Source organism: Moschus berezovskii, chromosome 10, assembly GCF_049115385.1.
Source record: "Moschus berezovskii isolate FMDL1 chromosome 10, NW_MosBer_1.0, whole genome shotgun sequence".
Taxonomy (NCBI): Eukaryota; Metazoa; Chordata; class Mammalia; order Artiodactyla; family Moschidae; genus Moschus; species Moschus berezovskii.
The window spans coordinates 15013945-16167377 of NC_142469.1; the positions used below are offsets into that span (position 1 = coordinate 15013945).

General features: G+C 39.9%; 1 protein-coding gene across 45 annotated transcripts; it reads left to right on the forward strand.

Annotated features, from left to right (window-relative positions):
• The first annotated feature begins 266766 nt into the window (after nucleotides 1-266766).
• Nucleotides 266767-895230, forward strand: RIMS1 (regulating synaptic membrane exocytosis 1). Of its 45 annotated transcripts, none has more exons than XM_055432968.2 (34): nucleotides 266767-266930; nucleotides 372795-372875; nucleotides 534929-535142; nucleotides 537114-537125; nucleotides 628921-629261; nucleotides 636412-637259; nucleotides 696730-696797; nucleotides 697388-697498; nucleotides 699055-699154; nucleotides 705829-705952; nucleotides 709590-709636; nucleotides 712016-712128; nucleotides 713994-714124; nucleotides 714693-714864; nucleotides 714970-715123; nucleotides 716260-716331; nucleotides 719737-719893; nucleotides 727871-727996; nucleotides 729650-729712; nucleotides 733349-733426; nucleotides 734033-734125; nucleotides 734577-734666; nucleotides 742242-742325; nucleotides 751527-751598; nucleotides 761856-762038; nucleotides 763095-763207; nucleotides 780274-780386; nucleotides 786104-786270; nucleotides 816627-816862; nucleotides 882165-882303; nucleotides 886695-886807; nucleotides 890272-890373; nucleotides 890930-891069; nucleotides 892992-895230. In XM_055432968.2, exons 1-34 carry the CDS (start codon nucleotides 266767-266769, stop codon nucleotides 893208-893210), a joined length of 5040 nt encoding a protein of 1679 aa, XP_055288943.2. In that variant the 3' UTR covers nucleotides 893211-895230. The 45 variants fall into 45 exon arrangements, with proteins under 45 accessions (XP_055288943.2, XP_088696620.1, XP_088696621.1 ...); XM_088840494.1 differs by lacking the exon at nucleotides 734033-734125 and adding an exon at nucleotides 767096-767125; XM_088840495.1 differs by lacking the exons at nucleotides 733349-733426; nucleotides 734033-734125 and adding an exon at nucleotides 767096-767125.
• Nucleotides 895231-1153433: the final 258203 nt, after the last annotated feature.

Consider the following 1153433-nt stretch of genomic DNA (forward strand, 5'->3'; position numbering starts at 1 on the left):
AACAAGTATGAAAGGGGAAATTAACAATAACACAATAATAATGGGACACTTTAATACCCCACTCACAACTATGGACAGATCAACTAAACAGAAAATTAACAAGGAAACACAAACGTTAAATGATGCAATAGACCAATTAGACCTAATAGATCTCTATAGGACATTTCACCCCAAAACAATGAATTTCACCTTTTTCTCAAGCACACACAGAACCTTTTCCAGGATAGATCACATCCTGGGCCATAAATCTAACCTTGGTAAATTCAAAAAAATTGAAATCATTCCAAGCATCTTTTCTGACCACAATGCAGTAAGATTAGATCTCAATTACAGGAGAAAAAATATAAAAAATGCCAACATATGGAGGCTGAACAACACGCTGCTGAATAGTGAACACATCATAGAAGAAATCAAAAGAGAAATCAAAATATGCATAGAAATGAATGAAAATGAAAACAAAACAACCCAAAACCTTTGGGACGCTATAAAAGCAGTGCTAAGGGGGTAGTTCATAGCAATAAAGGCACACCTCAAGAAACAAGAAAAAATTCAACTAAATAACCTAACTGTACATTTAAAGAAACTAGAAAAGGAAGAAATGAAGAACCCCAGGGTTAGTAGAAGGACAGAAATCGTAAAAATGAGGGCAGAGATAAATGCAAAAGAAACAAAAGAGACCATAGCAAAAATCAACAAAGCCAAAAGCTGGTTCTTTGAGAAGGTAAATAAAATTGACAAACCACTAGCCAGACTTATCAAGAAACAAAGGGAGAAGAACCAAATCAATAAAATTAGAAATGAAAATGGAGAGATCACAACTGACAACACAGAAATACGAAGGATTATTAGAGAATACTATCAGCAATTATATGGCAATTAAAGTGAATAAATTGGAAGAAATGGACGAATTCCTAGAAAAGTACACCTTGCCAAAACTGAACCAGGAAGAAATAGAAAATCTGAACAGACCCATCACAAGCATGGAACTAGAGGAAGTAATCAGAAATCTTCCAGCAAACAAAAGCCCAGGTCCGGATGGCTTCAAAGCTGAATTCTACCAAAAATTTAGAGAAGAGCTAACACCTATTCTACTCAAACTCTTCCCAGAAAATTGCTGAGAAAGGGAAACTTCCAAACTCATTCTATGAGGCCACCATCACCCTTATCCCAAAACCTGGTAAAGATCCCACAAAAAAAGAAAACAACAGGCCAATATCACTGATGGACATAGAGGCAAAAATCCTGAACAAAATTCTAGCAATCAGAATCCAACAACATATTAAGAAGATCATACATCATGACCAAGTGGGCTTTATCCCAGGAATGGAAGGATTCTTCAATATCCGCAAATCAATCAATGTAATACACCACATTAACAAAGTGAAAAATAAAAATCATATGATTATCTCAGTAGATGCAGAGAAAGCCTTTGACAAAATACAACATCCATTTATGATAAAAACCCTCCAGAAAGTGGGAATAGAAGAGACATATCTCAACTTAATAAAAGCTATATATGACAAACCCACAGCAAACATTATCCTCAACGGTGAAAAACTGAAAACATTTCCCCTAAAGTCAGGAACAAGACAAGGGTGCCCACTTTCACCACTACTATTCAACATAGTTCTGGAAGTTTTGGCTACAGCAATCAGAGCAGAAAAAGACATAAAAGGAATCCAAATTGGAAAAGAAGAAGTAAAACTTTCACTGTTCGCTGATGACATGATCCTCTACACAGAAAACCCTAAAGACTCTACCAGAAAACTAGTAGAGCTAATCAATGAATACAGTAAAGTTGCAGGATATAAAATCAACACACAGAAATCCCTTGCATTCCTATACACTAATAATGAGAAAATAGAGTAATTAAGGAAACTATTCCATTCACTGTTGCAACGAAAAGAATTAAATACTTAGGAATATATCTACCTAAGGAAACAAAAGACTTGTACATAGAAAACTATAAAACACTAGTGAAAGTAATCAAAGAGGACACTAATAGATGGAGAAATATACCATGTTCATGGATTGGAAGAATAAATATTGTGAAAATGAGTATACTACCCAAAGTAATTTATACATTCAATGCAATCCCTATCAAGCTACCAGCAATATTTTTCACAGAACTAGAACAAATAATCTCACAATTTGTATGGAAATACAAAAAACCTCGAATAGCCAAAGCAATCTTGAGGAAGAAGAATGGAACTGGGGGAATTAACCTGCCGGACTTCAGGCTCTACTACAAAGCCACAGTCATCAAGACAGTATGGTACTGGCATAAAGACAGAAATATAGATCAATGGAACAAAATAGAAAGCCCAGAGATAAATCCACGCACCTATGGACACCTTATCTTTGACAAGGGAGGCAAGAATATAAAATGGAGAAAAGACAGTCTCTTTAACAAGTGGTGCTGGGAAAACTGGTCAGCCACTTGTAAAAGAATGAAACTAGAACACTTCCTAACACCATACACCAAAATAAACTCAAAATGGATTAGAGACCTAAGTGTAAGACCAGATTCTATAAAACTCCTAGAGGAGAACATAGGCAAAACACTCTCTCACATAAATCACAGCAGGATTTTCCAAGACCCATCTCCCAGAATATTGGAAATAAAAGCAAAAATAAACAAATGGGACTTAATTAAAATCAAAACCTTCTGCCCAGCAAAGGAAACTATAAGCAAGTTGAAAAGACAGCCTTCAAATGGGAGAAAATAATAGCAAATGAAGCAACTGATAAAGGATTAATCTCTAAAATATACAAGCAGCTCCTGCAGCTCAATTCTGAAAAATAAACGACCCAATCAAAAAATGGGCCAAAGAACTAAACAGACATTTCTCCAAAGAAGACATAAAGATGGCTAACAAACACATGAAAAAATACTCAACATCCCTCATAATCAGAGAAATGCAAATCAAAACCACAATGAGATACCATTTCACACCATTCAGAATGGCTGCTATCCAAAAGTCTACATGCAATAAATGCTGGAGAGGGTGTGGAGAGAACGGAACCCTCTTACACTGTTGCTGGGAAGGCAAACTAGTACAGCCACTATGGAGAACAGTGTGGAGATTCCTCAAAAAACTGGAAATAGAACTGCCATATGATCCAGCAATCGCACTCCTGGGCATACACACCGAGGAAACCAGAATTGAAAGAGACACATGTACTCCAATGTTCATTGCAGCATTGTTTATAATAGCCAGGACATGGAAGCAACCTAGATGTCCATCTGCAGATGAATGGATAAGAAAGCTTTGGTACATATACACAATGGAGTATTTTTCCGCCATTAAAAAGTGCATTTGAACCAGTTGTAATGAGGTGGATGAAACTAGAGCCTATTATACAGAGTGAAGTAAGCCATAAAGAAAAACATCAATACAGTATACTAACACATATATACAGGGAATTTAGAAAGATGGTAACCTTAACCTTGTATACGAGACTGCAAAAGAGATATAGATATATAGAACAGTCTTTGGGACTCTGTGGGAGAGGGTGAAGAAGGGATGATTTGGGAGCATGGCATTGTAGCATGTATATTATCATATGTGTAATGAATTACCAGTCCAGGTTCAATGCATGATACAGGTTGCTTGGGGCTGGTGCACGAGGATGACCTGGAGGGAGGATATGGGGAAGAGGGAGGTGGGAGGGGGGTTCAAGAAAGGGAACACATGTACACCCGGGGCGGATTCGTGTCAATGTATGGAAAACCAACCAATATATTAATGTAAGGTAATTTGCCTCCAATAAAATAAATTGAAAAAAAAAACTAATGAACAAAAATATCTTGTATTCCTTTACACTAACAATAGAAGAGCAGGAAGAGAAATCAAGGAAACAATCCCATTTACCATTGCAACTAAAAGAATAAAATACCTAGGAATGAACCTACCTAAGGAAGCACACTTACTTACTAAAATACCTACTCAGAAAACTATAAAACACTGATGAAAGAAACTAAAGATGACACAAACAGGTGGAGAAATAAAACTTGTTTCTGTATGGGATGTATCAATATAGTGAAAATGTATATGCTGACCAAGTCAATCTACAGTTTCAATGTAATTTACCAATTGCATTCTTCAGAGGATTAGAACAAAAAATTTTACAAATTGTGTGGAAACACAAAAGACTCCAAATAGCCAATGTAATCTTGAGAAAGAAAACTAGAATAGGAGGAATAAGGCACCTTCAGTTCAAACTATACTACAAAGCTTACAGTAGAAAGCCCAGAGAATAAACTCATACACCTATGGTCAACTAATCTATGAAAAACACAGCAAGCATATACAATGGAGAAAAGACAGCCTCTTCAATTAGTGGTGCTGAGAAATCTGGACAGCTACATGTAAAAACATGAAATTAGAACCCTACCTAACAACATACATAAAAATAAACTCAAAATGGATTAAAGACCTAACTGTAAGACGAGACACTATAAAACTCTTATAGGAAAACATAGGAAAACGATTCTTTGACATAAACCACAGCAAGATCTTTTTTGACCAACCTCTTAGAGTAATGAAAATCAAAACAAAAATAAATGTTTGCAATGTAATTAAACTTAAAGGCTTTTGCACAGCAAAGGAAACCATAAACATGATGAAAAGACAACCCTCAGGATGCAAGAAAATATTTGCAAACGAAGCAACAGACAAAGGATTAATCTGCAGAATATACTAACAGCTCATGGAGGTCAATATAAAAAAAAAATCCTATCAAAAAAATGGTGGAAGACCTGAACAGATATCTCTCCAAAGAGACATACAGATGGCCAGAAAAACATGAAAAGATGCTCAACACCACTAATTATTAGGGACATTCAAATGAAAACTACAATGAGGTATCACCACAAATAAGTCATACTGGCCATCATCAAAAATTCTACAAATATTAAATGCTGGAGAGGGTGTGCAGAAAAGAGGACCCTCTTACACTGTTGTGGGAATATAAATTGATATAGCCACAGCGGAGAACAGCATGAATGTCCCATAAAACACTAACAGAGAGCATGTACTCCAATGTTCACTGCAGTACTGTTTACAATACACAAGACATGGAAGCCACCTGGATGTCTACTTCAGATGAATGGATAGAGAAGATGTGGTGCATACATAAAAAGGACTATTACTCAGCCATAAAAAGTGAAACTAAGTTACTTGTATGGATGTGGATGAACCTAGAGCCTGTCATATAGTGTAAAGTAAGTCAGAAAGAGAAAAACAAATATCACATACTAATGTATATATATGCAATCTAGAAAAATATGACCAGTGAAACTACCTTCAGGGCAGGAATAAAGGTGGAGACATAGAGAACAGGCTTGTGGACACAATGGGTGCAGGACAGGGGGGCACAAATTGAGGGAATAGTATTGACTTACATATACCACCATGTGCAAAAAGGGATGGCTAGTGGGGAGCTGCTATTTAGCACAGGGAGCTCAGCTTGGTGCTCCGTGATGATCTAGAGAGGTAGGGTGGGGGACGGGCAGGAGGGAGGCTCGAGAGGTGGAGGATGCATGTGTATCTACGGCTGATGCACATGGCTGTGCAGCAGACACTTCCACAGCACAGTAAAGCAATTATAATCCAACAGAAAGGTGTCATGCTGAGGACATCCTAGTTTTCATGATGATCATCATATTGATAGATTATGCTATGACAACCAAAAAAGGCCTACTACATTGTTCATGATCTTTGTGTGTGTGTGTTTTCTGTCAGTAATTGGTGCTATGGTCCATAATGTGAAAATAAGGAGGGGAAAGGGCTGGAATGATTGGGCTGGGTCTATAGCTTGTTTTGTGCCATAACACACACGTGTGGAGGTTAGGAAAAAACTCTTGCAGCTCCGTCTTTACTGGTCTAGTCCACATACCTAGGCTTCGACTTTGTTTATTTTTTATAATGCTGAAATCGTCCCTGGACAGCAAGGTTGATTCCGCACACTTTGCTTAACTCTCACAGGGTCACTCTGTGTGGGGCAGCCTTTTAAGGACTGGTCTTCTGCTCACCACTTCCAATGGATGATCCCACCTGCTGAAAGAGTGACCATTGTAAGTGCGGGTGAACCTCGAAAGCTTGATGCTGAATGAAAGAAGCCAGGCACACGAGACCAAAGATTAGAACCTTGTTCATGAGAACATCTTTAAAAGGCCAATCTGGAGGGGCAGAAAGCAGATTCGTTCTTGTTTAGGTCTTTTGGACTGGGGGAAAGTGGAGTTATGTTTAAAGTATAAGGAATTTCTTTTGGAGATGATGAGATTGTTTTGAAATTGACTGTGGAAATGGTTCCACGTGTCTGTGAGTATGCTAAAAACCACTGGATTGTACAATTTAAGTGGGTGAATTGTGTCATAGATCAATTATATCTCAATGAAGCTGCAATACTTAAAAAAAAAGAACAAGCAAATATGAAAAAAGTACTAACCTCTGTAGCAACCAAGATTGAATTTGGAACACTTCTGCCTGGGACTCCTGGTAAACCCTTGTTCTCCCTTCTCCATGCCCCAACACACACACACACACACACACACATACACACACACAGACTGAGTTAGCTTATTTTCTTTGTTGTTCTTTATTCGGCATGGTCCACATTTCCTTGCTTTTCTCCTGGTCCACTATCCTGGGGATCATTGCACACCTAGCAATTGAGTCCTTTAAGGATTCCTTGGATTGAGATGTTGTCCACACAGTCCTCAGTGCTCCTCAGGAATTGTAGAACGTGTTTGCACAATGTGTAGTCAAGTTGAAGCTGCAATAATTGAGACTACATCACTTTAGGAAGAACAAGAGTTCAGTTGTACTTTGATAAGTAAGTAAATAAGTGTTAGCCAGTCAGTCGTGCCTGACTCTTTGCAATCTCATGGACCTCAGCCCACCAGGCTTCTCTGTCCAGGCAAGGATACTGGAGTGGGTTGCCTCCTTCTTCAGGGGATCTTCCAGCCCAGGGATTGAATGCAGGTCTCCTGCACTGCAGGCAGATTCTTTGCTGGCCAGCTGCAAGGGAAGCGATGTGGAGAAAGCTCTGTGCGCAGCAGCAAAAGCCACGGTGAAGGCAGGCCCATCACGGTTTTCCAGATGAGCAAGTTGCCTTTGCTCAAGTGAGGGATGGGTGAACTGCACACTACAGAAGAGGCAGGGCAAAGGTGCTGGGGAGCTTGCATCCCTCTGAGAAATGTGGGGAGGGGAGCGTCTTAAACAGTGGACAATCTGGAAGTGTTTGATATGTGAGTCAATTTTAAGTAGAATTTTTGTCTCTATAATTATGGTACTTCTTGATGGTTTCTAACTCTCTTCAGAATTTGCAGCATATGGTCACACAAAACTAATTTTCTTCCCTTGAAATGATCATTTCATGTTTTAAAACCATCATTAATTTGATTTTTATACAAGTCTAAAGGTTATCATGAGTCACATTCAGCATCGTCATTTTTATTACATAAGTTTCTAGTTAAGTATTAACCAGGCTTTTAAATGTCTTGTTAAATATTTTATTGCACACCCTCAGATTTCATGCTAGTTATTTTGTAGCCATGACTGAGCAACCTGAATGTTGCAAAATTTTTGGCATGAAGGTTGCATAATTTAGAGATAAACAGCTTCTTTGCAAATGCAAAAGATAGAGAACCAATAACAAAATTTCTAGGTAAAACTAATATAAAACTCTCGGAATCACATTGATCAGATTGTCAGATTGATTAGTTTGCAAATCACAGCCACACAAAGCAAGGTGTTCTTTAGTCATGGGCTTCCTGTTATATTTCTCCTGACACTATTTTAATAAGATTCTGAAAGGACGCAGAGAATCAGTTTTGATCACTGTCACTCTTATTTTCCATTCAGTCTGTTAAGGTAATTATTAACTTGGCTAAGCTAATTACCACCACTCTATTTACAAGCAGCCCCTAGAACACACTCAGATGGAAGTGATGTTTCAGTTGGCATTCACTCTGCCTTTCACTTCCTAAATATATCAAGTATGGCTCACATGTACACCTTATGTATTTAACTGTTGATAAGCTTCGTGAAGTCTAGAACTCTGTTCCACCCCAGCCCTTGCTTAGCAGAGCACCAGCTAAGAGCAGGCACTCCAGCATCTTTTCATAAATGAGTGAATGAATGAATAGCGTCATTATGTTTTCTTCATTATCCCCTTTGAAGTTCCTCTCTTTTATTTCAACCTTAGCTAAAGTTATTTCTTTAAACCTTGCACTGAGGTTCATTTAGACATTATTTGCCCTACCATATTTCAGTGTAAATTATCAAATATCTACTTGGGGAAAAACCTGTATTAAGAGGATAAAAGGTGGAGAGAAAAGACCTTCAAGGGGTATCTCTCTTTCTCCCTCCCTCCCTCCCAATCAATTTTCAAAAACCAAAAGATCAGAAATTGGAAACTGTCACAGACATATTTTAAACATATTTGGTACGAATTAAAATTGCGTTTAAAGAAATTTTTAAAGAAAGACAGCAATCTGGATTTGTCTGCTCACCAAAAGAATGTGTCTTTTATGCTACCTTATATTGACAACAGATGGGTTTCTTTAAGTTACAGTCACAGATTAAGCTTTTTATGGGGTCTTTCTCCAATCAAACTTATGATTTTGGTTGAAAATTTAAGCAAATACTTATTTTTAACTTATATAAAGATTGGTAAATTTAATTGCTTTAAATTTTTCAAACTCTCAGTTTCTACATAAAATGTCTGGCTCGTGACCTTGTGATATATCTAGAGGTTGTAATTATTTTAGTGCCTCATTTTCAAGTGGCACAAAAAAGTAATTTGGTGGCAGGCTTTGGAATTCTTCTTCTGTGCACTGACACATGCATTCCAAAGCAAAATATCTGATAAGCCCATAACTGGTAATGAATTTGGGATACACAGTTTAACTGCTATATTTATCTGTTGCCCGACAAAAGAAAACAATTTCTAGACCTCTCCAGACTTCACCAAGATTTAGTATGTAACAATGCCCCAAGGGTGTATTGGCAGGTGAGAAATCATGACTGCTGGGAAATGATTACTTTGAAATGTTGCAGGTTTCTTTCATAATTTACATTAGTGAAGGACAAGTGAGCATTGAAGACAGAGTGTAACTCAATGAAGAGATGGAGGGTTGGAAGGAAAGAAGACTTGCACCACAGCAATTCTGGGAAATATGAAATGTATCAGGTCAGACAGGATAAATCCAAGTATTTGAGGATTTGCGATCTGACATTAAAATGTTAAGAGAAAGGATACACCCTTTCTGAATGGTTAATCATAAAAAAATTTTTTTAATTAGCTAGATGTGGCTAAGTTTGAGGTCATTACATAGGGAAGGAAAATATAATCTTTCAGTCAGTCAGTCAGTCAGTCCAGTCGCTCAGTCGTGTCCGACTCTTTGCGACCCCATAAATCACAGTACGCCAGGCCTCCATGTCCATCACCAACTCCCGGAGTTCACTCAGACTCATGTCCATCGAGCTGGTGATGTCATCCAGCCCATCCCATTCTCTGTCGTCCCCGTCTCCTCCCGCCCCCAATCCCTCCTAGCATCAGAATCTTTTCCAGTGAGTCAGCTCGTCGCATGAGGTGGCCAAAGTATTGGAGTTTCAGCTTTCAGAGTCTTTTCCAGTGAGTCAGCTCGTCGCATGAGGTGGCCAAAGTATTGGAGTTTCAGCTTTAGCATGTAATCTTTCAGTTCAGTTCAGTTCAGTTGCTCAGTCATGTCCGACTCTCCGCGACCCCATGAATCACAGCACGCCAGGCCTCCCTGTCCATCACCAACTCCCGGAGTTCACTCAAACTCATGTCCACAGAGTCGGTGATGCCATCCAGCCATCTCATTCTCCGTTGTCCCCTTCTCCTCCCGCCCCCAACCTTTCCCAGCATCAGAGTCTTTTCCAGTGAGTCAACTCGTCACATGAGGTGGCCAAAGTATTGCAGTTTCAGCTTTAGCATCAGTCTTTCCAATGAACACCCAGGACTGATCTCCCTTAGAATGGACTGGTTGGATCTCCTTGCAGTACAAGGGACTCTCAAGAGTCTTCTCCAACACCACAATTCAAAAGCATCAATTCTTCGGCGATCAGCTTTCTTCACAGTCCAGCTCTCACATCCATACATGACCACGGGAAAAACCATAGCCTTGACTAGACGGACCTTTGTTGGCAAAGTAATGTCTCTGCTTTTTAATATACTATCTAAGTTGGTCATAACTTTCCTTCCAAGGAGTAAGCGTCTTTTAATTTCATGGCTGCAATCAGCATCCGCAGTGATTTTGGAGCCCAAAAAAATAAAGTCTGACACTGTTTCCACTGTTTTTCCATCTATTTCCCATGAAGTGATGGGACCAAATGCCATGATCTTTGTTTTCTGAATGTTGAGCTTCAAGCCAACATTTTCACTCTTTCATGTAATCTTTGGAGGGGGGTTAAAATCTGTGATGAAATATCATAATACTTGGAGAAGGTAGTAGCATTTTGGTGCTGCTAAGACAAAAGTAGAATATTGAACAAGAGAAAACATGTTCCAGAATTTAATTTTGATGAGTATGTTGTGTCTTTGTAAACTTGTTGGTTGTTGTGCTTTGGTATTTTTATGCAAAAGGACAATGACTAAATCAGAGAATCTAGAAGTCATTACAGCCAATGTAGGATTTTTACAATAGTTACTAAAATGGCCTCCCACTTTACGTCAAAGTAAAATTCGGTTTTTGCTGTGAGTGAACAATTCACATGATTTACTCTGCTCAACCACCAAGCTTTCCTGCCCTTGTGTCCTGCCTGTACCCCACCTTAATCCCCACACTGCAGAGGCTATATGGTCTCCCTCTGCTATTCCTAGGACATGCCAAGCACACTCCCACTCAAAGAGTTTGCACCTGCTGTGTCCTCCTGCTGAACCCAGGCTTTTTTCTTTCTTTCTTTTTTAAACCTGTGTGTTTCGCTTGGCCATCTCCTTTACGGACTTCATGTTTCTGTTCAAATGTCACTTTATCCATATGTCTTCCCTGGTATTGCTATATAAAATAGCACGCTCCTTATCAGTTTCTATACCTTCTATTCTGCTTTGTTTTTATGACATTTAATGCCCACAGCACTTATTTGCTTCCTTCTATCTCCCCACTAGGATGAGTGCATAAATTTGGATTCATCACTGTATTACCAGTATCTGGAACTGTGTTTGGCACATGGTATGTCTTCAAGAAAAGATTTATCAAGTGAATGAATGACAAATGAAAATATATATTGATTCTTCACAGCCTAAAGTCTTAGCTTCCCTGGTGGCTCCGCTGGTAAAGAATGCACCTGCAATGTGGGAGACCTGGGTTCGATCCCTGGGTTGGGAAGATCCCCTGGAGGAGGGAAAGGTCACCCATTCCAGTATTCTGTCCTGGAGGATTCCATGGACTACATACACAATCTAAAGTCTTAGAACTCCCTTAAAATAACATTTATGAATGAGGGAACTCTCCTGGTTAGTCAGAAGAACTAACAGAGGGCAGAAGTGGGAACATGTTTGTCTGCCAGACATCTGGATGTCTGACACTGTGAGGAAAAGGAGCAAAACAGACCAGCATGGGTACACAGTTAGAAACAAAGGATCGTGTCAGAGAGTGTTTTGCCTACATTCTCCTCTAGGAGTTTTATAGCAGCGGGATCCTCTAAGACCCACCTCCCAGAATATTGGAAATAAAAGCAAAAATAAACAAATGGGACCTAATTAAAATCAAAAGCTTCTGCACAGCAAAGGAAACTCTAAGCAAGGTGAAAAGACAGCCTTCAGAATGGGAGAAAATAATAGCAAATGAAGCAACTGATAAAGGATTAATCTCCAAAATATACAAGCAGCTCCTGCAGCTCAATTCCAGAAAAATAAATGACCCAATCAAAAAATGGGCCAAAGAACTAAACAGACATTTCTCCAAAGAAGACATAAAGATGGCTAACAAACACATGAAAAAATGCTCAATATCCCTCATAATCAGAGAAATGCAAATCAAAACCATAATGAGATACCATTTCACACCAGTCAGAATGGCTGCTATCCAAAAGTCTCAGTTCAGTTCAGTTCAGTTCAGTCGCTCAGTCGTGTCCGACTCTCCGCGACCCCATGAATTACAGCACGCCAGGCCTCCCTGTCCATCACCAACTCCCGGAGTACACTCAAACTCATGTCCACAGAGTCGGTGATGCCATCCAGCCATCTCATTCTCCGTCGTCCCCTTCTCCTCCCGCCCCCAACCTTTCCCATCATCAGAGTCTTTTCCAGTGAGTCAACTCGTCCCATGAGGTGGCCAAAGTATTGCAGTTTCAGCTTTAGCATCAGTCCCTCCAATGAACATCCAGGATTGAAAAGTCTACATGCAATAAATGCTGGAGAGGGTGTGGAGAGAACGGAACCCTCTTACACTGTTGGTGGGAATGCAAACTAGTACAGCCACTATGGAGAACAGTGTGGAGATTCCTCAAAAAACTGGAAATAGAACTGCCATATGATCCAGCAATCGCACTCCTGGACATACACACCGAGGAAACCAGAATTGAAAGAGACACATGTACTCCAATGTTCATTGCAGCATTGTTTATAATAGCCAGGACATGGTAGCAACCTAGATGTCCATCTGCAGATGAATGGATAAGAAAACTTTGGTACATATACACAGTGGAGTATTACTCAGCCATTAAAAAGAATGCATTTGAACCAGTTGTAATGAGGTGGATGAAACTAGAGCCTATTATACAGAGTGAAGTAAGCCAGAAAGAAAAACACCAATACAGTATACTAACGCATGTATATGAAATTTAGAAAGATGCAAATGATAACTCTGTATACGAGACAGCAAAAGAGACACAGATGTATAGAACAGTCTTTGGGACTCTGTGGGAGAGGGTGAGGGTGGGATGGTTTGGGAGAATGGCATTGAAACACGTATATTATCATATGTGAAACGAATCGCCAGTTCAGGGTCGATGCATGTTACAGGATTCTCAGCGCTGGTGTGCGAGGATGACCCAGAGGGAGGATAAGGGGAGGAGGGAGGTGGGAGGGGGGTTCGGGAGGGGGAACTCAGGTACACCCGGGGTGGATTCATGTCAATGTATGGCAAAACCAACAAATATAATATTGTAAAATAATTAGCCTCCAATAAAAAAAAAAAAAAGAAACAAAGGATCATTGAAGAGTTGGGAGCAGCAGTTACACAGACAATCCCAAAGAGCAAGCAATGCCTAAATTTTTAAAGTGATACACACAACGCAAATCTTCCCCTCTTAAGAAAGAGGGCTCCTGGAGGGAGAAGGAGCCCTCCTCTCTCTTTCTCTCTTTGAGTTGATACACATCCAGGTTGGGAATTTTCAATCAGAACATATGAAACAGTCAGGAAGACACAGTACCTGTTAATTTACTGCGAATTATCTGTCAAATAAAATACATATGCTCATTGATTTACAGCTAGGACCCAACTCTAGTGTTCTTACTAGCTTTTGATTTAGGAGGATTTTCATAGAATATGTTCTGCAGGTACTAATCATTGTGAGATAACCAGAGAAATAGATTCTCTGTTCAGGTAGTGTTAAGAAAACCTGGTCTAAGCAAAGTTGAGCAGGTCTCTATATGAAAGAACTTCTCAAGGACAATCAGGGATCTAGATTAAGGACAATCAGGGATCTAGATTAGTACCACTCAGCTGTAAGCAAAAATCTAACTGTGGCTCATCAGCCAGGTCTACAAGGATTGAAGTTGTGACTCACTGCGGTCAAGTTCAACAGTACCCTTAGAGAGGGAATAAAGACAATAGCAGGATGCTCTGTACTATGGCCAACCTGCCTCCTTAGATCCTTAGATGTATACCTCAGGAAGAATTTCAATGAACCCAGACTCTTGCACATTCCCATACATAGAAAAATCATGAAAATCCCTAACTTACTATATCTGTTCCTTTTGACTACCAGTAATCTTTTACTGAGATGTAGTTGGACTGCATGCACTCCCAGCCATAAATCATATATAAACTGGCTTTCCTCCTGTGTCTTCAGAGCAATTGCCCTAGAGCAACTGAGAACCTGTCTGCCAAACTCTAGTCTTCTGCAAGATCCCTGAATGAAACCTAAACTCATACCCCTTAAACCATGCTTTTACCTTTCAGTTGACACAGCCAAGTCGTTTAATGTTTGCCAACTTCATAAGTAAACAAGTTAGACTGTCCTCTTTCTGTAACCATCACATGTAATAGTTGAGTCAGCTCTGAGCAACCTGATCCCTTATCTCATTTGTTTTTTATATGTTTGTTTTGGGAAGAACTGAGTTAAAAGATTTTCTTTAATATATTTGGGAAAAACAGTACTGTACTATACTCTTTTTTTTTTTCTTTCCTTTTTTTTTTTTTCCATTTAAGAAAATGTTGTTTTTATTGATTCTGAGAAGTCAAAGTTCTGGGAGAAGATGAAAGCTGCTGGACTTTTGGATTAGCTCTGCCAGGTCTGCCAGGTCTGCCAGAGCTAGAGGTCTTCCTGCCAAGTTTCTCCTTCCCTCAATGTGACAGGAGGCAGTGTGTGTGTGGGGGGGCACTAGGGCAGGGGTCTTCTGGCATCATGTGCAGTGGCCGTTCTATGCTGACAGTCCTGCCATCCAGCTGTAGCCTTCCCTCACTCTGCTTGTGAGGAAGGCAGTGTTCTCTGTTTGCTGCACCTCAGACATTAATCCATTTCTCTGCAGTGCAGGGATGATAATCCACTCAATGCCATCATTTGGCAATTGTCTTTCTCCTCTTCCCTCTCCACTCCAGACTTAGGTCAGGTGAAGATCCTGGGTGAGTGTGTCTGCTCTGCAGATCCACCGTGTTCTCAAGGGCTCATCTCAGAACCTTTAGAGAAATTGCAAGTTTCTGGGACTTTCCTGGCTATCCAGTAGTTAAGAATTCACGTTGCAATGCAGGGGGTGTGGGTTCTATCCCTGGATGGGGAACTAAGATCGCACAAGCCCCAGGGCAACTGAGCCAGTGCATTGCAACTAAAAAGCCTATGAGTCCCAACAAGGGCCAAGCACAAGACATAAAAAGAAGAAGAAATAAAAATTCCTATTGATAAGTAAGTGATTCATCACTCTGTTCAATTTTTTTTTTTTTTAATAAACTCTACTTTTAAAACAGTTGGTGGGCTGCCATCTATGGCAGTCGGACACAACTGAAGAGACTTGGCAGCAGCAGCATATTTACAGAAAAATTGAAATAGCACAAGGAGTCTCACATACCCTATACAGAGTTTCCCATGTTATTAACATCTTACATTAGCATATTTGTACATCTGTTACAATTAATGAGTTAATCTTGATACACTGCTATTAAAGTCCATACTTGATTCATATTTCCATACTTTCTACCCAATGTCCTTTTATCTGTTGGAGGATCCTATTCAGGGCACCACACAACACGTCATCTTGTCTCCTTAAACTCTCCTTAGCTTTGACAGTTTCTCAATGTTCCCTTGTTTTTTTATCAACTTAACAGTTCTGGTCAGGTATTTTGTAGAATGTCTTTCAGTGAAATTAGCTGGTATTACTCTCATGATTGGAACTGTGTTTTAGGAGGAGGGTCACAGAGGTAAGGTGCCTTTATTATCACCTCATATTAAAGAATGTATAATCAACATGACTTTTCACCATTGCTGTTGACCTTGATCATCTGATTGAGGTAGTGTCTGTTAAGTGTCTCCAACAAAAAGCTACCTTTTTTGTCCCCTTTCCTTGACACATTATTTAGAAGGTGGTCCTTGTGTACAGCCCACATTCAGGGGCTGGGGAGTCCTGCTCTCCTTGAGGACCAACTGTATGTTCTGTTCTGTTCTAACATTAAGCTTTTGATACATGTATCTGTTTCTGTGCATCATTGTACAAAGGAGTCATATGTTCAGTTACTAAGGACAGTTAGTAATTCATAGGGCAACTGACAGAATATTGTGACTCAGGTAAAGGTGCAGACTGGGTGAAGAAAATTTGATTTTTCATTCATTGAACACTTTCTGAGCAGTGTGACCCTGGCCCTCAGACTTGATGCTCTGAGCATCACAGACTTGTTCTCAGGAAGGTTACAGTTGGTCATGACAAACAACTATTCTAAAAAAAACAAAACAAAACAAATTTTCAGTATGACATGTGGGCAAAATTTAAGATAAAACACTTTGCTGCCTGAGAACAAATTTCTACAGAATAATTTTCTCAGGACTTAGTGGGAATTTAGTGCAAGTAGGAGAAGGAAATAGCAACCCACTCCAGTGTTCTTGCCTGGAGAATCCCAGGGACAGGGGAGCCTAGTGGGCTTCCATCTATGGGGTCACACAGAGTCGGACATGACTGAAGTGACTTAGCAGCAGCAGCAGCAGCAGCAGCAGCAGCTACAGAAATGTGTGGCGACTGTCAAGTAGCCAGAATCTGACCCTGTTGGTGTCCTAGGAAAGAAGGTGATGATGTGTAACCCTCAGCTTTTGCTGAAGGGTCCCTCCAGGGCCTCAGGGAAACATGAACCCCTGTGGGGTAAGCAACAAAACAACCAGGCCAGTGAAACTAGTCCTCTCATCATATCCACGTGGATTCTTCGCAAACTGCCTAAGTTTATGGGCAAGGAGTTCCCAAAGAATATTCTAGGATACTCCAGAATACTCAGAAAGAATATTTCCAGGTCACAGGCTGTCAATAGACATACACACACAATGGCTAATCTTGGAATTCATCTTGGAATTCATTCATCTGGATATGGTGAAGTTTAAGGTTTCTTTTCACTGTTTTCTTTTTTTGATTAATTAGACCTAAAATAAGCATGCCAGGAGCCAAGACTCTTATAAGTTTTGTTCATTTCCTACCTCTTTCAGGTTTAGAGAACCCTGACTCTGTATGTGTCCAGCTTTGCCCGGGGTTGCTTCTGAGTAAATTTTGATTGCTATAAACGTGGTCCAGTGATCTTACACTTCTTTTAGAGGTTAGTTTGGGGTAAGTTCTGTCCCATGTCTACCGAGACTTGGGGAAGGTTTACTGAGAGTAAGGGACTTTGGGAAAGAATTTACATCACCCCTTGGATTAGACAAATAAGGAAGAGACTTTGTGTATATTCTTAGATGGATTAATTCCCTGGTCTGCTGTGGCCTGAGAGGTGTTAGCTTAGGAGAGACAGACCCGCTAAGGATGGCAGAAGGGAAAGACCAAAAGAACTTTGGTGCCATAATGACATTGAAAAATTTAGTTTACAAACCATGGATCAGTTTTTGAGATAACAAGTTTTCATCATTGTTTTTTAAGCTAATTGAGTCAGGGATATTTGTTATTTGTGAACAAAGCATTCTATAGAGTATGAGGGGGCTATATATAAGAAACCACATGTATGGAAGGATTTAGGGATTTTAAAGATATTTTCAAGATAATTTTGTCCAGAAGAGGTTGTTCAATGTGTGGCAACTTTAGAACTTGATCCCTGCTAAGAGACAACTCCATAGAATATGTCTATTGATGAAGGTAGTATCGACTTCTTAGTCTGACATCTCTCTTGCTGTCTTAGGTATATTTGGGGCATATTTAATGCATATTTAAGCATATTTAATGTCCTAAGTCATGTTCCCCTCATCCAGGAGTGCTTCAGTCCCTGGTTGGGTGAACTAAATTGTACCTCAGTATTCCTAATCTCTGGCTATCTGCTGACTAGAACAGACTCCTGGCCCAAGCTGGGAATTTGACACACTCTTCAGGGTATATGGATTTGGGTCTCTGACACACGGGTTATTTTTTATTAGCTTTGAAATTAAGAAGTGATGCAAACTAGGATCTGGCTCAGTCATGTTTAATATGGTGCATGTCAAAGGAGAGACATCAATTCTGCAGAAAAAGAAAAAATAAAAGGAGAGAAACAGGGATAAGAGACCATGCTAATCCAAAGAGACACAAGAGAGTAGTTTTGGTGTTCTTCTTTTTTAAATTTAACTTTTGGAGTTTTTGTTATCCTGTTTTGTTATCTATTTTCTCCAGAAGGTTGAACTTGAGTTCCATGAAATACATTTACATTTGATAATATTTCATCCCTTTTGTTGCAAGAAATTGAGGGAATTTACATTACTTTGAGCTTTCTAATGCTTGACTAAGGTTCTTGTGAACTAAAAGAGAATTGCTTAATAAGATTTTATTTTTTCATTGAAAGCATTTACCCTAATGTCAGGGGAAAAAAACTAGGGTGTCCACTCTTACCATGACTCTTCAACACAGTTTTGGAAGTTTTAGCCACAGAAATCAGAGAAGAAAAAGACATAAAAGGAATCCAGATTGGAAAAAAAGTAAAACTCTCACTGTTTGCAGATGACATGATCCTCTACATAGAAAACCCTAAAGACACCACCAGAAAATTACTAGAGCTAACCAAAGAATATAGTAAAGTTGCAGGATGTAAAATTAATACACAGAGATCCCATGCATTTCTATACACTAACAATGAGAAAACAGAAAAAGAAATTAAGGAAACAATCCCATTCACCATTGTGACAAAAAAAAAAAAAAAAAAAAAGAAAATATTTAGAAATAAATCTACCTAAAGAAACAAAAGACTGATATATAGAAAACTGTAAAACACTGCTGAAAGAAATCAAAGATGACACAAATAGATGGTGAAATATACCATGTTCATGGATTGGAAGAATCAATATAGTGAAAATGAGTATACTTCCCAAAGCAATCTACAGATTCAAGGCAATCCCTATCAAGCTACCAACAGTATTTTTCACAGGACTAGAAAAAATAATTTCACAATTTGTATGTAAATACAAAAACCTTGAATAGCCAAAGTAATCTTGAGAAAGAAGTATGGAACTAGAAAAAAGCAACCTTCCTGACTTCAGACTATATGACAAAGCTATAGTCATCAAGACAGTATGGTACTGGCACAAAGACAAAAATATTGATCAGCGTAAAAAAAATAGAAAGGCCAGAGATAAATCTATGCACCTATGGATATCTTACCTTTAACAAAAGAAGCAGAAAAGACAATCTTTTTAACAAGTGGTGCTGGGAAAACTGGTCAACCACCTGCAAAAGAATGAAACTAGAACACTTTCTAACACTATACACAAAAATAAATTCTAACTGTATTAACGATCTAAATGTAAGACCAGAAACTATAAAATTCTTAGAGGAAAACATAGGCAGGACACACATAAATCATAGCAATATCCTCTATGACCCATTTCCCAGACTAATGGAAATAAAAGCAAAAACAAGCAAATGGGACCTAATTAAACTAAAAAGTTTTTGCACAACCAAGGAAGCTATAATCATGGTGAAAAGACAGCCTTCATAATGGGAGAAAATAATAGCAAATGAAGCAACTGACTAAGAACTAATTTAAAAAATATACAAACAGCTCATGCAGCTCAATATCAGAAAAATAAATGACCCAATCAAAAAAAAAAAAAAATGGGCCAAGGAGCTAAATAGGCATTTCTCCAAAGAAGACATACAGATGGCTAACAAACACATGAAAAGATGTTCAACATCAGAGAAATGCTCACTATCAGAGAAATGCAAATCAAAACCACAATGAGGTACCATCTCATGCTAGTCAGAATGGATGCTATCAAAAGGTCTACAAACCATAAGTGCTGGAGAGGGTGTAGAGAAAAAGGAACCCTCTTACACTGTATATTGTCACCCTGCTTATTTAATTTATATGCAGAGTACATCATGCGAAATGCTAGGCTGGAAGAAGCACAAGCTGGAATCAAGGTTGTCAAGAGAAATATCAATAACTTCAGATATGCAGATGACACCACCCTTATGGCAGAAAGTGAAGAGGAACTAAAGAGCCTCTTGATGAAAGTGAGAGAGGAAAGTGAAAAAGTTGGCTTAAAGCTCAACATTCAGAAAACTAAGATCATGGCATTTGGTCACATCATTTCATGGCAAATAGATGGGGAAACAGTGGCTGACTTTATTTTATTGGGCTCAAAAATCACTGCAGATGGTGATTTCAGCCATGAAATTAAAAGACGCTTACTCCTTGGAAGGAAGTTATGACCAATCTACATAGTATATTAAAAAGCAGAGACATTACTTTGTCAACAAAGGTTCATTTAGTCAAGGCTACAATTTTTCCAATAGTCGTTTATGGATGTGAGAATTGGACTATAAAGAAAACTGAGTGCTGAAGAATTAATGCTTTTGAACTGTGGTGTTGGAGAAGATCTTGAGAGTCCCTTGGACTGCAAGGAGATCCAACCAGTCCATCCTAAAGGAGATCAGTCTTGTGTGTTCATTGGAAGGACTGATTCTGAAGCTGAAACTCCAATACTTTGGCCACCTGATGCAAATAGTTGACTCATTTGAAAAGATCCTGATGCTGGGAAAGATTGAGGGTAGGAGGAGAAGGGGACAACAGAGGATGAGATGGTTGGATAGCATCACCAACTTGATGGACATGAGTTTGGGTGGACTCTGGGAGTTGGTGATGGATAGAGAGGCCTGGTGTGTTGTGGTTCATGGAGTTGCAAAGAGTCAGACACTACTAAGTGACTGAACTGAATTGAACTTACACTATTAGTAAGAATGCAGACTAGTACAGCCACTATGGAAAACTGTGTGGGGATTCCTAAAAAACTGGAAATAGAACTGACATAGGACCCAGCAATCCCATTGCTGAGCATACACACCAAAGAAGCTAGAATTGAAAGAGTCACGTGTACCCTAATGTTCATCACAGCACTGTTTACAATAGCTAGGACATGAAAGCAACCTAGATGTCCATCAGTAGACGAATGGATAGGAAAGCTATGGTACACATACACAATGGAACATTACTCAGCTATTAAAAATAATGCATTTGAATAAGTTCTAATAAGGTGGGTGATACTGGTGCCTATTATACAGAATGAAGTCAGAAAAAAAAAACACCAATACAGTATACTAACGCATATATATGGAATTTAGAAAGATGATAACAATGACCCTGTATGCCAGACAGCAAAAGAGACACAGATATAAAGAAAAGACTTTTGGACTTTGTGGGAGAAGGCAAGGGTGGGATGATTTGAGAGAATAGCATTGAAACATGTATATTACCATATGTGAAGTGGATGACCAGTCCAAGTTCGATGCATGAAACAGGGCACTCAAAGCTGGTGCACTGGGATAACCCAGAGGGATGGGATGGGGAGGGAGGTGGGAGGGGGGTTTGGGATGGGAACACGTGTACACCGTGGCTGCTTCATGTCAATGTATGGCAAAAACCACCACAATATTGTAAAGTAATTAGCCTCCAATTTTAAAAAATTAATTAAAAAATAAAAAGATTTGATTTTTCCTCTTTTGGTAATGCCACAGCAGTTCATACTATTTTATGGCTCCAATTTCAATCTGTCTTGTATTAGAGTGACTTGGTTACTTGCATATTCTACTAGTGTGAGTTATGAGCAAGGATCAGCTTTATTCATTTTTTAATCTATTAAATCATGAAATATTATTCTTTGCCTATAAGAGGAACTTGAAATATTTAATGACAGGTAACTATAGCTTGAATAAAGAGAAAATAAAAAATTTCACCACCCAAATTGAATTTTTATTTCATCTTTTTAGAAATACCCTGAACCACTGAATAAACACATATTCAAATAAAATTCATTTAGCTTATTCCCAGTTATTTAACACAATTAAATCCTTTTTATCACTCAACAGCATCATCATCGTAGGAGCATTTTAAAATCATAACAAAGGCTATTGAAAGGTTTTTGCATATTTTTGGAGATTAAGTAGTTCTTTTAAAAAATAGACATTCCTCTTTTTAATTAATTTGAAGACAGTGAATTCCAAATGGGATTTCATTGTCAATGACCTTAAAACTTTTAAGAGGAGACATAGCTGTAGGGGTGACATTGTTCTAATGACCCTTCTTTTAAATAATGCAAGAATTATCCCTTTTGAATAGTGAGAGTCAAAGAAACCCTGTAAATGCTGTGACTTAGGTGGCTCAACTCTATGCCCCTGACCTCTCTTTTCTCAGAACATTTACTTCTGAAAATTTGTAATTGCAAAATCTTTCTCTGACCCTTTGAAATGTACATAAATCCTTCCCTGACTTATTTCCTGAATTACACTCCAGGAATGTCTTTCTCAAGGACCCAGGAGCCACCCCTTTGAAGTGTAATCACAAGGAAGATAGTGCTGTATTGTTGGCATATGATATCAGCTACCTTCCAGTGCCCTTGGGAGGGTAGGTGCTTTGCCCCAAGTTATAAAATTGCTTCCTGACTTAAAGATTTTAGAACATAAGGCAAAAACTCCAGCCCATGGTTTACCGCTGAGTTTAGATGGAGTTTTAATCTCTCTCTTATTGCAGTAGTCTTTTTTTTTTTTTTTTAGTTTATTTAATTGGAGGCTAATTACTTTACAATATTGTATTGGTTTTGCCATACATTGACATGAATCCGCCCCAGGTGTACATGAGTTCCCCATCTTGAACTCCCCTCCCACCTGCCTCCCCATCCCATCCCTCTGGTTCATCCCAGTGCACCAGCCACGAGCATCCTGTATCATGCATCGAACTTGGACTGGCTTAAATGGTCTTCTTTCCTGTTTAGTCGTGTGGTAAAATTTTTGCTATGACTGTTTCCATAAAATAAAAAAAATAAACTTCCACCAGCAGTATTTTAAAATGCTGCTAGGAAACTATCAGTATTACATGAATTTGATGTTAAGATATTTAATTGTTTTACACATTTTATTCAAGAGGTAATGATAAATTGCATTTAAATTAGGCTATACAGATAGGGTTTGCATGACCAACTGTCAGATAAACTATTTTCTTCTGTTTAGTTGCATAAGGAGTATCACCCTAACTCCTTGTTAGTTCTGAGGAGCCTGGAGATTCTGGAGTCAGTTGCTTCCAAGACACAGCTTGCACTTAGATTACTTTTGTAATAAGTGTTTTGTTATTGAAGGATGCCATGACATGCTTTCTGATTTTTACTGCTTCCAACCCTTATCTCCTAATGCTATAATTACTCTTGAAAACAGACATTTTCAGTTTGTATCAGTTATTTCCCCTTCCTTTTCAAGAGTATCTTTTCAGGTAAACATACTCATGTTAGGGAGCAAATACCAAGTGAATAAATAAGGTGCTTTAAGTGCCCCTGGCTTCCAGCCCTGATCATCTCCTCAGGCACCTACCTGGTTTCTGCAAGTGGTCCCCTTGTCCTGGAATTTTCCAGGACTGGCCTGAAGAACCTCTCTCAGATGAGGTGCAGGAAGAGAAAGGAGAAGGTTCCTAAAGGTGTTTCTGTAAAGTTGAAGGAAGAAAGTTACTATGTGTCACAGAAGAGCACAATGGCTTGATAGAAGGGATCTTTGATTTATCCCATAATTATTAAAAAAAAGAAGAAGTTTGAGAAGAAAAAAAAAATGTTTAAATGAAGTAGAACATAAAGGGAAATAAGACAGACACACATGTTCTTACCACTCAAGATTACCATCAGTGAATACTGGATCACATGTTTTGCACCTATCATTGCCCCAAGAAGAGAATTTAATTTAATTTATCATTAAGTGATAAGCATACCCCATCTCTTCTGGTGATGCTAGCTCCTCTACAGTCTGTTAAAAAAGAGGTCTTAGTCCTATAAATATAGGGCAGGAATAATGAGATTAAAACAATTTTTTAAAAAACGCTTAAATAACAAGTACTAATCCCTTTCAAGAATACTTAGAATTTGTTAAAGATTTATGCTAATTTTTAAAATAATTATGATTTGTTTAGAATCTCCAAATACCAGAAGTGAACTCTTTCTATGTGTCTTCAACTTTAACTAGTTTCTGCTTCTGCTAGTTCTGCTGCTGCTAATTATCTTCAATCATGTCCGACTCTTTGTGACCCTGTGATCTATAGCCCACCAGGCTCCTCTGTCCATGGGATTCTCCAGGCAAGAATACTGGAGTGGGTTTCCATGCCCTCCTCCAGGGGATCTTCCTGATCCAGGGATCGAACCCGAGTATCTTATGTCTCCTGCATGGACAGGCGGGTTCTTTGCCACTACTTCATAAGAAATTTTAGACATAATGAGATAATAATTACTTGAAAGATGACCTGTCTACTGTGGTCCACTCATGCAAGAGAGAAGCTGTCTAAGTGTGGACTGGATGTTAAGTTGTGCATATAGGGGTTGGGGGGTTGGGATCTGTGCAAGTCAAATAGAAGATACTCATTTGCAGAAGACAATGCCATTGGGCTAATGGAAGTTCAGAGGGAGTGGTAGGTATCCTGGATAGGAGTAGTGGGATAGAAGAATGACTTGGGGAGGGACAGGCATATGGAATGGCAAGTGAATTAAGCTGATTGATGTGGTGTGTGCATGTAAACCATCCCTATTTTTCCTCCAAATTTCAGTGGAACAGCTGAAGACAGTCTCTGGGCCTAATCTGTACTTAATGCTTTTGCTATTGATGAGGGAGGATTCTTTATGGTGAAAAAAGAAAGACTAATATTGGCACCACATAGGCTCCCATCAGGGTTACATCTAAAAGACTTTACACAGAACTCCTCCATGTGCAGATGGAAAAAGCAAATCAACTGGTAGTGTTTAATGAATGCTCACACTGTGTGGATCTTGCCCTAAAGTATGAACTGAATTTTATGTCTGATAAGAATTAACATATGCTATTGTCCATTTTACACACTGAATAAGATGGTTTGTTTCATTGCATTTACACAGCCTGGCTAGACTTAAATATGTAAGCCTGGTTTTATTATTCCTTTGCAGTGGAATTACTCACTTTCTTAGTTAGCATTTGTTGCTGGTGATGAGTTGGACACGACTGAGCAACTGAACTGAACTGAACTGGTGACAACCTGAGAGATGGCTTTCTCAAGTTGCTTATGATTAAGGAGCTGAGACAGATGTCTAAACAGATGATTTTGACACAACATAACTGCAAGGAGATCCAACCAGTCCATTCTAAAGATCAATCCTGGATGTTCATTGGAAGGACTCATGCTGAAGCTGAAACTGCAATACTTTGGCCACCTCATGCGACAAGTTGACTCACTGGAAAAGACTCTGATGCTGGGAAAGGTTGGGGGTGGGAGGAGAAGGGGACGACGGAGAATGAGATGGCTGGATGGCATCACCGACTCTGTGGACATGAGTTTGAGTGTACTCCAGGAGTTGGTGATGGACAGGGAGGCCTGGCGTGCTGTGATTCATGGGGTCACGGAGAGTCGGACATGACTGAGCGACTGAACTGAACTGAACTGAACCTTGCAATAATAGAGAAAATTTTAAAGTGTTATTAAACATGGAAAAGGAGTCAATATTATTGGATGAAAAATAGGTGAGGAAAGATGCTAAATAGAGTACCTGCATATTTAGTATCAACCATTGCAGAATTTTCCTGTGGACCATTATAAAGTCTCTCCAATTAGGGGTTGGAGACAAGAGCTGTTCTAAAAAAATAAGGCATCGTTTACTAGAATGTGACTTTTATTTTTGTTTTCTGGTCAGTTAACAAACATTGGCATTAATGTGCTAGTTCTAGAGCCTGGCACCCAAATTTTGGAATGCGGGAAAAACCAAAGCAATCTGCTCCAAAGTGAAGCCAAAAGATAGTTCTGCCAAGAGATGATGGCAGTGTTCTAAATAGAATCATTTTGTGATGGTAGTCCAGTTTCTTATTTTCCTTTCCTTTATAGTCTATCTTGCATACATTTGGATAATAAATACAAATGCAGTTTATTTAGCACAAAGTAGGCCACTTTAGAGAAGTATGTTTCCAGACAATTTCGTTGAGGCTATACTGACCCACATTTATCCAAGGAATCCCATCATTGTGTTACTCACTCTGAGTGCATTTAGGTAGCAGCAAGTAATAGGATTCACTGAGCACACACTTGAGTTTTATGTGAGATACATGTCCATTTAGGCAGCAATGATGCTCTCAGAGAGCTTCAGGACTATCAGTGGAATTCTGTAATGTAATCAAAGTCGTGTGTACAAACCCCCAAACCTAAAAACCACGCAGGATGCAGGGGCAATTGTTTGAATAGTAACTGACCCTTTTATTTAGAAATAAGATTTAGGAAAGATTGTAACGTAAGCAGATAGAGAATAGTTACTACTGGAAAATATGTGGAATCCTGAATGCAAGGTAAGGAACAAAGAAGGGATGTCCCCTCACTGGGACTTCCTCTCCAGGTGTGGTTGTTGTTTGTCGTGGTGTCGTTGTTGTTGATACGGTGGTGTCTGCTTTCTGAAAGTGGTGCCACCCACAAACTGGCACCTGCCTTCTGCCTCTGCAATGACTGAGGCACAAACCACGGTAGCTGCCAGCCTTCAACAGCCCTGAAAGGAGTCCAGGGTGGAGATCAGAAGTGAGGGCCTCTGTGCTCTGAGGAAAACTAGCAGAATAGGCCTTCAGATAGTCAGATATTTTTAGGAGAAAATTTTATGAGCCCAATTCTACATCTCCTCGTATCCAGAAAAACACTAACATCATTAAGGTTAACATCTGTTCCTCCTGACTAGCAGCAAGGCTCTGCCAAAATGTGTGTTGATTTTATGCATTCCCCCTTCGTTAATATCACATATATACTGACCTTCCCTCTGATTCTTTGGAGCATTTCTTCGGAGCTACGTGAGAGGCTATCTCCTGGGTGATAATCCTCATTTTACCCCAAATAAAACTTAACCCACTACTCTCACACTGTACTTTCTTTTTTTTTTTTGAATCGACAGTATATTGGTTCTTACTTTAGAGAATTTAAAGTTTATCTTCCTGAGTAGAATTAATTTAGACTCTGAGCAAGTATAATATCCTCAATACTGGTGTGACTGAAACCTTAGTAGGCTCTATAAATATTCAGGGGAGCTTAACTGAAAATGCAGATTTTCAAGCTTCTCCATCAAAATCCTGTGTTAGTACATGAGTATGGGGCCTGGGAAGTTGTATTCCTCTTAATATCCCTAGAGGATTTATCTTTATTTCTGTTAATATTTTTCAAACACATTTATATTCTTGTACTACATCTTTTGCAAGAAATAGATGAATGAATAAATAAAGTGTTAACTGCTCAGTCATGTTTGATTCTTTGTAATCTCATGAGCTATAGCCCACCAGGCTCTTCTGTCCATGGAATTCTCCAGGCAAAAATATTGGAGTGGGTAGCCAATCCCTTCTCCAGAGGACCTTCCTGACTCAAGGATCAAATCCAGGTCTCCTGAATTGCACGCAAATTCTATACCATCTGAGCCACCAGGAAAGCCCTTAATATTTTTTACTGCTTTATAACAATTCTTGCTATGCCCTTGTATGCATCAATTTTTTATTTATATCTTACTACATATCTCTCTTGATCTAGATAGATAAAAACTTTGATCTCTTATGTGTATTGTAAAAATGTTCCCTTGTGCGATTTTGTTTGTGTGTTGGGTGTGTGTGTAAAATGAGCAATGTGTACTATAATATACACTGACTCTCTGCACTGTGATCTTTGATGTATTCCACTGCTAAGAGACAGATAACTTGAATAATTGGTTTCAGTGGGATTATGGTTTTGAAATGTTAACCAAATTTTAAACAATATCACCTGGCAGTTGCCTTTGGTTTCTCTATCCCCAGTTCAAAGCAAGAGGTTTTTCTGGATTTACTGCTTTAGGGAAAAGATGTTTGGGCAAAAAAACAGCAGAGGAGATACTACTTCAGGCTTTTAAGCTAAACAGCTCAGGCCCTCTGAGTAATGGATGAAGAGGAGCAAACAATAGGCTTGAGAAAAATATGTCTTTCTGCCTCAAAGTCTTAGAGAAAAACAATGATCCTTTGATTCGAGGGAGGGAATCTAGGGCTATGAGAGAGCAAGAGATCACTTGTGAAGGGTGGGTTTCTTTCCCTTCTCCCAGGGGTGTATGTGCAGAAGCAGACTCCGAAAGGTGAGTGGGCTCTGGAAGGCAAGGGAACCTGGGGATCCCCATCCTGGCTGACCCCTCTGGAGATTTCTGGGGATATGCAAGTCCTGGGAAACAGTTAATAGGGTGGGTTCACAAACCCAGACACCAGGTAGTCTGGTAAAGTTTCTATTTGTCCAGCATGGTGTGGAAAGATGTGCCCTTTGTGCCTGAGAGTAGAGGAAAATAGCAGAAGTTGATACTGGTTCTGTAGGGCATTTGCAGAAGGAAATAAGAGGTGACTCTGCAGCTAACTGTGGGAACTAAGAGTTGTGGACCTCAGTCCTTTGCAGTTCCTTGATCCCATTTCTCGTTCATGTGTACTGGATGATCTGGGTTGATGCAGATCGGGGGGCAGGGGAAAGGGGAAGGGCAGAGGGAAGTGTCAAAATACGAGTCAAAGTGGTTTCCAAAAACAGACGAAGGAATCTTTGAGCATGCCCGTTCTGTGCACACCAGTGCTTGGCCTGGGGAGCTCTCACCTTGGAGCGGGTGCCCTGGGCTCTGTTTTGTCACTGGAAAGGGGAGTGTATGTATCTGCTGTCCATGGCTGCTCTGGACTGGGGTCATAGTCAGGCAGCTGTGGACAAGCACCCTGTGTCTGAGAAGCACTCTGGAACCTAGAGCACTTTACTTTGCTCCCAATCATCCCAGCCTTGAGATGGAGCAGAGTCAATGGCATTGGGAAAGTCCTGTACTCATCTCACTGAGCAGGGCAGGGGAGGACAGTGAGTATGGCAAGACAGCATCGTCCTGATGCTCCACTGGTCATTCCTGAGCAGGTGGTGAGTTCCAAAGGGAAGCTTCTGGGTTGGTTTCTTCCTCCACCTTCCTTTAACTTGCTGGTTTCCTTGCATATCTTTTTATTGGAGTCTAAGATTCTTGGAAGGAAAGTTATTATCAACTTACATAGTATATTAAAAAGCAGAGACATTACTTTGCTAACAAAGGTCCGTCTAGTCAAGGCTATGGTTTTTCCAGTGGTCATGTATGGATGTGAGAGTTGGACTGTGAAGAAAGCTGATCACCGAAGAATTGATGCTTTTGAATTGTGGTGTTGGAGAAGACTCTTGAGAGTCCCTTGGACTGCAAGGAGATCCAACCAGTCCATTCTAAAGGAGATCAATCCTGGGTGTTCATTGGAAGGACTGATGCTAGAGTTGGTGATGGACAGGGAGGCCTGGCGTACTGTGATTCATGGAGTCGCAGAGAGTCGGACATGACTGAGCGACTGAACTGAACTGAACTGAAGATTCTTCATGGTAGGTTTAATTTGGTTACCTTGGTTTTTTCACCACAGAGCTAACTTTCCAGCTTCTAAGTTTAGGCCACATTTCCTAACTTCAGATATAGTGCTGGCAAACGTTTCTTCAGAGGGCCAAACAGTAGATATCTTAAAGCTCTGCAGGCTATAAACTCTCTGTTGCAACTACTTGACTCTGCCACTTAAGCACAAAAGCAGCAATAGGCAACCAGTAAACGGTGGGCATGACTGTGTTCTTGTAAAACCTATAGAATGAGCAGTTGGCAAAGATGGCCACTCCCTTAAAGTCTACAAATAATAAATGTTGGCAAGGGTGTAGAGAAAAGGGAGCCTTCCTACACTGTTGGCGGAAATGTAAACTGGGATGCAGCCACTATGGAGAACAGTATTGTTGCTGTTGTTTAGTCACTAAGTCTTGTCTGACTCTTGTGATCCCATGAGGTGTAGGCCTCCAGGTGTTTCTGTCCTTGGGATTCCTCAGGCAAGAATACTGGAGTGAGTAGTCATTCCCTTCTCCAGGGATCTTCCCGACCCAGAGATTGAACCCAAGTCTCCTGCATTGGCCGGTGAGTTCTTTACCACTGTGCCACTAGAGAAGCCTGCAGAACAATATGGAGGTTCCTTAGAAAACTAAAAGTAGAGCTACCATATGACCCAGCAATCCTACTCACAGGCTTATATCCAGAAAAGATGAAAATCAATTTGAAAAGATGCATGCACCCCATTGTTCACAGTAGCACTATTCACAATAGCCAAATCATGGCAACAACCTAAATCTCCATCAACAGGGGAATGAACAAAGATGTGTTACATATGTATATAATGGGCTATTACTCAGTCATAGAAAATAATGAAGTAATGCCGTTTAGAGCAGCATGGATGGACCTAGATATTATTAAGCCAAGTGAAGCAAGTCAGAGAGAGAATGACAAATATCACACAATATCACTTGTAAGTGGAATTTAAAAACAGACACAAATTAACTTATTTACAAAACAAAAACAGATTCACAGACATAGAAAACAAAGGGGAAAGTGGGGAGGGGATCAATTAAGAGTTTGGGATTAGCAGATGCACACTTTTGTTGTTCAGTTGCTCAGTCCTGTCCGACTCTCTGTGACCCCATGGCCTGCAGCACACCAGGCTTCCCAGTCCTTCACTATCTCTCGGAGTTGCTGAAACTCATGTCCATTGAATTGGTGATGCCATCCAACCATCTCATCTTCTGACATACCCTTTTTCTCCTACCTTCAATCTTTCCCAGCATTGGGGTCTTTTCAAATGACTCAGAGTTCTTTGCATCAGTTGGCCAAAATATTAGAGCTTCAGCTACAGCATCAGTCCTTCCAATGAATATTCAGGGCTAATTTCCTTTAGGATGGACTGGTTGGATCTCCTTGCTGCCCAAAGGACTCTCAACAGTCTTCTCCAGCACCACATTTCAAAAACATCAATTATTTAGTGCTCAGCCTTTTTCATGGTCCAACTCTCCCATTCATACATGACTACTAGAAAAACCATCAGTTCAGTTCAGTCGCTCAGTCGTGTCCGACTCTCCGCGACCCCATGAATCACAGCACGCCAGGCCTCCCTGTCCATCACCAACCCCCGGAGTACACTCAAATTCATGTCCACAGAGTCGGTGATGCCATCCAGCCATCTCATTCTCCGTCGTCCCCTTCTACTCCCGTCCCCAACCTTTCCCAGCATCAGAGTCTTTTCCAGTGAGTCAACTCGTCGCATGAGGTGGCCAAAGTATTGCAGTTTCAGCTTTAGCATCAGTCCCTCCAATGAACATCCAGGGTTGATCTCCTTTAGAATGGACTGGTTGGATCTCCTTGCAGTATAAGGGACTCTCAAGAGTCTTCTCCAACACCACAGTTCAAAAGCATGGATTCTTCGGCGATCAGCCTTCTTCACAGTCCATCTCTCACATCCATACATGACCACGGGAAAAACCATTGCCTTGACTAGACGGACCTTGGTTGGCAAAGTAATGTCTCTGCTTTTTAATATACTATCAAGGTTGGTCATAACTTTCCTTCCAAGGAGCAAGCGTCTTTTAATTTCATGGCTGCAATCAGCATCTGCAGTGATTTTGGAGCCCAAGAAAATAAAGTCTGACACTGTTTCCACTGTTTTTCCATCTATCTCCCATGAAGTGATGGGACCAGATGCCATGATCTTTGTTTTCTGAATGTTGAGCTTCAAGCCAACCTTTTCACTCTCCTCTTTCACTTTCATCAAGAGGCTTCTGAGTTCCTCTTCACTTTCTGCCATAAGGGTAGTGTCATCTGCATATCTGAGGTTATTGATATTTCTCCCAGCAATCTTGATTCCAGCATGTGCTTCTTCCAGCCCAGCATTCCTCATGATGTACTCTGCATATAAGTTAAATAAGCAAGGTGACAATATACAACCTTGACGTACACCTTTTCCTCTTTGGAACCAGTCTGTTGTTCCATGTACAGTTCTAACAGTTGCTTCCTGACCTGCATACAGGTTTCTCAAGAGGCAGGTCAGGTGGTCTGGGATTCCCATCTCTTTCAGAATGTTCCACAGTTTATTGTGATCGACACAGTCAAAGGCTTTGGCATAGTCAATGAAGCAGAAATAGATGTTTTTCTGAAACTCTCTTGCTTTCTCCATGATCCAGCGGATGTTGGCAATTTGATCTCTGGTGCCTCTGCCTTTTCTAAAACCTGCTTGAACATCTGGGAGTTCACGGTTTACATACTGCTGAAGCCTGGCTTGGAGAATTTTGAGCATGACTTTAGTAGCGTGTGAGATGAGTGCAATTGTCCGGTAGTTTGAGCATTCTTTGGCATTGCCTTTCTTTGGGATTGGAATGAAGACTGACCTCTTCCAGTCCTGTGGCCACTGCTGAGTTTTCCAAATCTGCTGGCATATTGAGTGTAGCATTTTCACAGCATCATCTTTCAAGACTTGAAAGAGCTCAACTGGAATTCCATCACCTCCACTAGCTTTGTTAGTAGTGATGCTTTCTAAGGCCCACTTGACTTCACATTCCAAGATGTCTGGCTCTAGGTCAGTTGTCACGTTATCGTGACTATCTTGGTCGTGAAGATCTTTTTTGTACAGTTTTTCTGTGTATTCCTGCCACCTCTTCTTAATATCTTCTGCTTCTGTTAGGTCCATACCATTTCTGTCCTTTATCGAGCCCATCTTTGCAAGAAATGTTCCCTTGGAATCTCTAATTTTCTTGAAGAGGTCTCTTGTTTTTCCTATTCTGTTGTTTTCCTCTATTTCTTTGCATTGATCACTGAGGAAGGCTTTCTTATCTCTCCTTGCTATTCTTTGGAACTCTGCATTCAGATGCTTATATCTTTCCTTTTCTCCTTTGCTTTTTGCCTCTCTTCTTTTCACAGCTATTTGTAAGGCCTCCTCAGACAGCCATTTCGCTCTTTTGCATTTCTTTTCCATGGGGATGGTCTTGGTCCCTGTCTCCTGTACAATGTCACGAACCTCCGTCCAGAGTTCATCAGGCATTCTATCAATCAGATCTAGTCCCTTAAATCTATTTCTCACTTCCACTGTATAATCATAAGGGATTTGATTGAGGTCATATCTGAATGGTCTAGTGGTTTTCCCTACTTTCTTCAATTTAAGTCTGAACTTCGCAATAAGGAGTTCATGATCTGAGCCACAGTCAGCTCCTGGTCTTGTTTTCACTAACTGTATACAGCTTCTCCATCTTTGGTTGCAAAGAATATAATCAATCTGATTTCGGTGTTGACCATCTGGTGATGTCCATGCGTAGAGTCTTCTCTTGTGTTGTTGGAAGAGGGTGTTTGCTATGACCAGTGCATTCTTTTGACAAAACTCTATTAGCCTTTGCCCTGCTTCATTCAGTGCTCCAAGGCCAAATTTGCCAGTTACTCCAGGTGTTTCTTGACTTCCTACTTTTGCATTCCAGTCCCCTATAATGAAAAGGACATCTTTTTGGGGTGTTAGTTCTAAAAGGTCTTGTAGGTCTTCATAGAACCGATTAACTTCGGCTTCTTCAGCATTACTGGTTGGGGCATAGGCCTGGATTACTGTAATATTGAATGGTTTGCCTTGGAAACGAACAGAAATCATCCTGTCATTTTTAAGATTGCATCCAAGTACTGCATTTCGGACTCTTTTGTTGACCATGATGGCTACTCCATTTCTTCTAAGGGATTCCTGCCCACAGTAGTAGATATAATGGCGGCCGAGAGGAGCTACCCCACGTCCAACAGGCGGTGGCTGCGCGGGCGCAGGAGGGCCGAGAGGAGCTACTCCGCGTTCAAGGTCAGGAGGGGCGGCCTTGAGGAGATACCCCTCACCCAAGGTAAGGTACAGCGGCTGCACTTTGCTGGAGCGGCTGTGAAGAGATTTTCCACGACCAAGGTAAGAGAAACCCAAATAAGACGGTAGGTATTGCTAGGGGGCATCAGAGGGCAGACAAATGAAATCATAATCACGGGAAACTAGCCGATCTGATCACATGGACCACAGTCGAATGTGGTCCACTGGAGAAGGGAATGGCAAACCACTTCAGTATACTTGCCTTGAGAACCCCATGAACAGTAACAAAGGGCAAAATGATAGGATACTGAATGAGGAATTCCCCAGGTCAGTAGGTGCCCAGTATGCTACTGGAGCTCAGTGGAGAAATAACTATAGAAGGAATAAAGGGATGGAGCAAAAGCAAAACCAATACCCAGTTCTGGATGTGACCAGTGATAGAAGCAAGGTCCGGTGCTGTAAAGAGCAATATTGCATAGGAACCTGGAATGTTAGGTCCATGAATCAAGGCAAATTGGAAGTGGTCAAACAGGAGATGGCAAGAGTGAACGTCGACATTCTAGGAATCAGTGAATTAAAATGGACTGGAATGGGTGAATTTAACTCAGAAAAACCATAGCTTTGACTATATAGACATTTGTTGGCAAAGTAACATCTTTGCTTTTTAATACACTTCCTACGTTTCTCATAGCTTTTCTTCCAAGGAGCAAGCATCTTTTAATTTCATGGTGGCAGTCACCATCTGCAGACATTTGGGAGCCCCCCAAAATAAGGTCTGTCACTGTTTCCATTGTTTTCCCATCTATTTGCCATGAAGTGATGGGATTGGGTGCCTTGATCTTAGTTTTTTGAATACTGAGTTTTAAGCCAGCTTTTCCACTCTCCTCTTTCACCTTCATCAAGAGGTTCTTTAGTTCCTCTTTGCTTTGTGCCATAAGGGTGGTGTCATCTGCATATCTGAGTTTATTGATGTTTATCCTGGCAATCTTAATTCCAGCTTGTGCTTTATTCAGCCTGGCATTTCACATGATGTACTTTGCATCATAGTTAAATAAGGAGTTAAATAAAGAGGTGACAATATACAGCCTTGATGCACTCCTTTCCCAATTTGGAAGCAGTCTGTGTTCCAAACAGTTAGAACAAGCTTCAATATAAAGGCTACCCACAGTCACTGCAAAACTATTGACATTTCATAACTCATTACTGGACACTTCATTGCACTCCAGAGAGAAGAAATCCAGCTCTACCCACCAGAACACCGACACAAGCTTCCTTAACCAGGGAACCTTGGCAAGTCACCCGTCAAACCCCACCCACAGCAAGGAAACTGCACAATAAAGAGAACTCCACAAACTGCCAGAAGATAGAAAGGCCATCCCAAACACAGCAATATAAGCAAGATGAAGAGGCAGAGGAATAACCAGCAAGTACAGGAACAGGATAAATGTCCACCAATCCAAGCAAAAGAGGAAAAGATAGGGAAACTACCTGATAAAGAATTCCAAAAATAATAGTGAAAAAGATCCAAAACCTTGAAAATAAATAGGAGTTACAGATAAATAACCTGGAGACAGAGATTGAGAAGATGCAAGAAAGGTTTAACAAGGATCTAGAAGAAATAAAAAAGAGTCAATATACAATGAATAATGCAATAGATGAGATCAAAAACACTCTGGAGGGAACCAACAGTAGAATAATGGAGGCAGAAGATAGGATAAGCAAGTTAGAAGATAAAATGGTAGAAATAAATGAAACAGAGAGGAAAAAAGAAAAACAAATTAAAAGAAATGAGGACAATCGCAAAGACCTCTGGGACAATGTTAAACACCGCAATATTCGAATCATAGGAGTCCCAAAAGAAGAAGACAAAAAGAAAGACCATGAGAAAATACTTGAGGAGATAATAGTTGAAAATTTTCCTAAAATGGGGAAGGAAATAAAACACCCAAGTCCAAGAAACACAGAGAGTCCAAAACAGTATAAACCCAAGGAAAAATACCCCAAAACATATATTAATCAAATTAACAAAGATCAAACACAAAGAACAAATATTAAAAGCAGCAAGGGAAAAACAACAAATAACACACAAGGGGATCCCCATAAGGATAACAGCTGATCTTTCAATAGACAGTCTTCAGGGCAGGAGGGAATGGCAGGGCATACTTAAAGTGCTGAAAGAAAATAACCTACAGCCCAGATTACTGTACCCAGCAAGGATCTCATTCAAACATGAAGGAGAAATCAAAAGCTTTCTAGACAAGCAAAAGCTGAGAGAATTCAGCATCACCAAACCAGCTCTCCAACAAATGCTAAAGGACCTTCTCTAGACAGGAAACACAGAAAGAGTGTATAAACTCAAACCCAAAACAATAAAGTAAATGGCAATGGGATCATACTTATTAATAATTACCTTAAAGGTAAATGGGTTGAATGCCCCAACCAAAAGACAAAGGCTGGCTGAATGGATACAAAAACAAGAGCCCCATATATGTTGTCTACAAGAGACCCACCTCTAAACGAGGGACACACACAGACTGAAAGTGAAGGGCTGGAAAAACGTATTCCACGCAAATAGAGACCAAAAAAAAAAAAAAACAAAACAAAACAAAAAAACCAACAGAAGTAGCAATACTCATATCAGATAAAATAGACTATAAAACAAAGGCTGTGAAAAGAGACAAAGAAGGAAACTACCTAATGATCAAAGGATCAATCCAAGAAGAAGATATAGCAATAATATATACACCCAACATAAGATCACCGCAATATGTAAGACAAATGCTAACAAGTATGAAAGGGGAAATTAACATTAACACAATAATAGTGGGAGACTTTAATATCCCACTCACACCTATGAATAGATCAACTAAACAGAAAATTAACATTGGAACACAAATGTTAAATGATACAAGAGACCAGTTAGACCTAATTGATATCTATAGGATATTTCACCCCAAAACAATGAATTTCATATTTTATTCAAGTGCACACGGAAACTTCTCCAAGATAGATCACATCCTGGGCCATAAATCTAGCCTTGGTAAATTCAAAAAAGTTGAAATATTCCAAGCATCTTTTCTGACCACAATGCAGTAATATTAGATCTCAACTACAGGATAAAAAAAGATCTTCACGACCAAGATAGTCACGATAACGTGATCACTGACCTAGAGCCAGACATCTTAGAATGTGAAGTCAAGTGGGCCTTAGAAAGCATCACTACTAACAAAGCTAGTGGAAGTGATGGAATTCCAGTTGAGCTATTTCAAGTCTTGAAAGATGATGCTGTGAAAGTGCTGCACTCAATATGCCAGCAGATTTGGAAAACTCAGCAGTGGCCACAGGACTGGAAGGGTCAGTCTTCATTCTAATGCCAAAGAATGCTCAAACTACCGCACAATTGCACTCATCTCACACGCTAGCAAAGTCATGCTCAAAATTCTCCAAGCCAGGCTTCAGCAATATGTAAACCGTGAACTTCCAGATGTTCAAGCAGGTTTTAGAAAAGACAGAGGCACCAGAGATCAAATTGCCAACATCCACTGGATCATGGAGAAAGCAAGAGAGTTTCAGAAAAACATCTATTTCTGCTTCATTGACTATGCCAAAGCCTTTGACTGTGTCGATCACAATAAACTGTGGAACATTCTGAAAGAGATGGGAATCCCAGACCACCTGACCTGCCTCTTGAGAAACTTGTATGCAGGTCAGGAAGCAACAGTTAGAACCGGACATGGAACAACAGACTGGTTCCAAAGAGGAAAAGGTGTACGTCAAGGTTGTATATTGTCACCTTGCTTATTTAACTTATATGCAGAGTACATCATGAGGAACGCTGGGCTGGAAGAAGCACAAGCTGGAATCAAGATTGCCGGGAGAAATATCAATAACCTCAGATATGCAGATGACACTACCCTTATGGCAGAAAGTGAAGAGGAACTCAAAAGCCTCTTGATGAAAGTGAAAGAGGAGAGTGAAAAGGTTGGCTTGAAGCTCAACATTCAGAAAACAAAGATCATGGCATCTGGTCCCATCATTTCATGGGAAATAGATGGAAAAACAGTGGAAACAGTGTCAGACTTTATTTTTTGGGCTCCAAAATCACTGCAGATGCTGATTGCAGCCATGAAATTAAAAGACGCTTGCTCCTTGGAAGGAAAGTTATGACCAACCTTGATAATATATTAAAAAGCAGAGACATTACTTTGCCAACCAAGGTCCGTCTAGTCAAGGCAATGGTTTTTCCCGTGGTCATGTATGAATGTGAGAGTTGGACTGTGAAGAAAGCTGATCGCCGAAGAATCGATGCTTTTGAACTGTGGTGTTGGAGAAGACTCTTGAGAGTCCCTTATACTGCAAGGAGATCCAACCAGTCCATTCTAAAGGAGATCAACCCTGGATGTTCATTGGAGGGACTGATGCTAAAGCTGAAACTCCAATACTTTGGCCACCTCATGCGACGAGTTGACTCACTGGAAAAGACTCTGATGCTGGGAAAGGTTGGGGGCGGGAGGAGAAGGGGACGATGGAGAATGAGATGGCTGGATGGCATCACCGACTCTGTGGACATGAGTTTGAGTGTACTCCGGGAGTTGGTGATGGACAGGGAAGCCTGGCGTGCTGTGATTCATGGGGTCGCGGAGAGTCGGACACGACTGAGCAACTGAACTGAACTGAACTGAACAGGATAAAAACTACTAAAAATTCCAACATATGGAGGCTGAACAACACGCTGCTGAATAACAAACAAATCATACAAGAAATTAAAAAGGAAATCAAAATTACATAGAAAGTAATGAAAATGAAAACACAACAACCCAAAACCTGTGGGACACTGTAAAATCTATACTAAGGGGAAGGTTCATAGCAATACAGGCATACCTCAAGAAACAAGAATAAAGTCAACTAAATAATCTAACTCTATACCTAAACCACTAAAAAAGGAAGAAATGAAGAATCCCCGGGTTAGTAGAAGGAAAGAAATCTTAAAAATTAGGGCAGAAATAAATGCAAAAGAAACAAAAGAGACCATAGCAAAAATCAACAAAGCCAAAAGCTGGTTCTTTTGAGAGGGTAAATAAAACTGACAAACTACTAGCTAGACCCATCAAGAAACAAAGGGAGAAAAGCCAAATCAATAAAATTAGAAATGAAAATGGAGAGATCACAATAGACAACACAGAAATACAAAGGATCATAAGAGACTACTATCAGCAATTATATGAAGATAAAATGCACAACTTGGAAGAAATGGACAAATTCCTAGAAAAGTACAACTTTCCAAAACTGAACCAGGAAGAAATAGATAATCTTAATAGACCCATCACGAGCACAGAAATTGAAACTGTAATCAGAAATCTTCCAGCAAACAAAAGCCCAGGTCCAGACGGCTTCACAGCTGAATTCTACCAAAAATTTAGAGAAGGGCTAACACCAATTCTACTCAAACTCTTCCAGAAAATTGCAGAGGAAGGGAAACTTCCAAACTATAAGGCCACCATGACCCTAATACCAAAAACTGACAAAGATGCCACAAAAAGAGAGAACTACAGGCCAATATCACTGATGAACACAGATGCAAAAATCCTTAACAAAATTCTATCAATCAGAATCCAACAACACATTAAAAAGACCATACATCATTACCAAGTGGGCTATATCCCAGGGATGCAAGGATTCTTCAATATCCGCAAATCAAAGTAATACACCACATTAACAAACTGAAAAATAAAAACCATATGATTATCTCAATAGATGCAGAGAAAGCCTTTGACAAATTGCAACACCCATTTATGATAAAAAACCCTCCAGAAGGAGGGAATAGAAGGAACATTCCTCAACATAATAAAAGCTATATATGACAAACCCACAGCAAACATTATCCTCAATGGTGAAAAATTGAAAGCGTTTCCCCTAAAGTCAGGAACAAGACAAGGGTGCCCACTCTCACCACTACTATTCAACATAGTTCTGGAAGTTTTGGCTACAGCAATCAGAGCAGAAAAAGACATAAAAGGAATCCAAATTGGAAAAGAAGTAAAATTCTCACTGATTGCAGATGACATGATCCTCTACACAGAAAACCCTAAATACTCTACCAGAAAATTACTAGAGCTAATCAATGAATATAGTAAAGTTGCAGGATATAAAATCAACACACGGAAATTTCTTACATTCCTATACACTAATAATGAGAAAATAGAGAAATTATGGAAATAATTCCATTCACTGTTGCAATGACAAGAATAAAATACTTAGGAATATATCTACCTATAGAAACAAAAGACCTATATATAGAAAACTATAAAACACTGGTGAAAGAAATCAGAGAGGTCACTGATAGATGGAGAAATATACCCTGTTCATGGATTGGAAGAATAAATATTGTGAAAATGAGTATACTACCAAAAATAATTTATAGATTTAATGCAATCCCTATCAAGCTACCAATGGTATTTTTCACAGAGCTAGAACAAATAATTTCACAATTTGTATGGAAATACAAAAAACCTCGAATAGCCAAAACAATCTTGAGAAAGAAGAATGGAACTGGGGGGAATCAACCTGCCGGACTTCAGGCTCTACTACAAAGCCACAGTCGTCAAGACAGTATGGTACTGACATAAAGACAGAAATATAGATCAATGGAACAAAATGGAAAGCCCAGAGAAAAATCCACACATTTATGGACACCTTGGTCCTTCTAGTCAAGGCAATGGTTTTTCCCGTAGTCATGTATGGATGTGAGAGTTGGACTGTGAAGAAAGCTGATCGCCGAAGAAATGATGCTTTTGAACTGTGGTGTTGGAGAAGACTCTTGAGAGTCCCTTATACTGCAAGGAGATCCAACCAGTCCATTCTAAAGGAGATCAACCCTGGATGTTCATTGGAGGGACTGATGCTGAAGCTGAAACTGCAATACTTTGGCCACCTCATGCGACGAGTTGACTAAATGGAAAAGTCTCTGATGCTGGGAAAGTTTGGGGGCGGGAGGAGAAGGGGACGACGGAGAATGAGATGGCTGGATGGCATCACCGACTCTGTGGACATGAGTTTGAGTGTACTCCGGGAGTTGGTGATAGACAGGGAGGCCTGGCGTGTTGTGATTCATGGGGTCACAGAGAGTCGGACACGACTGAGTGACTGAACTGAACTGAACTGATGAACTGATGGACACCTTATCTTTGACAAAGGAGGCAAGAATATTCAATGGAGGAAAGATAATCTCTTTAATATGTGGTGCTGGGGAAACTGGTCAACCGCTTGGAAAAGAATGAAACTAGAACAACCCTTAACACCATACACAAAAATAAACTCAAAAATGATTTTTTTTTTTTTTTTTACCTCTTTTGGGGTCTTTTAATTGTACAACTCTTTTTTTTTTTAATTTATTTTTTTTTTATTTTACAATATTATATTGGTTGGTTTTGCCATACATTGACATGAATTCGCCCCAGGTGTACATGAGTTCCCCCTCCCGAACCCCCCTCTCACCTCCCTCCTCCCCTTATCCTCCCTCTGGGTCATTCCCGCACACCAGCCCCGAGTATCCTGTAACATACATTGACCCTGAACTGCTGATTCGTTTCACATATGACAACATACATGTTTCAATGTCATTCTCTCAAATCATCCCACCCTCACCCTCTCCCACAAAGTCCCAAAGACTGTTCAACACAACTGTGTCTCTTTTGCTGTCTCGTATACAGGGTTATATTTCCATCTTTCTAAATTCCATATATATGCGTTAGTATACTGTATTGGTGCGTTTCTTTCTGTCTTACTTCACTCTGTATAATAGGCTCCAGTTTCATCCACCTCATTAGAACTGATTCAAATGCATTCTTTTTAATGGCTGAGTAATACTCCATTGTGTATATGTACCAAAGCTTTCTTATCCATTCGTCTGCAGATGGACATCTAGGTTGCTTCCATGTCCTGGATATTATAAACAGTGCTGCGATGAACATTGGAGTACATGTGTCTCTTTCAATTCTGGATTCCTCGGTGTGTATGCCCAGGAGTGCGATTGCTGGATCATATGGCAGTTCTATTTCCAGGTTTTTGAGGAATTTCCACACCGTTCTCCATAGTGGCTGTATTAGTTTGCATTCCCACCAACAGTGTAAGAGGGTTCCCTTCTCTCCACACCCTCTCCAGCATTTATTGCATGTAGACTTTTGGATTGCAGCCATTCTGACTGGTGTGAAATGGTATCTCATTGTGGTTTTGATTTGCATTTCTCTGATCATGAGGGATGTTGAGCATTTTTTCATGTGTTTGTTAGCCATCTTTATGTCTTCTTTGGAGAAATGTCTGTTTAGATCTTTGGCCCATTTTTTGATTGGGTCATTTATTTTTCTGGAATTGAGCTGCAGGAGCTGCTTGTATATTTTGGAGATTAATCCTTTATCAGTTGCTTCATTTGCTATTATTTTCTCCCATTCTGAAGGCTGTCTTTTCACCTTGCTTATAGTTTCCTTTGCTGTGCAGAAGCTTTTGATTTTAATTAGGTCCCATTTGTTTATTTTTGCTTTTATTTCCAATATTCTGGGAGGTGGGTCTTGGAGGATCCTGCTGTGATTTATGTGAGAGAGTGTTTTGCCTATGTTCTCCTCTAGGAGTTTTATAGTTTCTGGTCTTACATTTAGCTCTCTAATCCATTTTGAGTTTATTTTGGTGTATGGTGTTAGGAAGTGTTCTAGTTTCATTCTTTTACAAGTGGCTGACCAGTTTTCCCAGCATCACTTGTTAAAGAGACTGTCTTTTCTCCATTGTACATTCTTGCCTCCTTTGTCAAAGATAAGGTGTCCATAGGTGTGTGGATTTATCTCTGGGCTTTCTATTTTGTTCCATTGATCTATATTTCTGTCTTTATGCCAGTACCATACTGTCTTGATGACTGTGGCTTTGTAGTAGAGCCTGAAGTCCGGCAGGTTAATTCCCCCAGGTCCATTCTTCTTCCTCAAGATTGTTTTGGCTATTCGAGGTTTTTTGTATTTCCATATAAATTGTGAGATTATTTGTTCTAGTTCTGTGAAAAATATCGTTGGTAGCTTCATAGGGATTGCATTGAATGTATAAATTACTTTGGATAGTATACTCATTTTTACAATATTTATTCTTCCAATCCACGAACACGGTATATTTCTCCATCTATTAGTGTCCTCTTTGATTACTTTCACTAGTGTTTTATAGTTTTCTATGTACAAGTCTTTTGTTTCCTTAGGTAGATATATTCCTAAGTATTTCATTCTTTTCGTTGCAACAGTGAATGGAATAGTTTCCTTAATTTCTCTTTCTATTTTCTCATTATTAGTGTATAGGAATGCAAGGGATTTCTGTGTGTTGATTTTATATCCTGCAACGTTACTGTAGTCATTGATTAGCTCTAGTAATTTTCTGGTAGAGTCTTTAGGGTTTTCTGTGTAGAGGATCATGTCATCAGCGAACAGTGAAAGCTTTACTTCTTCTTTTCCAATTTGTATTCCTTTTATGTCTTTTTCTGCTCTGACTGCTGTAGCCAAAACTTCCAGAACTATGTTCAAGAGTAGTGGTGAGAGTGGGCACCCTTGTCTTGTTCCTGATTTTAGGGGAAATGCTTTCAGTTTTTCACCATTGACGATAATGTTTGCTGTGGATTTGTCATATATAGTTTTTATTATGTTGAGCTATGTCCCTTCTATTCCCACTTTCTGGAGGGTTTTTATCATAAATGGATGTTGAATTTTGTCGAAGGCTTTCTCTGCATCTACTGAGATAATCATATGATTTTTATTTTTCAGTTTGTTAATGTGGTGTATTACGTTGATTGATTTGCGGATATTGAAGAATCCTTGCATTCCTGGGATAAAAAGGATTAAAGATCTAAATGTAAGACCAGAAACCATAAAACTCCTAGAGGAGAACAGAGGCAAAACACTCTCTGAGATAAATCACAGCAGGATCCTCCATGACCCTCCTCCCAGAATATTGGAAATAAAAGCAAAAACAAAAAAATGGAGCCTAAATAAAATTAAAAGCTTCTGCTCAGCAAAGGAAACTATAAGCAAGTTGAAAAGACAGCCTTCAAATGGGAGAAAATAATAGCAAATGAAGCAACTGACAAAGAATTAATCTCAAAAATATACAAGCAACTCCTGCAGCTCAATTCCAGAAAAAGAAACAACCCAATCAAAAAATGGGCCAAAGAACTGAACAGATATTTCTCCAAAGAAGACACACAGATGGCTAACAAACACATGAAAAGAGAAATGCAAATCAAAACCACAATGAGTTACCACTTTACGCCAGTCAGAATGGCTGCCATCCAAAAGTCTACAAGCAATAAATGCTGGAGCGAGTGTCAAGAAAAGGGAACCCTCTTCCACTGTTGGTGGAAATGCAAACTAGTACAGTCACTGTGGAGAACTGTGGGGAGATTCCTTAAAAATCTCGAAATAGAACTGCCATACAACCCAGCAATCTCACTCCTGAGCATACACACCAAGGAAACCAGAATTGAAAGAGACACAAGTACTCCAATGTTCATCGCAGCGCTGTTTATAATAGCCAGGACATAGAAGCAACCTAGATGTCCATCTGCAGACGAATGGATAAGAAAGCTCTGGTATATATACACAATGGGATATTACTCAGCAATTAAAAAGAATACATTTGAGTCAGTTCTAATGAGGTGGATGAAACTGGAGCCCATCATACAGAGTGAAATTAACCAAAAAGAAAAACTCCAATACAGTATACTAACTCATATATATGGAATTTACAAAGACAGTAATGATAACCCTGTATATGAGACAACTAATCCACGAATGTATAGGCATAAAATTATTTCTATTATTTATATTCTTAATGCTTCTATGAATAATTCCCATTTTGAATATTGCTTATTTGCAAGATTTTTCTTGTTGATTATTTTTACCTGATGTTTCCCTTTTTAGAGAAGCTTTGTAAGGCAGCTTTGACTCTGTTGAGCCTCTCAATTTTATCTTTTTTTTTTTTTTTTTGCATTAATACCTGGTATGTATTAGGTGCTTACTTTTCTTTATGATTATTCTGTTTATCTTGCTAACTTCTTAAACTGTCTGTACACTTGTAGACTCATTGCTTTTCCTTTTTATGTAAAGTTTACTACATTTAAGACCTCAGTGGATGTTTTCCATATCCAGTAGTTTTTAAGACTTTGTGTTTTTGTTATCTTTCTGTAATGATGTTGTTTTTAAATGCCATGTACTCAGTGAGTGATATAAACACATTGTAAATTTCAGTTTTCCAATAAAAAAATAAAACTAACACAACATTGTAAAACAACTATAGTTCAATTAAAAACAAAAACACACTAAGCAGCTGGCCAAGTTTTGCCAATGAGCCTAGTTTACCAACTCCTGCTTCAGGCGTTGCTTCACCCCTCGTTTTATCTATGAACTTTCTCACAGGAAATCAGGATTCAGATTATGCGGGGTGGTGTGTGGGATATTTAATCCTGGTCTTCTGTTTGCCTCTTCAAACTGTGTGTTAGAAGGAAGTTTTCATAACATTATGTGGACTGGACAGCTGGTGTTATTTAAGATGAACTAACCCAAACTTTGAGAAGTGGATTGTGAGCTATGGTCCCAGATGTAGGGTCAGATAACCACACTGGTAGGGCAAAGATCACAAAAAGTGCAATGGATTTTCTCTCAGCCAGCCTGGGCATAAAGGCCCATGGGCATGTCAGCACATGAGTGGTGCACTGGGGCCCCATCTCACTTCTGAGGCTTGAAGGGTCCTGTGATTAAGAGTGGAGGGTCCCTCACCACGTGTGACTCCACTGGGGCCTGGAAGGTGCTGAGGGATGTTTTTGGATACTTGTCTCAGCTACTCCTCACAGCAGTAATCTGTTGCCTTCTGGGCTGAGCTTCCTTTTTATTTTTTCCCAGCTCAAGAAGAGACTTGATCACGATCACAATTCTCACATCCCTCAGTTGGCCAGAGGGATAAAGGAGGCAGCGTCTCCTCCGTGGGGCCAGAGAGGGCTCCTCCGTGGTTAACAGCAGTCCGTGGAGGAGGGCCTGGGAGGAAACCTAAGGGCTGGCCTGGAGCATGTGCAGGGCAGGGACCTCAGAGACTCCCAGAACAGCTGCCAGGTATGTTGCAAGCAACGCAGACTTTTGACAAGTGCACCAGTAGGGACTGGAGTTAAGATAAAAAGAAACAAGCTCGTGTCCGGTTTAGCATCTGATGAGGCCACTGATATGAGGTACACCATATTTCTAAGCCTCACAAATGCACTTATCAATACACATATATTATATTTTAAAGTTTCCATGTCATGTACACTTTATGGTAAGTTTCACTGTTGAATTTCTTCCAAATAGGAAGATTCAAACTTGCTAGTGTTAAAAGTAAGTTTTATCATTATCTTTGGGAATAAAGTGTCATCTGTGATTTTCTAGCCATTTTTATGTTATTTATTTTTTGAATTGGCAAGTATCATTGTTTTCATCCCCCAGATGAAGAAGCTGAATCTCAGAAAGCTTAAGTGACTTTCTAGGGTCAAATAACTAAGAAGTTGTAGAAACGGGGATTCATTCTAAATTTTGGATTTCTCCAATTCTTGTTCCATTGTATCAAATACCCTTAAAAAAGAGGAAATACAGGTCTCTCAATATCTGTTTATGATTGTCTGAAAGCATCCTTTTTAAAAAATTAATTCCTAGAAAACACAACTAATGCTGAAAAATCTCAGGAGAAGTTTATTATTAGAGCTCAAAGCTTCATTCAAAGATGAAGGTCAACAGAGACGAAGCAGACACAGTTCCGATCTGTTTTAATGAATCAGGACTGACAGAATGAATTCTCTTTGGTCAAGAAGAAAAAAAAAGGACTGTTACTGTGGTTTCCTCTCAAAAGATTTTATTCAGTGTTTGATTAGACCAAGCAGAACATATTTCAAGGACAGAAATCATCTTTTTCTTTTTTCAGATGTATAAACACCTTCTGATTTGGAATCCATATTTATTTTCTATACAAAATTAAATTTATAGAAAGTATGGTTTGGGTTATATCAGAATGGTGATAGAGAAGACTAAAATGTCCTTCAGCAAAAGCTAGATGAAAACTTTATTCTAGGTGACACCTTCTGCTGAGTCCTTGCCTTCTTCAGCTGTCAAGTTCTGCTTCGTTTCTGTCCCTGCACACTTGTCTCTTCCTCTGTCTCATCCCCTGACGTCTGTCTGTGTCTCTTGCTTCCTACTTTGAATGTCTCCTTGTTTTCACATTTCCTCCCTTGGGAATACATCTCTGAAGGGTCACCTGTGGCACCTGCTAGGGGTGTTCTCCCAGTCTGCTGGCCCGAAGGTGTGATTTAATTCTTGTGGCAAGTGCCAATTTATAATTGATGAAACCATCCTTTCACTGCAAGGATAAAGGCTCAAGGGTATGTGGGTGCAACTTCTCAATAGATATGACTTGGAATTGCAGGACTTGAGGTCCTAACAAGGAAACAGTAGTTGTTACAGTAGCCCCAAGAGGGCAGAGCAAGGGCCTCTGGCTCTGGTCTGGTGCTAAAATAGTCAAGATCACAGAGATTCACGTGTGGACGTTTTGGAAAAACAGGAAACCCAACGGAAATTTGGAGCCAGGCTTAAAATAATGTTAAACAGTTACTTGACAACCTAAAGTTTGGGGTTTTGTCCATAAAAAGAAGCTGTTGAAAATCTAGATTTTTGGAAAGAGAATGATCTCTTTTCTTGAACATGACTATTACATGCTCTAGGCAATTATGTCACTTTCTTGACCTGGGAATGTTGGTAGCCCTTAGTAATGGGCTTAAAAGGGTAGGACATGGTACATACTTAAGACCAATCTATATTTTATGGGATAAGTTGTCTTCTATTTACTACTGAATATTGTCCTTAAGTACCAATGCAACAGAAGTTCTTTAAAAGACATTGTAGAGATTTGATCAATATTTTTATGATTTTATGCTTTCTTGATTTATAGACTGAAACTCTTACATTCTTTTTTTATACATTAATTTATTTTAATTGGAGGATAATTACTTTACAATATTGTGGTGGTTTTTGCATACATCAAAGTGTATCAGCCATGGGTGCATGTGTGTCCCCCATCCTGAAGCCCTCTGCCACCTCATCACTCTGGGTGGTCCCAGAGCACCAGATTTGAGTGCCCAGCTTCATGCATCAAACTTGCGCTGGTCATCTTTTTATATATGGTAATATACACGTTTCAGTGCTATTCTCTCAAATAATCTAACCCTTGCCAGCACCCACATAGTCTAAAAGTCTGTTCTTCATATCTGTGTCTCTTCTGCTGATAAGGAAAGGGTGTGGAAACACTACTGTTTCCTTGTTAGGACCTCAAGTCCTGCAATTCCGAGTCATATCTATTGAGAAGTTGCACCCACATACCCTTGAGCCTTTATCCTTGCAGTGAAAGGATGGTTTCATCAATTATAAATTGGCACTTGCCACAAGAATTAAATCACACCTTTGGGCCAGCAGACTGGGAGAACACCCCTAGCAGGTGCCACAGGTGAACCCTTCAGATGATAGGATCATCATTACTGTCTTTCTAAGTTCTATATACATGCTTTAATATACTGTATTGGTGTTTCTCTTTCTGCCTTACTTCACTCTGTATAATAGGCTCCAGTTTCAACCACTTCGTTAGAACCAACTCAAATGAGGTTGTTGTTTTTTTTTTATATCTGAGTAACTACTTCCTTATCCATTCATCTGCCGATGGCCATCGAGGTTACTTCCATGTCCTAGCTGTTGTGAATGGTACTGCAATGAACACTGGGGTACATGTCCCTTTCAGTTTTTTTTTTTTCCCTTGGTATGTATGGCCAGCTGTGGGATTCCTGGGTCATATGGCAGTTCTATTTCCAGTTTTTTAATGAATCTTTGCATTGTTCTCCATAGTGGCAGTACTAATTTGCATTCCCTCCAACAGTGTAAGAGGGTTCCCTTTTCTCCACACCCTTTCCAGCATTTATTGTTTGTAGACTTTTTGATGGCAACCATGCTGACTGGCATGAGATGGTACCTCGTTGTGGTTTTGATTTGCATTTCTCTGATAATGAGTGATGTTGAGTATCTTTTCACATTTTTATTAGTCATCTGTATGCTTTCTTTGGAGAAATGTCTCTCTAGTTCTTTGGTTCACTTTTTGATTGGGTTTTTTGTTTTTCTGATATTGAGCTACATGGGTTGCTTATTTAATTTCAAGATTAATCCTTTGTCAGTTGTTTCATTTGCTATTATTTTCTCCCATTCCGAAGGCTGCCTTTTCACCTTGCTTATAGTTTCCCTCATTGTGCAAAAGTTTTTAAGTTTAATTAGTTCCCATTTGTTTATTTTTGTTTCCATTACTCTGGGAGGTGGGTTATAGAGGATCTTGCTGCGGTTTATGTCAGAGAGTGTTCTACCTCTGCTTTACTCTAAAAATTTTATAGTTTTTGATCTTACATTTAGATCTTTAATCCATTTTGAGTTTATTTTTGTGAATGGTATGAGAAAGTGTTCTAGTTTCATTCTTTTACAGGTGATTGACCAGTTTTCCAGCACCACTTGTTAAAGAGGCTGTCTTTTCTCCATTGTACATTTTTGCTTCCTTTGTAAAAGATAAGGTGTCCACAGGTGCTTGGATTTATCTCTGGGCTTTCTATTTTGTTCCACTGATCTATATTTCTGTCTCTATGACAGTACCACACTGTCTTGATGATTGTAGCTTTGTCGTATAGTCTGAAGTCAGGAAGGTTGATTCCTCCAGTTTCATTCTTCTTTCACAAAATTGCTTTGGCTATTTGAGTTTTTTGTGTTTCCATACAAATTGTGAAATTATTTGTTCTAGTTCTGTGAAAAATACCTTTGGTTGCTTGATAGGGATTGTATTGAATCTATAGATTGCTTTGAGTAGTATATTGACTTTCACTATATTCATTCTTTCAATCCACAAACATGGTATATTTCTCCAACTATTTGTGTCATCTTTGATTTCTTTCATCAGCGATTTATAATTTTCTAAATATAGGTCTTTTGTTTCTTTAAGTAAATTTATTCCTAAATATTTTATTATTTTCTTTTTTTTTTAATCTTTTCATGAATGGGATTGTTTCCCTAATTCCAGAAATTTTCAGAATTTCTCTTTCTGTTTTTTTTTCATTGTTGATGTATAAAAATGCAAGGGATTTCTGTGTATTAATTTTTTATCATGCAAATTTTCTTTATTCATTGATTAACTCTAGTATTTTTCTGGTGGTATATTTAGGGTTTTCTATGTAAAGGACCATGTCATCTCCAAACAGAGAGAGTTTTACTTCTTTTCCAACCTGGATTCTTTTTTTTTTTTTTTTCTTTTTCTTCTCTGAATGCTGTGGCTAGGACTTCCAATACTATTCTGAGTAATAGTGGTGAAAGTGGGCACCCTTGTCTTGTTCCTGATTTTAGAAGAAATGCTTTCAATTTTTTGCCATTGAGGATAGTGTTTCCTGTGGGTTTGTCATATTAGGCTTTTATTATGTTGAGCTGTGTTCTTTCTATGCCTGCTTTCTGGAGAGTTTATCACAAATGGGTGTTGAATTTTGTCAAAGGCTTTCTCTGCATCTATTGAGATAATCATATGGTTTTTATTTTTCAATTTGTTAATATGGTGTTTCACATTGATTGATTTGTGAATTTTGAAGAATCTTTGCATTCCTTGGATAAAGCCCACTTGGTCATGATGTTTGATCCTTTTAATATGTTGGATTCTGTTTGCTAGAATTTTGTTGAGGGTTTTTGCATCTATGTTCATCAGTGATATTGGTATGCAATTTTCTTTTTTAAAGGCCTCTCTGTTTCATTTTGGTATCAAGGTAATGGTGGCTTCATTGAATGAGTTTGGGAATTTACCTTCCTCGGCAATTTTCTGGAAGAGTCTGAGTAGGACAGGTGTTCAGTTCAGCTCAGTTAAGTTGCTCAGTCCTGTTTGACTCTGCAACCCCGTGGACTGCAGCACACCAGGATAGGTGTTTAGTTCTTCTCTAAATTTTTGGTAGAATTCACCTGTGAAACCATCTGGTCCTGGTCTTTGTTTGTTGAAAGATTTTTTATTACAGTTTTGATTGTCATGCTTGTGATGGGTCTGTTAAGATTTCCTACTTCTTTATGGTTCAGTTTGGAGGGTTATACTTTCCTAACAATTTGCCCATTTCTTCCAGGTTGTACATTTCATTGGCATATAATTGTTCATGGTAGTCTCTTATGATCTTTCGTATTTCTGTGTTGCCTTTTGTACTGTCTCCATATTAATTTCTAATTTTATTGATTTGATTCTGCTCCCTTTTTTTCTTGATGAGTCTGACTAACAGTTTGTCTATTTTGTTTATCTTCTCAAAGAACCAGTTTTTAGTTTTGCTGATCTTTGCTATAGTCTCCTTCATTTATTTTTCATTTATTTCTGCTTTGTTTTTTTATGATTTCTTTCCTTCTACTAACTTTAGTGTTCTTCTGTTCTCCTTTTTCTAGTTGTTTTCAGAGTAAAGTTAGGTTGTTTATTTGATGTTTCTCTTGTTTCTTGAGGTAGGCTTTTATTGCTATGAACCTCTGTCAGCACTGCTCTTACTGAATCACATAGGTTTTGGGTTGTTGTGTTTTCATTTTTTTGTTTCTATGCATATTTTGATTTGTTTTTCTTTTTGATTTCTTCTGTGATCTGATGGTTGTACAGAAGTGTGTTGTTTAGCCTCCGTGTTTGTGTCTTTTTAAAATTTATTTATTTTTTTCTTGTAGTTGACATCTAATCTTATGGCACTGTGATCAGAAAAGATGTTTGAAATTACTTCTTTTTTTTAAAAGTTTACCAAGGCTAGGTTTATGGCCCAGGATGTGATCTATCCTGGAGAATGTTCTGTGCACACTTGAGAAAAAGTTGTAATCCATTGTTTTTGGGTGAAAAGCCCTGTAGATATCAATTAGGTCTAACTTTTCCATTGTATCATTTAAAGACTGTGTTTCCTTACTAATTTCTGTTTCGTTGGTCCATCCACAAGTGTGAGTGAGGTGTTAAAATCCCCCACTATTACTTTGTTACTATTAATTTCCCCTTTCATCCTTGTTAACATTTGCTTTACATATTGCAGTGCTCCTATGTTGGGTGCATATATAATTGTTATATCTTCTTCTTGTATTGATCCTTTGATCATTATGTAGTGTCTTTCTTTGTCTCTTATCATGTTCTGTATTTCAAAGTCTATTTTATCTGATATGAGTATTGCTACTCCTGCTTTTCTTTGGTCCCATTTGCATGAAATATATTCTTCCAGTCCCTCTCAGTCTGTTTATGTCCCTAGGTTTAAGGTGGGTCTCTTGTAGACAGCATATATACAGGTTTTATTTTTGTATCCATTCTGACAGTCTTTGTCTTTTGGTTCAACCCATTTACATTTAAGGCAATTATTGATAAGCATGAACCTGTTACCATTTACTTTGCTGTTTGGGGTTGGTTTTTATAAACCTTTTTCTGTGTTTCCTGTCTAGAAAAGATCCTTTAGTATTTGTTGAAGAGCTGGTTTGGTGGTCCTGAATTCTCTCAGCTTTTACTTGTCTGTAAAGCTTTTGATTTCTCCTTCATATCTGAATGAGAGCCTTGATGGGTACAGTAATCAAGGTTATAGTCTTTTATCTTTCATCACTTTAAGTACGTCCTGCAATTCCCTTCTGGCGTGAAGAGTTTCTATTGGAAGGTCAGTTGGTATCTTATGGGGATCCCCTTGTGTGTTATATGTTGCTTCTCCCTTGCTGCTTTTAATATTTTCTCTTTGTGCTTAATTTTTGTTAGTTTGATTAATATGTGTCTTGGGGTGTTTTGCCTTGGATTAAGCCTATTTGAGACTCTCTGTATTTCTTGAACTTGGGTGGTTATTTCCTTCTTCATTTTAGGAAAGTTTTTGGCTGTTATCTCCTCAAGTATTTTCTCATGCCCTTTCTTTTTCTCTTCTCCTTCTGGGAAACCTATGATTCAAATGCTGGAGTGTTGAACATCGTCCCAGAAGTCTCTGAGGTTGTCTTCATTTCTTTTAATTCTTTTTTCTTTCTCTCTCTCTGCTTCATTTATTTCCCCGATTCTATCTTCCACCTCATTTATCCTCTCTTCTGCCTCAGTTATTCCACTATTGGTTACCCTCAGAGTGCTTTTAATCCCAGTTATTGCATTGTTCATTATTGATTGACTCTTCTTTATTTCTTCTAGGTCCTTGTTAAACATTTCTTGAATCTTCTCAATCCTTGTTTCTAGTCAATTTATGTGTAACTCCATTTTGTTTTCAAGATTTTGGGTCATCTTTACTATCATTCTGAATTCTTTTTCTGGTAGATTCCCTTTATCCTCCTCTTTTGTTTGGTTTGGTGGGTTTTTATTATGTTCCCTCACCTGCTGAATATTTCTCTGCCTTTTCAATTTGTTTAGGTTTCTGTGTTTGGGGTGTCCTTTCTGCAGGCTGGAAGTTCGTGGTTCCTCTTAATTGTTGAATCTGCTCCCCGTGGGTGGAGTTGGACCAGTGACTTGTCAAGGTTTCCTGACTGGGGGAACTTGTGTCTATTTTCTAATGCGTAGAGCTGAATCTCTTCTCTCTGGAGTGCAATGAAGTGTCAGTAGTGAGATTTGGGGTGTCAATAGGTCTGTCATGGCTTTGGGCAGCCCATCTTTTAATGTTTAGTGTTGTGTTTCTGTTTTGCTGGAGAATTAGCATGGTGTGTCTTGCACTGGAAATTGTTGGCTCTTTGGGTGGAGCTCGGTTTCAGTGTAGGTATAGTTATGGAAACTTGGGTGAGTTCTTGTCTATTAATGTTCCCTGGAGTCAGGAGTTCTCTGAGGCTCTCAAGTTCTGGAGTTAACTCTCCAGCCTCTCTAACATTAGTCTCAAGACTTCTCCATCCATACAGCATAGAAGATAAAACCCCTAGGTTAATGGTGAAACAACTCTCCACAGTCAGGAACAGCCAAAGAGATTCATTGAATTATATAGAGAATAGAAGAGGGAGGAAGGAGATAGAGGTGACCTGGAGGAGAAAAGGGAGAGTCAGTAGGGGAGTCCCTAAGTGAAAATGGATAATGAAGATTAGAGTCTTAAAGGTACAAAATTGATAACAAATATCAAAAAACAAAGATTAAAAATGTAGAACAGTGGTTAGACTCTCAAAAATACAAAATAAAATCGAACATAAAAAATAAAAAAAATATATGGAATTTGTTTTTAAAAATATGGATTTTTTGAAAGGTATGATAGTGGGCTATAAAAATGGAAGTTAGAGTAATAAAGAACTAAAATTTTACAAAAACAAATTTAAGTGACAATAGTAAAAATATATCTAGGAATTTCTCTGGAGCTGCTGTGGGCAGTATGGGATCAGTTCAGTGTCAGATAGTCCCTTGTACTTGTTCTCAAGGTTTATAGTTGCCTCTCGAAGACACAGTATCAGCCATTAACTGAAGGGTTTTAATCTGTTGCATCTGTCACTTCCACAGCCATCCCCCCTTCTTTGTTTATTTGGGCTCCCTCTGTTTGCAAGTCTCTTTAGTGTCTAATTTCCACCATTTCATGAAGGAGCAAAGGTGGCCACTTATTTAGGCTCACTTGTTCAGTTGTGCTGTGGAGAAGGAGGGACACTGCAAACAAATACCGCTGGCAGGTGTGGGGAGTACTTTCAGCAGATGGGACACACTGGGTTTGCCACAGTCCAGGGTGCTGTGTACTTCCCAGGTCCACACTGCTCAGACTCCAGGGTGCTCTGCAAGGGCACTGTCCCATGTGGACCCTGCAGGTCATGCACTTCCCAGGTCTGAGCCACTCAGGTTCTCTGGAGCTCCGCAAGGGCACAGACCCAGATGGGCTGTGTGTTTTGCCCCCTTCTTCCGTCCAAGCTGCTCAGGTGACCAAGTTACCTGGTGAGCTCTCTGTCCCAGGTCAGCCATGTATCTTATGCACCTCCCTGGTACCGACCAGGAAGACGTGGTTAGTAATTGACAACCTGCTCAGGTTGGTGGAAGATATGATCTATGGGGTCGAGATTGCAGCAGCCCCTTGCCTTCCAGCTCTAGCTGTCGCACGCCTGCCTCTCTGCCTAAGGCAGCCGACTTGCTCTCCTTTGGTGTTCACTCAATCCTTTGTTCTGTGAGCACGCCAGGGGTCACCATGTGGCATTAGAATCATTAGCAGGAATACTCCCCCTTTTTTGTTTTTGTCTCACTGATGACCCCACAGTTTGGATTGTCACATTAGCTCCCTCAGATTGTCCTTGAGGCATTAAAGACCAGTGTTTACCCTGAGGATGGACAGAGCAGCCCATGCCTCTCTGCCCAGGCCCAAATTGCTGGTGGTGGAGGCAAGCATCTAAGCCACTTCTCCACTGTTACCTGCAGTTAGGCATGTATTCTCTGTTTGTTTGTTTTTTCCCAGTTATGCTGCCCTCTGAGATTCCAAAGCTCCACACAGACTTGCCTGTGAAAGGGTTTCCTATTGTGTGGAAATTTCTTCATGACTCCCTCACTAGGATGAGTCTCCATCCCTAAATCTTTGGACTCTGCTTTCATCTTTTATATTCTGTCCAACCTCCTTTTGAGGAGTTTGGGCTGCCTTTCTGGGTGCCTGGTGTCCTCTGCCAGTGTTCAGAAGTTGTTTTGTGGAAGTTGCTTAACATTCAAATGATCTTTTCATGAATTTGTGGAGGAGAAAGTGGTCTCCCTGTCCCATTCCGTCCCATTCCTCTGTCATCTTGGGACCGCTCTTAAATTCTTAATGTAAATGATCTGACCCTTTTTTACTTTAAAATGATTGAAAGATTTACCAATCTCATATAATGATATGCATTAGTTTTCTTTTATTTCTTCACTGTTTCCCTTGTCTCTGTAACATACATGTGTATTGTCAAATTTTATTTTAATGAAAACATTTAAATGATCTGCCTAGACAGATAAATTAGCTCCTTGAATACATTTTTCTTTCCTTAGTAGCACAATTTTAATAGTAAAAACATCAAAAGAGATGAAAATAAAGATCACATTCAGGATAAGAACTGACTTCAGTAGTAAGCCTAGAATTATTGGCCCTCTTAATCTAATTTTCAGTTGTTTATAAGCAAAGGACTCAGTTTGCTTCAGTCGCTCAGTCGTGTCCAACTCTTTGTGAACTCCATGGACTGTAGCACACTAGGCCTCTCTGTCCAATACCAACTCCTGGAGTTTACTCAAACTCATATCCATTGAGTCGATGATGCCATCCAACCATCTCATCCTCTGTCATCCCCTTCTCCTCCCACCTTCAATCTTTCCCAGAATCAGACTATTTTCAAATGAGTCAGTTCTTTGCATCAGGTGGCCAAAACATTGGAGTTTCAGCTTCAGCATCAGTCCTTTCAATGAATGTTCAGGACTGATTTTCTTTAGGATGGACTGGGAGAATCTCCATGTAGGGACTCTCAAGAGTGTTCTCCAACACCACAATTGAAAAGCATCAATTCTCGGCACTCAGCTCTCTTTGTAATCCAGCTCTCACATCTGTACATGACTATTGGAAAAACCATAGCTTTGACTAGAAGGACCTTTGTTGCCAAAGTAGTGTCTCTGCTTTTCAATATGCTGTCTAGGTTGTTCATAAGTTTTCTTCCAAGGAACAATCACCTTTTAATTTCAATGCTGCAGTCACCATCTGCAGTGATTTTTTTTTTTTCTGCAGTGATTTTGGAGCCCTGCCAAAATAAAGTCTGTCACTGTTTCCACTGTTTCCCTATCTATTTGCCATGAAGTGGTGGGAACAGATGCCATGATCTTAGTTTTCTGACTGTTGAGTTTTTAAGCCATTTTTTTCACTCTCCTCTTTCACTTTCATCAAGAAGCTCATTAGTTCTTCTTTGCTTTCTGCCATAAGGGTGGTGTCATCTGCATATCTGAGATTATTGATATTTCTCCCAGATATTAAGAAGATATTAAGAAAAGGTAGCAAGAATACACAGAAGAACTATACAAAAAATATTTTCATGACCCAGATAATCACAATGGTGTAATCACTCACCCAGAGCCAGACAGCCTGGAATGCGAAGTCAAGTGGGACTTAGAAAGCATCACTACAAACAAAGCTAGTGGATGTAATGGAATTCCAGTTGGGCTATTTCAAATCCTAAAAGATGATGCTATTAAAGTGCTGCACTAAATATTCTAGCAAATCTGGAAAACTCAGCAGTGACCAGGGGACTGGTAAAGGTCAGTTTTTTATTCCAATCCCAAAGAAAGGCAATGCCATAGAATGCTCAAGCTACCACACAATTGTGCTCATCTCAAATGCTAGCAAAGTAATGCTCAAAATTCTCCAAGCCAGGCTTCAACAGTACATGAACCGAGAACTTCCAGATGTTTAAGCTGGGTTTAGAAAAGCCAGAAGATCTAGAGATCAAATTGCCAACATCCAATAGATCATTAAAAAAGCAAGAGAGTTCCAGAAAAACATCTACATCTACTTTATTGACTATGGCAAAGGCTTTGACTGTGTGGATCACAACAAACTGGACAATTCTTCAAGAGATGGGAATACCAGACCACCTGACCTGCCTCCTAAGAAAACTGTATGCAGGTCAAGAAGCAAAAGTTAGAACTGGACATGGAACAACAGACTGGTTCCAAATCAGAAAAGAAATACATCAAGGCGGTATATTGTCACCCTGCTTATTTAACTTATATGCAGAGTACATCATGAGAAATTCTGGACTAGATGAAGCACAAGCAAAGGACTAATGAAAGTCAAATCACTGAGTCGTATCTGACTCTTTGCAACCCCATGGACTGTAGCCTACCAGGCTCCTCCATCCATAGGACTTTACAGGCAAGAGTACTGAAGTGGGTTGCCATTTCCTTCTCCATGGGATCTTTCCAACCCAGGGATCAAACCTGTGTGTCCCATATTGCAGGCAGATGCTTTACTGTCTGAGTCACCAAGGAAGCCAAGGACTAATGAGATAGGTATTATTTCTATGTAATTTCTGGCAAGAAAATAAAACAGTTCCAAATACTTTTGAAAAGAAGGTTTTCTTTCAGTTTAAACACTGTTGAAAAATGTTTGCTGTATTTTATTATTTGTGATATCTTTAATATTAAAATGTTTAATGTAACATTTATATTCTTTAGCTGAAAATAATAATAAATTTGTGTTTCTAAACATTTGTTGAGAGAAATCTAAGACTTGTAATTGCATGCAATGAAAACATCTATACTTGAATGTCTTTCAAATGTAACACTCTCATGAGAAAGGAGCTGCTAGGAGTATGTTTTTCATTGTTACACTTAATAGAACCATATGATCTTGTTTTAATTGAAATTTTATTAACAAAGTTCTCCCTGAGTGATGAGAGTTCTTAATTTAGCAGCATCCGACATCAATTTAAGAGCTTCCAATGACTTTCCATTTATCAGTCCCTCGCCTAGTTCTTTCAGTTAAACAACAAATATTGCTTTATAATTAAGGAAACAGTCCTGAATGTTTCAACAGGTAATGAGAAAATAAGAAATAATTCCACGTCCATTTAAGAGAAAATAAGAGTGATTATTCTTTAATATTTTTTCTTGAAATATTGCTGATTTACAGTACTCTATTCATTTCAGATATACTGCAAAGTCATTTGGTTATATATAATATATATGCATATATATATATATATATACACACACACATTTATAAACACATACACACACACAAATATATATATATGTGTGTCATATATATATATGTTTCTTTTTTTTACATTCTTTCCCTTATAGGTCATTACAAGATATCAAGTATAGTTTCCTGTGCTATGCAGTAGGTCCTTGTTGGTTATCTGTTTTATATACAGCACTAAGTATCTGTTAATCCCAAACACTTAGGAACTATGAAGGTGCTAGAGCAGTAAGAGGCTTATTGCCTGAGAGTTATGAGTATGGACTTGGTCCCTCTGTCTCTCATCAAAATTGTCACTTTAGGAACTGTCTCTCCAAGATTATGTTTCACTATCTATAAAATGGAGATAGTAATAATCGTATTCCTCCTCCAGGGACTATCATGAATGTTAAATGAGATCTTGAATGTGAAGATTTATCGTTGAGCTGAAGTTAGCACTAAATTCACTAGAGACTGGTTTCATTTTTATTATTATATAATTATTGAGTCTATCTCTTTCATTTTATTAGATGAGAAAGTCAAAATTCAACAAGTTAAAATGACAAGCCCAGGGTACTTTAGCTTTTCTTCTTCCTATTCTTCTTCATATGTTGTATAGAATCCAACCTGATTATCAAATTGAAACAAGAAATTCCATCTGGACTCTGGCGTCTATAACTTTCCCTACATTTCTCTTTCTCCACAAAATTAAGGAAAAGGTCACTAAATGCTTGAGGGGGACAAATCCAAATCACACCTCCCAAGACGCAGTTTGAGTAAATGCCTGCTGGCATGTGGAGACAGAAGCAATACACTGTGTGTGTCACTCTGCTGTGAAGCACCTCCCTGAAGGCTAAGAGAACACACCCGTGTTTATTTTATGAATGTTCTGCTCTGCAGACTCTGTGGGACAGGCAGAGACAGCCATGGTCCAGGACTCAGAGCACTTGTCTTTCATTCTGCTGCCTCTTCTAAAGTGCACGATGTTAATAAGAAAACCAGCTTTTCTGAGCCCCTTCCCGTATCTTCCGTCCTCATCCATGCATGGAGAATGATGATATTTACCTCTTGCTCTTATTATGAAGTTCAAGTTCACCTCTTTTCAGGGCATAAATCTGGATTTCAAGTGTTAAGTGCTACACAACTGAGTGGGATTAGTGAACAAGTTAAAAAACCCAGTAGTGAAAGGAAATTATGAAAGTATGTATTAAAACACATTTTAGTTAACAAGGTGAAAGAAAAACATAGATTTTAGAGCTAAGGAGCAAATATATCAATAGAATTTGGAAACTTCTTTTATTTATCCTGACCTACCTTGCCTTGTGGAATAATTTAGGCTAATTTTTCTTATAAGTTTATGCTGTTTTATTTGCATACATTGTCTTTTAAATAATGCTAAATTTTGATTTAAATACAACAGCACCATTTACAATAAAAATAATCTATTTTAAGGAAATGTGTTATATATAAGCACTCACTCATAATTAATCTATAAGCTTAATCTAAAATAAATTATTGAAGTATAGTTTCTTTAGATTTATAGTTTTGAAGACAACGAAAGAGTAAAAATATACCTCTCTTGTATGTGGAGAAGCACGGAAGGGAATGAGTAACACAGATCAGAAAAAATGAGCATAAAAAGGGAAAAATGATGTCCTCAATCTTTTTTAGTGATGTTGAACTTGGGTTTGCCATTGTTTATCAGCATGAACTGCGTTTCCTGTTGAGATCCAAAACTGTTGTGATTAGTTACTGCACATAGGATAGTTAAAAAATGAGTAGGATGAAATCGTCTTAAGAGAAAGTAGGCCAATATCAAAGGGCAGAGAGTGAGAAAAAGAAACATCATTATTACTTCCATGGGGAGGTAGCCAGCAGGTAATGTGATCACTAAACACAGGGTAATGGCAGAAGTAGAAGCGGATGGATTGAAGGAAAAAGAGGAAAAGGGGTTGAGTGACAGGAGGTGAGAGAAACACGCACCACGTATGAAGAGTATGTTCCATAAATAGAAACGTTTGCAGAGCCATTTCGGTTTATAACTGAAAAGAAGGTTCTCACTGGAAAGCAAATAAAAAACAAGGCCGTTATGGGGTAAGGGGGAAGGATCTAAAAGCCATTCCAAGAAAGGTTTTCCAATTCTCTTCCATTCAATACCTTTGGGTAATTTCTACTAGCATGTGTGAGAAATTATCAGTAGCCAGAAAACAAAAGCTTTATCTTCAACTACTTTCCCATCATCTTCTAAAGACATCGTTTAGTGACTCCGTTTGGGCATTACCATGTGCGTTTATATAAGGGTGTCCCTAAAACATTTGTATAAAGGCCACAGTATTAACAAGCATGTGCTAAAACAAGTACATCAAAATATTTTACATAAAACAGGGGTAAAATATGTAACAGTGTCAGGCCTAACAGAAATGAGTGCCTTCTGTTTTCAAGGTGTTAATTGGTATATTCAGAAAACTCACAGCATGTAATTTTAGGATGATTTCCAATTAGATTGTTAAAATATTTTGGGCTATAAGAAAATGGTCCCCACATAGCAAAGATGATTTAATTCAATATTTAATCACTGTGATTTCAATATGATATTTTCAAATAAATATTTATACCAGCAGTTAAATTTATAGAAGACCTTAATATATGAAACATGATGTTGGCAAAAATCAAAACAACAAAAGATAATGGAATTTGCAAGGTAAGTTCTGTACTTTGCTTTTTGCTTTGTTTTAAACAGAGGAAGGTTTATTGCAGGGCCAAGCAAGGATAATGGGTGATTTGTGTTAAAAAAAAAAAAAATCCAAACTCCTATACTTTGTTAAATACCATAGCAAAATATTAGTCTCATTACCTGCCTGAACGAAGGAAACTATTGAAAGCATTGATTTTTAATCAAGAGTGAAAACAGTCAAAAACTGTGAAGTTTATATGATTATAAAAATACAAAAGGGAAACAGCCATTCACTGATTCACTAGCTTAAAAACACGTGGACTGGAGCACTTCCCAGGCACTGGTCAATATTCTAGCCACAGCAGTGGACAAAGCAGACACTGTCACTAGTTTTGTGTTGCAAACACTCCGGTGGAGGACACAAACAACAAACACACATAAACTGGTGGCTACAGTGACTGTGGGGAGAACTTAAGCAGAATAAAAAATGACGGAAATGGGAAGACACATTTTAGACAAGCGGTTAGGGAACCCTGAAGGAAGAGAGGGACAAGACGTCTGGTCATCTGGGGAGGATCACACCAACCAGAGGGAGCAGAGCATGCATGGAACATTTGGGTCGTGTAGATAACAGAGAAAGGGGAAGGCAGTGTGGGGTGGAAGAGAGGGTGGTGGAGAGTTCTTGGTGGGCTGGACCAGGTAGGGGCTTAGGACTAAGAGGGAGATGCTAAGTTTGAAATGCCTGTTGGACATAGTTGACTCCAGATCTCAGGTAAAATGTTTGGACTAGAGAGGTGATTTTTGGAGTATTTGGCCCTGGAGATGGTGTTTAAAGTGGTAGAACTGGGTGTACCATTTAGAGAATGTGTATGGTTAAAGAAGGTAAGAGGTCTCAAAGATCTTCACGTGATCTAAAAAAGCTCTCCAACAGTTGCAAGTTGGGAAGTCAAGGAGGATCTAGTAGAGGAGGATGAGAAGGAATAGCCAAAATGTCAGAGGTAAGGAGTGTGGTTTAAGGTGTGAGTGATGACCTGTGTTGGATACTGAGTTATTGCGTCTGGCAGTGTGGAGGTAACCAAAGATATTGACAAGAGAAGACTGCAAAGAGCAGTGGTGACAAGTGATTTGCTAGAGACTAGTCATGGAAGGACAGAAGTGCAGAGAGAAGGTAAAGTCAACTCAGTTTCAAAGTTTTGCTGGAAACGAAGGAAAAAGAAGCAGAGAGTATTTTCAAAAGAGGATCTAGGTTTAAATATCAGTTCAAAACATTTTTCAAAATTTGGATAGCACAGACAGTGGGGGATGATCATAGAGGAAACACAGCAGTATGATTTTCAGTTATTCCAGCTGTTTCATTTGCATTTCTGAAAATAAATCTATGTTTTGAGGCACACAATTTTACTTAAAATTCATTGTGGAAAACTTGCCCAAAGCACAGTGCTCTTTTCTTCCTTGGACCAGATACCTCATAATCTTTGTATCTAAATATTAAAATAAACATGTACACTTCCCACTTGCTGAAGGTAGCTGAATTGCCTTCAAAATAACAACTCAGAACATTTCTAAATCATGAGAATTGTGTTATACACCGTTAGCTTCCTTCCCAGAAGTCATACCTCTTCTTCCTTTTTAACAGAATTCCCAGTTTTGTGTAGACTGGAGATCTGTTTAGCTGTTATGAAAGAAAACCTAATTCCTTTAGCCAGGGCATTTTATGTGTGTGGCTGTAGCAGCCACCTTGTGATCATGAGGAAAAGGAAATAAGCTGAGAATGGCAGATGAGAAAATTAAGAAGGTCCTTGGTTTTTTATAATATTTTGTGCTCCTGTGCCACATCAATGGGGCTTCCCTGGAAGCTCATCTGGTAAAGAATCCACCTACAATGCAAGAGACCTGGGTTCGATCCCTGGGTTTGGAGGATCCCCTGGAGGAGGGCATGGCAACTCACTCATTATTGGCTGGAGAATCCCCATAAACAGAAGAGCCTGACGAGCTACAGTCCATGAGGTCACAAAGAGAGATACGATTGAGCCACATAAAGTTGCTAAGCACAGCACACACAGCACCATATCAGTAACAATTTATGGCTATATTTATTATATGTAAGAATTAAATGGTTTTATTAATTAAACCTTGGTTACTCAGGTATGGTGTTACACTTGCAGCTGAAAACATTCCTGATATAATTTTGATTTTAATTGATGACTAGAAATCACAGGTGGAAGCATCTTAGATTTCTCACTGTGCGTGTGTATGCGTGTGTGTGCTCAGTTACGTCCATCTCTTTGTGACCCCATGGACCAATATGGGAGTAACCTTTGTCATCTTTTATTCCCATTTTGGTGCTTCCATTTAAAGAAAACCATAAATCTATTTTTAATAATAATAGTTAACACTTATTAGCACTTACTTTGATCCAAAGACTGTTCTAAGCACCTTACTTACAGTATTTTATTTAACCCTATAAGATATGTACTACTATGTTTTTAATTTTTACATATGAGAATCTGAGGCACAAGGAGATTAATAACCTCTTTGAGATTACACAAATGATGGTCAGCACCATTGAGATGAGAACTTCAACGTCTGCATCTCAGGGTCCAGACTCCCAGGGCTGAGTTAGGAGGAGTGTTCACTTGCTCCTGTCTTCCCCTTCTTCCCTGCTGTGCCCACTACCCCCTACTATCAGATGTCCCTTCCTAGTTTATTCCTTCCCTTTATTAACATGTCTTCATCATATCACTCTAATTGTGGGGTCAAGCACAGCGTTTATCTCCCAAGAGGAAGGAGACCCTCACGATATTTTCGGCTGCTCCACAACATGCTATTTGGTTCGCTTTCCATCCAGTTATTTTGTGTGATTATCAGGTCTAATTGCTCTTGCCTTTCTTTGGTGAAAGTCCCGTGTTTCCTGGAACTATACCAATTCTCTTTGCCCACCTGCACTGCTAACATAGATTGTGAGGAACACTTAGAATGTAGACACAACACACAAAAAATAGAATCTCTACAAACATTCACGGCAAGCAATATCCCATTTCATGTACGATTACTAAATAGGGTATTTCAGTGGACATCTAAATATTCTATAAATTATATGTTAATTTATATCCATAGATCTATACATACATAAATTATATATGCATATGTACAAATTGCATATCTATACATATTATACATACGCCGGCCCCAGTGGCGCAGATGCGAGAGACACCTGCCCGGCGCAACCAACCAGGCAAAGAGGCGTGGCCGAGAGGAGCTACCCCACGCCTGAGGCCAGGGCCAGCGGGCTGAGAGGAGCTACCCCACGTCCAACAGGCGGTGGCTGCGCGGGCGCAGGAGGGCGGAGAGGAGCTACTCCACGTTCAAGGTCAGGAGGGGCGGCCTTGAGGAGATACCCCTGGTCCAAGGTAAGGTACAGCGGCTGCACTTTGCTGGAGCGGCTGTGAAGAGTTTTTCCACGACCAAGGTAAGAGAAACCCAAATAAGACGGTAGGTATTGCGAGGGGGCATCAGAGGGCAGACACACTGAAATCATAATCACAGGAAACTAGTCATTCTGATCACATGGACCACAGCCTAATGTGGTCCACTGGAGAAGGGAATGGCAAACCACTTCAGTATACTTGCCTTGAGAACCCCATGAACAGTATCAAAGGGCAAAATGATAGGATACTGAATGAGGAATTCCCCAGGTCGGTAGGTGCCCAGTATGCTACTGGAGATCAGTGGAGAAGTAACTCTAGAAGGAATGAAGGGATGGACCAAAAGCAAAACCAATACCCAGTTGTGGATGTGACCGGTGATAGAAGCAAGGTCCGGTGCTATAAAGAGCAATATTGCATAGGAACCTGGAATGTTAGGTCCATGAATCAAGGCAAATTGGAAGTGGTCAAACAGGAGATGGCAAGAGTGAATATAGACATTCTAGGAATCAGTGGATTAAAATGGACTGGAATGGGTGAATTTAACTCAGATGACCATTATATCTACTACTGTGGGCAAGAATACCTTAGAAGAAATGGAGTAGCCATCATGGTCAACAAAAGAGTCTGAAATGCAGTACTTGGACGCAATCTTAAAAACGACAGAATGATTTCTGTTCGTTTCCAAGGCAAACCATTCAATATTACAGTAATCCAGGCCTATAATCAGTAATGCTGAAGAAGCCGAAGTTAATCGGTTCTATGAAGACCTACAAGACCTTTTAGAACTAACACCCAAAAAAGATGTCCTTTTCATTATAGGGGACTGGAATGCAAAAGTAGGAAGTCAAGAAACACCTGGAGTAACAGGCAAATCTGGCCTTGGAGCACGGAATGAAGCAGGGCAAAGGCTAATAGAGTTTTGTCAAGAGAATGCACTGGTCATAGCAAACACCCTCTTCCAACAACACAAGAAAAGACTCTACACATGGACATCACCAGATGGTCAACACCGAAATCAGATTGATTATATTCTTTGCAGCCAAAGATGGAGAAGCTCTATACAGTCAGAAAAAACAAGACCAGGAGCTGACTGTGGCTCAGATCATGAACTCCTTATTGCCAAATTCAGACTTAAATTGAAGAAAGTAGGGAAAACTACTAGACCATTCAGATAGGACCTCAAGCAAATCCCTTATGATTATACAGTGGAAGTGAGGAATAGATTTAAGGGACTAGATCTGATAGATAGAGTACCTGATGAACTCTGGACGGAGGTTCGTGACATTGTACAGGAGACAGGGACCAAGACCATCCCCATGGAAAAGAAATGCAAAAGAGCAAAATGGCTGTCTGAGGAGGCCTTACAAATAGCTGTGAAAAGAAGAGAAGCAAAAAGCAAAGGAGAAAAGGAAAGATATAAGCATCTGAATGCAGAGTTCCAAAGAACAGCAAGGAGAGATAAGAAAGCCTTCCTCAGTGATCAATGCAAAGAAATAGAGGAAATCAACAGAATGGGAAAAACAAGAGATCTCTTCAAGAAAATTAGAGATTCCAAGGGAACACTTCATGCAAAGATGGGCTCGATAAAGGACAGAAATGGTATGGACCTAACAAAAGCAGAAGATATTAAGAAGTGGTGGCAAGAATACACAGAAGAACTGTACAAAAAAGATCTTCACGACCAAGAGAGTCACGATAACGTGATCGCTGACCTAGAGCCAGACTTCTTGGAATGTGAAGTCAAGTGGGCCTTAGAAAGCACCACTAGAACAAAGCTAGTGGTGGTGATGGAATTCCAATTGAGCTATTTCAAACCTTGAAAGATGATGCTGTGAAAGTGCTGCACTCAATATGCCAGCAAATTTGGAAAACTCAGCAGTGGCCACAGGACTGGAAAAGGTCAGTCTTCATTCCAGTCCCAAAGAAATGCAATGCCAAAGAATGCTCAAACTACTGCACAATTGCACTCATCTCACACGCTAGTAAAGTCATGCTCAAAATTCTCCAAGCCAGGCTTCAACAATATGTGAACCGTGAACTCCCAGATGTTCAAGCAGGTTTTAGAAAAGGCAGAGGCACCAGAGATCAAATTGCCAACATCTGCTGGATCATGGAGAAAGCAAGAGAGTTTCAGAAAAACATCTATTTCTGCTTCATTGACTATGTTAAAGCCTTTGACTGTGTGGATCACAATAAACTTTGGAACATTCTGAAAGAGATGGGAATCCCAGACCACCTGATCTGCCTCTTGAGAAACCTGTATGCAGGTCAGGAAGCAACAGTCAGAACTGTACATGGAACAACAGACTGGTTCCAAATAGGAAAAGGAGTACGTCAAGGCTGTATATTGTCACCTTGCTTATTTAACTTATATGCAGAGTACATCATGAGGAACGCTGGGCTGGAAGAAGCACAAGCTGGAATCAAGATTGCTGGGAGAAATATCAATAACCTCAGATATGCAGATGACACTACCCTTATGGCAGAAAGTGAAGAGGAACTCAAAAGCCTCTTGATGAAAGTGAAAGAGGAGAGTGAAAAGGTTGGCTTGAAGCTCAACATTCAGAAAACAAAGATCATGGCATCTGGTCCCATCACTTCATGGGAAATAGATGGAAAAACCATGGAAACAGTGTCAGACTTTATTTTTTTTGGGCTCCAAAATCACTGCAGATGCTGATTGCAGCCATGAAATTAAAAGACGCTTACTCCTTGGGAGGAAAGTTATGACCAACTTTGATAGTATATTAAAAAGCAGAGCATTGCTTTGCCAACCAAGGTCCGTCTAGTCAAGGCTGTGGTTTTTCCCGTGGTCATGTATGGATGTGAGAGTTGGACTGTGAAGAAAGCTGATCGCTGAAGAATTGATGCTTTTGAACTGTGGTGTTGGAGAAGACTCTTGAGAGTCCCTTGGACTGGTTGCAAGGAGATCCAACCAGTCCATTCTAAAGGAGATCAATCCTGGGTGTTCATTGGAAGGACTGATGCTAAAGCTGAAACTCCAATACTCTGGTCACCTCATGCGACGAGTTGACTCACTGGAAAAGACTCTGTGCTGGGAAAGGTTGGGGGCGGGAGGAGAAGGGGACGACAGAGAATGAGATGGCTGGATGGCATCACCGACTCTGTGGACATGAGTTTGAGTGTACTCCGGGAGTTAGTGATGGACAGGGAGGCCTGGCGTGCTGTGATTCATGGGGTCGTGGAGAGTCGGACATGACTGAGCGACTGAACTGGACATATTGTCAGTCAAATTTTACAAAAATCCTATGACATTGTTGGGAGAATCCTGTGGATAGGGGAACCTGATGGGCTACAGTCCATAGGGTTGCAAAGAGTTGGACATGACTGTAGTGACTTAGTATGCATGGCATACTGTTTGCACTCACTTTATAATGCTCCCAGAGAGGTTAAGTTCTAGTAAGTGGCTTGTATCCTCAATACAAACTTGTATAGCTTCTAGTACCTCTTCTTTCTAATGGCTGTCCTCTGCTGTCAAGTATACTTGTTTTTATAATTTTTTAAAATATTTAACTCATGTTATAAGGAGGCAGGAATCAATTTTTTTATTTTCAATAAAAAAATTGAAAAATTTTCAATATTAAAAATATTTAAATTCAGTAAAATAATTAATATTTTAAAATTAATATATGAAAACTAAATAAAATGTATAGAACTAACATTCAGATATTATCAGATTACAAATCCAGTATTCTTTGGCTAGCTTGCTGATCTCTCTTTCAAAATATCTAAGAAGCATCTGGAACAGGGGTGTCAAATCACACAAAAGGGTACCACTCTCTTTATGTTCCTGGGCACACTTTGCTTAATAATCATCATGTTTTTGCCCAATATGTCTTGTTGAGGCCTCAGAATTATTCTCCACTCAGGTCTTTAGACATCACTACTGACCAATTTTTCTTGTCTAAGTTGAGATATATTTGCCACCCCAAATCTACAGGATAATTGCAAGAAAATTTTTGTCTCGTTTCATATATATTTGCTTCGTTTCCATAAGGTTTTCCAACACTGAGGAGGGGAAAAGGTGGATATTAGCAGTAGCTACACCATCATAGGAATTAACAAATTCTGAGTGCAAAATAAGTCTCTACTATTTATCTATCTGTCGGTCTACCTATGGATCTATTTACCTGCCTTTGCTTCAAGAAATGGTTTATCCTTTAAGGAATATTGCCTGCCAGTTTGTTCACATGCATGGTAGACCCTAGTGGCAGAAAGCAAAAAGGAACTAAAGATCCTCTTTATGAAGGTGAAGAGGAGAGTGAAAAAGCTAACTTAATACTCAACATTTAAAATCATGGCATCCAGTCCCATCACTTCATTGCAAATAGATGGGGGAAAAGTATAAACAGTGATAGATTTTCTTTTCTTGGGCTCCAAAATCACTGTAGACAATGACTGCAGCCAAAAATTTAAAAGATGCTTGCACTTTGGAAGAAAAGTTGTGACAATTCCAGACAGCATATTCAAAAGCAGAGACATCACTTTGGTGACAAAGGTCTCTATAGTCAAAGCTATAGTTTTTCCAGTGGTCATGTACGGATATGAGAGTTAGACTACAAAGAAAGCTGAGAGCCAAACGATTAATGCTTTCAAGAATTGTGGTGCTGGCGAAGACTCTTGAGCATCCCTTGGAGAGCAAGGAGATCAAACCAGTCCATCCTAAAGGAAATCAACCTTGATTACTCATTGGAAGGACGGAAGCTGAAGCTGAAGCTCCAGTATTTTGGCCACCTGATAAGGAGAGTTGACTCACTGGAAAAGACCCTGATGCTGAGAAAGACTGAGGGCAGGAGAAGAAGGGAGAAACAAAGGATGAGATGGTTGAATGTCATCACTGACTCAATGGGCATGAGTTTTAGCAAACTCCAGGAGAAAGTGAAGGTCAGGGCAGCCTGGTATGCTTTAGTTCATGGGGTCACAAAGAGTCAAACATAACTTAGCAACTGAAAAACAACAATGCTAGACTGGACCAGCCTCACGATCTCTACAATGCTTGTGGCTCCCTTCTGAAGAGACCTGCACTTTCCTTGAGGGCAAATCCTAAAACATAGTTGCCTAACTGGTACTGCTTAAGCTCAGCTTTGCTCACACTGATGGAATTGGACATGTGTATCAGTGTAAGGAAATAGTAGTAGGCTGGCTAAGGAACCTTGGGGCCAGATGACTCCCAAATATCTCAGGATGTTTCATTGAAAGATAGTAGAGAAAACAGGATGTTATCAGTAGAGGAAGGTGCTGGAAATACAGTACAGAAGTAGGTGGATGCCATGAGACAAAGGAGTTTGCAAGAGCATATTTTTCTGGTTGGTGTGTAAAAAATACACACTGGTCTGAGTGAAAAATAAAAACATCAAAGTATGCAGGTCAAGCTGTTCTAGAATGCTGAGAAATATTTTTTCCTGTTTTTATTCTATGATATGGTCTGTATAGGGGCTTCCCAGGTAGCATTAGTGGTAAAGAATCTGCCTGCCAATGTAGGAAACGTAAGAGATGTGGGTTCAATCCCTGAGTCAGGAAGATACCCTGGAGGAGGCCATTACAACCCACTCCAGTATTCTTGCCTGGAGAATCCCCACAGACCAGACAGAGGAGCGTAGAGGGCTACAGTCCATAGGTTCACAGAATCAGATATGACTGAAGTGACTTAGCACACATGCACATGCTGTGTATAAAATCAGGCTAATTCTTACAATGTCTTCACTTCAATTACTTTCAATAAGTTCCTGAATATTTTCCAATATATTAAATTCACATTTAAAAAATAACTTTCAGATTTGTCTATCTTTACTTTTCTAATAGTTAGTTGCTATTGGATTTGTATTCCCCAGAAAACACATCTTCTGTTTATAAATTCCAGAACTTTCTGTGCAGTTCCCAGGATGTCCTGCGGGTAACAATACCAAATATTTAAATTGGTCTGTAATGACAAAGGGTGTGGAATATTCAGGGAAATGGAATTTTAACTGAAGAGACGCAGTACCTCATATAGGAAGAAAAAAGGGCCATTGATTAAGGGATGAATGAGTATATAGTGAATTGAATAAGTGGGATTTGTAATTTTCTGTCTATAAGTAAATACACTGATAAGGAGACTCAATTAGGTGGCTGTTAATCAGAATTTTTGTTATTGATATGCCTGAGACACACTGATTTGGCTAAGACTGTAGACTTCTAATACATGCAGTATGGCCCCATGCCTAAATTCTTCCTGGGGTATGCTTGGTGTGATTCCACCACATTAGGAACCAATAGGAGCATGTTGGACAGCTCAACATGATTTGATGTCTTTTACAATCAGCTATATCATTATTAATTTGATTATATTATTAATATAATGAGATATTTAAATTTTTGAGTCAAATATATTTTTATTTGATACTAATCATGACAATGTTCTAGTATTTATTAATTTTTATTTTGTTTTTCTAATACCCTTCTCAAGTTTATTTGGTTGGTTGCTTGTTTTGTTTATAATTATGCTCTGGTCCATTACTTATGATTTTCTTTATTTTGGTTAACTTTTTATTCTTTACAATGCAACCTATTTTTATTGTAGAAAGTTGGAAAATGAAAAAGAGCATGAACATGAGAATAAGAATCTCTGAACTTCCAAAGACTTTATTTTTAACAGTATTTTATCCATTAACTTGAAAGGAATAAAGGATAAATTTAGGTGTTGTGGAGCATTTATTTTATTTTCACATTCAATTAAGAGAACTTAAAAGAGTAATCAGATATTTTAACTATAAGAAACAAATAAAAACTTATATCAATTGCCTATCTTGAATATTAATCAGTTACTTTTATAATTAAACAAGTGAGAAACAAGAATAATCTCAATTTGTGTAGACAGAAAGACAATAAATATAAGAGCAGAATCAGAAAATTCACATGTGATGGTGAAGATCAGTGTTGAAAGGACTATTTGCTTTTCCTACTCAATTATATTGTCTTTTTTTCCTTATTAATACAATACCCAGTATTCATGTGTGCAACATGAATAATAACTACAGATGTAGCTGGGTGAGATTGTGGGAAGAGGTTTTGTTCAATATAAGTTAGTGAACATGTTTGGGAGCAGCTTTTTGAAATCATCCTTAAAGCTACTAGATGTTCCTTGCCTGTTCCTTACTTATTTATCCTCCATTTTGGACCATGAGGATAAGATGAAATGATGTACTAAAAAGATCTTGACTCATTAAGATCTTGACTAGAGCTGTTCTGTTGACCAGCAGAATCCTCTTTGATGTGAGTGAAAAAAAATTCTATATTTATTAAGCCACTGTGATTTGGAATTTCCCTGTTACTGTCATCTAAAACTAACCCTATCTAATAAAATCAATTAATCCAAAACATGGTTCTTTGAAAACATAATAATATTTGAAAATGCTGGGAGGGATTGGGGGCAGGAGGAGAAGGGGACGACTGAGAATGAGTTGGCTGGATGGCATCACCGACTCGATGGACATGAGGTTGAGTGAACTCCCGGAGTTGGTGATGGACAGGGAGGCCTGGCGTGCTGTGATTCATGGGGTCGCAAAGAGTCAGACACGACTGAGCGACTGAACTGAACTGAGGTAGACTTACTTCTCTCCCCCGCCCCCCCGCCAAAAAAAAAGGAAAACCATGGAAAGAAAGAAAGAAAGAGAAAACCCAAACATGTAATATGAGGGAATAGAAAACAGGACATAATTTCTCTGGCATTAGACAGTAAGATGGAGAAGGAAATGGCAACCCACTCTACTGTTCTTGCCTGGAGAATTCCATGGACGGAGGAGCCTGACGGGTTACAGTCCATGGGGTCGCAGAGCTGGACACGACTGAGGGACTAAACCAACACCACCAGAAAGTAAGAGGGTAGTATGAAAAATGTTACACCAATAATCTTGAAAACATATATGAAATTCCAAGCATTATACAGTATAAATTTGACTTAAGAAAAAATACAAAATCTGAATAGTCTTATAACCATTAAGAAAAATTAATCAGTACTTTAAGAAATCTTGCCACAAGGAAACTACCTGAACTGGCTTTATCAGTAAGTTCTACAAAATATTTAAGATTTAGAATACACGTGAATTTTTAAAAGGTCATGCTAATGTATAAGCAGTCCTAAGATAGCTGTGTCACACACAGCATGTATGTATTTCTTGTTCACCTTATGTCATATTCTTTTTATCACTGCAACTTTTCTGTAGCTCTTCTCCAGATGGGCACTGGGATCACATATCCTGATTCATGTATTCTAGGACTCAAGTGGAAATAGCTACTCTTTTCCTGGATACATCTTTCTCACCAAAAGGGATGCAGGAGCAAGAACAAACCCTATGTATCCATGCAATTAGGCTTCTGTGATGGCTCAGATAATAAAGAACTTGACTGTAATGCAGGAGACCAGGGTTCGATATTTGGGCAGGAAGATCCCCTGGAGAAGGGAATGGCTACCCACTCCCATATTCTTGTCTGGAGAAGTCCATGAATAGAGGAGCCTAGAGGGCTATAGTCCTTGGGGGTCATGAAGAGTCGGACATGACTGAACGACTGACACTTTCTTTTTTATCCATCCGATTGCACTATGGTGTCTGTCTGAATGTGACATGTATCCCACCCACTCATATCCCATCAGCTGAACTATACCACATGACCAAGTCTACATCAATTGGATTAGAAAGTACACTGCTTCCAGAAATTATAGGATTTGGGAGGAGAAGTTTTGTGAATGAAAAGTGAAAGTGTTAGACACTCAGTCGTGTTGGACTCTTTGAGACCCCACAGAACCCGTAGCCCACCAGACTCCTCTGTCCATGGAATTTTCCAGGCAAGATTAACAGAGTGGGTAGCCATTCCTTTCTCCAGGGGATCTTCCCAAGCCAGCGATTGAGCCCACGTCTCCCCTCATTGCAGAAAGATTCTTAACCATTTGAGCCACCAGAGAAGCCCTATTTGTGAATTGAGATTTACCATAAATAACAAAATAATAAGCTAGTAGTCATAAAATAGTAAACTATATGTGGTAAATCCAAATTTTTACACAAAATCAGAGTATAAAGAATGAAAACCCTCCAACTCATATATGAAGATATTACAAAATTGGAAATGAAAAAAGAACAGTCTGAAAAAGTAAAGCAATTGCCAATATCCTTCGTGAATTCAGATAAAAAAATTTCAAACAAGAAAATAAATCAAATTAGACATGCTTAAAAATAAAATATTTACTGACAAAGCTACTTTATAACTATGAGTGGATGTTTTAAATTGCACTTGCATTGGAAAAGTAAAATAATTTAGTTCACCATATTAATTTATTTAAAAGAAAAATATCATAATAGATGTAAGGAATCATTGAATAAAATTCAGTATTTTAATAAACCATTACAGCAAGTGTAAAATGCACGGAAATTTCTAAATGATGTTTTATTTATTTCATTCTGAAACAAGCTCAGGCTTCCCAAAAACTTACAAAAATAATGTCAAGAATTTCTGTATACACTTTCTCAGCTTCATTTCAGTTCAGTTCAGTTCAGTCGCTCAGTCGTGTCCGACTCTCCGCGACCCCATGAATCACAGCATGCCAGGCCTCCCTGTCCATCACCAACTCCCGGAGTTCACTCAAACTCATGTCCACAGAGTCGGTGATGCCATCCAGCCATCTCATTCTCTGTCGTCCCCTTCTCCTCCAGCCCCCAAACTTTCCTAGCATCAGACTCTTTTCCAGTGAGTCAACTCGTCGCATGAGGTGGCTTACTCAGGGGTTAAGATATAATAACGATGTTTGTTTTGTTGTTTAGTCACTAAGTCATGTCCAACCCTTTTACGACCCCATGGATTCCTCTGTCCATTGTTCCTCCAGGTTCCTCTGTTCTTGGGATTTTCCTGGCAAGAATATCGGAGTTGGTTGCCAGTTCCTTCTCCAGGGGATCTTCCCAACCCAGGGATCAAACTCGCATCTCCTGCATTGCAGACAGATTATTTACCAAGAGCGCAGTTATTAAAACCCAGAAATTATTATGGGCAAAACACTATAATTAGTCTACAGGCCTTCGTCAAGTTTCGTTAGCTGTCCCACGAATTTACTGTTTCAGAACCAGAATTCAACCCAAAATTAGATGTTGATTTAACAGTTATAGTCGTTAGTCTCCTCTAATTGCAGGTGATCTTTCACTTTTGCCGGGGGAGGCTCACAATACTCTTGAAGAGTACTGGTCAGTTATTTTGTTATTTTTTAATTTACGTTTGTCTTATGCTCCTTAATGACTAAAGCTGAGTTATGTATTTTTAGCAGGAATAGCAGAGAAGGGATGTGGGATCCTGGAGCATCATCTCAGTAAATATGTGATATTTCTACCTTTCACTGATGGGGATGCTTTCTTTACAAACCTCTTAAGGTAGCATCTGCTTGGTCTTTCCTTTGCAAAGATACTATTTTCCCCCTTTGTAATTAAATAGTTATTTTGTGGGAGGGTTCTTTGTGACCAGATAAATATCTCATTTCTCATGGTATTTTTGCATATTAATTTTAATATCACTGATGATGTTTTACTGCAAGACTTTTTACTGTGTTGCTTGCTAAAATGGTGATGTATTTGCACAATTCTTTCTTTTCTTAATAATTAAATTTCTTCTGTGAGAAAGAACTCTCCTCTCTCTTATTTACTCAATTATTCATTTATATCATCATGAACTTGTGAATATTTGTCTTGCCCTGTGAGATTAACTCATTACTTTCACTATTTCTTCTATTGATCATATCACCCAAGGTTTGGCCACTGGGGGCCACTTCCAGTTTTATTTTATTTTGAATTATGTCCCTATCACTTTTTGAGCATTTTATTTTTTTCTACATTGAAAATAGTTTTCAGGCTTAGCTTGTTCTTGCTCTGTTACAGCTCTAGTATTGACTGTTTCTCCTAGGAACGCTGGTTCTTTCTGTTAGAGAAGGACTGTGACAATGGAGATCTGGATGCTGGATGTCCTCCTTGCCACTGGGGTGTTATTACTTTTTATTTTTTTTGGAGGGTACAGCTGTTTCACAATGTTGTGTTAATTTCTGCTATGCCACAGTGAATCAGTGATACATATACATCCCCACTTTTCTGAATTTTAGACTTCCATCAACAAATGGAGCTAAGAAAGAAAAATGTTGACATAGATTAATAAATATTCATATATTGCACATCTGTTATAGATGTATATTACAAGCAATAAATTCATAGTGACACCATCGATTCCAATCCCCATCTCAGAATCCATCTAGCTTCCCTCTTTCCTTACCTATAAACGGCCTTCTCTGACAATGAGTAACATGGCTCTCCCTATCCACTCTCATTTACTTATTACTCAGTCTCAGAACTGCTAACTCAAACCTTTGTGGAAAACAAATTTACAAGCTGGAGAACAGTATTTGTGGACAGCTCTTTTGCCTTCAGCTTTAGAATATGTTGTCAACATGCTTCCCCAAGTTACAAGTTACTTGGCTTTTGCTACATCTCTCTGAGTTCTGCCTGTGTCTCCATCTTGTCTTGTCCTCTGTATGTCTGCAGAAACCTCTGTCTGCCTCTCTTTCAGAAAGACTCTGTGGTTGCATTTAGGGCTAGCCTAAATAATCCAGGACCATCTCTCCATCTCAGAATTCTCCCATCTGCAAAGACCCTTTTCCCAAATAAGGTACCATTCGCAGGTCCTAGGGAAGAGTATACGGATGCATTTTTGGGAGTTGTCCCCAGCCTCTACCAGTAAATACTGTCACTATGGCCCAGTCGATCTTTTCTGTGACTTTTGTCACAGGTGGCATTAGTGGTAAAAGAACCCACCTGCCATAAGAAATATTGGTTCGATCCCTAGGTCAGAAAGATTCCCCTGGAGGAGGGCACGGCAACCCACTCCAGTATTCTTGCCTGGAGAATCCCATGGATATAGAAACCTGGAAAACGATGGTCCATATGGTTACAAAGAGTCAGACACGACCGAAGCAACTTAAAACAAGCACACACACATATAAACATGTGAAGTGAAGTGAAATGCAAATCGCTCAGTCGTGTCCGACTCTTTGCAGCCCCATGGACTGTATAGTCCCTGAAATTCTCCAGGCCAGAATACTGGAGTGGGTAGCCTTTCCCTTCTCCAGGGGATCTTCCCAATCCAGGGATCAAACACAGGTCTCCTGCATATCAGGCAGATTCTTTACCAGCTGAGCCACAAGGGGAGCCCAAGAATGCTGGAGTGGGTAGCCTATCCCTTCTCCAGGGGATTTTCCTAACCTGGAAATCGAACTGGGGTCTCCTGCATTGAGGGCAGATTCTTTACCAACTGAGCTATATATAAACATACATCATCTTATTTCCTTTTCTTTTTAAGGTGGAAGACAGCATAGATTAGATAATCTTTTGTACTTTACTTTTAAAATTTAACAAGATATCTTGGAAATTTATCTGTATCCATCCTAGAGAGCATCTCATTTTCTACAGCTTCATAGAACTCAACTACATGGATTGGCTATAGTTTATTCATCCACTCTCACATATGGAAGTTTAGATTGTTACCAATAATGTGTAATTTCAAACAGCATGTATGTATGTTTCTCTTGGTGAAACTTTAGTGTAGTTTCCTCAAAGTAGGATAGCTGGATCAAAAGATAAGTGCATAAATAGTAAAACTGGTATTTCCAAATTCCCCTCTGCCTTAGTCTGTTCAGGCTGCTACAATAAATTACCATGGACTGGGTGGCTTAAACAACAAGCTTTTCTCCCACGTCTGGAGGCCGGAAGCCTCAGTTCAGGGTTCCAACACCATCAGGTTCTGGTGGGAACACACTTCCAGGTTGCAGACAGCCACCTTTTCATATCCTCAGGTGGTAGACATGAGCGAGAGAGCTCTCTGGGGTCCGTTTCCTAAAGGTACTAATCCTTTAGTAGCGGCTCTGCCCTGATGACCTGATCACCTTCCAAGCCCCACCTCCTAACGCCATCACATTAGGGGTTAGCATTTCAGGTATGATTTTAGGGAAGATACAGTCCACCCATAGCACCTCCAGAAAGGGTTGGTGTTCTCAGCAGCCATATATGGCATTCCTGTTTCCTCACAGTCTCACTACAAATTACATTGTCACAGTTTATATTATTCATGAGTCTGATAGATTAAATAAGTGCTTGAATTTTCATTTCTCTAATCATGAGGAAGGTCAAACATATTTTCATGTTTAAGGAGCACACTGTAGAATCTTTTTAAAATTGTCTTTTTATGTGTAAGGAACTTCCATAACCAGATAAATCATACTTTTAAATAAATCTGTAGACATATCATATTAATAGAGAATTGTTTAAAATATTCCATTTTAGATTAGAAACAAAGAAAGAATAACTGCTATCATTACTTTCGTTCAGCATTGAATTGAATGTCCTCGCTGGTGAAATAAGCCATGAAAAGAAATGAAAAGTAAAGGGATTGTGAAGAAAGAAACAAAGTCACAGTTAGCATGATTATCTATGTAGAAAAATCAAAGGAATCAGTAATTAACGTATTAGAACTACTGAGGTAACAATATTCCTGGTTACAGAATTAAAGATAATTGCATTTCTAAACATCAAAAAATATACTTTTATAAAATACATAAAAACTTACAATAAAAAATGGAACCAAGCGCCAAATACCTAGAAAAACTTGAACCAAAATATTCAAGTCATTTACAGAGAAAATTATAAATTTTGTATTTTATTGAAAAATATTAAAGGAGATCTAATAAACGGAGATAGATGTTTATGAATTAAAAGACACACTGGTATGAAATGTAACAGGTTGAGCTACAGATCCAGAATAATTTCATTCAAAATCCCAACAGGTCACCGAAGTAAAAAATTTACAGGCTGACTCAAAAATCTACTTAGAAGAATGAAGAATTAAGAATAAGATTGGAGCACTTGGCCCATGAGTCACAAAAATATTAGCAGAAGAGGAAATTCTGAATGGTTAATAAGCACAGTAAAAGATGCTTAACCATTCACAATACCGTTTCACTTTTATGTAGTTAGCAAAAATGGTAAAGGTGGGAAAATATCGTCATAAATGGGAACCAAGTAGACACTGGTGGGAATGTAAATTTTAAAAAAGTACGTCCTAAAGCATTTAGTTGCATCCCCCAAAGCTTAAAATCAACATTTATTTTTACTGTAGAAATTGAATTTTTTGAGACATATGTCCTAGAGAAAGTGATATATAACATCCAGAGATAAACACAACAAAGTTCATAATAGCAACATTTGTAAGAATAAAATGTGGGTAAGAGCCCAGATTTCCATCCACCAGGGAATAAATAAACCATAGTGTGTCAGACAATAGCAGATCTATAAAGCAGTGAATATGGGTGACCTTCAGCTGCGTGTGTCAGTGAGGATAAATCTCGAGAACAATGCAGAGCGCAGACCAGGCTGCAGAGGAATATATGTGTGTTCTAGAAAGCTCATATATAGATAAAGCTAAACAACATATTACTGAGGAACGCATCGCTAGGGATACACAGTAAAACCGTCTTACAGACACTGTAGGACTGTGGCCGACGCAGATATTGCGGGAGATCAGGAAAGGTCACGCAAGAAGACTTAAAAGTACTGGAATGTTCTATTGCTTAAAAAGACCTATTCTTCATATTTTATGCATACTGCAAAATACTTTTGTGAATACATAAAAACTGCCAAAAAAGAGATATCAGTTTAAAGCATTGACATAACTCATGATTTCTGAGAAGATGGTTACTTGAGTGCTCTGCTCTGAGTTCTTAGAGCCGCTCTATCCCCTGCCCTACCTCACCAGTATTGTGTGCCCTTGTTCACCTCTTTCTGAAGAACTTGGTGGAGAATATTGGTCTCCACTCAGTTCAGTTCAGGTCAGTCGCTCAGTCGTGTCCGACTCTCCGCGACCCCATGAATCACAGCACGCCAGGCCTCCCTGTCCATCACCAACTCCCGGAGTACACTCAAACTCATGTCCACAGAGTCGGTGATGCCATCCAGCCATCTCATTCTCCGTCGTCCCCTTCTCCACCCACCCCCAACCCTTCCCAGCATCAGAGTCTTTTCCAGTGAGTCAACTCGTCGCATGAGGTGGCCAAAGTATTGCAGTTTCAGCTTTAGCATCAGTCCCTCCAATGAACATCCAGGATTGATCTCCTTTAGAATGGACTGGTTGGATCTCCTTGCAGTACAAGGGACTCTCAAGAGTCTTCTCCAGCACCACAGTTCAAAAGCATCAATTCTTCAGCGATCAGCTTTCTTCACAGTCCAACTCTCACATTCATACATGACCACGGGAAAAACCATTGCCTTGACTAGACGGACCTTGGTTGGCAAAGTAATGTCTCTGCTTTTTAATATACTATCAAGGTTGGTCATAACTTTCCTTCCAAGGAGTAAGCGTCTTTTAATTTCATGGCTGCAATCAGCATCTGCAGTGATTTTGGAGCCCCAAAAAATAAAGTCTGACACTGTTTCCACTGTTTTTCCATCTATTTCCCATGAAGTGATGGGACCAGATGCCATAATCTTTGTTTTCTGAATGTTGAGCTTCAAGCCAACCTTTTCACTCTCCTCTTTCACTTTCATCAAGAGGCTTTTGAGTTCCTCTTCACTTTCTGCCATAAGGGTAGTGTCATCTGCATATCTGAGGTTATTGATATTTCTCCCAGCAATCTTGATTCCAGCTTGTGCTTCTTCCAGCCCAGCGTTCCTCATGATGTACTCTGCATATAAGTTAAATAAGCAAGGTGACAATATACAACCTTGACGTACTCCTTTTCCTATTTGGAACCAGTCTGTTGTTCCATGTACAGTTCTGACTGTTGCTTCCTGACCTGCATACAGGTTTCTCAAGAGGCAGATCAGGTGGTCTGGTATTCCCATCTCTTTCAGAATTTTCCACAGTTTATTCTGATCCACACAATCAAAGGCTTTGGCATAGTCAATGAAGCAGAAATAGATGTTTTTCTGAAACTCTCTTGCTTTCTCCATGATCCAGCGGATGTTGGCAATTTGATCTCTGGTGCCTCTGCCTTTTCTAAAACCTGCTTGAACATCTGGAAGTTCACGGTTTACATACTGCTGAAGCCTGTCTTGGGGAATTTTGAGCATGACTTTACTAGTGTGTGAGATGAGTGCAATTGTGCGGTAGTTTGAGCATTCTTTGGCATTGCATTTCTTTGGGATTGGAATGAAGACTGACCTCTTCCAGTCCTGTGGCCAGCGCTGAGTTTTCCAAATCTGCTGGCATATTGAGTGCAGCACTTTCACAGCATCATCTTTCAAGACTTGAAATAGCTCAACTGGAATTCCATCACCTCCACTAGCTTTGTTAGTAGTGATGCTTTCTAAGGCCCACTTGACTTCACATTCCACAATTTCTGGCTCTAGGTGAGAGATCACGTTATCGTGACTATCTTGGTCATGAAGCTCTTTTTTGTACAGTTCTTCTGTGTATTCCTGCCACCTCTTCTTAATATCTTCTGCTTCTGTTAGGTCCATACCATTTCTGTCCTTTATCGAGCCCATCTTTGCATGAAATGTTCCCTTGGAATCTCTAATTGTCTTGAAGAGGTCTCTTATTTTTCCTATTCTGTTCTTTTCCTCTATTTCTTTGCATTGATCACCGAAGAAGGCTTTCTTATCTCTCCTTGCTATTCTTTTGAACTCTGCAGTCAGATGCTTATATCTTTCCCTTTCTCCTTTGCTTTTCGCTTCTCTTCTTTTCACAGCTATTTGTAAGGCCTCCTCAGACAGCCATTTCGCTCTTTTGCATTTCTTTTCCATGGGGATGGTCTTGGTCCCTGTCTCCTGTACAATGTCACGGACCTCCATCCAGAGTTCATCAGGCACTCTATCTATCAGATCTAGTCCCTTAAATCTATTTCTCACTTCCACTGTATAATCATAAGGGATTTGATTGAGGTCATATCTGAATGGACTAGTGGTTTTCCCTACTTTCTTCAATTTAAGTCTGAATTTCGCAATAAGGAGTTCATGATCTGAGCCACAGTCAGCTCCTGGTCTTGTTTTCACTAACTGTATACAGCTTCTCCATCTTTGGTTGCAAAGAATATAATCAATCTGATTTCAGTGTTGACCATCTGGTGATGTCCATGTGTAGAGTCTTCTCTTGTGTTGTTGGAAGAGGGTGTTTGCTATGACCAATGCGTTCTCTTGACAAAACTCTATTAGCCTTTGCCCTGCTTCATTCCGTGCTCCAAGGCCAGATTTGCCTGTTACTCCAGGTGTTTCTTGACTTCCTACTTTTGCATTCCAGTCCCATATAATGAAAAGGACATCTTTTTTGGGTGTTAGTTCTAAAAGGTATTGTAGGTCTTCATAGAACCGATTAACTTCGGCTTCTTCAGCACTACTGGTTATAGGCCTGGATTACTGTAATATTGAATGGTTTGCCTTGGAAACGAACAGAAATCATGCTCTCCACTATAAAATCAAAATACACAAATAAAGTAAAGAGTCTTTGAGTCCATATCTTGGGACAAAAATGTCCACAGGAGCAGGGATATCATTAGCAGGAAGCAGGAAGCTTTCTGAGGGAAGGGGGATGGGTGGGACAAGGCGTGAATGATGCTAGTTGCCTATGCTGATCATCTGAGTATCTAAAGGGAAAAAAATGAATGCAGTTAATTTGAACCAACTGAGTTTAGGAAAGAACGTGAGTCTACAATGATGTTCCAAAGAGTGAAATGATGTAAGTTGCTAGAAGAGATTGTATACATCCATGTGAGTTAATTTAATATGAGCTAAGATTTTTCCAGATGGAAGAAGGGATCAAGCCATCTAAGTTAAAGGAAATGGACTGCTCTAATGGGTTTAATTAGAGCAATGTTCTCACTGCGTCATTCAAGTCAAAGCATTGGTGAGGAGCTCTGTTTCCACCCTGGCTGAGATGTGAGGAATGTCCTACAGTGACAAGGATGGAGAGCTGCCGAGTTAACACTGTGGGATGATGGTCTGAGAAAAGTGGCTGGCTTGCAAGGGTGGTTCCCTGGTGTGGCAGGAGGGATATATTGACACTACTGGGTCAGAACCTTCAGGACTGAGCCACAGGTGTCTCCAGGTATGTGTTCCTCTCTTGAGAATCAGGTAGAGACGCAGAGCCAGAATACATAACTAATAAGAGCTTCCTGTATAGCTGAGGGAACAATACTCAATGCTCTGTGGTGACATAAATGGGAAGGAAATCCAAAAAAGGGGGTATTTGTATAGCTGATTCACTTTGCCATACAGCTGAAACTAATACATTACAAAGCAAATATGCTGCTGCTGCTGCTAAGTCACTTCAGTTATGTCCGACTCTGTGTGACCCCATAGACTGAAGCCCACCAGGCTCCCCCGTCCCTGGGATTCTCCAGGCAAGAACACTGGAGTGGGTTGCCATTTCCTTCTCCACTGTGTGAAAGTGAAAAGTGAAAATGAAGTCGCTCAGTCGTGTCTGACCCATAGCAACCCCACGGACTGCAGCCTACCAGGCTCCACCATCCATGGGATTTTCTAGGCAAGAGTACTGGAGTGGCTTGCCATTGCCTTCTCCGACAAAGCAAATATAATCCAATAAAAATTTATAAAAAAGAAATGAGAAGCTAACGTACAAAGCATCAACAAGCTGTTTGATTCACTTCCCACATCCCTCCCTCTCCCACCCCTGTAGGTTGTTACAGAGCCCCGGCTTGAGTTCCCTGTGTCATACAGCAGATTCCCATTGGCTATCTGTTTTACGTAAGTTTCCATGTCACTCTCTTCTTACGTCCCGCCCTGTCCTTCCTCCCCGCCTCCCATGTCCATAAGTCTGTTCTCTATGTCTGTGTCTCCACTGCCGCCCTGCAAATAATTTAATCAGTTCCATATTTCTAGATTCCAAATATATGCATTAGTATACAGTAATTGTTTTTTCTCTTTCTGACTTACTTCACTCTGTGTAACAGGCTTTAGGTTTATCCACCTCATTAGAACTGATTCAGTCTTTGAATGCTGATTAAACGTTTCCTCACTGCTTTTAGAGTAATACCCTCAGTGCTCATGTAGGCTCTTGGGGTCCCATAAATTGGTCCCCCGCCCCCGTCTTTAGTATAATCTTATGCCACTTGCCCTGTTGCATCCCAGACTGTGCTCAACGAGATGCCTTACTATTTCTCAAACACAACGTCTCTGCCTGCCTTGGTTTATTTATGCCTGTTGCTAACTTGCCTGGCCCAGATCAGTCTTTTGAGTGGTGGCTGAAATGTTGTCTCCTTACCTGGCTCCTCGACCACCACCTACTCATTGTCACATTACCCTATTTATTTTCTTCCTAGCACTAGTTGCAATCTAAAGTAATAGTGTTTACTTGTGTGTGCCCATTTTTGTTTTTTGCTTTTTGTTTTTGCCTACCTCCCACTACTAGGATGTAAGCTCCACTAAGACTGCATTGAGTCTGTTTGCTCCCTTCTATACCCCAGCACCATACACAAATAAATAGATGCGCCATGAATTTTTGAAGAACGAATGTGGAAGACATTGAGAGACATGAGGGTATCATTTCTTTGGGAAATCTGATCGATTCAGTAAAGCAATACAAATATCTACAGCAGATATTCTTTATTGAATATAGTTTTATGCCAAGTATGATTCCAGCCACTTTATATACACAATCTCTTTTAATCTTTACAGCAGCCTCATGAAGTAGGTATTAATGCAAATGATTCAGTTGAGGCACAGGGTGAGTGAGGTTAAGTTTAAAGAATTTGTCCCAAATATAACTGGCAGTTGGAAATGAAGAAATTTAATGTAAACTTAGGTCTGACCTTAGCCTTTGTTTTCCCAGCACCCCTGTGGTGGGTCTTCACACAGTAGCTGCTGAGATGCAAAGTATCCATCAGTGACTTGTCAACTGAGGCCTTCATTCTGTTGAAATTTCTATGATTGAGGTCACTTCTCTGGGTCCTCTATTTGTGTAATTAAGGTACAATAGAGACATTTGTTAAAGTATTAGATAAATGCATTCGTTTGCCTAATTTAGCATTGTTCCATTTCAGTTGATGCAGGATGTAGACCCAAAAGAGAGGAACTAGGAGAGTTGAGGTTTGGTTAGACAGATTCCTGGGAGGAGGCAACTGAGAAGCTTAATCAAATAGAAGAAGTCATGAATAACTAAATGTAAAAATTATATGCTCGTGTTGGAGAAGGCAATGGCACCCCACTTCAGTACTCTTGCCTGGAAAAACCCATGGACAGAGGAGCCTGGTGGGCTGCAGTCCATGGGGTTGCTAAGAGTCAGACACTACTGAGCTACTTCACTTTCACTTTTTACTTTCATGCATTGGAGAAGGAAATGGCAACCCACTCCAGTGTTCTTGCCTGAAGAATCCTAGGGACAAGGGAGCCTGGTAGGCTGCCGTCTATGGGGTCACACAGAGTTGGACACGACTGAAGCGACTTAGCAGCAGCAGCAGTACCCAAATACAGACTTGAGTTCCTGGTGGTTCAGATGGTAAAGAATCCACTGGCAGTACAGGAGACCAGGGTTCCATTCCTGGATTGGGAAATCCCCTGGAGAAGTGCATGGTAATCCACTCGAGTATTCTTGTCTGAAGAATCCCGTGTACAGAAGAGCCTGGTGGGCTATAGTCCATGGGGTCACAAATAGTCGGACAGGACTGAGCAACAGCCAGAGGAGGTATCATCTATATTTTGCTTAGACAAAGTTAGAAAAGCTAACTGTTTGCCCACAATTGACCTGAAATGAGGAGTGTGTCTAGAGCAGAGGACACTGAATTCTAAGTGAAGTGTTTGTTCCAATTTATCAGGTTCTGTACATGATGTGGTAGCCAGAATGTCTCATCCCAGCCCCACTAGGATATCTAAGTTCTAATTTCTGGAAACTGTGAATATATTATCCTACATGAGAAGTGGAACTTTTCAGATGTGATTAAAGTTAAGGACCTTGAGATGGGAAGATTATTTTGGATATCCTGGTGGGCCCAGTCACAGGAAACTTTAAAAGCAGAGGAACTTTCTTAGTTGTAGTCAGATGAAGATGTGAAGAAGGGTCAGGGAGATACAACAATACTAGTTTTGAAGATGGAGTGGGGAGGTGTCCATGGAGCAAAGACTGAACAGCCTGCAAAGCCAGAAAAGGCACTGAAATGAATTCACCTCTGGAGCCTCTGAACAGAGACTTTGATTCCAGCTCAGTGATATCTATGGCAGGCTTCAGGCCTGTAGAACCAAAAGATAATACATTTGTGTTGTTTTTAAACTACTTAAAATGTGGTGATTTGTTATAGCAGCAATGTAAAACTGACACATAGCCAAATTAGAATTTTAAACTGCCATTTAAATTTTACACAGAAAGGTTCAACAGAGAGCACATTTCAGAAATTCCTTTTCCATCTTGAGGATTCTTTCATAAGTTAAATCATTTTCACGTCATGACCACTGTTGGGTTCTCCATTGTTTCAGGGACTAAATACAGTTTGCTTAAATAACATTAACTCTGCTTTCTCAAATGGAACCTGATTATTTTTCCCCCCTCTGTCAGATGGTGACAGACAAACTTTCTTGAGGGAAGTTATAGCTCTGATACTGGTCAATAGGTTTTGCCAGTTATTTGCTTTGTCTTATTCATGATATGATTAGCTAGTATTGTCATTATTGTGAATTTGGGACAAAGAAAATTTAGGATTCTTGACTATACCAAAGCCTTTGACTGTGTGGATGACAATAAACTGTGGAACATTCTGAAAGAGATGGGAATACCAGACCACCTGATCTGCCTCTTGAGAAACCTGCATGCAGGTCAGGAAGCAACAGTCAGAACTGTACATGGAACAACAGACTGGTTCCAAATAGGAAAAGGAGTACATCAAGGCTGTATATTGTCACCCTGCTTATTTAACTTATATGCAGAGTACATCATGAGGAATGCTGGGCTGGAAGAAGCACAAGCTGGAATCAAGATTGCTAGGAGAAATATCAAGAACCTCAGATATGCAGATGACACCACCCTTATGGCAGAAAGTGAAGAGGAACTCAAAAGCCTCTTGATGAAAGAGAAAGAGGAGAGTGAAAAGTTTGGCTTGAAGCTCAACATTCAGAAAACAAAGATCATGGCATCTGGTCCCATCACTTCATGGGAAATAGATGGAAAAACAGTGGAGACAGTGTCAGACATTATTTTTGGGGGGCTCCAAAATCACTGCAAATGCTGATTGCAGCCATGAAATTAAAAGACACTTACTCCTTGGAAGGAAAGTTATGACCAACCTAGATAGTATATTAAAAAGCAGAGACATTACTTTGCCAACCAAGGTCCGTCTATGGTTTTTCCCATGGTCATGTATGGATGTGAGAGTTGGACTACGAAGAAGGCTGATCGCCGAAGAATTGATGCTTTTGAACTGTGGTGCTGAAGAAGAATCTTGAGAGTCCCTTGGACTGCAAGGAGATCCAACCAGTCCATTCTAGAAGAGATCAATCCTGGGTGTTAATTGGAGGGACTGATCCTAAAGCTGAAATTGCAATACTTTGGCCACCTCATGCAACGAGTTGACTCACTGGAAAAGACTCTGATGCTGGGAAATGTTGGGGGCGGGAGGAGAAGGGGATGACAGAGAATGAGATGGCTGGATGGCATCACCGACTCTATGGACATGAGTTTGGGTGAACCCCAGGAGTTGGTGATGGACAGGGAGGCCTGGTGTGCTGTGATTCATGGGGTCACAGAGAGTCAGACACAACTGAGCAACTGAACTGAACTGAAGCTATCAAAAGGTGAAACAAGCATTTTAAACACAATCTGTGTTTTTATGAGCCTGCTTGTGTTTAGTTAGCATCTTGTTTATTTTTGAGACTATGTGGCGGTTGCTTCCTCTCATTCATTATAGAAGTTTATGATTCATCTCATTCCCCTCCTTGCCCGGAAAGAAAAGAGAAAGCAGCTACACTGGGAATTAGAACTGTTATCAGTCTCAAAACATTTAATTAAGCAATGCATTTGGTTACTTCTAATCATGCTGCATTAATCTCCTTAGTTTTGCCCTTACATCAATCAGGCAAGGCTAGGCTATATTGTAATAATAAATAAATACCCAAAGGCTAAACACAGCAATGTTTGCTTCTCATCAGTGTCTGCAGCCTTTCTTCTCCGGCTTCCCATGTGTGGATATGTCCCAATGTGTGGATGATCCTCCATTCTGGGGCCTCCACATGTGCCCAGGCAGGAGGAGGAGACTGGCTACTTGAGTGCACCAGCTTTTAAGAGTCCTTTGTTTATTTGTCTTTCTCTTTCTGATTTACATTACTCAATATGATGATCTAAAGAATATTTTTAAAAGAAAATGTATATGTATATGTATATATGTAAAACAGAATTAATTTGCTGTACAGCAGTAATTGATACAATGTTATATGTCAATTATGCTTCAATTAAAACAGTTCTATCATTTTTGATGACTCAGATGGTAAAGAATCTGCTTGGAATGCCCTAGGTTGGGAAGATCCCCTGGAGAAAGAAAAGGCAACCCACTCCATTATTCTTGCCTGGACAGAGGAGCCTGGCTGGCTACAGTCCATGGGGTCACAAAGAGTCAGATATGACTGAGCGACTAACAACAATCAGTTTTGAAAGGTCAAAAAACAAGCCTTGGTTTAAAAGTGACACATCATGTGTTGTTATACAGCAGTCATATGGCCCCTAACTTCATGGAAACTAGAAATTAGGAGGATTACCTGGCTGCTCAATGAGAAATAAACATCTCTGCCCCAGAACCCCAAGTGCTACTCTCCAATTTTACAAAGAAGCACGTAAGAAGTGGAAAAGTTCCACTGGTAGTTTAAGGACAACAGATGTTTTCAGTTGTACTATCATCACTTTCAGGGGTCGTACAGCACCACTTTGCTGGCTGTATGAATAATTGAATATCAGTCATTTTTTAAAAGCTCAATCACAAGGAAGTAAAGCAAGAAAGTGCTAATAAATGCAAAAGCATAACAGAGGTTTCCTTAGTAAACAGCAAGCACATGCTTGTGTGGAAGGAGTAATGGATGAAAAGCTGGTTTCTTTTCCCAGCTCTTTTTGCATTCATAAAAAAGTGGAATGACTAAATTAACGAATGAACCCCTGATGTAACCAGGTTAAGTCTTTGCTTGCCTACCTCCTCATCTGTAAAACAAGGAGCTTGATTACATTTTCTGTGTCTAAACTTCTATTAGGTGCAGAATTTTAGTAACCCAAGCTTCAAAGTCTATATCAGTTTATTAAAGCAATCCTTCTCATCCTTGGAATGGAGGTCCCTGCAACCTTTTCAGAATATTTACTGATATTACAGTGATGAATATTTGTCATTATATGTTTGCCCAAACCCGTAGAATGTACAACACCAAGAATGAACCCTGTTGTAAACTATAGACATTGGAGGATAATGATATGCCAATGTAGGCTCATGGTTGGTAAAATAAAAAGTACCATCTGGTGAGTCATGTTGATAATGTGGCAGGCTCTGCAGGTGTGCGGGTATGGTTAAATGGGAAATCTCTGTACCTCCTTCTCAATTTTGTTGTAAATCTAAAACTGCTCCCCAAAACATAGTCTTAAAAAAATGGACACCAATCACATTGGATTAGGACCCAACCTAATGACCTCATTTTAACTTGATCATTTCTATAAAGATTCAGTCTCCAAATAAGGTCATATTCTGAGTTATTGGGGGTTAGACTCCAGCATTAGTTTTTGAAAGGGGTTTTGGAAAGAACACTATTCAACCTATAACAGCATGCAAAGGTGCAAAGACACGTAACTGTCAACTGGCAGGATTCTGTTCTCTGATTTTCTAACTTTCAGTCCAACGCATTTTCTGCCGAAGTGGTGTTTCTTAAAATATGGATCACATTTGTCAGAACTAAGAAAATGCAGATATATGTGTATGTACTAAAATGCCTTTCCTAGGTTCCACCTCAGACCTCCTGAATCAAAAGATGAGTATGAGATTCATACAGACAATATACCTTCACATCTAATAATAACTTGTGCTTTATTGCCAAAATGCTTTTTACAGCAATTTTGAAATGTACTCTTAAAGACATACAGAGAGGAGATTAGGTATAAATAGTTGTATTGAATAATTAATCCAGATTTCTCTCTAGAAGTATATATTATTTATAAAAACTATTTCAGGTATGTCTTTAATTTTTAGGATTTCCTTTAACAAACAAAAATTGACTTGAGATCTTCAGCAGTTAAACATGAAAACTCACGGTGGTGATAGTTGGGGTTCAAAATCTCTTACAGACTGAAATCTCTTAGTTCTGTGGGATGCTATCAATCAATACTGCATACAAGCAAAGCAATTGGCTCAGTGAAATTGTAGCACACATCTCAAACGGTACACATAGTATTGGAGCATCATTGATCTCAATCAGTATTACTTACCAAATTGCAATTGGGTCAGCTAAAACTATTAACAGAAAATAACTTAGAACCCTGTATATGCTATTTGGGTTACACTGATTTCTACACCCGTCACATTGATTTCTACACCTGTCATTGGAATCAATTTGGTACCATATATCTTTTGCAATCAAATCAGTTATTTGTTGACTGAGGTTTTCATATATAGTGTAGCGATCAAGAAGAAAGCATGAAAAATGTATTTCTGATGGAAACTTATTCTGGTGGTTGATACATAGGGGACTCAAATGTGACCAAAAAGATTAGTAATAATAACAACAGACCTTTCTCCTTTCTGGTGTGTGTTTTGCAAATCTCAGTATTCCTTGCAGGATCCAAACTACTTTCATCCTTGCTCCTTATCCCTAAATTTGGAACCAACTAATGTGATTGAAAATGGCTCAAACCATCTCTCTTGTTGGGTTTTTAGAGGAATAATTAATGAATATAAAGTGCTTGGGAAATTTAATGTGCTATTTAAGTACTAAAACAACAACAACAACAAGAATCCTTTGGTACTTAAAGAAAAGACCTAATCGTCTCATCATCACACTAGACTAAAATCCTGTTTTCCTTTATTGGATTACCTTTTTGCAAAGGCAGGATATGGTTGAGTATTGATGGAGTCTTCCAAAGGTTCCAGTTTTAGTGCACTTTTGACATGCATGTTTGAAAGGCAACCCTTCAGTAACTAGTAGACCCCATCAGAACTGTTTTTAAACATATCCAATAACAAACATTAATCCTATGAAAAACTACACAGCACCTTGGTCATTTTAGAAGCATTGATATGGTGGGAGATTTGCTTGATTTTACACTGCTATCTTTACACTGTTAGTGGACATAGACTATCAGGATAAGACTCAGTGTTTGTGTGTTTCACTAGTGTATCAGAGCAAGACACGTGCATTGCTGGTCTGCCACTCAATTATATTGAATCTTTCCAACCCCCAATTTCCTATACATAGTGTGAAGATTTATATCATGCTTTCAGAGATACTGAAAGTTTAATTGATGTTGCAAATTTCAGTTTACTTCATCTTATGAAACTTTCCAAAACTTCCAGAACTATGTTGAATAGTAGTGGTGAGAGTGGGCTCCCTTGTCTTGTTCCTTACTTTAGGGGAAATGCTTTCAGTTTTTCACCATTGAGGATAATGTTTGCTGTGGGTTTGTCATATATAGCTTTTATTATGTTGAGGTAAGTTCCTTCTATTCCCACCTTCTGGAGGGTTTTTATCATAAATGGATGTTGAATTTTGTTGAAGGCTTTCTCTGCATCTATTGAGATAATCATATGATTTTTATTTTTCAGTTTGTTAATATGGTGTATCAGCAATCAGAGAAGAAAAAGACATAAAATGAATCCAAATTGGAAAAGAAGTAAAACTTTCACTGTTCACTGAGGACATGATCCTCTACACAGAAAACCCTAAAGACTCTACCAGAAAACTACTAGAGCTAATCAATGAATATAGTAAAGTTGCAGGATATAAAATCAACACAAAGAAATCCTTTGCATTTCTATATACTAATAATGAGAAAATAGAAAGAGAAATTAAGGAAACTATTCCATTCACTGTTGCAATGAAAAGAATAAAATACTTAGGAATATATCTACCTAAAGAAACAAAAGACCTGTACATAGAGAACTATAAAACACTGGTGAAAGAAATCAGTGAAGACACTAATAGATGGAGAAATATACCGTGTTCATGGATTGGAAGAATAAATATTGTGAAAATGAGTATACTACCCAAAGTAATTTATACACTCAATGCAATCCCTATCAAGCTACCAACAATATTTTTCACAGAGCTAGAACAAATAATCTCACAATGTGTATGGAAATACAAAAAACCTCGAATAGCCAAAGCAATCTTGAGGAAGAAGAATGGAACTGGGGGAATCAACCTGCCGGGCTTCAGGCTCTACTACAAAGCCACAGTGATCCAGATAGTATGGTACTGGCATAAAGACAGAAATATAGACCAATGGAACAAAATAGAAAGCCCAGAGATAAATCCATGCACTTATGGACACCTTATCTTTGACAAAGGAGGCAAGATTATAAAATGGAGAAAAGACAGTCTCTTTAACAAGTGGTGCTGGGAAAACTGGTCAGCCACTTGTAAAAGAATGAAACTAGAACACTTCCTAACACCATACACCAAAATAAACTCAAAATGGATTAGAGACCTAAGTGTAAGACCAGATTCTATAAAACTCCTAGAGGAGAACATAGGCAAAACACTCTCCGACATAAATCACAGCAGGATCCTCCAAGACCCACCTCCCAGAATACTGGAATTAAAAGCAAAAATAAACAAATGGGACTTAATTAAAATCAAAAGCTTCTGCACGGCAAAGAAAATGATAAGCAAGGTGAAAAGACAGCCTTCAGAATGGGAGAAAATAATAGCAAATGAAGCAACTGACAATTAATCTCCAAAATATACAAGCAGCTCCTGCAGCTCAATTCCAGAAAAATAAATGACCCAATCAAAAAATGGGCCAAAGAACTAAACAGACATTTCTCCAAAGAAGACATAGAGATGGCTAACAAACACATGAAAAAATACTCAACATCCTTCATAATCAGAGAAATGCAAATCAAAACCACAATGAGATATCATTTCACACCAGTCAGAATGGCTGCTATCCAAAAGTCTACATGCAATAAATGCTGGAGAGGGTGTGGAGAGAAGGGAACCCTCTTACACTGTTGGTGGGAATGTAAACTAGTACAGCCACTATGGAGAACAGTGTGGAGATGCCTTTAAAAACTGGAAATAGAACTGCCATATGATCCAGCAATTGCACTCCTGGGCATACACACCAAGGAAACCAGAATTGAAAGAGACACATGTACTCCAATGTTCATTGCAGTATTGTTTATAATAGCCAGGACATGGAAGCAACCTAGATGTCCATCTGTAAACGAATGGATAAGAAAGCTTTGGTACATATACACAATGGAGTATTACTCAGCCATTAAAAAGAATGCATTTGAATCAGTTCTAATGAGGTGGATAAAACTAGAGCCTATTATACAGAGTGAAGTAAGTCAGAAAGAAAAACACCAATACAGTATACTAATGCATATATATGGAATTTAGAAAGATGGAAATGACAACACTGTAAACGAGACAGCAAAAGATACACAGATGTATAGAATAGTCTGTGGCACTCTGTGGGAGAGGGTGAGGGTGGGATGATCTGGGAGAATGGCACTGAAACATGTATATTATCATATGTGAAACGAATTACCAGTTCAGGGTCGATGCATGTTACAGGATGCTCGGGGCTGGTATGCGGGGATGACCCAGAGGGAGGATAAGGGGAGGAGGGAGGTGGGAGGAGGGTTCAGGTGGGAACTCATGTACACCCGGGGCAGATTCATGTCAATGTATGGCAAAACCAACAAATATAACATTGTAAAATAATTAGCCTCTAATAAAAAATAAATAGATTAAAAAAAAAAAAAAACTTTCCTCTGGGAAGCTATTTAAGATAGATTATTCAAGTTTCACCAATCTGTTATTTACTATACTTTTCAGAGGGAATATATTAAAAAAAATTATCTGTATTTGTTATAAAATATAATTAAGTAGATGTCCCTTACACAATCGCTAAAGCCTCGTTAAGGCTGTGTTAGCTTCTTAAGGGCCATGCATGGAAACCTATGAGTGTAAAGCCAGACACATAAATGTTGCTCAGCAGAGGTGTGGGTAAATGAATAAAGAAACTTAAAACAACAGATTCACCACTAACCCAGGCAAAGTAATGCATCTTCCTGTTTGCAAGAAACTTTTAATAAACCTTTACTATAACCAAATCAAAATCCCTCTATCCACAGAAGCTATGTCTGAAAAAGAAATGACCAGAATAGAAAAATATATCCGATTTATTACTGTTTTAATAATATACAGTTTTACCTCTCATAGAATGGCCTTAGAATTGACTTCAGAAAGCTGAGAGCACTTAAATCACAAAAATAGCTGAAAAAATAAGGAAATGACTATTGCTGGTAATCACATATCTGAATATAAATTCTTCGTGTCAACAGATCGATGCCTGTGGCTTGCAAAGCCAACAGAGAGAAAAGGTGATGAAAACCTCTGAAGAAACGACACCATAAATTTCAAAGCTCAACTTGGCAAGGGTACTCAAAGTGGAAAATAATACCCTGGAAACTTGCTTATTATTGCTGAGCAATTAAATTGATTTAACTTAAGGTGCCATTTATTGACAGGCACGCTGCTATTTTATGTATGACTAATGGCTTGAAGCTAAACATTCAGAAAACAAAGATCATGGCATCTGGTCCCAACACTTCATGGGAAATAGATGGAAAAACAGTGGAAATAGTGTCAGACTTTGTTTTGGGGGGCTCCAAAATCACTGTGGATGCTGATTACAGCCATGAAATTAAAAGACGCTTACTCCTTGGAAAGAAAGTTATGACCAACCTAGATAGTATATTAAAAAGCAGAGACATTACTTTGCCAACCAAGGTCCGTCTAGTCAAGGCTATGGTTTTTCCAGTGGTCATGGATGGATGTGAGAGTTGTACTGTGAAGAAAGCTATTCGCTGAAGAATTGATGCTTTTGAACTGTGGTGTTGGAGAATATTCTTGAGAGTCCCTTGGACTGCAAGGAGATCCAACCAGTTCATTCTAAAGGAGATCAATCCTGGGTGTTCATTGGAGGGACTGATGCTAAAGCTGAAACTGCAATACTTTGGCTACCTCATGCGAAGAGTTGACTCACTGGAAAAGACTCTGATGCTGGGAAAGACTGGGGACGGGAGGAGAAGGGGACGACAGAGAATGAAATGGCTGGATGGCATCACCGACTCGATGGACATGAGTTTGAGTGAACTCCAGGAATTGATGATGGACAGGGAGGCCTGGTGTGAAGTGATTCATGGGGTCACAAAGAGTCAGACACGACTGAGCGACAGAACTGAACTGAACTGAACGGCAAATAGATAAGGAAACGATGGAAACAGTGAGACACTTTATTTTGAAGGGCTCCAAAATCACTGCAGATGGTGACTGCAGCCATGAAATTAAAAGATGCTTGCTCCTTGGAAGAAAAGCTATAACCAACCTAGACAGCATATTAAAAAGCAGAGGCATTGTATATTTTGGAGATTAATCCTTTATCAGTTGCTTCATTTGCTATTATTTAGTCCCATTCTGAAGGCTGTCTTTCACCTTGCTTATTGTTTCCTTTGCTGTGCAGAAGCTTTTGATTTTAATTAGGTCCCATTTGTTTATTTTTGCTTTTAATTCCAGTATTCTGGGAGGTGGGTCTTGGAGGATCCTGCTGTGATTTATCTCAGAGAGTGTTTTGCCTACGTTCTCCTCTAGGAGTTTTATAGTTTCTGGTCTTACATTTAGCTCTCTAATCCATTTTGAGTTTATTTTGGTGTATGGTGATAGGAAGTGTTCTAGCTTAATTCTTTTACAAGTGGCTGACCAGTTTTCCCAGCACCACTTGTTAAAGAGACTGTCTTTTCTCCATTTTATAATCTTGCCTCCTTTGTCAAAGATAAGGTATCCATAGTTGCGTGGATTTATCTCTGGGTTTTCTATTTTGTTCCATTGATCTACATTTCTGTATTTATGCCAGTACCATATGTCTTGATGACTGTGGCTTTGTAGTAGAGCCTGAAGTCTGGCAGGTTAATTCCCTCAGTTCCATTTTTCTTCCTCAAGATTGCTTTGGCTATTCGAGGTTTTTTGTATTTCCATACAAATTGTGAGATTATTTGTTCTAGTTCTGTGAAAAATATTGTTGGTAGCATGATAGGGATTGCAAAGCAGCTCCTGCAGCTCAATTCCAGAAAAATAAATGACCCAATCAAAAAATGGGCCAAAGAACAAAACAGACATTTCTCCAAAGAAGACATAAAGATGGCTAACAAACACATGAAAAAATGCTCAATATCCCTCATAATCAGAGAAATGCAAATCAAAACCACAATGAGATACCATTTCATACCAGTCAGAATGGCTGCTATACAAAAGTCTCAGTTCAGTTCAGTTGCTCAGTCATGTCCGACTCTTTGCGACCCCATGAATCACAGCACGCCAGGCCTCCCTGTTCATCACCTACTCCCGGAGTTCACCCAAACTCATGTCCATAGAGTCGGTGATGCCATCCAGCCATCTCATTCTATGTCGTCCCCTTCTCCTCCTGCCCCCAACCTTTCCCAGCATCAGAGTCTTTTCCAGTGAATCAACTCGTCCCATGAGGTGGCCAAAGTATTGCAGTTTCAGCTTTAGCATCAGTCCCTCCAATGAACATCCAGGATTGATCTCAAGAATGGACTGGTTGGATCTCCTTGCAGTACAAGGGACTCTCAAGAGTCTTCTCCAGCACCACAGTTCAAAAGCATCAATTCTTCAGCGATCAGCCTTCTTCATAGTCCAACTCTCACATCCATACATGACCACGGGAAAAACCATAGCCTTGACTAGACGGACCTTGGTTGGCAAAGGAATGTCTCTGCTTTTTAATATACTATCTAGGTTGGTCATAACTTTCCTTCCAAGGAGTAAGCGTCTTTTAATTTCATGGCTGCAATCAGCATCTGCAGTGATTTTGGAGCCCCCCCAAAATAAAGTCTGACACTGTCTCCACTGTTTTTCCATCTATTTCCCATGAAGTGATGGGACCAGATGCCATGATCTCTGTTTTCGGAATGTTGAGCTTCAAGCCAAACTTTTCACTCTCCTCTTTCACTTTCATCAAGAGGCTTTTGAGTTCCTCTTCACTTTCTGCCATAAGGGTAGTGTCATCTGCATATCTGAGGTTATTGATATTTCTCCCAGCAATCTTGATTCCAGCTTGTGCTTCTTCCAGCCCAGCGTTCCTCATGATGTACTCTGCATATAAGTTAAATAAGCAGGGTGACAGTATACAGCCTTGACGTACTCCTTTTCCTATTTGGAACCAGTCTGTTGTTCCATGTACAGTTCTGACTGTTGCTTCCTGACCTGATACAGGTTTCTCAAGAAGCAGGTCAGGTGGTCTGGTATTCCCATCTCTTTCAGAATTTTCCACAGTTTATTGTGATCCACACAGTCAAAGGCTTTGGCATAGTCCATGAAGCAGAAATAGATGGTTTTCTGGAACTCTCTCACTTTCTCCATGATCCAGCAGATGTTGGCAATTTGATCTCTGGTGCCTCTGCCTTTTCTAAAACCTGCTTGAACATCTGGGAGTTCACGGTTCACATATTGCTGAAGCCTGGCTTGGAGAATTTGGAGCATGACTTTACTAGTATGTGAGATGAGTGCAATTGTGCGGTAGTTTGAGCATTCTTTAGCATTCCCTTTCTGTTCGTTTCCAAGACAAACCTTTCAGTATTACAGTAATCCAGGCCTATGCCCCAAACATTAATGCTGAAGAAGCCGAAGTTGAACGGTTCTATGAAGACCTACAAGACCTTTTAGAACTAACACCCAAAAAAGATGCCCTTTTCATTATAGGGGACTGGAATGCAAAAGTAGGAAGTCAAGAAACACCTGGAGTAACAGGCAAATTTGGCCTTGGAGCACGGAATGAAGCAGGGCAAAGGCTAATAGAGTTTTGTCAAGAGAATGCACTGCAAACACCCTCTTCCAACAACACAAGAGAAGACTCTACACATGGACATCACCAGATGGTCAACACCAAAAGCAGATTGATTATATTCTTTGCAACCAAAGATGGAGAAGCTGTATACAGTTAGCGAAAACAAGACCAGGAGCTGACTGTGGCTCAGATCATGAACTCCTTATTGCCAAATTCAGACTTAAATTGAAGAAAGTAGGGAAAACTAGTAGACCATTCAGATAGGACCTCAAGCAAATCCCTTATGATTATACAGTGGAAGTGAGAAATAGATTTAAGGGACTAGATCTGATAGATAGAGTGCCTGATGAACTCTGGACAGAGGTTCGTGACATTGTACAGGAGACAGGGACCAAGACCATCCCCATGGAAAAGAAATGCAAAAAAGCAAAGTGGCTGTCTGAGGAGGCCTTACAAATAGCCGTGAAAAGAATAGAAGTGAAAAGCAAAGGAGAAAAGGAAAGTTTTAAGCCTCTGAATGCAGAGTTCCAAAGAATAGCAAGGAGAGATAAAAAAGCCTTCCTCAGTGATCAATGCAAAGAAATAGAGGAAAACAACAGAATGGGAAAAACAAGAGATCTCTTCAAGAAAATTAGAGATTCCAGGGGAACATTTCATGCAAAGATGGGCTCGATAAAGGACAGAAATGGTATGGGCCTAACAGAAGCAGAAGATATTAAGAAGAGGTGGCAAGAATACATAGAAGAACTGTACAAAAAAATCTTCACGACCAAGATAGTCACGATAACGTGATCACTGACCTAGAGCCAGACATCTTGGAATGTGAAGTCAAGTGGGCCTTAGAAAGCATCACTATGAACAAAGCTAGTGGAGGTGATGGAATTCCAGTTGAGCTATTTCAAGTCTTGAAAGATGATGCTGTGAAAGTGCTGCACTCAATATGCCAGCAAATTTGGAAAACTCAGCGCTGGCCACAGGACTGGAAAAGATCAGTCTTCATTCCAATCCCAAAGAAAGGGAATGCTAAAGAATGCTCAAACTATCCAAAAGTCTACATGCAATAAATGCTGGAGAGGGTGTGAAGAGAATGGATCCCTCTTACACTGTTGGTGGGAATGCAAACTAGTACAGCCACTATGGAGAACAGTGTGGAGATTCCTCAAAAACCTAGAAATAGAACTGCCATATAATCCAGCAATCGCATTCCTGGGCATACACACCGAGGAAACCAGGATTGATAGAGACACATGTACCCCAATGTTCATTGCAGCACTATTTATAATAGCCAGGACATGGAAGCAACCTAGATGTCCATCTGCAGACAAATGGATAAGAAAGCTTTGGTACATATACACAATGGAGTATTACTCAGCCATTAAAAAGAATGCATTTGAACCAGTTCTAATGAGGTGGATGAAACTAGAGCCTATTATACAGAGTGAAGTAAGCCAGAAAGAAAAACACCAATACAATATACTAACGCATATAAATGGAATTTAGAAAGATGGAAATGATAACCCTGTATATGAGACAGGAAAAGAGACACAGATGTATAGAACAGTTTTTGGGACTCTGTGGGAGAGGGTGAGGGTGGGATGGTTTGGGAGAATGGCATTGAAACATGTATATTATCATATGTGAAATGAATCGCCAGTTCAGGGTTGATGCATGTTGCAGGATGCTCAGCGCTGGTATGCGGGGATGACACAGAGGGATGATAAGGGGAGGAGGGAGGAGGGAGGATGGTTCGGGAAAGGGAACTCATGTACACCCGGGACAGATTCATGTCAATGTATGACAAAACCAACCAGTATAATATTGTAAAATAATTAGCCTCCAATAAAAACAAAACAAAACAAACAAACAAACAAAAAAAAACAGAGACATTACCAACAAGGCCTGTCTAGTCAAAGCTGTTTTTTCCAGTAGTTATGTATGGAATTGAGAATTAAACTATAAAGAAAGCTGCATGCCAAATAATTGATGCTTTTGAACCCTGGTGTTGGAGAAGACTCTTGAGAGTCCCTTAGACTGCAAGGAGACCCAACCAGTCCATCCTAAAAGAAATCAGTCATGAATATTCATTGGAAGGACTGATGCTGAAGCTGAAGCTCCAATACTTTGGCCACCAGATGCTAAGAACCAACTCATTAGAACAGACTCTGATGCTGGGAAAGATTGAGGGCAGGAGAAGAAGGGGACGGCAGAGGATGAGATGGTTGGATGGAATCACAGACTCAATGGACACGAGTTTGAGTAAACTCCAGAAGTTGGTGATGGACAGGGAAGCCTGGCGTGATGCAATCCATGGGTTTGCAAAGAGTTGGACATGACTGAGCGACTGAACTGAAACTAAAAGAAAAAAATAAAAGGTTAATTCTTTTTGTAGGATGTTAGATGTTACTGGCTGTATCAATTTCAGAAATGAAAAGAATGTGCATTACAGAATGAATGTAATATAGTATGTAAAGTGTCAGTTGGGGATAACAAATAAAAAAAAAAGAATCTAATCTGTTAAGAAATTTGTTTGTTAATAGGGCTGCCATAACAAAGTGGCACAGGCTGGATGGCATAAGCAGAAATTTGTTTTCTCTCAGTTCTGGAGGCTGCAAGTCCAGGATCGAGGGGTTAGCAGGTTGACTTCTGAGGTTTCCCTTTGTCTCATAGAGGGTGATCGGCTCCCTGTGTGTTCTCCTTCTGTATTTGTCTGTGTCTTAATTTCCTCTTGTTACAGGGACACCTAGATTGGATTAGAGCCACTGAATGACCTCATTTTGACTTAATTACTTCTTTAAAGACTGTATCTCTATGTACTGTCACATTGTAAGATATAGGGTTAGGAACTAAACACTTGAATTTAGAGGGGGTCACAATTCAGCAAATAAAAAGTCTAAGTTGGTGTCCACGCCCCCTGCGCCTGCCTCAGTGAATGAGGTATGATTCTAATCTAGGTCTTTTTACTCCAAAGCCTGTGTTCATTTCCTTAAAGTATCAACATGATCACTAGCTATGGAATATTTATGACTCCTATGGTGGTTCAGTCACAGAGCAAGCTGAATTCATCCAGCTTAAAAAAATTTAATATATTAATATATACTGAATACTGCATACAAACCACATATGAATATTTGTAAGTGAATACTTAGAAGTGGGAGTTAGTGCTATATGGTACAATAGACTCCAATCAGATGCACCTATATTCAGACATTCATTCTTCAGGTCTAGACCTGTGCTACCTTCCTCCCAAGATTGTAGTGAACATTAAATTGGCTTATACCAACTAAAACTTGGCTTGAAGCAAAATATTATCAGCATTACACTTATTTAAAGAGAACAGCATTGTGACAATTCTGTCAAAAGTAGGAGAAACACAATTGCATTTTTAAAGTTAAGCCTTACAATCAACACATGATGGATAAAATCTTTTTGTAGTGGCAGGAATGGGGACAGTATGACTGTTAACACAACTCATGGAAGGATGCTTCTCACGTGGGATGAGACAGCCCATGGGGGCATAGGAGAGGAGTCACAGAGACTGATGTCCGGGGCACCCATCTGGGCACTTTCAGGAAATAGGGAATTAAAGCCAGTTTTTTTTTTTTTTTTTAAGATCCTATAGCCAAACTCCCAAATAGGGGATTAACTCTTAGGCCTGTTGTAGTATTTTTTCTTCTTCCTCTTCTTCTTTTTTTTTTTTTTAGCTTTTATTGGAGTATAGTTTCTCTACAATGTTGTATTAGTTTCTCCTGTTCAGCAAAGTGAACCAGCTATCAATTCAGTTCAGTTCAGTTCAGTCACTCAGTCATGTCCGACTCTTTGTGATCCCATGAATCACAGCACGCCTGTACTCATATCCTCTTTTCTTAGCCTTTCAGTTCAGTTCAGTCACTCAGTCGTGTCCGACTCTTTGCAACCCCATGAACCGCAGCATGCCAGGCCTCCATGTCCATCACCAACTCCCAGAGTCCACTCAAACCCATGTCTATTGAGTCAGTGATGCCATCCAACCATCTCATCCTCTGTCATCCCCTTCTCCTCCTGCCCTCAATCTTTCCCAGCATCAGGGTCTTTTCCAATGAGTCAGCTCTTCGCATCAAGTGGCCAGAGTACTGAAGTTTCAGCTTCAGCACCAGTCCTTCCAATGAATATTCAGGACTGATTTCCTTTAGGATGGACTGGTTGGGTCTCCTTGCCGTCCAAGGGACTGTCAAGTCTTCTCCAACACCACAGTTCAAAAGCATCAATTCTTTGACGCTCAGCTTTCTTTATAGTTCAACTCTCACATCCATACATGATCACTGGAGAAGCCATAGACTTGACTAGATGGACCATTGTTGACAAAGTAATGTCTCTCCTTTTCAGTATGCTGCCTGAAAACCAGTTTAACCTGAACAGAAGTGGTGTCAGTCACTGTGCTTGCAGAGGTCATGAGAGTCTATCATCCTAACTTGGGTCTTCAGTAACTACATTATTATTTCTTTATTTAAGTAAATAGCCTTTGATGACTTTAATGGGATTGAGCTATGAATCCCATATTCAATGTAAATCTGGTTTCTGTCTCTGAAAGTCTATGGACTCAATTCTACCACACTGTTAATTTAACTTATAAGATTTAATATTTAGGTTTGTCAGATTTAGTAAATAAATATATAGAAAGCCCAATTAAATGTGAACTTCAGCTAATCCATAATTAACATTTTTCTTAGAATAAGTCTGAGCCATGCAATATAAAATGTATTCATTGTTCATCTGAAATCCAAATTTAGCTGTTCATTGATCATTTTAACCGGCAAATCTAGAAAGACCTGTTTTAACACAGCTCCTAATTTTAATGCTTAAGTCTTATCACAGATTCTGGCACATAAAACCAAAATGGTAGCACATTTGAGCTTTTTATAAAAGATATTATGCAGGTTGAAAAGTAATCACATTAGTTAATATAGTTACTAAAGAGAAAATCCACACATTCATTTTTCTTTTTACTCTTAAAAATGAAAACCTCAAAAGGTAGCTATTAATTCTCTGATCAAGAAAGGTCATATTGCTTCCTTTTTGTTTAGGATGTGTCCAAATAAGAGGATATTTATGAAATGACCCCCAATTTTTGCTTCCCCTCTAAGCTTGAATGATTACAAAATGGCCTAAACTCATGTATTGAGTCGGACATGACTGAAGCGACTTAGCAGCAGCAGCAGCATATTTTGAGATTCCTTCCTGCTGTCTGGTATAGACTTGTGGCTGACATTAACCTTGGAGAGAACCAACGTGTAACAGTGTTGACTTTCAGTCCAGTCACACATCTGCTCACCTTCATTCTTCCCCTTTTCCTTTTTTTCTAATTGAAATATAGTTAGTTGAATTACAATGTTTTGTTAGTTTCAGGTGTACACCAAAGTGATTCAGGTTTTTTTTTTCAGATTCTTTTTCCTTATAAGTTATTATAAAATATCGAGTACAGTTCCCTGTGCTATACAGTAGGTCTTTGACGGTCATCTACTTTATATACAGTAGTGTGCATATGTTAATCCCCAGCTCCTAATTTATCCCTCCTGACCCTTCCCCCTTTGATAATTGTAAGCTTGTTTTCTGTATCTGTGTGTCTGTCTCTCCTCACTTCCTATCAGCTCAATGGGAGTAGATCCAGGCGACAATTGACAGGAACGTCTCTAAAACTTTGTAGACAAGAAGCAGTCAACATTCAGGGTGGCTGAATGTCCAAGAAGAAAGTGAAGCTTAGCACAGGGAAACAACTATTCTTAGGGCTCCACAAAGTCCTCAGAGATTTCTAAAAGAAAATTTTATTGAGTAATCTTAAAAAATCTTTTTCTTACCACATTTGTCTGCAAGACCAAAATTTTCAAAAAATTAAAAGCTGTTAACTACTGTTTTGAAACACTTGGTGGATTGGTTGATCCTGATGATTTGCGTAAACTAATCAATATATTCTTCATTTTCTTTGTCTTCTTCATTCCTGTGCTGTTCTTGAAAGAGAACCCCAAGATCACTCCCTGCTGGAAAGAACTCATTTAACACAGGCCACGTGGAATTGAAATCCGACCCCTCATGGAGAAACACTCTATGTGGTCCCTGACTTGTGTTTATACAACCACATGAAAATGACCAGTGAAACTACATGATTAAGTTCTCATCGGGGAATTACTTCTGTACTTTTTCCATGAGTCTAATTTTGATATATATTTTTTAATCAAGAGAAGACAATAGCATTATCAAAAATAAATGAGCAAAACACCTAAATGTCCATCAACAGAGGAATGGATAAAGAAGTTGTGCTACATATACAGTGGAATATTGCTCAGCCATAAAAAGGAATGAAAGTGAATCATTTGTTGACGTGTGGATGGATCTAGAGAGTGTTATATAGAATGAAGTAAGTCAAAAAGAGAAAAACAGATATTGTATATTAACACACACATTTGGAATCTAGAAAAATGGTATAAATGATCTTATTTGCAAAGCAGAAATAGAGACATAGTTGTAGAGAACAAATGTATGGCTACCAAGGGGGAAGGAGGAAGCAGGAGGAATTGGGAAATTAGGATTGACATATATATACTATTGATCCTATGCATAAAATAGATAACTAATCAGAACCTACCACATAGCACAGGGAAACCTACTCACGGCTCTGTGGTGACCTGAACGGGAAGGATGTCCAAAAGGGAGGGGACATATGCATACTTATAGGTGATTCATTTTGCTGTACAGAAAAACTAACACAGCCCTGTAAAGCAACTATGCTGCAATAAAAATGAATTTGAAAACCAAATGAGCAGAGCACATTAAATGACACATAAATGTGTTCTACTGCATCACTCTGCATTCTACATTCACAGATTTTAATAGAATAATAAAAATTTGAAATGAATATAATTGTAAGGCAAACTTTCATGTGTGGGACTTATACGTAAAAATTTTGGACTTTCTTTTGCAGCCTGTTTTAAAGAAGCATTTAAAATATGTTCTCCTCCTGTTACTTAATTTCAACAAATAAGATAAAATGGAGGTTTAAATTACTTGTCTTGTGGAGTGATTTGGTTGGCAAAGCTGAAGTGTGTGCATTCTGTAGGAAATAATTATCCTAACAACAACAAGCATTCAGTTGGCTTCTTTTCTAAAGACTCACAGGATGCCTTATAATTAAAACACAGCAAGCTGACCTACTTTTTTAGGGTGTTCAGGAAGAGGAATGAACAGATATTTCTTTAGTTTTAAGCGTCCAGACAGAAGAGTACTATGAATAGAATCTGGAAAGAAATTCTGGGTCTTCAAAAGCCTGGAGCTTAGGAGTGGGATAAAACAAATAGCCTGCTGACTCTGACCTTAATGATCGACCAGGGACATATGGTCGTCACAAAAGATCTAACAAATTTCCTGGGCCTCAGCCATTAAACAGCTCATCAGTGAGTGGCACACCATTTGAGTCAGCACTGGGTTTCAGTTCTGGAACGTGCAGCCCGAGGGCCCAGTCGCCTGAGCATGCAACCAGCAGAGCTGACTGAGGGCTACTTCCTCGTATGCACCAGGGCCTAGTAGCTTACCTTATCACCAGGGACCAAGATTGAGCTGCACTCTGGAGTAGGGTGGTAGAGGAGAGGTCTCCAAGACCACAGTGGGAATCCCAGTGGAGAAGAATTCTTGGGGTCAACAGTAGTGACACCCAGGTGACGCTGCTGGTACCAATAGCTCCAAAACCTCATCTAACTTTTCAGGCCAGTCCAACATTAGCCAAGTTCCTCAGCCACCCACTCTGGACTTAAAGGGGCATGTATCAGCTATGGTTGACCTTCTTTACAGTTAGAGTCTGATGACCAATTCGGACCTGAATACATCCCAGAAATTTGGGCTCAACTCTCTGGTGTCCTTCTCAGAGGCTCGAGGAGCCCCAAACCTGTCTTCATCTTCAGATACATGCTACCAACCAACCAGTACTATTTCAGTATGGAAAGTACAGTCAATGAAAGCAAGTGTCACATCTAAATTTGTCTTTTAATAACAAGTATTAAAATTATTCCAGCATCAGAGTAGATCAGTGGTTCTCAACCAAGGCCAATTTTGCCCTTGCCTCCACCCCAGGGGATATTTGGCAATGCCTGGAGACATTTTTGATCATCACAACTGGAGGGTGCTACTGGCATCTAGTAGGTAGACCCAAAAATGCTGCTAAACATCCCAAAATACACAAGACCCTCCACCCAACAAAGAAATATCCAGCTCAAAATGTCAATCATGCCATGGTTGAAAGACCTTGAGTTAGATGATGCTGCATTTAAATTATCGTGGTCTATTTGGGGAATGTACAGACAATTTGATAAGTTTAAGATAGTTAAATTACACCCTAAATTAAGATTTAGTCATATGTCTTGCAGGATTTGAGAGAAGCGTTCAATCAAGATGACATGAACAGGTCGGGAAGGGTTTATGGAGGAAGTATGGCTTCAGTTGGACTTAACGATTATACAAGCGGAGAGATGCCATTGGTGGAAGGAGAAAGGGCACATCAAAACTGGAGAGAAGTGTGTAAAAGTTGCAGCGTGACCATCTCACGTCTCCAGCTCCAGGTCAACCTACACAAGACTAGGTAACCTCAAGGACGTGCATGGAGCTGAGTGGCCCTTCCTCCATTTCTCCCCGCCCCACCACATCTAGGTAGTGGCCCTAAAGATGTGACTTGGAGGACAGGTGGATACCAGGTTAGGACTGTGAGATAATTTACCAGGTGCACAGCAGTTGCCTACATAGTGGCTGTTAAAGTTGCTGTGCCAGTGGTCATGCAGGCTTTGGTCTGTGGCCAGGACATGGAGAAGCTCACTGAGTAACATGCAATTCAAACTCCTCACGCTTTTATACTCTCTACAGTCAAGGAGAAGGGGCTCTGCCTCACTCAGGTGGGCTTTATTGACAACATCTGTCACATATTTCTTTGTCCTGTACAGTAAAAGTCATGTGACTCTCAACTACGCTAGCATTTCAATCGGCCTGAATATAGAAGACCTTCTCCCTTTTTCAGTACATGGGTACAGTAAGGTAGGGATCAGTTCAGGAAAGGTGACTCTGAAGTCAAAGACAGTAACGGATGAGGTTACACTTTTTCAGAAGAAACTCACTCTGTTGGTGGTTGTGGGGTGATCGTTTCTAAGTTGCCATTTGACAGAACGGTATATATTTTCAAATAGAGAGGTCTCACTTTAACTAATATAATGAAATTGTTACCTACAACGGTAGGGGGCTGCGTGACTAGCCTCGGGTATCTGATAAGTAGTCATGGCTGTTGCTCAGTCACTATGTCATGTCCAACTCTTTGTGACCCCATGGACTGCAGCATGCCAGGCTGCCCTCCCTGTCCTTCACTGTTTCCCACAGTTTGCTCAAATTCATGTCCATTGAGTCAGTGATGCTATCTAACCACCTCACTCTCTTTCACCTCCTTCTCCTTTGCCTTCAATAAGTATCAGAGGGGTTGGCTGGTAATTTGTTACCAGGAAGCAAGTCATCTGTATAGAATCCATGAAAAAGATAGCCAAGGAACAAGTATTTGGTCGTTCTCACCACTGTTGAAGAGCAGAATGTTCTGATACCAGAAATCCATTTACCCATTCTTGAATTAAATAGAAATATCCATCCTACATAAGATGAGTTATTTCTCAGGCACTTTGGGCTATGGTTCCTGCTTTGATCTGATGCCATTTTATTTAGTTATCCTCTGTCTTGAATTTGTTCCCTTCACCAGCCTGACCAATTAGGGGGAAATGCCCTGAATGATGAGTTCTCAAGTTAAGGACCTCTACCAAAATGTTCCACTTGTAAAACACTTGGAGTTTCACATAAGCTTGTTGTATCTAGATCCAAGCCTGCGAGGTCAAGAAAAGAGTGATTTTTATCAATAAACATATCTACAGAAAACAAAAATTAGAAAAGTCAATTGGTTTGTCAAAGCTCAATCAGTTGATATATACCACCCAACTCTTTCCACAATACTCACATCTAAGGAGAGTTAATAATACAGATATCCGAAGATGAGAGGATGACCAATATAGACAATATAGTGTGAATATTTCCGCCAACAATTGTCTCTACCTCCAGTCCATTCTAAAGGAGATCAACCCTGGATGTTCATTGGAGGGACTGATGCTAAAGCTGAAAATGCAATACTTTGGCCACCTCATGCGACGAGTTGACTCACTGGAAAAGACTGTGATGCTGGGAAAGGTTGTGGGCGGGAGGAGAAGGGGACGACGGAGAATGAGATGGCTGGATGGCATCACCGACTCTGTGGACATGAATTTGAGTGAACTCCGGGGGTTGGTGATGGACAGGGAGGCCTGGCGTGCTGTGATTCATGGGGTCGCGGAGAGTCGGACACGACTGAGCGACTGAAATGAACTGAACTGAACTGAACTGATGTTGCTCCCAGTTCTGCTGCCTCCTTCTCTCTGTGGTTTTGTGAATTTAGTTTCCATTCAGTAGCCTGTTGAATGACCCATGCTCCCCCTCACACCTGAAGGCATTGGGATGGCATAAGAGGTGAGGGAGGTACTGTGGCATCTCCAGAGGCAAGTGCAGAGGAGAGGTTTCTTCATGTGCACAGAGGTGAATGCTAGACTGGCCCCAGGAGGCAGATATTTTTAATTCCAAACTTACCATGTCCTTCTTGATTTTTAGACTATTGGACAAATTCCTGTATCTGCTGCCTCAATATTGTTTGCAAGTCTTGACTGAGAGTGCAAAAATGACTTGCTAAAAAAAAAAAAAAAAAAAAAGGCAGGTCCTTTAGAGATACTGAGCTAAAAGTAATTATAATAAATTAAATTTCCCTAATCATTTTTAGATGTTATCAATTATTTCCTAGTCTCACTACATTTAATCAAGCAGGTGTGTTAATAACATTTTCTGCCTTTTTTGTTTGCTTTGTAATAGTTTGCCAATCTAATTCCTTTGAAAACGGGGCATATATGAGACTCTTCTTGGGGTATAGCTTTTTTCCTATTTTTAATATCTCATATTCACTTATTGCTAAAAGACTATATTAAATTCTAAAAAAAAAAAGAAAACATTAAAGGCATATGAGAAGAATTGTGAACAAATTCAATCATACTTGACCATACCTAATGATCAAAGTGATTCAATAAAATATCAAAAGGGAATTTAACATTAACTTTTATATTTATTTTTTAAAATGTAGACTAGAAATTTGAGTAGCTGAATTATTAAGGTGCTGGAGAGTCTGTGGTGCATAGATAAAAGCCTCAGAAAAGGGAATCCCATTCAGTAACAGATGAATTATTCTTTCTCACTTTAAACTGTCAGTTATAAGGAAACACTGGCCTTAAATGATACATAAGACCAGATGAACTTACTATATATATACAGAATATTCTATCTCAAAGCAGCATAATATACATTCTTTTTAAGTGCATATAGAATATTCTCCAGGGTAGGTTACATGTAAGGCTATAAAATAAGTCTCACTAAATTTAAGAAGACTGAGATCATATCAAGCATTTCTTCTGACCATAATGCTATGAAATTAAAAGTCAAATATAAGAGTAAAATGGAAAAAAAAAACAGAAGCACATGGAATATAAACAATATGCTACTAGACAACCAATCAGTCACTGAAAACAATCAAAGAGGAAATTAAAAAATACCAAGAGACAAATGAAAATGGAACCATATAAGTCAAAGTCTATGGGACAGAGCAGAAGCAGTTGTAAGAGAGATAAGTTGGAAAACAAGAAAAATACAAATGAACAATCTAATCTTACATATAGAGAAACTAGAAAAAGAAGAACAAATAAGACCCAACATTAGCAGAAGGAAATAAATTATAAATATTGGAGCAGAGAATTAAAAAAAGAAAAAAGAAAGAAAGAAAGAAAAAAAGAAGACATCAAAGAAAATTAGAACTGGTTCTTTAAGATAAGCAAAATTGTTTAACCAGTTTCATCAAAAAAGAGAGAAGGCAGAAATCAGTAAAATCAGACATGAAAGAGAAGTTACAACTGACACCACAGAAATAGAAAGGAATAAAGTGATTTCTATGAACAATGATCATTCAATAAAATGGAAAATATAGAAGACATGGATAAATTCCTAGAAATGCACAATCGTAGGTGAACTTTACCAAAACTAACACTTTAAAGAAGAGTTAACACTATCTTTCTAAAATGGTTCTAAAAATATTTGAGAGGAAGATACACTACCAAACTCACTCAAAGAGGCCAGCTTCACTTTGACACCAAAACCAAAGATACTACAAAAAGATAATTATAGACCAATATCACAGATGACCGTAGATAAACCAAAAAACTCAACAGGACATTAACTAATTGAATTCAACAATGTATTAATAGGGTGATTCAATATCTGCTAATCAATCAATGTGATACATCCTATTAACAAATAATTAAAACTATATGAACATGTCAATAATATGTGGAAAAATCTTTTGAAAAAATTCAACATTCATCCTGGATAGACCTAGAGAATACTATGCTAAGTGTAATAAGTCAAGCAGAGAAACACAAATACTGGATGATTTAACGTACATGTGCAATCTAAAAAACTAACAAACATAAAACAGAATCATACTTGTAGATACAGAGAACAGGTAGTTACCAGGGAGGAGGTGATGAGCAAAATAAGAGAGAGGTTAAGAAGCACAATTTTTCAGTTATGAAATAAATAAGTCATGGATGTGACATACAGGGAATATAGTCAATAATTGTATGGTGGCAGATGATGCTAGACTTACGTGGTGATTATCTTCTAATGTATGAAAATATCAATTCACTATGTTGAACACTTGAAATGAATATAATATTGTAAGTCAACTGAACTTCAACAGAAATAAATAACCTGCTAGTTATCAACTTCCAAATTTACTTAATATCTAAAGGAAGAGCATATTTGTTTACATTGAAGTATCTGTAGATGCAAAAATCTGTCACCTGATTTCAGCTTGAATTGATTGATTCCCTTGAGTTTAGTCATTTTTACTGTTAAGAGGAGTAACCATGTGAAATACCAAAACTCTCATTACATTTTTTCATGATGTACCACATGCCTCTGGAGCTGTCCAGTTTCCACTGTTATGTTCCTTGTGTTCTGACAATTTCAATTCATTTTTATTCCTTATGAATCTCTGTACAAGAAGATTTGGGAATAAAAAGATTTGTATCAATAATACATGAACACACAAACCTGCTGCTCCCTATTGCTTTTATATCCCTAATGGAAGAAAGAAAAATGCTCTAAAATCCTGTGCTGTAAGGCCTCTGAAGAACTCCTCCCTGTATGAAGACAAAAACTCAAAATCTTCAAACAGAACATTAGAACTTTAAAACACCCCTGATTGGTGTTTATCATCTAAATTTAGCTGCTTTGCATGGACAGGTTTTTAATTTGGGAAGTGTGAGAACAAATGGAATCCTAAGCAAATTTCTTATTTGGGAATATTCTTTTAACCCTGAGACTGAAGTATTGCAAGAAATTTCCTTAGTTTTACAATTTTTTTCTAATAGGAAAGAATTGGGGAGCAATAAGCTTCTATTTATTGTTTCATAAATAGATGTGTGCTTTTAATATCACAAGTTCTCACTTGCTGGTTGGAAACATTCTTCTCACTATGAGTCTGTTTCCTGAGACCCTTTTTCTTCTGTTAAAAAGACCGTTTTTCTTCTCTTTGGGTGACATCAGAGGCACACAAGCAAAACCATATAGTCACAGTATAAAAATTTTAGGGAGATGGATGTGAACGTATTCAGTAACTTATATGAAAATTACTTGTTTGGAAGTTTTAGATGTAATAGGGGATGTTTTGTTAATGTCCTCAGTGAAGGGAAAACCTATGGAGACATTGTTCCTATTTGCTTTGACAGAACCTCAAAATCTGAGAAATGGTAGAAGTTCCTGGTAATCTGTTTTTCAATTCTAAGAAATTTCTTTCTCAGTCACAGTTGGAAGCATTCAAATGAGTTCAACCGAATTGAGTTGAAACCTCATAATAAAGATAGTGGAAGACACAGAAGTTCAGGCAGTGTTTATCTGCTCCCTGAGCACATCTCACAGGATGCCGACATCAGAGGACTTACATGTATCATCACTGCAATGCTGCCTCTCCACCAGACTGCAAGTTCTTGGAATTCCAAGGCAGGTCCTCGCACACCTCTTTAGCAGCCGTAGCACAGTGCCAGGAACATAGCGACCCTAGAGAATGTTTATGGAGAAAATGACTAATTTTATTTTGTGATAGGAAGAGAAATGGCATCTAATGTTAATACATTTCTGTGCAGTTTCTTCTATTGACCCTGTCTTGCTGGATCTGCTGGATTAAAATAACAGAGAAAAGGCTCCCAGCCTCCTTTCTCATTAATCCGAGATCTACCACGTTTTTATTTTTGTTGTTGTTTGCTTGTTTGTTTTAAATTTTTTATTATTATACCATTTTAACCATATTTAAATGCACAGCTCAGTGGCTCTAAGTGCATTCACATTGGGGTGCAACTCTCACCATCATTCATCTCTCAAGTTTTTCATCTTCCTAAACTGAAACTCTGTCCCCATTGAACACTAAATCCCCACTCCCCTCACCCTTCCCACCCCTGGCCCCTGGCATTTATCAATGCACTTTCTGACTCTATGAATTTGACTATTCTAGATACCTTGTCAGAGAAGGCAATGGCAAGCCACTCCAGTACTCTTGGCTAGAAAATCCCATGCACAGAGGAGCCTGGTAAGCTGCAGTCCATGGAGTCACTACTAGTTGGACACGACTGAGCGACTTCACTTTCATGCATTGGAGAAGGAAATGGCAACCCACTCCAGTGTTCTTGCCTAGAAAATCCCAGGGATGGCAGAGCCTGGTGGGCTGCCATCTATGGGGTTGCACAGAGTCGGACACGACTGAAGCGACTTAGCGGCAGCAGCAGATACCTTGTACAAGTGGAATAAAAGAGTATATGTCTGTACCTACTGTATGTTGGAATGCATTTCAGGGTTAGCTTAATACATGTCCTACAAACAAATTGTACTTTCCCCCCCCCCCTGTGCTATATAGTAAGCTCTCAGTAGTTATCACTTTTATAATAGTGCATATATATCAATTCCAATCTCCCAATTCATCCCACCACCACCACCACTCTCCCTTGGTATCCATCTACCACATTTACTAAAAGTAAAGAGTAAGGTCTCATTTACAACAATAGGTCTATTTTACTCTGCTGTCATAACTATGATTGTCACTCTTATTGGCCCAGAGTCATTTTGGGGGGCGAGGAGGAAATGGGGGTAGGGACACTAAAATAAGATGAACATAAAGAAAAAATGTAGGCAACATGCAGTTTTGGACAGTCAAAACAGGACAATAACTTTTCAAGCCATGCTAATTTTCTGGAAAAGGAGTTCCCAAGTTCCTACCATTCCCATTTAGAGTATTAAGAGTTAGGCTGGCTTTGGAGTCAGATGGAAGAAGGATTTCATGTGGCAAAGTCAAAGGAGACTCAGGCTCTTCCCAGTGTCTCGGTATTCTGGCACAAGGAGAAAAGATGTAAGGAGAAAGGTGACCTGTTGTACGTGTTAGAGTTTTGTTTTTTGTTTTTATTCTTCATGGGTTCATCTCACTAAAAGTTGATCAGTTAGGGGCTCAAGACAGGTGGTGGGGTTGGGAGAAGTTCTTGCCTGTGCTCTTAGTTTTGGACTCTGGAAAGAAACACTTCCTTTAGCTTCTCTTAAACAACATGGGGTTTGGCCATGCCAACTTGAAGGCTCAGTGAGTAATCGCAGGTATGAATCATTTTAATTTCTCCAAACTACCAGAATTACCATGGGGCAAGGATGCTGAGTTGAGCTTTGGAGGGTCAGCCATTAGGTCCTTTATGGCAACAGGAGCCGAAGGTAACTGAACAGGCCAGTATGCTGAGTGGAGGATATGCACAGATTCAAGGGTCTTCAGGTGGCAGAGTTGAAAGGGACCCAGTGGGCCAGACAGCTGCACCCAGCTCCGTCCAAGCCAAGGAGAGACTATACATCCCACCAGTTCTGAATTCCACCATCCACAAGCAAACACAGGTGACACACGGCTAAATAAGACACATGTTCTCCTGAGATGGCATGGCTAAACTTGCCAGCCAGTAGATGAGAACTCCTAAAAAAATCTAATCTTTATGGATGAACTGTTACCTTTTGTCTGAGCATCTAAATTGCAATCAAGTTCTGCAAGCCCAGTCATGAGGGCAGCATAGATTTGCCAGAATCTGAGTGCAGAACCGTCTTGTTTCAACTTGTCCATGACCAGGCAGTGTTAGTACAACTCAGTGTCTCTTCGTGTCCATGTGGAAATGTGCCCTGGGAATTCCTTAACCAGAAAATGCTCCTGATAGAAGAGTCTCTTCTTGCTTAAGCCTTCAGGATTCATCATGCCAGGTCGCAGTATAAACACATGTGAGAGTTAGGATCGGGAAGTAATGACTGCTTTCAATTCACTCTAGAATATTTACAATAATGACTTATACTCGATAACATAGGTCCCTAGTTACAAATGCTTGTTCTAGTGTTTCCTATGGAGTAGCAGAAGTAATAATTTACTGTATATCAAATTTAATATACAAATACAATGTTTTTTAATTCTTACAATCAGTCTGAGGATAGAAATTATGAGTCCATACTTATAGGATCCTGACTCTTCATGTGTGTGTGTAAATTGCCATATATTACAGCCAATAAGAGGAAAGGACATATATTTACAGGATGAGTGATTATTATGGGTAAAGAGTTTTTCATTAACTATTTGAAATAATCTTTGAGATAACTTTCTCAGTTAAATACTAATGTCTATTTACTGGGGCTTCCCTGGTAACTCAGTTGGTAAAGAATCCATGTGCAATGCAGGAGATCCTGGTTCAATTCCTCGGTCAGGAAGATCCCCTGAAGAAGGGTTAGGCTACCCACTCTAGTATTCTTGGGCTTCCTTGGTGGCTCAGATGGTAAAGAATCCACCTGCAATGTGGGAGACCTGGGTTCAATCCCTGGGTCAGGAAGACCCCCAGGAGGAGAAAATAGCAACCCACTCCAGTATCCTTGCCTGGAAAATCCCACGGACAGAGGAGCCTGGTGGGGAAAGATAAGTCATTTGGTCCAGATTGCCCACAAGACAAGAACTCAGTTCTAATTTCACTTAAATCCTGCTGTTCTTTCCCCATAATTATCTGTTTGAAGATCAATTTGAACCACTATAAAATTCATAATATATTTTAAAGCCTTTATGTGTAGCTTCACGTATTATTTGAAGGATGAAAGGGCAAATCAAAGCATAACAGACTGAAACACAGTCTAAATTATCTGAGCCCTTATTGCCCTATGTTTAATTCTCTCATCTTTCAGGAATTAAATGAGATAATATATTAAAAGTGAAAGGCAGCGGCCTGGTGCATAGTAGATTGTTAAACGATTTTATTGTTTCTACATTGTTAAACAATTTCATTTATTTCTTTACCCATAAGCTCAGAATAAATATATATATACATATATACACATATACATACTTATATACCTATTTCTCTTATATATTTCTTTATACATTATATAATTTCATTAGTACTATTAAACTATAAAAACTAAAGATAAACATTTGAGCAATTTTGCATTGGGTTTTTAATAGATGCAAAAGAATATAGAGCAAATTCTTACAAAGAATGCCTAACTGAATGAACACTTAAATGAGGAGACAAATCTAAATTCAATAAAGCCTAAAAGTCTTAATATTACTATAATTATAAAACCTTATTTTCATAATAAAAGCTTCATTTGAAGCCATATAATTTTTTTATTCTTGGTGTTCAAATGACATTGGGTATAGTCAGGGGAAAGAACTTAAATGTGTTTTGAAAATTAAAATGCTTTAGAATAATAGACCAAAATGTAAGTCTAAGTAAACTGTACTTAGGGAAAATATCCCTTGACAACTGCAAGGAGCAGAGACAGAGATGATTTGCACTGCTGAGCAGTGGAAGGTCCACATCACCCTCCTGCTCTCTGGGATGTCAGCCAGTCCATCTGGTCATCTAACAGGAGGCTGAGAGACAGTGGGTGATCTCACAGACCATATGCATGTAGATACCTAAGAACCACTGGAGCTCAGATAATGGCATGGCTAAAACCTAAATTTGGGTTTAACTTGCTTTTACTGAGCAGAATCCAAAGATATTGTTTTGTTTGTTTGATTTTTGCACATTTCTTGCTTTGTATTTTATTAACTTAGAAATGGGGTTGCAAAAATATACTGTTATTAGAGACATGGTTTGACTGACCTGTTTAACCAACATTATGCCTCTGGTTATTATAATAACCAATATTATTAAAACATGGGAGAGGAAAATGTTTCTATTCTCTTTATGCTGAGAGATATTAAGACAAATCACCAGGGGTTGGCATTGGTATTGCAGTTGTGAATGAATGACGGGGTAAGGTCTTTGAGCCAAGACTGTCCTTGATTAACGTGAATGTGAAACTGTGGAGACAGTGATATAACAAGCCTGCAGAGGGTGATTAAACCCAGGAGGGGTAGGAGAGTCCAAATAGGTGCAAATTAAGATCTGGGAAGATGATCATCAAAATCAGGTGATGATGGAGTCCTCCCAAAATGTTCATCTTAAGTTCCTATGTAAGCATCCTCTTCCGTAAGAGGCCACCTCATGTATATAGTTCACAGGGAAGAGACATGGAAGGTAGAACACAGCTGGGAGCATTCTGAAGGAATGATATTAATATTATTCTGAACTGGATTTCTGTTATTATTATTTGGCCATGCATCTCCAATTTCGGGCTTCCCTGTGGCTCAGATGGTAAAGAATCTGCCTGCAATGTGGAATACCTAGTTTCGATCCTAGGCTTGGGAAAATCCCCTGGAGAAGGAAAAGTCTACCCACTCCAGTATTCTGGCCTAGAGAATCCCATGGACAGAGGAGTCTGGTGGGCTCGCAAAGAACTGGACCCGACTGAACAACTTTTATTTCATTATCTCTAATTTCACGTTGCTCTCTAGACCTAGTGAATAAAAGTCCAAGATTATTAAGAAGCTCCTTCTTAATTCAAGATGAGTGCAACATACATTACAAGATGAAGGAAAATTCTTTCACACAAAGAGAAGCAAGGAAATGTGTCTGAGATGACTGATATAATTATTTTGCAGAAATTTTACACCTACAGAGAGCAAGTTGGCATGATTTCCCCTGCAGACTACTTCCCCAGCTCAGTATCTTTGTTAACAATTTGTACAGGATTAAGAAGCATTAACTCTGATCACCATCCTTAGTTTTCACTTATCAAAGACTTGATTTGATGTTTAAAAGCAAATTAAAAGTCCAATTAAGCTTTATATAAATGCCAACTTCTATTTAATGTGTTTTTGCAGATTATAAATCAGAAGAGGGTAAGGTAATCTCTTAGTTCATATGGTGTTGCTTTAAATTTCAATTTTTTCTGGTTTCTGATTTAAAAACTGGTAAATATGCCAGGGAAGTGCCATGTTTATGCAACAGTGTGTCGTCAGATTGTTTGGAAGCAATTTTTTAATTCAATTGAAATCATTTGGATAATATTAACTTTAATATTCAAAATTTCTCTTGGATTATTCTCAATATCACATTTAATGGAAGATTACAAAAAGGGAAAACTCATGCTTTGGTCTAAAGATAGTTCTGAACATCTTACACACTAAATTCTCTCCATTAATTTATCAGCATGCTATTTGGTTACACTAGGTAACAATTTATTCTATATCTGTGGACACTGATATACCGAGTGATACTGGGAAGTCAGGGCTTCCCTGATCGCTCAGTTAGTGAAGAATCTACCTGCAATGCAGGAGACCCCAGTTTGATTGCTGGGTCGGGAAGATCCATTGGAAAAGGAACAGGCTTCCCACTCCAGTATTCTTGGGCTTCCCTGGTGGCTCAGCTGGTTAAGAATCTGCATGCAATGCTGGAGACTTGGTTTCAATCCCTGGGTTGGGAAGATCCCCTGGAGGAGGGAAAGGCTACCCATTCCAGTATTCTGGCCTGGAGAATTCTATGGACTGTATAGTCCTTGGGGTGCAAAAGAGTCAGACACGACTGAGCGCCTTTCACTTTCACTGGGAAATAGTGGCTGATCTGTGCAGCCATGGTGTCACAAGGGCTAGAAATGTATTTCTGATACTGGTCCTAGACTGTGGATGTTGATTTCACATCATCAGAACAGAGCAGTAATTCCTATTTACTTTAGGTGAGCAACTGCAGTGAAGAGGACAGCGTATATTTCCATTCAACACCCATTCCATTCCGACTCTAGCCTACCAGGCTTCTCCGTCCATGGGATTCTCCAGGCAAGAATACTGGAGTGGGTTACTGTTTCCTTCTCCAGGGGATCTTCCCGACCCAGGGATCAAACCCGGGTCTCCCGCGTTGGAGGCAGACGCTTTAACCTCTGAGCCACCAGGGAAGCCATTCAATATAGAGATGATCAAAAAAAGAACAATGGGAAAATGGCACTATGAAATTACGGTCACCAAGTTAGATCTAAACACGAAATAAGAGTCCAGATGGCAAACTTCCTAAACTAAGAGTCCTGTGGCTTTTTCCCTGAAAACTTTGTGGTTGAGTCCCTGTAGGAATACATTTACTGCTCCATGCAACAAATATTTACTGTGTGTATCAATCAGAGCCCAGTCAACAGACAGAAATTACATCAGTGATGTGGACAGAGAGAATAAAGTCTAAAGAATCATTAAGAATATGGTTAAATTACAACATTTTATTGGAAAAGGTTAAAGCAAAATTCTGGGTACCATGGTAATAGCAACTACAGAAAGCAACCACCATCTCTAGGGCTGAAGGAACAAGGGAAAAGATTAGAATAACTGAAACTTAGCAATTTCAAGAAGTTCCACAAAGCTGAAACATACTTCCAAGGAGGAGTTGTTGTGGGCCTGATGGTGGCATCACTGACCTTAGAGAATGACCCTGTGAGTCTGAGACTCAAACCTTTGAAGAAGGACCACCAGGCGGCTGTGTTGGTTTCTTGATCAGAAACAATATTGTCTGGAATGACTTGATGGTAAGTAAGGTATCCTATTACTCTATAGGTTTTCATGCTGGCATATGTGTGATGGACAAGGAAGGCAGAACAAGATTCAAAACAGATATGTATTATGGTGAAGACCATGTCCCCGTCCGTAATGGGAGAGGTCCAATATAACCAACCTGCCATCAAGAGACTGTCTGGTACCCTGGGCTCCGGGCCGTGTTAGCGTCTCAGTGTTCATCCTACTGCTGATGGGTAGGGTATTCTGCCCTAGTGGGAGCTACGTCAGGCTTAGTGAGGGCCACTTTATACATAGGCCACTGGAAAAGGACTGCGTGTCTGGGGAAAGAGTCATGGACAGCACAAAGCATGTTATTTGTCTATCTTATCCTGGAAAGCTTTCTCTGTAGTAGTTGCCCTAATTCCTGACCATCCAGCCAACTCATGAATTACTGCCTATAAATCCATGCAGATGTGTACTTTGACCATTTATTTCCAGACAGATGGGAAACCAAATAGAGGCACTCAAAGATCTCTCCCCCCGTTCCCCGTCCCTGAAAGCATCCCTGTCAGTGATCTCCGTAAGTGGGGTTTTAATGATACAGATATCCATTCTTAATTGGTGCCACCATTTGGAAACCTGGCCTATTATTTTACCTCCTCTATTAAATGGTCATAATGAATTCACCCAAATGGATGTAAGTGTCAGTTGAGGGAGGGATTCAATGAAGCAGGTGTTGGTGCCAAAACGTCAGAGACTTGTGCTCATGCAACCTGCAAAGGACTTCTGGACCCGCTTAAGTTTGTGTGGGATGCCACAGCTGGCCTTCCTTTCAGAAGGACTATCTCAACATGCTCATTGAGGTGGTTCATGCCTACATTTGTTTGTGGTTTATCTCTAACACCTTGCATATGTCATACTAAGGCCTTTGTTGATATACTGTAGCTGTGAATGGGTGTCAGTGGGCTTGGTGGTTCAGATAACATTCTAGTCAGTTGACGTCACCTGATTAAGTGCTTCATTTCTACGAGGACCAAAAAGCAGGGTAGAAGCTGTTTCTCAAAAAGAATGGTTACCTGGAGAAGTGAGCCAAGATTTGATCACTTATTCCAGACATCTGATTCTGTTATAACTGTTTGTGAGAGGGTCCAAACTGCACTCTTATCAACCATGTGCTCTGAACGTCTCAGAATTTGCTGAGTCTTTAGGTCCAGGTGCATTCACTGCCCTTTAGACTTACTGCAAAGTTTCTTCTGCTGTGCTTTTCACTTCAGATTGGAAGACTTATGACTTGCTTGATAGACGATGTGTCAAGCTGGCATATTTGAACATGGACTATGCTGCCTCCCCAGTTCAAAAAAGTACATTAAGCATCATCCTTCCTTCCTGTGGTTAGTAGTGCAAGATGGTCCAGCTTGTCTTTTACTTTAGAATGGATATCTCAACATGCTTTAGACCATAGCATTGAGGTGGCTCCTGCCTAAATTTTTATGTGGTTTATCTCTAACACTTCAAATACATCATATGAAGGCATTTAAAATATTTATTACATCAGCTAATGGGATCCAAGTGGCATATTTTGATTATGGAGGGATCCAGTGAAATATTGGGTGAAATATCAAGATGGTCAAGGTCTCTTTTATGTTAAAGTATAGCATGTAAATGGATTCACTCCCAGCATCAGATTGTGAAGGGCAAAGTAAACTGCTTCTGGTCTTTCTTGAACGTATGTACAGAGGGATAAGCGTTTTTTTTTTCTACCTCATATTTGCATGATAGATGTCCGAGTCTGTGTTGATTTGCTCTGGAACATATGCTGCTGCTGCTGTTGCTAAGTCGCTTCAGTCGTGTCCGACTCTGTGCGACCCCATAGACGGAAGCCCACCAGGCTCCCCCGTCCCTGGGATTCTCCAGGCAAGAACACTGGAGTGGGTCGCCATTTCCTTCTCCAATGCATGAAAGTGAAAAGTGAAAGTGAAGTCGCTCAGTCGTGTCTGACTCTTAGCGACCCCATGGACTACAGCCTACCAGGCTCCTCTGTCCATGGAATTTTCCAGGCAAGAGTACTGGAGTAGGGTGCCATTGCCTTCTCCAGAACATATGCTACATCTGGGATATTGTTGCTGTTTAGTCACTAAGTCCTGTCTGACTCTTCCACGAGCCCATGGACTATAGCCCACCAGGATCCTTTGTCCCCAGGATTTCCCAGGAAAGAATACTGACTGAAGTGGATTGCTATTTCCTTCTCCAGGTGATCTTTCTGACCCAGGGATTGAACCTGTATCTCCTGCATTGTAGATGGATTTTTTACCACTGCAAACACAAGGGAAGTCTTACATCTGGGATACCAAATGCAACTGGAGTCAGCAATTGATAAATTTTATGATACTCCACAGTCACTCTCCAAAACCCGCCCACCTTCTGCATGAGCAAAATAAGGGAGTTAAATGAGAATGAGGTGGATATCACTATGTTTGCATTTTCAAGACTTTGATGATGAAATTAATTTTCATTTTTCCAAGAATATGAATATTTTTGGCTGAATATACTAGCAAAGAGGAGACATTTCTAGGAAGTTCCATTTTGGTGTTCATTTTTGTTGTTCAGTAACTCAGTCGTGTCTGATTCTTTGAGACCCCATGGACTGCAGCACACCAGGCTTGGCTGTCCTTCAATAATCAGGGTTGATTTCCTTTAGGACTGACTGGTTTGATCTCGAAGTCCAAGGGACTCTCAAGAGTATTCTTCAGTACCACAACTGGAAAGCATCAATTCTTTGGTGTTCAGCCTTCTTTATGGTCCAACTCTCACATATATAGATGACTACTGAAAAAACCATAGGTTGATTATACAGATTTCTGTCAGCAAAGTGATGTCTCTGCTTTTTAATATAGTGTCTAGGTTGGTCATAGCTTTTCCTCCAAGGAACATGTTTCTTTTAATTTCATGGCTGTAGTCACCATCTGCAGTGATTTTGGAGCCCAAGAAAATAAAGTCTCACACTGATTTCATTGTTTCCTACTCTATTTGCTATGAAGTGATGGGACCAGATACCATGATCTTCATTTTTTTCAATGTTGAGTTTTAAGCCAGGTTTTCCACTCTTCTCTTTCACCTTCATCAAGAGGATATTTAGTTCTTCTTCACTTTCTGCCATAAGGGTGGTGTCATCTGCATATATTGATATTTCTCCAGGCAATCTTGATTACAGCTTGAGCTTCATCCAGCCCAGCATTTCACATGATGTACTCTACCTATAAGTTAAATAAGCAGGTTGACAATATACAGCCTTGAAGCACTCCTTTCCCAATTTTGAACCAGTTCATTATTCCATGTCTGGTTCTAGCTGTTGCTTCTTGACCTGCACACAGCTTTCTCAGGAGGCAGGTAAAATGGTCTAGTACTCCCATCTCTTAAATAATTTTTCACAGTTTGTTGTGATACACGTAAAGCTTTTAGTGTAGTCAATGAAGCAGAAGAAGATTTTTTTATGGAATTCCCTTGTTTTTTCTATGATCCAATGGATGTTGGCAATTTGATGTGTTTCTACCATAGTGATCTTTATTCTTGTAAGAGATTCAGTAATGAACATGAGAAATTCACTTTTTGAATGCTGTGTTGACTGCCCAGATGCTTTTCAAGACAGAAGAACTCATTTCCTGAGCTGCTGGAAATGTCAGCTGCAGACAGTTCACAGCTCTGTCCTTTTCCAAAAATTTCCATCAGTGGTAAAAGCTTTATGTAAACTTGCATCTACTCCTTACCATCTTCCCACATTCAATGATGAGTAAACACAGGACACAAAGTGGAACAAAGGTCAGACTCCCTTGCCATGATTTGGGGCATTTGTGAATAGTCATTCCATCTTGGAGCTTCGTTGGAATCAACTTCGAGGTGCTGCAGCCACACAGCCCCCCAGATTCTCTTCCTGCTTAATTCTGCTTCCCTCATTCCCTCCAAGTATTATTCCACAGAGCACACACAAGAAGTTCCTCCTGAGTGAGGATCTCAAATCTCAGTGCCTAGGGACTTGAGAAATGTCAGCTGGAATCTTAGGAATCAGATTTTGTTGTTGGTAACTGGCAGTCTGACCAGCAAGGGAGACCTCACCACTTGTGATGAGGATGAGTATCCCCACACAGGCAGTTCAGAATTTCTCCAATGGAGAACTGGGAAAAGATACCAGTGCAGGGCACCACATGATACATGCACTCTCTCAAGTGTTTGAGAAGTAAAGGAGAAATAGCAATTATAAAGACTATAGAATTAAATATCTCTGGCCCATGGTCAATAAATGTATTGGAGAAAGACAATGAAAGGGTAAGTATGATTAACCATCAATTTAATCCAAAGTATAAAACCTGAAGGATCTTTTGGGCAGCCTATACAGAAATTTTCATCCACTGCAGTCTGAAAGCAGAAAAAAAGCTGAGAGGCATCAGGTCCAAAACTTAATCATAAGAATAATAACAATCAAAAAGATGTTGAGCCATCAGCTTCAAAAAATCTATTATATCAAAGTCAAGATCCTTATTGAAATGAGGTGGGTCTCTGTGGCTTGGAAAGGAACATTTGGCTAGAAGCACATGAAAAGATTGAATCCCTGAATTCATTGAGATCTTCATAAATCTTTGCTGAGGTGGTCACCCCTCCCCCATTTATTGAAGACAATCCAAAAATCCCTGCTTTGTGGGGCCTCCATGCTGTTTCAGGAACTCCCCTACTTCCCCTGCTAAATACCAGAGCCATTGCTAAGTCACAACGTATACATACCTATGTGGCAAAGTGCTAAGTCTGATAATAGAGGAAAGAGAAAATTAATATCCTTAAAAGACTGCAAGGCTCAGCCAACATATCCTGGAAGAAGCCATAGCATATGCAGGTGCCTGGATTCTGAATATCCTAGATTTGAAGAAGCGGCACAGAAGGCTGGATGAGGGAGATGTTACTGATATGGAGACAATTGCCCAAAACACAGGATTTACCACTCTAGGACAGACATTGGGAGTTGGTGCCAGCATATTTCTGGGATGGAAATCCTCAAAGACTGGAGAAAGCAAAGATCTATGCTAATAGAATTAGAAATACAAGAATTGCCACAGCAAGAATGGAAATCAAAAGACTGGTTGAAGTGGACATACTCCATTGCTAAACCCCTGCAAGCTGACTGTATAATACAGGAAGGCTCAGACGACTTGCTCACCTAAGTGATAGCATGCATTGCGGAGGGGCATGGGCATCACTGAGAACTCAAGGGAGCCTGCTGTCTATAGGCCAGGTCTGACTATAGGATGGAGAGAAGTGCTACCTTGAGTAGCAAAAGGAAGGCAGGGCCCTGAACACTAGAGTCCAGGTGGTGGTTCTTATCTTTCAGAAGCAAGGTGAACATAACCGCACAATCATCATAATAAACAGTGAGCACAGAGTGCCATCTGAGAAAGAGCCGGTTTACAGAAAGCTGTGCGGGCGTTTAATAAAATACAGGAATCTCAGAAGCAAATGTCAATCTAAAATTGGCACTTGCCATCTTCCTCTACAAGGATTAAAGCATGTACTGCTGCAGTTGCTGGTTTTCAAGACCTCTTGAAAGGAGTTCAGGATGGAGAACAGAAATGAGGCACTTGGTGCATGGGGAAAATCTGGCAGAGCAGGTCTTCAGATAGATATTTTCAGGCGATAATTTTACAAGCCCAGTTCTTGCATCCCCTCTTACTGAGAAAAGCACTAAAATTCTGACAACTGCTATTCATGACTAGCAGAAACCTTGCAAAAACAAGCAAACAAACAAACATGTTCTTGATTCTATGTCCTCCCCCTTCACCAAAATCATATGCATATTGACCTTCCTCCATGCCTCTTTGGAGCAGCTTCTCAGGGCAGTCTGAGATGCTGTCTCCTGGACCACAGTCCTCACATTGTCCCAAATAAAACTTAACTCACATGGTATGCTCTTTTTGTTTTTTAAGTTGGCATAAGATAGATGGGATCCTAACAAGGACATTGTTTAATCTGCATAAACCAAAGGAAGAAAGGATGCAGGGTTAAGGGGCTAAGTCAACTGCCTGATCAAACATTACAATCCCATGACCGGTTTCTGAATTTGACCCAGTTTTCAGATGTAGAAGCTGTATCTGAAGGAGATGCTGGGTTTATAAAAGGAAAAACCCTGAAGAATCATGGCTACTGCATATCATAATTATCCTTTCTTTCCTTTTCTCCCAAAGACCTAATCAGCCCTGTGCTCAAGTTACCACACTTTAATGAAAAGACACTGTTAACTATTTGGTGCACTATTAAATACTGGATTTGATTTAATACTTATCTTCAGAGACTTTTCTGAATTTTTTCATCCTGTTTCTCCTGTTAAAGTAGGAAGTACCTTGGCAACATATACTCAATGGCGTATTGGCTCAGTCTCCACTCACCATGGACTATATGTCTACTCCCTCATCCAATGATCATTCTCTTGGTCTCCCAATATAATTAGCAGGGGTATATTTTGTATTTGCCAGAAATAAACATTAGGTCCTTGACCTGTGAAGTAACAGCTACCATAGAAGCCAAACATAGAAACTTCTGATCACACCACCACCCGACCCTATCCCCAAATTAAGACAGAGCATCAAACACAGCATTGCATCATTAAGAAATGACAGGTATTCACCATCATATCTTCATTGGCAACATATAATTAAATGACTATCTTCATTTAATTCATCATTTGGCCCCTAGGTATATCCCATAGATCTTAGAGGGTAAAGGTCAACTGCCACAAACCTACCCAAATAAACAATAGACCCATTTATAGCTGCTGCTGTGCCAGTTAAAATGTCTTTGCTAGAACAGGTTAACACAGCTTCAGCTTTATTTACATATCTTTTATGTATTTACGCTTTTATTAGTTTTTGAATTTCATATTTATATTTTGTTGAAGTATATTTGATTTACAATCTTGTGTTAATTTCTACTGTAGAGCAAAGTTGACTCAGTTATACATGTGTGTGTACATTCTTTTGTATGTTCTTTTTCATTGTGGTTTATCACACGATATTGTATAGAGTTCTCTGTGCTATACAGTAGGACCTTGTTGCTTACCCATTCTGTATATAATAGCCTACCGTCTACAGCTTCAGTTTTAAATATGGCAGTTCAATTAGCACAGTGGTTCTCAGTTGGAGTGGGTGACATTTTTGTTGTCATGACTGGGGTGGAGCTATGGTAGGTAGAAAACAGAGATACTGTTAACATCATTTAATGTACAGGACAGACATCCACAACAAATATGGAATATCTGATCCAAAGTTTCTGTAGTGCCAATACTGGAAATCCAGACTTAATGAGTGCATTTTATCCCCATCTATTTATCAGGAGGGAAGCTCAGGAGCAGTCACATTGACAAGGAATGGGAAAGAATGGACACTTACACCCACAGTCCTGCCTTTGTTGGTTCTACCATCCTCTGTCAAAGGCACTTAAACCATCTGGATCTGGACATCCCACTGAATATAATGCGAGTTTCTGATATTGATCACTTCATGTCAATGAGGACAGATGAACCAGAACCAGCACGTATTCTGAAGGTTTTGGTAAAACTATGTGCTGCAGAGGGTTAGAGATAGTCTTCAGGGTCAGAAGTCCATAATATCAGTGGTTTGTGTCATGCAGAGAAATCCCCCTAAAAACTGAAGAACATATTGTAGAATTTCGCACTTTTCGTATCTAAGACAGTTAAATAATGTGCAGTAGGTTTCTTTGGGTTCTCAAATTCTGGAGGGAGCATATTTCTCCTTTAGAACTAGTGCTCAGATCGGTTTACTGAGTGACATGGAAGGCTTACGGGTTTTAGTGAGCCCAGAGGAGGAAAGAACTCCAGGAGATACTCGCTGTAGTCAAAGGATTGCTGTCACTTGGACCACAGGTCTCAGCAGACTCCAGGCTATTCACGCTAACTGTGATGGGAGAGATTCCATGTGGAGTTTATGGCAAGCTCCCAGCAGTAGGATCATTACATAGACCTCTAGAGTTGTAGAGCAGGGCCATGTCATCTCCAGCATAAAATGTCAAATCATTGAAAAATCTTCTCCTAGTATGCTGTTGCATCATGACAAAAATGGAGTGCCTGATACGGTACCAGTGACCCTGGGTCCATAGCAACACATTATGAGTTGGGTTCTGCAGGGTGGTGTGTGTCTAGAAGCAGTCATAAAGCAGGAGCATTTTATCTAGTATTGGGCATAAATAAGACAAGAGGGTACAGAATGTGAAGATCACATATTAATGTTAATTTCACATATTAACACATGTCACAGACACTTAATATCTAAAAAGAGAGAAAGACTCAGTCTGCTGTCATCACACAACCTCTGTCACCCTGGTATTAGCACAACAGGAGCATGAAGTAAGTGCCCTGGTACAAGCATAGAGGCTCCTCCACCCTGTGGACTCTGGCACTGAAGCTGACACTGCAGTTACTGATGCTAGACCAATAGCACTGACTATTTCTGGGCTCCTGAGTTGAGCCTCCTCCCTTAGGGACCCTGACTAGCCTGGTGGAAAGTTGATGACATTGAACCCCCTCTGCCCATCAACACACAGCAATTCATCTTGGCTAAAATTGGCAGGTATATCAGGTATCTGCCTACTTATCCAGCCTGCAAAGTGCAGATTGCACTGAGATAACAGTGTTTGGTCTAACAATGTGGGAAATCACTTAAAGTTGCATGAGACCACAGGACCCACCGTGTATTGAGGAGGTTGGCCACGGGCAAATGGCCATGGGGTCCTCTGGTTCCATAACAGGCACCAGGCAGAAGCTGCTGGCCTGATAGAGTGATGGCTTTTGAAAGTGTGGCCAAGATTCCAGTGTGGTGATGATAACCTGCAACGATGGGACTTCACCCTCCCAGAGGAGAACCCACTCTAAATCACACTGTGTCTCTCACGTGGAGAATATGTGGGTCTGAGACTCAAGTGGTGAGATGGGCTTCCACTTGCTGTTACTCTCAGTAACCAAGCTGGGGACTCTGTGCCTCCTAACCCTGCAACCTTGAGCACTGAAGACATAGGGATTCTGGAGCTCAGAGGAAGAAAAATTCTACCACAAGAACACAGTAAGACTCATTTTAAACCATAAGGTAGTACAGCCACCTGGTTTCTTCATCTTCATTGGGTCAGTAAGCTAGCAGTCAAGGCAAGAAGTCACTGTCAAGTTGGGAGTGGTAGACATTGATATTCAGGATGGATTAAGACTTCTGTTTCAGGATAAAGTGACTGAATGATGTGTTTGACACTGGAGTATTTCACTGGCAACAAAGTTGGTAATCCCCTAACCAGTTTTGGTGGCAAATGGAAAAATGAAACAACTAGAATCTTCTTAGGGCACACTGGATAAGGGCCCAGACCTCTCAAGAAGGAGGTTTGAAACACGCTACCATGTTGCTTATCAGCAGTATTGGCCAAAGTTGAACAGAACCTAGAAATAGGTAATATAAAGGTAAATGATGAACATCAGTTGTAACCCTAAGGTCACTTGTGGCAGAAAGGACTGTAGTATGTCCTACTAAACTTCTTTTTAAGTTTCTACTGAAAGAGACCCATTAGAATACTGGGAATCCTTGCTTTCAGGTAGAGGAAACACATAATTTGAAATAAGAATTTGAGTACCATGGTGGTTGACTAAAGTAGAGGCTGGAGTGTACTGTCTAGGTTCCCTTTGGATGTGGGAGCTCACTCCCCTTGCTTCTGGGACTGTCAGCTGCTGAGTCTTCACAGGTGTGTTCCTTTATGAGAACTGCCTTTGCCTTAACCCAAGGTTATGTCTTCTGGAAGCAGCCTTCATCCAATGACTGATCAATGCAAATAGGAAGTTCTTCTCCCCTTCCCTTGACTTGAGACATAGCTAAAGGTAAACCCAGCTGCGTGGTATCAACTACTCTGTACTTCAAGCTCTCCCTCTGCAAAATTTTGCTTTCTTTGATCACTCTAGATGTTCCAAAGGGCACATCCCAGTAAATCCTCTGCAAGCAAATCTCAGTTCATAGTCTGTTTCCTAGGGAAGCTGACCTGTGGAGGCCACTAATTTCTCAGAGCTCACATTTGGTTTCAGTACTAAGGGGACTTATGGATAATAAACATGTAAACAAACAACCAAATAAAATAATTTCAGAAGATGATAAAATATCATAAAAGGGTACTTAAACCTAACAGTTGATGGTGGAGATAGAATAGTCGATGGTCGAGGAGGAAGTGGTCTAACATGAAGAGCTGAATATTTGTACTGAAACCTCATAGGGCCTTCCCAGGTGGTGCTAGTGGTAAAGAACCCACCTGTCAATGCAGAAGACATGAGACGCAAGTTTGATCCCTATGTTTGGAAGATCCCCTGGAGGAGGGCATGGCAACCCACTCCAGTATTCTTGCCTAGATAATTCCATGAACAGAGGAGATTGGCAGGCTATAGTTCATAGGGTCACAAAGCGTCAGAGATGACTGAAGCCACTTAGCAAACACGCACACACTAAAATCTCATAGTGGCGTGGAAGTAGGAGAAAGGTAATCTTTGATCACCAACAATAGGCAGAGTTTGTCTGCAGATCAGAGAATGAGAGGACGTTATAGTAGTAGTAGGACCTTTGTGGATGGTGGTTGAGAGGTTTGGTTTTTACTCAACTTTCAGTTAAGCCAATAAAAGATTTTTAAGCAGAGGAGTGGTGTGATATGAATTTCCCCTTAAAAGGGTCATGTCTGTCATCTCGGTAAAAGGGACTTTTTCCTATCTAAACTGTTACTCTTATCTCTCTCCACCTTTTCCAACTTTTCATATCCCCCCTTTTCTGCATTATACTTCTTGCATTTATCACTAACATAAAGTATGTTACTTCTTTATCTGTGTATGATCTAGCTCCCTACTAGAATGTAAGCTCCTTTAGGGCAGTTTGTTTTTGTCATTTCTGTATCCTCAAGGCCAAAAAGAGTACTTACTGCCATCACATAGCACATTCAAGAGAAATACATATTAAATGGAAGAATAAAAGTAAAAGTTACTGTTATATAGATTATAGGCTGGTGTGAAGGAGGGGCAGAGAGGAAGCCTAGAGAAGCAGTCCAGATGAGAGAAGGTGGTAGCATGGACTAAAGCTTTAGTGGTGCAGAAAAAGAGAACATGGCTCATTTCAGTTATGTTTGAGAGTACAGTACTCGGTGATAAATTAGATGTTGGAATGATGTCTGAGAGAGGGAAATCAAGGATGATTTCAGCCAGAGCAACTAAATAGCTGTTGGCATCATTCACAGAGATGGGAGAGATCAGAGGAGGAGAATTTTTGTAGATAGTAGATATGGCTGGAGAAGCTATCTCTATAAAAATTCAGGGAGGTGGCAGCTTTGTTTCTGTGCTCAGAGTAGACTGGGAATTACAAGACTTTAGGAAATGAACTTGAGCGTGAAGACCTTCTTCAGAAGAATTTGTAAGTCCTCATTCTTTAATGGTCTTCTTGGTTATTAAAAATGTTGGAACACTGGGTAAGAGGGTAGGAGAAGCGAGGATCTTTCATTTCAGTGGTTTAATGGAAGGGTGTATATATAATGGAATGTCCGCTGGTTACTATTTCTGGGACCTCACTGGGTTTCTGAGCTGCGCTGATTGGTGGATACCTGTTAATAGTCCAATCTCTGTCTTCTGTGGCAGTGTAAGGGATTTACACAGAAGCATGTTGGTCCCTTAAGCAGGAAAAGCCCTGGACCACCTTCAGCTTTTGAATGCTATACTGCTTTGGACATGCAGGTGTAGCCTGAATCATAATCAAACTATCAAAATCACATTATCAACAATATTGAATGCATCTGATAGATCTAAATGCAATAGAAATGGCACCCATTGGCACAACCAGAAAGAGTGTCATAACTATTGAATTGCAAGATTCCCCTTTCCAAACTGGAGAAGAACTTTTTCTAATTTATGTCATGAAACGTAACAGTGTTCTCCAAGATGTTACAAAGTGATTGTTCAGACAGTCTCAGCAACAGCAAAACTCTCTCTTTCTCTTTTGTAGAGATTCTCAACTTTGCCTGAATATTAGTCACCTAGGGAGACTTTAAGAATCCTGATGCCTATGTCACATATTATCCAACTAAATCAGAATCTCTGGGTGTCAGACCCTGGCATCAGAATTCCTAAAAATCCCTAGGTGATTGTACTATGTATTTAACACTGATAACCACTGCTTTGAGATTCTTGAACCACACTAGTAAATAAAAAACCCTATGTATGCATACCTATGTCTGATTCATGTTGAGTTTTGACAGAAAACAAACCAAAAAAATCTGTAAAGCAATTATCCTTAAAAAAAAAAAATTTTTTTTAAATCCCTGAGAAGTAGGGCAGTAAAAATACTCATTTTTTTGTTTAATATATAGTTTGCAAAGTAAAATTCCTCACAGTTATGAATCATTTATATTATTTCAAGGAGCACTACTATAATATGGATATATTCTGAAAATAATTTGTAGAGAGTTTAGACATAACCTGCACTTTCTATGGGATAATTATGCAAATCTGAAGGATTAAAAGATGGCATCTCACCATTTTTCCAATTTGCATATCCTTTTTTATTAATGGGGTGAACATCTGTGCAGATGTTTATTTAAAAATTACAAAGCTTTCAGGGTTGCTGCTTATGGTTGTGAATAATACAGACAAAGGATGAGGGGAAGAAGCTCCACAAAAGCAGAAGAAGAAAGGCAGTGTCCTGGGCCTGTCGTTGGAATCAGAGCCCCGGGGCTTCACTGATATCAGCATGACGTCATGTGAAAATTACAAGGATGGTAACACTGAGAGCTTGTAGTCATGTTCACCGACGTAGCCTCAAACCTCAGCCCGATGCGTGACAGAGCTTCAAAAAGCATTTGTTGAATAAAGGATTAAGGTGTTGGCCTTTACCCTTCTAAGGCCTTTCTGCTTGACTGCTGGATGGTTCTCCTCCCTTGTGTCTTAATCTCCTACTCTTAAAAGAATGCCAGTCATGTTGGATTGTGTGCATGTGTGCTCAGTCGTGTGCAACTCTTTCTCAGGCCCCTATGTTCATGGAATTTTCCAGGCAAGAATACTGGAGTCAGTTGCATTTCCGTCTCCAGGGGATCTTCCTGACCCAGAGACTGAATCTCCTGCATTGGCAGGTGGGCTGCAGCCATGAAGCTGCAAAATATTTACTTATTTTTTGTATGGCTGTGTCAGGTCTTAGTTGAGTGCATGGGCTCGGTATTTCTGTGTTTGGTCCCTGGGTTGGAGATATTGGATTCAGTTCAGTTCAGTTCAGTCGCTCAGTCGTGTCCAACTCTCTGCGACCCCATGAATCAGCACGCCAGGCGTCCCTGTCCACCACCAACTCCCGGAGTTCACTCAAACTCATGTCCACAGAGTCGGTGATGCCATCCAGCCATCTCATTCTCTGTTGTCCCCTTCTCCTCATCCCCCAATCCCTCCCAGCATCAGAGTCTTTTCCAGTGAGTCAACTCATCGCATGAGGTGGCCAAAGTACTGGAGTTTCAGCTTTAGCATCAGTCCTTCCAATGAACACCCAGGATTGATCTCCTTTAGAATGGACTGGTTAAGACTTCATTTTTTAACTCAATTACATCCTCAAAGAACTATTTACAAATACTCACATTCTGAGGACTTGGGGGTAGGACTTCAACATATGAAATAGAGGGCTACACAATTCAGCCCATAACACTGTATCAGTCAGTTCAGTTGCTTAGTTGTGTCCGACTTTTTGCAACCTCATGGAATGCAGCATGCCACACTGCCCTGTCCATCACCAATGCCCGGAGCTTGCTCAAACTCATGCCCATCGAATTGGTGATGCTATTCAACCATCTCATCCTCTGTTCTCTTCTCCTCTTGCTTTCAAACTTTCCCAGCACAGGGTCTTTGCCAATGAGTCAGCTTTCTGCATAAGGTGGCTGAAGTACTGGAGCTTCAGCATCAGTCCTTCTAAAGATTATTCAGGACTGACTTCCTTTAGGATTTCATCTCCTTGCAGTCCAAGTTACTCTCAAACATCTTCTCCAACATCACAGTTCAAAAGCATCAATTCTTCAGTGCTCAGCTTTCTTTATGGTCCAACTCTCACATCCGTACATGACTACTGGAAAAACCATAGCTTTGACTAGATGGACCTTTGTCTGCAAAGTAATGTCTCTGCTTTTTAATATGCTGTCTAGGTTGGTCATAGCTTTTCTTCCAAGGAGCAAGCAACTTCAGCCGAAGTTACCATCTGCAGTGATTTGGGAGCCCAAGAAAATAAAGTCTGTCACTGTTCCCATTGCTTCTTGATCTATTTGCCATGAGGTGATGGGACCGGATGCCATGATCTTCTTTTTTGATGCTGAGTTTTAAGCCAGCTTTTTCACTCTCCTCTTTCATCAAGAAGCTCTCTAGTTCTTTGCTTTCTGCCATAAGGGTGGTGTCATTGCATATCAGGTTATTGATATATCTCCCTGCAGTCTTGATTCCAGCTTCATCCAGCCCAGAATTTTGCATGATGTATTCTGCATAGATGTTAAACAAGGAGGTGACCAATATACAACCTTGATGTACTCCTCTCCCAATTTGGAACCAGCCCTTAGTTCCATGTCCAGTTCTAACTGTAGCCTCTTGACTTGCATACAGATTTCTCGGGAGGCAGATAAGATGTTCTGGTATTCCCATCTGTTTCAGAATTGCCCACAGTTTGTTGTGATCCACACAGTCAAAAGCTTTAGTGTACTCAATGATGCAGAAATATATATTTTTTCTGGAATTTTTTTGCTTTTCCTATGATCAAGCATATGTTGGTAATTTGATCTCTGGTTCCTCTGCCTTTTCTAAATCCAGTTTGTACATCTGGAAGTTCTTGGTTTATGTACTGTTGAAGCTTAGCTTGGAGAATTTTGAGCATTACTTTACTAGTGTGTGAGATGAGTGCAATTTTGCGGTATTTTGAACATTCTTTGTAATTGCCTTTCTTTGGGATTAGAATGAAAACTGATCTTTTCCAGTCCTGTGGCCACTGCTGAGTTTTCCAAATTTACTGGCATATTGAGTGCAGCACGTTCACAGCATCATCTTTTAGGATTTGAAATAGCTCAACTGGACTTCCACCACCTCCACTAGCTTTGGTAGTAGTGATGCTTTACCTGACCTCGTACTCCAGGACATCTGGCTCCAGATGAATGATCACACCATCTTGGCTATCTGAGTTATTAAGATCTTTTTGTATATTTCTTCTGTGTATTCGTGCCACCTCTTCTTAATATCTTCTGCTTCTGTTAGGTCCATACTGTTTCTGTCCTCTATCGAGCCCATCTTTGCATGAAATGTTCCCTTGGTATCTCTAATTTTCTTGAAGAGATCTCTAGTCTTTCCCACTGTATTGTTTTCCTCTATTTCTTTGCATTGATCACTTAGGCAAGGTTTCTTATCTCTCCTTGCTATTCTTTGGAACTCTGCAATCAGATGCTTATATCTTTCCTTTGCCTTTAGCTTCTTTTCTTTTCTCAGCTATTTGTAAGCTCTCCTCAGATAACCATTTTACCTTTTTGAATTCCTTTTTCTTGGGGATGGTTTTGATCACTGCCTCCTGTACAATGTCATGAACCTCCATCCATAGTTCATCAGGCACTCTGAATATCAGATCTAGTCCCTTAAATCTATTTCTCACTGCCACTGTATAATTGTAAGGGATTTGATTTAGGTCATACTTGAATGGTTGAGTAGTTTTTCCCTACTTTCTTCAATATAAATCTGAATTTTGCAACAAGGAGTTCATGATCTGAGCCACAGTCAGCTCCTGATCTTGTTTTCGATGACTGTATAAAGCTTCTCCCTCTTCAGCTGTAAAGAATATAATCAGTCTGATTTTGGTGTTGACCATTTGATGATGCCCATGTATAGAGTCGTCTCTTGTGTTATTGCAAGAGGAGGTTTACTATGACCAGTGCATTCTCTTGGCAAAACTGTTAGTCTTTACCTTGCTTCATTTTGTACTCCAAGGCCAAACTTGTCTGATACTCCAGATATCTCTTGACTTCCTACTTTTGCATTCCAGTCCCCTATGATGAAATGATATCTTTGTGTGTGTGGCTGTGTTATTTCTAGAAGGTCTGGTAGGTGATCATGGACCTTTCAACTTCAACTTCTTCAGCATTACTGGTTGGGGTATAGACTTGGATTACTGTGATATTGAATGGTTTGCCTTGGAAATGAACAGAAATCATTCTGTCATTCTTGAGATTGCACCCAAATACTGCAATTTAGACTATTTCTTTGAGTATGAGGGTGACTCCATTTCTTCTAAGGGATTCTTATTCACAGTAGTAGGTATAATGGTCATCTGAATTAAATTTGCCCATTTTGGTCCATTTTATTTAACTCATTCTTAAAATAACAGTCTATGCTGCTGCTGCTAAGTCACTTCAGTCGTGTCCGACTCTGTGTGACCCCATAGACAGAAGCCCACCAGGCTCCCCCATCCCTGGGATTCTCCAGGCAAGAACACTGGAGTGGGTTGCCATTTCCTTCTCCAAAATAACAGTCTATAAGCAAATTTATTTCCAAGTGGTCTAGAGAGATTGTGGACTGTCTACAAATTACTCTGAGTCTTGCATTCATTCTCTAGCCTGAACTTTTGTGGATCTAGAAAAATGTTTTCTTCCTCCATATCATTCTTTCCTGGGATGCATGTATGTGTGTGGATGTGTATATGTGTGCATGTGCCAGAGAGAGAAACTTTTAGTAAAACAATTAGAAACAAATCAGGCTCTGAGGAGAATTCTAGCCGTGAAGTTCTGCACAGCGTCTTAATGAAGGTAAGAGACTCATCATCTTTCTCCTCTTATGGTACTTTCCTTGGGGGCCTACAACATTGCCTGAGTTCAGAACCTTTCAAAGGGTTTTGGGAGATGACTGGCCAAGGGTGATCTAGCCCCCAGACTGAGCACAGAGATATTTTCTCTTCCTACTGACTATATCACTAGAAGAGATAAAGTCACATTAAATTAGGTAAGAAGAATTTTAAACTACTGTGATATATTCCTTACAATGTAAAGACAAACTTTAATACTTCAATTATATCTAGAGCTGCAAGCTCTAGATTGCTTCAACAGTGTCCAGTTCCTTGCAGCCCCATGGACTGTAGCCCACCAGGTTCCTCTGTCCATGGAATTCTCCAGGCAACAATACTGGAGTAGGTTGCCAGGAACTCCTCCAGGGAATCCTCCCCACCCAGGGGTCCAACTTACATCTCTTATGTTTCTTGCATTGGCAGATGGGTTCTTTACCACTGCTGCCACTTGGGAAGCCCATACTGAGAGCTACCCCTTACTTATTGAAGAGTTCAGATAGAGTGTACTCACATATTAAGGTTTCTAATGCTTTCCATTACTGGCTTTTTTTTTTTTTTTTTTACCACGGTTTCTATTTTAAATGATGCAATTAAGATGAAATATAAGGGGAATGTGGGGAAATATTTGAAACCACTCTTTCCTGATTTATTTATTTTCTGTCCTTTTGGAAGACCTTTTGAATACTTATTTTATGGAAATATAGTCAATGTTTATTAATTGTATAGGAAAATTACAGGCACATAGGGGAATATAAAGATTTATAAGATATTAAGACTCTGTTTACAATCTTTTTTTTCTTTTCTTTTTTAAATTTATTTATTTTAATTGGAGGCCAATTACTTTACATTATTGTATTGGTTTTGCCATACATTGACATGAATCTGCCCTGGGTGTACATCCTATGATTTAAAAAAAAAATTATTTGAGTATAGTTGATTTCCAATGTTGTATGGTTCCCTGAGCTTTAGCATCAGTTCAGTTCAGTTCATTTCAGTCGCTCAGTCGTGTCCGACTCTCCACGACCCCATGAATCACAGCACACCAGGCCTCCCTGTCCATCACCAACTCCCGGAGTACACTCAAACCCATGTCCACAGAGTCGGTGATGCCATCCAGCCATCTCATTCTCTGTCGTCCCCTTCTCCTCCCGCCCCCAACCCTTCCCAGCATCAGAGTCTTTTCCAGTGAGTCAACCCGTCGCATGAGGTGGACCTTGTTTATCCATCCCATATAAAATAGTTTGCATCTGCCAGTCCCAACCTCCCAGTCCTTCCCTCCCGCTCTCCCCCACCACCTTGGTAATCACAAACCTGCTCTCTTTGTCTGTGGGTCTGTTTCTGTTCACAGATAAGTTCATTTGTGTCATATTTTAGATTCCACATATAAGTGGTAGAATATGATATTTGTCTTTCTCTGACTTACTTCGCTTATTATGATAATCTCTAGAGCCATCCATGTTGCTGCAAATGGCAGTACTTGACCCTTTTTATGGCTGAGTAGTTTTCCATTGAATGTATGTGCCAACCTTCTTTAACTATTCATTTGTTAATGGACATTTAGGTTGTTTCCATGTCTTGGCTATTGTAAATAATGCTCTATGAATATAGAAACCTCATGATTTTTAGTCTTTTTAAATTTTATCCTTTAAGATGTAAGACCTAGTTCTGTTTACTTAGAGAGTGATTGGTTTTAATATCTGTGATGCTCATTGTTCATGGCCCCAATCTTTTTGACATTTGAGAAGAAATATTTATATTATTATCTCTTTCTTCTATACAATAAAACTGTGCAATAGTAATCATAAAATGAGACAAACCATATTGATGACCAGAAAATAAATGTAGACTGTGACATCTTTCTTTTACTAAATTTTGTTGTATAATCATGCTGGCAAATTTGCTTAATTAAATATAAAATAACTGTAAAGTGAAAAAGGGAAAAAAAAACTGTTTAATGCAGTTCAATTACAATAACACATTATTTGAAATGGGTTTAAATTTGTACCTACATAATGGCTTGTCACAGAAATGAATAATAAAATTACAATTTCTGTTTCAAGACCTATCTTTTGCATGTTTGTCAATGATTTTGTGACAACTGACTTTTTTGCATGTTCATTTTCAACAGAAGGTCAATCAGTCTTAGCTTGCAGTTCAACAAAAAAACACTTTTAATTAATTTTTATTTAAAAATACTTCTTTCCTCAAAAGTGACAGATACTAAATTTACTATGAAAAGATTTTTATGTAAGGATGTATTGACAGCAATTTATAAAATCTCATTTCATGATGAATTCTAGAGTTTCAACATTTTTCTCCCAAGGATTGATTTCAGTAGTGGAAAATAATTTGAACACAATGAAAAACTCCAACTAGTCACATAGAATGGCAGGATTGAAGTAATTAAAGTTCTGCTTCTTAGTCTTTTACCAGCATTGTGTTATTAACTGCTTGAAAACTGAAACACATTGGTTAGATATACAATTGCACCCTGAGTGAACTCAAATTACTCTAAACTGTTGCAAAAGTACTCTTTAAATATAGACATGTAAGTCAGTCCCTTTGTGTTAGGAGATTAATTGTATAATTGGAATTTCCTCAAATTAGCTTTGATTATATATATATATATATAATGTTTCTAAAATTTTATTGAAGGAGAAATAATAATATGTGCTAACTTGCATATTATATTATTATTAAAATTCAACATTCAACTATACTTGCCACAGTGTAAAATTAGAGCGGCGAAAGGTTTGGTTTGATTCAGGAATGACATTATTTACAAACTGATGGCTACCTTTATTGAATCTCCAGGGCAGGCCTCTTCCATCTGCCCTGGTCTTGGTACCCCACTGTTAGAAGACAATTTCTTATGGGTGTCTCATACTTCTGATTGCTTTGTGAACTGAGATGCTGATTGCCTTTGTTCTAGATTATTTTCCTAGGAATGTCTGCACTGAGAACAGTCTTAAAAGAAAAAGATGGCATCTTCTTCCAAATCCAAGGTCAGAATCAAAGAGAGTTTCTTTCTCCAAGACAAAGAGCACACATGCGTATTCTCATTTATACAAGTTTGGAGTTCCCTAAAGACGCTTGCTCCTTGGAAGGAAAGCTATGACCAACCTTGATAGTATATTAAAAAGCAGAGACATTACTTTGCCAACCAAGGTCCGTCTAGTCAAGGCAATGGTTTTTCCTGTGGTCATGTATGGATGTGAGAGTTGGACTGTGAAGAAAGCTGATCGCCGAAGAATCGATGCTTTTGAACTGTGGTGTTGGAGAAGACTCTTGAGAGTCCCTTACACTGCAAGGAGATCCAACCAGTCCATTCTAAAGGAGATCAATCCTGGATGTTCATTGGAGGGACTGATGCTAAAGCTGAAACTGCAATACTTTGGCCACCTCATGCGACGAGTTGATTCACTGGAAAAGACTCTGATGCTGGGAAAGGTTGGGGGCGGGAGGAGAAGGGGACGACAGAGAATGAGATGGCTGGAAGGCATCACCGACTCTGTGGACATGAGTTTGAGTGTACTCCGGGAGTTGGTGATGGTCAGGGAGGCCTGGCGTGCTGTGGTTCATGGGGTCGCTAAGAGTCGGACACGACTGAGCGACTGAACTGAACTGAACTGAACCTTCAATTCTTTTCTGTAACATGAAATTGCCTAGTCTTCTTCACATCACATGATGGAACTGGGGCTCAGGAAACTGGCCTAAATACTGGTATTTTGGCCATTACTATTGCTATGAGTACTATTATCTCTGAGTCAGGTGTCTCCTGCCGTCTGCCAGCATCCATAAAATTGTGGCAAGCAGGGTGAAATCTCACTTAGCACAAACAACTCTGTTACAAATATCTTGTAGATAAATTAACCTGTTCAAAATACAAAGGAAAGCAGATGACATAAAAAAAGAAATATGGAGGACTTCTTTGCTTCTTAGAAGGGATTATACAGAGAATGCTCCAGTCTTTAGATGTTACTTTCATGATGTTTAGGTCATTTATGTGTTGTCATGGTGACAAGAGGCATGACAGACTAACACCAGAAACAGTCAAGGGCCATGCATAGAAACAATGAGTTGCAAGTGGTACAGGAGGCAATTAAGGTCTAACGCAAGTGGCTAATCAAGAAATGTCACATCCTGAGAGGCAGAGGTCAGAAATTAAGAACAAGTGGTAGTAAATGAAGATGAAGTAGTTGAAGGTTGGCTTAGAAAAGGCAGGGCTATAGCAATTTGTTGAACTCAGTCTTATCACCCCACATTGTCCCCCACACTTCAAACCTGCTTCGAGCAACATATGTTCCTCCACATCCTTAGATGCGGCCTCAGATCTGAAATCTGCAGGGAGAGTATTAGTATCATTTGCATCACATCTCATTTCTTTATAATCTTTTTTCAGTTTATATTATTTTTTTCCAAGTTTGAACATTTAAAGGGAAAAATCAATTAAATTTAGTTCACCACACTTTCACAACTCTGGATTCTATTATAGAAGGTGTTTATTTGTTTTCTTCTCTTTATTTTAATTTATTGTTTGCGATCTTTATAACAATCATTTAGAGACACTTTTCCCCGGTTACTAATCCCTTTAGAGCTGATGGGTGTATCATAAGTACTAACATCATCATTATTACATAATAATAATAATAAAACATGCTACATAGCAGCATGTTCTCAGGGAGTTGGAGTGGGAAACAGAAAACATCTATGTCTTCTCCCTGGAGGAGATGTTAAATGTAGCAGGATAGAGGCTATGTTAATGCCACAGACTCTAGAGAACATATTGTCTGTGTACTTTTTCATCATACAGATATTATCAGGTTGACAGTACACTGTATAAAAATTTTAAAAATTATAATTTAGACTGTAATTTTCAGTCTAAGATGACCATTAAAAATGTTGAAGTATTTCAACAGCTAGGAAACAAAGATGAAAATATATTCTTGTTCCCTGGTGTTTAGAGTTAACTTTCCACTCGAAAGAAATGAGACTGTGTTTAATTAAACGTCATTCCTTGTTTGCTGAGCACCTACTGTGTTCCAAACTGGGAGTCGGTGCTGGGATCAGACATCAGCTAAAGCACAGGACCCTTCTCTCATACAAAATTAAAGGAAAAACACTAAGTATTTACCAAGGGATATTAAATATATATATATATACACTTGAATAAGTGAATGATAATATTATATTTAGGAGCTAGAGAGATTGAATGTCTTAATGGTATTATTCCAAAATTAATTTACATATTCAATTCAAGAAGAAAATAGATGATAGGTAGGTAGGTAGAGAGATTCAGTTCAGAATAGTTCAGTTCAGTCACAGTGATCGACTCTTTGCAACCCCATGTACTGCAGCATGCCAGGTTTCCCTGTCCTTCACCATCTCCCGGAGCTTACTCAAACTCATGTCCATTGAGTTGGTGATGCATCCAACCATCTCATCCTCTGTCGTCCCCTTCTCCTCCCGCCTTCAATCTTTCCAAGCATCAGGGTCTTTTCCAATGAGTAAGTTCTTCGCATAAGATGGACAAAGTCTTGGAGATTCAGCTTCAGCATCAATCCTTCCAATATTCAGGACTAATTTCCTTCAGTATTGACTGGTTGGATCTCCTTGCAGTCCAAGGGTCTCTCAAGAGTCTTCTCCAACACCATAGTTCAAAAGCATCAATTCTTCGGCGATCAGCTTTCTTCACAGTTCAACTCTCACATCCATCCATGAGTACTGGAAAAAACATAACTTTGACTAGATGGACCTTTGTTGGCAAAATAATGTCTCTGCTTTTTAATACGCATTCTAGGTTGGTCATAATTTTTCTTCTGAGGAGCAAGGGTCTTTTAATTTCATGGCTGCAGTCACCATCTGCAGTGATTCTGGAGTCCCCCAAAATAAAGTCTGTCACTGTTTCCATCGTTTCCCTATCTATTTGCCATGAAGTGATGGGACCGGATGCCATGATCTTATGTTTCTCTATGTTGAATTTTAAGCCAAATTTTTCACTCTCTTCTTTTGCTTTCATCAAGTGGGTCTTTAGTTCTTCTTCACTTTCTGACATAAGTGTGGTGTCATCTGAATATCTGAGGTTATTGATATTTCTCCCGGCAATCTTGATTCCAGATTGTGCTTCATCTAGCCCGGCATTTTGCACGGTGTACTCTGTATAGAAGTTAAAATAAGCAGGGTGACAATATACAGCCTAACATACTCCTTTCCTGATTTGAAACCAGTGTGTTGTTTCAGGTCCAGTTCTACAGATAAATAGATATATAGATATCAGTATGTTTTTGGAAACTTAGAAGGTGAATTCAAGTTTGTCCTGACAAAAAGAACCAATACATTTTGGTAAAAAGTTTTGTGAATGTGAATGTCCTACCGGATATAAAAATAAAAAGCTGCATAAATAAAAAAACACATGTGGTTCTGAGAAAAGACTTAATACCTCAAAGAGAACAGACTTAATAGGCCAGAAATAGACAAGGGATATACAGGAATTAAGTGCATAATAAAGATGACATCACAAAAGACTGGAGGAAATTTATTCAATAAAAGACATTGGGGAAAATATATATGTACTTGAATGATCACGCCTCACAAATGCTTCTTCATTAGAATTAATTCTGGAGGTATTGAAAAGTTAAATGGAAGAAATTAAACTATTACAAAAATGAAGAAAACATTATGGATGTCTATTTTAGTGATCTCGAGGTGGGAAATTAAATTCTATATAAAAAAGCAAAGCAAGAACACCCAAAGGAAAAAAAAATATATATATATATTTCTTATAAGAAGCAAAGAATTCTATGCATAATTACAGTTAGAAGACAAAAAGAATGAGAAGTTGGAAAATATATGCAATAAATGCAGAAATTTTTCATGTACAGAGATTTTATGGAGAAAACTCACTAAATCTCCCCATTGGGGTGGGCAAAGGACACCATGGTGTGGTGACTGCCAGCTGTTCAATGAAATCCATCTTATCTTTGATACTGATAGAGCTGTAGTCTAGCCCATGACTAGACTCACTTCCAGCCTCTCTAATGGCTGCAGAGCTAAGATTTTGCATGTGGGCCAGAGCAGAAATGATGGATCCATTCGAGGAGCAGGACTTCTCTGAGACGGAGTGTTCCTGCCTCGACGCCTCTCATCCTGCCCCCTGAAGCCTGAGTTGCAGGACCCAGCACCTCAGGGTCAGCTTTATAAGGATGCAGAGCTACCAGAGCAAAGGAGCCTGGTCTCTTCATGACCATGTGGAGGACATCCACCTGCCAGTTTCACACCAGCTGAGGTGACAGATAAGCCTCTACATGTATTTTAGCTTTTACATTAATCATGTGGCTTGCTATAGCAATGTAGCTCACCTTTTGCTGCTGCTTCTAAGTCACTTCAGTCGTGTCCGACTCTGTGTGACCCCATAGACGGAAGCTCACTAGGCTCCCCCATCCCTGGGATTCTCCAGGCAAGAACACTGGAGTGGGTTTCCATTTCCTTCTCCAATGTGTGAAAGTGAAGTTGCTCAGTCGTGTCCGACCCTTAGCGACCCCACGGACTGCAGCCTACCAGGCTCCTCCATCCATGGGATTTTCTAGGCAAGAGTCCTGGAGTGGCTTGCCATTGCCTTCTCCGAGCTCACCTTTTACACAATGCTAAAAGGAAGAAACACATGTGGTTAATAGCCACACAAAATATATTCTTGATAATTAATATTAAGAACAGTTAAAACTCTGATATGTTACTTTCATCTATTGAATAATTATTTTGCAAATATATATATTAAAAAAAGGAAAATTGCTCATTTTTGACAAGGGTAGGCTGCAGTCTGTGGGGTCGCTAAGGGTTGGACATGACTGAGCGACTTCACTTTCACTTTTCACTTTCATGCATTGGAGAAGGAAATGGCGACCCACTCCAGTGTTCTTGCCTGGAGAATCCCAGGGACGTGGGAGCCTGGTGGGCTTCCGTCTATGGGGTCACACAGAGTCGGACGAGACTGAAGTGACTTAGCAGCAGCAGAGGAACTGCCGTTCTTAAATAGTTCCTGAGAATGTGTACTGGTCCAAAGTCTTCAAAAATCATTTTACAATCTATATTTATTGAATAATCTTAGAAAACATACATATTTTAACCTAATAATTTGGCTTTAATAAATTTATTCTAATAATTAGCATTTAATAAGATTTATGTGAAAAGATGTTCATTGCAATGTTCTTTCCAAAAACAAAACATTTGGAAGCAAATTAACACTCTCAAATAATAAAACAGATAATTAAAATTGGGTGTATTATTATGATGAATATATATTCATTAAAATTGTGCTTCAAAAATTTTTAAGTTTTGACACTTTAGTTACTTGTACAAAAAGGTAGCACACAAAATGTAATATACAGTAATAGAAAGTATGCATCTAATATTTTGAGGAAACAACTAGACTATACAAACCATAAATATAGATAATACATGTACAGAGATTTGAAATAATACATGCTGAATATTATATTTACTGCAAGTTACTTCCATCATCTACATTTACCTTTACACACTTTTTAGAACTCTCTGTTCAGTTCAGTTCAGTCGCTCAGTCGTGTCTGACTCTTTGCGACCCCATGAATCACAGCACACCAGACCTCCCTGTCCATCACCAACTCCCGGAGTTCACTCAAACTCATGTCCATCGAGTCAGTGATGACATCCAGCCATCTCATTCTCTGTCGTCCCCTTCTCCTCCCGCCCCCAATCCTTCCCAGCATCAGAGTCTTTTCCCGTGAGTCAAGTCATCATTTTTGATTGGAAAAGAAGCAATTTTGAAGGGAAAATGAGTTGCCAAAAACCTGAAACAGGTTTGTGAACTTCTATTTTTTGATATACCATTTACTGAGGCAAATAGCTTAAAATGTGTATTTAGAAGACTAGTCTATGTTTATTTATTTTTGTTCTCCGGTTATGAAACATTTTCTAATATTAGAGTTTTAGAACTGCGGCATTTTCTACAAAGTGGTACAAAGCTAGTACTTTGGATGTCAAATGTTTAAAAAAAATTATTAAAGTATAACATATATACAGAATCATGCACATAGAGTAGATGGTTCCATAATCTGAAAGCATAACCATATATCCAGCACTTAGATCAAGAAACAAAACATCACCAGAAACAAGACTTTTCATGTTCCCTTCTAGTCACTTATACCTAAGCTAACACAGACTAATTTTGTCACAGCATCTTTTATGTCAGACGTCTATCACTCAATTTTACCTGTTTTAGATTGTTCTTTCTTTTTGCTGTGCAGTTTCCATTGTGGAAGTGTACTCTGTTTTATGCATATGTTCTACTGTTGATAGGCATTTACAGAGATTGGAATTTGGGGCTTTTATGACGAACTAGAATATTCCAATACATATCCAGTGAATAAACATGTGCATTTTAGTTAAACAAATCTGTAGGAGTATAAAGTGAAGTCGTTCTGTTGTGTCTGATTCTTTGCAATCCCATGGAGCCTGCCAGGCTCCTCTGTCCATGGGATTTTCCAGGAAAGGATACTGGAGTGAGTTCCCATTTCCTTCTTCAGGGGATCTTCCCGACCCAGGGATTGAACCTGGGTCTCCCTCACTGCAGGCAGACTCTTTACTGTCTGAGCCAACAGGGAAGCTTGCCAAGTAATAGGCAAGCACATGGCCCTCCATAGTAGATATTGCCAAACATTTTAAAAAGTTGTTTAAAATGTATATCCCATTAGTGGTGCGTGAGTTTTCATTGCTTCACACTCTCACCAGCACTGGAAGTGTCAGTTTTCCTTTTCTTCTCTTCTTAGTCATTCTGGCAATAGGTAGGGACGTGGTCTTGACATCTTAACATTATTGGGTCTTCCAGTGAATGAATATGGTATATCTTTCCATTTATTTGGGTTTTCTTTAATTTTTCTCAATTGTTTTAATAGTGAATGATTTAGTTTATCTTTTTCTTTAGAGTTGTTCTTAGTTATTTGATTTGAAATGGAATGTTCTTCTTTTTTAAATTCCTGTACTCTATGTGTTTAATTCTGTACTCTATGTGGACTATGGCCACCATGGTCTCCCAAGACATCCATCTCCGTCTCTTTACCGAGGGTGTCCTCTGGGACTGTTCTGCATTCCTCTTCTCTCAACACAGCAAGTGGGGACAAGCTTAAGAGTCACTTCATTTGTCCCTCACTTACAGATTACAGTCCTTCATTTTCTAATATTAGTTTTTTTTTTTTTTCCCAAATATTTTCTGTTTTTTTTTTTTTTTCAGTAGAGAATACAATTCGGTTTTCTTATCTTCCATCTTGACTCAAAGCAGAAAACATAGACACCACAAGTGTTTGCTCTCTTATTGTTCTTTCAGACTATACATATAAATTTTCATACTCTTTTAGCTGCATGTCATGTTTTCAGTTCAGTTCAGTCGCTCAGTAGTGACCGAATCTTTGCGACCCCATGAATCACAGCACACCAGGCCTCCCTGTCCATCACCAACTCCCGGAGTTCACTCAAACTCATGTCCACAGAGTCAATGATGCCATCCAGCCATCTCATTCTCTGTCGTCCCCTTCTCCTCCCGCCCCCAATCCTTCCCAACATCAGACTCTTTTCCAGTGAGTCAACTCGTCGCATGAGGTGGCCAAAGTATTGGAGTTTTAGCTTTAGCATCAGTCCTTCCAATGAACACCCCGGATTGATCTCCTTTACAATGGACTGGTTGGAGCTCCTTGCAGTCCAAGGGACTATCAAGAGTCTTCTCCAGCACCATGGTTCAAAAGCATCAATTCTTCGGCGATCAGCTTTCTTCACAGTCCAACTCTCACAACCATACATGACCACTGGGAAAACCATAGCCTTGACTAGACAGACCTTTGTTGGCAAAGTAATGTCTCTGCTTTTTAATATAGTATCTAGGTTGGTCATAACTTTCTTTCCAAGGAGTAAGTGTCTTTTAATTTCACAGCTGCAATCAGCATCCGCAGTGATTTTGGAGCCCAAAAAGATAAAGTCTGACACTGTTTCCACTGTTTCTCCATCTATTTCCCAAGAAGTATTGGGACTAGATGCCATGATCTTTATTTTCTGAATATTGAGTCATGTTTTACATATACACAAATACACAATTCTAATGAGTTTTTTCAAAGTTATGGAGAGTCCTTATTTTAAAATGTTATCACAGTTTAAAAACAAGTAGGCAAATTTTACAATTTTTTCATCATTTACTTTCTTCTCAAGCATTGAAATAGGAAGCAACAGGAGAGTCATACAGAGACTTTGAAATAACCACTGAGGTTTGGCCACTGCTAAGTAGAAGCAGTAAGTGGTTGCTATTTCTCATTTTGATGACAATTGGGTTAAAGGAAGTCTGTAGCAGCAGGAATGTGACAAAGTTGTGGTTTAGAAATGTAAGAGCCAGAAATGCCCACATCAATTTAAAAATAAATAGCAGAATGTGGCTATTCTCTCAAAGTTTAAGAAAAAAAAAAAGAATTGAATTAAACAAAAATCAATGGCAGTTTGCAGATTCCAATAGCATTAAATCCTACTTAGGTTTTCGTACTCTTAGATACCTTCTCTAAATTATGTGTTTTTGAAAATTCACATTACTTTGTTATCTCCTAGGGAGTACTTGGAGAAGGCAATGGCAACCCACTCCAGTACTTTTGCCTGGAAAATCCCATGGATGGAGGAGCCTGGATGGCTGCAGTCCATGGAGTCACTAAGAGTCGGACACGACTGAGCGACTTCACTTTCACTTTTCACTTTCATGCATTGGAGTAGGAAATGGAAACCCACTCCAGTGTTCTTGCCTGGAGAATCCCAGGGACGGGAGAGCCTGGTGGGCTGCCGTCTGTGGGGTCACACAGAGTCAGACACGACTGAAGCGACTCAGCAGCAGCAGCAGCAACAGGGTGTACTTAGGTAACAGGAGACTCCAATTTTAATCTGATCTGTAGGCCATATAGTTTAGAAGCCACAGGTTTTAAGATTTTATATTTTCTAACCACCCCTCCCAGAGAAGGCAATGGCAAGCCACTCCAGTACTCTTGCCTAGAAAATCCCATGGATGGAGGAGCCTGGTTGGCTGCAGTCCATGGGGTCGCTACGAGTCAGACATGACTGAGCGACTTCACTTTCACTTTTCACTTTCACACATTGGAGAAGGAAATGGCAACCCACTCCGGTGTTCTTGCCTGGAGAATCCCAGGGAAGGGGGAGCCTGGTGGGCTTCTGTCTATGGGGTCACACAGAGTCGGACACGACTGAAGTGACTTAGCAGCAGCATCAGCAGCAGCAACCACCGCTCCATATGCCCTGTCCTCCTTAGTTATCATTACATGACAGTGAGACAGACTCCAGCTCATACAACTTGCAGCACAACAGGCCAATCTAAAAAAATCTGTTGGGCCAAACAAAGAAACTTTATTCAGCAAGCCAGCAGCCCAAGGACATGGTGAACTGGTGTCCAAACACCATCTTCCCTGATCTTCTTGAGTTAGAATTCAGGTTCCTTTTATAGTAAAAGACAAAACATCATGGCAAATAGATGGGGAAACAGTGGAAATAGTGACAGACTTTAATTTCTTGGGCTCCAAAATCACTGTAGATAGTGACTGCAGCCATGAAATAATGACACTTGCTCCTTGGAAGACAAGCTATGACCACCTAGACAGCATATTAAAAAGCAGAGACATTACTTTGCCAACAAAGGCCCATCTAGTCAAAGCCATGGTTTTTCCAGTAGTCATGTATACATGTGAGAGTTGGACCATAAAGAAAGCTGAGCACCGAAGAATTGATGCTTTTTTTTTTTTTTTTTACAATATTATATTGGTTGGTTTTGCCATACATTGATATGAATTTGCCCCAGGTTTACATAAGTTCCCCCTCCTGAACCCACCTCCCACTTCCCTCCTCCCTTTATCCTCCCTCTGGGTCATCCCCGCATGCCAGCCCCGAGCATCCTATAACATGCATTGACCCTGAACTAGTGATTCGTTTCACATATGACAACATACGTGTTTCAATGCCATTCTCCCAAATCATCCCACCCTCACCCTCTCCCATAGAGTCCCAAAGACTGTTCTATACATCTGTGTCTCTTTTGCTGTCTCGTATACAGGGTTATCATTTGCATCTTTCTAAATTCCATATATATGTGTTAGTATACTGTATTGGTGTTTTCTTTCTGGCTTACTTCACTCTGTATAATAGGCTCCAGTTTCATCCACCTCATTAGAACTGATTCAAATGTATTCTTTTTAATGGCTGAATAATACTCCATTGTGTATATGTACCAAAGCTTTCTTATCCATTCGTCTGCAGATGGACATCTAGGTTGCTTCCATGTCCTGGCTATTATAAACAGTGCTGCAATGAACATTGGAGTACATGTGTCTCTTTCAATTCTGGTTTCCTCGGTGTGTATGCCCAGGAGTGCGATTGCTGGATCATATGGCAGTTCTATTTCCAATTTTTTGAGGAATCTCCATACTGTTCTCCATAGTGGCTGTACTAGTTTGCATTCCCACCAACAGTGTAAGAGGGTTCCTTTCTCTCCACATCCTCTCCAGCATTTATTGCATGTAGACTTTTGGATAGCAGCCATTCTGACTGGTGTGAAATGATATCTCATTGTGGTTTTGATTTGCATCTCTCTGATTATGAGGGATGTTGAGCATTTTTTCATGTGTTTGTTAGCCATCTTTATGTCTTCTTTGGAGAAATGTCTGTTTAGTTCTTTGGCCCATTTTTTGATTGGGTCATTTATTTTTCTGGAATTGAGCTGCAGGAGCTGCTTGTATAATTTGGAGATTAATCCTTTATCAGTTGCTTCATTTGCTATTATTTTCTCCCATTCTGAAGGCTGTCTTTTCACCTTGCTTAGAGTTTCCTTTGCTGTGCAGAAGCTTTTGATTTTAATTAGGTCCCATTTGTTTATTTTTGCTTTTATTTCCAATATTCTGGGAGGTGGGTCTTGGAGGATCCTGCTGTGATTTATGTCGGAGAGTGTTTTGCCTACGTTCTCCTCTAGGAGTTTTATAGTTTCTGGTCTTACATTTATCTCTCTAATCCATTTTGAGTTTATTTTGGTGTATGGTGTTAGGAAGTGTTCTAGTTTCATTCTTTTACAGGTGGCTGACCAGTTTTCCCAGAACCACTTGTTAAAGAGACTGTCTTTTCTCCATTTTATATTCTTGCCTCCTTTGTCAAAGATAAGGTGTCCATAGATGCGTGGATTTATCTCTGGGCTTTCTATTTTGTTCCATTGATCTATATTTCTGTCTTTATGCCAGTACCATACTGTCTTGATGACTGTGGCTTTGTAGTAGAGCCTGAAGTCCGGCAGGTTAATTCCCCCAGTTCCATTTCTCTTCCTCAAGATTGCTTTGGCTATTCGAGGTTTTTTGTATTTCCATACAAATTGTGAGATTATTTGTTCTAGTTCTGTGAAAAATATCTTTAGTAGCTTGATAGGGATTGCATTGAATGTATAAATTACTTTGGGTAGTATACTCATTTTTACAATATTTATTCTTCCAATCCATGAACATGGTATATTTCTCCATCTATTAGTGTCCTCTTTGATTTCTTTCAGTAGTGTTTTATAGTTTTCTATGTACAAGTCTTTTGTTTCTTTAGGTAGATATATTCCTAAGTATTTAATTCTTTTCGTTGCAACAGTGAATGGAATAGTTTCCTTAATTTCTCTTTCTATTTTCTCATTATTAGTGTATAGGAATGCAAGGGATTTCTGTGTGTTGATTTTATATCCTGCAACGTTACTGTAATCATTGATTAGCTCTAGTAGTTTTCTGGTAGAGTCTCTAGGGCTTTCTGTGTAGAGGATCATGTCATCAGCGAACAGTGAAAGTTTTACTTCTTCTTTTCCAATTTGTATTCCTTTTATGTCTTTTTCTACTCTGATTGCTGTAGCCAAAACTTCCAGAACTATGTTGAATAGTAGTGGTGAGAGTGGGCACCCTTGTCTTGTTCCTGACTTTAGGAGAAATGCTTTCAGTTTTTCACCATTGAGGATAATGTTTGCTGTGGGTTTGTCATATATAGCTTTTATTATGTTGAGGTATGTCCGTTCTATTCCCACTTTCTGGAGGGTTTTTATCATAAATGGATGTTGAATTTTGTCGAAGGCTTTCTCTGCATCTATTGAGATAATCATATGATTTTTATTTTTCAGTTTGTTAATGTGGTGTATTACGTTGATTGATTTGCGGATATTGAAGAATCCTTGCATTCCTGGGATAAAGCCCACTTGGTCATGATGTATGATCTTCTTAATATGCTGTTGGATTCTGATTGCTAGAATTTTGTTAAGGATTTTTGCATCTATGTTCATCAGTGATATTGGCCTATAGTTTTCTTTTTTTGTGGGGTCTTTACCAGGTTTTGGGATTAGGGTGATGGTGGCCTCATAGAATGAGTTTGGAAGTTTCCCTTCCTCAGCAATTTTCTGGAAGAGTTTGAGTAGAATAGGTGTTATCTCTTCTCTAAATTTTTGGTAGAATTCAGCTGTGAAGCCGTCTGGACCTGGGCTTTTGTTTGCTGGGAGATTTTGGATTACAGTTTCAATTTCCGTGCTTGTGATGGGTCTGTTCAGATTTTCTATTTCTTCCTGGTTCAGTTTTGGAAAGTTGTATTTTTCTAGGAATTTGTCCATTTCTTCCAGGTTATTCATTTTATTGCCATATAATTCCTGATAGTATTCTCTAATAATCCTTTGTATTTCTGTGTTGTCAGTTGTGATCTCTCCATTTTCATTTCTAATTTTATTGATTTGGTTCTTCTCCCTTTGTTTCTTGATAAGTCTGGCTAGTGGTTTGTCAATTTTATTTACCTTCTCAAAGAACCAGCTTTTGGCTTTGTTGATTTTTGCTATAGTCTCTTTTGTTTCTTTTGCATTTATCTCTGCCCTAATTTTTACGATTTCTTTCCTTCTACTGACCCTGGGGTTCTTCATTTCTTCCTTTTCTAGTTGCTTTAGATGTAGAGTTAGGTTATTTAGTTGACTTTTTTCTTGTTTCTTGAGGTGTGCCTGTATTGCTATGAACTTCCCCCTTAGCACTGCTTTTACAGTGTCCCAGAGGTTTTGGGTTGTTGTGTTTTCATTTTCATTCATTTCTATGCATATTTTGATTTCTCTTTTGATTTCTTCTATGATTTGTTCGTTGTTCAGCAGCGTGTTGTTCAGCCTCCATATGTTGGCATGTTTAATAGTTTTTCTCCCATAATTGAGATCTAATTTTACTGCATTGTGGTCAGAAAAGATGCATGGAATGATTTCAACTTTTTTGAATTTACCAAGGCTAGATTTATGGCCCAGGATGTGATCTATCCTGGAAAAGGTTCCATGTGCACTTGAGAAAAAGGTGAAATTCATTGTTTTGGGGTGAAATGTCCTATAGATATCAATTAGGTCTAACTGGTCTATTGTATCATTTAAAGATTGTGTTTCCTTGTTAATTTTCTGTTTAGTTGATCTATCCATAGATGTAAGTGGGGTATTAAAATCTCCCACTATTATTGCATTATTGTTAATTTCCCATTTCATACTCGTTAGTAATTGTCTTACATATTGCGGTGCTCCTATGTTGGGTGCATAAATATTTATAATTGTTATATCTTCATCTTGGATTGATCCTTTGATCATTATGTAGTTTCCTTCTTTGTCTCTTTTCACAGCCTTTGTTTTAAAGTCTATTTTATCTGATATGAGTATTGCTACTCCTGCTTTCTTTTGGTCTCTATTTGCATGGAATATCATTTTCCAGCCCTTCACTTTCAGTCTGTATGTGTCCCTCGTTTTGAGGTGGGTCTAATGCAGACAACATATATGGGGGTCTTGTTTTTGTATCCATTCAGCCAGCCTTTGTCTTTTGGTTGGGGCATTCAACCCATTTACGTTTAAGGTAATTATTGATAAGTACGATCCCGTAGCCATTTTCTTTATTGCTTTGGGTTCGAGTTTATACACCCTTTCTGTGTTTCCTGTCTAGAGAAGATCCTTTAGCTTTTGTTGGAGAGCTGGTTTGGTAATGCTGAATTCTCTCAGCTTTTGCTTGTCTGTAAAGCTTTTGATTTCCCCTTCATATTTGAATGAGATCCTTGCTGGGTACAGTAGTCTGGGCTGTAGGTTATTTTCTTTCATCACTTTAAGTATGTCTTGCCATTCCCTCCTGGCCTGAAGAGTTTCTGTTGAAAGATCAGCTGTTATCCTTATGGGAATCCCCTTGTGTGTTATTTGCTGTTTTTCCCTTGCTGCTTTTAATATTTGTTCTTTGTGTTTGATCTTTGTTAATTTGATTAATATGTGTCTTGGAGTATTTCGCCTTGGGTTTATCCTGTTGGGGACTCTCTGGGTTTCTTGGACTTGGGTGATTATTTCTTTCCCTATTTTAGGGAAGTTTTCAACTATTATCTCCTCAAGTATTCTTTCATGGCCTTTCTTTTTGTCTTCTTCTTCTGGGATTCCTATGATTCGAATGTTGGAGCGTTTAACATTGTCCCAGAGGTCTCTAATATTGTCCTCATTTCTTTTAATTCGTTTTTCTTTTTTCCTCTCTGTTTCATTTATTTCTACAATTCTATCTTCTAGCTCGCTTATCCTGTCTTCTGCCTCTGTTATTCTACTGTTTGTCCCCTCCAGAGTGTTTCTGATCTCATCTATTGTATTATTCATTGTATATTGACTCTTTTTTATTTCCTCTAAGTCCTTATTAAACCTTTCTTCCATCTTCTCAATCCTTTTCTCCAGGTTATTTATCTGTAACTCCATTTTGCTTTCAAGATTTTGAATCATTTTCACCACCAAAATTCGAAATTCTTTTTCATGTAGATTCCCTATATCTTCCTCTTTTGCTTGTGTTGGTGGGCATTTATCTTGTTCCTTTACTTGCTGGGTATTTCTCTGCTTCTTCATCTTGCTTATAATGCTTTGCTTGGGGTGGCCTTTCCCTCTTCTGGCCGTTTGTGGAGTTCTCTTTATTATGTAGTTTCCTTGCTGTGTGTGGGCTTGGACAGGTGACTTGTCAAGGTTCCCTGGTTATAGAAGCCTGTGTCGGTGTTCTGGTGGGTGGAGCTGGATTTCTTCTCTCTGGAGTGCAATGAAGTGTCCAGTAATGAGTTATGAGATGTCAGTGGGTTTGGAGTGACTTTGGGCAGCCTATATATTGAAGCTCAGGGCTAGTTTCCTGTGTTACTGGAGAATTTGCGTGGTATGTCTTGCTCTGGAACTTGTTGACCCTTGGGTTTAGCGTAGGTATGGAGACGTTTGATGAGCTCCTATCGATTAATGTTCCCTGGAGTCAGGACTTCTCTGGTGTTCTCAGGATTCGGGCTTAAGCCTCTTGCCTCTGGTTTTTGGTCTTATTCTTGGAGTAGTCTCTAGACGTCTCTATCTGTCATTTCCAAGGTGGTTCCCTCTGTTTTAGCTTCTGTCTGCTGGTCTCTTCAGTGTCTAATTTCCGCCCTGATACTAGGGGGTGGGTGGACACTTTTTAAGGCTCAGTTGTTCAGTCCTGTTCTGGGAAGGGAGGAACGCTGCAGTCGATTATCTCTGGCGTCTGTGGGGAGTGCTCGCAGCGTCTCGGCCACACTGGGTTTGCCCCTGCTCACAGCACGTATGCTGTCCCAGTCTATACTGCACAGGCTCTAGGTTGCTCTGCCGGGAATGGTCTGAGGCCGGCACCGGGTTGTATGCACTTCCCAGGTCTGAGCGGCTCAAGTTCAGGTTCTCAGGTACTCCACAAAGGCGCAGACTTGGTTGGGCCTGCGTTTTGTGCCTTCCCCAGTTCGAGCAGCTCAGGGGACCAGGTGTTTGGCGAGCACGGTCTCTGCGACTTATCGCCTCCCCAGTCCCCGCCACTCAGTTTTCTGGGTGTACAACCGGCGCACCTTCTCAGGGGGATATCGACCGGCCTGAGCCCAAGAAGTCCTGATTAGCAACAAGCCTGTCTGCAGTTTGTATCAGATGCCTTTCTGGGGCCGCGGTTGCCCGCTCCGGCTCTGGCTGCGCTCCCTGCCTGTCTCGGCGGGGAATGGGGGATGGGCCGACCGCAGCTGGCTCACTCTGCTCAGTCCTTTATTCTGTGAGCGGGGCTGGCCGAGTCATAGGTTAGAGCTTTCCGTCTTTTCGTGGGGAAGCTATCCCACAGTCTGCTTTGCTCTCCCCAGTTCTCTCAAATTGTTCTCGCGGCATTCAAGCCCAGTCCTCTCTCTAAGCAGTTCAGCCGGCTCCTCCCTGCCCAGCCCCTGCTGCTAATGGCGTATGCAGGCGTCTGCGCTGCTTCTCCGCTGGGAGTTACCGTTTGGTGGGTTATCTGTGGGTTTTCAAAAAAAATCTTAAAAAAAAAAGAGGGTTATGTGGCCCTCTGAGCTTCCAAGGCTCGCCACAGATTCGCCAGTGAGAATGTTTCCTGGTGTTTGGAAACTTCTCTCTTTTTAAAGCCTCCCTTCCCGGGACGGAGCTCCGTCCTTACTTCTTTTGTCTCGCTTTTTATCTTTTATGTTTTTTCCTACCTCCTTTCGAAGACAATGGGCTGCTTTTCTGGGTTCCTGACGTCCTCTGCCAGCATTCAGAAGTTGTTTTGTGGACTTTACTCCATGTTCAAATGTTCTTTTGATGAATTTGTGGAGGAGAGAGTGGTCTCGCCGTCCTATTCCTCCGCCATCTTGTTCCTCCCCCCAAATTGATGCTTTTGGACTGTGGTGTTGGAGAATTCTTGAGAATCCCTTGAACAGCAAGGAGATTGAAGCAATCAATCCTAAAGGAAATCAGTCCTGAATATTCATTGGAAGGTCTTATGCTGAAGCTGAATCTCTAATATTTTGGCCACCTGATGTGAATAACTGACTAGTGGAGATCAAAAGTATATGGCTGCAAGAAGGGGTTACTTTCTGACCTATTCCTTGTATCCTGGGCTTCTGGTCATGGGTAGGCTTGGGAGCAGATCAGCAAACACACTGTGACTCTGACATGGGAACATATGCCCTGCTGCAGGATGCCCACAGGGAGCCAGCACTCAAAGGAAGACCTTCCATGCTGGCCAAGATGTTCCAGAATGATCCTGGGTCACAGATGGAGACCAGGTTTCTCATTTCCGTATCAGTTAGGAAATCCTGCACTTTTGGAAAGGGAGCAAGGGAGTAAGAAGCCCCAAAGGAGTTCTTGGGATAGAACCATGTTGGACAAGTGCTTGCAGTTTATGGTGTGTCCGGAAAGAGAGCTTGGGTCAGTACCTCCCCAGGGTGCTCTGTATCCCACAGAGTAGCCATTCATTCTGGTTGCTTGGTGTCTGGAAGAATTCACACAGATGTAACATTCAATTCTGACACATCTTCTACAGTCCTAGCTCCAGCAACTCCTTGCCAAATCCGTGACGATGTATTTCAGCATTGTCACCCCCTGCTGTTAAATGAAGTTTGAACTCAAATGCCATTTCTTTGATTAAACATCCTGTAACCCTTAAACGTTTTTGGGCTCTAAAATCACTGCAGATGCTGATTGCAGCCATGAAATTAAAAGACACTTACTCCTTGGAAGGAAAGTTATGACCAACCTTGACAGTATATTAAAAAGCAGAGACATTACTTTGCCAACCAAAGTCCGTCTAGTCAAGGCTATGGTTTTTCCCATGGTCATGTATGGATGTGAGAGTTGGACTGTGAAGAAAGCTGATCGCCGAAGAATTGATGCTTTTGAACTGTGGTGCTGGAGAAGACTCTTGAGAGTCCCTTGGACTGCAAGGAGATCCAACCAGTCCATTGTAAAGGAGATCAATCCTGGATGTTCATTGGAAGGACTGATGCTAAAGCTGAAACTCCAATACTTTGGCCACCTCATGCGACGAGTTGACTCACTGGAAAAGACTCTGATGCTGGGAGGGATTGGGGGATGAGGAGAAGGGGACGACAGAGAATGAGATGGCTGGATGGCATCACCGACTCTGTGGACATGAGTTTGAGTGAACTCCGGGAGTTGGTGATGGACAGGGAGGCCTGGTGTGCTGTGATTCACGGGGTCACGGAGAGTTGGACACGACTGAGCGACTGAACTGAACTGAACTGAACCCTTAAACTTAACTATATTTTCATCTGTCTGTTCATGACACGGTTTCCACTTCCTTTGTCATTTTTTGTTTAATTTTGAATTATAACTGGTTTGTTTTTACAACTGTTATCCTCATGAAACTTTAAATCAGTTAAAGTGAATGTCCTATGTCTACTCTTCAGTGTTAATGAAATGCATCTAGAAAAATTTCCTTCAGTAATCATGCTGCTAAATGCAACCTTGTGTGCCCTACCCCCAGTGAAACCAAATAAATGGAAGCATCAGAGTTTGGAGCAAAGAAAGGTGTATTGCAGGACATTCAAAGAGATCAGTGGCTCATAGCTAAACCCCCGAATTCCCCTAAGGATTTCAACCAAGCATTTTTAAAGGCTAGTTGAGGGAAGCGCATGGTTGCAAACTTCTTGGTGTAAGAATCCTTTGTTCTTGCAATTGTCCACATAGCTCAGATCAGAATGTTCCTGTAAATCTCCAACAAGACAAATGTTATTCTGTATTCTTCAACATCTTATCTCCATGTAAATGAAAAAGTGTTATACCCTTAAAGGTCAGAGCCTTAAGAATGGGCTTTTCTGTATCTTTCAGGCTATAGGCAACATTCTTAACTCCAAACAAGAGAAATAGAAAACTAAGGTTAAAGCAAAATCTGACTATTGAGTAGGATTTCTTCTCCCAATTACTGTTATGCAATAAATATGTTTAGAGAATAATTTGATTGAACGTCAAAATAATCTTCACGTTGACCATAGTGGTGTTACCTAATCACGAAACATCAAATTTCTGGGGGGAAAAAAGTCTAACCAGTTTCTTATGAGTATCTATTATATTTTATGTCCTATTCATAATGCAATGTGCCTTTCAATCAAGGAAGAAAATGTGCTAAACTGTGCCTAACTACTTCTAAGATTAGAAAGTTGATACCAACTTGAATTGGAGAAATCAGGAACAAAATGGTATCTTTTCTGAAGGATCACTGAAATTGAGTTAATGAGCGTAGGCACAGGCCAAAATGAAAATTTCTCAAATCACTTTACCATACTAAGGTGTAACCAGGAGTCAACATTTGATTATCAGCCTGGGTTTGGAGACTCAAGACAGAGAGATTTGGAACTTAAGGAACAAAAAAGAAAAATAAACAACATAAGCCTGAGATTTGGTGAAGTGTAGAGCAGAGGTAATTTGGTCCAGGATGAGACCGAAATAACAGGATGAGCTGGAGAATCTGATCATCAGGAAAGAACCTTTTAGGGGTTTTAAACTTGGTTGAATCTAACGTTGTTTCTGTTCATTTTTAGCTCTTTTTTATTTATTTCTTGCAGACTATAGTCTGTGTGCCCTGATCAGCTTTTATTAAGAATGCTCATTAAGTTGTGACTTGAGGACAAAATAAATAAACATAAATAGATAAATAAACACTTAACTAATTACTATAAGACCATCTTCAAATTAGGTGTGTAGTTTAGACAGAGACAGTAATTCTTTCCAGTGTCTCATTCTCTTTTTGAATGTTCTATTTATATTGCATCTCCAATAATACAGATGTGCCCTACTTTTCTTAGTGCAAACAAGGATTCATATTTTCAGGACGAAAAAATGAGAACAATTATTTCAATTATGAGATAAATACTTAACACGTTGACATTGCAAATATGTATTATTTGATTCCACTAAAATATGTTGTTGGTTTTTGGTTTTTGTATAAATTCTGGTTTACAGAGATTTTCCTGGAGAAGGGCCAGAAAATTTAATGTAACAGATTGGAAAGTACAAACTAAAACATTGTTTAAATCTCAGGTCAAATTTCACTTCCTGGGTGAAGCCTTACCAAGATTTCTAGTTAGAATCTCTCATGTCAACAGAGAGAAACTTGAATCAGTAAATAATTCAGAAAAGAATATTTTAAATATATATTTTTAAAGCAATTATGAACAACTCCAGAAACTAACACATGATGTAAGGTTGTATGCTGGGGTCTCATCTGCCAAGTAGTGAAATACTGAGTAGAAATGACAGTACTTTCGACTTCCCAGTTTAAAGTTTACATTTATGTCCAGCATTGTGTAAGGAAACAGAGATCATTCACTTCACTGTCTAAAATGGGCTTCCATAGTGGTGGTATTCCTTTTCTCTTTAAAAAAAATTCTTTTTAATTGGAATATAGTTGCTTTACAATGTTGTATTAGTTTCTGTTGTGTAGCAAAGTTAATAAAAATTATGTTCACATATATCAAATCTTTTCTGGATGTCCTTCCCATTTGGGTCACCATGGAGCATTGAGTAGTTTTCCCTGTGCTGTACAGAAAGTTCTATTGCTTATTTTATACAGACTACTGTATACACGTTAATCCCAATTTCCTAATTCATTCTACCCCCTTTTCCCTCTTAGTGTCTACACATTTGTTCTCTATGTCTGCGTCTCCAGTTTTTCCTTGCAAGCAGTCTCATTAGAAAAAATAATAATTATGGTTTAGTAAGAAATCACTGGACATGAATTTGAGTGAACTCCGAGAGTTGATGATGGACAGGGAGGCCTGGCGTGCTGTGATTCATGGAGTCGCAAAGAGTCGGACACGACTGAGCGACCGAACTGAACTGAACTGAACTGAAGAAATCATTCAGCTAAAACACTTTCAAACTGAACTTTTTCGTTTTTGAGCAAAGTGAATTTGAGGTAGGCACACCATCATTTTGAGATTTAGTTTCCTCATCTGTCAAAGAACATGATGAGCCTACTTTACAGCTGTTGTAAAAATTCATGGAGACTGAATACACAAAAAATGTCCTGCACGGTAGCTGCTACTGAGTAGAAGCCTGGAAAGCAAAGCCTTGTTTATTTGGTTTATACTTTTAGCCAGAAAGGCCTGGAGTAACAGGCAAGTTTGGCCTTGGTGTGCAAATTGAAGCAGGGCAAAGGCTAACAGAGTTTTGCCAAGAGAACGCACTGGCCATAGCAAAAACCCTCTTGCAACAACACGAGAGACAACTCTACACATGGACATCACCAGACACTCAATACCAAGATCAGATTAATTATATTCTGTGCAGCCAAAGATGAAGAAGCTCTATACAGTCATCAAAAACAAGACCTGGAGCTGACTGTGGCTCATATCACGAACTCCTTATTGCCGAATTCAGACTTAAATTGAAGAAAGTAGGGGAAACCACTAGATCATTCAGGTATATCCTAAATCAAATCCTTTACAATTATACAGTGGAAGTGACAAGTAGATTTGAGGGATTAGATCTGAGAGACAGAGTGCCTGAAGAATTGTGGATGGAGGTTCATGACATTTTTCAGGAGACAGTAATCAAAACCATCCCCAAGAAAAATAAATGCAAGAAGGTAAAATGAGAAGGTCTTAAAAACAGCTGAGAAAGGAAGAAAAGTGAAAGTCAAAGGAGAAAAGGAAAGATATACCCATTTGAATGCAGAGTTCCAAGGAATATCAAGGAGAGATAAGAAAACCTTCCTTAGTGATCAATGAAAAGAAATAGAGGAAAATAATAGAACAGGAAAGACTAGAGATCTCGTCAAGAAAATTAGAGACACCAGAATATTTCATGCAAAGATGGGCACAATAAAGGACAGAAATGGTATGGACCTAACAGAAGCAGAAGATATTAAGAAGAGGTGGCAAGAATACAAAGGAGAACCATACAAAAAAGATCTTGATGACACATATAAACCAGGATGGTTTGATCACTCACCTAGAGCCAGACATCCTGGAATGTGAAGTCAAGTGGGCCTTAGGAAGTATCACTATGAACAAAGCTAGTGGAGGTGAAGGAATTGCAGCTGAGATATTTCAAATCCTAAAAGATGATGCTGTTAAAGTACTGCATTCAATATGCCAGCAAATTTGGAAAACTCAGCAGTGGCCACAGGACTGGAAAAGATCAGTTTTCATTCCAATCCCAAAGAAAGGCAATGACAAAGAATGTTCAAACTACCACACAATTGCCCTCATCTCACACACTAGTAAAGTAATCCTGAACATTCTCCAAGCCAGTCTTCAACAGTACGTGAACTGTGAACTTCCATATGTTCAAGCTGGATTTAGAAAAGGCAGAGAAACCAGAGATCAAATTGCCAACATCCATTGGATCATCAAAAAAACAAGAGAGTTCCAGAAAATCATCTATTTCTGTTTTATTGACTATGCCAAAGCCTTTCACTGTGTGGATCATAACAAACTGCGGAACCTTCTTCAAGTGATGTGAATACCAGACCACCTTACTTGTCTTCTAAGAAACCTATATGCAGGTCAAGAAGCAATAGTTAGAACTGGACATGGAACAACAGACTGGTTCCAAATAGGAAAAGGAGTACATCAAGGCTGTATATTCTCACCCTGCTTATTTAACTTATATGCAGAGTATATCATGCAAAAGGCCAGGCTGGATGAAGCACAATCTAGAATCAAGATTGCTGGGAGAAATATCAATAATCTCAGATATGCAGATAACACCACCCTTATCTAAATAGTCCCTTGATGAAAATGAAAGAGCAGAGTGAAAAAACTCGCTTAAAACTCAACATTCAAATAAACAAAAGATCTTGGCATCCAGTCCCGTCACATCATGGCACATAGATAGGGAAGCAATGGAAACAGTGACAGACTTTGTTTTTTTGGGCTCCAAAATCACAGCAGATGGTGACTGCAGCCATGAAATTAAAAGATGCTTGCTGCTTGGAAGAAAAGCTATGACCAACCTGGATAGCATATTAAAAAACAGAGACATTACTTTGCCAACAAGGTTCTGTTTAGTCAAAGTTATGGTTTTTCCAGTAGTCATGTATGGATGTGAGAGTTGGACCTAAAGAACTGAAGAATTTATGCTTTTGAACTGTGATGTTGGAGAAGATTCTTGAGACTCCCTTGAACTGCAAGAGCAAACCAGTCAATCCTAAAAGAAATTGGTCCTGAATATTCATTGGAAGGACTGAGGCTGAAGCTGAAGCTCCAATACTTTGGCCACCTGTTGCGAAGAACTGACTCATTGGAAAAGACCCTGATTCTGGGAAAGATTAAAGGGAGGAGGAGAAGGGGATGACAGAGGGCGAGATAATGAGTTGGATGACATCACCAACTCTTTGGAGATGAATTTGAGTGGACTCCGGTATTGGTGATGGACAGGGAAGCCTGGCTTGCTGCAGTCCATGGGGTCGCAATGAGTCAGATACAATGAACTAGTGAACTGAGCTGAACTGAACACTTCTCACAGCATATAGATGAGATGACTGTTCTTTTATCTGTTACTTTTTTAAAGAAAAAGATAAGGAAAAAGAACAATATGTGAAAATGTAAACCAAAGAGATATTTCTATAGTATGGCATCACAGAATAGTTTAAAACTGGAAATTTTTCATAACAGCCATGTGTGTGGATCTTGGGGGTACTTTGGAAAATTCAGGCACTGCAATTCCTGCGTGAAGTGTGGCCTGTGGATGTCCATCGCAAAGCAGAAGCGAGTTTGTAAAAATGCTAACACTCAGGTTTATTGTTGACTTTGGTGTTGCTTTAAATTGAATTCAATTCCCCACAGGGGCATTTCTTCTCATTGTTGTATTTAACCTGTTATATTACACAATGTACAAGTCTCTGTGTGATAACCCCTGACTGCATCTGAGTAACCGTCCCCATTCTACCTCACAGCCAGTTGTCAAAGAGGGAAAGAGACTGGGCCAGGGGTGTGTAAGAAGATCTTTTGTTCCTTTTCTGTTTGTTCATCCCTGTTTTCCTCAAACCTTAATCATAATGATGAGATCACTGGGTAATATTTAACCTAGGTACTGATTTTTGCTTTGCTGAATGTACACAATACCTTGCCTAACCTGTTGATTCCTCTTCTGGATTAAGAGTAAAAATGAACAATTAGGCAGATAAAGAATGACTGACTCTCTGCTCCTAGCTTCTTTTTTAGCAAATTTGCAGGTGGATCCCGTGGGTGCACTGGAAAGATAGCATCCGAAGGAAGATCAGGAGAAGTCAACAGGTCTTCCCACAATGGAAAAATGGTGACAAATCTGACATCTTACCGTAATGATTAACTGAAATTGTTTCCCCCTTTTCCCTTTAAAAAAAGGCCTGCCTGAGCAGAATATTCAGAGTTGGTCTCTGGACACAAGTCTACCTTCTCTCCAGCTTTTTGGAGTAAAAGTCTCTCCTTTTTTACCAACACCTGCCCCTCAAGTATTGGCTTTTGAGCAGAGAACTGCTGGACCTGAGTTCAGTACAGAAATAGCTCTTCATGGACAGAAGGACTGAGAGATAGGATTCCAGCTCCATCTTTACCTGTTTAATCTCTGGATTTTCAGTTTCCTTACTTGTCAAATGTGGGGTTTGGTTAGCACCAGGTGAATTTACAAGGTCTCCTTTCATTGCAAGACTCTGAATTCAGGTCTTATGAAGCTGAATTAAATGTTCTTTTGCTATCATCACAGTTCCTTCCTTCTTCCCTAGGAAATAGAAAACTTCTGCTCTTAAGAATCAGTATTATCTGACTTCCAAAAAATGTCCATACACTTGTACTTTATAGGTTCTATTTTAACAAAACAAGCCTACTGTCAACCTGTGAACTCTCAGGATTATTGAAATGCAAAAGCAAAATGAAAGAGCAAATCATTTGATTATTTTTCTTAGATAGCAAGGAATAAAAGTAACTTTGTCTCTCCTAATATAAGCCATTCCTGGCAATTCATTATATCAGGGGAAAAAATGGGTCAGGTTTAAATATCCTGCTGTTTATAAAAAATATATGAAGTCATAAAGCAGTCTTTGTATGTGTCCTTTTTGAGAGAGGGGATGCTTTAAATGACCGGGCTGGCTTTTGTAGACCAAGTCTTTTTTTGCGCGGCATGACCGTTGGCGGGAGGCTGGGAGGGTTCACCTCCTGTCTCAGACACAGGGCAGGATGCAGCTGTGAGTCAGGCACCAAGAGCCGGTAGAATTGGCTTTAGAAAGGATGATAGAAATTCTGTGTTCTTCTGATTTTATTTTTAACCACTTCTCACCTCTAGTTCTGAAGGTGATTAGAGGGGTTCCCAGAGACAAAGACACGCACCGCACACTGTGCACCACGCTCATCTGTGGTCTTGGTTTTATGAGCCTCTTCGTCGAGTCCCATATCCATACATTAAAGAAGATTTGTCTCAATGCCACTTGTCGGATGATCAAATCACTTAACTTTTTATTGCATATTCTCTCCTGCACAACCACGGAACTCTTTTATTGTCATCTTATGCTAGAGAATGAGATTTCTTGAGTCTTCCGTGTGCTCTTTTATTTTTGAATGATTGCCATCATCTATTTGCAAGACTGGAAATCTATTTAAATAGCATAGAGCTATCATCCTGATAACTAACGAAAAATGTATTTAGTTCTGCTTTTTAACATAAATCTCTCTGATCTAGATTTCCACTCCTAAGAAGGTTATGGGGCCACTTACTTCAGGTTGGGGAAGGTTGAAGAATAAATTATGGCTGCCTATAAATTGAGTGAGTGAGGCAGCAAATGACGAGGCAGGGAGATGTGGAGTCACATAGACCTTGAAGAGGCCACTTGGGGATGATCTTGCTGCCAAATCATCAGTATTTATGACATCTTCTTTGAGGTTGTAAAATGTTGGCCCTGGGTATTATATGGCGGTAATATTACATGGGTCACCTATCCTGCTTCTGAATTTTTGCTGAAAATATTCCCTATGCCTAGATGTGTCTCTCCCTACTCCTTCAGTAAGTTTTATTTATGTGTAAACTTGATTTCAAACTCTAACCTTGGCTCTTCAAGAATCCTGCCTGAGTTGACATAAAAAGCCCATCATTTTACCATGTTAAGCACACCTCTTCGTTTTTAAACAATTATTTCTATTAAATTTAAAAAATATATTTTAAATGTCCACTGCAAGACAAATAGCACAGTAGCAGACAAGCACACAAATTTTGTAACCACATTTGCAGACATCGTCAGAATATAAAATTCTCTGCTTTGCTGGGGACTGGATAGGACCTTCTGACCCCAAACAACCTTCCCATAAATCAGGGCAGGAAATCCAGTCATTCTTGGTCCTCTCTCTTGTTCTAAATTAAACACTCTACCCTGGGTGAGGTGACAACAGAATTTGTCATCAGCATTTAGAGGTGATAGGTTTACTCAGCACTTCAAAAGGAAGGCTCTGGAGGAGGGGAAGGAGGACGGGCCGCAATTGTAGGGCAGTGGTGACCATCTGCATGGAGCTCACCACATCTCAAGGCACCCGAGCCAAGCCAGGAGATGGCTAGAGACCCTCTCTGCAAGGCTCCTCTTCAGACAACCAGCTCCCAAGAGAGAAGTGTGTTGCATACTCAGAAGTCTCCTTATGGAAGGAAAAGCAAAGAGCTGAAAAGAGTGAATTCCTGACTTTCAAGCGATGTTGCTGTGTCAACTACCTGGGACAGAATAACTGATCCCCCCTGAGCCCTGTCTCACCATGTGCCTTGCTGTCACTCCCTGTGAAGATGAGAAGGTCCTTGTGGAATCTCTCTGTCTCCAGGAAGGGTGCATATGAAGCAGAATTATGTGTATCCAACCCTCCTCTGCATTCTCACACATCTGGAACTAGGATATGCTTTTTGGTTGAGGTGGCCATAAGCCCCAGGCGCTGGCAGTCCGGCTCCCCCCCACCCGTGGTCAGACTGTTGGTATGGATTCCTGATGTGCAACAGAAAATCCCAACAGGCAGTTTTTTTTTTTCATGTTTAGTTAGAAAAGCAGAGATCTTCAAGTATTGCTCAGGGTAGGTCTTCAGAGACCATGTAGCTAGTGGACTTTTTGATTTAACGATTGTGATAAATTCAAATTCTGTATCAAATATCAGTGGGTCACCAAAAAGGAAACTCTAAGCATCCTTGAGGGCCCTGAAATCAACGTCTTCAGTGAGAAATAAGACATAACTGAATACAGTCAAAAGAAGGTGGCTTATCTGTGGACAGAAATCTTCCTTTCCTCCCTCTCCCCTCATGCTTTCTGTCACACAGAACTCCTGCAGCCTCCTCTATCCTCAGAACTGATCTCACCCAGTGTGATCTTATTAAAACAAGTGACCCTGAGAGATTTAACGCAGTCAATAAAGATATTTTTTATTGCAATATAGTTGATTTACAAGGTTATGTTAGTTTCAGGATACAGCAAAGTGATTCAGTTATACACCTGCATCTATTATTTTTCAGATTATTTTTTGTTTTAGAGGTTATTATAAAACATTGAGTAAAGTTCCCTATACTATATAGCATATCATGGTTTTTATTTCATACATAGTGGTGTGTATGTGTTCATCTCAAACTCCTAATTTGTCATAAGCCTGTGTTCTGTGTCTGTGGGTCTACTTCTGTAATAAGGTATCTGTGTTTCCTTTAGATTCCACATACAAGTGATATGATTTTTGTCTTTCTCTGTCTCACTTACTCCATTTAGTATGGTAAATAGCCTCTAGGTCATTCCATGTTGCTGCAATGGTCTCATTTCATTCTGTTTTATGGCTATGCATGTGCATGTGTTCAGTTGCTCAGTTGAGTCTGACTCTTTGTGACTCCATGGACTACAACCTGCCAGGCCCTTTTGTTCATGGTAGTATTCAGGCAATAATACTGGAATGGGTTGCCATTTCCTTCTCCAGGGGATCTTCCCAACCCAGGGATCAAACCTGAGTCTCCTATATTTCCTGCATTGGCATGCAGATTCTTTATCACTGACCACCAGGGAAATTTTTTATGGGTAAATAATACCTAAAAATTTTTAAAAGATTGAAAGTCATTTTAAAAAGAATGAAATGTGAGACTTAGAAAATTGGAAACTGAGACTTAGAACCATCAGGAATAATGATGAATTCCTTGTTAACAGCAGGATTTATATCCACAACTGTGATTCAGGCCCTCTGCCTGGAGGACTCTCAAATGTCCTGCTCTGGATGGAGCTTTTACTGAGCCCTGCAAGACAGCAAGCATCTCACAGGTAAGAGGGATGTGTAACAAAGGCCTCTCCGATTCAGAGAGGAAAAAGAGAATCAGGGATCTCCCAATACAAACTAGGGACACTGGAAATACTCAAAAAAATGAGAAATTGAGTTAAAAATTCTTCATTAAGGATGTGGTACATATTTTCAATAGGATATTTCTCAGCCATAAAAAAGAATGAAATCATGCCATACAGTTTTGTTTGAAACCAACACAGCACTGTAAATTAATCATACTTTAAATTAAAACATGATTTTAAATGAAAAAAAAAAAAAGATGTTTGCCAACCTAATGCCTACACATAACTGAAAATCTCTATGTCCTAAACGGCAAACTTGTGCTTTAACCTTGCCTTGTCTCCTGGTTTTGATGGTCCAAATCAACCACACTCAACTCCTGTAGCTCTTTGTCTGACATTTACCTGCATAGTTCTGCTTTTTTATTCCTTAGTGAAGTTTGGCTATGACCCATTTGTTTGACAAGACAGGAGGACACAAGTTTCTAACAACCTGTTGCCTGCATCACTGCCTTCACCATAAGGGTAAATCAATATTCTGTGTTTAAATCCCCATGTCTGTGCACATGCTGTCTGTACGCAGCCAAATATTACACCAGGATTTCTTTTCGTGTACACATTTTTGTTAATCCTGATGTTCATACTCCTTGTTGTCATTTGATTAGTTTCATAATGATCACTCATTCTTTCCATAGTTTCTAACAACTTTCCACTGCAGTTTGCTATAAAATTGAATGTTCCATTTAATTGTTTTTCTAGAGCGTTCCTCTCCTGGAGGTCAGAGTCATCTGCTTCAGTGTAGATGGGTGGCGGTCCAGGCCTGCTCACAGCTGTCACTCTGGGATGTCCCTACAGAAGCACCAGACTATCCTTCTGCCTGGGCTCTGTGTAGAATCTCTGGACACTTGGTTCCTAGGGCCTCTTTTCTTGGTTAGCTTCCTTGTTTTGAGAGCTCACACACCCTCCCTTTGGGTGGGTTCCTGAGAAAAAATGCATGGGAAGTAAGATCCTGATATCTTAGAAATCTAAGTATTGTTATTCTTCTTCCACATTCTTTAATTAAGATTCTGATTGTATGCAATAATACAGGGTGAAAATTACTTCACTCAGAATTATCAAAGCCTTTTGCTTCTCAATGTGGTTTCAAAAAACTGATGTCATTCTACTTTACATTCCTTTTTATGTAATCCATGCTTGTTCCACACTGGAGATTCTTGAGGATAAATTTCTTTACCCTTCCTGTTGTGAAATTCACGATGCATTGCCTCAGTGTTTTCCTTCCTTCCTCCCTTTGTCATTCCCTCTTTCCCTTGCTTTCTTTCTTCCATCATTCTTGGCTTTGGTAAACCAATTTAATCCATTGACTCACGGTTCAGTTTCAGGAAGTGTTTTGTATTACTATATCTTGATAATCTTATCTAATCCTCTACTGGCAATTTACAGGAGGTTTATTGTTGAGCAGGAATAAAGATGTGTTAATTTGCTGGTTCCTCTAGGATTGTCTTGATATTACCACGTGAGTTAAGCTGGTTAGTATTCAGACACTTATTCATCCTACAAAATGCAATACGTGCCTTATATCCTTTTACATGATACATCCTAAACTCAGAGAACCTGTCAAACTCCACTTGTGCTAAACCTCCCTTCCCTGCGTCTTGAACACTCTTTCAAGAAAGTGAGCTCAGAGAATTACAGGACCCTTCTCATCTGCCTCCCATCCCTCAAGGTCCATTGTTCTTTGTTGTTTGGTATCTGGTATCAACTTGAGAACTCTTTTTCAGATATTTTAGTTGGTGTTGAGGTCATTTCCAAGGGGTGAGGGGGGAAGGGCAATTCTCCAGTCCTTTTTACTCCATCTTGACTAGAAGTAAAAGATCTGACTCATTTATATTTGAAGCTTGCTTTTACATTATAGGAAGATTTAATCTTTGCTTCTACACACTTGCTCTCAGATATTTCATTTTAGCTTTCAGTGTATTTTTATACCAGATAATAGCAACTTCAATTTATGCTTTGTAAATCATTGATGTGAAGTTTTTCTCTTGTTACTTTCCCCTACTCTTGTATTTAGACTTCCCAGTCAGATAGCTTTCTGATTCATAGAAAAATGTTTGTGTTGATGATCATTTTGGCATTAAATTTCCTTAGAATTCTCTACAGTATCCAATTTTAAAAAATAATTTCAGATACACTCTTTTTCTCAATTTTATCACATCTTTCATTGCTTTCCACCTTAAAAAAATATAATATTATAATCAAAAATATGCTGAGTACTAGTAAAAAATAGCAGTGGCCATTGATTTTTATATGTGTTACAGTTACAATTTCATTTTTATAAGTTGTAACAAAGTGAATTTTCTCACAAATAAATTGCAATTTTAATGCAGGTGCATAGATTTTTAAAAATGTAACTTACATGAGTATTTATGTGCTCCAAAAAACAGCACACTATGCCTTATATTATCTATTTATGACAACAGTTATTTAAATGAAGTGTTTTGCTTTATTGGGGCAAATATGACTCAGGAAGGATCTTCCCTGAAACAATCTAAAATACCCTTCTTGGCAACAGTCAAGATCATATTATAAGGAAGCATGTGAAGAGTGAGTCTGATTTTTATCACATTTATAGCTTCATTGATGTCTTTTGGAGAGAAGGCCTGTAACACTTCTTACCTTTATTTTTACTTTTTCTGATGCAGACTATTATTTGGGGAAACTCTTACTTGGAACTCAAAATGAAAAACAGATGATAGCAAGTTATGCATTGCTGAGCTACTGACACCTTGAAAATACTCAGCCAGCAGATGTGTGACAATCCAGGAGGCATTGATCCCTTTTGTATTCTTTCATTAGTGTCTTTTGCTGTTATCAAATTTTAAGTAGGGTATTATGTATTTTCTCAGAAAGCCAGTGTTTCAAATTTGATCCCAGTCCAGAGTTAGTGTACACTTAGTTCTCAGAAACATCATTAAAAAGCTGACTCCTGTCTTTTCCACATTGTCTGATAGGATATGAGTGTTCTGGTCATCAGAGGAAGCTTTCAACAGTCATCTTTGTGGTTTCGACCTAGACATCTGTGTTCATTCACCCCACTATATATGAGCATCTATTAGGAACCTAATATTATAAAAAAATGTTAAAGGGACAGAGAAAACGTATGTCCTTTGGCTAGAATTTTGAGTTTATCATAAGCTCTGATGTCCTCCTTCTTTATAAAAGGAGAGGATGAAGTGGCATGTTAGTCTACAGTACAAGGGATCATTTGAACAGATTGGAAAAGGTGAGTTTTAATATTTATCACTGCTCAATGCATAACCAACTATCCTCATGAGTAGGCCAGCTAATGGTGACCATGCATAATTCGTGAGCCAGAGATAGCATCACTGCTTTGGGATAACGTGTTTTCTTCACTGCTGGTTATTCATAGGCGTTAAATCACTAGTGCCCTAATTCACACCCATCGTTTTGTTGAGTTGGATCCACTGCCAAACAAAACCTGGACTTGTATTTCAGCAGGAATCTTAAATAAAATTTGTAGGTGATAAAATACACCTATAAAATGATGAGCTCCAGAATCCCATTTTTGTATTCTTTTTCCTCTAAATATATCCTTCAATTGCGGTCTCTGTGTTTTTGTGTTGACCTAAGACAACAATAAAGAATTTCAGTACTGTTACTTGGGAGATATGCATGTTAGTGTTGGTCCCAGAACTCAGTACTGAGACCTTGGGTCTTGGCTTTCTTGTGTGTAAAATGGGGAGTTTGAGCAGCATGATTTGTAAAGTTCTTTAAAGCTCCAAAATTCTGGAATATTAACCTTTCTATCACTGAGGAAAGGACTTAAAAAGATCATGTGAATTTTTAGTGACTTTGTCACAAATTCCCAATAAAGTTGTATCTAAAAGAAAAATACAATAGTCCTCTTTACATATGATTTCACTTTCTGCAGATTCAGTTACCAGCAGTCAACTGTAGTTCAAAAATATTAAATGGAAAATTCCAGAAATACATAATTCATAAATTTTAAATCGTGTGCTTTGCTGAGTAGCATGAGGAAATCTTAGGTCATTCCTCTCAGGGATCCACCACAATTGACATAACCGTGGTTCCAGGACCCAGACTCTCCCAAAGTACAGGATGGCCCACACATCATCAGATGGTCAGTATTAGATTATTGCTACTTCAAAACACCTCCATCATTCACTTGCATTATTTCATCCTACTGGCATTTTATCCTCTTCCATCATCACAAGGAGAAGGGTGGGTAGAGTCCAGTAGGATATTTTGAGACAGAGACCATATTCACAAAACTTTTATTATATTAGATTCTATATCTGTTCTCCTTTATTCTTAGCTATTGTTGGCTTCTCCGGACGTTCAGATGGTAAAGAATCTGCCTGCAATGCAGGAAACCCAAATGTGATTCCCTGGGTCAGGGAGAATACCCTGGAAAAGGGAATGGCTACCCACTCCAGTATTCTTGCCTGGAGAATTGCAAGGACAGCGGAGCCTGGAGGGTTATAGTCCATGGGGTTGCAAAGAGTGGGACATGACTGAGAGGCTAACACTTTTCACTGTCATTGTTGCTAATCTCCTTCTGGGTCTAACATATTAAACTGTATCATAGGTATGTATGTCTAGGGAAATACACAGCATCAGTGGGATTTGGTGCTATCCATGGTTAAAGACAACCCCTTGGGGTCTTGGAACACATCCCCCATAGAGAAGCGGGGAAGACAACTGTATACTTGAAACGGTTGTGTCGAGTTCTGAGAACTAGAGTAATGAGAACTAGAGCTTCATTATTTCTGCTAGCATCATCACTCTGGGTGATCCCAATAAACACACTTTCCATTTCCATTCAGATACAAGTTTTACCCACTTACCTACTCCACAAGTATCTGCTCAATCATTAAATACAACTTGAGTGTCTACTGTGGAACAATTACTATTCTAGGTATTTTGCAAATATGTTTTAATTCATATAATTCTTTTACATGCTAATATGAGGTTTGGAAAATTATGGGGTCTCAAGTAAGTGCTGTAGAAAATGATGAAAGACTGAAAAGTATATTAGAAAACAGTTTTCCCACTTCACTGAGCTGCCTCATTCCCTACTTCCTCCCTTGTTGTGCCCTGGGAAATTCTTTGAATATTCTTCCCAAATATTTTGAGTGAAAGGGGAAGAATAATTTTGATGGATAGAGCAGGACTCTAAGAAGGCAAAATTAGTGTAATATATTCAGGCAGTACACTCTTTAATGAAGATGAAAGAGAAAGTAGCCATATGAGATGGAGGGGTAAAAAATACATATCTTCTGTGTAAGAATGCATCCGAGAAATGGTACTTCTTTTTTTTTTTTTTGATAAAGACACAGCCTGAATGTGTGTGTATGTGTGTGCATATACACAAGTTTTTTCTACATTATATGTGTGTGTGTGTGTGTGTGTGTGTGCTTAGTCACTCAGTCATGTCTGACTCTTTGCCACCCCATGGGCTGTAGCCCACCAAGCTCCTCTGTCCACTGAGTTCTCCAGGCAGATTACTGAAGTGCATTATCATTCCCTTCTCCAGGAGATCTTCCCAACCCAGGGATCAAACTTGGGTCTTCTGCATTGCAGGAGTTTTCTTTATCATCCAAGCTACCAGGGAAGACATACAGGTCTTCAATGATCAAAAGGTTTTTGTTTGTGATTTTTACCTGGAGACATTACAATTTCCGATTTATTTTTAGCATATTTTCAGTAAGTCTGAAGTTCGAGAGAATTGATCTATACAAATCTATCCCTTCTTCAGCAGATCTTCCCAACCCAGAAATCGAATCAGGGTCTTCTGCATTGCAGGCAGAACTTTTACTAACTGAGTTACCAGGGAAGCTCATAATGTAGGAAGACACATCAGAAACAAGGGTCTGGAAGTTACACGCACCTCTGTGAGCACAGGACTGTCTTTTGTCTCTAGCATTCATTTTTCCAGGTTTCTCCAGCTCTCAGGCTGCACATTTGTCATCTTAATTTAGTTGTTTACACGTTTATTTTGGGAAAGCAACATTTAGAAAAGTAGAATCTGCTTCAAGAAATAAGTGAGAATTCCATCACAAAGTAAGTACTGAAATCAAGTGGCATTTATTTTTCAAGCATCTTATATTGAATTCTGTATTTTTGGATATCACCTTTTAGAGAGCTTGCAATGAGCAGGATATAAAACATGAACTAACTGTCAACTGAAATTCACATGTTAAATTATGGTAAAAGTTTGAAAATTAGGATTGGGTGCAAGATTGTTTTTTCCTTTCAACGTTAAGAAGTTGAAGAACTAATTGTTGAGAAATGGAATAATGTTTAAGCCAAAGCACAAGCTCAATAGTCTAAAATACTGCTACTGAAAGCCTTCAGTGTAATTTTTGATTGTGTGATTTATTAGTGTGTGTGATTTATTCAACAAATGCATGTTAAAAACCTGATATGTATAAAACATAGCGCTAGAAATAGGACGTGAAAAGAAACAATTATAGAAAGGTGTAAGGCATGGTCCTTACCCAAGTTTACAACAGAAAACAGTAATTACCTCAGCTACTCCACTGTTACTGATAAAATATACGTGACATTTTTTAAAAACATCTTCTGGAAAACCCATGAGTCATTCACCCAAAAGCTCCTAATAGTGTAATATGAAGCAGGACTTATCTAGAGAAAAGTCCTTTAAATCCTTTATGAAGAGTTCACCACAAAACAGGATCCCCATCTTGGAAGGAATTCACTGTTCCTGCCCTTTATTCAAAAAACCCTGACAGATGAGAAAATAATAAGACACTCAGGAAATCTAGGAAGGTGGTCCATTCACAGACACCAGTATAACATACCTGGTGTTCCACATTTTCTAAACATTTATTAGTATGTTGCAAGTCACCCGTGAGGTGGCCAGCAACATCATCACCTTCAGGTTTATGGATCATCTGTGTCCACAATTCATGACGTGAAAGTTCTCCAGAAGCAAAAGAAGACATTTAGACTTTGAAAGAAGGGTGAGTTTTAGAGGCTATCCCTGATTCCTCCTCAACCCCCTTTGGGGATTAACTCTGTGGGTGGCCACCACCAAAGTTGGAAATTCTGGGCTAAGAATCCCACAAATTTAAAGACAACTCCAACTCAGTTTATTTCAAAGATTATCTCATTTCTTTCTGAATTACTCACCTCAAAGTAAATCCTGACACTAATTTACTGCTTCCCGAGATAAAAAGACTGCTTTAGAAGTCCTAAATCAGAACATCATAGGCTTGGATTGCAGTGATTCCCTGAATGTTTAGTGTTCCTAAATCTAACCTGGAAATACATCCTTCAAAGAGACTAACTGGATTAAAAGTATACTGAAGAGAACACTTAAAAATGAAAAGAGGCTGAATGTCAGATACGTGGAAATTTAGTTTTTGTCATTTGAAAAATACACATTTTGAAACAATGCCAATTATACAGCTATTGTTTTGGTGCACAAAGATGAGAGAGAATTTATAGAAAGTAAACAAGGCTATGCAGATGACACTACCCTTATGGCAGAAAGTGAAGAGGAACTCAAAAGCCTCTTGATGAAAGTGAAAGAGGAGAGTGAAAAGGTTGGCTTGAAGCTCAACATTCAGAAAACAAAGATCATGGCATCTGGTCCCATCACTTCATGGGAAATAGATGGAAAAACAGTGGAAACAGTGTCAGACTTTATTTTTTGGGGCTCCAAAATCACTGCAGATGCTGATTGCAGCCATGAAATTAAAAGACACTTACTCCTTGGAAGGAAAGTTATGATCAACCTTGATAATATATTAAAAAGCAGAGACATTACTTTGCCAACAAAGGTCCGTCTAGTCAAGGCTATGGTTTTTCCCGTGGTCATGTATGGATGTGAGAGTTGGACTGTGAAGAAAGCTGATCGCCGAAGAATTGATGCTTTTGAACTGTGGTGTTGGAGAAGACTCTTGAGAGTCCCTTGTACTGCAAGGAGATCCAACCAGTCCATTCTAAAGGAGATCAATCCTGGGTGTTCATTGGAAAGACTGATGCTAAAGCTGAAACTGCAATACTTTGGCCACCTCATGAAGTGAGTTGACTCACTGGAAAAGACTCTGATGCTGGGAAGGGTCGGGGGCGGGAGGAGAAGGGGACGACGGAGAATAAGATGGCTGGATGGCATCACCGACTCTGTGGACATGGGTTTGCGTGAACTTCGGGAGTTGGTGATGGACAGGGAGGCCTGGTGTGCTCTGATTCATGGGGTCGCGGAGAGTCGGACACGACTGAGCGACTGAACTGAACTGAACTGAAACAAGGCTAAGTGGGAAATGCAGAAAAGTTATCCACAGAGACACCATGTCCAACTTTCACAAATAATCTTGGGATGCTGAAGCTTTGTGGGAGAGTGGGCAACCACTTAGCAGGGAAGATACACTGTTGCTCACATTGTTCTGTGGAGAGTTACACAGAGTGTGTTCATGTTATTATTGCTTTCTTTTCAAAATGCTTTTCTGTTTTACAGCCCCATGTTCTCGTTGATTCAGACTAAACCACCTCCTTTTTTCTTGGTAAGTCAAAGTTATACATCTTTTAAAATACCATATTACATTACCCAAATGTAATAATTCATTTGGGCTTCCTTGGTGGCTCAGGTGATAAAGACTCTGCCTACAATACAAGAGACCCAGGTTCAATCCCTGGGTCAGGAAAACCCCCTGGAGAAAGGAATGACAACCCACTCCAGTGATCTTGCCTGGAGAATTCCATGGACAGAGGAGCCTGGCAGGTCATAGTCCTTTTAAGTTACAATTCTTTGTGCACAAAGTTTTAGGTTCAATTACATAAGTTGCTAATCTGTTATAAGAATATGGAGTTCATTGGAGACAGAGATCAGAGAGCTGAAGTGTTTTTCCACACAGCTTGAAAATGTCACATAGATAACATGGTATCTGAACCATATCACCTTGAGTGAGATGTAGTGTGGCTGAACCCAGATCAAGAAAGAAGGCAGAGAGACTGTCACCGTTATGGCACATTCTCTGGGAGAGCACAGCTTCTCAGCTTGCATGCCACTGGAACTGGTCACAGGCGCAGGGAGAGACATCTGTGGGGATGTGCTTTTATTGTGGTTTCTGTGGGAAGAACAGGGTGATACAGGGTAAGCAGGTTAGCATTGTTTCTGTGAGAAGAACAGGGTGATACAGGGTAAGCAGGTTAGTATTGGTGAGTTTGACCAACTTCAGCAGATTCTGGGATGTGGACACTGACCCTGGATGCCTGCTACGTGACCCTGCATGGGTTTTTTAGGGGTGTAGAGTGTCCAGAAGTGTGCAAGTCCTGAGGGGAGTGGGTGGAATGGTGGCTACGTGACTGCTCAAGAAGGAGAATGATCAGCCTCTCAGTTCAGTTCAGTTCAGTCGCTCAGTCATGTCCGACTGTTTGCGACCCCATGGGCTGCAGCACACCAGGCTTCCTTGTCCATCACCAACTCCCAGAGCTTGCTCAAACTGATGTCCATCAAGTCGGTGATGCCATCCAACCATCTCATCCTCTGTCATCCCCTTCTCCTCCTGCCTTCAATCTTTCCCAGCATCAGAGTCTTTTCTAGTGAGTCGGTTCTTTTCATCAGGTGGCCAAAGTATTGGAGTTTCAGCTTCAACATCAGTCTTTCCAGTGAATATTTAGGATGGACTGGTTGGATCTCCTTACAGCCCAAGGGACTCTCAAGAGTCTTCTCCCACACCACAGTTCAAAAGCATCAATTCTTCAGTGATCAGCTTTCCTTATAGTCCAATTCTCATATCCATACATGAGTACTGAAAAAACCATAGCTTTGACTAGACGAACCTTTTTTGGCAGAGTAATGTCTCTGCTTTTTAATATGCTTTCTAGGTTGGTCATAGCTTTTCTTCAAAGGAGCAAGTATCTTTTAATTTCATGGCTGAAGTCATCATCTGTAGTGATTTTGGAGCCCAAGAAAATAAAGTCTGTCAGTATTTCCATTGTTTATCCATCTGTTTGCCATGGAATGATCAACCTCTAGCCAGAGTCTTACCTCTGGGTCATGACAGCATCTTAGTAAATATGAGAGATGGTGCCTAGCTCTGGGTTATAATATGTTGAGTGATCTTACTGGAAAGTCTTCTCCCCCTTGACTAGGCCTCAGTTCAGTTCAGTCACTCAGCCACGTCTGACTCTTTTTGCCCCCATGGACTACAGCATGCTAGGCTTCCCTGTCCATCACCAACTCCCTGAGCTTAATCAAACTCATGTTCACCAAGTTGATAGCTGATAATATACACATGTGCTTGCAAATCTGTTAATTTTATTGTTGTTTCTAATCACCTGTGAGAGTAAAAACTCTAGAAAAGCGGGGACTTGGCCTCTTTAACTGCTATATTACTACAATATGAAGCTCAAATGACATTAAATAAACATTTTGTTGAATAAATGAATTAATTTCTGTATTACATATATTTTGTCTATTACTGCTAATATTATTAAGCAAATAGCTTATAATGTATATGTAAATAAATGTTTATCAGTCCAGTACAGTCATGCAGTCATGTCTCTTTGTGACCCCATGGACTGAAGCATGCCAGGCTGCCCTGTCTACCACCAGCTCCCGGATCCTGCTTAAATTCATGTCCATTGAGTCAGTGATGCCATGTTTATAAAATGTTTATAAATAAAATAACATCTTAAATGCAATTACAAAATAGTATAGTGTCCTCTGATAATCTTGGGACATGAGATATCTTCAACATATATATTTTTTTAATTTCAACTTTGTTTTGGCATATCTTTTCGATATATTTCATAAACTGAATATATATTAAAATACTTAATGAGATTACTTTGTGTCTTCATTGTAAAAGGGAATTCTCTCTCGATTAAGAATAGTCAAGTATAAATAAAAAATGGCTAAAACATAACCTGTTATTGAAAATTCATATATCCAGAAAAGACACAAACTAATTAAAAAGATACATCTGCCCCAATGTTCATTGCAGTACTATTTACAGTAGCAAAGACATGGAAGCAACCTACATATCACCAATACATGAATGGATAAAGAAGATGTGATATATATACAAATATATTATATATATACAAATGTATCTTTTATATATATATACTGAAAGATATATATTCAAAGATATATATATACACTCAGTCTCTTCAGTCATATATAAATACACATGTACAATAGAATATTACTACACAGTCATAAAAAAATGAAATAATGCCATTTGCAAAAATTTGGATGGACCTGGAGATTATCATACTAAGTGAAGTAAGCCAGATAGAGAAAGACAAATATATGATATGACTTACATGTGGAATAAAAATAGCCAAGACATGGAAGCAACCTAGATGTCCGTCTGCAGACGAATGGATAAGAAAGCTTTGGTACATATACACAATGGAGTATTACTCAGCAATTAAAAAGAACACATTTGAACCAGTTCTAATGAGGTGGATGAAACTGGAGCCTATTATACAGAGTGAAGTAAGCCGAAAAGAAAAATATCAACACAGTATACTAATGCATATACATGGAATTTAGAAAGATTGTAATGGTAACCCTGTATGCGAGACAGCAAGAGACACAGATGTATAGAACAGTCTTTTGGACTCTGTGGGAGAGGGCGAGGGTGGGATGATTTGGGAGAATGGCACTGAAACATGTATATTATCATATGTGATACAAATCACCAGTCCACGTTTAATGCATGATACAGGATGCTCAGGGCTGGTGTACTTGGATGAACCAGAGGGATGGGATGGGGAGGAAAGTGGGAGGGGAGTTCAAGATGGGGAACACATGTACACCGGGGGCGGATTCATGTCAATGTGTGGCAAAGCCAATACAATAATATAAAGTAATTACCCTCTAATTAAAATAAATAAATTAAAAAATAAAAATAAAATGCTAAAAAAATAAAAATAAACTGCAAGGGACTTAATGAAAAAGGTATAACAAAGGAGTCAAAGCTGAAAGTTAGTAATTAAGAAGAAAATCAGTCAAAAATATTTTTAATTGCATAAATCTACCACTTCAAAATTGGTATGCAAACTCCAATGACCCAACAATGTTAGGAAGGGAAAGGAAAAAAAAAAAAGTAATGCTGAAGTGAAATATTATTCAATAACTAAAAGGAAAAAAGCCAATAATACAAACAACTATATGGATGAGCCTCAAAAACATTATGCTAAATAAAATAATTCAGTGAGTTACATTTATATAAAATGTCTAGAAAAGGCAAATCTTTGAGTCAGAATTAATGGTCATTTGGAGCTAGGAAGGGAATTGGGAATTAATGCAAATGGGCATGAAAATCTTTCAGGGGTGAGAAAAATGATTTAAGACTGGAGTATAAGAGATGGTTGTACAATTATATAAATTTATTCTATATAAAACAAACAAAAAAAAATAAGATACAAATGAACTTAACAGAAACAGTCCCACAGACAGAAAACAAACTTAAGTTTACCCAAGGGAAAAGGGAGAGAGGTTTAAATCAAGAGCTTGGGATTAACACATACAAACTATTATATATGAAAAAAGGACCAATATAGCACAAGGAACTATATTCAATATCTTGTAATAACCTATAATGGAAAAGAATCTGAAAAAGAATCATTTCACTGTATACCAAAACTAACACAGCATAGTGGGATTGCCTGATGGCTCAGAGGTTGAAGAATCTGCCTGCAATGCAAGAGACACGGGAGATGAGAGCTATATCTCTGGCTTGGGAAGATCCCATGGAGGAGGCAATGACAATCCACTCCAATATTCTTGCCTGAAAAATTCCATGGACAGAGGAGCCTGGCGGGCTACAGTCCAAAGGGTTGCAAAGAGTCAGACATGACTAAGCGACTAAGCACAATACAACACTGTAAACCAACTATATTTCAATAAAAAACTTTTTAAGTGAAAACTTCAATTATTTATGGAAGCTTTAAAAAGTTAAACATCTAATAACATAGCTCCTAAATGAATAAAGCAAATATACAGGAAAGCAGGAAGAAACAATTAACTCCATAACCACAGCAGAGATTTTAACATAAATTTCTCAGGAAAAAAAAATAGGTCAAATAACTAAAAAATAAGTAAGGATTTGAAGACTAAATATCTTAATTTAAAAGTTTCCTCAAATGCAGAGAGAGAATAAAAGAATCTTGGACTGAAACAACTGCATAATATGTACTCTATGTCAGCACAGATAGACTGTTATGTAGAATATTTAGAGAATCCTTCTACTTTATAGGCTCCAAAGGAGATCAGAACACATGTCAGAGAATTTATGTTTTACAGGCCATGCTCTCTGACTAAAACACAACAATAGTGGTAATAAATTAGATAAACACATCTAGAAAAACTTTGTATGTATGAAATTAAGAAATATGTTTTTTAAAGCTCATAGATCAAGGAAGAAATCAATGACAACCAGAAAATATTGAAAGTGAAAATACAGCTAATAAATAGCTAAATGTGTGTCCAGATAGAATAGTATTTAGAGACATTTATATTGCATATATTAAAAGTAAATAAATGATGTAAATGAGTGAACTAAAGGAAATAATTCATGTAAAGGCACAAATTAATGCTATAGGAAATAAAAGAGAGAGACTCCATAAGGTAAAATTTTAAAAGGTGGAAATACTGCCTGAAAGTGTTGAGTATCAAAGAGAATGTGGTGCTCTCCTTAGAGCACTTATGTTCTGCATCTGCAAGTGTTACATGAATTTTGGAATATAATTTGGCATATCTGCTATAGTTGATGATGAACATACCCTACAACCTGCTGCTAAGTCACTTCAGTCGCGTCCCACTCTGTGTGACCCCATAGACGGAAGCCCACCAGGCTCCCCCGTCCCTGGGATTCTCCAGGCAAGAACACTGGAGTGGGCTGCCATTTCCTTCTCCAATGTGTGAAAGTGAAAAGTGAAAGTGAAGTCGCTCAGTCGTGTCCGACCCCTAGCGACCCCACGGACTGCAGCCTACCAGGCTCCTCCATCCGTGGGGTTTTCCATGCAAGAGTACTGGAGTGGCTTGCCATTGCCTTCTCCGGCCCTACAACCTGAGGCACCTATAAAATAGAAACTATTGAAACTGCACTTGGAAACAGACAAAAGCAGAAAAATTCATAGAAGTACTCTCTGTGATAAAAAGGTATTAATTTTTTAAAAAAGTATAAACAACATGAGTGACTTTGAAAGTAAAATGGACACACTGTAGTACAGTCATACAATTAAGTACTACAAGGTAATTAGAATTAATGTTTTTCAGTTATATACAATGGCATTGAGAAATCTCAGGAACAAAATATTGAGCTAAAAGAGCAATTCAGAGAATAATATTAATAAATAATACATAAACTTAAACAAATATGCAAGACTAAACAGTATATTATTTTGGATTAAATGCTAGCTGATGGATGAGGAACAACTAGCAGAAATCTTATACCATCAGAGGTCAGGATGTTAAGAAATAGGACTTAGAGAAAGCATCTGTCGCGAGTTAAGAGAGAAAAACAAAGCTAAAAATGCCTTCAGTTGTGGTGAACTTGGAGAACAAAATAGAATAGCAAAAAATTGAAGTTATGTTTCACATCACTATTTTCTCAGATATATCCTCACCTACATGCAGCTTAGGCTGATCAGTGCCCACTAATTGGGATTTGTTGCCTTCTTTTTCCTTTGTTCACTTGCATCTCCCTCCCTGAATTCCTTCCTTCCCTCCCCCTCATCCTAGTCAAGGGAGGGTTAAAGTGTCACTCGCAGGAAGTTGTCAGAGGTCATTCCCTGTCCTAAAGTGCTCTAGATTCAGTCCAGCACTTAATTATTTGTAGTGACTTAGCCAATCAAACATGACTGAAGCAACTTAGCACACACATGCACCAATCACCTAGGAATCAGACTTCAATTTTAAACATTCAGAATGAAACAAGGAATTTGGAAACAAATAAAACAGGACAGATGATTGTGGAGAAATCAGCTGTTTTAAAGCCCTCATTATGTGTGAGTCAGTGTGACTTGAGGTCCTGTAACAGAGTCCCCTGGACATCCTAAAGGAAATCAGTACTGAATATTCATTGGGAGGACTGATGCTGAAGCTGAAACTCCAATACTTTGGCCACCTGATGGGAAGAACTGACTCATTTGAAAAGACCCTGATGCTGGGAAAGATTAAAGGAGGGAAGAGAAGAGGATGACAGAGGATGAGATGGTTGGATGGCATCACCAACTCAACGGACATGAGTTTGAGTAAACTCCGGGAGTTGGTGATGGATGGAGAAGCCTGGCATGCTGCAGTCCATGGGGTTGCAGAGTCATATACGACTGAGCTATAGTTCAGCTATATTCTGAACTAAACAGAATCCTCAGTGTACCTATTAGCATTCTGGTCTCCCTGGAAGACACATACAGTCCATGAACTCTATTCCCCAAAATCCTGTTACAATGTCAACCAAAATTCTGTTCTGTTTTCACTGTTTGACAACCAAACTAGAAGAGATCCCTAAAAGCCAATGTTGAATTAACAGAAAAGTTTCCAAAGCCAAGAAGCAGCACGTGGGATGCGCGATGTCACTGATATCCCAAAGGGAAAGACTTGGGTGAAAGGCTGTGTTGACTACGTCTACGCTGGCCTCAAGTTGCTAACTGTGAGTGGAAGGAATTTCGCATCATGGGCACCTGCTTATTAGGCAAGTCAGTCAGGTTGGAAGAACGCGGAATCTTAAAGCAAAGAGAGAATCTATGTGACATTGTGGAATCAAAGCAGCAGAACCTCATGCCCCTAATCAGGGCAGCTCTGGGAGTTTGAGGTGAAATTCAAAAGTACTCAGATTCACAGTCGGGATCTTACATTTTGCTCTTAGACAATCTTTCTTGTCTAACTTGGGAGTACCAAACCTCCATAACTGAAAAATCCGAGAGGGTTATTTAGCAAGTTTTCAGTTTGAGGATGACTGCCATGGGAAATGTCTGATGAGTAGAGTGAGACCACTGAGTTGCAGCCCCCTGGACTGAGATTCTGCTACTTAAATGTTGCAGTAAGGGGTGGGGGTTGGGCTGCTTTCTGAGGGACAGGTGCTGGGAATGAGGAGGGAATGGGACACAGAACTAGCTGTTGACAGTGTCATGAAAACATGTAGAGAGGCCAGGGCAATCTGCAAGTCATTCTTTGCTGTCCACTAGCCTAAATCTTTAACTTTTAAGAGAATAGATACAGTAAGAATATTTGCCTATGAGAGTTGTCCCATTGCCCATCATACCACATCAATGGGATGTTTCACTAAGCATTTTGCTTCCAATTTGCTGGGACCTTTATTGTGTCTGCTGAAGGAACTGTTTCTCTGAATCAACAGAGATCAAGAATGCAAAAACAGGAGGCAAAATCTCTACATGTAGATTACTACTAGTAACAATACTTCCACTTTTTGTTCCTGGATGTGTTTATTCTGGCCATTGAGGAATAGGAGTTTATACTTGATACTGGATTAAGGAATATACCATATTCTGTGGCAAAACATAACAACTCTGCAGGGTGTGATGTCCCAGCTGGGAGTATAACTAACTCTTCTTTGGGCCATTCCATCATTCTGCTGGACTGAAGTTTCTGAGAAGTAGAATGAGTGAGATCACCAAATTCCAGGAGTACGGGTTCAATTGTAGTGAAATGAATCCCTTGGGTGGAACAATGTTATGGGAAGAAAAAGGAACAGTGCATTGGGCTTTTTGAAAGTTCATGAATAAAGGCACTAACAGAGGGATAATTAGGTGGGAAAGACAAATCCTCATCAGGAACATCAGCCAGTGGCTCTGAAGACATATCTCTGCCTTGTCTATGATCAAAGGCATCCAATGTCATCTAGTATTACAGTGCGAAGACCAGGGGACCTGTGGTCCCCCGAGGGTGTGATGACTTATTGCAGACTCAGCACCAGCTCCTGATGTATGTGGGTGGAGCCCTTAGCAGAGGTGGTAGTTATTTCACACCTGCCTCCATCACTGTCCCATAGGCATTCTGTGCATGGCTCACTTAACAAGCAGCAGTCAGCTGACATTCACAAGACAGTTCATTGGGGTGGGATGGGGAAGGAGATGGGAGGGAGGTCCAAAAGGGAGGGGACACATGTATACCTCTGGCTCATTCATGTTGAGGTCTCACAGAAAACAATGAAATTCTGTAAAGCAATTATCCTTCAATAAAAAATTAATTAATTAAAAAAGTATATATATAGTACATATGCTCATGCTATTTATTTTATGTCACCAGCTACTAATAATGAACATAGTTAAAAAAACAAAAACCTCATTATTAAATTCTTGTTGTTCAGTTGCTAACTCATGTCTGACATTCTGTGACTCCATGGACTGCAGCACTCCAGCTTCCCTGTCCTTCAGCATCTCCTGGAGTTTGCTCAAACTCGTGTCCATTGAGTCAGCGATGCCATCCAACCATCTCATCCTCTGTTTCTCCTTTTACCCGCTTCCCTCAATCTTTCCCAACATCAGGGTCTTTTCCAATGAGTTGGTTCTTTGCATCAGGTGGCCAAGGTACTGGAGATTCAGCTTCAGCATCAGTCCTTCCAACGAATATTCAGGGTTGATTTCCTTTAGGATGGACTGGATGATCTTCTTGCAGTCCGAAGGACTCTGAAGAATCTTCTCCAGCACCATGGTTCAAAAGCATCAATTCTTCGGTGATCAGCTTTCTTCACAGTCCAACTCTCATATCCATACATGACCACAGGAAAAACCATAGCCTTGACTAGATGGACCTTTGTTGGCAAAGTAATGTCTCTGCTTTTTAATATGCTGTCTAAGTTGGTCATAACTTTCCTTCCAAGGAGTAAGTGTCTTTGAATTTCATGGCTGCAATCAGCATCTGCAGTGATTTTGACGCCCCCCCCAAAAAAAAATAAAAAGTCAGCCACTGTTTCCACTGTTTCCCCATCTATTTCCCATAAAGTGATGGGACCAGATGCCATGATCTTAGTTTTCTGAATATTGAGCTTTAAGCCAACTTTTTCACTCTCCTCTTTCACTTTCAACAAGAGGCTTTTGAGTTCCTCTTCGCTTTCTGCCATGAGGGTGGTGTCATCTGCATATCTGAGGTTATTGATATTTCTCCCGGCAATCTTGATTCCAGCTTGTGCTTCTTCCAGCCCAGCATTCCTCATGATGTACTCTGCATGCAAGTTAAATAAGCAGGATGACAATATACAGCCTTGACGTACTCCTTTTCCTATTTGGAACCAGTCTGTTCCATGTCCAGTTCTAACTGCTGCTTCTTGACCTGCATACAGGTTTCTTAAGAGGCAAGTCAGGTGGTCTGGTATTCCCATCTCTTTCAGAATTTTCCACAGTTTCTTGTGATTCACACAGTCAAAGGCTTTGGCATAGTCAATACAGCAGAAATAGATGTTTTTCTGGAATTCTCTTGGTTTTTCGATGATCCAGTGGATGTTGGCAATTTGATCTCTGGTTCCTCTGCCTTTTCTAAAACCAGCTTGAACATCTGGAAGTTCACGGTACACATATTGCTGAAGCCTGGCTTGGACATTTTTGAGCATTATTTTACTAGCATGTGAGATGAGGTTTTTGCCATGTGAATCAGCCACGGGTGTACATATGTTCCCCATGCTGAACCCCCCTCACCTCCCTCCCCATCCCATCCCTCAGGGTCATCCCAGTGCACCAGCCCTGAGCACCCTGTCTCATGCATCGAACCTGGACTGGCGATCTGTTTCACATATGAAAATATACATGTTTCAATGCTATTCTCTCAAATTATCCCACCATCGCCTTCCACAGAGTCCAAAAGTCTGGTTTTTACATCTGTGTCTCTTTTGCTGTCTGGCATGTAGGATCATTGTTAGCATCTTTCTAAATTCCATATATAAAAAGCATCAGTTTTTTAGGACTCAGTCTTCTTTATGATCCAGCTCTCACATCCGTTCAGGGCTACTGGAAAAACTTTAGCTTTGACTATATGGACGTTTGTCGGCAAGTGATGTCTCAACTTTTTAATATACTGTCTAGGTTTGTCATAGTTATTCTTCCAGGGAGCAAGCATCTTTTGATTTCTTGTTTTCAGTCACTGTCCACATTTTGGAGCCCAAGAAAATGAAGTCTAACACTGTTTCCATTTTTCCCCATCTGTTTGCCATGAAGTGATAGGACTAGATGACATGATGCTAGTTTTTTAAATGTTGAGTTTTAAGCCAGCTTTTTCACTCTGCTCTTAACCAAATTTAGTAATAGTCACTAACATTTTATGTACCAAGCATCATAGTGAACCAGACATCATGGTGATCTCATACATAAAGCAACTTCTTCTAGAAATACATGAAAAAGTAAAAATCTACAAACTTATAGTGCTAGATATTAATGTACATTTTTCAAAACTTAAAAATCAGACAAAAATAAAACAAAATACAGGGATTTGGAGATTCAGTAAATAAGTTTAATTTTATTAATATATATGTGAGTATATAGGTGTATATTTAATACACACATATGTATGTGTGTATTCATGTATATATGTATGTGTGTGTACCTATGGGCTTTCCCAGTGGCTCAGCAGTAAAGAATTCACCTGTAATGCAGGAGCTGCATACTAATACTCAAAACATTTTTATTATACTCATGAAACAGGACCCCAAATTTATCACATATTAGACTGAATGATATGAAATAGTCATTTTTATAGATCAAATAATAAAATGTCAGTGCTTTCATATGGTTCAGTTTAATAATTGATAATTCTTTAAAACATAAACTTTATAAATAGCAATATATAAGACAAAAAACAAACAATAAAAAAACCGTCTTGCCCTGCAAAAAGAGTCAGCCTCTTGGAAGCTTATAATCAAAACTTTTAATACAAGATCCCCCAGAGGAGGAAATGGCAACCCACTCCAGTACTCTTGCCTGGAGAATCCCATGGACAGAGGAGCCTGGTGGGCTACAGTCCATGGGGTCAAGAGTCGGACGTGACTGAGCACAGCACAACACAACAATATAAGAAAGCTTTAAAGTAAATGTACTTTATTTTATTTTTTTTTTATTGGAGGCTAATTATTTTACAATATTATATTGGTTGGTTTTGCCATACATTGACATGAATCTGCCCTGGGTGTACATGAGTTCCCCCTCCCGAACCCCCCTCCCACCTCCTTCCTCCCCTTATCCTCCCTCTGGGTCATCCCCGCATACCAGCCCCTAGCATCCTGTAACATGCATCAACCCTGAACTGGCGATTCATTTCACATATAATAATATACACATTTCAATGCCATTCTTCCAAACCATCCCACCCTCACCCTCTCCCACAGAGTCCCAAAGACTGTTTCATACATCTATGTCTCTTTTGCTATCTCGTATACAGGGTTATTATTTGCATCTTTCTAAATTCCATATATATGTGTTAGTATACTGTATTGGTGTTTTTCTTTCTGGCTTACTTCACTCTGTATAATAGGCTCTAGTTTCATCCACCTCATTAGAACTGATTCAAATGCATTCTTTTTAATGGCTGAGTAATACTCCATTGTGTATATGTAACAAAGCTTTCTTATCCATTCGTCTGCAGATGGACATCTAGGTTGCTTCCATGTCCTGGCTATTATAAACAGTCCTGCAATGAACACTGGAGTACATGTGTCTCTTGTAAATGCACTAAGTGATCAAATTAATAAACTAGAAAAAGAAAGAAAAATAATCAAAATGAAATCTTAAATAAAGTAAAAAAGCAAAACAAAAAAGCAACAACAACAAAACAGAGTAGTCAAGAAAAATAAGAGTGAAAGTCATCGCATACGTGTAGAAATAAAATTCATTTTGATACAATAACTTAATTTTCCTAACCTTGCCAAAGTTATTTGCTAACTAGTATAACTTTTTGTTTGTTCCCAGAATTTCATATGTACCTCTTCCTTTCCCATCAACATGCCTTTTCTTCATTTTTCTGTCTTATTGTACTAGCTAAGATCTCACAAAATGCTAAATTTTAAATAGGAAAGTTTTCTATCTATTACCATTTCATATGTTGTGGGCTGTAGGTTTTTACTAGATTTCTTAATCAATTTTTTAAGCAAGTTTTATTATTAATTTGCTAAGAGATTTGATCATTAATTGATATTGATTTCTTGTCAAATGCCTTCTCTTGATCTGTTTTTTTTTTTTTTTCCTTTTGGCCTATTGATTTGATGAATTACCTTGGTCGATTTTAAACTATTGAAGCCACTTCATATTTTGGGGAAAAATACTATTTGGTCTTGATATAATGGATTGGTGAAAAAATGTGTTCATTTACTTATTTTTTCTGTAAGATGGCTCCCATTGTCTTTAACTCCATTTGAAACAATTTTGTTTTTCAAGAAGCAATTTTATTATTCAAGAAATGTGAAAACATAACTGAAACACAAAACAGAGTTGTGCAGTATATGGAGAAAGTGCTGAGGCTGATCAAACTTTGTGCTGGAGATTTCTCCCTGGATGGCGCTCCACGGTTCAGCAGACCAGTTGATGTTGATAGTGATCAAACAGAGACATTAACTGAGAACGATCAATGTTACACCATGTGAGAGGTAGCCAACATACTCAACATATCCAAATCAAACGTTGAAAATCACTTGCGCCAGCTTGCTTGTGTTAAGTGTTTTGATGTTTGGGTTCCACATAAGCTAAGTGGAAAAAAAAATACCATCTTGACCTTATTTTCACATGTGATTCTCTACTTAAAAGTAATGAAAGCATTTCATTTTCAACACAAATTGTGATAAGTGATGAAAAGTGGATACTGCACAATAATGTTGAACAGAAGAGATTGTGGGCCAAGCTAAATGAACCACCACCAACCACATTAAAAGATGGTCTTCATTCAAAGAATGTAATCTTGTGTTTACGGTGGGATTGGAAGGGAGTCCTCTATTTTGAGCTTCTTCCAAAAAACTTGTTGATTCCAACAAGTACTGCTCCCCATTAGGCCAACTGAAAGCAGCTCTCAATGAAAAGTTTCCAAAATAAGTCAACAGAACATATATAATCTTCCATCAGGATAATACAAGACCCCATGTTTCTTTGATGACCCGGCAAAAACTGCTTATAGCTTGGCTAGAAAGTTCTGATTCACCAGATATTGCACCTTCAGATTTCCCTTTATTTTGGTCTTTCCGTTCCGTTCCGTTCAGTCGCTCAGTCGTGTCCGACTCTATGCGACCCCGTGGACTGTAGCCTACCAGGCTTCTCCGTCCATGGGATCCTCCAGGCAAGAATACTGGAGTGGGTTACCGTTTCCTGAATTTTGGTCTTTACAAAATCCTTTTAATGGAAAAAGTTTCAACTCCCTGAAAGACTGTCAAAGGCACCTGGAACAGTTCTTTGTTCAAAAAGATTAAAAGTTTTGGGAAGATGAAATTATAAAGTTGCCTGAAAAATGGCAGAAGATAGTGGAACTCAATATTGCTGTTTTAATGTATTAGTGGATTCAACATGCTACTATTTTGTGAAGAATGTTCATGTCTGTGTTCATGAGAGACATGCTCTATAGCTTTTTATCTTGTTTTTGTACCAGGACAATACTGGCCTCAAAAAAATGTTCTGGACTTGATTTATCTCTTCTCCTTTCCTGAAAGAGTTTCTGTAGAATTGATATGATCTTTTCCTTATATGTTTGATAGAATTTCCTAGCAAAACTATCTGGGTCTGAGTTTCCTTAGAGGGAAGGTTGTTAATTAATTCTATTTTTTAAATAAATATAAGGCTTTCAGGTAGTCTATTTTTTCTTCTATGAGCTTTGTTAATATATGCATTTCAAGAATTAATTTTCTTTGTCAAATTCATCGGCATAAAGTTGCCTCATTACTTCCGGGTCCCATAAGCTTCAATTTTTCCATTGGTAAACTGCTGATGTTTTACACTTCAAGAGAGATTAGGGACTGTGGCCACCAGCAGATAGTTGTCAGTATGGCCTCCACCCCTAGACATCAACTGTCCCTGCACATATGACCCTGAAGCCTGTTCTGTCCACCCTCCAGCAATGGATTCTTGCTGCTGTTATCCAGGTCAGGGCTGTCTGCATGAGTGGGCAGTGGGGTTGTTGGCTCTGCACCACCAGCCTTAGGCAGACCTTGTACCTGAGCCTCATAGGTAGCAGATAACTGCTCTCTCCTCCTGAGTCCAGGGTTAGAGCGTGTTTGGTTTCCTGCTCTTGCATTTTCCCTTGGCAACCAAACTCTGCTTGTGTCCTTCGGGGTCTGTTGCTTGGAATCAGTGCGCAGTGGTTCAGGCAGCCTTACGGTGTCCACACGCGTCCACCCACCTACCCCTCATCACAGCCTACCTTCGCTCTCACACTTTCATCAGGAAGTTGGAGGTTTTCCCAACCTTCCCAGCTTCCAGCTTCTGCCAATGAATCGTCTAGAGCTGACCACCAGGTACCTCACATGTGCCTGGGATGTGGGTGCCCTTTTTCTGGAATAGCTGCTGCTCCCTCAACCACTGCCTGACCCTGAGTACCTGAACCCTTGTGCGATTTTTCAGGTCTTTCCCCCAACAGGTGGAGGCTTGTGCTGGAGAGAGGGCAACTGAGTGAGAATTCCCCTTTACCTGAGACTCTCAATGGTGCTAAAGGGTGATGCTAGCCCACATGCTCTTGTTATTGTTCAGTCACTAAGTTGTGTCTGACTCTTTTGCGACCCTTGGACTGTAACCCACCAGGTTCCTCTGTCCATGGGACCACCCAGGCAAGAATACTGCAGTGTGTTGCATTTCCTTCTCCAGGGATCTTCTAGACCCTGAAATCAAACCCATGTCTCCTGCATTGGCAGATGAGTTCTTTACCACTGAGCCACCAGGGGAGACTTTAAGCATTGTGAGTAATGTGGTTGTTTTCTTCTCATCAGCCCATAGGGATGCCCATTCTTCTCCTATGTTCTAATGATGGTAAAAGAGGTTGTCATCTCTCTCTAGAACCCTTTTAGAATTCAGTTCCCCTGATTTGTTTTGTGACGTCAGCTCAGAGAGGAAAAAAATGAGAAAACAAGAGAAATTAAAGGGTTTTTGAAAATAATAATTTTGAAATATATTCAGATATCTTTTCTTTTCTAGGATGGGAGCAATGTTTTTTTAAGGTTTTCTACATCCTCAGAGGAAGCAGAATTCTGGATGCTTCTATAAGTAGAAAATCTTGGAGACAGGATATCTTTAGCTGAATCATGAATAACTCATTAAAGATAGGCTGCTTCATCCTGTAAGCCCACTCCTACATACCTGAGGACATTTAAGGCCTTTGTTATTCTAGGGCGTCATGGGAAGAGCCTTGTTTCAGTGTGCACCTTCCTGGTAGGGTCCAGATTGACTAAGGCGAGGCTCCAGAAGTATTTTCTTGTTGAGAAAATGACTTGGTCAGATATTTAGAAGTCCACTACTTTATTTTACCTCCTCTGGGATAGTTTGAACCAAAGCACTTAAAACAGAGACCATCTGCTAGGAATCTTTTACCTTGAAAAAAAGGCCTAATTCAGTTTCTTTGGCACATTTCTTCAATTTAGTCATTTGTTTATGGAACAGATATTTCTTCAGCGCCCACTAGGTGCTAGGGTCTGTTCTGCTCCCTGAAGACTGTATAATGAATAATTGTATAAGATTGTACAATGTATAATGAATAAGGCAAAGACTTTGCCTTCACTGTGCTCACATTCTTATGGACAAAACAGACAATATGCAAAAACTTGGTTGGGTGTATGACATAAGTGCAGGTTTCAGTTGAGAAGAGGAAGCAGTATAAGTAAAGAGTAAAAATGTTTTCTATATAAGTAAGGCAGTCTGAGTTAAGTCCACATGGTGACAGATGGCTGAGCTTTTACTGTCCAAGGAGCTGTGTTTGGAGTCAGAGCACAGTGAGTGAAGAGCTACAAAGCTAGTGGAACCACCATGTCAATGAGCTTAGAAGTCTACGGGGGAGTCCTAGAGTGGTTTAGTCTATCGAAGTGATGTGCTTCTGAGAAAAAGAGGATGGATCAAGGCTTGATGCTGTAGGTATTAGTGAAAGTGAGTCATCCAAGTACAATATTGATATTTTCTAGGTCTGATAATACTTGAAAAGTGCTTGAAAATTATTATATTTACAATACCTAAAGTAGGAAAACCCCCAACACTTGGGATACTGTGGAAACCTAAATCCTGAAAAATCTTTTAAAAATTCAGTCGTGTCCGACTCTGTGTGACCCCATAGATGGAAGCCCACCAGGCTCCCCCGTCCCTGGGATTCTCCAGGCAAGAACACTGGAGTGGGTTGCCATTTCCTTCTCCAATGTGTGAAAGTGAAAAGTGAAAGTGAAGTCTGAGACAGCAAAAGAGACACAGATGTATAGATCAGTCTTTGGGACTCTGTGGGAAAGGGTGAGGGTGGGATGATTTGGGAGAATGGCATTGAAACACGTATGTTGTCATATGTGAAATGAATCACTAGTTCAGGGTCAATGCATGTTATAGTATGCTCGGGGCTGGCATGCGGGGATGACACAGAGGGAGGATAAAGGGAGGAGGGAGGTGGGAGGGGGGTTCAGGAGGGGGAACTTATGTAAACCTGGGGCGAATTCATGTCAATGTATGGCAAAACCAACCAATATAATATTGTAAAATAATTTGCCTCCAATAAAAAATAAATTAATTACAAAAAAAAAATTACTTTCAAGTGCATATATAAAATTGAACTAAGCTACTTTATTAAACAAGAATTATTTACAGTTAGAATATCACATTTTTTCTAATTGAGTGCTTATAGAATGCTTTCGAAACTGGTTCTAGATCACTGACATAGGTTCCCCAGGATATGCTGATATATAATATTAATTTATTAATTTAGCAGGTCCTGTCTCAAAAAGTGTGGATTTAAAACCCTACCTCTTGGTCTTAAAGTTCACAAAACTTTATAAGACTATGCTGATTGAGATTTGTCTAATTATGATATTAGTCTAATTATGAAGCTTTCTTATTACTATTTTGGTCACTTCCTTGGGCCACAGTCTGTTAAGAGCCAGGTCAGGATTTTCAGATGCTCCGAGGAGCCCCAAAACAGAACGTTTTAAGTGGAATACATGCCAACGTTTTGATCTTAAAATTTGCCAGGAGTGATGTTTTCATACTGAGGGATTCAGAAAGATAAGTACAGAGTCCCCATAAATAAGTCCCCATAAAGAGATTCATGTATGGTATGTTCAGCTTGTCAATGTCCAACATTTTTTGCAGGCAAAACTCCGAATGATTTATTTCTTGGTATACTTTGGCATACTGGTATACTTAATATTTTTTAATTTATTTTTTAATGGGAGGAAAATTGCTATACAATGTTGTTTTGGTGTCTGCCATACAAAAATGTGAAACAGCCATAGTATAATATATCCCCTCCCTGTTGAGCATCCGTCCCACCAACACCCGGGTATCCCACCCCTCAAGGTCATCACAGGGCACTGGGCTGAGCTCCTGTGTCATATCGCAACTTCCCACTAGCTAGCTATTTTAAACACAATAGTGCATATATGTCAATGTTACTCTCCCGGTTTGGCTCCTGCCATCCACAAATCTATTATCTATGTCTGCATCAAAGCTCAGTATTTTTTAATAAAAGTACATTGTAAATCTACTAAAATGATAAATTCTCTTTATGGCTATTGTTTTCTATTTGACACAGCATATAAAGGAAAAATATCTATTTTTAATTTTTATCTTTTAGAGTGTACAATACTATGATTCAGTACATGTAGACATTGTAAAATGATTGTCACAATCAAGCTAATCATAACATCCATTATCTCACAGAGTTATCACTTTTTTTCTGTATGGTGAGAATATTCATGAACTATTCTCTCAGCAAACATCAAGTATACAGCAAGGTGTTAGCAACTACAGTAAACACACTATACAGTTAGGTCTCCAGAAATTATTCCTCTTGCACAGCTGAAATTTTGTACCCTTTGACTGACCACTCCCCGTTTCCCCCACCCATGAGCCACTGGCAGGAACCACTCTGCTTTCTGTTTATATGATTTTGACATTTTTAGATTCCACATGTTAATGAGATCACAGAGTATTTGTTTTTGTTGGGGTTGGCTTATTTCATTTAGCTTAATACCGTCCAAATTTATCTATCTTGTCAAAAATGGCAAGATTCCTTTCTTTCTGTGGCTGAATAATATTCCTCTGTGTGTGTGTGTGTGTGTGTGTGTGTGTACATATTTCTTTATGTACATTCATCTGTTGATAGGCACTTAGGTTGTTTCCACAGCCTAAGTGGAATATATGGGTGAGGGACAGAGGTTTGAAATAATGATTTCATTTCCTTCAGGTATATACACAGAAGTGGAATTTCTGGGTTAAATGGTAATCCTATTTTTTTATTTATACAATTTTCCACAGTGGCTACATCAATTTGTATTCCCACTAACAGTGACAAGGGCTCCCATTTCTCCACATCGTCGCCAACACTTATTTAGTTCAATTCAGTCGCTCACTCGTGTCCTCTGCAGCCCAATGACTGCAGCACGCCAGGCCTCCCTGTTCAACACCAACTCCCAGAGCTTGCTCAAACTCTTGTCCAGTGAGTTGGTGATGCCACCCAAGCATCTCATCCTCTGCAGTCCCCTTCTCCTCCCACCTTCAATCTTTCCCAGCATCAGGGTCTTTTCCAATGAGTCAGTTCTTCACATGAGGTGGCCAAAGTATTGGAGTTTCAGCTTCAGCATCAGTCCTTCCAATGAACACACAGGACTGATCTCCTTTAGGATGGACTGGTTAGATATCCTTGCAGTCCAAGGGACTCTCAAGAGTCTGCTCCAACACCACAGTTCAAAAGCATCAATTCTTCTGCAATCAGCTTTTTTCACAGTCCAACTCTCACATCCACACATGACCACCTGAAAAACCATAGCCTTGACTAGATGGACCTTGGTTGGCAAAGTAATGTCTCTGCTTTTTAATATGCTATCTAGGTTGATCATAGCTTTTCTTCCAAGGAGCAAGCATCTTTTAATTTCATGGCTGTAGTCACCATCTGTAGTGATTTTGGAGCCCAAGAAAATAAATTCTGTCCCTGTTTCCCCACCTATTTGCCGTGAAATGATGGGACCAGATGCCATAATCTTTGTTTTCTGAATGTTGAGCTTCAAGCCAACTTTTTCACTTTCCTCTTTCACTTTCATCAAGAGGCTCTTTAGTTCTTCTTCACTTTCTGCCATAAGGGTGGTGTCATCTGCATATCTGAGGTTTTTTATATTTCTCCAGGGAATCTTGATTCTAGTTTGTGCTTCTACAGGCCAGCATTTTGCATGATGTACTCTGCATGTAAATTAAATAAGTAGGGTTACAATATACAGTCTTCACGTACTCCTGTCCCGATTTGGAACCAGTCTGTTGTTCCATGTCCAGTTCTAACTGTTGCTTGACTACCTTGTGAAAATTTTAAGAGTTCTGATCCTTTAAATTTTGGAAATGGAGGAGGCAATTTTCCAAGGATTGGAAAGGGAAGAGCAGTCTGACTAGAGACCAAAAAGAAACATTGAGAATTATAGCAGATTGCAAATAATCTTGGATTGTATCAGTTGATTTTATTAAAAAATAAATGTCTAGCTGATTTAAATGAGTTCAAGTGTCCACACTTTGATGACTTTCATTGTAAAATACTAAAAAATACTTGCAGATATGATTACATAATCAATGCTGGTGATAATAGGGAGTTATAGTTCAAGGAAGAGGTGGCAGAATTAAGAGATGAGTAAACTTTCAATTTCTTACATTGAGGAAGACAGTGAATTCCAAAATAATGTGAAATATAAATTTTCAATACAATTTTAGAACCGTTTATTGGGCAGATGGCTTGTGAATACTGGGAAAAAAGATTCACTAGAGCCATCATGAGTTTTCTAAGAGCAAGTCATGTTAACCAAATTAACTTTATTTCCTTTTAAAAATGCTGAAAAAAATGTGCATTTTGAGGCATCTGAAAAAGTTATCTTAGGAATACTTTGTTGACCTAGGGATATAAATTGTGAAGTTGGTTCCTGGTCTTGATTTAAGGGTTCAAGTAACTCTCTCTTGGGCTCTGTGTGTTTATTATTTTATCAACTTAATTGACAATAAACATGCCCTGTTTAGCATATCTAGATATAACAGAATTAGGAGGGTAGCTAACATGTTAAATGGCAAAATCAGAAATTAATAGAAAAAACACAATAGATAGAAATAATGAGTTAAAACGATATCTAACCAAAATAACATAAAATTCCACATTGAACTAATGAAAAATCAATCCTAGAGCAAAAACCTAAATTAATTTGGAGCTTGAAATCTATCTAGTCATTGCTTTTAGCATAAGTTCATACTGACAGGCAGGCTGAGAATATTACTTTTTTTTTTCTTTCCATTTTGCTTATGCGTCTAATAAGTCTGTCTGCATTAGGCAATTGCTCTTTAGAAGGGAACAATGATTGTGGCAGGGCACATTGTTGCTGGCGTGGCAGGAATCAGCCAGTCTGGTTTAGGCTGTGGCTGGAAGAGGAAGTGGTAAAGAATTTTCAAAATAGGACATTTATTCAAGTCCTGAGGTTTAATGTTTGAAGCAAGATTTGACAAAATTGGGCCCAAAGGTCAAATCCAGCACACCAGCCTTTTGTAAAACTGGTAAGCTAAGAATGGGTTTCACATGTTAAAAAGGTTGAAAAAAATCAAAAGAAGAACAGTATATCAGAACACTTAGAAATTATATAAAATTCAAGTATCCATAAATAAAGATTTATTGGAACACTATCATCAAGTTTTGCCATTAAATATTCTACTTTGGTCTTAATGACTCTAGAACATCCTTTTTTGTATGACACATTTGATGAATCCCTCACTTTTGCTTTAATATGTTTTATTTTTTTGATTATTTTTTATTGGAATATAATTACTTTACAATGTTGTGTTATTTTCTGGGGTGTAATGAACTGAATCAGCCAGTTTCACTGTCACATTTTATCTCGACAGACTTCCCATATTCATTAAAGTAACTGGGTACAGAGAAAAGTCTCCCTGAAGTCCTATGTATTAAAAATGTTAAATCTTAGTTGGATATAATTTTAATAATTTGTGATACCAGAATTTGTTTTAATCAAAAATTATTGCTTTATTTTGGATAATCTTGTAAGTGAAAACCCTCGTTCTTTGCATTTGTAATTTAAAATTTTATCTCAAAAATTAGGTTTTGTCCACATGATAACCATAAATATAACTAATAAAGAGGAAGGAACTCAAATATTATCTTTCAGTGAGTTTAATCAACTTGTCACTAAACTGTCTAAAGGATATATCTGAAAAACAAATATTTTCCGTCTTTGCTGTTGGGTCGCTAAGGGTCGGACACGACTGAGAGACTTCACTTTCACTTTTCACTTTCACACATTGGAGAAGGAAATGGCAACCCACTCCAGTGTTCTTGCCTGGAGAATCCCAGGGACGGGGGAGCCTGGTGGGCTTCTGTCTATGGGGTCACAGAGAGTCGGACACGACTGAAGTGACGCAGCAGCAGCAGCTATTTCAGCAACTAAAATGATAATCCTCAATTAGGAAATTTTACTTTCTCCTCAGGGTTACAAAAAAAAAAAAAGAATGGACTTAAAATTTTCCCTATCAAACACTAAATTTTCACGAATAAGATATTATTCTGAAATTCTTTGCTGAAAACTGTGTCCAGCTCTGACAATTTTTTTCCAGACAAACTATTCATACAGTAATATCAGTGAAGGCACCAATGGCAACTTTCAGACTCAAGAACTGCATGCGAATCAATAAAGGATGGAGACTCACCTGAAGGACGAGAAAAGGCAGAGATATCCATCCTTAGGGAAGGACACACAGCTAGGAAGAGAATTTCTTGATCGCATGCTAATTGTATGTTGAACTTTTTGAGGAACTCTCAAATTACTTTCTGTAGTAGTACCTATACCCTTTTACATTTCCATCGCAATGTACAAAGGTTCCAACTTCTTCACATCCTTGCCAACACACTTTTTCCTTTTTTTTTTTTTTTTGATTTGTTATGTTTTATTCTGGTAGGTGTGAAGTGGTTGGTGTCTTGTGATTCTGATTTGCATTTCACCAATGATTAATGATGCTGGGCATCTTTTCATGTGTTTATTAGCTGTTTTTTTACCTTCTTTGAAGAAATATCTATTGAAGTCTTTTCCCCAATGAAAAATGCATTTTATTATTAGAGCAGTTTTGGGTAAAGAGTGAAATTGAGAGGAAGGTACAGATTCCCCCTATGCCCATGACACCCACATACACATAGACTCTTCCCCTCTATCAAAATTTCACATTAGAGGGGTACCTTTTTTATAATCATTGAGCCAATATCCATCATTATCACCCAAAGTCCATGGTTTACATTAGGGTTCACACTTGGTGTTCTATATTCTCTGGGTTTTGATGATGCGCACTGATGTGCAGTATTGTACAGAAGAGTTTCACTACCCTAAAAGTCCTCTGTTCTCTGCTTATTCATCCCTTTTCCTTAACAACCACAGATGTTTCTCCGGTCCCCCGTGTTTGTCTTTCCCAGCATGTCATGTAGTTGGAATTGTACAGTATGTAGCTTTCTCAGACTGGTTTCCTTGTCTTTATCATATGCATTTAAGGCTTCTTCATGCTTTTCCTAGGTTGATAGCCCATAACCTTTTAGCACTGAGTGTTTGAATGCCTGGATGTATGCAATTATTTACCCGTTCACCTACTAAAGGACATCTTGGTTGCTGCAAAATTTTAGCAATTATGAATACAGTTCTGTTTTCCTGCTTGTTTTTGTGAGGAGGTACTCTTTTGAGTAAATACCAGGAAGCACGTCTGCTGGATCATGCAATGAGAATGTTTGGTCTTTCAAAGTGTCTGTGCCCTTTCACATTCCCACAAGTAGTGAATGAATTTTGTCATACAGATCTTACACGTGTTTGTTAGCGTTTCATTTTGGAGGATACTAATGTGAATGATTTTTTGAGTTTTAATTTCAAATTCCACTTACTCATTTATGGTATATAGGGAAACAATTGCTTTTTGTATAATAACTTATCTTGCAACCTTGCTATATAATTGCTGATTAGTTTCAGGAAAGTTTTTTATTTGATTGTTTGCCAGTTCTTTCTGATTTTCTATACAGACAATCATGTCACCTTCCAAGAAAGGCAGTTTTGTATCTTTCTTTTCTAATCTGCGTTATCTTTTATTTCTTTGTCTTATCACATTAGCTAAGACTAACTGAATAATGGTGAAAGGGAGTGGTAAGATGGGACTTCCTTGCTTTGTTCCTGGTCTTAGTGGAAAAGCATCTAGTTTCTTACCATTAAGAATGATGTTCATTGTAAGTTTTGCAAATCTTCCCCTTACATATCTGAAATTATTCATTTTAATTTTTAAAAATAAATCCACTAAGTTTTTTACACAGTCATCTTTACCCTAAAGTTATTTTTTACCTAAGCATAAGTATCACAACAGTCTTTGAGGTGTGGTTTGCTAGTAAAGAAACAGATTCCTATCAGCCCTGCCCCCACCTGCCTCTTCTCTCCTTATGTTCTGTGGAATCACACCAGGGTGTCTTTCGCAACAAGTTTATCCTAACCTTCTAGTTCCTTATACTGATACCTGTTTTTTTTTAGAGTATTCCACTTATTAAAACTTACAAGCTCACAGAATATTAAAATAATGATTCTTTTTTTTCACTTTTATTTTTTTATTGGAGGCTAATTACTTTACATTAATATATTGGTTGTTTTTGCCATACATTGACATGACTGGGGTGGATTCATGTCAAAATAATGATTCTTCATGAACATCCGATCCCATTCAAACAGCAAAACTTCACCTGTATTGGCAGTGGTATAGTGATTTGGAAAAAAAAAACAACAAACAAAAAGAAAACAAAAAAAGAGATTGTAGATGTCAGATCCATTGGCCTCATTTAGAATTTTAATCAGTGCCTCAAAATATCTGCTCATGTTTGTAGATGACAATCTCAGGATAGTGGGTTTTCTTTTTTTTTTTTTTTTTTTTGAGACTATGTATCTGTATTATATATACTGCAGTGTAAGAGAAATAGATGGCTAAGATGCAAAAGAAAGGAACTATAGCTGTCATATAAGACATAGTCTTAGTATCTCATTTCCATTTTTAAAGAATGACTATTTCAATGCCATGGGATGACCCATAGGGAGGATAAGGGGAGGAGGGAGGTGGGAGGGAGGTTCAAGAAGGGGAACACATGTGCACCCGGGGCGGATTCGCGTCAATGTATGGCAAAACCAACCAATATAATATTGTAAAGCAATTCAGTTCGTTCCGGTTCAGTCGCTCAGTCGTGTCCGACTCTTTGCGACCCCGTGGACCGTAGCCTACAAGGCTTCTCTGTCCACGGGATTCTCCAGGCAAGAATACTGGAGTGGGTTACCGTTTCCTTCTCCAGGGGATCTTCCCGACCCAGGGATCGAACCCGGGTCTCCCGCATTGGAGGCAGACGCTTTAACCTCTGAGCCACCAGGGCCTCCAATAAAAATAAATAAATAAATAAATAAATAATGACTGTATGCCTGCTCTTTTTAAGGTATGAAAGTCAAAGTGAATGTGAAAGTTGCTCAGTTGTGTCCAATTCTTTGCAACCCCATGGACTATACAGTCCATGGAATTCTCCAGGCCAGAATACTGGAGTGGGTAGCTGTCCCTTCTGCAGCAGAGCTTCCTGACCCAGATTGAACTGGGGTCTCCTGCATTGCAGGTGATTTCCTTACCAACTGAGCTAGGAGGGAAGCCTTTTATAAGTATAGCACGTAAGCAAAAATAGAGATCATAAATGAAATTAAAAATTCAGTGCATGAAAGAAATGTGAGAATTATTTTAATGTACTAAATTCCATGATAACATGATTCATGCCAAATAGTTTGACTTCAAGGTTATTCTGAGCTGGAGTCTTAGACCAGCTAACCTCTCAACTAGCACCTCGGCATGTGTTTAGACAACTGACTCTTGGTACTAAGGACATTACCTCCAAAGCCTTCTTCAAGGAGTCTTCTTTCCCATTCACCCCCCTTCTCCTACGCTGATAGCTTTAGTCTCAGATGGCTCTGTTTTACTTCCAGGGCTCTGGGTTTCTCACTCCGTAAGGAGCCCCCGAACTTCAGCACCAGATTTGCCAGAGTTGGACCTGTGCCACCTATTTAAGGAAGAAGCGCCTCTCATGCTTTGACATTTGGTTATTCTTGCTGTGATTATATGATATCATTAAATAAATCAAGATAAATCATGCTAATAAGAATGAATTTAAAAAAACTGCAATAATACAACTATTACTGAACTATTGTTTCAATTATTCCCTCCTCAAATACAAAAACTATGGCAGTTAACTCTAAAGCATAACAATTTCCAGTTTCTTTTGAAAAGGAACATATTCAAGCTTTCATTATATGCTAAGGACCATTTCTCTAAAAATTGGGAGGATGTTATGCTCTATATCTGTAATTATGCTACTTCCACAAAACATTTCTCCATAAATCTAAGAAGTAGTATTCCATCTGGAAACCTAGTCATTTCACATTTAGTGCATCTGCTAATTATTATGGTATAGGCCTTTCAGACACAATTTTAGGGATTCCAAAAAGCACTTTGCTAATGATTAAATATGAACATTTCTGTTCATTAAGGTATTACTGAATCATGGCATCTTTCTCTTTTAATTTTGCAATTGCTTGGAGTAATATATTACTTAAAATACAGATGAGTCTTAATTTAATCAAAACAATGTAAAACTAAAGATTTTTACAAGAATAATTGGAGTATGACTATTCATTTTACAGAGAAGAAATAAAAGCTTAACTTAAATCAGGGGTTGGTTAACTATCACCTGTAGACAAAGTCCAGCCCACCACCTGTTTTGTAAATAATGTTTTTTTTTTTTTAATTTATTTATTTTAATTGGAGGTTAATTACTTTACATTATTGTATTGGTTTTGCCATACATTGACATGAATCTGCCCTGGGTGTACATATGTTCCCCATCTTGAACCCCCCTCCCACCTCCCTCCCCATCCCACCCCTCTGGTTCATCCCAGTACACCAGCCCCGAGCATCCTGTATCATGCATCGAACTTGGACTGGCGATTCGTTTCACATATGATTTGTACCTCCAACCCCCCCAACTCTATTGCCACTCCCTCCTCTTCACTGGTAACCACTAGCTTGTTTCTGTATCTGTGAGTCTGCTTCTTGATATATTCAATAGTTTGTTGTATTTAAAAACAAATTATGGGAATATAGTTGATTTACAATGGAGTGCTAGTTTTAGGTGTACAATAAAGTGAATCTGTTATACATATACGTATGTCCACATTTTTAAGATTCCATATATAAGCAATATCATATGACATTTATCTTTCTGTGTCTGACTTACTTCACCTGATATGACAATCTCTACTTTCACCCATATGATGCAAATGGCATTATTTTTTTTTATATATCTAAGTAATATTCCTTTATGATTGATTGGAGATCAAACCAGTCAATTCTAAAGGAAATCAACCCTGAATACTTACTGGAAGCACTGTTGCTGAAGTTGAATCTCCAATATTTTGGCCATCTGATGTGAAGAGCTGATGCGTTGGAAAAGACCTTAATGATGGAAAAGATTGAAGGCAAAAGGAGAAGGGAGTGGCAGAGGATGAGAGGGTTAGACAGCATCATCAGTGCAATGGACATGAATTTGAGCAAGCTCCAGAAGATAGTGGAGGACAGGAGCTTGGCATGCTACAGTTCATGAAATCACGAAGAGTCAGACACGACTTAGGGACTGAAAAACAATAATATCCCATTGTGTGTATATATATATATATGTACTGCATATTCTTTATCCATTCATGTATTGATCATCCTCAATGGAGAAAAGATGAGAATAAATCCAACTGAAAAGGTAAAAGATCTGTTGTATTTTTATATCCACACATATCATATGGTATTTGTCACTCTCTGTCTGACTTACTTCACTTAGGATAATGCCCTCCAAGTCTATCCATGTTGCTTCAAGTGGAAATATTTTGTTCTTCTTTATGCCTTAGCAGTAAATAAAGTTGTATTGGAACATAGTCACGTCTACTCATTTGCATTTTGTCTGTGGCTGCTTTGCTGATACAAAAGCAGAATTAAGTAGTTGCAACAGAGACCACACGGCCTACAAAGCCTGAAGATTTTACTGTTCAGATCTGTACAGAAAAAGTTTGTCAGTCACTGGCTTAGGTTTTCAAATAGGAGTGTTTTCAACTGAAGGCATTTCTGATGAGTTAGAGAACTTCTTTGACAAAATTTAAGCTTGCTCATGATTTGGGGGGAGTGCATCTGTTATTTATGGGGAGACCCACCCATATTAACAATGATTTTAGAAGTTCTGTTGTTTCCTTTCACTGCAGGTCACTGGCTAGTGTTCTATTAAATGATGAGAAAATATGGGTCATCCTTCTATTCTCTATATAATTTAAAAATAGAATTGTTTGTCCTTAAACAGCAGCAGCATTTATTTATATTTCATATCAGTGGAATAGTGGTTGCAGTGCAAAGAATAAAGTGATCTTGCTTTTTAACACTTGTCTACGCCCCCTACATTTTTGTCTCTTATCTTTACAAAATACAGACACTACCCTGTGGTAAAACATCTCAAACTTGGGTCAGTGCAGTCCTCTAGATTTTCTGCTCCTGGACCCAGCCTGCTTCGTGCTGTTGGAGAAAACTCGGTTACAAAGCAAGGCGTCGGACTCTCATGGACATGTAATGTCCAAGATCACCAGCTTAGGTACCCATCCCCAGCTCTTCTGCCCCAACTGCAGGCCCCTAACCCTGACTGTAACACTGATTCCACCCCAACCCTCCTCAGTAGCCACTCTACCACAGCTCAGATGATGCTTCCTCACCTGTCAAATCTCAGTTTAGATGCTGCTAATTTGAGTAAACAGCCCCCAAGTCTCTGCCTGGGAGGATTTGCTCAATCTCCATGCACCATGCATCATAAACCCATTCTGGTTGTCTTAGAACAATTTATTATCATTATCATTCTCCTGGATGGTAAGCAACTCATAAGTGGAAACTTATTTCCTTTTTTTTTTTTCTGTATCTCTAGCTACTAGCATCTTGCCTGCATCAAATTTGCTGTTTAATAAATGCTTATTAAGGATGAAAATATTGGGGGTATTTTCCCTCTGATATAGTAAAGCTCTAAAGTGGGAAAAGCAATGGGAAGAAGTGATGATAAGACAAGGTAATAAGAGTTATTGCAGATGAAAAAGCTGTAGAAACATTGCAGGAACCACTGACTCTGCTCCAGGAAGTCTTGGAGAACTTAACAAAGACAGAGGGGAAGTAAAGCTGCATCTGAGGGGAGAATAGATTTTTTTCAGGCAAAGAAGAGGGGGACGGTTGTATGGGACAGAGGGAAGAGTGGTTCTGAAGTCATCATTATCATTCTGCCGTGCTCAGATATAATGATGAAAATTAGGTACCTCATGTGATAAATTATTCAAGTGTTATGCTTTTGTTTATAGAAAGCATCTGGTATTTCAGTATTTACAAGGGAAGTGAATTTAGCCTAAATTCATATTATTGGATGAGGAAAGTATTTTTAAAATCAGTGCGTAACTTGAAGACAGATTTTTTTGTGTGGATCATTATGCAATGATTATTACAGATGTCCTGTGAATTATTGATTTAGCAAGCAATTGAGCTTCAAAACTGAGAAAGCTGAATTTATATGCATTTAATTTTTATGAGTCATGCATTTAAGTATAGAAGCCAGTTACTTATATTTGGAAAAAAACCAAATATTGTCATTAATCAATGTTTAAATAACAAAGGAAAATGCTCCATCAATTACCCTGAAGTTCATGGTGATTTCAGATACTCAAGGTAAAAATTTTACTATGAAAAAAGATTGGGGAAAAGAAGCCAATGACATATAATCTGGATTTAAGGGTAAATACTGCTATTGTCCAAATGTTTTTGTCCCTTCTCCACCCCTGATTTCATAGGCTGAAATCCTAAGCCCCAAGGTGATGGTATTAGGAGGTGGAATCTTTGGGAGATGATTAGGTGAAGAGGGCTCTGCTCTGAGGAGTGGGATTAGTGCCCTAATAAAAGAGGCCTGAAAGGGCACCTGGCTCCATCCACCATGTGAGGACACACCAAGAAGTCGCCATGTATCTGCCCGACACTTGGTCTTGGATTTCCCAGCCTTCAGGATGGTGAGAAATAAATTTCTGTTCTTTACACGTCATTCTGTTTATGGTATTTTGTTATAGCAGCCCGAACCAACAGAGGCAAGTACTGTGTACAACTGCTGACATGTATACATCCATCAATATTTCGCAGTGCTTTGTAACGAACTGTAATTTGTGACAGGAACTGAATTCCTTACTGATTGTTGACATTGTTGACATCAATAAGATTTAATACTCGCCACTGACCAAAGGTGGCAAATTAATGGGCTGGAGAAGGGGCAAGAAACACACAGGGACAGTGAGGATTGCTGTGCTCTGAGGATTTACATGGATGGTTGCTTGCAGGGTCACAGGCTCCGGGGGAGCACAGCATGGGACCTACAGGGCCCTTTATATACGGGAGACTCCAGGCCCTACCACATCTGACATCTTTGTAGGAAAAGCAAAGAGATGAAGATGCATGAGGGGAGTAGTGTTGATGGGACCGAGGAGGGACCCCAGAAGAGGAGTTCCCAACCACAGGTGACCCCCTTCACTCCCACCGCAGAGGATATTTGGCAATGTCTGAACATATTTTCAACTGTCACAAGTGAAGGATGCTACTGGCATTTAGTGAGCAGAGGCCAGAGATGCTGTTAAACATCCTGCCATGCAAAGGACAGCCCCACAAATAGAATTATCCAGCCCCAAATGTCAATTGTGCTGAGATAAAGAAACCTCTGTGCTAGACCACTATTGATGGCAGATTTCCTTTGACTGTTAAGAAGTAAAAGAAATATGCAAAATAGTATAAAGAAGAAAATAAAATTCACTTGTGGTCCTGCCATACAGAGGTAACCACTCTCAAACTTTTAATGTTTTCCTAGCAATTTGTCTGAAAACATGTTGGAAAGGCACTGTGAATCAGATGGGAACCTGTAGCAATGGAGAGGGCACGCCATCAAGGTTAATTGGTAGAAATAGTATAAAGAGAAGTTAGTAAGTATAAAGCAGAAATGCACAGGTTAATAAGAACTTATGAGGAGAACAAGGAGAGGAAACCAAGATCACTTTGATGAGGTAGTGAAGGGTCTGTAGTAACTACAATATGCTCCCCTACTCCCTGTGGTCCTAGAAATGGAGCTAGGATCTTATAACAATGTTCAGTGAAAAGTAATAATAAAACAAACATTTGCAAGTGAAATAAATAGTAGAAGCAGACAACATCTTGACTCAGAGCCTGAGAACTTTGGGGGAAGATTTTGCATTGTGCATAGAGCTTCCCAGGTGGCACTAGTGGTAAAGAACCCACCTGCCAATGCAGGAGATATGGTGGGTTTGCTCTCTGGGTCAAGAAGATCCCCTGGAGGAGGAAATGCAAACCACTTCAGTATTCTTGCCTTGAGACCCCCATGAACAGTATGAAAAGGGCTACAGTCTATGGGCCATGAAGAGTCGGCAAGGCTGAGATAGAATGGCTAAACTAGACCGGCCTGTCCAAGAACCTCAGGTATGGCAGGCGCTAGTTTTTCCCAGTAGTTGTGTAAACCAGGGCCCAGTCATCCCAACAATGACAAATTCACTTATTTTGTCTGTTCTATTTACTGCCTTTGCTGCTTAGAAGACTTTTGTATTAGGAAAGTGGAAGATGCTTTTTATTGGTGGTCCGGGTCAATTCTCTTAGAATTAGTACAATTGTAACCATCACCACTGCTGACTCTTCCTTCTCTCTAGATCCCTGAGAGGAGTAACAGGAATAATTCAAGGGATGAACAATACACACTGTGTGTGGACACACATGTCTTATGACTGAATCATTTAAAAACTTGAGACGATAAAGCAGAGAGATTTCCATACCTGTTTTTTATTTTAATTTGTCAATATGCCATGAGGATTCTCTCATTTCACTTATGTTCTAAATAGATTTTATCACCTTCTGCTGACATAGCTCTACCTTTATTTATATACCTAATCCCTGTTGTTGAATATATAAGCTACTTATAACTCGTTTTTCTTATAGAAGAGTTCACACTGATCATCATTCTACAGTGAGGTTTTGTGATAAAATGTATTTAGAAATCAAGGTTGGATAGATAAGCAACATATTGGACTTTTCTGTTAGTAACAAGTTCATTGAAGTACAACTTATATATTATAAAAATCACCCATTTAAAATATACTTTTCAGTAATTTTTAGTGTATTCCTAGGGCTGGGCAACCATCACCACAATCTAATGCTAGAATTTTTTCATGACTCCAAGAGGAATTCTTGTGCCCGCTCCCATCCCTAGCCTTAGGCAAATGTTAATACACTTTCTCTCTGTATAAATTTAACCTTTTGTGAACATTGCATGTAAATACAATAGTACAATATGTTTTCTTTGGGGTCTGACTTCTTTTTATCTTTTGTTTCAGAACTTAGTTGTTTTCTGTCACACCTCAACATGAATCAGCCATAGGTATACACATAATCCCTCCCTTTTGAATCTCCCCCCACCTCCCTCCCCATCCCACCCTTCTAGGTTGATACAGAGCCCCTGTTTGAGGGGTCTGACTTCTTTCACTAAGTTTAATGCTTTCAAGGTACATCCAGGCATCTAGTGTGTTCTTACCTCATTCCACAGTGGACTCTTACCTGCCAAGAGTGTCTACAAATCTCCAGGCAATTAGACTAAGAAGCTTCTGATGAAGGCTGATGGGGGATCTTGGCTGAGTGGTCACATATTTCTGAGCTGCGTTCATATGTATGGTGAGTGACTTATATTTTAACACCTTGATGCAGTTTAGGGCCAAAGAATTCTGTTCTTCCCAGTTGAAATACATACAATTACTTCCTGCAATCCTTTTTTCTAGATGAGTATTTCTGGCATACTATGGGTTTTCTAGGTCTAAACATGACTAATCAATGGGCAAAACACGACTAATCAAAGGGCAAAACATATTTGTTTGACTTGCAAATTTAACCTAACTGAAGTCACTTTGCTGTTGATTAGCCATGGGTTTGATTTTCCAGGCTGATACACCAAGAGACACATGTTTTAAAGACATCATTTTTTAAAAACCATCAATCAAGTGTGTAAATGAAAACTTACCAGGGTACATTTGACCAAAACTTCATAACAAAGAGTAGAAAAACAGTAAAACGGCCCAGAATGTGTTCTAAAATGGCTGAGGGAGAGGATGATTTCAGAAAATACTATCAAATGCCAAATAAAATGCTGGTGTTTCCAGACTTCACTGGTGGCACAGTGGATAAGAATCTGCCTACCAATGCAGGAGACAATTTGATCCCTGGTCCGGGGAGATTCGACATGCAGAGGAGTGACTGAGCACCTGTGCCAAACCACTAAACCCACACTCTAGGGCATGCGAGCTGAAACTACCGAAGCCTGTGTGCCATAAACCCTGTGCTCCACAGTAAGAGAAGTCATCACAATGAGAAGCCTGTGCACTGCAACTACAGAGTAGCCCCCGTTTGCTGCAACCAGAGAAAGCACACGTGAAAGCAATGAAGACACAGTGCAGCCATAAATAAATACACAAATAAAATTTTTAAATGTTTCCCAAAACAAAGAATCTGAAAAAAGCAGGATGTGGTAGGTAGAATAATGCCTCCCTAAACTGTGGAAAATTCTGAAAGAGATGGGAATACCAGACCACCTGACCTGCCTCTTGACAAACCTGTATGCAGGTCCGGAAGCGACAGTTAATCAGTTTTAATGAGGTGGATGAAATTGGAGCCTATTATACAGAGTGAGGTAAGCCAGAAAGAAAAACATCAATACAGTATACTAACGCATATATATGGAATTTAGAAAGATGGTAACCTTAACCCTGTATGCTGCTGCTGCTAAGTCATTTCAGTCGTGTCCGACTCTGTGTGACTCCATAGATGGAAGCCCACCAGGCTCCCCCATCCCTGGGATTCTCCAGGTTGCTATTTCCTTCTCCAATGTGTGAAAGTGAAGTCGCTCAGTCGTGTCCAACCCTTAGCGACCCCATGGACTGCAGCCCACCAGGCTCCTCCATCCATGGGATTTTCCAAGCAAGAGTACTGGAGTGGCTTGCCATTGCCTTCTCCGTAACCCTGTATACGAGACAGCAAAAGAGACATAGGTATGTCTCTTTGGGACTCTGTGGGAGAGGGTGAAGGTGGGATGATTGGGGAGAACGGCATTGTAGCATGTATATTATCATATGTGAAATGAATCACCAGTTCAGGTTCAACGCATGATACAGGATGCTTGGGGCTGGTGTACGGGGATGACCTGGAGGGAGGATATGGGGAAGAGGGAGGTGGGAGGGGGATTCAAGAAAGGGAACACATGTACACCCAGGGCGGATTCGTGTCAATGTATGGCAAAACCAACCAATATATTAATGTAAGGTAATTTGCCTCCAATAAAATAAATTAAAAAAAAAAAAAAAAAGAATTGGACATGGAACAACGGACTGGTTCCAAATAGGAAAAGGAGTATGTCAAGGCTGTATATTGTTACCCTGCTTATTTAACTTCTATGCAGAGTACATCATGAGGAACGCTGGGCTGGAAGAAGCACAAGCTGGAATCAAGATTGCTGGGAGAAATATCAATAACCTCAGATATGCAGATGACACCACCCTCATGGCAGAAAGTGAAGAGGAACTAAAAAGCCTCTTGATGAAAGAGAAAGAGGAGAGTGAAAAGTTTGGCTTGAAGCTCAACATTCAGAAAACGAAGATCATGGCATCTGGTCCCATCACTTCATGGGAAATAAATGGGGAAACAGTGGAAACAGTGTCAGACTTTATTTTTTGGGGCTCCAAAATCACTGCAGATGCTGATTGCTGCCATGAAATTAAAAGATGTTTACTCCTTGGAAAGAAAGTTATCACCAACCTAGATAGCATATTGAAAAGCAGAGACATTACTTTGCCAACCAAGGTCCGTCTAGTCAAGGTTATGGTTTTTCCAGTGGTCATTTATGGATGTGAGAGTTGGACTGTGAAGAAAGCTGATCACTGAAGAATTGATGCTTTTGAACTGTGGTGTTGGAGAAGACTCTTGAGAGTCCCTTGGACTGCAAGGAGATCCAACCAGTCCATTCTAAAGGAGATCAGTCCTGGGAGTTCATTGGAAGGACTGATGCTATAGCTGAAGCTCCGATACTTTGGCCACCTCATGCGATGAGTTGACTCATTGGAAAAGACTCTGATGCTGGGAGGGATTGAGGGCAGGAGGAGAAGGGGACGACAGAGGATGAGATGGCTGGATGGCATCACCGACTTGATGGACCTGAGTTTGAGTGAACTCCGGGAGTTAGTGTTGGACAGGGAGGCCTGGCGTGCTGTGATTCATGGGGTCACAAACAGTCAGACTTGACTGAGCGACTGAACTGAACTGAACTGAAGATTTGTACACTCCCGATCCCCTACCTCTGAATATGTTACATTTCTTGGCGGGACTGATTTGGCAGCTATGATTATGTTAAGGATTATGAGATTATTCTGTATTATCTAGGTAAACCTGATGTAATTACAGGTATCCTTATAAGGGAAAGAAGGAGGTAAGACAGTGAGAGGAGATGTGAGGATGGAAGCAAATGTCAGACTCGGGAGAACCTTGGACCAAGGGATGCAGGAGCCTCCAAAGCTGGACAGACAGGCAAGGAGACAGATCCTACTCCCGAACCTATGGGAGGAACACACACCACTGACGCTTTGATTTTAGCCAAGGACAAGCTGTTTGGAGTTTCCATGCTTCCGAACTAAAAGAGAATGTGTCAGTCGTTTGAAGCCACCACGTTTTTGGTAGTTTGTTCCAACAGCAGTCTGAAACTAATATGCAGACGCTTACCAAGGGAGGGGAATCTGACCTGCTATCAGGAAAGGAAACACGAGGCCATGAGGGTGGCAGAGCAGCTCTGAGGCAGCCAGTCTCTGATTGATCCTGGAAACTCCCCCTAGTCCCCCGGCCCAGCACAGCTGAGCCTGGGCCAGGCCTGACTCGTCCTCTCTGAGCTCTGAACTTGACCGACGCTTACCCTTTGTCCTCTCTTCCCCAACACACAGGTTACCCTACAGCTGCTAACCCCAGTTTACTTTCAACTCAGGACTCCCCTAGAACACAGTTTAAGTGCCCCTCAGTCCTCTCGATGTGTTTTACATTTGCAGCCTCATATGTGATTGAAACTGGGATGAGCAGCCGGATCCAGTTTTGCATATGAATTTTCCTCCAGCCATCATGGTGGGCAAGAGACACAACATACTTAAATGTTAGTGCCTTCATGTGAAAAATGAGGAAATGTCACCACCTGTTTCCTGGAGTCACCAAGATCAAATGAAGCACAATTGTCTCCTTCTCAACAGCCGTCAACAACAAGAGCCTATGGTTATCTCCAGCATCTCATCGTGGAAAATCACTAGTGCCTGGCACACAGAAATGCTGTGTAAGTGTTTGTACATGCATACTAACAAATCAGAAACCAAGCAGATTGCTTCCTGTTCTGGCATTATTTGTGAATAATGCTGCAATGAACATGGAGTGCATGTATCTTTTGAATTATATTAACAGATTTCTCTTAATATGCCCAGGAGTGAGATTGCTGGATCATATGATAGTTCTATTAACATTTTTAGTTTTTTAGGAACTGCCATAATGTTTTCCATAGTGGCTGCATCAACTTACATTTCCACCAACAGGGTAGGAGGGCTCCCTTTCTCCACAGTGATACTGTATGTAGAATAGACAACTAATGAGAACCTACAGTATAGCTCAGCAAACTCTCCTCAGTGTTCTGTGGTGACCTAAATGGGAAGGAATTACAAAAAAGAGGAGGTATATGAAACATATAGCTGATTCACTTGGATGTACAGTAGAAACTATTCATAACAGCATTGTAAAGCAATTATACTCAATAATAATTTAAAGAAAGAAACCAGGCAGGGCCCAGAAACAGGTAACTCTGAAGACAACCTCTGTGACATCAAAGATATACTGATTATTAGATCTACTTTTGGCAGATTTTCTGTGACAGATTAAAAACTACACAAAGCACATTTCATCATGTTTATAGCTATACAACCTCTTACTTTACCTGCTTTAAGGAAAGTGTGACTATTTCAACTGGCACTTCTGGAATTTACTTAATGGAATTAATAATAATTTGATTTATTCTTTCTCTTCCTGTCTGTTGTCTTTGTGATTACAGGAAAGTTTAAAGGAATAATAAAAAAGACTTGCTCTGTAAACAAACCAAAAATTACATGTCTGTGTGTAGGTTTTTTTTTTTTTGTTCCAGTAAAATACCCCTGTGTTTTCCCATGTTACGCATATTTCATTTCTTGTTGCAACATGTAGTCAAAATATATTCTGTACTTTGATGCTATTTAACTCATTCACCACAGTGGTGTGTATCTTCAATATCATGTATGCAGTTGCAAGTAATTTTTGCACAAGACAGTGTCAGTGAACTTTCCAGAGTAGATGCGTCGGTCTAAGGATCTGGCTTGGTGGCAAGAGCCAGCGTCCGCTTCCTCTGAAAATTCCTAACGCACACGTTAGGTTGTCTACACAGATCCCTTTGTCTCCCCTTCAGATCCTGTTTAAGCAGTATCTTCTCATGAGGCTTTATCATCCAACAACCACATTATTTAACATTGCTCTGTCTATTCACTCTTTTTTCAATATTCACTCTCTGCTCTTCAAAGCATTTTTCTCAGAGACAGTCTCTGTCTTACTATATATTGCACTTATTTATTTTCTGTCTCATTTGTCTACATATATGCTCCACAAAGCATGACTTTCGAGTATTTTCTTTACTTCTGTGTCACCAGCCCCTACAACAGTGCCAGCTAAATTGCAGACATTTAACAAATATTTCTTTAATTGATGAATGAAAGATGCCATGTTTGCTTAGTGTTCCATTTCCAGCAGGTTGAAGTAAAATTGCAAAATCGTCAAAATCTTTTCACTGTTATTTAGTGCAGCTTGGCTTGCAGAAGAGTATAAGAGAGCTTGGTGGCTGGAGTTAAGACATACTCCTTGTCTGCCCAGAAATGCTAAAAATCACAAACTGTATCAGGGAATTGGGGGATGATCATATTTGCAGCTCCCCAACTCATGTGTAGGAGACTGGACTGCTATTCTATTCATAGACATCTTTCTGTACACCCTTTCTTTGATGGGTTTGCCCCTGGAAAAAAATCTGTCCCAGTGGTCTATGTGGCAAGTGGGGAAAAGTCCAGGTGAAACAGCAGTCAAGCATGCAGACCAGCCCTTCCTCAGGGACCCATCCACATTCATAATAAGGAGGGTCTGGCTCCCTTGGGAGGAGCCTTTCATTACCATTATAGGAAAGCAGACAAATGACAACTTACATCATTTTCTCCTACTCTAGTGGAGGGAGCTGTGGATCCAAGCCATTCATGAACAGAATATTTCCCAGGCTCTTCCACAACCTAAATGAGAACATGCCTAGTGAAGCCTGGTGCCCTGGTCTGATTGCAAGCTGTGACACGCCTACTCAGGAAGATTTTTCCCACCAGGAGTGTAGCCCCCTTCTACTTTTTACTCAGTTATTCTGGATTGTGAATTAACAAGATATCATCTCCCAAGGCTATGTTTATCTTTGTAAGAAACTGTCAACATATCTTCCAAAGTGGTTGTACCTTTTAAAATTCCTACCAACAGTGATGGATGACAATTTCTGTTGTTCTGTATCCTTGCCATTGTTTTTCAGGGTTTCTGTTTGTTTGTTTTTGATTTTAGCCTTTCTTATAGCTGTGTGATTGTTTATTGCTTATTTCATAGCTCATTGTTGTTTTATTATTCCCTAATTCAAATCATACTTGCCGTATGCTATTTTAACATCTGCATATCTTCCTTGGTGAGGTGTCTTTTCTAAGCATTTGCCCATTTTTCAGTTGGGTTGCTGCTTTCTCATTGGTTAAAGATTTCTATGTGTATTTTGGATTCAAGTATTTATCAAGAATGTGTTTTGCAAATATTTTCTCCCAGACTGTGGCTTTTAATTTTCTTAGTAATGTCTTCCATTTAGTGAGTGAAGTGAAAGTCGCTCAGTCATGTCCAACTCTTTGTGACTCCATGGACTCTATAGTCCACTGAATTTTCCAGGCCAGAATACTGGAGTGGGTAGCCTTTCCCTTCTCCAAGGGATCTTCCCAACCCAGGTCTCCCTCATTTATCAGGTATGTGTTTTGCAAATATTTTCTCCCAGCCTATGGCTTTTCATTTTCTTAGTAGTATCTTCCATTTAGAGTAAGTTTTTAATTTTGAAAGGTCTAAACATTTCCATTTTTTTAATTAAAAAAATGGAAAATTTTATTCCAGGCACCTGGAGGATTTTAACCTGGGAGACAGTCTCTTAGAAAGCTCTGAGAACTTGTAAAGAGCCAAGAGGTATATGTGATTTTGGTAAAGGGATATGTGCAATGAAGCACACCTCTTAATAGATGGTCACTGTTATTTGTGGGAAACAGACATCTAGATTAATGGTTTTCATGCTTTACAAAGTATGCAAAGATGCAATAAACTTGGTTCATAAATTTTTTCCTGAAAATATCTCATTATCTGAGGGCCAGTTCTATCAGTTTTTCCATAGCTCAGAATGCCACATCCTGGCCTTAACCCTGAATGCCTTTCAGGATGTAGTGATAATCAGCAATTATAGTGGCTAACAACTTGATTCTTGTAGAACTGGATGGTGGGCAACATTCTTTATTTAATATTTCCCTTCCTTTCAGTCTTAAATTTGATCAAGGATTGGGAGGCATTTTCTAATCAATTTGTCCCACATGCTAGGGTTCTATTGATAGGTCACACCACATGATATTACTGGACTATTAACAGATTCTATTAACAGTAACCAAAAAACTCTAGATCACCTGTTTTACTAGTCTGTTTTGGTCCAGAATCTGGTTTTCTTTTGTTGCTTCTTCCTATATCTAGAATTACACCATTATAATCATTGAATTGATGCTTTTGAACTGTGGTGCTGGAGAAGACTCTTGAGAGTCCCTTGTACTGCAAGGAGATCCAACCAGTCCATTCTAAAGGAGATCAATCCTGGGTGTTCATTGGAAGGACTGATGCTAAAGCTGAAACTGCAGTACTTTGGCCACCTCATGCAACGAGTTGACTCACTGGAAAAGACTCTGATGCTGGGAAAGTTTGGGGGCAGGAGGAGAAGGGGACGACAGAGAATGAGATGGCTAGATGGCATCACCGACTCTGTGGACATGAGTTTGAGTGGACTCCGGGAGTTGGTGATGGACAGGGAGGCCTGGCGTACTGTGATTCATGGGGTCGCGGAGAGTCGGACACAACTGAGTGACTGAAATGAACTGAACTGAATCATTGATCTTATATATCATTCTTTAACATCATACACAAAAATAAGTTCAAAATGGATTAAAGACCAGACATGATCCAAAAGATTACATATACCACAGTGTTCATTGCAGCACTGCTTATTATAGCCCAGTCATGAAAGCAACCTAAATGTAAATCGACAGAGCAACAAATAAAAAAAGATATGATGCATCTATAGAATGGAATATTATTCAGTCATTAGAAATGAAATAATTCCATTTGCAGCAGCGTGGGTGGACCCAGAGATGGGCACACTGAGTGAAGTTAGATGGAGAAGGAGAGACATCCTCTGGCGTCCCTTACATGCAGAACCTAAAAAGAAATTATACACGTGAACTTACTTGCAAAAAGGCACAGGAACCAGAGATCACATTGCCAACATACTTTGGATTGTAGAAAAAGCAAGAGAATTCCAGAAAAACATTGGATTCTGCTTCCTGACTTTGCTTAAAGCCTTTGACTCTTTGGAACACAACAACTGTGGAAAATTCTTCAAGAGATAGGAACACCAGACCACCTTACCCGCCTTCTGAGAAACTTGTATGCAGGTCAAGAAGCAAAAGTTACAACCAAATGTGGAACAATGGACTGGCTCAAAGTTGGGAAAGGAGTACCTCAAGTTTGTATATTTTCACCCTGTTTATTTAACTTACGTCCAACATGTCTCATGTGAAATGACAGGCTGGATGAAGCACATGCTGGGATTAAGATTGTTGGGAGAAATATCAATAAGCTCAGACACCACCCTTATGGTAGAAAGTGAAGAGGAACTAAAGAGCCTCTTGATGAAGGTAAAAGAGGAGAGTGAAAAATCTGCTTAAACACAACATTCCAAAAATGAAGATCACGGCATCCAGTCCCATCACTTCATGGCAAATAAATGGGGAAACAATGAAAGCAGTAACAGACTTATTTTCTTGGGCTCCAAAATCTCTGCAGATGGTGACTGCAGCCATGAAATTAAAAGACACAAAAAACAAATAAATAAAAAAATAAAAGACGCTTGCTCCTTGGGAGAAAAGCTATGACCAACCTAGACAGCATATTAAAAAGCAGAGACATTACTTTGCCAACAAAGGTCCATTTGGTCAAAGCTATTTTTCCAGCAGTCATGTATGGATGTGAAAGTTGGACCATAAAGAAAGTTGAGTGCCAAAGAATTGATGCTTTTGAACTGTAGTGTTGGGGAAGAGTCTTGAGAATCCCTTGAACTGCAAGATCAAACCAGTGAATCCTGAAGGAAATCAATCCTGAATATTCATTGGAGGGACTGATGCTGAAGCCAAAGCTCCAATACTTTGTCCACCTGATGCAAAGAGCTGACTCTTTGGAAAAGACCCTGATGCTGGGAAAGATTGGAGGCAGGAGGAGAAGGGGATGACAGAGGATGAGATGGTGGGATGGCATCACTGACTCAAAGGACATGAGTTTAAATAAGCTCTGGACGATAGTGAAGGACAAGGAAATCTGGTGTGCTGCAGTCCATGGGGTCACAAAGAAATGGACATGACTGAACAACTGAATAACAATGACAAACAGACTGGCCAACTTAGAGAACAAACTCATGGTTGCTAGGGGGAAAGGCGGGGAAGGAAGGATAGTTAGAGAGTTGGGGATTGACATGTACACACTGCTATGTTTAAAATGGAAAACCAAAAAGGCCCTCATGCATATCACAGGGAGCTCTACTCAATGTTATGTGCCTGCCTGGATGAGAATGGAGTTTGGGGGAGAAGTAATACATGTACATGTATGACTGAATTCCTTTGCTGTCCACCTGAAACTATCACAACTTCCTTAACTAGCATACTCCAATATGGGCTTTCCTGTTGGCTCAATTGTAAAGAATCAGTCTAGCAATGTAGGAGATGAGAGTTTGGTTTCTGAGTCTGGAAGATCACTTGGAGAGGGAAACAGCAACTCACTCCAGTATTCTTGCCTGGGAAATGCCATGGACAGAGGAATCTGGCGGGCTATAGTTGCAGAGTCAGACATGACTTAGCGAATAAACAACAACAACATACCCCAATATAAAATGTAAAAAGTTAAAAAAATACCCTCAAAAATATAAGATTGCTAACAAAAAGATAAAATATTCATTTTTAAATTATAGCAAGAATCTTTCCTTTTAAGCAACAGAAAAATTAGTTTTCTCAAATACACAATAAGCAAAAAAAAAAAAAAACCAGAGTCAATGAAAGCAAAAACCAAATGAAAAGCAGATTAGAGTACTTAGCATGCCATCAGAAGCCATATCCCAGACTCATCTCAATATAAGGAGAAATAGAACTCCAAAGAGAACTTATTATTAGACATTATTAGACTAATAAAAGATTTTCTAACAGAACCTAAAGATAATATTGTACTTCTGGCAACTCCTTTTTGGTGCTCAGCCAAATACAGTTACTAACAGTACTAAAAGTACTCTGGAAACTGGAAAATATGGTTTATGTCAGTTCACAAATCACGTCCACATGGGATGGAGGCATTTATAAAACTCTTAATTTGTTTTCAGGAAAATCTGTTCTTCATTATTGTTACTTTTACTGGACTATGAGGAAAGCCACTGTTAATGACTTGAGAATTTCTGTAAGATACATGAAATTATTCCTGGGAAACTTTTTTTTTTTTCCAATTTTATTTATTTTTTTCAAGTTGAACAGACTAAATTTCTTTAAACAAACTTACTTATACTCCAGAGTCCTTTAAAAACTTAATAGCATTTATACAATGAAGATATTTGATTTTCTTGTAACTAGCACTTCAAATGCAACAAGCATTTGAAGCAACAAGCATTTGACCCAACAAGTAAAACTTTCTACAGTTCATAACTTTTATAAATAGAATAAATTAAATGTACAGTGAATAAGTTCTCTGAAATATTTCAATATTTCTGCAGGTTTAGTAACATCGTAAAATACATTTCAACTAAAATTCACAAATCTAAAAACCTGTTAGGCATTTTTAGGCATTTTAAGATGGAAATGAAGACCAATGTTACATCGTAATATGCCAATTACAAATAGTACTTCAAATAGCAAATACTACAGTTTGTCCCAAACTTAAAAACTATTCATGAACTCAACACTGAACTATTGATGGCTATAAGAATTGTTTCCTAGCCTTTTTGAAAATTTCAACCCATTTACGTTTAAGGTAATTATTGATAAGTACGATCCCATAGCCATTTTCTTTATTGCTTTGGGTTCAAGTTTATACACTCTTTCTGTGTATCCTGTCTATAGAAGATCCTTTAGCATTTGTTGGAGAGCTGGTTTGGTGATGCTGAATTCCCTCAGCTTTTGCTTGTCTGTAAAGCTTTTGATTTCTCCTTCATATTTGAATGAGATCCTTGCTGGGTATAGTAATCTGGGCTGTAGGGTATTTTCGTTCATCACTTTAAGTATGTCTTGCCACTCCCTTCTGGCCTGAAGAGTTTCTGTTGAAAGATCAGCTGTTATCCTTATGGGAATCCCCTTATGTGTTATTTGCTGCTTTTCCCTTGCTGCTTTTAAGATTTGTTCTTTGTGTTTGATCTTTGTTAATTTGATTAATATGTGTCTTGGAGTATTTTGCCTTGGGTTTATCCTGTTGGGGACTCTCTGGGTTTCTTGGACTTGGGTGATTATTTCTTTCCCCATTTTAGGGAAGTTTTCAACTATTATCTCCTCAAGTATTCTCTCATCGTCTTTCTTTTTGTCTTCTTCTTCTGGGACTCCTATGATTCGAATGTTGGAGTGTTTAACATTGTCCCAGAGGTCTCTAATATTGTCCTCATTTCTTTTAATTCGTTTTTCTTTTTTCCTCTCTGTTTCATTTATTTCTACAATTCTATCTTCTAGTTCGCTTATCCTGTCTTCTGCCTCTGTTATTCTACTGTTTGTTCCCTCCAGAGTGTTTCTGATCTCATTTATTGCATTATTCATTGTATATTGACTCTTTTTTATTTCTTCTAAGTCCTTATTAAATCTTTCTTCCATCTTCTCAATCCTTTTCTCCAGGTTATTTATCTGTAACTCCATTTTGCTTTCAAGATTTTGAATCATTTTCACCATCAAAATTTGAAATTCTTTATCAGGTAAATTCCCTATATCTTCTTCTTTTGTTTGTGTTGGTGGGCAATTATCTTGTTCCTTTACTTGCTGGGTATTTCTCTGCCTCTTCATCTTGCTTATATTGCTTTGCTTGGGGTGGCCTTTCCCTCTTCTTGCAGTTTGTGGAGTTCTCTTTATTACGTAGTTTCTTCGCTGTGCGTGGGGTTGGACGGGTGACGTGTCCGGGTTCCCTGGTTAGGGAAGCATGTGTCGGTGTTCTGGTGGGTGGAGCTGGATTTCTTCTCTCTCCTTTAGAAGACAATGGGCTGCTTTTCTGGGAGCCTGATGTCCTCTGCCAGTATTCAGAAGTTGTTTTGTGGACTTTACTCCACGTTCAAATGTTCTTTTGATGAATTTGTGGGGGAGAAAGTGGTCTTGCCATCTTATCCCTCCGCCATCTTGTTCCTTCCTCCCCAGAACACTGGATTCTTATATTCCACTTGGTTGAGGAGTATCTCTTCCCAGCTGCTCCAGCAAGGCGCAGCCGCTGTACCTTACCTTGGACGAGGGGTATCTCCTCAAGGCCGCGCCTCCTGCTTTGAATGTAGATCAGCTCCTCTCAGCCCTCCGGTGCCCAAGCAGCCACCGCCTCCTGAACGTGGTACAGCTCCTCTCGGCCACCGCCCTAACCCTGGGCGTGGGGTAGCTCATCTCATTCACGATTTTGCACGTGGTCGGTTGCGCCGGAGCCCGGCGTCTCCCACGCCTGCGCCGCCGGAGCCGGGCGTCACCCGCGTCTGCGCCTGCGCCGCCGGAGCCAGGCGTCTCCCCTATTCCTGGGAAACCTTGAAGGTTAAGTTCATTTTGAAGTTGGAAGTGATTAAATAATTTATTGGGGGCAGAATGCCATTTTGCTGTCTTGGTTTTATAACTATTAGTATCTATACACACACATGGATGCATAGCACATGCACACACACACTTCTTAATATAGATATGATTTGAGATAGGAGATAAGTCCTGGGTGTTCATTGGAAGGACTGATGCTAAAGCTGAAACTCCAACACTTTGGCCACCTCATGTGAAGAGTTGACTCACTGGAAAAGACCCTGATGCTGGGAGGGATTGGGGGCAGGAGGAGAAGGGGATGACAGAGGATGAGATGGCTGGATGGCATCACCGACTCGATGGACAGGAGTCTGGGTATACTCTGGCAGTTGGTGATGGACAGGGAGGTCTGGTGTGCTCTGATGCATGGGGTCGCAAAGAGTCGGATACGACTGAGCAGCTGAACTGAATTGAATGGTTTAAGTAATAAAATCTTTGAACCCCTTACACTAAAAGGCAATAGAGTATAATAAACAAAAGCCTGAAACTTGTATTGAATTAAAATCCTTTAACTTTTAAGAGAAGAGCAATCCTCTTACCCTAACTAAATATTCAGCAAATCTCCACCCACTTTTACTTAGTTTTCCAGAATCAAATGACACACTACCTAACAGTCACTCCTTTTTAAAACTTGCACAAAGGTGAAATGTTGATCTTACATACCCATTTCAAACACACATGGGTGGAAACTGTTCAAATTGATCCTACTCTTTTAAAATAAGATATTTAATAATATTCATGTCTTGTTGCCTGGAATCTTTGAGAATGCTGTGTGTTTCTACCTGAAGTTTATTTAATATTGGAAATTAAGGAGAACAGAGCAAGGAAAAATGCTTTTATAATTTCACACCACTGGCAGGACCAAAAATTATTATTATGCATATTAATGAGAAATACAATATGAGTTAAATCTTCATACCTTATTGCAGATTGCTTTTTTCTTTTGCTGATAATGCTTTTGATGCTATCTAAAGACTCATCATCTAACTCAAGAAAATGAAGATTTTTTTCTTACATGTTATTCTAGAAGTTTTATAGTTTTGCATTGTATATGTAGGTCTCTTTCACACTTTGACCTAATATCTTTGAAAAGCATAAGATTAATAGCTAGTTCATCTTTCTGATATGGATGTCCAAGTGTTTTAGAACTATTTCTTATAGGACTATTCAAACATTCATTGAAATGACTTTGCTCATTCCAAGGCAAACCTACTCGATATCACAGTAATGCAAGTGTGCCGCAACCACTAATGCTGAAGAAGGTGAAGTTGAACAATTCTATGAAGACTTAAAAGACCTTCTAGAACTAACACCAAGAAAAGATGTCCTTTTCATCACAGGGGACTGGAATGCAAAAGTACAAAATCAAGAGATACTCAGAATAACAGGCAAGTTTGCTCTTGGAGTACAAAATGAGGTAGGGCAAAGGCTAACAGAGTTTTGCCAAGAGAATGCACTGGTCATAGCAAAAACCCTCTTGCAACAACACAAGAAACGACTCTACACATGAACGTCACCAGATGGTCAATACCGAAATCAGACTGATTATATGCTTTGCAACTAGAGATGGAGAAACTTCATACAGTCAGAAAAAAAAAAAAAAACAAGATCAAGAATTGACTGTGGCTCAGATCATGAACTCCTTACTGCAAAATTCAAACTTAAATTGAAGTAAGTAGGGAAAACCACTAAGCCACTCAGCTATGACCTAAGACAAATCCCTTACGATTATACAGTGAAAGTGACAGAGAGATTCAAGGGATCAGATCTGATAGACAAAGGGCCTGAAGAACTGTGGACAGAGGTTCATAATGTTGTACAGGAGGTGGTGATTGGAACCATTTCCAAGAAAAAGAAATCCAAACAGGCAAACTGGCTGTCTGAGGAGGCCTTGCAAATAGTTGAGAAAAGAAGAGAAGTGAAAGGCAAAGGAGAAAAGGAAAGATATACCCATCTGAATGAGTTCCAAAGAATATCAATGAGAGATAAGAAAGCCTTCCTAAGTGACCAATGCAAAGAAATAGAGGAAAATGGAGAACAATGGAGTGGGAGATGCTAGTAATATCTTCAGGAAAATTAGAGATACCAGTGGGATATTGCATGCAAATATGGACACAATTAAGAACAGAAGTGGTATGGACCCAGCAGAAGCAGAAGTTATTAAGAAGAGGTGGAAAGAATACAGAGGAGAACTATAAAAAAAAAAAATTTCAATGACCCAGATAACCATGTTGATGTGATCACTCACCTAGAGTTAGACATCTTGGAGTGTGAAGTCAAGTGGACCTCAAGAAGCATCACTACAAATATGGTACTGGAAGTGATGGAATTCCAGTTAAGCTATTTCAGACTCTAAAAGGGGATGCTGTTAAAATGCTGTACTCAATACGCCAGCAAAATTAGAAACCTCAGCAGTGGCCACAGGACTGGAAAAGGCCAGTTTTCATTCCAATCCCAAGGAAAGGCAGTGCCATAAAATGTTCAAAATACCGTACAGTTGCACTCGTTTTACATGCTGTAAAGCAATGCTCAAAATTCTCCAAGCTAGACTTCAATAGTACATGAACCAAGAATTGCCAGATGTTCAAGCATGATTTAAAAAGGGCAGAGGAACCAGAGATCAAATTGCAATCATGTGTTGGATCATAGAAAAATCAAGAGAATTCCAGAAAAGCATCTACTTCTGCTTCATTGTTAGTGTAAATCCTCTGACTGTGTGGATCACAGCAAACTGTGGACAATTCTGAAAGAGATGGCAATACCAGACCACCTTTCCTGCCTCCTGGGAAACCTGTATGCAGGTCAAGAAGCAACAGTTAGAGCTGGACATGGAACAATGAACTGGTTCAAAATTTGGAAAGGAGTATGTCAAGGCTATATATTGTCACCCTGCTTATTTAACTTATATGCAGATTGCATCAGGTGAAATGCTGGGCTGGATGAGGCACAAGCTGGAGTCAAGACTGCTGGTAGAAATATCAGTAACCTCAGACATGCAGATGACACTGTCTGCATAATGGCCAAAAGTAAAGAGGAACTAAAGAGCCTCTTAGAGTCAAAACTGGCTTAAAACTCAACAATAAACTAAGATCATGGCATCCAGTGCCATCAGTTCAGTTCAGTTCAGTTCAGTCGCTCAGTCGTTCATGAAAATAGGTGAGAAACAGTGGAAACAGTGATGAACATATTTTCTTGGGCTCCAAAATCACTGCAGATGGTGACTGCAGCCACAGAATTAAAAGATGCTTGCTCCTTGGAAGAATAGCAAGACAAACCTAGACAGCATATTAAAAAGCAGAGTCAATATTTTGCCAACAAAGCTCCATCTAGTCAAAGATATTGTTTTTCCAGTAGTCATGTATGGATGAGAGCTGGACCATAAAGATGGCTGAGTGTTAAACAATCGATGCTTTTGAATTGTGGAGAAGACTCTCAAGAGTCCCTTAACTTCCAGGGGATCAAACCAGTCAATTCTAAAGGAAATCAACCCTGAATATTCACTGGAAGGACTGATGCTGAAGCTGAAAACCCAATACTTTGGCCATCTGATGTGAAGAGCTGACTGATTAGAAAAGACCCTGTTGCTGGGAAAGATTGAAGGCCTAAGGAGAAGGGGACAACAGAGAACGAGATGGTTGGATGGCATCACCGACTTGATGGATATGAGTTTGAGCAAGGGATGGTGAAGGACAGGGAAGCCTGGCATGCTGCAGTTCAAGAGGTCACAAAGAGTCAAACATGACTGAGAAACTGAACATTTGTAAAGAATTAGCTACCTGTATTGTGAATCTTTTTGGGTTTCATTTTCTGCTCCTTCCCTGTTTCTATTCTTTTTGTAATACCATGCTATTTGGTTTACTGTAGCTTTGCAGTAATACTTAAAGTTGGGTTGTCTGAGTCTTGCAGGTTTTTCTTTTCAGTATTGTTTTGCCTCTTCTAGGTCTTTTACCTTTCCATGTAAACTTCAGAACAAGTTTGTAGATATCTACAAAAGAGTTCAGTAGATATCAAACCCTGGTTGTTGAAATCATTTGCAAATTTTTTCTCCCTTTCTGAAAGTTGTCTTTTTCACTTTGTCAATGGTATTCTTTACTGTGAAAATATTTTTAAGTTTCATTAGGTTCCATTTATAGCTTCCTTGGTGGCACAGACAGAAGAGTCTGCCTGCAATGTGAGAGACCTGGGTTTGATCCTTGGAAGATCTCCAGGAAAAGGAAATGGCAACCCACTCCAGTATTCTTGCCTGGAAAATTCCATGGATGAAAGAGCATGGAGGGCTACAGTCCATAATGTTGCAAAGAGTCAACTAACACACACACACAGGTTCCATTTGTTTATTTTTGCTCTGATTTCTTTTATTTTAGGAGACATATCTAAAAAAAATATATTGGTATGATTTATGTCTCAGCGTATTCCACCAATGTTCTGTTCTATGAATGTTATGGTTTCAGATCTTACCTCCTTTAATCTATTTTATTTTTGTGTATGATGCAAGGAAATGTTCTAACTTCATTCTTTTACATGTAGCTGTCCAGTTTTCTCAGCCTCATTCATTGAAGAGACTGTTTTTTTTCTCTATCGTACATTATTCTTACCTTTTCTGTGGATTAATTGATTGCAGGTGCATGTGTTTATTTCTGGGCTCTCTCTTCTGTTCTGATGATCTGTGGGTCTGTTTTTTGTCAGTACCGTGCTGTTTTGATTACTATCACTTTGTAGTATAGTCTGAAGTTTGGGAGGTTGATACCTTCAGGTCTGTTCTTTTTTATCAAAATTTTCGGATTATTTTTCTTGTTCTGTGAAAATTTTCATAGATATTGTGACAGGAAATGAATTAAATGTCCAGATTTCTCTGGGTAGTATGACCATTTAAGCAATAATTATTCCAATCCAAGAGCATAGGATGTCTTTCCATTTCTTACTGTCATCTTCAGTTTCCTTCATCAGTGTTTTATAGTTTTCAGATAGGTTTTGCATCTCCTTGGCTAAGTTTATTATTAATTATTTTGTTCTTTTTGATGGGATTTAAAAATATCATTTTTTGAGAGTTAATTAGGCAATCCACTCCAGTGTTCTTGCCTGGAGAATCTCAGGGATGGAGGAGCCTGGTGGGCTTCCATCTATGGGGTCTCACAGAGTCAGACACGACTGAAGCGACTTAGCAGCAGCAGCAGCAGAGCATTAACATATTTTTGTATATTAATCTTATATCTTGAAATTTTATGAGTTTAATTATTATTTCTAACAGCATTTTGGTAAATAACCAAAGGCTCTTTGGTGGTATCCAAAAGAGTTAGTACCCCAAAACATAAACAGACCATCTGAATCAATGTCAAAAAAGCAAACAACCTAGTCAAAAAAATGAGCAGAAGACCTATGTGGACATTTTTTTTTTCCAAAGAAGACATACATATGGCTAGCAGGCACATGAAAAGATACTCAGAATTGCTAATTATTAGAGAAATGAAAATCAAAACTATGAGATATCATCTTACATCTATCAGAATAGCCATAATCAAGAAGTTCATAAATAACAAATGTTGGTGAAAATGTGGAGAAAATGAAACCCTCCTCGTAGTAAGAATGTCAGTTGGTGCAGCCAATACAAAAAACAGTACTATGGAGGTGCCTCAAAATATTAAAATTGAACTATTAATACTATATAATCCAGCAACTGCATTCTTGGGTATATATCTGAAAAACATTTGAAAAGATGTAAGCCCCCCAATGTTCATAGCAGCTTTATTTATAATAGTCAAGATATGGAAGCAAGCTAAGTGTCCTTCAACAGATGAATAGATAAAGAGAATGTGGCATATATTATATATATAATATATATATATATATCTGTATACATGTATGTATAAAATGGAGCATTACTCAACCATTAAAAAAATAATGAAATTCTGTCATTTGTAACAATGTTGGTGGACTTAGAGAATATTATGCTTAGTAAAATATATTGGAGAAAGACAAATACTGTATGATACCACTTATATATGAAATCTAAAAAATAAAGCAAATGAAAATTACAAAACAGAAGCAGACAGAGATCCAGAAAACAAACTAGTAGTTACCAGTGAGGAGAAGAAAGGTGGAGAGGTTCACAGACACAGAGTACTCTTTGTGTACAGGCAAGCAACAGAGATACAGCACACTACAACCACTATACCGGAATACTTTAAAATTTTATTTGGGTGCCCAAGGTCTTAGCTGTAACATGCTGGATCGACTTCCCTGACCAGGGATAGAACCCAGACCCCTGCATTGGGAGCAAGGAGTCTTAGTCACTGGACCACCGAGGAAGTTCACTGTAATAAGTTTTAATGGAGTATAGACTGTAAAAAAAATGAAGCTGTACACCCAAAGCTAATAAAATATTGTAAATCAAGAATAATTCAATAAAAAAATCAAGCCTGCATCCAACAGCAACAGAACTCATGCTTCTCAAGCTCATATGTAACACTGAGCAATAAGAATCAAGGCATATTCTTAGGCATGAAACACATCATAATAAATTCTGACAAATAGAAATAATACGAAGAACATTCTCAGACAATGATGGAATTAAATGAGAAACAAACACTGCACAGAGAACTGGAAAACCCTCCATTATCTGGGCACTGAGTAACCACTTTTAAATATCACATGGAGCCAAAAAGAAGTTTCGAGAAAAAGAAATGTTTTGTACAAAATGAAAATGGAAATTTAGCTTATTAGAATTTGTGGAGAATGCAACAAAGCTGTGATTAGAGGAAAATTATACCATGACTTTTATATATATACAAAATAAATAAGAATCAATAAAGTAGTAAATAGTGGAGAAATTGTAGAGAAAATCAACTAACTCTAAAATATGATTTTAGAGAAGATCAATAAGGTTGATAAAGCCTCTGTGCAAGGTAATCAAAAGTTGGAGACAGAGAGTGAGAAGAAAAATAACCAATATCATAAATGAAGTAGTCATCACTATTGAAGCCATGAAGCTTAAAACATGGTGAATACTGGGAATAAATTTATGCTCACAAATCTGATGCCTTAAATGAAATGGATCAATTCAATGAAAATCACATACTGTTAAAACTCATACAAGAGGAGAGACATAATATAGACAGGCCTATGTCTATTAAATAAAATAAATCAATAATAAAAAAACTTTAGAAAAGAAAGAACCAAGCTTAAATGGTTTCACTGATATATTCTATCGAATATTTGAACAAAAATGTCATATCAATTCTTCACATTCTATTTCAGAAAATAGAAGCTAAGGAAATACTTCTTAATGCACTCAATGAAGCCTGCATTGCTCTAAAGCCAAAACTAGACAAAGGCATTACAAGAAAGGAAAACTGCAGACCAACATCTCTTACGTACATAGATGCAAAGATCCTCAAGACAGTACCAGCAAATTGATTCAATGTGTGAAAAGAATTATACCAAGTGGGATTTATTCTAGGTATGTGAGTTGAATCAATACTCAAAAATAAGATAGTAAATCTATCACATCAACAAAATAAAAGGATCAATGATATGACTGCAACAAATAATGCAAAAAACAGAATTTTAAAAGCCTTTTAACAACACCAAAGCTTAATCCATGAAAGAAATACTAAGTTGGACTTTTAAGAAAAATCTTATGATTAAAAACTCTGACAAAACTAGAAACAAAGGGGAACTTACACAACTTGATAAACAGCATCTACAAAAACCCTACAGTTAACAGCCTACTTCATGATGAAGAGCAGGACAATCCCCTTTCCCTTAAGATTGAGACCGAAGTCAGGATATCTCTATCCATCATTCCTATCCAACCTTGTACAGGCAGTCCTGGCTAGGGAAACAAGGCTATAACGTAAAATTAAAAGTGTGCAGATTGAGAAGGAAGAAGCAGCTGTTTTTATTCATGGATGACATGATTGTCTATGTGGAGAATTTTAAAGAACAGGCAAAGAGCTCCTGGAAGTAATAAGTTATAGTAGTGAGCCCATGGGATACAATTGATTTTCTATATTCAAGCAATCAGTTCAATTCAGTCTCTCAGTTGTGTCCGACTCTTTGCGACCCCATGAATTGCAGCATGCCAGGCCTCCTGTCCATCACCAACTCCCAGAGTTCACCCAAACTTATGTGCATCGAGTTGGTGATGCCATCCAGCCATCTCATTCTCTGTCATCCCCTTCTCCTCCTGCCCCCAATCCCTCCCAACATCAGGGTCTTTTCCAGTGAGTCAACTCTTCGCATGAGGTGGCCAAAGTATTGGAGTTTCAGCTTTAGCATCAGTGCTTCCAATGAACACCCAGGACTGATCTCCTTTAGAATGGACTGGTTGGATCTCCTTGGCAGTCCAAGGGACTCTCAGGAGTCTTCTCCAACACCACAGTTCAAAAGCATCAATTCTTCGGTGCTCAGCTTTCTTCACAGTCCAACTCTCACAACCATACATGACCACGGGAAAAACCATAGCCTTGACTAGACGGACCTTTGTTGGCAAAGTAATGTCTCTGCTTTTTAGTATGCTATCTAGTTGGTCATAACTTTCCTTCCAAGGAGTAAGTGTCTTTTAATTTCATGGCTGCAATCAGCATCTGCAGTGATTTTGGAGCCCAAAAATATAGTCTGACACTGTTTCCACTGTTTTTCTATCCATTTCCCATGAAATGATGGGACCAGAAGCCATGATCTTAGTTTTCTGGATGTTGAGCTAAGCAACTGAAATATGAAAACACAGCACTATTTACAATAGCACTACAAAAAAGAGAAATACTTTGATATAAATCTTATAAAATACATATAGAATCTAAAAACAGAACATCACAAAATACTGGCAGAAGAAGTCAAATAAAATATGAAGAAAAAGATATTCTATGTACATGGTGTGTGCGAAGTGTGTTCAGTTATGCCCAACTCTTTGCAATCCTATGGGCTGTAACCTGCTAGGCTCCCCTGTTCACATGGTTCTCTAGGCAAGAGTACTGGTGTGGGTCACCATGCCCTTCTCCAGGGGATCTTCCTGACACAGGGATCCATTCCATGTCTCTCAAGGTTCCTGCATTGGCAGATGGATTCTTTACCACTACCACCACCTGGGGAAGCCCTCCATGTTCATAGGTAGACACTGTTGTCAAGACGGCAATGCTTTCCAAATTGATCTATAAATTCAATTCAATTCCAGCCAATATCCTACCAAGCTGTTTTTTATTTAAAAGGGATTTTGCAGCTTAATTTTTTTATTTTTATGGAAATACAGTTGATTTATGATATTCTATTAGTTTCAGCTGTACAGCATAGTGATTCAGTATTTTTACAGATTATACTCATTAAAAGCTATTACAAAAGAATGGCTCTGCTTTTCTCTGCTGTACAATATATCCTTGTGGCTAATCTACTGTATACAGAGCCCCTCCCCGCTTCCCTCTCATATGGGTAATGTCTAGTTTGTTTCCTATATCTGTGAGCCTGTTTTTGTTTTGCTGTATACATTTCTATGTTTTATTTTTAGAGTTCATATATAAGTAATAACATACAGTATTTGTCTGACTTATTTCACTGAGCATAATAATCCCTAGGTCCACCTACATTGTTGCAAATGACAGAATTTCATTCTTGCTAATAGTTGAGTAGTATTCCATTATATATATATATATGTATATATATCATGGTTTCTTTATCCATCATCTGCTGGTAGACACTTAGGCTACTTCCATATCTTGGCTATTGTAAATAATACTATTATGAACATTGAGGCTCATGTATCTTTTTTAATTAGCACTTTTATTTTTGTCAGATATATGTCCCAAAAGGAATTGCTGGATGATACTGTAATTCTATTTTTTTGAGGAACCTTCATACTGTCTTCCACAGCAGCTGCACCAGGGTGCATTCATGCCAACAGCATACAGGGATTATGTTTTCTCCACATTCTTGTCAACATTTGTTATTGTAGACTTTTTGATGATGACCGTTCTAAAGGTGTGAGGTGACACCTCATTATTGTTTTGATTTTCATTTCTCTAATAATTAGCAATGTGAGCATCTTTTCTTGTGCCCATTGGCTATTTGTATGTCTTCTTTGGAAAAATGTCTATTTAGGTCTTCTTCCTATTGTTTGTTAGGGTTGTTTGCTTTTTGATATTGAGTTGGATGAGCCATTTATATATTTTGGATATCAACCTCTTAACAGTCATATCATTTACAAATATTTGCTCTCATTCTTTAGGTTGTTCTTGTTTTGTCTATGGTTTCCTTTGCTGTGTGTAAGCTTTTATTTTTTGATTTGGTCCTTGACTGGAGTACTATAAAGATGTATTCTATTAACATGTAAAAAGAGCTAATACCTCTCCCTCACAAACCATTCAAAAAAACTGAAGAAGTTGTGGTCTTTAAATGCTAGTTTTTAATCAAATTGATTGATAGCACTGTTCAGGTTAATTTTCTCCTTACTAATTTTATTTCCCCTAGATCTATCACTTCCGGAAAGAAGGAAGTTTAATTCTCCAACTATAATCCAAATGCCTCTTGAAGTTCTACCAGTTTTTTGTAGTGTATTTTGATGCTCTCATGTTATATTCATGCAGCCTAAGAATTGTTATGTCTTGAATAATTGACTACTTTATTGTTGCCCCTCTTTAAGACTGATAATTTCCATGCTCTGAAGTTCACTGCTCCAACTTTCTTTTTTTTTTTTTGTAGTTTTCTTTTTTTTTTTAATTTATTTCATTGGAGGCAAATTACCTTACATTAATATATTGGTTGGTTTTGCCATACATTGACATGAATCCGCCCCGGGTGTACATGTGCTCTCCCTCCTGAACCCCCCTCCCACCTCCCTCCTCCCCATTTCCTCCCTCCATGTCATTCCCGTGCACCAGCCCCAGGCATCCTGTATCATGCGTCGAACCTGGACTGGTCACTTATGATAATATACATGCTACAATGCCATTCTCCCCAATCATCCCACCTTCACCCTCTCCCATAGAGTCCCCAAAACTGTTCTATATGTCTATGTCTCTTTTGCAGTCTCGTATACAGGGTTCAGGTTTCCATCTTTCTAAATTCCATATATATGCATTAGTATACTGTATTGATGTTTTTCTTTCTGGCTTACTTCACTCTGTATAATTGGCTCCAGTTTCATCCACCTCATTAAAATTGATTCAAATGCATTCTTCTTGATGGCTGAAAAATACTCCATTGTGTATATGTACCAAAGTTTTCTTATCCATTCATCTGCAGATGGACATCTAGGTGGCTTCCATGTCCTGGCTATTATAAACAGTGCTGCAATGAACACTGGAGTACATGTGTCTCTTTCAATTCTGGTTTCCTCGGTGTGTAGCATTTATTGCATGTAGACTTTTGGATAGCAGCCATTCTGACTGGTGTGAAATGGTATCTCATTGTGGTTTTGATTTGCATTTCTCTGATTATGAGGGATGTTGAGCATTTTTTCATGTGTTTGTTAGCCATGTTTATGTCTTCTTTGGAGAAATGTCTGTTTAGTTCTTTGGCCCATTTTTTGATTGGGTCACTTAGTTTTCTGGAATTGAGCTGCAGGAGCTGCTTGTATATTTTGGAGATTAATCCTTTATCAGTTGCTTCATTTGCTATTATTTTCTCCCATTCTGAAGGCTATCTTTTCACCTTGCTTAGAGTTTCTTTTGCTGTGCAGAAGCTTTTGATTTTAATTAAGTCCCACTTGTTTATTTTTGCTTTTATTTCCAATATTCTGGGAGGTGGGTCTTGGAGGATCCTGCTGTGATTTAGGTTAGAGAGTATTTTGCCTACATTCTCCTCTAGGAGTTTTATAGTATCTGGTCTTACATTTAGCTCTCTAATCCATTTTGAGTTTATTTTGGTGAATGGTGTTAGGAAGTGTTCTAATTTCATTCTTTTACAAGTGGCTGACCAGTTTTCCCAGCACCACTTGTTAAAGAGACTGTCTTTTCTCCATTTTATATTCTTGCCTCCTTTGTCAAAGATAAGGTGTCCATAGGTGCGTGGGTTTATCTCTGGGCTTTCTATTTTGTTCCATTGATCTATATTTCTGTCTTTATGCCAGTACCATACTGTCTTGATGACTGTGGCTTTGTAGTAGAGCCTGAAGTCTGGCAGGTTAATTCCTCCAGTTCCATTTTTCTTCTTCAAGATTGCTTTGGCTATTCGAGGTTTTTTGTATTTCCATACAAATTGTGAGATTATTTGTTCTAGTTCTGTGAAAAATATCGTTGGTAGCTTGATAGGGATTGCATTGAATGTATAAATTACTTTGGGTAGTATACTCATTTTCACAATATTTATTCTTGCAATCCACGAACACGGTATATTTCTCCATCTATTAGTGTCCTCTTTGATTACTTTCACTAGTGTTTTATAGTTTTCTATGTACAAGTCTTTGGTTTCCTTAGGTAGAAATATTCCTAAGTATTTAATTCTACAACACAGAAATACAAAGGATTATTAGAGAATACTATCAGCAATTATATGGCAATAAAATGAATAACTTGGAAGAAATGGACAAATTCCTAGAAAAGTACACCTTGCCAAAACTGAACCAGGAAGAAATAGAAAATCTGAACAGACCCATCACAAGCACGGAAATAGAGGAAATAATCGGAAAGCTTCCAGCAAACAAAAGCCCAGGTCCAGATGGCTTCACAGCTGAATTCTACCAAAAATTTAGTGAAGAGCTAACACCTATTCTACTCAAACTCTTTCAGAAAATTGCTGAGGAAGGGAAACTTCCAAACTCATTCTATGAGGCCACTATCACCCTAATCCCAAAACCTGGTAAAGATCCCACAAAAAAAGAAAACTACAGGCCAATATCACTGATGAACATAGATGCAAAAATCCTTAACAAAATTCTAGCAATCAGAATCCAACAACATATTAAGAAGATCATACATCATGACCAAGTGGGCTTTATCCCAGGAATGCAAGGATTCTTCAATATCCACAAATCAATCAACGTAATACACCACATTAACAAACTGAAAAATAAAAATCATATGATTATCTCAATAGATGCAGAGAAAGCCTTTGACAAAATTCAACATCCATTTATGATAAAAACTCTCCAGAAAGTGGGAATAGAAGGGACCTATCTCAACATAATAAAAGCTATATATGACAAACCCACAGCAAACATTATCCTCAATGGTGAAAAACTGAAAGCATTTCCCCTCAAGTCAGGAACAAGACAAGGGTGCCCACTCTCACCACTACTATTCAACATAGTCCTGGAAGTTTTGGCAATCAGAGCAGAAAAAGACATAAAAGGAATACAAATTGGAAAAGAAGAAGTAAAACTTTCACTGTTCGCTGATGACATGATCCTCTACACAGAAAACCCTAAAGACTCTACCAGAAAACTACTAGAGCTAATCAATGAATACAGTAAAGTTGCAGGATATAAAATCAACACACAGAAATCCCTTGCATTCCTATACACTAATAATGAGAAAATAGAAAGAGAAATTAAGGAAACTATTCCATTCACTGTTCCAACTTTCTTTTGATTAGTGTTAGCATTGCGTATCATTTTCATTTCTTTTACTTTAACCTAGTGACTCTGAATTTAAAGTGAATTTCTTATAGACCATGTAGTTGGGTGTTTTTTTTTTTTTAAAGTCACTGACAGTCTTCTCTCCTTATTTGGTGTATTGACTTTCAGTTCAGTTCAGTCGCTCAATCGTGTCTGACTCTTTGCGACCCCAGGAATCACAGCATGCCAGGCCTCCCTGTCCATCACCAACTCCCGGAGTTCACTCAAACTCATGTCCATCGAGTCGGTGATGCCATCCAGCCATCTCATTCTCTGTCGTCCCCTTCTCCTCCCGCCCCCAATCCCTCACAGCATCAGGGTCTTTTCCAATGAGTCAACTCTTCGCATGAGGTGGCCAAAGCATAAGTCCTTCCAATGAACACCCAGGACTGATCTCTTTTAGAATGGACTGGTTCGATCTCCTTGCAGTCCGAGGGACTCTCAAGAGTCTTCTCCAGCATCACAGTTCAAAAGCATCAATTCTTCGGCGATCAGCTTTCTTCACAGTCCAACTCTCACATCCATACATGACCATGGGAAAAACCATAGTGTTGACTAGACGGACCTGTGTTGGCAAAGTAATGTCTCTGCTTTTTAATGTGCTATCTAGGTTGGTCATAACTTTCCTTCCAAGGAGTAAGCATCTTTTAATTTCATGGCTGCAATCACCATCTGCAGTAATTTTGGAGCCCAAGAAAATAAAAGTCTGACACTGTTTCCCCATCTGTTTCCCATGAAGTGAAGGGACTAGATGTCATGATCTTAATTTCCTGATGTTGAGCTTTATGCCACAATTTTCACTTTCTTCTTTAACTTTCATCAAGAGGCTTTCTTTTTTTAGTAGAACAGTTTGTGACATTCTTTTTTTTTTTTTTTACATATTTTTCTTTTCTTTTTAAAATTTGTTCTTTTTTTTTTTTTTTTTTAATTTACAATATTGTATTGGTTTTGCCATACATTGACATGAATCTGCCCCGGGTGTACATGTGTTCCCCATCTTGAACCCCGCTACCACCTCTTTCCCCAAAAAGAATACATTTGAATCAGTTCTAATGAGGTGGATGAAACTGGATGAAGTAAGCCAGAAAGAAAAATACCAATGCAGTATACTAACACATATATATGGAATTTAGAAAGATGGTAACAATAACCCTGTATACAAGACAGCAAAAGAAACACAGATGTATAGAACATCAAGAGGCTTTTTAGTTCCTCTTCACTTTTTGCCATTAGGGTGGTGTTATCTGCATATCTGAGGTTATTGATATTTCTCCCAGCAATCTTGATCCCAGCTGTGCTTCTTACAGCCCAGCGTTTCTCATGATGTACTCTGCATAGAAGTTAAATAAGCAGGGTGACAATATACAGCCTTACTCACATTTTGAAAGGTTTTGGTACAAAACCTTATTATTATATTATATTAGTATCTACCATCCATGTATCTGTTTTCCACTTGTGAGTATTCTTTGTTGCTTTTATTTTCCTCTTTTCTTGCCTTTTAGGACAATTTGTAACTTTTTGTTAAAAGCAGATTTGACTTATTGGTAATAGGAATCAAAATGAAAGACCTTGAGTATGAGATTTTGTGTTGACTAGACTGAAAGTTGGACTGTGTTTAGAGTTTTCTGTAGCTGTGCCTGCCAGAAGTTTCAAATTCCTCTAGGGTCCTTGTTTTAATTTCTGCTTTTGTCTCTTCACTTCCCTAGAAACTTCTCCTTAAATAATGTATTTTCTTGCAGCTCTAATCAGTAATCTACTCTTATTATACTAAAACACTTTTAATTTGGTGATAAATTGTGGAGTCGGGGAGTACTCTATAATCTGCATGCTAAGTCGCTTCAAGTTGTGTCCAACTCTTTGCCTCCACATGCACTGTAGCCTGGCAGGCTCCTCTGTCCATGGTATTCTCCAAGCAAGGATTCTGGAGTGAGTTGCCATTTCCTCTTCCAGGGAATTTTCCTGACCCAGGGATTGAACCTGCGTCTCTTACATCTCCAGCATTGACAGGTGGGTTCTTTACCAATAGCACCATTTAGGAAATCCCCTATAATCATTGATTAAATATTATTCTTTTACTGAGCTGGTTTCACTAGGCAGTGACACTCCCAGGTCTTTCTTACCTTCTCCCCTCCCCTTTAGGGAGACAGCAAGGATAAAAGATTCTAGGGTTGAATAAGGGCTTCCCTGGTGGCTCAGATGGCAAAGAATCCGCCTGTAATGTGGGAGACCTGGGTTCAATCCCTGGGTTGGGAAGATTCCCTGGAGGAGGGAGTGACAACCTACTCCAGTATTCTTGCCTGGAGAATCCCCATGGACAGAGGAGTCTGGAGGGCTACAGTTCCTGGGGTCACAAAGAGGCAGACGTGACTGAGCGACTCAGCACAGCAGGGTTGGATAAACTTTTTTTCTCCCTAGGTGGGATAAGGCTATGGTAAAAATATTGTTCCTGGAGAGTAGTTGTGGGGAGAGCAAATTAGCCAAGATGGAGTGTTCAGGCTCTCTCACCTCACGTTTGTAAATCCTGACTATGTAACAGCTGAGATCATCTGTAGCACTGTACACAAGCATCACGAGGCACTTGCTTGGTCACAAGTTACTTTGTGCTGTAGGGATATAGGGGCTCCACCTAGAAAGTGGCAGCATTAACTGCTGAGTCACAGCTGTATCCACTGTGTCAGCCACAAGAGGAGCGAACATAGGGAGTCTACTGCTATGGCTGCTGCATCAGCCAAGAGAGAGGCTATGTTATGGCTGCCATGCCAACCAGGTGAATAAACGTGTCTGCTGTTCCTACAGCTCCTCCCGTCTCCTTCCAGTCTTTTAGCTCATGCCTTGCCTACCTTGGTTTCAATGAACAGTGCAAACACAGTGAACAGCAATACAATTGACATCAAGAACGGGATCAGGGAGACAGTAGCTCTCTGTAATGGAAGACACTCAGGGTATGTTTCAAAATGACATTTCTCTCTCCCTCTTCTAGAGCCATAAGAGACTTTTCTTGGCTCCTCACTGTGAGAACCTTAAGAAGCTTTTCCTTAAGTTGAAGTAGGCGAATCGTGGAGCGGTTCCTTTAAACCTGCAGCTCCAAGGAGCGTTTCCTTCTTGCACCAGTCTGTACTCATCCTCTAGCAGTTTGTCAGGATTACCATTTAAGTGTTCCCACCAGTTACGGGTTCTGCGCCCAGAAGTTGTGGTCTCAGCTGTGAGTCTCTGCATTCTCCTGTCTCTCCAGATTTTGGTGTAGTGGTTTGCTTTGTGACCTCAGTTCTCTGATGGTTCTAAGAAAAGTTACCTTTCGATTTGTTACATATATATTTTTTCCTTTATGAGATTGGGAGTAGCAACTTGCAAATTCTTTATATGGCAAAGCTGAACACAGACGTCCTCGTGTAGTTCTTAATCTTTCATTTCCTACCACCATAAATTGTCTTCCCTGTGGCCACCATAGGGTCTCAGTTCTTACTGATCCAAACAAGCCAGGGACTTCTGATTACTATAGCAGAGGAAATGGTGGTGCTTAGCCAGATCATTGCATGGGAGCTCAGTTTCTCCTCGTGAACTTGGCATAGGGACAAGGAACTGGTTTCATTTTTGACGCATCAGGTTTAGCTGACCTTTGTCAAAAATAGTCACATTGATCAACATTTGATTCAATATATGATTCTACGCTGGTGAAGTACTATGTGAGGGATCAAAGAGGAAACAGGAAAAATCATCTCAACTCTTCTTGGCATTAAAAATGAGTTTATAGTTTCTAGAAAATATTTGGATCATAATAGGGGAGACTCATCTCCTAGTTTGAGAAAAACAAGTTTATTCTGTTATTACAAATATATGAAAGAAAAACTATATGAGTTCCTTTCTTGGAAATATTGATATGTAAGTAAATTCCACTATATTCTTCAGTTGCTGGGTCTGAAAACATTACCAAGAAAATAATATTTAGGCTTTTGTTGTCTAAGCAGAAAGTTTGAAAAATTCCCTCATTAAAAGTAAATATTCTACAAAATGTATATTCATGATCTCAGTATAATTCAACTTCAGGTGATGTATTTATTCAAAAAATTATTAAACATAGGTTTTGACATCTGAGTAGTTAATTCTTACTGTAGATAATAATAACATTATTATAATTAGAGTTAGCAATTAGAAAAATGTCCAAATTTGAGGCAGAAAGTGAGACTAAAGGGAAGAACCAGGATTGGGGGGAGGTTGAGAGAGAGATGCTTTGGGAAATTGTAGATGATAGAAATGGAGAATGCAATGGCGACCCATTCCAATACTCTTGCCTGGAGAATCCCAAGGACGGCAGAGCTTGGTGGGCTGCCGTCTATGGGGTCGCACAGAGTCAGACACGACTGAAGTGACTTAGCAGCATCAGCAGAAGATAGAAAAAACTTGGAGAAATCCAAACATGGAAGCTCTGTCTGAAATATACAGTTTTGTTGAGAAGGTAACCTGAACACAGGTGACTCTTGGAGGCTGGCAAGTGTCCCCAGCAGAGGTTAATACACAGGCTATGGCTTAGACCCAGGGTACAAGAAGAAACCAAAGGAGGTCCCTTGGGCTTAGCCAGACCAGTGGGACTGTTGACACAATACAAGGGGCCAGAGGAGAGGAGACTCCACAAGTAAACCCCTGTTTTCTCTCGACAGATCATTTTCTCTCCTTTTCCTGAATGTGACCAGGCAGCTTGAAGAGGCTAGTTAACTTCCTCAGCTGCCCAATTCACTGTGAAAACTCAAGAATTTGGTGCCAAGCCTTACAAGATTAAAAAAAAGAAAATATAAAACTAATTTAAGGGTCATGGTGAGGTTTGATGAATTTCAACATGAGTTATTGTGAATCACAGAGAGGCAAACTAATTGCAGACTCCAGAAGATGCCTGTTCAACAAAAGACAGCAGTGACTATGGCTGAAGTGTTTATAAATCATCCCAGAATAGTACATTCTGGGATAAACTTCTAAATCCATTTTTCTGATAGCAGCCTCAGTTTGCTTCATGAAACATGTGATACATTTTAACAATCCATCCTTGTGGTCCACCCACCTCTGCCCAAACCACGCAGACTCACCTCTGTACAATGCACCCTGACCACGTCATCCTCGCCTGAAACTCTCCCATGACTTCCCCTGCCCTTGTGAGAAGGGCCAGAATTCTTTATGTACCTACCATGCCCTCATGTGGTGTGGCCCTAACCATCTCCCTAGTCTTATCTCCTACTTACTCTTCATTAGAACAGCAGCACCCAGCAGAACTCTCTGTAAAGATGGTCATTTCAATACCTATATCTTTGGTGTTCAACACAGTAGTCACCTGTTACATTTGACCAATTAAATTTAATATTCAGTTCAGTTCAGTCTCTCAGTCGTGTCCGACTCCTTGCGATCCCATGAATCACAGCACGCCAGGCCTCCCTGTCCATCACCAATTCCCGGAGTTCACTCAAACTCATGTCCACAGAGTTGGTGATGCCATCCAGCCATCTCATTCTCTGTCATCCTCTTCTCCTCCCGCCCCCAATCCTTCCCAGCATCAGAGTCTTTTCCAGTGAGTCAACTCGTTGCATGAGGTGGCCAAAGTACTGAAGTTTCAGCTTTAGCATCAGTCTTTCCAATGAACACCCAGGATTGATCTCCTTTAGAATGGACTGGTTGGATCTCCTTGCAGTCCAATTAAGCACATGTAAAAGTCAGTTCCTCATTACACTAGACACATTTAAGGTGCTTGACAACCACGTGTCGCTAATGGCTACTGAGATGGACAGTCAGATACAGAACCTTTCCATCAAGGCATGAGGTCCTTTAGGGCAGTACTGATCAGCACAGACTAGCCTCACTTTCAGTTAGTTCAGTTCAGTCACTCAGTCGTGTCTGACTTTGTGATCCCATGGACTTCAGCATGCTAGGCTTTCCTGTCCATCACCAGCTCCCAGAGCTTGCTCAAACTCATGTCCATTGAGTCGGTGATGCCATCCAACCATCTCGTCTTATGTTGTGCCCTTCTCCTACTGCCTTCAGTCTCTCCCAGTGTCAGGGTCTTTTGCAAAGTGTCAGCTCTTTGCATCAAGTGACCAAAGTATTGAAGTTTCAGCTTCAGCATCAGTCCTTCCAATGAATATTCAGGATTGATTTCTTTCAGGATAGACTGGTTTGATCTCCTTAATGTCCAAGACACTCTCAAGAGTCTTCTCCAACACCAGAGTTCAAAAGCATCCATTTTTTGTCGCTCAGGTTTTTTATTGTCCAACTCACATCTGTCCATGCCGTGAGTACTGGAAAAGTCATAACTTTGGCTATATGGTCCTTTATTAGCAAAGTAATATCTCTGCTTCTTAATATGCTGTCTATGTTTGTCATAGATTTTCTTACAAGGAGCAAATATCTTTTAATTTCATGGCTGCAGTCACTACCTGCAGTGATTTTGGAGTCCAAGAAAATAAAATTTGTCACTGTTTCCATTGTTTCCTCATCTAATTGCCATGAAGTGATGAGACCACATACCATGATCTTTGTTTTTTTAATGTTGAGGTTTTTTTAAAAAATTTATTTTAATTGGAGGCTAATTACTTTAAATTATTGTATTGGTTTTGCCATACATTGACATGAATCTGCCCTGGGTGTACATGTGTTCCCCATGTTGAACCCCCCTCCCACTTCCCTTCCCATCCCATCCCTCTGGTTCATGAATGTTGAGTTTTAAGCCAGCTTTTTCACTCTCCTTTTTCACCTTCATCAAGAGGCTCTTTAGTTCCTCGCCACTTTCTGCCATAAGGGTGGTGTCATCTGCATATCCGAGATTATTGATATTCTCCCAGCAATCTTGATTCCAGCTTGTGCTTCATTTAGCCTGGCATTTCATACGATGTACTCTGCATAGAAGTTAAATAATCAGGGTGACAATACACAGCAAACTGTGGAAAAAGAGATGGAAACACCAGACCACCTTACCAGCCTCACTTTAGGACCTCTAAATATTTTCTCACTTAAAAGTCTTTCCAGATGTCCCTTCTGTCCCCCTCTCTCTCCTATCTGTCTCTGGTAATGTCTTACTTTTTCCCTTATTTCATTTGGAAGAAGTCTTAGAACACAACCTAGTTTATATTATTGTGTATTACCTCATTCATAGAAGTATTGATCATTGTATGAGTGATTTAATGATTTTTTTCTCCCTGGGTTGTAATCTTTATTACGAAAGACATTGTATTTGTGTTCCCATTTCTGGCAGCAAAAATGACATTAGTGGGTGCTCATTAAAATTTATTTAGAAAAGAAAAATTAATACATGAGTAAAGGAAAGATATGGGACTGAAACTTTATCCATTGAGAAAATGCTTAAGTATGGGAGTGAAGGAAAGAAACTAGTTTTGGTAGAAAGGGTGTTTGTGTGTGTGTATGTTTGTGTGTGTGCTCAGTCATGTGCAATTCTTTGTGACCCCATGGACTATTGCCCACCAGGCTTCTCTGCCTGTGGATTTCCCAGGCAAGAATACTGGAGTAGGTAGCCATTTCCTACTCCAGGGGATCTTCCCAACACAGGGATCAAACCCATGTCTTCTGTGTGTTTTATATTGTCAGGCAGATTATTTTCCACTGAGCCACAAGGAAAGCCCTTACTTTAACATTAGACTAATTGCCTTTGAGGCGATGGTGGGCTGGGGCCATTTGTCCACTGGAAATATGGACCTGAGTGTGGGAGTGGAAATGGGGCTGGAATTGTGAGAACTCAGAGTTGAAGCCTTGGCAGTCGGTAAGATCTTTAAAATAGTATAGGCAGAGATACAGGATAAAATTGTGCCACCCATGGATGAGAAGAGAGATGAGAGGGCTTCCTATGTGGGGGTGGTTAAGAGTCTGCCTTCCAGCGCAGGGGACACCTCTTCAGTCCCTTCTGAGCCCTCACTCTAGAGCCTGCAAGCCCCAACTATTGAAGCCTGTGACCTAGAGCTCATGCTCTGTACCAAGAGAAGACACTGCATTGAGAAGCCTGCACACAGCAACCAGAGAGGAGCCCCTGCTTGTGACAACTAGAGAAGAGCCTGAGCATGGCAATGAAGACCCAACACAATCAAAATACTTTTTAAAAGAGAGAGAAGAGAAATCATTGGTAAAACCTGTGAGACTGAAAGAGCTCCAAAGCCATCTAATGTCATGAAAGCTCAGGAAGATGGGTAATGGAAGCCAGGGATGTCATGCCATAAGACCCTCCACCTGGAAAAGCTCTTCATTCAATACTCAGCTACAGAAAGTCAGTTATTCATGGTTAGTCAACATGTAGGGAGAAAAGGTGGCAAAGTTGCCCGTAAGCTAGAGCCACATTTGAGCAAAAGATCCTGGAACGCAAGCTGGTTGGCTGTCATTCTGCCCATGAAGGGAGGAATAGGTGGGTCTCCTGGGGTTAGAGATCCAGAGACTGAAGGGGCTGGTAAGAATGAGCAGGCATAGACTCTGAGAGGGTGATCCACATGTGTTCCAGGTCAGGACCCCCAGCAAACAAACTATGGACTCTGATATTTATGTGCAGCAAGAGATTGTTATGAAGTGTTCTTGGCATTAATGGGAGAGAAAAAAGGAAAGAGGTCTTGGTGGTGGTGGTGGTTTAGCTGCCAATCATGTCCGACTCTTGCAACCCCAAGGACTATAGCCTGTCAAGCTTCTCTGTCCATGGGATTCTTCAGGCAAGTATACTGGAGTGGGTTGCCATTTCCTTCTCTAGGGGATCTTCCCGACCCAGGAATTGAACCTGGTCTCCTGCATTGCAGGCAGATGATTTACCGACTGAGCTATGAGGGAAGCCCAAGAGGTCTGGACAGAGTGCAAAGTTGAACAGTGATGGAAGGAATCACAGCACAGGTTTCACCCGATCTCCACAAGGAGCTCCAAAACTAACAAGGCCTTGCGGGAATGTCACTAGTGGAAACCAGGAGACAAGACTTTTGAATGCTTACTTTGGACAGTTATCAGGCGTGGGCTCTCACGAGGAGATAGTGTGACCTTGGGTGAGGCAGATTCCTTATGTCTAAGACAATTCCAAGAAAGAGATGCAGATGCGAGCCACCAGAAGCCAGTCCCCCCAGCATGTGGGAAAAATATCCGTCAGCACAAAAATGAGATCTAGGGGGACACCGTGGCACTCGCTCCTGTCAACTCCTCTGACACTTGAATCTACTTGTTTCAAAGAGTGTGTTTCTCCCATTTGGGAACAACTCTTCCAGAAACCTGGTTAGTCTATATTTGTGAGGAACTTTACAAAAGGAAGGTTAGTGAAAAGCTGGAACAGCGGATCCAAAGACCATAACTGACCCTCATCATCTCCTTCTGCTGCTCAGCTCACATCATTCTTTGTGAGCACCTGTGCTTGTGTAGCAGCTAATCTGGCCGGATGACCCAGGCCACTAACGCTTAAAATCCTGGTCTCTTGATCACCACACCTTTCTCAGGCTTTGGCTAACGACCTTGCCAATTTTCCATTAAAATGGATGTGAGAGAACCAAGAGACATTCCAGATATTCCACATCATCTGAGTGTCACATGTGTCATGGAGTTCCCTGACCACCATCATGTAGCTTCCTGCTTATGACCAGAGTCAATGCCTGCAGCATAGACTCCTTTTCTTTGCTGGTTTCTTGGCACAGAGGTGGAAGTGACTGAGAGGCATCCATAGCTTAAAGATTAATGGGAATATTTCTGTGTCCCTGAGGGGAAATATTCTGTCTCTGTGACTCTCTGGACTGGCAGAGCTTAGGTGTATGGGGTCGAGAAGCACAAACTCTCCATGAAGCCACTTGAAGTGATGGTAAGAGGGGGGGCATTTCAACCTCTTGCTGTTTGAACTCATATTCTGATTGCAGGAGATAACATACAATATTATGTTCATTGATTTTAGAGTGCATATTGCATTTTGGAATATTGCACTTCATTTTTTATGGTATTAATTTCATATTGGAACCTATTCTTTCAGGGCAGTAGTTTTGAGGTGGTTCAGTATGTAATAGGACCAGTAGATTCCAAGATCATATGCCCATTCCTTTTGTTTTAAAGTAGATCTCTTGGTCTTATTGGCTGTATGTGGGATTCTCTGTTAGTGGCTTAGAAACTCAATAAGCTCTAAGTTGGTGTACTTGCTGAACTTTGGTGAGCAAGAAAGGCAAATACATAACCAGAGTATGTGCTGATTCCATCCAGATGAGTTGCTGCCCATTCCAGGATGCAAAGAGTTCAGTGCAATCAACTTGCATCCCAGTGGCTAGTTGGTGTTCTCTAAAGGTGGTGCTATACTAGGGCTCAGCATTTACCTCTGCTTCTGGTAGATTGGCTATTGGCATCAGGAGGCCAGATCAGGGCTGTTGAGTTGGAAAAATGTACATTTGGATCCATGTATGGTTTTTCCAGTGGTCATGTATGGATGTGAAAGTTGGACTGTGAAGAAAGCTGATGCTTTCTGTGAAGAATTGATGCTTTTAAACTGTGGTGTTGGAGAAGACTCTTGAGAGGCCCTTGGACTGCAAGGAGATCCAACCAGTCCATTCTAAAGGAGATCAGTCCTGGGTGTTCATTGGAAGCACTGATGCTAAAGCTGAAACTCCAATACTTTGGCCACCTCATGCGAAGAGTTGACTCACTGGAAAAGACTCTGATGCTGGGAGGGATTGGGGGCAGGAGGAGAAGGGGACGACAGAGAATGAGATGGCTGGATGGCATCACCAACTCGATGGACATGAGTTTGAGTGAACTCCAGGAGTTGGTGATGGACAGGGAGGCCTGGCGTGCTGTGATTCATGGGGTCGCAAGGAGTCGGGCACGACTGAGCGACTGAACTGAACTGAATACATACTATCTCAATCTCATATTTACTCCATTCATGAGCCTGTTGTACCAGCCTTGGGATCACCAGTGACATGATCATCAATGACACAGGATGACAGGCATCAGCTGTCTCAGTCATTCTGCCTACTTAGCTGTTTAGTACTTTTACCTGATGGATTCTCTCTGTTAGGCATGAATATGAGACAAAAACATCTTTATACTTTGTGCCGCCTTCATAGTTCAATCTACAGGCCTCTTATCCAGATCTCCTTGTCTATAATAATTCTCCTTCCAGACACCGAACCAAAACACTAAGTCATTCATCTGCCCATGATACTCTCTATATTCTTGTGGTGGTTATTGTTGTTTAGTTACTAAGTAGTGTCCAACTCTAGGCGACCCCATGGACTGCAGTGCACCAGACTTCGCTGTCCTTCAGTATCTCCTGGAGTTTGCTCAGACTCATGTCTATTGAGCCAGTGATGCCATCCAACCATATCATCTCCTGTCACCCCTTTCCCAGCATCTGGGTCTTTTCCAATGAGCTGACTCTTCTCATCAGGTGGCCAAATTATTGAAGCTTCAGCTTTAGCATCTGAGCTCATTCTGCTGTTTTTAAGATTATATCCAAGTACTGTATTTCAGGCTCTTTTGTTGACTTTAAGGGTTACTCCATTTCTTCTAAGGCATTCTTGACCACAGAAGTAGATATAATGATCATCTGAATTAAATCTGCTCATTTCTGTCCATTTTAGTTCACTGATTAAGATGTTAATGTTCACTCTTGACATCTCCTGCTTGATCATGTCCAAATTTGCCTTGATTCATGGACCTAACATCCCAAGTTCCCATGCAGTATTGTTTACAGCACCAGATGTTACTTTCACCACCAGATGCATCCACAACTTAGCATTATTTCCACTTTGTCCCAGCCTCTTTATTCTTTCTAGAGCTATTTATCGCTCTTCCACAGTAGCATATTGGACACTTTCTGACCTGGAGGGCTTATCTTCTGGTGTCATATGCTATTGACTTTTCATACTGTTCATGGGATTCTCGAGGCACAAATACTGAAGTAGCTTGCCATTCCCTCCTCCAGTGAACTGCGCTGTGTCAGAACTCTCCACTATGACCCAACCATCTTGGACAGCCCTGCACAACGTGGCTTATAGTTTCTTTGAGTTACACAAGCCCCTTCATCACAAGACTGTGAATCATGGAGGAGCTATATATTCTTACCTTGAGCCAATCGTTTTCCACATTGAGTAGATGACTAATGTACTGTCCAAATCTCTGTTAAAAGGTTTTCCTTTAATGGTATATTTCAGGGTCATGCTTGAGACCTACAGGGATGCAAAGATGACCTACATTTGAGCCATGTTGAGCCTTTTCATCCTTAGTCAGCTGGACATAAGGGCCTCCTTGGGCAGCCACGGTCATGAGCTGAGAGATGGGATATAGAGCCACCTGCTCATATTTGTGCCCTCCAGACCAGCTATGCCTAATAACAGAGCATTTATACCTTACTTGTATTTCTTTTGGACCTTCTGACCTAATGATAAAATGGGACTGGTATAATCCAGCTCACTATAGGAGTTTGGGCTGCATGCTTGCTTGGTATCCCACGATTAATGCGTTCCATTACTACCAGGGCCCTGGGCCATGCCAAGTGTTTTTGCTTATTTTCAAATATTGTATAACTTGCTGCTTTAGATAGTATGGCCTTGGTCAAGCCCAAGAGATTCATATTGTGAGATATGGCATTGTTCCCTTGAAGGTACCCTATCTTTCATTAGATACTCTAATACTAGTGTCTGCTGCGTCTCATGGAACAAGTTGATGAAATATTGAGTCGTGACATGGACTTAATTCACAGACTTCCCTTGCTCTAAACCCCTCTAAAAACGGTTTGTGTCATTCAGTATTTGAGAGTATTGGGAGCAGTACTCCCAAGTGGGGAGCCAGATTGTCTCCAAGACCTAAAGAGGCTCATCAGTTGTGAGAGATGAAAGATGCAATAAATTTCCCTTTATGTGGATTGAGATGGTTCTTGCTGTCTCTCCACCATTAGACCTAAAACTTCACCAATGGGTCAAGCCCCTGAATCTTTGTAGAGTTTAGTTTATTCTCTTAGAAGAGTTTAATGTTTTACAATGGGATTTTATGTATTTGTGATTCCATGCTCATTGTTTGATTAACATGATGTTACCAATGTAGTGGAGAGATGTGATGTTCTATGGCTTGGCTCCACAGCCTGGGTGTCTTTGAATTCTATTGTGAGAGAGATTAATGGGGTCAACATAACCCTGTCATGCAGTGCAATGGATACTCTTGTCCATTGTGGGTTTGTTTTTTTCACACTTTTTATTGGAGTATAATGGATTTACAATGTTGTGTTAGTTTCAGATATACAGCAAAGGAATATATGTATATATCTGAATATCTGACTGATATGTATATATCGTAAAGTGATCTATATGTGTATTATTATATCTGATATACATATCAGAATATGTATAAGCATACATATACATATAAAACTATATTATTTTCATATTCTTTACCATTATAGGTTATTATAAGATATTGAACATAGTTCTCTGTGCTATACAGCAGGACCTTATTGTTTATCTATTTTATACACAGTAGTGTGTGTATGTTAACACCAAAGTCCTAATTTATCTTTCCCCCTTTTCACTTTTGGTAACCATAAGTTTGTTTTCTTTGTCTGTGTGTTTATTTATATTTTGCATATAAGTTAATTTGCATCATTCTTTTCAGATTCCACATATGAGGATATCATATGGTATTTGTCTTTCCATGTCCAACTCACTTCACTAAATATGATAATCTCTAGGTACATCCATGTTGTTGCAAATGGCATATTTACACTTTTTATGACTGACTAATATTCCTTTTTAGGAATTAGTGAACTAAAATGGACCAGGATGGGCGAATGTAATTCAGATGACCATTATATCTATGACTGTGGGCAAGAATTCCTTGGAAGAAATGGAGTAGCTCTCATATTCAACAAAAGAGTCCAAAATGCAGTTCTTGGGTGCAATCTCAAAAATGACAGAATGATCTCAGTTTGTTTCCAAGGCAATCCATCCAATATCACAGTAATCCAAGTTCACAACCTAACCACTAACAACAAAAAAGTGGAGGTTGAATGGTTCTATGAAGAACTACAAGACCTTCTGGAACTACCTGGAATGCAAAGGTAGGAAGTCAAGAGACACCTGGAGTAATATACAAGTTTCCTTGGAAATTAAACAGGGCAAAGGCTAACAGAGTTTTACCAAGAGAATGCCCTGGTCATAGCAAACACCCTCTCCTAACAACACAAGAGACGACTCTACATAGGGGCATCACCAGATTGTCAACACTGAAATCAGATTGATCACATTCTTTGCAGCCAAAGATGGAGAAGCTTCATACAGTCAACAAAAACAAAACTGTGAGCTGACTGTGGCTCAGATCATGAACACCTCATTGTAAAATTCAGACTTAAGTTGAAGAAAGTAGGGAAAACCACGAGACCATGCAGGCATGACCTAAATCAAATCCCTTACGATTATACAGTGGAAGTGAGAAATAGACTCAAAGGATTAGATCTGATAGACAGAGTGCCTGAAGAACTATGGACAGAGGTTCGTGACATTGCACAGGAGGCTGTGATCAAACCTGTTCCCAAGAAAAAGAAATGCAAAAAGGCAGAATGGCTGTCTGAGGAGATATTACAAATAGCTGAGAAAAGAAGAGAAGCAAAAGGCAAAGGAGAAAAGGAAAGATATACTCATATGAATGCAGAGTTCCAGATAATAGCAAGAAGACATAAGAAAGCCTTCCTAAGTGATCAACACAAAGAAATAGAGGAAAACAATAGAATGGGAAAGACTGGAGAGCTCTTCAAGAAAATTAGAGATACCAAGAAAATGTTTCATGCAAAGACTGGCAAAATAAAGGACAGAAACACTATGGACTTAACAGAAGCAGAACATATTAAGAAGAAGTGGCAAGAATATACAGAAGAACTATATAAAAATAGATCTTAATGACCCAAATAACCAGGAGGATGTGATCACTCATCTAGAGCCAGACATTTTGGAGTGTGAAGTCAAGTGGGCATTAGGAAGCATCACTACAAACAAAGCTCATGTAGATGATGGAATTCCAGCTGAGATACTTCAAATCCTAAAAGATGATGCTGTTAAAGTGCTTCACTCAATATACCAGCAAATTTAGAAACTCAACAGTGGCCACAGGACTAGAAAAGGTCAGTTTTCATTCCAATCACAAAGAAGGGCAATGCCAAAGAATGTTCAAACTACTGCACAATTGCACTCATCTCACATGCTAGCAAAGTAATCAAGCTAGACTCCAACAATAGGTGAACTGAGAACTTCAATTTAGATTTGGTTAAACTGGATTTAGTAAAGGCAGCAAGCCAGAGATTAAATTGCCAACATCTGTTGGATCATAGAAAAAGCAAGAGAATTCCAGAAAAACCTCTACTTCTGCTTCATTGACTACACAAAAATCTTTTGTTATCTGGATCACAGCAAGCTGTGGAACACTCTGAAAGAGATGGAAATACCAGACCACCTTATCTGCCTCTTGAGAAACCTGTATACAGGTCAAGAAGCAACATTTAGAACTGGACATGTAACAAGGGATTGGTTCAAAACTGGGAAAGAACTGCATCAAGGCTGTATATTGTCACCCTGCTTATTTAACTTATACAAGCTGGAATCAAAGTTGCCAAGAGAAATATCAATACTCTCAGATATGCAGATGACACCACCGTAATGGCAGAAAGCAAAGAGGAATTAAAGAGCCTCTTGAAGAAAGTGAAAAGGAGAGTGAAACAGCTGGTTAAAACTCAACATTCGAAAAATGAAGATCATGGATCTGGTCCCCTTGCTACATGACAAATAGATGGGGAAACAGTGGAAATAGTGATAGACTTTATTTTGTTGGGCTCCAAAATCACTGCAGATGGTGGCTGCAGTCATAAAATTACAAGACACTTGCTCCTTGGAAGAAAAGCTATGAGAAAACTAGACAGCGTATTCAAAAGCAGAGACGTTACTTAGCCGAAAATGGTCCATATAATCAAAGCTCTGGTTTTTCCAGTAGTCAAAATAGTCCAGTAGTTTTTCCAGTATGGTTGTGAGAGTTGGTCCATAAAGAAGGCTGAGCACTGAAGAACTGATGTTTTTGAACTGTGGTGTTGGAGAAGACTCTTAAGAATCCCATGGACTGAAGGAGACCGAACCACTCAATCCTAAAGGAAATTAGCCCTGAATATTCATTGTAAGGACTGATGCTGAAGATTTAGCACCAATACTTTGTCCACATGATACAAAGAGCTGACTCATTAGAAAATACCCTGATGCTGGGAAAGATTGAAGGCAGGAGGAGAAGGGGACGACAGAGGATGAGATGGTTGGATGGTATCACAGACTCAATGGACATGAATTTGAGCAAGCCCCCGGATATAGTAAAGGACAGAAAAGCTTGGCATGCTGCAGTCCACAGAGTCACAAAGAGTCGGACATGACTGAGCAAGTGAACAGCAACAAATATTACGTTAATATTGAATTTGTTGTTGCTGTTCATTCACTGAGTTGGGTCCATCTCTTTGCAACCCCGTTGATTACAGCACACCAGGCCTCTCTGTCCTTCAGTATTCCTGGAGTTTGCCCAAGTACATGTCCATTGAATCAGTGATGTTATCCAACCACTTCATCCTCTGTGGCCAATATCCGTAATGTGTATATATCTCCATTATATACATATATATATGTGTATATATATATATATATATATGTAGTGTTCCATTTATATATAATGTTGCATTACATATAGACTATTTCATTATCTATTTATATATATATGAATATATATACATAAGCACACACATATATTGGGCACGCATGCTCAGTTGTGTGCAACTCTTTGTGACCACACAGACTGTGGCCCACCAGGCTCCTCTGTCCATGGGATTTCCATAGGCAAGTATACTGGATGCATTGCCATTTCTTTCTCAAGGATATCATCCTGACTCAAGGATCTAACCCACATCTCTGGCATCTCCTGCATTGGTAGGCGATTCTTTACCACTCACACCACCTGGGAAGCCCTACACACACACACACACACACACACACACACACATATATACACACCACATCTTCTTTATCCATTCATCTCAGTGGACATTGAGGTTGCTTCTAAATGAACATTGGGAAGCATGTGTCTTTTCAAATTATATTTTTTATCTTTATTCTGGATATACACCCAGGAGTGGGATTTCAGGATCATATGGTAGTTCTATTTTTACTTTTTTAAGGAACCTCCATATTGTTCTCCTTAGTGACTGCACCAGTTTACATTCCCACCAACAGTATAGAAGGGTTCCCTTCTCTCCACACCCTCTCTAGCATTTATTATTTGTAGACTTTTTGGTGATGGCCATTCTGACCAGTGTGAGGTGGTACCTCTTTGTAGTTTTGGTTTGCATTTCTGTGATAATTAGTGATCTTGACCCTCTTGTCAGGTGCCTCTTGGCCACCTCTATGTCTTCTTTGGAGGCAAATTACATCTGGAATTCTTTCCCAGAAGAGTAATGAAAAAACATATATTCGTTAGATCAGACTCTACATACAATGAACTTGAAGTCATGTTAACTTGTTCTAGGAAACTTACTATATCTGAAAAAAAAGAGTTAAAATTGGGGCTAGTATCCGGTTTATTTTGGGGAAGACCATTGTCGTTTCTAGGATTCTGTGACTTAAGTGAGTACACGAAGGAGCCAATCAACCCCATATGCTTTAAGTTATTTTTTTTTTATGGTTTATCATAGGATAATGAGTACAGTTCCCCGTGCTGTGTATTAACACCTTGATTAGCAGCCCTATATGAAATAGTGTGTCTTTAATTTTTCATTGGTAGCGATAATCTCTTTCATTGCTCTTCGGTGTGTAGTGTTGTTTTTATTCACTCTCTTGGTCTAGTGGGAGATTATTGAAGAAGTTTCTACTTGATTTCTCTACTACAGTGCTCTTATCTCACAAACCAAGGAGCTAATTGGGGATTCTGCCAACTTCCAATTATGCCTATTTTAATTATATTCAGAAACCCAGGAAATGACTAAGGGGAACAGTAAGCCAGATCAAGTGGATGGAATATAAGCCAGACCTGTGTCAGGACATCTTTTTAAAATTAATATTTTATACAGCCCTGATTTTAAAAAGAGACAATTATGATCCTTACCCTGTTTATCAAATTCAGCTCAAACCCTACATTTAAAAGTTCTGGAAACTTACAGTTTTAGTGCACAGGTACCCGAGAAGGTGAGCATGGGTCATCTGGAGAGTCATTACCATTATAGACTTGTCATGATTTTGCAGTCTCCATGCCTGGGCATGGGTACATTTTTAGCCAATGGATTTTACCTCTTAAAACTCACCCAAGGAAGCTACCCTTTGTCCCCTGATTTATCGCTGTTTAGTCACTCAGTTATGTCTGACTCTTTGTGACCCCATGGACTGCAGCACGCCAGGGTTCCCTGTCTTTCACCATCTCCCGGAGTTTGCTCAAACTCAGGTTCATTGAGTCAATGATGCCATCCAACCATCTCATCCTCTGTCATCCCCTTCTCCTCCTGCTTTCAATCTTTACCAGCATCACAGTCTTTTCCAATGACTTGGCTCTTCGCACCAGGTGTCTAAAGTATTGCAATTTCAGCATCAGTCCTTCCAACGAATATTCGGGGTTGATTTCCTTTAGGATTGACTGGTTTGATCTCCTTGCTGTCCAAGGGACTCTCAAAAGTATACTCCAGCACCACAGTTTGAAAGCATCAATTTTTCAGTGCTCAGCCTTCTTTATGTTCCAACTCTCACATTGGTACACGACTACTAGAAAAACCATAGGTTTGACTATATGGACCTTTGTCAGCAAAGTGATGTCTCCATCCCCTGATTACTTATGATTTATTTCTAATCATTATATAGATGGAACAAATCCTTATTTTATGTATTTGAATAGATGGAGCAATTAGCCATCTCCGTAGCTGCTGCCTCTCCAACCATGTTGCTTCTTAGAATAACTGTATCTAATTTTCTTCTGATGGTTAAACACCACCTGACCTCTATAATTTTGGAATTGTCTGATACTCATTTCTGTCAGGAAGTCTAGTCACTTCTGGCCTGGAGAAGAAGCCACCACTGAGTTGTTTTTTTTTTTTATAGATGTCAGTTGCCCTTTCCACCAGCTTCTAGGTTACTGCTTTGATACACGGAGTGTCCTCCAGGGTCTTGTTCAGAAGATATTTGGCTGTTAGCTTTTATGACCCTGTATGATATACCCAAACTAGCAAGCTCCTTTCTCTGCGTTTTCTGATCCACTGTCTGCCCCAGCAGTTCTGGTATTTCTAACCCACTTACTATGGGCTTTCACTTTCGCCACATTTCAAACATCCATCCCAGTGATATGTCAGCAGTGCCTCCCCAAACTCTTACCAGAGTATTATGTCCTGTAAATGAGAAAGTATGTCTGTGTTCAAGTCAATAAGCCCTCTGGTTTGTGACTTTATTTCCAGGCCTGCTTGATCCAAGAGAGTCAGTGTTCAGTCCCCTACAGACATCCTCGGCTTCTCCTGGTACAGGTTGGCCAGTCCTGTGGCTCCTTCAGGGTGTGGCCCGTGTTCTTTCCAAGCAGGCTCAGCATGACCCAGCTGGGTTATTTAGTGACTCAAGCCTGTCATTATTGGTCTGGTGGCCAAGAAGGGAGGCAAAGTAAAATCTTAGGGGAGATACTACATCTCCCTTCAGTTAAGGGTTAGCCCTGGCACTTAACACAAGACAGAGCCACTTTGGCTGGCTGAGAGAGTTAAAGGTCCTCTGGGGATTCAGTCTTTCTGAGAACATAAGCCCAGATATTTTCATTTCATGTCTTAGACATCCAAACTCCCTCCATTCAGGCTCTGGTTTTGGTATAGCTGACTTATTGAAGTTGAGAATTCAACCACTTAAGGATTTCAACCACTTGGAGAATTCACCCTTTCGGGTCTGAATATCATCTTTGTCTGTTATATAGCTGTACGAGATGGGACTCTAGGTACATGCTGCCAAGGAAGCCCTTTGACTTTTACACTTGATCTTTAATTGATGATTAATTGCCCTCATTTAATGTCTCTATCCAGTGAACCAGTTGCACCCAGAAGCAGCCATCCAATTCTATAGTCTTTATAACTGTAACTTTTTCATGTCTATCAAGTGTCAGGGATGTTGCACTCATCAGAATAATCCTATGCATTGCTGTCCATCCCAGCTCACTCCCAGTGAAAGTTTGAACAGTTGTGTGGCTGCTGAATGAGGGCTATGTGTATTCTGCCTACCACCAATGGGCTTTTTATCACTGGTTGGCCAGCAGGTGAGTCAGCATCATAATCCCATTTTTAAGTCTGCTTCCCTGGACCACTCCTGATACCAACTGCCGTGCTTAGGTTCCCAGGGAAACAGACTCAAAAACTCTGTGATTAGCAGGCAGGAGGTTTATCATGCTGTACTTTTGAGAACACCTGTGAGGGAGCAAGGAAGGGTGAATTTGGTGGGGAGAAAAATTGAATATCCACACAGGTGCAAAAGTGCATACTACCAGTTACACAGGATCTTTAAAGATGCTCCCCTTTTTATAGCAAATACACAGGCTGGATCTTTGTAAACTGCAGCCTTGACCACTCGCTGAATGAGGGCTTCTTCAAGGAAAGGAATGTAAGGTGAGACAGCTCTCTTAGTCTAAATGTCTGCAAGCAACCAAACTCCCAGTCATAGGGGTAATGAGTGCCTTGGTTCTGTAGGAAGATCGCAGTAAAACTTGACAACATCCACTAGAGTAGGCATTCTATTTCTAAAAGGAGGGCATTACATCCAAGGTGTCTGAACTAGAGTCAGTTGAAAAGTAACTTGTGAAGTGTGGAAAATGGGTGGGAAATTAAATCTTGAAGGAAACGGGATGACATCGTTGTAAATGGATGTTAGGATTTCTCAGTGCTTAATAGAACAGTGACATTGCAAGTCAATGATTTCATAATCCTTGTATTCTCACCTTGACCTTGAAGCAGGATCACTGTCTTTAGACTGTAGCTCTTCCATATGCTTCAGTACTATGACAGAGAACGGTTGAAACACATAACCTAGACATCATGTGAATGAAATACGCTCCAACATAGAATATAACGATGCACTGTTTCCTGGGCAACTCCATAAAAGTTGTCTACCTATCAAGGAAACACGACAACTCCTGAATCAGTCCCTGTGCCCAAAATGATGCTGTTCCTTGTTGCAAAGAGAAAGTAAGTTTATCCCTTGGTGCAGGCAAAGAAGCTCCAAACAGGAAGCTGGAATCAATCCCTAAGCCGAAAGTTTCTAAGAGTGAAATAAAAGGTGCAGATGAGAGCACCATTTGAGATAAAGAATAAGATAAACATTTTCATCTGCCTTCTTAGTCTCTGTTTTGAAGTATTTATGGAGTCCAGAGAATCTCAGAGGTTGGTAGATAGATTCTCATAAACCATTGCCCAGCTTCCCTCAATGGTAATATATTATATAACTAGAAGGAAGTATCAAAACCAGGAAATTGACATTGGTTATTAACTAGACCTTAGTCCATTTTCAGCATTTTAAAAATATACATCCACATACTTGTGTGTATGTCTGTGTATAGTTCACAGCCAGCCTACTCTCATCCTTCTTCTGGCATCCACTAAACTATTCTCCATCTTTATAATTTTATTATTTCTTGAATGTTATAAATGAACCTTTTTGGAAGGTTCCATTTGGTTTAGGCAAAGAAGCTCCAAGTAGGAAGCTGGAATTAATCTCTAAGCCATAAGTTTATGAGTGAAATAACAGGTGTAGATGAGTATCATTTAAGGTAAAGGATAAGATAAATGCTTTCATCTGCCTTCTTAGTTTCTAGTATGAATTATTTAGAGAGTCACGAGGATCACATTCTTTGCCTACATGTGACCTTTTGGGAATTATCTCTTCAGTCACCAGCATTCCCTGGGATTGGTCCAAGTTGTTGCCTGTGCTAATAGTTAACTCCTTTTTGTTGTTTAGTCTTCCATTAGTACAGATGTACAAGTTTCTTTAACCATTCACCCAGATAAGGACTTTGGGGTTTTCCCCAATTTTTTGCTATTACTAATAAAACTCCCATAAACATTTGTATGTAGGTTTTTGTATGAATAAATGTTTTTATTTATCTGGGAATAACTCTCAAGATTGTGATTGCTGGGTTTTTTAAGAAAATTATTTGAGTATAGTTGATTTGCAAAGTTGTGTTAGTATCAGATGTACAAGCAAACTGACTCTGTTATGCACAAACATGCATCCACTCTTTTTAAATATTCTTTTCCTGGATAGGCTATTACAGAGTACTGAGCTCCCTGTGCTATACAGTAGGCCTTTGTTGTTGGTTTATTCTATACATAGTAGTTTTAGTTTGTATATGTTATCCTAATCTCCCAATATATCCCTCCTCCTCCTTATCACCTGGTAACCATGTTTGTTTTCTACATCAATGACTTAATTTTGTTTGTAAATAAGTTCATTTGCACCCCATTGTTAGATTCCACATATAAGTGATATCATATTATATTTGTCTTTCTCTGTCTGACATACTTCACTTAGTATTATAATCTCTAGGCCCATCTATGTTGCTGCAAATAGAATTATTTTTTTCTTTTTCATGGCTGAGTAATATTTCATTGTATGTAGGTGTCAGATCTTCTTTATCCATCTCTATTTATTTTTTAAGAGTAAATTAAAAAATATTCTGAAAAGATAAGTACACATGGAAAAGCACACAGGCCAGCTCAGAGAGAGAACTGCACCTTTGGGGAGTTTAAATCCTTTATAAAGGAGTAGCATTCTGGTTCTTTGTCTTCCCTCAGGCTAATCACGTTACATTGTCCCCCATGGTTAATCTGTCTCAGGACCCTAGCCAAGATAGATCTCAAAGTGAAGGCTTCTGGAAGGAGCAAGACTCATTATGGCCTGGAATTATCCCCTGGCTTCTGACTCCAAGGAGTCTTTCTGCAAATGTGTAGTGTCTCCCTTGTCAGACAGGGTGTTTTACTTTCTTTGTTTGTGCCATGATTATTCCCTTGAGGTAATGGACAAAGACTATTTACCTTTTTTTTTCCCCTTCAGTGATGCTATTTTATTTTTCATTTTATTTATTTAATTAATTTATTTTTAATTGAGGGACAATGCTTTATAGTATTTCATTCAGTTCAGTTCATTTCAGTCACTCAGTCGTGACCGACTCTTTGCGACCCCATGAATCACAGCACGCCAGGCCTCCCTGTCCAAAACCAACTCCCGGAGTTCACTCAAACTCACCTCCATCGAGTCGGTGATGCCATCCAACCATCTCATTCTCTGTCGTCCCCGTCTCCTCCCACCCCCAGTCCCTCCCAGCATCAGACTCTTTTCCAGTGAATCAACTCTTCGCATGAGGTGGCCAAAGTATTGGAGTTTCAGCTTTAGCATCAGTCTTTCTGGTTACTACCAAATATCAACACAATTAGGCCATAGGTTTACCCCTGTCCCTTACCACTTGAACATCCCTCCCAGCTCCCTCCCTATCCCAGCCCTCTGTTTGAGTTCCCTAAGTCATGCAGCAAATTCCCACTGGCTATCCATTTTACGTATGTCAATGTATGTTTCCATGTTACTTTCTCCATACCCCCCACTCTCTCCTCCCCCAGCCAGCTGTGTCCATAAGTCTGTTCTCTATGTCTGTGTCTCCTTTGCTGCCCTGCACAAAGGTTCATCAGTACCATCTTTCTTGATTCCATGTATATGTACATATATGTGTTAGCATACAAAAAACTGTTTTTCTCTTTCTGACGTCACTCTGTATAATAAGCTCTAGGTTCATCCACCTCACTCAGTCATGTCTGACACTTTGTGGCCCATAGACTACACAGTCCATGGAATTCTCCAGTCCTGAATACTGGAGTGGGTAGCCATTCCTTTCTCCAAGGAATTGTCCCAACCCAGGTATCAAACCAAAGTCACCTGCATTGCAGGCAGATTCTTTACCAGGTGAGATACCAGGGAAGTGCTGTATATATCTACTAGTATATATAACAGGTTTTCTCTTTCTGACTTACTTCACTCTGTATAATAGGCTATAGGTTCATCCTCCTGAAATGTGTTCCTTTTATGGCTGAGTAATATTTCATTCAGGCTTCAGCAATACGTGAACCATGAACTTCCAGATGTTCAAGCTGGTTTTAGAAAAGGTAGAGGAACCAAATATCAAATTGCTAACATCAGCTGGATCATCGAAAAAGCAAGAGAGTTCCAGAAAAACATCTATTTCTGCTTCATTGACTATGCCAAAGCCTTTGACTGTGTGGATCACAACAAACTGTGGAAAATTTTTCAAGAGATGGGAATACCAGACCACCTGACCTGCCTCTTGAGAAAACTATATGCAGGTCAGGAAGCAACAGTCAGAACTGTACATGGAACAACAGACTGGTTCCAAATAGAAAAAGGAGTACGTCAAGGCTGTATATTGTCACCCTGCTTATTTAACTTCCATGCAGAGTACATCATGAGGAACGCTGGGCTGGGAGAAGCCCAGCTGGAATCAAGATTTCCAGGAGAAATATCAATAACCTCAGATATGCAGATGATACCACCCTTATGGCAGAAAGTGAAGAGGAACTCAAAAGCCTCTTGATGAAAGTGAAAGAGGAGAGTGAAAAAGTTGGCTTGAAGGTCAACATTCAGAAAACTAAGATCATGGCATCTGGTCCCATCACTTCATGGGAAATAGATGGGGAAACAGTGGAAACAGTGTCAGACTTTATTTTGGGGGGCTCCAAAATCACTGCGGATGCTGATTGTAGCCATGAAATTAAAAGACACTTACTCCTTGGAAGGAAAGTTATGACCAACCTAGATAGCATACTAAAAAGCAGACATTCCTTTGCCAACAAAGGTCCATCTAGTCAAGGCTATGGTTTTTCCAGTGGTCATGTATGGATGTGAGAGTTGGACTGTGAAGAAACCTGAGCACTGAAGAATTGATGTTTTTGAAGTATGGTGTTGGAAAAGACTCTTGAGAATCCCTTAGACTGCAAGGAGATCCCACCAGTCCATCCTGAAGGAGATCAGTCCTGGGTGTTCATTGGAAGGACTGATGCTAAAGCTGAAACTCCAATACTTTGGCCACCTCATGTGAAGAGTTGACTCACTGGAAAAGACCCTGATGCTGGGAGGGATTGGGGGCAGGAGGAGAAGCGGACGACAGAGGATGAGATGGCTGGATGGCATCACCAACTTGATGGACATGAGTTTGAGTGAACTCCGGGAGTTGGTGATGGACAAGGAGGCCTGGCGTGCTGTGATTCATGGGGTCACAAAGAGTCAGACATGACTGAGTTACTGAATTGAACTGAACTGAATGATGCTGGTAAATTGATAGGTATGACTCAAGTAAGTTGTCTAGCTTAATGTTCCTGATTTTCTTGCCTACATTTTCCATTATAATTATACTCTTATCTCACAAAAAATGTTCTGCATTTATTAAATGCTGCCTGCTATATATTGTTCCCTGCCTCTTTTTATGTTATAATGTTCAGTTCAGTTCAGTTCATTTCAGTCGCTCAGTAGTGTCCAACTCTTTGTGACCCCATGAATCGCAGCACGCCAGGCCTCCCTGTCCATTACCAACTCCTGGAGTTCGCTCAAACTCATATGTTATAATGTAATGTGAGAGATGGCTAGACTGTTAAAAATACCGGTGGAATGCTTAATTTTACATAATTAGGAAATTAGATCTAGAAATATTAAGTAACTTGTTCAAGACTGCATGATCAGAGTTGGAACCAAAATCCCGATGAACAGTGTCTTGGTTCACTCTCTATTTTGAAATGATTATATCTTGACGTCTGGTCTCCCTAGCTGAATTGGAAGTGTGTGTATTTCATTTTACCTCCTTCCACATCAAGCACATTCCCCTGAGCACAGCAAGTGTTCAAAATACAGTTATTTGTTTATTAATAGACTGAGAGTTACAAACATCTCTCCTCCAGCTCCGTTTTTCACATTTGTTTCTAGTCCTATCTTTCAAATACCCAGCTCCTGATTGATTTTTACTAGAGTTAGATTCTGCATTGTATTAACGATGGATTGTGTGTATGCATGTGTGTGTGGTCAGTGAATGCTTTTAATTTACTACTTTCTCTAGCCCCCTGGCCTTCTGATGCCCTTAACCAGAGGATAATTAGATAACATATACTTGTCTTTAACTTCACAAAGCATTACAAGTTCCATCTAGCTTTTGGGACATACACAACTGAAAAAGTAGGGGAAGGGGCAGGATAACCAGGGGTGAATAGAGGTAGATACAAAATTCTGTTGGGAAAAATGTGAATGGAGGTCTGAGCTGCTAAGTTTTGAAGTAGAGAGAAGTAGAGAGAAGCAGACCCAAGGGCAAGTAGCATGTTTAGAAATGAATGGATACTCCCATAGGGACTTCCTCAGTGACTGAGATGGTAAAGAATCTGCCTGCAATGCATGAGACCTGAGTTCGATCACTGGGTTGGGAAGATCTCCTGAAGAAGAGAATGGCAACTCACTCCAATATTCTGGCCTGGAGAATTCCGTGGACAGAGGAACCTGGTGGGCTACAGTCCATGGGGTTGCAAAGAGTTGGACACGACTGAGCAACTGACACTTCCACTTCCATAGCGAATGAACTGGGAAGAATTTATTTGCTTGATAGGCTCTTTCTTAAGCCAAAATAAAATCATATCTAGCATTAGGTTTAAAATCCTTCCCCTACATTTTGTAATTTGATTCCACCCATTATTTTGATAAAGACTGATAAACACACCTCACTATCCATGCATGTGGAGAAAGGAAGAAAGAATCAGAATTACTTTCCAAATCCATTTTCCACTTAAGATGTTATCTTTATAGGTAGGTAAAACTTAACATTCCTTTTTAGACAATTCCATGCATCCTTCTTTTTAATAAAGAGATTGATTGCATGTGGAGGAGGAATTCACTCCCATAGCGGGGAGGATGGCACTAAAACTTTAGTGCCTCAACCCATCTGGTATAAACACTTAGAAGGCACTCTCAGAAGGACAGAGCTAATAAGTAGTTATAGCATGTAAGGAGACTCTTCATATCACACAAAATCACAACCAAAGAGTTCTCAAGATGTTACTCAAAGCAGAGAACAGAATGTAGAGAAATTATGCTTGAACACTGCCAATTAACATTCTAAGTGTGACTAAAATGGAAGATGATCAGTTTCAAAAGAATGTAAAAGAGGCCATGAACTCTGATACTCTGATTATTTTTTTAAATCAGGAGATAAGCATTGCAATAACTCAAAGAAAGAATAGTTAAGAATATTTTTATTCTTCCAAGAATTAATTGCTTAGAAGAAGTATGTCCAAGGCTGGTGTGACCCACGAGGAGAGAACAGAATCACGTTCCTTCTAGGTCCAAAGACAAAGACAGTCCCACACATTCAGTTCCTCGTGAAATAAATAATAGTGGAACCTTACCAAAATTCAGATTAAAATAAGATTTTGGTTGAATTCGAGCAAAATCTCATATCCACTTTCAGCCAAATATTCTAAGTGAGATCACTTGAGAGTCAAATGTTCGCTGAAGCCAAAAATACAACATATTTTGTAAACAATTATAACTATGTACAAATAGGGTGACCATATAGTTTGTCATCCAAACTAGAACACTGTTAAGTGAAAGAAGATGCTGTTTATACAGGAGGCACAAACTCAGACAGTCCTGGATAGACAAGGACACATGATCAACTTATGTAGAAACCATTTTCGTGTAATAGAATAGGTGCCCATGACAATATGTGAATAATATACAGGTTGAGGTGATGATAAATTAAATTAAAACTCACTGTTGTCATTCCCTGGTTAGGCAAGACTGCTTAGGTGTTGAAGATGTTTCTAATTTATTTCTAATTTTTCCAGAAGTTAAAAATTGTAACTTGCATAATTGTAACTGGAGTTATACGGAATCCTAACATCATGAAAGAGCCACTTGCCTACTCCTTGGAGTAGAAATTCCCCAGAGGAGCTCGTCTCCTGTGTTTTCTCCTCTCCTCTCGGTGAAGCCCCTCCCTGGCCCATCTTCTGTTTCTCTAGGGTTCTGTCCCTTCCTGACTTGAGCCTCGTGTCCATTGCCTTCCTCACCTTGGAACATTCTGAGCCAGGCATCTCTTAGAAAATGCCTTCTTCTTCTTTAAATCTCTGCCTACAGAAGCCATCCTTAGGACACCATGCTACCCACTACCCACAGTTTACTATCTAGTCTATACCACAAGTTACTTTCTAGAGCAATTATTGAAGTCCAACTGTTCTTGTCTGTTTATTTAGTTATGCCTCTGTCTGCTCCAATCACATTGTAAGCACCTGGAGCAGAGGTCGACAAACCTATTTCTGTGAGGCAGATAGTTAATATTTTAGGTTTTGCTGTGGTTTCCACTGTACCATCATAACAGGAAGGCAGCTATAGGTGTTACATAAATCAATGGGTGTGGCTGTGTGCCAATAAAACTTTATTCACAAAAAACAGGCTTTGGGCTGCATTTGACTCATGGGTCACACTTTGCTAATCTTTCTAGGGCCATTAACTTATATTCAGTCTTTACTCCCATAGCTTCAGAGTCCAGTTTTCAATATTACCAAAATCCTGGAAGGTGGATAGTGTTATTTACATTTTATAGATATGCAAAATAAGGCTCAGCAAGGCATACTTCACCCAAACACACATAAATGTTGTAACAACTTTCTAGGGCTTCTATAGCAATGCAGCACAAGTTGCAAAACTGCTTGAAACAATAGAGATTTAGTCTCTCACAGCTGTGGAGGCTGCAAATCCAAAAGCCAGGGGTCAGTAGGCCAAACCTCCTCCCAGGTCTGCAGAGGAGAATCCTTCCTGCGTCTACAAGCTTCCAGTGGCTCCCTGTGTTTCTGGGTCTGGGGTATGGCCTTCCTCCCTGTGTATCTGAGCCTCTCTCCTCTTATAAGGACAAAAGTCATTGGACTTAGAACCCATCTATTACAATATGATCTATTTCATCTAATGTCATCTGTAAAGATCCATTTCCAAATACAGTCATATTTTGAGGTTCTGAGTAGAACTGAACTTTGGGGAAAAGCAGTTTTAAACCCATTACATCTGTCAAATGGTATAGTAAGGATTTGAACCTGACCTCATTTCAGTGATTTTTCCACCTGGAAGTTATAGTCTTAGCTACTAAGTTAAACTAGCAGTTATCAGTGATGTTGAATTTTAGACATCTTTCAAGAAATGATGATTTGAGGACATCAGTGGAAAAGAGAGCTTAGAATTTTACCTGATAAGACCTTGGTCTCAGCCATCTCTTCTGACTTAAGTCCTGAACATAGGGTTAGTATTGACCTGACAGGCATTTGATATGTATCTTATGAATAAAGATTTAAGACCTTTTCCTGTAGATTTCATTGGCTGGGCAAGGGGCATCTCAGGAGAATTTCATAGTCTCTCTAGTCAACATCTCTGGGTGCCAAGCTCATAAGATGAAACTTTTCCCAGTACTTGTCCAAAGCATGCTTTGTCCCTTAGGGAAATGGGCAGCTTCATCAGTGTCCAAACAGAGTTGGGAAATGCCAGGCCAAACCAAGCAAAACAAATTTTGTTACTGCAGTAAATAACTTGATTTTTAGCACCTTTTATTTGTTAAGGTACCTTGTGAGTTTCTAAGAAGGAAGTAAAAGTTGCTCAGTTGTGTCCGACTTTGCGATCCCTTGCGCTATACAGTTCATGGAATTCTCCAGCCCAGAATACTGGAGTGGGTAGCCTTTCCCTTCTCCAGGGGATCTTCCCAACTCAGGGATCGAACCCAGGTCTTCCGCCTTGCAGGCAGATTCTTTACCAGCTGAGCTACCAGGGAAACCCTCTAAGGAGGAGTATTATGCATATTTTTTCTATGTGTATTGGACATTTTTTGTACAGTATCTTCAGGAACTAATCATCTGTGCCATACACTTTGGCACATCTACCTTGGGCATTTCTTTGTTTACTTAAGTGCATGTAAGTCTGATTTTCTGGAGGCAAATGTAAATGTAAAGAAATGTACATTCTCTTGGATTTGAACCCCTTGATAACGGACGGGATCCCTGAAAGAGGGGACACATGGATGGGTATACCACGGCACCCACTAGTTCACTGGTCAATTCATTCTCTCCTTTGCTCATTTATTCACTCGCTGATTTCACACTTACTTATGAAAGAATAGGCGAGGAGTTGCAAACATAAAGATGATTGAGACCAGACTTCTTGTCATTAGATCATTTAGATAATACACATCAATTACCATTTCCCAAAGTAGAAACCACTAGTAATGGACTAGTGGAACTGTGTGCCCTGCATCCTGAAAGTCACAGCGGAAGCCCTAATCCTGAGCACATTAGAATGTGGCTGTATTTGGAGATAGGACCTTTGAAGAGGTAACTGAGGTTAAATAAGGTCATAGGTTGAGGAGCCTAACCCAACAGGAATAATGTCCTTATAAGCAGAGGAGAGACAGCAGGAGTGGGCCTGCTCAGAGATCAGGCCATGTGAGGACACAGCGAGAAGGTGGCCAAGGAGAGAGGCCTCAGGAAAAATCAATCCTGCCAACACCTTGATTGTGGATTTCTAGCCTCCAGGACTGTGAGAAAATAAATTTCTGCTGTTTAAGCCACCCAGCCTGCAGTATTTTGTTACAGCAGCTCTCTCAGATGAAAACAAAACTGTTACTTGTTCATTAGGTCCCTACCTTCAAGAACTTCATTTAACTAGTTCTAATGTCTACTGAGGGTTTCTCATTCCTTCATTGACATCTTAGAAGAATTTCAACAACTTGATTGTCCACCATGTGAGGACATGGTCCTTGTTGTATCTTCACATGGACCGGCAGAGATGCAGGCATCAGACAGAGTGAATGTGTCACCTACATTTCTCCTCCCCTTTGAACATCAATCACAGAGAGATGGCCTAAAACATCCCTTGCAAAAAAAAAAAAAAGGACTAGAAAGTACTAGGCACACAGCTAGATGCTCCAAATATGCCTTCTAATTTAACACCCCTCTTCTATTTTGAGGTGAATATCTCTAGTCTTCTTTCTAGTGGAAGAAACAGAGATCCAAAGAGGATAATGGATTTGCCAAGATCATGAAATTACTGACAGAGTCAGAATTCAAACTCATATATTTTTCCCTCCTGAATATATCCTGGTCTGAGGGAAATAAGGCTAATTTTTTTAAACGAAGAAAAGATGCTGATTAGAGTGTTTTCGTCAATTGCTTAATTAGAGGAAAGGGGAAATCTGGCTAGGCAGTAGCAGTTACAAAAAAAGGACTGAAAATTTTAGAACTATGTGTTTATTTCAGTGACATCCTCATAACCAACATGGCTACCAAAAATCCAGGCCAAATGTTAAGTTGTGCAAATAAAAATAATGATTACAGAGCAAGCATCAGGCACTGTTCTTGGTTCTTTCTATGTGTTCTTGATACCGCTATTCAGGAAGGTTAGAGAAAAACCACCAGAATGTCCCAAGGCAGGTGACAAAAATGACCATATTTTGAAATCATGCTACTAGATTGTTGGTTGAATAAACTGGGAAGGTTCACTTTGGAGAAAATTGAAGATGATATGATGGGGATCTCAAGGAACTGAGAGATTTTCAGGTAGAAGGAAAATTTAGATATAGGGATAAAATTAAGAGGTAGTGAAAATTCCGTTACTGAGATTATTCAAACGGATGTGTCCAGATAGAAAAAACACCCCCCTTCATTCAATGGGAGATCAACTAATTAAACTCCTAAATTTTTTAAACTTGAATATTTTAGGGTTTTTAAGCACTTATAAATATCATCATCTGTATCTTCTTTATTTACAAAGTTAGACTTGGAGGGAAAATTAAAAAAAAAAACAAACAAACCAGATCCCTTCCAGAACTATAAGAAGAATTGGACAGGAGAGAAACATCAAATTTTTCCAACACCGTTGCTGAGAGAAATTGTTCAATTTGAACTCTTCTCTATATTAATTTTTAAAATAAATATATTGACAAAATTCAGTCTCAAGTATTGAAAACCAATAACATCAACAGTTTTGAAAGGATTGTCTATTTTTGCCTTTATCAGCAAGGGGAGCTCATCCTTAATGCTTATCATTGGGCCAAGCATTGAGCAGAAGCTTCTCACAGTAGGCTGTGGAGGAGTGGTTTTCTTATCTGGGATCGGTGTTTCTTGAGAAGTACCTACAGAGGCTAAGAAGTGAATGCATGATGATAGCGAGCATCATTAGAGGAATTAGAGTAGATAATCCATTTGCCAACAGCAGAGAAGTGCAGTTATGTGATAAGATGGACTATCCAGAGCCCAAAATGACAAATTAAAGATTCGCCGTGGTGTGGTGCCTCTGTAGGGGTATTTCAGATACACTGCACAGCAGGACCGCAGAGGGTGGGTCAAGGAAGACTGGAAGACCCAGAAAACCCAGGCTGTTGTGTGGGGTGGGGGGGACGATCAAAATTATCTTTAAAAACCACATCGTTGTGGCTATGAACACCTGACCAGTACATGAGGAAGAAACGGTGGAGGGAAGGAAATGCATGCCGAGGCTGTTCCGTCCTGTTCAGAACACCATGGGTGTTCTGATAATCCTAATGATCCACGAAGAACATGGGGAGCGGGGATGATGACGATTAAGGCAAACCGTGGAGACACAGGGCTGGAGAGGATGGCCGAGGCGCGGGAGCGGGAGAGGCAGGATGAGTCACGGGCCGAGGTACCTGGGCTGGAGCGCGGCGGCGCTCACGCCGGCCAGGGGCGGGGGTAGGGGGCGCGCGGGCCCGGGCCCGGGAGTGGGCGGGTGGGCGCCGTGGGCGGAGCGGCTCGGGGCCGAGCGGCTGGCGGCGGTGTCTGCGAGCTCAGCAGCACCGCCGGAGCCGAGCGGCGGAGACTCCGCCTAAGTGCCACCCAAACTCTCCCTGCGCCGCGGACGCACGGAGGCGGTGGAGCCGGAGCATCCTCGCCGAGCCCCGAGCATCCTCGGCCCCGTGCGCTCCCGCCCCCGCCCGGGAAGGCTGGGCTGCGGGAGGCGGCCGGGCGCCCGCGCCTCGCCAGGGCCACCAAAACAAAGGCGGCCGCCTCCGGGGCTGGGTGCGGGCAGAGCACCATGACAGCCCGGGCTCGCGCGCTGCCCGGTCCCGCCGCCGGGAGGGCGCCGCGGTGAGCCGAGCAGGGACGCGGCCGCCGCCGGGCGTGGATCCGAGGGTGCGCCCGCGCCGAACCCAGGCCATCGAGGAGGGGCGGGCCAGGCCGCGAAGATGTCCTCGGCCGTGGGGCCCCGGGGGCCCCGCCCGCCCACCGTGCCTCCCCCGATGCCCGAGCTGCCCGACCTGAGCCACCTGACCGAGGAGGAGAGGAACATCATCCTGGCGGTGATGGACCGGCAGAAGGAGGAAGAGGAGAAGGAAGAAGCCATGCTCAAGTAAGCCAGCCGGCCGGGCCCGCCGAGCCTCCCTCCCGCGGGCCGTTCCCCGCTGCCGCCCGGTCCTCCCGGCTGGGGGTGGGGGCGGGCCGGGCCGGGTGCTGGGTGCTGGGTGCGGGCGAAGGCTCCTGGGGCCCGGGGCCCGAGAGGCCGGGGCAAGGAGGCGGGTGGGGGGTGCGGGACAGGTGTCAGGCGAGGATGCGCTGAGCCCTGAGCCGAGGAACCCGGGGAGAGGATGGCTGGGGAGCAGGGTTCAGGAGAGGACTGGGTGCGCGGGGGCCACCCGGGGGTGGGATGTGCGGAAGCTCAGAAGAGCAGATGCTGCCCGAGTGGAAGGAAGGGGGCCCCGGAGCCGGAGCAGAGGAGGGGCAGGGGCTGAACAGGCAGGAAGGCGAGGTGGGGAAGAGCTGCCAGAATAGCTCTTCTTGCCTTGGAGTTGTTGAGCAGGTTGGGGTTACCCCAGCCAAGGGTGCCAGCATTGATGCAAGAAAGATGCTTATTTTGAGTGTTCATTTTGCTACTCATTCATCTCGCAGCCCGTGGTTGGGTCTTTTTTTTTTTTTTTTAGGCAGTTGCCATCTTTGGTAACCTGCCTCCCCAGCTTCTCTTTAACCTTTGATTCAGGGTCTGCTACACAGAAGACCTGTGTGAAGACATTTTCTTCCCCATGTATAATGCTATTGGCAATGCAAAGTTTTTAACAATGGGAGAAGCTGATGGGCACCCTGGCCTGAATAAAATACAGGTTCCTCCTTACTGGTTTCCAAGGGAGCACCAGGGCCTGCTCCTTCCTGGTGCAAGCCTTACAATAGAGGACTGAATCTTTGCACACATCTGCCCTTCTTTAAATGCCATCAACCAACCCTGCAAGGGACCTCTGTCCAGTGCCCCTTTTAGCTGGGTTTGGGGAGGGGACGGACTGGTGGCTGGTGATGTAGGCACAGGTTACCCTGTCCTGCCACCTGCCTTATTCTCAGGCCAACCCGCCCTGGGGTGCTGGCCTTTCTGCGCCTGCTTCCCATCACTGATGATGAGTGGAGTTGGACGGGACTTCCCCTAGAGGGGTCTCCCAGTATCAGGCAAAGTTTTCAACTTGGCAGTGAGGGGCGTCAGAGCCCCGATGGAGACGAGCTCCTTGGAGCCCCAAGTTAAGGCCAGAAGGTGTGTCCGGGGGCAGAAGATTTGTGTGAAGAGCCAAAAGGGAGCCTGTTGCATCTGGAGTTAGTGAAGAGAGAAGGAGGGATGGCAACAGGGTGATACCCACCCCGGCTCAGGGCAGCCGGGGCCTCTTCCCCGCCCGCCCTGGGGAAGGCCTCCTAAAGAGAAGATGCTGCCACAGGAGGGGGATTTTCTCCTTCTGCCTGGGTGCAGCAGAGGCTGGCAGGAGAGAGCTGGAGGGAGCTGTGTCCCTGACCTGCTGGGTCTCCACCAGCACAGCTGCAACCTGTATGGGGGAGGGGGGCGTTGAGGACAGCTGTTGGGGCCGATCACAGCACACAGGGAGAAACCCAGTCATCCCTGCCCTTTTATGGTAGACTCCGAGAGGAGCCATTAACTCGGAAGGCCAGAGTTGGCCTGGTTTTATGAAGAGCAGCAGGTTTCTAAATTCCCTGTCCCTTCTTATCCAAAAAAAAAAAAAACAACAAAGACTTTAAGCCTCCCAGCTTGAGGGAGGCAGAACCTTCTTAATCTGCTGCCTGTCCCTGGTGGACTGTCCCTGGCGCTGCAGGCTTCCCCTCTTCTGAGACTGGAAGTAATGGATGGTGTCTGCTGGTGCTGCTGTCTGTCTGTCTGGTTGTCAGTCCGTCTGTCCACCCTGGCCGCCGCCCCTGCCACCTGTCCCAGACATCTCTTCTGCCGGTCAGGACGCACCGTTTGGCTCCCATTTCTTTTGGTGTTCGCTGCACACAGCAGGTGGACAGAGGCCTCCAGCCGCCGGTGGAAAACATGGGAGACTGCCTGACAGGGTCCGACCGGGAAGGGAAGTGCAGGGCACGCGGGTGGGTGTCATGCCTCTTCATTGGCTGTTTCAGGGCTGGCAGAGAGTGAGGGATTCTAGTGGGGAGGGTGCATCCTGGTAGTGATCAGAGCCTACTGGCTTCTATGGACAGATAAAAATGAAAGATGCTGTCCAGCTGCTCACGTGGAAAGCATCGTTCCCGCTGCTGTGCCCGCGACTGCTCTCACGCACACAGCGCTCCTTTATTGCAGATTCACAAAACGTGACAGGGTGTGATGCTGTCACACCACAGCCTCTGTAACCCCAGGGCCTGAGCACTAACTCTGTCAATCAGCCTAATGTCTTGGCCTTCCTTGCCCTGGCAGATTGGGCATGCTTTGGAATCCCAGTTTGCCGCGATGTAAGTCTGCCCTGTTATCAGCTCATTAGTGGAACAGAGCCGTACTTTTTTTCTAGAGGGCACTTTATGTCTTAAAAACAGGGTCCTTAGGGGGTATTCAGATGACACACCTATGTGGGAACGTAATGACACACGGTCATGGGTGGTGGCCCTTTCTAAACTTTGCATAAAGATAGATTGGAAAAAAGCAAGAGTGTTTTTAAAAGGTTTTGAAATAGTTGTTAAATCAGAGACAAGTTTTTGTGATAATGTGTGGTCATCATAGCACATATCTAAGAAATTGCTCTCACAACAGGTCCTATAAAGCTAAACTCCTGCAAACAGAGCATTTAGACTGAAAATTCACTTTAGTCATTACTGTAGAGTCATCCCCTTGGGCTCCCTACCTACTGTGTGTACTTGCTGTTCACAATTTGTAAAATCAGATGTCAGCAGAGAGAAGAGAGAAAACTGATGGCTGAATATGCCAAAGAAATGTTATACAATATCAATTACAATATATTCATGTGGTTTCATCAGCCTTGATTTTATATTACTGTTTGAATTTTGTATTGATAATGTCTTTAAAATTTTATAAATAGAAAAGAATAATGAAGCTAATTTCACCTTAAGATTTCAGAAAAGAAATTCTTTGAAATTTGTAAGTAATTTGTCATACAAATAATTTGTTTTGTTGGCAAGGTGTACTAATTTTAGACACTGTTGCCATATAGTAATTACTAGATATAGTTTACTCCTGCAAATAATTTCTAATGGTTTGGTTTATTTCCCTGCAAATAGAAGGTTTTTCCTAACGGTAGGGTTTTGAGGTGTGTTGGTGTGGGTATGACTATGTGTTCTAGAAGTTTTTTGGGACCTAACTTCCTCAATGAATACTCCTTGAGGTAACTGTCACCAGACACCAAGAGCCAGTATATTACATGGGTTGGACTGTGTTATCCTGGGACCTAAGTCAAAGAAGATCTCATTAGATCTAAAATCTTATTCCCTTTTTATAAAAGCTTCATAGAGAAAAAAGCTACAGAGTAGCAAGACAGAAAAAAATATAGAAGCAGAAAATGAAAGAGATGGCTGGAGGCAGGGAATTGAGAATTGTGTCAGAATATTTAATAGAATTACTAACATTTATTGAGCATTTACCTCATATTGGCCATTATCCTACGTGGTTATTGAAGCAAATGCCAAAGAGTTGAACTGTGTTCAAGTTCAGTATGTGTGTATTTGGATTCTCCCAAAGAGCTTGTGTAGAAGTAAGTTGGGTCATGTCATGCACAGATCCTCATCCTGCCCTTGGAGGGTTCCTGTGGTACCTTGAACCGCCTTACAAAACATAGCCCAACCAGGTCCAGACCTTTTATGCTGAGTCCAAGTACAGTTCCCACATACCACCCTGCCCTTCTACCAAGAAGAAGAGACCTGCATTTCACCCACCTCTTCTTTAAGTTGCTGCCTGTCCTTTCAGTGTCAGAGGAAAAGTTTGGCAGAAGGTTAGGCTGATTCAGAGGATGAGCTGCTGATTATAGGAGGACCAGGAGCTTCACCCATGCTCTTATTAGGGTCTCCCAGTGGAGTGAGGGCAAGGGAATTATCTCCAATTTGAAGGTTGTAAAAACTATAATGAAAAGTCCATTAAAATTGGATCCAAGCATTTGGGGGTTCAAGTTTTAGTCCTGCCACTTACATTGTATAAATGTGGGCAAGAAAATTCAGTTAGGATTCTAAGAGGTTCTATCTTTTTTATAAATCCTTCAATTCATGGTGTGAATTGATTTATAAAGGATACTTAGTTTGAACTTCTCCACCTCTCTTAACAGGGAACCTCACACCCACTAACTCTTCCAACCTACGTCACGCCCACTTCCTTTGTAAGAGGAGAGACAAAGGAGTGGGTAGAACCCTTGTATCTTCAGCTATTTTTTTCCTGCTTTTTCTCCTCCAACCAATTATAATATCGTGACTCAAAATTCATCCAGCAGTCTCAATTGGCAACTGGGAAATGAAGGAATGGTAGCAGAGGGCTTCTGGAGTGGAGTGAGGGCAGAGTCCCCAAGAAGGCAGATATCATCTTTTCATGGACATTTGCATATATTTTTGTATATTACACCCCAGAATACTCTCTCATGTTGCTGAGGCAGGGGTGCACAAGGGGAAAAGTAAATATTAATTTGAGAATGCTGCTAAAGCACAAGAAGGTGCTTTAGCCCAAGGTGCTGTGCTAAGTAGAAAAGTCTGGGGGATAAAATGTACGCTTTCACCCAGAGTCTAGTTTCCTTCACGCCCCTAATTGGATAGGGTTAAGTTTAGGGAAGATTGTCCCTGAATTATTGTAGTTTTCTGGTTCAACAAAAACCTATCTTAGTAAATATACATACCTAGTACTAGGTCCCAAAATGCTCCTGGAGAAAATTCAGAAAAGAGAAGCCTAAAAAATGAAAGTGAGGCGTTATCAAAGAGAGAGAGGGTAAGAAACATAACACTGAGCTCACATTTTTGCCAACCTGTCTTGCCTCTCCTTTACCTCTGAGTATTCTCTCTTAACCAGAAGTGAGGGGCACCACTGTTAAAGTAAATAGATTCCTAAATCTGCAGTAGAATGTGGGAACCAGTGTGGACTGCAGGCTCCCCTGCTGACTTGAATAGAAACACAGCATCTTGGGAGTGTTACTTGCTCAACTGGGTAGATGAGAGAAAGGTTTGAGTTCAACCAGTGCAGAAAGAGTCAGCTTCCTGCAAAGATATCAAATAGCAATGTCTGCAATAATATTATTGCCCTCCAACATCTGTAATATGCTGATAAGATTACTGTACCATGGATTGGAAAGCCCATTGTATTGCATTTCATTTATCTTTATGGACTGTTTTATATTTTTAAGCAGCTTTCTACATGTTGTTCTTTGATAGGAGCTGGATATTTCAGAACTTGTCCTGGGAGTTGAATTAAGTTGGCCTGAGGCACATGACGATGAAAGTAACAGAACCCAGAACCCACATGCATGGACTCCAAATCTTTAGTGTTCTTAAAAGTCTTTTCAAAACTGCATGAAGCTGTGGGTATCAGGGTTAGTTTCCCTCTTCTCTCAGGGAAGAACATTTGGTCATTTGGCTGCATACATTACATATTTTACTCTGCCCCACACTCATCTCCTGAGAGGGCTATTCTCTGAGTATTCTATTGTTACCAGTTTCTGCTAGTGAAATTCCCAGAACTAACTTGGTTCCTTCCTTATGATATTTGATCCTGGATCCAGAAAATAAACCTAAAAGGAGCAAAAAAGGTGTCATGTGAACAGTGGCATTTCTCAACCTTTTCTGAGGACCCCAGTCACGCTCCAGGCTCTGGATCCAGCCTGCCTCATGTGCATCTGGGGTCTCTAATCTGGCTCATTTGCTCACAGGGTTCTCGAATCCCTTTGCACTTTTCCACCGTGAGGTTCTCTCTTCTCTCTACTATTGTTATAAATTTTCTGTGTTAGGTGGGTTATTTCTTACAAGATATCTTGTGGTAATAAATTCACCAATAAGACCATTTTGTCTGGTGTTAGGGTTGGGTCAGGCATCGGGCTGTTGGGTAGAATAAAGAGAAAATCTTTTGCTTAAGCCGGATGTTGACTAGTTCCTACCACTTAAAACTGCCATTGCCAGAAAGGAAGGTGAGCATGAGAGAGTGTGACAGAGCAGGGGACTACATTCAACTCTCATTGTCACATTCCATAGGTGTAAACATGGATAAGTTAACTCATCTGTGCCCTAATTTCTTCCTGTTTAAGGTCGAACTGCTGATGTCTGCCTTTCTAACCTATGAGGCTTTAACATGATGGTACAGACACTCTTAAACTTCCAATTGCTGTACCAAGAAAGGTGGCATTATTAACGTCACTCTGTAAAACTACAGAAGATTCCCAGGAGCACCTTTTCCTGTGATGGCTGCAGCTACTAGAGGTCCTGCTGAGATGGGTCCTTGTGGAAGAATCCATCCATCGTATTGTGCTAGCTGGGTGGTGTGACCAGGGCTGCAGCCTCCAGGGTGCAGATTTGGCAAAGAGATCGAAGGTAAAATGAGTCCAGGGTTTGACCTGAGGTTATTTTTACCTTCCTTCCAGTCTTCTTTCTTTCTCATTAAATAGCTCATAAATGCCTTTGCAGGAAAAGCAATGTGGGCAAAATGATAAAGTTTGAAATGACTAAAAGGCAACCCTAATTCAAAAATGAGAAGAGAAATTAGCTTAGGGTCATTCCATCATCTTTTGCTAGAAAAAAATTGGAGAAACAGAGTGATGATTTTAGTGTCACAAGATTTAATTAATTATTCACTATAAATTAGCAGAATATGGGGCCATATACTTGCCAAGCAGAAGTTCCTGTTTCATGTCAGTTAAGTGTTGGGTATAGAATAGATTTAAATATGGTATGTGTTGAAGAACTTTTTAAGATTCTGTGGTGGATGTCTTGGGTTTTCTGTATTTTCTTATGCTTTTACATCAGGTTTGTGTACCTTTATTCTGATCTAAGTAAGTGTTCTGTGGATGATGAGGGGAATATATTGCAGAGTTGACATTAACTTTTAAAAATTTGTTTTGGTGAAGTAAATGTTGTGTTAGTTCTTGTTGTAGAGCAAAGGGATATATTTATATATATATATATATCAGTAACAGCAAAGTTATTTATATATATATATATTATTTTTTATATTCTTTTCCATTATGGTTTATTACAAGATATTGTATAGTTCCCTGCACTGTAGAGTAGGACCTTGTTGTCCATCCATACTGTATATAATGCTATATATAGTAGTTTGCATATGCTAATCCCAAACTCGTAATCCATCCCTCTCCCACTGCCCCCCACCCCTGGCAACCACAAATTTGTTCTCTGTGTCTGTGAGTGTGTTTGCATTTTGTAGATATGTTCATTTGTGTTGGATTTCAGATTCCACATATGAGTGATACCATATGATATTTCTCTTTCTCTTCCTGATTTACTTCACTTAGTCTGATAAACTCTAAGCCCATCCATGTTGCTGCAAATGGCATTATTTCATTCTTCTTTATGGCTAAGTAATATTCCACTGTATATATATACCACAACTTCTTTATCTGTTCCTCTGTTGATGGACATTTAGGTTGCTTCTGTGTTCTGGGTATTGTGAATAATGCTGCAGTGAATATTCAGATGCATATATCTTTTCAAATTATGGTTTTCTCTGGGTATTTGTGGGGCTTCTCTTGTAGCTCAGTGGTAAAGAATCAGCTTGCAGTTCAGGAGAAGCATATTCAATCCCTGGGTGGGGAGATTCCCTGAAGAAGAAAATGATGACCCACTCCAGTATTCATGCCAGGAAAATCCCACAGACATAAAACCCTGGCAGGCTACAGTCCGTGGGTCACAAAGAGTTGGACACGATTGAACAACTGAGCACACACACACTAGATACGTGCCCAGGAGCGGGGTTGCTGGATCATATGGTAATTCTATGTTTAGTTTTTTGAGAAATCTCCGTACTGTTCTCTAGAGTGTCTGCACCAATTTACATTGCCACCAACAGTGTAGGAGGGTTCCATTTTCTTCACATCTTCTCCAGCATTTATCACTTTTAGACATTTTAATGATGCCCATTCTGACCAGTGCTAGGAGATAACCTCATTGTAGCCTTGATTTGCATTTCTCTGATAATTAGTGATACTGAGCGTCTTTCCATGTGCCTATTGGACAGTTACATATCTTCTTTGGAAAAATGTCTATTTAAGTCTGCAGAATTAGCTTTAGATATTCTGTAATCTGTTGCTAACTTGTGAAAACTTTTCATACACATTAACATTTATTTAACTATAAAATAAAATATTAAAAAGGAAAGTAGTTATATATGTTGGCTTGCCCAGGATAGTATCTGTTGATGCCAATTTCATCCTATAATTAGAGCTATTACCTCTTTCTCTCAATTTTGAATTTCAACCTGAATGATAACTTAAATTATCTCCGTCTTTATAGATTTTGCTTTCCCTGAACCAAATTATTCATTTAGAACTTCAGAAAGTCAAGTAATTAACTGTCATAAAATATAGAAGTTAGTAATTATCAATAAGTAACACAGCAAGGTATAGACGTAGAATCTTGAAAATCATTGTTTGGTGAATGGAAAAGCATTTGCTGAGAATCAAGTATTATCTTTTATGGATTCTCAGTGAAATGCTACCTTTAATGGCAAAGGTGAATTTAAAAGTTCAAAACACTTTTCAACTAAAAGTAATTAGGAATGCAACTATATGAAGGACTCTATGAAGATTTTTCTTTGGGACTTGCAAAGGAGCAGACTATGGTTTAGAGAAGATATTTAACTAGATTTTAGGAAGAAATATACTGATAATTCCTCTGTGTTATATATAGTAAAACAAGATAATTTTATAGAAAGTAATTTCATGAAGTTTGAAAGCAAATGCTTAATTAGATATTAAAGAACCATAATGAACCAAACATATATGTTTATCTAATATAAAGTATAACACTTTGCTGATGATTTCCATATTATTTAGTACCATATTTTCTGTATTTCCCATAATTATGCCAGATAATTATCCTCTATTTTTGTACAGCAGCATTCAGTTGTGTCCAACTCTGTGCGACCCCATGGACTATACAGTCCATGAAATTCTATGAAATTCTCCAGGCCAGAATACTGGAGAGGGTAGCCTTTCCCTTCTCTAGGGGATCTTCATAACCCGGGGATTGAACCCAGGTCTCCTTCATTGCAGGCAGATTCTTTACCAGCTAAGCCACAAGGGAAGCCCAATTATCCTCTGGGAGATGCCATTATATTCAGATAGAGAAGAGATGTGAATTGAAAACTAATTAAGGTATCTGTGCAGTACTCTTGCCTAGAAAATCCCATGGATGGAGGAGCCTGGTAGGCTGAAGTCCATGGGGTCGCTATAAGTCAGACATGACTGAGCGACTTCACTTTCACTTTTCACTTTCACACATCGGAGAAGGAAATGGCAACCCACTCCAGTGTTCTTGCCTGGAGAATCCCAGAGACGGGGGAGCCTGGTGGGCTTCCGTCTATGGGGTCACACAGAGTCGGACACGACTGAAGTGACTTAGCAGCAGCAGCAGCAGCTGTCTTGTAAGTGTCTTACCAGCTTAGCTTCTTTTCATAGACTTTGATTCATGATCTGCATATTTACAAATGAGGACTAGTGTAGTAGTGGTTATTTTCTGTCTGTATTTGCTAAATTTTATGTAGCCTATTAAATTAGTTCCAACTTATGTTCCTGTACCCAAAGCATTCTTGATCAATATTTGAGCAGTGTTCTTAATCTCAAGCATATCGAGTTATTTTAAAGTTGTAAGTGATGAGTGCACAAGTGTCATGTGACACATTTTTCTTGTTTAAACATAGCTCTTAACACACAAGGAGGAGCTCTTTGTTTTGTTTTCAATTTATGGGGTTTATATTATAGAAAAAATAGATGGTATATGAAATATCTAAGGAATTCATAAATCAATGTATCAGGTCTTTTTAAATATGGAGTGGTATCCCAGGTAGTTCAGACAGTAAAGAAGCTGCCTGCAATGCAGGAGATCTGGGTTTGACCACTGGGTTGGGAAAATCCCCTGGAGAAGGGCATGGAAACCCACTCATGTACTCTTGCCTGAATTCCATAGACAGAGGAGCCTGGTAGGATTCCTTTGGGGGTCTCACAAAGAGGGACATGACTAAGCGACTAACACTCACACTCATATGGATCCACATTCAGAAGTTCTGTCCAGGTCAGGAGGATTAGTTAGTGTCTTAGTAGAAAGAGATGAAAACAAAAGTAAAGTAACCCAATGGCTTTCTTTTTATTTTTCACCCAGCTTAGCAGATTTACCTGCCTTAGCTATCTCTGTCTTGTAATATATTGAAGCTTAAGCCTTCTTTCCTAACCCTTTTTCTTTCTTCAGAAAAACATGATATATTTTACATCCTGTTATCTGAAATATAGGACTATAGGTATCAGCTGGCTAATATACTTTAGATATTAAATTTTTGGTAAGAGGAAAATTTATACAGAGACTCTGTTTTGATATTCTTCATGATAATCATGACAATTATCACAAAATGTGATTTGGAGAAATAAAATAACATAAAATCTTCTTATAATTAGGCTGAATACTTCAATGTACAGATTCTCTGTTCCCTAGGCCAAAAATAGTGACCTAATATATAGCAGCCTGAAGTAAAATCTTGATACCTGTCTTAAAAAGATTGTACCATCTGAATATTGTTCCAGACATAAGTATTAGAAAGGGATTTCATGGTATGTGGAGCTTCCAAGGTCTGAGCTATAATATTCACTGTATGATAGATAATCAGTCAGGTGACTTTCCAGTCCTGCCTTCTAGAAAGACAGTAAAGTGGAAGATTCCTGGAGGCACAGGTGCAATTTTGAAAAGTAAAAGTCCAAATGGATAAGCAACAAGGTCCTACTATCGAGCACAGGGAACTACATTCAACTCCCTTTGATAAACCATAATGGGAAAGAGTAGGAAAAATAATGTGCATATATGCATAACTGAATCACATTTCTGTACAGTAGAAATTAACACAACATTGTAAATCAGCTATACTTCAATAGCTTTTTTTTTTCTTTTAACTAAAAAAGAAAAACATGGTCCTGGCCATTGGGGTTAGATACGGTAAGGTAGTGCACATCTTAGGAAACAAGACATATATATTTTGGAAAAGGCTAATTAGGTAGCAAGACGAATTGTGCAAAATGAGTGGTGGTTATAAGAGCAGGAGGACTTTGGGAAGCTCCCTCTTGCCCTTCCTTCTATAATTCCATTTCCTCCTGATTCGCCTTCTTCTGTGTGGTTTCTGGTCATGAACTCAGTCACACTTATGTGTTAATGATCTCAAGTCTGTATTACAAAACTGAAATTATCTACCAAATCCTGAATTCACATACCTTCAGTTCAGTTCAGTTCAGTCACTCAGTCGTGTCCGACTGTTTGTGACCCCACGAATCACAGCATGCCAGGCCATCACCAACTCCCGGAGTTCACTCAAACTCATGTCCATCGAGTCGGTGATGCCATCCAGCCATCTCATTCTCGGTCGTCCCCTTCTCCTCCCACCCCCAATCCCTCCCAGCATCAGAGTCTTTTCCAGTGAGTCAACTCTTCGCATGAGGTGGCCAAAGTATTGGAGTTTCAGCTTTAGCATCAGTGCTTCCAATGAACACCCAGGACTGATCTCCTTTAGAATGGACTGGTTGGATCTCCTTGCAGTCCAAGGGACTCTCAAGAGTCTTCTCCAACACCACAGTTCAAAAACACCAATTCTTCGGTGATCAGCTTTCTTCACAGTCCAACTCTCACATCCATACATGACCACAGGAAAAACCATAGCCTTGACTAGATGGACCTTTGTTGGCAAAGGAATGTCTCTGCGTTTTAGTATGCTGTCTAGGTTGGTCATAACTTTCCTTGCAAGGAGTAAGCGTCTTTTAATTTCATGGCTGCAATCACATCCGCAGTGATTTTGGAGCCCCCCAAAATAAAGTCTGACACTGTTTCCGCTGTTTCCCCATCTATTTCCCATGAAGTGAAGGGACCAGATGCCATGATCTTAGTTTTCTGAATGTTGAGCTTCAAGCCAACTTTTTCACTCTCCTCTTTCTCTTCCACTTGCTAAATTGTCTCCACCTGGATGCCCCATGGGTGCTTCAAACTGAGTGTTATCCTTCATCCATTTCTTGATTTTCTGTATCAGCCCTACAAACACTTGTGTGAGTCTTGTCTGTATGGGTGGATCACCATTGCAACCCCTTACTCACTGTGTTGTCAAATCCTTCAGATTCGATCGTCTGACTCTGTACACTGTCACCTCAGCATCAGCCCTGAGAGCAAGGTCTATGTCTGTCACATAAGCACAGAGCTTGCTATGGGATAGGTACCTAGATTTCTAAACTGTGTGCATGAATGAATGAGCACATCCGGAGGATGTGGGGCGGAGGAGTCATCTAAGGCTGCTGGATAGATTCATAGGGTATGAGTAGGTGGCTGGAGTGGGAAGTTTATTCTAACCAGGAGAATTCTATCAGCATATTCTGAAAGCAAAAAAAAAAAAAAAATGAACTGTGTGTTTTGACTATTGAGAGAACCATGTTGGCCAGAATTTATGAGAAGAACATACTGGTTAGATATTACAAGGTGAAACTGAAGTAAGATTTTCGGATGATATGTTGTACTCTTAATTTATCATTCATGGCTTTGTGAAGGACAGTATTCTGACAGTGTTTGAATGCCAGTGTCGGAGGATGTAAACAATACATTTTACAAAGTAATCCTCTAGACAGACAAGCTTAATGGAAACATTTCCTTTGAATTCAAACATTAGTAACTTCATGAGCATTTAAAGCATAATATGGATTCTCTGATTTGATACTTAGAATTAGATCGGATGCTTATGATTGTAAAGTATTGTACTTTTGTAAAGTATTATATTTTTAATTAAAACTGCTTTCTGGTTAAGTCATCTTCTAAACTTTTTTTAAAATTTGAAATATAGTTGATTTATAATGTGTTGATTTCAGATGTAGAGCAAAGTGATTCAGTTATACACACACACACACACACACATATGTATTCTTTTTCAGGTTCTTTTCCCTTATAGGTTATTATAAAATATTGACTACAGTCCCTTGTGCTATACAGTAGTCATTGTTGATGATCAATTATATATATATATATTAGTGTGTATATGGTAATCCCAATCTCCTGATTTATCTCTCCCCTTCTTTGCTCTTTGGTAACCATAATTTTGTTTTCTTTGTCTGTGGGTCTGTCTGTCTTTCTCTTTCTGGTTTACTTAGAATGATAATCTCTAGGTCCATCTGTGTTGCTGCACATGGCTTTATTTCATTCTTTTTATGACTGAGTAGTATTCCATTATATAGATGAACCGCATCTTCTTTACCCATCCTCTTCCAAACTTAAACTCCTTGAAGACAAGTGTCTTCTCTTACTCGTTTTCATACTTCCATTTCCTGACCTGTGCCCAGGAAACAGTGGGGCCTCAGTAAGTGCTGCTTGAGCTGAACTGCACAGTCTGCATGCTGAGGACACAAACACACTCATCTTTGACACAGCACAGTTACACTGAGTTGAAATGTGGATGGGAGCTTAGAGGCTGCCTTGTCCAGGTCTGGCAAATATTCAGAATGCACAGACAACTTCCTGAAGCTAGAACAGTATTGCTGATAAATGTCAGATGCCTCAAAACCCTTCTGCATGGAGTATTCCAGGCCATCAACTGATGAGAGTTGCAATCAAGAGAACACATTTTAGCCACTGAATATTTATTCCAGCTCCACTTTTAAGGCAAGAAATCTGAAGCCCAGAGTTTGTTTCAGCTTTAGTTAGTAATTGGCAAGAGAGTTAGGTATAAGACTTGGGGTTTTCTTTCTCCTGGTCCAGTGTTTCTTTTTCTACTGTCACACTCTCTCACCATGGTTTCATTTTAACTACCATCAAATTCAAATAATTATTTTTTTTCAAATTTAGTTTGATTTGTCTGCTCTATATGGCTTTATCCTGTTATAGAAAACTCCAAGGAAACTTATTTATTTTGATGATTTTGAATTTGGTTATATTTAATATTGCTCATAATAAGTAGGTCATTTACAGGGATCAAGAAATACTTTATTTAAAGATTTCATTTTCAATGGTATTTGTTGCAATTATATTTAAGTTGCATTAATAATTATTAACTGTGATCATTTTATTTTTAATTTTTAATACATCTTGAAAGAGACAATGTTTTCAGTATGCAGTAATTTATTTATGATTCCAAAGAGCTTTTCCTACCATGCATTTGAATTATATACAGATTAAAATCATGTTTTTTTTCAGTAGGAAAAACCAGTTGGTCTTTGTTCACTCTGAGAACTTTCCTTGGTTCTCTCCCATCTGGAGTTTTGGTTTCAGTTAGATTATTGGTCAGGCTTCCCAAGTGGTGCTAGTGGTGAAGAATCTGCCTGCCCATTCAGGACACTCAAGGGACACAAGTTCAATCCCTGGGTCGGGAAGATCCCCTGGAGAAGGAAATGACAACCTGCTCCAGTATTCTTGCCTGGAAAATTCCATGGGCAGGGAAGCCTGGTGGGCTACAACCCATGGGCTTGCAAAAAGTCAGACACGACTGAGCAACTGAACACACACACACACACACACACACACACACACACACACACACAATCGGTCAGTGACCCAAAGAAAGAATCAGTAGGTTAGGGAAGGGGGTGGTATCCTATATACAGATCTGTGAACACTCCCACTCATAAATCCATCTGTACTTATACACCTCACACCCACACACCTGAAAATGTATTCTTTCTATAAAGTCTTTTTTAAGGAGTTTAATTTTATCTCATTTAGAGAATAGGCGTGATCTAGACATTCCTCACTTGCCTGGAAAATCCCATGGACAGAGGAGCCCGGTAGGCTACAGTCCATGGGGTTGCAAAGAGTCAGGCACGACTGAGCGACTTCCCTTTCTCTTTTTACTCTCATGCATTGGAGAAGGAAATGGCAACCCACTCCAGTATTCTTGCCTGGAGAATCCCAGGGACAGAGGAGCCTAGTTGGCTGCTGTCTATGGGGTCGCACAGAGTCGGACACGACTGAAGCGACTTAGCAGCAGCAGCAGACATTCCTCACTTACTTTTTTTGCATTACATAGTTTCTTTTATTTATTTTTAAATTTTATTTTATTGTGGTAAAAGTCATATAATATAAAACATACTATTTTAACCATATTTCCTGTACAGTTCAGTGGCACTAAGAATATTAACATTGTGTACAACTCTCACCATCATCCATCTCTCAAAATGTTCACTTTCCTAAATTGAAACTCTGTCCCTATTAAACAGTTAGTCCCCATTCCCCCTCCCCACCCCCTGAACCCCAGCCCTTGGCACCTCCCAATGTTCTTTATGACTCTATGAATTTGACAATTCTAGGTATCTCATGTAAGTGGAAATCAAACAGTATTTGTCTGCACCTAGTGTATATTGGTGGAGAAGGCAATGGCAAGCTACTCCAGTACTCTTGCCTAGAAAATCCCATGGATGGAGGAGCCTGGTAGGCTGCAGTCCGTGGGGTTGCTAAGGGTCGGACACAACTGAGCGACTTCACTTTCACTTTTCACTTTCACACATTGGAGAAGGAAATGGCAACCCACTCCAGTGTTCTTGCCTGGAGAATCCCAGGGACGGGGGAGCCTGGTGGGCTTCTGTCTATGGGGTCACACAGAGTCGGACACGACTGAAGTGACTTAGCAGCAGCAGCAGCAGCAGTGTATATTGGAATGCACTTTAAGGTTATCTTAATATATGTCCTACAAACAGTTGTTCCTTCTTTTTTCCCCTTGTGCTATACAGTATTTTTGTAAGTACAACCTATCCTGTGAATTTTGCATCAATGAGCATTCTGGAAGAAACAGTCCTGTTTCCATATGTGCCCACCCTGGCCATAGTGATTGTACTAAAGATAAAAGATATGATACGAGTCCAGGTGATTCACTGACCAACCAAGAACTAGTAAGGTTCTCTTTCAAAATGAAAATAAGAAGCAATCAGGGAGTCAGGAGTGTGAGTGATACCCATTCATTTTTTTCTTGGAACAGATATGGAATGAGTATTTATGATATGCCAGGAATTGTACTGAAATTAATAGAATTATCCAGAGTCCATGCCTTTTGCAGCGGGAGATGTATTTCATTTAAGTCAGAATATCTCTGATAAATGCAACACAGGACAATACATGATCCTTTGATGATATAAGCCAGGAATTCTAATTGAAATCAGGCTGGTCAGGAGTGGAAGTGACAGTGAGACTGAACTAAGGTCTGAGGATGAGGAGGAGTTAGTTAGGCAAAGAGGGAGGTACCCAGCTGGTGAGGGTATCAGAGGGTCTTAGGTAGGAGAGGGAGGGGTGATTCTGAAAAAGTGGAAGGAAACCCATGTCATGGAAGAGCAGAAAGATGGCTTGAGGGGGTCTTGAGGATTAGAAGCCTGACAACATGAGGTCTTCCAGGTCATGTAATAGAGGTTTATCTTCATCTGAAGAGCCAAAAGACTTTGAGGAGAGATAAGACATAAGCCTATTAGTATTTAAGAAGATCTATCTGGCTCCAATGTCTAGAAATGATTGGATGGAGAACAGGTGTGTGTAAAGACTTGGGGAGGCTATTGCAGGACTCTGGGTGAGAGATGTTAGAAGCAAGGGCTTCGTGGAAATGCCAAAATGTTAGGACTGGAGAGAGATTTGGTACGCCAAAGCCACAATTTTTTTTTTTTTCCTTTTAATAGCTTGAAAATTGGTTAACTTCTGACTTATACCACCAGAAAAGGAGATGCTATATCTTGTCTTGGTCATTTTGCTCCTGCAGGCTGGAGGTGTGGGCCTTAGAAGAAAGAGGGTTGGAAATGTAAACTCCCAGCGAGTCATCTCTGCACAGGTGCCAGAGATGCTACAGATGAAGATGAGTGATTAGATCCAGAGCAGGTGAAAACCGAGGAATTAGCCTTAAAGAAACTTTACCTTTCAAAGCAGAAAAGCAGCAGTCACCTTGCAAAGGCATTGTGGAGAAGCAAAGGATAAACCTTTGGAGACATCTTGTTACGCCAAACAAAAGGGAAGAGAGAATTTCAAGGAGGACAAGGCACTGTCCCTAGGATGCCTAAAATGAAGGAGACAGGCAACATCCAGTGCTGAGGAAGGTCATGAGGAACCAGGATTCTCAATTACTGTCTGTGAAAGCATAGTATGGTGTACCACCTTAGAAAACTCTTTGGTAATTTTTAGAAGTTAAACACACTTTTATATTATGACCTAGCAATTATTTATACCATTCATAGAGGTTATAGAAAAGAAATGAAAACATTTCTTTGCAAAAATTCTTTTACAAGAATGTTTAGATCAGCCTTCTTTATTAAAGCTCTAAACTGGAAATAGCCTAGATGTACATCAGCAAGAGAATGAACTAAAAACCTGTGGTATATTCATCCAATTAAATACTATCTAGCAATGAACAGGAGTAAACCACTGGTACATGAACACACATATGAATCTCAGAAGCATCATGCAGAATAAAAAAAGCCAGACAAAAGTCATGCAGACCATAAAATTCCATTTACATGAAGCTCTAGAACACACACACCTAATTCATGTATTAGAAACTAGATGCATTCAGCTCTGATAGCACAGCTGAGGGGTTGACAGGAAGGGGATAGGAGGCAATTTTCTGGAGGGATAGAAATGTTCTGTATTTTCATAAGGGTGTGCGTTATATGTGTGTATGCACTTCTCAAGACCAATCAAACTGCACACTTAAGATCTATGCATTTCACTGTATGTAAATTATATCTGAATTAATAGAAAAGGAATTCAGCTGAGACAGACAATAGAGTGAGAACTGATAAATAGCTATTAGAGTCAGTAACAAGAAATACCACAGTTACTTCATAAAATACACACACATAGCTGATAAATGCATTAATTAGCATGGACAAATCTTTCCAGAAGTTTGGCAAGCGGGACATAAGTTATACCGGGGGGTTATGGGACACAGGTCCAATGTGGGCCTCCTTTAAATGGTGTTTGAATAGAATATATGTCCATTGGCAGATGAATAGAAAAGGAAGTTGTGGTACATATACACAATGGAATATTATTCAGCTATAAAAAAGGAAAGCATTTGAGTCAGTCCTAATGAGGTGGATGAACCTAGAGCCTACTATACAGAGTAAAGTTAAGTCAGAAAGAGAAAGACAAATATCATATATTAATGCATATATATGGCATCTAGAAAGATGGTACTGATGATCCTATGTGCAGGGCAGGAAAGGCGACACAGACGTAAAGGACAGACTTTTCAACACAGTGGGAGAAGGAGAGGATGGGATATGTAAAATAGATAGCAAGTGGGAGTTTGATGTATGAGGCCAGGAACCCACCAGTGCTCTGTGCCAACTTAGAGGGATGGGGTGGGGAGGGAGGGAGGTAGGAGGCAGGTTCAGGGGGAGGAGGCACATGTATGCCTATGGCCGATTCATGCTGATGTGTGTCACAGGCCATCACAATATTGTAAAGTAATTATTCCCCAATTTATAACAAGGTGACAAAAATAAAAATGTTGATGGAAAGAATATAGCAAACAAGATGGCTTGAATAAGGGAAGGTATAAGTTTGTGACTGGAAAGATGAGGGACCTTATGTCTGGTGGTTTCTGTTTTTCTGGGAAGTTGGATTCAAGTCATCTTCTGAGAATGATGGGAGTTGGAGATTTGAGGGTGAGGAAGAAATTCAGAAATATTTGAGGTGGAAAGCACAGATTGTAGATTTGCAGAAGTATCCAGAGGAAGCCACATCGGGTCATGTGCAAGAGGAGTCAGTGGTGGGGATAATTTCAGGTGAAAGTCGTGGTTGCTGAGAGAGGCCTTCTGGATCCCAAGTGAAGAGACTTTGGTCCTGACCTCTGGGTGGAGTCACAGCGAGGCTCTCTGAACTCTTGGCTGTTCATCTCGATCTTATTTGAGTAGGTTTCTATTTCTTAGAGCCTAAAGAAAGCCATGATTAGGACTTTCTAGTTCTGCTTCTTTCTGCGCTAGAGATAACAGCTATTCTCAAGTCTGCATCTTTAGTTTTCATGTTCCGAGAGGATATTTTCAATTCAGTAATGAGTACATATTGGGCTAGCCAAGAAGTTTGTTTGGATTTTTCTGTAACGTCTTACAGAAAACCCAAAGAACTGTTTGGTAAACTCAGAATATATATATATATATATATATATATATATACACACATACACATATATATGTTTATGTGTATGTGTGTGTGTATGGGCTTCCCTGGTGGCTCAGACGATCTGCCTGCAATTCAGGAGACGGGGTTCCATCCTTGGGTCAGGAAGATCTTCTGGAGAAGAAAACGGCTATACCCACTCCAGTATTCATGTCTGGAGAATTACATGGACCAATACCTGTGAAAAGAAGAGAACTGAAAGGCAAAGGAGAAAAGGAAAGATATACCCATTTGAATGCAGAGTTCCAAAGAATAGCATGGAGAGATAAGGAAGCCTTCCTCAGTGATCAAGGCAAAAATAAGAGGAAAATAATAGAATGGCAAAGACTAGAGATCTCTTCAAGAAAACTAGAGAGACCAAGGGAACATTTCATGCAAAGATGGGCACAATAAAGGACAGAAATGGTATGGGCCTAACCGAAGCAGAAGATATTAAGAAGAGGTGGCAAGAATACACAGAAAAACTGTACATAAAAGGTCTTCATGACCCGGAAAATCATGATGGTGTGATCATTCACCTAGAACCAAACATCCTGGAATGCAAAGTCAAGTGGGCCTTAGGAAGCATCACTACAAATAAAGCTAGTGGAGGTGATGGAATTCCAGTTGTGCTATTTCAAATCCTAAAAGATGATGCTGTGAAAGTGCTGCACTCAATATGCCAGCAAATTTGGAAAACTCAACAGTGGCCACAGCACTGGAAAAGGTGTTTTCATTCCAGTCCCTAAGAAAAGCAATGCCAAAGAATGTTCAAACTACCTCACAATTGTACTCATCTCACACGCTAGCAAATTAATGTTCAAAATTCTCCAAGCCAGGCTGCAACAGTACATGAACCATGAATTTCCAGATGTTCAAGCTGGATTTAGAAAGAGTAGAGGAACCAGAGATCAAATTGCCAACATCTGTTTGATCATTGAAAAAGCAAGAGAGTTCCAGAAAAAATAAATCTACTTCTGCTTCATTGACTACGCCAAAGCCTTTGTGTGAATCACAACAAACTGTGGAAAATTCTTAAAGTGATGGGAATATCAGACCATCTGACCTGCCTCCTGAGAAATCTGTATACAGGTCAACAAGCAACAGCTAGAACTGGACATGGAACAACAGACTTGTTTCAAATCGGGAAAGGAGTATGTCAAGGCTGTATATTGTCACCCTGCTTATTTAACTTATATGCAGAGTATAGCATGAGGAACGCTGGGCTGGAAGAAGCACAAGCTGGAATCAAGATTTCTGGGAGAAATATCAATAACCTCAGATATGCAGATGACACCACACTTATGGAAGAATGCAAAGAACTAAAGAGCCTCTTGATGAAAGTGACAGAAGAGAGTGGTTTAAATCTCAACATTCAGAAAACTAAGATCATGGCATCTGGTCCCATCACTTCATGGCAAATACATGGGGAAAAAATGAAAACAGTGAGAAATCTTATTTTGGAGGGCTCCAAAATCACTGCAGATGGTGACCTCAGTCATGAAATTAATAGACACTTGTTCCTTGGAAGAAAAGTTATGACCAACCTAACAGCATACTAGAAAGGAGAGACATTACTTTGAGAAAAAGGTCCACGTAGTTAAAGCTATGGTTTTTACAGTGGTCATGTATGGATGTGAGTGTTGGACTATAAAAAAGTTGAGCGCTGAAGAATTGATGCTTTTGAACTGTGGTGTTGGTGAAAACCCTTGAGAGTCCCTGGGACTGCAAGGAGATCCAACCAGTCCATCCTAAAGGAAATCAGTCCTGAATATTCATTGGAAGGACTGATGCTGAAGCTGAAACTCCAATACTTTGGCCAACTGATGTGAAGAACTGACTCCTTTGAAAAGACCCTGATGCTGGGAAAGATTGAAGGCAGGAGGAGAAGGGGACGACAGAGGATGAGATGGTTGGATGGCATCACTGACTCAATGGCCGTTATTGAGTAAGCTCTAGGAGTTGGTGATGGACAGGGAGGCCTGGTGTTCTGCAGTCTATGGGGTCGCAGAGTCGGACACAACTGAGCGACTGAACTGAACTAAGGAGCCTCATGGGCTACAGTTCAACCGAGTGACTAACACAACAATAATATGTGTGTGTGTGTGTGTGTGTGTGTGCACATATGCAAACCTTATTTGAAATCTCCATAAACGAACACTGTGCTATCAAAAGACATTGTCCTCCTCCTTTTCCACATACCTCTCTTAGTTTATGTTCTGTCCTCTCTCTCAGGATGCTCCTGTTTATTTGAGTTGAATGCATTTGGGGACACAGAATAGAGAGTGACATGATTTGCTTCACATCTTTACCGTGAGGGACAGCCTGGGACACACGATGTGATGGGAAAATCTCTGAACACCTTAGTTTGACTTGTTTCCCATCTTTGTGGTTAGAGAGTCATTTAGATTTGCTGTCGGTCAGACTCCCTAGGAACAGACTCTGAGATGGGGATTCTTGTGCAAGAGGTTTATTAGACAGTGCTTTTGGGATTGACATCTGGATAGGAAGAAAAGCAGCAGATTATAGAGAGAAGCTGGACTGCAGTGCAGGTCCAATAAGACCCCATCAGCTCCTTGGAGGCAGTAACCATAGTACAGTTTTCTTGCACTGAATGATCACCAGACTCATGCTGCACAGGCCATGGGACCTGGCCATTGGAGAGCTGGCTCTGGTTAGCAGAGGACAATTCAAAGAGAGGTTTTCCAGTTAAGAGCATCCCCTACATGTGCCCACAATAAATAGGACATCTGGGTAGCTTTGGGCAGCATCCACTTAATAGTTTTAGCTGAAAATCAAACTAAGAAATTTGGTGAATTAAATATTTTTAACTGCCTGAAAATTTAAGGAAGCCAAATGCTGTATATGAAGTCATTTAATGAGAAACCTATGATTTATGAAAAAAATGAATATTTAAATCAATTTTTGAGACTGTCCAAATTGTACACCTATTTGGGATTTGACAGTATCACCAGAATATTAAATTATAAGTCTGTCCGTAGATTGAAGGCAGGAGGAGAAGGGGATGATAGAGGATGAGATGGTTGGATGGCATCACCAACTCGATGGACATGAGTTTGAGCAAGCTTTGGGAGATGGCGAAGGACAGGGAGGCCTGGCGTGCTGCAGTCCGTGGGGTTGCAAAGAGTTAGACACAACTGAGTGACTGAGCAACAACAAAATAGAACGTTTGAAAATTCCTGTGAGGCAGTGAATAAGCTTTGTAGAGGGTGGTGACTTCACTTGGGAAAGATATCTCTGATTTCTTTCTGCATTTAATTGGAAAGATGAGCCTTCATAAAATCTTAATCTGTATAATATTTCTTCCCACCAGTTTTTCCATAAACAAGGCAATTGACCTGGTACCTCAAACAGTGTGGAAGATATGCAATGACAGGATTTTTATTCGGTGACAAAAAGACAACGATGACTCATAATTTAGGGGAATTCCCCTCCTTCTATTTAGACCTTTCTTCCCCAAACATCCTCACCTCATCCTCTGAAGCATGTGCCTCCAAAGGACTAAACTCTGTGGACCCCTTGTTATCTGTGAAAACAGACAATTGAATTTTAGAGATCTACTCAGGGTTCAGCCTGAATATCCTTATTAAATTAAAAATGTATATTTGCCAGAAAAAAAATGAGCCAAGCAACTTCCCTGGCTTAACATAGTAAAACTTCATTCTCACGAGTACAGCTCTGTGTGGGGTGAGTGGCCTCTTCTGCCAGGAGGTAGTGCCCTCTGGACCACGTGGCCACAGCCAGGGAGGGGATGGATAGGTGAGGTTGAATGAACCTGTGTCACTGCTATCCATGGGCCACTGGCTAGGGCCAGGCAGCTGTGAGAGAGGAGAGGAGCTGTGGGAGAGCATGTGGACATTGGGTGAGCAATTTAGAATGATTTAAAAGTCAGTGTTTTATTAATTAAGCTACTTGATGCAAAAAAAGAAATGTTACTTTCCTCAATATAGAATTAATAACCCATTGAAGATAGATGTCATTATTTAGACTTATGTAATTGGAGTCAAAAGGTGACTTCAGCATCCAAATCAGAGGTTTCCACACTGTGTCTGGAGGATTTCCTCCAGAGTTTGGGGAGTGATAGTGAGCAGACAAGAGAAAGTTGGTAAACAGTGTCTGAGCACATGGATGCTATAATGCCATAGTTCAGTTCAGTCACTCAGTCGTGTCCGACTCTTTGTGACCCCATGAATCACAGCACGCCAGGCCTCCCTGTCCATCACCAACTCCTGGAGTTCACTCAAACTCATGTCCATAGAGTTGGTGATGCCATTCAGCCATCTCATTCTCTGTCATCCCCTTCTCCTCCTGCCCCCAATTCCTCCCAGCATCAGAGTCTTTCCAGTGAGTCAGCTCTTTGTATGAGGTGGCCAAAATATTGGAGTTTCAGCTTCAGCATCAGTCCTTCCAATGAACACCCATAGCTCCTGCTTTGACCCCAGATCTCAACTTTAGCTGCTTTATAGTTTGCAATTTGGGTATCTTACTAAAAATAAGAACAGTTTTGCAGCTGAAGGAAATGTCTGAAAACCATTCATCCATTCTGATACTACTCCTTTCATAGCTGTGGAGGTTTATTCATCCATTTAACCAATATCTCTGTGCACTTGCTATGCAGCAGGTGCTGATGTAGGTTGTGAGAGCAGGATACCTGTCCTGCTCAAGAGAACATTCTGGCATGTCCCAGAGAGTACCAGTGCCCCCAGTATCCAAGTACGATCTAAGTCCATTTCCCTAACTCTCAGACCCGACTGAAATTACAGTACTTTGTGAACTGAGATTATTTTGAAGACTACCCAGAAATGACTAGCTCTGGAGTGTCTATACTCCCCATGGAAGATGGTATCTGTCTTGGAGAAAGAACACTAAACCCCTTGAAGTTTTGTTTTTTTTTTTTTTAAGTCCAAGATATGGGCATCGTTTGAACTTCCTCACTTCTAATATCTAATTGACCAAGGAATTTTCCTCTCAGAGTCCAGCATGCATCCATTGCTGCATGCATGCTAAATCGGTTCAGTTGTGTCCAACTCTTGTGACGCTATGGACGGTAGCCCACCAGGCTTCTCTGTCCATGGTATTCTCTAGGCAAGAATACTGGAGTGGGTTGCCATGCTCTCCACCAGGAGATCTTCCCAAACCAGAGATCGAACCTGCATCTCTTACTTCTCCTGCTTTGGCACAAGAGTTCTTTACCATTAGCACCACCTGGGAAGTCCCATGCATCTGTTTGGACCGAGTATTATCATTAACGACTAGCGTTTGTACCTGGAGCAGAATGTGCTTGCATGCACACTCCTTGTATGTTCTTACTCTGGTGCTATGAAGTAAGACAATTATTACTACTATCTGTACTTACATTAAATAGAGAAAAAAGTGATTTAAGTCAAGATTACAGAGAACGAGCAGTGAATGCTCCATGGACTTGGGAAATAAACTTCATCACTATGTGTTATTACAACCAGATACTGAAATAAAAGTCATAAGGTAGAGTCTCTCTGATTGTGCACACTTACCACTCCTTGTGGTAGGAATTATTGTGGGATGCAGAGGAGGGAGAGCTTAAATGTGTGAATCTCAGAATCAAAGAGGCCTGGGCGTGCATCTCAGACTCTAGGGCCCGCTGTGTGATCTCGATCAGCCATGTTTCCCTCCAAGGTCTTATCTGTGGTACAAGGCTGGTGGAGCAGTAACTAAAAGAGCAACAGTTACGTGATACACTTGGCACAACTCTTCATCCAAGGGCAGCATTAACAGCTTCAGGCTGTCATAATCGGTATTTATAACAGTGTGAATGTAAATAGTACTGTGCACCCAGTATTCACGTCTCTTTGAGTATAAAGACAGGTGCAACTACACTGTGTGAGCCCTGTTCCAGCTCAGAGGTACAGAACTTGCTGTGTTGATGCTACATAAAGGAATTTTGAATCACAATTGGAGCCTCTTTCTCAAGTGTGCTGAGCCTGAATACCCTATTCATTGATGTGGTTTTAGCACAATTCAGTTACCTGAGCTTTGGGAACACACAGAAGAAGGGGGTGCTTTTTTATCCAACTTGGGTAATATCCTTATTTTAGCAGCAATTTGAAATAGGTTTACCATGCATTATACCAACAGATTTAACTCTTCCCTTTTGTTGTTTTACTAAGGAAACATTTTGACTCACCTATTTGGTTTATAATCTCAGATGAATGCATAAGGATTTACATACATAATTCATATGGTTTGTATTCAGTGAGACAGACTGAAACGGAAATATCCTACTTCCAACCAGAAATAATCTTTGTACAAGACTGCCTTATTTCAAAAATTAACAGATTTCCACACTGAATCAATGATATTCCTGAGTAAGTACTCATAATAAATGCTGAATAAAATATAAAAATGTTCTTCAAAAACATTGTTTAAATGAAAGGCAATAATGAATTTATACTGGTGAATAGTTGGAATAATGCTGACATTTTTATACAAAATTGGAAGTAATGAGAATAAATTTCTAGTGTCTTAAAGAGAGAAATGCATCATAGATCTGTACCTTTGCTCAGACTAAGGTGTAATGAAAAAACTGAAAGATATAATAAAAACATCTAACCATCACTACCAACTTCTAGCTTATAGCAATATATATGAGTGTGTGTGTGTCTGTGCATGTGTACAAATCACCACATATATCAAATGCCTGCTTTAACATGAGAAAATCAAGTGCCCATAATAATGACCTGTGTTTTATTGGTGAAAGTCTGGCAAATTGAATACATATTCTACAACATTTAAAGCAAATTTTCCAAAAGATGAAGCTCCTTCTAGATGCTTGCTCCTTGGAAGAAAAGCTATGACAAACCTAGACAGCATATTAAAAAGCAGAGACATTACTTTGCCAGCAAATGTGCATATAGTCAAAGCTGTGTTTTTTCCAGTAGTCATGTATGGATGTGAGAGTTGGACCATAATGGAGGCTGAGCACCAAAGAATTGATGCTTTTGATTTACAGTGTTAGAGAAGATTCTTGACAGTCCCTTGGATTGCAAGGAGATCAAACCAGACAATCCTAAAGGAAATCAATCTTGAATGTTCATTGGAAGGACTGATGCTGAAGCTAAAGCTCCAATATTTTGGCCACCTGATGTGAAGAGCTGACTCATTATAAAAGACCCTGATGCTGGGAAAGATTGAAGGCAGGAGGAGAAGGATGAGATGTTTGGATGGCATTGCCAACTCATGAGTTTGAGCAAGCTCTGGGGGATAGTGAAAGACAGGGAAGCCTGGCATGCTGCAGTCCATGAGGTAGCAAATAGTTGGAAACAACTGAGCGACTGAACAAAAACAACAAATATAGTGATGACTTGGGCTTCCCAGGTGCCAAGTGGTAATGAATCTGTCTGCCAGTGAAGGAGACCCCAGAGAACCAGGTCCACTCCCTGGGTAGGGAAGATCCCTTGGAGGAAGAAATGGCAACCCCTTCCAGTATTCTTACCTGGGAAATCCCATAGACAGAGGAGTCTGTTCGGCTACAGTCCATGGGGTTGCAAAGAGTTGGACATGACTGAGTGACTGAGCACACACACAGTGATGAGTTAAAAGAATCAGTGCAAATCTGAGAATTAATCCTTAATTTTGTTTCCTTCAAATTTGAAATTAAGAGGCTAAGGTGTTTGCCTGTATCCCACCAGCATCATTAAGTCTTTTATGCTGTAGGTCTGTATGCTGCTGCTGCTGCTTCAGTCGTGTCCGACTCTGTGCGACCCCATAGACGGCAGCCCACCAGGCTCCGCCATCCCTGGGATTCTCCAGGCAAGAACACTGGAGTGGGTTGCCATTTCCTTCTCCAATGCGTGAAAGTGAAAGTGAAGTCGTGTCCGACTCTTCGCGACCCCATGGACTGTAGCCTACCAGGTTCCTCCATCCATGGGATTCTCCAGGCAAGAGTACTGGAGTGGGTTGCCATTGGCTTCTCCCTTAGGTCTGTATGAGCGGTGGTTACTCCTAAGGTAGATGATTATATGTCTGTTTACCCTTTGGATCCTTGGTTCTGGTGGGCAGGTTATCTGCCCCTCCCTGTCAACACCCTAAAAGATGGCATTCTTGGGCTTTCCGTTTCTGTTTTTCTTTCTTTAGGGAAGAAATAATGGATAATTTAGGCAGAAATTTAAGGATTTTATCTCCATCTTCCTTTCTTTGCTCTCTCTCCTCCTCATTACAGGAGATGGAAATCTGAGAGCCTCAGTGGGGAATTTTCCCAGAAGGGACAGATGAAATATCCATTCATCTATAATGCCAGTCATTTCCGGGGAGGAGTGATGTTTCTTGTTTGGCCCTTGGGCTCTGCTCTGCTGGGCAAACCCAACTGTTCGAGTGATCCTCCCAGGACTGAAGGAAGGGAGACTTTTCAGGAGAGAAGCTATACAGATAGGAGTGAGCTCCTTCTGGGAGAGTCAGCCTCCCAGGATGAAGTCAGCATCTTGGACTCAGCATCTTGGGCATGTGGGGTACTTAATTTACTTGTAGGCAGAACAGAAAGTGTGGATGAGGCAGAACAACAAATTTAGAAAGGAAGAGGATGCTGCGCTGTCTGCACAGTCATGGTAGAGTTTGGGCACCCCCCTATTATTTTCCCTTCAGTGTGATGTGACAGTATGTTTTGTTCAAGCCTAAATGAACCTTTTATCTGGTAATTAACTTTTTTGCAGTGTTTCTCCTACCACCATATATTTTTGTTTAGAAAATGAAGACCCAGAGCCACAGTCAGTGTTTATTTTGCAGAGAATGTATTTAAACCCATACAAGATGATTAGAGGGTAAAATGAGAAAGCTAAAGCTCATTTCATCTCCGCCTCCTTGATTGGCCCCTATATCAATATTTTCATCCCACTGTCTTTGGCCTTTCTTTCTTACTTATATTCATTGAATTTGTTTCTGAATTCATCTCTTTCTAACATTACGTGACCGATGCAACCATCAGTGAGTTTAGTGGCCTCCTTTTGAGGACTAGCATGTCAATGAATATGAACATGAGTACTCGACTCTGAGCTTGAAAAGTCTGTGTGGGAGCCCCTATCCTAGTCACAGGTTAGCTCAGGAGATCCTGGATTTTAGACCTGACTCTATCTGTAATCTAACCCTCTAAGGTCTCTGAGTTGTCAAGAATGTTCCATTCTTTTTAATTCATTAATTACTTAATTAAAATAATGTTCTGGCTCTGGCTTGCGGAGGTGTACTAAAATGAACAACAATTACATTGTAAGTTACTGCTGATCTTATTAAACTTTCAGGAAGCTCTGTTTTTATGTACATGTCAGAGTGAGTTTTTAATTTATCTGAAGAGGCTTGTAATTATTGTAATGCTGACCATAAAATGTATGCTCTTTGGATCAGAAAAAAAATTGTATGGATTCAGTCTTTGGTTTGATGTAATCTGAACTGGAAACTGTGCTTCCTGGCATCCCTGTATTGTAGTCATCCTGCCCTCTGCCCTCTCACAAAGCACAAGGGACACCTGGACGAGAAAGCAGCCCACTTCTTTTGCAACACTAATTATTTGCTCTGAGCAGGATGGTCAGAGACTTCAGTTCAAGTTTCTGTTTAGAGATCTAAGCTACAGCAGAAAAGAGTTTATTTACACTTAGGAAAGAACTTATTAGTGCTAGACAATCTTGAAGTCTATAGAAATCAGAGGGAAGCATTTCTCTGTACACACTTTCTCTGAGATCAGGAGAAAACAGAAGATTACTGCCCATTTGATAGACTCACAGCTAAGCTGACAATCAAAGCTTCAGAGGAAATCTGAACATTCCGTATTTTTAAAATATATAACTTTAGGAGGATGGAGAGCAAAATAAAATATAGGTTTCAGTGTGTTTGTCTGACAGTGGAAGCTTTGTCACACTGTGAAATATTGTGTATTTTTGGACTGGACAGTGTTTAGTCAGTGTGCTGTCTGTGAGATACCTGGACTGACCTCCAGACGGGTCTGAAACAGTTGCTGATGGCCAGTTGGTACACAATATCCAGTCCACGAATACACACTGGGCCACATTATGTTTACCGAATTCTTGATCATGTCCCATATTCTATATTGATAAATTGCAATTATCAGTGCTATGTAATTTTCATATGCACCTGGGTTTTTTAAAACAGATTTTTAATGCTAAGAAACTACTGATTTATGGCGGATGGCATGACCAATGCAATGGACATGAACTTTGGAAAACTCTAGGAGGTGGTGAGGGACAGGGAGGCCTGGCATGCTATGGTTCATGGGCTCATGAAGAGTTGGACATGAATGGGCTACTGAACAACAACTGATTTATATTTGTTAGGTTCATGATTTTCAAAATCCACTAAATGCTGCTACTGCCACTCTGAACTTTCACCCAAAGTTTTGACTTGAACTGATTCCTTCCTGGTGACTTTCTTGATCTCATCAAGGCACTCACCCTCTTTTCTCTGTTCCGTATCCTTTGTGATCCAGCATTGCTTTTAGACATACTTCATATACATTTTTGATGGTGTGTGGTACACACGATGTCATTGTCCTTTGCGCGTACACCCTGTGCTTTTGGTAGTGTGAAGATCCAAGGGACAAAGGAAGTTAGTTAGGGTTGTATCTAAGTAAATGTGGGTATTTCAGGGAAGATGTGTATAAGATACCCTCCAACAGCTCAGAAGTCTGTCCCAAGTCAAAGGTTAAATACAAGAACCTGGGAGGGCTCCCAGCTCCAAAGAATCAGAGGCGTCAGTGAGTCTGGCTCCACGAGAGAGACTGGGTTAGAAAAAACTGCAGAGTGGTGCTGACTGTGAAGTTAAATCTAATTTGTGCATTTGGTTCCCAAGGCAATACAGTAGATCAGGCAAAACTTGAATATTGTTGAAATTACTTTTGAAAACTCTGCCAGAAGGAGTCAAATTGAAGGTAAACACATCCTGTCTATCACATCCACATAGGCATTTACCTTCTGGCTCTAGAGGATGCAGCTCTGTTGAACAGTAGAAGATGTTGTTGGCTTGTGCTTTAAGGTCCATGTTGAATAAGATATATACATCAGTATACCATTGAATCCAGTGACTACCAGTGTCCTTTAGTTGGAGAGGGTTTCTCTCAATTGGTGAACCACGTAGGACCTGAGGCTGCCTTGAGTGGAAAATTCTCATGCTTACTCAGAGTAAATGCTTATGGAGAAAACTGGAATACTGAAGGGAGTCCTGTAGACTAAAAATTTTTCTCCATCTTGAACCCCCAGCAAAACCAATACAATATTGTAAAGTAATTAGCCTCCAATGAAAATAAATAAATTTAATTAAAAAATAAATAAAAATTTTTCTTGCCTACTTCTCTGTCCCATAAGTGTGGTTCCATTCTCATAAGCTAAGTGCTTGTATAGTGCAAATGCACATTGTTTGTGGTCAGTAGGCCAAAGCAGAGGAAAGAAGATTCCCAGGATCCTCATACTCTGTTTCTTGGTGGATGAAGCACTGGAAATAAAAATGTCCATTGGTAAAGATTCCTCTCTTGGATGTCCATTCAATGGATTACCTCTACAGAAACGGGATAGATTTGTTGTCACAAAATCACATTCACCTAAAATTTGCAAAACTTTGGAAACGTTTGCTTCCCTACCAATCATCAGTCTAATGATTAAGGATTAAAGGGCATTTCTTTGTCAAAAATCTGGCGGTGCTTGAAAAGTGTAAGGCATCACCTGGCCCTGGTGCATCAGTGTATAGGAGGGACATAGAAGTGTATGGAAGGGGTACATGTTGCAGCCCCTATAGGGCTTCCCTTTGAACTCAGCCTTCCTGTTTCTCCTACACTTGACCTCATCACATCCCCACTTAAGACCTGGGAGCGTGAAGTCCTCTCAGGGATGCGTCTGCTGAACGGATGAAGCACTCCTTCCACACCAGGGCCAACGCTCATGTTCAGTGTCAGTGTGGCCTTCTGTTCTCAAGTTCTTGCTGTTCCCCACTTCATGGAAGGTTTTTATTAAATTTTCAAGTTCATATCCTGAAACCAGTCATTCAAATCCACGGGAGAGTTTGGAGTTGTGTATAGAAGAAAAAAAATCTGAAGTTGAGGAATTAGGCTTAACAACCGGCATTCAGCTTCTCTGTTGTCTATGAACTTATATCAGAAGGGAATATAAGAATGTGCTTCAAAGATCCAGGGCCAGTTCTTTCATTGTTTTCAGGTAATATGTTTTCCATTTAATCAAAATATATTTTGCTATAAAATGTTTGTAAACAAAGTCTCTGACCCTTAAATTAATTCTTTATTTCTCAACATTCATTCTTTCCCTGGTTCCTTATTTCTTCCAACATTGTGTTTGCTATAAAGCAAACAAAAAGAAAACTCTGATCTCTAAAATATTGTAATCGAATTTAAATATCCTACCTTCTTATTGCTATTGTTTATCATAATTTCTATTACATTATAATACATATATTTTTATATAATGACTGTTAGTTTAATGACTTTCTTCCCTATGCTAACATTTATTTAAAATTTTGTAGCATTGTTCCCAAGGCTGGTTTGCATTATCTTCTCCAAACAATGACTTCTTGTAATGAAAGGGGGCCTCTTTAATGGTAAAAATGGTGCTCAGAGGTCTTGACAAATATTAGCCCTTAGAAATGTACACAAGCCTAACTATTCAATTTAATTGAACAAATATTTATTAAGTATTATGTGTCCGGTGCTGAATCATATTGCCCAACACAAAAAATCTATTATTAAAATAAGTAGAATTTTGATGGAAAGAAGCATTTGCTGCCTTCTTTGAAGCCAGTGGCATGGGAAAGAAGGATTGGATATTTCAGTATTATTTTGCAAACAAAAGATAAGTATTTTTATTACAAAACCCTTGGTAAAAACAAATGTGAAAAACAGACTTCATGCAAGCTTCTTGAATTTCATGCACTATCTTTTGTTCTGAAAACAATTGACTGCAATCAGATATAGTTTGAACTTTTTAAAGGAAGTGCACTCAAACGTATTTTTTTTTAGCCATAAGCCACCTTGATCCATTATTAAATCTGTGTGCTAATGCCTTAATATAGTCACAATGCTTTGAAATTCTAAGTTGTGTAGTTTGCATTAAAATACATACTTATTTAAAATATGGAAATATGTTATACCATTTAAATGATTGGGAATATAATTTTGTTTTGCAAAATATCTCTAAACAGATCCTTATGGGAAAACATTCCTGGGAGATAGTTCAGCTTGGCTCATCCAATAGGACAAATGGATGAGTCTTCATGAATGCTCCTTCTGGGGTGGGGGAGACTGGAAGGGCAGGATGGGTGGTTGACCACCAAATATTTTCTAGATTACAGTGTTGTTTAGGGGAATATTTTTATACATTTTATAATCTTCTTTAAATGAGTTTGAAAAATATATTCTATAACCCCCCCCCATTCTGTTTCTATTTATACTGGGATTTTTATAATGTATCTCCCTTAAATGGAGAACAGTTGCATCTAATCCTATTTAAAATGGTTGCTAAGGGACTATTCAGAGGAGCTTAGAAATGAATCCAGATCTCCCTTTAAGGAGTAAAGGAGAAAAAGTAAAGAAAAGAAAATGTATGGAAAGAATTCTGACATATGGGTTTGTGTCACACATTTCCTGGTGTTTGGATGTAGGATTCATTTCCCAATCTGTGAAGTCCAGGCCTCCCCTGAGCCCTGAATCTTCACCCATTTGCTGGTCCCCTGTACATCTGAGGACCCTCCAAGGGCACACAGGATCAAGCAGAGAGTGCAGGGTAAGAGTGATGCACCCTTCTAGGACAGCTCAGGCCTGATAGAAAATGATAACTAGGTTTCCATGCATATCTACTAGCCAGCTCCTCCAGAGAGGAGATAAGGGTCCTTGCTCAGGGGCGGGAGAGTCAGGCCAGCTGACCAAAGGTTCTCCAAGGTCCCTTTAAGGAAACATGGAAGTTCATGCTCTTCCTATGTTGGGATGAATGGGATGTGATGGATACACATTATGTACACACACACACACACACACACACACACACACACACACACACAGAGGGCTTCCCTGGGGACTCAGCAGCAAAAAATCCACCTATAATGCAGGAGACACAGGAGAGCCCTGTGTCAGGATGATCCCTGTGTTGGGAAGATCCCCTGGACTAGGAAATGAGAACCCACTCCAGTATTCATGCTAGAAAAATCCCCTAGACAGAGGTGCCTGGAGGGTTGCAGTCCATAGGGTTGCAAAGATTTGGACATGACTGAAGCGACTGAGTACACACGCAGATATACACACACATATATGTATATAAACACACATATACGTGTGCACACATGCATGTGTGTATGTGTGTATATACACCCACACATAATGCATATATATATATATGCTCACATTTACACACACACACATATATATGTGTATATATGTATCAGTTCAGTTGCTCAGTCGTGTCCGACTCTCCGTGACCTCATGAATCACAGCACGCCACGCCTCCCTGTCCATCACCAACTCCCGGAGTTCACTCAAACTCATGTCCACAGAGTCGGCGATGCCATTCAGCCTTCTCATTCTCTGTCGTCCCCTTCTCCTCCCGCCCCCAACCTTTCCCAGCATCAGAGTCTTTTCCAGTGAGTCAACTCGTCGTATATGTCTCTTCATTTGTGTGAATTATTTTTGTTTTTCTCTGTGACAGGAAAAATATGAACTCCAAGGCTTGCTATAACCCAGGTAGCATATATTTCTACTCTAAATGTTTTTGTTTTTTTTTTTTTGGCCTGTTTCAAAAAACAGGAGCTCATAAGAGGGAACTATGAATGCCAACTAGACATTTCTTCTAACAAGCATTAAGTAAGAGATCTAATAGCTTACAAAACAGTTAAGAGTAGATAGAGGGTTTTTAAAAAATCAAAACCTGTCCAGAGATTTTAGAGCAAAGAATATAGTGAAAATCTTAGGATGAATTAGTTCTCAAAAACTAAAGGTGGAACTCACTTGAGATTACATATGATGCTTTAATAATGAAGGTGTCAATTTATTTTTAGGTGTTTCTATTTAAAACAAGAGTGACATAGATATGTTCGTGTACTAATGCTGAATAATATTTATTGATTATAAATATAGATTGGTCACTCTATAAAATGGCTAAAGTCAGGTCAGAAATTGTTATGGTCTTCATCTCATTTTGCCAAACAGCTTTGAGATCTATCCAAGGCACCGTAATTTATTGTTTGCCCTTTATAAAGCAAACATAACTCTTTAGGGAGAAATGGCCTCTGATTGCTAGCCTGTCATGTCCAAACAAATCAAATCTTAGGAAACATAAAGCCTGCTACAAATTTAGGGCCTTTTTTGCTGGATTTAAGTTTTATGAGGATCTGGGTCATCCTAAGTTGCTGACCTCTGTGTTTCCAGCAGCACAACCTCTGTGTTTCCCGCAGGAGTGTCTAAAATACAGTGAAACTCAGTGGGTGCTCTTGTTCTAGTGAATTTAAGTATACAAGCATGTATACTTTGATTTGAGAAGCTTGGTTTTCATAATCATAATACCAATTGCAGAAATATTGCTAAGTTATGCACATAGACCCAAGGCTTCCTTTTCTTCTATGTGTGGATTATTTGGTGTTTTTCTGTTACTCTGAACCTCTGCCCACCTATATATTGACCACTTTTCTATTTACAAGACTTCCTACCAATGTTGTCTACAAGGTGTACTCCTTCCCCCTTTCAAGGTCTTATTCTTTGTATTTCCCCGATCCTGTCATATATGGTTTTCATCTTTGCCTCCACTTGATCTCCAACTAATGATCAAGCTGCTCCCAAAGCAATGAGTATAGTGACCTGTGAGGTCATCTGCCTTTCTTTAAACAATGGTTCTGAAAAGAGCAGCATCAGAAGATCCATTTGCTTTGTGTAGGTGGTCCTAGCTCTTTTCCAACTGTCTGCGTGGTTTCTTTTCAGACACCTCTGTGTCTCCCTTGCTGTCCTTGGCTCCTTCTTCCTCACGTCCTAGAACAGGGGTTCTTCATGGAAGATTACATAGCCCCGGCAGTTTGCTCAGTTGTCACAGGGTTGTTGCGAGAATTAGATTCGATAGTATTTATGAAGCACTTAAAACAATGCCAACCACAGAATAAATTTTGAATCATTTGATAAAGAAAATAAATGAAAATGGGTGTAGAGGAAAATCAGTGGTGAAGAAACTGGTATGTGGGGCATAGGAATCCTTCACTCCCAAGTTCTGTGAGTTAGTGGCTGGAGAAGAAGAAATGAACACCAGGAAGAGCGTTGCAACCTGATGGGTCAAAGTTATTCCTGTGAAAGCCAACTAAAGCCCCAGACATTCAGAAAGATCATTTTGTGGATTAGCATGTTTGAGGGAGAGCTTATAAACTGTTTCCAAGGTTACAGAGCATTTTCCAGCGACTCCTTAGCTAAATCCATTGTCCCACCGAGCAATGATGAAATTTTACTTTTCTATAATTCCCTTTAAAAATTCAGTGTCTGCTCCTCTTCCAGTGGTTAACAATTACTTGGTATTTATACTGCTAAGAATTTACCCTAACTTTGAGGGGGTCTAAGTCAATTTTTAAATTAACCTTATAAGATTATTCTTACTCTAGATTTCTGAGTATAATATTAATTTGCTAATCTGAAAGTCATCCATGTCTAGCACCATGAGGAGCAAGGCATACATTTTTTAATGTCTTGAGAATCCAAAGGGGATATTACTCAGCAAATTGTGTCTTAAAACACTTTATTCATAGGCAGACACTTATTCTTAGGCAAACCCTTTATGGTCTCACACTGAGGCTATATATTATAACTTGTTTAGTAGTAATTAAATGAATTAATTTAATGAGTTATTTATTTAAATATTCATTTAAATAGTTACTTATTGCCAGTTAGGAGGGGAAGGGGGTCCATCAGAGGCAGACACATGCATCTTTTTCTCCCAGTCGGTACTTATTTACAGAGTGCCTTCAGTCCAGGGACTATGATAACACAGTGGAAACCAGACAAACGCCCTGCCCTCCTGGAGGTTACACTCTGATGGAATACTGGTGTGATGGAATAGGGTGAAGTCTGACTATTTGTGACCCCGTGAACTGTAGCCCACCAGGCTCCTCCGTCCATGGGGTTTTCCAGGCGAGAATACTGGAGTGGGTTGCCATTTCCTTCTCCAAGTGTCATGGAATAGGGCCCGTTTATATCCCAATGGCTGATAAAAGTACTACTTACTGTGTGCCACACCAAGGGTTTTAACTTCTCTATACCTCGGTGTCTCTATATGTGAAGTGACAATCATGAAGGTACTTACGTTGTAGGGTTATTTTGATGATTAAATGAGTTAATATATATAAAGTGCTTAAAACAATGCCTGACACACAGTGAATGCTGTGTAAACATTAGCTTCTATTATTGAGAACTTATTTAACATGTATCATGTAAAATCATAGATGGGGTGAACTGGATGAAAGAGACCATTCAACAGTCTACTGCAGAAATTCAGATAAGATATGATCATAGTTTGAACTAGAGCAGAAGTGAGAGTCGGTTGGTTGATGAGCAGATTGAGTGCAAGTTATCTGACAGATGGAACTGACAAGTTTCTTATAGATTTTAATGTGTGTAAGTGAAAGAGAAGAGTCAACGATGTCTCCAGTTTTGTATGTAGGCATCTGAATGATGGAGGTTCCATTTACTGTAAGTAAGTAAGTGTTAGTCACTCAGTCGTGCCCGACTCTTTGTGACTCCATGGACTGCAGCCCACCAGGCTCCTCTGTCCATGAGATTTTACAGACAAGGATACTGGAGTGGTTTGCCATTTCCTTCTCCAGGGGATCTTTCCAACCCAGGGATCGAACCCAGATCTCCTGCACTGCAGGCAAATTCTTTACTGACTGAGCTACAAGGGATGGTGTCTATTTGGGGATGAGGTCTAATTGGACCAAGAGTCCAGTTTGAGGCATTATCACACTGAGATGCTGATTAGAGAAACAGCTAGAGATACTGGGTAAGTAGTTGAATATTCAAGTTTGAGATACAGAGAGATATTATAAATTTAAATTTGGGGATATAAATTTGGAGTGACCAGGTTATGGATATTTTGGAAAATCTGGGATAGACAGAGAAGAGAGGAGGAAATAAAGAGTGAGCTGCAAGACTGCTAATTTTTAGATGTAGAGAAGAGGGTGCAGGGAGAGTAGAGGAAACAGAATCAAAGTGGCCACTGAAATAGGGAGAAGACTAAGAAAGTGTGGAGTCATTGAAGCCAAGTGAAGAAACAGTTTCAGGAAGGGGAGAGTGACCCAGTCTTGCCATGTGTTCTTGAGGAACCAAGTAAAAATGAGCCCCAAGAGGGTCTTATCGGATTAGACAATGTGAAGGTCACTGGTTCTCTTGTCAAGAGCATGTGCGTTGGAGTGGTTAAGACTGAAATATAATGTGAGTAGATTCAACAGAGAATGAGAATCTACAGGGATGGATAACTCCTTTGAAGTTTTGCCATAAAAGGCCCGAGAGATTGGGTGCTATTTGCAGAAATTGTGGGGTTACCTTTCTCTTTTTTAGAGAGAGGTGTTATCAGAAGTGTATGTACTACTGAGAATGGGTCAAGCTAGGACTTAAAGGAGAAATCTTGATGGTGCAGAGGACTATGGGGTAATTATAGGACTGAAGTCCTTGAATGGGGAGGAGAGGGGGAGCAGGGGTGGGGGAACAGAGCATCGTAACTGTGTAGAGGGATATTCAGTGGTCACAGAGCCAGGATGTGGAAGACAGGAAAGTTATGGGAAAGTGTCAAAATTCTCCCTTGATCACTTCTCTTCTCAGAAATATAATGACCAGCTGAGAACAATGAGGAGTTACGGTTGTTCTAGGAGGAAAAGATGCAAAGCAGTAGTCCCAAGAGAGTGGGTGAATAAATCACCAGAGAAATATAGAGAGTTGAAAGCAGTCCTGAGGATTTATTTGAGGTTGGGGATTATAAATTTTTAATTTGAATTTAGTTGACATGTTGTGTGATTTTTTTCCCAGCTGTATTCAGCTGTTTGGATGTAAGCAGTGGGTGAGTGGAGAGTGGGATTGAACCAGAGTTTCACCAGATGAGTCTGAACACTGAATAAAAGGCAGATGCTCTGAGAGTGTGTGTCACAGTATGGTTATAGAGAATCATGGTCCATGAAATCTGCATGGGTCACAGGGTAGAGTCCAAGAGTGTAGGTACTTCTGGGCTAGAGGATTGTGAAGAGGGATTTCTAGAGTGAGTGAGCAGAAGAAGAGAAAGTGATCTTGAGTGAGAAGAATCTTTGAAATTGAGAATTGGTCCAGTCTGTGATTGTGGCAGTGGGCAGCTGAATCATGGTTCAGTTCATTTCAGTTCAGTCACTCAGTCGTGTCCGACTCTTTGCGACCCCATGAATCACAGCACGCCGGAGTGAGTCATGGTAGTGGACTGGAAAAAGAGGCTGAGCCACTGAGAGGCCAGTGGTCAGATGAATGATCTACATGTGCACTGAAATTAGCTCCTCTAACAAAGTATACTTTGGCCACCTGATGCAAATAATTGACTCATTAGTAAAGACTCTGATGCTGGAAAGATTGAAGGTAGGAGGAGAAGGGGACAACAGAAGATGAGATGTCTTGATGGCCTCATTGACTCGATGGACATGAGTTTGAACAAGCTCTGGGAGTTGGTGCTGCATGGGAAGCCTGGCGTAGAAATATATTTCTCTCAGTTCTGTAAGACAAAAACCTGACATCAGGGTGCCAGTATGGTCAGGTACAGCTGGGAGACCCATTCCAGGTTGCAGACAGCCACATATTCATTGCATCCTCATGTGGCAGAAAGAATGAGAGCCTTCCATGAGGTCCCTTTGATAAGGGCACTAATCCTATTCTTGGGGACCCCACCTAATAATTCTACAAGTTGCCACTCTATAATACCATAACATTGGGAGTTAGGATTTCAATGTAAAAACATTTTGAGGGAGTACAAACATTCAGTCTGTTACAACTGTAGATAGCAGTGGTGAAGAAAAAGATGATAAGTCACTGCAAATATTTTAGTTGACCAGGACTTTGCTTCCAAAGCTACATAGGAGATATAGGTTCATGACATGTACTTTGACTTTTAAGGGTCTTTTTCTAGGTATGAGAGACTTTATTACCTATAATATGCAGGTGCTTCAGGAGATCAAAAGATGCATCAGACAGTCATCTTAAAGAGTTTGAAGTCATTTCATAGGTGAGATGAGAACCCTGCATGAGTGATAGAGAAGCAGGGTAATTGATACAAGAGACCAGAGGAGTATAGCTAAAACACAGAGTGGAGTTAGCAGAAGCATCTCCTTTCAGATGGGGAAGAATCCATGGAGAGCTATTGGGAAGAAGTGCATTTTATATTGAATTTGGAGGCTGCACAGGGTTTGAGCATGGAGGTAGGATAGAGGAAGCTTCACACAAGGAATAATGGAAGCAAAGGCATGGAAATGAAGAATTACAGAGAAGCAGCAAGTGATGCATCTTGACTTCCAGGATGCTTGAAGAGAAAGAGAGTTGGAAAATCTGAATGGGAACAGATGAAAGGAATATAATGCCAACCAAATGCCTTTCCTTCCACAGTTAGCAAGGAGTGGAGCAGGATATAAAGGCACACAGATAATGCAGTCGGATTTGGGCTTCAGAAAGAGAAGTGACACAGCCCCAAGTCCAACGGAGAGAGGAGGAGGAGTCTAGGAAAGAGGCGAGTTAATAGCACAGGCAGAGAGTAATGTGTATTTATTTTATGACTTATGAAGCCCACCGTGGTTGGGATGATAGTAATAATAGCAATGGAAAAGGATTGGTGGGGTCAAATTAATAAAACAAGCAGAGATTCAGTCAACGCATATTGACAACTGATTGGATGCAGGTAGTATTGATAAGTATTGAGTATGAGGGTCAAGAAAATGGCAACACTAGTGATAAGTAGAGGACAGTGGAAGGAAAGGACCAAGGGCGGCAGAGAGATGATCAGTTTGGTTTTGGCATATCTGGCAGGTAATCTGAAGGATAACCCTGGGACCTGGGAGTCTTCAGTGCTGATGGGAGGAGTCGTGAGCCCAGGTTAGAATGCTGAGGAAAGGGTGGGTGTGAGAGAGAGATAAATAATATCAATGGAAGTCTTTGTGGCAAATTTTTATTATGGGGGAAGAATGAGGGAAAAGGGCTAGTTCAGTTCAGTTCACCACAGAGCAAGCCTAGGAGACTGTAATGTCCCTAAATCCAAGGAAAATTTTTTGAATGAAAGTGCTATTTAATTTCATCAAACAATCCATGAACATTGCAAATGAGAATCGAAAATATGTCGTTAGATTTTTAACTAAGAAATCACAATAGATGGACAACAGCAAAATAACATGAATAACAACCATCACAACAGCTTAGACTTTGTGAACAATTCAACAGCAGCATTTTATCATCAGCAGAGAAAACAAGCAGTCCAAACACCAGGAACGCGAGAATGTACTCAGGTTTATAGTTTACAGGGCCAGATAGTTTGAGATTCAAACAGTGCAACTCATTTAAGCAAACCCTGGATGAATCGGTAAATTATGGTATGGTTTAATTAGGTCCCATCTGTTTATTTTTGCTTTTATTTCCATTACTCTGGGAGGTGGGTCATAGAGGATCCTGCCATGATTTATGTCAGAGAGTGTTTTGCCTGTGTTTTCCTCTAGGAGTTTTATAGTTTCTGGTCTTACATTTAGATCTTTAATCCATTTTGAGTTTGCACAACGAAGGAAACTATAAGCAAGGTGAAAAGACAGCCTTCAAAATGGGAGAAAATAATAGCACACGAAGCAATTGATAAAGAATTAATCTCAAAAATATACAAGCAAATCCTTCAGCTCAATTCCAGAAAAATAAGCGACCCAATCAAAAAATGGGCCAAAGAACTAAGCAGACATTTCTCCAAAGAAGACATACAGATGGCTAACAAGCACATGAAAAGATGCTCAACATCACTCATTATCAGAGAAATGCAAATCAAAACCACAATGAGATACCATTTCACGCCAGTCAGAATGGCTGCTATCCTAATGTCTACATGCAATAAATGCTGGAGAGGGTGTGGAGAAAAGGGAACCCTCTTACACTGTTGGTGGGAATGCAAACTGGTACAGCCACTATGGAGAACAGTGTGGAGATTCCTTAAAAACCTGGAAATGGAACTGCCATATGACCCAACAATCCCACTGCTGGCCATACACACCGAGGAAACCAGAATTGAAAGAGACACGTGTACCCCAATGTTTGTAGCAGCACTGTTTACAATAGCCAGGACATGGAAGCAACCTAGATGTCCATCTGCAGACGAATGGATAAGAAAGCTTTGGTACATATACACAATGGAGTGTTACTCAGCTATTAAAAAGAATACATTTGAATCAGTTCTAATGAGGTGGATGAAACTGGAGCTTATTATACAGAGTGAAGTAAGTCAGAAAGAAAAACACCAATACAGTATATTAACACATTATATGGAATTTAGAAAGATGGTAACCTTAACCCTGTATGCGAGACAGCAAAAGAGACACAGATGTAAAGAACAGACTTTTGGACTCTGTGGGAGAAGACAAGGGTGGGATGATTTGAGAGAATAGCATTGAAACATGTATATTATCATATGTGAAATAGATCGCCAGTCTAGGTTCAATGCGTGATACAGGATGCTTAGGGCTGGTGCACCGGGATGACCCAGAGGGATGGGATGGGGAGGGAGGTGGGGGAGGGAGGGTCAGGATGGGAAACACATGTACACCCATGGCTGATTCAAAAACCACCACAATATTATAAAGTAATTAGCCTCCAATAAAAATAAAAATAAAAAAATCATGGTATGGTGCAATTGATGCTTATAATATCAAATCATGAGTCTTGAAGAAAAGATCAATTTACATTACAGATATTGGTTTAAAAATCACTGATGTTGAATGCAATATGAACCCTGAATTTCTTCTTGGAACAGTAGAAGAATACAAGTGAAAAACTAGTGAAATAAAAATTGAGTCTGTAGTTTAGTTAATTGTCATGCACCAATGCTAATTTCTTAGTATAATAGTCCATGTATGGTGGAGCATTAGGGAGGCTAGATGAAGGGTGATGAAAATCCTCTACTGCCTTTGTGACTTTTCTGTAAATCTAAAATTGTTCCAAATTTAAAGGTGTATTTTAAAATATGTGCCCCATATTTAGATGTGTAATATAAACAGATTTTTCAGCCCAAATAGTTAAATTAATACTTCTGGTGCTTACATAGGTAAATTTTAGTTAATGGAAATTCGATTTTTGAGAACTAACTCATTCCTCAGGTGATTTTACATGTATGAGGCATTGTTGTTCTGAGGCCGAACAGTAAAACTGAATAAGATATCCTTCAAGTCACCTCCTTTCTCCAGTTGACTTTTTGATCTGTAACCTGAAAAGACAGCACCAAATAAACCCATTTACACAATGAAATCAGATAGTTTTGTATTTGTATTTAGTATTTCTTCATAATAATAATTCATATCTATGTTTTTCCTCACTAAGAGTTTAAGACCAGAAAGAGACATGTGGCCACTGTTTACAAAGACATAAATATAGTTGACTCTTAAACAGCATGAGTTTAAACTGCCTGGGTCCATCTGTCTGTGGATTTTTTTCAATAGTAGATACTTAACTACTTCATCTGTGGTTGGTTGAACCTATGAATGGGACAGAACCACAGATGTGAGTGTTGACTATAAATTATATGCAGACTAATCTTTCAGTTGTTCAAGAGTCAACTTTAAATTGTTCTCACTAAGAAAAGGACTGACTTCTCCTTCTGGAACCCCTATAATGAGTCTTTTTGATGGACTAGAGAAAGGAAAGCACATCTTCCCATTTAGAAGTCCATGTTCCCATGGGAAGAATGTTTTACAGGATCCCTCCAGTGAAGCAGCAGAAGTGTGCTGTCTGGGAGACTGTGTAATCTGCCAGATCTGAGCAACCAAAGAGATCAAGTCCTTAGCCATTGGAGTGGGAACACTGACTCCAAGACCCTAGACTGCCAGAGAACTAACCCTAGGGAGTATCAAACTGAGAACTCACACAAAGGAAGCCACTTGAATACAAGATCTGGCATCACCCAACCACCAGTAGCACCCTGGGCAGAACACCTCATCTAAAAACAAACAAAACAAAATTACAAACCCAATCATCAGCAGACAGGATTACCACCACACTAAGCCTTGCCCATCAGAGGAAAAACAAACAAAAAAAACTCAGCACAAATATCACCCTATATGAAGCTTACACAAACCACTGGACCAACCTCAGGAGGGCAGAAATCAAAAGGAAGAAAGAATTAAATCTTGAAGCCTGGGTAAAGGAGACCTCAAACACAATAAGTTGAAAAAAAATAATGAAAAGGCAGAGAAATACTACACAAATGAAGGAACAAACTAGAAACACAGAAATCCAAATAAATTAAGAGGAATTAGACAACCTACTTGGAAAAAGAATTCAGAATAATTATAGTAAAGATGATAAATAAAAAAAAAAAACCTTGAAAACAAAATGGAGAAAATGCAAGAATCAATTAAAAAACACCTATAAGAATTAAATAATACAGAGGCAAACAACACAATTACTGAAATTAAAAATACTCTAGAAGGAATCAATAGCAGAATATCTGAAGCAGAAGAATGAATCAGTGAGCTGGAAGATAAAATGGTGGAAACAACTTCTGAAGAGCAGAATAAAGTGAAAAAAATGATAAGAACTGAAGATAGTCTCAGAGACCTCTGGGACAATATCAAATGTACCAACATTCAAATTATAGGTGTCCCAGAAGAAGAAGAGAAAAATAAAGGGTATGAGAAAAATTTTGAAGCGATTATAGTTGAAAATTTCCCTGACATGAAAGAGGAAATAGTCAATCAAGTCCAAGAGGCACAAGGAGTCCCATACAGTATGAATCCAAGGAGAAACAGGCCAAGACACATACTAATCAAACTGGCAAAGAGTAAACACAGAGAAAGAATATTAAAAGCAGCAAGGGAGAAGCAACAAGTAACACACAAAGAAAACCCCATACGCTTAACAGCTGATCTTTCAGCAGAAACTCTGCAGGCCAGAAGGGAATGGCAGGATATATTTAAAGTACTGAAAGGGAAAAATATACAACCAAGATGACTGTACCCAGCACGGATCTCATTCAAAATTGATGGAGAAATAAAAAGCTTTGCAGACAAGCAAAAGGTAAAAAAATTCAGTACCACCAAACCAGCTTTACAACACATGTTAAAGGGACTTATATAGTCAAGAAATACAAGAGAAGAAAAAATATCTACAAAATCAACCCCAAACAATTAAGAAAATGGCAATAGGAATATATATCAATAATTACTTTAAATGTAAGTGGATTAAATGCTCCAACCAAAATACACAGACTGGCTGAATGGATACAAAAGCAAGACCCATAAATATGCTGTCTATAGGAAACCTCAAGAACACATAGATTGAAAATGAGAGGATGGAAAACTATATTCCATGAAAATGAGAAGCAAAAGAAAACTGGAGTAGCAATCCACATATCAGACAAAATAGACCTTAAAATAAAGAGGATTACAAGAGAGAAGGAAGGACACTATATAATGATCAAGGGATCAATCCAAGAGGGAGACATAATGGTTGTAAATGTCTGGGCACCCAACATAGGAGCACCTCAGTAAATAAGACAAACAGTAACAGACGTAAAAGGAGAAATTGACAGTAACACAATAATGATGGGAAACTTCACCCCACTCACACCAATGGACAGATCATCAAAACAGAACATTAATAAGGAAACCCAAGTCTTAAATGATACATGAGATGAGATGGGTCTCATTGATATCTTCGGGACATTCCATCCAAATGCAGAAGAATACACCTTCTTCTCAAGTGCTCATGGAACATTCTCCAGGATAGACCACATCTTGGGTCACAAATAAACCTCAGTAAATTTAAGAAAACTGAAATCATACCAAGCATCTTCTCTGACCACAATGCTGTGAGACTCGATATCAATTACAAGAAAAAAAAAAAAACTGTAAGAAACACAAACACATGGAGATTAAACAGCACGTTTCTAAATAACCAACAGGTTACTAGGGACATCAAAAAATTTCTAGAAACAAATGACAGTGAAAGCATGACAACTCAAACCTATGGGATGCAGGAAAAGCAGTTCTAAGAGGGAAGTTTATAGCAATACAATCCTACCTCAAGAAACAAGAAAAACATTGAATAAAGAACCTAACTTTACACCTAAAACAACTGGAAAAAGAAGAACAAAAAGACCCCAAAATTAATAGAAGGAAAAAATCAAAAAGATCTGAGCAGAAATAAATGAAAAAGAAATGAAAGAAATAATAGTGAAGATTAATAAAACTAAAAGCTGGTTCCTTGAGAAGATAAACAAAATTGACAAGTCTTTAGCCAGACTCATCAAGAAAAAAAGGAGAAGAATCAAATCAACAAAATTACAAATGAAAAAGAAGAGGTTACAATAGACAATTATAAGAGACTATTATGAACAACTATATGACAATATAATGGATAACCTAGACGAAATGGACAGATACTTAGAAAAGATATATCTTCCAAGACTGAACCAGGAATAAATAGAAGTTACAAACAAGCCCATTACAAGCACCAAAATTGAAGCTGTGATGAAAATTCTCCCAAAAAACAAATGCCCAGGACCAGATGGCTTCACAGGAGAATTCTATCAGATGATTAGAGAAGAGCTGATGCCTATCCTTCTAAAACTCTTTCAAAAAATTGCAGAAGAAGGAGCACTTCCAAACTCATTCTCCGAGGCCACCATCACCCTGATACCAAAACCAGACAAAGCCACACAGGAAAGAAAACTACAGGCCAATGTTACTGATGAACATAGATGCAAAAACCCTCAACAAAATTCTAGCAAACAGAACTCAGCACACACATCAAAAAGCTCATACACCATGATGAAGTTGGGTTTATTCCAGGGATGCAAGGATTCTTCAATATATGCAAATCAGTCAGTGTGATACACTATGTTAACAAATTGAAATATAAAAACCATATGATCATCTCAATAGATTCAAGAAAAGCCTTTGACAAAATTCTGCACCCATTTATGATTAAAACTCTTCAAATAATGGGCATAGAAGGAACCTACCTCAACACAGTAAAGGCCATATATGATAAGCCTACAGCAAACATTATTGTCAATGGTGAAAAACTGAAAGCATTCCCCCTAAAATCAGGAACAAGACAAGGGTGTGCACTTTCCCCACAATTATTCAACATAGTTCTGGAAGTCCCAGCTATGGCAATCAGAGAAGTAAAATAAAAGGAATCCAGATTGTAAAAGGAGAAGTAATGCTATCTCTGCAGATGACATGATACTCTACATAGAAGACCATAAAGATAGTATCAGAAAATTACTGGGGCTAATTAGTGAATTTAGCAAAGTCTTGGGATACAAAATCAATACACAGAAATCACTTGCATTTCTATGCACTAACAATGAAAAATCAGAAAGAGAAATTGAGGAATCAATCCCATTCACCATATCAACAAAAATAATTAAATATCTAGGGATACACTTACCTAAGGAGACAAAATAACAGAAAGTTATAAGACATTAGTGAAAGAAATCAAGATCACACAACAGATGGAGAGTTATTCCACGTTCCTAGGTAGGAAGAATCAATATTGTGAAAATGACTATACAACCGAATGCAATCTACAGATTCAATGCAATCCCTATCAAATTACCAATGGCATTTTTCACAGAACTAGAACAAAAAATTTCACAATTCATATGGAAATACAAAAGACCCCAAATAGCCAAATCAATCTTGAGAAAGAAGAATGGAGCTAGAGGAATCAAGCTTCCTGACTTCAGATTATACTACAAAGCTACAGTCATCAAGACAGTATGGTACTGGCACAAAAGGAGAAATATAGACCAATGGATCAAGATAGAAAGCCAAGAAATAAACCTGCACACCTATGGATACCTTATTTTGACAAAGGAGGCAAGAATATACAATGGGGCAAGGAGAGCCTCTTCAAGAAATGGTGCTGGGAAAACTGGGCAGTTACATGTAAAATAATGAAAGTAGAACACTTCCTAACACCGTACACAAAGATAAACTCAAAATGGATTAAAGACCTAAATGTAAGACCAGAAACTATAAAACTCTTAGAGGGAAACATAGGCAGAACACTTGATGACATAAATCAAAGCAAGATCCTCTATGACCCACGTCCTAGAGTAATGGAAATAAAAACAAAAGTAAACAAGTGGGACCTGATTAAACTTAAAAGCTTTTGCACAGCAAAGGAAACTATAAGCAAGGTGAAAAAACAACTGTCAGAATGGGAGAAAATAATAACAAATGAAACCACTGACAAAGGATTAATTTCCAAAATATACAAGCAACTCATACAACTCAATACCAGGAAAACAAACAACCCAATTAAAAAGTGGGGAAAAGACTTAAACAGACATTTCTCCAAACAAGACATACAAATGGCTAACAAACACCCGAAAACATGCTCAAAATCCCTCATTATTAGAGAAATGAAAATCAAAACTACAATGAGATATCACCTCACACCAGTCAGAATGGCCATCATCCAAAAGTCTACAAGCAAAATAAATGCTGGAGAGGGTTGGAGAAAAGGGAATGCTTTTGCACTGTTGGTGGGAATGTAAATCTATGTGGCCATTATGGAAAATGGTATGGAGATCCTTACAAAACTAGAAATAAAACCACCATATGACCCAGCAATCCCACTTCAGGGCATATATCCTGCGGAACCCAAAATTGAAAAAGACACATGTATCCCATTGTTCATTGCAGCACTATTTACAATAGTTAGAACATGGAAGCAACCTTGGTGTCCATCAACAGAAGAATGGATAAAGAAGTAGTGGTACACATACACAATGGAATATTGAGAGAGTGAGTGAGTCATTCAGTCGTGTCCCACTCTTTGCGACCATATGGACTATACAGTCCATGGAATTCTAGAGGCCAGAATCATGGAGTGGGTAGCCTTTCCCTTCTCCAGGGTATCGTCCCAACCCAGGGATCAAACCCAGGACTCCCACACTGCAGGAGGATTCGTTACCAACTGAGCTATCAGGGAAGTCCTCCACAGTGGCTGTTCCCAATGTCCATTCCCAGCATCAGTGTAGGAGGGTTCCCTTTTCTTCTCCTCCTCTCCAACATTTATTGTTTTCAGAGTTTTTCAGGGGCCATTCTGACCCATGTGAAGTGGTGCCTTGTTGCAATCTTTTTGCATTTCTCTAATATGCAGCAACGTTGACAACTTTTCATGAGATTTTTTTTAAATGGTGTGAGTTAGATTTACCTCTTTTCATTGGCTCCTTGACAGTCTGCCTTGTTTTGAATTCTTTTTCGCTGACCAACCCTAGGATATTTCAGGTGCAGGTGTTTTTATACTATAGCCCCAAAGGCCTTGTAAGTAGTAAGTGCCCCTCAGCGCAGGTTTAAGTTGTTTTGGAAAGTGCCCAGAAGGTGGCAGTATTTCTTCATCCCCCTTTTTTCTTGTAATTTGTTCTTTCATATTGGAGTAGAGTTGGAATATTACTCAGTCATAAATAGAAACACATTTGAGTCAGATCTGATGAGGTGGGTGAACCTAGAACCTATTATACAGATTGAAGTGAGTCAGGAAGAGAAAGATAAATATTGTATTCTAACACATATGTATGGAATCTAGAAAAATGGTACTGAAGAATTTGTTTACAGGGCAACAGTGGAGAAACAGACACAGAGAATAGACTTATGGACGTGGGGAGAGGGGAGGAGAGGGTGATGTATGGAAAGAGTAACATGGAAACTTACATTACCATGTGTAAAATAGATCGCCAAAGGGAATTTGCTGTATGGCTCAGGAAACTCAAACAGGGGCTCTGTATCAACCTAGAGGGGTGGGATGGGGAGGGAGAGGGGAGGGAGCTTCAAAATGGAGGGGATATATGTATACCTATAGCTGATTCATGTCAAGGTTTGACAGAAAACGACAAAATCTGCAAAGAAATTATCCTTCAATTAAAAAAATTAGATAAACAAAATGACTTATTCACTTTTACTGGGATATATTTCAGCTTTGTGGGTAGTGATGTGTGTATGTAATCCACATTAACCCAAAGCAAAGCCATGCTCCATCTAGTCCTGGCTAAACGTCCATCCCTGCAACTGAGGCAGAGCATCTCCCTCTGGTCTTTGAAGCCAGTGAGGTTGTAACCAAACCTCTGGTCCTGAATATATTTCATTCTTCTGTCATTTGTTAGCAAAGGGAAGCTCATGCATCTAGCTTTATTTTTGAATACAGTATATTTCTAGATAATTCCCACAAACTTTACATCTCTTTTTGTGCTATGGCTTGTGCTGAGCATCAGTTCAGTTGCTCAGTCTTGTCCGATTCCTTGCAACCCCATGGACTGCAGCATGCCAGGCTTCTTGTCAATCACCAGCTCCCGGAGCTTGCTCAAACTCATGTCCATCAAGTCATTAATGCCATCCAACCATCTCATCCTATGTCATCCCCTTCTTCTCCTGCCTTCAATTTTTCCCAGAATCAAGGTCTTTTGCAATGAATCAGATCTTGGCATCAGGTGCCCGAAGTATTGGAGTTTCACCTTCAACATCAGTCCTTCCAATGAACACCCAGGACTGATCTCCTTTAGGATGGACTGGTTGGATCTTCTTGTAGTCCAGGGGACTCTCAAGAGTCTTCTCCAACACCACAGTTTTAAAGCCTCAATTCTTCGGCACTCAGCTTTCTTTATAGTCCAAGTCTCACATCCATACATGACTACTGGAAAAACTATAGCTTTTACAAGATGGGCCTTTGTTGACAAAGTAATGTCTCTGCTTTTCAATATGTTGTCTAGGTTGTTCATAGCTTTTTCTTTTTTTCCAAGAAGCAAGTGTCTTTTAATTTCATGGCTGCAGTCACCATCTGCAGTGATTTGGGAACCCAAGAAAATAAAGTCTGTCACTGTTTCCATTGTTTCCCCATCTTTTGCCATGAAAGGATGGGAGTGGATGCCATGATCTTCGTTTTTCGAATGTTGAGTTTTAAGCCAGCTTTTTCACTCTCCTCTTTCACTTTCATCAAGAAGCTCTTTAGTTCTTCTACACTTTCAGCCATAAGGGTGGTGTCATTTGAGTATCTGAGGATATTGGTATTTCCTGGCAATCTTGATTCCAGCATGTGCTTCATCCAGCCTGGCATATCACATGATGTGCTCTGCATATAAATTAAATAATCAGGGTGACAGTATACAGCCTTGACGTACTCCTTTCCCAATTTGGAACTAGTTTATTGTTCCATGTCTGGTTCTAACTATTGCTTCTTGACCTGCATGCAGATTTCTCAGGAGACAGGTAAGGTGATCTGGTATTCGCATCTCCTGAAGTATTTTCCCCATTTTGTTGTGATCTACAGTCAAAGTCTTTGGCATAATCAATAAAACAGAAGTAGATGTTTCTCTGGCATCCTCCTGCTTTTTCAGTGATCAACAGATATTGGCAATTTGATCTCTGGTTCCTCCACCTTTTCTAAATCCAGCTTGAATATCTGGAAGTTCATGGTTCATGTACTATTGAAGCCTGGCTTGGAGAATTTTGAGCATTACTTTGATAGCATGTGAGATACATGCAATTGTGCAATAGTTTGAATGATCTTTGGCATTGCCTTTCTTTGGGATTGGAATGAAAGCTGACCTTTTCCAGTGCTGTAGCCACTGCTGAGTTTTCCACATTTGCTGACATATTGAGTGCAGAACTTTCATAGCATTATCTTTTAGCATTTGAAATAGCTCCACTGGAATTCCATCATCTCCACTAACTTTGTTAGTGGTCCTAAGGTCCACTTTACTTCACATTCCAGGACATCTGGCTCTGGGAGAGTTATCACACCATCATGGTTGTCTGGGTCATGAAGATCTTTTTTGTATAGTTCTTCTGTGTATTCTTGCCATTTCTTCTTTATATCCTCTGCTCCTGTTAGGTCCATACTATTTCTGTTCTTTATTGTGCCCATTTTTGCATGAAATATTCCCTTGGTATCTCTAATTTTCTTGAAGAGCTCACTAGTCTTTCCCATTCTATTGTTTTCCTTTATTTATTGCATTGATCACTGATGAAGGCTTTCTTATCTTTCCTTGCTCTTCTTTGGAACTCTGCATTCAGATGGATATATCTTTCCTTTTCTCCTTTGCCTTTAACTTCTCTTCTTTTCTCAGCTATCTGTAAGGCCTCCTCAGACAACCCTTTTGCCTTTTTGCATTTCTTTTTCTTGGCGATGGTCTTGATCACTTCCTCCTATAGAATGTCATGAATCTCTGTCCATAGTTCTTCAGGCACTGTGTCTATCGGGTCTAATCCCTTGAATCTATTTCTCATTTCCACTGTATAATTGTAAGATTTTTTTTTTTTTAGTTCATACCTAAATTAAGTCTTAAATTTGCAATAAATAGTTCATGCTCTGAGCCACAGTCAGCTTCCAGTCTATTTTTGCTGACTGTATAGAGCTTCTCCATCTTTGGTTGTAAAGAATATAATCAGTCTGATTTCAGTGTTGACCATCTGGTGATGTCCATGTGTAGAGTCTTCTCTTTTGTTGTTGGAAGAAGGTATTTGCCCTGACCAGTGTGTTCTCTTGGCAAAATTCTGTTAGCCTTTGCCCTGCTTCATTTTGTACTCCACAAAGCCAAATTTGCCTGTTACTCCAGGTATCTCTTTGCATCCCTGTCCCCTATGATGAAAAGGACGTCTTTTTTGGTATTAGTTCTAGAATGTCTTGTAGGGCTTCATAGAACTACTATTCAACTTCAGCTTCTTCAGCATTACTGGTTGGGGCATAGAGTATATTACTGTGATATTGAATGGCTTGCCTTGGAAATGAACAGAGATCATTTTGTCATTTTTGAGATTGCACCCAAGATGTGTATTTTGGACTCTTGTTGACTGTGAAGTCTGCTCCATTTCTTCTAAGGGATTCTTGCCCACAGTAGTAAATATAATGGTCATCTGAATTAAATTCGCCTATTCTAGTCCATTTTAGTTCAGTGGTTCCTAAATGTCGATATTCACCCTTGCCATCTCCTGTTTGACCACTTTTTATTTACTTTGATTCATGAACCTAACATTCCAAGTTCCTATGCAGCATTGGACTTTACTTCCATCACCAGTCACATGCACAACTGGGCATTGTTTTCCCTTTGACTCCATCTCTTCATTCTTCTGGAGTTATTTCTCCACTCTTCCCCAGTAGCATATTGGGCAGCTACCTCCTGGGAGCACAGTGACACACAAATGTGGACTCTTCTAGGATCTGGGTCTCCTGCAGAGTCACATTCATTGACCTGCATTTTGGCCACAGAAAACATCTGCCTGCTACAATAACAAGTGTAGAAATCAAAACTGCTTGAACTCTGTGGGGGAAGGCAGGGTGGGATGATGTCAGAGAATAGAATTGAAACATGTATATTACCATAGGTGAAATAGATGACCAGTCCAAGTTTGATTCTTGAAACAGGCACTCAAAGCCAGTGCACTGGGACAACCCAGAGGGATGGGTACACATGTGCACCCATGTCAATATGTGGCAAAACCCACCATGATATTGTAAAGTAATAAGCCTCCAATTAAAATAAATAAAAACAACTGTCTATAAAACAAGAAATGAATTATGGAAAGCTTTTCCTATAAAGTTGTTGAATCTTTCAAAGTTTAAAATTAGCTTGCATATTGTACTCTTATCTATTGGGAACCACAAATATAAAAAATAGTCAATTTATGCAAATACTAGCAAAAAAACCTGCTTTGGTGTTTATTATGCAAATGCAGTTGAGGAAACTGGCCACCACATCATATAGTATTTCCTTTATGAGAATTCCTGGTAACTCTTGTCTGATTTCTTTACCAGTGTTTTTCCCTGGCAGTGGCTCTGTTATATTATGGATATTGTGAGTTTTTGTTTTGGTTGTTAAGAAAATCAGAACAAAATATGCTCTTTATGTTTAATCCCTGTGTTGAACTTGATAGCATATGAGTGTGTACTTACCCAATTTCAGCCTATTTTCTCATCTTATTTTTATTTCACTTTTTTTCTCTCTCTGTCACACACATGTACACATACACACACAGACAGACACACATACACACACAGACATACATTCTGTTATATGCATCTCACTCCTTCCTTAAATTCTTTTCTTTGGCGTGGTTAAAATATGCACATCAATATTTTTCATTTTAACCATTTATAAATGTACAATTCAGTGGCATTAAATACATTCATAAAGGTGAAGTAATCATCACCTATCTACATCCTGATTTTTTTCTTCATCTCTAACAGAAACTCTGTATCCTTTAAACCATAACTTCCCCCTCAACCCCTTCCTCCCATTCCCAGGTAACCTCTGTTCTACTAATATTTTTTGTCTCTATGAATTTGCCAATTTTAGGCACCTCATATAAGCTAGTCAAATCTTAAAATAAATCAACCCTGAGTATTCATTGGAAGGACTGATGCTGAAGTTGAAGCTCCGATACTTTGGCCACCTGATGCAAACAGGTGATTCATTGGAAAAGACCCTGATGCTGGGAAAGATCATGGGCAGTGGGAGAAGGGAGCCCTAGAGGATGAAATGGCTGGATGGCATCACTGACCAATGGACATAGTTTGAGCAATCTCTGGGAGATAGTGAAGGACAGTGAAACGTGGCGTGCTGCAGTCCATGGGGTCACAAAGAGTCGAAAACGACTTAATGACTGAAAAACAATAATGAAATATTTCATATAGAAGTGTTTGTGGCATAGAATTTTTTTTCATTTTTTTAAATCCATCAATGGAGGATTTAGCAATTAGACAAGTAGAATCCTACAATGTCTGTCTTTCAGTGTGTGACTGACTTCACCAGGCATGATGTACTCAGGCCCATTCACATTGTAGAATGCATCAAAATGTCATTCCTTTCTATAGATGAATAATATTCCCTCAAATCCAATTTGAAAGAAAGCGTGTTACTGAGTCCAAGCTCATCCTGCTTGCCCTCCTCTACGGGAAACAAGCCTTGCTGACCCAGTAACCAGTTTGGTAACATCATCTTCAAGGACATATTTTTCGTTGCTGTTGCTGAAACACTTTAATTTGTTGACATATGGTCTGTACTTAGACAAATACTATGCTCTCAGTTCAGTTCAGTCATTCAGTTGTGTCTGAATGTTTGTGAGCCTATGGACCACAGGACACCAGGCCTCTCTCCCTGTCCATCACCAACTCCCAGAGTTTACTCAAACTCATGTGCATCGAGTCGGTGATGCCATCCAACCGTCTCATCCTCTGTCGTCCCCTTTTCCTCCTGACCCCAATCTTTCCCAACATCACGGTCTTTTTCAGTTAGTTAGTTCTTCGCATGAGGTGGCCAAAGTATTGGACTTTCAGCTTCAGTATCAGTCCTTCAAATGAACACACAGGACTGATCTCCTTTAGGATGGACTGGTTGGGTCTCCTTGCAGTCCAGGGGACTCTCCAGAGTCTTCTCCACCACCACAGTTCAAAAGCATCAATTCTTCGGCACTCAGCTTTTTTTATAGTCCAACTCTCACATCCATACTTGACTAGAAAAACCTTAGCTTTGACTAGATGGACCTTTAGTTGGCAAAGTAATATCTCTTTTTAATATGCTGTCTAGGTTGGTCATAACTTTCCTTCTGTAATTAAAAACAAGCGTCTTTTAATTAAATTAAAAGCTGCAGTCACAATATGCAGTGATTTGGGAGCCCCCAAAATAAAGTCTGTCCCTGTTTCCATTGTTTCCCCATCTATTTGCCATGCAGTAATGGGACCAGATGCCATGAACTTAGTTTTCTGAATGTTGTGTTTTAAGCCAACTTTTTCACTCTCCTCTTTCACTTTCATCAAGAGGCTCTTTCAACATGGGAAAATACCACCTTTGTCATTGCACATACCAATGAACAAACACATTTGCACCAGGATGCCAAAGAGTTCTCATGAAGGAAGTTTATACAAGTCAATAAAATATAAAGGTTTGTTCTTGCCTGCATTCCCTTCCTTCTTCATTTGTTTTACACAGAAGCAAACATTGCTAGAAATATCATCAAGGGTGTTGACTTCACCAATAACCCACCATCTCTTATTTTCAGATGTGCAATGTTCTCCTGTTGAAGAATGCTCTAAAACAGTCTGAGGGTCTCAGAGGTGGGGACTATGCAGGGCAGTCTTGGCAGGTGAAACCTGGTGGGTTCTTCCTAAACAATCTTGAGTGTTTGCATCAATGCGTGATAACTGCTTATAGAAGAGTTCAGCATGTAATATGTTTTTATAATGCTAATGGGTAATTAGGATTAATTTTGGAAGACTGAAATCCACTTAAGAGTTTAATTGGAGTATAGTTGCTTTACAATATGGTGTTAGTTTCTGCTGTACAACACAGTGAATCAGTCATATATATGTGTGTGTGTGTGTATATATCCCCTCCCTCATGGCCTTCCTCCTTCCTGTCCCATCCCACCCATCTAAGTCATCACAGAGCATTGAGCTGAGCTCTCTGTGTTACACAGCAGCTTCCCACTGGTTACTGTTTTACCCATGGAGTGTATATATGTCAATTCTAATATCCCAATTCATCCCAGTCTCCCTCCCCTCCATGTCCACAAGTCCATTCTCTACGTCTGTATCTCTATTCCTGCCCTGTACATAGGTTCGTATGTACCATCTTTCTAGATTCCACATACATGAGTTAATATATAATATTTGTTTTTCTCTTTCTGACTTGCTTTGATCTGTACGACAGACTCTCGGCCCATCCACGTCTCTGCAAATCCACTTTGAGGTTTCTCTGTCATCATTCATTTTGGCACAATAACATCTTTCAATAACTGGCTTTGCCAATTTGGGTCACTGAATGGCCTTCTGCTTGAGTGAGTCTCCCACTTACCATGCCTCTCCGGCTGCAAAAGTGTGAGATCAGTTTGATGATGTCTGTCAGAGCTCCATTCACCATTTGTAAAATAGACATAATAGGACTTCATGAAGTTTGTATGAGAAAAGAAGTTCAGAAAGGGTCAGGCATCTGATAAATTAAATGTTATTTTTCTTCTCTCTTATTTGAATCAGGAGTTGTGGGGCAAGACAGATGGGACAAATGGTTGTCAAAAGACTGCAAGGCAGGTATTTAAGTTTAAATGTAATTGAGAAAATGATTTGATAAATAACCCATGTCCTGTTAAGTTGGAATATTTGTTTGACATGGATTTTGAAGCATGACTACTTAGATGAAACACTTAACAACATCATCGGCTGATATTACAAATTATAACATACCACAACAGAATTTGTGATTGATGCACAGGTATGAAATAGTCCAGCTATTTAGCATAGTAACTACTTCTCTATGTAATCTAATTTGAAGACATGGAGGAAAATTTAGACACCAAAATAAGATTAGGTCTTTGTAAAAACATTCAAAACTAAAAATCAGCATTACTCCAAGTGTTTATGTCTTTGGTCAGACCTGTTGTCTTTTTACCTGTCATTTTATAGATTTTTATCTCTGTGATTTTAAAGCTGGTATTAACTGGTGCTTCTTTATAGCAACCATCGATATTATTATATGTTTAATTAGATGGAGAATTGGTAAATTTTAATTGATTCAGCCAGTTTAGACATGAACTTTGGGTTGTTCAAATTGAGATGAACTTCTCCTTTAAGGAACTTTTCCATATATATTGATACAGATGTCTTCTAGCTCAGTCTCACATTAATAATGTAAATGAGAGAAATGTTATCAAGTATGAAGGATATAATGCACATTAAAAACACAATTGTGGAATCATATACATGGTGCTAATGCAGTCAGCATCGAACAGCTACCTGAAACATTTTCTCATGTTATCAGCAGAATCAAAAATAAAATATTCCCAGCATGTTAGGGGGACAGTTGATAGACCTCAACTAAGTTAATGAGGAAACTTTTATCGATTTCAATATACAGAAGTAGCCCAGATACTTTTACTTGTTAACATCAGCCTGATTACTTTGATCTTAGTTATGCCATGAACCTTAAGTACATAGATACATTTCATGACATGACTTTACAAAGCAGTTTAGTAATGTTAACTGCTTTCTACCTGGATACCCACAGATCGTAGGTTCTGCTCTGAGACATGGTAAGTAAGGAATTATTAAATTCATTTCACATGTTAGAAATCTAAGGGAAGCACATACACCCAGTGAGTGGCACATCAGCATATACACTAAAGCTTTCTCTATTTTTTTTATTTTTGGAGGGGAGGCTATTTTGCCACTCTAAGTTACTGCTGTTTCAAGATTAAGTTTAGGGAATTCTCTGGCTCTCCAATGGGTAAGACTCCACACTTTCACTACTGAGGGCATGTGTTCAATCCCTGGTCAGGAAACTAAGATCCTGCAAGCCGAAAAAGAAAAAGAAAGAAAACAAACCTTATCTGAACTGATTAGAGGTGGAGAAAAAGGCAGAATAAATGTGAGAATAAGTGAATGGCAGTGAATAATTTCTTTTCCTCATTCATTTTTGCTCTGAAGTAGAGCAATGGGGGAAAACTGTAAAATTGTTACAGTCAACCACATAACATAATAAACTCAATGTTGACTGTGTTTTAGTGTATCCTGTGATAAATAGAGAGTCACAGTGAGTTAGAAATGAAAGGATAGTTTTGGATGAATAAAGGTGAATGTTATTAACTGACTGATTAAATAAGATTCAGCTAAGTTCTTAAGGACTTGCAGTTGGTGTATATAACTGTGAATTTGGACGTGTGAATATCTGTCAAGTTTTTTCTTTGATTTCATAGTAGGGAAATATATTATTAAATGATGTTAACAGATAGTCTTTAATTGCTAGAGAAGGCTTCACTCTGTAATACTCTGGCCATATACCAGGTAATGGTTAACTTATTTGGGGGCTAATGGAGAAATATCTTGGGATTATTATCATAAATCTTCATATCATAAAAGTACCAATTTATAACATTTGAAGAATGATATATTAAATTTCCAGGTAAGTAGGATGCAGTTGTAAATTGTCATTTGGCCAATTTTCTTCTGAAATTACACACTTTTATATGAAATTCTACAGTTGTTTTATGGTTGAATATGAAGACTTTTCCTATTCTTTATAAGCTGGCAAGTTATTGTTCTCTGTATAAATTTTAGAAATCAAAAACTAGTGTTTTAAAATAAAAGAATACATGCTTATCCTTTAAAAAGCTGAGCAATATGTAATTATATGAATGAAAAGGCACAGCCATTTCATTTTCTTCCCTCAGCCCTAACCACATTCTGCAGTGTAGGGATTCCAGATGTCACTCTTTGTGTTTATTAATATAAACAAATGCATTGGTTTTCATATAGACATACTCATATACACATGCAATTACAAAAGATAACTTGTTTCATTCAGACTGTTCTGAAATATGTTTTTTTTTTTTTTTTACTTAACAGTGTATCCTAGACATCTTTTCCTTCAGAATGTATGTACATGCTAAATTGCTCAGTCATGTCTGACTTTTGCAACCCCATGGGCTGCAGCCTTCCAGGCCCTTCTGTCCATGGGGATTATCCAGGCAAGAATACTGGAGTGGGTTGCCATACTTTCCTCCAGGGGATCTTCCCAACCCAGGGATTGAACCCAGGTCTCCCTCATTGCAGGTAGATTCTTTTGTCTAAGTCACCACCAGGGAAGCCCAAGAATACTGGAGTGGGTAGCCTATCCTTTCTCCAGCAGATCCTTCTGACCCAAGAATTGAAATGGGGTCCCCTGCATTTCAGGTGGATTCTTTACCAGCTGAGCTATCAGAGAAGTCCTCAGAAAATATAGAATTACCTTAATATTTTTACTCTTTCCCCATTGTATCATGTAATAATGTTTATTTAACAATTCTTTGGTAGTAGTGTCTCCTTTTCATTGTTTGAAGTACTGTTCAGAGAATATCTTCCAACATGTATCCCTAAGTGATTAAATTTGGTTTTCTCCAACTTAATATTATATTAGTATGATTATTATATATAGTATAACATAATCATATTGTATATATATTAATTTATATTGTATATTATGTTACTTATATATCGAGTATGAATCACTGGATTGCAGAATGTTAGGAGAAAAAACCATATATAAACTAAAACTTAAACCCATATGTAACCTTTATATCTGTATAGTCTATGTTAACCAATAATATACACAATAAACTAACTAATATACATTTTTTTCTTCATCATGTCCTTACTTTTGTAGAAAGCACTGCATATAACAATGCTTCTCAATCTTGGTTGCACTTTAGAGTTTTAAAATCATGATTCCCACATTGCATTAATTAAATTGGAGTCTCTAGCATGGGAGACCCAGGCTTTGCAAAGCTCCCCAGATGATTCCAGTGTGAATCAGTGTTGAAAACCACTGACTATGTAACACAAGGAGCCAAACCTGGCATTCTGTGATGACCTAGGATGGAAAGGTGGGGAGTGAGACACAATACATACATATATATATATATATATATCCCCTCTAGATATACCTAGATATACATGGTTGATTAATGTGTTATATGGCAGAAACCAACAATCACATTGTAAAGCAATTATCTTACAATTAAAAAAATAACAATAAAGAAAGTAAAGAAAGAAGACTGACTAGACAGAGTATCTTCTTTAGAACGAGATACTGCTCAGAGAGAAATGGCGAGGATGCAAGGGAAAAATTTCAGTTAGTTGCTGCTGCTGCTGCTGCTAAGTCACTTCAGTCGTGTCCGACTCTGTGTGACCCCATAGACAGAAGCCCACCAGGATCCCCCATCCCTGGGATTCTCCAGGCAAGAACACTGGAGTGGGTTGCCATTTCCTTCTCCAATGAGTGAAAGTGAAGTCGCTCAGTCGTGTCCGACTCCCAGTGACCCCACGGACTGCAGCCTACCAGGTTCCTCCATCCATGGGATTATCCAGGCAAGAGTACTGGAGTGGCTTGCCATTGTCATCAAGAATTTTATGTACATATCCACAGAATGCTAATTTTTTGCATGAGACTGGAAGTGTCCTTTTTCTGGTTTAATTTGGTTAATGGAAGTGAAGGAACAAGTTGCAGTATCTTGCTGGGCTTGAAGAGGTAACAGGATGCGGTAACAGGCTCCCCACAGGATGGGACCTGTTACCAGCTATGCTGGTTCACGGCATCTTCCTCCGAGGCAGCTGTTCGGTTGGTATTACTTCTCTGTTTATTGTCATCACTTTCCACTCATGCTTCTCTTTCCTGATAGAGGGTACCTTCCTTGAGCAGGGACCCCATCCCAAGTTCATAGTAGAGCTAACACAAACAACTTTGAATCAGTATTGTGTCATGAATAAATGACTTTGGTCCTCCAAAGGAAGGTAACAGGTAACTAAATAGAGCTGATCACCATGTGAAAAGATTGGTTCTGTTTTCACTCTTTAAAATTCTTGTAAGCCAGATTGAGAAGAAAATACATTTTATTTGGAGAGATATCAGAATGCATTTCACTTCCAGTTGGATTGTCTTTAAGAAAAATAGAAGAAAGGTGATTTTGCATAATATACAACTGTAAGTGTAAGAAAGAGATGATAAAGAAGAGTATTAGGAAGAAAAAAGACATTTTATTTAATACAGTAATGAGGACATTCTTCAGAAAGGCAGAGAAATAGTACTAAAAAAAATTCTAAAATATTCTAAAAAAGTTGTATTTAAGCAAGAAATAATTGTAAGGAAACCTGGTTCTGTGAAAGTGCATTTTCATCAGAATGGGAAAGATTTCGTGTGGAATAAAGACGGTACCTAAAGGAACCAGGAAGGGTCAGATCAGCACTGGAATGAGGTTTGACAACTACATTAAAAGGAAATATTCTAGAAGTTCAGTTAGAATGACCAAAAATATGAACATTATCATGTTTAATGTCTAATATTAAAATGAATGAGACAGGCGTGACTCAGGAAAGAATGAGAATGATTCTGCTGTACTCCAGGAATCTAAGACCTTGGTGTGAAATATCTCAATCAATTGTTGGAGAAAGAACAGAATAGTTTAGCCATCCTTGCAAACTTGTAATATCTGAGGAAATGAAAAATAGTATTTTGATGGCCCAAGGCATGATGTAGGTGATGACAGACATTGTTAATTTAATATAGATTTGATTTCACTACTGTGTAAATTCAGAAATAGGAAAGGCCCAAGTATACGGGAATAAAGGCGTGAGTATATGAAGATATGTATTGTGAAAAGGAAAAATATTTTTATCATGTTTGTAATCATAATTATCTGTAATAAATAATTTTCCTGTATTTATTTCTTATATTTAATATCAACACTTTCAAAACAGTTTTTTTTTGGTAATTAATTTATTTTTTATTGGAGGCAAATTATTTTACAATATTATATTGGTTGGTTTTGCCATACATTGACATTGCCCCGGGTTTACATAAGTTCCCCCTCCTGAACCCCCCTCCCACCTCCCTCCTCCCTTTAAATTTGACATCCTTAGAAGCATAATGGTGAAATAATTTTATCATGATCTTTTGTTTCAAAACACAAAGCCAATCCACCTCTGTGCAACTTTTATTCTCCAATTTATCATTTTATTCTGAACATCTTCAGTTGTCTGTGTTGTATATTTTATCATTATCAGTGTTATATGCAGGCCTAATTAGGAATGTCTTTTCTCCCATACAAAGGGATCAAGCATTTTCAAGTGGCCACTTTAAAACAGAATTTTAGGACAATACTTGTTTGTTCAAAGTAATTGTTTTAATAAAATAACATAAACTAGATGCAGAGACATTACTTTGCCAACAAAGGTCCATCTAGTCAAAGCTGTGTTTTTTCCAGTAGTCATGTATGGATGTGAGAGTTGGACTGTGAAGAAAGCTGAGCACCGAAGAACTGATGCTTTTGAACTGTGGTGTTGGAGAAGACTCTTGAGAGTCCCTTGGACTGTAAGGATATCCAACCAGTCAATCTTAAAGGAAATCAGTCCTGAATATTAATCAGAAGGAGATGCTGAAGCTGAAGCTTCAAGACTTTGGCCACCTGATGCAAATAACTGACTCATTGGAAAAGACCCAGATGCTGGGAAAGATTGAAAGCGAGAGAAGAGGATGACAGAGGACTACATGGTTGGATGGCATCACCACTCAATGGACATGAGTTTGAGTAAGCTCTGGGAGTTGGTGATGGATAAGAAGGCCTGGCGTGCTGCAGTCCATGGAGTCACAAAGAGTCAGACATGACTGAGTGACTGAACCAAATTGAACTGAACTGAGATGGCCTGTTGAAATGTACGTGGTTCATTATTTCATAATATTTTCATTTCTAATACACTTTCTTACTCTGTTCCTGCTGAGGATCAAGGTGTAGCTTTTAGTAATAAATTGTGACATCTTGAAAAACTGTAGTCACTATTTTAAAATCTACTTCAAGACTACTTAAATATGATGTCTTCCATCTTGAGTTATTTTAGAGTATTTGGCAAATAAAGATAACAATTTTATGATTAACCACATGAGAAGGTTATTATAATAAAACCTGAAACTCAATGAAACTTGGTATCAAGTTCACGATGACAGTTTCCCAGATTTTAGAAGGTATAAACATTTTATAGAATCAGAATTATATTGCTGGTGGAAAGACTCTAGAGATTAGCCATCCACTACCCTCTATTACCGGAGAAGGCAATGGCAAGCCACTCCATTACTCTTGCTTAGAAAATCCCATGGACAGAGGAGCCTGGTAGGCTGCAGTCCATGGGGTCGCTACTAGTCAGACACGACTGAGCGACTTCACTTTCCCTTTTCCCTTTCATGCATTGGAGAAGGAAATGGCAACCCACCCCAGTGTTCTTGCCTGGAGAATCCCAGGGATGGTGGAGCCTCGTGGGCTGCCGTCTATGGGGTCGCACAGAGTCGGACATGACTGAAGCGACTTAGCAGCAGCAGCAGCAACCCTCTATTACAGATGAAAAACCAGAGCCCAACAGGTGGTTATTTAGATACTGATGAGCTGTGAGTACAATCCTAACTCTTGATTCCTAGTTTACTGCTCTTCTGATTTTTTAAGTGAATCAAGCCCAAGTATTTGTCCTCTGCAGTCCCCCGTTCCATTAGCATTCCTTTTCATCAGGAAAATGAAAATTGTTCTCTTCCTCTACTTTAAAGCTTCCCTGAAAATGTACAGATGGAAATAATGTTAGCACAGCTGGGACCAGAAGATACCTGATCTGAGTGTTTATATTATATTATGATAAAGGTCGGGTTGGAAAAGTCAGCCTGGATTAAAGACAAAAACCAGCATAAGCACTACTAAAAACGTAAAGCAAAGAGTGGCCACATGTTGACCCTTTGCTTTTTTTATAAAGCCACTAAAAATATAAATAAACCCTTGCATCATAGTGTCAGTATTGTTGACACTAATTTTTTGACTTTTGGAATATATTTTAATAATTATATTTTCATGTATTCACGTATAACTCTGGTTGAAAACACAAATCCAATGACCCAAAGGAACTTAATTCTGTCAGTTCAAAAATAGGACTTTCTGAATGATTTCATCAGAAGGTTATTATGCTTTCATTTAAAAGGGTCATATAAGACCTCAGGAAAAATACTTGCTTAATGTTGTGTATTTAAACACAGGGCATTTTTATTAAAACTCTTATTTACATATGTTTGTGAAATATAAAAGAAAGAGGAGAAATAAAATCTGACAGGAATATCTTGACAAATGGCCCAAAGAAATATAATCTTACTTTGCAGTGGGTAGGTTTTGCCATGTATAAAGGAATTTAAGGACACCCTTTCATAGACAAATTAGAAAATCTGTCATCTTCAGATAATGATGAATTATCATTAGCTGTGTTTAGTAGATGGCATTCTAGGATATATATCTTGACATACAACGTGCCTTGGAGTTTTTTCATCTTTTATAGATGAGCTTCCCAGGTGGCTCAGATGGTAAAGAATCTGCCTGCAATGAGGGAGACCTGGGTTCGATCCCTGAGTTGGGAAGACCCCCTGGAGAAGGAAATGCAACCCACTCCAGTGTTTTTGCCTGGAGAATCCCATGTCCAGAGGAGCTGGGCAGGCTATAGTCCATGCAGTTGCAAAGAGTCAGACCCCACTGAGTGACTTTCACTCACTCACTCATACATGGGAAGATCCTCAAATAAACTGTTATGGAGTATAGTAGAGGAACAATATAAGTTTGGGGGACACACTTGATTAAAGTTACATATTTGAATAAAATTATAAGGACCATGGAAGGGAACATTAATCAAAGAGTCTTTATTGGGTTCCTAATCCTTTAAATAATTTGTATGGTCCACATATGTATGTGGTAGGCATTAGGACATATAACAATGACCGAAGTGGACAATAATACATTTTAGCGAGGCGTACTTTTTACTGTCAAAGGTGTATCAGCAGTGCTTTGAATGCTTACAAAGAAGGGGGTGGTGGAGAGTAAGCTTGGGGATGCAGAAGGCAGATAGAGCAGAGAGCCCTGAAGGGCAGAATCGCTGAGGGGTAGAGGCAGGCTTAGAGGCAGGCTTAGTTCTGGGACTTTGTCCAACTGTGGAGGCCCCTCTGATGCAGATTCTGCATGGGCTTCTCTAATGGACCCTGACCATTGTTGCCCACTTGCTAAGTCAGGTCCAGCTCTTTGTGACCCCATGGCCTATGGCACACCAGGCTCCACTGTCCTCTATTGTCTCGCGGAGTTTACTCAAATTCACATCCTTTGGGTCATGACCCCGGTAGGTCTGTCTGTTTCCCACCTTGTAGTAACCATCTCATTCCATTGCCTCTCCCCTTGGCACGCCCCCCTACTCCCCACCATGTTTTCTTACCTTTTCTCACTCCTGACTCTGAGTCATTTTGAGCAGTGAATCTTCTCGCATCCGAGATCCAGCCCTGGTGCCTGGCACAGAGCAGGTGCTCTGTGGTTTCTGCTTAATCGATATGCTAGCAGTTATCTGACAAAACGTGCAGGAGTTGTAGAGAAACAGCATCTCTGTGCTTGACCATCTGCATTACATTAGAAACATAATGATTGAAAACATCTTTCCCTTTGAATTTTTTAAGACCGAATACCAGTGGCGGGGAGGAGAGATCCTATGGGAGAGAGGGTTGTAGCTGCCCCACTCTCTCCAAATAACGTCTGCCAGTTCTTCCTCAATCACAAGTAGATACAACTGGACTTAAAAAAAAAGATGTGAATTTACTTTCAATGCAGTCTCGTACGCCTAGGTTCCAATCATATTTCCACTCCAAAGCTATTATACTTCCAGCAAGTTGCTAGCTGTTGGAAATCACTGCAAATAATTATTTAATCATGTTATAAAAACACAATCTGTAGAACAAAACCCCAGTCGAGCCCCCTGCCCTAGATGCTAGAGGGAAACCCATGCCTTAGAGGGAAAATGGCAAGTGGAAATGTACTTGAATTCATGCCTGGAAACCCCCTCCCCGCACCTCCTCGAACTCCCCTGATGAGTACTGTTTTAGGTTCTCTCTGGACTCTGCAGAAATTCTGGCTTGTGGGAGTAAAAGCACGAGCATCCCTGTGTGCTAAATTCACATAGTGAAAATTAAATTCCAAGCCTTCCCTAGAAGAACTTTGTAACAACCTGACCCAGTGGTACCCCTGGTATTTGCTTCAGAAAATCATTTGAAACATAACTGTTGTCTTTGGTTTCAAGTTTATAATCAGAGCGGTTTGAAATCCATTGGCACTGAACATAAAAGCCAAAGATGAAATGGGAACATATGAACACTGAATATAGGTAGTGATGAATCACAGTGTGTCAGCTTTCAAGTATTACAATTATCCACCTAAAAATACCCTAAGCACCCTGTGCCCTTCCCTACTGTTTCCCCTGCTTGCTGCTTGAAAAACCTCGAGAGCTGCTACATGTTGGTTTTTAGGTGATAATGTTAGAACTCTTGGATATATATATATATAAAACTTACCAATTATCTTTTACTTGCTGTATATTTGTCTTGTGAGATAAATATAGTAACTCACTAATCACACTAATTGTGGGTGGGCACTGGTAGCATTATGGGATTTACAGATTAGTCACACTTAGAAGGAGAGGGAGTCAACATTAACTGGATTATATCAGTGCTGCAAACTAAAAAATAAAAAAAAAACTTAGTGCAGACTTTGATCTTGGTCTCTGAGCCCTAGGGTTAGCTGCCGAATGATGTCAGATTCCTATTGTTATCTATTAAAGAAGCCAAACAGGGTTTTGGTTTATAGCATCTCTGGATGTTTATTGGAGCTCAGAAAATCTCCACCATTTTTATGCTTCAGCACGATGACCTTGAGTTTGTGGAAAGACCCTCTTTCCCTCTAGGATTTATGTGTGTGTGCCTGCACTTGTGTGCTCAGTCCCTTCAGTTGTGTCCTGCTCTTTGCAATGCTATGGACTTTGTAGCCCACCAGGCTCCTCTTTTCACGGGATTTTCCTGGCAACAATACTAGAGTGAGTTGCCATGCCCTACTCCAGAGGATATTCCCAACGCAGGGATCAAACCCACATCTCCTGTACCTCCTGCATTGCCGGCAGATTCTTTACCACTGAGCCACTGTGTGTGTATTTTCTCCTTAAAAAAAAAAAAATGGGGGTGAGATGGAGCAAAAATTAAAGCTCTGCAAATAAAGTTCAACTATTGTCAACATTGAGACCAGTGGTAAGGCAAGTATATTGAATCAAAAGACAAAATAAAGTAATTGTAGCTGGAGTTGGGGGAGAACAGAAGAAAAGAAAGTAGTACACAGCAAGAGAGAGGCAGAAGATAGCCAGATGGGCTGGTTTCCTGGGAGGTTTCCCTACAGCTCTGGATGAGACAAGAGAATAGCTTCAAAAATTAACTCTTGCCTCTCACTTGTAGAAAAACACTTAATTTAATATTATACTGAAAGTCCTTGAATTCAAGCAGAGGTGAGGGATGGAAACTTTACTAAGTCAAATGGATTTCCTTTCCACCAGCTTCATGTCTTATTCTGTAAACTAGAAAAGTTGATTTATGTCCCAATTAAAAATGTGTCAGAACACAATCTTACCTGATTTTAAGTGCTTATTCAAAAACAAGCACTTAAACAATAAACCCTGATTTAAGGGTTATTTTTGTAATACCATATATTTTCACTGTCATTATTATAATAAGACAAAAATCAAGAAAATATACAAGCCCGTAATTAATTTCTAGAAAAAAATGTTTTTACAAACATAGGTTACTCTCAGTGACATACACTTTTGTCTAGACACACATGGATGTGGGTGAACTACAGGAGAAAGCCACCTGCATTTGCTGGGAAAGAAAAGGCTATCGGGAGTACACTGGTTGCCCTGTGGCCTGTTTGCTTTTTGCCTCTCTCCCAGTTCACTGCTATCAGCATCCTTTCTGAGTGCAGTCTGATATGCCCTTAAAAACATGAGCATATGCATGTTGTACCTGAGACCATGAGCTGAATTATCCTGAGAAGGAGAGGAGAGCTTCCTCTGTGGAACCTGCCTGAGATTATGCAGTTGGGATTAAGCGCATGGATAGCCGAATTTAGAGAATTGCCTGTTAGATGCAAGAAATTCTGGAATGAGGTCTTTGACTGCGTTTCCCAGGTGGTGCAGTGGTAAAGAACCCACCTTCCAATGCAGGAGACTCAGGTTCGGTCCCTGGGTCAGGAAGATCCCCTGGAGGAGGAAATGGCAACCCACTCCAGTATTCTTACCTGGGACATCTGCATGGACTGAGGAGCCTGGCGGGCTACAGTCCATGCAGTCGTAAAGAGTCCGACACGCCTGAGCATGCACGCCCAACAACGGTCTTTGACTTCGGGGAATAAAATGCCCCTCGGTGGCTATTCTTCTATCCCACGGTGTGTCCATGTCACAAGACTGACTCAGAATAGGGTGGGTCAGAGAGCCAGGCTTTGCTTCAGAGGAGCTTCTGAATGTTCAGTGGATTTAGAAGTAACTCCCTAAACTCTTTCAGTCACTTTGACTCTAAGCAGAACTTGGTCCCCAAGTGTTGGCTCCCAGTCCATATGGGGGGTTTTCCATGCACACCCGAACAGTGCTCCCACACCATCTTGGTGTCCTGCTATCAGCTCAACTCGGACTCCGTGGAGCTGGAGATGGGTCACATCCCACGGTCTAGGGCTCAGTCCCTAGGACTGCCCCACCCCTGCCTCAGAAGGCAGTCCCAAGTCTAGGTTTTCACTTAGGCACATGACCAACTGTATAGATGGAAGGTTCCAATGGTATCATGTTCTATAGCTGTAGATCACAGGTCCCAGTGATCCCCTCCTTGGGTTCAGTTAATTTTCTAGATCTGCTCACAGAACTCAGAGAAGGATTTGACAGGCACACCTCAGACATACGTCAGGCTGGATTCCAGTCCACCACAACGAAGCAGACACTGCCTTAAAGCAAGCCACGCGGCTTTTTTGGTTTCCCGGTACATACAAAAGCTTTGTTTACACTATACTGTGACCTGTTAAGTGTAAATTAGCATTATGTTTAAAACACACAGAGAGTTGTGTCTGACTCTCTGCGACCCCATGGACTGCGGCTCACCAGGCTTTTCGGTCCTTCACTATCTTCTAGAGTTTAAACTCATGTCCACTGAGTCCATGATGCCATCCAGCCATCTCATCCTGTCACCCTCTTCTCTTCTTGCCTTCAATCTTTCCCAGTACCAGGGTCTTTTCAATGAGTAGGCTTTTTACATCAGATGGCCGAAATACTGGAGCTTCAGCATCAGTTCTTCCAGTAAATATGCAGGTTTGATTTCCTTTAGGATTGACGGTTGATCTCCTTACTGTCCCAGGCACTCTCAAGAGTTTTTTCCAGCTCCATAACTCAAAAGCACAAATTCTTTGGCACTCAGCCGTTTTTATGGTCCAACTTTCACACCCATACATGACTACTGGAAAAACCACAGCTTTGACTATATGAACCACTGACAGCAAAGTGATGTCTCTGCTTTTTAATACACTATCTAGGTTTGTCACAGCAAGCATCTTCTAATTTCATGGCTGCAGTCGCTGTCCACAGTGAGTTTGGAGCCCAAGAAAATAAAATCTGTCACTGCTTCCACTTTTTCCCCTTCTATTTGCCCTGACATGACATAATCTTAATTTAAAAATACCGTATTGCTAAAAATCACTATCATCTGTGCCTCCATGGAGTCATCATCTTGCTGATGGAGCGTCTTGCCTCCATGCTGATGACTGCTGACTGATCATGGTGGTGTTTGTGGCAATTTCTTAAAATAAGGCAACAGTGGAGTGTGCTGCACTGATTGGGGCTGCCTCTCATGAGTGATTTCTCTGTAGCATGCAGTGCTGTTAGACAGCATTTTACTCTCAGCAGAGCTGCTTTCAGAATCGGAGTCAGTCCTCTCGAACCGTTGTGCTGTTTTATCAATAAAGTTTATGGAACGGTCTAAATCCTTTGCTGTCATCTCAGCAGTCAATCAAGTTTGCCATCCTATGTGAGCACTATTCATGGTGTCCCAAATAACTACAATAGGAGCTGCACTGATCACAGATCAGCCATGATAGCTATAATAATAATTAAACGTTTGAAATGGTGCGAGAATTACCAAAATGTGACTCAAAAACATGAAGTGAGCAAATGCTATTGAAAAAATGGCAAGACACAGGACACAGGGTTGCCACAAACCTTCAATCTGCAAAAAAATAAAAAGAAAGAAAGAAAATGCAATATCTGCAAAACAGTACAATGAAAGGCATAAAATAAAATGAGGTATGTCTGTGTTTGCTAGATCACTGGTTTGTCCTAAAAAGGTGTAACTCAGGAATAGCCAAATGGAAGGGATGTAGAGGGCAGAGGATGGGGAAAGGGCACAGAGGTTTCATGGCCCTGTCAATTTCATCACTGTCCCAGAATTTCCATGTGTTCAGAAGAGCCTGAGTAGAATTTTTTCAATCAAAAAATGTTTCTCAGTAGCTACTATTTTTGTGAATCTGTGGTGGGAGTGGTGGGATATTATAAACCTGAATTTACAGCCATCTTCCAAAATATTTGGTGATTTAGTGTAGAGCATCTATGTAGTCTGTCTACAGGTTATGGACCACAGATTCCCAAACTAAGGTAGATAGATCCTCATGCTGGTAATTTCACAGACTAGTTAGAATTTTTTGGAGGGTGTTGATTTGCAGGGTTTGGGGTGGTCCTCTTTTTAGCCCCTCCTTCCTTTCTCTATTTCTTGTGATACTGAAGTCAGCCCTTTGGTTTATTGCCTCCACACTATCTCTTGCCCGTGGATCAGGCCTTTCTGCTTCATGTTATAAATCTGTGCTGACTCTATTTTCTGTACACTGAACTGCTGCTTCTTTTCTGGCCTCTTCTGATTAAAACTTGGGTTGAGCTGTCCACTTGGCTGTCGGTGGGGAGGCGGGCGTCACGTTGTCTCTTGTACCTTGTGCTTTATGGCTTTGACCTAGTGCTGTCCTGATCTAAGGCCAGACCAGGCTTTCTGATCGGGATCAGTGGCCCCAGGTCCAAGGAGGAAACCTCCAGTAATTTCCGTCACTAGTAATTTCCAGTCACTGCTCTCCTAAGTGTGATGCCAATTCTACAGGACCACCCTTTCTACCACTGACACCCTGCCTATGAGCAGTGAATCCTTGTTAGTAATCTACCAGTGCTTGCTGGGCCAGTGCTTCAGATTCTGAGGAGGGCCAGCCTCACCACCACGGGGCCGGGTGGACGAGGTTTCCTGGTCCTTGTGGCATCCCTGCTGTGCCTGCGTCACAGCAGAGGGCAATGCCTGCTCTCCCTGTGTGTGAGGCCAGCCCTCCCTGTGTGTGAGGCCAGCCCAGGTAAGGCCACAGCCACTCAGAGCCGACTCACCATGCGAATGACGTTAGCTATGGGTTCATCATGTATGGCTTTTATTCTGTTGAGGCATGTTCCCTCTGTGACCAGTTTCTGGAGATTTTTTTTATCATAAATGGATGGTGAGCTTTGTCTAAAGATTTCTTTTTAATTTATCTAGATGATCACGATTTTTAGCAGAAATAGAGACACAGAAGTAGAGAACAAACCTATGAATACCAAGGAGGGAAAGTGGGGTGAGTTGGGAGATTAGGATTGACATAATATACTATAGATACTGTGTACAGATAACTAATGAGATCCTACTGTACAGCACAGGGAACTCTACTCAATGCTGTGTTCTAAGGTGACCTAAATGGGAAGGAAATCCAAAAGAGAGGGGATATATATATACACATAATGGATTCACTTTGCTGTACAGCAGAAACTAACACAATACTGTAAAGCAATTATACTCCAATTAAAATCAATTTTAAAAAGTTGAGTTACACAGGCAATTAATTCTGTGTTTATTGCTCTGTTGTTAACATGAGGATTAAAGGTAAACTCGTAAATCCTCCCTAGACTCCACAAGCAGGTAATAAATGACTTGTAAAATTGATCACCCTAAGTGTTATTACATATCATTTTTAATAGATGTCACTTTCCTTAGTTTATTTCCATTATACATATATTCTGGAATTTTTATTCAGATATCAAATGGTTAAACATGTATAGTAAAATATTTATTTTTCCACAACATATTTTATTTTATGTATTTTACAGCTTTAGTTTTTCCCTAAGTTTAATTGTAACTTTCATAAGCTAATAAACAGGTATATGTAACTTTCTTAGGACCCTGGAGGAATTTTTTAAATATATTATCTCTTGCTATACTACCAAAATTATCCTGGTATTTTATAAAATAAACAAAAACAAAAATGGCAAAAATTAAAATAACTCAGAGACAAAGAAACAATACTATGTATAAAAATTAGATGCTTATGTATTAAAATTTTTCTGAATCTCTGAATATTAATAATTGCTCAATCATGATTTATCTAAAAATACTTGTGCTAATTTAGAGCATTACTGTCAAGAAGAAAGGTTTACAAATATTAAATGTAAATTTATGTAAGTATTAAAACTAGCCATAGTTGGGGGCTTCCCTGGTGGCTCAGAGGTTAAAGCGTCTGGCAATGAGGGAGACCTGGGTTCGATCCCTGGGTCTGATCCCTGGGTCGGGAAGATCCCCTGGAGAAGGAAATGGCAATCCACTCCAGTATTCTTGCCTGGAGAATCCCATGGACGGAGGAACCTGGTGGGCTACAGTCCACGGGGTCGCAAAGAGTCGGACACGACTGAGCAACTTCACTTTCACTTTCTATAGATACTTAAAGACTGCTGTGTTAAAAATGGAAAGTGTACCAAAATGGAAATATATCAGTGAAAAAGATCAGTGTAAGTAAAAGTTGCTCAGTCATGTCCAACTCTTTGTGACCCCATGGTCTGTAGTCCTTGGAATTCTCCAGGCCAGAATACTGGAGTGGGCAGCCTTTCTCTTCTCAGGGGATCTTCCCAACCCAGGAATTGAACCCAGGTCTCCCACATTGCAGGAGGATTCTTTGCCAGCTGAGCCACCAGAGAAAGACAAGAATATTGGAGTGGGTATCCTATCCCTTCAACAGATCTTCCCAACCCAGGAATCGAACTGCGGTCTCCTGCATTGCAGGCGGATTCTTTACCACTTGAACTATCAGGAAGCCCATTAAGATCAGAGATAAGTTAAAATCTTGATTCAAAAATAAATATAACTACAGTATATTAATGCATGTATATGGAATTTAGAAAGATGTTAATGATGACCGTATTTGCGAGACAGCAAGAGAGACACAGATATAAATAACAGACTTCTGGACTGTGGGAGAAGGCGAGGGTGGGATGATATGAGAGAATGGCGTTGGAACATGTATATTACTACATAAGAAATAGATGACCAGTCCAAGTTCAATACATGAATCAGGGCACTCAAAGCCGGTGCACTGGGACAATCCTGAGGGATTGGATTGGGAGGGAGGTGGGAGGGGGTTCAGGATGGGGGACACATGTACACCTGTGGCTGATTCATGTCAGTGTATGGCAATATCCACCACAATACTGTAAATTAACTAGCCTTCAATTAAAATAAATTAATTAAAAAAATTAAAGAGTCAATATAACTAGTATTTGAAAGAGTCAAGATAAAGTCCAGGTTACTTATACACCCATTCTTGCATACAGTAGTTACTCCTAAGATAGTGCTGATGTCTTTATTAAACAAAACAAAAACATTTCCTACCACTGAGTTGTAAATAATGAATATTTATTTATAGCTTGAGATGTGTAGAGGTGAAATTTCACCCTTAGATTTTAACTATAAATTCTGAATTTGGTTATATTTTCTGGCTGTGCTTAGCTATTTGAAACCTGTGATATCTGTGGCCAAGCAGAAGGAGATTCCTTTAGGATCAATGTTGTTGATTTGCATTCATAAAGTAGGATCACTTAACACATTTCCCCCTGACTGTTTCCAGCCATTCCCCCCCAGCCCCCACACACAGACTCAGCACTCTAGGAGGAGTAAGAATTTGCAGTTTCTGTGAAAAAATTGTTTCACAAGGATTAGAAGTCAGCCACTGTTAAAAAGGACAACACTTGCTCTTTAATTTGTTGAATTTTACCTGTGCTCAAAGTTGGCACTGCTTTTCTACATCGGTAATTCTAATCCTGTATAGCATGCACTGATTCTGTGCGTACTCAAAGCCTGGTTGATAATGTGAATGCAGCATAGTGCAGACTGGTTATTTAAGAGCAGTTTGACTTTGTTCAGCATGTACCAAATTATAGAGGCAATAAGCAATTTTTCCTTCTCAAAAGCAGTAGGTAATTCTTATAAGTATCAAAATTGCAACTGCCATGGTTAGTTTTCTCCCAAATTGTTTGAGCATAGCAACTTTCTGGAGTACTTGAAAGCCCAAGTTGTGATCCATTCTTTGAGTTGATACTCTCAAATGTAAAATTGCCAATCCAAGTTTTTAAGTGGCTCAAACCTATTAAGTGGTAGGAGGTTGTAAACTGATGGACTCAAAATATTTTATATTACTCAACACATGGAAATAGACTACTCTGTTACTAGTTTTCATGTATATAAAGGAAAATTACTTTAAAGCATTTTTAATTAAAATGTTTTTCTTAATTGTCTTGGAACACATACTTATATAAAATGCAATGCATAAAATAAATGATGCCTCTCAGTCTTAGGCATTGTTTATACTACTTGTTAAAATAATATTATGATTAATATAAATTCAGAGAAGCATTTGGGCTTATTTTCATAGTCACAGTGTCTTATTACAAAAATGTACCACATTAGGCAACCATTTAATATTTAAAATAGGTTATATATACATGAGTTAGCTTTAGGAATTTTAAGTGAATACTGTACATATTTTTAAAAAGAAACAGATTGTTTGAAAATAGATGTGTCCCAAGGCTGGTGCTTCGGGAAGATGGGCACCCTGCTCACTGTGCTGCGAACCTGGCCTATGCTGGAAGTGAAAGAGGGTGGGGTCTAAATGCTGTGAAGGATGCAGTGGTGTTAGAATGTGGAGCTGGCCTGCAGTAGATGCCAGAGGGAAGAGGGGAAAGGGAGGACCCTTCGTGTGGGAAGAAGGGTCATGAGTCCATGAGAACGGCTTCACTTGAAGGAAGCAGTGAGAAATAAGGCTGGGAAGATTCTGAGTCACAGGCTAAAGGCATTGTAACAATAGCAATACAAACTATCCCTCACATTGTGTGTGGACTTTATGTGATCTACATAGAAATCATGCATAATGCCTGACCTGGAGATACTTAGGTCATGTATGTAAGTCTGAACTGGAATTCAGGTCCCTCAATAAAGCCCTCTTTCCACAATGCTCCTCTGGCATCTCATGATTTATCCAGATAACCTGTTCCCACCTGTAGGAATGGGTTCTACAGGAGATTTGATCACTTATGGAAAAGTCTAACACCTGTGTTCTCTTTATCTGAAAACAGTGTGTGTGAACTTTCCGGAGTTCTACCTAAATTGTCTCCTATAACAAATGGCATGAGAAAAATGGATAGTTTGGATAGAATTTAGTAAATGGACTGACTATAAAGATGTGGGCAGTGATTAGAACAGGCAGCAAGGGGTGGCGAAGGAACCCAGAGTCAGTGCCAGTTGGGAGGGGCTTCTCCCTCATTAACGCTGGAGGAACAAGGGTGAAGCCAGAGAGAGCTATGTGGTCATGCAGATGTCAGGTGTGGCCCTCACTAGAGAAACAGCCTCCCTAAGGGGATGCTGGAGAGATGGACACCTCACCCAAGGTCTCTTCTATTATGAAAACCTTCAGCTGCCTGTTGTGGATAAAGTCAGCCCGGCACCAGGAAGGAAGGAATCCCATTGTTGCAGCTTGAGTAGCTGAGCCCCCAGGCCCCAGAGCAGTGGAGACAGGGAGAGTGATTGCATCTCAAGAGATGGACAAAAAGTGTCTGGGCACAGTCATCCCCAGCCCACCACTCATCATAAAATCTATGATTTATGATTTTTTCCTTAGCACTTATTTCCTTGTTGCTATTTAGTTGCTGAGTCATGGTCAATTCTTTTGCAACCTCATACAATACTGGAATGGGTTGCCATTTCCTTCACCAGAGGATCTTTGCAACCCAGGGATCAAACCCAAATCTCCAGCATTTCAGGCAGATTGTTTAACACTGGGCCAACAAGGAAGCCTTCAGTTATTACTTATAATTATTTATGTATCGATTGCTTATTTTTTATCCTCTGTCTCCTCTCATAAGAGCAGGGACCTTATCCAACTTGTTCTCCCTTCTACGTCCAGTTCTTAAAGCAGTGCACTGCAAACCATGAGCATCAATAATTTCTTGACTGGATAAAGGAAAGATGTGTATTAAACATTCATATGTGTACACACTTTTATTGTTTGTATATTATATATAAATATGTTAATTATATATATATATATATATATATATGCATAGGATTCATGTTTGGCTAAATTCTCTTTCTTAGACAGGATTATGTTTTATAACTTAAACCAGAATAATATCTAACACATTGATGTCTATAAGGTAGCCTCTCATTAAAAACTTATGAAAGGGTTATAAGCGTATCTGTTTATAATGCTAAATGAATGTATTCAGTAAGTTACTTAAATGAAGTAAGTTAGTTCAGTTCAATTGCTCAGTCGTTTCTGACTCTTTGCGACCCCGTGGACTGCAGCACACCAGACATCCTTGTCCATCACCAACTCCCGGAGTTTACTCAAACTCATGTCCATTGAGTCGGTGATGCCCTCCAACCATCTTATCCACGGTTGTTCCCTTCTCTTCCTGCCTTAAATATTTCCCAGCATCAGAGTCTTTTCCAATCAGTCAGTTCTTCTAATCATGTGGCCAAATATTGGAGTTTCTGCTTCAGCGTCAGTCCTTCCAATGAACACTCAGGACTGATCTCCTTTAGGATGGAGTGGCTGGATCTCCTTGCAGTCCAAGGGACTCTCAAGAGTCTTCTCCAACACCACAGTTCTAAAACATCAATTCTTTGGTGTTCAGCTTTCTTTATAGCCCAACTCTCACATCCATACATGACTACTGGAAAAACCATAGCTTTGACTAGATGGACATTGTTGGCAAAGTAATGTCTCTGCTTTTTAATATGCTGTCTAGGTTGGGCATAGCTTTTCTTACAAGGAACAAGCATCTTTTAATTTCATGGCTGTGGTCACCATCAGCAATGACTTTGGAGCCCCCCCAAATAAATTCTGTCCCTGTTTCCATCATTTTCTCATCTATTTGCCATAAAATAATGGGACTGGGTGCCATGATCTTAGTTTTCTGAATGTTGAGTTTTAAGCCAACTTTTTCACTCTCCTCTGTCACTTTCATCAAGAGGCTCTTTAGTTCTTCTTTACTTTCTGCCATAAGGGTGGTGTCATCTGCATATCTGAGGTTATTGATATTTCTCCCGGCAATCTTGATTCCAGCTGGTGCTTCTTCCAGCCCAGCATTCCTCATGATGTACTCTGCATAGAAGTTAAATAAGCAGGATGACAATATACAGCCTTGACGTACTCCTTTTCCTATTTGGAACCATGTCCAGTTCTAACTGTTGCTTCCTGACCTGCATACAGGTTTCTCAAGAGGCATGTCAGCTGGTCTGGTATTCCCATTTCTTTCAGAATTTTCCACAGTTTATTGTGATCCACACAGTCAAAGGCTTTGGCATAGTCAATAAAGCAGAAATAAATGTTTTTCTGGAACTCTCTTGCTTTTTCCATGATCCAGCGGATGTTGTCAATTTGATCTCTGGTTCCTCTGCCTTTTCTAGAACCAGCTTGAACATCTGGAAGTTCATGGTTCACATATTGCTGAAGCCTGGCTTGGAGAATTTTGAGCATTACTTAACTAGCGTGTGAGATGAGTGCAATTGTGCTAAGTTTGAGCATTCTTTGGCATTGCCTTTCTTTGGGATTTGAATGAAAACTAACCTTTTCCAGGCCTGTGGCCACTGCTGAGTTTTCCAAATTTGCTGACGTATTGAGTGCAGCATTGCACAGCATCATCTTTTAGAATTTCAAGTAGCTCACTTCACATTACAGGATGTTGGGTTCTAGGTGAGTGATCACACCATCTTGATATCTGGGTCATGAAGTCACCTCTTCTTAGTATCTTCTGATTTTGTTAGGTCCATACCATTTCTATGCTTTATCGTGCCCATCTTTGCATGAAATGTTCCCTTGGTATCTCTAATTTTCTTGAAGAGATTTCTAGTCTTTCCCATTCTGTTGTTTTCCTCTATTTCTTTGCGTTGATCACTGAGGAAGTCTTTCTTATCTCTCCTTGCTATTCTTTGGAAATCTGCATTCAAATGGGTATATCTTTCCTTTTCTCCTTTGCCTTTCACTTCTCTTCTTTTCATAGGTATTTGTAAGGCCTCCTCAGACACCCCTTTTCCCTTTTTGCATTTCTTTTTCTTGGGGATGGTCTTGACCCCCAAGATCTTTTTCTTAGGGATTGTATTCAAGTAAAAATGCAGTTAATTGCATATCAGTTGAAATCAATATTATTAGCATATATTCATAATTTGTGATCTTTTTTATTCACCAACGGAGGATTAAAAATACCCATCTAGTTCATATATTAAACATTCATCATATAAGGTACATAGGTATTGCTAAGTCCTGATTCTATCAAATGAAGTCATCATTACTGTTCACCAGATATTTCTGGTTTGCCATCTTCCAGGCACTTGCTAGGATTATACTTCACACTCTTAATTTGGGTATGGTCATGACACTTCTTCTGGCCAATGAATATGAAGAGAAGTGACATTCTATTTTTCTGAGCACAGACACATCAGAGCCCATTTTTAGTTTGCCACTTCCCCTCCAAGTAGCCTGGAGCACTCCTGAGATGAGAGCAATGTGGAGAGGAACGCCCCCATGCTGGCTGAGATGATGCAAAATCCATGGGAAATCAGCCATCTTGATCTTCAACCACTAAGATCAGGGAGCTGTTTGTCATGCAAAATAACTTGATTAATGTGGGGTGATACAGCAAAGAAAATGAGAGTGAGTTTTAGCTCCCAATAACTTCATGATTTAATGAAGGGGATAGACTTAAAAGCAAATTACAGTGAAGCATCTCAGAAAGTTTTAGTAAGAGGTACCAGAGACATAGGAACACAGAAAATGAAACATCCACATGAGTTAGGGCAGGATTCAGGAGGTGACACAAGAATTTGGCCTCAAAGAAAATGTAAAGTGTTCTCAGACAGATGCCTTCGAGGATGAGGAGCACCATGAGTCATAACAGCAAGCCCTGACTTGGGACACATATTTATACCCCAACAGACACTTGGACCAAGTCTAGAGTGTTAGACACAGCATAGTGAAATGGGGGAAAGTGTGGCCTCTGGAGTAACATTACCTGGATTTGAATCCTACTTTGATACTTGTGGCCTCTTAACATACTACACAGCTTTCTAAGACTCACTTTCCCCCTGCGTAATTTAGAGACAATGAGGATGCTGTGAAGATGATTTTTGATGCATTTAACAAAGTACATGATGGAAGCAACCTGAATGTTCATCAAGAAAATGTGGCATATATACCACATCTTATATATATATATATATATATATACATATATATATATATATATATAATGGAATACTACTCAGCAATAAAAAAGAACAAAATTGTGCCATTTGCTGAAACGGATGGATCTAGGGGCTTCAGAGGTGGCATTAGTGGTAAGGAACCCACCTGTCAATACAGGAAACATAAGAGACACTAGTTAAATTCTTGGGTTGGGAAGATCCCCTGGAGGAATTCACTGTAACACATTCAAGTATTCTTGCCTGGAGAATCCCACAGATGGAGGAGCCTGGCGGGGTACAGTCCATAGTGTCACAAAGTGTTGGACATGACTGAAGTGACTTTTCATGCACACATGCACAGATGGACCTCGAGATGGTTGTACAGAGTGAAATAAGTCAGAAAGAGGAAGAAAATATCATATATTAATGCACATATGTGGAATCTAGAAAGTGGCACAGATGAACCTATTTGCAAAGCAGAAATAGAGAGCCAGACATAGAGAACAAACAAATGGTACCAAAGGGAAAAAGGGTGGGGATGGAATGAATTGGGAGATTGGGATTGACATATATATATATTTATGGCACACACACACACACACATATATATATACACTATTGGTAAAGAATCTGCCTGCCAGTGCAGGAGAAGTAGGTCCAATCTCTGGGTCAGGAAGATCCCCTGGAGAAGAAATGGCAACCCATTCCAATATTATTGTTTGGGAAATCCCATGGACAGAGAAGCCTAGCAGGCTACAGTCCATGAAGTTATAGAGTCAGACATGACTTAGCAACTAAACAACAACAAGAACAAGTGTATAAACTAGATAACTAATGAGAACCTCCTGTATAGCACAAAGAACTTGACTTAATGCTCTGTGGTGACATGAATGGGAAGGAAATCCAAGAAAGAGGGAATATATATATACATATAGTTGATTCGCTTTTCTGTACTGCTGCTGCTGCTGCTAAGTCACTTCAGTCGTGTCCGACTCTGTGTGACCCCATAGACGGAAGCCCACCAGGCTCCCCCGTCCCTGGGATTCTCCAGACAAGAACACTGGAGTGGGTTGCCATTTCCTTCTCCAATGTGTGAAAGTGGAAAGTGAAAGTGAAGTCGCTCAGTCGTGTCCGACCCTTAGCGACCCCACGGACTGCAGCCTACCAGGCTGCTCCATCCACGGGATTTTCTAGGCAATAGTACTGGAGTGGCTTGCCATACAGCAGAAACTAATACAGATCTGTAAATAAGTTATGTTCCAATAAAATTAATAAAAACATACAATAAAAAGTGATTAACACCTAATAAGCATGTAAAATATGCTTCATAATTATTGTTAGTAATAGTCTGTGGGCTCCAAGAGCTTCACAGCTGGAGAAAGGAGAAGGTAGGGGAGGAGGGCTGGCTGGTGCTGGCCTGAGGGCAGGTGGGAAGGGGCACTGCAGGCTGAAGTGACCTGGGAACTCCTCTGGGCAGTTAGAGCAGGGAAGCCCTGGGGATGTGTAAAGATGCTAGAATGCTGACCTTGTCAAATCATATCCATTTATGTTTTTGGTCTTTATGCATTAAAAGGGTCTAAGTTTACCCATCAAACCTATAAATGGAGTGAGGGCATAGCTAATTCAGGCCTGCAAAGCAGAGGTGAGGGCAATTACCAGTGTCCCTAGTATAGACATCACACGGTCCCTGGCGACAGACAAGTGCATTTCAAACTGGTCTGAAGATGTTTTTACAGTAGGAAAATTAGTCCCTGTAAGTGCTTATGGGTGTATTTTTATGGCTTTCAATGCAATATCTTAATGCAGGTTGAGGGTGTGTATGGAATAGGAATGGAAAAACGGCCATGACTTGCAAACATGATCTCAGTATAATTTAGTAGGATTTAAGCTACCTTGGGATGTCACTTCCTAGATCCTGGATCTGAACATAGGAAATTAATAAGAAAAGTGCTTTATATCATATAGCGTACTTTCTTCTTTCTCTGAAGGTCAGGAAGAAAACAGAATGCGAGGGAACAACTCTGTCTGTTTTCCACGTATCAATAAGTGTACTGTTGGAGGCAAGCCGCTCCTCTGGTGTTTGCGACACTCTACACTGGGCTTTGGAATCACACCACCTGAGATAACAGTCCAAATGTTGTCTTGTTTCATGGGTAAATTAGACACCTTAAGCTTCAGTATTCTCATTAAAATGAATGACAATACTAAATACTCTCTACTTATGGGTATACAGCAAGAAAGAAATGAGACAGGTGAACTCTTAACCTTCATAAACGTTAGACTAATGTAATTTGAATGGCTACGAATTGTCAAGTCATCCTGTGGTCTTGTGTACAATGGTTAAGTGTAATGTTTCCATTGACCGGTTAAGGGATTAGTAGTTGAAACTTTTCTGTACTGCTGACAGAAATATAAAACAGTGTAGCCACTTTGGGGAACAGTGTAGCAGTTTCCTCTAAAATGAATTGTGCACTTGCCATATAACCCACGGTTCCACTGCTACATGTATCCTTAGAGAAAATGATGAAATATGCCTTCACAAAAGATCTAGCCTCACTCTGTAGCAGTTTTATGCATATAGGCAAAAACTGGAGACAATAAAATAGCCATAAACTGCTAAGTGAATGGGCAAGCTGTGATGCATCCAAAAGATGAAATTCTGCTCAGCTCTACAAAGGACCCAAATAGTGATTCATGGGAAAACACAGTGGATCACAGATACATTACACTAACTGAAAGAATTCAGACAAAAAGGCTACAAATTGGATGATTCTAGAAAGGGAAAAATTATAGAGATGAAAAAGACATCACTGGTTGTAATGGGATAGAGATGGGGCAGAATTGAGAAGTGTGGAGGAGATGGAACTCAGGAGACAGGACAGAAATTTTGGGGTGATAGGAATATTCTGTATTTTGACTGTGGTGTTTGGTACAAGGCTTTATACATCTGTCAAAGAACTGATAACCATGAACTTTAAATGAATGAATTTTATTGCATGTAAGAACTCAAAAGCCTCTTGATGAAGGTGAAAGAGGAGAGTGAAAAGGTTGGCTTGAAGCTCAACATTCAGAAAACAAAGATCATGGCATCTGGTCCCATCACTTCTTGGGAAATAGATGGAAAAACAGTGGAAACAGTGTCAGACTTTATTTTTTGGGCTCTAAAATCACTGCAGACGCTGATTGCAGCCATGAAATTAAAAGACGCTTGCTTCTTGGAAGGAAAGTTATGACCAACCTTGATAGTACATTAAAAAGCAGAGACATTACTTTGCCAACCAAGGTCCGTCTAGTCAAGGCAATGGTTTTTCCCGTGGTCATGTATTGATGTGAGAGTTGGACTGTGAAGAAGGCTGATCGCCGAAGAATCGATGCTTTTGAACTGTGGTGTTGGAGAAGACTCTTGAGAGTCCCTTATACTGCAAGGAGATCCAACCAGTCCATTCTAAGGGAGATCAATCCTGGATGTTCATTGGAAGGACTGATGCTAAAGCTGAAACTGCAATACTTTGGCCACCTCATGCGACGAGTTGACTCACTGGAAAAGACTCTGATGCTGGGAAAGGTTAGGGGCGGGAGGAGAAGGGGACGACGGAGAATGAGATGGCTGGATGGCATCACCGACTCTGTGGACATGAGTTTGAGTGTACTCCGGGAGTTGGTGATGGACAGGGAGGCCTGGCGTGCTGTGATTCATGGGGTCGCGGAGAGTCGGACACGACTGAGCGACTGAACTGAACTGAACTGAACTGAAGCTATATCTCAATTTTTAAAACTTAAGGAAGCAGATATCATGGAAACCTCTGAGGAGGGAGAACATCACATGAATTTGCAACCCAGAAAATCATTCTAGAAAGGAGAAACCAACAACTTGGACAGTGTACATGTAGCCATCCTGACTTGTTCATTTGAGTCTCTAATTAGGACCTGGTGATAGTGAATTAAGTAAAAATGTGAATTCAAAAAACAGAAACATCTTAGAAAACCTGCAGTTACAAGTTTATTAGAATAATTTTAGAAGTCTCTTCCAAAACTTTTGTATGAGTGTTTGAGAACTATGAATTATCAAGAAACTTCAAGATTTATTTTGATAAATAACTTACTGTTTAATCTTCCACCCCAAAATACTTTTTTCCTACTATGAGAAAACTTCTACCTTTAAAGCTGGTTTTAAGTGCCATAGTCTGATGTGTTTTATCTAAAGTGATGAAATAACCCAAGCTTCCTCTTTAAAAAAACAAAAGAAGGAAGAATACTCAAAAGACTGCCTGAAGCATCCCTTTTGTGCATGTTTGGTTTTCATGTTTACATATTTTATTGGACTGCCTTTTCCAAGAAAGCCAGAAATCTAAGATAATATTTAAAGTGCAAAATTATACTATAAGTAGCTGTAATACTTGGCATTTCAATGTGTTCTTAAAATCAGCATGCAAGAATCAAATATACTATTGGTTAGTTGACTGTGGTTAGATTGAAGACAAGAGAAATCAAATAAGCTTACATGAAGATTAGAAGACTGATTTCATACTCTGTTCCCCAGCCTGATCTCTTTAGTGGGTTGATAGCATGGTAAATGCAGAATTTTTCTACAATTTTTTTTCTGACCTAGCTCCTATTTTAGCTTCAGCTTGGTTAGTTCCTTGTTTTAGGAGGTTTTATGTTGTTTCGTTGCTCTCAGAACCACCGTGCACTGACCACACAACCCTGTTAGTAAAGTCATTAGTCAATAGGATGATTTGTCTTTGACTGCATTCTCATACACAACATTTTTGAAACACCTCTGTTTCCAAGGTAATGTTTAAATCGGGGTGAAACAATGACTTTTTAAGATAATACTATACAATGTGATATTGCTTGAGTGTCTTCAATGCATTTTTAAATACAGTACTTCATTTCCTATCGCTAAGAATCCTCAGCATAATATAATCCTCAATAATATTATGCTCACCATGTCCTACAATAAGGAGACACCGGAGGTTACCAACCTAATGTTTTCTAGTCGGTAATTGGCCAGCACACCTAGAACTCAGTTCTTTTGATTCCCTTTTCTGCTTCTCTGCCATACTACCTATGTTAACCTTCTTGCTCCCTGATAAAATAAAAATCTGGACACCTGCATTTGGTTGTGCAGTTGTGTTTTTCCATCCAGGTCTCTTGGGATGAGAGTCAGTGGAGGTCCAGACTGATATGATTTTCATAACCTTTTGCATTTTTCAGTATTTTTAATAAAAATATTATTTTATACTTTTGCCATAAGGTGTTGCTCTTAGAAATTACAGCTAATGCTCAGAATTGATTAGAAAAGAAATATAATTTCTTTATCATAAGGCATACGGCATAAGACATATTTTCAATTCTATATAAATTATATACCGAGTCTTCCAAAATACCAATTTTAGGTCTTTTTTCCCCACCATAAATTATTGTACCAGGCTTAAATAATATTTTGTGTAAAATACTGGAAGCAAATTTACCTTTTAAATAATCTGCATATGTGACAGGTAATATTTTAAATATGGTTTTAAAACCATAGTGCCACATTTGTCCTTTTCCTGAACTCTATTTTAAAACCTCCTTTAAGTTCTTTAAGTATACTTAATATTTCATCTTGATGAAAAATATCCCTACACAAAACATATTTCTTAGCTTTAATTATGTTTATATTTATCATTCTGATTCTGACAATGTATAAAGGAAAACAGTATTTGCTTTGAAAAAGTGTATTAATTGACTTCCATGGTTGTTTATTGGTGTTACTGTTTTCTAAAACACATTAAATTGTTTTCTACTTCCATGAAAGATGACATATTTTCAAATTACTAGACTTTTGACCTCTTTCTTTGAGCTATTGGTTATTGTTATTGCTTATTTTATACTTTTTTATTAAGATGTAATTTACATACAAAGAAATGCACAGATCTGAAGTTTTTGGCTTGATGAATAATGACATCTGTGTACACTTGTGTCACCACGTGTCAATACAGGATATAAAACATCCCCATCACTCGATCCACACGCCCCACCCAGTGGCAACTTCTTTCTTATTCTTGACACATGGAGGACTTTTTACCTCTTCTTTATAAAAATTGAATCACACAGTAAGAAATCTTCTGTCTGGCTTCTTTGCTCAAGAAAACAATTTTGAGATTCATTCGCGCTGTTGCATATAACAGGAGTACATTTCTTTATATTAATATACCAAAATTCTTGTCAGTAAATTCTTCTGTTGAAGGGATTGTTTCCACTCTTAGGCTCTGAATATACTTTTACAAGTCATTTTGGAGACATATATTTCATTTCTCTTGAGTAGTAGAATAGGTTGCTTGTTTGTTGATTTATAATAATATGTATTCTGGATACAAGCCCTGTATATGTACATATAATTGGTATATAAGGAAGATTTATAAAGTGAATATTTTCTCTCAGTTTTTGATTTGCATATTTTTTACTTTAATATGATCTTTGGGGAAACAGTTTTTTTAACATTAATGAAGTCATATATTACAATTTTTATCATTGGTTAAAGATCATAATTTTTAATTATTTAGTGTCAGAACCTATAATACTTTTCCAAAGTAAAAATGTCACTTTGAGTCATTGTTTGTTGTTGTTGTTTGGTTGCTAGGTCATGTCTGACTCTTTTGTGACCCCATAGACTGTAGTCCACCAGGCTCCTTCGTCCATGGGCTTTCCCAGGCAAGAATACTGGACGGTGTTGCCATTTCCTTCTTCAGGGGATTTTCCTGACCCAGAGATCAAACTCACATCTCCTGCCTTGCAGGCAGATTCTTTATCACTGAGCACCATGAAGACAATCTTCCCAATGTCACATTTTGGGGTAAATGTACTGCTTACTTTTATACATAAGACAAAAAATAGAAAATTTTTCACTCAGATAATTGTGACTTTAGAGAAAATGTCTGACTGTACCTTGAAATTTCTCTGTGGGTAAAAATATATATTTACAGTAAATTTGCCTGAAAACAAATCTATAAAATATATGTATGAAAAGTGTAAATTTTAAGGATTTGTGGTATGTCTTCTCTCATATTAGGGTGACAAATATTCTTACCTATTGCAGTAATTACATTTTTATTTCCCATATATCTTACTTAGGAATTACAAAGAAGTACATTGGGATTTCCATGCTTTTTAAAATTATTTCTCTTAAAGTTTACATAAATATATTGATTGCTTTTGTTGACTATGAAGATTACTCCATTTCTTCTAAGGAATTCTTGCCCACAGTAGTAGATATAATGGCCATTTGAATTTAATTTGCCCTTTCCTGTCCATTTTACTTCACTGACTGCTAATATGTCAATGTTTACTCTTGCCATCTCCTCTTTGACCATTCCCAAGTTCCTTGCCCTCATAGTCAACAAAAGAGTCTGAAATGCAGTACTTGGGTGCAATCTCAAAACTGATGGAATGATCTCTATTCCTTTCCAAGGCAAGCCATTTAACATCACAGTAATCCAAGTCCATGCCCTAACCACTAATGCGGAAAAATTGTTGAACTGTTCTATGAGGACCTACAAGATCTTCTAGAAGTAACACCCCCCAAAAGATGTTCTTTACATTGTAGGGGACTGGAATGCAAAAGTAAGAAGTCAAGGGGTGCCTGGAGTAACAGCAAGTTTGGCTTTGGAATACAAAATGAAGCAGGGCAAAGGCTAACAGAGTTTTGCAAAGAGAACACACAGGTCACAGCAAATACCCTCTTCCAACAAAACGAGATGACTCTACACATGGGCATCACCAGATGGTCAATACTGAAATCACATTGATTATACTTCTTGCAGCCAAAGACAGAGAAACTCTATACAGTCAGCAAAAACAAGACCAGGAGCTAACTGTGGCTTAGATCATGAACTCCTTATTGCAAAATTCAGACTTACATTGAAGAAAGTAGGGAAAACCGCTAGGTCACTCAGCTATGACATAAGTCAAATCCCTTATGATTATACAGTGGAAACAACAAATAGATTCAAGGGATTAGATCTGATTGACAGAATCCTAGAGGAGCTATGGATGGAGGGTTCATAACATTGTACAGGAGACAGTGATCAAAACCATTCCCAGGAAAAGGAAATGCAAAAAGGGAAAAGGGTTGTCTGAGGAGGCCTAACAAATAGATGATAAAAGAAGAGAAGTAAAAGGCAAAGGTGAAAAGGAAAGATATACCCATTTGAAAATTTGAATGCAGAATTCCAAAGAATAGTAAGAAGTGATAAGAAAGACTTCCTAAGTGATCAATGCAAAGAAATAGAGGAAAACAATAGAATGGGAAAGATTAGCGATCTCTTCAAGAAAATTAGAGATACCAAGGGAACATTTCATGCAAACGTGCATACAATAAAGGACAGAAATGGTGAGGACCTAACAGAAGCAGAAGATATTAAGAAAAGGTGGCAAGAATACACAGAAGAACTATACAAAAAAAAGACCTTCATGACACAGATAAACACATTGATGTGATCACTCACCGAGAGCCAGACATCCTGGAGTGCAAAGTCAAGTTGGTCTTAGGAAGCATCACTACAAACAAAGCTAGTGAAGGTGATGAAATTCCAGCTGAGCTATTTGAAATTCTAAGATGATGCTGATGCTGTTAAAGTGCTTCACTCAATATGCCATCAGATTTGGAAAACTCAGCAGTGGCCACAGGACTGGAAAAGGTCAGTTTTCATTCTAATCCCAAAGAAAGACAGTGCCAAAGAATGTTCCAACTACTTCACAGTTGCACTCATTTCACATCCTAGCAAAGTAATGCTCATAATTCTCCATGCTAGGCTTCAGCAGTACATGAAAAGAGAACTTCCAGATGTTCAAGCTAGATTTAGAAAAGGCAAAGGAACCAGATATCAAATTGCCAACATCCATTAGCATAGTAAAAGCAATAGATTTATACAAATCTATAAATAGAGAAAGCAAGAGATTTTCAGAAAAACATCTACTTCTGCTTCATTGACTACTCTAAAGCCTTTGACTGTGGGGATCACAACTAACAGTGGAAAATTTTTAAAGAGATTAGAATACCAGATCACCTTACCTGCCTCCTGAGAAACCTATATGCAGTTCAAGAAGCAACAGAACCAGACATGGAACAACAGACTGGTTCCAAATTGGGAAAGGAGTACAAAAAGTCTATATATTGTCACTGTGCTTATTTAACTTACATGCAGAGTACATCATATGAAGTGCTGGATGAAGCACAAGCTGGAATCAAGATTGCTGGGAGAAATATCAATAACATCAGATATGCAGATGACACCACCCTTATGGCAGGAAATGAAGAGGAACTAAAGAGCCTCTTGATGAAGATGAAATAGTAAAGTGACAAAGTTGGTTTAAATCTCAACATGCAAAAAATGAAGATCATGGCATCCGGTCCCATCACTTCATGGCAAATAGATGGGAAAAAAATGGAAACAGTGTCAGACTTTTTTTCTTGGACTCCAAAATCCCTGAAGATGGTGACTGCAGTCATGAAATTAAAAGACTCTAGCTCCTTGGGAGAAAAGTTATGACAACCTCGACAGCATATAAAAAAATAGAGACATTATCTTGCCTCCAAAGATTCATATAGTCCAAAACTATGGGTTTTCCAGCAGTCATGTGTGGAAATGAGAGTTGGTCCATAAGGAAGGCTGATCACCAGAGAATTTGTGATTTTGAACTGTGGTGTTGGAGAAGACTCTTGAGAGTCCCTTGGACAGGAAGAAAATCAAACCAGTCAATCCTAAAGGAAAGCATTCCTAAATATTCATTAGAAGGACTGATTTTGAAGCTGAAGCTCCAACACTTTGGCCACCTGATGTGAAGAACTGGTTCATTGGAAAAGACCCTGATGCTAGGAAAGATTGAATGCAGGATGAGAATGGGATCATAGAGAATGAGATGATTGGATGGCATCACCAACTCGATGGACACAAGTCTGAGCAAGTTCCAGGAGATAGCGAAGGATGGAAACCTGGTGTGTTGCAGTCTATGGGGTTGCAAAGAGTCGGACACCACTGAGGGACTGGAAAACAATTGATTACTACCTGTGTAAAAAGCTATCCAACCGCCATACAAAATCTTTAAGCTTTGCACAAAGGATGGCTAGTTTAGACAAAATCTGTCCTTCTGATGATCTGGTATTGATGCTTAATCATAAAAGAAAATAATTTATTATATAAATTCTGATGTCATCTCGCAGTGAATATAATATATAATAATAGAGAAAAATATGTACTCTTAATCTGTATTGTCTTACTTGGGAGATGAATTTTCTGAAAGTTGGGTGATAGATTTATTCCGTGGAGCAAAATATAAGGCCTTTGCCTATGTTCAGGTAGGCACAGAAAAGCTGTTAGACTAAGAAGTGGCCACGTCAAGATATTCTCCCCTGAAGTTTAGTGCAGTTTTTGCTTTTCTGTGTCACCTGGAATAATTTCCCAGGCATTGAGTCTATCCTGTGGAGAATTCTTATTTTTCTCACGTTGCAGTTATCAAGTGTCACCTCATCACTTCGCAAACTGTATTTTATTCCTTGGAAAATGCTACATATTATGCTTCTGTGTTTAGAGAACAGTGAACACTAGCATTTTGAAGAGTCTGAAAATTTATGCAGTAAGAAAACCTACTCAGCCTGTCTAAATTAATGTTCTCCTCATTTATTTTATTTGATCATTGAATCATTTCCTTTCTGTGTTTAACAGTTCCTCGGGAGTGTTTCCCTGAGACAAAATATTCTTTCTGAAATGCCAGTTTTGTATCACATGTCAACCTTAGAAAGATGTCATTATCATCATTATTATTCTTTTATATATATTTTTATATTGTGTTTACACAGTCATATATTAGATGCCAGGTATGCTGTTAAAGACTTATGAGAGTTTTCTAATGTAGGAAAAATTTAAATTTTCCTGATGGGATAAAGTTTTAACCTTTATCTATTATTCTTTTTTGCTTTTCTCAAATATATTTCAACATAAAACAGTAAAATGTAAACATGAAACTTTTAAGTAAGAAAAAATGAGGTTATAAACATGCTTGCCATGCCGACAGAGTTGTTATGATAAGCTTTAAGCTTTTCTCTTAGCTTGCTTATTACCCTGACCAAAGGAAATCATGACAATTATTTGTAGTGAAGAAGTGACGCTTTTTGAGTGCTAAATTTGAAAAGAAATAATGTAGAATGAAGATAAAGGTTTATAGGAAGGACTCAGCAAAGGCAGAAACCAACTTTTTCTTGTATTGACGTGTCATAAGAACGGAAGCTGTAACGTTAAAATGTAGTTCAAGAAAAGTCTTTTTATGAGTGACTATTATAATGTGGCCCAAGTTATGGAGGGCTCTTGTGGCTTAGCTTCATATAAGGAAGGACTCCATCCAGTGCAGTCACTGAATTGCTCATTGATCAGCAATTGCCTAACTGGATGTATTGGAATCACCCAGAAAAGCTAATCCATCGCCAATCTCTGGACCCAAACTTCACCTCTTTAGGTCTGGGCTAAGACCCAAAGAATTTGTTTCTTTAAAAATCTCTTTGGATGCTTCTGATGTGTGACCAGGTTTTGGAAGCCATGCACTGATAATTTCCCCTGAATATCACTTCTGTCAGTTGGCCTTTTTCTAGGACCTGGATATTAGAGGGGCGTCATAAAATTTGAGTTTATATTCCTTCCTGTGGACCTAGAGTGAAAATGTTGCACAAAAAAATGGAGCCAGCTTTTAAGAGAATTGTTAACCAAAAGAATTGCAGCTGGAGTGGGCCAGTTCCCCGAGCTAATGCTTTAGGAGACATAATTGAGGGGCTGATGAGAAAGAAACAGAGATTTGTATAGCTGGTTCACATTGCCGTGTTGAAACTAACACAAGATTGTAAAGCACCTATTCTTCAATATTTTTTTAAAAGCATCTTAGTTCTTGAGGCTGATGACCAAAGGTCATCCTTAAAATTTTGAAAGGACTCATAAAACAAAGATGATATATTTTTCAAACTCTTTCTTCTTGATGAGTGATCACTTTTCTATTTCCATGATTTTTAAAATATTAAAGGACTTTGCTTTTGGAAAAAGAAAGAAAGTAGAAAATAGATTTAATTCAAGTACATGGAGAGATGTCTCTGTGGCCTTAGGTTTGCCTACAGCAGAAGCATAAGAGCCATAGAGGAAATTGGTGACTTGGATGGAAGATGTGTTGAATTTAAGTCTTAGATTCTAAGAACCTCTTATGTATGTATTTACTCATGATATATACATAAGAGGTGTATTCCAAGGAAACCCTAGGAATGACTAGCTGGAACTCTGGAAATGACAGGTTAAAAAGCAACCTGAACATTACTTATATGTTATAATGGAATTATAATTATTTTATGACCTTGGAGAACTGATGTGACAGTGTATATATACAGTAAAAATAAAATTGACTACAGTTTTATTCTTCAAAATGAATATACTTTATATTTAAACATTTGCGGGGGTAGGAAGAGGCACTATTCCATTATTAGCCTAGATTCCTACATTTAATCTCGTTGTTTCTGTACTTGAAGATAATGTTTTATATTAAAATAGGAGGGATTTAAGCAATTTCAAATAATTAAAATAGTATACTAATAGAACTCAGTTGTGGAATGTATACTGTTGCAGTTTACACATTAAGCTTTTATAAATGCTTTGTCACGTGGTTACTTAACTTGCCTACTATAGAGTTGTGAGGATCACATGAGTTCATGCATATAGGGGCTTGAAAGAGTCTGTGTGATCAATGCTCAGTAAATGTAAGTTGGTAATCTCCTACTGCTATTGATGAGCAAGCTGACTTGCTTTCAGGTTGTGGTATAGCATGGGGCATGGCTCTTGACACAGAGCAGCTGTCCTGTACATGCTTGTTCATTGCTCACAAAGATGTAATGGTCATCAGAGCTTCCCAGTCAGGTCCCTGGAACACACTTTTGCTTCATGTCCTATTTCTAAAACATGCATTTCCTGAATGTCTTCCCAGCTATTAACAAAATTTTTCATCCATACATAAGGACTAATTTGTTTCTTAGAAGATGCTGCTGCTGCTGCTGCTAAGTCACTTCAGTCGTGTCCGACTCTGTGTGACCCCATAGACGGCAGCCCACCAGGCTCCCCCGTCCCTGGGATTCTCCAGGCAAGAACACTGGAGTGGGTTGCCATAGAATATGCTAGGGAAGGATTAATGGAAGTCTTTAGCCTGGAAGACTTCCTAGAGTTCAGTGCATTTGAGTTGAATTTTGTAAGAACTAAAAATGAATGGGGCTTCCCTGGTGGCTCAGAGGTTAAAGCGTCTGCCTCCAATGCGGGAGACCCGGTTCGATCCCTGGGTCGGGAAGATCCCCTGGAGAAGGAAATGGTAACCCACTCCAGTATTCTTGCCTGGAGAATCCCATGGACAGAGAAGCCTGGTAGGCTACAGTCCACGGGGTCACATAGAGTCCGACACGACTGAGCGATGGAACAGAACGGAAAAATGAATGGGGAGGGAAAAGGAGGCAGATCACTTTAAGCAAGGAAGGTGGCATACAAACTGGCAATGCAGCGACAGAAGGATGTTCTGAAATATTGAGATGGATGCACCTAACTTGAGAAACAGACTCTGTTGGGAGTTAAGAGGAAGAGATTAGTGAATTAGGATGTGTGTAGGTGGGACCCTGGAACTAGACAGTGGTGTGTGTATTTGACATGATTGGGGATGGGAAGCCTTTTGTGGAGTCTGAGGGCAGGAGAAGATGGCACTTGAGGAAGATCAACTCAAGCAGTTCATTCCAGAAAGACATGACTTTGGAAGCAGTGGACTAATGCCTACTGGCCATTAGAGAAAGTAAGAGGTCACAGGGCACCAAGATTGTGGACATCAGTAACAGGAGGGTTTAACTGACTACCAGATAGACTTTGGGAGGTGTTTCAGTCTGAGAGGAGGGGTGACACTGAGTTTAGTACTTTAGTCTGATCTGGCTCAGTCATTAGGAAGGTTTTCAGGTAGACAGATTTCAGACCTGATATGTAGTGAAAATTGAGTTCTGGAAATGATCGTTCAGGAATCACCAGCCCATTGGACGCCTCGAGAATGACACTCATCAAGTCAAAAGTGCTCAGAGAGCGTTTACCCTTGCCAACGAGGAGTCAGCAGCCCTAGCCCCAGGATCACTCTTCCAAATCTCATACCTCCCTTATTTGTCTAAATATCTGTACATGTTTTCATCAGTTTGGTTGAAGGGGAGGAAAAAATGATTTACAAGTTTTTTTTTTTATATTCTCATTCTGAGTGTCAAAAATATTTGGACCAAGAAGCAATCATATTCAGGTATTAAAGTTTCTATTGATGTGTCCAAATGATTTGGATTCATCCTTTGCCATATTTTGGGTTTAAAAAAAAGCGCATCATATCCTCTTAAAAAAATAAAGAAATCTTCAATTACAGGAAATGAATAGTGTATATTTAGTATTGAGCACTTTCATATTTATATGAAAATTTATATATATAGTCCACGGGTGATGCATTTTCATATCAGACTGACTCCAGTTTCTCTCTAACTTTCCAGTCAGATGAATCTATGAGAAATTAGTTATAATTAATTGATAACAATACCTGAAATATTTCATTAATTCTTTTCCGAGTTCCAATTCCCCATTTTATCTATTTAAAATCCACTTAAATCCCACCAAGGAACTATTATGGACCTCTTAGAAGATATTTATTTAGCTATCTGGCTCCCCATGAGCAAGGAGAAGGAATACTTGTGGAGAAAAGGCACACATAGAACAATCCTAAAATCGTTATTTAAAGAGCTATGGCTTTGTGTTACAAATAAAAAGCAGAAAAATAGTTAGTTGTAAAGAAGCTCTGGCAATAATCCTTACAAATACCATTCATCCCTCCTTGCTACCGAATTGAATTTTTTATCCTGGACATTAAACTGTAGATAAGCATTATCAGACAGCTCTCTATTCTTCTAGGATCCTAAAATGTCACAAGAGGATGTGAGATGCTTAAAGCTTGAAATACTCAATTACAATCTTGTGTCTCATGCTAACACTTGAATGACAATGGAATAATTTATTTGATCAAAACAAAGCACTTCACAGATTGTGTGCAGTTTTTGAAATGAGTTATGCTTCTGAGAAGAAATGATAATACTGCACAAGTAAACATGTAACTTGGGTGACACCAAGGGCCACCTATGACCTGTGAGCAGATGACATGGTACTAAGTGGGATACCTAGCTCGGCTCCTGGCCCAAGGCAGACGCTCAGAAATGTGAGCTGATATCACTCACTGTCCTCTTCCTGTTATGTTATTGTAGCATTTTCGTATCTGAATAGGTTTACATTTCTTGAAGTTCATCTTGTTTTTCTGAATTGCAGTTTTGATTAATGAAGACAGTTTTACTTACTTGACTCTCTGTGTTACTGTTTCCTTGTAACTTGGTATTATTGCTGATCCAACAGTCTCTCTCATCTCAATCATTCAATCATGTGACCCTTTGTTTAGGTGGAGAGACCACCCTCAGCCAGGCTTGAGACAGAGCCACAGTTCAGAGGAAGGATCCCAGATTGGGCTGTAAGGCCCAGGAGTTGGCTGTGAAGGCACTGTGTATGCATGTGTACTCAGTTGGTCAGTCATGTCTCTTTACGACTCCAAGGACTGTGGCCCTCCAGGCTCCTCTGTCCATGAGATTATCCCAACAGGGATGCTGGAGCGGGTGGCCATTTCCTCCTGCAAGGAGATCTTCCTTACCCACAGATCAAACCAAGGTGAGGTCCTATTTATGAATGGAATTGACAACTATAAACAATTTTCCATTTAAGATAACCATGTGTTAGTGAGTGAGTATTCGCTCAGTCATGTCCGACTCTTTTTGACCCCGTGGACGGTTGGGGTCCTCTGCCCATGGGATTCTCCAGGCAAGAATACTGGAGTGGGTTGCCATTTCCTTCTCCAAACCATATGCTGGTTTCAAGATATTCTCATTCACTTTATTTTTTTTTTTTATTTGACAGATTTCTTTTTTTCTTTTTTCTTTTTTTAATTTTTTTATTATTTTTATTGGAGGCTAATTATTTTACAATATTATATTGGTTGGTTTTGACATACATTGACATGAATCTGCCCTGGGTATACATGAGTTCCCCTTCCTGAGCCCCCCTCCCACCACCCTCCTCCCCTTATCCTCCCTCTGGGTCATCCCCGCATACCAGCTCCGAGCATCCTGTAACACGCATCGACCCTGAACTGGCGATTCATTTCACATATGATAATATACATGTTTCAGTGCCATTCTCCCAAATTATCCCACCCTCACCCTCTCCCACAGAATCCCAAAGACTGTTCTATATACCTGTGTCTCTTTCGCTGTCTTGTATACAGGGTTGTCATTTCCATCTTTCTAAATTCCATATATATGCGTTAGTATACTGTATTGGTGTTTTTCTTTCTGGCTTACTTCACTCTATATAATAGGCTCTAGTTGAGATCAATATGCTTTCTTGTTGTTCAGTCACTCAGTTGTGTCCGACTCTTTGCCACCCCACAGACTGCAGCACACCAGCCTTCCTTGTCCTTCACCATCTCCTGGAGCTTACTCAAACTCATGTCCATTGAGTCAGTGATGCCATCCAACCCTCTCATTCTCTGTTTCCCTCTTCTCCTGCCTTCAATGCTTTCTTTAGTGGGACAAAATGGTTGGGACTTTTGTTTGTGCAAATCAGATCCTGTGTCACTGTGTTCCACAAGAATACACCATCCTGGGGGCCAGAGGAGCAAACCAGGATGACTTTCCTGATCCAGAAGATACTCCTCTCTTGCCAGAGAAAGTCAGATTTCACTGAGTTATTCTGATGTTCTCTCTAATTGCTGTGAACTGTCATTCACAGTTGAGGTGCTGGTGGTTGTTGTTGCTTTGTTTTTGCTTTTTCAACTCACTCTAAATCTGAAGGACTAAGGACCAATTTTTCTGACCAAGCTTTAAATTTCTTGATGAAAGTGAAGGAAGAGAGTGACAAAGCTGGCTTGAAGCTCAACATTCAGAAAACTAAGATCTTAGCATCCGGTCCCATCACTTCATGGCAGACAGATGGGGAAACAGTGGAAACAGTGGCTGACTTTATTTTTCTGGGTTCTAAAATCACTGCAGATGGTGATTTCAGCCATGAAGCTAAAAGATGCTTACTCCTTGGAAGGAAAGCTATGACCAACCTAGATAGTATATTAAAAAGCAGAGACATTACTTTGCCAACAAAGGTCCGTCTAGCCAAGGCTATGGTTTTTCCAATGGTCATGTATGGATGTAAGAGTTGGACTATAAAAAAAGCTGAGCATTGAAGAATTGATGCTTTTGAACTGTGATGCTGGAGAAGACTCTTAAGAGTCCCTTGGTCCGCAAGGAGATCCAACCAGTCCATTCTAAAGGAGATCAGTCCTGGGTGTTCATTGGAAGGACTGATGTTGAAGCTGAAACTCCAATACTTTGGCTACCTGATGTGAAGAACTGACTCATTGGAAAAGACCCTGGTTCTGGGAGGGATTGGGGGCAGGAGGAGAAGGGGACGACAGAGGATGAGATGATTGGACGGCATCACCGACTCGATGGATATGAGTTTGAGTGAACTCCGGGAGTTGGTGATGGACAGGTGAGGTTCATGGGGTCGCAAAGAGTCGGACACGAATGAGCAACTGAACTGAAGGACCAAATTTTCTGAGTAGGCTTTAAATATGTTGACCTAAATGGTCTGCATAGACTAGAATTTGGCTTCGCAAATGGCACTAGTGGTAAAGAACCTACCTGCCAATGCAGGAGGCATAGGGGAAGAGGATTAGATCCCTGGATGGGGAAGATCCCGTGAAGGAGGAAATGGCAACCCACTCCAGCGTTCTTGCCTGGAGAATCCCATGGATAGAGGAGCCTGGCCGGCCACAGGCCATAGGGTTGCAGAGTCTGACATGACTGTAGCAACTTAGCCTGCATGCAAGAGACGGGTTAGTGAGAAGCAGGGGGAGTCAGAAACACGGCAGAGTCTGCCCCTCCCCCCCACTTCTGCCTGCCCTCTCCCCATCCATTCGGTTGTTCAGCCACTCAGTTAAGTCTGATACTCTGCACCCCCACTGACTGCAGCACGCCGCGTTTCCTTGTCCTTCACCATCTCCCAGAGCTTGCTCAAACTCATGTCCATTGAGTTGATGATGCCACCAACCATCTCATCCTCTGTCGTGCCCTTCTCCATCCATTTAACGTCTCCCTTTCCCAGGGGGAGTTCATCACCTGGAACTGTACCTATAGTTATAAGAAAAAATTAAAATCTTCCTCATGACTCTTTTCTCAACCTACCTTACCTCACTCTCTATTTTCACATTGCTCTTTCCCTTCAACCTCCTGCCTTTCCACTGAAGTCTCCCCACCCCCCACTTTTAGTCTTGGAGGGTCCAGAAGGTGGCTCAAGCCTCCCTTGCCTCATTGGTGCCTCTGCTGTCTTGATTCTAGGATCGTTTCCTCTGGCTGGAAATACCTTACCTCTTACTAGATAAGATTTTTTTCCCCTCTATTGAATGCAAACAAGTCATTCTCTCTTGCAGGTTTAGTGGCAGGAATTTTCTCATAATCTCCCTTTTTTCTAAAGTTATATTCTATCTTGCAGGCAGCAGGTGGCTTCTGGTGAACGCACACAGATTAATAAGTAGAAAAATGTCATCAGGATGGTATGTGGGGAATGGTAGCAGATATAAATTCATAGGTCTATGTAACACTTCAAGAATGGCAAATGGAGACAGAAAATATTTGTGTTAATAGGAAATATTAGCTTGGGTAAAAGGTTAATTGGGCATATTGCTACCATGTTGGAAACAATATTAGGACCTTATAGAACCAAACCTGTTAGCATCCTGGAGACAAGAGAGGTGATAAACAGGCAGATTTGAATGGTCCAGAAGATCAAGGGCTTGATTTCCTATGTATTGTTTTCCTTCTTATCAGTCTGTGAGAAAATTGTTTTTCCCGACTTTAAAATCACCCATTAATCTCTGTAGCAAATCGATACCTTGTTATCACCTTTATTTTAGAATCCTATACTTTTTAGTCTGGTTTTGTGAATAAATTCTTGGCCTAGTTAAGGGAGATTTAACTGCCCTCACCACTTACTGTGGAAACTGGCTGGCTGGGTTCCCTTTTCTTACAATTAAGAGCCTAACTTACCTGTTCTCATCGTCTTTTTAAAATACAGGTCACGCTTTAGCTTCTGAGCATTGCCTGAGTGTGCATCAGAGGCAGACCGCGCCCTGAGGGTCTGTGATTAGTGCATCCGGCTTTTCAAAGCAGAGGCCTCTGCTTTTCCCGTCTGGTGCAGAATTGTCACTGTTCCATCTTCATCTTAGCGGTAGCAGTCATCACACTTATCAGTTCACTGCTAAGCAGACATAAATATGCAACTTTTAAAATTCATTTTGTAAAACAATATCTTCAACTTTGCCTCTTTCAGTATTAGGAAATGGAGACGAAAAGATCACTTTTGAAGACCTTCTTTGAAAAATATTTTTGAAGAAATTTTTATCTACCAAATTATATTTGTCTTGCAAGTAATTTTAATTTTTTTCACTTTCTTGAGTCTTTTTCTTATATAAGCTGTTTTTCTCTATATACAGGATGAGCTGCCTTGAGTTTTACATTCCCACTGGTCTCAAGGTCACTCTGCATTTCTAATTTAGCCAACCTGACACTTGCTGTCACCATTGTTATGCTGGTATATTTGGAGAATATGGTCTTGGAATACTAGAATAATGTTTCAAGAATACTCAGCTATGTGAGATATCTGAATAGTTTCAATAATATACCTATATCATGAAATCAATTATATTGAAACATATCTGAGGATACTGGACTCTGTAGCTTCATGAATGATTTGTATTAATTTTCATTCATCTTTTGAGTATTAATGTCAGAGGGCACCTTCAAATGATGGAAAAGACATTACCTTTGGTCCCAAACAAAACTTGATACACATCTTGGCTTCTTAAAATATTAACATTTGCCAGTTATCATTGGAAAATAAATTTAATCTCTTAGAGTTATTTCATCTGTCAAATAGAACAATCAGATCTCCTTGCAGAGCATTGTGAAGATTAAATAGTATATTAACTGAATATCCTTGGATATTTTCAAAATAGATGACAATAAACAGAAGTTTTTTGTTGTTTTCCTATACTGTTTAGAAAAATCAATTGAAAGGGGGATTAATTATCTCTCTTTACTATTAAGGAATTACCTCACGTACAATTATTTTAAGTTTTATTTGATAAAAGAGCAGGGTTCAGTTCAGTTCAGTCGCTCAGTCGTGTCCGACTCTCCGCGACCCCGTGAATCACAGCACGCCAGGCCTCCCTGTCCATCACCAACTCCCGGAGTTCACTCAAACTCATGTCCACAGAGTCAGTGATGCCATCCAGCCATCTCATTCTCTGTCGTCCCCTTCTCCTCCCGCCGCCAACCTTTCCCAGCATCAGAGTCTTTTCCAAGTTAAATAGTGTCTCATTGTTTTGAAGCAACGATGTGACGCTAAAAAGTCTTTTCCACAAAACTAATCATTTTTTTCTTGTTTAGAAAGAGAATGAGCCTTAGTCATGTCATATAAAAACAAATATAGTGGATTATTCAAATCATAAAATCTGTTGGTCATACATTTATTTGTATTTTGCAGATATTTTATACAAATATGCTGTAATCATGCAAATAAGTATTACCTAAATCTGTTTGTAAATAACTGTATTTTAGCATGTTAGTTACTCAAGCTGGAAATATACAGCGCTTTGTCTTATTCATTTAACAAATACGTAGTGAATGACTATGATGTTCTATGTGACTATGCCCTGTTCTAGGCTCTGGGCCTTTGCCAGTGAACCAAACAGAGATCCTTCCTCTTGAGCAGCTGGTATTTCAAGCTGGGTTGGAGAGGAGAGGCAGATTTACAATGGCACCCCGCTCCAGTGTTCTTGCCTGGAGAATCCCATGGACAGAGGAGTCTGGCAGGATGCAGTCCATGGGGTCGCAAGAGTTGGACACAACTTAGTGACTAAACCACCACCACCACCAGAGCAAGATGAGGTGAAGGCCTGAAAGTCTGGTGGGGGCAGACGGTAGCAGTAGGGAGGAAATTCGAGTAGGAACCACCAAAGGCTGAGCCAAGACTGGAAGGAGGGGAGGGGTTAGTCCTATACATGTCAGGGAGGGAGCGTTTGGTACGGCGATCCCACTGTGCCTGGGAACCAGCAGCAAGGTCACTGCAGCTGGGGTAGCGTGAGTGGGGTGTGCATGCTGGGGAGGAGACAATAGGAGAAGAACACTGGGGATTACATGGGGCCAGATTACACTCCAGGGACTCCTGCGTTTTTGTGGGTAAACTGTGGCACCATTGCAGAATTTGGAGCAGAGGAGTCATGATTGATTTATCTTTCCAAAACATCTCTGCCAGCAGCCAGTGAGAAGTCTAATTTAGGAATCCAATGAAAAGTAACATTGACCCCAGCAGTGTAGCCACAGGAGAAGGAGGAGAAATGGACAAATGCTGCACATATTTGAAAGAAAGGAGAATCACATCTGATGGACTGGACACAGGTGTGAGGGAAGCGAGGCATTGAACAGCTGGAGAAACGGTTTACAGCCAGCCAAGACGGTGCTGGCCCGGGGTTCAGGTGGCTAAGAAAAGGTGGACTCTGACTGAAAGTGCTGATTTTGAGAAGCCTACTGGAAACCCAAGCAAAAGTGTTGGGGAAGCAACTGGATGCCTGGAGTTAAGAGAGAATCAGGGTGGAGACAAGACTTTTGCACAAGTTTTGGTACTTTTGCCTAATGTCTTATGTAAGAAGGGTCTCAAGTGCTTAATAGAAGGTTCAGAAGAAAACAACTGGTTACAGAGTCTTCTTTTTGCCTATTTTCCCCTTACTTCAGTGTGTCTGATCGGTGATCAGCAAATTAGAATACTGTATGTTTGAAAAGTATTTCATTTTCTCAACGTGATGTCATTGTAACTGACAAGCTCCCGTGACAAATGCAGACTGTACAATCCTGCCTGGGGAGTAGGCGCAGACACACTTTCCCCTAGCCTTGTTTCACTGCAGTTGTCTCTCTCACCGAAGGAGAAACCCCAGTGAAGTCCAAAACCACAAAAATGGAGAGCAGAAAGGCATAGACGTCATCATCTGCGGTACAGCTCACTGCTCAGCCACTAGACTCATGACCTTGTCATCAAGCTCAGTTGAGATAAAATTTCATAAAACACTAAGGGTTTTTTGTTTTTGTTTTTTAGTTATTTTGCAGGGAAGGGGAGGCCGAAGTGGGGCTGGTGACTGCAGGCACCAAAATGGAAACTCAAAAGAGAGAAAGTGATTATGTAAATTGTGCCTTTTGAAGGCATTGAGAATGTTTCATTCACACACTCTAAGTCTCTGGAAGCACATTTAGTTCCTGTTTGGGGAGATGAAAGCCTTGCCACAGCCTCATCTGCGGGCTTGCGGCAGGGTGAGTTTCTCTTGTGTGTACGGTGCAGGGAAGAGTGGGCAGTTGGCAGTAGTTCAGCATTGATTGCAGTCATTCATAAAACCCAGCCGCGCGGAAGGCGGAGTCCGGGGGAGCTTCCCTGAGATGCTTGCAGGATGCCTCATTTGAATAACTCCTCAGTGATGCTTGAGTGATAAGGGGTGCTCACAAGCACCGCCAAGATGGTGAGGGGTCCACCTTCCTTCCCAAGTAACTGAAGACTGTGCAGGAATCAGAGGTCACACCTCTTGGACTCCTGGTCTCTCCATCCACAGCCTTTCTGGAAAGTCGGCTCTGTGGCTTATCTGTGGCCTCTTTGTGTCTGGATGATGGAGTAAATCATATGTAAGGAAGACCCTTGGGGCCTCCCAGGTGGTACTTGTAAAGAACCCTCCTACCAGTGCAGGACACATAGGGGATGCAGGTTTGATCCCTGAGTCAGAAAGATCCCTTGGAGGAGGGCAGGCAACCCACTCCAGTATTCTTATCTTCATGAACAGAGGAGCCTGGTGAGGGTCCCTGGAGCATCGCAAACAATCTCACACACTGATGGGCCTTAGTGCACAGCAAAAGAAGACCCTTGATCACTGCAATGTGCTGATATATCACTGTGGTGTTTAAGTATGTTACTGTGTTACAATTAACGCCTGGGAGAGGATTGGAAGTGGTCGGCTGAACAGTTTACACACATTACAACTGATGACACCACTTTGGTTTATCCCTCAAACTACAATAGGACAGACACAACAATCCAAGTATAACTTTAAAGAAATGCTAATTCATTCAGGCTGACAAAAATCTGAGGAGGGTGTTGTATTATTTTATGTATCTTTTTCTGAATGTAGGTGTTTTTTTTTTCTTCTTCTCTTTCTCTAGAAGCAATTTCAGCTAAAAGAAGTCAGATTAGAAAATGTAGGAATACATATTGGCATAGCTTAGTGCCCCTTCAAATTGGTTGAATACCTGCTGCTGCTGCTTAAGTCACTTCAGTCATGTCCGACTCTGTGTGACCCCATAGATGGCAGCCCACCAGGCTCCCCCGTCCCTGGGATTCTCCAGGCAAGAACACTGGAGTGGGTTGCCATTTCCTTCTCCAGCAACCTGAAATTGATCACTTTCTCCCTGACAACAGATTCAACAGATAGATGATTCACTCTAGACCTGAGATCAGGATATAAGTTAGTAGGAAAAATTAGTTTTCTTATTTTGTTTTAAATAAAATATATTAATTAAGTTAGTATATTTTAAATTAAATACATTTAAATTCTAGCAACATTGTTTTTGAGTACTGATGTGTTTATTCTCATTATCCAAAAAGAGCTTTAAATTTCAGAAATTCAAATGAGGTTTTTATGGATCAAAGAACTAAACAGACATTCTCCAAAGAAGACATACAGATGGCTAATAAACACATGAAAAGATGTTCAACATCACTATCAGAGAAATGCAAATCAAAACCACAATGAGGTACCATCTCACGCCAGTCAGAACGGCTGCTATCCAAAAGTCTACAAACCATAAATGCTGGAGAGGGTGTGAAGAAAAGGGAACCCTCTTACACTCTTGGTGGGAATGCAAACTAGTACAGCCACTGCGGAGAACAATGTGCAGATTTCTTAAAAAACTGGAAATAAACTACCTTATGACCCAGCAATCCCACTTCTGAGCATACACACCAAGGAAACCAGAATTGAAAGACACATGTGTACCCCAATGTTCATTGCAGCACTGTTTATAATAGCCAGGACATGGAAGCAATCTAGATGTCCATCAGCTGACGAATGGATAAGAAAGCTGTGGTACATATACAAAATGGAATATTACTCAGCCATTAAAAACAATACATTTGAGTCAGGTTCGATGCATGAGACAGGGTGCTCAGGGCTGGTGCACTGGGTTGACCCTGAGGGATGGGATGGGGAGGGAGATGGGAGGGGGTTCAGGACGGGGAACAGATGTACACCCATGGCTGATTCATGTCAATGTATGGCAAAAACCACTACAAGGTAATTAGCCTCCAATTAAAATAAATTTTAAATAAAGATTCTATAGCATAGACAGACAGATGAAATATGCCAGATACTATAGTTTTAAATCAAAACCACTGAATTCTTAAGAATGAGAATTTTCTTACACAGACATGGTCTTTCATGCTGGCTAATAAACCACTTTTATTGGAGAAGAGTTATTTAAAAATATACTGAAGGAAAACTCTAATTGAGTGGCAGATTTCTTTTCTTCCCCAAACTTTGCCTAAATACCTGAATTTTCAGGAGGAAAAATAAAAGAAGAAAGGAAATGAACTAAGACAGAAGCTTGCATATGGTTTCTCTTCATATAATGCTTCAAGATTTTCTCCAAAGTTGGTGATATTTCTGATATTTTCACAAACCAATGTGTGTAAAGATTCAACATGTCATGTGGGCTATTTTTAGTTGAGTGAGAATTGCTAAAGATTTCCCAGTGCAGTGAAATGTAACTTCCTGTGCACTGTACTTGAGTAAGTTATATTAACATTTCAGAGTTCAGTAATACCCTGGGGTATTACTTCTCCCTGGCAACTGCCTTCTTGAATGTTCTCTGAACCTTCCTGCCAGAGTGTCCTTCTCCTCCAGTGACTGGTGACCAGTCCATTAAGAGTTTAGCATTCACTCTAGTTAGTTACTGCATTTCTTTCCTTTGAGCCCAGAAGGGATGAGTTTGAAATGGCACTGTTTTCTTTTCTTGTCACATTATATATTGATTTCTAAGTCTTACTTGATCCTGTTTGGACTTAGCTGTGTCTGTGCGTGTGCGCATGCATTTCTGTGCAGTGTCCATGTTTGCCTGTATCATTTCTTTCAGAAGTGGAGAATTTTGCCATGCAGCTTTTAGCTCTGGGAAAACAGTTTATCTGCCACTACCTCGCCACTGAGCCACCTCTTGAATAGCATGATTGGCCTTACAGGTAGTCAAATCTCCAAGTGCAGTCAAAACTGCTGTCAAAGTTAAGAACCAGGTTCATGCTTGAGAATCCCAAGCCCTATGTGGCTTTTCCATTTAGCAGAGTCTAAGACTCAGGGTCTCAACTTTATAAATAGGGCTTCCCTATTCAAACCAAGGTTTGTTCAAGGCTTCTGAGCTGGAGGGATATCTGAGCCATCCAAGGACAGCCTCAAAGGACTGTTTTCTGGCTTATGCCGTGATACTCTCCAGTGCTCCATTAAGTCCTGCTGACATCAGGTTAAGGGCATCTCCCCCTGCTGCCCTTTGCAGCTGTGACCCATCCTCTGCAGTCATTTATTCTGTGATGGACAACTTAAGACTCAAAGACCTTTTTCTCCCTGTTTTCACACTGTGCAGGCATCTTGCATATTTATTTTGCATACTTATGGAGACACACTTTATATATGCACATTTCCCTCTGACTCTTCCTCCTTTCTTAGCTTGAATGGATTTAGAACATGGGGGATGTCCTGAAACATCTCAGATCTCTGTTTTTGTTTTTTTTGCATAAAGGGAAAGATCTATGTGGTGATGAAGGGCATGAAACAAAAGTCCATGCCTTTCAGTAAGATAGCCAAAGCCACAGAGAATCCTTGCCTGTTTTTAACATATCAGCACAACAGCTGCCCTGATGTTTATGCTTTCAGATGTCTTCATAGGGTGAAGCCAAAGTTTTCAGCAGCTTTGCTTCTATAGGGAAGCCTAATGAGGATCATTTTATTGGTACAAATCAGGAAATCCAATACTGAGGCCAGAACCAGCATGGAGTTCCTCTGGGTGTAATTGAGCTCTTAGAAGCATGAGCTGAAGGTTCCTAACTCGTAGGGCTTCTTAGGGCCTCCAGGTTAATATTTAGGGGCTTGCAGACAGTTCCCTTAAACTTGTTTTCAGTACCGTGTTTAATTTCCAGATGTTTCTCCCCATTTTATAATTAATAGTGCGTTGTGCTGTCTATCATGCGCCCCAGGTGTGTGGTCAGGGACATGGTGAAGCCTGCTGCCTGCAAAGCCCCAAGAAATGTTGAACATCAGCCCCACCAGCCTCCACCGTGAGTATGGCATTGGTTTTATTGACTGAAAATGTCGTCTCTAACACAGATCTCTGGTTCCAGATGTATTAATTCGCATTGCATGTGGGAGTGCAAACTCTGGCTGCTCTGGGGCGTCTGGGGGTAAAAGACTACTACTGAATTAGATAAAATGATCTGGAAACTGAGCTCTGTGTTTCAAGCGTCTTCATTATGTGGTGTTTCTAATGCCATATGAGAAGCATGAAGTTAATTATAGGAAAGAGACAAGTATTGGTGAATTCTGTGGTATCAGAGACTCTGTACCTTTTGGATTTAGAAAGTATGTGGATTCAAGCCTGAGACCCTTTTCGAGAAAGTAATGAAAAGGTGCAGAGCAGGGATACTTTCCTAATTGTGAAGAAGGGAAGTGCATGGCTCACTCATAACCACTCTCACACTGTGTCATGTAAAGGTCAGGGACAATCTGAAAGAGGGGTGGACCGTCAGTTTATTTTTATTATTGTAACCTCAAGTGTGGGTATTCATGAAGGATTAAATGGCTTACCAAAGGGAATTAGAGGAGAAACTAAATAAGTAAACTCTGTGTTGCAAATGTGGATTTCTGTAAGATGAAATGTAAAGAGCTTTAAAATTCTGCAGAGTAGCAAAATCTATTCAATCTTCTGAATAAAATTATGCTCCTGGTAAGAAAAATTAAACATTTCCTCAAAATGTCTCAGCAGTGGTAATACTGTTAGCATAACCAATACAGCCAAGTAGTTACTCCCAGGGAAATGCCTCCTTCCAAGTTATTTTTGCAAAAGCCATTGAAGAAATGTGTCTTAGGAGTGATTTTTCTGTAGGTGTCCTTAGCTATCTGACAATTTTTTGAAGTAAAACCAAAATAAAGTAATAAGATTGTCAAAAGGCTATGAAAAGAAAAGGAAATTTTTGTAATCCTTTTGCTGTGTCAAGTTTTTATTCCCATTGGCAAAACTGAAATTAAATAAAACATTTAAATGCTTATATTTTGCATACACATGGTCACAAATACAAAATTATTTATGGTTTAAGATATAAAATTTGGGTAAATAAATTTCAAGAGACTCCATAAATGGGTTATAGATTTTATCTATGTGTACTTGAATATCATCTTCCACACTTGATCAGTACTTTTCAAGGAACACAAATAATTTTCACCTAACTGTAGTAAAAATGGTTTATAAATGCATTGAAAAAAGTTTTAAGAACTGCTTTAATTATGTTGCCATTTTTTTCTATACATGTTCTAGCCATAAATCCATTTTCTTGATGGTGGAACTTTTTTTGAAAATTCATGGAAAACTTACAATCCCCACTTTCCATCATATGTTCCAGGCATTAGAAAACAAGCAACTTTGGGGAAAGTTCTTTGAGGAATTAACATGAATTTTAAGATGTGTTATGTTCCATATATTGAGGTTCCATTTTTATTTGTACTACTTATTCCAATGTCCACCTTAGATTGGAATTATCAGATAAGAAGCAGCAATTGACATCCTTGCCAAAGAGACATTAATTATTTTTTCTTATTTTGCTTCTGCTTTCCATGGACTCCTGGAAGTGGAAAGCTGTTGTAACTTACCGTGAACCTAGTGCAACCTTCCTGGCAACCTCTCCGAGTAAAGTGACTGAGAGTGGCTTTTGGGTTCTCCTTTCTGATAATCCTTTTCTTCACTCCACACTTAACTAATTACGACAGTGGACCTCTCTTTAGGTGACTTGAAGATTTTAAAGTTTACAGTCCATTCCTCATTTCTACTGATTCTGTCTAGAGAGTGGTGTTTGTAGATCGAGCTCTCCATTTCCATATAAGTCCCTTTCTAGGCTGCTATGAAAAGAATGACAGTAATTTGGGGGTGGAGGGGCACTAAGGATGGGCTTTAGCCTGTAGGCCAGTATTTTTAAATATGTGCATTACAACCTATCAGTGGGTCTGAAGATCAATAAAAGCTAGTTTTTTAGTGTGGAGGTTATGTTTAAATTTTGAATGGACTAAAAGAGAACAGAAAATGTAAGATGGCTTCCTGGGTTACTATTGTAGGATGAGCTTAGATTTCTGTACATGATAACTGGATCAAAATAAAATTTAATAAACACTACATTTAGTTTTGAGCATGCACTGATGGTTTTTATTTCATCAGATTTTCATTATGTGTATGTATGTGTGTGTGTATAAAATATGTATAACTTACTTTGGCAGAAGTAAGAATAATGGCATATGAATAGGATGTGGGCAAAACTGGAGATGAGCAGATCAATTAAGGGACTATTGCAACTTTCCAGAGAAGGATGAGGTCTTGACCTACAGAAGTAGCAGAGGGTGTGGGAAGGAAACATTTTTAGAGCTCAGTAAGAAGGCAGTGCTCAGTGCTTAGTTGTCAATTGAATATGGTTTGGAAGGAAAGAGTTTAGGGGGGCTGTTGTATCAGTAGTTTGGGTGATTGAGGACCAGCAACTGATGTGGGGAAATAAAGAAGCAAACCAGGCCAACCAGCAGGTGGGTGGTGAGGAGTTCAGATCGTGATAGGTTGATTTGGGGTACCTGTGCATTATTCAGGAGTATATGTTCAAGAACGAGTTGGGTATATGAACCCAAGGCACTCAGCTGGGGGAGTAGATGACATCACCAAAGGGCACAGAGTTAGAAACAGTAACAGGCTGCCTGGGTAAAAGCAGTGTTTAAGGAGTGGGTGAAAGAAGAGGCCCCCCTGACTCCCCTGAGAAATAATGGTCAAAGAGGCAGGAGAACCAAAAGCCAATGGCAGGTGTCACGGAGGGTGTCCCAGAGTAGCAAATGCTACAAAAATTAATAATAATAATAATTCAAGTGATTAAAAAGTTTTGGCCCCAGGGGTCATTGGTGGAATTTGCTATAGTGCTTTTAATGTCTAAGTGGGTGGAAGTACTTTATTTGTGTAGATGTAATAACCTCAGATATGCAGATGACACCACCCTTATGGCAGAAAGTGAAGAGGAACTAAAAAGCCTCTTGAGGAAAGTGAAAGAGAAGAGTGAAAAGGTTGGCTTGAAGCTCAACATTCAGAAAACAAAGATCATGGCATCTGGTCCCATCACTTCATGGGAAATAGACGGGAAAACAGTGTCAGACTTTATTTTTTTGGGCTCCAAAATCACTGCAGATGCTGATTGCAGCCATGAAATTAAAAGACGCTTACTCCTTGGAAGGAAAGTTATGACCAACCTAGACAGTATATTAAAAAGCAGAGACATTACTTTGCCAACCAAGGTCCATCTAGTCAAGGCTATGGTTTTTCCCGTGGTCATGTATGGATGTGAGAGTTGGACTCTGAAGAAAGCTGATTGCCAAAGAATTGATGCTTTTGAACTGTGGTGTTGGAGAAGACTCTTGAGAGTCCCTTGGACTGCAAGGAGATCCAACCAGTCCATTCTAAAGGAGATCAATCCTGGGTGTTTATTGGAAGGACTGATGCTAAAGCTGAAACTCCAATACTTTGGCCACCTCATGTGACGAGTTGACTCACTGAAAAGACTCTGATGCTGGGAAGGATTGGGGGTGGGAGGAGACGGGGACAACAGAGAATGAGATGTCTGGATGGCATCACCGACTCTGTGGACATGAGTTTGAGTGTACTCCGGGAGTTGGTGATGGACAGGGAGGCCTGGCGTGCTGTGATTCATGGGGTCGCAAAGAGTCGGACATGACTGAGCGACTGAACTGAACTGAACTGAAGGAAAAAAACGTCAGGAGGAGGAGATGGTGATTTTGCATGGTGAGCAAGAAAAGAGAGATTGTTACCATGTGAATCGGTGGTAGAGGCACTGTATTCAGGTCACTCAGTGCCTTCTGTTTTACAATTCTAGGTCAATGGCTGCACATGTCAATATAATGTGTATTTTGATAAAGATATATGTAAACAACCTGAAGATTCTTTTTTCAGTTATTATTAAAATGTCACTCGGTCATATTTTAACCATGCTGCCTAAGTTGTCATCACTTAATCAAAGTTCAGTTTAGTCATTCAGTTGTGTCCAACTCTTCATGACTCCATGGGCTGCAGCACGCCAGGCTTCTCTGTCCATCACCAACTCCTGGAGCTTACTGAAACTAATGTTCATCAAGTCGGTGATGCCATCCAACCATCTCATCCTCTGCCGTCCCTTTCTTTTCCTGCTTTCAATCTTTCCAAGCATTAGGGTCTTTTCCAATGAGTCAGTTTTTCCCATCAGGTGGCCAAACTATTGGAGTTTCAGCTTCAGCATCAGTCCTTCCAATCAATATTCAGGACTGATATCCTTTTGGATGGACTGGTTTGATCTCCTTGCAGTCCAAGGGACTCTCAAGAATCTTCTCCAACACCACAGTTGAAATGCATCAATTCTTCAGTGCTCAGCTTTCTTTATAGTCCAACTCTCACATCCATACATGACTACTAGAAAAACCATAGCTTTAATTAGATGGACCTTTATTGGCAAAGTAACGTCTCTGCTTCTTAATATGTTGTCTAGATTGGTCATAACTTTTCTTCCAAGGAGCAGGCGTCTTTAATTTCATGGCTGTAGTTACCATCTGCAGTGATTCTGGAGCCCCCAAAAATAATGTCTGACACTGTTTCCCTTGTTTCCCCATCTGTTTGCCATGAAGTGATGGGACCAGATGCCATGACCTTAGTTTTCTAAATGTTGATCAAAAACATTAGTGGAGTTGAACAAATTGAGTCTGATAGCTGCTATTATTCAGGTATGAGATGCACAGATAAAGCCCTCTCAAGTTGGGGGCAGCAGTTATATAATCCAATTAACTATTACTTCATGATAACTGCAAGACTAGAAGTATGTCTATAAAAGAGAAAATGACCTATTCTCTTTGGGATTGATGAGGTTCTTTCAGAACCTGAATTTAGAACAAAGTCTCCAGAAGAAGGAAGTGATTGACTAGTGCCCCAAAGCATCAGGTTGTGGGTGGTGATCTGAAACATGTACTCATTGCTGGAGCCTGAGAGTGTGCAAGTATGTGTATCTGTGTGTTGTGTGTTTGCACAAGTGAGAGTGCATGTGTGGGAGGGTGGGGTGAATGTGTTTGAGTGTGGTGCAGAGATTTAAAAAGGCTTCAGGAGGTGCAGCACCAGTGTCTTTAAGGAAGAGGATGTTGGTCTAACTTGGAAAGGATAGGCTACACAGTTGGTCTTGTCTTTGGTTTTAGTTTTAATACAGTATTTTGAAAGTTGACCTAACACTATGGGGGTTTTGAGGTTTTCAAAGTGATCACGGATTTTAGAAGACTGACAGTCCTTCAGTCTGCCAATCAGTTCCAGCTGTGGATGGAAGCAAGTCTAAGCAAGAGAGGCAGTGATAGGGCAGATTTGAGAATGTTTCCCGGGTGGTGTAATTAGAGCATAGTGATTCGTTAGCTCTGATAACAGAGTCAAGTGAAGAGGAAATAATTCACTTTATCTCAAGAGAGTAGGTGGATGTGATCATAGTGAGAAGAGTTAATTTAGGCACTAAAGCAAGTTTAGATTCAGCTTTAGATGTATGCGAAAATTGAAAGTCGCTCAGTTATGTCCAACTCTTTGTGACCCCATGGACTATAGAGTCCATGGAATTCTCCAGGCCAGAATTACTGGAGTGGGTAGACTTTCCCTTCTCCAGGGGATCTTCCCAACCCAGGTCTCCCAGATTGCAGGCAGATTCTTTACCAGCTGAGCCACACAGGAAGCCCAAGAATACTGGAGTGGGTAACCTATCCTTTCTCCAGCAAATCTTCCCAACCCAGCAATCAAACTTGGGTCTCCTGCATTGCAGGCAAATTCTTTACCAACTGAGCTATCAGGGAAGTCCCCTTAGATGTATGTATTAGTGGACAAAGACATCTCTGATTGAAATGTCCAGAAGGCAGTTGGCTATTCATACCCCAAACTCAGGAAAGATTTACATGAGTTATATTAATTTGTGGACAATTGTTTTATAATAAAACTATTAACACAAGTGAAATAACACATAGTATTTTGTAATAACCTGTAAGGGAAACGAATCTGAACATAGTGAGATACACACACACACACACACACACACACACACATACACACACACAGTAATGTGTTATTTTCAAGAGTATGGCAAGGTGATTCAGTAAATTTAATTTCAAAGGTGTTTTACAGAGTATGATTTCTATAAGATTAATTTTATATCTCTAAAAAGTGAATTTTAGGAGTAACTTCATTATTAAAATACTTGAGATTAAAAAAATAGCATAAGCATAAGGTGTCAGTTTGAAGGAAAAAGCAGGATGGAGAACAGGAAAGGAATTAAAGAGAAGAGTAATTAAGTAAATTATACAAAATCAGGCAAGAACAAACTTTCCTCAGTTTTCCTGGAATTTTCCACGTTTTAGTGCTGAAAGTCTTATGTGTTGGGAACCCCCTCAGCCCTGGGAAAACTGGAATGATTGGCAACAGTAGAACTGGTAAATTTGGAATATGAAAGTAGAAACTTAGAAAAAGAATATATAGCCAAGGAATAACGATGTTTAGACAAACAGTTTTTACTTTGCTGTGGACAGTGACATGATCAATAATAACTTGAATTCAGGGAGGTACATCCACCATTTCAGCTCAGTCTTTTCAGTTTTCCTTTGTTTTGTTGGTGGTTGCCTGCTTTCAGAAAATAAAATAAATAAACGCCATACTTGCAGTTCCCCTTTTCAAAGGGGAAAAGGTAGTGTTCTTGTTCAGTTGTTCAGTCGCTCAGTCCTGCCTGATTCTTTGTGACTCCATGGATTGCAGCACGCCAGGCTTCCCTGCTCTTCACCATCTTCCAGCGTTTGCTCAAACTCTTGTCCATTGAGTCAGTGATGCCATCCAACCATCTTGTCCTCTGTCTTCCCCTTCTCCTCTCACCTTCAATTGCTCCCAGCATCAGGGTCTTTCCCAGTGAGTCGGCTCTTCGCACTAGGTGGCCAGAGTACTGGAACTTCAGCATCAGTCCTTCCAATGAATATTCAGGGTTGATTTCCTTTGGAATTGACTGGTTTGATCTCCTTGATGTCCAAGGGACTCTCAAGAGTCTTCTCCAGCAACACAGTTTGAAAGCGTCCGTTCTTTGGTGCTCAACCTTTTTCATTGTCCAGCTCTCACATCCATATGTGACTACTACTGGAATAATCATAGCTTTGCTATATGGACTTTTGTTGGAAAAGAAATGTCTTTGCTTCTCAGTATGCTGTCTAGGTTTGTCCTTGCCTTTCTTCTAAGGAGCAAGTGTCTTTTAATTTCATGGCTGCAGTCACCATCTTCAGTGATTTGGGAGCCCAAGAAAATAAAGTCTGGCACTGTTTCCATTGTTCCCCTTTCTATTTGCCATGAAGTAATGAGACCACATGCAATGATCTTCATTTTTTTGATGTTGAGTTTTAAGCCAGATTTTTCACTCTCCTCTTTCATGTTCATCAAGCGACTCTTTAGTTTCTCTTCATTTTCTTTCATAAGAGTGATGTCATCTGCATATCTGAAACTACTGATATTTCTCCCCGCAGTCTTGATTCCAGCTTGTCCTTCACCCAGCTCAGCATTTTGCATGATGTACTTTGCATAAGTTAAATAAGCACAGTGACAGTATACAGACTTTCCCAATTCAGAACCAGTCCACTGTTCCATGTCCAGTTCTAACTGTTTGCTTGTTGACCTGCATACAAATTTCTCAGGAGGCAGGTAAGGTGGTCTGGTATTCCCATCTCTTTAAGAATTTTCCACAGCTTATTGTGGTCTTTACAGTCAAAGGCTTTAGAGTAGTCAATGAAGCAGAAGTAGATGTTTTTCTGGAATTCTCTAGCTTTTTCTATGATCCAATGGATATTGGCAATTTGGTTTCTGGTTCCTCTGCCTTTTGTAAACCCAACTTGTATATCTGGAAGTTCTCAGTTCACGTACTGTTGAAGCCCAGCTTGAAGGATTTTGAGCATTACTTTGCTAGCGTGTGAAATGAGTGCAAAAAGTTAGCAGTTTTTACAAAATTGTGCAACTGTCTCCACTATGCAATTTTGAAACAATGCTGGATTATTCCAAAAAAGAAACATAATATTCATTAGAATCATCCCTATTCCCCTCAAAACTGAGCTTCTTGAAGCCACTAATTTACTTTCCATCTCTATGGATTCACCTGTTCTGGATATTTAGTGTAAATCAAATTACATAACGTGTGATTATTAAGCTCTCATTTTTATAACTTGGTTTAACTTAGCATATTTCCAAGATTCATTCATATTATAGCATTTATCAGTACCTCATTTCTTTTATTGCCATATAGTATTGCATTTAACCACTTGTATGGTGGAACATATGCACCTCTCTTGTGTCTGTATTTGAATTGTTTCCAATTTTTTTTTGCTGTATAAAGTGGCCCTAAACATTTATGTACAGGTTTTTGCATGGACATATGTCCTTACTTCTCTTAAGTATAAACATAGGACTGAAATTTCTGGGTCATTTGGCAACTACATGTTTACATTTTTAAAGAATCGTCAAGCTGTTTTTGAAAGTAGCTGCAGCATTTTACATTTCTAGCAGCAGTATAAGAGGGTTCCAATTTCTCTACATCCTGTCAACACTTGTTATTATTGGCCTTTTTAGTTATAGTCATCTTTGCAAGTGTGATGTGTGTGGATGGTTATCTTATTGTGGTTTTGATTTGTGTGAAAGTCACTTAATCATGTCTGACTCTTTGCTACCCTATGGACTATACAGTCCATAGAATTCTCCAGGCCAGAATACTGGAATCAGTAGTCCTTCCCTTTTCCAGGGGATCTTCCAAACTCGGTGATTGAACCCAGGTCTCACACATTGCAGGCAGATTCTTTACTAGTTGAGCCACAAGGGAAGCCCAAGAATACTGGAGTAGGTTGCCTATCCCTTCTCTAGTGGATCTAGCCAGCCCAGGAGTCAAACTGGGGTCTTCAGCATTGCAGGTGGATTCTTCACCAACTGAGCTATCAGGGAAGCCCCTGATATTATATTTATATATATATATATCCATTTTATATAAAATGGATATATATATATAAAGGATGCTATATTCCTGTCAGGTAAATGATTTACAAATACTTCCCCTCATTTAGTGAGTTGTCTTTTTATTTTCTTGTAACTTGAGGCACAATTTTTAATTTTGATGAAGTTGAATAGTGCTATTTTTCCATTGATTGCTTGTAATTTTGGTGTTGTATTTAAGAATCTCTTGTCAAATTCAAGGTCATAAAGATATACACAGGTTTTCTTTTAAGAATTTTATACTTTTGTTTCTACATTTGTGTCTTTGATCCATTGGGGTTATTTTTTGCCTATGGTGTGAGATAAGGATCCAGTTTCCCATGTGGACATCTAGTTGTCAAAATATGGTGATCACAGACATACATGTCTTGCTCCTGATACTAGGAAGAAAACTTTCAGTCTCTACTACATATGGTGTTAATTGTGAGGTTTCAATTCATATTCTTTATCGGGTTTAGCAGGTTTCATTCCAAGTTTTGTGTGTTGAGTGTTCATATCTTGAAAGAATGGTGGATTGTCTCAAATGCTTTTCCTGCATCTATTGACATAATAATGTGTTTTTTGAACTTTATTCTATTAATACGGTGTAATGCCTTGATTTATTTTCATGTTTAAACACTCTTACATTCTTGTTGTAAATCCCACTTGTTTATATATTTTATGTGTTGCTTTATTTGATTTGTCAATATTTCTGATGATTTTTATGCATGTATATATAAGGGATATTGGTATACTGTAATGCCTTTGTATGATTTTATTATCAGGATAATACTGGCCTCATAGAATGAACAGGGAGGCCTGGCGTGCTGTGATTCATGGGGTCGCAGAGAGTCGGACACGACTGAGCGACTGAACTGAACTGAACTAGTATTCTATCCAGGAAAAGTTTGTGAACTATTACTATAATTTTTTCTTCAAATGTTTGGTACACTTCACCAGTGAAGCCATCATCTTTGTAGTAAGTTTTTTTCTTAATAAGTTCATTTTGTTTGAATATTTGTAACAGTTTTATAAGAATGTATATGTATGTTTAGGTACGTGTATCATGTGAAGTCCCTGAATCTTTAGAACTCACATTCCAAAGTCATTTCTATTTAACTCTTGAAACATTCTTGATTTGTGGTTATTGACAACTTGGTTTCCAATTCCCATAAAATAAACATAATTCTCTCTCTCTCTCTCTCTCTCTCTCTCTCTCTCTGTGAGACTAACTGAATCATATAAAAATTATCAGTGTAAACTCAGAGTCTGGGATCAATGTAGTTAAAGGCCAATCAGAAAGAAATTTAGTATCTAAAAGAGCTTGAAGGTATAAATTATTTTTCTTTTCTTTTTTTTTTTTTTTTTGAGGCTAATTATTTTACAATATTATATTGGTTGGTTTTGCCATACATTGACATGAATCCGCCCGGGGTGTACATGAGTTCCCCTTCCTGAACCCCTCTCCCATCTCCCTCCTCCCTTTATCCTCCCTCTGGGTCATCCCCGCATACCAGCCCCGAGCATCCTGTAACATTCATCGACCCTGAACTGGCGATTCGTTTCACATATGACAACATACATGTTTCAATGCCAGTCTCCCAAATCATCCCACCCTCACCCTCTCCCACAGAGTCCCGAAGACTGTTCTATACATCTGTGTCTCTTTTGCTGTCTCATATACAGGGTTATCATTTGCATCTTTCTAAATTCCATATATATGCGTTAGTATACTGTATTGGTGTTTTTCTTTCTGGCTTACTTCACTCTGTACAATAGGCTCTAGTTCCATCCACCTCATTAGAACTGATTCAAATGCATTCTTTTTAATGGCTGAGTAATACTCCATTGTGTATATGTACCAAAGCTTTCTTATCCATTCATCTGCAGATGGACATCTAGGTTGCTTCCATGTCCTGGCTATTATAAACAGTGCTGCAATGAACATTGGAGTATATGTGTCTCTTTCAATTCTGGTTTCCTCGGTGTGTGTGCCCAGGAGTGTGATTGCTGGATCATATGGCAGTTCTATTTCCAGTTTTTTGAGGAATCTCCACACTGTTCTCCATAGTGGCTGTACTAGTTTGCATTCCCACCAACAGTGTAAGAGGGTTCCCTTTTCTCCACACCCTCTCCAGCATTTATTGCATGTAGACTTTTGGATAGCAGCCATTCTGACTGGTGTGAAATGGTATCTCATTGTGGTTTTGATTTGCATTTCTCTGATTATGAGGGATGTTGAGCATTTTTTCATGTGTTTGTTAGCCATGTTTATGTCTTCTTTGGAGAAATGTCTGTTTAGTTCTTTGGCCCGTTTTTTGATTGGGTCATTTATTTTTCTGGAATTGAGATGCAGGAGCTGCTTGTATATTTTGCACAATTTGTATGGAAATACAAAAAACCTCGAATAGCCAAAGCAATCTTGAGGAAGAAGAATGGAACTGGGGGAATTAACCTGCCGGACTTCAGGCTCTACTACAAAGCCACAGTCATCAAGACAGTATGGTACTGGCATAAAGACAGAAATATAGATCAATGGAACAAAATAGAAAGCCCAGAGATAAATCCACGCACCTATGGACACCTTATCTTTGACAAAGGAGACAAGAATATAAAATGGAGAAAAGACAGTCTCTTTAACAAGTGGTGCTGGGAAAACTGGTCAGCCACTTGTGAAAGAATGAAACTAGAACACTTCCTAACACCATACACTAAAATAAACTCAAAATGGATTAGAGAGCTAAATGTAAGACCAGATTCTATAAAACTCCTAGAGTAGAACATAGGCAAAACACTCTCCGACATAAATCACAGCAGGATCCTCCAAGACCCACCTCCCAGAATATTGGAAATAAAAGCAAAAATAAACAAATGGGACCTACTTAAAATCAAAAGGTTCTGCACAGCAAAGGAAACTATAAGCAAGGTGAAAAGACAGCCTTCAGAATGGGAGAAAATAATAGCAAATGAAGCAACTGACAAAGGATTAATTTCCAAAATATACAAGAAGGTATAAGTTCTTAAATCTTGTTGAGATTCTTTGGTTTGAGTTTATCTGATTACCATTGGAAAAATTGAGAAACTGGTTTTGATATAGCATTTATTTTTACTTATTTTTCTTTTGTTTTGCTAGGTAGATGTTTGTGGGTCCTGTAATTAATTATCAATTTCATTCATCTAACAAAAAATGAATTTAGGTTCTGGATAAAAAATTCAAATTATTTAGTCTCAGGATTTTACTTGGCTGCTCTCTCTCTGTCCTCTTCACTTCCTCCTTCCCAGAAATGGTCTTCCTGTGCCATGGGAACTCACATCCTGAACTGGATCATTGGGAACATCTGCGTTGAGGCTTTTGACATGGGCATGTGTGCCACACACACTCTGTTCTTTTCCCTTCTCACAACTTCAGATGAATCAGCCTTGAATTGCCAGGGAGGCTGCATCCAAATTTTTCTTTTAATAGACATATTTTTCAGATATCAGGGGCATGGATTTTTTCAGCAACAACAATCTTCCATCAGATTTGATTATGACAGAGGGACTTCTGAGGACCAACATGTATGGAACTAGAATGAATTTAATAATCATGGAAATGTGGCATCTTAGAGTAAACTTAGTTTTAAAATAGTCTACCTTGAGGACCAAAAATATGATTGAAAAAGACCAATTAATATATTTACTTTTCCCATAATACTACAGGAAATCTACATATATGTTTATACTTGAAAATATGTTTTTTCACTAAAATCACATATATAACAGCAAAATTATGTATCATAATGGATAACAGATCAAAGAGAAGTGTCTTTGAGGTTGTAAACAGTTGGACAGCAACCTTTGTCATTGTGTGACTGTGTTCTAAGGTCTGCTCACCACATGTGACCTTTAGGTTGTGAGTACTGATGCCCAGAGCTTTGCGTCTTGCTGTAGTAACAGATGGCAGAAGGCCCATGGATAACACAAAAAACTGGGCAACCCACTGGCAGACGATCACCACCTCAGACATACATCTGTCATGAATCCAAGGATTCTTCTGCACAGCCTAGGAGAGATGCCTTGGGTGCTGAAATTGAGCCTGCTTTTCCCTGCTTTCCCTGATCTTGACCCTCAGCTCCTCCTGAGCCTCCTGGTGTTCTATGCTCCTGATGTTCTGCAGATAAATACCCAGTTTTTTCCCAAGTCTCCTGAGTTCTGATCTCAGCCTGGCTGTGGTCGAGTTCTTTGGTGAGAACCTTTCAAATCAGCTTTGGATGAGAAGGTAGCATTGAGCAAAGGAGGTTTGAACGTCTAAAGTTGGTTGGAAGAGTGTGCAGTAGGGAAGCAGTACACTGCTGGCTCTGCAGTGAATCTGGTTAGTCCTTCTTCCTTCCACAAATATTTATTTACTCTGTGCCATATGCACAGCCTGGCACCAGGCACTGGAGGTGATGCTGAACAAAACAGAGTCTTCATAGAACTTTGTGTGTGGAGGAGAAGATCTTAACAACAAAATAAAATACGTGGTTAAAAACTCTTCCTTTTAATCCAAGACCTAAACCAAGTGCAGGGATGGAGACCACACAGGGAAGCTGTCCAGGGAGCAGACTCAAGGAGGACCTGGGAAGAGATGACATTTAAGGAGAGACTTGAAAGATAAGAAGTCAGCATGGAGAAGAGTCAGTGGAACGGAAATCTAGGCACAGAGGATGCTACATGCTTTGGACCTTATAAGGAAATTTGTGTAGTGGGGTTGGAAAACTAAGAGAAAGACAAAGAAAAGTGAGGAGGAGGCAGGCGGTGGAGGAGATAAGCAAGGTTCTGCCCCAAAGGCTTTTCAGGTTTTGGGTTTTATGTAATACTGTGAACAATCCCTTGAGGCCTTTCAAAGAAGGGAGAATCATGATCCAGTGTGGTGTGGCCAGTGGGTACGAAGAAGATGAGGGACTTTGGGAGGCGGTTGGGGTGTTTTGGACTCTGCTGGTGGCCAGCGATGTGGAGGAAATAGAATTCAGTAAAGTTTAGTGGCATTTAAGGAAGTTTTTAAAGCAACAAAGGAGAAATTTCTGGTGAGAACTGGAGGGAGGGGACTTCAGTTCATGTTTGTAATCCCCAATATGCTTGATCAGTCCTCTGTTCATTAAATGCATAATGTGTGGGAATATTTTCTCATAAAGTCTTAAGCACCCTATTATATATCTCCAATTTATCTTCAATGGCTTATATAAGTGACAAATTTAGAAATCTCACTGTATCACTTTAGGTAAATTTGCATAGAACTTCAAGTATTGAAGGTTAAAAATAGTGAAAAGTAAAACTGACTATAATTTAAACATGATTAGACTTTACCATTTTAAATAAATTTGTTTTGCATGATTTTTTTCACTCTAATATTCTGTTGGGATAGATTTAATAATTCTGTAGGGGTTTGCATACACTAGAGGAAATGAATATTTTAAAATATATACTCCTTATAAAAATAATAATTGTTTTTTGAAAGGTGTCTTATTTTTCTGAGTAAAATTCAGCCGAGAAGAAAGAGAATGTGTTTACATTTGCCAAGAATCTTTTAGCTATATATTTTATTATGAATGAATGTCTTATTCAGAGGCAAGCAGCTATTTATGGACTTCTCTCAGCTACATGTTTACATCAAAATGTGATGAGTTTTATTATTTTCCTGGGTTCATTTTTTTTTTCTTATATTATAAAAGATGTTCAGTGTCATAGTCTATAGTTCTATTACCAAACATAGTAGGAATCGTACTGAGCAAGTAATAATAGAAAAAAGTTTCAAATATAAAACATGTTTTTGTCTTTTCGAATAAAGTCAGAACAGCCAGTAACTTGAAAATAGAGAGTACTGGGAACACTGACGTTTCCAATTCATGGTTATAATTAGGAAGTGACAGAATTTTTTTTTATTGTGTGGCTTTTATAGACTTCATTCTCTTTGTGTGATTTGCTAGTTTCTGCAAGTCATTTTGTGCCAGTTTACAAAGTCTTACAAAGCTCCTCTTTCTGATGTTGCTATTTTAATTTTGTGTTTATCTCTGTCTGAGTTCTCAGAGGAGAAGATGCCTCCTTCAACTTCCTAGTATTAAAAGAGTTTAATTAAAAAAAAAAAATAAAAGAGTTTAATTCTTCAGGAATAGAGCTGTAGTAGATTTATATGTAACAGTTACATTTGGCGGAACTTTCAGTTCAGTTCAGTTCGGTTCAGTTCAGTCACTCAGTCATGTCCGACTCTCCGCGACCCCATGAATCACAGCACGCCAGGCCTCCCTGTCCATCACCAACTCCCGGAGTTCACTCAAACTCATGTCCACAGAGTCGGGGATGCCATCCAGCCATCTCATTCTCGGTCGTCCCCTTCCTCTCCCGCCCCCAACCTTTCCCAGCATCAGAGTCTTTTCCAGTGAGTCAACTCGTCGCATGAGGTGGCCAAAGTATTGCAGTTTCAACTTTACTAGGCATTAATTGCTCTCACCAATTATCCCTTGTTGACTGAACTAGGTCCTCTTTTAATGATGCTCTGAGCAGTACCATAAGCTGAGGACCAGCCGCGAGCAGCCAGCTCAGTGGATTTTCCTACTTTCTACTTTATTTAACTAAGTGATATATGTCCATGAGAACAAAGAATTACGTTTAAAAGATGTCCATGTCCAGAGGAAACTAAGGTTGTACAAACCCCAGCAAGCCTTTGTTTGAGTTCACTTAATGTCAATTTTACCTTGAGCCTCATGTGGGCACCAGACAAGCTTGGAGGACATGTGAATTTGTTCTGCATATGGCGGATACCACACAGACCTGGGACGCGCCTCTCTGTGGTTACTCAGCAGGAGAGGGGCAGACCTAGGTCTAGAATTCATGTTTTCTGAGTTCATAGTAGAAGATGGATCCAAATTATGCAGATAATCCACATTATTAGAAAGGAGAAGAATTTTGCTAATCTTCAGTTCAGTTCAGTCTCTCAGTCATGTCTGACTCTTTGCGACCCCATGAACTGCAGCACGCCAGGCCTCCCTGTCCATCACCAACTCCCGGAGTTCACTCAGACTCATGTCCATCGAGTTGGTGATGCCATCCAGCTGTCTCATCCTCTCTCAACCCCCTCTCCTACTGCCCTCAATCTTTCCCAGTATCAGGGTCTTTTCCAATGAGTCAGCTCTTCGCATCAGGTGGCCAAAGTATTGGAGCAGCTTCAACATCAGTCCTTCCAATGAACACCCAGGGTTGATCTACTTTAGAATGGACTGGTTGGATCTCCTTGCAGTCCAAGGGACTCTCAAGAGTCTTCTCCAACACCACAGTTCAAAAGCATCAATTCTTTGGCGCTCAGTTTTCTTTATAATCCAACTCTCACATCCATACATGAACACTGGAAAAACCATAGCCTTGACTAGATGGACCTTTGTTGACAAAGTAATATCTTTGCTTTTTAATATGCTGTCTAGGTTGGTCATAACTTTCCTTCCAAGGAGTAAGCGTCTTTTAATTTCATGGCTGCAATCAGCATCTGCAGTGATTTTGGAGCCCAAAAAAATAAAGTCAGCCACTGTTTCCACTGTTTCCCCATCTATTTCTCATGAAGTGATGGGACCAGATGCCATGATCTTAGTTTTCTGAATGCTGAGCTTTAAGCCAACTTTTTCACTCTCCTCTTTCACAAATCAAGAGGCTCTTTAGTTCTTCTTCACTTTCTGCCATAATGGTGGTGTTATCTGCATAACTGAAGTTATTGATATTTCTCCTGGCAATCTTGATTCCAGCTTGTGCTTCCTTTAGCCCAGCATTTCTCATGCTGTTCTTCAGGGAAAAATAAATATATTCTAGCTTTAAGGCTTCAAGCTATGTATTTTTTCATCCTTGCTCTGATGTTCATTTGCTGGATGATGGTGGCCCAGTTATTTTAAGTTCCTAAATACTTAGTTTTCCCATCTGGAAAATAGGAAGGAAATAGTTTCTAGTTATCTCATCGGGAGCTTGTGAGGATGAAATGAGATAAAGTACAAGAGTTGTATATAAAGTACCACAAAAATATTATTCTATGAAAGTAGACATCAATAATCTTTACATTATTATTACTTCATCCATTTAACAAACATTTGTGAAGTCATTACAGTGTGCTATACTGACACATTTTGTATATATATATATATATATATGTATATTTGGTTTGGCTAATTCAGTCTAAACGTAGACTATCTTTTCTTACTTATTGCTGTTTCTTCTTGAGAGGAGTGGTGTAAAACGCTAACTCCCACCTCATGCTACCTCATCATGTGTATCAAATGTTCCTTCCTGTGCGTGGGTAGGGAGGCCAGGAAATGTGTATTTGCATCATTTGCCCAAGTTATCCTGATCTAGTCTCTTGATTTTAAAACCACTGGTATGTACCACTGAGATGCTCAATAAAAATGAACATTAGCTGAGATGAGTGATCATTCATAATTTTAAATTAATGTGAATATCACTAAAGTGCACTTCTCTAAAATTCACGTAGAGAGGAAATAAATGCTGGCAGCATTGTTATTAGAAAGTCACTGTGCCTTGGGGCTAGCCTGGTTTCTCTGTGAATCACTGTTATTTCCTCTACTCTTCTACGGAGTCTTTTGTCTGGGACAAGAATGCTCTGCCTGTGCCAAGAAAATAGATGGCCATTGTGCAAAAACAGGGATCTTATAGCCAAAGGTGAATTTATAGCCATGGTTACTTCTGCTGGTATTAGAAGGAAGGTATTAAAGAAAAGGAAGAGATTATTTCTAGTTCCTTGGCAATCTATGTAGTAAATGAATGTTTATTTAGTGAGAAATGATTTAGGTAGATAAATGAATGCGCTCATCTATTATGCTTGTAACAAATATTAAACCTTGTGCATGTGTTTAGCTCTTTAATGACTTCAGATAGCGTCACTAGTGATCTATAATTAAGGTCGTTGGTAGAAAAATTCAGAACGTGGCAGGCTGAAGCAGACCTCTAAGTCTTATTTAACTCTAGGTAATGTTAAATAAGATTTCCATCAGTTCAGATGACCCAAATATGTAGCATCTATTGTGACATTTATTCATTAAATTTTACTTATTCAACAAATACTAGAGACATTTAAAGCTATTAAGAAGATGTAACTTAGTTAAGCTGACAGACAGGTAAACAAATAATTACAATAAAATACAAGGATGAGGCTAGGAAAAGGTTTGCAGGTTCCTCTGAGAGCAGAGAGGAATCTAGCTCAAAATGGTAGGTGAGGAAAAATTATTAGAGCCAGTCAGATTTTATCATGAATACATTAATATTTAATTATAAGATGTCTAATATGTGTCTGGGATGATACCCCACATCCAATGGCAAAGGAGAAGCCCCAGCAAGATGGTAGGAGGGGCGAAATTGCATTTAAAATCAAACCCTGTACCCACCAGAGATTCTCAGAGGGCTCAAACATACCTGTGTGCACCAGGATCCAGAGACCCCACAGAGACTTAGATCTGTGCTCGGGTGTCTCCTGAGGAGGTATGGGCCAGCAGTGGCCTGCCACAGGGGCAGGAGCTCTGGGTGCAGCAGACCTGGGTATGGCATAAGCCCTCTTGGAGAAGGTTGCCATTAACCTACCATAGAGCTGCCAGAACTCACACAGGACTGGGGAAACAGACACTTGGAGGGCACAAGCAGAACCTTGTGCACCAGGACCCAGGAGAAAGGAGCAGGGACCCCACAGGAGACTGACCCATATTTGCCCGTGAGTGTCCAGGAGTTTCTGGTGGAAATGTGGATCTGTGGTGGCCTACTGCAGGGCTGGGGGCACTGAGTGTAGTAGTGCGTGCATGGGGCCTTTTGAAAGAGGTCACTATTATCTTCATTACCTCCACCATAGTTTGGCCTTAGGTCAAATAATAGGGAGGGAACACAGCTCAGCCCTTCAACAGAAAATTGGATAAAAGATTTACTGATCATTGTCCCGCCCATCAGAATAAGACTCAGTATCCCGCTCAGTCAGTCTCTCCCATCAGGAAGCTTCCATAAACCTCTTATCCTCCATCAGAAGGCAGACAAACTGAAAACTACAATTACAGAAAACTAACCAATATGATTACATGGACCACAGCCTTGTCTAACTCAATGAAACTAAGCCATGCTATGTGGGGCCACCCAAGATGGACGGATCATGATGGAGAGTTCTGACAAAACACGGTCCACCAGAGAAGGGAAAGGCAAGCCACTTCAATATTTTTGCCTTGAGAATCCCATGAACAGTAGGAAAAGGCAAAAAGATAGGACACTGAAAGATGAACTCCCCAGGTCAGTGGGTACCCAATATGCTACTGGAGATCAGTGGAGAAATAACTCCAGAGAGAATGAAGAGATGGAGCCAATGCAAAAACAACACCCAGCAGTGGTTGTGACTGGTGATGGAAGCAGGGTCCGATGCTGTAAAGAACAATACTGCATAGGAACCTGGAATGTTAGGTCCATGAATCAAGGCAAATTGGAAGTGGTCAAACAGGAGATGACAAGAGTGAATGCTGACATTCTAGGAGTCAGCGAACTAAAATGGACTGGAATGGGTGAATTTAACTCAGATGACCATTATATCTACTACTGTGGGCAGGAATCACTTATAAGAAATGGAGTAGCCATCATAGTCAACAAAACAGTCCAAAATGCAGTACTTGGATGAGACCTCAAGAAAGACAGAATGATCTCTGTTCATTTCTAAGGCAAACCATTCAATATCACAGTAATCCAAGTCTATGCCCCAACCAGTAATGCTGAAGAAGCTGAAGTTGAACAGTTCTATGAAGACCTACAAGGCCTTCTAGAACTAACACCTAGAAAAGATGTCCTTTTCAATATAGGGGACTGGAATGCAAAAGTAGGAAGTCAAGAAATGCCTAGGGTAATAGGCCAATTTGGCCTTGGAATACAGAATGAAGCAGGTCAAAGTCTAATAGAGGTCTGCCAAGAGAACGCACTGGTCATAGCAAATACCCTCTTCCAACAACACAAGAGACAACTCTACACATGGACATTACCAGATGGCCAATACCAAAATAGATTGACTATATTCGTTGCAGCCAAAGATGGAGAAGCTCTATACAGTCATCAAAAAACAAGACTGGGAGCTGCCTGTGGCTTAGATCATGAACTCCTTATTGCCAAATTCCGACTTAAATTGAAGAAAGTAGGGAAAACCACTAGACCATTCAGGTATGACCTAAATCAAATCCCTTATGATTATATGGTGGATGTGACAAATAGATTCAAGGGGTTAGATCCAATAGACACAGTGCCTGAAGAACTATGGACAGAGTTTTTGACATTGTACAAGAGGCAGTGATCAAGACCATCCCCAAGAAAAAGAAATATAAAAAGTCAACATGGTTGTCTGAGGAGGCCTTACAAATAGCAATGAAAAGAAGAGCAGTGAAAGACAAAGAAGAAAAGGAAAGATATACCCATTTGAATGCAGAGTTCCAAAGAATAGCAAGGAGAGATAAGAAAGACTTCCTCAGTGATCAATGCAAAGAAATAGAGGAAAACAACAGAATGGGAAAGACTAGAGATTTCTTCAAGAAAATTAGAAATACCATGGGAAATTCTCATGCAAAGATGAACATAATAAAGGACAGTAATGGTATGGACCTAACAAAAGCAGAAGATATTAAGAGAAGGTGACAAGAATACACAGAAACTATACAAAAAAGATCTTCATGACCCAGATAATCACGATGGTGTGATCACTCCAGAGAGCCTGGAATTTGAAGTCAAGTGGGCCTTAGGAAGCATCACTATGAACAAAGCTAGTGGAGGTGATGGAATTCCAGCTGAGCTATTTCAAATCCTAAAAGATGATGTTGTGAAAGTGTTGCACTCAATATGCCAGCAAATTTTGAAAACTCAGCAGTGGCCACAGGACTGGAAAAGGTCAGTTTTCATTCCAATCCCAAAGAAAAGCAATGCCAAAGAATGATCAAACTACTGCACAATTACACTCATCTCGCATGCAGGCAAAGTAATGCTCAAAATTCTCCAAGCCAGGCTTCAGCAGTATGTGAACTGTGATCTTCCAGATGTTCATGCTGGATTTAGAAAAGGCAGAGGAACCAGAGATCAAATTGCCGACATCTGTTGGATCATCAAAAAAGTAAGAGAGTTCCAGAAAAAACATCTACTTCTGCTTTATTGGCTATGCCAAAGCCTTTGACTGTGTGGATCACAACAAACTGTGGAAAATTTTTCAAGAAATGGGAATACCAGACTACCTTACCTGCCTCCTGAGAAATCTTTATGCAGCTCAAGAAGCAACAGTTAGAACTGGACGTGGAACAACAGGCTGGTTCCAAATTGGGAAAGGAGTATGTCAAGGTTGTATGTTGTCACCCTGCTTATTCAGCTTATATGCAGAGTACATCATGAGAAATGCTGGATGAAGTGCAAGCTGAAATCAAGATTTCGGGGAGAAATATAAATAACCTCAGATATGCAGATGATACTACTCTTATGGCAGAAAGCTAAGAAGAACTAAAGAGCCTCTTGATAAAATTGAAAGAGGAGAGTGAAAAAGCTGGCTTAAAACTCAACGTTCAGAAAACAAAGATCATAGCATCTGGTCTCATCACTTCCTGGCAAATAGATGGGGAAACAAAGGAAACAGTGACAGACTTTATTTTCTTGGGCTCCAAAATCACTGCAGGTGGTGACTGCAGCCATGAAATTAAAAGACACTTGCTCCTAGGAAAAAAGTTATGACCAACCTAGACAGCATATTAAAAAGCAGAGACATTAACTTTGCCAACAGTGGTCCATCTAGTCAAAGCTGTTGTTTTACCAGTAGTCATGTGTGGATGTGATTTGGCCTAAAAAGAAAGCTTAGCATTGTAGAAATGATGCTTTTGAACTGTCATGTTGGAGAAGACTCTTGAGAGCCCCTTGGACAACAAGGAGATCCATGCAATCCATCCTAAAGGAAAAATCAGTCCTGAATATTCACTGGAAGGACTGACCCTGAAGCTGAAACTCCAATACTTTGGCTACCTGATGTGAAGAACTGACTCATTCAAAAAGACCCTGATCCTGGGAAAGTTTGAAGGAAGGAGGAGAAGGGGACAACAGAGGATGAGATGGTTGGATGGCATCACTGACTTGGTGGACATGAGTTTCAGTGAACCCCAAGAGTTGGTGATGGACAGGGAGGCCTGGCATACTGCAGTCCATGTGGTTACAAATAGTCAGACATAACTGAACTACTGAACTGATCTAATATTTTCCTATAGTTATTTTTAAAGTGTTTATTAAACCCAGCCTAGGTTCTAAATATAGTATATATTAGAAAATGAAAGAAGTTAGCTTCCCAAGGTAATGTTAAGTAATAGGATTTGCCCTCAAGTAATTTATATTAACTGTTGAAGATGAAGTATGGATGCGTGGATGAATGGGTGGATGGATGGATTTATGGATGGATGGAAGGATGGGAGGATGGATGGGAGGATGAACAGTAGATGGATACGTTGGTGGCTATGTAGGTCTACACGATACCCTACAAAAATCAGGCGAATTCCTTAAAAGTTTCTATGGAGATTTTTTCACAGATGGGGGAAAAGTAAAATGGTGTGGAGTCAGGAAGTGCTATGGGGAAAAGAAGCACCTTAATTTTCCATCAAGAATGAGTATTAACTGGGGAGAAAGGAGAGTTTAGGGCATCCCAAACTAAGAAAACAACTTGGGTAACCGTTCAGAGTGAGAATGAGCTAGTCAGGCAGAGAGGGCCTTGAATTTAGACTCTGGTGTGAGGAGAATGTTTCACAGAGGATTTGGGGAACATCAGCCCATGGAGGGAGACTGACTCTAGTTTGTAAATGTCCTTATCCTTCAGGATCAGTAACCAGGCTTTACTCTGAAGGAAGATGTGAAAATAGCTGACTGTGGAGCTACCCAGTTGAAAGGTACATTTCAGAATGATGGATTTCTCAGAAATACTCATGATGGATGATAATAGGGCTTTCCTGGAAAGAAAGAGATCAATTAGGGGATGATTAAAATTGACCAGACATGGTTAATAATAGTAAGGACAATGTAGTGGTTAAGGAGAAATGGATGAGAGAGAGAGGCATCCGAAAAGCAGCTTTGGTGACAAGCGAATGAACCAGAGAAAGGGACAAAGAAAGAGGAAAGAGTATAAAAACGGCTAAGAATTTGAGCCTGGGAGTTCTGTAGGAAAGTTAATGAAAAAATAAGGAAACTGAAAAGATATGTAGCTCTTGGGAATTACATTCCCTAAGCTAGGCACTTTCCTAATGACTTAGGAAGATCCTTAGGAAAGAAGTCTCTGTGGCACAGGGGGGAGAAGTATTTTATGTGGTAGCTGTGTGGATCACAACAAACTGTGGAACATTCTGAAAGAGATGGGAATACCAGACCACCTGACCTGCCTCTTGAGAAACCTGTATGCAGGTCAGGAAGCAACAGTCAGAACTGTACATGGAACAACAGACTGGTTCCAAATAGGAAAAGGAGTGCTTCAAGGCTGTATATTGTCACCTTGCTTATTTAACTTATATGCAGAGTACATCATGAGGAACACTGGGCTGGAAGAAGCACCAGCTGGAATCAAGATTGCTGGGAGAAATATCAATAACCTCAGATATGCAGATGACACTACCCTTATGGCAGAAAGTGAAGAGGAACTCAAAAGCCTCTTGATGAAAGTGAAAGAGGAGAGTGAAAAGGTTGGCTTGAAGCTCAACATTCAGAAAACAAAGATCATGGCATCTGGTCCCATCACTTCGTGGGAAATAGATGGGGAAACAGTGGAAACAGTGTCATACTTTAATTTTTTGGGCTCCAAAATCACTGCAGATGCTGATTGCAGCCATGAAATTAAGACGCTTACTCCTTGGAAGGAAAGTTATGACCAACCTTGATAGTATATTAAAAAGCAGAGACATTACTTTGCCAACCAAGGTCCGTCTAGTCAAGGCTATGGTTTTTCCCGTGGTCATGTATGGATGTGAGAGTTGGACTGTGAAGAAAGCTGATCGCCGAAGAATCGATGCTTTTGAACTGTGGTGTTGGAGAAGACTCTTGAGAGTCCCTTGGACTGCAAGGAGATCCAACCAGTCCATTCTAAAGGAGATCAATCCTGGATGTTCATTGGAAGGACTTATGCTAAAGCTGAAACTCCAATACTTTGGTCACCTCATGCGACGAGTTGACTCACTGGAAAAGACTCTGATGCTGGGAAAGGTTGGGGGCGTGAGGAGTCGGGGACGACAGAGAATGAGATGGCTGGATGGCATCACCGACTCTGTGGACATGAGTTTGAGTGAACTCCGGGAGTTGGTGATGGACAGGGAGGCCTGGCGTGCTGTGATTCATGGGTCGCGGAGAGTCGGACACGACTGAGCGACTGAACTGAACTGAACTGAGCATCAAAGAAAAAGAATGCACACCTAATTTTCAGAATCTAAGGGATGCATCAGGTTGGGGCGGAAGACAGTCTAGTTTTAGCTCTTGGCTGGTTTTTTTATCCACAGTAATAACAATAACTGCAAAATATTAACAATTACAGTTGAGGTGGTTGGGGGATTAATTATATTTTTCTCTGTAGCTTTCTATATATTTTTTTTCATAATAAAGGTAAACCCTCTGAAAATCACATGTTCTTCTTTCTTAGGCACTTCATGTGTGTTCAACCTTCACAAAATTTTGTAAAGTAGCACAATTATCTTCATTTTATAAATGAGAAAACATGTTCAGAGATTGCTCCTGTGCCCACACCCACTGATAGTGAGGCAGGATTTGAAATGAGGCAGTCAGCCTTCAGAGCTTCCTCAGAGGCTTGGTCAGAAGCAGGCGCTGTTAGTAATTCATCTCAGAATGCACATGAGGACCTCACTTATGGCTCCCTTCCTGCTCAGTCCTGGGCTGTGCTCTGTGAGATTAGAAGACAAGAATGTCATCGTGTTTTTATTTTTTATCTTTCTTAATGAAGTATGGTTGATTTACAATATTGTGTTTCAGGTGTAGAGCTTTATAATTCAGTTCTTTTATATAATCTTCAGATTATATTCCATTGCAGGTTATTTTAAGGTATGGGGTATAATTCTGTATGCCGTACAGTGACTTGCTGTTGCTTTTCTATTTTGTATGTATGTTCCGTATGTATGGAAGATCCCCTGGAGAAGGAAACAGTAACTCACTCCAGTATTCTTGCTTGGAAAATCCCATGGATGGAGAAGCCTGGTTAGGCTACAGTCCACGGGGTCACAAAGAGTCGGACACGACTGAACGACGGAACATACATCTATTTTGTATATAGCAGTGTAAATTTGTTAATCCCCAACTCCTAATTTCTCGCTCTCCCTCTCAGCCCCCCTTCAGTATCTGTAAATATGTTTTCTAAGTCTGTGAGTTTGTTTCTGTGTGCATACAGATTCGTTTGCATTGCTTTTTGGATTACACACACAAGTGATATCATGCAGTAAGTCTTTCTCTTTCTGACTTATTTCACTAAGTGTAATATTATCCAGGTCCACCCTTGTTGCTGCAAATGGCATCACTTCATTCTTTTTATGACTGAGTTATCTTCCATGATATATATCACATATCCTTTATTACCTCGTCCGGCAATGGACATTTAGGTTGTTTTCACTGTAATAGTGGCTATTGTATTGTAAGTAGTGTTGCTATTGTAAATAGTGTTGCTATGAACCTTGGGATGCATGTATCTTTTGAAATATGGTTTTCTCTGGATATATGCCCAGGAGTGGGATTGCAGGACTATATGATAACTCTATTTTTAGTTTTTTTAAGGAATATCCTTACTGTTCTCCATAGTGCCTGCGCTAGTTTACATTCCCATCAACAGTGTAGGCAAGAGGCGATTGAAGGCAAAAGGAGAAGGGAGTGGCAGAGGATAAGATGGTTAGATCGCATCACTGACTCAACGGACATGAATTTGAACAAACTCTGGGAGACCGTGGGGGACAGAGAAGCCTGACATGGTGCAGTCTGTGTGGTCAGAATCAAACACGACTTAGCAACTGAATGTCAGCAGTGTAAGAGGGTGGGCTTTTCTGCACATTTATCAGTTGCAGACTTTTTGATGATGAACGTTCTGACTGGTGTGAGCTGAAGCCTCAGTGTGGCTTTGATTTGCATTTCTCTAATACTTAGTGATGCTTGAGCATCTTTTCATGTGCTGGTTGGCCATCTGTACATCTTCTTTGGAAAACCTTCTATTCAGTTCTTCTGCTCAGTTTCTTTTTTCTTTCTTTTTTAAATATTTTGCTAGTGTTCTTTTTTTTTTTTTATGGTTTTTCTTTTTTCTTTTTTTTTCAATTGGAGGCTAATTACTTTACATTATTGTATTGGTTTTGCCATACGTTCACATGAATCTGCCCCAGGTGTACATGTGTTCCCCATCATTTTTCTTTTTTTTTTTTGGTTGTCTTTTTGTGGTGTTTTTTTTTTTTTTTTTTTGGTATTGAGTTGCATGAGATTTCTGTATAGTTTTGACATTAATCCCTTGTCAGTCACATCATTTGGAAATATTTTATCCCATTCTGTGGGTTTTCTTTTCCATCAGTTCATACTTTTTCTTTACTGTGATGTCAGTGTTCTTGATTTGGAGAATTCACACTAGTTGGGAGTTTTGGGCAAAAAATACATGGTCAGTCAATAAGTCTCATTATCCATGGAGTTGACCACAAGTTGGATATAAAACTGGATTGATCTGGAAGAATGTAAAGAATTGCTCTCATGACTTTTTGCACCTAAGTTTTCTCAAATATGAAATAAGTAGATTCTTATTGTTTTGCTTGCAGAAAGGAGAGGTGGATATTTAAATTAAAGTTGCACTTCTGAGTATTTTAAAAGCATTCCAGTTATTTGTTGATAAATTGTGTGTTGCTTTATGATGTGTTTTCTTTGGTTGCCTTTGTTGATTTTAAAAAAACAAAACAAAACTATTAACTTTTCAAATGTTTTTATCTTCCCACCTGCAGTGTTAACTTCTTGAAGGTGGAGGTTGTATTTTATGAAAATCTTTGGTCTTCTATAATGCATAATACTGAGCTACACCATTGCAGCTTGGTATAAATACCTTTCTTTTGATTTGAATTATGATTTGGTTTGATTTGAATAACAAAGTCCAATTGCAAATGATTTCAAAATGGATCACTTTATCCTCTTATTGTGAATGGTAAACTGGTTTGATAAACATTAAAAATTAGAGAATATGGAGAATTGGGGAGGAGAATGAAAGCCTCTTTCATTCATCCCTTAAATTTTTCTAGCTCTACCTTTCCATGCAAAGCAGCAGAGCTGTTTCTCCATCTGTTATCCTTTGAAACATTAGTTGAAATACTTAGGCTGGTCCTCTGCAGAGTCATTTACTCTGAGACTTCAGGGGATAGTTTGGGGTCATATTTATGAGAAAAGTTCAGACTTGGAAAACGTATGACTTTGAGTTACATTTAATTTTTTCTGTGTATATCTCTGTGTGTAGATTAAATTTATCATTCTTTGCAACTATGTTTAGTGGGATCTCATGTACCACCATACTCTCTGCTGCAGTCAGCGTAGAGCCTTATACATAAGTGTACTTAAGTACCATGTTATTTGGTCCAAATAAAACAGAACTGAACACGTTATCTTCTTCCAGTTGTGTGCCCACCCCCCCCCCCCAAACAGCATCTTCTTCCACCTTCCCTCCTCTCTTCATGCTATTTTCATCCTCCGAGTCATCTGGACAGGAACCCCTGGTCACTTTCCATTCTTGCTTCCTTGGGTTTCTGGTGCCAGTCACTGAGTCCTGTCAGCTTCATTTCTGAATTGCCTTTTACACCTGCTCCAACTTTCCATCCTCACTGTCATCCTCCTCTATCTCTTCTTCTCTGTCACCTGGAGTTAGAAACCTAGGTGTCCTTTCTATATCCCATTCATTCTCCAGTCAAAACCATCCCATGCAGCTTTGGATAGAGCAGCTGTCCCCCTTGGAGGCCTTCAGCCTGAAAATAATCCCAGACCTTGCACTGCCCAGTAACTGCCTGTGTATGCTTTTAAGATGTTCTTTCCTAAATCCCACATTCAGCATATTCCTTTCTGATTCAAAGATGCATGTTGGTTTGCGGTTACACGTCAAGTTAAACCCCAAATCCAATGTCTGTATTTCCTGACTTGTCCTCGCCTTCATTTCTGTTGTTTCTGCATACTTTTAGCAATATACCAAAACTCATAAAACACTCTAATCTTCTTACTTACTGGCAAATTGCCATTACTGAATATTTTAACAATTGTGATCAGAATGTATTAGAAATAAGGGGACTATAATCTGATTTATGCAACGCGTTTATATCTGAGATTGAGGAGAAGGCAAAAGGCTTGAGAAACATCTCTCTACTCTGAAACTCTTAAGTAATTGTTAGGTGATATAGAGGGACACCTCGACAGGAAAATTAGAGGTAAAAGTTTCCAACATGCCCACCAGAAGGACTCCAAGCTACTGTTAAGAGGATGATCTTTAAGAAAATAGGATGGGGAAAAGAAGCTTTACTGCTGCAGCCACACTGTGAGAAATAAGGGAGTGTCTCCACAGAAGCAGCAAATGTACATTCTCTTGGAAGGATACAGGGATCCACAGTCATACAAACTTGGACTATCTTCTCACAATTTTTGGTTTAAAAACCATTGCCACATTAAAGCTCAGTTCATTTTCTTGCCTTGGAGGAAGTGTTATTCTTCCTTTTCTGTTTTGAGAAAACTGACGCTCAAACTGGCTAAATCATTACTAAATGATGGAGTAATAGTCAGACCTCTGACTCTAATCCTCCTTTTATCTCATTGCACAGGGATGGATGGGGCCTTCAGTAACTTGTCTTAAAAGTCAAGGTTGTGAACCTCCGGTATTCTGTCTGTCTGTCATCATCATCTTTCTGTATCTATCACCCATCATCACTCCATATCCAGGCTGATAGATGTTGTATAAAAGGCACGGCTGACCACAGACCCTTCCCAAATCCCCCTGCCCTGTTCAGCCATGTTCCCACCTTCTCCTCCTTCACACACACAGACACCTTATGCTCTAGCAGAAGAGACTTTCCTGCTGCTCACAACACAGAGAATGATTCATAACGGGAATTTTTCTTTTTAGGATAATATATGTATAGTTAAGGGCTTCCCTGTTGGCTCATGGAGAAGGAAATGGCAACCCACTCCAGTATTCTTGCCTGAAAAATTCCATGGATGGAGGAGCCTGGTGGGCTACAATCCATGGGGTCACAAAGAGTCAGACACAACTGTGCAACTTCACTTTCTTTCTGGTGGCTCATACAGTAAAGAATCTGCCTGCAATGCAGGAGACCAGGGTTCGATCCCTAGGGTGGGAAGATCCCCTGGAGAAGGGACTGGAAACCTACTCCAGTATTCCTTCCCAGAGAAATTCATGGACAGAGGAGCCTGCAGGATACAGTCTATGGGGTCACAAAGAGTCAGACACGACTGAGCGACCAACACTCACATGTACAGTTATCTTACTCTTTTCCTTATCTAACATGTATCCCTACATGTTTCTGTTGGATAAAGTCAGGAAATATTTCTGTGGGATTTGAAATGACATAGTGGGACTTGTGTCTTATGAAGGTAAGCTTTAGACTTTAGATGAGAAATGGTTTAGAAGTGGAGATGGTGGAATTAGGACAACTAGACTGGAGGTGAAGGCAAGAGGCAGAATGAGTGATGATGTGTGTACTGGGGCCTTGAGAGTGCCTGGAAATGGGAAACAGTTGGAAGAGAACATCCAGACAGGAACACTGGTTATAGATGCTAAATAAGGAAAAGCAGAAATGACTCTGAAATTTCTTTCTTTGGTGTTGGAGTGCTTGGGGATGCTCTTAGCTGGGAGGTAAATGTCTGACGTGCAGCAGATTGGAAGGAATGAGGATAACTGTGGAAGTCCGTGTGGGGCGTTAAGTTTGATGTTCTGTGGCCAAGTGTGCATTGAAAATATTTAGCCACCAGTACAGTATGGACACTGACAATGAAAATGAGACACAAACCAATGGAAATGGATAACAGCCATCAGCCAGCAGGCATTGACACTGTGTGATAGTGCTTTCAAGTCAGCAACAATATTCAACCCACAACTTTGGGTCTGGGACTCAGGAGAGAATTTAGGTCTGAAGATTTTAGAGTCCTTGACTCAGGTGATATAGATACTCTAGGAGTAAGTGAGATCATCTGCAGAATATTTGAAGCAGAGGGTGAATGGTGCATCCATAGAGTATATCAATATTTACAAGATGAGAAGGAGAAGTAAAAGTTCAGTTCAGTTGCTCAGTCGTGTCTGACTCTCCATGACCCCATGAATCACAGCACGCCAGGCGTCCCTGTACATCACCAACTCCCGGAGTTCACTCAGACTCATGTCCACAGAGTCAGTGATGCCATCCAGCCATCTCATTCTCTGTCGTCCCCTTCTCCTCCCACCCCCAACCTTTCCCAGCATCAGAGTCTTTTCGAGTGAGTCAACTCGTCGCGTGAGGTGGCCAAAGTATTGCAGTTTCAGCTTTAGCATCAGTCCTTCCAATGAACACCCAGGATCGATCTCCCTTAGAATGGACTGGTTGGATCTCCTTGCAGTCCAAGGGACTCTCAAGAGTCTTCTCCAACACCACAGTTCAAAAGCATCAATTCTTCGGCGATCAGCTGTGGGAAAGAAGAAAAATATGGAGTGGTTAGATTTTGTGTATTGTGGAGATGATGGATTTTCTTGCTTCCACTTCAACCACCACATTTTTTCTGATGAACCAGTGCTTTTGAACTGTGCTGTTGGAGAAGACTCTTGAGAGTCCCTTGAATAGCAAGGAGATCCAACCAGTCAATCCTGAAGGAGATCAGTCCTGAATATTCATTGGAAAGATTGATGCTGAAGCTGAAACTCCAATAGTTTGGCCACCTGATGCAAAGAACTGACTCATTTGAAAAGACCCTGATGCTGGGAAAGATTGAAGGTGGGAGGAGAAGGGGATGCCAGAGGATGAGATTGTTGGATGGCATCATCGACTCAATGCAATTCCCTGCATAAGCTCAGGGAATTGGTGATGGACAGGGAGGCCTGGCATGCTGCAGTCCATGGGGTCAGAGTCGAACAAGACTGAGCGACTGAACTGAACTGACTGAATTGTTCTGTTAGAAGTGAGGTTATATAGAGGCTTCTATAAACCAGTCACCACAGAGATTGGAGGCTTGAACTTTTGTGCAATGGGAAGACCACCCTTCCTTGGACTGATTGGTGGACTAGGTATATCATTGTCACTCCCGGAGCACCTGCTGGATTGAAAACAAAGATAATCAGATATGGATGGCAGAGGGCTTATCAGGGCTCAAAGGTGGCTTCCCGGTAGCCTTTCTGACTTCAGCCAGTGATGGAGAAGAAAGGACGGAATAGAAAGTGGCCTGTGTATGTCATTGACTGTGTCCTTAGCACACTTCTGCTGTTGTGATATTTCTCAAACTTGATAATAGGAGCAATTATGGGATGATGAGAAAGCATTTGCATTTGAACAGTGAGTTGTTCTAGTTCTGTTTCCCAAGGAGTTCCTGAGGAAACCAAGGCTACCACAGTCCATATGGTCTGGAAAGGAACACCACGCTCAGGCTCAAATGTGTGGGTCAGCAAACTGCTGTTTTGTTTTTTTTTTTCTTTAGGATTCTGAAAGGTTGCTTAATCATTTGTCTTGTTATTACAAATGTTATGATAATAATTATAAATGTCCTTTGCTTCCTAGGGCAGCAAATCTAAATTTTTCCAGTTGACATCAAGATCCAGGCTACCCTACCTGCAGTAACATCCCCTCCCATGTCTAGGTGCCCTCAGATTATACCACCAGCTTTACTTTCAAGGCTCTAAGTCCATGATTGTCACATGGGCACATCAAGTTGGCTCCCACTGCCGTATCTTTGTCTTACTTCATTCCTCAAAATTCCATCCAATTTCTACTTTGCCTATCCAAGGTGTTTTCAGTCCATGAGACCTAAATTCATATATCCAAGATTCTTATATCAGGAAAAACTTTCAAAGCAACTGTATACCCTGGTCTTGACCTGATAATCCTACTTATGGGAATAGGCCTGACAGAAATACAGTGCCAATACATAGAGATGCATCTGCAAGGATGTTTGTTTCGACAAATTGGATAAACTTGAATGTTCAGTGACAGGAAAACGGCGAGTAACTTACAGTGCTACCTGCAGAGTCCAGCTGTTGTTACAGCCACAATGGCATCTGTATGTACCTAAGCTGAATTGAGTCTAGTTATTGCACAAATTAGTAAGCAACTTGTAAAGCATAGGAACACGCCTAGCAAAAGAGATCTTGGCTCTGAACAGCTGAATGGTCTGCCAGTTTGTAAACAGCTCAGTGTCAGCCCTGTAGCTCAAGGTGTGCACGGGAAGTGGAGGACGTGTGTGCATGGTTACATCAGTAGGGTTAGACTTACTGACAGTGGCTCCTTAAGCAGGTGGGACTAGAGTGGGGCAGGGCTGTTCCATGTGAAAACTGTCTGGTGCGAATTGTCCTAATAAAGAAGTGTTACCTTCATCACTGAAATGACGGAAGTGTAAAATACTGCTTCTCTAATAGAAACACCAGCACATAACCCATAGCTCAATATTTGGTAAGTATCGTGGTCATTATGACTGTTTCAAGTTCAGGAAACTCTAGAAACAGAATCTATCCTCTCTGAATTTGGACTGTGGAAACACTTGTGTGCACAGTTTATTTATAATACATGAAATTGCATGGACAGGTCTTCATTCTCTGTGGCCTTACCTGCAAGGAAGTTTTGTTTTGTTTCAAAAACATAGTATTTTTAAGGTGGAGTCCCATGTTATACTTAGCTTACTTTATTGAGTAGTATCAGAAAATGTAATTGCAAGCAAAATGTTGACAGATAATTGCATTTGTTTCTTTTAATGAAAAGCCATTTATTTCTGAGCCACAAGCTCTTGATTATGCTTGGTGGTGACCATTGATTGATTCCTTTGTTGAGCGGGTGTATGTGAGCATCTGCTGTATACCACCAGTCACCTCTGTGAGATTCAGGAACACAACAGTGAACAGGACAGACCAGGCCCATCCTGGAGTGAAATTTGTTTTCTGGTAGGGGAGACACTCCAATATATTTATATAGATTTAGGTTTGCAAATATGTATAGATAAATAGGGGATTCCCTGGTGGCTCAGACGGTAGATAAATAGATCAAATAATTAAGAGATTGTGGTAGGCACTAGGAATTTAATGAGTCGGTGTGACGGTAGAGGATAATGGAAGAACATACTTATCACAAATGTCAGAGATGGACTCTGTAGACACCTGGACCCCACAAGTGAGAAGCTGGAATGAGGGTTCCCCGGCAGGAGGCACACAAACTCCCAGTGGGAATGACCATCTCTGTGACCCAGGATGGCTGGAGCAACCAGAGCAGGATTGGAGGAACAGACCTCAGCTGGGGCACAGTAGGGACTGGGCTTGTTCCAAGTTCAGTGGTAAGATTCCAAAATAATAGCATCTATGAATAATATCAGGTCATAGCCTTAGAAGCCCTCATGAAATATATTTTAAGCAGTTAAGATAATTATGGAGAGTTTTCATATTTAAGAAAGTATATCTCAGAATACTTTAAGACATACTTCTGGATCAAGTGCTACTTGTTCATAAATAATATTTAAAGAATTAAAATGAATACAGAAAAACCAGTGACTCTTTTCCAAGGTGAAAATGACCATCCTCATCTCAATTTTGTTCCTTTTGTCTAGAATTTACCTCTCTAAGCTACACTGAAAGGAATGTAGTAACTGCTTTATTTTTACAAATGACTTCCTTTAAATTGCAGGTTTTATTTTTGAAATTGCCTCAAGACTCTGTGAGTCACTTGTCTTTTTATATTAAAAAAAAGTCTTTCAAAATTTTGACAGCATTTTATGTCGTTTACTCAGACCATCTGAATGTGTTTTTTAAAATGTCTAACTTTGTACCATTTGCTTGACCATGTCCTTTTTTTCAGTAGCACATCCTAAAACCCAGACCTTTGCATTTTTTAGGTTATATAAATGCCTGTATCTTTAACAATTATCCCCCAAATTGAGCGTAGTTTATTCAGCATTTATTAACTCATCATACATAAGCAGGTGCTGCAAAAATGTACTTAAATGAAGGAATCATCAGTGAAATCAAACCTGTCCCTACCTTCAAGGATATTCAATTTAGTAACAGTTTCAGTCTAATACTCAAATACAAAGTAGAGCATATTATATGTTACCGATACAAAGGGGGCAAGAAAATATGGTAGGAATTTAGGGAAGGCACAGATGGAATGGCAGCTACAAATATATTGTAACAGGAATCAAACTGACATTACAGAAAGAGCCTGAGACTCTACAGTATACTAAGATAATGTTCAAAATGTTATTTTCCTCTGTAACAATTTAAAGTATTAAGTTTTCACTGTGCTTCATATCATGTACCTCTCTAGTCAAAGTGGTATTATAAACAATCAGTGACAATAAATCAGTGTTAATTATAAATTCTTGATCCTCTGCAATGTGCTTGAAAACATACACAAACCATTTGGGTTAAAATCTTTAACATGTGTTAGAATTTCTCATGTGTGCTCAGAATTTTTTTTAAAATTTTCCCCCTTTATGCATTGTACTGGTTGTTGACCACCAGATACCACACTGTCAATATCTTTTCTTATATTCTCATACACCTAGACAATTATATTTGTAAGATAAAAATTTATTCTTTATAGATTAAAGAAACAGAAAGAAGAAATTATTTCCAGCCACCCCAGCGTATGCAAAGGTGTGCTCATCTGTCCACTCTCCTTTACTCTTAAAAGTATATCAAGTAGGAAAATCAAAATTTAGAGCTGAAAGAGGTTTACAGGATCATCCGATCTACATCCATGCTTGAACAGAGACATTGAGGCACAGAGGTCAAATGACCACACTTCCCCGTGTTACTTGGGAAGAGAGTGGTAAAGCTAGTGATTCCAAGCCTGGGCTGCTTGCTTTCCACCAACATGGACACAGGTGCCAGTTTTCCAGGGAAGGTGCTATGACAGTCAAGGTTTATCCAAAGAATGTGCTGTACAGTTTTTTTTTAATTTAAAAATAATTACATTTTATTTTCAGTTGACTTCTAATTGGCATTTAAATGAGCAAGTGCATTTTAATCAGAGTCTTCTTATCTAAATATACAGAAGACAGTTAAGGAAGAAATTGGATTTAACAAAACCAGTTGAGGTGTTGATTGGTCATGAGGGAAGCTGCTTCTTCATGTTCAGGTGGTCACAATGCAGGCATGCTCTGTAAAGAGAGGGTGCTGTCTTAGATCTGAACATTTTTAAGAAAGAAGACTATTTTGCCTATGGCTCTCAGATATTACCTTGTCACAAGGTCTGTCAAGGCCTCTGTGTTCTGTGACTTTAAATTGTTGTTGTTGCTTCCAAAGCTATGAGGAAAGGAGAAGAAAGCTGCAGGTGGAACCCGCTGACACCTGTCTGTTTGTTTTAAAAGTCCATGGCAGCAAAACAGAAATGTAAACAAGAGTGATGCTATTTTGGTGTGATTGGTATCTGGACTAGCTGCCGAATACTTTGTAAATGGGAGGGCTGCCTGGGTAGAAGTCAGTCACAGTGCAGAAGGCCTCTTCTTCTCCTTCCTGTCTTTGGTGTAGACGGGGAAAACAATCACAAATTAGTCTAGCCAACCTGGTCCACTTAGAACTTCTAGAGTGAAAGCTTTGTATAAGCTGCAGGTTGGCTCCAGATAAACAGTTACTCTTCTCCAGATTTATCATTATTTTTAAATTATAAACTTTATACTGTTTGATTTGTGAGGGATTCTGTCTAAGCTTTCACACAGTGGTAGGCTGGAGATTATTTTCTTAGAATTTTCAAAGTTGGATTTCTTTTGAAAAGTATGGCTAACATATGTACATTATATATTATTTCAGTCACAAGCAGACTTCTTTTACATTGTCATGGGTTAAATGAACGCTGTTCAAGAACTTTTGAAACATTTTTATGTGATTTGGAAAGTGCTTTATTTCCTAAAAATGGTCCTCAGGTGACTACAATTGAAGGATGTTAAATCCTAAGTCAGTGAGAGTGGAGAATGATTAGTTACTTTGTTTGATCAAAACAGTTTATGGAAGATAGGAACTAGAATTCCCCAGCACCTTTTGTTTATTTTCACCTCCCTTGTCATTTTAAATGTAGAGGGTTTATGTGGGGGATTCAGTATTGTTCACTTCAGTTCAGTCGCTCAGTCGTGTCCGACTCTTTGCGACCCCATGAATCACAGCACGCTCAGTATTGTTACTTTAATCTTCAAAAAGATAAACCCAAACCACTTGGGGTTTGGTGAAAGATTTTGTTAGAGAAAATGTTTCCATCAAATACATGTAGTAGAAACCCTCTTTGCTCTTTTACCCTGCCATCTGTGAACACCTGGAGTAAATCAACAGTTCAAGTAATGTCTGGAAGCATAAGCGTGCTGAGAGTAAGTGGCTGCTTGCAAGAAGCATCAAAGACAAGATGCACCATGGGTGAAACATTCTAACAGACCCTGGGCAAATCAGTGGACAATGTCACAGGTATATGCATATATATATGGTCATTGTCTCAATATAGATGTGTATATATATATTGTCTCAATACAGGTGTATATATATATATGGTCATTGTCTCAATATAGGTGTGTATATATATATACTCTCAATACAGGTATACATATATGTATATATATGGTCATTTTCTCAATATAGGTGTGTATATATATATATTGTCTCAATACAGGTATATATATATTTGGTCATTGTCTCAATACAGATTTTTAATTGATCAGGAATGGGCTTGATGGATATCCTCTATCACCCCTGAGTTTCTCTCTGTTCCTGAGCTTTATCCCTAAGGTGTCTTTTGGACTCATATTTTGTACTCAGCTATCCCAATGGTGTCTTTCGGACTCAGCTAATGCTCCACCTAAACCAGTTATTCTTTGAAAGGGGAAAGTAAAATGAACAAGGAGGAGCACTGTCAGTATTGTCAGCAGAATGTATGGAGACTGCATTTTCCACATATGTAAACGATGTGTGCTGATTTTCTTCTGAAATTATCTAGCATGCTCTGTCTCCGAGTTGGGCTGCAATACTGCTCAGGGAAGAAGAGGTGCGTACACTGCCTTGTAAGACAATTTCATCGTTCTGTTTCTGCTTCTCAGTGCTGACTCTTAATACTGTTTTCAGCAAAGAAAATATTCTGAAATATAAGCTTTGTTAGGAAGAAATTGATTTTCGGAATTGTGTTAGATCCATTAGCATATCAAGAACTCTGCTAAGGTGATAGAGTTTTCTTACAGTGAAGGACCGATGCGCCTTCTGCCAGGCAGGCTGAGCCATGGTTCCCTCACTCCTCTCGGGTGAAAGGACCTGTGGTATAGGGGAAGCACCCTGAGCCATTCCTCAGGTGTTGTTTCTTATAAAGAGAGAGGAGATGAGGCAGAACTCTGCAAGACTGAGCTGCCTAAAAGGCTCTGTTGGAAATCAAAAGAAAATAATTTAGAAATGAGTGGTTCTAATTTGAATTTCAAGGTTTAAACTAGTTCCTTAGCCATTTTTGACCCAGACTACATTTTCTCTGTGCTTCTAGGGATGAAAATATTATAAGTTTTGACTTCATTTATATCAATGTGGACTTAGACAAACTGTTCTATTTCTGGTTTTCATTGTTTTAGTTTGTCATATGGTGTGTTTGTGTGAGTGTGTGTGTAAAAGTGTGTGAAGATTGTGTACTACATGATCCCTTGCGCACAAACACACCTCAGAGGTATTATGCGTTCAGTTCCAGACCATCACAGTAAAGTGAATATTGCAATAAAGTGAATATATAATAAAGCAAGTTACATGAACTTTTTGGTTCATATAGAAGTTACACTTACACTATACTTTAGTCTATTAAGTGTACAATCAGTTCGGTTCAGTCACTCAGTCATGTCTGACTCTTTGCAACCCCATGGACTGCAGCACTCCAGGCTTCCCTATCCATCACCAACTCCTGGAGCTTACTCAAACTCATGTCCATTGAGTCGTTGATGCCATCGAACCAGCTCATCCTCTGTTGTCCCCTTCTTCTCCTGCCTTCAATCTTTCCCAGCATCAAGGTCTTTTCAAATGAGTCAGCTCTTTGCATCAGGTGGCAAAGTATTGGAGCTTCAGCTTCAATATCAGTCCTTCCAATAAATATTCAGGACTGAATTCCTTTAAGATGAGCTGGTTGGATCTCGTTGCAGTCCAAGGGACTCTCAAGAGTCTTCTCCAACACCACAGTTCAAAAGCATCAATTCTTTAGCACTCAGCTTTCTTTATAGTCCAGCTCTCACATCCATACATCACTACTAGGAAAACCATAGCCTTGACTAGATGGACCTTTCTTGGCAAAGTAATGTCTCTTGCTTTTTATTACACTGTCTAGGTTGATCTTAGCTTTTCTTCCAAGGAGTAAGTGTCTTTTTATTTCATGGCTGCAGTCACCATCTGCAGTGATTTTGGAGCCCCCCAAAATGAAATCTGCCACTGTTTCTACTGTTTTTAAATCTATTTGCTATGAAGGAGATTCAACCAGTCCATTCTAAAGGAGATCAGTCCTGGGTGTTCATTGCAAGGACTGATGCTAAAGCTGAAACTCCAATACTTTGGCCACCTATGCGAAGAGTTGACTCACTGGAAAAGATTCTGATGCTGGGAGGAATTGTGGGCAGGAGGAGAAGGGGACGACAGAGAATGAGATGGCTGGATGGCATCCCCGACTCAATGGACATGAGTTTGAGTGAACTCCGGGAGTTGGTGATGGACAGGGAGGCTTCGCGTGCTATGATTCATGGGGTTGCAAAGAGTCGGACACGATTGAGCGGCTGAACTGAACTGAACAGAACTGAATGGGATTGGATGCCATGATCTTAGTTTTCTGAATGTTGCATTTTAATCCAACTTTTTCACTCTCCTCTTTCACTTTCATCAAGAGGCTCTTTAGTTCTTTCCTTTCTGCCATAAGGGTGCTGTCATCTGCATATCTGAGGTTATTTATAGTCCTCCTAGCAATCTTGATTCCAGCTTGTGCTTCATCCAGCCAAAGTGTAAAATACCTTGTGTCTAAAAAAAGGAACAGTGGCACGGTGGTAAAGAGTGTGCCTGCCATCATAGGAGACTTGAGAGACACTGTTTCAATCCCTGTGTCAAGAAGATCGCCTGGAGTGGGAAATAGCAACTTGCTCCGGTAGCCTTGCCTGGAAAATTCCATGGGCAGAGGAGCCTGGTGGGCTACAGTTGATGGGGTCAAAAAGAGTCAGGCATGACTGAACTACTGATCACTGAGCACATTGCTAAAACAGGCCAAAAAATTTTAATACTAGCATCAAACATCACTGATCACAGATCACCATAACAAATATAATAGCAATAAAAATGCTTGAAATATTGCGAAAATTACCAGAATGTGACACAGAGACACAAAGTGAACAAATGCTATTGCAAAAAATGGTAATGATAAGTGCTTGGCACAGGGTGACAAGAAATTTTCAATTTGTTAAAATAAAAAAATCAGTGTCTGCAAAGTATAATAAGGCAAAATGAGATCTGTATTACTTTTCTCACACTGATAGAACAAAATACCATAGATTGGGTGAATGAAATAGGATTTTACTTTCTAGCAGTTTGGGAACAGAGAGTCCAGGATTAGGGTTTTTCAGCATCCCTGGATTCAGGCAACGGCTCTTCTGCTGAGTAGTAGAGTCTGTGTTCCCGCCATGCCCTCACATGGCCTTCCCTTGCTTCTTATGAATGGAGAGTGAGAACAAGCTCTCTGATGTCTTTCCATGTAAGGACACTAATCCTATGGAATCAGAGCCCTAGTCTTACTATTTTACTTAACCTAAATCCTTGGAAGCCCTGCCTTCAAATACAGTCACACTCTGGCTTAGGGCTTTAACATATGTATTTTGGGGGATTATATTAAGTTCATAATACCTTCAAACCTAAAATTTTGTTTTCAGTCTATACTCTTAGGTTAAATTAACCCCATATTCACTTATTGAAAGTGTTAGTTGCTCAGTCATGTCCAACTCTTTGTGACCCCATAAACTGTAGCCCACCAGACTCCTCAGTCCATGGAATTCTCCAGGCAAGAGTACTGGAGTGGGTAGCCATTCCCTTCTCCAGAGGATCTTCCCAACCCAGGGATCAAACCTGGGTCTCCTGCATTGTATGCAGATTCTTTACTGTCTGAGCCACCAGGGAAGCCCTCGTTTAATGAGGTTGGCTCTAAATACCATCAGTCTAAATTCTAAAGTTTATGAAAAATATTAAAACCTTGCTTCCCAACTAATGCTCCATGCTTATGTTTTATATCTTTAGGTTTTATACAGTTTCATTATTACATTTTGCAAATTCATCATTAGCAGAAGTGCAATGGCTTAAGGAAATTATACTGGTTTGGGGGTTTGATAACAGCTCAAAGCATGCCCTGAGGACCCCAGGCTTTCTGCTATATTGTGCTTCACTCTCTGCTCTTTCAATAGTTGTGTTCTTTCTACTGCCGAGAATAAGGAAAGCAGAAAATGGCAGACTCATCTATGAGTTTGTGATACACCCCAGCCATGGTGCCACTGATCAGCTGGCTTGGACAAGGCCCCTGTGAAGATACTTTACAAGGACCCCATTTGGCACAAACCTCTGTGCAGACAGAGATCAAATAGTACTAACTGACCTCCATACTGGTGGAGGGAGGCTCTCTGGAAAAAAAAAAAAAAAATGAATGTCCCTACAAAGCTGCTTCCTAATCTGGCTAATAAAATTGCACTAGGTTTGATAATTATACATATTTCTTCTGCTGCTGCTGCTAAGTCACTTCAGTCGTGTCCGACTCTGTGTGACCCCATAGACGGAAGCCCACCAGGCTCCCCCATCCCTGGGATTCTCCAGGCAAGAACACTGGAGTGGGTTGCCATTTCTTTCTCCAATGTGTGAAAGTGAAAAGTGAAAGTGAAGTCGCTCAGTCGTGTCCGACCCTTAGTGACCCCATGGACTGCAGCCTACCAGGCTCCTCCATCCATGGGATTTTCCAGGCAACAGTACTGGCGTGGCTTGCCATTGCCTTCTCCGATACATATTTCTAATGAATAAGAAAATTAATGTGTCAACCTAATAATTGTTGGGCAATAACCAATCAGGGGTACCAACTGTTCTGTCACCACAAATAAAGTTTTCATGTGGAGTGAGAGATAAATTAGCTTCAATGTAGTTTATTGGAATTTTACATTGGTTTTAATAAATGACTTTTTCCTTAGAGAAATACCAACATTTTGTCTGAAATATTTCCCAGTGACTATTCAGCACGGAAAATAGAATACTTAAGTAAATTAATTACTTTTGGAGGGAGGCAGAGTTCACTTTCATATAATTTTACAGAAGAGATGAAATAAACTTTTTTATATTAATGAAGAGTTCCATTACCTGTCCCTAAAATGATTAAACCTTGACATGAGTTTTCAATATTAGCTTCATTTTAGAATTAAAGGAAATAGAAAAAAGAATAAAATACTTATAAGCCAGGTGACACTTACAGGTAACAAGGATTCTTTGCAGAAAGATTCAAAATTCTTGGTTATAAAAAGCAAGCCAGCTGAAATTCAAAGTGATTGCAAAAGCCATAAAATAAAATAGTCATTTAAAACATTTAATGAAGTGTGAGCAAAGCTCTTGTGCTTTAAATGCCTGCCCCTTTCATTAATTTCTTCTCTAAAACCTGAACAATTAGGCTGGAATGTTATAGTCACTGCAAAACTTAAATAGCACTTCTGGGAATAAGGTGTTTTGAAGGAAGTATTATTGCATAAGAACTGCAAACATGAAAATATCTCATCACAAGAAATCAAGCTGTGTTTTCTATGTGGGATGGGTGAGAAGAAGGAAACTCTATCGTAATTATGAGCAGCAGCACCCTCACAGTATGCAGGAGAGAAATAGTTAATACAGGCTACTGTTCTGGGAATTTCAGTGTCTCTTTCTAATACTATAGCAAAGCAGGTAGGGATCAAGATGAGTAAATCATTTAAACATTGCTTTAAAATATCTTCGTTTTGTAGTTAGTACTATACTACTCTACTCCAGAAAACAAGTAAAATCACTGGCTCTTCTCAGAAGCTTCTAATGATGAAATAATATTAAAATGTTTAGGGACTGAAAGAAGATGCCATTTGTTCATGTTCAGAATTATGGGTGGAAATAGCACATCCACAGTACAGAATGACTCCTGAGAAAACTGGGAGGCAGCTAGCTCTCAGTGTAAGGCCTCTTGGTGCCCTGGCCCCCTTTACAGCATGGTTTCAATACTTTGAATATTCTTCTGCTATGTCCTTAAAGGATGTTCACCTATTAATACAGTGTTTGGAGTTTTAATGTTTGTCTTTCTTAAACTCAGGGTGTTTGCTGTGATCTGGGCTCAGGGAGCCCACCCTGGGTGCGGCTCTCCCTGCAGCTATCTGCTCCGTTCACCAGTTTAGCAAGGCCTGTCTTGTGCTTGTCTTCACCCCCGTTCCTCCTCCCTGTGCTGTTTTCTTCTTTAGGGCACATGCCACAGCCCTCCCTTCACTAAGTGTTGTGTCCATTTGTGGCGTGGTTACGTCTGTCTCTGCCCTTAGGGTGGCAACTCCAGAAGAGCAGGGCACTTGGAGATCTTGGGTGCTGCCTCCCGCATAACCATCATCACATTGTACCCAGGGAAGAATCATCGCTCAAAGGAAGCTGAATAAAATAATCTGTGTTTCACACTTATTTGAGAGTCCACATTTACATGTCTAAGTGTATATTGATATATTTTAGAGTCTCTTTCCATTTGGGATCTATTTTTTGCTTTTACCATTTTTTAAAATTATTGTAACTTTAAAATATACTTTCCTACTTAAAAAAGCAAACAGTCCCTCACTCTTATACTGTTTCAAATATATTCTGACTCTTGTATATGGATTTTTCCAGGCTGAGCTTTAAAATAATCCTATCAGGTTCCAGTGAACCTACCATTAGATTAATACTAAATTTGTAAAGGAATTTGCCTCTTTTGATATTGGTTCTTTTCATTCCAGATCAAGGATGGAATACCACTCAATTCTCATTTATTTACTATATATCAAATTAGTACTATAGTTTTTTTTTAAATACATCCTCCACAATTCTAGTTATTTTGTGCTCTTTTTCTCCAATTAAAAAAATAAGATTCATTTTATAGTATTTTTTCCTGCCTGTAAAATTATTTTAATTTTTAATATATTATAACTGAGCACCTAATCAAAATCTAAGTTCTATAAATAACTTAATTTTAATTTGGTATTCTTTTAAAGTAGTCATAACAAACATCAGTAACTTTATTTCCTTTTCTCTAAATTTTAGATTTCTTATTTCCTTATTGAAATCCATTGTAAAGGACTCCACTACTATTGTTACAAAAGGGTTAACCCTGGCTATTAGTGCTGAGATGAACAGAGATATAGAGACTCAGATAGAAATATGGTTACAATATGTATATCCTTTGTTATACAAATTGTATATAAGTTCTGTGCTACCTTTGTTCAGTCTTCCTAGTAAGAATATTTTCTTCTCTAAAATAAATTGGCAAGAATCCCAACCTTCTTGGATAGTTTTAATCATGTGGAAACATTTTGCCAGCTTTAAACAATCTGAGTCTGGCATTTGAAACAAAAAAGTGGAGTTCTTTGGTAATTTAAAATCTATCCATTTTTATTAATATGTCTCAGAGTTACACCTCTTTTAAATTAATGCTTGTAAACCATTGATATTTACTAGCATGCCATCAAGCTGGTAGGGTTGTCAGAATTTTCTGCCAGCCTTACCTTTGTTGGCTTCCCTAATGGTTCAGACGGTAAAACGTCTGCCTGCAATGCAGGAGACCTGGGTTCGATCCCTGGGTTGGGAAGATCTTCCTGGAGAAGGAAACAGCAACCCACTCCAGTACTCTTGCATGGAAAATTTCATGGACGGGAGAGCCTGGTAGGCTACAGTCCATGGGGTTGCTAAGAGTCAGACACGACTGACCAACTTCGCTAGTTACCTTTGTTGTTTGTCAGCGGTGGGACTAAGATGATTTTGGAGGAGTGTTTCTGTCTTTTACAGTTTCTTGGGATTTCCAGTCTTCCTTTTTCATGATGGGTGCTGTGATTTAAAAAAAATAATAGTTTCCTCCACTACCTATGACTTGTTACTACTGTAAAGGGTAACTGAATGTCAACTTTCAGCATCTCATTATAGTTTGGACTGAAATACTCTATCTGGCAGACTCTTCTCAAATTTGAGATGGTCATTATTTTTAGCACTGATAAAGTTTTTAACCTAATTTGTCCTTTTTATTTATGTCAGTCACTTTCTGAGAACTGGGGCAGGAGGTGAAAGAGAAGAGGTGTGACCTCACACTTTTACCCTGTCTTCATCAAGGATGCCATTATATCATACGACTTCTTTTAAGTCAAGAACAAATATATCTTTATTTGTATTGTAAATAAAGCCATAAAAGAACCCCAAATTCTTCAGACAGAATTTGAAATAACAACCCAAGCTTTCTTCTATAAGTCATTTATTATTCATTGTTTAAGTTCAAGATGTAGAAAAACTTCATTACAAAACTGTATTGTATTAATAGCGCTTTGTAAATATAGATTAGAAAACATGCTTAGTAAGTTCATTGCTTATAAGATTTAATATAATAATTTCTACTACATTCTTTATTTTCAGTTTCTCATCTTCACAGGTCTTCTTTCCTTCATCCTATCAGTTCAGTTCAGTTCAGTCGCTCAGTCATGTCCGACTCTCCGCGACCCCATGAATCACAGCACGCCAGGCCTCCCTGTAATCACCAACTCCCAGAGTTCACCCAAACTCATGTCCATCGAGTCGGTGATGCATCCAGCCATCTCATTCTCTGTTTATTAGGAAGCATAAAATTACATTGCAGCTGACTGGGAATTGGTTTTCTATGTAAGTGCTTTTGTAGATGTGGGAAATATTTATTCACAATTTATTCTTTATCAGTTCAGTTCAGTCGCTCAGTCGTGTCCGACTCTCCGCGACCCCATGAATTACAGCACGCCAGGCCTCCCTGTCCATCACCAACTCCCGGAGTACACTCAAACTCATGTCCACAGAGTCGGTGATGCCATCCAGCCATCTCATTCTCCGTCGTCCCCTTCTCCTCCCGCCCCCAACCTTTCCCAGCATCAGAGTCTTTTCCAGTGAGTCAACTTGGCATGAGGTGGCCAAAGTATTGCAATTTCAGCTTTAGCATCAGTCCCTCCAATGAACATCCAGGATTGATCTCCTTTACAATGGACTGGTTGGATCTCCTTGCAGTATAAGGGACTCTCAAGAGTCTTCTCCAACACCACAGTTCAAAAGCATCGATTCTTCGGCGATCAGCTTTCTTCACAGTCCAACTCTCACATCCATACATGACCACGGGAAAAACCATTGCCTTGACTAGACGGACCTTTGTTGGCAAAATAATGTCTCTGCTTTTTAATATACTATCAAGGTTGGTCATAACTTTCCTTCCAAGGAGCAAGCGTCTTTTAATTTCATGGCTGCAATCAGCATCTGCAGTGATTTTGGAGCCCAAAAAAATAAAGTCTGACACTGTTTCCACTGTTTTTCCATCTATTTCCCATGAAGTGATGGGACCAGATGCCATGATCTTTGTTTTCTGAATGTTGAGCTTCAAGCCAACCTTTTCACTCTCCTCTTTCACTTTCATCAGGAGGCTTTTGAGTTCCTCTTCACTTTCTGCCATAAGGGTAGTGTCATCTGCATATCTGAGGTTATTGATATTTCTCCCAGCAATCTTGATTCCAGCTTGTGCTTCTTCCAGCCCAGTGTTCCTCATGATGTACTCTGCATCCTATAGTCACACTTAAAGTCGGCCCAACCAAATAATCCCTTCTGCAAGCAAATAAGCAAACAAATTTTCCCCTAATCTGCTGCACTTACATTGAGGTCCGTTTTCACCTTCTGCTTGACTTTCAAACCTCATCAAAGGAAGGGGCTTCTTCTCAGTTGTGGGAGTTTGGCTGTTGCATTTGCCAATACTTGGAACCTGACTGCTTTGGTCACAGATAATTTCAAACAACCAGATCTATTTGTTTTGCTTTCATTTTCAAACTGCTTGCTCACATTTGGGCTCTCCTCTGTGAAATTCTCCCCACTTTGCTTATACAGGTACTAATCTATCCAGACCCTATCCCTCCCCAGTAATTCATCCTTCAATGACTTCCTTCATCAATTCCCCTTTAACATTTCTTCAGTGATTTTGAACCACCACTGTGAGGCACACAGATTTAAACATACATGAGAGACAGATTATGTTGCATATTCTATCAACTGAACAATGCTATCTGTATATTCCCCAGTCGTCCCAAGTGTAAAACCCCCAAACAAAACACAAATATTGTCCTTATGGTCAGTGCATTTTCCAATGTGCATGGGAGTCATTAAATCCACTCCTTCCCTAAAGTCAAAAATCTCAGCCTGAAGAAGGAACCTCATCCTCCTTCAGTTCAGTTCAGTTCAGTCGCTCAGTCGTGTCCGACTCTTTGCGACCCCATGAATCACAGCACGCCAGGCCTCCCTGTCCATCACCAACTCCCGGAGTTCACTCAAACTCATGTCCATCAAGTTGGTGATGCCATCCAGCCATCTCATTCTCTGTCGTCCCTGTCTCCTCCCACCCCCAATCCCTCCTAGCATCAGATTCCTTTCCAGTGAGTCAACTCGTCGCATGAGGTGGCCAAAGTATTGGTTTCAGCTTTAGCATCAGTCCTTCCAATGAACACCCAAGATTGATCTCCTTTAGAATGAACGGTTGGATCTCCTTGCAGTCCAAGGGACTCTCAGAGTCTTCTCCAGCACCACAGTTCAAAAGCATCGATTCTTCGGCGATCAGCTTTCTTCACAGTCCAACTCTCACATCCATACATGACCACGGGAAAAACCATAGCCTTGACTAGACGGACCTTGGTTGGCAAAGTAATGTCTCTGCTTTTTAATATGCTATCTAGGTTGGTCATAACTTTCCTTCCAAGGAGTAAGCATCTTTTAATTTCCTGGCTGCAATCAGCATCTGCAGTGATTTTGGAACCCAAAAAAAAATAAAGTCTGACACTGTTTCCACTGTTTCCCCATCTATTTCCCATGAAGTGATGGGACCAGATGCCATGATCTTCGTTTTCTTCAGTTCAGTTCAGTCGCTCAGTCGTGTCTGACTCTCCACAACCCCATGAATCACAGCACGCCAGGCCTCCCTGTCCATCACCAACTCCCAGAGTTCACTCAAACTCATGTCCACAGAGTCGGTGATGCCATCCAAACATCTCATTCTCTGTCGTTCCCTTCTCCTCCCACCCCCAACCTTTCCCAGCATCAGAGTCTTTTCCAGTGAGTCAACTCGTCGCATGTTAGCTGATCATAAAACCCGTGATAGGCTGACCATGTGCTCCATTTCCAGGCCTTCCACCACCCAGCCTCTCTACACTCCCCTCTCAGCTCTTTTAGGCTAAACAGCATGCTTTCTTGCACATCTATACGTATCACTTCACTTTTCTCTTGTCCTAAAATACATTGTCAATTCTCTGTAAAAGTATTACCCAAACATCAGACCATAGTTCAAATATAATCTCAGTCTGTTAATAAGCACTTCTTGCTCTATGATCACAGTATTTGGTTCATGTGCTATTTTAGAACCAAGTATATTAATATTTACTGTAATTTATGCCTGTTATCCTCTCCCTGGGCTTCCCTGGTAACTCAGCTGGTAAAGAATCTGCCTGTAATGCAGGAGACAGCAGTTCAAATCCTGGGTCAGGAAGATCCCCTGGAGAAGGGACCTGGTTACCCACGCCAGTGTTCTGGCCTGGAGAATTCAATGGACTGTGCAGTCCATGGACAGGACTGAGTCGGACAGGACTGAGTGACTTTCACTTTCCCTTTCATCCTCTCCCTAACCCCACGCCCATACTCACTAGAATGTGTTCTTGAAGGCAGAAATAGTACCTTATGTTATTATACTGCATAAACAGCTAAGCTTTACTAAATTATAAGAGTTCAATAAAGGGAGAAAAAGACCAAGCATTCGTTCCCTTAGGTAGATATAGTCTAAAACTATGACTAACCTATTATCTTTCTGTTGTATATTTGGGTACAAACTCTAGACATTATGGTTGTCTACACACATATAAATAGTGTTCTAGGGCTCCATTATAATAAATATGTATTTCTTGAGGTCAGCTTTCATTCCAATCCCAAAGAAAGGCAATGCCAAACAATGCTCAAACTACCACACAATTGCAGTCACCTGACACACTGGCAAAGTAATGCTCAAAATTTTCCAAGCCAGGCTTCAAAGTATGTGAATCGTGAACTTCCAGATGTTCAAGCAGAATTTAGAAAAGGAAGAGGAACCAGAGATCAAATCGCCAACATCTGTTGGATCATTGAAAAAACGAGAGTATACTGGAAAAACATCTACTTCTGTTTTATTGACTATGCCAAAGCCTTTGACTGTGTGGATCACAATAAACTGTGAAAAATTCTTAGAGTTGGGAATACAAGAACACCTGATCTGCCTCCTGAGAAATCTGTATTCAGGTCAGGAAGCAACAGTTAGAACTGAACATGGAAAAAGAGACTGGTTCCAAATTGGGAAAGGAGTACGTCAAGGCTGTATATTGTCACCCTGCTTATTTAACTTCTATGCAGAGTATATCATGAGAAATGTTGGACTGAATGAAGCACAAGTTGGAATCAAGATTGCCGGGAGAAATATCAATAACCTCAGATATGTAGATGACACCACTCTTATGGCAGAAAGTGAAGAGGAACTAAAGAGCCTCTTGATGAAAGTGAGAGTGAAAAAGTTGACATAAAGCTCAACATTCAGAAAACTAAGATCATGGCATCCAGTCCCATCACTTCATGACAAATAGATGGGGAAACAGTGGCAGACTTTATTTTCTGTGGATCCAAAATCACTGCTGATAATGACTGCAGCCATGAAATTAAAAGACACTTGCTCCTAGGAAGAAAAGCTATGACCAACCTAGACAGCATATTGAAAAACAGAGACTTTACCTTACTGACAAAGGTCCATCTTGTCAAAGCTATGTTTTTCCAGCAGTCATGTATGGATGTGAGAGTTGGACTATAAAGACAGCTGAGTGCCAAAGAATTGTTGCTTTTGAACTGTGGTGTTGGAGGAGACTCTTGAGAGTCCTTGGACTGCAAGGAGATCCAACCAGCCCATACTAAAGGAAATAAATCCTGAATATTCATTGGAAGGACTGATGCTGAAGCTGAAACTCCAATACTTTGACCACCTGATATGAAGATCTAACTCTTTGGAATAGACCCAGATGCTGGGAAATATTGAAGGCAGGAGGAGAAAGGGACGACAGAGGATGAGATGGTTGGATGGCATTACTGACTTGACGGACATGAGTTTGAGTAAGCTCCGGGAGTTGGTGATGGACAGGGAGGCCTAGTGTGCTGCAGTCCATCGAGTCTCAAAGAGTCAGACACAACTGAGTGATTGAACTGAACTAAACTGATTTCTTGATAGTTCATGGCTGTCAGTTACAAGAGTCATGTTGCTTCTATTTGGGCAGTAAGAAGATCTTATTCTGTCCAAAACGTGGTGCAGAAAATTCTACAAAATAGAGGAATGAATGATGAGGACATGGAAGTTCTCAAAAGAGCTCAAAATGCTCATTTTCTTCATGTCCCTGTGATATAAACAAGCAGATGATTTTTAAAAATAAAAGCTAAAATTAAAGACACAACAGGGGGGATTTCATTAAAATTTGCCAATGTGCCAGCAAGAGAGCCCAAGAGTAAATAGAATGCTATTTTTTGCTCCTCATGGTCCATCTTGTTGCTACATATATTTTCACTTATAACTTGTAAACTTTCCCACAAAAGGCAGTAGGTTAAGAACACAAAGAAAAAGATCTTCATTCTCAGGTCTTTTTAAAAAGCTGCCCAAACTCCCTACTGAGAGAAGCTGCTGCTGCATCTCCAACTGGAGAAGAAATGATGTTAACGGCAAAAAGATGCTCTAAAATGTATAGACTATGAAGAGTGATATGCCACCTCTGGCATCATTAGAGTCAGGCCTGGCACTAATACCCTCAATACCTAGGAAGATAGCTTTTTAAAAAAAACAGGCAGAAAATGGCATCCTAAAGACAAAATGTATTAAAATACCTCAGTGGGACTGGTGAGAACTAATGACCAAAATTACCTGGGGTGGGAGTTCACGGAAGGAGCTAGCAGCCACAGAAGCACAGCTTTGCAGACAGGGAACCTGCTTGGAGGCCTGAGGAGGGGGCAGGGACAGAACCAGCTTTCACTGAGCAAAAGCAAAATGCTTGTGTATGCAGAAACAAGATCACCATGGATGCCCGTGGACTCCAGTGTGAACAGGTAACCTAGGGCAGATCAGTGGAATGCAACAAAAATAGGATTGAGCAGGATACCAGTGGTTAGCAGCTGAAGAAACTGAAGGTCAGGAACACAGGCGAAAATGGAAGTCACCTGGGGTGCTGTTTACCCTTTTATCCCTGAAAGAAGGTAGCTAAATCCATGTCCCATCAAGGCAAAGGACCCGTGGCATAACTGTCCTTGCTTTCACCGCAGAGACTGCAAGCCTCAGGACGCCGGCCTCTGTGCCTCCATCCTCAGGGTCACAGGTGCGCTTTCTAGCCCCTAATGAGGCATCTGCTTTTATGGTGTCTCCACAGCAGTCAGCCTGCAGGGTGGGCAGATCATACGCGACTTATCACGACTCAGTGACAAGGGCAGAGATGAGGGAGGACCCAAAAATAGTTGGAGCGGGGCTGATGGGGTGATGGTGTGGTGGGCTGGGTGTGGAGGGAACCATCCGTTGTCACCACTCGATGTGCACGGAGATCTTTTCATTGTCAGGCCTTGCAGCCCTGAGTGTCTGAGCCTCCTGAGGGTTTCTGCAGCACTCCACCCCCTTACCTGAATATCTCCAGTCTTATCTCATCTGGCAGCAGAGTGCAAGTGGTCACCGCTGACTCACAGCACTTTCTAGAAGCCTGCCTGCCTGCATTAGTGGATGCATACGTGGATAATGAATGAAGCTGTTTAGTCCCCTCCTGACGGTGCCCTTCTATTCCCCTTGACTCCTGCTTTTAAAATGATTAGTATGTAATAATCACTTACTGAAATGATGAGATATGCCATTTTGCTGGTGGGCATAAATGTATGTGTACTTGTCATCAGAATTCATCTGGATTCTCCACCTGAGCTATCATTGCTCTTCCCACATGGCTGCCTCTAAAAATGGGGTCAAATATCAATTAGATGTATCAGACGACCCTGGACAGCCTTGTACTTCAAAGAACTGTCCACTATAGTGGTTCTCTTTCTTCAATTAGATTTTAAATAATTTTTGAAGAACAAGGCCACAGCTCCTCCGTTTCCTACTCCCGTGGAAGTAACACTGAGCTCAGCAGTGGCTTTTGCTGATGAATCAGTTGCTTGGGGGCAATTTATTGCTTCCAGCTTTTCAAAAAAATCATTTATCTTTTGAGAAATTTAGCTTTCTTTTCCTTAAACTCAAGTAAGTAAGATGACTTACAACAAGCATCTGGCTCAGAAAAGGCCATGGGTGATGCCCCACTATGACTGGCCTCTGTTACAAGAACCTCTGGAATTCAAGACCTGCTGTGTTCATGAGCAAAGCTCTTTTGATCAACAATTATTTACTTATTATTCATCTAAAATCATTTATTGGCCGTCTACTCTGAGATTCATATTGGGAATACAAGAGTGAGTTGGATAGATGAATTTGGTCTCTGCTGACATGCAATATAGATTAATAGGAGACAAAAAATATGAAGTAAATGAGAAATTCCAAAAACTTAAGTTCTATAAAGTTAAAGAATGCAGAATGTAGTAAATGGGAAGGAGTGAGGGTGGTCAAATCACACTTATTTGAGAAGGAGACATTTAGGTTGATACTTAAAGGATGAATAACTAGCTGTTTAAAAAATAAAGAAGTGGAGCCTGTTGAAAAGAAAGAAATGTAACTGTAATTCCACGGGGTGGAAGAACCAGGACCTGAGAGGAAGTCTGTCTGTTTGATGTACAGACACACCTTGGAGACATTTCAGGCTCAGTTTTCATATCACCACAATAAAGTAAATGTTGCAATGAACCGTCAATAATTTTTTGGTTTACCAGTGCATAAATAAAGTTATCTTTACTGTAATTTTTTTAAGTGTGCAATAGCATTATGTCTAAAAATAGAGCCTACATACCTTAATTTAAAAATGTTATTGCAAAAAAAAAAATGCTAACCACCATCACCTTCAGCTAGTTTTAATCTTTTTGTAGGTAAAGGGTCTTCCTTTCAAATTTACTGACCAGTTTGGTGGTTGCTGAAAACTGGTATGTCTGTGGAAATTTTTAAAATAAGATTACAGTGAAGTTTCCCACATTAAGAGACTCTTTCTATAAGGAACAGTTTATATGTAGCATGCAATATTGTTTGATAGCAAACTGTTTTCTAAAATGTTTGCACCATTTTTTAATCACACAGGCAATGAAAGAGGTTTCTGCTTGTTACACATTTGACTTATTATTGACCATCTTTTTAATTTTAGGTATCCTAGTGGATATGACGGAGAAGGCAATGGCAAGCCACTCCAGTACTATTGCCTGGAAAATCCCATGGATGGAGGAGCCTGGTAGGCTGCAGTCTGTGGGGTCGCTAAGGGTCGGACACGACTGAGCGACTTCACTTTCACTTTTCACTTTCCACTTTCACACATTGGAGAAGGAAATGGCAACCCACTCCAGTGTTCTTGCCTGGAGAATCCCAGGGACGGGGGAGCCTGGTGGGCTTCCGTCTATGGGGTCACACAGAGTCGGACACGACTGAAGTGACTTAGCAGCAGCAGCAGTGGATATGAAGTGGTATGTAGTTGTGGTTTTGATGGGCAAATCTCTAATGAATAAAGTTGAGCTTCATGTACTTATTGGCCATTGTGTATCTTCTTTGGAAAACTGTAATCAAATCATCTGCGCATTTTTTTACTGGGTTATTTCTTGAGTCATTGTTGAACTGCATTTTCCACTGACAGAGTATAGATGTACAGTTGGCTTTTGTGTATTGATTTTGTATCCTGCACCTTTCCTGAGCTCACTTATTAGTTCTATATAGATTTTTTATGGCTTCTTCAGAATTGTCTGTATGGAAGATCATGTCATCTACAAATAGAAATAGTTTTTTGTATTCTTTTCATCCTTTCTGAGTGCTTTTGTTTATTTTTCTTGTCTAAGTCCCCAGACCAGATCCTCCAGTACAATTTTGAGCATATGTAACAAGAGCAGACGTGCTGGTATTGTCCACATCTTGAGTGAGGAGCTCAGTCTTCCTCATTTAAGTGAGGTATGAGCTGTGAGTGTTTCATAGATGGGATTTATCAGATTGAGAAAGTTTTGTTCTATTTCTAATTTAATGACGTCTTTTATGATGAAAGTTTTTAATTTTGTTAGTTACTATATTTGCACCTTTTTGGATGACCATATGTTTTTTTCGCCATTATTATATTGCTATAGTATTTTACAGCAATTGACTTTCAGATGTTAAATCAACCTTGCATTCCTCTGATATTATACATGGTTATAGTCTGTAATCTTTTCTATATGTCACATAGATTCAGTGCATTAGTAATTTTTCACTTTTGTATAAGTATTCATAAGGAATATTGGTCTGTGGTTTTCTTTTTGGGTCATATCTCCTTTTACTGTCAGGGTAGTATTGTCTTTCTACTCTATTTCATTTATTTCCATTCTTATTTTCATCATTTCCTTCCTTCTTTTTGCTTTCGGTTTTGTTTGCTTTTCTTTTTCTAGTTGAGAAACTAAATCCTAGGCTCCTGTTTTTCAAGGATACTTTGGTTCTGGGGCAGATGGTTTTGAAAGCTACTGAGAAGCTAAGAGGTGAGAAGTGGGAAGAGAACAAGAGAAAATGCCACAAAGCACACTTTTCTTACCCAGATTCAGCCATTTTTCTTGAATAAGTGGATTGTCGCAAGTTATGATAATTTCTGGTGTTCTGAAAAAAATGATTTTGACAAGTTTTGTCAGTGTCCTCATTTTATGGAGGACAGGATTTGGGGAGGGCCAAATTCTTCCATTCTAAAAGTGATTCTCTCCGCTGTGTTATTTTAACCACATTTGAAAGAAGAATGATCCACAAAATTTTGGAGAGGCATTAGCTGTTCCTTTATGTGAACACAAAGTAGTTGATGATATGATGTGGATAATAATGAAAATGTTTCTCAAATGCCTGTGATGGGGAAAATAAAGCATACTTGACTGTCACTTGGTGAGTATGTGCCAGTAACATGGGACCCTGACAGCTGCAATTGTTATAGAGTGCGAGTCCTGATTACTTTTGTTCTAGTGAGTAAGGCTAGTGTGCCCATGGGCTTAAGAAAAAAATATTTGCTTGTATTAACTGAGTTGAGTCCATGAAGTCTTAAAAAGCCACCTTTTGAAGAAAGGGCACATGTTACTACACCTTTAGGGTGTGTAAATAGTGTGGCCCATATTTTAGACCTGGACAGTGACACAGCGTGTTCACTGTGGCTGCAGTGAGAGGGAAGACTGCCATCTCCTATTAGTGTCTACCAGTCACTCTTAGCTCTTCTCAGTGTTAATATTCAAACATTGTAATTAGATTACTAACACCTAATTTCATTCTCATGCACTCACATGAAGCTGAGATATATTTCCAGCCAGAACAGTGGTGATGCTGAACATTTGGTTTTGGTGACTGAGTGTGCAGAGGTGCCGTTATGGTGGTCTGCGAACACTGGGCTTTGCATCTTGAGATGATGCATAGTGCCTCTTTGGATGCAGCTCTTTCCGTCTTTCCAGTCATATGTGGAAAAGTCAGCAGGGGCTTGACCTGATGCGTGGTTTAACCAGATAACTCTGGCTGCTGTGCTAAGCATGGCCATAGGGGTGAAGGGTCAGGAACAGGAGCTATCCCTGGGGGCTACTGCAGTTCCATTCCTGAGAAGCGATGGCCTTGGTAATCATAGTAGCAGTCTAGGTTTTAAAAATATGTTGGGTTCTGAGTATTTTTTCACAGTTAGAGCTGAAAGGATGGCTTATCAGATATAATATACAGCGTGAGAAACAGAAGAGAGTCAAGTGTGCCTGCAGTTGGTTGGTTTGTTTGTCTGGCCTGAGCAAATATAAAAATTGAGTTTTTGTTTAATGATATAGGGAGAACCTTTAAGGGGACAGATTTTGTACATTGTAGGGGGAGGCCGGAATATCAAGAGCTCACTGTTGGACCTGTAGAATCTGGGGTGCCTTTTAGACATCCTAGATGGAGATGAGGCAGTCTTTTACAGAGCAAGGGTCTAGGGAGACACGTGAGCTGAAGGTCTATTTTGAGAGGTATGAGTTTACAGATGTCATTTAATGGATGAGAACCCTGATTGAGAAGAGCAAGATCCCAAATGTGAGCCTTGGAGTACTCCGCCCTTTAGAGTCTAGTAAGAAGGAGGAAGCAGAGAGTATGGTGTCCTAGAGCCCAGGTGAAGAATGTGTCAAGGAAGAGAAACAAAGGATGTCTCGAGTGAGCAGATAAGAACTGAAAGCTGACCATTTGGTTTAGTAATATAAATACCATTGTTCAATTGGGAAGATTATCCTCCAAATAATGAGTCTATAATTGCAACAGAAACTCCACTCTGATTTCAGAACATTGTTAAATGATTTCCTGGGTGGTAGCAAGTATCACAGTCACAGTCTTTGGGTTTTCAGCCCTCTGCTGCCTCATCAGGTGACCCTCCTGAGGGGATGAGACGGTAACTAGAAGGGGCAGCGTAGGGCATGCCCTGTGTGGATGTACAGTGGTATTCTGGGGAGAGATGGACAAACTTTATGGCTCTTATTAAAATTTCTTGCCTAAAGTTCTGTTTGTTGGATAAATTCTTGTGTGAATCATGAGAATTCTTTGACCTCATAGCATGAAAATATTTTTGTAAAATTGGAATGGAATCAGATTTGTCTTTGTGCAGTGCAAATGGGCTTTCAGAAAAATGTTATTGACCTTTAATTTAGAATTTGATGTACCTGTTAAGCTATTATTATATGGAAAATTTCTTTACAGATTGCAGTCATCACAAATCTTGGTCAACAAATTGAGTCACTAATATTTGTTTTTTTACTTTACATTTGTTTAAAAAGTGGGGACCAGATGAAAAAGTCAGCAGGCAAAACAAGTGAAATTACTTTGTCATACATAAATACCTGTGCATATGATTGATTATTACAGTAAGCCATTTTAATTTTTTTATTAGAGGGAATCTATGATATAGGTAATACAAAACAGGGAATAATCAAGATGTTAATTTTGTTAATTTTGGATGTTGTGATGGCTATAGACCTAATATACTGGAAAATTATTTCCCCTTGGTAATCTGACTAAAGAAGCTACTTCAATCTCCCTTTCCTTTCTTATTCTCCTTGGTTTCTGTGTTCTTGTCTCTCTGGCAGAGTGTGGGTTATAGATCTTTGTAAGGAGATGAGAGTGGTGGAATTTTATCAGTTTAATCTTTGTAATCTCATTTGTTGCAGTTTTTCCCATGTAGACGTGAATTTGCATGTACTGCTCAAAACCCTGGTCCTGATGTGATGTCCCCCACTGTCATGTAAGGTTGTTGGAGTAGTTCAGTAAGTTCTCTCATGTACTCTCTGTGCTGAGCTGTACCAAGTTTACTGTACATTTGAGTTTGACACAAACTCTTAAAGAGCTTAGACTTTAGAGACCAAAAATTAGGGTTTGAATCCTGACTCCATCACTTCCATGTCAGGTCTCTCCATCTCTTAGAGTCTATGTTCTTACATGAAATGGACAATAATTATATTTATTTAAAACAACGTTTCAGAGTAAGTTCTGAATAGAACTATTACTCATTAATATAATATGCCAATCAGTTAATAATTACTACTTATATAGAGGTATTCTGTGATGCAAGTTGTGCCTTCAGCAGACCACTTCTCCTCATTTCTTTGGAGGCCCAGGAAATAGTAAAATAACTTCATGGCAAAGTCCTTCTCAAATAGTCTGCACAACAGCCAGAGCAAACTTTTAAAATCACAGAACTAAGTTTTCTTTGCTTTAAAGCTATCAGTGGTTTCTTTGGGGAAAAACCCTTCAGTAAGATATGACCAAGGACTGTGGTCCCCTTTAGGGGGCTAGTTCTGTGTACCCTCAAAGAGGACCCTGGTGAAGAAAGGTGCAGATAAAGTTATTGGAAGTAAGACCGCAGACTCCAGAAGGGGTTCTGACTCAGTTAATCCTCCCTACATAAGAAATGAGAGTCTCAGAGATGCTGACCTCTTAAATTCTCATCGTACATGAAAGGTCTCTCACTACAGTTTATTCACTGGCCTAATGTGAGGTCAAATTAAGACAACAACAAAACAACAAATAGCCCACCTAAATGCCCCAGCAGAGTTGCCAAAAATAGTAAATGCAAAAGGGGATGAAATTCTTTGTACAGTACCATGTAGTACCATATATTAAGACTATTGGTTTCAAATGTTCTATCTTATAATCTCATAAAGAGGATGGGCAAACAGACAGACATTTTCCTCTCCCTCCCAGCATGCTAATGGATGTCTTCCCCTGCCCCTTGGTTCCCTAAATCACTGGAATCTGTCCTCTTATTCACCACGCCTTGCTATATAGATCTTCCTGGCTTTCAGGGAAGCAGCTGTCAACACTGATTGTGGAGGTCTTAAAGAGGATAAATCCCCTTGGAGGTCCCTACTCTTCTTTCTGTTAGACAAAGTGAACCAACGCCCAAATTCTGAGCTCATCCTGCCAACTATCAAGCAGTGGGTCCTGAAGTACTCCACTTCTCTCTCAGTCTTCCTCTTCTCTTTGGGGGTACCAGAAGTGACAGAAGTGCTCTTCCTTCTCACCAGGGAACTAGGCCTATTTCTCTGCCCAAGAGCTCCCAGGAGAAATAACTCATCAAACCTGTGTCAGTCAGGTTCCTGGAGAAGCAGATGCTGAGAAGGATTCTATTAGGGGAAATGCACAGTGAGAGAAGACAGAGTCAGAAAGGACTGGCAGGCTCATTGAATGTAAATCTGACACCACGAGAAGGGTGGAAGGAGCGGGAAGGGGAGGTTGGGTAGAAACACCCTAGACTGTTGTGTAGTCTCAGGAAGGTTCCCCAAGGTGGTCAGAGAGCCTTTAAGCCAACATTGGTGATAAGGTGAGTGAGTACCTTTTCTCCTGGGAACAACATTGACCTTTGCATCCCTGCCTGGCTCAGTGGTGGCCTAGAAGCAGCTCATAGTGGTGTGGTCTCCACGCAGTAGCTATGGGTTTAGAAGATGGACCTGTGTCAATCTGCGTCTCCTAATCCAGTCATTCCCATGACAGACAGCATGGCACAGTGATTAGGAGAGGGACTGCGGATTCCTGCTTTGTACTGGTTTCAGTCTCAGCTCTGCCACTCGTCGGCTGTATATCACAGTGACTGACAGTTACCACCTCTCCATGTCCTCGTAGGAGACTAACTCTTTCTAGGCAGTGGTGGTGTCGTGATATTTAACTCTTAGAAGGCTGCCTAGCACACAGGGAGTGCTCAAAAGCGCATTAGTAAAAGGATGAACTAGTTCAAATGTACTTAACCTCAGACCCCATTATCCTCCTCCTATGATGACACTGTAACTCATGGTGAAATGAGATGAGATGCTTTTATGTAAAACTCCTGGGATGATGCTAGACATAGGATAAGCACTGAATAGATAGTATAGGTAACACTGATCATTATCAGCAACAGAAGCAGTGGTAACAGCATCCTCACATAGCTTCTTTTGTTATGCGACCATTCTTCTCTAAAAATCAAGCCTATTAGATTAACACCCATTCTTTCAGTGTGCCATTGCTGAGAACCCTCTCTGTGTTTGACTCTTCTGGGGACAGAAGCTGTTTTCTCTTCGTTCCAAGCTATTCCAGATCCATGTTCTAATTAAAGTTGTAGTGAATGTGACAGAGTAGATGATTTAGGCCTCTCTAATTTGGCTTTACTTGTAAAAACATGTCCATAGATACATAGAGGTTAATGATCTTGCCCTTTTTCTCATTTTAAACAGCTGGCTCATGTTGAATTGGAATTGTCTTTTAATTCTTCACCCAGGAAGGCTCTAAATGTGAGACAGTCTTTTAAGATAATATTAATAAATGTGTTTCCTTCTTCTGAAATTAAAGCTCTGAAATATGTGTATCTACAAAAAAGCCTTACTTAATAAAAATTTGTTGTTGTTATAGGGTCTCTTAGTGTTGAAACTGACAAGTTTTGATGAACCGGACTTGCCAGTAATGCACTCAATATAGTGTATAAGGAGGATTTTAAACATTTATTAAGTCTGTATTATTTTCCAGGTCCTTAGGGGATAAAAGGATGGCACAGTGTCTGTCTTAGAGGCACTTATCCAGAAAAATAGATACTCACAATAGCCTGGCGATAAGCTCTATGCTGAGCTTAAGCCAAGATGTCTGGTGCACAAATAAAGGACGTGGTGTCATTTGGGATTAGAATCTCCTGAGAGTAATATTAAAAGCAAAATACCCCAAACAACAAGAGGAAAGTTAATTTCTCTACAAGTCCAACAAAGGTACAGTGATCAAGGTAGGAGGTGAACAGGGCCTCAAATGTCAGGAGTTAGGCCTCTATCCTGTTACTACTCTGCGAGCAGCAGCCTTTCCCTGCGTCACTCGCGGTCCATGTTTCTTGCTGATATTCAGTTGTGTCTGCATTGAGCCATCAGGGAGGAAGGCGAAGAGATGCAGGACTCACCGGAACCTTTGACAAGTAAATCCTAAAAGTTTTGTACAGAACATCTGCATGCATCCCCTTGAAAGTGGAGGGTGTGCAAAGGGAGTTAGTAAATATAATCTTTATTCCAAGCCATCATGTACCCAGGCAAAATGACAAATTATTTTTTCATACAATGTAAGGTGGAAAGAATGGGTATTTGACAACAGCAATTCTGCCATAAAACCCAACCCAGATAGGAGTGGGAGTAGAGGAAGCTGTCAAGTGTTATTATTAAAATAGTAATATTATTAGTGTGTGGCATTTTAACTGATAAGCTATATTGAATTTCAAAAAGCATTTACAGAAAAACTCACAATCTAATTGAAAACCTAATGTAACCAATTTGCATCCATTGACAGCAAAATGTTTATGTTGCTTACAAGTGAAGGCAGAAGGGTGTGGAGTGGGCTGTAGGTGGAAGTTAGCTTTCTCCCACTAGAACGGAGTCTGTGCTTACCTTCTTCAAACTTGGTGGGCCATATCATGATTGTCTTCTTTAGATTATTACATGGAAACATTTTTATGAAAGTGGAAAAGTTTGGGAGGGAAGTTGGTAATCTGTCTTTCTAACATATTCTGATATTTTATGTACATTGACATTACAGTATATATTTGTTAAAATGTAGTGGTAGTGGCAGTTTAGTCTCCAAGTCACATCCAACTCCTGGGACCCCATGGACAGTAGCCTGCCAGCCTTCTCTGTCCATGGGATTTCCCAGGCAAGAATCGTGGAGTGTATTGCCATTTTCTTCTCCAATTGCAGTATAGAAGATGACTTAATACTCAGTGCTTTAGTGTATTACTGCTAACTTCAAGCAAAATACCTAATGAGTTCATGAAACACTAAAAATTTAGGTAATTAGTGTCCTAAATGCTTTGCATTATGTAAGCATCCTTGGTGGCTTTTTTAAGAGGGTTTTACTCGTCTTTGGTGAAGTTGATTGGGTTTTTTGGAGTGATAGGAAGAGTTTATTACCTCGCCCATTTAAAATACTGGAAGATAGGCTCATGCTATCAGAAAATTCACAATCTAGCACATCTTCAGGAACATATTAGGTACAGACAAGAGGAGTATCTCTAATTAATCCTTAGAGTAGGGGGCCAGAGTGGGAAGGCCCAAAAAGTGCAGGGCAGAGACACTTTTTGAAATAATCTGTTCTCAATGTAATAGGAACCATGGAGAGACAAACATACGCACACCCAGATACATGTAAGCATGTGTTAGCTTCTCTATCTGCTTACATCTAGCTTTTTATCCACTATCTCCCTCTGTGGCAACAGTTGGGAGTCACAGGTGGTTGTTAAACACATCTCTGAGTTTTGAATGATCTTGAATTAGTATTTTAGTTTTTGCAAAGAAAGTTACCAATAAAATTTTTAAAAAAGATTCAATCTTATTTAGAGTTTTCAGTGTTATTTCAGTTACCTAAATCATTTTAAAAGACTCTTTTACATCCTAAAAGAGCAAAACAATGTTATTAAATGTTTGTTGTTGATTGTAGATATGTAATATAGATCAGCATCATGTTTATATGTTATATATAAATAGCATGGTATGTTTCTATTATAGTCAGCTTTTGAAGTATTTTATAATTTTATATAATCATATGTAATTTCAATAATTCTTATTATAATCTTTTATGGTTGTGGGCAGAGGGTTGTTATTATTTTAATGTGGCTAGAATTAGTTCTTAACCTAGATTTAGAAAATGTTTAGGAAAATATCTGCTTTGATGAAATATCTTTTCCTAGTCATTCTTTTAAGAAAAGTAAAGAAATACTTCTACTGATTATTATATTATTTATAATATATTATTTGAAATATGCAGATATAGATAAAACTTTGCAATTTTTTAAATTTTATAAGGATTTTTCATTTCCTTGCTGTTTGTATCTTAGTGAGCCTAGAATTTCATTGATTTGTCTCAGACAGAATTGTTATGTAGTATACTTTGTAAGTATCTTGTTTGTGTAAAATTCTGAAACCAAATTTCATGTTAAATTGTTTTACACACATATATATATATATAAATAAATACTTATATGTTTAAACTTACCTCATGGATATATTTAAATAAATACACCTTAAATTGTATTTAAAAATCAAGTTTCAGACACATGTTATATCTCAGGCACTATTATGACAATTTTAGGTGAGCTAATTTGTTATAATTGGATCCCTTTGACTATAGTCTCCAATTATTGATGAGAAAACTGTCTTAATGAGGCTAAGCTTCTCATTCAGTGACACAACTTAGGGATGTCACTGAGTCATTTTCGTCACTAAGTCATTTTCCCCAAAATCAGGTTATAAAGCATAATTTTTATGTTTTAAGGAGCTTTAAAGGAAATTCCCTGGTGAGTTTGTGGAGGGGGTTTCCTTAACTTGATTTTCAGCTGTGTCTCTTGCTATGTCTCCCTGCACATTTCTGATTAAAATTTTGTTTTACTGAAGTCGAGTTAATTTACAATGTTGTGTTATTTTCAAGTGTACAGCAAAGTGATTCAGATGTATATTCTGTTCCATACTCTTTTCCATTATGTTATTATAAGATATTGAATATAGTCCCTGCACTATACAGTAAGACTTTATTGTTTATTTTATATATAGTGGTTTGTATCTGCTAATCCCAAACTCATGATTTATGCCTCCTACCCTCCTTTCCCCTTAGGTAACCATAAGTTTTCTATGTCTGTGGGTCTCTTTCTGCTGTATAAGTAAGTTGATTTGTGTCATTTTTTTTTCAATTCTACATATAAGTGATATCATGTGACATTTGTCTTTCTGTCTGACTTACTTCAGTGAGTGTGATAATCTCTAGGTCCATCCATCATTTCTGATTTTTATATTCTTTCCTGATGCCTTTGTTCCTTCTTCTGTTTCTTGTGAATTATTCACAACTTTTTTGACCTCTGCTCGAGCAGCTTTCTCTGGTAAGATGCGCTCCCAATTCTGAGTTCAGTGAACTTGGGTTTTATCACAGTTTGCACATATTGTTGAGTCTTGGTTCCCTCACGTGTGAAGCACGTGCTGATCTTGACCTCACAGGGTTATTGTGAAAGGAAGGGCATCAGTTCATACACATGAAATGTTGACTGTAAAATACTTGACATGTGAAATTCAAACGGCGTTTGTTATTTGTATTAACGTTTTAATTCCTATGACTTCAGCTGTCTTTGTCAATATATCCAATCAGATGTGAGTCCCTCAAACCTACTCCCTTTCGGATTTCCTGGTCACCTCTCCCTGATAGACGGTGCCTCTACCAGCTCCTTCCAGCTTCAAAGAGGTAACAACTTGGATCAAATAACAGGCTCTCAAAAACTGCTCTGCGCCGAGCAGTGTGCTGGGCACCATCCACTACATTATCCTATTTAGGTCTCACAGTCATTACCCATCTTTCTGAAGACAGAAACAATAAACTGAAATTCCAAGATAGCGAATCACCCAATGTCAGGTAAATATAGTGAGTAGCAGAGCCGAGATTTGAACCTAGGTTTCTCAAATTGCCCATTCACTTCACTGTGTATTTTTGCATTTGATTTACACTTTTATGCAGACTTGCTGCTTTAAATTTGGCTCCACCCAGAGACCCAGCGTGATGGAAGCAGGACAACTGTTTTTCTCACCCTGCTCACCCTCCATCATGTACAGAAATGACAAGACTTACCCGTATAGATGGCAGGGATGAAATTCAACAGTGGCTTAACCAGCTTTTATGTCCTGTGTCTCCTGCTTCTCTAAAGTGAAGCCGATATTTTCTGATTTATTTTTCCGTATCTTGAGATGATAGTCTAACTAAAATGTGATACAATAACCGGTGCCACATCAAAACTCTACCTATACTAGAATACCTACCAATAGATCACGTAGAAACATCTGTTCTGTTCTGTTCAGTCGCTCAGTCATGTCCGACTCTTCACGACCCCATGAACCACAGCACGCCAGGCCTCCCTGTCCATCACCAACTCCCGGAGTCCACCCGAACCCGTGTCCATTGAGTCGGTGATGCCATCCAGCCATCTCATCCTCTGTCGTCCCCTTCTCCTCCTGCCTTCATCTTTCCCAGCACCAGGGTCTACATAGTTGCTCTCATTTTCTAAAATAATATTTTGTCTGGTAGATCTCATGGTTGAGCAGATTAGTTAGGACATCTTTGTGTTAGTTGCATATTTCTTGACTCATATAAATTACCCCCAAATTTAGTGGCCTGAAATAGCTGTCTTTTTTTTTTTTTTAATGTGTAACCGGGGAGTGGCAGTGTCAGAGTGGTTCAGGCTTGGACTCTCCAGGCTGCAATGGATGTCACCAGCTATGCGACATGACTTAAGACCCACTTGTAAAGCAACTCTTCCATATTCTGCCGGAACTTGGAGATCCAATTGCAAAGGGACTGTTGAGGGCCCGAAATGCACAGGTGTAGACTTGGGGTGGTTATCTTGGAGGCCAGCTACCAAGTTTGTCAGGAGAAACAGCAGTATTTTCTCCTTCCCAGAACAGAGAGGCAGTGGATTGTGTGTGAAAGGGCAAAAGTATGATCAAGGAAAACCGCTTTTACAAAACTGTGATGGCCCTTCATTGCCAGTTGCACAGAGTGCAAACATTTGATCTTTGCATGAAACATTCACCAAAATTCTGTCCCTAATCTTCTTTACTCCCTTTATTTCCCACTATTATTTTTAACTGAGGAATAATGTACCCATTTTGGGCACAGTATAGGTATCAGGATGGAGAAGGAAATGGCAACCCACTCCAGTGTTCTTGCCTGGAGAATCCCATGGATGGGGGAGCCTGGTGGGCTGCCGTCTATGGGGTCGCACAGAGTCGGACACGACTGAAGTGACTTAGCAGCAGCATAGGTATCAGGAAGTGCTCAAAACTCAGGAATTATGTAAAATAGTATTGTTGTTGTTGTTGGTATTCAGTCATTAAGTCATGTCCCGTTCTTTGCGACCCCATGGACTTCAGAATGCCAGGCTTCCCTGTCCTTCACTATCTCCCGGAGTTTGCTCAAACTCATGTTCATTGAGTCGATGATGCCATCCAACCATCTCATCCTCTGTTACCTCCTTCTCCTCCTGCCTTCAATCTTTCCCAGCATCAGGGTCATTTCCAATAGGTCAAATCTTCACATCAAGCAGCCAAAGTATTGGAGCTCCAGCATCAGTCCTTCCAATGAATATTCAGGACTGATTTCCTTTAGGATGGACTGGTTTGATCTCCTTGCAGTCCAAGGGACTCTCAAGAGTCTTCTCCAACACCACAGTTCAAAAGCATCAATTTTTTGGCATTCAGCTTTCTTTATAGTCCAACTCTCACATCCATACATGACTACAGGAAAAACCATAGCTTTAACGATATGGACCTTTGTCAGCAAAGTGATGTCTTGGCTTTTTAATGCTGTCTAGATCTATCATAGCTTTCCTTCGAAGGAGCAAATGTCTTTTAATTTCATGGCTGCAGTCTCCATCCACTGTGATTTTGGAACCCAAGAAAATAAAATCTGTCACTGTTTCCACTTTTCCTCCATCTATTAGCCATGAAGTAATGGGACCAGATGCCATGATCTTCGTTTTTTGAATGTTGAGTTTTAAGCCAGCTTTTTCACTCTCCTCTTTCACCTTCATCAGAGGCTCTTTAGTTACTCTTCACTTTTTGCCATTAGAGTGGTATCATCTGCATATATGAGGCTGTTGATATTTCTCCCAGCGATCTTGATTCCAGCTTGTGCTTCATACAGCCCAGAATTTTACATGATGTACTCTGCATATACATTAAGGAAGCAGGGTGACAATATACAACCTTGATGTACTCTTTTTCCAATTTTGAACCAGTCTATTGTTCCATGTCTGGTTCAAACTTTTGCTTCTTGACCCACATATGGATTTATCAGGAAACAGGTAAGTTTATCTGGTATCCCATCTCTTTAAAAATTTTCCACAGTTTGCTGTGATTCACACAGTCAAAGGTACTAGCATGGTCAATGAAGCAGAAGTAGGTGTTTTTCTGAAATTCCCTTGCTTTTTCTATGATACGAGGAATGTTTTTAATTTGATATTTGTTTCTCTGATTCAGCTTATACACTTGGAAGTTTTCAGTTCATGTACTGCTGAAACCTAGCTTGAAGAATTTTAAGCATTACTTTACTAGCATGTGAAATGAGTGCAAAATGCAGAAGTTTGAACATTCTTTAGCATTGCCCTTCTTTGGAATCGGAATGAAAACTGATGTTTTAGAGTCCTGTGGCCACTGCTGAGTTTTCCAAATTTATTGACATATCGAATACATCACTTTAATAGCATCCTTTTCTAGAATTTTAATAGTGTACATAGTAATATATATACACTTCTTTTTTTGACACTGAAATGTGCCCAGATTTTCTACTGTTACATCCTTCCAGGGATAGATTAAAGGACGAACTCTGCATAAAATGTTATCTAAACTGCTGAAAGATCATTTCCACCCTCACTCTACACTACTCCTCAATAAACCTTACAGTGTTTGGTGGATTTCAATGTTTCTTTCTTTTTAAATTTATTTTCACTTATTATTGAAGTGTAGTTGATTTATAATGTTGTATTAGTTTCAGGTGTACAAGTGATTCATATATATATATATATGTATATATATACTTTTTCAAAACTTTTCTGCATTATAAATGATTACAGAATATTGAGTAGTGTTTCCTGTGCCATACAGTAGTTCCTTGTTGGCTTTCTCTTTTACATATAGTGGTGTATATATGTTATATAATGGTAGTTTTGGCATACTACCTCCTGTCAACATTTTGAGTTAATGTCTCGACTCTTCAAAAAAATCTCTAAAGACTTTGATAGCAGAAGTCATTTCTAAATTATTTTTGATTCTCCAAACTTATATTTTTCTAAAACAAGTAAAATATCTTCATTTTAGAAAACTTGGAATATATGGAAAATTAAGTGAGGAAATACTTCTCACTCTAAATTCAATGAATGAACTACATGAATGCATTTTTAATCATTCATGGAAACAAGGATGAGTGATTTGAAATATTTTCACATGTTCATTTGGCCAACTAATTTTGACAGTCAGAATTGTTTTCTTGTAAAAAGTGGCTCCCTAATTTTCTGTGCTTTCTAAGACCAAATTCAGATTCTTCTGGTTTATTGGCTACCACACAACATCTACTTTACATCAGAAGTGGATGAGCCCAGAACTGTGCCCAGGAGGCCTGCGGTTCATTAGCCTGGAAGACTTAAGTTGTCCAATAGGTCATGTGGTCCTGTGGCTGGAGTGAGGACTATCCACCTTTCTGAAGTGGCGGCCACATGGGTAAGCTACAGAAAATGATCAGTTTAACCAGATATCTACCACCCAAATTCTTAAGACTAATAGACCACATATAACAGGAATTACTTGAGGATGCCCTCAGAACATGGAACATAATATAAACCAAAGCTGTTTTATTTCCTGACAATAGGTTAAAGAAAATATCTTCTTTTGTTCATGCATTATGAAATTCTTAGAAATGGACTATCAAATCCTTAGAAATGAACTGAAAAGACTGATGAAAATGTATCCTTGCCAACCTCTTCATTAAAAAAAGCTATATGAAATTTCCTTGGTCAACAGCCTCTTTTGTTGATGGCTCCTTACTGTCCTTATGTTACCAATAGGATTGTATACTGTGCCCTAACTAATCCAATGACAACTACTTTAATTGTTGTGGACTTTTTCATACCAGTAGAGAAGATATAGGAAGCTCAAGGATTATGTGATTTGTTGCCTTGCACAATTTAGATTTTGAAGCACCTATTTCATGAATACTCATTGTAGTATCACTACAAGTGGTTTCGATTTTTATCTCTTGCTGTGCTCTTGAGGCAGTAAGTGGACCAGAGAGGCATGTTTGCATTTCCATGTGTATTTGTCTTTGCTCAGTGAGAACAATATGCAAAATTACTTATTTTTAAAATTCAGATTAAAGAAGAGATTAAGTAATCAAACAGATACATATCAGGTTGTATAGGCTATCAAACTACTACAAAATGAAGGAAAACATATTCTGGATTCTACCTGGATATGTTAAGTACAGTGATTATTTAATGTAGTGAAACTATCACCAAAAAATGACCTTATTTAGTTATGTAATATAAATATATTAAACAAACTCATCAGTTCAGTTTAGTCGCTAAGTCATGTCTGACTCTTTGCGATCCCATGAATCGCAGCACACCAGGCCTCCCTGTTCATCACCAACTCCTGGAGTTCACTCAGATTCATGTCCATCGAGTCGGTGATGCCATCCAGCCATCTCATTCTCTGTTGTCCCCTTCTCCTCCTGCCCCCAATCCCTCCCAGCATCAGAGTCTTTTCCAGTGAGTCAACTCGTCGCATGAGGTGGCCAAAGTATTGCAGTTTCAGCTTTAGCATCAGTCCTTCCAATGAACACCCAGGACTGATCTCCTTTAGAATGGACTGGTTGGATCTCCTTGCAGTCCAAGGGACTCTCAAGAGTCTTCTCAAGCACCACAGTTCAAAACATCAATTCTTCGGTGCTCAGCTTTCTTCACAGTCCAACTCTCACATCCACACATGACCACTGGAAAAACCATAGCCTTGACTAGACGGACCTTGGTTGGCAAAGTAATGTCTCTGCTTTGTAGTATGCTGTCTAGGTTGGTCATATCTTTCTTTCCAAGGAGTAAGCGTCTTTTAATTTCATGGCTGCAATCAGCATCTGCAGTGATTTTGGAGCCTCCCAAAATAAAGTATGACACTGTTTCCACTGTTTCCCCATCTATTTGTGATGAAGTGATGGGACCAGATGCCATGATCTTAGTTTTCTGGATGTTGAGCTTTAAGCCAACTTTTTCACTCTCCTCTTTCACTTTCATCAAGAGACTTTTTAGTTCCTCTTCATTTTCTGCCATAAGGGTGGTGTCATCTAGCCTAGTGCAATTCCTTAATCTCTTGGCCATTATGTTTCTATTGTAATATTTCTAAAAAGACATTTAATAAAAAGTAAACATTCAGATACATTTGTCAAACTATTAAATAATTGACCTAAAACATTTATGTTCATATATGTGCATGTGTGTGTGTGTGTGTGTGTGTGTGTGAAAGATTTCTTGGAAATGTTTTATTTTCATATTGTACCTACACAGAATGTTGAAAATATAATTTGTGATTTGTAACTTCATATACAGTTAGGGAATCTACATAGTCTTCCAGACAGGCCAACAATGGAAGCTGAAAAACATTTCACAGTCTTGTCCTCCTAAATCAATACCATTTTCAACATGATGGAAAATGCAATGCTTCCTTTCTTAGCTTCTTCATTATCATATTGGTGATGAATCAATACAACTTTTTGCCAACTCCCCTCCTAACAAGCCAAATGAAAGCATGAATATTTTTCAGTTATTTTAGTTGAGTTTGCATGTATTAAAATAGGATATCCCTCAAAATATTTCAGGGAATAAAAGGATCAGAATACATATTTTTTTTCACCAAACATATAGACTCTTTGGAGTTCCCTGGATTCTGAACGAAGAGTCTAAGTAAAAGTAGAGATTCAATAAATATCATAGATACCTTCTATGTATCTGCCCCTCTATGAGAATTAGCAGAAACCCACTGTGGACTGGCTTAAATTATGGTAAGAAATGCCCATGTCCTTATGAAGGAAACTGACAATGCAGTGTTTACATTACTAACATTATGTTTCTTGATCCCAAAAGATTTTTCCCTCCATTAGTGACTATAGAGACTTCGGCTGCAATTTCCACAGAATATACTTGTGCCTTTTCATTTTTACTTAAACAGCTATGTTGTTAGTATTACCATAGCGTATGTTTGAAACTAACCTATGAAAATGTAATGGAAGAAGTATAAGTTATGTATGTTCTATAAATATTTACAATTGCAATGACATTTTCCATAGATTTTTTGCTATAATTTGCAGATATTTTGACCACTTCTATAATTGAAAAATACTATAAATTTTAAAAGACAGTTATATTTGAGTTATTTCAATAAATGTGTGATTCAACTTTTAAATGAGATTTTTAGTATGGTTTAATATCTTCAGTGAAATAAAAGACTTTAACTCCAAAATACACATTATCTGTCTAAACACAACTACATTGTATAGCTAGAAAAGCAAAATTAAGGAGATGCTGCTTTCAGTTGCTTACTTCTGTTTTATTTTCATCAAAGTATAGATCACAATCAAAGTAAAGAAATTTAATTCAAACTCTCCTTGTCTAACTCTTATTGAGACAGAAAAAAAGCAAGGGAACAGTTTAAATATATTTCTGTGGATTTGTAGCTTTGGTTCCTTTCTTTATCTACTATTCTTTTCTACAAATCTCATGTGAAGGCTTTGAGATCTTGTTGGAATAAAAGCAAACAAGTAAAATAAATACAAGACATGGCACGATTATTTTAGCAGCTTTGTATCTTGTGGTCATGAAACTCTCCCTTGCAAAACTTTAGATTACCTCTGATCACTCTATGTAACCAAAGATTATACAGATGGCCATAAATAGAAATAAGGAAAAAACTGCAAGATGACAGCTTGAGGTTCCATTAAAAGACGTACTGAAATGAGAGGTCATCCCTTGCATTTTCTGTCTGGTGGAGACGTCCGCCACTTCCGCTATACATTTAGCAGTATATAAAGGATTAAATGATACTTCTGTCAGAGCCCACAGCCGTTTCTCTATTCCCCAACAAAGCGTTTTCATTTATAGCCTAGAATAACAGTCTATCTATATGCGGGTATAATTTTCCAGTGATTCCAAATAAGGAAATTGTTATTCTTGAAACTGGAATTAAAAATATAGAGAACTTTCTCCAATATGGAAAAGTAATTATAGAATTCAGAGTCTCTTGAACTGGTATAAACTAAATTCTGGGGGAAATAATTAAACAGGCACAAGCTTCCTATGGGCAAACAGTCAGGAAGCAATAAACACAAATCTTAACAGCCTGATGGTCCAGCCAGGCAGCGGTGAGACCTGCTTTGAAGGTCGAGATGATGCATCTGGGTAAAATTCGGAAATCCTTAAACTTTAACATCTACGTATTCCACTACTGTCATTACTTACTTGAACACTGCTCCAATGCTTGTTACTTGAACACTGACTAGGTACACTGCCGTATACTTTGTTATCAAAGAAGACAAAAAAGAAGAACATAAGAGAAAGACTTTGCCTTTGAAGTTATGATAATAGAGATGGAAAGAAGAACAAGCACATATACAATGATGAGAAGCAATGAGCCAGTGTTTGATGGTACAGTGTAAAGTATTGGTCTGAAGAGGAAACCATGAGGGATGTGTTTGAGGGAGTCTTCTGTAAAGGGTCCCATTTGGAGACCAAGGAGGCTTGTACTGGAGGAGAGGAGGTAGGGAGAAACCGAGGTGTGAGGAGCAGTTTAAGTGGTTATAGAGCGAAGTCAGGGGGAGCGAGATGGGGGAGGGAGGGAGGAAGGGATGGGGGCAAGGAGAGGGATGGGGTGTGCAGGAATGAGTTTTGGAGCATGTTGGAAATGTGGGTCTGCATTGGGGCATTTCTGTGTGGTATTAAAAGCACGACAGACCATCCTGAATTAAGCAGAAAGAACAGACCACATGGGAGACAAAGAGGAAAGCACAGAGCTGGCTGCCAACCAGAGCACATTATGGCTGCTTCAGGGTCTTCCTTTGTTGTTTCACGATGCACACCCAGAACCCCCAGGGGACCCCAGCTTGCAGAACTCTCTAAAGGCCATTCTCTTCCTGCAGGCGTGGGTTTGGAGTCTGCTTACCCTAGGGTACTGGGCTTTTTTCATTTTAGCTGGAAATGGTATCTAGGAAGAGCAGACGGGATACCCCTAGAACATTGTGGATTTGCATTTATTCATGAGGGCTTGTTTCAGAGGAGTTCTATTGGTATAACTCTTCTGTGAGTAGAAATGCTTTATTGCACTTCAGTCAGATTTCACCCCAACTCCTTAAGAAAAAAATTAGAATTTTTAAAAATAAAATGTGTAAAACAAATTCCTAATGTGAAGCGGCAGAGCAGAGGCGAGGTGAATATGAATAAAACATCTTTGATTATATCTCTCCTCTTCATGTGACCGCTTCCGTTTTTGTGCATTCATTCAGAAAGGTCTTAGGATGCTCCGGAGGGGCACAGCTCCTGATGTCAAGTCAAATCATTCTTGCCTTTTAGGGAAAGCAGACATGCAGATTCCCAGCTCCATCTGATAATTCAACACTAGCTCTGTGGGTGCATCAAGGGGGTAAACAGGTCCACGGAGTCCTAAAGAAGAGCCAGCTGAGTAGGCCTGTGAGGATTTGTGCCAATGGACAGACAAAAGGTGAAGAAAGATTTCCCGTGAGATGCAGAGTTTGGGTCCTGTGAGCTAAGTAGGCATTTCCCAGGAAGTGAACAAGGAAAAGAACACCCTTGTTGGTGGCAATGTGGAAGACAATGTGGCTGTTTCTCAAAAAGCTAAAAATAGAATTACCATATAGCCCAGCAATTCCACTCCTGGAAATAAACCTGAGAAAAACAAAAACTCTAACTTGAAACAGTACATGCACCCCAATGTTCCAGCAGCAATGTTCACAGCAGCGAAGACATGGAAGCAATGTGCCTATCAACAGTATGAAAAAACATATACTTACATATAATATGTAAGTATAAATATCATATATATGTATATCCCATATATATATATTTTTAGTCACATACCTTAGGTATCAGGGAAGGGAGCCAAGTCCATGGTAATTAGTATGGTGAATAATTGCATTGAATACATTTCAAGACATTTTTGATTGTGTCTCAGGGAATTTAATGCTGCACATTTTTATAAAAATTAAGTATTTATGTACTAATGTTTAGATTAATTTGACAAAATGATTAAAGTAATGAGATGGAAAAAACACAGGTGAATGGTGAAGAAAAGAAAGTATGTATACATAAATATATGTATCTATACCATGGAATGGTATTTTATGACTAATGAAATACTAGTCATAAAAATAATGAAATAATGTCATTTTCAGCAACATGAAGGCAACTAGAGACTATCATAGTAAGTGAAGTAAGTCAGGAAGACAAATATCACAGTATCGCTTATATGTGAAATCCAAAAAGTCCAAGACACTAGTGATGCAGCAGTGTAGCAAAACAGAAGCAGTCTGACAGATACAGAGACCAAACCAGTGGTTACCGGTGAGGAAAGGGAGATGGGGACGGGCAGTATGGAGCATGGGACTAAGAGGTGCAAACTGTTAGATGCCAAATAAGCGGCAAGGAAATACTGTACAGCCTGGAGAATGTAGCCAATATTTTAGAACTATAAGTGGACTATAACCTTTAAAATTGTGAATCACTATGTTGTACACCTGTAACATTTAATATTGTACAGCAACTATGCTTCAGTCAAAAATTTGTTTTAAAAAAAAACAGGAAAAGAACATTCCAGGCTGGCCTAACTCTCTTGCTTCTTGGTAACTGACTTGTCTTTTTTTCAGGCTGCTGCTTTTTTACCATATCCATCCTAGATTCACAGTTTTTTTGTCATAGGTGCCTGGCTACCCTCCAGTCACTTACCATCCAGAGGAAAGTTGTGTGTGATGTAATATGTCTGTGTTAATTTCCTAGTTATATGAGCTGGATTCCTAACCATCACTCAGGTCTAGGCCTACAAGCTTTAGTCCTTGTATCACATGTCTCCTTTCAATACCAAATTCTGTGGACTGTCTCTTCCCTCCAAAACAGCCAGATGCTTTTGGTTTTGCCTTTCATGGCCACTTCCTTTCTACTAGTATTGTCGTCATTAAAGAAAACTCTTCAGGGTATTAAAGAGCAACAACCCTGTAAGGGCTGATTTATAGAAGATTTTTAAAAAGATTCTACTGCCTGTAGCATGTTTGAATAGGGACCAGAAATGTAGGTTAGTTGTTTTGTATATATGTATGATGTTATAACTTGGTATTGGGTGAGTGAAAGTTGCTCAGTCGTGTCCGACTCTTTCCAACCCCATGGACTATAGAGTCCATGGAATTCTCCAGGCTAGGATACTGGAGTGGATAACCTTTCCCTTCTCCAGGGGATCTTCCCAACCCAGGGATCGAACCTAGGTCTCCCACATTGCAGGCGTATTCTTTACCAGCTGAACCAGGAGGTGGGGTATTGGGTAGGCACAGGAATTTGAGGAACAAGAGCTGGTATCTTAGGCTAGCTAGCATTTCTCACTCAGGTGCATGCTTAGTGGTTCATAAGTTCTAATTATTTTCTTTGGGTTTCATGTTTTCACCTCAACCAGGTGAGTCATTTACCACTAGATTTGCCAGGTAAAATACAGGTGCCCAGTTTAATTTAAATTTCTGATAAATGATGAATAATTTGTTAGTATGTCCCTAGATTTTAGTACATCCTTAAACATTGGAAGGACTGATGCTGAAGCTGAAACTGCAGTACTTTGGCCACCTCATGCGACGAGTTGACTCACTGGAAAAGACTCTGATGCTGGGAAAGGTTGGGGGCGGGAGGAGAAGGGGACGACAGAGAATGAGATGGCTGGATGGCATCACTGACTCGATGGACATGAGTCTGAGTGAACTTCGGGAGTTGGTGATGGACCGGGAGGCCTGGTGTGCTGTGATTCATGGGGTCGTGGAGAGTCAGACACGACTGAGTAACTGAACTAAACTGAAACATTTTAGGATAGCACATCCTTATGTGAAAATGCACATCCCTCAGTGTGGTAATGGTGGTTTAGTCACCAAGTCGTGTCTGACTCTTGCGACCCCATGGACTGTAGCCCGCCAGGTTCCTCTGTCCATGGGATTCTCCAAGCAAGGATACAGGATGTGATAAGAAGTTATTCATTGTTTATTTAAAATTTCAATTTAAATGAGTGGGTGTATTCCATATTTATTTGCTAAATCTGGCAACTGTGTTTTTTGGTCATAGAGATTAAATTTCTCTTTTTCAGAGATGATTCACATTTTCATTGTATAAAATGAGATTTTTGAATCAGTGTTTCTCAGACTGGGCAACTGTGGAAATATTTTTGTCGGTTCTCAAAGGTTACTCTTTCCTTGAACAATATCTGTTCCATATTTAGGTTTCTAAAATGCTCCTTTAAAACTAGGAAACTCTCCGTAAAATTATTTTTCATTGTCAGATAGAACACATGTCTAGAGTTTATAGAAATCTAGGAATTTGGAGCTCAAGGGATATGAATATCCTTAAATAATCTTTGTTAAAGTTAAGGAATAAGACCACAGCTTTTAATGTTAAGTAACTATTGATAAGTTAAAAAGTTAGCAGGTAAATAAGCTGAAACTGATCTCACATCTTCCAGCTCTTGGTCCTGTGCTAAGAGGAATGTGACTATGAGGGTACATTCTTTCTCTTCTACAAAGGTATCAACATGCATAGCTGTGAACTAATTAAGAAGAAGAAATTAATTGAATTCAATATCTTGTTTAAATGCACTGGCCTAGGTGTTATCGACCATCACTAACAAATTCCAGAATCACTAATTACTTACTGTATTCAACCAGTTCAGTTCAGTTCAGTTCAGTTCACTCAGTTGTGTCCGACTCTTGGTGACCCCATGAACCGTAGCACACCAGGCCTCTCTGTCCATCACCAACTCCTGGAGTTTACCCAAAGTCGTGTCCATCGAGTTGGTGATGCCATTCAACCATCCCATCCTCTGTCGTCCCCTTCTCCTCCCACCTTCAATCTTTCCCAGCGTCAGGAGTCTTTTCAAATGAATCATTTCTTCCCATAAGGTGACCGAAGTATTGGAGCTTCAGCTTTAGCATCAGTCCTTCCAATGAATATTCAGGACTGAATTCCTTTAGGATGGACTGGTTGGATCTCCTTGCAGCCCAAGAGACTCTCAAGAGTCTTCTCCAACACCACAGTTCAAAAGCATCATTTCTTCAGCACTCAGCTTTCTTCACAGTCCAACTCGCACATCCATACATGACCACTGGAAAAACCATAGCCTTTACTAGATAGACCTTTGTTGGCCAAGTAATGTCTCTGTTTTTTAATATGCTGTCTAGGTTGGTCATAGCTTTCCTTCCAAGGAGTAAATGTCTTTTAATTTCATGGCTGCAATCAGCATCCGCAGTGATTTTTGGAGCCCAAAAGAATAAAGTCAGTCACTGTTTCCTCTTTTTCCTCATGTATTTCCCATGAAGTGATGGGACCAGATGCCATGATCTTCGTTTTCTGAATGTTGAGCTTTAAGCCAACTTTTATAGTCTCCCCTTTCATCAAGAGGCTCTTTAGTTCTTCTTCTCTTTTTGCCGTAAGAGTGGTGTCATCTGCATATCTGAGATTATTTATATTTCTCCCGGCAGTTTTGATTTCAGCTTGTGTGTGCTTCACCCAGCCTGGCATTTCTCATGATTTACTCTGTATATAAGTTAAATAAGCAGGGTAACAATATACAGCCTTGACGTACTCCTTTTTCTATTTGGAACCAGTCTGCCATTCCATGTCCAGTTCTAGCTGTTGCTTCCTGACCTGCATAGAGATTTCTCAAGAGGCAGGTCAGGTGGTCTGGTATTCCCATCTCTTTCAGAATTTTATGTAGTTTATTGTGATCCACACAGTCAAAGGCTTTGGCATAGTCAGTAAAGCAGAAATAGATGCTTTTCTGGAACTTTCTTGCTCTTTCAATAATGCAGCGGATGTTGGCAGTTTGATCTCTGGTTCCTCTGCCTTTTCTATATCTAGCTTGTACATCTGGAAGTTCCCGGTTCACGTATTGTTGAAGTTCAACCAGTTAGCCATCATTGATTAAGATCCAACAGCCATGCTGCTTGCCTCACCATCGACTGGCTGTTTTACTTTCACCAAGTAACCTCTCTGTGCTTCATGTCTTCATAGATAGAAAGAGGTCATGGTGATGAGAGTGCCATCAAAAACTGAGGTAGGAATTACATGGGAATACGGTAACCCACTCCAGTACTCTTGACTGGAGAATCCCATGGATAGAGGAGCCTGGCAGGCTACAGTCCATAAGGTCCCATAGAGTCAGACACGACTGAAGCAACTTAGCATAGCACACCTACAGTGGAGCCTAGAGGGCTACAGTCCATAGGGTCACAAAAGAGTTGGACACGACTTAGTGACTAAACAAAAAAACAGATCTGTAGGCAACATCTAACAGTGTCTGATGCTGATCAAGAGCTAATAAGGGTGGCTTCTTGTTGACTTGTTATTGGCCTTGATATTGTTAGCTCCTCAGATGGCCACAGATAGTGAGATTAATGTTCCAACCCCAGTCTGAGTAGATGTGATTAATAATGGGATTAAAAACATCAATTTAGATATAGATTTTATGATTTTAGAAAATATTTGATGCTCAGCAATGTATAAATTGTTGTTTTTATTTAAAAAAAAGTAATTGTCCCCCATGCTGCAACTTCACCAATCAAAGGGTACAACCCAAATTCCTCTCCTATTGCTTTCGATGATACTGTATTGGAGATTTATCCTTGAATTTCTTTCATCTTTTCAGGATTAATTAGAAAAATGTGCCCCTCCCAATAGGAAATGCCCCTCCCAGTAGGAAAGCCTTTGACTGTGTGGATCACAACAAACTGTGGAAAACCATCTTAGCTGCATCCTGAGAAACCTATATCCAGGTCAAAAAGTAACAGTTAGAACTGGACTTGGAACAACAGACTGGTTCCAAATTGGGAAAGGAGTACATCAAGGTTGTATATTTTCACCCTGCTTGTTTAAGTTCTATGAAGAGTCCACCATATGAAATGCCAGGCTGAATGAAGCATAAGCTGGAATCAGGATAGCTAGGAGAAATATCAGTAACCTCAGATATGCATATGACACCACCATGATGGCAGACAATGAAGAGGAACTAAAGAGCCTCTTGATTAGGGTGAAAGAGGGTGAAAAAAGCTGACTTAAAACTCTACATTCAAAAAACTAAGATCATGGCATCCGGTCCCATCACTTCCTGGCCAGTAGATGGGGAAACAATGGAAACAATGACAGAATTTATTTTCTTGGGCTCCAAAAGCACTGCAGATTGTGACTGCAGACATGAAATTGAGACACTTGCTCCTTGGGAGAAAATCTATGACAAACCTAGACAGCATATTTAAAAGCAGAGACATTACTTTGCCGACAAAGGTCTGTATTAAGCTATGATTTTTCTAGTAGTTGTGTATGGATGCGAGATTTGGACCATAAAGACCACTGAGCACTGAAGAACTGATGCTTTTGAACTGTGGTGTTGGAGAACACTTTTGAGTGTCCCTTGGACTGCAAGAAGATCAAACCTAAAGGAGATCAATCCTGCATATTCATTGGAAAGATTAATGCTGAAGCTGAAGCGCCAACATTTTGGCCACCTGATGTGAAAGGCTGATTTATTAGAAAAGACCTTGATGCTGGGAAAGATTGAAGGCAGGAGGAAAAGGGGACAACAGAGGACTACATGGTTGGATGACATCACCGACTCAATGGTCATGAGTTTGAGCAAGCTCTGGGAGTTGGTGATGGACAGGGAGGCCTGGCGTGCTGCAGTCCATGGGGCTGCAAAGAGCCAGATATGACTGAGAGACTGAACTGACTGACTGAGTAAGAAATTAGTATTTGAATTTATAAAGTTATACAATCCTTTTAGAGATTAAAAAAAGACAGGAAGAAAGCATTGTAAGCATTCGGGTTCTTCAGTGATGTCCCAAGACGCTCAAATATTCCCTTGAGGGAAAGAGAAAAAGAGTATCTTCACGCTGTAATTCTGATCATTCCAATTAGAGGTTTATATCCAGAACATTTGGGGATACGTTTCCAAAATTAGTGGCTGCAGTGTGTTAAATTCCAGAAGAGTCACAAGGGAGACTGACTATATTTAGCTCAGTAACACTTTGGGATAGAAAAGACCAAGTCATACTTTGGGGTAGAAAGTTTTTTGTTTTCATTTTAAACAAAGCAAGACTCCACATCCTTGAAAATTAGCTAAACAAGTTATTGTTGTTTAGTTTTTCAATCATTCCTGACTCTTCTGTGACCCCAGGGACTGTAGCCCACCAGGCTCCTCTCTCTGTAGGATTTCCCAGGCAAGATTACTAGATTGGGTTGCCATTACCTTCTCCAGGGAATCTTCCCAACTGAGGGATCAAACCTGTGTCTCTTGCATTGGCAGGTGGGTTCTTTACCACTGAGCCACCAGGAAAGCCAAGCTAAACAAGTTCAGTTCAGTTCAGTCGCTCAGTCGTGACCGACTCTCCGTGACCCCATGAATCACAGCACGCCAGGCCTCCCTGTCCATCACCAACTCCCAGAGTTCATTCAAACTCATGTCCATCGAGTCGGTGATGCCATCCAGCCATCTCATTCTCTGTCGTCTCCTTCTCCTCCCGCCCCCAACCTTTCCCAGCATTAGAGTCTTTTCCAGTGAGTCAACTCGTCACATGAGGTGGCCAAAGTATTGGAGTTTCAGCTTTAGCATCAGTCCTTCCTATAATCCACCAAATGGCAAAAAATAGCTTGCATTTGTGTTCCTGAAGTACTCAAATTCACATTCTAACAATTTATGCAACACATTCTAAACAAATTTCTTCTGTGTTGGTCTCCTAGCATATCTGTGAGACCCATGGTCCCTGCCAAAGAGTCACAAGTAATTTCAGACGTGAAGCCCCAAGTTCATAACTCAGAAGGCCTATTGATTACTTGTTGTCAACGTAAGAGCTTGAATTTAGATTACAATTCTCTTCATTTTTCAAAAGTTGTTGATAAAGAGGAGTTGATTAGAGCAACAGAGAAAGGAACAGCTTCCTGATGTGCAGTGATGCCAAGTGTGTCTGCTGTGGGAAACCCTTCCCATTCCTATGCCCACAGATGTGTATGTGTGTGGTGGGTATGCATAACTGAGCTTGCCTGAACTGAGAACCATGTGTTTGGATAGATGCCTACAAAGACAAATAAGCATAGTTCCTGACATCAAAGCTCTGTCTGTAGCTCACATGAGAAGCCTCCAAACAATTAGGTCTCCCTCCAGTCTCAGTTCTGTGAGTCATTGAGATAAATCCAGTAAAACCATGGACAATGCCTAATGCCTGATAACTGGGCATCAGTGCAATTTATAATATCCGTATTAGCAGTGATCACGTTTAACACAGTGTGGGGCTGTACAATAGGTGAATAGTCCTTTAAACAGGAGGTAAAATCTAGATATATTCTACCAAAACCATCTGTCTTGTAGATACAAACAGGCTGAAATAATCTGAAGCTGTCACTCACATAAAAAGCTTTTCTTAGGCTAAAAATGGAAGTGGCCAGCATGGGAATTTCTAATGGGCTAGGGGAATGTTGTATCTTCCAAGTCTGCTTAAGATCAGCAAATGCATCTTAGCCTTGAACTTTCTCCTAGCAACTGATATCTCTGAGTAAGTATCTCATGGGGAACCTGAGACAACAGCTGGGATTCTTAGGAAATGGCTCATTAGGACAATGAAGTATTTCCCAGCTTTCTGGTCGACAACCCTTGGCCATCATCAGCCCCTTGGCAGTCTGAGTTTTGTGTATTTGCTTCCTTATTCTGAAGGCAATTTGGAGGTGAGGAAGTAGGTATGCAGGCAGTCTTCTAGGTTGGCATGTGGATGAGGTGACAGGAGAATTTTAGCAGCCCGTGGGTGGGTGTGCGGGGAGCAGGTGGCTTGGAGAAGGGAGTGACTGTCAGGATTTGGTGGCATTTGGGGGCGGGTATAGGCAGGCACAGAAAAAGAGTCAGGGATTCTAAAAACACTTTGGTATTCTCGTCACGAGAAATGTAATCCAGGGTTTCTGACATTCTAAAGCGCAGTGTTTTATTTCTCACTCTGAGCAGAGTTGGAGGAAAAGAGCCCCAAGAGTTAAAAATAATAGGAGCAAGTAACCTATTTACATAGTGTATTAGCAAAACCTGCGTGATGGTTTAAATTTTGAAGCAATGCTTTGGCAGGTCAACAGTGGGCTTTCTATGTTCTTATCTTCTCAGGAAGGAAACAGTTTTCACCCCAGCATTGCTGTTGTGGGGTGGTTTGTGAGACCTTGGCTGCCTCAGTTAAAATAAAGTTGTCTCAGTGTTAATTGGAGCCACATCACCAACCTTTAGCCCTTGGCCTAATGCGACATCTGTGTTCTGAACCGGTCCACGGGTGTTCATCTCTTAACAAATTCAGTCTCTCCCCCGTGATAGAAGATCTTCTGTTACTGATGGGACAACGTGGTTCTAGTCTCTTCTGGGGCATGGAGAGAATCTATTTTGATTCAGGTCTTGGTTGAACAAACTAAATATTAACTTCTCCACTCCCACTTTCCAAAAAGACACTCTGGAAATCTTCCGGAAAGAAGGTTAAAAAAGAGAGAAATGGAAAACCTCGATACATGGACAACAATGTCATGACAAAGACAGTTCTAAAAATGAATAGTCAGTCTCTTTTTCAGATAGACTTTCGATAAGCTGTGATCACATGTAAGCTCTGTCACATCAGAACCATAAAAAGGACATATTCAAACCTTTGGGCATCTGGTTTTTCAGAATTCATGATAATGTTTAAAGATAAGAATATCCTTAAAATGCTCCTGTCACTTTAAAGACATAACAGAACTTACATACTTTATAAGTTCAAGTTGAAATATTGTACATTTGTAAGCTTGCGTTGAAATAGAAAAAGTGAAAATCGCTCAGTCATGTCTAATGCTTTGTGACCCCATGGACTATACAGTCCGTGGAATTCTCCAGGTCAGAAATACCAAAGTGGGTAGCCTTTCCCTTCTCCAGGGGATCTTCCTAACCCAGGGATTGAGCCCAGGTCTTCCACATTGCAGGCAGATTCTTTACCAGCTGAGCCACAAGGGAAGCCCGAAATAGGAAAAGTGAGGATTTAAAATAGGTGTTTGGGGACTTCCTGGAAGTCCAGTAATTAAGATTTTTGCCTCCCAATGTAGGGGGTGCAGGTTTAATCCTTTGTCAGGGAGCTAAGACCCCACGTGACAAAAAACCAAAACATAAAACAGAAGCAATATTGTAACACATCCGATAAAGATGTGTTATTGGATGTGTTTTTTAAAGATGTGTTATTTTAAAAATAGAAAATAAAGTAAAATAGGTGTTGGCTTGCATGTTTCTGAGTCAGGGTTCTGGAAAGGGAGAGAGTAGAGGGTGGGTGTGGGCAGGTCAACAGTCATGATGCAGCCATGCTGGCAGGTGCCAGGTTGCATATTTCTCTCCTCAAAGGAACAGCATTCAGATTGCAAGTGCTTTGGAAAGAGGAGGGCACATCTCACTGCTCGGGGTTTTTTCAGGATCCTCCTGGGAGTGAGGTGTACGTAGGGCTCTGACATCATTTGTGTTGGGGTTTCTTCAAGTTCCCATAGTGCGGTGTTTCCCTGTTGCCTGGAGCTGGCTGGGCTGTAACAGAATTCTTATGCAATGACTGTTTAAAGCAGTAGCTGTCTCTTGGGTGTCTCCTAGTGTATTTACATTTTAAAAACTTGAAATAATGGTTTCTTTTAATTATCAGTGGAATTCTAAAAATAAATGGAAATAACATTTCACCGAGGCTTCAACAAACAAATCAACTTGATTTGACTTTTCCTAACAGTTTAAATGTGGTTTAACAAAGCTCTTCTGTTTGCCATAATTTCTGTCCCAGAGATCACTGTTCAGGACATGCTTTCCAACAGGAAGAAACACCAATACATTTTAGAAGTAACAGTGTGCTTTAGCCACATGAGTATTTTGAATAATGTCTATTGTGAAACATGACGCTCTTAACAGTGTATGTCATTTAGAAATCAATTTAATGATTCTTACCTGTTTTTCATCAATGAAGAGCAAAAACTAATATATAAGGCACACTTCTCTTAATCGTGCAAGTTCAGAGAGAAAAGGTGAATTTTTTCCCTTTTTACTTGATGTTCATTTTGACAGTATGAAAAAACTGCAGGTTGTTTGGTCAAATGTTAACATATTGATGTTTCCACACAATTCAAATGATCTCTGGTATTCAGCAGAGATGATGGCTCCATCTGTAACTCAGCTGCAGTGCTGAAATATGAAACACTGCTCTCCCACTCAGATAAAGACCCCCTTTACTAAGTGCCCCCATAGGGCTCCTTACTCCCAAGCACTGGGACCATCTGTGAAGCAGCCTCTCAAGGAGTTTAGGATGACTTATCTTTGAATCAGGCACTCTAAACAGTTCTGTGATTCCAACAGAGTTATTAGTTTACATTTTTAATATATGTTAAAAATCTTAACGGATTATGATTAACCTCAATAGCTCAAATGAGATTTTAACCCAATATGTATTTTTGTCAAATGATTTGTCTAATATAAGTACAATGGTTCAAAGCATTCACAACACTTTCAAAAACTGGTATAACTAGGACGACTTTCTTTGGGAGGCAGACCTGATGGACCCACTAATAAGGAAAGAAAAAGAAATAGTGTCTCATACAATTACCATCATATTTCCCCCTTAATGTTTTTGTCATTCATATTTGCATTACAAAAGAATATATTCCAGGATTGGTCACTTTATATTCACAGAGATTGCAAATGTGTGTTGCTCACGGCACACAGAGATTGCAAATGTGTGTTGCTCACGCTTTGAATGCAACATGGGGAGTGTTTCAAAGTAGTATTTTGGACTTTCTGCTGAAAGGCTCTGTGAAAGGGGATAGAAGGCACTTAATATCCATGCATTTTAGTTTTTCATCTGCAAAGTGAAGAAGGGAACTAGGTTATCTCTGCAGCTCTGTGAGCTGTGTTCCCTTCCCATGTTTCCCGTTGCACGTGGTTGTTCCACTGGAACAGGAGTGACGAGTGTCGCTGGCGTCTGGTTACTGTTTCCAACCATCTGTTATTTGGAGCAAAGTGAGAGCAGTAACAGGACTTAATGAATAATAGACTTCTGGGCAACATGACAATAGTACGGTGTTAGGATGTGCTTGTCTAGATTTTAAATCCTAACGTCCAGGCCAATGCCCATGTCATACAGATATAAGGTACTCAGCCCTGAGAGGTATGTCTGGAGGCAAGTTAGAACATTTCTTGAACTAAAATGTAGAGCTCTCAGCTAGTGTATTTGGGGAAAATAGATAACCTTTTAAAATAAGGTTTGTACTTTTTCATTTGTTATTATTATTAGATGAAGTGAAATGGGCTTCCCAGATGGCACTAATTGTAAAGAACCTGGCTGCCAATGCAGGAGACAAAAGAGACACGGGTTCAATCCCTGAGTCAGGAAGATCCTCTTGAGAAGGAAATGGCAATCCACTCCAATATTCTTGCCTGGAGAATCCCAGGGACAGAGAGGCCTGGTGGGCATCAGTCCATGGGATCGCAAAGAGTTGGACACCAGTGAAGTGTTCAATTCATATTCAATTCACATGTTGTGACTTAGCAGCAGATACGAAGTGAAATAATGAAAGTTAATTTTGTAGCCTTACATTATACCCAAATGTTGCCTTACATTATATTTTGTCTTTCTGTAGTTACAGTATTTCTGGGTATCATAACCCTTTCTAAATGGGCCTATTTTAAGACAATAGCATATACAATGACTTCCCAGGTGGCGCTAGTGGTAAAGACTCTGCCTGGTAGTGCAGGAGACATAAATGACCAGGGTTCAATCCCTGGGTTGGGAAGATCCCCTGGAGGAGAACATGGCAACCCACTCCAGTATTCTTGCCTGGAGAATCCCATGGACAGAGGAGCCTGGTGGACTACAGTCCAGGGGTCACAAAGAGTCAGACACGACTGAAGTGACTTGGCACACATGCACGCGACATATACAATATTCTTATTCGTTGCATTAAAATTTTACTACACTCTCATCCTAGTAATCCAGATCAGATACTGGGTAAAGTTAAACAGTCTTAACACAGTAGAAAGCTGTCAACCTTGACTGAACTCTGCTGCACATCCCCAGTAGTTTAAACAAGAAACCTTGCTAACAGGAGCTGCCCTCTAAGCCTCTGTCATGTGTGTTTTGCAAAAGTATCATTTCAGTAGTTGTGCCCTAAGGCTCTGATGAGCATCTGCTAATGTTATATATAAAGTGTTTTTTCAATCTAGATAAAAGAAAAAATTTAAAAATCACTCCTTATTTTACCACCCACATGTAAGTCAAGACTATACAATGTTTTATTTTTTTATGTCAATAAGTATTCTTTTGCCACATTATAGTTAATATTTAGAGAGTATGCTACCATACAGGTATGTTATAATCTTTTATCTACAAGCACTTAAGTTGTCTCCTCTTTACCCAAATTATTAGTTCAGTTCAGTTCAGTCGCTCAGTCGTGTTCGACTCTCCACGACCCCGGTGTATCTTCTGTACGCTGCATTTCTCCTCCCTTAATTGAGGTGAGCATGCTATGCTGAGAAATTGCACATAAGCAGCAACCTACTCTAGTGCATACCTCAAAGAATACTTCTAATGCTGTTGCCTTTCCCTGTCATGTTACTAAGGTTCTTCACATATAAAACATAGTAAACTACTTACAAACAGGTTCATGAGACTTCTCCAGGTGGTATTGGTGGTCAAGTGGATATAGTGGAAGGGCTAAAGAAGCAAAGCAGAAAAGTTGATATTGGTTTTCATATTCAATTCACATGTTGTCTGAAGCTTCTTCTTAGGTGATTCCTGGTTATTAAAACTGTACTATTCTTGAGTATTTTGAATATTGAAATAATATTGTTTTTTCAACTCATTAATCTCATAGATTACCCTTTAAACCAAGTATTTTGAGCCATCATTTATGTCTTACTCTAACACCACTTTGGGAAATCATGTCAACCCATTTTTATTTTACTATATACTGCATGTTAAGAACCATTATTATAATGTGAAAAGGAAAGGCATCTCTATTAGAGATATCTTTGAGATATACTAGATTGGGCTGTTATTTATATGTAATTTCTAAACACAACATGCGAACCTCTATTGAGAAATAAGAAAAAAATGCAGCGTACAGAGTGTTTTATGAATCACTGTTAATCATTTGAAAAATCTGTAGACAACTTGAGTGTTCTATCAGAAATCACCCGAAAGCAAGCTTTAGACAGGACTTGAATGTGAAAACTAATTTCAACTTTCCTTCTTAGCTTTTTTAGCTCTTACACTACTCCCACTTGGTACTAATTATATTTTTTGCCATGTTTCAGTTTTTCTTAGAGTCGTGCTATATAATGCCATAGTCATGGAACATACTCACACTCACAGTCACAGACTTGCAAGATTATTTGCATCACTGATATTATGAATGTAAAATAAGAAGTTCCTGAAAAGGCAAGTTCCGCTCTGCCAAAACTATTATAAAAAAAAAAAAGGAAAAGGGTAAAGAAATAGAACTGTTCATAGTTGTTATTTTTATCTTTCTACCTTAAAATCTAGGGGGAAAATCTTTAAAAATAATCAATTGCTATCCACTGATGTTTTTCATTCACCCAGGTTCCAGCAGAAAGTCCTTGAACATCAGTGAGTATGTAGAAATTTCAGCATTAAAATTGGGTGGGATCACACAATATAATTGTATGCCTAAATCATTTATTAATTATTATTCTTTTTTATTTTTAAGGATATAGTCTGTTGCAAACTTTTGGTTTAACTCTAGAATTCTGTCTATTCCTTTGAGATTATTCAGTTTTACAGTGAAACTGTCAAATACAATCTGATATTGTTTTAGAAAATTGTAAGGTACTTTTAACCAGATTTTCCACTTTTCTGTTGGTGTACAACATTTCATTCATTTATGTGATTATTTTTTCCAAATTGTAGCATTAAATAGAATTATAACTCAAGAATCTGTTTCAGAAGTTTAATGAATAAAATTCCAAAATTTTATTATAATTTATAAGTACACTTTTGAAGGAAAATGCAATTAAATTTTTTTTAAAAGTAAAAATATCCACTACATAATCAAAACTCAATAACCTTGGTGAATATATTTTGGCTTGTTATGCTCCAGATTTGTATATATATTTTGTTTTTAAGATTTTTTTCACATAACAATGTGTCATTTTAATACATTATTAATTAATCTGTTATCAAAAACATTTACTAAAATCTGCAGCTCTGACATAATAATATACAAAAATAATTATCTTTTTGGGCTCCAAAATCACTGCAGATGCTGATTGCAGCCAGGAAATTAAAAGACACTTACTCCTTGAGAGGAAAGTTATGACCAACCTAGATAGTATATTAAAAAGCAGAGACATTACTTTGCCAACCAAGGTCCATCTAGTCAAGGCTATGGTTTTTCCAGGGGTCATGTATGGATGTGAGGGTTGGACTGTGAAGAAAGCTGATCGCCAAAGAATTGATGCTTTTGAACTGTGGTGTTGGAGAAGACTCTTGAGAGTCCCTTGTACTGCAAGGAGATCCAACCAGTCCATTCTGAAGGAGATAAATCCTGGGTGTTCATTGGAAGGACTGATGCTAAAGTTGAAACTCCAATACTTTGGCCACCTCATGCGACGAGTTAACTCACTGGAAAAGACTCTGATGCTGGGAGTGATTGGGGGTTGGAGGAGACGGGGACGATAGAGAATGAGATGGCTGGATGGCATCACTGACTCGATGGACATAAGTTTGAGTGAACTCCGGGAGTTGGTGATGGACAGGGAGGCCTGGCATGCTGTGATTCATGGGGTCGCAAAGAGTTGGACACGACTGAGTGACTGAACTAACTAACTAACTATAGAGTAGGTCCTAGGAGAAGGCAATGGCACCCCACTCCAGTACTCTTGCCTGGAAAATCCCATGGATGGAGGAACCTGGTAGGCTTCAGTCCATGGGGTCGCACAGAGTCGGACATAACTGAAGCAACTTAGCAGCAGCAGCAGAGTAGGTCCTTGTTTTATAGAACATATGGTACTGGAGAAGACTCTTGAGAGTCCCTTGGACTGCAAGGAGATCCAACCAGTCCATTCTAAAGGAGATCAATCCTGGGTGTTCATTGGAAGGACTGATGCTAAAGTTGAAACTCCAATACTTTGGCCACCTCATGCGACGAGTTAACTCACTGGAAAAGACTCTGATGCTGGGAGTGATTGGGGGTTGGAGGAGACAGGGATGACAGAGAATGAGATGGCTGGATGGCATCACTGACTCGATGGACATAAGTTTGAGTGAACTCCGGGAGTTGGTGATGGACAGGGAAGCCTGGCGTGCTGTGATTCATGGGGTCGCAATGAGTCAGACACGACTAAGTGACTGAACTGAACTGAATTATTTTTTAAGATTAAGAATAGTCATATATAACTGAATCAATTTGTTGTACACCTGAAACTGACACAGCATTATTAATCAGGTATGCTTTTACTCTGTTCTGTCCGACTCTTCTTGATTCCACGGACTGCAGCATGCCAGTCTTCCCTGTCCTTCACTATCTCCTGGAGCTTGCTCAAACTTAATGTCCATTAGTCAGTGATGCCATCCAACCATCTTATCCTCTGTCACCCCCTTCTCCCCCAGCCCTCAATCTTTCCTACCATTAGGGTCTTTTCCAATGAGGTGGTTCTTCACATTAGGAGGCTAAAGTATGGGAGTGTCAGCTTCAGCGTCAGTCCTTCCAAAGAGTATTCAGGGTTGTTCTTCTTTAGGACTGACTGGTTTGATGGCCTTGCAGTCCAAGACACTCTCAAGAGTCTTCTCCAGCACCACAATTTGAAAGCACTAATTCTTTTGTGCTCAGGCTTCATTATGGTCCAAATTTCACATCCATACATGACTACTGGAAAACCCATAGCTTTCACTGTAAGGACCTTTGTTGTCAAAGTGATACGTCTGATTTTTAATACCCTGCCTAGGTGTGTCATAACTTTTCTCCCAAGAGGGAAGCATCTTTTAATTTCATGGCTGCAGTCACCATCTGCAGGGATTTTGGAGCCCGAGAAAATAACGTCTGTCACTGTTTCCATTTCTTTCCCATCCATTCGCCAAGAAGTGATGGGACCAGATGCCATGATCGTTTCTTTGAATCCTGAGCTTTAAGCCAGCTTTTTCACTCTCCTCTTTCACCTTCATCAAGAGGTGCTTCTTTCCTTTCTGTCATTAGGGTGGTGTCATCTGTATATCTGAGGTTGTTGATATTTCTCCTGGCAATCTTGATTCCAGCCTGTGAGGCATCCAGACACATTTTACATGATATACTCTTCATATAAGTTAAATAAGCCGGGTGACAATATACAGCCTTGACATACTCCTTTTCCAATTTTGAACCAGTCTGTTGTTACATATTCAGTTCTAACTGTTGCTTCTTGACCTTCATACAGGTTTCTCAGGATGCAGGTTAGGCAGTCTGGTATTCCCATCTCTTTAAGAATTTTCCTCAGTTAGTTGTGATCCACAAGTCAAAGGCTTTAGTATAATCAATGAAGCAGAAGTAGATGTTTTTCTGGAATTCCCTTGCTTTATCTATGGTACAATCAGTTCAGTTCAGTTCAGTCGCTCAGTCGTGTCCGACTCTTTGCAACCCCATGGACTGCAGCATGCCAGGCCTCCCTGTCCATCACCAACTTATGGTACAATGGATGTTAGCAATTTTATCTCTGCTTCCTCTGCCTTTTCTAAATCTAGCTTGTACATCTGGAAATTCTTGGTTCACATACTTTTGAAGCCTAGCTTGAAGGATTTTGAGCATTACCTTGCTAGTATGTGAAATGAGTGAAATTGTGACATTGCTTCAACATTCTCTGGCATTGCCCTTCTTTGGAATTGGAGTGAAAACTGACCTTTTCCAGTCCTGTGGTCACTGCTGAGTTTTCCAAATTTGCTGGCATATTGAGTGTAGCACTTTAACAGCATCATCTCTTGGGATCTGAAATAGTTCAGCTGCAATTCCATCGCCTTCACTAGCTTTGTTGTTAGTAATTCTTCCAAAGGCCCATTTGACTTCACATTCATGAATGTCTGACTCTAGGTGAGTGGCTACACCCTCATGGTTATCCATGTCATTAATTCCTTTTTTGTTCAATTCTTCTGTGTATTCTTGCCACCTCTTCTTAATATCTTCTGCTTCTACTAGGTCCATGTCATTTCTGTCCTTTATTGTGCCCATCTTTGCATGAGATGTTCCCTTGGTATCTCTAATTTTCTTGAAGAGATCTCTAGTCTTTCCCATTCCATTGTTTTCCTCTACTTCTTTGCATTGTCCACTTAAGAAATCTTTTCTATCTCTCCTTGCTCTTCTTTGGAACTCTGCATTCAGATGGGTATATCTTTCCTTTTCTCATTTGCCTTTCCCTTCTCTTCTTTTCTCAGCTGTTTGTAAGACCTCTTCAGATAGCCATTTTGCCTTTTTTCATTTCTTTTTATTGGAAGGGCTTTGGTCAGTGCCTCCTATACAATGTTACAAACTTCTGTCCATAGTTCTTCAGGCACTCTATCCAGTCTAATCCTTTGGATCTATTTGTCACTTCCACTGTACAATCATAAGGGATTTGGTTTAGGTCTTACCTGAATATCCTAGTGATTTTCCCTATGTTCTTCAACTGAAGTCTGAGTTTTATAATAAAGAGCTCATAATCTGAGCTGCAGTACCCAGTCTTCTTTTTGCCAACTGTGTAGAGCTTCTCCATATTCAGCTGCAAAGAATATAATCAGTCTGATTTCAGTGTTGACCATCTTGTGATGTCCATGAGTAGAGCCATCTTTTGTGGTCTTGGAGGAGGTTGGTTGATATGACCTGTAAATTCTCTTGGCGAAGCTCTGTTAGCCTTTGCCCTGCTTCATTTTGTACTCCAAGGCCAAGCTTGATTTTTGTTACTCCAGTTGTCTCTTGAGTTCCTACTTTTGCACCTGGGTCCCCTATGATGAAAAGGACATCTTTTTTTGGTGCTTTTTCTAGAAAGTCTTGTAGGTCTTCATAGATCAGTTCAGTTTCATCTTCTCTGGCATTAGTGGTTGGGGCACAGACTTGGATTACTGTGATGTTGAATGGTTTGCCTTGGAAATGAATCGAGATCATTCTGTTGTTTTTGACATTGCACCCAAGTACTACATTTCGGACTCTTTTGTCAACCATGATGGCTACTCCATTTCGTCTAAGGCATTCTTGCCTGCAGTAATAGAAATAATGGTCATATGAATTAAATTTACCCATTCCCATCTGTTTTACTTCACTGATTCCTATATCTATGGCTGATTCATCTTTCAGTTTGACAGAAAACAACAAAATTCTGTAAAGCAATTATCCTTCAATAAAAAATAAATTAATTTAAAAATTGTCAGTGTTCATTCTTTCCATCTCCTATTTTACCGCTTCCAATTTGTCCTGATTCATGACCTAACGTTCCAGGTTTCTATGCAATATCATTTTTTAAAGCACTGGACTTCTCTTTCACTGCCAGATACATCCACAACCAGGCATCATTTCCACTTTGGCTCAGCCTCTGAAGCTATTTCTCCTCTCTTTTCCCAGTAGTATGTTGGATACCTACTGACCTGAGAGGTTCATCTTTCAGCGTCATATCCTTTCTCCTTTCCATACTACTCATGCGGTTTGTAAGGCGAGAATGCTGATGGTTTGCCACTCCCTTCTCTAGTGGACCATATCCTGTCAGAACCCTCTACCATTGCCAGTCTGTCTTGGGTCACTCTACATGGCATGGCTCATAGTTTCGTTGAGTTACACAAGTCTGTTATCATTTTGGTTAATTTTCTGCAATTGTGGTTTCCATTCTGTCTGTTCTCTGATGGATGAGGATAAGAGGACTGTGGGAGCTTCCTGATGGGAGGGACTGGCTGTGGGGGAAACTGGGTCTCGTTCTGATGGGAAGGGAGGGGCCATGCTCAGTAAATTTTTAATCCAATTTTCTGTTGATGAGTAAGTCTGTGCTCCCTCAAAGTAGTTTGGCCTGAGGCAGCCTAGTCCTGGGGTATTGTATTCTTTACAGAAGGGCTATAGTGTGTGTTAGGCCTAGTGGTGACCTCCTCCAGGAGGACTTATACCAACATGCCTCACCTCCAAGGACTGCTGCTTCCTATGACCCTGACCCCACAGCAGGCCTCTGTGGGGCCACACCTCTGAGAGAGACTCCCAAACACTCACAGTCATGTCCGGCTCAGTCTCTGCCCCTTTCTATCAGCTATACCCCAATATAAAATGTAAGGTTTAAAAAATTACTAGTATAAAAATAATTACATTTTGTCTTTAAATTAGTCTGGGAAACTTTTCAAAGGTGCCAAGGTAGTTCAGTGATAAACAATTAATAGTGCTAAAACAGCTGGAAATAGAAATGCAAATGCAAAAAAAAACCATTTAGACCTTTAACTCACATCATATACAAAAATATGTCAAAACAGATCATAGACAAGTATAAATTATTAGAAGAAAACATAGGAGATTGTCTTCTTTCTAAGAAAATTACTACTACTCCTATGAAAGCAAAATAAAATATTTTGGTTCACAGATAATTGACAATTGGACCAATAGTGACTAATCAGTGACCATGTATGTCTTGAAATCTCAGAAAGGTGTTGAATTCCAGGGACCAGCCTGTGGTGTGAACCTTAATCTCAAGCTCTGAGTTTGCATAACCATCAGGTCTGTTTAGAAAGTGTTCCAGTTGGTGTCCTCATCCAATTTCGTGAGTCTTGAGTCAGAGAGTGGTGTGGGGGCGAAATGATGTACAAGTTTTATTGTTGGGGGATGCTGATATGGAGGAAACTTGACCATGTTTAGACACTAGAATCCATAGTTCTGGAAAATTTTTGAGGCTACAGAATAGGAGGACAGCTGGTGAACTAGCATTTCTGAGGATTCTCAAGGGTTCCAAGTCTATTCAGAGAGATCACTCCGGATTAGAAAGAAGTTATCATTACTGAGGTGAGAGGGATGGATGGGAACAGGAATAGGGAATATTTACCAACAGGTCAGAAGGACTCCAAGAGGAAGCCTACCCAATTGTGTTTATTTGTATTTTTATTTGCTACCTTTAAGCAAGATGATGTGCCATAAATTAGGATCTGGAGACAGGTGCCAAATGGTTTAGGATGGTTTAGAAAAGTCATTCTGAGAACTGAAATTTTAGATTCCATTCTTCCAAATAAGGAGTTCTCAGAGAATTAAACTTCTGTAGAATGTTTGCTTCAAATATTCACTTCAGGCCAATAGATCGTATAAAATAGACATTTTACACCATTTTAACAATTTCTACTGTGATAGTTAACTTCCCTCATCTTTTACTATAAGCTATTATATTCTGTTGTCCTCCTATGACTTGAGTCTTTGCATAAAATAGATACTTTTTAAAACAGGCTTAGACTTAGGAAATAAATTTTGAAGTCATCTGACTTGGGAAAGTAAATAGTATTTACATGAATTAGTCAAATACCTCTGTCCTTTACAGGAAGCTTAAAATATATAGTTACCCCCCAAAATCTGTTTTTATGGCATAAAATGATATGCTTTGTAATTGGAAGTGATCCGTGTAAAGAAACAGCAGATTTTTTTTAATAACAACTTCAAATTTCTCCTTTTAGCTGCTGTGAATTTTTTGTGTGACCCTGAAAACTGCAGAAATTGATTTTTTCTTGCACTCCTCACTGCAGGAGATTCTTTGAATAAGCTAATCAGACTTATTAGACTTTTACTTCTCAGAAGCAGCACTGTGACACTCGACTCAACAACTCCAAATTAAATCTAAATGCAAACCATGGAATTTTCAGTTTCACAATTTCTTTGGAGACCTGGTAAATACTACAGAGGAGGAATTCTGTGGTGAAGTCAATCTAGATGATGACCACATAAGATGTTGCTGGGCTAGCGTATTTTAATTCCCAGTGAACAATCTTAGGCAGTTTGCTAATCTGCCTGAATTAAATGCTTTGTAATCCCAGATTTAAAACATAGACTAATTATGAGAGACAAGAGGCTAATGGGACAAAAACAACAACAACAACAGAAAAAACAAAATGACTTTCAAAAAGTTTACCTGCCACTTCTGTAAGCTACAGAGGTGACTTCACAGCTTGTCTGAGGTAGGTAGCAATGCAGAACTGAAGGAGGTAAAAACTCAATCCAGACCCTCCTCCCATAAAATTCACATTCAGCCTCTAAAAGAAACATGGTATATTAATCGTATGGTTGTATTGGGTGGCTTTCAACATTATCTTCCTAACCAGGAAGTCTTAGTTATATCTGTGTTCTTTTATGTGGGTTATACTTTTAAAATCAGTTGCATACTGATTGGAACTATTATTCAAAACTTTCAGTTTATTGGGCAGTTACTTTTGAATTGTTTCCCATTTCCATCATCCCGTGTTGTCAGCTAATCTTAGTGGATTCAAACCAAATACTACTGCTAGCGAAACAAGTTATCCCTTCAACAACTGTGAGAGGTTTCCACTCTTCAAGGATTTGGGAATACAGACTGTATAAAACAAGCAAAGTTACCTCCCTTGTAGAGTTTATATTATACTGGGAAGAGACAGAAAATAAAATAAACAAGCAAATTTTATATTATGTTAGAAGATGATAAATGACAAAGAAAGGAGAGAGTAAGGGGATCAGGGGTCTCATGGGAGGGTGCATTTGCATATTCAGATGGCCTGGGTATTCTCCTTCATCACTTCACAGTGGACCTCCCACTGGGCCATTGTACCTGGGGCTGCCTCAGGGATAAAATGACATTCTAGCAAGGACTTAGCAAGGACAGCAGAGTGAGGTAAGCAGAGAAGTGGGGGAAGATTTGAAGCAGAGGTAGCAGCGGGTACGAAGCTCTCAGGCCAGGGTTTTCTGAGGGAATTCTCAGAGCAGTAAGGAGCCAACCTGGCTGGAGAGGAGGATGTGAGGAAGAAGGTGGAGGGTGAGGCCAGGACAGTGGCAGGTTTTGTGGCTGTCCCTCCAACAGTGGACACTAACAATGCAGGCTCCACAAGTGCTTGCTGACTCCTGCATAAACACACTGCGTGTAATTTGTAAAATTAATGTTTTGTTTCCCTTTATGGAAAGGACGGCATACTTTTCAGCAGTAAAGACAGAATGTTGAAAGTAAAAGCATATATTTTAGAAAACAAGAAGACAGACGATACCCTGTAAAAGTGTGAAATCACTCAGGAAATACAATCTGAATTTTTGCCATTTATATTTAGTACAGTGCAGTGGCTTTACCTTAACTGTAGACTCATTATCATCAGCATAAGTTCTTCTTATCCTTTCCCAATGCCTCAGAGCCAAATCTGATTCTTGAAACCAGACTAGATTTATGTTTCAGTGGAAGTTGACCAGTAAGTACAAGGTGTCTGTTGTCTATAAAGGAGGGTGAATCTGATGGGTGCCTTTTGATTGCAGTTCCCAAGAGCACCCAGCTGATCCACTGCATCACTTCTGCCTGAAAGAGAGCCACCAGGATGACTTCAGCTCTCATTTATGACTTCACAGTGGGCCTTCCATTGGGTCATGGTTGACAGTCACCAGGAATACGCCCCAGTCATTGCTTAGAGCCTGGCATGTCAGTTACCTCTTCCTCCCTCAGCTGCCAGTCATCTCAGCCTCTTCGAGTCTGAAAGGTCTACAGAGATCATGATGAAGCCACCTCAAATCTCAAAATAGAAGCTTCATTAATTTTCTGTTTCAGAACATTTTCTTTCCAATATTAGCTTTAAGGGTGAGTTTTGAAGCCCTCCGGCTTTAGGAGTAAAATGTTAAAAAGTAAACTGAGAGGGGAGAAAGGATATATATTATGGTGCTCATGGTACAAATTCTAGTAGAAACCAGGAGAGTGAGAAAGAGAAATGAGGTCTTTCAGAGATGAGTGGTATTAATCTAGCTTAAAATTGTTTCAAAAAATTAAGGTTGCCTTAATCCCCAAATCTTTTAATATTCCTTACAATAGGATATAATTCAGAGTTAGACTTACACTCTTAGCTTGAAGGGAAAAGTGTTATGTAAAATCTATATTTCCAAAATATCACTGTTACAATACTTAAATGAAACTACTTTGGCAGGGGTGGGGGTTGGGGTGTATTATATGAATCAAAGGGATTCTGAAGAATGAAAGGAATTATCACTCTTTATGTTGGTCTTGAATATAACTGAACTGTTCCCTCTGGTCTTGCCTTCTGATCCTTGTGAGGTAAGGGAAGATTGGCCATTAAACTTCTGTCTGCCACCCTTTGCTTAAAATAGCATATTTGTTGAGACACCTAAAATTTGTGATGGCCTATCTACAGTGGTGAAAATATATGCATAGCATTAGGTATGGTAATGATTTTAAGTAGGAATGGTAGACAAAGGAGCACAAAATAAACACTAAAAATATCTTCACTTGCCATATTTCAACAAGTTACTTTCGGTCAGGGTGTAAAAACCCAGGCCTATACCAGGGAGTGGTTCAGAGGCTTTTGCATCCACAGTGAGAGGATTTTGCAATGAAACATGGGGTTCATCCAGTGTAGCCTCAGTGTTTCTGCTCCGCCCTTCTCCAAGCCCTGTTGTCCTTTAAAGACGCAGGAAAGATTTTCCTTTCATCGGGGGCTGGCAACACAATGTGACCTCCGTGTTGCTTTCTCAAGTTACATGATGCATTTTGTTTGACTATGTCTGTAGGATATAGAAACAAAATAAAAAAGAAAATTAAAAGTTTGGGAAGGAACAAACTATATTTATAGCAGTGGGTAATAGTATCATAATGTAAGAACTGGGCCTGGCGGGTAAAGTGTTTCATTGATAGCCTGCTGGAAAAGAGGATTAAATACAAAAATGTTAATGGAAAAGGTTAGTATCCCATCAAAGGTTATTTTCTTACTTTTAAACTTTAATTATGAGAAACAGATTGAGAAGAGGGAATATATTCATGACTTCTGCCTGAGATTAAGCTCCTTGGTTCTCAGTGCAAGCAAAACTCTGGAAGGAGGAGTGACAGCAGTCTGTATAAACCCAGCATAAATGAATTATATTCGAGCCCTTGACCTGCTGTCGGCGTCCTACCCTGGCTGTGGGCCTGATCCAGGATGCTGGCAGGCAAGCAGGGGAGGATGATAGACCTGTAGGCAAAGATGGGGCAAAGGTGAACACAGGACCCAGGGGAACCGATGAAGAGATGCTGCTAGAGGGGCCCGAGGGCGTGGCCCATACTAGGGCTGCCCTATGGGTGAGCTCAGGGTAGACCAGAAGGACCCGGCACTGGAGAGCAAGATTGGGAACATCAAAGGTCAAGTGCAGGGGACTTGGGATGGGGTCAAGCCATTGAGGAAACATGAGCATTTGAACTCTGGCAGCCAAGAAAGGACACAAGAAGCTGAAAACTGCTGGCTTTCTCTGGGGGAATTTTGTTGTTGTTTTCCCTTGTGTGTTCACTGATCAGGTAGGAACCAGCCTCAAGAGTGTAGAACTTAGAATCTGGGAACTCATCACTTCTAACAATTTGGCAGTGAAAACAGATGATGGAGAATCTTTTATTGGAGAAGAATCTACACACTGAAGCATCTAACTGGACTTTATAGAGTCTGGTTCATCTGACTGTAGTTCCAAAGCCAAGTTCCATAGCTGAAGGACAGTGGGCATTCGGATAGCATTTAATGCAGATCTGGATGTTAGGAAGTGGGATGGTTAGCTGTTGTTGTGTAACTTAACCAGTAAGGAACCAACAATCCCCAGATGGTTTTGTCCCTGTAAACCCTGTAAACTGAGGGGCAGGAGCAGGTCACCAGACAGCATGAAACATGCTGTGGCCTCTCCCACAGCCCCCCAAAAGACTCCAGTGTAAGTTTTCTTTGTAAACATATAGCCGTTGTTTGTGGAGAGACAGCACAGATAGTATAGAGAAAAGAGTAAGTGTAACGTTTCTTCACACTTCCATTGTTGATCCTTGCTACCTGTTCTTAGCAGGTTATTTTTATTAATTTACTTTTGGAGTATAGTGTTAGTTTCTGCGGGTGGGTTATACTAATACTTGTATAAATTTCTTTTCCAAGAGAAAGCACTTATTTTTTATTATAGACATAGACTTAGATGTAATTACATATTTTATGTGTATAATAGATGTATATCAAGTGTGTGTGTGTGTGTGTGTGTGTGTGTGTGTTACTCATGTGACAATCACCTTCCTTATTGGACCCAAAGTACATTTTTTTCAGTGTAAAATTGAAGAATGCATGTTGAAGGCCTGGCCAAAGAAATCAAAGAGAAGCCCATGTCTCTACTTCCCCAAACTTGGAGAATCCAAATCAAGGAAAAGCTATTTCTAAGAGGCTGACATGCTCACTAGAGACCAGGTGTCTGCACCCTCCCTGTGACTCTGCCGAGGGCCAGTCCCTGAGTTGAGCTGAGTGACTTGACTGTTGGAAATGGTAACATCTGGCTTTTTTAAAATGCATATATATTTTGATTGAGAAGTCTCAACTTATGAGGAGTAGGCAACAAAAAAATCCTCATTTTTCAGTAAAAACCACCTCCTTGGGTCTCCACGAGGCTCTCCTTCTGCTGGGAATCAGTCTCTCTGAAAGCCATCTGCGTGCAGTTCTGTTGTGTCCAGTCACGCTCGTTTAATGAGAGTGTACTGGTGTCCAGAGTGGGAGTGTTCAGCCTCTTGAATATGTCAGTCTCCCCTTTGATGTGCAGTGGCCCCTTCCATGCCTTCCCTTCTGTCTCTCCTGGGGTTCGATCGCTTGGGGCAGAGCCCCACAACGGGCGGCCTGGGCTTTAGGGTTTGAGTGTGGTCTGTGCTCACACGCCCACGCCCCATGCCCTCCTCCTGGCTCTGGACCTTGGCACTGGACCTTTGCAGTGGGCAAGGGGAGAGGCAGTCCTCAGAGGTACTCAGGATGAGTCTGACTTCTACCTGAATCAGGCCGGCTCCTCTGATTCTAACTGCCCAGCCCTGGCTCCCAACTGCAGGTGGATATACAAGTGCCTGTACTCTTCTGGGCTTCTGCGTTGGGCAAGTTCTCAGGGGTGTGTACAGTGCTGTAGTGAAGGTATCAGAAAGGACTTGTTCATCCTATGTTTCTCCCCCACCTCTCTCTGCCAGGCATGGGCAGGCAGCTCCAGTGCCAATGGCATCTGATCCACCTTGGGGACCAGAGGAGATTGTCATCCCCAACTTCCTGGCTGGAGGCATCGGGCTCACTGGTCCTGTAGGAGTGGGCTGTGACTCACAGAGGAGGGTAGAGAGGAAGCCACCATCCTCTCAGCTCAGTGGCTCCTCCAGGAGACCCTCTTTCTCCCTCTGGCCCCCTTCACTGTCTCATTCTGACAGAAGCTGGTGGAGCTTCTTTGGCCTTTGAGGGAATGAACAACAGGGCCTGCTTTGAACTTGACTCCAGAGATGTTAGTTTCTTTTCTCAACAAGACACCATTTTTACAATAATCTTGTCTGTGTTTTAAGGAGTGGGAAGAGAAGGAAGAACTTCATGGCATTCTCATAATAATGTTGAATTGCTTACTGTGTGTTTGGGGCACTGTTGTGACTCATTGGAAGCTGAGGCCCAGAAAAGTTCCGTTACTTGTCCAAGATCAGAGTCAGAATTTAAATCTGAGCAGTCTCAACACAGAGGCCGTGGTCTAATCATTGTGTCTCAACAAGGCTTGTAGGATGTGGTGCCTGGCCATCATTCATGAATTTTTGGAGGCAAGACCCTGAGAAAAGTGGCTTTTGGTGCAGGGGACAAGGCTGGGAACCCTCCTTTTATTGTGAAAACTCCAAGTCATAGCACTGTGGAGTTAAGACAGTAGGAGCCATTGACCCCAGGATCCCAGCTAATTTAAATTTACTTTCTGTCTGAATAAGAAGTATTGAAGTATTGAAACAAATTATAATTATCAGCACACTCTCCTTTTATAGTAGAATTAACAATTTATTTTTCAAGTATTAGAAAATTTAGCAGCCATTTTTTTAAATTTAATGCACACTAAGCTGATCTACCATAGATTTATTAGACAACCAAAGAAATGTAAAAACATGATGCTGACAGCAGGTTAGTGGTTGTACAAACAAGCGGGGAATAAATGCATCATTTTATGCATTCATCATGATATATTAAACGTTGCTAAAATTTCAGTCTTTAGTAAATCTCCCAGAATTCTATAGCTATTATCTATAGGACAGTGATGCACATAGTTAAGTTTCTAGTGGTTAAAACTGCTGGGTTGCCCTCCAGCAGAGCTGTGCTTTCTCAAGTGAAATGGTGGTCTGTGCGGCTCAGAGTGAAGTGTGGTCCTTGTAGCCTTTGAGGGCCCCCAGCAGCTGCTACAGCAGCACATGTTGGAAACAACATGATTCCTTTTGCATGTCAGAGAACCCCATCTGGGTTGCTTAAGAGATATCGGAGTTTCTTCCAGAATCCAAGGAAGAAGGATAAAGAAGGACCAGATGAACAGTTAGAAATAGGGCGTGGGGTCCCCGAGGGAACCATGGACATTTTGCTTCTAGCCTTCATCTCTATAGACCTGCCTCCTTTCCTGGCCATTCAGTGATCTCTGCTCATACTTCCTTGGCATCTATTCAAATGACAAAAAATCCATCATTTAGATTTCAATGCGGTGTGACTATGGTAAACCATCAAGATCATCAACTTTGAGGCCCACCTGGTCTGGATTTGTATTTCAGTTTTGTCCCTTGATGTCTCTGCCAATTTGGGGGTCTCATTTAAGCTGTGTTTCCTCATATGTGAAAGCGATATGCAAGCCACTGGGTGGCAATGACAACCAAATAAATGTGATATGGAAAGTACCTGTGTTGTTTGAACAAGTGTTATTCTCTACCTTGTGGATTCCATGGCCACTTGACCAATAATGTCACAGAAATATAGCCGTTCATGACTGTTATTCACTCAGATGCTTGTAAATGCTCACTCTTTGGGTAAGAAGGGAAACCACAAGGCTGTACCCACAAACAGGTGGGGAAATGGCTTCTGCATGGAAGCCACTGTGGTTACCCCAGATCCGCTGGGCTGGACAGGTGACACGTGTGATGAGCCCACTTGTGAGGGTGTGCTGCAAGAGACAAGGTGAACTCAGGCCCTTCCGCAGAGATCACCTGCTGCTTCTAAAGAGCAAGCTCCAGGTTTAGTTATGACCCGGAACCAGGGCTTGCCTTCCTGAGTGGCCCCACCTGTTGGTCGCCACAGGGGCAGAGGCCCTCTGCTCCCCCGCCACACACACCATGGCTCACACACCTGTTTATCACTCTGCTGCATGGAGAAATCTTTGCTCCATCGTCTCCTTTGACCTGATAAGCTAGGTATACTATCTGTTGCCTTTCTTTCTATGTTTGTAAAATTTCAAAGGGGAAAAAAATAAAAAACCAGAATGGGTAGACTCTTCTTGGCTTTTACAGCTTAATATCTGTTAGCTTCACTCTTTATGTGTCCTGTGGTACTTTGTCACCATGGGAGCACAGATTTGGGTTGCTTGAACAGTGAGAGGACCTGAGTAGTGGTAAAGATAAAACAGTGAGGGATCTCAGTGAGGTAGATCTTGCCATCTACCCTGAGTCTTCTGAGCATCTCATTGAAAATTCAGGAATTTCGCTCACAGAGGCATATTAATCACTCTAGCCAAGGGAGGTACATTTCATTCTGTGAAGAACAGTCCTGGGAATCAAGCAAACTTTAATGGCTGCTGTTGGAAGTGAAAAGAACAGGAAGAGGTATAAAAATAATACTTCTGAACCAGGACATAAATTCAGGTTTCCAAAACTTTATGGTTGGACACCAGATCTCCTGGAGGTTAATATATGTGACATGAATAAGTTTATTATGTTCTCCAAAGGCAATGAAGCAATGTGACTCATAAAAGTGCTTCCGTGAGTATTGAAGTCAGTCCTCAAGTGTTATTTTCTGCATGATGTAATAGAGGGTACTTTGAGAAGTGAGAAATTCACAGAAATCTTGGAATGAAGTTTTTGTGATTGTTAAACAGCTGCTTTTCTTTCTTTTTAAAATAAGAATAATTGCCATTTAATGAGCATCTGTTCCAGACAGGCATACTCCTGGGTTCTCCTTACATATAATTATATTTTATTCTCACAAAATGTACATGAAGCAAATGCTAACTGTATTTTAAAGATGAAGAATTTGAGAGTCAGGGAGGTAAATTTTCTTATCCAATGTTATACAGTATGTCCTTCCATGTGTAGCCTAACTCATTTTCAAAGGAACTATAAAGGGAATCCTGTGCATTATTATGTAAAATTGAGAGAGTCACTGTGATGTTTTTCTGCTCCAAACCAGCAAGTCACTTTTTCCCTTTCATATTTTGACTTCAGAAAATGAATGACTCTTTTGCCTGTTAAGTTCTAACCATTTTCTCTCTGCGCAAAGATTATAATTACTTCTAGGATGAAAGGAAGATTTAGAATATTTATTTGAAATATTAATTTTTATCTTTATTTAGTATTTTCAAGTTTACAGAGAGAGTTGAAGTGGCTTGTCAGTTAAACATAACAGATAGTGATAAAACAAAGGTTAAACAAGATCCACTAAAATTTATAGATAGTAAAGTATACTTAAGAAAAGCTAATTTAGATATCTAGTTTCTAAAATTATTTAAATAAGAAAAGTACAATTTATAATCTACATTATCTTTCCTAATAACAAAACATGTAGAATAGTCTTTTGATAGTTTTCAGAACCTATGCTGAAGAACAAATTTTCATATACACAGATTCAGGGCTGGCCCTGTGAACTGATGGATTTCAGATGATGCTGAGGTGACATGGTTTAAATCACTGCTTTCTGTCCCTCTGGCTATAGAACAAATAGATAAACCAAACATAGGAAAACGTAAAGTACCCTGTGAACAAGGTTGTTGAAAATGTTGTTGAATTGGAGTAGAGTCTTTAGCAATGCTTGAATCCAGTAAAGTCAGACTCTGGTCGTTTGACATATGGTTGCTATGCAGAAAATACCTAAGCTATCAAAGGTGCTCTGTTTATACAATTTATGGTCCAAACTAGGGTACTTGAGAGGAAAAAGGAGAACTGATCATATTATACCAAGTGAAGAGCTTTCATCAGAGACCATGCCAGGCACATGGGGACTATGGTGGCCCTAGGTAACAGCTCTCTTACCTGAGGTCAGAGCACCCCTGGAGTAGACCCAGTGGCACTGAGGTGTGTTGTGCTAAGTCACTTCAGTCGTGTCTGCCTCTTTACAACCCCATGGACTGTAGTCCACCAGCCTCCTCTGTCCATGGGATTCTCCAGGCAAGAATATTGGAGTGGATTGCCATGCCCTTCTCCAGGGTATCTTCCCGACCCAGGGATCAAACCCACGTCTCTTGTGTATCCTGCATTGGCAGGTGGGTTATTTACCACTAGCACCACCTGGAACATATTTTAATCCTCATGTGTGCAGATGCCAACCTCTTAAGGATGGTTTCCATTGCATCGGTGCCTAAGAAATAGATCAAGATTCCTATACAAAGTGTTTTCAACAACCTCATAGACTTTTAAAGGATTTCTTTGAGTCTCCTGACGTCTGTATACCAAGTTGTTAGAGAAATACATCAGTTCTCTGTTATTTATTTTATATATTTTTTTAAGAAGTCAAACCCTGGGCTTGACCCTTATGCCCAAATGTCCCCTCCTTGTGGGGTGTTCTCACTCATCCCCACTAAAACCCTCAGACTGTCCTCAGAGAAGCTCTGTGAAGGTCAACTTCCCCCATGAGTCCTCATTTCAGAGTTGACCCTCATCTTTATCATATAAGCAACATTCTGTAAAAGGCTCAGAGATGGTAGATGAGTAATACATGCACAGTGACAAGTGTCTCGGTGACCTGATTTACACAGTGGGACTGACTCACCATTTTGGAAGGCCTTCTGGGCTTGGGGTGACTGCCAGGTGCTCAGCACACCTCCACCTGCCGAGCCCATCTTGTTCCAGCTGTGAGTTGGAAGAGGGTCGCTTTCAGGAGTATGTGCCCTCCAGACCCCCAGGAAGAGTGTCAGTCTCCCCCTCCAGGCTCTGGTTTCTCCCTAAACCTTCTTTCCTGGGTTAATAAGAACAGGACTGTGGACACTCTGAAACTCCTTTATCTTACTCTTTCCAGAAGCATCCCTAATTCTCTGTGCATCACTTACTTGTTAAGCACGATTTGAGCACAGGAGACAAAAAGAGAGGTGTTGGAAGATGACTTGGCTGCATATGATCCATGGAGGTCATGAAAATATTATTAAAATAGGTCCAACTGAACTCTTTTTTCTATACAGCACATGTTGAAAATATTTGCATTATTATCACTAGCTGTGAGAGGAAAGCAGCCTTCGAATTGGCTGTTTAAAGGATTAAAATAGACCTTTAATTATTTTAATGTTATTAGTAATAGTAAATGAATCTTCATTTTGGACAACATTGCTACTGTCCATATTTACTGCTCAACTTACTGTTTCTAATTTTAGCTTCATGATCATCATTTTTAAGGCATGTGTGCATGCTAAGTCGCTTCAGTCATGTCTGACTCTTTGCAGCCCTATGGACTGTAGCCCACCAGGCTCCTCTATCCAAGGGGTTCTCCAGGCAAGAATACTGGAGTGGTTTGCCATGCCCTCCTCCAGGAGATCTTCCTGTCCCAGAAACTGAGCCTGCATCTCTTTACATCTGCTCCACTGGGTAGTCGGGCTCTTTACCACTAATACCACCTGGGAAGCTCTATGATTATCACTGGGGACATATATATGACCTTTTCAGAGATTTGATCTAATTATGATATGATTCCATTAGATTACCATTCAAACTAATTTTCATTTTTAGTCTTAATCATTTTTGTTTGACTTAAGTGACAAATAAATACAATAGAATGGTTGGGAAACCACTGGCAATGTAGTAAACTTTAAAAAATTTCTATATTTATCAGAATAGGAATGAAAAAGTAAAAAAAAGAATATGAAGTCACTCAGTCGTGTCCAACTCTTGTGACCCCATGAACTGTAGCCTACTGGGCTCCTCCACCCATGGGATTTTCCAGGCAAGAATACTGCAATGGGTTACCATTTCCTTCTCCAGGAGATCATCCCCACCCAGGGATTGAACCCAGGTCTCCCGCATTGTAGGCAGACTCTTTACCATCTGAGCTGCCAGTGAAGTCCGCAGAATAGGAATATATATATGTGTGTTATTCAACAATAAATTCTAATGCTTTAACTTTCTAATAACCTTATTTGCAGAAACTTGGAAATCATTACAATTCAATGGGGGGAAAATACAAAAAAAATTTTATAATTCAAAATATATTTAAAATAATATTTTAAAAACAGCCAAAACTTTTAACCAAAAATTGTATGTAACTGTGACCTGCTTCTACCAGGTAGTTTTAAATTCCTTCTAAATCATGTCACCTTAAGGTTGTTGATTACTATGTGTTAAAAGCTAACTTATCAATTGATTAGGTGTAAGAAAAAATGATTACACATGTGATAATGCTGTCACTGTCCCATTTGAGGCCTTATCAATTCGTGCCAAGATCTCTCTAACATCCTTGTTACTTGTGGACCCATTGAAAGCTGTCAGCACAGGGATCGAATGCCACTTCCATCCATCAGTCAGTAGAAAGTTCCTTTTGAATTATGTGACATCCAGGAATTAGGTTCACACCAAACTCTGGCTTTCTAGTTGTTCTGAAGGAACCAGGTATCTGGCAGAACTGGACCCGCCGAGTTTCCTACGGGCTAGAACAATGTGGTCCCCTGAGACTGCTGGCACAAGGCCCTCCAGGCCTGATAGGCACCTGAGCTTGCAAGCCCTGATCTAGACACCCACATCCCACTGCAGCCTACTCTCTGCCTCCAGATTAGTCCTCTGGTGCCCACGGTAAGTATGCCGCACCCCACTAGGACCTCTCCTTGGCTCCATCTGTGGACTGCGGTATGATATTCTGATACCCGGCACTCAGTAGCATTGTTCTGGTCAAGTGGGGCTGGTTGATACCAGATCCCACCTTTTATTTTTATACACCTTCACTTCTCGGATGCTTTTCTTCTGCCTCACATTTCTTCTCATCTGTATTCATGTATGAATACCAGACCCATTGTTTTAGATCCAGTTAAAAGTTTGTCTCAGATTATTCTTCCCTGAGCAGCTGAGATTGGTTTACACTCATATCACAGATTTGTCCAACTTTCAAATTCCTGAACATTATGTTGAAATTACATTCAATCAAGTCTTATCTTGACTGTTAATTAGGGTCTAAATCTTGTTCAGTTTGAATTCCATGGATATTTGGCACAATTCCTTGTACTTATTTGAGACTCAGTAGTTATTTGTTGAATGAGAAAATTGTTTTCTTTGTTCCAGTATCCTCTGTGTAACTAACGTCCTGTGAGACCCAGATGTTGATATTTATGCTTGTGTTCTCATTAGGTAGATGACAGATATGTGTATTTAAAATACTGATGTTTGTGACATATGTGAATCATTTAAACTCTAGAGCTTTTGTGTAATCAAATATTTGACCTTCTGATTTTATCTTTTCTTTCCAGTTATTTCCATGATGTATTTTGGTTCTTTATAGCTCTCTCCTATGAAAATAATTCAGAAGTAATCATGATATACCAGTGGTATATCTTTCTTGAAAGTATAATAGTATCATGTCCAAACTATAAGAGAAACTGTTACTCCTAAACTGTGACATGGTGCTAAATTTTAGATTAGTGGGATTCAATGTGAAGTTTGAAGTTTGGCTAGTAATTTGTAGCTCATGGAAGTCCTTTGAAACAAAATACTATAATATTCCTTTCGGTTACACAGTTTATTAGTTATTGCTCCCTAGTCATTTCTCCCTGTTACTAACTCGGAAGGGTGTGCTTGCATTTACATATATGTTACATATGTAACACACAACACGTGCATTACATGTGTGTTACATACGAGTGTGGGTTCTTTTGCTTCTTTTGCTCCCACTGATAGACTCATTCCTTTGTTAGAACTCACTTAGCAGCCAGTTTTTCCAGCTCCCTGCCTTCCAATCTTCTCACTTGCTTTTCTTCTTCCCAAAGCTGGAACCGGGGCCTTGCCCGCTACTGCCCTCCTTGAGGAGAGTGCAGTTGCAGATGGCGGAGGGTATGGAGACCTGCCTTGGCCACCAGGATCCCCCAAGCCTGGCTCAGCATCTCAGAGCAAAGTGAAGAGATGCCCTGTCAGGCATGTACCTTCATAAACTTCAAGTAGAAGCATTTTCCTTTTAACATTTTAAATCTGTTACAAGTCATTCTGGAAAAGATTTGCAACACAATAACGTTTTTATTTTTCCCCAGAGGGAAATTTTCACTGCTTTCAAAGACAGAAACAATTGCATTTTCATAAATATAGCCATCACAGTGTGCATAAATATAATTATTCGGCATATTCCTATCAGCAGAGCTACAGGGGACACTTGTGCTTGACCTTGAATCAGAGTGAAAAAGCAAATAGTTTCTGGTGGCCCTATAAACCTCTCAGCAGACCACTGCAGTGGAGGAGTCGCTTAGGATGAATGGCATTGAAACTTATGCAACATCTAAGGCTCAAAAAATGCCCAGATATTTTTTATCAAGGACTTAGTTTTTCGTTTGTTTTTTCCTTCATTTTATTAAAGGGAAATAAGTAATGTGATGACAAAGTATGACAATCCTGTCCTGGTAAAGTGACTATGATCCAGCCTTTTCCAAATAGTAGCTCCAGTTATTTATTTCTCCATTTATCTGTTTACATGCACCAATCCACTTCTGTCCTGAGGTCCTAAGAGCTCTTTTATTTTATCGCTTCCTCCCTCCTTCCCCCTTTCTTTCTCTCCTACTTGCTTCTCATATGCTTTTTCTTTCTTTCTGTTCTTTATATCGATCTTATTTTGCCTCTGCCTCCACTCCTTGCCTGTGGCAACTGCCAATCTGATAATCTGATTTCTGTATCTATGGGTTTGTTCTTTAAGATTCCACAGGTAAGTGTGATCATACAGTATTTGTCTTTCTCTGAGTTATTACACTTAACATGATGCCCTCTAAACTCATCCATGTTGATATATATATATATATAAAAAACTTCACTTTGCTGACAAAGTTCCTTCAGTCAAAGCCATCATTTCAAAGTCATGTATGGATGTGAGAGTTGGATCATAAACAAGACTGAGTGTCGGGAGCCGGCGTGAGAGACCCTGCCCACGACAAGGTCTTGGCTTGAGGAGCTGGCACGCAAGGCCGTCCAGACCTCCGGGGATTTCTCGGGGCCGCCCCATCATCTGCTCCCAGGCCTCTGTCTTTTCTTCTTCTGATGCTTGGTAGTCCTCTGTGCTTTCTAAGAATTCTTCTGACTCCTGCTCAAATATCCCCCTTGAAGCCTTTGCATGGCAGCAGTACAGTCTCTGGGGGTGCATGGGTCCCTATAAACAGGCCAGGGATGAGGAAAATATCTTTACACAGAACATCCTACCCCTTCTGGCCCTGTTGGGGTTATAAATGTCAGTTTAGAATTTGGAATGCTCACGACTGCATAAAGCGCCCCTGGCATAAAACTAAGTCTGCCTACAACAGGCCTAAACACTCCACAAGCAAAAGTAAATACAGAGCCCTTCACGAGTTTAGAAGGGCCCCTTAGGGTGAGATCTGGAGGGAGCCCATGAGACCCTTGGGCCTCAGGGTCACACACCAGTGCTTGCTGCTATGTATCGCTGCCTTCTGTCTATGGTGTGCCTGGGAGTACACTAGAAGAAAACATAGAGATGAAGGTAGATAACAAAATAATTAAGCATATGGCATTATTGTGGAAAATCGTCTCTGCAGATGTTTGGGGGTAGAGCCCAAACCCAGATACCATGCTGCCCAGAGAGCCAGAAAGTCTGCCCAGGACTGAGGTTCCCAAGATAAGGCTTGTTTATAACTTTCACAGCTGACTAATTGCTACACAATAAAGTCATTTTTCATGCCTTGTGGCCTTGATGTTTTAAGAGCCCATCCAAATTGGCACAGTTTTATCAAGACATTCCCCTCTCTTTGAAATCGTTGGTTTTAGGGTTTTTAAGCACTGATGTAAAAGAAATAAAGTAGTCTTGATTCTGCACTCAACCAAGACTCCACTCGCTTTCTTTTCTTTGCCGACGCGGCTCATCCTGAGGGTATCCCTGGACTCTGCCAAGACTGGACCCCAGCAACTGAGCATCGAATTATTGATGCTTTCAAAGTGTGGTGCTGGAGACGACTTTTGAGAGTCCCTTGGAGTGCAAGATGATCAAGTCAGTCATCCTAAAGGAAATTAGCCCTGAATATTCATTGGAAGGACTGATGCTAAAGTTGAAGCTCTAATATTTCAGCCACGTGATGTGAAGAACTGATTCATTGGAAAAGACCCTGATGCTGGGGAAGATTAAAGGCAGGAGGAGAAGGGGATAACAGAGGACAAGATGGCATCACCGACTCAGTGGGCCTGAGTATGAGAAAACTCCTGTAAAGACTGAAGGAAAACTGGCATGCTGCAGTCCATGGGGTAGCAAAGAGTCAGACACCACTTAGTGACTGATTATATATCTATATCTATCTATCTATCTATATATATGAACTGTGGGGCTGGAGAAGACTCTTGAGAGTCCCTTGGACTGCAAGGAGATCCAACCAGTCCATTCTAAAGGAGATCAGTCCTGGGTGTTCATTGGAAGGACTGATGCTAAAGCTGAAGCTCCAATACTTTGGCCACCTGATGTGAAGAGCTGACTCACTGGAAAAGACTCTGATGCTGGGAGGGATTGGGGGCGGGAAGAGACGGGAACGACAGAGAATGAGATGGCTGGATGGCATCACTGACTCCATAGACATGAGTTTGAGTGAACTCCGGGAGTTGGTGATGGACAGGGAGGCCTGGCGTGCTGTGATTCATGGGGTCGCAAAGAGTCGGACATGACTGAGCAACTGAACTGAACTGATAAACACGTTTTTTAATAAAAAAGTGAAATTTTCCCTCTGGGGAATAATAAAAATGTTGTTGTGTTGCAAATCTTTTCTAGAATGATTTGTAACAGATTTAAAATGTTAAAAGGAAAATGCTTCTACTTCACTCCTCTGTAGACACTTAGGTTGTTTCATCCTTTTCAAACCTTAAACTTTGACACTATGGAGAGTATTTTGCTAGTAATCAGAAGAGTTAGAAGAATTAGAATGTTCAGTATTTTTTCTAAAGTATTTTACAATCTAATCAAGGAAGTTAAGCAGACCCTAAGATAAAAATTCAAGTACAAACACTTGGGTAGGGGCAGGGAGGAGTCAGTGGGGTGGGAGGCGTGGAGGAGGGAACAGAGGCGTGCTTCTTCCCCAGGGCTGCCTTCACAAAGCACTGATGACCAGGTGGCTTCGAGCAGCAGAAATGCGTTATCTGATGGCTCTGAGGGCAGCTGGCCGGCATGGCAGTGCCAGCAGGCCTGGGCTGCCTTTGGCGGTGCTGGGAGAGAACCCTAACCCGTCTTTCTCTGCCCCCTCATCGCCTCGCTGTCCTTGGGAGCGTTTCCCCTACCCTCTGTCTTCCGTCCCTATAGGTCCGTCTCCGTGGCCATATTCCCTCTTTGCATGTGTCCTTTTGGATGGGGGCCCAAGATAATAAGCTCACTCTGAACTGGGTTACTCCATAAAGGTCTTATTTCCAAATCAGGCCCTCTTCCTGAGAGACTGGGATCAGAACTCCACACGTCTTCTTGGGGGACACACCTCAATTCATAAGTAGTGGGAGAAGAAAGTCAAAGGCAACGTTAACTCTAGTAAAGAAGCAACAGCTGTGAGGACAGAGTCCCCAGGTCCCTCCCTGAATGGAAGGAGGGAGCAGGGGCCACGATTCCAAGGCCCCATGGGTCAGGCGGTGCTCACCGCTTCTCTCTTGGGCAGAGAAAGCCCACAGGCAGAGGCTGAGGCGCTCAGAGCTGGGGCTGTGGCTGCACTGAAGCAGTGTGTGGGTGGGGGGTGGTATGGCAGGGGCACCCTCAGTCTGTGTGACCATATGAAACTCCTGTCACCAGCCTGTCCCAAAGCCACAGGAAGCAGGTTAAAAACCCAGAGCAGGGTAACACATGCAGTGCTGTCCGCTGGTAAGAAACTGACCGGGAAACAGCAAAGCCCGGAGACTCCGTCACACCCATCACGGAGGTGGTCTCTGTGCAGCAGGCGGGAGGAGGGGCCTGGCACCACCGTGGGACCTGCTCCAGGCGGAGACTCACCTGTCCTGCAGCGGGAGTCCACACTGCATCCTGAGCTTCGGATCATTTAGCCACTGCCTGCTTCTCAAGGCTCCTCCAGCTGTTAGTTGGTATCTGCTTTAGCCGTAAAAGTTAAAATCTGTTTCAGTCTGCTCAGTCCCACAGATGGAGTGGCTTAAATAACAGAATGTATCCTCTCAGTTATGGAGGCTGGATCCCAGTAATGGATCTAAGAGCTGGCAGGCTTGGTTCCTTCCAAGGGCCAAGCAGAGACTGTACCCCAGCCCTTCTCCAGGACTCAGTCCTCTTCCCTCTCACTTGTCTGAGTCCACATCTGCTCTTTCTGCAGGGACAACAGTCACACTGGATCAGGGCTCCCCCTCATGGCTGTGTTTTAACTTAATTATCCTTACAAAGACTCAATCACCCCATAGGGTCACATTCTGAGGTACCACTACTTAGGACTCCAGGACATGAATTTCTGAAGGGACAGTTCAGCCCATAACACTCTGCCCCCACGAGTCATGTCCTTCTCACAAGCAGAAAGCACTTACCCTCGCCCAACAGACCTGAATTCTTAATCCCATCCAACATCAATTCTAAAGATAAAGTCTAATTTTTTGTTTGCTTTGGTTTTGTGTTTCCTATTCATTGACCTAGCAGATGTCCACCTGGCATTTACTTCCAAATGATCCCACTCTACTTCCTTCAGGGTTCCTTTTGCTTGCTTCTTCTCTCAAGGTCCGGTATTTCCCTGTGATGGCATATATCATAGTCAAGTTCAGGGTTAAACGCTCTCATCACTGTCTAAGACAGGATCCTGTAAGAGAGGAAAGGCTCCCAGAGAGATAGAAAAGAAGGAAGGGGAGAAGAAAAAAGGAAAAGGCTTACATGGAGGGAAGGTGGGCTCAGAGCCTACTTGATAGGAAGCTTTGAATGCAGCCTGAGACATAAGAGCTGGGCATGTCACCTTGTTCAACTGATTTAAGCTCACTGGGCTTTATCTGACCAGCAAAATGGCTAGACTTCAGTTTTATTATCTCCTTTAAGATGACGCTTGTGTGTGCGCTAAGTCACCGCAGTCATGTCCGACTCTTTGTGACCCTATGGACTGTAGCCCGCCAGGGTCCTCTGTCCATGGGAGTGTCCAGGCAAGATTATTAGACAGTGGGTTGCCATTTCTTCCTTCAGGGGATCTGCCCGACCCAGGGATCGAACCCAGGTCTCTTATGCCTCCTGCCTTGGCAGGCGGGTTCTTTATCACTAGCGCCATCTTGATGATGCTTTAAAAACTTTATTTTCAGCAGCTGTGAGTGGATTTAAGCTATTTGGCATGGGCTGGACTCTGAAAGACCACCTAGGAATCACTTGTATAAATACAGGTGTGAGGTTCTGTTTGGAAGAAAATTAAAATGATGGCCTTGAGTTGGGAATGGGGTTGGAGCGATCACCACCTGCATTATGGTGCAGTTTGTACAGGCTGTCTGCCTTTGGAGATGTGTGTTTGCTGTAACATGGGCTTGGTGTGTATCATCCTACACCAAAGCCACCTCTTTACAAGCATTATCAGTGCTACTGATGCTCAGTGTATGAGGGATGGTGTGAAGGTATTGATTTGAAGTCTGCTTAAATTGTCTGTATTGTTCAACTGAATTATGCTGCTATAATCAATTATTCAAGCCTGGTGTGCTACAGTCCATGTAGTTTCAAAGAGTCTGACATGACTTAGTGATAGAAAAACAATAATCAGTTATTCATCTGCTGTGATTAGAGATACAATTTAGTGAAAAGGTCAAGGAAAGTCTTTTGCGAATTAAAATGAAGGAGAGAGAGAACCCCTTGAGGCTGAACAGATCTTACCCCAAACCCAAGCCTGACTGTGATGCTGTGGCACCTAGAGGGTACCACACTCTTACCAAGGCTCATCTCTCCTCTATACCCAGGATTACTGAAAACTGGCCAAAGCTATTATGTTCTGTTGGATCATAATACTGGCTTGAGCTCAGGAGGCGTATATGAAGGCATAAGTACCTAATTTTAGTAATGGAAATGGCAAAAGATTTCTACAAAATAAACTCTTTTAATTGTTAAAGCTTGAAAGAGTGACTGCTGTTGGTAATTTTACTTTTTTGAAGAATTTTCCTTTTGTTAATGGTTTCTTCCTCTCCTGGAGAGAAAAGCAGATATGGGACACATGGAATTCAAGGGACCTGTAAAAATAATAGTAGTACCAATTAGAAGAACCACAGTAACGGCAAACCTTGGTTGATTCCTTCCTTGATGCCAGATACCTATAGTATCTCATTTGATCTTCAGAATAACGCTGCGATGAGGCTCAATTATCGTCTCCGTTAGACCGGTGAGAGTGCCTGTGAGACACAGAAAGGACTTGCCCTTGAGCACATGCTTGGTTAGTGGTTGAACCAAGATTCAAATCCAGGCTGCCTGGAAACCATGCTCTTAAACAAACATTCTATAGTTGGAGGAGTTCTGAAACAATCTCCAGAGAGACGCAACAGAAGTAGGGGCTGAGGAAAAGGAATGCTGGATCCCAGCAATGCAGCTGAATGTATATTGTGCTGGGAATTCGTCAGTGTTATGTACAGGAAGAAGTGAATTTTCTGTTTGATTCAACTCGTTCTCAAAGGTGCTTCTTTAAAGGCACATAAAGACGATGGAGGAATTCCAATCACACCGAGGGCTTGGGCAGCTCCTTTCTTGAGATATTTAATGCAGTGTAGAGACATGCAAGTGTAATAAATGACTCATCATTATCTTCTTACATATTGATAGATTTCAATGTTCCCCTTTTAAATCTACAGTGAGCCAAGAGAAAAATATTTGGCTTTTCTAGCTTTGTTCATTGCTTTCCAGGTACATACGTGGCGGATCAGGCCTATCCTGTATCTGTGACTAAATGAAATATGTCCTTACATTTCACTGACTGTACACCTGGAGCCTTCTTTTTGAGGTCATTCAGTATTATAATTAATGCTGAACTTGAACCTCAGCCAGTAACCAAGTTTGTATTGTATATCTATCTTGTCAGATTTTTTTTTCTATTAACTGTACTTAGATTTATCCCCTCAACCAACCCAGATGTGAGCCCAGCTACTTGTAAACTATTTAGATCCTTCTTCTCTTTTGTTTTAAATTGTAATCTTTCTCTGTGCTCAGAAGCAAACTGTGCTGTTTATCCAAGTGTGTTTTCTCTTCTATAAAAATGAGGTAATAACAGTTCTCATGTCTTAGAACCATGTGAGCATTAAACAAGACTGTATATTTGTATCTCTAGCCTAAACATTTTCCTGAGCAATATGTAATTACTTATGCAGCATCTTTGCTCAGCTATCTAGTAGACATGTTAAACTTAACATGACTCAGGCAGTAAAGTTTCTCCCTCAAATAAGCTCCTTCCCTGACTTTCTAGTCTCTGTAATTGACCCAATTCCTCAGGTCATAAATTTAGGACTCAGCCTTGAATTGTCTTTTTCAATCACTTCTTGAAGAGCTCTACCTTCAAAATCAGCCCGAATCTGGCCATTTTCAGTAACTTCCTTGTTCATTTCCTTTGGCTAATCACAAGTCGTCATCCTGCTCCCCAAAAGCAGCCAAAGAGTTTCTGTCCATCTTTTATATAGAGCATGTCTCCTCTCTGCTTAAAATATTCCGGTCAGTTTCGATCCCACCTGAAATAAAATCTATGCAATTTATCAGGGATGGTGGGGCCCCAGGGGTTGTGGACACACATCCATGTCCACCCACCTTGCTCCTACTGGCACTGCCCCACTGGTCTTCTTGCTGATTCTTAGGTACATCAAGCTCATTCCTGTCCTGGTGCCTCCAAACCTGCCATTCCCTCCATCTAGAATATTCTCCCACAGATATTTGCATCATTTGCTTCCTCACTTTATTTAATCTCTGTTCAAATTCATTTTTTCATGGAGAGGCTGGGTCAGGCATTTTTAGCATAATTTATCTAAACTATCCCTTCTACAATCCTGCTGCTGCTGCTGCTAAGTCGCTTCAGTCGTGTCCGACTCTGTGCGACCCCATAGACAGAAGCCCACCAGGCTCCCCCGTCCCTGGGATTCTCCAGGCAAGAACACTGGAGTGGGTTGCCATTTCCTTCTCCAATTCTGGTCACTCCCTAACCTCTTCCTCAACAATCACATCACTTATTATATATTTTTCTCCATTCTGCAGGTACTTTTCTCCATTTATGTGTTCTCCTCATTCAGGATGTAAGCCCCTTGAGTGCAGGAACTTGCCTTATTCAGTGCTGTATTTCTATTGTCCACAGCAGACCTGGCATATGGTAGTTTTTTTTATACAGATTTGTTAAAAAATAATTAATAGAAAGCATACACAGTCCGAAGCATACTGAGTCATCGTGAATGTTAGTTCTTATCTCTCTGTTTTTCTGCTGAGACACATTACAAAGTCAGAACCTGTTCCATTTGCCGTTGACGTGTATTATGCACTTTTAATTGAATTTCCTTATATTTTCCTCATGGAACCTGTTAGGTCAGTGTTTTTATTTCACAGATGGAGTGACTGAGGGTTATGTGCTTAACTGGCCCAGAATGACACAATCATTAGATGTTCAGAGTTGGTCCAAACTCGTATCCCTGTGTCCAGGGATCATGGTTTAAATGAAGGGCTACCACTCTGTTGATAACAAAGTTGACTTGGTTAATGTCACTGCTGGGCCAGTGCCTCCTCTTTGGTTACTGCAGACTGCTCATGCCTGGGAGAAGATAACCCATTCCAGAATACCAGGAACATTTTTGATCCATGGTACCAAATGAATAGTCAAAGCTATGGTCTTTCCAGTAGTCAGGTACAGATATGAGAGTTGGACCATAAAGAAGGTTGAGTGCCAAAGAATTGATGCTTTCACACTGGTGGTGCTAGAGAAGACCCTTAAGGGTCCCTTGGACTGCAAGGGGATCAAGTTAGTCAATCCTAAAGGAAATCAACATGAATATTCATCAGAAGGACTGATATGGAAGCTGAAACTGCAATACTTTGGCCACCTGATGCGAAGAACTGACTCATTGGAAAAGACCTTGATGCTGGGAAAGATTGGAGGCAGGAGGAGAAGGGGACGACAGAGGACGAGATGGTGGGATGGCATCACTGAGTCAATGGACATGAGTTTGTGCAAGCTCCGGGAGTTGGTGAAGGACAGGGAGGCCTGACGTGCTGCAGTCCATGAGGTCTCAAAGAGTCAGATATAACTTAGTGACTGAACAATAACAACAACCAAACTTTCTGGAATTAGACATGTTCTAACATCCAACGTTATTGTACGATGCTCCCAGATCACTACCAAGAAACCAGCATCAGCTCTTTTTCTTTTGACCATTGTGTGGAGGCTTTAAATTTTTTAAACTAATTCTCATTCTATACACCAAGGGTAGTTGTTACATGAGCCAATTAGGAACAGTTTTTCTTGTAAAAATCCACCATGCTTAGCATTAGATAAAACCTTTCCTGTCCTGTTAGGCACTAGTTGCAGGCCTGCTAACCTGTCCTCAAAGGCAGGAGACAGGTGTGGGAGAGAATGCAGATGGCAGAGAAGCTGGCAGAGGTGACAGTGGGAAGGAGTGGAAACTCTGAAGGGAGATGATGATGTGCTGCAGCCTCATCAACGAGGAACCAGCAGAGGCAAACCTGGGATGATCTTATGAAGTTCCAGGCGTTGAGGGCCGTGCTGAGGGGAACAGAGCAGAACCAAGCAGAGGGAGAACAGAGGCAAGAACGGAAGACAGAGTGTGGTCCAGGAGACAGGATGGAGCTGTTTCTGGGGTGATGCCGTGGTTTACACACCACGGAGGTTAAGGAGTTGTGGCGCTCAGGATGAAACTGGCCTGAGGCTGTGAAACCTGGGATTCGACTGTGCCAAGCTCAGGGAGAGACAGGAGGCCGCACCTAGCTCTCCCTGCTGCTGATCTGACCAGTGGGAAACTCAGGGCACCCGGAAATGCTGCGCTTAGGGCTGCTGTGGCGGGCGGGGGAAGGAGGGTGGGGGGGGGGCAAATCTGGGCCAGCAGGCACTTCCTGTGCCTAAAGGCAGTATAGACAGGGGAGGCAGTCCCCAACCCAGAGCTCGCTGGCCCAGTTCTCTTATGGAGGGCTCTGGCGATTTGTTGAGCTTGGAGGACAAACTAGAAAGTGCTTGTGGGAAAAAAAAAATCAGATTAGAATTGAGGGAACTATTTCTGTATGCTGTGCGTGTGTGTGCTCAGTTGTGTGCGATTCTTTGCAACCCCATGGACTGTAGCCCACCAGGCTCCTCTTCCATGGAGTTTCCCAGGCAAGAAAACTGGAGTGGGCTTTCTGCACATTAGTGTTGTGGCAAAGGTAAATGGAAACTAGACGTTTCGGGATTTTTGAAAGGAGGCAACTGTTTCTGTTTCTTTTGCATATGCAAAGCAGTCTTCATTGCCCAAGCCCCTGCCTCCTGACTGTTTGTACCCTGTGTTTGCTACTCTAAACCTTCATTCTTCCTGAGGCTCCAAAGAGAAGTAGGTTTCTCCTTATCCTCAGTGTCTTTGAGCAGAGGGCTAATGACGTGATTTCTGTTTTTCACCACCAAACTGAGGCAAAGGATTGAGTAGTTTATCTTAGACTAGGAGCGCAGCCATCCAAGTGGTCTTGCTTTTGTTTTTTGACCCCTGAAGGAAATGGCAACCCACTCCAGCGTTCTTGTCTGGAGAATCCCATGGATGGAGGAGCCTGGTGGGCTACAGTCCACGGGGTCGCAAAGAGTCGGACACGACTGAGCGACGTCACTTTTCACTTGGTTTAATTGGGTGTCATTTGTGTGTGTTGGGGCTTTGTGTGGGAGTGGGGGAGTATCCGAATGTGGAGCTGAGAGTGACTGCATGGATTGTCGCCCCTTTGGAAAATGTGTACCGCACCTTGATTCTATTTTCTAGTTTCAGTACAAGTTTTAATTTGACTTGTTCCTTCTGTTTATCATAACTTCCCATTTTCTCCCTTGGCATATTTATTTACACTTATTCAGTTAACATAGTTGAATACCCACTATGTGTCAAGCAAGGTTCTAGGTACTAAGGATATAATGGTGAATAACATAGTGTGGAAAGATTCATTAACACAGCCATTTTAAAAATATGTTGAAATCTACCACTTAACAGAAGTAAAATGGAAAAGCATATAAATAATTTTAAATACCGTTTTATTCTTTAGCAACTATTGATCTCTGATTATGAATGATACAATGGTATAAGTCATAAAGAGCCTTTAGTCAATGGGGGAAAGGCATTGTAGTAACTGATTTCTACACATGTACCTCTATAATGAAGTCTGTCAAAGGAGACTCTGGAGGGGACATGATAAATAATACTCTTCAAATATTCAGATGAATGTCTTGTGGGAAAAGAATTAGGTTTATTCTATGTGAGTCAAGGGTATAAAGTCAGTGATGGAGGAGCAGAGAGGAGGGTCAGTGTAAATAAATACTCATTTGAATTATTGTTCAAATATGGGATTTTATGCCTCAGAAGGTAATTCCTTTTCCTCCCTGGAAGGTATGGACAGAGAACTCTGAGTCGGGATGCTGTTGATGGGATCAGAAGATCAGAAGGAAATCTAGATTAAATGACATGTAACATCTCTCTTGAAACTGAGCGTCCCAGAGAGTAATTGCCATGAATGCAATTTGATATTCTTTGTGCACTGACTGTTTGCAAAGTTTATAACTGTGAATGAGACAAAGGGAATCCATGATGTGGATTCAAAGGGGGACAAAAGAAAGACCTTTGCAAATAAGAGATAAATGCATTAAACATCAGGATGAGTGATGTGTAGACTGAAATTCCATGGTCATTCAAAAAGCATGGGGTCAGTGAACATTTCAGGAAGGGGGTGAGCTCTGAATGAGCTTTGAAGATTGGTTTTAAGTTGGGTGGGTGGTAATAAGAACACAGAGGCTCTAGGTGATGAGAGTGGTGTGAGCAAATATCAGTCAAGGAGGGGTAGGGTAGGAGATGTGGATGGTGGGAGGAAAAAGAAGTTTTTGTGTAGCAATGATTCATTCAGCACTGAAGGGGCACCCATTACAGGAAACCACAATGCAATACAAGAGGCTACCAAGATGATTACAATAAAAATTCTTGTCCTCAGGAAACTTCTAGCCCAGAAAGAGGAAAATCAGTGCTGACGACTCTCTACAGGAGCTTCATTCCTAGGTGATTCAGTCACTAGATGAGTTACTGGAAATTTCTTGAACAAGCTTCCTCCAGCTTAACAAAACTCACCAACACACATTGAACAAATCCATATTGAACTCCAGCATTGTACTGGCTCTTGGAGATGGGTCGGTCCATGGACAAAGCAGAAAGAACCCTCGTGACCAGGGTGTAATCTAAACATAATTTTTGTTTTTCCCTGGTCCTTCAAGTAACATAAGACACTATTTATTGTTTTGCCAGCATTGAGAGGGCAAAATCAATATGAGAAACATCTTCTGGGGGCTTTCAGAAGAATATTTAGAGCTCCATCTGTAAAATACTCAGCTGCTGCTGCTGCTGCTAAGTCTCTTCAGTTGTGTCCAACTCTGTGCGACCCCATAGTCGGCAGCCCACCAGGCTCCCCCCGTCCCTGGGATTCTCCAGGCAAGAACACTGGAGTGAGTTGCCATTTCCTTCTCCAGTGTCCCTTAAAATCTCTGCTCCTTCCTTGAGCAGCATGTGTATTTTTGTCATCCATTCCATTGTGATTTGGGTTTTGTCTTTTAGCACCTGCAAGATTGAAACTGGAAATTTCATCCTTTGTGTCTCAGCTCTTGTCACTCCACACGTCTCTTGTTGGGTGGAATCAGTATTGGCTTTTCATACAAATAAAATGCAAATCATGTGCTTGTCAGAGCTAAACGCTTATCTCAATGAAATCAGAACGAATATTTGAAGGTTAAAACTGAGATGCATTGAAAGAAAAAGAGAAAAACACTGAATGCAGCTTGAATTTTCCACTGAGATGAATTCAGAAGACAAGCCAAAAATTCAGTAGAGATAAGAATACTTCTCATACCAAATGATGGATTTTGATGTCTAGAACCAAATGGCACACTTATTTCATTTTTTTTTTTCACATGGAACGTAACATTGAGCATCAGATTGCTTCTGTCTGTTGAAAAGGCCATATTAGATTTCACAAAAGGAGGTGAGTTAACTCTGGGGTCCAGGTCAAATGGGTTTCCAAAGGGAACAGCTTTCCTGGTTTCCCTGCACAACTAAAGGTCTACCCGCTGGTGGACTTGGAGGGTCTGCCTTTCCCTCTGTAAATTTTCCCTGGCTCCTGGCCTCCTCATCTGTTAACTCTTGAGTCTGTGAATGTCGCCCTCTAGGCAGTGTCTTTGAGGCATAAAATAAGCATCAGCATATTATATTTTATTGTGTATTTTTTAAAGTGTTCTCCTTTTACGTGTCTAAGAAGTTAAAATGATCATACATATTACTACATTTTAAATGTGTCCTTTTAATACCTAGATAACTTTTTCAACATAATTGGCTTCCTTGATCATTCTACCTATTTTATGATCTATGCTTGAAAGCATCAGTGTAAGGAGGGATCTGTAGATTGACAATGAAGTCCATAACCCGAAATGGTTCAGAACTCCAAATCCTGTACTTGGCTGTGAGAGAGCAGGTGCTTCCTCTGACCCACTCTCCCATGCCCTTAGGTTGCCTTGAAAGAGAGAGGCAAGACCTCAGCCAGGTTTGCTAAAACGATTCAGGGGGAGAGTCTCCTACAAAGCCACATTCGTTCACATAAGTGGATTGCATAATATAGCTGGTATGCTGTGCTAAGTCACCTCAGTCACGTCTGAGTCTCTGCGACCCTCTGGACTGTGACCCACCAGGTTTCTCTGTCCACGCGATTCTCCAGGCTAGGATACTGAAGTGGGCTGCCACGCCATCCTCCAAGGTACCTTCTTAACCCAGGGATCAAATCTGCATCCCTTACATCTCCTGCCTTGGCAGTGGGTTCTTTACCACTAGCGCCACCTGGGATTGCATTACATAGCGGGTAGTCAGCTTTATTTCATCATTTTGTTTGAATAAGAGGCAAAGCCAAAATGATTGTTAAAAATCATTGTCAGAGTGAAACGTGGTGTCTGCTGGCAGGCCAACATTTCCAAGATGAGTGAGTTGGGGAAATGATAGTATGTATATAGTTTCCACAGCTACTGGATGTCACTAGTCAGCACTTCTCAAGGGAATAAGCTGAGTTCTGGACCTAAATAACATAAGCAGCTACCGATCACTGATCCCGCAGACACCAGGTTTGATGCTTACTGGATCTGTATAGTTGGAATCAACCCCTCTCTGTGTTCTTGAAAAGGATGAGTCTGTATGTATAGGAGAGAGGATCCTTTCAAACAGTGAAGTCCACTGGTTCAGAAATAATTCTGAGAGGAAGCTCAGACTATCCTTTGGAACACGGGATGCTTTCTTATGCCATGTTCTGGGGAAGGTGAACTTCATTTTTCAGGTCTTTGTGGACTGTAATGGTTAAGGAAATTCATCCTGGCATCTCATGTTTAATGAGGTTAAAAGTTATTATTCTGCTTAACTAATAATAGAAGAATAAAATGAAAAAGCATGTTCACAGCCTCTAGATCTATAAACACTCTAGAAATTCTCTCCTCGGGTGTCTAAATAGCACAGGTCCAAACAAATTTTAAGACTATACCTGTGCAATAACACTGAATGCTTTTTTTAAATAATAAGGATTTTTTTTCAGGATTCTAACTTGAAGGCTATTTTTTACACTAGTCTTTTAAAATATCCACATGAATAAGAAAAAAATTAAAGCATTTTTTATGAGGAAAAAAAAAGTAATGATTAGAAAAGCTAAAGTTAATTTTGCTTCTGCTCAAAGTTGTAACTGCAGATAAATTTTTGCAATGAGTTTCTCGTGAATGTGTGACCTGTTTTTCCAGGTTTAATTATATGTGACCTACATTTCTTGTCATGTTAAATATTCTCCAGCAAACTAAGAATTTTCAAAGCATTTGTTCCTAGGACTTGATCTTTATATTAATGATGATGACTTGAAGAAGTTTTAAATTGTTTTAATAGTTGATGAAGCTGACTAAACATGCTAACATGAGCCAGACCTTGACTTTGCTCAGCATCCCCGCTGCAGGCCCCACAACAGCCCCATGGAGTGAACCAGGCTGTCGCCCCACAGGCTGCATAGCAAAGTACTGTAGACTGGGTTACATGACAAGAAGTCAGGCCTCCCAGTTCTGGAGGCTGGATGTCCGAGATAATGGTGCTAGTGGAACTGGTCCCCTAAGGGTCTCTCTCTGGGCTGCAGACAGCTGCCTTATCGTTGTGTCTTCATTTGGTGGAAGGTCCCCAGCCCTGGCCTCTTCTCCTTCTTGTGGGGATGCTAATCTCATCATAAAGCCCCAACCTCATGACTTCATCCTCACCTTACGAACTCCCAAAGGCCCCACTCCAAAACACTGTCTCACAGGAGGCAGGGCTTCACCTTCTGCATTGCAGGGGGAGGGCACAAACATCATGTCCCTAGCACTGAAGGTTGAGGAGGTTAAGGAATTTGCTTTTTGTTACAGAGCAAGTGGGCATCCCCGGTGACTCCGGGGTTAAGAATCCACCTGCAATGCAGGAGCCACAGCAGGTGAGGGCTTGATCCCTGGGTCAGGAAGTTCCCCTGGAGGAGGGCATGGGGACCCCCTTCAGTAGTCTTGCCTGTAGAATTCCATGGACAGAGGAACCTGGCGGGGTACAGTCCATGGAGTCCCTAAGAGTCAGACACGACTGAAGTGACTTAGCTCACAAGCATGCACACACAGGGCAAGCAAGTCCTTAAAGATGGAGCAAGCCCCTGGCACTTGCTAAGATACATGCTTACATTGGAGTGATGGCTTTAAAAGATGCTCAGTGTGACTTTACCACCCTTCTGAAAAGCACCCATCAAAAGACCATGCAGTTTGCTGCTCTGCTGAATGCCCTGCTGTGGGCATGTTCTCCACATGATAACCTAAGGAACCCTTGCAGTCCTCAGCTTCATCACATCAACTTGTCACTCAGCCCTTCAGTGGCTTTCACCCTTGTTCAGGAGCAAACAGAAAGCCCTCCATGACTCCAGAAGTGCTCTGGCCTCTTCTGATGGTGACCTTGTCTCCAGTCCCTGCCAGACTCCACCCTGCCTGCTGGAGCCCGCCACCCCTTCTCTGGGACCCTGACCACCCCATCTCTGGGACCATGCCCCGCCCCACCTGAGACTGTGTTCTTTATCCTCTCTTATTCATCAACAGAGCCCACACTGCCGCTTGACAAGATCCTTTTCTTACTGTGTTTTCACACCCACCTCCCTTAGTTAAATGCAGGTTTCCCCTGAACAGAGAGGCAGTTGTGTTTGTGTTGAGTTTGCCAATATCTCTAACAGCATCCAGCACATAGGAGATACTCATTATTTGCTGAATCTGCAGAGTAATGAAGGGTAACTCTAAGTGGCCCGAGTTTACCCCTTCTGTGGAGGTAAAGAAGCCGGGGTCAGAGGTGCCGAGGGCTGTATCTGAAATTCCCTTGAATGCAGAGGCAAAACCAGGCCTGAAACCCGTGTCTTCTTTCTCTACTGGTCCTTCCATCCCTGCTGCTGCCCTCCCTGCAGGAGCACAGAGTCAGGAGCAGACATCCTGCTGAGAAAGCGGGGAGTGTAGGCAGAGCTGAGGACCCACTGAGGGTCAGGTCAGCACCCGATACACACGTGGTCACGCCTCTACAGGCCCGAGGGGTAACAATGGCTATTCTCACTTTACAGGCAGACTCTGCCACTTGTTGACATCACTTACCAAGCCCTCGGCAGAGCTTCTGCTCAAACCTGGCTCTGCCGTGGCAGTCCTGCCCTTACCAGGAGGTGCGGCCCAGGGTCCTTGGATGAATCACCTTCCCAGCCTCATTCACTCAGGACTTTAAGGGAAGAGGATGGCTTGGCCTCAGCCAAGTTTTCTAGAATGTAGAAGACTCCTTCCTCAAACTCTTGTTCTTCTGTTTACTGTGAGGGTAATTCAAAACTCAGATAAATGCCAGAACCCTCTGGGTTCTGAACGCAATCTGTAAAATCTACGTGTAAATCATGTGTTGTTAGAGCCAAGAGTATTTACACACGAGGCCTGCAGTCTGATCCGTTCAGACAGCTGGGATGGTGTGGCTGAAGCAGGCTTTGCGGTGTCATTTTACGCAGATTCCAGGGAAAGGTGAGCGGCAGGCGCGCACAGAGGCGAGTGAGCGGTGCTCCCAGCCAAGCCATTTACATTATCCTTAGGCAGGAGACACACTGTACTCACCGGGCTTTAGATGTGAGTGATTAATTTGAAAAACGCCCTCCCTCTTTGCCTGTAGTCACACTGAGGAGGTTTTTTCTCTCTCTCTTTTCCCAGGTCCATTGCCTGGGTTCTCATGTATTGTCCATATTGCAGATTGCCCTGTTACTGAGAAAAATGTTCTTGTTATACTGACCAGAATGTGTGTTCTCTAAACTGGGCGCTGGTGGCAGTACCCCTGCCCAGAGCCCGCAGTGCAGAGGCCTGAGACCTTGACTCCCCTTCTGTGGTGGACCAGAGGCATTCACTGGTGTCTGATGAGGGGCTGGGAGGCATTTATTTAGCTCACTGCCTGTCTGCTGAGACCCTCCATTAGTTAGAAGCTTTCTCCTAGTCTTCGGAGAAGCAAAAGAAAAACAGAACAAAACAAAATTAAAATCCAAACCAACAAAAGAAACAAGCAAAACCCAAAACAAAACAGAAGCTGATATAAAGGATTATTAGAAGAAGCATGTCCTTCACATCTGAGCCAGTTTCCCATCCCCTGCTCTATCTTTGTTTCCAGCATCACACCGGTTTTGGGTGTTGTTGTTTGCTAAGTCATATACAAACATATCACACAAGAGGGAGTCATTAAAATGAAGCCCCTGAGGCTTGTGCTATCCTAGATCACAAGATAAGGGTGACCACACACACACACACACACAGAGCATGCCTGCGTGCTAAGTTACCTCAGTTGTGTCTGACTCTGAGACCCCATGGACTGTAGTCCATCAGTTCCTCTGTCCGTGGGATTTTCCAGACAAGAATACTGGAGTGGATTATCCTGCCCTCCTCCAAGGGATCGTCCCAATCTAAGGATCGAATCTGCATCTCTTATGTCTCCTACATTGGCAGGTAGGTTCTTTACCACTATCTCCACCTGGGAAGCCTGCACGCACACTGTACTGAGCATTTAACGTGTTTGGGGAAATAAGCTTTCTCAGAACATCACAGTTTAGGTTTTTTATAAATAATCCAAGGGAAGGTTGAATCTGTTCCAAAAACCAGAAAAAAAAAAAAACATATTTTTAAAATATTTTAAATTAGAGTTGTTTTCCTTTGTTTCCACACAGAATCTTCATTCTATTAATAACAATGATTTGGTATTACCTGGCCTTTCATTCCTGCCATGGACACAAAAGTTGGGACCATGGGACTTGACCCAGGAGCTGGAAAAGGGAAAGGGAGCTGAGGAAACAGGATTAACATGACATTTACAGATGTGAGATGTAGTCACATGGCCTGCACAGTATTCATAAAACATGCACAATGAATGACATTTCTGGTCATTTTAAAGTGAGTTAGGGTATCGGTTCAGGTCTGCCTTGACGCCTCAGCAATTGCTAGCTTTTACAGTGGGGTGTGTGCTGGGCCAAACTTCAGCACTGATGCCAACAGGGCAGCTAATCAGTTTGGGTGTTTTTAACCATGAGGCAATATATCATCAAACTTCTGCATCCCCTTCTGGTGATGCAGGGATTCCTTCAGAGACAACTTCCCTGGGTGTCCCTCGGCCTCAGATAACCGAATGCTCCTCACTTGTGATTTGTCAATAATTTTCACTGATGCTGAGGAACACTATACAGCGTGAGGTAAACTGAAACCTGATAACCAGTTCTGAGAGAAAAAGAAACTACATCATGGTCATGAAAATAAAAATCTACCTTTGTATCATTTTTTAAGATTTCACATATAAGCGATATCACATTATACATCACACAAAGACAAATACATATTTGTAAGTCAATATACTGACATATATATATATGTCAAATATATATTTGACTTACTTCATTAATATGATCATCTCTAGGGCCACCCAGGTTGCAGCATGTGTAGTGTGTTGATGGCTGGGTAGTATTCCATTGAATATATGCACTATATCTTTTTTATCCATTCATCTGTTGGTGAAAATTTAGGTTGTTTTCATATCTTAGCTATTGTGAATAGGGCTGCTATGAAGATAGGGATGCATATATCTTTGAGAATTATAGTTTTGTCAGGGTATATGCCCTGGAATGGGATCCCTGGATTATTTGGTAACTCTATTTTTAGAGTCACTTATGAAATGGAAATAGACCCTCAGACATAGAAAGCAAATGTATGGTTACCAAAGGGGAAGGGGGAGAAGGATAATTTAGGAGCTGGGATTAACATATACACACTCCTATATGTCAAATAGATAAACAGCAAGGATCCACTGTATAGACAGGGAGCTATACACAGAATCCTGTAATAAACTATAAGAGAAAATAATCTAGAATGAATATGTGTGTGTGTGAGTGTGTATGTATGTGAGTGTGTTTGTGTGAGTGTATGTGTGTAACTGAATCTCTTTGCTGGTCTCCTGAAACTGGGCTGTGCTGTACTTAGTTGCTCAGTGGTGTTCAACTCTTTGCGACCCCACAGACTGTGGCCCACCAGGCTCCTCTGTCCAGGGAATCCTCCAGGCAAGAACACTGGAATGGGTTGCCATTCCCTTCTCCAGGGGATCTTCCCAACCCAGGGATCAAATCCAGGTCTCCCGTATTGCAGGCCAATTCTTTACCATCTGAGCCACCAGGGAAGCCCTGATACTTGAAAGGAAAACATTGCAAATTAATTATGCTTCAATAAAATAAACAGAATTTAGAAATACCCTCTGCACAGGCCCTGGGAGTATTTGAAACAGGATGAAAGAGAGAAGCAGATTCTGAGCCCAGCACCACCTGCTCCCCAGAGCTGATGTCCAGACCTCCATGTCAGATCGTCATAGGCCTCAAGGACAGAGGGATCACCTGGATATTGTGAAAACCTAAGTCTAGTTGTATGGTGCCTCCAGGCACTTCCCATCCCCCAGAGTAAATGCCGGCTGCTAACAGTGACTTAAAACTCAACATTCAGAAAACTAAGACCATAATATCTGGTCCCGTCACTTCATGGGAAATAGATGTGGAAACAGTGACAAGTTTTATCTGGGGGGGAGGGCTCCAAAATCCCTGCAGATGGTGACTGCAGCCATGAAATTAAAAGATGCTTGCTCCTTGACGGAAAAGTTATGACCAACCTAGACAGCATATTAAAAAGCAGAGACATTACTTTGCCAACAAAGGTCCATCTAGTCAAGGCTTTGGTTTTTCCAGTAGAAACGTATCAATGTGAGAGTTGGCCTATAAAGAAAGCTGAGTGCCGAAGAATTGATGCTTTTGAGCTGTGGTGTTGGAGAAGACTCTTGAGTCCCTTGGATGGCAAGGAGATCAAACCAGTCCATCCAAAAGGAAATCAGTCCTGAATATTCATTGGAAGGACTGATGTTGAAGCTGAAACTCTAATACTTTGGTCACCTGATGCAAAGAGCTGATTGGAGATCCTGATGCTGGGAGAAGGGGACAATAGAGGATGAGGTGGTTGGACGGCATCATCGACTCAATGGACATGAGTTTGGGTGAATTTCGGGAGGTGGTGATAGACAGGGAGGCCTGGCGCGCTGCAGTCCATGGGGTCACAGAGAGTCAGAAGTCAGACACGACTGAGTGGCTGAACTGAACTGAACAGTGGCCCAGGAGATGGACAGAACCTGCCCCAGCCCGACACCGCTCTGCTGCCAGAGGCTATCCAGCCACACCCGCTCCCTGACTCTCCCTCCCCGCTCACCCTCTGCCTGCTGACCCTCCTTGACACCCTCATTTTGGGACCTGTCCACTTACCTCCTGCGGGTCCCCACTCAGTTTAAACCCGTCTCAGTCAAGCCTTCCCCAGATTTCCCGTCTCTCCTTTCAGAAGCAGGAAATCAACAGAAACCAACATTACTCAGCTTTCAGAGACCCCAGATGATGGCAAAATATGAGTTTCAATTTACAGAGCTACAGTATTTTCTGTTATATTCCTGGCTTTGTCCCCAAGAGGAGCTCAGAGTAATACAATTTAAAGAGAAGGAAAGGAGTGGATTCTCTGTGTGACGACAAGGTGACTTTCTGGGCCACTCCACTGTATAGATTCCAGGTAAATAAATTCTAAATATTTATCTAAACTCTATTTAGATAAACTCTAAATATTTACGGATCTCCAGTTCTATAGGACTCTGTGCAGGGGTTACTGAGCGGATCAGAGAGCAAGGGACCCAGGCTTTAAGTTTTCGATGCTCATCAGAGGAAATTAAATACTCCAAAAGGTATAAGATTAGGTGTTACCCATCAATGAAGTAGAGCAAAGCATTCTCTGCAGTATTGATCAGATAGTTGAGCTGAAATTAAATGATGCTTAAACTGATGGATGGGGTTTCCTTGGTTGCTCAGACTATAAAGAATCAGCCTGCAGTGCAAGCGACCCAGGTTTTATCCCTGCATTGGGAAAATCCACTGGAGAAGAGAAGGCAACCCACTCCAGTATTATTGCCTGAAAATACCATAGACAGAGGAGCCTTGTGGGCTATGGTTACCGGGTCGCAAAGAGTTGGACATGACTGAACAACTTTTGCTCACTCACACTCTGATGAATGGTTACAGGGACAAAGGTTGCAAGATTTTCTGTCCATATTCTGTTGAACTAAATGCAGTTCAAATTTAAAGTACCTTGATATTATGCAAAGTTTTTCACAGATAATGCAATATTATGAAGGGTAAAATAGACTGTTTCTAGCTTTGTGTTCACTGTGATTAATGAAAGCTGATTATTACACATTTTTAGCCTCTAAATATAACATAAGATGGTGAGTTTTAAAAATAGACTCAATTATTCCAAGGCAGTGGCTGGTGAGGGTAGAAGATGTCTGGAATTGATTAAATAGTGGTTGGGGTTCTGGGTCACATGGCAGAGATATAGAGTCAATATACATTTGGATAAATTAAAAATTCTTCTGATATTCTCTGGAATTTTAGCTTCTATATTTGCCAAACCATGTGAACAATCCACTTTATGATCTCCCTTTCACAGTATTAAAAGAACTTAAGTTATTTACAACACCTGTTATATTATTTAGACAATCATTAAATCTTAAATGCATATTAACAGTGTATTTTAATTAAATGATGAAAACAGATGTCACCATTAGCAAATATAATGGGGAGGAAATTACATCTTGTCACTTGTCTTGAAATGTACTCCAGAATGGCTTAGAAAATATGGTAGCTAATGATGGCTGACTAATTCATCTACATGGCACAAATAGAATCCAGGAAGTTTGTATTTCTCTGCTTTTAAGAAACGGCAAGAAGGAAGCCTTTTTGGAATAAATGTCTTAGTCCTCAGATATTCAACTTAGGCTCTAAGAGTAAGATATTTTCTGGTGCTACTTTTAGAAATCTAAACTCAACCTAGATACTTTATATTTTATTATTCTAAATCCTACTTACATATTGCAATCCATGAAAAATAGCATTAGATGTCACAGAACAAAAGCAGATGCTTTATCTGAATAGTGCTCGCTGTTTTCTCTGTATGTTATAAACAGAGCAGTTATTTCACGGAGTACTTACTAAGTCCACACCTACCTAAGCACCCTACTTGCATTAGCTGTTTAATCCCCACCACCCTAGAAGGGTTAGGCATCATCAGCCCCATTTTAAAAATCAAAACAGGAGGTCCTAGAGTGTTAAGTAACTTGCCAGGCCGCAGAACTGGTGTAAAAGGAAGAGCCCAGGACAGATCTGGACCCAGGAGTTTGGCCCCAGAAGCCCAGGCTCTGCTATTTTCTCAGGTTTTGGTGCATACCCATGTATGCCAGATTCACAACCAGGGAAATAGGCCTGTGTTCTCACTTCTTGGGGCAACAGTCCATATCCTTCTAGACTCAGAGGAGGGTTGACATGACTTCATTACCCACTCTCTAGGGATGAGACAGAACATATGACCAGACAAGGCAGGAGAGTGACTGGTGGCCAAACAGAGCCTGGTAGCTGGGTGGGTAAGCTCTGCCTTGACCAGCAGAAGGATTTGTTCATGGAGGCACTCCTTAGAAGTCTGCAGATTAGGGCATGTTGCCCATCTACCTCCTGTGGCTCTTTGGTTTCTGGGAAACAAAGGCCCTTACTTGGCTTTGTGGGCCATTGACTTTTGAAAGGAATTATTCTGATCAAATACGACAAATATAAGGTAAATATTTGTCCAAATTACATGGAAAGGTTCCCCTTATATTTTGTCATTCAAAAGACCACACAGCAAAACTTGGTTAACTCACTGATAAGAAGGATAAATTCAGTGTGTATAAATTGATCGGACATTAAAAACAAAAGGGAAAATGATTTTTTACATGTTAGGAGTTTTTTTATGGATCATTCATTCATCCACTATTTCAGAGCATTAGGGGCACTTGTGATTTGGACAATCTACCTTTCTCAGTTCCACCGCCCTTAATGATAATATTCTTTTTTTAAATATAAGATTTTAGAAACTCCCCTCTCTTTTTCTGTTTGTGTGAATTAGCAATGACCATTTTAAAAAGTGCTGACCAATTTTTCGGATGAAATGATGTGCATTTCCCCAGTGGCTGTATCTTCTGGACTTTTCATAAAACAAGTTACACTAGTAGGTTTGCCTTTCTCTCTGACTTTTGTCTTATAAGATGTCCTTTTTGTCCCTTATTCCTCGGTCTATTGATAGATGATCTTGAGTCACTCATACTGGTTCCTACATGCCAGGAAATCCTGCAGGAATAGCTGCTTCCCCAAAACTTTAGTGTGAGGGCCTTTCTTCCCTTGTGTATGATCTGCGTCTACAGGTAATAATATGAGCTTAGTAATAATATGAGTAGTAATAAGAGCTCAGTAATAATATGAACTCAGTGAAGGTTTACCGAGCTCACGCCACCTGCTATGCTGAGCTCAGCACTTTAACTGGAGGAACTCAGCTAACACTTCCCAAGGTCATGTCAGGTTGCCACTATTATCACCAGTTCATACATGAAAAACTAAGGAATAGAGAGTTTATGTAAGTTCTTTGTTGGGCTTCCCAGGTGGCGCTAGTGGTAAAGGATCCGTCTGCCAATACAGGAGAAGCAAGAGACTCAGCTTTGAACCCTGGGATGGGAAGATCCCCTGGAGTAGGAAATGGCAACCTACTCAAGTAATCGTGCCTGGAAAATTCCATGGACAGAGGAGCCTGGCAGGCAGAAGTCCATAGAGGTGCAAAAAGCTGGACACAACTGAGCACACACTCACAGTCATGGTCAGAAACTAAGAAACAGAACTAGATTTGACCCTGAGCAGGCTACCCTAGATTTGTCCTTCAACTGTTATGTTGAATCTGAAGAGCATCCAGTTGTGGACTGAAGTTGGTTTATCTTTCGCTTCTGTAAAACATAGCCAGTCTGGGGAAGATGGTCAAGATTCAGCAACGGCAAGGCTGATGGCGTTGTGCCTTCCAGGAGATGCAGGCATGAGTGGCTTGCTCAGCACTTTATCATTTGTGTGGACACAACCTTCTTCTAAATGGTTCCCACATGTAGTTTGGCCTTTCTGTCTCAGATGGATTAGCATCAAATGACATGATACAGACAGAGAAGTCCACATGGAATGGAATTTAATATTGATCAATTATATTTTTTTATCACACAGATGGCACCAACATTACCTATTAGATCATTTTCTTTAAAAAAACTAACTTTCTTCCTAGTTAACTTTATGGTACTTTATGGTTTCTCTTCCTCCTCTCACTTGACTTTCTTCTCTTGGGCTGTGATATGAATGAGTAACCTGTTCCTCAAACTATTAAAATGATCCCTTCTTGGGCCTATTTTCAGGTTTGGGCCTCTGGTACATCTCAAGTGTTAGAAGCAGTAATTATATCCGATCATTTGGAATCAATAGTTCTAGGATCTAAGACACAATTTCTACATACACAGGGCCTCAACGTGCAGGAGTCCAGGGAGAGTGTTTCTTGGGAGATGAAGTGGAACAAAAATTGTGAAGTGTGCAAGGGGGCCTCTGTGTCCTGAGATGCTCGCTTAATGCTCACTCAGGAGTGGCGTCCTGTGGTAAATTGAAAACAGAATTAAAAATAAATGCTTGACTGAAGTAACAGACTATGAAACACTCGCAGCTAATCATCAGCTCTGCTTTACTTCTCCTAAGTGTCATTTCTCTGTGCTTTCAGAGCCCCGTGGGATGCTGATTGGATGAGCTACATTTTTAAGAGTTCTCTGCCAAACCAAACCAAACAAACAACAAACAAAAATAAACGACAGAGATCTTAATACAAAATTTCTATCAGGGCATGTAGAAATAGTTCCTCCAAAAGAGAGCACCACTTTGTACACTGCTCTTTTATTCTTTTTCAGCTGCCTCTGAAAACACATAATTTTCTAATAAGTTACACCTCCTGCTGATTGGTTTGATTGAACATATTAAGTACTTTCAAAAAAAAACAGTTTCAATTACTAAGAATTCTATATGAAAGTAAAATCTTTAGCGCCATCTGCTGGACATTGACAATAAGTAAAAAGTATAGACATTAACTTTGCCAACCAAGGTCCGTCTAGTCAAGGCAATGGTTTTTCCCGTGGTCATGTATGGATGTGAGAGTTGGACTGTGAAGAAAGCTGATCGCCGAAGAATCGATGCTTTTGAACTGTGGTGTTGGAGAAGACTCTTGAGAGTCCCTTATACTGCAAGGAGATCCAACCAGTCCATTCTAAGGGCGATCGATCCTGGGTGTTCATTGGAAGGACTGATGCTAAAGCTGAAACTGCAATACTTTGGCCACCTCATGAGACGAGTTGACTCACTGGAAAAGACTCTGATGCTGGGAGGGATTGGGGGCGGGAGGAGAAGGGGACGACGGAGAATGAGGTTGCTGGATGGCATCGCCGACTCTGTGGACATGAGTTTGGGTGTAGTCCGGGAGTTGGTGATGGACAGGGAGGCCTGGCATGCTGTGATTCATGGGGTCGCGGAGAGTCGGATCTGCTGCTCTGATCTGCATAGGGTTTCCTTGTGGCTCATTTGGTAAAGAATCCGCCTGCAATGCTGTAGATGAGGGTTCGATCCCTGGGTAGGCAGATCCGCTGGAGAAGGGAAAGGCAATCCAACTCCAGTATTCTTGCCTGAGAATCCTGTGGACAGAGGAGCCTAGCAGGCTACAGTCCATGCGGTCGCAAAAAGTCAGACACGAGTGCGTGACTGAGCATGCATGCATGCATACTCATTTTCAAGACTAAATATGTTCCTAAACACAAACTGAAAAATAGTCTTTTCACCTGTAGTGATTTATTTTAAACTGAAAGTTGCTCAGTCGTGTCTGACTCTCTGTGATCCCATGAACTGCAGCACGCCCAGCCTCCCTGTCCATCACCAACTCCTGGAGGTTACTCAAACTCATGTCCATAGTCGGTGATGCCATCCAGCCATCTCATTCTCTGTCGTCCCCTTCTCCTCCCGCCTTCAATTTTTATCAGCACCAGCGTCTTTTCAAATGATTCAGTTCTTCACATCAGGTGGCCAAAGTATTGGAGTTTCAGCTTCAGCCTCAGTCACTCCAATGAACACCCAGGACTGATTTCCTTTAGGATGGACTGGTTTGATCTCCTTGCTGTCCAAGGGACTCTCAAGAGTCTTCTCCAACACCACAGTTCAAAAGCATCAATTCTTTGGAGCTCAGCTTTCTTTATAGTCCAATTCTCACATCCATACACGACTACTGGAAAAACCATAGCGTTGCCTAGACAGACCATAGGAGGCAAAGTAATGTCTCTTCTTTTTAATAAGCTGTCTAGTTTGGTCGTAGCTTTTCTTCCAAGGAACAAGTGTCTTTTAATTTCATGGCTGCAAACACCATCTGCAGTGATTTTGGAGCCCAAAAAAATAAAGTCTGATACTGTTTTCATTGTTTCCCCATCTATTTCCCATGAAGTGATGGGACCGGATGCCATGATCTTCGTTTTCTGAATGTTGAGCTTTAAGCCAAACTTTTCACTCTCCTCTTTCACTTTCATAAAGAGGCCTTTGAGTTCCTCTTCACTTTCTGCCATAAGGGTGGTATCATCTGCATATCTGAGGTTACTGATATTTCTCCCGGCAATCTTGATTCCAGCTTGTGCTTCTTCCAGCCCAGCATTTCTCATGATGTACTCTGCATATAAGTTAAATAAGCAGGGTGACAATATACAGCCTTGACGTACTCCTTTCCCTATTTGAACCTGTCTGTTGTTCCATGTCCAGTTCTAACCATTGCTTCTTGACCTGCATACAGATTTCTTAGGAGGCAGTTTAAGTGGTCTGGTATTCCCAACTCTTGAAGAATTTTCCATAGTTTGTTGTGATCCATACAGTCAAAGGCTTTGGCATAGTCAAGAAAGCAGAAGTAGATGTTTATCTCTCACTTTTTCGATGATGCAACAGATTTCGCAATTTGATCTCTGGTTCCTCTGCCTTTTCTAAATCCAGCTTGAATATCTGGAAGTTCACGGATCACATATTGTTGAAGTTGACTTGGAGAATTTTGAGCATGACTTTACTAGCGTGTAAGATGAGTGCAACTGTGCGGTAGTTGAGCATTCTTTGGCATTGGCTTTCTTTGGGATTGGAATGAAAACTGACCTTTTCCAGTCCTATGGCCACTGCTGAGTTTTCCAAATTTGCTGGTGTATTGAATGCGGGACTTTCACAGCAGCATCTTTTAGGATTTGAAATAACTCAACTGGAATTCCATCACCTCCACTAGCTTTGTTCATAGTGATGCTTCCTAAGGCCCACTTGACTTCGCATTCCAGGATGTCTGGCTCTAGATGAGTGATCACACCACTGTGATTATCTGAGTCATGAAGATCTTTTTTGTATCGTTCTTCTGTATATTCTTGCCACCTCTTCTTAATATCTTCTGCTTTTGTTAGGTCCATACCATTTCTGTCCTTTATTTTGCCCATCTTTGCATGAAATATTCCCTTGGTATCTCTAATTTTCTTGAAGAGATCTCTAGTCTTTCCCATTTTATTGTTTTCCTCTATTTCTTTGCATTGATCACTGAGGAAGGATTTCTTCTCTCTCCTTGCTATTCTTTGGAACTCTCCATTCAAATGGGTATAGCTTTCCTCTTTTCCTTTGCCTTTCACTTCTCTTCTTTTCATAGCTATTTGTAAGGCTCCCCAGATAAGCATTTTGCCTTTTTGCATTTCTGTTTCTTGGGAATGGTCTTGATCACTGCTTCCTATACAATGTCATGAACCTCCGTCCATCATTCTTCAGGCACTGTTTCATATATAATCCCGTGCATATATTTGTCACTTCTGCTGTATAGTCATAAGGGATTTGATTTAGGTCATACCTGAATGGTCTAGTGGTTTTCCCTACTTTCTTCAACTTAAGTCTGAATTTGGCAATAAGGAATCCATGATCTGAGCTATAGTCAGCTCCCTGTCGTGTTTTGGCTGACTGTATAGAGCTTCTCCATCTTTGACTACAAAGAATATAATCAATCTGATTTCAGTATTGACCATCTGGTGATGTCCATGTGTAGAGTTTTCTCTTGCATTGTTGGAAGAGGTTGTTTGCTATGACCAGTGTGTTCTCTTGGCAAAACTCTGTTAACCTCTGTTAATATTTTTAGATTTTATATTTTTAGAGAAATTCTAAAATTTGACAACAATAAAAGGTTGACAACAAAACCGAGGGGAACATGCAGAGATTTCCCAAGGACCCTCTGCCCCAACACATGCACTCCACCCCGACCAGGTGCTTTTGTTACAATTGATGACCTTCCAGTGACACATCAGTAGTATCCAGAGTCCATAGTTTACCTTAGGATTCACCCCTGATGTAGTACATCCTGTAGTTTGGACAAGTGTATGATGACACCTGTCTATCTTTATAAAATGCAAAGTAGTTTGGCTGCCCCAAAAGTTCTCTCTGCTCTGCCTGTTTATCCTTCCCTCCCCACAACCTCTACTAAGATTATTTTTAAAATCTATGAATCTTAATGTGTACATATCTGTCATTCATAAATCTGTTAAGCTTTAAACAATGGTGGACATCACATTAAATTAGGTAACACAATATTTACAATTTCAGCATAACTTCACACAGGCCATACCACAAATTTTGCATTTATAATCGAAATTTAATACTGTGATGAAGATTACTGTAACAAGTGATATGAAAGACATATGAAAAATGCCTTCATTTTCTTATTTAACCCTAATGTAGGATCTCTACTGTATTACAGTCCTCAGATAATCAGAATCAGCTGGGTTGACTATTGAAAAGGGAGGTTCCTGGGGTGTACCCCACGTCTACTGACCTGCTGACTCAGAAACACCTGAGGTTCACATGCATTTTAATAAGCCCCTTGGACACTTTCGCTGTTATGTTTGAGAACACCTGGGAACATCCCTCATAGATTGGTAATTTTCCATTCCTTCAGCCATATTCAGATGAGATTCTGAAGACAGGAAGGTGTGGCGGAAATATCAGACCTAATTATCACAAACCAGTTTCAGGACCTTGCCTAGATTTTCCCACTTTATAATGAGAAGCTTATCCCCAGAGAAATTCAAGGTCCCCCCTGTGTCTCTATTTTCATAAATATTTCCATCAAAAACAAGTTTTGGAATCTTTTCTTTATCTTTTCTGACTCTGAGAATGGGGTTCAAATGACTCCAAAGTTGTGAACCCCAGTCCTAGCAAAGAAACAAGGGTGTTGATTCAGATTTGTACAACTGTATTTCTTAAATGTCAAGAACTACTTAAGTAGAAAACACAGATGAAACGTAGAATAGTTCAAACATGTGTCAAAAGAAAGATAACATGTCATATAGAGAAAGAGCATATTGTATTCCTACATACCAGTGAAAAATTAACCTAAGTAAACACAGATTAACAAAACATTGAGAATTAAAGGTTTATAATACTTGGTAAGGGTTCAGGTTGCAAAAGACAGTTCAAGGCTGCAAGGAAAATACACTGCTGCAGAAGTGATCTCACGTGAATTATATGAATTTGCAATCAAAATCATTTCCTTCTGAAGAATATTATATATACATATATATACCTGCAAACAACTTGTTACACTCTATATGTTTTATATAATCTGAAAACATTGCAAAAATACATTTACATGTTTTAACTAAGACTAATTGTTCCTCTAAGTAAACAAAAGCTACTTAATTTAATCAAGAATAATAGCAAATCATAAACCTTTCTTAATGTTGTGACTAGAGCCTAGAAATTTACATTTTTAAAATAAATTGTTTTATTTTTATGATCAAATTGAATTACATTTTTCAGATTTTAGCATGATGTCTTCTTTTAATTGACATATCAGTATAGTTGATTTATAATATTATGTTTATTTATAGGTAGCTCAGTTGGTAAAGAAACTGCCTGCAATGTAGGAGACCGGGGTTTGATCCCTGGGTCGGGAAGATCCCCTGGAGAAGAAAATGGCAACCCACTCCAGTGTTCTCACCTGGAAAATCTCATGGACAGAGGAGCCTGGGGGGCTACAGTTCATGAGATCACAAGGGTCAGACACGACTTAGCAACTAAACCCATATTATAACTCAGAGAAACAGTGTAGTAATTCAATATTTTTATAGATTACACTCCATTTCAAGTTACTACAAAACAGTGGCTATAATTCTCTGTGCTGCACAATACATCCTTGCAGGACACTTTATACTTAGCGTTTGTACCTCTTCATCTCCTGTCCCTACCTTGCCCCTCCCCAGCTCTCTCTCCCCACTGGGAGCCACCAGTTCTTTCTCTATATCTGTGAGCCTGCTTCTGGTTTTTTAATATTCATTCATGGTTTTATGTTTCAGATTCCAAGTATCAGGGATATCATACAGTATTTGTCTTCCTCTGACATTTCACTAAGCATAATACTCTCTAGATCCATCTACTTTGTTGAAAATGACAGAATTTCATTCTTTTTCATACCTAATATTTCATTAGATAAATATGGATAGATTAAAAGTGATATATTACATATCACTAGTTTTTGCCCGTTCATCTGTTGATAGACATTTAGGTTGCCTCCATATTTTGGCTATTGTAAATTGTGCTGTTATGACCACTGGGGTACATGTACCTTTTCAAATCGGTGGTTTTGTATTTTTCCAATATGTATACTCAGGAGTGGGATTGCTAGATCGTGTGATAGTTCTATCTCTAGTTTTCTGAGAAACCTCCATACTTTTTTTCATCCTGGCTGCACCAACTTACATTTCCACCCACAGTGTACATTAGGCTTTGAAGATAAAAAGAAAAATAGTAATCTCTAATGTAGGGAGGATGATTTCCATGTACAGTAGAAAAGGCCCATTTTCTGATATTTATCAAAAAGCCTTAAATAAAGTAATAAAATAAGTGAAACCTATACCTTCTTATGTTGTTTTACATTGTTCTCTTTGTACCCCAAGGGAGGCAAGCAATGCCTGTTGTACGGTGGGAGCTCAGTAAATATTTGTTGCATTGCTGTTTGTAAGATTCTACTGTGTTTCATAACTAGGGAGAAAGCCTGATGCAAGGGCAGGTATAAGATGTCTGAGAAGGGTTTGTGAGAGACGCTGATGGTAAGTAGATAAGTGGGAAGGAGGGAGAATCACCTTGGATCTCGGGATGGGGAATGGACTCTCTTAGAAATGATAGTTCAGCTGCTCACTGATGTAACTGGTTCAGTTTTTTAAGGGAGGTCACTCAAAGAGTGTGAAGGGTGAAGCAAAGTGAGGGAACCTATTGGCCAGAGCCTCACTAAAAACTTGATGAAATAACCCAAGCTAAGAACAGTGAAAGTCCTCATTACAGGTGGAAGGTTTGGGCTGTGGTTCTCATGTCCACAGAAGCAAGGTTGGATGTGTGTTCATCTGATTGTATGTGGCTGGTATCTGAGTCTGAGTTTTACCTTGACTTGCCATTCTTGCAACTTGTTTGCTGGAGCAAATGGACTGGGCAGACCGAGCTGCATGCATGTGTACGAGAGTTTCTCGGGGGGCTGTGCTCTATGCTTAGTCGCTCGGTTGTGTCTGACTCTTTGTGGCTGGGAGGTTCAGTGTGGCTCTGGGGGTGGCTCCTGGACCAGAGCACCTCAGCTGAGGAGTTGGGGCTCCAGCACGAGCCCTTTGGGCAGTGGCTTTCTGATTCCACAGCTTCCTGGCTGAGGAACTTTGAGTTGCTGTTTTTGTGCTTTAGTTTTGGGGGTCATCCTTGAAGATCAGGCCAAGAACCGCTTCTTTCCCCTTTTCAACAGTTTTGTAGCACCAAATTCTATTACCTAAACTTTTTGCTTAAAAGACTGTGATGTTTGTTATTTTCCATATTTTCAAATCAACTCTCATACAGGGACCATTACTTCCAATCATCATTTAAAAGAAAAAAATCAGCCCCCACTGAAATGTAGTGGAAGTTTACTGTCCCTCTGTTACAGAGTAGAATCAAAAAGACAGTTTCATGAAAAAGTGGATAATTGTGATTTGGGGTCAATAAACCATTTTTAACTGCACCTGTGTTTTGACTTCATGGACAGTTGTGTATGATGATTGGAATTGTCATTTTCTAGAACACACATCTGCATGCTTGTTTACTGATACACAAAGAATCTAAAAGGTGATTTGATTTAAACTCCATTTCTGAGACATTTGGAAACATTCATAATTATTTTATTATTATCTTAGCATGCTTTCCTATTCCTTTGTGTAGTACTTCTATTAACTCCACCATGAGCTAGATTTATATTATTTCAGAGAACAGTCCAAGTTCTAAATCATCTAAGAAAATATTTTTGACTGGCTAAGCCAAATAAATCTCCCTGATTATTTCACCCAGAATTATTACTCTCTACTGAACGATTTATTTGCATTCTTTGTCACTTGGTATATGTTGCCATAAACTGCTAATTTATATTTACATATAACTTACTTCCTAAGTATAAGGAACATTCCTTGGAGTAAAGCACAAGGAATGCTCTTCAGAGTTGAGATTCGTGTGAGTTTGCTGTCAAAAATTTCTAAAGCAAGCCTTCAGCATATCAGGCTGGCAGATGTTTAATTTCAGTCACTACTGGGACTCCCTCCTGGACATCCCCCAGGTCTTCTGGAGGCACTTAGTCAATCCAGCATTCTCAGAACACTCCTGACTGTATCTGCTCTGCACAACTTGCTTGGGACCTTGCAGGTGCCCTGTGGTATGCGTTCTATGCCAGAGTTTGGAAGGAAGCAAAGACCATGCTTGCTATTCTCAGTACCCCTGCCTTCCTGTCTCATGTATGTTCCAAAATGGTTCTCCATCTCGGGAGCTACATGCAAACTGCGCTCACCCTTCTTCAGGACGTGTAACCTTGGTTTTTGAAACTTCAAAGCCCTGGTTCCCATCTCTTCTTACTCCAGGAAAATCTAGCCTAGATTTTGCAAAGCAAACCCAGGAAGAAAAGAGGGATTGTGGTCTTCTAGCTTCTGATGACTTTGGGGTTGGAGGATGGAACAAAAGAAGTAAATTAGGCACCGTGCTGACCACAAAAGTCCCTCTTCATCCCACCACCACCAGCACTCAGCATCTCCAGTTATTTACAGTAAGAGTTCAACATATATGCATTACCCGGTAAAGATGGTATGAATAACTTCCTGTTTAAATAATTTATTTTGCATCATAGGATGATACTTATAATTTAGATGTACAGAGAATAATATTTAGTTTTTTAGGCGTTCGTCATTATTTCTTTCAAATACGTGTCATTACTCATCCAAACAGTTTGCTTGTAAATGAAATATTGGAGTTTCTTGAATTGAGTGAAGAGATAATAAAATAATGCAGTGATTATGACATAGTGAAACAATGGAAAAATTACATCCAGGGAGAAAGCCAAGGTTTCTGTCAATGCTTTTCTTCTGATAGCATTGCATATTTTAGAATACTCTCTATTTCCTTCATAGAAAATTTAAATCAGAGATCTGTGACCATATATTTTGTCAATCTTGCTAATCAGTAAGAATAATGTGTTAATTTTAAAAGTGAAAAGTACAGATAAATTTCACAAAAGATTCTACATTTGCATTCCTGCCTTTACTGAAATACCATATAATCAAATATGAATTTCCATGTATTATTCTGTCAGAATACTGTCAGATATTTGATATGGATTAAAGCATTAAAACGTTAGATACAAAAAATAAATATAGTGTTTACAGTTTCACTCCCCGTATCCTGATTCTAGCAGCGTATGAGGACAGCATCTTGACCGTGAGCAGAGTGGGTGATGTGAGGAGAAGAGAAGGGCACTGGGGTTGGTTTGTGAGAGTTTTCTAGAGCATTTCAGAGGGTGATGGAACAAGGAGATTTCCAGGTAATCGAAATTGTGAAGGCTGCTTCTGCCCGTCCCCTCCTCAGTTCAGTTCAGTCGCTCAGTCATGTTCGACCCTTTGCGGCCTCTCCCCTCCTGCTTTCCTTTTATAATTTCTACTGGCAAAAACAGAGTCCTCTAGGAAATAACTTGGAGAGGATGATGGGGATTTGGGCTGGGCTTTTTCATTCAGGGTACAATAAGGGAGTCCTATCTGTAAGCAGAGGAAGAAGCCCAGGAAGAAAGAGACGTGAAGATGTGGCCTGAGTTCTGTGCTGAGAAACAGTGGGATCTTTCTTCTTTGGTTCTGTTCTCTGTTCAAACCAGTTGTATAAACAGGGCCTATTGCTGAAACCAAGAAGGAATTTTAAATGCACATGAGAAGAGTGTTCAGATACATACTTGCCATTAAGACGTGGCATCCAGGAGAGTGTGAGTCCTGGTAGAGGCTGGAGTGATGCCTGTGGGTGAGGCACGTGGGTACATCCTTCTGGGAGAAGAGCTCTGTTCCCTGCTGGCTCTTGTCCTTAGAAACTACTCTGTGGGCTGAAATTTTCCTCACTTTTTGGCTAGACTGGAAGGGAATGCCCCTCTATGCCATCCCATGGAGAAAGTATGAACCTGGGGACCTCACCCTCAGACCCCAATTAAGAAGTCTCTTCTTGCCGACCCTTTACTGTGGCCTCTGGGCCACTTGGGAACGCAGTGCTCATCTCCTAAGTGCTACTGTGACTTAGACTGTGGGGTCGCCCAAAGCCACAGCAGCACTCAGGAGACTGAGCTCCCAAGTTACAAAAATAGCGTTTTGAGTTTTACAGAAAGACACAGTCACATGAAGTCAGTTTGGGAAATAGATACCATAGAGGAGCTGAGAGCTGAGTGGAAGCATAATTGAGCAGGAGTATAGACTCTGTAGACACATTGCAGCTGAGCTTATCTTTTTATCTTATTCTGCTTTTCTGTAGTCAGCTTTGTTCGTGTACTTTCAATCAGTAATGATCGAAAGTGGACATTCACTCCCAGTGAACACTTTGCTGAGGCCAGAAATGCTTTCCTTTGCAAGTTGAATTGCATTTATTCTCATGTTTTGTGTAAGCTCAATATAAAATCTGAAGTGTGCCATTATTCATGTATTTACTTTTAATTTTTATACAATTTTATTTTTTATTTTTTATTTTTTTTTAGGTAATTAATTTATTTTTTATTGGAGGCAAATTATTTTACAATATTATATTGGTTGGTTTTGCCATACATTGATATGAATTTGCCCCAGGTTTACATAAGTTCCCCCTCCTGAACCCCCCTCCCACCTCCCTCCTCCCTTTATCCTCCCTCTGGGTCATCCCCGCATGCCAGCCCCGAGCATCCTATAACATGCATTGACCCTGAACTATTGATTCGTCTCACATATGACAACATACGTGTTTCAATGCCATTCTCCCAAATCATCCCACCCTCACCCTCTCCCATAGAGTCCCAAAGACTGTTCTATACATCTGTGTCTCTTTTGCTGTCTCGTATACAGGGTTATCATTTGCATCTTTCTAAATTCCATATATATGTGTTAGTATACTGTATTGGTGCTTTTCTTTCTGGCTTATTTCACTCTGTATAATAGGCTCCAGTTTCATCCACCTCATTAGAACGGATTCAAATGTATTCTTTTTAATGGCTGAATAATACTCCATTGTGTATATGTACCAAAGCTTTCTTATCCATTCGTCTGCAGATGGACATCTAGGTTGTTTCCATGTCCTGGCTATTATAAACAGTGCTGCAATGAACATTGGAGTACACGTGTCTCTGTCAATTCTGGTTTCCTCGGTGTGTATGCCCAGGAGTGCGATTGCTGAATCATATGGCAGTTCTATTTCCAATTTTTTGAGGAATCTCCACACTGTTCTCCATAGTGGCTGTACTAGTTTGCATTCCCACCAACAGTGTAAGAGGGTTCCTTTCTCTCCACATCCTCTCCAGCATTTATTGCATGTAGACTTTTGGATAGCAGCCATTCTGACAGGTGTGAAATGGTATCTCATTGTGGTTTTGATTTGCATCTCTCTGATGATGAGGGATGTTGAGCATTTTTTCATGTGTTTGTTAGCCATCTGTATGTCTTCTTTGGAGAAATGTCTGTTTAGTTCTTTGGCCCATTTTTTGATTGGGTCATTTATTTTTCTGGAATTGAGCTGCAGGAGCTGCTTGTATAATTTGGAGATTAATCCTTTATCAGTTGCTTCATTTGCTATTATTTTCTCCCATTCTGAAGGCTGTCTTTTCACCTTACTTATAGTTTCCTTTGCTGTGCAGAAGCTTTTGATTTTAATTAGGTCCCATTTGTTTATTTTTGCTTTTATTTCCAGTATTCCGGGAGGTGGGTCATGGAGGATCCTGCTGTGATTTATGTCAGAGAGTGTTTTGCCTACGTTCTCCTCTAGGAGTTTTATAGTTTCTGGTCTTACATTTAGCTCTCTAATCCATTTTGAGTTTATTTTGGTGTATGGTGTTAGGAAGTGTTCTAGTTTCATTCTTTTACAAGTGGCTGACCAGTTTTCCCAGCACCACTTGTTAAAGAGACTGTCTTTTCTCCATTTGATATTCTTGCCTCCTTTGTCAAAGATGAGGTGTCCATAGATGTGTGGATTTATCTCTGGGCTTTCTATTTTGTTCCATTGATCTATATTTCTGTCTTTATGCCAGTACCATACTGTCTTGATGACTGTGGCTTTGTAGTAGAGCCTGAAGTCTGGCAGGTTAATTCCCCCAGTTCCATTTTTCTTCCTCAAAATTGCTTTGGCTATTCGAGGTTTTTTGTATTTCCATACAAATTGTGAGATTATTTGTTCTAGTTCTGTGAAAAATATCTTTGGTAGCTTGATAGGGATTGCATTGAATGTATAAATTACTTTGGGTAGTATACTCATTTTTACAATATTTATTCTTCCAATCCATGAACATGGTATATTTCTCCATCTATTAGTGTCCTCCTTGATTGCTTTCAGTAGTGTTTTATAGTTTTCTATGTACAAGTCTTTTGTTTCCTTAGGTAGATATATTCCTAAGTATTTAATTCTTTTCATTGCAACAGTGAATGGAATAGTTTCCTTAATTTCTCTTTCTATTTTCTCATTATTAGTGTATAGGAATGCAAGGGATTTCTGTGTGTTGATTTTATATCCTGCAATGTTACTGTAATCATTGATTAGCTCTAGTAGTTTTCTGGTAGAGTCTCTAGGGTTTTCTGTGTAGAGGATCATGTCATCAGCGAACAGTGAAAGTTTTACTTCTTCTTTTCCAATTTGTATTCCTTTTATGTCTTTTTCTGCTCTGATTGCTGTAGCCAAAACTTCCAGAACTATGTTGAATAGTAGTGGGGAGAGTGGGCACCCTTGTCTTGTTCCTGACTTTAGGGGAAATGCTTTCAGGTTTTCACCATTGAGGATCATGTTTGCTGTGGGTTTGTCATATATAGCTTTTATTATGTTGAGGTATGTCCCTTCTATTCCCACTTTCTGGAGGGCTTTTATCATAAATGGATGTTGAATTTTGTCGAAGGCTTTCTCTGCATCTATTGAGATAATCATATGATTTTTATTTTTCAGTTTGTTAATGTGGTGTATTACGTTGACTGATTTGCGGATATTGAAGAATCCTTGCATTCCTGGGATAACGCCCACTTGGTCATGATGTATGATCTTCTTAATATGCTGTTGGATTCTGATTGCTAGAATTTTGTTAAGGATTTTTACATCTATGTTCATCAGTGATATTGGCCTGTAGTTTTCTTTTTTTGTGGGGTCTTTACCAGGTTTTGGGATTAGGGTGATGGTGGCCTCATAGAATGAGTTTGGAAGTTTCTCTTCCTCAGCAATTTTCTGGAAGAGTTTGAGTAGAATAGGTGTTAGCTCTTCTCTAAATTTTTGGTAGAATTCAGCTGTGAAGCCGTCTGGACCTGGGCTTTTGTTTGCTGGGAGATTTTGGATTACAGTTTCAATTTCCGTGCTTGTGATGGGTCTGTTCAGATTTTCTATTTCTTCCTGGTTCAGTTTTGGAAAGTTGTATTTTTCTAGGAATTTGTCCATTTCTTCCAGGTTATTCATTTTATTGCCATATAATTCCTGATAGTATTCTCTAATAATCCTTTGTATTTCTGTGTTGTCAGTTGTGATCTCTTCATTTTCATTTCTAATTTTATTGATTTGGTTCTTCTCCCTTTGTTTCTTGATAAGTCTGGCTAGTGGTTTGTCAATTTTATTTACCTTCTCAAAGAACCAGCTTTTGGCTTTGTTGATTTTTGCTATAGTTTCTTTTGTTTCTTTTGCATTTATCTCTGCCCTAATTTTTACGATTTCTTTCCTTCTACTGACCCTGGGGTTCTTCATTTCTTCCTTTTCTAGTTGCTTTAGATGTAGAGTTAGGTTATTTAGTTGACTTTTTTCTTGTTTCTTGAGGTGTGCCTGTATTGCTATGAACTTCCCCCTTAGCACTGCTTTTACAGTGTCCCAGAGGTTTTGGGTTGTTGTGTTTTAATTTTCATTCATTTCTATGCATATTTTGATTTCTCTTTTGATTTCTTCTATGATTTGTTCGTTGTTCAGCAGCGTGTTGTTCAGCCTCCATATGTTGGCATGTTTAATAGTTTTTCTCCCATAATTGAGATCTAATTTTACTGCATTGTGGTCAGAAAAGATGCATGGAATGATTTCAACTTTTTTGAATTTACCAAGGCTAGATTTATGGCCCAGGATGTGATCTATCCTGGAAAAGGTTCCATGTGCACTTGAGAAAAAGGTGAAATTCATTGTTTTGGGGTGAAATGTCCTATAGATATCAATTAGGTCTAACTGGTCTATTGTATCATTTAAAGATTGTGTTTCCTTGTTAATTTTCTGTTTAGTTGATCTATCCATAGATGTAAGTGGGGTATTAAAATCTCCCACTATTATTGCATTATTGTTAATTTCCCCTTTCATACTTGTTAGTAATTGCCTTACATATTGCGGTGCTCCTATGTTGGGTGCATAAGTATTTATAATTGTTATATCTTCATCTTGGATTGATCCTTTGATCATTATGTAGTTTCCTTCTTTGTCTCTTTTCACAGCCTTTGTTTTAAAGTCTATTTTATCTGATATGAGTATTGCTACTCCTGCTTACTTTTGCTCTCTATTTGCATGGAATATCTTTTTCCAGCCCTTCAATTTCAGTCTGTTTGTGTCCCTCGTTTTGAGGTGGGTCTCTTGCAGACAACATATATGGGGGTCTTGTTTTTGTATCCATTCAGCCAGCCTTTGTCTTTTGGTTGGGGCATTCAACCCATTTACGTTTAAGGTAATTATTGATAAGTACGATCCCATAGCCATTTTCTTTATTGCTTTGGGTTCGAGTTTATACACCCTTTCTGTGTTTCCTGTCTAGAAAAGATCCTTTAGCATTTGTTGGAGAGCTGGTTTGGTGATGCTGAATTCTCTCAGCTTTTGCTTGTCTGTAAAGCTTTTGATTTCTCCTTCATATTTGAATGAGATCCTTGCTGGGTACAGTAGTCTGGGCTGTAGGTTATTTTCTTTCATCACTTTAAGTATGTCTTGCCATTCCCTCCTGGCCTGAAGAGTTTCTGTTGAAAGATCAGCTGTTATCCTTATGGGAATCCCCTTGTGTGTTATTTGCTGTTTTTCCCTTGCTGCTTTTAATATTTGTTCTTTGTGTTTGATCTTTGTTAATTTGATTAATATGTGTCTAGGAGTATTTCGCCTTGGGTTTATCCTGTTGGGGACTCTCTGGGTTTCTTGGACTTGGGTGATTATTTCTTTCCCTATTTTAGGGAAGTTTTCAACTATTATCTCCTCAAGTATTCTTTCATGGTCTTTCTTTTTGTCTTCTTCTTCTGGGATTCCTATGATTCGAATGTTGGAACGTTTAACATTGTCCCAGAGGTCTCTAATATTGTTCTCATTTCTTTTAATTTGTTTTTCTTTTTTCCTCTCTGTTTCATTTATTTCTACAATTCTATCTTCTAGCTCGCTTATCCTGTCTTCTGCCTCTGTTATTCTACTGTTTGTTCCCTCCAGAGTGTTTCTGATCTCATCTATTGTATTATTCATTGTATATTGACTCTTTTTTATTTCCTCTAAGTCCTTATTAAACCTTTCTTCCATCTTCTCAATCCTTTTCTCCAGGTTATTTATCTGTAACTCCATTTTGCTTTCAAGATTTTGTATCATTTTCACCACCAAAATTCGAAATTCTTTATCAGGTAGATTCCCTATATCGTCCTCTTTTGTTTGTGTTGGTGGGCATTTATCTTGTTCCTTTACTTGCTGGGTATTTCTCTGCTTCTTCATCTTGCTTATAATGCTTTGCTTGGGGTGGCCTTTCCCTCTTCTGGCCGTTTGTGGAGTTCTCTTTATTATGTAGTTTCCTTGCTGTGTGCGGGGTTGGACAGGTGACTCGTCAAGGTTCCCTGGTTATGGAAGCCTGTGTCGGTGTTCTGGTGGGTGGAGCTGGATTTCTTCTCTCTGGAGTGCAATGAAGTGTCCAGTAATGAGTTATGAGATGTCAGTGGGTTTGGAGTGACTTTGGGCAGCCTGTATATTGAAGCTCAGGGCTAGTTTCCTGTGTTACTGGAGAATTTGCGTGGTATGTCTTGCTCTGGAACTTGTTGACCCTTGGGTTTAGCGTAGGTATGGAGACGTTTGATGAGCTCCTATCGATTAATGTTCCCTGGAGTCAGGACTTCTCTGGTGTTCTCAGGATTCGGGCTTAAGTCTCTTGCCTCTGGTTTTTGGTCTTATTCTTGGAGTAGTTTCTAGACGTCTCTATCTGTCATTTCCAAGGTGGTTCCCTCTGTTTTAGCTTCTGTCTGCTGGTCTCTTCAGTGTCTAATTTCCGCCCTGATACTAGGGGGTGGGTGGACACTTTTTAAGGCTCAGTTGTTCAGTCCTGTTCTGGGAAGGGAGGAACGCTGCAGTCGAATATCTCTGGCGTCTGTGGGGAGTGCTCGCAGCGTCTCGGCCACACTGGGTTTGCCCCCGCTCACAGCACGTATGCTGTCCCAGTCTATACTGCACAGGCTCTAGGTTGCTCTGCCGGGAACTGTCCGAGGCCGGCACCGGGTTGTATGCACTTCCCTGGTCTGAGCGGCTCAAGTTCAGGTTCTCAGGTACTCCACAAAGGCGCAGACTTGGTTGGGCCTGCGTTTTGTGCCTTCCCCGGTCCAAGCAGCTCAGGGGACCAGGTGTTTGGCGAGCGCGGTCTCTGAGACTTATCGCCTCCCCAGTCCCTGCCACTCAGTTTTCTGGGTGTACAACTGGCGTACCTTCTCAGGGGGATATCGACCGGCCCGAGCCCAAGAAGTCCTAATTAGCAACAAGCCTGTGTGCAGATTGTATCAGATGCCTTTCTGGGGCCGCGGTTGCCCGCTCCGGCTCTGGCTGCGCTCCCTGCCTGTCTCGGCGGGGGATGGGGGATGGGCCGACCGCAGCTGGCTCACTCTGCTCAGTCCTTTATTCTGTGAGCGGGGCTGGCCGAGTCATAGGTTAGAGCTTTCCGCCTTTTTGTGGGGAAGCTGTCCCACAGTCTGCTTTGCTCTCCCCAGTTCTCTCAAATTATTCTCGCGGCATTCAAGCCCAGTCCTCTCTCTAAGCAGTTCAGCCGGCTCCTCCCTGCCCAGCCCGCGCTGCTAATGGCGTATGCAGGCGTCTGCGCTGCTTCTCCGCTGGGAGTTACAGTTTGGCGGGTAATCTGTGGGTTTTAAAAAAATCTTAAAAAAAAAAAGAGGGTTATGTGGCCCTCTGAGCTTCCAAGGCTCGCCACAGATTCGCCAGTGAGAATGTTTCCTGGTGTTTGGAAACTTCTCTCTTTTTAAAGCCTCCCTTCCCGGGACGGAGCTCCGTCCTTACTTCTTTTGTCTTGCTTTTTATCTTTTATGTTTTTTCCTACCTCCTTTCGAAGACAATGGGCTGCTTTTCTGGGTGCCTGACGTCCTCTGCCAGCATTCAGAAGTTGTTTTGTGGACTTTACTCGCGTTCAAATGTTCTTTTGATGAATTTGTGGAGGAGAGAGTGGTCTCGCCTTCCTATTCCTCTGCCATCTTGTTCCTCCCCTTAATTTTTATACAATTTTAAAGTTTGCACTTCATTTACAGATATTACAATATAGGCTATATTCCCCACATGGTAAAATACACACTTGTAGTCCATCTTACACCCGATAGTTTGTGCCTCCCACTCCCCTGCCCCAAACCACCCCCCAAATGGTAATTAGGCAAGTGTTCTCTTTTTCTCTATATCTGTGAGTCTGATTCTTTTATGTCATATTCACTAGATTGATGTATTTCTTAGATTCTACATATAAGTGATAATCATACAATATTTGTCTTTTATCTGTCTGATTTTTTTTTTTTTTTTTGGTCCCACCACTTGGCTTGCAAGACCTTAGTTCCCTGACTAGGGATTGAACTGGGGCCCTGGCTATGAAAGCATCAAGTCTTAACCTCTGGACAGCCAAGAAATCTCCTGAGAGACATATTTCACTTAGTATAATATCCTCCAGGTCCATCCATGTTGCTGCAAATGGTGACTTTTCATTCTCTTTTATGATTGAGTACTATTCCATTATATATATATATATATATATATATACCACATCTTTAGTCCTCTGATGATGGATATGTAGGTTGCTTCTGTGTCTTGGCTATTGTAAATAGCACTGTTATGAACATCAGGGTGCATGTATCTTTTAAATTAGTATATTTGTTTCAGATATATGCCCAGAAGTGGTACTGGCAGACCATGGGTAGCTCTATTTTTATTTTTAGAAACTTCCATACGGTTTTCCACAGAGGCTGCACCAATTTACATTCCCACAAAAAGTATACAAAGGTTCCCTTTTCTCCACATCCTTGCCAGTTTTTTTATCAGTGTTCTTTTTGATAGTTGCCATTCTGACAGATATGAGGTGATATCTCGTTGTGGTTTTGATTTACATTTCCCTGATGGTTAGCCATGTTGAGCATCTTTTCATGTGCCTGTTAGTCACCTGAATGTCTGCTTTGGAAAAATGTCTATTCAGTTCTTCTGCCCATTCTTTAATTGAGTTGGTTGGTTGTTTGATGTTGAGTTCTGTGAGCTGTTTATGTATATTGGATATTAACCCTTTAACAGTTATATCATTTAGAAATATTTTCTCCCATTCAGTAGGTTGTCTTTTCATTTTATTCAAGGTTTCCTTTGTCGTGAAGAAGCTTTTAAGTTCCATTAGATCTCATTTGCTTTTTTTGCTTTTATTTCTTTTACTTTGGGAGATGGATCCAAAAAAAAAAAATACTGCTTTGATTTATATCAAAGAGTGTCTACCTAGGTTTTTGTCTGATTTTTATAGTATCTGGTCTTAAATCACTAAACCATTTTGAGTTTATTTTTTATATGGTGTTAGAGAATGTTTTATTTTAATTCTTTTGCTATAGCATGCAGATTTAGAAAGATATATTCAGGTAGAAAATAAAAGCAAAGTCCCTAACAAAAATTAGTTTCCTCATAAATAAAACAGGAATAATACTGTATACTTCATAAAAAGTCATTATGTCATTAAACATATGCATTTCTTCTTAAAATTATATTCCATACATGGTAAATTATTTTGTAGATTGTAATGCTCTTGAATACATTCACTTTTTCGATTCTTTAACAGCACTCATTTGTTAGCCAGTGATACCTAGTGAAAAATAAATTTTCCTTCTTTCTAACATAAAATATTTCACACCTATAGGAGTATTATGTTTACACATATGTAGAACATAAAGAAAAAGAATAAAACATACATCATACATTTGCTATGCTGCTTAAGAAATAACACATTTCCATTTACTTTTGGGGCCCAGATTTGTAAAGATTTTATATCTCCTTGAAAAAAAATATGTATTTCTTGGATATATTTACTGCACTCAACAAGTTAAAACAAGTTTAGCTTGCTGGAAACATGTATACATATACACATATAAACTTGTTCAAGCCTCCACTGTTTATTTTGATCTGTCAACTACATAGATAGAGGTGTGTCAAAATAGTCTACTGTGATGGCACAATTCTCTGTCCTATTAGTTATATCAGTTTTTGGTTTTATATGTTTTGTGCAGAGAAGTTTAGAATTACCACATACACATGAAATGAGCACTATCTTAAATAATGTCTTTTGTCTTACATATATTTTTCCATACTTTTATTTAAAACATTCTGTGCTTATATTTTATAGTTTGAGTATTTCTTATCTAGAACTCATTTAGCTGAATTTTTAAAATCTGATATTATGAACTTTTAATAATGCTGTAGTCTACAATTACTGTGACTCTTGATAGGCTGAATTGTCTCTACTATCACATGCTGTATTCTGGATGTTGTGTTTGTTTCAGTTCTTATCTTCCTTGTGTTGACTTTTTTCTCATTCCCTGTTTTACCCTCTCCTGGTCTGAATATTATACATTCTACTTCAATTACTTTTGGTGGCTACCTAACTAAAATTTTATTTTCAGTCATTGTCCTTCAGTCACTAAATCATGCTTGACTTTTTGAGACCCCATGGACTGCAGAACAACAGGCCTCCCTGTCCCTCACTATCTCCCAGAGTTTGCCCAATATCATTGAATCGGTGATGAATTGAATCAGTGATGCTATCAAACTATCTTATTCTTTGCCACCCTCTTCTCCTTTTGCCTTCTATCTTTGCCAGCATCAGGGTCTTTTCCAATGAGCTGGCTCTTCACATTGGGTGGCCAAAATTTTGGAGCTTCAGCTTCAGCATCAGTCCTTCCAATGAGTATTCAAGGTTTATTTCCTTTAGGATTAACTGGTTTGATCTCCTTGAAGTCCAAGGGACTCTCAGGAATCTTATCCAGCACCACAATTCGAAGCCATCAAGTCATCAGCACTCAACCTTCTGTATGGTCCAACTCTCACTTCCGTATATGACTACTGGAAAGACCATGCCTTTGACTATATGGACCTTTGTCAGCAAAGTGATGTCTTTGATTCTTAATAACCCATCTAGGCTATTTCCAGTTACATGTACAAAAGTTAAAACTGAAGTTCTTGGTCACAGAGCCTCTGTCTTTGTTTCTAGGGAAGCCATTGGTTTCAGAGCCGTACTGTCTCAGAATTACTGCTCCTATTTCATGTTTCTCATTTGAGGATCTCCAAAGTATCTGCTAAGCTCAAACATAAATTCAAACATAAAGTTATCCTTTTAAATATTTTATCCAGCATTTCTAGCATTTTCTGGTAATAAGTATTTGATAGATATTTAGTCTTCAGTATAAACTTCTTTATTAATTGTGTTTTGCTTTTTTTCTCAAAAGGATATATATATATATAAAAGTATATGTGACATTTCCATTCGTAAGATGTAATAGATGGGGAAACAATGGAAACAGTGTCAGACTTTATTTTGGGGGGCTCAAAAATCACTGCGGATGCTGATTGCAGCCATGAAATTAAAAGACGCTTACTCCTTGGAAGGAAAGTTATGACCAACCTAGATAGTATATTAAAAAGCAGAGACATTAGTTTGCCAACCAAGGTCCGTCTAGTCAAGGCTATGGTTTTTCCAGTGGTCATGTATGGATGTGAGAATAGGACTGTGAAGAAAGCTGATCGCCGAAGAATTGATGCTTTTGAACTCTGGTGCTGGAGAGGACTCTTGGGGGTCCCTTGGACTGCGGGGAGATCCAACCAGTCCATTCTGAAGGAGATCAATCCTGGGTGTTCATTGGAAGGACTGATGCTAAAGCTGAAACTCCAATACTTTGGCCACCTCATGCGACAAGTTGACTCACTGGAAAAGACTCTGATGCTGGGAGGGATTGGGGGCGGGAGGAGAAGGGGACGACAGAGAATGAGATGGCTGGATGGCATCACCGACTCTGTGGACATGAGTTTGAGTGAACTCCAAGAGTTGGTGATGGACAGGGAGGCCTGGCGTGCTGTGATTCATGGGGTCGCAAAGAGTCGGACATGACTGAGTGACTGAACTGAACTGATGTTTTTACTATCTAACTGAACTGTGCATTTCTAAACCATTTACCATTTGGTAGGAGACATGTATCATGTCCAGAAACACTAGTAATATATGGTAGAAACAGTATGAAGTAGTTTGAGGGACCGAAGGAAATGCTATGAAATTGCAGTAGAGGAGTTTTCATTTCAGTGGTCAGTGCTCTGCACAAATATATTTCACAAAGCTTCCTCGAAACAGATCCATTTTTTATTGGACCCAATAGGACAGATAAAAGGGCTTCATGTTTGAATTTTTTAAATTTACTTATATTTTAAATAATTTTTTATTTTTTTAAATTATGATAACACATATTTTCATAATTTACAGGAGACTTGGAAAATACAGAACAAAGTTGCATATAGTTCCACTATGAATTACAATTATTTTTAAGTAAAGTAAGATTTTTAGTTAGAGTTTCAATATCAAACTTTCAAAAATTAATAGAATGAATATACAAAAATGAAAAGCACCATGAACCAATTCAACATGTTTCAGTTCAATTAAGTTCAGTCACTCAGTCATGACCGGCTCTTTGCGACCCCATGAATCACAGCATGCCAGGCCTCCCTGTCCATCACCAACTCCCGGAGTTCACTCAAACTCATGTCCATCAAGTTGGTGATGCCATCCAGCCATCTCATTCTCTGTCGTCCCCTTCTCCTCCCACCCCCAACCCCTCCCAGCATCAGAGTCTTTTCCAGTGAGTCAACTCTTCGCATGAGGTGGCCAAAGTATTAGAGTTTCAGCTTTAGCATCAGTCCTTCCAGTGAAATGTATACAATTTTCATACAACAGCAAAATACAGATTCTACTCAAGTCTCCATAGACTATAAAAAAGGAGATACTAGAATATATATGGGGACTTAAAACAAGCTGCAAAAATTTCATAGTCTAAAGGTATTAAAATCATAGAGTCTTTTCTCTTATCACTGTGGAATTATTCTAGAAATCAATATATCAATATCAAAATATATTTGAAGAAAAGTGTGATGTGATATTTACCAACAGAGATCTTTGACTTATCCATCAGAAGCCTCAATAAAGTTAGAAAACTGAGAAAACACAGAGGGTGGTTGCAGAGAAGAAAGCATTTAAATGAGAAATTAATACCAAAGATACTTTAAAAACCCCTTGTATTTGAAAATTAAACATCCAGTATTAAATAATGGATGTACCTTAGAAGCCATAACAAAGAAAATTAGAAAATATATATAACAGAATAAAAATTTAAAAATAATTCATCAGAATTTGTTATATGCAGCTGAAGCTGCTCAATGCAGTTAAATAAAATGTGAAGTCTTGAATTAAGCATGAAAACAAATAATAGATACTAGCATAAAATTTTGTGAAATTTGAAAAAAATCTATATTTAATAATACTATATGACATGTCAATTTCCTGTTTTTTACAACATAGTATTTCTTTCTCGGAATTTGATTAGAAGTTTCAAGCCTCATTCAAATTATTTTTTGAATCACTGAAATGACAAGCTTTCTAGAGTTTTAGTAGTAATACTACATGGAATAAATGGAACTATATCAATGTTTTGAATGAGTGTAAATTAGAAATCTAGCATTCTGTTCATATTTAGTCAACATATAAAACTAAAATGTCATAAATCTTTTAGCTAAGCAATAGTTTATGTTTTCTAAAGTATATATATTATAAATATTAAACACAAACAAGTTTTCCTACTATACTTAATATACTTGTTCTTCTTGTGAAAGAACAACAACAAAAAGAATGGACAAATTGGTGAACATAAACTAAATAAAATGGGAGCACAGAATATGAAATAATAAAAGTTAAACTAAATTGAGGTAAAACATCATCATACAATGCAGTTGTTTTTAAAGATGACTGCTTATTAGAATCACATCTGGTTCATCCCAGTATGCCAGCCCCGAGCATCCTGTATCATGCATCGATGGGGAGGGAGGTGGGAGGGGGTGCAAGATGGGGAACACATGTACACCTGGGGCAGATTCAAGTCAATGTATGGCAAAACCAATACAATAATGTAAAGTAATTAGCTTTCAATTGGGCTTCCCTGGTGGCTCAGAGGTTAAAACCTCTACCTCCAATGCGGGAGACCTGGGTTCAATCCCTGGGTCGGGAAGATCCCCTGGAGAAGGAAATGGCAACCCACTCCAGTATTCTTGCCTGGAGAATCCCATTGACTGAGGAGCCTGGTAGACTACAGTCCACGGGGTCGCACAGAGTCAGACATGACTGAGCGACTTCACTTTCATTAGCTTTCAATTAAAATAAATAATTTTTTTTCAAAAAAGAATCACATCTGGAACTTTAGATAAAAACAAAACAAAATCTGGACATTTGTATTTTTCAAAAAATTCCTAGATATTTCTAATGTGTATCTGTGTTTTAAAAAGTGATTACATGTTTTTCTATTAAATGGTAGTTTAGTTATATTGAATTCTATTATTTTCTGTTGACCAGTCATGACACAATGCTAATAAAATGGGTAATAGTTACATAATCACAATAGTAAAAGATGTTTATCAGTTTTCACAGTCAATAGCTAGACCACCCCCCCAAATAAAGATATTTGCAATTGCAAGCCATAATGTAAACATGATTAACCTAACAATAAAAAATAATTGCGTACAATTTGCGTGGTTAAGTACAGTGATATGGTAAGTGGAAGTGTACACTTACACATGCTTTCATCTACCCAGCCAGTCTATGTATTAAGTTGGTGTATTTAATCCCCTTATACTTGAGCTTCCCTGGTGGCTCAGTCGGAAAGAGCCTGCCTGACCCAGGTTTGATCCCTGGGTTGGGAAGATCCCCTGGAGAAGGAAATGACAACCCATTCCAGTATTCTTGCCTGGAGAATTCTATGGACAGAGGAGCCTGGTTGGGCTACAGTCCATGGGATCAAAAAGAGTTGGATACGACTGAGTGACTAACACTTTCCCTTTCATTTTTCACACTTATGGTAATTACTGATATATATGATTCTACAACCTCAGATATGCAGATGACACCACCATTATGGCAGAAAGAGAAGAGGAACTAAAAAGCCTCTTGATGAAAGTGAAAGAGGAGAGTGAAAAGGTTGGCTTGAAGCTCAACATTTAGAAAACAAAGATCATGGCATCTGGTCCCATCACTTCATGGGAAATAGATGGGAAAACAGAGGAAATAGTGTCAGACTTTATTTTTTTGGGCTCCAAAATCACTGCAGATGCTGATTGCAGTCAGGAAATTAAAAGACGCTTACTCCTTGGAAGGAAAGTTATGACCAACCTAGATAGTATATTAAAAAGCAGAGACATTAGTTTGCCAACCAAGGTCCGTCTAGTCAAGGCTATGGTTTTTCCAGTGGTCATGTATGGATATGAGAATAGGACTGTGAAGAAAGCTGATCGCCGAAGAATTGATGCTTTTGAACTCTGGTGCTGGAGAGGACTCTTGGGGGTCCCTTGGACTGCGGGGAGATCCAACCAGTCCATTCTGAAGGAGATCAATCCTGGGTGTTCATTGGGAGGACTGATGCTGAAGCTGAAACTCTAATACTTTGGCCACCTCATGCGACTAGTTGACTCACTGGAAAAGACTCTGATGCTGGGAAGGATTGGGGGCAGGAGGAGAAGGGGACAACGGAGAATGAGATGGCTGGATGGCATCACCGACTCGATGCACATGAGTTTGAGTGAACTCCGGGAGTTGGTGATGGACAGGGAGGCCTGGCGTGCTGTGATTCATGGGGTCGCAAAGAGTCGGACACGACTGAGCGACTGAACTGAACCATTTTTAACTGTTTTGTGTTTATTAATTGTAGGTCTTTTCTTTCTCTTGTGTTTCCTGCCTAAAAAATTTTCCTTTAGCATTTGTTGTAAAGCTGGTTTGGTGATACTGAATTCTAACCTTTTGTTTGTCTGTAAAGTTTTTGATTCTCCATCAAATCTGAATGAGAGTCTTGCTAGGTAGAGTATTTTTTGTTGGAAGTTCTTCCTTTTCATCATTTTAAGCATATCATGCTATTCCCTTCTGGCTTGTAGAGTTCTTTTTGAGGAAATAACTGATAACCTTATGGAAATTCCCTTGTATGTTATTTGTCATTTTTCCCCTGTTGCTTTTAATATTTATCATTGTCTTTAATTTTTGTCAGTTTGATTAATGTGTCCTTGTGTGTTCCTCCTTGGGTTTATCCTGCCTGGGACTCTCTGTACTTCCTGGACTTTGCTGCCTATTTCCTTTCCCATGTTAGGGAAGTTTTCAGCTATTATCTCTTCAAATATTTTCTCAGGTCCTTTCTTTCTCTCTTCTCCTTCTAGGATCCCTATAATTTGAATGTTAGTAGATTTAATGTTGTCCCAGAGATCTCTTAGGCTGTCTTCTTTTTTTCTCTCTCTCATTCTTTCTTATATTCTGTTTTGCAGTACTGATTTTCCACCATTCTCTCTTCCAGGTCACTTATCTGTTCTTCTGCCCCAGGTATTCTGCTATTGATTCCTCCTAGTGTGTTTTTAATCTCTGTTTGTTCTTCAGTTCTTCTAGGTCTTTAGTAAACATTTCTTGCATCTTCTCCATTCATTTTCCGAGATCAGGATCATCTTCGTTATCATTATTCTGAATTATTTTTCCAGAAGATTGCCTATCTCCACTCCCTTTAGTTATTTATCTGGGGTTTTATCTTGTCCCTTCACCTGGGACATAATCTTCTGCCTTTTCCTTTTGATTAACTTTCTGTGATGTGGTTTTAATTCTGGAAGCTGCATGATTGTAGTTCTTCTTCCATCTTCTGTCTGTCCTCTGATGGATGAAGCTAGGAGGCTTGTGTAAGCTTCCTGATGGGATGGACTGGCAGTGGGAAAAACTGGGTCTTGGTCTGATGGGCAGGGATTAGTAAAACTTTAATCTGATTTTCTTCTGATGGGTGGGGCTGTGCCCCCTTCCTGTGAGTTATTTGGCCTGAGGCAACCCAGCCCTGGAATCTACAGGCTCTATGATGGGTCAGTGGTGGCTTCCAAGAGGGCTCCCACCAAGGGGCTCCTCCCAGCACTGCCGCTGCCAGTGTCCTGTTTCTGTGGCAAGTCCCTGTTGACCCACATCTCTGCAGGAGACCATCCAACACTGCCAAGGAGATCTGGTTCAGTCTCCTGTGGGGTCACTGCTCCTTTCCCTCGGGTCCTGTTCCATGCCATATTTTGTTTGTACCCTCCAAGAGTCAAGTCTCTGTTTCCCCCAGTCCCATGGAAGTGAAATCCCTCTGGCCTTCAAAGTCAGATTTCCAGGGTATCTGGAAGCCTGATACAGGGCTTAGAACCTTAACAACAGTGAGAGAACTGTGAATGTTACTGCTCTCCAGTTTATGGGTCACCCACCTGGCAGGTATGGGATTGGGTTTTATCGTGATTGTGCCCTTCCTAACATCTTGTTGCAGCTACTTCTTTGTCTTTGGATGTGGGGTATCACTTTTGGTGTGTTGCAGCATTCTCCTGCTGATGAGTGTTCAAAGCTAGTTGCAATTTTGGTGCTCTCTCAGAAGGAGATGAGCACACATCCTTTTAATCCAGCATCTTAACCAATTTTGGGTCTGTGTTTGAAATTTTAAAAGTCAGAAAATCTTTGATTTTCGAACTGTTATGCATTAGTATAAATCAGACACTAATTCAGAAGTTGAAAACCTGGTGCACTGGCTAAATCTGGGTTACCATTTTTTTAAAAATATCCTTAATTGAAACTCAGCCATGCTTACTATTTATACATTGTGTGTGCCACTCTCCTGCTACAATGGTAGAACTGAGTACTTTCAACAGAAATTTCCTGTTCACAAAATCTTAAAGTATTTACAAACTGCCTTCGACCATAAAATTTGCCAGCACCCAAACTAAATCATATTCTGTATCCTACATTCATAGAGAAGCTTTTTCCTAGCCTAGATTTCTCCTTTGCATTATATATATTTATGATTTGGTGGTTCTCACAATAAATATTTATGCATGCACTCTTTGTCTGATTAGCATTTTAGAATGGGTCAAATTGCTCTCCGATATAGTGATCAGATATTCTTATATTCATTAAGCCAAATATCATAATATCCTCTGTTCTGAAATTTGCTGGCTTCTAAACTAGGAAAGTTTCAGATTCTAAATTACTTTATGTGCTGGTGCAACTGTGTTTACTTTAATTATGGAAATTAAGTAGAAAAAATGTCAACTGGCAAAGCAGGAAAGGGATTTCAGAATTTTTAATCATTAAAGTTTTGATTAAAAGTTGTTGATGTTAAAAGGAAAATATAATAAAATCCTAGTATTTCAACCAATATAGTGCTGAGACTTAACTTATTTGATTCAGTTTTCAGGGAGTCCCAGACCCCCTACGGTTATTGTAGAAGTGGAGCATCACACAAGCTGCATTAATTTAATTAACAATAGCATGTGTTTTCTCTGATCATGGAGAACTCACAAACAGAAGGAAACAGATACACAGATGCGTCTGCTTAGACATTTCCCATGAGTTTCTCTTCTGGCGTAAGAGACAATGACTGTTAGGCCTGGGAAATGCTCTCAGCTGTCATTTACTAAACAAAGGCATCCTTCCTCTGAGGATTTACAGGGTGTCATCCTGCTCTGTTTCTGTTTGTAGCAGTCTGAGAGAGAGGAGTTTGGACTGATGGGAAGGCTCTGGAGCCTCAATCACATTAAGTGTGAACGTTCTTCGTCTTGGGGAAATGCTTTGCCTCAACAAATTTAATTGTCCCACTTTCAGTAGTTATCAATAAAGAGGAATAGGGATCCTCATACATAAAAGATGGGAGAGAACCAGTAAAACTGGGGCATGTAGAAATCTGAATATTTTCAAGGTATGGTTTAGAACTTGTAAGGTGAGGCAGCACATCTAAGCAAGCTCAATTATTTTATATATATATATATAAATATATATTATATATTAAACATATATATTATATACTAATGATTATATATTAAATATATAGATAGATAGATAAATGTTATACTCTGTGTACTGTGTGAAATGTTTGATGCCAAACAAAAGTCTCCAGGAATGGAAATGAAGACAGCTTGCTTAGCCATGTAGTTTAAAATAGTCACCTCCCAAGCATGCATTATACTTCATGAACTCAATTTACTGTGACAAACTTCTTATAAATAGCAATCAGTATTTGGAACTTCCCAGGTGGCTCACTAGTAAAGAATGCAGGAGACGCGGGTTTGATTCCTGGGTGGTGAAAATCCCCTAGAGAAGGAAAAGGCAACCCACTTCAGTATTATTGCCTGGGAAATCTCAAGGACAGAGGAGCTGGTGGGCCAAAGTCCATGGGTTACAAAAGAGTCAGACACAACTTAGCAACTAAACAAGAACAACAAAACAAATCACTATTAGACTTCAAACAGAGTAAGACAAAATATCAAAGCAAATTCTGTAGAGTTGGTCTAAGAACATTGTATAATTTTGCCTCAGTTGTATACATACATACTTCTTGTTGTAAAGTGTTGAGTCCCAGTAAAATACTTTGAAAACTGCCTGTCAAAGAAGCAGAGGCAATGAGTGGATACAGGAATTCCACTTTTGGGGAAAATAGTGATTATTTAGAGTCAACTTATATTATGGTTCAATGCTATTAATAGTAAGCAACACTTGAATAAATACAAGCTAATACTTTTCTTTTTTTTTTTCCCAGTGAGGGATTAGGGGTGGGAGGAGATGGGGACGACAGAGAATGAGATGGCTGGATGGCATCACCGACTCGATGGACATGAGTTTGAGTGAACTCAGGGAGTTGGTGATGGACAGGGAGGCCTGGCGTGCTGTGATTCGTGGGGTCGCAAAGAGTCGGACACGACTGAGCGACTGAACTGAACTGAACTGAATACATTTCTTACCTCTGATAGTATGGTTAGAGGGGAAATGAAAAGTAAAAGTCGCTCAGTTTAGTCCAATTCTTTGCAACCCCGTGGACTATAGAGTCCGTGGAATTCTCCAGGCCAGAATACTGGAGTGGGTAGCCTTTCCCTTTTCCAGGGGATCTTCCCAACCCAGGGAGTGAACCCAGGTCTCCCGCATTGCAGGAGGATTCTTTACCAGCTGAGCCACTGGGGAAGCCCGTTATTGAGGAAAGTGCCTTTATATGTTTTGCTTATTTCAAGTAACTAGATGTCTCCTCTGCTAGGAAAAAGTGTTTTTTCTTTTCCCCCAGCTCCTTCATCTACTTAGTTTGTGCCCATTTTCTCTTCTGTCTAGGAGATTGCATCAACAATTTGAAAGCTATAAAGAACAAGTGAGGAAAATAGGGGAAGAAGCGCGGCGCTACCAGGGAGAGCACAAGGATGACGCTCCGACCTGCGGGATTTGCCACAAGACCAAGTTCGCGGACGGCTGTGGCCACCTGTGCTCCTACTGCCGCACGAAGTTCTGCGCGCGCTGTGGGGGCCGCGTGTCTCTGAGGTCCAACAACGTGAGTACCATGGCCACAAGCATCCCGCATCCCTGCGCGCAGGTGGATGCTCCCCACCCGCGCCTGGCCGGCATGGGGACGAGTGATGCAAAAAATTCGTAAAAGGTGCTCTTTGTATGCATGCACCTCAACGAATGATTGCCACTCAAAACCAACAGGTTACTTGTGGGAGCACATTTGTTTTCTGAAGAAAGTCGGAGATTTATATTTAGTGTTAGATATTATGAAACTCTTGAAAGTTGTTGTGGCCAGTTCTTCTTGTACAAAGCAACAAAACCTGACAACTTACCTTTAGTTTCTGCAACATGTTTCAGATTGAATGAAGAAAAACTCAATAGAGTTTGTGTGGCATTAATTTAATCCAACATAATCATTTATGAAGGGATAATTAGCCTCTGTGAGAATCACTTCATTTACTATCATGTCTAAGAAATTTAGTACTAAGTTTATCTCATGAAAATTATTTGGATATTTAAAGAGTGTGTCAAAATACTGTTTGTTTGTTTTTTTATTTTAATTTCATGGAGTCTTGCACTTATGTATCCCTAATTTGGAAAAATCACAGTTAGAATTGAAGTGAAGTTACCACTCAATATTGTTTTTTAGTAGTATATTTGAGTTGTTATGTAGGGTATTATTTTAAAATCTCTCTCAGGGGAATTAAGACATTCAGTAAAATAGATGCATTATTATAGTTAAGATGAGCCTACTATTATCTTTGTAGCTTTAACTTCTCTGAAAAACAGCTTCTTTATATATGAAATTGTATGGTAATAATTACTATATTTGGTTGTTATGAGAATTAAAACAGTTCTAATCTATGCACATTTAATTTTTCTTTCGGTTCCATTCTTTTGACCACATAAGAAAATTTTTCCTCCTAAAACTTATGTGTTAATCTTCATATGCTACCTTACAGACTTTCTTGAGCAACCTTGGATGGAGATCTTGTTTGTCACATAAAAAGCGCACAGGGTCTATTTGATAAGTTTCCCTTCTTTAGTTCTTGAAAACACTATTTTGGAATAAAATCTCACAAATAAAAGCTGCGATGGTATTCAGAATATTTAACAACTCATGCAAAGTGAAAAGTGTTGGCTCTGAACAGTACAGTGCAGAGGGGTTAAGTGTTAATTCTGATTGAGTGTGCATAGAGTTGGATGCTTTTAAATTTATATTATAGGTTTGAAGCAAGCCAGTAACAGAGTCAAACTCATGTTTTAAACAGGAGATGTGATTAAAGGAGATTGAGCTAAGGGGTACTCATGCTTTCAAACAGAAACCCAGGCCTAATGAAGTTCATCTATCTTTACTATACCCATTCAATCTTGGGAAAAATTAAAATTAAAAAAAATAAAAGAAAGCACAACCTACAATTTTTAACCTTGGGAAAAAGACAAAAATTGTATAAAGTTGGTTTTTCTGTGACATTGTAAATATTGAAATGCATATTACAAATAAATCAACTTTGTGAGATAATTTTTTGCTAAATAGTATATTTCCTTTATCTTTTTATTTATTACAAACCCTGCCCTTTCTTACATTTTTCCATTTCATAACTATAAATATTTTAAGGACAATTTGATACAATTATTCATTCAAAGTTTATGCATTTTAATATAATCTTTTCAATAATAGGTAAGCCAAATATGGTAGCAAATTTTCTTTCTAAAAAATGTTTTAAATGTAGATTTAATAATCCAAGTTCTAAAAAAATTCTGAAATTGTAGTGTCCAACTTTTGTATCTACCATATAGCAAAATGAGAATATGTGCATTTGGAATGAAAGATTGAATAGTGACTATTTTTTGGTAAGAATAAACATTTATTTTTCAAAGTACCTGTATTTTTATACTTTAAAGTAACATATGATTGTTTTCTTAAAATCTACTTATTAATATGTGCCTTATTTTTATTTTTCTCTTCTTTTCTCTCTCCCTTCACTCCGCTTCCTTGGATGCTTTCCCAAAGGAGGACAAAGTGGTTAGAATCCATGATTTCTTTTCTATCACTTGTTATTATAATGTTGTGAATTTTATTAAGAGAATGTTTCACTTTCAAAAGAAATTAAATGATAGGAAGAGCTCATTCCCAATTCTCATGGAAAAATAAAATGAACATCTAGAAGAATTACAGAGTTTTATATTAATAGGCAAAGACCGGGTAATAGTCATGAAAATAGTGATATTTTAATATAATTAAATCATTATGAAACTCATTTGTTCTCTTAGCTCCCTGAGTTCTGAGGATGATCTGTTTGCCTTTAGGAACAGTAATGCCTAATGAGCTCTACCTTTCTCAACACTTTTTAGATGCATAGACAGATGATTTGAAACTTTCTGGTAGAAGAAATGGAATGCATTAATTTAGTAGAGAGGAAGGATCAAATTAAGATCAAGAGCTCAGAATAAAATGATATTTCTCTAGAACACAAGGAGTAGAGTTGTCATATTGAACCACAGTTTTGCTCTTTTCTTTTCCCTCATTCATTGAAATCGCTCCCTCAGGGGTTAAAAGGTCACCTTTAATTTTTATCAACCTTGGAAACCACAGAGGCTGTACTCAGTAAGATAGGAGATAAGTGAAATCTTTAATCAGCCTGTCCTTTGTATACATACTATACACTTCCATTTGGTGTAAATTACAGTTCCCCCCAAACTCATTAATTTCCCAGTATGAGACTGAGGCAATGAGCATTTCAGGTTCAATATATCAACTCAGCTGTCCCTGTTCGACTGTTTTAAATTTTTTTTTTCTGATTTTTATTTTATTATTATTTTTTTAAATTTTTATTGGAGGCTAATTATTTTACAATATTATATTGGTTGGTTTTGCCATACATTGACATGAATCCGCCCTGGGTGCACATGAGTTCCCCCTCCCGAACCCCGCTCCCACCTCCCTCCTCCCCTTATCCTCCCTCTGGGTCATCCCCGCATACCAGCCCCGAGCATCCTGTAACATGCATTGACCCTGAACTGGCAATTACATACTATAGTGCATAGGTAGTCAGTGTGACATTAAGTTGAACATTAATTTGTGTTTTTAAGTTTGTTGCTGGTATGTGTTATCAGTTTTTTTTTTTCCTATGAAAAAGAAATTAGGTTGAAAATTATGCAGTTTAATTATTTTCACTGTATTTGCTTGTAAATATGATGGTGGTGTGTGAGATCATTTTAGGGGTTGTTATTTTAATTCAATACATGTTTCCCACGCTATTTGAAAGTAGAGTGTTTCTATGAAAACTTTTGCAAGTCCAAATGGCATATGAAAGGAAGAACCGATTACCTCTGGACACATCTTGCTAACAGGTGCACAAAGTAAATCAGATAAAGCACAGATGCCCAGAGACACAGGTCAGAGTACGGTGGCCAGGGGCTGAGACCCCGTTGGGTCTGGGAAAGGAGCTTGGTGGCCCCACCCTCTCTGCCCTGGTTGAGCACTGCTTTGTAACAGCTCACTCTAAACAAGCACAGAATTCTGTTTTCACATCTCACCTTTTTTTTCCGTAAAAGTGAAAATCCTTTTTGCATTTCCTTCATTTAGTCAAAACAGGTACAAGCACAGGTCTTTCATGAAAGTAAAGTGGAAAGAAGTGAACTTTTGAGAAGTGGAGGACAACAATAGTGTATCCTATTAGAAAAAATGTAATTATAATATCACACTTTTGGTTTCATGAATATTATTACTTTGGACAAGTCTGAATTTGAAGTGTAGGTTATTTTTAAATCCTTTAAAAATAAAAGTTAAGTACATAAATAATGCTGATGTCATGCAGAACTGATGATAAAACTTTAGCCACTCTGGTAGAGCCCGCCAGATTGATTGTCCCATATGTGCTTGTTACGATTTCTGACTCTGTAACAAGAATTCAGGTGGATTTTGTGGTTCTCAGACTAATAACAAAATTAAAAGACCTATAAAATACAATAGCTTTCAATTATTTTCTTCACTTTGATTATAATGTATTTATCTTAAACCTACCATTTATGTTTAAGTAGTTGGTCATAATTTCATTAAAATCCTTCGTAGCCAATTAAGGTTGTTCGATGAATTGCTTTCTAGTCCAAGGAAACTGAAACCAGATTTTGTCTTTGTGTTAAATAGCTGAGTATTAAGCAAAGTAGTTGCTATTTCTTTCTCTATTCCTCTGGCATCTTTTATTTTTAATGGAGAAATTATAATTTGCAAATGTGTGTGTAGCGGGAGGAGGAGGCTATTGGTATGAGAGGAAAGCAAAGAGTCATAGGATGAATAAAACCTTTCTAAAATCAATCTCCATCTTATCAATGCAATGATAATGAAGTCTACATAGGTTGTTAAGTTGATGAATACTGTGACTAAAATACTACTATGTATGATATGAAGACCTAAGGTTAGCTAAGATATAAATATTTCTTCATTGAGTCCAGTGAAACATATTCATGATCCTATTTTTTTTACAACCTGGCAATATTTTATTTTAAAATTTTACTGTTAGTCTAAATCAGCTCTAGTAATTTAGGAGATTGTATACTTGCTTAAAAAGAAAATGGCTTGTCATATAAAGTCGGACACGACTGAGCGACTGAACTGAACTGAACTGAATTGACCCATAATAGTTTATAATAGATTATTTTATATTATTTATATTATTTTTATAATATTTATTTATATTATTTTAAAGCACACACTTTCAGAGATAAAATGGCAGTTTTTACTTCATCAGAAAGCCTCTCCAAAGTCTGAATACATAGGGGTACTGAGGATTTCCCCACAACCTGTTTAAAGTGTTTTTGTCTTTGTTTTATCCTCTGTTTGATGGCAGAGTATTGAATTTAGATAGCTCCTTTGGTAAATTAACAATTGGCTTTTACTGAATCTACTGAGTTGAGTTCTCTAAATTCAATTCCTTTAGATTTTCTGTAAATTTTCATCAGTATTTCCTTTTTGGTGAGGGCGATTGACTGTCAAATAAAGCAACTAAAAATGAACTACCTTGCTACCTTCTATTTAATCTTTATTTTCATAGAAAAGAAGTGTCATGTATTATAAGTTGAGTATTTTGTAATAAATGTAAGCAATATTCAGAAAACGGAACATGACCATTTTCTTAGCTATTTTATTTAAATGTGAAAACTAAACATATCTACCTTTTAAATGTCATGTATAAAAAAAATAAAACCTCTTTTTCTAACAAGATAATAATTAATGAGGGGCAGTGTTTACAAAGTCATGATTTTTTAAACTGGCTCCTCATACATTTTCATTGGTGTTTATTTATATAAGTATGCTAAATGATATGTTGATAAGTATGTTTTTGTAGAAAATAATTCATAAAATGTAAGGGTTGGAAGGAATGGGATAGCACCGACTGAGTTTGGAATTGGTCTCATCCTAAGGTGTTATCTGTGGAATAATTGACCCTTGACATCACAAAAAACTGCTCTCATAGACTCTGTTTTAAATGCCTAACTTGTTTTGTATTTTCTCTCACTAGGGTTAGATAAAGGAAAGCAATTCAGTAGAAGTATATCCATTTTTAAAAATTATTTGCATGATTGCATTATTTATTCTTATGAAAAGAACTCTCAGAATTATCCATATTTAGTCCATGGTATGATGAGTCATCTAGTCACGATTTTCCACATTCACTCTTGAAAAAAAATGACGTAAGAGTGTTCCTAGACTCACTTTCATGTTCCCTCTTTCTCTCTCTATTTATTCATTGTTTTGTAATAGATGCTTTGGTGATGAGTTTCTCTGTAAGAGTGTTCTCTTAGAGTTTCTGCCCAGAAAGATCGTAGGGGCCTAAGTAGAGAAGTTTATAAATATAGGTAAGCATATCAGTAAGGAAATGTCAGGGTACCCTGAGAGGAGGACATTCACTAATAAACGTAATTGATTAGATTTGTTAAGGTGCCACTTAGTGTACTGTGATTGTCCAGGTTGTTGATATTGTTGTTTAGTCGTTGAGTCTGACTCTTTGTGGCTTCATGGACTATAACCCGCCAGGCTCCTCTCTGTACATGGAGTTCCCAGGCAAGAACACAGGAATGGGTTGCCATTTCCTTCTCCAGGGGATCTTCCCAGCCCAGGAAACCTTCTGCATTGGCAGGTGGATTCTTTACCACTGAGCCACCAGGGAAGCCTGCTTGTCCCAGAGAAAGGGGTAAAACATCAAGTTGTAAAGACTTTTATTAGATAATTCAGAAAGTTTTTATTCCAAATCTGTTTTAAGAATTTGCTATACTGTTCTTCAGAACCATGAATCTTAATCTCTTGAATTTAGCCTTACTATCCTGGAAATGCTTGCTAATATTTAATAATCAGGAAGTTTATAGTCCTGGTTTTGCCCCCACTCTACAAACCATTTTTAAAATGTTTAAACAATCTCTTTCCAGAAATCACAATTGCACAACAAATGTTCAGTACAGATGCATCTTAGGGTGCAGAGAAAACCCTTCTAGTTTCAGGAAAGGGGCTGTGGAAGTCAAAACTCTCACAAAGGCAGACTAATCCATGGCAAACTCTCTGGTATTTTGTGAACCTACGTTGTCAGATCTGTTTCTCATTTACCTAGGAGTGGAATTACTGGATTGCATGATAGCCCTATGTTTAACAATTTGAGGAACTGATCGTTTTCCCAAGCAGCTGCATAGCAGTGTTTATGGCTTCCAATTCTCCACATTCTCATCAACACTTGTTACTTTTACTCTAGCCATCATGTTGCATGTGAAGTGATGTTATATCCCATTGCGCTTTTCACAAGGCTGTTTTTAGACAAAATTATCAAACTAACTAAATTTGATATCTCCAAGAATTCGCTTTGTATCTTACAAAATAAAAATGTTTCTAAGTTAGCAGTTTCTTGAGAATGAATTTTTTTAAGCTACCATATTCAAAGTATTAGGCATTTGGTTTCTTTCTTTAGTGACTCTTTATATCTCTTATGTTACAATTACACAATTACTTATTAATCTACATAAACCAATCAGAACAGGAGCTCTGCTGAGTTTAGGATAACTTGGAATCTAATATCTGTCTGCTTAGACCATCTATCCCTAGGATGCACACAAAGTTAGAGACTTTATTACCTTTATTTATTCACTTTATTAAAAAGACTATTTTTTAAACATGCAGTGAGAACTAGCAGCTTCTGTTTTTCCACTCAGCCATAGCCCCAAAATTAACACAGATATTTAAGCCCAGATTTTAAAAGATCATTCTTTTTTCAGTATGTGCAAGATACTTTTTTGAGTGATGTGAGTTTCCAGCAGTATGCAAACAGACCCACATAGAGATTAACTAACAACCAGACTGTTTGTCATCCGCCACTTTCCATACCTCCCTGTCAGTAGTGGACAGATTCCCTGTCATTGCTGCTGCTAGTGAGGAATAAATTTTAAGTTGCAAACAAAACCTATTTTATCTGATATTAGTATAGTTACTCCAGCTCTGTTATGTTTGCCATTTGCATGGTATATCCTTTTGTATTTGTTAAAATTTAATCATACATTTATCTTTGAATCTAAAGTGCGTCTCATATAAACGACATGTACTTAGGTTTTGGATTCTTTTTACTTCACTATAACAATCTCTGCCTTTTGACTAGATTTTAATGCATTCATATTTAACATTATTACTGATATGATCATATTTTTTCTCCTAGTTTACATTTTGCCTTTTATGTTTTTTGATTCCTCTGTTTCTCCTTTACTACTTTCTTTTGCATTGAATGAGCATATTCTAGGCCTGCTTTAAATATTTAAGTGACTTTTAACTATATTTGTGACGTATTTTCTTAGTGACTCTGGATTTTCCAGTTTGCAACTTTTTTTCTAGTTTTATTGAAATATAATTGACATGCAATGTATAAATCGAAGATATTCAATTTGATGGCTTGCTGCATATATCTACATATCCATCTTGACAGAATCTACTTCGACTTTATACTACCTTAATTCAAGTGAAAGATATGTTTTTCAAGATTTCTCTTTTTGATGTGGACCTTTTTTAAAGTATTTATTAAATTTGTTACAATATTGCTTCTGTTTTATGCTTTTTTTATTTTCTGGCCCCCAGGTGTGTGGAATCTAAGCTAACCCAGCAGGGATCAAACCCACACCTTCTGCATTGAAAGGCGAGGTCTTAACCACTGGACTGCCTAGGAGATCCCATAAATGTTAATTCTACATAGCTCTATTCACTTTTCTCCCTTTTTTGTGCTATTATTTTTATATATTTTTATGTCTATATATTTTACAAATCCAATAATACATTGTCGTAACTAACACTTTATATGTTTTGCCTTTTAATAAAGCCGACAGGAAATGAGAGCAAGTATATATTTGTAGGATCTGTTATGTAATGCTCTTATTTACTATTTTTGGTTTCTTCATTTCTTCCTGGGGATTCAAGACACCATCCGGTGTCATTTCCCAACTCCAATTCATAGTTGCTTCCATCCATCTCCTTTGTTCTGTTATTGCCAAATCTATTTGATTTCTTTACGTTATACGCTTAACAATGCTAGCATATTAATACTGTTTTATACTGTTTTTAAATAATTCAAGATAACAAAGAAGAAATATGAAATTACACTTTTATAAGTACCCCTATGACTATCTTTACCAGAGTCCTTTTTTATGTGAATTCATGTTTCTATCTACCCTAAAGACTTTCCTTTGCTGCTGCTGCTGCTAAGTCGCTACAATCGTGTCCGACTCTGTGCGACCCCATAGACGGAAGCCCACCAGGCTCCCCCGTCCCTGGGATTCTCCAGGCAAGAACACTGGAGTGGGTAACCATTTCCTTCTCCAATGCATGAAAGTGAAAAGTGAAAGTGAAGTTGCTCAGTTGTGTCCAACTCTTCACGACCCCATGGACTGCAGCCCACCAGGCTCCTTCGTCCATGGGATTTTCCAGGCAAGAGTACTGGAGTGGGGTGCCATCGCCTTCTCTGTAGTATTTCTTAAAAGTGAGTTTCCTAGCAATGAATTCTAGGAATTTTGTTTACCTAGCAATATATTTCACATAGTTTGCTGAATGTAGGATTCTTGGTTAACAGTTTATTTTTCCTTCTTTTAAAACTTCAAATATACCATCCCACTGCCTCTGACCTCCAATGACTCTGATGAGAAGTCAACTGTTAATCTTACTAAAAGCCTGTGTTTTGTGTGTGTGTGTATGTGTGTGTGTAAGATGAGTGTATTTTCTCTTGTTATTTTCAAGAATTTCTCTTTTCCTTTTGTTTTCAGTGTTTATTGTGATGTATATGTACCTGGATAATGGATCTCTTCGCATTGTTCCTAGCTGGGTTCATTGAGCTTCTTAGATGTACAGATTGATGTTTTGCATCAAATCTGGGAAGGTTCAGCTTCTAATGTTTTGTGTTTGGAAGGGATCTCTTTCTCTCTGTCCTCATTATGGCAGCTCCTATTACACATATATTCGTGTGGCTGATAGTCTTCCACATTTCTTCAAGGTTCTATTCATTTTTCTTCATTCTTTTTCCTTTGTTTTCACCAGGTCTCATAATCACTATTGATTTATCTTTATATTCATGAATTCTTTATTCTGCCAGTTTAAAACTTAATACTGAATCCCTCTAGTGATTTTTTCATTTTGAATCATTTTATTTCTTTAATAAGTTATGTATCTTTATCTTCTCTATTAGATGAGATGCTGCTTTCCTAACTTCTTTTGTTCTTTGAGCATGGTCACTTTAGCTCTTTGAATATATTTACAATGGTTTTTTTAAATGTCTTTTCAGGTATGTCAAACATCTGGGACTTCTCTGAAGAGGGTTAGTCATATTTCTGTTTCTTTGGATGCCTCATAATTTATAGTTGAATATTGGCCATTTTAGATAGTATATTGTAGCAGATCTGAATACTGATCCCTGTCCTAACTCCCAGGGCTTGTTTTTGCTTGCTTGCTTGCTTCTTTATTTGTTTCATGAGTTGGCTATATTATTTCAGTGAAGCCTATTTCCCCTGCAGTGTGCAGCCTCTGATGTTTATACTCACGGGCAAAACTTTACCATGTACGCATCAGTCTTGCCTTCCCATCAGACATGCTGGTGTTTTTAACCAGGCTGTCTTTAACCATCTTTCTCTTTTCTTGGTCTCCAAGTTAAGTCTTAACTATTCGGCTCAAATTGGAGCCAGTCTTTAAAACCTGTTCCATTTCCGGGCTCTTCTCTGTTTCCATAGTTCTTTCTGCTCAGCTTTTTGCTTGCCTTTTGTTTCCCTTGTTATCATAGAGCTGTCAATCTTCTCCTTACAGCTCAGCACCAAAATCTGCATTGCTTTTGACTGTGTTGTTCTGCTTGAATGTTCCCAACCTCTATTCCAGATAAAATCCATTCTCTTAGAGAAAAATACAGAGCTATTTCTTCCTGTGTTTGACTTGCCTCTTCTCCTAGTCAGAACTCCTAATCCTGCTCTGGAGCTAGGGTTAGGGACAGCAGCCTGCTTCTCTCGGGCAGACACTCCTGCTTCATGAGTGTGGCACTGGATGAGGTCACTAATTCCTGATAGGCTTGATGTACTTTTCCTCATGTGGAACCTCCACCCCATGAGGTAGCTGAGATAAGGGTGTTTGGGGTCCCACAGTCTTAGCCTGTGCAACAGAGGTAGAGTTTTAACCCTACAACTGGGAGATGGGTGAGGGAAGGGAGCCTTTGACCACTCAACAGCATTTGCCTGGAGGAGAGATTCTGCATCACAGAGCTGGAAGTGGGGATTAGGAGCGCTGGTGGCCTTAACTGCTAGGGCAGATGCTATAATGCTTGACCAGGGCTGGAGGTAGTGCACCCACTCAGGTGGAACTTCCATCTTCCTGAGCTTGGAGGGGAGAAGGAAGGAAGTGGGTTGTAGCTGAGATGCCACAGACCCTCCCTCACTGTTCTGATGGATTTTAAGTAGAGTTTCTTGAGTAAAACTTTCTCCATTTGTTATATGTCCTTTGGACGATTTCTAGGGATTTTAAATGGTTACTTTTGAAAAGTAATTTTCACCAGTCATGGAGAAGAAGTCTGAAAAGCTCCTCACTTTAAGATTCTAGAAATGCCTTTCAAAGCAACGCTTGATGGTTCTATGTTAAAACTCTATTGACTTATTAATTTATTTTTCATTTTATTGTTCATTAGTTTATACTTTCTCACATGAGGTTTTATATATAATTTTGTCCTTTTAGAATTAACTACTAATTGATTCAACAAATGCAATTTTGACGGGGATACATGCCAAGATGCATTCTTTTTGTTTAATTCATGTAAAATTATTTCTGTGAGCTTATTATTTCATAAATCCAGATTAAAACTGTGAGTGTGCTTATGTTGTTTTGATGCATAAAAGTATTTATGGGACACCACATTAAGGAAAATAAGATTCTCAAAAGCTTCCTCTTAGTGTACATGATAACAAGTATCATATAATTCTATAAATAGTCCTACTCAAACTTTTTAGTGCCACAATATCTGTGCTTATTTGTTTTAAAGCCACAAGTTTAATAAACTATGACTACTCCCCATATTCTACATGTTATTTTCTTTTTTTCATGTTAACATTTTTTTAAAACCAGTAAAAGCACCATACTTAACAGAAGTCTGTCCAAAATAAACATGCAATATAAACTTTCACATATTCTATTTATTAAAGCTACTTTGGAGAGATCTTTAAAAGTTTATAAAGTATGTTCTAAATTTATTAACATTGCATACACTTAAATATTTTTAATATGTTCTAAATCTTGTAGTCATAATTAAAGTTACACACCTAGATCTTAAGAAGCCATTGTTTTCATATATTTCTTTACCACATCATTTAACAAATGTATTTTTTGAGTAATTTATTTTGTTGCTATGTATATATACCTGCAATAGATATGTTTCTTACATCAACTTCAATAGCAAATATTTTGTTTCCAAAATTCCATTTGAACTGTTTCATAATGGAGGGAAAAAATGACAAATACATGTGTTGCCAAAAATTTAATTCTCATAAAAGTCAATTATTTTTATGGACTAGTAAAATATTGTTGTAACAAGGAATATGGTAAAAGTAGAAGGCTCATCTTCCGTGAGAATAATACTACACCACTGAGCTCTTCATTTGTGTCTGGGGAATTTGAAAATGTCTGTGCTTTTTAACAGAAGACCGAGCAGGCCAGCACCTGAGTAGAGTGTGCAGTTATGTACATGGACCAGATGTGATCATCTCAGCGAAATGGGGTACTTGGGGGCAGCAAGCCAATACTCAGGGTGGGGGCTTGAATAGAAGATCACAAAAGTTTCTTCTTTATTTGCATTTTTTAATGTTTTCCTTGTTCTGTTTGTTGTTGTTTACTTCTAGATGTGGTTAAAATTGCATTCCCTTCTCTAGGAGATCATTCCAACCCAGGAATCACACCCGAGTTTCCTACATTGCAGGTAAATTCTTTACCATCCGGGACACCATAGAAGCCCCCAAATTTTATTACTGATTACAATTACTTTCTAGTATAGTTTGGGCTTTCCAGGTGGCACAATGGCAAACAACTTGCCTACCAATGTGAGAGACGCAAGAGAATTGGGTTTAATCCTTGGGTAAGGAAGATACCTGGAGAAGGAAATGGCAGCTCTCCATAGTACTCTTCCTTGTCATGAAGAGGGGCTTGTGTAACTCAGGAAGCTATGAGTCATGCCATGTCAGGCCACCCAAGATGGATGGGTCATATTGAAGAGTTATGACAAACATGGTCCTTTGGAGGAGGAGATGGCTAACAACTCCGGTATTCTTGCAAAGAGAACACTATCCACCATATGAAAAGGCAAAAATGTATGACAACAGATGAGCCCTCAGATCAGAAAATGTCCAATATGATACTGGGGAAGAATGTGTGTGTTAGTCCTTCAGTCATGTCCAACTCTTTGCAACCTCATGGACTGTGTGTAGCCCACCAGGTTCCTCTGTCCATGGTATTTTCCAGGCAAGAATACTGGAGTGGGTTGCCAGAGCAGAGGGCACTTACTGATAGCTCAAGAAAGAATGAAGAGGCTGGGCCAAAGCAGAAACAATGCTCAGTTGTGTAAGTGTGTGGTGCTGAAAGTAAAGTACAATGCTGTAAAGAAAAACGTTCATAGGAACGTGAAATTTAGGCCCATGAAACAAGGTAAATTGGATGTAACAAAACAGAAGATGGCAAGATTGAACATCAACATCTTAGGAATCAGTGAACTAAAAGGGATAAGAATGGCAGAATTTAATTCAGATGACCATTATATCTACTATGTAGGCAAGAACCCCTTAGAAGAAATGGAGTACCCTCATCATTAACAAAAGAATCAGAAATGCAGTATTTGGGTGCAACCTCAAAAATGACAGAATGATCTCAGTTTGTTTCCAAGGAAAACCATTCAACATCACAGTAATCGAAGTCTATACCCCAACCACAAATGCTGAAGAAGCTGAAGTTGAACACTTCTATAAAGACCTGCAAGACCTTCTAGAACTAACACACACACACACACACACACACAAATGTCCTTTTCACCAGGGGGACTGGAATGCAAAAGTAGGAAGTAACGAGATACTTGGAGTAACAAGCAAGTTTGGATTTGGAGTACAAAATGAAACAGGGCAAAGGCTAACAGAGTCTTGCCAAGAGAATGCACTGGCCATAGCAAACATCCTCTTCCAACAACACAAGAGACAACTGTATACATGAACATCACCAGATGGACAAAAATGAAATCAGATTGATTATGTTCTTTGCAGTTGGAGATGGAAAAGCTCTATACAGCTTTTCAGCAAAAACAAGACCTGGAGCTTACTGTGACCCTAGATTATGAGCTCCTTATTGCCAAATTGAGGATCACATTGAAGAAAGTAGGGAAAACCACTAGGCCATTCAGGTATGAGCTAAATCAAATCCCTTATGATTATACAATAGAGGTGACAAATAGATTCAAGGGATTAGATCTTGTAGAAAAAGTGCTTGAAGAACTATGGACTTTACCCGATGAAAAGGACATTTGTGTGTGTGTGTGTGTGTGTGTGTGTGTGTGTGTTAATTCTAGAAGATCTTGCAGGTCTTCATAGAACTATTCAAATTCAGCTTATTCAGCATTAGTGGTTGGGGTATAGACTTGGATTACTGTGATGTTGAATGGTTTTCCCTGGAAACAAACTGAGATCATTCTGTACATAATATTGTACAGGAGACAGTGAACAAAATCATCCCCAAGAAAAAGAAAAGAAAGAATGCAAAGTGGTTGTCCAAGGAAGCTTTACAAATAGCAGAGGTGAATAGAAGTGAAAGGCAAGGGAGAAAGGGAAAGATATACCCAACTGAATGCGGAGTTCCAAAGAATAGCAAGGAGATATAAGGAGCCCTTCTTCAAACGAACAATGTAAAAACTAGAGGAAAACAACAGAATGGGGAAGACTAGAGATCTCTTTAAGGAAATTGGAAATATCAAAAGAATATTTCATGCAAGGATGGGCACAATAAAGGACAGAAACTGTAAGGACTTACAAACCAGAGGAGATTAAGAAACAGTGGCAAGATACACAGAAGAAGTGTACCAAAAAAAAGGTCTTAATGACCGGGCTAATCACGATAATGTGGTCATTCATCTAGAGCCAAATATCCTTGCATGTGCAGTCAAGTGGGCCTTAGGAAGCATTACGACAAACAAAGCTAGTGAAGGTGATAGGATTCCAGATAGGCTATTTAAAATCCTAAAAATGATGCTGTTAAAGTGCTGCTATTAATATGTCAGCAAATTTGAAAAACTCAGCAGTGGCCACCAGACTGGTATAGGTTTCTTTTCACTCCAATTCCAGAGAAGGACAATGCCAAAGAAGGTTCCAACTACTGCACAACTGCACTCATTTTACAGGCTAGCAAGGTAATGGTCAAAATCCTTCAAGCTAGGCTTCAACATTACATGAACAGAGAACTTTGAGAAGTACAAGCTGGGTTTATAAAAGGCCGAGGAGCCAGAGATCAAATAACCAACATTCATTGGATCATGGAAAAATCAAGGGAATTCCAGAAAAACTTCTGATTTCTTAAATAGATTAAAGCAATTGACTGTGTGGATCACAACTGTGGAAAATTCTTAAGGGGCAGCAATACCAGACTACCTTACCTGCCTCCTGAGAAACCTGTATGCAGGTCAAGAAGCAACAGTTAGACACAGACATAGAACAGACTGGTTCAAAATTGGGAAAGGAAAACAACAAGCCTGTATATTGTCACCCTGATTATTTAACTTATATGCAGACTACATCATGCAAAATGCTGGACTGGATGAAGTACAGCTGAAATAAAGATTGTCACGAGAAATGTCAATAACCTCAGATGTGCAGATGACACCACCCTAATGGCAGAAAGTGAAGAGGAATTAAAGAGCTTCTTGATAAAGGTGAAAGAGGAGAGAGAGAAAGCTGGCTTAAAGCCCAACATTCAGAAAACTGAGATCATGGCATCCAATCCCGTCACTTCATGGCAAATAAATGGGGAAACAATGGAAACCATGATAAACTATACTTTCTTGGGCTCCAAAATCACTGCAAATGGTGACAGTAGCCATAAAATTAAAAGACTAAGGCTTCTTGGAAGGAAAATTATGACAAACCTAGACTGCCTATTAAAAAGCAGAGACATTACTTTGCTGACAAAGGTCCGTCTAGTCAAAGCTATGGTTTTCCAGTAGTCATGTACGGATGTGTGAGTTGGGCAATATAAAAGGCTGAGCAGCAAAGAATTGATTCCTTTGAACCTGTGATGCTAGAGAAGACTCTTGAGAATCCCTTGGACAGCAAGGAGATCAAACCAGTCAATCCTAAAGGGAATAAACACTGAATATTCATTGGGAAACCTGTATGCAGGTCAGGAAGCAACAGTTAGAACTGGACATGGAACAACAGACTGGTTCCAAATAGGAAAAGGTGTACGTCAAGGTTGTATATTGTCACCTTGCTTATTTAACTTATATGCAGAGTACATCATGAGGAATGCTGGGCTGGAAGAAGCACAAGCTGGAATCAAGAATGCTGGGAGAAATATCAATAACCTCAGATATGCAGATGGCACTACCCTTATGGCAGAGAGTGAAGAGGAACTCAAAAGCCTCTTGATGAAAGTGAAAGAGAAGAGTGAAAAGGTTCACTTCATGAGAAATAGATGGAAAAACAGTGGAGACAGTGTCAGACTTTATTTTTTTGTGCTCCAAAATCACTGCAGATGCTGATTGCAGCCAGGAAATTAAAAGACGCTTGCTCCTTGGAAGGAAAGGTATGACCAACCTTGATAGTATATTAAAAAGCAGAGACATTACTTTGCCAACCAAGGTCCGTCTAGTTAAGGCAATGGTTTTTCCCGTGGTCATGTATGGATGTGAGAGTTGGACTGTGAAGAAAGCTGATCGCCGAAGAATCGATGCTTTTGAACTGTGCTGTTGGAGAAGACTCTTGAGAGTCCCTTATACTGCAAGGAGATCCAACCAATCCATTCTAAAGGAGATCAATCCTGGATGTTCATTGGAGGGACTGATGCTAAAGCTGAAGCTGCAATACTTTGGCCACCTCATGCGACGAGTTGACTCACTGGAAAAGACTCTGATGCTGGGAAAGGTTGGGGGCGGGAGGAGAAGGGGACGACGGAGAATGAGATGGCTGGATGGCATCACCGACTCTGTGGACATGAGTTTGAGTGTACTCCGGGAGTTGGTGATGGACAGGGAGGCCTGGCATGCTGTGATTCATGGGGTCGCGGAGAGTCGGACACGACTGAGCGACTGAACTGAACTGAACTGATTCATTGGAAGGATTGATGCTGAAGCTGAAGCTCCAATACTTGGCCACCTGATGTGAAGAACAGACTCATTGTTTTGAAAAGGCCCTATGCTGTGGAAGACTGAGGGCAGGAGGAGAAGGGAATGACAGAAGACTAGATGGTTGGATGGCATCACTGACTCAGTGGACATAAGTTTGAGCAAACTCCAGGAGACAATGAAGGGCAGGGAAGCCTGGTGTGCTGCAGTTCATGGGGATGCAAAGAATTGGGCATGACTGAGTGACTGAACAACAATAAGACTGTTTATCAGAGACATCAACAAATGGTTTTCTCAATAGTCATGAATGTATGTAAGAACTGGAGCATAAAGAAGCCTGAGTGCTGAAAAATTGGTGCTTTCAAATTATGTTGGAGAAGACTCTTGAGAGTCCCTTGGATTGCAAGGAGATCAAGCCAGTCAGTTCTAAAGGAATCAGCCATGAATATTCATTGAAAGGACTAATACTGAAGCTGAAACTCCACCTGATGTGAAGAGCTGACTCACTGGAAAAGACCCTAATGCAGGGGAAGACTGAGGGCAGGGGCAGAAGAGGGCGACAGAGGATGATATGGCTTGGTAGCATCACCAGCTCAATGGACATGAATTAGAGCAAACCCTGGGAGACAGTGGAAGACAGAGGAGTCTGTTGAGCTGTAGTCCATGGGTTCACACAGAGTCAGACAGAACTAAGCCACTGAACTACAGCACCAACACAATTACTTTATTTGCATGGTAAGACTATATCTTCTTATATCTATATATTCTTCTTATATTTATATGGTTTAGTTCTTAGCAGTTAAGATTATTCAGTTCATTTCAGTTCGGTCGCTCAGTCGTGTCCGACTCTCCGCGACCCCATGAATCACAGCACGCCAGGCCTCCCTGTCCATCACCAACTCCCGGAGTACAGAGATGCCTAAATTGTTATTAGATACATAAAATATTTATTTGGGGTTTTGTAGAGAAGATTCATCCATCGTGTTACTAATTAATAATACTATTAATTTCTCTGAATGTATCTTGCTCCTTTATATTTTGATATCTTTGCTTAGGTTCTTTCTGTACTAAAATAATCTTTCCATATAAAGCACTCCCCACAAGGGTCTCAGGCAGAGTTAGATTGTTCTGCACTTTTTATACATCTAAATTATAACATGCTCCACTTTGATTTATGTTTCTTGTAGGCAAGGAAATATTAAATACTCTTTTAATGCTCAGTGATGTGGACACTGCTGGACACACATTAGGTATCCGATTCATATTTGTTAGAAAAACATGAATTCAATGAGATAACAAATAATTTCTCTCCAACTCTGACATTTTCTATGTCTGAAATATTAGCATCAGTAGGTGCAGCAAATCCTTCCTAGAAACTAGCTAGTGTTTACCCGGCATGTCGTTCTCCAGCCCCAGATCACAGGCCTAATTCATGTGCAGTTTATATCAGAGAATCCACAGCAGCCTTAGCATTTGCTGGTGTCAGCCCAGCTCAGCCTGTAATTCATCATCCTTCTGGATAACAGTATCACCATTATCCCTGAACTATTTCAGGAAACACATCAACATTGTCACCCAACTCAGTCTTTTCTTTCTGTTTACCAGAATAATATGTTCTCCTTATTTTTATTTGAGTTCTCTATTCTCTTGAAAATTAAAGAATGAAAGACTATCTCCCTGCCTTTCTTGTAAATTAAGTACAAGGAGGAACTTCTCATTCTACCTGATGTCTGACTCACTTGATTTCTCAATTTTTGCTTTATTTTCAGTTTTTCATAAAAAGGTAAAGTTGGGGTATTAAGGTGAATTGCAAGACATAGTTTAAAGATAATCAGGGATTGTGTGAAATAAATCAAGAAGTTATATAATGAACACAACTGTATTTATACTTCAAAATTATTCTTTAAAATGGAAAACAATTTTGATGATGTCATAAAACTTGGTTTATAATCAATATCAAAGAAAAAGGTACAAAGACAGGATCAATGTCTCTGTCTAATTGATGTTCCCATTTGCTTGTGTGTGTTTCTGATCGTATTACATGCTGCACACACTAACTACTTCCTTGGTCATTGTTTCTCAGCTGTCTGACTTGCCCCTCTTTCTATCATATGTATATTAAATTTCCTGCACCCATCTCTTCATATTTTTTACATCATCTTCACTAGTTTTCATTGCTAATGGTTCTCAGAATCTCAAAGCTCTTTTTATATAATTATCCCTTCATGTGAATTTTGAATTACCCAAAAGCAAAATTTTTAAATCAGATTGTCTTGTTTCCATGGAACACATATTTTCTCAAAACTCCTTAATAATATGAATTATGCATTTTATTTTTAATGTCAGTTTTCCCCCAATTCATCCAATATATAATATGATTGTTATTTATGGAAACATTTGCTGTGATTCCTCACAAAATTTCCATTTTTCTCAAATGAAAATTTCACCTTTTGGTTCATCCTTAAAATTTGAATTTTATCCCTTTTCTAAATTTTAGCTTTAGGTGAAGAAAGTTTTCATTTTCTAATAGCCCTTTTTGTCAGTTTTGGGAAGGGTATGTGCACAAAGCTGTGGGCAGAAGCCTTGATGCAGGGAATTTGGGGCAGATTCCTGGGTTCCCCTCACTGCTAAATGCCTCTCAGACTCGAGCATTCAGGCCCCTTTCCTTTAGTAAATCCTCAGCATCATTCAGGATCCAGATTTCCTTCCCCCCAATACTTTGTGTGGATTACAATAAACTGTGGAAAATTCTTAAAGAGATGGGAACACCAGACCACCTGACCTGCCTCTTGAGAAATCTGCATGCAGGTTAGAAAGCAACAGTTAGAATTGGACATGAACAACAAACTGGTTCCAAATTGGGAAAGGAGTGCATCAAGGCTGTATATTCTCACCCTGCTTATTTAACTTCTATGCAGAGTACAGCATGCTAAATGCCAGGCTGGATGAAGCACAAGCTGGAATCAAGATTGCTGGGAGAAATATCAATAACCTCAGATATGCAGATGACACCCTACTTAGGGCAGAAAGCGAAGAAGAATTAAAAAGTCTCTTGATGAAAGTGAAAGAGGAGGGTGAAAAAGTTGGCTTAAAGCTCAACATTCAGAAAACTAAGATCATGGCATCTAGTCCCATCACTTCATGGCAAATAGATGAGGAAACAATGGAAACAGTAACAGACTTTATTCTTTGGGGCTCCAAAATCACTGCAGATGATGACTACAGCCATGGAATTAAAAGACACTTGCTCCTTGGAAGAAAAGTTATGACCAAACTAGATAGCATATTAAAAAGCAGAGACATTACTTTGCCAACAAAGGTCTGTCTAGTCAAAGCTATGGTTTTCCAGAAGCCATGTATGGATGTGAGTGTAGAACTATACAAAAAGCTGAGCACCAAAGAAGTGATGCTTTTGAACTGTGGTGTTGGAGAAGACTTTTGAGAGTCCTTGGGCTCCAAAATCACTGCAGATGCTGATTGCAGCCATGAAATTAAAAGACGCTTGCTCCTTGGAAGGAAAGTTATGACCAATCTTGATAGTATATTAAAAAGCAGAGATATTACTTTGCCAACCAAGGTCTGTCTAGTCAAGGCAATGGTTTTTCCCGTGGTCATGTATGGATGTGAGAGTTGGACTGTGAAGAAAGCTGATCACCGAAGAATCGATGCTTTTGAACTGTGCTGTTGGAGAAGACTCTTGAGAGTCCCTTATACTGCAAGGAGATCCAACCAGTCCATTCTAGAGGAGATCAATCCTGTATGTTCATTGGAGGGACTGATGCTAAAGCTGAAGCTGCAATACTTTGGCCACCTCATGCGACGAGTTGACTCACTGGAAAAGACTCTGATGCTGGGAAAGGTTGGGGGCGGGAGGAGAAGGGGACGACGGAGAATGAGATGGCTGGATGGCATCACCGACTCTGTGGACATGAGTTTGAGTGTACTCCGGGAGTTGGTGATGGACAGGGAGGCCTGGCGTGCTGTGATTCATGGGGTCGCAGAGAGTCGGACACGACTGAGCGACTGAACTGAACTGAACTGAACTGGACTGCAAGGAGATCCAACCAGTCCATCCTAAAAGAAATCAGTCCTGAATATTCACTGGAAGGACTGATGCTGAAGCTGAAACTCCAATACTTTGGTCACCTGATGTGAAGAACTGACTCGTTTGAAAAGATCCCGATGATGGGAAAGATTGAAGGTAGGAGGAGAAGGGGATGATGGAAGCTGAGACTTTTGGGTGGCATCACCGACTCAATGGACATTTGTTGGTTTTGGACAGGGAAGCCTGGCGTGCTGTAGTCCATGAGTTTGCAAAGAGTTGGACACAACTGAGAGACTGAACTGAACTGAACTGAATGTTTCTGTTCCTCATACTTGTCTCCTAGCCTTGGGGGCATGCCTGAGGTTCTCAATATTTGTGACAGGTCAGAATTCTAACAGTGATAGTGAACTGTTTGGGGGGAGGCACTCCAGGGGAGAGGCCTCAGTGTGGCAGTTAGGTACATCTACAGATGCTCAATAAGCATCTCTAACTTAACAGTGGAAACAGTGTTAGACATTATTTTTGGGGGCTCCAAAATCACTGCAGATGCTGATTGCAGCCATGAAATTAAAAGACGCTTACTCCTTGGAAGGAAAGTTATGACCAACCTAGATAATATATTAAAAAGCAGAGACATTACTTTGCCAGCAAAGGTCCATCTAGTCAAGGCTATGGTTTTTCCCGTGGTCATGTATGGATGTGAGAATTGGACTGTGAAGAAAGCTGAGCGCCGAAGAATTGATGCTTTTGAACTGTGGTGCTGGGAGAAGACTCTTGAGAGTCCCTTGGACTGCAAGGAGATCCAACCAGTCCATTCTAAAGGAGATCAATCCTGGGTGTTCATTGGAAGGACTGATGCTAAAGCTGAAATTCCAATACTTTGGCCACCTCATGCAACGAGTTGACTTACTGGAAAAGACTCTGATGCTGGGAGGGATTGGGGGCAGGAGGAGAAGGGGACAACAGAGAATGAGGTGGCTGGATGGCAGCACTGACTCGATGGACATGAGTTTGAGTGAACTCCAGTGGTTGGTGATGGACAGGGAGGCCTGGCGTGCTGTGATTCATGGGGTCGCAAAGAGTCGGACACAACTGAGCGACTGAACAGAACTGAACTGAACTTAACATAAGTAACACCCAACTCCCATTTTTATCTCCCAAGCTAGCTTACTCCACAGTCTTCCTGCAGGAAACTGCAGCTCCATTCCTGAAGAAGCGTAAACCAAAGACCTAGGAATCCTACTGATTTATCTTTGCTTTTGTTGTTGTTTGCTTTTCTCTCGTGTCTCACATCCAGCCCATCAGAAATCCTGTTGGCTTTGTCTTCAAAATATATCTGGAATGCAACCTCTTCTCACCATCTCCTCCATTTCCAGCCTGCTCTGAGACATCATCCAGGCTGAATTATTGCATTCGTTTGCTAACTCAACTCCTTTCTGCCACCAAAATGTCACTCCCCAAACCCAATCTTAGCTGTGATTTTAAGATGTAAAGCAGACCATGTGATGTCTCTTCACAAAGCCCCATAATGACTTTTCATCTCATGATGAAAGTAAAAGTGAAAGCAAAGCCCCCAGAGTGGTACTCAACCTCTCTGTGACCTGATCTATACCTACACACACAGGCACTCTTTCCAGTCATCTCACACTTGCCCACTGCCTTTGGGGAGGCCTTCTTCCTGTCCCTGTCATACACTAAGCAGATACTTGTGTGGTTGCAGGCCCAGCTGCAGCTTTTTCTGGAAACTCTTCTCATACCTCAGTCCTGAACTCTCTTCTGGTCTTTGCTCAAATATTTTTGTATCAAAGATGCCCTCTCTGATCACCGTGTATAAAATCTCAGCACCCTCCTCCACCACAATATACTTTTTTCATGTTTAATTTTTCTCCATACATATACATGTATATATATATATATATATATATATATATATATATATGGAAAGTGCTATGGAGATATATATATATATGTATAGGAAGTTTTATAGATATATATGTATGGAATATATATATATATTCCATCTGGGAGATAGTGAAGGACAGGGAAGCCTGGCATGCTGCAGTCCATGGTGTGAAAAGAGTTGAACAAGACTGAGCCACTGAACAGCGTATGTATGTGTGTGTGTGCGTGCATATTTATTCAATATGAGTTCTGTGAAGACTGAGCTTCGTTTTAATTGTATTTGGGTTTTCTAAAGAAACAGATCCTATAAATATACATGTGTGTGTATATATATATATATATATATAAAAGGAATTGGCTTATGCAGCTACAGAGGCTCAGAGGCCCCATGACCCACTGTCTATAGTAGGAAGGCCTAGGAGTGATTACTTCCTGGAAGGCAGTGGTTACTTCCAGTCCAGGCCAGAAGGCCTGAGAACCAGAGAGGCCAGTGGTCGAGTCCTGACTTCATTGCAGGAAGAGAAACTGAAGCCCCAGCTCAAGCTGTAGCATTTGGAGGAGTAGGTAATTGCCTTCTTGAAATGAAAATTCGTTGAGTAATTATGATAAGGTTGAACTTTTAGACAAATAGCATAAGATCTTATATAGAATGATAAACTTCCCCCCAATTTAGAAATTCTGAGTCTTTTTGCTGGCATTGGACCTGCATGATTTTAAAGTTAATTTTGTTGTAGCATAGTCAACACACACGATTTTTAAAATATTCCTTTTGGTGAATATTTTCAAAAATTTAGTGCTTTTAGTTTTTTGTTATATGACTCTGAATAATTTTTTTCTTGAATTCTTGTCACCTCCAAGTCTTACTGGGTTAATTGGCCCATTAGTGAATACCAGTAATGCTAGTTATAGATTATTGAAAACCAATAATCCTAGTTATTGCAATGAGAAAATACAAATCAATGATGTTATAATATAGAGAAATATTTAAGTAATTTTAAACTTGGTGATTAATGCTGTATAAATAAATATTTGATGTGAGACACTTCTTGATCATTTTACTCTTTGCCCTAAAGCTCATATACAGATATAAAATACTGTCATCTGTAGTATTTTTAAATAATGAGAATATTTCACGAAAATTACTATATCAACATCAAATGAACAATTGAACTAGTTGTTCTCTGATGTATCTTGAAATTCTTTTGAAAAGAAAATATTTGGCTGATGTAAAGTCGTTGTTGAACTGCACACTTTCTCATTGATGAAGTATTGTAAAGGAGAGAAAATGAGAGGATTCCAGTTTGACTTGGCACAATTTAGTGAATGCAAATGAACCAAAACTGTACTTTCGTAATTTGTCTTTTAACTTGCTTAACATTGTTTGAATGTTTTGCAAAGTAATTTCCAACTTGCATTATTTCATGGATTTATGTACACCCTGTACATAGTCATAGTAGTTCTTTTCAGATAGAGATGAAAAGTATGGCTGAATAAGTTGACCGATATTTTTCTACATCAAAATGTTGACAGAATGTGGTTGGAAATCCAAGTTACTTGCTTCAGAACTCTTGGGTTTTAAAATGAGGTGATGTGATTAATTTCTTCCAAGATAAATTCTCTGGTTATAAAGCGTCTTTGTGTTCATAATAGATTTTAAAGGGAGTACTAAATCTCACATTATATTTGTGGATATGTTTTAACTCCTTCACTTTGCTCTAACTAACTGCTGGATGACATGGGCCCTTTTTTTTCCCCTGAGAGATATTTGAATTGAAAAGATCAAAGGGGGCTCTGCACAAGCTTTTCAACTGACCAAGTCCAAATCCAAGTCAGCCTCAGTAGTGAATGGCATGTGCATGAAGAATGAGTACATACAGATTTTTCTGTTTTAGATTGTCAGTTCAGTATTTGGAGTGGCAAAGAATTAGCTTCCCAATGCAAGAGACACAGGAGATGTCAGTCCAGTGCGTGGGTCAGTGCCCTGGAGTAGGAAATGGCAACCCACTCCAGTGTTCTTGCCTGAAATATTCCATGGACAGAGGAGCCTACGGGCTACAGAGTCACAGATGGTGTCACAGAGTCGGACATGACTGAGAATGCATGCACAGAATCTGGTTTCCATTTCATTCAGTTCAGTTCAGTTCAGTTGCTCAGTCATGTCCGACTCTCCGCGACCCCATGAATCACAGCACGCCAGGCCTCCCTGTCCATCACCAACTCCTGGAGTTCACTCAAACTCATGTCCACAGAGTCGGTGATGCCATCCAGCCATCTCATTCTCCGTCGTCCCCTTCTCCTCCCGCCCCCAACCTTTCCCAGCATCAGAGTCTTTTCCAGTGAGTCAACTCGTCGCATGAGGTGGCCAAAGTATTGCAGTTTCAGCTTTAGCATCAGTCCTTCCAATGAACATCCAGGATTGATCTCCTTTAGAATGGACTGGTTGGATCTCCTTGCAGTATAAGAGACTCTCAAGAGTCTTCTCCAACACCACAGTTCAAAAGCATCGATTCTTCGGCGATCAGCTTTCTTCACAGTCCAACTCTCACATCCATACATGACCACGGGAAAAACCATTGCCTTGACTAGATGGACCTTGGTTGGCAAAGTAATGTCTCTGCTTTTTAATATGCTATCTAGTTTGGTCATAACTTTCCTTCCAAGGAGCAAGCGTCTTTTAATTTCCTGGCTGCAATCAGCATCTGCAGTGATTTGGAGCCCAAAAAAATAAAGTCTGACACTGTTTCCACTGTTTTTCCATCTAATCCTTCTTAATCTTACACTTGGTGGGCACTTTATTATTAGTTGGAATAAGTTCCTTTGCTTTAAATTATATCTTTTGTAGGCATATGAATCTGGTTGAAAGTCAAATACTTATTACAAGCATTGATTTTCTTGATATCCATACAATAATTAACATGTAAATTCTTCTAAGGGATTCTTGCCCACAGTAGTAGATATAATGGTCATCTGAGTTGAATTCACCCATTCCAGTCCATTTTAGTTCCCTGATTACTAAAATGTTGACGTTCACTCTTGCCATCTCCTGCTTGACCACTTCCAATTTGCCTTGATTTGTGGACCTAACATTCCAGGTTCCTATGCAATATTGCTCTTTACAGCATCAGACCTTGCTTCCATCACCAGTCATATCCACAACTGGGTGTTGTTTTTGCTTTGGCTCCATCCCTTCATTCTTTCTGGAGTTATTTCTCCATTGATCTCCATTAGCATATTGGGCACCTACTGACCTGGGGAGTTCATCTTTCAGTGTCTTGTTTTTTTTGCCTTTTCATACTGTTCATGGGGTTCTCAAAGCAAGTGGTTTGCCATTTCCTTCTCCAGAGGACCACATTCTGACAGACCTCTCCACCATGACCCGTCCATCTTGGGTGACCCTACATGGCATAGCTCATAGTTTCACTGAGTTAGACAAAACTAGGGTCCCTGTGATTAGATTCATTAGTTTTCTGTGACTGATTTTCAGTCTGATCTGCCCTCTGATGGAGAAGGATAAGAGGCTTAGGGAGCTTCCTGCAGGGAGAGACTGACTGAGGGGGAAACTGGGTCTTGTTCTGACTGGCAGGGCCATTCTCAGTAAATCTTTAATCCAATTTTCTGGTGATGGGTGGAGCTGTGTTCCCTCCCTGCTATTTACCTGGAGCCAAACCATGGCAGAGTAATGAAAATAATGCTTACCTCCTTCAAAAGATCCCATGCATGTACTGCTACACTTAGTGGCCCCAGACCTCTAGCAGGCCACCACTGACCCACGCCTCTGCTGGAGACTCCTGGACACTCACAGGCAAGACTGGGTCGGTCTCCTGTGGGGTCACTGCTCCTTTCTCCTGGGTCCTGGTGCACAAGGCTCTGTTTGTGCCCTCTAAGAGTCTATTTTCCAGTATTGTAAAGTTCTGGAGGCTCTGTGGTGGGGTTGATGGCGACCTCCAAAAGGGCTTGTACCATACCCAAGTCTGCTGCACCCAGAGCCCCCGTCCCTGTGGCAGTCCACTGCTGACCTGTACCTCCACAGGAGACACGCAAACATAGTTCTGTCTCAATCTCTGTGGGGTCCTGGGTCCTGGTGTGCACAAGTATGAAGCTGGTTTTAGAAAAGGCACAGGAACCAGAGATAAAATTGCCAACACACGCTGGATCATCAAAAAAGCAAGAGAGTTCCAGAAAAACATCTACTTCTGCTTTATTGCTATTCCAAAGCATTTGACTGTGTGGATCACAATAAACTGGAAAATTCTGAAAAAGATGGGAATACCAGACCACCTGACCTGGCTTGAAAAATCTGTGTGCAGGTTAGGAAGCAACAATTAGAACCAGACATGGAACAGCAAACTGGTTCCAAATAGGAAAAGGAGTACATCAAGGCTGTATATTGTCACCCTGCTTATTTAACTTATATGCAGACTACATCATGAGAAACGCTGGGGTGGAGGAAGCACAAGCTGGAATCAAGATTGCTGGGAGAAATATCAATAACCTCAGATATGCAGATGACACCATCCTTATGGCAGAAAGTGAAGAAGAACTAAAGAGACTCTTGATGAAAGTGAAAGAGGAGAGTGAAAAAGTTGGCTTAAAGCTCAACATTCAGAAAACTCAGATCATGGCATCTGGTCCCATCACTTCATGCCAAATAGATGCGGAAAAGTGGAAACAGTGGCAGACTATTTTGGGGGGCTCCAAAATCACTGTAGATGATGACTTCAGCCATGAAATTAAAAGACACTTACTCCTTGGAAGAAAAGCCATGACCAAACTAGACAGCATATTAAAAACCAGAGACATTACTTTGCCAAAAATGGTCTGTCTAGTCAAAGCTATCATTTTTCCAGGAGTCGTATACAGATGTGAGAGTTGGACTATAAAGAAAGCTGAGCAATGAAGAATTGATGCTTTTGAACTGTGGTGTTGAAGAAGACTCTTGAGATTCCCTTGGACTGCAAGGAGACCCAACCAGTCCATCCTAAAGGTAATCAGTCCTGAATATTCATTGGAAGGACTAATGTTGAAGCTGAAACTCCAATACTTTGACCACCTGATGCGAAGAACTGACTCATTTGAAAAGACCCTGATGCTGGGAAAGATTGAAGGTGGAAGGAGAAGGGAATGACAGAGGCTGAGATGGTTGGATGGCATCACCGACTCAATAGACACGAGTTTTTGTGAATTCCAGGAGTTGGTGATGGACAGGGAGGCCTGGCGTGCTGCAGTCCGGACATGACTGAACAACTGAACTGAACTGAATTGGAAAAGTATGGTATTATTAGAAACTGATTTCATCTGTTCTCTAAATTCACTCTGTTGTCATAAGGAGCTTATTTTTAGAAGTATGTGACCCAAATACATAATGCAAATAGTATTTTTGTCATCCTCCATAAGCCAATTAAAACATACATTATCAAGTTAGATTTATAAAGTGATTATATTTATTCCAGAGATTTAAGATTGGCTTTATTCAGCCTTGTCAGTATTCCTAAAAAAGTGTTTTCCCTACTTAGATTTTTGGTTGGTGAATTAGAGAATATTTAATCAAAAGAAAGAAAAAGAGTATTATGCTAACATAATATCCTTCCAAAATAAGTTGCTACATAATTTTTTGACTTTTAAAGATTTTTTGTAAGTGCTATTTCTTTTAATTTGATTTAGGAAAGTTAAAACTGTGTCACTAATTATATTACTTAAGTAGTAGGCTGTAAAATATCTAATTTCCTACTTTTATTCAATTGTGAGGCCACCATCATTTAATTTATGTTATGAAATGCAAGTAACTTCCTACAACTGCAGCAACAAGGTCATTCATAGTCTTAATTGCTTGTTCTAAGATGTTTTCTTCTGAACATGATTTTTCTGTTTGCATTCACAGAAAGAACTAAAGATAATATTATTTTTGCAATATTTAGTTTCAGTGATACTAATGTAAATGTCAGGTATAAACACAGTGTAGAAGCAGAAAGTATGGCTTACGGGAATAATTCTTTTATTAATTTATTTTATTGACATATAGTTGATTTACAATGTTATTTTAGTTTCTGTTCTACAGCAAAATGAATCAGTTCTACATATATACATTCTTTTCATGTTGTTTTCCGTTATGATTTGTCACAAGATATTGAATATAGTTCCCCGTGTCACACTTTAGGACCTTATTTTCTATCCATTCTATGTATAATAGAATCTGCTAATCACAGACCCCCAGTACACCCTGCCCTCATATCCCTTCCGCTTGGCAACATCAAGTCTGTTCTCTCCATCTTCGCATCTCTTTTTGTTCATAGGTAAGTTCATTTGTGCTGTATTTTATTTTTTTTAATTTATTTATTTTAATTGGAGGCTAATTACTTTTCATTATTGTATTGGTTTTGCCATACATTGACATGAATCTTCCCTGGGTGTACATGTGTTCCCCATCTTGAACCTCCCTCCCACCTCCCTCCCCATCCCATCCCTCTGGGTCATCCCTGTGCACCAGCCCCAAGCATCCTGTATCATGCATCGAACCTGGACTGGTGATTTGTTTCACATATGATAACATGTTTCAATGCCACTCTCCCAAATCATCCCACCCTCGCCCTCTCCCACAGAGTCCAAAAGATTGTCCTATACATCTGTGTCTCTTTTGCTGTCTCGTATACAGGGTTCGGAGAAGGCAATGGCACACCACTCCAGTACTCTTGCCTAGAAAATCCCATGGATGGAGGAGCCTGGTAGGCTGTAGTCCGTGGGGTCGCTATGGGTCGGACACGACTGAGCGACTTCACTTTCAGTTTTCACTTTCACACATTGGAGAAGGAAATGGCAACCCACTCCAGTGTTCTTCCCTGGAGAATCCCAGAGACGGGGGAGCCTGGTGGGCTTCCGTCTATGGGGTCACACAGAGTCGGACACGACTGAAGTGACTTAGCAGCAGCAGCAGCAGCAGCATACAGGGTTATCGTATTCTGCATGTAATTATATCATATATTATTTGATATAAATGACTTAGTTCACTTAGTATGATAACCTCTAGGTCCATCTCGTTCCAATCCCAAAGAAGTTTTCATTCCAATCCCAAAGAGGGGCAATGCTAAAGAATGTTCAAACTACTTCACAATTGTGTTCATCTCACATGCTAGCAAAGTAATGTTCAAAATTCTCCAGGCTAGGCTTCAACAGCACATGAACTGTGAACTTCCAGATATTCAAGCTGGATTTAGAAAAGGCAGATGAACCAGAGAACAAATTGCCAGCATCCATTGGATCATAGAAAGAAAATTCCAGAAAAACTTTCTACTTCTGCTTTATTGATTATGCCAAAGCCTTTGACTGTGTAATCACAACAAACTGGAAAATTCTTCAGGAGATGGGAATACCAGACCGCCTGACCTGCCTCCAGAGAAATTTGTATGCAGGTCAATAAGCAAAAGTTAGAACTGGACATGGAACAACAGACTGATTCCAAATTGGGAAAGGAGTACGTCAAGACTGTATATTGTCACCCTGCTTATTTAACTTATGTGCAGAGTACATCATGCGAAATGCTAGGCTAGATGAAGCACAAGTTGGAGTCAAGATTGCCAGGAGAAATATCAATAACCTCAGATACACAGATGACACCACCCTTATGGCAAAAAGTGAAGAGGAACTGAAGAATCTCTTTATGAAAGTGAAAGAGGAGTGAAAAAGCTGGCCTAAAACTCAACGTTCAAAAACTAAGATCATGGCATCCAGTCCAATCACTTCATGGTAAATAGATGAGAAAACAATGGAAACAGTGACTGTTTTCTTTTGCTCCAAAATCACTGTGGTTGGTGACTGCAGCCGTGAAATTAAAAGACGCTTGTTCTTTGGAAGAAAAAACTATGACCAACCAAGACAGCATATTTAAAAGCAGAGACATTGCCTTGTTGACAAAGGTCCATCTAGTCAAAGCTATGGTTTTTCCAGTAGTCAGGTATGGATGTGAGAGTTGGACTATAAGGAAAGCTGAGTACTGATGAATTGATATTTTTGAACTGTAGTGTTGGAGAAGACTCTTGAGAGTCCCTTGGACTGCAAAGAGATCCAACCAGTCCTTCCTAAAGGAAATCAGTTCTGAATATTCATTGGAAAGACTGATGCTGAAGCTGAAAGTCCTTTACTTTGGCCACCTGTTGTGAGGAACTGACTTATTTGAAAAGACCCTGATGATGGGAAAGATTGAAGGCAGGTGGCAAAGGGGACTACAGAGGATGAGATGGTTGAATGGCATCACCAACTCGATGCACATGAGTTTCAGCAAACTCTGAGAGTTGGTGATAGACAGGAAAGCCTGGCGTGCTGCAGTCCATGAGGTCACGAAGAGTTGGACACGACTGAGTGACAGAACTGACTGACTGAGGTCCATCTCTGTTGCTGCAAAGAAGTGATTCTTAATGAGAGAATGTAAATATTTAATTACTTTATTTTTTTTAAGGAGTGTATGAATCATTTTCTATTCCTACTTAATATTATTTCTTGTGGCTGCTGAGATGACCACCGAGGCAGTCTCGAGTTGAGTGAGGAACATGAGAATAAAGGCTGAAGAGTATGAATTTAGTCAGGAACCCAACCCATCTTCTAGAGGGGGGAGCCACATGAAATACCCCTGACCTCTGGTCTAGTATTGACAGAGGCAGTGGACTGTCCCCAGGGCTCATCTATTCACTGCTTAGCTTGGACATGGGGCTCTAACAGGTTACTAACAGGAGTCATCAAGGTGTGTCAGTGTGAATGTTGACAGTGGTGGTATCACATTAGAATCTGTAATTCTAAGTGTAGTCTGAGATTCCATAAAAAAGCAAATGAGTGAGAATTAGATCAAGAGGCCATTGTTAGAACCAAGCAAACTGGAAATAAATTGAAAATAGCCTTATTATGTTCTACTCAGATTAGGTAACACACATTGCATTCCCAAGGACTCATAACCACATGATTTACTGCTTCAAAGCCTCCATATAATCACATTTTATATATGTATATATTTAATTTTGAGAATTTTCCTACTATATTTGCATGCATGCTCTATTACTTCAGTCATATCTAACTCTGTGACCCACCAAACTCCTCTTGTCTGTGGGATCCTCCAGCCCACTGGAATGGGTTGCCATACCCTCCTCCAGGGGATCTTCTTGACCCATGAATTGAACCACTGTCTTCTATATCTCCTAAACTGCAGGTGGATTCTTTACTCACTCAGCCACCTGGAGTCAATAAACTTTCTTTTTTGTTTATGTATTTAATTGGAGGCTAATTACTTTACAATATTGTATTGGTTCTGCCATACAGTGACATGAATCTGTCCCAGGTGTACATGTGTTCCCCATCTTAAACTCCCCTCCCACTTCCCTCCAGGGCTAGATAGTAAATGTTTTAGGCTTTGTGAGCCTTCAGACCTGTCATATCCACTCAAATCTACATAAATGAGTCAATGTGGCTTGATGCAGTCTAACTTGACTGAAACATAATTTTCATGTGTCACAAAATATTATTTTGATTATTTTCTTGACTTTAAAAAGTAATTATTATTCTTACATGCTGAGCTGTTCAAGCAGCGGTGTCGGGCAGAATTTGGCCTATAGTTTCCAGCTGCTGGTCCTGCGTTAGGACCATCTTTTGATCAATACTATATATCAGCTGTTAGTGGAACAATAGGAGTAATTAGTCTCATTGCATTATTATTAATTTTATCCACTATTTCTCTTACTTCCAAAAGTATAATTGTGTGTGTGTGTGTGTGTATCAAAGAGGGAGAGAATATATTTTTAATTTCCTTATGAATATTAAAGTGGATTATAAATCAAAGATTAAACAAAATATCTGGTGTATAATAAATGTTAACAAATGAATATATATATGTTACATATTAATGTATAATAATGTAATAACATAATGCCATTAATGTGTAATATATAATTAATTTTAATAAAATGCATTATTGTTGCTGAGATCCAGTCACTAAAACCTGTCTCTTTGCAACCCTGTGGACTGCAGCACACCAGTCTTCTTTTTTCTCCATTATCATCTAGAGTTTCCTCAAATTCACAGCCAGAGTCAGTGATGTTGTCTAACAACTTCATTCTCTACCACCCACTTCTTCTTTTGCTCTCATTCTTTACTAGCATCAGGGTATTTTCCAATGAGTCTGCTTTTTGCATCAGGTGACCAAAGTATTGGCGTTTCAGCTTCAGCATCAGTCCTCCCAATGAATATTCAAGGTTGAGTTCCTTTAGGGTTGACTGACTTGATCTCCTTGTTTTCCAAGGGACTCTCAAGAGTCTTCTCCAGCACCACACTTCAAAAGCATCAATTCTTCAGGGCTCAACCTTTTTTATAGTCCAACTCTCACATCCATACATGCCTACTGGAAAAACCATAGCTTTGATTATACAGACCTTTGTTGGCAGAGAGATGTCTCTGCTTTTTAAAATGCTCTTTAGGTTTGTTATAGACAAATCTTTCTTCTTCCTTGCAAGGAGCAAGAATCTTTTGATTTTATGGCTACAGTCACTATCCACAGTGATTACAGAGCCCAAAAATATAAAATTTGTTCCACTTTTTTCCACTTCTATTTGCCATGAAGTGATGGGATCGGATGCCATGATCTTAGATTAAGGTGAGTTTCAAGCCACCTTTTTCACTCTACTCTTTCACCCTCATTAAGAGGCTCTTTAGTTCCTCTTCATGTTTGTCATTAGAGTGATATCATCTGCATATCTGAAGTTGTTGGTATTTTTTCTGGAAATCTTGATTCTTCATTTAGCCTGGCATTTTGCATATTAAATACAAGATAAATAAGCACAGTGACAATATACAGCCTTGTCGTACTCCTTTCCTATTTTTGAACCAATGAGCTTTTCCATGACCAGATCTGACTATTGCTTCTTGACCTGCATACAGGTTTATCAGAAGACAGGTAAGATGGTCTGGTATTCCCATCTCTTGAAGAATTTTCCACAGCTTGTTGTGATCCACACAGTTAAAGGCTTTAGCTAAGTCAGTAAAGCAGAAGTAGATATTTTCCTTGAATTCTCTTTATTTCTCTGTGATCCAATGAATGTTTGCAATTTGATTTCTGGCTCCTCTGCCTTTTCTAAATCCAATATGTGCATCTGGAAGTTCTTGGTTTGTGTTCTGCTGAAGTCCAGCTTGGAGGATCTTGAGCACAACCTTACAAGCATGTGAAATGAGTGCAAATGCACGGTAGTTTGAATGTTTTGAGGCATTGCTGTTCTTTGGGATTGTAATGAAAACTGATCCTCTCCAGTCCTGTGGCCACTGATGAGTTTTCCAAATTTTCTGACATATTAAATGCAGCACTTCAACAGCATTATCTTTTGGGATTTGAAACAGCTCAGCTAGAATTCTATCACCTCCACTAGCTTTGTTTGTAGTAATGCTTCCTAAGGCCCATTTGACTTCACACTCCAGGATGTCTGGCTCTAGGTAAGTGATCACACCATTGTGGTTATCCAGGTCATTAAGACTTTTTTTTGTACATTTCTTTTGTGTATTCTTGCTACTTCTTCTTAATCTCTTCTGCTTCTGTTAAGTCCTTACCATTTCTTTTCTTTACTGTGCCCATATTTGCATGAAATATTCTTTCAATATTTCCGATTTTATTAAAGAGATCTCTAGTCTTTCCCATTCTTCTGTTTTCCTCTGTTTCTTTGCATTGTTCATATAAGACCTTCTTTTCTCCCCTCGACGTTCTCTGGAACTCTTCATTCAGTTGGGTATATCTTTCCCTTTTTCCCTTGCCTTTCACTTTTTGTAAAGCCTCCTCAGACAGCCACTGTGTCTCCTTTCCTTTCTTTTTATTTGGGATGGTTTTGGTCACTGCCTCCTACACAATGTTATGAACCTCCATCCATAGTCCTTCATGCACTCCACTATATCTAATCCCTGGAGTCTATTTGCCACCCCCACTGTATAAACATAAGGGATTTGATGTGGGTCATACTTGAATGGCCTAATTACGTCAATGTAAGCTTTAATTTTGCAATAAGGGGTTGATAATCTGAGTCATGGACTTCCCTCGTGGCTCAGATGGTAAAGCATCTGCCTACAATGCTGGAGACCCAGGTTCAATCCCTGAGTCGGGAAGATCCCCTGGAGAAGGAAATGACAACCCACTCCAGTATTCTTGCCTGGAAAATCCCATGGATGGAGGAACCTGATAGGCTACAGTCCATGGGGTTTCAAAGAGTTGGACACAACTGAGTGACTTCACTTCACTTCTTCACTTCACTCTGAGTCACAGTCAACTCCAGGTCTTTTGTTTGTTTGTTTGCTGACTGTGTAGAGCTTCTCCTCTTCAGCTGCAGAAAAAAGCATAATCAATTTGATTTCATTGTTGATTACCGGGTTATGTGCATGTATAGTGTCATCTCTTGTGTTTTTAGAATTGATTATTTGCTATGACGACCATGTCCTCTTGACAAAACTCTGTTAACATTGCCCTGATTCATTCTGTACTTCAACACCAAACTTGACTGTTAATCCAGGTATCTCTTGACTTCCTGCTTTTGCATTCTAATTTCCTGTGATGAAAAAGACATCTATTTTTAATTCTATAAGGTGTTGTAAATCTTCATAAGCCAGTCAACTTCAGCTTGACTGGCATCAGTGGTTTGGGCATAGATTTGGATTATGGTGACATTGAATGGTTTACCTTGGGAATGAACCAAGGTCATTCTTTTAAAGATTGCACCCAAGTACTGCATTTCGGACTCTGTTATTGACTATGAGGGAGTATTCCATATCTTCTAAGGGATTTTTGCCCACATAGTAGCTATAATGGTCATCTGAATTAAAATCTGCCATTCTCGTCTATTTTAGTTCACTGATTCCTAAGATGTCGATGTTCAATCTTGCCGTCTCCTGCTTGACCGCGTCCAAGTTACCTTCATTCATGGACCTAACATTCCACATCCCTATGTGATACTGTTCTTTATGGCATCAGACTTTGCTTTCACCAACAGACACATCCACAATTTGGTGTTAATTTCACTTTGTCAGAGCCTCTTCACTCTTTTTGGAGCTATTTCTCTGCTCTTCCCCAGTAGCATATGGGACACCTTCCAACCAGGGGGGCTCATTTTTATTATCATACCTTTTGCCTTTTCATACTGTTCATGGGGTTATCCTGGTAAGAATACTGGAGTAGCTTGCCATTACCTCCTCCAGTGGGCCATGTTTTGTCAGAACTCTTCACTATGATGTATCTGTCCTGAGTAGCCTGCCATGGCATGGCATAGCTTCATTGAGTTATGCAAGCCCCATTGCCATGACAAGGCTGTGATCCATGAAGGAGAAATACATTATATAAACTACTAAAAGAACACATATGTATGTGTGTGTGTGTATTTTTTTGATTATTTTTATTAAATCATGGATTCCTGAATGTGCAGGCCAAGTGAAGGCCCTTTCTATGAATAATAGAAATTATCCTAAACAGTTTGATGCACACATTTTAAAACTAAACATATGACTAGTATTTTAAACATTTTATTGTGATAAGAATAAGATATCTATATTTTATCACAAAACAAAACAGAAAACTATTTCCTTGACAATATACTCATTATAATGCATATCCCTGGTTTCTCTCCTAAATTATTAAAGTTACATTAAAAATTGATAAATTGTAGTATATCACAGGTTAAAAAGGATGAAAAAGCATTCTTAGGTACATTTAGGAAAGATTATCTTTTTATACTTACAAGTATTCTAAAGCCATAAATGGTAAATTCGCTTCTTCCTTTTCTCTTTTAAGTGTAAGAGAGTTACTTTTCAATAGTGGAGAAATATAAAACCTGTACATACTTAGATTTCCTTATTTTTTTTCTATTGTTTCATTCTTATGTAGCGTTCTTACTAAAATCATTATTCTGATTATTTATTAGAAACATGATTCTGGATTGCTTTTCCAACTTGCAAAATTTTGAAGATGAAGATCCAAAATTCCTCTCAAAGCTTGTTTGATTTAATGTCTTATAACTGCCCTCCTAGCAGAGAGGAGGTACCCCTTTACCAGAAATTTTTTTCCAGATATTTTTATACTTAAAGATGGTATTATTGATGTTAATACCTTACGTGAAAAAAAGCAAAGACATCAGGTCACTTTTGATTTATGAACTTCAGTTTCACTTCTCTAGCTGTGATCTTCATTCTTCTGTGCTGTAGGCTAATACCACTAAATACTGTGAAGGTTTTTTCCCCCTTAATTAGTGTATATTGTTTTGCATGCCAATTTTCTGCTCAGCTGTGTTCTATTTCCTAAATTTTAGTGGTACTAACTGAACTGAACAATGTAGTAAGGACATGGAGTCTCTTGAATCATCTTCACTTCCCTTAATGTGAATGACTGTTGGATTTCATCCTGTGAGACCAACGGGAAATTTAGTCTCAGTTATCATTAGATCCACTCCTCCTAGCCACCCCAACTCCCAGATATGCACCTTATTTATATAATACCAAGGCATCTTATGGCTCCTCCAGTCCCCAAAGCCACATCAGCAACCACAGACACTATTTATTGGAGGCTTGGTGACATACCTGGGACCTGGCAATCCTATGAAGCAGAAGCTCTGTGCTTCCAGTCCAGCTTTATGGAAAATCAAATTAAAAACCAAATTGTTTCTAAACTCAGAAAACCTGTCGACAAGACAGTGGAGAAAGAAAAAGACTCTTACTATTGAATAAGCATTAAGCCAGGATGTGATGTGCTTCACAGGAAATCCACTAGGAGACTGTAAGACAGAAGACACCCTACCCTTTAATATAGCCGAGTGGATGCAGCTCACTGTACGTGTCCTCAAGATAAACAGAAACTAGCACTCAAGTAAGAGGGCCTGATAGCACTATTCATCACAGGTAGTTCATCCTAACTTCTAGTGTTTGGCCTGTGTTAGCTGATTGGCTTCGTACAAAGATAAAATGAACTCATCTCTCTAGGACAGGAGTTTTTTGGCAGTTTGTAGAGTCAGCTTCTACCGTCCTGGAGAAGGTGCTGACCTCTTTGGCGATGGCATTTCTAAAAGAAGGCTTCAGGCCTTGGGAAAGACCTCCTTGAGTCTTAAAGCTGAGGAGAGGATTTTTTTTTTGCTTTTAAAATTTTTACAGACATTTCAAATGGACAGAGAAGAAATTACATGTTTTGCAAAATAAAGTCTCTAAAAAAAAGTAAAAAGGGAAAGTCTCTTCCCTTACTTTCAACAGCAAGAACTATGCCTTTTTTATTTTTCTGAATGGGTTTTTGCCCTTAAATCCTCCCTGGATCTGCACACATCAGTTCAGTTCAGTTGCTCAGTCGTGTCCAGCTCTTTGCGACCCAATGGACTACAGCATGCCAGGCTTCCGTATCTCTCACCAACTCCCAGAGCTTGCTCAAACTCATGTCCATGGAGTCAATGATGCCATCCAACCATCTCACCCTCTGTCAACCCCTTCTCTTCCTGCCTTCAATCTTTCCCAGCATTAGGGTCTTTTCCAATAAGTCAGTTCTTTGCATCATGTGGCCAAAGTATTGGAGTTTCAGCTTCAACATCAGTCCTTCCATTGTATAGTCAGGACTGATTTCCTTTAGGATTGACTGGTTGGATCTTCTTGCAGTCCAAGAGACTCTCAAGAGTCTTCTCCAACACCACAGGTCAAAAGCATCAATTCTTCTGCACTCAGCATACTTTGGGGTCCAATTCTCACATCCATACATAACTACTAGGAAAACTATAGCTTTGACCAAATGGAGTTTTGTTGGCAAATTAATATCTCTGCTTTTTAATATGCTATCTAGGTTGGTCATAACTTTTCTTCAAAGAAGCAAGTGTCTTTTAATTTTATGGCTGAAGTCACCATCTGCAGCAATTTTGGAGTCCAAGAAAATAAACTGTCCCTGTTTCCATTGTTTCCCTATTTGCCATGAAGTGTTGGGACCGGATGCCATGATCTTTGGTTTTTGAGTGTTGAGTTTTAAGTCAACTTTTTCACTTTCCTCAAGAGTCTCTTCAGTTCTTCTTTGCTTTCTGCCATTAGGTTGGTGTCATCTGCGTATCTCAGGTTATTGATATTTCTCCCAGAAATCTTAATTCCAGCTTGTGCTTGATCCAGTCCAGCATTTTGCGTGATGTATTCTGCATATAAGTTAAATAAGCAGGGTGACGATATACAGCCTTGACGTACTCCTTTCCTGATTTGAACTACTCTGTTGTTCCATGTCTGGTTCTAACTGTTGCTTCCTGACCTATATACAGATCTCTGGGGAGGCAGATCAGGTAGTCTGGTATTCCCATCTCTTTCAGATTTTCCACAGTTTGTTGTGATACACATAGTCAAAGGACTTGGCATAGTCAATAAAGCAGAAATTGATGTTTTTCTGGAACTCTCTTGTTTTTTCTATGATCCAGCAGATATTGGCAATTTGTTCTCTGGTTCCTCTGCCTTTTCTAAATCCAGCTTGAATATCTGGAAGTTCACAGTTCGTGTACTTCACGGTTCATGTTGAAGCTTCACTTGGAGAATTTTGAGCATTAATTTGCTAGCATGTGATATGAGTGCACTTGAGTGGTAGTTTGAGCATTCTTTGCAATTGCCTTTCTTAGGGATTGTAATGAAAACACCTTTTCCAGTCCTGTGGCCACTGCTGAGTTTTCCAAATTTGCTGGCCTATTGAGTGCAACACTTTCACAGCATCATCTTTTAGGATTTGAAGTAGCTCAACTGGAATTCTGTCACCTCCACTAGCTTTGTTTGTAGTGATGTTTCATAAGGCCCACTTGACTTCATATTCCAGGATCTGACTCTTGGTGACTCATTACACCATCTTGGTTATTTGGGTCATTAACATCTTTTTTATATGTGACCCCATGGACTATATCACTCAAGGCTCCCCTGGTCACAGAATTCTCCAGGGAGGAATACTGGAGTGGGTTGCCATGCCCTTTTCCAGAGATCGTCCCAACCCAGGGATCGAACCCAGGTCTTCCGCATTGCAGGCAGACTCTTTACCATTTGAACTACTCAGGAATCCAGATCCACACTCAGCCACCTATTTAAAAGTTTGACCATACACCCAGGGAATCACCAGCCAGCCCTGCCTTAGTTTCTGCTATCCGCCCCACAGCTGCCAACCAACCTCCAATCTTCCGGAATCTTGCAGTATTCCTCTCAAAATATCTACAGTGTGCTCCTTTATGTTGGAAAAACTCCTCAAGACAAGGAAACAGAGGTTAGTTAAGCTGATTCGAATATGACTGTGGAACCCAGGGGCCTCCCCTGGTAGCTCAACTGGTAAAGCACCGGTCTGCAATGCAGGAGACACCAGTTCGATTCCTGGGTCAGGAAGATTCCATGGAGAAATGTTAAACTACCCACTCCAATGTTCTTGGGCATCCCTGGTGGCTCAGATGTTAAAGAATCTGCCTGCAATGTGGGAGACCAAGGTTTAATCCCTGGGTTGGGAAGATCCCTTGGAGGAAGGCATGTCAACCCACTCCAGTATTCTTGCTTAGAGAATCCTCACAGACAGAGGAACCTGGAGGGCTGCAGCCCATGGGGTCACAAAGAGTCGGACATGACTGAGGGAATAAACACCTGGAATCCAGAGGCAGAAAATGAAAATTAATATCTTAATAACTTTCCATCACACTGTTATTATTGTTTTTACTCCTTGTGTTTTGAAGTGTACTGGATCAACCAGATTACACTGATTACAAGATGTGTCTATGTGTGTGTACATGTGGAAATACTCCTCTCTTCTCTAGCATTAGCACCATATACATTATCAAGGTCTTAATTTCCTTTATGAGTATAATAATATCCTCTCCTTAGCAGTCCTACATTGCATGTGATAGTTCCAGATGATCTTATGACATTAAATCAACTCACTAGGCTGAGTCTTATCTCATAACTTTTGATCGCACTTCATTGCTGCCACTGAAAAAATTGGTTGTAAGAAATGGCTGTGTTTGGTGTGGCCTTACTAGTGGTCCCTAGGAGCTGAATCATCTTGGTCTGAGTAGCAGTCCTATGATCTGAAACAAAAAATCAAGTCTTCTCTGGATTAGTTTTCTACCTGTAATATGGAAATAATATTACCCATTACCTATTGCTCAGAGCTACTGAATTAAAGTAGTGAGAAACTTCAGATACTGGAAAACTATACAAGTATCAGTATTTTTTATTCATATTTTTACATAAGACTTGGGTTGAAAATAGAAGAGAGATGAGCATTTATGATTAGTGCTCATTCAATGCAGGTGGACCTCTAGTTGTTTTTCTCTTATGATTGATTAAACTGTATTTCTTTACTGGTTGCAAACAGCTAAAAAATGGACAGTCTATCTCTTAGCTGTGTTATACATAGTAAAGTGGTACCTGTGTCTGATCATTATGTTATAGTTGCCTATCCACACAGCCTCCGGAAGCATCATGAATCATAGTAAACCAAATGTGTCCTGGCCATTCACACTGTAACACTGGACTGTTTGTTACCTATGATTCCTGTTCAGATATTATAAGGTATGACTTTTCCATGATCCTCCTTCACAATTTTTCTCTTCTATCCACATTACTTCAGAAGAATGAGATCATTTTGAGTCTTCCCAAATAATTAGAAAGAATTAAAACTAGTCCAAGTTTTAGTTCCTAATTTTAGTTATTAGGAATTGCCCAGATTTTATTTCAGTTATTCTAAAAACTAAGTGCATTTTAATTTCCTTTTTGTCTTGTCACTGTTTTGAATTTAAAATTATTTTTTTTCTATCTCCTTGTCAGTTATTTGTGTCAGCCCAAACTCTCTAGCTATGTGATTATTTCAGTAACCTTATTATTTAATGTGCCTGAATGACGTTTCCTTTTATGTGGTATAAGTTATTCCAGCTATTTTTTTCTGAATTTATTTTGTACATCAGCCTTATTTTCCAGATAAAAGCATATTTTACTTTATTCATATATTCATTTCTTTGTTGTGAGGTTTGATTATTTTTAGGTCAATATTTTATCAATGCTGCTGTAGCAGTTAAGCATAAATTGTGTATTCCACATCCATTTTTAAAGTTAATTATCAAGGTAGAGCCTGATTATGGAAGTAGGTCATAATGATGGATAATCTTCTTAGAGACATGTGTTTGGGGGATACTGTGTGGTGCAATATACACCAAAATCTCCTACAGCATCATCAACATAATTCTATTCTTTATTTTAGTGTTTTTATTATTTTAGCGATCATTTATTATTCCACAGGTAGCACATTGCTTTTAAACATATTTTGGAACACATGCCTGATACCTCATATCTTGGAGGGGCAAAATTCTGTTCTATAAGCTATTTGGAAAGTTATAAAAAGGTCAAAGGATTGAAACTTTGATATTCCTTGAGGAAAATACACTAAGGCACTGGAAAAAAAAATTTGTTTAATCAGTAAAAGAAAGACAAGCAATTCTTTTTAAAACAAGGAAATTGGCAAGATATAATTTTTTAAATAACCTTGAGGGACTCCCCTAATTATGAAAAATTCCACATCATTATTTCAAAGAAATCTGAAAGTTTAGAAAACACAGCATTAAAAAGGAGATGTTCTAAGAAAGAAATAGGAATTGATCAGTTTGATTTCCCAGGCATTGATTAATCACTGACTGTGTTCTCAGTGCATCTTTTTGGCCCTGTTGCTTGCTTTTGGTGGAGAGACCTGCCCCTTACATCTGCTGGTCACACAAACCATGATTAGTGAGGAAGTGCTTCATCAATCTGCATTCTCAAACATCTCAGGGGTTAGAATCCTCCTGTACTGAGCAGAGTGGAAAGTGTCCTGATTCTCCCTGAAGACAGAAGAGGAACAGTATTCTCCAAATGTGACCAAGTTAGCGTTAGTGTCAGCAGTAATATTATAATGAGAATCGATTTGCAGAAAATATCACTTGAAAATATCACCAATCGTGGAAGCAGACATTTTGGTTTAATGTATGCTTAGCACACAATACTGTGGCAGTCAGGGCTCTGGTGTGCTTTGCAGAGAGTGTGAGAATGTGTGTGTGTGTGTGTGTGTGGTGGATTTTAATATATATTTTATTTGGTTATCTAGACAACCTCAGTTCTATCTTCATGGGACAGGTGAGGAAGCTGAGTCATAGCCCAAGGTCATGCTTAGCTGCTCCATGCTTGGCTTGGAGAAGGTTATTACTAAAATCTGTGCTCTTTAAAATCTAGATCTATGCAAATGCATCCCTTGAGGAGCAGTTGTTTTCTTTTTTATTTATTGAAGCATAATTTTTTCTGTCAGACCTCAACATGAATTAGTCATAGGTATACATCTATCCCCTCTCTTATGAACCTCCCTCCCATCTCCCTCCCCACCCTACTCCTCCAGGTTGATACAGAGTCCCTGTTTGAGGTTCCTGAGCCATACAGCAAATTCTCATTGCCTATCTATTTTACATATGCTACTGTAAGTTTCCATGTTACTCTCTCCCTACATCTCACCCTCTCCTCCCCTCTCCCCAGGTCCATAAGTCTATTCTCTATGTCTGTTTCTCTGTTGCTGCCTGTAAATAAATTCTTGAGTACCATTTTTCTAGATTCTGTTTATGTGCATTAGAATACAATATTTATCTTTCTCTTTCTGACTCACTTCACTCTGTATAATAGGTTCTAGGTTCATCCACCTCATCAGAACTGACTCAAATGTGTTCCATTTTATGGCTGAGTAATATTCCATTGTGTATATGGACAACAACTTCTTTATTCATTCACCTGTCGATGGATATCTAGGTTACTTCTGTGTTTTAACTGTTGTAAACAGCACTGCAACGAACAATGGGATACATGTGTCTTTTTCAGTTTTGCTTTCCTCAGGGTATATGCCTGGGAGTGGGACTGCTGGGTCATATAGTCGTTTTGTTTCTAGATTTTTAAAGAATCTCAGTACTGTCTTCCATAGTGGCTGTATCAATTTACATCCCCTCCAACAGTATAAGAGTGTTCCCTTTTCTCCACACCCTCTCCAGCATTTATTGTTTGTAGACCTTTTGATGATGGCCATTCTAACGGATATGAGGTGTAGTTTTGATTTACTTTCTCTAATAATGACCAATATTGAGCATCTTTTCATGTGTTTGTTAGCCATCTGTATGTCCTTCTTGGAGAAATGTCTGTTGAGGTTTTTTCCCACTCTTTCATTGGGTTGTTTGTTTTTCTGGCATTGAGTTGTATGAGCTGCTTGTGTAGATTGGAAATTAATCCTTTGTCAATTGTTTCATTTGCTATTATTTTCTCCAATTCTGAAGGCTGTCTTTTCCCCTTGCTTATAGTTTCCTTTGCAGTGCAAAAGCTTTTAAGTTTAATCAGGTCCCACTTGTTTACTTTTGTTTCTATTTCTGTTACTCTAGGAGGTGGGTCATAGAGGATCTTGCTTTCATTTATGTCATCAAGTTTTCTTTCTATGTATTCCCCTAAGAGTTTTATAGTTTCTGCTCTTACATTTAGGTCTTTAACCCATTCTGAGTTTATCTTTGTGTATGGTGTTAGGAAGTGTTCTAGTTTCATTATTTTACATGTAACTGTCCAGTTTTCCCAGCACCATTTCTTGAAGAGGCTATCCTTGCCCCATTGTATATTCTTGCCTCCTTTGTCAAAAATAAGGTACCCATAGGTGCATGGGTTTATTTCTGGGCTTTCTATCTTGTTCCATTAACCTATATTTCTGTTTTTGTGCCAGTACCATACTGTCTTGATAATTGTAGCTTTGTAGTATAATCTGAAGTCAGGAAGCTTGATTGCTCCAGCACCAGTCATCTTTCTCAGGACTGATTTGGTTATTCGGGGTCTTGTGTGTTTCCATATGAATTGTGATTTTTTTTTTTGTTCTAGATCTGTGAAAAATGTCATTGGTAATCTGGTAGGAATCACATTGAATCTGTAGATTGCATTTGGTAGTATAGTCATTTTTTTCAATGTTGATTCTTCCTATCCAGGTATATGCAATATCTCTCCATCTGTTTACGTCAGCTTTGATTTCTTTCATTAGTGTCTTATGATTTTCTGTGTACAGTTCTTTCGTATCCTGAGGTAAATGTATTCCTAGATTAATTAATTTTTTAAAAAATTGTTTGGCATTGAGTTTGTAGATATTTTTCTTCTCTTGTATTCTTGACTATATAAGTCCCTTTCACATTTGTTGTAAAAATGGGTTGGTGGGACTGAATTCTCTTAACTTTTGCTTGTATGGAAAGCTTTCTATTTCTCCATCAATTCTGAATGAGACTCTTGCCATGTATAGTAATCTTGGTTGTAGGTTTTGCCCTTTCAGTACTTTAAATATATCCTGCCATTGCCTTCTGGCCTGCAGAGTTTCTGCTGAAAGATCAACTGTTAAACATATGGGGTTTCCCTTGTATGTTACTACTTGCTTCTCCCTTATTGCTTTTAATACTCTTCTTTGTGTTTAGTTTTTGTTAGTTTGATTAGTATATGTCTTGGAGTGTTTCTCCTTGGCTTTATCCTGTATGGGACTCTTTGTGCCTCTGGATTTGATTTACTATTTCCTTTTAACTGTAGGGGAAATTTTCAACTATAATCTCTTCAAAATTTTTCTCATACTGCTTCTTTTACTCTTCTTCCTCAGCGAACCGTATAATTCAAATGTTGATGCATTTGATATGGTCCCAGGGGTCTCTGAGACTATCCTTGGTTCTTTTCATTCTTTTTACTTTATTCTAGTCTTCAGAAGTTATTTCCAACATATATCTTCCAGCTCACGGATTCATTCTTCTTCAGATATTCTGCTATTGATTCCTTCTAGAGTGTTTTTAATTTCAGTAACTGTGTGGTTCACTTCTGTATGTTTGTTATTTAATTCTTCTAGGTCTTTGTTAATTGCTTCTTGCATTTTTTAAAATTTTTTTCAAGGTTTTTGATCATCTTTACTATCATTCTGAATTCTTTTTCAGGTACTTTATCTATTTCCTCTTCATTTATTTGGACTTCTGTATTTCTAGTTTTTTCCTTCATTTGTGTAGTATTTCTCTGCCTTTTCATTATTATTATTTATTTAAGCTATTGTATTTGAGGTCTCCTTTCCCAGTCATCAGGGAAAGTTGAATTCTTTTGTCCTTTTGGTTTATGCCCTCCTAAGGTTGGTCCTCTGTGTATTCTTGCCACCTCTTCTTAATATCTTCTGCTTCTGTTAGGTCCATAAAGTTTCTGTCCTTTATCGAGCCCATCTTTGCGTGAAATGTTCCCTTGGTATCTCTAATTTTCTTGAAGAGATCTCTTGTCTTTCCCATTCCAATGTTTTCCTCTATTTTCTTACATTGATCGCTGAGGAAGGCTTTCTTATCTCTCCTTGCTATTCTTTGGAACTCTGCATTCAGATGCTTATATCTTTCCTTTTCTCCTTTGCTTTTTGCTTCTCTTCTTTTCACAGCTATTTGTAAGGCCTCCTTGGACAGCCATTTTGCTTTTTTGCATTTCTTTTCCATGGGGATGGTCTTGGTACCTGTCTCCTGTACAATGTCATGAACTTCCACCTGACCTGCCTCTTGAGAAACCTGTTTGCAGGTCAGGAAGCAACAGTTAGAACTGGACGGAACAACAGACTGGTTCCAAATAGGAAAAGGAGTACGTCAAGGTTGTATATTGTCACCCTGCTTATTTAACTTATATGCAGAGTACATCATGAGGAATGCTGGGCTGGAAGAAGCACAAGCTGGAATCAAGATTGCTGGGAGAAATATCAATAACCTCAGATATGCAGATGACACAACCCTTATGGCAGAAAGTGAAGAGGAACTAAAAAGCCTCTTGATGAAAGTGAAAGAGGAGAGTGAAAAGGTTGGCTTGAAGCTCAACATTCAGAAAACTAAGATCATGGCATCTGGTCCCATCACTTCATGGGAAATCGATGGGGAAACAGTGGAAACAGTGTCAGACTTTATTTTTTGGGCTCCAAAATCACTGTGGATGCTGATTGCAGCCATGAAATTAAAAGATGCTTACTCCTTGGAAGGAAAGTTATGACCAGCCTAGATAGTATATTAAAAAGCAGAGACATTACTTTGCCAACAAAGGCCCATCTAGTCAAGGCTATGTTTTTTCCCGTGGTCATGTATGGATGTGACAGTTGGACTGTGAAGAAAGCTGATCGCCGAAGAATTGATGCTTTTGAACTGTGGTGCTGGGAGAAGACTCTTGAGAGTCCCTTGGACTGCAAGGAGATCCAACCAGTCCATTCTAAAGGAGATCAGTCCTGGGTGTTCATTGGAAGGACTGATGCTAAAGCTGAAACTCCAATACTTTGGCCACCTCATGTGACGAGTTGACTCACTGGAAAAGACTCTGATGCTGGGAGGGATTGAGGGCGGGAGGAGAAGGGGACGACAGAGAATGAGATGGCTGGATGGCATCGCCGACTCGATGGACACAAGTTTGAGTGAACTCCAGGAGTTGGTGATGGACACGGAGGCCTGGCATGCTGCGATTCATGGGGTCGCCAAGAGTCGGACATGACTGAGTGACTGAACTGAACTGAACTGAAGGTTGGTCCAGTGGTTTGTGTGAACTTTGTATAGGGTGAGATTTGTGCTGAGTTTTTGCTTGCTTATTTGTTTGTTTTTCCTCTGGTGGGCAAGGCTGAGTGAGGTGGTAATCCTGTCTGCTGATCATTGGCTTTGTATTTTTGTTTTGTGCATTGTTAGATGAGGCATCTTGCACTGGGTGCTACTGGTGATTGGGTGATGCCGGGTCTTGTATTCAAGTGGTTTCCTCTGTGTGAGTTCTCATATTTGATACTCCCTAAGACTGAACTGAACTGAAGGTTAGTTCTCTGGTAGTCTAGGGTCTTGGAGTCAGCACTCCCCTCCAAAGGCTCAAGTCTTGATCTCTGCCCAAAGTCCAGCACAGAAGCCTCAGATCCAGATCCAGAAGGTGTAAGAGAAACTCACTTGTTTGTGCTTGTCCTAGAGGGGCAGACAGCAGATCTGACACACCCTGGGAGTCCTGCAGGGCACCCTCCTGCACAGAGACATGGAACAGTTTTACATATTGGCTCTTAGTTTATTCAGAAGTCTTAAAAGCTGGATTTGATTTTTAGTTTTCAAGTTTGGAAAACTGAATCAGAAGGGGAAAAAATGCCTACTCCAGTGTATCAGGTGCCTGCTGAGAATTACGTGGCACGTTCAGTGGAAAGTCAAAGATAGAAAGATAAGCACAAGAATCCAAATGGACAGCACAATCCAACTGGCCTGCCCATCACTGTTCAACTATGATTCTCAGTTGTTGTAGCAGGAGCAAACGCCTCTGTCCTTAAACAGTGATGGCTTGAGGGAGAGAAAAAAAGCATAGAATTTATGATAAAACAGAGTAGTTTCAAATCCTAGCTGCTCCACTTACTGTATGCATATGACACTAAGTTTTCTGAAACTATATTTTCTCATCTGTGCAATAGTCATAGCAACTGTCTCCTTAGATGCGGTAAAAAGACCAGGTGGGCAGATTCCCAAGGACAGTGCCTACTGCACAGTAGGGACCCAGGTTCCTGCTCTGCCGTCCTCGAGATTATGAAGGATGGGGAGGGTAGGAGAGGAACCAGCCAAATCAGGGCCCAGATGCTGGCCACACACCCACCAGCTGGGTGACAGGCAGGCTACTTGAACTCTCAGTGCCTCAGTTTACCCATCGGCAAAATGGAGTCACCTAATGTCTTTTTTCTGGGTTAGTGTAAGAACTATAAGTTAAAATAGTATTCTGCTTATGTTATATCTTCAGTAAATGATAATTGTAAAGATTATATGTGTCATTTCCAGTTTCTTTCTTTTAAAACAATATTGCAAGTATGCTATACACTTTGGAAATACATGTATCCTACATGGCAAACATTAAACTGAAACCAACAACAAAAGAGCAAATATGTTCAGAAGAATGAATCATTGGTAGTTGAGCACAATTTATTCATTAGAATTCTGGTTGTTTTTAGTTTCATTATAGAAAAACAAATACATAGTTAATATCTTGTTTTACTTGTGATGGATATGAATACACACAAATAGACATGTGCCTATATATAGGCAGACCTAATTTCACTGCAGTTTGCATTACTGCTGCTGCTGCTGCTGCTAAGTCACTTCAGTCGTGTCTGACTCTGTGTGACCCCATAGACGGAAGCCCACCAGGCTCCCCCGTCCCTGGGATTCTCCAGGCAAGAACACTGGAGTGGGTTGCCATTTCCTTCTCCAATGTGTGAAAGTGAAAAGTGAAAGTGAAGTCGCTCAGTCGTGTCCGACCCTTAGCGACCCCATGGACTGCAGCCTACCAGGCTCCTCCATCCATGGGATTTTCTAGGCAAGAGTACTGGAGTGGCTTGCCATTGTCTTCTCCGTTGCATTACTGCACTTCATAGATATTGAGGTGACACCGCACAGAGCAAGTTTATTGGTACCATTTTTCCAGTGGCATTTGCTCACTTCATATCTCTGTGTCAGTTTTTGGTAATTCTCATATGTCAAGCTTTTTCATTATTATTATATTTAATATATCATATTTGATGATCTGTGAACAGTGATCATTGATACTACCATTTTAATTATTTAGGGGTACCATGTATATTATCCATGTAAGCTGATTAACTTAATCAGTAAATGTTATGTTTTTTCTGACTGCTCCACAGACCAGCCATCTCTCTCTCTCTCTCCTCAGGCCTTCCTGTTCCTTGAGACATAATAATACTTAAGTTAGGCTGATTAATATTCCTACAGTGGCCTCTAAGTGTTGGAGTGAAAGTAAGAGTCAAACATCTCTGATTTTAAATCAAAAGCTAGAAATGACTGAATTTGGTGAGAAAGTCATGCAGAAAGCTGAGACAGGCCAAAACTAGGCCTCTTGTGCCAAACTGCTGCTGCTGCTGTTTGTCAAGTTGTAAATGTAAAGGAAAAGTCCTTGAAAGAAATTAAGTTCTACCCCAGTGAAGATGTGAATGATAGGGAAGGGAAACAGCCTGATTGCTGATATGAAGAGTTTTAGTGTCTGGATAGAAGATCAAACCCACTGTAACATTCATTCTGCAGCCTATTGATCAAGAAGTAAGATTAACCTTCAAGTCATTATTTAAGCAATATAGTAAGGCTACACTTCTATACGTAGATATTCCTCTGATGAATCTGCACAAAATCAATTGAAAACCTTCTGGAAAGGATTAACCATGGAAGATGTCATGAAGAACATTTGTGATTCATGGGACAAGATCAAAATATCAACATTAGATGGTGTTTGGAAGAAGTTGGTTCCAACCCTCATAGATGACTTGAAGTGCTCAAGGCTTCAATGGAGGAAATGCCTACAGAAGTGGTGGAAAGAGCAGGAGAACTAAAATTAGAAGTAGAGACTGAAGATATGACTTAACCCTTCAATCTCATGATAAAACTTGAATGGATGAGAAGATGCTTCTTAGGAATAAGCAATCAAAGTTGTTTCCTGGGGTGGAACCTATTCCTGGGGAAGATGCTATGAAGATCGTTGGATGACAACAAAGGATTTAGAATATGACATAAACCTAGTTGATAAAGCGGCACAAGGATTTGGGACGAATGACTCCAAATTTGTATAATATCTACAGTGGGTACAATACTATCAAAGAGCAGTGCAGGTTAAATTGTTCATGAAAGGAAGACATCTTTGTGGTAAACTTTACTATTGTCTTATTTTAAGAAATGCCACAATCACCCAGCCTTCAGCAACCATCACTCTGACCAGTCAGCAGCCATCAGTATGGAGGCAAGGCCCTCCAACAGCAAGATTATGACTCCATGAAGGCTTTACTAGTATTTTTATCAGTAAAGTACTTTTTAATTAAGGTATTGCATTATATTTAGGGCTTCCCTGGTGGCTTAGACAGTAAAGAATCTGCCTATAATGCAGGAGACCTGGGTTCAATCCCTATGTCAGGAAGATCCCCTGGAGAATGAAATGGCAACCCACTCCAGTATTTTGAGATGAAACTGCAATACCAATAATGACATCACACACTTGAAAGATTAGAGTGCAGTGTAAATATAACTTTTATATACACTAGGGAACCAAAATATTCATGTGACTTTCTTATTGTGATATTTGCTTTAATGCAGTGGTCTAGAACCAAATCCACAATATATCCAAGGGGTGTGTGTGTGTGTGTGTGTGTGTGTGCACGTGTGTGTGTGTAAGAGGCCTGTGTGCTCAGTCAAGTCCAACTCTTTTGCAACCCCATGGACTGCAGCCCACCAGGCTCCTCTGTCCATGGTGTTTCCCAGACAAGAATAGTGGAGTAGATTGCTATTTCCATCTCCAGAACATCTTCCTGACTCAGGTATTGAACCCGAGTCTCTTGCATTGCAGGTAGATTCTGAGCCACTAAGCCACAGGGCAACAGTATGTGTGTATGAATTAAATATATATATATATATGAATATATATATATGTATGATTTTTAATTTGATTTATATCATTAGCTTATATAAAAGGTTTTTTTGCTTGAAAATTTGACATCTTAATATGCTTTAATAGTGATAATATTTTCTAGGAAAATATAGAAAAACATAGTTATGAGTCTGAGCTTAAAAGTATAAAACAAATAAAAAGTCGGCTTCTCTACTCATGAAATTTGTGACTTAGTAACCATACTGAACCTCAATACCTCATTCCTAAAGTGGGATAATATTCCCTACTTTCTATGTTTTGGGGATGATTACTAGCATTTATAGAGTCTTCCCAGGTAACACTAGTGGTAAAGAATCTGCCTGCCAATGTAGGATATGCAAGAGAGATAATTTTAGTCCCTTGGTTGAGAAGATCCCCTGGAGTAGGAAATGGCAACCCACTTCAGTATTCTTGCCTGGAAAATTTTCTGGATGGGGGAGTCTACAGTCCATGAAGCTGCAGAGTTGGACATGACTGAGCAATTTAGCACTAGCATTTATAAAGTGCCTAACATGATTCATATTATAAATTATCAACAAATGGTAGTTTCATCTAGTTATGTGCAAGTAGTTGAGGAAATCATTCAGAATGTCAAGGACCTTTGAGTTCTCCTCAATCCCCACTCCTTCTTCTTTTCATATGCATGTAACAGAACAAGGCAGCAGCATTGTTGACTCTTAGGCTTCACACTAACTCTCTAACACGGGAGGACTTGACCACACTCTAAGAGAATTTACTTATTTGTGGAAGGTGCCTAGTAGGAGAGTCAGGGTCTCCTGGAGTCAGGGAATCAGAAGGAGCTTTAAGTTTTAACTTGGTATACAAAGTTGATTTGAAAGAAGAGAAGTACAGCATGCACATCTGAGGCAAACTCACAGAGAACAGTCAACTTCCTTCTGATAAATAAAATACTAAGAAATGTTTTTTTGTGTGTTTGGTTATGGGTGGGTGTTCATTGCCTTTCTTCACATGTGTTCTATGCTCCAGTAATGAAAATCAAGTCAGGCAATCAACACATTTACCCACTTACACTAAACTCATACTGAACTCTCATATTTAGAAATGGGGAAATACCCTATGATCTGCACTATGGCAAAAGGAAGGCACCCCAAAATAAACAGAGATGATTAAGTGAGATTTGATGTAACTCAAAGAGAGATTTGCATGCATAAATAAAAACACTTTCCTATTTAAAGGGGCTACAAGTGGATAAGAATGAGTTAGGAATTAAAATATGTTTGCAAAACTTGTTTTTAAAAGTTGATAGACGTCTCTGAACCAATGTCACCCACCAGGGAGCAGACACCAGAGTAAAAGGAACTACAGTCTTGCAGCCTGCAGAAAGAAGAGCACAGCACAGTAAATTTGACAAAATGAGACAATAAAGAAATATGTTGCAGACCAAGGAAAAAGGTAAAAGCCTATAAGAACAACTAAATGAAGATGAGATAAGCAATCTATCCAAAAAAATATTTCAGAGTAATAATAGTGAAGATGACCCAAGATCTCAGAAACAGAGTGGAGAAACAGAGTTTTAAGATACTGGACACAAAGACCTAGAAGAAATAAAGAACAAACAAAGATGAACAAGACAGTAACCAAAATAAAAATACACTAAAAGGAATCAACAGCAAAATAAATGAGTCAGGATAATGGATAGTGACCTGGAAGACAGAAGGGTGGACCTTTCTCCATGGGATAGAATAAAGAAAAAAGAATGAAAGGAAATGACTGCAGTGCCAGAGACCTCTGGGACAACTTAAAAAGCAACAACATTTGAATTACAGGGGTAGAAGAAGTAAAAGGGCCTGAGAAATATTTGAAGAGATCGTAGTTGAAAATTTTCCTGATATGGCAAAGGAAAGAGTCACCCAAGTCTAAGAAGTGCAGAGATTCCCATACAGGATAAGCTTAAGGAAGAAAATGTAGAGACACATAATAATCAAACTGACAAAAATAAATGGAAAGAAAAACTATTAAAAGCAGCAATGGAAAGGTAACAAATATATACAAGGGAATCCCCATAGGTTATCAGCTGATTTTTTTTTTCCAGCAGAAACACTGAAGGCCTGAAAGGAGTGGCAAGAAACATCTACAGTGATGAAAGGGAAAAATCTACAACCAAGACTATTCTACTCAACAAGGTCCTCATTCAGATTTGACAGAGAAATAAAAAGCTTTACAGACAAGCAAAAGCTAAGGTAATTCAGCACCATCTATAATTAATGTTGAAAGAAATTTTCTAGGCAGGAAATACAAAAGAAGAGAAAAAAGAGGAAGAGAAGAAAAAAGAACTGCAAAAACAAACCCAAAATAATCAAGAAAATGTCAGTAGGAAGATACATATCAATAATTACCTTAAATGTAGATAGATTCAATGCTCCATTCGAAAGACACAGACTGGCTGAATGAATACAAAAGTAAGAGGCATATATAAACTGTTTAAAAGAGACCCCCTTCAGACCTTAGTTCATGGACAGGCTGAAAATGAGGGGATAAAAAAAGATATTCTATACAACTGAAAATCAAAAGAAAGCAGGAGTAGCAATACTCATATCAGAAAAAATAGACTATAAAATAAAGCTATTACAAGAGACAAGGAAGGCACTAAAGTAATGATCAAGGGATCAATCCCAGAAGAAAATGTAATGATTGTAAATATTTATGTATCCCAAATAGGAGCACCTCAATACTTAAGGTAAATGCTAAAGCTGAGAAAGGGGAAATCAACAGTGAAGCAATAACAGTGGTGGATACTAGCACTTCACTTTCATCAATGGACAGACCATCAATCAGAAAAGTAATAAACAAACACAAGCCTTAAATGACACATTAGTCCAGACAGATTCTTCTCAAGTGCACATGGATATTCTCCAAGATAAACCACATCTTGGACCAAAAATCAATCCTCAGTAAATTTAAGAAATTTGAAATCATATCAAATATCTTTTCTGATCACAAGGCTATGAGATTAGAAATCAATTCCAGGAAAGACACTGTAAAAATCACAAACAAGTAGAGGCTAAACAATATGTTACCAAATAAGCAATGAATCACTGAAGAAATCAAATAGCAAATTTTAAAAAAAAACTAGAAAAAAATGACAAGAAAAATATTGGTGACCAAAAATATATGGAACACAGGAAAAGCAGTTCTAAGATGAAAGATTATAGCAATACAATCCCACCTCAAGAAACAAGGAAAATTTCAAATAAGCAACCTAACCTTACAGCTAAAGCAACTAGAGAAAGAAGAACAAACAGAACCCCAAGTTAGTAGAAGAAAAGAAATAAAAATCAGAAATAAATGAAATAGAAACAAAGAAAACAATAGCAATATTCAATAGAACTAAAAGTGAGTTCTTTAAAAATATAAACAAAATTGGTAAATGTTTCATCAAGAAAAAAAGGAGAGGACTCAAATCAAGAAAATTATAAATAAAAAGGAAAAGTTACAACTGACACCACAGTAATACAAACAATCATAAGAGATGAATATAAGCAACAATAGCCAATAAAATGGACACCTGGGAGAAATGGATAAATTCTTAGAAAGATACAACCTTCCAAAATTGAACCATGAAAAAATAAAAAATAGGAGCAGACCAATCACAAGGAATGAAATTGAAACTATGATTTAAAACCTTCCAACAAACAGAACACCAAGATCAGTGTCTTCACAGGTGAATTCTATCAAACATTTAGAGAAAACATAACTATCCACCTCAAACTCTTCCAAAACTTGCAGAGAGAGGAATGCCCCCAAGCTCACTCTATGAAGTCACTTTGACCCTGGTAAAGAAATCAAACAAAGATATCACACACAAAAAAGAAAAGAAAATCACAGGTCAATATTCCTGATCAACATAGATACAAATATCCTCAACAAAATACTCACAAACACGATCAAAACATGTAGCTGGGGGAATCAGCCTCCCTGATTTTAGGCTATACTACAGAGCTAGAGTCATCAAGAGAGCATGGTGCTGGCACAAGAACAGAAATACAAATCAATGGAAGAGAGTAGAAAACCCAGAGATAAACCCACACACCCACGTACGCCTAATTTATGAAAAAGGAGGCAAGAATATACAATGAGGAAGTCAATCTCTGCCAGAAGTGGTGCTGGAGAAACTGGACACCTACATGTAAAAGAATTAAATTAGAACAATCTCTCACACCATGCTCACACACACACACAAAAACCTCAAAAAGGATGAAAGTACTAAATACAAACATATATATAAAACTATGCATATATATACACACATAACTTATTCACTGATTCACTTTATTGTACAGTAGAAACTAACATAACTGTAAAGCAATTAAATTCCAATAAATATTAGAAAAAAATGAAAACAAAGAAACCAACAAACCAATCAACAAGCAAAGAAATCTAATAACAATTAACAGGAGCTCCAGAAGATAAGAAAATGAAAATGGAAAACTTAAATACAAAAATTGAGAAAACTATTCCCAAGTTGTTGGAAGACTTGAATCTTGAGATTAAAAAAATATATCAAGTATTAAGTGAAATTATTGAAAAAAGCTGAAAACACAGATGTCACATAGTGAAATTTTGTTACTCTAAATATGCAGATGAAAATCCTAAAAGGATTTAGGAAGAAAAGAAAAATGTTGATATACAAGCAAATTAAAAGCAGACTACCATGTGATTTATCATTGACAGAATGTTAGGAGTTAATTGAACAATGTCTTCAATGTTTTGAAGCAAAAGTGTCCTGAATCTCATAATCTATATATAACCAAGTGTGAGTACAAATTTAACACATTTAGGACATAAAAATATTTAGAAACTGTACCTTTTACAGACCCATTCTGAAATAGTCAGTCTAAGGTTTAATATAACAAAATAATCAGGTAGCAGCCACTGTAAGAATTAGAGCAGTTTGATAAAGTAAATCTAATAACATAATTCAGTGTATCAAACATGTAAAGAAGAAAGTCATATAATCATATCAATAGATTCTTCAAAAGCATTTAATAATATTGACAACCATTTCTAATTAAACCCTAAGAAAGCTAGAAGCATAACAAAGCGTCCTAAATATGAGTAAATATTTACCAGAAATTAACAGCAACTGTTTTTCTTACAGGTGAAAAACTCAAGGCATATCAATAAATGATAGAACTCAGCTTGATTACTATTTTTATCTTAGTCTTAGACTTTTTGGTGAAAGTAATAAGACAAGAAAATAAAATAACTAACAAGTGAGAAAATAGAAAAAGTAAGGAGATATCTTTTGGCTAAGATTGTATACCAAAATGCAAATGAGAAATTCAGTATCATACCTAAATAGGAAACAAATATGCAAAACTATGTATATATTATAATTTATTCTACATTCTTATTGTTTAAAGTTTTTTTCTCCCTGAAAATAATACTATAATGAATATCCTTGTCAATATATTCTTACTTTTTAGTGTTTTACGTTTTAGGGATACATTTTTAAAAATAGGTTTTCTGAACTGCTTTCCAAAAGCATTTTAATGATTAAGAAATGTTTGAGAGTACATTTCTCCCACAGATCCAACACTAATAGCTGATGACATTCTTATTATGCACATAAGTTAGCATTTAATTATTAATTTGTTCTACTTAGATATTTGTTAAGTTATGCTTTATTTCACATATTTTGGGCCACTTGGGTTTGATTTTCTTAGAATTTTACATTCATAACTTTTTTCTTTTTTTTCTTATCAATTAGTAAGCACTGTGTATTAAATGTATTGGCATGCTGCTGCTGCTGTTGCTGCTGCTAAGTGGCTTCAGTCGTGTCCGACTCTGTGCGACCCCATAGATGGCAGCCCACCAGGCTCCGCCGTCCCTACGATTCTCCAGGCAAGAACACTGGAGTGGGTTGCCATTTCCTTCTCCAATGTGTGAAAGTGAAAAGTGAAAGTGAAGTCGCTCAGTCGTGTCCGACTAGTAGTGACCCCATGGACTGCAGCCTACCAGGCTTCTCTGTCCATGTGATTTTCTAGGCAAGAGTACTGGAGTGACTTGCCATTGCCTTCTCCATGTATTGGCATTGTATCTGTTAAATACAGTGTGTGTGTGTATATATATATATATATATTTTTTTTTTCCTGAATTGGTGTCCTGTTTATTTACTGATTTTGTTTTGCTTTCACAGCTTTGCTATTTTGCTCTTCTGTGCTGAAAGTAGGGTAAAAATATGTGTGCAGAAATTAAAGTGTGTATGATCTATGTAATGCAAAAATCATATGTGAGTGTGTGTATGTGTATTTGTGTATAAAAAGTACAGAAAAGGTAGATTTTGAGACTCTCTGTACTAACTTGTGGGAATATTCATGATATATTGTTATTTGAAAAAAGTTGCTGAGTAATGTGTATATTTCTTTTATTAAAATAACTTGAAATATAATATACATATAAAATTCATCTCATTCAAACTTACATTTCAATGAGTCTTAGTATCTTTACCAAGTGGTGATACCATCATAATAAATCAATTTTAAACATTTTCATCCCCCTTACATTTTCATTCCCATTTGCAATTAACCCACATGTCCAACCCCAGCCTTAGGCAGGCACTGATCCACTTTTTGTCTCGATAAACTGTCTTTTCTTGTGTTTTCAAATAAGTAAAAGCCAAACAGTTATATATGTTTGAGAATAGACTTGCATATGTTTGTCTGAACAAGGAGAAAGCTGAGAAGTAACACACTGGGTGTTTGCACTGGTTAAAAATCAGAGGTTTGTGGGAAGAGCAAGGGAGGCAGAACAAACACAATCAAATAAGTACTCTCTGACACAAAAGTAGTGTAACCTAACAAAAATGGAATTTCCTAATAGGAAATTCACATCAGGCATATTACAAATAGCATAGAAGTACATTAAGTACAGTGCTAATGTGCAATGAATTATTGTTTTCACTACCAGATTGAAAAAAGTTTCCTAGACCAGGGGTCCCCAAACCCCAGGCCAGAGACTCGTAACAGGTGATTCTGTTAGGAATCTTGCAACACAGTAGGAGGTGAGTGGCAGGCAAGCAAGTGAAGCTTCATTTGTATTTACAGTAGTTCCCCATCTTTTGCATTACTATCTGAGCTCCACCAGATCAGAGGCAGCATTAGATTCACTTAGTAGCCTGAACCTTACTGTGAACTGAGAGATCAAGGTTTCTTGCCTCTTATGAGAATCTAATGCCTGATGATCTGAGGTGGAGCTGAGGAGGTGGTGCTAGTGCTGGGGAGTGACTGAAGATACAGATCATCATCATCAGAGAGGTTTGACCACACAGAGACTGTAAGAAATCAATTTCCTGAAGACTCATATCAAACCCCCATCAGTGAAGGGCAAGTGAAAATTAAGCTGCATCCGGTGAAGGGCTTTAAGTCAGAATCCAGCATATGGCTCGCCTTTTATTTTATTTAGTACTTTCTTCCATGCCTCTTTCCCACACTGTGCCCTTTCTCAGTCACCGTTTTGGTAAGCCCACAAGCTAACCCTAGCCAAATGAGTGTAAAAAAAAAAAAAAAAATCTCTGGAGAGCTCCTTTGAAAAGGCAGAAAGACCCAATGATGAGACAGCAGAAGACTCTAAGACTGCCAAGAAGAAAGTTGCATTTGAAAGAAAATAACAAGTCCCACGTAAATCACAACAGGTGATTTACCTTCTCCAAGCACACTTTGTATAATATGTTGATCATCTATACAAAGAAGTCAAGAAAAAATGGTGCTTTGCAACATGGAGACCAAGCACCCTGCATAAAAGATAAGCCTTTGGAGTTTTTCAGAAGAAAAAAAGAAAATGTAAACATGAAGAACAGAAACAATTATTGAAGTCCACCACTTCATCAATGTGTCTGCAGAGAGAGTAGAATTCTTAATGGCTAACCACACTGCTAAAGCTAAGAATCCCTTTATTACTGGTGAAAAGTAGATCCTGTATTCTACTAAGGATATTTGCCATGAACCTTTAGAAAAGACTGAAGTTCAAAAGATCACACACGTTCCTCTTTAATCTCGCACTATAACTAGACAAATTGATGAAATGGTAAGAGAATACTGAGGCACAGCTGTTAGAATTAATGAGTCACACATGGTATGCAATCCAGGCTGGTGAGTCTACCAGTGCAGACAACAAGGCAGCAATGTTTGTTTCGTCAGATATATTTTTCAGAATGAAGTGCTTAAGGATATGTTATGTGCACTTTGTTGCCAACCAACACTACATTTACAGAGCTATTCAACTCTTTGAATGGTATGTAGTCATTTTTATGGAAAATGGAATTGGTCATTTTGTGTTGGTATATGCGTGGATGGAGCGGATGTCATAATTGGACAGCTTTCTGGTTTCACTACTTGGGTTGCTTCTGAATGTGAGACTACACACTGTGTCATCCACACAGAAATGCTGGTTAGCCAAAAAGTGTCATGCTTTGTAGGACGTGATTAAAATTATTGTCCACATTAAAGTATATGGCCTTAAGTCATATCTGTTTGCATCTCTGAGGAGATGAATGTAGAGCACACATTTCTTCTCTTAAACACAGAAGTAAGATGGATTTCTAAAGGTGTATCACTGGCCGGAGTGTTTGAGTTATGAGATCTGCTCCAGGAATTTCTTTTAGAAATTCACCATTGGCAGCATACTTCAGTGACAGTTTAGTTCAGTCACTCTGTCATGTCCGACTCTTTGTGATCTCATGGACCACAGCATGCCAGGCTTCCTTGTCCTTCACCATCTCCCGGAGCTTGATCCAACTAATGTCCATCAATTTGGTGATGCTATCCAACCATCTCATCCTCTGTTATCCCCTTCCCCTCCTGTCTTCAATCTTTCCCAGAATCAGGGTCTTTTCCAATGAGTCAGTTCTTTGCATCAGGTGGCCAAAGTATTGGAGTTTCTGCTTTAGCATCAGAACTTCCAATGAGTATTCGGGGCTGATTTCCTTTAGGATTGACTGGTTTGATCTCCTTGCCATCCAAGGGACTCTCAACAGTCTTCTCCAACAGCACAGTTCAAAAGCATCAATTCTTTGGTGCTCAGCTTCCTTTGTGGTCCAACTCTAACATTCATACATGACTACTGGAAAAACCCATAGCTTTGACTAGATGGACCTTTATGGCAAAGTAATGTCTCTGGTTTTTAATATGCTGTCTAGGTTGATCATAGCTTTTCTTCCAAGAAGTAAGCATCTTTTAATTTCATGGCTGCAGTCACCATCTGCAGTGATTTTGGAGCCCCCAAAAATAAAGTCTGTCACAGAGTGGATCACAAAACTTGCTTACTTGTGTGACACATTCAACTCGCTCAGCAAATAATCTATCATTTCAGGGGAGAACGACAATTGTGTTCAAGTCTACAGATAAAAGTGGCTGCATTCAAAACCAAACTGGAATTATTTTGGTGTTATTTTGAAATTATGGGGGTGATGAGTGAACATTGAGATTAGTAGAGATTTTGAAACATTAGCAGAGATTTTGAAAGAGACTGAACAAGGGCCTTCTTTCTCCCTGCTGGTCCATGATCACCTACCATATGTTTCAAAAGAATTTGTGCATTACTTCCCAACCACAAAAGACCCCAAAACTGGGAAGGAATGGATCCAAGACCCATTTCTGAAGAAATTTCTGTGAATTGACTTTGTCCATGCTAGAAGAGGATCAGCTGCTTGATACCTCAAATGACAGTGACCTTAAAAGTATGTTTGAGAAAACTTTAAATATCCATACAGTCTGGATTAAAGTCAAGGTGGTATATCCTGAGATTTAAATAAAAGCACTAAAAGCCTACTTCCATTTCCAAAATCCTACCTTTGAGAAGCCAGGTTTTCTGCAGGGACTCAACCAAAGCAAGATTACAAAGTAGAGTGGTCATAAGCAATACACTACAGGTGTCAATGTCTCCCGTCACCCCCAGATGGGACCAGCTAGTTACGGGAAAACAAGCTCAGTGATCCCACTGATTCTGAATTACGGTGATTGTATAATTATGTCATTATACATCACAATGTAATAATAATAGAAATAAAGTGCACATTAATGGCAATGCATTTGAATAATCCCCAAATCATCCACTCCTCAGTTCCATGGAAAAATTGTCTTTCACAAAATCAGTCCCTAGTGCCAAAAAGATTAGGGACCACTGCCGGAGGCAGATGAAACCTGATATTGTTGCAGATTTTGAGAAATGGCCGTTCTCATACTTTTCTGGTTGAAAGTATAGCCTATTCTGAAGGGTAATTTATTAACACTTGCCAACATTTAGCATAACTTTATCATAAGTTACTCTTATATTTTTATCTTGTTTTATTAAAATATAGTAGATTTACAATATTGAGTTAGTTTCTGGTATACAGCAAATGACTCAGTTTTATATATATATTTATATATATATATATATATATATATAAATGACAAGGGCATGGAAACCCACTCCAATATTCTTGACTGGAGAATCCCATGGACAGAGGAGCCTGGTGGGCTACAGTCAATGGTGTCGCAAAGAGTATACTTAAACTTCCAATCCATGCCTTCCCCAACACCCTCTCCCTTGAATCCTAGGGAAATTGCATATGAGCAAAGTTGTATTTTGTAATAGCTAAATTAAAACATCTATACACAGCAACACATATATGTGTAAACACTATATGTGTGTATATATACCCATACATATTCCATCTATCTATCTATCCATCCACCCATCGACCCATCCATCTATTTACATCTCAGTTCAGTTCAGTCACTCCGTCGTGCCCGACTCTTTGTGACCCCGTGGACTGCAACACGCCAGGCTTCCGTATCCTTCAGCAACTATTGGAGCTCGATCAAACTAATGTCTATCAAGTCGGTGATGCCATCCAACCATCTCATCCTCTGTCATCTCCTTGTCCTCCTGCCTTCCATCTTTCCCAGCATCAGGGTATTTTCTTATGAGTCAGTTCTTAGCATCTGGTGGCCAAAGTATTGGAGCTTCAGATTAAGCATCAATTTTTCCAATAAATATTTAGGGCTGATTTCCTTTAGGATGGACTGGGTGGATCTCTTTGCAGTACAAGGGACTCTCAACAGTCTTCTCAAATACCACAGCTCAAAAGCATCAGTTCTTCAGTGCTCAGTATACTCCGTGGTCCAACTCTCACATCCATACATGACCACTGGAAAAACCATAGCTTTGACTAGACAGATCTTTGTTGGCAAAATAATGTCTCTGCTTTTTAATATGCTGTCTTGGTTGGTCATAGCCTTTCTTCCAAGGAGTAAGCGTCTGTTAATTTCACGGCTGCAGTCACCATCTGAAGTGATTTTGGAGCCCAAGAAAACAAAGTCTGTCACTGTTACCATTGTTTCCCCATCTATTTGCCATGAAGTGATGGGACCAAATGCCATGAACTTCGTTTTTTGAATGTAGAGTTTTAAGTTAGCTTTTTCACTCCTCTTTCACTTTCATCAAGAAATTGTTTAGTGCCTTTTCGCTTTCTGCCATAAGGGTGGTGCCATCTGCATATCTGAGGTTATTGATATACTCCTGGCAATCTTGATTCCAGCTGGTGCTTCATCCAGCCAGGCATTTAGCATGATGTACTCTGCATATAAGTTAAATAAGCAGGGTGACTATAAACAGCCTTGATGTACTCCTTTCCCTATTTGGAACCAGTCTGTTGTTCCATGTCCAGTTCTAACTGTTGTTTGTTGACCTGCATACAAATTTCTCAGGAGGCAGGTAAGGTGGTCTGGTGTTCCCATCTCTTGAAGACTTTTCCACAGTTGGTTGTGATCCACACAGTCAAAGGCTTTAGCAAAGTCAATGAAGCAGAAGTAGATGTTTCTCTGGAATTCTCTTGCTTTTTCTATGATCCAACACATGCTGGCAATTTGATCTCTGGTTCCTCTGCCTTTTCTAAATCCAGCTTGTATATCTGGAATTTCTTGGTTCACAGATTGTTGAAGCCTAGCTTGGAGAATTTTGAGTATTATTTTGCTAGCATGTGAAATGAAGTGCAGTTGTGCGGTATTTTGAACATTCTTTGGCATTGCCTTTCTTTGGGATTGGAATGAAGACTAACCTTTTCCCATCCTTGAACACTGCTGAATTTTCCGAATTTGCTGGCATATTGAGTGTAGCACTTTAATAGCATCATCTTTTAGGATTTGATATGGCTTAGCTGGAATTTCATCACCTCCACTAGCTTTGTTTATGGTGATGCTTCCGAAGGCCCACTTGACTTCTCACTCCAGGATGTCTGGCCCTAGGTCAGTGATCACAACATTGTTGTTATCTGGGTCATGAAGATCTTTTCTGTTGTTCTTCTGTGTATTCTTGCCACCTCTTCTTAATGTTGTCTGCTATATCTTTCTATATGGGCTTCCCAGGTGCCTCAGTGGTAAAGAATCCCCCTGTCAATGCAGGAGATGCAGGAGATATGGGTTCGATCTTTGGGTCGGGAAGATACCCTGGAAAAGAAAATGTCAACCCATTACAGTATTCTTGCGTGGAGAATCTCACAGACAGAGGAGCCTGGCAGGCTACTGGGACAGTAGCTAGGGTTGCAAAGAGTCGGACACGACTGAAGCAACTCCACAAGCTGCGTATCTATGTATACACCTCACTATACACATAATATATGTGTCCTTCATCAGCTGTTTCTCCCACTGTCACAGAAGCTTCTTAATGATGGGAACTTCCTGCTTCCCTAAGGCCTAATACCTGGCACAAGATGGATACAGAATAGGGACTGTTAGATAAATGAACTAGACTGTAAAAGTTATGAGACTGCATGAAAGAAAAATGTCATATCTCAATTATCTTTAATTACTTTTGATTATAATTATTTTGAATATGTTTCCCTTATGTGTGCATTATTGTATTCTTTTAGAAATCACAGATGTAATCTCTCACACTTACAAATTAATCCAAGAAATGTGCTTTTAGTTACATTCTTCAAATTGCCTAAAGAAGTCCAAGCTTAAAATAAAGCCCTTTGTCTTAAAAAAGATAAGAAATTTGAAGGTTGATTTAAGGTTTTACATGAATAGTCACAAAGAAAACAGTGTGTTAATGTCTTTGTTTTTAACTTTGTGGGGTGCAGTGTTGGTCCAAGTTTGGGGAAAGCTTGCTTTCCTTATACTATGTCAGATGAAAAATGTTCCTCATTTTTATGGACACGTGATTTCAGACTAAGTTTGGAACTATAATGGTTTAGCAAACTGTTCTAATCAGTGATATATAGCAAACAATATTTATCTCTTTTTTTTAATTTATTTATTTTTTATTGGAGGCAAATTATTTTACAATATTATATTGGTTGGTTTTGCCATACATTGACATGAATTTGCCCCGGGTGTACATGAGTTCCCCCTCCTGAAACCCCCTCCCGCCTCCCTCCTCCCTTTATGACCTTTTGAGTTAAAAAATCATTTAGGCAACTAACCTTTATTCTAAAATAAAGATTTTCTCTTCTCTTTACATCACTTTCTTTAAATTTATGATTTAAAGACAAGAAGAAACACTATTGTTCTAGTTTGGTTATAATTGTACATGCCTGGTGCTATCACAATGAGAATCAGAAATTATGTGGGTAACATGGTTAAACAGAGACAGAACAGTCTATAGTGAGGACATGTTGAAATTTAATCAATCTAATCAGTTTAGAATATTTCAGCACAGTTAGAATTTTTAAAAAATACTTTGTTATTTTGCCTGGCAGAAGTTACAGAGCATTGGGAAGAGGAAATATTACTATTACATAGTATTACTCATTATGCTTTAATATTTCCACCTGGTGTGATTGTTATATTTAAAACATAACACCTGAAGTTCCTTATTTGTGGTTTCTATTTTTTTTCAGTTTGTGAGAAAAAGGCAACCTCATTTCTCCAGCAACAAAACAGATCCCTGTTGTGTGTGTGTGCATGCATGCACGTGTGTGTTATCAGACCTCTCACAGCCCAGAGAATAAAGTGTGTGTGTGTGTGTGTGTGTGTGTGTGCATGCATGCGCGTGTGTGTTATCAAACCTCTCACAGCCCAGAGAATTTCAAACCAGGAGTTAAGATATCCAGAGTTGCATTTCTCATCTTCCTTCCTGTTATCAAAGATTAAGTTACCATCTTAGTTCAAATGTGTATCTCTGTCTTTAAGAGACATCAAAATTTACACAGTATACATAAATATAATATATATTATAAATACATAGACTATATAAGGTAAATATATAAAGTTAGACCAGTGGTAAAGAATCGGCCTGCCAGTGCAGGAGATGCAAGAGACGCAGTTCGATCCCTGGATCGGGAAGATTCCCTGGAATAGGAAATGGCAACCCGTTCCAGCATTCTTGCCTGGGATAATCTCATGAACAGAGGAGTCTGGTAGGCTACAGTTCATGCGGTAACAAAGAATCAGACATGACTGAGCACACATGCAATGCAGTGCGGTGCAGTGCGAGTATATGAAGTATATATATAAAATATTAAGCAAAAGATTGCTTTTTATTGCCATGTAAATGAAAAATTATATATCTTTCTGAAAAAGTGAATACTCCCCTCGAGGATTTTGGGGTGAAAAAAGAAAGTTGGCAACAAGTTCAAAAGGAAGGAGAAATCAGTTGTTCCCTAAGGTGATAATGTTAGAAAAAAAACAGTAATTTATCAATGTTCCCAATTGCTGAGAAGCAGGTTACAAATATCTCATATTTGGGGTTTTATACAATTCCAGGTTTTTTTTAACAAAAGTATCGTTGATTTACAATGTTGTTTTATTTTCAAGTGTACAGCAAAATGATGCCATTATACATACACATATAATGCTATTTCTTCAGATTCTTTTCCCTTATAGGTTATGTGAATTCCAATAGTCCCAACACCATACTGAGAGATTTTTTTGCACAACCTCTAGGAATAGATCATTAATTTCTTAGTAATGTTTTCAGAATGTTTAATAAACTCTTTGAAGCAGCTATAAAGCGAGCTGTCAAGTAACACAGTTATGGCATTTGGCTCATGGCTCTCTGAGAAGGGGTGTGGTCTGAGTGACAAGGGCAGGAGTGATGTGAGTGAAGGCTGACTCTGCTCCCTGCCTCACCAGCGGTGCACATCAAACCTGTGCACAGCAACGCTAGTTCCCGGGGAGCTTTTCTGCCACTATTTATTCCTAATCCCGCCCCCCACCCCAGAAAAAGGTTTAAATATACTTACAAGCTCAATTCAGTTCAGTTCAGTCGCTCACTCGTGTCCAACTCTTTGCGACCCCATGAACCTCAGCACGCCAGGCCTCCCTGTCCATCACCAACTCCCGGAGCACACCCAAACCCATGTCCATTGAGTCAGTAATGCCATCCAACCATCTCATCCTCTGATGTCCCCTTCTCTTCCTGCCTACAATCTTTCCCAGCATCAGGGTCTTTTCCAATGAGTCAGCTCTTCACATCAGGTGGCCAAAGTATTGGAATTTCAGCTTCAACATCAGTCTTTCCAATGAACACCCAGGACTGATCTCCTTTAGGATGCACTGGTTGGATCTCCTTGCTGTTCAAGGGGCTCTTGAGAGTCTTCTCCAACACCACAATTCAAAAGCATCAATTCTTCTGTGCTCACCTTTCTTTATAGTCCAACTCTCACATCCATACATGACTACTGGAATAACCATAGCCTTGACTAGACAGACCTTTGTTGGCAAAGTAATGTGTATCTAAATCAAATGGCTAGGAGGTCTTAGAAACTGTATTTGTTACAATTGTTAAATTAGAGGCTGCATTTTGTGGCAAAAATATTATAAGAAAGTTACACTTTCTCAAAGAATTATAGTGTTCAATGATGACCAGTATGTTTAGTAATTGAAAGGCATTTCAAAAGGATGAAGATTCTTGGTGTCATATTTAAAAATTACATTTTTCAGAATTTAATGCGCTTAGAGCTTAGAGTACAGCTGGCATGAAGGAAGCTGGTGATAAAAAGATAAATCACTAGACTTTGACTAAAGTGCTCTGTACTCACCTCAATGAAGTTGTTAGTCCAACACCTCACTGTGTGCAAGTGATACAAGTATACTTTCCTTTCCTGGGACGCAATGGGTGTTGACCTGGGTGACCTATAAACTCCCTTCAGGTTCTCAAATTCTGGAACTAAAAATGTTTATAATTTGCATTTTAATGAAATACTTTATATCATGCTTAAAACAGTTATTAAAAGTGAAATTTGCCTTCGCTACCAGTAGGCTTTTTGATCTTTCTGTGATGTTGTGTAAGACATTTAAAATCGCTATCTTAAAATCTGTAAACTGAATTGATGAGTAGGAATTAATTTAGCCACCTTTTAAATGTCAAGCACTGTACTACCCATTCTACAGAAACTCTCTTTTCCAGCCCCTACCCAGATTTAGCAAGTTGAGTTTTATTGTCTTCAATTTACAAAGAAGGAAACTGAAGTCTGTATATATAAATTGACTTGCTGTATTTCAAAAAGCACAAAATTTGGCCACCTAATGTGATGAGTTGACTCACTGGAAAAGAGTCTGATGCTGGGAGGGATTGGGGGTGGGAGGAGACGGGGACGACAGAGAATGAGATGGCTGGATGGCATCACTGACTCGATGGACATGAGTTTGAGTGACCTCCAGGAGTTGGTGATGGACAGGGAGGCCTGGCGTGCTGTGATTCATGGGGTCGCAAAGAGTCGGACATGACTGAGCGACTGAACTGAACTGAGCTGAACTCTAAAGACTATTTTATTCCCCTCACCATACTATTTTAAATGAAAACACCTTCTTTACTCCTTGGAACAAAATATGAGATACTTGGTTATCATTTTAAAGTAATTTTCTAAGAGAAAGTGGTAGAACATTAAAAATAATCAATATATCTTTTAGCAGGTTAGACAGTAAATTCCTCCTTTATAATATGACATATTTTAATTTACTGAGAAAAGTAGATAACCATTGATATTTGTTTCTAAAATCCATCAGAATTTACTCACAAATCATACACAATAACAAGGAAAGGCTATTTTTTTAATGAGTTGTTTCAGAATTGTGTCAGTGTGAAATCTGTGTCAAGTCACGTTTTTCCAATTATGTATACAGAAATGAGGTTAACTCCAGCTTAAACTTAAGCAGGAATCATCTTGCAATGGCAGGTGTTTCTGCTCTGTTATGATATTATTTCCAGGGTAACTCAACAAAACATCATAAAGGATGGATTATGTTAGTAGGTGTGAAATAAACAGCAGGAGAACACTTTACAGAAACTTTGTAAAACTTTGAAAGTAGATGACATTTTTGGTTAACATTGCCACCAGCGATGATACCTATAGGATCAGGAGGGGTTCAAAAATCACCTAGTACATGAAGTACATGATGAAAGCTAGGTCAGTGTTAATTTACTAGAAATAAGAGAATTTATGCACACAGTTTTCTCCATGATACAGTTTTATGGAGCAAGCTATTTTTTGAAAAATTTTACTGGAAGACAGTTGATTTACAATGTTTTATTAATGTCTGCTGTACAGCACAGTGACTCAGTTATACACACATGCATACTCAGTTGTGTCTGACTCTTTACAACTCCATGGACTGTAGACCACCAGGTTCCTTTGTCCATAGAATTTTCTGGGCAAGAATACTGGAGTGGGTTGCCATATCCTCCTCCAGGGGATTTTCCCAGGGAGCGAACACATCACCTGCATTAGTAGGCAGATTCTTCACCTCTGTTCCACCTGTGAAGCCTCAGTTATACACACATACGTTCTTTTTCATATTCTTTTCCATATGGTTTATCACAGGATATTGAATATATTCATAGTTCCTTGTGTTATACCTTCAGTTCAGTTCAGTTCAGTCGCTCAGTCGTGTCCGACTCTTTGCGACCCCATGAATCACAGCACGCCAGGCCTCCCTGTCCATCACCAACTCCTGGAGGTCACTCAAACTCATGTCCATGGAGTCGGTGATGCCATCCAGCCATCTCATTCTCTGATCTTGTTATTTGTCCATCCTATAAATGCTAGTTTGAAGCAAGCTACTTTTTCATGTTCTTTGATGATCATGGGTCTGTTCCTTATGATAGGTTGGTGTACAGTGAATACACTTATGATCAAAAAACAGTGTTAATGTTGAATTGGTTTGTGTATGTTTTTCTTTCTTATTGAAAGATGTTTCAGTTTGTTTCTAACATATAGTTCCATTCTGTTCAGTTCAGTCACACAGTCGTGTCTGACTCTTTGTGACCCCATGGGCTGCACCACACCAGGTTTCCCTGTCAGTCACCAACTCCTGGAGCTTACTCACACTCTTGTCCATCAAGTCGGTGATGCCATCCAACCATCTCATCCTCTGTCACCCCCTTCTCCTCCTGCCTTCAATCTTTCCCAGCATCAGGGTCTTTTCCAGTGAGTCAGTTCTTTGCATCAGGTGGCCGAAGTATTGGAGTTTCAGCTTCAGCTTCGCCCTTCCAATGAATATTCAGGACTGATTTCCTTTAGGATTGTCTGGTTGGATCTCCTTGCAGTCCAAGGGACTCTCAAGAGTCTTCTCAAATACCACAGTTCAAAAGTATAGATTCTTTGCCACTCCGTTTTCTTTATAGTCCAACTCTTACATCCATACATGACTACTGGAAAAACCAAAGCTTTGACTAGATGGATATTTGTCGGCAAAGTAATGTCTCTGCTTTTTAATATACTGTCGAGGTTAATCATAGCTTTCTTCCAAGGAGCAAGCATATTTTAGTTTCAAAGTTGTAGTCACAATCTGCAGTGATTTTGGAGCCCCCCAAAACAAAGTCTGTCACTGTTACCATTGTTTCCCTAACTATTTGCCATGAAGTAATGAGACTAAATGACATTATTTTAGTTTTCTAAATGTTGAGTTTTAAGCCAACTTTTTCACTCTCCTCTTTCATTTTCATCAATAGGCTCTTTAGTTCTTCTTCACTTTCTATCATAAGGGTGGGGTCATCTGAGTATCTGAGGTTATTGATATTTCTCCCAGCAATCTTGATTCCAGCTTGTGCTTCTTCCAGCCCAGCATTTTGCATGATGTACTCTGCATATAAGTTAAATAAGCAGAGTGACAATATACAGCCTTGACGTGCTACTTTCCCAGTTTGGAACCATGTAGGCTTCTAATGTGTAGGCTGGTCATAAAATGCTCTAGAATACAATGTTCATCTCAAAACAGCAGAAAGACACATAGTTTCTGGTCAGCAGTGAGTCTTTTGGAGGAAAGAAGACAGTTTACAAACTCAGATGTGGAGCTGGTCCTTTTTCTCTTTCAATGGATAAGCCGTATCAAAATAGAAGATTGTTTAAGGGCATAGTTCAGGAGTGGGGTCCATTTAAATTGCTTCATGGAAACTGAAATCCAGAGCAAAATACTGGGTCAACAAAGTCTCCACCATTCGGCCCTGGTGTTTGGGAAGAGTGACCAGTTTTAGAGAGTGTGGGGAAAGGATGGCGTCAAGAGTCTGCCACCAACGGGTTGCAGAAATGTGTGCAGAACTTCATAGCTTCCATAGACTTCCTGGATTGTGGCTCCAGGAGCAGGGCAAGCAAGCCATTAAACTGAAACCTAAGTGATGGTCCCAGGACCTTGCCTTTCCTCCATCAAGCTGTGTGGATGCTCAGCTGATGCTCAGGGCTGTCTATGAAAATCAAATCCCATTTTGAGCAGAGGAAGGCTCTGGAATATGACAGAGGGACATAACTAATTCCATGTTGCAGTAAATGCCCAATCTGCATGATCACATTTCTACATCTTTTCTGCTAGAAGTATGACACTCCAGCAACATGTGGCAGGTTACTGGATGAGGTTCTATTACTTGAATGACAGCTCTAAGCCATTCATAGCTTGGCATGGAAAGGATAACATTATGCATGAATCCTGAAAATACTGAGAAAAATGATGGGGAAAGTGAAGAGAGAAAAAGTCAGATGTAACTAAGGGCAAATATGAGCTAAATATTATATATTTTAGAGAATGAATAAACAAGGTCCTACTATGCAGTGCAGGGAACTATATTCAATATCCTGTAATAAACCATAGTGGAAAAGAATATGAAAAAGAATAATTTGCTGACAGCAGAATTAGCACATCACTGTAAACCAACTACAATAAAATCATTTTTTTAAAGGGTAAATGTGATCTGGGGACAGTTTCCTGGGGACATATTCATAATTTCTTGATGTCTTCCCTATAACTGCTGACATTTCCGAAGCTGCAAATCATTAGCTAATTAACAACAAACAACTTTTCATTATACAGTTAGCCACCATGCCTCCATTAAGTGTTATCCAAGTACTTGATCACTAATGAGATGGTTTACATTAAAGCCAAGTATGTTTTTACAAAGTTAGTTAACTCAGAATGAGTTCTCACCATTGTAACAATGGTCCTAAACTCCATAAAAGGAGCTGACTGCACTCTGTCCAAGAATCAACAAGGAAGACTGTACATCTACTGAGCTCTTTCCTGGGGAAAGAAGGAATTTGAGATGATGACTCTCAGGGACATGCCTCATGTCCTAATCACGTGTCGAAAATTTAGGCTTGAAAAGATTTGCTCATATTTATGAGAAAAATATTCAAGAATCTTTGAGCCCCTCACTAATCACAAATATACTATATTGTGTAGGAAGCTCTCAAGCTAGCATAGCCAGAATTTTTCACTTTGCAAACATCCTAATGTCTCAGGCTTAGTTTTGCAGGAACTGAAGCAGACAGAAATTGAAGGTAATTCTCTGTTCTGTCTGTTCATCACCATTCACTCATCTCTTTCCCTTAAGTCTGACACTTTGTTTTCATTTAATCCTTTTCCTGGGGTTTCCATGCATGCCCTCACCCTCAGATTGAGGTGGCTGCCCTGCAGTGGCAGACCGCAGGGTCCACCTTGTATTGTTGCCTTCCAAGGCTCTTTTCTGCTTCCCAAGGCTTTGCAACCTAATAATGATGGTCAGGAATATTGCTATATCGGATTCAAGCTGACCTTAGTGACAGTCATAAATGCAGTTGACAATCACTCTGGTCTAGGATTTCTGAATGAACTGAAAGTTGGAAAGGCATATATTCTAACTGAAAATGTAGTTGACTGAATCAGGATAAATGTTGAAACAAATGGTTTCAGAGTTTAAAAATTACAAAGAAGCAATCTTGAGTTTTTTTATACTCTCTGACCTTCATTAAAACCCATTCAAATTAGCAGCTGAAACTCAGATTAGCAGCTGTTTGGGAAAGAAAAACATGTCATCCTGGTGCTCTGTGCTGTATTTGGCATCTCTTATTGTCAATAAACTCTTCCTTGTATCAGATGCTAATCTTGGCACTGCTATATGTGTGTTTTTGTTGTCTCTGATACCTTCTTCTGGAGCCAAAAAGAGCTTCTAAACCTCACTTTCTCTCTCCCTCTCTTTTCTCTGTGTAATAACATGCTGCATGCAAGACAGGCCATTTTACTTAAGGGAAGACAGCATGAGTTGGATGGAAAACACTCATTTATAAACCCCACATTTAATTTGTTTACCAAATATTTTTATTGCACTTACTACATGTCAGGCATCACTCAACTACTTCACAAATGCTAATTCATTTAATGCCTTCACGACAAGCCTGTGGGGGAGCCATCATTAGTGATCCCATGTTGCAGACAAGGAAGCTGAGGCACAGGGCAGAGGGGTAGTTTGCCCAGGATCCCAGCAGCTGATGCGTGACCCAGGTGGCTCTCAGTTGCTGTGCTGTATTCCTCTCCGTGGAAACGCCTGCGTGACTTTCTCCGACATCTTGAATGTGTTTGACTGGGTTCTGTTCCTAGTAGTATCCGCGTCTATGCCACAGGAATCCTGAGGTTGTTACGCAGTGTGTGTCTAGCCTGTTACCACACCAAACTTGGATCCACTGGCCCACTCACAGTAAATCCAACCTACAGACACCAGGCTGTGGCAAAGGGAAGAACAGCATTTACTGCAGGTGCCAAGCAAAGAGAATGGGCAACTCGTGCTCAAAAGACCCAAACTCCTTGATGCCTTTCTGGGCAAGGATTTTGAAGGCAATGTGAAGGAGGGAGTTGCAGGACGCATGATCAGCTTGTGCATAGTTCTCGGGTTGGTTGGCATCAAGATGCAGCTTCAAGCCCTCTAGTTTCAACCAGTCTAGGGTTTATGTGCTTGTGGTCAGCAGTTTTCACCTAGTGTGAGTCTGCTTGCTGCAAAAACAAAGTAGGAATGTGTGTCAGACCTTTATCTATATCTTTCAGGGAACTGGGAGTTCAGTGACTCTGCTATGTGGCTGGTTTATAGTCTAAATTGTTTCCAGTTTCCCAGCCCAAGAGCTATTCTTTATTTTTACATTTCCTAACCACTATTTCTTGAGCCAGCGTTTAGAGACTCAAAAGGACAGGGGCACAAGGGGCTTAGATACCAGATCAGCCTGTGTGTGTGCAGCAGTGTGAGCTTGTGTGCAATGTTGATCATGTGTTGTTTTATCACAACGTTTTTGGAGATACTAACACTGGGGAACCTTAAATTAGGAAGCAAGCAAATAATATATAAAAACTCCCCTCCTCAAAAACACAAATTCCTAACTAATTGCGTTGTGAGTCCCTGAGCAATTCATGACCACTCTCGGTCAATTTCTTCATTAGCAAAATAAAGGAGATGAATTTGATTTTTTTTCTATTTTTTTTTCATCTTCAAATTCTAAACCTGGATCAAGGTATATATTGATTTATAAAGCAGCCAGTAAAGAAATTTCTCCTTAAGACTGAGCTGACTTTTGACATTTGAAAAAACTATACCCCAAGACTTTAATATATCACTAGTTTGCAAAAAAGCATCTGATCCCATAACCAAATATACTAAGAAGTAAATGAAATTTTTACTTCTAGTCTCAGCTCTAAAATGCTAAAATAAATAACTTACAAAATTATTACAAAAAAGCTATATAATACGACCAAATTTACACTGTTGTAGTATATAATCAATCAGATAAAACCTCAGCAGCAGTATACCTGCAGTCAAACAAAATTGGGTTTGTGTAATTACTGCACAGAAAAAGAAAGTTCTAGAGGAGCTTTAGGAAAGATCCTGAGGAGGGAGTGGGAGAAGCAGACCTAATATGGTATAATTATGTGACGAGTTTACTGAGGAATATAGAGTGAAATGGCAACCCACTCCAGTGTTCTTGCCTGGAGAATCCCAGGGACGGGGGAGCCTGGCGGGCTTCCGTCTATGGGGTCGCACAGAGTCGGACACGACTGACGTGACTTAGCAGCAGCAGCAGCAGGAATATAGATAGGGCCTGCTAATCTGCAATGGGCTCTCCTTAAATGCATTATTTTGGAAAATATGATGTGTTTAGCTGTTCTATTTTTGTTTTTGCTTGTACAGGTGGTTGTCATACTATAGAAACAGTTTTCAATTTCAAAATGATCAAATATGCAAATATATAAGGAATACAAGGGACAGAATGTATTCGCAAGCCCAGTAGGTATAAAAATGAAGGAGGAAACACTGTTCAGAACATAACTCTCACCAGTGAAGTCATAGAATTAATTTTAAGCTTGAATATGCAAATGATTATGCTGCTTCACAATATCTTTGCTGTTTGGTGAGATGACTTATTTCTGCTTGGCAAACTGCTTGATTCCTGGAAATTATATATATATATATATATATTTCTATAACAGCTATAAATTTGCAAGCTGAGAGGATAATCACACATGGAAAAAGTTACACATTTGCACAAAATGCAGACTCTTTCTGTTTTCCTTTTGCTTAATGTTTTTGGCTCTCCCAAACAGCAGCCTGATGCCATGCTTACTGACAACTGACCCTTGGAAGGATGTATTGATTATACAACTTTGTAGAATAAAAAGGAAGCAAACACTTCAACAGAAATTGATTGCAAGACCTAGCTTGCAAGGAGCTCTGGGTTAATGGAGATGATGACAGCAAAATGCTAGAGAGTTATATGAATGCAAAAATGTATCCATAGCATACTGCGAGAAGTCAAGAGAAGAAAATCTGACCAGTTGGCTAATGTGAAAATTCTGAAATAATATTTTTCTAATCCACATTTATCAGAATAATTAAAATACCTGAATATAAGACTACCACAAAATCCAAGGCATATGATCGTTGTGAATCTTTTACCGCAATTGCTGTGTGCCTGACTCAGCCAATCCATACCCAGTGTGGGGGCTGGATCGGCCTTTGTGGTTCTTATAACTGCAAGAGGCCCTTAGCAATAACCATCAGGAAACAGAAAAAAAAAAACTTTATTACTTATGGGTCCTGGAAATACGTTGGTACACCTGGGACCACACAGCACAGTCTTGGTAGACAGGGATACAGTAGTAGTACTTGGCCTGGGGTTCTGATTTTATTGGGATTGTGGGTGGAAGTGTAGGGTTCCCAAACCTCTCTTTATTGGTGAATTAAAAACAGAAGAGCAGGAATTTGAAGTATTGGAAAAGAAAGAAACAAGGGTGCCAAATGGTCAGTTATGAAATGAGTCAAGATGTCTAAAACAAAGGAGTCAGTGTGGGGAGGTAGCCTGTCTTTTTATTCTTGTGTTGTGACTGGCTAAGTGTTTATTTGGGAAGGCCGTTTTCAAAGTGGATGCTTCCATAATCAAAGCTTAGGTCAGGCATTTTCATTGTAAAATAAATAAATAAATAAATAAAAACACCTGTTGGAGCTTAATGATTTTTTTGAATAGATAAGAATTGTCTGTCTAAATAATGAAGAACTATGCAAGTGGCCTGATGGTACTGCTTTAAAAAAGTAGTTGCAAAATATTTACAGTAAGGGAGTAAAAAGAGTCTAAATCTGAAATTTTTCTTTTTCTTTGTGATTGTTTTAGTTCTTTTTGGCCTTTCAGTTCATTTCAGTTCAGTCTCTCAGTCGTGTCCGACTCTTTGCAACCCCATGAATTGCAGCACCCCAGGCCTCCCCGTACATCACCAACTCCCAGAGTTCACTCAACCTCATGTCCATCGAGTCGGTGATGCCATCCAGTCATCTCATTCTCTGTCGTCCCCTTCTCCTGCCCCCAACCCCTCCCAGCAGCAGAGTCTTTTCCAGTAGCATTCTATAATAATTTTAGAATCACCTTATGCATTTCCAGGAAAACATAGTGGGATTGTGTGTGTGTGCTGAGGATTGGACCACATCCATACAGCATTGTTAGATGCACACATTTACACGTTTGTGATTCTGCAGTTAATGAACGCAGTTCTGCTTACTGATGAGGGCAACTTTGTTCAAATCTTAATAACTTTACTGATTTTTATTATACATGTTTTGTTTTATATATTGAGACTATAATGTTCAGTTCAGTTCAGTTCAGTCGCTCAGTCATGTCCGACTCTCCGCGACCCCATGAATCACAGAACGCCAGGCCTCCCTATCCATCACCAACTCCCGGAGCTCACTCAAACTCATGTCCACAGAGTCGGTGATGCCATCCAGCCATCTCATTCTCGGTCGTCCCCTTCTTCTCCCGCCCCCAACCTTTCCCAGCATCAGAGTCTTTTCCAGTGAGTCAACTCGTCGCATGAGGTGGCCAAAATATTGCAGTTTCAGCTTCAGCATCAGTCCCTCCAATGAACACCCAGGATCGATCTCCCTTAGAATGGACTGGTTGGATCTCCTTGCGGTACAAGGGACTCTCAAGAGTCTTCTCCAACACCACAGTTCAAAAGCATCAATTCTTCAGCGATCAGCTTTCTTCACAGTCCAACTCTCACATCCATACATGACCACGGGAAAAACCATAGCCTTGACTAGATGGACCTTGGTTGGCAAAGTAACGTCTCTGCTTTTTAATATACTATCAAGGTTGGTCATAACTTTCCTTCCAAGGAGTAAGCGTCTTTTAATTTCATGGCTGCAGTCAGCATCCACAGTGATTTTGGAGCCCAAAAAATAAAGTCTGACACTGTTTCCACTGTTTTTCCATCTATTTCCCATGAAGTGATGGGACCAGATGCCATGATCTTTGTTTTCTGAATGTTGAGCTTCAAGCCAACCTTTTCACTCTCCTCTTTCACTTTCATCAAGAGGCTTTCGAGTTCTTCTTCACTTTCTGCCATAAGGGTAGTGTCATCTGCATATCTGAGATTATTGATATTTCTCCCAGCAATCTTGATTCCAGCTTGTGCTTCTTCCAGACTATAATGTTAATACATATAAAGTTAGATATTAGTGTTATTGAATGGATTTTTGTTGTTAAGTTGCTGAGTCGTGTCCAGCTCTGTGACCCCATGGACTGCAGCATGTCAGAGCTCCCTGTCCATCAGTATCTCCTAGAACTTGCTCAAACTCATGTCCGTCGAGTCAGTGATGCCATCAAACCATCTCATCATCTCTCATCCCCTTCTCGTCTTGCCTTCTATCTTTCCTAGCATCAGAGTCTTTTCCAATGAGTCAGTTCTTTGCATCAGGTGGCCGAAGTATTGGAGCTTCAGCTTCAGCATCAGTGCTTCCAGTGAATATTCGGGACTGATTTCCTTTATGATGGACTGGTTTGATCTCCTTGCCATCCAAGGGACTCTCAAGAGTCTTCTCCAGCACCACAGTTTGAAAGCATCAGTTCTTTGGTGCTCAGCCTTCTTCATGGTCCAATTCTCAAATCCATACAAAACTACTGGAAAAACAACATAGTTTGGACAGTTTTAACCTTTGTCAGCAAAATAGTGTGTCTATTTTCTAATAATGTGTCTAGGTTTGTCATAGCTTTTCTTCGATGGATTAATGTTTTACTCATTTGAAATGTGTCTTTTTATCAATACTAAGAATTCTGCCATCAAGCCTACTTTGCCTGATGTAGTATAACTACATTAGTTTTCTCCTGGTCGGTGTTTGCATGATATTTCTTTTGTTTTCTCTTCATTTAATATCTTCGTATCCCTGTATTCAAGGAATATCTCTTTTAGTTAGCAGTTAGGTTGTTTACCAACCTAGATAGCATATTAAAAAGTAGACATATTATTCTGCCAACAAAGGTTCGTCTAGTTAAGGCTATGGTTTTTCCAGTAGTCATGTATGGATGTCAGAGTTGGACTATAAAGAAAGTTGAACACCGAAGAATTGATGCTTTTGAACTGTGGTGTTGGAGAAGACTCTTGAGAGTCCCTTGGACTGCAAGGAGATGCAACCAATCCATCCTACAGGAGACCAGTCCTGGGTGTTCATTGGAAAGACTGATGCTGAGGCTGAAACTCCAATACTTTGGCCACCTCATGCGACAAGTTGACTCACTGGAAAAGACCCTGATGCTGGGAGGGATTGGGGGCAGGAGGAGAAGGGGACAACAGAGGATGAAATGGCTGGATGGCATCACCGACTCGACAGACATGAATTTGGGTAAACTCCCAGGGTTAATGATGGAAAGGGAGGCCTGGAGTGCTGCGATGCATGGCAAAGAGTTGGACACAACTGAGCAACTGAACTGAACTGAATTGAGGTTGCTTACAAAATCCAGTCTGATGATTTTCTTCTTTCAGATGGAACATTTAATTTGTTTACATTCTATGCCACTCCACTGTATTTGTGTTTAAATTTACTCTCTTGCTTTGCATTTTCTATTTATCCTGTTATTACCTAATTTTTAGTTAAGTATATATAGCATTCTATTATTCATTAGCTAATTAGTGATATTGGGTTGGTCAAGAAGTTCACTTGGGTTTTTCTATAAGATTGTAAGAAAAACCTAAAAGAACTATTTAGCCAACCTAATTCATTCTTTTGTTATTCTTTTATTTATTATCCAAAAAATCTTATACTATTAGTATATTCAGTTCAGTCGCTCAGTCACGTCCGACTCTTTGTGAATGCTTAATATATATTAATATATCTACCACTTTCTGGAAAATACAAAGATCTTAATAGTACATTAATGTGGTGTATTACCCACAATATTTATGCTATTATTGCAATTTGTTCTAAGATAAATATTTTAAATGATTCTTGCTGCTTGCCATCAATATCATTTAGATTTAACAACTGTTGTTCTGTTTTCTTTTCTGCATCTTGGTTTCCATCATTCTCCTTCTTCTGAAGCTTCACCTCAGTAATTACTTTACTGTGCTTCAGCTGGTGATCCATTCAGTTTTTAGAGTTAGAATAGCTTTATTTTTAAAGGACATTTATAGAACTCCATTTGGTGTTCATTTTCCCTTATTACAAAAGTATAATTGTACTGTCTTCTAACTTTTCTGTTAAGAGGTCAGTTCTCAATCTTTGGTTTCTCCTTGGAAAATAATATCTTTTTTTTTTTTCCTGTGGCTGCTTTGAAGCTTGTCTGTTTTTCTTTGGTATTGTGTTGTTTTCTTTGTATTTATTCTGCTTAGGGTTTGCAGCAATTCTTTAATTTATGGCATGATGTCATTCATTGGTGTCTTAGTCAGTTCTGGCTGTGATAACAAAATACCATAGACTGAGTGGTTTAAAAAACAATCTTTCATTTTTCACAGTTCTGGAGACTGGGACGTTCAAAATCAAGGTGCCCACCTCCAAATACCAACTCATAAGGGCTTCAGGCTTCAACATATGAATATAGCAGAAGCACAGACATTCAGTCCAGAGCAGTTGATTTTGGAAAATCATGGCCTTCCATATAGCTTCTGCTCTCTGCTTTATATTCTCTCCTCTCTAATTACCCATAAGTTAAACTGTTTTACCACGGTTCATATCTCTCATACAAACATCCGTATTTTATAATTCAATATTTTTCTTCACCCTACTCAGCCTGCGTATATCGTCCTAATCTGAGTTCACTAATCCTATTTTCTATTTTGTCTAATTTGAAAGTAAACCAATCTCCTTAAGAGTACTTAAGTCTACTTTTTTTCAGTTCTAGACTTTTCATTTGCTCCTTGGTCTCTGGTTCTCTGTTGAGATCCCTTCTCTTGTCATCTAACTTACTTACCATATTAATCACGTTATCAGAATATCGTTTCACGACTCCAGTATTTGGATCGCCTATTCCCATTATGTTTCTGTCCTTCTCCCTCTTTCTCTCGCTGACTCCGTTTCTCTGTCTACATCTCTTTCTGTCTCTTGCCAAGTGGTATTGCTTTCTGTGATATGTAGTAATTTCTGTATAGATGCTATAGATTTTTCATGAAAAATTATGCTAATTCTAGTTTTTTCAGATCAGAATCCCACCCTTATCATCTCTTTCTTACAGGCCCCTATTGTCATATATAAGCAAATTAAGGGAGTTGGGACTTCACCATATAAATTGGGGAGGGGGGTCACAGTCCAGTCTATAGCAGTATTTATGAATTTTTCTCAGTAGAATTGTATAAGTTTTAGTGTAGAGCTTTTAACATATATTGTTGCTAAATTATCTTTAAGTATTTATATTGACTTATGTATATTGACTTTGTGACTTACTGCCAGATAAAACCACTTCTTTTTATCCAGTAGTGTGTTTTGTTGACTCTTTAGGAATTCTTGCGTGTATGGTTATTACTTCTGTAAATAAGAATAGATTTTCTTTTTCCTATATTTATGCTTTATTTATTTTCATTGCTTTATTGTGTTTGCTCTGATCTCTACTATAAGGTTAATAGTGGTGTTGAAAACAGAAATCCTTGCTTTGTTCCTGAAATTAGGTAGAAAGCATTTGACTTTCACATTAAATGTGCTGCTGGTGGTAAGTTTCCTGTAAATCTGATAAATGTTTTCTTAAAGACTTTTGCTTCCATGCTTTTCAGGGATTGTGGTTTTTAACTTTATTCTCTTATAGCAGGGTTTTCTTGTATCAGAAATTGAGTTTCAATGCTAAGTTGGCCTGATAAAATGAGTTCATAAGTTGAAGTGGACCATCTTCCACATTCTTACTAAAAAAATTTCGTATTGGTATCATTTACTCTTTTAAATTTTTAAAAGAATTTTCCATTAAAAATATCTGGTTCTGGAATTTTCATTTTAAATTGTCTTTTAATTATTAATTCAACCACTTTACTACTTATGGACCTATTCAGGTTTTCTATTTCTTTTTGTATTGTTTTTAGTAGCTTGAATTTTAATGGAGTTTCTCTATTTAATGAATGTTAATTAATTTATTGGAGCTTCCCAGGCGGCAATAGTGGTAAAGAACCTGCCTGCCAATACAAGAAATGTAGGTTTGATCCTTGGGTTGGGAAGATCCCCTGAAGTAGGAACTGGCAATCCACTCCAGTAATCTTGCCTGGAAAATTCCATGGACAGAAGCTACAGTCCATGAGGTCACAAAAAGGTGGACATGACTGAGCCACTAAGCACACACATTTTATTTAAAGGCATAAATAAATACATTGTTTATATATATATTTTTTATACTAATTTATAAACATATTCTGTATATATATTTTATATATACATATTACATATTTATATATATTATATATAATTAATATATTTAATTATATATTTAATATTTATTTAAATATGTATTCATATTTAAATATATATTATATTAAATATATATTTATAAATTATATATCAGTTCAGTTCAGTTCAGTCGCTCAGTCGTGTCCGACTCTCCGCGACCCCATGAATCACAGCACGCCAGGCCTCCCTGTCCATCACCAACTCCCGGAGTACACTCAAACTCATGTCCACAGAGTCGGTGATGCCATCCAGCCATCTCATTCTCCGTCGTCCCCTTCTCCTCCCACCCCCAACCTTTCCCAGCATCAGAGTCTTTTCCAGTGAGTCAACTCGTCTCATGAGGTGGCCAAAGTATTGGAGTTTCAGCTTTAGCATCAGTCCCTCCAATGAACATCCAGGATTGATCTCCTTTAGAATGGACTGGTTGGATCTCCTTGCAGTATAAGGGACTCTCAAGAGTCTTCTCCTACACCACAGTTCAAAAGCATCGATTCTTCGGCGATCAGCTTTCTTCACAGTCCAACTCTCACATCCATACATGACCACGGGAAAAACCATTGCCTTGACTAGACGGACCTTGGTCGGCAAAGTAATGTCTCTGCTTTTTAATATACTATCAAGGTTGGTCATAACTTAAATTATATATAATTATATATAAATATTTATATTTATGATATACATATTATATAAATATAATATTATATATTTATATATAAATATATATGTTATTCATGATATTCCCTTATTTATCTTTTTAATGAATCTAGGGTCTGTGGCACTGTCTCCTCTTTTGGTAATTCCATTTCCTGTTTTTTAAAAATTTTTCAGTGAAGTGAGACGTTCATCAATTTTATTCATCCTTTCAAAGAAGCCAGTTTCTAATTTCATTGATTTTCTCTCGGTTTTATTGATTTTTAAATTTTATGTATAATGGATTTCCCCTCTCATCTTTATTGTCTTTTTCTTTATTTCATTATTCTTGTTAATTAATTTTATTTTTGTTCTTTTTATTGTGAAAACTGAGATCATTGATTTTGTAATTTTTTTCCTTTTGGAATGCAGTATTTAAAGTTATAATTTTCTACAAAGTACTTTAGCCACATCTCAGAAATTTTGATAAGTTGTAATTTATTAACAGTTAGACCAAAAACACATTTTAACTTTATGATTTCTTCCTTGACATTGGCATATTTAGATATGTGTTCCTTTATTTTCAAAATTAGGATATTCCAATATTTTTATTATTATTTTATAATTTTATTCAAGTACAAAATACAATTATTATTCTATTATTTTTCTATATATTTTATATACATTATTCTATTGTTATTCTATATATTTTTAATCTCATTCATTTAAATTTATATTTTGTATATTTTATACTGAAAATACTGTGTTAATCTAATAGACATGGATATAATTTATTAAATAAATACCCATTTACTGTATAAGCTTCAAAAATATTTTGTGGAACTTCACTGGCAGTCTAGTGGTTAAGATGCCACACTCTCAACCACAGGTTCGATCCCTGGCCATGAAACTATGATCCCACATATTACATGGCATGGCAAAAAGAGAGTTCTGATCAAAATGGAATAAGAGATTCAGAGAAGCAAGAACTCAGGCCAGTCCATGAATTTAGGAATAAAATTCTCAAACAGAATGAATACTTTACCAAAGAGACTGAAATTCTGAAAAAGATCCAAACAGAAAATTTGGAGTCAAAGACCTCAATTAAGGGCATGAAGAATGCATTAAAGACATTGGAAATAAAACAGACCATATGGAAGAATTAGTGAGCTCAAAGATGGAAGTCTAGAAATCATACATACACAAGAGGAAAGAGAATTAAGACATTTTAAAAAAGAAGAAATTCTGCAAGAACTATCTAATCCTATTAGGAAGTGCAAAATTAAGAGAATAGTTATCCCAGGAGAAGAAAGAAGAAAAGAGTAGAGAATTTATTTAAAGAAATATTAATTGAGAATTTCCCAAACCTTAGGAAGGAACTGGACTTACCATTCCATGAAACTGAGAACACCTAATTATCTCAATGCAAAAAGACCATTTCCAAGAAATATTATATTAAAACTATTGAAAATCAATGACAAAGAATTTTAAAGTGGCTGGGGAAAAATGGATGGTCACTTGCAAAGTAACCTCTGTTAGGCTGCCAGCAGATTTCTCAGCAGAAACTCTGCAAGCCAAGAAAAGAGAATGACATTCTTAGAAAACTGATAGAGGAAAAATATCAGGCAAGAATACTCTATCCAGGAAAGTTACCGTGCAGACATGAAGGAGAAATAAAAGCTATCTCAGAGAGACAAAAGCTGAGGGAGTTCATCATCAACAGACTTGCCTTACTAGAAAAGTTGGAAGGAGTCTTTTACTTGGAAAAAAAAGAAAGTCAAAAGTACTTTGATGGGAATTCTCTGGCAGGCCAGTGGTGAAAACTTCATATTCCAATGCAGGGACTGTGGTTTGATCCCTAATCTAGGAATTAAGATACCACATGCCTCATGGACAAAAATAAAAACTTTAAAAAAAACAACAACAGAAGCAATATTATATTAAATAAAGACTTTAAAAATTGTCTACATCAAAACCAAAATTTTTTAAATACATAAAATTTGAATAAGTAGGTAAACAGAATCAGACTGAAGAGGTTCTTAATCAGAATAGGTTGTTAAACAAGAAAAAGCAATAAAAAAAATAACAATAGCTACTTCAATTTGGTAACAAACTCACAACATAATAAAAGAATAATTTGAGACAACAAAAACATAAATAGGGAATAAAAAAAGGATGATATCCATGTAGGCAAGTGAAAATAAGATGTCATCTGCATAAAACAGAATATTTTATTTATGAAATACCACCAAATTAAAATGACAGACAAAAACATAAAGAATCAATGGAGATATAGAACAACCAGAAAAGGAAAAAATAAAATGGCAATACTAAGTTCTCATTTATCAAGAATCACCTTAAATATAAATAATTTGAATTCACCATTGAAAAGACACAGAGTGGCTAGATGGATTAAAAAACAGGACCAAACTATAGCTCTAAAGACAAACATGATCTCAAAGAAAGGGATCAAAGATCATATGCTAAAGAGGCAGCAGCAAAAAGAGAGTACAGCCACTTTCGTATCAGAGAAAACAGTCTTCAAGCCAAAGCAAAGACAGGCGTTATATAAAGATAGAGGGGCAATTCAAGAAGACATAACAGTGACTAATATATATGCACCTAGTACAGAAGCATCAATGCATCAATGGATGGATCATCTGCAAAGAAAGTGAGAAAGGAGACAGAGGCCTAAATTGAAGCATTCGACGTAAGTGTGCCCAATCCCTCAGTTGTGTCCAACTCTTAGTGACTCCATGGACTGTTGCCTGCCAGGCTCCTTTGTCCATGGAATCTTCCAGGCAATCCTACTGCAATGGGTTGCCATTTCCTCATTCAGGGGATCTTCCCAACCCAGGCACCAAACCTATGGCCTCAGCATTGGCAGGCAGATTCCTTCCTAACTGTGCCAGCTGGGAATCCCCTTATACAAAACGGACTTGACTGGACTTGATAGATTTATACAGAACACTTCATCCAAATGCATCAGAATACACATTCCTTTCAACTGCACATGGCTATTGTTAGGACAGACCGTAGATGCGGACACAAACAAGTAAGAAGACTGAAACTGTATACAGAATCTGCTCTAATCACAAAGGCATGAGACTGGAGATCAGCTAAAGCTGGAAAATCACAAAACATGCAGGCTAAACAACTAAACAACGTGCAGCTGAGCAACTGTTGTGTCAACAAAGAAAGGATATGGAGTAAAGGGAATCCTCACGCGCTGTTGCTGAGACTGTGGATTGGTGAAGCTAATATGGAGAATTCTTTACCAGCTGAGCTACCAGAGAAGCCCTAAGGAATTATACGTGTTCCCCCCAAAATTACAAATATTACTAACATATGATCTAGCTATTCCACTTCTGGATGTTTTATTCAAAGATTATAAAAGCATTAATTTGAAAAAATATTCACCATAGCATTATCTACAATAGTCAAAATATGGAAGCAACCTAAGTGCCTGTCAACAGATGAATGTATAAAGGAGATGTGTCTTATATAACGGAATATTACTCAGCCATTAAAAAGATATTTATTTTTTCCATTTGTGACTACATGGATTGATCTTGAGGGCATCATGTTAAGTGAAAAAAGTCAAATAGAGAAAGACAAATACTTTCACACATAAGTGCAATATAATAAAACAAGGAAGCAAATAAAATGAATGAACAAACCAAACAAAACCAGAAGTTACAGGGAACAGAGTATCAGTTAACAGAGTGAAGGGGAGGTTGGGGAGGCTGAAATGGGTAAAGGTGGTCAACTCGATGGTGACAGGTGGAGACTAAATTTTTGGTGGTGAGCATACATCCTGTGTACAGAATTCAAAATAAAATATTGTACATATGCAACTTATATGATGTTATAAATCAAAAGAATAAAAAGTACTTCAATATTACTTGTGAATTTCCACAATGCCAGTTATTTATTGACCAAGTAATATCTATAATAAGAGTCATTTTACTTAGAGTAGAATATTTTATTAGACTTGATACACTTTCTTTCACTAGAAGGGGCTTCCCAGGTGGCGCAAGTAGTAAAGAGCCTGCCTGCCAATGCAGGAGATAGAAGAGCCACAGACTCGATCCCTTAGTAGGGAAGATTCTCCTGGGGGAGGGCATGGCAACCCACTCCTGTATTCTTGCCTGGAGAATCCCAAGGACAAAAGAGCCTAGTGGGCTATAGTCCATAGGGTCGCAAAGAGTCAGACACGACTGAAGCGACTGAGCACGCACACAGGCATGTCATTAAAAGTGACAAATTTGAACTTACTTGTGAATTCTCATACAGAGTTCCTCAATACTGTCCTTGCAAACAACAGATATGATTCTTCTCCTTAAATTAAGATTATAGCAATAATAATTGCCGCAATTTATTAAATGTCAATAAACTTACTGAATGCCAGGAAAAGAGTATGAGTCGGGACTTCTAAAATAAGGACTGTGCATTTCTAGATGCTACTAAAACACAAAAATTGGACAAATAGATACAATTCAGTCTTGTGCTGTCTATGAGAAGAGATGTACCACCAACAAAATGACACAAAAAGATAACCTACAGAGCTTAAAAAACACATATAGCAAAAATGAACCCCAACATCAGGATGGTAAACCCTCAACATATGAACCTTCAAGTTGCAGTGTTTCAAAGATGCGAACGTGTGCTCCACAAGCACCAGGCCCTCCGTCTCCTATTGCTGACGAGCCTTCAGCCGCACCATCTCCCACGCCCTCTCCTCCAGTTAGTCAGTCCTCTGGCCTGTTCACGTGATGTCAGCCCCTATATGCCAGCTGCTGTGCAGTACTACTTTTCAAGGTACTGCACTGCAAAATTAAAATGTTTTATTTTTTGAGTTTTTATGTATTATTTGTGTGAGAAGTATTACAAACCTATTACAGTACATAGCTGTATAACCCACTGTGTTAACTGGGCTAACACCATTGAAGTTACAAACTGGACTTATGAGCAAGCTCTCTGAACAGAACTCACACTTATGTAGGGAACTTACTGTGCTAGAATTCAATTCAAAAAGATTTTCAGCTGAGTCTCTGCATTTTGTCCCCAACACAGTAGCTAGAAGGATCCTATTAAAACATAACACATTAGGTCACCTCTCTGCTCAAAACCTTCCAAGAGTTTCCATTACTCTCATCATGAAAGTCAGTCTTTCCATGACTCCCAAAGGTCCACTCAGTCTGACTCTAGTTGCTTGGTGAACCTACTACCGTGCTCCACCTTCACTGGCTTGAAGTCAAAAGGTTTACATCTCCTCAAAATCGTCTTCACTTGCTATTGTTACAGCCGTACTTTTTCAATACCCTCTCTCAGTGAAATATTCCCGACAGCTAGTATGAAGGTAAACCAACCCTGTCCACCACCACATAGAATGCCTGTTCTTTTTCATTTCTTTCTATTGCACTTCTCACTATCCAGCATACCTCATCTATTTACTATCATTTTTTGTTTTCATCTGTCTTCTTCACTGGAATGTGAACTCCACATGTCATTTTGTTCACTGCTATATCCCCATAGCCTAGGGAAAAAAAATTGTACATTAAAGAAATACTTGTTTAAATCAGAAATATGTGCAGAGTGTGGCACTGTTTACAGAAAAAAAAAAAGACAACTTACCTTTAACTAAAGTCATCTTCAGTGAGTTTTTGTTTATATTGAGTGCTTTCCGTGTGCTAAACAAGTTTGTATATATTTTCTCACTGACTAAATCCTAACACAGAGCCTATGAAAGCACCACTATAATTACTTTCCCTATTTTATGAATGAGTGAACTGAAATATAGAGAGATGATGTAAGCTCCTCATTAACAGAGCAGGAAGGCGGGTCATCACACTCAGTGGTCACCACTCCCTGTGACGTGCCATGGCCCACACAGATATTACACACACAAGAGCAGTGAGAGACACACCATCAGATAGCCATGTGGAAGCGGTCACAGTGGAGGGCTGTGTGTCATAATTTAACTGATGGGACTGGATTAGTAAGTGCACGGGAACATTTGTCTGCTTCTCTGCAGGAACAAAATACAAGTTTCTTGCTGGCTTTGTATGCTACAGAGAAACGCCCCCCCCCAATTTTATACATATGATTAACAAGGTGATGATGATGGTAATGATTAGTTGTTAGTAATAATTAGACATTACCGCATCATCAGTGCCTCATAAGCTCTGTCTATCAGGCTCTGTGCCGAGTGATTTAGATGAATTATGTCATGAATTCCCGAAACATCTCAGTGAGTTAGGAACTGCCAGGATCCCAAGTTTACTGATGAGTTATGGAGGCTATGAAAGGGGGCTGGAGTAAACAGCAGACAAGAGGTGGATCTGAGCTGAGGACCTGGGCTGTTCGGACACCACACGTTTCTTTGAAGCTCAGTGATCAGATGCAGGATTGTCCAGAACACCGTGTCAAGATTGTTAGCTCTGAGGGAAAGACAGACGCTTCAGATCCCTGTCTCTTGTCACAAATTAAGATAAATTCTGAGGGATCAAAAATTAAGTTGTAACATATTAAATCATATGAATAGTCAATGAAAATAAAGGTGAATATTTATCACAGCATTTTTGGTGCTAAATTAGAAGCAACAGAAGAATTATTAAGAAAGAGCACAACAGGTTGCTGCTGCTGCTAAGTCACTTCAGTCATCTCCGACTCTGTGTGACCCCATAGACGGAAGCCCACCAGGCTCCCCCGTCCCTGGGATTCTCCAGGCAAGAACACTGGAGTGGGTTGCCATTTCCTTCTCCAATGTGTGAAAGTGAAAAGTGAAAGTGAAGTCGCTCAGTCGTGTCCGACCCTTAGCGACCCCACGGACTGCAGCCTACCAGGCTCCTCCATCCATGGGATTTTCTAGGCAAGAGTACTGGAGTGGCTTGCCATTGCCTTCTCCGGCACAACAGGTTAGACAACGTAAAATGAAAAGTCAGCTTTGTAACAAAAAAATAGTTGATATCACAAGTAACAATTTGAAAACTCTATCAAATAGTTATTAAATGGGTAATAAAATGCTATTAATTCAATTGATAAATACACAAAAGGCTGGGGCAGTTAATATCCTAATGGATATGTAGAAACATTGGTACAACTGAAATGAACAAAAGCAATAAAATCATCAATAAATGGCAGTAAGTGATTGCTGTACATCATTCTACTTTTATACATATGTTATGAATATAGTTAAGAAGTAAATATACCAGTAGACATGCATGTGTATATATATGCACCTATATATACATGTCTTCTCCCCTTTGAAAAAAAATCAGTTAAGAAAGGATCCCCAACCCACTTGTGGATTTTTCTACAGTTACAAGCAAGAATTATAGTTAATATTCAATTCAAAAACAGAATCTTTAAGTACAAATAACTGCATTACTTATTAGCAACTAATTGGTCATTTTTATACATGTCTGCAATGTTTGATATGAACTGTGTTGAAAGGTATGACTAATATTTAATTGCAATTCCAGATATTTTTCTTTACAACTCACATAAGCAATTTCTTTTTGCTTGTAAACTTTGGGTCAAGAGTAATTTAAATAACTAACAATAGATATTGAGAAGTAGTATTTCAACAAAAGTAGGAATCAACTTCCTAACAGTTAATTTTGCTTTAAACTGGAGGATAGGTTGACTGTACTTTTAATTAATTTTTAAATACAAATATAAAAATACTGTGGTATGCAAATAAATAACATGTAGGAAAATTTGGAATTAAACAAGAGTTTTCCTAAATGTTAAAGTTTGACAAATATAATATCACAGATTTAAATGAATAAATAATATTAAAAAAATGCCGAAGTAGCTGCTTCTACTAACCATTAACTGTAGGGGAGGAGGGAGGTGGGAGGGGGCTTCAGGAAGGGAAACTCATGTACACCTGGGGCAGATTCATGTCAATGGATGGCAAAACCAACCAGTATAATATTGTAAAATAATTATCCTCCAATTAAAAAAAACACTAAAAAAATAAGATAAAATTTAAATCTAAAATAAATAAATAAAAGACAATAGATTTTATATGTTGTTAAAAAAATAAAATTAAGTGAATTGTAAAATTTAATTGACTTCAACAGTACGTGAATTGGGAACTTCCAGATGTACAAGCTGGATTTAAAAAAGGCAGAGAGAGGAACCAGAGATCAAATTGCCAACATCCATTGGATCATAGATAAAGCAAGAGAGTTCCAGAAAAACATCTACTTCTGCTTTATTTACTACGTCAACGCCTTTGTGTGGATCACAACAAACTGTGGAAAATTCTTCAAGAGATAGAAATATCAGACCACCTTTCCTAACTTCTGAGAAATTTGTGTGCAGGTCAAGAAACAACAGTTAGAACTGGACATGGAAAAATGGACTGTTTCAAAATTGGAAAAGGAGTACATCATGACTGTATATTGTCACCCTACTTATTTAACTTCTATGGAGAGTACATCATGCAAAATGACAGGCTGTATGAAGCACAAGTTGTAATCAGGATTGCCGGGAGAAATATCAATAACCTCAGATATGCAGATGACACCACTCTTATGGCAGAAAGCAGAGAAGAACCAAAGAGCCTCTTGATGAAAGTGAAAGAGGAGAGGGGAATAGTTGTCTTAAAACTCAACATTCAGAAAACTGAGATCATAGTATCTGGTCCCATCAATTCATGGCAAATATATGGGGAAACAATGGAAACAGTGACAGACTATTTTCTTGGGCTCCAAAATCAGTGCAGATGGTGACTGCAGCCATGAAATTAAAAGATGCTTGCTCCTTGGAAGAAAAGCTATGACCGAACTATTTTATAGATAGCCTTTTAAAAAGCAGATGTCTGTCTAGTCAAAGCTATGATTTTTCCAGTAGTCATGTATAGATAAGAGAGTTGGACCATAAAGAAAGCTGAGCACCAAAGAATTGATGCTTTTGAACTGTGGTGTTGGAGAAGACTCTTGAGAGTCCCTTGGACTGCAAGAAGACGCAATCAGTCCATCCTAGAGGAAATCAACCCTGAATATTCATTGGAAGGACTGATGCTGAAGTTGAAGCTCCAATTCTTTGGCTACCTGATGCAAAGAACTGACTCGTTGGAAAAGACCCTGATGCTGGGAAAGACTGAAGCCAGCAAGAGAAGGGGATGACAGAGAATGAGATGGCTGGATGGCATCACTGATTCCATGGACATGTGTTTGAGCAAGCTCTTGGAGTCTGTGATGTACAGGGAAGCCTGGTGGGCTGTAGTCCATGGGGTTGCAAAGAGTTGGACATCACTGAGTCACTGAACTGAATTAATAAAAAGCACATTCTGTTTGCTTTTATTAATCCTACAGCAGTTCTGCACATATTCAAAATTTGGAAATTGTCCAAATCTGACAATTACTTTTTATTAGTCCATTTTTATAATACTTAAAATCATGAAACAATCAAATAAAACTGTGATAGCAATTTTATAAGAAATATGCAGATGTGTGATGAATCGTTTAGTCTCCTTCCTGCTCTTTTTCTGCTTGTTTACTCAGCTTAATTTCATTTTGGAACTTGTGTAATAATTGTAAATTTTGCTGTGTTCTGTATGTTTTTAAAGTAAAGGTATATTTATCCTAAGTACACCTTAATGTTTTTGTAGACAAGAAACTAACTTGTTGCTAAGTAATAAATTAGTAATCAATACAATTTTAATATCTACTTAGTTACTGTGAAATAGTCAAAATTTCATATCAATGTCCTAGAACTCTATGAATTCAGACTTTCTCTTCACTGTCTTAGCAACCAATGAGGCAGCCAAAGAGGAAGGGTGTCACCTGACCTCATCCAGGGTCTGGGCAGAGGAGACATGTTGTCACTGTTGATGGAAGTCCTGGTTATAGGGCATCATCCTCATGACATTATCACTGATACCTCCATGTTCAATCAGTCATAACTTCTGAGGGACCTTATTTACAGCATCAAAGAGATGGACGTATGCTGTGCAAAGTATAGCTGTATTTGGCAAGCATGTTAAATTGAAGTTCCACTCCATAGATCCTTTATTTTGCTATAGGCATATACAGCATATTGCTCATCTTGTCTAACATTTCAGCAGATGGGAAGTCCATGGTATAATATGCTGTGCAGATGTTATAATTAACTGATTTTGTGGACCAAATTTTCTTTGTCTTATGACCCAAAGAAATATAGAGGACTGAGTTAAGTGTCATAAATCTTAAACATATTATAGCAAATATATTTGCTATATCTTAGTTTTCCCCATATTATTAATTCATTTGAATTTTCTTGGTTGGAAAGAAGGAGTTCTCAGCAGTTCACCTGCAATATTTTTCTTTTTAAAATGTATTACTTTTCTTCTCATTTCCTTATTATCACTTTAGCTTTAGTCTTATAAAGAGTAACAAGTGTAGGTATGGAGGCGTTTGAGTTGGGAGGGGGTTTCAAGATGGGGAACACATGTATACCCGGGGCAGATTCATGTCAATGTATGGCAAAACCAATACAATAATTTAAAGTAATTAGCCTCCAATTAAAATAAATAAATTAATTTAAAAAACAGTAACAAGTGATCATTTTCCTCATATCCATTGGAAAGTTTTCAGTATTCTATTTTTTTTTCTTTTTATCAACTAAACACTGCCTCTTCTACTGTCTTACATTGCTTCTCACTTGCTGTATCAAGGACTTATTCATCCTTAAGTGACATATTTGAGTGATTGTTGACTTAGTCTTATTAGCAGAAATGGGCACCTAGAGGTAGAGGGAGACAAAGGCTGCGGGCTCCCTATCAGCCTTCTTGGAGGTGCTGTTTCTGAAATACAAGGAAAAACCTGAAGTGCATTCTGAGAAGAGTGAGTGAGGCAGGCTTGGCTGTTGTATTATTATTCATTATTTCTATGAACACCATTGTCCCCATTATTACCTTCACTGTTAGTGTGCCCAAGAAGAGAGCAGCTATATAGATTTTAAGTGGTGATACATTTCATAATTTATCAGCAATGTGTTTCCCAGTGACGATTCCAAAATAGCTCTTACAGCTGAGCTTAGTTGATTACTGGTAAACTAGAGAACATATATAGCCTGTCCTGTTTAGCGACTACCTTTCATTGTTTGTTAATTCCTCTTGAATATCTTATAATATTGATTTTAATAATGGATGGTTCTTGAGAAGACAGACAGCTTCTAAATCCTTTGACACACTGAAGCGTATGTACATAAATATTAATTCCATGGTTCCCTATAACATTTTTCTAATCAGTCAACTACCTTGCTTAGACCATTTTTATGAATATATTTTAAATGAAACTTCAGAGTCAGTCATTCAAAATGTGATGAATATATAGTAATAGAAAATCAGAATCATAGATTATGAATGCCAAGAAAGACCCTGTTCTGGTTACCATAAGTCTATGGTTTCCAACGGGTCATGCTGCAGGCATTCATATAGTTGTTCAGGGGTCATTTTCCTAAGACCTGCTCAAGGATCAACATAAAGATGACAACCATTCTGTTTTGCCTTAAAAGATATTTTAGTGTGATGAAAATAAATTTGTTTTCACAGCACAGAAAATTTACACCGTTCTCTCTTCTTCAAATAGGTTATGTGGGTATGCAATTTGTGTCGAAAGCAACAGGAAATCTTAACCAAGTCAGGGGCGTGGTTCTTCGGCAGCGGCCCTCAGCAGCCCAGTCAGGACGGAACGCTCAGCGACACGGCTACAGGGGCGGGTTCCGAGGCGCCTAGAGAGAAGAAAGCCCGGCTCCAAGAGCGCTCAAGGTCGCAGACCCCCCTGAGCAGCGCCGCAGCCTCCGCCCAGGACCAGGCCGCCCCCGGTGCACAGATGGACAGGACCAAGGGTGCTGAGCCCGCCCTGCAAGCCGGGGGCCCTGAGCAGAAGCAGGCATCCTCCAGGTCTAGAAGCGAGCCTCCCAGGGACAGGTAAGAGGTCAGAAACCCACAGGCAAGATCTTAGATGGAGAGCAAACCCATCTTCAGGAATCAAACCGCTAGAATATGCAGAAAGGGTGCCTCTCAGACTCAACCAGAGAGGCGATAGGGAGCCCGCTGCCTTTGCCTCTCTCTAGAACGTATCTTTCCTTAGGAGGCCTTTGCTGAGCTGCTTGTCTTTCACATCCCGCATGGAGGTAAACAAGTCACCCAAGTGTACTACTAACTTCCAACCCTTTGGTGAGAACAGCCGTTGGCTCTTTTTGGCTGTTAGAGTGAGTCCTGCAGTTGAATCTGTGCTCTGAGAGGAGAATATGGGAAACAGACACACTTAGGGTTGGGGGTGCATCAGCAAAGGCTTCCTGGAGGGTGCCTTCTTCTATGCCGAGCTTTGAAGGTGACTAGAGATGAGCCAGGTGAAGCAAGGGATGGGTGCATGGGTGTCTGGCCAGAAGGAACAGTGGGACAACCCAGAGGATGCTCTTGACTGTAGGGTGAGTTGGAGACAGGGAGCAGGGGATGACGGTGAGGTCTGAAAGCCCAGGTCACACTGGGACTTTTAGCCAGGTTCAATTTCACAGACTTTATCCTGAAAACAATGGAATGCAATGGAGGCTTGTAAGCTTGGGCTCAGGTGATCAGCTTATTAATTTCAATTTTTTGACTGTATCATTCATTCAAAAGCATGTGTTGATGCCCAGACAGGATGCTGGGCAGTAGGTGGGGACAGTGTTAACAAGGGGGAATGGAGCCCTTTTCTTCCCGAGGCTGGGAGTCTGCGGCACCTGACGGTTAGCACTAGCTGTGGCTGCTTTCGTCTGTGTGACCCTTATTTATTCCACTGGGTGGGAGGACAGGATCCAAGGGTAGGATCTAAGGAAGGTTTCTGATGTCCTTGTCAAACGACACTCCCACAATAAGCTCAAAGACTTCAAAGCTGAACTGATCCGGATTCCAGGCCCGGCTCTGTCACCAGGGATTCTCACGGGTACCTTGGAGGACTGAGTGAGCACCTGTGCTCAGCAGCAGGCCCACGGGAGGCCTCTAGTGAATGCAGACAGTAGGACCACGTGTTTACCATTACCGAACACTGCAGGCCAGAGGGCATGAGGATGACTGGTGCATAGTCCCTTTCCATTCAGATCAAGGCGAAGAGACCACGCTGTCCCCTAGGAGAGACACAGCCCCGGGCAGTGAACTGGCCCAGAGGGCTGACACGATCAGAGCCAGACAAGACAAACACAAGTCCTGTGGAGGCCACAGGAAAGGGGAGCACCTTCTGAACACAGGCAGACAGGACACCCAGAAGTTGTGGGATGGGCAGGCAAAGTAGGAGAGACCATGATGGCAAGACACCAGAGCCACCCTGGTGATGGCCAGGCTTGCAGCAGGGTGACAAAGTGCCGTGAGTTCAGGAGAGAAAAGGTGCTGAAAGGGAAGCTCAGGATTGGTCAGAAAAGGATTTCTTTTAAAGGGGAGGACGAGTTTGGAGGTATAGAGCTTACAAAGAGAAAGTTTGAGTCCCACTTACGATGAACTGTGAAAAACTAAAGAAGTAGAGAGTAGGCACCGAGGACAGGCTTTCTGATGAAATTTGAAAAAGACTGATAAGGGCAAATAGCTTTTCTGATGATATGAATGACCTGCTGATTATAAAAACACCGAGGACAACAGTGAGGGTGTTGGGGCTGGAGAAGGAGGAAGAGGGGGACCTGGTTGGGAGTCAGGGCCCGTGAGAGAATGAGCCAAGACTGGAGGAGTGGCCGGCTGTCTTGTACAATTGCTTTTCAGTGCTGTGTTAGTTTCCGATACAACAAAGTAAATCAGTTATATATACAGATAAACCCCCTCCCACCCTCCATTCCACTCTCTCGGTCATCACAGAGCACTGAGCTGAGCCCCTGGGCTACATAGCCGCTTCCCATGAGCTATCTTTTTTACACATGGGAGCGTGTGTATGTCCGTGCTAGTCTCTCAACTCATCCCGCCCTCTCCTTCCACCACTAGCTATCTGTTTTACACGTGAGTGTGTATGTATGTGTGTCAATGTTACTTTCTCAATTTGCCCCACTCTCTCCTTCCCTGATACCTCAGTTGGTAAAGAATCCGCCTGCAGTGCAGGAGACCCTGGTTTGATCCCTGGGTCGGGAATCCTGATCCGCTAGAGAAGGGATAGGCTACCCACTCCAGTATGCTTGGGCTTCCCTTGTGGCTCAGCTGGGAAAGAATCCGCCTGTAATGTGGGAGACCTGGGTTCGATCCCTGGGTTGGGAAGATCGCCTGGAGAAGGGAAAGGCTACTCACCCCAATATTCTGCCCTGGAGTAATCCATGGGCTGTATAGTCCATGGGGTCGCAAAGAGTCGGACACGACTGAGTTTCGCTTCGCTTCACTTCACTTCTCCTTCCCCTACTGTGTCCACAAGTTCTGCTCTCTAAGTCTGTGTCTCTATTCCTGCCCTGCAAATAGCTTCATCTGTACCATTTATCTAGATTCCACAAACATGTGATAACGTACCAAATTTGTTATTCTCTTCCCCACTTACTTCACTTAGTATGACAATCTTTAGTCACATCCATGTTGTGGCAAATGACATTATTTTCTTCCTTTATATTACTGTTACTTTGTTCCTTTTTATTGCCGTATTCCATTGTATCTTATATGTACCACAGCTTCTTCACCCATTCAGCAGTTGCTGGACATTTTGGTTGCTTCCATGTCCTGGCTATTGTAAGGAGTGCTGCAGTGAACACTGGGGTACATATTTCTTTTGGAAACAAGATCTTAATCTTTTGGGTCCTAATTTGTACACTCATCAGGAGCTAGTGGGGATGGAAACATTAGAGGTGAGAAAAGGCCTATTTCTCAGAGAAACAGGAGAATCAGAGAGACTGGAGAAGAGTCCCATTTGCATATAAGGCTGTCCTTTCATAAAGCATCTTCACAGATGCTGTCTCCTTTAATCTGCACATGAACTCTGCAAGGTAAGCATCAGTGATCAGCATTTCAACAACGACAACAAAAATCGACTCTATAGAAACTTCCAACAAGGGCAACTTTGCTTTAAGGAGCTACTGAGGTTCGCAGTACATTCATCACATTTTTATGAAAACTCTAATTATGATGACTGCTTTCATAGCAGACCCCTTAGACAGGAAAACCTCAATGCTACCTGTGAAACTCCACCCTCCCTGAAAATTTCTCCCACTTCAAAGGACCAAGTAATCTAAATGCCTCGAGCAGAGTTGACCATGCTTCTGTTGCTTTTGTGTCATTGGAAACCCTCTTTCCTTTCTTTCCCTTATCACCAGCCCCTGCTCAAACTGATCCCACAATGTATTCTAGCAATTACTACTTTGATAATGGACAATAGAAACTGCTCTACTTTTCCCCATCTTGTATATTATTCTCAGTTTTTGTTTATGAAGTCTGCTTTTGGACTTACAGTGTTCTCCCTGGAAAGCCCTTTCTATGGATCTTAAAAACGACAGAATGATTTCTGTTCGTTTCTAAGGCAAACCATTCAATATTACAGTAATCCAAGCCTATGCCCCAACCAGTAACGCTGAAAAAGCCGAAGTTGAATGGTTCTATGAAGAATAACAAGACCTTTCAAAACTAACATGCAAAAAAGATGTCCTTTTCATTATAGGGGACTGGAATTCAAAAGTAGGAAGTCAAGAAACACCTGGAGTAAAAGGCAAATTTGGCCTTGGAGTACAGAATGAAGCAGGGCAAAGGCTAATAGAGTTTTGCCAAGAGAACGCACTGGTCATAGCAAACACCCTCTTCCAACAACACAAGAGAAGACTCTACACATGGACATCACCAGATGGTCAACACCAAAATCAGATTGATTATATTCTTTGCAGCCAAAGATGGAGAAGCTCTATACAGTCAGCAAAAACAAGACCAGGAGCTGACTGTGGCTCAGATCATGAACTCCTTATCGCCAAATTCAGACTTAAATTAAAGAAAGTAGGGAAAACTACTAGACCATTCAGATATGACCTAAATCAAATCCCTTATGATTATACAGTGGAAGTGAGAAATAGATTTAAGGGACTAGATCTGATAGACAGAGTGCCTGATGAACTCTGGACGGAGGTTCGTGACATTGTACAGGAGACAAGGACCAACACCATCCCCATGGAAAAGAAATGCAAAAAAGCAAAATGGCTGTCCGAGGAGGCCTTACAGATAGCTGTGAAAAGAAGAGAAGCGAAAAACAAAGGAAAAAAGGAAAGATATAAGCATTTGAATGCAGAGTTCCAAAGAATAGCAAGGAGAGATAAAAAGCCTTCCTCAGGGATCATTGCAAAGAAATAGAGGAAAACAACAGACTAGGAAAAACAAGAGATCTCTTCAAGAAAATTAGAGATTCCAAGGGAACATTTCATTCAAAGATGGGCTCAATAAAGGACAGAAATGGTATGGACCTAACAGAAACAGAAGATATTAAGAAGAGGTGGCAAGAATACACAGAAGAACTGTACAAAAAAGATCTTCATGACCAAGATAATCACGATGGTGTGATCACTCATCTGGAGCCAGACATCTTGGAATGTGAATTCAAGTGGGCCTTAGAAATCATCACTAGGAACAAAGCTAGTGGAGGTGATGGGATTCCAGTTGAGCTATTTCAAATCCTGAAAGATGATGCTGTGAAAATGCTGTACTCAATATGCCAGGAAATTTGGAAAACTCAGCAGTGGCCACAGGACTGGAAAAGGTCAGTCTTCATTCCAATCCCAAAGAAAGGCAATGCCAAAGAATGCTCACACTACCGCACAATTGCACTCATCTCACACACTATTAAAGTCATGCTCAAAATTCTCCAAGCCAGGCTTCAGCAATATGTGAACCATGAACTTCCAGATGTTCAAGCAGGTTTTAGAAAAGGCAGAGGCACCAGAGATCAAAATGACAACATCCGCTGGATCATGGAGAAAGCAAGAGAGTTCCAGAAAAACATCTATTTCTGCATCATTGAGTATGCCAAAGCTTTTGACTGTGTGAATCACAAGAAACTGTGGAAACTTCTGAAAGAGATGGGAATCTCAGACCACCTGACCTGCCTCTTGAGAAACCTGTATGCAGGTCAGGAAGCAACAGTTAGAACTGCACAGGGAACAACAGACTGGTTCCAAATAGGAAAAGGAGTACATCAAGGCTGTATATTGTCACCCTGCTGATTTAACTTATATGCAGAGTACATCATGAGGAACGCTGGGCTGGAAGAAGCACAAGCTAGAATCAAGATTGCTGGGAGAAATATCAATACCCTCAGATATGCAGATGACACCACCCTTATGGCAGAAAGTGAAGAGGAACTAAAAAGCCTCTTGATGAAAGTGAAAGAGGAGAGTGAAAAGTTTGGCTTGAAGCTCAACCTTCAGAAAACGAAGATCATGGCATCTGGTCCCATCACTTCATGGGAAATAGATGGGGAAACAGTGGAAACAGTGTCAGACTTTATTTTTTGGGGCTCCAAAATCACTGCAGATGCTGATTGCAGCCATCAAAGTAAATGACACTTACTCCTTGGAAGGAATGTTATGACCAACCTAGATAGTATATTAAAAAGCAGAGACATTACTTTGCCAACAAAGGCCCATCTAGTCAAGGCTATGGTTTTTCCAGTGGTCATGTATGGATGTGAGAGTTGGACTGTGAAGAAAGCTGATCGCCGAAGAATTGATGCTTTTGAACTGTGGTGTTGGAGAAGACTCTTGAGAGTCCCTTGGACTGCAAGGAGATCCAACCAGTCCATTCTAAAGGAGATCAATCCTGGGTGTTCATTGGAAGGACTGATGCTAAAGCTGAAACTGCAATACTTTGGCCACCTCATGCGACGAGTTGACTCACTGGAAAAGACTCTGATGCTGGGAAAGGTTGGGGGCAGGAGGAGAAGGGGATGACAGAGAATGAGATGGCTGGATGGCATCACCGACTCCTTGGACATGAGTTTGAGTGAACTCCGGGAGTTGGTGATGGACAGGGAGGCCTGGTGTGCTGTGATTCATGGGGTCACAAAGAGTTGGACACGACTGAGCGACTGAACTGAACTGAACTGAAGGATTCCAGAAAGAGTCCGTCTGTCCCCATTTTAACTGCACAGTAGAGCATTTAGGGTCTGCATGCTTTGCTGAGGCATCCCCTTTCTGTAACTCCTGGTGTCCTCGCTGAAAGCTTTCCAAAGCAGACGGACTACAGTGTTCAGAAAAGGGCTTCCCAGGGCATCTTAAACAATGTCTTTTAAATATTCAGACTGTTAAACACTTTTCCTTTATTTTATCTTTGCCAGTGCCTCCTATAAGATGGAGAGCAAAGTAGAACGCAAACTGCTTTTTCTTTTCATATTCTTTTTTGTTATGCTTTATTATAGGATACTGAACATGGTTCCCTGTGTTCTGCATTTTAATGAGGGAGAAGGCCTTGGGGGGGTAGAAAAAATGAATAATAATTTCAAAACATCAACATTTCTATCATTTTTGCTGGGGAAGGTAGAATGAAGGCTCAGCTTCAACTATTTTTTTTTCTAACCAATTCCCTAAAAAGTGTTGGACTGCACATGATCTCTTTAAAAGTACTTTTGTTCTACAACTGAAGTGCTAGTTGAATTAATTTCTGAAATGGACATACTTGTATTCACGTTTCCTTGAATGTTTCAGTTATAAGAGATTGATACATACTGCCCAAATAGATGTCAGGTACACATTTTTGAACTGATATATATATATATATATATATATATATAAAACTGATATATATATATATATATATATATATAAGCGTTTATCCTTATTATTACCTATATCATTTTATCTAGAACATGTTAAAGAGGTTAGCATAAAACTTGTTCCTTTGGTGAATTTATTGATTTTTAAAATGATCTGTTTAACTGATAGAGAATTAAAAAATCTGAAAGCCAGTTTTGAAGACCCTGAATATCTTGTAACGCAAAGGAGCCTTATTTAGAAAGCGACTCAGGTATACGGGTTAATGCGCCTCTTTTAACATCTCGTTTTTTAATTAGACATCGAAGGATAACTGTTCCAAGGATGCTGCTTCTGTGGTCTGGTCCTCGCCTTGAGTTTACACGCGATTCTCCTTCTCCACGTTTCTTTGTGCATCCCAGGAAGAAGACGCCAGGGCTGGCCGAGCAGAATGGCAAAGGCGCCCCAAAGGGCGAGCGCAAACGCGCGCCCAGGACCTCGGCGCCTCCCGCAGAGGCGCCCGCGGAAGAACGGGAGCGGAAGGAAAGGCGCGAAAGCCGCAGGCTGGAGAAAGGCCGGTCCCAGGACTACTCTGTGGTGCCGGAGAAACGCGAGGAAGGCCCGGCGGCGGAAGCGGAGAAGCAGCGGAAGGAGGAGGAGTACCAGACCCGGTACCGCAGCGACCCGAACCTGGCGCGGTACCCCGTCCAGCCGCCGCCCGAGGAGCAGCAGATGCGCATGCACGCGCGGGTGTCCCGCGCCCGGCACGAGCGGCGCCACAGCGACGTGGCCCTGCCGCGCACCGAGGCGGCCGCGGGGCCCGAGGGCAGGCCCGGCCCGCGCGCGCCCCACGCCGCCCGGGGCTCGCCGCCCGCCTCGCCGCGCGCCTACTCGGCCGAGAGGACCGCGGAGGCCCGGGCGCCGGGCGCCCAGCCGCTCGCCGACCCCAGCCCGCCGGCGCCCCGGCCAGGCCCGGGCCCCGCGGAGGTCCCAGAGCCGCTCCGGAAGCAGAGCCGCCTGGACCCCGGCTCGGCCGTCCTGGTGCGCAAGGCCAAGCGCGAGAAGGTGGAGACCATGCTGCGCAACGACTCGCTCAGCTCCGACCAGTCCGAGTCTGTGCGGCCGTCGCCGCCCAAGCCGCACCGCGCCAAGAGGGGCGGCAAGCGGCGCCAGATGTCCGTGAGCAGCTCCGAAGAAGAGGGTGTGTCAACGCCGGAGTACACGAGCTGCGAGGACGTGGAGCTGGAGAGCGAGAGCGTCAGCGAGAAGGGTGAGCGAGCGGCGGCGCGCGGGCACTGGGCGCGGGCGGGGCTGGCGGGGTGGGTGGGAACCGGGAGCTCCTGCGGGGATCCGAGGTGCGCGCTCCGGGCTGGGGGCGTGTGCTGGGATCGAGGTGCGCGCTCCGGGGTGGGGGCGTGTGCTGGGATCCGAGGTGCGCGCTCCGGGCTGGGGGCGTGTGCTGGGATCCGTGGTGCGCGCTTCGGGCTGGGGGCGTGTGCTGGGATCCGACAAGTGCTTCGGGTCTGAGGGCGTGTGTGCTGAGATCCGATATATACGCTCTGGGCTGGGGGCTCGTGTGCTGGGATCCGAGGTGCGCGCTCCGGGTTGGGGCCGTGTGTGCTGGGATCCGAGCTATACGCTGGGGACTGGGGGCTCGTGAACTGGGATCCGAGGTGCGCGCTCCGGGCTAGGGGCTCGCGTGCTGGGATCCGAGATATACGCTCAGAGCTGGGGGCTCGCGTGCGGGGCTCCGGGATTCGCCAGCGTGGCTCAGAGGCGCGTGTGCTGTGCGCTCAGGGTGCGCGCCTGCAAGGTTTACAAGCGTAGCTGGTCATGTCTAGTACGGTGACTGTGACTGTAGTTACCACTGCTTTATGGTATATTAGAAACAAGCTAAGAAGGCAAATCCTAAAAGTTCTTATCACAAGAAGATTATTATTTTGGTAACCGGCTGAAAACATAGATGTTAACTAAACTTCCTGGGGTAGTCTTCTGGTCTCCTGTATATGCCTGATGGTTAAAGTTCACACGTCGCTCAGCAGTGTGACGCTTTGCCCTCCCATGGACTGTATAGCCTGCCAGTCTCCCCTGTGGATGGAATTTTCCAGGCAAAAATACTGGAGTGGATTGCCTTTTCCTACTCCAGGGGATCTTCCAGACCCAGGGATAGAACTCGCATCTCTTGGGTCTGCTCCACTGGCAGGTGGATTCTTTTCCACTGAGCTTCCTGGAAATCCGCAGGTGGTTAGGGGTACACCTTAAACTTCCATGGAAAGTGAACGTCGCTCAGCCGTGTCCCACTCTTTGCGACCCCATGGACTAAACAACCCATGGAATTCTCTAGGCCAGACTACTGGAGTGGGTAGCCTTTCCCTTTTCCAGAGGATCTTCCCAACCTTGGGATCCGAGGTGCGACCGAGGGATGAGCAGAGCGTGGGACTCGGGGCTCGTGTGCAGGGATCTGAGGTGTCCGCTCAGGACTGGGTGTGTGTGTGTGTGCGGAGCGCCGGGATTCGCGAGCCTGGCTCAGAGGCGCGTGTGCTGGGCTCAGGGTGCGCACATACAGGGATAGAACCCAGGTCTCCTGCACGGCCGGCGGATTCTTTACCAGCTGAGCCACAAGGGAAGCCCAAGAATCCTGGGGTGGGTAGCCTTTCCCTTCTCCAGCTGTTCTTTGGACCAGGAATCTGGTCTCTTGCATTGCTCGCAGATTCTTTACCAACTGAGCTACCAGGGAAGCTGTATGTCAGTTAAGTCTCAGTAAAAGTGGGGAGGCAAAGTGGGGCTTGGAAATGGAAGGTTTCAGTGTTCTTGCCTGGAGAATCCCAGGGACGGGGGAGCCTGGTGGGCTTCCGTCTATGGGTTCACACAGAGTCGGACACGACTGAAGTGACTTAGCAGCAGTGTTCTGTTTCCTTTTATTTTTGGATGTGGAGTTTGAAAACTTCACCGCAGGCACCGAATGAGTTACCCGAATTTTTCATGACGTCGGTTCCTCTCGTTCTGGGAAATTTAATATTCTTGTGTCTTTAAGTTATTTTTAGGGGGTGGGTTTATTTGCCTGATAAAAGTCTAGGTACCTTTTTGTTACTCTTTAGTGGTGTAAAGCTCTAGTAACAGAGATAGTGTTTTTTCAAGTTTCAAATGATTCTTACAGTTTGTGGAAAAGTTACTTCACAAAGTGTCTGTCATGCACATGTTTTATATAGTGTTTTCATAGCATCTTTGGGTTACAAATTTCACCTTACCTGTTACAGTGCAAAAAGATTTTTGAATTATTTTATGATGGGCTTTTTTTTTTCCTGTCTAAACTTGCACCATACAGTACTATGTACAGTGCAGGTTTAGACAGAAAAAAAAGTCAGCACATCAGGAAATGTTACAAAACTTTTTCTGTACAATACCATAGCTATATGTGGATATTTAAGTTAGTTAAAATGCAATAATCTTAGCAGTTCCGTTCTGCACTCCCACTTGTGCTCTAGAGCCATCATCACAGAAATTCCTCTAGATAATGCTGGTCTAGAGGATACTTCCGGAGAAGGCAATGGAAAGCCACTCCAGTACTCTTGCCTAGAAAATCCCATGGATGGAGGAGCCTGGTAGGCTGCAGTCCGTGGGGTCGCTAAGGGTCGGACACGACTGAGCGACTTCACTTTCACTTTTCACTTTCCACTTTCACACATTGCAGAAGGAAATGGCAACCCACTCCAGTGTTCTTGCCTGGAGAATCCCAGGGATGGGGGAGCCTAGTGGGCTTCCGTCTATGGGGTCACACAGAGTCGGAGATGACTGAAGTGACTTAGCAGCAGCAGCAGCAGAGGATACTTCAATTTAAACTCCTGTGTTTATTTTGAAGAATCTCCTCCTTTTGCTGCTATTCACTTAGATTTAAACTGACCACAGTCATAAATTCAGTTTGTGGCAGTTATCATCTTTGTTGTAGTGCTGGGGCTTCTCTGGTAGCTCAGATGGTGAAGAATCTGCTTGCTGTGTGGCAGATCCAGATTCGATCCCAGCGTTCGGAAGATCCCCTGGAGCAGGGCATGGCAATCCACTCCAGTAGTCTTGCCTGGAGAATTCAATGGACAGAGGAGCCTGGTGGGCTATATAGTCCATGGGACTGCAAAGAGTCAGACATGACTGAGCTATCTCGGGCTCTTTGTGTTTTTCTTAATGAATTTCTATTTTGAAATGATTGACTATTTTTACATTTTTTGCTTGCTTTAGAATTTATAGGTAAATAATAATTTAGAATTGCTAAATTACATTAATATTATGTTGTGTAAAAAGAATGACTTCCTCATCTTCTCTGCCTGCAACTTGAATGCACGCGGGTCCATCCTGTCTCCCTCCACCCCCTTCTCTTCTTCCGTATCTTTCTTTATATATATATATGCTCCAATGAGGCGAAGGAAACAGCAACCCACTCCAGTATTCTTGCCTAGAGAATCCCATGGACAGAGGAGCCTGGTGAGCTGCTGTCCATAAGGTTGCACAGAGTCGGACACGACTGAAATGACTTAACATGCGTACAGCATGCTCCAATGATCTTATGCTATATTTGGGAACAATTTTAAAATCTCATTCTGTTGCTATTATTATTACAATCCAACTGGTAACAGGTGTCTTTGGAATATGGCAGGGGAGGTGAATTTGGCTTTTTCAGTTAGCCATTGATGTTTATAAAGTGTGTATTGGTTTTTTAAAAGTCAGATGATGTGTAGACTTTTGTTGTCTTTCATGCCTCCATGTTGTGTTTTGTGAACATGTATTTTTTTCCCCCTTAAGTCATAAGGGATGTGTTAAGTAAGTGGATATGCTTAATTGGTGTGCAGAAAACCCCTTATGAGGATGGATATAGATATAGTTACATATGTATATTTTCCTACTCTGTAAAGAAAGGGTATACACCAGCTCCACTTGAATGTGTTTAATAAATCACAGTGGGCACGAAACTAAAAATGAAACTCAGAATTATTTACAGTAACAACAGATTATGAAAGAAACATACTGGTGGTGTGGGTGAGTGGAGGAGGGCAGCTAGTGTGATGAGAGGCGCTTACTGTCTCTGGCCGCTATCTCCCTTTCTCAGGAATTAGCTTCTGGGCACTTGGGTGACCACCTGGAATTTAGCCGCCTCTGAAGCTGGGGTTCAGTTTCTTCATATGGAAGCATAGCAGCCATCGTCTGAAATATGCAGCCCTGTTTTCTCTTCATTTATAAATAATCTCATTCTCAATGTCTGTGAATGTAGCTTAGGCGTTTTCCTCCTTTAACCTTAATCTGTAATCTGTAATATTGTAAAATGCCTTTATTGTCAAGGCTCACCACTGCCGACCAAAGGCTCAGCCGTGATCGTCTCCAGCACACTGTGACCCTGCACGACCTTTTTAGCATCCCTAAGTGTCAGATTTCTTATTGCCACAGTGGAGATGAGAGTTTCCACTTTGTCAGGTGGCTGAGTGGTTTGGATGAGCTCATTAATCTGCAGCAGGATGCTAAGTTAGTGTTCTTCCTGTCTTGATGAGCCTGTGGCATATGTGCCATAGAACTAGTATTGCAATGAAGGTGAGATCATCACATATATATATATCATAATATATATATATATATATATAATATATATAAAACAAAGAAGCGGTGAAAGAACCCATTTTATATCTTCCAGGCTCTAGAGGGGTGAGAAGGGAAGAGCCATCTTCCCAGGAGAGGAAGCCGTACGGCGACCTTCACTCACGGTCAAGGAAGGTGATCTCCGTGGAATAAATATAAGGAAGCAGCGTTTTGACTGTATCCCGTGCATTCACTTGCTCAGTTTGTTACATGTATCATGTGACTGTTGAACACTTGCATGGCTCTACTAGTCTGTTTGGGCTCCTGTAACAGAATCGCAGAGACTAGGTAGCTTGTAAGCAAAAGAAGTTCGTTTTCTTGCAGTTCCAGGGGCGGGGAGGCCCAGGGTCCAGGCGCCAGCACGGCCTTGTCCCGGGGAAGGTGCTCTTTCTGGTTCAGGTGGAGTCGCTCCTCCTCGTTGTGTCCGCACATGGGGGAGGCAGCAGGGAGCTCTGTGGGGCCTGTGATGAGCACTAATCCCCTTCGTGAGGGCTTTACCCTCCTGATATAAGCATCACCCAAAGGCCCCACGTCCTATTTGGGGGGTTAAAACATGTGAATTCTGAGGGAATGCAAGCATCCAGACCATAGCTCTGGCATAAGGCGTCTACTTAATATATGCGTACTTATCTTGCCATTTATGTTGTTATCCTTATCATTATGCTGAGTTGGTTTGTGTGTTTATTAGTAAGTGTAGATTTAACACTTTCAGTAGATACACTGATGTCAAAAACAGAAACGTGCTGCATGCCCTTATGGAGCTTACATGTTGTTGAAAGAAATAAACAATAAAGAATAATTATCCAATGAAGTATAATTTATTAGATGCCTCAAAGGAGCATTCCTTCCAGATGTATTGATACAGTTTTGCTTTGTGTCCAGATGTTTAACCAGAAAGGTTCCCTCGGCAAATGGTATCTGAAAGTCAACACATAGATAGTCAGCATGATGCGTTGTGTGCAGTATAATTACACACACACACACACACACACTTGGATTAGCAGTGAGCTCTATCTAGTGGGCTTACCTAAAAAGTGAGGTCAGCTACTGCATGTTTCAAAGAGAATGCTGTTTGTTCCATATCTGTACTTCTCTTTGCCAACTGGAAAAAATTGGGCATCTCTGATTTCTTAGATGAGGGGTCCCCAACCCCTGGGCCAGGGACCACTGCCGGTGGGTGGTCTGTTAGGATCCTGGCGGCACAGCAGGAGGAGAGCTGCAGGCTAAGGAAGGAAGGTTCATCTGTACTTACAGCCACTCGCACTGGTCCACCTCCTGTCAGATCGCTGGTGGTGTTAGACTCTCCTGGGAGTGTGAACCCTTCTGTGCACTGTGCAGGCGAGGGATCGAGGTTGTGCACTCTTCACAAGAGTCATCCTGAAACTCCCCTCTCCACGCGGGGCTAACTGTCTTTCATGACATGGTCCCTGCTGCAAAAAGGTTGGGGACCACTGTATTAGATTTTAAGTATTGAATCTCTCTATGCAAAAGAAAAACAGAGTTATCTTACTTGTAATAAGAAAGCAGTTGAATTTACATGAAATGTGTAACAAGATCTCCTGGGCAAGGTCCAGTGAAGATTTGTGCCCCTAACGAATTGAGTCAGGAGGCCTAAGGAGAAAAACAAGAGACGCAGGCCTTGCAAAGTGGATGAGAGGAGGAAAAGGCACCATAGCTCAGAAGAAGCAGAGCATTGCTGCCTCAGTCAGGGGATTCATCCACTGACACTTACAAGGAACCTGAAGCCTTCGGACAAAGCACACTGGAAGAAGAGTCTGGCGTGGGATAAAAGGATTTCCTTCCCTTTTAATCCTTGCCTTCTTGCTGGCTTTGAGTGACTGGGAAAAATACGACCCAAATTAATGTTACCTTTGACCTTTTAAAGCACTTTGTGAATGGCTAACAGGTTTCTTTATAGCTGTTACTGCTTAGCATCATCTAGCAGTCCTTGGAGGACTGTGTGTTACCTGGATAATTAGCAAGAAATAATACTTCTAAAGGTACAAATAACGAGTGATTGAAAAGGGAGACCGAGGACACTTAATCACAAGGTTGAATTTTCCCCATAAAATAAAAACAGTTTCAGGGGATCCGTGTGTCCGTTGTGGGCACTGTGAACTTTTCGCTATGTAGTCTGGGTCCCTGACAGTTTAAACACTGGGGAGTCAGGAACAAGAGTTGGGAACCTTTGCAACTATCAGGTACTAAATTATTTAGGTGTAACTGATTCATGCAATGCTTTGTATCATCCTTTAGTCATTAAGCTAAAACTGTTAGGAGTCACCTGTTTGGGCTCCAGCAGTATATCGCCTGTTGCTTTCACAGTACTTTTAATTCTACACAGAAGTTGATTTACTTCCATTTGTTGATAGCACAGAATGTATTTTATATTCTTTTGATGCTCCTGGTGCTTCTTCCTATAACTTTAAGAGGGTTTGCAATTAAAGAAGGTGGTCACCATTCAGTCGTGTGTTAATTTCTGTGTGATATTACCTAAGTATTACATTATTTACGTGATATTAAGCAAGGTATCGACAAGAATCTGCTGAATTCCAGGCCCATTGCGCTAGGCTTTAGAGGAACGGTGATTGACTAAATACGTGTACATAGATGCAGATGGGCGCATATGGGCCAGCCGTGGTCCCTGCTCCTGTGACACTTTTGTGGGCGACCAAGAGAACTGTTACTAAGGACTTTACAGAGAGGACATGCTCGTTGGAAGGACTGATCCTGAAGCCGAAGCTCAATGATTTTGCCACCTGATGTGAAAATCTATCTCTTTGGAAAAGAGCCTGATGCTCAGAAAGATTGAGGGTAGGAAGAGAAGGGCGTGACAGAGATGGTTGGATGGCATCATCGACTCAGTGGGCATGAGTTTGAGCAAACTCTGGGGGATAGTGAAGCACAGGGAAGCCTGGTGCGCTGCAGTCCATGGGATCACAAAGAGCTGGACAAGACTTAGCGACTGAACAACAATGTATCTAATGAATATGTTCTCTCTGTAAAGTCCCCAAGACACCCCAAAGTCAAGTCAGGTTCTGCGGTAAGAATTTGACTGCTGCTGCTGCTGCTAAGTCACTTCAGTCCTGTCCGACTCAGTGCGACCCCATAGACAGCAGCCCCCAGGCTCCCCCGTCCCTGGGATTCTCCAGTCAGGAACACTGGAGTGGGCTGCCATTTCCTTCTCCAATGCATGAAGGAAAAAGTGAAAGTCGTGTCGCTCAGTCGTGTCCGACCCTCAGTGACCCCATGGACTGCAGCCTACCAGGCTCCTCCATCCATGGGACTGCTGATGTTAAAAACTGAAACCTTTAAATAATTACAGCTGGGAAAGACATCTCTATTTTTTTTATTTAAATTTTGTCTTATATTGGAGTGCAGTTGATTTACACTGTGGTGTTCGTTTCAGGTGTGCAGCAAAGTTATCCCATTATACATATATACATTCTTTTTCAGATTCTTTTGCAATTTAGATTATTGCAGGATATTGAGTTCCTTGTGCTATACAGTAGGTCCTTGTTGATTATCTATTTAATATCTAGTAGCCACTCCAGTACTCTTGCCTGGAGAATCCCATGGATGGAAGAGCCTGGTGGGCTGCAGTCCATGGGGTCGCTAGGGGTCGGACACGACTGAGCTACTTTACTTTCACTTTTCACTTTCACACATTGGAGAAGGAAATGGCAACCCACTCCAGTGTTCTTGCTTGGAGAATCCCAGTGACAGGGGAGCCTGGTGGGCTTCCGTCTATGGGGTCACACAGAGTCGGAGATGACTGAAGTGACTTAGCAGCATCAGCAGTATGTATAGTATGCTAAACCCCAAAGGGACTTTCTCTTTTAATGTCTGTGCAAGTGTAGGTATTTATTTTTCCTACCCATGAGACCCAACAGCAGTGAAAAGAAAAGGAAGCGGACTGTGAATAGATGGTGTAAAGAGGCAAGCAGCCTGCCTTGGGACAGAGGAGCTGGCCGAGGAGGCAGGAAGGGTCAGGGCAGAGGGAGGCCTCCCAGTCGTGAGGTCCCTTGAAGCGACTTCAGGCTCAGACCTGAGTCAGCAAAGCTGGGAGTGAGAAGCGGAGCTTCTGATCACAGACACACTCAGTGTTTGTTGACAGAGCCCCTGCAGCACACTCCTCATCCTTCCTGCCGTTTCCTCCTCCTCTACCCCACTGCCCCCCAGCAGGAGCAACCCAGCTCTAATTCCCAGGAAAAACCAAGAGGCAATGCAGTGAGCTGCCTCAGCAAAGCCAGCAGTCCTGGAGAAGGTGCTCTGCGTTCTGGGCCCCCGCCTTCCCACCAGGTCCCGCCAAGCCGACGCCTCATTCCCTGTGCGGGGAAGGGGCCAGCTCACAGGCGCCATCCTTCCCAGATGTCACAGATGGCATCAGTAACTGCAGAAGCAGCGCCACTGATCACACCTGCGTGGTACCCGCCACGGTGTCCACCTGAAACCAATGTTGCATGAGGCAGCACCGACAGCTGCAAGCCATGAGCATAAGAAAGGGGACACCTGGACCCTGGAAGTAAGGGAATAGCTCAGGAGCAGAGGTGTGCTCATAAAGCAACGGAAAAAGCGCTCCACGTACTAATCTAGTTCAGCACAGCCCCCACCCCCGGGGCGGTGTCCCTGCCCAAACCTGTGGATTTTCCGTGCAAAATATTTTTATACTGAAAAATTAATAAATAATTAACTTTAATTTACTAATACTGTAATTAACAAAACTCAAAGAGAAAGCTCTGAGTGTGCAAATCCATTGTTCTAAAGTGCTTGGAAGACATATTTAGACTAAAGACTGTTCAACTGGACACACGATTAAACTCTTACCTGCAAATATGGATTAATTCTTCTGAACAAAAAGTAAGATATCTTGATCAGAGACCTTAAAATAAAAGCTGATATTAAATCTGTAAAAATTCTTTTGGGTCCAGAAAGAAACAGCCATACAGAAGCCCGTTACAACCTTGGGGATGCCCAGAGGATGACTCCAGAGATCAGTTGTGAAAAAAGAGGAAATTCAACACCATGCCAAGGGAAAAGAGAAAAATCTGTAAAACTCTGGAGGTTAAAGAATAAAGGTTAAATGTAAAATAGGAGGTTATATGTAAAATAGGAGTTACACTGACTTTACATTTCTCATCAGTAATGGATTCTAGACTACACATGACCAACACCTTCAAAGTTTGGAGTGAAACCCGTCCTAGACACATCTAAATTATTAACCAGCTCCCATTTTCAGAAATTCTACTTTGCAATTTCCTTCTGAGAAAATTGTTTAAATTTGTATGTACTCAAGAAAACTGAGAATAATCATGAAAGTGGGACAAATGAGAAAGAAGAAACAGTGGAGCTGACCCATAAATCCAATGCAGAAAATCTACGAAGGACACTGGAGATCATATATAGGAAGCTCCACAAAGAATATCTTTTTGAGAAGAATGCCATGGATTCCAAGAAGTGTCTAATGACTAATCAGCTGTGTGATGTTATTAATGTGGTAAAAAAAAAAAGGCTGTCTTTCTCAACAATAAAGAGGAACAGATAAAACTTGATGGGTGGCAGGGGAGAACTGTTAAGGAAAATCATGGTCCAAACATGAAGCAATTGAGAATATGGCATTATTTTAGTAATTAATACAGACTATTTGACTGTTAACCTAGGTAATCTTTCCTCTAAGTGAACAGGAAGACTGAAAGTTAATCTGTGGAATAGGAAATTTAATGTCTGCCTGTTACTGGTTTTTACTTGGTCCTGAAGTATTTACATGTAATAATTTGGTAAATGCAAGTTTTGTTGTTCACTAAGTCACGTCTGACTCTTTGCAACCTGCATGGACTGCAGCATGCCAGACTTCCGTGTCCTTCACTATCTCCGGTAGTTTGGTCAAACTCATGTGCATTGAGTCAGTGATGTCATCCAATTATCTCATTCTCTGTCGCCCACCCCCTGCTTCTCCTGCCTTCAACCTTTCCCAGCATCAGGATGTTTTCCAGTAAGTCAGCTCTTTGCATCATGTGGCCAAAGTATTGGAGCTTCAGCTTCAGCAACAGTCCTTCCAATGAATATTCAGGGTTGATTTCCTTTAGGATTGACTGGATTGATCTCCTTGCTGTCCAAAGGACTCTCAAGAGTCTCTAGCACCACAGTTCAATGCCAGTTACTGGTTTTCAATTTTTAAGAATAAACCCCTTTCTGCATTGAATATATGTATACTTATTTTGGTCTCTTTGTTTTACACAATTGAAGATAAATATTATGTCCATGTTAAAATAAGGGAAAAACTGACAGATATGGGAGACAAATGATTTGGAGAACAGAGAGTTAGAGATAACCATATGGATATTCTTTAATCATCATCTCTAAAAGATGATGCTGTTAAAATGCTGCAGTCAATATGCCAGAAAATTTGGAAAACTCACCAGTGTCCACAGGAATGCAAAAAAATCAGTTTTCATTCCAATCCCAAAGAAAGGCAAAGCCAAAGAATGTTCAAAGTACTGCACAATTACACTCAGCTCACACGCTAGCAAAGTAATGTTCAAAATTCTCCAAGACAGGCTTCAACAGTACATGAACCGTGAACTTCCAGGTGTTCAAACTGGATTTAGAAAAGGCAGAGGAACCAGAGATCAAATTGCCAACATCTGTTGGATCATCAAAAAAGCAAGAGAATTCCAGAACAATATGTGCTTCTGCTTCATTGACTATGCTAAAGCCTTTGACTGTGTGGATCACAACAAACTGTAGAAAGTTCTTCAAGAGATGGGAATACCAAACTACCTTACCTGCCTCCTGAGAAATCTGTATGCAGGTCAATAAGCACAGTTAGAACTGGTCATGGAACAATGGACTGGTTCCAAACAGGGAAAACAGTATGTCAGGGCTGTATACTGTCACCCTGCTTATTTAACTTATATGCAGAGTACATCATACAAAATTCCAGACTGGATGAAGCACAAGCTGGAATCAAGACTGCCGGGAGAAATATCATAACCTCAGATATGCAGATGACACCACCCTATGGCAGAAAGTGAAGAGGAACTCAAAAGCCTCTTGATGAAAGTGAAAGAGAAGAGTGAAAAAGCTGGCTTAAAATTCAACGTTCCATATATATGCGCTAGTATACTGTATTGGTGTTTTTTCTTTCTGGCTTACTTCACTCTGTATAATAGGCTCCAGTTTCATTCACCTCATTAGAACTGATTCAAATGTATTCTTTGTAATTGCTGAGTAATACTCCATTGTGTATATGTACCACAGCTTTCTTATCCATTTGTCTGCAGGTTGCTTCCATGTCCTGGCTATTATAAACAGTGCTGCGATGAACGTTGGAATACATGTGTCTCTTTCAATTCTGGTTTCCTCGGTGTGTATGCCCAGGAGTGCGATTGCTGGGTCATATGGCAGTTCTATTTCCAGTTTTTTAAGGAATCTCCACACTGTTCTCCATAGTGGCTGTACTAGTTTGCATTCCCACCAACAGTGTAAGAGGGTTCCCTTCTCTCCACACCCTCTTATATATGGAATTTAGAAAGATGATAACGATAACCTTGTATACAAGACAGCAAAAGATACACAGATGTATAGAACAGTCTTTTGGACTCTGTGGGAGAGGGTGAGGGTGGGATGACTTGGCAGAATGGCATTGAAACATGTATATTATCATATGTGAAACGAATCGCCAGTCCAGATTTGATGCATGATACAGGATGCTTGGGGCTGGTGCGCTGGGATGAACCAGAGGGATGGGATGGGGAGGGAGGTGGGAGGGGGGTTAAACATGGGGAACACATGTACACCTGGGGCAGATTCATGTCAATGTATGGCAAAACCAATACAATAATGTAAAGTAATTGACCTCCAATTAAAATAAATAATAAAAAACAAAAAACTCAACATTCAGAAAACTAAGATCATGGCATCTGGTCCCACTTCATGGCAAATAGATGGGGAAACAATGGAAACAGTGACAGATTTTATTTTTTTGGACTTCACAATCACTGCAGATAATGACTGCAGCCATGAAATTAAAAGATGCTTGCTTCTTGGAAGAAAAGCCATGACAAATCTAGACAGCATATTAAAAAGCACATCACTCTACTGACAGAGGTCCATCTAGTCAGAAGTGTGGTTATTACAGTAGTCATATATGGATGTGGGAGTTGGACCACAAAGTATACTGATCACCGAAGAATTGATGCTTTTGAACTGTGGTGTTGGAGAAGACTCTTGAGAGTCCCTTGGACTGCAAGGAGATCCAACCAGTGAATCCTAAAGGAAATCAGTCCTGGATATTCATTGAAGGGCTATGCTGAAACTCAAACTCCCAGTAATTTGGCCATCTGATGTGAAGAACTGACTCACTGGAAAAGACCCTGATGCTGGGAAAGATTGAGGGCAGGAGAAGAAGGGGATGACAGAGGATGAGATGGTTGGATGGCATCACCGACTCAATTGACATGAGTTTGGGTAGACTCTAGGAGTTGGTGATGGACAGGGAGGCCTGGCATGCCCGGTTCATGCGGTCACAAAGAGTCGGACATGACTGAGCGACTGAACTGAACTGATGAATATTCTTATCTAAAGTGTTCAACATCCTGCTAAAATTTTAGGCCAAGAAATAGGGGATTAAGACTACTTAAGTATACAAATGTATAAATAGAAATAAATCTATTGGTTTTGAAAGCAAAAGGGTATCAGTTTCACAGTAAGCTTAATAAAGTCTCTTCTTTCATTGGATTTTAATATGATGTCATAAAATTAGAAATCAATGGCGAATATCATAAATAGAGTGGTTAGTGGATAGGGCAAAGTTATTTAAACATTACAGTGCTTTCCATTAGAAGAACTAAGAAAGTGATCATTTTGAAATGGGTTGGGTAATGGAGTCGACAGGGTGGGCAGAAGGGCCCTGAGGATAAATGAGTTATTGGAGCCGCCTCAGGAGTCTTTAATTTTCATCATGTGCACAGGTTCACCTGATATCCACTAAAATAGGAAAACAGAAAATTGCTATTTAACTTCCCCTTCATGAGAAGAGTTGACCTCACTGGAAAAGACTCTGATGCTGGGAGGGATTAGGGGCAGGAAGAGACAGGGATGACAGAGAATAAGATGGCTGGATGGCATCGCCGACTCGATGGACATGAGTTTGAGTGAACTCCAGGAGTTGGTGATGGACAGGGAGGCCTGCCTGGTGTTCTGTGATTCATGGGGTCGCGAAGAGTCGGACATGACTGAGCGACTGAACTGATAAGTTATGAGTGATCAGTTTTGGTATGTTCTGGGCCCTCTCATAATTTTACTCACCATCTATCAGCGGTTGATCCACATGGAACTCTGATAGCCTTGGCTTCTCTTTCACCTTTTTAATATTAATCTTTCACTGATTCCTGCTCTTTCTGTGGGGAAGAGGAATTTAATTCTCCCTTGCAACTGTTGGAAGAGCCAGCGTTTAGAGTGTTAGGTGCTTCAGTTCAGATTCCTTCGAGAGAGTCTGAGAAATAATTTCTTCTTCTTCCAGTGGGTATAAAATGACCTTGACTGTTTTAATCGTCTATGTAATTTAAATCTTAGAGACTGAGGGGATATAGGTAACTGTGTCCATGCATGTGGGGGGTTGTCAGAGCTAATGTGCTAATTCCTAATTTCCAAGAGTATGGGATAAGAACATTTTGGGAAACATCATGTTGAGGAGCTGAGTTTTTCAGAATTACAGTTTCTCCATAATATATAAAGGACCGGAAAATCTCCTTGATTCTAAATCTCCTTGATTTGATTTTAAGTCAAAGCAGGAGCTCTGACTTAAAAGAAGTTCTATAAAAAGAAAAGAAATTAAATCTATAAATCTAACCTGATTATATCCAATAATATTTTCCCCAAATTAATCCATGGCTAGAAATACTACTCATTTAGCTACATCGGAAGGAGATTTACATTCTAGAGTCAGGAGAAACTCAATTAAAATCTGGTTTACATCTCATTTTCAAAACTAATCAAGTACAAATTTGACACGTATGCTGACAGTTTTTAAAGTGGAATATTTGAGTGTATGATTGAAGGAATATTCGAGTGTATGATTGAAGGACGTTTTAAGGGAAACTATCTGTGCTTCAAAATGCATTTAGAAGAAGAGTTGATATTGAAAATTTCAGTGCATCTATTTTATCTCCTAGGTTATTACTTCAATATCCTTTCAAAATGCAGAATCATACTGCAGTGTTTGTGACCCATTTTATCCAGTGAATGAAAAGGTTGTCCTTACTTGGGGTTCAGTTTCACAGAATAACATAACCTCAGAACCTGGGAGAGACTTGGGAAACAAGCAAACAAAGAGAAAGCCTCTCCTTTCACACACTGTTGAACAGAGAAGTGGACGTTGTGGGTACTGTCAGTTGCCCTGCCCTGGAACCATTTTCCATTTTCAGCAAGAAGAGGTAGAATGCATGCTGGCCCCAGCTCCAGCCAGAATTCTGAGGACCAGCAGTGAGTCAGTCCTGCCACTCTTCTGTCCTCAGTCAAGGCCCAGCCCTAGCAATCTGGTTTTTAACATATTCCTGAGACCAGGCCTCTGGATGGCACCTGGTTTTCATTATTAGATTCCCATCCCTAGATCCATGTGAAAAGTGAAAGTGTTAGTTGCTCAGTCGTGTCCAACTCTTTGCCACAGTCCCTCTGGAACTAACGCTTCGCCCTAACCAATCCCCCTGTAGGAACTAGGAACTGGATTGCTGATACTGACTCCCTGGTGCCAGGTGCCAGATTGGAAATCTAGGTGTTACCTTGTGTGTCATTTTTACTCATACCTTATAGGCATCTACCTGGCACTGCTGATCTGCATTGAATGGTTACTTTCTGTGGCCATCTTCTTTGAGTGTCTTGGAATTCTTCCTGAGCTGGACTTCTACATTTGGGTCTTAAAAGCTCCAGTTCTACACCAAGGGCCAGACTAATTTTAATTCTAATGAAGTCTTCTGAGGCTGGTGTATACGAGGTAATAATATGTCAGTTTCTTAGGCTGCTGTAACATGATGCCACAGTGAGAGAGTCCATTCCTAGGCAGGTTGATAAGAAGTCCGGGGGTCCCCAAAATGAAAGTTTGTTGCTGAACCACGAAAGCTGCCAAGATTCTTGGCCTCCGGAGGAGAAGAATTCAATCCAGGGCCAGAGACAAGGCTTGACCGCTCAGAGCTTTTGTGTAATAAAGTTTTATTAAAGAGTAAAAGAGACAGAAAAAGCTTCTGACATAGACATCAGAAGGGGGCAGAAAGAGTGCCCCCTCACTATTGTTAGCAATGGAGTTATATACTTTTAATTAGTTATTACAGTGAAACAAAAGAATGCCAGGAGGTTGTAAAGACCTTACTAGACCCACTCCCATAATTTACATTTTAAGATAACAGAAGTAGCCAGGTTTTTTTTTCCAGAAACTGTCCTCAAGCAGGCTACATTATTGTTATATAATCCTAAGGAATGTAGAGGAACAAAAAAGGTTTGTCCTTTCCTTCTCCTTGAGAATTCCAGACCCCTCTATCCTTGGGGACCCCTAGACTTCTTATCAGCCTGCCCAGGAATTGACTCTCTCAACAGCATTGTTAAGCTGAACAAGAGAGGTTTGCTTCTCCCAGTCTGGAGGCCGGGACTGCAGCATCTGAGTGTCGGCAGGGTTGGCCCTTCTGGGGTCCGTGAACAGACCTCTGTCCTTGGCCTGTGAGGAACTTCCCTCTCTCTGAGTCTCTGCATTGTCTTTCCTCTCTGTGTGCATCCATGTTTCCTCTCCTTATGTGAACACTGTGCATTTTGGATTAGGGAACATCCCAATGAGGTTCTTTCAAATTGATTATCTCTTTAAAGATGCTATCCACAGGTATGGGTACACCCTGAGGGAGTTGGGGTGAGGACTTCAACATAAAAGTTTTGGCAGGAACACAATTCAGTCCATAATAATCATATTCTCAGGATGAAGGAGACCACAGCCTCCACATGTTTGTATCCACACAAGGTAAATAAATACTCATGTCTGGAGCTTGACTCCATTGGTTTCCGTTTGTGAAAAGGATAAGATGATCAAGATGTAAAGAGGATTGTCATCCACAGTCAGGAAGATACAGGCAATTAGAGGCACTGCCAGAGACTAAATCCATTGGGCATGTTTCTTAACCTCTGTAAAGCTCAAGTTCGTCCTCTTTTGAACTTGTGGAGTAATTAAATGTATACGTTCCATGGAGTCATTGTAAAGATTAGATGAGATGATGGTACATCTCTGTGTCCCTGGTACACAGCAAGTGCTCAATAAGTGTTTCTATTTCTGTGACACCAAGGAGGATGCAGAGACAGTAAACGTAACAGGAATCAGAAGGAAAGCCGGGATGCCAGGGCTTCATGTTGGAGCTGCAGTGGAATTTTGTGGGAAGAATCAATGTGGCATTTAAGTCAGAGAGGTGGGCCTGAGCAATGAGAGATGCAGAGACACACACATATGGAAACAGGAGACTTCCAAACCCGTGAAAAGAAACAGCCCAGAGGCCAGTAATTGAAGGAACAGTTTGGATCCTAATTTGAAGGACTCGGTTACCTTGGGCAATAGAATGAGAGGGATAGAGTGTGCCAGTGATCCTCATTCTTGGGTACTCTTTAGAACCTCCTGGGGGAGCACAGAGGTTATCATACTACATAAAATAAGTCAGAAAGGAAAAGATAGATGTCATGTGATATATGGTTGAAGCTGAAGCTCCAGTACTTTGGCTACCAGATGCGAACAACCAACTCATTGGAAAAGACCCTGATGCTAGGAAAGATTGAAGGCAGGCGGAGAAGAGGGCGGCAGAGGATGAGATGGTTGGATGGCATCACTGACTCAATGGACATGAGTTTGAGCAAACTCCGGGAGTTGGTGATGGACAGGGAATCCTGGCGTGCTGCAGTCCATGGGGTTGCAAAGAGTTGGACATGACTTAGCGACTGAACAGCAACAACATATGGTGTCACTTTTATGTGGGATCTAAAGTATGACAACTACAAAACAGAAACAGACTCACAGACATAGGGAACAGTCTTGTGGTTGCCAGGGGGGATGGGGTAGGGACAGGGGTGGACTGGGAGTTTGGGGTCAGTGGATGCAAGCTAGTATATATTAGATGCATGAACAGCAAGGTCCTATTGTATAGCACTGGAAACTGTTTCCAATCTCCTGGGATAAAGCATGATGGAAAAGAATATTTAAAAAAGAGTGTATATTTGTGTAACTGAATCAATTGGCTGCCCAGCGGAAATTGACAGAACATTATAAATCAACTATGCTTCAATTAAAAAAAGAGTTGAGGCATCATGAAGAGATTCTGACTTGTTCAATATGGAGTCGGGCCCCAGTTTATTTTATTAAAGCATGTAGCTGAATTGAGAACTGTAGGATTAGTTCAGAGTACATTATAATCATTTGAGGAGCTTCACAAAAAAAGATACCACTATTCAGGTCCCAAGTGCAGAGCTCCTGATCTGATGGTTCCAGACTGAGGCCCAAGCATCTGATGTTCTTAGCCTCTCTTTGCTGAGTCCATTGTGAGGTCAAGGTTATGGCCACAGAACCTTCAAGGACCTATCCAAGTCTCAGACTTGACCCTTCCTAAATTATGAAGTGCTGATTCTTCCATGAAAAATGTTATTTTGTATCACACAAACTTCCCATGGAAAAAAGTTGCTTATTTATACGGGGAAACATTTGGTTGGAAAAAACAACTTAATGAGTCCACTAATGTTTATGGGACATAATAGAGTTGGCTTTGTCCAGGTGTACTTTGGAGCCCTGACCCAGGTAGAGCTGGCCCTCAAACAACACAGGTTTGTCCTGCACAGGTGCACTCATACATGGATATCTTGCACTAAATACAGTGCTATATGATCCCAGGAATCCAGGGACCTTTGGTATATAAGATGTTATTGCATCCCAAAGAGTATCTTGGCAGAATAAGCCTTTTATGATGAATATGGGTAAATACTTCTTATTACAACACTTTATAATACAGGAATTGGAAGCCAGCTCAGTTTTCAAATTAAGAAACTCTGGTTAAAGGAATACTGTGTTGCAATAAAAGTTAACATTACATATTCTTATATTTATGACATAAAATATGTTTGTGATTATTGAGAGAAAGGTAAGGCAGGTTGTAATACATACTATATGGTATGTTTTTGAAAAAGAATGTTTACAGAATATGTGTAAAGAAAACTAAAAGGTCAAAGTAATGTATCTACTTGTATCTGGATAATAAAAGGGCACACATTCCTTATTTTTCTTTTTGTATTCTTTGTATGTTTAAACTCCAACCATAAACATATTCCTTCATATTAACTTCATTTGGGTTTTCTGTTTACCAGTCATTCCTTTCCTTTGATTTTTCTCTTCATGCCTTCTGTAAGATTGATCAGGTTGTTTCATGTGCTTTTTCACTCATTTTCAAGCTGAAGGCATTATATTAATACATTCCTATGGTAGTCTTAATGCAAACCTGAACTTTTCAATGCAGTACTTAGTTTTATAAATTTTTAGTAAAATCTAAAATCATTAACTATGAAAGATGACTTTAACACATTTTAACTCCAAGAAAATTAGAGATAACAAGGGAACATTTCATGCAAAGATGGTCTCAATAAAGGACAGAAATGGTATGGACCTAACAGAAACAGAAGATATTAAGAAGAGGTGGCAAGAATACACAGAAGAACTGTACAAAAAAGATCTTCATGACCAAGATAATCACGATTGTGTAATCACTCACCTAGAGCCAGACATCTTGGAATGTGAAGTCAAGTGGGCCTTAGAAAGCATCTCTATGAACAGAGCTAGTGGAGGTGATGGAATTCCAGTTGAGCTATTTCAAATCCTGAAAGATGATGCTGTGAAAGTGTTGCACTCAATATGCCAGCAAATTTGCAAAACTCAGCAGTGGCCACAGGACTGGAAAAGGTCAGTCTTCATTCCAATCCCAAAGAAAGGCAATGCCAAAGAATGCTCAAACTACCGCACAATTGCACTCATCTCACACGCTAGTAAAGTCATGCTCAAAATCCTCCAAGCCAGGCTTCAGCAATATGTGAACTGTGAGCTTCCAGATGTTCAAGCAGAGGCACCAGAGATCAAATTGCCAATATCCGCTGGATCATGGAGAAAGCAAGAGAGTTCCAGAAAAACATCTATTTCTGCTTCATTTACTATGCCAAAGCCTTTGTGTGCATCACAAGAAACTGTGGAAACTTCTGAAAGAGATGGGAATCCCAGACCACCTGACCTTCCTCTTGAGGAACCTGTATGCAGGTCAGAAAACAACAGTTAGAACTGGACATGGAACAACAGACTGGTTCCAAATAGGAAAAGGAGTACGTCAAGATTGCATATTGTCACTCTGCTTATTTAACTTATATGCAGAGTACATCATGAGGAACACTGGGCTGAAAGAAGCACAAGCTGGAATCAAGATTGCCGGGAGAAATATCAATAACCTTAAATATGCAGATAACACCACCCTTATGGCAGAAAGTGAAGAGGAACTAAAAAGCCTCTTGATGAAAGTGAAAGAGGACAGTGAAAAGGTTGGCTTGAAGCTCAACATTCAGAAAACGAAGATCATGGCATCTGGTCCCATCACTTCATGGGAAATAGATGGGGAAACAGTGGAAACAGTGTCAGACTTTATTTTGGGCTCCAAAATCACTGCAGATGCTGATTGCAGCCATGAAATTAAAAGACGCTTACTCCTTGGAAAGAAAGTTATGACCAACCTTGATAGTATATTGAAAAGCAGAGACATTACTTTGCCAACCAAGGTCCGTCTAGTCAAGGCTATGGTTTTCCCCGTGGTCATGTATGGATGTGAGAGTTGGACTGTGAAGAAAGCTGATCGCTGAAGAATTGATGCTTTTGAACTGTGGTGCTGGAGAAGACTCTTGAGAGTCCCTTGGACTGCAAGGAGATTCAACCAGTCCATTCTAAAGGAGATCAATCCTGGGTGTTCATTGGAAGGACTGATGCTAAAGCTGAAACTGCAATACTTTGGCCACCTCATGTGACTTGTTGACTCACTGGAAAAGACTCTGATGCTGGGAGGGATTGGGGGCAGGAGGAGAAGGGGACGACAGAGAATGAGATGGCTAGATGGCATCACCGACTTGATGGACATGAGTTTGAGTGAACTCCGGGAATTGGTGATGGACAGGGAGGCCTGGCGTGCTGTGATTCTTGGGTCGCAAAGAGTCGGACACAACTGAGCGACTAAACTGAACTGAACTTAGAGGAAGTTTTACTGCTTTTCCTACTGTCTATGTTATTGTGTCTAGAGTAGGCTGATTGTCTTTCCCCATTCATATAAGTAGGTGTTACTATTATTATGTTTATAACTTAGACTTTAGATTCTCCAATGTCTTTAATATGTTTTACCTGATTTCATGTTCATTATACCTTTTACATCGCTTTCCTTTTCCGCTTTCGTTTTTCTTCTTTTCAGAGCTTATCCTATATTCATTCTTCCAGTGAGAGTCTAGGAATAGCTTGTTATCATTTCTTGCAGGATGCCCAACTGGGTGTACAGCACAGGCTTTTTCTCTTTTGAAGAAATAGTAAAAAATACCATTCTTTGGAATAAATATTTTATTATATTTATGGCACAGAAGTGAGGAACATAGGCATGTTTTATCTTGGCCTGAAGCACATATATCATTTTTAAGATTTTTTTAAACGACGTGAGGGAGGACTAAGCAAACCAGAAATAATGTGGCCCTTCAGTCATGGTATAAAAGCAGAGAAAAGACTGGCCTAGGCGTGATTTGGTTGGAAATTCATTTGAAGTGGAACTTAGAGACCTCCTGTTCTGGGAAATCATTGGTTCTGGTATGTTTTGCTTAATTCCTAGAAAGATTTGAAAAATTCTTCTAACAAAAACAGAAAAAGGACAGCAATTAGGATAAAAATAAATAGAAAGATAAATGGGGTTTAGAAATAATGAAGTCAAACTATAGGCTGTTATGTTGTGTTTAATTAATTAGCTTGTACATCATGTAAATAGTCTTCCACCTCTCCTTGACAATGTGATTTCCTCAATAACTTGCTGTTTGAAATCTTGTCATTTCTAGCATTTCTACTAAGCCCTTTGAATTAGTTGTTTTCTTTATGGAGAAATAACTCGTGTCCACTGCTGTAGGAGGCTAGGTATTTGGGCCACAGGTTAATAGGAAAGGTATCATTATTCACCCCACTTCAACTGTAGTCCTATAAAGACAAATAAATATAATATATCCCCTTAATGGATTTTGAGCTTACACATTAGATTTTAAACTGCCATTATATCCAGGTGAAAAAGCCGAGCAGCACACCCCAGAAACTATTTCCAGTTTATAGTTACAAGTCTGCCTAAGCTAAAGAAATTAAGAGCAAACAGAACCAACTTCCACTGGCAAAAATCTATAAATGGTTGATGCAGAAAACATTTATTTAAAAATGAATCACTGAGTTTGCCTAATAGAGAAACCTCCAAATGGCAGAAGTGAAATGAGAAAACCATCTACATAAGGATGTGGGATGATGCTTCAGCAATGCCTCTAGTTGGATAGACAGGTGATGTCTGGGGCCTTAAGCGACCCGGGGCTGTGAGAAGCAGTGGTCCCTGCAAGAGGCAGGTGATTGGAACTGGCATCTCTGTGCGAGAATATGACTGTCAAAGAGCTTCCCCCACAATGAAAAGAAAATTAATATTAAACTTCATATGGTTTGGATAAATGAGAAACCTTGTTTCTGTCTGAACACTGGGAGAAAAAACAAAACAATATATCTCTTGTAAGAACCTGAAATCTTGAAATCTTGTAAGAACTTGAAATCTCTTTCTGTTCCTAAGGTGGATTTTGTAGACTGAATTTATATTGCATACATTGTGATTGAGTCTCAAGGCAATAAATTAACATTTCCTTTGGTCCTTGATCAGGGAGAGCTTCAAGCTCAGAAGCCTTCCATTTCTTTATAATCAATGACCTAAGTTCTGAAGAATGGGGTTCCCTTGTGGCTCAGTGTTAAAGAATCTATCTGCCAAGGAGGAGATGCAGGTTTGATCCCTGGGTCCAGAAGATCCCTTGGAGAAGGAAATGACAACCCACTCCAGTATTCTTGCCTCGGAGACTCCATGGACAGAGGAGCCTGGCAGGCTATGGTCCCCGGAGTTGGAAAGAGTCGGATTTGAATTAAATAAAACCAATGACAACGATGTTCTGAAGAACAGACCAGTACTATGCAATGGCCCTCAGAGAATCAATATTTTGGCTTTATCATATGGGTTTCTTTTTCTTTTGACATGTTTTCTGTCTTTTGCAGGGCAGGGCAGTAATGGCTAAAGCATCACACCAGGCTTTAGGCTGAAATGTTCAACTTCTGGCTGTCCTTTAAAGTATCTCAGCACCATGAAAAGCCCTCAATTTCATTATTTTATTTCATTAATTTATTTTATTGAAGTATAGCTGATTTACAGTGTGGTGTTCATTTCTGCTGTGCAGCCAAGTGACTCAGTTATACACACATATGTGTGTGTGTACACACACACACACACACACACACGTGTTCTTTTTTCTATTCTTTTCCATTATGGTTTATCCCAGGAGATGGGATATAGTTCCCTGTGCTATATAGTAGGACTTTGTTTATTCATTCTGTGCATAATAATTTGAACCTGCTAATCCGGACCTTTCAATCTTTCCCTCCCTCATACCCCATAGCCCTTGGCAACCGCAAACCTATTCCCTATGTGAGTCTGTATCTGTTTCGTATATAAGTTCACTTGTATGATATTTTAGATCCACATGTAAGTAATGCCATAAGGTCTTTGTCTTTCTCCATCTGAATTACTTCACTTAGTTTGATCATCTCCAGGTTCATCCACGGTGTGAATCGCACGCTCAGTTGTGTCCAACTCTGCGACCCCATGAACTGTAGCCTGCCCGGCTCCTCTGTCCATGGGCTTTTCCAGGCAAGAATACTGGAGTGGGTTGCCATTTCGTCCTCCAGGGGACCTTCCTGATCCAGGGATCGAACCTGTGTTTCCTGTGGCTCTTGCATTGGCAGGTGGGTTCTTTACCACCAAGCCACCGGGGAATGATGCCGCCAATGACATTAGCATTTAATTTCCAATTGTCCTGCTTTGCTAGGTCTCCTCTAGGAGAAGTGTGGGACGCGTCAGAGGGTATGTATTGGAGTAATATTCCATGGTGAGAGTTGGGCTTACAAAGTGGTCACTCTCCATAACAGCCATTTGCCTTTTCTTTCTTTCTCTACCTTTATAACTCAGTTGTCTTTCCCCTAATCTCCCTAAAGAGATTCTCACTGAAATTTTCCAAACAGCCCTGGCTCATATCCTATCTGATGTGTTGGGCTATTTGCTATTCTGATACCCTTTATTCTATACCAGGAAGAGGTCTGGAATGTGATCTGGGAGCCTTAAGATCCCGAGCTTGGAGAACACAAAGCAAGGAAGGCTGGGTGACCAATTCTTTCTGAAAGATCCCTTTCATACACACACACTATGAGACAGAGAACAGGGAGGCTCCTAGGGGGCCTGTGTTCATTTCATGAAAAATGTGTTCATTAGTACAACTTGGAAAGAGTAATTCCCATACCCGTATTTCAGAATTTCAGAGTGATCTGGGATCCAGAGGTCCTTAATAACATCACATTCTTTGAGTGTTTTTGACCTTTGAAACTTTCTCAAGCTAGACAGAGTCCTTCTAGTATCCAACAAATCCTTGTGGAAAAGCTATAAATCCTGATACAAGAAAGGCTGCAGCCTTATGATTCAGGAAAGGCCAGTGTGAAAGAAGTTCTCAACCTGGAAAAAAATGAATTATTTATATTATTACACCAATGCATTAAAAGAATACACGTGTCGCTCACAGAATGAGTTATTTTCAGCTGGACTGTCTCTAGTCTGTAACTTCATAGAAAAGTAGATGCTTCAGTTATATCCCATCAGGTGTTTGCAATCTAACTTATAATGTCATTGTTTAGAATTACTCAGTATATTTGTCTACGTGGAGGTCTACCTTGTGTTTTTCAGAGATATGGTTGTGAGCAGCCAAAGACATTACACAGATGAGTCAGCTGAGGAATAATGGATAAATTTACTGTGCAGGACCTTGCTGTGGCACAGGGGTAAAGAATCCACCTGCCTGTGCAGGAGACCCAAGAGCTGCGGCTTTGATCCCTGAATCATGAAGATCCCCTTGGAGTAGGAAATGGCAACCCACTCCGGTATTCTTGAATGGAAAGCTTCATGGACAGAGGAGCCTGGCTGGCTCCAGCCCCTGTGGTGAAAAAGAGGCGGACATGACTGAGCATGCACACACAAATCACTGCTGCAGTCTCTCAGTGCTGCTTTCCTTAATGCTCTGCGCTTACACAGAACACAGAGATTCAGTACATAGTGACTGTTACTTCAGTGTGCACTAGTAGGAGATTTGTGATTTGAAGTCAGATTTTGTTTTAATTTTTGTTCTAATTACTGGGACTGTGGACAAAAAACAAACAAACAAGCTTCAGGTTCCCAGGGTATCGTTATGTGATTAATATTTCACTATTAGCATTATTGGCATTTGATTGTCATAATTTTTATCTCTATTTTCCAGCTGCTGTGTTAGTACTAAAGTTTAATTTGAAAAATAAAAGATTGATGAAATAGAAATAATAGGTAGGTAATATAAGAATTGAGTTTCCAGGACATACTAACTACCCTGGTTGTTTACTCCATATCTATTTCTATAAGCGGTTGATTCTCTTGTAATGCATTCCATCCTGGTCCCTTCTCAGATTTGTTTTAAAACCTGTGGAGGGGTTCCCCTGGCACTCCAATAGTCAACACTTGGGCTTCCAATGCAAGGACTGTGGATTCAATTCCCAGGCAATCCCACATGCATTGAAACCAAAAAACCAAAACATAAAACAGAAGCAATATTATAACAAATCCTATAAAGACTTTAAAAAGGATCCACATTAAAAATGAAACCCTTGGACATGTTTTGGGAAGTATGCGATTCCTGCATATACATCATTTTTACAGTTTACATTATTTGTAAAAGTAATGTTCACCTGCACAATAGTATATTCTTAAAGTAATATGTATGTGTTGTTTTAGTTAGTAGCTGCTGCTGCTAAGTCACTTCAGTCGTGTCTGACTCTGTGCGACCCCATAGACGGCAGCCCACCAGGCTCCGCCGTCCCTAGGATTCTCCAGGCAAGAACACTGGAGTGGGTTGCCATTTCCTTCTCCAGTGCATGAAAGTGAAAAGTGAAAGTGAAGTCGCTGAGTCATGTCCGACTCTTAGCGACCCCACGGACTGCAGCCCACCAGGCTCCTCCGTCCATGGCATTTTCCAGGCAGGAGTACTGGAGTGGGGTGCCATTGCCTTCCCTAATTCCTTTTTGTTCACATAAAGTTGGAGTTTGCATTTTATCTAAAAGAAGATACAGCTCTTTATAGTCTAGAAATGTTATATCATGTCACAGGTAGTAGAAAAGAATCCCAGAGCCGTGTGTGTGTGTGTGTGTGTATTTAAAGTATTTGCCTCTGCTGAGAAAATACACCAATAGGAAAAAGGAATCTACCTTTAAAAGTTTATGTAATCAGAGAAAAATATTATATAAAAAATATATAATATGTATAAAAAATAGCCTAATTTCAAACATTTCTTCAGGAAATAAAACTGTTTTTCTTTACAAGTCAGAGCTCTAATACCAAGGAACCCTCTCATTTACCTGGCTTTAATGTTCCTGCACAGAAAGAGAAGACTGGAGCTTTAAGGAGTCATCCTATGGGCGACTGGCCATGTGGTTGTCATAAAAAGCCTTTATTTAGCGCTCCCTACAAATAAGCACACAGCAGGATAAAGGACACTAGTTAGAATGACTGGGGGGTAGGTAAACAGAAGGAAGGACTTGGAGCAGAGTGTCATCTGGCTGAGAGCTTATTTCCTGAATCCTGTGGATCTGGTTAAAACCCAGCAGAGATGCCAATATGTTTCTGCTCAGTAAATGCTACCAGGCTCCAGGCCACCAGGCCACCGAGGCTCACGTGCGGTGTCCTGTCCAGGCAGTGCCTGTGATGACCTGAGTTAGGCATGTAGAGCGACTTTCTCTTGTTCACATCAGCATCCCTGGGTTCCGTCTGCTGCTGCTCCTGACCTCCGGGTAGCTCAGTGGCCTGAGCCGAGGGCTGGAGGAGACACCGTGTGCGCCACTCGGATGAAATCTTGAACTTGTTTCAAAGCCAGGCTGGCAGCCCCTTGGCTGGATTTCTCCGAGAAGCTGCTGTCACGTGTGTCCCCGGGACACCTGTGTCTTCAGAAGGGTGGGAAGATATGAGGGCGGTCAGCCCCAAGGAGAAGAGCGTGGAAGCCTGGAGAGCAGGTGCTGGTAAGCCTGACCACAGTCTGGGGCTTGGGGATCCCGCTTTATTGTTTTGTCCAGTCGGACGCAAGTTTGTATTAATCCTCACTCTGTATCTACCTCCCATGCAAATATTAACAGTGTTCATCAGGTAGAATACGATTTTGTTCCAATTTCTCAATAGAGCAGCTTTCAACTTGACCATCCGTCCTTTTCTTTGAAAAGACATGATGAGACTTAAAGATAGCCCTAAAGGTTATAGGATGATTAATCATATTTGTGATTTTATTTTCTTGAGTAATAGCTAAGTCAAGAAAGAGGTAAATATTAGAATGTCAGTGTTTTCTGAAGAGAAAACAATATCTAGGTGTTTAATTGTGCATGAGTTTTGTTTGTAGTCTATGTTTTCTGTGCTTTGCTATCATGTGTTCAAGGAATGAGAAAGACTTGAGAAGTTGGAGTCATTATTGGTAGGGAATCAGTCCCCAAATGGGAGTTTTTAAATTAATTTTATCAGAGTATAGTTGGTTTACACCGCTGTGTTAGTTTCTGCTATACAGAAAAGTGAGTCGGCCATGTGTATACATATATCCCCTCTGTTTTGGCTTCCTTTCCTATTTGGGTCTTCACAGAGGGCTGAGTAGACTTCTCTGTGCTGTACAGTAGGATCTCGTTAGTTCCCTACTTTGTATATATTATCAGTAGTGTATGTGCATCAATACCGATCTCCCAGTTGGTGTCCATCTGATTGTTTTCTGTATCTGTATCTCTATTTCTCTCTTGCAGAAAAGATCATAGACGGGGAATATAGAAAAATACTATAGATGATCTTACTCCCAAATGGGAAGTTTGTGTCACTTTATCCAAATAATGGATCCTGAATGCTTGTGAAAGAGCTGAAGCTTTCCACAAACACAAGCCATGACGCTGACCACAAAACCAGCAGTCAATGGTGGATGTGAAGCAAGCTCAGCATCCCGATTGGTGTTAGGTCTTATGTGTCCTCTCCTAAGAGACAGAGGATGCGATAGCTGCATGGTATCACTGTTGCAATGGACATGAACTTGGGCAAAACTCAGGGAGATGGTGAGGGACAGGGAAGCCTGGCATGCTATAGTCCGTGGGGTCGCGAGGAGTCAGACATGACTAGGAGACTGAACAGCAATGACAAAGATAAATTAGCTGGTCTTTGGGGTGACTGTTGTCCACAGCTGAGTAGGAGGCTGTGAGATACACAGCCCCAGAGAGGGACGCACATGGCTCAGATAGACAAAGTGGTAGAATTATTTTCAGTGAGTAAATATTGTTAACATACATTTCTGAATTGACAGATGGAAGTAGGATTTTTTTCTCCTATTTACATGTGGACAGTGGCCTCCATGAAAGACTTTCTTCACCTTACTGTTCATGGGATGTCAGAGTAAACAGTACCCAGAGACAAGAGAAAGGGTCTTTTAAAATAAGGTCAACCTTAGTCACTCTTAAACTCGATTTTCTATTTGGGTTCTGTAATTAGGGAAGCTGTGTGTACCGTTTCAGAGACTTGACTTGGTTTATCAAGCATCTTTGGTTAGAAATAGCAATTTGTTTCCATGTAGGGAACTCAAGATAATTACGCCAAATTAACATAAATTTCTAAGATGGAATGAGGGATAGGTATTAGACGAGTAGCATTCAAATGATGTTATCATTTGAAACAAGCCCATTCCAGGTGCTAAATGGGAAAAAAAAGGAATAGAAGAAGAGACATATGGAAAAGAAACATGTGAAGGTCAGGCACGATGATAGCCACAGAAAACATTAGTACAGAAACATGTTTTCAGATCCGTAGACTCCTTTTTTTGGCCATGCCCTAGGGCATGTAGGATCTTAGTTCCTGGACCAGGGGTGGGACCCATGCCCCCTACATAGGAAGCATAGAGTCTTAACCACTGGACCAGCAGGGAAGTCCCAATATCCACAGCCTCTTTTACTTCCCCACAGTCAGACTCCATGGTGCCAGGCTCAGCTGAGGGCGAGGGCATTGGTTACTGAGGGTGTGACTGTCCTCCCCTGGTTCTCACCAGTGCACCTGTGAGGCCACCACCTCCATCTCTAGACCTGGATGCTTGTGTGTCTGTAGGACAGAGCCAGTGTTGCCCCTTAGGCTGGTCTGGAGAATATTCACTGGCTCCAAACGTGGGACACAGAGGTAGACGAACGTCAGCCCTCCTGCCTCACCAGTTTCCACACCAAATCCCTAGCACTTTGACAAAACCTGAGAGGACTTCAAGGTGATCTACAAAAATAATGTCCGCAGCTTCTACGTACCGGGTTCATGAAAAGCTGAGCCTCCTAGTTAGATGAGGCCAAGTTCCAGTCCCAGCTCTGCTAGTCATAAACTATGTGACCTAGGGCAAGTTCGCTCTCTTCTTGAGCCTCATCTATAATATGGGGTAAATAATATCGACTTTGCCATATGCCTGTGAAAAATACATGAATTAAAAACAATGCACGTGCTTATTTAGCACAATATTTGGCACAGGCTCACTCAACTAACGTGTATTTCCCTTTCTCTTTTCAACCAGCAACCATGTAGCTAATTTTTGATTCGAGCCAGTTTATTAAAGCATATTTGGAAGTTTGGGGTAAAGAAAAAAATAAGGATTCTAGGTAGAGACCAAAAATGTGTTTTTGTTTGTTTGTTTTAGGAGGAGAATGTTCAGATTAGTCAGTTTGTTTCAAGCTGGTATTTTGCACTTGAATTGGTAATGATGAGATGATCCATAGTTCAGTATAATTTTTTCCTTTTCTGATAATAGTTTTTGACCAGTATCTATAATTTAAGCACAATGCACTTAGTTTAGATAAATGAAACCTGGGTCTTAATTCTGCCATTATGTCATTTGATCATTTCATTTTCTAAAGCAAACTAGAAGCAATCTGCTCCAATTTTTCAATGATTTTCCCTTAGATTAGATTAGAGAAGTTCGTTGTTTCTGGAAACTGAATGATAGGCCACAATAAACATGACTTTGGAGGAGTGACATCATTTGAAAGCATTTCATTGTGATCATTGCTGTTCTGTCATACGTGGTCTGGGGGCGGTCAAGAAATATAGGAAATCTGGTGAGAGGAGGGTGATTCCGTCTCAGGGGGGAAAGTCTTCTGGGCCATGAAGTGTGATCCCACAATCGTCAGAGGCCTGCATCTTTAAAAATATTGAAGCTGAGAGCCCACCCCATCTCCTGAGCTCTCAGATACACCAATTCAGGTTGTCCTTTTGCCCCCTGGAGATGAGCCCGGTGAGCGGCAGGCTGGGCATCTGTCCAGCACAGCTGGAGGAAGCTCTGTGTCCTGTTCCTGGTCACTCATGAGCTCCTGGCTGATGTCTCCTCCTGCCAGTCGTCCCTGGGCTGAGTAAAGTCCCAGGTAGGGAGACTGCAGAGGAAGTGATGGGGTTTACAGAGCTTGGCAGGACCACAGCCCGAGATTGAGAATGGGATCAGATCATCTCAGGTGAGTGTTCTGGGGTCTACTGGCTGGCAGGGGTCTGCTTGCCTTTGTCATCTGAGTCCGTGAATGTCTCTCTGAAATGTCACAGGGATGAGAGGAGGGGCTTTTCAAGCCTCTGCCAGGGACTTCTCTCCAGTGCTGGCTTTAAGGGACCACAGCGTTTCAGGTCTCTGCCTACAGGAAGGTAGCATCTTCTGCGCGTTGGTTCAGGAAACGGTTAATCACAGACTTGCCAGGGCTTCAGTGTTTGCTACAGCAGGGTTCTCTGTAGCATAGCACAGAGTACTTTGGATCGGTAATGCGGTAATCAATGAGAATCTGTACACTGCGGAGATCTGTTTTGATGACAGCAGCACTTCTGGCCTTGTTTAGTGTCACCGGTCTATAATGTTGGACACTGCAGGAGTTTTTCTTTTGTTGTTGATTTAGAATGCAAGGACCACAAGGGATGCTATTTAGCATTTCTTTTGCATTTCAGTAGATTTCTGCCTGTGTTGTGGATTTGCTGCCATTGCTAGCTAGTTTCCTGATCTGATGCCAGCAGCCTCTCTTTAACCCCTGCAGTGCTGCTGTTATGTTGGCTGTGTTTCTGCAGCTTCTGCTCCTTCGTACATTGCACTCAGGAACAGGTAAACCAAGCTCTAATATTAATCTTACACATAAGTGTAAAATTAATGGGATATTTGTTTCATTATCCGAAACAGTAAGATATGACTCAGGAAACTCAAACAGGGGCTCTGTATCAACCTAAAGGGGTGGGATGGGGAGGGAAATGGGAGGAAGGTTCAAAAGGGAGGGGATATGTCTATTCCTATGGCTGATTCAGGTTGAGATTTGACAGAGAACAACAAAATTCTGTAAAGCAATTATCCTTCAGTTAAAAAAGAAATAAAATGTTTTATCTAGAGTCTATCAGGAGAGAATAAGGAATTTGACCAGCGAAATTGCACAGATATGTTATTAACATCATTTTGGAATGCAATGTTAATCATCTAGTTGTATGAGGTTATTTTCATGTTTCATGCTTCAAGTGAATATCTGAAGTGTGCATTTAGTTGTCTATGATTTAGTATTTAACTCTCAACTTGATGTATGTATAATATACAATTAGTTCAGAAAGTACGTATTTTCCTTTTCTTACTGACCCAAGACAACTGTTTTCCTTGTTTACTGAATTTTACTGAAATCAGAAGGCCTCATACCTTAATCTTCTTAGAAATGCAAAGGAGTGAGTTTATATATAGGTTGCTATTTTGAAGCATTTAAACAAAGGCTGCCAAGGCTGGGTTTCCTGTGACTGATGGCCCTGAATGTGTTATGGAAATGCCCGAGTTTCTGCGTGATGTTAAGTTGTGGTTTGAAGGAAAACCTGCTAGGATAAGATGACCAGGGAGACAAGACAGAGAGGTGGGGAGGGCCAGGCAGTGCTTTGGGTCCGAGATTTGGGTATATGTCTTCAGATGATGGAGCGGCCCCCTGGGCCCTGTTTGCCTATGCCAGTGTGGGGAAGACTCTGCTGCTCATCTTCGTAGGGGTAGCATCACAGTGTTCAGGTGCTCAGAACTGTCTGATGGTGCTGTCTGTGCAGAAGACCCTACTGTGTAGTTTTTAAACATATACAGTCTTCTGAATAAACGGGGGCCGTGGAGCTCTTTGAGTCCTCCCTTCACAGCATTTTAGCAACTGAGGCTTTTCTGAAAGGGAGCTTACAGCTCTTTTAAACTGATAAATCTCTCAGCTCGGCTGTAAGTCTTTTGCCAAACAGGCCTTGAGGAGTCTGCGGTGTCCTGAGGGCCCCTGCTGGCAGACTGCCCCCCAGGAGGGGCGGGAGTCATAGGGTCCTGCTGCAGTGGTGCGGGGCTGATGCAGACTAAGAGTTCTCTGGGTGCCTGCCAGGGCTGCAGGCACGCCTCCCTCCCGGGCAGCGCGTGTGTTTAGAGGGCAACTGAGGGCAGCTTCCGTCTCCTCAGTAGAGGACTTTCAAAAGGTTCGCCTTCTGCCGAGGGCAGGCGTAGGATCTGACAATCAGAGGTGACCGGAGGAACAGCTTCCAGCCACTGTCATGCACCCCTTGATGAAGTGTGAATCAGTTGCTGCCTGTCCAGTGCCGACTCCCATCCATGAGTCTAGACACAGTTAATGTTGCTTCAGGGAGAATAGAAGGATTTGATTGTAAACTGAGCCACATGCTGGCAGGGTAGCTGATCATCCCTGATGGATGAAGATGGTGAATCTTGTGTTCATGCTCATCATCACTGGGTGATGCAGACCCTCCTGCAGGGGGAAGGCTGAGGCTGTGGCGGTTCTCACCATGCAGGAGTGTATGGTGAAAGATGAACAGCATGGCGGGCTCCTCTGCCCAACTCTGGGGAGCCCGTCTTGTGTGAGACATGCATGGAGGGAAGTGGCTGTTTTAGGAAAATGACTCTCCATTGGGCATCAGTGGGTCCCCTCAAGTTGCCTTCTGACTTTCTGACTTTACCTGGTGCTGTTAGTCATTGCCTGTGGTTGGAAAGCTCTTCAGGAGAAGGTAATGTGCTCATTTTCAAGGACTACCTGGGAATATTCCTGAAGAAAGCACTGTCAGAGTTTTGGAGAAAGGCATTTGGGAAAGAAAGACAAAAATGTCAGTGAACATCGAGTGTATATTCTTTATATTCTTCCCTGTACCTCTCTAGGCAATCCACAGACACTTTTAACAAATGAAATAAATTATTTCTGTTCTCAATTTTCCAAGGCCAGTGAGATTAGGAAGAAGTATGTCAAGTTACAACATAGAGGAATCAATGGAAGAATTAGTAATTTTAGTAACTAAGAGTCTCTTGATGAAAGTGAAAGAGGAGAGTGAAAAAGTTGGCTTAAAGCTCAACATTCAGAGAATTAAGATCATGGCATCTGGTCCCATCACTTCGTGCAAATAGATGGGGAAACAGTGGCTGACTTTATTTTTTTGTGCTCCTAAATCACTGCAGATGGTGATTGCAGCCATGAAATTAAAAGATGCTTACTCCTTAGAAGGAAAGTTATGACCAACTTAGACAGCGCATTGAAAAGCAGAGACATTACTTTGCCAACCAAGGTCCGTCTAGTCAAGGCTATGGTTTTTCCAGTAGTCATGTATGGATGTGAGAGTTGGGCCTGTAAAGAAAGCTGAGCGCCAAAGAATTGATGCTTTTGAACTGTGGTGTTGGAGAAGGCTCTCGAGAGTCCCTTGGACTGCAAGGAGATCCAGCCAGTCTGTCCTAAAGGAGATCAGTCCTGGGTGTTCATTGGAAGGACTGATGTTGAAGCTGAAACTCCAATACTTTGGCCACCTGATGCGAAGAGCTGACTCATTTGAGAAGACCCTGATTGTTGGGAAAGACTGAAGGCAGGAGGAGAAGGGGACAACAGGATGAGATGGCTGGATGGCATCACCGACTCAATGGACATGAGTTTGAGTAAATTCAAGGAGTTGGTGACAGACAGGGAGGCCTGGTGTGCTGTGGTTCATGGGGTTGCAAAGAGTCGGACATGACTGAGCAGCTGAACTGAACTGAATTGAGGAGACTGCTACAGTAGTTATTATCTGGCTTGTAAATCGCAGGCTAATGAAATGGGTTTAGGTCCTGGACAGCCTGCTTCAGGCAGCCCATCTTTAGGGAGGGCTTCCCATTAAAGATGGGAACTGTTGTAACCATGTAATGAATTGGTCAATTTGTTGCAGAAGTGCAAGGAAGAATTTTGGATGCCCACTTAATTTAGATCAGTTGTTTCAGAGAAAGTTTTATATGAGTTGTGTAAGTTTTAAAGATTTGAGAGATAAATGTTTACAAACTCTAAACATTGAACAGATTTTAAAGCTGACTTCAGTGAAAGGGGGCATAGTGATAGTAATAGAAGGTAGGTTCTATCAAATACGCTTTCAGCAGTTAACATCTGTCGTATATTTAAGACTTACTAATAGTTCCTGAGAGTTTTTTTTTTCTTTCTTTCTCTCCAGGGATGGCTTAGCCCTTGAAACTTGTTCTTAACATTTAAGCAGGTCCAAATTAGAACAATATTTTATTCACTTTGAAGTTTTACTTTTATTTCAAGACTATAATTTCTAATAAGATTTAAATTATATTAAGTTTATTATTTATTCTGTATTTTCCTGTTTAGTAAATGGCCTTGAAATGAAGGTACTCATCGGGGATATCAGAGAGGAATAGCACATCTGTATATAGTATTTTTCTTGTCTATTGATACTAAAGGGTCTTGAAAATGTGCTTTATGAGTCTTGAGAGCACACGAATGTGCTTTCTGATGTGAATTTCTTTACTGTCTATATGTAACCACAAAGCTTATTTTCCCTAAGTATGGTTTCTGGATTTCCTGAATGTCTGGCTTAAATGGGGGTTTTAATGAAAACCTCTCACTGAGGCTGGGGCCCTGTGGGAGAGGAGCTTGAGGTGAGGTACCCAGGTAGTAGAGCAAGTCCCAGGCTGAGTCACCTTCATCCAGACTCATTACTCCTTTGCTGTTACTTTGGGTAAAGATCATGGACCCTTTAGAGAAACTGAGGAAACAGGGGGCACTTAAACACGCACAAAATTTTACATACAATCTCAAGGAGTGTATTGAACCCCTGAGTCTAATCAGAAACCATGTCCAAAGGCTCAGCTCACATATTATAATGCTGTGCTGTTCTTAGGACTCTGCAGCTCCATGGACTAGAGCCTGCCAGGCTTCTCTGTTCATAAGGATTCTCCGGGCAAGAATACTGGAGTGGGTTGCCATGCCCGCCTCCAGGGGATCTTCCAAACCCAGGGATCCAACCCAGGTCTTCTGCATTGCAGGCAGATTCTTTCCTATCTGAGCCATCAGGGAAGCCCTGGGTTATAAACCTTGCCCTAAAGGTCACAGAAACAAGAGACTTGACATTCAGTGGTAGAGAAAGTCTGCGAACTTGAAGGTAACCTGTTTCCATTCTGAAGTTAGTAGATAAAACCAAGCTCCTCCGTAGGGGAACAGAGGAGGTCCCGCCGCTGGGTGCTAACTGGGGTAATCAGAGACCTTGGCCTGTTGGACCCCAGACCCCAGGCCCCACCTTGGAAGACCTGCTTCCAGATTTGTTGTTGTTCAGTTGCTAAGTTGTGTCCAACTCTTTGTGACCCCATGAACTGCAGTACGTCAGGCTTCCTTGTCCTTCAGTATCCCTCAGAATTTGAGTCAGTGGTGCTATCTAACCATCTCAGAATGCTCTTGCTTAAAAAACGAAAACAAACAAACAAAAAACTTAATTTCCATTTGAAGTTTTTGTGAGTTATGTTATTTCAGGTCATAGTGAAAAAATCCATCCCAAGCTGAATTCTGTGAACAAGAATAAATGATTCGATACCTTGATATAAGTAAATGGATTAGGAAGGACTGAAAACCCAAATATAACCAGCCTACCAGCATGCCAGTCTTATTCCCCTGAACCTGGAGATCTGGACAGGGCTTGTTTCTGTTCAGAACAGCTTGACAGAGGCCAGGTTTTTCCTGACTGAAGGTCTCTTTGACCAAATGCTGTGATACCCTGACTTAGAGGCCAGCATTGTTCTAGGTGGGACACATAGTTTTAGAAATCTCTGTGCAAGATTGACCATAGTCTATTAGATTTTGCTGTCCTCAGAGCTATTCAATGAAGGCAGGAAAGCGATAGAACAATTGAGCACAAAACAAAAGCCTCAAAAAACCCCAGTTTATTCTGAAAAACCCATAGAGGTTGGTGGGATACCCATGTTTTGTCCTGAGAAGGATCCCTCTCTGGAGTGTTTGCTTGAAATTGTCTCCATTGTGTTTGTTGTACAGAACACACTGTCTTTGGTCTCTACCAGCCCTGGCTGCTCTGACAGAGGTCAGTGGCAGTGGGCACATTTCTGTGCATTGAAGTAACAGCCCATCTGGACGTTTGCTTTAAAATGTGATCCAGTGACAATTACCCCGACCAAAGATGATAGCAGGTTCAAAGATGTGTGTAATTTTTTGTTGTCAAAACTATGAGTGCCTCACTTTAGAAAACAAGCAGACCTGTTGAAATTCTTGGTAAAAAGTGAAATTATAAAGGCTAGCAAGATGTTGTCTTTGAATGTTTTGACCTTTTTCCACAAGGGAAAAGGCATACTAGCCAAGCAACAATAATATAGTTTCTCATTTGAAAAATAAGTATTTAGTCATTAGAATGCAGTTACAACAATTATCTTAATCCAACGTCTTTAAAAATATATTTGAAATATGACTAATAAGCTGCTTATACCTAAAAGTGTATGCTAGACTTAGAGTCTTGCCAGGTAGAAAGAAAATGAGCTTGAACTTAAGAGATGTTACTGATTCATTTTAAAATGGAGATTAGCCTTTAATTTGATTTAAAATATATATAAAATAAAAGTCTGCATATTTGGGGAAATTTTAAGGCAAGCTCATTTTTAATAACATTGGAACCATTAATATTATAATCACTATAATAATTAGGTATTTCTCATAAGTTATATCCACTTCTCCAGCTCATTCTTACTGTGATCATTAAGATATCTTAACTGAAATTTGAGTTTCTTTATATAAAATCAAGTGCAGCATAATGATCTTATGTAGTTAAGATCATTGGAGTTATTTGAGCAATCTTAAATGTGCTCATATTTATTGGGAGAAATTACATAAAGGTTTTTTTATGGATTTATAAAGTTTGATATAGAAATTACATGTAAAAATTATTACTTTTAACATTATTGAAATGACATTCAATTTATTCATTTTATGAAGGAGTTAAAGGGTAATTTCAACTTTCAGATTTAATGTCACTGAAAATTTTTCATAACAGTGCTCACATTATTCAGTTTCAGATTTTTTCACCAAATATCTGTTTATTTCATAATTTAATTCTGTTGCATAATCAGTCCTCTAGTAAAGGAAATCAGTCCCCAAGAAAAAGAAGTGCAAAAAGGCAAAATGGTTGTTTAACAAGGCCTTATAAGTGGCTGAGAAAAGAAGTGAAGCCAAAGGCAAAGAAGAAAAGGAAAGATATAACCATTTGAATGCAGAGTTCCAAAGAATAGCAAGGAGAGATAGCAAAGCCTTTTTCAGCCATCAATGCAAAGAAATAGAGGAAAAACCAATAGAATGGGAAAGACTAGAGATCCCTTCAGGAAAACTAGAGATATTAAGGGAACATTTCATGCAAAGATGGGCTTGATAAAGGACAGAAATGGTAGGGACCTAACAGAAGCAGAAGATATTAAGAGAAAGTGACAAGAATACACAGAAGAACTGTACAAAAAAGATCTTCACGACCCAGATAATCACGATGGTGTGATCACTCACCTAGGGCCAGATATCCTGGAATGTGAAGTCAAGTGGGCCTTAGGAAGCATCACTACAAACAAAGCTAGTGGACATGATGGAATTCCAGTTGAGCTTTTTCACATCCTAAAGATGATGCTGTGAAAGTGCTGCACTCAATACTCCTGCAAATCTGGAAAATCAGCAGTGGCCACAAGACTGGATAAGGTCAGTTTTCATTCTAATCCCAAAGAAAGGCAATGCCAAAGAATGTTCAAAGTACTGCAAAATTAACACTCATCTCACATAGTAAAGTATTGCTCAAAATTTTTCAAGCCAGGCATCATGAGTACATGAACTGTGAACTTCCAGATGTTCACGCTGGATTTAGAAAAGGCGGGGGAACCAGAGATCAAATTGCCAGCATCTGCTGGATCACTGAAAAAGCAAGAGAGTTCCAGGAAAAAAAAATCTACTTTTGCTTTATTGACTATGCCAAAGCTTTTAACTGTGTGGATCACAATAAACTGGAAAATTCTTAAAGAGATGGGAACACCAGACCACTTTACCTGTCTCCTGAGAAATCTGTATGCAGATCAATAAGTTAAAACTGGACATGGAACAACAGACTGGTTCCAAATCGGGAAAGGAGTGCATCAAGGCTGTATATTGTCACCCTGCTTATTTAACTTCTAAGCAGAGTACAGCATGCTAAATGTCAGGCTGAATGAACCCCAAGCTGGAATCAAGATTGCCAGGAGAAATAACAATAACCTCAGATATGCAGATGACACCACACTTATGGCAGAAAGTGAAGAGGAACTAAAGAGCCTCGATGAAAGTGAAAGAGGAGACAGAAGAAGTTGGCTTAAAACTCAACATTCAGAAAATTAAGATCATGGCATCTGGTCCCATCACTTCATGGCAAATAGATGGGGAAACAATGAAAACAGTGAGAGACTTTAATTTTGGGGGGGCTTCAAAATCACTGCAGATGGTGACTGAAGCCATGAAATTCAAAGACGCTTGTTCCTTGGAAGTAAAGCTATGACCAACCTTGACAGCATATTAAAAAGCAGAGACATTGCTTTACCAACAAAGGTCCATCTAGTCAAAGCTATGATTTTTCCAGTAGTCATGTATGGATATAAGAGTTGGAGTATACAAAGAAAACTGAGCACCGAAGAATTGATGCTTTTGAACTGTGGTTTTGGAGAAGACTCTTGAGAGTCCCTTGGACTGCAAGGAGATCCAACCAGTCACATCTAAAGGAAATCAATCCTGAATATTCATCGTAAATACTGATGCTGAAGCTGAGGCTCCAGCACTTTGGCAACCTGTATGAAGAACTGACTCTTTGGAAAAAACCCTGATGCTCGGAAAGATTGAGGGCAGGAAGAGAGGGGGACGGCAGAGGATGAGGTGGTTGGATGGCATCACCAACTCTAAGGACATGAGTCTGAGTAAGCTCCTGGAGTTGGTGATGGACAGGGAAGCCTGGCATCCTGCAGTCCATGGGGTTGCAAAGAGTCAGACACGAATGAGCGACTCAACTTAAGTGTACTGAGAAAAGTTAGTTTTGTTTGCTTTGCTTTGTTCTTACTTGAGAGACATCACTTTTGTTAAGCATCTTTAGAAGACAGTTCAGCCACTCTGTGTGTAGGACATTATGCAAAAAGCTATTAGCCATCTTTTTTCTCATGTTTTTTAATTGCATTCACAAAATGTCAAAATAGAGCATTCAAAGAGAGAAAATAAATAATATTTATAGTGCATGACTCTTTAATACATGGTAAATTTAAAGCAGTATTTGATAAGCAGTTATTACATGTTTCTGTTGTTCATAGTATTGATGAGTAATAATTTTGAAATTGTGAAAATGTAGCTTCCAGCCCCTGGATTGCTGAGTTTAACAATATGCTTACTATTTACCAGCCACCTTGTTATTGATGTTATTCCTTTTTTACGATTTTAAGTCAGATACTTCTCATCAGAATTGCAGCTTACTCTTTTTTGTTTTGGTTTTAAATCAGGAAAGGGGGGAAGAGGGTTTCATCTTCTTTTCATAGGAGTTTATGTGTCAGAAAGTACTTTTTTAAATTGGTGCCTAATGGATATTGTCTTACCTTTGGTTTATTTTGTTCCCTGGTAGTACAGTTGTTTTCTCATAGCGACTCACAGTTTTGAAGTGCTGAGGGCAGGTAAAGCCTTGCCAACTTGGTTGATTTGGTTTTGTCCTTTTTTCTTTTTTTTAAGTTTCCCTTTCCTTCCTGTTCTCTTAGAATTCTCATTGTTGTCAATGTGTTGTTCTGTAGCAACTCCTTGCTGGTTTACAATGTGCATCTTCAGTGATCCTGTGGGGATGAATGTCAGAGAAAACTGTCATATGATTGTGACCATAAAGTTATGAGTGAAGCCCGCTGGATTTTTAAAAGAGTACAGTCTAGGAGCTCAGATTTGTGATACTGGTTTTAGTCAGAAGAGAATCTTTTTTTGCTTGCTTTCCATTCTTTGGCAAGATTCCCAAGTAAAGTACAGTAATTTGCTCTTTACTGAATGCTTTGGTTTAAGCTCAGGATAAGCTAGCATCTGTATATCAGTTGCATCTTAGTTATTTCTCATGGAAGCAAGGACATTTTGAGATCGATAGATGGAAAAACCTATATTTTAACAAAAGCAGGGTTTACATTTAATATAATAAATATTATTCTATGCATATTCATTCAATTTTATTTTATTCCCACTATACAGTCTACCTTTATACCAAAGAGACTTAATATTTTCACCAAAATGTAAAAATACAGCCATATGGAATAATCAGTGAAAAATGTGTAGAAAAGATTGGGAAGGGAGAACCAAAGTAGGCATTTAGTTGTAAATTTAACTGTAAACATCCTAACACATGTGCTTTGAGACAAATATCATTAGTTAAAATTGGACAGCATCCATAACATGAAAATGAAATGTTAGCTCGAGTGCTCACTGATTGTCCCGACACAGACTCCAGAAAGCTGGCTCCTCTGTACAGTTTCCTGGAGAAGATGGTCAGTAGTAGCAGCAGTGTGATCTGTGTGGTAATCTGTATAATATAGAACGTACTGAAGGACAACATGGTAGAATGGGGCAGACTGGGGACGGAGTGCAGTCCAGGCTCACGGCTGTGGTCAGGGTTAATGGCAAGCTAGATTTTAGAAGAGCTAAATGCATTCATTGCATCTCCCTTACCAAGACCTCGCGCTGCATTACTACTTTGAGTTAAACATGTCAGAAATATCCAGGGATAGGGTATTCCAGAATCCTCCCTGAGCTGTGCCTGGGTAGGTCAGTGCAGCTGGATGACTGTGGAGTCCTGGTGTTAATAACCAGCGGAAGCCCGTTCTTCCCAAGACAGTGCCCATGAGCTGCCAAGAAACCACGCTGAACCCTTTGAAGGCCAACAAGCCATCCTGATGTTTTCAAGTAACAAGCTTTGGTATGAAGGTTTAATCTAAGAAGGATGTATTTTGTAATGATTGTATTGGAATTGTAACTCTGGTCTCATTTATCCAAACCTTAAATGTTTAGGGCCTTGGCGGGGGAGAATTCCTTTCCTCTGATCACTTGAACTGAGACTTCTGTGTGATTAGCAGTGTGTGTCCTTTGCACATGTGTGGTTTGAGGATGCCTCGTTCCTTTGGTTTGTTTGGAGCTTTGATACTTGCATTGCCTGTTCCTACCACCCGGAGTGGGAGCCCAGTTGAGAGGTTGTACTTGTGAACAGCTTGACTGTTTTGGCATTGTGGTGGCGATCTAGGCCAGTGACCTTGGGGTGTTTTTCACTCTGCTTTCTGATGGCTATAATTTTGAAGATATATGAATATGGGTACTTAGCAGTTTTCTCTAGAATAATGTGGAGGTATAAAGTGTTCTCCAGATTGCTTTGCCTATTGATTTCCCATCTCCAGTCAAGGAATTTCCAACTTAAAAAATGTCCTTTAGTAGATCTATAAATTATTTGCTTGCATACCCAGAATAAAAAAAAACAATGACAAATGAACAAGAAAAGAAAAGAAAAAAAGAAACAGTATTTATGGTAACTTACTTGGCAGGAGGGAATTCTGGCTTTAAAATACGTTTTTATTGCAAAATGTTTGCTAGGGTGAATTTATTTTCTACTCTTTTATAGTTTCACAGTGTATTTATAAGTGGTAAGCTGTATCAGTCCCTCATAAGAACTTCCGTTTTGATTTGTATAACCTTAAAATTCATCTTTGTCATTTGAGTTATTATTCTTGTTATTTATATCATTAAAACCAGGAGAGTGTATTGATCTTCATTGATCTCCCTGTTTTTCATTTCTGTGTCTTTGGGGTGTAAAGGCAGGTGGAAATTGATTGACAGTAAGGATCACTGCAGGTTAATACTGTTTTGCTCGTGTTGCCTGGGCATGAGATCTGGATAAAGACTAGAGTTTTCCTTGATCAGAGCTGTTTGTATCCAGAATCTCTGCTAGGAAATCACCCAGCATTACAGCTGCTAAAACCAATGGGTAACACCCAGTCCCCAGACCATGAAAACAAATAAACCCTGGTTTCTTCCACAGGGTTTCCTGGCTGGTTTTTCCGAGACTTTGCACGTGACAGCCGGTCTGCCCGTGAATGGAGTGCTCAGTGTCACAGAGGAAGCCTGGTCAGTTGGAAGTGGCAGGGACACCCTCCCTCCTATAGGAAGAATCCCCAAGTCCAATTATGAAAGGTCCTTGTGCTGGGAGAAAGGGAGCAGGGTCCCTATGATTATAAATTTGAGGATCTGCTCCTCAGGGTACAACACTTTTCTTTCCATGTGTAGATTCTGGGAAAGCAATGGCTCAGTCGTGAAGCCTCAAAAACATATCTACACAGGAAATTTATTCTTCTCAAAACTATTCTAATGGACATCCTTTCCCTGTCATCAGTCACCTCAGACCTGTGTTTAGACCCATTTTGATGGTTATGTAATATGGGCAATATATACATTCTGCTGTAGATCTCCTAAAGACTATATGCTGCTACTGCTGCTAAGTCGCTTCAGTTGTGTCCAACTCTGTGTGACCCCATAGACAGCAGCCCACCAGGTCCCCCCATCCCTGGGATTCTCCAGGCAAGAACACTGGAGTGGGTTGCCATTTCCTTCTCCAATGCATGAAAGTGAAAAGTGAAAGTGAAGTCACTCAGTTGTGTCCGACCCCATGGACTGCAGCCCACCAGGCTCCTCTGCCCATGGGATTTCCCAGGCAAGAGTACTGGAGTGGGGTGCCATAAAGACTATATAAACATCCTTATTGTGTTATTCTAAAAGCACAGATGGGTGTGTGTGTGTGCTTTCTGTTGCTGTGGTCATTTAGAACTTTCAGAAATTGTGCTTTACTGACTTCTTTGGAAGTCTGTGACATCAGATCCACATGGCAGTAAAGGGTACAGACATCACAGTTGTAGGCGTAGTTCTGAACCCTGAAACTTTACACAGCCTCAAAAATACACTTTTATATAACTTTTAAAGCTAGGAAAAATAAAATGACTCATATTTGCTATGTGAAATAACTTTTCATGTATTCCTCTCTGTCTTTTAGTCCACTTAAAGTAAAAACAAAATTTTCCGTGCTTTGCCACAACCCCATGATTCTGAGTGAACTCTGTTACAGATTTAAATTTACAGTGGTTTTCATTAAGACCATCCATCTTGTTATGATTTACATTATTTTGTTTGGAATGTAAGCTAAAAAAAAGGAATACTAGAAAGTTAGATATTTTATAACTATCAGAATATAAATATTGAAATATATCCCATAACTAGTGTCTGTACCAAATAATTTTAAGACCATAATACAGGCTGGTTTCAAGAAGTAATTTCAGGGATATCTTTGAATTATCAGAAAAAATCATATAAAGGGATAAAATAATCTCCTTGTTTCAAGATATGGAAGATTTCAGTCACAGCTGTGTGGCTTATACACCAAAAGTGTTTCATTTTTCCACATGAAAATGTGATCATATAAAGAAAAATGACAAAATTTTTATCATTAGACTAAGAATATATTGAGCCACTGGTCAAATTAATTCCTTCACATATTTGGGGTTGGGTTAATCAGTATACATGTTGGTGTATGGAAAACCTCCTAGAGAAAGTAACTCTTGTCTCATCCCCTGGCTCCTGCTAGCTTTGCAGAGATTAACAGGAAGATTCCTGCCCCAGTTTCTGTACATGGCGGCTGCTTTTCTCACCTTTTAGCAATCAGAATTAAAGAAATATTCCTTCCTTCTGAGCACTTGGGTGTCTGTTTTATAGCAGGCCAGTTAATAATTTTTATAAACAAAATGACTTAATATTTTTCTAAGCCCATTTCAACTCATCCTTTGGAAAGATTACTGATACTGCATGAATTTTAGCTGTGGTTGCGATTTCAGCATAAATCTGATCTCTTCACACCATGACTTCATATTCCTATTCTCAACTGTATACTTAGACAATAAAACCTGTTTCTAAAATCCTTTACACTGTACAAAACTGGCAGATCTCATTTAAACCTCGTGGAAGTTTCATGAGAAAGTGGCATCTTCCTCCTTTTCAGTGGAGGGTTATAAGAATGAAGGGATATTATTAAGATAGTTCACCTGACATGGTATAGTTAGGGTGAGAGTCCCAAGTCTTCAGCTTCGAGTGCTATGCTTTTATTAATCATGTCTTGTTTTTATGTATGTTTTATAGAAACAGCATAATTTTAACTATTAGGTAAGATGATACTACTAACAGAGAAATTAAAATTCAGGGAGGTTATTTGATTTGTCATGATTTCAAAAAGTAAACTGTGGATCAGAAAAAAAATATATTACATAATGTTCGAATTGACAAAAATATTTATCTGTATTATGATGGGAAATACTTTTCAGTGTGTATTTTTGCACTCTAATGACCACTTGCATATTTGGTGTACTCTTCAGTTTATTGCAGAATTTCACAGTCATTGTCTCATCCTACCCTGGAGAGAGTGCTGAGATGTCCTAAGAGTTAGTGTCTACAAAGTGGAGGGAACTCAGTGCTCAGCCAGAAATGCTCATTCGCAGTTACACATCACCACTTTGTAGACATCTCTGGTGGTCGGGTTGACATACCCAAAATTAGCTCTCAGACTCACCAAACAACAGATATAACCAGAAAAGTACCACCTCCACCAAAAAGGTTTACAAATTCTCCTTTCCCAGATTGGCTACCAGCCTTCCTTCCTGTGCTTAAGATTGTAAACCACAGAAACAGCATCACAGGCCCTGAAACAAATGTTTCATCTTTCCGTAGAGGTAGTTCACCTCTGGAGGTTCTATTGAATATAAATAATCTCTGAATGCAAGCATCTTTAACACCTCATTAACTTAGCAACTGATAGTTACTGAATTTACTTAACTGTCAGATTTATACATCAAAGACAGAGAGATGGTGGTATTGTTAGTTCTGTGATAGAAATAGGGCACATTGTCCACAAATGGGGATTTTGAAAGTGAAATGGCTAAGCTGCATTTGGAAAACAGACACTTTTTTCGAATCCCTAAAAGCTGGAGATAATGTAATTCTCATGGTGGGGGGCCTGTCTCACAGCAAATGGCAGGTGCATGTCTGCTTTTAGCCAGCTGAGGGAAAGACCTTGGGGAGGAGGTGTGGCCCCCAGTGATAGATGGATCCCTGACAGTGTTGGAACAGCCTAGGGGCTGAATGGAGGCTTGCAGGATCTTAGTTCTCTGACGAGGGATCAAAACCTTGGTCCCCTGCAGTGGACGCACAGAGTCCTAACCACTGGACCACCAGAGAATTCCCATGGATACTGTCAACATATACACTATTGTTGATGAACAACAACATATACAATATGGTCAATGAACAACAAACCATTGACAGGAGAATGTTGGATTCCACAAAAAAAAGATACCCCATGTCCAAGGGCAACAGAGAAGCCCCAGCAAGATGGTCGGAGGGGCAAAATCGTGTTTAGAATCAAACCCTGTAGCCATCAGGGACACTCGGAGGGCTCAAACAAAACCTTGTGCATACCAGGACCCAGATATCCCACAGAGAATGAGCCAGACCTGTGTTTGAGTCTCCTGTGGAGGTATGGGTCAGCAGTGGACTGCCACAGGGGCAGGGATTCTGGTGCAGCTATCTGGGTCACACAGCCTGTGGCATAAGCCTTCATGGAAGAGGTCACCAATAAGCCCTCCATAGAGCCGCCAAGCAAATGAGCCACAAACTGCAGAACAATTAAACCAAAGAAGTTCTCACACTGTTTAGAAAGTTCCAGGACCCACAACAGATTTCCCAACCTGGGGATCTTGCAAAGGGACTGAGCATTTGACAGGGAATTTGACTTCGCAGGCAAATGGGATCTGATTACAGAACTTCCACAGGACTGGGGAAACAGACTCTTGGAGGGCACAAACAAAACCTTGTGCACATCAGGACTTAGGAGAAAGGAGCAGTGACCCCACAAGAGACTGACTCAGACTTGCCAGTGAGTGACCAGGAGTCTCCGGTGGAGGCATGGGTCAGCAGTGGCTTGCTGGAGGGTCTGGGGCACTGAGTGCCATAGTACCTGCAAAGAACCTTTTGAAGGAGGTCGCCGTTATTTTCATTCAGTTCATTTCATTTCAGTCACTCAGTCATTTCCGACTACTTGCAAATCCAGGGACTGCAGCACAATAGGCTTCGCTGTCCATCACCAACTCCCAGAGCTTACTCAAACTCATGCCCATCGAGTTGGTGATGCCATCCAAGCATCTCAGCCTCTGTCATCCCCTTCTCCTACCTTCAGTCTTCCCCAGCATCAGGGTCTTTTCAGTGAGTCAGTTCTTCGCATCAGATAGACAAAGTATTGTAGTTTCAGCTTTAGCATCAGTCATTCTGATGAATATTAAGGACTGATTTCCTTTAGGATTGACTGGTTGGGTCTCCTTGCAATCCAAAGGACTTTCAAGAGTCTTCTCCAACACAACAGCTCAAAAGCATCATTTCTTCGGCACTCAGCTTTCTTTACAGTCCAACTCTCACATCCATACATGACTCTTGGAAAAACCATAGCTTTGACTAGACAGGCTTTGTGGCAAAGTAATGTCTCAGCTTTTAAATATGCTGTCTAGGTTGGTCATAGTTTCTTCCAAGCATAGATCTTCCAAAAAGTAAGCATCTTTATATTTCATGGCTGCAGTCACTATCTGCAGTGATTTTGGAGCCCCCAAAAATAAAGTCTCACACTATTTCCATTGTTTCCATATCTATTTGCCACAAAGTGATGGAACCAGCTGCCATGATATTCATTTTCTGAATACTGAGTTTTAAGCCAACTTTTTCCCTCTCCTCTCTTACTTTCATCAAGAGGCTCTTTAGTTCTATTTTGCTTTCTGCCCTAAGGGTTGTGTGATCTGCATATCTGAGGTTTTTGATATTTTTCCTGGCAATCTTGATTCTAGCTTGTGCTCCATCCAGCCCGGCATTTCTTATGATGTACTCTGCAGAAAAGTTAAATAAGCAGGGTAACATTATACAGAATTGATGTACTCCTTTTCTGATTTGGAACCAGTCTCCTGTTCCATGTCCAGTTCTAACTGTTGCTTCTTGGCCTGTATACAGATTTCCCAGGAGGCAGATCAGGTGGTCAGGTAGTCCTGTTTCTAAGAATTTTCCACAGTTTTTTGTGATCCACACAGTCACAGGCTTTGGCATAGTCAATAAGACAGAAATAGATGTTTCTCTGGAACTTTTGCTTTTGCTGTGATCCAACGGATGTTGGCAATTTGATCCCTGGTTCCTCTGCCTTTTCTAAATCCAGCTTGAACATCTGGAAGTTCTCCATTCACGTACTGCTGAAGACTGGCTTGGAGAATTTTGAGCATTACATTGCTAGCATGTGAGATGAGTGCAATTATGCGGTAGTTTGAAAATTCTTTGGCATTGCCTTTCTTTGGGATTGGAATGAAAACTGATCTTTTCCAGTCCTGTGGTCACTGCTCAGTTCTCCAAATTTGCTGGCATATTCGGTGCAGCACTTTAACAGCATCATCTTTTAGTATTTCAAATAGCTCAACTAGAATTCCATTACCTCCACTAGTTTTGTTGGTAGCGATGCTTCCTAGGGCCCACTTGACTTCACATTCCATGATGTCTGGCTCTAGGTGAGTGATCACACCATTGTAGTTATCTGGGTCATGAAGGTCTTTTTTGTATAGTTCTTCTGTGTATTCTTGCTATTTCTTAATATTTTCTGCTTCTGTTAGATCCATAACATTTCTAACCTTTATTGTGCCCTTCTTTGCATGGAGTGTTCCCTTGGTATCTCTGGTTTTCTTGAAGGGATATCTAGTCTTTCCCATTCTATTGTTTTCCTTTATTTCTTTGCATTGATCACTGAGGAAGGCTTTCTTATCTCTCCTTGCCATTCTTTGGAACTCTGCATTCAAATGGGTATATATTTCTTTTTCTCCTTTGCCTTTAGCTTCTCTTCTTTTCTCAGCTATTTGTAAGGCCTCCTTAGACAACCATTTTGCCTTTTGCATTACTTTTTCATGGGGATGGTCTTAATCACTGCCTCCTGTACAATGTCAGGAACCTCTGTCCATTGTTCAGCAGGCACTGTGTCTGTCAGATCTAATCCCTTGAATTTATTTGTCACTTCCACTGTATAATCTTAAGGGATTTGATTTAGGTCAGATCTAAATTATCTTCATTACCTCCACCATAGTTTGGTCTCAGGACAAACAACAGGGAGGGAACAGGGCCCCACCCATCAACAGAAACTTGGATTAAAGATTTACTGATCATGTCCCCACCCATCAGAAGAAGACCCAGTTTCCCCAAAAGTCAGTCTCTCCCGTCAGGAAGCTTCTATAAGCCTCTTATCCTTCTCCATCTAAGGGCAGACAGACTGAAAATCACAATCACAGAAAACTAACCAATCTGATTACATGGACCACAGCCTTGTCTAACTCAATAAAACCATGAGCCATGCTGTGTATGGCCACTGAAGACAGATGGGTCATGGTGGAGAGTTCTGACAAAATTTTGTCCACTGGAGAAAGGAATGGCAAACCATTTTAGTATTCTTGCTTTGCGAACCCTATGAACAGTATGAAAAGGCAAAAAGATATGACACTGAAAGATGAACTCCCCAGGTTGGGAAGTACACAATATGCTACTGGAGAGGAGTGCAGAAATAGCTCCAGAAAGGATAAAGAGACACAGCCAAAGCAAAAACAATGCTCAGTTGGTGATCTGACTGATGATAAAAGTAAAGTCTGATGCTGTAAAGAACAGTATTGCATAGGAACCTGGAATGTTAGGTCCATGCATCAAGGCGAATTAGAAGTCATCAAACAGGAAATGGCAATAGTGGACATCAACATTCTAGGAATCAGTGAACTAAAATGGACTGGAATGGGTGAATTTAATTCAGATGATCATTATATCTACTACTGTTGGCAAGAATCCCTTAGAAGAAATGGAGTAGCCCTCATAGTCAATAGAAGAGCCCAAAATGCAGTACTTGGATGCAATCTCAAAAATGACAGAACGATCTCTGGTCATTTCCAAGCTAAACCATTGACTATCACAGCAATCCAAGCCTATGCCCCAACCAGTAATGCTGAAGAAGCTGAAGTTGAATGATTCTATGAAGACCTACAAGACCTTCTAGAATTAGCATTCAAAACAGATGTCCTTTTCATTATAGGGGACTAGAATGCAAAAATAGGAAGTCAAGAGATTCTGGAACAACAGGCAAGTTTGGCCTTGGAGAACAAAATGAAGCAGAGCAAAGGCTAACAGAGTTTTGCCAAGAGAACACACTGGTCATAGCAAACACCCTCTTCCAACAACACAAAAGATGACTCTACACATGGACATCATCAGATGGTCAATACTGAAATGAGATTGATTATATTCTTTGCAGTCAAAGATGGAGAAGCTCTATATAGTCATCAGAAACAACACCAGGAGCTGACTTTGGCTCAGATCATGATCTAAATATTGCAAAATTAAGACTTAAATTGAAGAAAGTAGGAAAAACCACTAAACAATTCAGGTATGCTGATGCTGCAAAGTCACTTCAGTCGTGTCCAACTCTGTGAGACCACATAGATGGCAGCCTACCAGGCTCCTCCATCCCTGGGATTCTCAAGGCAAGACCACTGGAGTGGGTTGCCATTTCTTTCTCTAGTACATGAAAGTGAATAGTGAAAGTGAAGTCGCTTAGTTGTGTCTGACTCTTCACAACCCCATGAACTGCAGCCTACCAGGCTCCTCTGTCCATGAGATTTTCTAGGCAAGAGTACTGGAGTGGATTGCCATTGCCTTCTTCATTCAGGTATAACCTAAGTCAAATCCCTTATGATTATACAGTCAAGGTGACAAGTAGATTCAAGGGATTAGATCTGATAGACAGATTGCCTGAAGAACTAGGACGGAGGTTCGTGACTTTGTACAGGAGGCAATGATCAAGACCATCGCCAAGAAAAAGAAATGGAAAAAAGGAAAAATGGTTTTCTGAGTAGGCCTTACAAACAGCTGAGAAAGAAGAGAAACTAAAGACAAAGGAGAAAAAGAAAGATGTTAATGCAGAGTTCCAAAGAATAGCACAGAGAGATAAGAAAGCCTTCCTCAGTGATCAGTGCAAAGAAATAGAGGAAAACAATAGAATGGGAAAAACTAGATCCCCTCAAGAAAACTAGAGATACCAAGGGAACATTTCATGTAAAGATGGACACAATAAAGGACATAAATGGTATGGACCTAACAGAAGCAGAAGATCTTAATATGTGGCAAGAATACACAGAAGAACTATACCAAAAAGACTTTCATGACCCAGATAACAAAAATGGTGTAATCACTCACGTAGAGCCAGACATCGGAGAAGGCAATGGCAAGCCACTCCAGTACTCTTGCCTAGAAAATCCCACGGATGGAGGACCCTGGTAGGCTGCAGTCCGTGGGGTCGCTAAGGGTCGGACACGACTGAGCGACTTCACTTTCACTTTTCACTTTCACACATTGGAGAAGGAAATGGCAACCCACTCCAGTGTTCTTGCCTGGAGAATCCCAGGGACGGGGGAGCCTGGTGGGCTCCTGTCTATGGGGTCACACAGAGTCAGACACGACTGAAGTGACTTAGCAGCAGCAGCAGCAGAGCCAGACATCGTGGAAGGCAAAGACAAGTGGGCCTTAGGAAGCACACTATAAACAAAGCTAGTGAAGGTGATGGAATTCCAGTTGAGCTATATCAAATCCTAAAGATGATGCTATGAAAGTGATTCACTGAATATGCCAGCAAATTTGGAAAACAGCAGTGATCACAGGACTGGAAATGATCACTTGTCATTCCAGTCCCAAAGAAGGACAGTGCCAAAGAATTTTGAAACTACTGCACATTTGTGCTCACTAACAAAGTAATGCTCAAAATTCACCAAGCCAGGCTTCAGAAGTATGTGAACCGATAACTTTCAGATGTTCGGATTTAGAAAAGGCAGAAGAACCAGAGATCAAATTGCCAACTTCCAATGGATCATAGAAAAGGCAAGAGAGTTCCAGAGAAACATCATCTTCTGCTTTATTGATGACTACAAAGTGTTGACTGTGTTTAGTTCAGTTCACTTGCTCAGTTGTGTCTGACTCTTTGCGATCCCATGGACCACACCATGCCAGGCTTTCCTGTCCATCACCAACTCCTGCTTACTCACACTCATGTCCATCAAGTCAGTGATGCTATCCAACCGTCTCATCCTCTGTCATCCCCTTCTCTTCTTGCCTTCAGTCTTTCCCAGCATCAGGGTCTTTTTCAGTAAGTCAGTTTGTTGCATCAGGTGGCCAAAGTATTGGAGTTTCAGCTTCAGCATCAATCCTTCCAATGAATAAACAGGAATGATTTCCTTTAGGAATGGTTGGATCTGCTTGCAGTCTGAAGACTCTCAAGAATCATTTCCAGCACCATAGTTCAAAAGCATCCGTTCTTCAGGGCTCAGCTTTCTTTATAGTCCAACTCTTACATCTGTACCTGACTACTGGAAAAACCATAACTTTGATTAGACGGACATTTGTTTGCCAGTTAATGTCTCTGCTTTTTAATATGCTGTCTATGTTAGTCATAGGTTTTCTTCCAGTGAGCAAGCATCTTAATTTCATGGCTGCAGTCACCATTGGCAGTGATTTTGGAGACCCCAAAAATAAAGTATGATGCTGTTTCCATTGTTTCTCCATCTGTTTGCCATGAGGTGGTGGGATGGGATGCCATGATCTTAGTTTTCTGAATGACTGTGTGCTGCTGCTGCTGCTGCTAAGTCACTTCAGTCGTGTCTGACTCTGTGTGACCGCATAGACAGCAGCCCACCAGGCTCCCCCATCCCTGGGATTCTCCAGGCAGGAATACTGGAGTGGGTTGCCGTTTCCTTCTCCAATGTGTGAAAGTGAAAAGTGAAAGTGAAGTCACTCAGTCGTGTCTGACTCGTAGCGACCCCATGGACTGCAGCCTACCAGGCTCCTCCGTCCATGGGATTTTCTAGGCAAGAGTACTGGAGTGGCTTGCCATTGCCTTCTCTGGAGTGACTGTGTAGATCACAACAAACTGTTGAAATTCTTCAAGAGATAAGAATACCAGACGACCTTTCCTGCCTCCTAAGAAATCTGTATTCGGTTCAAGAAGAAACAGTTAGAACTGGACATGGAACAACAGACTGGTTCCAAATTGGGAAAGGAGAACGTCAAGGCTGTATATTGTCACCCTGCTATTTTAACCTATATGCAGAGAGCATCATGCGAAATGCTGGGTTGGTTGAAGCAGAAGCTGGAATCAAGATTAGGAGAAATATCAATAACCTCAGATACTCAGATAATACCTTTATGTCAGAAAGTGAAGAGGAACTAAAGGGCCTCTTGGTGAATGTGAAAGGGGAGAGTGAAAAAGCTGGCTTATAATTCAGCATTCCAAAGCTAGGATCATGGCATCCAGGCCAATCACTTCATGGCAAATAGATGAGAAAACAATGGAAACAGCATCAGACTTTATTTTCTTGGGCTCCAAAATCACTGCCAATGGTGACTGCAGCCATGAAATTAAAAGACACTTACTTCTTGTAGGAAAAGCTATGACCAACCTATACAGCATATTAAAAAGCAGAGACATTACTTTGCAAACAAGGGTCTGTCTAGTCAAAGCTATGATTTTTCCAGTTGTCATGTATAGATGTGAGAGTTGGGCTATAAAGAAAGCTGAGCACCGAAGAATTGATGCTTTTGAGCTGTGGTGTTGGAAAGGACTCTTGAGAGTCCCTTGGACTGCAAGGAGATCCAACTAGTCCATCCCAAAGGAAATCAGCTCTGAATATTCATTGGAAGGATTGATATTGAAGCTGAAACTCCAATACTTTGGCCACCTGATGCAAAGAACTGACTCTTTGGAAAAGACCCTGATGCTGGGAAAGATTGAAGGCAGGAGGAGAAGGGGACGACAGAGGATGAGATGGTTGGATGGCATCACTGATTGGATGGACAGGGGTTTGAGCAAGCTCTGGATGATGGTGAAGGACAGGGAGGCCTGCTGTCAATGGACAAGGGTTGCAGAGAGTTGGACATGATTGAGGGAGTGAACTGAACTGACTCAATATAATTCTTCCAGAGACTGACAGTTTCTGTGTGTGTCTTGGGCTAGCATCAGACAATAGAATTTTAGTTAGTTAGAATTACTGACGAGATTTCTGCTAAAGACCAACAGTTTAGAGATGCCTGCAGCTCTGCCTCCAGCCTTGTATTCAAGGGACATAAATTTGCTACTTAATTACACAATATTTGCCATCAGATTGTGCAGTGGACATGGTGGGATTTGAATGAAGTCACCAGAAAGTGTTTGTGGGCCGATACTTTACTAGGAGCTTAGACTATCAGGATTCCAGTCATGAATGACAGTTTGCTGATTTTGCATCTGTGCAGAAATTTTCTATTTTTCCACAGATTATTTGGTTAATCAGTAAAGTTAATAAGGACATGTTCCAATTTTATTTTAATGCTTAGATGCTAAGTCTCTTTAATATTTGTTTCTTCTCCTGGATTGTTAAGGTAACTGAGGTGAGGTTAGGCTTTCTGGCACTCTGTTTTATAACACATTTTTATTGACTGATTGCACAGTTAGCGCCATTATTGCATATAACTTAGAGTGAGAGTGAACACACTTGCCCTTGGAAGGCATAGAACCTTCTAAAATATAAGGAAACTATTTTAAGCATTTTTGTTATATCAATCAGAAGTTTTTTTCTCCATTCTTAGACTTCACAGTTTATTTCCTGTTTATGAAAAGAATCTCCTTGTAATGTATTAAAATGAATAAAATGGATACATGCTTCTATTATATCATAACTAGAGCAATTTAGCAATATTTATTAACTTACATGCTGATCATGATATGTAGTATTAAAAATACCTTGCTTTGTCTCAAATTAAAATATAATTCTTATAACTGAGTTGGCTTTTATGTATATATTTTGTATAGATATGTAATAAATGTGACATATATTAATTTTAATTAAAGAAATAATTAAATTTAATTATTTAAATTAATTAAATTTAATTTTAATTAAAATATTAAGACATATTTTAATTTGTCTAGTGCTGTGCTGTATAAAGTACATTAGGATTTGTCTATTAATAGTTTCATTGAGTCTCCACACATACCCTGCCATAGAATGTAAACAAAAGAGAGGAAAAATTTAAAGAAGTATACGAAACCTCTGGGAAGACTTGTTCTTCTGATTTTGGTCCATGATTTTTTTAATGGTTTTGAATGGTACAATCTGTTCTGTGTAGGAAGAACAATTCACTTATTTTGAGATGACAAATAGTAAAATTATGGATATGTATTGTTCAGACTTACTGTGAGTCTATCTTGTAATTGATTTAGTCCCATCTTTTATTATCATCTATTATAATGATGTTAAAAATACACACTGGTGATGAAGAAGTCCACATTTTCTAGTGCTTCAGGGGTTTGATGTTGATCCTCTTTCCTTTACTACTTGAACATTAGTTAGACCTTCAGCTTGATCAAGTATATTTGTTACATGAGTTTTTAAGTAGACATTTAATGTGTGAAGTTATGTGTGGTTTTCTCCTTACAGTTTTAGTATATTCATATACACACAACCATGGATATGTATTATTTAGAAAGTGTTTTTGTTCATTGCCTTTGATTGGTATTATTGAAATCTCCTGTGCTTTGAAATTAGCTGTCACAAGATGCAAACACTTAAATCATAGACATGTATGTTCATGCATTGTTACATGCTCTTGCCATAATAACCTGGGTTTAGGAAAAGCAAGCTCTCTTTTCAGAAAGCTCATATGTCAATGTGCTGTGCTATGCTTAGTCACTCAGTCATGTCCGACTCTGTATGACCCCACGGACTGTAGTCCACCACACTCCTCTGTCCATGGGGATTCTCCAGGCAAGAATACTGGAGTGTGTTGTCATGCCCTCCTGCAGGGGATCTTCCCAAGCCAGGGATTGAACCCAGGTCTCCTGCACTGCAGGCCAATTCTTTACCAATTGAGCCACTAGGGAAGCCCATATGTCACTCAGTTCAGTCACTCAGTTCGTGATCCGACTCAGCGACCCCATGGACTCCAGCACGCCAGTCTTCCCTGTCCATCAGCAATTCCCGGAGCTTGCTCAAACTCACGTCCATCAAGTCAGTGATGCCAACCAACCGTTTCATCCTCTGTCATCCCCTTTTCAACCTGCCTTCAATCTTTCCCAGCATCAGGGGCTGTTCTAATGAGTCAGTTCTTCACATCGGTGGTCAAAATATTGGAGCTTCAGCATCAGCATAAGTCCTTCCAATGAATATTCAGGACCAATATCTTTTAGGATTGACTGATTTGTTCTCCTTGCAGTCACTAGCTGACTTTTTTGTGTGTGCAGTGAAAGCTCTGTGCTTACTTATGAAGTTTAATTAACCTGCTTTTTCAACAAGAGACAGGATAAAATTCTGTTTTTAATGTTTCACAAAAATTAATCAAATTATAACACTTCATTGAACATGGATATTTATGAACTTCTGCCATTTCTGTAGACTGAAGCATCTATTTCCTGGATCTAAATTAATGATAATACTAAATTACTCCTTTACAGTTACATTGAACATTAAAACTAGGATGCTTTTTTGTCAATTCCATAAGCATATGCCATGAATTTATCATTTTGTAGTTATGCCACTGGCAGTCAATATCTTTAATCACCTATTAGGAAATTTAATTAAGAAAATGTTTTATATTAATGAAATTCTAGTCTGAATATTTTAGGAGGGAGTTGTGTTGAGTGTCACTTCTGTTAATAATAGATAAATGTCTTGCAAAGACAAATTAGAGAACTTAAAAGTCAATGATACATTTACAGCTTCATAATGCATGGAAAGATGAACCACATATAGTTTGCTGCTGCTGCTGCTAGGTCACTTCAGTCGTGTCCGACTCTGTGCGACCCCATAGACAGAAGCCCACCAGGCTCCCCCGTCCCTGGGATTCTCCACGCAAGAACACTGGTGTGGGTTGCCATTTCCTTCTCCAATGTGTGAAAGTGAAAAGTGAAAGTGAAGTCGCTCAGTGGTGTCCGACCCTTAGCAACCCCACAGACTGCAGCCTACCAGGCTCCTCCAGCCATGGGATTATCTAGGCAATAGTACTGGAGTGGCTTGCCATTGCCTTCTCCAACATATAGTTTAAAACTGCATATATAGATTTTAGAATGTATTTAAGCAAAGCTGTTGTATTTTAATGTGTGATGATGAAATTCATGCTAAGAAAGCTGTTAAAACTTTCGGAATGTGAGGGAAGTATGTTCGTGTACTAAAATATAAACAACTATTAGTGTACAGTGCAGTACTTAATGTGTTTTATAGATTTATGTTAATTAGTCATTTTTAGTCACTTTCCAGAATTAAAAAGCAGAGTTTCCAAAGCTGCAAAATCTATTCCATCCAAATGAGCATTAATGTGCTGGCCACACACCTGAATGGCCTGGAAAAACATATATACATACTTATGAGCATACATGCATGTGTTCCAGTTCAGTTCAGTTTAGTCGCTCAGTCAGGTTCGATTCTTTGTGTCCCCGTGGATCATAGTATTCCAGGCCTCCCTGTCCATCACCGGCTCCCGGAGTTTACTCATATTCATGTCCATCCAGTCGGTGATGCCATCCAACCATCTCATCCTCTGTTGTCCCCTTTCCCTCCTACCTTCAATCTTTCCCAGCATCAGGGTCTTTTCAAATGAGTTAGTTCCTTGCATCAGGTGGCCAAAGTATTGGAGTTTTAGCTTTAGCATCAGCCCTTTCAATGGCTATTCAGGACTGATCTTTAGGATGGACTGGTTGGATCTCCTTGCAGTCCAAGGGACTCTCAAAAGTTTTCTCCAACAACACAGTTCAAAAGCATAAATTCTTCGGCACTCAGCTTTCTTTATAGTTCAACTCTCACATCCATACATAACTACTGGAAAAACCATAGCTTTGACTAGATGATCCTTTGTCAGCAAAGTAATGTCTCTGCTTTTTAATATGCTGTCTAGGTTGGTCATAACTTTTCTTTGAAGGGGCAAGTGTCTTTAAATTTCTTGGCTGCAGTCACCATATTCAGTGATTTTGGAGCCTAAAAAAGTAAAGATTCTCACTGTTTCCATTGTTTCCCAGTGTATTTTCCATGAAGTGATGGGACCAGATGCCATGATCTTAGTTTTCTGAATGTTAAGCCAACTTTTTCACTCTCCTCTTTCACGTTCATCAAGGGGCTCTTTAGTTCTTCTTTGCTTTCTGCCATAAGGGTGGTGTCATCTGCTTATCTGAGCTTAAGTCAATTAAATGAGACTCTTTATTTAACGATCATTTCCCTACACAGCTTTATACCTGATAGAAAACCATTGCCTGAAAACAGTCTGTTTATAATAAAGTGTACTCATTGTCATTACTGAATTATACCAGAAACATTAGCTTTTGACTCTTTGCATCTTGGAGCTCTTTTTGCACAACAGACATTCACCAGATACAAATATCCAGATTTGCTCAGGAAAAGGTGAGTGAAACAATGTTAAAGTCCATAGAAGGATTTGGAGGATGAGACAGAGAAGGACCCAAGGATTCCAGTTTCTAAGATCTAAATCAATTCCTGAAGGATTCAATGAACTGTTTCCCTAAAGCCTTTAAAATAGGGAGGATTTTAGTCATTTCTTTATCCTTAAAGACTTCTCAAAGCAGCTTCCAACTTAATGACTAATTATTTTTTTCTTTAAGCCCCAAGCATATCTCAGTAAGTCTGTTAATTTGTCACAGTATTTCAGAGTGAATCAGAATTTGAGACGTCATCACCCTTATTACTTGGTATGTGAAATTTTGGGGAGAAAGCTTTATGAATTGAAATAATCTTTTGAATATTTGAAGTTACTGCTTAGTAGTAATTTTAATTTTATTTTTATTGTAGATAGTTTTTCTTTCAGGAGGAATGGCGTCATAATATTAAAGACGAAACAGCTTTAGTGAAATATATTTAAACTTTAAAATATGAAGTTTCACAAACAGTAAAAATAAAGGAGAAAAAAACCTTTATTTTACAGCTTTCCTTATATTCCATTCACTAAGACCGTCCAGAAGAGTATTCGAGATCTATAGTTACAAATTCATGTACAGCGTTTAAAGTTTGTGATTTGGGGACGGATATGGACTCCGTGTGGAGTAAATTTTAACAGAATACGGCTTCATAGACTATATTGCTAGTTATTTACATGCTGTATTTGAAAAACATTAAGTGTTTATTATAGTAAGTATAACACTCTCCCTCTTTCCTAAGGTATTATGTAAAAGGAAAAGAGAGGCAGTTACTAAAAAACTGAAATGCATGCAGTTTTTGTGCCTACACATTTTAAACTTTTTTCCTGTTTCTGTCGTATTTCTTTTATCATGCTTATTATATGTCATGTCTGTCATCTGCATAAAGTCCTTTATTTATGACCTTCACAGGCAGCATCCAAACATTTTCTTAACAGTGAGCTAGCCATCTCACTATTAACTGGCATGCTTTACTCACTCCTAGTATTTTTCTCTTTTAACATCCATGAGGAGAAAATTTTTCATTGATTTAACCTGATGTTTAAAATGTTAAAGGTCATTAATTCTCACATGGTTCCCACTTTGGACTTTCTTCCTATGCAGATACTTACAGCCCTGCTACTTTGCGTTGATTTTTCTTCTTCTTCTTTTTTTTTTTCCCCCTCAAATGCTTTCTTTCACATTATATTTTTAAACCAAAAAATCCAAAGAAAATGTTCATAAATTCATGTTTAGAAAGTTAGAATTTTTAAAGTCTTTTTTATGATTTAGTAAAAGTGAATACTCTGTCAGTTTTTTGTACTCTTTTGCTGAAAGTTTTTTTGGATCTTTAACTTTCACATCACTTTTTCAAACATGTCCTAAAACTATGTGTCCAGTTATAGAGACTAGAGAATAATTTTGAAAAACATGATGTCGTTCAGAAGAGTTGAAGAAGGGGCACTTAGTTTTAATACTCATCTCAGTGCAGTGAATATAATTTTAGCCAGCATCACCCATGACAGTCTGTGTCTTGGCATGGGTAGTCCTTTGAGGGGCAGTGCGTGGGATAACCTAGTTCTTTCTGTACTTTTCATGTGTTTCTAGGCTGAGAGGAAAGATAACCCTCCCCTAGGACGATATGCGTTTGTGACTGGGGGTGCACTCATTCTGGGGGTGCAGGTCACAGCCTGTGCAGTGCAGATGTGTGCAATCTGAGATGCACACACCCGAGATTATGAGACGTATTAACCCTTCATAGATTGAGGAAGTTGCACATAAAGTATTCCTTCTCCACTTCAAAGCCATTGCACTTTCCCTTCTCTCCCTCCTGTGCAGGGGACTTGGATTATTACTGGCTGGACCCCGCCACGTGGCATAGCCGGGAAACATCACCCATTAGCTCGGTGAGTATCTGGGGAGGGAGACTTGGGAGTTCGGGGAGGATGTGGGCCGTTCATCATCCTTTGCTGATATGTGATAGACAGTAACCTTGTTCTGCTCCATTATATATCTTATGAAAGAAAATACTGATTTCATTTAAGACAGTACAGTTTCGAAGAAGAATAAGTTAGCACTAAATAATATTTCAAACAAATTTTAAAGTAGTGAAAACAAGTGTTAAGTAATGGCTATATATAAATGAGTTATTATTTGCTTAATGATATCAACATTACTGACAACTCAGAATACAGAATCGACTTGACTGATATCAGCAGATATATTTTAATATTTCATTTCATTTAAGAACTGTATTTTGGAGAAGTGCTTAGTTTCTGACTTTTTAGAATGATGTAGTATAGTAAGTGCCTATTTCGAAAAAATTACAACTGTAAATGAAAATTGTGATAAGCCAAGGATAGAGGCCATGAGAATAAGGAATCCCCTCAGAGTGTCCTTAACTGAGGAAACTGCGTCATACTACAACCAGTAATTATGTGGGTATAGGAAAGAGAGTAGCTGGTTTATCTTCTTAACTTTGTTCATGTTTTAATAGCATCCTGTAACGTGGCAGCCTTCTAAAGAAGGGGATCGATTAATTGGACGTGTTATTCTTAACAAGAGGACAACCATGCCCAAAGAATCAGGTGCATTACTGGGGCTGAAAGTAAGTATCCTGGTTTATAATGTTTCTTAAATGGTGAATTAAAGTGTGACTGTACTCAACAAAGTTTCTGACAGTGCTCATCTTCTCCTCTTCAGAAAAAAGTTCTTCTAGTAAATATATCTTGTTAATATAATATGTTGATGGCTTATGGTGTATTTAGTACCTTTATCTGGGCAGTATTTTAAAATCATTTTGTTAAAATGGCATACAGATGTTAGGAAACTGCAATGAAATGTAGAAAAATAGTAGAATTTTCCTCTGAATATAAAGTTCAAGGACTGTTTTTACATTAAAATGGTTTTAATGGAAAGTAGTAACATTAGATAATATGAACCTCATAATTTTATTATATTTTGATAAGCAGCCTCAAAGATCACAGAAGGGATTGTTTCCTAAGTGCAATAGAATTTATATCCAAAGAGTAAAATAAAATATACTTTTAAAAATATTAACTGACTTCTAACTGATAAAAAGGCAACTAAAAATTACAAATATTTTGTTTGGCAATAAACTATATATATATATATATATATATATATATATACATTTTGTTTTATTGTGTGTAACATCTATGAATGTTGTCATGTGGTTTTATTTGCTTTCATAAACATTCATAAATGTTGCTTTAAAATTATTATTTACCAAGAGATTGTATTATATAGTTGGGTAATAGTTTGATCTCTTTAAAACCATTGCCTATGAATCCAACTAAAAACTTTTTTTCAGCTAATGTCACCTTATTGATTATTATCATTAATTCTCTTGCTATGAACTAATTCTGATCACCTCCTCTATTGGGCATGTCTCTATTGATCAACTTCAACTTTTGATGATACCCCTCCCATTTTTAATCATATGTCTTGAGCCCCTGCATTGGGAGAAATTAAACTCAGAACCTTTCAGATATGTTTAATTTTAGTTATTGAGGAAAATCCAGGTGAGCATGCTAACCATTCAGTATTATTACTCATCCTTGGAGACTCAGATTGGATCCTCTATGTATATCAGATGAGGAGGTCATTCAGGTGTTCAGGAGATGTGATAAACTTAGGCTGTTACTCTGCACCATGGTGAACTGCTTCCCCAAAGTGGTCTGTTTTGGGTTTAAATCCTCAGTCTTTGTCTTAGACTAAAAATATATGAAAAGGATCAAGTTCCCATGTCACAGTGGATCATGGTCAATTATAGAAATTCAAGTGAACTTAGATAAAGAAAAATGAACTCCAGTATTAGTACAGTGTCAAACACCTGTTGTCTGATGGTGAAAGGGGACATCGTGTATTCTTAGGGGCATGTTGTCCCAGACACCCTTTTGTGTGAGGTTGGTTTGACGAACCAGTATGTAAGCTTCCTTAGGGCACATTATCTCACATGCAATGGGGTAAGTTCTTGTTGCTACTATGCTGCAGCCCCCTTTAACCAAAAATAGATTTCACTTCATTTTTGTTCCTACATTCAATTCTAAACATCACAAAATATGTAGGAATAATTCCCCAAACTAAGAGTCTTTCATTTCAGCATGAGTCTTGGGAACTTACAAATGTATAATTATCCAGGTTGTTGGAGGAAAAATGACTGACTTAGGACGCCTCGGTGCCTTCATCACCAAAGTAAAGAAGGGTAGCCTTGCAGATGTGGTTGGACACTTGAGAGCAGGTAAAGTTCCTCTTTTAATGTCTAAGTCATATGTACTCTATGCATGAGTTGGTGATTTTAATTTTGGGTAAGTTATGTATGCCCATTAAGTAAACAACCAATTTTAATACAGGCATACAGATACTTTTCCTGATATGAATATTTAATTGATTGTCATAATAGACAACTATACATGAATATCAGTTTGGAGAGAATGAGTCAAATCTTTGCATTTATGTAAAAATAAATAGATACAAAATGCCAAAGGATTACTAATTTTTGTATATGGCTGCATAATGTTGCTACAAATGTCTGAAACAGTTAAGCCTGTGGAAAAAATAATGTCAGAGTTTAGTCCTTTATTTTATAAGTCATAGTAATTATTAAAGTTTTTCATAATGGTCCCCAAACACTTATTCATTACTGGCATTTTTAGTAAAATATAATCACAGTCACATTTCTTATACAGATTATATATTATTTGTTAATTAAAATGTGCCATATATTGTTGTATTCATGCAGCTGTGCTGCTTCTTGGTATTTGGAAATTTACATTTTGTTACTTTGTAACCTTAATATGATGTAATAACATCATTTACATGTTGAAATGTGCCATACTTAGTAGCAACATATTTTAAAATTTATTTTTGATAAATCTTTTTATTTTTCATTTAGTAAAAGCCATATAAACATATTTTTTTCCAGTTTGCTGTACTTCAGAGTTTAGTAGAAATCTTTTGGTGAGAGTATTTGCTTACTCATTTGCCAGACAATCATAAAGAAAACAGTAAGCTGACCTGTCAAAGTGAGGATTCATAACCCATAACGTGGAAAGAGAACATTTCTTGATTATTTTTTTCAGTTTTTATACCTTAAGGTTATAATTATTGGAACCTTTAGAAAAATATTCTATTAAGTACATTTTTGCTGTAACTGATTATGAGAGTGTCCGTTCAAAATCATTCAGATTTTTTATTTGCTAGGGACGTGCTCTCCAGGTATTGTATAGAGGGAAAATCCAAACGAGAGGTTTTTCTCCATCTTCTATTTGCACAGCTTTGAAGATATGTACTGTCCTCTGTTATTTCTTATCAGGGACCATTATGATTCTATAAGAACATAGCTCAATCAGGAGTGACTGTGTCATTAAACCGATTCTGCTTGTTTAGGGACTTGAAGACTTGGAACGTTATAAGAATCACTGTTGTCTACTCAAGTGTAAGATAACTTTGACTACAGAAATCTGAATTTGCAGATCAGATTCTAAACATGACACTTTTTTGACTTTTGTGTTTTTTTTTAATAGTTACTTAAGAAAGGTTTTCTATAGTATATATATCCCTTAGTGATTAATTTCACTTATTTAACCCTCTTATGTGCCTAGAGTCTGAGAAACAAAAACGTTAGAAGCTCTACTTAAATAACTGCAAAATGTATAAATGTAGTTTTCACTTAAAGCAATCGATGTGCTTGAAAACTAGACAGTATATTCTGTTTGATGGTTTACATGGTTATTTAGGAACTGTTTTCCTTCTGGTTTACATATAAACAACATTGGCCTGTAAAACTAGTTTGTTTGTTTAGCATCACATTTGTTCAGCATCTGCAGTCTTGCCTTAATCTGCAGTAGCTTTTCTTTTTTTTTTCCTTTCAGTTTTATTGAGACATAATTAACATACAGTACTGTACAAGTTCAAGGTGTACAGCATAATCATTTGATCCACATACATCATGAAGTGATTATCACAAGTCCAGTCACCATTACACATAGGTACAAAATTAAAGAAATAGAAAAATAATTTTTTTCTTGTGATGAGAACTTCCAGAACATACTCTCCCCAAAGACTTCACATATAGCATACAGCAGTGTTATTAATAATTACATTTAACATGTTGAATATTATATCTCTGGTACTCATTTATCTTACAGCTGGAAGTTTGTACTTTTTATTTTATTTTTTTTTCAACTATTTTATTTTTTAACAATTTTTAGGAATCTTTACTTAAAAACAATCTTATCTTAAAATGGAGTAACTTTGGTTTTACGAACAGCAAGCAAAGTACAGAAGCAAAAATGCATTACAGGAGCATTAAGTTCTACATTAGGTCACAGCGTCTAATCTGAAATCACACCCATAATATCCTTTTTCAGGATATCTGGGAAATAGTTATTTCCCGGATGTCTGAACCATAGCTACTCTATTTTGACTTTTAATTGTAAAAAAAAAAAAAAAAATTTTTTTTTTTACTAGCCAAAGCAGATGTCATAATGACATCAGTGTTTTTCTAGGTATGAGAAGATGCAAGAATTGGAACTCATAAAACCTTTTTCTGAAAACATCTAACTATCTGAAGGCCTGTTCTGCCAGTTTTGTTTTTTTTTTATTTTTTCAGAGCAGAGTGCCTCATTCCTGATTTTCACCCTGAACTTCTTTCACGGGGTGTTGAGAGTCATCAGCTTGCAATGGTCATGATGTAATCTTTGTAGAGGCAGCTGGCAAGTACCAACTTCCAGTCAGCAGGGTCCCTTCATAGCCACATATCTGACCATGTGACACCATTTCATGGCCATTGTGTCCCACGGTGCTGGGAAGGCTCATTCCCAGATCTAGGAAAGTGATGGGCCACTCAGTGTGCTAAAATTGGACCAGGCCTTGCAAGTAGCAAAAGTCTATGGACCACTGTCTTACTAGCCTCCTGGTCCAGGAAAATATTTCCTCTTGTTGCTTTTTCCCATACCCAGAGTCACCTTATTACAATTATTGATCTCATATGGAACTGTCAGTTCAGCATTATACCACAGGCTCAGTGAAACAAGTGACATAGAAAATAATATAGCCATAGCTAGCATTTATTAGTAAAATAAGAATTATAAGTCAAGAACTTTCATTAGATAAAGCCTGGAATACCCCAAGTCACCTGACTTCATTTGTTAAATGATTACAGTCTGGTGTTAATCTCCTGGTTGTACATTATGGAGCATCCGACCTTTATCTGAAGATTGGTTACTGAGATAAGCCTTAGAAACTAACCTAGAGTGTCCTTTTTAATAACTTAATTAAATCTTTTAGCAGTATCACATAACAAGGAACTGCTCTCAGCAGTGAGTCTTAGTAAACACTAGACATTAACAAAACTAGAAACTTAATTTAACAATTTACAAAACTTAATATTCCATGATTTTTCATTATGGAGGCCCTGTAGCCAGGGAGGCTTTAACCCATCAAATAAAAAATGAGGTTTGTCAGGGAGCTGGGAAAAGCCAAGCAGCCATCTTGGATTTCCCATAGCCCTGACTCTGATTTCCAGCTATTGTTTTTAATTTTCCAATTTAGAAGCAGACTGTTGCCATGGTTTAAGGACATTAGGATGGCACAAGTCTAACAGAGTTTTTGTATAAGCAGAATGAGCTTTTACATGTCTACAAACCTGACAATTAGATTAATTTCTAAAACTAGCATAGGATCAGGCCTATGGTAGAAAAGCATTTGATTAGTATGCAGAGGGCTAAGAAGTCAAGAAAACATTATAAATGATCATACGAATCAGGTCCAGCATCTTGGGCAAGCTGTCTACCTCTGATGTCGTTGTCTTCTCATCCTGGTGTAGTGTAGTTTCTTCTGAAAAAAGTCCTTCCATCCAGGTTGGAGACAGTCCTTTAAATTATGACCTTTTTTTTTTTTTTTAAGTCCTGGTTGCAGGTCACGAGGTATCTGATCTTCATCCAAAGATAGATCACTGAGATAAGCTTCAGAAACAAACTTAGGGTGTTCTTTAAGAATTCAATTAAATTTTACATTAATATCACATAACAGCAAGGAACTATCCAAGAAATGAGTCTTACTACCTCCATTGGTAGACCACCATTAACAAACTGGGATTTAACGTGTATTGAAACATCCTTTTCTCCCTAAAATCACCCTCATTTTTACCAAATATAACCAAATTAAGACTTGTTTAAAAAATAGATCTGTTCTCAATAAACTTGACCTGATTATTTATATAACCATAGACCTTTTTTTTTCTTTTGCTGAGACTTTTATGGAGTCTCAAACTTAACTTTATTTATTTATTTTTTTATTGGAGGCTAATTATTTTACAGTATTATATTGGTTGGTTTTGCCATACATTGACATGAATCCACCCCGGGTGTACATGAGTTCCCCCTCCTGAACCCCCCTTCCACCTCCCTCCTCCCTTTATCCTCCCTCTGGGTTTATCCCCGCACACCAGCCCCAAGCATTCTGTAACATGCATCAACCCTGAACTGGTGATTCATTTCACATATGACAACATACATGTTTCAAACCCTGTATACGAGACAGCAATAGAGACACAGATGCATAGAACAGTCTTTGGGACTCTGTGGGAGAGGGTGAGGGTGGGATGGTTTGGGAGAATGGCATTGCAGTAGCTTTTCCTACTGCTATTCCCTTCAGTCCTTGCCCACTGCTGGATGATGGAATCACAGACACTCCCCTTGTTAGGTCCCTCCTTCGTCCCTCAGGCCCCGTCTGCTTGGGATGAAGCTCTGCAGTCTGTCCTCCGCTAGCAGTCCTGCCCCCTCCTTCCACTCACCCAGCCCCAGACATGCTGGTCCACCTGCGGCCCCAGGCGCTGTTTCCACTTGCAGGACCTGGCCTTGCCTATCCTCCTCATGGTGGCTTTGCTGTTCCTGGTCTCTGCCTGTTGATGTCGTTGCATCCTTCAAAACTCATCTAAAGCTGCCTTAATTGTGAAGCGTTTCCTGATACTTCCCCTGAGCAGTAACTAGTCCCCTCCTCCCTGGTGCATTCTGACTCTCCTTCTGTCCCTCACATAGATATCTCTCATTGCATATAACATTTTATTAAAGGGATTCAGTTTTGTATTTCTCCTCCAACAAATTTAAAGACAGAAGAAAGCCTCTTTTTCATCTTTGTTTCTCCATTATCTTTCATAAATAGTTTTAAGGAGACCACCTTCTAATTTAGAAATTCTTGATTTGTAAATAGTACATATATTAATTTTTTATTAAAAGTTGTGCTGCCAGATTGCTGTCTGTAAGAGGAAGAATTTTATAATGCAGGGTTTTTTGCAAAATATTGATTGCAGCACATTACTGGATAGTAAAGTTGATTTAATGGGTTACATTCATTATTTTTAAAAAATGAAATAGAACAAAATAGAATAGAAAATATCAGGGTAATTATTATTTTAGAAAATATTTTTTCATGCAGATACACACATATACATTCACATGATGTAAACTTCCTTTCTTTTTTGTTTTGGTTAGTAAATTTAAAAGACTCCTAATATATTGTAAATTTGTATTACTTTTTTTTTTATTAGAGTGATGTGTATTCTCTCCTGTTTGAAAACTGCAAGTTAACATCTTAGGTCAAATGATCAGAAGTCATTAAACTATTTGTACTAACGATACTCTTTTATCATACCTAAACAGCTTTATATGCTTTTCAAATATTTGCCTTTTTATTTTTGAGTAAGCAAACACTTGGGGGTAGAGAGAAGAATTATTTTAAAATAACCCTAGCAAAGCAAAAATCTACTTTTTTTAAAAGTCATAGCTAAAAACTAAAAAGTTCTGTATTTGTCATTAGCTTTAAATGTATAATGATGATATTGATCCATTTATTAGAGACATATTTCATTTGCTACTGAAGTATTACAGGAACTGATAACAGCAAAATAAGCAAACAGAAAGCAAACACGAAACTAAGATTCCTCAAAGTATCGCTAAGGCTGGGATATTTCAGCTGAGCCTTTATTGTCAATTCAAGGGTACATTGCAGAGACATTTGAGAACTAAAACTGCTCTAAATATTTATGAAAATAAGTGTTTTCTTCCCAATGGTCTTTGGTGAGAGCTCTGGTTAATATAACAGGTGGTTAGTCCATGTATTTTAATACCGTGTTACTCTCCTCATTGAATCTTCAGTTATTTAACAATCTAATATGTATTATATTTTTATTATTTAAAAATATTTTCTAATTTTACTTTAATTACCATGATATGTACTATGTATAGAACGTGTGTGTATGAACATCTGGAAGTAGGTTGACTGTCATGCAACAATTTTACATCTGCTTGCTTTGTAATTTTGCCATTAATTTTGCCAGAGGGTAGCTGCGTTACCCTCTGGGTATGAATTCAAATCCTTTCATGCATTTTTATTCTGTTGTGCATCTGGAGAAGGCAATGAAGCATGACTTATAGTTGGAAAATTCATGCTAACAAATGTTAATTGCTATTTCTACCAAAAGTAAAGCAGGATTTATGCAGCATTTAATAATCTTTCATGTATAGAGCCACCTACATTTATATTATGGAGGGCATGCTGCTAATTATTATTTTTGATGTTGCCAAATGAGCTGTGCTAATTCCATCCCATAGCATGAGATGATTTTTATATTATTTCTGATATTTCTCAAAAGATAAGGGTAGTTTGTGTTGTACTGTTTCAAATGACCAGTAATCTGTGGGGGAAAGAGAAAAACAAAAAGAAAAAGTGTTTAGAAAGAACCATTTAGCTGACATTATATGGCAATCAATTTGCTTTCAAGAGCAGAGCCTAGACGATTAAACTATTTGTATATGTTTTGCATTTCTTTGTTAAAAAAAAAAGAACAAGAAAAGTTAAGAAAAATAAACAGAATATATAAGGTAAAAAAATACCCTTTTTTTTAAATTCAAGGGGATGAAGTTCTAGAATGGAATGGTAAACCCCTGCCGGGAGCTACAAATGAAGAAGTTTACAACATTATTTTAGAATCAAAATCAGAACCTCAAGTTGAAATTATTGTTTCAAGGCCTATTGGGTAAGGCTAAAAAAACTTGCTTCTTAAGTTTAGTAAATTACATGTATTAGCAGGGTTTCTAAAAGAAGTTTATACATTCATACAGTACATGTTACAGTGGATAGTTTTTTCTTCAAATATGGGCATACATTTTAGATTTTTCAAATCAAAATTTTTTAAACTTGGACTGAATTACCTTCACTACATTTTAGGAGCTCCACTATTTAACAATTGTAGTATCAGAAAGTATGTAGTTTTCATAAGTGAGCTATAAAGTAAAAATATTTTCCTTTAATGGTAGAACTATTTATTTTTATTAATCCTAAATTATTATAGTGTTTCCTTAAAGAGAGTCACTTACAAACTCATCTTTTTGTGATATTTAAAATAGTAGTCATTTCATACATCTACATGACTTTTTATTATTCTACTAGGAATGGAATAGTTTTTCTATATCTTTAATTATGGGTAGTTCCAAATTTTATTTAAAATCAAGCAAGTGTGAAATATTTAATCATTTTAATTGGCCATGATAATCGGTATAATATTTTTAAAACTCCAATTTTCAGCATAATTTAATAATCTACAGTCAATGGGATATTTTCTCTCTGTATATAGAGTTCCCATATTGGTATATTTTCCTAAGAAACCCACAGTCCAGAATATTTATTTTGCCTGTCTATAATTTTTTGGAAGGCGTTTTGGAATGTTTCATAATTAGCTTAATGTTTGAATATATTTTTTGAAATTATTCCCTTTTTTCTCTTCTCTAAAATATTATAGAGCCATAAATTCAAGACTTTTATGGAAGAGTAGTAACCTTAATTTTTTGTTGTTCTCATGAGTACATATCAATGCAAAACATGCAAGAAAATATAATTATCCTAATTCTCAAAGAATTGAAACTGTATGATCATATATTCTAAAGAATCGTAGACATATATAAAACTCTAAAGTAAAGGCAAGCTTGCAATCAATTTTAAGTGGTGGTTATTAAGAATAAAGATTGAAGGCACTTGCAGAAGTATTGTCCATTTCCATGCAGAGTTTTTAAGAATAACAAGACTATAATTTATGCTAGTTTTCCATGCCGTGTTCTAGTGCTGAGGTAAACATATGGCTGGAGATGAGGTAAGTAAATTGGAGAGTGAATCAAAGGTATACAAAGAAACTTAAAGCACTGGGCCCCTTGCCAAGTACTTTCAAATACATAGTGGTTTTAAAAGTGATCAGCTAAAACACCATTGATAAATGGTGATTTAAAAAATAAAAATTAGCAGACAGTTAAAGTGGACTGGAATAACATTCGCATTATCTTTAGTGTAAAAATAATTTAAAATGTATTCTTTGTATAAACAGATCTAAACCATCATGGACTGTGGAACTCAAAGGATATGGGAATACAAAGGTTATATTTAAAAAATATTAAATCTGACATCAACTTTTGAGTTAATAGGGAATTTATTAGAATCTTGGAAGAATAATTCTAGATATATTTAGTAGTTATGTTTCATGTAGTTCTATAATTAAAGCAGAAGGCAGATATGTATTCATTGTTTAAGGGGATAGTTATAATGATTCCAAGAATCATCCCAAATGTAACTTACACACACACTGACCACCATGGTTTAATAGATATCAGCCATTCTGAGGTACCACCCATTTTTGCTATCCCACCTAATGTAATGTTCTTTACCTTTACGATTGTAATTTTTATCCAAACTATTTTACCACCTTATTTGTGAGCAGAACAATTTCAGAAGGCTTATATAATTGTCAAGAGGACATTTTTTGCCTGAAAATATTACTGAAGCAATTAACAAACATAAAATACATTTTAATTCTGTCTCTTCAAAAGAATTTTTTGTAACTTCTCCACAATTCTTCTTTCACAGGCACATAAAATTCAAAGTTTCTATCTAGTTTTGAAGCTCCAAATTTTACTTTCATAACTGAGGCTAATTTTCAAAGAAGTTATATTATCTAAAAAAATATTGTTTCTAGATTTTTAAGAATTGATTTTTTGCCTTTGAATTAAGAAGGTAGAAGAAGATAAATAGTTGGTTTCCTTTGTCTCAGGTATTGAATAATTAGCCTCTATCACATAAAATATATATTTCAGACACATTATTAATTGTACATGATTATACAATAAAATTTGGCTTCCCAGGTGGTGCAGTAGCAAAGAACCTGTCTGCCAGTGCAGGAGACACAAGAGACACGGGTTCGATCTCTGGGTTGGGAAGATCCCTGGTATTAGGAAATGAAAACCCACTCCAGTATTCTCCCCTGGAAGATCCCCTGGAGGAGAAAATGGCAACCCATTCCAGTTTCTTTGCCTGGAGAATCCCATGGACAGAGGAGCCTAGTGGGCTACAGTCAGTCCATAGGGTCGTAAAGAGTCAGACACAACTGAAGCAACTTAGCACCAGCATTCTTGCCTGGAAAATTCCATGGACAAGAGGAACCTGGTAGGCTACAGTCCATGGGGTTGCAAAGAGTCAGACATTACTGAGCAGCTGAGCACACATAAAATACACACGATTAATTGTCATTTGTAAGAAGTCAAAATTGTAGGTGGTTGGGATTACTTTGCCCAAAAATGTGAAAATGAAGAGTCAGGAAAATAAATCACCAAACATAAAACTGTTTTTGTTTCAATTCCCTCCAAAAGTGCAAAGAAAAATCAAAGTGAAGTTAGTTCACAAGGTAAGTGGTTAGAAATTCTTAAATAATATTCTGATAATTTTATTGGGACTAGCTAACTCCAGTCTGCTTTAATTTGTCCTGTTAATACTTGTATATTGTTAATGGCCTTACATTGATACGAAACTATCTTGGGAAAAAGAAGTTAAATAGCTTAATACAATATAATTCCCAAACCAAGCTGGTCCAGGGTTCTAAGGCCACAGTGGATAATGGACGAAGCTGAGGTCATATTAAATATTTATTCAAATAATTTGTGAGTGTGTCAGGAGTGGGTGTTCTCACAAGTCACTTTCTGATCATCTAGTAAATGGCCATATATTTAGCTAACTTCAGCATAGAGATATGAATCTCTGTATAGGGTTATATATGTGTATATAAATTATATATTCACATATATAATATATTTTGGCGTTTTTGTTGCTAGCTTTGAACCATTTTTAATTTCCAAAGCAATCCATCTTTTTTGTTTTATTAACTTTGCCCATGATATTCACCATATTATTTTATTCTCAGGAGATGTTTCCATTCCTTTCATTCAGTAAACTCTTTCAGATGTGTTTGTAAAGCATATTACTGATTTGTAAAATATGTGTCATTTTGATTTTCTAGAATTGAAATAAAATATTGCCTTTAACATTTTTTATTTCCAAAACCTGCTGTTTTGGTAGTAAAAATATTGTGGTGATTTTAGCCACAATATTATTCTGACTGTTGTCATGTTAAAGTGTTTTGCTATTAAATATATAAAAACTTATTTTTACTAAAGTTTTTTTTTTTTGTGTGTGTGTGGTGTTTGACATTCATGCACATTAGAAATTGCCTTAACGGTAACTCTTGTCCATTTCCACACCAAAGGATTTTTGACACCTCTGAGATAATGTGTGGTTATGATTGCCTCAGGCAGGGTGGTTTAGCTAATGGGATTTTCACCTTGCCCTGTTTCTTTTAGTGACATTCCAAGGATTCCTGAGAGCTCCCATCCACCACTGGAGTCCAGTGAGTATAAAATTTAAGGTCTTTTTCAGTTATTTGATATAAATGTGTTGTCAACCATGAGAAATCCAAAGATCTCCTTTTTTTTCTCTTTCTATTCTTTGTGTATGGGGGGATGTAAAGTGGAACTGAAGTTGCTCAGTTGTGTCCGACCCTTTGTGACCCCATGGACTGTAGCCCACCAGGCTCCTCCATCCATGGGATCTTCCAGTCAAGAGTACTGGAGTGGGTTGCCATTTCCTTCTCCAGGGAATCTTCCTGACCCAGGGATTGAACCCAGGTCTCCTGCATTGTTGGCAGACACTTTACCGTCTGAACCACCAGGGGATGTGAATGTGTCTATTAAAAGTTCAAAAGTCTTTCTTGGCAGCAGCCTTCTGCATCTTAGCATTTAGGATGCACAGAGCAAAATTAATGAAACAGTAACAATTCTATTTGTCTATTTGTTGTTGTTTAGTTTCTAAGTCATGTCTGACTCTTTTGTGACCCTATGGATTAAAGTCCTCCAGGCTCTTCTGTCCATGAGATTTCTCAGTTTTCTCTGTATTTCCCAGAGCACTAGAGTGGATTGCCATGTCCTTGTTTGGGGGATCTTCCAGACCCAGAGATTTAAACTGTGTCTCCTGCTTAGCAGGCAGGGAAGAGGAAATGGCAACCCACTCTAATATTCTTGCCTGGGAAATCCCATGGGTAGGGGAGACTGGCAGTCTACAGTCCATTGGGTCGCAAAGAGTTGGACATGACTTAGTGACTAAACACAACAACAATACTATTTGCCTTACATAAAGATGTGTTTTGATGCTGGATTATTCCATTTCATTGGAAACTGACTTCATGGCAGGGCAGTCTAGTGAAGGAAACAGGCACAGAAGCAAATAATTTTAATTCAGTGTAAAAGTGTGGAATATAACCGTGAAAGTGGTGGGTGGGGTAGAGGGAGATTTCAGTGCAAATAAAGGGGTTGAGGCTAGAGGGTTAAGTTATCTACATGGACATTAAAGGGACTCCAGGCGAAAGACGATAATGTGGGTAATGAAGTTTTCAAGGACAGTGTGAAAGTGACTTATTTACTTTGCCATGTATTGGCATTAAATTGATAATACTAGGGCTTTATCACCAAGTGTTATTATGTAACCTAGCCTATTGGAATAGAAAATACAAGGTGATTTTAGGAGAAAACAAGTGATGGTTGTAAGAAGGAAATTTATAGGTGGGATAAACAAGGAAATAGGGATCAGGTGAGTTAATCAAATGTATAGCATCGTGTTCCACATTCCTGCTAGATAATGAGCCCACGGTTGGTTTTGAGTTTTCTAATATGAAGAGAGAAATGGGACCAATTGGATAATTTACAATGTTGATATTGTGCTTTTTATAAACAGTCTGTAATATTAGAAAAGTACTGTTAGAAGCAACAATGTCTGAGAACTAAGAAGAAAATTATCCTAAGAATACTTTATCAAGGAGACACAGTTAACAAAGAATTTTATAGCACCGTATTTTATATTTAAAAGTCTTTGGAAGGTACAAATTGACACTTAATTATCAATTAACCGTATTGATAATTTGCATGTATGGAAAAAATGTGGATGACATACTCTTGGGAAAAGGTTCATAAGTACTGTTTTCTCAGTAAAACTAAGTTTTGACGGCTGTGGGTTCAAGGTTATACTTGCTGGGGATATAGCATTCTGCAGACGCTCATCATGCTGGTTGTGGACACTTTATCAGTGATCCAGGAAAAGTGGACTTTCATTTGAAAGAGGGGAGAAGACCCTCACTGCGGTGCTGTATGGGAAGCCACTGTCCCTCCTCCACAGGTGACTCACTAGACAGCATCCTCAGACAGTCAGGAGATAGATCTGTAAGATCACAACCGAAAGAGGTGGAAATCTTATTTTAAAAGAGTGATGAATACTATTTCAGCTTAGATGCAGCTCATAAATTATATGATATGTGCATTCATTTTAATTTCAGTCAGGGAAGTTTATCATAGATGATCCTAAGAGAATTAACATAATGGGTACCATCTTTCCTATCATTAAAGCATGAAGCCTTTAACTCGGCGTAAGGCTATACAAGAACCTACATTGGACAATATCCCCTAGAAACTTAGAAAGTCAGTGCTAACAGAGTGAAGTAAACAAATCCAATATGTGTTTATATCACTTTAAATCCCCTTAAAATATACAATCCAAGAACAATGAGAATAACTTTCTATGACCTCCCCACTGAAAGTGGTTTCTACTCTTATGGGTGGCACTGAATTATGATTGTATACCAGTAACATATGCACTTAACATTTCATGAAAAAGATGTATTCTTCACATATAGGTTATAAATATGTTATTAAAAAGTACTTAATTTCCCCCCTCATTTTAGGTTCTAGTTCCTTTGAGTCTCAGAAGATGGAAAGGCCTTCCATTTCTGTAATTTCTCCCACAAGCCCTGGAGCTCTCAAAGATGCCCCACAAGTTTTACCAGGACAACTTTCTGTATGTATTTGCAGTGCGTGTTGCTGACCATTAGTGTCAGCTCCCTGTTCTGCTTCTGTCTTTGAAGTGTGTGTTTCTCCTTGAAGTCTGTGATATAGTCAGAATCATTCCACAGCATCATCTACTCCATCAGTCTTTCATTCACTTATTAGACTGTTCCTTTACTCACATATTTATCTGGACATATCTGTGGAGTGCCTACAATGTGCAGATTGCCGAACATTAAGTGATAACTTAAGAAAATAAACTCTCAATGATTTGTGTGTGTGCCGTATGACAGTGTCTAAGGTAAGTAGTTGGTTAGACATAGTAAATGCAGAGAGCCGTGTTCTGTTTACCTAACAACCTCATTGTCCTGGATCTTCGAAAACTTACATTTAAAATATCTTTTAACTTCTTAAGACATTTGATGAAACTCTCCATTACTGACTTTAGTGTGAAAAAGCTACAGTTTTCTTCACTATTGTCTTATCTGTGATCTGGGAAAAGCTGAAGTAAAGAAGCTGTGGCTGCTACAGGATGTTTGTGTTAAGAGCTAATAGAAAATTCTGCTTCACACTGTTCTGTAGTAGTTGGTCTTCTGCTACGTTGGTAACGTGTGGGTTTCTGTAGTCTTTATTTTTTGCTGTTCTTCTCTTAGTTTTAATTAAAGAAGGTAACTGTAAAATTGCCATTGTTTTTAGAACCTTTCCTGGTTTTAGCTTCTGTTTTTAGTAGGTTGAAGATCTCTGTCTAGTCCCTGTGCTATTGTTTCAATGTGTGTGAGAATCTCTCATACACGCCACCTGCATTTTAAGAGGGATAAAAATCCATCTCAGATTTATCAAAAACACACCTCTGGAATTAACTGAGAACAGAGATATGGATTGGTACAGATCTGGGTTTGAATTCTTAATCTGTCCCTTACTACTGGATTATTAAATTAGCTTATTTTGTTACAATGACTCTTAAATGTATTACAATAAATACCTATTCATGGGGTCGTGGAGAGTCGGACACGACTGAGCGACTGAACTGAACTGAACTGAACTGAACACAACTTATCCTGATAGTTCTTATTTAACCATAAACCCAAAGCTAACTTCTAAATTAAAAAAAAAAAAAATTAAAGTTAACATTGTCTCCTGCCAGCACAGATACTGCCCTGACTGTATCCACAGTTTGCCAGTAATATTTCAGTGTGTGCTCTTTTCCTGGTTTTCTTTATTCACGCTATCATGAATCTTAGTTAATAGAAATATAGTTTGGTCTTCATTTGGTTTGAAGGCATTATATATGCAGGCTACCTTCCTTTTTGCTTTTCTCCTCTCATGAAAATTAACCTGTAATAGGTTAGTTGAAAATCAAATGAGGAACGCAGCAGTACCTGGTGTAAAGAGGCCTACAGTAAATGTGTTTCTTGACCTCTTCCAAGTTATTTCAGTATACTGTTTCTAGCATCAAACATTTTGTTTCAGCCACAAGTGGCTCTGCAGAATGCCTTTAGCCATGCTGTAATCATTAAGATACTTATAATCACCGAACAGTTGCATTCAGCATTTAAAAACAAGAATAATTATTTCAGTATTCCCCTCTTCCCTTTTTTTTTTCTAAAAATTTTACCATTATTTTTATTTCATCACATGGTATAAGAGAGTATACATCTACACTGCAGGCCTGCCTATTGTAAGTCATGTTTAAAATGCATGAAGAGGAAAGTCAAGTTCTAAAGCAGTTATGCTTTCACGTCTTTGCTGAAAAGTATCTATGATTCAGTTGTATTTTGCAACTTGAAATGCCCTTCAAAAATAAGTTTAGTATGTTTTGTGAAATTTTAATACCTCGTGATTTTTATAAATGCTAATTTCTCTGTCCCTTGCACTTAGGTGAAGCTGTGGTATGACAAGGTGGGCCACCAACTGATTGTCAATGTTCTGCAAGCAACAGACCTACCCCCTCGAGTAGATGGGCGTCCCAGGAATCCCTATGTAAAAATGTATTTTCTTCCAGATAGAAGGTATGAAAAAATTTTGTTTGATATGTAAAAATCTTTATTTAAAGAAAAAATAGAATTTCTTTTCCTGGGATATAGTTTCATTTAGTTTTAAAGTTTTATTGAGGTATAATTGGTATACCAAAATTTCCACATACTTAATTATATATATTTTGATGAGTTTGTACATATGTGTACACCTTGATATAATTTTAAAATATAATAGGTACTTCTCTATGGGGGAATAAGCTATATATTATCCCTAAAAAATTCCCTCAAGCCTTATATTTCTTTACAATAACCTGCCAATTTAAATTTTTTTCATTACCTTGTTTCTACATCTATCAGTCTTTGACAGCGATATCATTTAGCATGTACCATTGTGTGTCCATGTCTATAATCGTAACAACTGCTTATGTCATAGTTAAAACTAGAATTGTATTAAACTCAACTGTCTTTTCAGCCTTTTATATAACAGGTATAAATTACAAAGGGTAAAAATATTCCAAGATCAGTATTGCATGTAACTACAGTAGGTGGCAGCAGATACTTGCATTTGCTTTTTCATTTACAAAGCATGCTTACGTTTCAGTGATAAAAGTAAAAGGAGAACCAAAACGGTAAAGAAAGTCCTAGAACCAAAGTGGAATCAGACTTTTGTCTATTCGCACGTACATCGTAGAGACTTTAGAGAACGGATGTTGGAAATAACCGTGTGGGACCAGCCCAGGGTGCAGGAAGAGGAGAGTGAGTTCCTTGGAGAGGTGAGTATATGATCAAGACCCGAGTGACCTGCAGCATGCATTGTAGTGGCTGCTTCCTTATGCTTTGCGAAAGGCCTTGATCTAACCCGAGGGCTGTCCTTTCAGATCCTCATAGAGTTGGAAACAGCGCTTCTAGACGATGAGCCACATTGGTATAAACTTCAGACCCATGACGAATCTTCACTACCTCTGCCTCAGCCATCACCCTTCATGCCGCGGCGACACACCCACGGCGAAAGCGCCAGCAAGAAGCTGCAAAGTAGGTGGACGCTCTGCTCACTTGCCAGGAGCAATTGTGTTGTTAGGTCTGAATTCCATATTGACATTCAGGGTATTTTTTCAAATGTTCATTAGAGATTATTGGAAAATTAGTCATCTATATAAAGAAGCCTGGCAAGATCGTTTTCTCCATTTTCCCAGTGAGAGTAATACATATAATACAGTGGAATCATTCCAGAGGTGAAAGTTTAGAACCTGTGAATTATAAGCCTTTCTGCTGATGGGGTTGTTCATTGGCTGACCGATGGGGCAGTTATTGCCTTAATTAGGTTGCTGTGTAGAATATCTTAATAACCATATAATTCCTGGATATTTTAGTATTATTTATAAGAAACATTTTCTCAAAAGCATTGTAAAATCTGTTTGCTTTTACTCATCTGATGATTTGAGGGGAGAAGAAGTACTTTTTCTGCATTTACTTATTAATTTTTGAATTATGACTAAATCTCTCATTGGACAAATGAAACCTAGAAGCCTCATTTTGGTAACCAGGAATCAATGTTCAAATAATTGTTCAATGTTCATATAATTAAACATGTCATGTTAGTGCTTCTCTGATGAATTATTTCCTCAAATTAAATCTTCAATGCAGTATAATGGCTAATTCTGAAGGCTAAACATAAATATTTATAAAGGGACCTGATACCCTTTCAGTGACACGAGTTCCACAGAGTCCCAGCCAAGAAAGGTCTCTCTGAACCTTTCCACTCAGCCCCATCCTGCCTGCACTGTGCAGGAGGGTGTATAAGTGGCTAGAAAACAGTATACACTTTGCTATAGACCTTAATTAAAGAATAATTTGAAAAGTCAAAATACTGTTCTATGAAATCTTCTTTCTTATGTGTGTCTTCAGTGATTATAAGGATGCTGAGAACATGGTATCCTTGGAGAACAAGTACTTGAAAATCAATTGCACATGAACTTCGCAGAATATACATGTACAAGAAAATCACTTTTTTGCACCCTGAGACATTGAAATCAATATACTTCATTCACTAAAAATAAAGTGTTTAGTAGTAATGTAATTAGCATTTAAAGAGAAAACTGTGACCATGTCCTCCGCATTTCCTGACCCGAGCAGACGCAGAGGTATCTGTTTGCCTTCCTGTTGTGCAGGGTCCCAGCGAATCAGTGACAGTGACATGTCAGACTATGAGGTTGATGATGCGATTGGAGTGGTCCCTCCAGGTGCGTGGGGGGAGCGTGGCGGCGTCACGGTGCTTCTGTGCTTGCTGTCCTGTGGGTTTCCTGACTTCCCTGGGTCCCACGCTACAGATCTATAGCACAGAGAAGTCTGAATGATATTATTCCATGGTGACTTGTGTTCCAAATTATTGAGAAAGTGTGAAATGGACTAGTAACTATTTGTTAACATCCCCTCTTAAATTAAATTAGATAGGTTCTCCTTTAGAAGCATGGCTCGTGAGGTTAAAACTGTCAATTCAAAATGTTCTGAGCAGAAGTGAAAATATGAATTCTGAAAAGATATAGTTAATTTTAAAATAAAAATCCCATTCTCCTATGTTTTATATTGTATCTCTGTGACTTTCCTTCCTGTGTTTCTGGAAATAATGTAGCCGTCCATGGAATATACCGAGAAATGTGCATGGCAGGGTTTAAATTGCATGTGGCATGGCTTAACTTCAATGCTTTTGTGATGTGCTGATTATACATAGAATGATTATACCTAGAATGTGTATGTATGTTTTACAAAAAGGAAATGCTTTAGAAAAGTTTACTATTTAAGTCAATGTCGTTTGTCACTGTATAAATTAGTAAAATCTTTGTGATACTTTGCAGTTCAAGTCTGTTTCTCACCTGACTCTAGTCAGAAAGTGAGTAAAACCAATTAGTAAAGATTTATTTTCTTGGCACTAACCCTGTTCCTTTTATTTGCTAATGAAAAGCATGGAGATATTCAAATGAAAAAAACTAAAGAGAACATGTTAGGATATTAAGAACATTTTCTTAGGACGATATTGACATATGCCCCCTTAACTTGCATAATTCCTTAGACAGGGATGCACCTAATTTGAAGGCATTGATTTTGGTAAATGTCAATAGACAGATGCCACACTAGTGACTGAGTTTACAATTTAGAGATTTTTTATGAGTTCATTAAAACTGGGAGAATATTATGGAGAGTTCCCTAAAATTAGGCTTCATTTGCTTCTTGTAATTCAGAGAAAATATAGTCTTTGATCACTGTATTAAGTAGCAGATATCCTTAACAACAATAAATCTGGTTCTGTGCATATCTGTATACTTAGATTACCCCTTGATATCAGACCATCAGGGAGAGTTTTAAATAATAGTGGATAATTTTGGATTACAGTTCATGTTTTGCTTTTTGAGTTTGTTGGTTTCTAAAAGGATCAGAATAATTAGACACACTCACTCTACATGGAAACTTCCATACAAAATTCAATAGAATATTTTTTATGAACCTGAAAGGGGGGAGGTAATTATAAATGGTACCCCTTGGCATATTTAATAGAACTCAGATGATTCCCAATAGGAATGGGGTCTTATTATCAAATCTTTCTAACAAAAATTTTGCCTGCTAATTACCTTAATGCTGTGATTTCCAACTTATCTAAATAGAATTTACTTCTGTGTGTGGTCCTCATATTTTATTCACCTAAAAATTCACACTTTTATGATGAGGCAGGATAGCAAATGAAGAGCTAATATAATAAATATTACATGTATATTTAGTTGATCTCTTTCTAGGCTTAATATTACAATTTCCTGAACAAGGAAACTCTACACGAAATTAAAAATAATACATGAATTGCTATTGATTTTTTTATAAAATGAAAGTATATGAAATTATAAATAAATAGCACTTATGTTTATAATTATTCGGTTGTTTACTGATGTTTTTGTGGTTGTTTAGTCACTAAGTCATGTCCAACTTTTTTGCAACCTCATGGACTGTAGCCCGCCAGGCTTCTATGTCCATGGGATTCTCCAGGCAAGAATACTGGAGTGGGTTACCATTTCCTTCTCCAGGGGGTCTTCCCGACTCAGGGATCGAACCTGAGTCTCCTGCATGGACAGGCAGGTTCTTTACCACTGTACCACTATGTAATTATTACTTTTTTGCATGAATACTAAATGAAAATGATTTTGCACCACTACTGTTTGCATTTCAAACATTCCCACCATTCCCCATCTCCAAAATAAAAACACAAAAAGCTACCAAGTTCACTGTTGTTTTCACAATATAGTGCTTCTGGGCTTTTTAATGTAAACAAACATCCTTAATTTACAAAGTTTCAGACTAATGGTACAAATTTAGCTTTCTCCTTGGAATGGAAAACTTGCTTGGAAGTTATTTCTTTCTTTTTTTTCCCTTTCAAGTGCATCTTGTAGCACCAGCTGCTCGATGTTTTTAGAGAGTGACAAAATGGCTGAATTTCTTTGGTGTCAGTATTATCAAATCAGCCTTTATGAAATGTTTGAAGACCTTCCTTATATGCTAAATGAGGTCGAAAGATTATACAATCACAACAGATAAACTGTTGGGGAATTTTAGTCTGCCTTTAAAAATGATGTCACATGGCCTTTAAAAATGATGTGGGAGTTATCAAGTAAATAGATGCACATTAGTCAGACTGCCCAGTTAAATTTACTGTTTTCATAGGTTGTGTACATTTTATATAGTTGTAAATATAGTTATATTTCCTTTGGCCACATAATTTTTATTTTTCTTACAATAATAGTAACAATGACCCTTGTGAAAAATACTTAAACTGTTTCTATATCATTGAGATTGCTGTTTAATCTTTAACTAAATCAGAGATCATAAAAACCTTTTTGTTTCACGGGAGCATGACTGTTAAAATTTATTTTTACTTTGAAATATTAACTTTATTACTTTAGTTTAATAGCACATTTGTGGAATAGTTTCATATGTCTGGGGTAGATTTGATTATTATTTCTTTAGGAGATTTAATTTGTTCTGCGTTATTTCCATAGTCATCTCCACCCATACCATATTTTCTTTTGAAAATTGCAGTATTATCTGTGGTTCACAAAATTCACAATCAGCGTTTGTAATAGTGAAGACCTGCTACTCTTCTTTGATAATTAAAATTGGTATGATATTGATTTTATTTTCTTATTATCTAAGCCATCTGAAACCCAAATAACATATATTGTCATTTGGAAGAAAAAATCAAAAAAGACAGTATAAAAGGCACCACATTTCTAACATTGACTTGTATATGAATAACAGTTCACTGTCAAGTCCTTGATTTGTATTGCTGAAAAAAAATCACTAATTGGTTCTTTAAATTAAGCCAGTATCCCACCCAACTCATCATGATTTTTGAGGCATCATCTGTCGTATTCATGCCAGTGTCTTCATGGCAGCCTTTGAGTTGAGCCGAACTCTACTTGGTCCCCATGCATGTGTACGTTACACTCCATATGTGTACTTAGTAGTTTTGCAGATAAGCCTGATACTGATTGCATGGCATTTATCTCCATAGGTCAGTGGCTGCTTTGGGTACAATTTGACGTCGCCACATTAGCGTTGACATTACAGAAGAATATTGACTTGCTCTTCATGTGTACTCTCACCAGTAGGTTATAGGTCTAGCACTCGAGAAAGCAAACCTGCAACGTTAACCGTGCCAGAGCAGCAGAGAACAACTCATCACCGCTCACGGTCGGTGTCTCCTCATCGCGGCGATGATCAGGGGAGGCCACGGTCACGTTTACCAAATGTGCCATTACAGAGGTAGGCTTTGAGAAGGGCTTTGCATCCTTGACGGGACTTTTTTTATGTTATGTGCATGCGAGCTCAGTCCTGTCTGACACGTTGGGGCCCCATGGACTGTAGCCCGCCAGGCTCCTCTGCCCATGGGATTTCCCAGGCAAGAAGATTGGAGTGAGTTGCCATTTCCTCCTGCAGGGGATCTTCCTGACCTAGGGATTCGAACCTCTGTCTCCTGCACGTCCTACACTGGCAGGCAGATTCTTTACCAGTGAACCACCTGGGAAGCCCTGACAGCCCATTTTTATTGTAACATGCGAACTGCTAGGAGACTCTAAGGGCAATGAAAGAACGGTTTGGTCAGTCAGTTAATTTTCAGAACCCTCTGTAGGCAAAATGCCATCTTATTCATGACCCAACCTGTGCAACATTCTGTTCTGCAATCTCAACACATCTCCCAGGGCGTGGAAGAAGTTAATGTCACAAGCATGGCTTTTGAATAACTTTTTTTTTTCTTTTTTCACATTGCTATGCTTCTGTTTTATTTTATTTTATTTTAGACAGGCAATCTGACCAGATTTTTTGTTTGTTTCTTAAAGATAATTTTTTTATTGGAGGCTAATTATTTTACAATATTATATTGGTTGGTTTTGCCATACATTGACATGAATCCACCCCGGGTGTACATGACTTCCCCCTCCCGAACCCTCCTCCCACCTCCCTCCTCCCCGTATCCTCCCTCTGGGTCATCCCCGCATACCAGCCCCGAGAATCCTGTAACATGCATCGACCCTGAACTGGCGATTCATTTCACATATGATAATATACATGTTTCAGTGCCATTCTCCCAAACCATCCCACCCTCACCCTCTGCCACAGAGTCCCAAAGACTGTTCTATACATCTGTGTCTCTTTTGCTGTCTCGTATACAGGGTTAACATTTGCATCTTTCTAAATTCCATATATATGCGTTAGTATATTGTATTGGTGTTTTTCTTTCTGGCTTACTTCACTCTGTATAATAGGCTCTAGTTTCATCCACCTCATTAGAACTGGTTCAAATGCATTCATTTTAATGGCTGAGTAATACTCCATTGTGTATATGTACCAAAGTTTTCTTATCCATTCGTCTGCAGATGGACATCTAGGTTGCTTCCATGTCCTGGCTACTATAAACAGTGCTGCAATGAACATTGGAGTACATGTGTCTCTTTCAATTCTGGTTTCCTCAGTGTGTATGCCCAGGAGTGCGATTGCTGGATCATATGGCAATTCTGTTTCCAGTTTTTTGAGGAATCTCCACACTGTTCTCCATAGTGGCTGTACTAGTTTGCATTCCCACCAACAGTGTAAGAGGGTTCCCTTCTCTCCACACCCTCTCCAGCATTTATTGCATGTAGACTTTTGGATAGCAGCCATTCTGACTGGTGTGAAATGGTATCTCATTGTAGTTTTGATTTGCATTTCTCTGATTATGAGGGATGTTGAGCATTTTTTCATGTGTTTGTTAGCCATCTTTATGTCTTCTTTGGAGAAATGTCTGTTTAGTTCTTTGGCCCATTTTTTGATTGGGTCCTTTATTTTTCTGGAATTGAGCTGCAGGAGCTGCTTGTATATTTTGCAGATGAATCCTTTATCATTTGCTTCATTTGCTATTATTTTCTCCCATTCTGAAGGCTGTCTTTTCACCTTGCTTATAGTTTCCTTTGCTGTGCAGAAGCTTTTGATTTTAATTAGGTCCCATTTGTTTATTTTTGCTTTTATTTCCAATATTCTGGGAGGTGGGTCTTGGAGGATCCTGCTGTGATTTAGGTCAGAGGGTGTTTTGCCTACCTTCTCCTCTAGGAGTTTTATAGTATCTGGTCTTACCTTTAGCTCTCTAATCCATTTTGAGTTTATTTTGGTGTATGGTGTAAGGAAGTGTTCTAGTTTCATTCTTTTACAAGTGGCTAACCAGTTTTCCCAGCACCACTTGTTGAAGAGACTGTCTTTTCTCCATTTTATATTCTTGCCTCCTTTGTCAAAGATAAGGTGTCCATAGGTGCATGGATTTATCTCTGGGCTTTCTATTTTGTTCCATTGATCTATATTTCTGTCTTTATGCTAGTACCATACTGTCTTGATGAGTGTGGCTTTGTAGTAGAGCCTGAAGTCCGGCAGGTTAATTCCCCCAGTTCCATTTTTCTTCCTCAAGATTGCTTTGGCTATACGAGGTTTTTTGTATTTCCATACAAATTGTGAGATTATTTGTTCTAGTTCTGTGAAAAATATCGTTGGTAGCTTGATAGGGATTGCATTGAATGTATAAATTACTTTGGGTAGTATACTCATTTTCACAATATTTATTCTTCCAATCCATGAACACGGTATATTTCTCCATCTATTCATGTCCTCTTTGATTACTTTCACTAGTGTTTTATAGTTTTCTGTGTACAAGTCTTTGGTTTCCTTAGGTAGATATATTCCTAAGTATTTAATTCTTTTCGTTGCAACAGTGAATTGAATAGTTTCCTTAATTTCTCTTTCTATTTTCTCATTATTAGTGTATAGGAATGCAAGGGATTTCTGTGTGTTGATTTTATATCCTGCAACTTTACTGTATTCATTGATTAGGTCTAGCAGTTTTCTGGTAGAGTCTTTAGGGTTTTCTGTGTAGAGGATCATGTCATCAGCGAACAGTGAAAGTTTTACTTCTTCTTTTCCAGTTTTTATTGCTTTTATGTCTTTTTCTGCTCTGATTGCTGTGGCCAAAACTTCCAGAACTATGTTGAATAGTAGTGGTGAGAGTGGGTACCCTTGTCTTGTTCCTGACTTTAGGGGAAATGCTTTCAGTTTTTCACCGTTGAGGATAATGTTTGCTGTGGGTTTGTCATATATGGCTTTTATTATGTTGAGATATGTCCCTTCTATTCCCACTTTCTGGAGGGTTTTTATCATAAATGGATGTTGAATTTTGTCAAAGGCTTTCTCTGCATCTATTGAGATAATCATATGATTTTATTTTTCAGTTTGTTAATGTGGTGTATTACGTTGATTGATTTGAGGACATTGAAGAATCCTTGCATTCCTGGGATAAAGCCCACTTGGTCATGATGTATGATCTTCTTAATGTGTTGTTGGATTCTGATTGCTAGAATTTTGTTAAGGATTTTTGCATCTATGTTCACCAGTGATATTGGCCTGTAGTTTTCTTTTTTTGTGGGATCTTTACCAGGTTTTGGGATTAGGGTGATGGTGGCCTCATAGAATGAGTTTGAAAGTTTCCCTTCCTCAGCAATTTTCTGGAAGAGTTTGAGTAGAATAGGTGTTAGCTTTTCTCTAAATTTTTGGTAGAATTCAGCTGTGAAGCCATCTCGACCTGGGCTTTTGTTTGCTGGAAGATTTCTGATTACAGCCTCTAGTTCCGTGCTTGTGATGGGTCTGTTCAGATTTTCTATTTCTTCCTGGTTCAGTTTTGGAAAGTTGTACTTTTCTAGGAATTTGTCCATTTCTTCCAAGTTATTCATTTTATTGCCATATAATTGCTGATAGTATTCTCTAATAATCCTTTGTATTTCTGTGTTGTTGGTTGTGATCTCTCCATTTTCATTTCTAATTTCCTTGATTTGGTTCTTCTCCCTTTGTTTCTTGATGAGTCTGGCTAGTGGTTTGTCAATTTTATTTACCTTCTCAAAGAACCAGCTATTGGCTTTGTTGATTTTTGCTATGGTCTCTTTTGTTTCTTTTGCATTTATCTCTGCCCTAATTTTTACGATTTATTTCCTTCTACTAACCCTGAGGTTTTTCATTGCTTTCTTTTCTAGTTTTTTTAGATGTGGAGTTAGGTTATTTAGTTGACTTTTTTCTTGTTTCTTGAGGTGTGCCTGTATTGCTATGAACTTCCCCCTTAGCACTGCTTTTACACTGTCCCAGAGGTTTTGCGTTGTTGTGTTTTCATTTTCATTCATTTCTATGCATATTTTGATTTCTCTTTTGATTTCTTCTATGATTTGTTCGTTATTTATCAACGTGTTGTTCAGCCTCCATATGTTGGCATTTTTAATAGTTTTTCTCCCGTAATTGAGATCTAATCTCACTGCATTGTGGTCAGAAAAGATGCTTGGAATGATTTCAATTTTTTTGAATTTATCAAGGCTAGATTTATTGGCCAGGATGTGATCTATCCTGGAAAAGTTTCTGTGTGCGCTTGAGAAAAAGGTGAAATTCATTGTTTTGGGGTGAAATGTCCTGTAGAGATCTATTAGGTCTAACTGGTCTATTGTATCATTTAAAGTTTGTGTTTCCTTGTTAATTTTCTGTTTAGTTGATCTATCCATAGATGTAAGTGGGGTATTAAAATCTCCCACTATTACTGCATTGTTGTTAATTTCCCCTTTCATACTTGCTAGTAATTGTCTTACATATTGCGGTGCTCCTATGTTGGGTGCATAAATATTTATAATTGTTATATCTTCTTCTTGGATTGAGCCTTTGTTCATTATGTAGTTTCCTTCTTTGTCTCTTTTCACAGCCTTTGTTTTAAAGTCTATTTTATCTGATATGAGTATTGCTAGCCCTGCTTTCTTTTGGTCTCTATTTGCGTGGAATATCTTTTTCCAGCCCTTCACTTTCAGTCTGTATGTGTCCCTCATTTTGAGGTGGGTCTCTTGTAGACAACATATATGGGGTTCTTGTTTTTGTATCCATTCAGCCAGCCTTTGTGTTTTGGTTGGGGCATTCAACCCATTTATGTTTAAGGTAATTATTGATAAGTATGATCCTGTTGCCATTTTATCGCTTTGGGTTCGAGTTTATATACCCTTTCTGTGTTTCCTGTCTAGTTAAGATCCTTTAGTATTTGTTGGAGAGCTGGTTTGATGATGCTGAATTCTCTCAGCTTTTGCTTGTCTGTAAAGCTTTTGATTTCTCCTTCATATTTGAATGAGATCCTTGCTGGGTACAGTAATCTGGGTTGTAGGTTATTTTCTTTCATCACTTTAAGTATGTCTTGCCATTCCCTCCTGGCCTGAAGAGTTTTTATTGAAAGATCAGCTGTTATCCTTATGGGAATCCCCTTGTGTGTTATTTGCTGCTTTTCCCTTGCTGCTTTTAATATTTGTTCTTTGTGTTCGATCTTTGTTAATTTGATTAATATGTGTCTTGGAGTATTTTGGCTTGGGTTTATCCTCTTGGGGACTCTCTGGGTTTCTTGGACTTGGGTGATTATTTCTTTCCCCATTTTAGGGAAGTTTTCAACTTTTATCTCCTCAAGTATTCTCTCTTGGTCTTTCTTTTTGTCTTCTTCTTCTGGGACTCCTATGATTCGAATGTTGGAGCGTTTAACATTGTCTTAGAGGTCTCTAATATTGTCCTCATTTCTTTTAATTCGTTTTTGTTTTTTCCTCTCTGTTTCATTTATTTCTACAATTCTATCTTCTAGCTCACTTATCCTGTCTTCTGCCTCTGTTATTCTACTGTTTGTTCCCTCCAGAGTGTTTCTGATCTCATCTATTGCATTATTCATTGTATATTGACTCTTTTTTATTTCCTCTAAGTCCTTATTAAACCTTTCTTCCATCTTCTCAATCCTTTTCTCCAGGTTATTTATCTGTAACTCCATTTTGCTTTCAAGATTTTGAATCATTTTCACCATCAAAATTCGAAATTCTTTATCAGGTAGACTCCCTATATCTTCCTCTTCTGTTTGTGTTGGTGGGCATTTATCTTGTTACTTTACTTGCTGGGTATTTCTCTGTTTCTTCATCTTGCTTATATTGCTTTGCTTGGGGTGGCCTTTCCCTCTTCTGGCCGTTTGTGGAGTTGTCTTTATTATGTAGTTTCCTCGCTGTGTGTGGGGTTGGACGGGTGACTTGTCAGGGTTCCCTGGTTAAGGAAGCTTGTGTCGGTTTTCTGGTGGGTGGAGTTGGATTTCTTCTCTCTGGAGTGCAATGAAGTGTCCAGTAATCAGTTATGAGATGTCAGTGGGCTTGGAGTGACTTTGGGCAGCCTGTATATTGAAGCTCAGGGCTATTTTCCTGTGTTGCTGGAGAATTTACATGGTATGTCTTGCTCTGGAACTTGTTGACCCTTGGGTGGTGCTTACTTTTAGTGTAGGTATGGAGACGTTTGATGAGCTCCTATCGATTAATGTTCCCTGGAGTCAGGAGTTCTCTGGTGTTCTCAGGATTCGGGCTTAAGCCTCTTGCCTCTGGTTTTTGGTCTTATTCTTGGAGTAGCCTCTAGACTACTCTATCTGTCATTTCCAAGGTGGTTCCCTCTGTTTTAGCTTCTGTTTGCTGGTCTCTTCAGTGTCTAATTTCCGCCCTGACACTACGGGGCGGGTGGACACTTTTTAAAGGCTCAGTTGTTCAGTCCTGTTCTGGGAAGGGAGGAACGCTGCAGACGAATATCTCTGGCGTCTGTGGGGAGTGCTCACAGCGTCTCGGCCACACTGGGTTTGCCCCCACTCACAGCGCGTGTGCTGTCCCAGTCTACACTGCACAGGCTCTAGGTTGCTCTGCTGGGAACTGTCCGAGGACGGGGCTGGGTTGTATGCACTTCCCAGGTCTGAGCGGCTCAAGTTCAGGTTCTCAGGTACTCCACAAAGGCGCAGACTTGGCTGGGTCTGCGTTTTGTGCCTTCCCCGGTCCGAACAGCTCAGGTGACCAGGTGTTTGGCGAGCAGGGTCACTGTGACTTATCGCCTTCCCAGTCCCTGCCACTGTGTTTTCTGGGTGTACAACCAGCGCACCTTCTCAGGCGGATATCGACTGGCCCGAGCCCAAGAAGTCTTGATTAGCAATAAGCCTGCCTGCAGTTTGTACCGGATGCCTTTCTGGGGCTGCGGTTGCCCCCTCCGGCTCTGGCTGCCCTCCCTGCCTGTCTCGGCGGGGGATGGGGGATAGGTCGACTGCAGCCAGCTCGCTCTGCTCAGTCCTTTGTTCTGTGAGCAGGGCTGGCGGAGTTTTAGGTTAGAGCTTTCTTTCGCAGGGAAACTATCCCAGTCTGCTTTGCTATCCCCAGTTCTCTCAGATTGTTCTCGCGGCATTCAAACCCAGTCCTCTCTCTAAGCAGTTCAGCTGGCTCCTCCCTGCCCAGCCCCTGCTTGCTAATGGCGTATGCAGGCGTCTGTGCTGCTTCTCCGCTGGGAGTTACCATTTGGCGGGTAATCTGTGGGTTTTAATTATTTCTTTCTTTGTCCTCCCAGTCATGTGGCCCTCTGAGGTTCCAAGGCTCGCCACAGACTAGCCAGTGAGAGTGTTTCCTGGTGTTTGGAAACTTCTCTCTTTTTAAAGCCTCCCTTCCCGGGACGGAGCTCCGTCCTTACCTCTTTTGTCTCTCTTTTTATCTTTTATGTTTTTTCCTACCTCCTTTCGAAGACAATTGGCTGCTTTTCTGGGTGCCTGATGTCCTCTGCCAGCATTCAGAAGTTGTTTTGTGGAATCCGCATTCAAATGTTCTTTTGATGAATTTGTTGGGGAGAGAGTAGTCTCGCTGTCCTATTCCTCCACCATCTTGTTCCTTCTCCTGAATAGCTGTCTTATATTCTCTTTGCTAGTTTTTTTTTTTTTCTCCTGTTGGGAGAAATTGTAGGATAATAAATTAGCTTGGGCAGAGAAGTGGCAGAGAAAATAAGGTCAAAAGGCAGAATGTATTTTTAAGAAAGTTGGTGCTGTCTCTTTGAAGCACTGTAAATGTTTGGAAAAGCATATAAACCATAAAGAATGTCCTTCTGTATTTCACCTAACCCTGAAATGCAGTTCTGAAATTTTATTTAAGTATGCAGATGACAACTGTGGTCCTTTTTTGATAGTAGTTCAAAAGGAGATTGGGGAAACATAGCACAGGCAAAGCAACAACAGACAATGAACACCTTTAAAACAGGCTTTTGGGGATATGGTCAGAGGTTTACAAGCCATGTCATTTGTTTGCCAGTTACTGTCCGTTCTTCCCTGTCAGTCTCTCAGACTGCTTGGGGAAAATGTTACATTTTGATACATATAAATTTTTGTAATCATTTTAGGAGTTTAGATGAAATTCATCCAACAAGAAGATCACGTTCTCCAACCAGACACCGTGATGCCTCCCGAAGCCCAATTGATCAGAGAATCAGAGATGTGGACAGTCAGTGTTTATCAGAACAAGACAGGTATTTTTTCACATTATAATCTCAACATGATACATTTTCTTTGCCATGTTTTCATATATGATAGATATCTTAGCAGAGCACAAAAGACAGTAAAAGAATTCCATCTTTCAAAACTGAACTTCTCCCAAGGAATGACTTTTGAGATATTCTAATAGAAATGCACCTCTAAGAAATATTTGACTAATAGTATATTGTCATAAAATGTGCACTATTTTACAAAATCAGAATTTATGTTCAGCCAGTTTTAAATATACAGTTTGTTGTTGACTTACTTAACCTAAATTACAGAAGGGAGACTATATAAGCTACTTTTAAATATTTTGTGTTTTGTGTATTGCAGCCTTAGGAATATTATTTGTATAATTGTGAAATTATGTTTTTTCTGTAATAAAAAAAGTACAGGTCATCTGAAAGACTGCTGCTTTCACAGTATCTGTGAGAACTTCGATAGTAATTTTTTTTAGTACACCTACTTTTCATAAAATGTAGTAACCTAAAATGTCTATAAAGTACAAAATGTTGAAATGGACTTTTTCTTCTATGGATGTGTACATAAACTTAGTTCTGCATTTATTTATGAACAAGGTACTTCCTGTTACTTGCAGTTGCTGAAAATCAGCGTTCTGGTTCCATTGTTCTACATTTCCACGGACCTGCTCCTCTGGCCAACCCTTCTCGTGTAGGATGTGCTTGACTACTAGCTCAGGGTCTGATTTAGTTGTTAGAGTCCCCAGCTGGTCGGATAGTGTCTTCTGGCTTTTTGAAGTGGAGAGGGTTTTAGGGAGGAGCAGGAAGGGAGAGTAGTACTCGGTGGCCAATTTTTTGCTGTGTGATCAAGGACACAGAACTCACAGATAGCCTTTTAGCTCCGTAATTGTCACCCTGCCGTCGAGGGAGTGGGGCCAAGACCTTCAGGATGGGGTAACGGAACTTACTAGGACTTAACACTGCTCTCCAGAGTAGGGTTCCCAGCTGCTCAGGGTGGAGTGAAGTCAGTTGAGGGTGCCTTTGTTGACAGTCACCAGGGCCACCATGAATTTATGAGCAGGAGGGGATAAAAAAGGACTTCTAGACCAGGGCATTCAATAGAGTGAAATTAATTTGAGTGTAGAAAATGTATCAATTTTAAGATAAACATTCCTAATCAAGTATGTTCCTAGTCAGAAAATGAGAAACAGAAAATGAGATGTTGCATATTAGTGGCTGTAAAAGCCAAGAAATCCATCATGCTTTGAGTTGCTAAAGAGAAATAAAAGGATCTAGAGTTCCCAGTAGAAGCGAAAAAGCCAGATTTATAGGGCTTTTAAAAGCTATTAAAATAACCAAATGTCTAGAATTGGAAATAGATTTCTGTGTCTTACATGGGAAGGGATCCGATTAAGTTTTTTCTTGATACTCTATAAAATCATTTTGAAATAGAATAGTAAATCAGCAACAGCTAGGACTTTGACCATAATGTTTGCACTTTATTGTTTAAATTTTTTAAAATACTGTCATGTTTATTTTTGTTTGAACTCTCAAGCAAATATGCTAGTGCAGACAATCTGGTTTCTTCCCTTTTCCTGTTGTCATCGGCATACCATTGGCACAACCCATGTCATCTAATGCCTCATGACCTATCTGTTTCACTCACCACCCATCCTGTCTGTGCAGTGAGCTTCTCATGCTTCCCAGAGCAAAACGAGGACGAAGTGCAGAATGCCTACACACCACCAGGTAACTACAGGAATTTGGTGAAGTAACTGTGTGTGATGACTCTTTCCATTCTATTCTGCTTCCATCTCCCCCTCAGCGGTATGATTACAAATACATAAAATTAATTTACCCAGTATTCAATTGGTTTTGTCTTAAATGGAGGTTGTGGAAAAGGTTCCAATATATTTGAATTCTAATCCAGGCAGACTGCTTTTCTGTTTGTACATTCAAAATCCAGAGGCTAACGAGCCTCTCTGCAGAACTGTTTACACATTCCCAAAACCAAGGAACCGATTTCTGCAGTTAAAATTCTATAACCTCGCTGTGAGGGGTCCCCAGGCCTGCCACATACACCCATCAAGTCACAAAAGTCTGATCTGCTGTGCGTGGCAGTGTTACTGTTTGCATCATTGTAAGTTTGCTTTGTTTTAGCCTTTTATTTTTTAAATTTTTGTCTGTTTTATATTCTATTGTTTTCTTTGTTTGATTTTAATAAAATCTTGACCGTTTTCATTTTTAATCGCTGAGCTTCAGTTCCTATCTTGATAAAGAGTGAGGGTATTTGACATGTAAACTTCCAGGCCCTCCAATCCTTCATGGCCCCACCAGTTCAGAAGTGCTCCACTACAAACGTTCTCATGAAAGCACATAAGAGTATGAAGGCTTTTTAAAGATGGGAGCAAAAGGGGGCATAATACCATCCTCAAAATTGGAAGCTAGTGCTTTATTTTGATCTTATTACATCTCTTAGATCTCATATCCCACATAAATAGCCTTGCAGATTACTCACAGGATAATCTGTGTGCATTTATTGTCAGTATGGAGTTAATAGAAGGGAAAGGAGGAGTAATTCAGTAAAGCAAGCAAACCAGCACACAGGTAAACTCAAATATCATGGCCAGTGAAGAGTAGGTAGGACAGAGAATGAAAGAGCTGTGCTGGAGTCCTGCCAGTGCACATGAAGGTTTACCGTGTCTCTGAAGACATGCGCTTCTGCCGCGGTGGTGAACACTACCATGGTGGTGTGACCATGGTGGTCACATGTGCGTCCCACAAATAAGCGCTTAACACAAATAAGCTTCAACGTTTCACATGGATAAAACTGGCCTCGAAGTAAAAATGGCTTTGTGTGCAGTGCCACAGGGAAAAGTGAGGAATGTCAGTTCTGCTTCCAAACTGGAGAAATCATGTAAAATCATAACTATTATAAAAATCAACTCAGATTCTTTACAATGCTGACGTCTCCAGCGTTAGTATTAGTTGTCCAGACAAGCAGTTTAATAGGAATGATTTCTTTACCGATTCAGAAAGTTTCCTCATATTCCTGTTGACATGACTCCAACCATAAAGCAAAAGCAAAAACAGCCTTCGTGTTTATTAGGCACCAAAGTGTGGGTATTTTTAACACTCTTAAATATATTTTTAACACTCTTTTTAACACCAATAATATACATAGAATTACTAAATATGTTGTTTTTCTTTCCATTATATTTCATTTCTCAAAGTAAAATATCATAATATACACAATAAAATACAGTAGTAGTTTCATTATTTTGTAAAATTTTATCATCAAGATACAGCCTGTCATATTCACATAGGACTTTTAAGAATAAAACCTCTGGATTTACTACTTTTCAGTAAACAAGGAAAATAACATTCATTGACTATGAAGAACTGTGCTAATTAATTAGTGTATTTTTTCTCATCATCCTGACAAAGTTTTATCACATTAATATTATTATCTTCATTTCCCAATTGAGGAAAGAGGCTGAGAAAGTTTTGTTTGATATGTAACTTAGCAAGGATTCAAAATCAGCTCTATTTGAAGTTTTCCACTAAACTAGTTTTTTTTTCCCCAAAAATATTTGACAAGGAGTTATTCTCGCACAAAGTTCAACCAGTTTAAGAGTTTGCAAGTCAAACATATTTTGAAAACTTTGCAAATTAAAATCAGTGCCTAGATTTTCTATGCAAAGCACATCAAAGTTGTGTGCTTCAGGTATCTGTCCCATATCATTTAATTCATCCCCTCCTATTATTGCCATATCAAATAATCTTTTCATAGACCGCATCCTGAGAAAGTCACGTGGTACAGAAAATGCCGTGGCCTCCTTACTGTGGCCTAGATCCTTTGTGCCTGCTATTTCATTTAGTGCTCACAGACAGCATCCCCATTAAAGGTTATTTCTCCCGTGATAGAGACGTTGAAAAAGGCTGGATAGTTTGACTTGAGTCACCCAGGTTCACAGTCAGTAAATGCCAAAGTCAACGTGGACCTTCATTCTGTAAACCATCTGCTATTTTTCACTGTTTCCATTCTCTTCTGACCCCAGTTAGAGTGCACTCCTCCCCGAATCAATTTTGAACCAATTGCTTAGAAAAGTTATATGGCAACCTATTTCATAAGATAGTTGCCTTAGGTAGGCTGAATCATTTGCTTCAGTTTAAGTGTCCTTAATTGGTACTTGAAGGTGGTACTTTAATACATTTTAAACCAACATTTTAAGAGATTTCCCAATTCAGCCATTAGTATAAACATGAATAAACTGGGGGGAGGGGGTGTTTGATATTTAATTCAGTTCAGTTCAGTTCAGTGCAGTCGCTCAGTCGTGTCCTACTCCTTGCAACCCCATGAATTGCAGCACACCAGGCCTCCCTGTCCATCACCAACTCCCATGTTCTAAGCAAATGTTTAATCCATTATCAACTTATCAAACTTTAATGTAAGCCAGATGGACACTATATTTGCATAACTGAAAGTTAAGTTTGTAGAAATATTATTAAATTTAAATTATCAAAAAATTAATTGACTGGACTCGTTTGTCCTATAGACAGCCAGAAGCCCTCACAAGTTTTAAGTGAATTCAGATGATACTGGGCCTTGTTTCTGCCATTTTTTCTGCCAAATCAGAATTAATATTCTGATTGCAGCTAATATCCATCTCACCCAGTTTCCAGTGATTGTTACCTGTTGCTGGGTTTGCATCCAAAAGCTGATAAGTGGAAAGGGCCCCTGCTGTAGTCATCTCCTAATCTTGCCCCCTTTACTGCCTGGTCAGTACCACAACCAGCCTTTTTCCTGAAATATTGGTTAGCATTTTCCTTCTTATTAGAATATTAACTTTTAGTCATACTAATTCCCAAGTTTCATGAATTATTTCGTTAGTGCTTGATACAGGATGCTCAGGGCTGGTGCACGGGGATGACCCAGAGGGAGGATAAGGGGAGGAGGGAGGTGGGAGGTGGGTACAGGAAGGGGAACTCATTACACCCGGGGCAGATTCATGTCAATGCATGGCAAAACCAACCAATGTAATATTGTAAAATAAAAAAAAAAAAGAAGTAGGTATAATATTAAATCAGGAGCTAAATAGTAAGTTTCATGCCTGTTACTAGATAGAGTATAGGTTACAGAACTTTTTCAAATTAAGGCTTTTTAACTATAATTTAAGAGTATCTTAATTATGCACACAGATGTCTGTAATTCCATACTTAACAGTTCTATTCCTACCTTCAAATAATCAAGGTGGTCCTTCTGAGAAAGACAAAAGATTCATCTTTTTAGCTTTATAGGCCTCTTACTTATTTCATATTCTAATAAAACTCACTTCATATATATTTTTCTGTTTCCTGCGTGTCTCCATTGCCACGTTCCAGACATCTTGTTAGGCACTATAAAACATTACCACCTAAGATGCCCTTATTAGAGACCTGTTCTCACTGGGATATTTACAGGTAAGAGCCCTAACAGTGAGTCTCAGTTGTAAACTAATCCCTAATCCCTAGCCTACTAAAAATAACAAATTTACATTCTAATAAAGCACCAGCATTTCCTCTTAAAATTAATTATATACAGAGAAACACTAATGATTTCTAAAAATAGCTTTAAGGGTGGGAAGGGGGAGGGTAAACTGGGAGACTGGGCCTGACAGATAAAACACTATATATAAACACTACTGTATTTAAAAATAGATAACTAATAGGACCTACTGTGTAGCACAGGAAACTCTTTTCAATACTCTGTAATAACCTATATGAGAAAAGAATCTAATAAAGCATGAATATACATATATATATATAAAACTGATTCACTTTGCTGTACAGCAGAAACTAACTCAACAGTGTAGAAAAACTAATAAAAATTAATTGAAAATAAAAATAAGATCATTTTAATTATAGAACTTATGCTAGAATATGTTTCTAAATGAAATCTGCATAGTCAAATGTCAGATTTCTAGCCATTGTCATCTTTTTTCATTTTTTTTGCTGTGTTATTTGTTGATTTTAATTATGAGAATTAATTTATTTTATTTTATTTTTGGATAATTTTACTTTGTGGAGCTCAATTCTGCCTGCACGTACCAAAACCAAAACCCTTCGCCATGAATGCTTTCACTCGAGAGCACTGAGGTTTACTGATGAGATTCTGGTTGGGTAAGGACGCTTGGACGTCACGCCTCCCGCCTCCCCTGTCTGGTGTTTGATCCAGAGCAGCTGAGTTGTAAACTTTCCTCCTCTGCTGTCCTTCATTTTGTTTTGGTGTGGCATCTGTCCTTGGTAACAGAGTGTTAGGCATTTTGTTTCAGTGCTTTCTGTATCCAGTTTTTTCATGAGTAGGTGTGACTTAATTTTTTTTTTTTTTTTCAGTCTGAGACCCTTTTAAAAATTATGCAAAGCAATTCAAGCATAATATTTGTTTAGTGTCACTTTCTAAACAAAATTGTGCATGGCCATCCTGTCGGTGCTCACCCCTTACGAACGCGGCGCAGCGATTCTGCACTTTGTGTACAGGGGCAGGGCTGGATGGTTTCCTCTCTAACTGGTCTTCCTCTCTCTGTTTTCTCTGTCTTCCTCCTCCACCCTGGATGCAATGCACTGGCACTAGTGACCTGCAGCCCTCCCTTGACAGGGCGAGGAGTGCTAGTACCAACTGCTTGAGACCAGATGCTAGTTTGCATTCACCAGAACGAGAAAGGTATACAGTAAAGACTTTCTTAATCTCCTATCATTTGTACAGTCACTTTTTTTCACATCACTGTGTTTCGTGTCACGGAGCTTCACAGCTTGTTCATCCATGTTCACCTGCCGGCTGTCTGCCTCTCCCCTCCCTCCCTCCCATCCGTGCAGAGATATATGTGTGCGTGGGGGAGCCCGAGGGCACACATACACATATTTCCGTGCGTGTCGCTGCGAATGGCGTGATGTGATTTGGAACTGCTTCTGGCTGCTGCTTTTCCCTTTTGTTGCCTTCCTGTGGCTTTCTTTACATCTTCTCAGGGAGCCTTCAGTACGCTGATATGGTACGGGGACAGGGAGTTATTTGAAGGAGAAAATCACCTAGTAGATCTGCTTGATAAATAGTTCCTGTAGGTTCAACAACAATCTTCTATAAACTAAAAACAAGAATCTTATTTAGATAGAGTACTTCCTTTGTGCATCTGCATTCACTCTTTTAAATCAACTTTCTTTTTGATATAGATCATGTTGTTATTATGTTTTGGCAACAAAATGTGGTATGTTTATCATAGATTTCCTGGTGCCTTACAAAAATAAATGCACATTATATACACACATACATAATTTTGCTTAACACTTTTAATTGATCAATTAATAAGTCTGATTTTAATTTAAAGGTATTCAGTGATCATGTGTTAACCTGTCTCCTATGTGGACAGCTAATTTTCTGGTGGAATTTTCTATTCCAGTAAACTTGGTTATATTTGATAGTGTTTGTTATAAATGTTATCTCTCTTCAATTAGAAGTCATTCACTGGAACTACCTCATGACAAATCCTGAAAAAAATGTTTCATTGTGCTAATGTAACCCACTTTTCCTTTTTTTTGAGGCTATTTAAAGCTTTGCTTTAGCAGTCTTGATAGTCTGATTCTATTCATTTGTTTATGAAACATTTATTTCTAGAATTGAATAATAGGTTCAGGTAGACATATTCATTTTCAGTGTCTTCATAAGGTTATTCTTAAAAAATCTGCTTTTGAATTTTGTATTATTTTGTATTGGCAAAATTTATGTTAGAAAACAATGGAATCTAACTTACATTTTGTATTTTTTTACATTTGTAAGAGAAATTTTAGTTGAAATGACTGCAGGCTCTTCTAAAAGCACAATTGAAATTGTTTCACTGTTTGCATTTGTTTTATATTACCCTTCCCCAAACAATTACAAGAGTAGCAAGAAAAATATTTTATATTATTTACATATTATTATTTCCTTATATGTTTTGAATTGGTGTTAAATCAAGGGTAGAATGAGTCAGTGGAACCTGCTGATGACAAAATACCACCCGGACATGAAATATCATCTGTATTAGTTCTAATAAAAGTACAGTTTGAGTCACAAGCATAATTTAACATTTTCTGCTTGCCATCTTAAAGATGTGAAATTACTTTAATACTTTAGTATGTATGTGAACTGTTATCATTTTAACATATAATCAGTTAAAAACTGCTAGTGAGATATTCTGCTTTACTTCTTTCACAGTGCTCTGTGGCCACTGCATTGGACAGTGACATGTTATTCTTTTGTTGAATCCTTTCTAGCATGTCTTCTCTTGTTGCTCTGAAGCTGTAGAATTCACAAACCCAATTCTGCCGAATTTCATCTCTCAGATAGTATCCTTAGAACAGGCCAACCTGTAGGCAGATAATCCGGCCACAATTATTTTACAGGTCATAGTGAAGTCTGAGTGATCAGACTTGTGATATTTAGTTTTGATAGAAGAAGATAAAATATGCTTGAAACTCATGTTCACTCTATGTATTGAAAAAAAGAAAGAAATTTCACATTAAAATGAAAAAGGGGCAAGAATTCAAGAATCAATATGACTAATGATCTTTAATTTATTGGGATCAGTTTCTTATCAAGAAGAAACTAAAATGAGAAGAGTTTTCATCAGGAAGTTTGCAGACATTATAGATGTACTTTGGTGTGGAAGACGGTACTCACGCATGCTCAGGAAGATGCACTTGTCCATCCACAGATAGGACGTGAAGGCACTGGGGAGGCTTCCAGGGTTCTCCAGATTACTTAGCTCTTGTGATGGAGCAGAGAGCTGGTTAATGCCTGATACGTGCAAAGTAGACACAAAGTTAGAGAAAAGTTGTCAGAAATATAATTTCACTTTCTTGAGATAGCACCACTTTTCCACTGTTGAAGTGAAGCAGTTTGCTGATTCTAAACCATCTCAATGACCATTTCTATGGTGTTCTACCTACTTAGGAGCCTTTTCTGAAGTCTCCTCACTAAGCTTGGGAGCAAAAGAAGTTCTGTGTTAGTACAAAGCGTGAAATTGTTAAAGCTGAGTTAACAGCCACTGTCATACATCCCTAATGATTCCGAGATACAGGAGCAGCAGGCACAATTAGTATGTTCTTCCCTTGAACTACCCCAAAACCATCAGAATGACCTTGTCTGCCTTAGGAGAATGGTTTGGCCCAGGTTAAGAGATAAATTTCCATATAAGCCAATGGAAATCCTGTTTTCAAAGGAGGTTATTTCTGTGTTTGAGCACCTCTGTTATGTATCCTGTGGATTACATAACTAGAAAAAATACATATTACCCTTAGCCCCATCCAGCCATGACTCATAAGTCAAGAAATTTGAGGTTCATTTACAATGAAAGATAACCAGAAAGACTGGTTATACACAACTGAGGACATCTTAATAGAAATGGCTTGCTTTCACCTTTTCTCCAGCAAATACCAGTGCATATTTACAAGGAGCTCCGGTCAACGTCATTGGACTTTCCTTCCTCTGTGTCACGGTCAGCTTGAGGTCATCACTTCCCCCTTGTCCCTGATCTCAAAGGAGTGAGTTACATGTCTGCTCCTAGCCTTTTCTTTCCCAGATTTTAGAACAGAATATCACTTATGTATCCAGAAACACTGATTTTTATTTTTTATTTATTTTATTTTTTTGATTTTTAGAGCCACTGGAGAATGAGTCCTTTTCTCGGATGCTTTATCTTCTTCTTAGACCTTTTACAGAAACCATAGCCTTGCTAAAGTCCATCAGAGAGTAGTCTATACTTGTCACTTCCTTTTTGTACCTCCCAGAAAGTTCTGCAGTCCCGCCACTGTGCTAAAACCCTGCCATGGGTTACCTTGGCCTCTACCGGCCCAGCAGCGTTTTACAGCATCTTACAGTCACTGCTGCCTCTAGAATCTTTCCTTTCTCAAACGCACTCTACAAATTCCCTACCGCCTCCATGTCAAGTCAGTCTCCTTCACAGGTTTCTTCCCCCACCCCACCGTCTCCCTCTCACCTTTTCTCTGTTGCTCACCCATCCCATCTCTGAAATTCAATGTCTATCAAAAGTTTTCGCACGAATACATTTGAGGACCACAGTCCACTGGAGCTGGTCAGGCCAGACTTTCCCCTAAAAATGCCTAAGTTCCGCAGTGATTGGCAGACCCTGCGGGCATCAAATTCACTTTCTCCCCTTACACCCTGTGACAGCAAAATGCTTTGTTTTCTGACATGTCCCTGTGCTTTGACAAATTTGACATCTAACCATACACATAATCTGGAAATACGTCTCCTGCTCCTTTGTCTCATTGAATGAAACAGTAAATCCTATCAATTCTCCTTCAAGAATCTTCAAAACAGATCCTTCCCTTGATTATGCTAAAGTCCTCCTCCACTTCCAGTGTCATTCTTGCCCCCTAAATTTCTCATAAGCTCTATTAATCATTCTGTTAGTTTTCGTATAAAGTTGTCTTTCCGTTACAATTAAAATACTCTTTTCTTTTTGTTTTTATCCTCCATTTTCAAAAGGGGGGGTCAAATAACCATATCTCCTATAGAATTTCTCCTAACCTCCCTCCCTCTCTCCCTCCCACTTCGCTTTCTCTGCCAAGCAGAATCATCAATGCTCTTTTCTGGACTCACATAGTATTACATACTTTCTGTTTCACTTAGGCATGTATATTTTCCTTTTACTAGATATTCCTCCTGGAGGGCAGGAATCGAATCATATCCAATCTGTCCTTACTGTTTGTTGCAATAGCATTATTATTATTATTTTTACTTAGTAAATGCTCATTTGGGGGATTTGAGGGCACTTAAAAAACACTCTCTATTTTCTGCTCCCAAGTCTGTGTCCAGTTGTGAACTCGACCCAGGAACTGCAAGGTGGGAGTTCTAGTCATCACCATAAATACAGTGAACGAGTTCAGGAGCTAGCCTTCAGGCCGTAAACTTCCTGATGGCTCAGCAAGAGGCTGAACCATGAGAGGCTTCTGCTGTCTGAAGGCTGCTCTGTAGATTAGCTTGCTGTGGTGTCTGCTGTTTTGTAGGCAGAGTGATTTGGAAAGAGGAAATCAGAGAGGGCTAAGTAATCTGTGCCTGATTCTTTACCACACAGTCTCCCCTACTCCCTCCTTGGGGTGGACAGACACCCAAGGCAGGACTTGAAAGAATTTCCCTCCATGTGAAAACACGAGGCCTAACATAAAGAAGTTCCTGCCTAAAACTTAACTTGAATTGAAATAGATAAATCTTATTCTAAAATGTAAGTACCTATATTAATTTTAATTTTAAATAGTTTTGGGGAAAATGTTTTAAAGAACTCCATGAATAATGGGAATAGGCCATAAAAATAAATGTAATCAATTCTCTCCTTTGGTCAGGTTTGGTTTCTAATATTACGGAACTTCACAGATACTTTTTATATATGCTACTTATGGAATGAAGGATTTGCATTTCCAAATACTTTCTCTTTCAGGTGACTAAAGCAGCTTAGCCATGTTCTGCCAAGAGCTGTGCACCACTGAAAGCTGTGTACACATGCAGGCATAAATACTAGTTACACATTTAAATACACGTGCATTTGGTTTAAGGTATATCCATGGTGGGGAAAGGCCCCAACATAAGAACCATTTGATTGCTTACTGAGGACAGTCAGTTCTAAGTGCTGTATTGCCTCACCACTATTGATTTCTCAGTTTAGTTTCTCATTATTTCTTACCAGTATCACCCCAAACCTCAAATCTTATCCTCTTTATTATCTACTTAAAATATTTGCAAATATTTATTCATTACTTATTCTGTGCTGTGCATAGTTGATATCACTGCCAAAACAAAACCAAACTTTGTAGACCCTTATTTAGGGACCCCCTCTGTAGCCTGTTCCTTCAGTCCCACGGCCATCAGGGTGACGTTTGCCACCCTGTTCTGAGCCCAGTGAAAAGGATGAGCTCTCTGCAAACAGACTTCCTGAATTAATGAGTTTAAAGTATCTGAGATTAAAGCATTAATAATGTAACTTGCAGGCAAGATGATTTGGAAAGAGAAATCAAGAACCAGCTGTTTTAGTTCAGATTCACAATGAATGCCCTCAGCGTAGCCTGCCTTTTTCACTTCTAGCATGAAAATGGATGTGGAAGGTGTTTCATTCAGTAATAACGAATAAAGATTCTAACTTTGATCCTCTTCATCTGTGTGACAGGAGGAACAGAGAAAGAAGTTGTATGCATTTTAAAAACATGTAAAACAGTATATTTAATGTTCATAAATGTATGTTATTAAAACTTAGGTAATCTCTGATCTTTGGGGAAAAAAATAGGTATAAGTTGATCCTTCATTTATCATATCCAAGATACAAGGAAAAAGCAAACCTTCCTTTTATTGGGACTACATATCAGCATATTCAGAAGGACTTTGACTGTACAGATATAAATGTATGATGCTAAATGTTTTTCAGAATTTCCCTTTTAATAGCTTGCATTCACTGTGCCTTGTTTCTAAATGTATGTCTCTCTTCTTCATGGCTTTCCTTGCATGTTTCATAATTATAGCATTTTCTTTAATTTTTGCATTTAAATAAACACAAGGACTGGAATTTTGCCTCAGGAAGCAAGGTTATTCATAACCCTGTCTAGTGAATGCTATTTATTCCTTCAAAATGTTTGAAGAAAATCATAGTGACTCTATATGTGTATTTTCAAAGAACACCTTAAACTTTCCCACGACTGAGTACAATTTCATGTAGAAAACACTGTAGCTATAATTCTCTTTAAAAACTTTAGAAATATTTTTCTTTATTGTGTCTGCAGAGCAAAAGTCAGTGGAAAGATATTTTTTTCAAGCATTCCAACTGAATTGACCAGCTATTTAAATAATTTAAAATAATTAATTCACTTGAATGCAAATTTACTTTTAATTTCACAAACATGTAGCACATTACAGAGGACATGCCACACAATTTTGTCTTCTGCACAAATTCTGCTATCGAGTATCCTCACTTGCTGTACCAGTTGCGCACAGCCCTGCTTGAACCCATCCAAAGCTGAGACACGATGAACAGGCTTCCCCGGGGGCTCTCAGAGATGAGCGCCTGCTGACCAAGGCTATCCTGGCCGTGTCTGTAGCCCTCTGCTGCTTTTGTGCAGATTGTCTGATAAATCCAGGAAGCCGAGTTATTAACGGCAAAGAAAGATGGCTTTTAAAAGATATTACGACTGGACTTCTTTGGATTGTTATAAAATCTTATGGTTAGATGAGTCTTAAACATCATTCAGTGATCCCTTGTTATATATGAGGAAGCCATTATGCAGATAAATTACCCTGCTTGAAATGTGCATATCTAATATATTAAAATTTCCAAAATAGGGCTTAGTCCCTTACTGCCTCTTTTCATTATTTGCCCAGATGTTTGTAATTTGTAGTTACACAGACTTAATATCAAGATAGTTTAACAAAAAAATGAACCAAGTTTTGAACGTTTATTTGACTGTTAATCATAAAAAATTAGTATTCTTCTAAATGCTGAAATAAGAAAACAACTATGTAACTCACTGATAGATCCTTTTGCAAGTTAAGATTAGCAGACTATTTTAACGGTAATGCTATTTTACTGTGGCATATTTCTGTATTTCCCACTTCTATACATCAGTGGGTTTTGTTCACAATATTTTAATTTCAATTGTTAGCCCTTAGTTTTCCCCAAGGAAACTTGTGTGGACTTCACTAGTAGTGTTTCCGTGAGTTATTTCTTCGTGTTATTGTTTCCACACTGGAGAGTACATTTATTTCTTTTGCTTTGGATCAAATGCACCTACCTCATCTTTGACACTTTAATCCAGTAATTTCAAGACCTTGTATCAAGTACTCATTGGTAGCTTCTTAAATCTGTTTTATTCAACATCTGCTAGATTCTTAAGCATGTATACTTGTAAAGTTTTATATACATATATATAAAGTTATATACACACATATATATATAGATGTGTGTCTACAGATATGCAAACACACACAACCGCATTGAAAAGAAAAAAAAATGCACTTAACTATATTTCAGACATCTTCCCCAGCGAGTTTCTTGATTCACATATAAGGCTACCAGTTTGCTTTTCTTACAACATTATCATTTATCTTCCAAAGGCTTGTAAAACCGAAGAATGCATTGTGGAGCCGAAAGCCTGCACTTTGCCTTTCTGGGGTGCTTTTCCAGTCCTCTTGTTCCATATGTTCTTTTTCTTTAGGAGTTACTAAATGTCCTGTTTTTTCCTGTCTTGTTCATTGGGCAAACAGGGGTAGATGGTCCCCCTCCCTAGGTAGGAGACGGCCTCCTAGCCCCAGGATTCAAATCCAGCATGCATCTCCGGAGAATGACAGGTACTTCCTCCTCCCAGAGAAGTGGCTTCCAGAGGCTGGCAGGCTACCAGGTGGAGGGTAGCCATACCCATGTGGTTACTACACCTTTCTTTCAGGGGGCAGAGCCCAAGAGGTGGACTCCAAAACTGAATGTGTCCACCTCTGATGAAGCACCTCAGAATATTTTCTGAAATGGAAGTAGCATGCACAGGGTGTGGTTCAAACAAAGAAAGTTGGGTCCAGTGGGAGAATTTTCTTTTAATGAGCATTTGTTTCAGGGTTTCAATTTTCTAGAAACATATTTAACTATTGCTTTTGTTTACACTTGACTAAAATTCTCAGGTGCTTTAAGATATTTTAAAGACTATCACAGAGCCTGTTTTTTTTGTTGTCCTGATTGATGGTTTGATCTTCACCATCTTATTTTGTAATGATGAAGTTTAGGCTTTTAGATATATTCCCTGATTTAAAGTGGAATACCTGGCTCTTAGCTGTTTTATGAATATTGAGTTTTCAAGCCAAATATTGTCGCGGGCTAGGGTCAGTCATCAAGGTAGGTTTTTAAAAATAGCATCAGTGCTTTGAATCCACTTCATGCTGTGATGTCATAAGTACCACAGTGTGTTTTTCTGTTGCTTTGTTTTCCTTCTGGGGTGTGTTAAGAGTTTACCCCGTTCTCCTATTTTGTGATAGTTGTTATACAGAGCACATATCTTTTCCCAACTGTCCATGAAAGGCTACGGGCATTTGGGTTGTTTTACTTTGGGTGAAGCAGAAATTCAGTCAACACACGGGTAACATTTATTAAGCAGATAAACAGATGGAGTATCTCAGATATGGAGCAACTAGTCATGCCAGCACACAGGTTTTTATTAATTTATCTTTTAGTATGTGTGTATATAGTAAAGTAATTTTACCTTTAGTTAAGAGTGATATGATGTATTTTCTGTAATTGTCAAGATATCATCAGGATTACAATTTGAAAGAAGAAGTAAACATCATCACTCAGAAAAAAATGAATAGGTCATCTTTTACAAATGTTGGACCCCAAGATGATATTTATGGAGGCTTTTAAAATATTTTATTATGCTTAAATCTTTAAGACCTTAATATGACTTACATATTTGGAATTTAAATCTAATGTTTTCTACTGCTGTCTAATTTCTAGGATAATAGAAATAAGACTAGAAGCATTAGTAAAATCTCCAATCTAAACATTATTATAAACATAAAGTCTTTTTGAATAAGAATATTCTTTTGAATAAGAATAATGTAAATTAAATTTAAAATGTGCATCCATAGTGCTACTCATCCATTCAACAAATATTAATTGTGTGCTTATTTATGTGCACTGTTCTAATAGCTAGAATCACAGCAGTGTCTAAGAAAAACGTGTCATGGACACCAAGCAGATAAAATTTCCTTTTATGAAAGACTGTTCTGGATTTCATTTTATATAATGACTGATAGAGTATAACATAATTAAGTATGATGGTCTTTGTAATGAATATAAACATAAGTTTAACTGGGTTTAGAATAAGCAACATGGAAATCCAAATAATAATTTCAGTTCTTAACATATGTGAGATGAGGATTAGTTGAAAGTCGTCTTTTAATAACCTGAATTAATTATGACATTTGATTTAATAGATTGTATATATCATTGTAAAGGTAGATTTTAGAAGCAGAAATAGTCCTTTTAGATAAGATTATTAAATGAAACACTTCCTAATAAGTAATAATTTATTCCTAATAAGTAATTCTGAGCATACATTTTACTTGTTATTATAATTTATTTGTAAGTAAGTTCAGAGTTCAACAAAGGGAAATACATTTTAAATAGCTTGATCCTATGATTTATTACTGTAGGGAACAGAATATTATCTATAGTATTTAAAATATACTTTTATTAAAATATGAGTAACAAGTGCCCATAAAAAGGAGAGAAATTACTGTATCAGTTGATGTAAAAAAAAAAAATGCATTGGTAACCCTAGCAAACACTTAATACTTGCTTTCCTTTTTACCTCTTATAAGCTTTATTTACTCATTTAGAAAAAATTGCAAAAAAATGAACATGGCATCAGATTTGGAGATAGTGAATATTCATAAGAATTTGCCACCAGATAAATTTTGCACTAGGAAATGGGTAACTTGAAAAAAATGTTCTAAAATCAGTGACAATTTATATTATCAGCCATTGGATGTCCTGCATACTTGATTATTTTGAAAACAACTTAGTAATACAAGAGATAAATATTTGATTAAGAGAGCTTGCTGGTGAGTTAGAAAGCATTGCTTTGCCATCTTATTTCACATAATGCGTGTATACACACACACACAATTTTTAATGTACCATTTCTCCATAATTTAATTACAACAGTAAGAAATATTGATGCCATTTCAAGTGGTACAATAGTTTTATTTGGAATTAACATGGAAACATATTTATCTAGATTGAAAAATTTTCCTCAAAGTTGTAGGATTTTTTTTAAAACAGTGATAAGCAAAAAAATACGTAAATCTGTAACTCTGTTTTTTTTTTTCTTTTTACTTTAAAGTTTAGTGTACATTTTCTTGCAGTTTTATTACTAAAATTATTGAAACTTCTAAGAATCACCTTTCCAATAACAAAGTATTTCTTTGTAAATGGCATTATTTTAATATATAAATAGTAGCTTTTATGAACCTGTGTATACATAATTCTCTTATAAAATTCAGAGCTACTTATGGCTGCATATTTAACCAAAATTTATGAATAACAAGTTAGAAAAAATGTATTTTAATAGACCCCTGAATCATCAGGTTTCTGAGTTCAATGCTCACAACTGAATCAGTCATCTTTAAATGTGAAAGGCAAGTATAAATTACTGTCATTATTATTATCATCTAAGCGACTGAACTGAACTGAACTGAAATTACTTTTTGGAGAAGGCAATGGCAAGCCACTCCAGTACTCTTGCCTAGAAAATCCCATGGATGGAAGAGCCTGGTAGGCTGGGTTGGACACGACTGAGCGACTTCACTTTCACTTTTACTCATTGGAGAAGGAAATGGCAACCCACTCCAGTGTTCTTGCCTGGAGAATCCCAGGGACGGGGGAGCCTAGTGGGCTTCCGTCTATGGGGTCACACAGAGTCGGACACGACTGAAGTGACTTAGCACCAGCAGCAGCAAATTACTTTTTGGTAAATGTTTTTTCAGGAAGACACACATATTCTTTTTAAATACATTAAAAATTGATAGTGACCATTCTAATAAATGTGAGTTGATAGACTATTTTCTTATTTAGTATGTTTTAAGGTATATTTTAATGCTTCATTAGCTTGAAGGTACTGAGTCCAATGTTTCAATTAAAAATATTTTTGCATGCGTATACATATCTTTGTACATGATATTTTTAAGGATGCAGTTTATTAATGTGACTTTGATAAAGTGGAAAATATTGAATGGAATAACACTATTTTTTGAGAGTTTAATTATTAGAAAAAAGGAAAGCCACTGTGTAATTCTTGAATTACTCTTATTCTAGTTCTAATTTCCTTTGCAAGTAACCAGATTTCTATAGTTGCCCACACTTGCAACTTGGAAGCAGCTACTTGCCAAGGAATTTTTAACCAAAAATGTCATGTGGTTCCTCTTATTCAAAGTGGGTGGATCTTCTTTCTCCACTGAAAGTATTTCTAGGAAAAAGAAATTATCCACTTTTCCACTTCCAGAATTCATGATACTTTTGCAGTGTAGATGCAGAGTTAATGTAGAACCACTTGTAAATTCAGTATATTACTAGTCATTTTTGTTTGCTTCCTAACATTTATTATCTTTGCTTTTCAAAAATGTCCTTTATTTAAAGGAATGAAATATACTCATATACTAAAATCCTTAGTCTTTATAATGGCTATAGTCATATACATAAATATCAATAATAAGCAAAAGGGTAAATGTATCTAAGTTGTATGTGTCCCTCTTTACTGCATATGAACATTGCTTGAGTAGATTCTTAATCTAAATTTAATATTTTCTCCCCAAAATTATGAGGAAACAAGATGATGGAGATTTGCATTTCATATTAGACCATCTGGAGAATCAACCAGAATATATAGAGAAATATTATTATGACATCAGTGTTAATTATAATTAAAACATTATGTGGTAGAACTTATTATTCCCCAAAGCAGAGCATATTATATTTTCATTTTATTAGCATGTTACTTTTGCAGTTTAATAAAATTTTAGTATCTTTAGAAAAGTGGTATTTATCAATGTCTTCAGGGAATTCTTCTAATTGAGCCTAGTTATTGATGCGGAAAAGACAGTAACAGAAAGATAGATTTTTAATGAATGCCTTTCATTTCATTAGTACATTTTATGAATCTTCACACTTAATCTAATAGAGAATGAGAATTGAAAATAAGACTTCCAGAAAATTAGCTTTAGTTAGGAACACCCCCAGTCTTATGATTATTTCTCTTGCTTCCACTTAAGGATACAATAATTGTTGTTATAACATATTTGAATAGACCTTTATAGCTTTTAAAGAACCTCGTTTGTGCTCTAAGAACTGGGCACAAAATCATACAGCTATAAGTTGTGATTAAGAAAAAAAAACTGAGGATTTTCTGATTCTTGCATACCTAAACCAAAGAAACATTCTTTAAGAATAATAAAAGATAATTAAAATTTTTAATGTAACAAATTCATGTTAAAACCCAAAATAGCTAAGACATGATGGAAATGCTATCACTGCATAAGGCAGTAACCAGAATGCGTTTCTTATGTATGGTATTTTATGTTATACTGATGATTAGAAAACAATGTATGTCTAAATTGATTGATATAAGCTGAATTGTGTAGGCAATGGCAAGCCACTCCAGTACTCTTGCCTGGAAAATCCCATGGATGGAGGAGCCTGGTAGGCTGCAGTCCGTGGGGTCGCTAAGGGTCGGACACAACTGAGCGACTTCACTTTCACTTTTCACTTTCACACATTGGAGGAGGAAATGGCAACCCACTCCAGTGTTCTTGCCTGGAGAATCCCAGGGACGGGGGAGCTTGGTGGGCTTCCGTCTATGGGGTCACACAGAGTCGGACACGACTGAAGTGACTTAGCAGCAGCAGCAGCAGCAGGTAGATTTTTACTTGTTATAATCTTTTAGACTCTTAAATTCCAGTAGCATACTCAAGATACTACTTTTTAAACCATCTATTTATTCAACATATATTTAATGAGAAGATACCATGTGCTGGGTGTTGATGTTACAGTATAACTGAGACACAATACCTGCCCATAAGGAACTTAGGAAAGAATAGTGTAAGGCAGAAGGTAGTTCTTTTCACTGTGATCCTTTTTATGATTCTGTGGCTAGTAGTTTCAGGAAAACAGTACATGAATATAACTTGATGGTTTTAACCCGGGTGGCGCTAGTGATAAAGAATCTGCCTTCCAATGAAGGACATGTGGGTTCAATCCCTGGGTCGGGAAGATTCCTTGGAGTAGAAAATGGCAACCCATTCCAGTATTCTTGCCTGGGAAATTCCATGAACAGAGGAACCTCGCAAGCTACAGTCCATTGGGTTGCAGAGAGTCAGACAAGACTGAGCGGCTGGGCACAAGCACATTTCCCCATCACAAAACTATTCCAAGAAAAATCTGTCTTTACAACGTACAATATATTCAGAGAAAAGAGAGTAGAATTTTCTCTTTTTTGCTCTATTCTTGCTTTACATTGAATTATTACAATCAAGTGTATGTCATTTTAACTTAACTCCAGGATTCTTTTAAGTGGTTAGAAAAATTATAAGGACATATCCTTTGTAGAAATCTTTAGTAGAATCTTCAATAATGTAATTGTCTGTAGCATTTGAAGAGAAAAAAGGGGCATCCTTAAATAGAGGGTTAAAAACAAAAGCAAAAACAAAAGTTCGACACACAAACCTCTGTGTGAATATTTATCATCTAGTTATGGGGCCGTGACTCTGAGGTTGATACTCTTACAGATGAGTAAGAGTTTTTACTTTAGGAAACAAATGCATGTTATTATCATTTTAAATAATACTTTTATACCATTGATCTCTTGCTGTTCTAAGTAATGCTAAAACTAAAATCCTTGTTCTATGTCATACTACAAATACTATAATACAAATAGTAATATTGTCATATTTAGAGTTAGCAAATCTATGAGGTGAGTGTGTTTTTGCCACTTTGCAAGTAGAAGAAGCCTGAGGCACACAGAGTTTGAGTAAATTAGCTAACATCACCCAGCTAAAATCACTCTTTCATCATTCAGAAAGAGGGTGCGGAATAAAGAGCTCAGTCTGGCTCTAGGACCCGTGTTTTTAGCTACCATGATCCAGTGTCGTTTATGGCACAGAGGCAGCATGCTCACAGATACTGAGATTGTAGCCTCTCAGTTTACGTCGTGGTTTGACATGCAAGGTCCACGTAAGAGCAACTGACTTCACCCCTGCAGGCCTCAGTCTCCTTCTTAAAAGGATGAAAGAGAAGTATGCCTTCATTGGATTGGAGAGCTTAGATGAGAAAAGACAGCACGTTCTTAGTAGATATTTGGTATTGTTAATATCAGCACTGTCATTGTCAGTGTCACCAGGTACTGTGATGGTCAGTCTTACATGTGAGCCCGTTAAATTTTAGAGATGAGAAGAGGAAGAGTTGAAATTTTATAGAGGAAATGAAATCTCCACTGAATTCGTAGCAATGACTAGGGATAGAAGAAAAGCAGAGAAGGTCTAAAGGATGCTCATCAGCTTTTCATTGCAGGGATGTAGAAAGTTGGTACAAAAGCCTGCCAGGTGCTTCTGGTCCTGCCCTTTGCACCCACACAGCCTTCCAGAGCATCTTCCTTCAAACTGAAACCTGCTTTTATCTGAGGCCCAGTCCCTCCGGCAACGTCTCTGAACTGTGTTTCCCTGGTTGATTTTTTCTCTTTGTTCTCATTTTTGATCTGACATGTTATACAGTTTATTTGTTTGAGGGGTTCTTGTTTATTGCTTGTCTTCTACCATAAAACACAAATTGTTTGAGGGCAGAAATTTTGCCTGCTTTGTTCACAGACGTAGCCCAAGCAGCTAGAGCAGCATCTGGCATATAAACCACAGTATTTGTTCAATGAATGAATGAAAACCGTTAGTGATTGTGAGTTTCAGGAACTGGCCTGAGACTCTGTGTCTTCACTTGGCTCTCACGCTTCTCAGAGGGGACAAGGGACTCTGGCTCTCTCGGTCCCAGGACACTCTTGGGACCAAACGTGTGTGTTAGTCACTCAGCCGTGTCTGACTCTTTGTGACCTCATGGACTGTAGCCCACCAGGATTCTCTGTCCATGGAATTCTCCAGGCAAGAATACTGGAGTGAGTTGCCATTTCCTTCTCTGGGGATCTTCCTGACCCAGGGAGCAAACCTGGGACTCCCACACTGCACTCAGATTCTTTACCATCTGAGCCACTGGAGAAGCTTGGGGCCAAGTATTGATTTCCACAGATGATGGACCACATGTTGTTTGGAGCTCAGGCTCCTGGGTCTGTAGACCTCTTTCCTCTGCCTTCCCTCCTGATCACTTCCTGCTCTGCACCTCTGCTCCAGGAGAAAACTTTGTCTATCAGTGACTTTCCTCATTGATCACAGGCATGTGCTCAGGACTCCTCTGCTCTCCTGCACCCCTGGGCCTGACAGAACTGGACATGTGCTGGACACTTAGAACATCAGGCATTAATATATCAAAAGAATAGAGATGAGAGACTAGATCTTAAAGGTTCCCATGACAAGAAAATTTCTGACTTGAGTGGTGATGGATATAGAATAGACCAGGCTTATTGGGGTAGTCATTATGTCACACATCTGAAACTAGTATGATGATACATGCCAATAACATCTCAGAAAAAAAAAAAAAAGCAGACAGTTTTCTCCTTAATGTTGTTGGAAGGACAGGATATCAGAAAATAAAGATATATTGTAGGCAACCAGTTATCTGAAGTAAGAGCCGTTCAGTCGTGTCCGACTCTTTGCAACCCCATGGACTGTAGCCCAACCAGGCTCCTCTGTCTGTGGAATTCTCCAGGCAAGAATACTGGAGAATTCTCTTCTCCAGGATAAACTTTATTGATTTTATAGTTTCTCTCTGTTTTTTTTTGAATAAGTGAGCTTCTTGATCACAGTATTTTTTGTTTATTTCAAATATATTGTAGTCCAGACACATTTTAGGATGAATAGACGTATGTACAGAGAAGGCAATGGCAACCCACTCCAGTACTCTTGCCTGGAAAATCCCATGGATGGAGGAGCCTGGCAGGCTGCAGTCCATGGGGTCGCAAAGAGTCGGACACGACTGAGCGACTTCACTTTCATTTTTCACTCTCACACATTGGTAAGGAAATGGCAACCCACTCCAGTGTTCTTGCCTGGAGAATCCCAGGGACGGGGGAGCCTGGTTGGCTGTCATCTATGGGGTTGCACAGAGTCGGACACGATTGAAGTGACTTAGCAGCAGCAGCAGCAGATGTATGTAAACTGCCTTGGGGAGGTCAACGTATGTATAAGCATTATTTCTGTGGGAAATGCATTTCAAGTTTCAAATGTTCAATATACATAAGTACTTTCAGAATATAGAGTAAATTGCAAAGTTTATTAGTTCCTTGGTTTGTGATGGATGATTAGCTTTTTAAAACACTACACGAATTCAAAGTATGTGATAATTTTAAAAATAATTTGAATAGTTGATTTTTAAATAGTTTTCTTTATATCAGACACATTTCCCTAGAGCATATTTTTGGAGGAGAAAGAAAGCAAAGGAAAACATCTTTGCAGCACCAGGTTTGAGACTTTCAGGGTGGAGAGTACTTCCCCCATGTGTGGTCTTTCAGCACCTAAACCACAACTGTCATTATGTTTCTCATCACTGCGTTTCACCATTGAGTTTGTTTCCGCCTCAGTTGCCAACAGGAGTCTCCTTGACATCAGGACTGTAGACTTTCTCGTCTACACTGGTGGGGTGTCAGCTTCTGTGCCTCCTGGTGGGAAATTGTGTCTTCTGCACAACACCAGTTCTCATTTTTGTTTTATTTTAAGAAAGTACGGATTGACAAAACCATTTAGGTAAAATAGTTGCCATTTTCCATGTCAATTGCTTTTATCATTGTACAAGATGACCAGATGACTGTAGCGTGATTCATCATATATTTTGTGTTTCTTTAACATTTCATTCCACAGGCACTCCAGAAAGTCTGAAAGATCTAGCATCCAAAGCCAGACTAGGAAAGGCACTGCCTCTGATGCAGAAAGGTAGGCTTGGTGTTGTGCTGTGCAGCATCTTCTGTTTCACTAAGATGTTCTGGGGCACCTCCTCTCTCATTTTACAAGATCGGTGTTTAAACACAATTGCAATGCTTAGAGAGACATTCCTGTTGAGAAATCTCCTACATGGGGATAGCCTCATTCAAAAAATGAGAGATGGATAGTTTGAAGGCACCCCCTAAGTCTTAGGGCTTAAGAAAAATCTCATGTATTCCTCTTAGTTATCATTCTGACCGCTAAAAAACAATTAAATGCAGTGTAGTCCTATATACATATTAAGACATTAATACTTTGTTTCTGAGATTATTGAAATGTTACCGATGAATATGTTGCCTGAAATATGCAAGTATTTTGAGTGTCTGTTATTTATCCAAATGATACCATCTTCTTTAAAATCTGTTCTACAAATGCATAATCTGAGTCTACTCAACTACAACTTTAGATACTCACTAAGTTAATGTAGAAATTAGATGATTTCTCATATTTTGTTTGCAATTTTTATAACATTTTAAAGTGCTTTTAGGTTCAAGATACCAACAGAATTTTTGCATAACTGTAAAAAGGAAACACCAAAAATCCAATTAACATATATCCACTCATCCCATCAGTGTTGAGAATGTGCAGGGTGACATAGATGTAAGTGGATACATGCATTCAGGTGTTGCAGCTGCCATAGAGGAGACAGGAGGCATAGTGAGAACACAGGGAACAGAGAGGCTGCAGGTGAGATTAGGTGAACTACTCTAGGTGTATAAAAGTAGGTGTCAAGAGGAGCATGTTCTATGAGAAAGGAACAGCATGCGAAAACACTGAGGGCTGAAATGCACGCTTGAGTTTGTGGAACTCATGCTTGCTGGGGACGATTCAGGAGATAGGAGAGAGGTTGAAAACAAAACAGGAGAAATGACCTCACACTCTGTGGTATAGAATTTTAACTTCTACCTTATTACTCCTTGAGCCACGGCAGTTCCCTCCACATGATGGGTCTGAGTCCGAAACTTGTAGATCACTTGAACAACCCTTTGGAAAGTGAATTGAAAGACCCAGGGGTATATGGGAAACACCTGCAAGGCTGTCACAAGAAGGAAACTTGTTGGACAGGGAAACTGCAATTCAGTGATCCATGCAGTCAACAAATATGTGCCAAGCTGTGTATCCAATTCAAGGAATAAAATAGCGAGCAACAAAAAAAAGGAAAGCTTTCCAGGGGATAATACCTCTTAGGTGAGGTTAGAAAAATGAGTAGGTATTAGTCACATCAAGCATCGTCAGTGAACAGGAGATTAAACTTGTTTCTGGCTAATGATCTATGGAGATATGGACTATGTAGGCAACTTATAATGGAATAGGGATGCCAGGAACCAAAAAAAGTGCTGAGTAGAAATTCAGTTTTGCAGAGACATTGAATAAATAGATACATACCCATCTTATAGAGACAGAAATAGATAAATAGATACATACAAATACACTTACGTAGATGGACAGGTAGATAAAATAGACCAATAGTGGTGATAGTGGTGGTTTAGCTGCTAAGTTGTATCTGATTCTTTGTGATCCTGTGGACTGTAGTTGGTCAGACTTCTCTGTCCCTTGGATTTCCAAGCAAGAATACTGGAGTGGGCTGCATTTTCTTCTCCAGGGGATCTTCTCAACCCAGATATTGAACTGTCATCTCCTTCATTGCAGGCGAATTCTTTACCACTAAGTCACCAGGGAGGCCCTCGATAGATATCAGTTCAGTTCAGTTCAGTCGCTCAGTCGTGTCCGACTCTCCGCGACCCCATGAATCACAGCACGCCAGGCCTCCCTGTCCATCACAGATGGACAGAGAAATAGATACATGGATGAACAGATAGATAAGCAGATAAAGACAGAGAGTGTGCCTGAAGAACTGTGGGTGGAGGTGTGTAACACTGTACTGGAGGCGGTGACCAAACCACGCCAAAGAAAAAGAAGTGGAAAAAGGCAAAATGGCTGTCTGAGGAGGCCATACGAATATCCGAGAAAAAAAAGAGAAGTAAAAGGCAAAGGCGAAAGGGAAAGATATACCCAACTGAATGCAAAGTTGCAGAGAATGGCAAGGAGAGAAAAGGAAGCCTTCTTAAGTGAACAATAAAATAAATTATTAAAAAAAAGGAAAACAGTACAGTGGGAAAGACTAGAGATCACTTCAAGAATATTGGAGATACTAAGGGAACATTTCATGAAAAGATGGGCACAATAAAGGAGAGAAATGGCAAGGACCCAACAGAAGCAGATGAGATTAAGAAGAGGTGGCAGGAATACATAGAGAAACTATACAAACAAGGTCCTAATGACCCAGATAACCACAAAGGTGTGGTCACTCACCTAGAGCCAGATGTCTTGGAGTGTGAAGTCAAGTGGGCTGGAGGAAGAATTACCATGAACAAAGTTAGTGGAGGTGATGGAATTCTAGCTGACCTTTAAAATCCTAAAAGATGATGCTGTTAAAGTGCTGCACCCAATATGTCAGCAAATTTGGAAAGCTCAGCAGTGGCCATAGGACTGGAGAAGGTCAGTTTTCTTTCCAAATCCAAAGAAAGGCAGTGTCAAATAGTGTTCAGACTACCATACAGTTGCAGTCATTTCACATGCTAGCAAGATAATACTCAAAATCCTTCAAGCTAGGCTTCAGGAGTATGTGAACTGAGAACTTCCAGATGTACAAGCTGGATTTAGAAATGGCAGAGGAATCAGAGATCAAATTGCCAACATCCATTGGATCATAAAGCAAGGGAATCCCCCCGCCCACAAAAAAGTCTACTTCTATTTCATTGACTACCCTAAACCCTTTAACTGTCTTGATCACAACAGTCTGTGGAAAATTCTTAAAGAGATGGGAATACCAGACCACCCACCATACCTGCCTCCAGAGAAACCTGTATGCAGATAATGAAGCAACTGCTGCTGCTGCTGCTAAGTCACTCCAGTCGTGTCCAACTCTGTGCGATCCCATAGACGGCAGCCCACCAGTCTCCCCTGTCCCTGGGATTCTCCAGGCAAGAACACTGGAGTGGGTTGCCATTTCCTTCTCCAGTGCATTAAAGGGAAAAGGGAAAGTGAAGTCTCTCAGTCGTGTCCGACTCTTAGCGACCCCATGGACTGCAGCCTACTAGACTCCTCCGTCCAGGGGATTTTCCAGGCAAGAGGACTGGAGTGGGTTGCCAGTGCCTTCTCCAAATGAAGCAACAGTTAGGACCAAATGTGGAACAACAGACTGGTTCCAAATTGGGAAAGGAGTACGTCAAGGCTGCAGTCACCCTGCTTATTTAACTTGTATGCAGAGTACATCATGTAAAATGCAAGGATGGATGAATCACAAACTGGAATCAAGATGTCTGGTAGAAATATCAACAACCACAATACTGCTTTAGTGTCAGAAAATGGAGAGGAATAAAAGAGCCTCTTGATGAGAGTGAAAGAGGAGAGTGAAAAGGCTGGCTTAAAACTCACCATTCCAGAAACTAAGAACATGGCGGCATCCAGTCCCATCACTTCATGGCAAACAGATGTGGAAACAGTGGAAACAGTGACAGATTTTATTTTCTTGGGCTCCAAAATCACTGCAGATGGTGAGTGCTTGCTCCTTGGAAGAAAAGCTATGACAGATCTAGACAGTGTATTGAAAAGCAGAGATATCACTTTGCTGACAGGGTTCATATATGGATGTTAGAGTTTAACCATAGAGACGGCTGAGTGCTGAAGAATTGATGCTTTTGAATTGTGGTGCTAGAAAATACTCTTGAGAGTCCCTCGGACTACCAGGAGTTCAAACAAGTCAATCCTAAAGGAAATCAACCCTGAATATTCATGGAAGGACTGATGATGAACCTCACTTTATACAATTTAAAGTGAATTTTCCACTTTTTCTCCTCCCAAAAAAAACTCTAGAAGATACCTTCAGTAGGCAACTTTGAAATTTCAGACTCAGAACTTGCATAGAGCACAGGAGCAGCAAGTGAGTCAGTTCAGTTCAGTCACTCAGTCGTGTCCGACTCTCTGCGACCCCATGAATCACAGCACGCCAGGCCTCCCTGTCCATCACCAACTCCCGGAGTTCACTCAAACTCATGTCCATAGAGTCGGTGATGCCATCCAGCCATCTCATTCTCTGTCGTCCCCTTCTCCTCCTGCCCCCAACCTTTCCCAGCACCAGAGTCTTTTCCAGTGAGTCAGCTCGTCGCATGAGGTGGCCAAAGTATTGCAGTTTCAGCTTTAGCATCAGTCCTTCCAATGAACACCCAGGATTGATCTCCTTTAGAATGGACTGGTTGGATCTCCTTGCAGTCCAAGGGACTCTCAAGAGTCTTCTCCAGCACCACAGTTCAAAAGCATCAATTCTTCGGCGATCAGCTTTCTTCACAGTCCAACTCTCACATCCATACATGACCACGGGAAAAACTATAGCCTTGACTAGACAGACCTTGGTTGGCAAAGTAATGTCTCTGCTTTTTAATATACTATCAAGGTTGGTCATAACTTTCCTTCCAAGGAGTAAGCGTTTTTTAATTTCATGGCTGCAATCAGCATCTGCAGTGATTTTGGAGCCCCCCAAAATAAAGTCTGACACTGTTTCCACTGTTTTTCCATCTATTTCCCATGAAGTGATGGGACCAGATGTACATCACGATAATTCAGAAGGGATTGTTTTCCATTGCCGAATTCCTAGTTTGTCATAATGGCCTAGATTTCCTGAAAAAGTGAGAGTGTTTTTTGCTCAATACGTTGTTGGTCAATGCTTTGGCCACCTGATGAGAAAAACTGGCTCTCTCATTGGGAAAAATCCTGGTGCTAGGAAATATTGAGGCAAGAGGAGAAGGGGGCCACAGAGGGTGAGATGACTGAATGGCGTCACCAATGCAATGAACATGAGTTTGAGCAAACTCAGGAAGATAGTGAGGGACAGGGAAGCCTGGCTTGCTGCAGTCTAGGGGGTCACAAAGAGTTGGACACAACTTAGGGACTGAACAACAACAACATTCATACATACATACCTGCATACAAGCACGCATTCATACATAGGTGGACAGACAGAGAAATAGATACATATGTACCTTCATGGACAGACAGAGAAATAGATACATGGCTATCTAGCTAGATAGATGATAGCTGAGAAGAATGTAATGAAAATACTGATTGTGTAACTGTTTGCATTTTCTTTACTCTCAATAAATCTAATTATAATACAGTCTCTTCACCAGGTTGTAAATTACTTAAGTTCCTCCGATTTATTTTCATAAGATTAAAAATGTTCCTCAAAATTACATATTCATTATATTCCATTGAGGCCTCTTTAATTCATTTAACAATTACTAGTTAAATGTCTACCATGTGCCATTTTCCAGAATCAATGAACACGGTTTTTTGACAGTAAGGTACGGTTTTACAAAATGTTAGATGATTCTCGAGTCAGCTGAGCGTGTTTCCCTCCAGATGAGGGATATTTGAGCATCATGCCTGGCAACACTGAAGACGTGTGTTGTTGTTGGTAGTTGCTCAGTAGCATCTGACTGTTTGCAACCCCACAGACTGTAGCCCACCAGGCTCCTCTGTCCATGCAGTTCTCCAGGCAAGAATTCAGGAGGGGGTTACCATTTCTTTCTCCAGGGGATCTTCCCAATCCAGGGATCGAACCTGAGTGTCCTGCATTGCAGGAAGATTCTTTACATTCTGAGCCACCACGTGTGTGTGGATATCCACAAATCCTCCCTCCAGTAAGAAGAGAAGGGATTCCATTCCCCCTAGTCTCAGATGTTTGCTTAAGGGCCATATTCATATTACTCTTTCCATTACTTACTTTGCTTGTAGGTTTCATGTAGAAAACTCAGGCCTGTTCGGTATTTGAATTTGTTTGATGATAATTAGAGCTCTTCCTTGATTTTTATTAGAGTGTAAGTCACATGCTTAGCTTTCAAGGGAATTGACGAATAGCTCATTAAAATAGAAGAATTGGCCTGGATCTTCTAGGCTTACATTGGCACTCATTTCTTTTGAAGATACCTTCTAAGTTGATGTTCCGCTGCAGGTGAGTGAGGCCACAGTATGAATGCTCTGGACACTGATTCTTGGCCTCAGGAATTGACCGCTCCCCAGAGGAGCCCCAGCACGCAGACCCATCTTGGCCTCAGGCAAACTTTGCTGTGTGACGATCATAACTTTTAAGGTCCTTTGTTGGCCTCAAAAAAGTGACCTTTTCAGGAATAGTTGTGTAAGAAAATGTTTTGAAAGCTATGATAACCATTTCTAGACAGAAGGCAGGCAGAACTGATTTCTGACTTACATGCCTAACCATTGAAGTAGAGCTTCAGACCCTCTGAGGAAGCTCCTTAGTAAATGAATGTGCGTCTTTTTGCCCTCGTGTGCGTTGAGCTTTGCGGCCTGTTAGCACTGCTGCACGCCCTGCTCTGGGGACTTTCCTTCTTGTGGAGCCTGCTTTCTGAACCCTGACTGGGGGATGTTTGGTCAGGGCTGGTATTTAGAATTGCGTACACATTCATTTTATGCTGTGCTCGTGCTCCTGAGAAAAGGCAGTCGCCTCGGGAGGAACCATGGTAACCTAAAGCACCTCATGCATGTCTATCCTGTAACAAGTAATTTTTTAAAAAGGACTCTATTTTTAAGCAGCATTAGAAGCAATTTACTGCAAGTCTCCTTGCAGCAACAGAAATGTCTAACAAGCTAAGATTTTGGTGGGGAAATAATAATTTTATTTCAGGAACACTAGTCTTAGGTGAAGAGTGTAGGCAGGGGTTGAACTCAGCAGTAAATATTTAGAAACTTGTTTGGAGATGGTGGACTGGAGTTGTAGTTAGATTGGATTCATATTTTGTTCTAGAACCCTCACTATTTTTATTTCAATAGTATGTTATGTGTAGACATATGAAGCAGAGTTGATGTTCTTTCTTTATTTTTTTATTTTTATTTTTTTTAATTTTTATTTTCATTGGAGGCTAATTATTTTACAATATTATATTGGTTGGTTTTGTCATACATTGACATGAATCCGCCCCGGGTGTACATGAGTTCCCCCTCCCGAACCCCCCTCCCACCTCCCTCCTCCCCTTATCCTCCCTCTGGGTCATCCCCGCATACCAGCCCCAAGCATCCTGTAACATGCATTGACCCTGATTTCCATATATTTTGTTCCTATAAACTCTCAAAATATGATTCTATTAAATCTTGTCAAACAGTTTGTTACTGGACGTGCATGTTTGTTTTGTTTTGCAAGATGAACAGCACATCCAGGGATGTGATATTGCCATATTTCGTCTCATGATAATAGAAGCCAGTCCTGTCTCAAAGACAGAAAAGAGACCAGTGTTGGCGCTTCATTTACCCTGTGGGTCCTGCCTTTATCAAGCTAGTTATTTGTCTTTTTGCAAAAAGCCCCCAGTTTTCCCATCTATAACACAGGAATGATAAAACTTTGAAAAGCTGTTTTGACAATGCAAAAAAGGACACATGTGTATGTATGTGATATGTACACCACAGCGCATGCATGTACACAGACAGACAGGCTAGAGCCTGGCGTGTGTAGACGGCACCATGTGGATGCCTGGTGAGGAACACCTCCTCCCATCACCCTTCTCCATCATTCACTCCCTGTCCATCCTCTGTCCTGCTCCTTGCTGGGCTCTTTCCCTCGGACACCTTTACACTCTCAGCACATCCCATTTCATGGAAAAGTCTGGATTTCCTCCCATCTCACTCCTGGACCTCAGAATTTCCCGATTCACCCTCCTTCCTCTCCTCTGAAACAAACTCCTCCTGGCTCCACCGTCTCTTTCTCCAAAGCCTGGCCCGTCTCTCTCCAGCCCTTGCCTTGTCACTCCCCTCTGCCCCGCCCCTGTGATCCAGCCTCCTTTATCCTCAGGCAGAATGGTCTCCAGCCTCTGGGAGTCTGTGCTTCCATACTAGTTATAGATGGGCGGGTAGCAGAAGCTGTTTTGTTCCTGAGGGACTTGTGATTGGTTTCAAAGGAAAAACAGCCCTGGCACTAAGTAATTAACCCCCAGTGGGGCACACTATTTTTGGGCCCTTAAAGCTTGTGGCTTGGGAGGATCTGTTTAACATTCATTGAGAAATGAATTTACAATTATTTACCCCTGAAATTGTTTTTCTATATTTATACAAAATAAGTGGCAAATTAGATAGATAGATAGATAGATATTTGACTATGTCTCAAGGCATGGGCGGAGAAGGCAATGGCACGCCACTCCAGTACTCTTGCCTAGAAAATCCCATGGATGGAGGAGCCTGGTGGGCTGCAGTCCGTGGGGTCGCTAAGGGTCGGACACGACTGAGCGACTTCACTTTCACTTTTCACTTTCACACATTGGAGAAGGAAATGGCAACCCACTCCAGTGTTCTTGCCTGGAGAATCCCAGGGACGGGGGAGCCTGATGGGCTTCTGTCTATGGGGTCACACAGAGTCAGACACTACTGAAGTGACTTAGCAGCAGCAGCAGCAGCAGCAAGGCATGGGAGCTCTTAGTTCCCCAACCAGGAATTGAAACCGTGCCCCCTTCAGTAGCAATGCAAAGCCTTCACCACTGGACCACCAACGAACTGTGCTTTTTATATTTTTGTCATTTACTTTGGGGTCGTATAGACTCATCTAATTTATTCACGTTTCAGGTTGCATTTAGGAAGTTCTTTTTGTTTATGGATTGCAATGAGAAATGAAGCAAGATTTTAGTGAAATTGCAAGATCTGTGAAATTTGTCTGGACTAGGCTAAAAACTATATTATTAAACTCTCAAACCACATTAGAGTATATTTTGTACAAGGAAGTGTTGAAGTTTATTCTCATGATAATGGCTTTTAAAGAATAATAGGTAAAAACTCATTATTTGTCATTGGAAAGGACTTGATCATGCCTTGATCCTTCCCATGTAAGTTAATTATGTAGAGCTGAGTTCGTGTGAGAGGTCAGTCCAGAATGAATGAGCAGTTTTGATACATGATGCCAGTGCATTCTTCCACTAATTCAGAAATCAAAATGACCATCCAGGTTTCTGGATATGCCTTAGGGTCTGATGCAGCATTAATCCGGAGCTCAGAAAGGTTAAATGCACATTAGATACCTACGCTGTACCATTTTATGCTCTAAGATCTGACATTTTCCCATTTTATTGTTTGAAAATAGAGGATATACCCGGAATCAATATAATTACAGATGCAAAAGACATTCTACTTAAGAGAAAAATTGTCAATCCAAATAAAAGTTGAATAAAGCACTTGGTAATTAATGTGTCACTACTTCCTGTAGTGATCAGTATGGATTCTTGACTCACCACTTTAATTTACTTAATTGAATATTACAGCATTATTTTCAAAAGGAGTGTTATTTCTTAGCTTCTGTGACTATGAAAAATAATACAGATTAGGTATTTTAAATGTGCAGTTTATTTAAAATACAAAAAATGATAAAGCAAAAATGTGTATATTTTAAAGAAGCATATATATAATATATATACACATATATTCACATGTAAACATCAGTTTTTAATTCTTAATCCTTAATTTGGAAATTGCCTTTATAATATTTTTGAACATTATATTAAAACAGCTGTCAATATATAGGCAAATATCCTTTCTGATACTTTTATGCATTAGAGGATGTGTTTTTATCCATGTATCTGCCACTTGCATTTAGTCAGCTCAAAGACAAAGGATTCTCCACCTTATATCATTTTAATTTGTTGATCTATTTAAATTAACCTCAGAAGACAGCTTCCCTTGCTGTTTGGTAGGAACTTCCTATTGCAGAGTACAATTATGAACACTGTGAATGCGCAGAGTGTATTGCTCCTTTTTGAAGGCAAGTGCTTCACGTGCCCCTGGGTTCATTGTCCTGATGGTGCTCAGTCGTGCAGGCCCCATCTCTTTACTGAGCTCCTGGTCTGTGTGCCACTGTGTTCCAGGCACCAGAGGTCAGCTCAGTAAGACACAAGGGTCCGAAGTCTCGGCCCTGTGGGCCTTGCAGGCTTGTCTCCCTGGAGGAACCCAGATGGGTCCTCTCAGGACCACTGGGCGTGCACATTCCCGATAACGCGTCTGTTTGATGTGAAGTCCCGTTCAGTAACATTGTGATGGGTTTGCTCCTGGGTTTTAAAAATCACTGTCTTGTACAAGTAACCAGGTTTTCCTTGGACAGATGTGCTGGTATCAAAGTGGATGTGACCTGCTGACTGAAGATCTTTTCTGACCCTAATGTTTTAGGGTTCTCCCACCATGTCTTTCTAGAAGGGGATACGCAGCCGCGAGAGCGACTGATCAGCCAGTCCTTAGGGGGAAACATCCCGCTCGCTCCCGCTCGAGCGAGCACCCTAGTGTCAGAACACTGTGCTCTATGCACCACCTTGCCCCCGGAGGGTCCGCGCCACCTTCTCCGCTCCTGACAAGGTCGCTGTTCAGTGTCTGCCTCCAGGTGTCGCTGTGGTGTTGTGCCTTCCTGAGCTCTCGACACTGTCACTCATTACAGCACCATAGCTCTTGATCCTTTCTTTGTGACACTTAAACCCCTCCACATCTACCCTTGCCTGCATCTGCCTTCACTGTGCTGCTGACCTTCTCTTCTATACTTCCTGCCGACTAGCCATCACTGAAAACTAAACTTGCCTGTGTTACGTCCTTCCATGTGTTTGTGGCATATTCATATATACTTTTATTTTTTTAATTATGTGAAATTCTTTATAAGAAATTGCCTGGAATTAAATGTATATTTGCTTTAAAATGTATAAGAGGAATTAGAAGGAAAAAAAAGTCATCTTTGTTTACAAAATTCTGAGAGTGCTTTAAAGTTCTTAAGTATAAAATAAAAAGTTTGAATAACAGCAGATAGAGGTCAGCTTACTCCGGTATAGTAGTAAGGTATCTGCACGCTTCTTAAATTTGTATTTGTAATTTTGATCTGTCCCCCAGTATATTTCATAGCATGTGCCCAAGGTTCTTTTTATGCATATCTTTTCAGACTTTTCCTATTTAAAAATAAATTGCAAGTGAATGGTAGCTTATAAAAGTCTGTAGCTGTAACTACTCTCGTCACTTACGTGGATTTAATTGTAGCAGTCTAGCAGCCTTTCTTAAATAATTGACGCACGTTGTTAAGATTCAGAGGCTGTGAGTAGGTACATTCCGTCCAGTACTACCGAAAATGGATACCTGAACAGCAAGTCACAGCTTCATACACAGTTTATGAAAAGAAGTGTGTTCAGTACTGCCCTGTTCAGGAATTCCTCCTGCAGCACTGTCTGTGGCGGAAATCTGCCTTTCCCTTTTAGCCCCTTTTTTGGTCATACTCATTTTATGCACATCATGTAAGATAATTTGATTTTACTTCGAAAGGCCCACGTAGGGGTTTTACGGCTCTTTTAATAGTAGCAGGAAGAAGGAAGGGATTTTTGTCGGGCCCTCCGGGGTTTCATCGTGTGATTTGTCCCGCTCTGTCTCCCCCCGCAGGACGCACCGGCAGGCGAGCCCCACCCGGTCCCCGCCCACGGACTCCGCCTTCAGCAGCCGCCGGGGCAGGCAGCTCCCGCAGGTGCCCGTGCGAAGCGGCAGCATAGAACAAGGTATCCACAGAGGGAGCCTGGCCAAAAGCCTGGGTTCGAGAAACCCCTCTTTATATATGCCTTCTGTTAAGAGAATCATATTCTGGTTGCATGTAGTCTGATGAATCCTAAGAACTCAAGTTACCTAGAGCTTTATTCCCAGCACCTGGTTATAACAGTTGGTGCCTCTGTGCTGTTTTTGCTGAGTGAGTGAATGAATGAATTTTAGATGGTCAGTTAAAAGAAAAAAACGAGCCCTTAGAGATACTTCTTCCAACGGTACCAAGGAAAAAAATAAAACTTTAAAGACCTCAGTACAATACAGTGTTTTTGGTGTTAAAGGAAAACTTATTTAACCTTATTTTAAAAATATTTTTAAATGAAACAATCATATTGAAGGCTTTGCTAGTGTTTGTTTATTTTAACTTGCAATATCGTGTATTTTTCATATGTCTGATGATTAAAAACTGACTTAGAAAACACATTTTAGTGTCTTTAAACAGTTAACATCACTTAAATTTCCCTTATTTTAAGCATATGCCCATTGTTTTTATCTTCTAGATAGAGAGGGGGTGGGAGTGGGGGATATATTTTCCTGGAAATTAAATTCACTGAGCTACCTGGCAGAGAGTTAAACACAGTTGAAAGAGTCAGATTTCTTCATGTGACTCAAAGTGCCTTCCCATTTCTCAGTAAGTGAAATGATATGTTATCAATAAATGTTATCATAAATTTTTTAAACAAGTTAGTGAAATAATGTTTAATTTGGGGTTGTAATGTGAATACAGTGGACTTATATTTAAACATGTATTAAAAATCTTCACCCTTGTGAAACAACTGAAAGGTTAACATTTTGAATATTCTTTTCAACAGTGTTGGTTGTTGCTGATGTAAAGCTTGTATATTTCCTTCTATATTGCTGAATATGTGTTCTCCTCACTCAAAGCACTTTACTGAATGTATCATTGAAATTTTAGTGGTCAAAGAAGATGAATATGTTTTTGCAAAGACTAACATGACAGAGTTTGTACACAGAGTACTTGGTTATAAGAAAAATTAGTGTAGATTTTAAGAGGTGTCATCTTATTGACAGAAAAATGTTTCTACAATAAATTCTGAATTTGTATTCTTTTTTAAAAATCATGCGTCCTGTTGATATGCCGTGCTTTAATATTCAGGGTCATTATAAGGTTATTCATTTAACTAATCAGAAAAATAAAAGGCTATGTGAAACTCTGACTTTCTTTTCTAAAATAGCAATTAATTCATGGGAATTCTGAATTCATGTCTTTAACAAACTCTCTCTTATTTGGGAACATTTTGAGAAGATAATTCATAATTAATGTTATTAAGGCTATAATTAGCGATAGTCTAAATGAAACTGTCTTAAAATTTATCTTTAAAAATGTGGTGTTTGTTTAAATTATCCAGTCATGAACTCCTGTTGCACAACCAAAAGAACTACAGGTTCTAGTGTTCAGCTGCAAACTCACTACTGGCCATAGTGTGCTAAAGATTGATATCCAAAATCACGTGTTCCTAAAATTCTTTGCATTTCCTCCAGCTGCTAAAACACTTAAGATTCAAAAGCATATGAGGGTATTGAATATAAGTCTCACATAGTGAGATTATAGTTTTATTAATCTATAGAAATAAGACTTGCTGCTTCTACAAAATCAGATGGAATGTATGCTAGACTTTGTGTTGTTTTTTTTTTTAAACTCATGTTTGGTTGTTAATATCAGTCAACATTACTGCTTTATGATATTCGTATTCACAGTTGTCTTTCAGAGAAATCACCAATTTGTAAGGATTGAATTGAGGTGGGAAGAAAGGAATGACTGAGGATGGAATTGGTGGAGTTATTTTGGTAGTTGATATCACAAATACATTCCTAGCCACTTGCTATTTGAGGTTCCTAAAGCTTATCATCTTAAGAGTCAATAGATACAACCTTTTAAAAATACAGCAACAAGCATGTACTATTTTATCTGTGTATTCTATAATTAAAATGGATCTGATTTATTATGTGATGTTGCTATGTGCTTCGGGACATTGGTAAATGATGATACTGCCCACCTTCATCTTATTATGAATCTATTTCAAACTGAACAGTTCACATGACATCTTTGTATTTCCTAGAATATGTTTTTAAAAATCAACATCTAATTTTATTCATGGGCTCAATAGAATTTAGCTTATTTTACTGAAGATGGAGTTCATTGATGTTCTTAAGGCTACATAATCATGTCATTTTTTCCTTTAATATTATATGTTAAAATTTACTTCTGTATTCTGTGAAGACTAATGCCAAATGCAGTTTATTTACAATCAATGAAGGCCCTACCTCATTTGACTTCCTTCTTTCCAGTCTCATTTTATGTTTATTTTTACTTAAAAAAAAAATTTAACAAAGGATAATTGTATTTTATTAAAAAAACTGAATTGACAGTTGGTTGGTAAGAGTGAATATATCAAATGATTTAGATTCCTGAATAGTGTTATAACTTCTTGATGAAATTATAATTTTATTCATGCATGATTTCTGGATATAATTATCTGCATTATTGTGTTTAGGATCCGTAGATTGTTTGGATGCTTATTTTCTTCATTGTAATTCAGTTCTACCATTCTCTCTTTGTACAATGAAAGCTATATATAGATTTTTTTTTTTAAAGGCTAACATCATGTGGAAAAACACATTTGCTTAAACTTCTAAAAATGTATTTTAAAATTTCTTTTAAAAATTAGAAATGCTAGCCTATTTTCTACATGGAATCTGATTATGTTACAGTTAGGGAGGAAGAAGAGGTGTGGTTATGATACAGATTTTGAGATAAAGTAGCTGAAAAAGTAGCCTTAACATTTAGATAACTCTAAAGGTATGTGATAATTGAGAGCTGAGGCTTTCAGGAAACTCCTCTGGGTATGTTCCAGTGTAACCCTAAGGCAGTGTGAAACTGAAAACAGGATAATAAGCTGCATTAAATGGATGGTTTTCTGAAGCCAACCAAGTGATTTGTATGCATGTGTGCAGCATAGGTTTTTTTTGAAGAAAGCCTATTTAAAGATCATTCATAAACTGACACAGTGTGCCAATTGTTTTGTTGTTGTTGTTCTGGTATTCTGCTACCTAACATTAATGGCACTCCCCTTCAAAATATCTAGATAGGCCATTATTTCTCAGTAAATGATGTACGAACAAGGAGGTAGATAAATGTGTAAGAAATGTGTGAAAACTATAATTTCCAGAGAACATTTCACTTTGAGATAGTTTAATATAATTAATTTGAGAAGGAGGAAAGGATTACTTGAAGTAGAATATATTTTTTTCCAGGTGGAAAATGTTCTAGAATACTTTCCACAGTGAAAAGAAAATGCCTACTACCTACCAAAAAATGGAATTTATGTTTTCATTTATTATAATATTTTATTATTATAAATATTTTATTTGTTATAATATTTTAAAGTATCTGAAAGTCTATCATTTTTGAAATTAAAATGTTAGTTTTGAATATTAAATATACTTTTAAGTACATTTATAATAAAATGTCACAATATATTAAGATTAAAATGTCTTAGTAAAGTGGGTGCTGAAATTTTGTGCAATTCTTCAAAGGCAAGAAAAGTAACACAAAATATACTTTTTCAAATTCTAAATATATCAATTTCCCAATGTTTATGCTTTTATTTACAATCTTTAAATTGTTGCATTCATTCTTTCTTTGACTGATTTTAGTGCCATGTTTGAGACTTCATGGTTTGTCATTAAAGTTTGTCAAATCACATTATATGTTACATAATTTTATTATTCATGCCATTGTGTTGATTCACATTTCCATGTCTAACTATAAATTTGCTGATTTCTTTCTTTTGTTTCCATCATTATGTGCATTTAATTCATTGAAGAACAAGAAAAATATAACTCATCCACAAAAGGTAAATATTATGTAACTTTTAACAACTGACTATCGTTTCTTTTCTCTCATAGTATGTGAGTTATGTGACTGCGTTTTTTAAAACAATGAGCTGCCTTAGTTAACAGATAGCTTTTTGCCTGCAGTGACTTTGTAGGGTGTTTGGTGTCAGTTGTTTTCTATTGTGAGCAGTTCACATCCAAGAAGAGAGGATTAAAACTAAGAGTATTTTTGCTTCAAAATTTATTTTTTGACACTGACAACTAGAAAGCAATTCTCTTTAGAAAAAAGTAGCATATTTATTTTATGTTTTTTGCATTCCCTTGCCCTCATAGATACAGGGTTTAATGCTTACTGTCTGTGATGCAAAGGAGTAGAAAATCCCTAGGTTTTCCTTCTAAACAGCAGTAACCTTATGGAATATTTGGCCCCCTGCAGTCATGCATTGGAAAGTGGCTGCCAGAATTCTACTCCTCTTGGCGCCAGGAGGGTTAGAACACGCAGCAGTTCTTCCTTCTTGAGGGACACTGGAGGGAAACCATTTACCCTGCTGTTTTGGCACCTTGCTGACCTGCCCTGGCCCTTCGGATCACATGTGACCTTTGGTCTTTGTACTTGAATCTCATGTAGATGCAGAGGTCAACCCATTCTCACATGCCACCTTATTAGGTGTGACTATTGGCTTGATAATTAAATATTTGAATATGAGATTTCAGCTTAAAGCAATAATATTAGCAATGCTAAAAGATTATATAATTTAACAAAAGTACCTTTGCTCACTATTTGTAGCTTGATGATGTAATTAATTTATTGTCCCCAGTAACTCTAAAAGTTAGTCCTGAGAGGACCATCATCCTTTTATGAAAGGTGAAGCTCAGGTTGAGAGAGGTTCAGAGATTTACCCATCCACCCTGGTGATATGACATAGATTACAAGCCCATCTCCTACTTCAGACCTCCTTCCTCTATAGTTGATTGCATTCTATTTTAATAGGGGCAGATCCCAAGTTTATATTCCTAACTTTGAGTACAGTGAAGTATGTTATGTCTCTCAATGTCATAGATTGAAAATGGGAGGTAATATTCAAGTACTTATGTTAGTTTGAATTTATGAAAATTTATTTATATTCTGGCACATAATACATATTCTGGCAAAGTGTCTGAAATACTAGGCAATGAATAGACATTAATAAAAATAAAGTGTTATTCAGATCAAGATGTTGTGAAATCCTAGGCTTGGTCCCTAGATTTTTCATAGATTTTTGGCCATTTTGCATTTTTAATTCAGGTATCAGAACCACAAATTTAGGTTCGGTAGTACAAAAATGGCCAATGCATTTGTACTTACATTCAGAAGAATTTATTTAGACTTGCAAGATAAATTTTAGTATGCTAAAAGATGTAATGTTGGAGATGGGTCAATGACCTCATTCGTTTAGCTGAAAATAATTATAATAATTGTTCATTTGGAGAGCTCTTCTTCCTATATTTTTACTAGCCAAAGCTTTAATTTGCTAATCAAAACAATGCAAAATTCATGGGTTATACAACTTCAAGTGTATGAAGTATGCACCTTTACAGCCTCACTACAGAGCATGTCAGGTTGTTACATTTTAACAAGGTCATTTTTGTCCTAACTGAGGTGTGTCATCATTCTGCCAAGTCTTCCTGGGACATAGGATGTAGATAAGCTTCATGGGATGTACCACGTGACTGAAAACAATCAAAGAGACTTGTTTACAAATGCAGCCAGTAAGGCAGAGAGCAGTCCAGGATGCTGCATTTCTCTCCTGGGATTTAAGGGAGCCACAGCTTAGCCATGAAAAGCATGGGCAGCCCGGAAAAGATATAAGCAAATTCAAGAAATTTCTTTTGAGTCAGATTGTAGGTTCACCTGCCCCATAGGAAAGAAAACGTTTTATTTTGCATAGAAACCCTGCTGCTGTGAGCTGACCTTTCTGAGATCGACTGTATTTAGAATTTAAAATTAGGTTATCTTGAGTGCTCCCTGAGTGGTAGGCACTGCCTTTACTACAGGAGGTAGCAGCACAGGCTTACGCGACCCCTAGTGAGAGGTGGCTTTTGATGAATTGCAGACAAATTTGTAAGATGTTTCCAGATTGTCCAGGATTTAAGAGGTTTCACAAGATGCAAGATTTTCAATGCTAAAACCAGGAAAGCTCTGGGCAGGATGGGGTGGTTGGTCACCCTACCCAAAGGGGACCTAGGGGACCAGTATATAATTTTCAAGCATATTTCGTAAAACACATCCAGAGAGGTATAATATACTGAACATTTTAATATGAGAGGTTATAGGGCACTTCCTCTAGGTCAGTGTCTTGACTAACAGGGTCATCTCTTCATCTCATCATATTTCTGCCCCAGATTGAGACATAACTATTCATATCCTCATTTATCAGCCGAGGGAGCTACAGCATAGAGAGGTGCAGAAGCCGACCCCAGGTCAGCTGCTCACTGGGGAAGTGCCTGGACAGGAAGCAGGGCTTGAGCCTCACTCCGGAACCCTGTGCTGAACCCCTTTACTTTGCCACCTCTCCCACATTCAGCACTGACCAAGCACCCACTGTGGGGTGGCACTGCATAATCAGAGTAATGACCCGGGACAAGCTGAAGGAAGGTGTAGTGTTTCCTCTTATAGAAAGAGGGCAGAGGATGCCCGGAAGAGCAGAGCTGCTGCAGGACAGAGCTGGACCGTGAAGCCGCAGCCCACGTCCCGGCCGCTCCCTCGGGTCGCAGTCACCTCCCCATCTCGTGGTGTCAGGAGGCCCACTCAGGGGCCCTGCTGCCCCCGGTGACCCAGGTTTATGTCACTCAGCCAGACCTTCCAGTCCCTGGCTTGCTCTTCAAGTGACCCCTGCACCCTGAGGAAAGGAACCACTGTATTCGGACTAAGATGACACCTTCTCGCGTTGAAAAGTTAACTGAGGAAATAGAAGTGTGTTTACCTCTTTCCCTCCTCCTCTTTGTACGTTGGAAGCTGAGGTGCCCTGTCTTTCTAGGATTCACAGACTGTTTTACAGGCATATTTTAAATCATTCATTCTCACAGTAAGCCAATTTTTCCCTCTCTGCTACATTTCTTGGACAGTTTTAAAGAGCCCATGAATGTAGTTTGGGGGCATCGAAATAATGATATAAGAAGATCAAAACAGAACCAGAAATTAAAAGGCTTCAGGTGAGAAACAATGTTATTATCATAATAAGTTTCTAATTTATTTGCCTTTAAGATAGGATCTCTAAAGTGCATTAACTTTTTGCCTTTTGGAAGCAATTTGGAATAATAGCAAAACCCATTATACTGTCTTTTCTACAAGTAGACTTCCCTTTATCATAAGAAATATGTAGTTTACCCACAGAGAGAATGAAGTGCAATTAGAGTTCAAGTAACTAAAGGATTTGAAAAAGAATGAGCTAGCATCTGTTTTGTGGTCTGTTTAACTAATTAAATATATAATAATTATTGTAACAGGTCATAAGGGCCATTTAAGGATCATTTCTAGTCAACTGAATTTTTGAACTTCTGTTAGAAAAATGCTCCAATAAATTATCTGTCTCTTCTTTTTGAAGTGTTGACAAGAGTAGTTTGAATGGCAAGCACTCAACCTATAATCTTTATGGAACTATTAGCATTAACCTGAATTAAGTGTACTTCATATTAAAAGTGAAAAACATCATTTTAATGGTTTTATGTTACATTGGTTATTATTTATGGAGTTGCTTTTGAAACACATTATAGGAGAGGAATCACCTCACTTGGCTTTTGCCAATAGAAGTAAATTAATTTATTTGTGAATCCATAGAGGAATCATTATTTTAACTGTCATTATGTAGAAAAGGATTTTAGCTTTATTCACATTTTTCTTAACTGCATTTTGAGTTGGTGCATATTCCCCAGGTGATTCATTTGATGTTCAGTTCAGTTCAGTTCAGTTGCTCAGTCGTGTTCGACTCTTTGCGACCCCATGAATCACAGCATGCCAGGCCTCGCTGTCCATCACCAACTCCCGGAGTTCACTCAAACTCATGTCCACAGAGTCGGTGATGCCATCCAGCCATCTCATTCTCTGTCGTCCCTGTCTCCTCCCACCCCAAATCCCTCCAGCATCAGAGTCTTTTCCAGTGAGTCAACTCGTCGCATGAGGTGGCCAAAGTATTGCAGTTTCAGCTTTAGCATCAGTCCTTCCAATGAACATCCAGGGTTGATCTCCTTTAGAATGGACTGGTTGGATCTCCTTGCAGTCCAAGGGACTCTCAAGAGTCTTCTCCAGCACCACAGTTCAAAAGCATCAGCGATCAGCTTTCTTCACAGTCCAACTCTCACATCCATACATGAATGACCACGGGAAAAACCATAGCCTTGACTAGACGGTCCTTGGTTGGCAAAGTAATGTCTCTGCTTTTTAATATGCTATCTAGGTTGGTCATAAATTTCCTTCCAAGGAGCAAGCGTCTTTTAATTTCATGGCTGCAATCACCATCTGCAGTGATTTTGGAGCCCCAAAAAATAAAGTCTGACACTGTTTCCACTGTTTCCCCATCTATTTCCCATGACGTGATGGGACCAGATGCCATGATCTTCGTTTTCTGAATGTTGAGCTTCAAGCCAAACTTTTCACTCTCCTCTTTCACTTTCATCAAGAGGCCTTTGAGTTCCTCTTCACTTTCTGCTATAAGGGTGGTGTCATCTGCATATCTGAGGTTATTGATATTTCTCCCGGCAATCTTGATTCTAGCTTGTGCTTCTTCCAGCCCAGCGTTCCTCATGATGTACTCTGCATAGAAGTTAAATAAGCAGGGTGACAATATACAACCTTGACGTACTCCTTTTCCTATTTGGAACCAGTCTGTTGTTCCATGTCCAGTTCTAACTGTTGCTTCCTGACCTGCATACAGGTTCCTCAAGAGGCAGGTCAGGTGGTCTGGGATTCCCATCTCTTTCAGAAGTTTCCACAGTTTCTTGTGATGCACACAGTCAAAGGCTTTGGCATAGTCAATGAAGCAGAAATAGATGTTTTTCTGGAACTCTCTTGCTTTCTCCATGATTCAGCGGATGTTGGCAATTTGATCTCTGGTTCCTCTGCCTTTTCTAAAACCTGCTTGAACATCTGGGAGTTCACGGTTCACATATTGCTGAAGCCTGGCTTGGAGAATTTTGAGCGTGACTTTACTAGCATGTGAGATGAGTGCAATTGTGTGGTAGTTTGAGCATATTTTGGCATTGCCTTTCTTTGGGCTTGGAATGAAGACTAACCTTTTCCAGTCCTGTGGCCACAGCTGAGTTTTCCAAATTTGCTGGCATATTGAGTGCAGCACTTTCACAGCATCATCTTTCAGGATTTGAAATAGCTCAATTGGAATTCCATCACCTCCACTAGCTTTGTTCATAGTGATGCTCTCTAAGGCCCACTTGACTTCACATTCCAACATGTCTGGCTCTAGGTGAGTGAGCACGCCATTGTGATTATCTTGGTTGTGAAGATCTTTTTTGTACAGTTCTTCTGTGTATTGTTGCCACCTCTTCTTAATATCTTCTGCTTCTGTTAGGTCCATACCATTTCTGTCCTTTATTGAGCCCATCTTTGCGTGAAATGTTCCCTTGGTATCTCTAATTTTCTTGAAGAGATCTCTTGTTTTTCCTATTCTGTTGTTTTCCTCTATTTCTTCGCATTGATCACTGAGGAAGGCTTTCTTATCTCTCCTTGCTATTCTTTGGAACTCTGAATTCAGATGCTTATACCTTTCCTTTTCTCCTTTGCTTTTCGCTTCTCTTCTTCTCACAGCTCTTTGTAAGGCCTCCTCAGACAGCCATTTGATGTTACTGTGTGTAAAGATTTCAAGCTCTTAAATCTTCTGCTTGAACACTTACGGTGAATATTCATGAATATTTGGTCATAAACATTTAGATCTCTGTTAGTAACAGCATCGAATTTGTCCATTTCTCTTTTTGTCACAAACCTATAGCTATGTTGGTCATTCTAGCCTTCTTTTTAAAGTTTAGGGATGTATGAAAGTGGTCCATGTACATTAGTTCTGAACTCTTGGTTTGGACCCATTTTTCTGTTCTGCTTTATAATAGTATTAAAGACTTAAATTTTGAAGTATTTGACACTTGAATCAACCAGGTGTCAGTTTGCCAGAAATGTGCCCTTGAGGGAGAAGTTTTGCCCCTTCCTCCCTGATTCTGCAAGAGAAGATAAAAGGTGGATGTCTAGCCATGAATAGACCTTTTGGGTTTTCTCCTCAAAAGCTGTATATTTCCCCTAAACACTGTAATTTTGTTTTGTAAACTTTAAAATTTGTCAACACATTTTGCAAAAAAGAAAGGAAATATTGAATTTAGTAGTTATGCAACATCAAACCTTTCAAGATAGATTCTGTTTCCTCCAGTGTAATTGGATTAACAAAAAATGATGGATAAACATGTTAAGAGATCCCAGGGATGAACAGCATGACCCTTTGTGTTCCCAGGGAAGCCTTAAGTCCATGGACTACTCTCATGAAGATTGCGTTCTGTGCAGTGCCTTGTAAGGAGGACAGTGCTTGCTTTCAAGACAGACGTACACATAAAAAGCTATTTAAACCTGTGTAACAAAAGGGCAAAGTAAAATGACAGATTTTTCATTTGACTTTCTCATCTGTCCAGTATCAGATTAATATTTTCACTGTTACTCTGGGACTTGGCTATTTTGACACTGACAGTGATCTATGGAGCTGGAAATCCTGAACTTTGTTTTAGATAGTTGAGTAAAAATCAGCTTAAAGATGAGACGGCCTTGGGGTTTTGGCTGCAGACAAAAGATTTAAGTGATGATACACAGAAGTTACCTATTTCCTCTAAATCGATACTTCATTTCAATTTTCTATGCCAAACACAGCCTCTTTTCAAGTTCTTAAAGGCGAGGTGGTTCTTTTTCCTTTGCATGCGTTATTTATTTGTTGTATTTTGTTTCTCATCCTGAATAGACAGTATCTTTTATTTTATTGTCTATGTTACTGTAGCATAATCTTTAACATCCAAGAGAATCATGAACGGGCACATTTCTCCCCTTGCAAATTGAAATTCATTTTATTCTAAGAAAATGACCCAGAATATGGGCATTGCTGTATAGTCAAAATATTTTAAATATTTACTCTTTAGATACACATATTCTATATGTCAGGGGGGAGAGGAGTGGATATGTGAGTATTGTATCAAAGTTGCTTATTATGCTTGTATGACTCCAAAGATAAGGATAGATTGCTTAATCTTTTAATTGGCAAAAAAAAATGATTAAAAAATAACCAAATATAACTGGTAATTTTTGCCCCTTAACGTCTATGGTTTTGGTAAATTGGCAAACAAAAAAAAGTAAAAATGCTGGAAATTCATTAGTTGAGCAAGAGAGAAAGTTGTTAGCTTCCTATTTTTAAAAAATATTGGAAAAATGTCAAAATTTATTGAGACGTTACAAAGTCAGAGACTACAACAGCAGGAAGTTACTCTAAGTGATGTCTTAGAGTTTTCATTTTCTTTACAAATGAAAACTCCGTAAAGGTGATATGTCAGGACTGATCAAGTTCACACTGATGAACAGTGGTGTGTCTGAGGTTTTAGTCTCTGCCAAGTATTTTCAAGTCCTGAGTTCTTACCATTCTACCCCATTGCTTCCAGGCGTGTGGAGAATGTTCCTACATCTTAACAGTTTGTAAAAGTCTAAAAACCCATGTGTAGAGATAAGTATTGCAGTCTTGAATTTCCTAATATGAAAGCATCTTTCTTTCTCTTCAGGCTGTGTGTACCTTACAGAGTTTACAGATTCAGTCAGCTCTCTTTTTGTCATCTTTTATTTCTTTCTAATCCCCACATTTCCTGTTACATCGTTTATTGTATTGAGTGCCCACCAGGAGTGATTTGTAAAAATAAATGCTTCCGAGCAGGGCTTTCCTCAGTGCTTTCAGTAACTGAGGCATTGCACATATCGCATTCATGTCTTATTCTGACAGCTTCCAGGCCTGTGCTCATTTATCATAACCCTGAGACACACTAGACCCAAATCAGGGCTTCACTGTCGCCAAATTATTTTTGGTGCAAAGGCACTAAAATTTCATAAAGTGTGGTAGCACGCTTTAGACAAGGTTGTTATCCTGAACAAATGTTACCATGTTTTACCTTTCACATATGTGCTAGCTAATCTTGTTATAAAAAAAATATTTAGTAACCCTTTTACTTTAATATATTTAATAATACAGAAATTTTCATTATCCCTATTCCCTTTTATACTCATATTTCACCTAGAATACTTGAAAATGTAGGTTTAGCAATATATTGTATGGATTATCTGTTTTGCCTATAACATTTGAAATTGCAAATTCATGTTAATTTCTAGATGCATAGGGAGAAATGTGAAAGATTTAAGGAATTTGAAGAACAGAACAAATTTGTATTTACATAACTGTAAATTCAAGAATAATATTTAAAATATATTTATGAAAATTTAATGTTTAAATTATAATTATCTTACATTACACAGGGCCATGATATTTACAGTGTTTTAAAGCAGGTCACGAACGTCTACCAAGTCAAAGGAGTTTCCCCGAAAACTGCATTTCTCTTCGGAAGAGGTGATACATTGGAAATGTTTCAGTGATGGATTCAGTTCAGTTCAGTTCAGTCGCTCAGTCGTGTCTGACTCTTTGCAACCCCACAAATCACAGCACGGCAGGCCTCCCTGTCCATCACCAACTCCCGGAGTTCGCTCAAACTCATGTCCATCGAGTCGGTGATGCCATCCAGCCATCTCATCCTCTGTCGTCCCCTTCTCCTCCTGCCCCCAAACCCTCAGTGATAAATTAGGGAAGACTTATTAATGATTCTTTAGCTTTATTTTAAGTCATAAGCCTCTTTAATAATCTTATGAAAGGATAGATCTAGAAAAGTGCATATAGGTCCAAACATAATATTTGCAAATGATTTGCAGCTTCTTCAGTTTCTCCAAAGATCACCTATAATACTGGATTAAGAATTCATGGCACAACATAGAGCATGAAAATATAAGTAATTATATTAATCTATCTTTATCTTTAATAATATCTAATATTGTTTTTCTTTTAACTTTAACAAAAGTTCTAAACTTTTTTCTTTTTTTAAGAATTTTATTTTATTTTATTTAAATATAAATTTATTTATTTTAATTGGAGGCTAATTACTTTACAATATTGTATTGGTTTTGCCATACATTGACATGTTGAGTTGATATTTGATATAAGTACATTCATTGGATAAAAATGTCAGAGTTTAAAATTAACTGAGGGTATAAAGTTGATCTAAAGAAAATAGATGAAATTCAATAAATATCTTTTAGGAAAATTAATACCTGCTTTTTAAAATACACAATTTATTTAACATCAGACACATCAGTCAGCTCGTAGAAAGCATACTGAAAAATTCTAGCTTTTTAAAAAAGCTTCTGTATAAAATTACAATGTTAATTATACTCTAGTGGCTAGGGGAAGTGAATTATATTACTGTCACTCTATGGGAATTATAACTGAAGCTATATTTTCATTAAAATAGTAAGTAAAATTATGTGATATTACATTTGTTATAAAACATGAGCAAGGTTATTTAACTGTCTAGTATATGGCAGTATTGAAATTAAAAAAATAATTAAAACCCAGATGTTCTCCAAGTTTAAAATCTTTTGAGAAAGGAATAGTAAATGCTATTTTGATGATTTGTTAGGTTCCAATGCTACCAGTATTCAGAGTGCTCCCAAAATGTAAATGTAGTGCTAGGATTTATGGAAGAATTAGAAAATATTTTATTTCATATTTTAATTTTGCTCTTAGCATTAACATTGTTAATATAAAAAATTTAATAATGAATAATCATTCTTTTCAAAGTAAGATATTTGAGCTCTCTGGGATGCGGTTAATTTTACTTTTAACTGGTTACTCAAGAGTTAATCACATTCCAAGGATTTATTTCTATTCATTACCAAGTACATTATTCTCTCTATTATTCATGTATATTAATAATCATGTTTTCTTTATCAATCTGTGATAAATGTTCCCTTTTAGCTCATAAATTTTCTTACTATTTAGATTGACACACCAATAATCCAGGATTGATGTCATTTCATTCCATAATGTACAGTTGAAAACTAAAATGTACAATATACAAAATATGTAGAAAATTTAAAGAACTGCCCAATTCACACTGAAGCCTCTTCATTGATGTTTATGAAAAGCAATTTTACTGCAACATGAGCACTCGTGTCAACGGTTATTTTAGAATACACAGTAATGTGCACACCATCCGGAAATAATGAGAAATACTCTTTAAAAATGTGAATTATATGTAATGACCTGACTTTTTTATATAAGTGAGCAATAAGCTGTTTGCATTTCACTTCTGATCTTGGAATCTGAGAGCAAGCACTGAGGACATAGAAACGTCATTACTGCTGATGAGTCAAGGGTGTCCAGTCATAATTTTGAAAAGAAAACGATTTGGAGGTTTTCCTTCTGTGACAGCTTAGAGGATGTCAACTTTCACTTCTTTCGGAATAAAGATAGTGTATTAATCACTTTGGGGAGGTCAGAGTGAAGTCATTGAACCGTTCTAGGATTCAGTTTGTTGTTGGTATTTGTTAAAGTCTTTAAAAGTCCTGCTGCTGCTGCAGCTCGCCTTTGGCGTCTGCCGTGGTCCTCTCCTGCCTCTGAAGGCAGAAGGGCAGACAGCCCTCGCCACCAGCAGGTCCTCAAGAGCGATACGACTCAGAGAACAGCCTCGTCCAAGGTGGGGGAAAGTAAGACCGCGTTTAATAAAGGGAGAGAAAAAGAAGGGAGAGTGAGAAAGAAAGGAAATCTCATTCCTGTTTGTAAACATTAGAAGAGCCTTCAGAATTGCTAATCTAGATGGAGCTGCCTTTAGAAAAGAATAAAAACGAAATATAGCTGGAGATATGTAGCTGATGACAAACCAGCCTGTCTGTAGGGTCATCCGGGTGTATTAGATGGAAAGCCATCCTTCATTCTTAGGGATGAAAAACCTGGCCTTCTCCAAGGGACAGCTGTAACCTACGTGTACTTTGCTAATCACACATCACCTTCAATCTGAAGCATTTTCCTTAATTTTTCCATGACTTCTTGGCCACCCTTCTATGTGTTTCTCAGGCCCACCCCAGGAATTCTGTGTCTCTTATTTAAAGAAACGAGATGCTTTCCTGGCAAGGTTAAGTCGCCAGAACTATTTCAGACCTCTTTAGGCTGTAGCTCTTGGGAAATAATCTTTTCAGTGCTCCCCACCAAGAATTACATGATGCTAAATGTGAAGGTCACAAAGCTATAGGCTAACCAATGTCAAAAATTTCTTAAAATGTCTGTCCTTGCTGAGAATATTAAGCTGACATCATTTAAATCTGATTTTATCACAAGTAGAGATTACTTGGATTTGCTTTAAGTGTTAATTGTAGAGTACAGCTGCTTACAGTTCATCTGTCTTCCTCAGAGCCCAAAGCAGATGACCGAGGAGTTACCCGCATCACAGGCAGATGGCAGATAGCAGCCTCCTTTACATTTTCTAACTGGATATATGGCTTTCTATAAGTACAGCTCACATTTTCAATAATTTTAATTATCTTGCATAGCATTTTGCTTAGTAATACTTTTTATGACTCCTTATATATTGTCCAGTAATTAATACATTTAGAAACTGCTCTTCCCAAGGTCTTTATTGAGCCACACTTTAATCACAATAGTTATCATTTACAGCCATGAGTCAACATTTTCAAAGAAGTGTTGTGAGTGCTTCATTCCCGTAACTGTGTCATTCGGGGTTGATATCATCTGTCTAATACACTGACTTTAAGCAAAGCAAAACATCTCATAACTTGGTGTGAGAAGACAATTAAAACATTTACCACACATTTCACACCGTGTATTTATCTCACGGACTATTAGTCTGTACTTGGACACACAGCAGAAGCTACATACTTACTGAATTTCCATGAGTGTCAGTGTCTTTTATCAAGGATCACAGGCCATGTTTAATCACTGCAGTGGAAAAGATTTGTTAGCAAGTGTCTTTATAAACTCCTTGTTAGACAGGAAATTGACAACCAGATCAATTAGATGTATCAGCATTCCCATTCTCCTTTAAATCACAGAACCTCTTGGCATAAACCCCAGGACATTAGTTACAAAACAGTATGGGTTTTAGTCAGATATATGTGTATGTAAGCAACTTAATGAAACTCTAGCACTTGTTGCAGAGATTGGCAAAAGATAAGTTATAAAGCATAAACATAGTCCTCATACAGCACAGGTACATATACACAACTGTATTCTTATTTTTTCATTTGTAAGAATGTAAAAATTAAAGACAGGGTCTTTAAGCTCCCTGTGATGGATTCTGACTTAAAATAGCTCGTACTTTACTGAAGGCAGTACTTCACATCTAAACAGTCACCTGCTACACTACTTAGAAGCTTGGAATAAAGGCTTAACTGGAATACACTAGTTTATTTACAATTTAAATTAAAAGCCTAAAGTTCTATATCACATTTTCAAGAAGTATAAATTTCATTTTTGTGGTCAGAGAGAGCTTTCAGAAATATAAAATGAATCTTTTCCTTTAGCAAGTCCAGTTTTAAGATTGGCAAATATTCATGAAAAACGGTTTGTAGAAATGAAGGATTTAATAAGAATGCCTCAGAAAAGCAGATGCTCTTCCATTACGGAGTTTTTAGGTACCTGCTTCAGCTGACAATGGTACCGGGTGTGCGTGCGTCTCAGTAGACACATGTAGCTTTGTGTGATGTGTTCGCTTTATATGTACAAGCAACCAGTTCGTTCAATAGGGAACATATTGTCACAAATTCAGTTTTCCATAATCATTTATGAAGAATTGAAATAATTTCATCTCCGATAAAGACATAGGGTCCTTAGCTTTTGTTACTAACCTTTGTGTCCCCCGTCCTGTGTGATTTGAGTCACATTCTTCGTTAGAGCCCCAGTTGCTAGCATTTTATCTTCTGCCTTTTGTTTGTTAATCATGTGATTTTGAGATTTTATTTGAAGTCGTTATCAAAAGCATTGCAGTCTTAAACCATTTGGTTCCTCAGAGGTGTTTCGGTGTTTTAACGGATTCCCGTTGTGTGTTTTTGCAGCAAGCTTAGTAGTGGAGGAGCGAACAAGACAGATGAAAATGAAAGTGCATCGATTTAAGCAGACAACAGGGTCTGGTTCTAGTCAAGAACTTGATCGCGAGCAATATTCCAAGGTAAAGCCAGTAACTGACCAGTAGTTCCCTGGTAACAAAAAAAAAGTACACTGTGGGTAGCAGGTAGGACCAGTGAACCCTTAAGTTATAGGAGAGAAATTATCTTTCAGATGATGGTCTTGCATCATGACTTCTCTCCTCTTAACGTGTTCATAAGATAGAAGTTTGGTAACGTATCATTTATGAATTTGGAATAAATGTTTTCTAGAAAAAAGAAAATGCTTGATGTTAAAGTCACTTAATGATTGTCAGTAGTCAAATTCACATCAATAAGGTAAATGAAGCCATTTTATCTCTTGAATTTCATTTAACATTCTTTTATAAATATTAAGATGTAGATTTATAGTCTTAAATACTATTTGAGGTTGATAATTCCTATGGAGATTTCACAGTGAGTGAAAATTGTGTGATGTGAGATTTCTTATTGATCTGTCTTTAGTAATAAAACTCTTAGAAACTGAAATCCACACAATGTTAAGAGATATTAAAAACATATTTCAACGTTATTTTGTAAGGATGCATTGAGGTGTTTATAAACTGCTAAATAGTATCTGATAATTTTGATTAAAATATGATTTTTAATTAAAATAGAGTTTTATGCTTCATTAAGCAATTTTGAATATATTATCTGATTTATTTTAAAAATATTTAAAAAAAAGACTACAAAAGCAGCAGTAGCTACTACAGGATGTGCTAAGTCACTTCAGTCATATCCAACTCTTTGCATCCCTGTGGACTGAAGTCCACCAGGCTCCTCTGTCCATGAGATTCTCCAGGCAAGAATACTGGAGTGGGTTGCCATGCCCTCCTCCAGTTCCTGACCCAGGAATCGAACACTCAACTCTTATGTCTCCTGCATTGGCAAGCAAGCTCTTTACCACTAGTGCCACCAGAGAAGCACACTACAGGATAGCCTGTGTTATAATTCAATATCTAGAGCCCTTTTAAAAGTAATGACTTTTTAGAAATTCAAAATTAAGTAAAAACTATACCAAATTAATGTTGTTAGCTTGTTATATGAACCTAGAAAAACCTACTCATTTTTAAATATTGAGGTTGTTCATTATGTAGCCAGATATTCAGAAACTAATATAAAAATATACAGGCGGTAAAAAAAAATCAGATTTGTTACCAGCCCACCATACAGGCATGTGTGTTGGACATCGTCTTATCATTTTATGACTTTATGTCTTAGTTTAACTGCAGAAGGTTCCAACTGGACAAAGTTCAAGGTCACTGTGAACTCCCTAGGAGTCTGAAACAATATTTTAAAAAGTAAAATCAGTAAAGCAAAAAAAAAAAAAGAGAGAGAGAAATATTAGTAAGCAGAATATCTTGATGTTGCCCAGAGTTGCTGATTCCTGCTCCACGTGTTTTTTCCTCCGGTCTGTACTTTATGATATTATCACTTAATCAGCTATTTGTCTGTCTTTATGGATATCATCATCATTTCTGTTTTCCTTTGCACAATTGCGGTAAGCATTATGAAACAGGTTAAGTTAGGATTTCTTCCTCCACTGTGGCACGTACTTATTTGGGAAGGATCTTTAAACTAGAAAAGCTTAATCAAAGATGGAAATGCGTTCTTGATTTCTTAGCATCACGTCAAAGGATGAGGCCAGATTGAACCACAGAGAGAGGTAGAGCCAGTACGGAAAACAAGAAAGAGGTGAAGAAAGAATCAGCATAAAATCCTGAAAGCTTTCTGAACTGGGCCTCTAGTCATTCATCAGGTGATCAAAAAACTAAAATGAAGTGCCCTAGACCCTGAACCACCCTAAACCACACCAGCACTCATTTTCATAAAGAATCAAGAGTAGGTTTATCCTGATTGAGAGATTCCAGAACCTGAAAATGCCTAAAAAGGACCCCCTCTATTCCAGCTGTTTAATTTACCAAATTTATGAAAACTGAGGCTCTCTCCAAAGAAGGGAGATACTTTCTCTTCATTAGCAGACTTCCTGTTTGGTGGTCAGCTCTCCATTCCCTAGCTGGAGCTCAGATGCCCTTTGCTCTTCCTATGACACCAATGAAATGTATACATGACTCCAGCCTGATTCAGAAGCTCTCCTATGGCTTTTAATTTGTATGTAGTTCAGTTATTATATTCTAGCATTCCTTTCTTGTTTGCACAGGCATCCTTCTCCTTTTTCTCTTTCATTGCATTTACTTTTAAATATACTGCAATTGCTTTTACTGTATATATTGATACTACTATATTTCATAAATAAAATCATTGTAAATTATACTGGTAAGTGTGAGATCAAAGATATGGTGTCTTTAAAAACATGAGGCTATAATACAGGAAAAATATATAGGGTAAAATAACTGTTAGCTTATATTTAATTTTATGGGTTAAGTTAAAGGTAAATAAATACTCTGCATGATTCTAATCATGCAAGAATATCTAAGAATATCCTAATGCTTACAATAAATTTTTTAAATAGTTTCCAGTAGTAATTTCTGTTAATCCTCTTCTTTTTTCTTTCTTAAATTTACCCTTTTACCCCAACCTTTTAACAGTTTACAAAGATCTATTTGTATTTGTATAGCTGAGAACAAATAATTTCATAAATTTCATATACACTAAATTTTGAACTTTATTCGTTTATTGACTTATTTTTAGTCATTCAGCACTTTGCCTAAAGCAAAGCACCTTAATTGAAATTCTGCCAAATTAGAAATTGGTTAACTGTTTTCAAATATTTATAATGAAACACCAACAGAATTCGATTTTCTTCAGGACAAAGAATTACCAGACAGATGTAGTATAATTCCTAAGATGTTTCAAACCTGACACCTCCTTAAAGTATTAAATGAACCTAACTCCATCCTGAGTAAGGAATTATCAGTAACTTGGCTCCTGAGAAAATACAAAACATCACTGTCCCTGAAATGTGACATTTTCATTGACGTTAGAGTCTCATGCCCTGGCGATGATGTGAGATTCATCAGAGGAGAGTGAATTTTCATGCAGGTCTCACGTTTGAAAGAGCAGTTCTGTTTGTGTAACTTAGGAACAGCACGCAGAGTTGATGTGACAGGTTTGTAAGAGCTTTCAAATGTTTATTATAAATTATGAAAGCGGCAGCCTAATTATCAGGGCTTCCTTCACATCAAGGACTAATTTCCCTGATATACGATAGATATTAATTTCTCCTGAGGATGCTACATTTCTCAAAATACATTTAACGTATTTCCATTAAAATATTTAATTGTTAAATAGGAGTTTTAAAGAATCATGCATGATGAAAAGTCAAAGTTATTAAAATTTTAACAGATTTTGAAAATAAGTAGATATAGTAGTATAAAGTGAGTGTAAAGCCTTTCCTTCAAATTACAAATGTGAAGAAAACTGTGACATTGTGTCAGAATGATGAATTATTCTTTAGTCCAAAAAAAAAATGTTAACATGACAAACAGTCTTTCAAAATTTTTTGTTTTGTCTCTTGACAGAAGTAGCAGAAGTCTATATACAAAAAAGAGAACAGATAATTTATAGGAAAGGAGAAAAATCCTTATTTGGAGAAATAATTCCATGCATATTCCCTTATCCTTAGTTCATAGTCCTCATTGCTTATTATTGGCATTTGCCAAATAAAGGGAGACTTTGTTCTTGGGGTCACCATCATGCCAGAATATTTCCTACAGCTATAAATTTTTATTGTATTAGAAACAAATTAATTCATATTCTCTCAAGTACAAGCTATCATTTTAATGTTTGGAAATATTACAGGAATGACATGTTTACATAGAAAAATAGTTTTAGAGACAAGTAATATTGGAATTATGTTTATACACCAGTAACAGTATTAAATTCAGCTTCCACCATGTGAGCATGTTATGTTTTTACATCTATGTAAATAAAAACCAGTTCTGATTGAAATGAATCCTGCCAGTTAGTGTCATGCTACCAGATATGACAATCTGATGATAAAAATTACCGTGCTACTTTAAATACATTATAATAAGTCATGTTAACTTTAGGTCACATACAAAGTTGTATAAATAGCTCATTTCTGAACATATTAACATATATGCATTTCCTTTTGTACTACTGTGTAGCATATATCTTTCAAAAATCATGCAATCATGAAAAATTTATTTGAAAATAGAATTTTATAGACATTTTATAAATTTGGAATTATGAAATTTTTTGCCCAACACATACATGTGAGAGATGGAAAATTAAAGCTAACATTTAAATACCTTCACCCTGAACTGCTATCATATGAAGAATTATTAAATAAACATGGTCCTTTTTCTAGAACTTTTAAAGTATTATTGTCCTATAATTGTCTTTGTATATACAGAACCACAATTAAGCATCATTTTATGTAGTATTCTTTAGCAAGACAATTGTTTATACAAATTGTTGAAATAGGATTATTTTAGATTTGTTAAAACTCACATAATATGGAGCATAGAGGAAAGGTGAGTCTACAAGTTTAACAAATATTTGATATTTTCACACCTGAGCACTTAAGTGCAGAATTAAATTGCTCGATAAGAAACATAAATAGCCAGTGTTGGTCATGTGTCCCTTTAGTCATATGTTCTTTTATTTTAGGTAAGACGTTATCTTACCTTCCAGTACCTAACAATAGAAAATCAATTATGTGTTTGTTATTTTAAAATTGTAGATACTTATATAACCTTGCTATTTATTATGATTTAAACACACATAAAAATATAGACTGTATAAAGCTACTCACTGTGTGATTCGTTGCAGTACGACAGTTAAGTAGAAATAGAAAAAAATATACTTTTGACACCTTCACCAGTTTCAACTTTTACCAAATGATTTCCATGACTTTAGATAATAAATACTTAAGACAGATACAAAGACACATGGAGGGGCTTCCCTGGTGGTTCAGTGGCTAACACTGTGCGCTCCCAATGCAGAGGGCCCAGATTTAATCCCTGGTTGGGCAGCTAGATGCCACATGCCACATAAGACCTGCACAACTAACTAAATTAATTAAAAAGTAAAGACTTTTAAATATGAGATGTACTATATATTGAAATTTTAATAGGAATCTTTTTTTTTTTTACTTTCAATGCTTAGTTAATAGTTTAATCTGAAAATGAGTAATTAAACCCTAATAGAGAAGAAGTCAAAGTTCTGTCTTTGCTTCCATCGCTTCACTTGAATTTGGGCATAATCCCTTTGCTTTCTTATCAACTCTTTTTTTTTTTTTGAGAGTTATTTTTTGGTAAAATGTGAAAGAATGTGACATCTTAAAATAGGAAGAGTGTGTAGGGTAAATTAAATATCAGTTTTAGAATGCCTCAAGAAGCACAGACAGATGGAAGCAGTCTATTTCATGGGTAGAGTAGAAGGTGAGTAGAATTTGTAGGCAGTGATGAAAATCAGGAAAAGAGAAATTGACATACTGGAGAAGATAAATAATGCAATTTCGAGGTAGTAAGTAGGTACTAGTCATTTATTTAGTGAATTTTCTACCAAGCATTGACACTTTTGAGTATTTTGTCATTCAGTCCTCACAGAGCACTTCTTACCATTCAGAGAATGTGGGATGGTCCTGTTGGAAACCATACATCATGCTAGTGTTGGGTCATTTTAGATCTCACACCTAATTTTATGAAAGTGCACTTTGCTTGATGTGGGCAGAGTAGCCGCTAACCTCACCGCGTGTATCTCTGCTTCCCACCACCGGTAACGGAGCTCACACGCTCTTGTTTTCACTCCTTAGTATAACGTACACACAGATCAGTACAGAAGCTGTGACAACGTCTCCGCCAGGTCCTCAGACAGCGACGTCAGCGACGTGTCTGCCGTGTCCCGAACCAGCAGTGCCTCCCGCCTCAGCAGCACCAGCTTCCTGTCCGAGCAGTCTGAGCGGCCTCGGGGCAGGATCAGGTGAGTGGGCTTCACTCGTGCCAACCAGGTAGACGTTCACCTTGCCTCCTGCTTATTCTCGCTCAGAGTTTAGGTAGAGTAGCCAGAGCGTTTCATTGAAATGACCAGGACTAGGGTGGCTTCAGCCTTGGTTCACTGTTGTGTAATATTGCCCAGATTTCGTGGTCCTTCCTATCCGGTGGGGCTTGTAACCACAGAGCAATCTCTAAAATTCCTTCTAATATCATTAAATCCACAAAGTATTCTTTAGTCCTGTGTTGGGAAGCCTCTCTGTAAAGGGCCCAGTAGTAAATACTTAAGGCTCTGCTGGACAGCCTCTGTTGCAATGATTTACAATGTCATTGTACAGAAACTCTGCAAACAAGCGAGCACAGTCATTGTCCAATAAAGTTTTATTTACAGAAGGACAGAGAGCAGGCTACATTTTCCCGTAGGCTATAATTTACTGAGCTTGTCTTCAGTCCCCAAGCAGTTGGTGCGCCTTCAGGTGGGGCTGATAGCAAAATACGCATCCCTCTTTTTTATATTATGGGACTTATAAGAGATTTGCTTGTAGTTTGTTTAGATCACCAGCAATTATCTTGGTTCTCACGAGGTAAATAACCCTGCTGAAGGGGAAAAGACCTCAGGAATCTGGTCCTGTCTTCAGGAAAACAGACTCAGTATGGACAAGGCATATTTTGTATTTGCTCTTAACCAGTTCCCAGAAGTAGAAGTTTCACTGAAGGCATTTCGGAGTTGTTGAGAGGCCCATGAAATATAAATGTTCAAAACAGGAGCAGTTATCTTCCTAGCACTCTGAAAGCCAGTATGATGGCATGTTTTGATGATCCTGGAGCGTTCTGTCTTCCTGGGTTTCTCTGCACCTTGCTCACCTGTTGATGTAATTTGAGAGCAGTTATCTTACTGTTAACTGAGTGTCTCCCTGAGAATCTACAAGAGAAGTTCTGATCAGTCAAGATATTAGTGGAACATTTTATCTCTATTTTGAATATTCTCTGCCTCTGGTCCTAACAGAGTATTACATTCTCTAAAAGTGAAAGAATTAGAAGAGCTAAAGAATATATCTATTGAGCTGCTAGGGTAGAGGGTGTAAAAGTGATTCTAATTGATCCCTTTGTATTGTAATATTTTTAAGATACTGTGTTTCAGAACCTATTCAGTTTAGCAAGAATAATGATAAACAGGTATTAAACAAAAACTGTTCACTTTTAATCACTAAAAACAACTTAATTTATATTCATGATAGACTCTAGTGTCCTGAGTCCTATGGTATAAAGTATAACTAGTTAATAGAATTCATGTCACAAACCAACTCTGAGAATACTATGTGGGTCCACTATCATTCTCTTGAAATTTCAGAATAAAGTCTTCAAAAATTTGTCTTCAGGAAAAATTTGGCAGCATGGCTTTTAAGGAAGAAAGCAAATAACAGAAATTTTAGGCAACTCAAGAGCAAGGTACTATGATTTTGTACAAAGGGTGAGAAGGAACTACTTGATAGTGATTGGAGCCAAGGTTACTTTGTGGGAAAATGATAGTTTATCAAATCAGTTCAGTTCAGTCACTCAGTTGTATCCAACCCTTTGCAACCCCATGGACTGCAGCACGCCAGGCTTCCCTGTGCATCACCAACTCCCGGAGCTTACTCAAACTCATGTCCATCGCTACAGTGATGCCATCCAACCCTCTCATCCTCTGTTGTCCCCTTCTTCTCCTGCCTTTCCCAGCATCAGGGTCTTTTCCAATGAGTCAGTTTTGTGCATCAGGTGGCCAAAGTACTAGAGTTTTAGCTTCAGCATCAGTCCTTCCAATGATAACACTCACTATACTATACCATGATACAAAGTAGAAGGTAAATGGTGTTTTGCCTCCTTGATTCATATGATTTCTATTTATTGAAGTTGATGAAGACAGAGGTTAGACCTGGAAATGGTACAAGTGAATTTCCTAATGACAAATCTGTTTTCTCTGGGCATTTCCCTGTTTTCAGCTCCTCTTGTCTCTGTAGCTTGGAGAATGTTTGAGTTGAGTTATTTTTATTTAAGTGGATTATGTAAAGGCAGGCAGTTAAACTAATGGCTAAACAAGTTTCCCCTGAAGCTCAGGTGAAGAAGTATTTTTCTGTGGCCCAGTGCTCGAGGTCATAATTGGTAGACGTTTGATATCTTAGGACACTTAGGAATAAAGAGGGTAGGATGAGATACAGAGGGGCAAGACTTTTTTTTGACATTTAAAACCTAGTTATCTTTTGATATATGTTCTTCCCAAGGAATATCCATAGGTGCACAAACGTACATGTTAACACACACACACACAGAGTTCAGAGTTGCTTTGCATCCACCATCAGCCTTGTGGTAAAAATTTGAGAGGAGGGTTTGTAACGAAGAAATGAAGAACAAAATGATATCACATGCTTGCAAGCTCTTCAACCTTAAATATCCCCAATGCTTATAACACTATGAATATTTATTTTTCTCAATATAATACTGTTTTGCATTTCTTTATTTTTAGTAACTAACTACCTTCATAGATTTTAAAATTCTATGTATTCAAGCTCATATATAAAGTATCTGATCAATATGATAATAAATATATTTATATTTCATAATAGGTACCAGCAAACCTTTGAGATCCAATCAAGTATAAGGACTTTATTATTTCCCAAGACTTCATGAGAGTATAATATCTATGCCACACACTCAAGGAGATTATAATCTGTTTAAGAGTTTAAAACCTATTTTTTATGTTCTGGTTCCCTATACAAGAGGTCAGACCTTTGGCAATGTGGGCAGGAAGCTAAGATGGTTAAGATAAAACCAGGACTCAAACCCTAGTCTTTTGTTTCCACATTGAACACAAACTTTTCCCCACACTTAGTTAATTTAAAGATTAAAATATGTGCTTTATTTATTGAAAAAATTAGCATATAGACCCACTCACTTCAAACCCATGTTGTTCAGGGTTCACATATAAGTATCTTTGCTTATATCTTCCTATGAAACATGAAATGCTTGGCTCTATGTTGCTTGGGATGGGTTTTATACTGAAAGTCATGAAAAGGATTAGAAGACACGATAGCACCCCCTGAAGACAGTGTTCAGTATCTAAAAGTCCATCAAGTGTCCAGTACACTCCTAAAGGACCCAGAGAAAGAAACCACTGACTTCATCTTGCCCATATCATATAGAACCATAGTATGCAGGCAGTTAAATACCATGAATGTATGGTTCTGATTCTATCTATCCAAGTATGTGATGAACCAAGAAAATGTCAAGATAGGCACCTCTGAGATGAGCAGTGGGCTGCACATTGTGACACATGGGCCAGCCTCTCCCAAACACTGCTTGCTACACTTGCCTGTTGATGATTCACAGGACAAACTACAGTTCTTGAGGCTTTGAGAAGTTCTTCCTTGTAACAGCTTGTTTATCCCTGCTTAATCCAGCATATACCAAGCTTATTTCATTCTAGAAGACCTATTTCCCAAGGACATCCATTAATGTGTTACATAGTTGTTAAGTGAAGTTTGAGAAATTCCGTTTTAGATAGCCAGCATCCTACTGCCTAAGAGATAAAAGGCTATAAAAGAGCTTCAAAAACCCTATTTGAGGAACAAATGAAATTAAGCCCTAACAAAATGTGTGTAGGTTGAAGAATATAAGTATATTTAGATGACCAATCTTCTAAACATCATTTTCAGAATATTAGGAATTCACAGACCATATCCTGAATCTTCTGGGTTTGACATAATGATTAGGCAAAAGATACTTGACCACTGTGGGTGGCACCAGCTAAACTATATGTTTCTGTGTGAACTGAAAAAAGGGTGTCTCTCCCCCAGATGCATTGTAAATGCTTCATTCAAAATAACCCAAAACATACTTAATGTTTTCAAAGGTTATGTAAACAGCGAACTACAGTCGAAGAACACATACTATACTGTTTATATTAATTAACCTTATGTAGATAGAATGAATTCAAAGTTCTTCCATAAAATGTTGTCATGGATTCAAAATACTTAAAACTTAAGTAATTTCCAGGATGATTCTTACTTTATCATGGATTCAAAATACTTAAAACTTAAGTAATTTCCAGGATGATTCTTACAGGACAAAATCAACACTGTAATCCAAAGTGCATGCGTGCTAAGTTGCTTCAGTTGTGTCTGACTCTTTGCGACCCTAGGGACTGTAGCCCACCAGACTCCTCTGCCTATGGGATTCTCCAGGCAAGAATATGGGAGTGGGTTGCTGTGTCCTTCTCCAGGGGATCTTCTCAACCCAGGGCTCAAACCCATGTCTCTTATGTCTCCTGAACTGGCAGGTGATTTCTTTACCACTAGTGCCACCTGGGAAACCCAGTTCAAAATAGTAAGCATCAATAAAGATTTGAGATTCCTTGTTTTTCAGATTTGTTCTGCATGTGACATATAATTTTAATTTAGTGTTAGCTTAAATAATTCTCGAAGAACATTTTCCCTTCCAACCACAAAGAATGTAAAGTGTATTAGTAAAGGCAGCATGACAAGTGACAGTCACTCAGTCATGTCCAACTTTTTGTGACCCCATGGACTGTAGCCTGCCAGGCTCCTCTGTCCATGAAATTCCACAGGCCAGAATACTGGAATGGGTAGCCATTCCCTTCACCAAGGGATCTTCCTAACCCAGGGATCAAACCCAGGTCTAACATATTGTGGGAAATCCCATCTTGATAATAAGAAATGCACATGTTCTGGAAGCCAGAAAGAATATGTTAAGTTTCTGAGGTTTTTTTTTTTTTTTTTCTTCATCAAAGAAAATGTTCATCCCAAAAACAGGTTGAATTTTTATTATATAGCACCAAATTTTTTTTTCATCTTTATCATGTATCAGTTTCTTTCCAGGCAGACAAATTTCAGATGTTTTATGTAAGAGCAAACTACAAAACCAAATACAAGAATAATACTAAAACCCTTAATTGTGCTCAGATGATATATAATTTTAGAAGTTCTGTCAAAGTCAACAGTTTCCCAGCGACCTTCACATATAAACTTTTGTCAGCATTGACAAAGGTTTGCCTTGATCTACAAGGTTGCCTTTCTATATCAAGGTGAATTTTGATAAAGAAACTTGCTGAGCAAATTTGATACAAATAGTTTTTGGTCTTTTTATCATCACTTTTTGAAATAATATGTTCAAAAGAAGTTCTTTTTTTTCTATAATCATTTTTTGAAAGATATGAGAGTTTTTTAAGTGAAGTTTTCTCCTATACACAAATAGTAATTTTGGAGCAGGAAATTTACTAAAATCTGGCAGTTGATGTCAGTAGGCATAATAATAAGTAGGCACATAATTAAGGAAATATGCTTATTGGGGGATTTTAAAACATTGTAGATTAAATTATTTGATATATTCAATTGTGATAGAGAATGAGTACATAGTTTAGTATCTTCTGGAAAATTAATCTTGATATTGCAGTTATGCTTGAAAAATATTACAGAAAATATCAAATGCCCTTAATTTCATGGTAGTTCTTCAGCTCCGCAAGGGAATACAGGTTACCATTTAAAAATAATCTTTGGAAATTTTGTGACGGCATTTGAAAAATTCTGAAGTTCACTCAGTTAAGTTCAGTTGCTCAGTCGTGTCCGACTCTTTGCGACCCCATGAATCACAGCACACCAAGCCTCACTGTCCATCACCCACTCCCGGAGTTCACCCAAACTCACCTCCATCAAGTCGGTGATGCCATCCAGCCATCTCATTCTGTCGTCCCCTTCTCCTTCTGCTCCCAATCGCTCCCAGCATCAGAGTCTTTTCCAGCGAATCAACTCTTCCCATGAGGTGGCCAGACTATTGGAGCTTCAGCTTTAGCATCAGTCCTTCCAGTGAACACCCAGGATTGATCTCCTTTAGAATGAACTGGTTGGATCTCCTTGCAGTCCAAGGGACTCTCAAGAGTCTTCTCCAGCACCACAGTTCAAAAGCATCGATTCTTCGGCGATCAGCTTTCTTCACAGTCCAACTCTCACATCCATACATGACTACTGGAAAAGCCATTGTCTTGGCTAGACGGACATTTGTTGGCAAAGTAACGTCTCTGCTTTTTAATATGCTATCTAGGTTGGTCATAACTTTCCTCCCAAGGAGTAAGTGTCTATTAATTTCATGGCTGCAATCAGCATCTCCAGTGATTTTGGAACCCCTAAAAATAAAGTCTGACACTGTTTCCACTGTTTCCCCATCTATTTCCCATGAAGTGATGGGACCAGATGCCATGATCTTCGTTTTCTGAATGTTGAGCTTCAAGCCAACTTTTTCACTCTCCTCTTTCACTTTCATCAAGAGGCTTTTGAGTTCCTCTTCACTTTCTGCCGTAAGGGTGGTGTCATCTGCATATCTGAGGTTATTGATATTTCTCCCGGCAATCTTGATTCCAGCTTGTGCTTCTTCCAGCCCAGCATTCCTCATTATCTACTCTGCATATAAGTTAAATAAGCAGTGTGACAATATACAACCTTGACGTACTCCTTTTTCTATTTGGAACCAGTCTGTTGTTCCCTGTCCAGTTCTAACTGTTGCTTCCTGACCTGCATACAGGTTCCTCAGGAGGCAGGTCAGGTGATCTGGTATTCCCATCTCTTTCAGAATGTTCCACAGTTTATTGTGATCCACACAGTCAAAGGCTTTGGCATAGTCAATGAAGCAGAAATAGATGTTTTTCTGGAACTCTCTTGCTTTCTCCATGATCCAGTGGATGTTGGCAAATTGGTCGCTGGTTCCTCTGCTTTCTCTAAAACCAGCTTGAACATCTAGAAGTTCATGGCTCATGCATTGTTGAAGCCTGGCTTGAAGAATTTTGAGCATTACTTTGCTAGTGTGTGAGATGAGTGCAATTGTGTGGTAGTTTGAGCATTCTTTGGCATTGCCTTTCTTTGGGATTGGAATGAAGACTGACCTTTTCCAGTCCTGTGGCCACTGCTGAGTTTTCCAAATTTGCTGGCATATTGAGTGCAGCACTTTCACAGCATCATCTTTCAGAATTTGAAATAGCTCAACTGGAATTCCATCACCTGTACTAGCTTTGTTCATAGTGATGCTTTCTAAGGCCCACTTGACTTCACATTCCAAGATGTCTGGTTCTAGGTCAGTGATCACACCATCGTGATTATCTTGGTCGTGAAGATCTTTTTTGTACAATTCTTCTGTGTGTTTTTGCCACCTCTTCTTAATATCTTCTGCTTATGTTAGGTCCATACCATTTCTGTCCTTTATTGAATCTTTGCGTGAAATGTTCCCTTGGTATCTCTAATTTTCTTGAAGAGATCTCTTGTTTTTCCTATTCTCTTGTTTTCCTCTATTTCTTTGCATTGATCGCTGAGGAAGGCTTTCTTATCTCTCCTTGCTATTCTTTGGAACTCTGCATTTGGATGAAAAATTCTTAACTGCAAAATTATTAGCTATATTGATAGCTCAAAATAACAAATGAAACTTTCATTTTTATATACTTATTATTATGCCTACTGACATTGAATATAGTCAAGATGACCATAAGGGAATTTTTAAAGCTGACCACACAATTTTGCATGCCCTCCTGTTCTCCTATGGAAAAACAAAGTCAACTGAGATCTGCAGAAGTACTAAAAAGAAAGGAAAATAACATGGACATTTGGTGATGGGGTGAAACTAACTGGAACACAGTGAGAGATGCTGGATATTGAATATCTGAGGAAGGAAATAAATTTTGGCATTCTTCTTTCATGGAGTTTCTTCAATTGTCTAAGACTGATGAGTGGACTGTTATTATATCCTGTGACCAAATTGAAGCTGTAGAGAGATGGAAAGACTGTGCCATGTGCCCTTTAAAAACCCTCTACCTTTATGGTGAAATTACTAAATGATACTTGTTAGTATACCATAAGACTGAAGGTGCCATGCAACTGAGTTGTTAAATCATGCTATGTCCACCACATAAACACAATTCTCTTGACCTATGAATGTAAGTAATAGACAGTCCTTAGAGTAGCAAATCTGAGCTCTTGGGGCAAGTGAGTAGATTTTCCTGGTTAAGAGTCTTCCTTGCAAACCTTTAGTACTACTGCAGGGGTCTCGTTCCATTCTTGGCTAGGGAACTGCAAGCTGTGCAAGATTTTGCAAGCTGTACAGTAAAAAAAAAAAAAAAAAGACTGCAGTTTGAAGGGAAGCAGCAACAGTCTGATTTGAACAGCTCCATTCTGTTTCTTTTTACTGATCTGTTCTAATTCCTTATAGGTTTACTAAGATGTTTTGTTGAAATCTGAGAAAGTTAGCAGAGTATTAGATAAATGTTTCCTACTTAATAGGCAATAAAAATTGTCAATTATAATAAAGTTTTCAAAATTTGATAGAAACCCAGAATACCTCATAAAGATGGGAGTTACTTGTCAAAGTGATCATTTGTAATTAGATCTCAGAAATGACTTCTGTCTCTTAAGGAAAAATAGCTACATTGCATATGGAGTTTTAAAGTATGCTGTAACGTTTTGTTATTTGTAGAAATCTAATTCCCTGTTAGGATTAAATCAGATAATTTTTAGCATTTCAAATGTTTTAAAGAGCATGCTCAATAGACATCGTAGATACTGTTAATTAGAAACTTTTCTTTAATGAGAAAAATAAGACTGTGTATTGGAACAATGTATTAGAAGATTTATTTCATTTATTATTTTATTTGAGGTGAAAAAAGATCTTTGAGAGTTCAAACCAATGAACTATATTAATAACTTTGCTTGCAATGCATACTCATCTATTTATGATACTAAATCATACTTGATTTTATTTAAGAGAGTGTAATTTTCCAATTTAGTTAATTATCCTAAAATAAGTTACACATTTAATTTAATACTCTGTTGTTAAATGAAATAAAAATGTATTTCTTTCTTCTTGTTATTTCTCCACAATATACAATAAATTAACTTACATACTTCTCACAGCACATATTCAGTGTAACAAATTATTAGAAAGCTATAGTTTATACATCTTTTAAATGCAAGGAAAATAACATAGGTTATGAATCCTATAGTTAATTGACTATATTAAAGCAACTTTTAAATAAAACCAATTTATTTCCTAGGAATAGTTTTGAAACAGAAAAAGAATTCAACTTTGGGGTTCAAATCCCTGTTTACTGTGAAGGATACGATTGTAGTTGTGATCTTGGTTTTTGGCAACAGGCATGAGCAGTGCATTTACTCTGGGGCTATGAGTGATGTCCGGAAGTACCATCTTTGGATTCAGGGCAGACTCAGGTGTAGGAGACCACTCCTGTTGGTAAGATGTTGACTAGCTTTGCTTCAATGCTCTGTAATTTCCACAGCATGTGAGGGCTTCCTGAAGCACCACTGATGTGACCTTCTTGTTTGCTGTGCGGTCACTGCCACACAGACTGGCTATAGGAAGGATGCGCTATTCGCTCTCAAATAGCAGGGTGACTGTTCTGAGAGGACCTCAATTTGTTACTATATTTTTATGCTAAAACATAAATGGATATTTCTAATGGGAATTTTCTAACAGATTATGAAGTTTCTATTTATCCTTCTGTGTTTGCATGTTTATATCTGCATGTTGGAGAACTGATTGCTGATTTTAAACCTGGCAGTATTACATAAACAAACAGCTAATAGTTTTTATGGTCTCCATGTATGAACTCTGGTTGTCAACATTAAATATCTGTTCTTTGGGACAGTCTTCATATTTCCATGGCAATAACCCTATAATTTAAAGTGGATATGAATCCTTTCACTCCAAACCAATGCTTCCCAAACTTCAGTTATTTCACATGTCACGTTTGTAATTTTTTCCATGACTGTGTAATACATACATAATTTTTAGTGTATTAAAACTGTGGTGGTGCCATGTAAAGTGTGTTTTATGTCTATCAGATATTCTGATAGATGGTTTACATGCAATATCATGAGTGCTGTAACAGCCCAGTAGTGTTACTGCTAATAGTCCCCTTTTATAAATAAATAGTGAAGCAACATTTTGACTGCTTGGCAATAAGCGGTAGAGCTAGAATTGAGAGCCAGGTGCTTTAACCTTTTGTCTTTATGTAGTGAATCTCTTTATCTCTAATATTCTTTTTCTTTTTTTTTTTGCTTTGAGTTGAGTTTGTCTTACATGAAAAGTTTTAAAACCAGTGTTCAGTCTAACTTTTCACAGCCTTTTACTTTCAATCTTTCTGTTAAAGGTTATAAGTTATATATGAGTTATATCTCTTGTAAACAGCACAGAGTTGGATTTAGATTTTTTTTTTCCTTCTACCTTGGCAATCTGTATTATTTAATTGGCTACCTAATCCTTTTACATTTATTTTGATTTTTTATGTATTTGGAATTCTTTCTACTATCTTATTTAATATTTTCAGCTGTTATTATTTTTTCTCTTTCCTGATTGGTTATGAATTGAATTGTTTTTATTTCATGCTCCATTATTATGAAAATTATATTATTTCTATGATTTTAGTGCCTAATTTTGTGCTTCAAGTATATATATTTCATTAAGCAATAAATCTAAAGGTTAATAATTATTTCTGCTGCCCCCAGGGGCGAAAAATGACTGTGGTACACTTTAGCTCTGTTACCATCCCTCCACCATTTATATATTTTATGTCTAGTGTTTTAATTATATGTTGTTTTATTTCTTCCATTATTGGATGTGGTTTCTTTTAATGCTTTTGAATGACCCGTTTGTTGTTTTGTTTTTTTTTTTCTAGTTTCTCTGCTAACCATTTTTTGATGCATTGTAGATCTTCCCTTGGGGGAGCATTCTCTGTCTTCCTGAAATGTATTCAATTATATTACATTTTATTATTTATTTAAGCAAATAGATGGTACCAGTGAAGGTCCCATAGGGCTTAGAAAAAACCCACATTTTTCCTTTTTCTTCAATGGTCTTGACTCATGCAGGGGTTTCACTTCTAACTCTGCTCTGACCCTGGACTCAAGTATCTAAATTTCTCATCTGCAAAACCTACCAAGACATTCATACTTACTTAACAACCTGTTTTCAGGCCCTCTTGGTCTTTGGACTACAGAATTTCTCTTCCTTTCTGAGGAACTTGGGTTTGTATTTTAAAACATATCTGTTGTGATTTTCCCATCAGTTCTGAGTATTCGGGAGGGAAAGGATTTTTTCAGAATGTATCATCTACTGCTACTGCTAAGTCACTTTAGTCGTGTCCGACTCTGTGTGACCCCATAGACGGAAGCCCACCAGGCTCCCCCTTCCCTGGGATTCTCCAGGCAAGAACACTGGAGTGGGTTGCCACTTTGCTAGAAATAGAAGCTCCTATTTAAATGTGCTACTATTTCCTTAAATTTTATAAAGGTTTACTCACTTAAAAGGATACAAAAGAAACAAATAATTGTAGCAAAAAGCACTATGGCCCTGAGGACCTTGTCCCAAGGCAGACGGCAAATGCCAGGGCAGGGGAAAGAGAATGAGTCTTGAACTGGCAGTGAGATCTAAGGTGCAGGAAGACACAGTGCTGGCATGGGGTGAGGGGGAAGGAGCTGAGGACCAGGGGATAAGGAAAGGGAGGGAGGGAGGGAGAGGGGGAGAGGGAAGGACAGAGGGAAAGAGAGAGGTCCAGAGGAGAAGGGGCCGCTGGATGCTGAGGAGACACGGGAGAGAGACGTGAGCTGGCGGCAAAAGTGGAGTATGGTCCAGATGGAGGGAGAGACTCTGAGGATGTCTGAATTTCAGGGACGGAGCCTGAGTGAGCCATACGTTAAGGGGGGTCGCACAGAGTTGGACACGACTGAAGCGAATTAGCAGCAGCAGCAGCAGCAGAGGTTGCTTTGGACTCAGATGCTAGCCTTTGGTCAGCTGTGGCTGAGGTGACAGGACAGCCCAGCATGTGAAGCAGGGCCTGCCGGACACCTGGGCCCCTGTGTTCACCCGGGGAGCAGGACCAGCGCAGGATGCTGAAAAGCAAGAAAACAAAGCAAATCAACAACAAAATCCTCAACCTTTAACATCCCATCAGTTCAGTTCAGTCACTCAGCCGTGTCCAACTCTTTGCGACCCCATGGACTGCAGCACGCCAGGCCTCCCTGTCTATCACCAACTCCTGGAGTTCACGCAAACCCATGTCCACTGAGTTGTTGATGCCATCCAACCATCTCCTCCTCTGTTGTCCCCTTCTCCTCCCACCTTCAATCTTTCCCAGCATCAGGGTCTTTTCCAATGAGTCTGTTCTTCACATCAGGTGGCCAAAATATTGGAGTTTCAGCGTTACCATCAGCCCTTCCAATGAATACTCAGGACTGATCTCCTCTAGAATGGACTGGTTGGATCTCCTTGCAGTCCAGGGAACTCTCAAGAGTCTTCTCCAACACCACAGTTCAAAAGCATCAATTCTTCAGTGCTCAGCTTTCTTTATAATTCAACTCTCACATCCATATGTGACCACTGGTAAAACCATAGCTTTGACTAGATGGACCTATGTTGGCAAAGTAATGTCTCTGTTATTTAATATGCTGTTTAGGTTGGTCATAGCTTTTCTTCCCAGGAGCAAGTGTCTTTTAATTTCATGGCTGCAGTCACCATCTGCAGTGATTTTGGAGCCCAAGAAAATAAAGTCTGTCACTGTTTCCCCATCTATTTGCCATGATGTTAACATCCCACAGATTGATATAAAATCATTTCACTACACCTGAGAAGAACAATCACTGCATCACAGTAACTAGAATTCCATGGACAGTAATTACCGAGGCTTGTAATGATAATACTGGGAGCTACTATTTATTTACAGTCGAGCATAATTTTAGGCAAAGGTGATTTGCTGTCATCCAACAAAATAGACATTTCTCTTTATTTTAGAAATGAGAAAATGTGGTATCTGAGATTTGAAGAACTTGTGCAAGGCCATGAATAGCAAATAATGATACTGACATTAGAATGTAGGTCTTTCCTAAGTAATTAGCCTCCAATTAAAATAAATAAAAAAAAAGAAAAAAACAAGTGAAAAATAATTTTAATTAAAACAAATAACAACAACAAAAAGAATCTAGGTCTTTATTATCTTAAAACTTATAGACTCCCTGTTGTTATTTTTCTTTTTTACTCTGCACACCTACTTTTAAAAACTATTGAAGTTTTTAAAGGCACAAGTAGGACAAAAAGTCAATTCAATGCTAACATGACTTCAGTGATAAGACCCGTGAAGCCCAGAGTATATTTAGAAAGTTCCCCACCCCGCAGCCATAGGGACAGACCAGAAATCCGACAAACTCTGGAGCTTTGCATCTTGAGGTTTCTGTACAATAACCCCTCTTTCCCTCTGCGGTCCCTACAGTGCAGTGAGTGAGGCTGAGAACCCCCAGGTGGAGGTGTGTGTTTGTACAGGTGTCCAGTTGTCTCTAGAAAGTGTGTGTAGAAATTGTTAGTTGCTCAGTAGCGTCTGACTCTTTGCGACCCCATGGACTGTAGCCCACCAGGCTCCTCTGTCCAAGGGATTTTCCAGGCAAGAGTACTGGAGTGGGTTGCCATTTCCTTCTCCACAGGATCTTCCCAACCCTGGGATCGAACCTGGGTCTCATGCATTGCAGGCAGATTCTTTACCATCTGAATCACCAGGGAAGCCTACAGCTGTCTCTGTAGGTTCTAGGAAATCCTGAAGTGAGCCTCTTCCCCAAGCCCCTGACTCACATGAGAGAGCACCAAGTCTTCACCCAGACTGCATTCCGTACAGAGCAGAGCTAATTGTGGCTTCCTGGCCCTTTGTCAGGGATATCCTTTGGACTCTGAGCGAAAACCTGGAGACAGCCACCAAGATCCTCGGTCTGAAGTCCAAAGTTAAGGTCTGAAGAAAACTTGCAGGAAATGGGGACAGAAAGCTGATAGGGACTGCAGGGTCATCTAGATCTTGTACTTCTATGGTCAGAGTAGACATATATAAAGAAGAAGTGTTATGTTTGACGACTGGAAATGAGTGTGAGGAGACCTTACCTAGATTGAAGAATTTTCTGAAAGAGTGTGTTTTACCGAACTTAGGGAACCACACTCTTGTGGGTAGAGTTCTCCACAGTGTGTAGCTGCCACTGACCTCCTGTATCTTCGTTGTTGCTCACTTTAGAGTGGGGCTGGGTTCATGGACCCTCTAGCATCAGGCTCTAGTCAAAGTGAATGGAAAGGTGCGCATAAAACCCACCAGGTCTTTAGGAAGCCGGGATTCTGAAGGGAACGGAGATCAGGCGTTACAGATCAAAGCAACTCAAAGTAAGATTCATCTTTACTTTCACAACACTGTCAAGTATTATTTCCTTATTAAACTTTTAACTGAATTTGCTCCACGTGTTTCTGTGTCTGTGCATAGATTCTTGATTTTATTTTATCAAAATGTAGAAAAGATAAAGCTATAAGAAATTCTTAATATTTACATTTACTTTAGTATATAAAATGAATGCTAAATATCTAATGTTTAGCATTATTTGCCATATATTAAATGATATTATTTAATAATATTAAATAGTAAGAAGTATTTAGTTGTATTATCACACTTATGTTGTTTATAGTTACTTGTATCAGTTACTTATGTATGGTTTTATCTAATGTAAGTTCTCAGTTCCAGAAAGTGGTCAGGTTTGCACCTCAGGTATGAAAAAGCACACTTGGAAACATAGCAAGAGCACGTGTGAGGAAGTTGAGGGATTCAGAAGGGTGTGGCAAAGGGGAAGTAGGATGATTATTTAGTAGGGAGTAAAGTACTGACGGGCTTCCCAGGTGGCACTAATGGTAAGGAACCTGCCTGCCAATGCCAGAGACTTAAGACACTCAACTTTGATCACTGGGTCAGGAAGCGCCCCTGGGGGAGGGCATGGCAACCCGCTCCAGTACTCTTGCCTGGGAGAATCCCATGGACAGAGAAGCCTGGTGGGCTACAGTCCAAAAGGTTGCAAAGAGTCACACACGACTGATGCAACGTGGCACACACAGCGTACTAAATAGATAATATATGCAGAGTAAGTAAAGAACTGAACGTTCATGTAGACTGTCTGCTGTCTGTCTGTCTCTATCCTCTGTCTGTCTACCTGTCATCTGTCTCTCCAGCATCTGTCCAGATCTATCTATCTATCGGTCTACTATCTGTCTACGTCTGCCTTGACACTATCACTAGCCAGTGCTGAGGACTCCACCAGGTACACCGCTTCTGTAGAGCTGAACTTACTTTTCTGTCTAGCCGTTCATTCACTCACTCATTCATCCCCATCAGTCATTCATTGAGTGCCTGTTATATGGAGGTGCCGTACTTGATGCCAGTTACATGGTGTGAAGCAAAACCGACTCATAGTGTATATGTAACATTAGGATGCATATATTCATCTGAAAAATGAGACTCAACCTGCCACTCCTGCCTCGCAGGACTGTGAGAGAACAGAATGAAGGGGAGTTATGCTGCATGTTTATAACTCAGCTGCTGCACACAAATGTCAAGAACTGGTCTTTTAAAAGTTATCCTTGCATCTCTCACAGGTCAGATGACTATATAAGATATGACACAACACTTTTCAAAATCTGGATTTTGATTATTAATATTTAACTTTTCCACTTGACTGGGCTTTATGATGAGGTGAATGAATGTGTGTTGGCTTGGAGAAGTTCAATTTCATTAGTGTGGAAATTTTCCGAGTTATACTTCTGGACTGTTGGTATTCTAATGAACATTAACTGTCTGCAAATTGCCACATACAGGTTTGAAACAGGAATATTAAAGGATAAGAAGAGGAGACTCAGATAGCAGGGCTCTGAGCTTTACCCTTCCAATAGAGCAGTTTTACTAGGATTTGTTTTATTAAATCAAGACTTATGAAATTATCATTAAATATAAAGAGGAAGTATCGCTGCCTTAAAGCCTTAAAAGCATATTTTAAACCATATCACTGCCTTAAAAGCATATTTTAAACCAAATGTGGCACAATAATTTCTAGTGCTATGATTTGAAGGAAAAAATTAAAATATGAGATTCAGTTCTAATTCTTTAGTTATTAAGTATTTTTAATTCAGATAGTATCATAATTTTGCCAATGGTTTGTCTATCATGTTGCAAGTCCTTGGTATTATACATTAGGAAAACATTCTATTTCAAAGAAAAAGGAAACTTGCAGACTGCTAGGTCTATGTTGAACTTCAGTTCAGTTCAGTTCAGTCGCTCAGTCGTGTCCGACTCTCCGCGACCCCATGAATCACAGCACGCCAGGCCTCCCTGTCCATCACCAACTCCCGGAGTTCACTCAAACTCATGTCCACAGAGTCGGTGATGCCATCCAGCCATCTCATTCTCTGTCGTCCCCTTCTCCTGCTGCCCCCAACCTTTCCCAGCATCAGAGTCTTTTCCAGTGAGTCAACTCGTCGCATGAGGTGGCCAAAGTATTGCGGTTTCAGCTTTAGCATCAGTCCTTCCAATGAGCACCCAGGATTGATCTCCTTTAGAATGGACTGGTTGGATGGTCTTTTTTCCTACTGCATATTTTATTTATGAATCATACACTTGGTGTATGAAGTAAAAGAAGTATTTGGGATTGCTTTTTAGCACAATAGCTTTACACAGTATGATACAGACTATATAAATAATATATTTTATTTTCAAATCCATTGCTTTAGCATACATAGTTAACAGTCTTCATCCTACTCTGGGTAACTTAAATTTAAAACAATATGGTAAAATTGTTAAAGTCTTTAGAAAGCTAAAAATAGTACTTGGTAAAAATCATTGAAATCCTAGGAAAGTGTCAAAACTGGCACCCTAGGAAGGTGCAGAATTCAGGAGAAGAAACAAAGTGAAATCTACAATATTAGTACTTTTATAGCAGGTTTTGATGTAAGGGTATTAAACAGCTTTGAATTGTAATATTTTATGTATTTAATACATTACGAGCTTTAAAGAGGATTTGCTATGTTAAATTTGTGAATTTAATTAAATGTTTGGAGGTATTACTTTAAAACAAAACAATATGGTAAAAATTGTAAAGGCTTTTTTAAATCATTTTTTAAGAAAATAATCATTTAGAGCTACATTTCTCATTTTTAAATATGATTACCTTGATTTCAACCAGGATGTTGTAAAGCATAGACACAATAATGAAACTGGTATAATCAGCACTCACTGACTGAATGCATAGTATGTACTCTCAGTTTAGTAGCTCAAAAACCCTAGACCTTGAAGGATTCTCAAAAGACCTATGTACTAGCTTTCTGTAATTAGTGGAAATGTTTTCTAAGTTATTTGCATCATCCAAAATAATTGGTGATCTTTGTTCCTTTGTAAACTAAAACATCAGTTATATCATGAAATCACTTGTGTGTCCATCTTCAGCTTTCTGACTTTATCATTTTGTGACTCATTTATACTATTTTGTGGTTCATACATGATATGAGAAAGTATTTCCTCTTTATATATTTTTTTTCCTTTAGTTTGACTTGCCATGTTTCAGCAATGTGATCACATGTAATCATAGCAATGTGATTCAGTTACTTGTGTGCGTGTGTATATACACACACATGTATGTATATGAGGGGAATGGTTTCCATGCGGCACTAGTGGTAAAGAACCCACCTGCCAAAGCAGGAGACATCAGAGACTTGAATTTGATCCCTCAGTCAGGAAGATCTCCTAGAAGAGGGCGAGGCAACCCACTCCAGTATTGGTGCCTGGAGAATCCCATGGACAGAGGAGCCTGGAGGACTACAGGCCATAGAGTCACAAAGAGCTGGACACGACTGAAGCCACGTAGCATGCATGCACTCATGCATATATATATGTGAGTGTGTGTATGCATGTGTGTATGTATATTCTTTTTCAGGTTCATTTCCATTATAGGCTATTATGAGATATTGAATATAGATCCCTTTGCTGTATAGTTGATCCTTGTTGTTTATCTATTATACATAATAGATAATATATATACTAGTATATATATATATATATATATATTAGTGTGTGTTTGTTAATCCAGATTCATACTTTATCCCTTCCCTACCCGCTTTCCATTTTGGTAACAGTAAGTTTTTCTTTATCTGTGAGTCTACTTCTATTCTGAAAATAAGTTCATTTGTATCATTTTTTGGATTCCACATATAAATGATATCATATAATATTTGTCTTTCTCTGACTTACTTCACTTAAAATGATCATTTCTACTTGCAGCCATATTGCTAAAATTGGCAAAATTTCATTTTTTATGGTTGAGTGATATTCCATTGCATATATATATATATACCACATTTTCTTTATCCATTCATCTGTGGATGGACACCTGGGTTGCTTCCATGTCCTGGCCATTGCAAATAGTGCTGCAGGGAACACTGACATGCCTGTATTGTTTTGAATTACAGTTTTCTCTGGAGTGGGATTGGTAGATCGTATGGTAGTTCTCTTTTTCACTTTGTCAGCAACAGCCATACTGTTCTCCATAATGGCTGCATTCCCACCAACAATGCAGGAGGGTTCACTTTTATTTTCTAATGTTTCAGTATTTACTGAATATTGTACACACACCAGCTTTTGTTGAACAGTGTGTGTGTGTGTGTGTGTACACATATATATTTGATTGAATTTATGACAGACTAGAAATACATGTGTATATAGTTAGTTCATTATTTATAATCACTAAGGTCCTTAAATGTTTCTTAGAATAAATAATAAACAAACAATTAATTTATTTAGTATTTGAACAGAGTAAGTATATTCTTTCTACCGCATTAATCACCTAGTTTCCAAATCAAAAAGTTGGAAGCCGCCCATGTTTTTACCCCTCCCAGTCCTCTTTCTGACACTTTGTTTCTCAATCTTTGTAGCGTTATCAGCCCCAACTAGACTTCTGGATGTTCTTTCCCTGAAGACCTCCCCACATGACATTTTAACCTCACAGGTATTCTGTGTTTGTCTTGATACACTGTGGCCTCTTGGAGGACCCAACCAGTGTGTTACCTGAGATCGTTTCATTCCTCCCACCTCCAGGAAGCAGTGATTACCTTTGAGTGACCTAATCACTCTGGTAGAGAACTTGTCAGTGATCGAGTAATACAATCGATTTTACTTCCTAAATAGAACTCAGGATCACAGGCTGCAGATTGAAGAGAACAGATATTTTTATTCATCTCTAATTGTCAACTGAAAGCTACCCAAATTTTGTAAGAAAAAGACTAAAACTTTTATCTACTATGAAACTAGGAGACAGCAGCATCCTTAGCTTAATAAATTATATACTATAGAAAACACCTTTCAAATTCAGTGAAATCTGTACTAAAGGGAGGAGAAATTCCAAGAGTAGATGGTGACTTATTCAGCTACTGAATAATGTAGAGTTCTCGAAATGGCACAACCTTAAAAAGCCCAATGAAAATGTGCACCTCAGATCTGTGGGAACTAGAGAACTTGTAGACCTGGGACATCCTGAAGCAGTGTTTCATACCTCAGAGGAGCAGCTGACATCTGCTCAGAGGAGAAGCCTTGCTGGTCTGCCAGGCTGTGTGTCACCTATAGCCTGTCAGGGAACTGTGAATAGAGGCAATTTGGAAAACACTACTCAGTGTAGTTTGCAAAGAAATGAATCACTGCAGCCCTATAACATACACCTCTTCATTACTCACCATGTGGAGATTTTAACGCCACCACTGGTCCTGATGACTCTAAACTTATTCGAAAGTAAGGACTGAGATGACAAGCCTGTCCAGTTGCAGGTGTGACAGAGGAGCTGGTATCAGATGGATCATCTCTCCTACAAAGCTACAAAAACTAAACCAAAACAGACGAAAAGATAAAAAACTATTTGACAGCACTTATAAGCATTATAGCAGACCAAGAAATTGGAGGGGCTGCAACCCTTGAAAGAAGAGAAGGACACATTGTAGTGCCACACGGACCCCTTTTCCTCTGGAGGGACTCTGCAATCCATTGATGCAGATATTCAGTTCAGTTCAGTTCAGTCGCTCAGTCGTGTCTGACTCTTTATGACCCCATGAACTACAGCACACCAGGCCTCCCTGTCCCTCACCAACTCCTGAAGTTTACTCGAACTCATGTTCATTGAGTTGGTGATGCCATCCAACCATCTCATCCTCCGTCATACCCTTCTCCTCCTGCCCCCAATCCCTCCCACCATCAGAGTCTTTTCCAATGAGTCAGCTCTTCACATCAGGTGGCCAAAGTATTGGAGTTTCAGCTTAAGCATCAGTCCTTCCAATGAACACCCAGGACTGATCTCCTTTAGGATGGACTAATTGGATCTCCTTGCAGTCCAAGGGACTCTCAAGAGTCTTCTCCAACACCACAGTTCAAAAGCATCAATTCTTCTGTGCTCAGCTTTCTTTATAGTCCAATTCTCACATCCATACATGACCACTGGAAAAACCATAGCCTTGACTAGATGGACCTTTTTTGACAACGTAACATCTCTGCTTTTTAATATGCTGTCTAGGTTGGTCATAACTTTCCTTCTAAGGAGTAAGCGTTTTTAAATTTCATGGCTGCAGTCACCATCTGCAGTGATTTTGGAGCCCCCCCAAAATAAAGTCAGCCACTGTTTCCACTGTTTCCCCATCTATTTGCCATGAAGTGGTGGTGCCGGATGCCATGATCTTAGTTTTCTGAGTGTAGAGCTTTAAGCAATTTTGTCACTGTCCTCTTTCACTTTCATCAAGAGGCTATTTAGTTCTTCTTCACTTTCTTCCATAAAGGTCATCTCATCTGCATATCTGAAGTTATTGATATTTCTCCTGGCAATCTTGATTCCAGCTTGTGCTTCCTCCAGCCCAGCATTTCTCATGATGTACTCTGCATATCAGTTAAATAAGCAGGGTGACAATATACAGCCTTAACATACTCCTTTTCCTATTTGGAACCAGTCTGTTGTTCCATGTCCAGTTCTAAATGTTGCTTCCTGACCTGCATACAGGTATCTCAAGAGATCGGTCAGGTGGTCTGGTATTCCCATCTCTTTCAGAATTTTCCACAGTTTATTGTGATCCACACAGTCAAAGGCTTTGGCATAGTCAATGAAGCAGAAATAGATGTTTTTCTGGAACTCTCTTTCTTTTTCGATGATCCAGTGGATGTTGGCAATTTGATCTTTGGTTCCTCTGCCTTTTCTAAAACCAGCTTGAACATCTGGAAGTTCACGGTTCACTTATTGCTGAAGCCTGGCTTGGAGAATTTTGAGCATCACTTTACTAGCATATGAGATGAGTGCAACAAAGCAAAGAGCAGCATCTTCTTGGGGTAAGGAAACAGATGTCACAGTTCAAGAACTAACAGAGAAGTTGGAAACTGAGTGGGGGGTCCCACAGTTTGTAACAGATTTCCCTAATTTGTTGACTGCTAAGCTGTGCATGCTCAGAAATTAACCAAGAAATTAACCAAACAGCAGCAGCTGTTGGATGAGCTTCTGAGCAAACCTTCCAGCAGCTGCCAGGTGCTGGGAGACCCATGCCCACTTCAAGTGCGTGGGAAACACTTTGGTGTCCTGGACAAATTCTAGGAGGGCCAAACTCGGGGAATAGCATCACACTCTTAAGTAACGGCAGACCTTTAAGCCCAGCTCTGAACAGGAGCAGGATTTATTCTCTCTGCTAATCAAAAACAACTTCGTTCCTGTTGGAGGAAAATAATATCATCCAAAGCCTCTGTAGGTTTTCACCCACAATGTCAGGCATCTAATTTAAATTAATGAAGAAAAGGACCAACCAACTAACGAGAAAAACTAACAATAGCATTATCAAAAAGGGACTTTAAAATATCCATGATCAATATGGTACAGAGACAAAAGGGGAGGAATGCTTTCAGCAAAGACTTGGAATCCATTTTTACAAATTGAGTGATAATTTTAAACTAAAAAATGCCCCCCCAAAAAAGCCCTAGCAGTACATTTAATAGGTGGGTTTATTGGCGTATTAGAGACAGCAGGACTGAGAGTTAGTGACCAGGTCTGTGGAAAATATATACATTCACACGAGAGAAAAGAGAAGTTGAAAGAGAACAGGTCAGATGTGGAACAAGATGGAAAGGTGGCCTGAGAGTGTAACCGAGTCCCAGGAAGAAAGGAAGTGGCAGAAACAGGGCTTGAATCCTGAAGGACTGGGTGAGAACTTTGCAAAAGTAGTGAAATATTGATACATTACATTATAAATCCAACAGCCTTTCATAGTCTCAAGATAGAGGGAGAGAAAAACAAACCTAGCAATATTATGATCTGTGTACTGAGAACTAAAGAAAATTATTTTTCTTAAAATAATCCTAGGGAGGGGAGCAAGAGTTAATGTTCAGGAAAGAAACAGTGAGACTATGGCTGGAATTTTAGCAGATGTTATCAAAGCCCCAAACCCATGGAATGACTGAAAAGAAGAATGCTAGAGGAAAAAAGAAAAACATCAGACCTACTGTTTATTCTTGGTACATGTTACCCAGTGAAAATATCCTTCAGATAGTCCAAGGATGAATGGATGAAATTTCTAAGAATTCATTAGCAGCCAATTGGAAGGACTGATGCTAAAGCTGAAACTCCAATACTTTGGCCACCTCATGCGACGAGTTGACCCACTGGAAAAGACTCCGATGCTGGGAAGGATTGGGGGCGGGAGGAGAAGGGGACGACAGAGAATGAGATGGCTGGATGGCATCACCGACTTGATGGACATGAGTTTGAGTGAACTCTGGGAGTTGGTGATGGATAGGGAGGCCTGGCGTGCTGTGTTTCATGGGGTCGCAAAGAGTCGGACACGACTGAGCGACTGAACTGAACTGAACTGAACTCTTCATGTGGAAGGAAAAAGTCCCCCGTCGGGAGTAAACTGGAGGAAGAAATAGGGAACACATGGGAGGGGTAGTAAGAATAATAGTAACAGTAACAACATATGGGGGAGAGTTAGCAATAATAATAGTAACAACAACAGCAGTAACAAATCGGTTGTGTTTTTATGTGCCACCAAGCCTCTTTTAATTTCATGGCTGCAATCAGCATCCGCAGTGATTTTGGAGCCCAAAAAAATAAAGTCTGACACTGTTTCCACTGTTTCCCCATCTATTTCCCATGAAGTGATGGGACCAGATGCCATGATCTTTGTTTTCTGAATGTTGAGCTTCAAGCCAACCTTTTCACTCTCCTCTTTCACTTTCATCAGGAGGCTTTTTAGTTCCTCTTCACTTTCTGCCATAAGGGTGGTGTCATCTGCATATCTGAGGTTATTGAAATTTTCCCGGAAAGTTGGTGATGGACAGGGAGGCCTGGCGTGCTGTGATTCATGGGGTCGCAAAGAGTCGGACACGACTGAGCGACTGAACTGATCTGAACAAACATTAGGGCATGAAATTTATAAAATACATCAATACAGTATAATTAGAAGCATGAAATACCTAAGAATAATTCTAAGTAGGTAAGCTAATTAGAAATAAACTAAATGAGTAGGAATCGATCAATAATATGTCAGTCCTCAATACAAAGAGTATTTATAGGCTCATAGGGAAGTCCAGTTGTGCGCGAGTGAAATTCAATAAGAATTACACAGACACAATTGCTTCAAAAGGCCTGGCTACTTGAGGGATCAAATGTAAATAGCGATCTAACTTGAGCACATCCCTTGCTTCTAAGGTGATGCTGCTGTCAAAATAGGTTCAGTAGATATGCTTAGATGGAATTTGACACCATCCTGTTATCAGTCCCAGAATTTTAACTCCTAGAAATTATGAGCGAGATGCCTGGGGGTTTCTTGATCAGCAAATTCCTTTTGTGTTGACTATTTATGATTAACAACTTGTATATTGATCCAAACAAGTGTAGGACTCAAAGAATTTGAGGTGACTTCTGCATATTTGAAAACATATGGTGAATTTGTATGTATTATAGCCATCTCTTCATATGCCTTAAATTACTTATCCTTTTTTGGCCTTACGGTGGAGTCATGGTAGTCATCTACCTTCTTTTGTTTTGTCCAAGATACAGAAATTGATTATAATTATTTTTAAGCTAAATTAACTATTAAGAGTAGAAATCATCTTTACATAGTATCTCATAAACTTTTCCTAAAAGTTACCTTACTTTTTGAAAACGAGAAGCTGTATCAGGCCCATTTTTGTTTTTTTCATTCTGTTCCAAAATTACATGCCAGTCATCTTAGAATAAGGAACCAGAGTATGATTATTAAAGGGAAAGATTTGGTTCCTTATGTGATTGATCTCTGGTATGTCTATAGGTAATGCAAAGTATTTTTGTCTACTTTAGGGGAAGTGAGCTCACAGGGTTTCAGCTTCATTTTATCAACCTTTAAAAAAATGCTTGATTGAAATGAATTTCTAAATTGTCTATTACCATAATTTCATTGGTTCTACTAGCCCCTGGTGATCACTTATCTACATTTGTCTCTTGATTTGGCATTTAATTTAGATGGAATTATATAGTATGTGAGCTTCCCAGGTGGCGCTAGTGGTAAAGAATCTGCCTGCCAACTCAGGAGATGTAAGAGATTCCGGTTTGATCCCTGGGTTGGGAAGATTCCCTGGAGGAGGACATGGCAACCCTCTGTAGTATTCTTGCCTGGAGAATCCCATGGACAGAGGAGCCTGGTGGGTTACAGTCCATAGGGTCACACAGAATCAGACATGACTGAAGTGGCTTAGCACACACGCACCCATACAGTATGTAACCTTTGGTAGCTGGCTTCTTTCATATTATATAACGTTTCCAACTTTGTAACCTGTACCATTCATTTTTATGAGTAATAATATTCCATGGTATGGATAAAACACATTTCCATTCATCATTTGATAGGCATTTGGGTTGTTTCCTTTTTTAAGGTGTTATGAATAATGCTGATCTGAATGTTCCTATGTCAGTGTTTGGATATGTTTTCAGTTCTCTCATGGATATATCTCTCATGGGCTTCCCTGGTGGCTAAGAGGGTTAAAGCATCTGCCTGCATTGAGGGAGACCCAGGTTTGATCCCTGGGTTGGGAAGAACCCCTGGAGAAGGAAATGGCAACCCACTCCAGTATTTGTCCCTGGATAATCCCATGGATGGAGGAGCCTGGCGGGCTACAGTCCATGGGGTTGCAAAGAGTCTGACATGACTGAGGGAACTTCACTTTCATGGATGTATCTAGGAATGAAATTACTGAGTAGTATGGCAACTCAAAGTTTAACTCTAAGTTTTATTTAACTAAATGCCAAACTATTTCCAAAGTGACTACATCATTTTACACTGCCACCAGCTGTGTATGAGACGTCCAGTTTCTTCAGATTCTCGTCAGCACCTGTTAGCATCCCCTTTTTACTGTAGCTGTCCTGTGCTTGCAAAGTGGTCTCTCATCATGGTTTTCATAAAGCTTCTTTTAAGCCAAGTTTATCAAACTTGTTTGATACCTCAAATAATTCACTTTGATTGTGGGTTCAGATTCTTATATTAAAATTCTTTTGAGTCATCCATTTCTTAAAAATGGCTTTTTCTTGAAAGAGAAGCATATTCATAGTATTAGAAGGTCAGTTTCTTTTTCCCCTGGGAATTCTTTAGTTAATTGTATTAGAACTATGTCTACATAGATCAGTCAGAGCAGGAGCTCTGTTCAGTTGATATCTGTCTGCCCAGTCCAGTATTCCTAGGGTACAGAAAATGAGAGTCTTTTTTCACCAGTTGAAAAGACTATTTTTAAAACGTGCAGAGAAAACTAGCAGCTCCAGTTTTACCACTTGACAGAGATGGAAATGGACACAGAAACCTACTGAAGGGCTGTTCTTTATTGTGGACAAGACATTTTCTTAAATGATATGCACTTTTGTAGCTTACTAACAGACAGGAAAACCAGACTTTCTGTCATCTGCCACCCAAGCTCTCAGTACACCTCTGAGATTTTCCATCGACCCAATTTCATCCATAGACAGACCTCTATTGCTGCTGCCACTGGCCACAGACAAAGCAAAAGAAGAGCCAGGTCCACCAGGAAGCAGAACCAGCAGCAAATACAACAAGGCCAGAGTTAAGAAAAGAAAGCAGAGGTTGAAAGAAATGTTCTCTTGTCTCTTAATGATAAATCCAGGAGCCAGAGAAAGGCATCCCTGGGCTCAGAGCAGCCCAGAGGTCCAGCGGATGTCCATCTGGGCATTTTTACAGGATCTCTGACACTCCTGAAACATAATCCCCAAATTTAAAGCAGTTGTCAGAAATATATATAGGAAATGTCAAAATTTTAACTCATTAGTGAGCAAACCAACAGAGTGACAAACTGGTTCCTCAGATGACATGCATATAGACATAGATACATAGTCATTGGGGAAAAGAAAAAGAGAGAATGCTGGAACAGTGTCTAGTTTGATTCCAGCTGGATCATGTTCTCTAGGTCAATAAAACCCTGTCCTTTGGAGTTATCCTCATTACCAAGTAGTGATCATTTGCTCCTTATAAGTTCTTTTCAAGTTAACATCTTTTGTTGTTGTTCAGTCACCTAGTCATGTCCGACTCTTTGCAACCCATCTTCATAGCATCTTTTACAGAGTTGTAAAAATTTGGGACCATAATTATTATAAGATTAAATAATAAGTCGATGAATATTCTATTTCCTCAGAGAGTCAGATGCTTTTAGGCCCTTAGTAGATAATCCTTAAACATGGCATTAAGAGGTAAAGCAGTTTATTTATTTTTTTTTTCCTAATCTCATTTCCAAGTTTAAATTTTTCCTTTCTTAACAGGAAGGAGGCAGGTATTATTCTGAGCAGCCCGGTAATTGGCATGCTCTTAATGTAATGTGCAGTATTAGAAAAGGCAGTTTTTTCACTGGGTTGAACACATGTTTGAGAGCCTCATCAGACAAACCCAAGCAGTTCACAAGAAAGGTACATAAATTCAGAGTCAAGGGCTGCAATGATGTGGAGAAAAGCCATGAAAATTGGCAGAACATAGAAGGAAGTGAAACGTGGAACCAGCTGAGACGCCTAGAGTTGGTCTTCTGAAGATACAGAGGTGTGGGGGCAGGGGTCGAGGACTCTGGTCTTAGTGATGAAAGAGAATGAAAGTCTTGCCAGGAGGCACAAGGTGGGAAACGTGAGAATAGAGTGTCCCAGGATCAGCAGAGTCAAATGCTTTGTCTAATACATGATGTATGAAGATGTCAGAAGCATGAGGACTGAAAAATAGTAGGATTTTGCCGTGTGGAGTCATTTTTTGACTTTGATGAAAGGAAAAGGCAGTATGGATGAAGTGCTGGTGACAGAACCTGGTTTTGCTTAGTTTAGGAGAGAATAGAGAGAGAGTATGTGCAGCCCAGAGGTTTCAGCACAAGGTCAGTAGCTAGGGGAGAGTCTTCCAAAGGAGAAAGGAGGGTTTTTTGTTTGTTTGATCTTTAAAGATGGGTTGTGTCAGCCTGTTTGTATAGTGAGAACTCACTTATTCAGCTTCAATTTAGGGGCTTCCCAGGTGGGTAAAGAATCCACCTACCAATACAGGAGACACAGGAGACATGGGCTGGCTTTGATCCCAGGGTTGGGAAGATCCCCTGCAGGAAGAAATGGCAACCCTCTCCAGTGTTCTTGCCTGGAAAATTCTACTGACAGAGGAGCTTGGCGGGCTACAGTACATGGAATTGCAAGGAGTCGGACACAGCTGAGCAGGACGGAACTTCCCTTTACTCAGCAATGGGAGGAATGCTGCATATGTTTAGTGTGTGCTGATATTAAGTATCCAAGTGTCAATGTGACCGGTACAAAATATAAAATACAGGGGTGGGAGGCAGCAGTCAGTGCTCGACAGAGACCCCCAAAAAACTTTGTAAGGCCAAAGGCCTTCCAGAGCATCTTGAAGGACTCAGGCACATCTAAAGGACAGGAATCAGTTTGGGGATGATGGAAGCAGAATAAAGGAGAAACAGGCAAACAGGTAAATCTGTGCTAAGCTTTGACCTTCCCATTGGTTTAATTGATCTGGCTGGTTAGACCCAACTCCAAACCTCTCCCTTCAGTTAGCTAACAGAATTGAAAATGCCCTAACATGTTCCATTTGAAGATATGATGCTCTAGATTCTTCAGGAAACTATTCACATCACATAATAATAATTTTGAGCTTCTAAACAAAATATTTTATTTTTTGAGGAAAAAAAATGTGTCTTACTTATTCATAGACTTACTTTTAACATAACTTCTTAAATCACCCCCACCAAAAAATGGTAATTGTTTACTGTACAGATTTATCTGATTTTTTTTCAGAATTTTTATTTGTTGACATTGTAGAGCATTTCATTGCTGTAATTAAATATCCATGAAAAATTTGTGAATCTTCTTCATTCATTGGATACATTTTCATAATAGAACTATTATAGAAAACACCTCATTGTTCTTTTAAACTTCTCTATAACCCAAATAACACCATCTAAAATTTAACAATAGTACTTTTGTGTAGTGATTTTTAAAATGCAGATTGAGAGTTGTGATATAATTCTGTTTACATGAGAAGCATGTGGAGAAAAAAGGTGTGTGTTGGTTTATCTGTACTTTACAATAAAGGTAAAAATAAAATCACTAGAAAAGAGGGTTTCAGTAACCACGGTGGGGAGTGTGCTGAGGATACTGATGAGAGATGAAGAACTATGGATTTCTCAGACACAGGTGTTTGCTTGAAGATGGATATTATGGTGGTGAAATTGACTGAATCCTGTCATTTCTGTATATCCTTCAGCAGAATTGAGTGAATAAAGTAGCAGAGAAACCAGACACTAAGAGTGGACTTGAGCAGGATCACAGAGTTAGGAAATGCATTCAAATAAATTGGTGAGGACTCAAAACAAATTAGCCATAATATTTATCTGAAAAGGAAGTCCACTAGAGTTGGGTATATAAACCTCTCAGAAATCAGTGTTAAGTTGATCATATGTAAAACTGTCTGCTTAATGTTTGGAAAAAGAGCCTGCATAAAATGAGTTGCGAAATTACCAGGTTGGCAACTCACTTTAAAAAACATTTGGCTTCATGAAAAGGTGATTAGAATAAAAGGAAACAATATGAATACCTGAATACTGTCAGATGAATGTTGACATGGGCCGACTCAAGAAACACAGCTAGGGTTTAACATTCCAAGTTATTCTGGTCAAGTCAGGTCTCAGTTTCCATTCACGGTCTCTGAAGGGATCCTAAGGTCCAGACAGTCCTCTGTTTTCCCTGCCTTCTGAGCCCCCAGTTTTCATTTCTGCTGAAACACTCATTGTGTATGTAACCGCAAACATGTGATCACCCAGGCTTTCTGTTTCATTGTTTCTCATCATATTGGGGTCTATTCTGGCTTGTGTAAGAAGTGTCATCACTTAAGCTATATTCAATGATATCTTTAGTATTTCCAGACAAGAAATAGAAAATCCAGATGGTGGTAAAGGTCATGGGAGCCAGTTTTTGCACATATTTTGAGGACTCATAAAATAAGAGGGTCATTTCAGAGATATCAAACAGGCCTTTTTTGGACCAAAAACGTGATAGTCTATGTCAATAATGTAATGCATAAGCAGCACAGTTAAGATAGAAAGAATCCTACTCCCCTGGCCCTCTCTGCGTGCCTTTGACTCTAGCTGTGGACACACCTTGTCCATTAACCTTCTATGGTGCCTGAGCAGAAATTCTTTCATTTGGGAAAGAAGTCCAGTGATCTTGTCAGATACACTGAGTCAAGCTCAGGACACAGACAAGTAAGTTTTGCAGAAAGGAAGAAAACAAGGACATCTGGACCCAGAACCTGTGGGTTTGAAGAGTCCAAGGATGAAAATGAGAGGAAACTTGTGTGGAGGAGATGGTCCAGGAGGGGCTAAGCAAGGAGAAGGGGAGAGGCTGGGGGTTTTGCCAGACTAACAGTCTTTTCTGGGTTCACTAAGCCTCAGAGAGCAAAAGATGTGCCTATGAGTTGGAATCGCAAAGAGAAACCAGCACAAAGGCTCTTTTCCTTTTTTTTAAAATGTTGTCGTGGCAAATTCAGAGTATCCGTTTTTAACAATATTTTTCCTTCAGAAATGTATATGAACTTTTCTCATAGACAGAAATATTTTAGCTTTTCCCTGAAAGTACCAGAGGAACTGTTGACAAAATTGATCAGTTACATTTACTTTCCCATCACTAGCATCTGTTGCATTTCCTTTTCCTCTCTTCCAGGAGTTGGTAGATGACTCTGTGTTGAAATGCTTGTTGCTGCAAGCTGCATCCAGTAGACATTTGGCAGTGGTGATGTGATCTTAAGGGTATTCATAGCTGTAGGACTACTATTCAGCTGGCTTCTCACTCTAGAAGTTTGCCTGGATTATTTCAAAATGAATGCGATTTAGAGTTTCAGTTATGCTGGCCTGTGATTTATGGATGCGTATATGTTTTTACTTTGTAAATATAGTTCATTTACCCCTAAAATGCAAGGCAGACGGATGGGGACTTCCGGAAGAGCCATCAGCAAGAGCACAAGCGTGAGCGGAGAGATGTACGTGCTAGAGCATACTGACGGCAGCCAGTCGGACACGGCTGTGGGCACCGTCGGGGCCGGTGGGAAGAAGAGGAGGTCCAGCCTGAGCGCCAAGGTGGTCGCCATAGTGTCTCGAAGGAGCAGAAGCACATCCCAGCTGAGCCAAACAGGTGAGTGACGTGAACGCAGAAATCTCAAGTTCTTACCAGAAAGACGGAGTCGATCTTCATGCTGTGTCTTGTGATGGGCTTTACAGTGTATCGATTCTTCTCTGCGAAGAATGTTCATTTCTGTTTCTGGAAACTTGTTCCTTGTGTGAGTTTATTCTTCTTTTCTGTACAGCTGTCTAACAGGGTATCATTTGTCAACCCTAAAGTGGTCAGATGTTTTCATTTAAGTGAAAAAAATAATTAAGCCGTGTTTACAAATATGCAAGGAAATGCAAAGAAGTATTAAAGAACCAAATTGATTGAAATGCAAGAAAAGCAACAGGATTCTCCTTTTCAAAATGTTCCTTAATGCAATTACTTCTAATTTAGAGTAACTCCATATTGTTATAGAAAAGAAGGTCAGTTGTGCAACTTGAAAAAGTCTCTGAATGCAATAATTGGACTGTGTTTGCTGTATTTTCAATGCAAGTAAAAAATCTAGCAGTTATTTTTACTTTAGAAAAAAATGGGTCAGTGTATTCATGCAGAGAATAATGTTTTAATACAAATTTGAGTTTCAAACATTTTCTACTTCTTATAAATCTTAAAAGCTTTATGTCCACAAGGTATATAGAAGAAAGCAAACACAGAAGGGAAGATGGTTATTTATGTATTCTAAAATATAAAAAAAACTGCCTGAAATTATATAACATTTGATCTTACATATTAGATAATTCGTTACTAGGCTGAGTACTGCAGAAAACTGAAGGTAAGTGAAATATGCAACTGATATCAGTTGTCAGCACTTGTTTCTCCTGCCATAATCTTAGTTCCATATTTTGTTCCTTAAGAGTGAAAGTCTTATTGCAAAATTTACTTATGCTAAAACACTCTCATGAAATGCTTTTTATAGTTAACTTGGCATCCTGGAAACTACGTGTTTTATATTATGCATTTTACTGGACAAAATGACAAATAAATTAGAAATTGGAAATTTTGAGCCATTCAGAAATTGAACTAGCGCACATAGATAGCTGTTTATCAGAACAGAGGTTTGTGTTTCTCAAAATCATAGGATTAGAAAGGACCTACATTAGCCAGGGTCTAGGAGCTGCCTCTCTGCCGTCCCTGGGGCTTGGACTGTTCATTTTGAAGGAAAATCATGGGTCTTCCTTGGGATACTACTTTCTTAGGAGTAGGAGGTGTTTTTTCATTTGTTTTGCTCTTTTATTTTTGACGCTGGTGCTTAGTGGTTTGTAGGATTGATGTAATAAATGATCCTTTCCAGTGTGGATGTGGATGGACTTTGACCACCAGATTTTAAATCACTTTATCACTTGGATGAAATGGAAATTCTCTTTAATGTCCTTCTAGGGAACCAGTGTTTGCTGCAAGTTCGGAGATGGCTTATCTTCTTCGACGGCTTCCACAGTCTGTCTTTTCTCAGTTTCACCCATAGTTAGTGTGAGTGGAGTTACCTTTTCTTAGAATAGAACACAGCAATAATTAAATGTAAGAATTATACCTGAGGTACTCCTTTGCAGGTAATGAATTCAAATGAGTGCCACTGAAACCCTCAACCCCTTTAGTTTAAATTTTATCCCAATTATAATCTTTTCTGAATTTTGAATATCTACCTCCCAAAAGTTGCACTGTTAGTAATTCCCACTGATTACCCTGGTTCCAGAGGTCAGGTTTCAAGGTATAAGGTCAAGAGGGAAGACAAAGCCAAGCTAACAAAACAGCTCTATTCCAAAGTGACTGAGCAGTGAAATTTGACTTGCCCTCTGGGGCTCAGTTTGCCTGTTTAGTGGGTGGATTTGACTGAAAGTCCACCTCTGAACTTTCCAGGTGTCGGAACTGGTGTTTCTTCTACAGCATCGTAATTGTATCTTACATTTGATGACAGGTTTTCTCATTCTTCGTGATCTTCTCAAAGTAACTGACCAATGGTGACACACCTCAGTTATCTCTCCTCTTTGTTTCAGTGGTTGGCCTGGTTTGTCTCCCTACTACTTCCTTTACAAGTGATTTTTTTTCCCCTTTATCAGTGGTTATATTCTCTCCTGTGAAGAGTGACCAAAATTCAGAATTCTCATTCTAAGAAGTTATTTTTTGTTGCTTCAACTACTGTGTGAAAGTGAAAGTCACTCAGTCGTGTCCAGCTCTTTGCAACCCCATAGACGATACAGTCCATGGAATTCTACAGGCCAGAATACTGGAGTGGGTAGCCTTTCTCTTCTCCAGGGGATCTTCCCAGCCCAGGGATCGAACCCAGGTCTCCTGCATTGCAGGCGGATTTTTTACCAGCTGAGCCACAGGGGAAGCTCAAGAGTACTGGAGTGGGTAGCCTATCCCTTCTCCAGTGGATCTTCCCAACCCAGGAATTAAACTGGGGTCTCCTGCATTGCAGGCAGATTCTTTACCACCTGAGCTATCAAAACTGTACATGATCATCACATTTATTTTTCCATATTTTTCCTCCAAAGAATTATTCCTTAATTTTAGCTTCTTATAAGAAAGTCCCTTGGATGGCCTACTTTAAATAAGTGGAACGTCTCTGCAAATCTGAATTTTGAGGACTTCCTTTCAGTAATGACACAGTATGTATAGTTACAAACCCTTAGAATAGTTTTCTACTTTTAAAATTTTCCTTTAACTTGCTTTTCCCCAGGTGCATCATTCCAGAGAATGCTATGTGATACTTGTCCAAATTTAAGAAACATTATTATAATTGACTTAGATGTTTAGTGTGAAGTGAAACCAATAATTGCAGACAGGTGATGGTTTCAGAGGGCCTCCTAAATATATGTATATTTAAGACAAATTTTTAAAATATATTTCATTGAAATATAGTTGATTTACCATGTTGTGTTACTTTCTGCTATACAGCAAAGTGATTCACCTATATATACTATAATGCATGTGTGTGCTCAGTCAGTCTTTGCCAACATATGGACTGCAGCCCACCAGACTCCTCTCTCCATGGGATTGTCTAGGCAGGAATACTGGAGTGGGTTGCCATTTCCTCTCTGAGGCAGATTCTTTACCACTGAGCCACCTGGGAAGCCCAGTATTATAACATATGTACGTATACATATGTTATAATACTGGTATATTATACTGTATTATATAATACAGTATATTATTTTTCATATTCTTTTCCATGATGGTTTATCATAGGATATTGAATTTAGTTCCCTGTGCTATGCAGTAGGATCTTAGTGTTTATCCATCCGATATATAATCATTTGCATCTATTAATTCGAGCTTGCAATCCATCCCTCCCCAAGTTGCCTCCCTCTTGGCAACCACAAGTCTTTCCTTTATATCTGTGAGTCTATTTCTGTTTTGTGAATAAATTCATTTATGTTGTATTTTAGAGTCCACATATAAATGATATCATATGTTATTTTCCTTTCTCTGTCTTACTTCAGTTAGTATGATAAACTTGAGGTCCAGCCATGTTGCTGCAAATAGATCTATTTCATCCTTTTTTATGGCTGAGTAATATTCCATTCTGTAATTCATGGGGTCGCGGAGAGTCAGACACGACTGAGCGACTGAACTGAACTGAATATTCCATTGCATATATGTTCCACACCTTTATCCATTGAGCTAACACAGATTGTCTAATGGTGTCAATTAATCAAAGATTTGGAAGAAGAAAGCAGTGTTACTTATGTATTAAAACAAGCTGAATATTCTGTGGAATAGAATGTATTATGTTTAATGTAAATGTCTTCTTATGCTTGTAAAAAAAAAGACTTTAAGGGCTTCTATGGCAGTGAGTCTCTGGGATCTTCCCCAAGCACCTGTGCCACACAGATGATGGATAATCAGGGAAACATGAAGCATTTAGAAATGATGTTTAACCAGTTCTTTTTAGAATGGGAGATTTCAAGTATGTTGTTTTATTTTTCTTTTTATAGCCACAGGTTTGCTCAAGGTGTTTATTTGATTCTTTGTTCAAAATCAAGTAAAATTTATTTCCAAAAAGTGAAGAGCATAGTAAATTATATATGTGATATGTAAGTATGTTACATTTACTTTGCTCTTATATGTAACTTGCTGTGCCCCTCAATGTATTTACTGTGCTCTTCAATTATGTATAATCATTTATGTTGAATATTTCGCGTATAAACAATGCTAATATTTTAAAATCACTTTCAGCACAATATTCATAGTGAAAGTAGGAATTTTTCAAATGTATTTTTTAACTAGGGAAGTGATATAAACAGAAATGTTTCAAAAAATGCTACTGCTGATGAATGGCTTCATACCATCAGGCACATAACTCAAAACTTGTTCAGTGTGCAGCAGCTGAATTAGATTGAAAAGGGTGTGAGACGTGGAAGGGAAAGGAAACTTTAAGAAAAAGCTCCTGATCCAGGAGTGTTTTGGAATTGAATGAAGCTCTGATTCACTCAAAGTAGGGCCAGACCTTAGGATATGAGGGAGGTTTTGGGCCTAACGTAGGTATAGCCTGGCCTGTATAGCCTGAGGTTTGCCTCACTAAGAATGAAGGCTCTTTTGAGAAAGATCATCGTTAAGTACACCCTGTATTTACCTACAAGTGAAGATAATTGTGGTGTTAGTTATCATAATAATGATAAGTATTCATATATCTAAATGATTGAAACCAGGATATTTGCATTTCTAGAGCTGTTTCCATGTACCCCTAAGTTATACAGGTACAGGTGTGTGTGTATAACTTCAATCTATGATTTGTGACAAAAACATTGTGATTAGAACTTTTAGATCTTTTGAAGAAGACACCTATAAATGTAAAAGTATTATCACTTTTATAGGCTAGAAACTACTTAATTTACTTTACTGTATTATTGAATATCTGTCTCTCCAGGACTGTACCAGGAACAATGGGTATTTCAAAATTTAGAAGCATCATTCCCAGTGGACAGAAATCATTCACACTTGAAATAAACAAGAATTGAAGAACTCAGTAAGAAAACGTAAAGCCAAATGCCAAATGTAATAAAACCCAGTGCCATTTATGTGTATTACCAAGGGAAGTGGGAAGACAGATTGGTCAAAGGACTAAATTTCTTAGGCTAAGAAAACATGCAGAATAGGCGGCTAATTATAGTCTAGCATTTAATGTAATTATTATTTGTTATATCATTAACAGCTGATGATACTTCATTAACTAGATTAATATCATCTTTTCCTACATACTGGCAGGATTTTGGTGGCTGTACATTGATTAAATTATGGAAAATGTTGCAGGACTTTGTTATACTGTCAAATAATTAAGTTAATTATCATGTACTAAGACCATACTAAAAAAGTCACTTCTGTGTTCCTTTAAGAACAGATATTTTGTACCATTCCAACATTTTCCACTATCCACATTTATTTTTCCCCTGTGCAAACCCTTTCTTTAAAGACCTGCTCAAAATCCTCTTAAGTCATCTCGTGGTGTTATTTCAAGATTTTCCAGTCTCTTTTTTCCTCTGAATTCCTGTAGATCCTGACTTCATTGTCAACATGCTGCAAACACAAACGTTCTGGGGCCACTGCCATGAGCAAAGCAATAAGGAAATAATGATTAAGAAAAATTCTCACCTGGACAAAGATAAACAAACAAACAAACAAAAAATTCAGTGACCTGAAAATGATTCACACTCCCTCTGAGAAAAATCTGAGTCTCTATATAAAAATGCCATCCAGCCATGCTTCTTCCTCTTGTCCTGTGTGCGCCAGGGTAAGTGGAACAGGGCCTAGGTCCCCAGGGACTGCACCGAGTCCGGAAGCCCAGCTCCGCCTGCTCCTTCTGCCTTCCTGACCCGACACGTTTAGCGTCATCTGTTCTAGGCTCAGACATTTCCAAAAGACTCAAGTTTTAGGCCTGCCTTCCTGCTGCCATTTTTCTTCAGAAATCCTGAAGCAAGGAAGCATAAAATAATTTTGTGGCAATTATTAAGAGGCCAGTAATTTTGCAGAAAGAGAAAATACTGGAAGAAAAATACAAGATGTATTTCAATAAATTCCCTAGTCTATGAACACAGTTTGGCTGAAGCAAAGATGTATGAAAGAGCTGTAATGGGAAATCTGTTTTGGAAAGAAGATTGGAGCCAGGTCTTGAAACCATTTAAAGGACTCTGCTCACTGTTTTTATGGAGAGCTTTTAATTGAGAATAGAAGAAACAAAACTGTCTCCAGAAGCTTAAGTGGAAGCAAGATGTGCAAAATAGTGAGGAAGCAGAAAGGTCAGGGTGAGCCTAGTGGACGAAATGAAAAAGTGTGACGTAGGTAGCAAAAGAGCCATAAAGATGGACAGGGGTGAGCTTGTTGCAAAAGTAGGGGCCCAAATGGAGAGAGGACAAAATGAGAGACCCACAGTTAGGGGTAACTGGTGAGAGAATGGGCGGGTGGGTCAGGATTCAGGGAAGGCGAGAGTGAGCAAGGAGGAGAAAGAGACCGAGGGAAGCGAGGGTTTCCCAGAGTGACTGCTGAATCCCCAGAGAGACGGGGAGGCCAGGCGGTGAGGACAGGCCGCTGGAGTTTGCACCTTCGGGGTCGCTCTGCCCGGCCCAGTGCCGGCGGACAGGGGTCCTCAGTGCGGGCGGAAACCCTATCAGATGAGTGGGGCTGGAAAGATGAAAGAGAGGGAGTTATTACGAACTCATCTTCAGAAGGCATCATGAAGGGGAGAGCTCAGTGTGAACAGTCTGTCTTTCACTCATTCTACCAGCATTTATTGACTATTTTTCATGTACCAGACTCTGTCATCAAAAGGGTGTTAGGAGCAGGTAAAGTGCGTGTGTGTGTGTGTGTGTGTGTGTGTGTGTGTGTGTGCACGTGCGCGCGCACATGTCTCAGAACAAGGGGGATCTGGGCATTTTTCCAGAGTGATATGTGGAAAAGGCACCTCTGGGTGAAGATACGGAAAAATTTGAGGTACAATGCAAAGAATTTAAAGTATTGGAGCAAAATCCCAAAGAGCAAAGTAGTTAATTTGAGGATACAAGGTTATTTTTGGAGAGAGGGCAAGATGGTTCTGTATCTGTTTGAGAGAAAAGAGGAAATGGTTGCAATCCAGAGGAGTATTGCAGCAGAGTTCCTGAGAGGTGAAGGAGCCTGTGTCCAGGGCGATGCGGGTGGAGGGAGGGTTCAGGGTGAGGAGCGTGGCAGTGAGATGGTCATTTGTGTGGATCAGAGTACAGCCAACCCGTACCCACGTTCCTGAGTTTGGATGACGGAAGTCTCTGAAGTAGCTTTAGAAACATCTCCCAGGGTCCATGTCATCCCTGCAGGCTTATGATTCATTGTGGCTGTTCTTATATCTCTCAAGTCATCCCCCAAGTTTCTGCATCTCTGCCGTCCTCCCAGGATTTCTGCAGTCATTGTTGCGTCTTTGAGTTCTTGTGGACTCTGACATGAGGATTGGTTGGATCGAGACCCATTTTGGAAGTTCACTGTCTTGGGATGCCATCTGCTCCTTAGGTGACTGTCTCCATTGTGAATATTAGTCTCACTGGAGAAAAGGGAAGTCCTGCCTTCTCTCTTATCTGTGGCTATTCCCCTTCCCAAGGCAGAGAGCAGACCTTATTCTTATTCAGATTATGGGTCAGGGGACTCCCTTGGTGGTCCAGTGGTTAAGACTTTGTTTTCCAATGCAGGGAGTGCAAGTTCAATCCCTGGTTGGGGAGCTGAGATCCCACCAAAAATCCAGAACATAAAAACAGAAGTAACAGTCTGCGTGCATACAGTCGCTCAGCTGTGTCTAACTCTTTGGGACCCCATGGCCATGGACTGTCGCCCATCAGGCTTGTCTGTGCTTGGGATTTCCTAGCAAGATTTCTGTAGTGGGTTGCCATTTCCTCCTCCAGGGGATCCTCCCTACCCAGGAATCGAACCTTCTGCCTTGGCAGGCAGATTCTTTACCACTGAGTTACCTGGGAAGCCCGTGAAGTAATAGTGTAACAAATTCAATCGAGACTTTGAAAATGGTACACATTAGGGGAAAAAAAAAGAAAACTTAAAGAATATGGATCAAAACGACTTTTTTTTTTTTTTTGCTTTGGCAATTTAGCTCAAGGAAATTATTTCATTACCATCATGGGGATGAAAAGAAACATTTTGGAAGGTCCATTGAGTATTAAAAACTGTACAGATAGAGTTCTACAAAACTTATTTATTCTACAAAATCATACAGGTAAAAACTTAAGTATTCTAAGAAGTTTTAGCTAGACTTGTGGATAGTTCATTTCAGAATAGCTTAATAAGAGTTAATGAATATCCAAGGCATATCTCCAACTTCTCAAGGCATAGATAGAAACTAACCATAGTACACTTGATCCATTGTCAAGAAAAGAACAATATACACAAAACTTGAACTGTAATCCACTTATCCCTAAAGGAATAGTTCCTGAAAAAGCTAAATTACCCATGAGCTCAAGGCATTATTTTAAAATTTATTTTGTTCGTAGTCAATAAGCATTCCAAGAAAATGTCCAAGTTATTAAATGCTCTTCTGCTTATCTTTTTTCAGTTTTCTTCTTCAAAGCCACACAGTTAGACCTCATACTTTATTTACTTGGAGAAAATTATTGTCTTACATTTGTCTTTGGACTAGTTTTTAATCTTTCCAAGCTATTCAATTTACCAGAATATTCTGCACAGTTTAAATCTAGTGCTTCTTTGTACAGGCTCTCTGCCTGTTCCTTTGCACAAGCTATTGTAGAACTGGAGGAGATGGGGCCATGGTGATTTTATTGGACAGTCTAAGAAAAGTTTTCTTGATTCTGCTGATGTTAATACTGGAGGCAAAACATTTTTACAAAGAATGGGCATCCCCCCTCCAAAGTTTCAGAAACTGAGATCTACTGTAGATGAAAATCTTGCTGAAATTGAAGTTCCTTGTTTGTGCCTCATTTAATCACTTAATAGTGCTAGGAAAACATTCTGAGGAACGTCATGTTTCAGGTTCTTTGTTTCCTGAACGCACGGTCGTGGTGCCAGAAGTGATTTTCGGTCTGCAAAACCATCAGATGAATGTAAGCATGGGTTCTTTTATTTACCGCGGCTGTCTGGCTTAGGAATTCACTACTGTTAATAGAGATTTAATGCCACAAGAGTAACTCATCTGCATCAAGAGATGTCCTAATAAGGATTCGTAGTTTTAAACATACACCAGCTGCTCTATTTTTGTTCTTTTCCTTGCTCTGAACTATAAATTTTGGTGTGGCTAATAGGTAGATGCACTTTTAGTTTGGTTTGGCAGAAAAGAGTGGAATTCATTTTTATAATTAATTTGAATTTTAGGACTTGGAGGAGGAAAGAAATACATTTATTAAGTGACTTAAAAGCATAATACTAAGTATACCTTTAATTATAAATTCCTTTAATTATAATTATAAATTCTTGTTTACCGGTACTAAGGTAATTTTTACATATGAGATCAGTTTCAGAATGGATGTTCTAAAGTATTTCAGGTAGCTTGAATGTAACAAGAAATATATCTGATTATTTTTCCAGATGACCAATTTCAGTGCATCCTCATCTAATGCAGACTAGCTTTCAATAAAGATTTTTTGACTGATTTCTTTGCTAATGATTGTTTTCAGTTTTAAACCCAAAAAGAGTGAAAAGAAGATTCATCCAGCTCCTGTAGTATCACCCCTTATTACAAATTGACTGCAAAGTATTAGGAGTGTATGATTAGCTAATCTTTTATGCATTTTTACTATTAATATTGATAAAGCCATCAGCAATTAAAGCTATTATTTATTAATCACCATCAGCCAGCTGGCATTTTAATTATTTTGCATATATTAATGTCTGTGGTTCTCAATACGCAGCCACTAGGCACTATTATTATTGACACTTTGTTCTAAAGTATAGCCTTTTTTTTTGACTTTTACAATAACTCTGATGCTGGGAAAGGTTGGGGGCGGGAGGAGAAGGGGACGACGGAGAATGAGATGGCTGGATGGCATCACCGACTCTGTGGACATGAGTTTGAGTGAACTCCGGGAGTTGGTGATGGACAGGGAGGCCTGGCGTGCTGTGATTCATGGGGTCGCGGAGAGTCGGACACGACTGAGCGACTGAACTGAACTGAACTGAACTGAACTGTATTTAGGATGCCCACTGCAGAAGGTTTGTCTAGGGTTGATTTGGGAAAAGGTGGATCCGTGTAAAAGGAATCACAGTGCTTTGTATCTAGGAGTCAGTGGTTCAGGGGATGGTATGTCAGACTTGAGGGTGTGTGATGTTGCCTTTTAAGGAGAGAGTGATTGTTGGGAAAAAGCATTATTTGTCACTTGTCCAGTTTGCAGTGGGGGCACTGATTGGAAAGGGTTTTTGAGGAGATTGAGGATCCTCAGCATATAAATGGCAACTGGGATCAGTGAATGTGCTTAGGAAGAAAATATAGATCTATTTTCTAGATCCTCTTCTAAAAGGGAAGTAGATCTATAAAATAGAGGAAAACAGAAAGGGGAAGGCCTTTCTGAGCCTCAGTTTCCCCAACTCTGAAATGGAATGGTAAACCACACTGACCTGAGAATACTATTGGGAAGATTAAATACGGATCTATGTTAAGAGTTTAGGACCTGGCATATGAAAAGGAATCAGTATTTCCATACAAATTGTGAGATTATTCTAGATCTGTTAAAAATATCATTGGTAGCTTGATAGGGATTGCATTGAATATATAAATTACTTTGGGTAGTATACTCATTTTTACAATATTTATTCTTCCAATCCACGAACACGGTATATTTCTCCATCTATTAGTGTCCTCTTTGATTACTTTCAATAGTCTTTTATAGTTTTCTACATACAAGTCTTTTGTTTCCTTAGGTAGATATATTCCTAAGTATTTAGTTCTTTTCCTTGCAACAGTGAATGGAATAGTTTCCTTAATTTCTCTTTCTATTTTCTCATTATTAGTGTATAGGAATGCAAGTGATTTCTGTGTGTTGATTTTATATCCTTTACTGTATTCATTGATTAGCACTAGTAGTTTTCTGGTAGAGTCTTTAGGGTTTTCTGTGTAGAGGATCATATCATCAGCGAACAGTGAAAGTTTTACTTCTTCTTTTCCAGTTTGTATTCCCTTTATGTCTTTTTCTGCTCTGATTGCTGTAGCCAAAACTTCCAGAACTATGTTGAATAGTAGTGGTGAGAAAAGGCACCCTTGTCTTGTTCCTGACTTTAGGGGAAATGCTTTCAGTTTTTCACCATTGAGGATAATGTTTGCTGTGGTTTTGTCATATATAGCTTTATTATGTTGAGATATGTCCCTTCTATTCCCACTTTCTGGAGGGTTTTTATCAAACCTCGAATAGCCAAAGCAATCTTGAGGAAGAAAAATGGAACTGGGGGAATTAACCTGCTGGACTTCAGGCTCTACTACAAAGCCACAGTCATCAAGATAGTATGGTACTGACATAAAGACAGAAATATAGATCAGTGGAACAAAATAGAAAGCCCAGAGATAAATCCATGCACCTATGGACAACCTTATCTTTGACAAAGGAGGCAAGAATATAAAATGGAGAAAAGACAGTCTCTTTAACAAGTGGTGCTGGGAAAACTGGTCAGCCACCTGTAAAAGAATGAAACTAGAACACTTCCTAACACCATACACCAAAATAAACTCAAAATGGATTAGAGAGCTAAATGTAAGAGCAGAAACTGTAAAACTCCTAGAGGAGAACGTAGGCAAAACACTCTCTGACATAAATCACAGAAGGATCCTCCAAGACCCACCTCCCAGAATATTGGAAATAAAAGCAAAATAAACAAATGGGACCTAATTAAAATCAAAAGCTTCTGCACAGGAAAGGAAACTATAAGCAAGGTGAAAAGACAGCCTTCAGAATGGGAGAAAATAATAGCAAATGAAGCAACTGATAAAGGATTAATCTCCAAAATATACAAGCAGCTCCTGCAGCTCAATTCCAGAAAAATAAATGACCCAATCAAGAAATGGGCCAAAGAACTAAACAGACATTTCTCCAAAGAAGACATAAAGATGGCTGCTGCTGCTAAGTCACTTCAGTCGTGTCCGACTCTGTGTGACCCCATAGACGGCAGCCCACCAGGCTCCCCCTTCCCAGGGATTCTCCAGGCAAGAACACTGGAGTGGATTGCCATTTCCTTCTCCAATGTGTGAAAGTGAAGTGAAAGTGAAGTCGCTCAGTCATGTCCGACTCATAGCGACCCCATGGACTGTAGCCTACCAGGCTCCTCCGTCCATGGGATTTTCTAGGCAAGAATACTGGAGTGGGGTGCCATTGCCTTCTCCGGATAACAAACACATGAAAAAATGCTCAACATCCCTCATAATCAGAGAAATGCAAATCAAAACCACAATGAGATACCATTTCACACCAGTCAGAATGGCTGCTATCCAAAAGTCTACGTGCAATAAATGCTGGAGAGGGTGTGGAGAAAAGGGAACCCTCTTACACTGTTGGTGGAAATTCAAACTAGTACAGCCCCTATGGAGAACAGTGTGGAGATTCCTCAAAATACTGGTAATAGAGCTGCCATATGATCCAGCAATCACACTCCTGGGCATACACACCGAGGAAACCAGAATTGAAAGAGACACATGTACTCCAATGTTCATTGCAGCACTGTGTATAACAGCCAGGACATGGAAGCAACCTAGATGTCCATCTGCAGACGAATGGATAAGAAAGCTTTGGTACATATACACAGTGGAGTATTACTCAGCCATTAAAAAGAATGCATTTGAATCAGTTCTAATGAGGTGGATGAAACTAGAGCCTATTATACAGAGTGAAGTAAGCCAGAAAGAAAAACACCAATACAGTATACTAACGCATATATATGGAATTTAGAAAGATGGAAATGATAACCCCGTATACAAGACAGCAAAAGAGACACAGATGTATAAAACAGTCTTTGGAACTCTGTGGGAGAGGGTGAGGGCAGGATGGTTTGGGAGAATGGCATTGAAACATGTATATTATCATATGTGAAACAAATCACCGGTTCAGGGTCGATGCATATTACAGGATGCTCGGGGCTAGTATGTGGGGATAACCCAGACAGAGGATAAGGGGAGGAGGGAGGTGGGAGGGAGGTACGGGAGGGGGAAGTCATGTACACCCGGGGTGGATTCATGTTAATGTATGGCAAAACCAACCAATATAATATTGTAAAATAATTAGCCTCCAATAAAAATTTAAAAAAAGAGAAAAGGGAAAAAAATAAATAATTTAATAGAAACTAGAGGAGAGTGAAAAGGTTGGCTTGAAGCTCAACATTCAGAAAACGAAGATCATGGCATCTGGTCCCATCACTTCTTGGGAAATAGATGGGGAAACAGTGGAAACAATGTCAGACTTTATTTTTTTGGGCTCCAGAATCACTGCAGATGCTGATTGCAGCCATGAAATTAAAAGACGCTTACTCCTTGGAAGGAAAGTATGACCAACCTAGATAACATATTAAAAAGCAGAGACATTAGTTTGCCAACCAAGGTCCGTCTAGTCAAGGCTATGGTTTTTCCCGTGGTCGTGTATGGATGTAAGAGTTAGACTGTGAAGAAAGCTGATCGCTGAAGAATTGATGCTTTTGAACTGTGGTGCTGGAGAAGACTCTTGAGAGTCCCTTGTACCGCAAGGAGATCCAACCAGTCCATTCTAAAGGAGATCAATCCTGGGTGTTCATTGGAAGGACTGATGCTAAAACTGAAACTCCAATACTTTGGCCACCTCTTGCGACGAGATGACTCACTGGAAAAGACTCTGATGCTGGGAAAGGTTGGGGGTGGGAGGAGAAGGGGACGACCGAGAATGAGATGGCTGGATGGCATCACCGACTCGATGGACATGAGTTTGAGTGAACTCCGGGAGTTGGTGATGGACAGGGAGGCCTGGCGTGCTGTGGTTCATGGGGTCGCTAAGAGTCGGACATGACTGAGTGACTGAACTGAACTGAACAGTCAAAATTCTATTTAATATTAGCAGCAAGAATTTATGAGTTAATTTTCTATGCATTTGAAAGGAAACTAAAGTAAAAAAAAATTCATTTTTCGGAAAAAATCATATTGATTTAAAAGTAAAAAAAAAAAGGAATCAGTAATAATGGTTTCAGTTCAGTTCAGTCGCTCAGTCGTGTCCGACTCTTTGCGATCCCATGAATCACAGCATGCCAGGCCTCCCTGTCCATCACCAACTCCTGGAGTTCACTCAAACCCATAGTGACTTTAATAACACTGAGAAAACAAAGATAAGAACAGCAGCAAAGAGCAGTGTCGGTGGCATCGCTCATGGGGCGGGAGGAGACTGGGCTCTTCCTGCTTCAGTGTTTCCAAAGTTCCTCCTGCCCGACGCCCTCTGAGGAGCTGGAGGGGTCGCAGCACTGACCTCAGGTACCTGCCTAGACATGGTTGCACACGCCACCCTGTGCGCACACGGGGCATCTGTGCTCCCTGACCTTCAAGGCCTGCCCCGGGGCCTCCTCCCTGGACCTTTACCCAGCCCTTTTCTATACAAGGTCCGGGGTCAGCAGGCTCTGGCACTCAGCCTGTGTTTTTTAATGGCTTATGAGCTAAGCGTAATTTTTCTGTTTTTTTCAAATGTTTGGAAAAAAAGCATAATATTTTGTGACTCAGGGTTCAGTTCAGTTCAGTTCAGTCGCTCAGTCGTGTCCGACTCTCCGCGACCCCATGAATCACAGCACGCCAGGCCTCCCTGTCCATCACCAACTCCCGGAGTACACTCAAACTCATGTCCACAGAGTCAGTGATGCCATCCAGCCATCTCATTCTCGGTCGTCCCCTTTTCCTCCCGCCCCCAACCTTTCCCAGCATCAGAGTCTTTTCCAGTGAGTCAACTCGTCGCATGAGCCTTGACTAGACGGACCTTTGTTGGCAAAGTAATGCCTCTGCTTTTTAATATATTATCAAGGTTGGTCAGGGTTGGCATCCATAAATACAGTTTTGTACAGGTGTTCAAAACACCAGGTTTATACAGGTGTTCCCCGGATGCTTTCATGCTAAAAAAGCAGAGACCATGTGGCCCATACAGCCTGAAATATTAACTCTCTGATCCTTTAAAAAGCAAGTTTCAGGATCATTTTTATAGACTCCATATATATATATATATATAATTTATATATATTATATATAAAATATTATATAAATATATATTTATATAATATATAATTATGTATAATATATATTATATAATTATATGTCGTTCCATTCCGTTCCATTCCATCGCTCAGTTGTGTCCGACTCTTTGCGACCCTGTGCACTGTAGCCTACCAGGCTTCTCTGTCCATGGGATTCTCCAGGCAAGAATACTGGATTGGGTTACCGTTTCCTTCTCCAGGGGATCTTCCCGACCCAGGGATCGAACCCAGGTCTCCCGCATTGGAGGCAGATCCTTTAACCTCTGAGCCACCAGGGAAGCCCAATATATATTATTTTATATATTATTAATATTAATATATATATTAATATAGGATACTTGTTTTTCTTGAGTGGGATAGGAGGTGGGAGGGAGGCTCAAAAGGGAGGGGATATATGCATACGTATGACTGATTCATATTTTGTACAGCCAAAACCAGCAAGACCTTGTAATGCAATTATCCTCCAATTAAAATTTATTATTATTATTTTTGTATTAAAGAAAGTTTTATGGCTGTTGCTCCAGCCTGAGAGCTCAGTGGTTCTATTAGGGAACAGGATCTTTTCTATAGTTCCCTAAACAGGGTCTTTGCTTTTCAAAGGCAGTTGTTAGATTACACTATTATACCATGAACTTTGCTCTTTCCTCCCTTACTCATGCAAAGGACATTTATATGGTGGGCCCATCGATATCATCTGTCATTAGGTCAATAGACTCCAAAATGAAAGTAGATCTCAGAAAGAATACGAATCTTTAGATCTTCAACTTTGCCCTAAAAATTGATACCTGATTTAGCTGCTGACATGAAGTAGTAAAAGCACTTTCCCTCAAAAGCAGTTCATTTTCACAGTTGGGCACTCAGGGACTTTGTTATTTCACTGGTGATTTCATGCCCAGCATTTAGCACATGGCCTGGCCAGGGCACACACAGATTGTTCGGAATGAATGAAAGTTCGGAGAGCTTTCTGTACTCCCTTTCTTCACAAGTCGCTGAGTCCTCCTCACACTCCCGTCTGAATTCTGCCTACCCAGTTTCCCCAGACTGTTCTTACTAAGGTCACAGCAAGTCAACGGGCATGAATTTGATTGGGAGAAAATTTAACTTACAGTAGAGGTCACAGGTATTCTGCAGATATAAACTGAGGAGATGTGTATAATAGAAAAATGTTTATGAAGATTATTTATTATTTTTACTTGACATGACTAAATGTTTCTCTTACATGTGTCACTTCCTTTCTGACAGTGCCCCAGCCAGACTTACATACCTTCAGTTCACAAAACACACCTTAAAGCCTCCTTCTTTGTATCTTTAGAGGTGTTGGAAAGTTCTTTTTTTAAATTAATTTTCATTGGTATATAATTGATTTACAGTGTTGTCTTAGTTGCTCTTGTACAACAAAAGGAATCGGTTAATCATACACATATATCCATTCTTCTTAGATCCTTTTCCTATATAGGTCATTACGAAGTGTTGAGTTCCTTGTGTTTTCCAGCATGTTATCTGTTATCTATTATATATATATTAATGTATATAGGTCAACCCCAGTCTCCCAATTTATCCCCCATCCCCTTATCTTCTGGGTAACTACATGCATTTTCTGTGTCTGTCACTGTTTGTTTTGTAAGTTCATTTGTACCATTTTTTTAGCCTGTCAAAATCCTTCTCTGCATCCAGGCCCTAGCCGAATCCCAACATCCTGTCAGGGCTTAAAGCGGTCTCTGAACTCCTGTAAGATTTTTCTGGTTCTCCAGTGGTGTGGTTTAAGTATTTCTTTGCCCTGTAAGTGTCTGTGGAAGTCCCATCACAAGATGAACTTAGAAGTTACCCACGGACAGTTATCTTACAGCAGGTATTTTACCCAAGGTCAGTTATCCTGAAGCAGGTGTGTTTCCCCAAGGACAGTTATCAAGCAGTAGGTGTGTTTCCCCAAGGACAGTTACCCTGCAGCAGGTGTGTTTACCCACAGACAGTTATCAAGCAGCAGGTTTGTTTCCCCAAGGACAGTTATCAAGCCATAGCTGTGTTTCCCCAAGGACAGTTATCAAGCAGATGTGTTTCCCCAAGGACAGTTTTCCTGCAGCAGGTGTGTTTCCCCAAGGACAGTTACCCTGCAGCAGGTGTGTTTCCCCAAGGACAGTTATCAAGCAGCAGGTGTGTTTTCCCAAGGACAGTTATCAAGCAGCAGGTGTGTTTCCCCAAAGACAGTTATCAAGCAGCAGGTGTGTTTCCCCAAGGACAGTTACCCTGCAGCAGGTGTGTTTTCCCAAGGACAGTTATCAAGCAGCAGGTGTGTTTTCCCAAGGACAGTTATCAAGCAGCAGGTGTGTTTACCCATGGACAGTTATCCTGCAACAGGTGTGTTTCCCCAAGGACAGTTACCCTGCAGCAGGTGTGTTTACCCACAGACAGTTATCAAGCAGCAGGTGTGTTTTCCCAAGGACAGTTATCAAGCAGCAGGTGTGTTTACCCATGGACAGTTATCCTGCAACAGGTGTGTTTCCCCAAGGACAGTTACCCTGCAGCAGGTGTGTTTCCCCAAGGACAGTTATCCTGCAGCAGGTGTGTTTCCCCAAGGACAGTTATCAAGCAGCATGTGCATTTCCCCAAGGACAGTTGTCCTGCAGCAGGTGTGTTTTGCTCTCACACAACCTAGTGTCTTCAGAGCAGGAGGATCTTGGATGCTCATGATGCTGACCTAGTGAGAATAGCTCAGATGGTAACTCACTGATCGTTTAATATTAAGACATGCTATGTTTAGTGGATAATTTTCAAAGGTAATTTTTCTTCTATGTTGAGTTTTGTTATTCTTAGGAAATCTACTCAGAAGTAGAAGTAACTTTTCTATTCTTCTTCTTCTACCTACCTTTCCCCTTATTTCTCTTCTTGGCTTATACATCACTTAAGCACCTAGGCACTGGCCTGTATACGTTTTACTAGGCAGTTCCACCTTTCTGCTTTCAAGTTTTAACCCTTCTACAAATAATTATAGATAATTATCATTTGAAAGTTTTGGGACAGTAAATGAATTGTTGTGATGGTAACTTCCTTACCTTTACAATAAAAGTCAAATAAAGTAGCATTTTATTGGGAAATTACTGAGAGACAAAAATTGATACTGATGATTTATGATGCTAGTTTGCAACACCCTCCTGTGTATATCACTCCATTTAATAAAGGTTTGGCTATTAATCTTGTGAAAGTACTTGGTAAGAAATGCAAAAATATCCATCTGTTAAAAAGCTCTTTTATTAGCAATAGAAACAGAAGATCCTTCTGTATGTAATGACCCTACTATAACTTCTTTGCAAGTCAGCTAGTGACTTCTGACATGGAAAATAAAACTTCTGATTTGGGGTCAGTACATTGTGATACTTATTGTAAAATCATTTACATTGTAAGGATTCTTTTCTTATGAATAAAGAATGTTTACACACAATGATTAGTCACAGTTGTAGTGAGACTTAACAGACTTTAGAACTGCAGGGGAAATAACAGTTAATATTCTTGAGATGTTTTTGAAAGTGGAAATAGCACATTCCTTCCACTCTTAATTTGAAACTCTAAAACCTCTGACTATTTATCATATAGTAAAGTTAATAATCTGTTATACTTAGGAAAGTTTCAAATGGAAAAGTTTATAAATAATACATAATAGCTAAGTAAATTTGCCTTTATAACTAAGCATATACTTTCATTGAAACATTTTGCTATTATCTAGTGAAGTAAAGGTATATCAATTGGGAAATAAAACCAAATTGATGAAGATGTTAATTTAATACTTTTAGAACTCTGAAATTGAAAGGGTAAAGCAGAGTCCTTGATCTGTCTCCTTACATTTTGGAAACTGGAAATAGATGCAAAGCTGCTAATGAGGGAGCGTTCTTGAGAGGAGAACCTATTGATTTGAAGCCCGCAGGAAAATACATCCAGGAGACAGTTAATTGACTTTCGGTGATCTAAGCTGATGCTAAAAATGCCAGTCGTATTTACATCTACCTCAGGAAATTCACCTAAACAATTACTCAGTTGTTTTTAAAATGAAAAAAGAAAAGAAAGGAAGGGAAGAAGCAGAGATAGAAAAAGAGTAAAAATTATTTTAAGGGAGTTACATAAAATTTCATGGAGATTCTTAGATATTCAGCAAATCATTGACCAAAATATACCAATTAACATGTATATTGGAGACTTACAGCCAGATCAGAGAAGGGAAATTTTACCGCCAAAGTAGAAATTTACTTTCAATTCTGTTTTCTCGTGGATTATTCCTTATTGTTTCTTTCAAAGTAAGTACTCGAAAGTATTATGTTTTGTGAGGAAAACCCATCCACTTGTGTAGGGTATAAGAATGATTTAGATATTTAATGTAAATTTTATAGACACAATCAAGAAAGAATAAAGGCTGAATTCAAATATATGTTAATGTTGCATTAAATGCATTGACCATGGTGATAGAGCATTCTTTAATTCCAGAGTTGCTTCAATCTAGTCTAAGTGCAATTGCAAGCACTGTATTGATTTTCATTTCAAGGTGTATGTGGCCTGAATCCCAGGTTCCTTGGTGACACTGCTTGCATCCAAGTGGTAATAACTCAGTGAGGACGGGAGTCTGCCAGCTCCCTCTGCTTTTCCAGACCCCTCCCTGGGCTTTTTAATTCGTATTACGCACGTCCTAGATTCTCTGGCCCAGATAGCATGGTCTGACAATTGGGTGCTCATCTTTTCACTCTGTAAATGGCTTCATAACACTATTCAGAGTAATGCCAGTTCTCTTACGCTTTTGTTCTGCTTTTATATTTTTAGAGTTGTCGCCCTTTAGCTAAGCATTTCAGAAAAGCCTCTGCCCTTTGGAACTCTGCACTGGGTATTCTCCGTGGTCCACAAGAAAGGGAAAGCATTCCCCTTGCCTCCATTTGTTTACAAGCTCTTTGACTAAGTAGCACATCTACAGGGGAAGACCTGCCCTACCTTTTTATATGTGACTAAGCACACACATTCATGGGGTCGCAGAGAGTCGGACACGACTGAACAACTGAACTGAACTGAAGTGAAGCACATACACACCTTTTTATAAAACTTTATAGTTTTATAAAGTCTTGCATGTTTATCATTGAACGAGTGCAAAATGACTGACAGATTTTAAAATCAGAGCCTGAATCATATGAGGAAAGATCAGAAATGCATCAAAGTAAATTTCCACTTTGGGAAGGAGGTTCCCAAAGAAAATGAGTTTTAAAGTGAAATGTGATATTAATACATGCTCTTCAGCTCTCAAGGTTTCCATAAGTTTTAATACATTCTTAATATAATTTCCCTTCTTTCTACCCAGAATAAAATTGTGACAATTGAATGCAATCACAAGGAGCATAGATATTTTGAACTGCACATGCATATTAATCTGTAAAAAAAAAAAAAGTCTGTTTTAGCAGCTTATCATCCTAAGCATTGATGTCCATTTTTAGTTATGCCCTGCTCACCTCCCCAGGATAAGAAGAAACCATGATTTTTGTTTTAAGCTTCAATTTTTCCCCATCTTTATGTCAGTAGTGCTTGAAACCAGCAATTGCTCCCCAATGAAGCTCAGTGGCGTCTGTTTTTACTGCCCCTGTCACTGGTGGTTGCTCACATGGTAAAGAATCGGCCTGCAATGCAGGAGACCCAACTTTGAGACCTGGGATGGGACGATCCCCTGGAGAAGAGAATAGCTATCCACTCCAGTATTCTTGCCTGGAGATCCCATGGACAGAGGAGCCTGGTGTGCTACAGTCCATGGGGTTGCAAAGAGTCGGAGCACTGGTGGTACTGCTGTGTGATGACAGACATTTATCCACTCCACAGATACTTATCACAAGGCCATCAGTAGCTAATACGAATGTAATACTCGGTCAGGCCGCGTCCTGTGACTGTTCCTGCATAAAGCCCTTGGTGTATATGGTCACATTCATCTCTCTCAGCCATCTTGGGAGATTGCTATGACATAACAAGATGATTACTTTTGAATTTTCAAGGGAAAAATGAAGGCTGAGAGGAGTGAAGTCACTTGTCCAAAGTCACACAGCTGGCAAGTAGCAGAAAGGATTTGGGTCTTGTCTGGTTCCAGAGCCTCAGTCCTTGCTATGGGCTGAATATTTCTGTCCCCCAAAACACATAAGTTGAAACCTGATGCCCAAGGTGAGGGTCTTAGGAGGTGAGACAAGGGTGGAGGCCTGGTGACTGAGATGAGTGCCCTTATAACAGTGACCCCAGAGACTAAAGGGCCTTTTCCCTGTGAGAAGACAGCTGTCTTCAAGGAAGTGGGCTCTCATCAGAGACCAGGTCTGCCACCACCTTGATCTTGGAATTCCCAGCTTCCAGAATTGTGAAAAGTAAACATCTGTTGTTTTATAAGAACTTAGTTTATGGTATTTTTGTTGTAGCATCCTGAATGAACTAAGAGAGTCCTTAACCATGATACTGCATGGTCTGGGTATTTTGAGGTGGTTAATTAAATATGTACAGTATAGTGTTCAGAGAAGGCAATGGCACCCCACTCCAGTACTCTTGCCTGGAAAATCCCATGGATGGAGGAGCCTGGTGGGCTACAGTCCATGGGGTCACTAAGAGTTGGGCATGACTGAGCAGTTTCACTTTCACTTTTCATGCATTGGAGAAGGAAATGGCAACCCACTCCAGTGTTCTTGCCTGGAGAATCCCAGGGATGGGGGAGCCTGGTGGGCTGCCGTCTGTGGGGTTGCACAGAGTCAGACACGACTGAAGCGACTTAGTAGCAGCAGCAGCAGCAGCATAGTATTAGTCATTCAGTCCTGTCCAAATCTTTGTGACCCCATGGACTATAGCCCACCAGGCTCCTCTCTCCATGGAATTCTTCAGGCAAGAATTCTGGAGTGGGTAGCCATGCCCTCCTCCAGGGTATCTTCCCAACCCAGGGATCAAACCGAGGTCTCCTGCATTGCAGGAAGATTCTTTACCATCTGAACCACCAGGGAAGCCCAATTAAGTGTGTAATCATCTACAAATATCCAGAGTACCCAGTGTCAACAGTTGATATTTTGTCGGTTCTCTAGAAGTTTATATAACTAGAAACATATTTCATTCAGATTTCCTTTTCCTTTATAGGGAATCTGAAAGTGTTAGTCACTCAGTTGTGTTTGTCTCTTTGTAACCTCATAGACTATAGCCCCCAGACTCCTCTGTCCATGGAATTCTCCAGGCAAGAACCCTGGAAGAGGGTTGCCATTCCCTCCTCCAGTGGATCTGCCTGACCCAGGGATCAAACCAGGTCTTCTGCATTGCAGACAGATTCTTTACCATCTGAACCACTGGGGAAGCACCCCTTTATCGGGGGAAAACTATAAAATGTATATCTATTGTTTACACACTGAGACTAAAGTCAAGTCACTGTTTTTCTCCTTTAACAGTATGAATCACTTTGTTACTAGTTGGTCTCTCTTTACTCATTAGGAAAGGAAAATACCGGTTGAGGACCTTGCAGGAGTCCACACCAGTAAGGGCAGAGCTAGTCTTGAACCTGGCAGTCAGACAGAAGTCTGTGCTCCATGTGGGGCAGTGTCAGCCAGCAGTGTGGCTCCAGGCCCCCAGTCCCCTGACAGCTTCCTGTCTTCAGACACAGTGAGGCCCAGTACCATACTGTGTTTCTTATTCATTTCACACACACACACAAAAAAGAGCTTGCTGGACATCTGTGGGCTTAGCAAATGCTACTAGATTTTTCTGTGGGGAGGGGAGTATATGAAGAAGAGATCATATTGCAAGTTACATATTCTTGTCTCAAAGCAGTGAGTCATATTTGGATTGGTGCTGGTTTTTCTCTGGACCATGTCACTGTTTCTGAGCCCTGGTGGGTGGGGAGGAGGGGTGCAGTACGTGAAGAAGAAGAGACTTCCTCAGAGTGTCTGGAGCTGGGGAAGGGAAGTAAAGGGGAAAAGGAGTCAGACTGTCGTGTGCATCCACGTGAGCAGTGCCCTGGGGTCCCTGTCGCCTGAGCTGTGTGCAGTCAGGCTCCAGCAGCTGCTGTGAGGGAGGGGTGTGCCCATAAGTTCAGATCATCATCTACTAGGTTCCCTAACAGGGTAAGTCAAGAACAAGACGGTTGTGTTGGGGAAGATGGGAGATATAGAAGCAAGTGATTGGACCTTGAGAAACGCCTCTGTATATTTACAGGAAAGCTGGATGCTTTTGCTGTTTACTCAACTGATGCATTTATCCACAAGAATACATCTCATTATAGATAATAATGAAGGTTGAGTTCATTGAATCCTTAAATGATGAGCCAGACTGGCACATTCAGGCATTTCAACCAGGTACCATTCTTATCAGGGGCCTCCCTCGTGGCTCAGATGGTAAAGAGCCTTCCTGCAATGCAGGAGACATAGGTTCAATCCCTGAGTTGGGAAGATCCCCTGGAGAAGGGAATGACGACCCACTTCAGTATTCTCGCCTGGAGAACTCCATAGATGGAGGAGCCTGGCGGGCTGCGTCTGTGGGCTCACAGTCACACACGATGGAGACTAGCGCTTTGACTTCCTCAGTTCACCACTCTCACTACCCTTTTCTGGGTAAGGAATCCCCAAGCTCGGGAAGATTAAATGTAACTTGCTCAGCCACACGTAGCCAGTGACCGACCATTCAGAGTGCCTTCATGCTTATTCTCAGCCCTCATGCTGTGCTGGCATCTTCAAAGCTGCGTATGTTAAAATGATTCTACTTGCTGTAAAAACTGACCCTAAAATGTGCAGATTCTGAGACCGAATGAAATTATGTTCCTTCTCCGTTCAGTAGCCTGAGCAGGTGCTCGGAGCTGGCAGCCCTTGCTTCCACGCAGTGGCTCAGGGACCGAGGTCCCAGTGTCGCATGCTGTTGTCCTCTAAGGAAGGATGAAAGCAGATGGAGAAAGTGTATCTGCTTCTTAAAAGCCTCACCCCAGAGGCCCATATGCCTCGAGCCACATGGCCATGTCCACCTGCTGGGGGACAGGCCCTGGGAAACGCGGTGCTGGCTGAACTGAAGGATAATTGCTTTGCAGAATGTTGTTGTTTCCTGTCGAACATCAACATGAATCGGTCCTGGGTATACATATGTCCATTCCCTCTTGGAATTTCTTATGTAAGAATCATACATAGCCAGTGGGATCCAGGTACCTGTTTATCTCAGCTCCAAAGCCTGCAATAAAAATTGCTTTCTGTTCGTTCCACAGCTTTAAGTTTTCTTGGCCTCTTCCGACTCTTAGCTTCTTCTGCCCCATTTTACATATACCAGTGTGTGAAGTTGAGCCATTTCTTTGCCTTTTTTTATTTTAGATTTTATTGAAGTATAGTTGATTTAGAATGCTCTGTTAGTTTCATGTGTACAGCGCAGTGATTCAAATAAATACATATATGCACATTTATACATGTGTATCTTCCATAAACCTGAATACATAGACACACACATATATACGTGTGTATATTATTTTTCAGATTCTTTTCCATTATAGGTCATTACAAAATATTGAATGTAGTTCCCTGTGCTCTTCAGTAGGTCCTTGGTTATCTACCTTATGTATGACCATGTGTCTATGTTAATCCCATTTCTTTGCTTTTTAAAACAAAACTGGCATGTGCCAGCATGCCTGAGTTTAGCATCATTTGGTGAAGATGTCACGGGGAGCGGGGCTGGAGGAGAGGAGATGGTGGGAAGTGGTCAGAGCACTAGAAACGCAGGATTTTGCCACTTTTTCCTCCTTGGTCTTCTCTCTCTCTCCCCTCTGCTCCTCCCTATTTCTCTGGGAATCCGTCATATTGCTCAACAATAAGGATGTGCATATATCCCTCTTCTGAGTTGCTTCATCAACATCTATTTATTTAATATTTAAGGCAGGCCTGTGAGGGGGGTTCTGATAGCATCTTTCCTGTTTATTAGTGCCAACACTGCAGCACAGAGCATGAATGGTGACGGCCTGGCTCAGATGTGAACCGCGACTGCTCAGCTGCAGAGCCTGCCCTCGTGGCCATGAAAGCATTCTCCCTCTCAATTGGGACTTTCTCACAAAGGAAAATTCTGGTGCCAGCTCTCAAGGTTGAAATCTATTTTGCTAAATGTATTTCTGAAGTTCATCTGAGCTCTAATCCAGCTCTTAAGTGCTCACCGTGATTATAATTGTAAGGACCACAAAGTACTTCCTACGCTTTAACCAGAAAGGAAGCGGTTATGTGAGCCATCCTTGGATGCTATTACGCTTGATCTTTACATGCTCTGTGTTAGTTAAGAGTGAAAATTGCTATTGGTTGCTTTAACTGTAGGAGGTTTATTTGTAATTTCCCTAGTATTCTTTTGCAAATCAGAATAAAGATTTTGCTGGATGGGCTTAGTTTGCACACCTCTGTTTATGCACTCTTGTAGCCAAATCTCAGCATACTCAGCAAACTGTTTTGTTCTTCAGACCTTTTTCGGAGCTTGTCACACAGTCAAAGCCCAGAAGTAAGTCCAGACACCACTGAGGTCTTTGCTGCAGCTACTTTCTGCAACCCAGCTTTTACTTTTTTTGTTGTTGTTGTTGTTTTACTGAAAATCCCTTTTTTTTTTTTTTTGGTGCTCAATGACCTGTTCAAATATTGAACATCCAAGGAAAGTTCATATATTTACATAACCAAATAGGAGGAAAAAACTATTATGTGTTGTGACTATGCCTCCAAGATATCTCCAGCAAGTCCTAAGATCATGCAGTGTGGTGAGAAGGAATATCTTCACGTTGTACAGCTAGGGTTTTCTTTTACATTTTTAAATGATATGTGTCACTTTATAATTTTGACACAATGAAAATACAAGGGTGAAGAAGAACGGGATTATTTTCTAGTCAATCTGTGCTGGATTTTGTGTTCTCTGTGAAGTTTACACAGTTCAGTACTTACAAATAATTCCTTTAAGGATTACAGTTTACATGTCCTTTTTTGAACATTAGTTTATTATAGAGGATTTCAGTTGATGTAGGTATTATTGATATAACTAGGCTTTGATGCCTCAAAACAAGAGAATATATGTATTCACACTCAAAAAACATAAAGCAAAAATAACCTTCAGAGCAATGCCATTGTAATTTATTTGGGCTTGAAAAGATTTTTTGTTTCTTAAAATTATTGTCCTTTGGATGGTTCTCTTTCCTTTAAATGCAAAAAGCTGATTCTGTTTCTCTTCTTTTGTGTGAGTAAAGATACATGAAGCCACTGTTATTGAAAACAGTTCGTGTTTCCACACTGATAAACTGTGCTGCAGTGGCGTTCTTGGTTAGAGGACACCTTGACAGAAGACCCTGGACGTTCCTGCTTCTCAGACTGCACGACATTACAGTGAATATTTACATCTACTGTCTATGCTTTCCTAGTAGCTGAATGCTATGTTTCGATGAATTTGGGGGCTGTTTATCATTTTCTTATATCTCCAGTTCTGTACCCACTATTTATATCCATTTTTCCTGCCCCTTCAAAAAATTGGTCATGAGTGCAGTCTCATGTTTGCTGGTAAAACACACTTTTTCACTGAAGTGTAGTTGATTTACAGTGTTGGATTAGATTCTGTTGTACAGCACAGTGATTCAGTTATACATAAAGGCATTCTCTTTTTACATTCTTTTCCATTATGGTTTATCATAGGATATTGGATGTCGTTCCCCATGCTGTACTATATGTGCTGTTGTTTGGCCATCCCATGTATAATAGTTTGCGTCTGCTAATCCCCAGACTTCCAATCCATTCCTCCCCCGTGGCAATCCCAAGTCTGTTCTCTGTATCTGTAAGTCTGTTTTTGTTTCATAGACAAGTTCATTTCTCTCATATTTTAGGTTCCACATGTTAATGATATCGTATGGAAAACGTCTTCCTCTTTCTGACTTACTTAGTTGATGACCTCCAGGTCCACCTGTGTTGCTGCCAATGGGAGGATTTCCTTGTGTGTATGTACAGCTTCTTTCTCTATTCATCCGTTAATGAACACTTAAGTTGTTTCCATGTCTTATTTTGTAAACAGTGCTGCAGTAAACACTGAGGTACGTGTATCCTTTTGAATTAGTGTTTTTACCCAAGCATGGCATTTCTGATTTTATAGCAATTCTATTTTTAGTTTTAAAACACACATTTGACATTTTTATCATGTACATAATATGAGCTGGTTGATGTCCAAAAGATTAGAATTGTATATACTAGATGGTTCTTGGTCTCAACATACATAAAGGAGGTTGGAGATCAGCACTGATCTAATTCTTCCACATACTCTAGAAGGTGGTTACAATCCAATATATTAAGCTGTCGTGTGATACCCCAGAGATGGGTTGACCTGATATCTGAGATATGTCATTTTATGCTGATCCAGACATTATTGCTGTTTTCAGAGCATAATCATTTCCTATCTGTGGAATGAATGAAATGAGAACTATTTTAATGCCAAACCACTGATCTCCAAAAAGATTTGAAATTCTGTCACTTGCTTTCTGGAATTTGGAAGTGTGCTTCTGGGACAGATAAAGAAATGGTCCATGTTTCTCTAACTCTTCCCTTGAAACTCATCTAGTGGCAAAAGAAAGCCCATCTTCAATGGGATGGAGGCCAGAGCCCGCAACAGCAGCAGAAAAGGAAGATTGAAGTCTTGGGTTTTAGCTTAAAAATTCATGAGACTTTAGCCTTTCCCTGACTATATACTCATGTTTCATTTACTATAAAATTTCCCCAAAGCTTCTAGCAGATGTAGAATAGCATTCTCCTCTAAGTTCCATGCTTGCCCGTTATCCTTAAATATCATCTGAAACACTGCTTCCATCCCCTCTCCAGGATCATTAGCCAGAACCTGAAGCCCAGCTGTCCACATCTGAGGGCTTAAACAGCAGGGTTTTCCGTACAGTCCATGACTGTGGAGTAAAGGACAGCTAACTGGACAGCAGAGATGACAAGCTGGGGGTCTTATCCAGCACCAAAATCCAATGTGTGAGCTAACTCAGATTCACTCTGAGTGCAGGTTAGCCTGTAGCTTGAAGAATGAAGGATCTTTTCCAGGGATCTTCTTAAGAAAAGACTTCTCTTTGCTCTCCTGGTTCTCAGGAAGTTTCAAAACTTTGATGTAAACCTCCTTTACTTGAGTTTTATAGATATGTACTATTGAGCACTTAGCATTTCTATAAATTTGAAATTAAATATGCTAATAACCATCTTAGTTGTAATTCCACATTTCTGATATTGGTGATTGACAGTCATTCCACTCAAGGTTGTCTTTTTTTTTTTTTTTTTTACTAAGTGTAAAAGTACATTGAGTCAGATTATTTACAGAAATTGAGAAAAGAGGAAAGCAAACCATTAGTGGTTTATATTACTTTGTGGTTCACTTTTGTGTAGCCGTACCCTTCACATGTGATTCACTGACCCCCTAAAATGCAGTTGCTCCCTGTGAGGGAGATTCATTTGCAGAGTTGTCTCCCCTCTTGGCTGTACAGCACAGTTATGTAGCAAAGCAAGAGCTGGATTTGTGCAATTGTAGGAATGTATTCTTCTCTTCTGCCTTTCATAGAACTGAATGAAGTTGAGGTTTGGAAAAAATAGTGTTGATACCGATGATAAGAAACATAGCCTTCAGAAAATATAATTCAACAAAATATAATTACAGATGGTGTCTAATAGGGGAGGTGGAGGGGAGTGCTAGAGAGACCTTTAAAGTTCTTGGGTGATGATCATTGTCTCAGAAACATTCCAGTGAGTGTTCTTAATGCAAAGTAATGTTGTATATTTGCATGAGACCTGGAAGAATGCTTAGAAGGGGCTACTGAGATTCCACAATTTCTGAGTAGCCAAGGCTGCTCTGATAAATTGCGGAGAAATTCTTGTTTGCAAGATGCCAAACATACCTAGGGTTTATATGAGGACAGATACAGGAAACGTTGTTTAAATGTAAATTCTTAAGATATGAACACATAAGAGGGGCCTGTTAAGTTTGTCAGAGAAAAGTATGGATTTTTAAAAACTTATATTCTAATGAAAGGAAAAATTTAAGGTTAAAAATGGAGAGAGAATTACTTCCTAAAGCTTGGTCCTTGAGAAAGCAAGAGGGAGAGGCAGCTGACCAGACAAGAGAGACACCCTTTTCCTTGTGGGAGGAGACATAGGGGCAAAGGTGAGTGTGGAGGCTTAGGCACCTGTGACCTGCTCATTCATCATGCTTCACCGTGCTTCTGGAACGTAACTGCCTGTATGCTGGCCCCATGCACAGATGATCTTCAGATAACACTCTGACTGCCCGCAGGGTACACAGCCCAGCCCCAGCATTACGATCAGCTCTGATGAGACATCCTCAGGCCAATATGTCCCTTAAGGCATATAAGAAGCCAGCTAAGTCAGAGTCCCCACCAGCCGTCTGTCTGCTTCTCTAAGTTATATCGTTAGTAAGCCATTCACCTTATTTTTCTGAATAATGACCTTTTCAAATAATACCTGGTCAGTTAGACACATCTTCAGTGGCCCTGCTTAATACTGAGTGTTTCAAGTAGAAACATAACCCAGCATAAATGACAAAGTTTATTAAATTAAAATTTAGCATCCATGGAGTCTTAGAGTCACCAAAACCTTTCTAGGACAGGGAATTTAATTAATTATTATACTTGGACTTGCGTTTCTTCTAATTCATGTGTAAAATAACAAAGTTTACTTGTCTAAATGACAAGAATTTTCCTTCAAGGGTCATGTGAAATAAATAATGCCCAGAACACATTAATTACAACGGTTGGGTTTCAAATATATGTTATTGTGTTTATCAAGTCACCTTTTCTCCACAAGTACATGTGTGAAAAATTACTGTTGAAAATCTTGACAATGACCCAATGTAAAAAATTTGTTTTACCCAGTTTTCTGGAAGAATCGTATATTCTCTACATTCGAACTCACATGTGAGGCTTTTAATATGCAGTTGTTGTCATGGATTTTTAACAGAAGTTGCATGAAGTTTATCAGGTGTGTCTGCTTGCTCTAATGGGAGTGACGAGGATACAAGAGGACAGCTTGCCTGTCAGCGTTGGGTTGACTCTTCAGATCCCAGTGATGCAGCCCTTTTGTGTAAGGTTAAATGTTGTATTAAGGTTAACTTGTGCTGTATTTTATCACCTGGCTTCTAATCAGAGCGCTGTGTCTCTATGTTCCTTATAAAATGTCTTTCCTATTAGCAACCATTTTTCAGGAATATATGTGTGTGCTTAGCCGTGTCTGACTCTTTGCACTCCCATGAACTGTAGCCCACCAGGCTCCTCTGTCCATGGAAATTTTCAGGAAAAGATACTGGAGTGGGCTGCCATTTCCTTCTGCATTTCAGGCATATATGGAAATGTTATTAGTCAGAACCCGTGTTTGTGAGAAAATGCAAAGGGTCTGCAGTGCAATATTATCTCAAGTAAAAACGCATAAATACCAAGTTATTATTAATATAAGAGCTGTTTGTCTTTTCGGTGTCAGATCCTGCCCTTGGTGGTTTACCTCATTTATTCCGGAAAACTAAGCTATTTCCACTTTACACAAAAGGAAACTTGAGATTAGCAACTTGCCAAACATCATCGAGTGGTAGTGTTAGCGTTTCAGTGTAGGTCTGCGTAGAGTCTTAAGGGGAAATGTGTGTGCATGTGTGCATCCAAAGATAGGAGAAAAGGCAGTTTTTATGTGCGTATATTGTTCTTCTCCACATTTGACTGAATGGGTTCCAATTACCAATGACTCTGTTGTCTGTAGGTGTGGACTTACAGCATCTATAGTAAATTACGTTTCTTGGCCTGAGAAATCTTCGTTATAAATGGTAATATTTTTTCAAAATTATTTGGAAACCTTCTATAATTATTCTTAGGATTTGGACCATGAGATCATCGTTTAAATGAAAGACAACTTTAGGGAAGTCTCTTTTGCAGAGTAATAACTTTCTGAGTAATCTTGTAGGAGTAGTGCATGAATTTGTTTTTGCTGCTGTAACAGGTGACTAAAACTGTAGTTGCTTAATACACAGAAGTGTATCATCTTGCAGTTCTGGAGGTCAAAAGTCTAAAGTGGGTCAAAATGTGGGTGGGGCTGTGTTTCTTCTTGGGGCTGCAGGGGAGAAGCCACTTCTTTGCCTCCCAGTCTCGTGGGGCTGCTGTCACTCCTTCCCCTTCAGCCCTCTTCCACCTTCAAAGCCATCATGCCACTCTTACTCAGACCTGAGTCTCTCTTCCTCTTGTGAGGACCCTTGGGTTAATACTGCCCTCCATCCTGAAGATCCAGGATAATCTCCTTATTTGAAAATCAGTTGATTAGCAAACTTAATTCCATCTGCAACCATAATTCCAACTCACCATGAACATAGCATATGTTCTAGAGATTAGGGTGAAGACATCTTTAGGGGGAGGCATTATTCTACTCCCAGACAGATTTCTATTTTGTAGGGTCTTAAGTTTAAGGAAAACTTTTTTTAAGAAAATGAGCAAACAAAATTACAAATGCAAAATTGGACACTAAAGCACCTAATTATGTATACTGAGAAAAAAATGACATCAAATACAGACTTTTTAACAAACCAAGCTGTATAAATATGTCCCAAACTTAACCCATACTAATTTTAACCTTGGTTCACTGGTTTGTTCATTCTTCCTGAGTGTGTTTATTCAGCCTCTGCTGTGTGCCAGGTGCTGTGCTGGGCTCAGGGATGTGTCCTAAGTGGGACAGACCCCTCAGGGCCTTCCGGTGTAACAGGCAGACACAGGAGGTCTTCTCAGGACCTTCCAGTGTGATAGGCAGACACGGGGTCTTCTCTGGACCTTTCAGTGTGACAGGCAGACACAGGGGTCTTCTCTGGACCTTTCAGTGTGACAGGCAGACACAGGGGGTCTTCTTAGAACCTTTCAGTGTAACACGCAGACATAGGAGGTCTTCTCAGGACCTTCCAGTGTGACAGGCAGACACTGGAGGTCTTCTCTGGACCTTCCAGTGTGACCGGCAGACACAGGGGGTCTTTTCAGGACCTTCCAGTGTGACAGGCAGACACTGGAGGTCTTCTCAGGACCTTCCAGTGTGACAGGCAGACACTGGAGGTCTTCTCAGGACCTTCCAGTGTGACAGGCAGACACTGGAGGTCTTCTCAGGACCTTCCAGTGTGACAGGCAGACACGGGGGGTCTTCTCAGGACCTTCCAGTGTGACAGACAGACACTGGAGGTCTTCTCAGGACCTTCCAGTGTGACAGGCAGACACGGGGGGTGTTCTCAGGACCTTCCAGTGTGACAGGCAGACACAGGGGGTCTTCTCAGGACCTTCCAGTGTGACAGGCAGACACGGGGGGTCTTCTCAGGACCTTCCAGTGTGACAGGCAGACACGGGGGTTCTTCTCAGGACCTTCCAGTGTGACAGGCAGACACGGGAGGTCTTCTCAGGACCTTCCAGTGTGACAGGCAGACACTGGAGGTCTTCTCAGGACCTTCCAGTGTGACAGGCAGACACTGGAGGTCTTCTCAGGACCTTCCAGTGTGACAGGCAGACACGGGGGGTCTTCTCAGGACCTTCCAGTGTGACAGACAGACACTGAAGGTCTTCTCAGGACCTTCCAGTGTGACAGGCAGACACGGGGGGTCTTCTCAGGACCTTCCAGTGTGACAGGCAGACACGGGGGGTCTTCTCAGGACCTTCCAGTGTGACAGGCAGACACGGGGGGGTCTTCTCAGGACCTTCCAGTGTGACAGGCAGACACGGGGGGTCTTCTCAGGACCTTCCAGTGTGACAGGCAGACACGGGAGGTCTTCTCAGGACCTTCCAGTGTGACAGGCAGACACGGGAGGTCTTCTCAGGACCTTCCAGTGTGACAGGCAGACACTAGAGGTCTTCTCAGGACCTTCCAGTGTAACAGGCAGACACAGGAGGTCTTCTCAGCACATTGGGTGTTCTGAAGGCTTACAGGGCCTGGGAAAGCTCTGAAAGGGGCCCGCCCTGGGCTGATGGCCGTGAGGTTTCCTCCAGGACCTGCAGGATGAGACGAGGTAGTCAAGGCAAATGGGTGTGGAGAGAGGAGATTTCAGCAAATGAAATAGTATGGGTAAAGACCGTGCTGGGAAAGCTGATACAGATTGAGAAGGTGAAAGGGCAGGACCCTGTAGTCTGGGGAGGAAGGGAGAGGATGGTGTGAGAGCCTCCCTGAGAGCAGGTGGGGGACAGGTCGGAATGGGCCTCATGGACCATGCCTAAGGTCTTGGTTTCATCGTAAACGTAGCGGGATGCCAAGGAAAGGTTCTAAACAGAGATGCAGAATGATCTGATCAACAGATTGAAAGCTTTTCCTGTTCCTTTGGAGCAAGGGACCAGCAAGGGGGAAAGGGCAAGAGTAAATGCAAGAAAATGTTAGGATAAAGAGAAGTATTTGGATTTTAAATAAAGACTTGTTAACTATCTTCTCCTTTTCAAAAGGATTCGGATATACATGTCTTTTCATTGACAATGACTTCCTTTTTTATAAAGTTATTCATTAAGCACTATTTAAGATACACAAAAAAATTAGAAGGCATATGATCACTTGCTTTTATGCTGAGAGATATATTTACAGTTTCTTTGGCCAGGTGTTTGTGTTTTATTTCTAATTGTGTAATGAACGTAGTTTCCTTAAAAGGAGGCATTTGAGGCATCAGCAAGCTGGTTAAGGGGAGACTGGGGGAGTTAGAAAGTTCCTTCTCAGGTGGCACCAGGTCTTCTGCAGCTGATGGTAAAGATTGCCTGATTTAGGACTTGTTGTTGGTGTGGGGGAGGCTCCAGGTACAGCCCCCCAGTCTCGTGAGACTCGCTGGTGGTGGGGACCCCTGGTGCCTCCCCCCGGCTTCCAAGGAGCTGCCTTGCCTACACTGCAGGTGTTGCCTTCTCCCCTCCAGGAGTCTCACCTCCTTGGCTCACAGGCCAAGCCCCACTCCTTCTCCCGTTTATGTACCTCTGGAGCCCCCTTCTGCCCCGATTGCCAGAGGCACCCGCTGTGCTCTCCGTGTGGTTTATGCACATCTTTTAACCTCTTCTCACTCTAGGTTCCCTTCTGATGTAGTTTCTAGTTCTTTTTGCTACATTATGACAAGGAAACAGACCGCTGGGATTTATTTCCCTGTTGGTGGAGGTTTGCATGCGTGTGTGTTGAGTTGCATCACTTGTGTCCGACTCTTTGCAACCTGATGGACTGTAACTGCCAGGCTCCTCTATCCATGGGATTCTCCAGGCAAGAATACTGGAGTGGGTTGGCATGCCCTCCTCCAGGGGATCTTCCCCACCCGTGGGTTGAATCCATGCTTTTGGCATTGCATTCTTTGCCAGTGAACCACCGGGGCAGCCCCTGATGGAGGTTTGCTTATCCCTTTGGTAGTTGAGATGGACAGCCGTGTGTGAATGCCCACGCTATACAGGATGAAGAGCTGAAGGAAACTGCTGGATGTGTGCTTCTCACATGCTCTCTATGGAAAGCTTGTCATTATAGTCTATGTCAAGTAAAACTTATGTTATTCTCATCCTTGTAAAATACTAATGAATTGACTAAGAAAAATTGTTTTTCCACATTTCCCAAACATCTGCTAAAACCTGTATCTCTCCAGCTCTAAACAATAAAGTAAGCTTCTCTTTGGCAGCTGTGTGGGTTGGACTCACCTGAAAGCAGACCCTGAGTCAAAAGACTGAGTGCAGATAGTTTACTTAGAGGTGATTCCAGGGCAATGAGACAGGAAAAGGCAGTCAGTATAAAGTGGTTATTTAGTGGATCAGCAAGGGGCTCCATCCCATTGGGGTTCTATGGGAGACAGTGTAGAGGTGTCGCCCTGAGGGTGAGGAAGCTGGCGTTTATCCAGCAAGTCCCACTCCTCATCGACTGGGCACTGTTTCCAGGGTCCTCAGCCTCCTGAAACTTGAAGCCTTTTTACTGTGTGGGCCCAGCCAACAGCAGCCAGGCCCCCATAGAGTCACGAGTCCTTCAGGGAGAAGCAGTCTTGCATCTGGGAACAGGAACTGTCCAGGGGACTGGGCAGAGCCCGCACAGCGTCTGCTCCTTTGGCCTCTGCCCAGCGTCCCCCCTCGAGTTACTGTAGGAAGGGCACCCGGCCCATGGATTCCTGCAGCCCCTGCACAGGCAGAAGTGGGCTGCTGTGCCAGCCACAGTCCCAGTGAGATCACATCCGCTGGTCCTGGTTTGCCCGGACGTACAGGACTTGCTCAGGGAGGCCCTCTCCCGCCTCCTCTCTCCATGCCATCCCGTCCCCACTGGGGCTAAGGCTGGACTGCTCTCTTGCCTTCCATCATTGTCCAGAACATTCTGTTACCGAGGAGCCCATCAGGCCCCTCCACGTGCTGCTGTGATGCACACTGTGGTCAGTAAGGTCTGTGCCCACCCATCTCCAAATCCCTTTGGCTGGTTTTTCTCTATGATCCTCATTTTGGCTGCCCATGGAACGCATCTTATTAAAGAGATGCTCTTAACAGACAGCATTACGTTGTCCAAAGTGGAAGGACTTCATCCTTTGAGGGAAGCTGCTCTTGATTGGAGGGACCCAGTTCTCATGGCAGGATGTCCAGGGTCACTCTGAAGAACATCCAAAGGAGGCAAAGTAGCAGTTTGAGGGGTTCCCTGCTGGTCATGAAAGACTACCCATGTATGTGCTGTCTTCTGTTAGAAAGTTCTGTTATAAACTTGTCCCTTTTCAGTTATTCTGGCCTCAAGTTTAAGTGCTTCAGTTGTGCCAACAGAGGTGGCTCCACCAGCACAAACATACGTTTCCCCATGCAAAAGACCCAGGTAAGCACCCCAAGTTCCAGGAGCGCTGGAACGCATGCCCTGTGCCCCACAGAGCCTCCAGGGTAGACTCTTGAGTTCCATGGGCTTCTGTTCTTTGGTGATTTGAATAACTGCCTAAATGAAATTTCACAATGTCACATGGAATTGTTTTGAGGCAAATTTAGTTTAACTTGTTACTGCTCTCCTTTTTATATTGGTATATGTATGTGGACTACATAATTTATCACCCAGACTGGAATGTCTTGGTGAGTGAAAAGGAAGCATTTTTAATAACATGTTACAGCAGTGTTCACAAACCAGGACTGTCCTGTGTTACTAGTGAGCAGGATCACCCTGCTACATCTCACCTATTCACGTTCATTTTTAAGGTGAGAAGGGACTATAGGAAGAAACACAGTCACGGTCAAAACAAGCAGCTACACATAGTCAATTTCATAGCCCAGAACAGAATAGTGTTAAAATATTACATCGGTGGGGTAACTGTAATAACAGCACTTTGAAGATATTTTTGCTTGGTTCTTTATGAAAAGTTAACCCCGACTCTGAAAAGGATCTGCTTAAAAAAAAAAAAAAAAGAAAGAAAGAAGTTCCTATCTTTCAAATAATGCTTGTTTCTTATCAAAAAAAAAAAAAAAAATTCCTAGTAAGATGCTTCTGTCACTGCCGTTTTCCCATCTTCATGAAAAGGGCCTACAGTGCCACTTCCATTGAAAGGAAGCGGACTTAGCTGGAAGTGGCAGTAAAGGGTTTGGTGTTGCTGCAGGTGGTAGTTTTTCATGTAAATACTAACTGCTACTGAAGTCTGGGGCCCGTGTCCTCATTCTTGTAAAACACAGCAAGCCCAGCAATGCCAGCAAATTTGAGGAGGGGGAACAGAAATGTGTGGGAAGCAGTGAGCTTGGTGTGCAAACAACGTTCAGCAAGAATTAGGCTGTTTACCTTTCCTATGCCTTACCATCCCTTTCCTGTCAGGGTGCAGGGGAAGCCCCTGAGTGCGTCTGCAAGGTGATGCTGTTGATGCCTGGGTGTATTACATGTGTAATACAAGCACCAGAGCAAGACATCCATATGGGACCTTCCTCTTGCCCCTGTAAAAGCCCTTTAAACAGATTTACCCTGGAAATCATGTGTTAAGCCCTGAGCTTTACTTCTTGAATTTTTATTAAATACTAGAGAAGCTACATGGTATTTCATAGATTAAGAAACAGACTTTCAGTTCATTTTAAATACGTCTTCATTATATAGTTTGTTTAAAATTTTGTGACTATATAGCAGCTTTCAAATTGTGCTATTTAGCAGTTTTCAAATTATGAGATGATGCATAGCAAATTTACCAAGTGATTTTTAACTACATGATCGTGTAATATAGTAGGCTCTGAAAGAAACACTCCTGGCAGAAGCAATTTAATCATCCTGCTGGAAGTGTGAGGAAGAGGGGCGGGGGAGGGGGTTGTGGGGGGAGAGAGAGAAAGGAAAGGTTTCTCAGAGCTCTGCTGTTTCTCCCCGAGGCAGCACACGTTATTTAAGGCAGGTCAAAGCTTCTTTGGCTTCACTTTTCCTCTCTGGACAACCTAATGCTGAGTCTTCATTTTCTCAAGATAAACAAGGTAAGTCTGTGTTCTGTATGCGGATTTACTGAGTCCTTTCAGGAGTTTGTTAGTTGATGTATAACATCTTGTGAAACTAAAACCAAAAGCCAAATTCCTGTTTGTCTGAAGCGTTCAAAAAATGTGCAAACAGTTTTTGCAAAGGTATATTTTACTTTATTATTAGAGTACTAATAATTGAATGAAAAAGAAAACAAATGTAAAAGTAATGTAGTGGATGAAGTACTTACAGAAGGATGTTGCTGCTGAGGTGTATTTATAAAATCATAATGTCTAAATATGATAACTTTAGACCTATGCTTACAAGATTTTAAAACTGGATTTGAAATTGAGCAGTGCTTCAACTCAAACATACCTCGTAATGTTACCACAAAATTATATTTTTCTTTAAAGCAAAGATTTATGTTTATAATTGTATCAGCTGTTTTTCCTGTCACATAACCCTTTTATATACAAATAAATACAAATACTTTTATATGGGCATGTATTTTAGAAATTTAGAAGTTTATTTTCGTTACTTTTTAAAATTGTAGATCATGTTAGGTTCCAAAAATTTTGCCTTTCATGTGTTATAGTCAGGCAAGAGCCAGAGAAATGTCACTTTTTTGTGTAACTGTCTTAATGATGACTCATTTCAACTGCTTTATTTAATACAGCTTATAGTTTGGGGGTTTGTTTTTTTTTTTTGTTTGTTTGTTTCCTAAGACTACCTATTTTTGAAGATCTTTCTCAGCCATATTTCAGAGAAACTAATCAAAATTCTCAAATGATAAGTATGTTTTAACTATCTTTGGATTAAAAGAAAACACACATTTTAAGAGTCTAAATAAAATTTTGAAATAGACTTATTTTGTGCTTTCAGATAGTTCATGTGAAGTGTCATCTGGTCATTTTCTCCCCTACTTCATTTTCTCGTTCCCTCGTATGCTGTTGCCACAGAAGATCTGGCTGAAGTTAGAAGCGTTGTTTGCCATCACTAGGCCTGGTGTCAAAGCCATTCTGAGAATCTTCTAGCAAAGGGCAGTCATAATCGCATATACTCACAAACAGTGCTGCTCCTCAGAGGCTAGCCACGTAATATGTGTGGTAGAATCAGCACTTTGTTTCTTGCTTCTTTCTAATTTTTTTTTTTTTAAATAACCTCTACATCAAAATCTGAGGGGCATGTAGAGGCTTTTGTACATTAGCAAAGTCTTCACCATGAGACTTGTGTTTTGTTTATATGTTTATTTTATATTCTGATTAACACTTGTATAGAACTAATTCCTGATTTTAGCTCCAGTTGACACTTCTCACAACTTCAGAAGCAGGGCTCATCCATGGAAAGAAGGCATGAACATGCTTAGGATGGTTGTAATATGTCATGATTTTTATCTTTCCCTTCCCTAATGCCCAATTTAGTTTAAGTCATTTGTCTCAAAAGCAATCTTAACATCTGTTTGGTTTCACAATATCTTCATGTTTAACCAACTGAGTGAAATGGCCTCTTGCTTCTTTTATGTGCTTATTATTAATGGGCGGTAAGAAATTATTTTTCTATGAAGTAAAAAGTATATTTAGAAAATCATTTGGGTATAGTTGATTAACAACGTTGTCTTTGTTCCTGCTGTACAGTGAAGTGAATCAGCTACATATCTATCCACTGGGTTTTTTTCTTTTTAGCTTCTTTTCAAAAAGTGTATTTTTTTTCCTTCACACTTTAAACTTGGTGTAAGACTAACAGTGCAGAATCAGTGTGTTCTGGATTTTTTTAATCTGATTGGCCACTGATTAGGAACCACTTTGGGCTAATCTGTGAAGGTGTATGCACAGTTAATGCTCTCGGCTTTAGTTACAAGATTCAGTCAGCGGCTCACTCAATAAATATTTTTGGGAGAAACTGGTGTCTCACAAAGCACTCTGACCAGGAGGATGCTAAGGGGAGAGGCATGAAAGCATACCAGAGGAAAAATTACATGTAAGTAAAGGATTTTATTAAAGTCTATCACATTCATCTGAGCGTTGTCATAGAGCAGTTTATAGTCAATTACCAAGTAATTTTTAGGGAAGCCACCAGTGCGGGAGTGGAAAGAGCAGTGTCACTGTAGCTTAGGCTGGTCCGACTCGGTCGCAAGTGCATATGCTTGAGGTGGTCTTAAAGTAATGGCGGGGGTCATCTCAAGTAAGTAGGATAAAGTACAGCTTGGAGGCAGAAAACATCAGCTCATACATCAGGAACAGGCTGGAGGCAGCCTGGTTGGCACAGAAGGTTGGTATCGGGGAAGAGAGAGTCAGATGAGGCAGAGTTGGTGGGAGTAAAATACAGGGACACCAGCCAGTAACACGGGGACCAGAGACCAACGACCAACATCTTTATGAAAGTTAATAGACCGCGGCTGAAGTGACAAGCATCATAGGGAGACTAATGGAAGCAAGGGAAGAATGGGTTGAGGAGATGAGGCCGGAAGAGGCACAAAGTTCGGTCATAGAAAAGCAGCAGCCCCTTTAACAGAAATGGGATGTTCGGAGAGAAGACCTCTTGGGATCTGTGACGCTCTACTGGTGAGGTTCAGCCAGAGGAGCAGAATCTGTAGGAGACGGACATTAAGAGATTTATTACTGGGCTTCTGTGGTTGTGGGGCAGGTCCAAAATCCACAGGGTAGCCCTGATCTTGGACAGCCTGGGCCCCCAAGGAATGGCTGATGCTGCAGCCCACAACGGTGGGTATCCCCAGTCAGAGAGGCCTTAGTTCTGCCCTTGAAGCCTTTAAGTCATCCAGATTGTCTGAAATAGTCTCCCTTATTAAAGTCAACCAAGTATGTCCTCTAATCACACCTAGAAGTTATGCCTAGATGTGTGTTTGATTGAATGACCAGGACTATAGCCCAGCCAAGGAGACACAGAATAAAACAATCAGAATCCTCCAACTTGTTATGAACTCCAAGGGCCTGGTCAGATTTCGTAGGTGACAATGGAAGAAATACATCAGAAATTCAGAATTGAAATTCAGGAAAAGTGCTGAGACTGGAGGGCTTCCCTGGTGGCTCAGATGATAAGGAACCGACCTGCAATGCAGAAGACCTGAGTTCAATCCCTGGGTCAGAAAGATCCCCTGGAAGAGGGCATGACAGCCCACTGTAGTGTTCTTGCCTGGAGAGTCCCATGGCAGGAGAAGCCTGGTGAGCTACAGTCCATAGGGTTGCACAGAGTCGAACACAACTGAAGCAACCGGCACAGCAGAGCAGAGCACTGATATTGGAGCTACCGTGATAGGAGTTACCCACTAGAGGTGTGTGTTCGTGTCAGTCAGGAGTCTGGGAGGTCCTCATACAAGGCTGTAAACTTCTACATCAAAGAAGAATTCTTAGGAGAAACCGTTTTTAAGGGGCAGAAGAAAGAAGAGTTGACTAAAAGATGCAAAGAATAGATTAGATTTAGATTAAGTTTAGATTAAGGGCTAAGAGGAGAGCTATAGCATCACATGACTTTGGCTGTCCATCTCTGCTATACTTTCTCACTAATTTCACAAGATTTCCAGTGGGGCAGGGAGACACTGTGGTCCCCTGGTTTCCCCCTATACTATATTGAGGGATCTTGCTGCCAGGGATCCAAACAGAATCTGCACTGAGAGAAAGCCAGTGTTTTGTTTTGTTTTTTTTATTGTGAACTTTAAACATACAATTGAGTAAGCTAAAACATTCCAGACTGCAGATATTACAGACATAAAGAATCAGATACATATTCCAGACAATGAAGAGTTAGAGATAAAGCCATTCTGCTTACTTAGTGGAGAGATTTAGGGGAAGCTTCAGCCCACAGTCTTGAATGCTTTTTCTCTTGCTCATCTGTTCAGCATTTTCTTTAACCTTCAATATACAGCTCAGATGTCTCCTCCTCTGAGAGAAGTTCATTAACTCACTGTGGCAGGGATGTTAACTCTATCTTTTGTCCTATCTCTTGGGCACATTTGCATTTGTTATCCTGCTGAATGGGACTTCCCTGGTGGCTCAGTGGTTTGAAAAAAGAAAATCTGCCTGCCAATGCAGGAGACGCAGGTTCAATCCCTGGGTCAGGAAGATCTCCCCTGGAGAAGGAAATGGCAACCCACTCCCGTATATTTTTCCTGGGAAATCCCATTGGCAGAGGACCCTGGTGGGCTATAGTCCATGAGGTCACAAAGAGTCTGGCACGACTGAGTGACTAAACAGCCACACCAACATCCTGCTGAGTTAGAACTGGTTGTATGATTTTCTTCCCCCCCAGATGGTCAGCTCCCTGCAATTTTGCATCCACCACCCTGGAAGGAAAAGTTTCTGGGGATTAAAGAGTAAAGTTTAGGAGAATAAGGTAGAGAAGAAGAGGAGGGGAAGTGAATGGCAGGAACATTGCAGGAGGTGGGAGAGGTGTTTACCATGCTCCTAATATGGACGAGGTGGAGGGAGTCAGAAGGGAGCAAGCCTGGGAGAGATCTGTCTTCTCGAAAAGTAAAGACAAACAAATGCGAAGGAAAGTTTTCCTTCTTTAACGAGGAGATTTTCCCTGATGTGAAAAACTCGTTGATTTTTAAACTGTATTTGTTAATTTAATATAAAGCGTGTAAAGGGCTTATAACAATGAAAGCTCTAGTCCTGTGTGTGTGTGTATGTGTGTGTGATCTCAGGGTCCATTACGAGTCCGTTCTTACATATTTTGTTTAATTGACATTTCACCTGTTTTTCCCAGTCATATGTTCACCTAGTGTTTGGTTACAAATGCTATTATTAATAAGTGAAAATGTGGTTCCTTCCCCAACTAATTGAAAATATTTTACAAATAGTAGAATTCTGTGTGAACATGGTTATGATGCATTGAGTTGCAAGAAAACAAGAAAAGTGACTTTCCGTATCATCATTGTCTTGCAGTGCCTTTGAGAGGAAAATATAAAGGTTAAAGAAAGTGTCTCATTCTAAAATTGAAAGTACTGGTCTGTACTTCCATGGTGTTTAACTTTTCTCATCAGAATTGTTTAATGTATTCCTAAAATGATTATTTTCACCCCTGCCTTCCAGAGTTCTATGTTTTATTTTGTTTGTTTTTATTGTCTTTAACTTATCAAAATGTGTGTGTTAGTTGCTCAGTCATGTCTGACTCTTTGTGACCCCATGGACTGTAGCCCGCCAGGCTCCTCCGTCCATGGAATTCTCCAGGCAAGAATACTGGAGTGGGTTGCCATTCCCTTCTCCAGGGGATCTTCCTGACCCAGGGATAGAACCCGGGTCGTCCGCATTGCAGGCAGTTTCTTCACCATCTGAGCCACCAGGGAAGCGAAAAGCAGACGTTTTCTTGATCTGTAAAATTTATATTTTTTTTTCCTCAGATTGATTTAGAACTTGGGTGCTTAACTGCTTGACTGCTTAGCATCTTTCAAAATATGTGAACTTGTTTGCAGAGAAATTCAGCTGAAATCAACTTTTCAAAAATTTAGGTACTAGGGACATACAGTATTTCTCTTTTGTTCTATTTTAGGGGTAATTTCAAGAAGCATTATCAAGAGCCTTTTACTGTAGAATTTCAGATTTAAGTTTGCAGACAAAATCTTCCTGGCTTAAGGAGAACTGCAGAACCAAAAGCCATGCCCCTAGACCATATCTAATAAATACTGACAGTGATGCGGGTCCTTGTTTGTTCAAGGACAACATACATGGCTGCCTCCAGGTGGCACCACGTGTTAGGTAACCATTTATTGTAGCAGGGATACTCAAATCTCTGGAGGTTGGACTTGGTCTTTTCAAGTGTGAATAAATGGGGTGTGACAATGTCTGTTCTTCCCGAAACAAACAATCCACTCAGGGCCTCACCGCTTTCATGATCAGATTCTTCGTCGTCTTCTTTTATTTACAAAATGGGAATTGAAATTTCATCTACAGTAGAGGCCAGACAGAGTTTGAAGCAGAAAGTCTGAGGCTCTGATCTTCACCTGGCTTTAGAAGCCATGTGGCCACTAGCTAAGGATTTACATCCTGACCCTTTAAATAAAGAATTTGGATGATATCACTCATTTTTAAAGTTCCGGTGCTAAATTTCAGATCTATTCTACTCTAAAATGCACCAGTTGAATCCACCTAATTGTATTCATTTTGGGATTTCAGCTCCGTGTTTAATTTTTGTATTCTTTTAATCCTCGTTCGAACTGAAAATAATTATTGCCAGTATGAAATTTTCTTACTGCTTTCATATCACATAAGCCTCAAGGTATATTAAGAAAAGTATTTAATATTACAAATTTACTTCTGGTCTAATGAGGGAAATGTCAGATTTGTTTTCAACTGTATCCAGTTGTTTTCCCTCCAGGAAAAGAGTTACTAGCTTTGCAATCTTGGTCCTGTTTATCTGTCTCCACCAGACAGGGTGAAATGTCTCAGTCAATCTGGGCTGCTGTGACTAAAATGCCATAAACTGGGTGGATTGTAAATGACAGAAACCTGCTTCTGGAGGCTGGAAGCCCAGGGTCACGGCACCAGCACTGTCTGCTTCCTGGTTCACAGATGGCCATCTTTTTCTATAACCTCACATGGTAGAAGGAGCAGGCACGCATTTTGGGGTATCTGTTATAAGGGCACTAACCTCATTCATGAGGGCTTCACCCTCATGACCTAATCACCCGCCCAAAGCCCTGGTCCAAGCACCACCACAATGCAGATTTCAATATATTAACTGGGGGATGGAAGACACAGACATTCAGTCTATAGCCTGCGGCTGAACCAAAGTCAGAACATTTTTGTGTCATTAACACCTAATGTTTCTCTAACTCAAACTCTCAGGACTGTCATTCTTTTATTGTACAGTCAAGTTAGGACAATGCCTTGAGAATAATAAACAATAACTGGAAAAAGGAGAGGCAGAGTGACTGACTTTGCTAAGAATGTCAAATTAGTATCAGTAACGTGTGCATAACTCCTGTCCCTCGTTTGGTTCACATTTTCATTCTGTTAATGTCTAGGTACCTGCTCAGGAACATTTACTTTGTGGCAACAGAATCTTTAAATACTGTGCTTGACCCAGTTCAGTGAACTCCTTAGATGCCCTAAGATACAGGTGATGCTGTGCTGTGGATTGGTGAGTCTTGGTCATCAGTTTCCCTTCACCAGTACACATTTTAGGCTTTTCTTATATTGTATATTTCAAATTCTGTTCATCTGATTTTCTAAAGATGGAAGGTAGAAGGGTGAAAATGAAAGACCTCAAATTTTTAATATTCTTATTTACCAAATTTTTTTTAAATTTCCTAAGGGTTTCTTTTGCTCTTTGGATGTGAAACTTTATGTTTTATTTAACACTTATGTTGTGTATTGAAGTATAGTAGATTTACAGTGTTGTGTTAATGTCTGCTGTATAGCCAAGTGACTCACCTGTGTATATATATATATGTGTGTGTATGTGTGTATATATATATTTTTTTTTCATTTTCTTTTCAGTTATGGTTTATCCCAGGATATTGAATATAGTTCCCTGTGCTATATAGTAAGACTTTGTTGTTCATCCATCCCATGTGTAATAGTTGTATCTGTTAATCCCAAACTCCCAGTCCACCCCTCCTCTACCCAATCACCCCGTAGCAACAAGTCTGTTCACTGTGTCTGTGAGTCTGTTTCTGTTTTGTAGAAAAGTTCACTTGTGTTGTAATTTAGAGTCCATGTATAAGTGATGTCCTATGGTATTTAATACATTCTGACTCACTGGAAAAGACTCTGATGCTGGGAGAGATTGGGGGCAGGAGGAGAAGGGGATGACAGAGAATGAGATGGATGGATGGCATCACCAACTCAATGGACATGAGTTTGAGTGAACTCTGGGAGTTGGTGATGGACAGGGAGGCCTGGCGTGCTGTGATTCATGGGGTCGCAGAGAGTCGGACATGACTGAGCGACTGAACTGAACTGAACTGAACTGAACCACAGTCGGTGGAGAGCAGCCAGCAGGCTCCCAGTGACCCACGTGGACCTATTCGTGTGCATGTAGCGTTCCTATCACTCACGGACTCTCATCACTGGGCACAGCCAGACCCCAAATTACTCCCAAGACCTGTGTGGCCAGACCTCCAATTACCAATGTTTACTTAACTTGCCCATGTACTGCCTGTTTGGCTCATTCTCCAAAGCTTGGTTTGATCTCCCTGCCAGCCAGAGTGGTTTGCTTTACAAGGACCAGCTGCTCAGAATCCACTGTGCAGACAGCCACCCTCACTCTTGTGGTCTTCTTTTTGCCCCAGGAAAGTTGCTTTCTCTTCCTCAGCCTCTGTCTGCCTATTTCTTTTGAATAATTCACTCTTCTCTTTCCACTTGGAATCTGAAAATTTTTCTCTTGAATCAACTAACTTAACTCCTTCTATGTCTATTTGTAATATTGGTATGCTGCTGCTGCTGCTGCTGCTAAGTCGCTTCAGTCGTGTCCGACCCTGTGCGATCCCATACCACGGCAGCCCACCAGGCTCCACCGTCCCTGGGACTCTCCAGGCAAGAACACTGGAGTGGGTTGCTATTTCCTTCTCCAATGCATGAAAGGGAAAAGGGAAAGTGAAGTCACTCAGTCATGTCCAACTCTTAGCAACCCCATGGACTTCAGCCTCCTAGACTCCTCCATCCATGGGATTTTCCAGGCAAGAGTACTTATGATCATTCAGTAAATAGATATAACTACTTTTAAAAAATGTTTTATTCCCATTTTCTAAAATAGGTGTTAGAAATTAAGCTGATGATATGGTGAATAAACAGAAATCTAAATAAACCTCCAGTTATGACATAAGAGGGTCCTTGTCTTGTAGCTCTGATGGTAAAGAATCTGCCTGTAATGAGGAAGACTTGGGTTCGATCCCTGGGTTGGAAAGATCCCCTGGAGAAGGGAATGGCAGCCCACTCCAGTGTTCTTGCCTGGAGAATCTCTAGGACAGAGGAGCCTGGCAGGTTACTGTCCATGAGATCACAGTCTGACACAACTGAATAGTTAACACATTTTTCACTTTATGACATAACAGACTGAAACATTTCCAGATAATAGAATTGCAGAAGATTACAGCCACCTCAAGCAGCTCATACTCTCTCACGGTGGATTTTGCTTCCCGTGTAGTGACACATATAATTTCTGATGTTTGGGTGCAGGTCTGTGGGGTAGTCAGGTAAGGCTTGAGTAGGATAGGGTAATGAGGATGGATAGTTTTATAACTAAGTTGCCACCTGTATGAGATTCCTACAGTATTTCCTGGCTACTGATCCCCTGGAAGTTTGCCAGTTAACTTATTTGTCTTCTTTGCCACTGCATTGAAAATATCCCATGGACTAATGAAGTTCTCAATGTCCTTATTAATAAAATGGAAACTGAATTATTTTTAAAAGCTACTAGTAGTAAAGATGTCTCTTTGACCACCTGTATTTCTTACCTCATAATTTCATAAATGCAAAAGAAAAGAGATGGCTGCTGACACCTCTGAGTTAACTTTCTCTTAAAAAGTTTGGACTTAAAGATGACAATTTTCCAATTTTATAGCTTCAAAAATATTGATCCCAGTACCCCAGTTTTCTCTGAATTCTTTGATCTTAGCAAATAACACTTTGGCATACTATTAAAATCTGTAGAGTAACGTCCAATTACTTGAGGATTATAAATCAGACATTACAGTAGGTACTGGCATGTCCTCTTTTATTCTGCAAATTGTAAGCACTGCTGCCCTGCTGTCGTGCCGTGAGTGTCCATGTGGAGTGTTCTCTCTGGATCTGTAGGTTTTGTGGCCCCAGGATCTCAACATTATGGAGAGCACCAGCCAGAGGGACAGAGCAGCGAGTCTTCAGAGAGACACACACCCATGATCACTGACTGTAGTGACTGCCTGTCACCTTCTTTCTTGATCACAAAGTTTCCTGAATTGATGGAAAGTTTGGTAAAACCTTCAAAGAGAGCAGGATGCTGTGGCCACACTGTCCTTCCCTGGGTGTTTATCATCAGAATTGATCATAAGTTTTCCAAAGTCTGATCAAAGCTCAAAAAAATAAAAATACCCAGTAGATATTTTTCTAATGATAATCCTTCAAGTGGGTCAAAATAGGGTTTTCCTTATATTATGAAGCATTCGATAGTTTCATCCGTGAGAGACTCTAGGCTAGGGCCTGATCAAAACAACAGAAGCCCACATATCTGATGTCACTTAACAGTTACAAACCAAGCTAAAAAATGCTAAATAAAAGGTCTTTTAGTTTCCCACCTTGACAAAAAGATGTTTGCCATCACCAAAGAGGTGAAGTTTCAACTTAGAATTCTGACTGCTGGGAGCTCTGTGCTTGACTGTGAAACCCCCACCTTCTGGGACCTGCCACCCTCCCCATTCTGTCCCCAGCTGCTGGCTCTGCAAAGCATCTCAAGGGGTCCTGCCTACTCCCACTTGGACTTTGGAGTGTGCACGTTGTTGGTACTGTTCATCCTTAGGAGAGAGAAGGACATACGGGCTGGCCCTGGATGTGGGACTGGGGCCTCTGGGTGGGAAATTCTAGGCTCCAAGGATCTTGGAGGCTTTGTGTAGAAGCCGGCTCGCAGGCTGTAGGTGGGCAAACCCTCTGGACGCCCCCCTGGTCCCTGGGGAGGAAGAGGCTCTATCCTCTTTGCAAGAGAGCGGTCACAGGAGGGACCGAGCCAGGCCCCGGAAAGCAGGAGAGGAGGATTTAGTGGTCCTCCAGAGATGATCTTCCATCCAGAGATGATCCAGAGAGGCCTGGAGTATCTTACGCTCTTATTAACTCTGTGGATTAACTCATTTTGTAAGCTGATCTTTGTCAAATTTTGCTTTACATACAGACTCTTTATAAACATCCCATCTGTTTGGGAATGATGGGTCATGCCAGCATGATTAACGTGCCTAACCAGAGAGGTGGGAGGGAATCTCAGAGTCCCCTTCACATGAACTTGGCCTTTAAAAGTTGGTCAGGCCCGTTTCATTGCGTCGTGTTTCTCTGGACAATGTTTATGCCATCCTTTCAGCACTTACCCTGTGAGTCATCCTGTGATGACCGCGCTCTCCCCCTGTACAGAGACGCAGTCTCACATGCCACTTGACTCTCCAGTGTGGACTGGGAAGGTCAGAAGCCTGAATACAGTTAATTCCTGCTCAGCAGCTGGTTCAAGCTAGGCTGGCTCCCCAAAGAGGAGACTGTGTGATTGTTCCCATCACTCACTATTTTGGGTGCCAGATGCTGTGACCTTGCGTTTCAACGTGGGTCCCTCTTGGTCACGGGTGACTGGTTACACAGTACAAGTCTCTCCCAGATCAGTGTCCCCCTGACTCAGACTCTGTCAAGAACTCCTGCCCATCTCTTTAAAGTCACCCTGCTGGTCTCTGAAATCCCTGAAAAGAACTCCACTTGTGCTACATAGCTCATATTTCAAATCAGACTATCCTGATTTTGATGAAAACCCATCCAGTTGGTTTGAAGGGATGTAGTAAGAAGCAGAGAACCTACTTTGTTTTATAGAATCTGGAAAGAAATTTACTCTGTAATTTGTGATCTCAAACTGTTTTCTTCCCATAATGACCAGTGCAGCAGGTCGTTGCTACACAATAATGAGGAACTTCATGTGTGCACATTACAGAATATTAAACAGGAAAAGATCCACATACCTGATATCACTTAACAGTTAGAAGCCGAGGACTTATAACTCAGAAAGGACCCCTCTGTGTATTGAATCAGTTATTGTTAGATTCTCCCCTTCTAATCTTATTTTCTCTGAGACAACATAGAGAAGAAAATTTTCTAACTCTGCTGTTAGAAGAGGAGCCTTCTATCTTCTAAATAGGAAAGTGTTGCTGATCAATTCAGTAACTCAATTCTCAGATCTAAAGTCAAAGAACTGAGTGTACTCTTCACAAAAATACTATTATATTTTTAAAATCCACACTTGATTTTATTTATAATCCTATGTACCATGGTACAGATTAGGCTACTGTAACAAGACACAAATAAAGTGGCTTAATCAAGACCCTCACATAGTAGTGCAGGTAGACCATCTCGCCTGGGGCTGGCATAACAACTGCAACACATCAGGGACCCGGGCTCTGCCAGCTTCAACACATGCTTGCATCCTGAGGCCCAAGTGGCTGCTGCAGCACCCACTGTCACATCCCTATGCCATTCACAGTGGAGATGAGAAGGGCAATGTGGTCAGCCCTTACCTGGGAGGATGAGGGAAGCTCTATCACTAGACAAAAGGGTAAGGATAGATACTCAGGGCATGAAAAGTCTCTGTGATCTGTTGCCACTTACACTTGATTCCAAAGAGCATTTTGAGCTAAATATGTGAAAGATATAGAAAGATGTGCTTTGAGTTGAGCATGGGGAATTAGTGTAATTCTACTTGGAGAACCAATCTATGCAAAACACTTTGAGATCTCACAGTGCAGCAGGAGGTAAGTTCAGAAGCACGATCTTTCTATTCCTGCTCGAGACAAGCTCCCATTTCATAGGCAGGGAAAGTGAGGCACAGAGAGACAAAGTGAGCCACGTGCAGACTCGGAACGAACACAGGTGGAGCTGGGACCTGAGTCCACAGGCTCCGTCTGATCCCACAGAAGGCCCTCAAACCATCTCCTATCCGGCCAACACTGAGTGCATTAGGCTGCCTTTTCAAATTGGAAAAAACGAAAGATTCCATAAATAGTAATTGTTGTTGTTCAGTTGTCTGTGTCCTGACTCTGTGACCCCGTGGACTGCAGCACGCCAGGCCTCTCTGTCCCTCGCCATCTCCCAAAGTTTGCCCGAGTTCATGTCCATTGCCTCAGTGATGCCATCCAGCTATCTCATCCTCTGACTCCCACTTCTCCTTCTGCCCTCAATCTTTCCCAGCATCAGGGACTTTTCTAATGAGTCAGCTTTTTGCATCAGATGACCAAAATACCGGAGTTTCAGCTTCAGCATCAGTCCTTCCAATGAGTATTCAGGGTTGATTTCCCTCAAGATTGACTGGCTTGATCTCCTTTCAGTCCAAGGGACTCTCAGGAGTCATCTCCAGCACCACAGTTTGAAGGATTCAATTCTTTGGTGCTTTACCTTTACAGTATAGCTCTTAGAAGCTTACATGACCACTGGGAGGACCATAGCCTTGACTATACGGACCTTTTTTGGCAGAGTATGGTCTCTGCTTTTCAACTCACTGTATAGATTTGTTATTGCTTTCCTGCCAAGAAGCAAACATCTTATGAGTCCATGGCTGCAGTCACCATCCGCAGTGATTTTAGATCCCCAAAAGAGGAAATCTGTCACTACTTCCATTTTTTTCCCTTCTATTTGCCATGAAGTAATGGGGCCAGACCCGGGTTTGATCCCTGGGTCAGGAAGATCCCCTGGAGAAGGAAATGGCAACTCACTCCAGTGCTCTTGCCTAGAAAACCCATGGGCGGAGGATCCTGGTAGGCTGCAGTCAATGGGGTTGCAAGGAGTCAGACACGACTGAGCGACTTCACTTTCACTTTCTTTTTCACTTTCCGTTTAATGGGGCCAGATGCCGTGATCTTAGCTTTTTTAATACTGAGTCTTAAGCCAGCCTTTCACGGTCCTCCTTCACCCTCATCAAGAGGCTCTTTAGTTCCTCTTCGCTTCCTGCCATTAGAGTGGTATCATCCCCGTATCTGAGGTGGTTCAGGTTTCTCCCGCCTGTCTGGACTCCAGCTTGTAACTCACCCAGCCCGCGTTTCTCATGGTGTGCTCCGTGTACAGATTAAGCAAACGGTGCAGCAGACAGCCCTGCCTTACTCCTTTCTCCATCCTGAGCCAGTCACTGTGCCGTACAGGGTTCCAACTGTTGCTTCTTGACCGGCATACAGGTTTCTCAGGACAGGGAAGATGGTCTGGTACTCCCGTCTAAATAGTAATAACTTGGTTTAAACTTTTTTTTAAAAAAAGAGAAAACCTAAAACATGCAGTAAAACATTTGCTTTTTTGTAAGTTTCAGCCTGAAGTATTGGTTTATTTTTACAGTCAGAATGTCATGTAGTTAAGGAGATATTCTAAGTTTACACTCAATAAATGAAATACATTTTCAATTAAAGTGTTAATTTAGAACAAAAAAGAGTTAAAAAAATATACGTGACATAAATGTGGTATGTTTTACTCCTGGGAAAATAAATCTGAGGCCTTATTTTCTGAACACTGAGTGGTTTTTTTGTTAGTTTATTTTATTTTATTTTTTTAGCTAGAAGTATAGTATATTTATATTTGTTAATTTTTAAAATTATTTTATATAGGAGTATACTTGATTTATAATATTGTGTTAGTTTCAGGTGTACTGCAAACTGATTCAGTTATACATATATCTCTTCTTTTTCAGATTCTTTTCCAATTTATATTATTACAGAATACTGGAATAGGATTCCCTGTTCTGTGCAATAGGTCCTTATTGTTTATCTGTTTTATATACGCTATATTTTGCTACTGTTTAGTCCCTAAGTCATGTCTGACTGTTTGCATCCTGATAGACTGTAGCCCACCAGGCTCCTCTGTCCATGGGATTTTCCAGGCAAGAATACTGCAGTGAGTTGCCCTTTCCTTCTCCAGGCGATCTTCCCCACCCAAGGATATAGTACGGTCTATATGTTAACCTCATCCTCCTAATTTATCCCTCCCCACCTTTACCCCTTGATAACCATAAGTTTGTTGCCTATATCTGTGAGTCTGTTGCTGATTTGTATATAACTTCACTTGCATCATTTTTTTAGATTCCGTATATAAGTGATATCATAAAATATTTGTCTCTGTCTGACATACTTCACTTAGTATGATAATCCCTAGGTTCATCCATGTTGCTGCACAAAATGGCATTATTTCATTCTTTTTTATGGCTGAGTATGTATATCCCTTGTATATATATCATGGGCTTCCTGCTGCTCAGTGCATAAGGAATTGGCCGGTAGCACAGGAAACTCAGGTTCAATCTCTGGGTAGGGAAGATCTCCTGCAGGAGGTAATGGCAACCCACTCCAGTATTCTTGCCTGGAGAATCCCATGGACACAGGAGCCCTGCAGCCTAGTCCATAGGGTCACAAAGAGTCAGACACAACTGAAGCAACTTAGAATGCATTCAAGCACACACACACACATATATCATAGCTTCTTTATTCATTCATCTGTTGATGGACATTTACGTTGTTTCCATGTCTTGGCTATCGTAAAAAGTGCTGCAATTAACTTAGGATGCATTTATCTTTTCAAATTATGGTTTTCTCTGGCTATATGCCCAAGAGTGGAGTTGCTGGATCATATGGTGGCTCTGTTTTTAGTTTTTTAAAGAACCCTCATTCTGTTTCCCACAGTGGCTGCACCAACTTGCATTCCCATCAACAGTGTAGAAAGCTTCCCTTCTCTGCACACCCTCTCTAGTATTTATTCTTTGTAGACTTTTAAATGATGGCCAGCCTGATTGATGTGAGGTGATACCTCATTGTAGTTTTCATTTGTATTTCACTAATAATTAGTGATGTTGAGCATATTTACATGTGCTTTTTGGCCAACTGTAGGTCTTCTTTGGAGAAGTTTCCAGTTAGATCTTCCGTTTTCTGATTTCTTGTTTTTTTGAGCTACTTGTGCTGTTTGTATGCTTTGGAGGTTAATCCCTTGTCCAGTTGCAAATATATCTGAGGCCTTATTTTCTGAACATTGAGTTGTTAATAAACACTTTATATATGTCCATGTCATACTTTAGAGCACTTTTTAAGCAAGTCAAGCTGAAATAAGTCCATCCCAGTATTGGGGGCTTAATCTCACCCTCAGAACTTGTAGGTGATCATTGATCCTCAGGTGCTTTAACTTGTATACATCACATTTATTGAACAAGAAGATGACCGTATATAGTATCCACTCCCTAGATATATTGGTTTGCTCAGGCTGCATGACAAAATATCACTGACTGGGTGGTTGGAATATCAGTAGTTTATCCTCTCACAGTTCTAGGGGCTGGGCGTCCACAGTCACAGTGTGGGCAGGTGTGGTTCCTCTGAAGCGTCTGTCCTCGGCTTGGAGGTGGGTGCAGTTGCACTGCCTCTCTATGCCGTGGTCACTCTGCGTCCTCATCTCCTCTTCTTATGAGGACACAAGTCAGATGGGTTAGGGTCTCCTTAGGGGGCTTCTTTTGACTTAATCACCATGTATAGGCCCTATCTCCCAATAGTCTTATCCTAAGGTTTTGGGGGTTAGGACTTCAACCTGTGAATTGTGGACGGATGGCGGGGGGTACCCTGTTACGTCCACAGCCATACTTCGGGAACATAGAGACCTGGACTGAAGCCAGATGTCCAGCATGCAGCTGCCTCCTCCCTCACGGCTTTGGCCAAAACAAGATGCGGGGCAGGTGGTGTGTTTCAGTAACCTTACGCCTCTTTACCTAAATATTTGAGGACCGCATTATTAAGTTTAATCTTCAGATTATTTAAAAGCCCATCCTGAACTTGCTCACATTTTCACCATCTGGGCAAGACGAAACAGCTGAGGTCACAGTTGTTGTTTAGTTGCTTAAGTCGTGTCCGACTCTTTTGGGACTCGATGGACTATAGCCCACCAGGCTCCTCTGCCCATGGGGTTTCTCAGGCAAGAATACTGGAGTGGGTGGGTAGCCATTTCCTCCTCCACGGGATTTTCCCGACCCAGGGATTGAACCCGCATCTCCTGCATTGACAGGCGGATTTTTTAACACAGCACTACCTGGGAAGCCCTGAGGTCACAGTAGCAAACATTTTCCTGGAAAACTCAGTGCGTGTGAGGGGGCCGAGACGGTCTGACTGCAGGCATTCCAGGCACTCAGCACGATGCCAGCTTCTCACCAGGGAACCGTTTTTAGTCATGGTTAGGCTGAAAAGCAAAGGTTAGGGGTCAGCATAGACCTTCTAAAGCCATGTTTGCAGAGCACACAGCAGCAAAGGAAGCACCATAACCTCCTTCAGGTTATTGTAGTGGAATAAGAAAGCATAGCCAAGGTCTTTCCCTGGTTGTTCAGTGGTTAAGACTCTGAGCTCCCAATGCAGGCGACATGAGTTAGCTCCCTGTTCAGGGAACTAAGATCCTGCATGTTTAAAACAAACAAACAAAAAAAGCATCACTACATCACTGGGAAAGTCTGGAAGAATTTTGAAAATATTATTAAGGGCACTTATTCCATCCATCTCACAAAAAGTATTCCTAACGATTCTATCTTTAGCTTCTTGACCATTGTGTATCTTTCATTATAAACCTCTTTGGAAAATGGGAAAACTGTAAACTTTATGGCTTGTAGGATTAAACTGGAGAATGAATGAGGGAAACCATAAAAGTGCAAGAACTCTCATGTGGCGTTCTAAAAATATTCTTCAGACTTATGAAACTTTTACAAGTTGTACTTATCTGGAGTGGGGTGAGGTATATTCAAGAACCTTGGCCTGGCACAAAAGGAACATTTTTGTTTGTTTAAAAATACCCAGAAACCCCACTGTGGCACCGTTGGAACAGACTGCCTAATAAATGTTTTCCGACTGTGTGGTTGCCACAACATTGGAAGCGTCTGATAGCAACAGGGGAACTGCTGGGTCTTTTCTTGTTAAAAATGATCACTAGAGATCCGTGTTGTATTGTGCACAGTACAGAGTATGCTTAGCTCTGTGTGACCCTGGGGGCCAAAAATTTGATGCCAATAAGAACAGCATCAGTTGTAATACAGCAGCCACAGCCACACAGGTGGTACGTAACCATGCATCCTGAGAGCTTCAGGTCAGAGGCCATGTAGAGACCTCCCTCTCTGCACTTACCACTCACAGTGTCAACTTGAGGTTAACTTGAGTCAGCTTGGAAGTATACCCACTTCAAGAGACCATGCTCCCCCTCGCTTGAGACCTTTACGTATGATGCTCTCCTGGCATGAAATACAAAGGCCCCTTCACCATCTGCAAGGAGTTAAAATTGCCTTTGAAAATCCCTGGGGTATCAACCTGCACTGTCTCAGGGAGTCCAGTCCCATCAGTTAGACTGTTTTGCTGCTGCTCTGTTTACACACTAGGAAAAGTGATTGGTTTGCATTTAGGCAATGTATTTTATTAGAGGTCATCATAAACTCTGGAGGGCCTCCTAGTGGCTTAGACAATAAATAATAAAAAAAAAATCCTCCTGCAATGCAGAAGACCCGGGTTTGATCTGTGGGTCAGAGTCAGGAAGATCCCCTAGGGAAGGGAATGGCAACCCACTACAGTATTCTTGCCTAGAGCATCCCATGAAAAGAGAGGCCTGGTGGGCTACAGTCCATGGGGTCGCACAGAGTCGGACATGACTGAGCACCTAACACACACAGACACACATAGACTCGGAATTCTCTTGAGGAACTGATGAAAGCGAGCAAAGGGAAGCTCTGCCTTTCCCACCTCCCGATGCTGCCAGGTTACCGCTCATTCAGTGGTCGAGCAAGCGGCAGACCCCTCACTGTCTCAACCGTTCTCTCTCTTGCTCTGTCTTCTTCTCTGGGTTAGTAGCATTACAGTAGATAAAAACCCGGAGCTCAATACATATAAAATAAATCCTCCGTGTTGCACTGACCCTTCAGGACCAGCACTTGCCCGTCCCTCCTCCAAGGCCGTGAGCTGCCTGGAATCAGGGACTCTTTCCTTTCCAATGTACATACACAGCACTGGCCCGAAACATTCAGGGAAAAGTTCCTTGAATAAGTTAATAAAGGAATGAATAAATAAAATGGGTCACATTAACAGCAACAACTTTCCTGTTTAAAAACAACTGAATTTTGTCACTGTACATATAAAAAAATTAATCTTATCACTGAGCTCAGTTGTTACTTTCAAGATACCCAAAACGATGCACTTCCTCTGTTGTTTCTATGAGTTGATAACAAACATTATTATATTATCTTTTAAATTCAAATTGTTTAATCCATTAAGTTATATTCTTTTACTGATATTTCCAGTTTCTGGATGGGATTGACTTTTCAATTGATGGTTAAGATACTGCATCGATTGGAAGGTGACTTTTTGGACCTTATTTATCTTTATCTGCCTCTCCAACCCATGATATTAAACCTGAAACTGTCATTTATGGATTTCCATCTGCATAGATCTCGAACATCTTAACAAATAAGACAACCTGCCCTCATCATATGTGACTCTCCAAAGACCCTCTCAGTCACTGCAAACCTTTTGGAAGTGGTGCTGGAGTCTCTCTGCCTCCTCATCTCTGGCTCTCTCTTCTGACTGGTCCCCAGCTCCCCTCGAAATCAGTGCTGCCGTGGAGGCGGCCCTGTCATCCACTCTACAGGGCTGCTTCTTACTGAAATTCTAAGCATTCAGTTCATTTCAGTTCAGTTCAGTTGCTCAGTCGTGTCCTACTCTTTGCAACCCCATGAATCACAGCATGCCAGGCCTCCCAGTCCATCACCAACTCCCGGAGTTCACTCAAACTCATGTCAATCAAGTTGGTGATGCCATCTAGCCATCTCATTTTCTGTCGTCCCCGTCTCCTCCCACCCCCAACCCTACCCAGCGTCAGACTCTTTTCCAGTGAGTCAACTTGTCGCATGAGGTGGCCAAAGTATTGGAGTTTCAGCTTTAGCATCAGTCCTTCCAATGAACACCCAGGACTGATCTCCTTTAGAATGGACTGGTTGGATCTTCTTGCAGTCCAAGGGACTCTCAAGAGTCTTCTCCAACACCACTGTTCAAAAGCATCAATTCTTCGGCGATCAGCTTTCTTCACAGTCCAACTCTCACATCCATACATGACCACGGGAAAAACCATAGCCTTGACTAGACGGACCTTGGTTGGCAAAGTAATGTCTCTGCTTTTTAATATGCTATCTAGGTTGGTCATAACTTTCCTTCCAAGGAGTAAGCGTCTTTTAAGCATTAATCAACAGTTAATTATCTTACTTCCTGAAAGACCTTATTCTTCTGATTTCTGCACCATGACACTTAACCTCTTCTTCTCCTGAAAAGGTCTTCCCATGGAGACCCCTTAACTGCCTTGATTGTCGTCTAGACCTTCAAACATGAAAACATCCTGGGCTCCACTCCAGCTCCCTTGTGTATCTCTGTGTGTTCCCTGGAGGTCAGATCTAGGTACCCTAGATCTTTATCCCATCTGCCTGCCCACCTCCCGCCTCTCTGGCCCCGACCTGACCCTCTGGTCCTGATCCTATGTCTTCTTCCTACTTTACTCTCCACTCAGCTATTGCACGAGCTCCTCTGTCAATCCACTGGAGAACCCAGAATTTCCACCGCCCACGAGTTCCCCTAGCTGTCAGTGACACTGTCATCCAACTAGCTGTTGTTGTTGTTGTTTAGTCACTCAGTCGTGTCTGACTCTTTGTGACCCCGTGGACTGTGGTCCACCAGGCTCCTCCATCCATGGGATTTCCCAGGTAAGAAGACTGCAGTGGGTTTGAACTCGCATCTACTGTATTGGCAGGCAGATTCTTCACTACTGAGCTACCAGCGAAGCCCCTCCAACTGGTTATCCTAACTGAAAACCTGAAAGTTCCTGATTCCTCCTGTTTTTCTGAGCCACTTGCATATGGATGAACAGGACACGTGTCAGCTACACTGCAAGAGAAGCTCAAAGCCTCTCCCCACTGATCTGCCCTGCTGCTCTCCGAACATGGTCTCCATTTCCCTCCTCAGGGAGGAGAGCTTCACCGCCTCCTCCGCTTCTACTCCAGGAGCTCAGCTCCACACGGGCTCGGTGACCCTCTGAGAGGGGAGATCAGAACGAGACCCTGCTGTGGGTTCCCCAACACTCACTCGAGCACAGAATCCAGGCAGGAACCCAGCAGAGCCTGAGCCTCTCGGTCTCCTCCTCTCCTTGTATGTAGTCTCAGATCCGCCAAGGCAGGCCTGGCCCTCCTCGGGGTCTGCCTCTTGCTCCTCTGCCTGGACTGGCCTTCCCCCAGACCCTTGCATGGCAGCCTCCTTGTCTACAAGTCACCTGCCCTGGCCAACTGATAGAAATTGAACTCTTTCAATTCAGAAAGGCTCTTCTTCATTTTTCTGTGATGCTATCCAGTATCCAGATAATATTCAGATGGAATTATGGTTGAGCTATTTCAAATCCTAAAAGATGATGCTGTGAAAGTGCTGCACTCAATATGCCAGCAAATCTGGAAGACTCAGCAGTGGCCACAGGACTGGAAAAGGTCAGTTTTCATTCCAATCCCAAAGAATGGCAATGCCAAAGAATGCTCGAACTTCCACACAATTGCACTCATCTCACATGCTAGCAAAGTAATGCCCAAAATTCTCCAAGCCAGGCTTTAGCAGAACATGAACTATGAACTTCCAGAGGTTCAAGCTGGATTTAGAAAATGCAGAGGAACCAGAGATCAAATTGGCAACATCTGTTGGATCATAGAAAAAGCAGGGGAGTTCAAGAAAAACATCTACTTCTGCTTTATTAACTACACCAAAGCTTTTGACTGTATGGATCACAACAAACTGTGGACATTTATGAAAGAGATGGGAATACCAAACCACCTTAACTGCCTCCTAAGAAATCTGTATGCTGTTCAGGAAGCAGCAATTAGAACCGGACATGGAACAATGGACTGGTTCCAAATCGGGAAAGGAGTACATCAAGGCTTATATTATCACCCTGCTTATTTAACTATATGCGGTATACATCATATGAAATACTGGGCTGGAGGAAGCACAAGCTGGAATCAAGATTGCCAGGAGAAATATAATAACCTCAGATATGCAGACGACACCACCCCTATCTCAGAAAGCAAAAAGGAACTGAAGAGTCTCTTGATGAAAGTGAAAGAGGAGAGTGAAAAATCTGGCTTAAAACTCAACATTCAAAAAACTAAGATCATCGCATCCAGTCCCATCACTTCATGGCAAACAGATGGGGAAACAATGGAAACAGTGATAGACTTTATTTTCTTGGGTTCCAAAATCACTGCAGATGGTGTCTGCAGCCATGAAGTTAAAAGATGCTTGTTCCTTGGAAGAAAAGCTGTGATAAACCTAGACAGTATATTAAAAAGAACTGACATTACTTTGCCGACAGAGGTCCGTCTAGTCAAAGCTATGGTTTTTCCAATAGTCATATATGGATGTGGGATTTGGACTATAAAGAAAACTGAGCACCAAAAAACTAATGCTTTTGAACTGTAGTGTTGGAGATGACTCTTGAGAGTCCCTTGGACTGCAAGGAGATCCAACCAGTCCATCCAACAGGAAATCAGTCCTGAATATTCTTTGGAAGAACTGATGCTGAAGCTGAAACTCCAAGACTTTGGCCATCTGATGCGAAGAACTGACTCATTGGAAAAGATCCTGATGCTGGGAAAGATTGAAGGCAGGAGAAGAAGGGGACAACAGAAGATGAGATGGTTGGATGGCATCACTGGCCTGATGGACATAAGCTTGAGCAAGCTCCAGGAAATGGTGATGGACAGGGAGGCCTGGCATGGTGCAGTCAATGGGGTCTCAAAGAGTCAGACACGACTGAGCCACTGAACTGATCCAGAATCTAAAGTCATTATATTTCTGTTTATATTATCCTTATTTATTTTAAGTTGAAATACAGTTGATTTACAATGTCATATTAATCTCAGGTGTATTGCAAAGTGACTGAGTTATCTATTCTTCAGATTCCTTTCCCTTTGCTGAAGAATAGGTTATTACAAGATATTGAGTACAATATGCAAGACATATGATACAGTATGCAATATATTGACTACAATATGGAAGATATTGAACCCAGTTCCCAGTACTATACCGCAGGCTATTTTTTAGTGTTGTATTTTGTATTGGTATATAGCTGATTAACAATGTTGTGATAGTTTCAGGTGAACAGCCAAGGGACTCAGGGACAGATACACATGTACCCATTCTCCCCAAACTCCCCTTCTCTCCGTGCTGCATGACATTGAGCAGTGTTCCACAGATCCTTATTAATTAGCAGTTTTATTAATATATCAATATATAGAACTGTATGTATTAATCTCAAACTCCTGTTTTATCTTTCCCCCTGCCGTTTCCCCCTTGGCAACCATAAATTTGTCTTCTGTGTCTGTGAGTCTGTTTGTAAGTACGTTCATTTGTATCATTTTTCACATTCCGCATATGAGTGATATATGATATTTGTCCAGAATCGTCATGTTACCTGACTTGCTTTAGCTGTTTACTGGATGTCCTCTCCTATTACTAGTGTGACTTTGACACCTAGAATGCTATCAGATTATCAGATCATAGGCCTTTGATGCTTAACAAGCATGTGCAGAATGAACTAATACATCCATAGCTTGTTTTTAAATGCTGCTGCTGCTGCTGCTGAGTCACTTCAGTCGTGTCCGACTCTGTGCGACCCCACAGACGGCAGCCCACCAGGCTCCCCCGTCCCTGGGATTCTCCAGGCAAGAACACTGGAGTGGGTTGTCATTTCCTTCTCCAATGTGTGAAAGTGAAAAGTGAAAGTGAAGTCGCTCAGTCGTGTCCGACTAATAGCGACCCCATGGACTACAGCCTACCAGGCTCCTCTGTCCATGGGATTTTCTAGGCAAGAGTACTAGAGTGGCTTGCCATTGCCTTATTTCTAAATGCAGCATTGCTAAATATTAAAAGTGAAAGTTCACATGTAAGTAGGACACATTTCGGAATATTCTATGAGAGCGTGTCTATTTTTCCAAAGCATGAGTAAAGTATTGCCCCCCCAATATTATGGATTTTACTAACTTTTACATATCTGTGAATGTAGAATATTAAAATATGCTAGTTTTCTAATCCTTTTGTTCTTTGTATAGTACTTGGGACATGGTTTCAGGTCAAAGGTCTCATAACATCATTTGCCAGTAGACTTCACATCTTTTTCAGGTTAATGATTCTTTAGTGGATACAAGTAATTACTAAATACTGATGGTGTCTTTAATAGGCAAAGCAGTACTGTCTAATATTTAGTGGTTTAATATATTATATTGGTATTAAAAATGTCATATATGTAACATATTTATTCTGTAATTATAACATGCATGCTCAGGAGCTCAGTCATGTCTGATTTTGTGACCCCATGGACTGCAGCCCATTGGGGTCCTCTGTCCATGGGATTTTCCAGGCAAGAATACTGGAGTGGGTTGCCATTTCTGACTCCAAACATGGCACAGAGGGATGAAGACAGATAATTATACACACTTGTATAGAATATGTGTGACTTTTTCAATGTTTTCAAATGAATTTGTAAGCCCATATGAAAATGCATACATGAAAATATCTGTAGCTGAACTTTTGTTTTGTTTGTAAAGTCAATCAGATCAGACTCTGTGTTTTCCTAAACTGTGGTATAATGGAATGATCACAAGACTGAGGTTCAGGAAATCAGGTTTCTCATCTAGCTTCCAGGCTAATGAGGGGGCTACTGAAGAAGTCATTGTTCCCACTAGAATGTAAGCTCCAACGGGCAGAGGTCAGTGTTGGTTGCATTCACTGCTGTATCACCAGCCTGCAGAAAAGGTGAGGGCCAGTTCAAATGCTGTATGGTTACTTGTTGCATGAATTATACTTCTCTTGTGTACAGTTTCCACATTTGTGAAACTCTGATCCTTCCAACCCTTACATTCCAGGTAATATGAGAACCCTTTGAATATAAATCAGACAGATTCAGAGTTAGAATTGCTTACCCAGCTGTTACCTGGGCCTTTATACAGTTGTATAGTGAGTGCATCAAAACTCTGTGTTGAATTATTTCTTAACATGAGTAAGACAGATATCGGTCCATGACTGCCATCTTTAGAAGACTTGGAACAAAACTCTAAAATAAAAAAAAGTATATTACCCAAATTCACAAAATTAAATAAGTATAAAAGAAAATTCAATAACCGACCTCTTACATGATGTTTTTGCAAAGTGTATAGCACTTAGATTTATTTTGGAAGCTGTGAAGGTTTAATACTGCTGTAAGGATTTGGGGACGCTCTGTAGACATACCCCTCTTTGAGAAAAACTTGTAAAATACAAATTGATAAAGAACTCTTAAATTTAAATGTTTTCTTTTCATTCATCAAACACATATATCACTACAAGCACCTGTAGCAGCTGTTAGGAGAGGCAGGAGAAGCCAGGCTCTGGTAGGACCTCCGTCATCCGGACAGCCAGGCACACAGAGCCTCCTGGCTGGAGTCAGCATCAGCACTGGAAATGCCACCAAGGAAACCTGTGGACTGGGGGCTGATGACCAGACCACCGTCACTCACAGCCTCCCCAGCACAGCCACCAGGACCAACCCAGCTTTGGGGGCCACCGTCCGGTCCCCTCACATCCTCCAGACCGATGTTTGATGAGACCCTGACCCCTTTTTTATAAAGCTGCTGCTCAGCTCTATCAATCTCCATCCCCTTCTCTTACCTGTTTTTATCCATAGCAGTTATTACCAGACCTGTTACGTATTTGTTGACTTGTTAATTGCCTTTCTTGTGTAATACATACATGTATGTAAGCTCCATGATGACAGGAACTTTGTCATTTGGCAGTGTTTACCCAGAACCTAGAACAATGTGGGACACCTGGTTGGTGTTTAGTAAATATTTGTTGGATGGAGGGATGGATGGAGGAAGGGATGGAAAGAGGGAGGGAAGGGTGAATGGGTGGAGGGAAGGATAGATGGAAGGACGAAGGAAAGATGGTTGGAAGAAGGGAAGGATGGATGGATAGAATAAAGGAGGGAAGCATAGATGCGTGGATGGGGCTAGGGATGGATGGGTGCATGCATGGGAGGATGGAGGGGAGGAAGGATGGATGGATGGTTGGAGAAAGGATGGATAGATGGGATGAATGGGTGAAAGTATGGATGGGTGGATAAAAAGAAGGGTGAATGGATGTAAGGAACGCTGACTGAGTGGATAAATGAAAACCTTCATGAAAAGATCCTTGTGGCTGATCCTCTTAACCATTTCTCTCTAGTTCCCAGCATCCTCCCTTCCATTTACACATAAAGTTTGCTTGCATTATTCTAGCTATGAAACTCATTATTTTCATTAGAATTTGGTGTTCTACCCTTGTTCATTGGTTTTGCTTTGGCTCTACCCCTTCATTCTTTCTGGAGTTATTTCTCCACTGATCTCAGTAGCATACTGGGCACCTACCAACCTGGGGAATTCCTCATTCAGATAATAGATGGAGAAATAGTGTCAGACTTTATTTTTGGGGCTCCAAAATCACTGCGGATGCTGATTGCAGCCATGAAATTAAAAAACGCTTACTCCTTGGAAGGAAAGTTATGACCAAACTAGATAGCATATTAAAAAGCAGAGACATTACTTTGCCAACAAAGGTCCGTCTAGTCAAGGCTATGGTTTTTCCAGTGGTCATGTATGGATGTGAGAGTTGGGCTGTGAAGAAAGCTGATCACCGAAGAATTGATGCTTTTGAACTGTGGTGCTGGAGAAGACTCTTGAGAGTCCCTTGGACTGCAAGGAGATCCAACCAGTCCATTCTAAAGGAGATCAATCCTGGGTGTTCATTGGAAGGACTGATGCTAAAGCTGAAACTCCAATCCTTTGGCCACCTCATGCGACGAGTTGACTCACTGGAAAAGACTCTGATGCTGGGCGGGATTGGGGGCGGGAGGAGAAGGGGACGACAGAGAACGAGATGGCTGGATGGCATCACCGACTCAATGGACATGAGTTTGAGTGAACTCCAGGAATTGGTGATGGACAGGGAGGCCTGGCGTTCTGTGATTCATGGGGTCGCAAAGAGTCGGACATGACTGAGCGACTGAACTGAACTGAACTGAACCCTCATTCATTGCCTTGGGATGCCTGGGGTAAACATTTGTCAGGATTCTGGCTGGCTCACTCAGGTAACATGCCCTGGGGGCTTGCCCCTTGCCCTCAGGTGGTGTGGTGCTAATAGGCATTCAGGGATGAACTGTTGCTTTACATGGTGACTTCATACAGGAGCGACGATAAGAAGGAGCCACAGGACACACATAAACACCCTACCTAAGCTAATGGCAGCCATCATGGCCATAGGTGAAGTCCGTCTTGAGTCCAGCGGGTGAGGCAGAAAGCAGAAGGAGCACAGGTGGAGAGTCTAGAGCCATAGGTGGGGAAAGAGATGCGTCCGTGTGACAGTGGTGGGAGCACACATTGCTTTGCAGAGGGCAAGTTAGAAACAACAAGATCAAACAGATTCTTACCATTCTACTAGCATTTCAGCCTCAAAAAACGTATTCTGTGAAAGCACCTCTAACAACTGGAAACAACACCGGTAATGAGCCCTATGTGGGTAACCTCTGTGCCATCTCAGATGAGATCCTGTGTGTTAAAGTGTTACAGAAAACATTGAATAAAACTTGCTTTTTTTTTTTTTTTCTTTTATGAGGATTGTGGATAGCTGGCTGTACCAAAACAGTGGTATTTTCCATGCTGGGTTCCAAGTGCCTCTTCTGTAGAGGACATTCCCAGTCATTCAGATCTGTCTCCACGCTGTTGGAACCTTCCAAATTAGAAGAAACCTGTTAGCTTCCACAGAACAGTTCAGTGCAAAATCCAGTTTTTCACAAGCTGACGACTTGAACAACCATAATGCAGGGATGCCTTTTGGCTCACTGGGAGTCAGGTGGTCTCTGAAACTGGGCAGTGGTCTGTTTTCTACTGCTGCCTCTTTAGCCAGAGCATCCTGTAGCAAAGAGATTAATTCATCAGAGTAATCTCTTAGACATTATTTTTGTGAGTAAAACTTGAATTATATGCATAATTAATGATTATACTTGCAGAATCAATATCCAGGGGAACTGTCTGGAAAAAGAAAAATAAAACTTAGAGTTGCTTTTCCTCTCTCCTGCCAGAGTCAGGCCACAAGAAGCTGAAAAGCACCATCCAGAGAAGCACCGAGACGGGAATGGCAGCTGAGATGAGGAAGATGGTGAGGCAGCCAAGCCGGGAGTCCACGGACGGCAGCATCAACAGCTACAGCTCCGAGGGAAAGTAAGTGGGCCAGCACGTGCACGAGGCCTGGGTCCGAGGGTCCCGAGTCAGGGAGGGCAGCAAGGCCCCCGTTATCCTGCAGTTGCTTTGTACAACCGGGAGTTCAACCATCACTTTCTGTTTTCCTTTTCTTTTATTTTATTGGAAGCTAATTATTTTACAATATTATATTGGTTGGTTTTGCCATACATTGACATGAATCCGCCCCGGGTGTACATGTGTTCCCCTTCTTGAACAGCCTGACCTCTTAGGATACAGACACACAGACACACCTCTGCCCCTGGTCACTCAGACCTCTCAAAGGGATGAGGAAATGGAGGCGTAACATGAATAAACTGATTTTTTGTTATCCAGAAAGGCTCAGAAAAGTCCATGACCAGAGGCTTATGGTAGAAATGACACATTTAATGGCTTCTTTCAGGTGGGAAATTCATCGTCTGGCCCAGTTGCCAAAATCTGAATTAGAAAGTAGACAGATGAAGCTAATTGTCCATATTCCTGCTTTTCTCCAAACTATTGTGGGATTCAAGTTGTTGGAAGTCTAACATTCTTATAATAGCAACTTATTTTTCTTATTTTTAAGACATCACAATTTCATTTTCACCTTAGGAAAAATGCCCAGGTTCTACCTACTTTGTTATTTTTCTGATGGAAGAGTTTTCATTAATCTTGAAATTAATTAATTTGGAAAAAATATAACTAGATTTTTGGTTTTGTTTACTTGGTGTGATTTTTTTACACAAAATCTGCATTTTTCTTATGCTTGAGAATTTTTCTGGTGAAACTGAATGGTTTTACTGGTTGATAGTTTGATACTTGACAGGTTACTGAGGTGCTAGATCTTACAAATAATTAAGTATTATCTTGCAATGGGTTACTTGGGGATTGACCATGTACAAGTTTTCTATAATTATGTCTTACCATGCAAATGTGTTTACCCATTCATTATTCATAATTTATTTTATTTTACTGGCATTTTTAATTTGATTCAGAAAATAAAATAAATTCTGCCAAGTTAATATTCACGATATGGTTTCCTGTTCCTGAAAGTAGTGAGTTCCTTTATTTGATCCAATGATAGGTATGCATTCTCCCAGCAAGATACAGCCAGGAACAAAAATCAAAAGGCGTGAAGATACGGAGTTAAGTTTGCTGACAAAATACCAATATTTGTTGAAGTATTATGAAGCAACGAGCAAATAAAACACTGGAGACACTGTTTTCTGATACAAAAACTACAAGTGTAGATTGGGATTAACATACTACTATATATATAATATAACTAATAGGAACCTGTCATGCTCATGGGGTCGCAGAGTCGGACACAACTGAGCGACTGAACTGAACTGAATAGGAACCTACTGCATAGCACAAGGAACTCTACTCAATGATCTATAATGGCCTATAGGGAAAAGGATCTAAAAACGGGTGGATATATGTATATATCCAGATACATATAACTGATTCACTTTGCTGTACAGCAGAAACTAACACAACATTGTAAATCAACTATACTCGAATGAATTTTTTTAAAAAAATTGACAAATCTAGTAATACTTCCACCATGGATAAGCCACTTAGTGTCTCACAGATTTGTTTTATGGTCTCTGGATAGAATAATAATTGATGCTTCTAATTTCTTTGATTTTGAAGAAATAATATGTATGAAAGCACATGGTGGTGGTGGTTCAGTCGCTCAGTCGAGTTTAACTCTTTGTGTCCCCACGGACTGCAGCATGCCAGGTTTCCCTGTCCTTCACTACCACATTGGAAACCATCAACCCTTATACAAAACTGTTTATTCCAAAAAATTGCATATTGAAGTTTAACTATGTAAACAGCCTGGTTCTTGTTACCCTGGAGACATCAAGTAACAAGACATCAGGTAACTGCTCAGGGGCAAAGATATAGCCTGGGGCTTCAGGCAGGCATGGTGAGAAACAAACTCCAACCAATGTACTTGCATTTAATTTAAATACAAATTTCATATAATATGACATAATAATTCATTCAAGATGTTAATTCATTCAAAACTGAAAAAATTAAGCATTTTGATTTGTAAATAAGAATCTATTTTCAAATAATATGTATTCAATATTACAAATTAGAGATACCAAGAGAACATTTCATGCAAAGATGGGCATAATAAAGAACAGAAATGGTGTGGACCTAACAGAAGCAGAAGATATTAAGAAAAGGTGGCATGAATACACAGAACTGTATAAGAAAGATCTTTAAGACCAAGATAATCACGATGGTGTGATCACTCAGCTAGAGCCACATCCTGGAATGCAAAGTCAAGTGGGCATTAGGAAGCATCACTGTGAACAACGCTGGTGGAGGTGATGGAATTCCAGTTGAACTATTTCAAATCTTAAAAGATAATGTTGTGAAAGTGCAGCACGCAATATGCCAGCAAACTTGGAAAACTCAGCAGTGGCCACAGGACTGGAAAAGGTCAGTTTTCATTCCAATCCCAAAGAAAGGCAATGCCAAAGAATGCTCAAACTACCGCACAATTGCACTCATCTCACATGCTAGCAAAGTAATGCTCAAAATTCTCCAAGCCAGGCTTCAACAGAACATGAACCGTGAACCTCCAGGTGTTCAAGCTGGATTTAGAAAACACATAGGACCCAGAGATCAAACTGCCAGCATCCATTGGATCATTGGAAAAGCAAGAGAGTTCCAGAAAAATATGTATTTCTGCTTTATTGACTATGCCGAAGTCTTTGACTGTGTGGATCACAACAAACTGTGGAAAATTCTGAAAGATATGGGAATACCAGACCACCTTACCTGCCTCCTGAGAAATCTGTATGCAGGTCAGGAAGCAACAGTTAGAACTGGACATGCAACAACAGACTGGTTCCAAATTGGGAAAGGAGTACATCAAGGCTGTATATTGTCACCTTGCTTATTTAACTCCTATGCAGAGTACATCCTGTGAAATGCTGGGCTGGATGAAGCACAAGCTGGAATCAAGATTTCCAGGAGAAATATCAATAACCTCAGATATGCAGATGATACCACCCTTATGGCATAAAACAAAGAGAAACTAAAGAGCCTCTTGATGAAAGTGAAAGAGGAGAGTGAAAAAGTTGGCTTAAAGCTCAACATGCTGGAAACTAAGATCATTGCATCAGGTCCCATCACTTCATGGCAAATAGATGGGGAAACGATGGAAACAGAAAGAGATTTTTATTTTGGGGGGCTCCAAAATCACTGCAGATGGTGAATGCAGCCATGAAAGTAAAAGACGCTTTTTCCTTGGAAGAAAAGTTATGACCAATCTAGACGGCATATTAAAAAGCAGAGACATTACTTTGCCAACGAAGGTCTGTCTAGTCAAAGTTATGGTTTCTCCAGTAGTCCCATATGGATGTGAGAGTTGGACTATAAAGAAAGCTGAGTGCCAAAGAAATGATGCTTTTGAACTGTGGTGTTGGAGAACACTCTTGAGAGTCCCTTAGACTGGATGAAGATCAAAGCAATCAATCCTAATGGAAATCAGTCCTGAATATTTGGAAGGACCAATGCTGAAGCTGGAATTCCAATACTTAGATGAGCTGACTCAAAGAACTGACTCCTTAGAAAAGACCCTGATGCTGGGAAAGATTGAAGTCGGGAGGAGAAGGGAACAACAGAGGATGAGATGGTTGGATGGCATCACCAACTCGACGGACATGAATTTGAGCAAACTCTGAGAGCTGGTGATGGACACTGAGGCCTGGCATGCTGCAGTCAATTGGGTTGCAAAGAATTGGACACGACTGAGCGACTGAACTGAACTGAGTATTGCAAATATTTTTTATTTAAGAAATTATTAAATATTTCTTAAAATTTAACACTTTAATGTTACTTAATGCTTGTGAGCAATTATTTAAGTAGGTCATGACATAAAATATCACATCTTATATCTTATGTTAGTCATACATTTATGTAGGGATTTGTATTGTAAAATGTGCCAAAAACTTACTGCATTGAAAACTTTAATTAAGCCCTCCTCAGCATCAGGTCCTCTTTTTTATTTTATATTGAAGTATAGTTGATTAACAATATTGTGTTAGTTTCAGGTGAACGGGAGGGAGGGATATACTGGGAGTTCGGGATTGACATGTACACTCTGCTGTGTTTAAAGTGGATAACTAGCAAGTACCTCCTGTGTAGCACAGGGAACTCTGCTGAATATTCTGTAAATTGATAGGGTAGACCTTTTCTCGTTCAACACTGAGCCTCATATGCTTGGTTCAGAGGAAATGCAAAGAATCAGTAAATAAATCAATTACCCAAGTACTGTTTGATTCATGTTCGGAACTATATTCTAATGGAAAATAATGAAAAGAATTCTAGGAGATCTAATGTTTTGATTTTTGTCCTTTTGCCAATAGTTTAATATTTCCTGGAGTGAGACTAGGCGCAGATAGTCAATTCAGTGATTTTCTTGATGGATTGGGACCAGCCCAGCTTGTTGGCCGCCAAACCCTTGCTACCCCTGCAATGGGTAAGAATTTTTCCTGAAAGAAAATGAGTGTTTCATGGTTGACAAGATTATTTAAAGTAGCATAATAGCATTGATAATACACGTGAGAACACTTTATCTCAAGTGTTGCTTGTTTCAAATGACTATTCTAAGTTCTAATGCATTTTTCTAACTTGATACATATTTCCTAACTTTGCTGACAAAGGTCTGTATAGTCAAAGCTATGGTTTTTCCAGTAGTCATGTATGAATATGAGAGCTGGAATATAAAAAAATTCCAGAAAACTGGGCACCAAAAATAAATTCCTTCAAACTGTGGTGTTGGAGAAGACTCTTGAGAGTCCCTTGGATATCTAAGAGATCAAACCAGTCCATCCTAAAGGAAATCAACCCTGAATATTCATTGAAAGGACTAGTACTGAAGCTGAAGGTCCAATACTTTGGCCATCTGATGTGAAAAGATCCTGAAAAGATCACTGGAAAGATCCTGATTCTGGGAAAGATTGAGGGCAAGAGAAGGGGTGACAGAGGATGAGATGGTTGGATGGCATTACTGACCCAATGGATATGAGTTTGAACAAACTCAGGGAGATAGTGAAGGACAGGGAAGTCTGGTGTGCTGCAGTTAGTTCATGGGGTCTCAGAGTCAAACACGACTAAACAACAGCAACAACTTGACACGTAATGTAAAATGAATAAAGTTAGTCACCTGTCTTTGAATTATCAAAATTCTGTCAATGTAATGTCTACAGTATATCCAAATGTAGGAGAAGGGTAGCATTTATAGCATGGAAAAATCAATAGATTATTCAATCAAGAGTGTTGGTGTGAGTGTATTATTATGCAAAAAAAATAATGAAATTGCCTCCCTACTTCAGAACTCAAAAAAAGTAGTATTTTGGAGTCAATTGTAAAAGAGAAACAGGAGGTGAAGAAAGACACTAACAATTCCTGAAAACACTTAATGTTTCTATACTCTTGGCGTGAGAAAGAACTTCCAAACCAAAGCCAGATAAATCAAAAACTTCTACTAGCAAAAATACCATAAATGAAGATTATAAAAGGTGATAAATGGAAAAAATTATATGTAACATGTGCAATAAATATCTTCCCGGAAGGCATGAGATTCTAGCTTGAAAAGACCCACAGAGTAGTCAGCAAAATCATGAGAATATTTCAAACACAAAAACAATATTATGTCATTTTACAGTACCAGATATTTATAGAAAATCCCACAGCTTTCCTCAGAGGAAAAGTAATTGTATCTAAACTATTAAAAATCTGATTCTCACTGGACTCTTCAGTAATAATAGTGGAATCCAAAAGATGAGCATTGTCTTCAAAATTCTGATTAATAATTGATTTCCAACATGGAGTACAATAGCCAGCCAAATGATCTAGTAAATTTGAGGCTAGAATTAATATATGTTCAGACAAAAAGGGCCACAAAACATTTTCCTTATACCCATCATCATCCAGAAACCTATTGGAGGATATGCTTCAACAAAATGAACTAAGTGGACTTAAAATTTGTGAACTAAAAAGGAGGAACATGAAATTCAGTAAATTAATGCTTTTTTACAAGAGAGAAATGGATGGGATGCCCAGAATGGTACTGAAGAAAAATCTAAGAAAATAGCTACTGCTTTAAAAGCAACCTGTCCAAATTGTAGCCTGTCAGATTCTTAAGCTAAATCTATAGAAAACCTAGTGTGTTTGATTTTGCAGAACTGGACAAGCAGGACAGAGTGAGGGGTTGAATTAGCATAAAAATACATAAAAATGTAAGCAAGTACTTTTTAAAACACACTTAGTGGGCGTAGAGAAAAGGAAGAGTGTCCAAGAAATGAAAAGTAATCACAATATCCCATTGTACTTAACTACAAGTAATATTGCATAATCATAATATAAATGTTAATATCGGGAGAACAGCATGACAGAAAATGTCAAGTGTATACAGGGGACAGGAAGACAAAGAAATCAAAATTAGAGGTCAAAAATAATATCTATAACTGAAAAAAGGAAGGTATCTTATGAATATGATATTTAGAGATAGGGATGCAAATGCCAAAAAGTTAAAAAATAAGTTAAAATATTGCAAATTTTGAAAGCAGTGACTTTTGAAAGGGAGAAAGTTGAGAGGGAGACTGGGAATATTTTATACTAATAACAAGGCTTAGAGAACAGTTTGACTCTTTAAACTGTGTGTGTATGTGATTAAAAGGAAAAAAGCCTGAGAGTCCCTAGGAGCTAAGGTTTAAAACAAGAATTATTTTAAAACGAATGAACAATCCAGAACCACAACTTTGATCAGTGGATGAGGCAAATAAGAAGAATTCACAACTGAATTCTTTCTCACAGCTGAGAAAATGGAGATGATTCAACCAACTAAAACCAACTGAGAAAGAAGTATATTTAATATTTTGGAGGATAAAGTATCATATCATTCAGAAAAAGTTTGGCATCTTCTAAAAATGGATAAAGGGCATGAACAGGCAATACAGAAGAAGAAATAAAAATTGAAAATATTTATAAATATGTTCAGCCTCTCTAATAACCAAAGAAATGCTAATTATAACTTATGGAACATCAGACTGGCAAAAAAGTAGACATATTGCTCTTAATGTTATTAGTGGGCTGTGGAAATGGGAAGACAGATTTTTCTGATCACAGTGTATCTTTACCTTTCTGAAGGATAGTTGGCAGTATGTATGAAATTATTGAATGTCCCTTCAATTAGACCTAATGATTACAAATCTGGGAATTTATGTTTAAGAAATAATTGACCATGGGTATAAAACTTCTTCATAAAACTGTTCTTTCTAGTGTTGTTTAATGACAACAATATAGATAAGCTATATTTCCATCCACAGTCATCTGGTTAAATAGGTAATGACATTCCCATTCCATGGTTCATACAGTCAGTAAATTGAGGGTGTATGGTCACGAAAGATGTTAGAAATAGATAGAGGCGAATGGGTAGATAGATGTATAGATAGAGTGGTGGAGAGAGAGAGAGGATAGATGAGATAGACTCATAACAGCCAGAGAGAGAAAGAAAGATAGAAATGAAGGAAGGAATGAACAAACTGTGAAATTGCTAGGGTATTTATCAAGACATTAACGGAGGTTTTTGCTAAATAATGGAAATGCAGATAATTGTACTTTTTATTAAGTATTTTATATACTCAACATAAAGGATAAGAAACCTTAGGGTACAGAATTTCTTAAATACTTCAGTGTTGTTACAGTTAAGCAGTTTATAAACTAGTATGAGACTCTCATAAGTTGAATGAGTACCAGAAAAATGAAGAGAAACATTTCAAAACCTGATTTGGAGGTAGGGAAAAAAAGTGGGGCTAGGGGTTCTAAGTATTAGTTTTTTATGAAGATCATGAGGATCATAATTTGGAGTCTGTTATGACCTATTTTTAAAAAACTGAATGTGACTGCAAAGAAGCTGACACATTTTGCTTCTGCTGGCAGGTGATATACAGATAGGAATGGAGGATAAAAAGGGCCAGTTAGAAGTTGAAGTGATTAGAGCACGAAGCCTCACGCAGAAACCCGGCTCCAAATCCACACCCGGTAAGACACAGAATTAACTGTTCATATGAGAGTCTCCCATGGACAGAAGCTCAAAACATGTATTTAAATTTCATATGCTCCGTGTTGCATTATCTGTCCTTTGATTGTAAAAATGTGGACCTGGGTTTTCCTTGCACAATTACTCTGTTGAAAGTATTAGGAAGAGTCTTGTTGTGTTAAGACAAATTTAGTTATGATGGCTTCTTAGCTCGTGTCAATTATTTTTGTCTGCCCATTTACAAAAATCATAACAAGGATGAACTTTTAGATAGAAATGAGCTTTAAAATATAAGCCTATGTTGTATTGCCAGCCATAAACCAAATAAGTCAGAATCTTATGATAACGTTTCACACTTGAAATGAGGAAAATTATGTTAGTAGTAACATATGGGTTTTAAGGGGTAGCATTCATGGAGAACCGAAAACTTTAAATGATTTAAATAATCAATGGAAAGCTTTTAGTAAGCATCTCTATTTCTCTAAGGAAGCATTTGCTAATAAAATCAGTTTAATTTGAAGGATTAACTTTTTATCTATTAATGTTGCCTTTGTTCAGCTCCTTATGTCAAAGTGTATCTTTTGGAGAATGGGGCCTGCATAGCCAAGAAGAAGACAAGAATTGCACGAAAGACCCTTGACCCTTTGTACCAACAGTCCCTGGTTTTTGATGAAAGTCCACAGGGTAAAGTCCTTCAGGTCAGTCATAGCTGGTTTGTCTTTTTACACTGTAACAGGCCTATTGTCCACACCAACATTGAAGAGGTGGGCAAACAGAAAGGTTATGTATTCCAAATTGTTGATTTACAGTATAAGTAATACATAGCTGTAAAATATCTCTTAGTTCCAATGGAGAACAAGATATTTATTTTCACTCGCCTTTTCTCCCTTCTCTCATCCTCTCCTTATACTTTTGCCCTACTATCCACCCTTTTCATCTTCTAGATGATAGATAGGTAGACCAGATGGTTAGACTAGAAGAAAGATGGAGAGACAGATAGATGGATAGATAGATACATAAATACATAGACTAGATGGATGAAAAAATGGATGTATGGGTGGGCAGATAGGTAGATGGATAGATAGATAGACAATTAGGGCAGCCAATGTTAATAATAGTTTATTGAGCGAGATGTGATGCAAAGAGGAAGAAAGGAAAGGAAGCAAATATTCATGACTGCTTGAGTGTCAGTTTCACTGTTAGCTGCTTCCACGTGTTACCTTTTCTAAATATTTTGACCACCATTGCCCTGCCTCCAGCTTTTTTTGGCTTTTCATTTGCATTTCTGTAGCTACTAAATAAGATTAAACATATTGTTCATATGTAATTGACCATTTGGATTTTCTCTTACGTGAAAAATTAACCTTCTTACCTGATACTCTTTTTAGCTTGTAGAAGTTTTGTTTGTTTGTTTTAAGCTGTTCTAGATACTGGTATTTTGTCATTTGCATGAATTACACACACATTAGTCCTACTGTGACTTTTCTTTCACCAAACTCTTTACATCTTTTGATGAACAGAAGTTCTCAATTTAAATATACTTTTTAAAAAACCACTTTTGTATCGTTTATGCTTTTTTTCTGACTTGGTTTTTAAAAAAATCCTTCTTTATATCTTATTTATTAGATATAATCCTTCTTTATAAATATATTGGGTATATATAACCTGAAGATTATAAATATATTGTTTTCATAGAGTTTTATTATTTTGGTTTATGTTGCGAAGTAGGGTCCAATTTTATTTTTTCCCTTTTATATGATCATTTGTCCAGAAATTATTTATTGAAAAGTCCTTCTTTTAGACCCATTGTACAATATCAGCTCAGTCATAGACCATTTCACTATCTGCATTGTCCCCTTTTGAAAGATTATGTCTGAGGAATACAGGCATTAAATAATTTGGCACGGTTACTCAGTAAATTGAAAAATGAGATTTGCCACCCCAGCCTCTGTAAAACAGGTGAGTGAGTTCATTTGGGAACCTCCACAGAGCCTGGAGTAAGTGTAATGAGACTCTTATCTGACACCAAAAGAATTGGTTTTGGTGTCAGATTGTTCTGTCAGTTCACTGACTTATTAATCTTCTAATCAAGTCAAAACTGTCAGGCAAGTCCTCAAAAGGCACCAGCTTATGATTACTGTTCAGCCTGTCCCTTCAGCAACAAGTCTATAATATGAAAGAAATGTAATGAATATTCTCATTCGTCATGCACATTCCACCATGCACACACCATGGCACCAGAAGTTGGGTTATCTTGCCCTCCTAGCTTGCACAAAATTTAATTTGTATATCTCTGTGGTCCCGCACATTGCTCACTAGATAATAGTAAAGAAGGTTTTGAATTGATAAGTAAATAAGCTTGCCTGTTTGTTTTTAACATGGTTTATATAGACAATACTCCTCATGGACTAGGGAAATATTTATGTATTCCATCAAATCAAAAAATCATGATGAAGTGTCTCAGAATACCTGAATATTTTTAATTATTAGGTCTCCTTGGTCTTAGTTATATTTACTTCATCTCCTTCCCTGTCTGGCTCAGTTTTACAGACCAGTTTGCTCTCAACTCTTCACATGTGAAGGAGAGGAGCTCAAGTTTACTGCACTTCTCTGTCTGCAGGTGATTGTCTGGGGAGACTACGGCAGGATGGACCACAAATGCTTCATGGGGGTGGCTCAGATCTTGCTGGAGGAACTCGATCTTTCCAGCATGGTCATCGGCTGGTACAAGCTGTTCCCACCGTCATCACTGGTTGACCCCACACTCACCCCCCTGACCCGCCGGGCTTCCCAGTCATCTCTGGAAAGTTCCACTGGGCCCCCCTGCATCCGGTCCTAATGAACTCACACTAGTAAGACTCTACCTTCAGGATAATAATCTGAACCAGATATTTCATGAGCATTGTTGGAGACAGACAATCAACCTGTGTTTTGCCTGTAGTCGTTTTTCAATAATATGTCCCAATCGTTGTTTAAAACCTGGCTTCACATGACAGAACAAGGCAGTCTATCAAATACAGGAAGAGTCAACGTGCTAGAGAACCACTGATGCTTCTAACAAATGAAAGAAAGGAAACTGCAAATTCACACACACACGCACACATGCACACACCAAACTGAACAAACTGGAAACTGTCACTTTTGTGAAAAGCTGTATTTTATGTGTTTTTTGCACAAACCACAAGGAGTGTTATTTCCCTGGTGTTTAAGTTTTGTTTGTGTGTTGTTTGTTGATTTCAGTTGATTTCAGATTTGTTTTGATTTGATTTGGTTTTCACTGCATTTGTTATTTCTGCTCGTTTTCAGCTGTGTCATGACAGGGCTCGTGATGTTTACAGAGACCCTTCCTTTCTTTTTCCAAAAGCACCAAAAAAAAAAGGGCTGAAGCAGTCTCTGTAGCATCTCTGCAGAGTGTGCACCATGAGACAAAGTGAGGCCAGTGCAGGGCTTCACTGACTTTTGCTTTATGATTCTTCCAAGTTCTTATATGTAGAAACCCAGAAAGTGAAAGTTATCTTCCAAAAACAAATATTCACAGAATCACTGTTTTGAATGGAGCTCATGTCTGTTTGTGTTCTAAAACATTAATTTATGTTTTCCATTGTTTTGCATGGAAGACTTTTACAGATCTGAGTCTGCAGCTGGGAACTAACCTAAATGCATCGTTGTACCCTGGAAACACTCCTTGTAATGCCTTTTCCTTCCTGACATCCAAAATAAAAGCAAGTATATGCTCATGTGTACAGACCATAAGTTTGACTTCCCAAAATGGTGACTAGAAATGGATTTGAGCCTCAGACACTTTGAATGATGCCCAGGCTCCTTGGCCACATCTCAGTGTAGACTTAGTACCCGTCCTGGTAAGAACTTGGTATGGGCTATTAATATTCCACTGGAAATTTCATTTGAAATATTCCACACTAAACTAATGATTTTTATCAATTTTAGTTTACATTTCTTTGAAATTGATGCAAGCACAACGCTTGTTTTTTTTAATGCAAAGTATCTTACCCTGGGATGGGGGAAATAAAACAAAGTCCAATTCAATTTGCATTTTTTTCATCTGGGTTTTTCTTGGCCTTGAATCCCCTTGTGACCTTCTGTATCTGTGCTAACAACTGCTGGCTCTGCAGGTGCATCAAGACCTTCCCCCTTCTTTTATGAGTCCCTCCACTTCTGTGACTCCACAAATAGAGCAGCATGACTTGGAACTGTTCAAAGCTGCATGCACGTTTTATTAAAAAAAAAAAAAAAGGATAAAGAAAAAAAAGAAAGGAAAAAAGAAAAGAAACTAAAGGTTATTTAATAATGTATGTTAGTTCCACATAGGCCAGCTTGTATGTTGCATGTACTTGTACAGTTTGCTTGTTAATTACTCTACTGAAATAACCAAGAAATCTAAGCCATCCATTTTTGTTATAGACATTTTGCAAGTTTTAGCCAGACTCCGTCTGTGAGTCTGAGGTGAAATGTCTATAGATGGACTTTATTTTTTACCCTCTGGAAAACGTGATGTCGTATGGACCAAATTCCTTCTAATAAATATTTTGGTGTAGATTCCTCCTGTGGGGCTGTAACACATGTAGACACTGTGTACACATAGGTTTTAATCCATAGACATACTGCCTGCACCAAGTGAATTATTTATTATTTACACATGCCAGAATGACCTGCCCATTGTTCCCAGGGCACAGATTGACCACGGGTCACCATGCTGAGCAGGAAGGACTGAAGCATTGGTGTACTTCTGCTAGATACCGTTCTGTCTTAGTGGCCAACGATCAACTGATTCTAATTGGGTTGTATCTTTCTATTTGACCACTTGTCTTAACACTCCCCTGTGCTTTTAAATGAACTTCCAACTCATGTATGTAAACATGTTTAATAAAATTTACTTTTCATGTCAGTCTACAGCCATCTGTGTTCTGTGTTGTGCCAGCTATTCATTGTGGGTTCCACTGGGCAAGATGGGAGCTGGACCACGGGAAGGGAGGTGGGATTTGTCATCTGCAGGGGGCACTTGACTTGTCACTGCACAACATGTGTCTCCATGTCCAGCCCAAAGGGTACTTTGCATCACATACAACTTTTTACTCTGTCAGCCTGTCTAAGTGAGCACATGAGTTTACTTCTGAAAAGTGGCATTACTGAAAACAATAAATCTCAGTAAGAATCAAACGAAAGACTGTTTTTCTGCTGATCTTTGAGTGTGCTGTTGTCCAATTGCCAAATCATTCCAAGCATGTGATATGTCAAAATATCAAATCCTGCATCTGCCACCAAAGCATCTGCTTCCTCCTTCCATTGGTTCCTTCTGGACCCCTGACTGATTCCTAGAAACTTGCCTTAGGGTTGGTCAACTTAAACCAAACAATATGTTATATCATCTCCAACAGAATCTTAGAGAATAAATATATCTTCAAAGATAATAGCTGAGTCTCCAAAAGTGGTATGTTATATAAAATTTATTGGCTTTATTACTTTCACTTTATGACATTTTCTTTTCTTCCCCAAAAGTGTGCTCATATATGATGCCAAACCTGGCCTCTGTACACCAACACTGAATTAAAATTTGAAGACAAGAGTTTCGGGTGAAGAAGAAAACATATCTTTATTGATTTACTAGGCAAAAGGGGACACAGTGGGCTAATGCCCTCAAAACTGTGTGTCCCATCCTGCAGTGGGTAGTGAGGAGTATTCAAGTGTTCAAGGAGCAGAGCATGATCAGCTTATGGACAATGTTCTAATTCGTTGGTGGTGAGGGAAGAGGGAGTCAGGATTATCAACTTTCCGGTTCCAACTGGTCTGAGATCTTTGTGCTTGTGGGCAGCATAAAGTTAACTTCTCCTACCTGGTGGGAGTTTCAGTATATGCAAGACAGCTCAAAGATACTGTTATTTGTACCACTTGAGGCTGAATAAAGACCCCTCCCCGAAGCTGCACTATTGTTTCTTGACTGCTCCTCCCTTGTCTCCACATCTCCTCCGTTCCCTGGTAAGTTAATTGTTTGAACCTGACCTTTGGAGCTCTGGGAATGTCATGGAGGCTGAATGAAGCCTATTTCCTACCATTAACCAGGGACACAGGCTTTTGAGCCCAGGAGCCCCACAGAGTCACGTTTGGGTCCATATATTTCATCATTGTCACCCTCATGACACTTGGTGAGCATTAATTTCGTGTTGCATTGCTGTAAAATAATTGCTGCAATCTAGTCTCCACCCTCTGCTGCTGCTGCTAAGTCGCTTCAGTCGTGTCTGACTCTTCGCAACCACATGGACTGCAGCCTACCAGGCTCCTCTGTCCATGGGGTTCTCCAGGCAAGAACACTGGAGTGGATTGCCATTGCCTTCTCCCTCCACCCTCTAGGAACCCTCAAAATTTTACAGAACACACTGACTTTAACTTTGTAAATCAGAGTAAACACAACTAAATAAAAATCAAATTGGAGACAATCAGTTGTTTAGAGTGTTTTAAACAGTTGACTGAATTTTACCCTACTGAGTCAGCCAGTTGTTTGGTCTACAAGACATGAAATTATCTGTGAGGCTGGGTCAACAGGAGACAAAAAACACTGATCAGTTCATTTCACAACAAACTGTCAGAGCACAGCTGTCTAATGGCCCTACAGCACATCACTGGGGGTGGGAGGGGGCCCTTCTGCCACTGAAAGAGGATACAGCTGAATGTGGTTCAAGAATTCTTTGTCTGGACAGGCACGGAAGCAGAAATCGATCTTCAAGTCATACAGGATTGCATGGTGTTATGATTTCAGGGCCTGCATGATGGAGCGGAATTAACTAGAAGGGTGACCATTTTGCTAAATCTTCAGGATTTCTTGCTGACTCTGACAAGTTAATTTCTGGAAATCTCAGCCTGAAATATGTGATCTGATTTTACTTAACCAACAGTGTTAAGAACTTTGTTGGGTACTAGATATTAAGTACTTGGGATATAAAAGCAAAATAGATACTATCTTCAAGGAACCCCATGTCTACTGAGAGTAATCATTACTTAAAGAAATAATTGCGATGTTATATGCTTGATTTGCATGCAAAGGGTTATGGGTTGCAGTTAATTTTCCCAATAGCCTGTGAGTTAAGTACTCTTATGACTCCTACATCCCATAAAGGGTGTGCAGCATGGAGCAGCTAAGCTGCAGGTCAAAGTTGCAGTGCAGGTTTAGTGATGGAGCTGGAATACCCACCAAGGTCTTGCTGTCTTCAGAGCCTGCCTGCTCAGCACTCGGCATCTTCCCTCAGCTCTCACAGCTGAGCTTAACCTTCACATACGAGAAGTCCACAAAATTGGGAAGAACTTGAACCCAAATCCATCTCTCCACTCAAGGCAAGGGTAAAGGAATGAACAAAGTAGTCTTTGAATGAGCCCCAGACTGATCCTTGGGTTTCAAGGCAACATTGTCTTGGGTATCCCTCCCCAACTGTCCCCAGATGTGATGTAATAACTGTAGTTCTTAAGTTCTTCATCAGTCACAAAATTTTGCATCTTAGGGTTGAATCCTCCCATGGAGCTGTTGGGTCTTCCCAGAGTCATCCCATGGACTCTCTTCAGTTATTTGCTTCCAAAGCATATTCAGTGATCATCACTGAGATGTGGAGTGCCCTCTCCCCAGAAGCTCCCAGAGGTCATCCCTCCACTCGTCAGCCTTCACACTTGACTTGTACTGCCACCCCAATTCCCCTCCAATACTTATCAACGGGGCACAAGAGATGCCAAGTCTTCATATCTGGGTACAAAGCAGACGTGAGCAAATCACAGGTACCATGTGATGATGTTTTTAGTAGTTGGTCCCACGCAGGTTTACTCTAAGCTCCTATCTTGGGACAAAGTCTTAGAAGTCATGGTTTTGGCTATTTTGTTTTGTTTGAATCACCACAGAGATGCTCTGAGGTCACGGTACCCAGTTCCTACTCAAATCTGTTCCTTTCTCCCATCATCTTCCCAAATGTGGAATGTTAGCACCCACACACACCTACCACACGAGTGTGTGAGATGCCCTCTTATGTTGTGGGTTAGGTCTTCACCGCCAGGAGAACCTTGCACTGCTGCCTAGATGCATCAGTTTGTCCCTCCCTAGAATGGTCTTCCAGTCCTGCCTCCAGTGCCTCGCCTCCTGCCCATTCATCACCCCAATGGAAGGCTTCCAGATCAAAGCACAGCATGCCCACATTCATTTGAATTTCATATAAACAATGAGTAATTAAAAATCATCTTGAAATTAGTTTTATCAGCCATTCAAGGTCAACTTGGCATCCTGTATTTATATTGGGGAAGTATGGCCATTCTATCCCTATGGTGGGTGGTTTGTGCCCCTACCACTTTGCTGAAATGCAGACACATCCAGCAGCGTTTTCTCAGCATAGTTATTAACCCCTCCTCTGCATCTCCTATTGAGAACTTTCCTCTTGGAAGTTTTTCTCTCTACTTATTGTTCTCATTCTCCACCTTGAAGACTTGATTATGTGTCCAATTCCTCACTCCTTCTGAAAGGATCACACACTCAGACCTGTTGCCATGTTGTTTTGCAGCCCCTCGCAATATAGCAGGATGAGAATCTACATCTCTTTGCCACTGACTTGGGATTGACCAGGTGACTAGCTTATTTTTTTAATGCATTATATTGAAGTATAGTTGATTTACGATGTTGTGTTAATTTCTGCTTTATAGAAAAGTGATTCCGGTTTACATATACAGATATAAAGATACAGATATAGTAGTAGTGGTATTTATTGCTCAGTCGTATCTGATTCTTTGTGACCCCATGGACTGTAGCCCATGAGGCTCCTCTGTCCGTGGGATTCTTGAAGCAAGAATTCTAGAGTGGGTTACCATTTCCTTCCCCTAGGGATCTTCCTGAGCCAGGGATCAAACCCAGCTCTCCTGCATTGCAGACGGATTCTTTACTGTCTTAGCTACAGGGAAGCCATAAATATTTAGATATTGATATATTCTTTTTCATATTCTTTTCCATTATGTTTCATCTCAGAATGTTGAATATATTTCCCTGTGCTATATAGTGGGACTTTGCTGTTAATCTGTCCTATATTTAATAGCTTACATCTGCTAATCCCAATTTCCCAATCCATGCACCACCCCCTCACTTAGTAACCACAAGTTTTTTCTCTATGTCTGTGAGTCTGTTTCTGCTTTGTAGACACGTTCATCTGTGCCGTATTTTAGATTCCACATATAAGTGATATCATATGGTATTTTTCTTTCTCTATCTGATTTACTTCACTCAGTATGATAATTTGTAGGTCTATTCATGATGCTACAAATGGCATTATCTCATTCCTTTTTCATGGCTGAGTAGTACATATATGTATATATCTGTGTGTGTGCACAAGCATGTGTGTGTATACACATCTTCTTTATCTATTCATTTGTCGATGGACATTTAGGTTGCTTCCATACAGACAACTTGTTCCTGTGCTGGTTGATGAGTTAGTTGGTTAGTACCTAACATGAAGAATTAGTGCTGTGACACAGCAAATGCAATTCTCCACAGGAAGGGCTCCCTGCAGGTTGGCACTGCTCATTCAACCTGGTCCTTGAATGAAAGTTGTGTAGAGCAGACCTGCATCCACCTCCCAGACTGAAGCACAGTTGCTCCAGATCTGTGCACAATAAAAAATGTTTTTGGTAGCCACAAAGACTTGGAAGTTATTTGTTATGCAGCCTCATTACAGGCTTGAGTAGCACATGAAGTTAGACCTTCCAGATGTACAAGCTGGATTTAGAAAAGTCAGAGGAACCAGAGGTTAAATTGCCAACATCCACTGGATCATAGAAAAACATCTACTTCTGCTTAATTGACTAAGCTAAAACCTTTAACTCTGTAGATCACACAAACTGTGGAAAATTCTGAAAGAGATGGAAATATCAGACCACCTTATCTACCTCCTAAGAAACTTGTGTACAGGGCAGGAAGGAACAGTTAGAAATGAACATGGAACCATGTACTGGTTCCCAAATGGGAAAGGAGCACATCAAGGTTGTATATTGTCACCTTGCTTATTTAACTTCTATGCAGAGTACATCATGTGAAATGTGGGCCTGGATTAAGCACAAGCTGGAATCAAGAGTGCTGGGAGAAATATCAATAACTTCAGATATGCAGATGACACCACCCTTATGGCAGAAAGTGAAGAAGAACTAAAGAGCCTCTTGATGAAAGTGAAAGAGGAGAGCAAAAAAGTTGGATTAAAGCTCAACATTCAAAGAACTAAGATCATGGCATCTGGTCCCATCACTTCGTGGCAAATAGAAGGGGAAAAAGTGGAAACAGTGACAGATTTCATTTTCTTGGGCTCCAAAATCACTGTGGATGGTGACTACAGACGCTTGCTCCTTGGAATAAAAGCTATGACAAACCTAGACAATGTATTAAAAAGCATAGATTCCACTTTGCCAACAAAAGCCTGTCTAGTCAAAGCTATGGTTTTTACATTAGTCATGTGGTGGTTCTGATAGTAAAGAGTCTGCCTACAATGTGGGAGACCAGTGTTTGATCCCTGGGTCAGGAAGATCCCCTGGAGAAGGAAATGGCAACCCACTCCAGTATTCTTGCCTGGAAAATCCCATGGACAGAGGAGACTGGCAGTCTACAGTCCATGGGGCTGCAAAGAGGTGGACACAACTCAGTGTCTTCACTATGTACAGATATGAGAGTTAGACCATAAAAAAGGCTGAGTGCCTAAGTATTGATGCTTTTGAATTGTGGTGTTGAAGAAGACTCTTGAAAGTCCCTTGGACAGCAAAGAGATCAAACCAGTTAAACCTAAAGGAAATCAGTCCTGAATATTCATTGGAAGGACTGATGCTGAGGCTGAAGCTCCAAAACTTTGACCACCTGATGCAAAGAGTCGAGTCATTGGAAAAAACCCTGATGCTGGGGAAGACTGACCGAAAGAGAAGGGGTGACAGGGGAAGAGATGGTTGGATGACATCATTGACTCAATGGACATAAGTTTGAGCAAACTCCAGGAGATAGTGAAGAATAGAGAAGCCTGGCATGTTTCAGTCCATGGGGTTGCAGAGTCAGACACCACTTAGTAACTGAACAACAACAATTACAGGGAAACCTATTACACCATCATTTCCTGGGTCCTACTCATCAGCATCTACTATGTATAGGGGGTTTGTTGCCTACGAAGGCACAAAGTTGAATAACACAAGAATCTGTAACAATCCTTAAGGTTGTTTATTTCACAATATTATGACCTTTTTGCTTTCTATCCCCCTTCCACTCTCTAATCTACTCCCAAGTTTCAACTAAAGCCTCTATTTTCATCTTAGCATGGCCATTTCTCCAGTTCAGTTCAGTTCAGTCGCTCCTGAATTTCAGACTCTGCAGGATAACTTTTTAATGTCTCAGCATCTCAAGAAGAACATGTCCAAAGGAAAAATGTAATCACATATTCCCAAAGTCACCCTATTTCTGTTAAGCATCACCTTTTCTGAGTTTCTGATATTTGATTCATTTTTTTTCATTTTTAGATGTGAAATAGATGCTTTTTAAATTTTTTTTATTGAAGGATAATTGCTTTACAGAATTCTGCTGTTTTCTGTCAAACCTCAACATGAATCAGCCATATGTATACACATATCCCCTCCCTTTTGAACCTCCTTCCCATCTCCCTCCCCATCTCAACCCCTAGGTTGAAACAGAGCACCTGTTTGAGCTTCCTGAGCCATACAGCAAATTCCCATTGGCTATCTATTTTACATATTTTAATGTAAGTTTCCGTGTTACTCTTTCCATACATCTCACCCTCTCCTCCCCTCTCCCCATGTCCATAAGTCTATTCTCTATGTCTGTTTCTCCATTGTTGCCCTGTAAATAAATTCTTCAGGACCAATCTTCTAGATTCCGTATACATGTGTTAAAATACGATATTTATCTTTCTCTTTCTGACTCACTTCACTCTGTATAATAGGTTCTAGGTTCATCCACCTCATTAGAACTGACTCAAATGCATTCCTTCTTATGGCTGAGTAACATTCCATTGTGTATATGGACAACAACTTCTTTATCCATTCATCTGTCAATGGACATCTAAGTTGCTTCCATGTTCTAGCTAATGTAAATAGTGCTGCAATGCACAATGGGATACATATGTCTCTTTCAATTTTGGTTTCCTCAGTGTATATGCCTAGGAGTGGGATTGCTGGGTCATATGGTGATTTTATTCTTAGTATTTTAAGGAATCTAAATACCGTCTTTCACGGTGGCTATATCAATTTACATTCCCACCAACAGTGCAAGAGCACTCCCTTTTCTCCACACACTCTCCAGCATTTATTTTTTGTAGACTTTTTGATGATGGCCATTCTGACTCTAACATCTATTTCTGCTTCATTGACTATGCCAAAGCCTTTGACTGTGTGGATCACAATAAACTGTGGAACATTCTGAAAGAGATGGGAATACCAGACCACCTGACCTGCCTCTTGAGAAACCTATATGCAGATCAGGGAGCAACAGTTAGAACTGGACATGGAACAACCGATTGGTTCCAAATAGCAAAAGGAGTACGTCAAGGTTGTATATTGTCACCCTGCTTACTTAACTTATATGCAGAGTACATCATGAGGAACGCTGGGCTGGAAGAAGCACAAGCTGGAATCAAGATTGCTGGGAGAAATATCAATAACCTCAGATATGCAGATGACACAACCCTTATGGCAGAAAGTGAAGAGGAACTAAAAAGCCTCTTGACGAAAGTGAAAGAGGAGAGTGAAAAGTTTGGCTTGAAGCTCAACATTCAGAAAACAAAGATCATGGCATCTAGTCCCATCACTTCATGGGAAATAGATGGGGAAACAGTGGAAACAGTGTCAGACTTTATTTTTTTGGGCTCCAAAATCACTACAGATGCTGACTGCAGCCATGAAATTAAAAGATGCTTACTCTTTGGAAGGAAAGTTATGACCAACCTAGATAGCATATTAAAAAGCAGAGACATTACTTTGTCAACAAAGGTCCGTCTAGTCAAGACTATGGTTTTTCCCATGGTCATGTATGGATGTGAGAGTTGGAATGAGAATAAAGCTGATCACTGAAGAATTGATGCTTTTGAACTGTGGTGCTGGAGAAGACTCTTGAGAGTCTTGGACTGCAAGGAGATCCAACCAGTCCATTCTAAAGGAGATCAATCCTGGGTGTTCATTGGAAGGACTGATGCTAAAGCTGAAACTCCAATACTTTGGCCACCTCATGCAATGAGTTGACTCACTGGAAAAGACTCTGATGCTGGGAGGGATTGGGGGTGGGAGGAGACGGGGACGGCAGAGAATGAGATGGCTGGATGGTATCACCGACTCGATGGACATAAGTTTGAGTGAACTCCGGGAGTTGGTGATGGACAGGGAGGCCTGGCGTGCTGCGATTCATGGGGTCGCACAGAGTTGGACACGACTGAGCGACTAAACTGAACTGAACTGAACTGATTCTGACTGGTGTGAGGTTATATCTCACTGTAGTTTTGATTTGCATTTCTCTAATAATAAGCGATGTTGAGCATCATTTCATGTATTTATTAGCCATCTGTTTGTCTTCCTTGGAGAAATGTCTGTTTAGATCTTTTCCCACGTTTTGGTTTGTTTGTTTGTTTTCCTGGTATTGAGTTGTATGAGCTGCTTGTACATTTTGGAAATTAATCTTTTGTCAATTGTTTCATTTGTTATTATTTTCTCCCATTGTGAGGGTTGTCTTTTCACCTTGTTTACAATTTCCTTTGCTGTGCAAAACCTTTTAAGTTTAATTAGGTTCCACTTGTTTACTTCTGTTTTAATTTCCACTGCTCTAGGAGGTGGGTTACAGAGGATCTTGCTTTGATTTTTGTCATCGAGTGTTCTGCCTATGTTTTCCTCTAAGAGTTGTATAGTTTCTGGTCTTACATTTAGGTCTTTAATCCATTTTGAGTTTACCTTTTTTATGGCATTAGGATGTGTTCTCGGAGAAGGCAATAGCAAGCCACTCCAGTACTCTTGCCTAGAAAATCCCATGGATGGAGGAGCCTGGTAGGCTGCAGTCCGTGGGGTCACTAAGGGTCGGACACGACTGAGCGACTTCACTTTCACTTTTCACTTTCACACATTGGAGAAGGAAATGGCAATCCACTCCAGTGTTCTTGCCTGGAGAATCCCAGGGATGGGGGAGCCTGGTGGGCTTTCGTCTATGGGGTCACACAGAGTCGGACACGACTGAAGTGACTAGCAGCAGCAGCAGCAGGATGTGTTCTAATTTCATTCTTTTACATGTAACTGTTCAATGTTCCCAGCACCATTTATTGAAGAGGCTCTTTTTGCCTCATTGTACATGCTTGCTTTCTTTGTCAAAACTAAGGTACCCATAAGTGCATGGGTTTCTTTCTGGGCTTTCTATCTTGTTCCATTGGCCTATATTTCTGTTTTTGTGCCAGAACCAAACTGTCTTGATGACTGTAGCTTTGAAATATAACCTAGTCAGGAAGGTTGATTCCTCCAGCTCCATTCTTCTTTCTCAAGACTGCTTTGGTTATTTGGGGTGTTTTGCGTTCCCAGGAAAGTGAAAGGGAAGTTGCTCAGTCGTGTCTGATCTTTGCAACCCCATGGACTGTAGCCTGCCAGGTTTTTCCATCCGTGGGATGAATTGTGAAATATTTTGTTCTAGTTCTGTGAAAAATGCCATTGGTAATTTGATAGGGATCACATGGAATCTGTTGCTTGTGTTTGGAAATAGAGTCATTTTCACAATATTGATTCTTCCTACCCAGGAATGTGGAATATGTCTCCATCTGTTTATGCCATCTTTGATTTCCTTCATTAGTGTCTTGTAATTTTCTGTGTACAGTTCTTTTGTCTCTTTAGGTAAACTTATTCCTAGATATTAATTCTTTTTGTTGCAATGGTAAATGGGATTGATTCCTTAATTTCTCTTTCTGACTTTTCATTGTTAGTATACAGAAATGGCAACCCACTCCAGTACTCTTGCCTGGAAAATCCCATGGACGGGGCAGCCTAGTAGGCTGCAGTCCATGGGGTCGCTAAGAGTTGGACACAACTGAACGACTTCACTTTCACGCACTGGAGAAGGAAATGGCAACCCACTCCAGTGTTCTTGCCTGGAGAATCCCAGGGACAGGGGAGCCTGGTGGGCTTCCGTCTATGGGGTTGCACAGAGTAGGACACGACTGAAGCGACTTAGCAGCAGCAGCACCAGCAGCAGTATATAGAAATGCAAGTGATTTCTGTGTATTGATTATGCAACTTTGCTAAATTAACTGATTAGCTCTAGCAATTTTCTGATACTATATTTAAGGGTTTTCTATGTACAGTATCATGTCATCTGCAAACAGTGAGAGGCTTACTTCTTCTTTTCCCACCTAGATTCCATTTATTTATTTTTCTTCTCTGATTGCTGTAACTAGAACTTCCAGAAATATGTTGAAAAACAGTGGCAAAAGTGGACAGTCTTGTCTTGTTTCTGATCTTAGAGGGAATGCTTTGAGCTTTTCACCACTGAGAATAATGTTTGCTGTAGGCTTATCATATATGGCCTTTACTATGTTGAGGTAGGTTACCTCTATGTCCATTTTTTGAAGAGTTTTAATCATAAATTGGTGCTGAATTTTCTTAAAGGCTTTCCCTGTATCTATTGAGATGATCACATGATTTTTATCATTCCATTTGTTAATATGGTGTATCACATTGATTTATTTATATACATTAAGAATCCTTGCATCCCTGGAATAAACCCAACTTGATCATGGAGTATGAGCTTTTTGATGTGCTGCTGAATTCTGCTTGGTAAAATTTTGTTGAGGGTTTTTGCATCTGTGTTCATCAGTGATCTTGGCCTGTGGTTTTGTTTTTGTGTGTGTCTTTGTCTGGTTTTGGTATCAGGGTGATGGTGCCCTTGTAGAATGAGTTTGGAAGTGCTCTTTCCTCTGCAGATTTTTGAAAGAGTTTTAGAAATGTCGGCATTAGTTCTTCTCTAAATGTTTGATAGTATTCTCCTGTGAAGCTATCAGGTCCTGGCCTTTTATTTTTTGGAAGATTTTAATCACAGTTTCAATTCAGTGCTTATAATTGGGTTGTTCATAATTTCTACTTCTTCCTGGTTTAGTCTTGGAAGATTCAACTTTTCTAAGAATCTGTCCATTTTTTCCAGGTTATCCATTTTATTGCCATATAGTTGTTCATAATAGTCTCTTATAATCCTTTGTATTTCTGCATTGTCTGTTGTAACCTCTCCTTTTTCATTTCTAATTTTGTTGATTTGATTCTTCTCTCTTTTTTTTTTTCTGATGAATCTGGCTAAAGGCTTGTAAATTTTGTTTATCTTCTCAAAAAACCAACTTTTAATCTTATTAATCTTTACTATTGTTTCTTTGATTTCTTTTTCATTTATTTCTGCTCAGATCTTTATAATTTATTTCCTTTTAAAAGTTTTAGGCTTTTTACTTCTTCTTTTTCTAGTTATTTTAGGTGTAACGTTAGGTTGTCTTTGATGTTTTTCTCATTTCTTGAGGTAGGATTGTATTGTTAAAAGCCTCCCTCTTAGAACGGCTACTGCTGCATCAAATAGGTTTTGAGTTGTTGTGTTTCCATTGTTATTTATTTCTAGAAATTTTCTGATTTCCCTTTTGGTGTCTTCAGTATCCTGTTGGTTATTTATAAACATATTGTTTAATCTCCATATGTTTGTTATTTCTTATGATTTTTTTCTTGTAATTGACATCTAATCTAATAGTGTTGTGTTTGGAGAAGATGCTTGATATGATTCCAATTTTCTTAAATTTACTGAGGTTTGATTTGTGACACAAGATGTGGTCTATCCTGGAGAATGTTCCTAGTGTGCTGGAGAAGAAAGTGTGTTCTGCATTTGAATGGAATGTCCTGAAGATATCAATGAGATCCATCACATTTAATGTATCACTTAATGTGTGTTTCCTTTTAATTTTCTGGTTTGATCTGTCCATTGGTGTGAGTGGGGTGTTAAAGTCTCCTACTATTATTCTGCTACTGTCAATTTCTCCTTTTACATCTGTTCAGTTCAGTCTCTAATTTGGGTCCAACTCTTTCGAACCCAAGGACTGCAGCATGCCAGATCTCGTTGGTGATGGCTAACTCCTGGAGTTTACTCAAACTCATGTCCATAGAGTCAGTGATACCATCCAACCATCTCATCCTCTGTGTCCCCTTCTCCTCCTGCCTTCAATCTTTCCCAGCATCATGGTCTTTTCAAAGAGTCAGTTCTTCACATCAGGTGGCCAAAGTATTGGAGTTGCAGCTTCGACATCATTCCTTCCAATGAATATTCATATCTGATTTCTTTATGATGGATTGGTTGGAACTCCTTGTAGTCCAAGGGACTCTCAAGAGTCTCTTCCAGAATCGTGTCTGAGAGGAGCTACCCTGCACCCAGGGTTAGGGCAGTGGCCAAGAGGAGCTGTACCACGTCCAGGAGGCGGTGGCTGCTTGGGCACCAGAGGGCCTAGAGGAGCTGATCCGCATTCAAAGCAGGAGGGGCGACCTTGAGGAGATACCCCTCGCCCAAGGTAAGGTACAGCGGCTGCACCTTGCTGGAGCAGCTGGGAAGAGATACTCCACGACCAAGTGGAATATAAGAATCCAGTGTTCTGGGGAGGAAGGAACAAGATGGCGGAGGGATAAGACAGCGAGACCACTTTCTCCCCCACAAATTCATCAAAAGAACATTTGAACGTGGAGTAAAGTCCACAAAACAACTTCTGAATACTGGCAGAGGACATCAGGCTTCCAGAAAAGCAGCCTATTGTCTTCTAAAGGAGAGAGAAGAAATCCAGCTCCACCTACCAGAACACCGACACATGCTTCCCTAACCAGGGAACCCGGACAAGTCACCCGTCCAACCCCACACACAGCGAAGAAACTTCATAATAAAGAGAAGTCCACAAACTGCAAGAAGAGGGAAAGGCCACCCCAAGCAAAGCAATATAAGCAAGATGAAGAGGCAGAGAAATACCCAGCAAGTAAAGGAACAAGATAATTGCCCACCAACACAAACAAAAGAAGAAGATATAGGGAATTTACCTGATAAAGAATTTCAAATTTTGATGGTGAAAATGATTCAAAATCTTGAAAGAAAAATGGAGTTACAGATAAATAACCTGGAGAAAAGGATTGAGAAGATGGAAGAAAGATTTAATAAGGACTTAGAAGAAATAAAAGAGTCAATATACAATGAATAATGCAATAGATGAGATCAGAAACACTCTGGGGGGAACAAACAGTAGAATAACAGAGGCAGAAGACAGGATAAGCGAACTAGAAGATAGAATTGTAGAAATAAATGAAACAGAGAGGAAAAAAGAAAAACGAATTAAAAGAAATGAGGACAATATTAGATACCTCTGGGACAATGTTAAACGCTCCAACATTCGAATCATAGGAGTCCCAGAAGAAGAAGACAAAAAGAAAGACCATGAGAGAATACTTGAGGAGATAATAGTTGAAAACTTCCCTAAAATATGGAAAAAAATAATCACCCAAGTCCAAGAAACCCAGAGAGTCCCCAACAGGATAAACCCAAGGCGAAATACTCCAAGACACATATTAATCAAATTAACAAAGATCAAACACAAAGAACAAATATTAAAAGCAGCAAGGGAAAAGCAGCAAATAACACATAAGGGGATTCCCATAAGGATAACAGCTGATCTTTCAACAGAAACTCTTCACGCCAGAAGGGAGTGGCAAGACATACTTAAAGTGATGAAAGAAAATACCCTACAGCCCAGATTACTATACCCAGCAAGGATCTCATTCAAATATGAAGGAGAAATCAAAAGCTTTACAGACAAGCAAAAGCTGAGGGAATTCAGCATCACCAAACCAGCTCTCCAACAAATGCTAAAGGATCTTCTGTAGACAGGAAACACAGAAAGAGTGTATAAACTCGAACCCAAAGCAATAAAGAAAATGGCTACGGGATCGTACTTATCAATAATTACCTTAAACGTAAATGGGTTAAAATTTTCAAAAAGGCTAGGAAACAATTCTCATAGCCATCAATAGTTCAGTGTTGAGTTCATGAATAGTTTTTAAAGTTTGGGACAAACTGTAGTATTTGCTATTTGAAGTACTATTTGTGATTGGCATATTACGATGTAACATTGGTCTTCATTTCCAACTTAAAATGCCTAAAAATGCCTAACAGGTTTTTAGATTTGTGAATTTTAGTTGAAATGTATTTTATGATGTTACTAAACCTGCAGAAATATTGAAATATTTCAGAGAACTTATTCACTGTACATTTAATTTATTTTATTTATAAAAGTTATGAACTGTAAAAAATAAAATGCATTATCATTAAAAAAAAAAAAAAGCAGAGACATTACTTTGCCAACAAAGGTCCGTCTAGTCAAGGCTATGGTTTTTCCCGTGGTCACGTATGGATGTGAGAGTTGGACTGTGAAGAAAGCTGATCGCCGAAGAATTGATGCTTTTGAACTGTGGTGCTGGAGAAGACTCTTGAGAGTCCCTTGGACTGCAAGGAAATCCAACCAGTCCATTCTAAAGGAGATCAATCCTGGGTGTTCCTTGGAAGGACTGATGCTAAAGCTGAAACTCCAATACTTTGGCCACCTCATGCGACGAGTTGACTCACTGGAAAAGAGTCTGATGCTAGGAGGGATTGGGGGTAGGAGGAGACGGGGACGACAGAGAATGAGATGGCTGGATGGCATCACCGACTCGATGGACATGAGTTTAAGTGAACTCCGGGAGTTGGTGATGGACAGGGAGGCCTGGCGTGCTGTGGTTCATGGGGTCGCGAAGAGTTGGACACGACTAAGCGACTGAACTGAACTGACTGAACTGAATACACAGTACAGACTTGTATTATAATGTAATTTTTCTCTTGTTAATGTGCTAAAAGGATTCATAATTTTAGAAGGTTTAATTATCCTTATTTTCTTTAAATAAAGCCTACTTGGTCATAGTATTATTTAAATAAACTGTAAGATTTAATTGAAAAAAAAAAAAGAGTCTCTTCCAACACTACAGTTCAACAGCATCAATTCTTCAGTGCTCAGCTTTCTTTATAGTCCAACTCTCACATCCGTACATGACTAATGGAAAAACCGTAGTCTTGACCAGATAGAACTTTGTTGGCAAAGTAATCTCTCTGCTTTTTAATATGCTGTCTAGGTTGATCATAACTTTTCTTCCAAGGAGTAAGCATCTTTTAATTTCATAGCTGCGATCACTATCTGTAGTGATTTTGGAGCCCAGAAAAATAAAGCCTGCCACTGTGTCCACTGTTTCCCCATCTATTTTCCCTGAAGTGATGGGACCAGATGCCATGATCTTAGTTTTCTGAATGTTGAACTTTAAGACAACTTTTATACTCTTCTCTTTCACTTTTGTCAAGAGGCTCTTTAGTTCTTCTACACTTTCTGCCATAAGAGTGGTGTCATCTGCATATCTGAGGTTCCTGATATTTCTCTCAGCAATCTTGATTCCAGCTTGTGCTTCACCCAGCCCAGCTTTTCTCATGATATACTCTGCATATATATACAGCCTTGACATACTCCTTTTCCTATTTTTGAACCAGTCTGTTGTTTCATGCCCAGTTCTAAGTGTTGCTTCCTGAAGTGAATAAAGGTTTCTCAAGAGGCAAGTCAGGTGTTCTGGTATACCCGTCTCTTTCAGAATTTTCCACAGTTTATTGTGATCCACACAGGCAAAGGCTTTGGCATAGTCAATAAAATGTATTTTTCTGGAACTCTCTTGATTTTTTGATGATCCAGAGGTTTTGGCAATTTGATCTCTGGTTCCTCTGTCTTTTCTAAATACACCTTGAACATCTGGAAGTTCGTGATTCATGTATTGTTGAAGCCTGTCTTAGAGAATTTTGAGCATTACTTTACTAGTTTGTGAGATGAGTACAATGGTGCGGTAATTTGAGCATTCTTTGGTATTGCCTTTCTTAGGGATTGGAATGAAAACTGAACTTTTCCAGTCCTGTGGCTACTTCTGAGTTTTCCAAATTTGCTGGCATATTGAGTGTAGCACTTTCACAGCATCATCTTCTAGTATTGAAATAACTCAGCTGGAATTCCATCACCTCCACTTTCTTGGTTCCTAGTGATGCTTCCAGGCTGTCTGGCTCTAGGTGAGTGATCACACCCCCATGATTATCTGTGTCTTGAAGATCTTTTTTTGTACAATTCTTCTGTGTATCCTTGCCACTTCTTCTTAATATCTTCTGCTTACCATTTCATGCCCATCTTTGCATGAAATGTTCCCTTGGTATCTCTAATTTTCTTGAAGAGATCTCTAGTCTTTCCCATTCTTTTGTTTTCCTCTATTTCTTTGCACTTATCACTGAGGAAGCCTTTCTTATCTCTCTCTTCTATTCTCTGGAACTCTGCATTCAAATGGGTATATCTTTTCTCTTCTCCTTTGCTTTTTGTTTCTCTTCTTTTCTCAGCTATTTGTAAGACCTCCTCAGAAGCCATTTTACTTTTTTCCATTTCTTTTTCTTGGAGATGATCTTGCTCCCTGACACTTGTACAATGTCATGAACCTCTGTCCATAGTTCATCAGGCACTCTCTCTATCAGATCTAGTCCCTTAGATCTATTTCTCACTTCCACTGTATAATCATAAGGGATTTGATTTAGGTCATACCTGAATGTTCTAGTGGTTTTCCCCACTTTCTTTAATTTAAGTCTGAGTTTGGCAATAAGGAGTTCATGATCTGAGTCATAATCAGCTCCTGGTCTTGTTTTTGCTAACTCTATAGAGCTTCTCCATCTTTGGCTGCAAAGAATATAATCAATCTGATTTCAGTTTTGGCCATCTGGTGATGCCCATGTGTAAAGTCTTCTCTTGTGTTGTTGGAAGAGGGTGTTGTCTACGATCAGTGCATTCTCTATTAGCTTTTGCCCTGCTTTATTCCGTATTCCAAGGCCAAATTTGCCTGTTATTCCAGGTGTTTCTTGAGTTCCTACTTTTGCATTCCAGTCCCCTATAATGAAAAGGACATCTTTTTAGAATGTTAGTTCTAGAAGGTCTTGTAGGTGTTCACAAAACCATTCAACTTCTTTAGCATTGCTGGTTGGGGCATAGACTTGGATTACTGTGATATTGAATGGTTTGCCTTGGAAACTAACAGGGATCATTCTGTCCTTTTTGAGATTGCATCCAAGAACTGCATTTCGGACTCTTTCGTTGACTATGAGGGCTACTCCATTTCTTCTAAGGGAGTCTTGTCCACAGTAGTAGATATAATTTTCATCTGAGTAAAATTCACCCATTCCAGTCTTGCCATCTCGTTTTATCTCTTCCAATTTACATTGATTCGTGGACCTAACATTCCAGGTTCTTATGCAATATTGTTCTTTACAGCATTGGACCTTGCTTCCATTACCAGTCACATCCACAACTGGGTGTTGTTTTTGCTTTGGTTGTTTATGTTTTTTGGTGTTTGTCATATGTTTTGAGGTGCTCCTATTTTGGGTGCACAGATATTTACAAACGTTATGTCTTCTTGTTGTATTGATCCCTTGATCATTATATAGTGTCCTTCCTTATCTCTTATAATTTTCTTTATTTTAAGGTCTATTTTGTCTGATATAAGGATTGCTACTCCAGTTTTCTTTTGCTTCCCATTTGCATGGAATATATTTTTCCATCATCTCACTTTCAGTCTATATGTGTCTTGAGGTCTGAAGTGAGTTTCTTGTAGACAGCATATATATGGGACTTGTTTTTGTATCCATTCAGCCAATTTGTGTTTTTTGGTTGGAGCATTTAGTCCATTTACACTTAATGTAGCTATTGATATATATGTTGCTATTTCCATTTTTTTAATTGTTTGGGGTTGATTTTGTAGGTCATTTTTCTTTTCTTGTATTTCTTGATTATTTAAATTCCTTTAACATTTATTGTAAGGCTGGTTTGATAGTACTCAATTCTGTTAACTTTTGCTTGTCTGTAAAGCTTGCTATTTCTCCATCAATGTTGAATGAGATCCTTGCCAGGTACAGTCATCTTGGTTGTAGATTTTTCCCTTTCAGAACTTTAAATATATCCTGACATTCCCTTCTGACCTGCAGAGTGTCTGCTGAAAGATCAGCTGTTAAGCATATGGGGTTTCCTTTGTATGTTCTTGTTGCTTCTCCCTCGCTGCTTTTAATGTTCTTTCTTTGTGTTTAGTCTTTGTTAGTTTGATTAGTATGTGTCTTGGTGTGTTTCTCCTTGGCTTTATCCTATATGGGACTCTTTATGCCTCTTGGACTTGATTGACTATTTCCTTTTCCATGTTGGGGAAATCTTCAACTATAATCTCTTCAAAAATTTTCTCATACCATTTCATTTTCTCTTCTTCTTCTGGAACCCCTATAATTCGAGTGTTGGTGCATTTGATATTGTCCCAGAGGTCTCTGAGTCTATCCTCAGTTCTTTTCAGTTTTTGTACTTTATTCTGCCCTTAAGAAGTTGTTTCCACCATTTTATCTTCCAGTTCACTGATTCATTCTTCTGCTTCAGATATTCTGCTATTGATTCCTTCTAGAGTATTTTAATTTCAGTTATTGTGTTGTTTGTCTCTGTATGTTTATTCTTTAATTATTCTAGGTCTTTGTTGATTGATTCTTGCATTTTCTCCATTTTTGTTTTCAAGTGTTTTGACCATCTTGCTATCATTATTACGAATTCTTTTTCAGGTAATTTACCCATTTCCTTTTTATTTATTTGGATTTCTGTGTTTCTAGTTTGTCCCTTCATTTGTGCAGCATTTCTCTGTATTTTCATTATTTTTTTAAAAATTATTGTGTTTGAGGTCTCCTTTTCCCAGGGTTCAAGGAAAGTTAAATTATTTCCTTGAAAAAGATTGAATTATTTCCTCCTTTTGGTTTAACCTCAGATATGCAGATGACACCACACTTATGGCAGAAAGTGAAGAGGAACTAAAAAGCCTCTTGATGAAAGTGAAAGAGGACAGTGAAAATGTTGACTTGAAGCTCAACATTCAGAAAACAAAGATCATGGCATCTGGTCCCATCACTTCATGGGAAATAGATGGGGAAACAGTGGAAGCAGTGTCAGACTTTATTTTTTGGGGCTCCAAAATCACTGCAGATGCTGATTGCAGCCATGAAATTAGAAGACGCTTACTCCTTGGAAGGAAAGTTATGACTAACCTAGATAGCATATTAAAAAGCAGAGACGTTACTTTGCCAACAAAGGTCCGTCTAGTCAAAGCTATGGTGTTCCCCATGGTCATGTATCGATGTGAGAGTTGGACTGTGAAGAAAGCTGATCACCGAAGAACTGATGCTTTTGAACTGTGGTGCTGGAGAAGACTCTTGAGAGTCCCTTGGACTGCAAGGAGATCCAATCAGTCCATTCTAAAGGAGATCAATCCTGGGTGTTCATTGGAAGGACTGATGCTAAAGCTGAAACTCCAATACTTGGGCCACCTCATGCAACGAGTTGACTCACTGGAAAAGACTCTGATGCTGGGAGGGATTGGGGGTGGGAGGAGAAGAGGACGACAGAGAATGAGATGGCTGGATGGCATCACCAACTCGATGGACATGAGTTTTGAGTGAACTCCGGGAGTTGGTGATGGACAGGGAGGCCTGGCATTCTGTGACTCATGGGGTCGCAAAGAGTCAGACACAACTGAGCGACTGAACTGAACTGAAGGTTGGTCCAGTGGTTTGTGTAATCTTTGTATAGGGTGAGATTTGTGCTGAGTTTTTGTTTGTTTGTTTTTCCTCTGATGGGCAAGGCTGAGTGAGGTGGTAATCCTGCCTGCTGATGATTGAGTTGTATTTTTGTTTTGTTTGTTTTTTAGATGAGGCATCCTGCACAGGGTCCTACTGGTGGTTGTTTGATGCCAGGTCTTGTATTCAAGTGGTTTCCTTTGTCTGAGTACTCACTATTTGATGCTCACTAGGGTTAGTTCTCTGGTAGTTTAGGGTCTTGGAGTCAGTACTCCCACTCCAAAAGCTTAGGGCTTGATCTCTTATTGGGAACAAAGAGTCCACAAATGGTTTGTATGGCATTAAGTGTGATTAAAGCGAATATCCAAAAATGAGAAACCAAAGATGAAACCCCGAGAAACAGCAGTTGCAAAATTAAGCAAATAATTATTAAAATAATGGAATATACACATACATATATACCCATGAGCAAAGTCAAAACAGTCCAACAAAAATACAGTACAGTAGATTGACTTGGCCAGCAAAGGAAATCAAAGATTATATTTACCAGTTAAGAATGAATCTAACTAAAGCACAAACTGGAAAGCAAAACTAAAACAAGGTGCCAAGTGGTGAATAAAGCGATGAAGACAAAACTAAGAAATATGTTGAGATGAAAGGAAAGAAAGAAACAATAGATATTCAACTTTAAATAGAAGTATATGAAGAAGATTTATATATATTAAAGATTAACTGCAAGGGGAAAAAGAACTGTCGGAAAGGCAAACAAAGGAATACATGTAGAAAAATTATAATAAGTTTAAAATTAAAATTATAAAAAAGAGAAAAGAACAAAAATGGAAGAAGAAAGATAAAGGAATAAAAAAGGAGAACTTCACAAAACTGCCAAACCCCAACGTAGAGGCAGAGGTTTATAACAACAATAAAAAGTGTGACTGAATACACACATATGTATACACACATAAGCAAAGTCAAAAGAGTCCAACAAAAATAAAGTGCAACAAATTGACCCAGCAAACAAAGGAAACCAAACATTATGTCTACCAGGACAAAACTAACTAAAGCACAAACTAGAAAACAAAACTAAAGCAAGGTGCCAATTGGGGAATAAAGCAATGAAAATAAAACTAACGAATATGTTGAGAGGAAAGAAGAGAAAGAAAAGAAAGAAAGAATAGATATGCAAAGTTATACAGAAGTAGATAAAGAAGATTTATATACATTAAGGATTAACTGCAAGGGGAAAAGAATAGCAGGAAAAGCAAACAAAGGAATAAATGTAGAAAAAATAACAGATTTAGAAAATTAAAAACAGAGAAAAGAAAAATAAAAAATGAAAACTCCACTGAAATACAAAAGCCCAATGTAAAGGCAGCGGTTTATAACAACAATAAAATACGTGACTGAGAAAAAAAGGACTCAAAAGCTTAATTCAATTTCTTAGTGCCAATAATACAACAGCGGGGGGTGGGGGGAGGGGGGAGAAAAAAAAAGGAAAAAAAAAAAACCAAAAGAAACTACAGAACAAGTCAAAAAATAAGAATAATAAATATTTTTCTTGAGTCACTGCTGTCAGTGTCCTTTCCCTCGCTGGGAGTCACAGTCCACCTCACCTCCCTAGGATGTCCTCCAACACTGTGCTGATCTCTTGACCTTCCATGGGGGTAGTTCAGATTCTAATCTGGTCCTACTCCTGTGTGTTCTTGCCTGCAATGTCCACAGGGATCAGAACTAGTGCGTTTTCTCTTGTGGGCGCTCTCTCTTATAATAGCCTTTTATATATTCCATAGACAGAGTCTGCCTAGTTGATCTTGTCGATTTAATCTGTAACTTGTACTGCTGATGGGAAGGTTTTGGGCCTTCTTACTTAGCCACACTGCCCCTGGGTTTCAACTGTGATTTTATTTCCACCTCTACTTGTGAGTTGTCCACTGGGGTTTGCTCCTGAGGCTGCCCTGGACGACTTGTGTCTGCCCCAGTGAAGGACAGGTGGGGAAGTGGGGCAGCTGCTTGGGTCACAGGGGTCTGGCAGCAACAGGTACTCAGGGGAGTTGGTGGCTCTGGAAGCAGGAAATACAGTGCTCTAGCAGGGTATGGCAACCAGTATTGGCCAATGTGCTCCAGTATTCTTGCCTGGAGAACCCCCGTCCCTGAGAAGCCTGGGAGGCCACAGCCTACAGGGTTGCAAAAAGTCGGACATGACCAAAAGTGACCCTGTGTACATCATGGACACAAGACTATTTTTGTCTGTGGCAGCTCTGCCCCAATGAAGGTTGAGCATGATGTTGGCGCAACTGCTTGACTTGCAGAGACCCTGGTGGTGCCAAGTGTGCAGGGACATGGACTGCTTCCACGGCAGGAGTTATGGCCCTGTCAGAGTCTTTTTTGGAGACTCTCGTAGCTGGCAATCAAAACGCCTCTTTGGCCAGTCTTTCTCCATAGCTCTGCCCATTCAGGCACTTAGAGGGCTCCCTTGCCTGGGGTCCTTCTCTGTTGTTCGGCATGTCAGGCACATAGAGGGGGCACCCTGGCTGGGGTCCTATCTGTAGATTGTCACATCAGGCACTTAAAAAGGCACCCTGGGTGGGGTCTTACTCTGTAGTTCAGTGTGTCAGGTGTTTGATGGACCTGCTTCTCTGTTGTTCATCTGCGGATGGTGGCATGTGGGGATAGAGAGGCTTTGGTGATGGCCCCACCCCCTACACGTGACTCAGCAGTATGGCCTTGCTTCCATGGCTGCCTGGCTTTCCTCCACAGGTATTTCCCACCACACTCTCCTCCTCACATCCCTTCGATCCATCTCTCCATGGTCTACAAGGGCCCTCGCCCTGGGATTGCTCCATAATCCCTAAACTCCATCTCCCAGCCACTGCGCCTTCCAGGGGACCAGTGTTCCTGTCTGGGGTAAGTATGGCTGCAGCAAGGACTGTCTGATTCTCGTTCTATTTAGGCTGCCACAGATCAGCTGTTTCACAGTCAGCCTTAAATATTTCTCCTCTGACTCAGACAATTGCCCCGCTGTGGGGATTGGACCCCTGCTTCAGTTTCCCACCCACCAAGGGCAGGTCCATTCTTAATAACATTCCTGTTTTCCCCCTAGTTCCTTCATCCTACCGAGTCTTCTGTGGTTCTATATATTCTTTTCCGCTGGTGAGGTACCCCTTTATGCTCTCAGCTGGTGTTCTGCATGCACTTCTGTGTCTGAAGGTGTATTCCTGATGTATCCATTGAGAGAGATGTACTCCATGTCCACCTACTCCTCTGCCATCTTGCTCTCTTTGATTCATTCTTGATATTGATGATAAAGGCAGTGAGAAGTAACTGATGAATAAAGTCCACAAGGATTTGGAGAAAGTTGAGTCTTATCCACTCAACATAGATTTACTGGGAATTTATTTTATACCAGGTACTTTTCAAGTAACCAACAACATGATGTTAAAGAAAGTGAAGCAGAGCCCTGCCCTAAAGGAACTTACAGTCTAGTGCAGAACTAAGGTCACAATCAAAGAATAGCTCACATATAAAATGGCTAAATATAATTAATGTATAAAGGAAAATGATATAAAATATAAATACATAAAATTATACAAAAATATGAAATGGGTATTTTGCCTGTTCTTGTTTGCTGGACTAGAAAAATTTCTTGAAGAAGTAAAGCGTCAGTTGAGATCCCACACAGAGAGAAGAGTGAGATATTCTAAGCAGAGGAAATGCTTGCAAAACTCAGAGACACGTGAGAAACCTGGCACATTCTACAAATGGAAAGGAGTCCCCTGAGGATAAAATGCAGAGAAGAAAGAGGCTGCAGGTGGGCAGGGCAGGTCAGGCAGTGCCCCCATCAGCCTCTCTGAACACCCAGAGGGGTTTATAACTGTCCCCAACTTCTGCCACAGAGCTCCCTTAGCTAGCTGTGTCCACCTGCCTGACCTCATGCTTGGTGCTTGATACATTTTGGTAAATGTATTAGTTGGGGGGGAGGGTAACGATGCCAAAGAATGGACCCCAAATATGCAACAGAAATGTGCTCTCTCCTGGGCAACAATACTGGGAGAGTAAACAGGTGGTCACAGTGTGCGGGGACCCAGGTTGATGGATACCTAGGAATTTTTCACATGGGATATTGAAGCCTCCCTGGAAATTGGCCCTGTTGCACAATCTGAGTGGGAAAAGCAATGGGGGGCACGCGTGGGTCTGAAGGGGCTCACGGCTTCCACTTCCATTCTGTTTGCTACGACTCTCACACGGCCTCACCCAACGGCGGGAGAGGATGTGAGTGCCGGGAAACAGAAGGAGAGCTAGGGCTCTGATGGGCTACTCGATGGTTCTGTCCCAGGATGAGTGGCTGCATGGAGGTCATGGCAGACTCTGCGCCCACACTAGATTCTGGGTGTGAGTTTGTTCCCCTTGGTTTCAGCAGGGAAATGGCACACAGTGACCATCCTATGACTCGTGCTTCACTTGTTTGAGAAACACCCAGCTCGGGAATCGCTGGTCCCAAGAGTCTCTTTCAGACACAACTTAGCGACCGAACAGCAACAACAGGGGGCTCAGTGGTAAAGAACCTGCCTACCAGTGTGGGAGACGTAAGAGACATGGGTTCGATCCCTGGGTCAGGAAGATCCCCTAGAGGAGGAAATGGTAACCCACTCCAGTATTCTTGCCTGGAGTATCTCATGGACAGAGGAGCCTGGTGGGCTACAGTCCATGGGGTGGCAAAGAGTTGGACACGACAGCATACATACACAGAAGAGTCTTTCCCTCAGTAGGATCCGAGCAACAGGATCCACAGTTAATCAGGTCCTCAGTATTTTCATGTGTTCTGGTAAGTTCTGTTCTTAAGAATAAGCCCTCTTGGGCAAAGGCAGTTTGCTTGGGCCTACTAGGTCCTGTGCCACGCGGCATGTGAGGATGATCTAACCAACTACAAACTTATTTCTCCCCAGAACTAACAGCCTGCTCACTACCCTTCATGCAAACCCCATCGCAATTGCCCCCCAACTGAGATGTCAGAAGGGCTAAGATCCTGGGTTTGAATGCTTTGGGATGAAACGATTGATAGAAAGCTGCAAAGGCATAAACCAAGAAAGGGAAGCTACAGATTCACATAAGTGAAAATTCTACAGGTTGATCTGGTTGGCTGAAGCTAGTGTATCCGACATGCATCAGGAATCTGTTTCCATCTACTGATGGTGATTCCTCTCTGCTGACTTCATGCTTGCATAGACACTTCCAAGGTTCAGCAAAACAGCTGCTGGCTGTCCAGACTGACAAAGAATAGCTCAGCAACCTCAGAGGAAAAGGCATCCCATTATCACAGCAAAATCCCAGGACCCTCATGGACCAGCTTGACCCTCAAGGGCCAACTCGAGTCACTGCCTGACCCTGAGCCAATATCTGCAGTCAGGGAGGTGTAACACTGATGGGCAGGCTTGTGTCAGGATGCAAACCCTGGATCCAGAGACCCTGACAGCTCACCCAACTACACGGTGTCCCGAGGGCAATCCAGATGCAATTAAAGGAAGGACAAAGATGCTAGTCAACACCTGACCTAGACCTACGCTTCCTTTTCTCTCAAAACCTGGGGCAGGTAGGACAGGACTTCTAAGGCCAACAACGCTCAGTCACACCCACCCCTCTCGCCAACAACACCCATCTTTCCCCGTCTTCCAAATTAAGGAGTCACTTGTCCAACGTCTTGTACACTCTACAACGCCAGGCCAGCGTCCTGAGGGACATGCCATCATAAAAAACATAAATAGCAACTGATTTTCATTTATATAAGAACCTCTAAGACCAAGTTAATAATCTCCCTTTGTTACACCCTTTGAGAAGGCCTGAAACTGGGGAAGCTGCCCTTACCACAAAGTTATACGAGGAGTGGAATGAATAATACATACTCCGGAACATGTCTGTTCAAATGAATAATAATGCTGCCTACTGCATTATTTTGGAGATGAAGGTAAATAGTTAATATTAGATTCTTAGGACCAAATCTGAATTCATAGTAAATAGCCAGTAAATTTTAACAATTGTAACTATTGCCCACCCTTTTACCTGAGTCCCTGCCGTTTTATTTCTCCTGGCCAGACCGAGCCCTGCCTCGACCTCTGCTTTGAACTGCTGCACCTTCAGATTCTCCTCCCTGCCCCGGTGCCTTCTTCCTCACGACTTTCCTGATTGTCCTTCCCACAAGACACAGCCGCGCCTTTTGTGATTAGCTAGTGCTACATTCTCTCTTCATTCCTGTAGACTTTTTCAAATTCTCTCAACATGTGAAGTAAAATCCCCAGAAATCACTCACTCAGATAACATCGTGTTCATTCCACCATGAATTCACTGAGTCTCTAATGCTTTGCCTTCAGCATTGATTTAATGTTAATTAACAATTCTTCTCACGTCAGCTATGCGTCTTTGTCAAAGACTTTCTGATACGTCACTCAATGGCTTTGTTCTGCAAATAGATGCACTTGGTGCTGCTGGTGTGTTCTATTCTTCACATCTGGAGGAGGTTTTTCTTCTATGGCCTGTACTTTCTTCTACCACAGGGTTCTTAGCCCTTTGTCAGCTTTGGACCCCTGTGAAGTGAGCCTGGTGAAGCCTAGTGGATGCGTGAGAATAATGTTAAACTTACTTTGAATAGACACAGCATTAAAAGGAAAACTAATTATACGGGAAGAATTTAAAACATTTTTAAACAAATCTGTGCTATATTCTGTGATATATAATATATGCATAATCTGTGATATATATTCCATTTTGTTGCTGTTCTTCAGTCGCTAAGTCGTGTCTGAATCCTTGCTGTCTCATGGACTGCAGCACACCAGGCTCCTCGGTCTTCCACTGTCTTCCAGAGTTTGCTCAAATTCATGCCCATTGAGTCAGTGATGCTATCTAACCATCTCATCCTCTGCTGCCCCTTTCTCCTTTTGCCTTTAATCTTTCTCAGCATCAAGGTCTTTCCCAATAAGTCAGTTCTTTGCATTAGGTGGCTAAAGTATTGGAGCTTCAACTTTAGCATCAGTCTTTCCAATGAGTATTTAAGGTTGATTCCCTTTAGGATTGACGGTTCTCTATATATGTTGTATCTTTAGGGGTGTACTAAATAAAACAAAGTGACAGAATATAATACCTACTATATTTTCAAAGTGAGATAAGCATAAATGATGGTTCAAGATAACTACAACAACCATAATGTGATAAAAAAAAATATCTGCTATTTTATTAACAGCATCACAGGTACTGGTCTGTTAGCATGCTCTGACGCTGATAGAAAGGCTCCATTTCAATTAGAGGCAGGGAATAAAAAAGTAAAGTTGTAGGGTTCTCTGACCTCATGAACTCCTTCTGGGACACTGTGGGGATCATATAACCCACACAGGGTCTCACTTCTCCCCAGTGACCCAGAGCACCATGCAACAAACTATATTCTCACTTTGCATACTCTAGTTCATGGTTAATTTTTTAACTTTCATGTCTTATTCTGAAAATGTTACAATGAAATGGCTTGGCGAAACTCTGCAAATCCTTTTGAAATTATTCAAGAGTGAAAGCAATGACATGAGACAGCCCTTCAGTGACAGCCCATAGACTGTGTACAAACCAAGATGGCAGCAGGAATGGACGCAGGAAGGCCAAGAATCCCATGTTCTCCTGGGTCACCGTTTCTCAGCCTATTAAAATTCCATCTCTCTCAATGAACAAAACTTTCCCCTCCAACATGGCTGCAGTTATAATGCTCAAGGGGTGAAGACCCGGACAGAGCTCTTTCTTCATTTGAGGAACAAAGTAAACTGTATATATTTTTATCTCCTCCAGCTTAGAGTTTTCTTTCCTGCTATTCTCTAGCTCGTATTCCAATAGCGATACTTTTGCTTTGCTTTGGTGTCCCTCTGCTTTTCCTTTATCTAATTGTATTAACATATCTAAGATGCTGCTTTAATTTTCCAGTGATGCACACTAGTGCACTGGAAATGGAACAATCCAGCTCATTCACACTGCAAGGATAACCAAGATGAAGCGCCCAATGACACCAAGATCCCCAAATTCCTATTTAAATGATTTCCAGAATTATGGCAACAGTGTAATTTTAGATTATAAAGTGACTTGCACTCTGTAGACCCCCCACCACTATCTGTCGCAGCTGGCCTATTGGAGCCTTTTTGCGGGGGATTTCTTGTTCTTCTGAAAGCAAGGAAGCCTGAATTCAAAGCCTTTTCCAATCTGTAAATCTTTTTTTTACAGATTTACAATCTGTAAATTTTTTTCTGTAAATCTGTAAACTCCCTGATGATATAAAGCTCTGTGTGTGTCCAGAGACAGAGAGAGGAGTTTTGAGAGAGCAAGGGAAACCGAGGGGGGCTTCCTCGAACAAGTGAGGAGACAAAGAGGAACTTGCTCCTAACGGCGGGTTCCCGCCTCGCCCCAGGACAGGGCAGCGGCTCGTCAGCAGGCAGACTCGCACCAGAAACAAAGGGCGTGGCCACTTTCAGCTCCACTTTCTACTCTGATCTTAGAAGTGAGTTGTTCAAAACCTAGTACAGGTCCCTGAGATTCAAAGGAAATGCACCTAAAGAGGTTTTTCCCTGGATTATACAATAATTTCCCTTTTCTTTCTTTCTCTCTTCTCCAATTTAATCATCTCCCAAATTCAAATTTAGAAGTCTGAGATGAGGCATTAAATTATAGATTTCTAACAAACTCCCAGGCAACTTTGGGAGTTTGTAACAAACTCTTATTCCCTGCTGAGTATTTTGAAAGACTTGAGCAAAATAAAAGTGCAGGGGCCCTTGTTTAAAGACATCATTAAGGATTTCAGGACAGCAGCAACAGAGCATTAAGTTGGTCCTTACAGCCCTGTGTGTGGCCCCACGTGACTGCACAAGGCCGGCCCAGCCCTTGGGTGATGCAGGGTTAGGCGGTGCTCACTCTGCACAGAACGCGGGGAGAAGAAAGGCCTGGGAAGAGCCTTGTGTTTGGTCATCCTTCCTAGGGGTAAAACTGGTCACTATTTTTCAGGCAGTTTGATCTCTGATTCATTTGATTGAAATTGGTAAATTGATATCCTTGAAGCAATGCTGTAGGAATTCTTCCTCCTACTTTCTTTGGAATTTTCTCTTTTTTAGTTTTTATTTTACTGAAGTATCATTGATTTACAATGTGTTAATTGCTGCTATACAGCATTGTTCACTTAGGAAGACTTTCTTATCTCTCCTTGCTATTCTTTGGAACTCTGCATTCAGATGGGTATATCTTTCCTTTTCTCCTTTGCCTTTTGCTTCTCTTCTTTTCTCAGCTGTTTGTAAGGCCTCCTCAGACAACCATTTTGCATTTCTTTTTCTGGGTATGGTCTTGATCACCACCTCCTGTACAGTGTTACAAACTTCTGTCCTTATTTCTTTAGGCATTCTGTCTATCAGATCTAATCCCTTGAATCTTTTGTCATTTCTACTGTACAGTTGTAAGGGATTTGATTTAGGTCATACTTGAATGACATAGTGGTTTTCCCTATTTTCTTCAATTTAAGTCTGAAATTTTCAATAATGTTTCATGATCTGAGCCAGTCAGCTCCCAGACTTGTTTTCAGTGACCGTATAGAGCTTCTCCACCTTCGGCTGCACAAAATATAATCAATCTGATTTTGGTGTTGACCATCTGGTGATGTTCATGTGTAAAGTCTTCTCTTGTGGTGTTGGAAGAGGGTGTTTGCTATGACCAGTGTGTTCTCTTGGCAAAACTGTTACACCAGAGTGATTCAGTTATATATATATATATATATATATCCTTTTTAAAATATTCTTTTCTATTATGGTCTGTCACAGGATATTGACTATAGTCCCCTGCGTTATATAGCAGGACCTTGCTGCTTATCCATTCTCTGTATACCAGCTTCCATCTGCCAACCCTAGCTCCCCAATCCTCACCTCACCCCTCCTCTGCCCCTTGGCAGCCAGCAGTCTGTTCTCTCTGTCCATGGGACACCTTCTCTAACAAGAGTTTTTCACATGATGCTCTAGAAAGTGACTAAGTCTCTGAGCTTGTCTGCGGGTATTGGAAGAAAAGGTGGAAGGCTGCAGAACCTTCACCCTTGCTCCATCCAGAGCTCTGAGCTCTCATGTACCTGATAGTATGCTTGTTCAGGAGGATGGAGCAGGGATGCGGGCAGGTTGCTCTGGAACGTTCCACTTGCCGTGAAGTTAGGTAGAGACCGAGAGAAAAGGATTCTTCCCATCGACTGGCAGCCACACACCAAGTATTACTGAGCCACGGAAATCCCATTTCCTAGAAGAGCAGGCCATCCAAAGCCTAGTTGCTGGAGAGTTAAAGAAACAAACTGTCAAACCAAAACTCCACCCATTTAGGGTGAGGTGCTGTCTCTGTGCCAAATGTCACCGGACGCCCGGAGCAGAGGCGGTGTTAGCAAGCCTCCAGCCCTCACCCTCTTAGCAGCTCAGGTGCCAGCCTGCTGGCTGCCATGGCAGCAGCGGCAGGGTGGGGATTAAGAAAAAGATTGGAAATTCAAACTAGTACCTCCAGTGGTGTGTTTTCACTTCCCTTCCTGGGAGGCTGCTCCGTATTTGTGAATTCCCGGTGCCTTAATCACAGGCAGACAGACGTTCTTCTTAGTATTCAGTTTCAAACAGCACCCTGCCCTCCTCAAGCCAAAACCTCAAGATTATAAACAGGGATTTAAGTCTCCAGTCGGCAGCCTCCATTCCTGCTTCTGTGGGTCCCAGCGGGAGCCAAGCCAGTGGGTGTTGTGGCGCATCCTGGCCACGAGATGGCAGTGGCGCTGCGCGCAGCTCGGGGAGGCCGCTGGCTCGGGCGGGCCTTGTCTGAGCACCAGAGACTCCGTGCGGGTCTTAAGGGGAATATTTGGACCGAGATGAACTAGATCTTACGGTTAACGACAAAACATGCGGCGAAAGGGCCTTTTTGGAGGTATTAAAATATCCCAGAGTAAGAATAACTGATGATGATAAACATGCCCGAAGCTTTTCCATCTTCATCTCCGTCAAGAGAAAAAAAATCAACATGCTGCACGCTTTAAATCAACACGATATTGTAAATCAACTATACTTCAATATTTTTTTTAAGAAAATTATTGAAGTCAAAAAGTTGCAACAGAACCAATTTTTTTTTCTGTTTTAAAGAAGTAATCGGAGTCATGACTTACCTTCCCTCGAGGGCACAGCAAGTTTGTTTTCCATCTGAAAACGTGTCTAGTCAGAGAATCTCTATCATTTCCAGGTATGGAACTATAAGTTGCCCCGTCCCCAGGGCTGGGGCCCCCGGCTTCACCGCTGGTCACCACGTGGACCTCCAAGCTGAGGCCCAGCGCCTGGGACACCAGGTCAGGGCAGCGACGGCCTGGGGGGAGGTCCCCAAGGCTGGACCACTTTAACCATGGGGCTGTGCATTGGTTTCCTAGGGCTGCCACAGCACATCGCTGCCATCTCAATGGCCTAAAGTAACAAAAATATGGTTTTTTTTTTTACAGTTCTGGAGGCCATAAATCTGATATCACAGTGTGGGCCAGACCACGCGTGCCACAAAGGCTGTAGGGGAGACTCCATCCTGCCTCTTCCAGCTCCTGGTGCCTCTGGATATCCTTGGCTCATGACAGCATCACCCCACCCTCTACCTCCATCTCCACATGCCTTTCTCCCTGGGTCACTCTGATCTTCTCCCTTTCTGTCTCCTAGAAGAACAGTCACCATTAGATTTATGCTATGCTATGCTATGCTATGCTAAGTCACTTCAGTCGTGTCCGACTCTGTGTGACCCCATAGACGGAAGCCCACCAGGCTCCCCCTTCCCTGGGATTCTCCAGGCAAGAACACTGGAGTGGGTTGCCATTTCCTTCTCCAGTGTGTGAAAGTAAAAAGTGAAAGTGAAGTCGCTCAGTCGTGTCCGACCCATAGCGACCCCACGGACTACAGCCTACCAGGCTCCTCCATCCATGGGATTTTCTAGGCAAGAGTACTGGAGTGGCTTGCCATTGCCTTCTCCGCACCATTAGATTTAAGGCCCACCCTAATCAGGATTGATCTCATCTTCAGATCCTTATCTAAATTAAAGCTACAAAACCCTTCTTCCAAATCAGGTCATATTCTGAGGTTCTAGGTGGACCTTTATCTTGAGGGGTGGAGAGGGGCATCATTCAACCTTCCACAGGTTGCAGGCAGGTAAGTTCCCTGGTATCTGTCAGAACTGTGGGATTTCAGTCAATCTTGACCTCAACCAAAAAAACACTGGGCCAAAGCAGAAAAATTCACTGGACTATGAATGTGGAACTTTGAAAAGGAAAGCAACTCCCCTCCTTAGAGGTGTCTCTGTGGCCATGCTATGATGCATAAACTAACTTCCTGTAACCTAAACCAACTTAGATGGGTGAGCATATTCAATATTGTGTATGTGTTTAATAGCAGCCATAATAATGATTTTCTCCTTTATATAAAAATAAAATTGTATACAAATACTGTAATAATGACCAATATGCTGTAATAGTGACAAAAATATTCCATTTAGATTAGTCTTTTGCAGCCAAAATTATGAAAAATTGGATCTGGAATCTCATTAGTTCTGTGTCCCTGGGCAGAAAAATTGGGCTGACTCTATGTACCTTGCCATCTAAGAGGCACTATATGAAGAGGCTTTGTTGACAACACTGCAGCATGAGAGACAAGCTTTGCTTTCTCGTCCACTTGCACAGTGTGAACAGGCACGCGTGTGGTCAAGCGAATACAGACCCTGTGAGTCCAGCTTGGAGCCAGCAGCTGTGGCAACCCCAGGGAACTTGCCAGAAAAACAGACCCTTGGGCTCCGCTCCAGACCGTGGACCTCAGAACCAACCAGCTGTCTAACAAGCTCCCTGGGTGATTCCTACAGACACGAGGGCTGGGGAAGCCCTGACTTGCTGGTCCCTATTTGGTAAGTTTCATATACTACAGCGATGAATCTTTTTCTCATCATTAGCAGTGGGTTCCTTAGAGGTACCCCAGGTGTGGGCAGTGTTGGGGGCACCCTAATCACTGACAATCCTTCATCAGCCAGAGCACGAACAGCAGCTGTTATGCCTGGCTTGGACACCAGTGGATTCAGCTTTGATTACCATGGAAGATCGATGGGGTGCTGATGGGGAAGCAGAGACTATTGTGTGCTGTCCACCCCAGGACTTTAGTGTGGCATTTTCACGGGCAACTAAAAGTAACTGGGAGGCAGTGTCAAGGGAGTTGCTAAAATTAAAGGAGAGAAAGAAGGAAAGAAGGAAGGAAAGAAAATAAAGAAAAGATGAGGCCAAAGGAGCCCATCGGAGAAGCCCTGGCAGAATAATGTGTATAATGAAGATGCTCCTCTCTGAAAGCATTCCTGCTCTAAGGTGTCCAAATGGAAGGGGATCACCAGACACAAAGTGATGGCAGCTGGGCTGGCGGTTTTGCAGCCAAGCATGTCTCCAGGGCAGTCTCTCACTCTTCCAAAGCACAGAGCATGGCCCTACTCCTGCAGGGTTTCACTTGGCCCCACTGTGGCTTGGCCAACTCTCACTGTAGATGGTGACTGCAGCCATGAAATTAGAAGATGCTTGTTCCTTGGATGAAAGTTATGACCAACCTAGACAGCATATTAAAAAGCAGAGACATTACTTTGCTGACAAAGATCCGTCTGGTCAAAGGTATTGGTTTTTCCAGTGGTCATGTATGGATGTGAGAGTTGGACTTAAAGAAAGCTGAACGCTGAAGAACTGATGCTTTTGAACTGTGGTGCTGGAGAAGACTCTTGAGAGTCCCTTGGACTGCAAGGAGATCCAACCAGTCCATCCTAAAAGAGATCAGTCCTGAATATTCATTGGAAGGACTGATGTTGAAGCTGAAACTTCAATACTTTGGCCACCTGATGCAAAGAACTGACTCATTTGAAAAGACCCTGATGCTGGGAAAGATTGAGGGCAGGAGAAGAAGGGGACGACAGAGGATGAGACAGTTGGATGGCATCACCGACTCAATGGACATGGGTTTGAGAAAGCTCTGGGAGTTGGTGATGGACAGGGAGGCCTGGCGTGCTGGGGTCCATGGGGTCGCAAAGAGTCAGACGTGACTGAGTGACTGAACTGAACTGACTGGACTCTGGTTGCCAAGGAAACTGCTGTGGAAGAGATTGGGGCATCCCAGGTTCTTGATTGATGGGTTGAGCTGAGAACCAATTTCATGTAAAAGACGTGTATCTTGAGTGACCAGGACAAAAGCAGATGATGACCAATGAAAGAGATCATGCTCATCTTTTGCCCTAGAAGAGCTCATTAGGATGGGAGCACTGAGCTGGGAGGGAAGGTGCCTTCTTAGAAGTAATAAAAAATAAAGAAACCTTAAGTCTGGACTTATTTGGGGCTAGCTGGCTCAGATGGTAAAGAATCTGTCTGCAGTACGGGAGACCTGGTTTCGATACCTGGGTCAGGAAGATCCCCTGGAGAAGGAAATGGCAATCCACTCCAATATTCTTGCCTGAAAAATCCCTGGTAGGCTACAGTCCACGGGGTTGCAAAGAGTCGAACATGACTGAGCGACTTCACTTTAAGTCTGGACTTACCTGCTCTATGGAGAGCCAGCATCTTAGCAGACATGAGTCTTCACATTTCTCTGTGGGAACCTGGGAACACACAAACCAGAGCAGCCTCAGATCACAATTTTGGCATGATGCTTGGAGAGGACCACAGAGACTCTGTCTTGCTATCTTCTCTTGGAGAGGGTCGGGATTTGGATCTGCCGTTTATTTGTCTTGCTTATTGCATATCCGTGAGCTCTTCTTGACTGCCCCCAGATAGAATTAGTTGCCCCTCTGTGCTCCCAACAACAATATTCCAGCCTTCATTATCACATTTGACTGTAACTCTTTTGGGTCGACTCCTCTGACCAGTCAAGTAATTTCCTGAAGATCAAGGATGATGTTCATTTCTCTGTTCTGAGTGCCTAGCACAGCAAGTCCTCAATCATAATTTGAATGAATTACCCTTTCTGCCCTTAGAGAGAAGGGGCAGCAGACACAGACAAACAATGAGGTTTTCGGAAAATCTCAGTGAAACAAAAGCAAGACAAACGTCATACTGAAGACTTACTAGTTGTCAAGACTTTATATGGTTATTGGATTGAGTGTTCATGTCCCCACCAACTCTATGAAGTAGGTAGGGCTGCCTACACTTTTACAAAAGGAGACAACCTCAGCAAGGTTAGATGAGTAGCTTAGACGTGCATCCTAGCTAGAGAATTCCTGGGCATGTTTGTACTCAGATGCTTCTGACATAAAACAGTGTTCTTAGCTGCTGCGCCAGACTGTTCATGGCCTCATGACAGGTCACGTGGGGCCTTTGGGTTGCCTTCTTCAAAGGGAAGGATGCAATCTTAGACTGTGGTGAAGCCATGCTTGGTAAGAGGGCGTGAGCTCAGATTCAGCTGGGAGCAGGCGATGTGTGTTCACTAACCCGGCACCGTTACAGAAAAGGCGCAATGTGGGCAAAGGCATGCTGCAGGAATCACCAGCTTTATATATTTTATAAGAAACTTAAACCACTGTGCTTTAGATCTTGCATGTCCAAACTGGGACAAACGCATCTGCAGCAATGTGGGTGGACCAGCAAATGGATGGACCTAGAGATTATCATACTAAGTAAAGTAAGTCAGACAAAGGCAAATCCTACATGATATCACTTACACGTGGAATCTAAAATATAACACAAACCCCACTACAAAGCAGAAACAGACTCCCATAGAGAACAGACTTGTGGATGCCAAGAGGGAAGGGGTTGGGGAAGGGGTGATTAAGGAGATTGGGATTAGCGGATGTGAACTATTATGTATAGGATGGATAAGCAACCAGGTCCTACTGTAGAGCACAGGGAACTATATCCAGTATCTGCTGATAAACCATAATGGAAAAGAATATGAAAACTGAATGTATAGACACATATAACTGAGTCACTTTGCTGTACAGAAGACATTGACAGAACGTTGTAAATCAACTATACTTCAGTTAAAAAAAAAAAAAAAAACTAAATTAAACGATTTGGGACAAACAATATTCCTTTCCTGAAAGAGTCGCTATGAGAATTCCATTAAGCAACGCATGCAAATATGCAGAGCTTGATTCCCAACATATAATGTGTTCACTGAGCTTTTACTATCAACACATCATATTCATTCTTGATTTTTTTATTATATAAAGTAGATTTTCTTAAAGGCTTAAGGAGCCGCTCAAATTTGAATGTCACTGGAGTATCGTTTCAAAATCATCCCTCCGTTAAGAGTTTAGAGAAGCCGGAAAGGTGCTCCCCAGTAGAAGAGAAAAGACTCTGCCCGTTGAGCTGGCAGTCTCTCCACAGCCCCCAACAAATCACTGTGGGATTTGCACGAGTTGCTGACATACTCTCCACATCTGTGAAAGGAGGTGGTACCCGCCAAGAATGATTTGAGAAAGTGCTCTGAAAACTAAGAATTACCACACAGGAGTTCCCATTCCCTGTTTACCAGCTAAAATTCACGGACACATTTCTGTTTGGCTTCCCTGTCTAACGTGGACAGGTGCATTCCACCTGCTGGGTCTCCTCACCTTTCCATGCACCGCCCTTTAACCCCGGCTTGTCAGGGCTGGGAGAGGAGGAAAATGTGTTTTCTTTCCACAAAACTCATTAAATAACAGATTTTTCCCCTTCCCTCCTGGTTATGTTGCCCTCTGAGACTCCAAAACTCCCTAGAGACCCACCGGTCAGAGGGTTTCCTGGTGTTTAGAAACTTCATTCATCTCACTCCGTTAATAGCAGTCCTGGTCTTTGCAGTTTCTCTAGTTATTGTGACTGTTGTTGTTGCTGTTCGGTCGCTCAGTTGTGTCCAGCTCTTTGTGACCCCATGGACTGCAGCATGCCAGGCTTCCCTGTTCTTCACCATCTCCCTAAGTTGGCTCAAACCCATGTCTATTGAGTTGAGTCCATGATGCCATGCAACCATTCCATCCTCTGTCACCCCCTCCTCCTGCTGCCTGCAATCAGAATACCTGAATGGTGTTCTGACTATAGCCCAGCTTAAGATGCCTTTGCTTTTCCATGGACAGTTCCAGAAAGCCCACAGTTACAGGCAGTGTGGTTTGAATGTGCTCAGCACACCCGGCTGTCGAGCTTTGAACCAAATGGGCTCATCTTGGCTTAGTCAAAGGAGCCATAAACAGAGACAGAAATGCAGTTGAAAATTATATTTAGTATTACATATGCTTCAGTCAAAGCAGCCTTAGAAAAAGCAGTGCCAGGAATCTGGTTTAACCACCGCAAATGTGATTGAATCTGAAATTGTTAAAGCTGGAAGGAGCTGCTCATCTTCTCGAGGAAGGAATGGGGCCTGAACAGGTGACCTGGGCAGGTGAAATGCTCTCGAGCTCGCTGTCTGCAGCAGAGCCAGGACGAGGACAGACCAGTCTGAAGCTCAGGGCCACCCTCACCAGGATCTTGAGGTTCAGGCTCTTCACAGACTTTATCTCCTTTGATCATATGCGTATGTATTGAACTGATGTCTACACAACGGCCTCTTATGTGAAGATGGAAGCTTCCTGAACTGACTCTTGATTCCTCGATGATGAAGTGCTTGTCCAGAGAAGAGGAGGCATGGGGTATCACAGGCTCGACATCACAGGACCTGAGGTTTGTGAAGAAACCAGTGCAACCTCCCAAGTTTGGGGCCATTCAGAGAACGTGGAAATGCCAGGAATCCCATCTCCATTTACACAAAAGTGACTTTACTGCTTTTTTTTTTTCTCCTTGGTGATACAAGCTCTGGGATTTAGAGTGATCTGAGCTGGCTCTGTAAGAACTATTCAATGACAGACAGACAAACACAACGAGACAAAAAGGACAACGCATGAGAGAGGTTTGTTTTGGAGGAGCCTCTGTTGAGCATTCCTGGCTTTTGTTGACATTCACAGGGATTAAGACAGAATCCTGGAAACATGACTAACCCAGAAGTCTGCTCACCTCTGAGCGTGTCTTTCCTGTGGTCCCTGCATCTTGGGGAGGGTTGGGAGGTGGGTGGGGTCCCCAGGGAGGCAGCCAAGCCAGCACACCTGCCCAGACCTACACCCAGGATGGTGGGAGCTTTGGAACTCTGCCCAGCCTGCCGCACGCTTGGGCAAGTAACACCCTCCCTCAGAACCCCTCTTCCAGGCTGTGGGAGAGCTGAACCACACCAGCAGTTTTAAAGCATTATAATTGCTATTGCTGCGGTTATTCTGATTACTCTTTGCACCAGCAGCAGCCTGTCTTCAGAGGGAAGCAGAAGCCTAATCCATAGAAGGGATCTTCTTTCTGGAATGACTTTGATGGCTGTGATCCCCTCCCCGCCAAACCAGGCCTGCCTAGGTCCCTGGAGCAGTGCCCATCCATTCTGTGGGGCAAAGTCTGAGCAAAGGGCTGGTCTCAGAAGGGCTATCGTATCTCACCTTTTGTTTCTGCTTCCTTGCAAATCTTTTCTCTATGCAAGTACCTTCTGACACATCCCCGGAGAAGCGAGCACATCCATGCGCACAGGGGCAACGTGAGCATTGCCATCCAGATACCATGAGAAGCCTCCCTGCTCCCAGCCTCTAACCCAACTGCATGGTTTGTTTGTAGGGTCATGGCTGAAAGGCAAAATTTGAGAAGATTTTGTTGTTGTTATGTATAAAATGGCTTGGAATTTCTAAACAGCTATTTGGTAAAAGGATATCTGTCTAACTGAATACAAGACAGAAGTTGACAGGACAGCCCCCTTTTTAAAGCTTTTTGTTTTTTATTGGGGTCTAGCTAATTAACAATGTTGTGATAGTTTAAGGTGGACAGCAAAGGACTCAGACACACATATGCATGCATCCATGCTACCCCAAACTCCCTGGTCATCCAGACTCCCACGTAACATTTAGCAGAGTTCCATGTGCTATGCATGTGCTGGTTATCCATCTATAATGTGCCAGTGTGTACATGTTGATCCCAAACTCCCTAACTATCCCTTCCCCCCATCTCTCTCCTGGTAACTATAAGTTTGTTTTCTAAATCTGTGAGTCTATTCCATGACAGTCTCTTCTTTAATATTGACAAGTGAAAGTGAAAGTCATTCAGGTGTGTCCGATTCCTTGCGACCCCATGGACTATTGGAATTCTCCAGGCCAGAATACTGGAGTGGGCAGCCTTTCCCTTCTCCAGGGGATCTTCCCAATCCAGGGATCAAACCCAGGTCTCCCGCACTGCAGGCAGATTCTTTACCAGCTGAAGAATGATGTCAAATATGTTCCCTCCTCGGTTCATCTCTGGTCATTCCCACTGCCTGAGTTCCACTAGGTCCAATATCTTCCCTTTGGGTGAGAACATTCATTGGTAGATGCTGGACCAGGGCGTTTTCCCCTCCAGCATTTTACTTCTTTTTCGGCATCTGGTGTGAAAAAAGAATGAGGTCTTAGATCATGATTTAATATGACAAAGATTTTTCTCAGTAGTAATGGGAGGGGCAGTAATTTTTGAGCTCCCCAAGTGCCATGGATTTCTCCCCATCCCAAGAGATAGTGAAGGACAGGCAATTCTGGCATACTGAAGTCCATGGGGTCACAAAGAGTCAGACATGACTGAGAGACTAAACAACAGCAATGGTCTTTAAAGTCACTTGAGTCCAATAATTTGTAGATGCAAAATGTAAGCCTTTTTCTCTAAATGCCATGTCTTTCTCTCAGCATCCTGCACTTCTGATTTTTATTACCCAAAATATGATTTTTACCAAATCCTAAGAGGTTTTACAAAACCACCACCAATCACACTTACATTTGTGTGTTGTTATTTTCCTGAAATGTCTTAGGTACCACTGCCTTAAAATAATCTCAAACACAAGCAGGGAGGATGCTAAGTGTGATTTTCCTGTTGTTTCAGAATTTTGGCCAGGCTCCCAGAGGAAGCTGATAAAGAAGGGTGTTAATTGCCTGCAAATTCTAAGAGAAGATGCCAGAGTTTTTAGGCAAAATTTGCCAAATGGAAATTCAAAGCACAACTTGGCCACCTTTAATCCACACTCTACTTGTAGAGTAATACCAAAAAAGGGACTGTGAAATTAGGAGTGAGAGTTTTCTCTGGGGAGAGTGACTGGAGTGCAGAGTGTCTCCTTTGGGGGTAGGAAAACAGGGCTGGGGAGGGCAAGCTCCTTGCGCTGGGGGAAGCCCTTCTTGGGGGAAGTGCCAGTCTGCCCCAGGCTGTTCATAAGAAGCATAAATCTGCTGACCTGCCTTTTGGTTCTTACAGAATCTGCCATGCTTAGCTGGAGTGCTGGGCCTTAAGGACCAGCATTTGACTCCTAGCAGCATTAGACTCCTAGGGAACATATAGATTCTCTCTAGGACAGAACAGAGTCCCTGCTCCCATCCTAAGTCTCTCTCCAGCCCTGTGGACTCAATACAAAATAATAGACTTTTGAGTCACATTGAGAAATACCCTGCTCTTGTTGAGGCAAAAATTATTAGGCAGGTAGTGTAGAAAATCTGAGACCTCAGCCTGTTTCAATAAACATCCCACTCCATTAACCTAAAGCTATATATACTCTTTGTCCCAAATTCCTGGCTGTTAGTGGAGTGTGTCCTTGGTCTGACAGATTATTAGCACTCAGATTCAAGAAAGGGTAGTAATTAACTTCCATATACCTGAGGGAAAAACAACTGGTGATCTTTGATCTTTAACCCATACATCTGGTCCATTGTAAAATGGTCAGTGGTCTTGAGTAAAGGTTGCAGGATGGTGACTTAATGTCTAAGAAAACAAGAATCCAAGGATCAAAAAGAGCAATGAAGATATCAAGTTAAACCTTTAGACAGATTGGTTAGAACTGTAAACTTTAAGTTGGTTGGTTAGAAATGCCATATGTTAAAAGTAAGAACCAATTAAAAGTGTACAAATCAATACTAGTAAGGATATAATTTGCTATCAGCTCAGTTGCTCATTCGTGTCCGACTCTTTGCGACCCCATGAACCACAGCACACCAGGCTTCCCTGTCCATCACCAACTCATGTCCTCTGAGTCGGTGATGCCATCCAACCATCTCATCCACTGTCGTCCCCTTCTCCTCCTGCCCTCAATCTTTCCCAGCATCAGGGTGTTTTCAAATAAGTCAGTTCTTCGCATCAGATGGCCAAAGTATTGAAGTTTCAGCTTCAACATCAGTCCTTCCAATGAACTCGCAGGACTGATCTCCTTTAGGATGGACTGGTTGGATCTCCTTGCAGTCCAAGGGACTCTCAAGAGTTTTCTCCAGCACCACAGTTCAAAAGCATCAATTCTTTGGCACTCAGCTTTGATTATAGTCCAACTCTCACATCCATACATGGCTACTGGAAAAACCATAGCCTTGAGTAGACAGACGTTTGTTGGCAAAGTAATGTCTCTGCTTTTTAATATGCTGTTAGGTTGGTCATAACTTTCCTTCCAAGGTGTAAGTGTCTTAATTTCATGGCTGTAATCACCATCTGCAGTGATTTTGGAGCCCCCCAAAAGAAAGTCTGCCACTGTTTCCACTGTTTCCCCATCTATTTCCCATGAAGTGATGGTGCTGGATGCCATGATTTTAGTTTTCTGAATGTTGAGCTTTAAGCCAACTTTTTCATTCTCCTCTTTCACTTTCATCAAGAGGTTCTTTAGTTTTTCACTTTCTGCCATAAGGGTGGTGTCATCTGCATATCTGGGGTTATTATATTTCTCCCAGCAATCTTGATTCCAGCTTGTGCTTCTTCCAGCCCAGCATTTCTCATGATGTACTCACCATATAGGTTAAATAAGCAGGGTGACAATATACAACCTTGACGTGTTCCTTTTCCTATTTGGAACCAGTCCGTTGTTCCATGTCCAGTTGTAACTGTTGCTTCCTGACCTGCATACAAGTTTCTCAAGGGGCAGGTCAGGTGTTCTGGTTTTCCTATCTCTCAGAATTTTCCACAGATTATTGTGATCCACACAGTCAAAGGCTTTGGCATAGTCAATAAAGCAGAAATAAATGTTTTTCTGGAACACTCTTGCTTTTTCGATGATCCAGTGGATGTTGGAAATTTGATCTCTGGCTCTCTGCCTTTTCTAAAACCAGCTTGAACATCTGGAAATTCATGCTCGATGTATTGCTGAAGCCTGGCTTGGAGAATTTTGAGCATGACTTTACTAGTTTGTGAGAAGAGTGCACTTGTGGGGTATTTTGGGCATTTTTTGTCATTGCCTTTCTTTGGGATTGGAATGAAAACGGACCCTTTCCAGTCCTGTGACAACTGCTAAGTTTTCCATATTTGTTGACATATAGAGTGCAGCACTTTCACAGCATCATCTGTCTGGATTTGAAATAGTTTGACTGGAATTCCCTCACCTCCACTAGCTTTGTTAGTAGTTATGCTTCCTAACGGAGAAGGCAATGGCAAGCCACTCCAGTACTCTTCCCTAGAAAATCCCCTGGACGGAGGAGCCTGGTAGGCTGCAGTCCATGGGGTCGCTACGAGTCAGACATGACCGAGCGACTTCACTTTCACTTTTCACTTTCACACATTGGAGAAGGAAACGGCAACCCACTCCAGTGTTCTTGCCTGGAGAATCCCAGGGACGGTGGAGCCTGGTGGGCTTCCGTCTATGGGGTCACACAGAGTCGGACACGACTGAAGTGACTCAGCAGCAGCAGCATGCTTCCTAAGGCCCACCTGACTTCACATTCCAGGATGTCTGGCTCTAGGTGAGTGATCACACCATCGTGATTATTGGGGTTGTGATGATATTTCTTGTACAGTTCTTCTGTGTGTTCTTGCCACCTCTTCTTAATATCTTCTGCTTCTCTTAGGTCCATAAAATTTCTGTCCTTTATCAAGCCCATTTTTGCATGAAATGTTCCTTTGGTATCTCTAATTTTCTTGAAGAGATCTCTAGTCTTTCCCATTCTAACGTTTTCCTCTATTTCTTAGCATTGATCACTGAGGATGGCTTTCTTATATCTCCTTGCTCTTATTTAGAATTCTGCATTTTAGTGAGTATATCTTTCCTTTTCTCCTTTGCTTTTCACTTCTTTTCACAGCTATTTGTAAGGCTTCCTCAGACAGCCATTTTGCTTTTTTGCATTTCTCTTTCTTGGGGATTGTCTTGATCCCTGTCTCCTGAACAATGTCACAAACCTCTGTCCACAGTTCATCAGGCACTCTGTCTATCAGATCTAGTCCCTTAGATCTATTTCTCACTTCCACTGTATAATCATAAGGGATTTGATTTAGGTCATACCTGAATGGTCTAGTGGTCTTCCCCACTTTCTTCAATTTAAGTTTGAATTTGGCAATAAGGAGTTCATGATCTGAGCCACAGTCAGCTTCCAGTCTTGTTTTTGCTGACTGTAAAGAGTTTTTCCATCTTTGGTGCAAAGAATATAATCAATCAGATTTAGGTGTTGGCCATCTGGTGATGTCCATGTGTAGAGTCTTCTCTTGTGCTTTTGGAAGAGGGTGTTTGCTATGACCAGTGTGTTCTCTTGGCAAAACTTTGTTAGCCTTTGCCCTGCTTCATTCCATACTCCAAGGCCAAGTTTGCCTGTTACTCCAGGTGTTTCTTGACTTCCTACTTTTGCATTCCAGTCCCCTATAATGAAAAGGACATCTTCTTTGGGTGTTAGTTCTAAAAGGTCTTTTAGGTCTTCATAGAACTGTTCAACTTCTTCAGTGTTACTGGTTGGGGCATAGACTTGGATTACCGTGATATTGTATGGTTTGCCTTGGAAACGAACAGAGATCATTCTGTCGTTTTTGAGACTGCATCCAAGTACTGCATTTCACACTCTTTTGTTGACCATGATGGCTGCTCCATATCTTCTAAGGGATTCCTGCCCACAGTAGTAGACGTAATGGTCATCTGAGTTAAATTCACCCATTCCAGTCCATTTTAGTTCACTGATTCCTAGAATGTCGACGTTCACTCTTGCCATCTCCTGTTTGGCCACTTCCAATTTGCCTTGATTCATGGACCTAACCTTCCAGGTTCCTATGCAATATTGCTCTTTACAGCATTGGACCTTGCTTCTGTCACCAGTCACATCCACAACTGGGTGTTTTTTTTTTGTTTGTTTGTTTTTTGCTTTGGCTCCACCTCTTCATTCTTTCTGGAGTTATTTCTCCACTGATCTCCAGTAGCATATTGGGCACCTACCGGCCTGGGGAGTTAGTCTTTCAGTGTCCTATCTTTTTGCCTTTTCATACTCTTCATGGGGTTCTCAAGACAAGAATACTAAAGTGGTTTGCCATTCCCTTCTCCACATTCTGTCAGACCTCTCCACCATGACCCGCCCATCTTGGGTGGCCCCACAGGGCATGGCTTAGTTTCACTGAGTTAGACAGGGCTGTGGTCCATGTGATCAGATTGACTAGTTGTCTGTGATTGTCCTTTCAGTCTGTCTGCCCTCTGATGTCCTCTCTTAGCACCTACCATCTTACTTGGGTTTCTCTTACCTTGGAAGTGTGGTATCTCTTCACGGCTGCTCCAGCAAAGCGCAGCTGCTGCTCCTTACATTGGACGTGGAGTATCTCCTCACAGCCGCTGCTTCTGACCTTGGACTTGGGGTATATCCTCTTGGCTGCTACTGCGCCATGCAGCCACTGCTCCAGTCCCCCCTTGTGGGGAGCACTTCCCCCACTCTCAGTGTCTATGCTGAGAGTTTTGTACTTTCGTTCTCTCTGAAATAAATCCTGTTGCTTTCTACCATGATTGTTTGCATGTTTGCAAAGTTCATTCTTCGGCTCTGCAAACAAGAACTCAGTTTTCCATTTGATTGTCAGCACAAATTCTTGCGCCCTATTCAGTGATGCCAAATAGACCGAAATACAATCTGGAGCAGATAAAGGTTTATTGCAAGGCAACGCAAGGTGTTTCATGACCCCCAGAAGCCCCAACCTCCCTGAAGGGTTTTGGCAAAACATTTTTAAAAGCCAGGTGAGGGAGGAGGTTGTGGAGTCTATGATCAGCTCATGCACAATTCTCTGATTGGCTGATGGTAAGGATGCTGTCACAGGGGTTCACATTATCAGTCCTTAGGTTCCAGGAGGCCTGGGACTATGTGCTCATGGTTGTCAAGTAATTAACATCTTCCATTTGCCGGGAGGTTTCCACATCGATAAAACAACTCAGGAAAGGTGCATCAGATACTGTTATCTAGGTCCTTCAGAGAAGAGCTAAAGCAGGATATTAGGGAGGGATCTCTCCAGGGAAGGCACCATAGGGTCTGGCTCCCTTACACTCGGAGGGCTCCCTCCAGGGCCGAGGCATCCCTGGCAGAAGGAGACTTGGGACACAGAGTTAAAGGGGCTGAAGATGGGGTGGGTGTTGCAACCAGAAACATGAGTCTAGGAATTAGGCTTGCAGAGGACCCTCCCCCAGAGAGGATTAGGACACCCCCACCCTGTGGAGGGCACGGGGCCGGATCACCACCTTCCGAGTCCCCTCATCTTCTCGCCAGCTCTCAGCACAGTCATGGAACAGCCTGGAGACACAGAGAGGAGGATTGAGAAATGAGTAGAAATGCGAGAGAACGGATCATGCCTCATTCCACACCTCAGATTCCTGAGTCAATTGAACAGCCTAAATTGGATGAGAAGCTGAAGATTTTTATATTATACTGAACCAGACTTTTAAAGAAAGCTAATGGAGTGCTCAACATTGCTAATTACTAGAGAAAAGCAAATTAAAATAAAAACATGGTACCATCTCCCAGCGGTCAGAATGGCCATCATCATTAAGAACACAAATAACAGATGTCAGTGAGGACGTGGAGGAAAGGGAACACTCATACTCTGTTGGTGGGAATGTAAACTGGGGCACCCACTATGGAAAAGAATATGGAGGATTCTCAAAAAACAGAATCACCACATGATCCAGCAATCCCAGTCCCAAGCATATATCTGGAGAAAACCATAACTGGAAAAGTACACAAATGCCAATTCTCATGGTAGCACTATTTACAATAGCCAAGACATGGAAGCAACCCAAGTGTCTCTTGACTTAAAAAATAGTCACAACCTAGAAGTTAAGAGTTATACTTTATTCGGTGGGAATTTTTGGGACTTCAAGCCTGGGAGACAGCATCTCAAGTAACCTGGAAAGAACTGCTCTGAGGAGGCAAGGGGAGGAATCACATTATATAGAAGTTTTTAACAAGGGGAAGGTGGTGTGAACGTCAGAAGATTATTGTTAATTAGGGAAAACCAGATATCTCTAGCTAAGGATTTTAGAGTTTTTCTATGTATGGGAAGATGCAAGAGTCTGGGCTCACTGAAATCATTCATTTCATATGCATCTCAGCTATCTGGGGCCAGCATTCTACAATCTGATTTTTCATATCCTTAGTTCCCCACTCACTGTAGGGAGGGGTGGCGGCCTGAGAGCAGACTGATTATAGGTATTGCTTTTCTTGGGCAATTTACATTTGAGGACAGGAATAGCTAATGACTATAACATCCTTGTTTATTGATATGGCAGGAAATACTCCACTACACAGGCCTATCAACAGACAAATGGATAAAGAAATGTGGTACATACTTGCAATGGAATGTTACTCAGCCACCAAAAGAATGAAATAATGCCATTTGCAGCAACGTGGATGGACATAGAGACTGTCATACTAAATGAAGTCAGACAGACAAATATCACACAATATTGCTTACATGTGGAGTCTAAAAGAAAATGATACAAATGAAACTTATTTACAAAATAGAAACTGACTTACAGATGTGGAAAATAAACTTACAGTTGCCAAAGGGGGAAGGGGCGGGACAGGGATAAATCAGGAGTTTGGGATCTAAATATGCACACTGCTGCTGCTGCTGCTGCTAAGTCACATCAGTCATGTCCAACTCTGTGTGACCCCATAGACGGCACACTACTATACATGAAATAAACAACAAGAAACTACTGTATAGAACAGGGAGCTACTCAATATCTTGTAACAACCTGTAAGAAAAAAAAGAATCAATACATGCATATGTACAACTGAGTAACTTTCCTATAGACCGGAAACTAACACTACATTGTAAATCAACTATACTTCAATAAAAATCATAAAAAGTAAAATAAATTTATATCAAATTTCAAACGTATTGAGACTGAAAAGTATAATGAACTTGCACCCAGCACACTTGGCCATCATCTGTTTATACCTGACCCACGCTTTTCTGCATGTTATGTTGAAGCCAAACTGCTTGACTGTTTTCATACCTACACGCGGTGATTCTATTCTGATGCTTGACCCCTGGCAGCTCCCAGGCTCATTTCCCTGTGCCCCACATAGAAGCCCATCAGAAAGCCTAGGTGCACGTGTGTGATTGGACAGACTCTGCAGATCTTCTGATCTGCAGGTATCAGTAAGCAGTCTTAGATTCAGTGTTTTGTGGCTGTCTGGTTAACGGAGGGATCAATCCCTCACTCAATATTGGTATGTGTGTCAATACGATGGTGCCACACTCACATCCAGAGGCTGCTAAGAGGTTTATTACTCACGTGCTGAGTTTGGGGAGAGCGTGGCAACATTCATGGTCCTGGAAGTGTCCAGCGAGGCGAGGAACGCGCGTTTGGATGTTCACTTAGCAGCGGGGAGAGCCTGCATGAGTTTCCTGCAGCCCACAGAGCCCGCCATGCCTCCCCGTGGACGCCCAGGCTTCCTTCCCGTGCTTGTCTTGGCGGGCTTGGCCCTGAATGCGTGAACACAGAGATGAGAGTTACTGCAGAGAGATTTGTGCCAGGACACAGAGCCCAGCAGTGAGGTGGCCCCTCATCCAGCACCCCTCTCACTGGGGACACTGAACTTACAGCACAAATTACAGCCCTTCACACATGAGCGTCTAGGAATATTCTTATTTCCTCTGTTCATTACTGGTTCCTTTTGAAGAATACATGCCTAACTGGTTCACAGGAGAGTTAATTCAGCAAATCACCCAGCAACACTATCACAGTACCAAAGATCTACCTCTGGCTTCTGTAGCTGGATAGACTCACTGTTTGCAATCCCAGGACTATGGAATCAGAACACCACCTGAGCAACCACTCACAGCCCTGCTAGGTTTTGACTGGAATACCACAAAATCTACCAGGGGAAATTGCTTCCATCTAGGTAGTTTGAGAGGGCTTCCCCGGTTACTCAGTTGGTAAAGAATCTGCCTGCAATGCAGGAGACCCGGATTTTATCCCTGGGTTGGGAAGATCCCTTGGAAAAGGGAAAAATACTGCCACTCCAGTATTCTTGCCTGGAGAATTCCATGGACAGAGGAGCCTGGCAGGCTACAGTCCTTGGGGTCAGACATGGCTGAGCGACTTTGACATACACACAGGTAGTTTCAGGGCTTCTCAGGTGGCAGCAGAGGTAAAGAATGCACCTGCCAATGCAGGGGACATAAGAGATGTGGGTTTGATCCTTGCGTTGAAGAGATCCCCTGGAGGAGGGCATGGCAATCTACTCCAACATTCTTGCCTGGAGAATCCCATGGACAGAGGAGCCTGGTGGGCTATGGTCCATAGGATCTCAAAGAGTCAGATATGACTGAAGGGACTTCACGCATGCAGGTAGTTTCAGAAACAAGCTCAATGCACCAAAAATATCATAGAGCATACAACACTATGCTCCAAACAGTGGAATTCATCACTTCTCAACAACTAAGTGTCCACTCTAATGAGGGGTAAACAGTGGTGTTGGGGCCAGTTTACAAGACCCAGTGGTGCATATCTGTCCCCAGCTCTGTGCTCAGATATGTCATATTGGGAGCTTGAAATCAACCATGGTGGAAGTATTTATACCACGGAAATTGACAAATGCTATAAATCAGGGCTTTTAATAGCGAAAGCTAATGTCAGTTAAGGTAGAATGAAGATGGGGAAGTAAAAGAAACACTGAGGATTTTACCAAAATGTGCCAAAACTATATCACGGAAATGGAGCAGAACCTTGCCCCTCCATACCCTCTGCCTACCTTTTGTCTATGGAAAAGCTTTAGCCAAAGAATAAGTTTAATCAGAAAAGTGAGAACATGCAGAAACAAAGGGAAACAGTCAAAGGAGACCAAATGGTAGTAGCTCAGTCACTGAGCATGGTTAAGGACCCTCAGTTCCTTCTCGAGATAGTATTCTGAGCCGTGTGCTTTGAGCTGCCCTGCAGGTACTGAAAGGCTCAACAGGTGGAACTCCATGATGACTAGACTATAGCTACTGACATGAGCTGCCACAGTTCTGAGAGCTGGCTTCAAGGAAATGGGAACAAACCATTTGGAACTGAAGATTCACTGCACTTAAAACAATCAAGATGATGCTCATCAGAGCACTGATGACCTGTTTCAAGTTGACTGTCAGAGCTGACTGTGTGAGTTTCCTGAGCCATACCACAAATTCCCACTGGCTATCTATTATACATATGGTGGGATGGGAAGGGAGGTTCAAAAGGGAGGGGTGTATGTATACCTGTGGCTGATTCATGTTGAGGTTTGACAGAAAACAACAACATTCTGTAAAGCAATTATCCTTCAATAAAATAAAATTAAAAAATGAACAAGAGCTGACTGTTCTGCTTCTGCATGTAGCCCCTCCCTCAGCCCATAAAAGTTCATGGATCTGATTGTTATTGGGCAGGGTTGGCCTTTGGACAGGAGCCTGTCTTCAAAGCCTCCTCCTTGGTTGCTGGCCTCCAAAGTAAAGCAAACTCTCCTTTCCTGAAACCTGGCCTCTTTATTGACTTTGGGGCTGCGGGCAGTGGGACCCCGTGTCTGGTCACATAACTTTTCAAGTAAAATGAAGTCAATTCTTGTCTCTCTTTCCCTAGCTCTCACTTGACTTATTTCCTTACTGTTTCATTTATGAGAACAAAGTTATGCATTGCAACACAGCTTCCTGAACTCAGGCTTGATGAAGCAGTGTGGCCTCAGCTTCAAGAACTTGGGCTCTGATCAGAATTCTGGCTGGGCCTTTCTCTAACTGTCTGACGATGGGAAATTTCATTAAGTTTGAAAACCTCAGGGCCCTCATCAGAAAATATGGATAAGAAGAGCTCTTATTTTCTAGAGTTATAATGAGGAATGGACTTTCCTGGTGGCTCAGATGGTAAAGAATCTGCCTGCAATGTAGGAGACCTGGATTCGATCCCTGAGTCAGGAAGATTTCCTGGAGAAGAGAAAGGCAACCCACATTAATATTCTTGCCTGGAGAATCTCATGGTTAGAGGAGACTGGTGGGCTACAGTCAGTCCATGGGGTTACAAAGAGTCACACATGACTGACATGAGAAATAAAGAAGATAATCTTATTTATTTCTTAAAAGTTATATTATCTTCTTTATTTCTTAGATGTTTGTTAATTAAATGTATGTGCCATGCTTAGTCGCTCAATCATGTCCAACTCTTTGAGACCCCATGTACTGTAGCCTGCCAGGCTTCTCTGTCCGTGGGAATTCTCCAGGCAAGAATTCTGGAATGAATTGCTATGCCCTCTTCCAGGGGATCTTCCCAACCCAGGGATTGAACCCAGGTCTCCTGCATTTCAGGCAGTTTCTTTACTGTCTGAGCTACCAAGGAAGGCCCTAAATGTTGTATAAATTCTTATATATCATTTTATTAATGCCTAGAATAAACCAAATGTTTCATAAATAATGTAAAATTAATTTCAATAATCCTTTACTCTTTTTATTAAAGCATCTATTTTCTTAATCTTTTTTCATATACACACCAGCCTTTCAAAATGCTATGGCAGGATCATTTTTTAAAATATTTTGACTGGTCACTCTCAGATGAAACAGTAGACATTTATCAGCTCCCTGCTGCCCAAGACAAAAGTCCATTCACAACTTAGACAAGCTGGAGGAAAGGAGAGGTTAGCTTAGGAATGGCAGGCAAGGGTTGGTGCATGCAGAGAGGGTGACTTGAGATTCTCGGTGTGCTGAGCATATTTTCAGACAATAGTCATCAGCCATGCCTCTGGGCTTACTGCTTTTTATGTCTGCTAACATGGCTCTTTAGCATGCTCACTGTAACATCCGTTTTTATACCTGAATTTTAAATTTACCTGAACAAGCCAGTACCACCTTTAGCTCTTATGATATTCGATTAAGGATTAAAAAAAATAGCTAAAGAATGCAGTCCATTGTATATAAAATAAAAATTTGAAAACCATGCTTCTATCTTTATTTTCTAATAGATATCAGGTTTTTTGAGCAATTTCAGGTCTACAGAAAAAGTAAGCAGAAAGTACAGTAAGTTCTCACCTGCGCTCACCCCCATCCCTTCCCCAGCCTCTATTGGTAACATCTTGCATTACTCTGGTTTTAATACATATGCTGCAATTGATGAGCCAATATGGACAGATACATTATTATTAAATAAAGTCTGCATTTTACATTAGGGTTCACTTTTTACGTTGTACGTTTATTGGGTTCTGACAAAAGTTTGATGTCATGTACCTACCTTACAGGGTCACGCAGAAGAGTTTCATTGCCCTAAAAATGCTATCCATTCCTCCCTCTCTCCTTCCGTGTGAAGCCCTGGCAATCGGCAGTCTTTTCACTGTCTCCAGTTTTACCTTTTTTAGAATGTCATAGAATTGGAATCATACATCATATAGCCTTTTTCAGATTGACTTCTTTCACTTAACAATATGCATTTAAAATTTCTCTTTGTCTTTTTGTGGCGTTATTGCTCATTTCGTAAAAATAATATTTTTGAATTTTATTCCATAGTTTGAATGTACCAATTTTGTCATTCATTTACCAATTTAAGGGCATCTTGCTTACTTTCAAAATTAGGCATTCTCAACTTTTAGAACTGAAAATTTTGGTTAAATGTCCTAAATTTCATTTGTTTACCTTATAGAACAGATTACTTGTTATTTCTTAAATTAATGCACAGTAGTGTGTAAATGGAGTGGTCAAACAAATTGAGATACTTTTTTTTTTTTTTCAGAAAATAATACAACCCAGCTGAAAATTGCATCATTGAACTGTGGTGTTGGAGAAGACTCTTGAGAGTCCCTTATACTGCAAGGAGATCCAACCAGTCCATTCTAAAGGAGATCAATCCTGGATGTTCATTGGAGGGACTGATGCTAAAGCTGAAACTGCAATACTTTGGCCACCTCATGCGACGAATTGACTCACTGGAAAAGACTCTGATGCTGGGAAAGGTTGGGGGCGGGAGGAGAAGGGGACGACGGAGAATGAGATGGCTGGATGGCATCACCGACTCTGTGGACATGAGTTTGAGTGTACTCCGGGAGTTGGTGATGGACAGGGAGGCCTGGCGTGCTGTGATTCATGGGGTCGCGGAGAGTCAGACACGACTGAGCGACTGAACTGAACTGAACTGAACTGAACTGAATCTATATATTTCTTTGAGTGTCTGTCTTATCTGGTATTGAGTAGATTTATGCCTTCCTGTAAAACTTATTAGAGAGATTAAGGGTAGCAATAACTGTTACAGGAAATAGATACCTAACAGCTACTTGCTTTGGCTAAAAAGAAGGAAAACTAGAAATAAGTTGCAAATTTCATGCACTAGCAGTTGTCATAAGAAGCTATGCATTCACATAGCAGTGAGTTTGTAGCAGCTTATAAATCGTATTTAGGATAGAGAGCTCTTTCATAAGAAAAGTCACCAGGATGAAGGAGGTCTATCCAGGATTCCTCCCTATTGGCTTCCCATCACCACCTCCACTTCTTGTTTCCTCTACATTTCCTGAAAATTGGTACAAATTCAAGCATCAGCAAATGAATTATATGAATATGTCAACACCCCCTTCTGCAGGGAGATTTCAGTTAGTTAGCCCAGGTCATCTCCTTAGGATGTCTTTCCCTTCTCTCTAGCAGGCCTATGGGAATCTGTAGCTCATGTAATGAGGATGTGCTGGACACAGGCTCAGGGGTTTCTAGGGGTGGACACAGCAGAAGTAGCATGCAGCTTCCCTCTAATGCTTACAGTCTGCCTAGGAATAGAGACATGGACACAGACTACACATGGTGACATTGCACTGTTTGCTCCCAAACACCAGTTCACAGACTAGCGAGAGAATTCAGGCGGAGGGAAATCACTGAGACCCGTCATCACATCTGAGGTGGAATCGAATTGGACTGCCAGGGTAGGTGGTCTCCGGGTGATCAGGGTCAAGGGAGACGGTGTGAGTGTGGGGCAGTGGTGAGGCCAGCGGAGGCCACCAAGGACAGGATGCTTGCTCTAGACCAGCCGTTAGGCCAGGTGCATTCAGGAGCACAGCTCCCTGTCTTGATGGGGTTCATTTGGCTCCTGTCTCACTTCCTCAGCATCTGGCTGGTCTCCTGTACTTTATGTTGAAACCCCAACATATTAGCTTCCTTGGGACGTCTGTGCACCTAATACAATCAGGTTTAAATCAATTCTACTTCTGCAAGGTGCAGGTTCCCACAGACAAAAGATGCATTGCTCCAGCAAACTCACTCTATCAAATGTACCCTTATTACTCTGTTTTGTCAGGTTGCAGAAAAGCAGAGCATCAGAAATCTCCTTCTCTGTAATAGATCAGTGGCAAACATTATGATTTTAATGTGTTTACAACATTATTTTAATATGTATTTTTATAAACAGTGACACTAGGAAAAATCATCTCAAAACAAGTCATCGTTAGCCATTCCTGAAAGATCCATAAAGGTGATGGTGTGATCTGTCAAAGATAAACTCACTGTCGGTAGATCTTAAAATACCAAAATATGGGAGGACATCCATACCAGACTCTTAAAGCCACTTTTTCTTTTTATCGTCAAACACAACACACGGTTTTCATAAGATAAGAGTGACTTGGGGTTAACATTTGCAACATCACAGGGAACATTAAAACACTGCTTATAGTGATCACAGTAAAGCTGGGAATATTGGTTTCAGTCAAAACCAAGGGCAATTGGCCTGGAAAGCAGAGGCAAGAGATGAAAAATAAATAAAATAAGTTTCACAGTTTTTAACGCAGATTTAATAGAAAAGTTTGGGAAGCTTTCTTCTACTTCATTATCACTGTTCACTTAACAGATGGTATTTCAGTACAAGGAATCAGTAAAAACACAAGGACATATTAAAGTGGCAACATTTTAAAAGTTTTCAGGCTGTCCAAAATGTGAGTACTTGCCAGATTCACATTTTAATTAACCTCCGTTCAACAGATTGGATTCCTCAGTTCTTAGTGACACACTCACCCCCTTTCCTCTCAGACTGACTCACTGCACTCATCCATTGCACACCCGTGACCAATCTCATGATTCTCATACAACAGGGGCCCTGAGTCCAAGTACTTGTCCTCCCTGTTTGGAGCAATCATTGGTGAATTGTTGCTGTTCAGTCAGCGAGTCATGTCTGACTTTTTTAACTCCATGGACCACAGCACACCAGGCCTCGCTGTCTCCCACCACCTTCTGGAGTTTGCCCAAGTTCACGTGCATTGAATTGGTGATGCCAGCCAAGCAGCTCATTCTCTGTCCCCAGCGTCAGTGTCTTTTCCAATGAGTCCCGGGTTTGCAAAAAGTGGCCAAAGTATTGGAGCTTCAGCATCAGAGCTTCCAGTGAATATTCAGGGTTGATTTCCTTTAAGATTGACTTGTTTGATCTCCTTGCTGTACAAGGGACTCTTAAGAGTCTTCTCCAGCACCACAATTCAAAAACATCAGTTGTTTGGTGCTCTGCTTTCTTTATTGTCAGACTCTCACATTTGTGTATGTCTAATGGAAAGATCTAAAGCTGAAACTCCAATACTTTGGCCACCTCATGTGATGAGTTAACTCACTGGAAAAGACTCTGATGCTGGGAGGGATTGCGGGCAGGAGAAGAAGGGGACAACAGAGAATGAGATGGCTGGATGGCATCACCGACTCGATGGACATGAGTTTGAGTGAACTCTGGGAGTTGGTGATGGACAGGGAGGCCTGGCGTGCTGTGATTCATGGGGTCGCGGAGAGTCGGACATGACTGAGCGACTGAACTGAACTGAACTGAATGGAAAGATCATAGCGTTTACTGTACGGACCTTTGTTGGCAAAGTGATGTCTTTGCTTTTTAAAACACTGTCTAAGTTTGTTATAACTTTTGTGGGATATTTGAAAATTTTATTTAGTCACTTTGGTAACAATTACAAAAGAGGCAAGCTTGTGGGCCCAGTGACAGTACGATCTTCTGCTATCCAGAAGTGAAGCCAGTGGCCCAAGCACCCACAGCGCCTGTGTTCTCTGCTCTATTGAACAAGTCTCTCACCTGTCTCTAAGCTCTCACCCCATCTCCTCACGTTCCCCAGGATCATACCATTGGCTCTTGCCTTCCTGCAGTGCCATGCTGACACAGACAGAGGTTTCTCCACTTCAGAGAAGCACCATTTCCTGCTGCTGATATGTGTAAGGGTGTAAAGCCTTCCTTTCATTTTACTCCAGGGCATGACATCATGACACAACCTTTGGTCAGGGTGCATCTCAACCTGGACACTGCCTGAGATCAGAGGAGGCCAACATGAGCCCTCATAATCCTCCAAGAATCTCAGATGCCTTATTTCAGATGCCTCGTGATGGTGTCTCCAGAGGCATGTGGGTTTCTTGGCCAGACACGTCTGCCATCAAGGAGCTGCCAGTCTGATAGGATGACAGACATGTAGACCAGTCCTCACATCAAAGTACTGACAGCACTCACAAGTGATTGAAAAGTATTACTATTCTGGGATGGGGAGGTAGGGACTGTGTCCAATGGTGTCAGAAAGGTTAGCACACTTGCCACTCCACACTTGCCACTAAGTAGAGAGAGGGATGTGGGCCAATCTTCAGCCTGCACAACACCAAGGACTCCCGGAGCACAGATGGTAGACCGAGAATTCCTGTTGCGTGTAGGGAGGGTTCGGCGATAACACAGGGGAGGAAGAAGAACATTGGTGTTGAAGGTTTGTGCCTAACTATGGAACTTGAGTTTTATTCACAAAGAGACAGAGCATCTCCAAAATAATTTAAGTAGCGAAATAAGCCCAGCCTTGTGTTTCTGAAAGACAGCTCTAGTGCTTAGAAAACTCCAGAAATAGGTTAAGAATGTTTTAGTTACAAGCTACATGAACAGATGGACCAAAATTAACCCAAAAAAAGGTAATTTATTGAAGGTGTTATTGCACTTCATTGAAGAAATGATTAAACAGCTAAGGTATGGATAGAACCCAGGGAGCTGCAGCAGTGGACGGTAGTCTATCCAAAGGCATGAGTGAATGATTTTGGTCATTCTGTCTCTCTATTCAAGAAGACAGAGTTCACATTTCTAGAGGAAGACATCTGATTGGTCCAACTTAGATCAATCATTCATGTTCTGGAGATGGAGTTAGCCAGCAGAGTCCCACCTACTGCAGCTGGTGATGACTTGGAATGAAATGAGTAGCCCCCAACCAAAGATAGCAGACAACCATTATCTCGCATAAGATGGGACAGGTGAAATTTAAAGCAAAAGCTATAGAACATATTCTACATTTCTTTATTAGTTAGAAATGTCATAAACTTGATAAACAATTGGGGCTTCTCCTTATGGCTCAGCTGGTAAAGAATCTGCCTACAATGCAGGAGACCTGGGTTCAATCCCTGGGTTGGGAAGATCTCCTGGAGAAGGGAAAGGCTACCCATTCCAGGATTCTTGCCTGGAGAATTCCATGGACTAGTCCATGGGGTCGCAAGGATTCGGACACAACTGAGCAACTTTCCCTTTCACTTTCCCAGGTGGCGCTAGTGGTAAAGAGCCCACCTACCAATGCAGGAGATGAAAGAGATGGGGGTTCGATCCCTGGGTGGGGAAGATCCCCTGGATTAGGAAATGGCAACCCACACTAGTATTCTTGACTAGACAATTCTATGGATAGAGGAGCCTGGTGGACTACAGTCCATGGGGTCATAAAGAGTTGGACATGACTTAGCCACTGAGCACACGTGGGAAGCAAGGTTAAGCAGAATGGGTATTCTATCTTGGGATATGGGATAATGGCATTACTAGCCATCAGTATGGAAAACAAAGAAGACAGAGAAAATTTGAGGTAGGAAATGACTGGTTTCCTTCTGGACCTTTGGAATATGAGATGCCTATATGACACATCCTGGGAAAGATGCTCAGAGTGTTGAGACCTAATTTGGGAGCTTGAAAGTGGCACAGCCCTGGATGTCATTAGTGTGAGGGCATCCCTGTAAGAGGTGGGTATAGATGCTGTCACCAGGGTGACCAGGTAGAGTGAGAGAGGAAGAGAAACCAGCAGCCATCATCAATGACCCGACATCAGTCAAATAAAAGAAGGAGAAAGAAAGGCTGGTGTATTTGTTATTTGAAAAATGATTGGTGATTTTGTGAGCAGAGAGATGATGTGGTGTAGGAGAGACATGGTGAACTTGGACTAAGTAGCAAACAAATGTGAGAAAGTAGAAATGTTGAGCCTTGAATGGCATCAATCTTTCAAGAAATGTGTTCAAGAAGGACAGAGATAGAATGGATTATATTACATTAACTTGTTTTTGCAGCTAGTGAAAAAGACATACATACAAAGTTAGGAAAATGCAGGGAGGTGTTAAAAGAAAAAAGTACATATAGACTTCAGAGGACCCTGACATGATCATTTCACTGGTGAGGAATATATCTTTATAAAAAACTAAAAAGGAAAAAAAATTGATGGCAAGTCTGGAGAAATCAGTAATCATTATGAGGACTTCAGCACACCAGGCTTCCCTGTCTTTTGCTATCTTCCAGAATTTGTTCAAAATAATGTCCATTAAGTCAGTGATGAGATCCAACCATCTCATCCTCTGTTCCTTACTTCTTCTCCTGCCCTCAACCTTTTCCAGCATCAGGGTCTTTTCCAATGAGTCTGCTCTTCCCATGAGGTAGCCAAGTATTGGAACATCAGCATCATTCCTTCCAAGGAATATTCAGGGTTGATTTCCTTTAGGATTGATTGGTTTCAGTTTCTTGCTGTCCAAGGGACTCTCACAAGTCTTCGCCAGCACCATGATTTTAAAACATCAATTCTTTGGCACTCAGCCTTCTTTATGGTGGCTCAGATGGTAAAAGCGTCTGCCTACAATGTGGGAGACCTGGGCTTGATCCCTGGGTCAGGAAGATCCTCTGGAGAAGGAAATGGAAACTCCCTCAGTACTCTTGCCTGGAAAATCCCATGGATGGAGAAGCCTGGTAGGCTACAATCCATGGGGTAGCAAAGAGTCGGACACAACTGTGTGACTTTATTCACTTTCTCACATCTGTAAATGACCACTGGAAAAACCATAGCTTTGACTATACAGACCTTTGTCAGCAAAGTGGTGTCTCTGCTTTTTAACATGCTGGTTAGGTTTTTCATAGCTTTTCTTCCAAGGAACAAGTGTCTTTTAATTTTGTGGCTGCGGTCACCATCCACAGTGATTTTGGAGCCCAAGAAAATAAAATCTGCTGTTGTTTCCACTATTTCCCATTACTTCATGGCAAACAGATGAGGAAAAAATGGAAGAGGTGGATAAAATGTAGATAAATGATTAATTCAGAACTTTGGCTTCACATATGTAAGATAATAGAAAATATCTATTACCTGACTCAGGAAGCTCCCCTGGAGAAGGAAATGGTAACCCACTCCAGTATTCTTGTCTGGGAAATCCCATGGACAGAGGAGCCTGGCAGGCTATAGTCCATAGGGTTACAAAAAGTCAGATATGACTGAAGTGACTTAGAACATATTATCTACCCGTCTATCTATCTATCTGTCTATAATATCTGCCCCTGGTTCCTGACACAGAAATCCTGAAGCCCTTGTAAACTCCTAGGTGATAAGAACACTAGGAGCATCTTTGGTTGTGTAATTTAGTCTCCCCGGTTCCCCATACGGAGTTCCCATATCCCTTTTAATTTCTCAGGAGCTAGGAGTGCCTTTTGTTCTAATGAAGTGAATCTGGGTGGGCTTCTAGGTGGCTCCTGGATGGTGTCTGGTCACCAGAAAGACCAAGCTGTGATTGAAGCTTGGAAGTTTCAGGCCCAACCTCCATTCTCCAGAGATGGGAGGAGGGGCTAGAAATGGAGTTAATAACTGATCACACCTCCATGATGAAGCCTCCACAAAATCCTAATAATATTGGGTTTGGGGAGATTCTGATTTGGTGAATATGTCCACGTAGCAGGAGAGATGTATCCCATTTCCATGGGGACAGAAACTTCTGAACTGAGGACCATCCCAGACCTCACCCTTTGTATTGCATCATTGTGCTGCTCAACTTTATTGCACCCTTTAAACTGGTAAATGGCAGTGTTGATCTGAAATCTGTGAGCTCTTCTGCAAATAATCTAACCCAAAGGGGGTGCAGGTTATACAAACATCCAATTTGTAGGGAAGTTGCCATGTTCAGTAACCTGGGGATCTACTACTTGGGACTGGCATCTAGAGGGGACAGTGTTGAAGGACTGAGCCAGTAACCCATGGGACTTGACACTGCCTCCAGGTAGATGGTGTCAGGATTGAGTGAGATCACTGGACACCCGGCGCACCACCGCATCCCTTGGTGCACAGAAAAGACCTCTACACATGGACTCAGAGTGCTGAGAGAACGAGAGAGAAACACAGGAGTAGTGGGCTTTCCTACACAACACACTAGGCAGACAAAAGCACACGCTGGTGAGGCTTTGCATCATTAGAAAGGACCAGTTGTAATGCTTTGATCATCATATATAAGCCACAAAGGGAAACCAACAGGGACCTGATCATTTGAAATTAGAAAGCAATCAGAGACCCAGAGGTTCAATCAAACAGAAAGCAGATTTGGTAAGAGTGCAAGACCAGGAAAGTGTGGTTGCAGAGGAGAGGTCACAGTTACTGTTTTCATTTAATAACTCAAAGAAAATTATGGATTCATAAGATAAAAGTAATTTGACTGAAAACTGATCATGAAACATCTTCATGTATGGGCTGTGCTTGTTACCTTTGGAAACTGAATTCTTCCAGGTTCTGGCAGGTTTAGGGGAAGATGACAACTGGGCCAGAGGTGAAAATCCTTACAGTGTGTGTCGTGACGTGACTGCAGGGTCTGTGGGAGGTGGAGCTGCAATAATAAGGCTTGTAAATAATTCCCTATTTCTTGCACAGGTGTGAGAAAGCAAAGCTCCCAGAGTGGCAACAGAGAATAGTGTGGGTGTCATCAAGCTGCTTTTAATTTTTTAGGGATGGGGAAAGAGGTTCACTATCAAGTCAAAATGCCCTTTTAGTAAATACATGCTAGCTTTTATAACTCATATGTTTCATTTTTAAGGTACTTTCAATACTTGGAAAACAAAATAGTAAAGAAAACAAGCCCTTAAATTTGACTATGAAGGTGACGGAAGGCTTACAATCTTGTGAGGAATCAGATCTACTTGATGCTAATTTAGGGAGTCGCCCTCCCTGTGGACAGAAAAGGTATCAGTTCATGTATTTCTATCATTTTATATGACCAACAGAAAATTTGCTAATCCTTAAAAATCCAGCATTGTTGCAGCTAAGAATACTGGACATTTCCAAATGACCTGGTGTAAGAGGTTGTTAAAGAAAAAGCCCTGGAAGGACCTCCAGAAACTGTTCATGAGAGCAGGTGATTTTACTTCTAGGAAGTCACCATTTCACTTGTCAGCACTTTTGACATGATTATCAGATGCGGCGGGGGCTTCAGGGAAGAATGTCATTCCAGGCTTACAGGGCCAGGCCTGAGTGCCCACAGCTCAAAAAAGAACTTTTCTAGCCTCTGCTTCCAGTCAGAGAACAATTAACTAATGACTGTTTTCATGGATGGTTATTATGGCTCCCTAGGTGGTGATAGTGGTAAAGAACTCACCTGCCAGTGCAGGAGACTTAAGAAACTTGGGTTTGATCCCTGGGTAGAGACTGTCCCCTGGTGAAGGAAATGTCAACCCACTCCAGCGTTCTTACCTGGAGAATCCTGTGGACAGAGGAGTCTGGTGTGCTACATGTCCATAGGGTTGCAAGGAGTTGGACATGACTGAAGCAACTTAGCACACTCACATAACAAAAATATTAACACACATTCAAAATATTAGCTAATCTCTTGATAAATTGTCAAAATATTCAGAAGTCATTCTTCAGGAAAAAATTTAAAAACAGAAAATTACACCAAAATCTGAGCAGAGGTTACCTCTGGGTTGTGGGATTAGAGGAGCTCTTCTTTGTACCTCCTAAATCTCTCTCTGTAGAACTAACGAGTCAATAGTTTTCCTTCTGATGCTAAATGTGGAGCATTCCTTGGAAGTCATAAGGAAGCAATAAATGCCACTAAAATGCATAATAAAAATTAAAAATATACTTAGTTTTCTCTGAGTTGGTAGGTACAAAATTTGGGAAAATGCCAAAAAGAGAAAAAGTTTCTAACATTTGGGCTGGATGAAGCACAAGCTGGAATCAAGATTGTAGGGAGAAATATCAACAACCTCAGATATGCAGATAACACCACCCTTATGGCAGAAAGTGAAGAACTAAAGAGCCTCTTGATGAACATGAAAGATGAGAGTGAAAAAGTTGGTTTAAAACTCAACATTCAGAAAACTAAGATCGTGGTATTTGGTCCCATCACTTCATGGCAAATAAATGGGGAAACAGTGGAAACAGTGGCTGACTTTATTTCTGGGGACTCCAAAATCACTGCAGATGATGATTGCAGCCATGAAATTAGAAGACGCTTGCTCCTTGGAAGAAAAATTATGACCAACCTTGACAGCATATTAAAAAGCAGAGACACTATTTTGCCAACAAAGGTCCATCTAGTCAAAGCTACGGTTTTCCAGTAGTCATGTGTGGATGCGAGAGTTGGAATATGAAGAAAGCTGAGAGCCAAAGAATTGATGCTTTTGAACTGTAGTGTTGGAGATGACTCTTGAGAAACCCTTGGACTGCAAGGAGATCCAACCAGCCCATCCTAAAGGAAATTAGCCCTGAATATTCATTGGAAGTACTGATGTTGAAGCTGAAACTCCAATACTTTGGCCACCTGATGTGAAGAACTGACCTATTGGAAAAGACCCTGATGTTGGGAAAGATTGAGGGCAGGAGGAGAAGGGAGTGATGGAGGATGAGATGGCTGGATGGCATCACTGACTCAATGGACATGAGTTTGAGTAAACGCCGGGAGTTGGTGATGGACAGGGAGGCCTGGTGTGCTGTGGTCCATGGATTCACAGAGTCAGACATGACTGAGTAACTGAACTGAACTGAACTGAAATAAATAAAGTAATGTTAAAGAGAGTTGATGGTCAGATCTTAAGCTGTCCCATGACACATTATTCAAGGCCTAACTGGTTCCTTCTTCTTCCCAGGACCAACTCAAATATCATACTGAGGGGAGTAAGTCAGACAGAGAAAGAGAAATATCATATGAGTGGCTCCCATCCTCTAGCCCCCTGGACCTCTGCAGTGCTGGGTGTGTCAGCTAAATGAGCAGTTAAGCATTTTGTTATTTATTTATTTTGGCCAGCAGTGACTTTTATCTTTTTCTTTTCAAACTTTAACTTTTCATTTTGCTTCGAGGTAGAGCCGATTAACAATGCTGTGGTAGTGTCAGGTGAACAGAAATGGACTCGGCCACACATGTCCATGGAACCATTCTCCCCCAAATCCGCCCCCGATCCAGGCTGGCACGTAACGTTGAGTAGAGTTCCATGTGTTATACAATAGGTCCTTGTTGGTTATTCGTTTTAAACAGATCAGTGTGTACGTGACCTTCCCAGACTCTCTAACCTTCTGACCCCCTGCAATCATAAGTTTGCTTTCTAAGTCTGTGAGTCTCTTTCTGTTTTGTTAAGCTCATTTGTGTCATTTCCTTTTAGATTCCACGTATAAAGGGTGTCATACAATATTTCTCTTTCTCTGAAGGACTTGCTTCACTCAGTACGACGCTCTCTAGGTCCTTCCATATAGCTGCAAATAATATTATTTCATGCTTTTTGATGGCTGAGTAATATTCCATTGTATATACGTACAACAAAAGTGCTAACAAATCCACGCTTCCCTTTACAAAACTCACAGAGAGATGTGCTTGTGGTATCCCAAGAACCTTGGTTCTTCATGCAGCTGACCAGTATTTTCAGAACTCTGGCCAGTTTAGGATTTTCTTTGTGTTTTGAAGGTCCCGTGGTCTGGGTCCACCAAAGGGCACTGAACACCTACCCTTGAGGCCAGTGCTAACTCACTGAAGAGTGGGGAAAATCATCCTTTCTAAGAGAATCCTGAAGACGTGCCTCTCTCCCTGCCTGGAGATTAGTGCCATTAGGTCATAAGAAAGGGAAAATTCCATGACTTTGACAGCACCAATCAGAATGTTTCAAAGCTTACTCAGTGAGTAGGCTATCTATAGAATGGGGTCACTCTTCCCAGGGGATTTGCTGAAATGCTTTACCCTGCCGTGAGACACCAAAATACTAATCCTCTATAGATATACTTTTGAAAATTTAATGTAAGAACTGATATTCCTTTTTCCTTCAAGGAGAACAGAGTGCCTTATTTTTGTTGGGGTGCATTTATGTGTGTCTGTGAGTATTTTTTAAAGGAAAATTGTGGATTTGTTAAGCTTACATCTTTAAAATCATTTGTAAAGTGTCAAGCAAGCCCTCGTTGCTTGGTAGATGCTTGGCATTTGGTTTTGTTGACCCAAGTAAGGCATAGGAAAGAGAATTAAAGACAGTCTGAAAGTCTAGGTAATCTAGGTCACAATGAGAGAAGAGCATCTGATGGACAGTTTAAGAGATCAAAAGATGACAGAAGGTATTTGATCAAACAAGGATTGAGTTTGGAGACAATGTTCAAGGGTAGAGAAGAGAAATTTCCCAACAACTTGTTGGGTAATTGGAGAGAGATGGGGAAAGAAGCTTTGAGGCTATTTCCTGTGTAATATGAACACAAACCCCTTCCAACAGTGAGCTCAGCCTCTGCCGTAGAGACACACATCACTTTTCCATTATTCTGGATCTCACACTTGCCACTCTGTGACTGATACAGCATGATGAAACTGGCTTCAAGGATGCCTGACTTGGTGCAGGGGATACCAAGGCCTGAGAAAGGCCTCCCACTAAACCAAAGCACTAAACATGAATGCAGGTGTCACCCCATAGATAATGACAGACTTCACTTCTACCCAGGACCAGGAATTTCACCACATGTGAATTTTCATGGCAGATGCAATGGTGGAGATACCCTTAAGCAAATGTGACAGGAGACACAGAGGTGGAGGCATCCTGACAGAAGGAGACAGGGTGGGCAGCGTCGGCCTAGGCTGGTCAGCAACTGAGTGTTCCTGAAGTGAACAACTGCATCCGAAGCAAAGAAGGACAGGAAATGGGGGTGGTGCAGGCTTCCTGGGAAGGGACCAGGCTCTGCATTGGCACAGTGAGTTCACTCTTTAGCTGTGCTTAATTGATCTGGACTCTCTCCTTCTGTCTAGCTGGCATCTTTCAACACTAACAGATAGCTAATTTCCACCTTTCATTCAGCTTTGTCCTTAGGAAGATGAATTTGCCATTTCCCCCATCTGTACTGCTGAGCATTCAAGCCACAGGTGACACCGTCAGGCCTCCGTGCTCCTTGGACTGAAGGATGAGGCTCAGGAATTGGCCCTTACATTCTCCATCCCTAACCCCTAACTTACCTCTCTTCTTGCCCATCTCCCCCACTACACAAAATAAATTTGTGAATTTTTCACTTGAGATAACTATTGATGTGTCAAATAGATAGCTAGTGGGAACCTACAAAGTACAGGGAGCTTAGCTCAGTGTTCCGCAATGACCTAGAGGGGTGGTGTGGGGGTGGGAGGGAGGGAGATCCAAGGGGAAGGGGATATATGTATATGTATGGCTGAAAAGTCATTGTATGCAGTAACTAACACAATATTGTAAAGTTATTATTCTCCAATTAAAAAAAAAATACTGATGTGCTGATCCCAAATAGTGAATTATTTCTCTACATCCAAATAACTTATATACCAATTATTTACTAAACTTCACCAATTGGGTTTTTCCAGAAGATGTACTATTCTGATAGGAGTATCATATCAGGGAATAACTAAAGGTCAGTACTAGCAAGAGGGCTGTTTGGGCACAAGACCCTTCCTCGAAGCAGTCAGCCCCGTCGGACAGAATGAAAAGAACAGAAATATTTTTAAATAAGGGAGAAGATCAAATGAAAGTCATTCCAAAAGAGACCCGTATGGTCTACAAAACAGAAGGCTCATGTGCTGAGGGAAACACACAGAGTCTGGAAATCAAGAAAATGAAAGCCCCACAAAGTAGGTCATCCCTCCTAACCAGACTCCAAGACCACATTTCAATATGTGTTGACATCTCATACTTCTAATTCAGTTTACCTCTATCAACAAAAGTGTGTCTATTAAAAGTGAGTCCAATTCTCGCCTCAGCAGGGATCATATTTGTGCTGTAGCTAAGTGGCTTTGTCTGAAAAGTGATGTCGTGGAGCATATGCTACTCAATTATAATAGCATCTTCTGATCTGATCAAAATTCCAGATAGAAATGCAGGTCTGAACTCACTTGGGAAGCATTCATTTGCAAAATTGCATCCCTTACAAAAGCAGCTGGCATTGTCACAAACGTTGGATGGAGTAGGTTGAGAAGTAGGAAACTAGTTTTTTTTCCTACTTCCTTCAGGGCAAGGTTTTTCAAACTTGATCCTATTGATATTTGGGGCTAGAAAATTCTTTTCTGAAAAAGAGACTTTATTTTTTTAGGGCAGTTTTAGGTTCACAGCAAAAATGATCAGAAAGTACAAATAGTTCCTGATTACCCATAATTCATTTTTGTAGGGAGCCAATGTATGCATCATAAAATGTTCAGCAGCATCCCGATCTCTCTCCTCCAGACACCATCGATATCTCCTGGCTGTGAAAAGTACAAATGTCACTTTGTGTGTGTGTGTGTTCTCAGTCATGTTCAACTATTTGTAACCCCATGGACTGTAGTCCGCCAGGCTCCTCTGTCCATGGGATTTTCCAGTCAAGAATGGAGTGGATTGCCATTTCCTTCTCCAGGGGATCCAAGATTGCCGATGCCATTGGACATTGCCAAAGGTCTCCTTGTGGACAAATTCATCCTTGGTTAAAAACTATTATTTCAGAGTTTTACCTACCCCCTACAGAAAAAAATAAAAGCTAGATTCTGTCTTCATGTTTCTTAAAGAGGCATCATTTGAGCCCTGCTCGACTAAAACAGAAGAATCTGGCTAGACATTTTTGAAGTATTTAATCTCTTCAGACAAAACCACTACAAACTCATTATAAATATTAGAGAAAGACAGGATGGTTGGGTTGGGGAGAATTGACTTCAGGGAGGAGGCCAGACATGTGAGATAAGAAAGACTTTGCCCACAGTGATCATCTGAGGTTTCTGCAGTCTTGCATGCTCACATACTCGATACACTCAGAGAACTGACCAGACTCAGGGCTTCAATTCACAGAAACAGTGTTCACAAGAGATTAGCAAATAGAGCAACCATGACTATCTCTTAATTTGCAATGAGAAACACCGTGAAAGGAACAGAACTTCATGCTGGCTGTGTCATTTCCTCCAATAGATGAGCTATGTGGAAATGGAATTCCAGAGGTTGCCAGTGAGCATGGACTCAAAACGGGGAAGAGACACATATGATCTGACAGCTTAGAGCCCCCGATGTGGGGACCCTCCCCCTGCCCAGGCAACTCTGGGCAGTCACATCTGAGTCAGTGCTCCCAAGGCAGATAGGCCGAGGAAACAGCAGAGAACCATGTTTAACATTCAGATCCACGGCTTTACTGCCGAGATTATGATTTAGTAGGATGGACATGGGGCCTGGTCACCAGCATTTTTAACAAGCACCCCAGGGGCTCAAAAAGCACTGAACTGTGGTCACCTTTGTAATTGCCCTTCTATCTCTTTCTGTAAGATTCTGCCGAGTCATGGTCTGATGAATACAGCCTTTGTCCCTGATAACACCTCCAGTGAAAGTGAAAGTCGCTCAGTTGTGTCCGACTCTTTACCACCCTATTGACTATATAATCCATGGAATTCTCCAGCCAGAATACTGGAGTGGGTAGCCTTTCCCTTATCCAGGTGATATTCCCAACCCAGGGGTCGAACCCAGGTATCCCACATTGTGGGCAGATTCTTTACCAGCTGAGCCACAAGGGAAGCCCAAGAATACTGGAGTGGGTAGCCTGTCCCTTCTCTAGGGGATCTTCCTAACCCATGGATCGAACCCAGGTCTCCCACATTGTGGGCAGATTCTTTACCAGCTGAGCCACAAGGGAAGCCCAAGAATACTGGAGTGGGTAGCCTATCCCTTCTCCGGGGGATCTTCCAGACCCCGGAACTGAACCGCGGTCCCCTGCATCGCAGGCAGATTCTTTACCAACTGAGCTATGAGAGAAGCCCTTACAATGGCCAGCCTGGAGACCTCTGTTTCTGTATGTGACTCTCAATTAAAGGATCGGAACACTTTCCTTATTTCCTTAGGGGAACAGAGAGTAGCCCATGGGCACAGCACAGCCTCAGACCCAAGGGATACCTCAAGTACTAAAAAACCGATCTCCATAAAATATTGTTGAAGTCAATTAAATTGCACGAAGGCTATTCCTCTGTTTTATGCATACTGAGGCTTCCCTGTTGTTGGCATGAGACTATTGCTTTTAGTGACATTACAAAGAGGATAGCAGAGCCTACATACAGGGTTGTGGGTGCCCCCGTTCTCTCCCAGGTCCCAAATTACTAAACAAAATGTCCTGTTTCTTATATTAAAAATCCATCTGTCCATTCACTCTGGAAACATATGTTGAATGTTTATGGGGCTTCCCTGGTGGCTCGGACAGTAAAGCGTCTGCCAGCAATGCAGGAGACCTGGGTTCGAACCCTGGTCAGGAAGATCCCCTGGAGAAGAAATGGCACCCCACTCCAGTATTCTTGCCTGGAGAATCCCATGGATGGAGTAGCCTGGGAGGCTACAGTCCATGGGGTCGCAAAGAGTCGGACACTACTGAGCGACTTCCCTTTCTTTTTTTCTATGGTGGGGCAGCTGCAATTTTCAGATTTCAAGACTAAAGTCTCTGCTCAGCGGTGCAAAATTGTTGGATAGGGACCTGGGAGGGAGCAGAGAAACGAGTATAGGGTCCCAAGAGACCAGGAGGAAGCAGCTTCCTTCCAGAGAGAGTAAGATGTGAGATGCAAGGAGCAGGGGGTACAAGGTTGCTCGGGGCAGGTGAACCGACAGAGAGGTCGTGAGGAGCTCGCCGAGAGCAGGGAAAGGTGGCCCAGCAAGCAAGGAGTGGGACCTGCGAGGACAGAGTGGCGCGGGGTCTCGTTGCGCCCAAGGCCCCGTGGTCCCCGCCTGGCTGCAGGGGGACCTGGGGGGTCAGGGTAGGGCACACATGAGCCATCCAGCAGGGTCTTACACAACACGCTGGGCGAGTTTGACTCTGTGGATCAATGAGGCCATGAGTCCTCAGAAGCTCTCAAGTCAAGGAAAAAGACAAGATCCAGTTCATGTTTAAAGAGTAATCCCAGTACAATATCTGTCACACTGAAATGTGTTCGATTTTTTTCTGGAATAAATGAGTGAATGAACAAGAAAATCAATCACTATACATTTTAAAAATGAAAAAAAAGAGAGTAATCCCCCTGTGGCAAACAAGAGGCTTTAGAGTAAGAGACCAGTGGGGTTGAAAGTTTGGCAGTGGGGAACTTGGGCAAGGAGAAGGCACAGGACCTTGAACACCTTGCTGCAGCTTTAAAAACTTTAATGCTTTGAACAATCCATTTGCTTAGGAGATTTTTTCTTTCTTCTGGCAGTGCTCAGTCTGGATGTATAGAACAGAAAGGTGGCGGTGAATTAATTCACAGCTGTCAAATGTAATTTTTGTTTAAATCAGGGAGGTGAGAATTTGTATCTTTGAAGAAGAGATATGGTAGAAAAGGGGATGGAAGGGAGGAAGGAGGGGGTCTGATATATGAGGCCTTCATGAGATGGAAAGCACATTTGTGGTGGTAAAGAAGAAGTTAGAGGCGGAGGAAACAGGCTGTGGTAGAGAGAGGAATGTTGAAGAATAATACTGAAGAGGCAGAACAATTTCAGCTGACACGTCAATACTGTGTGTGACCATGGTGGGGAACACACACAGGTACACTTTCAGCTACCTTTCTAATCCGCGGCTCAGCCCCTTCTACCCAGGAAGCCACAGCAGGTAGGATGCAGGACCTGTTTTTATAGCGCTGACATTGTGGCAGCCTTGACTCACTAGACCCAGCAAAGCCTCAAGCCTGAGGATGAGCAGTCAGAGCCTCGGCCACTGTTCGCTGATGCTCTGGTGCTGCAGCCCATCATCATCCGGCCAGCATGCCCCAGTTGGGCAGACATTGCTGACTGAGAGAGAGGTGGAGAGCCTGAATGCAGGACTGATAACCCACGTAGCCCTGAGCAGGGGCATCTTTTCCCCAGGGGCTCTCCAGTTCTCAGTCTGTTTCCTTGGATACCTTTCCTACAGTGGGTTTTGTGAGCTGGTCCTGTGTATCAACCCTTAGGGAAAAAAGCTCACCTACATACATAAAGTAAGCAGTTAAAATCTAAACATTTTTCATTCACAGGATTGGCTAAAGTGTTACTGTTGAGTAGAAGTTCAGGGGTCTGGGAATGTGATCCCTCTGTTGATAGACCCCTCCCAACAACAACTTCACCGTTTAGATGAAGGGTAGAGTGAATATTTACCTGTCTATGGGACAGTCTCCTGTATCACGTGCTCCAGGATATGGATAAAACATGAAAGAAAAGATACAGAAAATAGAGAAAAAAGTACTTCCAGATTTATTTTAAAAGGAATAGGAATTGAAACCATCTTCTTGAAAGGCAGTTGAGCAACACCATGTAAACCCTTCTGTTTTGTTCTTTAAAAATTTGTATTCTTTCAGTTCTTGTTTTCTTTCAGCTTTATTTACATATAATTGGCACATAGCACTGTAAAAGCTTAAGGTGTACAGCATAATGGTCTGACATACATACAGCATGAAGTGATTATCACAGTAGGTTTAGGGAACACACATCATCTCATAAAGATACAAAAAAAATAGAAAAACAATTTTCTTTGTGATGAGAACTTTTAGGAAATACTCTCTTAAGAACTTTTACATATAACAGTCAGCACTGTTAATTATATTTACATGTTGTACATTATATCCATAGTACCTGTTTATCTCATAACTGCCTTTTGACCACCTTCATCCAATCCCCTGTCTCCCCAAATCCTGCCTCTTGTAACCACAAATCTGGTCCCTTTTTCTCTGAATCTCTTTGTTTTTCAAGTATAATTGAACTACAATACTCTGTCAGTTCCTATTACAGAACACAGTGATTTGCTGTTTTTATACACTTTAGAACGATCACCACAATATTATGCTACAACCTGCTACTGTACTAAAATATTGCAGTTCTTGACTCCTCACATTGTACATTTCATATGTGTGACATTTATCTTGCAACTGGAAGTTCGTACATTTCAATCTCCCTCACCTATTTCTTTCCTCCCCCACCTGCTTCCTCTCTGGCAACCATTTTGTTCTCTGTATTTGTAAATGATTCTGTTTTGCTATATTTATTTGTTTTGTTTTTGAGATTCCTTGTGTAAGTGATATAACACAGCACTTGTATTTCTCTGTCTGACTTATTTCAATTAGTACTGTACAGTCTAGATTTTTCCATGTTTCCAAACATAGCAAGTTTTCATTCTATTTTATGGCTGAATAATATTTCATTTTATATGCATGTATATAACTTTTTTATCCACACATATCTGTTAATGGAAACTTAGATTGCTTCTATATCTTGGCTATTTTTTAAAATGTTGCAATGAACATAAGGGTGCATATATTTTCTCATTAGTGCTTTTACTGTCTTTGGATACTCAGGAGTGGAATTATTGGACCTTGAGGTAGTCACTTTTTTGAGGAACTGTCATACTGTTTTTCATAGAGGCTGTACCAATCTGTATTCCTACCAACAGTGCAGGAAGGTTCCATTTTCGCCACATCCTCCTCAATATTTCTTACTTTTTCTCTTTTTAATAATAGCCATTCTAACCATTGTGGGATGATATCTCATTGTAGTTTTGACTTACGTTTATATAATAATTAGTGATATGCAGATGACACCCCCCTTATGGTAGAAAACGAAGAAGAATTGAAGAGCCTCTTGATGAAAGTGAAAGAGGAGAGTGGAAAAGTTGGCTTGAGGTTCAACATTCAGAACACTAAGATCATGGCATCCTGTCCCATCACTTCATGCAAATAGATGGGGAGACAGTGATAGACTTTATTTTTTGGGCTCCAAAATCACTGCAGATGGTGACTGCAGTCATGAAATTAAAAGATGCTTGCTCCTTGGAAGAAAAGTTATGACCAAAACTAGCATATTAAAAAGCAGACACATTACTTTGCTGACAAAGGTCTATATAGTCAAAGTTATGGTTTTTCCAGGAGTCATGTATGGATGTGAGAATTAGACCATAAAGAAAGCTGAGCACTGAAGAATTGATGTTTTTGAACTGTGGTGTTGGAGAAGACTCTTGAGAGTCCCTTGGACTGCAAGGAGATCCAACCTGTCCATCCTAAAGGAAATCAGTCCTGAATATTCATTTGAAGGACTGATGTTGAAGCTGAAACTCCAATACTTTGGCTACTTGATGTGAAGAACTGACTTGTTGGAAAAAACCCTGATGCTGAGAAAGATTGAAGGCAGGAGGAGAAGGGAACAACAGATGATGAAATGGTTGGATGGCATCACCGACTCAATGGACATGAGTTTGAGTAAATTCTGGGAGTTGGTGATGGACAGGGAGGCCTGGTGTGCTGCAGTCCATGGGGTAGCAAAGAGTCGGACATGACTGAGTGACTGAACTGAACTGAGCATCTTTTCATATGCCTGTTGATCTTTTGTATGTCATCTTTGGAAAAATGTCTATTCAGATCCCATATTCATCTTTTTAATCAGATGTTTTGTTTTCTTGATGTTGAGTTTGCGTGAATTCTTTGTATAAATTGTATTTTAAAGCTTTATCAGCTATACTGTTTGCAAATATTATTTCCTCATTCAGTAAGTGGCTTTTTCATTTTGTTGATAGCATCGTTTGCTGTGCAAAAGCTTTTTAGTTTGATATAGCCCATTTATTTATTTTTGCTTTTGTTCCCCTTGCCTGAGGTGCTGTGCTGTGCTCAGTCACTCAACTGTGTCTGACTCTTTGACTAAGTCAGTCAGTTCAGTTCAGTCCGACTCAGTCGTGTCCGACTCTCCATGACCCCATGAATCACAGCACGCCAGGCCTCCCTGTCCATCACCAACTCCCGGAGTTTACTCAAACTCATGTCCACAGAGTCGGTGATGCCATCCAGCCATCTCATTCTCTGTCGTCCCCTTCTCCTCCCGCCCCCAATCTTTCCCAGCATCAGAGTCTTTTCCAGTAGTCAACTCGTCACATGAGGTGGCCAAAGTATTACACATACAAAAGAATATTACTAAGATGAATGTCAAAGAGCTTACTACCACTGCTTACTTCTGCAAGTTTTATAGTTTCAGGTCTTACATTTAAGTCTTTAGTTCATTTTGAATTTGTTTTTGTGCATGATGTGAAAAAGTAGTCCAGTTTGGTTCTTCTGCATGTAGCTGTTCACTTTTCCCAATATCATTTATTGAATAGACTGTCTTTTCCTAAGTATATATTCTTGCTTCCTTTGTCACAAGTTAATTCTCACATGAGTATGAATTCATTTGTGGAATCTCTACTGTATTCCATTGATCTATGTGTTTCTTTTACGTGCAAGTACCATCCTGTTTTGATTACTGTATTTTTAAGTCATAGAGTGTAACACCTCCAACTTTGTCCTTTTTCAAGACTGTTTTGGCTATTTGAGTCTTTATGTATTTACATAAATTTGTTTCCTACACAAATTTTAGAATTATTTGTTCCAGGTCTATGGAAAATGTCATTGATGTCATGATAGGGATTGACTTTTGCTGTATGGTCACTTTAACAATATTAATTCTTCCAATCCATGATCATGGCATGTCTTTTCAGATGTTTCTGTTGTCTTCAGTTTCATCAGTGCCTTATAGCTTTCCAAGTAAAGGTCTTTACCTTCTTATTTAAATTTACTCCAAAGTATTTTATGCTATTCAATGCAGCTGTAAATGGGATTATTTTATCAATTTCTTTCTGATAGTTCTTTATTGATCAATAGGAAAACAACAAATTTCTGTATACTAAATTTGGACCCTTAAACTTCATCAAATTTACTGATGAATTCTAGTACTATTTTGATGGTGTCTTTAGAATCTGGATATAGTATCATGTTATATGCAAATAGTGACAGTTTTAGTCTCTTCCAACTTGGATTCCTTTTATTTCTATTCTTGTCTGATTGCTGTGGCCAAACTTCCAAAACTACATTAAATAGAAGTGGTAAGAATGGACATCCATCTCCAAAGACTAAACCAGGAAGAAATAAAGTGTATATATATATATATATATACTTTATATATATATAAAGACCAGTTACCAGTGATGAAATTTAATCAATAATCTCATTACTGATTCAACTAACAATAATTCAGTACCAGACAGCTTCACAAGTGAATTGTACCAAATATTTAAAGGATAGTTAACACTTACACTTTTCAAACTGTTCAAAAACATTTTAGAATAAACAGTGCTTCCAATCTCATTCTAAGAGACCAGCATTGCCCTGATACCAAAACAAGATGAAAATATCACAAAAAAAGAAAGTTCTATTTCTATACACTAATAAGAAACTATAAGAAAGAGAAATTAGAGAAACAATCCCGTTTACCATCACATCAAAAAGAATAAAATACCTATAAATAAACCTATCTAAGGAGGTAAAAGTGCTGTATTCCAAAGACTATAAGACACTAACGAAAGAAACTGAAGACAACACAAACATTTGGAAAGATGTAAAGTGTTCTTGGATTGGAAAAATCAATATTGTCAAAATGACTGTACTACACAAGACAGTCACAGATTCCATGCAATCTTATCAAAATACCAAAGGCATTTTTCACAAAACCAGAAAAAATAAATTTAAAATTTGTATGGAGAGACAAAAGACCATGATTATCCAAAACAATATTGAGAAAGAAGAACAAACCTGGAGGAATCATGTTTCTTCAATTCAATCTATAATTCAAAGCTAGGGGTGAGGGTGGGATGATTTGGGAGAATGGCATTGAAACATGTATATTATCATATGTGAAATGAATCACCAGCCCAGGTTCAACGCATGATACAGGATGCTCGGGGCTGGTGCACAGGGATGACCCAGAGGAAGGATAAGGGGAGGAGGGAGGTGGGAGGGCGGTTCAGGAAGGGGAACGTACGTACACCAGGGCGGATTCATGTCAATGTATGGCAAAAGCAACCAATATAATATTGTAAAATAATTAGTCTCCAATAAAAAAAGAAAGCTATAGTCATCTAAACAGTATGGTACTGGCACAATAGAAGAAATATAGATCAATAGAACAGGATATAAAGCCCAGAAATAAATCCACATACTTTTGATGAATTAATCTGTGATAAAGGAGGTAAGAATATACAATAGAAAAAAGTCTCTTCACTAAGTGGTGCTGGGGAAAGTGGACAGCTACATGTAAAAGAATGAAATTAGGGCATTCTCTAACACCATATACAAAAATAAACTCAGAATGGATTAAAGACCTAAATATAATAATGAAAACCATAAAACTCCTGGAGGAAAACAGGTAGGACACTATTTGACATATATCATAAAAATATTTTGGGGGGACCGAGAGAATATAGTGGAGGAATAGGACGGGGTGACCACTTTCTCCCTCACAAATTCAGCAAAAGAACATTTGAACGCTGAGTAAATCCCACAAAACAACTTCTGAATGCCGGCAGAGGACATCAGGCACCCAGAAAAGAAGCCCATTGTCTTCAAAAGGAGGTAGGAAAGAGTGTAAAAGATAAAAAGAGAGACTAAAGAGGGAGGGACGGAGCTCCGTCCAGGGAAGGGAGGCTTTAAAAAAAAAAGAGAAGTTTCCAAACACCTGGAAACACTCACGGGCGAGTCTGTGGCGAGCCTTGGAAACTCAGAGGGCCACATAACCGGGAGAAAAAAGAAATAAATAATTAAAACCCGCAGACTAAGTGCCCAAAGGAAACTCTCAGTGGAGAAGCGGCGCAGATGCCCGCACCCTCCACTAGCAAGCAGGGGCCAGGCAGGGAGGCATGGGTGGCAGCGCTTAGAGAGAGGACCGGGCCTGAATGCCCCGAGGGCAAGCTGAGGGCATAAATGGGAGCGAAGCAGAGTGTGGGATAGCGACCCCGTGGAAAGGCAAAAAGCCTGCGGAAAGGCAAAAAGCCTGCGAAAAGGTGAAAAGCCCCAACCTAAGATCTGCTAGCCCTGCTCACAGAACAAAGGACTGAGCAGAGCGAGCCGGCTGCAGTCGGCCCATCCCCCAACCCCCACCAACACAGGAAGGGAGGGCAGCCAGAACCAGAAGGGGGCAACCGCGGCCTCAGAGAGGCCCCCGATACCAAGCGGCAGGGAGGCTTCGTTGCTAACCGAGATTTCTTGGGTTCGGGCTGGTCGATATCCGCCTGAGAAGGTGCGCAGGTTGTACACACAGGAAACTGAGCAGCAGGGACCGGGGAGGTGATAAGTCACAGCAACCGTGCGCGCCAAACGCTTGGTCACCTGAGCTGCTCGGACCGGGGAAGGCACAAAACACAGGCCCAGCCAAGTCTGCACCTTTGTGGAGTACCCAGGTACCTGAACCTGAGCTGCTCAGACCTGGGAAGTGCATACAACCCAGCGCCGGCCACAGACAGTTCCCGACAGAGCAACCTAGAGCCTGAGCAGCATAAACAGAGAAAGCACACACGCCACGAGCGGGGGCAATCCCAGTGTAGCCGAGACACCGTGAACACTCCCCACAGATGCCAGGGATATTTGCTAGCAGCTTCCCTCCCTCACCACAGCACGACTGAACAGAGAGAAGAAATCCAGCTCCACCCACCAGAACAGTGACACAAGCTTCCCTAACCAGGGAAACTTGACAAGCCACCCGTCCAACCCCACACACAGAGAGGAAACTACATAATTAAGAAAACTCCACAAACTGTTAGAAGACGGAAAGGCCACCCCAAGCACAGCAGTATAAGTAAGATGAAGAGGCAGAGAAATACCCAGCAAGTAAAGGAACAGGATAAATGCCCACCAACACAAACAAAAGAAGAAGATATAGGGAATCTACCTGATAAAGAATTTCGAATTTTAATAGTGAAAATGATTCAAAATCTGGAAAGCAAAATGGAGTTACAGATAAATAACTTGGAGAAAGGATTGAGAAGATGCGAGAAAGTTTTAATAAGGATTTAGAGGAAATAAAAAAGAGTCAATATACAATGAATAATGCAATAGATGAGATCATAAACACTCTCAAGGGAACAAAGAGTAGAATAATGGAGGCAGAAGACAGGATAAGTGAGCTAGAAGATAGAATTGTAGAAATAAATGAAACAGAGAGGGAAAAAGAAAAACGAATTAAAAGAAATAAGGACAATATTAGAGACCTCTGGGACAATGTTAAATGCCCCAACATTCAAATCATAGGAGTCCCAGAAGAAGAAGACAAAAAGAAAGACCATGAGAGAATACTTGAGGAGATAATAGTTGAAAATTTCCCTAAAATGAGGAAGGAAATAATCACCCAGGTCCAAGAAACACAGAGAGTCCCTAACAGGATAAACCCAAGGCAAAATACTCCAAGACACATGTTAATCAAATTAACAAAGATCAAACACAAAGAACAAATATTAAAAGCAGCAAGGGAAAAACAACGAATAACACACAAGGGGATTCCCATAAGGATAACAGCTGATCTTTCAACAGAAACTCTTCAGGCCAGGAGGGAATGGCAAAACATACTTAAAGTGATGAAAGAAAGTAACCTACAGCCCAGATTACTGTACCCAGCAAGGATCTCATTCAAATATGAAGGAGAAATCAAAAGCTTTACAGACAAGCAAAAGCTGAAAGAATTCAGCATCACCAAACCAGCTCTCCAACAAATACTAAAGGATCTTCTCTAGACAGGAAACACAGAAAGGGTGCATAAACTCGAACCCAAAGCAATAAAGAAAATGGCAACAGGATCATACTTATCAATAATCACCTTAAACATAAATGGGTTGAATTCCCCAACCAAAAGACAAAGGCTGGCTGAATGGATACAAAAACAAGACCCCCCATATATGTTGTCTACAAGAGATCCATCTCAAAACGAGGGACACATACAGGCTGAAAGTGAAGGGCTGGAAAAAGATATTCCACACAAATAGAGACCAAAAGAAAGCAGGAGTAGCAATACTCATATCACATAAAATAGATTTTAAAACAAAGGCTGTGAAAAGAGACAAAGAAGGAAACTACATAATGATCAAAGGATCAATCCAAGAAGAAGATATAACAATTCTAAATATTTGTGCACCCAACATAGGAGCACTGCAATATGTAAAACAATTACTAACAAGTATGAAAGGGGAAATTAACAACAACACAATAATAGTGGGAGACTTTAATACCCCACTCACACCTATGGATAGATCAACTAAACAGAAAATTAACAAGGAAACACAAACTTTAAATGATACAATAGACCAGCTAGACCTAATAGATCTCTATAGGACATTTCACCCCAAAACAATGAATTTCACATTTTTCTCAAGCGCACACGGAACCTTTTCCAGGATAGATCACATCCTGGGCCATAAATCTAGCCTAGGTAAATTCAAAAACATTGAAATCATTTCACACATCTTTTCTGACCACAATGCAGTAAGATTAGATCTCAATTACAGGAGAAAAAGTATTAAAAATGCCAACATATGGAGGCTGAACAACACCCTGCTGAATAACGAACAAATCATAGAAGAAATCAAAAGAGTAATCAACGTATGCATAGAAATGAATGAAAATGAAAACACAACAACCCAAAACCTCTGGGACAGTGTAAAAGCAGTGCTAAGGGGAAGGTTCATAGCAATACAGGCACACCTCAAGAAACAAGAAAGAAGTCAATTAAATATCCTAACTCTACATCTAAAGAAACTAGAAAAGGAAGAAATGAAGAACCCCAGGGTCAGTAGAAGGAAATAAATCGTAAAAATTAGGGCAGAAATGAATGCAAAAGAAACAAAAGAGACCATAGCAAAAACAAAGCCAAAAGCTGGTTCTTTGAGAAGGTAAATAAAATTGACAAACCACTAGCCAGACTCATCAAGAAACAAAGGGAGAAGAACCAAATCAATAAAATTAGAAATGAAAATGGAGAGATCACAATCGACAACACAGACATACAAAGGATTATTAGAGAATGCTATCAGCAATTATATGGCAATAAAATGGATAACTTGGAAGAAATGGACAAATTCTTAGAAAAGTACACCTTGCCAAAACTGAACCAGGAAGAAATAGAAAATCTGAACAGACCCATCACAAGCACGGAAATTGAAACTGTAATCAGAAATCTTCCAGCAAACAAAAGCCCAGGTCCAGATGGCTTACAGCTGAATTCTACCAAAAATTTAGAGAAGAACTAACACCTATTCTACTCAAACTCTTCCAGAAAATTGTTGAGGAAGGGAAACTTCCAAACTCATTCTATGAGGCCACCATCACCCTAATCCCAAAACCTGGTAAAGACCCCACAAAAAAAGAAAACTACAGGCCAATATCACTGATGAACATAGAAGCAAAAATCCTTAACAAAATTCTAGCAATCAGAATCCAACAACACATTAAGAAGATCATACATCATGACCAAGTGGGCTTTATCCCAGGAATGCAAGGATTCTTCAATATCCGCAAATCAATCAACGGAATACACCACATTAACAAACTGAAAAATAAAAATCATATGATTATCTCAATAGATGCAGAGAAAACTTCTGACAAAATTCAACATCCATTTATGATAAAAAAAAAAAAAAAACCCTCCAGAAAGTGGGAATAGAAGGGACATCAGTTCAGTTCAGTTCAGTTGCTCAGTCGTGTCTGACTCTTTGCGACCCCATGAATCACAGCATGCCAGGGCTCCCTGTCCATCACCAACTCCCAGAGTTCACTCAAACTCATGTCCATTGAGTCGGTGATGCCATCCAACAATCGCATTCTCTGTCGTTCCCTTCTCCTTCCTCCCCCCAATCCTTCTCAGCATCAGAGTCTTTTCCAGTGAGTCAACATATCTCAACATAATAAAAGCTATATATGACAAACCCACAGCAAACATTATCCTCAATGGTGAAAAACTGAAAGCATTTCCCCTAAAGTCAGGAACAAGACAAGGGTGCCCACTCTCACCCCTACTGTTCAACATAGTTCTGGAAGTTTTGGCTACAGCAATTAGAGCAGAAAAAGACACAAAAGGAATCCATATTGGAAAAGAAGAAGTAAAAGTTTCACTGTTCGCTGATGACATGATCCTCTACACAGAAACCCTAAAGACTCTACCAGAAAACTAGTAGAGCTAATCAATGAATACAGTAAAGTTGCAGGATATAAAATCAACACACAGAAATCCCTTGCATTCCTATACACTAATAATGAGAAAATAGAATGAGAAATTAAGGAAACTATTCCATTCACTGTTGCAATGAAAAGAATTAAATACTTAGGAATATATCTACCTAAGGAAAGAAAAGACCTGTACATAGAAAACTATAAAACACTGCTGAAAGTAATCAAAGAGGACATTGATAGATGGAGAAATATACTGTGCTCGTGGATTGGAAGAATAAATATTGTAAAAATGAGTATACTACCCAAAGTAATTTATACATTCAATGCAATCCCTAGCAAGCTACCAACGATATTTTTCACAGAGCTAGAACAAACAATCTCACCATTTGTATGGAAATAAAAAAACCTCGAATAGCCAAAGCAATCTTGAGGAAGAAGAATGGAACTGGGGGAATCAACCTGCCCGACTTCAGGGTCTACTACAAAGCCACAGTCATCAAGACAGTATGGTACTGGCATAAAGACAGAAATATAGATCAATGGAACAAAATAGAAAGCCCAGAGATAAATCCACGCACCTATGGACACCTTGTCTTTGACAAAGGAGGCAATAATATAAAATAGAGAAAAGACTGTCTCTTTAACAAGTGGTGCTGGGAAAACTGGTCAGCCACTTGTAAAAGAATGAAACTAGATCACTTCCTAACACCATACACCAAAATAAACTCAAAATGGATTAAAGATCTAAATGTAAGACCAGAAACTATAAAACTCATAGAGGAGAATATAGGCAAAACACTCTCCAACATAAATCACAGCAGGATTCTCCATGACCCACCTCCCAGAATATTGGAAATAAAAGCAAAAATAAGCAAATGGGACCTAATTAAAATTAAAAGCTTCTGCACAGCAAAGGAAACTATAAGCAAGGTGAAAAGACAGCCTTCAGAAAGGAAGAAAATAATTGCAAATGAAGCAACTGACAAAGAATTAATCTCCAAAATATACAAGCAGCTCCTGCAGCTCAATTCCAGAAAAATAAACAACCCAATCAAAAAATGGGCCAAAGAACTAAACAGACATTTCTCCAAAGAAGACATACAGATGGCTAACAAACACATGAAAAAATGCTCAACATCCCTCATAATCAGAGAAATGCAAATCAAAACCACAATGAGATACCATTACACACCAGTCAGAATGGCTGCTATCCAAAGGTCCACATGGAATAAATGCTGGAGAAGGTGTGGAGAAAAGGGAACCCTCTTACACTGTTTGTGGGAATGCAAACTAGTACAGCCACTATGGAGAACAGTGTGGAGATTCCTTAAAAAACTGGAAATAGAACTGCCATATGATCCAGCAATCGCACTCCTGGGCATACACACCGAGGAAACCAGAATTGAAAGAGACACATGTACTCCAATGTTCATTGCAGCACTGTTTATAATAGCCAGGACATGGAAGCAACCTAGATGTCCATTTGCAGATGAATGGATAAGAAAGCTTTGGTACACATACACAATGGAGTATTATTCAGTCATTAAAAAGAATGCATTTGAATCAGTTCTAATAAGGTGGATGAAACTGGAGCCTATTATACAGAGTGAAGTAAGCCAGAAAGAAAAACACCAAGACAGTATGCTGCTTCTGCTGCTAAGTCACTTCAGTCGTGTCCAACTCTGTGAGACCCCATAGACGGAAGCCCACCAGGTTCCCCCGTCCCTGGGATTCTCCAGGCAAGAACACTGGAGTGGGTTGCCATTTCCTTCTCCACTGTGTGAAAGTGAAAAGTGAAAGTGAAGTCGCTCACTTGTGTCCGACCCTTAGTGACCACATGGACTGCAGCCTACCACCAAGCTCCTCCATCCATGGGATTTTCTAGGCAAGAGTACTGGAGTGGGCTGCCATTGCCAATACAGTATACTAACGCATATATACGGAATTTAGAAAGATGGTAACCTTAACCCTGTATACGAGACAGCAAAAGAGACACAGGTGTATAGAACAGTCTTTGGGAGTCTGTGGGAGAAGGTGAGGGTGGGATGATTTGGGAGAATGGCATTGAAACATGTATATTATCATATGTGAAACGAATCACTAGTCCAGGCTCAACACATGATACAGGATGCACGGGGCTGGTGCACTGGGATGAATCAGAGGGATGGGATGGGGAGGAAGGTGGGAGGGGGGTTCACGATGGGGAACACATGTACACCCGGGGCAGATTCATGTCAATGTATGGCAAAACCAACCAATATAATATTGTAAAGTAATTAGCCTCCAATAAAAAAACAATTTTAAATATTTTTTTGCCTCTGTCTCCTAGAGCAATAGAAACCTAAAAACTTTTGCACAGCAAAGGAAACCATCAACAAAATGAAAAGACAATATAGTAAATGGAAGAAAATATTTTCAATGTTAAGGGTTTTCCCAGGTCCTGCCAGTGTTAAAGAACTTGCCCACCAAAGTAGGAAATGTAAGAGACATAGGTTCAGTCCCTGGGCTGGGAAGATCCCTTGGAGAAGGAAATGGCAACCCACTCCACTGTTCTTGCCTGGAGAATCCCACGGACAGAGGAGCCTGGTGAGCTACAGTCTATAGCGTTGCAAAGAGTTGGACATGACTGAAGCAACTTTGCACACACACACCATATAACTCAGCAATTACATTTTTGGATACAAATTTGGGAAAAAACTGAAAACTCTAATTTAAAAAGATATATGCACCCCAATGTTCATAGAGGCACTCTTAATGATAGCCAAGACATGGAAGCAACTCAAGTACCCACTGACAGATAAAGAATACATATATAAGAATGAAACAATGCCATTTGCAGCAACATAGATGGACCTGGAGGGTTGAGGAAGAGGAAAAAACCAAAACAACAGTAGGCACCTCATTGGTCATCTAGTTAAGAATTTTTAAGTTTATTGTGTTCCTTTATATATTTGCTTCACTTCTTTTTTTCAGTTCAGTTCAGTTCAGTCGCTCAGTCGTGTCCGACTCTTAGCGACCCCATAAACCACAGCACGCCAGGCCTCCCTGTCCATCACCAACTCCCTGAGTTCACTCAAACTCATATCCATCGAGTCGGTGATGCCATCCAGCCACCTCATTCTCTGTCTACCCCGTCTCCTCCTACGCCCAATCGCTCCCAGCATAAGAGTCTTTTCCAGTGAGTCAACTCGTCGTATGAGGTGGCCAAAGTATTGGAGCTTCAGCTTTAGCATCAGTCCTTCCAATGAACACCCAGGATTGATCTCCTCTAGAATGAACTGGTTGGATCTCCTTGCAGTCCAAGGGACTCTCAAGAGTCTTCTCCAGCACCACAGTTCAAAAGCATCAATTCTTCGGCGATCAGCTTTCTTCACAGTCCAACTCTCACATCCATACATGACCACGGGAAAAACCATAGCCTTGACTAGATGGACCTTGGTTGGCAAGGTAATGTCCCTGCTCTTTAATATGCTATCTAGGCTGGTCATAACTTTCCTTCCAAGGAGCAAGCGTCTTTTAATTTCATGGCTTCTTTTTTTACTCTGTCTCAAACATCACTAGGGGAGATGTAACCCCATGTAAGACATCAGATGCCAGTTGTTTTATAAGTTTAAAAAAATTTATTTCTGCCATACGACCCAGCAATCCCACTTCTGGGCATACACACCAAGGAAACCAGAATGGAAAGAGACACATGTACCCCAATGTTCATCACAGCACTGTTTATAATAGCAAGGACATGGAAGCAACCTAGATGTCCATCTGCAGATGGATGGATAAGAAAGCGGTGGTACATATACACAATGGAGTATTACTCAGCAGTGAAAAAGAATAGATTTGAATCAGTTCTAATGAGGTGGATGAAACTGGAGCCTATTATACAGAGTGAAGTAAGCCAGAAAGAAAAACACCAGTACAGTATACTAACGCATATATATGGAATTTAGAAAGATGATAATGATAACCCTGTATAGGACACAGCAAAAGAGACACAGATGTATAGAACAGTCTTTTGGACTCTGTGGGAGAGGGTGACGGTGGGATGATTTGGGAGAATGGCATTGAAACATGTATATTATCATATGTGAAATGAATCACCAGTCCAGGTTCGATGCATGATATAGGATGCTCGGGGCTGGTGCACCAGGATGACCCAGAGGGATGGGATGGGGAGGGAGGTGGGAGGGGGGTTCAGGATGGGGAACACACATACACCTGTGGTGGATTCATGTCAATGTATGGCAAAACCAATACAATATTATAAAGTAATTAGCCACCAATTAAAATAAATAAGTTTATATTAAAAAAACAAAAAAGAGAAACTTTTAAAAGAGTTGTAGACTTTTATAGTAAATCTCTTATTGCCCACTCAAATGTGATGGCTATACGCTTAGTAACTGATGTTTTCTCATATAAAAAAAACAAAAACACCCACCCATTGTGTAGCTTAGAGGATTTAAGTTTAGAGTTCAATCTCCTAGCATCATCCTAAATAGGAAATTCACAATCCTATTTCTCTTCTTACCTCTTCTATTAACTAATGCTGTTTTGTTTTGTTTTTTAACTTCTCTGAGTCTCAGTTCCTTCCTCTGTGAAATCAAGGATATTTGACTATATAGTTCATAATATCCCTTCTAACAACAAAATCCTTGTTGCCTTATTAATAAATCAGCATATTTTCCTTGATACAAACATCTTTAGAATCCCCACAGAGAACTAGTCAAGAGGATGTGCTAATACTCTGATTCATTATCAAAGTCTTTGCTCTGAGCAGGAGTTTTCACATAGGTAGAATAAATTACTTTTAGAGTCATTGAAGACTTATGATTCTGCCATTCATGTGACAGATCCTTGCTGCCATTTTAATTTATGAATTTTTTAATTAGAGATAATTTTATATGTTTTCTGTTGTCAGAAACTGAAAACTCCAGAACTCTAGCACATTTTCTGGCTGTAGGAAAACTTCAAGTCAGATTCATTGCCCAAATGTTGCGATGTGCCCAATGCAGTGTCCTGAGAAAGCATCTATTTCCTTTCAAATGGATTTGTTCTCTGTTATCCTCAAATGCCTTACTTGGAGAGTTTTAATTTGAAGGTGTGAGCAGGATGAAAGATTTCAATTCAACTCTCAGTATAATCTCCAATTCTGTGCTGATACATTTTCAGGTTCTTGTTTACAATTGAATCCACTCACCTCCCAGTCTCTTGGGAGATTGCAAAAATAGTCAAGCTCTCCAGGTACCGTAGCATTTTATACAAGAATCACCCGCTCACCTGACCTCTAATGGAGCTGCTTTGCATTAGCAGATTTTGTCCCCCAAGCCTACGTAATTTCCAAGCTTCTCTACCCCTGGAGGGAGGCATTGCCAGTGCAGCAAATGTGCCTCTGCTCTTAGGCTGGTTCCTTTCTATCTCAAACACCTTCCTTCTGGGCCCAGGATTTTGCTTTGCTTTTTCTCAACAAGCCAGAGCAGCCATGTACAAAGTTAATAATGCTATAGGCGGTGCTAGTGGTAAAGAATCCACCTGTCAATACAGAAGATGCAAGGGGTGCAGTTTTGATCCCTGGGTCAGGAAGATCCCCTGGAGAAGGAAGTGGCACCCCCTCCAATATTCTTGCCAGGAAAATTCCATGGAGAGAGAAGTCTGGTGGGCTACAGTCCACGGGGCCGCAAAGAGTTAGACATAACTGAGCACACATAGAAAGATGTGCATTGCATAACCTGTACCACGGTCAACAGCCGAGGTACAGAGTTGTTGGGAAGGAAGTATTTCCTTCTAACTTTCTAGGTCTGGCTGGCCTGAGGATTAACTTATAAGTGTATGGGAGAGACCCAGGAAAACTAAGTAACTGGCTGAAAAGGCTGAAATCCTCACCTTAAACGCCGTCTTCAGCTAGCAACAAAAGAGGATGTTGGGGTAGGCGTTTGGGACTTCAGCTGGCAGGAAGGCAGTTCATATGGAGATGATAGAGCAGGTGTTTTCTGCTCACTGCAGAGACCCTGGGATACAGAGTGGACTCTAACTCGCTGGTTCCCCCACCACAGCATACCACAGCATCTCCATCCCAGGTGATGGAACTATTCATTGATCCAAATTCTGTAAGCATTTAAGAGAGAGGTAAAAAGAAAGATTTACTGAGTCCTCTGTTTCTTAAAAATAATTAGCGTAAATTAATCCTCATGCCAAAAAGATGCATTTTGTGGTGCCAAATTTTGCTCCTCTACAGTCCTGCCTTTGAAACTTCTCCAAGAAGCCTCGCAGTCCAGAAGCTGAGTTGGTAGATTGTTCCACCTCATTAAGTCAGCCCCATAGTCCTGATAATGAATCAATACAATTATTTTCATCTCAGGAGGCTATGCATCAGGTGGCTTCCAAAGCTAGGCCTATAAGGTGCAAGCAATTAAGTTTTAAAAAGAGGCATTTCTATGAAAACCAAAGAAAAAGAACAGTTAGTGATTGGAGCAAATTATAATCCATTGTCGGAGTCCTGAGAACTCCCAATCAAGAACATTTCTAGATGTCAGGCTTAAGCATCTTGAGATGAAGTGAGGCTAGAAAGTGACCATCTGGCACAATTTCCTGGTTTGTAGTTTGAAGGTCTCCCATGATGTCACTGATGTTAGGATAAACTTTCTGAGCTGAGTACACAGCGAAAGGCACAAAGATTGTCAAAACGCGGGCTATTGCGGTGCTCTCTCTTAAGTTTATATCAGGTAGTCCAGCTTCAGTTTTCAGGGCTTCAGGAGAAGGGGAGCTTCAATTTTCTATGATTCCAAATCAAAAGTGGGAGAAAATTTGGAAACATTAGTTTGGAGAGCTATAGCTAAATATTTTAGGAAACTAGAAAAATTCAGGGTTCAGACTAGTTTACAGATGGAAAAGCAAAATCTCAAAGACAATTAACAGACCTAAACTCTATTATCTATGACTGCTATTTACAGCTTCTACTGAAAAGAATTTTTTTCTCTAAAATTACTCTTATTTTTACCAAAGATAGCCAAATTAAAGCTAATTTGTTTGAAAAAATAGGTTTAGTTTCAATAAATCTGGCTTGATCATTTTCATAACTCCTGCAGTTGCTCCATATAGGTTTTTTTTTTTTTTTTAAATCTACGTTACTGGAACTTTTCATAAGGAATCTTCAGGCTGAACTTTTAAATGTCTCTTAAGGCCAGGAAATCAAACCAAAGAATGCCATCAGAATTGCCTGTAATAACTATAGGTTTGGGCAAATTCCTCTTTTCTTGTGATCCCCAAATATCCTGAGATTCCTGCTCCTATTAGAAAGGGACCTTCCTTACTCACCTGGTAGAGCTGCTGGGAATCCTGTAAGCAACACACCTGCCTGTTTTTTCCAAGGGGTAATTTGGCTCCATAAAGTCATGCTTAGTTCCTTAAAGTTGACTGGTCATAACTGAGTCCATGCATTCTTCTCTCAAATGTGGCATTTCAGTCAAAGCCTTGGTAATGTGACCAATAGTGACAATTATGTTCTGTCATAGTGAACATATAAAAATAAGCATATTGCCAAGAACATAATAATACATGCTAAGAGTTTCCAAACTCTAGAGTGATCTGGTAGGGATAAAAAGATTAATGTTTCAGTTCTGCTTACAAAGGTATAATTTACCAAATTGTTATAGGTCATAGTAAGAGGAAAGATTTTGTGAGGTGTACAGAGAGAGAAACATGGAAATTTATAATACCATATGTAAAATGGATAGCCAATGGAAATTTGCTGTATGACTCAGGGAACTCAGATAGGGGCTCTGTGACAATCTAAAAGGGTGAGATGGCGGGGTGAGATGGGGAGGGAGATGGGAGAGAGGCTTGGGAGGGAGGGGAGATGGGTGATTCTTTTTGATGTATGACAGAAAACCACAAAATTCTGTAAAGCAATTATCCTTCAATTAAAAAAGCAAAATTGGAACCCCCCAAAAAAATCCCAGTGATATTTCAGCAAAAAGTCATAAAAATTATATTCATGAATTCATTCAGTCTTACATAATTAATTCTCACTGATCTTGATCTTTTGTTAATAGCTTGCAAAGCCTTTGGTTTTTTATTAGAGTTCTGTAATTTCTTACCCAGTTCAGTGGTATAATCTGAAAGTCATCAGAAACCTGTATTTATCAAAAAGTCCTTTTTCTGAATCTTTTTGAAGATAAAACATTTTTGCAAACACGTCAGATTATAACAGTAGCCATCTAAAAATGACTTAAAATGGCTGGTAAAAGATCTGATTCATTATAATACAATTGACACAGAAACTTTGTTATTTCTTTGACACACAAAATTACAAGAAAATAAGTAGAATTATGATTGACAACATTATACCAAGACATATATGAATCTGAGGAAATTTATATAATTTCTGGGACATTTGAATTAATAACATTTACCCATTCAACGTAGGGAGGTTTATCATCATTCGACAATGCTTACCATATAATTTAAAATACCAAATAAGCCTAATTAGATTAATTAATTTCCTCTTTTATAAGGAAAGCAAACCTTTTCAATTGTTCTAGGGTCCCTCTGGAAAAACCCAAACTTAATTTCAGGTCAATAAGATTTCATTTAAAATTTGATTTGGGGAAATTTTGTCAAAAATATCAAAATTATCTTAAAACTCTTGGTTAAGAAAAAACATAGTTCAGTGCAAAAGAGTTTATGCAAGATGACAGACTTCACAAGCATTACAGAAATGTAAATAGTTGTAAAAAGCCTTCACTCTTTAAATAGCGAAAAGATTCAAGTAATCAAAGACCTGATAAAAACAACATAGGAAATTATTCTGATAAAACATCAGTTCAGTTCAGTTCAGTCGCTCGGTTGTGTCTGACTCTTTGCAACCCCACAGACTGCAGCACACCAGGCCTCCCTGTCCATCACCAACTCCTGGAGTTTACTCAAACTCATGTCCATTGAGTCGGTGATGCCATCCAGCCATCTTATCCTCTGTCATCCCCTTCTCCTCCCACCTTCAATCTTTTTGATAAAACATAACACACCCCTAACTCTGGTTATTTTAGGTAGACTACTGAAAAGAAAAATGTTTTACATTTCTTTATAAGAGTAGACTTTTGTCCTTTTAACAGAGAGTAAAACAAATTCTAATTTTACATTGGGTTACTTTGATATTAAATTCGTTAACTTAGATTCCTTTTGGTAGTAGCCAGATTAAACAGGAATAATTCAGGTTATTAAATAATTCAGGTTATAATATAAGGTTAATAAAACAGGTTAAACAGAATAATTATTATTCTTTCCTTATTATATTTCTTTTCTTATGATTTGTTTTCCACAAACCTTCTACAACATTGTATTTCCATTTTAGTGTATCCCTTGTTCTTTTTTCCCCCATTCTTGAAATAGTTAACCTTATTTTAGGGAAGATCGTTTTTATTTCCCACAACAAATTGCATTTCTATTTCTCATAACTTTCTTACTCAAAAGTACAACTTCAGTTCAGTTCAGTTCAGTTCAGTCGCTCAGTCGTGTCCGACTCTCCGCAACCCCATGAATCAGCACGCCAGGCCTCCCTGTCCATCACCAACTGCCGGAGTACACTCAAACTCATGTCCACAGAGTTGGTGATGCCATCCAGCCATCTCATTCTCTGCCGTCCCCTTCTCCTCCCGCCCCCAACCTTTACTTTTCTTAAATACAGAGATGCTTTTCACATAATCTTCAGTAGCTTTAATACATGTATTAATTACAAATCTTAACCTTTAGAAACCTTAACTAAGAAGTAAACAATTGTAAACTGTCTTTTACATTAGCATTTTATGACTTGGCAAGTTTATAAATGCATTATAATTGTAGAGATATAGACTATTTCATACTACAATCTTTCAATAAAACAGAAAACATATTTACTAAGCCCAAATTTACCTTTACTCTTTTGGTACTAAGAAGCCAAAAGTAGTTATACCTATTCTTACTGATTTAATGTTTCACCATTATGTTTTATTCGGAAATGAGCTAGACATTCAATAAATTTAATTTTTTACTTTCTAATTTAACTCATCTTAGCAAAACTTTAAGACTTCTAACAAAAATGTTTTGAAAGTTATATTTTTGAGTACATATAAACTATAATACATAAAAAAAATTTTTAAGTTTACCTAAAACGCTTTTATCTTATTTAACTTTACTTGCTTTCAACAATTGTTTATATAACCTATGAAAATTTCATGAGCTATTAGATAAAGTCAATCATCACTTCCAGCTAATGTTTTTTCATCTGTTGGCAAATTTTATAATGGATAACATGAGCTCATTTGACTTTTTAGTGAAGTTAGATGCTATCACTCTAATGGCAGAAAGCAAAGAGGAACTAAAGAGCCTCTTGATGAGGGTGAAGAAGGAGAGTGAAAGAGCCGACTTAAGACTAAATATTAAAAAAAAAAAAAGGAAAAACCAGAAACTAAAATCATGGCATCTGGCCTCATTACTGCCTGGCAAACAGAAGGGGAAAAGGTAAAAGTAGTGAAAGACTTCCTTTTCTTGGGCTCCAAAATCACTGCAGATGGTGACCACAGCCGCGAAATCAGAAGTTGATTGCTTCTTGGCAGGAAAGCAATGACAAACCTAGACCGTGTGTTGAAAAGCAGAGATAATATTCTGCTGACAAAGGTCCGCATAGTCAAGGCTATGGTTTTTCCAGTGGTCACATACGATTGTGAGAGCTGGATCAGAAAGAAGGCAGAACACCAAAGAATTGATACCTTTGAACCACGGTGCTGGAGAAGCTCCTGAAAGTCCCTGCAACAGCAAGGAGATCAAACCAGTCAATATTAAGGGAGATCAACACTGAATATTCAAAGGAAGCACTGATGCTGAAGCTGAAGCTCCAGTGTTTTGGTCATTTGATGCACACAGATGACAACTAATTGTTAAGTCCCTGATGCTGGGAAAGATTGAGGACAGAAAGATAAGAGGGTGTCAGAGGATAAGATGGCTGGATGGCACCACTGAGGCAATGAGCATGAACTTGGGCAAACTCCAGGAGATGGTGAGGGACAGGGAGCCCTGGCATGCTGCAGTCCATGGGGTCACAAAGTCACAGGGACACAACTGGGCAACTGAACAACAGCAACAACAAAACTGAGATAGAATAAAATATCACTCTTAATGTTGATGTCAACTTAAAAAATAGTCACAGTCTAAAAGTTGAGAGTTATGTCTTATTAGGTGGGGATTTTTAGAGCTTCATGCCCAAGAGACAGTATCTCAAGTAACCCTGAGAGGACTGCTCCACGGGGAGGAGTCAGGATATATAGAAGCTTGTCACAAACAGCAGGTAGTCTGAACATCAGAAGTTTATTTGTGAATTCAAGAAAACCATATATCTCAAGGGATTCAGTGCTTTTCTATGTACAGAAAGACGCAAGAGTCTGGGCTCACTGAAATCACTCCTTCCACACACACTTCAGCTACCCTGGGCCAGTATCCTGTGTTTTTCACATCTTTAGCTTCTCAGTGCTCACCTTAGGCAGAGGCTGCAGCCCGATGTCTGCCAGATAGCAGGTATTATTCTGCTTCCTGATTGCCCTTAGGGTGGAGATATTCACATTTGGAGGGCAGAATTCCCTGATGATTGTAACATCCTTGTTTACTTATATAGCAGGAAATACTCCATTTCTCACTGATAATTAAAGACATGTGTGTTTTGTTTAAACTAGCAACCTTAAATTTGCTATTATTTATTAAAGATTAACCTTAGATCACATGAAATTGAAAAACATTTGGTTTCGTTTCTATAACACGTCTGAGATTTAGAAATATTTACATCATAAGCACTTACTTTTAAGCCAGTTGAGCTATTTTACAGTGATTTTGTCAATACCATCTGAGAGTAGAAAAAGGCCCTATTTGTAATGTACATACATAGCCATACGGACGGACGTAATCAGAGATTTCAATTTAAGACCTTAGTCATGAATCAGATATAAATATAATACCTATGTTATATAACTCACTAGTCTATAAATGGGCTTCCCATGTGGCACTAGTGGTAAAGAACCTGCCTGCCAATACAGGTGACGTAAAAGATGTGAATTTGATCCCTGGGTCAGGAAGATCCCCTGTAGGAGGGCACGGCAACCCACTCCAGTATTCTTGCCTGGAGAATCCCATAGACAGAGGAGCCTGGAAGGATACAGCCCATAGGGTTGCAACGAGTTGGACATGACTGAAGCGTAGTTTGTAAACAATGGTTGGAATAAGTTAAGGTTATCTGCTCAGATGACCAAGGTTCTTTCCTTTTATGGAAAGCACTTTTAAGATTTGTATTTGTCCCTGAAAAATAATCTCAAGGAAGTTATAGGCTAGATTTTTGGCAAGGGGAATTTTCCAGTAGTTTGTACTTTTTAAAGGCATCTTTCCGACTATTTTTGTTTGTTTGTTTTCCTGGTGTCAGGTTTTCCCAGTCCTGTTTACTGGGCTTAGTCTCAGGTGACTGTGGACTGTATATATTTTCTGATTTTGTAGGCATTTGCAAGACAAAGACAGTTGTTTTTAATTCCTCCTAAGAACTGGGCTGCTGTGTAAGAGATATCAAAAGTCTGTTCTGCCCATCCAACCAGGCTTTCTTTAATTTGCTTCTTCACATCAGGGAGAAGATTTGCAACTAAAAGAGAAATGGAAAGATTTCTGTGTTCTAGAAATTCAGGGTTCAATTAACACATCTAAAACAGTCTGCACCGGGCATTAAACAATGGCCCTTTGTTCCAGAGCAGAGTTTGAGAGACCAGTTCCCCCAGTGGCTAAAAGCTTCTATCAATCACCTCCCATATTAGGCTCTGACCACAAGTGTATTAAACAAACCCAGGCAGTGTATTAAAAAATAGAGACATTACTTTGCCGGAAAAGGTACATCTAGTCAAAGCTATGACTTTTCCAGTAGTCGTGTAAGGATGTGGGAGCTGGGCCATAAAGAAGGGTGACCACTGAAGAACTGATGCTTTTGAACTGTGGTGTTGGAGAAAACTCTTGAGAGTCCCTTGGACTGCAAGGAGATCAATCCAGTCAATCCTAAAGGAAATCAATCCTGAATATTCATTGGAAGGACTGATGCTGAAGCTGAAGCTTCAATACTTTGGCCACCTGATGCGAAGAACTGATTCATTTGAAAAGACCCTGATGCTGAGAAAGATTGAAGGCAGGAGGAGAAGGGGATGACGGGGGATGATATGGTTGGATGGCATCACCGACTCAATGGACATGAATTTGAGCAAGCTCCAGGAGATGGTGAAAGACAGGGAAACCTGGTATGCTGCAAGCCATGGGGTCGCAAAGAGTTGGACATGACTGAGTGACTGAACAACACCACCACCACTAGTCCCAGGCTCCACCTCACATCCAGGGGACTGAGGCAACCCTGCTGGCTCCCTTCAAGTTCAGCTAACTTCACCTGAGGTGCAGAGTCCTATGCCCTGTTTGACAACTGCAGGCAGTGGACACATAGGTTCAATCCCAGGGTCGGGAAGATCCCCTGGAGAAGGAAATGGCAACCCACTCCAATATTCTTGCCTGGAGAATCCCATGGACATGAAGCCTGGTGGGCTAAAGTCCATGGGGTTGCAAGAGTTGGACATAACTTAGCAACTAAAGAGAGAGAGTGCAAGAAGCCACGGGTCCCCACGAACCCATGGGGGTGGAGGGATGGAGCCAAGGGACTCTAGCTCTTTTGTCAACCTTAACTTGATTCATTGACCTCTCTGCTGCTTTAAGCAATTTCTGGTCATGTTTTTAAAAGTACTTTTGCCTTAGGCTTTTAAAATTTCTGCAAACTGGGGTAGATAGAGGGGACATTTTGGGAACCCTTTTATATTGGGGTATGGCTAGGCCCCTTTTGTTCACTCAGTCTATCCCATCAATGTCCATTACACTCACCCCATTTTTTGTTAGCCATCTAAACGTTTCACCGGCTGAGATGAGTCCTGGACTCTTCCCTCCATGATTCCTCTTTGTCCCATTTCTTTCAATATTTGTTTCATTTATGGTATTTCTTAATAACTGAGAAAATTTCCATCTTTTGGGAAGACTCCTTTGACTTTCCCCTTGGCTACTTCCCATTCTCTTGTTAATTAACCTAATGATTTTATTAGCATCTGTAAGATCCAAACTTGATAATGCTTTCCAAACCATTTTTTTAAATTAAACAGGTTCTCTGGGTTAGCTGTTATATTTCTTTGTATCCACCTTTTAATTTAGTCTTTCAGTTCAGTTCAGTTCAGTTGCTCAGTCGTGTCTGACTCTTTGCGACCCCATGAATCATGGCACGCCAAACCTCCCTGTCCATCACCAACTCCCGGAGTTCACTCAAACTCACCTCCATCGAGTCGGTGATGCCATCCAGCCATCTCATTCTCTGTCGTCCCCTTCTCCTCCTGACCCCAGTCCCTTACATAAGTACAAATAAAACAGCTATTTACCATGAGAGCTGTCTAAAAATTTACCAATTTATTAATAGAAGGTTTTCCAATTCAAAGGACCCATTGTGTGTCTATTGATACGGAAGATCTTAATGGTGAATCAAACCAATGAGATTTTTATGACTTAAATAAAGACACGAGGTATTTCACAACAGAGTGCAAAGGATGCAGCCCTCAGGAGATCCAGAAAGGTCACTCCCCAAAACAGCCGAAGAAAGCAACAATCTTGTTGCACAGGTGTTAAGGATGGTGTATCACATTGAGATGACAAAGGCCCTTTATGGACTGTGTCCCTTGATAGTAAACTTCACTGAGAGTTGTTACCTGTGCTTCTGACCAACTGGCTACATTTGCTCAGAATCCTGCTCTATCTGGCTGACCACGAAACACACACTGAGATACACACACACCTTCCTGGTGGCAGACCAGAGAGAATCTTCTCTTAGTCCCAGTTTCAACCTCTCAGGTCAGAGAACAAGATAAACGGTACAACAGACAGAGACAAAGAAAAACAGTGACCACCTATGTGAGTAAAAGGATCAATAGCTCTACAAAATTTACCAGCATTGTCACGTCCCAGGAACCAACTCCAAAACTACTTTCTCCTGCTGATCTAAATTCAGAAAAGAGAAGAGAAGAGAAGGGAGGCTTTTGTCAGTTGTCCGAGGATCTCTGAGCTGCAACAGCCTCAGGGCGAGTACCTTTCAGCTAGTAAACTTGAATCCTTCCAGTTATACAAACTTTTGGGGAGGAAAAATTTCCCTCTGCCTTTCTAGGTTCTTCTGTTTGGTCTAAGAATTCAACTGACATGAGACAGATTAACAGGAGAAAATCAAACAAGAGCTTAATTACATCAAATGGGAGAGATCCAGGAAATCTCTCTAGTGGCTCTGATGGTAAAGAATTTGCCTGCAGTGCAGGAGACCTGGCTTCAATCCCTGTGTTGGGAAGATCCCCTGGAGAAGAGCATGGCTACCCACTCCAGTATACTTGTCTGGAGAATTCCATAAACAGAGGTGCCTAGTGGGCTACAGTCCATGGGGTCACAAGACTGAGTGACTGACACTTTCACTTCACTTTCACACATGGGAGAGACCCAAGGAAGTTAAATAACTGGATAAAAATGCAGAAACCCTCTCCTGAAAGTCTACCTTCAGCTAAAGACAAAGGAGGTTGGAGGAATGGTTTGGGGTGCAGAGGGAGAAAGGCAATTCACATGGAGTTGGGAAAACAGGTGTTTGGTAAATGAGTGTTTGCTGGGCCAGCAGAGACAAGGGGACACAGAGAGGACTCTGGTCTTTAGTTCTGCTGAGTTCTCCCCACTGCAACTGGCCCTTATTCCTTGGAGACCTCTTTGTGACAGCTCTATTCTGGGAACAAACGCTTTTTAATTTATTTTTTAAACATTCTTTTAGGCAGTTAAGGGGTAGGGAAATCAAACAAACAAACAACAACAAACAAAACGAAGCCAGAAAAGCTTCCTGATTTTTAAAAATAATCAGCTTAAATTAATCCTTGTGCCAAAGAGACACACTTTGGGATGGAAGATTTTGCTGCCTGCAGGAGGCTTCTCATAATCTGGTTCAGGACAGTTCTTTTTGGTTCCCTCTCATCACGTTGATCAGTCCAGCATTAGCTGGAGTCCAGTAAGTGTTTACAAGACGGTTTCTAACTAAGGAAAATTTTGATTTCTTTCAAAAATCACACATCAGATACTATTCACTGAAAATAGTAGCCATTTCTTTTACAACTGCTGCATTCCTGTATCTCACATGAACACAGTAGCTAAGGAGAAAAACAGCAACAACAAATGGGTGACGGTGAGTTTTGAAAATCTGTTAAGAACAAAGAGGTATGTCCACACTAGTAAACTTAAGAATGTATTCAGGTACCAATTATTTTAAAAACAGTTTCTAAAACAACTGACTACTCATTATTATTAATACTGGCTAGTGTTATCTATTAAGTACTAAAAAATTAGATATGGGTCATTTTTTTTCCCTAACAGAACTTTAGGCTTGTAGTTAAACTGTGGAAAAGTCTCCAAGAAAGATGTGGCAGTATCAGTCTGACTCTTGCTAAAAATGTAAATATACCTAAGAAGAGATCAAATTGCCAACATCCATTGGATCATCAAGAAAGCAAGAGAGTTCCAGAGCTCTCAAAGAGAGTTCCAGTTCTACTTCTGCTTTATTGACTATGCCAAGGCCCTTGACTGTGTGAATAACAAACTGTGGAAAATTCTTAGAGAGATGGGAATACCAGACCACCTTACCTGCCTCCTGAGAAATTTGTATGCAAGTCAAGAAGCAACAGTTAGAACTGGACATAGAACAACAGAGTAGCTCAAATCAGGAAAGGAGTACGTCAAGGCTGTATCTTGTCACCGTGCTTATTTAACTTATATGCAGAGTACATCATGAGGAACGCTGGGCTGGAGGAAGCACAAGCTGGAATCAAGATTGCTGGGAGAAATATCAATAACCTCAGATACGCAGATGACACCACCCTTATGGCAGAAAATGAAGAGGAACTGAAGAGCTTGTTGATGAAAGTGAAAGAGGAGAGTGAAAAAGTTGGCTTAAAACTCAACATTCATAAAACTAAGATCGTGGAATCTAGTCTCAACACTTCATGGCAATGGATGAGGAAACAATGGAAATAGTGAGACACTTTATTTTTTTAGACTCCAAAATCACTGCAGATGATGACTGTTGCCATGAAGTTAAAAGACACTTGCTCCTTGGAAGAAAAGCTATGACAATAGCTTTTCAGTCTATGTTATAGTTATGACAATCTAGAAAGCATATTGAAAAGCAGAGAAATTACATTGCCAAAAAAAGTCCATCTAGTTAAAGCTATGGTTTTTCCAGTAGTCATGTATGGATGTGAGAGTTGGACTATAAAGAAAGCTGAGCACTAAAGAATTAATAGTGCTTTTGAACTATGGTGTTGGAGAAAACTCTTGAAAGTCCCTTGGACTGCAAGGAGATCAAACCAGTCCATCCTAAGGGAAATCAGTCCTGAATATTCATTGCAAGTACTGATGCTGAAGCTGAAACTCCAGTATTTGGCCACCTGATGTGAAGAACTGACTCCTTGGAAAAGACCGTGATGCTGGGGAAGATTGAAGGCAGGAGGAGAAGGGGATGGCAGAGGATGAGATGGTTGGATGGCATCAACGACTTGATGGACATGAGTTTGAGCAAGCTCTGGGAGTTGGTGGTGGACAGGGAAGCCTGGTGTGCTGCAGTCCATGGGGTCGCAAAGAGTCAGACACGACTGAGTGACTGAACTAAGAACTAAGAAGTTTTCAAACTTTTATGTGCTTTACTTTCAAGTCTTTCAACAAGGGCTAAACTTATGGACTATAAAGGCATCCAAAGTTGGTGCTCTGGCAAAACCCAGAGGGATCGGGTGGGGAGGGAGGTGGGAAGGGGATTCAGGATTGGGGGGACACATGTAAAAATGTGGCCGATTCAAGTTGATGTATAGCAAAAATCATCACAATATTGTAAAATAATTATCTTCTAATTAAAATAAAATCATTAAAAAAATTTTTCTCAATGAGATTTTGAACGCACTTTTTTGGGTTTGATTATACTTGTTATGCTCTGGTTTTAGAGAGAAGGGGGGGGACATTATTACAGAGATCATGCTGACATTAGTTGGGGGTGGTCCTGCGTAAAATACACATGTATTTTACTTCTCTACTGCATTCAAACATAAAGATAATTGAGTACTCTTGAAGACAATGATGTCCAGCACACGAGGGTATCAAACCTCTTCAAATAATTTAATCGTGTCAATTTAACCATTCTTTTACAGTCAGGAATAAGGAAAGTGCACAATTTAGAAAGAATCTCAAAAGTAAGAGAATAAAAGATTTTTAGCCAACTCCTGAGTTGTGTAGTACTTCCCAAATACTTGCCTTAGGAAATAAAAATCTCCACATGTTGCATGAATATAACGAGACCCAGAATCTCTTCCTAAAACTAATTTATGGAAAGTCTGAATTGAAAGAGGTGAATGATCTACTAGCTTATTGCTTACAATGCATTTGAGAATCTCATAGACATTTTCCCCATATGCAGATTTTTTTAAGCTTTTCCATACGTGGGGAACACCCAGCCTTCTATATTTCTGCAGACACTCTCACCATTGCAAACTACATCTGCTTTCTGAGAAATGCCCTCATCCACCTCACAAACCAGCAAACTGATGACAGCAAGACCAGCGTCCAGCGCTCCGCTCCACCTGGTTTGTATCCTCACTGCCTGCCCCTCCCTCCTGCTTTACTTGTCTTCATGGCACTTTTCTCTGCCTGATAAGATTATCACCATCTGCTTCTTACCTGTCTTCCAAATGAGAGTGCAAACTCCTAGAGTACAGATTGTGACTGCTTTGTATGTTGCTACAATCTGCGCATTTAGAACAGTGCAGGGTACACAGAAACCATTCAATAAAAACCTTTGGAATAAATGCACTTTGGCAAATTCCACTAGTGAATTGTTGCTGATTCAGCTTTATTATATGTCTAGGAAGAATCAGAATGCTAGCCGAAGTGCTTCAGTTTTTATAATATGCTGAGTTATTAAGTAAATGCGAATGAACGCTCAAAAGTTATTTTTATTACATAAATTATCTTCTGTTCTCATAAGTGTTTAACAGTTCTTTGCTTTCGGTTGCCTTTTCTCCACTAATTATTTTTTGCACTAACTGAGAGATCTGAATCCTTAATACCAAAATGTAAGTTCACCTATGCTACTGCTACTGTTGCTGCTAAGTCCCTTCAGTCGTGTCCGACTCTGTGCGACCCCATAGATGGCAGCCCACCAGGCTCCCCCATCCCTGGGATTCTCCAGGCAAGAACACTGGAGTGGGTTGCCATTTCCTTCTCCAGTGCATGAAAGTGAAAAGTGAAAGTGAAGTCGCTGAGTCGTGTCCGACTCTCAGCGACCTCATGGACTGCAGCCTACCAGGCTCCTCCATCCATGGGATTTTCCAGGCAAGAGTACTGGAGTGGGGTGCCATTGCCTTCTCCAAAGTTCACCTATAGGAAATACTTTATTCCACTCAGATGTTTAGCAGAGATAGATAATGCATCACCAAAAGGAGATATTCAGCAAAGCTAGGCTGTGAGTGTCCAAAGAAAAGTTTTCCACAGGATAATAAGCAACATTTTTGCAGAATGCAAAGTTCTATTAAAAATTATCAAGAACCTCTGACTTTTATTTTGACAGATGGAATTATTATTGGAAAACTGGATTTGCCTCTTGGTGGGTGTTGAGCCTGCAGTGGGAGAAGGATTTATTACTTGCATCAAAAAAAGAAAACACTGGATATCTTTCCCAAAGCAGTAACTCCCAGAACTGCAAAACTGAGAAAGTGCTAAGCTAAGCGTACATACATATTCATGGAGGTGGGGGTGGGGGTGTTGAGGAGGCAGAGAAGAGCTCAGCATAGGATTGGAGCAAAGGTTGACAGAACTCAAAGATATGTTTTAGGTACTCTATTCCTTCAGGAGGAACTAGTACTCTTCTTTCTGTGCTATGCTTAGTCACTCAGTCCTGTCCGATTATTTGTGACTCCATGGACTGTACCCTACCAGGCTCCTCTGTACATGGGGATTCTCCAGGCAAGAATACTGGAGTGAGTTCCCATGCCCACCTACAGGGGATCTTCCCAACCCAGAGATCAAACCCAGGTCTTCCACATGGCGGGCAGATTCTCTACCATCTGAGCACTAGGGAAGCCTGTACTCTGCTTTATGACTGCACTACTGTTTGATTTCCTTTTCTCTGTCCCTGTATTCCTTTGTTCCCCTAAGATCATTAATTACTGAGATTTGATGAAGGGTAAGTATTGCAGCTACTCTTAGACCCTAAGATGGCTTGGGCAAAAATGACTTTTCTATGAGCCATACCACGTAGTGCCACCCAAGATCGATGGGTCATGGTGGAGAATTCTGACAAAATGCGATCCACTGGAGAAAGGAAAGGCAAACTACTTCAGTATTCTTCTCTTGATAACCCCATGAACAGTATGAAAACATAAAAAGATATGACACTAAAAGATGAATTCCCCAGGTCAGTAGGTACCCAATGTGCTACTTGAGAAGAGTGGAGAAATAGCTCCAGAAAGAATGAAGAGGCTGAGCCAAAGTAAAAACAATGCCCAGTTGTGGATGTGACTGGTGATGGAAGTAAAGGCTGATGCTGTAAAAAATAATATTGCATACGAACCTGGAATGTTAGGCCCATGAATCAAAGTAAATTGGAAGTGATCAAACAGGAGATGGCCAGAGTGAACGTCAACATTTTAGGAATCAGTGAATTAAAGTGGACTGGAACGGGGAAATTTAATTCTGATGACTATTATATCTGCTACTGGGCAAGCATCCCTTAGAAGAAATGGAATAGCCTTCATAGTCAACAAAAGAGTCTGAAATGCAGTACTTGGGTACAATCTCAAAAATAACAGAATTATCTGATTTTTTTTTCCTAGGCACAGTAATTTAACATCACAGTAATCCAAGTATATGCCCAAACTCTAAAGCTGAAGATACTGAAGTTGAATGATTTTATGAAGACCTACAAGACCTTCTAGAAATAACACCAAAAAAGATGTCCTTTTCATCATATGAGACTGGAATGCAAAAGGAGGAAGTCAAGAGACAGCTGGAATAACAGCAGATTTTTCCTTGGAGTACGGAATGAAGCAGGGCAAAGGCCGACAGAATTTTGCCAAGAGAACTCACTGGTCATAGGAAATACCCTCTTCCAACAACACAAGAGATGACTCTACACATGGACATCACCAGATGGTCAATACCAAAATCAAATTAATCATATTCTTTGCAGCCAAAGATGGAGAAGCTGTATTCAGTCAGCAAAAACAAGACCGGGAGCTGACTGTGGATCAGATCATGAACTCCTTATTGCCAAATACAGACTGAAATTGAAGAGAGTACGGAAAACCACAAGACCATTCAGGTATGCCCTAAATCAAATGCCTTATGATTATACAGCTAAAGTGACAAACAGATTCAAGGGATTAGATCTGATAGAGAGCCTGAAGAACTATGGACGGAGATTCATAACACTGTACAGGAGTCAGTGATCAAAACCATCCCCAAGAAGAAGAACCACAAAAAGGCAAAACAGTTGTCTGAGGAGGCTTTACAAATAGCTGAGAAAAGAAGAGAAGCAAAAACCAAAGGAAAAATAGAATAATATATCCATCTGAATGCAGAGTTCTAAACAATAGCAAGAAGAGATAAGAAAGCTTTCCTAAATGATCCTGCAAAGAAATAGAGGAAAACAACAGAATGGGATAGACTAGAGATCTCTTCAAGATAATTAGAGATACCAAGGGAATATTTCATCCAGAGATGGGCACAATTAAGGACAGAAACGGTATTGACCTAACAGAAGCAGAAGATATTAGGGAGAGGTGGCAAGAATACACAGAAAAACTATACGAAAAAAAAAAAAAGATCCTAATGACCCAGATAACCATGATGGTGTGATTGTTCACCTAGAGCTAGACATCCTGGAATGTGAAGTCAAGTGGGCCTTAGAAAGCATCACTATGAACAAAGTTAGTGGAGGTACTTGAATTCCAGTTGAGCTATTTCAAATCCTAAAAAAATGATGCTGTGAAAGTGCTGCACTCAGTATGCCAGCAAATTTGGAAAACTCAGCAGTGGCCACAGGACTGGAAAATGTCAGTTTTCATTCCAATCCCAAAGAAAGGCAATGCCAAAGAATGCTCAAACTACCGCACAATTGCACTCATCTCACAGGCTAGCAAATTAATGCTCAAAATTCTCCAAGCTAGGCTTCAACAATACACAAACCATGAACTTATAGATGTTGAAGCTGGATTTAGAAAAAGCAGAACATCCAGAGATCAAAATGACAACATCTGTTGTCAGGAGTCAGAAGGAGAAGGGGAAGACAGAGGATGAGATTGTTGGATGGCATCACTGACTTGATGGACATGAGTTTGAGCAACTTTAGCAGTGTGTGATGAACAGGTGTTGCAGTCCATGGGATCACAGTGTCAGAGACAATGGAGCAACGATACTGAACCGATGTCAAGAAAACCATTCCTGGTTCTTTTTCTCCTAGTACTCCTAACTTATCTGCTTACAAAATAGACATTCTTTCCTTAGTAAATGTTTATCTGGAGTGAAGTTTAATATTGTTCAACTTTAGTATGCATTTGTAGGGGAGCAAAATTTGCCACAGCAAAATGTGTCTCTGGCATTTAGCTTATTTTTAGCTTAAAACAATTAAGGGCCAGAAGAGTCTGGAAGAACATTTGACCTTCCCCTTCACTGACATAAAGAATATAGATAGGGAAGCTGGTTCAGGAAAGGAGATGTCAGCATAGACCACCACAGAAGGATCTGGGTATCTAGACAGGGAGGAACTAGCAAAGTCTGCTAAAATTCCTCTCTGTGTCCCCTTGTCTCTGCTGACCCAGCAAACAGCTGTTTAGCAGACCTCTGCCTCCCCGTCTCCAGATGAACTGCCACCCTCCCTCTGGAGTCCCCAACCACTACCCCAACATCCTCTTTCGTTTTTAGCTGAAGATGGGATTTAAGGTCAAGGTTTCAGACATTTTGAGGAGTTACTCAGTTTTCCTGGGTCTCTCCATGTGACCATGTTATTAAAGTCTTGTTTGATTTTCTCCTATTAATCTGTCTCATGTCAATTTAACTTTTAGACCAGGCAGAAAAACCTAGATGGGTACAGGAGAATTTATTCCTTCTTGGAATATTATATTTAAAGAACAATTTTATATTGAAACACAATAAATATATGAAGATTACATTATACATAAGTTATCAGATTATTAAAATATAAAGCAAAAACTATAACTACTCAGGTAAAAAATAGAGGAGATATTACTAGCATCTCCCTGAAATTCCTGTCTCTTCCCTACTCTTCCTGCACCCATGGGAACCAAATCCTGAACTCCATTAGAAACGCTTCCTTGATTTTTCTTTAAACTTTTACTACCTAACTGTCGATCCCTAGGTAATATAGTTTAATTTTGCCTGTTTTTAACTTTCTGTGAATGAAATCATGTAATATGTGTTCTTTTATGTTCTTTGCTTAACATTATGCATTTAAGATTCAGTAGAATTGTGGTGTGGATACATAGTTGACTCTATAATTTATACAATGGAATATGCAGAGCATTCTGTTGTTGATGAATATTTGGGTTGTTTCCAGTTTGGATCTGCAACCAACAGTGCTACTATGGATATTCTTGAACAGTGACCACATTGTGTACAAGCCTGCATTTCTGTTGGGTGTGTATCTGGGAGTAACATTGCTAATCATGAGGTATTGATGTATTAGTTTTAGTAGAAACTCTTGAGTATTTGTCCAAAAAGTTATCAAGCTATACTTCTCTCATTAGTAGAAAGTATTCCCATTCACTCTATAGGATTAAAGTCTTCTTAAATTCACTAATATAGTGTAGTGTAGTGGTATCACAGTATGCTTTTATCTGCATTTCTCTGATGGCTAATGAGGCTTGAGCATCTGTTTATATGTTTATTGCACATTTGAATTTCTTCTCCTCTGAAGAGAATTTTGTCCATTTTTCTTTCTTTCTTTTTGATCATGGATCAACGTATTTTAGATGTGTACCTGCAGACAATTCTACTTGTGGCATGTGTATTTTCTCTCCCTAGCTATCCTTACTATGGTATTTGGGTGAATAGACATTTACAATTTTAATAATGTTGTGGGGGAGAAAAATAATATTCCCTCTATCTTCCTAGGTTCTTGGCTGAGGCCCTCTGTAATAAAACTCAAGTTAACAGGAGACAAACAAGTTTAATAACAGGGACAGACTCTTCCTTTATTTGCGGTTTTGCTTCCTATTGTTTCAGTTACCCATGGTCAGCTGTAATCTGAAAATATTGGATAGAACATTCCAGAAGCAAATCATTCATAAATTTTAAATTGTGCACCACTCTGAGTGGTGTCAGGACTTCTCATGAGTCCTGCTGTGTCCTTTCAGGACATGGATCTCCCCTTGTCCTGAGCATCCGACCATTAGGGACACAGAACCACTTGGTTATCACATCAGCTCTCCTAGTCTCAGAGGGCTTACTCTCATGGGACACTTGTTTTACTTAATAATCACCCAGGTGTGCAAGGATATGGATGCTGGCAATTTGTTTATGCCAAAGAGAAGCCAAAAAGTGCTTCCATTAAGTGAAAAATGTGAAAGTAAGAAAATTATAGGCTGAGGTTGCTCAGACCTAATGTAAAAACCAAACTTCTGTCTGTGATATTCTGGTAAAGGAAAAAGAAATTTGTGCTAATTTGCTGTCACCCTTGAAGTGGCAAAAGTTAGGACCATAAGATGGAAAAGGCATTAAATCTATAAAATAAGATATTTTGAAGAAAGGATCACATTCACAAACCTTTTATTACAATATATTATGATTACATTCTGCATTGCCATGTATATGCCTGAAACAAAAGAACTTCTATTTTGATTTGATCATCAATGAGAAATGAACTCTCTACTGAATATTTTATGCATTTGTTACTGGGAAATTTTCATACAGACTAGCTTCAGGTACCACTTTTCCCATCTGGTTTCTCGCTCTCTGCCCACCAAATTCTGTAAGACAAACCATGTTGTGCTATAGACTGGTCCCTCACCTTCAGGTGACAACTCAGTATGAGTTAGCCCAGGGGCCTTAGGAGTGCTCTTGAAGCCATTCTGACAGCTGAAGTAGCTCTATATGGAAGTGACTGAGAGCCACATACACAGGCCATCAATTTTAAACAGATCCCCAACTCCACTCTCCTCATTCATACGCCTCAAATGCCCACAGCCATTCCAAAGTCAGCTAACTTGAGTAAGTGGGTAAGGGAGGTGGATTCACAGAGGAAAGGCAGAGTTATATCTGTCTATGGTTACACATTTCACAAAAACATGCAACCACGTGAGCACAGTGTTTGCACATCTCCAAGGGTCCTGATAGTGGACAGCGTAAGCTCTGTGGAAAATCTGCCTCTGCACACACACTTATAATAAGAGTTAGATGTTAGAACTCTGCATTTCCTTGCAAATTTAAATTCAGATTCTCTTGTTCCACAGAGATTTATGTAGGGATTTGGGTAGAGATTTCACTAAATTTATAAATTGATGTAGGGAGGACTGACTTCTTTGCAGTTTAAGTTCCCTGATCCATGCATGTAGTATACATTTCCATTTATTTCAGCCTTTTAAGATTTCACTTCAGTGTGTATGAATTTCTACAAAAAGATCTTACACATATCTTCTCAATTTCATTTGATAGTCCATAATATTTTTGTTAGAGCCAATATTTTTGTCAGTGCTTGAAGTTTTCTTTAAGGTAAGATAGTTTTAATTACTATTTCCTTAATAATTGTAGGTTTTTGGCTTTTTTGTTTTTTCTTTGTATGTGGCAGTTTTGGCAAGTTATATTAATTTTATACTCTCTTAACAGAACCAGCTTTTGGTTCTTTTGATCCTCTCCATTCTATGATTAGTTTATATTTCATGAAGTTCTTCTCTTACCTTTTTTTGTTCCCCTTCCTTTTACTTTCCTTTGCTTAATTTGCTCTTCTTTCAATAACTTCTTGAGATGGTTGTTTATTTGACCTATTTTCATCATTTCTTCTTTTCTAATAAATGCATTTTAAATAAAATATCCTCTCAGTAATAATTTACCAACATTTCACAAGTTATGAAATCTTATATTTTTATTACTCAATTTGAAATATTACTGAATCTATTAAGATAGTCACGATAATGTGATCACTGACCTAGAGCCAGACATCTTGGAATGTGAAGTCAAGTGGGCCTTAGAAAGCATCACTACGAACAAAGCTAGTGGAGGTGATGGAATTCCAGTTGAGCTATTTCAACTCTTGAAAGATGATGCTGTGAAAGTGCTGCACTCAATATGCCAGCAGATTTGGAAAACTCAGCAGTGGCCACAGGACTGGAAGAGGTCAGTCTTCATTCCAATCCCAAAGAAAGGCAATGCCAAAGAATGCTCAAACTACCGCACAATTGCACTCATCTCACATGCTAGTAAAGTCATGCTCAAAATTCTCCAAGCCAGGCTTCAGCAGTATGTAAACCGTGAACTCCCAGATGTTCAAGCAGGTTTTAGAAAAGGCAGAGGCACCAGAGATCAAATTGCCAACATCCGCTGGATCATGGAGAAAGCAAGAGAGTTTCAGAAAAACATCTATTTCTGCTTCATTGACTAGGCCAAAGCCTTTGACTGTGTGGATCACAATAAACTGTGGAACATTCTGAAAGAGATGGGAATCCCAGACCACCTGACCTGCCTCTTGAGAAACCTGTATGCAGGTCAGGAAGCAACAGTCAGAACTGGACATGGAACAACAGACTGGTTCCAAATAGGGAAAGGGGTACGTCAAGGTTGTATATTGTCACCTTGCTTATTTAACTTATATGCAGAGTACATCATGAGGAACGCTGGGCTGGAAGAAGCACAAGCTGGAATCAAGATTGCTGGGAGAAATATCAATAACCTCAGATATGCAGATGACACTACCCTTATGGCAGAAAGTGAAGAGGAACTCAAAAGCCTCTTGATGAAAGTGAAAGAGGAGAGTGATAAGGTTGGCTTGAAGCTCAACATTCAGAAAACAAAGATCATGGCATCTGGTCCCATCACTTCATGGGAAATAGATGGAAAAACAGTGGAAACAGTGTCAGACTTTGTTTTTTGGGGCTCCAAAATCACTGCAGATGCTGATTGCAGCCATGAAATTAAAAGACGCTTGCTCCTTGGAAGGAAAGTTATGACCAACCTTGATAGTATATTAAAAAGCAGAGACATTACTTTGCCAACCAAGGTCCGTCTAGTCAAGGCAATGGTTTTTCCCGTGGTCATGTATGGATGTGAGAGTTGGACTGTGAAGAAAGCTGATCGCCGAAGAATCGATGCTTTTGAACTGTGGTGTTGGAGAAGACTCTTGAGAGTCCCTTATACTGCAAGGAGATCCAACCATCCATTCTAAAGGAGATCAATCCTGGATGTTCATTGGAGGGACTGATGCTAAAGCTGAAACTCCAATACTTTGGCCACCTCATGCGACGAGTTGACTCACTGGAGAAGACTCTGATGCTGGGAAAGGTTGGGGGCGGGAGGAGAAGGGGACGACGGAGAATGAGATGGCTGGATGGCATCACCGACTCTGTGGACATGAGTTTGAGTGTACTCCGGGAGTTGGTGATGGACAGGGAGGCCTGGCGTGCTGTGATTCATGGGGTCGCGGAGAGTCGGACACGACTGAGCGACTGAACTGAACTGAACTGAACTGAACTATTACGATTTCTTCTTCAAGACATATGTTATTTACCTGATAATTTCTTGAATTTCTAATCATATGGATATGTCCTAGTTTTATGGTTGTTATCCGTGTCTGACTTAATTGTCTGTTATATTGCAGTCCTTTACATGTTTTGAGACACACTTTACAGCTAGCATATGGTTCATTTTATAGTCAGTATATGGTTCAGTTCAGTTCAGTTCAGTTCAGTCGATCAGTCGTGTCCGACTCTCCGCGACCCCGTGAACTACAGCACGCCAGGCCTCCCTGTCCATCACCAGCTCCCGGAGTACACTCAAACTCATGTCCACAGAGTCGGTGATGCCATCCAGCCATCTCATTCTCCGTCGTCCCCTTCTCCTCCCGCCCCCAACCTTTCCCAGCATCAGAGTCTTTTCCAGTGAGTCAACTCGTCGCATGAGGTGGCCAAAGTATTGCAGTTTCAGCTTTAGCATCAGTCCCTCCAATGAACATCCAGGATTGATCTCCTTTAGAATGGACTGGTTGGATCTCCTTGCAGTCCAAGGGACTCTCAAGAGTCTTCTCCAACACCACAGTTCAAAAGCTTCAATTGGCGATCAGCTTTCTTCACAGTCCAACCCTCACATCCATACATGACCATGGGAAAAACCATTACCTTGACTAGACGGACCTTGGTTGGCAAAGTAATGTCTCTGCTTTTTAATATACTATCAAGGTTGGTCATAACTTTTCTTCCAAGGAGTAAGCGTCTTTTAATTTCATGGCTGAAATCAGCATCCGCAGTGATTTTGGAGCCCCAAAAAACAAAGTCTGACACTGTTTCCACTGTTTTTCCATCTATTTCCCATGAAGTGATGGGACCAGATGCCATGATCTTTGTTTTCTGAATGTTGAGCTTCAAGCCAACCTTTTCACTCTCCTCTTTCACTTTCATCAAGAGGCTTTTGAGTTCCTCTTCACTTTCTGCCATAAGGGTAGTATCATCTTCATATCTGAGGTTATTAATATTTCTCCCAGCAATCTTGATTCCAACTGTGCTTCTTCCAGCCCAACGTTCCTCATGATGTACTCTGCATATGAGTTAAATAAGCAAGGTGACAATATACAGCCTTGACATACTTCTTTTCCTATTTGGAACCAGTCTATTGTTCCATGTACAGTTCTGATTGTTGCTTCCTGACCTGCATACAGGTTTCTCAAGAGGCAGGTCAGGTGGTCTGGTATTCCCATCTCTTTCAGACTGTTCCACAGTTTATTGTGATCGACACAGTCAAAGGCTTTGGCCTAGTCAATGAAGCAGAAATAGATGTTTTTCTGAAACTCTCTTGCTTTCTCCATGATCCAGCATATGTTGGCAAATTGATCTCTGGTTCCTCTGCCTTTTCTAAAACCTGCTTGAACATCTGGGAGTTCACGGTTCACATATTGCTGAAGCCTGGCTTGGAGAATTTTGAGCATGACTTTACTAGTGTGTGAGATGAGTGCAATTGTGCGGTAGTTTGAGCATTCTTTGGCATTGCCTTTCTTTGGGATTGGAATTAAGACTCATCAGTGTATGGCAAAAAAGATTGTGATTTTTGCAGTTAGTTACATAAAGTTTTATAAAGTAAAAGAACAAATCCTGGCACCATGCAATGCTATCAAAGAGAAAAAAAAAATCCAGTTACCCAAGCAGAATTAGAAATCTCTCCTGTTCTTTCTTTACTTTATATGTTCCTAGAATTTTTAAAAGCGGCTGCTTGGGGATAGGAAAAAACAGCCAGTTGAGTTTGTCTATGAGTTTTCCAACAATGCTCCGCTGAAATAAACACAGCAGTGTAGTTATACCCAATTTTTGTTTTATTTTTTTTTTCTATAAGCCAAGAGAGACTTTTTCTTCTGATAGAATTTAATGTCAGCAAATAAATAATGTATTTGGGAAATAAGAGTTTTGTGTTAGTAATGCACCTTCTAATCCATAATGAATAAAGACACTCAATGCTGTTCCTTAGAAAAAAGTCTCAAAGGGTACTATTTGAGATCACTATTTTTTAATCTGGGAATTCATGTTTAGCTTAACAGTGTTGCAAACAGTCAGTTTTACTTTGCACCCAACATTCTAAAGAAACTTTTATACAAAAAGTCATTTCATGGTGAAAAACTGAAAGCATTCCCAATAAGACCAGGAACAAGACAAAGGTGTCCACTTTGACACTATTATTCAACATAGCTCTGGAAGTCCTAGCTACAGCAATCAGAGAAGAAAAATAATAAAAGGAATCCAGATCAGAAAAGAAGAAGTAAAGTTCTCACTGTTTGCAGATGACATGATACTGTACACAGAAAACCCTAAAGACAGTATCAGAAAATTACTAGAGCTAATAAGTGCATTTAGCAGTTGCAGGATACAAAATCAATACACAGAAATCACTTGCATTTCTATATACTAACAATGAAAAATCAGAAAGAGCAATTAAGGAATCAATCCCATCCACCATTGCAACAAAAATAATTAAATATCTAGGAATAAACTTACCTAAGGAGATGAAAAATCTGTACACAGAAAATTATAAGACACAAATGAAAAAGTCAAAGATGACATAAACAGATGGAGAGATATTCCATGTTCCTGGGTAGGAAGAATAAATATTGTGAAAATGATTATACCACCAAATGCTAGCCACAGATTCCATGTGATCTCTATCAAATTATCAATGGCATTTTTCACAGAACTAGAACAAAAAATGTCACAGTTCATACGGAAACACAAAAGACCCTGAATAGCCAAAGCAGTCTTGAAAGAGAAGAATGGAGCTAAAGGAATCAGGCTTCCTGACTTCAGATTATACTACAAAGCTACAGTCATCAAGACAGTATGGTACTGGCACAAAAACAGAAATATAGACCAATGGAACAAAAGAGAAAGCCCAGAAATAAATGCATGCACCTATGGACACCTAATATTTGACAAAGGAGGCAAGGATATACAATGTGGCAAAGATAACCTCTTCAATAAATGGTGCTGGGAAAAGTGGACAGTTACATGTAAAAGAATGAAATTAGAACACTTCCTAACACCACATGGAGAAGGCAATGGCAACCCACTCCAGCACTCTTGCCTGCAAAATCCCATGGATGGAGGAGCCCAGTAGGCTTAGTGGTCCATGGGATCACTAAGAGTCAGACACAACTGAGCGATTTCACTTTCACTTTTCACTTTCATGCATTGGAGAAGGAAATGGCAACCCACTCCAGTGTTCTTGCCTGGAGAATCCCAGGGACGGGGGAGCCTGGTGGGCTGCCGCCTATGGGGTCGCACAGAGTCAGACACGACTGAAGTGACTTAGCAGCAGCAGCAGCTAACACCATACACAAAGATAACCTCGAAATGGATTAAAGACCTAAATGTAAGACCAGAAACTATAAAACTCTTAGAGGAAAACATAGGCAGAACACTCAATGACATAAATCAAAGTAAGATCCTCTATGACCCATTTCCTAGAGTAATGGAAATAAAAACAAAAGTAAACAAGTGGGATCTGATTAAACTTTTTAATTTGCACAGCAAAGGAAACTATAAGCAAGGTGAAAAGACAACCCTCAGAATGGGTGATGATAGCAAATGAAACAACAGACAAAGGATCAATTTCCAAAATACACAAGCAGCTCATACAACTAAACACCAGAAAAACAAACAACCCAGTCAAAAAGTGGGAAAAAGATCTAAACAGACATTTCTCCAAGAAAGACATATAGATGGCTAACAAACACGTAAAAAGTTGCTAAACATCGCTCATTGTTAGAGAAATGCAAATCAAAACTACAATGAGATATCACCTCACACTGGTCAGAATCAGTTCAGTTCAGTTCAGTTCAGTCGCTCAGTCGTGTCCGACTCTCCGTGACCCCATGAATCACAGCACGCCAGGCCTCCCTGTCCATCACCAACTCCCGGAGTTCACTCAAACTCATGTCCACAGAGTCAGTGATGCCATCCAGCCATCTCATTCTCTGTCGTCCCCTTCTCCTCCCGCCCCCAACCTTTCCCAGCATCAGAGTCTTTTCCAGTGAGTCAGCGTGTCTCATGAGGTGGCCAAAGTATTGGAGTTTCGGCTTTAGCATCAGTCCTTCCAATGAACACCCAGGATTGATGTCCTTTAGAATGGACTGGTTGGATCTCCTTGCAGTCCAAGGGACTCTCAAGAGTCTTCTCCAACACCACAGTTCAAAAGCATCAATGGCCATCATCAAAAAGTCTATAAACAATAAATGCTAGAAAAGGTGTGGAGAAAAGGGAACACTCTTGCACTGTTGATGGGAATGTAAATTGATACAGCCACTATGAAAGATGGTATAGAGATCCCTTAAAAAACTAGGAATAAAACCACCATATGAGCCAACAATCCTACTCCTAGACATATACCCTGAGGAAACCAAAATTGAAAGAGACACATGTATCCCATTGTTCACTGCAGCAATATTTACAATAGCTAGAACATGGAAGCAGCCTCGATGTCCATCAACAGATAAATGGATAAAGGAGTTGTCCATATACACAATGGAATATTATTCAGCCATAAAAGGGAACACATTTGAGTCAGTTCTAATGAGGTGGATGAACATAGAACCTATTATACAGAGTGAAGTGAGTCAGAAAGAGAAAGAGAAATACCACATTCTAATGCACATTTACAGAATCTAGAAAAATGGCCCTGAAGAATTTACTTACAGGGCAACAGTGGAGACATAGACATGGAGAACAGACTTATGGACACCAGGAGAGGGGAGGAGAGGGCGAGAAGTATGGAAAGAGTAACATGGAAATTTCATTACCTTACGTAAAACAGATAGCCAGTGGGGATTTGCCACATGACTCAGGAAACTCAAACAGGGGCTCTGTGTCAACCTAGAGGGGTGGGATGGGGAGGGAGATGGGAGGGAGGTTCAAAAGGGAGGGGAGAGTTGTATACCTATGGCTGATTCATGCTGAGGTTTGACAGAAAACAGCAAAATTCTGTAAAGCAATTATCCTTCAATAAAATAATTTAAGAAAAAAAAAGTAATTTCATTATGCATTAATAACACATGTACAACCCTGTGGTGTCCAAATATTGGGCATGCCATATTAAAGTGAAGAAAATGAGACACCAAATCCCAAAACACTGAATTCCCCTGACCAGACATGCATTAGACCAGTTCCTGTGACACTGAATAATGTCCAGATGGCATGGAACATAGTGACAGGACACATCTCGTGAATGCTGTTTTCAGTTGTCCAAATTCAGGTAGGAATCCTGAATGCAGTCACTCCATTTTTATGATGTCTTCTACTACTTTGAATTATAGGGCTTGAACAATGTCCCCTGAGGATGCCAGTAATCAGGAGATAGGAACAAAGCAGCCAAGTGGAAATGACTCTTCTCATCCCCTCTCCTGGTTGGTTTTGTAAACCTTGAACAAAAGACTTAACCTCTGTAGCCTTGGTTTTCTGTCTGTGAAAGAAAAATTATACAAACATTGCAAGGTTGCTGCTGACAGTTATATGTGACTACACGATGAACACACGTGTGCACACAACTTTGAAAATATGATTGTTTCTGTGATTATTAGATTAGTATTAGCTTCTGGGGGTTGCAGAACCTGCCACACAGGGAAGGGACTTCCTGCTATTAGGAGGCAAATGGATCCAGGCTTTTAAAGGCAGACCAGTCTCTCCTTATGGCTGTTTCCCAAAAGCAACAATTTCCACTTCAGTCTTTGGAAATACAGCAAGATGAAGTACTTTTCAAATGACAAGGTCCACTCCAAGACATAAGTGGCTTTTACATAGAAAATAACTGGATAATGAAAACACTATCCAGAGCCTTTTGGCAGACAGCATCCTTTTCCACTGTGATTCATTTTACAGCAGGTACAGACATCTTGGTGTCATCGTGTGTCTGGTTCCTTTTAGATGTCCTTTCCAATAGAAAGGAAAATGATTGTTCAGGTTTTCTCAGACAGGAAGATGCAAGTTATTTATTTACGATTCTACTTTGTTCAGCTCTTGTATTTATGATCCTATTTTTACGTGTATTTTAAAAAACTTTTCTCCAGAAAAATAAAAATATGTTTCTCTTTACCAATAGGATTTGAGAAGGGACTCCTTTCTGAATGTTACCAAGTAATTCTTCATATTACTTAGGACAAGCCACCAAGTTTTCTCTGACATTCTACCATAGAAAAACAGATAGTAATAATTTGTTTCCTCTTATAGGCAAAAAGAGACAAAAAGACAAAGTTAATAGTAATAGTAGCTGATAATTATTGATCACTACTGCAACTTCTCTGGTGATCCACTGGGTAAGATTTACACTTTTGAGGAGAGTGTGAGGCATGGGTTCAAACCCTGGTTGGGGAACCAAGAATCCCAATGCAGGGGATCATGGCCCAAGAAAGTATTGATCACTATCTATGGGTGTTTCCCTGGTGGCTCATATGGTAAAGAATCTGTCTGCAATGGAAAAGCCCCAGGTTTGATCCCTGGGTTGGGAAGATCCCCTGGAGACGGGAAAGGCTGCCCACTCCAATACTCTTGCTTGGAGAATCCCACGGACAGAGGAGCCTGATGGGCTACAGTCCATGGGGTCGCAAAGAGTTGGACATGACTAAGCATGCATGCAATGCAACACAACCCATGAGTCAAGTACTATGACAAACACCTCACTGTAATTATGTTTAATTCTCACTATAACCTCATACAGAATGGTCCCCACTGTCAGAGGAGGAAAGGGAGGCACAGGGGTTAAGCAGCTTGCCTAAAGTCACAGGACTAGTAAGTGGAATCGATATATTCAAATCCAAGCAGACTGTCTCTAGAACCCACAGAACCCTGTTGATCTTCCAGTGAAAATGCAGGTATACGTTCTTATCCCCAGTACCAGACATGAACTGGATCAGCAGAGATGCAGAATTTCTAGTGCTGAAATTACTCTGCTAAGGTTTGTTAAGTACCGTATGTCCCTCCTGGCTTGCCTAAAGCTTGGTGTAGGGTTGCTTTTCTCTCCTGACAAGAAAACCTGGTTCTTGGTAAATGTCATGACACCCAGAGGGTAAACTTCCTAACGTGACAACAACTTCAGTGTGGTCCATCATCTGAGCTCTAAGGCTTCCCCTCACATTCTTTCTAGTTTTGCTTCTGGCAGTTCTGGTTCAGCCTCCCCATCCACATACCTGGAATCACACAAAGCCAGGTGCCCCTGGGCTTCTGTTACCCGCCAGGTTTGTCTTACCCAAAAATGCTGATGTGCCGAGTTTTGCAGCAGAGAGAGGGTTAATTCTCATGACTGCTGAGGGAGGAGACAGGAGAAGATGTCTCAGGTCCACCTCCCCAAGGCCAGGGTCCTGAGGGATTTATAGGATAACAATAAAGAGGCAGGGCCATCTGGGCGTGGGGAGCATGGGAAGCATGGGGAGCGTGGGGAGCGTGGTTCGGCAAAGGTGTGTAATCATTATCCAGTGCAAATGTAACTAAGCTGCAGACCTCTGCACATTCAGGAATGGAGGTGCTTAGCAGCATTGGAGGGGGGTTTTTTGGCCCACCGACGTCAGGGTCACCACAGAGGACATTCTCGCAGGCCCAGCTGGAGGTCTGCAGTCTTTCCAGTCTTAACTGGCCCAGCTTGAATTGCATGTATCTGACTCCAACCTCCTAGAACACAACTCAGGCAAACATCTTATTGTTTAGGCTCCATGTAGCCTTGAGGACAGAAAAGCCACCTGCACGAGTGATCTCAGTAATTTATTCACAGGGATTCATTCATCATATTCTTGCAGACATGCCCCCTCCACATTCCCCCTCCCCTATAACACATGCCTCTTGCTTCAGCTGAACACAGAGGACACAGGTGCCTGACAGGTGCGTGAGGGTGAAAATGACCCTGCCTCACTGTTCTCTTCTGTTCCACCTCATGTTCTGATGTTCGGGTGACCACTCCTGAGAATCAGGCATCTTTATTGATTTCCATTTTCCTACCCAGACGAGAATGCCTTCCTCCCTTCCCAGGCCTCTTCAAGTAGGTCATGCCCCAATGGACATCCACCTCCACTATTGCATCTCTAGCTGGGCCAGGATACCAGGCAGCACAGGATGGTATGTTTTGCCTTTACTTGTGCACTTATTTCAGTAAATATTTCATGCGCAGCTACTGCACACAAGGTGTGGAGCAACCCCTTGTCAGGGACAATTTCTTCTCGGTCTCTTCTTACCCACACTTTAAACTCCACTCATTCCCTTCTTCATAGTAACCCTCCTGGGTTTTCCAGGGCTGATGTGTTTTATGAATTAAACTGTCTCTTTAGTTAGGTGATAGCTAAACTTTAGACCTCTGCATCCTTCCAAAGGGTTTAGCATCATGCTGGGAAGATGCTAAGTGAGCAAAAAGTAATTGTTCACAAAGGAACTTCAGTGAAACCCTCAGCCTAATTAGAATTTCAATCCAGTGAAGGTCACCGATCAGCCATTACTTAGGGAGTGCTGGTGACATGTTAGGAAACTGATGAATTATTGTTCCATCTGTGCAGATATAAGTGAGGGACATGAAGTCACTTTTGCTCTTTAAAAATGTGTGGTGCTGATGTGTGTCTGGGGAGAGCAGGGTGGGATGAGGGGACAGAAGGAAAGTCCACTCATTTTATATGGCTGTGGCTTAGTCACTAAGTTTGTCTGACTCTTTTGCCACCCCATGGACTGTAACCCACCAGGCTCCTCTGCCTGTGGGATTTCTCAGGCAAAAATACTGGAGTGGGTTGTCATTTCCTTCCCCAGGGGATCTTCCTGACCCAGGGATTGAACCCAGGTCTACCTGCATTTCAGGTAGATTCTTTACCAACTGAGCCACCAGGAAAGACCTCATCTTGCAAGCAGGTCCAGACCCCTTGGTTTTCTACCTTAGCTTCTTTCTATCAGTACAAAACTGTTTTGATTTATCCTTGTTTCCTTTTCTCTGCATTTTCCAAACACAGTTTTCCGTGTTCTTAATATTAGAGCTAGGAATTAACCCAGTTGAATGCCAAACCACTCTAGTATTCTTGACTGGGAAATCCCATGGACAGAGGAGCCTGGCGGACTACAGTCCATGGGGTCACAAAGAGTTGGACAGGACTGAGCAACTAACACTTTTTCTAACCCCTGCCGTATACCTCAAGATTGACTTTCTACAATTATTATTTCACCCAGTTCTAGTATCCTCTTATCCTTATTCATCACATGGCAGACAGAATGAAACCACAATCACAGAAAACTCACCAAACTGACCACATGTATCACAGCCTTATGTAATGCAATGAAACTATGAGCCATGCTGCGTAGGGACACCCAAGACGGATGGGCCCTGATGGAGAGTTCTGACAAATTGTGGTCCACTGGAGAAGGGAATGGCAAACCACTTCAGTATTCTTGCCGTGAGAATCCCATGAACAGTACGAAGAAGCAAAAAGATATGACACTGAAAGATGAACTCCACAAGTAGGTAGGTGCCCAACATGCAACTGGAGAAGAGTGAAGAAATAGCTCCAGAAGGAATGAAGAGGCTGAGCCAAAGCAGAAACAAAGCCCAACTGTGGATGTTACTGATGACAGAAGTAGGTTTAGTACTATAAAGAACAATTCATAGGAATCTGGATATTAGGTCCATAGATCGAGGTAAATTGGAAGTGGGCATCCAGGAGATGGCAAGAGTGAACATAGACATTTTGGAATCAGTGAACTAAAATGGATCAGAATGGGTGAATTTAATTCAGATGACCATTACATCTACTACTGTGGGCAAACATCCCTTAGAAGAAATGAAGTAGCACGCATAGTCAACAAAAGAGTCTGAAATGCAGTGCTTGGGTGATTTTCAAAAATTACAGAATGATCTGTTTGTTTCCAAGGCAAACCATTAGTATCATAGTAATCCAAGTCTATTCCCCAACCACTGATGTTGAGGAGGCTGAAGTTGAACAATTCTATGAATACCTACAAGACCTTCTAGAACTGACACCAAAACAGATGTCCTTTTCATCATAAGGGAGTGGAATGCAAAAGTAGGAAGTCAAGAGTACCTAGAGTAACAGGCAAATTTGGCCTTGGAGAACACAATGAAGCAGGGCAAGGCTAACAGAGTTTTGCCAAGAGAACACATTGGTCATAGCAAACACTCTCTTCCAACACAAGAGAAAGACTCTACACATGGACATCACCAGATGATCAACACCAAAATCAGATTGATTATATTCTTTGCAGCCAAAAATGGAGAAGCTCAATACAGTCAGCAAAAATAATACCAGAAACTGACTACAAATCAGATCATGAACTCCTTATTGTCAAACTGAGGCTTAATTTGAAGAAAATATGGGGAAACCACTAGACTATTCAGGTATGACTGAAATATAATTCCATAATATGACACAGTGGAAGTGAGAAATAGATTCAAGGTATTAGATCTGATAGAATGCCTGAAGAATGATGGATGGAACTTCATAACATTGTACAGGCGGTGGTGATCAATATTATCCCCAAGGGAAAAAAAGTGCAAAAAGGAAAAATGGTTGTCTCAGCAGGCCTTACAAATAGCTGAGAAAGGAGGAGAAGCAGAAGGCAAAGGAGAAAAGGAAAGATGTACCTATCTGAATGCAGAGTTCCAAAGAATAGCAAGGAGAGATAAGAAAGCCTTCCTCAGCGATCATTGCGAAGAAATAGAGGAAAACAATAGAATGGGAAAGACTAGAGATCTTTTCAAGATAAGTAGAGAAACCAAGGGAATATTTCATGCAGAGATGGGCACAATAAAGGACAGAAATGGTATGGACCTAAGAGAAGCAGAAGATGTTAAGAGAAGGTGGCAAGAATACACAGATAAACTATACAAAAAATATCTTAATGACCCAGATAACCATAATGGTGTGATCACTCACCTGGAGCCAGATATCCTGAAGTGTGAAGTCAAGTAGGCCTTAGGAAGATTTGCTATGAACAAAGCTAATGGAGGTGATGGAATTCCAGCTGAGCTATTTCAAATCCTAAAAGATGATGCTGTGAAAGTGCTGCACTCAATATGCCAGCAAATTTGGAAAACTCAGCAGTGGCCACAGGACTGGAAAAGGTCAGTTTTCATTCCAATCACAAAGAAAGGCAATTCCAAAGAATGTTCAAAGTACTGTAAAATTGCACTCATCTCACAGGCTACCAAAGTAATGCTCGAAATTCTCCAAGATAGGCTTTAGCAGTACATGAACTTAAAACTTCCAGATGTTCAATCTGGATTTAGAAAAGACAGAGGAACCAGAGATCAGATTGCTAATATCCGTTGGATCATAGAAAAAAATAAGAGAATTCCAGAAAAATATCTACTCATGCTTCATTGACAACACCACAGCCTTTGACTATGTGAATCACAGCAAACTGGAGAATTCTTAAAGAGATGGTCATATTAGACCACCTTACCTGCCACCTGTGAAATCTGTATGGTCAAGAAGCAACAGCTAGGACTGGACATGAAACAACTATCTGCTTCCAAATTGGGAAAGGAATACATCAATACTGTATATTGTCACCTTGTTTATTTAACTTGTATGCAGATAACATCATGCAAAATGCTGGGCTGGATGAAGCACAAACTGGAATCAAGATTGCTGTGAAAAATATTAATAACCTCAGACATGCTGATGACACCACCCTTATGGTAGAAAGCAGAGATGAACTCAAGAGCCTCTTGATTAAAGTGAAAGAGGAAAAAGTGAAAAAACTGGTTTAAAACTCAACATTCAAATAACGATGATCATGGCATCCAGTCCCAACACTTCATGGCAAATAGAAAGAGAAAAAATGGAAACAGTGACTGACTTTATTTTCTAGTGCTCCAAAACCACTGCAGATGGTGAGCACAGTCATGAAATTAAAAGACGCTTGCTCCTTGGAAGAAAAACTATGACAAACCTAGATAATGCATTAAAAATCAGAGACAGTACTTTGCCAACAAAGGTCCATCTAGTCAAAGCTATGGTTTTTTCAGTAGTCATGTATGGATGTGAGAGTTGGACCATAAAGAAAGATGAGTGCCAGAGAATTGCTGCTTTTGAACTGTGTTGTTGGAGAAGACTCTTGAGAGTCCCTTGGACTGCAAGGAGATCCAACCAGTCCATCCTAAAGGAAATCAGTCCTGAATATTCATAGGAAGGACTGATTTTGATGCTAAAACTTCAATATTTTGGCCACCTGATGAGAAGAACTGACTCATTGGAAAAGACCCTGATGCTGGGAAGGAGGAGGAGAAGGCAGGAGGAGAAGGGGACGACAGAGAATGAGAAGGTTGGATGTCATCACCAACTCGATGGACATGATTTTGAGTAATTTCCAGGTGTTGATGATAGACAGCGAAGCCTGGTGTGCTATAGTCCATGGGGTTGCAAAGATTCGGACACGAGTAACTGAACTGAACTGAATCCTAGCATTGTATAAGCAGTGTTTTCTTCACTTATTTTGCAGTCTCTTTATCCATTTCCTACATATTATCATCCTGTAAGGAGCCTGGCTTACTCATTTAGTCGAAAGCCCACTTTGTTCATTTTACTTTGTAATTCAGTCTTCAGTATCTTTTGAAGCACAATGCTATGAATTTTCAATTTATTTTAAATCTATTTTTATAACTGCCACTTCTACAATGTGGCAAGCTTTTTTCCCCCTTAACTTTAAAAAACATTATTTCTGAAAGAAAGCTGTTCTGAAATCTGGCTTTTTCAGCAAACTGAACACCCACATGACAAAGACAAAATGACAGAAGTTAGAGATGGAAAAGATGAGTGAGGTCACCTTGCCTAATTTTTTAGCAAGTACAGAGATGTTTACACAGTAACACTTGAATCTACATAACCCAGCGTTTTAAGTTTAGAAAATGTTGCTGACTGTTCCCCGCAACTCCCCACCATTATGCCTTCTCTTACCTACAGGCTTTGCTTCAACCATATGAGTTTTGCTTTTAGTTTACATTTTCTTTGAAATCAAAGTTTATCTTTGTGGTAGAATGTGAGTCTTATTTAGTCCAAGTTAGTTTTTTTCCTTTTAAATGATAACAATAACTTAATTTTCAACCCACATCCCATTTTTAGGAGTACCCTTCTCTTTATCTCTTAAAAAAAAAAAAACAACTTCAACACCTAAACCATTTAAAACCCCAGCATTATCTTCTTATTTCTCATCGGCAAGGAAACTGGTCTCAGCTTGGCAATTCTTGGCCAGGGACCTGTATGCAGCTACAGACAGATGGTGGCAGCAGCTGGCTTCATCTTCAAGGCTTTCTCACACACCTAACGGTTGGCTGGAACCTTTGCCAAATTTCCAGCCAGAACGTCTACCTGCAAGTGGCCTCTCTAAGCAACCTGTGCTTCTCTCACAGCAGGGCAGCTGATCTTCAGACAAACAACCCAGCAGAAGTAGGGAGGCTGGCCACCCTTTATGACTTGGACTTTAAAGTCATGTAGCATCAAATGGCACCCCACTCCAGTACTCTTGCCTGGAAAATCCCATGGATGGAGGAGCCTGGTAGACTGCAATCCATGAGTTCGCTAAGAGTCAGACACGACGGAGCGACTTCACTTTCACTTTTCACTTTCATGCATTGGAGAAGGAAATGGCAACCCACTCCAGTGTTCTTGCCTGGAGAATCCCAGGGATGGGGGAGCCTGGTTGGCTGCCGTCTATGGGGTCACACAGAGTCGGACATGTTTGAAGTGACGCAGCAGCAGCAGCAGCATCTCACCAAATAATCACAGAGGAGAATCCAGGTATAAGGACAAGTGAGGAGGAAGCAGGTGGGGAGATCAGCCTGCCTCTGGATGAGGACAGTGGGATGGGCACCATCTTCTTCCACAATCAACTACTAATTAACACTAATTCTAAATACTGTGTGAATATGAAACCAAGAAGGACCCTGCAGGGCTCCTGGGCATGGAAGTCTTTCTGTGCCCTCTGTCTCTCATTTGTGGGAAACAGTCTCCATGACCTTCCCTAAATTCCAAAGGGCAGATTGCTACAATGCAGTTGCTGCTCAGGGAAAGGAAGGGATGCAGAGACAAGGGAAGAGCAGCCAAGAAACAATAGTGCAGCCTTGGAACAGTGTCCTATTTCCACCTTAAGGGATACACATAACACTATCTTTGAGTTCTTTATAGACCTAATTCCCTCAACAAAATGGAAGATGGCAGCATTCTTCATTTCAGAGATCACAGTTTGATAAGCTCAAGAGGCTCATCAGGAGACCACCTGAGGTCACATTGTTGTTCAGTCACCAAGTCGTGTCTGACCCTTCGCAACCCCATGGACTGCAGCACGCCAGGCCTCCCTTTCCATCACTGTCTCCCACAGTTTGCCCATGTTCATTGCATCAGTGATACCATCCAACTATCTCATGCTCTGTCACCCTCTTCTCTTTCTGCCTTCAATCTTTCCCAGTATCAGAGTCTTTTCCAATGAGTCAGCTGTTCTGTTCACATCAGGTGGCCAAAATTTTGGAACTTCATCTTTAGCACTGGTCCTTCCAGTGAATATGCAGGATTGATTTTCTTTAAGATTGACTGGTTTGATCTTCTTGCTGTCCACGGGACTCTCAAGAGTCTTCTATAGCACCACATTTGGAAGGTATCAGTTCTTTGGTGCTCTGCCTTCTTTATGGTCCAGCTCCCATAACCATATGTGACCACTGGAAAGACCACAGCTTTGCCTAGATGGGCCTTTGTTTGCAAAGTGATGTCTTTGCTTTTTAACACACTGTCTAGGTTTGTCATAACTTTCCTGCCAAGAAGCAGCCATCTTCTAATTTCATGGGTACAGTCATCATCCACAGTGATTTTAGAGTCTAAGAAGAGGGAATCTGTCACTGCTTCCACCTTTTCCCCTTCTATTTGCAACAATGTAATAGGACCAGATGATCTTAGTTTTTGTTTTTAATATTTAGTTTTTTTAAAATTAAGAAGGCCAGATTAAAAGAGTGAAGACCTTATAGAAAGCCTGATCCTTATTAGCAACTCCACTCTGGAACCATTGCTGTAAAACTCCTTACCAAACCCTCCAGTCTTTCAGGGCACAACCCGTGGTATCCCCCTTTGACTGGCAAAGCAATAAAGTTATTCTTTTCTACTTCACCAAAAACTCTGTCTCTGAGATTCGATTCACTATCAGTGTACATAGACAGAGTTTTCACATCAGCTAGGGAATGAAAGATTTCAGCTTAGAAACCAGTTTTAAGTTCTTTTCACACTACACCGCACACACAGTGCCCTGAATAGATCTTGAAATGAGCAGAATGCTTCCCTTATTCTGTCTCAGTGCCTCCAGATCACTCCCTTTATGTTAGTGAAATCGATGAAAAAGATGAGGAAGGGCTTGCTTTTCATAATCTGTAACCCCCATCTCTGATCATTTCAGTTCAGTTCAGTCGCTCAGTCATGTCTGACTCTTTGTGACCCCATGGACTGCAGCATGCCAGGCTTCCCTGTCCATCACAAACTCCCAGAGCTTACTCAAACTAATGTCCATTGAGTCGGTGATGCCATCCAACCATCTCACCCTCTGTCATCCCCTTCTCCTCCTGCCTTCATTCTTTCCCAACATCAGGGTCTTTTCCAGTGAGTCAGTTCTTCGCATCAGGTAGCCAAAGTATTGGAGTTTCAGCATCAAAAGCAGTCCTTCCAATAAATATTCAAGACTGATTTCCTTTAGGATGGACTGGTTGGATCTCCTTGATGTCCAAGGGACTCTCAAGAGTCTTCTCCAACACTACAGTTCAAATGCGTCAATATTCTGGTACTCAGCTATATTTATAGTCCAGCTCTCACATCCATACTTGGCTACTGGAAAAACCATAGCTTTGACTAGATGGGCCTTTGTTGGCAAAGAAATGTCTCTGCTTTTTAATATCCTGTCTAGGTTGGTCATAGCTTTTCTTCCAAGGAACAAGTGTCTTTTAACTTCATGGCTGCACTCACCATCTGCAGTAATTTTAGAGCTCAAAAAAATAGAGTCTGTCACTGTTTCCATTGTTTCCCCATCTATTTGCCATGAAATAATGAGATCGGATGTCATGATCTTAGTTTTCTGAATGTTGAGTTTTAAGGCAACTTTTTGCACTCTTCTCTTTCACATTCATCAAGAGGTTCTTTATTTCTTCCTTGTAACCAGTCTGTTCTTCCATGCCCAGTTCTAACTATTACTTCTTGACCATACAGATTTCATAGGAGGCAGGTAAGGTGGTCTGATATGCCCATCTCTTTAAGAATTCTCCACAGTTTGCTGTGATCCACATAGTCAAAGGCTTTGGTGTAGTAAATGAAGCATGAGTAGATATTTTTCTGGAATTCTCTTATTTTTTCTATGATCCAATGGATGTTAGCAATCTGATCTCTGGCTCCTCTGTCTTTTCTAAATCCAGATTGAACATCTGGAAGTTTTAGGTTCATGTACTGCTAAAGCCTATCTTGGAGAATTTCGAGCATTACTTTGGTAGCCTGTGAGATGAGTGCAATTTTACAGTACTTTGAACATTCTTTGGAATTGCCTTTCTTTGTGATTGGAATGAAAACTGACCTTTTCCAGTCCTGTGGCCACTGCTGAGTTTTCCAAATTTGCTGGCATATTGAGTGCAGCACTTTCACAGCATCATCTTTTAGGATTTGAAATAGCTCAGCTGGAATTGCATCACCTCCACCAGCTTTGTTCATAGTGATGTTTCCTAAGGCCCACTTGATTTTGAATTCCATGATGTCTGGCTCTAGGTGAATGATCATATCATCGTGGTTATCTGGGTCAGGAAGATCTTTTTTGAGTAGTTTTTCTGTGTATTCTTGCCACCTATTCTTAAAATCTTCTGCTTCTGTTCGGCCCATATCATTTCTGTCCTTTATTGTGCCCATCTTTACACGAAATGTTCCCTTGGTATCTCTAATTTTCTTGAAGAGATCTCTAGTCATTCCCATTCTATTGTTTTCCTCTATTTCTTTGCATTGATCACTGAGGGAGACTTTCTTATTTCTCTTTGCTATTGTTTGGAACTCTGCATTCAAATGGGGATATCTTTCCTTTTCTCCTTTGCCTTTTGCTTCTTTTCTTTTCTCAGCAATTTGTAAGGCCTCCTCAGACAACCATTTTGCCTTTTTGCTTTTCTTTTTCTTGGGGTTGGTCTTGATGACTGCCTCCTGTACAATGTCATGAACCTCCATCCATAACTTTTTAGGCACTCTGTCAATCAGATCTAATCCCTTGAATCTATTTGTCACTTCCACTGTATAGTAGTAAGGGATTTGGTTTAGATCATATCTCAGTGGACTAGTGGTCTAGTAGTTTTCCCTACTTTTCTAAATTTAAGTCTGAATTTTGCGATAGGGAGTTAATTATCTGAGCCACAATCAGTTCCAGGTCTTATTTTTGCTGACTATATAGAGCTTCTGCATCTTCGCCTGCAAATGATATTACTAATCAGATTTCAGTATTGACCATCTGGTAATGGTGTGTAGAGTCTTCTCTTGTGTTGTTGGAAGAGGGTGTTTGCTGTGAGCAGTATCCCTGATGAGCTAGCTCTCATCACATCTTCGGTGAGTTCAGGCTATCTCTACTTGCTGTATGATCATAACAGCTCATTTCCCTGGTTTAATTGTTCCCAAGTTCTGTTTCAATTCTAATGTTCTGGAATTCTAACTTGTATTCACAGGTCAAAATCTCTTTTAATCTGCTAATTAAATATCACTAGTAAGTGTTAGTCACGCACTCATGTCCGACTTTTTGCAATCACATGGACTGTAGCCTGGCAGGCTCCTCTGTCCATGAAATTCTCCAGGCAAGAATACTGGAGAGGATTGCCATTTCCTTTTCTGAACATCATCAGTATCACCAGACGATTATTCTAACAAATGTTCACGTGTTTATTTTTCTATTTTGAACCCCATGGAAAGCCATGAAATCAATTCCCATTGCATTGCTCCCACATTGAAAATAAGATAAGGATTATATTTCTACTTGGAGTAGAGTTTATTGAAATTACACACATTATTTTTCTTCTCCCTTTATCCAAGAGTAATTCCTCAAGCCTCAGAAGGTTTCCCATGAATATAATAAAATTATGCAAACAACATGTCCTAATACAGTTTACTGAGAAAATCTTTCCCCTTCAAATGTGAATCTGTGGACATGATGAAACTGAGAAATCTGGAATACGTTAGAAGCCTGGAAGTCACTTGGGAAACTAGTTATTAGTGTGCTGAATTATCACATCACAGCAATCACCCTGTGGGTTTACAGAGAAACATGAAAACCAAACTTGCAAAATGGTCACTCAAGTCATCTGAACTGATGTCTGGCAGATATTGCAAAGCAATGGTGACCTTAAGGGTGACCTTGAGGTCAGTCATCAGTAACCCTTCATCACTTGGTGAGTTGATCTGAATAAAAAGGGTTGTTAAATATGGAGAAGACTTTATCTTTCCCCACCCACGACAATTTTCAGAGCTTAATTCACACATTCTTCACTCTCCTATGAACATTTCTTTATCCTCCCAGTCAAGTGATGTATCTCTCTTGCTGTTAACAAGACGAAGTGTCGTCACATTTTTCCCCCATTTTGCCTAGAAATCCACATGGCCTTCTCTCAGTTTTTCCCCCACAAACTGTCCCCTGTAATAAATGTTTCTGTTTACTTCTACATCTAAATCCAAACTAACAATCATAGGTCAAATCTTCTGTGGATGCCTCTGCTTGTATGCACGACTCTACTTAGAAGCACATGGAGCAACACGTAACTAGACATTGGGGAAACCTGGCTCATCCTCCCCTTCTCTGTTCTAGCTTCAGTCTTGACTATGTTCTCTCAGCTCATGGGAAATCAGCTGTGGTTGGAGGAGCCGAGCAGCCCCAAGGATTTCAGAGGACAATCTCCCTCGCTGCCCACCCAGCCACTGGCCCCTAGGTCAACATGAGAAGACACCAGTGGAAACCAATGACGAAATCTAAGATATCTTAGGAAGTTGCTAAGAACCCAGGTACCAAGTGGTGTCCCTTGGCAGGGGAAATTCTAGGGGAGCAACCCACAGAAGTTTCTGGATCCCAGCAAGGCCTCAGAATCAGTAGAATGATCCTCAGATCCCTGACAGGCACTAAAGTCAGGAGGTTTATTCTGGATGGAAGTGAGACCACTTCTATGGGGAAAATTCCCAGTGCACTGCAGGAGCATCATCATTAGATAAGGACAATGCAGGCTTCCAATCTCGTTTCCCTGAACCACCCTGACTCAGCCCCTGAGGCAGAAAGTTAAAGGTTTTGCTGACATCTCTCCCCATACCCATGGGGTAGCACTCCTGGTAAAGGCACTTCTAAAGGCAGCTTGAGATTAGGAGACTTCACAGCCTGTTGTCACAATGAGCATCTGGAAAGTGGTAGAGCCAATACCTGATCAGTGAACCTTGTTTATGTAATGACTTGTCCAGAAACATCTCACCAAGAAAAGAGGAAGGAATGGCTGATCTAACCCAAGTAATGTGCTATATGGGGAGGCCCCTGCCCAGAGCTGCAGACCTCAGGTCCCCCGCTGCAGTCCTGTAGCTACTCTTCCCCTTTCTGGAAAAAGTCCTCATTAGGAAGCCCATTAGAGAATACAGAGTTTCCTTTCTTTTTCTCTGCCCCTCAAAGAAAAAATCCTTTTTTCAACATATAGGAAAAAAAAGACCGAAAATTCAATAAAATCAGTATTTTTATGCTTCTTTTCTGCCATCCCCCCAAACATGTCTTTTTAAAAATAGCAATGAGTCCATAAATATAACTGGATTAAAAATGTGCTCTTAAAATGTAAGGAGAATACTTACAGTGTGAGAATATGCTGTCAAGAGGAAAAAGAATAGACATGATTTCCTTAAGAAACATGCTTGCAATAAAAACATGTAAATAAAATTAGAGGAAAGATACACATAGTCTATACTGATTCTAACGTCAAAAGCATATTGGAATAGTCTTATAGATCTGACTGATAGAACTTTTTCTTGTCATTAGATGCTTAGTAGCCAGGAATAGAAATGAAAATTTACTTAGGAGCCTTGGGAGTTTGCTGTGTTTCTTAATTGCATGTGTGTTTGGGTAAATATATGTGTGTGTGCATATATATATATGAACATCTGTGCAGTCATGTAAATATATAACACATGAAAAATTTCAAAACATTAAAATTGGAATCGATTTTTACTAAATCTTAAAAAATGGATACACATGAACTTATTTACAAAACAGAAACAGAGTCACAGACATATAAAACAAATACAGTTACCGAAGGGGAAGGGTGGGAGAGGGATAAATTAGGAGTTTGGGATTAATATATAAACACTACTGTACATAAAATAGATAATCGACAAGGAACTACTGCATAGTACAGGAAACTCCACTCAATATTTTGTAATAACCTATATGGAAAAAGAATCTAAAGCAAGTATAGATACATGTATATGTAGAACGAAATCATTTTGCTGTACACCTGAAACTAACACAACATTGTAAATCAACTGTACTCTGGTATTAAATAAAACAGTGTTTAAAAAAATATTGAAATTTAGTTGAAATTCTGATGTCTCTATGTGTGTGTTAGTTGCTCAATCATGTCCGATTCTTTGCAATCCCATGGACTGTGGCCTGCCAGGCTCTTTGTCCATGGAATTCTCCAGGCAAGAATACTGGAATGAGTTGCCATTTCCTACTCCAAGGGATCTTCCCACACCAGCGATTGAACCTGGGTCTCCCACATTGCAGGCAGTTTCTTTACCATCTGAGCTACCAGGGAACCTTAATATGACCTGAATTTTAAAGAACAAATATGTTGAGATTCAGTTCAGTTCAGTTGCTCAGTCATGTCCGACTCTTTGCAACCCCATGAATCACACGTTGAGATTAGACCCAGGCTGTTAGCCGATTCCCCACAGGGCTCTGGGGTGGAGCAGTAGAAACACTAAGTGACCCAGCCACTGTCACGCATATCAGAACCAACGAGTACTTTGTTCCTCAGGACCACAGGTCCAGACATACATGACCAAGCAGGTGAGAGGCGGCTGTGCTTGTGACCACAGGCACACTCACTCACAGACAGTGCTCACAGGAACACAGTCAGCAATGCTGCCGGGCTATTTGGGGCAGGGAAGGTTGTAAACCCACATGTCACAAGAAGTCCCCAAGCACTTCTCCTACTGGTACTAAGAATACATTGTGCGAACTCTAAGGTTAAGTAATTAACTAGGATATAGATTTCACTTTTATTTTTAAGTTCTATCAGACTAACTTTACAAGATCAATTTATTTAAACTATCAATGTTTATAACAATAATTTCTTATTCAATCACACTGCTGTGCTGAGTTGTCATTCAGCCCTGTTTATATTTTGCAGTCTGGCACACCAATGTGCAAAAAGATGAATTGGCTTACCTCAGATCACACAACCAATTTCTTGTAAAAGTCTTTGAAGCTTTAACAAAATTATTTATTTATTTTAGTTGGAGGATAATTTCTTTATGATATTGTGGTGGTTTTTGCCATACATTGACATTAATCAGCCATGGGTGTCTCCCCATCCTGAATATGTGTCTCCCCATCCTGAATTCCCCTCCCACTTCCTTCCCAATCCCATCCCTCTGGGTTGTCCCAGAGCACCGGCTTTGAGTGCCCTGCTTCATGCATTAAATTTCACTGGTCGTTTATTTCACACATGGTAATATATATGTTTCAATGCTATTCTCTCAAATCATCCCACCCTCCCTTTCTCCCATGTGGCCCCAAAATCTGTTCTTTACATCTGTGTCTCTTTTGCTGACTTGTATATAGAATTGTTGTTACTGTCTTTCTAAATGCCATAGATATGTGTTAATATACTGTATTGGTGCTTCTCTTTCTGACTTTCTTCACTCTGTACAATAGGCTCCAGTTTTGTCCACCTCATTAGAATTGACTCAAATACATTCTTTTTTATTTAGCTGAGTAATATTCCATCATGTATATGTGGGACTTCCCTGGTGGCTCAGAGGTTAAAGCATCTGCCTCCAATGCGGGAGACCCGGGTTCGATCCCTGGGTCGGGAAGATCCCCTGGAGAAGGAAACGGTAACCCACTCCAGTATTCTTGCCTGGAGAATCCCATGGATGGAGAAGCCTGGTAGGTTACAGTCCACGGGGTCACAAAGAGTTGGACATGACTGAGGGATGGAACAGAACAGAACAGAGTAATATTCCATTATGTATATGTACCACAACTTTCTTATCCATTCATCTGCTGAAGGACATCTGGGTTGCTTCTATGTCCTAGCTATTGTAAACAGTTCAATGAACACTGGAGTACATGTGTTTCTTTCAATTCTAGTTTCCTCAGTGTGTATGCCCAGCAGTGGGACTGCTGGGTCATATGGCAGTTCTATTTCCAGTTTTGTAAGGAATTTCTACACTGTTCTCCATAGTGGCTGGACCAGTTTGCATTCCCACCAGCAGTATTAGAGGGTTCCCTTTTTTCCGCACCCTCACCAGCATTTATTGTTTGTAGACTTTTTGATGGAGGCCATTCTGACCAGCACAAAATGATACATCATTGTGGTTTTGATTTGCATTTCTCTAATAATGAGTGATGTTGAACATCTTTTCATGTGTTTGTTAGCCATCTGTATGTCTTCTTTGGAGAAATGTCTATTTAGTTCTTTGGTCCACTTTTCAATTGGGTTGTCTGTTTTTCTGGTATTGAGCTGCATGAGCTGCTTGTATATTTTTGAGATTCATTCTTTGTCAGTTGCTTCATTTGCTATTATTTTCTCCCATTCTGAAGGCTGCCTTTTTACCCTGCTTATAGTTTCCTTCATTGTGCAAAAGTTTCAAGTTTAATTAGGTCACATTTGTTTATTTTTGTTTTTATTTCCATCACTCTGGGGGGGAGTCATAGAGGATCTTGCTGTGATTTATCTCAGAGGGTGTTTTGCCTATGCTTTCCTCTAAGAGTTTTATAGGTTCTGGTCTTACATTTAGATTTTTAATCCATTTTGAGTTTATTTTTGTGTATGGTGTTAGAAAGTGTTCTAGTTTTGTTCTTTTACAGGTGGTTGACCGGTTTTCCCACCACCATTTGTTAAAGAGATTGTTTTTTCTTCACTGTATATCTTTGCCTTCTTTGTCAAAGATAAGGTGTCCATAGGTACATGGATTTATCTCTGGGCTTTCTATTTTTTCCACTGGTCTATATTTCTGTCTTTGTGCCAGTACCACACGGTCTTGATGACTGTAGCTTTGTAGTATAGTCTAAAGTCAGGCAAGTTGATTCCTCCAGTTGAATTCTTCTTTCTCAAGATTGCTTTGGCTATTTGAAGTTTTTTGTGTTTCCATACAAACTGTGAAATTATTTGTTCTAGCTCTGTGAAAAATGCCATTGGTATCTTGATAGGGACTGCATTGAATCTACAGGTTGCTTTGGGTATTATACTCATTTTCACTATGTTGTTTCTTCCAATCCATGAACATGGTATATTTTTCCATCTATTTCTGTCATCTTTGATTTCTTTCATTACTGTTTTACAGTTTTAGATATACAGGTCTTTTGTTTGCTGCAAGGGTGAATGGGATTGTTTCCTTAATTTCTCTGTTTTCTCATTGTTAGTGTATAGGAATGCAAGGGATTTGTATTAATTTTATATCCTGCATCTTTACTTATTAATTAGCTCTAGTAATTTTCTGGTGGTGTCTTTAGGGTTTTCTCTGTAGAGGATCGTGTCATCTGTAAACAGTGAGAGTTTTACTTCTTTTTCAATCGGGATTGTTTAACTTTTAAAAGGTAAAATTTGCCAGAGTTTTTGTTCTTGAATGGGTCTGCATGTTTCTGCTTGGTTGCAAACATGGGGCAGTGCATGTCTCAATAGCTGTGTTAGGATGGAGGCTGGAGAGATTCAGACATGAGGAAATTACCCCCACAGTGACAGTTCTAGTCATCCAGAATTCAAATCAAAATTGACAAAAGGGACGTGGTGAAGATCAGAGGTGGGTGGGTAACCAAGATCATCAAATTATGGAGACATTTGAGTGACTGGCTGAGATGTTCGAACTTTATTCTCATATAAGTGAATGATCAATTTTTGGAGTGAACAATTATTATGATCAGATTTGAAAATTAAGGAAAATATAAGACCAGCAATCTTAAAAAATAATTGACAACCTTAAAGCAGAGAAAATGGGAGAGGAGAAAAATGTATTTTTCCAATGTTAAAAACAAAGGATGTATATTAAAGTTATATAGACTCTTGGGAGTCCCACATGACACTCAAAAGTAATAAATACTAATAGGAAATGTATACCCACCCCTGCTTAGTTCAGGGTCAGATATCAATTTCTTTAATTCTTGGAAAGAATGTAAAGATGAATGTTGTCTTGAGTAAATGAAGTTAAATGAATCACACCAGAAACAAACTTCCTTGTTTTCTCCAAATGGTCTCCTTGTTTATATAATAACAACAACCATGAATTGTTCTTGTAGAATTCAGTGGAATTGTCTTTAAATACTATTACCTTGAACCATACTATCGCAGTCTGGAAATATTTTCAAATTGTTATCTCCTGGAATCTAGAAATAAGTTTGTTGACCGAGAACTGTGAGACCAGCTGAAAATATGGCAAATGCAATGCATATTATTATTTGCAGGAACATTTAAGCTAGTCATGCTGTAATCAAACTTTGTCTCATATAGAGATCCTCACTCTCCCTGATGGCATCAGCTAAGTCAGAAGGAAGATGCTGTCAGTAAAAGGAAGAATTCTTTCCCTTAAAATCAAAACCACTGGAGGAGGGGCCGAAGGAATGGAGACATAGATGATGAATTGACAGGGCAAGTTTCACTTTTATCAGGGCTGTGCTTTTAAGAAAGATTAATTCCAAAACTTCTTCATGAGAGTAATCTCTGGTTATAATCCATCAATGCTGTCTAATGATTAATTCAAGTGATTGACACTAGCCATTCACACTGCTCAACAGGTTGAAATGATTGAATGCAGTTTCTCAATAGTTTGCTAGCAGTCCTCAGGGTGATACTTGGTACTCTTACAGCTTTTTCATAGGAAGTAAATACTATCTCCATAGAGCTATGGCCTTCCCAGGTGGCACCAGTGGTAAAGAACCTGCCTGTCAATGCAGGAAATGTAAGAGATGTGGGCTCAGTTCCTGAGTTGGGAAGATTCCCTGGAGGAGGAAATGGCAACCCATTCCAATATTTTTGCCAGGAGAACCCTGTGGACAGAGAAGCCTGGTGGGTGACAGTCTGCAGCATCACAGAGAGTTGGCATGACTGAAGTGACTTAGCATGCATGCATGCCATAGAGCTGCGATGTCATCTCACTAATACCTCTGTACAGCACGAGCTTTCTCAAACTGAAACAAATGTATTCATAGCAAGAGTTCAGCAAATTTCAGCTCATGGACCCAAACTGGCCCACTGCCCATCTACATAAGGCCTGCAAACTAAGAGCAGTTTTTATAAAGTGGCTGATGAAGAAATACAAAGAAGAAGAATACCTTATGACACTTAAAAATAATATGAAATTCAAATTTCAGTGTCCATAAATAATTATTGGAACATAATCATGCTTGTTCATTTATGTGGTTGTTTTTAAGCTATAATGGCCAAGTTAAGGAGTTGCAACAGAGACCCTACGACTCACAAAGGCAAAAATATTGACTATATATCCCTTTTTAGAAAGAGTTAGCAGAACTCCAGTTTACAGCATTCCTGGAGCAAAAATTTATGTAAGAAATTGAGACTGACTCTTTTTATAAAGTCAACTAGGTTTTTTTGTTTGTTTTGTTTTGTTTTAAATCACAGCTGTCTAATAAGAGAGAAAAAATTGTCTTTGACAAGGTTTGTTTTGTGGGACGGCAGTGAGCTCTTACTCATAGTTGAAAGTTGTGATTTTGAAGCGTGTGGAAAAATCCAGGCATGCCAGTGAAAGAATACGTGAAGGCACACAGTGTGCGTCCCCGCAAGGCTTGAGAAAACACAGCGAGTTACCGGACACTGGCCTGTTTGTGCTCCTTGCTGGCAGGCACGTGAAGCTGAGCTATTTATAGTGAGTCAGGCAGTGGCTTAAGGTATGTTAGCTGCACAACCACCTTAGGAAAGAACCCAAACAGTTTTTAAGGGAAGGGAAGGGGGAGAGAGAAGTCTTTTTTTATAAGTGGTCCAGAATAGAAACATGTCAAAGAAAAGGGAGAACATGACACATATTTGAAAACACGCGAGGGCATGCCCAGCACCTAACTGGGAAATTAACCAGTCCTGAGGACCTGGCTGTTCCTCTCAGGGTCCCGTGAGCACATCCAGGGTAAGGTTATGGGTTCCATGCTCTGATCCGGCACCTAGATCCACTCTAGCCCACAACTCCTGTTTCCAGGGCCTGTTCAGAGCATTTCTCCAGCAGAACTGGGAGGGCTCCCTTTGCGCAAGGACCAATTAAACATTGGAGGTTAGCTGACAGCACCCATACCCTCAGGAAAAGGGAGACGAGGGGGAACAACTCTTTGAGGTTTCCATCTTCTATTTCCTACAGATAAAGAAGACAGAATCAGGCTGAGTAGCTCTGGGCCTCTGTGGCAGGTTGTGGGATTTACTGGCCTCACAGCTCAAATCCAGCGAGCAAATCCAGCCACTGCTGTGCACGGCCTTCAACAGATGTTGGGTCTCCCGGGCTTCTAGAGCTGAGGACCTTCCACTATGAGCACGTTTTAATAGATGTCACTGGGGTGCGTCTTCTCTTTTATGTCACCATGCAGCTCTGTGCCTCAGGACTCAGGCTCTAGACATCTGAGCCACACACCTGAGCAGCTGGCCTCACAGAATCAGAACCAGCTTTTGGGGACAGTGGTTGCTCTGGGGCACGTGTCATCTTCCTGCTTCCTCAGCTGTTTCCTATGGACGCACCTCAGTTTTGTGGCTGAATCTGGTTTAGATTCGATTGCCCAGATTTATTCCTTCAGTTCATTGACTTTGAGCAGCTGTTCCGAGGTCCAGCCTGTTCCTGCTCTCGTTGCTCTTTGCATGAAGTTCCCTGCTTCCCAGCCGCTGAAAAAGAAGTAGTTTCCTTTGACTGAAAGAAGTAAATTGTTCTTAACTAACGGGATGGGTTGAATCTGATGGTCTGATTCTACACTTGCTCTGGGTTGGCTCAACCATTATGCTGAGGTCTTGAGCAAGTTTTTGCCACCGTTTCCAGTAACTGAACAAGCAACAGACTGTAACCCAGCAATTTGCTTTTAGCTGCCAGTTGCCTTTTCTCCAAGCATAATCCTTCACATCTTCATATCTTGCTCACATGATCAGTCAGGGCCTTCACTTAAAGCCAGAATATCATTGTGTGAACCAGTAGTATTTTTAGCACTGTTGGAAAATTGACAATCAACACCTATAAGGCAATGGAGATGAAAAAGATAGCAATAATAAGAAGTGAAGCAATGGCTGGAGTTTGCAAAGAAAAGTATTGACATTAGTGTGTGTGACACATGCAAAAGTGATGTGATAAGTCCTGCGAATACAAAGGAAATTTCTTTATCTACTAGGAGCTTTGTAAGAAGTGTCAAGGTATAAAGTGTTAGCGGTATATCAATTTTATTTTAGAAACACTTAGCAAAGAGAGTAGAGATACAAAAATTATCCCTCATTCTATTGCACTATGAACTTTAAAACAACACTTATCTAGAATCTACCAATTTATCAAGAGTTGCAATACTATGCTGTTGGTTAAGAATTAAATTATGTCTTTGTGAAAAAAGAGAATGCGAAATATCCCAAAGGAGTCATTACCAAATGTCTTCAACTAATCAACTGTAACTGACAGACGGTGGGAGTGGGTGATGATTCCAACAATGGAGAAGCAACGTCTCATGGGTACTGTGTGCATGTGTGCTAAGTCGTGTCAGTCATGTCTGACTCTTTGTGAACCCACGGACCACAGTCCACCAGGCTCCTCTGTCCATGGGATTCTCCAGGCAAGAATACTGGATGGGTTGCCATGTCTTCCTCCAGGGAATCTTCCCGACCCAGTGATCGAACCTGAATCTCCTTCATTGGCAGGCGAATTCTTTACCATTAGCACCGTCTGGGAAGCTCCCTAACGTATAGTAAACAGGTTTTTAAAATTATGACAGCTGACGTGTCTTAGGCAAGAATCCATAGGATTTGGAATAAAAGAGCCTGTGTGATTCTGGACAAGTCATCTAAATTTCCCAAATCTTAGTTTACTGGGTTTTAAAAATAGGAACAGAAATACTGGCCTCCACAGAACTTGAAAATGAGAGAAACATGTGCAAGGTATTTAAATAAAATCAATTCATAAACTGGGAGCAACTACATGAAAGAGATTTTAGTTTGACAGACTTTCTTCTGTCTGATGCCAATTTTGCTGATCTTGGTAATACTATTTGCTTCTGGAGAACCTGCTATACACTTGACCATCTGCTAAGGGCTCATAGCACACTGTCTTTAAAAAGCATTTTATGACAAATTTGAAAAGTTAAGTGTTATTATTACTACTCTGAATACAGGACACATTTTCTAGGAGCTTAGTTTCTACTTGCTGCACACACAGCTGCATCACCTGCTGTATTTAAAGACCAAAGTGCTGAACCACTTCTGACTCACCTTTTTTTTTTTTTTAATTGAAGTATAGTTGGATTATAATGTTGTGTTGATTCTTACTTGTCTTTTAAAAACCAGCTTCAGCATCACCATACCCCCCACAATGGGCTTAGAACACATCCTTTTTGCTTCCTTATGGCAATTCTTACCTCCTATGAGAGTTCAGACAATGTCACAGATAATGTAAGATACATACGGACTTTTGGGGAGGAAGAGAGAAAGAGAAAATCTGATTTTACACATACGATGAAAAAGCAGTGATCTAGGAAAAAGGGATCAAAGACAAAATTATAATTGTGGGTCTGGGGATGAATGATGTTAATGATATTAGGGCAATGCAAATGTAATTTTGGCTTCAGATTGTGAATTTTAAATCATTATGATTATGCACAAACACATCTTTATTACTCAAAATAGGAACCATCACAATCAATATATTATTGCCAGTGAGAAGTAAGTTTGGTATTCCTGTAGAGTAAAAATCTGTGCCTCAGGATGCAGCAAACTCTTGGAAAGCATTTTTTGCATCCTGTTGGTTGTTGAAGCATTTTCCCTGCAAAAAATTGTTGAGGTGCTTAATTAAGTGGTAGTATGTTGCTGGTAGGTCAGGTGGATATGACAGAAAAGGCAAAATTTTGTAGACCAATTCATTCAACTTTTGAAGCATTGGTTGTGTGAGGTGCAGTCAGGCATTGCTGTGGAGAACTGGGCACTTTCTGTTGACCAACACAGCTCAGGCATTGCAATTTTGGGTTCATCTCATTGATTACCGAGCATACTTAGATGTAATGGTTTTGCTGCACATCACAATTCAATCAAGAAACAATTTGTTGTTGTTGCACAGAGTAAGAGAAGATGACACTTCAAAATTATATATATATATATATATACATATGTATATATATATTTATATAAAAATGTATATATATATATATTTTATTTTTTGGTCAGCTCATGAGGCACCCACTTATTGAGCTTTATTTACCTTTCCAATTTGCTTCAAATGCCTACAATCATTGAATGGTCAGCATTGAGCTCTTTGGCAACTTCTCATTTAGTTGTAAGAGGATCAGCTTCAATGATTGCTCTCAACTGGTCGTTGTCAACTTACAGTGGTGAGCTACTGCACTCTCTTCTTCAAGATTCTCATCTCCTTTGCAAAGCTTCTTGAACCACTGCTGAGCTGTACCTTCATTAGCAGTTCCCGAGCCAAGTGCATTGTTGATGTTGTGAGTTGTCTCTGCTGCTTTATGGCCCATTTTGAACCCAAATAAGAAAATCACTTGAATTTGCTTTTTGTCTAACATCATTTCCATGGTCTAAAATAAACTGCAAGTAATAAGTCATTAGCTAAAAACCATAACTCAAGAAATGAACATTAACATAGAGAATAGACTTATGGACACGGGGAGAGGGGAGGAGAGGGTGAGATGTATGGAAAGAGTAACATGGAAACTTTCACTACCATATATAAAATAGATAGGCAACAGGAATTTGCTGTATAGCTCATAAAACCCAAACAGAGGCTCTGTATCAACCTAGAGGGGTGGGATGGGGAGGGAGATAGGAGGGAGGTTCAAGAAGGAAGGGATATATGTATACCTATGGCTGATTCATGTTGAGGTTTGACAGAAAACAACAAAATTCTGTAAAGCAATTATCCTTCAACAAAAAGATTAATTAATTTAAAAAATGATGTGTAACATAATCACATTCATTTAAGAATGTGTTCCATTATCAAATGTCAAATTTCAACAAATCAAAAACCATAATTACTTTTCAGTTCAGTCGCTCGGTCGCGTCCGGCTCTTTGCGACCCCATGGACCGCAGCACACCAGGCCTCCCTGTCCATCACCAACTCCTGGAGTTTACTCAAACTCATGTCCATTGCATCGGTGATGCCATCCAGCCATCTCATCCTCTGTTGCCCCCTTCTCCTCCTGACTTCAGTCTTTCCCAGCAGCATCAGGGTCTTTTTCAACAAAGCAAAAACCACTATTACTTTTGCTCCAACTGTAATACTATTCATAAAGAAAAACAACAAAAAAAACCAGAAACCTCTCCCTTTAAAGCTGTACCTCTTTTGCTGTATTTTGTATTTGCTTTAGAATTGTGAGAGCAAGTGCTTCCCTTGATGCTTTGTAGACTTACATCTCTAATTTTCTGGGTGACAGACACATTCTGCTGAATGACGATGAGGGTAGGTGAAAGGTACCTACCCTCATCAACAGCACAGCTCCTTTATCTCTTTCTGCTGTGGTCTGGAGGCTGGGCTGAAGGCAGGACTCCGTGGCCCTGCTCCTCCACCTCCCACCCCATTGAGGTGTGACATTTTTTCTGGGATAAGCCCATCTTTATGTACCCTTACCTCACACTGCAGGCTTGAGGGGAACCCAGCGAACCCTTCCTGTATTTCGGATTAAAACAGTTGTGTATGTGTGTTTCTTTTTACAAAGAATAGCTGTCAGCCTTCAAAGACCCTACAACATGTGGGGAGGAAATAGAGCGTGAGTGAGGAAATGAATCTCAACACAGAGACTCATTCTCACACGGCTCAACTGCAGAGAAATCTCCCTGCTGTGCTTTTGCTGAGCTCAAATATCCGCTACGGTCACAAACCGTCTTTTAATAAGGGAGACCCACGATGACCTTCAAGGCCCTGGGCAGCTTTCGCCTTTGCCTCTGATGGGAGGCACAGCATAAAATACGCATATAATTTGTATCTGTGTTGGCATAGAGGTACATATGTTGATGGTATGTATTGGACATTTTATTTGACTTAATCCTTCTGATTATAAAAGAAATAAAAACACTTTCATGGTCTCTTACAAGTATGATGGCATTTGGAACTGTGTCTGCTTTGCATAATGGGTAAATATCTTACCTTTCAGACGATGAACTTCAATAACTATGTTCATAAGTGATAATTCTCAAATTAGGCTGCTTTTTACCACATTTTGATATCATGGTTATAATACCTTGATAAAAATAATAGAGAATTTTCCTTCTATTTCTATGTTTGGGAATAAACTCACTGTAGGAAGCATCTTTTCTTCAATTTAAAACCTACCTATAAAATTGTTTGTGCCCAAATGTTAGAAGAGGAAGTTCTTAAACAACTGATTTTCATTCCTTTTTGGTTTATAGCCTATTCTGTGTTTTTTCTTCTGTGCAAACCAGTTTCCCTAGGAATGTCATCTATTTTGCCTTTTTGTTTTTGCATTTATCAGTCATTTAAACATTTCATGTTCCCCAAACTCTTATGTACTCTCGAGTTGTAGTTATCTAATACATTTTATTCTTGCAGCTCATACAGTTTTCTTTCTCTTTGTCTTGATTTTCTATGCCAAAGAGTGGGCTATTTTCATCACTGTTTAAAGTGAGATCTTTGAAGTTTATTGATCAGATCTTTTGCTTTTTCTTAATTTTTGTGTCTGCGTTTATCTTTATTATTCCTTTTTCCCACTTTCCTTTGCTTTTATAAAAATAGTTTCCTGGATAGAATGCTTAGTTCATTTACTTATTTTTATTTATTAATAATGAAATAATTGGTGGCCCTAGTGGTAAAAAATCTGCCTTCCAATTCAGGAAATGCAAGAGACATGGGTCTCATCCCTCAGATGGGAAGATTCCCTGGAGCAGGAAGTGGCAACCCACTCCAGTATTCTTGACTGGAAAATTCCATGGACAGAGGAGCCTAGCGGGTTACAGTCCATGAGGCCGACTGAGTGACTGAGCACACACACACACAATTTAAATCATATATTTTCTTCTGATTATAGTTTTGGCTGCATGCTATACACTTTTTAAACAGTATTTTCTTTGGTGATTTCTGAAAAGTCTCTGTCATTTTAATTTCCTCACAATCCAAGAAATGTTTAGCAGGTTTCCTTTTTTTAAAAAAAAGTCTGCATCTGTGTTTCCTTTTGACAGAATAGCATTGAAACATGTACATGACCATTTGTAAAATACATGACCAGTGCAAGTTCGAAGCATGAAGCAGGGCACCCAAAGCCAGTGCTCTGGGACAACCCAGAGGGATAGGGTGGGGAGGGAAGTGGAGGGGGGTTCAGGAATGGGTGGACACATGTATACCTATGGATGATTCATGTTGATGTATGGCAAAAACCATCACAGTATTTTAAAGTAAGTATCTTCCAATTAAAATAAATTAATTAATTTTAAAAGTTCTAGATTATTGGTTTTGTTATCATTAAATCTTAAAAAAAAATAAATCTCTTTCCCAAAGAAGACATAAAGAAGGCCACCCAGCATATGAAAAGATGCTCAGCATCACTAATCAGGGAAATGCAAGTCAAAACCACAATGAGAAATTACTTCTCACATGTCATAATGGGTATTATTAAAAGGAAAAGAAGTAACAAGTGTCTACAATTATGTCAAGAAAAGGAAACACTCGTGCACTTTTGGTGGGAATGTAAACTGATACAACTGCTATAAAAAGCAGTATAGAGATTCTTCAAAAAATTAAAAATAAAACTACCATAATTCAAAGAAAATGAAGACCCTAGTTCAAGAAGATACTTGTATCCCTATGTTCATAGTAATGCTATTAACAATAACCAAGATATAGGAACAACAGATAAATGGATAAATATGTGTTTCATATACAGAGTGAAATATTGCTCAGCCAGAAAAAAAGAATGAAATAGTGCCACTAATAGCAACATGGATAGACCTTGAAGGTATTATGCGAAGTTAAATAAGTCAGACAGAGAAAGAGAAATACTGTATGATTTCACTAATATGTGGAATCTAAAACAAACAAACAAAATTAAGCTAAACTAATAAACACACAGAACAAATTGTTGTCTGCATGGAGTGGGGTGGGGGTGGGGGCTGGGAGTGGGTGAAATTATTGAAGAAAATCAAAAGTACATATTTCCAGATATAAAATAAAGAAGTTATGGGATGTAATATACAGTGTGGTATATAGTCAGTAATGTTATTGTATGTATTTGAACGCTTCTCAGTGTAAATATACAAAATTTTCATCACAAGAAAGTACAATTTTGTAACTTTGTATGACAGAAGATAACTAGGCTTGTTATCTTGTTAACTTGTATGTCAAATCATTATGCAGTACACTTGAAACTAATGTTGTATGTTAATTATACTTTGATAAAAAATTATACTTGATTATACTTGATAAAAATTAATCAATATATTTCTATTTTCATTTAATCATATTAAAATTTTAACCTTTATTGAAATAAGATTAAAATCATAATTTTAACATGATTAAATAAAAATTATTCATTTATTCAACATGCTAAGTTAGTACAAAATGTCCTGCTGTAGGAATAAATATTTTCTGCTTTGGAATTTACTAAGATTTTCTTTCAGACTGAGAATTTTTAAATGATCTGAAGACACTGGAAAATAAATGCATTCTCTAGACAGTAAAAGTTCAATATAAATCTTTTATTCTGCTTTATTATTTGTACTATTTAGATTTTGTGTATCCTAAATGCTTATATTTTTGCCACATTAATTAGTCAAAGATCAAGGGAAATGTTAAAAATCTCTCCAGGTCTATGTTTTTACAAATGATGTCTTTTGTTATTCAGTGTTTTTTTTTTTTTTCTTTATGTGTCTCAATGTGAAGTGTTCAGTCATTAATGTTCACAAAAGTTTTACATCTATGTAGTGATTTGGACTCTTGGTCAACATAGCAATTGCTTCAGTCCCATAACTGCCATTTTTCATCCTGCGTTAGTTATTTTTGCCTTATATTAACTGTTGCTTTCTTTTTATTTACCTACCATCTGATATTTAATTTTTGGTATCAGTTTTCAGTATATTTCGTAAGCTTGTCCTATCAGTGGATATTGTTTCTGACTCAGTATAAGTGAATTCCTTTTGTTTTTTGTTTCTTTGAAATATGTAACCTATTCACATAATATGTTTCTTAAAACAAACATTAAAGCTTCTATCATTTGTTTCTAAGCCATCTGGTTTGTTTTTTTTAATTTTTTGTTTTTGTTTCTAGAGAGTTCTTTATCGTTGTTCTTTTGATATATGAATTATTCTTTTTTGTTCCTTTGTTCTGATCTTTCCTACAATTTTGAAAGCTGTATACTTTGGTTTTCATTTTGCTGACTTTTAAACTTGCATCTTGTAAAAGTAGCTTTTTTTTTCTAATTCAGTTCAGTTCAGTTCGGTCGCTCAGTCGTGTCCAACTCTTTGCGACCCCATAAATCACAGCACGCCAGGCCTCCCTGTCCATCACCAACTCCCGGAGTTCACTCAAACTCATGTCCATTGAGTCAGTGATGCCATCCAGCCATCTCATTCTCTGTCGTCCCCGTCTCCTCCTGCCCCCAATCCCTTCCAGCATCAGAGTCTTTTCCAGTGAGTCAACTCTTCGCATGAGGTGGCCAAAGTATTGGAGTTTCAGCTTTAGCATCAGTCCTTCCAATGAACACCCAGGATTGATATCCTTTAGAATGGACTGGTTGGATCTCCTTGCAGTCCAAGGGACTCTCAAGAGTCTTCTCCAACACCACAGTTCAAAAGCATCAATTCTTCGGCGATCAGCTTTCTTCACAGTCCAACTCTCACATCAATACATGACCACTGGAAAAACCATAGCCTTGACTAGACAGACCTTTGTTGGCAAAGTAATGTCTCTGCTTTTTAATATACTATCTAGGCTGGTCATAACTTTCCTTCCAAGGAGTAAGCGTCTTTTAATTTCATGGCTGAAATCAGCATCTGTAGTGATTTTGGAGCCCCAAAAAATAAAGTCTGACACTGTTTCCACTTTTTCCCCATCTATTTCCCATGAAGTGGTGGGACCAGATGCCATGATCTTTGTTTTCTGAATGTTGAGCTTCAAGCCAACCTTTTTACTCTCCTCTTTCACTTTCATCAAGAGGCTTTTTAGTTCCTAATTAGTTTTCTAATTACTAGATACAAAAATGAATTGCTATCTTTTGAACATTTGAACCAAGTATGTTTAAGACATTTTTTATCTTCCCTGCATCTTGAATTTTCAGTATTTTTTAATGTAATTATTTCAAATGTAGACTATTACCATTTTATTACTTTTATCTTACATTAACAAATTCTTTTTAACATTTACATTTAGTTTTTAACAGACTTGTTCCCCTCTCTTTCCTGTACTTTTACAGTTTTTGCAGAGGGAGAGGTTCACATTTATTTGTATGGTTTATAAATTTCCTGCTGTTGGACTTAGGTTTGCTGTGAGGTCCTGATCAGTTGAAACAAACCTTCAAGCTCTTTTTAGGTTTAGAAGAGACCAGCAGTGCTCTCTCTGCTCCACAGCATCTCTGAATACGTTCATGACAACTTGACTCTCTTCAAGTTCCTGGGACACAATCTTTTCCATCAAAAGCCTGGAAGCTTTGTATCATTGTCTTTGGCCAGTTACTATGATAGTAAATTCAACAGATGCTAACCTTAATTTCCTCTTGTTTAATTACATCACCATGGTACTACTAACCATCCATTTTATCTGGCTGTTTGCTTGAGGGTCAGGTTGAATTGGTAACACTTTGTAGCCCACCCCTATTCCCCCTAACACAAACACACACACACACACACACACACACACACACACACACACTGTAACTGGTAATCAATTCATTCGTTATTCAATTATTCAACATGCTTTTTAAGTTAATACAAAATGTCCTGCCATAGGAATAAGGGTACAAAACAGGATGCTCTCTTCCCATAATCAGGAATACTGCAGAGAATCCTGGGAGGCTCACCTTCCAGGCAGGGCAGGAGGTAGGTGGCACAGAGCCATGCTCGTGAGGACTCCTTATCTCTCCTGGGACTTCCTAACAGCCTGTGAAGAAGGGGTCTGCCCCATCTTTGCTTTCTAAGTCTGGTCTTTGTTGTCACTGAAAATCTCTCTGTCCAAAGTTTTAATACAGTCAGTCATGTCTCTGCAGAATCTATAATTCCCAACTGCCAATGATCTTATTTTCATTTTAAATTTTTATATCTTGTTTACCATGGATTTTCACACTTTTTAACTTGCTATAAGAATGCATGAGCATATTGTTTATCTTAATTACTGAATTTTTTCATACTCCCTAATTTCTGCACCACTGATTCCATGGATATGAACTTGGGCAAACTCCGAGAGATGGTGAAGGACAAGGAAGCCTGGCATGCCACAGTCCACAGGGTCACAAAGAGTTGGATGTGACTTGGAGACCGAACAATAACAAATTTCTGCATCCCCCTAATCCTAGCACACATTACTAAGCCTTTCAAAGCTGGCCCAGATTCATCTTTCCAGCATTGCTCTTTGTGACTCTTCCTTATTATCTACCGATGCTAAACAGTCATTCCTTTCATAAATTTATTTTTATCGAGGTATAGTGAACATACCTGGAAATTAACACTTTAAAAGTATAAATCAGATTTTTAGTATACTCACAAAATTGTGCAACCATCACTGCGGTATAATTCCAGGCCATTTTAAGCAGCCCAGAGAGGAATCCCAAAGCCATTAGCAGTCATTTCCTTGGCAATCATTCACCTACTTTCTGTCTCTATGGATTTGCCTATTAAGCAGTTAGGATAAGTGTATCATTGCCTTCTCTTTTCACCTGGAATATTCTTCCCCTTCAGATTTCCCCCGTTTCTCTCTGGCACAAAATCTTACTCATTATTTTAAGACTTGCATTAAATCTTACTGACATTTCCTCTACCAGCTCATGCACAGCCCTGTTTGTGCACTGCTGCCACAACACCTCTAACATCGGGTTGCCACCATCTGTCTGTCCTTACTCACTGGTGAGTTCTTTGAAAGTAGACTTGAAAAGTAAGAACAATTTGTTCAATTTCATGTTTTACATGACCAGCATTCACTCTCCTATTAAAATATGCTCCTTCTATTTTACTTCTTTGAAAAACTACTCCCACTCAAATTATTTGCCTTCACAGAGCTGGTCTCTTGCACAATTTCTAGCCACTCATATTGGATGTGTGAGAATCAAAATACCCTATACTCTCGGCTTCTGTTATGGGATCCAACTTTGGTTACATGACCCAATCAGGGCAAATCAGAACACTTTGCCTGAACTTTTACATATTGGTAACACAAATCTTTTCTTTCTTCTTGTTCAGATCAATTCAGTCACTCAATCACGTCTGACTCCTTGTGACCCTATGGACTGCAGCACACCAGGCTTCCCTGTCCATCACCAACTCCCGGAGTTTACTCAAACTCATGTCCAAGTCAGTGATGCCATCCAGCCATCTCATCCTCTGTCGTTCCCTTCTCCTCCTGCCTTCAATCTTTCCCAGCATCAGGGTCTTTTCCAGTGAGTCCGTTCTTTGCATCAGATGGTCAAAGTATTGGAGCTCCAGCTTCAGCCTCAGTCCTTCCAATGAATATTCAGGACTGATTTCCTTTAGGATGGACTGGTTGGATCTCCTAGCAGTCCAAGAGACTCTCAAGAGTCTTCTCCAACACCACAGTTCAAAAGCATCAATTCTTTGATGCTCAGCTTTCTTTATGGTCCAATACACACATCCATACATGACTACTGGTAAAACCATAGCTTTGACCACATGGAACTTTGTTGGCAAAGTAATGTCTCCAATTTTTAATATGCTGTCTAGGTTAGTCATAGCTTTTCTTCCAAGGAGCAAGAGTCTTTTAACTTCATGGCTGCAGTCACCATCTACAGTGACTTTGGAGACTAAGAAGATAAAGTCTGTCACTGTTTCCATTGTTTCCCCATCTATTTGTCAAGAAGTAATGGGACTGGATGCCATGATCTTAGTTTTTTGAAAGTTGAGTTTTAAGCCAGATTTTTCATTCTCTTTCACTTTCATCAAAAAGCTCTTTAGTTTCTCTTTGTTTTCTGCCATAAGGGTGGTGTCATCTGCATATCTGAGGTTACTGACATTTCTCCCATCAATCTCGATTCCAACTTGTGCTTCATCCAGTCTGGATTTCACATGATTTACTCTGCATACAAGTTAAAGAAGCAAGGAGACAACATTCAGTCTTGACGTACTCCTGTCTCAATTTGGAACCAGTCTGTTGTTCCATATTTGTTTCCAACTGTTGTTTATTGACCCACATACAGATTTCTCAGGAGTCAGGTAATGTGGTTTGGTATTCCCATCTCCTGAAGAATTTCCCACAGTTTTCTGTGATCCACACAGTCAAATGTTTTAGCAAAGTCAAAGAAGCAGAAGTAGATATTTTTCTGGAATGCTCTCACTTTTTCTATGATCCAACGGATGTTGGCAAGTTAATCTCTTGTTCCTCTACCTTTTCTAAATCCAGCTTGAACATCTGGAAGTTTTTGGCTCATGTAAGGTTGAAGCCTACCTTGGAGAATTTTGAGCATCGCTTTGTTAGTGTGTGAGATAAGTACAATTGTGCAGGAGCTGAATTTTCTTTGACATTGCCTTTCTTTGGGATTCGGATGAAAACTGACATTTTCCAGTCCTGTGGCCACTGTTGAGTTTTCCAAATTTTCTGGCATATTGAGTGCAGCACTTTCAAAGCATTATATTTTAGGATTTGAAATAGCTTAGTTGGAATTCCATCACCTCCATTAGTTTTGTTCATAGTGATGCTTCCTAAGGCACACTTGACTTTGCATTCCAAGATGTCTGGCTCTAGGTGAGTGATCACAGCATCGTGATTATCTGGGTCGTGAAGATCTTTTTTGTACAGTTCTTCTGTGTATTCTTGCCACCTCTCCTTAATATCTTCTGCTTCTGTTAGGTCCATACCACTTCTGTCCTTTATCGAGCCCATCTTTGCATGAAATATTCTCTTGGTATCTCTAATTTTCTTGAGAAGATCTCTAGTCTTTCCTATTCTGTTGTTTTCCTTTATTTCTTTGCATTGATCACTTAGGAAGGCTTTCTTATCTCTCCTTGGTATTTTTTGGAACTCTGCATTCAAATGGGTATATCTTTCCTTTTCTCCTTTGCTTTTCACTTCTCTTCTTTTCTCAGCTATTTGTAAGGCCTCTTCAGACAAACATTTTGCCTTTTTGCATTTCTTTTTCTTGGAGATAGTATTGATAACCACCTCCTGTACAATGTTATGAACCTACATCCATCATTCTTCAGGCACATTATGAGATCTAATCTCTTGAATCTATTTGTCACTTACACTATTGTAAGGGGTTTGATTTTGGTCAAACCTGAATGGTCTAGGGGTTTTCCCTACTTTCTTCAGTTTAAGTCTGAGTTTGGCAATGAGGAGTTCATGATCTGAGCCACAGTCAGCTCCTGGTCATTTTTTGCTGACTGCATAGAACTTCTCCATCAGTTCAGTTCAGTTGCTGAGTCGTGTCCGACTCTTTGCAACCCCATAAACTGCAGCACGCCAAGCCTCCCTGTCCATCACCAACTCCCAGAATCCACCCAAACTCATGTCCATAGAGTCAGTGATGCTACCCAACCATCTCTTCCTCTGTTGTCCCCTTCTCCTCCTGCCATCAATCTTTCCCAGCATCAGGGTCTTTTCAAGTGAGTCTGATCTTCACATCGGGTGGCCAAAGTATTGGAGTTTCAGCTTTAGCATCACTCCTTCCAATGAATATTCAGGACTAATTTCCTTTAGGATGGACTGGTTGGATCTCCTTGCAGTCCAAGGGACTCTCAAGAGTCTTCTCCAACACAACAGTTCAAAAGCATCAATTCTTCAGCAGTCAGCTTTCTTTATAGTCCAACTCTCACAACCATACATGACCACTGGAAAACCATAGCCTTGACTAGATGGACCTTTGTTGACAAAATAATGTCTCTGCTTTTCAATATGCTGTCTAGGTTGGTCATAGCTTTCCTTCCAAGGAGTAAGTGTCTTTTAATTTCATATTTGGCTTCAAAGAGTATAACCAATATGATTTCGGTATTGACCATCTGGTGATGTCCCTGTGCTGAGATGTCTCTTGTGTTGTTGGAAGAGGGTGTCGGCTATGACCAGTGTGTTCTCTTGGCAAAGCTCTGTTAGCCTTTGCCCTGTTTCATTTTGTACCCCATGGCCAAACCTTCCTGTTACTGCTGCTGCTGCTAAGTCACTTCAGTCGTGTCCAACTCTGTGCGACCCCATAGATGGAAGCCCACCAGCTCCCCCATCCCTGGTATTCTGCAAGCAAGAACACAGGAGTGGGTTGCCATTTCCTTCTCCAATGTGTGAAAGTGAAAAGTGAAAGTGAAGTCGCTCAGTCATGTCTGACCCTTAGCTACCCCACGGACTGCAGCCTACCAGGCTGCTCCATCCATGGGATTTTCTAGGCAAGAATACTGGAGTGGCTTGCCATTGCCTTCTCCGTTCCTATTACTACAGGTATCTTTTGGCTTCCTACTTTTACGTTCAAGTCCCCTGTGATGAAAATGACACCCATTTAGTGTTAGTTCTAGAACGTATTATAGGTCATCACAGAACCATTCAACTTCAGCTTCTTCAGCATTAGTGGTTGGAACTTGGACTTGGATTACTGTGATATCGAATGGTTTGCTTTGGAAAAGAATAGAGATCATTCTGTCATTTTTGAGATTACACCCAAGTACTGCATTTTGGAGTTTTTGTTAACTGTGAGAGCTACTCTATTTCTTCTAAGGGATTCTTGCCCGCAGTAGCAATGGTTTCATCTGAATTAAATTTGCCCATTATGGTCCATTTTAGTTCACTGATTCCTAAAATGTCGATGTTCACTCTTGCCATCTCCTGTTTGGCCACTTCCAATTTACCTTGATCCATGAATCTAACATTCCAGGTTCCTATGCAATATTGTTCTTTACAGCATTGGCCTGTATTTCTATCTGCATTCACATCTGCAAGTGGGCTTTTTTTCCCCTTTGGCTCAGCCTCTTTCCTCTTGGGTCAGAAGCTATAGAACTATGACTTAGATTATCCCCGTGTGTAGAGATAATGAGACAAGCTTACCAAGAGGAGATGAGATGAGAAGCAGAGGGGAAAGGAATCTTTACATCATCTTTCAAATCCCTGGAGAGAGAGATGAATGTCTAAGGCCCGAATCTCCTCTTTCCTTACATCATGTGAACTATTTGATTCCTTTAGAGGAACACAGTATTATGCTCATTAACTACATTATTTTCGTATTCATTTTCTAAGTACTTATCTAGGCTAATTTCCACAGACAAACTCAATAAGTGTTTTTAGTTTTTTATATTTATTTATTTGGCTGTGCTAGGTCTTATTTGCTGCATGTGAGTACTTCGACCTTCACTGTGCCTTGTGGAATCTAGTTCCCTGACCAGCAATTGAACCCAAGCCCCCTGCCTTGGGAGCATGGAGTCTTGTTCCCTGAACCACAGGGAAGTCCCATTCACGGGGCATTTTTAATCCACTAGCTATCAATGCCACAGCTTCTTCTCTGTGGTTGGGTCCCTCCCACCTAGCTTGACTCCCTAGCATCTGACGACTGATCTGTTGCATACATTTCCCTTTCATTTTCCCAAACCACAAATGTTTGGAGTCACCACTGGAAATGTGGTCCCACATGGTACTTCTCTGACCAGTTTTACTCCCAGACTAGTTTATTAGGTTAAACTGGGGGTGGGGGGTGGGAAACTCATATAACCAGGGCCTGTTCAAGATGACACCTATTTGATGTTTGGCTTCTATCTTAGCCTTCTTTTCATCCATCCACTACTCAGTACTCAACTCATAACTTGAAAAGATAAGAAGTGTCCTGGTGTGGAAAGACCTCCTCTGGCATAACCTCTACATGGCCTCAGGGACTGTCAGACACCCCAGGGCTAGATGTCAGATTCCACATACAATTTTGACTCTTCAGGTAATTTATTGGTGACTAATACACAGTATTTTGCTTTTTGAAGTTTTCAGCTTGCACACTTGGAAAATCAGGTCCTGGTCAGATGAAGTCTACAGTTTCTTCTTTTCCTGGGGTGCTATGATTTCATTAATTTTTGCCATCAAAGATGGTTCCTTAAAACTAATTTGGTTGTGCAACAATCCTAGGACTGCAGTATCCCCAGTGATTCAGATAAGGCCTTATATTCATGCATGCGTGTGCTTGCTAAGTCGCTTCAGTTGTGTCTGACTCTGTGATTCTATGGACTGGAGCCCACCAGGCTCCTCTGTCCATGGGATTCTCCAGGCAAGAATATTGGAGTGGGTTGCCATGCCCTCCTCCAGGACATCTTCCCAGTCCAGGGATTGAACCCACGTCTCTTCCGTCTCTTGCACTGCTAGGTGGGTTCTTTACCACTAGTGCCACCTGGGAAGCCCTCTGATATTCATATTTGATCTTAAATCATAGGGCATACACTCTGTCAACATGTTCTTCATAAGTACTGTAACTTTTGTATCTTAAATGTTGCAACTAGGATACGTTTCCAGACTTGAGATATATGTGTAGGTTGTGATCTGTTATGACCTTAACATGCTTTGTTGTGGTCTGACTTTCATTTTTTGGATGAAATTAAAAACACTGTTTGAATGGATAAAAGTATTTTATGCATGGTAGGAAAATAATACTGACTAAAAAATCTTTTCCTATAAATCTCCATTTTGATATGAATAATCTGACCTCAAGAAAAATACTACTCAATAAATTGTCAGGAATATTTTTGGCAAATAAGAGGTTAACATGGTGTGCAAGGCATCACATCAGCCTAGATATTATAATGCTGGTGAATATTCCTGCTGTGCCTTGTAGATTTCAAGTTCTTCTCTCTATTGTCAATGCTACAACTCTGCCTTGAGAGCTTCTCCTTCTTTGACTCTGATAGAAGAGTGATCTATGAAGAAATACATAAAAAGAAGCCAATGTTTGTCCATGTGTAATGTCCCAGGCATCTCTTAGCAATCACCTCATCTCATCTTCACACCATCTTGCCATGCATATTATTATATATTGAAAGAATCTGAAGCTCAGAAGAGATAACAGGCTGATCAATGGGAGATAATAAATTGAACACCAGCTGTGTCTGAGTTTACTGTGTGTAACCTATAATAGGATTTCAGAAGGAAATTTTAAAAAGGTCCTTTCCTTGTAATCAGGAAAATGTGAACAGTTTGTCACATGCTTTATAGAACATGTATAAACCAATACCTGCTTCAAAACTGACTAGAAATCAATGCTTTTGCTTTTTACTCATAGTAATAAACCACTGCCAAGCACTTCCTGCGAGTCAAGCATTGTGTAAAGTAAAATGCTCTATGTATATGACCTCACTCAATCCTTACACAATCCCCACACAATAAGAACTACAGTCATCACCATCTCACAGGTTTATATTTTAAGACTCAAGCTGCACTGCCCCTGAGTGGTCTTCCAGACTCCAGGGCTCAAGCTTAATCACCAGACTACAGAGACAGGCACTAGGTTACGTGGGGCACTTCTCACGTGTCTCCCTCTGCTAACTCACTGAGTAACTTTCGTAATAGTTTTATCTTCTTTGGGCCTTGGTTTTCTCTTCTGTAAGATTAGAAGATAGAATGAGAACATTTTCAGAACTTCCTGTTTTGAACATAGAGCATTTCCATCACCTGGAGTGGTTTTCAAACATACAAGGATCAAGTTATCCAGACTTCTTCCATCTGACCTTTAAAAAAGGTTGTTGTTTCTGAACTTGAGCCTTAGGCCAAGTTTTGACTTGGGAAACATCACTGGTGTCACTCCGGGTTTCCCCATTGTCTCACTGGTAAAGAATCCATCTGTCAATACAGGAGACACAGGTTTAATCTCTGTGTTGAGAAGATCCCCTGGAAAAAGAAATGGCAACCCACTCCAATATTCTTGCCTGGAAAATCCCATGGACAGAGCAGCCTAGCAGGGTATAGTCTGTGGGGTTTCACAGAGTCAGACAAGACTTAGAGACTAAACAACAACAGCAGTTGGTGCCACTCTATCGATGAAGTACATGCTGGTAGAATTCTTCACTCCCTATGTACAGGCCGTCCTCCTGAGCCTATTGAAGAATGACTATGAGGTTTCTGGATCTTATGGTAGTTCTACTTTTAGTTCTTAAGGGACCTCCATACTGTTGTCCATAGTGGCTGCATCAATTTACATTCCCATCAACAGTGTAGAAGGGCTCCTTTTCCTCTACACCTTCTCCAGCATTTATTGCTTATAGATTTTACCCTGAGAAAACCACAATTCAAAAATATACCTGTAACTCAATGTTGACTGCAGTACTATTTACAGTAGACGGGACAGGAAAGCAACCTAAAAGCCCATCAACAGATGAATAGGTAAAGAAGATATGGTATGTACACATGACAGAGCCATAAGAAGGAACAAAATTGCATCATTTGTAGAGATGTGGGTGGACTTAGAGTCTGTCATATGGTGTGAAGTAAGTCAGAGAGAGAAAAACAAATATTATATATTAATGCATATATATTAGTGGTACAGATGGACCTATTAGGAGGGCAGGAAGTGAGATTCAGAGGTAGGGAAGAGACATGAGGACACAGGTGGCAGGAGAGGGTAGGGCAGATTGGGAGAGCAACATTGACACACATGCACCACCGTGTGTGAAATAGAGGGAACCTGCTGTTTGGCACAGAGAGTTCAGCTCAGTGCTCAGTGCTGACCTAGATGGGTGGGATGGGGCTTAGAGTGGGAGGGAGGCTCAAGGCAGGGGATATTTGTATACAAATAGCTGATTCATGTTGTCAGATAGCAGAAACTAGCACACCATTGTAAAGCAATTGTAATCCAATAAAAAAAGAATTTTTAATAATATGAGACAGTATGGGCTTCCCAGGTGGCTAAGTGGGTAAAGAATCCACCTGCAAGGCAGGAGATGCAGGAGGTGCAGGTTTGATCCCTGGGTCTGGAAGATCCGCTGGAGAAGGGTATTGCAACTCACTCCAGTGTTCTTGCCTAGAGAGTCCCACGGACAGAGGAACCTGGTGGGTTATAGTCCATAGGGTTGCAAAGAATCAGACACGATTGAAACGACTGAGCACCCATGCATGCAGATGGGAGAGTATGATGCTTTGTACATCCTAAATAGCAGAGTGAAAATAGTAAAACCTACAGCCCACTAGAATTCTTGGTTTTTAATAAAAGTTAGGATGGGAATACTGCAGAAAAGTCTCCACCCATGATATGTGGCAGCTCAGAGAATAAAGAGGCAACGCAGGAGACTGGGTTAGATCTCTGGGTTAGGAAGATCCCCTGTAGAAGGGAATGGGTACCCACTCCACTATTTTTGCTGGGGAATTCCATGGACAGAGGAGTCTGGCAGGCTACAGCTCATGGGGTCTCAAAGAGTCAGACGGGACTGAGTGATTAACACTTAGGATAGGAAAAATCTCCACCCATTTTAATCTTAGAAGGTTTTGGTTGCTAGAGATCTCAAACTGTCCTTTGGCACATTTCCTCTTGGAAGTTTTTACAAATTGTGAAATACACACACAGGCATATTGCACATTTAAGTGCAATGTATCCACATTATCCATCTTAAGCACATTATGTTAGGAGCCCCTTAGAATATGAACCTCTCTTGGATCACAGCTCCCACCATCCTCCTGTGTGCATGCATACTCAGTTGTTCTGCCATGTCCAACCCTTTGTGACACCCTGGACTGTGTGGCCTGCAAGGTTCCTCTGTCCAGGGAATGTTGGATTGCCATTTTCTACCCTAGGAGATCTTCCTGACCCAGGGATTGAACCCACTTCTCTTGTGTCTCCAGTATTGGCAGGTGGATTCTTTACCACTGCGCCACCTGTGAAGCCTGAACCTCCTGAGCTAACCTCTAACCTGAGTTTTGTGTTAATCATTCCCTTGCTTTTCTTTACAATTTTGCCATTCTTGTATATACCACTGAGGAAATTTTTGATTTTGCCTATTTTTGAAGTTTGTATGAATGGAATAATCATACTACATGCATTATTCATGACTTACTGTTCTCATTTCCCATCGTTTTATTTTTTTTTTAATTCATCTATGTAGAGGATGTAGCTATGGGGTTTTTCTTTGTCACTGATTAGTAGTTCTGTTCCGTTCCGTCGCTCAGTCGTGTCCGACTCTATGTGACCCCGTGGACTGTAGCCTACCAGGCTTCTTTGTCCATGGGATTCTCCAGGCAAGAATACTGGAGTGGGTTACCGTTTCCTTCTCCAGGGGGTCTTCCCGACTCAGGGATCGAACCCAGGTCTCCCGCATTGGAGGCAGACGCTTTAACCTCTGAGCCACCAGGGAAGCCCCTGATACTCCATGGTATTAAATATATCAACACTACAATTTATCTGTTCTGCTATTAATGTCTATACATTATTTCTGTTTGTTTTGTTTTGCTGTTATGAACATAAATTTATCTGTTTCCTGGCACACACATGCGACAGTTTCTCAGGCATTTGTACATGGGAGAGGGATTGTTGGATTTTAAGATGGGCACATGTAAACTCCACTAATCTGGTTTGGTTTCACTGATAGTTTAACATTTTAAATAAATTTAATATAAATATTTGGAGAAGGAAATGGCAACACACTCCAGTATTCTTGCCTGAAGAACCTCATGGACAGAGGATTCTGGTGGGTCCATGGGTCACAAAGAGTCGGACATGACTTATGACTAAACAACCAACAACAATACAAGTATTTAACATTCTGAAGAGTGAAAGAAGTCATAATCCTACTGAACTGTAAAATGTGGCTTCTTATCTATGTTTGAAATACAACAAAAGAATATTGTCCCCAGGTAGACTTAACTGGCTTTAATCAAGACATAGTAAAAGCCGGTAGAAGAGAAGTTGGGCTGCTTGAGTTGGGCTACTGAAATTAAGAAAAATTCTCAGTGCATAAAAACTAGAAGAAAATCAGCCTAAGAATGGATAAATGAATATAAGAGGCCATTCTGTTCCCAGAAAAATAACTTGGAAAGATGAGCATTCTTGCTTCTTCTTTGTTACTGATTTATCTTGTGTCAGCCCCTGAAAATGACCAGAGTCCTGTGAACTTTAGACCAACAAATACAAACTTACAAACCAGGAATACCAAGTCAAGCGTCTCCTCTGAGCCTGCCTCCCGGTCCTTCTCACCCACATCTCACCTGTCCCTCTGCCCACCTCCCACATTTCTGTCTATGTCATTGCAGTTTCCATGGATTCCAGGAATAACTCTAGCCATGCTCCTGGTGAAACTCGGTGAGAGTCGCAGTGTACAAGGGAAATAGCACCGAATTTTCTAAGTAACTGACATCTGAAAGAGTAAGTTCTAAGAAATGTAAAACGCAATATAGAGTTCAGGCTTGCTTTATGAGTTTATCATTTTTTCCATTATTGAATCTCTTGGAAGCCATCCCGACAGCCCTCAGAAAGAAATGCTCGAGTGTCCCTCTTCAGCAGCTGTTCCCAGACTGCACAGATACCATGAACCTCGGTGGGCACTGGGTTATTCCAAGTGGACTGTGACTCATGTGCACAAATATCATTGTTGCGGGTGAAATATAGGGCACAGAGCAGTTCATGCACCCATGCATCATGGCTAATCAAAGTATGTGGATAACCCTGCAATTAATAAAGAAAACGGGTATGTAACATCATACGTTAGTCCTAGGTGGCTTGTTTCCTCTTGATCAATGGATATGGAGATTTCAACTACTACGGAAATAAGAAGAAATTTTTCATATTAAAATTGTTCTTGAGATCTAAAATCTGGGACCTACTGCTGCATAATATGCATCTGCTCCTCTAAAGTTATGCCTGTCTGTGCACGCGTAGACACACATGTATATATTTCTAGATATACTTTATAAATACCCACACTGCCAGAAGAATGGGAGGATATTAAGAGAAATTTTCTCTGCAGAGATGCACCTTCCAGCTCTCTCTGAGACAGTATTTTAAATTATTAAACAGAATACTTCACATTTGTATTTGAACATCTTGTTTGTCAACAGATGCATCAGAGAACACCATTATTCAACAAGATTTCTCACACTGCAAATGGAACATAGGTCCATTTAGGTTACATTTTGTAAACATTATTTATAAATCACTAAATACTTAATAGAAAGGGGATCAAAAAGCTGAATAATTAAATATGAATCAGAAAATAAGAGGAAGCAACAGTTCAATAATAATAAGTATCTTTTCTTATTTAGTGTCCAGGTTTCAAAAACTGAAATTCATTTTGTTTTTCATTTTGCTAATTCAGTTTTGTCTCTCAAAAACACACAATTTCTTTCAGACCAGAGTGTAATTATTAGCAGCCCTGAATATACATATGGGTGCATTTATTTCCTCTTAATCTGAGAAAAAAATTTTCCTTGAGTGGAAGAGACTGATCTTTTCTAATTAGCATAAAAATGACACCCCTCCTTACAACTCAATGTTATAATTAAACTCTCCAAAGAAAATGAAAATAATAAGAACAATTCTTCACATGGCTAAGACTCAGCATAAGGGTTTCTCTCTCCCTAACACTCCTCAGAGAATTGTGATGGAAAATCACTAAACTGGCTTATAACAGAGTTTTCATATTTAAAACTAATCATAAATGACAGTATTTTCATTACTGCTAATAATGAAAATATTGACGTCTAAATGTTTATACTCTGGAAATATATGAGATGAGAGCTTGACTAAGTAAAATGTGTTGATACAGAAATAGATATTTTTAAAATTATAAAACAACCGGCATCTGATGCCTTACATGGGGTTACATCTCCTCTGTGATGCTTGAGACAGAGTAAATAAAGAAGTGAAGCAAATATATAAAGGAAAACAATAAAGTTAAAAATTCTTAACTAGATGAACCATGAGGTGCCTACTGTTTTTTTTTTTTTCTCTTCCCCAACAGGTCATTCGATAAATAACATGCTTGAGAGTGTTTGTGTAAGCAGTGTCTTGGCTCCAGGGAAAGATAAGATTAGAACTGACTCCTGGAGTCGATCCTGGCAGACTCACTACACTGAGCAGTTCTTTGGTGTGAGCTGATGCAGCAGAGGTGATGTGCGGGACAGATTGACCTTTGTACCTGCTGTGTTTTTTGTTGTTATTTAGTCACTCAGTCGTGTCCAGCTGTTTTGTGACCCCACGGACTTTAACCTGCCAGGCTCTTCTGTCCGTGGAATTTCCCAGACAAGAATACTGGTGTGGGTTTCCGTTTCCTTCTCCAGGGGAACTGCTGTGTTTCAGTTCAGTTCAGTTCAGTCGCTCAGTCGTGTCCAACTCTCCGCGACCCCATGAATCACAGCACGCCAGGCCTCCCTGTCCATCACCAACTCCCGGAGTTCACCCAAACTCATGTCCACAGAGTCGGTGATGCCATCTAGCCATCTCATTCTCTGTCATCCCCTTCTCCTCCCGCCCCCAACCTTTCCCAGCATCAGAGTCTTTTCCAGTGAGTCAACTCGTCGCATGAGGTGGCCAAAGTATTGCAGTTTCAGCTTTAGCATCAGTCCTTCCAATGAACATCCAGGATTGATCTCCTTTAGAATGGACTGGTTGGATCTCCTTGCAGTATAAGGGACTCTCAAGAGTCTTCTCCAACACCACAGTTCAAAAGCATCGATTCTACACATGTGAAAATATAGATTCTGTAGCAAAGGTACTATGAACATCACATGAGGGTGTTCAAATATCTTCCTCCTTTAACACAATTATTCCTTGCTCATGCCCTTCAGTAGAAACTTTTCTCTCCCCATGTGGAAACAAAATGTTGCCACATCCAGACCTGGCTAATGAGAGTGACAGCTTGCTGCTGCCTGATTGGAGAGTGGGGACGACTTCTGTGGAGAGTCTGGGAGTCCCTGGCAAGCCTTACCTGCTCGTAAACACGGAGCATCTACAAAGTCTGGCTCCTCGTAAAAGGATGGCCCTGAATCTGAGTGGGAACCCCTCCAGGGAAGTCCATCTACTCAGAAAGACACAATTTCACTTAGAGCAGACAGCTCCAGACAGTGATTATTTCCTATTTCGAGAGGACAGTGCACACCCATCTTTTCCTCCTGACACTTGTACGTTGCTTCCATGCTGCAACAGGATCCCCTCGGCTACCAGATAACTTCCATGCTGGCATCTTAGTCTCTCATCCACTAAATTAATTTTCTCCTCCAAAGCAAGAGACTACATCTTTTTACATGTTCAAACTTTACCTAAAAATACATCATCAACCTACTCAACCTGGATTTGATTAGGCATGAAATAGACTGAGGATGGCAGTGCTTTGCCAATATTTTCTTAAAAGTCATAAACAAGAAAGCATGAGCCACTAGCAAACCATTACTAAAGCTCCTTGGCATTTGAGGTGTTTCAGTTTTAAGTTCTTTGAATGCAAGTATATTCACGACATTGTGATTTAGGATTTATCTGAATATAATGTTGAATTGTTCCGTCTTCACAGCTAATTTGCAGGAAAAAGTCACTTGGACTAGTTGAATGCCCTGAAGTAAAGAATTCTCTAATTAAAATTGAATAATGTTACACAGTACATAAACTAAAAGACGCTTACTCCTTGGAAGGAAAGTTATGACCAACCTAGATAGCATATTAAAAAGCAGAGATATTACTTTGCCAACAAAGGTTCGCCTAGTCAAGGTTATGGTTTTTCCAGTGGTCATGTATGGATGTGAGAGTTGGACTGTGAAGAAAGCTGACCACCGAAGAATTGACGCTTTTGAGCTGTGGTGATGGAGAAGACTCTTGAGAGTCCCTTGGACTGCAAGGAGGTCCAACGAGTCCATCCTAAAGGAGATCAGTCCTGGATGTTCATTGGAAGGACTGATGCTGAAGCTGAAACTCCAATACTTCGGCCACCTCATGTGAAGAGTTGACTCATTGGAAAAGACCCTGATGCTGGGAGAGATTGGGTATAGGAGGAGAAGGGGACGACAGAGGATGAGATGTCTGGATGGCATCACCAACTCAATGGACATGAGTTTGAGGGAACTCTGGGAACTGCTGATGGACAGGGAGGCCTGGAGTGCTGCGATTCATGAGGTTGCAAAGAGTCGGACATGACTGAGCGACTGAACTGAACTGAACTCTCATGCAATGATAAAAAACCTTTTTTTTTTTTCTTGGAAAAATTATTCTCTGAAGAAGTTATTCCTAAAGTTACAGAAATCCTCCAAACCAAGGATGTGAAAGATCCAAGAAGTATCTTAGAAATATCAGAAATCTCCTGAATCAATGAATATTTAATGCTTTCATGATATAAATTCATCTCCTGGTAAAAAAACTCAGGAAAGCACCAAAATTAGCACTCCGAGTTACAAGTGACCAAATAAAAAAGAAAGAAAGAAAAAGAAAAATCTCACAAAGGATAAACAAATTCAAAGGGAATCCAGTGGTCCACATTATTGAAGACATGGGCAAAGCTGGTCAGTTTTAGGAAAGTCTTCACACAACCGAGACTCTTCCTCTGGTTTCTTCCTCCATGTGGAATTTTCCTCCATGTTGATTCCCCCTCCCTGTGGATTCTTCCTCCATGTGGATTTTCCTTTCTGTGGCTTCTTCCTCACTGTGGATTCTCCTTCCCTGTAGATTCTTCTACCCCGTGGATTCTTCTTCCATAGAAGCAAGATGTTTGTAGCAGCTATGGCATCACATCCTTCTAACCTCAAGTCTAATGGGAAGAAAATCTACCCTCCTCTCCATGTCCCCAACCAAAAGTTGCTTTCTGTCTGATCACATGTCCATCCCTCGATCAGTTATGAGAGCACAATTCCCTGTTAGACTTGAGCCTTCGTCACCCTAACGTTCCACTTTAGAGCTGAGGCTGGAGGTCCGCCTGGCCTAGAACAATGAGGATGGAGGAGAAGCTTAAACTTAAACTAAACCTGGAGGCTTTTTCCACAAGGAGGATGGATGTTGGAGATGAAAACCCCACTGCCCCAGAACACTTTGCTATCAGCTCACCTCCTTTAATTCTCTGTGTGCCAAGGATGTTTAAAAATCTATAAGCAGAGGTACAATTTAATGAGCCTAGTAACTTGCACCCTCCACCACAATATTTAAATTTTTAATGTAATTATTAACTATATTGTACTCCGTATTAGCTATTTCTCAAGTGGGTTCTTTATTGTAACATGCACAAACACTTACAATTTTCATCCAGAATGCAAAATTCAAATTTTACTTTAGCCAATTCAAGGCAAAGGGTACTATTAGGACAATTTATAGTTGCATAAATGTAATCTAAATCATTAAGCTCTTCTCTCCCTGCCAGGAAAGCATTTTCTGATCCTGTATTTAATGTATTTTATTAAAGACTCCACAAATATGAAAAACAAACGTTGATTTAAAATATGGCCTGCAGATAATAGAGAATGCGGAAAAAGCATATTACTCAGTACAAACACTCTAAGTATAAAGACATCATCATATTTAATATCTTATTAAGTGGTAATTTTTCATGGCTGGAAGGACCACAGACATCATTCAATCCTGAGACTTCTTAATAAAAATGCTTTCTCAGTAAGCTGCTGAAAGTGAAAAATGAAAGTGAGGTCGCTCAGTCATGTCCAACTCTTAGTGACCCCAGAAACGGCAGCCCACCAGGCTCCTCCGTCATGGGATTTTCCAGGCAAGAGTACTGGAATGGGGTGCCATTGCCTTCTCCTCTCAGTAAGCTAGTTGAAATTGTTTTTCCATTTGTCAGGATAGCCAGGACAACATAACACTAGCAAACCCTGGGGCTGGTTCTATAAAGGACTCGGTTCCTCCCGGCAGACACACTGCTACTGCTACTGCTAAGTCATTTCAGTCGTGTCTGACTCTGTGCGACCCCATAGATGGCAGCCCACCAGGCTCCCCTGTCCCTGGGATTCTCCAGGCAAGAACACTGGAGTGGGTTGCCATTTCCTTCTCCAATGTGTGAAAGCGAAAAGTGAAAGTGAAGTCGCTCAGTCGTGTCCGACTAGTAGCGACCCCATGGACTGCAGCCTACCAGGCTCCTCCATCCATGGGATTTTCCAGGCAAGAGTACTGGAGTGGCTTGCCATTGCCTTCTCCCGGCAGACACACACATGACCCCAACTCAGCGGATTGCTCCCCAGGCTCCATTCATCCAAGGGTTTTTTTAGCCCCTCCTTACTCTAACACTACACGAGGTGCTGGAATACAAAGATGAATAAGATGAAGGTGGCCCTTGGACATCTGGAGCTTCCAGCCCAGTGTGGGTGACAGGCATCACTTGTGTCGTTACACAAATACATTCGTCAGCGCAAAGCGTACTTCATTTTATAAAGGAAAGTTTCAGTATCCTGTGACATGGTCTCAGGGCCCATTCAGCCCAATCTGGAGGCTTAGAGAAGTGGCTTTTGAATAGAGTGAAACAGGATGAAAGTCTAGGTTATATCACATGCTGAAGGCCCCAAAGATCTAGAACACAGAGCGCAGGGGAGGAAGTTCTGTGGGGCCGGGTCACACAGGAGCGTGTAGACTGCAAGGGTTTGAGTCTTCTGAAGTTTTAAGCAAAGGATGACATAATCAGATTTCCACTTGCAAAATCACTCTGGCTAATGTACAGGGAACACACGTGGAAGCTGGTGTAAAAATGATGTCAGAACAATGAGGAAGGTACTAGATCAGTCCAGGTGAGAGAGGTCAATGGAGCAGTGGCTTGTCCTAGGGGGCACTGCTGGAGACAAAAGACCAACAGATCTGAGGGGGATTTTGAATATAAAATTGAAAAGACACATTGGTTCTCACAAGTGTGAAGAGTATCTGAATGCTGGCAAGTGTTTTTTCAGTGTATTTTCTGAGAGGTTTGAAAATCAGTCCCAGTTTTCCTGACGAGACTGAGTAAAGACTCTGCAACAGCTACATTCTTGCATTCTGCATGACCTGTGGGTGCCCGAGTACCAATGATGCTCACAGTCTTGCTCTCCATCAGTGCAAACGCTTTTGGTTGGTTGCCTGGATTTCCAACCATGTCAGTTCAAATCTCTTTGCTCCTGATTAACGCTTCAGTTCAGTTCAGTTCAGTTCAGTCGCTCAGTTGTGTCCGACTCTTTGCAACCCCATGAATGCAGCACGCCAGTCCTCCCTGTCCATCACCAACTCCCGGAGTTCACCAAAACTCATGTGCATTGAGTCGGTGATGCCATCCAGGCATCTCATCCCCTGTCGTCCCCTTCTCCTCCAGCCCCCAATCCCTCCAAGCATCAGGGTCTTTTCCAATGAGTCAACTCTTTGCATGAGGTGACCAAAGTATTGGAGTTTCAGCTTTAGCATCCGTCCTTCCAATGAACACCCAGGACTGATCTACTTTAGGATGGACTGGTTGGCTCTCCTTGCAGTCCAAGGGACTCGCAAGAGTTTTCTCCAACACCACAGTTCAAAAGCATCAATTCTTCGGCGCTCAGCTTTCTTCACAGTCCAACTCTCACATCCATACATGACCACTGGAAAAACCATAACCTTGACTAGACGGACCTTTGTTAGCAAAGTAATGCCTTTGCTTTTTAAAATGCTATCTAGGTTGGTCATGACTTTCCTTCCAATAAGTAAGCGTCTTTTAATTTCATGGATGCAGTCACCATCTGCAGTGATTTTGGAGTCCCCAAAAATAAAGTCTGTCACTGTTTCCACTGTTTCCCCATCTATTTCCCATGAAGTGAGGGGACCAGATGCCATGATGATGTTTCTGAATGTTGAGCTTTACAGTTGAGTAAAGTAGCTGACCTCACATAATACACTGTATATGTATTGTTCCTTAGACAAATGCTATGTCTCAAAATTAAAAATTTGCATTTAGACAAAGATGATGCAGAAGACCGCCATTCTGCCTCTTCTTCCCTTTTCCCTCCGAGCCCCAGCAGTACCACGACTCCCCAGAATCTGTCTGTAGGCCAGTTTCTCTTTTTCCAAATGAGAGTTTCCCAAACCGCAGGCGCTGGTCCTGAGCCGTCCCCCTTCACATTGAGCTGCTCACATATTTATTCAGCTAATCCTGCTTTTGGGAGCCTCATCCATCCACCCCGTATTAAATATCTCCACGAGGCAATCCACCACCAACTCTAATCCACATATCATAATTTAATAATCAGACCTCCCCAAATCTACCCCTTCCCCGTGTTTAGTGTCTCAGTGAAGGTGAACATAACCCACTCACTTTAGCTCCCCCAATGCCTACACCCTCATCCCTCCTGCCCTTCACAAGCCAGTCACAAAGTCCTGTTCTTCTTAAACCTCTTTCAAATCCACCCCCTTTCATTCCATTCGGCCCTTCTAGGGCCTCCATCCATACCTTTGTCATCTCTGGTATAATAAGCTCACACTGAGGAAGCTCACACTTCCTTCCATCTCCTCCAATCGATCCTCCCAGTCCAAGTTTTTCTATTATGAAGACTGATTGTGTCACTTCTGTACCCCAAACTCTCAAAGGCGGGATTTCCTCATTGCCTTTAGGATAAAAATCCTAGCATCTCAGTACAGCAAACAGCTCCTTTAGGACTGCGCCCCCTGGCCCTTTGGCTGCATCCAAGCACCCCCAGCTGCTCCCCAAAGACCGGCTGTAACTGGTTCCTCGTTGCAGTTTTGCAACAAGGTCCTGTCAATGCACTTGCTTTCTCTGCCTTGCTCTGCGACTGCCCCTCCCCCATCAGTTCAGTTCAGTCCCTCAGTCGTGTCCGACTCTTTGCGACCCCATGAGTCACAGCACGCCAGGCCTCCCTTCCCCCATAGTCCTGTTCTAATATTGCTTCTCTGCACAATATCCTTAGGGTCAGGCCCATGTGTACCCTGTCATTCTACTTTATCCATCGATTTTTTAGGACACTCGGATTACCACTCACTGTGATCCTGTGTTCTGTCTCTCTCTCCCAAGATCAGAGGAAAACAGACCTCTGATCCCCTAAGAACAACCACTGTACGGGATATGCAGCAAGTTAGCACCTAGCACTTGCAAAGCAGGACTGATAACTGTAACAATACTAAAAATTGAATAAGTGCTTTTCTGTGCTAAGTGTCTTACAAAGTTTGAGAGAAATGCGCGTGTGCACACACACACACACACACATACACACACACCCATTGAGGAAGCAGAATTAGAGCCTGAGTGAAAGAATGAAGAGGTAAGTGTAAAAACCTCACCTTGGGATACCCAGAACAAAATGAGTTTCAAGACATTTTTTTTTTACACAACCAACAGCAAAAATTCACTTTATGTCACAAATTCTACATCATACAATCATTTTTAATGTGGGAATTACAATTTTACAAAATAAGTACTTCCCCTTACTATATATGACCTTTTGATATTTATTCCATCCCTCTTTGATTTTGTAAGTGTTGGTTTTAAGCCCTTTAATTTACTTTGTGACTTATTTTGGAAAATGCTGTTTTAAAACTTTTGCTATATTTGATTTACCCAGATTTGTATTCACACAGCTTCCATAAATAATTAAGGCTCCATGTAAAAACTAAATAAGTAATTTCTCTAACTTTTAGGTTTACTCAAAAATCATGGATTTACAAATTAGTTGATTACCACTGCCAAAGCCATACTACTTTCTAATGACAGCAAATAGTTTTTGATGAGAATATGGGGAAATATTTCTCACACATTGAAATCATTGGAAGCAGGCTAAAATATGAAGCGGATTTTCAGTCACTGGCTATGCATTTTCTGTCTTCTGGGCCTAATGTAAATCGTATTTCCTGTCATGACAGAGCCCCCTGATGGCTCTCCTTTTCCACTAGATATAATTTCTTGTTTGTTTCTTACCAAAATACTATAAAATATGAGTATGGGATAGTTTTCTCGAAATGAAGCCAGTTGTAGGAATCAATTTAACGTTTATATGAAGAATCATTCCAGAATATTCTTCCCCCTTTTCCCCTATTTCTAGATGACTCTATTACTTGGAATAAATCATGTACAGCTCTCATATCACCATAGTATTTGGTGAGGAAACTTGCAGTGTTTCTTCTTTAATCTTAAGAAACATGTATCTGCCAACCATTATGTGGCCTCATGAAAAGAAACAGATATTACACTTCATATGTCAGCATTTTGGTGCCCAAGAAAGGAGACTGTTCATTGTTTTCTAAATGAAAGAGCAAACATTCAGGATGATTAAAAAGATTTTGCCAGTATTTCTCTGTAGAAACATTCTTCTCTTAAAAAAAAATAAAAGTGTCACAAGAACTATACCAGAAATGAGGATATTTATCATTATATATATGTGCCTTCATGACTAAAGTTGTGAATATTTTAAGTTGAGAATTTGAAAAGCAACTTAAATAAAGGTCTTGCTTTTAAATAATTTGTATTTCAAAACAAGATCTAAGCTGTGTTGAGAAATTTGTTAAAATTAAATTTCTATCCTACCGTTCTGCTAAGTATAGTAGCACAGTTGACATGAATTCTGAATCTAAGTACTTATCTTCTATGAGTGAGGTTTAGAACACCACTTTTAAAACATAGTATGGGGTCCTCTTGAAATGTTTTGAGGCTATGGGGATGATGCTATCACCAGCTACATCTAGTTTCATCACTTCATGGCAAATAGATGGGGGCGGGGAATGGAAATAGTGACAGATTTTTTGTGTGTGTTCTCCAGAATCACTGCAGATGGTGATTGAAGCCTTGGAATTAAAAGACACTTGTTCCTTGAAAGAAAAGCTTTGACAAACCTAGACAGCATATTAAAAAGCAGAGACATCACATTGGCAACAAAGGTCTGTATAGTCAAAGCTATGGTTTCTCCAGTAGTCATGTACAGATGTGAGAGTTGGACCATAAAGAAGCCTGAGCACCAAAGAATTGATGTTTACAAACTGTGGTATTGGAGAAGAGTCCCGAAAGTCCCTTGGACTGCAAGGAAATAAAACCAGTCAATTCTAAAGGAAATAAAGCCTGAATATTCATCTGAAAGGACAGATGCTGAAGCTGAAGCTCCAATACTTTGGCCACCTGATGCGAAGAGCTGACTCATTGGAAAAGACCCTGATGCTGGGAAAGATTGAGGACAAGATGAGAAGGGAACAACAGAAGATGAGATGGTTGGATGGCATCACTGACTCAATGGACATGAGTTTGAGCAAACTCTCGGAGATGCTGAAGAACAGGGAAACCTGGCATGCTGCAGTCAATGAGATCGCAAAGACTTGCACACGACTGAGTGGCTGAACTACAATAACTACCTCTGAAGGCTTGAAAGGAATATAAAGAGGAGGGCGTGTGATTCCATATTCATACAGGTATTGTTCTATTTCAGATGAATTAGAATTGTTTACACCTAAATATGCCAAAACTATTTATAGGGGATTTTCTATATTGTAGAAAATATTGTGTAGGATGTCATGCCGCCCAAGGTAGGGAGCATCCGGATGGTGGTGGTGGGACCTACATAATTCACTGTCCAGTTAGATGTAGTGCCTGAGTGGCCAGGGGGATGTCTGGAGTGAGGACAGCAGTGATGACAGCTCTGCAAGTGGTGCCTGAGCCCAGGCAGGGAAAGGAAGCCACCGATGCAGGGAGATGGGGGAAGTAAGCAGCAGTGATGCTCACTGGTCATGCAGAGAGTCTCGTCCAAGAGGAAAATATGTCAAGGTGATGGGGGACAGGTTTCTTAAGGTCAGAGAAGGGGGAACAAACATGGAAAGAGAGAAAACTAGAATGAATCCTGCGGCATTGAAATTGGAGATATTGGTATGAAGTCATGTTTTTCAACATATTTGGATAACAGAAATAGACGCAGATATGAATGTGTGTATTAGAGTTCTCCGAGAAACAGAAGCAACAAGATACCTCTGTGTGTGTGCATACGCGAGCTGTTTACAGTTTATTGTGAGAATTTGGCTTAAGTGATCACGGAGGCTTCAGGTCTGAGGACCAGCACTTGGCCAGCTGGACCCCAGATTGCTGCTAGTGTGGTTCCCATCTGGAGGCCACAGGCTCAAGATACAGGAAGAGCTGAGGTTTACGTTTGAGTCCAGAGGCAGGAAACGTGGATGTCCTGGTTCAAAGGCCGTCAGGCAGGAAGAGTTCTCCCTTGTTTGTGGGAAAGTCAGGGTTGTTCTGTTGGGCTCTTCAGCTGATTGGATGAGGCCCCTACACTGGAGATGGCAACCTCCTTTCCTCAGGCCACTATTTCAAAGGCCAGTCTCACCCGAAACACCCGATACCCTCATAGACACATCCAGAATAATGTGTGACCAAGTGACTGGGCACTCCATCACATTAACACACAGAATTAACATCACAGTGTGTGTGTGCTTGTGTGTCTATGTTTAAAATACCTAGCACCCAGATGTTGTTTCCTGAGTGCAATTCTCCCTTAAAGGGGCTCCTTGAAGCAATGACTGAATACAAGGCTGGGCAGAGAGAGTGTCAGGCAATCCCAGACCATCTTGCTGTGTCATTAACAAGCAGTCAAGAATAATGAAGACACATCCAAGGACACAGAAGCAAGCCTGAAAAGGCTCCCACGGGCTAAAACCAGGAGAAAATAATAATAGCAACAGGCTATAACATCCAATAGAATAAGAGCCCATGAGCTCATGCTTCCATAAATTAATAGTTAATTAACTGAACATTTGATGAGCCCATCTCTCATACTTTCACAATCTCAAAGTACATACACACTAAATATGTACAAATTACAAAAGGGTAACTTTCTCTTAGGGAATGCTGGTGGACAGCACTTTAAACAAATGATTGACATTAATCATCAAAAGGACAAATCAAACCAAAATGCAACGAGACAAATGCAGTGTCACTTCTGGGGTACTCCTGCAAGATGTAAAATCCGTGTTCTGAATCTAACTATGAGGATACACAAGGCAAACCCAAACTGAGGGAGAGTCTGCAAAACAGCTGACCTTTATCTTCAGAAGCGCCAAGGTAATGAAGTCAGGTCAGACCAAGGATCTGTCCCAAAGTGAAGGAGAGCAAAAGGATGTGGCTTTCCCTGGTGGCTCAGATGATAAAGAATCAACCTGCAGTGCAGGAGACTCGGGTTTGAGCCCTGGGTTGGGAAGATCACCTGGAGAAAGGAATGGCTACCCACTTCAGTATACTTGCCTGGGAAATCCCATGGACAGAGGAGCCTGACGGGATACAGTCCATGGGGTCACAAAGATTCGGACACGATTTAGTGACTAAGACTTTACTTGCTTTTATTACTTAAATGGATGTGGCAACTAGATAGAAAATACGATTCTGAATTGGATCTTTTCTCACAAAAGACATGTTTTGATAAAATGTAAACGAGGTCTGAGATTATGCAGGAGTGGTATATGTTCATATTAATTCCTGATGTGTATGGTTTGTAGTAACACAAGGTAATGCCTTCATTTGTAAGAAATACTCACTGAAATACATAGGGTGATGAAACATCATGTCATCCACTTACCCTTTTTCTGTTCTTGCAGCTTTCCCCCATGTTTGACACTGTTTCAAAGTGAAAAGATAAAAATATGTATTATGGAACACTTTATGGCATTGGCAATCTGAAATATCACTGGTTTCTTTGAGAATAGAGCTCTTTGGCTATAATCCTTTAACTATTATGTCTGTTTGCTGCTGCTGCTGCTGCTAAGTTACTTGAGTCCTGTCCGACTCTGTGTGACCCCATAGATGGAAGCCCACCAGTTTACTTTGAAGTAAAAAGGCAGTAATTACTACACTTAAATATTATAAATTACTGGTTATGACTTTTTAAATCTTAAACAAATTCTTGGACTTGGATTTCATTATGCAAATCCTGTGGAGCAAGTCATGGTACTTGAATACATATAGACCTGGGAGAACAGTCTCATTTTTCCTCCGAAAGTGGGGTTCTGCTGCTTGCCATTCCAAAGCCAGTAAAGAGATAAGAATGGTGGAAAGGAAAGTTTGTTTTATTTAAGATGCCAGCAATTGGGGTAGGGGAGGCAGGGGTCAGACACTTGTCCAAAGACTGACCCATGCCACTAATAATCAGCGGACAAGATGATGGAGGGAGGGGACTACATACAGAAATAGCACAATAAGCCCTGGTGGTCAACCTGAAATTGGTCATCAGTGGCCTGATCAGTATCATCCTGATCATTTTAAGTACAGTTAATCTGCAGTTGAGCTATTTCAAATCCTAAAAGATGATGCTGTGAAAGTGTTGCACTCAATATGTCAGCAAATTTGGAAAACTCAGCAGTGGCCACAGGACCGGAAAAGGTCAGTTTTCATTCCAATCCCAAAGAAAGGCAATGCCAAAGAATGCTCCAACTACCGCACAATTGCACTCATCTCACACACTAGTAAAGTAATGCTCAAAATTCTCCAAGCCAGGCCTCAGCAATACATGAACCATGAAATTCCAGATGTTCAAGCAGGTTTTAGAAAAGGCAGAGGAACCAGAGATCAAATTGCCAACATCTGCTGGATCATGGAAAAAGCAAGAGAGTTCCAAAAAACATCTATTTCTGCTTTATTGACTATGCCAAAGCCTTTGACTGTGTGGATCACAATAAACTGTGGAAAATTCTGAAAGAGATGGGAATACCAGACCATGTGACCTGCCTCTTGAGAAACCTATATGCAGGTCAGGAAGCAACAGTTAGAACTGGACATGGAACAACAGACTGGTTCCAAATAGGAAAGAGTACGTCAAGGCTGTATATTGTCACCTTGCTTATTTAACTTATATGCAGAGTACTTCATGAGGAATACTGGGCTGGAAGAAGCACAAGCTGGAATCAGGATTGCCAGGAGAAATATCAATAACCTCAGATATGCAGATGACACCACCCTTATGGCAGAAAGTGAAGAAGAACTAAAGAGCCTCTTGATGAAAGTGAAAGAGGAGAGTGAAAAAGTTGGCTTGAAGCTCAACATTCAGAAAACAAAGATCATGGCATCTGGTCCCAACATTTGATGGGAAATAGATGGGGAAACAATGGAAAAAGTGTCAGACTTTATATTTTGGGGCTCCAAAATCACTGTGGATACTGACTGCAGCCATGAAATTAAAAGACGCTTACTCCTTGGAAGGAAAGTTATAACCAACCTAGATAGCATATTAAAAAGCACAGACATTACTTTGCCAACAAAGGTCCATCTAGTCAAAGCTATGGCTTTTCCAGTGGTCATGTATGGATGTGAGAGTTGGACTGTGAAGAAAGCTGATCGCCGAAGAATCGATGCTTTTGAACTGTGGTGTTGGAGAAGACTCTTGAGAGTCCCTTGGACTGCAAGGAGATCCAACCAGTCCATTCTAAAGGAGATCAATCCTGGGTGTTCATTGGAAGGACTGATGCTTAAGCTGAAGTTGCAATACTTTAGCCACCTCATGCGAAGAGTTGACTCACTGGAAGAGACTCTGATGCTAGGAGGGATTGGGGGCAGGAGGAGAAGGGGACGACAGAGAATGAGATGGCTGGATGGCATCACTGACTCGATGGATGTGTTTGAGTGAACTCCAAGAGTTGGTGATGGACAGGGAGGCCTGGCGTGCTGTGATTCATGGGGTCAGAAAGAGTCGGACACGACTGAGCGACTGAACTGAACTGAACTGAATCTGCAGTTCCATGGTCAGTTTTCTTCCCATTTCCTTGAGGTTAGTTCTCAGATTTGTGAGAGCTTATGTCATGGCTACAGTCTGATCACCATGTAGTTAACTTCTTCCACCTGGTGGAGTTTTCAGTATCTATAAGACAGCTCAAAGGTCGTGGCTCTGAATATTGTCTGTATGTTTTTGAGAAGGATCAAAACTTTTTAAGTATGCATAATGATTAAACTATTTTTATTTAGTTTTGTTTAACTGTTATCCTTGTTTCTGCATGTTTTCAATTCTGTGATTAAGTTTATTCTGTGGTTAAAATTTTCCCACCGACACAAGGCAGGTGGAGGACAGGGGAGGCAAGGACCTCAGCGTCCTGCTCTGCATCCTGCTTGGACATCCTTCTTCTGTTTAGAAACTTACCCACAGCCACCTCAGTGAAATTGCTTTAACAGTTTGTATCACCTATCACTTTATTATTAAACTCTAAAGACACTTTTCAGCCCTTGCTTGATGTCTCTGGAAAAAATTGTATATTCTTGACCTCCATTTCCTTGAAAGTCTCAGGTCACTTGACTCTGTGACAAGGTCTTCTCAACTCTGGCCTCTCCAGGTGTTTCTTCTACTTGGCTTATAAATCCATCCAGGGATGGGAGTGATTGGTTTCAGAAGCAGTTTGTTGCCTGTTGTTCCAATCTCTGATGCAAGCTCCCCATCTTGGTGCTATCCTGAATGGGAAATAGATGGGAAAACAGTGGAAACAGTGTCAGACTTTATTTTGGGGGGCTCTAAAATCACTGCGGATGCTGATTGCAGCCATGAAATTAAAAGGACATAAAATTAATTACTCCTTGGAAGGAAAGTTATGACCTACCTAGATAGCATATTAAAAAGCAGAGACATTACTTTGCCAACCAAGGTCCGTCTAGTCAAGGCTATGGTTTTTCCAGTGGTCATGTATGGATGTGAGAGTTGGACTGTGAAGAAAGCTGAGCACCGAAGAATTGATGCTTTTGAACTGTGGTGTTGGAGAAAACTCTTGAGAGTCCCTTGGACTGCAAGGAGATCCAACCAGTCTATCCTAAAGGAGATCAGACCTGGGTGTTCATTGGAAGGACTGATGCTGAAGCTGAAACTCCAATACTTTAGCCACCTCATGGGACGAATTGACTCACTGGAAAAAACTGATGCTGGGAAGGATTGGGGGCGGGAGGAGAAGGGGACAACAGAGAATGAGATGGCTGGATGGCATTACCGACTCGATGGACATGAGTTTGAGTGAACTCTGGGAGTTGGTGATGGACAGGGAGACCTGGCGTGCTGTGATTCATGGGGTCGCAAAGAGTCGGACACGACTGAGTGACTGAACTGAACTGAAGTCTGCTGCCTGCTGCCCCTACAAGTGAAAGTCTACCCTCCATTCTACCAAACATAAACCTGCTATATGTTTCTGACCTGTAATGAAGATTTGAGGACTTAAGGGGGAGATTGTAATTCAGAACAGAAAACCGTCTGGTTTTAAACAGCAGTCCTGAGATCTCAGCCTTTTTCCCAATGAGAAAGCTCACACTCATCTTTTTTTTTTTCCCCCTTAGTCCCCAGCCTGTTTCACTATTGCTAATCCTTATCTCCATACAGAGATCTTTCTCCTAGAAAATCACCATTAATTTATTATCCAGAACACTCATCTTTCCCAGCATCACACTTTATTTCCGACATAAGTCACCTATGACATTCACAGAGGGCCACAAATAGATCTTCCTAAATCAAAGAGCCGCCCACTCCCCTGAATGGGGTGGAGGGGGGTGACTCTGAACAGATCAGAGCTCTCATCCCCAGCATTCTAGATAATAGACTTTTCTCAACGATGCCTAAAATTGCATTTAGTTTTGGGTCAAATGTTTTGCATGATTGACTCACTGACACCATTCAGACTGAAGTCTTCAAGTCTTTGGGAAGAGTTGCTTTTCAAGCAAATCTCTGTCATTTTGTGCTTGTTGATTTGGAATTCTGACCAAAATACAGACTTTTTTTTCCTGCTCTGTTTCATCTTATTACATTTGGCCCATCATTTCAGGCTGTCGAGATCTTTCGGGAGCTTGGTTCTGGCACGCAGTAAACTCTTTCCCCTGCCAACTTCGCGTCAAATTCAACTTGTTCTCCAGCCTCTCAGAAGCCACCAAAAATGGCTGGCAGGCATGTGCTGCTCTGTTAGAGGATTCCAAGAGCTTTAGATGGAGGGTGAGGCTCACATGCTCAGGCTTGTGTCTCCCATTTGTCTAGAATATCTCGTCACCCCTTATCTTACTGTGTAGGTTGTCCTGGGGTGAGAATGAGGCCCGGGGCGGTTTGGGGGGGGGGGGGCAAGTGCCCTAAAATAGGCTTTACTGCAGAGGGGAAGGGCTGGTCTTGGGTAACCGTGAGGCAAGAGCAGGGTGGCCTTGCAGGGTTTTCAGAGTGAACAGTCCCTGAAATTGTGCAAATTGGATTTCCTGTTTGTCATTTGAGTCAGACTCGCAGAGTGTGGCGTGCAGGGCTTAGTTGCTCCGTCATGTTTGACATTTTGTGACCCTATGGGCTGTAACCTGCCCGGTTCCTCTGTCTCCAGGCAGGAATACAGAGTGGGCTGCCACTTCCTTCTCCACTAGAGTGTGGAGACACATTCAGTTTTCAGAGGATAGCTTTGCCAAAGTTTACTCTGTCAGCCCGAGCTTGAGCTGTCCTATCACCACCTTCTTTTCTCTGCTGGTTGAAACCCCACTGTTAAGCTCATTTCTCTAGGGATCTGAGACCATGATTACTGAGGGAGAGTTCCAACACCAAAAATAATAAGAGGCTTACTCTATCTTTTTAATTAGAACACAGACCAAAAAGGCCAGTTTATTTAATGCATTTTGCAATCTTCTGTGCCAGCCTTTGTATTATTTGCTTTGTTCTGCTTTTCCCATTTTCCTGTAGTTGGGTCCATCAATACCACCACTTCTAAAAAAGCCAGGCTCAAAACCAACCTGGCCTAGTCAGGCTGTTGGGATCCTCTTGGCAACTCTGTATCCATGCAGGCAATTAACTTGTTTTGTCCAGAACTGCTCTCAGTGTTTTCTGAGGGTCTGGATTGCTATGCTGTGTCCAAATCCTTATTCCCCAGAACTGATGCTAAAGTGATCCCATAGCTGCAAGCCATAGTGCTCCCCTCTCCTTCTTCCTTCCTCCCTTCTCCCTCTTCCCCTTTCTCACCTCCCCCTCTCCTCCTACTCCCTCCCCAGTCATTACCCCTATCCCTCACCCTCACCCATCTCTGTGACATCAGCTCTGCTGAGCTTTGGAGTCTGTGTTCTCTACTACAGAATCGTGTCCCTTCACCCATGCTATTCTTTTTTTTTTTTTTTTAGTTTTTAAATTTATTTGCTTTTTAAAATTTAATTATTTTAATTGGAGGATAATTACTTTACAATACTGTGATGGTTTTTGCCATACATCAACATTTTTATATAGCTGTTTGTCACATTTAATATACACACACAAATTCCCTTTTGCATTTTAAATAGTAGGTAAGTCATAGTTATTTGTTGAATGAGTGAAGGAGCTACTAGTAGGCACTGGATGCACAACACTCAGGAAACCATGATTAAAATGACTGGGCCACTAATGGTCCTCACAGTGTGTGTACGCCACTCAGGAGCCTGCAGAGGACAGCTGTGCCAGCCTGGATCGGCAGGACAGCTGTGCCTCCCCAGCTCCAAGCAACGCTTCAGTTAGCACTCTAGTCGGCAAAGCCATGGTTGACAAGTTCAGTGCCTAGCGAATACAGAGGGCATTCAGAGAAAAGTAACAAAAATGTATGGTGTGTAAAAAACAAACCTATAGTTACCAAAGGATATAGTGGAAGGTGGGAAATGGGGAGATAAATTAGGAGTTGAGATTAGCATATACACACGACTGCATGTAAAATAGATAAACAACAGGATCTATTGCATAGTACAGGGAACTATACTCAGTATCTGATAATAATCTGTAAGGTAAAAGAATATGAGGATAAATATATATATATATATATGCATCTATGTATAATTGAATCACTTTGCTTTTCAGCTGAAAATAACACTACATTGTAAATTACATACCTTTCAATTAAAAATGTAATTATGTTTTTTTAAAAACACACAGTAAATATGACAGAGGGGGGAAATGGATCACATGTGTGTGTTCATGTCTGATGCACAAGTGCATTTGTGCACACACACACACACAAGCAGATATAAAGTCTAAACCACAGTAGTCCCAGAACCCGCTGAGTCCTTTGCCACTCCCCTTGCTCCAGCATCGCCCTTTTCATTATGCAGAAACAAGCAGCTGAGATCGATTCTTCTGTGCACTTTATGAAAGGCAGGTTGTTATAAAATTTGATCAATAGTTTAAAATTTTTTTAAACAATTAATGTTTCAGATGAGATTTAAAAGCAATGGTTTTATTTTTTCATTTGCATAATCCCTGTTCTCACCAATCCTAATTGCTCTTTCAATAACTTTAAGACATTACTTGACATTATAATAGGCACTAGGTATTGGTGATGGACAGGGAGGCCTGGCATGCTGTGATTCATGGGGTTGCAAAGAGTCGGACACGACTGAGCGACTGAACTGAACTGAACTGAAACAACAGTGAAAACATCCATAAGCCCTACCTTCATGCAGTTTATGAACTAGAGACAGACAGGATAAACTGCACTTGGGAGACATGTGATTAAAGATGTGTTATATCTCATGTCCAACACCCCCATTAAAATTTTATGAACTCATGATTAAGAAAAAAAAAGAGGAGATGGGTCATGAAGAGATGAGATATTTTAGCAAATTTATAAAATTCATAAAAGAGGTAGAGAAGTGGTAACTGGGAATTAGGTCAGAGGAAGTCTCCAGCCTGTAACACACAGAGAAGCTTACAGTCTAAACTCATCTGTAATGCAAAAAGCAGGCAATGCTTGGACTAAAAAAGCTACATTCAATTGAAGGCAAAGTTAGTCTCGAAGCTAAAAAGAGGAGGGAGAACAGAAAGTGTGTATGTGGACCAGGGACTGTCCTACACTCTCACCTCCCCAGCCCCCACGTGAAGCCCACTCAGAAGCACACTTCTGTTTACCAGGCTGGAGGAATACTCTCTAAAGAAGCTGAACAATCCTAGAGAAAACAGCTTCTTTAAAATTTCCCCAGTGTGACAAACTCAAGTAGGGCTCCCAGCCCCTCCCCAGCCCCCCATTACTCTAAGGTGTTTGCTGTCTGCTGGCCCTGTCCACACACAGGAAGTTGCTAATCAGCTTTTTAACCAGCTTATTTATGAAACAATAAACAACATAGATACACCAGAAGCCTAAAGAGATAGAATAAACTGCACTTAGGAAGCATGATAGAGCGATCAAAATAAACAAAATAAACACAAAAATCAAGTTTAAAAATGAAGCATCAGAATGCTGATTATTTTCAGAGAAGTCTAAAGGAATTACATCCACAAAACAAGAATAGGAAGTTACTAAAGAAACAACCAGAGAATTAAAATGACCTCTCACCTAAAATGAGCACGGCTGCCCAAAATGTCAGAAGTGGATTGAAAGATAAAGATAAGGAATTCTCCCAGAACAGAAAATAGAAAACAAAACAAAACCAAGGGACTGAAGATACGAGAGAAAACAAAAAACCTAGAGAAACAACTCAGATGAAGATAAAGCTTCAGAGATAGAAGATTCAAAGTCTCTAGGTAAAAGAGACCACTGTATAGCCAGAACTATGAATTAAAATTCATCACTTCAGAATTCCTCAATTCTAACATTCAAGAGCACCAAATTCAAGGTTTTAAAAGTTCCCAGAAAAGAAAAGTCGGGGCATGTTGAAAGGAGAGAGAATCCTACGCATGAGCTTTTTGTGTTTTGTTCTCTGCTTTTATCAGCAACAGTGGCTACTGGAAGGTAACAAAGCAGTATCCTGGGCATTCTGGGAGATGAACACCTTTTCAGCTTAGAGCTCTATATAAACAAATTGTACTAAATAGAATTTTTGTTTTTAGGTCAGACATGCAAGCAACAACAACAACAAATCACTTTCCCAAACTGGCAGGTGAAGGGAAGGCTCCAGATACCAGCTATGCTCAGAGTTGGAGGACAGGTAGAGACTGAAGCAGAGGATGGAGGGTGAGCAGGCAGCTCCATGAGAAGGCAGCTCCGAAATATCCAGCACTGTGGAAGCGTTAAATCACCCCGGCCCAGCCAGAGAACCTGGTCAGATCATGTTAACAGATGCAAGGCAAACTGTTTCCTGGCATGTTCTTGACATCTTAAGGAATAAAAGTAGATTCTTAGATGTAACTTTCCAAAAGACGTATACCATAAGTATACACCTGGGGGCTTCCCACCTGCCAATGGATGGGAAAGGTCCCCTCAAGGGGGAAATGACAACCCACTTCAGTATTCTTGCCTGGAGAATTCCATGGACAGAGGAGCCAAGTGGACTACTGTTCACAGAGCTGCAGAGTTGGGAATGACTGCAGCGGCTCAGTGTTCCTTACGGTGCAACTCACATCCATACCTGACCACTGCAAAAACCACAGCTTTGACTAAACAGACCTTTGCTGGCAACATGATGCCTCTGCTTTTAATACACTGTCTAGTTTTGTCAGAGTTTTTCTTCCAAGGACTGAGCCCACATACACCCACATACACTGTGTGTGTGTGTATATAGCTATATATACACACACACACAAGATTAATATATACATCATTTATATGCACATGAGATTATTATATTAGACTATTAAAAATTGTTGTTGTTTAGTTGCTCAGTTGTGTCTGACTCTTTGTGACCCCATGGACTGCAGCACATGAGGCTTCCCTGTCCTTCACCATCTCTCAGAGTTTGCTCAGACTCATGTTCATTGAGTGAGTGATGCCATCCAACCATCTCATCCTTTGTCACCCCCTTCTCCTCCTGCCCTCAATCTTTCCCAGTGTCAGGGTCTTTTCCAACGAGTTGGCTCTTCTCATCAGGTGGTCAAAGTATGGGAGGTTCAGCTTCAACATCAGTCTTTCCAATGAATACTCTGCGTTGATTTCCTTTAGAATTGACTGGTTTGATATCCTTTCTATCTAAGGGACTCTCAAGTCTTTTCTAGCACCACAGTTTGAAAGTATCAGTTTTTCAGTGCTCAGCCTTCTTTATGGTGCAACTCTCACATCCATGTACGACTACTGGAAAAACCATAGCTTTAACTATACAGAATTTTGTTGGCAAAATGATGTCTCCGCTTTTTAATATGCTGCCTAGGTTTGTCAGAGCTTTTCTTCTAAGGAGTAAGGGTCTTCTAATTCCATGGCTGGAGTGGGTAGCCAGTCCCTTGGCCAGGGGATCTTCCCGACCCAGGGATCAAACATGGGTCTCCTGCATTGCAGGCAGATTCTTTACCATCTAAGCCACCAGGGAAGCCCACACTGTAGATTATTATTAGATTATTATACAAGAAAATTATTAGACATAACTTGCCAAAAGCATATTCCTTGTGTATATACCATATATTTATATGTGTGCATATATATATACACACAAGATTTATATATACATCATATATATACTATATGTAATATATATCTAATATATATACTCCATATGTATATTTTATATATACCCTATATATATATGTCATTTTTTTCCATGCAGAAGAAAATTCTGGAAGACTATGCACTAAAATTTAAACATTAGTGTTCTTCTCTGAAGGTAGAAGCAATTCTTTTAACATCTGAATTTTTCCCCTCTTTCCCTGAATAGTGAGCATATATTATAGAGGATGAGATGGTTGGATGGCATCACCGACTCAGTGGACAGGAGTTGGTGCAAGCTCCAGGAGTTGGTGATGGACAGGGAAGCCTGGCATGCTGCAGTCCATGGGGTCGCAGAGAGTCGGACATGACTGAGTGACTGAACTGAACTGACTGATTACTTTGTGATCAAAATATAAAGAAGCATTTGGTCTTATTTAAGTAGCCTAAACACGCATCTGCTTCTTCATGTTTTATTCATTTACTCCCAAACCCTCTGCAATCTAGCTTCCATCCCCAATCCTTCTTAGGCATTACTGTCCACCCAAGTAAAAAATGCCTTCTGAGTAGCAGAAGAGGTCCTGTCATTAATCATAATTTAGCATGTTATTTGATATTATTAACTACTCTCCTTGTCATTAAATTCTGTCTCTTGTCTCCTCTCTGGGCCTTCCCTCTCTTTGGCATTCATCTCGTTAGCACCCTGCCTTTAACTTCGGCTGGACTCTTTTCCTAGACACCTCAGGTATCCCTCTGATCATCTCTATGTTGTTGACTCTGATGTCTATACTTCCAATTTAAATTTCCCTCGTGGCATCAAAAGCCTAATGTTAAGCCGTCAACCATGTGTGTCACCTTGGACGTGCAGAACTGAACTTATTACTTTCTTCCTTGCCCCCACACAACCCGCACAACGTCTGTATTTTCTGTCTCAGCTTACACACTGAGATATGGCCAGTATCTTCCCAGGCCAGAAACCTCCTGTTGGTCTCCAGCTCTGCCTCATCCTGCATGAGGTCAGTCTAGGACTCCTGATTTCCTGCCTTTGGCGTCCTCTTACCGTTTCTGCCACCATTGCTTGTGCATATCTTTTCATCACCTACGTCTCACCCACATGGTACAGTAACTTCTGTGTGAGTACCACCCCCAGTCCTGTGTCTCCCCACAAACACGCACACTGCCACTAGAGGGATCTTTCTAAGATAAAAGCCTTCCCTTCCATTCCCCTGACTGTAATCATTTAATGTTTCCCAATTGTCCTCAGTAAAAATCTTACAACAGAGGCTTTGTGGTTTGATGCGTTCTCTCCAATGGAGATTCAATTTCCCCCACTGTCTCCTAGACCCTGGATTTATCTGTGAACACTTCTCCCTCAGAAAAGACTTTCTTTCTCATCTGTCTTCTCCACCTGCTCCTGTTATTCATCCTTCTAGAATTGGCTTGAGCACTTTTTCAAGAAGTTTTCCAGAATCCACTCCAGTTGGAATTTTGTGTACTATTAAATTTCTTGTATTAAATCATGAAGTCTTAATGGAAAGAACTGCTTTTCATTCCCACTAGATTGCAAGAAATTGTTGCTTTTAGGTCATACACTCCCTAGGTCATATATGAACAATTTCATGTAACTTGACACATTCCAGCACTTAATGTAGTACCTGGCACTTAATGAATGTTAGATAATTTTTTGTTGAAAGAAAAAATATGTTTTACCAACATTGTCTGTGGAAGAATTACTCTTGACCTCTGGGTTTGAGATTTATCTATGCAGTTTAGAAATTTTGAAAAGGAGGGCTTCCTTGTTAGAGTATAAGATCAAATACTTCATATTTTAAGATCAGAAACTAAACTGTCATCATTTGTCGGCACCCTGTACTATTGTCTTTGAAACTCTATCAAAAATCTCTCTAACCCAAGAAAGGAATCATTAACTGGAATATGGGACATACTAAAAACCAAACTAAAATGCACTTAAGGTCTTCATATATAAATTGTAAACTATTTTTTAAACATGATCCACATGAAAAGACTGTTCTCATTTGGAAAAGAGAAATAAATTTACTGTTGAATATTCTGACTTCTACCTCCTTGTGGTTAATTTTCAGTTACCAGAGTGTGGTAAAATCAAACACTTTTTCAGACATTCTTGGCTTACATAATGTTTAAAGGGAGGCTTCCTGCAGAATTGGAAAGGGCAAAATATTGATTGAACACAGTGAAATCAATTGGACCTTTTAGTGTTTTATCTGTTTGTTTCCTACTAACTTTTGAATGGGTTGACTGATTTGGATCAAATTTGCAGCACTTCAGTTTTTTAATGTTAACTTACAATGTTGTGTTTGTTTCAAGAATACAGCAAAGTGGTTGCACTATTTTTATATGTGTATATTATTTTTCAGATTTTTTCCCATTCTTGTATAGTTTATTACAAGGTATTGAGTAGTTTCCTCTACTATAGAGTAGCTTCTTGTGGATTATCTATTTGATGGCTAGTGGTGTGTATGTGTTAATCCCATCTCCATAATTTATCTCTCCCCCAGCCTCCCCTTTGGTAACTGAGTTTGTTTTCTGTTTGTAAGTCTCTTTCTGTTTTGTAAACAGTTTATTTGTATTATTTTTTAAAATTCCACATATAAGTGACATCATATGATATTTGAGTTTCTCTGACTTATTTCCCTAAGTAGGACAATCTGTAAATCTATCCATATTATATGTATAGAGAGAGATAGACATTTACACCATGTCATTTTAAACCAATAATCTGTTTCCACCTCTTGGCTATTTCAACTAGTGCTGCGATGAACACTGGGGTGAATGCATCTTTTTGAATTAGAGTTTTCTCCAGATATGTGCCCAGGCATAGGACTGCAGGATTACATGGGAGCTCTATTTTCAGTGTTTTTAGAGACCCTCTATTCTGTTCTCAGTAGTGACTGCAATAATTTACATTCCCACCAACAATGTAGCGTTCCCTTTCCTCCACATCCTCTCCAGAATCTATTATTTATAAACTTTGATGATGGCCGCTCTGACTGAAGTAAGGTAGTACTTACTACCCTGCATTTCTCTAAGTAATTGCAGTTTTGTTTTTCATTTCTGTAATTAGTGATGCTGAGCATGTTTCACCTGCCTGTTGGCCATCTCTATGTCTTCTTTGGAGAGGTATTTATTTAGGTCTTCACCATTTTTTAATTGGGTTGTTTAAACAGTTTGTAAGGGGATCTTGGAAGGAAAGTTATGACCAACCTAGATAGTATATTAAAAAGCAGAGACATTACTTGGCCAACAAAGGTCCATCTAGTCAAGGCTATGATTTTTCCCGTGGTCATGTATGGATGTGAGAGTTGGACTGTGAAGAAAGCTGATCGCCGAAGAATTGATGCTTTTGAACTGTGGTGTTGGAGAAGACTCTTGAGATTCCCTTGGACTGCAAGGAGATCCAACCAGTCCATTCTAAAGGAGATCAATCCTGGGTGTTCATTGGAAGGACTGATGCTAAAGCTGAAACTGCAATACTTTGGCCACCTCATGCGACGAGTTGACTCACTGGAAAAGACTCTGATGCTGGGAAAGGTTGTGGGTGGGAGGAGAAGGGGATGACAGAGAATGAGATGGCTGGATGGCATCACCGACTCTGTGGACATGAGTTTGAGTGTACTCCGGGAGTTGGTGATGGACAGGGAGGCCTGGCGTGCTGTGATTCATGGGGTCACGGAGAGTCGGACACGACTGAGTGACTGAACTGAACTGAACTGAAGGAGATCTAAGTTGTTTCAAGATTTTTGGTTATTAGACATGAAGCTGTTGTAAACATGTTTTTACAACTAAAGTATTTGTGTGAGCATAAGTTCTCAGGTCTCTGGGATAAATTCTTGAGTGCAATTACTGCATCATAAAGTATATGCATGTTTAGTTTTAAAAGAAACTTGTCAAATTTTTTTTTCAATATAACTGTGCCATTTCTCATTTCCTCCAGCACCATATGAGTGATTCCATTTCTCTGCATCTTCACCCACACTTGGTCTTTTCAGAGTACTCTATTTTAGCCATTCTGGTATTATATCTCATAACAGTTTTATACATTAGGTGTGTGTAGGGTCTGAATAAATACTAGTTTCACTGTCACGATATTGGTAACATGTGTCCTTTTTAAAAAATATGTCATGTTTGTTAATTATATCAATCTTTTCAAAGAACTGGCTTTTGGTTTCATCAATTTTCTGAATTTTTTTTTTCCTTTGGCTTTTAATCTCTTGGAAAGTCTGCTTTTGTTTCTGTGCATGCGTGCTAAGTCACTTCAGTCATGTCTGACTCTTTGCGACTCTATGGACTGTAGCCCACCAGGCTCCTCTGTCCATGGGATTCTCTAGGCATAATTACTGGAATGGGTTTCCATGCCTTCCTCCAGGGGACCCAGGGATTGAACCTACATCTCTTATATCTACCTGCATTGGCAGGCTGGTTCTTTACCACTAGTGCCACATGGGAAAGCTCTGCTCTTATTTCCTTCCTTATTCTTACTTTATTTTTTTACTGAATTTCTTACTATAAAAATCTTAGATTATTATCTGAGACTTTTCTAATTTTCTAATGTAAGCATTTAATGTTAGAAATTTCCTTCTCAACGCTGTTTTAGCTGTGTCCTACAGATTTTGATATGCTGGGTTCTTTTCACTTTTATTCAGTTTGATGTATTCTTATTTCCTATGGGACTTCCTCTTTGACCCATCAGTCATTTAGAAATATATTGCTTAGCCTCTAAGGGTTTGTACATATTTCCATTAATACATTTGTTGTTGACTGTATTTTTATTCCGTTGGTGTCAGAGTATGCATTATGAATGCTTTTACTTCTTTTAAAATTGATGAATTACATTTTATAACCCAGGATATGATATATCATGCAAAATCTATGGGTTCTTGAAAAAATGTGAATTCTGCTGTTAGTGAAGTGTCCTTTGAAGGTCAGTTACATGCTGCTGGTTGATGGTGCTGTTGAGTTCTATATTGTTAGCAGTTTTCTCTCTAGTTGTTCTTGTATGTGTGTGTGCTGTCGTGTTCAGCTCTTTGCAACCTGATGGATTGTGGCCCACCAGGCTCCTATTAATTCTTAAAAAGTGGGTGGTGGAGTCTCTAACAATAATTCTGGATTTTTTTCTTTTATTTTTATCATTATTTTGCTTCACATATTTTAGAGGTCTGTTATATGATGCATACACATTGAGGATTGCCAAGAGTTTTTGTTAGACTGATGTCATTATTATGTAACAATTTTCTCTATCTCTCATGATTTTCTAAAGTATACTTTATCTGATATTAATATAGACATTTAAGCTTTGTTTTGATTGATATTTGTGCATATCATTTTCAGTTCTTTTAATTTCAACCCACTCATACTATTATAGTTGAAATGAGTTTCCTATGCCTGTGTGTGCTAAGCTGCTTCAGTCGTGTTCAACTCTGTGACCCATGGACTGTAGCCCACCAGGCTCCTCTGTCCACGGGATTCTCCAGGCAAGAATACTGCAGTGGGTTGCTGTGCCCTCCTCAAAGGAATCTACCTGACCCAGGGATCAAACTCACCTCTCTTATGTCTCCTGCTTTGGCAGGCAGGTTCTTTACCACTAGCACAACTTGGCAAGCCCAAGTCTCCTGTAGACTGCATATAATTGAGTTATATATTTTTTAAACCACCCTACCAATCTCTGTCTTATAATTGGTACATTTATATTATTTGCATTTAATGTGATTCAGTTCAGTTCAGTCGCTCAGTCGTGTCCGACTCTTTGCAACTCCATGGAGTGCAGCACGCCAGGCCTCCCTGTCCATCACCAACTCCCGAAGCTTATTCAAACTCATGTCCATTGAGTTGGTGATGCCATCCAACCATCTCCTCCTCTGTTGTCCCCTTCTCCTCCCGCTTTCAATCTTTCCCAGCATCAGGGTCTTTTCCAATGAGTCAGTTCTTTGCATTAGGTGGCCAAAGTATTAGAGGTTCAGTTTCAGCATCAGTCCTTCCAATAGAATATTCAGGACTGATTTCTTTTAGGATGGACTGGTTGGCTCTCCTTGCAGTCCAAGGGACTCCCAGGAGTTTTCTTCTCCAACACCACAGTTCAAAAACACCAGTTCTTCGGTGCTCAACTTTCTTTATAGTCCAACTCTCACATCCATATATGACTACTGGAAAAACCATAGCCTTGACATGATGGACCTTTGTTGACAAAGTAATGTGTCTGCTTTTTAATATGCTGTCTAGGTTGGTCATAGTTTTTCTTCCAAGGAGCAAGTGTCTTTTAATATCATGGCTGCAGTCACCATCGTCAGTGAGTGAGTTTATTTTTTGGAGCCCCCCAAAATAAAGCTTGTCACTGTTTCCACTGTTTCCCCATCTATTTGCCATGAAGTGATGGGACTGGATGCCATGATCTTAGTTTTCTGAATGTTGAGTTTTAAGCCAACTTTTCCACTCTCCTCTTTCACTTTCATCAAGAGGCTTTTTAATTCTTCCTCGCTTTCTGCCATAAGGGTGGTATCATCTGCATATCTGACATTATTGATATTTCTCCCGACAATCTTGATTCCAGCTTGTGCTTCATCCAGACAGCATTTCTCATGATGTACACAATTTAAATAAGCAGGGTGGCAATATACACCCTTGGCTTACTCTTTTCCCAATTTGGAATCATTCTGTTGTTCAATGTCCAGTTCTAACTGTTTCTTCCTGATCTGCATACAGATTTCTCAAGAGTCAGGTTAAGTAGTCTGGTATTCCCATCTCTTTAAGAATTTTCCAGAGTTTGTGGTTGTCCACACAGTGAAAGTCTTTAGCATAGTCTATAAAGCAGAAGTAGATGTTTTTCTGGAACTCTCTTGCTTTTTTGATGATTGAACAGATGATGGCAGTTTGGTCTCTGGTTCCTCTGCCTTTTCTAAATCCAGTTTGAATATCTGGAAGTTAACGGTTCACATTCTGTTGAAGCCTGGCATGGAGAATTTTGAGATTATTGATATTTTAAAACTTAATTTTGGCATTTTGTTTTTTGTTTTCCATTTTTCTCTCTGTTTTTCATTTCTCTGTTTTATTTTTTTATTTGGGTTATGTTGAACATTCTTCAGTCTGTCATTTTTATTTATCTATAGTATTTTAATGTATTTATTTGAATAGTTTTCATAGTGATTTCTGTAGATAATAAATCATGTATAAATAACTTGTCATAGTCATTTTACCAGTTCTGGTAAAGTATAGAAAACTTACCTCCCTTTCTGTCCCTTTATCTTCCTCCATTTATATCTGTATAAAATATTTTCTCTATGCACATTGTATACATACAATGTTATAATTCTCACTTCAATCATAAAATATAAGTTCAAAAATTCAAGATAAAAAGAAAACTCTATTGGATTTTTATTGTTTTCAGTTTTCTTTTTTCTTTTAAGGCTTCTTCTTTTATCATTTCCTTTCTGTTTAGAAAATATCATTTATCCATCCTTTTAGATTAGGTCTAATGGCAACAAATTCTCTTAGAGTTTATGCATCTGAGAATGTTTAATTTCTCCTTCATTCCTGAAGGTTATTTTTACTGGATATAAAATTCTGTGTTCACATATCTTTCTTTTAACAGTTGAAAAATATTATCTCCCTTCCTTCTGGCCCCATGGTTTCCAGTATGAAATTCACTATTATTCAAATTGTTTTTTACTTGTAGGGAAGTTTATTGTGTCTCTCGATGTTTTCGATATTTCTTTTTCTTTGTCTTTAGTTTTCAGAAGTTTGTTTATGATGTGTCCTGGCATTAATTTCATTGAGCTTGTCCTATTCAGCATTTTCTCAGCTTCTCGAACTTGTGCATTTATGTCCTTGGCTCAACTTGAGGTAGATTCATCTTTAATTATTTGAAAACTTTTAAATCCCACTCTCTCTCCTCTCTCCTTCTGAAACTCTGATAGCACAAATATAAGATCAGTTGTCACAGCTCTCACCATGTCTGAGATTTGGTTCATATTTTTCAGCTCATTTTCTCTCTTTTTTTACATGTTGAGAAATCTATGTTGTTCTGTATTCAAGTCCTTTCCTCTGTCATCTCCTTTATATCTCCTTTATGCTTTATCAACTTTTATATATTTGGTTATTGTACCTTGCAATTAAAAAGTTCTATTTGGCTCTTTTTTATGTCTTGTATTTAAATTATTATTTTTTTTTTTTTGTAGAGGCTACTTGTTGAGACTTTCTATTTTTTCAATTATGTCAAGCTTCTCTAAACATTTTTAAGATGGCTTATTTAACACCCCTGTCATATAAGTTGTTTCATCATTTTGTGTGTCTTCATCTGTTGATTTTATTTATTGGTTCAAGATAGGAATTTTCTATATCTAGATATTAGAGATTACTTTCTGTTGTATATGAATATTTTGATTATTATGAGACTCTGTAAGTCATAAGTCATAAGTTGCTCAGTCATGTCCGACTCTTTGCGACCCCATGGACTGTAACCTACCAGGCTCCTCCGTCCATGGGATTTTCCAGGCAAGAATACTGGAGAGGGTTGCCATTTCCTTCTCCAAGAGATCTTCCCAACACAGACGCTTTACCATCTGAGCCACCAGGGAGACTCTGTAGATTATTTAAAACATCTCTTTTAGGAGACCTCCTCTGATATTATGCCAGTGTGAAGAGGGAGGCATGATCTCATGATCCACCAATAGGGACTGTGTTTCCCATATTGCCATGTTTGACTCTCCACAGAAGGAATCCTTGTTGCTGGTGGATGGGTGTGGGACTCAGGCTAATCACTAGCTTCTGTTGACACCACCCTGACCTGGCAGGGAAGAATGTCTCCCACTGACATGGTCTTCACTGACACCATGAGGATAAGGTGGCCTTGTTAACTTTGGGAAGGGATAAAAGTTCTGGCTTCCAGTGATTCTACCCCATGGATAAAGAGAGCAAGGTGGTACAGATTCACCAGGGTGGACATTTAGGCTCACCACTCTGCCTTTGCTAAAGGGATGGGAATTCGGCCCCAGCTTTGTCCATGGTATTTGGCTGCAGCAGGGATAGAGGCTATTGTCTGAAAGTCTTATTTCTTTCTAGACTTTTCCCCTTCTTCTCCTTTGGTTTGAGAGAATAGGCTTTCCTTCAGTCAGTCAGTTCAGTCACTCAGTGGTGTCTGACTCTTTGTGACCCCATGGACTGGAGCATGCCAGGCTTTCCTGTCAGTCACCGACTGTCCATCAAGTTGGTGATGCCACTCAACCATCTCATCTTCTGTTGTCCCCTTCTCCTCCTGCCTTCAAGCTTTCCCAGCATCATGGCCTTTTCCAGTGAGTCAGTTCTTCGCATCAGGTGGCCAGAGTATTGGAATTTCAGCTTCAGCATCAGTCCTTCCAATGAATACTCTGTGTTGATTTCCTTTAGGATGGACCGGTTGGATCTCCTTGCAGTCCAAGGGCTCTCAAGAGTCTTCTCCAACACCAGAGTTCAAAAGCATCAATTCTTCAGTGCTCAGCTTTCCTCATAGTCCAGTTCTAACATCCATACATGACTACTGGAAGAACAATAGCTTTGACTAGACAGACCTTTGTCAGCATTATACCTTAAAGCTTTCCTTCAGTTCAGTTCAGTTCAGTCGCTCAGTCGTGTCCGACTCTCCGCGACCCCATGAATCACAGCACGCCAGGCCTCCCTGTCCATCACCACCTCCCGGAGTTCAATCAAACTCTTGTCCACAGAGTCGGTGATGCCATCCAGCCATCTCATTCTCTGTCGTCCCCTTCTCCTCCCACCCACAACCTTTCCCAGCATCAGAGTCTTTTCCAGTGAGTCAACTCGTCGCATGAGGTGGCCAAAGTATTGCAGTTTCAGCTTTAGCATCAGTCCTTCCAATGAACACCCAGGATTGATCTCCTTTAGAATGGACTGGTTGGATCTCCTTGCAGTACAAGGGACTCTCAAGAGTCTTCTCCAACACCACAGTTCAAAAGCATCAATTCTTCGGTGATCAGCGGCTTTTTAAATTTTTTTATTTTTTTATCTGCACCCATTGGAGTTCCCAGCACAAAGTTAGGATGTGAGGCAAAAAGAAAACCCAGAGTTTTCTCAATATGATTTTAAATTGTATTCCTCTAATTGCTAATGATGAGGTGCATCTTTTTATGTGCTTATTTGCTATCTGTATATCCTCTTTGGTGAAATGTCTGGTCATGCCATCTGCCCATTTTCTAAATGAACTATTTAACTTTTTACTGTTAAATTTGGAGAGGTCTTTGTATAATCTAGATATAAGTCCTTTTTCAGATATATGACTTGCAAATATTTTATCCCAGTCTGTAATTTGACTTTTTTATCCTCTTAACAGACTGTTTCACAGACCAAAAGATATCAGTTTTGATGAGGGTAATTTTTTTTAATAGCTTTGAATACCCAGACCTTTTTCCTACAAGCACTTTTCTAGAGTGCTGCAACAATTGGAGGGCCGTTAGCATCAGGATGGGATCAATCAGGAGTCTGCCATACATGAGCTTTTCCCTGTGGTTCCTTTGAACAGCGTCTTGAAGTAGTTTCTTTTATAACAATTGTGTGCAATATCACGAGGATGAGACTATACTAGCAATACTCATTGAATAATCTACTATGGAAAATAGTTAATAAATGTTATTGATTGTCAAATTATTTCTCTATTGAAATAATAGGCACTATCTACTGATAATATAACCTGTTTCTTGGATTGCTACTCTCTCTTGATAAGTATAATTATAAATTTTCTAGTAGTCACAGTTTAAAAGGTATTTTTAAAGGATGAAGTTCATTTATAAGATATGTTTTACTCACCCATTTTAGGTTCCAAAGATAGAATATCAAACTGGTTTTATTTGTTCTGGTTTGAGTAAAATTTTCCATGCCATTTAGAATTTTTCATGCCATTTAGTAGGCAACGGCTCATCTGTGAGGTATCTGTCTTTTGGTCAGCTGCTAACTTTCCAATGCAGCCACTTGAGAGAAAAAATTACTTCTGGGAAGGCTATACATTGTAGGATGTGTGGATCAGAACCCATGTTTTGATATATTCTATTGGAAACGGAGTCAACATCAGATAAAAGGGAGGTAAACCCTTGCTTTTCGTGAGGCTCCGGACAGGTGCTTCCCATCACCAACTGTCCCGTCGCTGTCATGGAGCACTCTTCTGTTGCTGCTTCGCTGGGGAATCCAGCATCTCTCTGCATTCCCACACTGAGCAACAACAAAATTGCCTTCATCTCATTATCATTCTTATGTGACTTTGATATTTCATTGTGACAGCAATATACCTGAAACCCTTTAGTGGGCAGACGTTGTGTATGCAAATCCAGCAAGAATGCAGAGCCCTGCAGACAATCAGCGGTAAAAAATCCATAGGGACGTTGTTGTGTCTTGTGTTTCTTCAACAAATCCCATAAAATGGATAAAAGATGCAAAATTCTAAAAGGAATAAATTTGCCTCTGCAAGCCAAGATCAAGCAGGCCTATTAAAGCAATAACCATAAAGCTTTCTTCATTTTACTTCAGAAATAAAATTAGGATAAAGACCTAGAGGAGACTACCAAATTAAAATGGATTTGATTAATGGAACTGTTTTATGGGGTTACAAAATCTCTTTTATCCATTTTATGGGATGTGATGAAGAAACACAAGACACAGCAATGTCTCTATGGATTTTTACCGCTGATTATCTGCAGGGCTTCCCATTCTTGCTGGCTTTTTTCATCCACAATGTCTTCCCACTAAAGGGTTCCAGGTATACTGCTGTCACAATTAAATATCAAAGTCATTTAAGAATGATAATGAGATCAAGGCAATTATAAAATAAGAAATATAACTTAGAAATATAGGTGTTTGAAATTTCTTAGAAAATTTTGCTATGTATAATTAATTATTTAGAAGGAAAGAAGTAGGTGAGAGGGTTAAGAGGTGCAAACTTCCAAATGCAAAATAAGTGAGTCCAAACAAATAAACTCATAGAAAAAGAGATGAGACTTGTGGCAGCCAGAGGCAGGAGGTGGGGGGAAGGGGAATTGGAGGAAAGTATCAAAAGGCACAAACTTCCAGTTATAAGGTAGAAAAGTACTAGGGACGTAAGGTGCGTGCATGTGCATGCTAACTTGCTCCAGTCATGTCCAACTCTTCGTGACCCTAGGGACTGTAGTCCACCATGCTTTTCTGTCCATGGGATTCTCCAGGCAAGAATAATGGAGGCATTGCTACACCCACCTCCAGGGGATCTTCCCAACCCAGGGATCAAACTGGTGTCTCTCAGGTTCCTGCATTGGTAGGCAGGTTCTTTACCACTAGTGCCACCTGAGAATCCCCTGGGATGTAAGGTACAGCATGATAAATATAATTAAAACTGCCTGCATGTGATATATGAAAGCTGTTAAGAAGTAAATCCTAAGAGTTCTCAACACAAGAAAAAAGGTATTTTTTTTCCTATTTCTTCAGTGCTACATCTGCATGACTGGTGTTATTAAACTTACTCACTAAACTTATTTTGATAATCATGATGCATGTGAGCTATTACGCTGTACACCTTAAATTTATACAATGCTAAACGTCAAGTATATCTTAGTAAAACTGAAAAAATGTTAATTAGCTTATTTAAAAATAAGATCCTGTTTTAGAAACAACAGGATGATAAAAAGCATCTAGCAATATTACCCCATATTTGGTAGGATGAATACATCAATAAATTGTACTTGTAAAGGTCAAAGAAATATAAAAAACACCTATTGGATAGAGCATCTCAAAAGGTACAAAATTTAATAAAGAGATTAAAAAAAAGACTTCATAAGAGGGGAAATCAAAAATTAAGAGGGATACTTGTTCTTTTCTTAAAAATAATCCATTAATCTGAATTTACAAATAAAATGACTAAAATTAAGTCATAATTCATAAGAATTAAACATACCAGGGATACCAATCCTCTTTAAATCAAAGTACTATCATGGTAGGGGTAAATGAAAACTTATATCAGAATTGGAAAAAGAGGTTCTTCTTAAGATTCTGATGACTATTATTGTCTTGAACCTTCCCGAAAACACTGCATTAATTTTTTTTCTTCAAATAAGGCAATAAAAATTTCTTCAAAATTGCTTTCAAAATTAAAATGCACTGCCAAGGTCTAATATAAGACCTGGCTGGCTTTGGAGTCCAAGAGCCATCACCATCATTGACTTTCTTCTTTGAGGCAAGGGCACAGTGTCAGAAATGGTTCATAAAGGAGAAATTTTTGAAGACAATGCAAAGATGTCATGGCACGTAAAGCGATGTAGAAATGTGACGGCTAATTTTATGTGTCAACTTGACTCGGCCACAGGGTGCCAGACAGCTGTTTAAACATGATTTCTGAGTATATCCATGAGGGTATTAGCATTTGAATCTGTAAACTGTAAAGCAGATTTCCCCTCCAATGTTTGTGAGCATCCTCCAGCCTGTCAGGCACATAAACAGAACTGGAAAGGAAGGAAATTCTTTCTCTCTCTGCCTGATGCTGGAGCTAGAACCACTGTCTTCTCCTGCCCTTGGACAAAAATGTATACCAATGGCCCTCCTGGTTCTCAGGTCTCAGAATGGAAATACCTACCACTGGCATTCCTGGGCCTCTGAATTGCAGACAGAAGATTGTGAGACTTGTCAGTTTCCGTAATGGCACATGCCAGTTCATTATGATAAATCAAACTCTCGCTCTTTCTCTCTCTCTACACACACACACACAAACACACGTATACATGTGTGCATGTTGATTGGTTGGACGTTCTCTGGAGCATTCTAAAATATATATATAGTTTATAAAAAATTAATAAAGTCTATATTTAAGTTCAGTTCAGTCGCTTAGTAGTGTCTGACTCTTTGCGACCCCATGAATCACAGCACTCCAGGCCTCCCTGTCCATCACCAACTCCCGGAGTTCACTCAAACTCATGTCCATCGAGTCGGTAATGCCATCCAGCCATCTCATTCTCTGTCGTCCCCGTCTCCTCCCACCCCCAATCCTTCCTAGCATCAGAGTCTTTTCCAGTGAGTCAACTTGACGCATGAGGTGGCCAAAGTATTGCAGTTTCAGCTTTAGCATCAGTCCTTCCAATGAACACCCTGGATTGATCTCCTTTAGAATGGACTGGTTGGATCTCCTTGCAATAGAAGGGACTCTCAAGAGTCTTCTCCAACACCACTGTTCAAAAGCTTCAATTCTTCAGCGATCAGCTTTCTTCACAGTCCAACTCTCACATCCATACATGACCACAGGAAAAACCATAGCCCTGACTAGATGGACCTTCATTGGCAAAGTAATGTCTCTGCTTTTTAATATGCTATCTAGGTTGGTCATAAATATCCTTCCAAGGAGTAAGCGTCTTTTAATTTCATGGCTGCAATCAGCATCTGCAGTGATTTTGGAGCCCCAAAAAATAAAGTCTGACACTGTTTCCACTGTTTCCCCATCTATTTCCCATGAAGTGATGGGACCAGATGCCATGATCTTTGTTTTCTGAATGTTGAGCTTCAAGCCAACCTTTTCACTCTCCTCTTTCACTTTCATCAAGAGGCTTTTGAGTTCCTCTTCACTTTCTGCCATAAGGGTAGTGTCATCTGCATATCAGAGGTTATTGATATTTCTCCCAGCAGTCTTGATTCCAGCTTGTGCTTCTTCCAGCCCAGCGTTCCTCATGATGTACTCTACATATAAGTTAAATAAGCAGGGTGACAATACACAACCTTGACGTACTCCTTTCCTATTTGGAACCAGTCTGTTGTTCCATGTCCAGTTCTAATTGTTGCTTCCTGACCTGCATACAGGTTTCTCAAGAGGCAGGTATGCCCATCTCTTTCAGAATGTTCCACAGTTGATTGTGATCCACACAGTCAAAGGCTTTGGCATAGTCAATGAAGCAGAAATAGATGTTTTTCTGGAACCCTCTTGCCTTCTCCATGATCCAGCGGATGTTGGCAATTTGATCTCTGGTTCCTCTGCCTTTTCTAAAATCTGGTTGAACATCCGGAAGTTCACGGTTCACATACTGCTGAAGCCTGGCTTGGAGAATTTTGAGCATGACTTACTAGCATGTGAGATGAGTGCAGTTGTGCGGTAGTTTGAGCATTCTTTGGCATTGCCTTTCTTTGGGATTGGAATGAAGACTGACCTTTTCCAGTCCTGTGGCCACTGTTGAGTTTTCCAAATCTGCTGGCATATTGAGTGCAGCACTTTCCCAGCATTATCTTTCAGGATTTGAAATAGCTCAATTGGAATTCCATCACCTCCACTAGCTTTGTTCGTAGTGATGCTCTCTAAGGCCCACTTGACTTCACATTCCAAGATGTCTGGCTCCAGGTGAGTGATCACACCATCATGATTATCTTCATCGTGAAGCTCTTTTTTGTACAGTTCTTCTGTGTATTCTTGCCACCTCTTCTTAATATCTTCTGCTTCTGTTAGGTCCATACCATTTCTGTCCTTTATCGAGCCCATCTTTGCATGAAATGTTCCCTTGATATCTCTAATTTTCTTGAAAAGATCTCTTTTTTTTTCCTATTCTGTTGTTTTCCTCTTTTTCTTTGGATTGATCACTGAGGAAGGCTTTCTTATCTCTCCTTGCTATTCTTTGGAACTCTGCATTCAGATGCTTATATCTTTCCTTTTTTCCTTTGCTTTTCGCTTCTCTTCTTTTCACAGCTATTTGTAAGGCCTCCTCAGACAGCCATTTTGCTTTTTAGCATTTCTTTTCCATGGGGATGGTCTTGGTCCCTGTCTCCTGTACAATGTCACGAACCTCCATCCAGAGTTCATCAGGCACTCTATCTATCAGATCTAGTCCCTTAAATCTATTTCTCACTTCCACTGTATAATCATAAGGGATTTGATAATGGTAAGCTTTAATATGGAACTTTTAGCTTCAAGGTCATTTCACAAGGTCATTATATCTAAAGGATAATTTGATTCAGAAAGCAAAATCTTCTTTCTGTGAAACAGTTTTTAATATATCCTCAGATATCAGTAGATCTACTGAGAATGATTTTTTAGGCAGATTGTGCCTTTGGTAATTCAAACGTTTCTCTCTCTGTTTGTGGTTTACAATTGTGTCTGCATAGCTGTCCATAACGGTTTCTCCCCACTCCAAGTTACTAGTAAAGAGTTAGAAAAAGCTAAAAATCTTCATGGATAATGAAATTAACAGGATTTTCAGATTAAGATGGTTGAGTAAAGGCATTTATGCTCCCTTTCTGGAAAAAAAAAAAAATCACTCCAAAGCAATGAAGGCTGATCACCAGGCTGGTTTGCCCAGAACTGAGAAGTCTCCTGAAACAATGAACTCTCATTTGCTGAGTCTAGGGCAGTCAGGGCAAACCAGAATGACTGGTTACCCCTGAAGGAAAATGCTATGTTCACGGAAAGTAGGAAGCATCTGTTGCCCCTACTTCTTCTGTGTGATGAGAGAAGTGCAGGGATGGAAATGGATACACAATAAGGAGACTGCTCAGCCCAGGGGAGAAGCAAGAGTCCCAGCAGAACTGCAGTAGTTGCAGGAATCAGGAGCACGTGACTCCCCAGAAAGCAGGGGCAGGAAAGGGACTGACAAAGCTAAACCGCTGCTGTGCGGAATCCTGTCTCCCGCCCTGGTCCTCATCTGATGCTTCTCCTGACACTTGAGCTCCTCTGAGCCGCACCCCTCTCTTTGCTCCAGCTGCTGTGGTATCGTCTGACCCACTTCAGTTAGTGCAGTCTTCAGCGCTTTACCTTATGGCAAACCTCACACCCCTCAACCTACTGCCTTGGGGCCTCTCTGCTTGATGCAGGGATGCAGGATGCTACAGGATCTCACCTGGTACACACACACACACAACTCAAAAGTCAGGAAGGTTAACACAGGAGAGGAGAGATTGGGTTACTTCTCTAATCAACTGGAGACAGCAGTGGGGATAAATCATCCCACCTGTCTCACCTTGCCTGGATAGATGACCCTGAATCACAGTTTATACAGACCCTGAACCACAGGCTGGTCCCAGGTGACGGGGCATCAGTGAGTCACACATCCTATGTCAGGTCGCGGAAGTCCTGAAGGTCTTGTCTTTGGCTCTGCTTTGTGGGCACCCAAACTCTCAGGCCACCCCACCAGGAGACTATGCTTCATTTTCTGAAGATGGTGAAAGAAGAGGCTCTGGAAACTGGAACCTTGAAGCACTGGGGAAGAATCTGCTCTCCAACTCACTGAAAGACTCCTCGATCAATGGGAACATCTCCAGTGTAAGTATGGGAGTGTTTCTACTGGAGGTGCCAGTGACAGACACCGCTCAGCGATACCGTGGCCTCTTCCCTATGAATGAGGAGAAGGGGGACAGTCGTTAACTCTTTCTAACTCAAACGACAAGGTCATCACCATGATTTCTGGAAAGAGTTCTCTCAGGCCTCCCTGTGTTGAGATCATCTCTGCAGAAGTCTGGAGGGAAATCTGACAATGCCTTCATTTGAAAGAAGTGATTAAAGCTTGTCCGTCTCACCAGTGGTCAGAGAAAGTTGACCCCTGTTGCAGACACAGACAGCAACTGACCCCTAAAAGCCAAAATATGCTTCTCCTCTTCTCCCTTTTCTCTCTCTCTTTCTCTCTCTCTCTCTCTCACACACACACGCAGTCACACATCGTAGAGCTTGCCTGTCTCTGGGGAAACATGTTCCCTCTCCCTGAAGTGACAAGGGAAAACCTTCCATACCCAAGAGACAATTTTTAAGTAGTCACGAGTCCCAAGAGACTTCCCAGCTCAAGGCTGAGCAAGAGGACTCTGGCTCCAGCAATGAAAAACCAAACCCACATTCAATCTTCAGCAAGTTGAAGGAAGACTTTTACCTTTGCCTGGACAGCCTGCCACAGACATTTCCCCCAGTGAATTTAACCAAAGACTGTATTTTGAGGCGAAACTCTGAATGTGAACAAGCTGTCCTGGCAATGGGCGTTTATCTTCCGCAGAATCAGTCAGCAGAAGCACTTTGTGACTGCGCCTGTGTGCAGGACACTGCGGGAGGTGCTGTGCAACGAGAAGGACGTCACGATGACTAGCAGCGGCCAGAAAATATTTATGAAGAGCAATTTTGAGTCCTCACATGCTTTCCCCTACACTTTCTTTAGCCTCTTGAAAAAGTTATAAAGGCAATTATTAAGCGGAAGCTATTAGCAGCCAGGTTATTTGAGAGGAGAACATGATGGAATATGGCTTCTCAGAGGAACTGGTTACTAATAGCCTTTAAGTTCACTACATTTCAGATAAGATTCCTAACACCAAAGCTTCTCCTCCACTTTATGGATAAGAAATCTTATGACCACTTCACTCACCTCAACAACCACACTATGCAAGAAACAGACAAGCTTTGGACTCAGAATATATCACCCATCTTGGAAGGGAATCTTAAAAAGCTTAAGTGCTTTTCAGCTCCTGGAATGATTTGCTATTATTTCATTTCTGTCTTATAAGTATTTCTCACTTTTTCAGTTCTCTAAGTTCTTGAGAAGCATTTTTATTTTTCCTTCCTGCTTTGGTTTTTCTTCCCTCCTCCGAAAGAAATCTCACTCCCACACTGTTCCCTTCTTTTCTGCAGTAGTAGAGAATTCTAAAATTACTGTGTTGTGCCCTGTGATGAGTTCTCTTCAACATCAAGTGAAATGCTGTTCACAGAACTTAAGCCATTGTCACAAGAGGTCTATTTTATAGACTCTTTCCTCATTTGTAAAGTCAGTGTTTTACCTTTCAGAGCTCTGTTCCAAGTGGAATGTGGCTACAAAGAGTCAAATAATGTGTGGAAAGTGAGGGAGAGCTCTGAGATCTGGCCTGGAATCGTGCAGGAGTGCTTCAAATGCTACAACATCTATATGTATTTTGAGAGATATAATTGTGCATTGGAAATGTCAAAGAAAGTTTATTTACACAGAAATATTGTGGTTTCTCACTAGATCAAAATTAGGAGAATGATCACAGGAACACATTACATGAAAGGGACTCTTTCTCCTCAAACACAGTTTAGCAATTACCTTTTTTCAGACTCTCCACTTGAAAAATCTCCCAGAAATTCTGGATGGGAGGGCATAAATGGCCCCCAGATATAACCACATCCCTGAAAATTGATCTTTCAGACTATTTCAAACCACCTCTAACAATGGAAAACACCATTGCCAAAGACTGCCTTTTTCCTTGGATTTTTGGTTTTCCTGGAGTAACTCAGTGCCTTTAAGGATAAACACATCAAATAACCACTTCCCCCACCCAAGAAGCTGTCTCCTCATCATCTATAACATTCCTCGCAGTGAGCCAATATTTTTAATCCCTAAAACTTGGACTCATGGGTTTCCATTTTACCTCCTTACATCACCCAAAAGAAAAGGAGTCCATTTTCTGTGGGCAAATAGTGTACTCAAGGGCCCCCACAATGATACGCCTCCCTTCAAAGTCTTCATCTCATTCTCCAATGACATGGGTGGGCTCTGATTTCTAGACCACTAAGCTATTCCAAACACCTCCCTCTGGAGCCCCAACAGGAAGCTCTTTAACTCTCCTTGAACAGATGATTCCTGTTGAGGTCTAATCAACACAAAAATCCAGCAAGACCACTTAGGCACTTTCTATAAACCCAGCCTAAACCTCAGGAGCTTTCTTAGTGAACACATCTGCTCTTATTCATTGAGCTCACAGTCAGCTAAGCCAAATGTCCCCTATCCTAGAAATGTGTGACTTGACTTCTGAACCCAAACACATAAAACTTTGCCTTTAGACCTCTTACATGTCTTTATGTTCTACTTACCCAAACATTCCAGTCTTTTAAAGTTATTTTTTGAAACCTGCTTCTTTAGTCAATATATTAATTATTCTTTCTAATTTTTTATTTTATTTATTTTTTAGATTTATTTATTTTAATTGGAGGCTCATTACTTTACAATATTGTATTGGTTTCGCCATACATCGACATGAATCCGCCCCAGGTGTACATTATGAATCTGATTAATATGCCACTGATGTGTTTCTGTAAATCTATTTATTTAAATTTTTGAATAGGACAGGATGAGACAGTCTTTCATCATGTCTCTACAGAAATAAACTTGGATTGAGATCAGTCCAATAAACTTTCCATTCTCTTTTGGGCATAGGCACTCTGGCCCCACTACTCAAGCCTGAGATTCTGAAATAGTCACCCCTTGCCACCATTTCCTTAAAATCTGGGAAGAAATAGGAACTTTTACCAACACTACTGAGTTTTTATAGACACACCATCACTCTGCCAGGTCCTCAAAAGCCATACTGACCTACACAGTGATGGACACAGCCAGGGCAATTGCTCATTATGAGTAGCTGGATGAATAATGAATACATACAGGGATTCTTTTTATTCCAGTGTTCTTTGAATATCCTTTAAACATGTCATCCCAGCTCTCTCTACTCTACAAAAACAAAGCCACATTCTCCATGTGTTTGACTCTAAACCAAGTTCTGTGTGGTCTAAGGAGACAAAGTTAGAATCAATGAGTCCAAGTTTTAGGGAGAAAGACACACACTAGCTCACTATGGGGATTATAGATCAGTTTCCTGGGTGAGGGAAGTGACTATTTGACATGTTTATATTAAAAAACACTGAGTTACTCCAGGGAAAGGAGACAAGATTAGGCCTCATTGCACTTCCTCTCTGTATTGTATCACTTCCAGCATCTACACCCTGTCTACGAAAATGAGATAGTATGTTCCTCTCAACTACCATCCTTCTGCTGAATGTCCATCCTGGATCCTTCAACACCAGGAAACCCCTCACTGCAGACCTTTCTTTATGCCACACACATCCAAACTGACAGGATATAGCCCATGTAAAATGTTCTCCTAAAAGCAGAGTCTATTACTAAATGAACTATATATGCATTTGAGTTAAGGTGTGAATCTCAACAACAGTTAAACCATCAGTACATCAATTAATATTTGCATTTTAAAAAGGTTGTCAATGTCCTAAATAAAAAAAGCACATTTGTAAATATTGTGGGTTCTTAACATCCATGTCAAGAAAAGCAACTGTATGCCTCCACTGATTTGCAAACCAGCCCCTAAATTATTGCCATTCGCATGAAGTTGGAAAAGCTGACCTATGTACACATTCCTTCCAAGTACAATCAGTTATTATCTTTATTTCTGTATTACGTTTACCTGGTGGCTCAGCAGTAAAGAATCTGTCTACATGCAGGAGATCCAGGTTAAATCTTTGGGTTGTGAAGAACCCCTGGAGAAGGAAATGGCAACCGACTTCAGTATTCATACCTGGGAGTCAATGAGTTCATGGAGTCACAAGAGTCGGATACGACAAGCCCATTAACCTTCCCTAGTTAAAATTAAATATTAATAAATGATCTTATTTTAAAAGAGGGGGATAAATTGGGAGATTGTGATTTGACATATACACATTGCTATATATGAAATAGATAGCTGATAAGAACTTACTTTATAGCACAGGGTACTTCCCTGTTGGCTCAGAGGTAAAGAATCTGCCTGCCTAGCAGGAGATATGGGTTCAATCTCTGGGTAACGAAGATCCCCTAAAGAAGGAAATGGCAACCCACTCCAGTTTTCTTGCCTAGGAAATCCCATGGACAGAGAAGCCTAGTGGGCTACAGTCAGTGGGGTACCACTCAGCGATCAAACAGCAGCAGCAATATAGCACAGGGAACTCTACTCAGTACTCTGTAATGACATTTATAGGAAAAGAGTCTAAACAAGAGTGGATGTGTGTTAACTGCCTCGTTTGCTGTACAACAGAAACTAACACAATGTTTTGAATCAGCTGTGCTGTGCTCAGTCACTCTGTGTGTCCAGCTCTTTGTGACCCCACAGACTGCAGTCCGCCAGGCTCCTCTGTCCATGGGATTCTCCAGGCAAGAACACTGGAGTGGGTTGCCATCCCCTCCTCCAGGGGATCTTCCCAACCTAGGCAGCGAACCCAGGTCTCCTGCATTGCAAGTGGATTCTTTACCATCTGAGCCACCAGGAAAGCCCAAGAATACTAGAGTGGGCAGCCTATCCCTCCTCCAGGGAAGCTTCTCAACCCAGGAATCAAACTGGGGTCTCTTGCATTGCAAGCAGATTCTTTATCAGCTGACCTATGAAGGAAGCCCCAATTATACTCCAATAAAATTTAGTTTAAAAAAATAAGTTAGAAAATTTTGAGATTAAAAAAAAATAAAATCTGACTAGTTAGTAAAGAGCTTTTCTCCAAAGTTTTTTTTTTTCCCTACATATTGAAAACATCTTCACTGAGAATAAAATCTCAGAAAGATTTCAAAAGCAACACCCCAAAACTAATTCTAATAAAAACAATAGTAACAACACCAGTATCACCAATACATTGCAATAACAGGACTAGAATGACAGCTTTTGTTATAAACAATCTCAAACTCCACCACCAAAGCTGCATCTTGTCTTGACATTCAAACGTAATCAAGTTTTTAAAACTGTCCCAACAACATCTGTTACCAAAATACGATTTACTAGATCTTGAGTGTTTCAGGATACTTTTCACCCAATTCAACCGGAATTAAGCTAGTTCCTATGTACATAAACACGAATGTACATTTTTTTTATTGCTTACAGGAAATTTCAGTCAAAACTTCATTACTTTTTAAAAATTGTCTGGTGATCCCAGCCAGTTTAATAATAAAAGGGCTTGTTATAAAGGTTTGCTAAAGAAAAATTATCATTAAAAATGGATAGGATTTCAGTGTCATAAGGATTCAAAAGGAATTTTGAAAGTCAGCTTAAACTATTAACCCCATAGGTTTAAACTAAAACGAAACTCAGAGAGATGAAGACTGGTTCCCTTCTGTGGACACTAAGAGGAAAGGTTCCATAGCCATGAGTTTTCATGGTGTGACAGCATCTCTGTTGTTTAACAAAAGTCCTTGTCACCAACCTGGATCATGACAACCCTTCCTTTCTGTCACCGCTGGTGGTGGCTATCCTGGTGTGGGGAACTGACCCATCCTAATCCAGGGTCCACTGGCAGCTCTTCTTGGGAAGAGCATGAATTCAGTAGGAATCTTAGGGAAAGACAGAGAAGGAATTTGTACTGCTTTCATCTCCCAAATGTTTGTTTGAAGGGACCCTAGAAGTCTTGGATGAACCCCTGGGTGAGTCTCGAGGTGACATGGCTGACCTCTGCTCCCGCAGCCCCTCTGTATCAACTATGATCCCCATCTAATGGAAGAGCTGCAGGTCATAGGAAGGACTGTGCAATCAAACCATGCATTCAAATTATTAACTGTTTCCAATACTGGTTAGTTTGGCAAGCCATGTAAACTTTCTAAGTGTTTCCTTGTTCCCTCATTCAGAAACCAAGGGTGATAAAGTTGATGTAAAGAGTGAATCACAAGATGGATAAGCTCTAGGTCACAGACTAAGGGTTTAAGAAACCCCTGGAATCTGTACCCCTATGCTTTCCCCCTTACCATGCAATTTCCATTACATGTAATCTTGAATGCATCAGGGAAGGACAGAAAATAAAATAAATCAAGCATCACTTAGAAACCTGTTACTAGTAGGTAAAAGTGAAAGTCGTTCAGTCATGTCCGACTCTTTGTGACCCCATGGACTATCCAGTAGAGGCCAGAATACTGGAGTGGGTAGCCTTTCCTTTCTCCAGGGGATCTTCCCAACCCAGGGATTGAACCCAGGTCTCCCACATTGCAGGCAGATTCTATACCAGCTGAACCACAAGGGAAGTCCACTAGTAGGTAAAATGCACCACTTATCAAGAACCGGCTTGGTCTAGTTCAGGAATTCAATGGTAATGTGGCCAAAGGATCATCTCACACACAACACAGGAGGAGACTCTAATCTCCAGTGATGTGACTTCTCATCTGTGTGTCAGATAGGGCTGGCAACACTCTCTCTGGAACATTGTTCTGGAGAAGATCTCTCAGCTACCAAATATGAAACTGGGGCCCAAATTGAGTCTTTGGCTTGCAAGCTTTGAGCTTTTTATTCAACACAACTGCCTATTATCTGCATTTTTTACCATAAATTATTTGCTCGAAGCCTTGCTTTACTTTGATTGTATGGTGGGCTGACTTTGATCAGGAAAATGTGTTTATCATGTTTCTCAGAGCATCACTCTGTAGAACATCACTGGGGGAAAATCATTTCTCCTTTCCGAATTCTGTAAGGGCTCCTGATGTTTATGCTGCCCATGAGTCTTAAGCAGGTCCTAACCTGACTCTGTTAACATTGGCCTGTCTATCACAATGGGTTTGGCTGACAGTTTACCAGATATGCAGCCTCAGCATCATTTGAGTCAGCAGTCCATACCACTGTGGTCTTGCCCCCAGCTGTGAATTTCTTAAATAGCAATTATTTGGCTATAAGACTTTCAATGTAGTTGGTTGAATCTAAACCACACTGATCAACCTTTTTGCTTCTGTCTTTAGCAATCTGTGCTTATGGTACTATGTCACCCACAGGAATTTGTTTTATTAAAAAGAGTTGCCTATATAATGATTTTGTAAACCTAGTGAAGATGAATTTTGGTACAGAATCAGATTATCTTAGAGACATATGTTAAAAACATTCACAAGTGCATTTATTAATATTTGATTCCTTTAAAAAACCAAAATGGGGGAGAAGCATCTGTGGTGAGATGAACATATGTAGCAAGTTTGTCCCTTGCTTGTTTGTGACTGTTGATCTGTCAATATATATATATATGAGGAAATTGCTCAATTTATAAGTGATGAATCTGAGGAATCTGCTAAGAGAAGTATTGTAAAGCAGAATAAGTTAGCTAGTACCCAAGAATAGAAACTATGAAATGTACGGAGAAAGGTATTCCCAACTCAGCGTATAGTTACCCTTGTTCAACCATAGAAGAAACCATGTATATAAATTGCTTTAGGCAACACTTAAGAATTTACAACAAGGGTATAAAGGAGAGATGATGTTTTCATTCCTTATGAAAAATGATTCCTGATAAAATTTGATGCTAATCTCTAAATATTCCATGCACTGTGATCAGTTCTGCAAAGAAAAAGAAAATGCTGTAACGTTGCATTAAAGGCAAATGAGCAAGATATGGAAGCTAATGTTAAAAAAGCAACTTGAGGCTTTTGCGGGGAGGAAAAGTGATGTGTGTTTACTTAATAACACTTTTGCTTAACACAGTACTGACATTTCAATTGGCCTAAAGAGTGCACCGCCATTGAAAGGCTGAGTTTGAACTATAAGCGACCCAAGAGTTTGGTTTTCAAATGCAAATATAAATACACAGCAACAATCCTATATCCACCAAACATTATTTATCCAAGTTTCACTTCATACCTAGATATTTTTAGAAAAACTATATCTTTGCAAACACAGTGTGTGCATGCTAAATTGCTTCAGTCATGTCTGACTTTGCGAACCTGTGGACTATAGTCTGCCAGGCCCCTCTGTCCACGGGATTCATCAGGCAAGAACACTGGAGTGGGTTGTCATGGGCTTCTTCAGGGGATCTTCCCAACCCAGGGACTGAACCTTTGTCTCTTATGTCTCCTGCATTGTCAAGTGGGTTCTTTATCACTAGTGTCACCTAGGAAGCCCCTTTGCCAACACGGTATGGAGTGATTGTTTAGTTACTTTTAAGCTTTACATATTCACCCAAAATGTGTCTCTTGTGCAAATGTATGTAATTTCCTAATGGAATATATAGCTACTTTCCAACGTACTATCTATCAAACCAATTACTTGTGAAAATCCGTATTGCTCTTTCCTCTTCACAAGTGGGAGGCAGCTGGAAGTTTACCACCATAAGATGGAATGGGAAATACATGCCCAGGTTGGCTAGTGCTACTCTGACATCAAGGGATAGGAAACTCTCCAGAAAACTCTCTGAAAGTGGAGAAAGTGCTCAGTGCACTTGTTTTGTCTGTGATGTGGGTCTTACAGAAGATTGTGTGTATAAATCACATTTCTAAGATTACTTCCCCTGAGCAAGGGGTAGCAGCTGGGGCTTTTCAGCAGCACACATCACCATCATGTCATCATCCCTCCTCTAGAGGGACCCAAATGGCTCATGGGGATACCCTACTTTGCTGTTCACCCTGCCAACCTCCTTGGCCACAAACACAAGTGAGGGAGGCTCCCCACCTCTGCTCCCAGCCATGGAATTCTTCCCTCTGTAGCAGAACTCTTATGGCTCCCACAGTGGTCAGAATGAGAGGCATTGGGAAGCAGGGCCCTGGCCAGGGCTCTGCCACCCCCTGGCACTTCCCTATGCCCATGTGTCTCGCACCTGAATGCTGGCTATGTGCAGCCAGTCTGTCTTCCTTGAGCAACTGATAGCTTGTTTGTGTCCCACGGTCTGGGGCACTGCTCTGGGGCACAGCGTGTGCTTTGTCCTGGGGCTGCCTCTCTGTTCCTCCTGGGTGTAAAGCCCCACATCATTCCTCTCCTCCCAGTGCAGAGCTTGCACCTCCTCTCTATAACCAGGAGCTCTGATGGACCCTCCTTCAATGCCACTCTCAGAGTCTGAAGTTTTCCTCATCCTCTACCTGGAGAAGATTTTCCATTGCTTTATATTTCTTCTTGCAGCTAAGCAGCATCATAATCCTAATTGTTCTTTTTTATTTTATTTTTTTGCTTTACAATATTGTATTGGTTTTGCATACATTGAAGTGAATCCACCACAGGTGTACATGCGTTCCCCATCTTGAACTCCCCTCCCACCTCCCTCCCCATCCCATCCCTCTGGTTCAACCCAGTGCACCAGCCCTGAGCATCCTGTATCATGCATCAAACTTGGACTGGTGGTTTCACATATGATAATATACATGTTTCAATGCCATTCTCCCAAACCATCCCACCCTCGCCCTCTCCCACAGAGTCCAAAAGACTGTTCTATACATCTGTGTCTCTTTTGTTGTCTCATATACAGGGTTATCATTGCCATCTTTCTAAATTCCGTATTTTTCTAATGAATTTCTTCTTTCGCTGGAAGCTTACATTAAGGACATAAGGAAAATTGAAGTTGCTTCAGGTGCATATTATTATCAGGTAAGTGGGGAGGAGTGAGACCTTGGGAGAGGTGATACAGTGATGCTTTATCTTTTTAAAATTTATTTTATTGAAGTATAGTTGATTTATACTGTTGTGTTAATTTCTGCTGTGTGTCAAAGTGATTCAGTTATAAACACACACACATATATACAATATATACATTCTTTTGCTAATTCTTTTCAAGTGGCACACTGGTAAAGAATCCGTCTGCTGATATAGGAGATAGATACAAGAGACGCAGGTTTGATCCCTGGGTTGGGAAGATCCCCTGGAGTAGGAAATGGCAACCCACTCTGATATTCTTGCCTGGGAAATTCCACACACAGAAGAGCCTGGAGGACCACAGTAAATGGGTTGCAGAGTCAGACAGGGCTGAACACATGTACACTGCCAATACCACTGATTCTTTTTTATTATGGTTTATCACAGGATATTGAGTATAGTTCCCTGTGCCATACAGTAGGACTTTGCTGTTTATCCATTCTATATATAATAGTTTGCATCTGCTAATCCAAACTCCCAATCCTTCCCTCCCTCCTCCCCTTCCCCCTGACAACCACAACTCTGTTTGCAATGTTCATGAGTCTATTTCTGTTTCGTAGATTAGTTCATTAGCATTCTATTTTAGATTCCACATATAAGTGATATAATGTGGTATTTGTTTTTCTCTGCCTAATTTTCTTCACTTATGACAGTTTCTGTGTCCTTCCATGTTGCTGCAAATGGCATTATTTTATTCTTTCTTATGGCTGAGTACTATTCCATTGTGCATATGTACCATTCTTTATTCACTCATCTGTCAATGGACATTTAGGTTACTGCCATGTCTTGGTGCCTGTAAATAGTGCTGCCATTGGGGTGCATGTATCTTTTCAAATTAGAGTTTTCTCCAGATTTATGCCCAGGAATGGGATTACTGGGTCATATGGTAGTTCTAGTTTTAGTTTTTTAAGGAACCTCCCTACTGTTTTCCATAGTGGCTGCACCAATTTACATCCCTATCAACAGCACAGGAGAGTTTCCTTTCCTCCACACCCTTATCAGCATTTATTATTTATAGATTTTTTGATGATGACCATTCTGGCCAGTTTGAGGTGGTACCACATTGTAGTTTTGATCTGCATTCACTGATGCTTTCTTTAGAGGTGACAACGAAGATTCAGGGCCAACTGTAGACAGCTGGCTCAGAGCTGCTTGGGCCCCAGAACTCCTGCCCCCACGTGTTTCTGTGGGACTTAAAATTCCTCCAGAGTCTGCATCATAGACGCCCCCTCTATCTTTTAAGTGTGAAGCAGCTACTTCTCCTGAGCCTGCTGCAGCCTCCCGTTGGTAACCTGTCGGCGACTCAGTGTTGCTTAATAAGCTGAATTTTAACACCATAGACAGAGACGCCTTTGTCAGGGTTAGTGAGTCTTCATCATCCCTACTGCAGTCAACTGAACTGGCTTCACTGACCTGCACCGTCTGAGTGTGAGGCCTCTAGAGACTATTTCCCAGGAAAATCGCAATCGCCTTTTCACAGCAGAATCCCTGGTGTGTTAGTGTAGCGCCTGGCTCATAACAGGCACTCAATGAGCACTGAAAGAATAAATGAATGCATGCTAATATTTGAAAAAAAAAAAAGTATGTGTGGGTGAATAAAGATGTAAAATACAATAAAATGTTAAATATGCTGCGCTAATAAACTCTGCTGAGATCTGACTGCACAGTAATGTAAACACCAGACACCTCTGTTTATCATGCCTCACCCAACACTAATCCATTTGGTCCTTCCCATCCTGACTCACGTAGTGTTCTTGAGGCTTACAGTACCTGGTACATATGCACTATGTATACCCATCAACTTAGCTGAATCCCTCACTAGTCTGTATCCTCCCAGAGGGCAGGGCATCCTATGCATGTCCTACTCATCGCTGTTATCTGTAGCCTCCAGAAAGATGCCTCACTGCCTAACACCTCATGGGTTTTCAAGGGATATTTGTTGGCAGATTAGATGAGGGCTTGACTGACTCAGGTCTTCAGGGTTTTAGCCCCCATTTAATTTTCTTAAACTTTATAACATACTGAGACAAATTAGTCAAAATTACTTCCAAACAAAAATACATGAGGAGATAGGTCTGTCTTTCCAGGAGTTTTAAACTCTTTCAATCACCCCTAAACAACGGGTGGTGGAGTTGAGTGCACATTAGCATGTAGAAAGTAGCGAGGACTCGCTTGAGCACAGGAGCTGAGCTTGGCTCCCAGAAGGTAGGTCGTCTCTCAGGGACAACAGCTCAGCTTCTGCCCTGTGAGATATTAGGTCCTGTCACATCAGAGACCAGAGGACACCTTCCTTTACGGACAGCCTGAACTGTCTCTCAGGAAGTGTATCCAGCACCAGCCCTGGGTAGGACAGCTCTCCAGCTCCTTTGCAGCAATCTAGCTGTGTATGTTCTGGCAGGAACAATTTTTCCTGCCCAGTAAACTGACCTAAGACGTATTTCAACAGGAATACTTTTTAAACTCTAACAGATTTTTTTACTACTACTTTATCAAATTTTTTATTTTGCCTATTTGGTTGGAATCCCAGATGTCCTTTTGAGTTTAAAGACCATCCTTGGGAAAAAAGCTGATATTTCCATATGCTTAATGTTCCAAAAACCCTGCTGCTTGCGACTCAGCCAAACCATAGTCTGAAGTTTCTCCCAAGAGAACCACTAGGGCAGATGCACAAAGAGCCCTGGGGAGCTGTTGAAATAGTGCAGTCATCTGATGTTGAGGTCCACTGAGGTGGTAAATGAAGAGTTGGACAGGAAATTGCTAAGATGCCTAGTTAGACTATATTATAGAACAAGAACGAGGACGGATGGACACGAAGATGGAAGAAGGGGGATTTGCAATTCTCTAAGTGAAGCAGGATATAAATAAGCTGAGGCTGTGGAAGTGGAGAAGCCACTGGTTGAGAGACTCAGCTGTTTTCACTAAACACTAACATAACTCAGTTCAGTACCAGCTTGTGAACCTGGAGACCCACATGGCTCTGTCATGGAGCAATGTTTTGATCAAAGAAAGATCAAAACAGCCAGTAAATATTTCTTTAATTTTTATCTTTACTCAGAGTCTTTACTCAAATTTTTCTAAGATGATGAAAAGGATCCAGATATATAGATTAAAGTAGCATACAAATCTTCCTCAACTTGTGGTGGGGTTATATCCCGATAAACACAATGTAAGTTAAAATATCGTAAGTTGAAATGCATTTAATGCACCAAGCTTCCCAGGTAGCACTAGTGGTAAAAAACCTCCCTGCCAATGCTGGAGATGTAAGAAACACAGGTTCAATCCCTAGGTTAGGAAGATCTCCTGAAGAAGGAAATGGCAACCCATTCCAATATTCTTGCCTTGGAAATCCCATAGACAGATGACCCTGGAGGGTTGTAGTCCATAGGGTCACAAAAAGTTGGATATGACTGAAACGAGTTAGCTGCAGCAGCATCAAGTTGAAAATATCTAAAGTCAAAACGCATTTAATGCACCAAACCTGCTGGAGAGCATAGTTTAGCCTAGCCTACTGGTCCCATAACTTCATGGGAAATAGATGGGGAACAGTGGAAACAGTGTCAGACTTTATTTTTGGGGGCTCCAAAATCACTGAAGATGCTGATTGCAGCCATGAAATTAAAAGACACTCCTTGGAAGGAAAGTTATGACCAACCTAGATAGCATATTAAAAAGCAGAGACATTACTTTGCCAACCAAGGTCCGTCTAGTCAAGGCTATGGTTTTTCCAGTGGCCATGTATGGATGTGAGAGTTGGACTGTGAAGAAAGCTGATCGCCGAAGAATTGATGCTTTTGAACTGTGGTGCTGGAGAAGACTCTTGAGAGTCCCTTGTACTGCAAGGAGATCCAACCAGTCCATTCTAAAGGAGATCAATCCTGGGTGTTCATTGGAAGGACTGATGCTAAAGCTGAAACTCCAATACTTTGGCCACCTCATGCGAAGAGCTGACTCACTGGAAAAGACTCTGATGCTGGGAGAGATTGGGGGTGGGAGGAGACGGGGATGACAGAGAATGAGATGGCTGGATGGCATCACCGACTTGATGGACATGAGTTTGAGTGAACTCCAGGAGTTGGTGATGGACAGGGAGGCCTGGTGTGCTGTGATTCATGAGGTCATGGAGAGTCGGACACGACTGAGCAACTGAACTGAACTGAACTGAACTGTCCATGTGCTCAGAACACCTACCTTAACCTACAGTTGGGCAAAATCATTCAACACGAAGGCTGTTTTATAGTGAAGTGTTGAATATCTCATGTAATTTATCGAAGACTATACTGAAAGTGAAAAATAGAATGGCTGTCTGGGCACAGAAGGCTTGTCAGTGTGTCAGTTGTTCACCCTCATGATCTTATGGCCAACGGGGAGCCGTGGACCACTGCCCAGCATCACAGGAGAGGATATACCACAATCACTGGCTCAGGAAAAAAAATCAAAATGCAAAACTCAAAGCATGGTTTCTACTGAATGTGTATCAGTTTTGCACTACTGTGAAGTCTAGAAATTATAAGTAAAATCATGGTTAAGTCAGGATTTGTCCATACAAATACATGTTCCCTGTCTTTCCCAAACAACCCCCTGCAGTGCTGCTCCAGTGTCTCTCAGTTCAGTTCAGTTCAGTCGCTCAGTCGTGTCTGACTCTTTGCAACCCCATGAATCGCACCGCACCAGGCCTCCCTGTCCATCATCAACTCCCAGAGTTTACCCAAACTCATGTCCACTGAGTCGGTGATGCCATCCAGCCATCTCATTCTCTGTCGTCCCCTTCTCCTCTCACCCCCAATCCCTCCCAGCATCAGAGTCTTTTCCAGTGAGTCAACTCTTCGCATGAGGTGGCCAAAGTATTGGTTTCAGCTTTAGCATGAATCCTTCCAATGAACACCCAGGATTGATCTCCTTTAGAATGGACTGGTTGGATCTCCTTGCAGTCCAAGGGACTCTCAAGAGTCTTCTCCAGCACCAGAGTTCAAAAGCATCAATTATTTGGTAATCAACTTTCTTCACAGTCCAACTCTCACATCCATACATGACCACTTGAAAAACCATAGCCTTGACTAGATGGACCTTTGTTGGCAAAGTAATATCTCTGCTTTTTAACCTATAGGCAGAGTACATCATGAGAAACGCTGGGCTGGAAGAAGGACAGGCTGAAATCAAGATTGCTGAGAGAAATATCAATAACCTCAGATATGCAGATGACATCACCCTTATGGCAGAAAGTGAAGAGGAACTAAAAAGCCTCTTGATGAAAGTGAAAGAAGAAAGTGAAAAAGTTGGCTTGAAGCTCAACATTCAGAAAACTAAGATCATGGCATCTGGTCCCATCACTTCTTGGGAAATAGATGGGGAAACAGTGGAAACAGTGTCAGATTTTATTTTTGGGGGCTCCCAAATCACTGCAGATGGTGATTGCAGCCATGAAATTAAAAGATGCTTACTCCTTGGAAGAAAAGTTATGACCGACCTAGACAGCATATTAAAAAGCAGAGACATTCCTTTGCCAACAAAGGTCTCTCTTTAAATCCCCCAAATCCCTTTCCTGCACCTTTCTGTTCCCAGCCCTGGCTCACCTCTTGATTTTTGTAACCCTCTATATTTTTTTATGTCTCAGAGTTGATTGCCCGCTCCCTGTCATCCTTGTTTCTTATCACTTGATTCCAAAAAGTGGCTTGAGCATCTTTAGATCTTTTCTCAGAGATTGCAGATGGGCAAAGTCAAAACTTCCCTTCACAGGGAGACTGAAAAAGCCAGACTCGATTCAAAATTTTTCTCCTGTGAGGACAACCTATCTCCCTCTCTTCTGTTTCTTCAAGGTTATGTCATGAAGAGCAGGGGAATGTGGTCAGGGACAGGCACAAGCAGAGGATTCCTCAGATGGCAGCATAACCAAGTGAATGATGCTATGGGCCCTGGTTCTCCAGTTACCACCTGGGAGTGTAGATGAGAAGGACCCTGAGTTCTGGGCTCTTGGGCGTGGGCCTGTTGGGACCCACAACCCTTCCTTTGTCTTTGCCAGTGTGTGATCACATACTTTCTTGGGCAACCATCGCATTTCTTTTACAGTAGCTGGATGGGTAGATTTTCCTGGTTTGGTTTCCATCATTATGTAAAGTACTCATAGATACTCTGAATCTAGTGTTAGCTTTTTTTTAAATACTCTAATCTAGTGTTAGCCTGGATTGTTGGTGAGATTGGGACTAGTGCAGGAATACAGTTAATTTACAAAACCAACTAAACAAAGGGCAAAATAAACTTCCTAGTATCAAAAGCAGTAGGACATGCCCTCAAACTAAAGGTATTTTTATTTTTAAAGTAATACCTTGAAAAGTGAGAGAAGTCACATATGAAGTTTAAGTGGACAATATTCTTAAAGACTGAAGTGTTTAGTTTCACTCGTAAAATCTATGTAAAATTTATAGTCCACAATTTTGGTACATTTCTCCCTATTTTTGCCTTGACTTGAATCTGCTTAGTGGTATCATCATCTGAACATTTGTGTATTGATTGTGTGCTGTGTGTACGTGAAAATGTTAGTCACTCACTTGTGTCTGATTCTTTGCAACCCCATGGATTCTAGTCCACCAGACTCCTCTGTCTGTGGGATTCCCCAGGCAAGAATACTGGAGTGGTTTACCATTCCCTTCTCCAGGGGACCTTCGTGACCCAGGGATTGAACCTTTGTCTCTTATGCCTCCTCCATTGGCAGATGGGTTCTTTACCACTGAGCTGACTGGGAAGCTCAAATCCAGCTTTAGCTCTTTCATTTTTCTTCTGCTCTAAGTGTCACTTTGCTTTTTCTCAAATCAGAGTCTACAGGTAGGTCTTTCTTGTAACAATCACAGAAAAGCTGCATTTTCAATGCTCAATAGAAAGGAATTCAAAGAAAAATACAAGGTTTTCACACCTGCCAGCATAGCTGCAGTGACAGTTCCAATCCCTACTCTGAATTATTTATCTTGAAATGGCAACAACCACTGCTGTGCACCTCAATCTGTAGTCCATTTCAAGTAATTCAACTTTTTCTTGTAATGTCATGACTTTGCTTCTTGGAAGAACGTCCACCATCACTAGTGGCATTTCACATGGTTACCAGTGTTATTCAAGCTTCATGGTATTGCACTAAACATGGTGAAAATATTCAAGAGCCACAGGGATCATTTTTTACTGCAATACTCACTTTGCTAGAAAGATGAGCTGCTCTCGCTGAGATGTTGAGTGTCACACTGTGTTTTAAGCAGAAACTCAAGACCTCTGAGCTAAACGCATCAGCAATGGGCAGAGCCAACAAATTATGACAGTGACAGAGTACATACCACAGCTAACTGTATGCAGCTTGTGATGTAGGACTGCATCACTCTGTCTGTTACGTTTCTCTAAACTGGATGATGTCATGGTGCTGTGCTCAGTCTGTGTTGTCATGCATACATGTTCATAACTTTAACTTTCATATAGATTGCCTGTGTTTTACTGTAGTAAATAAAACTAATATCTACAAACATTTTATAAAACGTGATATACTTTTTCCTTAACTTTTTTGATATTTGTAGGCAACACAGTCTGTCTACAAGTTTTTACATTGTAGGAAATGCCCCCAAATATTTCCAATCTATTTATTGAAAAACATCTGCCTATAAGTGGACCCGTGTCATGTTCAGTTACTAATTTGAGTCTAACTCTTTGTGACTCAAAGAGTAGCTCACCAGGCTCCTCGGCCTGTGGAATTTTCCAGGCAAGAATACTGGAGTGGGTTGCCATTTCCTTCAGGGGAACTTTCTGACCGAGGGATCAAACACTAGTCTCCTGCATCTCTGCATTGGCAGGAGGATTCTTTACCATTGAACCACCTGGGAAGCCCATAAGTGGAACAGTGCAGTTCAAACCCATTATATTCAAGGATCATTTTAAATTCAGTATACTTGCTAAATGTTGCATTAACATTCATATAAGTGTGCACACAATGGTTAGTATACAAGCATATTTCCTTGTATTGCCAGCTGGATGAGCCTAGAGACAGCACCACTCTGATAACCATTCAAGCACCCATATCCTGGTCTCCAGCACATTTTCAAATAAAAGGATTCAGGATTCTATGGGGAAATTGCTGATCCTATGACTAAGACAGGGAATACATAACATGACCCTGAAGTATCTTATAATGTCAGAATGTTAGGAAATTCTCAAAAAAAAAAATTTCAACATGATGATGGTGTCATGAGTTAAATAGTGTTACTCCAAAATTCTCTTGAGAAACCTATATGCAGGTCAGGAAGCAACAGTCAGAACTGTACATGGAACAACAGACTGGTTCCAAATAGGAAAAGGAGTATGTCAAGGTTGTACATTGTCACCCTGCTTATTTAACTTTTATGAAGAGTACATCATGAGAAACACTGGGATGGAAGAAGCACAAGCTGGAATCAAGATTGCAGGGAGAAATATCAATAACCTCAGATATGCATATGACACCACCCTTATGGCAGAAAGTGAAGAGGAACTCAAAAGCCTCTTGATGAAAGTGAAAGAAGAAAGTGAAAAAGTTGGCTTGAAGCTCAACATTCAGAAAACTAAGATCATGGCATCTGGTCCCATCACTTCCTGGGAAATAGATGGGGAAACGGTGGAAACAGTTTCAGACTTTATATTTTTAGGCTCCAAGATCACTGCAGATGCTGATTGCAGCCATGAAATTAAAAGATGCTTACTTCTTGGAAGGAAAGTTATGACCAACCTAGATAGAATATTAAAAAGCAGAGACATTACTTTGCCAACCAAGGTCCGTCTAGTCAAGGCTATGGTTTTTCCAGTGGTCATATATGGATGTGAGAGTTGGACTCTGAAGAAAGCTGAGCGCCAAAGAATTGATGTTTTTGAACTGCAGTGTTGGAGAAGACTCTTGTGAGTCCCTTGGACTGCAAGGAGATCCAACCAGTCCATTCTAAAGGAGATCAGTCCTGGATGTTCATTGGGAGGACTGATGTTAAAGCTGAAGCTCCAATACTTTGGCCACCTCATGAGAAGATTTGACTCATTGGAAAAGACCCTGATGCTGGGAGGGATTGAGGACAGGAGAAGAATGGGACAATAGAGGATGAGATGGCTGGATGGCATCACCGACTCGATGGACATGGGTTTGAGTGAACTCCAGGAGTTGGTGATGGACAGGGAGGCCTGGCGTGCTGCAATTTATGGGGTCGCAAAGAGTCGGACACAACTGAATGACTGAACTGAACTGAAAATTCATGTTCACATATGGCCTAAGAATGTAACCTGATTTGTAATCCAAAAATACTTGAGAAGGTCATCCATGAATAGTTTAGACCCTAAGTTCAATGACTGGTGTACTTCTAAGAACACAAGGCATAAAGAGAAACAGAAGAAAATGTTATATAAAGACAGAGACACAATAGGAACGATGAGTCTACAAGCCAAGGAATGGGAAGGACTGCCAGCAACCATCAGCAGCTGGAAGACACAGGAGGGTTCTTCAGGCTTCAGACGGAGCACGGTCATACAAGCACCTTAATTTCAAACCTGTTGCTTCTAGACTGTGAGAGAATACAGCCTGTTGTTTTGAGCTCCCAAGTTTTTAGTACTTTCTACAGTATCTCTAGGAAACTAACACAGAAGGGATGTCAAAGCAAGAATATTTAAGCAAAAAAACAAACGAAATAGAACTGTATTATAACACAAAATGTAAAATACATTAAGTCCATGCTAATATAAATAAATGACTTAATAAATGACTACACGGGAAATCAGGCAAAACTTTCATGCAGAAAAATATAAAACATTTTACTTTACCTGGACCTGGAGCATGGTTCTCAATGCAATCCTTAGATGTGGTCTGTGCATAATGGTTTTATTTCAAAGAGTATGGTATAAGGGAAGAGTATAACTTTATGGTAGAAAATCTGATAAACAGTGCTTCAGCCAAGTAATCAAGCTCAACATCAACAATCATAAGTCATGTTTATAGCATGCACCCTTGATATATTGTGGAGAAAATGATGCTTTACTTCTGTGGTCTTCCTCTCAAGAACACATAAATCCAGTCTAATCATGAGGAAAACATCAGAAAAGTCTCAGTTGAGGGACATTCTACAAACTAGCTGATTAGTACTGCTTGAAATTTTGAAGGTCATCAAAAACAAGGAAAGTCTGAGAAACAGTCATGGTCAAAGCAGCCTAAGGAGACATAATTTTTCTGCTTTGTTCCCTCTCTTTTTGATGACTCTACTTGTGTGTACATTAAGGCTACATGGTCTTATGCATAGGTCATTTTTCCTCTGCAGTTTACTCTCTGTTTCTCACATAATAAATTTTTTAATATTTATTTATTATTTTGGTTGTGCTGGGTCTTTGTTGCTTTGCATGGGCTTTCTCTAGTTGAGGCAATGAAGGGCTTCTCTTTGTTGTGGCACATGGGCTTCTCACTTCTGTGGCTTCTCTTGTTACATGGCACAGGCTCAAGGCTCAAATAATTGCTTTTTATTTTTTTTATCAATTTATTTATTTTAATTGGAGGCTAATTACTTTATGGACTTCCCCGGTGGCTCAGACAGTAAAGCGTCTGCCTAAAATGAGGGAGACACGGGTTCAATCTGTGGGTGGGGAAGATCCCCTGGAGAAGGGAATGGCAACCCACTCCAGTATTCTTGCTGGAAAATCCCATGGATGGAAGAGCCTGGTAGGCTACAGTCCATGGGGTCTAAAAGACTCAGACACAACTGAGCGACGTCACTTTCACTTTTTTACAGTATTGTGGTGGGTTTTGCCATACATTTGCATGAATCAGCCATGGGCATAGATGTGTCCTGCATCCTGAACCCCGCTCCAACCTCCCTCCCCATCCCATCCCTCTGGGTTGTAAAAATGTACTGGCTTTGAGGGCCTGTTTCATGCATTGAACTTGTATGGGTCATCTATTTCACAAATGGTAATATACATGTTTCAATGCTGTTCTCTCAAATCATCCCACCCTCGTCTTCTCCCACAGAGTCCAAAAGTCTGTTCTCTATATCTGTGTCTCTTTTGCTGCCTCGCATATAGGGTCATCATTACCATCTCTCTAAATTCCATATATATGTGTTAATATACTGTGTTGGTGTTTTTCTTTCTGACTTACTTCACTCTGTATAATAGGCTCCAGTTTCATCCACCTCATTAGAACTTATTCAAATGCTTTTCATTTAACAGCTGATTAATATTCCATTGTGTATATGTACCACAACTTTCTTATACATTCGTCTGTCAATGGACATCTAGGTTGCTTCCATGTCCTAGCTATTGTAAAAAGTGCTGCAATGAACACTGGGGTTCATCTGTCTCTTTCAATTCTAGTTTCCTTGGTGTGTATTCCCAGCAGTGGGATTGCTGCGTCATTTGGCTGTTCTATTTCCAGTTTTTTAAGGAATCTCCACCTTGTTCTCCATAGTGACTGTACTAGTTTGCATTCCCACCAACAGTGTAGGAGGGTTCCCTTCTCTCCACACCTGCTTCAGCATTTATTGTTTGTAGACCTTTTTTTAAAATTTTAATTGGAGGCTAATTACTTTATAATATTGTATTGGTTTTGCCATACATTGACATGAATCCACCCCGGGTGTACATGTGTTCCCCATCTTGAACCCCCCTCCCACGTCCCTCCCCATATCATCCCTCTGGCTTTTAGATAGCAGCCATTTTGACTGGCATGAGATGGCACCCCATTGTGGTTTTGATTTGCATCTCTATGCCAAAGCCTTTGACTGTGTCGATCACAATAAACTGTGGAACATTCTGAAAGAGATGGGAATCCCAGACCACCTGACCTGCCTCTTGAGAAACCTGTATGCAGGTCAGGAAGCAACAGTTAGAACTGGACATGGAACAACAGACTGGTTCCAAATAGGAAAAGGTGTACGTCAAGGTTGTATATTGTCACCTTGCTTATTTAACTTATATGCAGAATACATCATGAGGAACGCTGGGCTGGAAGAAGCACAAGCTGGAATCAAGATTGATGGGAGAAATATCAATAACCTCAGATATGCAGATGACACTACCCTTATGGCAGAAAGTGAAGAGGAACTCAAAAGCCTCTTGATGAAAGTGAAAGAGGAGAGTGTAAAGGTTGGCTTGAAGCTCAACATTCAGAAAACAAAGATCATGGCATCTGGTCCCATCACTTCATGGGAAATAGATGGGGAAACAGTGGAAACAGTGTCAGACTTTATTTTTTTGGGCTCCAAAATCACTGCAGATGCTGATTGCAGCCATGAAATTAAAAGACGCTTGCTCCTTGGAAGGAAAGTTATGACCAATCTTGATAGTATATTAAAAAGCAGAGACATTACTTTGCCAACCAAGGTCCGTCTAGTCAAGGCAATGGTTTTTCCCGTGGTCATGTATGGATGTGAGAGTTGGACTGTGAAGAAAGCTGATCGCCGAAGAATCGATGCTTTTGAACTGTGGTGTTGGAGAAGACTCTTGAGAGTCCCTTATACTGCAAGGAGATCCAATCAGTCCATTCTAGAGGAGATAAATCCTGGATGTTCATTGGAGGGACTGATGCTAAAGCTGAAACTGCAATACTTTGGCCACCTTATGCGATGAGTTGACTCACTGGAAAAGACTCTGATGCTGGGAAAGGTTGGGGGTGGGAGGAGAAGGGGATGACAGAGAATGAGATGGCTGGATGGCATCACCGACTCTGTGGACGTGGGTTTGAGTGTACTCCGGGAGTTGGTGATGGACAGGGAGGCCTGGCGTGCTGTGATTCATGGGGTCGCGGAGAGTCGGACACGACTGAGCGACTGAACTGAACTGAACTGAACTGATAATGAGTGATGTTGAACATCTTTTCATGTGTTTGTTAGCCATCTGTACGTCTTCTTTGGAGAAATGTCTGTTTAGTTATTTGGCCCATTTTTTGATTGGGTTGTTTATTTTTGTGGTATTGAGTTGCATGAGCTGCTTGTATATTTTGAGATTAATTCTTTGTCAGTTGCTTCATTTGCTATTATTTTCTCCCATTCTGAAGGTTGTCTTTTCATCTTGCTTATAGTTTCCCTCATTGTGCAAAAGCTTTTAAGTTTAATTAGGTCCCATTTGTTTATTTTTGCTTTAATTTCCATTACTCTGGGAGGTGGGTCATAGAAGATCTTGCTGTGATATATGTCAGAGAGTGTTTTGCCTCTGTTTTCCTCTAGTTTTCTAGTTTCTGGTCTTACATGTAGATCTTTAATCCACTTTGAGTTTAATTTTGTGGATGGTTTTAGAAAATGTTCTAGTTTCATTCTTTTACAGGTGGTTGACCAGTTTTCCCAGCACCACTTGTTAAAGAGTTTGTCTTTTCTCCACTGTATATCTTTGCTTTTTTTTTCAAAGATAAGGTGTCCATAGGTGCATGGATTTATCTCTAGGCTTTCTATTAGGTTCCATTAGTCTGTATTTCTGTCTTTGTGCCAGTGCAATACGGTCTTGATGACTGTAGCTTTGTAATATAGTCTGAAGTCAGAGAGGTTGATTCTTCCACTTCCATTTTTCTTTCTAAAGATTGCTTTGCCTATTCGAGGGTTTTTTTGCATTTCCATACAAATTGTAAAATTATTTGTTCTAGTTCTGTGAAAAACACCATAGGTAGCTTGATAGGAATTGCATTGAATCTATAGATTGCTGTGAGTAGTATACTCATTTTCACTATACTAATTCTTCTGATCCAAAAACATGGTATAATTCTTCATCTATTGGTGTCATATTTGATTTATTTTATCAGTGTTTTATAGTTTTCTATATATAGATCTTCTGTTTGTTTATGTAGATTTATTCTTAAGTATTTTATTATTTTTGTTTCTATGGTAAGTGTGACTACTTCCTTAATTTCTCTTTCTGTTTTCTCATTGTTAGTGTACAGGAATACAAGGGATTTCTGTGTGTTAATTTTATATCCTGAAACTTTACTATATTGATTGATTAACTCTAGTAATTTTCTGGTGGTGCCTTTAGGGTTTTCTATGTAGAGCATCATGTCATCTGCAAACAGTGAGAGTTTTACTTCTTCTTTTCCAATCTGGATTCCTTTTATTTCTTTTTCTTCTCTAATTGCTATGATTAAAAGTTCCAAAACTATGTTGAATAGCAGTGCTGAGAGTGGGCACCTTTGTCTTATTCCTGACTTTAGGGGAAATGCTTTCAATTTTTCACCACTGAGGATAATGTTTACTGTGGGTTTATCATATGTGGTTTTTATTATGTTGAGGTGGGAGAAGGTGATGGCAGCCCACTCCAGTACTCATGCATGGAAAATCACATGGATGGAAGAGCCTGGTAGGCTGCAGTCCATGGGGTCGCGAAAAGTCAGACACGACTGAGCAACTTCACTTTCAATTTTCACTTTCATGAATTGAAGAAGGAAATGGCAACCCACTCTAGTGTTCTTGCCTGGAGAATCCCAGGGATGGGGAAGCCTGGTCAGCTGCCGTCTATGGGGTTGCACAGAGTCGGACATGACTGAAGCAACTTAGCAGCAGCAACATGTTGAGGTATGTTCCTTCTATGCCTGCTTTCTGGACAGCTTTTATCATAAATGGGTGTTGAAATTTGTCAAAGGCTTTCTCTGCATTTGTTGAGATAATCATATGGTTCTTATCTTTTAATGTGTTAATGTGGTGTGTTACATTGATTGATTTGCAGATATTGAAGAATCCTTGCATCCCTGGGATAAAGCCCACTTGGTCATGGTGTATGATCTTTTTAATATGTCGCTGGACTCTGTTTGCTAGAATTTTGTTGAGAATTTTTGCATCTAGGTTCATCAGTGATATTGGCCTGTAGTTTTCTTTTTTGTGTGTTATCTTTGTCTGGTCTTGGTATTAGGGTGATGGTGGCCTCATAGAATGAGTTTGGCAGTTTGCCTTCCTCTGCAATTCTCTGGAAGAGTTTCAGTAGGATAGGTGCTAGCTCTTCTCTAAATTTTTGGTAGAATTCACCTGTAAAGCCATCTGGCCCTGGGCTTTTGTTTGTTGGAAGATTTTTTATTATAGTTTAGATTTCCATGTTTGGGTTACATCTGTTAAGATTTTCTATTTCTTCCTGTTTCTGTTTTGGAAGGTTATGCTTTCCTAAGAATTCATCCATTTCTTCCAAGTTGTCCATTTTATTGGCATATAGTTGCTGATAGTAGTCTCTTATGATCCTTTGTATTTCTTTTTTTTTTCCATTTTATTTATTTTTTGTTTTGTTTTTTCTTTTCATTTTATTGTTTCAAATTTATTTATTTTAATTGGAGGCTAATTACTTCTGTGTTGTCTGTTGTGATTTCTCCATTTTCATTTCTAATTTTGCTGATTTGATTCTTCTCCCTTTTTTTCCTGATGAGTCTTGCTAATAGTTTGTCTATTTTATTTATCTTCTCAAAGAACCAGTTTTTAGTTTTGTTTATTTTTGCTATAGTCTCCTTTGTTTCTTTTTCATTTATTTCTGCCCTAATTTTTATGATTTCTTTCCTTCTCCTAACCCTGGGGTTCTTCATTGCTTCTTTTTCTAGTTGCTTTAGGTGTAAAGTTAGGTTATTTACTTGATTTTTCTCCTCTTTCTTGAGGTAAGCTTGTACTGCTATGAACCTTTCCCTTAGCACTGCTTTTACTGAATCCCATAGACTTTGTTGTGCTTATATTTTCATTTGTTTCTATGTATATTTTGATTTCCTTTTTTATTTCTTCCATGATTTGTTGGTTATTCAGAAGCATGTTGTTTATCCTCCATATATTTATATTTTTGCTAGTTTTTTCCTCTAGTTGACATCTAATCTTACTGCATTGTGATCAGAAAAGATGCTTGAAATGATTTCAATTTTTTTGAATTTACCAAGTCTAGATTTATGGCCCAGGATGTGATCTATCTTGGAGAATATTCTGTGTGCACTGAGAAAAAGGTGCAATTCATTGTTTTGGGGTTTAATGTCCTATAGATTTCAATTAGGTCTAACTGGCCATTGTATCATTTAACGTTTGTGTTTCCTCACTAATTTTCTGTCTGGTTGATCTATCCATAGATGTGAGTGGGGGTATTAAAGTCTCCCACTGTTATTGTGTTATTGTTAATTTCCCCTTTCATACTTGTTAGCATTTGTCTTACATATTGAGGTGCTCCTATGTTGGCTGCATATATATTTATAATTGGTATATCTTCTTCTTGGATTGATCCTTTGATCATTATGTAGTGTCCTTCGTCTCTTTTCAGGGCCTTTATTTCAAAGTCTATTTCATCTGATATGAGTATTGCTACTCCTACTTTTTTTGGCCTCCATTTGCATGAAATGTCTTTTTCCAGCCCTTCACTTTCAGTCTGTTTGTGTCTCTTGGTGTCAGGTGGGTCTCTTATGGGCAGCAATAATTGCTTTTTAATGTAGCATTTTGTAAAGAGCTTGTAAATGTGTTCTGCAGTAGTGTCAGCCCAAATCAAGATAATCCAACACTGCCAGAAACAGTATCTCTGTCTGTTCATTTCTGATGATTTTTTAAAGACACTTCCTCTCATTTTAAAACAGTTTTTATTGAAGTATTGTTGATTTACAATGTTATGTTAATTTCTTCTGTGCAACAAAGTGAACCAGCTAAACATATATAACCACTCTTTTTTATTTTATTTGTTCACTTATTTATTTGGCTGCACCAAGTCTTAGTTGTTTCATGCTGGATCTTTGTCACATCATGCGGGATCTTTTGTTGCAGGGCACCTGTAGTTGTGGTACTTGGGCTCCATAAGGGGCAGGATCAGTACTTGTGGCACACAGGCTTAGTTGCTCCACAGCATATGGAATCTTAGTCACCTGACCAGGAATTGAACTCACCTTCCATGATTTGAAGGCTGATTCTTTACCACTGGAAGACCAGGGATGTCCGTATCCATTCTTCTTTAGATTACTTTTCCATAAAGGTTATTACAGAGCACTTAATAGAATTCTTTGTACTGTTTTATTTCCTCAAACATATTAAACAAACTCATTTTATATTTTACAGCTAATCATTCTGATTCTTGATTTTACAGGGCAATTTTTCTTCCTTCTCCTAAGCTGGTTTTTGGTTTTTATCTGTTTGTAATTTTTTTTTTTTCTTAACATGGATTCAATATTGGCTGGTACTTTTTTTATATGCTGAGATCTGCATTTAATATTTTTATTTCCTGGAAAGTTTTGATTTCCTTTAACTTTCAAGTTCTTGGTTTTTGTTAACTATGGAAAAAGATCCTCCAGTTCAGGATCACTTCAAAGTAAATTCTTCTTTTGTTTTTGAAAGAACTAAACAGCGAGCATTTTAGTCTTCAACCACACTTGAGGCATTTTCCCCCTTTATATTGAGAGCCAAATCTGTGGGAGGAAAGCTCATTAATGTAATTCACCCTTTAAGCCTGGGTGTTGCTCTTTAGGGCCTCTGGCTTTATGATAGGATGTCTAATCCAAATGTCCCTTTTGTACAGTTCACCCACCTTTCACAACTAACACCATGTGTAGGGTTCATTTCTAGGTCACTAAAGATTGAAAGGGGCTTCCTTCATAGCTCAGTCGGTAAAGAATCTGCCTGTAATACAGGAAACCCAGGTCCGATTTCTGGGTTGGGCAGATCCCCTGGAGAAGGAAACGGCAACCCACTCCAGTATTCTTGCCTGGAGAACCCCACGAGCAGAGGAACCTGGCAAGCTACAGTCCATGGGGTCTCAAAAGTTGGACACAACTTAGCGACTAAACCAACCAACCAAAGATTGAAAGATGCTCAGAGCAGACACGGCTTCGGTGATTGCTTACTTCATTGGATTTCTGATTTGCATTTTCCTTCCTACTTTTGACTTTTCCTTTACTCTCTGGCTCATTCAGCTGAGCATTTAGAAAGATGATCTTTTCTTTTGTTTGTTTGCTTGTTTTTAAATCCAGCATTTAAGTGTTTGGGAACTGAAGGAAATTTTAGTATATCTAATATACAATGTTGTCAAAATGAGAACATTTTATCCTAATTTTAAATAAACATTAGTTCTATACATCCATGTCTCTTTTGCTGTCTCTTATACAGCGTTATCATTTGCATCTTTCTAAATTCCATATATATGCATTAGTATATTGTATTGGTGTTTTTCCTTCTGGGTTACTTCACTCTGTATAAGACTCTGTGGGAGAGGGTGACGATGGGATGGTTTGGGAGAATGGCATTGAAACATGTATATTATCATATGTGAAACGAATCAGTTCAGGGCCGATGCATGTTACAGGATGCTCAGGGCTGATATGCGGGGATGACCCAGAGGGAGGATAAGGGGAAGAGGGAGGTGGGAGGGGGGTTTGGGAGGTGGAACTCATGTACACCCGGGGCGGATTCATGTCAATGTATGGCAAAACCAACCAATATAATATTGTAAAATAATTAGCCTCCAATAAAAATTTTAAAAATAAATAAACATTAGTTGGAGTCCTTCAATTGCATTTCATCTATCTACTTTTATATTTAAAATTTAAAAGTAGATTTTAAATATAAATTGATTTTCATATTGAAGAATTTTTGCTTTTGAACTGTGGTGTTGGAGAAGACTCTGGAGAGTCTCTTGGACTGAAAATAAATCAAACCAGTCAATTCTAAAGGAAATCAGTCCTGAATATTCATTGGAAGGTCTGATGCTAAAGCTGAAACTCCAGTGCTTTGGCCACCTAATGCAAAGAGCTGAATCACTGGAAAAGAACCTGATGCTGAGAAAGATTGAAGGTAGGAAGAGAAGGGGAAGCACAGAGGATGAGATGGTTGGATGGCATCACCGACTTGATGGACATGAGTTTGAGCAAGCTCTATGAGTTGTTGATGGACAGGGAAGCCTGGCGTGCTGCAGTCCATGGGGTCGCAAAGAGTCAAACACAACTGGGTGAGAACAGACAGACTGACTGACTTATATTTAATCCAAGCATTGACAGTATTGTGAAAGGACAATTTATTCTGCACATCAGGGTGGTCTTTAGGGTACTTTTTTCAGTCTATTGGCTTGTACACCGCATATAGCAGAGATTTTCCACTTTTGATGATGGATTTCTATGGTTTCCCAAGCTGATGATGAATTTCATGCTGTTTTCTGGAGTGATAAAATATGTTTTTCACCTATAATCATGGTACTGACTATGCTAGTAATACTACCTCTCCACAAAAATGAATAAAGTTAAGGCTGTAAAATAATTAAATCACATCTCAATATCTCTTCTGCTTATAAGAATTTGTGAATTTAGAAAGCATTATGATCAGATGAAGATGATTCTCTTTTATCACTTAAAAGAAACTTGAATAGTCATCTAATCCATTCATTTTGGTCAAGAAAAATGATAGTAAAATTATTTTTATAAGTTAGAATATATCCTAGTTAAAGGTCTCCAAAGAAAAACCACAATTTCTAAAAAAAAAAAAAAATTATAGTATTTATCATCTCTGACTCTAAAAAAAAGCTTCTTTCTTCTATACTCATGGCCTCAATCCCACCTATCCTACTTTAGTCTACCTCCTAGTTACTAAGGTTTTCTTTTGACGTATGTGAAGAAAATGCCAAAAGGATTTGTAAATATTTGGAGGAAAGTGGGTGTTTCTCCAATGGCTCAGTGGGTAAAGAATTTGCCTGCAATGTAGGATATACAGGAGACTCACGAGATGTGGGTTTGCTCCCTGAGTCAGGAAGATCCCCTGGGGGAGGAAATGGCAACCCACTCCAGTATTCTTGCCTGAGAAATCCCACAGACAGAGAAGCCTGGCAGGCTACAGTCCAAAGGATCGCAAAGAGTCGGACATGACTGTTCGACTAAGCATGCACGGGGGAAAGTGAGAATAATTGTTTTTCCTATCTTTGACCATTAGAAAGTCAAAATCATTGTAAATTTACAAGATGAGGAGGCATAGATGCTTGCTACTCGCCACTCTCACAGAAGTTTCTTGCCATGACGTAACCACCACACCACACCTGCCCTACCTGGCCTTCTACATTTTGAGATAGGTTACTAAAATATCTTTAAAAGAGAATACAAGATAACCATTTAAAAATCTAGCATTTTCTCTAGTTTTACTTGCTATAGCATTCTTTTATTTCTGCAGGTTGTTACATTTAACACAGTACTCAATTCCAGCTATTAAATAACTCTTCAGTTTATTCTCTACTAGACATCTCTTCTCACAAATTCAGCATTCTTATCCTTTAATAATATCAGTGGTTTTTACTCTGAAATCTCTTCAAGATTATGATCTTCATGCTCATCTCAAGATGAGTCATCATCATGGTCTCTTTGCATCTCAAGAAACATACACCCTGCCACACACACATACATCTGTGAGGAAACATCCCAATTGATATAGATTGATGTTATTGATCTTCAGTTCAGTTCAGTTCAGTCGCTCAGTCGTGTCCGACTCTCCGCGACCCCATGAATCATCTTACTAGACCTTTTAACTCTAGGTTCACATACACATTTATAAGTGTTGAAAAAAACGAAGATTTTCTGACATCCAAAGTCTTGGTGTTTAAGATAACACTAGAGTAGACATAGAATCAGAGTTTGGATCATAGGATTTTATAGTTGATAGTTATATATATCTATATAATTGTGCCATGAACTTTTAAGGGGTAGATACACACCACATAAAATTTGCCATTTTAAGATTACAGTTCAGTGGTATTTAGTACATTCAAATGTTGTACAACCATTACCACTGTATAGTTCCAGACATCTTTATCACTGCCAAAGGAAACCAGGTACCATCAAAAATCACTCCTCATCCTCCCTCCCCCAGCCACTGGCTACCACTAGTCTGCTTTCTGTCTCTAACAATTTGCCTTTTCTGGGAATCTCATGTAAATAAAATTATATGTGCACAATAGATACTGTGTTGTGTCTGGCTTCTTTCATTAGGAGTCATGTTTTTAAGCTTTATCCATGTTGCGGAATGTATTACTATTCCATTTCTTTTATGACTGAATAATACTCCTTTAGAGTGATAGAACACATTTTTTCATTAAGTTATTAATCATTGACTTTTTTGGTAATTAATTTATTTTTTATTGGCAGCAAATTATTTTACAATATTATATTGGTTGGTTTTGCCATACATTGACATGAATTCGCCCCAGGTCCACATAAGCTCGCCCTCCCGAACCCCCCTCCCACCTCCCTCCTCCCTTTATCCTCCCTCTGGGTCATCCCCGCATGCCAGCCCCGAGCATCCTTAACATGCATCGACCCTGAACTAGTGATTCATTTCACATATGACAACATACGTGTTTCAATGCCATTCTCCCAAATCATCCCACCCTCACCCTCTCCCACAGAGTCCCAAAGACTGTTCTATACATCTGTGTCTCTTTTGCTATCTCGTATACAGGGTTATCATTATCATCTTTCTAAATTCCATATATATGCGTTAGTATACTGTATTGGTGTTTTTCTTTCTGGTTTACTTCACTCTGTATAATAGGCTCCAGTTTCATCCACCTCATTAGAACTGATTCAAATGTATTCTTTTTAATGGCTGAATAATACTCCATTGTGTATATGTACCAAAGCTTTCTTATCCATTCGTCTGCAGATGGACATCTAGGTTACTTCCATGTCCTGGCTATTATAAACAGTGCTGCAATGAACATTGGAGTACATGTGTCTCTTTCAATTCTGGTTTCCTCGGTGTGTATGCCCAGGAGTGCGATTGCTGGATCATATGGCAGTTCTATTTCCAGTTTTTTGAGGAATCTCCACACTGTTCTCCATAGTGGCTGTACTAGTTTGCATTCCCACCAACAGTGTAAGAGGGTTCCTTTCTCTCCACATCCTCTCCAGCATTTATTGCATGTAGACTTTTGGATAGCAGCCATTCTGACTGGTGTGAAATGGTATCTCATTGTGGTTTTGATTTGCATCTCTCTGATGATGAGGGATGTTGAGCATTTTTTCATGTGTTTGTTAGCCATGTTTATGTCTTCTTTGGAGAAATGTCTGTTTAGTTCTTTGGCCCATTTTTTGATTGGGTCATTTATTTTTCTGGAATTGAGCTGCAGGAGCTGCTTGTATAAATTGGAGATTAATCCTTTATCAGTTGCTTCATTTGCTATTATTTTCTCCCATTCTGAAGGCTGTCTTTTCACCTTGCTTATAGTTTCCTTTGCTGTGCAGAAGCTTTTGATTTTAATTAGGTCCCATTTGTTTATTTTTGCTTTTATTTCCAATATTCTGGGAGGTGGGTCATGGAGGATCTAGCTGTGATTTATGTCAGAGAGTGTTTTGCCTACGTTCTCCTCTACAAGTTTTATAGTTTCTGGTCTTACGTTTAGCTCTCTAATCCATTTTGAGTTTATTTTTGTGTATGGTGTTAGGAAGTGTTCTAGTTTCATTCTTTTACAAGTGGATTCCATTTTTGGCTATTGCAAATAGTGTGGCTTTGAATATCCTTACACAAATGTTGTTTGATCACGTGTTTACATGTTTTAAATTCTTTGGGAAATTGTTGGGTCATATGGCAATTCTAAGTTTGCGCTATCCAGGAACTCTCAAATTTTATCATAGAAGCTGCATCATTTTACATTCCCACCAGCAATGAACAAGGGTTTCAATTTTTCCTCACATGCATCAATACTTACTTTCCATTTTCTAATCATGGCTAACTTAGTAGAGCTAACATGCTATGTTTGGTGAATTGGATATGCATTTCCCTAATGACAATGAAAGTGGTCAAAGGGGAGATGGCAAGAGTGAACATCAACAATTTAGGAATCAGTGAACTAAAATGGATGGGAATGGAAATTTTAATTCAGATGACCCTTGTATTTACTACTGTGGGCAAGAATCCCTTGGATGAAGTGGAATAGCACTTATAGTCAACAAAAGAGTCTGAAATGCAGTACTAGGGTTCAGTCTCAAAAATGACAGAATGATCTCAGCTTGTTTCCAAGTCAAACTGCTCAACATCAAAGTAGTCCAAGTCTATGCCCCAATTACTAATGCTGAAAAAGCTGAAGTCGAATGATTTTATGAAGACTTTATAGAACAAACACCAAATATGTCCTTTTCATCAAGGGGACTTGAATGCAAAAGTAGGAAGTCAAGAGATACCTGGGGTAACAGGCAAGTTTGGCTTTGGAGTACAAAATGAAGAAGGGCAAAGGCTAACTGTTTGACAAGAGAATTCAATGGTCATAGTAAACACCCTCTTTCAACAACACAAGAGCTGACTCTAGACCTGGATATCACTAGATGGTCAATACTAAAACCAGCTTGATTGTATTCTTTATAGCCAAGGATGGGGAAGCTTTATACAGTTAGCAAAAACAAGCTTGGAACTGACTGTGGTTCAAGATCACCAGCTCCTTACTGCAAAATTCAGCCTTAAACTGAAGAAAGTAGGAAAAATCTTTAGGCCATCCAGTAAGACCTAAATTAAATCCCTTACAATTATACAGTGGAAGTAACAAATAAAGTCAAAGGATAATTCTGACAGACAGAGTGCCTGAAGAACTATGGACAGAGGTTCATCATATTATACAGGAGACAGGGATCAAAACCATCCCCAAGAAGAAGAAATGCAAAATGATAAAATGGTTGTCTGAGGAGGCCTTACAAATAGCTGAGAAAAGAAGAGAAGTGAAAGGCAAAGGAAAAAGAGAAATATGCACCCATCTGAATGCAGAGTTCCAAAGGATGGCAAGGAGAGATAAGAAAACCTTCTTAAGCAAACAATACAGAAAAATAGAGGAAAATAAGCTCAATGCATGAAACAGCTCACTCAAAGCCGGTGCACTTGGACAACTCAGAGGGATGGGATGGGAGGGAGGTAGGAGGGGGGTTTGAGATGGGGGACACATGTACACCTGTGACTGATTCATGTCCATGTATGCAAAAACCACTGCAATATTGTAAAGTAATTAGCCTCCAATTAAAATAAATTATTATTATTATTTTAATTTATTTATTTTAATTGGAGGCTAATTACTTTACATTATTGTATTGGTTTTGCTATACATTGACATGAATCTGTCCCGGGTGTACATGTGTTCCCCATCTTCAAACCCCCTCCCACCTCCCTCCCCATCCCATCCCTCTGGTTCATCCCAGTACACCAGCCCCGAGCATCTTGTATCATGCATTTAATTTTAAAAATGAAGTAAAATTGCTCAGGGAAAATTTGCCAAAAAAAAGAGAAAGGTCTTAATGGCCTAGATAACCATGATGATAGGGTCACTCACCTAGAGCCAGACATCCTGGAATGTGAGGTCAAGTGGACCTTAGGAGGCATTACTATGAACAAAGCTAGTAGAAGTGATGGAATCCAACTGAGCTATTTCAATTCCTAAAAGATGATGCTGTGAAAATGCTGCACTTAATACGCCAGCAAATTTGGAAAACTGAACGGTGCTCACAAGATAGGAAAATGTCAGTTTTCATTCCAGTCTCAAGGAAAGGCAACATCAAAGATTGTTCAAACTACCACACAATTGCACTCCTTTCATGTGCTAGCAAGGTAATAATGCTCAAAATCCTTCAAGCTAGGCTTCAGCAGTACATGAACTGAGAACTTCCAAATGTACAGACTGTATTTAGTAAAAGAGGAAACAGAGATGAGATTGCCAACATCTGTTGAATCATAGAATAAGCCTGGAAATTCCAGAAAAACACCTACTTCTGCTTCATTGACTATGCTAAAGTCTTTAACCATGTGAATCACAACAAACTGTGGAAAACTCTTAAAGAGATGGGAATACAAGACCACCTCACCTGCCTCCTGAGAAATCTGTATGCAGGTCAAGAAGCAACACTTAGAACTGAACATGAAATGATGGCCTGGTTCAAAATTGGGAAAGGAATATGTCAAGGCTGTATATTGTCACCCTGCTTATTTAATTTATATGCAGTGTACATCATGAGGAACACCAAGCTGAATGAAGCACCAACTGGAATCAAGATTGCAGGGAGAAAAATCAACAACCTCAGATACGCAGATGACACCACCCTTATGGTAGCAAAGAAAGAGGAATTAAGGAGTCTCTTGATGAAGATGAAAGAGGAGAGTGGAAAAAGCTGACAAAATTCAACATTCAAAAAACTAAGATCATGGTATCCAGTCCCATCTCTTCATGGCAAATAGATGGGGTAAAATGGAAACAGTGACATACGTTCTCAGGTCAAAACCACTGCAGACAGTGACTGTGGCCATAAAATTAAGAGACACTTGCTCCTTGGAAGAAACCTGGACAGCATATTAGAAGGCAGGGGCATCACTTTTCTGAGAAAAGTCTGTACAGTGAAGGCTATGATTTTTCCAGTATTCAATGTATGGCTGTGAGTGTTGGACCATATAAAAAAAGGCTCAGTTCCAAAGAATTGACACTTTCAAACTGTAGTACTGCAGTGTGGTAGAAAACTCTTGAGAGTTCCTTGGAAAGCAAGGAGATCAAACCAGTCAATCCCAAAGGAAACTATCCCTGAATATTCATTGGAAGGAATGATCAGAAATATGATTTGAAAATACTTTCTCTCACACTGTGAGTTGTCTTTTCACTCTTACCAGTGTACTTTAATGCACAAAAGTTTTCTTTTTGATAAATTTCAATTTATCCATTTTGTTGCTATTGCTGGTCCTGCTTTTGGTGTCATATCTAGACATCCATTGCCAAGTCCAATATCATGATTTACTCCTATTTTTTATTCTAAGTGTTTTATAGCTTTATATTTTACATTATATTTTTGAAACATTTGAGTTAATTTTTATATGATATGAGGTAGGGATCCAACTTCATTCTTTTCCATGTGGATATACAGTTTTTGCAAATCTAAAACTTTTCTTTTCCACATTAATAGATCTTGGCACAATTGGCCAAAGATGTACTGATTGATTTCTGAACTCTTTAGTCTGTTGATCCATGTCTGTCTTTATGCCAATGCAAAATTCCTTTGATTACTGAAGTTTATAATAAATATGGAAGTTGAGAAGTATGAGTTTTCCAACTTTTTTTTTTAAGACTCATGTTCTCTGTGAAAAGAAATAGTTTTACTTCTTCCTTTCTATGCTGGATGCCTTTTATTTCTTTTATTGACTAATTGTTTGGGCTAAACTTATAGTAAACTGTTGAATATAAGTAGTAAAATCAGGCATTCTTATCTCATTCTTGATCCTATAGGGAATGCTGTCAATCATTCACCTTTGTGTATGATGTCAGCTGCTTTTTCCAAAAATGCTCTTTATTATTTGGAGTGTCATTCTATTTTTAGTTTGTGGTTTATTTTACACATGATTCAGTTCAGTTCAGTTCAGTTCAGTCGCTCAGTCGTATCTGACTCTCCACGACCCCATGAATGACAGCATGCCAGGCCTCCCTGTCCATCACATGATTAGATTTTGTCAAATGCTCCTCTGAAACAATTGACATGAACTTTTGTTTCTTTTCTTCATTCTATTAACACTACGCAGCATATCTATTGACTTTCACGTGTTGAACCATCTTTGCATTCCTGGGATAAATTTCACATGGTCATGGTATGTAATCCTTTCTATACACTGCTGAATTCAGGTTGCTAGCATTTCATAGGGAACTGTGCATCTATAATACTATATATACTATTTATCTATAGAGATAATGCTCTATAGCTTTCTTTTATTATAAAGCCTTTGGCTTTGTTTTCAAAGTAATGCTGTGCTAACAGAATGAGTTAAAAAGTATTCTTTCATCTTCTGTACTTTGGTATCATTTTCTTTGTTCTTTTATCCCCTGGTCTGCAGACCAATAATTTCAATTGTTCTGTCTTCAAGTTCATGGCTTCTTTCTTCTGCCTACTCAAATCTGATGTTGATATTCTCCAGTTAATTTTTCATTTTGTACTTTAGATCATGAATTTATATTTAGTTTCTTTTTATACTTTCTCTTTATTAATATTCTCTATTTAATGATACATCACTCTCTTGATTTGCTTTGGTTGTTTTTTGTCCACTGTTACATTTAGCTTTGTCTAAGGAGAAGACGGGGATGGCAAAGAATGAGATGGCTGGATGGCATCACCGACTCGATGGACATGAGTTTGAGTGAACTCCGGGAGTTGGTGATGGACAGGGAGGCCTGGCGTGCTGTGGTTCATGGGGTCGCAAAGAGTCGGACACGACTAAGCGACTGAAATGAACTGAACTGAACTGAATAAGTCTGATGTGTGTGCTTCCTAGGGGATAGTTTCTATGAATTTCTTTATGTGTGTGTATAAGTATACCACACTTTCCTTGCTTGCTTCATAATTTTTGTTAGCAACTTGACATTTTAAATATAATGTGATAGCTCTAGGATTCCTATTTTCCCTGCTACCCAGAGTTTTTGTTGCAGCTTGTTGTGGGTTATAGCTTTTGCTTAGTGACTTTTACAAACTATTTTGGGGAAGACTAAATGCTTTGTTTAATTACCATTAGAATCTCTAGATGCCTGGTACATGGGGAAAAAAAAAGTCTCTACAGCTGGGTTCTGTGTGTTTCTTGGGACACATCTTCAATACTTAAACTGCTTATAATTCTGCCTTACCCTTGCTTTCCTATTTGAATGGTCTTGAATACCAGTTACAGATAAGAGCTTAGGGTCTTCTCAAATTTTTCTGAACATGTTTCCACCCTGAGCATAAATATGGTCTTATTTGATCTCAGTGTAGAAAATAAATTTCTTAATATAAAAGAGAAATTCCATAAGGAAAATATTGATAAATCTACTTCCAACTAACTCTATCTATAATTTAGTCTTTGTGTATGAGTCTGAGATTTTAATATAATTTGCACATCTCTGTATTATTAAGCTTTTCAAACAAATGAAGAATTATGGACTCTATTAAAAATTACGGCCTAATTTCAAGCAGTAGCATGACTCTAAAATTGCAGTATCAGAAATGATGAATTCCAAATTTACAGTATATGCTTGGCTGAAGTGAAGAGGATTTGTATGTATCAAACCAAAGAATGTTTTATGCATATTCATGATGACTATTTTATAAGCACAGCCATTTGACTCATGTACTAAATTTTAAAAGCAAGGAAGCACACTCAGAGGCACAAGAAAATTGGTGACCTCAAGGAGGAAAATAATTTTAAGATTATTTGTCATTAATACAGTTTAATGTAGGAACGACAAACTTTAGTTCATCGGAAGAAATGAATGTTATAAAAGCACCAGTGCAGGACAGAAAAAAAAAAAAAACAGATAATGGGTATCATATACACTCTGGCTATAACTCTCTCTAGCACACCTCAGATCACAAACATTTTTGGTTTTGGCTTCTGGGCACAAAATTTAGTAATAAACATGATTTCTTGGCACTCTTGAGAACTAAGATCAGCACTGGATAGTTATCTAGAAAGTTTTTAAACTCACTTCCTTAAAATCTGAAAGTGTTATCATAAAAGTATCCTAGATACATCACTGCACACTTGTAGGAGCATATTATCATATGATTTTTATTATCTTTCCTAATCTTGAGGAATTATCAATGTAATTAAAACTTTTTAGAGCCAGACTCAAGCTATCTATATAAAGCAATATATTTCAGGACCCCTAAGAATATCACATTAAGTTTGTGATATTAACATAATATATTAACATCAGTTCAGTTCAGTTCAGTCGCTCAGTTGTGTCCGACTCTCTGCGACCCCATGAATCACAGCAGGCCAGGCCTCCCTGTCCATCACCAACTCCTGGAGCTCACCCAAACTCATGTCCATCGAGTCAGTGGTGCCATCCAGCCGTCTCATTCTCTGTCATCCCCTTCTACTCCGGCCCCCAACCTTTCCCAGCATCAGAGCCTTTTCCAGTGAGTCAACTCGTCGCATGAGATGGCCAAAGTATTGGAGTTTCAGCTTTAGCATCAGTCCTTCCAATGAACACCCTGGATTGATCTCCTTTAGAATGGACTGGTGGGATCTCCTTGCAGTCCAAGGGACTCTCAAGAGTCTTCTCCAGCACCACAATTCAAAAGCATCAATTCTTCGGCGGTCAGCTTTCTTCACAGTCCAACTCTCACATCCATACATGACCATGGGAAAAATTATAGCCTTGACTAGACGGACCTTGGTTGACAAAGTAATGTCTCTGCTTTTTAATATGCTATCTAGGTTGGTCATAACTTTCCTTCCAAGGAGTAAACGTCTTTTAATTTCATGGCTGCAATCAGCATCTGCAGTGATTTTGGAGCCCCAAAAAATAAAGTCTGACACTGTCTCCACTGTTTTTCCATCTATTTCCCATGAAGCGATGGGACCAGATGCCATGATCTTTGTTTTCTGAATGGTGAGCTTCAAGCCGACCTTTTCACTCTCCTCTTTCACTTTCATCAAGAGGCACATAACATAACAATTAATATCAAATTAAATCCAAAATGGACACAGTAAATTAGCATTGACTTGAACTATTCCATAGATGTTTTTCAACATGCTACCCCTGGAGATCTCCCAGAACTTGTTGAAGAGTTTTGATGCCTTAGAAGTTGAATCTCTTTCTCACATGTCTATGCTCTTTTCCAAATATCTGAGTGTGATAAAGTTTTAACTGGAAGTCACAAGTGGTGATGAAAGGGAGCAGGACCCTATGGTCTGTGCCCCCCAAATCCTCAGCCTGTATTTTACCTGTGGGAAAACTTTAGCCAAAGAATAAGTTTAGTTAGGGAAGTGAGAAAACACAGAAGCAAAGGAAAACAGTCCAACAGGACTAAATAATAATAGTTCAGTCATTAAGCAAAGTCAAGGGGTTTTAGTTCCTTCCAAGGGCTATAGACAATATTCTGAACCATATCCTGTGGATTGTCTCATAGATACTGAAACCCCCACCAGGTGAAGAAGTTAACTACAGATGACCATACTGTAGCCGTGACATAAGCTGCCACAGTTCAGAAAACTGGCCTCAAAGAAATGAAAACCATGGAACTGAAGATTAATTGCACTTAAACAATCAAGATAACACTGATTTAACCACTGATGACTGATTTCAAGACAGCCAGTTTCAATGGCTGTCAGAGCTGACTGTGCTATTCGCACATGTAGTCCCCTCCCTCTGTCTATAAAAGCTCTTGCCCACTAACTGTCAGTGAGGGGGCGGTGGAGGGGAGTCGACCTTTGCACATAGGCTGCCTTCCTCCTGTTGCTGCCATCTAAAATAAAGCAAGTTTTCCTTTCCACCATCCTGGCCTCTCTTTTGGTTCTAGAGCAGCAAGCAGCAGGACCCCACTTTCAGTAACTATGAGGTTGGCTGAAGCAAGCTGGACACCAATGCCTGTAAAATCAGAAACAAGATACCTTCACCAGTAGTGACTATCAGTGTTTACATAGGAATGCCACTTCTTGAAAACTAATTAATTTATTTTTAAATGGAGGAAAATTGCTTAACAATATTGTGCTGGTTTCCCCCATTCATCAGCATGAATCAACCATAGGTACACTTATGTGCCATCTGTCTTGAACCTCCCTCCTGCCTCTTACCCCATCCCAACCCCCTAGGTTGGGATGTCACTTTTATAAATATATATACACATTCTTTTTCAAATATATATATATATTCTTAATCAAATTATTTTCCCTTATATATTATTAAAGATATAGAGTATAGCTCCCTGTGCTATGCAGTGGGTCCTTGTCATTTATTTTTTTATGTATCACACTCATGCTCAGTCATTAAGTTGTGTCCGACTTATACAACACCACTGACTGTAGCCTGCCAGGCTCTTCTGTCCATGGGATTTCCCAGGCAAGAGTACTGGAACGGGTTACCATTTCCTTCTCCAGGGGATCCTCCTGACCCAGGGAAGGAACCCATGTCTTCTGCTTGATAGGCAGATTCTTTACCACTGAGCCACCTTAATTCCAAATCCCTAATTCATCCCTCCTTCTCTACTTTCCCTTCTGTAACCACTTGTCTGTCTTCTATGTCTGTGAGCCTGTTCTTGTTTTATAAATAAAATTTCATAGATTCCACATATAAGTGATATCATACATTTGTCTTTCTCTTTCTGATGTACTTCACTTAGTATAATAATCTCTGGGTCCATCTATGTTGCTTATTTCACTCTTTTTTATGGCTGAGTGGTGTTCCCTTCTATATATGTGCCACATCTTCTTTTCCACTCTTCTGTCAGTAGTCACTTAGGCTGCTTCTATGTCTTGGTTATTGTGAATAATGCTGCTGTGGACACTGGAGTGCATGTATCTTTTGAATTTTCAAATTTCAGTTTTAAGAAAGAAAGAGAAACTGAGCTATCACAGACTCACAGTAGCTGAACTTAATTTTTGGCCCTGAAACATAGAGTTGCAAGAAATCATATGTGAATTATCAGCATTGTTCACTAAGTTCAGTGTAGTAAGGGGTTGTAGTTAGACACAGAACAAATAGAACAGAGTGGATTTAATGGCATTAACTCCAAATGAGTCATTCCAACCTCGTAAGAAATGACCGTGAAATGGTGTGAAAGGATAATCAACATCCCTGGACCTTCCCTCCTGGACTCTGGGAAGAGGAATGAGTTGGATCTACTTTGAGCAAACTAGTATGTATGCAGCTTTTATAAACAATATTAGGTTCCGTAAACAAAACTAGAGCTAAACATCATGGTGAAAAAATAGACGTCCTGTCATATAGTCAGTCATCTTTTCAGCTATATTAGCACTAAGGATAAGAGACCAGAGACCACATGAACTGAGCAAACTGTAGTGATGTTCTGAATTATCATATTGGTTGCAGATAAGCAAACCAAGGTGCAGAGTAGTTTGTGAACCAAATTTATATATGTGTTTATGCACACATAATGGAGAAGGCAATGGCAACACACTCTAGTACTCTTGCCTGGAAAATCCCATGGATGGAGGAGCCTGGTGGGCTGCAGTCCATGGGGTAGCAAAGAGTCGGACACGACTGAGCGACTTCACTTTCACTTTTCACTTTCATGCATTGGAGAAGGAAATGGCAACCCACTCCATTGTTCTTGCCTGGAGAATCCCAGGGATGGGGGAGCCTGGTGGACTGCTGTCAATGGGGTCGCACAGTTGGACACAACTGAAGCGACTTAGCAGCAACAACAGCAGCACACATAACAGGCATATGTGTCTGAACACACACACACACACACACTCCTTGCCCTGATGTGACCCTGCAGTGCAGCTTTGTTCATTCTGATAATCAAACCCAGTTCAAAAGTTCTTAAGCAGCAGCACTGATTTCCCATCCAACTCTGTAAAACACAGCAGGTTGTGCTTATTAGCATGTACAGAAAACAACAAAGTCAAAATTTCTGTGAGAAAATACATTGAAAAATTCTCTGAAAAGACACACACAAAACCGATGGCAGTACTTATCTCAAAGGAGGGTGGTGAAGAGAGAAAAATTAGAGTGATGGCAGAGACAATTTTAACCTATCTGTAATGTTTCAAATTAAAAATGTATTTTTAAAAAGGGAGTATTAGCAGACATATAAGCTAACCTTAGCAGATTTACATAATCTTTTCACTTTCTTAGGTTTATATATATATATTTTAAATGATCAAGATGGAGAACACACATCATCATCTCTACAATCCTAGTTGTATTATCCTAAATAACTATTCCTGAATAAGCATAATGAGTCGTTTATTTCCCCTCCAGTCTTTAACATAACCTCATGTGTATTTTTTGTATCTAACTAATAGATTACTATATTCCAAACCCCACAGAAGACAGATTTTTCTTTATATGGCACTCACTTTCAAACAAGGTACCAAGTAGTGGAAATTCCTGTCAATTAAAATTTTCTCTGAAACGTTTACAAATTAACAGAAGAGCAAAACAGTTATAAAAAGAAGAATAGCATTTCAGGAATACAAATATTACGTAAGCATATATTAGAAGTAGACAAATTTAGTGTTCCACCTACTTTAAACAGGTCTGTTCTAATTTGATGGGAACAAGTCTCATCTGTTGGAGAAGGAAATGGCAACCCACTCCACTATTCTTGCCTGGAGAATTCCATGGACAGAGGAGCCTGGAGGGCTACAGTCCATGGGGTTGTGTCAGACACGACTGAGCAGCTAAACCACCACCACCTCCAGTCTCATCTGTCGGGGCTTCCCTGGGGCTCAGACACTAAGGAGTCAGCCCGCAGTGCAGGAGACCTGGGTTTGATCTCTGGGTGGGGAAGATCCCCTAGAGAAGGGAATGGCAATCCACTTTTGCCATATTTTTTTCTGGAGAATTCCATGGACAGAGGAGCCAAGCAGGCTACAGTCCACAGGGTCTCAAAGAGTCAGACGCTACTGAGCGACTAACTCTTTCACTTTTCTTTCTTCCAGTCTCATCTATAGAGGCTACCTTCTGATGCTGTCTTATTTCCTGAATTTGGGGCCTGTTTTCACATTTACATTTGATAATTTTGATATTTTAGACATGCTCTAGACATCACTGTCTAACATAATGTGCACAGGAATGTAATAGAAGTCAAGTTTTAGACCTAGTAAGAAACTTTAAAACCTTCTAATGTAGATTCTTCAGATGAGAAATGGAGAAACAAAACCATGCAGTTACTGACTTAAAATCACTCAGCAAGTTAGTAATGACTTAAATTGGAATAAACCCACTGATCATTGTATATAAATGTGTTTTCTTACATGCAAATCAGCTAGAAAAGTAAAATTGGTGTGAGAAAGAAAACCATCCCAGGAGTCCATTAAATGGTCTGAGGTACTCCTAACCAAAAGCTTGTTTCTAATATAGAATTTTTCAATATATTACTTTTCTGTTTAACTAATCTTGTTTTCTTTCAGTTAAGAAACTGCTTTTCCCATCATTTCTGAATTACAGTTAAGTAACACTGTTCTTTACAGATGGATCATTATTAGAACTGGACTCTTGTGAATTCGCTCAATCTCTACTTTGCAGACTTTCTATTTGTCACTCTCTCCTTGTGACTAAATCAAACACAGGAAGTTGTACAGCATAATTTCACTTCAATCTGTACTGAAAAATTGCTCCTAAAGTGTGATGGACAATTTAAATTTTAAACTGACAGTAAACAGCATGAATTACAGGGTCAGAAAGCAGATCACTTGGGCCAAACACCTGGGTTTAAAGATTGAAACCTCTCAGTATTGATTCTAAACATGAATGTAAACTGGAGAGCTATGAACTGTGACTAGACAATATATCAGAAGGTGCTAATGAACTAGAAGCTTCACAAGGTGTCCTGTAGATGCTGTTTCAACTTCTGTTCAGTTGTTCTTCTTTTCGATCTTATATAGAGAAGGCTATCAGATTTAATAAAAGCACAAGATGTCCAGTTAAATTTGGATTTCAGAGAAATAAATAAAATTTCAGTATATGTCCTCATGCAATATTTAGAACATCAGTTCAGTTCAGTTCAGTTCAGTCGCTCAGTCGTGTCCGACTCTCCGCGACCCCACGAATCACAGCACGCCAGGCCTCCCTATCCATCACCATACATATGCCAAAAAAATTTGTAATTCTTCTGAAATTCAAGTTTAACTTAGTGTCTTGTATATTTTACTGGCAACCCATTTGTATGCCATATACCTTTGTGGTATCTCTGAAAATAATCTAGCCTTTCCTATGAGTTAGTATGTGATATGTGATTTTCACAAATTGAGGGAAAAGAGATTTTCAAGTATCAGACTAAATATCTGATAAACTTTGCCTGGAAATGTAACCAGGGACATTTTCCTGACCTGGTGTGTAGGATAGTCCACAAGTGCTCAGTTTTTTAAAGGGTCAGATAGAAAATAGATCAGGCTTTGCAGGGGATTGTCTCTATAGTGTGAAAGCAGTCACAGATAGTACATAAGCAAACGAATGTGACTGTGTGTCAATAAAACTTTATTTACAAAAACATATGCCAGGCCAGCTTTGACCGCAGGCTGTAGTTTTCCAACCCATGTCACATTTGAACTGGCACTTAGAGAATATTCCAGTGACGTTCAATCTAAGCTATTGGGAGATCAGTCCTAGAAATTGGATATAACTAGATGCCCCCAAATTAAAGAAAATAGCATGATTGCGAAATGAATTAGAAATCAAATATTGTACATAAAATGAAAATCTGTGCTATATCCTGTTGCTATTTGGGAGACAGAAGAATGACCTTATGATCAAATGGGTTTGAAATACTGATTAGCACTAATTAAAGTTAGCACCTTGTACCATTACCCAGGTCATAAGACAGGGAGACACTATCTTTTAGCCAAATTGCTAAGTATCAAAAAAATAAACTTTTTAAAAATTAAGTTAAAAAAGGAGGTGAGGGATGGCAATTTCAAAGAAAGAAAATTTAAACAAGAGAAATAGCAATGAAGTAGGTGAAGGGAAAAGCATATTGCAACCAAAGGGCAGCTGAAAGACAGACACATAACAGGATATGGCTGGTGGATAAATCGGGAGAGACGGGTCTTTAGTAGTTTCCATGACTCATTGCTCAACCACAGAAACCAGAGAGGGGCAGATGGATGCAAAAATGGACACAAGGAAACTGAATATGGCTGGGAGGAGGGGACAGAAAGTCAAGGTCTAGAGAAGGTGAAGTGGAATGACAACTCAGAGAGACACATTCCCTGGCAAGACATGTGGGAAACAGACACAGATTGGTTCTGTTTGTGATCTCTTGCCAGCAGCTGCTTGCTTACAATCTGAGAGTGAAGTCAAAGATGACAGTGTACCTGCTGATGACAGGAAAGTCTTTTTTACAGCGTGTTTTGTTGTCCTGGGTTCAGCCTGATAGGAAGGACATGGGCATATGTTTAGAACCAATCATGCATGTGACAGCCAACCTTGTACTTCAGATTATCTCTGGGAATGAATGTTTCACTTGCTAAATTTGAGGCACAAAAAGATGTAAAGAAAGTTAGCAGAGAAGAGTCACTTTACTAAATGAGTGCCTCTTTTGCTTTTCATTACCATCAAAGCCAGAATCAACCTGCCACCACGCTAACTGTGGAAATGGCTGAAATGAACTGAAGAGGTTCTTGTCTTTGAACGGCTATTCCCATGGCAATAGGACTAGACTGTGTGCAACAGACAATGAATAATGAACAGAATGAATAATGAGTAAACACAGCACACAGTCCCAGGGAACTCAGAGTCCAGGTGATGCTTGTGAGAATCCACCAGCAAAGAGATCAGGGAGGCAGGGTGTCAGAAATGACCGGCATTTTTATTTTGTTGGAACTGGTGAGTCTGTGAGATGAAACTGTCTCCCAAGTTAGAATAATAACTTAGAAGAAACATTCTATGATGGTTTTGTGATACTACCTGGTTAATGTCACAAAATAGTAACTGAACTAATCTTAATAATAAGTCCCCCACCTATGAACCTTCAGGTTGCAGACTTTCAAAGAGACCAGGAGACCATGATTCTCTTGTCCAATCACATAAGTTAGTTTGCATGTCTGGCATACATTGTCATGTGTGTGAATTCTCTACAGTGGTTGTGTTTTGTTTTGTTGTTGTTGTTTTTGTAATTTAAGGTTCAGTGCTGTATAGAGTACAGGAGTTGATGTTCAGTCGCTCAGTCGTGTCTGACTCTTTGCTACCCCATGGACTGCAGCATGCCAGACACCCCGTCCTTTACCATCTAATGGAGCTTGCTCAGTTTCATGTCCAGTGAGTCCATAGAGTCATCCAGCAATCTCATCCTCTGTTTCCCCTTCTCATCCTGCCTTCAATCTTTCCCAGCATCAGGATCTTTTCTAATGAGTCAGCTCTTCACATCAGGTGGCTAAAGTATTGGAGTTTCAGCATCACTCCTTTCAATGAATATTCAGGATTGATTTCTTTTAGGTTTGACTGGTTTGATCTTCTTGCAGTCCAAAGGACTCTCAAGAGCTTTCTCCAAAGCCACAGTTCAAAAACATCAATTCTTCAGCACATTCTTTATGGTCTAACTCTCACATCCATATATGACTAGCGGTAAAAAACCATAGCTTTAACTAGATGGACCTTTGTCAGCCATGTCTCTGCTTTTTTTTTTTAATTTTTAATTAATTTATTTTTTTATTGGAGGCAAATTATTTTACAATATTATATTGGTTGGTTTGCTGTCTAGGTTGGTCATAACTTTTCTTCCCAGAAGTAAGCATCTTTTAATTTAATGGCTGCAGTCACCATCTGCAGAGATTTTGGAGCCCAAGAAAGTAAAGTCTGTCACTGTTTCCATTGTTTCCCCATCTATTTGCCATGAAGTGATGGGACTGGATGCAGTGATCTTCATTTTTTAAATGTTGAGTTTTAAGCCAGCTTTTTCACTCTCCTCTTTCACCTTCATCAAGAAGCTCTTTAGTTCCTCCACACTTTCTGCCATAAGGGTAGTGTCATCTACATATCTGAAGTTACTGATATTTTTCCCAGCGAACTTGATTCCAGTTTGTTTTTCATCCAGCCTGAAATGTCCCATGATGTACTCTGCATATAAATTAAATAAGCAGGGTGACAATATACAGCTTTGAAATACTCCTTTCCCAATTTGGAACCAATGTGTTATTCCATATCTGCTTCTAACTGTTGCTTCTTCACCTGCCTACATGTTTCTTAGGAGACAGCTGAGGTGATTTAGTATTCCCATCTCTTGAAAAATTTTCCACAGTTTGTTGTGATCCACACAGTTAAAGGCTTTAGTGTAGTCAATGAAGCAGATGTTTTTCTGGAGCTCTCATGCTTTTTCTATGATTCAACTAATGTTCGCAAGTTGATCTCTGGTTCCTTTGCCTTTCTAAATCCAACTTGAAGATCTGGAAGTTCTTGGTTCACATACTGTTGAAACCTAGCATGGAGAATTTTGAGCATTATTTTGCTAGTATGTGAAATGAGTCTAGTTGCGCTGTAGTTTGAGCATTCTTTGGCATTGCCTTTCTTTGGGGTTGGAATGAGAACTAACCTTTTCCAGTCCTGTATCCACTGCTGAGTTTTCAAAATTTGCTGGCATATTGAGTGCAGCACTTTTACAGCATCATCTTTTAGGATTTGAAATAGCTCAGTTGGAATTCCATCACCTCCACTAACTTTGTTTGTAGTGATGCTTCCTCAGGCCCACTTGATTTCACACTTCAAGATGTCTGGCTCTAGGAGAATGATCACACCATCATGGCTATCTGCATCAGTAAGATCTTTTTTGCATGATTCTTCTATGTTCTTGCCACCTTTTCTTAATATCTTCTGCTTCTGTTAGGTCATACTGTTTCTGTCCTTTGTAGTGCTCACCTTTGCATGAAATGTTCCCTTGGTATCTCTAATTTTCTTGAAGAGATCTCTAGTCTTTCCCAATCTGTTGTTTTCCTCTATTTCTTTTCATATTTCACTTAGGAAGGCTTTCTTGTCTCTCCTTGCTATTCTTTGGAACTCTGCGTTCAGATGGGTATCTTTCCTTTTCTCCTTTGCCTTTCATGTCTCTTCTCATTATTTGTAAGCCCTCCTCAGACAACCATTTTTCATTTCTTTTTTGGGGGGATGGCTTTGATTACTGCCTCCTATACAGTTTTATGAACCTCCGTCCATAGATTTTCAGGCACTTTGTTTATCAGATCTAATCCTTTGAATCGATTTGTCACTTCTACCATATAATCATGAGGGATTTGATTTAGGTCATGCCTGAATGGCTTAGTTGTTTCCCTACTTATTTACAGGATATCTAGAAGCAAGAGTAAAAGCAATGGGGATACTGGTGCTGCTAAGAAGCTCCAGGAACTGGAGACCCAGCGACAGGACAAAGAGAGACAAGAAGAACAGGAAGCAACTGAAGAACTAAAGAGATTCAGAATCCAGGAAATGGCAAGGAGGTTTTCTTTATTTGAGGAGGCGCTGTCCGTTTTTGAATCACAGAACCCGAATGGTACGCAAAGGTTTCAGCAGTCATTCAGAATGGAATCCAGTGCTACCCTTCCATCCATAAAGAGGAAAAAAAAAAGAGCTACTAAACAGGTTTCAAAGGATTGCAGTAAGGAGCCAGAATCTGTGACATCAACATCCATTTGAGTGAAATTGCAGCTTTTCCTCATCTCCTATCGCTGATGACCCTTCAGCCCTTCCATCTGCCGCCTTCTCTCTCTCCTCCACTCAGTAACTCTTCTTGCCTGTTCGCTCAGTACCAGGATGCCAGCTGCTGTGCTGTGCTACTGTACTTTTCAAGGTACTGTACTGTGAGATTAAAGATGTTTCCTTATTTGGGGGGGTGTGTTTTATGTATTATTTGTGTTTAAGGTATTATAAACCTATTACAGTATAGTACCATATAGCTGATTGTCTTAGTTGGGTACCTAGGCTAACTTTGCTGGACTTATGAACAAATTAAACTTAATGAGCATGCTCTCAGAACAGAACTTGTTTGTATGTAGGGGATTTACTGAAATTTATATACTCTGATCAAATGAACTTGCAAAAAAATCTCTCCTATGTGAAAAAATTTTGCCCATGTCACAATAAGGTGTATAAGAAAGTCTTTATTCTGATAAAGTCACTAGATATTGTAAAAGGCAAAGTTTATCTCTCTTTGAAGCATAGAGACTAATCTTTATTGAGCACTTAAGCATCAGGCATGGTGGTAAGTGTTTTTATGTGTCTCACAGCAACCCTGGTAAGGAGGCATTTTTAGTATTTCTATTTACATACGGAAAACAATGAACACTGAAAGGCCAAGGAATTTCTCAGGGATGCAGCTAAGAGGCAACAGTGTGAGTGAGTCTTGAACCGAGGCTGCCCCACCCCTCCAGATGTCGGGGTCTTGGTCATATTGGGTCACTCACCCCAGTGGGCACAGCCAGAGTGGCCTTCATTCAGTGCCATCGGTTGCACCTGAGTCTGTGCTTGGGGTTCCCATTTGGGGTCAGAAACTAGACTCATCTATTCATTCAGGGTGCTGTTTCCCATTGGAAAAGCACTCTTCTCTTCCATTGACCACACTAATTCCAGAGTTCGTTCTGCCGATCTCACTTGTTGGACAGGAGTGCCTTTGTTCCTGTTCCACTTGTGTGCGGGCAGCCCTCCAGGGGCCTGATCTTTGGCTGTGAGTATTCACTGACGCTGTTCCCATTTCCTGATGGAATTAATACAGGGACTGCTTCAGGCCATTCTTTTCAAAGTTTAGCCCTCAAAATTTCAGAGTAGTGAGACCTGGGAGCTGGATGGAAAGCAGTTTCCTGCCCCTTCACCTAACTCACTCTATCAGTAGCTCTGGAACCTGAATTTTAGCAAGATCTCCAGGGGAGTCATAAGCACACCTGAAATGGAGCAGGACCTGTTTCTGTATGTAGTACCTCGCCAACTTCTATCTATAAAAGCTCTTGCCCCATTGATTGCAGTGTGTGGGGGGTAAGGGGGTGGGAGGATGTGGAGTCAACCTTTGGACAAATGACCACCACGTTATCCCCCCTACCCCCAGTTGCCAGCATCTGAAATAAGCAAACTTTCCTTTCTACCAACCTGGCCTGCTTATTGGCTTTTGAGTGGTGAATGGCCAGACTCCACACACTCTTTTGGTAACAGATTTTGGCCTCCAACGTGGGGCTGTCTATTGCTGGCTCCTCTGCTTTCATGGCACCTGACTCTCCTGGGGTTTCAAGGAGAGAACTATGACCAGGACAATATAGGAGCCTGCTGCTTGTGGCTCGCTAGCCCAAGTAGGGAATTTGGAGGATGTTCTCAGCAATTGCCAAAACCATTTGTTTTGAGGATCCTCCCTATCTCTCCCCTTCTCGGCACTGGCTGCCAACTTATGCTTTTCCTTGCTGGAATGGAAACTTGCATTTGGGACAAGCCGACAAGCTCCAAGACTGGGTAAGTCCACCGGTGTGCACATGGGCATCCCTCCCATCTGTGAGAGCTAGTGCTATTTGGGCATTCTTGCCAACTGATTTTTTTGTCTATCTGCCATTAAGGACCATCTGTGAGTACCAGGGCTATCTGGGCATTCTTGCCGGTTGGTTCTAATGTGTATCTGATGTTGAGAACAGCTTGGGGCACGAGATGCTGTTTGGGTATCTTTGGCAATTGATACTGATGTATGTCTGATGCTAAGGACCTTTTGTGAGCACTGCCTGCAATTTAGGCATTTTTACCAATTGGTTCTGAAATCTGTCTACTATGAGGACTGTTTATGAGGACTGAGTGACATTTGAGCATTTTTGTCAATTGGGTTCTGATCTCTGACTACCACTGAGGATTGTTTGTGTTGGGGAATGTTTGTTTGGGACTCCGTACCAGTCACCCTCGAGAGGGTCTGTGACAAATCTGTCATTTGGTGTGTGAGTGTGTATTCCACTTATGTGATTGTTATTTCTGTTTCCTTATGTAAAATGGGAAATTTAGGTTTTATTCATTAAGAAAAATTTTAACTGTAAAATGATGAAAGATGGGTTATCTCTAGACAATGTGTGGTAACAGTATTCCTTAGACTCTGGAGAATATTGGTTAAGATAAAACTAAAAAACACAAAGACAGGTTCTTTTAGTGTATGCAGTTAGGGAAAACTAACTTGATAAAATGCATTTTTCAGATCCTGAGAAAACAAAAATATGCCTAGGAGAAAACTTGAAGATAACATTTATCATGTCCTTGAAATACCAACACAGTCCACTTGGCCTGGAATTCCAGCCTGGGGTTAATTATAGTACTTCAAGCTAAGAAAAAAACTGTATAAAAGGAGGAAAGTCTTTTAAAATTGAGTGTAAACTTGACTATCCTGACTATTACCCATAAACTGATAAGCTTAATTGGAATGTTTAATTCACCCGAAATGCAATAAGATGGGGGAAAAAATGGTCTCTGGATGTTTGTGTGTCTCAATATGTGTTTTTGTTCTTGGATAATACTTCTGAGGTTAATTCGTAAAGGAGATCCTTTTAATAAACCTTAAAAAACATAAGTACTTGCAAATTTACCTACTTTTGTCTGCTTTTAAACCAAGAGGAAAATTAAAGGTGTTTGGATTTATTAAGCATGCATGATATATCATTAGAGAAAATTATTCTGTGAAGAAATATTTGTTTTTAGAGGTATGAAATATGTTCTTCAGTTTGCCAATCAGAAAATGCTGGTATAACATTTCGATCACTTGTTTCTTGGTTTTGTCAAGATCTTCAAGGGTTAAAAATTGTCATATATAAAACTGACAAGGAAAACATTTCTGTGTTTAAAACATGTGGATATGTGTTGTTGGCAAAGAGAAAGTATAAAGAATGGGGATATTTTTGGCAAAAACAAATGATGATGACTTTGTCCTACAGTTGCTTGGTTCTGGATGACAAAATACAGGACAAATTTATTTGGATCCAGAAAATGATAAAAAGACTTAAGAAAAAGGAACTTTGAGAAAAGAATTTTTTATGTTGTAAAGATTAAGATTAGACTGAATTTAACTACATTCATGAATTTTGTTATTAACAGTAAACTGATACAAGACTGAATTTGTTTTGTTTTCATTCTGTTGAGAAAGCAAAGTACTTCTAGAATATTGATCTGATTTTGGTAACAGAGATTTCTAAGGGAAAGTAATTGTTCATACTTTTAACCCTAGAGTTCAAGAAGGAAAATTGTCCAGTAAAGTTGCACAGAGTATAACTACCCATGATGTTGGCTTTCCTGCTGGCTCAGATGATAAAGAATCTGCCTGCAGTGCCAGAGATCTGAGTCTGATCCCTGGGTCAGGAAGATCCCCTGGAGAAGAAAATGGCAACCCACTCCAGGATTCTTGCGTGGAGAATCCCATGGACAGAAAAGCCTGGTGGGCTGCAGTCTGTAGGGTTACAAAGAGTCGGACACAGCTGAGCAGTTAACACGCAGTTTTCAGAGTTGTCATGGAGTGTAACTACTCATGATGTGTAGCACTGCTGGTTTTAAGTTTACCGCTTAAAGCACATGTTCAATGTTTGTGTGACAATTGGGTGTGAATGATAAAAATGTGTACCCTAAAATGTATAAAGCCTGTTCATGATATCTGATTAGTTTCCCCCAATGTGGACAACTAGGCAAATATATCAACAAAAAGGAGTCCTAACACAGAGGGACATGGATGGACCCAGAACAGGCAAATGAACCACTCTGGCAATGCTGGAAAAATATATTGATTATCAATGCTTCCTATGAAAGGAGTTTCAATTAAAAGGGGAAAATTATGGAAGAAATTTTCACATATTGAGGTATGGGAAAGTCATTCTGGCCTATACATGACTAATTTGAACTGTGTGTGTGTGTGTGTGTGTGTGTGCTGTTGCTTCAGTCCTGTGCCAACTCTTTGCCTGCCAGGCTCCTCTGTCCATAGGATTCTTCAGGCGAGAATACTACAGTGGGTTGACATGCCCTCCTCCAGGGGATCTTCCTGACCCAGGGATCAAACCCACATCTCCTGCAGCTCCTGCATTTCAGACAAATTCTTTACCGTTGAGCCACTGGGGGAAGCCCGGTTTGAACTTTAGGCTAACCAAAACAGCCCTTTTGTAGTCTATTAAACATAGGCTCTCCATCCCCCCTTCTGATGTCTATGTCAGAAGCTTTTTCAGTCCTTTTTCACTTAATAAAACCTGCCAGACAAAAGCTCTGAGTGATCAAGTCTGGTCCCTGGTCCCAAAGCTAAATCTTCGGAGATCACAAATCCGACATCGTTCACCATAAGCTATCATCTTGGGGGCTCGTCCAGGATCTTCAGGACAAGGTAAGAACACTCAGAGCTCTAGCCTCTCTGCTTTCTCAGTATACACGTTTTCTGCTTTATTTTACTAACTCTACGTTGTCTCTCTGTGTGTGTGAATGATTGAAAAACCTATGGCCGAAGCCTGTGGATGGAACTTTCCTTTCTCGGTCATATTTTCCTGGTCTCTTTGACCATTCTGTAACTGCCTGGGGAATTAGAACTACTAACCTAATCTGTTGGATCATAGACTTTTAAGGGACTTGTGATCCATGCGGTTAGTATGTACTTTCACATAAACCCCAAGCTTGGGCTTCCCTGGTGGCTCAGAGGGTAAAGCGATTGCTTGCAATGCCAGAGACCTGGGTTCAATCCCTGGGTCAGGAAGATCCTCTGGAGGAAGAAATGGCAACCCACTCCAGTATTCTTGCTTGGAGAATCCCGTGGACAGAAGAGCCTGGTGGGCTATAGTCCATGGGGTTGCAAAGAGTTGGACACGACTAAGCAACTAACAAACATACACTGTACATTTGCTTTAATCATTAAGACAAAAAGTAGTACAAAGGTACATTTTGATTATTATCCTTATTGTAATATGTCTAGTAATTTTCAAATGTTTGCCCAGGTACTATGAAAGTTTATTGCCTTTCAGGTTCTGTACCAGTCCCTCTTCAAGATTGAGGAGTGTCAAAGAAAAGGAGGGATTGAAACAGCAGGCCTGCACCATGTCCTCTGCCTGCCTTTTGCCTGTGGAAAACTTTAGTCAAAGAATAAGTTTAATCAGAGAATTGAGAAATGTGGAAACAAAGGAAAACTGTCAAAAGTGACTAAATAATAATAATAATGTAGTCATTAAGCATAGGACTTTTAGTTCTTTCTCAAAGGCTATAGATAATATTCTGAGCCATATCCTGTGAGCTGTCTTGCAGATACTAAAACACCACGCGGGAAAGTTAGCTACATGATGACCAGATTGCGCCCAAGACATAAGCTGCCACAATTCCAAGAACTGGTTGCAAAGAAATGGGGACAAATGGACCCTGGAACTGAAGATTAACTGTACCTAAAACAACCAAGATGACGCTGGTCAGACCACTGATGACCAGTTTGAAAATGACTGTCAGAGATGATTGTGCTGTTTCTGCATGTAGTAACCCCCTTCCACTTCTCTCTATAAGGCATCTTGCCCCAGTGGTTGCCAGCCTGACTCCACTGGGAGTCAGCCTTTGGACAGCCATCTGCCACTCTCTCCCCTACCCAAGCCTTCAGCATCTGAAATAAGCAAACTTTCCTTTTCACCAACCTGGCCTGTTTTCTGGCTTTTGAGGGGAGAATAGCCAGACCCCACACATAGCTTTTGGTAACACACTCAAATTGGAGAAACATCAACTTTGGGGGCTTCCTCTGGGCATCATTTTTTCCTCCTATTCAGAAGACTCAAAATGACTCTGTATCAGGGTATATTCCAGGACCTCACACCCAGGGCAGTCACTCTCCATCTTAGTGAACCAGAGACCCCTGGCTAGTGAGAGTAGAGGTCAGTGGCAGCCAAACTTAAAAATGGCTCTCCTTCATAAAAGTGCAAATTTCATGTTTTATTCTGGGAGTCCTAGTTCTCAGATTCCCAGTAAAATCAATGACACAGAAGCTTCACCTGGGATCTGACCTGTCACCAGTCCTGCTTACTTTTTGGTTCTGATGTGCTTCCTGAATATAAGAACTCAGAGCTTTGTATGTAAGTTTAATGCACATTTTTAAAATATTCCATATATAAGTGATATCATATTTTATTTGTTTTTCTCTTCTGACTTTACTCTGTGTGACAATCTCTGGGTCCACCCAAGTTGATGTAAATAACATTATTTTGCTCTTATTTATGGCTGAGTAGTATTCCATTGTTTACATGAGCCATATCGCTATCTATTCATCTGTCTATGGGCTTATCTACAAGACAGAAATAGAGTCATGAATGTAAAAAAACAAATTTATGGCTAGCAGAGAGTTAAAGGGGTGAAGTATAAATCAGGAGATTGCTATATACAATAGATACCTATATATAACTCTCTATATATACATATATATGGTCTATATAAAATAAATAACTAAGAAGAACTTTACTCAATATTCTGCAATGACCTATATGGGAATAGATTGTGCTATATACCTAAAACTAACACAGCATTGTTAATCAAACATACTCCAATAAAAACAATTTTTTAAAAAAAGTAAAGTAAAATAAAAGGACTCAAAGCTGAGTCCTTAGAAGCTGAGCCTGTAGAAGATCATGTAGGATTCAGTTCAGTGTAAGAGGATGGAATCCTGGCAGCCAGAAGAGAGAGCTCCAACAGAACCTTAGCTTCATTTCTCACTGCCTCAGCAATCACCTCTCCTGGGTGTTTATTTAATATCCAAGAGATTAATTTTGACTAAATGTCCTAGAGTCTTATCCTGTTAAGAAGAATTTATTGTCTACTTAGAGAGATGCCTTGAATGCATGGATTGCAGGAGGATAATGCAACCAGAATTACCAATTAATTGTGTTACTAGATAGATGCAATCTCTAATGAAACAATTAGGTGACCTTATTCATGAGGAAGCCTGACCAAACAATCCATGATAAATAAGAAAACCGAACTTGAGTTTCAATTGTCCAGAACAAGAATTCTTCAATGCAGACTGCAAACAAATCAGTTTAAGTCTGTTTTTCAAAAATGGTTAGTGTAGATTTCCTTTAAAATTAATTTTCTCTTCGAACTCATCCACCTCCACCACCTCACTCCCCTCTGTCTCTGTATCTGCCACCCCATCCTTGAAGTGTTTGCATCTCTCTCCTTGTGATCACACAACTTATTTTAGATCTTGCCAGAGTTCCTTCAGAAGGTTTCAATCTGCACTTATAACAGCCAGAATTTAACTTCATTCTGCATCTTGGACAAAGCAGCAGTGAGAGATGTGTCGAGATAGACATGACATGATGTGAAGAAGAGTGGGTAAGGGAAAGATAGTGTTGAGAGAGTCAAAATTCAAGTGGGAGGGAATATAACCAATAAAACAGAGGAGCCAATAGATGATCAAGGAGAAAAAAAACCCTGTAAAAAGACCACAGGTCTTTACCAGATCCACATGAGAGACCCTCAAATAACAATGGACTCTGTACCAGAAATCTAACACTTATACTTACAGTCAGCTTAATCATGTTGTAAATAACAGTATAATTATTTCACTTGCAAAATACTTGAATATTCCTTCAGGTAGAATGGTCAAAAAGTCATTGTTATGTCAAAACTTGAAATAAATATGTTTTTATTTTTTAATATGCACAATGCTACTAACACCAGCAAAATTATTACATATATAGCAAGTAGCTTTCCAAATAACAAAAGTGAAGAAGTGCTTTGGGCAAGTAGGAAGTCTAGGATGCTTGGTCCATATGTAGTTTTCGAGAGCATCTTCTTAACTGATGGTGGATCCAAGCAAAAGCAGATCAACCAGGGTGTAGTCGGCTCGTGTGCTTAAAATAATTTGTTGTGGAAATCTTCATTTTGGCCTGCATGAATATCTAAGCATTTCTGATGTTTACCTCATTTTCGAAAATGAAAATATACAAGCAAGTATAATTAAATCTATTTTTAGGGATACTTATAAATGTGGTAAAAAATATTCTTTAAAGGAAAGAGATGCTAAACATAAAATTCAGGATGAAATTTGACTGCCAGAAGGAAGGCAGTAGGAGGCACTATGGGAAATCACAATGACCTTGGGAATATTCTCATTCTTAAACTGAGTAGTGAGTATTTACTGTGTTTCTAGAATCATAGCTTACATGTTATGTGTCTTCATATGCGTAAAATATCACATAATAAACATTTTAAAAAATCATCCAAAAATTTTGTTACGCTTCCAAATAAATCCATAGAATGTCAATCCAGAAACATCCCAATTATGAAAATTCATGTCTGAACACTAATTAATGGGGGTTTTTAAAAGCTCATGCTTTGAAATGTTGTTCTGAGTTGAAAGCAGAGAAGACATCAGTCTGCCAGAGAAATCAAGCAAAGGACACTGGGCCCTTCTGTCTCTTGGTTGTTTACGAGTGTAAAAATGACAGCTTTGGTTTTTACCAAAAATAATTCTAACAGTTTTTTTCCCAGAGAAACTATAAGCTTTTCAGATAGATCACATGGATTTCCTTAAATACTATTTCAACTATGTGTTTTTGTTGAAATAAATACCCACAAATACCATGAGGGTTTTGAAGAACAAACTGAAATAAAGAATCCACTAAAATTGTTTTAAAATCATTTTATTTTTAAAAAACTAAGTTTGTTACAATAATCAGAAAATAACAAAGACTTGTAGAAGAGCAAGCACATTAGGTATATCAGGAAGCAGAATAGATAAATGCAGATGAGGCAGCCCTAGGCAACTTTTACCTCTGTGAATGACCAAGACTTCTGAGGACTAGCTCAGTGGGGGATGTGGGTCTTTTCAGACTCCTGTGATGAAGCAAGAGTAAGCTTTATCAGTGTAATAGGTTACATGGAAATGGAAAAACCAGCTAAAAAAATGCAGGATACAGCTAATATTCCAATGGTCTTGACAAGCTAGAACAGTGGACCAAACCAACAAAATATATTCAATAGGAGTATATGTAAAGTCCAATACATATGTTTTAAATATACAGTTAAAAAAATTAAAGTACATATGAAAAGAAAAGATACCAAAATGATATCTATTTCTGCAAGAATAGGATCAAAAATGAGGTAATTGTTTCCTACTCTGAACAGGTCATTGAGAAATCTTGCATTTGTTCCTGAGGGCAACATCTTAATGTTGAAGAAAATAATCAGGTTAAAGAACTGTCTTGAACCAATCTTATAAAAGGGACAGTGGACACCCAAACCAAAAATGAGATGATGCCACAGGGAACGGAAGTCAAAGGTCAACCGTGTGTAGTTATTTCAGGGATTCACATGTGAGGAGCTAAATTTGCACATTTTTCTCTTTGATGGTGAGGACATGGCCAGAGACAGGGAGAGTTTAAGCTAATACTTACCTTCCCTATAGATGAGTAAACTGAGGTAGAATGCTATAAAGGAAACAAATATCTAACTCGGGATTATGTTAGATTAATTTTAAGATTGCTTCCAAATCTGAAGACTGTATGTGTGTGTGTTGGCATGCATGGCATTTTAAACTAGTGCATTTTTTCCAATTAATACAATTTTCCAAAAATTTTTTAGAAATATATATCAGCACGATAAAATTTTGACTAAACAACAGCGTAAAATCAGAACTAAAATAAGAATCAAGAGAGGTTAAATGAACTGATGTTAAGAAAAAGATTAGACGTTGGCACCAAAATCTGTTCGCGAAAGTGAGTCCGGCTGCTTGCTGCTGGAAAGCCAATGAAGAGGGGGAACAAGATGGCGGAGGAATAGGACGGCGAGACCACTCTCTCCTCCACAAATTCATCAAAAGTACATTTGAACATGGAGTAAAGTCCACAAAACAACTTCTGAATGCTGGCAGAGGACGTCAGGCACCCAGAAAAGCAGCCCATTGTCTTCGAAAGGAGGTAGGAAAAAACATAAAAGATAAAAAGCGAGACAAAAGAAGTAAGGACGGAGCTCCATCCCGGGAAGGGAGGCTTTAACAAGAGAGAAGTTTCCAAACACCAGGAAACACTCTCACTGGAGAATCTGTGGCGAGCCTTGGAAGATCAGAGGGCCACATAACCCTCTTTTTTTTTTTTAAGATTTTTTTAAAACCCACAGACTACCCACCAAACGGTAACTCCCAGCGGAGAAGCAGCGCAGACGCCTGCATACGCCATTAGCAAGTGGGGGCTGGGCAGGGAGGAGCCGGCTGAACTGCTTAGAGAGAGGACTGGGCTTGAATGCTGCGAGAACAATTTGAGAGAACTGGGGAGAGCAAAGCAGACTGTGGGATAGCTTCCCCATGAAAAGGCGGAAAGCTCTAACCTAAGACTCAGCCAGCCCCGCTCACAGAATAAAGGACTGAGCAGAGCGAGCCGGCTGCGGTCGGCCCATCCACCATCCCCCGCCGAGACAGGCAGGGAGCGCAGCCAGAGCCGGAGCGGGCAACCGTGGCCCCAGAAAGTCATCTGATACAAACTGCAGACAGGCTTGTTGCTAATCAGGACTTCTTGGGCTCGGGCCGGTCGATATCCCCCTGAGAAGGTGCACCGGTTGTACACCCAGAAAACTGAGTGGCGGGGACTGGGGAGGCGATAAGTCGCAGAGACAGCGCTTGCCAAACACCTGGTCCCCTGAACTGCTCGGACCAGGGAAGGCACAAAACGCAGGCCCAACCAAGTCTGCGCCTTTGTGGAGTACCTGAGAACCTGAACTTGAGCCGCCCAGACCTGGGAAGTGCATACAACCCGGCGCCGGCCTCAGACAGTTCCCGTCAGAGCAACCTAGAGCCTGTGCAGTGTAGACTGGGACAGCATACGTGCTGTGAGAGGGGGCAAACCCAGTGTGGCCGAGACACTGCGAGCACTCCCCACAGACGCCAGAGATATTCATCTGCAGCGTTCCTCCCTTCCCAGAACAGGACTGAACAACTGAGCCTTAAAAAGTGTCCACCCACCCCCTAGTATCAGGACGGAAATTAGACACTGAAGAGACCAGCAAACAGAAGCTAAAACAGAGGGAACCACCTTGGAAATGACAGATAGAGACGTCTAGAGGCTACTCCAAGAATAAGACCAAAAACCAGAGGCAAGAGGCTTAAGCCCAAATCCTGAGAACACCAGAGAACTCCTGACTCCAGGGAACATTAATCGATAGGAGCTCATCATACGTCTCCATACCTACACTAAAACCAAGCACCACCCAAGGGTCAACAAGTTCCAGAGCAAGACATACCACGCAAATTCTCCAGTAACACAGGAAACTAGCCCTGAGCTTCAATATACAGGCTGCCCAAAGTCACTCCAAACCCACTGACATCTCATAACTCATTACTGGACACTTCACTGCACTCCAGAGAGAAGAAATCCAGCTCCACCCACCAGAACACCGACACAAGCTTCCGTAACCAGGGAACCTTGACAAGTCACCTGTCCAACCCCACACACAATGAGGAAACTACAAAATAAAGAGAACTCCACAAACGGCCAGAAGAGGGAAAGGCCACCCCAAGCAAAGCATTATAAGCAAGATGAAGAGACAGAGAAATACCCAGCAAGTAAAGGAACAAGATAAATGCCCATCAACACAAACAAAAGAGGAAGATATAGGGAATCTACCTGATAAAGAATTTTGAATTTTGATGGTGAAAATGATTCAAAATCTTGAAAGCAAAATGGAGTTACAGATAAATAACCTGGAGAAAAAGATTGAGAAGATGGAAGAAAGGTTTAATAAGGACTTAGAGGAAATAAAAAAGAGTCAATATACAATGAATAATGCAATAGATGAGATCAGAAACACTCTGAAGGGAACAAACAGTAGAATAACAGAGGCAGAAGACAGGATAAGCGAGTTAGAAGATAGAATTGTAGAAATAAATGAAACAGAGAGGAAAAAAGAAAAACAAATTAAAAGAAATGAGAACAATATTAGAGACCTCTGGGACAATGTTAAACGCTCCAACATTCGAATCATAGGAATCCCAGAAGAAGAAGACAAAAAGAAAGACCATGAAAGAATACTTGAGGAGATAATAGTTGAAAACTTCCCTAAAATAGGGAAAGAAATAATCACCCAAGTCCAAGAAACCCAGAGAGTCCCCAACAGGATAAACCCAAGGCTAAATACTCCAAGACACATATTAATCAAATTAACAAAGATCAAACACAAAGAACAAATATTAAAAGCAGCAAGGGAAAAACAGCAAATAACACAAAAGGGGATTCCCATAAGGATAACAGCTGATCTTTCAACAGAAACTCTTCAGGCCAGGAGGGAATGGCAAGACATACTTAAAGTGATGAAAGAAAATAACCTACAGCCCAGACTACTGTACCCAGCAAGGATCTCATTCAAATATGAAGGAGAAATCAAAAGCTTTACAGACAAGCAAAAGCTGAGCGAATTCAGCATTACCAAACCAGCTCTCCAACAAATGATAAAGGATCTTCTCTAGACAGGAAACACAGAAACGGTGTATAAACTCGAACCCAAAGCAATAAAGAAAATGGCTACGGGATTGTACTTATCAATAATTACCTTAAACGTAAATGGGTTGAATGCCCCAACCAAAAGACAAAGGCTGGCTGAATGGATACAAAAACAAGACCCCCATATATGTTGTCTACAAGAGACCCACCTCAAAACGAGGGACACACACAGACTGAAAGTGAAGGGCTGGAAAAAGATATTCCATGCAAATAGAGACCAAAAGAAAGCAGGAGTAGCAATACTCATATCAGATAAAATAGACTTTAAAACAAAGGCTGTGAAAAGAGACAAAGAAGGAAACTACATAATGATCAAAGGATCAATCCAAGATGAAGATATAACAATTATAAATATTTATGCACCCAACATAGGAGCACCGCAATATGTAAGACAATTACTAACAAGTATGAAGGAGGAAATTAACAATAATGCAATAATAGTGGGAGATTTTAATACCCCACTTACATACAGAAAATTAACAAGGAAACACAAACTTTAAATGATACAATAGACCAGTTAGACCTAATAGATATCTATAGGACATTTCACCCCAAAACAATGAATTTCACCTTTTTCTCAAGTGCACACGGAACCTTTTCCAGGATAGATCACATCCTGGGCCATAAATCTAGCCTTGGTAAATTCAAAAAAGTTGAAATCATTCCATGCATCTTTTCTGACCACAATGCAGTAAGATTAGATCTCAATTACAAGAGAAAAACTATTAAAAATGCCAGCATATGGAGGCTGAACAACACGCTGCTGAATAATGAACAAATCACAGAAGAAATCAAAAGAGAAATCAAAATATGTATAGAAATGAATGAAAATGAAAACACAACAACCCAAAACCTCTGGGACACTGTAAAAGCAGTGCTAAGGGGGAAGTTCATAGCAATACAGGCACACCTCAAGAAACAAGAAAAAAGTCAACTAAATAACCTAACTCTACATCTAAAGCAACTAGAAAAGGAAGAAATGAAGAACCCCAGGGTCAGTAGAAGGAAAGAAATTGTAAAAATTAGGGGAGAGATAAATGCAAAAGAAACAAAAGAGACCATAGCAAAAATCAACAAAGCCAAAAGCTGGTTCTTTGAGAAGGTAAATAAAATTGACAAACCGCTAGCCAGACTTATCAAGAAAGAAAGGGAGAAGAACCAAATCAATAAAATTAGAAATGAAAATGGAGAGATCACAACTGACAACACAGAAATACAAAGGATTATTAGAGAATACTATCAGGAATTATATGGCAATAAAATGAATAACCTGGAAGAAATGGACAAATTCCTAGAAAAGTACAACTTTCCAAAACTGAACCCGGAAGAAATAGAAATTCTGAACAGACCCATCACAAGCACGGAACTAGAGGCTGTAATCAGGAATCTTCCAGC

What these genes read in the sequence shown, in the direction of transcription:
- RIMS1 (XM_055432968.2), top strand. Translation starts at nt 266,767, where the DNA reads ATGTCCTCGGCCGTGGGGCCCCGGGGGCCCCGCCCGCCCACCGTGCCT. An exon ending in AGAGTGAGTTCCTTGGAGAG is followed by an intron (nt 714,865 to 714,969) that starts GTGAGTATATGA and finishes CTGTCCTTTCAG; the next exon opens with ATCCTCATAGAGTTGGAAAC. An exon ending in ATCGCGAGCAATATTCCAAG is followed by an intron (nt 780,387 to 786,103) that starts GTAAAGCCAGTA and finishes TTCACTCCTTAG; the next exon opens with TATAACGTACACACAGATCA.